This window comes from Chionomys nivalis, chromosome 20 (assembly GCF_950005125.1).
Source record: "Chionomys nivalis chromosome 20, mChiNiv1.1, whole genome shotgun sequence".
NCBI lineage: Eukaryota > Metazoa > Chordata > Mammalia > Rodentia > Cricetidae > Chionomys > Chionomys nivalis.
This window is the reverse complement of record NC_080105.1, coordinates 7,283,010-8,436,442: the sequence shown is the minus strand read 5'-3', so window position 1 is coordinate 8,436,442 and position 1,153,433 is coordinate 7,283,010. Positions and strand designations below refer to the sequence as shown.

Below are 1,153,433 nucleotides of genomic sequence, written 5' to 3'. Positions count from 1 at the left end.
TCACGCCTGGCCCCACAGAGTAGTTTCCTGCCTACTCTCTCAGAGTTCTCAGATTCACACCCAGACTGGCAGAGGTCCTGGCTCAGACCTAGTTTCTAGGAGGTCCTAGACTCATTTTAGACCCACAGGGGTCTTGGCTTAGGTCTACTCCCTTGAAAGTCCAAGATTCATGTCTGGATCCTCAGCAGTCTCTGGCTCTGGCTCACTCGCTCAGCGGTTATGCTCCTGTACCTGTTCTAGTGGAGTTCACTGTCTCTGGACCAGGTTGCTAGCTCAATCCTACCTAGCCTGCCAGTGTCCCAGGACTGGGTTGGCTTCTGGCTTCTGCTCCCACAAAGCTTGCTTCCTCAGGCCCACTCCATCCTAGGTAGCCAGTTCAGTCCTACTCCTGTGGAATTTGTTTCCTCAATCCTGCTCAGGCCCAAGGTAGAGATCCTTGTCTCAGGCCTACTTTGGCCTAGGTTACTGACTTTGACCTGTTTCTGTAAGGTCTCTGGTTCCGGTCTACTGCCTTGGAGTTCCCAGACCCGGGTGAGCCCAGAACTGCAGAGGACCTGGCTCAGGCTTACTCCCTTAAAGGTCTTAGACTTCTGTTAGTTCTTTTTATATTCTAGACAGCAGCCTTCTGGTAAACGTTCTGTAGGTTGCCTCTTTTTACCAATTATGGTTTCTTTTGCTATACAGAAACTTTTCTCTTTCATGTGTTCCCATTTCTCAGTCATTGGTCTTAATGCTTGTATTATCAGGGTCTTGTTCAAAAAAAATCCTTTCCAGTGCCCATAAATGCAAGTGTATTCCCTATTTTTTTCTACCAAATTCAGGATACCAGATGTTCTACTTAATTTTTTATGTTTATTTTTTATGTTTATTTTTGTGTAACATTCCTGGCTATTCTGTAGCTCCCTTTGTAGACCAGGCTGTCTCAGACTCAATGAGATCCTCCTGCCTCAACCTCCCAAGTGCTGGTATTAAAGGAGTGTACCACCACTTCCTGGACCAGAACTTATATTAAGGTCCTTCTTAGGTATAAGTTTGAGTTCTGTTCACAGTGAAATGATAGAATCGAGTTTTATTCTTCTACATGTATCTTCCCTATTTGACCAGTACCATTTGTTGAAGATACTGTCTTTATAAGGTGTGTTGTTGTTCTCTTTGTCAAAAACCAGGTAGCTGTGTAAGTGTAAGTTATGTATACACACACACAAACACACACACATTTTTAGTTGTCTTCAGTGTATCTTGCAAATATACCTTCTGGAGACCATATGCGTTTTGCAATTAAAGCTATCATTCTCTCATGTCGTGATTGAGTTGTGTCTTACAAGTTATTTGGGTGCCTCAGAGTTCACGGAAGAACATGAAGACATTGCCCTTTACTGCTCCCTAATTCTTGTCTGCCTAATATTCTGTTCTGTTATCATTTTTCTCCTTGATAGTAAATAGTGTCTGGTAAATATCACTGAAACACTGAATGTTTTATAGGCTCTCACCTAAGCCAAATTATCTCAGCTCTTAATGATAGCCGAATGATTTGTGGGTAGCTGAGCATAGATACAGATACATTTTACTATTAATTACCAATTGCTTTCTTCTTTCTCTATGTCAATAACTTTTATCTTGAAAAGTTATAGTCATTTTAAAACACAAGCACCTTAAATAAAGAAAAACCCTAAACTAAGAAAAAGCAAATCAGATTTATCTTCCGTCTTCTCATCAGCAGAACATGTTCCCCAAACCAGAAATAAGGAATGAATATGGGAGAGAATACTCCCCATCAGAACATATCTTTGCAAAAAGGAGTGAGGAAGAGGCGTGGGCCCATTTGAGTTCAGTTCTATACGCCACCAGTTGCAAACTCATCGACATAGATTTTAATAAGAAAATCAAGAAAATGTTCGAAACTCCTGAAAGTACCATCTGTTCTAACAAAGTGCCAATTCCTGATAAACCTAAAGTGAGAACACACTTAAAGGTAATTCTGTTCCCTCTGATCTGAAAATTTGCATATTTGAGTGTGTAAGAAACGAAACATCTGAATTGACCATCTCTGCAGTAGGATAGAGGTTTTCCAAACAATAGTAAAACCCAAATCATGAAAATAACTAGACTCTGTAAATCACAAACTAAAAGTCAAACATGCTTTTAATACTATATGAAAAATTCATGCAATAATACTGAAAGTAAATAATAGTAAACACAAAGGCCCAGGAGTCATTACAGTTGACATGAAAAGAACCAACATGGTGTCTCTGCAAGAGATAATAGAAAAAGCACATGGTAAGGAATCAGTGATTAGCCAGGAGACACTTGACAAAGTCTAGTAAACCAAAAGCACCCAGGCTTCCATGGTCATGTGACTGACATGAAAATGGCACCATAGTTTTTTTTTTTCTTTACTATTGACTTACCTACTTGAATAGTTGAATACTTTGGCTTGTTTCTCCCTTGCTTTTACATTAAATATTTCAGAATTTGTAGAAGCTTGCATCTTAAAAGTATAAGTTTATTGATTTTTACAAACATTTACCTTCTTCAATCCATATGTATGCACTTTTACAAACAAGTTCCTTTCACTATGTGTATATTGACTCAGTTGTGCCTCAGATTTCAAGTACCAAACTGAAGATGCTGACTTTTACTACTTCCTGATTCTTACCTGCCCATCACTCTGTTCTGTTAGCTGTTGTCTCCATCCAAGTAAATGACACTATGACATTGAAGAGTAACTTTATTTGGGAAAGTTTCTCCATCAAATTCCCTGTGGGCAAGTGTGTGGGACATTTTCTTGCTTAATGATTGGTTTGTGGGGGCCCAGTTCAGGATGGACAGTGATACCTCTGGACATACAGACCTGGGTTGTATCTGAAAACAGACTGAGAAAGTCATTAGGACCTAACCAGTAAGCAGCTAATGCTCCATGGCTCCTCCTTGAGTTCCTACTGGAGTTTCTGTCCTGACTTCTCTCAGTGGATTGTGGCCTGGGATATAGAAGTGAAATAATTCATTTCCTCCCATGTTGCTTTTGATCATGGTTTTTATCACAGCAACAGAAAGAAAACTGAGACATCCATTGAGCCATGACCCGAGTCTCATCTTGCAGCTTTTTTTTTGAGAAAACTGGATATTAAAAATGAAAATATTTCACATACACATATTTGCTTTCTACACACTGTTCAAAATCAAGTCACCAAAAGAGACATGTGGCCCCAAGGGGATATATGTAGTTACTTATATACCCTGAATTAGCCATCAAAATTCCAGATTTCTTCTACAAGCTGGATTATAGTTCCTTGTAAGGAACTGAATCCATAGTTCCAGGACAGGCTCCAAAACCACAGAGAAACCCTGTCTCGAAAAATCAAAAAAAAAAAAAAAAAAAGATAGAATTGAATCCAGTGTGTTTTGAGCCATGTCAGTAAACTGATCCATGCAGAAGGTTTCCCTTCTATCTGAGTCACACCTGTTCATTGGATTGCTAAAGATCCAATTTTTGATTTATTCTTAATTAATATTTTTTCAAATAAAAATATAAATACATTATTACTTCATTTCCCCCAACTCCTACCATACACTCCCCTTGCTCTCAAACTTATGACTTTTTTCTTTATGATGTTAAGCACACACACACAGATACACACTCCTAAATGTATGAGTACACCCTCTTCAACCAGTATAATATTACATGTATCATATGATCTCAGGATGGACCTCCAGTATTAGATAATTCATTGTGGGAGGCATGTCTCTGGGGAAGACCATCTCTCCATCCCTCAGTAGTCCCCATTTTCCATAGTTCTTTATATACAGGTGAGGCTCCATGACTTAGTGTGTCTATTGGTGCCATCTCTGTTCAGGTCATGTTTAGGTGGCCATGTTGATAAGACTAGATGATTGTAGCTACTTTGGTCTTCCTAGGAGACACAATCTCAAGCAAATGTCATCTACTCTCTCTGTAAAAGTAACTAAATGAAATGTGCACGTGACCTGGTCAATTTATCACTCTACATGCAATTCCTATCAGCCATATCTGAATTTTCCTTCATAAAGCATTGTATGTTTGTTCATCTCTAATATTTTGCTAATATTTATCTAGAAATATTTTGTAAGGCATAAAATCTTTACAATAAACTATCTAATTTTTTAAATAAAAATGTCAGAAGAGATAGCACAGAATGTAAATCCCTTACTATTCCATCAAGAGGACTTGAATTTAGTTCCCAGAACTCATACAGCAACATACAACCACCTGCATTTACAATTCCAAGGGATTTAATGCCTGATACAGGTCTCTAAGAGATCAGCACACACATGATGCATGTTCAAATTATTGGGCACACATGTACATAAACAAATTAAACTAAACATACACTCTCAGAATCTAGTAATTTTTCATGAAATCTTATCTTAAACTGTCTTTACATTTGAGGTAAACTTTATCCTGAAAAATTTACTTTGTCTCACTTGTATAATGTCCCCTAATGATGTATGTATGATAAGTTTAGGCCTCCTGAGTATGTGATTGGCATTATGAACAATGTGTCTGTAGTAACCAGCACGTTAGGATAAGTTAAAAAGAGGTCATTCTCCAGGATGCCATTGTAGTGCTGTTACCATTCACACTCATGCCAAGTTTATAGATTTAGTTCTGCCCCAGTTTCTAATTGTCTCTAGTGCCTGTAATGAGAGATAAAATCAACACTTAGCCAGGGATCTCTGCAGAAAGAGATCTAAGGAAACACACCTCCTTATATACATATACATATACAGACATAAAAATTGTTAAATGGAGTTATTTATAACAGGGCAACAATGACCCAACTAGATATCAAAGGTGAAAAATACAAAGTCCATTGTTCAAGAATAAATTTGTAATGTTAAAAATCATGCAATTTACTATTTTAGGCAAATTTAATATACAATAAAATATATTTTTTTCAGTTAATACTGAGTAAGTTTGTTGGATCATGGTTATACTTCTACTCCAGGCTAAGGTAAATCATTTTCAATGACTGACTATAGCCTAGTGATTTGAATAGCCAAACATATGAAGAAACAAAAGTGTTAAAAATGAGCTCTCTACTTTCCCAATCTGTTTCCTATACATGCAAGGACAAAGCCACTTTGAAAAAGCATTCCCAAACACCACCACCACCACCAGCACCACCACCAACACCAACACCAACACCACCACCAACAACAATAAATTTGTGAAGAAAGCCAAGAAAACTAATCTCCTTTTTCTCATCAGCAGAAAATGACTGATAGAAAAGATGCACAAGTGCATTCAAGACTTCCTTCGGTCAAGAGGAAGGAGGACATAAAGGAGCAAGCTGATTGCCGTTGCACACGATGGAAGGAACTCCTCAGAAATGACATAAAAGAAATACTGAGGGAGGAATTGGCTGTAGAGCATGCAAGGATGAGGAAACTTTTCAGAAAGGATGTAGAGGAAATTATGGGACAAGTCAGGAATGAATTAAGCCGAATGTGTATGGAGCAGGTAGCTCTGCTGAAGGAGCAGGCAAAGGAGATACAACAGGAGCAGTACTTATGGCTGAAGGACCTCTTCAGAAGGGACCTAAAAGAGATGGTTTGTGAAGAGATTAAAAACTTATTTATTTATTTATTTATTTATTTAGTTAGTTAGTTATTATAGAAATCTGCCTCCTCCCCACCACCGCCCCCCATTTCCCTCCCCCTCCCCCAACCAACTCCTCCTCCCTCAGCAGCCCAAAGAGCAGTCAGGGTTCTCTGTCTTGTGGGAAGTCCAAGGATCTCCCACCTCCTTCTAGGTCTAGTAAGGTGAGCATCCAAACAGCCTAGGCTCCCACAAAGCCAGTAGGTGCAGTAGGATCAAAACCCAGTGCCATTGCTTTTGACTTCTCATTGTCTGCTATGTTCAGCGAGTCCGGTTTTATCTCATGCTTTTTTTAGACCCAGTCCAGCTGGCCTTGGTGAGTTCCTGATAGACCATCCCCATTGTCTCAGTGTGTGGGTGCACCCCTCGCAGTCCTGAGTTCTTTGCTCGTGCTCTCTCTCCTTCTGCTCCTCATTAGGGCCTTGGGATTTCAGTCCGGTGCTCCAATGTGGGTCTCTGTCTGTGTCTCCTTTCATTTCCTGATGAAGGTTAATATCCAGAAGGATGCCTATATGTTTTTCTTTGGGTTCACCTTATATAGCTTCTCTAGGATCACGAATTATAGGCTCAATGTCCCCTGTTTATGGCTAGAAAGCCATTATGAGTGAGTACATGCCATGTTCCTCTTTTGGGGTCTGGCTTACCTCACTCAGGATAATGTTTTCTATTTCCATCCATTTGCATGCAAAATTCAATAAGTCATTGTTTTTTACTGCTGAGTAGTACTCTAATATGTATATATCCCATACTTTCTGCATCCATTCTTCCATTGAAGGGCATCTAGGTTGTTTCCAGGTTCTGGCTATTACAAACAATGCTGCTATGAACATAGTTGATCATATACTTTTGTTGTATGATAGGGCATCTCTTGGGTATATTCCCAAGAGTGGTATTGCTGGGTCCTGGGGTAGGTTGATCCCAAATTTCCTGAGAAACCGCCACACTGCTTTCCATAGTGGTTGCACAAGTTTGCATTCCCACCAGCAATGGATGAGTGTACCCCTTACTCCACATCCTCTCCAGCAAAGGCTATCGTTGGTGTTTTTGATTTTAGCCATTCTGAATGGTGTAAGATGGTATCTCAAAGTTGTTTTGATTTGCATTTCCCTGATCGCTAAGGAGGTTGAGCATGACCTTAAGTGTCTTTTGGTTTTGTGACCTACTCTTGCATTGAAGAGGTGGATGCTGCAGTGTGTGCTTGGCCACACAAAGTTGATGGGCGTGTGGTGGAACCAAAGAGAGCCATTTCTAGAGAGGATTCTGTAAATTCTGGTGCCCATTTAACAGTGAAGAAAATCTTTGTTGGTGGTATTAAAGGGGATACAGAAGAGTATAACCTGAGAGACTACTTTGAAAAGTATGGCAAGATTGAAACCATAGAAGTTACGAAGACAGGCAGAGTGGGGAAAAAGAGAGGATTTGCTTTTGTGACTTTTGATGACCATGACACAGTTGATAAAATTGTTGTTCAGAAATACCACACTATTAAGGGGCAAAATTGTGAAGTGAAAAAGGTCCTTTCTAAACAAGAGATGCAGTCTTCTGGATCCCAGAGTGGTGGATCTGGCAATTTTATGGGTCGTGGAGGCAACTTTGGAGGTGGTGGAGGTAATTTTGGTCGTGGTGGAAACTTTGGTGGAAGAGGAGGCTACGGTGGTGGAGGTGGTGGCGCAGAGGTAGTTATGGAGGTGGTGATGGTGGATATAATGGATTTGGAGGTGATGGTGGCACCTATGGTGGTGGTCCTGGTTACAGCAGTAGAGGAAGCTGTGGTGGTGGTGGTGGACCAGGCTATGGAAACCAAGGTGGTGGATATGGTGGTGGTGCAGGAGGAGGACATGACAGTTACTATGAAGGAGGAAATTTTGGTGGAGGTAACTATGGTGGTGGGAACTATAATGACTTTGGAAATTATGGTGGACAACAGCAATCAAATTATGGACCCATGAAAGGGGGCAGTTTTTGTGGAAGAAGCTTAGGCAGTCCTTATGGTGGTGGCTATGGATCAGGTGGTGGATGTGGTGGATATGGTAGCAGGAGGTTTTCAAAAACAGCAGAAAAGGGCTACATTTCTTAGCAGGAGAGAGAGAGTGAGGAGTTGTCAGGAAAGCTGCAGGTTACTTTGAGACAGTCATCCTAAATGCATTAGAGGAACTGTAAAAATCTCCAGCCAACCCTTAAAATACCAGCTGGGAACTAAGCTGTATGATTTTAATCTTTCTCTACTGACAGAGAGAACAGGTTCCTGTATCAACCCCAAAGCTTAGAAAGAGAACCATTAACCAGAATGGAACCTTTGCAATTAGGGTTTTATTCTATCATTGATTTCCCTCTCACAGAGGACAGTAGACTGCATTAGAACTTGTTGTAGCACAGCTAGGCCATGTACGTGCGCAACACGTTCACAATGTGTAGTTTGAAATAAAAAATCTCCATTGTTTCTGTTTGCTCTCCTTTGGACAGAGGGCTCAATTTGCTTGACCCTCTTTCCTTGCCTTTTAAAAATGTTTCACACTGATACTAGACTACTTTTGAAGAACACATCTGATATTTCTTACACATCCATTTCTGTTGTTGGTTGGTTTCTGCCTCTGTGCAATAGATGTGTTTAACTTTATTCACTAATTATTGTCCCCAAAGCTTTATAGCATCTGCTTCTCCTTTTTCCTAGAAGCAGCTGTATTCATATAATTGTGTGTCTCTTGTTGTTGACACTCTTAATATCTCTGCTCCTACTGTCTGTGATCTCAAGTCAAATCTAATATGTACAATTAGAAATCATATATGACTTTACCCCTAAATACCTTGAGATAGTAAAAAGTGTTCAATACTTAACAACTAAAACTCTTCACATATGCCTATTTTTAAGAAAAAAAATCCTGTAAGCATGCTAAAATTAAAAAATTTCAATTACAGTTATTAAAATGAAGTAAAAATACTGTGTAATACTTTAAGAATCATTGTCTTGGGGCTAGAGAGATGGCTTAGTGGTTAAGAGCATTGCTGGCTCTTCCAAAGGTCTGGAGATCAATTCCCAGCAACCACATTGTGGCTCCCAACCATCTATAATGGGGTCTGGTGCTCTCTTCTGGCCTGCAAGCTTACACACAGACAGAATATTGTATACATGATAAACAAATAAATATTTTTTAAAAAGAATCATTTTCTTCCATTTACATGTATAGTTTAAGATAGAAAATCATTAATTTGAAATATATTAATTATTAATTTGAGGAAGAGAATTATTGTTTATTAAACACTCTTGGGTAGTAGTATTGCAAGTTCTCTGAGGAAATATTCATGCAAGGTCAAACCTTTAGTTGTGAGACTTGTTTTTACATGTTACATCTTATCTAATTCGTGTTTGTGGATATGTGACACATCATGACATAAATATTTCAATCAACAATGACAAAAATCATGGCTTCATGATTTATAGTCAGTTCTAGGAGAAAGTAATTCATTTTCAGTTCCTAGTGATTTGACACAAAATGGGCATATGTGAGGAAGTTTAACTGTTAAGTATTGAACACTTTTTACTTTCTCAGGGTTTACAACTTGTGACTTGTAAAGATAATTTTAAAAATAAGCACCTAGAGATAAGAAAAATTCTGCTAGGAAACCAAGCAAATGAACCCTTCACCTTCCCTCCTGCAGAGAACTGCTCCAGAACACAAAAAAAAGAAAAGCTATAAAGGAGCCCATGACAGTGCCCCTTCACGTTCAGGAAAGCCCTTGGTGGAAACAGATGAGGAAAGTGTGGATGACCAGAATGATTCCCACTGCATGCCTCTAAAGGATCTCATCAAAGAAGATTTAAAAGAAAATTTTCGTGAAATTCTTGAAAAATATAAATACAATACATGTATGAAGAAAGAACTACCTCATATCTTTAAAGGAAGAAAACAGCTAAGGGTAATCACCTTGAATTTTATTTTACTTTTCTTATTTAATGTTATTAAGCTCTACATTTTTCTATGTTCCCCTCTTTAAGGGTTTCTATCATCTTCATAAAGTTATATTTAATGTCGTTTTCTTCTGCCTTTTCTGAGCTAGGATGTTCAGGTCTTCCTATCATGCGACCACTGCGATCTGGTGTTACCATGTTGTGTTTTAGGTTGTTGAATGTATTCTTGTATTGGTGCATACCCATTTCTCCTTCCAGTTGGTGCTGGCAGTGTGCTTGCCTCTTGCTCCAGTCTTTACAGTTGGTGTCTGTGTCTCAGGGATCCTTTCTTGACTGATCATTGAAGTTGCTCTCTGTGTCTTAGGGAGCTGCTTTTGGCTGGCTCCATGCAGTTGCTTTCTGTATCTCAGGATGCAGCTGAGTTCTCTGGGAATGGGTGAGTTTGGCAGTGGAGTGGGACTTGAAGAGTACAGGGTCTGATCAATGGTGGGTGTTGGACCAGCATGCCTGCAGGTGGCTTGCCTGCTGGCCTCCTAGGGAAGTTGAGGTAGGTGGAAGAGGGGTCCAGGGTTTAGCCCTGGGTTCTAGGACCTAGAGACTGACTGACCAGCAGGGAGCTGGTCATTCACCTCTTGGTCTGCTCTGTGCAGCTGCATTCTGTGCCTCAGAGATCCTCTGAGTTCACAGGAGATGGATGGGTTTGGGTGTCCAGTGGGATGTTTAGATGGCAGGGTCTGTCTGATTGATGGGGGATTTGGAGCAGCCTACCTGCAGGAAACTTTCCTGTTGGCCTGCTAGTGAAGTTGTGGCAGATGGGGGAGCATCCTAGGGCCTCGGGACTGGGCTGTCCAGCCGGGAAGCAGTTCACTAAACTTTTGGTACATTCTGTGCCTTAGGGATCCTCTGAGGTCACAGGGGATAGCTAGTGATGCCGTAAGTAGCAAAACATGCATGAATATATTTAACTTTTTCTTCATCCAAACACTGTAATATGTAATGTCAGAGTCATTTTGAAAACAATCCACCTCCTCTTATTCAGAAAATATCTACAGAACAAAAACTAAAGAAGAAATATGACAGCAAGTCCCTATACTCAGAGCAACCTGCTACCAAGACAGTGAAAAAAGTAGAACATGAACATGGTGCACTGCAGTATGTACATCTTACGGAAGTCATGAAAAAAGATTTAAAAGTGGGAACTCGTGAAGTTCTTGAAAAATATAAAACTAATGTTTGCCCCAAGGAAGACGCTCTACCCCATGTCTCTAAGAAAAAAACAAGATGTGAGGTAAATCTAATTTAAAAAATCAGTATATTTTGTTTAAGGACAAACACACATCCGTAAGCCCATGTCTGCACTGCTGCAGAGTGTTTAGACAACAGGACCCAACTTTGTACATGTCCCTCATGTCAAGTGACACGCCTCCTCCAACAAGGCCACCGCTCTGAATACTTTACCAAAAGTATGCCAACAACCGTGGAGCAGGCTTTCAAAAATCTGACCCTGTAGGACCCATTCCCATCAGACCAGAATTGTTCATTTCCACATGTCAGGTCAGTATTATCATGAAAGTTGTATGCAATGTGTTCACTGGAACTAGACCATGAAAGACTGCACTCTATGCAGATAGACCCAACAGGTTTATATAAAACCCTGCAACATATATAGTCTATAGTGTGTCCATTTGTTTTGCTTTTAGTTTAATTGGTGTTTTATTCTTTATTATTTTTACTAAAGTTTGTCTGTTGCCAATTATGGAATTTCACACAAAAGGCTTGCATTCACTGTCAAGGCTTAAGATTTTTAGATTGAATGAGGTAGTATGTTTTACACGAGGAGTACTTTGTCAGGGTTAAAACCATGTCATTCACTTTTGAAAGAATTAACAAATATGTTAACAAAATACAAATGAAATAAGATGTTCATTCAAGTCAACACTGAGTAGGTTAGGTTGGTTGGATCAAGTTTCTCTCTCAGTCTATGCTAAGCTTTAAATTATTTACATTTACTACTGATAGTCAGTGATTTTTTTGAGTAGCTAAATATATAAAAAATTTCTGTTAAATATTATGTAGTTTCTTAATTTTTATGTGCCCATATCTTGTAAAATGTAAAGAAAAAAAAAGCATTTTGAAAACAAGTGCAGCAAAACACAGAGCCCATGAGTGTGAATCAGAGCAACCCTCCATTTTCTCAGCTGTGGAAAACAACTCAGAAACGAGAAGTGGAGAAGAACTCCAATGTTGAGTGTGCTTCTCTGCGATCAGGGCCTTCTGTGAAAGCAGATGAGGTGACAATAGGTGAGCAGAGTGCACGGCAGTGTAAGCACCCTAAAAAGTACATCAGAAAACACTTAAAGGAGATGCTTTGTGAACAGTTTGGAAAGTCTGAATTTATTATCATCCTGAGGAGAGCAGTATCCATGCAGGTGATTCCCACCATGTTGGAAAGCACAGTATTTTACTGTGAGATAGGAGATGCTCTAGATGGCTGTCTTTTCAAGACTGTGGATTGTTCCAGCAAAAAGACCTAGCCTTGAAAATGTTCTTGCATCTTTCTTATATTCTTCATCACAGAAATCCACTGGCCAGTCATCTTCTGAGATTCAAGTGAAAGTGACTGGACTGTAAGAGCAACAGCCCAGGAAGTTAACACACTTTATACCAGAAGGAGAATTTTAAACTAATATGGATTTTTCATGGTGATACAGAAAGAAAATGATAAAGGTTTTCAGTATAATGACTATGGAGTAGTTAACTATGATGATGGAGAAGCACGTGAAAGGAAACAATATCTTTGATAAGCAAATGATTAGAATATAGACTCCAATATTACTAGTTGCAAAAGAATATTAGACATGCCAGAGTTTCTAAGCCAAAGGGCTGTAGCTTCCATTCTTCAAAGAAACAATTCATGTGTCTGAAATGAAAGAGATATCACTTTTCTGCTAAATGCACTGAAAACCAGCTAGCACAGGACTTCCCCTATAATTGCAGTATAAAGTCGCAGACCTGAGGTATAAAATATCAGTCCTCCACCACATGCTAACAAATTACCAAACAGAAGTCTGCGTAAAGAGGTACAGTCAAACAAGGCTTACAATGACAGACATGTTACCAGATGATGCTTGGCTTTGGAGAAAAAGAAAGTTTACATGCCAAGGAGGGGATGTTGATCATGGTTTTCTCTTTATAATTTTCATTCTGAACTGTTAATAAATAAACCCAAATACATATATGGGTCAGCAACACAGCTCAGAAAATTAGAAAACTTGCCTTGTAAACCTAATGACCCAAGGTGCATCCCAGGAAGCACTATAAGTTGAAAGTGTCTGACATATGTAATTCCAGCACCCCCAAATCCAGTTGGAGGCTGAGAGCATAGAACAGCTCTGAAACCCACAAGCCAGTCACACTGGAACACACTGAGCAGCAAAACAGTGAGAGACCCTGCTTCATCCAGGGAAGGGGGAGCCAGTGCCTGAAAGTTGTTCTCTGCTCTTCACACACACAGCAGAGTAGCACACACAAACACGCACGTGCGCACATGCACGCATGCATGCCCACCCCCATTGACACACGTCTTCCAATAAATTTACACCTTCTAATCTTTTCAAAATACTTCCATTCAATGGGGACCAAGCATTCAAATGTTTAAATGTATTGGATTTTGTTTCATTCAAATCACCATAGTGGTGCTGAAATAGGCCACTGCTCACACATGCAACAGGTCTTGATTAAGGAGCGAGAGGAGGGCAGGTGTCTCCAGAATCCATGCTTGCAGCTCAGCAACTCCCCTCTGCCGTGGTAGAGGCATGCTTTGTTCATTCACCTTTGTTCATGCATGTTCAGGTCACCTTCACTGATTTTCCCCAGGGTCCCAATGAACAACTGGGAAAGGCTCTGGAAAAAGACTATTGCAGTGCAGAAGGGAGAGTTTCCTTTCGTTGCTGATGCTCCTCATTGTCATATTCCATTAATCAGCTGGGATCTAAAATCCAGGTCACAACATTTGGAGAGGACACCTTTTGTCCTCTTCTTTTTATGTCTTCCTGTTATACAGAGGATGGTGATGTTGGGTAGCAAAGAGCAGAGGAAGAAAGGCAAAAGTTGAGCAGGTCCCCTTTTGGGGTTTCTGAAAATCCGGGGCCTTTTACTCAAAGAGAGGAAGTAGAGGTCACAGGATATCAGTGGCTGTAATGTTAAAATTAGACTGAACAATAAAGATTTGGGGACTGAAATCAAAACTGCGACATTAACAAAGTGTTAAAATGAATAAAATTGTAAGCAATTTAATGAGAAGTAATTTCTCAATATTTCTTTAAAGGTTGAAGTGATGGAGTCAGGATATATATATATACCCCATTTTAGCTCATTTGAGCATAGAATTGCTGCAATGAAGGCTACTGAACGCTACGCTGAGTATGCAGTTAACAGTGGCATGGACAAGACTCTCAAGGCTTAACTGACTCTCCCACTTGATACTGAGGTTTCTGCCCTTCCCATTGTTGTTGACTGATGACATGTTGAGACACTAAATTCTACATTGGTGGTCTGCAGAATATTACCAAGAAGCTTTCAGTAGAAAGAATGATGATCAGGGTAAGTCAGCCCTCAAACAGTGGTTTAAAATAGATTTTGTCCTCGAAAACTAATTCTCTTTGGTGCTAATACTTATGATTAATAAACTTCATGCTTCGTATAGGGCTATATAGGCTTTACCTGGTACCAGAAAACAACTAATTCTTTTATTCCCATATATATTGAAAACATATCACATAAAGTCAGTTCAGTCCACCAAAACTGACTAAGTCGTGATAGTTGGCTCATGGTTGCCTCCTATTCTAGAATGAGAATTGGTTTCTCTCCCAGTGATAACTTTGTGTTTCTGAGTGGCTAAGCATCTACACAGATACACAATTGTTAAATACTAGTCAGTGTCGGCCTTTCTGTGGTCATACACTGACTTGTGAGGATAACAACATCTTGGAGACAATCACTCTAACACAAGCAGCACACGAGGAAACAAACAACAAAATGAACTTCCAGTTCACACACCTACTTAGACACAAGGATTTGATGATCCTATATAAGATGCTACCAATGATGACACTGACGATGCTGCCCATCACCATCCTGATGATGCCACCAATGTTCCTGGTGACACTGCTAATATTCTTGCTTTTCTTTCTAGTTGCTGCTGCAGTTGATCAACAGTAACTTGAAGCAATCAAGTTAATACGTATATTGAAACTGTTGTTTTTTTGAGACAGGGTTCCTCTGTGGTTTTGGAGCCTGTCCTGGAACTAGCTCTTGTGGACCAGGCTGGTCTCGAACTCACAGAGATCCGCCTGCCTCTGCCTCCCGAGTGCTGGGATTAAAGGCGTGCGCCACCACCGCCCGGCCTTGTAGATTGAAACTGAAATGGGCAATGCTGACATGCATGGGCAGCCAAGATATGGCAGTTCTGACCATATTGGGTTACATGGTCTAAGATGATGAGAATGGATTACCAGATCTCTCCCTCAATATCTGTATTAGAAAGAAATGAAAAACATATAGAAATTTTAAAGGAAATATATTTTTCTAAAAGAGGACACTGTACTTATTAAACTCTGCACACAATTGTTAATAGTTTTCAATTAAAATATACTATGCAAAAGTTTTAAACTGTGTCTTGGCATTAGATAAACTGAAACTGTGACTACTGCATGGTAAGGAAATGGGAAAGTTTTTATTGAGAGAGAGAAAGAGATAGAGACAGACACAGAGAGAGAGAGAGAGATCAACTTGAGGCATCAGGAAGAGCTCAGAGCAGAAAAAGTAGTAGACTGACCATGGTCAGTAGATTGGAACTGGCTGTGAGAGAAGCAGGAGAGAGAGAGAGAGAGAGAGAGAGAGAGAGAGAGAGAGAGAGACAGAGACAGAGACAGAGACAGAGACAGAGAGACAGAGAGACAGAGACAGAGAGAGACAGAGAGAGAGAGAGCAGGGTAATAAGGGGAATGAGAAGTCTGTGAACTGGAAGTAGTTTAATAGGATAGAAAGTGAGAATGGCTTTTACATTCTGAATTGTGTAGCAGGTACCTGTGATACTAAAGGAGCCTGGAGGCCAATGTGAGCTGTGGTGTGTTAATGGGGAGCACAGGGAGCCATTTGTCCTTCCAGCTGGTCATAAGTGAAAGTGACTCCTTGTGGTAGAGGGGGAGACAGCTTCACAACTTCCTGGGGAATGCTGGCTTTTTATATACCCTGCAGAAATCCTCCAGTAGTCCAGGCTGAACTCAATTCTGGATCTGTGGACTGCTTTTAGAGCTTTGAGACTTGGAGGTTCCTTTGAACATAACAGGCATCAATAAACTTCACGGATTTGCAAGTCAAAAACCAACCTTGTTGAGGATTACATACTCAAACATGTATAAAAACGCCAGCCAAGCAATGATGTTGTCCTTCAGTAATAGAGTTAAAGTGTGGTCACTTACTTGCTATTTCTTTTCTTTTAATTTTAAGACACCCCTTCTCCCATCACCTATTAATTGGCCATAGTTACTCACTGCATGAAGAAATGATGGTCCAGGTTTATGGAGGTCTTGTGAAGATAATCACATGAATGCAGTCATTGTGTAGTGTACACCATTTCGCAGCATTTCTCTACAACCTCTGCCTCCGTGTTCAAAAGTAGTCCCTGAATCTTGGAGGGTGTGATATAGCTATTGTGTTGAGGTCTGAGCACTAGACATATATGTATCCTCTGTGTCTTGACCAGCTGTGAGTCTGCATTCACCATAGCTCACTGCATAGATATGTGTCTCTGAAGAGGGAGGATAGATGCTCCAATATACAGTTATAAATGTTAAGTATTTAGAAGGCAAGTTGGTACTATGTCATTAAAACCAAACAATAGAGGTTCTCTCCTAGGGTCCATTGAGTGGATTAAACACATCAACAACTAACTCTGAGTCACTATCAGTGCATCAGTGTTACATAAGGAAAGAAATAGGAGCCCGTTCCCTTAGAATCATTTAACCAAGAGCACATCTAGATTTGGATTCTCTGCTCAATGCTCCCTGTGTCCTCTGCCCTCTGTTGCATGAATCTGAATCTGTGCCTGTCTAGAGAAGTCTGTCTCATGAGTCTGCCCCTGTGTGTGTGTCTGTCCCTGTGTGTGACTGTCCCTCTTACTGCTCTCCCTCTCTCTCTCTCTCTCTCTCCACTCATTGATCGACACAGAAAGCAACACAGAGGAAAGGAGTGGGATACTTTACAGAATCATTCATAGAGTCTTTCAAGGAAGTAAGCCAATGATTACAACCAGTCCCAACTGACCAACACAGATAACAGTTGTGGTAAACATCATTATTTTCTTTCTTTCTTTCTTTTTTTTTTTTTTTTTTCGTTTTTCGAGACAGGGTTTCTCTGTAGCTTTGGTGCCCGTCCTGGAACTAGCTATTGTAGACCAGGCTGGCCTCAAACTCCCAGAGATCCACCTGCCTCTGCCTCCCGAGTGCTGGGATTAAAGGCATGCGCCACCACCGCCCGGCGACATCATTATTTTCTGACTAACATCTAAACGCTGCTGAACTCAACATTTTTGTGAATATTCGGTTTATTTTTTCTTTTCTTTTCAAAAGAAAACAATCTTTTTTTCATTTTATATACCAAACCTTGTTCCCACTCCCTTTCCTCCTCCCATTCCCTCCAACTCTCTCCCACTGCCCCCCATCAACTCTTCAGAGAGGGTAAGCACAATGCTTTGGGGAAGGTCCAAGCCCCTCCCTACTATATCTAGGCTGAGCAAGGTATCCATCTAAAGAGAATGGGCACCCAGAAAGCCAGTACAAGCGGCATGGATAAATCCTGGTGCTACATCCAGTGGCCCCAAAGTCTTCCCTAGCCATACAACTGTCACCCACATTCAGTGGAACTAATTTGAACATAAGCTGGTTCTTTCCCTGTCTGACTCGAGTTGGTGAGCTCTCATTAGCTCAGGTAAACTGTTTCAGTGGGTGTTCCCATCATGGTTTTGACCTCTTTGCTCATATTCTCACGCCTCCCACTCTTCAACTGGACTTTGGGAGCTCAGCCCAGTGCTCCACTGCAGGTCTCTGCCTCTGTTTCCATCCGTTGCTGGATGAAGGTTCTGAGGTGATATTTAAGATATTCATCAGTGTGATTACAGGGCCATGCCAGTTCGCTCTATTGCTTAGGGTCCTACCTGGGGTCATCCTTGTGGATTCCTGGGAATTTCTCTAGTGTCATGATTCTTGTTAGTCCCATAATGGCTCCCTCAATTGAAATATCTCTTTCCTTGCTCTCATCTCTGTCCTTCCTCCATCTCGACTATTCCATTCCCTCTAGGTCTCCTCCCCCTCTCCTTCTCTCCTCCTCTTCACCTTCTGTCCTCTCTTCCCCCCACATCCCTATGCTCCCAATTTAGTCAGGTGATCTTGTCTATTTCCTCTTTCCAGGTGGATCTATGTATGTTTTTCTTAGGGTTCAAATTGTTACTTAGCTTCTCTAGGAGCATGAACTATAGGCTCTTTACAGCTTGTATCCACTCATGAGTGAGGACATACCATGTTCACCTTTTTGCATCTGGGTTACCTCACTCTGAATAGTTTTTTCTAGTTCATCCATTTGCATGTAAATTTCAAGATGTCATTTTTTTTAACTGCTGAGTAGTACTCTAATGTGAAAATGTGCCACATCTTTTTTTATATACATTCTACCTTTGAGGAGCATTTAAGCTATTTTCAGGTCCTGGCTATGATAAATAATGCTGCTATGAAGAGAGTTGAACAAATGTCCTTGTGGTATGCTTGAGCATCTTTACAGTATATGCCCGAGTAGTATTGCTGTGTCCTGAGGTAGGTTTATCCCCAGTTTTCTAGAAACTACCAAACTGATTTTCAGAGTAGTAGTATAAATTTGCACTTTCACCAGTAATGGAGGACTTTGCCCCTTACTCCACACCCTCCCCAGAATAAGCTAATCATTGTTGGTTTTGATCTTAGCCATTCTGACTGGTGTGAGATGATATCTCAGAGTTGTTTTGATTTGCATTTCCTTGATGACTAAGGCTATTGAAAATTTTATTAAGTGTCTTTCGGTCATTTGAGATACTTCGGTTTAGAATTCTCTGTTTAGTTTCGTACCCCATTTTTAATTGGATTATTCGGAATTTTAATGTCTAATTTTTTTAGTTCCTTATATATTATGGACATCAGTCCTCTGTCTGATGTAGGGTTGGTGAAGATTTTTTTCCCACTCAGTTGGCTGCCTTTTTGTCTTATTGACAGTGTCCTTTGCTTTACAGAAGCTTCTCAATTTCAGAAGGCCCCATTTATTTATTGCTGCTCTTAGTGCCTGGTCAACCGGTGTTATATATAGGTAGTGGTCTCCTGTGCCCATGCATTGAAGGCTATTTCCACTTTCTCTTCTATCAGGTTCAGTGTGTTCAGATTCACGCTGAGGTCTTTTATCCATTCGGACTTGAGTTTTGTACATAGGGATAGATATGGGTCTATTTGCATTCTTCTACATGTTTACTTCTAGTAATGCCAGCACCATTTGTTGAAGATGCTTTCTTTTTTCCATTGTATAATTTTAGATTGTCAAAAGTCAGGTGTTCATAGGTGTGTGGATTAATATCTGGTTCTTCTATATAATTCCATTGGTCAACCTGTCTATATATGCCAATGCCATGCTGTTTTTATTTCTGTAGCTCTATAATAGAGCTTGATGTCAGGATGGTGATGCCTCTGGAAGTTCCTTTATTGCACAGATTGCTTTGGCTATCACGTGGTTTTCATATAAAGTTCAGTATTATTTTTTCAAGGTCTGTGAAGAATTGTTTTGGAATTTTGATGGGATTGCATTGAATCTATAGATTGCTTTTGGTAGGATTGCCATTTTTGTTTTGTTGATCCTACCTATCCAAGAGCATGGGCGATCTTTCCATGTTCTGGTATCTTCTTCAATTTGTTTATACAAAGACTTAACGCTCTTGTCAAACAGGTCTTTCACTTCTTTGGTTAGTGTTACCCCAAGATATTTTATGTTATTTGTATGTTTTGTGATGGTGATGTTTCTCTGATTTCTTTCTCATTTTCTTTATCATTCGTACATATGAAGGTTACTGATTTTTTTTTTACTTGATCTTGTATCTTGTGACATTATTGAAGGTATTTATTAGCTGTAGGACTTCTCTAGTAGGGTGTTTGGGTCACTTACATATACTATCATATCATCTGCAAACAGCTAAGTTTGACTTCTTCCTTTGTAATTTGAATCCCTTTTATTTCCTTTTGTTTTCTTATTTCTCTAGCCAGAACTTCAAGAACTATGTTGAAAAGATATGAACAGAGTGGAAAGCCTTGTCTTGTATCTGATTTTAGCAGAATTGCTTTGAGTTTTTCTCCATTTAATTTGATATTGGCTGCTGGCCCATACACACTGAGTTTAACATGCCAGCATATGTAAATTGTGTGTGTGTGTGTGTGTGTGTGTGTTGGAGACCCTGTCTGGCCAGCGAAGAGGATATTATTAAACACATTGACATTCAACTCACTGACAATCCTGTGAGATACAATATACTATATTCTTGGTGCTTCTAAACATAATACGGTCTTACAATAGCTTAAAATAAAGGAATTTTCTTCTCTCATGATTCTGGAGCTGAGAGTCCCAGGATGAAGGAATCAGCAGACACGGTGACTCTGAAAGCTCTAGGTAGTAAACTTACCTTGCTTCTTGTGTGTCTCCTGGTTTCTGTAGGTTACTGGCAAGGCATGCCTGGGCATTCTTTGGCTTGAAGTCCCATCATTCTACTCTCTGTCCCCATCTATCTTTTCTTTATTTGTTCAAAGTTGTCTCTTTAAAAAAATACACTAACTCCTTGGATGAGGGCTAGTTTAGTAAAACATCACTTTGATAGTATCTGCAGACATGCTATTCCCAAATAAGGTGACACTCAGATATTACAGAAGTTAGGACTTACATAGGATAATATTTTGGAGACATAATTCAGCCCACAAAATCTGGGACACCAAATGCAATTTGCAAATGCTGACATGTTAGATTCAGTGCATGTGTGATTACTTGAGATCACCTCATTGTAAAGTTTCTTGCCCTAGATGTTCCATTGACCAGACCCAGGAGGGTAGAATAAGACTTGTAGCTTTCAGGGTCCAATGGATGGGATGGGAGTATTGGAGAAGCTTACTTACAGGAAACTCACTTGCTTGCCGGCTAGAGAAGTTGGGGCATATGGGGAAATGGCCTAGGGTTTTGCCCTGTATGGAGGACCCAGAGACTCAATCAAGAAAAAGAATTACAGACCAGTCTTACTCATGAACAATGATGCAAAAATTCTCAATAAAATACTGGTAAACTAAATCCAAGAACACATAAAAAATAATCATCCACTGTGATCAAGACATTTTCATCTCAGAGATGAAGGGATGGTTCAACATACAAAAAATCTATTAATGTAATCCACCCTATAATAAACTGAAAAATAACATATATGATTATCTTGTTAGATGTTGGAAAAAAATTCAACAAAATCCAACACCCTTAGATGATAAAAGTCTCAGAGAGATCAGAGGTACATCATACACACACACACACACACGCACAAACACATCTCTATCATCTATCTATCTATCTATCTATCTATCTATCTATCTATCTATCTATCTATCTATCATCTATCTATCTGTCTGTCTATCTATCATCTATCTATCGTCTATCAATCTATTATCCATCTATCTATGTATCTATGTATCTATCTATGTATCTATGTATGTATGTATGTATGTATGTATGTATGTATGTATGTATGTATCTATCTATCTATCTATCTATCTATCTATCTATCTATCTATCCTTCCCTAAATATATATACACATCCCTAAATATATTTCCTTATCCATAAATACATATTTCTAAATATAAATCACTCAAGAAATATTTCTTTAAATTTAGCTCTATCTGGCCTGGATCTTGCTATACAGATTGGACCGGCCTCAAGTTGTAGCAATCCTCCTGCCTCTCTCTCCAAGTGCTGAAATTACACATATAAAACATTATGTCCAACCAAAATGTGTTTTTTTTTAACTTTTGTGTTCTTGTGTATGTACCTACCCATCTGTATGAGCACTGCACAGCAGCGACCGAGGAGACAAGAGTGTCGGATGCCCTCAAACTGAAGTTCCAGGCGGTGGACCATCATCGGGTGCTAGGAATCAAAGCCACGTTCTCTACCAGAGCAAGCAAGTGCTCCACTCCTGGCACATCTCTACATCTCCCACTAAGATGTTTTCAATGGCAGAAGAAATGCACTGAGGTACTATTTGAGTTTTCTTCTATTTCTGTGATGAAACACTATGTCCAGAAGCAACCTGGGCGGGGGAGAGGGGTTCCTTACACTTTCAGGTCCCAAACTCTCACAGGAATGTCGGGATGGGAACATGAGGCAGGAACGTGGAGGCAGGCACCTTGATCATTTGCTGGCTTGTTCTCCAGCTCTCTCAGGCTCATAATTTCTTAAACAGCCCAGCAGCACCTGCCCAGGTATGGTGTTGCCCCCAGTATGCTGGTACCCCAAAGACATTTTCACTGCGCGATCCAATAAAGGACATTCCTCAGAAGACTCTTTCCTCTCAGGGGTCTCTGAGATCTGTCAAGTTGACAGTGCTAAAAAGGACAGGTACATTGTGTCTCATTGTCACTGTGTTGTGGGACAGGTACATTGTGTCTCATTGTCACTTTATTGTAGTACAGGTACATTGTGTCTCCTTGTCACTCTATTGTAGGACAGGTGCATTGTGTCTCATTGTCACTCTATTGTAGGACAGGTACATTGTGTCTCATTGTCACTCTATTGTAGAACAGGTACATTGTGTCTCATTGTCACTCTGTTGTGGGACAGGTACATTGTGTCTCCTTGTCACTCTATTGTAGGACAGGTACATTGTGTCTCATTGTCACTCTATTGTAGGACAGGTACATTGTGTCTCATTGTCACTCTGTTTTGGTGGATCTTCACCGTCCTCAGAATTCATGTCAGAAACATAAGAATGACAGTCATGACAGGCCGTGGTGGTGCACCACTTTAATCCTAGCACTCAGGAGGCAGAGGCAGGTGGATCTCTGTGAGTTCAAGTCCAGCCTGGTCTACAAGAGCTAGTTCCAGGACAGGCTTCTAAGCTACAGAGAAACACTGTCTCTGGGGGAAACATTGACAGTCAAACTACCTACCTGTCAGGAAGGCATTCCAAAATAAGCTGAGAACAGACTCACGTGGAGGAGTAGTTCCATGACATCACATCAATACAGCCCTGAGCTATTGGCACATCTTATTCCAATTTCATCTTAGCGAAAGCTTCCCAGGTTTCCACATAGGTCACTCACTGGATTGCTTTGTTCCAGCATGATTTTTACAGAGTCAGCAGAGGAAGGGGAGCTAATGGATGCTTTGTGGCTCAGCTGCACCAAGACTCAGTCCAGTAACGAAAAACTGAACAACATGTTCTGCACAGAATGCAGTGTAATCTATGGCTCATTTGTGGTCTTTTTCCTGGAAATCCCTACTACACAGTTTGTCATCAAAGAGACAAAATAAGGGTAGTCACCAGACAAGTGTGCTTGCCTTGCCAACCAACAAGATAACAGTAAGTTGTCTGTGTAACTGGCCGCCTGGTGCTCGTGTGGTTTGAACTGAAAGCCTTTGGCATCATGCACACTCCTCATGGGCTGTTTCATTCTTATTCTTCCTTTGAAAATCTGTTTTCTTTAAACCCTCTCTGCTCTCTGTTCCAGGAAGAAGCAAAGACACAATGAGGCCACATAGGAGTTAAAGCTAAAGGAAGTTAGCAGCATCTCCCAGGGCCTTCCTTTCTCTGCTCCCCAGATGGCAAGATGCTGACAACCTAAAGTTTCATCATTGTCAGGTGAGGACGCTCTGGCCATTTGAAGATGGTGCCTGGATCATCAGCTTCTTCATGGGCGGGAGTTACGAAAGCTGATGTGGTCCTGATCACCGCCAGTCATGAGGTGCCTGGAGTGGGCCTCCCCTGCCAGCCCTGCCACTGTGCCCTTTGCTCCCCATGGATGTGTATCTCTTCACTGCAGAGCTCCACTTTGATGCTACCTGCTACATGACATGTGCCATGGTTTCAACAGGGTGACATCTCCCACTAGGGTGTCAGTTTTTCTTCCAGGCTCAGGACATCTGGGGCTCATGAGGCTATCCTCGGGTTTACGGTAAAAAGAACTGGACTGGTGAGATGAGGCAGCCACTTCACAAACACGAGGACCAGTGTGTCAGTGTGCACAAGAGGACCATGAAAGTTCTGCTATGTCCCTACCATGTGCCCCTGTACTCGGGTTTCTACAGGTCTCTCAGGAACCATGGCTTGGGCAGGTCTGCTGCTGTCAAAATGAGAACTCCTTACCAGGTAACCAGCTTCTCTCACTGCAGTAGCCTGGTGGAGCCACCAGAGGGAGGCAAGGCTAAGCAGGCAGAAACAAACAGGTGGCATGTGAGGCCTACATTCTCCAGTTCTCTAGGTTCAACACCACTGTATCGGTGCATAGCCTGTGCGTCTTTCCATCTTCCTCCAGGGATTCCAGTCCATGAACTGAGTAATCCTGGCTCTGTACCTGTGTTTGCACTTCTCCCACTGAACTTGAAAGTCTCTGCCCATAACAATCTCCATTCTGGTTCCCACATTGTTCTACTACTCCTGGCCTTAGCCTTCTTCCCTTATGGGTAGGCAGACTCTGAGCCACTTCAAAACATCCATGGATAGCACGTACCAAGACAACACACATGAGAGCGAGCAAAAGCTATTCCTTCAGAGCTTGTTATGGGAAGAATCAAAATTCATCACGTGCCTCTGAGCCTCACAGGAAGCCAGGGTGAGGAAACTTCGTGGAGGAGAAGGGAAGATTTGAAGGCCAGCATCCCACAGGGACTGCTTTGGAAACTGGGGTGGCTTCAAAGAAAATGATCCCCAAAGGGAAGGGCACTATTAGGAGGTGTGGAGGAGCTGGGTCACTGTGCAGGTGGGCTTTGGGGTCCCTTTTCCTCAAGCTTCCCTCATTGTGACAGCCAGTTGATTTCCTGCTGCCTTCTGGCGACAAAGCCAGTGCCACATCTGTCTGCACACTGCCATGCTCCCCTTCATGATCATGATGGACTGGATCTCTGAAACTGCCAGCAAGCCACCCCAATTAAATGTTTTCTTTATAAGAGTTGCCATGGCCATGGTGTCTCTTCACAGCAATAGAAACCCCAGCTAAGACAGAAACTGTATTTGTGTTCTCATTTGCGGGGAGGGGTTAGGTTTTTCTTTTCATCGTTTGTTCCTGTGAGTAAATTAGAAACACAGTCTGTACCCCATGTAAGATGCTGCATCACACATGAGGGCCACAACGGATGAAGTGGTCCTTCTGTATTTGCGCATCTGCCCAGATTCACTTTTGTTATAGTTGTTTCTCTTTTTTTGTGTGGTTCTGTTGCACCATGATGTGGGAAGTTAGTGGTTGTCCTGATACCCCCAAGCTTTGGAACATCTTTTGCAAATCTGTCAATGAGAAATGAGCCTTCTAGCCTCATGCTCCATCTCCCCAGTCTGGTGAAGAGTAAGTGATGGCACCCTGGTGATTATTTAGTTTCTTCTGTCAGCTGTTTATTAATCTGTAGCTTCCTGCTGAGATGCAGGGTGTGCTTTTTAAAGAAACCTTACACAGCACAAGTTTTATTTTGGGACCAGACACACTAATACACAAAGAGGATCTCTGAGAGTTTCAGAGTTCTTCATGGGCTTTTCTCTCAGTAGAAGTTTTGTGATCACTCCTGGGCACACCCAAGTGCTGGTCAGTGAAGTGGTAGTGTATGGATGAATGCACTCTCCTCAACTTCGAGCACATGACCATGCACGCCAGGGCAATGAAGGTCCTAACATGTGGTAAGTACAATCTTGACATTCAGTGTCCACTGGGAACCAAGAGAACTGGAAAACTCTAGAGAAATGGAAGGGTGAATACCATAGAAGCCTCTAAAAGGGAGACTGAGAGAGACTTTCAGCTAGCGTTTATCATAATAAAACGTCTTGGTTTGGTGACCATGGAGTAGGCAAGGAAGAGCTGGACGGTAGGGCAATGGCTTGACCGCTATGCTAAGAGTTTCTTGCAAATGGTTTAGGCAAGAGGCCCTAAAGGGAAACTTGAGAGCAAAAGGGAGGAAGTGGATGGGAGACCTGAGGAATTTTCATTAAGAGACATCATAGTAGGCAGTGAAACAGGAACTGAATCAGGGTGATGGCTTAGAATTCTCGGGGATGGTGCTGTATTCAAGTAGAATGGAAAAGAGAAAGAGTGTATTAGGGGATGTCTGTAGGGTCCGTAGGGGACTGTTGATGTTTATGTGCCACCTAAACTGTGAGTACATTATTCGGGGCCATCTAGATCGGGCAAGGACATCATTCAGCCACTGGACACTGTAGTTCACAGTTTGAAAAAGAAGTGCAGACTAGAAATACACAAAAGAGAAACATCTGCCAACTTGGAAATACTTTTTTTCTCTATGGAACTTCATGACTAACTAGGGCTTCAAAGATGTACATACTTTGTATTTTGGAAGTATTTTACAAGGTTGGTGCCCTCCAGATCATAGCACTTCTAATGGTGTCAGATTCTATGCTGGGTGCTTGGAGATGTTAGGGAGGAGAAATACAGACTTGACATGATCCAGCAGCTGACCTTTAGACTGTGAATGCCTACATAAAAGCATTGTTTGTCTACCACTGTGAGAGAGCTTTAAGGCTTACAGTTGCAGCTAATCTGAGGAACACTACACAATGAAGCTGCTCCTCCAGTAATGCTTCTACCAGTTGCCCTAAAAAATTGGAGGAAAATATAAGTCTTTACCATACAGAATAATGAAAATTTTCAGGATATCTTTTAGTGAGAATAACCTTTGTGTTTGGGAATATAAAGATAGCCTAACTCAGCCTTAGCATAAACCTAGCCATAAGACCAATGGCAACTCTATCACGAATCCTAGCTTTAAACCTAATACTAAAATTCACTTTCATCGTAAAGTGAATTCTGACACCCAACACCAATGACAAATCTAAGCATAGTCCTACTTTGAACCTAAAAGGAGCATGAAGTCTATCTCTAGCCTTAGCCCCTTGGTTATTCACTAAATCTAACCTTAACCTTATAACTGACATTTTGGGGATTAACCTAATAGGTGGGAATGTTCTTTGGGACTCTACTAACTAGATAAAACTAAAAGTTGACTTTAAGATTAAATAAATAATTTCAAGACAGGTTTTCACAACACAGTCTTTAACAAGATATCACTGGCTCTCCTGTTGTTTCTGATGGAGACAAGCAAAGGTATAGTTTTATTCCTAAATATCTACAGGACACACTTGATTCTTCCCTCTGACTTCAGTAAGTGTTGTCTAGAAAGAATTGCTATAAAATTTAGGAAATATTTCTAAGAGATAGATTTCAGTGGAGAAAATACTTTGATATGTAACTTTCACAAAGTGGAGGAAGCTAATCTTTAAAAAATCCCCAAAGAGCAAGGGTTTTCTTTTCCTAGAGCTTTCCAGAGAGCTGGGGTCACAAGCTTCTCTATTTATATTTAAATCCCAATGTGACCCCACCTAGAACATATCTAGATTAGTCTGGTGATCACTAGGGTGATATATGGCATGGGGCTCTGGGGTTTATAAGCATAAAATAAGGTACCACGCTGTACTGCACCTAGAAACTCACACTGAGCAAGAAAAATGATGAACACATGTACGACATCAGAGAATATGATGAGACAGACAAAATTCATAGTGTGAAGATCACGAGAACACCAGTACTCTTAAGGGCTACAATGTGTGACATAGACCTGGATATTGAAATGGCTCAGAGTTACAGACATTAATGAATGTAGTAGACAATATCTGTCTCATCTCCATAACATTAGAAACATATCAAAACGTCGTAACATCCATTTAGTTATTCGCAGGCTCTTACGAGTGTGCATAGGAAATTATTATTTGCATATGCACAAGTAAGCTTGGTGGAACTTCTTCTTTACCCCCTGATTCCCCAGCAAGAATGGTAGAGATCTGCACTCAAGTTGCACAATTTTGAATGTCACAGAAGCTCCTCTGTTTCACAGAATAGATAGGCATGAACTATGCCCCCAGAGGATCAAGCAAAGTTTAGAAGATCAAGCAAGAAAATCACTTTGGAATGCGAAGGGGATAAGAGCAAGGCAGAAACATAGGATGGGAGTTCAGGCAGATGGACCGCAGAGACACAAATTAGAAACACTGGGAGATGCAGCACTCCCAGGGCCAGCACAGGCGATGATGCTTCATGGAATGCCGCACAGAGAAGTCACCAGTGTTTTGAAACATGGAGTGAACCAATCTCAGATGGATCTGTTGCGGTGATCATGAAAGATGAGAAAGCAAGTCCTAGAGGCCAGCTGGGAGACTTGTGGTGTGACATCAAGGAAGAGTCTGGAATGTAGTAGTAGAATTTAGTATAAAACTGAAATTAAGGGGCTTAGAGAACAACATTTAAGAAGGGGTGAAGGAAGTGGTAAAAAGAAAGAATTCCACATTTTTAATAAGTAGGTGAATGCAGGTAAATAATGTACTCTTTCTGGACTGTGGAGATGAGATCACTCCCATATAGAGGGTATAGAAACCTGGTGCATGCACAGGACTATTGCATAAACCCATCACTCATAATTTTAAAAAAGCAATTTTAAAATGGCAAGAATGATGATATTTTCAATAACATTATCTATACTTGCCAGAAATTAGGAAATATCTGAATACTGTATAATGGGGGAAGATTTTAACGAATAAGGAATATTAGATTGAACTAAAACTTGTGTTTGAAAACCATGAAGTGTAAATGCTCATAGTATAACGGTGTAAAACTACCTAATATCATAGAAAGAGGGTGGACATCAAGTCCCCCCACCCAGTGAGGCTCTATTGACATCTGGTAGCTCCAGGAAAAGGAACGACCAGTGTTTCTTTAAGGGTGTGTCCTTGGGGAAGTCTACCATGCTCCAGTAGTAAACCAAACATCCAAGAGTATATAGGCAGCCTAAATTGAACTCCATGGCTTTTATTTGCTAGTTTGTTTTTTAATGACATAAAGTCAGGTGAGCAGGAAAGTGGGATGGATCTGCGAAGGGTTGAGGAAGATGTAAATATGATCAAAGTACCCAGAAGACCCAGAAGATACAGAATCTTCTGTCTTGTTTTAGGCTATGGATTTATTTCAGTTCAGGTAGCAAATTAAGGGAATTATCAGTTCCAACTTTAAGACAGGCAATTTGTACAGGCAAAAGTCAATAAAATAGCAATTAATCTCTCTCTCTCTCTCTCTCTCTCTCTCTCTCTCTCTCTCTCTCTGGGTCTCACTCTGTGTGTGTGTGTGTGTGTGAGCACGCGCACATGCGCACGTGCACGTGTTTGACATATGTCTGTGTGCAGGCTTGGAAGTAAAAGGAGGTTATAGGTTTCTTGTCCTATCATTCTCTATCTTATCCACTTAATATAAGGTCTCTCACTAATGTGGGCCTAGACTTGCTGCCAACAAGCCCCCATGATGCCCCTGTCTCTGCCACCCACAGTATTGGGGCTGCAAGTTCATGCCTAGTTTTGTATGTGTGTGATGCAGATTCACAGTCTGGTCACTGTGTGTGGGCAGCAAGCACTCTGATTTCCTGACCCATCTCCTAAGCTACTGACTTTTTCTTTTTAAACTGGAACATGAGTGAGTCTTGGTTGAATGTTTGATAGATTGAGATAAGTTAAGTCCACATAGACAACTGAAAGCTTTAAAACATAGGTTGACTTTAAATTACATGAATGCAGAAATGTCACTTAATTATATAAGTAACGGATCTCTCTTCAAGCTGTTCAAATGACCAAATCCACCCGTTGTTGCATGTTTTTATCCTAAAGGTTCTCAGACAAGCCTGATGTTCCTTGGTCTATGAGAGACGACAGTGTTATTATGGTAATATGCTTCTATGTGAAATTCATTTTCTTATGAATTGTGTTAAAATGCAGTAGCATCCCCATATCCATGTTTCCTAGGGATACTGGCCAGAGGACACCATTCTGTAGGTCTGAAACTTCCTTCACTAACATTCAAGTAAGCAGGTAGGGGTGACCAGTTAAGAGAATGGCCTCGAAACATATTGTAAGTTCTCTCACAATGGAAGATGCTTGATGTTTGACCAAGGATTGTTGGCAGAAACCGGTGCACATTAGAGTGATTTTAAAGCATCACTCCGACAATCCACCTACATACTCTCGAGTGGTTCCAGGTAGTAATTTCAGCGAGCCAGGAACCTCCCTGTTGCTTTTACTTTTAGCATAAATGCAGGTAGGTTTTATGTTCCCTTGGATGCTCCTATTCTCTGATCATATATGAGAGCATCTCCTCTCTTTCTGAGTTTGTTCTGTATTTAGACAAACCAGAAGCTGTGGAAATTTAGACACATGTAAGCTACTCATCACAGTTTGCATTGCGTTCCTGTCTGTCTCGACTGAGGACATGTTCACAACTCCTCATCTAGCTAAACAATGTGATTTCCCATCAGCTACCAGTCTTGGAACTGATGGTTCACACCATACAGTTACATTTTAAATTTTTTTGTTTTTCATTTAAAAATAGTATACACTTACATTCTAAGATTTGAAATAGAAGGTTTTTATGTAAATACATAATATTCATATTAAAACTTTTTCATAACCATGAGCTTCTAGAGGTGTGTGTAACCTGGAGCACTAGGGTTTATGTGAGTCATAAGTTGCGTTTTAATGATTTTGACTGTGAACAGTGGAGAAATGGGTTTCTAAGGTAGTTTCACAGTGCTATGATATGGATGACACTGGAAATTAACTCAGTGCTTATTTTTAAAAGAAGAATGTGAATGGAAGGTAATGTGCATTTTTACTTCCTAACCACGAAAGAAGAGAAAGATTGATGAAAGTGGGACTATTAACATTAATAATCAATCATCTTACACAGGATTTATATGTTTTATAACATAATGAATTAACTTTAGCCCAAACCACAACGGCAAGGCCAAGATTCTTAGTTTATGTTTTTCTCATATTCTAGGCCCGCATAAATATTTTCACTTCTTAATGATGTCTTAGTAATTTGTGAATAGGTAAATGTATTTGAAAATATTTCATTGCTAAAATTAGATGCAACTATTTGTCAGTACCCTATGAATACTAAAGAATAAAGTGGTTTTGAATATCCTTCAGAGCTATTTTGTAGTGGCTCTCTCTGAGGACAGAGTCATCATGTCTTCTTAAAAGTTTTTGAAATCTCCTCTTTGCCCTTCTCTCTTGTTTGTTCGAAAGCTGTAAAAACGGAGATGAAGTTTTCTCACGGGTACATTCGGGGTAGTGTTTTATCATTTCTGCCTTTGACATGATTTCTGCAATGGAAAGGTAGATAATTCATTGTGGGAGGCATGTCCCTGGGGAAGACCATCTCTTCACCCCTCAGCAGTCCCCACTGTCCCTAGTTCTTTATATACAGGTGAGGCTCCATGACTTAGTGTGTCCATTGGTGCCATCTTTGCTCAGGTCATGTTTAGGTAGCCATGTTGATAAGACTTGTAGCTACTTCAGTCTTCCTAGGAGACACATTCTCAAGCAAATGTCATCTACTCCCTCTCTAAAAGTAACTAAATGAATTGTGCACGTGACCTGATCAATTTATCACTCTACATGCAATTCATATCAGCCATATCTGAATTTTCCTTCATAAAGCATTGTATGTTTGTTCATCCCTAATATTCTGCTAATATTTATCTAGAAATTAATTGTAAGGCATAAAATCTTTACACATAAACTATAAACCTAATCTTTTAAAAAAGGGCTCAAGAGATAGCTCAGAATTTAAAGCCCCTACTATTCCATCAAGAGGACCTGAATTTACTTCCCAGAACTCATACAGTAACACACAACCACCTGCATTTACAATTCCAATGGATCTAAAGCCTGATACAGGCCTCTAAGAGATCATCACACACAGTACATATTCTAACTGTTGGGCACACATGTACATAAACAAATTAAACTAAACATACACTCTTAGAATCTAGTAATTTTCCATGAAATCTTACTTTAAACTGTCTTTACATTTGAGGTAAACGTTATCCTGAAAAATTTGCTCTCTCTCTCACTTGTATAATGTCCCCTAATGATGTATATATGATAAGTTTAGGCCTCCTGATTACATGAATGTCATTATGAACAACGTGTCTGTAGTAACCAGCACGTTAGGATAAGTTAAAAAGAGGTCATTCCCCAGGATGCCATTGTAGTGCCATTGGCATTCACAATCATGCCAAGTTTATAGATTTAGTTCGGCCCCAGTTTCTAATTGTCTCTAGTGCCTGTACTGAGATAAAATCAACACTTAGCGAGGGATCCCTGCAGAATGAGACCTAAGGAAATATACAACCCATATATATATATATATATATATATATATATATGCATATGAAAAAACAAAAGTATTAAAATATGCTCCCTACTTTCCCAATCTGTTCCCTATACCTGCAAGGACCAAGTTACTTTGAAAAATCAGCATTCCCAAACACTACCAACAACAACAATAAATCTGAGAACAAAGACAAGCAAACTAATCTCCTTTTTCTCATCAGCAGAAAATGACCGATAGAAAAGATGCACAAGTGCATTCAAGACTTCCTTCGGTCAAGAGGAAGGAGGACATAAAGGAGCAAGCTGATTGCCATTGCACACGATGGAAGGAACTCCTCAGAAATAACATAAAAGAAATACTGAGGGAGGAATTGGCTGTAGAGCATGCAAGGATGAGGAAACTTTTCAGAAAGGATGTAGAGGAAATTATGGGACAAGTCAGGAATGAATTAAGCCGAATGTGTATGGAGCAGGTAGCTCTGCTGAAGGAGCAGGCAAAGGAGATACAACAGGAGCACCAGAATCTGCAGTACTTATGGCTGAAGGACCTCTTCAGAAGGGACCTAAAAGAGATGGTTTGTGAAGAGATTAATAACTCCAAAATTATTATTTGTCCTAAAGAGCCACTACCTGGCCCCTCTAAAGGAACTACAGACTTCCAGGTAGGTCACCTCACTGGGAAGGACTGTGCTTGATTGACAGGGGAAAGATGCATCTGCATGCCTGAGTCTGCAGAGCTGCAGATAGTTCCCTGTCTGGAACCCACCCTTGATAATGTCATGGCCCCTAATGTTCTCAATCCCAAGAATCCAGTGGCAAGTAATCCTCTGTGGTTTCAGTGTGAATGAGTATAAAGCCTAACAATCAGGAAGTAAACGTTCTATTAATACAAATGAGCACAATTCTTGAAATAGTTCATAAATAAAGAAAAATATCAAACCAGAGCGTAGTTACTGTTGACAAGAAAAGAACAGACCTGTTAGATAATATGCCATGGTAAGAGTATAAACAAAAGTACAATTAGAAATTATGTAATAAATGCATGCTGATGTCTAAGAAGAGAAAAGACATTGTTTTATATATGTCAAAGAAATAAAACACATGACTCAAGTAAAACCACCCTGCATGTCAACAGGTATAGACAGACTATAGAGTTGCATTAGAGCTATTTCTTCTCTCTTATTTCAGAATTCTGTGTATTTGCATCCATGATTATAGGTTTATCATACATTCCAAATGTTTATCTTCTTAAATTATTTGCCTTTTCCAAGTTAGGCCACCTCCTCTTCTAATGCACAGATAGAGTGCTGCGTAGTAAACCCTCTGGGTGTCTTAATTTTAGGCAGCGTCATCTCTTTCATTCTCTGAAACATGTCTGCTGTTGTTTTCCTCTGTCAAGTGCTGTTGTCTCAGATCCATTTGATAGTGCAGAAACCCTAAAGTTGGGAGTGTCAGAGTCCAGCTTCGACAAAAATGCCACTTACCAGGGTAGGGCTATAGGGATCAGAAAAATAGAAATAGAATGACGACATGAGTAAAAATAATAAAACTGAAAACATAGGATAGTACTGGAGGGAGTTCAAGTCAATACTCAAATCACCCACACTTAATTTCCATTTGCTTAAATACCCAACTCAAAGGGTAGGAATAAGATAGAAAAGTATAATAACATGACACAAGGAAATGAACATACCAGTTGAAGGTTGTGGGGTATGGTCTTAGTTAAACATTCTGTTGAGCCGGGCGGTGGTGGTGCACGCCTTTAATCCCAGCACTGGGGAAGCAGAGGCCGGCAGATCTCTGTGAGTTCGAGGCCAGCCTGGACTACAAGAGCTAGTTCCAGGACAGGAACCAAAAGCTACGGAGAAACCCTGTCTCGAAAAATAAAAAATAAATAAAATAAAATAAAAACGTTCTGTTGATAGGACAAGTCAAGTAACACTCACATCCTAAACCAAAACATTATGTAGCCAAACCACTCCTTGAGTGGAATCCATTGTTTTTTTCCTTAATGGAGTAGGAACTTGGAGTACCCTTAGACTTTTGTTTGGAGTAGAAACATATCTACTTCTCTATTCCTGAAATAGAAGGTCTGAACATTAGCCACCCCTGTTGACAATAAGGAGAGCAGAACTCTCTGTTCTATATTTAGGTGGGACTTTTTTTTTTGAGGTAGAAACACACAATAACCCTGACAGACAGATGTAAGTTTTAACTCTCTGTCCTTTGCTCAGGGTGAAATAGCAACAATTTTGATCAAACTGAAAATCTCTGACATTCAGACAAGGTGGAACATGCTTGCATTTCTGTATTTCTGGCCCTCCACAGGAGAGAATCTGGTCTCCAGCCATCCCTTGAAGTACCAGCTGGGAACTAAGCTCTATGATTTTAATCTTTCTCTACTGACAGAGAGAACAGGTTCCTGAATCAACCCCAATGTTTAGAAAGAGGTCCATTCACCAGAATGGAATCTTTGCAATTAGGGTTTTATTCTATCATTGATTTTCCTGTCACAAGAGGACAGTAGACTGCATTAGAACTTGTTGTAGCACAGCTAAGCCATATAGGTGCGCAACACGTTCACAATGTGTAGTTTGAAATAAAAACTCTGTTCATTGTTCCTGCTGTTTGCTGTCCTTTGGACAGAGGGCTCTATTTGCTTGACCCTCCTTCCTAGCCTTTTAAAAATGTTTTACACTGATACTAGACCATTTTAAAGAACACACTTGATATTTCTTACACATCCATTTCTATTGTTGGTTTGTTTCTGCCTCTGTGCAATAGATGTGTTTAACTTTATTCACTAATTATTGTCCCCCAAGCTTTATAGCATCTTCTTCTCCTTTTCCCTAGAAGCAGGTGAATTCATATAATTGTGTGTCTCTTGTTGTTGACATTCTTAATAAATCTGCTCCTACTGTCTGTGATCTCGAGTCAAATCTAATATGTACAATTAGAAATCATATATGACTTTACCCCTTAAGACACAAGTTATAGACCCTGAGAAAGTAAAAGCATTCAATACTTAACAGCTAAAACTCTTCACATATGCCTCTTTTTAAGAAAAAAATCTTGTAAGCATGCTAAAATCAAAAAAAAATTCAGTTAAAGTTATTTAAATGAAGTACAAATACTATGTAATAATCTAAGAATCATTTTCTTTCATTTACATGTATAGTTTAAGACAGATAGTCATTAACTTGAAATATATTAATTATTAATTTGAGGAAGAGAAATGTTGTTTATTAAACACTCTTGGGTGGTAGTATTACAAGTTCTCAGAGGAAATATGCATGCAAGGTCAAACCTTTAGTTGTGAGACTTCTTTTTACATGTTACATCTTATCTAATTCATGTTTGTGGATATGTAACACATCATGACATAAATATTCCAATCAACAATGACAAAAATCATGGGTTCATGATTTATAGTCAGTTCTAGGAGAAGGTGATACATTTTCAGTTCCTAGTGATAACCTAGTGATTTGAGACAAAATAGGCATATGTGAGGGAATTTAACTGTTAAGTATTGAACACTTTTTACTTTCTCAGGGTCTACAACTTGTGACTTGTAAAGATAATTTTAAAAATAAGCACCTAGAGATAAGAAAAATTCTGCTAGGAAACCAAGCAAATGAACCCTTCACCTTCCCTCCTGCAGAGAACTGCTCCGGAGCAAGAAAAAAAGAAAACATATAAAGGAGCCCATGACAGTGCCCCTTCACATTCAGGAAAGCCCTTGGTGGAAACCGAGCAGGAAAGTGTGGATGGCCAGAATGATTCCCACTGCATGCCTCTAAAGGATCTCATCAAAGAAGATTTAAAAGAAAATTTTTGTGAAATACTTGAAAAATATAAATATGATACATGTATGAAGAAAGAACTACCTCATATCTTTGAAGGAAGAAAACAGCTAAGGGTAATTCCTTAACTTTTTTTTCACTTTTTTTATTAATAGTTATTGAGCTCTATATTTTTCTCTGCTCCCCTCCCTGTGTCTTCACTCCCCTTCAACGCTCCCACAAGGTCCCCATGCTCCCAATTTACTCAGGAGATTTTGTCTTTTTCTACTTCCCATGTAGATTAGATCTATGTATGTTTCTCTTAGGGTCCTCATTGTTGTCTAAATTCTCTGGGATTGTGATTTGTAAGCTGTATTTCTTTGCATTATGTTAAAAAACCACTAATGAGTGAATACATGTGATAATTGTCTTTCTGGGTCTGGGTTACCTCACTCAAAATGATGTTTAATTCTTTTGAATTTTAAAAGCAATGTATTTCATGTGTGGGGGCAGATACATCTGTGAGTCCTTGTCTCCTGGGCTGCAGAGAGTATCTAGACAACAGGACCCCAGCCTTTCACATACCCTGCTCTTCCCTGGTCCCAGGACCCTTCCAATTCACCTTCTTACTTAAGTGAAAAGATCAGACTGTAACAAATATAACAAATATAACTTTAAGATGAGACTTCTTATTTAATAATAATTTAGAAAATAATATAAAGACCTCTGCAAAATTTTCAGTTTAATGAAAGGTACTAATATACAGTCTATGCAAATAGCATCATAAGCAAAATGTAATGACCTGGGAATTCAGTGCTAGACATGTGCCTAAATCTAGTACACCAAAAGGGTTGTGGTTTCCATAATTCAAAGATAGTAATCCTTTGGGTTCACCTTCTTATTTAGCTTCTCTAGAGTCACGAATTATAGTCTCAATGTCCTTTATTTATGGCTAGAAACCAAATATGAGTGAGTACATCCCATGTTCCTCTTTTTGGGTCTGGCTTACCTCACTCAGGATAGTGTTTTCAATTTCCGTCCATTTGTATGCAAAATTCAAGAAGTCATTGTTTTTTACTGCTGAGTAGTACTCTAATATGTATATATTCCATACTTTCTTCATCCATTCTTCCATTGAAGGACATCTAGGTTGTTTCCAGGTTCTGGCAATTACAAACAATGCTGCTATGAACATAGTTGAGCATATACTTTTGTTGTATGTTTGGGCATCTCTTGGGTATATTCCCAATAGTGGTATTGCTGGGTCAAGAGGTAGGTTGACATATAAGCATCCCCCTGAATATTAACCTTCATCAGGCGATGAAAGAAGACAGAGACAGAGACCAACATTGGAGCTCTGGACTGAAGTCTCACGATCCAAAGGAGGAGCAGAAGGAGAGTGAGCACGAGCAAGGAACTCAGGACGGCGAGGGGTGCACCCACACACTGAGGCAATGGGGATGATCTATCGGGAACTCACCAAGGCCAGCTGGCCGGGGACTGAAAAAGCATGGGACAAAACCGGTCTCGCTGAACATAATGGACAATGAGGACTACTGAGAACTGAAGAACAATGGCAATGGGTTCTTGATCCTATTGCATGTAATGGCTTTGTGGGAGCCCAGGTAGTTTGGATGCTCACCTTAATAGACCTGGATGGAGGTGGGTGGTCCTTGGACCTCCCACAGGGCAGAGAAACCTGCTTACTCTTTGGGCTGAGGAGGAAGGAAGACTTGATTGGGGGAGGGGGAGGGAATGGGAGGTGGTGGCGGGGAAGAGGCAGAAATCTTTAATAATTAAATTAATTAATTAATAAAAAAATCAGCAAGAAAAAAAAGAAATCTTTAATAATTAAATTAATTAATTAATAAAAATAAAAAAAAAAACAAAGATAGTAATCCTGTGACTTTAAAAACAGCACATGATTCTATTTTATCATGCAACTGGATCCCAGGCATTTCTGCCCCTATTAATCTTTATTATTATTTTTTAAAATTAAAGTGAAATTGTACATACCAATCTCAACTCCCACTGCCCCTCTCCTCCCCCTGTTCCCTCTACCTTCCCACCCACCCTACACATCACCCACTTCTCAGAGAGGGTAAGGCTTCCCATAGGGAAGTCTAGCACATCCTTTGAGTCAGAACCAAGGCCCTTCCCACTATATCTAGGCTGAGGAGCAAGGTATCCCTAAAGAAGAATGGGCTCCAAAAAGCCACTTCAAGCAGTAGGGATAAGTCCTGACCCCACTGCCTGTTGCCCCACAGACTGTACAGTCCACTGTCACCCACATTTAGAGGACCTCTTTTGGTTCTATGCTGATTCACCCACTGTCAGTTCAGAGTCAGTGAGTACCTATTAGCTCAGGTAAGCTGTTTCAGTGGGATTCCCTATCACGGTCTTGACCCCTTTGCTCATATCCTTTCTCCCTTTGACTGGACTTAGGGAGCTTACCCAGTGCTTCACTGTGGATCCCTGCATCTGCTTCCATCAGTTACTGAATAAAGGTTCTGTGATGACAATTAAGGTAGTCATCAAACTGATTGCAGGGGACGGCCAGTTCAGTAACCCTCTCCACTATTGCTTAGCTGAGGTCGTCCTTGTGGATTCCTATGAATTTCCCTAGTGCCAGGTTTCTTGATAGACCCATAATAGCACCCTTGATCAACATATCTCTCTTCTTGTTCTCCATCTCTTTCCCTCCCCCATATCGACCACCCTTCCCAGGGGGATCCATATATACCTCTCTAAGTGTTCTCCTTGTTATCAATCTTCTCTGGTTATCCTTTCCCTTACATCTAATATCCACCAACAATGAGGGAGTACATACTGTGTTGCCTTTCTGTGTCTGGGTTACATTGCTCAGGATATTTTCTCCAGTTCCATCCATTTGCATGCAAACTTCAAGATGTCATTCTTTTTTAACCACTGATTAGTACTCCATTGTGTAAATGTATCACATTTTCTTCATCTATTCTTCAGTTGAGGAGCATAAATCATTTCCAGGTTCTGGCTAATACAAATAGTGCTGTTATGAAAATAAGCTTGGGTATATGCCTAAGAGTGGTATTTCTGGGTCTTGCTGTAGGTTGATTCCCAATTTTATGAGAAACTGCCATATATCCAAAGTGGCTGTACAAGTTTGCTCTTCCACCAGCAATGAAGTGTTCCCCTTACTCCACATCCTCTCCAGCATAAGCTACCATTGGTGTTTTTGATCTTAGTCATTCTGACTGGTGTGAGATGATCTCAGAGTTCTTTTGATTTGCATTTCCCTGATGGCTAAGAATGTTGAATATTTTGTTAAGTGTCTTTCGGTCATTTGAGATAATTTTGTTGATAATTCTCTGTTTAGTCCTGTACCGCATTTTTAATTGGGCTATTTGGAATTTTGATGTCTAATTTTTTGAGTTCTTTATATATTTTGGAGAGCAGTCCTCTGTCTGTTGTGGGGTTGGTGAATATCCTTTCCCATTCAGTAGGTTCCCATTTGTCTTATTGAGTGTGTCCTTTGCCTTAAAGAAGCTTCTCATTTTCAGAAGAACCCATTTACTAATTGCTGCTCTCAGTGTCTGTGCTTCTTGTGTTATATTTAGGAAGTGGTCTAATGTGCTAATGTGTTCAAGGTTACATCCCACTTTCTTTTCCATCAGGTTCAGTGTAAGTGGATTTATTTTTTCTGGCATTTTTTTAATTTTTTATTTCTTTATAAATAATACCATTTAAAATTTCCACTCCCTCCCCTCCTCCCATTTCCCTCCTGCTCCCCGATTCACTCCCCCCCTCCAGTCCTAAGACAGGGCAGAGTAACCTCCCCTGTGGGAAGTCCAAGGCCCTCCCCTCTCCATCCACGCTTAGGAAGGTATGCATTCAAGTAGACTAGGATCCCAAACAGCCAGTACATGCAATAGAGACAAATTCCAGTGCCATTACCATTGGTCCCTCAGTCTGCCCCAATTGTCAGCCACATTCAGAGGTTGCAGTTTGATCACATGCTCATTCAGTCCCCGTCCAGCTGGCTTTGGGGAGCTCCCATTAGATCAGGCACGCTGTTTCAGTGGGTGGACCAACCCTTCACTGTCCTGACTTCCTTGCTCATATTCTCCCTCCTTCTGCACCTCAACTGGACCTTGGGACCTCAGTCCAGTGCTCTGATGTGGGTCTCTATCTCCATCTCTCTCCAAACAAAGGTTCTATGGTGATATGCAAGATATTCATTGGTGTGGCTGTGGGAGAAGGCCAGTTCAGACACCCTTTCTTCTGCTGCCCACGGACCTAGCTAGGAAAAATCCCCTTGGATACTTGGGAACCCATCTAGAGCCAAGCCTCTTGCCACCCCTAAAATGGTTCCCTTAATTAAGATATCTTCTTCTCTGTTCCTATATCCGTCCTTCCTCTCTCTCAACCATCCCACTCCCCCAAGCTCTCCCTGACACTCCACTTCTCCCTTCTCTCTCCCTGTCTCCCCTTCCCCCCATCCCACTTCCACCCCGATGTGCCCAACTTTTGCCAGACGATCTTGTCTACTTCCAATGTCCAGGAGGATCTGTACATGTTTTTCTTTGGGTTAACCTTATTACTTAGCTTTTCTATGATCTTGAACTATAGGCTCAGTGTCCTTTGTTTATGGCTAGAATCCACTAACGAGTGAGTACATAGCTCATTCGTATTTTTGGCTCTTGGTTATCTCACTCAGGATAGTGCTTTTCTCTGTTCAGTTCAGTACCCCATTTTTAATTGTGTTATTTAGAATTTTAATGTCTAGCTTCTTGAGTTCTTTATATATTTTGGAGATCAGACCTTTGTCTAATGTGGGGTTGGTGAAGATCTTCTCCCATTCAGTAGGTTGCCTTTACAGAAGCTTCTCAGTTTCTGGAGGTCCCATTTATTCTTTGTTGCTCTTATTGTCTGTGCTACTAGGGTTATATGTAGGAAGTGGTCTCCTGTGCCCATATATTGCAGACTACTTCCCAATTTCTCTTTTATCAGATTCAGTATGGTGGGACTTATATTGAGGTCTTTAATCCATTTGTATTTGAGTTTTGAGCATGGTGATAGGTATGGATCTATTTTCATTCTTCTACAGATTGACATCCAATTAGGCCAACACCATTTGTTAAAGATGCTTTCTTTCTTCCATTGTGTAATTTTAGCTTCTCTGTTAAAAATCAGGTGTTCATAAGTGTGTGGATTAATATCCAGATCTTTGATACAATTCCATTGGTCAGCATCTCTGTTTTTATGCCAATATGAAGCTGTTTTCAATACTGTGGCTCTGTAGTAGAGTTTGAAGTCAGGGATGGTAATGCCTCCAGAAGTTCCTTTATTGTGTAGGATTGTTTTGGCTATCCTGGGTTTTCTGTTTTTCCATATGAAGTTGATTATTGTTCTCTAAAGGTGTGTGAAGAATTTTGTTGGGATTTTGATGGGGATTGCATTGAATCTATAGATTGCTTTTGGTAGAATTGCCATTTTTACTATGTTGATCCTACCAATCCAGGAGCATGGGCGATCCTTCCGTTTTCTGGTATCCTCTTTAATTTCTTTCTTCAAAGACTTAAAGTTCTTGTCAAATAGATCTTTCACTTCCTTGGTTAGTGTTACACCAAGATACTTTATGCTATTTGTGGCTATCATGAAAGGTGATGTTTCTCTGATTTCCCTCTCTGCTTCTTTATCCTTTGTGTATAGGAGGGCTACTAATTTTTTTGAGTTGATTTTGAATCCTGCCACATCACTGAAGTTATTTATCAGCTGTAAGAGTTCTTTGGTAGAGTTTTTGGGGTCACTTGTGTACACTATCATATCATCTACAAAAAACAAAAGCTTAACTTCTTTCTTTCCAATTCGAATCCCCTTGATCTCCTTATGTTGTCTTATTGCTATTGCTAGAACTTCAAGCACTATGTTGAAGAGATATGGTGAGAGTGAACAGCCTTGTCTTGTTCCTGATTTTAGTGGAATCACTTTGAATTTCTCTCCATTTAATTTGATTTATATTGATGTCTTTGATCCACTTGGACTTTAGTTTTGTGCATGGCGATAGATATATATCATTTTTCATTTGTCTTCATACCAACATCCAATTATATAAGCACCATCTGTTCAAGATGCTTTCTTTTTTTCCATTGTATAATTTTAGATTCTTTGTCAAAACTTAGGTGTTCATAGGTGTGTGGATTGATATCAGGGTCTCTGGTTTGATTCTATTGGTCCCCCTGTCTGTTTTTATGCCAAATATCAAGCTGTTTTCAATATTGTAGTTCTATAAAAGATGTCAGGGATTATCTAAATGATGTCAGGGATGGTGATGCCTCTGGAAGTTCCTTTATTGTAAGGACTGTTTTGACTACTCTGAGTTTTTTGCTTTTTCCATACGAAATTGAGTATTGTTCTTTTGAAGTCTGTGAAGAATTGTGTTGGGAGTTTGAAGGGGGTTGCATTGAATATATAGATTGCTTTTGGTAGGAAGGCCATTTTTTTAATTTTTTATTTTTACTTAAAAATTTCCATTTCCTCGCTTCCTTCCATTTCCTTCCCCCTCCTCCCATCCATCTCCCCCCATCCCCTTCCCCCTCACTCTCCAGTCCAAAGAGCAGTCAGGGTTCCCTGCCCCATGGGAAGTCCAAGGTCCTCCCCCCTCCATCCAGGTCTAGAAAGGTGAGCATCCCAACAGACTAGGCTCCCACAAAGCCAGTACATGCAGTAGGATCAAAACCCAGTGCCATTGTCCTTGGCTTCTCAGTCAGCCCTCCTTGTCCGACATGTTCAGAGAGTCTGGTTTGATTACATGCACCATCAGTCCCAGTCCCCCTGGCCTTGGTGAGCTCCCATTAGATCAGCCCCACCATCTCAGGGGGTGTGAACACCCCTTGTGGTCCTGACTTCCTTGCTCACGTTCTCTCTCCTTCTGCTCCTCATTTGGACCTTGGGAGCTCAGTCCAGTGCTCCAATGTTGGTCTCTGTCTCTAGCTTCATCCATTGCCAGATGAAGGTTCTATGGTGATATGCAAGATATTCATCAGTATGGCTATAGGATAGGGTAATTTCAGTCTCCCTCTCCTCAGCTGCCCAAGGATCTAGCTGGGGACATCTCCATGGACACCTGGGGACACCTCTAGAGTCAAGTCTCTTGCCAACCCTAAAATGGCTCCCTTAATTAAGATATACACTTCCCTGCTCCCATATCTACCCTTCCTCCATCCTAACTGTCCCATTTCCCCAAGCTCTCCCCATCCCCCCCTCACTTTTTCCTCCCTATATCCCCTTACCCCCTCACCCCCACCCCCAAGTTTCCAATTTTTCCTGGCAATCTTGTCTCCTTCCAAATTCCATATGTTTTTCTTTGGGTTCACCTTCTTACTTAACTTCTCTAGGATCATGGATTATAGACTCAATGTCCTTTATTTATGGCTATAATCCACTTATGAGTGAGTACATACCATATTCATCTTTTTGGGTCTGGGTTACCTCACTCAGGATTATATATATATATATAATATATATATATATATATATATATATATATATATATATATATATATATATTAGTTTTTCAAGACAGGGTTTCTCTGTAGCTTTGGTGCCCATCCCAGAACTAGCTCTTGTAGACCAGGCTGGCCTCGAACTCCCAGAGATCTGCCTGCCTCTGCCTCCTGAGTGCTGGGATTAAAGGCGTGCGCCAACCCTAAGATATGGTATTTGTGGCTATTTTAGATGGTGATGTTTATCTGATTTCTTTCTCACCTGTTTATCATTTGTACATAAGAGGGAAACTGATTTTTTAAAATTGATCTTGTATCTTGCCACATTACTTAAGGTGTTTATCAGCTGTAGGAGTTCCCTGGTTGAATTTTTGTGGGGTCACTTATGTATACTATCATATCATCTGCAAATAGTGAAAGTTTTTTCCTTTCTAATTTGTACCTCTTGCTCTTCTCTTGTCTTATTTCTCTAGCTAAAACTTCAAGTACTATGTTGAATAGATATGGAGAACGTGAATAGCCTTATCTTGTTCCTGATTTTAGTGGAATCAATTTAAGTTTCTCTCTAGTTTGATGTTGGCTATAGGTTTGCTTTATTTTTCTTATATTATGTTTAGATATGTTTTTCTATCCCTGAATTCATGAAGACCTTTGTCATGAAGGGGTTTCACACTTTGTCAAACCCTTTTTTTAGCATCTAATGAGATGATCATATTTTTTTCTTTCAGTTTATTTAAGTGATGGATTACATATGATGAACCATCCCTGAGTCTCTGGGATGAAGCCAAGTTGATCATGGTGGATGATTTTTTTGATGTACTCTTGGCTTTGGTTTGCCAATATTTTATTGAATATTATTGCATCAGTGTTCATTAAGGAAACTGGTCTGTGATTCTCTTTCTTAATTGAGTTTTTGTGTGGTTTGGGTATCATAGTAACTGTGACCTCGAAAAAAAGAGTTTGGCAATTTTCCTTTTCTTTCTATTCTGTGCAACAATTGTAGGGGTATAGGTATTAGCTCTGCTTTGAAGTTCTAGTAGAATTCTGCATTAAAACCAATGGGATCTTGGCTTTTATTAATTGGGAGACTTTTGATGACTGGTTCTATTTCCTTAGGGGTTTCTCTAGTCTTGATTTAACATGTGGTACCTATTCAAAAATTGTTCCTTTCTTTTAGATTTTCCAGTTTTGTGGAGTACAGGTTTTTGAAGTATGACCTAATATTTCTCTGGATTTCTTCAGTGTCTGTTGTTATATCCCCCTTTTCATTTATGATTTTGTTAATTTGGATGGTCTCTCTCTCTCTCTCTCTCTCTCTCTCTCTCTCTCTCTCTCTCTCTCTGCCTTTTGATTAGTTAGGATTGTCTATCTTTTTGATTTTTCTCAAAGAAACAGCTCTTTGTTTTATTGATTCTTTGTATTGTTTTCTTAGTTTTTATTTTATTGATTTCAGCCCTCAATTTGATTATTTGTTGTCTTCTACTCCTGCTGGGTGAGTCTGCTTCATTTTGTTCTAGAAGTTTCAGGTGTGTCGATAAATCACTTTGATTTCTCTGCTTTCTTTATGTAGGTGTTTATTACTAGGAGCTTTTCTCTTAGCACTGCTTTCATAGTGTACCACAGATTTGGGTATATTGTGCATTCATTTTTGTTGAATTCTAGGAAGTCTTTAATTTCATTCTTTATTTCTTCCTTGACCCAACACTGTTCAATTTCCATGAGTTTGCAAGCTTCCTGCAATTAGTGCTGTTGTTGAACTCTAACTTTTGGCCTTGGTGCTTTGATAAGATACAGGGGGATAGTCCAATTTTTTGGATCTGTTGAAGTTTGTTTTCTTACCAAGTATGTGGACAATTTTACAGGAGGTCCCATGAGGTGCTGAGAAGAAGGTATATTCTTTTGTATTTGAATGAAATAGTCTATAGATATCTGTTAAGTCCATTTGAGTCATGGCATCTGTTAGCTCCTTAATTTCTCTGTTAAATTTCTGTCTAGTTGACCTGTCCTTCAGTGACAGTGGAGTGTTGGTGTCTTCTGCTATGAGTGTGTGGGGTTTGATGTGTGATTTAATCTTTAGTAATGTTTCTTTTACATATGAGAATGCTCTTTTATTTGGGGCATAGATGTTCAGGATTGAGACTGCATATTTCTGAATTTTACCTGTGATGAGTATGAAGTATCCTTCTCCATCTCTTTTTTTTTTAGTTTGAAGTCTATTTTGTTGGACAATAGGATAGCTACACCCACTTGTTTCTTGGGTTCATTTGACTAGAAAATCTTTTTCCGACCCTTTACTCTGAGGTAATATCTGTTGTTGAGGTTGAGGTGTGTTTCTTGTATGCAGCCGAAGGATAGACCCTCTTTTCATATCCATTCTCTTAACCTGAGTCATTTTATAGGTGAATTGACTCCATTGATTTAAAAGACCAGTAACTGTTACTTCTTATTTTTTGGTGAAAACATTTTTGTGTTTCCCTTCTCTGGGATTTACTGATGTGAAGTTATCTGTTGCCTGTGTTTACTTGGGTTAAAGTTTTCCTTCTAGTACTTTCAGTAAGCCTGAATTTGTAGATAGGTATTGTTTAAATCTGGTTTTGTCATGGACTATCTTGTTTTCACCACCAATGGTGATTGAAAGCTTTGCTTGTATAATAGTCTGGGGTTACATCCATGTTCTCTTAGTGTCTGCAGCACATCTGTCTAGGATCTTCTTGCTTTCAGAGTTTCATGGATAAATAGGGTGTAATTATAATGGGTCTACCTTTATATGTTACTTGGCCTTTTTCCTTTGCAACTCTTAATATTCTTTCTTTATTCCATATGCTTACTGTTTTGATTATTATATGTCAAGGAGATATACTTTTAGGGGGTCTCACAAACAGTGGTTTAAAATAGATTAATTTTGTCCTAGAAAACTAATTCTTTTTGGTGGTAATATTTATGATTAATAAATTTCATTCTTCACATAGGGCTACATAGGCTTTACCAGGTACCAGAAAACAACTTATTCTTTTATTCTCATATATACTTAAAAAATACCACATGAAATACCAAAGTCAGTTCAGTCCACCAAAACTGACCAAGTCATATTCGTTGGCTCATGGTTGCCTCCGATTCTAGAATGAGAATTGTTTTCTCTCTCGGTGATAACTTTGTGTTTCTGAGTGGCTAAGCATCTACACAGATACACAATTGTTAAATACTAGTCAGAGTCTGCCTTTTCTGTGGCCATACACTGACTTTTGTGGATAACATCATCTTGGAAACAGTCACTCCAAAACATGCAGCATATGAGGAAAAGAAACAACAAAAAGAACTTCCAGTTCACACACCTACTTAAACACAAGGATTTGATGATCCTATATAAGATGCCTCCAATGATGACACTGACGATGCTGCCCATCACCATCCTGATGATGCCACCAACGTTCCTGGTGACACTGCTAATATTCTTGCTTTTCTTTCTAGTTGCTGCTGAAGTTGATCAACAGTAACTTGAAGCAATCAAGTTAATATCTATATTGAAACTGAAATGGGCAAAGCTGACATGCATGGGCAGCCTAGACATGGCAGTTCTGTAAAACTTGTCCATATTGGGTTACATGGTCTAAGATGATGAGAATGGATTACCAGATCTCTCCCTCGATATCTGTATTACAAAGAACTGAAAAACATATAGAAATTTTAAAGAAAATATATTTTTCTAAAAGAAGACACTGTGTTTATTGAACTCTGCACACAAATTGTTAATAGTTTTCAATTAAAATATACTTTGCAAAAATTTTAAACTGTTTCTTCGCATTAGATAAACTGACGCTGTGACAACTCCATGGTAAGGTAAGGGGAAAGTTTTTATTGTAGGAGAGATAGAGAGAGAGAGAGAGAGAGAGAGAGAGAGAGAGAGAGAGAGAGAGCAGGGTAATAAGGGGAATGAGTTGTCTGTGAACTGGAAGTAGTTTAATAGGATAGAAAGTGAGAATGGCTTTTACATTCTGAATTGTGTAGCAGGTACCTGTGATACTAAAGGAGCCTGGAGGCCAATGTGAGCTGTGGTGTGCTAATGGGGAGCACAGGGAGCCACTTGTCCTTCCACCTGGTCATAAGTGAAAGTGACTCCTTGTGGTAGAGGGGGAGACAGCTTCACAACTTCCTGGGGAATGATGGCTTTTTATATAACCTGCAGAAATCCTCCAGTAGTCCAGGTTGAACTCAATTCTGGATATCTGGACTGCTTTTAGGGCTTTGAGACTTGGAGGTTCCTTTGGACATAACAGGCATCAAATAAATTTCACTGATTAGCAAGTCAAAAACCAACCTTGTTGCGGATTACATACTCAAACTACTCAAACATGTATAAAACGCCAGCCAAGCAATGATGTTGTCCTTCAATGATAAAGGGTGGTCACTTACTTGCAATTTCTCTTCTTTGAATTTTACGACACTCCTTCTCCCATCACCTATTAATTGGCCATAGTAACTCACTGCATGATGAAATGATGGTCCAGGTTTATGGAGGTCTTGTGAAGATAATCACATGAATGCAGTCATTGTGTAGTGTACACCATTTCGCAGTATTCATCTACAACCTCTGCCTCCGTGTTCAAAAGTAGTCCCTGAATCTTGGAGGGTGTGATATAGCTATTGTGTTGAGGTCTGAGCACTAGACATATATGTATCCTCTGTATCTTGACCAGCTGTGAGTCTGCATTCACCACAGCTCACTGCATAGATATGTGTCTCTGATGAGGGAGGATAGATGCTCCAATATACAGTTATAAATGTTAAGTATTTAGAAGGCAAGTTGGTACTATGTCATTAAAACCAAACAATAGAGGTTCTCTCCTAGGGTCCATTGAGTGGATTAAACACATCAACAACTAACTCTGAGTCACTATCAGTGCATCAGTGTTACATAAGGAAAGAAATAGGAGCCCGTTCCCTTAGAATCATTTAACCAAGAGCACATCTAGATTTGGATTCTCTGCTCAATGCTCCCTGTGTCCTCTGCCCTCTGTTGCATGAATCTGAATCTGTGCCTGTTTAGAGAAGTCTGTCTCATGAGTCCCCTGTGTGTGTGTATCTGTCCCTGTGTGTGACTGTCCCTCTCTCTCTCTCTCTCTCTCTCTCTCTCTCTCTCTCTCTCTCTCTCATCAACACAGAAAACAACACAGAGGAAAGGAGTGGGATACTTTACAGAAACATTCAGAGTCTTGCAAGGAAGTAAGCCAATAACTACAACCAACCCCAACTGACCAACACAGTGAACAATACAGTCAATGTTGTGGGTAAACATTATTGTTTTCTGACTAACATCTAAACGCTACTGAGCTCAACATTTTTGTGAATATTCAGTTTTTCTTTTCTTTTTAAAAGAAAACTATCTTTTTTCATTTTACATACCAAACCCAGTTCCCACTCCCTTCCCTCCTCCCATTCCCTCCAACTCTCTTCCACTGCCCCCCATCCACTCCTCAGAGAAGGTAAGCACAATGCTTTGAGGATAGATATGGGTCTCTTTGCATTCTTCTGCATGTTTACTTATAGTAATGCCAACACTATTTGTTGAAGATGCTTTCTTTTTTCCATTGTATAATTTTAGATTCTTTGTCAAAAGTCAAGTGTTCATAGGTGTGTGGATTAATATCTGGTTCTTCAATATAATTCCATTGGTCAACCTGTCTATATATGCCAACACCATGCTGTTTTCATTACTGTAGCTCTATAATAGAACTTGATGTCAGGGATGGTGATGCCTCTGGAAGTTCCTTTATTTGCTGGCTATCCCATTTTTTCTGTTTTTCCATATGAAGTTCAGTATTATTCTTTCAAGGTCTGTGAAGAATGTGTTGGGATTTTGATGGAATTGCATTGAATCTAAAGATTGCTTTTTGTAGGATTGTCATTTTATTTTGTTGATCCTACCTATCCAAGAGCATGGGAGATCTTTCCATTTTCTGGTATCTTCTTCAATTTGTTTCTTCAAAGACTTAAAGTTCTTGTCAAACAGGTCTTTCACTTCTTTGGTTAGTGTTACCCCAAGATATTTTATGTTATTTGTGTGTTTTGTGAATGGTTATGTTTCTCTGATTTCTTTCTCAGATTCTTTATCATTTGTATATAGGAAGGGTACTGATTTTTTTTACTTGATCTTGTATTTTGCCACATTATTGAAGGTATTTATTAGCTGTAGGAATTCCCTAGTAGGGTTTTTGGGTCACTTATGTATACTATCATATCATCTGCAAATAGCCAAGTTTGACTTCTTCCTTTAAATTTTGAATCCCTTTTATTTCTTTTTGTTTTCATATTTCTCTAGCCAGAACTTCAAGAACTATGTTGAAAAGATATGGACAGAGTGGAAAGCCTTGTCTTGTTTCTGATTTTAGTGGAATTGCTTTGAGTTTCTCTCCATTTAATTTGATATTGGCTGCTGGTTTGTTGTATATTGCTTTTTATATGTTTAGATATGTTCCTTCTACCTCTGATCTCTCTGAGACTTTTATCATGAACAGATGTTGGATTTTGTTGAATTTTTTCCAACATCTAACAAAGTAATCATATATGTTATTTTTCAGTTTATTTATAGGATGGATTACATTAATAGATTTTTTGTATGTTGAAGCATCCCTGCATCTCTGAAATGAAACTGTCTTGATCGTGGTGGATGATTTTTGATGTGTTCTTGGATTTAGTTTACCAGTATTTTATTGAGTATTTTTGCATCAGTGTTCATGAGTGAGACTGGTCTGTAATTCTTTTTCTTAATTGAGTCTCTGAGTCCTCCATACAGGGCAAAACCCTAGGTCATTCCACCATATGCCCCCATTTCTCTAGCCAGCAAGCAAGTGAGTTTCCTGCAAGTAAGCTTCTCCAATACTCCCATCCCATCCATTGGACCCTGAAAGCTACAAGTCTTACTCTGCCCCTAAACCCTCCTATCCCTCCTGAAACCTCAAGAGTTCTCTGAAACACAACCTGCTTCTACACAGAGAGGACCAAGAGGTAAGTCACCACCTACCCAGTGGGACACCCCACTCTATAGGCCCTTCCTAGCAGGGCAAAACCCTGGCCCCCCTACCCCCACCTGCGTCAGCTTCTCTAGCCAGGCAGCGGGTGAGTTTCCTTCATGTAGGCTACTCTATCACCCCCATCCCATCCATCAGACCCTGAAAGCTACAAGTTCACTTTCACCCCCAAACTTTCCAACTCCCTGGCAACCTTAGAGGAACACTGAAACACAAGTTGCAACTATGCAGAGAGGACCAAGAGAGAAGACCAAGAAAGGAACTCTGAAGCACAAGCTGTGACTGCACAGAGCAAATCCAGAGTGCAGACCAAAGGAGCAGGCCAAGAGAGCAGACCAAGAGAGCAGGCCAAGAGACAGGGACAAAAAAGACCTCAGTGGCTCCCTGAGATACAGACAGTGACAGTACAGAGCAGACCAAGAACAGTTCCCAAGACACAGAAAGTCACTGCAAGGAATAAACCAAGAGGTAAAGACACTGTCAGCACCAATTAAAGGAAGAGATGGGTAGGTGCCAATGCAAGAATTCATCCAACAACCTAAACAGCAACATGGTAACACAAGAACCCAGTGGTTATACAACAGGAAGACTTGATCATCTAACCCAGAAGAAGCAGAAGAAAATGATTTTAAATATAACTTTGTGAAAATAATAGAGACCTTTAAAGAGGAAATGAAAAACTCCCTTAGAGATATGAAGAAAAAGGCAAATAAAAATTTTTTCTATTGTATAATTTTAGATTCTTTGTCAAAAATCAGGTGTCCATAGGTGTGTGGACTAACTAAGAGATGTCCTACTTGCTCTTTCTATAACCAAACACCGTTGCCTGCAGTGAGTAACCCAAAGGGTACTCAAAGGAATGAGATCTGGCAGATGGATGTGTTCTATTTTGATGATTTTGGAAAAGTAAATAACGTATACCATACCATTGACACTTATTCCTGTTTTCAATGGGAAACTTCTTTGAGCTCAGAAAAGGCTGATTCATTAATCAAATATTTATTAGAAGTTATGGCCATCATGGGTATACCTGCACAAATAAAAACAGCTATATCCAGCATATATCTCTAAGAAAATGAAATAGTTTATTGCTTATTATAATATGAAGCATATTACAGGTATACCAAATAATCCTACATGACAGGCAGTTATAGCACAGGGCAGGGAACCCAGATTACTCTTAGGGATGATGAGCGAGGGGGACTTCATGGGGGAGGGGGAGGGAAATGGGAGGTGGTGGCAGAGAGAAGGCAGAAATCTTTAATAAATAAATAAACAATAAAAAGAAAAAAAAGAAAGATAAAACTGCAAATCCTACCAGCGTGCGCCACCACAACCGGCAAAACCTCTTTCTCAGTTTAAAGCTTTTCTTTCTTTGGGATTGTTTGGCTTTTAAAAGCATGCTCCATGAAGATATGCCCTAGATAGGCTCTGTGTGCCTCTCAGCTTTACCACCTACAAGTTTCTATGGCTCGGACACCTTAACTAAGCTACTTGAGAAACTGGATTTCCTTGTTTCAAATTTAGAAGCAATACTGTCTGCTGCTTGCAATTATTAAGGAATTCAAGAGATTCTGTGGTTATATAGCTTAGCCTGCTGCCATGTACATAAATGAGACCCTTGATAATGTTAACCACAAAGTAATATAGGTTTTGTTCAGGTGGAACCGGGTTATAAGATACATTGTATTTTTGTTCTTATTTTACATATGTTGACACTCATCCAATACTATTGCGATGGGGGCTGATAGTGCACACCTGTCATTCCAGCACCCCAGAGTTCAGAAGATGAAGATCGGGTGCTCAAGTTATCGCTCACTATACGAGACTCTTCTAAAAACCAAAATGGAAACAAAAAGTAAAAAGAAAAGCCAGCAGACACACTGTGGACAGGCTCAATGTCCCACCGGAGCCTTCTGACGCAGACAAGTAGGGCTCTGCGGGAAGAGCGGACCTTCTTGTTGAAGAGAAACATTGTAGCGTGGTGAACAGAGGCAGGCACCCCAAACCTGAAGACCTGACTCTATCCCGGGGACCTGCATGGTGGAAGGAGAAGAGCATGCAGCTTACCCACCACAAACACAAATGAAAAAAAAGCAAAGGAATGAAAGACATAATATTATTTCAATGCTGGAGCCCACTACTACAGGGTTTTTGTTTTAGAAACACATAAAAATAATAATAAGCCGAGCGGTGGTGGCGCACGCCTTTAATCCCAGCACTCGGGAGGCAGAGGCAGGCGGATCTCTGTGAGTTCGAGACCAGCCTGGTCTACAAGAGCTAGTTCCAGGACAGGCTACAAAACCACAGAGAAACCCTATCTCAAAAAACCAAAAATAAAATAAAATAAATAAAAATAATAATAATAAAAAGATATTACAGTGGAGTAAGCCCAGCTGAACATGGGAACACAGAAAACCTGAGGAAATGGAGGGACCAAAGGTTTGGAATACGGGGGTAGCTGTTATCTTGGAGTGGGACAAGAGTCCCCTACCCCACCCTGTCCCCGTTCTGTAGGAAGCTGACATCCTGGAGAAGGAAACAAGACAATAACTGTCCACGTGACCAGGGCAGGGGCACTCTTTTTCTCAGCCCGTACCAGACCAGCCTTGGCCAGTGCAGCCTCAGTAGCCAGGGTGACCTGAGATGCGCCCAGGGGCTCAGGCCTTTCCCAGGATGCCCTGGAGCAGAGCAGAGGGTGGACACACACACACAAACACACACACACACGAGAGGGAGTTTGGTGCTAGGAGAGTCCTGGGAAGAAAACAGATTCTTGGGATCCCTATCCCATGCCTCCATAGATAAGAGCGATGCCTTCAGGCAGCTGAGAGAAAAGGATTGTCAGGTAGAGAAGAGGGCGAGAGGTTGGGGCAAATGGACAAGAGTGGGTGCCATCAGGTGAGGCAGTCAAATATTCAAATGTGTTCAATCGATGCAGTTGACCCAAAACTCCTACGGGGGGGGGGGGGGACACCAAGGATCCAGGCCGACAAAGGGAATCTGAGAGCAGGCCATGATCAGGGTTGGAAGAAGCCATGAGTGCCCGGGCCACACGGCCCCGAAGTCGCCGAGGGAGGCATCCTCCACCCGTAAGTCTGCTCCTCTTCCTGCTGTGCCCAATTCCATGGATCCCGGAGCCCAGGAGTGAGCCTGCTTCATTCAGAACCTACAGTGGTGGCGAGCAGTCATTCTTAGGGTAGTTGGACCTGACTGCACAGAGCCTACAGAATGGGGTGTCATTTATAGGGAGAGCTGGACCCAGTGGCTGAGAGCCTGCAGGATGGGGTGTCATTCTCAGGGGGAGCTGGACCTGAGGGATGAGAGCCTTCGGGATGGAGTGTCACTAGCAGGGGGAGCTGGACCTGACAGCTGAGAGCCTTCGGGATGGGGTGTCATTTGCAGGGGGAGCTGGACCCAGTGGCTGAGAGCCTGCAGGATGGGGTGTCATTTGCAGGGGAAGCTGTACCCAGTGGCTGAGAGTTCAGAGGAGGCAGAGACCACCAGTGGGAGATTCGAGACCAAACTCGAGCTGCTTCCGGAACTCCTTAGTCCTGACCTGCAGAGACCCGGGAGCCGGTAGCATGAATTTAGTGCTTCTATTCCAGCAGGTGCCCCTCACAGAGCTGCCGCCCCCCACACATCTGCCTTAGCTTCCTCTTGCCTCCTCTCCTCCATCCTCTCCCTTCCCTTCCCTTTCCTCCTCAGCCACGCAGCTCACTGCCTGCTCACCCTTCCCAGGGACTCTGAGATCTAGCCCCAAAGCCCCTGCTGAGCCTCAGGTGGTTGGGGTCCCGGTTGTCTTCACAGGCCTGAGGATGATTATTGTGTGGGATCCCATGGGGTCCTAGCCTTGAAGCCAGAAGAAGGATGCAAGGCTGAGGTGGAAAGCCCCCTGAGCCCGCAGGCAGCCACCCTGGATACTGGCCCTGCTGAGACGTCAGTAGCCAGCTTGTTCCAGACCCTGCAGAGCAGGCTGAGCTCCCTTGAGGCCACCGTGGCTGCCTGGCACCACTACTCCCTAAGCTTTGCAAGGCCAGCGGAAGGAGAAGACAGTGGCCAGGGGACCCCTGGGTTCTTTGGTGGTCAGGAAGAAGCCGGGTCTGGACAGCAGGAGGCAGCTCATAGAGAGGAATGCCTGGCTGCGGCTGGCCCTGGGCAGCCGGGAGGAGGAGTTGGTTTGCGCTCAAGCTTCCCTGAAGGATGCCCGGGCAAAGAAGGAGACCCTGCAGAGACAGGTGAGCATCTGACTGGGGACAGGCAGATCCTGCCTCCCGAATACATTTGTTCAGCCAACAAACCGATGTGGAGCGATGAAAACCATGCCAGAGAAGGGACCAAGGAAGACAGCAAAGTAAAAGAGGGGTCTTGAGGCCCAGACTGAAGGTCAGAAGGAAGCCAGGCAGGGTGCACCCTATGATCTCAGCGCTCTAGAAGCTGAGGAGAGACAATCTCAAGTGAAAGACTGCTCAGTCACAACCAAGGTCAATTCTCCGATGTAGATTGAGTTGAAGGCCAGCCTGCTAGTTGTTTTTTTTTGTTGTTGTTGTTGTTGTTTTTTTAAGGTTCTGAGTACCTTGGCGATAGAGGCCTTGCCTGAAGAGTATGAGGCCCTGGGTACTGCACACACACACACACACACACACACACGCACACACACCACCGAATAATCCTGTTTTAGGGTTTCTATTTGTGATAAAACAGCACAACTAAAAGCAACTGGGGAGGAAGAGGTTTGTTGTTGTTGTTCTCATCTTAAAACTCTGAGGGAAGCCAGAGTGGGAGCTCAAGGCAGGGAGCTGGAGGCAGGAGCTGATGCAGAGGCCATGGAGGGTGCTGCTTCCTGGCTTGCTCAGCCTGCTTTCTTATAGAATCCAGGACCACCAGCCCAGGTATGGCCCCACCCACAGTGAGCTAGGCTCTCCCACCTTAGTCATCAAGGAAATGTCCGCAGGTCTATCTGAGGGAAACATTTTCTCAACTTTTAGTTTCCTCTTCCCAAATGACTGTATCTGATGTCACAGTGACAGAACCAGCAGATCCTGAGGTCACTGTGGCTGGGATAGAGTCGGGGAGATGGCGTCAAGTGGGGGACCACCACAGTATTCAGGATGTGGCGGTGGAGCAGGATTTACCGCTGTGCTTTTTGTGTGGTGGGACCACAGAGGGTTCTGCGTCCCGAGGGGAACTGGACCTGCTGCAGGTGCTCCCTTGAGCCATCTGCTGACTGTGGGAGGAACAGTCTGGTGGTAGACCACGCCCCTGATGGTGGGGGTGGGGTGAAGGCAGAGAAATGGTGAAGGGGACCGGAAAGGGGCAGATGATGGGAAATGTCAAACCCATCTATAGTGGAACAAGCCTGCAATGCTAAGAACTTCAGAGGCTGAGACAGGAGAATCACAATTTAAAAATAGCTTGGACAAGATAAGCAAACATTGTCTCAAAAGAGAAGGAAAACAGACTGGACGGGCGCAAAGCCCTGCCTAGATTCCTCCGCTCTTAGTTTGCTGAGACTCCTCTCACCAACACAGAAATGAAATTATGAACACCTAATTTTTGATAAAGGAGCTAAAAGTATTCAATGGAAAAAAGAGAGCATCTTCAACAAATGGTGCTGGCAGAACTGGTTGTCAACGTGTAGAAGAATGAAAATAGTTCCATATCTATCACCATGCACAAAACTCAAGTCCAAATGGATTAAAGACCTCAATATTAGTCTGAACACACTGAACCTGATAGAAGAAAAAGTTGGAAGTACTCTACAACATATGGGTACAGGAGATCACTTCCTACGTTTATCCCCAGCAGCACAGACATTAAGGGCAACATTGAATAAATGGGACCTCCTGAAACTGAGTAGCTTCTGTAAAGCAAAGGACACTGTCACTAAGACAAAACGGCAACCCACTGACTGGGAGAAGATCTTCACCAACCCTGCAACAGACAAAGGTCTGATCACCAAAATATATAAAGAACTCAAGAAACTAAACTTTAAAATGCTAATGAACCCAATAAAAAAATGGGGCACTGATCTGAACAGAGAATTCTCAACAGAAGAAATTCAAATGGCCAAAAGACACCTAAGGTCATGCTCAACCTCCTTAGCGATAAGGGAAATGCAAATTAAAACAACTTTGAGATACCATCTTACACCTGTCAGAATGGCTAAAATCAAGAACACCAATGATAGCCTTTGCTGGAGAGGTTGTGGAGAAAGAGGCACACTCATTCATTGCTGGTGGGAATGCAAACTTGTGCAACTACTTTGGAAATCAGTGTGGCGATTTCTCAGGAAATTTGGGATCAACCTACCCCAAGATCCAGTAATACCACTATTGGGAATATACCCAAGAGATGCCACATCAAATGACAAAAGTATCTGTTCAACTATGTTCATAGCAGCATTGTTTGTAATAGCCAAAACCTGGAAACAACCTAGATGCCCTTCAATGGAGGAATGGATGAAGAAAGTGTGGAATATATACATATTAGAGTACTACTCAGCAGTAAAAAACAATGACTTCTCGAATTTTGCATGCAAATGGATGGAAATAGAAAACACTATCCTGAGTGAGGTATCCCAGACTCAAAAAGAGGAACATGGGATGTACTCACTCATAATCGGTTTCTAGCCATAAAATAAAAGACATTAAGCATATAATGTGTGATCCTATAGAAGCTAAATAAGAAAGTGAACCCAAAGAAAATCATATAGTCATCCGCATGGAGAGGGGGAAGTAGACAAGATTCCAGGGCAAAAACTGGGAACTTGCGGGTGAGGTGGCATGGGGCAAAGGGGAAATGGGATGAGAAATATGAGAAGGGGAGGATGGGAGGAGCTCGGAGGATTGGGATGGTTGGGATATAGGAAGGATGGATACGGGAGCAGCGAAGTATATATCATATCTAAGGGAGCCATCTTAGGGTTGGCAAGAGACTTGACTCTTGAGGGGTTCGCAGGTGTCCAGGAATATGTCCCCAGCTGGTACCTTGGGCAACTAAGGAGAGGGAACCTGAAATGACCCTATCCTATACTGATGAATATCTTGCATATCACCTTAGAACCTTCATCTGGCGATGGATCGAGGTAGAAACAGAGTCTCAATTTGGAGCAATGGTCTGAGCTCTTAAGGTCCAAATGAGGAGCAGAAGGAGGGAGAACATGAGCAAAAAATCAGGACCACGAGGGATGCACCCACCCACTGTGACAGTGGAACTGATTTATTGGGAGCCCACCAAGGCCAGCTGGTCTGGGACTGAATAAGCATGGGTTGATTCCGGACTCTCTGAGCATGGCGGTCAATGAAGACTGATGAGAAGCCAAGGACAATGGCACTAGGTTTCGATCCTAATACATGAACTGGCTTTGTGGGAGCTTAGCCTGTTTGGACGCTCACCTTTCTGGACGTAGATAGAAGGACCTTGGTCTTCCCGCAGGGCAGGGAATTTGGACTGCTCTTCAGTAACGAGAGGGAGGGGGAATGGAGTGGGGGGAGGAGAAGAGGAGTGGGGATAGGGGGAGGGAAGTGGGGGGAGGGCAATATTTGGGAGGAGGGGAGGGAAATGGGAAATGGGGAGCAGGTGGAAATTTTAATTAAAAAAAGAATAAAAATAAATAAATAAGTAAAAAAAAAAAAAAAAAAGAAATGAAATTCTCCTTCCACAGTGTGGTGGTGCACACTTGAAATTCCAGCTGCACGCAGGATGCATGCCTTTAATCCCAGCAATGGGGAGGCAGAGGCAGGTGGATCTCTGTGAGTTCGAGGCCAGCCTGGCCTTCAAGAACTAGTTCCAGGATAGGCTCCAAAGCTACAGAGAAACCCTGTCTCGAAAAAACAAAGAAGCAAAAAGAAAGAAAGAAAGAAAGAAAGAAAGAGAGAGAGAGAGAGAGAGAGAGAGAGAGAGAAAGAAAGAAAGAAAGAAAGAAGAAAAGAAAGGAGAAAAGAAAGAAAGAAAGAAAGAAAGAAAGAAAGAAAGAAAGAAAGAAAGAAAGAAGAAAAGAAAGGAAAGAGAGAGAGAGAGATATTTTCCAGCTACATGGGAGACTGAGGGAGAAGGGTGGCTTGAGTTGGGGAGATCCAGACAACACAGAGAAACACTGAGTCTCTTAAAAATTTAGAAAGGAAAAAAGAGCAGTGGCTGCTTTTCCAGAGGATCCACGTTCAGGTCCCAGACCCCACTTGACAGCTCACGACTGCCTGTAACTCCAGTTCCCAGCAACCTAAAACCCTCACACAGACATGCATGCAGGCAAAACACTGATGTACATAAAATAATAAAAATAAATAAATCCTAAGAAAAGTGGAGCTGTCCCTCCCTCCCCCACCCCCTGCTAGTAGCTGCAGTCCCCAGGTTGGGGGGGGTAAGTGTTGAGTGGCAGTTGGAGAACTGTCTCACGTCATATGGACAGGGCTTGGCTGGGTTCCTGCTGCTGACAGAACTGTCTGTAGGTGAAGCCACAGTCTGATCCTCCATCACTGGCAGGTGCAGGAACTGGAGGATTCCCTGATGCAGCTGGAGGCTTCCCTGCCCACCCCCCTCCTCAGAGCAGGGTGTACAAACAGCAGCAACTCCAGCAGTTCTGGGGCAGAAGGGCAGCCCTGGGCACCTCAGGTGAGTCTGAAGTCTTTGAAGTCTTCAGAGTCTAGGCAGTAATGTTCTCTGCTTTTCCAGTGTCGGGTAAGCTTCAATGTGCGCTTTATGGCTTCCCTAGTGGTGTGTGACAAAACTTTTCCTGGGGAGATACTGTACACATCAACTCATCCCAGGTAGGGAGCCATGACACACGAGAATACAACTCATCCCAGGTAGGGAGCCATGACACATGAGAATACAGACACCACCAAAGTCCAACTTAGTCCACCAATGAGTTTACATATAGGATCATGAGTGAGGGGTTACATACATGAGAAGAAATGACTCAAAGACAGCTGCATCACCAAAGCCCACACCAGCATGGCTGACAGCTCACAAAGCTGAGAGCCTGGAGTGCAATTCACAGCCTGAAGGCAGCTCAGCACATTGGAGAGTGTCCCATCCAAGTGACTCTGGTCTAAACCTTTTCTGGCATCTGGTCTGATCTCTAGTCATCATTGCAACTATAATCAGCTGGTCTCAGAAGAACTTTTCTTACCCCAACAGGGAGGATCCTAGTGAATCTGCTTAGTTTCAGGGACTTCCTGAACCTGTTTGGAGTTGTTTACTTCCCTGCTTAAGGAGTTTAGAATGTTTCTATCTCAGAGAAAACTGTTAATACAACACATAGTATCTGAAAAATCCTAAACAGGGCCTGGAGAGATGACTCATTGTTTAGGGGTGCTAGTTGCTTTCACAGAGAACCAGGTCCAGTGCCCAGGACCACATCTCACAAAGATCTGTAACTCTAGTTCCAGTGATCTGACACCCTCTTCAGAGCTCCACAGGCACATGGTAGACAGACAGACTTGCAGACAAACATAAAAAGAAGCTTAAATCACTAATTTTCTGCTTAGGGGCCTGAGACAAAAGGATCATGACCAATAACTGTAGAGAGGCCCTGTCTCCAGATAAAACAATAAGCATTGGTGAGATAACTCATCTGGAAAGAGTACCTGCTCCCAAGTCTGATGAGCTGGATTCAATTCCTGGAACTCCCTGATGAGAAACAGAGAACTTGGACATTGTTCATGTCCAAGTTGTCCTTGGACATTGATTCATGTATCATGGCACACACAGGCATACATCCCACATGTGTGCACTCACATACACGTAAGACACAAACCAAAGCTGAAGTTGTGTCTCATGATGCAGCAGTTATATAGCATGTTCCAAGGCCCTGGTTCTACCCCCGAGCCCTGCCAAAACAGAGGATGATGAGTAAATCAAGTCGTGTCCTCCTGGCAGGACTCCCCCTTGGCTCACCCTCTTCTCCAATGCCTCCGGAGTGACTCCAGCACCCACGTCTTTGGGTGCCTTTCCACACAGCCTTCAGCCCCTGAGATGCACCTCATGGAGGACCAGATAGGGCAGCTCCAAGGGTGAGTGACTTGAGTCACAGCTGCTGAGCTTTTAAGGGCACCATGCCTCCTGCCCCTGGGTTGTGAGAGAGATGAAGGGGAGGAAACTGGGCTCTGGCTGATTGTGGCCTTACTCATCTTCACTGTTGCTCTTCTTTGGAGGCAGAAGCATTGAGAAGTTGAAGTGCCTCCTGCTGGCTGTGCTCCAGGGTCACAAGGGCTGCTGTGAGAGCCTTAGTATGCAGCTGGGCCAGCGGGAGGCTGAGACCACAGCCCTGTGCCTGGCCCTGCAATACAGGTCTGTGCCTACTGCCAATGACGGTGGTGGCTGGGAGTGGGGCGGGGCTGCATCCCAAGATGAGCCTATGTAAAGAGGGACATAGGGCCTTCAGAAGGCACAGGGCCTTACCATGAGGTCTTTTCTGACCCATAAAGTATGTAGGGGGGGCTGTCTTTTAGTGGTTTGTGGTATTTTTATTTGAGATGGGGTCTCACTGTATAGCCCAGGTTGGCCTGGAACTTGCTATGTGGCCCAGGCTGGCTTTGAATCCATAGAGCTCTGCCTACCTCTTACTGGGCTGGGACTGAGTGCTGAAACACTCAGATCCTGTCCCACAGTGAGGATTGTGAGGAGGCAAATGGAGTGCTGCTCACTCTGAGGACTGCTGGAGCTGGAGCCACCAAGAGTGACCTGCAGGCTGCAGAGACAGAGGCATCTAGTCTGCTGGTGGACAAGGAAGCTGCTATGGATGGAGAGATACCTTGGCCCAGGTACCCTCAGGAAGCACAAGAGCTGTGCTGAACTATGGGGTGCATGTCCCAGAGCCTGCTGCATATGGGGATGTAATGTCCCTGTCATGGGGCCTGACTGGAATAGGCCACTCAGTGACACCAAGTGTGGCGACACAAACCTTTGATCCCAGCACTCAGGAGGCAGAGTTTGAGGAGCTCAAGGTCAGCCTGGTCTACATAGCAAGTTCTAGGCCATACAGGTCTACACAGTGAGATTCTATCTCAAATAAATAAATACAACACCAAACATACAAGCAAATCACCACGTAGTCTCACATAGATGCATAGACTCTGGTTTCATCCTCAAAAGCTGGAGGGAAAAATCAGTGAAAAGAAAAATTATTAAATTTTGGATTTTGACTTCAGAAGTGTCAATCCATCATGGCAACAGGAAGCAGAGAGCAGGAAGTGCCCCGGCATGGTGTAGCCCTAAAGCAAGGAGGCACTGTAAAGCCCTGTGGGGGCCTGGCAGGGTGAGCAATGCCCTTTATTCTGCTGTCTGTCGCGGTACCTGTGAACTCACTGCAGAGAGCGTCTCAGCTGTCCGTGCAGCCTCAGTGTCCAGTACGGACTGTGCATACCACATAATTACATCCAAACTCCCCTGGTGGTCTTCCTACCATCTAGGTTCCACCACCTTGCTATGTATCTGACCCTCCTGCCTCCACCTCCTGAGAGCCGGGATGGAGCCACATGCATGCTGGGCAAGCTCTCTGTGGACTGAGCCCCAGCAGCTGCCATATTATCTCCTGGAAGACTGCCCCGTGGGGACAGTTATGTAGCACAATCTCCCTCCTGGCTCCTGTAGCCCTGAGGGCAGCAGTGTGGACAAGCCTACACCAGAGGAACTGGCTGCTCAGCTCCATGGCTATATCCAGCATCTCCGGGAACACTGGGCTCTGGTGAAGATCCCCCTGGCACTCAGCCCTGACACCACACCCTGGCCCACTATGCCCCACGCAGAAGCAACAGTGCAGGCCATTCTGGAAATACAACCTGGCCCAGCCCTACCTCGGCTAGACAAGTCTCAGATCCAGCAGGACCTAATGGCTACTCGGGTAGGAATGTGTTGACAATGTCACAACACACTCTTGATGATGTCAGTGGAGAACAGAGGCAAGCAGGGTTTCCCTTGGATGGCTGTCCCACCTGGTCCTGTATTCATTCAGTCCCAAAGAAACACGGAGGCTTATATTAATTATAAACTGTTTGGCCTTTAGCTAAAGTTAATTATGAACTAGCTCTTACAATTTAAATTAACCCATAATTCCTGTCTATGTTTAGACACGTGGCTTGGTACCTTTTATCAGTGAGGCATTCTCATCTTACTTCCTCTGAGTGTGGCTGATGACTGACTCTCTGCCTTCCCTCTTCCCAGAATTCTCCTAGTCTGGTTGCCCTGCCTCTACTTCCTGCCTGGCTACTGGTCAATCAGCGTTCTATTAAACCAATATGAGTGACAGATCTTTACAGTGTACAAAAGCATTATCCCACAGCAATAGGCAGTTGGCTTCTTATATGAAGAATTAGAGTTGAGGAGGTTTTTGTTTGTTTGTTTGTTTGTTTTTTCCAAGACAGGGTTTTTCTGTAGCTTTTGAGCCTGTCCTGGAACTTACTCTATAGACCAGGCTGGCCTCAAACTCACAGAGATCCTTCTCCCTCTGCCTCCCAAGCGCTGGAGTTGAGGTTTTGAGGGATGCATAGGAGTTTCTCCTCCTGATTAGGTTTTCCTTAAGATTCTGTAAATTGCTGTGCGGTGGTGGTGCACGCCTTTAATCCCAGCACTCAGGAGGCAGAGGCAGGCGGATCTCTGGGAGTTCGAGGCCAGCCTGGTCTACAAGAGCTAGTTCCAGGACAGGCTCCAAAGCTACAGAGAAACCCTGTCTCAAAAAACAAACAAAATATTTGTGTTGAGAATTTGTTGGTTATGCTGTTTTCTTTGATCAGAATGTTTATTTTCTCTATGGTATCTTCAGTGTCTGAGATTCTTTCTTCTATCTCTTGTAATCTGTTGGTGGTACTTGACTCTGTAGTTCCTGATCGTTTATCCAAATTTTCCATCTCCATCCTTCCCTCGGTTTGTGTTTTCTTTATTATTTCCACTTCATTCTTCAAGTCTTGAACCGTTTCCCTTACCTGTTTGATTACTTTTTCTTGTTTCTCTAGGTTTTCTTGGGTATCTTTGAGAGATTTATTCATTTCCTCTACCTTTTTGTTTGTAATCTCTAATTGATTATGGCAGTTTTTCACCTCCTGTTTAAGGTCCTCTATTATTTTCATATAATTCACTTTTGGGTCGAATTCTTCTAATTCTTCTGGATTAGGGTGTACACTTCTTATTTCGGGATTCCTGGATTCTGGTGATGTCACGTTGCCTTTCAAGTTGTTGGGGGAATTCTTGCATTGGCGCCTGCCCATCTCTTCCTTCAAATGTAGCCAGGAGAGGCCTGGTGTTTTGGACCAGTCTTTGCTGTGACTAACTCTCTGGGTGTATCTCCTCAGTGTAGGGGCAGGAACCGTTCCCTACCAGATGAACTCCTCAACACCAAAACAGAGATGCCTGGTATTCCAATGACCCGCGGAAAGAAGGCCAAATGCAGGGGTCGGGCGGGGTCCAGTAGAACACAGGCGACACTGCAGTACAAGCTGGAGGTGTCTGTGCTCCCTTTCGGGAGTTGCTGAGGCCTGTCCGCTAGGCAGGCACTCACTGCTCTGGTTGGGTAGCCTTAGTGTAGGGGGGTTTGTGCTCTCTACCGGGACAGTCCGCCCCAGGATAGCACACACTCACCCGTCCAGATGGAGCTTCTCAGCACCTACACAGGAACTCCTGGTAGCCCCAATGAGTCAGGGACCAAGGGAAGTAGGGCGCAGGCAGAGCTGCAGCAGGAGCTGGGGGAGGGGCGTTTGTGCTCTCTACCCGGACAGTCCGCCCCAGGATAGCACACACTCACCTGTCCAGATGGAACTTCTCAGCACCTACACAGGGACTCCTGGTCGATAGTTAAATATTCTGAAATGCTACAGCATTACCAAAGTTCTGATGATTCAGACCTGTACTACTCCTTATCGTAATTCACACTGAAAAATAGCATTGAAACTAGTCTACAAACTGACTAACGTTAAAAAAAAAGAGGAAGCAGTTACGATAACTGTACTTCTTTTTTTCTTTTTTTCTTGTTTCTATTGAGCTATACATTTTTCACCATTCCCTTCCCTTTTCTTGTACCTTTTTATACTGTTGGATATTTATAATCAAGCTTTAACTCTATGGTATTGAGGAAATTTGATCATATTAGAAAAAATAAAATCAGCAACCTTGGTATTTGATGTAAATGTAGTATGCTAAATTCTGAGATAGCCTGAGAAAAAACTGGAGATATTATTTAATAGTAAAAGTAGACGAGGTTTCTCGTCTGCCTTGTAGCATTAAGTTAGTTTGTAACACTCACATTTATTTTTACATGTATGCCTGTGTGTGAATGTTTTCTCTGCATGTATATGCTCTACATGCATGCTTGGTACTGACGTCAGAAGGTATTGGGTCCCCTAAAATTTTAGTTTCAAAAGGATGTGAGCCCCTTTATGGAGCTGGGAACCTAACCCAAGTGCCCTTAACTACCAAACAATCTCTCTAAACCCTAAACTCACACTTCTTAAATTTAGTAGATGAAATGATGTTGTGAGTATCCTATATGAGACAGCCTTATGGAATTTTATCAACTGTTTTTGTGACATAAACCAATGGGTAGAACCATTTCAGAGCTTTGAATGAATCCTTCTGACTCTGTTCCCAATATTTCTACTGTAAGTAGATGACGGTGCTGGAGCAGGCCCTTTCTCTACAGCTTCCCAATGTGACAGACATGGTTTAGGAGGGAGAATTCTGGAGATTCTCCAGAATCCAAACTTGCAGCTCAGCAGTTCCCCTCTGCTGTAGGCACACTGTGCTCATGCATTTCAAAGGCCACATTCACTGGTTTGTTATCCCACGATCTCAATGGGCAATTGAGATTGGACACTGGGATAGAACTAATGTAGTGCAGAACGGGAAGTCCTTTTCTTTCCAGAGCCCTTCTTCATTACATTCTCTTAAATCTGGCTGTTAACATAAAGTCAGGGTCATAAAGCATTGAGTAGGCTATGTCATTCACATCCAAGGTACTACCCTCCTGTGTAGACCTGTGTAGACCTGCCTGGAGGCGAACTCACTGTGTAACCAAGGCTCCTGGAACATGCACAAATCCATCTCTGCCCATGAGTTCTGGAGTCACAGGAGAGCAACCCCACATCTGACTCAAGAAGGGCTGTAAAACTGAGGAGTCGAAAATTGATTTTATTCATAAAAAATTCTCATTATACTCAATAGGGGCTTTAGAAAGGGTAGTCAGTGTATACAGTGTAGAGCCTTAGCCAACTATTAAAACAAGAATAAATTATTTAAAAATTAACAACAAAATTTAAACCAAAGCAAAGAAAAAAAAATCCAAGCAAATGAAAACCAAACCCAAAACCATAACCCTTGCTCCAATTAAGCTAAAAATATTCACTAGCTCTAAATCCAAAAAAATCCATCAAGAGCATCTGGCTCCCTAAAGACACCAAAGGTGACCAGACCTCCTCTATAGACCCTTTCTCAGGACTGACATGCCAGTCCAGGATGTGTAACTGGAGAATCCCCAGACATTTTCTTTATGGATGATCCAATGCCTAACACAGGCGAGGGATGTTGTAGTCTCTGTAGTGCGTTATCTTCAGCAACACTTTCATGTGACATGGAGTCCGCCTCAGCACTACACAGGAGAGGGAATCCTGTTCTTTTCCCTGTGGTGTGTATAGACTACAGCACGGCATCAGTACAGTCTTTCTCGTGAGAGTCCTCACCACATATCGAGGGCTCAGCCGGCTTACTAAAGACAGAGAGTAAACTGGCAGAGTAAGCCTTGCTCAGCAGCATATCCTCCCCATGCTGCAGTGCGCCACTCAGGGTCCACCTGCTGATTGATGTCAGGATTCCGAGTAATTCTTGGTGGGTCCTCTGAATCTCAGGCTTCTTTCTGATGACTTCCTTTCTCCAGGAATAATGCACCAACATAACATGAATCAGATTGGGGATGGATGCCCTGCAGTAGGTGGAGATTTTCCTCACTGGTTAGTTTACAGATATAAGGAGGGGTCTGCTTCTCAGTAGGTGTTGCTGCTCGAGTGGAGAATGTGTGAAGCTTCCTTAAGCCTCCTCAGTTCTCCAAAGCAGAGCTGTCAGAGAAGGAAAGGCAATCAGATGCACAGGAAACCTCACTGGACTACAGCCTAGACAAAACCAGGGACTGTCCACACTTGGGAAACAAACGTCAAGGAAGAAAACCCATCCCATGAATGCCAAGGTTGCAGGGGACAGGAGTCAATGGTGGCTCATTGGCCTGGCACACTCAGGGCTCCTGCTGCAGCAGGTCTGTCTGCAGGAGGCTCTCATCCTGGACTGTGGCCTGTTCCAGATCATGCTGGAGGTTTTCATATTAGGGGAGGAAAACAGCTGGGACACAGGTCTATTGCGGACCTGCCCTGCCAGCTTTTGAGCTCCCACCAGCTCTACTCAACTGGGAAATCCAGCATTACATTTGAGTTGGGCTCATTCACTCCTTGCTTCTTCAAGGATAAGACAGCACCCGAGTTTCTTTTTTTCTCCACCTTTAAAACTGGTAGAAAGTGAGCTGAGAAATACACACTGTGGTGAACTAGAAAAACAGACCATTACTCCACTAGTTTAGATACATTCTTTTGAAAATAAAACAGCAGCATAGCAGTGTCTGGGTCACAGGCCTTGAACAGATGCCAGGAAACTGTGAGCAACCTGAAAAATTAACTGTATGAGGCCCTCTAGGGGAGCAAACACAACACTGCAGTGAAGGCTGGGCTTCCTCCTTCAGCACAGAAACTTCCTTGGATTTAACATGTCAAACTCTAAATGTGATTCTAATTCCAGAGAAACCTTCTTACAGGAAATAGATGCAAACTACAGAGAACCCATAATCAATAAGAAGGTGCTGTATGCTAATCTGTCCAAGTGTAGGATTTTATCTCTAAAGGTGATACTCCTGGAGGAAAATAAAGTGGCAGGAGGAGACACCGTCTTGCACAATTAACACTGCCTCTATTAGGTCTGGGACTACCATAGGACGGATCAATGCACTCAGAACACACGAGAGCACTAAGAATTGAAGAAATGCACACAATTCAGAAAGATTAAAGGATAACACATATTGCTTCCTGTGCAGACATTTCTGTTGACTGAGCCAGCCCAATACTCTCAGATGTTCTTTCCCTGGCTTTGACTGAAAAGCCATGCAAATGGCCAGGAACCCAAATAGGACAGAGATTCAGGTACTGGGGAACTATTTGATATAACTCCCTCTTCATGGCCTGGGATCCTACCTCATCTGGGAGACAGCGAAGGGATTCTGCAGCTTTTCTGCCAATTCTGTATGTTTGGTGACCAGATCCCTCAGCTTCAGCAGGGATTGTTGTCTTTCCTCCAATATATCCTGTTTCTGTTCATTAGAAGATTATGTTCTTAGTGAAGCGTTGAACACTCAAATGCACACACACACACACACACACGCACACTCCTCAACGCACACTTCTGGACATACATGTACAATAACATAAACATTCAGCAAAATAACAAGAATTAATCATTTGATATTTCTCTGTATCATTGGTTTCATATCCTTAGTAAAAATACTCAGAATACAGAAACAGGATCCATTTTTCTGCTACATACAAGAAAGAAACTTCAACATTAATTATAGACATTACCTCTGGGTAAAGGATTGGAAAAAAATCTTCCAAGCAAATGTACCTAAATGACAAACTGATGTAGCTATTTTAATACCTAACAAAATTGACCTCAAACCAAAATTAATCAAAAGAGATGGGGAAAGACACACCACAAAGATGACATTTCAATTTTTTAAAAATTTTTCGAGACTGGTTTTTCCATAGTTTGGAGCCTGTACTGGAACTAGCTCTTGTAGACTAGGCTGGCCTTGAGCACACGGAGATCTGCTTCCCTCTGTTTCTCAAGAACTGGGCTCAAAAGTCTGCACCACCACCACCTGGCCATCATTTCAATTTTTTTTTTTTTTGGATTTTTTTGAGACAGGGTTTCTTTGTAGCTTTTGGTTCCTGTCCTGGAACTAGCTCTTGTAGACGAGACTGGCCTCGAACTCATAGAGATCCACCTGCCTCTGCCTCCCGAGTGCTGGGATTAAAGGCATGTGCCACCACCGACCGGCCTCAATTCTTAACATCTATGCCCTAAGTAATATTTTAAGATAAACATTACTATAGCTTAAAACACATAATTAATTTCCACATGCTAATATTTGGGAACTTAAATACCTCATTCTCACCAATGTGCATGTCATCAGTGTGCAGGTCATGCAGACAAAATTAATAAACTCTGGATTAACTGAAGTTTTAAATCAAATAAACCTAACAGATATTTACAGAACATTCCACCTAAACACAAAAGGGTGCACCTTCTCAACAGTATCCAAAAGAATTTTCTCCCAAACGGACCACATACTTAAACATAAAGCAAGTCTCAACAGACACAAGAAAATTGAAACAATTCCCTGTATCTATCAGACCATTAGAGAATATCAACAACGAAAGAAAGGAAAGCATATATAAGTTCATGGAAATTGAAGATCTCTATATTGAATGAAAAGTGGACCAAAAATAAATAAGAAAGAAATTAAACACTTTCTAGAATTCAATGAAAACGAATACATAACATACGCAAACTTATGGGACACAATGAAAGTAGTGCTAAGAGCACTAAGTGCCTACATTAAAAAAATGGGAAGATATCATACTTAATAGTAACACCTCAAAGTTATTGAACAAAAGGAAATATGTCCAAGAGGATTGGACCAGAAGAAATAAACTGACAGCTAAATCAATAAAATAGAAATCAAGATAATTGTACAAAAATCAGTGAAAGAAAGAATTGGTTCTTTGAGAAAATCAACAAGATAGATAAACCCTTATCCAAGCTAAATAAAGATGGGCAAAGTATATCCAAATTAATAAAATCAGAAACCGTATGGGGACATAACAACAGATACCGAGGAAATCCAGAGAATTACAAGGACATACTTTAAATCATGCATTTCATCAAACTGGAATATCTATAAGAAATGAATAATTTTTCTCAATAGGAACCACTTACCAAAGTTAAATTAAAATCAGATAAATAAATAGACCTACATCCCCTAGTGAAATAGAAGCCATCATCAAAAGCCTCCTCCCACCCCACAAAAAAACCCAAAGTCAAATGGCTATAGCACAGAATTCAACCATACTTTAAAAGAAGAGTTAATGGCAATACTCCTCAAATTAGTTTGCAAAATAAAAACAGAAGAAACAGTGCCCAAATCGTTTTATGAGGCTGCAAACCAGATACCCAAAACAGAGAAAGACTCAACAAAGATACTTACAGACCAATTTCCCTCATGGACATATATGAAAAAGTACTCAATAAAATACTTGCAAATCAAACCCAAGACTATTTCAAAAATACCATCTATTATGATCAAGCAGTCTTTAACCTAGAGATGTAGGGATAGTTCAGCATATGAAAATTAGTCAATGTAATCTACTGTATAAACTGAAGAAAAAGCATATGATGATCATTTTGCTAGATACCAAAAAAATCTTTGACCCTTTCATGATGAAATACCTCAACACAAAAACAAACACATTGAACCTGATAGGAGGGAATATAGGGAATAGGCGGAACATGCCAGCAAAGGAGATGGTTTCAGAAGAGAACATTGGCAGTGCAGGCACTAAGATCAACAATTAATAAAGGACCTCAGGGAACGGAAAGGCTTCTGTAAGGCAAGGAACACCATGAGTAGGAGAAAAAAGAGGCTGACAGAATGGGAAATGATTTTCATCATCCCGCATCTGACAGAGGGCTAATATCCAAAATATATAAAGCATTCAGTAGACTAGACACCAACAAATCAAATCATCCAATTAAGAAACGTGGAACAGATGTAAACAGAAAATTCTCTAAAGAAGAATCACAAATAGCTGAGAAACACTTAAAGAAATATTCAACATTCCTTTTGATCAGGGGAATTTGAACCAAAAACTCCTTTGAGATTCCACATTACACCTGTCAGAATGGCTAAAGTCAATGGCACAAATGACAGCTCATGGTGGTGTGGATTTGTAGCAAAGGAAACACTCCTCCATTTCTGGTGGGAGTCTATAGCTGCCCAGCCTCGATGGCATCAATATGGCGATTCCTCAGAAAATTGGGAACTGATTTACCTCAAAATCTAGGTACACCATTCTTGGACATATGTCTAAAGGATGTTCTATCCTATCACAAGAGCACTTGCTCAAATATCTTCACATTGGCATTATTCATAATAACCAGAAAGTGGAAATAACCTTCATGTCCCTCAATGGAAGAATGGATAAGGAACAGGCAGTACGTTTACAGAAGGGAATATTACTTGGCTGTTTGAAAAGTGATATCCAATTGCTATTGTAAGTAAATGGGTGGAACTAGAAAAAAGTCAAGCTGACTGAGACAACTGAGATCCATAAAGACGCCTATGATATGTGTTCACTTATAAGTGGGCATCAGTTGTTAAGTAATTGATAATCAAGCCACTTTCCACAACCCAGACAAGTTAGGTACAGAGAAGGTCACTAGAGGAAGGAAACACAAGAATTTCCCTGGGAAAAGAAAATAGATTAGATTTTGCCAGTGAACTTTGGTTGAGTGGGTAGGGAATTGAAAGAGATCCTGTAGGGGGAGGGGTGGAGGGAGAGAGTGAGGAGAGAGAGTGTTGGAGTTTGGGGGCTCCCAGAGGCTGCTATGGAAAGCTAGTACAGATAAAACTTCCTGTAATCTATGTGGGGGATCCTAGTGAGGACTCCTAGAAGTGGAACATACAGAGTCTGAACTGATCATCTTCTGTAGCCAAGAAAGGCTTCCAGTGCTGAGACTGGATTGCATTCAGTTGAATATTTGGTTGAAGGGGATTCTGTGGAGATCCCTAAACAGCTCCGAGAGGACAGAGTGTTGCTCTCTGAAAACTGACAGTGGGGTCCCATTGTTGTGGACAACATCTACACATCATTGAACCTAGAGAGAGCAAGCTGTTGCCTGAATGGAGCCTTCACCCATATGCTCTAGTCTCTTTGGCATGGGAAGGTACTCTGCAGGTTACAGAGAGAGAAACATGACATCAACTCATCTACAAAAACCTTGACTTACAGTCTGTCGTCCCTGAAAGTTATGCTGGGGCACTGTTGGTGCAGAACTTGAGAGAGTGGCCATACAATGTCTGGCTTAACTTGAGACTCATGCAAGGTGAGGCAGTCCATGCCCTACAATCCCTGGATGGCTAAAATCTGGAGACCAAATAGCCCAGAGACATAGTACAGAAGCAAACATAACTAAAAACAAAAAAAAAACCAATGAACTGACTACTAATATTCCTATCGATGTTCTGCTATACTCATAGATTGGTGCGTTGCTGGTCCTCATCAGAGAGCTTTTCTCTAGCAGCAGTTGTGTGGAAGTGAGTATCTAAATTGGAACTTTCTATCAGTCCTACCCATTGGAGCTCAGGAAAAGTTTCAGAAGATTTGGGAGGGGGGATTTTAGGAGTCAGCGGGTGTGATGGGCTGGAGGACACTAGGAGAACATGGCCCACTGAATCAAGTAAACAGGGTTCACAAAGGCTCACAGAGTTATGTATGGGGCCTTTATGGGTCTGCACCATGTTCTCTGCATATATGTTGGTGTTTCAGTGGGACTCTTAATAGTGGGAGTTTGCGTGGTGTGTCTCTGACTCTTTTGTCCACTCTTGGGATGCCTTTCCTCCTATTGGAAAGCTTTGTCCAGCCTCTATATGTGGGGCCTTTTTCTTTTTTTCTCATGCTTGCCTGTTCTTTTCTGAAAAGAAACCAAAGGGCAGCAGATCTGGGAAAAGGGAGGTTTATAGGAGCTGAGAGAAGTGGAGGTAGAGAAAACTATGGTTGGTATCTATTGCATGTGATAAAAATAAATGTTCACTCAATAAAAAAAATGTGAATCGTTTAAGAGTTACAACACTTTAAAACAGAGTTATTAACTATGTAATCTCTACCCAAAGGAGAGCTTAAATTTTTCTTCCTCTAAAATATTAACGAGGAGCAGGAATCCCTATGATTTGATGGCATATAATATTTTTCACTTATACCTGGGATTGATATAGGCCATGGCTAGTGGGAAGGAGGAAAAATTGCCTTTTCTGTGAAGAGTAAAATTTATGGACAGATCAATAATAAGGGTTGGATTCTGCCTCCTGCAGGAAAAGCCTCTGTTACTGGAGGTCTCAAACACAATGAGAGCTGGAGGGTTGCACTGAGCAGAAACCAGCTATAATGTAAGAGATGAATTAAAGGTAATAACTTCATCAGTTCCTTCAGGACAGACATCTGTTTTCTCCAGGTATAGCTTACTTCCTGGCATTTATGGGACTCCCAACATAGACTCTTGAATGGTTAAATGAATGAAAGCTACCTTTATATTATTCGTCTTAAAGCTACCTGTCTACTAATGATGAAGCATCTTAAATTATATTTACACCGATGCTTTTGAGATGACTATAATTTAGCACCTATGTCTTAAAAACACAAACATATAATCTACTGACCTTGGACATTTGGTTGAAGCATCAATTTTAATTTAAGTATTTAGACTAGGTTTGAGCTTGTGATGCAAACCCTTAATCCTAGCTACTCAGAGACTGAGACAGAAGGACTGAACATTAAAGTCTCGTTTGAACTACACTGTGTGTTCAAAGCTAACCTTTGGAATGTAGTGTGATCATATCTCAAGACTTTAAAAGGATCTGGTGATGTATCTCATTGTTAGAATGTGTAACAAACATGAGCAAAGCCCAGGGTTTAATGCTATTTTAATAATTAGATCAAATAACCATGGGAGAACTGCTATTTTCTGAAGGGAAATTAAGGAGGAGTGGACCTTGGGTCTGGGGAGCAGGGGGTGTATGACTGGGAGGAGGGAAGGAGGTTGAACTGATGAAACATGAGAGAAGATAAAAAATATAAACAAGAACCACTCCTTTGACATTTACATGGGGATTTCCTCCTTTAAAGCTGTTTCCAGCCATTGATCTCACAAGACGCCAAATCCTTAGAAAGTCTTGGAATAATCACAGAAATCAACAATTGGATGGGATGTTAGTGAGCTACTGGAAAAGTGGATCGTGTGTGTGTGTGTGTTTATTACAGATGGTGGTCAGCATGCCCACATTGCTGCAGCCTACCTCCTCTGCCTCAGCACATAGCTCACAGATCTTCTCATCGGTCTCTTCATAGTGATTCTTCACCTTCTCACAGGACTCTTGCAGTGAAATCTGCTCCCTCCATAGCTTTCGGTTCTCCTCTTTCAACATGCTCACTTTTTTCTTCAACTGAGTTCGCTCACTCAGGAGCTGCTTGTGGAGGATGCTGAACCATCATAAAAATACCGTGAGCCCTACCTAGCCTCCATCTCCCACATCATCCATGCAAAGTCCCATGTCCCCAGACAGCCCTATACCAGAGCCCACAGTCAACATGCCAGGATAACCTAGTGGCTGTCAAATGTCAGAGAATGGCCAAATTACAGAAAGACTCAGAGTACTTCTGAAAACTGTTACAATAAAAGGAATGTACTTCTGAGAGCAGGGTTTGCCTCCTACCACATGTACTTAACTGTCCATGGTATTGGGAAAGCATCAGCAGGTTGAGAAGTAGAAGACAAATATTCAGTGAGGGAGGACAGCAGACCCAATTGAAATATATTCTATCTATGGGAAGAATGGGATCACCTCTGTAGACCCCTACAAGAGCCCCCAAGACCCACAAATGCCTGACACCCTTATCATGGTACAAATAGATTTTTAATCTAGAGGCTCCTGAGGCTTGCAGGACAATGTTCTGATGGACTCACAGATACTTCAGTCTTAGCAAAACTAATCCAGTAGGTCCAAGTCAAGAGCATAAGACAAACTGCTTTTTATAGGGAGACAGGCCAAAAGGAAAGTCCTCACTTTGGTTCAAAGACAAAAACATGGCAAAAGCAGTCACTCCCAAGGAACAGAGTCCCAGTGAAGTCAGTCACTCACCTGTAAGAAACAGTTTCCTCAGTCAGCAACTTGCACTTGTACAAGGCCTCTCTCATCTCCTTGGGGAATTTCTGTAGCTCCAACATCACTTTCTTATGCTCCATATTCACCATCTCCAACTCAAAATTTAGCCTGTATTAGGGCATAGCCCCAGAGCAAAGAACCCCGTGAATTCTGGACTTAATGACCCTATGATTTCAGGCTGTGCCTTAAACACCCCAGCACAGTCAATGTCACATTCTGATAGCTATCAACTAGGACAACCTGGTGCTGTTTAAACTTGCTGACCTGGCCCCAGACCAGCAATCAGGGATGCAAAGGGAGTGATCCAGAGCTGCATGAGTTCCATCAATGGGCCTGGAGGAATAGAACAGTTAAGTCCTCAGGAGCCTGTGTCACAAGTCTGATCCCACCAGAAATCTATGATAATGTTGTTCCTGTCTTCAGAACGGGGATTTTTGATCCCAGGTTTCTATTGCTACATGGATTTCTAAAGCACAAAATCAGTATTTCCAGGGAGGAGAACCGACTTAAGGATAGATTTATAAGTCTCCAGTGGATTCCAATGGACTTCCAAGGTGAGCACACAGGCCAGGAGCCCCATCACTGGTCATAGTGGAGTTCCCTGACCTTAAGGGAACTTAGTGGGATCACCTGGAAACTGTGGCACAGAAAGAACCACATGCTACAGACTCCCAGCTGCCAGGACACACACACACACGTACACGGAGGATGCCAAATAAATGTTGGCAGGCAGAATTGTCTCAGAATATAAGAAACCAGACTAGAGAAGAGCAGTGATGAAGTTCAGACTTCAAGTCATACACTGAGATGCATCAAGACAACCAGGCCCGTGCAGCTGCTCCCAGGAGCAGCCAGTACTCAAGTACTTTCTGGTTAAGCAAAAAGACTCACCATAAACTCACAGCACCTAGTATTGTCCACACGCCAACACCTGTCAAGGCCTCATGAAATGTATGTTGAGAGCTCACAAACTATTGCCTCATTCCAGACTGATCCAGGCCAAGGCTCTGCTTTTTTTTTTTTTTGTATTCTTTTTTTTCTTTTTTTTTATTCTTTTTTAATTAATATTTCCACCTGCTCCCCGTTTCCCATTTCCCTCCCCTCCTCCCAAATATTGCCCCCTCCCCCCACTCCCCTCCCCCTATCCCCACTCCTCTTCTCCACCCTCCACACCATTCCCCCTCCCTCTCGATACTGAAGAGCAGTCCAAATTTTTTATTTGGAGGAATCACACAGCCTGTATCCTGATATCACTCCTTCCCAGGTTTCAGCTATGCCTCTTAGATGCCCTCAGGATATTTAGTTTGGGCAGAACACTCTGCAGATGCAGTCTCCAGTGACCTGAGGAATGCTGGGGTTGACTCAGCAAGGTCAAGACAGTTACCAGGGAACTAAACAAAATGGCTACCTGTTGTTCAAATCCTTGTTGGTATAATTAGCCAGGATTCCACGAAGTTCATTCCTTTCTTGGGTCATCATCTGAAGCTGCAGGGTCAGTGTAGCCACCTTTTTCATCTGCTGCTCCTGCCCAGTAACAGAGTTTGGGTTTGATGTTTTTCGAGTACTCCCTGCAAGTTGATAAATATTAGTGAATTTATGCAGTAGTATGGCACAGGACCAGGAGAGATCATGTTGAGTTTGAAGAAGAGGCCGAGGAAGAGTGAATGCAGGAGCACAGTAAAGACCCCTAGGATCAGGACAACTGTCCTCAAACTGGGAGCCCATAAGCCATGCCTCTGTATCCACTCACTGTGGCTAGCTATGTGCATCAGCCCCTACTGCTGCCCCGCTGGCTGGAAGGCATATGTCACCCAGCCATGCTGCTTTGGAAATATCAACTCATTTCTGATGTGCTGCAGAAAATTCCTGGAGTCTCTAGTGCATAGCACAATGAATCCCTCTTCACCTGTGGCCAGGAATAGAAGTAACTGAATGTCTGAGACCCTGGTGCATAGATGGGGAATTTCCCATGAGATACTCACAGAACCTAAAGAATCCACTGATGATGAGTTGTGCAACACCCTACTCTCACACCTCATTAGTCTGTGACTCCTGCTGGTCTTTGCCTCTCAAAATAAAATTAAGGAACTCACAGAACAGCAGCTGTAACCTTGACAACTCCTGGATCTCTGCCAAACTAACTAGCAGCAATCCTTGACAATGGGACTGCACTTTAGTTACCAGAGAAACAGCATAAAACCATCTCTTCCAAAGATCTCAGCTATTAAATCCCATTTCTGTAAGGTCCAACTCAACCCCCAACCTCCTCCTTCGAAAGTCAGATCTCTCTGTCAACCAGTGTGCTCAATCTTGCCATTGTGTCTTCAAGTGAACCCTATATGCACATAATGAGGGCCCCAAGGACACAACATTGTTAATTTCAGAAAAGATGCCAATGACTCTTTAGGATACAGCAGAATGTTCAGAGAATGGACTGTTAGAGTCACTGCCAACTGCAGTCACTTATCTCATAACCATCTCTTCCCCAGTTCACCAAAAGCCAAGCTGGCTTTTTCAGGTGCCTTCCCTGAGACACAGGGGAAGCTCGTCAGCAGCTCTCTGATAGTTAGACTCTAATTAATTCTAATTTAATACTTCATCATGAATGGAGGTCAAGACTCATTTTCTAAACATTCCCAAGGAATGGCTCTTCCCCTCCTAATCAAAAAGATGGAAAGTGAAAGATACTAAGAAATTAGCTCATGTTGATGCGGAAGGAAGTTCAGTTTCATGAAGTGAATGAGTATCTCAGGAAATATCCACAGGACTGTTACAATGTGTGGGGGTGATGGAGATTGTGGGTGTCTCATCAGACCAAAGATAAGTCACATGGGTCATGATGAAGATTTTCCCCAAACTTCAGCGAAATACATTCCATCCATCATGACATTAGCAAAGGTGAGATAACCTAGTGACAGGACAGGCTGGAGACACCTAAGGACAGGGCATCCACAGGTGAGCCCTCACTCACCAAGAACAGACACTTGCAGGGAGAGTGATGGCTCATTCCTGCACTCAAGTTAAAGTTAAAGTCTAGTTAAAGTTGACTGGCTATTGAGAGGAACTCAGAAACCCTAGGGGTCACTGACATGCAGCAATACTCAATGGTTCCTACCCTGCAAGTGGCTCTGAGGTAAAATGTGAGATCCTCAAGCTTTGGCCAGGGGACTGTACTCTCTCTGTTATTAGTGACCCACAACCAAAAGAAATCCAGTGTGCTGAAGTACAGTGCTGTAACTGAAACCTCTTTCATCCCTCTCCTTCCTTCCCACTCTGAGTCAAAGCAGATGGACCCCAGCACAGCAGCTGCAGGGTTGACCATTACTGGCTCTCTGCCAATCTAACCATCAGAAACCCTAAACTCCAGATCTACTCTTTAGTAACAGAGAGAAGGATAGATTCATTACCTCCACGAAGCTCTAAGATCCTGTGACTCACTATGAAAACCAAGCTGAAGCCTTCCACCATCAAGAAACTCCCTACTCCCTCCCCAGGACTCACTGCGTTTTCCCCAGAACCATTTATGTCTTGATGTGCTACACTGAGGTTGAAGGCCAGCTTCCTTCTGACTCCCTCTAGTCTCGTTTTGCTCTCCCTTCTGTCTCCCAAGGAGCCTGCTCAGTCTTGCCAACATGGCTACGTCCAAAACCTGTAGGCAGTGAACAGATGCCCCACAGGCAGTTGGTGTTGCCACAACACTGATGACATCACAGAGAATACCAGGGCTCTCCAGGATACAATAGAATGTCCAGGGAGGGGTCTGCTGCTGTCCATGGTACAGCCATTACCTCTGGCTCATTTCCTTACTCCAAAATGACCTGAAACCAAGGTGCCACATCAGGAGCCTCTCTGGGGTCAAAAAGGAAGCTCTTATACAGGTAGTAATAAAAAATTTCCCCTGGAGAATCAGCAGAGCTCACTCAGGCTATAAGTTTGTGAGTGAAGATGTGCTTCACTCTTGATATGTCTGGCTGGAGTCACATGAGGCCAGATGATCCCTGAGATATTTAGAAAAAACAGTCCTAGAAAGAATATGATGGTCCAAACCTTGAATCAATACACTGAGGCAAGAGCAGTGACAAGTCAGAGGTCTGTCGGGGCTGTGTAGAGGCACCCTAAGTTGGAAACACTCATGCACATGCACACGCATACAGATAGAAGAGGCACACAATCATGGGATAGAACATGATGTCGATCACTGCTATGGTGCTTCTATCAGCAAACAAAAGGCAAATTCCTTGGCCTAGAGCCAGCTGTTATGGTATATGTGCTTGTTAATGGCTTTGGGTACAACACCCATTAGGAGATCGTGAGAAGGACAGGCATTCGGAGAGGCTTGGGGTTATTGAATCAAAGAGTTTTGTTATAGCCTAACCTCAATTTTCTATTTCTGACAGTTCTTGTAAAGAGGATCCAGCCCATCGTTAGGCTGGAATGCATTTTCTCCAGATCTCTGGACTTTCTCAACAGAAGCATGTTCCTTAGAACCTAGGGCTGATGAGATCTGTCAGGTGATCTGTGCCATTTCAGATACTGAAGCCCTAAGCAGGTAAATGTGATTAGCATATTTTTTTCTAAATAGGGTCTTGTAGAGCCCAACAAGTTGAGAACCAAACATTTGGCAATACTGGATTGAAAATGTTTTATGAACATACAGAGTGTTGCTATGGTAAAGAGGCAAAAGTGAGAAGTGACATACAGAGGGAATATGATTTGCAAATTAATCTGAGATGCGACAAGATCTAGAAAACAAGGTATAAAGGATCACCAGCAAATTCCAGCAACTAAGAAAGAGGCCTGGACCCAGTGGCACCCTTGGTACTTCAGACAGCTTGGCCTTTCAATAATTAATTGTGAGATATCACACTTCTCCAACTCAGGAGATATACTTATCCACCCCAGCCAAATATGCACACAACCATTCTGCATGTGCCTGCTTCTAATCTCACCCAGTCTCCCACACAAAGAGGCTCCACTCTCTTGCAAATGACCTGAGAGTCAGTTGACAGGTGACTGCACCTATGACCCACAATACTTTCTCTCGACCCACCCATGGAATCTGGAAGGTGCTCATGAAATGAACAGAGAGATAAGACTTTACCTACCTGAATCTCAAAATGCAGCCTTGAGATTCTCAATCTCTGGATGACAACCCTAAACCATCCCTCTACAGGAAAGGGAGTCTTGCTGTCAGCTAGTTTTTCTTCTTCCCTTTCCATTCTTCAGAAATCTAGGGGACAGCTTCCTTAAGCCTATTCACAGCTGCACAGGATACAGCTTGGCTTCATAACCCTCAAGTCTCACCTCAAGAAGCCAAAAGAAAATTGACGGAGTTCACAAACACTCCCATGCTTGGAGATGCCAAGGTTATCAATGGTTCACTCTAGCACCTTGCAGGGCCAGAACGTGTTCCCCAGACTAAGCATGTCATCATCTCTGATATCATCTCAGGACACCCAAATCAGGCTGGAAGGAACCAGGATCTGTTCCATGGCCTCATAAAGCCCTTAATATTGTGAGGTAAGTACACGTATTATCTTTGCTAAGACCTTTGCCTACCAAAGAAAACTCATGTACCCAAAACATAATAACTTCTGCTATCTCTGGCTCCAACAGAGTCTTGTTCTAATTCTGCATTCCTTAGTAAATGCAACTTGTGTTTTCTATTGCTTAAAGTTTCCTTTTTTCCATAGTCCACACCAGTGAGAGTTTGGCTAAATCATGAAGAATTGGCTATTACATCATTCATCATTCATTCACTTTATTTTAAAATTTTTGAGTGATATGCCCTAAAAACAACAGGTCTTTATGTTACCTGCACCTCTATTTTCTAAAAAGCTTTCAGAGATCTCACATACAGACATCCTACCAGTAAAACAGGGTCCTTAAGGGTTCTGTGCATATTTACCATTAAGTCTGCAAATGCTTCATGCTTGATGCTTGCAGCCCTTAACTTGGGCTGAACTTAAGACATACTTCCAGAAATAGAATTATCTCAGAGAAGAATTTAAAATAAAAATATGCATATAAAGCTAAATTACCACAATATTTCAAATAAAAATGTCAGCCTTGTATAAATGATGTTACATATACTTGAGCATCTTTCCACATAGTTAGGAACCAGAAATACTTGGAGTGCTTATGCAAAAGTATAAATGTTCATTTATCAGGTGGTTAATGAATGCTGCTCCCATTAGAAATGATAACCTTTGCTGACAGTACAGAGCAACTACTGACCATGGAATTTTCTGCAAGGCATAATTCAGAGTACAAATGATGCATCACTGGAACACATTACTCAGATATTTTAGTAAACTTTTCACTGTATGATTGCTCTTGGAGAGCACCCAGGTTGCAGTCCACTCAGCCAAAAGGTGGCTCCCAGCCCTCTGTGACTCCAGTTGCAGAAGATATTATGCCCTCTTGTGACCTCTTTGGGCAGTGCAAACAGGTACTGCAGAGACAAGCATTCAGGCAAATCACCCACACATGTAAAATGAAAGTGAAGAGAGTTTTTAAATGTCCTGGGTATTATATTCTTCCTGACACACTCATGTACTATTCTAATGTGTTGGTTCATGTGTTATGCATTTTCTGCTAACATTCTTGTTCTTGATGATGTTTAAGACAGGTTCTCCATATGTATTCATGGCTCTCCTGGAACTCATCATGTAGACTGTGCTGGCTTAAAAATATCCAAATGCTGCTGCATTTTTCATGTTGGGTTACAAGTGTGAATCACCATCCCTGCTCCACCTTTTGGGGTAACTTCATTTTTATTGTTTTTGTTTTGTCAATGAGACAGAATCTCACTCGATAGCCAAACTATCCTAAATTTCACTATGTTGACTAGGTTGACTTTGAATTCTCAGATCTACATGTCTATACCTACTGAGTTCTGGAATTTAAGGCATGAATCATTATGCATGATATGGCTTTCTATGTGTTTTTAATAGATGGAGGATGTTGTTGGAGGCTGCTTGTTCAGTCCTGGCTGCCCAGACCACAAAATAATCACTCAGAAACTATATTATTTGTAATACTGTTTGGCCAATAGCTTAAGTGTATTTCTGGCTTATTCTTATATCTTAAATTAACCCATCTCTATTCATTTGTATATGGCCACGTGACGGTGGCTTACGAGTATGGACATGTCTGGTGTCTGTCTCCAGTTGGACCGCATGGTTTCTTCCTGTCTCAGCCTTCTTTCCACCAGCATTCAGTTTAGTTCTGCCTGCCTAGCTTTATTCTGTCTTATCACAGGCCAAAACGGCTTCTTTATTCATTAACCAATAAAAGCAACACACAGAGAGAAGGACTTCTCACACCAGGAGGAGAAGCTATATTCATAGGAAAGAATTTTGGTACTATGAACTTAACCTAGCTAATCCTTTTATTTTCATATGTGCTATGATCTGGATTCCATTTCCCAATTCAGAGTTACAGGGAAGTAATCCTTCGTTTCCATAAATATCCCAGGGATTCCTGTAGATTAACCTAAGTTTGGATAAGGTTTTCTATCCTACTAGGCAGAAGAGAAATATATTTTATATTCTTCTGTTTGGTTGTGTTAAGGACTATTAGGCAGTCTGTTCAGTACATTCAGGAAGTAGTTATGGCCAGGAGGATGTTCTGTTCCTCACAGAGACTCTTCTGCATGGACTCTTTGATCACGGTGCTGCTGGGGACCTGAAGTTCTTCTAATACTAAAATGGCAGAGCCTCAAGCACTTAGGAAGTGAATGATTATTCAGACATTTGCTTCAAATGACTAGTGTTCTTAATTAAAGCTCACCCTAGGTGTAAGAATTCTTGATTGAAGAGCTGTTGTCTTTCTAGCTTGAAGAAACTTCTTGAACAAAGTAATATATGGGTAAAGGCAAAGTGAAGCCACACTGCTATGTCGATAAGTGAGTTCAGAATGGACACCACCACTGAATATGGAAAAACTCCAAGGAAGATTCTAGGGTGAGTTAAGGAAATGGCATGCTCCTTCTTGGCTTTGTGTCTCTGATAATCTGTCTGGTGTTCCCCGTGTCTTTTTCTGTTGTAAATCTACTGGCTATTCATGCTGTGCATGTTCCTGTAGACAGTCCAGGTTTTAGCATTTAATCACTTAGAGTAGTCTTCAGACACATCTAAATATAATGCTATTACAAGTGCCAAAATAAAATTTCCAAGGTACTTAAGAAGTTAACCTTATTAATAGCAAAGTCTCAAAGACTTTGTCTAAACTATTCCAGTTATTTGAATGTACTTATATATTTAAGTCTCCAGATATTCTTTAAACAAGGATAACTGAAAAAAAAAAGATTCAAAATGATGTACACAGAACAGAATATACTGAGGTTAATGTTTAAATTCATAATTGCTCTAAATGCTGCATTTCAGGATCACACACGAATGTATCTCAGAAATTATACCCAGACTTTTGTCTTCATTTCATATTTTGAGGATTTCAGAATATGCTTCCTGAAAACATGGTGATCAGACAACATTTTGAGCACAAGAATGAATATGAAGATGGCCTCTGGTCTTCCCCTGATGCTCATACAACCTAGAAAGGACTTTCTGACAATTTCCTGAAACATGTCAGAAGCACCACATGTCCCTCCATAGAGGAAAGAGCAGCTTCATATCTGAAGACTGATGAAGGCACACACGGAGGACATGAGCAAAAGCTCTATTTGTATTCCCCTGCTTGACTCATGCTGATTTTATTTTTTCCCATGCTCTATAATGTTCCACTTTTCATCAACTTGGTAAAAAATCTCAGGTCTAAGCACTGTTGAAGGATTCCCTTCCTCAGGAAGGCTGTGGAGTTGTGAAAGATTGTGCTAGGTAAGTCTTCGTGCTTTTCTCTTCTTAAGTTCTGTTATGTTGTGGAGTCCCCAACAGGAACCTAAGATGGATGAAATGAGAAAGTAGTTTTTCCTCTGCATTCACTGTGTTTCTTCTAAAACTTTTATTTGTCAGCCAAATGATTATGCTTTTCTGTAAAAAAAAAAAGTGCTCTCATCTTCACAAACCTCTTCTATTAGAGACACCATAAAGCTGCTTATTCTCTCTTCTAAGGGTATCTTGGAGGTTTGTTAATTGGATGCATTTGACCCTATAAGCTCATATGGATCTTATATTATTAAGGGTGTGCCCTTGTTGGAGTAAGTGTGTCCTTGTTGGGGGATGTGTGTGGGAGAACTTGTTGGTGTTGTATACTCAAGCCATGCCTAGTGTTTCAGAGCACGTTTTCTTCCCTGTGGGATCAAGATGTAGCTCCTTCTCCACTTTCAGATCCTTCTAAAGTACCGTATCTACCTGTATGCCTCATTGTCCTGCAGTGATGATAGTAGACTATAAACCTCTGAACCTGTGAGTCACGCCCTATTAAATGTTTTCCTTCATTAGAGTTGCTGTGGTTATGGTGTTTCTTCACAGAAATAAAAACTTTAAAACTCTAAGACAGGACATATCCAAAAATAATTACTGAGTCCACAGGGAATAAAAAAAACAATAATCAGTTTTAAAATTAAGTAACCGACTTCAAACCAGCCTGTTCTACAGAGTGAGTTCCAGGATAGGCTCCAAAACTACACAAAGAAAACTTGTCCCGAAAAATCAAAATAAAATTAAGTAACTGAATCACATGGCTTCCCAATTGTTTGTGTTTCAGTCAGGTTCTAGGCTACTTTCACAGTCAAATATTTATTCACTGGATGATAGAAAATTAAATGCCACTTAAGATGACCTTTCCCTGAAGATAATGAAAACATTTGTGGAAATGCTAAAAAAGAATCACAGGCATTATGTAATTCATCCTAAAAAAGGAAAAAAGAAGACAATTCAAAGCACAAGTGAATCAACTAGGCCAGGCCCCTTATCTGGGTCTGCAGAAAAAAAATGCTTCTAGTCCATTATCAAAAAATCTAATACATGAACTGGCTTTGTGGGAGCGTAGCCTGTTTGGATGCTCACCTTCCTGGACCTAGATAGAAGTGGGAGGACCTTGGTCTTCATGTAGAGCAGGGAATTTGGACTGCTCTTCAGTATCGAGAGGGAGGGGGAGCGGACTAGGGGGAGGAGAAGTGGAGTGGGGATAGGGGGAGGGGAACAGGGGGAGGGGGCAATATGTGGGAGGAGGGGGAGGGAAATGGGAAACGGGGAGCAGTTGGAAATTTTAAGTAAAAAAGAATAAAAAAAAAAACAAAAAAACAAAAAAAAAATCTAAGTTGCACTGACAGTGACTTTCTCATACTTTTCTTCCAAAAGATAAAACTTTACATCAGATTTTAATGTTATTGAGCTGTGACCTTTTACATAGACAGTTTTGAAATTCTTTGAGAATTTAATACATGTATACAGTGACTTTGTTCATATTTGCCTTTATTCCTTTTCAATGGTTCCCGATGCACTCTCTTAATTCCAACATTCCTAACCCCATGCCTGTTTTTGTTTTAAATAACCTACCTAGGGTGACACTGCATGCCCATATGCTCATGTGTAAGAGCCATTACTAAGTTTGCTCAAACCACCTGGTATTCACACCCTAAATTAAACTGACATTTCCTCCTCAAAAAACCATCAACTGTCACCAGTTTCTCAGTAATGCGTGGGGGCCTGTGAGTGCCTTTCTCTTCCGTGCCTTATTGTTGACTGCCTTGATTTTGGAGTTCATGAGTATAGTAGTCCTTTACTGTTTTATTTCAAGCTTTCTAATACCAGCATTTCAGAGATAATCAAATTTGACATTAAAATACAAATAAGTGTTGACAAGAAATCTGAAGAAACTATTAATGTTCTTAATTTGACTGATTATATTCCCACATTTATGAGCTATAATTAAAATAATCAAGGCAGTACTATATCATAATCTGACTGTTGCTTTGTATACTTGAAAAGGTTTGAGATAATTTCTTATATGATAATTTCTAAAACACACAACCAGAAACTGAATGTAACAAAAGACCACTGGAAACTGAACTGAGCCTATATCTCCATCTTGATATTCCAGATAACCATGATTTCATTTGTTGTTTGAAAGCTGATCAGCCTGATATCTGGGACATGATTTTGAGTTTTCCCCAGTTCCTCTCTTACAGATTATCAGAGAGATTTACATTATTATTGTGATTATTCCTAGTACTTGAATTGGCATTTTGGAGACAATTCATTTTGGCGGGATACCTTGCTCAGCCTAGATATAGTGGAATGGGCCTCAGTCCTGCCTCAAACTGATGTGTCAGACTTTTTGTCTCCACTTGGGAAGCCTTACACTTTCTGAGGAGTTTATGGAGGCTGGGGTGAAAGGAAGGTGGGGAGAGCAGGAAGAGGTGAGGGAGTGGGAACTGGGATATTATTGTAAAATAAGAAAAGATTGTTCTAAAAATAAATTTAATAAAAAAATAAAAAAGAAAGTAGGTGATGTATCTAGTTGGAGGAAACATCGTAGGGAACATACTTGAATGGATATATGTTGTCATTAACCATATCCTACCCATCTCTTCTCCTGCATGACTATGAATTATAACCTCTGAAATTGTGATAAAATAAACATTACCACCCTTTAAAAATATCATATACAGTGTGGGTTTGATTTCTCAAAGTAGGATACCCATTGTACTACTTCCTATACTTCCATGATGACATGGAATGACAATCATTAAAGCATTAACAAATAGAGGCTTTCCTCACATATTGTCTATCTCCATCCATCCATCCATCCATCCATCCATCCATATATCCATCCATCCATCCATCCATCCGGGTTTTATTCTCCATAGTTTCCCACCCAAAAGATTGGTAATTCATATCTTCTCCATCACTTGCTTAAATTTAGCATTCCTTAAGTCTCTGACTCTGTGACACTAGAAATATTGTGGAAAGGGTCTTGGATAAAAAAAAAAGTAAGTTGTACTGAAAACAAAATACCAACATCAAACAACTTTACAAACACATTATCTTAGCTTGTTTCTTTATATGACAAATGTAATATAGAAATAATGAATTCAAAGAGTTGATACATTCAGTTTTTATTGCTTCTCTGACACGAAGTTCAAAAAACTTTTTCTGACTAAATACATTTTGTAAAGAGATAAAATCTGTAGAGTTTTCTAAATGGAAATGGAAAGATGTGAACAAAGCCAGAAAATAGACTTATCATAAATCAGAAGGTTTATGGAAGAATCAAGATCATATGTGAAACTGCAGTATCCATTAAAATTCCATTGGACAAAATTCACTACACTTGTATATAATTAGAATGCAATTCTCTCTTTAGAATAAGGGTGATAGAATATGCCACTTATGTAACTCTCTGTTTGGAATGCAGGTGATAGAAGATGCCACTTAGGTTCAACTTTTTATACAGAGAAAAGGAAAACACATGCTAGAACTTGCTTTTGAACCTTAACATGGCCTGCAAAGAGACTGTCTTGGTCAGGGAGTAATCTGTCTCTCAACTGCTTGAAGTACAAAAGACTTTCAAAATATCAATGAAACATCCTGTCAAAGCTTGACACATGACATTGTAGGCTATGAGAACATCTGGTATCAATCTGACTTCTATAAAAGTTGGAAGGAAGGTCATATACTTACTTAAACCTTCATGACAGGAGGCCGCGATGGAGCGCAGCTCGGGCGGGCGCCGGCGCTGGAGCCCGAACACCGGGTGGAGCGGGAGCCGAAGCAGGAGCCGCAGCCTCAGCCCGCGCCAGGCTGGGGCAGGGGCCCGCAGGGCCGGGCTGCTTGCAGCGGCGGCGCCCGAGCCCCCCAGCGGCTGAGCCGTGACCTCCAGCCCCGCACGCGGTTACCGGGACCCAGCGCGCGGCGACCGCTCCAACCCGGGGCCCCCTAAGATCTGCTTGCTGCAACCACACACCTGAAGACAGAGAGCGACCCAGCTTCGGGGCGGTAGCCCTCCCTGCTGCTCCGGTACACAGGATCCCCCAAACCTAGGACAGCGAGAGCAGACCCTCTTGCTAACGAGAAGCCGCGGGCACCCCAAAGCCCCGGGACCTGGGCAACCGAGCCCCTAGCGACGCCCTCCGCGTCCCGGCTTATGGTGGTGGTGGTGCCCTGAGCCCATCTCGGGCCAGGCTGACTAAGACCTACAGGGCGCCCAGACCCCCTGCCGCGGCGTCCCCGAGGCCCCAGCCGAGGCAGAAGATGAGCGCGGGCTGCCCAGAGCCTGAACCGCTCCACTCCCTGCCTTGCTGCGGGCCGGGGGCCGCCCCTGTACCAGGTGCAGGTGTGCCCCTCCTCACAGAAGACATGCAAGCACGGACACTGCGCACACTGACTGCCAGCGACATTACCAAGCACTACGAGCTTGTCCGGGAGCTGGGTAAAGGGACCTACCGGAAGGTTGACCTGGTGGCTTACAAGGGCACAGGCACCAAAATGGCGCTGAAATTTGTGAATAAGAGCAAGACAAAGCTGAAGAATTTCCTGCGTGAAGTGAGCATCACCAACAGCCTGTCATCCAGCCCCTTCATCATCAAGGTCTTTGACGTGGTCTTCGAGACTGAGGAATGCTATGTCTTTGCCCAGGAGTGCGCGCCTGCTGGAGACCTGTTTGACATCATCCCTCCCCAGGTGGGCCTCCCCGAGGACACGGTGAAGCGCTGTGTGCAGCAGCTGGGGCTGGCGCTGGACTTCATGCACAGCAGACAGCTAGTGCACCGCGACATCAAACCCGAGAACGTGCTGCTGTGTGACCGTGAGTGCCGCCGTGTGAAGCTGGCGGACTTCGGCATGACGCGGCGCGTGGGCTGCCGTGTGAAGCGTGTGAGCGGCACTATACCCTACACAGCGCCCGAGGTGTGCCAGGCGGGCCGTGCCGATGGCTTCGCGGTGGACACAGGCGTGGATGTGTGGGCGTTCGGAGTGCTTATCTTCTGTGTGCTCACCGGCAACTTCCCGTGGGAGGCTGCGTCGGGCGCAGATGCCTTCTTCGAGGAGTTCGTGCCCTGGCAGCGGGGCCTCCTGCCGGGGCTGCCTTCGCAGTGGCGCCGCTTCACCGAGCCTGCACTGCGCATGTTCCAGCGGCTGCTGGCTCTGGAGCCGAGCGTCGCGGGCCGGCCAAGGAGGTCTTCCGCTTCCTCAAACAGGAGCTCACATCTGAGCTTTGGCCTTAAGACATTGAAGAAAGAAATTGAAGAGGATACCAGAAAATGAAAGGATCTCCCTTGCTCTTGGATTGGAATGATCAACATAGTAAAAATGGCAATTCTACCAAGCAATTTGTAGATTCAATGCAATCCCCATTAAAATCCCATCAAAATTCTTCACAGATCTTGAGAGGACATTAATCAACTTTATACGGAAAAACAAAAAACTCAGGATAGCCAAAACAATCTTATACAATAAAGGAACTTCGGGAGGCATTACCATCCCTGACTTCAAACTCTATTACAGAGCTTCAGTATTGATAACAGCTTGGTATTGGCATAAAAACAGAGAAGTCCATCAATGGAATCGAGTAGAAGACCCGGATTTTAACCCACAAACCTATGAACACCTGATTTTTGATAAAGGTGCTAAAAGTATTCAATGGAAGAAAGAAGGCATCTCCAAAAAATGGTGCTGGCAGAACTGATTGTTAACCTGTAGAAGAATGAAAATAGATCCATATCTATCGCCATGCACAAAACTCAAGTCCAAATGGATTAAAGACCTCAATATTAGTCTGAACACACTGAACCTGATAGAAGAAAAAGTGGGAAGTACTCTACAACATATGGGTACAGGAGATCACTTCCTACATACATCCCCAGCAGCACAGACATTAAGGACAACATTGAATAAGTGGGACCTCCTGAAACTGAGAAGCTTCTGTAAAGCAAAGGAAATTCTCACTAAGACAAAAACGCAACCCACCGACTGGGAGAAGATCTTCACCAACTCTGCAACAAACAAAGTTCTGATCTTCCAAATATATAAAGAACTCAAGAAACTAGACTTTAAAATGCTAATTAACCCAATTAAAAATGGGGCACTGAACTGAACAGAGAATTCTCAACAGAAGAAATTCAAATGGCCAAAAGACACTTAAGGTCATGCTCAACCTCCTTAGCGATAAGGGAAATGCAAATTAAAACAACTTTGAGATACCATCTTACACCTGTCAGAATGGCTAAAATCTAAAACACCAATGATAGCGTTTGCTGGAGAGGTTGTGGAGTAAGGAGCACACTCATCCATTGCTGGTGGGAATGCAAACTTGTGCAACCACTTTGGAATTCAGTGTGGCGATTTCTCAGGAAATTTGGGATCAACCTACCCAAAGATCCAGTAATACCACTCTTGGGAATATACCCAAGAGATACCCTATTATATGACAAAAGTATTTTTTGCACTATGTTCATAGCAGCATTGTTTGTAATAGCCAGAACCTGGAAACAACCTAGCTGCCCTTCAATGGAAGAATGGATGAAGAAAGTGTGGAATATATACATATTAGAGTACTACTCAGTGGTAAAAAACAATGACTTCTCGAATTTTGCGTGCAAATGGATGGAAATAGAAAACACTATCCTGAGTGAGATATCCCAGACCCAAAAAGAGGAACATGGGATGTACTCACTCATAATCGGTTTCTAGCCATAAATAAAGGACATTGAGCATATAATTTGTGATCCTAGAGAAGCTAAATAAGAAAGTGAACCCAAAGAAAATCGTATAGTCATCCGCCTGGAGAGGGGAAGTAGACAAGATTGCCAGGCAAAAACTGTTATTTTTCTATAGTAGTGCTTGTGTGTTTCCCTTGTTTGGGGTTTGCTGGTATGTGGTTATCTGTTGCCTGTGTTTTTACAGGTCGTTAGCTTCCTTGGATGGAGTTTTCCTTCTAGTTTTACATGGAGGGCTGGATTTGTGGATCGATATTGTTGAAATCTGGTTTTGTCCTAGAATATCTTGTTTTCTCCACCAATGTTCATTTAAATCTTTGTGGGGTAGTGTAGTAGTAGCCTGGGCTTGCATCCATGGTCACTTAGTGTCTGCATCACATCTGTCCAGAATCTTCTGCCTTTCAGAGTTTCCATTGAGAAATCAGGTGTAACTATGATAGGTCTCACTTTTTATGTTATTTGGCCTCTTTTCTCAGTAGCTCTTAATTTTCTTTATTCTCTATGTTTTGAATTTTGATTATTATATGGCAAGGGGACTTATTTTTTGGTCCAGTCTACTTGATGTTCTTTAAGGTTCTTTTTCCTTCATAGAAATATCCTTCTTTACTTTTCCTCTATGATTTTATTGAATATATTTTCTGTGCCTTTGAGTTTGAGTTCTTCTCCTTCTATCTATTATGCTTAAGTTTGGTCTTTTCATGGTGTCCCAGATTTCATGAATGTTTGGGGTTAGGATTTTATTGGATTTAACAATCTCTTTAACCAATGAATCTATTTCTGCCATAGTATCTTCCACACCTGAGACTCTCTCTTCCATCTCTTGTACTCTGTTGGTTAGGCTCCCAACTGTAGTTCCCATTTGTTTACCCAGGTTTTCCATATACAGAATTCCCACTGTTTGTGTTTCCTTTATTGCCTCTATTTCGTTTTTCAAGTCTTGAGCTGTTTGAACTGTTTGTTTCAGCTGTTTGATTCTTCTTTTCTTTGTTTCCCTGGGATACTTTAAGAGATTTATTGATTTCTTCCATTTTTGTTTGTCTTTTCCTCCATTTCTTTAAGAGAATTTTTCATTTCCTCTTTAAACACCTCTATCATCCCTCATAAATTTATATTTTAAAATTATTTTCTTCTGCTTCTTCTGGGTTAGGGTGATCAAGTCTTCCTGGCATATGACCACAGGGTTCTGGTGTTACCATGTTGCTTTTTACCTTGTTGAATGAATTCTTGCATTGGGATCTACTCATCTTTTCTTCTAATTGGTGCTATCAGTGTCTTTGCCTGTTGGTCCAATCCTAACAGTTGCTGTTTACATCTTTTTAAATTGTTCTAGGTCTGTTCTGTACTGTTGCTATTTTTGTCTCGGGGAATTGCTGAGATTTCTCTTGGCCTGCTCACTTGGTCCAACCTCTTGGTTCACTCTCTTGGTCCATTCTGTGCAGCTGCAGTTTGTGTTTCAGAGTTTCTCTCTTGGTCCTCTCTGTGTAATTGCAGCCTGTGATCCAGAGTTCCTTTGAGGTTGTGGGGTGGAGGGGAGGATAGGAATTTGGAGGGGGGGTGGAGTGGGACTCATAGCTTACAGGGTCTTATCGGTAGTATGGGGGTGTTGGAGTAGCCAACCTGCAGGGAGCTTGCCTGCTGACTGGCTAGAGAGCTGAGCAGTTGGGGAAAAGACCCGGGCTTTTGCCCTAGTAGGGAGGGCCTATATTAGGATGCCCCACTGTTGGGGTGATCACTCACATCTTGGTCCTCTCTATGTAGTTGCAGCCTGTGTTTCAGAGTTCCTCAGAGTTTGCGGGTAATAGCAGACTTTTTCCTGTTCAGGTTGTCAATGGGCAACTGTTTTGGGTTCACCAAAGGCTGATTTGATAATCATACATTTACTCTACATTATTATTATCTTGAGTATACCTGCACAAATAAAGACAGACAAAGCTCCAGCATATATCTTTAAGAAAATGAAGCAGGTTTTTGCTAATTATATAAAGTATATTACAGGGATATCACATAATCCAGGTAAGGCAGTTATAGAAAGATCAAATCAATCTATAAAGGATATATTAAACAAAGAGAAAGAGATAATAAAGATCCCCAGAAATAAATTACACAATGTTTTATTAACCTTGACTTTTCTTAGCTAATCAGAAAGGAACAATCACTGCAGAGAGAAATTTGATAATAATAATAATAATAAAAACTTCTGAATTAAATGACCTGGTGTGTTTCAAGGATATGTTGACCTCAGAATGGTGGTACCTCTTCCACACTGGGACCAAACACAATCAGTTCTGTGGAAAGAAACAACTTTATTCTAGCTGTGTGCGACCTTGACTTGGGTAAAGTCCCTGTCACATACAAGTAACTGTGTGATTTTGAAAATGTGACTATCTGGTGGTCAATTTTATTTTCTCTACTTTGCAATAAATCTGCAATATCCTGTCACCTCACAGCCACAGTCAAGTGGGTTTTCTGTGTCAGGTAAGATATTGTGAGGCTAGGTCAGGCGAGAAGAGGTGAGAAGAGCCAAGGTGAGACAGAACAAAAACTGTGGGATGGTAGGTGTGCAGCTCTGACCACAAGGCCCTCCCTCTGTCCCTCAAGAGCAGACAGACCATGGAGGCCTGATCACTGCACTTGTCCTGTGCTGAGCTGCAAGTCTGTGGCGTGTAGAACCCAGTGTTCAGATGCTCCACAATGTTTATCCTGCTAGAGACACCTCAGACCTTTCCCACCAAAGTCACATCCCACCAGAAAGTGACAACCACCAAATAGAGCCACAGCCAATACATCCAATCATAAATGGTGTGTGAGGTTTTAGTCTGCCTCTGATGCATTCTGGTCCAATGAGCATCCAGTCGGAGACTCTTAACCACTCAGACTTGACCTTGTTCTTCCTGTCTGTGATACTGAGCAGGTTCGGGCTAGGAAGTGCTAAGGAACTGCTGAGGCCTTGTGGAGGAAGAGGCCGGTGGAGTTCCACAAGGTGAGAGCAGCCACAGATTAGCGAGGCCGGGCTCAGCATCTGTCTGGGGTGGGCCCCACATGCGGAAGACCCCAATCTCCTCACAATCGGGGCCTTAGCCCAGTTCCAGTGAGGGCTGGGGCAGTCTTCTCAGAGCCTACTGATTCCTCACAGCCCAAGTTCTCGTGAGGCTTAGATGCCTGCTGTGAAGAGTCAGGATGACAGGATGCCATTCTGAAAGGACAGCATTATTACATTAGTATTTCATCCAAGTTTTAAATTCATAAGCCTAGCTTTGTCCATATTTCCTTACTTCATCTTAGCTCCTGTGGGATCTGCAATGCCCACTTTCTCATTGCCTACTTGAGTAACTTTAATAGTCTTTCATTTTCCTTTGCTAGTGTGCCTAGAGATGTATCAGTGTTATTTAGATATGTATCTTTCTCTTGCTTCTTGTCATGTTTATTTTCAATTTATTAAGTTTAAAAAATTGATTAATGGCTTCTTATTCACTTTCCTTTTAGTATTTATATAAAAATTTATGTCACAAATTGTAAATCTACTCTATCCAAGCCCTTGGGAGACATGAGTTTTAGAACAGTGTGGGCTACACAGGGAGTTCTGGATACCATGGGCCATGTTATGGCATGAGATCTTATTGTGGGAGATACAAACAAAATCCGAATGTATTCACTTTCATATAAAATCATTTAATTTTTATTTTTCTAATTATTGTTTAACTTTATTCCATAAAGTTTATTTGTGTGCACCTGCTCGTTTCCCTGTTGTACTCCCTCCATCTAAAATATTTGCCCTCACAGTTCGGCAAAATTTTTCATTCTTTCCTATTTTTTCTAGATTCCATTTATGAAAAAAGATATGTGTTATTTGTATTTTGGAGAGTTGTCTATGTCTTTGACTTGTTATACATGATTGCAACAACTTTCTTGAGAATTATGTAATTTTTTTCTATAATTTTATTTGTTGATTGATTATCTTGCATGATTTATGCATATAATGTTTTCTTTATCCATGCATATATTGGTGTTTATCTAATCTTATTCCCTGAATCATTTGTTATAGGAAGTGCAATGATAAGAATTACACTCAAACTCACACACACACATATATGTGATTCAGTATAGTGAACTCCCCTGGAAAGTATGCACATCCAGGAGTGATACAGCTGGTACGTCTATGTTAAATTTTCAGCCACAGCTATTATTATAGCATCCACAGTAACTGAGATATTTTATTTTACAATGATCATAGCATATGTGTTCTTTTTTCCTCACTTCCTATGCAGCATTTAGAAAAATTTAGATTTGGTAAAAATGTAATCATTAAAGAGACACTCAAAGCTGAAATTATGGGCACTCCAAATATTATTATACGTTGTGAGAAATGGGTCTTGGGACTCAAGAAAATGACAACACAATCTAGAGTATTTGTGTCAGGCTGTAAGTCCTGTTGAAATTTATTCTTATGCAGATTGTTACCATGGTCAGAATTTGACCTTGTATTACTACATGCTTGGGTATCTCAAAGTGGTCCATTTGGTAAGCAGCATGTACTTGTGTGTAACTGGGGTAACTTTACACACATATTTGTATTCCATATGTTTGTTGGCATTTGAGACACTATCTCAGATATGCCGATTATGAGAAATTGTTTTCAGCATGTAGAAAATGAAACTCTGCTCTTGAACTTCTACCATACACAAACTGCACCAAATGTGTCATGGATGTCAAAATGAGACGTGATTCCCTAAAAATGCCAAAGAATACAGTAGAGAAAATCTTCCAAGTTTTAAGCATAGGAAAGGGTTTTCTGAGTAGGACTCTTGTCTATTCAGTAAATGAGACAAAAACAATCAACAAATAGGATCATATAAAATTAAAACTTTTTATTTTGGCATAATAAAATATCATTTAAATGGGGATTACACAATATGAGAAAATCACTGGTGCAATGGTGACTTGAGAGTTATTGTGTATTTAACTTTCTGCTGATCTGGTGAGGCCTGCACTCTAGGTAGGAATTAGTACCTGGCACTGCGTCCATGGTCAAAAGAGCATGGCTGGATGAGGCATAGAGTCCTTTAAGATGACGTTAATGTAGTTACTTTGTGTGACAAGAGTAACTGCTTCGTAAATATTTCTGATTCTATGGATAGATGTCTTCAGCTGTCAGGCTTGGTCAGAGGCTCTTATTTATGGAGTGCATAGCAGCAAATGCACAACCTCATAATTTCAAAATGTTGAAATGTCCATGAATGTTCATTCCTAATTGGGACCTGTAGACCAACCATTCCCCTAGACAGGGGAAACGTCATGGAAATGGGTCCTGAATGTCCTGCCTGAGAGTGAGGAGGACTGCTGTGACATGCTGTCTTAAGGCATGACCCAGCCACTGCTCACTCACATGAGCTGTAATCACCTGCAGCTTCAGGTGACCATGTTCAGAACTGACCATTAACCTATCTGTCCTGAACCGGACAGCTGGAGGAGACAGCCTGCTGGTGGAAGAAAAAGCCTCCTAAGCTTTTGTCTTAGTACAGAAAATAAAAAGGAAACTTGAAGACAGCCATTTGTTTTACTTATCAGTTCCCCCTTTCTTTATCTGACATCCAGGGAAGACTGTGTAATTCCTATTTCCTCAAATTAATGAGTTTCTTGAGATTAATACAGGAGTATAGGTACGGGATTACTTACAGGAATATGAATAACAAATGTGTGGTATCACAAAGGCTCCCATTAGAATGGGGGACTCAGGAAAACTAGAACCATGAACATGTCTGCATGACTTGTTTGCAACTGACTGAGACGGAGGTTCTCATTTCTTCAGTTCTAACTTAAAACCTATGTAAGCTTGGGAGCAGAAGGGCCTTATTATTCTTTTAAGTTCCAGCTTTCCCAGCCATAATTTAAATGCTGAGTCTTATGAACTTCCTAACTCTTTCCTTAGAACTTTCTGAGACTTAAGGAAATACTTCCACCCAGGGAAGAGCACACCTGTTGTAATCCCATATCAAATAATGAGTCCAGAAAGCTTACATTTAGGACTGTAAAACTACATGTATACATGTATATGCACGTAACAACAAGGAAGGAAAAGAGAGGCCATACATGAGAAACAGCAAGGGAGAGTGTAGGGAGGTTTTGCAAAGATTAAAGAGAAGAGGAAATAATGTAATTATAATCTCAAAAATAACAGAAAATATTTATGTCAAAAAGGAAGTTTTTACATAATATTTCATCCTTTCCTTAAAATATTAGTTGGTTCCACAAGATCACAGTCTACCATGGAGCTCTGCAAAGGCACTAAAGCTGCACACCAGTGCTGAAGTTCCTGGTGAAGCAAACTTTATTGTTCACCTCCTCTGTAAGCACAGCTCCAGCATGGTGAGTGACTCGGCCATAAAGCACTGCTTCTCTCGTACATAGTTTTTTCAGCAAAACCTATCATTCACCATCTCCAGTCTGTGATATTTGTGAGAGCTGTGTTTGTGATAACCAAACATCCTAGTGCTTCCTTTGAGCCAGTCCCTCAGAAACGATTTCATGAATATTTCATTAGATTATGTATCCTTTTTGTCATGAAGGTTTATTTTTTTATCTTTCTAAATTTTTATTTTATAGCAATTGTCATAGGTAGAGATGTAAATAACACATTTAAAAACCTCCCCAGGGCCAAAGGATGCCAGAGTATTTACAAAGACATGGGGTAGGGGAGGCAAGACAGGAGCGTGAGGCTCAAGGGCTTGGGTTCAACCCAGGCCCTGCCCCAGACTTGGACAGATGCCAACCACCAGCACTGTGTTGTGGGCTCAGGGAGCATCACACAGCCTGGGGCCCTCTAGTCACAGGATCTGGTGGGAGACCTCTAGCTAACTGAAGGCCCCACTTCCTATCCAGGAAGCTCCCCTACACCCCACAAGCCAGTTCAAGGGGCCCCTGGGAAGCACCAAAGGACAGGGGCAGTGTGAGGGACACACAGGCTGGGACAGGTGTCAATGGATGATCTGGCCTGCCCTGGGGTGAGACAGGGACACACACATACGTGTGCGTACATGAACAAACTATACCTTCACAGAAAAACTGCAAAGGGGGAGGTTTCTCCTGTGGGTTTTGTCTTCTAAGTCTCCATGTCTACGATGTTATTTTTTTGCTATTATTATTATTATTTTGTTTCTTCAACAGTGACAAACTGAGGTAAACATCTGTAACCAACACCTTTCCTAAGGGGCAAAGGGTCCCAACCCAACAGACAGAGACAGTACCAGTGGTGGCAGCAAGAGCGGAGCCTGACCCAGCTTGAGTCCGGTTCAGGGTCAGGCTGGTTGCTGCCTCTGAAGGATAGGGCTGGGCTACATACCTAATGTCTCTTCTGAGGACTACCGGATACTACAAGGGAGAGGCCTCCCACACAGGATCTCAACAGAGAGAGGGTGCACATGGGACGCGGGATGTCTACTGTGGAATCTCGCTTCCTTGTTATTGCAGATCAGGGTGGAGAGGCCTAAGGCAAGAGGAGAAGTAGCGGCTGGGAAGGAGGGCCTGGTGGCCCCAAGTGGGCCAGGGCAGTGATGGGGGCCTTCTGAGATTCGGCTGTCGGCAGGAGGAGGGGTTTGCTACTTACCTGGCATGTGGGCCCTGTGTCCACTAGGGAAGTGGTGGCACCCCAGGAAAGTGGGACCAGGCCCTGGAGCAACCACAGTTTGTAAACTGGACTCAGGAGGGCAGGGAGACCTATAGCCCTTTGTGGTGGGAGCAAGGGGTTATGTAGAGAGGTGGGGGCTCCAGGCTGAGGGGTGGTTGGTGCCCCTTGCAGCTAGCCAGCCAGCCCCACTATGGAACCTCTTAGAATGACCCAGAACTTTTGGAGGGATCCTAAGAGAGGCAACCCAGGCTGGCCAGTTGGGTGGTGCCAGGCGGAAGGCACAGCCTCCCTGTGCTGAGGTTATTACAGGGGTTCCTTAAGCCTCCACATTGAGTAGGAGTCCCAAAGGAGAGCAGGGACAAGGTGAAATCCTGTTTTGCTGCCGAAGAACCTGAGCCAACAGCAGGTGTCTCCTGGGATTCCCTGAGGAGTGTGGTAAAACACAGGCCTGGCTCTTGGCAGCTGCCTGGTGAGGTGTCCGGACCCTCAAAGTCACCAGACACACATCACACTCACTCTGACTTCAACGACTTCCTGTCCCATCCACGGATGCGCTCCTCCCCTGCAAGGGTACTGCCCTAGAACAGTGAGGCTCACACACGTGATTGACAAACCCCAGGAATAACTAGCGCAACTGTTTCCCTGCTTGCTGAGTGCCCAGGGAAGGAGCAGCTGGGCTGTGAATGCACCCCCTTACCCTAGAGACACAGGAGTGCCAAGCCTCCCGTTCTCCTGCCATCTGTTCCCCTATACCCTCAGGAGGGGTACCTACTGGAACTCTGTTCCCAATGGCCTCATGGCTGCGGTAATGGCTCTCCCTTCTGGGATCTAAGTACCCATCAGCAGGAAGAGGTGAGGGGGCATCTCTAATATTCGGGTCTGTTCCTGCACACAACTTTTGCTACCTTTAGGGGGCTTGGCCTCTCCCTCTGACCTCCTGGGCACCACTGTTGTCAACCCAGTGCCTGTTCCCAGCCAGTTTCTAAGGGTCTCGTGCTCATCTCTGCCCAACACCAAAGGCCCCTTTCTGGGCCCAGATGGGTTTGGATGGAAGATTGTAGGGTGATCTGCCAAGGGGTGTGAAGCGCCAGAAGTGTCCAGGTTCCAGAGCTCAGTCTGGTCCACAAGCTCCCAGCCTTTGTCAGGGGCCTCGGCTCCTCTGGGCTGAGGCTGGCCACACACATGGTCATCCGCTAACTATGTCACCAGCCCACCACCGACCCGGGTGTCTGGGCCTCCTAGTCTACACTACTCCCTCCCACCGCGCTGTGGCTGCTCCCTGTCCCCAGTACGGGTTGGAGCATACGCGGCTTCCCCGCAGCGACTGCTCTGCTCCTAGCAGCTCAGACGCAGATTTCGATGGTCGTGGCCAGCACCACCTGCCCTATGCTCTTGTCTGCACGGCTATCGGTCCTGCCCGAGGGAGCGGAAGGAGCCAGACCAGCCTCAGGCACGGGCACGGGCACCGGAACGGGCACCACGCTGGGCGGCGAGGACCGTGAACCGCTGCCACTCTCGGTGAGCACGGTGCGCTTGAGCGGTGCAGGAGCCTCGAGGCGCAGGGGCCCGGGCAGGCGGTCCCCAGGAGGTTTGCGTGCACGGTGCGAAGGCCACCGCCGAAGCTCAGATGTGAGCTCTTGTTTGAGGAAGCTGAAGACCTCCTTGGCCGGCCCGCGACGCTCGGGCTCCAGAGCCAGCAGCCGCTGGAACATGCGCAGTGCAGGCTCGGTGAAGCGGCGCCACTGCGAAGGCAGCCCCGGCAGGCGGCCCCGCTGCCAGCGCAGGAACTCCTCGAAGAAGGCATCGGCGCCCGACGCAGCCTCCCACGGGAAGTTGCCGGTGAGCACAAAGGGGAAATGGGATGAGAAATATGAGAAGGGGAGGATGGGAGGAGCTCGGAGGATTGGGATGGTTGGTATATAGGAAGGATGGATACGGGAGCAGCGAAGTATATATCCTATCTAAGGGAGCCATCTTAGGGTTGGCAAGAGACTTGACTCTTGAGGGGTTCGCAGGTGTCCAGGAATATGTCCCCAGCTGGTACCTTGGGCAACTAAGGAGAGGGAACCTGAAATGACCCTATCCTATACTGATGAATATCTTGCATATCACCTTAGAACCTTCATCTGGCGATGGATCGAGGTAGAGACAGAGTCTCAATTTGGAGCAACGGTCTGAGCTCTTAAGGTCAAAATGAGGAGCAGAAGGAGGGAGAACATGAGCAAAAAATCAGGACCACGAGGGATGCACCCACCCACTGTGACAGTGGAACTGATCTATTGGGAGCCCACCAAGGCCAGCTGGTCTGGGACTGACAATGGCACTAGAAGATAAGCACTCCGAACGCCCACACATCCACGCCTGTGTCCACAGCGAAGCCATCGGCACGGCCCGCCTGGCACACCTCGGGCGCTGTGTAGGGTATAGTGCCGCTCCCACGCTTCACATGGCAGCCCACGCGTCGCGTCATGCCGAAGTCCGCCAGCTTCACACGGCGGCACTCACGGTCACACAGCAGCACGTTCTCGGGTTTGATGTCGCGGTGCACTAGCTGTCTGCTGTGCATGAAGTCCAGCGCCAGCCCCAGCTGCTGCACACAGCGCTTCACCGTGTCCTCGGGGAGGCCCACCTGGGGAGGGACGATGTCAAACAGGTCTCCAGCAGGCGCGCACTCCTGGGCAAAGACATAGCATTCCTCAGTCTCGAAGACCACGTCGAAGACCTTGATGATGAAGGGGCTGGATGACAGGCTGTTGGTGATGCTCACTTCACGCAGGAAATTCTTCAGCTTTGTCTTGCTCTTATTCACAAATTTCAGCGCCATTTTGGTGCCTGTGCCCTTGTAAGCCACCAGGTCAACCTTCCCGTAGGTCCCTTTACCCAGCTCCCGGACAAGCTCGTAGTGCTTGGTAAGGTCGCTGGCAGTCGGTGTGTGCAGTGTCCGTGCTTGCATGTCTTCTGTGAGGAGGGGCACACCTGCACCTGGTACAGGGGCGGCCCCCGGCCCGCAGCAAGGCAGGGAGTGGAGCGGTTCAGGCTCTGGGCAGCCCGCGCTCATCTTCTCCCTGGGCTGGGGCCGCGGGGACGCCGCAGCAGGGGGTCTGGGCGCCCTGTAGGTCTTCGTCAGCCTGGCCCGAGAGGGGCTCAGGGCACCACCACCACCATAAGCCAGGACGCGGAGGGCGTCGCTAGGGGCTCGGTTGCACAGGTCCCGAGGCTTTGGGGTGCTTCTCGTTAGCAAGAGGGTCTGCTCTCGCTGTCCTAGGTTTGGGGGATCCTGTGTACCGGAGAAGCAGGGAGGGCTACCGCCCCAAAGCTGGGTCGCTCTGTGTCTTCAGGTGTGCGGTTGCAGCAAGCAGATCTTAGGGGGCCCGGGATGGAGCAGTCGCCGCGCGCTGGGTCCAGGTAACCGCGTGCGGGGCTGGAGGTCACGGCTCAGCCGCTGGGGGGCTCGGGCCCCGCCGCTGCAAGCAGCCCGGCCCTGCGGGCCCCTGCCCCAGCCTGGCGCGGGCTGAGGCTGCGGCTCCTGCTTCGGCTCCCGCTCCACCCGGTGTTCGGGCTCCAGCGCCGGCGCCCGCCCGAGCTGTGCTCCATCGCGTTCTCCTGTCATGTAGGTTTAAGTAAGTATATGACCTTCCTTCCAACTTTTATAGAAGTCAGATTGATCCCACATGTTCTCATAGCCTACAATGTCATGTGTCAAGCTCTGACAGGATGTTTCATTGATATTTTGAAAGTCTTTTGTACTTCAAGCAGTTGAGAGACAGATTACTCCCTGACCAAGACAGTCTCTTTGCAGGCCATGTTAAGGTTCAAAAGCAAGTTCTAGCATGTGTTTTCCTTTTCTCTGTATAAAAAGTTGAACCTAAGTGGCATCTTCTATCACCTGCATTCCAAACAGAGAGTTACATAAGTGGCATATTCTATCACCTTTATTCTAAAGAGAGAATTGCATTCTAATTATATACAAGTGTAGTGAATTTGGTCCTATGGAATTTTAATGGATACTGCAGTTTCACATATGATCTTGATTCTTCCATAAACCTTCTGATTTACGATAAGCCTATTTTCTGGCTTTGTTCACATCTTTCCATTTCCATTTAGAAAATTCTACAGATTTTATCTCTTTACAAAATGTATTTAGTCAGAAAAAGTTTTTTGAACTTCGTGTCAGAGAAGCAATAAAAACTGAATATACCAACTCTTTGAATTCATTATTTCTATATTACATTTGTCATATAAAGAAACAAGCTAAGATAATGTGTTTGTAAAGTTGTTTGATGTTGGTATTTTGTTTTCAGTACAACTTACATTTTTTTTATCCAAGACCCTTTCCACAATATTTCTAGTGTCACAGAGTCAGAGACTTAAGGAATGCTAAATTTAAGCAAGTGATGGAGAAGATATGAATTACCAATCTTTTGGGTGGGAAAATATGGAGAATAAAACCCGGATGGATGGATGGATGGATGGATGGATGGATGGATGGAGATAGACAATATGTGAGGAAAGCCTCTATTTGTTAATGCTTTAATGATTGTCATTCCATGTCATCATGGAAGTATAGGAAGTAGTACAATGGGTATCCTTCTTTGAGAAATCAAACCCACACTGTATATGATATTTTTAAAGGGTGGTAATGTTTATTTTATCACAATTTCAGAGGTTATAATTCCTAGTCATGCAGGAGAAGAGATGGGTAGGATATGGTTAATGACAACATATATCCATTCAAGTATGTTCCCTATGATGTTTCCTCCAACTAGATACATCACCTACTTTCTTTTTTATTTTTTTATTAAATTTATTTTTAGAACAATCTTTTCTTATTTTACAATAATATCCCAGTTCCCACTCCCTCACCTCTTCCTGCTCTCCCCACCTTCCTTTCACCCCAGCCTCCATAAACTCCTCAGAAAGTGTAAGGCTTCCCAAGTGGAGACAAAAAGTCTGACACATCAGTTTGAGGCAGGACTGAGGCCCATTCCACTATATCTAGGCTGAGCAAGGTATCCCGCCAAAATGAATTGTCTCCAAAATGCCAATTCAAGTACTAGGAATAATCACAATAATAATGTAAATCTCTCTGATAATCTGTAAGAGAGGAACTGGGGAAAACTCAAAATCATGTCCCAGATATCAGGCTGATCAGCTTTCAAACAACAAATGAAATCATGGTTATCTGGAATATCAAGATGGAGATATAGGCTCAGTTCAGTTTCCAGTGGTCTTTTGTTACATTCAGTTTCTGGTTGTGTGTTTTAGAAATTATCATATAAGAAATTATCTCAAACCTTTTCAAGTATACAAAGCAACAGTCAGATTATGATATAGTACTGCCTTGATTATTTTAATTATAGCTCATAAATGTGGGAATATAATCAGTCAAATTAAGAACATTAATAGTTTCTTCAGATTTCTTGTCAACACTTATTTGTATTTTAATGTCAAATTTGATTATCTCTGAAATGCTGGTATTAGAAAGCTTGAAATAAAACAGTAAAGGACTACTATACTCATGAACTCCAAAATCAAGGCAGTCAACAATAAGGCACGGAAGAGAAAGGCACTCACAGGCCCCCACGCATTACTGAGAAACTGGTGACAGTTGATGGTTTTTTGAGGAGGAAATGTCAGTTTAATTTAGGGTGTGAATACCAGGTGGTTTGAGCAAACTTAGTAATGGCTCTTACACATGAGCATATGGGCATGCAGTGTCACCCTAGGTAGGTTATTTAAAACAAAAACAGGCATGGGGTTAGGAATGTTGGAATTAAGAGAGTGCATCGGGAACCATTGAAAAGGAATAAAGGCAAATATGAACAAAGTCACTGTATACATGTATTAAATTCTCAAAGAATTTCAAAACTGTCTATGTAAAAGGTCACAGCTCAATAACATTAAAATCTGATGTAAAGTTTTATCTTTTGGAAGAAAAGTATGAGAAAGTCACTGTCAGTGCAACTTAGATTTTTTTTTTGTTTTTTTGTTTTTTTTTTTATTCTTTTTTACTTAAAATTTCCAACTGCTCCCCGTTTCCCATTTCCCTCCCCCTCCTCCCACATATTGCCCCCTCCCCCTGTTCCCCTCCCCCTATCCCCACTCCACTTCTCCTCCCCCTAGTCCGCTCCCCCTCCCTCTCGATACTGAAGAGCAGTCCAAATTCCCTGCTCTACATGAAGACCAAGGTCCTCCCACTTCTATCTAGGTCCAGGAAGGTGAGCATCCAAACAGGCTACGCTCCCACAAAGCCAGTTCATGTATTAGATTTTTTGATAATGGACTAGAAGCATTTTTTTTCTGCAGACCCAGATAAGGGGCCTGGCCTAGTTGATTCACTTGTGCTTTGAATTGTCTTCTTTTTTCCTTTTTTAGGATGAATTACATAATGCCTGTGATTCTTTTTTAGCATTTCCACAAATGTTTTCATTATCTTCAGGGAAAGGTCATCTTAAGTGGCATTTAATTTTCTATCATCCAGTGAATAAATATTTGACTGTGAAAGTAGCCTAGAACCTGACTGAAACACAAACAATTGGGAAGCCATGTGATTCAGTTACTTAATTTTATTTTGATTTTTCGGGACAAGTTTTCTTTGTGTAGTTTTGGAGCCTATCCTGGAACTCACTCTGTAGAACAGGCTGGTTTGAAGTCGGTTACTTAATTTTAAAACTGATTATTGTTTTTTTTATTCCCTGTGGACTCAGTAATTATTTTTGGATATGTCCTGTCTTAGAGTTTTAAAGTTTTTATTTCTGTGAAGAAACACCATAACCACAGCAACTCTAATGAAGGAAAACATTTAATAGGGCGTGACTCACAGGTTCAGAGGTTTATAGTCTACTATCATCACTGCAGGACAATGAGGCATACAGGTAGATACGGTACTTTAGAAGGATCTGAAAGTGGAGAAGGAGCTACATCTTGATCCCACAGGGAAGAAAACGTGCTCTGAAACACTAGGCATGGCTTGAGTATACAACACCAACAAGTTCTCCCACACACATCCCCCAACAAGGACACACTTACTCCAACAAGGGCACACCCTTAATAATATAAGATCCATATGAGCTTATAGGGTCAAATGCATCCAATTAACAAACCTCCAAGATACCCTTAGAAGAGAGAATAAGCAGCTTTATGGTGTCTCTAATAGAAGAGGTTTGTGAAGATGAGAGCACTTTTTTTTTTTACAGAAAAGCATAATCATTTGGCTGACAAATAAAAGTTTTAGAAGAAACACAGTGAATGCAGAGGAAAAACTACTTTCTCATTTCATCCATCTTAGGTTCCTGTTGGGGACTCCACAACATAACAGAACTTAAGAAGAGAAAAGCACGAAGACTTACCTAGCACAATCTTTCACAACTCCACAGCCTTCCTGAGGAAGGGAATCCTTCAACAGTGCTTAGACCTGAGATTTTTTACCAAGTTGATGAAAAGTGGAACATTATAGAGCATGGGAAAAAATAAAATCAGCATGAGTCAAGCAGGGGAATACAAATAGAGCTTTTGCTCATGTCCTCCGTGTGTGCCTTCATCAGTCTTCAGATATGAAGCTGCTCTTTCCTCTATGGAGGGACATGTGGTGCTTCTGACATGTTTCAGGAAATTGTCAGAAAGTCCTTTCTAGGTTGTATGAGCATCAGGGGAAGACCAGAGGCCATCTTCATATTCATTCTTGTGCTCAAAATGTTGTCTGATCACCATGTTTTCAGGAAGCATATTCTGAAATCCTCAAAATATGAAATGAAGACAAAAGTCTGGGTATAATTTCTGAGATACATTCGTGTGTGATCCTGAAATGCAGCATTTAGAGCAATTATGAATTTAAACATTAACCTCAGTATATTCTGTTCTGTGTACATCATTTTGAATCTTTTTTTTTTCAGTTATCCTTGTTTAAAGAATATCTGGAGACTTAAATATATAAGTACATTCAAATAACTGGAATAGTTTAGACAAAGTCTTTGAGACTTTGCTATTAATAAGGTTAACTTCTTAAGTACCTTGGAAATTTTATTTTGGCACTTGTAATAGCATTATATTTAGATGTGTCTGAAGACTACTCTAAGTGATTAAATGCTAAAACCTGGACTGTCTACAGGAACATGCACAGCATGAATAGCCAGTAGATTTACAACAGAAAAAGACACGGGGAACACCAGACAGATTATCAGAGACACAAAGCCAAGAAGGAGCATGCCATTTCCTTAACTCACCCTAGAATCTTCCTTGGAGTTTTTCCATATTCAGTGGTGGTGTCCATTCTGATCTCACTTATCGACATAGCCATGTGGCTTCACTTTGCCTTTACCCATATATTACTTTGTTCAAGAAGTTTCCTCAAGCTAGAAGGACAACAGCTCTTCAATCAAGAATTCTTACACCTAGGGTGAGCTTTAATTAAAAACACTAGTCATTTGAAGCAAATGTCTGAATAATCATTCACTTCCTAAGTGCTTGAGGCTCTGCCATTTCAGTATTAGAGGAACTTCAGGTCCCCAGCAGCACCGTGATCAAAGAGTCCATGCAGAAGAGTCTCTGTGAGGAACAGAACATCCTCCTGGCCATAACTACTTCCTGAATGTACTGAACAGACTGCCTAATAGTCCTTAACACAACCAAACAGAAGAATATAAAATATATTTCTCTTCTGCCTAGTAGGATAGAAAACCTTATCCAAACTTAGGTTAATCTACAGCATTCTCTGGGATATTTATGGAAACGAAGGATTACTTCCCTGTAACTCTAAATTGGGAAATGGAATCCAGATCATAGCACATATGAAAATAAAAGGATTAGCTAGGTTAAGTTCATAGTACCGAAATTCTTTCCTATGAATATAGCTTCTCCTCCTGGTGTGGGAAGTCCTTCTCTCTGTGTGTTGCTTTTATTGGTTAATGAATAAAGAAGCCGTTTTGGCCTGTGATAAGACAGAATAAAGCTAGGCAGGCAGAACTAAACTGAATGCTGGTGGAAAGAAGGCTGAGACAGGAAGAAACCATGCAGTCCAACTGGAAACAGACACCAGACATGTCCATACTCGTAAGCCACCGTCACGTGGCCATATACAAATGAATAGAGATGAGTTAATTTAAGATATAAGAATAAGCCAGAAATACACTTAAGCTATTGGCCAAACAGTATTACAAATAATATAGTTTCTGAGTGATTATTTTGTGGTCTGGGCAGCCAGGACTGAACAAGCAGCCTCCAACATCCTCCATCTATTAAAAACACATAGAAAGCCATGTCAAGCATAATGATTCATGCCTTAAATTCCAGAAATCAGTAGGTATAGACATGTAGATCTGAGAATTCAAAGTCAACCTAGTCAACATAGTGAAATTTAGGATAGTTTGGCTATCGAGTGAGATTCTGTCTCATTGACAAAACAAAAACAATAAAAATGAAGTTACCCCAAAAGGTGGAGCAGGGATGGTGATTCACACTTGTAACCCAACATGAAGGATGCAGCAGCATTTGGATATGTTTAAGCCAGCACAGTCTACATGATGAGATCCAGGAGAGCCAGGAATACATATGGAGAACCTGTCTTAAACATCATCAAGAGCAAGAATGTTAGCAGAAAATGCATAACACACGAACCAACACATTAGAATAGTACATGAGTGTGTCAGGAAGCATATAATAACCAGGACATTTAAAAACTCTCTTCACTTTCATTTTACATGTGTGGGTGATTTGCCTGAATGTTTGTCTCTGCAGTACATGTTTGCACTGCCCAAAGAGGTCACAAGAGGGCATAATATCTTCTGCAACTGGAGTCACAGAGGGCTGGGAGCCACCTTTTGGCTGAGTGGACTGCAACCTGGGTGCTCTCCAAGAGCAATCATACAGTGAAAAGTTTACTAAAATATCTGAGTAATGTGTTCCAGTGATGCATCATTTGTACTCTGAATTATGCCTTGCAGAAAATTCCATGGTCAGTAGTTGCTCTGTACTGTCAGCAAAGGTTATCATTTCTAATGGGAGCAGCATTCATTAACCACCTGATAAATGAACATTTATACTTTTGCATAAGCACTCCAAGTATTTCTGGTTCCTAACTATGTGGAAAGATGCTCAAGTATATGTAACATCATTTATACAAGGCTGACATTTTTATTTGAAATATTGTGGTAATTTAGCTTTATATGCATATTTTTATTTTAAATTCTTCTCTGAGATAATTCTATTTCTGGAAGTATGTCTTAAGTTCAGTCCAGGTTAAGAGCTGCAAGCATCAAGTATGAAGCATTTGCAGACTTAATGGTAAATATGCACAGAACCCTTAAGGACCCTTTTTTACTGGTAAGATGTCTGTATGTGAGATCTCTGAAAGCTTTTTAGAAAATAGAGGTGCAGGTAACATAAAGACCTGTTGTTTTTAGGGCATATCACTCAAAAATTTTAAAATAAAGTGAATGAATGATGAATGATGTAATAGCCAATTCTTCATGATTTAGCCAAACTCTCACTGGTGTGGACTATGGAAAAAAGGAAACTTTAAGCAATAGAAAACACAAGTTGCATTTACTAAGGAATGCAGAATTAGAACAAGACTCTGTTGGAGCCAGAGATAGCAGAAGTTATTATGTTTTGGGTACATGAGTTTTCTTTGGTAGGCAAAGGTCTTAGCAAAGATAATACGTGTACTTACCTCACAATATTAAGGGCTTTATGAGGCCATGGAACAGAGCCTGGCTCCTTCCAGCCTGATTTGGATGTCCTGAGATGATATCAGAGATGATGACATGCTTAGTCTGGGGAACACATTCTGGCCCTGCAAGGTGCTAGAGTGAACCATTGATAACCTTGGCATCTCCAAGCATGGGAGTGTTTGTGAACTCCGTCAATTTTCTTTTGGCTTCTTGAGGTGAGACTTGAGGGTTATGAAGCCAAGCTGTATCCTGTGCAGCTGTGAATAGGCTTAAGGAAGCTGTCCCCTAGATTTCTGAAGAATGGAAAGGGAAGAAGAAAAACTAGCTGACAGCAAGACTCCCTTTCCTGTAGAGGGATGGTTTAGGGTTGTCATCCAGAGATTGAGAATCTCAAGGCTGCATTTTGAGATTCAGGTAGGTAAAGTCTTATCTCTCTGTTCATTTCATGAGCACCTTCCAGATTCCATGGGTGGGTCGAGAGAAAGTATTGTGGGTCATAGGTGCAGTCACCTGTCAACTGACTCTCAGGTCATTTGCAAGAGAGTGGAGCCTCTTTGTGTGGGAGACTGGGTGAGATTAGAAGCAGGCACATGCAGAATGGTTGTGTGCATATTTGGCTGGGGTGGATAAGTGTATATCCTGAGTTGGAGAAGTGTGATATCTCACAATTAATTATTGAAAGGCCAAGCTGTCTGAAGTACCAAGGGTGCCACTGGGTCCAGGCCTCTTTCTTAGTTGCTGGAATTTGCTGGTGATCCTTTATACCTTGTTTTCTAGATCTTGTCGCATCTCAGATTAATTTGCAAATCATATTCCATCTGTATGTCACTTCTCACTTTTGCCTCTTTACCATAGCACCACTCTGTATGTTCATAAAACGTTTTCAATCCAGTATTGCCAAATGTTTGGTTCTCAACTTGTTGGGCTCTACAAGACCCTATTTAGAAAAAAATTTGCTAATCACATTTACCTGCTTAGGGCTTCAGTATCTGAAATGGCACAGATCACCTGACAGATCTCATCAGCCCTAGGTTCTAAGGAACATGCTTCTGTTGAGAAAGTCCAGAGATCTGGAGAAAATGCATTCCAGCCTAACGATGGGCTGGATCCTCTTTACAAGAACTGTCAGAAATAGAAAATTGAGGTTAGGCTATAACAAAACTCTTTGATTCAATAACCCCAAGCCTCTCCAAATGCCTGTCCTTCTCATGATCTCCTAATGGGTGTTGTACCCAAAGCCATTAACAAGCACATATACCATAACAGCTGGCTCTAGGCCAAGGAATTTGCCTTTTGTTTGCTGATAGAGGCACCATAGCAGTGATCGACATCATGTTCTATCCCATGATTGTGTGCCTCTTCTATCTGCATGCGTGTGCATGTGCATAAGTGTTTCCAACTTAGGGTGCCTCTACACAGCCCCGACAGACCTCTGACTTGTCACTGCTCTTGCCTCAGTGTATTGATTCAAGGTTTGGACCATCATATTCTTTCTAGGATTGTTTTTTCTAAATATCTCAGGGATCATCTGGCCTCATGTGACTCCAGCCAGACATATCAAGAGTGAATCACATCTTCACTCACAAACTTATAGCCCGAGTGAGCTCTGCTGATTCTCCAGGGGAAATTTTTTATTACTACCTGTATAAGAGCTTCCTTTTTGACCCCAGAGAGGCTCCTGATATGGCACCTTGGTTTCAGGTCATTTTGGAGTAAGGAAATGAGCCAGAGGTAATGGCTGTACCATGGACAGCAGCAGACCCCTCCCTGGACATTCTATTGTATCCTGGAGAGCCCTGGTATTCTCTGTGATGTCATCAGTGTTGTGGCAACACCAACTGCCTGTGGGGCATCCGTTCACTGCCTACAGGTTTTGGACGTAGCCATGTTGGCAAGACTGAGCAGGCTCCTTGGGAGACAGAAGGGAGAGCAAAACGAGACTAGAGGGAGTCAGAAGGAAGCTGGCCTTCAACCTCAGTGTCGCACATCAAGACATAAATGGTTCTGGGGAAAACGCAGTGAGTCCTGGGGAGGTAGTAGGGAGTTTCTTGATGGTGGAAGGCTTCAGCTTGGTTTTTCATAGTGAGTCACAGGATCTTAGAGCTTCGTGGAGGTAATGAATCTGTCCTTCTCTCTGTTACTAAAGAGTAGATCTGGAGTTGAGGGTTCTGATGGTTAGATTGGCAGAGAGCCAGTAATGGTCAACCCTGCAGCTGCTGTGCTGGAGTCCATCTGCTTTGACTCAGAGTGGGAAGGAAGGAGAGGGATGAAAGAGGTTTCAGTTCCAACACTGTACTTCAGCACACTGGATTTCTTTTGGCTGTGGGTCACTAATAACAGAGAGAGTACAGTCCCCTGGCCAAAGCTTGAGGAGCTCACATTTTACCTCAGAGCCACTTGCAGGGTAGGAACCATTGAGTATTGCTGCATGTCAGTGACCCCTAGGGTTTCTGAGTTCCTCTCAATAGCCAGTCAACTTTAACTTGACTTTAACTTTAACTTGAGTGCAGGAATGAGCCATCACTCTCCCTGCAAGTGTCTGTTCTTGGCGAGTGAAGGCTCACCTGTGGATGCCCTGTCCTTAGGTGTCTCCAGCCTGTCCTGTCACTAGGTTATCTCACCTTTGCTAATGTCATGATGGATGGAATGTATTTCGCTGAAGTTTGGGGAAAATCTTCATCATGACCCATGTGACTTATCTTTGGTCTGATGAGACACCCACAATCTCCATCACCCCCACACATTGTAACAGTCCTGTGGATATTTCCTGAGATACTCATTCACTTCATGAAACTGAACTTCCTTCTGCATCAACATGAGCTAATTTCTTAGTATCTTTCACTTCCCATCTTTTTGATTAGGAGGGGAAGAGCCATTTTTTGGGAATGTTTAGAAAATGAGTCTTGACCTCCATTCATGATGAAGTATTAAATTAGAATTAATTAGAGTCTAACTATCAGAGAGCTGCTGACGAGCTTCCCCTGTGTCTCAGGGAAGGCACCTGAAAAAGCCAGCTTGGCTTTTGGTGAACTGGGGAAGAGATGGTTATGAGATAAGTGACGGCAGTTGGCAGTGACTCTAACAGTCCATTCTCTGAACATTCTGCTGTATCCTAAAGAGTCATTGGCATCTTTTCTGAAATTAACAATGTTGTGTCCTTGGGGCCCTCATTATGTGCATATAGGGTTCACTTGAAGACACAATGGCAAGATTGAGCACACTGGTTGACAGAGAGATCTGACTTTCGAAGGAGGAGGTTGGGGGTTGAGTTGGACCTTACAGAAATGGGATTTAATAGCTGAGATCTTTGGAAGAGATGGTTTTATGCTGTTTCTCTGGTAACTAAAGTGCAGACCCATTGTCAAGGATTGCTGCTAGTTAGTTTGGCAGAGATCCAGGAGTTGTCAAGGTTACAGCTGCTGTTCTGTGAGTTCCTTAATTTTATTTTGAGAGGCAAAGACCAGCAGGAGTCACAGACTAATGAGGTATGAGAGTAGGGTGCTGCACAACTCATCATCAGTGGATTCTTTAGGTTCTGTGAGTATCTCATGGGAAATTCCCCATCTATGCACCAGGGTCTCAGACATTCAGTTACTCTATTCCTGGCCACAGGTGAAGAGGGATTCATTGTGCTATGCACTAGAGACTCCAGGAATTTTCTGCAGCACATCAGAAATGAGTTGATATTTCCAAAGCAGCATGGCTGGGTGACATATGTCTTCCAGCCAGCCTGGCAGCAGTAGGGGCTGATGCACATAGCTAGCCACAGTGAGTGGATACAGAGGCATGGCTTATGGGCTCCCAGTTTGAGGACAGTTGTCCTGATCCTAGGGGTCTTTACTGTGCTCCTGCATTCACTCTTCCTCGGCCTCTTCTTCAAACTCAACATGATCTCTCCTGGTCCTGTGCCATACTACTGCATAAATTCACTAATATTTATCAACTTGCAGGGAGTACTCGAAAAACATCAAACCCAAACTCTGTTACTGGGCAGGAGCAGCAGATGAAAAAGGTGGCTACACTGACCCTGCAGCTTCAGATGATGACCCAAGAAAGGAATGAACTTCGTGGAATCCTGGCTAATTATACCAACAAGGATTTGAACAACAGGTAGCCATTTTGTTTAGTTCCCTGGTAACTGTCTTGACCCTACTGAGTCAACCCCAGCATTCCTCAGGTCACTGGAGACTGCATCTGCAGAGTGTTCTGCCCAAACTAAATATCCTGAGGGCATCTAAGAGGCATAGCTGAAACCTGGGAAGGAGTGATATCAGGATACAGGCTGTGTGATTCCTCCAAATAAAAAATTTGGACTGCTCTTCAGTATCGAGAGGGAGGGGGAATGGTGTGGGGGGTGGAGAAGAGGAGTGGGGATAGGGGGAGGGGAGTGGGGGGAGGGGGCAATATTTGGGAGGAGGGGAGGAAAATGGGAAACGGGGAGCAGGTGGAAATATTAATTAAAAAAGAATAAAAAAAAAGAAAAAAAGAATACAAAAAAAAAAGCAGAGCCTTGGCCTGGATCAGTCTGGAATGAGGCAATAGTTTGTGAGCTCTCAACATACATTTCATGAGGCCTTGACAGGTGTTGGCTTGTGGACAATACTAGGTGCTGTGAGTTTACGGTGAGTCTTTTTGCTTAACCAGCAAGTACTTGAGTACTGGCTGCTCCTGGGAGCAGCTGCACGGGCCTGGTTGTCTTGATGCATCTCAGTGTATGACTTGAAGTCTGAACTTCATCACTGTTCTTCTCTAGTCTGGTTTCTTATATTCTGAGACAATTCTGCCTGCCAACATTTATTTGGCATCCTCCGTGTACGTGTGTGTGTGTGTGTCCTGGCAGTTGGGGGTCTGTGGCATGTGGTTCTTTCTGTGCCACAGTTTCCAGGTGATCCCACTAAGTTCCCTTAGGTCAGGGAACTCCACTATGACCAGTGATGGGGCTCCTGGCCTGTGTGCTCACCTTGGAAGTCCATTGGAATCCACTGGAGTCTTATAAATCTGTCCTTAAGTCGGTTCTCCTCCCTGGAAATACTGATTTTGTGCTTTAGAAATCCATGTAGCAATAGAAACCTGGGATCAAAAATCCCCGTTCTGAAGACAGGAACAACATTATCATAGATTTCTGATGGGCTCAGGCTTGTGACACAGGCTCCTGAGGACTTAACTATTCTATTCCTCCAGGCCCATTGATGGAATTAATGCAGCTCTGGATCACTCCGTTTGCATCCCTGACTGCTGGTCTGGGGCCAGGTCAGCAAGTTTAAACAGCACCAGGTTGTCCTAGTTGATAGCTATCAGAATGTGACATTGACTGTGCTGGGGTGTTTAAGGCACAGCCTGAAATCATAGGGTCATTAAGTCCAGAATTCACGGGGTTCTTTGCTCTGGGGCTATGCCCGAATACAGGCTAAATTTTGAGTTGGAGATGGTGAATATGGAGCATAAGAAAGTGATGTTGGAGCTACAGAAATTCCCCATGGAGATGAGAGAGGCCTTGTACAAGGGCAAGTTGCTGACTGAGGAAACTGTTTCTTACAGGTGAGTGACTGACTTCACTGGGACTCTATTCCTTGGGAGTGACTGCTTTTGTCATGTTTTTGTCTTTGAACCAAAGTGAGGACTTTCCTTTTGGCCTGTCTCCCTATAAAAAGCAGTTTGTCTCATGCTCTTGACTTGGACCTACTGAACTAGTTTTGCTAAGACTGAAGTATCTGTGAGTCCATCAGAACATTGTCCTGCCAGCCTCAGGAGCCTCTAGATTAAAAATCTATTTGTACCATGATAAGGGTGTCAGGCATTTGTGGGTCTTGGGGGCTCTTGTAGGGGTCTACAGAGGTGATCCCATTCTTCCCATAGATAGAATATATTTCAATTGGGTCTGCTGTCCTCCCTCACTGAATATTTGTCTTCTACTTCTCAACCTGCTGATGCTTTCCCAATACCATGGACAGTTAAGTACATGTGGTAGGAGGCAAACCCTGCTCTCAGAAGTACATTCCTTTTATTGTAACAGTTTTCAGAAGTACTCTGAGTCTTTCTGTAATTTGGCCATTCTCTGACATTTGACAGCCACTAGGTTATCCTGGCATGTTGACTGTGGGCTCTAGTATAGGGCTGTCTGGGGACATGGGACTTTGCATGGATGATGTGGGAGATGGAGGCTAGGAAGGGCTCACGGTATTTTTATGATGGTTCAGCATCCTCCACAAGCAGCTCCTGAGTGAGCGAACTCAGTTGAAGAAAAAAGTGAGCATGTTGAAAGAGGAGAACCGAAAGCTATGGAGGGAGCAGATTTCACTGCAAGAGTCCTGTGAGAAGGTGAAGAATCACTATGAAGAGACGGATGAGAAGATCTGTGAGCTATGTGCTGAGGCAGAGGAGGTAGGCTGCAGCAATGTGGGCAGGCTGCCCACCATCTGTAATAAACACACACACACACACACACACACACACGATCCACTTTTCCAGTAGCTCACTAACATCCCATCAATTGTTGATTTCTGTGATTATTCCAAGACTTTCTAAGGATTTGGCATCTTGTGAGATCAATGGCTGGAAACAGCTTTAAAGGAGGAAATCCCCATGTAAATGTCAAAGGGGTGGTTCTTGTTTATATTTTTTATCTTCTCTCATGTTTCATCAGTTCAACCTCCTTCCCTCCTCCCAGTCATACACCCCCTGCTCCCCAGACCCAAGGTCCACTCCTCCTTAATTTCCCTTCAGAAAATAGCAGTTCTCCCATGGATATTTGATCTAATTATTAAAATAGCATTAAACCCTGGGCTTTGCTCATGTTTGTTACACATTCTAACAATGAGATACATCACCAGATCCTTTTAAAGTCTTGAGATATGATCACACTACGTTCCAAAGATTAGCTTTGAACACACAGTGTAGTTCAAACGAGACTTTAATGTTCAGTCCTTCTGTCTCAGTCTCTGAGTAGCTAGGATTAAGGGTTTGAATCACAAGCTCAAACCTAGTCTAAATACTTAAATTAAAATTGATGCTTCAACCAAATGTCCAAGGTCAGTAGATTATATGTTTGTGTTTTTAAGACATAGGTGATAAATTATAGTCATCTCAAAAGCATCGGTGTAAATATAATTTAAGATGCTTCATCATTAGTAGACAGGTAGCTTTAAGACGAATAATATAAAGGTACCTTTCATTCATTTAACCATTCAAGAGTCTATGTTGGGAGTCCCATAAATGCCAAGAAGTAAGCTATACTTGGAGAAAACAGATGTCTGTCCTGAAGGAACTGATGAGGTTATTACCTTTAATTCATCTCTTACATTATAGCTTGTTTCTGCTCAGTGCAACCCTCCAGCTCTCATTGTGTTTGAGACCTCCAGTAACAGAGGCTTTTCCCGCAGGAGGCAGAATCCAACCCTTACTATTGATCTGTCCTTAAATTTTACTCTTCACAGAAAAGGCAATTTTTCTTCCTTCCCACTAGCCATGGCCTATATCAATCCCAGGTATAAGTGAAAAATATTATATGCCATCAAATCATAGGGATTCCTGCTCCTCGTTAATATTTTAGAGGAAGAAAATTTTAAGCTTTCCTTTGGGTAGAGATTACATAGTTAATAACTCTGTTTTAAAGTGTTGTAACTCTTCAACGATTTACATGTTTTATTCAGTGAACATTTCTTTTTATTGAAAATAAATCATTCTCACATGCAATAGATACCAACCATAGTTTTCTCTACCTCCACTTCTCTCAGCTCCTATAAACCTCCCTTTTCCCAGATCTGCTGCCCTTTGGTTTCTTTTCAGAAAAGAACAGGCAAGCATGACAAACAAAGAAAAAGGCCCCCCATACAGAGGCTGGACAAAGCTTTCCAATAGGAGGAAAGGCATCCCAAGAGTGGACAAAAGAGTCAGAGACACACCACACACACTCCCACTATTAAGAGTCCCACTGAAACACCAACATATATACAGAGAACATGGTGCAGACCCATAAAGGCTCCATACATAACTCTGTGAGCCTTTGTGAACCCTGTTTACTTGATTCAGTGGGCCATGTTCTCCTAGTGTCCTCCAGCCCATCACACCCGCTGACTCCTAAAATCCCCCCTCCCAATTCTTCTGAAAGTTTTCCTGAGCTCCAATGGGTAGGACTGATAGAAAGTTCCAATTTAGATATTCACTTCCACACAACTGCTGCTAGAGAAAAGCTCTCTGATGAGGACCAGCAAGGCACCAATCTATGAGTATAGCAGAACATCGATAGGAATATTAGTAGTCAGTTCATTGTTTTTTTTTTTTAGTTATGTTTGCTTCTGTACTATGTCTCTGGGCTATTTGATCTCCAGATTTTAGCCATCTAGGGATTGTAGGGCATGGACTGCCTCACCTTGCATGAGTCTCAAGTTAAGCCAGACATTGTATGGCCACTCTTTCAAGTTCTGCACCAACAGTGCCCCAGCATAACTTTCAGGGAGGACAGACTGTAAGTCAAGGTTTTTGTGGATGAGTTGATGTCATGTTTCTCTCTCTGTAACCTGCAGAGTACCTTCCCATGCCAAAGAGACTAGAGCATATGGGTGAAGGCTCCATTCAGGCAACAGCTTGCTCTCTCTAGGTTCAATGATGTGTAGATGTTGTCCACAACAATGGGACCCCACTGTCAGTTTTCAGAGAGCAACACTCTGTCCTCTCCAGCATGAGCCGGAGCTGTTTAGGTATCTCCACAGAATCCCCTTCAACCAAATATTCAACTGAATGCAAGCCAGTCTCAGCACTGGAAGCCTTTCTTGGCTACAGAAGATGATCAGTTCAGACTCTGTATGTTCCACTTCTAGGAGTCCTCACTAGGATCCCCCACATAGATTACAGGAAGTTTTATCTGTACTAGCTTTCCATAGCAGCCTCTGGGAGCCCCCCAACTCCAACACTCTCTCTCCTCACTCTCTCCCTCCACCCCTCCCCCTACAGGATCTCTTTCAATTCCCTCCCCACCCAACCAAAGTTCACTGGCAAAATCTAATCTATTTTCTCTTCCCAGGGAAATTCTTGTGTTTCCTTCCTCTAGTGACCTTCTCTGTACCTAACTTGTCTGGGTTGTGGAAAGTGGCTTGATTATCAATTACTTAACAACTGATGCCCACTTATAAGTGAACACATATCATAGGCGTCTTTATGGATCTCAGTTGTCTCAGTCAGCATGATTTTTTTCTAGTTCCACCCATTTACTTACAATAGCAATTGGATATCACTTTTCAAACAGCCAAGTAATATTCCCTTCTGTAAACGTACTGCCTGTTCCTTATCCATTCTTCCATTGAGGGACATGAAGGTTATTTCCACTTTCTGGTTATTATGAATAATGCCAATGTGAAGATATCTGAGCAAGTGTTTTTGTGATAGGATAGAACATCCTTTAGACATATGTCCAAGAATGGTGTACCTAGATTTTGAGGTAAATCAGTTCCCAATTTTCTGAGGAATCGCCATATTGATGCCATCGAGGCTGGGCAGCTATAGACTCCCACCAGAAATGGAGGAGTGTTTCCTTTGCTACAAATCCACACCACCATGAGCTGTCATTTGTGCCATTGACTTTAGCCATTCTGACAGGTGTAATGTGGAATCTCAAAGGAGTTTTTGGTTCAAATTCCCCTAATCAAAAGGAATGTTGAACATTTCTTTAAGTGTTTCTCAGCTATTTGTGATTCTTCTTTAGAGAATTTTCTGTTTACATCTGTTCCACGTTTCTTAATTGGATGATTTGATTTGTTGGTGTCTAGTCTACTGAATGCTTTATATATTTTGGATATTAGCCCTCTGTCAGATTCGGGATGATGAAAATCATTTCCCATTCTGTCAGCCTCTGTTTTCTCCTACTCATGGTGTTCCTTGCCTTACAGAAGCCTTTCGGTTCCCTGAGGTCCTTTATTAATTGTTGATCTTAGTGCCTGCACTTCTGAAACCATCTCCTTTGCTGGCATGTTCCGCCTATTCCCTATATTCCCTCCTATCAGGTTCAATGTGTTTGTTTTTGTGTTGAGGTCTTTCATCATGAAAGGGTCAAAGATTTTTTTGGTATCTAGCAAAATGATCATCATATGTTTTTTCTTCAGTTTATACAGTAGATTACATTGACTAATTTTCATATGCTGAACTATCCCTACATCTCTAGGTTAAAGACTGCTTGATCATAATAGATGATATTTTTGAAATAGTCTTGGGTTTGATTTGCAAGTATTTTATTGAGTACTTTTTCATATATGTCCATGAGGGAAATCGGTCTGTAAGTATCTTTGTTGAGTCTTTCTCTGTTTTGGGTATCTGGTTTGCAGCCTCATAAAATGATTTGGGCACTGTTTCTTCTGTTTTTATTTTGCAAACTAATTTGAGGAGTATTGCCATTAACTCTTCTTTTAAAGTATGGTTGAATTCTGTGCTATAGCTATTTGACTTTGGGTTTTTTTGTGGGGTGGGAGGAGGCTTTTGATGATAGCTTCTATTTCACTAGGGGATGTAGGTCTATTTATTTATCTGATTTTAATTTAACTTTGGTAAGTGGTTCCTATTGAGAAAAATTATTCATTTCTTATAGATATTCCAGTTTGATGAAATGCATGATTTAAAGTATGTCCTTGTAATTCTCTCGATTTCCTCGGTATCTGTTGTTATGTCCCCATACGGTTTCTGATTTTATTAATTTGGATATACTTTGCCCATCTTTATTTAGCTTGGATAAGGGTTTATCTATCTTGTTGATTTTCTCAAAGAACCAATTCTTTCTTTCACTGATTTTTGTACAATTATCTTGATTTCTATTTTATTGATTTAGCTGTCAGTTTATTTCTTCTGGTCCAATCCTCTTGGACATATTTCCTTTTGTTCAATAACTTTGAGGTGTTACTATTAAGTATGATATCTTCCCATTTTTTTAATGTAGGCACTTAGTGCTCTTAGCACTACTTTCATTGTGTCCCATAAGTTTGCGTATGTTATGTATTCGTTTTCATTGAATTCTAGAAAGTGTTTAATTTCTTTCTTATTTATTTTTGGTCCACTTTTCATTCAATATAGAGATCTTCAATTTCCATGAACTTATATATGCTTTCCTTTCTTTCGTTGTTGATATTCTCTAATGGTCTGATAGATACAGGGAATTGTTTCAATTTTCTTGTGTCTGTTGAGACTTGCTTTATGTTTAAGTATGTGGTCAGTTTGGGAGAAAATTCTTTCGGATGCTGTTGAGAAGGTGCACCCTTTGTGTTTAGGTGGAATGTTCTGTAAATATCTGTTAGGTTTATTTGGTTTAAAACTTCAGTTAATCCAGAGTTTATTAATTTTTTCTGCATGACCTGCACACTGATGACATGCACATTGGTAAGAATGAGATATTAAAGTTCCCAAATATTAGCATGTGGAAATTAATTATGTGTTTTAAGCTATAGTAATGTTTATCTTAAAATATTACTTAGGGCATAAATGTTAAGAATTGAGGCCGGTCGGTGGTGGCACATGCCTTTAATCCCAGCACTCGGGAGGCAGAGGCAGGTGGATCTCTATGAGTTCGAGGCCAGTCTGGTCTACAAGAGCTAGTTCCAGGTCAGGAACCAAAAGCTACAACGAAACCCTGTCTCAAAAAAATCCAAAAAAAATATTGAAATGATGGCCAGGTGGTGGTGGTGCAGACTTTTGACCCCAATTCTTGAGAAACAGAGGGAAGCAGATCTCCGTGTGCTCAAGGCCAGCCTAGTCTACAAGAGCTAGTTCCAGTACAGGCTCCAAAGCTATGGAAAAACCAGTCTCGAAAAATTTTTTAAAAAGTGAAATGTCATCTTTGTGGTGTGTCTTTTGATTAATTTTGTTTTGAGGTCAATTTTGTTAGGTATTAAAATAGCTACATCAGTTTGTCATTTAGGTACATTTGCTTGGAAGATTTTTTTCCAATCCTTTACCCAGAGGTAATGTCTATAATTAATGTTGAAGTTTCTTTCTTGTATGTAGCAAAAAAATGGATCCTGTTTCTGTATTCTGAGTATTTTTACTAAGGATATGAAACCAATGATACAGAGAAATATCAAATGATTAATTCTTGTTATTTTGCTGAATGTTTATGTTATTGTACATGTATGTCCAGAAGTGTGCGTTGAGGAGTGTGTGTGTGTGTGTGTGTGTGTGTGTGCATTTGAGTGTTCAACGCTTCACTAAGGACATAATCTTCTAATGAACAGAAACAGGATATATTGGAGGAAAGACAACAATCCCTGCTGAAGCTGAGGGATCTGGTCACCAAACATACAGAATTGGCAGAAAACCTGCAGAATCCCTTCGCTGTCTCCCAGATGAGGTAGGATCCCAGGCCATGAAGAGGGAGTTATATAAAATAGTTCCCCATTACTGAATCTCTGTCCTCTTTGGGTTCATGGCCATTTGCATGGCTTTTCAGTCAAAGCCAGGGAAAGAACATCTGAGAGTATTGGGCTGGCTCAGTCAACAGAAATGTCTGCACAGGAAGCAATATGTGTTATCCTTTAATCTTTCTGAATTGTGTGCATTTCTTCAATTCTTAGTGCTCTCGTGTGTTCTGAGTGCATTGATCCGTCCTATGGTAGTCCCAGACCTAATAGAGGCAGTGTTAATTGTGCAAGACGGTGTCTCCTCCTGCCACTTTATTTTCCTCCAGGAGTATCACCTTTAGAGATAAAATCCTACACTTGGACAGATTAGCATACAGCACCTTCTTATTGATTATGGGTTCTCTAGTTTGCATCTGTTTCCTGTAAAAAGGTTTCTCTGGAATTAGAATCACATTTAGAGTTTGACATGCTGAATCCAAGGAGAAACTAGACTTTAAAAGGATAATTAACCCAATTAAAAAATGGGGCACTGAACTGAACAGAGAATTCTCAACAGAAGAAGTTAAAATGGCCAAAAGATACTTAAGGTCATGCTCAACCTCCTTAGCGATCAGAGAAATGCAAATCAAAACAACTTTGAGATATCATCTTACACCTGTCAGAATGGCTAAAATCAAAAACACCAAGGATAGCCTTTGCTGGAGAGGTTGTGGAGAAAGGGGTACCCTCATCCATTGCTGGTGGGACTGCAAACTTGTGCAACCACTTTGGAAATCAGTGTGGCGGTTTCTCAGAAAAATTGGGATCAACCTACCCCTGGACCCAGCAATACCACTCTTGGGAATATACCCAAGAGATGCCCTATCATATGACAAAAGCATTTGTCCAACTATGTTCATAGCAGCATTATTTGTAATAGCCAGAACCTGGAAGCAACCTAGATGCCCTTCAATGGAAGAATGGATGAAGAAAGTGTAGAATATATACACATTAGAGTACTACTCTGCGGTAAAAAACAATGACTTCTCGAATTTTGCATGCAAATGGATGGAAATAGAAAATACGATCCTTAGTGAGGTAACCCAGACCCAAAAAGAAGAACATGGGATGTACTCACTCATAATTGGTTTCTAGCCATGGATAGGGGCCACTGAGTCTATAATTTGTGATCCTAAAGAAGCTAAACAAGAGGGTAAACCCAAGGAAAAACATATAGATATCCTCCCAGCTATGGGAAATAGACATGACTGATGGGCAAAAAATTGGAATCTTGGGGGTGGGGTGGGATGGGGATGAGGGGTGATGGGGAGAGAAAAGTGTGAAGGAGAGGATGAGGGGAACTGGGGGAATCGGGGTGATTGGGGATAAAGGAAGGTTGGATAGGGGAGCAGGGAAACTCATACCTTAGGTAAGGGAGCCTCCTAAGGGGTGGCAAGAGACTTGAACTTGGAATGGCTACCAGAAGTTTCTGTGCTGAAGGAGTAAGCCCAGCCTTCACTGCAGTGTTGTGTTTGCTCCCCTAGAGGGCCTCATACAGTTAATTTTTCAGGTTGCTCAGTTTCCTGGCATCTGTTCAAGGCCTGTGACCCAGACACTGCTATGCTGCTGTTTTATTTTCAAAAGAATGTATCTAAACTAGTGGAGTAATGGTCTGTTTTTCTAGTTCACCACAGTGTGTATTTCTCAGCTCACTTTCTACCAGTTTTAAAGGTGGAGAAAAAAAGAAACTCGGGTGCTGTCTTATCCTTGAAGAAGCAAGGAGTGAATGAGCCCAACTCAAATGTAATGCTGGATTTCCCAGTTGAGTAGAGCTGGTGGGAGCTCAAAAGCTGGCAGGGCAGGTCCCCAATAGACCTGTGTCCCAGCTGTTTTCCTCCCCTAATATGAAAACCTCCAGCATGATCTGGAACAGGCCACAGTCCAGGATGAGAGCCTCCTGCAGACAGACCTGCTGCAGCAGGAGCCCTGAGTGTGCCAGGCCAATGAGCCACCATTGACTCCTGTCCCCTGCAACCTTGGCATTCATGGGATGGGTTTTCTTCCTTGACGTTTGTTTCCCAAGTGTGGACAGTCCCTGGTTTTGTCTAGGCTGTAGTCCAGTGAGGTTTCCTGTGCATCTGATTGCCGTTCCTTCTCTGACAGCTCTGCTTTGGAGAACTGAGGAGGCTGAAGGAAGCTTCACACATTCTCCACTCGAGCAGCAACACCTACTGAGAAGCAGATCCCTCCTTATATCTGTAAACTAACCAGTGAGGAAAATCTCCACCTACTGCAGGGGATCCATCCCCAATCTGATTCATGTTATGTTGGTGCATTATTCCTGGAGAAAGGAAGTCATCAGAAAGAACCTGAGATTCAGAGGACCCACCAAGAATTACTCGGAATCCTGACATCAATCAGCAGGTGGACCCTGAGTGGCGCACTGCAGCATGGGGAGGATATGCTGCTGAGCAAGGCTTACTCTGCCAGTTTACTCTCTGTCTTTAGTAAGCCGGCTGAGCCCTCAATTTGTGGTGAGGACTCTCATGAGAAAGACTGTACTGATGCCGTGCTGTAGTCTATACACACCACAGGGAAAAGAACAGGATTCCCTCTCCTGTGCAGTGCTGAGGCAGACTCCATGTCACATGAAAGTGTTGCTGAAGATAACGCACTACAGAGACTACAACATCCCTCACCTGTGTTAGGCCTTGGATCATCCATAAAGAAAATGTCTGGGGATTCTCCAGTTACACATCCTGGACTGGCATGTCAGTCCTGAGAAAGGGTCTATAGAGGAGGTCTGGTCACCTTTGGTGTCTTTAGGGAGCCAGATGCTCTTGATGGATTTTTTTGGATTTAGAGCTAGAGAATATTTTTAGCTTAATTTGAGCAAGGTTTATGGTTTTGGGTTTGGTTTTCATTTGCTTGGATTTTTTTCTTTGCTTTGGTTTAAATTTTGTTGTTAATTTTTAAATAATTTATTCTTGTTTTAATAGTTGGCTAAGGCTCTACCCTGTATATACTGACTACCCTTTCTAAAGCCCCTATTGAGTATAATGAGAATTTTTTATGAATAAAATCAATTTTCGACTCCTCAGTTTTACAGCCCTTCTTGAGTCAGATGTGGGGTTGCTCTCCTGTGACTCCAGAACTCATGGGCAGAGATGGATTTGTGCATGTTCCAGGAGCCTTGGTTACACAGTGAGTTCGCCTCCAGGCAGGTCTACACAGGTCTACACAGGAGGGTAGTACCTTGGATGTGAATGACATAGCCTACTCAATGCTTTATGACCCTGACTTTATGTTAACAGCCAGATTTAAGAGAATGTAATGAAGAAGGGCTCTGGAAAGAAAAGGACTTCCCGTTCTGCACTACATTAGTTCTATCCCAGTGTCCAATCTCAATTGCCCATTGAGATCGTGGGATTACAAACCAGTGAACGTGGCCTTTGAAATGCATGAGCACAGTGTGCCTACAGCAGAGGGGAACTGCTGAGCTGCAAGTATGGATTCTGGAGAATCTCCAGAATTCTCCCTCCTAAACCATGTCTGTCACATTGGGAAGCTGTAGAGAAAGGGCCTGCTCTAGCACCGTCATCTACTTACAGTAGAAATATTGGGAACAGAGTCAGAAGGATTCATTCAAAGCTCTGAAATGGTCCTACCCATTGGTTTATGTCACAAAAACAGTTGATAAAATTCCATAAGGCTGTCTCATATAGGATACTCACAACATCATTTCATCTACTAAATTTAAGAAGTGTGAGTTTAGGGTTTAGAGAGATTGTTTGGTAGTTAAGGGCACTTGGGTTAGGTTCCCAGCTCCATAAAGGGGCTCACATCCTTTTGAAACTAATATTTTAGGGGACCCAATACCTTCTGACGTCAGTACCAAGCATGCATGTTGTGGTGGCTCAAATGAATGCAGACAGATTATATAGATATATACAGCTTTAATAAGGAAATAGACTTACAGGACCACAGGTTCCCGCGGAGCACAGCGGAGCAAAAGAAGAAAAAGGGGCTGCTGGGATCACGCCCGGCAGATATATCCGTAAACATTAGCCCGAGGCGAACACGCCCCCAATGGGTGGGGCTATATCCCTTCATCTCCCCCTTTTGTCTAAATAAGATAGAACTAAACCAAATACAACTATATAGAATAATAACAAATAATAAATATAACAAACAATATTGAGAACAAAACTTTTGCTATCTCAAGGAGTCTAAATAACATAGAGAGTAACTACAATTATATAATCTTTAACTCCATCAAAGATCTGAGAAGGGAATAAATACTACTTAACAATCGAGAGATATCCAAAATGTGCAACAATTGACAGAGACAACTGACTACCTGGGCAATCACCCAAAGTCTCGTTTGTAATGTTGAGTCAACCAACTTTGGCTAAGGCCTAACATAACTGGCATACCATTATTAAAGGCAAGGAACTTTCTTAGGACTATCCTACCCTGTCTTGGCAAGATAAGACAATCCTGTTTTATCCACTTAGGGATATTTTGTATCTTTGTCAGAAGTTGAGGTATGGGCTTTTCTTAACCCAAAGGCCAGTTCTCAAGGACAGCAGAGCTCAGTTGAAACCAGTCCGAGGGCATGACCATATTTGTTGTGGCCCAAGATCTTAGCATCTCTTTAACAAAAGAGGCATTCATTTCAAAAGTCATTACAGCCTGTTTAATTTTTTTGAGATCATTTATACGGACAGGTTCCCATGTATCTTCCTTGATGACCCTAGGGTTTTTGGAACCAACTACTTTCTCTGTTGTTACAACTGGAAAGGCAGGTAGAACTGTAGGTAGAGCTTTGTGGGAATTGTCCCGGAGGGATTTACCCATAGATTTAGTTAAAATTTGCCTTTCTACCTCTTGCTCTTCTTCCTCAGAATTTAGAAATTTTTTAATCTTTTTAATTTTATTTACCATTGTCTTCTTTAATGTTTGAATCTCTTGTCCAGAATTATGTTCTAAAGCCTTTATTGAGGATTCTAAAGTATGAAGTTTGTCCATTAGAGATAACGTCTCATCTTTGGACATAATTTTTATAGCATATACTGTGCCTTTTTGTATAGATAATCTTTTTGTCAATCTGTCATAAGCTTTAGACAAAATCCGATTGTCACATTCAGCAGTTTTGATTTTCTCAGTTAATGTTTCAGTTCCTACTGAAAGGGACTGAAGCTTACGATCCAAATCAGCTGTTCCTTCTTCCATAGTAATGAATTTCTCCTTAATATCAGCCGTTAATGTTTCAGTTCCTACTGAAAGGGACTGAAGCTTACGATCCAAATCAGCTGTTCCTTCTTCCATAGTAATGAATTTTTCCTTAACATCAGCCTGTACCTCTTCTAAATTTTGTTTAGTTTGTCGGGTTGTGTTAAACGAAGATCTGTTCTCTGCCTGGAGAACTTTAAACTGATTTTTGAGAAGATTGTTGTCATTCTCAATTGTTTTTAAGCGTTCAACCTCGTCTCGTAAAGACTTTATCATATTTTTATTATCAAACCATGCAGTACCAAGAAAAACTACGAATCCCAGAAAGATCCATATCTGTGGGCTGACAGACACTTCTTGTAAAATCTCCCACATGGTACAACTGAAAAGGCTGTTAAAGTCTTGAATGGTAATGTTTTTAGACATTTTTCTTATTTATAAAAGAAAATTATGTACCTGTAATGAAGTTTTCCTGCCAGTGGTGGCTAAAGAAATGCACCTGAGTCCACGTGGTCTAAGCCAGAGCCGGTCTGAAACAATTAACTCAAAACAAAAATTATTGTACTGCCTGTTAAGGGAAGGGGTTGGCGGCTTTTGCTTCAAAACCGCAGGTGCTTTCCTTAAATCAGGCAGTGAGGGTTTGGAAGAAGCAGGGAGCTATTAACTGCTCTGTGGGGAGTCGCTGCTCTGCAACCTTAGTGGCCTGGAGTGGGGGAAGGGAAAGCGAGCAGGGAGCGCGCTGTAAATCGCCTTCCTGAACTCCGGTAACTAGCCGGGAAAGGTGGAGCTTGCGCCCCCCCTGTGCCGGGTCGGGGGCAAAATAGCCCCACGTTGGGCGCCAAAATGTGGTGGCTCAAATGAATGCAGACAGATTATATAGATATATACAGCTTTAATAAGGAAATAGACTTACAGGACCACAGGTTCCAGCGGAGCACAGCGGAGCAAAAGAAGAAAAAGGGGCTGCTGGGATCACGCCCGGCAGATTTATCCGTAAACATTAGCCCGAGACGAACACGCCCCCAATGGGTGGGGCTATATCCCTACAGCATGCAGAGCATATACATGCAGAGAAAACATTCACACACAGGCATACATGTAAAAATAAATGTGAGTGTCACAAACTAACTCAATGCTACAAGGCAGACGAGAAAACTCATCTACTTTTACTATTAAATAATATCTCCAGTTTTTTCTCAGGCTATCTCAGAATTTAGCATATTACATTTACTTCAAATACCAAGGTTGCTGATTTTATTTTTTCTAATAAGATCAAATTTCCTCAATACCCTAGAGTTAAAGCTTGATTATAAATATCCAACAGTATAAAAAGGTACAAGAAAAGGGAAGGGAATGGTGAAAAATGTATAGCTCAATAAAAACAAGAAAAAAAGAAAAAAAGAGGTACAGTTATCGTAACTGCTTCCTCTTTTTTTAACGTTAGTCAGTTTGTAGACTAGTTTCAATGATATTTTGCAGTGTGAATTACAATAAAGAGTAGTACAGGTCTGAGTCATCAGAACTTCGGTAATGCTGTAGCATTTCAAAATATTTAACTATCGACCAGGAGTCCCTGTGTAGGTGCTGAGAAGTTCCATCTGGACGGGTGAGTGTGTGCTATCCTGGGGCGGACTGTCCCGGTAGAGAGCACAAACGACCCTCCCCCAGCTCCTGCTGCAGGGCTTTCTTACCTACACACGCACCCCCACCCCCACCCCTAAGCCTGCCTTGTCTGCAAGGTCCTTAGCTGTGGAACAGCTTCCTGCCCTTTCACTAAGGCTACCAACCCAGAGCAGTGAATGCCTGACTAGAGGGCAGGCCTCAAGGTCCCCGCCAGGGAACGCGGGCCCCTGCTGCTGGGGCTGCAGTGTCTGCTGCGCTCTCCTGGACCTGCTTTGCCTGCGCCCTACTTCCCTTGGTCACTGGCTCATTGGGGCTACCAGGAGTCCCTGTGTAGGTGCTGAGAAGTTCCATCTGGACGGTGAGTGTGTGCTATCCGGGGGCGGACTGTCCCGGTAGAGAGCACAAACCCCCCTACACTAAGGATACCCAACCAGAGCAGTGAGTGCCTGCCTAGCGGGCAGGCCTCAGCAACCCCCGAAAGGGAGCGCAGGCACCCCCAGCTTGTACTGCAGTGTCACCTGTGTTCTACTCGACCCCACCCTATCCCCTGCATTTGCCCTTCTTTCCGCGGGTCATTGGAATACCAGGCATCCCTGTTTTGGTGTTGAGGAGTTCATCTGGAACGGAATGGTTCCTGCCCCTACACTGAGGAGATACACCCAGAGAGTTAGTCACAGCAAAGAGTGGTCCAAGACACCAGGCGTCTCCTGGCTCCATTTGAAGGAAGAGATGGGCAGGCACCAAGGCAAGAATTCCCCCAACAACTTGAAAGGCAACGTGACATCACCAGAATCCAGGAATCCCGAAATAAGTAGTGTACACCCTAATCCAGAAGATTTAGAAGAATTCGACTCAAAAGTGAATTATATGAAAATAATAGAGGACCTTAAACAAGAGGTGAAAAATTGGTAATCAATTAGAGATTACAAACAAAAAGGTAGAGGAAATGAATAAATCTCTCAAAGATACCCAAGAAAACCAAGAGAAACAAGAAAAAGTAATCAAACAGGTAAGGGAAACGGTTCAAGACTTGAAGAATGAAGTAGAAGTAATAAAGAAAATACAAACCGAGGGAAGGATGGAGATGGAAAATTCGGATAAACGAACAGGAACTACAGAGACAAGTACCACCAACAGATTACAAGAGATAGAAGAAAGAATCTCAGACACTGAAGATACCATAGAGAAAATAAACACTCTGATCAAAGAAAACAGCATAACCAACAAATTCTCAACACAAAACATTCAGGAAATCTGAGACAAAATAAAAAGACCAAACCTAAGAATTATGGGGATAGAAGAAGGAGAAGAAGTACAGCTCAATGGTCCAGAAAATATATTTAATAAAATTATAGAAGAAAACTTTCCCAACCTTAAGAAAGATATTCCTTTAAAAGTCCAAGAAGCATACAGAACACCGAATCGACAGGAATAAAAAAAAATCTCCTCGTCATATAATAATCAAAAAACAAAACATACAAAATAAAGAAAGAATATTAAGAGCTACAAAGGAAAAAGGTCAAGTTACCTATAAAGGTAAACCTATCAGACTTACACCTGATTTCTCTATGGAAACCATGAAAGCCAGAAGGTCCTGGATAGATGTATTGCAGAAACTAAGAGACCATGGATGCAAGCCCAGACTACTATACCCAGCCAATCTTTCGTTCACTATAAATGGAGAAAACAAAATTTTCCAGGATAAAAACAAATTTAAAAAATATGTAGCCACAAATCCAGCCTTACAGAAAGTAATAGAAGGAAAATCACAAACCAAGGAGCCAAACAATGCCCACAATAACTCAGACATCTAATGACCCTTCACTGCACAACTTGAAGAAGGGAAACACACAAACTCTACTACCAAAAGAAAGAAAGGAAAAATGACCGGAGTTAACAACCACTGGTCATTAATATCACTTAATATCAATGGACTCAACTCACCTATAAAGAGGCACAGGCTAAGAGATTGGATACGAAAACAGGATCCAACATTCTGCTGCTTACAAGAAACACACCTCAACCACAAAGACAGACATCTACTCAGAGTAAAGGGCTGGGAAAAGGTTTATCAAGCAAACAGACCTAAGAAACAGGCAGATGTGGCCATACTAATTTCTAAGAATGTTGACTTCAAACTAAAATCAACCAAAACAGATGGAGAGGGACATTTTTTACTCATAACAGGAACAATTCACCAGGATGAAGTCTAATATAAAAGCACCCACTTATGTAAAAGAAACATTACTAAAATTCAAGGCAGTCATCAAACCACACACAATAACCGTAGGAGATTTCAACACTCCTCTCTCACCAATGGACAGGTCAATCAGACAGAAACCTAACAGAGAAATAAGAGGATCAAGGGAGGTAATGAATCAAATGGACTTAACAGACATCTATAGAACTTTCCACTCAAATAAGAAAAAATATACCTTCTTCTCTGCAGCTCATGGAACCTTCTCAAGAATAGACCACATACTCGGTAACAAAGCAAACTTACACAGCTACAAAAAAATATCGGTAACCACCTGTGTCTTATCAGATCACCAAGGATAAAAGTTAGAATTCACCAACAATGCTATCCCCAGAAAGCCTATGAACTCATGGAAACTGGACAGTCAACTACTGAACCACACCTGGATCAAGGAAGAAATAAAGAAATAAATTAAAGTCTTTCTTGAATTCAATGAAAACGAAGACTCAACATACTCAAACCTATGGGACACTATGAAAGCAGTGCTAAGAGGAAAGTTCATAGCATTAAGTGCCCATTTAAAGAAAACGGAGAAAGCACACATTGGAAAATTAATAGCCCACCTGAAAGCTTTAGAAAAAAAAGAAGCAGACTCACCTAGGAGAAGTAGAAGACTGGAAATAATCAAACTGAGGGCTGAAATCAACAAAATAGAAACACAGAAAACAATCCAAAGAATCAATGAATCAAAAAGCTGGTTCTTGGAGAAAATCAATAAGATTGATAAACCCCTATCCAAACTAATCAAACGGCGGAGAGAGAATACGCAAATTAACAAAATCAGAAACGAAAAGGGAGACATAACCACAGACACAGAGGAAATTCAGAGAATCATTAGATCTTACTACAAAAACCTGTATGCCACAAAACTGGAAAATGTAAAAGAAATGGACACTTTTTTAGATAAGTACCATATACCAAAGTTAAACCAGGACCAGGTGAACAATCTAAATAGACCTGTTAGTCGCAAAGAATTAGAAGTTGTTATAAAAAGCCTCCCCACCAAAAAAAGCCCAGGTCCAGACGGCGTCAATGCAGAATTCTACCAGAACTTCCAAGAAGACCTAATACCTATACTCCTTAATGTATTTCACAATATAGAAACAGAGAAGTCATTGCCAAATTCCTTTTATGAAGCTGCAGTTACACTGATACCAAAACCACACAAAGACACAACAAAGAAAGAGAACTACAGGCCAATCCACTCATGAACATCGACGCAAAAATACTCAATAAAATACTGGCAAACCGAATCCAAGAACACATTAGAAAAATTATCCATTATGATCAAGTAGGCTTCATCCCAGAGATGCAGGGCTGGTTCAACATATGAAAATCTATCAATGTAATCCATCATATAAATAAACTGAGAGAAAAAAACCATATGTTCATTTCATTAGACGCTGAAAAAGCATTTGACAAAATTCAACATCCCTTTATGATAAAGGTCTTAGAGAGATTAGGAATACAAGGGTCGTACCTAAGTATAATAAAAGCTATTCATAGCAAGCCGTCAGCTAACATCAAACTGAATGGAGAGAAACTCAAAGCTATTCCACTAAAATAAGGAACAAAACAAGGTTGGCCACTCTCTCCATACCTATTTAATATAGTGCTTGAAATTCTAGCAATAGCAATAAAGCAACATAAAGGGATCAAAGGCATTCAAATTGGAAAGGAAGAAATTAAACTTTCATTATTTGCAGATGATATGATAGTGTACATAATGGACCCCAAAAACTACAGCAAAGAACTCCTTCAGCTGATAAACACCTTTAGTAGCGTTGCAGGATACAAGATCAATTCCAAAAAATCAGTTGCCCTCCTATACACAAAGGATAAGGAAGCAGAGATGGAAATCAGAGAAGCATCACCCTTCACGATAGCCACAAATAGCATAAAATATCTTCGGGTAAGTCTAACCAAGGAAGTGAAGGATCTATTTGACAAGAACTTTAAGTCTATGAAGAAAGAAATTGAGGAGGATACCAAAAAATGGAAGGATCTTCCTTGCTCTTGGATTGGGAGGATCAACATAGTAAAAATGGCAATTCTACCAAGGGCAATTTATAGATTCAATGCAATCCCCATTAAAATCCCATCAAAATTCTTCACAGATCTTGAGAGGACAATAATCAACTTTATATGGAGAAACAAAAAACCCAGGATAGCCAAAACAATCTTATATAATAAAGGATCGTCTGGAGGCATTACCATCCCTGACCTCAAACTCTATTACAGAGCCTCAGTATTGAAAACAGCTTGGTATTGGCATAAAAACAGAGAAGTCGATCAATGGAACCGAGTAGAAGACCCTGATTTTAACTCACAAACATATGAGCACCTAATTTTTGATAAAGGAGCTAAAAGTATTCAATGGAAAAAAGAGAGCATCTTCAACAAATGGTGCTGGCAGAACTGGTTGTCAACCTGTACAAGAATGAAAATAGATCCATATCTATCACCATACACAAAACTCATGTCCAAATGGATTAAAGACCTCAATATTAGTCTGAACACACTGAACCTGATAGAAGAAAAAGTGGGAAGTACTCTACAACATATGGGTACAAGAGATCACTTCCTACGTTTATCCCCAGCAGCACAGACATTAAGGACAACATTGAATTGAAACGGAGAAGCTTCTGTAAAGCAAAGGACACTCTCACTAAGACAAAAAGGCAACCCACTGACTGGGAGAAGATCTTCACCAACCCTGCAACAGACACAGATCTGATCTCCAAAATATATAAAGAACTCAAGAAACTATACTTTAAAATGCTAATTAAACCAATTTAAAATGGGGCACTGAACTGAATTCTCAACAGAAAAAATTCAAATGGCCAAAAGACACTTAAGGTCATGCTCAACCTCCTTAGCGATAAGGGAAATGCAAATTAAAACAACTTTGAGATACCATCATACACCTGTCAGAATGGCTAAAATCAAAAACACCAATGATAGCCTTTGCTAGAGAGGTTGTGGAGAAAGGGGCACACTCATCCATTGCTGGTGGGAATGCAAACTTGTGCAACCACTTTGGAAATCAGTGTGGCGATTTCTCAGGAAATTTGGGATCAACCTACCCCAAGATCCAGTAATTCCACTATTGGGAATATACCCAAGAAATGCCCCACAAATGACAAAAGTATCTGTTCAACTATGTTCATAGCAGCATTGTTTGTAATAGCCAAAACCTGGAAACAACCTAGATGCCCTTCAATGGAGGAATGGATGAAGAAAGTGTGGAATATATACGTATTAGAGTACTACTCAGCGGTAAAAAACAATGACTTCTCGAATTTTGCGTACAAATAGATGGAAATAGAAAACACTATCCTGAGTGAGGTATCCCAGACCCAAAAAGAGGAACATGGGATGTACTCACTCATAATCGGTTTCTAGCCATAAAAAAAGGACATTGAGCATATAATTTGTGATCCTAGAGAAGCTAAATAAGAAAGTGAACCCAAAGAAAATCGTATAGTCATTCGCCTGGAGAGGGGAAGTAGACAAGATTGCAGGGAAAAACGTGGGAACTTGCGCTTGAGGTGGCTTGGGGCAAAGGGGAAATGGGATGAGAAACATGAGAAGGGGAGGATGGGAGGAGCTCGGGGGATTGGGATGGTTGGGATATAGGAAGGGTGGATACAGGAGCAGCGAAATATATATCCTAACTAAGGGAGCCATCTTAGGGTTGGCAAGAGACTTGATTCTAGAGGGGTTCGCAGGTGTCCAGGGAGATGTCCCCAGCTGGTACCTTGGGCAACTGAGGAGAGGAAACCTGAAATGACCCTATCCTATACTGATGAATGATTTTTTTTCTCTTTTTTATTCTTTTTTAATTAAAATTTCCAACTGCTCCCCGTTTCTCATTTCCCTCCCCCTCCTCCCACATATTGCCCCCTCCCCCCGCTCCCCTCCCCCTATCCCCACTCCACTTCTCCTCCCCCTAGTCCACTCCCCCTCCCTCTCGATACTGAAGAGCAGTCCAAATTCCCTGCCCTACAGAAAGACCAAGGTCCTTTCACTTCTATCTAGGTCCAGGAAGGTAAGCATCCAAACAGGCTAAGCTCCCTCAAAGCCAGTTTATTTGTTATGATCGAAACCTAGTGCCATTGTCCTTGGCTTCTAGTCAGCTTTCATTATCCGCCATGTTCAGAGAGTCCAGTTTCAAGCCATGCTTATTCAGTCCCAGTCCAGCTGGCCTTGAAGAGCTCCCAATAGATCAATTCCACTGTCACAGTGGGTGGGTGCACGCCTCGTGGTCCTGATTTCCTTCCTCATGTTCTCCCTCATTCTGCTCCTCATTTGGACCTTAAGAGCTCAGACCGTTGCTCCAAATTGGGTCTCTGTCTCTCTTTCGATCCATCGCGAGATGAAAGTTCCTGTGCCATTCTCCTTGGCCTCTCGTCAGCTCTCATTGTCCGCCACATTCAGAGACTCCGGTTTTATCCCATGTTTTTTCAGTAGCAGTCCAGCTGGCTTTGGTGAGCTCCCAATAGATCGGCCCCACTGTCTCAGTGGTTGGGTGCACCCCTCATGGTCCTGACTTCCTTGTTCATGTTCTCTCTCCTTCTTCTCCACATTATAACCTTGGGAGCTCAGTCCAGTGCTCCAGTGTGGGTCTCTGTCTCTATCTCTATCCATCGCTAGATGAAGGTTCTATGGCGATATGCAAGATATTCATCAGTATGATTATAGGATAGGTTCATTTCAGGTTCCCTATCTTCAGGTGCCCCAATGAACTAACTGGGGAAATTGCCTTGGGCATCTGGTAGCCATTCTAAGTTCAAGTCTCTTGCCAACCCTTAGGTGGCTCCCTTAACTAAGGTATGAGTTTCCCTGCTCCCCAATCCAACCTTCCTTTATCTCCAATCACCCTGATTCCCTCAGTTCCCTTCATCCTCTCGTTCACACTTTTCTCTCCCCATCACCCCTCATCCCCCTCCCACCCCACCCCCAAGATTCCAATTTTTTGCCCATCAATCTTGTCTATTTCCCATAGCTGGGAGGATATCTATATGATTTTCCTTGGGTTTACCCTCTTGTTTAGGTTCTTTAGGATCACAAATTATAGACTCAGTGGTGCCTATCCATGGCTAGAAACCAATTATGAGTGAGTACATCACATGTTCTTCTTTTTGGGTCTGGGTTACCTCACTAAGGATCGTATTTTCTATTTCCATCCATTTGCATACAAAATTCGAGAAGTCATTGTTTTTTACCGCAGAGTAGTACTCTAATGTGTATATATTCCACACTTTCTTCATCCATTCTTCCATTGAAGGGCATCTAGGTTGCTTCCAGGTTCTGGCTATTACAAATAATGCTGCTTTGAACATAGTTTGAAAAATGCTATTGTCATATGATAGGGCATCTCTTGGGTATATTCCCAAGAGTGCTATTGCTGGGTCCAGGGGTAGGTTGATCCCAATTTTTCTGAGAAACCGCCACACTGATTTCCAAAGGTGGTTGCACAAGTTTGCAGTCCCACCAGCAAAGGGTACCCCTTTCTCCACAACCTCTCCAGCAAAGTCTATCCTTGGTGTTTTTGATTTTAGCCATTCTGACAGGTGTAAGATGATATCTCAAAGTTGTTTTGATTTGCATTTCTCTGATCGCTAAGGAGGTTGAGCATGACCTTAAGTATCTTTTGGCCATTTTAACTTCTTCTGTTGAGAATTCTCTGTTCAGTTCAGTGCCCCATTTTTAATTGTGTTAATTATCATTTTAAAGTCTAGTTTCTTGAGTTCTTTATATATTTTGGAGATCAGACCTTTGTCTGTTGCGGGGTTGGTGAAGATCTTCTCCCACTCAGTAGGCTGCCTTTTTGTCTTAGTGAGAGTGTCCTTTGCTTTACAGAAGCTTCTCAGTTTCAGGAGGTCCCATTTATTCAATGTTGCCCTTAATGTCTGTGCTGCTGGGGTTATACATAGGAAGCGATCTCCTGTGCCCATATGTTGTAGGGTACTTCCCATTTTCTCTTCTATCAGGTTCAGTGTGTTCAGATTGATATTGAGGTCTTTGATCCATTTGGACTTGAGTTTTGTGCATGGTGATAGATATGGGTCTATTTTCATTCTTCTACAGGTTGACATCCAATTGTGCCAGCACCATTTGTTGAAGATGCTTTCTTTCTTCCATTGTATACTTTTAGCTCCTTTATCGAAAATCAGTTGTTCATAGGTTTGTGGGTTAAAATCCGTGTCTTCTATACGATTCCATTGGTCGACTTCTCTGTTTTTATGCAAGTACCACGTTGTTTTCATTACTGTAGCTCTGTAATAGAGTTTGAAGTCAGGGATGGTAATGCCTCCAGAAGTTCCTTTATTGTATAAGATTGTTTTGGCTATCCTGGGTTTTTTGTTTCTCCATATAAAGTTGATTATTGTCCTTTCAAGATCTGTGAAGAATTTTGATGGGATTTTAATGGGGATTGCATTGAATCTATAAACTGCCCTTGGTAGAATTGCCATTTTTACTATGTTGATCCTCCCAATCCAAGAGCAAGGGAGATCCTTCCATTTTCTGGTATCCTCTTCAATTTCTTTGTTCAATGCCTTAAAGTTCTTGTCAAATAGATCTTTCACTTCCTTGGTTAGAGTTACCCCAAGATATGTTATTCTTTTTGTGGCTATCGTGAAAGGTGATGATTCTCTTATTTCCCTCTCTGCTTCCATATCCTTTGTGTATAAGAGGGCGACTGATTTTTTAGAGTTGATCTTGTATCCTGCCACATTACTAAAGGCGTTTATCAGCTGTAGGAGTTCTTTGGTGGAGTTTTGGGGGTCGCTCATGGACACTATCATATCATCTGCAAATAATGCAAGTTTAACTTCTTCCTTTCCAATTTGAATCCCCTTTATCCCCTTATGTTGTCTTATTGCTATTGCTAAAACTTCGAGAACTATATTGAAGAGGTATGGAGAGAGTGGACAGCCTTGGCGTGTTCCTGATTTTAGTAGGATGGCTTTAAGTTTCTCTCCTTTTAATTTGATATTAGCTGTCGGCTTGCTGTATATAGCTTTAATTAAATTTAGGTATGACCCTTGTATCCCTAATCTCTCCAAGACTTTTATCATAAAGGGATGTTGAAATTTGTCAAATGCTTTTTCAGCGTCTAATGAAACGATCATATGGTTTTTTTCTTTCAGTTTATTTATATGATGGATTACATTGATAGATTTGCGTATGTTAAACCAGCCCTGCATCTCTGGTATGAAGCCTACTTGATCATAATGGATAATTTTTCTAATGTGTTCTTGGATTCGGTTTGCCAGAATTTCTTTGAGTATTTTTGCGTCGATGTTCATGAGTGAGATTGGCCTGTAATTTTCTTTCTTGGTTGGGTCTTTGTGTGGTTTTGGTATCAGAGTTACTGTAGCTTCATAAAAGGAATTTGGCAATGACTCTTCTGTTTCTATATTGTGAAATACATTAAGGAGTATAGGTATTAGGTCTTCTTGGAAGTTCTGGTAGAATTCTGCATTGAAACCATCTGGTCCTGGACTTTTTTTGGAAGGGAGGTTTTTGATAACAGCTTCTAATTCTTCACGGCTAACATGTCTATTTAGGTTGTTCACCTGGTCCTGGTTTAACTTTGGTATATGGTACTTATCTAAAAAAGTGTCCATTTCTTTTACATTTTCCAGTTTTGTGGCATACAGGCTTTTGTAGTAAGATCTAATGATTGTCTGAATTTCCTCTGTGTCTGTGGTTATGTCCCCCTTTTCATTTCTGATCTTATTAATTTGCAAATTCTCTCTCTGCCGTTTGATTAGTTTGGATAGGGGTTTATCAATCTTGTTGATTTTCTCCAGGAACCAGCTTTTTGATTCATTGATTCTTTGGATTGTTTTCTGTGTTTCTATTTTGTTGATTTCAGCCCTCAGTTTGATTATTTCCAGTCTTCTACCCCTTCTAGGTGAGTCTGCTTCTTTTTTTTCTAGAGCTTTCAGGTGGGCTGTTAAGTCTCCAATGTGTGCTTTCTCTGTTTTCTTTAAGTGGGCAGTTAGTGCTATGAACTTTCCTCTCAGGACTGCTTTCATAGTGTCCCATAGGTTTAAGTATGTTGTTTCTTTATTTTCATTGTCTTCAAGGAAGACTTTAATTTCTTTCTTTATTACTTCCTTAATCCAGGTATGGTTCAGTAGTTGACTATTCAGTTTCCATGGGTTTGTAGGCTTTCTGGGGGTAGCATTGTTGCTGAATTCTAGCTTTAATCCATGGTGATCTGATAAGATACAAGTGGTTATTAATATTTTTTGTAACTGTGGATGTTTGTTTTGTACTGAGTATGTGGACGATTTTTGAGAAGGTTCCATGAGCTGCAGAGAAGAAGGTATATTCTTTCCTATTTGGGTGGAATATTCTATAGATGTCTGTTAAGTCCATTTGATTCATTACCTCCATTAATTCTCTTATTTCTCTGTTAGGTTTCTGTCTAATTGACCTGTCCATTGGTGAGAGAGGAGTATTAAAGTCTCCTACTATTACTGTGTGCGGTTTGATGGCTGCCTTGCGTTTTAACAATGTTTCATTTACGTACGTGGGTGCTTTTATATTAGGGGCATATATATTCAGGATTGAGACTTCCTCCTGATGAATTGTTCCTGTTATGAGTAGAAAATGTCCCTCTCCATCTCTTCTGATTGATTTTAGTTTGAAGTCAACTTTGTTAGAAATTAGTATGGCCACACCTGCTTGTTTCTTAGGTCCATTTACTTGATAAGCCTTATCCCATTCCTTTACTCTGAGTAGGTGCCTGTCTTTGTGGTTGAGGTGTGTTTCTTGTAAACAGCAGAATGTTGGATCCTGTTTTCGTATCCAATCTCTTAATCTGTGCCTTTTTATAGGTGAGTTGAGTCCATTGACATTAAGTGATATTAATGACCAGTGGTTGTTAACTCCGGTCACTTTTTAGTAGTAGATTTTGTGTGTTTCCCTTCTTTGAGTTGCGCTGGTAAAGGGTCTCTAGATGTCTGAGTTATTGTGGTCATTGTTGGACTCCTTGATTAGTGATTTTCCTTCTATTACTTTCTGTAAGGCTGGATTTGTGGCTACGTATTGTTTAAATTTGTTTTTATCCTGGAAAATTTTGTTTTCTCCATTTATAGTGAACAAAAGCTTGACTGGGTATAGTAGTCTGGGCTTGCATCCATGTTCTCTTAGTTTCTGCAGTACATCTATCCAGGACCTTCTGGCTTTCATGGTTTCCATAGAGAAGTCAGGTGTAAGTCTGATAGGTTTACCTTTATAAGTAACTTGGCCTTTTTCCTTTGCTGCTCTTAGTATTCTTTCTTTATTCTGTATGCTTTGTGTTTTGATTATTATATGGAGAGAGGATGTTTTTTTTTTTTTTTGATCCAGCCTATTCGGTGTTCTGTATGCTTCTTGAACCTTCATAGGTATATCTTTCTTTAGGTTGGGAAAGTTTTCTTCTATAATTTTATTAAATATATTTTCTGGACCATTGAGTGGCGCTTTTTCTCCTTCTTCTATTCCTATTATTCTTAGCTTTGGTCTTTTTATTGTGTCCCATATTTCCTGAATGTTTTGTGATGAGAATTTGTTGGCCTTGCTGTTTTCTTTGATCAGCGTGTTTATTTTCTCTATGGTATCTTCAGAATCTGAGATTCTTTCTTCTATCTCTTGTATTCTGTTGGTTATGCTTGCTTCTGTAGTCTCTATTCGTTTACCTAGATTTTCCCTGTCCAGCTGGCCTTATGTTTGTGTTTTCTTCTTTGCCTCCCTTGCAGTTTTTAAGTCTTGAACTGTTTCCATTATCTGTTTGATTGTTTTTCCTTGGTTTACTAGAGTGTCATTCACTGATTTACTCAATTCTTCAAACTTTCTGTTATACTTCTCATCCATTTCTATAAGGGCATTTTGTACATGCTGTTTAAGGGCGTCAATCACTTTCATAAAGTCAATTTTATCTACTTCTTCATGATTAAGCTGTTCATGTCCTCCTGTTGTGAGGTCGCTGGGTTCTGGTGGTTTCATATAGTTTTTCAGATTGTTGGGTGAATTCTTGCATTGGCGCCTGCCCATCTCTTTCTCTGAATGCTCCCCTATGGATCTTCTTTTACCGGATCAGGTCTCCTTGCCTACTGATGTACCTTCCCAGTGATGGCACTCTGCAGTGATAGCTCTCCAGGTGCTCCAGTGATGTCTCTCCTGGTACCAATATCAGATCTCCGTGCCCAAAGACGGCTCTCCTGGTACCCAGATTAGCTCTCCCACTGATGGCTCTCCTGGTGCCAAGATCAAATCTCCCTGCAGGTTGGGTAGTTCGTAAACAAAGACCCTACCTTGCTTGTTGCAGGCAGGCCAGTGAAACAAAGGAAGTCTCGTCTGCCTACTTGCCCTGAGGATTTGCCCCCAGTGCCAGACATACTGCGCTGGATGGTGTTATGTGTCCAAAGAGGAAAGGGGGCAGAAGGAAGAAGGGTTCTGGATGCAAGCTGGGTGGGACAAGAATAGAGAGGCAGTATGCGGGGTGTAGAGCCCCTGCAGGGAGCCCAGGGAGAATAGGGTGGGGGATGAGGAACTTCAGAGTTCTCTGTCCAGGGCTGCTTCTGCCGCTGGTCACAAACTCACCCCACTGCTGTCTCTCCTGGTGCCGAGATCAGATCTCTGTGCAGGTTGGGTAGTTCGTCACTGATGAATGTCTTACATATCACCTTAGAACCTTCATCTGGCGATGGATCGAGGTAGAGACAGAGACTCATTTTGGAGCAACAGTCTGAGCTCTTAAGGTCCAAATGAGGAGCAGAAGGAGGGCGAACATGAGCAAGGAAATCAGGACCACGAGGGATGCACCCACCCACTGTGACAGTGGATCTGATGTATTGGGAGCCCACCAAGGTCAGCTGGTCTGGGACTGAATAAGCATGGGTTGAAACTGGACTCTCTGAGCATGGCGGACAAACAAGGCTGATGAGAAGCCAAGGACAATGGCACTAGTTTTCAATCCTAATACATGAACTGGCTTTGTGGGAGCTTTGCCTGTTTAGATGCTCACCTTCCTGGACGTAGATAGAAGACCTTTGTCTTCCCGGAGGGCAGAGAATTTGGACTGCTCTTCAGTATCGAAAGGGAGGGGGAATGGTGTGGGGGGCGGAGAAGAGGAGCGGGGATAGGGGGAGGGGAGTGAGGGGAGGGGGTAATATTTGGGAGGAGGTGAGGGAAATGGGAAACGGGGAGCAGGTGGAAATATTAATTAAAAAAATAAAAATAAATAAATAAATAAAAACAAACAAAAAAACAACAACAAAAAAAGATTCTGTAAGTTACCTTTGTGTTGCTATGATGAAATCCCTGGCAGGAACAATTCCAGCAGAAGGTCTGTTCAGCGTGGCTGGCAGTGACAGGGTGCAGTCCATCATTAAGCTGTGACTGCGAGAGGCTGAGGCAGCTGGTCACATTGCTTGCGTCTGCACTTAGGAGGCAAGAGAAATGCATGCAGCCCAGGACCCCACCCCCACCCACTACTCTAACTTAGCTACTTCTTCACAGGTGTGTCTGCAGGGTTGGGGTGATTTTAGATCCCATCAAGTTGACAACCAAGATCAGCCACTGCAAGAGGAGTTCCCAACATCCTCTTCCCAGGGCAATGAGTTCCTGGGCCTGGGGGCAGGGTGGCTCCGTAGTACAGCACTTGCCCAGCACAAATGAAAACCTCTTTGCTCTCTGACTCCTGACTCTTGGCCCCTGCAGGACAGTCTGGTGGACTTGGTGCTGCTGCTGCAGCTGTCCCGGGGAGAGAAGCACAGGCTGGAGCTGCAGGAGTCGGAGCTGAGGGCCCAGGGCCCCGCCCACCTGCTGCTACTGCAGCAGCTTCGCTGGGAGCAGACTCACCTGGCTGGAGAAGGCAGCAGAGGAGGCAGCAGTGAGGACCCGAGCAGCGAAGAGGAGGACGACCAGGAGTTTGGACAGCAACACTACCAGGTACTGTGCCCACCATCGGGGCGCCTCTGAGCATCCTTCTGCCCAAAGAACAAGCGGTAAAGGCACTTGCTGCCGACCCCAGGTCAGTTCCCAGGGGTGCAGGTCTAAGTATTAAAAATGGGGGCGGGGGAGTGGATGGAACGGTGGCTCAGTAGCTAGGGCTGCTTTTGGGGAGGACCCAGGCTGGAGTTCAGCACTCACACGGTGTTCACAACCGTCTGTAACTCTAGATCCAGAGGGTCCAACCTGTTCTGGACTTTGGGTACATGCTATACAGACATAGGCTTGTAAACACCCGTACACAGAAAATGAAAATCAATGAAACTTTTAAAATAACAACAAATAAATAGAAATCAGGAGAGAGGGACTACTGAAAATCTTGGGGTGCCTCAGCAGAGCTGGGAATCAGGGTCCCTTTGTGCCTTCTTAGTTCCATTAAAAAAGTAATGTAAGAATGTAGCTAAAAGAAACTCAATTTATTAGAATTTGAAAGAAAAACCCCAGGGCAGGCAAGCTCCCTGAAGGGAGGAGGGGGTGGTCCAAGGAGCTTTAGTCCTTGGTGAGGAATCTGCTTCACTTAGGTTCTTAAAGTGCAGTGAGGTTCTGACAGAATCCAAAGGAAAGGAAAACATCCTGAGTCATCCTCACAAGGGGGAGCCCCAGACCTCATGGAGATGCTGGCACATGTGTCCCATCCTCTTCACTTGGGCCCACACAGTGGGAAGAGGATGCTACCCATGAGTTGTCTTCTGACCGCCACATGCACACTGTGGCACATGTATGCAGGCACATACAACATTAGTAAATAAATACAGTAAATAGTGTAATAATAAAAATCAATCTGGCCAGGAGTGGTGGCACACGCCTTTAATCCAAGCCTGTTGTAATAAGAGCGGCAGGGCTAGGTCCCCGGCACCCGGCCGCCCGCATGGCTTATGCCCCAAAATAATTACACGGAAACTGTATTCTTTTAATCACTGCCTGGCCCATTAGTTCCAGCCTCTTATTGGCTAGCTCTTACATATTGATCTAACCCATTTCTAATATTCTGTGTAGTACCACGAGCTGGCTTACCAGGAAAGATCTTAACCTGCGTCTGTCTGGAATGGGAGAATCATGGCGACTCCTGACTCAGCTTCTTTCTCCCAGCATTCTGTCTGTTTACTCCACCCACCTAAGGGCTGGCCTATAAATGGGCCAAGGCAGTTTCTTTATTAAATGAAAGTAAATCCTCCATGATTTCCCCTTTTTTTGTTTAAACAAAAAGAAAGGCTTTAACTTTAACATAGTAAAATTACATATAACAAAATGGTTATCAAGTAAAAATTACAGTTACAATATTTATATCTATTTTATCTCTTATCATAACTAAGGAAAACTATAACTATCTATCCATTCTTCAACTCCATAAAAGACTCCAGAAGGATATAATATTACCTAAGTAAACAAGAAATCCAAAACTCTAGAAATGACAGACATCTCATTGCCTGGACAGTCACCCAAAGTTCCTCTGTACCGTTGGTGCATCCATCTTCGGCCTACAGGCCCATAGTATCCAGCAGACATTTTCATCAAGCAGGAAATTCCAAAGACAGTTCAGTCACTTTTTGCTGTGTCCTGCAGAATGTCTTGCAGACTCTTTTATGAGTCAGGAACCCCGAAAGACCATCTCACCTTTAGGCAAGTTCAGCAGTCCTCTTTCTGCGGGTTCTTTGTGTCCAGTTTATGCAACAGTCCAGGCAAGAACAGTTTCATGCCCAAATGGCTATCAAACTCCATAAGGAGCCTCTTCGATGCCCATCATCCTCTTGAAGTAGATTGGTGCTGCCAGGAACAGACGTGTCTCATTGTCATGAAAAGCCCTAAGTTATTAAAACATTAAATGCCATGTTCTGTAGTCTTTGAAAGATATGAAGAATGCCTAATTGAAATGTATCTCTCTATATCTAGAAAATCTAACTAACGTGACTACAAGCTTAACTATTATTTATGATTATCCATCAACAACCTATATTTCCTAATTATACATTACATTTTTACAATCACAATACCTTAATCAAGATCATAAATACATATACATATAACAAAATTGACCTTAAAATCCATACCAATGCAAATTATTCATACCTATATCATTTCCCCCTTTAAATGTAAAGGAACATTTATAAACAATATTTGGGAATATGGGCGCAGTTTTTTCTCTCCAAACTGCTTCCTGCTGAATGGGGGCGCTGTTATTTAGGTCTTTCATGGTATAACCTGTGTGCCAGGGTCATCTCGGTTGGCAGTTGTGTGAAGTAATTTTTTGAGGGTGTTCACAGTAACCTTTCAGGAGGGCGTGGTCTATCATACCATATTGGGATAGAAGAAATCCACAGGGTCGCATCCTCTGTGAAAACAAAAGAAGACCCTCTCCAAAGCATCATATCCTTAGACCCATATTCTGAAATCATAATGCCCTTATATCCATTCTGGTTTAGCTTGGCAGCCCATATAATGAAATGTCTCTCTGCACTTAGCTCCTTCACAGTCAAAAATTTTAAAGAAAACACAATAATACAAAAAATCCAGACTCTCTGTGAATTCTCCATTTTTACGTGGCTTATTTTTCTTTATTTCTTTTAATCTGTAACTATCTGTACTCTGTCTCTTTAAAGACTTTACCCTTTTTTTAATACATTAACTCTATTCTTTATATATATATATTTTTCTCTCTCTCTCAAGCCTACGTACATTCATCCAACAGTGTTTGAATCAGTTCTATTGTGAATCTGTAATTTTTTTACTATCCAGGAGCACTTTGTTTTGTGCTTTTAAATCGCTAAGCGCTTAAGAATCTAAGCTGTGACATTCCTAGGTCAAAAACAGGTACTGCTTGCTTGCCCCGCCCAGTCCAACATGGCGGAGCCGCTCGTGCCTCTGATTCTTGCACATTGCACCAGTAGCATGGTGGAGCTGCTTGTGCCTCTGAGCCGCAGCACAAAATGAATTCCTTTTAGGCACACAGTGAGTCTAGTTGCCATCAAACAAATCATAGCACTTTACTCCAAATGCTCCGTTTAAAAGCTCTGTCTCCCGCAGGAGCCAGACAGAGATCGCAATGGCGGCATAGCCCAGAAAGCCGGCATTTTAAAACAGCGAGTTTTTTCCTGCTGCTGAGTCAGGACAATTTCTTTGCAGCACGCAACACACAAACAGCAAAAAACTGTCTTGAATTCTCTCTCTCTCCGTTTTAAGCCCTCTCAGGTTTTACGTGGAGTTCATTAGCATGTTGGGTGCCACTCTGTTGTAATAAGAGCGGCAGGGCTAGGTCCCCGGCACCCGGCCGCCCGCATGGCTAATGCCCCAAAATAATTACACGGAAACTGTATTCTTTTAATCACTGCCTGGCCCATTAGTTCCAGCCTCTTATTGGCTAGCTCTTACATATTGATCTAACCCATTTCTAATATTCTGTGTAGTACCACGAGCTGGCTTACCAGGAAAGATCTTAACCTGCGTCTGTCTGGAATGGGAGAATCATGGCGACTCCTGACTCAGCTTCTTTCTCCCAGCATTCTGTCTGTTTACTCCACCCACCTAAGGGCTGGCCTATAAATGAGCCAAGGCAGTTTCTTTATTAAATGAAAATAACTCCTCCATCACTAGCCTTTGGGAGGCAGAGGCAGGCGGGTCTCCATGAGTTCAAGGCCAGCCTGGTCTGCAAATCCAGTTCTAGGACAGCCAGGGCAACACAGAGAAACACTGACTTAAAGAGAACAAAACAAAGCCCTGACTGGGAGCAGGGCACCTTCGATGTCCAGCCTGGGCTAAACACAGCATACACATTGTCTCTTCTCTCCTCTCCACTTCCCTTAGGGCCCTCCTGCCCTCCCTGGTGGTCAGATGGGCAGAGCATGGGATTCTGAGACCTTATCCCAGGAACTGTCGGCATCCCTCGCCCGGTATGTGTCAGGGGTAAGCGGGCGTGTCGGGAGGAGAGCGAGAGGGTTGGGAGTGACTGGGGTGGTCTCTATCACCCTTGCAGGACAGCGGGCCTTCGGGCACAGCTGCGATCCCTGCGGCAGCAGCTGGAACAGGTGGCTCAGAAGGGCCGGACCAGATGTGCTCAAAGTGCAGAGCTGAACTGAGAGCTGTACAAGGCTCACAGGTGGGTCTCAGAAGCAACCCCTCTTCTCAGAAAGGCAGCAGCAAGCCCACAGCCTCTGCCTTTAGTTTAGACAGGCCTGTGAATCATAGCCAGGAATCTCCCCTCCCCCAGCAGTTCCCTGGTCTTGGCCTTCAGAGGAGCCCACCAGAAGCAGGAAGAACAGCGCCGGAAGTTGGAGCAGCAGATTGCTCAGATGCAGGCCCAGCAGGCAGAGGAGCTGACGATGCTGGCAGCCACCGCCAGAGTCCTGGAGAAGCCCAGGACTCCACAGCAGGCCAGACTTTCCTGTAGGACCCAGACCAAACTTGTATGTAACATGCAGCTGTGGCAGGCATGTCATAGAATGTCTTGTCATGGGCTGCAGAGATGGCTCAGCGGTTCTTGCAGAGGACCTGGGTTCAGTTCCCACTCTCCACAGCCAGTACCTGTAATGTCAAGGAGGAGGATCTGTCGCCCTCTTCTGAAAGCTACAGGCTCTACAGTAATGCGCACATACACACTGTTAATGAGTAAAGCGACCTGTTGTGACATCATACCATCTGTCCTTTGTCCCTGTGGCCAGACCACCTTCCGAGTAGGTGCTGAGTTTCCCAAAGGAGGACAGAGATGGGAAGCGTTCAGGTTAAATGTGTTCCCAGGTGTGCTGGGGAAGAGGACTCCCAGACTGCTTTGGGACTGCATTTAGAGGATGAAAAGGGTGGAATGGTTGCTCATAAGTAGCTCATGTGCTTGAAGCCCTCAGAGTTGCCTCTGCCTGCCCATCCCACCAGCACTGGGTTCTGTCCGCAGCACCGCACAAAGGGAAGTCTGCCCCTGCCTGTAATGCCGGGACTCGGGTTCACAGCTTTCCTCGATTACAGCCCGGACTACGTGAGACAGCATCTAATTGCGGCGCGCAACTACGCCAGCAGAGAAGACGAACACAACAGGATTCTTCTTGGAACGTACTTTATTGGAGCACAGAAGACTGAAGATAAGATGGAGGAGAAAAGACCCCGAGCCCGACCTTGCGGGGAATATATACAGTGCCTGGTCCGCCTATGATGTGTCATTGCTTGATTGGCTCGGCCCACACTGAGGCGATCGCGTGAGCAAGAAGTGTGAGCAATTGATAGGTGGAATTCAAACCACTTTTGGGCCAGAGGCGAGCGTGCGCAGAAGTTGTTTACTAACTAGGGACAACTAGCAAATGGCGACAATGGGCTTAGTGCCAGACCCTGAGAACACGACAGTGCCATGGCACGCTACATCTCCCCGTTTTTTGTTTTAAAGCAGAACACCCGATCTAGTGGGGAATTTCATGATTTTCCTCACGATCAAGGGTGCAAGAGTACCCTAGTCCAACATCCTCTCGAGTGCTAGGAAACAAGGTCAACGAGGTGCAAGGACTGTAAAACCGGGTGAAAGAGACAGAGAAGAGGGGTGCAAAGATGCACCTATCTCCGTGCAATGCCCTAAGGCTGGAGGTGCCAAGGCTGCATCTTGCTCAGAGGCCATCAGCAAAGATGCACCTATCTCCATGCAATGCCCTAAGGCTGGAGGTGCCAAGGCTGCATCTTGCTCAGAGGCCATCAGCAAAGATGCACCTATCTCCATGCAATGTCCTAAGACTGGAGGTGCCAAGGCTGCATCTTGCTCAGAGGCCATCAGCAAATATGCACCTATCTCCATGCAATGCCCTAAGGCTGGAGGTGCCAAGGCTGCATCTTGCTCAGAGGCCATCAGCAAAGATGCACCTATCTCCATGCAATGTCCTAAGACTGGAGGTGCCAAGGCTGCATCTTGCTCAGAGGCCATCAGCAAAGATGCACCTATCTCCATGCAATGCCCTAAGGCTGGAGGTGCCAAGGCTGCATCTTGCTCAGAGGCCATCAGCAAAGATGCACCTATCTCCATGCAATGTCCTAAGACTGGAGGTGCTGAGGCTGCATCTTGCTCAGAGACCATCTTTAAGGCTGCTTAGTCAGACCTGGGGGGAGACTCCTTGTTCAAGGGCAGCAAGAGCCTGTACCATAATTGCTTTGTCCCTGCGCAGGCGTGTCCTAAATCGGCAAAGGAGCCATGAGCATATGACCACATCAAGACAGCACAGGGCACTGAACATTCCCATACCCACCCACTCTTTGAAATAAGAATAGGCAGAGTAAAGCCAGTCGGAAAACTGCCCAAGAGTGAGAGGCTGCAGGTGGGTGCTATTCAAAATGGTGATTTGGAACAGCTGCTCTTGAAGTAGCAGTTCCGTCTCTTGCGACCAATTTCCTGCCAGGTATCGTCCAATTCGTTCAGACTCGTTCCTGGAATTATTAAAAACAAGAGGAGTAATGCAAACATGTTTCTGATGTGCTATGCAACCAACTTGAACTAAGCTGGCTAACTCATCAATCTGAGTTTGTAGGAAATCGATCCTCTGATTAGCAGCCACTATGCCTGATAGCATGTGTTTGCTGATTTTGGTCTGAGTATCTAACACATCTGCAGTTTTGGTAACAATCTCGTTAATGGCGGCAGCCGTTTGTGTCTGGCTAGCCATCGCCACTCCTGCTGTAATAGCGGCTGCTGATGACACCACAATAGCAGTGACTATGGCAGCGGTAATTCCAAGATCACGCCACTCACGTAGGAGCATAGCAATAGGGAACTGTTCAGGGTCAGCCTCCACAGGGAGGGGTACAAACGTAGGAACTTTTAGCACTATCGCCAGTTTCCATGTTCCATTCCAGCATTCAGACAAAAAACACTCTACTGAGGCATTCTTACAATCAACCTCGCTTCCATTGGTAATATTGCAAGTAACAAAACAAATGGGGAAGGCAAGCAGACTGAGGACTCTGGGAGAGTATGATTACTTAACTCTTCTTCTTGAATATAACGAAGCCGCCTTCCTAGTTCTGCCTGTTCACTAATAGTGCCTGTAACATTGAGCAGCCATGTTGTAATTGGCCGAAGTTGTACCAAAGCAGAAACATCTGCCGTAGCTCCTGCCTCATTAGAGAGCAGCCATTGGTACCAGGATCATCCCGACCCTATTGTGGATTTTTAATTGGTTTTATTATAAAAATAACTTTTCATGGAGGGGGATAAGGAAAACCCAAATGTAACCTGTTCCTTTTCCCAAGTTCTTGCTTGGCAGGCAGTAAAGGTGGGTGGAAACGAAAAATCCAGATTGCAATGTGGTGATGCTCTGAAATAAGTCGTATTCCTTACGAATGATTCTGTTCCAGTAGCCACCACGGATTCTACTCGCATGGCCAAGGTAGTAACATTTATGGCCGATGCATCACTACCTGACCCAGACCCTTGTGATATTCCTGATGTTACCTGACTGAGTGCCTCACTCAACATATTTTTCCCTATCTTGCTATGCACCAAAGGATCCATCCAATTAGTAAGATTTTGACGTTGGAGCCAAATGCAAGGGGGTTTCTTATCTAAGGAAAAGCACATGGTTCCATTTAAATCAACTCTGGTTGCATTAAACTTTTCTGATTTTGGTTCTGGGCTAGGTAAACAGGGTGCATCCATATCACAGGAGGTGGAGAATAATGTGGGTAAAAGGGATGAATTAGCATGAACTGGTATTGGTACGGGCCATGCCCTCGTCACCGCCCAGAGTGTCATCTTCTTCGCATCTCTTTGAGTCACCCACAGCAGGATGATCAGCATCCACTGGGTTGTCTTCATCCTCCGCAGCGATCTTCAATTCTCTGGTCAGTCTTACTGGCACCCAGATTGGGTCCTCCTGGTCCTGTGGGAAAACACAAACAGCTCCCCTGGATCTGGCAATCACCAGATCCGGTCCACCCCATTTATTTTTTAACACATCTTTCCACTTTACTAGGGTGGATTCTATGGCGCTCATGCTCGCATGTTTATCAGCAGGTGAGCGATGTTTATCGTCCAAGGTTAAAAAATTCAAGGTAAATGTTGCCAAGGATATACTACCATTTCTTGGTAGTAGGCCATGGCCTATTCTTTCTTTCTGTTTTTGTAAAAGTTCCTTCAGGGAGCGATTAGCTCTCTCAACTATTCCTTGTCCTTGTGGGTTGTACGGCAGGCCGGTATGATGTTGAACACCCATGCGTTCACAGAAACCTTTAAATGTTCTGGATGTATAAGCCGGGCCATTGTCCGTTTTTAAGCACCGGGGCTTGCCCCAAGCGGCCCAAGCCTCTAAACAATGTGTTACCACATTGGTGACCTTCTCCCCAGTCAGGGGTGTGGCATGAATAACCCCTGAACAAGTATCTACTGATACATGAACATATCGAAGGCGCCCAAAGGTGGGCACATGGGTGACGTCCATCTGCCAAAGGTGCCCGGGCTTAAGACCCCTAGGATTGACTCCAACATGGGGAAGATGACGAAAGGAAACACATGCTTCACAAGCCTTAACTATTTCCCTGGCATTTTGTCTGGTTATGCCAAATTTTAATCTCGACTTTAGCAGACACATGATATAATTGATGGAACTGCTTTGCGGCCGCTAAGGGGTCCATAATTAAAGATGGAAAAGCTTTTGTTGCAGCATCAGCTTGCGCATTAGCATCTGCCAAAGGGCCGGGCAAAAGGGAATGAGCTCTAATATGGGTAATATAGAAGGGATATTTCCTGCTCCTGATCTCTTGATGAAGAGCCAGGAAAACACAGGATACAGGACTAGTAGTTGATATTATTGCTGATGCCTCTAGACATCGGAGCACATTAACTACATAAAGAGAATCCGAATAGATGTTCAAGGGTCCTGGGAAGTTGCAAAACACCTCCAACACCATTTGACACTCAACTATTTGCGGTCTGTCGGACTGGAAACATTTCGTCACTGTCTCTCCTCCCAGGATCACATAAGCTCCTTTGCCTGTGCTGGAACCATCAGTAAAAACCATAACCACTGCTTCCGGTGGATGTGAGGCTGTTATTTTAGGAAACACCACTGGATGGTGCATAATAAATTGTAACAATTTATCTTAGCTGTACCTTTTGAGGGCGTGTATACTTTGGACATATAACAGCTCTCAAAAAACGGCCTACGAGATCTCTCGGTACCTCCTCAGGGGCTATTAACAACCCTCTGGCCTTAAGAGCTTCTGCTATACTAGCAAATACCGTTTCCAACACATCATTGTATGGAGCTGCTATCAAAATGTCATCCATATAATGGCACATCCTAACAATAGGGTAAGCCTTTCGAATGGGCTCAAGTGCTAATTGGACATATAACTGACACATAGTAGGACTATTGGCCATTCCTTGAGGTAGAACTCTCCATTGAAACCTCTTGTCAGGTTCTTCATGATTGACAGATGGAATGGTAAAGGCAAAATGCTTACAGTCCTCCCTCGCTAGTGGGATGGAAAAGAAACAGTCCTTAATGTCAATAATAATTGTTGGCCAGTCCTTAGGAATGCTAGAGAGTAAAGGTAGGCCGCGCTGTACTGATCCTAACAGTTGCATTTGTTGATTAACAGCGCGAAGGTCATGTAAGAGCCTTCATTTGCCTGACTTCTTTTTAATAACAAAAATAGGAGTATTCCAGGGAGAATGGGAAACTTCTAAATGTTCCAGGGAGAGTTGCTCCTGGACCAGCGAGTAGGCAGCTTCTAATTTTTCTTTGGAAAGGGGCCACTGAGGGACCCAGACTGGAGTGTTTGTGGTCCAGGGTATACGAATGGCATCCTCAGTGGCCCCTATGAAAAACCCAGCTCCCTTTGCCCCTGATTTCCTACAGGCTCCAGGGGGCATGCTATTCTCTGGAGGTTCTTTCCAAGTCCTTTCCCTGGGACATAACCCGCATCAAGCAGAAGGCGCTGACTGGGCTCAGAATAGTCAGTAGTAAGCCTCATTTTCATCTGCCTCAATACGTCCCGGCCCCACAGAGAGACTGGTAGACTGAGCACAAAGGGCTGTATTCTACCGGTCTGTCCTTCCTCACAAACCCAAACCAACTCTTTGGCGCTGACTTCTGGTGTATTTGCGTACCCCAGCCCTTGCAAGAGTTGTGAGGAAGACTGTAGGGGCCAGCGAGCTGGCCACTCTTCTTTTCTAATGATGCTGCGATCTGCCCCAGAAGGCCTTTGAAGTGTTTTCCTTCTATCTTTAGGCCTAGCATGGGTTGTTTATCGAGTTCCAGTGACAGATACACCATATCTACACCTGTGGATCCAAACCCCTTTTCTCCTCTAACGGTCTCTTTGGCAGGAAATCTGTTGTGTAAGCTTGGCAATATTAATAACTGGGCTATGTGATCCCCTGGCAAGATAACTGAGATTCCTCGAGGGGATGCACACATGACTTTAACTACTCCTGTATAATCTGGGTCTATGACTCCCGGAGTCACCACCAATCCCCTCAAGGCTGAGGAGGACTGTCCCAACAAGAGGCCGACCGTGTCCTTTGGTAAGGGACCTTGGAAGTCAGATTCAAGGGGTTGCACCCCCATCTGAGGGGTTAGTACCATCCGGGTGGTGGCACAGATGTCCAACCCTGCAGAGCCTGAGGTTGCTCTTCTGGCTTCTGTGGGAGATGTTCTGTCTGACCCTGCAGTGCCCCATACATTTGAGGGCCCTGGGGACGAGGGCCCTGTTTGCCGTTTTTTGACCCAGGTGGTGTTGTTATGGGTCGCCCATTAATGTCCTTGACTGATCTACATTCATTGGCCCAGTGTTTCCCCTTTTTACATCGAGGGCATAAGCCGGGTTGACGGCCTCGCTCACCAATTCTCTGGCTTCCATTTGGGCAATTCTTTCTCACGTGTCCAGGTTTCCCACATTTAAAGCATACTCCATTCTTTCCCCCTGTGGTCCTGGCAGCAGCTAGTACTGCGGCCACTAAGCCTGCGTTGGATAATGGCCCTCCAATTTCTCTACATGCTTTCATCCAAGCCTGAAGGCCCTTCCGCTTCCAGGGCATAATAGCCCTCCGGCAATCTTTAGTGCATTGCTTGAATATAAGCTGTTCGATCAAGGGCATAGATTTATCTGTGTCTTCAAAAATTCTTCCTGCAGCCTCTATCATACGAGCCACAAAGTCCGAAAACGGCTCTGTCGGCCCCTGAATAATCTTAGTCAAGTTGCCAGACACTTGCCCTCTATACTTGCCCTCTATTGGGCAAAGACTTCCAGGCCCTAATGGCCATTTCATTAATCTGCTGATATACTTGTATTGGAAAAACTGTCTGGTTATTAATCCATTGCCCTTGTCCTAGCAACATGTCAGCCATCCAAGCGGCATTGCCATTAGTCGCATTAGTTCGGGCCTGTGCGATGGCAAGATCAGTATATATAGATTTAAAATCCAGGTATTGTCCTAAAGAAACACATGCTTTCACTGTGTTCATCCAATCAGCGGGGGTCATAGCTGACTGCCCTAAACGCTCCACCAACCCTAGAGTAAAGCTGGCTGATACTCCGTAAGTCTGTGTAGCCTCCGCCAAATCCCTTAGTTGTTTATATTCTATTGGCTCGTGATATCTCTGTCCAGTATTGGGGTCTTGAAAAACCCGTTAAGCGCTGACCAATTTATTCCAGGTGCTATGCTTGATAAAGGAAGCAGATGCCGCTGAAGGCGCCATTGGTCTACGACAAGAATCGTAGGGCACAGGCTTAGTATATTTTGGGCTATACCGCTCCCTCTCGCACTGTGCCACTGCTTCCTCTAAGTCTTGCTCCTCCTCCTCATCCAACCAATCCTCCTCATCCAAAGATTGGTCAATAGAAAAATTAGCAAACTCATCCTTAGGTGGATATATACTTTTCTTTTCTGGGGTAGCGCTATTCTGGAATTCTTGCTTGATAACTGTTTTGCTATATGTAATCTTACTATGTTAAAGTGAAAGCCTTTCTTTTTTGTTTAAACAGAAAAAGGGGAAATGATGGAGGTGGTTCTTGTATTTTATCTGTTGCTTTCATTGGTTAACTAATAAAGAAAACTGCCTTAGCCCATTTGATAGGCCAAACCTTAGGTGGGTGGAGTAAACAGAAGAGAATGCTGGGAGAAAGAAGCTGAGTCAGGAGTCGCCATGATTCTCCCACTCCAGACAGACGCAGGTTAAGATCCTCCCTGGTAAGCCAGCTCGTGGTACTACACAGAATATTAGAAATGGGTTAGATCAATATGTAAGAGCTAGCCAATAAGAGGCTGGAGCTAATGGGCCAGGCAGTGATTAAAAGAATACAGTTTCCGTGTAATTATTTCGGGGCATAAGCTAGCCATGCGGGCGGTCGGGTGCTGGGGATGCAGCCCCGCCGCTTGTATTACAACACTTTTCTCCCTTCCGAGAGCTATTGTCACTCTCCTTAGTTTCTTTCCTTTTAGGTCCTCCCTTTCCTTTTGATTCTGACTCTGACATGCTGTCCTGGTAGGCAGAGAGTGCTCTGCGGCCTTTCTTCAATGCCTCGACACACTTACCTTCCTTCAGACAAGCCCTCACTAATCACCATGGGGAAGTGTCCCTGGTTGGAGTTCTTTGGCTGCCTCAAGTTCTTTACCCAATTTCTCCCAGCAGGGAAGATTAATGTTCCCCGAACCGGTGAACCAAGGAGCTGCTTGATACACGTCCTCCAAGAACTTCCTCAAAGTTCCATCCAAGACTTTCAGGTCTCGGGTTCTCAGTAGTCGCTGGAGCGGACGCAAAAATGAGCTCACATTCGCTGAACCAGAGGCAGCATTCCCCATGCTGTGTGCTTACCTACGCACAACTTATACACTGGGGAAATGCCGACCTATCTACACCAGACTTACTTTCGCTTTGCCTATGACAGGTCCCAGCAGACACACTCCTGTCCCGGCTTATGACAGCGTAAGAAGAAACAGCACAACAAAACAGCGATGAACGCAAGAAAAAGGGCCAGAGCACAGATCAGTGGATCGACTCCCCCCACCAGCATGTCAGGAAATTAACTTTCAGAGGACTTACCAGCGCCGCCGCTCCGCATGTCCAAGTTCTGAATCCTCTCACTGATGCGAGGGTCTTTTGCCTGGTGCCTAGATGTCAAGGTCCCGGGTTTCGGCACCACTTGTGGCGCGCACCTCCGCCAGCAGAGAAGACTACCACAACAGGATTCTTCTTGGAACGTACTTTATTGGAGTGCAGAAGACTGAAGATAAGATGGAGGTGAAAAGACCCCGAGCCCGACTGTGCGGGGAATATATACAGCACCTTGGTCCGCCTATGACGTGTCATTGCTTGATTGGCTCGGCCCACACTGAGGCGATCGCGTGAGCAAGACGTGTGAGCAATTGATAGGTGGAATTCAAACCACTCTTGGGCCAGAGGCGAGTGTGCGCAGAAGCGCCGTGGCTCACTACAGGTATTTTCTTTTCTGTTTGGATGGAATATTCTATAGCTGTCTGTTAAGTCCATTTGAGTCATAATGTCTGTTAGTTCTCTTATTTCTCTGTTCATTTTTGTCTGATTGACCTGACCAGTGGTGAGAGGGGAATGTTGAAGTCCCCCACTATTAGTGTGTGGGGTTTAATATATGATTTAAGCTTTAGAAGTGTTTCTTTGACATATGAGGATGCCCTTGTATTTGGGACATAGATGTTCAGTATTGAGATTTCCTCTTGATAAATTTTTCCTGTGACTAATATGAAGTATCCTTCTTTGTCTCTTTTGACTGATTTTAGCTTGAAGTCTATTTTGTTAGATATTAGGATAGCTACACCCACTTGTTTCTTAGGTCCATTTTCTTGGTATATTATTTCCCAAACTTTTACTCTGAGATGATGTCTGTCTTTGAGGTTGAGATGTGTTTCATGTATGCAGAAGAAGGATGCTTCTGTTTTTTATCCAATCTGTTAGCCTGTGCCTTTCTATAGGTTAGTTGAGTACATTTACATTAAGGGATATTAATGATCAGTGGTTGCTATCTCCTGTTAATGTAGTTTTCATTGTTGGTGATATTAATTTTTTTTTCGGTTTTTTGAGACAGGGTTTCTCTGTGGTTTTGGAGCCTGTCCTGGAACTAGCTTTTGTAGACCAGGCTGGCCTCGAGCTCACAGAGATCTGCCTGCCTCTGCCTCCCAAGTGCTGGGATTAAAGGCGTGCACCACCACCGTCTGGCTGGTGATATTAATTTGTGTGTTTTTTTCTTCTTCGGGATTTGCTATAATGAAATCATCAATGTTCTGTGTTTTTGTTGATGTAGCCATCTTCCTTGTGCTGGAGTTTTCCTTCTAGTATTTTGTGCAGGGTTAGCTTCGTGGCTAGGTATTGATGAAATATAGATTTGTCATGGAATATCTTGTTTTATCCTTCTATGGTGATTGACAATTTTGCTGGGTATAGTAATCTGGGCTGGCATCCGTGGTCTCTTAATGTCTGGATAATGTTTGACCATGACCCTTCTGGCTTTCATTGTCTACAGTGAGAAGTCAGGTGTAATTCTGATAGGTCTACCTTTATATGTAACTTTGCGTTTTTCTTTTGCTGCTCTTAATATTCTTTCTTTAGTCTGTATGTTTAATGTTTTGATTATTATGTGGTGAGAGGTCTTTTTTTTTTGGGTCCAGTCTATTTGATGTTCTGTAAGCTTCTTGTATCTTCATAGGCACGTCTTTCTTTAGGTAGGGAAAGTTTTCTTCTATGATTTTGTTAAATAAATTTTCTGTGCGTTTGAGTTGAACTTCTCCTTCATCTATGCCTAAGATTTGGCCTTTTTTTGGTCTCATATTTCATGGATAATTTGGGTTAAGCTTTTGTAGATTTAATGTTTTCTTTAACTGATGAGTCTATTTCCTCTATTTTATCTTCAACACTGGAGATTCTCTCTTCTATTTCTTGTATTCTGTTGTTTTTTTCTATCTCTGTTTTCAAGTCCTGAATAGTTTTTGTTATATGTTTGAGTTCTTTTTTTTTTTTGGTTTTCTTTAAGTGATTTGCTGATATCGTCCCATTTTTTGATTTTATCTTCCATTTATTTAAGGTGATTTCTCATTTCATCTTTAAGAATTTCATTTAAAATGCTAATTAATAGGGCTGGAGAGATGGCTCAGTGGTTAAGAGCTTTGCCTGCTCTTCCAAAGGTCCTGAGTTCAATTCCCGGCAACCACATGGTGGCTCACAACCATCTGTAATGAGGTCTGGTGCCCTCTTCTGGCCTGCAGACATACACACAGACAGAATATTGTATGTATAATAAATAAATATTAAAAATGCTAATTAACTCAATTAAAAAATGGGGCACTAAACTGAACAGAGAGTTCTCAACAGAAGAAATTCAAATGGCCAAAAGACACTTAAGGTCACGCTCAACCTCCTTAGTGATCAGGGAAATGCAAATCAAAACAACTTTGAGATATCATCTTACACCTGTCAGAATGGCTAAAATCAAAAACACCAATGATACCTTTGCTGGAGAGATTGTAGGGTAAGGGGTACACTCATCCATTGCTGGTGGGAATGCAAACTTGTGCAACCATTTTGGAAAGCAGTGTGGTGATTTCTCAGGAAATTTGGGATCAACCTACCCCAAGACCCAGCAATACCACTCTTAGGAATATACCCAAGAGATGCCCTATCATATGACAAAAGAATTTGTTCAATTATGTTCATAGCAGCATTATTTGTAATACCCAGAAACAACGTAGATGCCCTTCAATGGAAGAATGGATGAAGAAAGTGTGGAATATATACATATTAGAGTACTACTCAGTGGTAAAAAACAATGACATCTTGAATTTTTCATGCAAATGGATGGAAATAGAAAACACTATCCTGAGTGAGGTAACCCAGACCCAAAAAGAAGAACATGGGATGTACTCACTCATAATTGGTTTCTAGCCGTAAATAAAGAATATTGAGCCTATAATTTGTGATCCTAGAGAAGCTAAATAAGAAGGTGAACCCAAAGAAAAACATATATTTATCCTAATGGATATTGGAAGTTGACAAGATCGCTGGGCAAAAGTTGGGATCACGGGATTGGGGTGGGGTGGGGATAAGGGGAAATGGGGAGAGAAAAGTGAGAAGAGGAGGATGGGGGGGAACTTGGGGGAATGGGATGGTTGGGATAAAGGAAGGATGGATATGGGAGCAGGGATGTATATATCCTAACTAAGGGAGCCATCTTTGGGTTGGCAAGAGACTTGACTCTAGAGGGGCTCACAGGTGTCCAGGGAGATGTCCCCAGCTAGTTCCTTGGGCAACTGAGGAGAAGGAACCTGAAATGACCCTATCCTATAGCCATAGTGATGAATATCTTGCATATCACCATAGAACCTTCATCTGGCAATGGATGGAGATACAGACAGAGACCCACATTGGAGCACCGGACTGAGCTCCCAAGGTTCCAATGAGGAGCAAAAGGAGGGAGAACATGAGCAAGGAAGTCAGGACCACGAGGGGTGCACGCACCCACAGTGACAGTGGGGCTGATCTATTGGGAGCTCACCAAGGCCAGCTGGACTGGGACTGAATAAACATGGGATAAAACCGGACTCCCTGAACATGGCAGATAATGAGGGCTGATGAGACGCCAAGGACAATGACACTGGGTTTTGATCCTACTGCATTAACTGGCTTTGTGGGAGCCTAGCCTGTTTGGATGGTCACCTTCCTGGACCTGGATGGAGTGGGGAGGACCTTGGACTTCCCACAGGGCAGGGAATCTTGACTGCTCTTCAGACTGGAGAGGGAGGGGGAATGGAGAGAGGAGAGGGGGAGAGGAGTCGGGGGAGTGGGAGAGGAGTGGGAGAAGGAGGAGGGATATGGGAGGCGGGGAGGAGGTGGAAACTTTTTCAATAAAAAAATTTCAAACATTCTCTTGAGGTTTTTTTTGCTTATTTTCTTCTGGCTCACCCATATTTGGTTGTTCAGGTCTTACTTTTATAGGGTCTTTAAGTTTTACTGGTATTGTGTTGCTCTTTGTAGTGTAGCATGTGATCTTACCTTTTCTACTCATCTTTTCCTCTAATAGATGTGGTTGGGGCTGTCTGAGATTCTGTTGAATAATCTTCTAGGTGCCAGTGAATCCAAAGCTAAGATGGTTTTCCTTGTGGTACAGTCAGTGTCACATTTCTTGTTACCCCATTGTTATTCCTGTTCCTGGAGGTAGCTCAGTGCTCCTGTGCTTTGGTCTCCTCCCTTGGAGTTTGCTGTCTCAGGTCTACTTTGGCCTTGGCTGCTGGCTTTGATCTGTTTCTGTAAATCTTGGTCTGGATCTCCTTTTGCAGAAGTCCCTGGTTTGGAGTTAGATCTGTTCTGGTGGCGATTGCTGACTCTGAATCTGGTCGCTGGGTCAGTCCTGATCTGCTCATGTCCCAGGACTGGGTTTGCTCTTGGCTTCTGCTCCTGGTGGGGCTTTTTCTCTCTGTCTTAGGTAACTGGTTCAGTCCCACTCTGGTTCCAGTGGAGATCTCAGACTCTGAGTCAGGTCTTTGGCTTAATCCTGGACCACCATTTTCCCAGGGCTGGGTTTGCTCCCCGGGCTGGATTTGCTCCTGGCTTCTGCTCCTGATGGAGCTTGTTTCCTCTGGCTCTCTCTGTCCTAGGAGTCTCTTTCAATTCCACTCCTGTGAAATTTGTTGCCCAAGGTGGATTTCCTTGCCTCAGGGCAATTTTGGTTTAGGTTACTGGCTTTGACCTGTATCTGTAAATCCTAGCCTGGATTCCCTCCTGCAGAAGTTCCTGGGTTAGAAAAAAAAGAGAGAGAGAAAGAAAACAGAAAGTGGAATGGATAAAGGATGTGGTACATTTACACAATGGAGTATTACACAGCAGAAAAAAATATGACATCTTGAATTTTGCAGGAAAATGGATAGATCTAGGAAACATTATTTTGAGTGAGGTAACCCAGACACAGAAAGACAATTATCACATGTACTCACTCATAAGTGTTTTTGAAATATAAAGCAAAAAAAAAGCCTACAAATCACAATCCCAGAGAATTTAGACAACAATGAGGACACTAAGAGAGACTTATATACATATAATCTACATAGGAAGTAGAAAGTAGAAAAAGACAAGATCTCCTGAGTAAACTGGGAGCATGGGGACCTTGGGGGGAGGTTTGAAGCCGGAGGGGAGATGCAGGGAGGGGAGCAGAGAAAAATGTAGAGTTCAATAAAAATCAATTAAAAAATAAAAAACAAAAAACAAAGTCTTTAAAGAGACAGAGTACAGACAGTCATATATTAAAGAAATAAAGAATAATAATCCACATAAAGATAGAAAATGCACAAAGATCTGAATTATGTATACTATTGTATTTTCTTTTGACTGTAAAGGAGCTAAGTAATCAACACAAATACTTTAAAGGTATCATGTCTCCAGAGTTTGGGTCTAAGGATTTGTTGCTTTGGAAAAGAGGTTCTTTTTTCACAGAAGATTAGAATCTATGGAATCTTTCCTGACTAATATGGTTTGATGCACCAAGACCCCTCTGAAAGTGCGCTTCAAACACCTTCAAATTCAGGGCAGGGAATTTGGACTGCTCTTCAGTATCGAGAGGGAGGGGGAATGAAGTAGGGGGGGGAGAGGAGTGGGGAGAGGGGGAGGGTAGTGGGGGGAGGGGGCAATGTATGGGAGGAGGGGGAGGGAAATGGGAAACGGGGAGGAGGCAGAAATTTTAATTAAAAAAGAATAAAATAAATAAAAATATTTCATAATAAAAAAGAGAGAATTCACGACAAACAGAAAACAAAAAAAAATTACTTTGCCCAACAAAAAGCAGGAAGCAGTTTGGAGAGAACTATGTCCATATTCCCAAATATTGTTTATAAATGTTTGTTTACATTTAAAGGGGAATATGCTATAGATGCTTGCATTGGTATGGATCTTGGTTTCTTGATACAAATTTAAGGTCAATTTTGATATTTATATTTCTGCTCTTGATTAAGGTATTATGCTTGTGACTGTCCAGGCGGCGAGATGTCTCTGATTTGGAAGTTGCTTATAATACACTGCCTGTTTACTTAGGTAATATTATATCCTTCTGGAGTCTTTGATAGAGTTGAAGAATAGATAGGTAGATAGTTATAGTTTTCCTTAGTTATGATAAAAAATAAAGTAGACATAAGTACCATAATTGTAGTTCTTAATTGATACCCATATTATATGTAATTTTACTTGTTTGTTTTTGTTTTTGTTTTTTTTCAGTTTTTATTTTATTTATTTATTTATTTATTAAAGATTTCTGCCTCCTCCCCGCCACACCCTCCCATTTCCCTCCCCACCCCTGATCAAGTCCCCCTCCCTCATCAGCCCTAAGAGCATTCAGGGTTCCCTGCCCTGTGGGAAGTCCAAGGACCACCCACCTCCATCCAGGTCTAGTAAGGTGAGCCTCCAAACTGCCTAGGCTCCCACAAAGCCAGTGCGTGCAGTAGGATCAAAAACCCAGTGCCATTGTTCTTGAGTTCTCAGTAGTCCTCATTGTCCGCTATGTTCAGCGAGTCCAGTTTTATCCCATGCTTTTTCAGATCCAGGCCAGCTGGCCTTGGTGAGTTCCCGATAGAACATCCCCATTGTCTCAGTGTGTGGGTGCACCCCTCATGGTCCTGAGTTCCTTGCTCGTGCTCTCTCTCCTTCTGCTCCTGATTTGGACCTTGAGATTTCAGTCCAGTGCTACAATGTGGGTCTCTGTCTCTGTCTCCTTTAATCGCCTGATGAAGGTTAATATTCAGGAGGATGCCTATATGTTTTTCTTTGGGTTCACCTTCTTATTTAGCTTCTCTAGGATCACGAATTATAGGCCCAATTTCCTTTATTTATGGCTAGAAACCAAATATGAGTGAGTACATCCCCTGTTCCTCTTTTTGGGTCTGGCTAACCTCACTCAGGATAGTGTTTTCTTTTCTGTCCATTTGCATGGAAATTTCAGGAAGTCATTGTTTTTTACTGCTGAGTAATACTCTAATATGTATATATTCCGTACTTTCTTCATCCATTCTTCCATTGAAGGGCATCTACGTTGTTTCCAGGTTCTGGCTATTACAAACAATGCTGCTATGAACATAGTTGAGCATATACTTTTGTTGTATTATAGGGAATTTCTTGGGTATATTACCAAGAGTGGTATTGCTGGGTCCTGGGGTAGGTTGATCCCGAATTTCCTGAGAAACCGCCACACTGCTTTCCAAAGTGGTTGCACAAGTTTGAATTCCCACCAGCAATAGATGAGTGTACCCCTTTCTCCACAACCTCTCCAGCAAAGGTATCATTGGTGTTTTTGATTTTAGCCATTCTGACAGGTGTAAGATAGTATCTTAAAGTTCTCTTGATTTGCATTTCCCTGATCGCTAAGGAGGTTCAGCATGACCTTAAATGTCTTTTGGCCATTCGAACTTCTTCTGTTGAGAATTATCTGTTCAGCTCGGTGCCACATTTTTTAATTGGGTTGATTAGCCCTTTACAGTCTAGTTTCGTGAGTTCTTTATATATTTTGGAGATCAGACCTTTGTCAGTTGCAGGGTTGGTGAAGATCTTCTCCCAGTCAGTGGGTTGCCTTTTTGTCTTAGTGACAGTGTCCTTTGCTTTACAGAAGCTTCTCAGTCTCAGGAGGTCCCATTTATTCAATGATGCCCTTAATGTCTGTGCTGCTGGGGTTATACGTAGGAAGTGTTCTCCTGTGCCCATGTGTTGTAGAGTACTTCCCACTTTCTCTTCTATCAGGTTCAGTGTGTTCAGACTGATATTGAGGTCTTTAATCCATTTGGACTTGAGTTTTGTGCATGGTGATAGATATGGATCTATTTTCATTTTTCTACAGATTGACATCCAGTTTTGCCAGCACAATTTGTTGAAGATGCGCTCTTTTTTCCATTGTATACTTTTAGCTCCTAATCAAAAATCAGGTGTTCATTGGTTTGTGGGTTAAAGCCAGGGTCTTCTATTCGATTCCATTGGTCGACTTCTCTGTTTTTATGCCAATTCCAAGCTGTTTTCAATACTGTAGCTCTGTAATAGAGTTTGAAGTCAGGGATGGTAATGCCTCCAGACAATCCTTTGTTGTATAAGATTGTTTTGGCTATCCTGGGTTTTTTGTTTTTCCATATAAAGTTGATTATTGTCTTTTCTAGATCTGTGAAGAATTTTGATGGGATTTTGATGGGGATTGCGTTGAATCTATGGATTGCTTTTGGTAGAATTTTCATTTTTACTATGTTGATCCTCCCAATCCAAGAGCAAGGGAGATCCTTCCTTTTTCTGATGTCCTCATCGATTTCTTTCTTCAAAGACTTAAAGTTCTTGTCAAATAGATCCTTCACTTCCTTGGTTAGAGTTACCCCAAGATATTTTATGCTATTTGTGGCTATCATGAAAGGTGATGTTTCTCTGATTTCCGTCTCTGATTCCTTATCCTTAGTGTATAGGAAGGCAACTGATATTTTGGAGTTGATCTTGTATCCTGCCACATTCCCAAAGGTGGGCCACTGAGTCTACAATTTTTGGTCCTAAAGAAGCTAAACCAGAGGGCAAACCCAAGGAAAAACATATAGTTATCCTCCTGGCTTTGGGAAATAGACAAGATTGCCGGGCAAAAAATTGGAATCTTGGGGGTAGGGTGGGATGGGGGTAAAGGGAGATGGAGAGAGAAAAGTGTGAAGGAGAGCATGAGGGGAACTTGGGGAAACGGGACGATTGGGGATATAGGAAGGTTGAATAGGGGAGCAGGGAAACTCATATCTTAGTTAAGGGAACCACCTAAGGGTTGGCAAGAGACTTGAACTTGGGGTGGCTACCAGATGCCCAGGGCAATGTCCCCAGTTAGTTCCTTGGGCACCTGAGGATAGGGAACCTGAAATGAACCTATCCTATAGCCATACTGATGAATATCTTGCATATCACCATAGAACCTTCATCTAGCAATGGATGGAGATAGAGACAGAGACCCACACTGGAGCACCGGACTGAGCTCCCAAGGTCGTAATGAGGAGCAGAAGGAGGGAGAACATTTACAACGAAGTCAGGACCACGAGGGGTGCACCCACCCACTGAGACAGTGGGGCTGATCTATTGGGAACTCACCAAGGCCAGCTGGAATGTGACTGAAAAAGCATAGGATAAAACCGGACTCTCTGAACATGGCGGACAATGAGAGCTGACGAGAGGCCAAGGACAATGGCACGGGGTTTTGATCCTACTTCAGGTTCTGGCTTTGTGGGAGCCTAGACAGTTTGGATATTCAACTTCCTAGATCTGGATGGAAGGGGGAGGACCTTGGACTTTCCACTGGCAGGGAACCCTGACTGCTCTTGGGACTGGAGAGGGAGGAGAAGAGGAGTGGGGTGAGGGGGAGAGGGGCGGGGGGAGAGGGAGGGAAATGGGAGGCGGGGAGGAGGCGGAAAATATTCTTTTCAATAAAAAAAATTTGTAGAACATGGCATTTAAATAACTTACAATTCTTTTGGCATGAGACATGATTGCTTTTGGCAGCACCGATCTATTCAGGAGAGAATGTTGAACACCAAAGACACTTCACATGGAGTTTGTATTCTTCTTGGCACAACTGGCCTTTGGAAAAGAAACTGCCCATGCCTCGACCACTGACAAAGTTCATGATGTCCAGACTGGACAAACAGGATACAAGAAAAAGAATGTCAAATCTTGCCAAGACAGGGTAGACAGGTTTAAAAAAAATTCCAATCTCTGAAAATAATTTGTCAGTTACTCTAGGCCTTAACCAAAGTTGGTTGCTTCAACACTGCAAATGAGAATTTGGGAAATTGCTAAGGCAGCCAATTAATTGTCTCTGTCATCTACTGCACATTTTGGAAGCTTTTTGATTGCACTCCCTCTCTACATATGTAATATTATCTACCTTCCCAGACCATTGATGGGGTTGAAGATTAGATTGTTGTAGTTATCATCCTTTTAAGATCTAGCAAAGCCATTTCCAACACAAGACTTAGACTCCTTCAGATAGAATATGATTTTTATTTTTGTATTGAACTCTACATTTTTCTCTGTTACCCTCTATAATTCTTTCCTCGCCTTACACCCTCCCCAAGGTCCCCATGCTCCCAGTTTACTCAGGAGATCTTGTCTTTCTCTACTTTCTACTTCCCATGTAGATTGTATGTATATAAGTCTCTCTTAGTGTCCTCATTGTTGTCTAAGTTCTCTGGAATTGTGGTTTGTAGGCTGTCTTTTTTTGCTTTATGTTTAAAAACCACCTATGAGTGAGTACATGTGATAACTGTCTTTCTGTGTCTGTATTACCTCACTCAAAATAATGTTGTCTAGCTCCATCCATCTTTTTCTTTATTTTTCATTTTTTTTTTTTATTTTCAAGACAGGGTTTCTCCATAGCTTTTGGTTCCTGTCCTGGAACTAGCTCTTGTAGACCAGGCTGGCCTCGAACTCACAGAGATCAGCCTGCCTCTGCCTCCCGAGTGTTGGGATTAAAGGCGTGCACCACCACCACCCGGCCTTCCATTCATTTTTCTACAAAATTCAAGATATCATTTTTTTCTACTGTATAGTAATCCATTGTGTAAATGTACCATGTTTTCCTTATCCATTCTTCAGTTGAGGGGCATTTAGGTTGTTTCCAGGTTCTGGCTATGACAAACAAAGCTGCTATGAACATAGTTGAGTACATGTCCTTGTGGCATGATTCAGCAACCTTTGGATATACACCCAAAACTAGTCTTGAGGAAGGTTGTTTCCTAATTTTCTGAAAAATCACCACACTTATATCCAAAGGGGTTGTACCAGTTTGCACTCCCACCAACAATGCAGAAGTGTTCCCTTTTCCCCACAACCTCTCCAGCATAAGTTGTCATTAGTGTTTTTGATCTTGACAATTCTTACAGGTGTAAGATGGAATCACAGATTTGTTTTGATTTGCATTTCTCTGATGACTAAGAATGATGAACATTTCCTTAAGTGTCTTTCAGCCATTTTAGATTCCTCTGTTGAGAGTTCTCTGTTTAGGTCTGTACTCCATTTTTTAATTGAATTATGTATTCTTTTGGTGTCCAATTTTTTGAGTTCTTTTATATTTTGGAGATCAGCCCTCTGTCTTATGTGGGGTTACTGAAGATCTTTTCCTATTCTGTAGGCTGTCGTTTTGTCTTGTTGACCACGTCCTTTGTTTTATGGAAGCTTTTCAGTTTCAGGAGGTCCTATTTATTAATTGTTTCTCCCAGTGTCTGTGCTGCTGGGGTTATATTTAGGAAGTGGTTCCCTGTGCCAAAATATTCAAGTGTACTTCCCACTTTCTCTTCTATGAGGTTCAGCATAGCTGGCTTTATGTTGAGGTCTCTGATCTATTTGGACTGGAGTTTTGTGCATGGTTATAGATATGGGTCTATTTTCATTCTTCTACATGTTGATATCCAGTCATGCCACCACCATTTCTTAAATATGCTTTCTTTTTTTCCATTTGATATTTTTTGCTTCTTTATCAAAGATCAGGTGTTTGAAGATGTTGGATTGATAGCTGGGTCTTCTATTCTGTTCCATTGGTCCTCCTGTCTGTTCTAATGCCAATACCAGGCTGTTTCCAGTACTGTAGCTCTGTAGTAGAGTTTGAAGTCAGGGATTGTGATGCCTCAAGAAGTTTTTTTATTGTACAGGATTGTTTTGGCTATCCTGGGTGTTTGCTTTTCCATATAAAGTTGAGTACCAGTCTTTTGAGGTCTGTGAAGAATTTTGCTGGGATTTTGATGGGCATTGCATTGAATCTATAGATTGTTTTTGATAAGATTGCCATTTTTACTCTGTTCATTCTGCCTACCCATGAGCATGGGAGGTCTTTCCACTTTCTGGTGTCTTCAATTTCTTTCTTTAAAGATTTAAAGTTCTTGTCATACAAGTCTTCCACTTAGAGTTACTCTGAGATATTTTATGCTATTTGTGGCTATTGGGAAGTGGGTTGCTATTCTGATTTCTTCTTCAGCCCTTTTATCATCTGTGTACAGGAGGGCTACTGACTTTTTTGAGTTAATCTTGTATCCTGCTACATTTCTGAAAGTGTTTATGAGTTGTAGAAGTTCCTTGGTAGTATTTTTGGGATCACTTATGTAAACTATCATATCATCACCAAACAGTGAGAGTTTGACTTCTTTTCTGATTTGTATCCCCTTGATCTCCCTTTGGTGTCTAATTGCTCTAGCTAGGTCCTCAAGAACTATATTGAATAGATATGGGGAGAGTGGACAACTTTGTCTTGTTCCTGATTAGAGTGGAATTGCTGGAAGTTTCTCTCCATTTAGTTGGATGTTGGCTGTTGGCTTGCTGTATATTGCCTTAATTATGTTTAGGTATGTTCCTTATATTGTTGCTCTCCCCAAGACCTTTATCATGAAGGGATGTTGTATTTTGTCAAATGCTTTTTCAGCATCTAGTGAGATGATCATGTGGTTTTTATTTTTCAGCTTGTTTGTATGGTGGATTACTTTGACAGATTTTTGTATGTTGTACCATCCCCGTATCTCTGGGATGAAGCTGACTTGATTATGTTGGATGATGGTTTTGATGTGTTCTTGGATTTGATTTGCTAGTATTTTATTTAGTGTTTTTGCATCAATAATCATGAGTGAGATTGGTCTGTAATCCTCTATCTTAGTAATGTCTTTCTGTGGTTTGGGTATCAGGGTAAATGTAGCCTAATACAAAGAGTTTAGCAAAGTTTCTTCTGTTTCTATTGTGTGGAATAATTTGAGGAGTATTGGTATTAGTTCTTTTTTGAAAGTCTTGTAGAATTCCAAACCTAAATTATCTGGTCCTGTGATTTTTTTTTGGGGGGGGGGTTGTTGGGAGACTTTTGATGACTGTTTCTATTTCCTCAGCAGTTATGGGACTGTTTAATTTGTTTATCTGGTCTTGATTTAACTTTGGTAAGTGATATTTATCCAGAAAGTTGTCCATTTCCTTTAAGTTTTCCAATTTTGTGGAGAACAGGTTTTTGAAATATGACCTGATGATTCTCTGTATTTCCTCTATGTCTGTTGTTATGTTCCCCCTTTCATTTCTGATTTCGTTAATTTGGATGTTCTCTCTCTACTTTTGGTTAGTTTGGATAAAGTTTCATCTATTTTGTTGATTTTCTCAAAGAACCAACTCTTTGTCTCATTGATTCTTTGTATAGTTTTCTTTGTTTCTATTTTGATTATTTCAGCTCTCAATTTGATTATTTCGTGCTGTCTAGTTATCTTAGGTGAGTTTGCTTCTTTTTGTTCTAAAGTTTTCAAACATTCTGTTAATTCAGTAGTGTGGGATATTTCCAGCTTCTTTTTTTATTTTTATCCTTTTTTAAATTAATTTGTTTATTTATTAAAGATTTCTGCCTTCTCCCAGCCACCACCTCCCATTTCCCTCCGCCTCCCCATTCAAGTCCCCCTCCCTCATCATCCCTAAGAGTAATCCGTGTTCCCTGCCCTGTGGGAAGTCCAAGGACCACCCACCTCCATCCAGGTCTAGTAAGGTGAGCATCCAAATGGCCTAGGCTCCCACAAAGCCAGTACATGCAGTAGGATCAAAAACCCATTGTCATTGTTCTTGGGTTCTCAGTAGTCTTCATTGTCCCTTATGTTCAGCAAGTCCGGTTTTATCCCATTCTTTTTCAGACCCAGGCCAGCTGGCCTTGGTGAGTTCCTGATAGAACATCCCCATTGTCTCAGTGTGTGGGTGCACCCCTCGCGGTCCTGAGTTCCTTGCTCGTGCTCTGTCTCCTTCTGCTCCTGATTTGGACCTTGAGATTTCAGTCCGGTGCTCCAATGTGGGTCTTTGTCTCTGTCTCCTTTCATCGCCTAAATGTTTTTCTTTGGGTTCACCTTCTTAATTAGCTTCTCTAGGATCATGCATAATAGGCTCAATGTCCCCTATTCATGGCTAGAAACCAAATATGAGTGAGTACATCCCATGTTCCTCTTTTTGGGTCTGACTCACCTCACTCAGGAGAGTGTTTCCTATTTCCGTCCATTTGCCTGCAAAATTCAGGAAGTCATTGTTTTTTACTGCTGAGTAGTACTCTAATATGTATATATTCCATACTTTCTTCATCCATTCTTCCATTGAAGGGCATCTAGGTTGTTTCCAGGTTCTGGCTATTACAAACAATGCTGCTATGAACATAGTTGTGCATATACTTTTGCTGTATGATAGGGCATTTCTTGGGTATATTCCCAAGAGTAGTATTGCTGGGTCCAGGGGTAGGTGGATCCTGAAATTCCTGAGAAACCGCCATACTGTTTTCCAAAGTGGTTGCACAAGTTTGAATTCCCACCAGCAATGGATGAGTGTACCCCTTTCTCCACAACCTCTCCAGCAAAGGCTATCATTGGTGTTTTTTATTTTAGCCATTTTGACAGGTGTAAGATGGTATCTTAAAGTTATCTTGATTTGCATTTCCCTGATCACTAAGGAAGTTGAGCATGACCTTAAATGTCTTTTGGCCATTCGAACTTCTTCTGTTGAGAATTCTCTGTTCAGCTCAGTGCCCCATTTTTTAATTGGGTTGATTAGCCCTTTACGGTCTACTTTCTTGAATTCTTTATATATTTTGGAGATCAGACCTTTGTCATTTGCGGGGTTGGTGAAGATCTTCTCCCAGTCAGTGGGTTGCCTTTTTGTCTTAGTGACAGTGTCCTTTGCTTTACAGAAACTTCTCAGTCAGTCTCAGGAGGTCCCATTTATTCAATGATGCCCTTAATGTGTGTGCTGCTGGGGGTGAACGTAGGAAGTGTTCTCCTGTGCCCATGTGTTGTAGAGGACTTCCCACTTTCTCTTCTATCAGGTTCAGTGTGTTCAGACTGATATTGAGGTCTTTAATCCATTTGGGCTTGAGTTTTGAGCATGGTCATAGATATAGATCTATTTTCATTCTTCTACAGGCTGACATCCAGTTGTGCCAGCACCATTTGTTAAAGATGCTCTCTTTTTCCATTGAATATTTTTAGCTCCTTTATCAAAAATCAGGTGTTCATAGGTTTTTGAGTTAAAACTAGGGTCTTCTATTCGATTCCATTGGTCTACTTCTCTGTTTCTATGCCAATAACAAGCTGTTTTCAATACTGTAGCTCTGTAATAGAGTTTGAAGTCAGGGATGGTAATGTCTCCAGACAATCCTTTATTGTATAAGATTGTTTTGGCTATCCTGGGTTTTTTGTTTTTCCATATAAAGTTGATAATTGTCTTTTCCAGATCTGTGAAGAATTTTGATGGGATTTTGATGGGGATTGCGTTGAATCTATAGATTGCTTTTGGTAGAATTGCTCTTTTTACTATGTTGATCCTCCCAATCCCAGACCAAGGGAGATCCTTCCATTTTCTTGTGTCCTCATCGATTCCTTTCTTCAAAGACTTAAAGTTCTTGTCAAATAGATCTTTCACTTCCTTGGTTAGAGTTACCCCAAGATATTTTATGCTATTTGTGGCTATCGTGAAAGGTGATGCTTCTCTGATTTCCCTCTCTGCTTCCTTATCCTTTGTGTATAGGAAGGCAACTGATTTTTTGGAGTTGATCTTGTATCCTGCCACATTCCCAAAGGTGTTTATCAGCTGTAGGAGTTCTTTGGTAGAGTTTTTGGGTTTGCTTATGTATACTATCATATCATCTGCAAATAACGAAAGCTTAACTTCTTCCTTTCCAATATGAACACCCTTGATCTCCTTACGTTGTCTTATCGCTATTGCTAGAACTTCAAGCATTATATTGAAGAGGTATGGAGAGAGTGGACATCATTGTCGTGTTCCTGATTTTAGTGGGATGGCTTTGAGTTTTTCTCCATTTAATTTAATGTTGGCTGTCGGCTTGCTGTAAATAGCTTTTATTATATTTAGGTATGATCATTTTATCCCTAATCTCTCCAAGACCTTCATCATAAAGGGGTGTTGAATTTTGTCGAATGCTTTTTCAGCATCTAATGAAATGATATATGGTTTTTTCTTTCAGTTTATTTATATGGTGGATTACATTGATAGATTTGCGTAAGTTGAACCAGCCCTGCATCTCTGGGATGAAGCCTACTTGATCATAATGGATAATTTTTCTAATGTGTTCTTGGATTCGGTTTGCCAGTATTTTATTGAGGATTTTTGCATCAATGTTCATGAGTGAGATAGGCCCGTAATTTTCTTTCTTGGTTGAGTCTTTGTGTGGTTTTGGTATCAGGGTAACTGTAGCTTCATAAAAGGAATTTGGCAATGACTCTTCTGTTTCTATATTGTGAAATACATTAAGGAGTATAGGTATTAGCTCTTCTTGGAAGGTCTGGTAGAATTCTGTATTGAAACCATTCTGGTCCTGGGCTTTTTTTGGTAGGGAGATTTTTGATAACCGTTTCTAATTCTTCGCGACTAACCGGTCTATTTAGATCGTTCACCTATTCTTGGTTTAGCTTTGGTATATGGTACTTATCCAAAAAAAAATGTCCATTTCTTTTGCATTTTCCAGTTTTGTGGCATACAGGCTTTTGTAGTAAGATCTAATGATTCTCTGAATTTCCTCTGTGTCTGTGGTTATGTCCCCATTTTCATTTCTGATCTTATTTATTTGCGTGTTCTCTCTCTGTCGTTTAGTTAGTTTGGATAGGGGTTTGTCGATCTTGTTGATTTTCTCCAAGAACCAACTTTTTGTTTCATTGATTCTTTGGACTGTTTTCTATGTTTCTATTTTGTTGATTTCTGCCCTCAGTTTGATTATTTCCAGTCTTCTACTCCTGGGTGCTTCTGCTTCTTTTTTTCTAGAGTTTTCAGGTGTGCTGTTAAGTCCCCAATGTATGCTTTCTTCGTTTTCTTTAAGTGGGCACTTGGTGCTATGAACTTTCCTCTGAGCACTGCCTCATCTTGTCCCATAGGTTTGAGTATGTTGTCTCTTTATTTTCATTAAATTCAAGGAAGACTTTAATTTCTTTCTTAATTTCTTCCTTGACCCAGGTGTGGTTGAGTAGTTGACTGTTCAGTTTCCATGAGTTTGTCAGCTTTTGGGGGGTAGCATTGTTGGTGCCTTCTAACTTTAATTCATGGTGATCTGATAAGACACAGGAGGACACTGATATTTTTTATATCTGTGGAGGTTTCCTTTGTTACCGAGTATGTGGTCAATTTTCGAGAAGGTTCCATGAGCTGCAGAGAAGAAGGTATATTCTTTTCTATTGGGTGGAGTGTTCTATAGATGTCGGTTAAGTCCATTTGCTTCATTACCTCCAACAATTCTCTTAAGTCTCTATTAGGTTTCTGTCTGATTGACCTGTCCATTGGTGAGAGAGGTGTGTTGAAGTCTCCTACTACTAGTGTGTGTGGTTTCATGTCTGCCTTGAGTTTTAATAATATTTCTTTTACATAAGTGGGTGCTTTTATATTAGGGGCGTAGATATTCAGGATTGAGACTTCAACCTGATGAATTGTTCCTGTTATGATTATAAAGTGTAAATCTCAATCTCTTCTGATTGATTTTAGTTTGAAGTCGGTTTTGTTAGGAATTAGTATGGCCACACCTGCTTTTTTCTTAGGACCATTTGCTTGAAAAACCTTTTCCCAACCCTTTACTCTGAGTAGATGCCTGTCTTTGTGGTTGAGATGTGTTTCTTGCAAACAGCAGAATGTTGGATGCTGTTTTCGTATCCAATCTTTTAGTCTGTGTCTTTTTATAGGTGAATTGAGACCATTAATATTAAGTGATATTAATGACCCGTGGTTGATTGCTCTGGTTATTCCTATTGTTTTTTGTAGTATAGTTTGTGTGTCTCCCTTCTTTGAGTCGTGCTGGTGAAGGGTCGCTAGATGCCTGAGTTATTGTAGGCAGTGTTGGCTATGTTGGATTCCTTGTGTTGTGATTTTCCTTCTATTACTTTCTGTAGGGCTGGATTTGTGGCTACGTATTGTTTAAATTTGTTCTTATCCTGGAATGTCTTGTTTTCTCCATTGATAGTGAACGATAGCTTGGCTGGGTATAGTAGTTTGGGTTTACATCCATGGTCTCTTAGTTTCTGCAGTACCTCTATCCAGGACCTTCTGGCTTTCATGGTTTCCATAGAGAGGTCAGGTGTAAGTCTGATTGGTTTACCTTTACAAGTAACTTGCCCTTTTTCCTTTGCAGCTCTTAATATTCTTTCTTTAATCTGTATATTTTGTGTTTTGATTATAATATGGCGAGGGGATGTTTTTCTTTGATCCAGTCTGTTTGGTGTTCTGTATTCTTCTTGAATATTCAAAGGAATATATTTCTTTATGTTGGGAAAGTTTTCTTCTATAATTTTGTTAAAAATATTTTCTGGACCTTTGAGTTGTGATTCTTCTACTTCTTGTATCCCTATTATTCTTAGGTTTGGTCTTTTTATTGTGTCCCATATATCCTGAATGTCTTGTGACGAAACTTTATTGATTTTGCTGTTTTCTTTGATCAGTGCGTTTATTTTCTCTATGTTGTCTTCAGAATCTGAGATTCTTTCTTCTATCTCTTGTAGTCTGTTGATTATGCTTGTTTCTGTAGCCTCTGCTCATTGACCTAGATTTTCCATATCCAACTGGTCCTCATTTTGTGTTTTCTTCCTTGCTTCAATTTCCGTTTTCAATTCTTGAACTGTTTCCATTACCTGTTTGATTGTTTTTTCTTGGTTTCCCAGGGCATCATTTATGTATTTACTCATTTCATCAAACTTTTTGTTATACTTCTCATCCATTTCTATAAGGGTGTTTTTTACATGTTATTTAAGGGACTCTATCACTTTCATAAAGTCAGTTTTTTCCACTTCTTCTGTGTTAGGGTGTTCAAGTCCTTCTGTTGTAAGATCATTGGGTTCTGGTGTTTTCATGTTGTTTTTCAGATTGTTGGGTGAATTCTTGCCTTGGCGCCTGCCCATCTCCTCCTATCCATGCTATCTAATGGGTCTTTTAAGTCAAGAACAGGTTTCCCTGCTGGCCAAGGGCCCCGCTTACAAAGTGCCCTCACTCCGTTTCCTGGCTCCCGCCGTGGGCCAAGATCACTCTCACCACTCAGAAGGATCTTCAGGACGAGGACCAGGCTACCCATTTGCCCAGGACCTCGTCCACAAAAGGCCTACCCCTCTGTAAGCCAGCCACCAAAACAGAGAAACTCCCGCTGTCCTCTGCCCCGAGCTCCCGACCCAGTGCCCAAACAGGCTATACTGGGTGATCCTGCAGCCCCGCAGAAGGGAGGGGGAGTGGAAGAGGGCCCTGGGCACAAGCTGGGATGTGCCAGAAATAGAGAGGTCACAGCAGAGGAGGACCAGCCCCTGCAGAGGGTATCAGCCTTTGCAGACTTACCAGGGGGGTGTAGGGGGTCTGAGAATGCTCTCCCCACTCAGGAGGGTCTCCACCGCTTCTGTCCGCGCAAGCCGGGGGTCCGCCACTTCCCTATTTTTATGCTTTTTTAATTAAAATTTCCACCTGCTCCCGTTTCCCATTTCCCTCCCCCTCCTTCCACATATTGCCCCCTCCCCTCCCCCATCCCTACTCCTCTTCTCCTCCCCGCACTCCATTCCCCCTCCCTCTTGATACAGAAGAGCAGTCCAAATTCCCTGCCCTGCGGGAAGACCAAGGTCCTCCCACTTCTATCTAGGTCCAGGAAGGTGAGCATCCAAACAGGCTAAGCTCCCACAAAGCCAGTTCATGTATTAGGATTGAAACCTAGTGCCATTGTCCTTGGCTTCTCATCAGCCTTCATTGTCCGCCATGTTCAGAGAGTCCAGGTTCAACCCATGCTTATTCAGTCCCAGTACAGCTGGCCTTGGTGGGCTCCCAATAGATCAGTTCCACTGTCACAGTGGGTGGGTGCACCCTCATGGTCCTGACTTCCTTGCTCATGTTCTCCCTCCTTCTGTTCCTCATTTGGACCTTAAGAGCTCAGACCGTTGTTCCAAATTGAGTCTCTGTCTCTATCTCGATGCATCGCCAGATGAAGGTTCTAAGGTGATATGTAAGACATTCATCAGTACAGGATAGGATCATTTCAGGTTCCCTCTCCTCAGTTGCCTGAGAGGAAAGTTCATAGCATTAAGTGCCCACTTAAAGAAAATGGAGAAATCACACATTGGAGACTTAATAGCCCACCTGAAAGCTCTAGAAAAAAAAGAAGCAGACTCACCTAGGAGAAGTAGAAGACTGGAAATAATCAAACTGAGGGCTGAAATCAACAAAATAGAAACACAGAAAACAATCCAAAGAATCAATGAAACAAAAAGCTGATTCTTGGAGAAAATCAATAAGATTGATAAACCCCTATCCAAACTAATCAAACGGCGGAGAGAGAATACGCAAATTAACAAGATCAGAAACAAAAAAGGAGACATAACCACAGACACAGAGGAAATTCAGAGAATCATTAGATCTTACTACAAAAGCCTGTATGCCACAAAATTGGAAAATGTAAAAGAAATGGACACTTTTTTAGATAAGTACCACATACCAAAGTTAAACCAGGACCAGGTGAACAATCTAAATAGACCTGTTAGTCGTGAAGAATTAGAAGGTGTTATAAAAAACCTCCCTACCAAAAAAAGCCCAGGTCAAGACGGCTTCAATGCAGAATTCTACCAGAATTTCCAAGAAGACCTAATACCTATACTCCTTAATGTATTTCACAATATAGAAACAGAGAAGTCATTGCCAAATTCCTTTTATGAAGCTGCAGTTACTCTGATACCAAAACCACACAAAGACACAACCAAGAAAGAGAACTACAGGCCAATCTCACTCATGAACATCGATGTGAAAATCCTCAATAAAATACTGGCAAACAGAATCCAAGAACACATTAGAAAAATTATCCATTATTTCCAGCTTCTTTATGTAGGCATTTAGTGCTATGAACTGGCCTCTTAACACTGCTTTAATTGTGTCCCATAAATTTGGGTATGTTGTGTGGTCATTTTCATTGAATTTTAGGAAATCTTTAATTTCTCCCTTTATTTCTTCCTTGACCCATTGATGATTCAGTTGAGCATTGTTTAATTTCCATGTGGTTTTCTGGAATTAGTATTGCTGTTGACTTCTAGTCTTAAACTATGGTGATCTGATAAGGTACATGGGTTATTCCAATTTTTTTGTGTGTTGAGATTTGTTTTGTTACTGAGTATGTGGTCAGTTTTTGAGAATGTTCCATGAGGTGCTGAGAAGAAGGTATATTCTTTTCTGTTTGGATGAACTATTCTATAGAAGTCTGTTAAGTCCATTTGAGTCATAACATCTGTTAGTTCTCTATTTCTCTGTTCATTTTTGTCTGATTGACCGATCCAGTGGTGAGAGTGGAATGTTGAAGCCTCCCATTATTAGTGTGTGGGATTTATTGTATGATTTACACTTTAGAAGTGTTTCTTTGACACTGAGGTTGCCCTTGTATTTGGGGTATTGATGTTCAGTATTGAGATTTCCTCTTCATGGATTTTTCCTGTGACTAATATGAAATGACCTTCTTTGTCTTTTTGATTGATTTTAGCTTGAAGTCTATTTTGTTAGATATTAGAATAGCTACACCCACTTGTTTCTTAGGTCCATTTGATTGGTATATTTTTCCCAACTCTTTACTCTTTGATGATGTCTGCCTTTGAGGTTGATATGTGTTTCTTATATTCAGAAGAAGGATGGATTCTGTTAGCCTGTGTCTTTTTATAGGTGATTTGAGTACATTTACATTAAGTGATATTAATGACCAGTTATTGGTATCTCCTGTTAATGTAGTTTTAATTGTTGGTGATGTTAATTTGTGTATTTTTTTTCTTCTTTGGGATTTTCTACTATGAGACCATCAATTTTCTGTGTTTTTAGTGGTGTAGCCAACTTCCTTGGGTTGGAGTTTTCTTCTTGTACTCTGTGGGAATGGTTTCTTTAGGTTGTTAAATATATTTTCTGTGCTTTTGAATTGAACTTCTCCTTTTTATATACCTATTATTCTAAGATTTGGCCTTTTCATGATATCCCATATTTCATGGATATTTTGGGTTAAGCTTTTGTTAGTTTTCTTTAACTGATGAGTTTATTTTTTCTATTTTATCTTCAGTGCTTGAGATTCTTTCTTCCATTTCTTGTATTCTGCTGTTCATGCTTCATTTGTGGTTCCTGATCTTTTTCTCATGATTTCTGTTTCTCTAATCCTCTTGGCTTGTGTTTTCTTTATTGGCTCTATTTCAATTTTCAAGTCGAGTAGTTTTTTTCATATGTTTGATTTCTTTTTCTTATTTTTTAATGGGATTTGCTGATGTCTTCCTTTTTTTGTTTGTTTTTTTTCTTCATTTCTTTAAGGTGATTTCTCATTTCATCTTTAAGAATTTCAAACATTCTCTTGATGTTTTTTTTTTGCTTATTTTTGTCTGGTTCATCCATATTTGGCTGTTCAGGTCTTACTTTTGTAGGGTCTTTAGGTTTTACTGGTATTGTGTTGCTCTTTGTGGTGTAGCATGTGATCTTACCTTTCCTACTCATCTTTTCCTACAATAGGTATGGTTGGGGCTGTCTGAGATTCTGTTGAATAATCTTCTAGGTGCCAGTGAATCCAAAGTTCAGATAATTGTTCCTCGTGGTACAGTCAGTGCCACAGTTCTTGTTACCTCATTGGTCATTTCATGTTCCTGGAGATAGCTCAGTGTTCCTGTGCTTTGCTCTGCTCCCTTGGAGTTTGCTGTCTTAAGCCTACTTAAGCCTAGATTTCTGGCTTTGATCTGATTTGTAAATCCTGGTGAGGATTCCCTCCTGCAGATGTCAGTGACTTGGAGTTGGTCATGCAAAGGTTTCTGGCTCTGGTCTACTTTCTTGGAGTTCCCAGGCTCAGGTACACCCTGAAGTGCAGAGAACCCAGATTCAATCCCAGACTGGCAGAGGTCCTAGTTTATTGGAGGTCCTAGGCTCATGTCCAGACCCACAGCGTTCTGGCTTAGTTCTACTCCCTTAAATGTCCCAGATCCAGGTCGGATCCACAGTGGTGTCTGGGTCTGGCTCATTTCTTGGCTGCTGGCTCAGTCCTGTTTTACCCGTGTCCTGGGACTGGATTGGCTCCTGGCTTCTGTTTCCATGGAGCTTGCTTCCTCAGGCACACTCCATCCTAGGTAGCTGGTTCAGTCCCAGTCCTGTGGAATTTGTTGTTTCAGTTCTGCTTTGGCCCAAGATAGAGTTCCTTGCCTCAGGCCTCCTATGGCCTAGGATATTGGTTTTGACCTGTTTCTGTAAATTCTTGTCTGGATCTACTCCTGCAGAGGTCCCTGACTTGGAGTTGGTCCTGCAAAGGTCTCTGACTCTGGTCTACTGCCTTGGACTTCTCAGCCTTGAGTGTGCCAAGAAATGCAGGGGACCTGGCTCAGGCTTACTCCCTCAGAGTTCCCAGACTCATGCTCGTACCCGTAGAGGTTCCAGGTTCCTGCCTATTCCCTTTGATGTCCCAGACCAACGTCCAGACCCACAGAGGTCCTGGCTCTGACCTACTCCCTCTGAGGTCCCAGACTCATGCCTGGCCCCACAGAGATCTCTAGTTCTTTTCTACTCCCTTGGAGGTCCCAGATTCACACCAAGACCTGCAGAGGTCCTGGCTCAGGCCTAGTACCTAGAAGATCCCAGACTCACGTCCAGACCTGTAAGGGTCCTAGCTTAGGTCTACTCCCTTGAAGGTACCAGCTTCATGTTGAGACCCTCAGCGGTCTCTGGCTCTGGCTCACTCACTCAGCATTTGCTCCCCTGTACCTGTTCCTGTGGAGTTCACTGTCTGAGGTCTGCTCTGGTCCAGGTCGCTGGCTCAGTCTGGTCTGTAAATGTCCCTGATCTGGATCCGCTCCCACTTCTGTGGAGTGTCATCTCAGGTCCACTCCAGCCTAGGGTTATGGTGTTTCACTGCAGCAGTAGAACCCTGACTAACACTGGAGTGGGACACCTGGTGTCATGGCTTTGTACCCAGTGTTGCTGCCCATGTCACAGGCAGTGAGATGGGCACCAACTCTGTAGACCCTTGGTTCTGGCCTCACATCTCTAGACCAGGTTTGTTTGAAGCAACCATGGACAAGACTATGTCATGACAAGCAGTTTGTGATGAAGGCTCTGGGATGGGTGCTCAGAGACTCTAGACTTATACACAGACCCACAGGGATCCTGGCTTATGTCTACTCTCTTGAAGGTCCCAGATTCACATCCAGACCCTCAGTGGTCTCTGGCTCACTCTCTCAGCAGTTGCTCCCTGTACCTGTTCCAGTGGAGTTCACTGTCTCTGAACTGGATCACTAGCTTAACCTTCTGCCAGTGTCCTGAGACTGGTCAGTTAAAGCCTTCTTTCTTGTTTAAACAGAAAAGGGGAAATCATGTGGGAGATCCTTCTATCTACACGTTGCTTTTATTGGTTAATGAATAAAGCACTGCTTTGAACATATGGCAAGGACAAAACAGAACATGGCAGGAAAAGCTAGAGTGAATGTTTGGAAAAAGAAGGACAGAGTCATAGAGATGCCATGGAGTCATCACAAAAGATAGATATGCTGGAACTTTGATGGTAGGCTACGACCTCGAGGTGATATACAGATTAATAGAAGTGGGTTGAGTTAATATGTAAGAGTTAGCCAATAAGAAGCTAGAGATAATAGGCCAAGCAGTGATTTAATTAATACAGTTTCTGTGTAATTATTTCGTTTCTGGGCAGCAGGGGCAAATAAGCAGCACAATGCAACATGGGTATAGAAAATGATGTGGGTACAGGAAGTTGGGAGGGGTAAAGAAAGTTGGAACAGGTACATGAAGTGGAAATGGGTTTGGGATGTTGTAATGGGTACAGGAGTGGGCAAGTGTAAAAGACAATGGAATAGGTACAGGAAGTTGGAATGAGTAAGGATTTGGGAATGGTTACAGGATGTGGGAAAGAATACAGGATGTTAAAATAGCTACAGGATTTAAGAATGGGTTCAGGTTGTGGGAATGGGTACAGAATTCCTGAATGGGTAAAGGATGTGTTCATGGGTATGTGATGTGAGTATTGGTACAGGTTGTTGGAACTGGTAGGATCTGGGAATGTGTTCAAGATATGGGATTGGGCACAGGACATAGTAATGGGTACAGAAAGTTGAAATGGGTATAGGATGTGGGAATGGGGAATGGATTTTGGAATGGGTACAGGATGTTGGAATGGATACAGGATAATAGAATTTGTACAGGATATGGGAATGCTTAGAGGATGTTGGAATGGGTAGAGCATGTGGGAATGGGAACAGGATGTAGAAATAGGTAAAGGTTGTGGGAATGGGTACAGGAAAAGGGAATAGGTATAGGAAGTTAGAACAGGTAAAGAATGTTTGAATGCTTTCAGGATATGAAAATGGGTAGGGGATTTATGAATGGGTACAGGATTTGTAACTCAGTACAGAAAGTGGTAATGGGTACAGGAAAATGGAATGGGTACATGAAGTTGGAACGGGTAAAGGATGTTTGCATGGTTTCAGGATATGGAAAAGGGTATGAGAATTTGTGAATGGGTATGGGATTTATCAATGGGTACAGAGAGTCAGAATATTTACAGGAAAATGGAAAGGGTAAAGGAAAATGGAATGGGTAGAGGAAAAAGAAATGGGTACAGGAAATGGAATGGGTACAGAAAATTGGTATGGGTACAGGAAAATGGAATAGGTACAGGAAGTTGGATTGGGTAAAGGATGTGGCAATGGATTCAGTATGTGGAAAAGGTACAGGATATTGAAATGGGTACAGGAAGTTATAATAAATACTGGAAAATGGAATGGGTAGAGGAAATGAACTGAGTACAGGAATATAGAATGGGTACAGGGAGTTGGAACAGGTAAAGGATGTGGGAATGGATTCAGGATGTGGAGAAGATACAGAATATGAAAGTGGGTATGAGAACTGTAAATGGGTACAGGAGGTTGGAACGGGTAAAGGAAAATGGAATGTGTAGGGGAAAATTGAATGGGTACAGGAAATGGAATGGTTACAGAAAAATGGAATGGGTACAGGAAGTTGGAATGGGTAATTGATGTGGGAATAATTTCAGGATGTGGAAAAGGGTACAGGATATTGGCATGGGTACCAAATATGTCAGTGATTAAGAGATTTGTGAATAGGTACAGGAAGTTAGAATGAGTACAGGAAAATGGAATGGGTACAGGAAGTTGGAACAGGTAAAGAATGTGGAAATGGATTCAGGATGTGGAAAAGGTAGAAAATATTGAAATGGGTACAGGATGTGAAAATGGGTACAGGATTTATCAATGGGTACAGGAGGTTGAAATGGGTACAGGAAAATGGAATGGGTACAGGAAAATGGAATGGCTACAACAAATGGAAGAGTACAGGAAGTTGGAGTTGGTACAGGAAACTGAAAGGAGTACAGGAAATGGAATGGGTACTGGAGTTTGTACCACACCAACTCCAGTGTTATCTGTGTGACATGACATATGACATTATGCCAGATGGGAGATATGTGTCCCATGGGACTAGGCTTCCTGGAGGTCAATGGCAGATGGCCCGGTATTAGCCACCACTGAGGCATAGACAGGTTTCCGAGTAGCTGGCTATGAGGGATATGAGCTTTGCACAATTTCTTTCATAATAATGATAGTCTTTATATATACAAGACAAGGATCATTCTCTTCAGGAACAGCTCTGGGATAGGGAAGCACAGTATGGGAATGTATAAGACTACAGCAGAACCTTTGTTATACACAGGGTGTATGATGAGCAAGGGAATAGATGGGTTAATGTTGATGGACAAAAACTGTTATATTATACTCTGAACTTTATGGATAGGCTTGCTAGATCCCAACCCCCATGGTGTCTGCTACATAAGAAGGTATTAAAAAGTATAGTTCAACAGGTGCAGAGAACTGATTAGGTATATTTGGTCACTAGATGAAATAAAGGGTTAGGAAGAGGAAGGGCCATGATAGCGATAATGAGACAGAAACATTCTATTCATAAGAATAAACCACTTGAGCCAGGCGGTGGTGGCGCACGCCTTTAATCCCAACACTTGGGAGGCAGAGGCAGGCGGATCTCTGTGAGTTCGAGACCAGCCTGGTCTACAGAGCTAGTTCCAGGACAGGCTCCAAAATCACAGAGAAACCCTGTTTCGAAAAACAAAAAAAAAAAAACAAAAGAAAAAAAAAAGATTAAACCACTTGCCTGAGGTTTGTATTCCCAAGGACAAGATTTCCTCTTCTAAGGATGCTTTATGTCTAACACCTGTTCCTCATAATATACTTTTATAAATATCGCTGATGTGACTAAAAAAAGCTTTCTTACTGTGCCAACCAATGATACATGACCTTCTGATTTGTCCTTTGTTTGAATTCTATATAATGAAAACACGAATTCAGTAAAATCACAGCAGATTCCAACCACTCTCTTGTGTGTTGTGTCTGTCTGTCATTCGCCGACCTTGTGCCTTCCTGTTACCAGGACCTTGCTTCTCCCATGGTCTGAGTGGCTCTCCTGAGCCTGTCCATGGCAAGTTTGAACTGGTAAAGATTGTGCGAATGGTTTCAGGATGTAAAAAATGGTACAGGATATTAGAATGGGAACTGGATATGGAAGTGGTTACAGGATTTGTCTATTGGTACAAGAAGGTCGAATGTGTACAGGAAAATAGAATGGGTAGAGGAAAATGGAATGGGTACAGGAAGTTGGAATGGGTACAGGAACTTGGAATGGATACAGGAAATGGAATGGGTACAGGACATGAAATGGGTACAGGAACTTGGAATGGGTACAGAAAATGGAATGGGTAGAGGAAAATGGAATGTTACAGGAAATGGAATGGGTACAGAAAATACAGTAGGTACAGGAAGTTAAAATGGGTACAGGAAAATGGAATGGGCACAGGAAAACAGAATGTGTACAGGATGTTGAGATGGGCACAGGAATTGTAAGGGGTACAGGATGGTTGAATGGGTACAGGAAAATGAATTGGGTACAGGAAATGGAATGGACAAAGGAAATCGATTGGGTATAGGATATTGGAATGGGTACAGTAAAATGCATTCAGGAAATGGAAGGGGTACAGGAACAATGAATGGGTATAGGAACTGAAAGGAGTACGGGAAAATCTTAATGGGTTCAGGTATTGGAATAAATACAGGAATGGAAGGGTCACCAGATGTTGGAATGGGTATAGGATTTTTGAATGGGTACAGGAAATTGAAGGTTTACAGGATGTTGGAATTGGTACAAGAAAATGGAATAGGTCCAGATAATTAAATGGGTACAGGATGTTTGAAGAGGTACAGGAAAATGGAATGGGTACAGGAAAATGGAATGTGTACAGAATCTTGGAATAGGTACTGGAAAATGGAATGGGTGCAGGAAGTTGGAATGGGTACAGGAAGTTGGAATGGGTATAGGATACAGGAATTGGTACAGGAAAATAGAAGGGGTACTGGATGTTGGAATGGGTACAGAAAAGGGAAGGGATTCAGTGGAGTAAGAAGGTCTTCTATCTATGTATTACTTTCATTGGTTAATAAAGAAACTGCCTTGGCCTTTTGAGAGGACAGCAGCTTAAATAGGTGGAATAGACTGAACAGAATGCTGAGAGAAAGAAAGCAGAGTCAGACAGAAGCCATGAAGCTCCAGACCGAGATGGACGTAGGTTAGAATTGTTCTGGTTAGCCACCACTTCATGGTGCTAGACTGATTATTAGAAATGAGTTAATCAAGATGTGAGAATTAGTCAATAAGTGGCTGGAATTAAAGGACCAGGCACTATTTAAATGAATAACGTTTCTGTGTAATTATTTCCAGAGCTAAGCTAGCCATGCCAGAGCTGGGAGATAAAAAAGAAGCAGGCCTTCTTGCCTCATCACTAGAGTACAGGAAGTTGGGATGAGTACATGAAAATGAAACTGGTAAAGAAAAATGGAATGGGTACAGGAAATAGAAGGGGTACAGGGATTTGGAATGGTTACAGGATGTTGGAATGGGTACACGAAAATGGAATGGGCCCAGAAATATGGAATGGGTACAGGATGTTGGAATGGTTACAGGAATTGGAAGGGGTACAGGAATATGGAATGGGTGCAGGAATTGTAAGTTGTACAGGATGTTGGAATGTGTACAGGAAAATGGAATGGGTACAGGATGTTGGAATAGAATGGATACAGGATGTTGGAATGGATACAGGAAATGGAAGAAGTACAGGAAAATCAAATGAGTTCAGGAAATTGAAATGGGTACAGGAAAATGGAATCAGTACAGGAAATTAGAATGAGTACAGGAAGTTGGGATGGGTACGGTAAAATGGAATAGATATAAGAAATTGAATGGATACAGGTATATTGAATGGGTCCATGATGTAGGAGGGCCTTTATCTGTTGTTTCATTGGTTGATTAATAAAGAAAACTGTTTGGAAGACTGCTTGGACTGAGAGGTCAGAACATAGGTAGGCGGGGAAGACACAACAGAATGCTGGGAGGAAGAAGGCAGTGGTGTAGACACTATAGCTCTCCTCTCCAAGATGGATGTGGTTAAAATTCTTCCTGGTAAGCCACCACCTCATGGTGCTACACAGATTAATAAATATGGGTTAAAGCATGATGTAAGAATTAGCCAATAAGAGGCTGAAACTAATGGGCCAAGCAGTGTTTAAAAGAATACAATTTGTGTGTTGTTATTTTGGGGCATAAGCTAGCCAGGCGGCCAGGAGCTAGGTGGGAACGAGCCCGCTGCTCCTCACTACAGGTCCAGGAAAATGGAATGGGTACAGGAAATGGAATGGATATAGGATGGTGGAATGGGTACAGGAAATGGAAGGGGTACAAGAAATGGAATGGGTTCAGAAAGTTGAAATGGGTACAGGAAATGGAATGGGTACAGGAATTGTAATGGGTACAGGATGTTAGAATGGGTACAAGTAATGGAAGGGTTACAGGAAAATGGAATCAGTTCAGGAAGTTAGAATGGTTGCAGGATGTTAGAATATATACAGGAAAAGGAAATGGGCACAGGAAAATGGAATGGGTAGAGGATTTTAGAATGGGTACAAGAATTGTAAGGGACACAGGAATTGGTATGGAAAATGAAATGGGCTCAAGAAAATGGAATGAGTACCATAAAATTAAATGTATACAGGAAAATGTAATGGTTACAGGATGTTGGAATGAGTACAGGAAATGGAAGGGTTACAGGATATTGGAATGAAAACACGAAAATGGAATAGGTACAGGAAATGGAATGGATTCAGGATGTTAGGATGGGTACAGAAAAATAGAATGGGTACAAATGTTGAATTGGTTACTGGAAATGAAAGGTTACAGTAATATGGAATGGGTACAGAAAAATGAAATGGGTACAGGAAATGGAATGGTTTCAGGAAGTTGGAAGGTGTACAGGAAATGAACGGTGTACAGAAAGTTGGAATGCGTACATAAAAATGGAATGTGTACAGGAAAATGGAAAGGGCACAGGAGAAAGGAATGGTTACAGGAAATGGAATGCATTCAGGAAATGGAAGGGGTACAGGAATATCGAATGGTTACAGGAAATGGAATAGGTACAGAAATTGGAAGGAGTACAGGAAAGTATAATGGAATGGGTACATGAAATAGAATGGGTTCAGGATGTTGGAATGGGTATAGGAAATGGAATGGACAAAGGATGTTGGAATGGGTGCAGGAATTGTAAGGGGTATAGGATGTTGAAGGGGTACAGGAAAATGGAATGGGTTCAATGATGTAGGAGAGTCATCTATGTGTTACATTCATTGGTGAATAAAGAGAATGCCTTGGCCTTTTAATAGGGCAGAAAATTAGGTGGGCAGAGTAGACAGAACAGAATGCTGGGAAGAAGGCAATGAGACAGATGCCATGAAGCTCTGGCCCAAGATGGACATAGGTTAGAATCGTCCCAGTAAGCCACCACCTCATGGTGCTACACAGATTACTAGAGTGAGAGTTAGCCAAGAAGAGGCTGGAACTAATGGGCCAGGCAGTGTTTAAATGAATACAGTTTGTGTGTTGCTATTTCCAGGGCTAAGCTAGCCATGCGGGAGCCAGGTGGGACAAAAAGCAGGTCTGCTCGCCTCATCACTACAGAGTGGCACTCCAATGTGGTAATGAATTCCAAGTAAAACCTGAGAGAGCTTAATTTTAAACACAAAATAAACAGAGTTTAACACAGCTTTTTGCTGTTTGCTAGGGTGTACTGTAGAGAGAGTTCCTGATTCAGCAAAAGCAACAGAAAAAATCTGCACCATTTTAAAACGCATCTTCCTGGGCCCTGCCGCTGGTGCAAATTCGGGTTATGGTGCATTTCTGGGCCTGGATGTTTTTGTGTCCTCACAGGAGACCATGCCCTTGGCTCAGCTCTTCCTGCCTGGGCAGATGGCAGAATCAGACTTGGTCAGGCGGGAGAGCATGGCCGATTTCTGTTGCCATACACAGAGATGTTTCCAGTCTGTGCAGTGCTCTGCCTGGCAGATTTGGATGTAACTCAGATAAAAAGCTCATTTTCAGAGTTAAAGTGCTGAGTGTGGCTCCTACCTGGAGGCGAAGAAAAAAGGCTGTGCAGTTTTAAAACTGTCGGCTTTCTGGGCTATGCTCCTAGTGCAACCTCTGTCTCTTGAGGGAAACAGAGAATTGGATAGGGTTTTGAGAGAAAAATCCTTGCTTGCTTGATGGAAATATGGACTTATTGTGTGCCTGAAACTGTGTGCAGCTCAGGGGCACCAAATGGCTGAGGCAGGAGCGGCTCAGCTCCACCATGCTGAACTGTGCTGACCTCAGGCAGGAACTACCGTAAGTACCATAATAACAGTGCAGTTAAAGTTTAGACTGGGTAGGAAACAGGCAGTACTGTACCATATTACCCTTACATGGCGCAAGTTAAGTTTTTAAGAAGCGCTTAGTATTTTAAGAAGTGCTCCTGGACAGTAAAGAATTACAGATTCACACTGGAGCACCAGAATGAGCTCCCAAGGTCCCAATGAGGAACAGAAGGAGGGAGAACACGAGCAAGGAAGCCAGGACCACGAGGGGTGCACCCACCCACTGAGAGAGAGGGACTGATCTATTGGGAGCTCACCGAGGCCAGCTGGACTGGAACTGAAAAAGCATGGGATAAAACCGGACTCTCTGAACATGGCAGACAATGAGGGCTGATGAGAAGTCAAGGACAATGGCACTGGGTTTTGATCCTACTTCATGTTCTGGCTTTGTGGGAGCCTAGCCAGATTGGATGCTCACCTTCCTAGACGTAGATGGAGGGGGGAGGACCTTGGACTTTCCACAGTGCAGGGAACCCTGACTGCTCTTCGGACTGGAGAGGGAGGGGGAAAGGAGTGGGGGGAGGGGGAGAGGAGTGGGAGGAGGGGGAGCGAAATGGGAGGCTGGGAGGAGGCAGAAATTTTCTCTATTTTTCAATAAAAATTTTTTTTTTAAATTACTTCACTCAACTGTTGAATGAGATTAACCTGGCACACAGGTTACACCATGAAAGATCTGATTAACAGCACCTCCATTCAGCACAAAGCAGTTTGGAGAGAAATAACTGCACCCATGTTCCCAAATATTGTTTATAAATGTTCTTTTACATTTAAGGGGGAAATGATACAGATATGAATAAATTACATTGGTATAAATTTGACTCTATTGATATAAATTTAAGGTCAATTTTGTTATATGTATATGCATTTCTGACCTTGACTATGGTATTGTGATTGTGTAGTTCATTTAAAAATGTAATGTATAATTAGGAAATATAAGTTGTTAATGGATAATCATCAATAATAGTCAAGCTTGTAGTCATGTTAGATTTTCTAGATATGTAGAGATATATTTCAGTTAGATAGGCATTCTTCATATCTTTCGAAGACTACAGAATATGGCATTTAATGTTTTAATAACTAGGGATGTTCATAACAATGAGACACGACACACCAATCTACTTCAAGAGGAAAATGAGCATCGAAGAGGCTTTTTATGGGGTTGGTTAGCCATTTGGGCAAGAGACTGCTCTTGCCTGGACTGTTGCATAAGCTGGACACAAAGAACCCACAGAGAGAGGACTGCTGAACTTGCCTAAAGGTGAGATGGTCTTTCAGGGTTCCTGCTTCATGAAAGAGTCTGCGAGACGGACACAGCAGATAGTGACTGAATTGCCTTTGAAATTTCCTGCTTCATGGAAATGTCTGCTGGAAACTATGGGCCTGTAGGCTGAAGATGGATGACCCAACGGTATAAAAGAACTTTGGGTGACTGCACAGGCAGCGAGATGTCTCTGTCATTTCTAGAGTTTGGAAGTTGCTTATTTCTTGTTTGCTTAGGTAATATTATATCCTTCTGGAGTCTTTGATGGAGTTGAATAATATATAGACATTGTCTTCCTTAGTTATGATAAAAGATAAAGTAGATATAAATATTGTAACTGTAATTCTTGCTTGATAACTGTTTTGTTATATGTAATTTTACTATCTTAAAGTGAAAACATTTTTTTTGGTTAAACAGAAAAAAGGGAAATGGTGTAGGAGGGTCATTTGTCTACGTGTTACGTTCATTGATTAATAAAGAGACTGCCTTGACCTTTTAATAGGGCAGAAAATTAGGTGGGTGGAGTAGACAGAACAGGATGCTGGGAAGAAGGCAATGAGACAGCACCATGAACCTCCGGCCCAAGAGGGGCGTAAGTTAAAATTGTCCCAGTAAGCCACTACTTCTGGTGCTACACAGATTACTAGATATGGGTTAAAGCAAGATATGAGAGTTAGCCAAGAAGAGGCTAAAACTAAAGGGCCAGGCATTGTTTAAATGAATTCAGTTTGTGTGTTGTTATTTCCAGGGCTAAACTAGCCAGACGGGAGCCAGGCGGGCCGAAAAGCAGGCCTGCTCACCACATCACTGCAGTTCAGGAAGTTGAAATGGGTACAGGAAATGGAAGGGTACAGGAAAATGAAATGGGTTAATAACGTTAAAATGGGAACAAGAAAATGGAATCAGTACAGGAAATTAGAATGATTACAGGAATTTGGAATGGGAATAGGATAATGGAATTGGTACAAGAAATGGAATAGGGGAAGCTGAAGAGATGGCTCAGAGGTTAAGAGCATTGCCTGCTCTTTTAAAGGTCCTGAGCTCAATTCCCAACAACCACATGGTGGCTCACAACCATCTGTAATGGGGTCTGGTTCCCTCTTCTGGCCTGCAGGCATACACACAGACAGAATATTTTATACATAATAAATAAATAATAAAGAAAAAAAGAAATGGAATGGGTACAGGAATATGTAATGGGTACAGGATGTAGGAATGGGTACAGGAAATGGAAGGGTTAAAGAATTTTGCAATGGGTATAGGAAAATGTTCTGGGTTGAGGAAGTTTAAATGGGTACAGGAAATGGAAAGGGTACAGGGAAATGGAATGGGTTAAAGAAGTTGGAATGTGTACAGGAAAATAGAATGGGTACAGATGATGGGATGCATACATGAATTGTAAGGGGTAAAGGATGTTGGAATGGATACAGGAAATGAAAGGGGTACAGGAAAATGGAATGGTTGAGGAAGTTGGAATGGGTACAGGATGTTGGAATAGGTACAGGAAAATAGATTGAATATAGGAATTGTAAGTAGGACAGGATGTTGGAATGGGCACATGAAAATGGAATGGGTACAGGAAATGGAAGGAATACGGTATGTTGGAATGGGTACAGGAATTATAAGGGGCACAGGATGATGGAATGGGCACAGGAAATGGAATGGCTACAAGAAATGGAATGGTTACAGGATGTTGGAATAGGTCAAAGAAAATAGAATGGTTACAGTAAATGGAATGCATTAAGGAAATGTAAGGGGTACAGGAACATCAAATGGGTACAGGAAATGGAATGGGTTCAGGAAGTTGAAATGGGTACAGGAAAATAGATTGAGTGCAGGAATTTTAAGTAGTACAGGATGTTGGAATGGTTATAGGAATTGTAATAGGTACAGGATGTTGGAATGGGTACAAGAAATGGAAGAAGTATAGGCAAATGGAATGGGTTCAAGAAGTTGAAATGGGTACAGGAAATGGAATGGGTGAAGTAATGTGGAATGGGTACAGGATGTAGGAATGGGTACAGGAAATGGAAGGGTTACAGGATTTTGGAATGGGTACAGGAAAATGGAATGGGTGCAGAAATTTTAAATAATACAGGACGTTAAAATGGGTACAGGAAAATGGAATGGGTACAGGATATTGGAATGGATACAGGATGTTGGAATGGGTGCAGGAATTATAAGGGCTACAGGATATTGGAATGGGTACAGGAAAATATAATGGGTACAGGAAATTGAAATGTTTACAGGAAATGGAATGGGTAGAGGAAAATGGAATGGGTATAGGATGTTGGAAACGGTACAGGAATTGTAAGAGGTACAGGATGCTGTAATGGGAAAGGGAAATGGGTTCAGGAAGTTGGAATGAGTATAGGATGTTGGAATGGGTACAGGAAATGGAAGGAATACAGGAAAATGGAATGGGTTCAGCTAATAGCCGCTGAGATACCAGCCCATTGGGGCATGGTCTCTCTCTTTACAAAAGCGGCCACTTCCCTTTGCTTGCTCTCTGGCCTAGAACTCCAGATCCACCTGCCTCTTTGTAGAATGAGCTACAGGCTGCGTTCCCACCCGGATCCCAGCTGCCTAGCAGGACGAAAAGCAGGCCTGCCCTCAGCTCCTTTTACAAATGGGGCCCAGACGTGGATAACTGAATCCACAGAAAGCCTGAGGAAGCTTGGGAAAGAATAAAGCATGTTTTCTTAGTGGCAGCAATTTCTTGGGTCTGCTCTGCTTGCTAGAGGCAAGCAAGTGCTCTCATCTAAGAGAGGCTTCCTGACTCAGCTTTAGCTGCAAAACCCTGCACCTCATTAAGAGGTCCTTCCACGAAAGACTTAAACTGTGTTGATGAAAAGCTGAATGCACACTTTTCGGATTTCAACTTGCTTTTCGGTTTTCAGCCGTAGCAGGAAAAAAGCTGCGCCTTTTAAAATGTCAGCTTTCTGGGCCGTCCTGCCAGGGCAAACTATGACTCTTTCAGGCAGGTAGTCCCACTGAGTGTGGTCTGTGAGCAGAATGCTGCAGCTTGCTTGCTGGCAGGAACCTTGAAACGCCATAGAGTTGTGGCAACAAAAATGGCTCCAGTGGTACCTCTGCCATGAGGCTGGAAAGCTAAGGTATGGGCTGGATCTAGCCAGCAAAGCCATGGCTTTAATCCTACCCATATTGCTCAGTAATTTAAAGGCTCATGTGGTCAGAAAAAGAGAGAGAGATACAGTGAAGAAAGATTCAAAAACAAAGAAAACCTCTAAATGATTTACAGTGTGTTAAAATATATGCAGGGGGTAAAAGTTAAAGTTCTTAAGTAAAAAAACAAAAAGAGAAAGAGAGAGTAGTTGGGTGTGGTAGTACACACCTTTAATCCCAACACTTGGGAGGCAGAGGGAGATAGACCTCTGTGACTTCAAGGTGTGGCAGGACACACCTTTAATCCCAATGCCTGGGAGGCAGAGACAGGGGGATCTTCTCAGAGTTCAAGGACAGCCTGGTCTACAGAGTTATTCCAGGACAAAGATGTACAGAGAACCTGTCTCAAAAAATAAATGAAATGGAGGTTAAAATAAAGGTGCACAAAGATGGAAAATACAATGAGAATCTTGATACTGTATGCTATTATGCTCTCTTTGAATTATTTGAATGCTGAGGAAAGAACAACAGCTGCTAAAAGATATTTGTTTATAAATGCTGCTGAACATAGATATTTTGAAAATACCTTCACTTCAGATTTTGGATCTAAGGATATGGTACTTTGGAAAAGAGATTCTTCTTTTGTTTTCACAGAGGATGAGACCCTGTGGATTGTTTCTATCCCTATATGGTATGATAGGCCACACCCTCCTGAAAGATCACCATGAACACCTTCAGAAAAATTACCTCACCCAACAGGTTATACCATGAAAGACCTAATTAACAGTGCCCCTATAGAGCAGAAAGAAGTTTGGAGAGAAATAGCTGCGTCCATTTTCCCAGATATTGTTTATAAATGTTCTTTTACATTTAAAGGGTGATATTATATAGATATGAATACTTTGCATTGGTATGGATTTTAAGGTCAATTTTGTTATATGTATATGTATTTCTGACCTTGATTAAGGTATTGTGATTGTGTAGTTCATTTAAAAATGTAATGTATAAATAGGAAATATAGGTTGCTAATGAATAATCATTGATAATAGTAAAACTTGTAGTCATGTTAGTTAGATTTTCTAGATATAGAGAGATTTCTGCTGGATACTATAGGCCTGTAGGCTGAAGATGGATGCCCCAATGGTACAAAAGAACTTTGGGTGACTGTCCAGGCAGCGAGATCTCTCTGTGACTTCTAGAGTTTTGTAAGTTGCTTGCTTCTCATTTACTTAGGTAATATTATATCCTTCTGGAGTCTTTGATGGAGTTGAAGAATAGATAGTTGTAGTTGTTTTCCTTTGTTAGGATAAAAGGTAAAATAGATATAAATATTGTAACTGTAATTCTTACTTGATAACTGTTTTGTTATGTAATTTTGCTATGTTAAAGTTAAAGCCTTCTTTTTTTGTTTAAACAGAAAAGGGGGAAATAATGTGGCAGAGTCATCTGTCTTTCATTGGTTACTAAAGAAACTGCCTTGGATCTTTGATAAAACAGAAAATTAGGTAGGTGGAGTAAACAGAACAGAATGCTAGGAAGAAGTGAAGTTAGGCAGTTGCCATGCCTCTCCTCTCTGGTCAGATGCGATGGAGCCAAACACCAGGTCAGACATGCTGAATCTTTCCCAGTAAGACACCATCTCATGATGCTACACAGATCATTAGAAATGGGTTAAGCAACATATAAGATTAGCCAAGAAGAGGCTAGGTTTAATGGGCCAGGCAGTGTTTATATGAATACAGTTTGTGTGTTGTTATTTCCGAGGCTAAGCTAGCCGTGTGGGAGCTGGGTGGGATGAAAAGCAGGCCTGCCTGCAGCTCCTTCTACAGTACAGGCAAATGGAATGAGTGCAGGAATTGTAAGTAGTAAGGATATTGGAATGGGTACAGGAAATGGAAGCAATACAGGCAAATGGAATGGTTTCAGGAAGTTTAAATTGGTACAGGAAATGGAAAGGGTACAGGAAAATAGAATGGGTTCAGGAAGTTGGAATTGTTACAGGAAATGGAATGGATACAAGATGTTGGAATGGGTACAGGAATTGTATGGCATATAGGATGTTGGAATGTGTACAGGAAATGTATGAAGTATGGGAAAATGGAATGGGTACAAAAAATGGAAAGGGTACAGGAAAATGAAATGGACACAGAAAAACGGAACGGCTACAGGAAAACGGAATGGCTACAGGAAAACAGAATGGCTATAGAAAAATTGATTGGGTACAGGATGTTGGAATTGGTACAAAAAAATGAAAAGGGGACAGGATGTTCCATGAATACAGGAAACGGAAGGGTTACAGGATGTTGGATTGGGTACGAGAAAATTGAATGGGTCCAGGAAAATTGAAATAATACCTGAAATGTAATGGGTACAGAAAAAAGGATAGGGTACAGGATGTTGGAATGGGTACAGGAAATGGATGGGTTTCAGGATGTTGGAATTCATACAGGAAAGTGGAATGGGTACAGGATGTTGGCATGGGTACAGGAAAATGGATATGGTACAGGATGTTGGCATGAGTTTAAGAATGGAAGGGACTTAGGATGTTGGAATGGGTACAGGAAAATGATATGGGTACAGAATGTTGGCATGGTTATAGGAAATGGAAGGGTTTCAGGATGTTGGAGTGGGTACAGGAAAATGGAAAGGGTACAGGATGTTGGCATGGGTACAGGAAATGTGAGGGTCTCAGGATTTTGGAATGGGTACAGGAAAAAGGAATTGGTACAGGATGTTGGCATCGGTACAGGAAATATAACTGTTTCAGGGTATTGTAATAGGTTCAGGAAAAAGGAATGGGTAGAGGATGTTGGCATGGGTCCAGGAAATGGAAGGGTTTCAGGATGTTGGAATGGGTACAGGAAAATGAAATGGGTACAGGATGTTGCCATGGGTACAGGAAACGGAATGGTTTCAGAATGTTGGCATGGGTACAGGAAATGGAAGGTTTCAGGATCTTGGCGCATTAAAGACCTCAGTATCAGTCTGAACACACTTAACTTGATAGAAGAGAAAGTGGGAAGTACCCTACAACATATGGGCACAGGAGACCACTTCCTACATATAATCCCAGCAGCACAGACATTAAGGGCAACATTGAATAAATGGAAACCCCTGAAACTGAGAGGCATCTGAAAAGCAAAGGACACTGTCACTAAGACAAAAAGACAACCCACTGACTGGGAGAAGATCTTCACCAATCCCACAACAGACAAAGGTCTGATCTCCAAAATATATAAAGAACTTAAGAAACTAGACTTTAAAATGCTAATTAACCCAATTACAAAATGGGGCACTGAACTGAACAGAGAATTCTCAACAGAAGAAGTTCAAATGGCCAAAAGACACTTAAGGTTCTGCTCAACCTCCTTAGCCATCAGGGAAATATTAATCAAAACAACTTTGAGATACCATCTTACACCTGTCAGAATGGCTAAATTAAAAAACACCAATGATAGCCTTTGTTAAAGAGGATGTGGAGTAAGGGGCACACTCATCCATTGCTGGTGGGAATGGAAACTTGCGCAACCACTTTGGAGAGCAGTGTGGTGGTTTTTCAGGAAATTTGGGATCACCCTACCACAGGACCCAGTAATACCACTCTTGGGAATATACCCAAGAGATGCCCTATCATACGACAAAAGTATTTGTTCAACTATGTTCATAAGAGCATTATTTGCAATAGCCACAACCTGGAAACAACCTAGATGCCCTTCAATGGAAGAATGGATGAAGAAAGTGTTTAATATATACATATTAAAATATACTAAGCAGTAAAAAAAAGTGACATCTTGAATTTTGCATGTAAATGGATGGAAATAGAAAACACTATCGTGAGTGAGGTAACCCAGACCCAAAAAGATGAACATGAGATGTACTCACTTCATAATTGGTTTGGACATAAATAAAGGATATTAAGCCTATAATTTGAGATACTAAAGAAGCTAAATGAGGTGAACCAAAGAAAAACATAGATTATCCTCCTGGATATTGAAAGTAGACAAGATTGCTGGAATGTGTAAAGGAAAATGGAATGGGTACAGGATGTTGGCATGGGTTTAGGAATGGAGGGTTTTAGGATGTTGGAATGGGTACGGGACTTTAGCATGGGTACAGGAAATGGAAGGGTTTCAGGATGTTGTTACAGGTACAGTAAAGTCGAATTTGTGTGGGATGTTGGCGTGGGTACAGGAAATGGAAGGTTTCAGGATCTTGGCGCATTAAAGACCTCAATATCAGTTTCAACACACTTAACCTGAAAGAAGAGAAAGTGGGAAGTACTCTAAAACATATGGGCACTGGAAACCACTTCCTGCAAATAACCACAGCAGCGCAGACATTAAGGGCAACATTGAATATATTGGACCTCCTGAAACTGAGAAGCTTCTGTAAACAAAGGACACTGTCACTAAGACAAAAAGACAACCCACTGACTGGGAGAAGATATTCACCAACCACACAACAGACAAAGGTCTGATCTCCAAAATACATAAAGAACTTAAGAAACTAGACTTTAAAATGCTAATTAGCTCAATTACAAAATGGGGCACTGAACTGAACAGAGAATTCTCAACAGAAGAAGTTCAAATGGCCAAAAGACACTTAAGGTCCTGTTCAACCTCCTTAGCCATCAGGGAAATGCAAATCAAAACAACTTTTAGATATCATCTTACACCTGTCAGAATGGCTACATTAAAAAATGCCAATGATAGCCTTTGCTGGAGAGGTTGTGGAGGAAGGGGCACACTCATCCATTGCTGGTGGGAATGCAAACTTGTGCAACCACTTTGGAGAGCAGATTGGTGGATTTTCAGGAAATTTGGGATCAACCTACCACAGGACCCAGCAATACCACTCTTGGGAATATACAAAATGGATGCCCTATCATACTACAAAAGTATTTGTTCAACTATATTCATAGCAGCATTATTTGTAATAGGCAGAACCTGGAAACAATCTAGATGTCCTTCAATGGAAGAATGGATGAAGAAAGTGTTTAATATATATACATATTAGTGTGCTACTCAGCAGTAAAAAAAAATGACATCTTGAATTTTGCATGCATATGGATGTAAATAGAAAACACTATCGTGAGTGAGGTAAGCCAGACCCAAAAAGATGAACATGAGATGTACTTACTTCATAATTGTTTTTTAGACATAAATAAAGAATATTGAGCCTATAATTCCAGATCCTAGAGAAGCTAAATAAGGTGAACCCAAAGAAAAACATAGATTATCCTCCTGGATATTGAAAGTAGACAAGATTGCTGGAATGTGTAAAGGAAAATGGAATGGGTAAAAGATGTTGGCATGGATACAGGATATAAAAGGGTTTCAGTATTTTGGAATGGGTACAGGAAAATGGAATAGGTACCAGATATTGGCATGGGTACAGGAAATATAAACGTTTGAAGATATTTTAATAGGTTCAGGAAAAAGAAATGGGTAGAGGATGTTGGCATGGGTACAGGATATGGAAGGGTCTCAGGATGGTGGAAAGGGTACAGGAAAATGGAATGGGTTCAGGATGTTGGCAGGGGTATAGGAAAATAAAGGTTTTCGGGATGTAGCAATGGGTGCAGGAAAATGGAATGGGTACGTGATATTGGCACTAATACAGGAAATGGAAGGAATTCAGGATGTTAGAAAGGGTACAGGAAAATGGATTGGGTACAGGTTCTTGGCATGGGTACAGGAAATGGAAGGGATTTAAGGATGTTCCAAGGGGTACAGGAAAATGGAATAGTACAGGATGGTGGCATGTGTACAGGATATGAAGGGTTTCAGGATGTTGGAATGGGTACAGGAAATTGTAATGGGTAGAGGATGTTGGCATGGGTACAGGAAATGGAAGGGTTTCTGGATTTGGAATGGGTACAGGAAATGGAATGGGTACAGGATGTTGGCATGGGTACAGGACATGGAATGGTTTGGGGATGTTGGAATGGGTACAGGAAATGGAAGGGTTACAGACTATTAGAAAAGGTACAGGAAAATGGAATTGCTACCGGATATTGGTATGGGTACAGGAAATGGAAGGGTCTCAGGACTTTGGAATGGGTAGAGAAAAATGGAATTATTGCAGGATATTTGTATCGGTACAGAGAATGTAAACGTTTCAGGATATTTAAATAAGTTCAGGAAAAAGGACTTGGGAGAGGATGTTGGCATGGTTTCAGGAAGTGGAAGGGTTTCAGAATGTTGGAATGGGTACAGGAAAAAGAAATGGGTAGAGGATGTTTGCATGGGTACTGGAAATGTAAGGGTTTCAGGATGGTGGAATGGGTACAGGAAAATGGAATGGGTACAGGATATATGCATGGGTATTGTATATGGAATTGTTCTTGATGTTGCAAGGGTACAGGAAAATGGAATGGGTACCGGATTTTGGCATGGGTACAGGAAATGGAAGGGTTTCAGGATGTTGCAATGGGTACAGGATGTTGGCATGGTTATAAGAAATGGGAGGGTTAAAGGATGTTGCAATGGGTCCAGAAAAATGGTATCGGTACATGATGTTGGAATGGGTACAGGAAAATGGAATTTGTACACCATGTTTGCATCAGTACAGATAATATGAACATTTCAGGATATTGAAACAGGTTCAAAAAAAGGATTTGGTAGAAAATGTTGGCATGGTTTCAGGAAGTAGAAGGGTTTCAGGATGTTGGGATGGCTACAGGAAAAAGAAATGAGTAGAGGACTTTTGCATGGGTACCGGAAATGGAAGGGTTTCAGGGTGGTGGGATAGGTACAGGAAAATGGAATGGATACAGGATGTTGGCACGAATACAGGAAATTGAATGGTTTCAGGATGTTGGAATGAGTACAGGAAAATGGAATGGGTACCGGAAATTGGCATGGGTACAGGAAATGGAAGAGTTTCAGGAATTGGAAGGGCTCCAGAAGAATAGAATTAATACAGGATATTTGCATCTCTACAGAAATTATAACAGTTTCAGTATATTGAAATACAATTAGGAAAAAAATGGGTAGAGGATGTTGGCATTGGTACAGGAAATTGAAGGGTTTCAGGATGTTGTAATGGGCACAGGAAAATGGATAGGGTATAAGATGATGGTATGGTTATAGGAAATGGAAGAATTTCAGGATTTTGGAATGGGTACAGGTAAATGAAATGAGTACAGTATGTTGGCATGGGTACAGGAAATGAAAGGTATTCAGGATGTTGGAATGGGTACAAGAAAATGGAATGGGTACAGGAAATTGGCATGGGTACAGGAAATAGAAGGGTTTCAAGATTTTGGATAGGGTACAGGTAAATTAGAAGGGTACAGGATGGTGGCAGGGTACATGATATGAAAAGGTTTCAGGATGTTGGATTGGGTACAGGTAAATGAAATGGGTACAGGATGTTGGCATGGGTACAGGAAATGAAAGGTATTCAGGATGTTGGAATGGATACATGAAAATGGAATGGGTACAGGAAATTAACATGGGTACAGGAAATGGAAGGGTTTCAGTATTTTATATTGGGTACAGGTAAAGTAAAAGGGCACAGGATGGTAGCATGTGTACAGGGAATGAATGGGCTTCAGGATTTTGGAAGGGGCACAGGAAAATAAAATAGGCACAGGATATTGGCAAGGGGACAGGAAATTGAAGGGTTTCAGGATTTTTTAAGGGTACAGGATAATGGAACGTGTAAAGGATGTTGGCATAGGTACAGGAAATTGAAGGGTTTCAATATGTTGGATTGGGGACAGGTAAATGAAATGGGTACAGGTTGCTGTCATAGGTACAGGAAATTAAAATATTCAGAATGTTGGAATGGGTACAGGAAAATAGAATGGGTACAGGATGCAGAAATATGCAGAGGATGTTGGCATACGTACAGGAAATTAAAAGATTTCGGGATTTTTCAAAGGTACAGGAAAATGGAATGGGTAATGGATGTTAGCATGGGTACAGGAAATGGAAGGATTTCAGGATTTTGGAATGGGTACAGGAAAATGGAATGGGTACAGGATCATGGAATGGGTACAGGAAATGAAAAGTATTCAGGATGTTGGAATGGGTGCAGGAAAATGGAATGGGTACAGGAAATTGGCATGGGTACGTGAAATGGAAGGGTTTCAGGATTTTGGATTGGGTACAGGTAAAATAAAAGGGTACAGGATGGTGGCATGGGTACAGGAAATTGAAGGGTTTCAGGATGTTGGATTGGGTACAGATAATGAAATGGGTACAGATTGTGGGCATGGGTACAAGAAATGAAAGGTATTCAGGATGTTGGAATGGGTATGCAAAAATGGAAAGGGTACAGGAAATTGGCATGGATACAGGAAATGGAAGGGTTTCAGGATTTTGGATTGGGTACAAGTAAATTAAATGGTACAGGGTGGTGGCATGGGTACAGGAAATGAAAGGGCTCCAGGATGTTGGAAGGGGTACAGGATGATGGAATGGGTACAGGATATTGACATGGGTATAGGAAATGGAAGGGTTTCAGGATGTGGAATGGGTACAGGAAATTGACATGGGTACAGGAAATTGAAGGGTCAGGATATTGGAATGGGTACAGGAAAATGAAATGGGTACAGGATGTTGGAATGGGTACAGGAAAATGGAATGGGTACAGGAAATTGGTATGGGAACAGGAAATGGAAGGGTTTCAGGATATTGGATTGGGTAGAGATAAATTTAAAGGGTACAGGATGGTGGCATGGGTACAGGAAATTGAAGGGTTTCAGGATGTTGGAATGGGTACAGAAAAATGGAATGGGTACAGGAAATTGGCATGGGTACAGGAAATGGAAGGGTTTTGGGATGTTGGAATAGGTACAGGAAATTGACATGGGTAAGAAATTGAAGGGTTTCAGGATATTGGAGTGGGTACAGGAAAATGAAATGGGTACAGGATGTTGGCATGGGTACAGGAAATATAAGGGTTGCAGGAAGGTGGAATGGGTACAGGAAAATGGAATGGGTACAGGAAATTGGCATGGGTACAGGAAATTGAAGGGTTTGGGGATGTTGGAATAGGTCCAGGAAATTGGCATGGGTAAAGGAAATTGAAGGGTTTCAGGATATTGGAGTGGGTACAGGAAAATCTAATGGGTACAGGGTAATTGGCATGGGTACAGGAAATTTCAGGGTTGCAGGAAGGTGGAATTGGTATAGGAAAATGGAATGGGTACAGGAAATTGGCATGGATACAGGAAATGGAAGGGTTTCAGGATTTTGGATTGGGTACAGGTAAATTAAACGGTACAGGATGGTGGCATGGGTACAGGAAATGAAAGGGCTTCAGGATGTTGGAAGGGGTACAGGATGATGGAATGGGTACAGGATACTGACAAGGGTATAGGACATGGAAGGGTTTCAGGATGTGGAATGGGTAAAGGAAATTGACATGGGTACAGGAAATTGAAGGGTTTCAGGATGTTGGAATGGGGACAAGAAAATGAAATGGGTACAGGATGTTGGCATGGATACAGGAAATGAAAATTATTCAGGATGTTGGAATGGGTACAGGAAAATGGAATGGGTACAGGAAATTGGCACGGGTACAGGAAATGGAAGGGTTTCAGGATTTTGGATAAGGTACAGGTAAATTAAAAGAGTACAAGATGGTGGCATGGGTAAAGGAAATAAAAGGGCTTCAGGATGTTGAAAGAGTACAGGAAGATGGAATGGGTACAGGATATTGACGTGGGTATAGGAAATGGAAGGGTTTCTGGATGATGGAATGGTTACAGTAAACTGGCATGGGTTCAGGATATTGAAGGGTTTCATGATGTTGGAATGGATACAGGAAAATGGAATGGGTACAGGATGTTGGCATGGGTACAGGAAATGAAAGGTATTCAGAATGTTGGAATGGGTACAGGAAAATGGAATGGGTACAGTAAATTGGCATGAGAACAGGAAATGGAAGGATCTCAGGAGATTGGATTGGGTAGAGGTAAATTAAAAGGGTATAGATGGTGGCATGGGTACAGGAAATTGAAGGGTTTCAGGATGTTGGATTGGGTGATGGTAAATGAAGTGGGTACAGGATGTTGGCATGGGTACAGGAATTGAAAGGTATTCAGGATGTTGGAACGGGTACCGGAAAATGAAATGGGTACAGGAAATTGGCATGGGTACAGGAAATGGAAGGGTTTCAGGATTTTGGATTGGGTACAGGAAAATTAAAAGGGTACAGGATGGTGGCATGGGTAAAGGAAATAAAAGGGTTTCAGGATGTTGAAAGGGGTACAGGGATATGGAATAGGTACAGGATATTGACGTGGGTATAGGAAATGGAAGGGTTTCTGGATGATGGAATGGTTACAGGAAATTGGCATGGGTACAGGAAATTGAAGGGTTTCAGGATGTTGGAATGGGTACAGGAAAATGAAATGGGTACAGGAAATTGGCATGGGTAGAAAAATGGAAGGGTTTCAGGATTTTTATTTGGTACAGGTAAATTAAAAGGGTACAGGAAGGAGGCATGGGTACAGGAAATGGAAGGATTTCAGGATTTGGACTGGGTACAGGTAAATTAAAAGGGTACAGGCTGGTGGCATGGGTACAGGAAATGAAAGGACTTCAGGATGTTGGAAGGGGTACAGGAAGATGGAACGGGTACAGGATATTTACATGGGTATAGGAAATAGAAGGGTTTCGGGATGTTGGATTTGGTACAGGAAAATGGAATGTTTTCAGGGTATTACATGGGTATAGTAAATGGATAGATTTCGGGATTTTCAAGGGTACAGGAAAATGAAATAAGTAAAGGACGTTGGCATGGGTACAGGAAATTGATGGGTTTCAGGTTGTAGGATTGGATACAAGTAATTGAAATGGGTACAGGATGTTGCCATGGGTAGAGGAAATGAAAGGTATTCAGAATGTTGGAATGGGTACAGGAAAATGGAATGGTTACAGGAAATTGGCATGGATACAGGAAATGGAAGGGTTTCAGGATTTTCGATTGGGTACAAGTAAATGAAATGGGTACAGGATGGTGGCATGGGTACAGGAAATGTAAGGTATTCAGGATGTTGGAATGGGTACAGGAAAATGGAATGGGTACAGGATATTGGGATGGGTAGAGGAAATGGAAGGAATTCGGGATTTTGCAAGGGGACAGGAAAATGGATTCAGTAAAGGGTGTTGGCAGAGGTACAGGAAATGGAAGTGTTTTAGGATGGTGGAATGGGTACAGGAAATTGGAATGGGTACAGGATATTGGCATGCGTATAGGAAATGGAAGGGTTTCTGGTGTTTGCAAGTATACAGGGAAATGGAATGGGTGCAGGATTTTGACATGGGTACAGGCAATGTGAGGGTTTCAGGATATTGGAATTGGTATATTAAAATAAACTGGGTACAGCATGTTGGTAGTGTACAGTAAATGGTAGGGTTTCAGGAAGGTGGAATGGGCAAAGGAAAATGGAATAGGTACAGGATATTGGCATGGGTATACGAAATGGAATGTTTTCGGGATTTTAGAAGAGTACAAGAAAATGGCATCGGTAAAGTATGTTGGCATAGGTACAGGCAATAGAAGGGTTTCGGATTGTTGGATTGGGTACAGGTAAATGAATTGGGTACAGGAGTTTGGCATGAGTATAGGAAATGAAATGGATTCAGGATGTTTGAATGGGTACAGAAAAATGAAATGGGTACAGGATATTGGCATGGTTATAGGAAATGGAAGGTTTTCTGGATTTTGCAAGGGTACAGGAAAATGGAATCGGTATGAATTTTGGCATGGATACAGAAAATGTAAGTGTGTCAACATGGTGTAATGGGGAAAGGAAAATGGAATGGGTACAGGATGTTGGTATGGGTACAGGAAATGGAAGGGTTTCCGAATGGTGTTATGGGTAAAGGACAATGGAATGGGTACAGGATGTTTGCATGGGTACAGGAAATTGAAGGATTTCAGGATTTGGAATGGGTACAGAAAAATTGAATGGGTACAGGATTTTGGTTGGCATGGGTACAGAAATGGAAGGGTTTCAGGATGTTGCAATGGGTACAGGAAAATAGAGTGGGTACAAGATGTTATCATGGGTACAGAATTTTGGTTGGCATGGGTACAGAAATGGAAGGGTTTCAGGATGTTGCAATGGGTACAGGAAAATGGAGTGGGTACAAAATGTTATCATGGGTACAGGAAATGGAAGGGTTCAGGATGTTGGAATGGGTACAGTAAAGTGGAATTTGTGTGGGATGTTTGCATGGTGACAGGAAATGGAAGGTTTCATCATCTTGGCGCTTTAAAGACCTCAATATCAGTCTGAACACACTTAACCTGATAGAATGGAAAGTGGGAATTACTCTACAATATATGGGCACAGAAGACCACTTCCTACATATAACCCTAGCAGCACAGACTTTAAGGGCAACATTGAATAAATGGGACCTCCTATAACTGAGAAGCTTCTGTAAAGCAAAGGACACTGTCACTAAGACAAAAAGGCAACCTACTGACTGGGAGAAGATCTTCACCAAACCTGCAACAAACATATGTCTGATCTCCAAAATATATAAAGAACTCAAGAAACTAGACTTTAAAATGCTAATTAAGCCAATTACAAAATGGGGCATGAACTGAACAGAGAATTCTCAACAGAAGACGTTCAAATGGCCAAAAGACACTTAAGGTCCTGCTCAACCTCCTTAGCCATCAGGGAAATGCAAATCAAAACAACTTTGAGATACCATCTTACACGTGTCAGAATGGCTAAAATCAAAAACACCAATGATAGCCTTTGCTGGAGAGGATGTGGAGTAAGGGGTACACTCATCCATTGCTGGTGGGAATGCAAACTTGTGCAACCACTATGGAAAGCAGTGTGGTGGTTTCTCAGGTAATTTGGGATCAAACTACCCCAGGACCCAGCAATACCACCCTTGGGAATATACGCAAGAGATGCCTTATCATACTACAAAAGTATTTGTTCAACTATGTTCATAGCAGCATTATTTGTAATGGCCAAACAACCTCGATGCCCTCCAATGGAAGAATGGATGAAGAAAGTGTGGAATATGTACATATTAGAGTACTATTCAGCAGAAAAAGAAACCGACATCTTGTATTTTGCATGCAAATGGTTGGAAATAGAAAACACTATCCTGAGTGAGGTAACCCAGACCCAAAGAGATGAACATGAGATGTACTTACTTCATAATTGGTTTTTAGACATAAATAAAGGACATTGAGCCTATAATTCATGATCCTAGAGAAGCTAAATAAGGTGAACCAAAGAAAAACATATGGTTATCCTACTGGATATTGGAAGTAGACAAGATTGCTGGAATGTGTAAAGGAAAATGGAATGGGTACAGGATGTTGGAATGGGTATAGGAAATGGAAGGGTTGGGGCTGGAGAGATGGCTCAGTGGTTAAGAGCATTGCCTGTTCTTCCAAAGGTCCTGTTTTTAATTCCAGGCTACCACATGGTGGCTCTCTATCATCTGTAAAATGGTCTGGTGCCCTCTTCTGGCCTGCATACATGCACACAGACAGAATATTGTATACATAATAAATAAATATTTTTTAAAAAAAGGAAATGGAAGGGTTTCGGGATGTTGCAATGGGTACAGGAAAATGAAGTGGGTACAGGATTTGGCATGGGTACAGGAAATGGAAGGGTTTCAGGATGTTGCAATGGGTACAGGAAAATGGAATGGGTACAGGATGTTGGCATGGGTACAGGATATGGAAGGGTTTCAGGATGTTGGAATGGGTACAGGCATATGGAATGGGTACAGGCATATGGAATGTGTACAGGATGTTGGCATGGGTGCAGAAAATATAACCATTTCAGGATATTGGCATAGGTTCAGGAAAAAGGAATGGGTAGAGGATGTTGGCAAGGGTTCAGGAAATGAAAGGGTTTCAGGATGTTGGAATGGGTAAAGGAAAATGAAATGGGTACAGGATGATTGCATCAGTATAGGAACTGGAAGGGTTTCAGGATGTTGCAATGGGTAAAGGAAAATTGGATGGGTACTGGATGTTGGCATTGGTGTAGGAAATGGAAGGGTTACAGAATGTTCAATAGGTATCGGAAAATGGGATAGGGACAGGAAAATTGAAAGACTACTGGACAATGGAATGGATACAGGAAAATGGAAATCGTATAGGATGTTGGAATGGGTACAAAAAAATGAATAGGGTACAGGATGTTCCATGGGTACAAGAAATGGAAGGATTACAGGATGTAGGAATAGGTACAGGAAAATTGAATGGGTCCAGGAAAATTGAAAGAATACCTGACAATGTAATGGAAAATGTAAAGGGTACAAGTTTTGGAATTGGTACAGGAAATGGATGGGTTTCAGGATGTTGTAATGGGTACAAAAAATTGGAATTTGTACTGAATGTTCACTGGGGTATAGGAATTGGGAGGGTTACAGGATGTTGGTATAGGTGCAGAAAAATGCAATGAGTACAGGATGTTGGCATTGGCACAGGAAATGAAAGGGTTACAGCATGTTTTTATGATTATTTGAATGGGTACAGGAAAATGCAATGGTACAGTAAAATTGAAAGAGTACCTGACAATGTAATGGGTACAGGAAAATTGAATGGTACAGAATGTTGGAATGTGTACAGGAAATGGAAGAGTTTCAGGATGTTGGAATCGGTACAGGAAAATAGAATTGGTACAGAATAATGGAATGGATACGAGTTGTTGAAATCGGTATAGGAATTGTAAGGGCTACAGGATGTTGGAATAGGTACAGGAAATGGAAGAAGTACAGGAAAATTGAATGGGTTATGAAGTTGGAATGGGTACAGGAAAATGGAATGGGCCAGGAAATGGAATGGGTACAGAAATATGGAATGGGTACGGGAAAATGAAATGGATACAGGAAGTTAGAATGGTTGTAGGTATTTTAAGGGGTACAGGATGTTGGAATTGGTACAGGAAAATGGATTGGGTCAGAAAAATAGCATTGGCACAGGAAATTGAAGGGGTACAGGAAGTTGGAATGGGTACAGGAAATGGAAAGGGTACATGAAGTTCGAATGAGTACAGGCTAATGGAATTGGTACAGGTGATAGAGGAGGGTTGTCTGTCTATCTGTTGCTTTCACTGGTTAATTAATAAAGAAACTGTTTGGCCTGATAGGTCAGAATGTAGGTGAGTGGAGTAGACAGAAGAGAATGCTGGGAAGAAGGGAAGCGGGGCAGACGCTATAGCTCTCCTCTCCAAGATGAAAGCAGGTTAAGATCCTTCCCGGTAAGCCACCACCTCATGGTGCTACATAGATTATTAGAAATGGGTTAATCAAGATGTGAGAATTAGCTGATAAGAGGCTACAGATAATGGGCCAGGCAGTTTGTGTGTTGTTATTTCGGGTGTAAAGCTAACCATGAGGGAGCTGGGCAGGATGAAAAGCAGGCCTATTCACCCCTTACTACAAATGTCGCCCAGACGTGGATAACTGAGTCCACAGAAAGCCTGAGAAAGCTTGGGAAAGAATAGAGTAAAGCATGTTTTCTTGGTGGCAGCAATTTCTTGGGTCTGCTCTGCTTGCTAGAGGCAAGCAAGTGCTCTCATCTATGAGAGGCTTCCTGATTCAGCTTTAGCTGCAAAACCCTGCAGCTCTTTTAAGAGGTCCTACCATTAAACACTTAAAAGGTGTTGATGAAAAGATGAACGCATGCTTTTCGGTTTTCAGTTGTAGCAGGAAAAAAAGCTGTGCCAATTTAAAATGCAGGCTTTCTGGGCCGTTATGCCAGGCAGGCAGTCCAACAGTGTGGTCTGTGAGCAGAATGCTGCAGCTTGCTTGCTGGCAGGGACCTTGAATCGCCATAGAGTTGTGGCAATAAAAATTGCTCCAGCAGTACCTCCGCCATGAGGCTGGAAAGCTAAAGAATGGGCTGTATCCAGCCATCAAAGCCATGGCTTTAATCCTCTCCATAAGGACTCATGATGAAGAAAATCTAAATGGTTTACAGTGTGTTTAAAAATATATTCAGGCTTAAAAAAAGTTAAAGTTCCTAAGGTAAAGAAAAAAATAGAGTAGTTGGGTGTGGTAGTATACACCTTTAATTCCAACACTAGGGAGGCAGAGGTAGATTGACCTCTGTGACTTCAAGGTGTGGCAGCACACGCCTTTAATTCCAATGCCTAGGAGGCAGAGACAGACAGACTTCTGTGATTTCAAGGTGTGGTAGCATACACCTTTAATCCCAATGCCTGGGAGGCAGAGATGGAAGGATCTTTGTGAGTTCAAAGACAGCCTGGTCTACAGGACAAAGATATACAGAGAACCTGTCTCAAAAAGTAAAAGTAAAAATAAAAGAAATAGAAGTTAAAATAAAGCTGCACAAAGATGGTAAATACACAGAGAATCTTAATACTGTATGCTATTATGCTCTCTTTGAATTGTTTCAATGCTGAGGAAGGAGCAACAGCTGCTAAAAGATATTTGTTTATAAATGCTGCTGAACTAATCCAAGATAGATATTTTGAAAATACCCTGACTTCAAAATTTGGATCTAAGTTTATGATGCTTTGGAAAAGTCCTTCTTTTGTTTTCACAGAGGATGAGACCCTGTGGATGCTTCTATCCCAATATGGTATGCTAGACCACGTCCTCCTGAAAGGTTGCTGTGAACATCCTCAAGAAATTACTTTGCTCAACTGCCAACTGAGATGAATCTAGCACACAGGTAATACCATGAAAGACCTAAATAACAACATCCCCATTCAGCATGAAGCAATTTGGAGAGAAAAAACTGTGCCCATATTCCCAAATATTGTTTATAAATGTTCTTTTACATTTAAAGGGGGTTATTATATAGATATGATAATTTGCATTGATATGGATTTTGCTTTAGTGATTTAAATTTAAGGTCAATTTTATTATATGTATATGTATTTCTGATCTTGATTAAGGTATTGTGATTGTGTAGTTCATTTAAAAATGTAATGTATAATTAGAAAATATAGGTTGTTAATGAATAATCATTGATAATAGTCAAGCTTGTAGTCATATTAGATTTTCTAGACATGTAGAGATATATTTCAGTTAAATAGGTATTCTTCATATCTTTCAAAGACTACAGAATATGATGTTTTAATGTTTTAATAACTTAGGGTTTTTCATGACAATGAGACATGTCTGCTCCTGGCAGCACCAATCTACTTCAAGAGGAAGATGGCCATCAAAGAGGCTCCTTATGGAGTTTGCTAGCCATTTGGGCAAGAAACTTCTCTTGCCTGGACTATTGCATAAGCTGGACACAAAGAACCTCCAGAGAGAGGACTGCTGAACTTGCCAAAAGGTGAGATGGTCTTTTGGGGTTCCTGATTCATGAAAGAGTCTGTGAGACATTCTGCAGGACACAGCAGATAGTGACTGCACTACCTTTAAAATTTCCTGCTTCATGGAAATGTCTGCTGGATACTACGGGCCTGTAGGCTGAAGATGGATGCCCCAACGGTACAGAGGAACTCTGGGTAATTGTCCAGGCAGCGAGATGTCTCTGTCATTTCTAGAGTTTGGAAGTTGCTTATTTCTTGTTTGCTTAGGTAATATTATATCCTTCTGGATTCTTTGATGGAGTCGAAAAATGGTTAGTTATAGTTATAGTTTTCCATTGTTATGACAAAGATAAAATAGATAGAAATATTGTAACTGTCATTCTGGCCTGATAACTGTTTTGCTATATGTAATTTTACTATGTTAAAGTGAAAGCCTTTTTTCTTTTGTTAAACAGAAAAAGGGGAAATGATGGAGGAGGGTCATCTGTCTATGTGTTACTGTCATTGGTTAATAAAGAAACTGCCTTGGCCCTTTGATAGGACAGAAAATTAGGTGGGCAGAGTAAACAGAACAGAATGCAGGGAGGAAGAAGGCAGTGAGGTCGGATGCAATGGAGCCAGCCACCAGTCAGACATGCTGAAGCTTTCCTAATAAGCCACCACTTCGTGGTGCTACACAGATTATTAGAAACGGGTTAAGCAAGATGTGAGAATTAGCCAAGAAGAAGTTAGAGCTAATGGACCAGGCAGTGTTTAAATGAATACAATTTGTGTGTTGTTATCTTGGGGCATAAGCTAGCCAGGCAGCCGGGAGCCGGGCAGCAGGAACGCAACCCACTGTTCCTTCTACATACAGGAAAATGTAATGGGTACAGGAAAATGTAATGGGTACGGGAAGTTGGAATGGGTATAGGAAGTTTGAATGGGTACAGGCTAATGGAATTGTTTCAGGAAATGGAATGAGTACAGGAAAATGGAATGGGTACAGGAAATGGAAGGGGTACAAAAATTTTGAATGGGTAACTGTAAATGTAATGGGTACAGTAAATAGAATGGGTACAGGAAGTTACAACGGGTAAAGGATTTGGAAATTGTTTCAGGATGTGGATGATGGTACAGGATGTTGGATTGTTACAGGATGTGGGAATGGGTACAGTAATTGGTTGTGGGATCTGGTTGTTCTATTGTTTGTAGTTCCCCCTTTAGTTGGTATAAATAGTTCCCTGCATTGAGGATGTGTTTGTTGAATGTCTATCTCCCCTCTTACTCTTAGAAGCAGACTTTCCTCCAGCTCGTGTTCCTCCTGATATGGCACACCCTCTACACCTGACCACTTTCTTCCCTTCTGAGTTTTAGTCAGGCAGTGATCTTGGGCTCACCCCATTCATAGCCTCTCCTTTTCTTCTCCTTGTCTGTCTTCCCCCACACTCAGAAGTCATAAGTGCCTCTTTTTCCCTGCCCCTTCCTTCCTCAGTGACACACTGTCCAGGTCCACTCTCCTTGGCAGCCACTCTCTAGTCACTGACATTCCCTCGTTCTCCCACAATTCTGTCCTTCCCACATCTAAACCAGCCCCATTCCTAGCTGCTCTCCTCAGAGCTGCCCTTAAGGCAGTCAGTTTTCTCAGGTCCACTTGGTCATCCAGAAAAGACATGGAAACCCATCTCAATTCCTCAACTGCCTCACAAAGACCCTCTTGAAATACACCAACCTAGGTCCTGAGACCCCAGATGGAGAACAGCTCCTTGTGACCCTACTTCTCTCAAAGTCTACCAGATATCAAGGCTAAAATTAAACATCTAGAGAGAGGACCCCTGACTCCACAAGCCGAAGCTTTAGCAGTGGCCTTTAAGGTGTATCGTGAAAGAGACTAAAAAAAAAAAAAAAAAAAAGCCCATGACCAAACACACCTGATGATGGCTAAAGCCTCTCATGTGGCCAAAACAGTGCAGATTTCCTGTCTTCCAAAAGTGTCCTTGTTACAAATGTTGTCAGGAGGGTCACCAGGTGCGGGCCTGTCCAAACCCTTGTAAGCCCCCTGGACCATCAAGAAGGACGTTGGGGTGTTGAGTGTTCCCATGCCATGTGGGACACAGGGATATCAAACCCAGACTGCCCTTCAGTCAATCTCCTTGGTCTGGCTGTGGATGAGTAACAGGGCCCATGCTGTCATTTCCTACCACGAGCCTCAGGTGGACTTCATCACAGCACTGGAGAGACAGGTCTCTTTACATCCAGACCTACCTTACCCTCTTCTTCCATTGTCAGAGTAGGGGGACCACCTTACCAGGCTCACCAAACCCTACCATTTAGCTGCATCTTTAGGGGTATTCCCCCACCCACTCTTCCCTAGTGGTACTAACCTGCCCCCCTTGTTGGGAAGGGGCCTCCTAACCAAAATGGGATCCTCTTTCCTTTTCTCCCTCTATTTGCTTGACCCCAGGCTCAGCAGCCATTCCCCACTCCTCCGATCTACACATTCTGATATTCCTTTTCTCTCAAGCAGGTCCTCAGGTGTGTGATACCCCAAACCCTTTTATAGCCAAACACAACCCTCTTTTTTATCATCCAACTACAAACCCTATCAAATACATAACTAAGGCCCAATACCCACTCTCTCTCCAAAACCCCAGGGAACTTAAGCCTATCCTAGACAGAAAACCCTCAGTCCAGCCACTCACACACAGCCCCTACTACAAAGGTGAAATTCTATTATTTTAGGGATGACAGGCTTCTTAGGTTCTTCGATTCCTTCTTTCTCTCTTCTTGCCTATCCCTATAGAAAGCATCCCTCAAACCCTCACATGAACCTTTTCTGACCCCTGTTAGTGCGTGATTGTCTAAGGTTTAACAGGCCCTCCTCCTCCAGCTTCAGCTCCCCATCTCCTGGTTAATCACCCCTTCTCTCTGTGTTCCCTCCAGTCACTTGTCCACGGCACTCGGATGGCAGCTCCTCCCATATGAAGGACTTGTCCATGGCGCTCAGATGGCAGCTCCTCCCATATGAAGGAGGACGTAAAACAGGACATGCTATGGTTTTAGACACCTGAGTAGTTGAAGTACAGACCCTTTCAGTGCAAACCATAAACCAGCAGGCTGAAGTAATCACTCTTACCTGCGCCTGTCAACTAGCAAAGGGGCAATCCCTAAAATTGTATACAGACTACCAGCCTGCCTATAGTCTCAGAAGAATGAGCCCTCACACACCTGCTAAGAACTGAGCCCCACCCTGCTGGGTCATGCCTTCCCTCTCCTCCTCCTCCTCCGTACTCACCCCTGTCATTAGTGAGCTCTATGTATGGAGATTTCAGATTCAGGAAATGTATACCCAGCATTTCAACCAGACCACTCAGGTGGTAGGGTCTGGAGACTGCTGGAGACCAATGCATATTCAAGAAAACACTCTGCTTTTCATGAAGACTGGGGGATTTTTACATCCTAATTAAGGACCCATGACATCCCAGACGTAAAATGGGAGCCATTTGTAAACCTATATTTATCACAGCTGCCCAGCAGACACATTCAAAACACAGAGGATGCACTTCCCGCTTTCTCGACCCCTAGGTATGGACTCAGCAGAAGAGGTCCAAAGCCCCTTGAAGGTTCTCATGGCCTTGCTATGACTTTATTGATGATAATGACCTCAGCTCCCTGTCACACCTTCTCTTGTTCCAGACCCTAACTACTGCATATCAGCTACTGAGTAACCATCAGCCTGGCCTCTTTGGAGAATGCTGGTTGTGTGTCCCTCCAGGGTCAAACTCTCACCCACCCTTAGTGGCCTCACTCATCGTCCTATTAGATTCTCTCACCTCACCACTTGTTAACTACTGGAAGTCAAATGTCCCTACTACCCCTTATCTCTCTTTGTTATGGCAAACTGTTTCAACTCCTCGGAACACACCTTGTGGGCATCCTGGCTTCTGCAGTCAGTACGACTACCCAGCCCCTGTGTCGGAGCACTTCCGATGCCTAGATTCTCTGTGGTGTCTGAGCACTGACAATGCCTAGATTCTCTGTGGTGTCTGAGCACTGAGAATGCCTAGATTCTCTGTGGTGTCCCAGCACTGACAATGCCTAGATTCTCTGTGGTGTCCTAGCACTCACGACGCCTAGATTCTCTGTGGTGTCCGAGCCCTGGCAATGCCTAGATTCTCTGTGGTGTCTGAGCACTCACGACACCTAGATTCTCTGTGGTAATCACTTATCGCTGCTTACCTGCTAGGTGGACTGGGGCTTGTGCCCTGGTGTCACTCTTTTCTAAATCAAGGGTGATCCCTAGTAAAGAACCCTTGCCAATTTCCATCGCCAAGTTCATGGCTGCATGGCGTGGCAAATGAGCAACCCAAGTCATACCCTTTCTAGCATCCCTGGGCATAACTGCAGGTGCAGCCCCTGGAACAGCAGGACTGACGGCTTTCCTGGCCATTTACCCTGGTTTTCCTCCGAATTCATCCCGTTTTTCCAATGGGTGGCTCAGACTATCCTTACCCTTCAAGGAAAAATAGATTTGCTGGACACTCTAGTACTATAAAATTGCAGAGTACTGAACTTACAGCAGAGAGAGGTGATCTTTCTCTCTTTCTTGGGAAAGAATGTTGTTTCTATGATTCTATGTTTCTACAATCAGGTGTAGGGAAAGATAAGATCCAGCAACTACAAATGGATCTTCAAAACCAGAAACAGCTTGATCTATCTACCCAACGGGTCACCGCTAGTCAGATATGCATCTGGAAGTTAGCCTTCTTAGCTCCTCTCCTTTCTCTTAGTCCTACTAATTGTGAGCTGCCTCATAAACTTCCTCTTTAGATTTCTCCAACAACAGATCCAAAAGACTTTAACCAATTACTATTACAGAACTACCTAACTACAGAGCCAGAGACCGGCAGTGCCTGGTGACATCCTGAGGATGAAGATCAAGATTAAGCCAAAGGGCAGTGGCACTAGGTTTCGATCCTAATACATGAACTGGTTTTGTGGGAGCCTAGCCTGTTTGGATGCTCACCTTCCTGGACCTAGATAGAAGTGGGAGGACCTTGGACTTCCTGCAGGGCAGGGAATTTAGACTGCTCTTCAGTATTGAGAGGGAGGGAGAATGGAGCGGGGGGGGGGGGGAGGGGGAGAGGAGTGAGGAGAGGGGGAGGGGAGTGGGGGAGGGGCAATTGTGGGAGGAGGGGGAGGGAAATGGGAAATGGGGAGGATGCGAAAATTTTAATTAAAAAAGAATAAAATAAATTAAAAAAAGATTATCCCAAGGTTGTTTTGATTTGCATTTCCCTAATTGCTAAGGAGGTTGAGCATGACCTTAAGTATGTTTTTGCCATTTGAATGTCTTCTGTTGAGAATTCTCTGTTCAGTTCAGTGCCCCATTTTTTAATTGGGTTAATTAGCATTTTAAAGTCTAGTTTCTTGAGTTCTTTATATATTTTGAAGATCAGACCTTTGTCTGTTGCGGGGTTGGTGAAGATCTTCTCCCAGTCAGTGGGTTGCCAAACAACTTTGAGATATCATCTTACACCTGTCAGAATGGCTAAAATCAAAAACACCAATGATAGCCTTTGCTAGAGAGGTTGTGGAGGAAGGGGTACCCTCATCCATTACTGGTGGGAATGCAAACTTGTCCAACCACTTTGGAAATCGGTGTGGCTGTTTCTCAGGAAATTCGGGATCAACCTACCCCAGGGCCCAGCAATACCACTCTTGGGAATATACCCAAGAGATGCCCTATCATACTACAAAAACATTTGTTCAACTATGTTCATAGCAGCATTATTTGTAATAGCCAGAATCAGGAAACAACCTAGATGTCCTTCAATGGAAGAATGGATGAAGAAAGTGTGGAATATATACACATTAGAGTACTACTCAGCGGTAAAAAACAATGACTTCTTGAATTTTGCATGCAAATGGATGGAAATAGAAAACACTATCCTGAGTGAGGTGTCCCATACCCAAAAAGATGAACATGGGATGTACTGACTCATAATTGGTTTCTAGCCATAAATAAAGGACATTGAGTCTATAATTTGTGATCTTAAAGAAGCTAAATAAGAAGGTGAACCCAAAGAAAAACATATAGTTATCCTCCTGGATATGGGAAGTAGACAAGATTGCCAGGCAAAAAATGGGATCTTGGGGGTGGGATAGGCGTAAGGGGAGATGGGGAGAGAAAAGTGAGAAGGGGAGGATGGGGGGAACTTGGGGAATTGGGATGGTAGGGATAAAGGAAGGATGGATATGGGAGCAGGGAAGCATATATCTTAATTAAGGGAGCCATCTTAGGGTTGGAAAGAGACTTGAACCTAGAAGGGCTCCCAGGTGCCCAGGGGGATGTCCCCAGTTAGTTCGTTGGGGATCTGAGGATAGGGAACCTGAACTGGCCCTATCCCATAGCCATACTGATGAATATCTTGCATATCACCATAGAACCTTCATCTGGCGATGGATGAAGATAGAGACAGAGACCCACCTTGGAGCACCGGAATGAGCTCCCAAGGTCCCAATGAGGAGCAGAAGGAGGGAGAACATGAGCAAGGAAGTCAAGACCGCAAGGGGTGCACCCACCCACTGAGACAGAGGGACTGATCTATTGGGAACTCATCAAGGCCAGCTGGACTAGAACTGAAAAAGCACGGGATAAAACCGAACTCTCTGAACACGGCGGACAATGATGGCTGATGAGAAGCCAAGGACAATGGCACTGGGTTTTGATCCTACTTCATGTACTGGCTTTGTGGGAGCCTAGCCCGTTTGGATGCTCACCTTACTAGACCTGGATGGAGGGGGGAGGACCTTGGACTTTCCACAGTGTAGGGAACTCTGACTGCTCTTGGGACTGGAGAGGGAGGGGGAGAGGAGTGGGAGGAGGGGGAGGGAGATGGGAGCCTGGGAGGAGGCCGAATAAAAATAAATAAATAAATAAATAAATAAATATTATCCCAAGAACCCCGATGCCCCGATTCAGCAGGAAGTAGTCTAAGGAAAATGTCGTCCCTTATCCCGCCTGCAGCTGTTTAGTAACAAACCCAAAGGGGAGAATGTACGGAAAAGGGACCAGCCAAAGAAACCCACCCTGGCCCTGAAATCAGAGCCAGTGAAAGAAATATGCCCTGGCCGGGCAATGGTGGCGCACGCCTATAATCCCAGCACTCGGAAGGCAGAGGCAGGCGGATCTCTGTGAGTTCGAGACCAGCCTGGTCTACAGAGCTAGTTCCAGGACAGGCTCAAAAGCCACAGAGAAACCCTGTCTCGAAAAAAATATATACATTTCCTGGCCCTAAATCTAGAGTCAAAAGGCTAAAAAGGACCAGTGAAAGAAACCCAGTTTGACCCTGAAATCAGCGCCATCTCTAGGGAAGCAGAGCAGAGCTCAGCTGCAGCTGCTCTCTGGGAAAGGAGCAGGATTGCTATATCCTGTGGGGAGACCATTCTCCACCTCACCCCAGCTCTCGGTAGCCTAGCTTCCCAGCAAGTCAGGACACCTTTCCCTCCAGAGCTGAGCTGCCCTGTTGCGGCTCTAAGTACAGCCTAAGTTTGGATATCTACCCAGCGCCAGAGCTCTAACGCTCACCCTTGCTGGCACTGGGTCTAGGCACAAGTTGTTGGGATGTGTACAGGTTTGGGTATGGGTAGAGGTTGTTGAAATCGGGCTTGGCTTTGGGAAATGTGTGCAGGTTTGGATATGAGTAGAGGAGCTGGAATGAGCACACATGGAGGAAATGGGTAAGGTTGTGGGACAGGTAGAAGTTGTTGAAATAGGTATAGGATGTGGGAACGAGCAAAGTGTGATGGGAATTCTGTCACAGGTCCATTATCCAGTCTGAGAGACAAGGTTTACATAAATGATTGACAAGACTGGGAAGAAGGGGGAGTAGGGAGCGTGAGCCCTTTAAGCTGGGAAGCAAGAGATGGAAGTGTATTTTCGCAGTTTGGATTTGCCTCAGTTTTTTTACCCCCCTTTTATGCTTTTTATATTTTGCACTGGATTCGTTTATTAATAAATGGCAAAAGAAATCATTTTCATCTTACACTCAGTGTCGGGCATCCGTTTCTGCCATACCAACCCGCTGTGGTAGGCGAGCACCTGGGCGAACACTTCACTTTTTCCCCATCCCCCTCCTGAGATGCTTTCCTTCATTTGGGGAGTTTTCTGAACCCCTCTCTGGCCTGCCAATTCAGGCAGCTGAGCTCACCTTGAGACCTGCTCGGGGCTTGGAAGTTTGCAGCGATAGTTATGAAACCACAGACGGCAAGCAGTAAGAGCCATATCCCACGGCTTATAGGTATCTCCAGCAAGACCCCGGTAACACTGCTCTCCTCTCAGGCCAGTTCTACCTGGCGCTCTTGAGCACCAAGGTAGAGACCAGCCTGGTTGATTGCCCGAACCTCCAGAAAGTGGTCGCCCATGTTCCTAAAGTGCTGAGTCAGCTCAGCTTCTGTACCTGGATTTGCCCGGCTGCCTTGGTGCTGTGCTTGCTCCTCCACCTGCTGGGCAAACATCATCACTACATCCGCGCGACTCATCGGAGGCATCAGAACTGGTAAGACACTTGGGAACTTCTAAATGGTAAACTAGGCTATTTAATTAATTAAAATAAATAAATATCAAAATAAATAAATCTCAAATAAAATTTTAGAAAAGTAAAAATGGGAAAGGATAATTTTAAAACCTTTCTATATAAAGACCCTGTTCACTGCCTCTACGGATGGAATGTAGGTAGAAAAAAATCAACGAGGAAATAACAACTTAGCTGGGATCAATGTAATGTCGGCAGTAATTATTATCAGTCTGATAATTCACATTTTATCCTTAAAATGGTTTGATAACTGTGCTGATTATGAGAAATTGACTGAGACGATACGAATCCTAGAAAAACTAAAACTTACTACTCATAAGATACAAGCCTTAGAGAAGGTTACTGCTGATGATATGCAAGTCCTACAAAAAACACTAAAGAAGGTAATTCAATTTGACTAATAAGTCAAATGAGGAGAGTGGAGTTTACCAGGCATCCCTCAGGAGAGAACCGATGTTGCCAGATCCCTACCACCTCCGCACAGCAATGACCTAACCCCGAATGTCCTACCCCGGGCATACTGTAGGCGATTAATGAGTGTTGGCTTAATTGACCTGGCGAGGATCCAGCAGGGTGACTGCACTTTCCTGAAGCTCACGGAGGGAGGAGCCACGTGATAAAGCTGGAGTCTCCAGAGATGGTGTCCTGAGGCAGTCACTGCACTGTCCTGGGAGCTGGAGCCACAGCAGCCAGAGCTGGTTCGGGTGATGAGAACTGAGCGGACAAGTCACTCTGTCTGAGGCACTGAGGAACTTGGACCCGGTCTACAGAGAACAAAACAGGTGGGGGTCTGGTGGGCAGAACCCCGCCTGGCCACGCCCTCAGGCCAGCGGGATGAGGCTGGAGCCCCATCCCCATGCCCCTCTATGCTCACCTAACCGGAAAGGGACTGGGGCCACCCACCCAACACAAAACCTCTAACTCAGGACTGGCTCGGGGGATAAAGGTGCTAACTGCCAAGCCTATCTGCATGACTTCAGTCCACAGGCTGCAAGATGGCCTCCGTCCCCCACGTGCTCAGGACGCAGGACTTTATTTTTATTTTTTGTTTTCTTTTTTGTTTTTTGAGACAGGGTTTCTCTGTTGTAGCCCTGGCTGTCCTGGAACTCACTCTGTAGACCAGGCTGGCCCCGAACTCAGAGATCTGCCTGCCTATGCCCCCTGAGTGCTGGGATTAAAGGCGTGCACCACCACCCCTGGCTAGAAATGACTTTTCAAAAGGACCCCCATCAGAGGGGTTCACAAGGCCCACCCCCAGCTGAGGGGTTATTCACGGATACTCGCTTGTCTGTGTGAGGTGGACATCAGTGGGTGGCTGTGGGGAACTGAATAGGAATGGCCACCATTAGGAGGTGTGGCTTTGTTGGAGGAAGGGGAATGTGTCACTGTGGAGGCAGGATCAGGGGTCTCATATGCTCACGCTATACCCAGTTTAGCACACCATTTCCTTCAAGATGAAGGACTCTCAGCTCTTTCTCTAACACCATGTCTGTCTGCATGCTGCCGTTATGATAATGGACCTCTCAGCTATTAAATGTTTTCCTTTATAAGAGTTGCTATGGTCATGGTGTCTCTTCCCAGCAAAGAGACCCTGCCCAAAACAGTTGCCTGTGCCCCAGTGGGCAGCACCATACTCACGTGCATGTGAGGAACAGTAGACTCAGTGAGCTGCTGAAAAGGGGGGAGGAGGCTGGAGGCTCAGCAGTTAAGAGCACTGGCTGCTCTTCCAGAGGGTTCGGTAACCAGCACCCACATGGTAGTTCACAACCATCTGTAACTCTAGTTCTAGGAGATCTGATGACCTTTTCTGTCTTTCACAGACACAGACGGATATGCAGGCAAAACACACACACACACATAAAAATAAAATTTTTGAAGGGTCAAACACTCACACACACACACACACAAACCCTTTATATAAATCCTAGTCCAGTAAACTTTTTTTCAGCCCTGAACCTTGGGACTGTCCTGCAGTGGCATTCTGGTAGCTGGCTGGGAACGCTCCATCAACCCTTGGCTCCTCTGCCCTCTTATACTTGTGGTGACCCAGTGACCCTTAGAGCTCAGTGAGTCCTTGAAATTTTGCAAGTTAACAAAATCCCTCCCTCTCCAAGGTCACAGCAGCAATAAGGATCGCTGAGGGGGACACTCTGGCCTGTAGGCTGTGGAGCTCTGGGGTTCCAACTCTTGTGGGCTGTCAACCGAGCGAGGAGGGTATGCTCTGCCGGTTAGGCTGTCTCTGAGTTACTTCTGCTCCTGTGAGAAACCCCGGTGAACACACGCTGAACTTGGTGGTGTCTGTCCTTTGCTCCTTTACTTTGTCTGTCCTCTGTCCCACAGGGGTGAGGAGATGTTTGTCCACATCATTCCCAGAATAGTGCCACGCAGCAAACACTGAGTGCTCTCCCTTAGCCCACAGCACGTGGAGAGGAACTGGCCTACAACTCCAACTAAACCTGTCCCTGAGACTTCAAGCCTCCTGAAAACCATCTGTCTTCCAACTCAGGTACCCAGAAATGCCTCAAGGCCACCAGAGGGGCACTCTTGCACTTCTCTGGGTGACCCTGAGGTGATAAAAAAAACCTAACAGGCTCTCAAACTGCTGTGCATCCCAGGCCTATGACATTTGTGTGCAGAGCCAGGAAAACGTGCCCCCTTGACTCTCCTAAGGGAGACCCCCTAGCCACGACCTCGGGCTATATAGCTCACAGAAGGCTCAGAACATCTTCAGAACATGGGACCTGTGTCCTGAAAAGATCCCCAGGCCCCCTCACTCCATGTAAGGAACTGAAGGGCACACGTGTTCTAGCAGATGCCAGGTGGATGTCATGTTCCTCATCAAAACAAGCCTCCAGAGCTAAGCAATCAGAGGACATGTCACCAGCTCTAGACGCCCCTCTCCCTAACATGTGATGGCGGCCTACTTTCCATTCCCAGTGTTGCCCTGAAAGGGGGGGAGGGGCTTGCAGAGTGTGTGATACCCATCACAGCTGATCTGAAAGTGGGGAGCCTTGCAGAGTGTGTGGTATCCACAGCTGCTCTGAAAGTGGGGAACCTTACAGAATGTGTGGTACTCACCACAGCTGCTCTGAAAGTGGGGAACCTTCCAGAATGTACAGCATCTGTAAAGCCAAGGCACAAACCTAATTCTTTTCCCTTTTTCCTGTTTTAGTGTGTGTTTAGGGGGTACATGCACACCTATGTGTGTCTTTGTGTGTGTACTTGGGCAACTGCAGGTGCACCTGTGTGTGTTTGTATCCATGTGTGTGCACACACATGTGAAGAGGCCTGAGATCATACCTTAGGGTTTTCATTTCTGTGAGGAGACATCATGGCCACGGCAACTCTTATAAAGAAAACATTTCGTTGTGGTGGCTTACAGTTCAGAGGTTCAGTCCATTATCATCAATTTGGGGAGCGTGGGGGCATGCAGCAGACATGGTGCTAACTACATCTTCATCTGAAGGCAACAGGAAGTGGACTGAAACACTGGGTGGGACCTTGAACTTAGGGAACCTCAAAGCCAACCCCGACAGTGACGCCCTTTCTTCCTCCAACAAGGCCACACCCATTCCAAGAAAGTCACCCCACTCCTCCCAATAGTGCTTATGGGGGCAAATTACATTCAAACTACCACAGGCTGGTTCTGGGAATTGCTCTCCGATCCCCCTCGGTCAACCCAGAGCTCACTGCCTTGAGTCGTCTTCCCGGCCACATGGATCCGGGTCACCTGTCTCTACACTCTGGCCCTCATGCTTGTGCAGCAACCACTCCAACCACTGCCCTGATGCATGTGGTCCCTCCAGAGGCCGGAAACGGGCATCAGGTCCCCCAGAGCTTGAGCTAAATTAAAGGCAGCTCGGAGCTGGGAGCTGGGAGCTGGGGACAGAACTCAGAAGCCCTGGAAGAGCAGTCACCTTTAGTTTCTGAGCCATCTCTCCAGCCATGATCTGGCTTTTTTGGTGCTGGTTTTTTTTTCCAATGTCTCTGGGTAGCCCTTGCTGTCCTGGAACTCACTATGTAGACTGGATTGCCTCCAACTCACAGAGATCCCCCTGCCTCTGCCTCCTGAGTGCTGATATTCTAGAGGTAAGCCACCATGCCCAGCCTCTGATCTGCTCCCTCCCGTGTCAGTCTGAAGCCTCAACAGTGAAGACTGCTGACAGACCACTCCTCAGTATACCCAGACTCACAAAGTCTGCCTCTGTGTTGTGTCTCGGGAACAGGCAGTCAAAGCCAGTGCCAGAGTGAGCACAGCCCTGGGCTGACTCCACAAAAGCCTGTGGTCTATCCCTCAGAAAGGGCTTCCAAAGCTCTCCCAGCAGCCCCTACCGAGTCCTCCTCCTGTCCCAATGGCAGCTGCAGTTCTTGCCAGAGATGCACCTACCCAGAGTGGAATTATCTCCTCCCCAGAAGAGCAGCCAAGCATCTCCCGAGTGTCCTGGACATCCCCGTGTCCCCATTTCTGTCCAGGGAGACCCAGGTAAGACCTACCCTGACACCTGAAGACTCACTCCCGTGAGAACCGGAGTCTCTTTCCTCTCTGAGTGTAATTTATTCACTAGCTTTCTCCTCTTCACCCTGAATTTCCTATTCCACCCCACCAACCAAGGACGGAGAGCTCATCCTAGGCCTAGCTCTTCAGACAGCGGAGACTATACATGGAGCCATAACCCCTGTTCCTACTTCTTTATAAAAAGGAAACTGTCAGTCTGATGAAGGTTCAGGGGCAATGGCATTTGTTGCCAGGCCTGACCACCTGAGTTCCATTCCTAGGACCCACGTGGTGGAAGAGAACCAACTCCCACTTGTCATCCCCTGACCTCCATCTTTTGGCCTTGGCATGTGAACCCCCACACACAAACAAGCAATAAAAAAATGAAAAATGTAAAAGATCTTTGTCTAGGAACAGTCTCAAGACCCTCAGCCCTCAGGTAGAGTTGGGAGACTGACTGTTGTATGTTCGAAGCAGAGTCAGTTCAGACACTGCCTTCAAAGGCAGCCTGGTGCAGATCGGTCCTCTCCGCAGGCAGAGCCAACTCCCAGCGGTTCATCAGCCCCCTTTCCCCAAAGAATGCTGGACTCTGAGAACGCCTGCCCGCCCGCCCGCCCGCCGGGGGTGAGGGGATGGCTCGGGCATCACCCCAGCATCTTCCTGCACTCTCCGGCACCCACCAGTGTCCTCTCAAGGAAGGGTGCCCAATCCCAGCTGGATGGGCTCTGCCCGGTAGAGGCCCAACTCCCGGCGGGCGTGGCTTAGCGGTGGGCGTGGCTCTGTGAAATCACTACTTGTGTCTCTCTAGGCAGCAGGCCTGAAATTTAGGAGAGGTGTGTAACAAAAGAGATTTTTCTGAGGGGGTATGATTCTGTTTGGGGCGCGGTTTGGGCGTGGCCTTAGTTGGTGGGCTTTGTGTGGGCGTGGTCATCTATCTGAACTTGGGCTTAGCCCAGGCTGGGTGGTCAGCTTGGTGCTCCAGACAGGGACTGTTCTTCCTCAGTGGCGCTTCCAGGTGGTGTGACCCAAGACAGGTGGGCAACTTTCTGGTGGAAGAGGGCAGAGTTTCCCTTGTATCCTGAGAGGGGGGACGCCCAGCACCCTACAACACACACGCGATGTCCCACAGCAGAGACGCAACCCCAAGCGGTCCACAGAGCCAAGGTTGAGAAGTCCTACCTCAGGCATACTGTAGGCGCTTAATGGGTGTTAACCGAGTGAATGAATACCTGGTGAGGTTCCAGCAGGGTGGCGGGCCATCCTGGAGATCCATCTGGATGGGGCTGAAGGGTAGACAGCAGGAGGGACTTCCCCATATGCCTGCAGATCCTGCTGCGGGCGTTCCTGAAGCCCACGGAGGAAGGCAGCCACTTGGTGATGCTGAAGTGTCCCGAGAAGGTCACCATGCTGCTGCTGCGGTGGGAGCCAGAGCCCAAAGTGCTGCCTCAAACCTGAGTTGAGGCTCCTTAGAAGGGCGAAGGCAGAGTGGGCGGGGCCTCGCGCCAGTGGGCGGGGCCAGACCACACCCTCCTGTTGGTGGCACGCGACTGCCTGTGTCAAGAGCCTGTACTGATACTTAATATTTTTCAAATTTTAAAAAGATTTATTTTTATTTTATGTGTATGAGTTTTGCCTGCATGTATATTGTGCACCATGTATGTACCTGGTGCCTGCAGAGATCCCCTGGAACTGGAGTTAGAGACTTGGGAACCGCAATGTGGGTGCTGAGAACCAAACCTGGAGCCTCTGCGAGCAGCGGGTTCTCTCAGCTGCTGAGCCATCTCCGCAACCTCGTTGACGTTATTCATTCTAAGTGATTAGAGGGTACAGACCAAGAGGAAAGTAACCTGTTGCCCGCCACGTGGGTGTGACAAGCACAGCCAGCACACAAATGCACACACACGCTCACGCACACAAACGCACACAGTGAATGAAATTTTAATAAAATTTTAATTCCATTTGATTAGTTCTAAGTGATGAGTTGGTCAAACGACATTTGGTTAACAAATGGACTTACTGGGGTGCTTGGACCAGGTGGCTCTCAGCGGGGCCACAGAGAACCCCACACTCACGCTTGGGGTGGAGAATGTGATTACAAGCTCGGTGCTGGTGTCCCTGACAGCCTTGTGAGGGAGGGCCAACAGCCCAGAAAGGGCGAAGGCAGTTCAGCCCCACGGAGTGTTCCCCACAGCGCTCCTGCCCACGTCCCTGACAGTGACAGAGTTCTTATTTTTTCACTGTGTGTGCATGCATGGGAGTGTGTACACCGACCAGAGGACAACCTGTGGGAGTCGGTTCTCTCCTGCCACCGTGTGGGTCTGGGGTTTGAACTCAGCGGTGAGGCTTGGTGGCAAGCGCTTTACCTACCGAGCCCTTTTGCTGGCCCCTCTGAGCCCTGCCTTGCAAATCTGTTGGTTGAATATCCAGCTGTCCATCACTGACATAAATCCGGACAGAATCCTCTCCAAAGGTGAAAAAGTTTGTATTGGCTCCCGGTTGCCATGGTGAAGGGTGTCATGGCTCTTTACCTCACTGTAGGCAGGGAGCAGACAGTCTCACAGCTCAAGGGACTGTTTTTTGTTTTTTAAATTTTTCTCAAACTCACAGAGATTCACCTGCCTTTGCCTCTCAAGTGCTGGGATTAAAGACTTACACCACCACACAGCACAAAATTTATTTTTATTAATTTCACTTATGTGTGTCAGGAGGTATGTGGATGTGGTACTTACAGAGACCAGAAGAGGGCGTCATATTCCCCATGAGCTGGAGTTACTGGTGGCTGTGTGATATGGGACGTTCTTCTATATATGTGTTGCTTTTATTGGTTAATGAATAAAGCTTTTTTGGCCAATGGCTTAGCAGAGCAGAACCTGATGGAAATCCAAACAGAGACTGAGAGAGAATAGGCAGAGTCAGTGGGACTAGCTGCCGAAGGAGTAACACGCCTCACAGGCAATACACAGATTAATAAAAATGGGTTAATTTAAGATGTAAGAACTAGGTAGGAATACTCCTGAGCCATTGGCCAAACAGTGTTGTAATTAGTACAGTTTCTGTGTGATTTTGGGGACAGAAAGCAGAGTCACTGTCTACAGCTGTGGGCCTCCTGCAAGGGCAGCAAGTGCTCTGAGGCTGAGCTATCCCTCCAACCCTGCCAAGGGATTCTCAGGGTAGTGACTTCCTACTGCTGTTGTCCTGCTTAGCTTTCTATTGTTACGGTAAAATACCATGACCAAAACTTCACCTCACAGACTCCTACTCAAGGTAGAAACCTGGAGGCCCCAGCTGATGTAGAGGCCATGAAGGGTGCTATTTACTGGCTTGCTCCCCATAACTTGGCTCAGCCAGGACCATGTGCCTAGGGATGGGACCACCCACAGTGGGCTGGGCCCTCTCCATCAATCTGTAATGAAGAAAATGCCCCAAGGGTTGCCCACAAGTCGATCTCATGGAGGTACTTTCTACATCTGTCCCTCTTCCTGAATGGTTCTAGCTTGTGAAAAAGGTAACCAGACAATAACACCTGTCTACTGCCTGCCACAGACTGTTGACTCTGCCCCAGCTGTGCAGGCAGCAAGGCTATGAGTGTGCAGGTTTATTTGCGATGTCGCTCTTCTCCCCTTGTGGCTCCAGTAGGGCTCAACACTGACTGCTCTCTCTAATCCACTGGACCGCCCCCCAAGCTCCTTGAATCCTTCTATCTGTGTTCAAAGCCACTACAATCTGGTGCCTAGACTACCTCCTGCCTGTCTGAGGACATCAGGTCCCGCATCATTTCCCAGGCTCCTGGAACCCTGTCTGTGTCTTCAGAAAGTTACCTCCCAATGCTGATACTGAGGTGATGAGGCTTGGGGACAGCCAAGGTGTCACAGGTGGAAGTGTTGATAGTTATAGTTTTACTTAGTTATGATAAAAGATAAACTAGATATAAATATTGTAACTGTAATTCTTGCTTGATAACTCTTTTGTTATATGTAATTTTACTATGTTAAAGTGAAAGCCTTTCTTTTTTGTTTAAACAGAAAAAGGGGAAATGATGTAGGTGGGCCTTCTGTCTATGTCTTACTTTCATTGGTTAATAAAGAGACTGCCTTGGCCCTTTGATAGGACAGAAAATTAGGTAGGCGGAGTAGACAGAACAGAATGCTGAGAAGAAGGCAATGAGGCAGACGCTATATAGCTCTCCTCTCCAAGATGAATGCAGGTTAAGATCCTCCCTAGTAAGCCACCACCTTGTGGTGCTACACAGATTATTAGAAATTGGTTAATCAAGATATGAGTATTAGCCAGTAAGAGGCTAGAGCTAATGGGCCAAGCAGTGTTTAAAAGAATACAGTTTCCGTGTAATTATTTTGGGTAAAGCTAGCTGGCAGCAGGGAGCCGGGTGGCAAGAACACAGCCTGCCGCTCCTACAACAGTTGGATCCCAAAGGCAGGCAAATAATGGGGTACAGACCCCCGAAGTCTAGGAACCAGAAGCAAGCTTTATTCCAGTCACCACAGGGCAAAAACCTTCCAGTTCACAGGGGCCACAGGGCAGAGTTTGGGCTTTTGACACTGACCATGGGAGTTGGTTTTGAGTCTTAGGAGCAGGTTTTGAGTCTCTTCTTATAGTAAAATCAAGACCAGGTGTGGGTCAAAGATATTTTACAACCTCGAGGTCAGGCTTAAAGTCACGTTACTGTTATGCCCAAATCCTCAAAGTACCCCCAAAAACCAACAAGGAGACCGAGTCCCATATGTAAAAGCAAAGAGCCTTTATTTTAATCCAGTTTGCAAACTCAGTCTCTCCGCACATCCAATGTACTGGAATAACCAGAGAGCCCCGAACTCAATTAGAATTGGGTTTTTATAGTAGTAAAGGTGGGGTGAGGGGTTTCTGAAGTTTAGGACCCATGATTTGCTGGCATTTGTCTAGGGGTGTCCTGGTGAGTGTGTGCTGGCAGGTGACCCTGTCTACAGTGGTTGGAATGTTAGGCATTTCCTTTGGACTGTCTGTTCTTGGGTGGTGCTCAGGTAATCTCAGCTTGTAGTTCCTCCTGTAACCAGGTATTGCTTCAGGGTAAACTACTGAGACTCAGGCCTCTTTTAAACTTATCGATGGCTGAGTCCTACTCTGGCAGGTGATAATGGTTGGAAGTAAAGAACTTCCTTTGGGTGACCTGCCCACACTTAGCTTATCATGGATGGCTCCCACAGCTACATTTTAAGATTTACAACTTTTGATTGTAGGATGCTAATTTGTTTGTGGAAACCTGTGGCTGACCCTGCTTCTTTTCGCCGTCCCTGGCAAAATGCAAGGCAGAGAGTAGTGTACCATAGGAGGACCTTTAAAAGGTAAGGGAGAGACACGTGAGTGGCCACGGCCGATGGTCCTGGGGGCCAGGGTGGGGCTTCCTGGGAGGCCTAGGGGTGGGGCGGGGCTTCCTGAAGAGCCAGGAAGGCAGCTCAGCAAGTGCAGGCACTTGCTGCAAAAGTCTGACTGAGTTTGACCAGAGGGACCCACATGACAGAGAATGGGAACTGACTCCCAGAAGCTGTCCTGTGACATTTGAGTGCACTTGTGGTGCACATGACTACATGTATACTCCAGCACGAATAAAATCAAAAGTGAGCACTGTGTGACAAAACTTCTCCTGGGGAATGCAGCACACTCACTCCAGTCACCCACCGTGGACGGAACCAAATGCCAAACACCCCGAACTACAGAAACCACCAGAGTCCGACATGGTGAACCAAAGAGTTTTACTGGGGCACTTACAGGAGCAGAAATGACTCACAGACAGCTACATCACCAAAGCCCACACAGCAGGGCTGACAGCTCACGGGCTGGGAACCTGGAGCACACTGCACAGCCTGCAGGCTAGAGAGTGTCTCCCGCTGGTCTCAGAGGAGCTCCTTACCCCAGCAGGGAGGGGCCTAGTGAATCTGCTCAGTTTCAGGGACTTCCTGAAGCTGTTTGGAGGGAGTTGTTTGCCTTCCTGCCTAAGGAGCTTCTTTGCAAGGTGGAATGTTTCTATCTTGGAAGACACTGTGAACAGAAACAAATTCTCAGAGAGAATCATACCTGAAGAGAGAGGGCATCCTTTCATAGTGGCAGAGAGAGGGTCCTGCCCTGAGTTCCAGGCCACTGTCTGGAGCTTATTGGAATAGAGCTGAAGAACTCCATTCAGTGTGTTGAAGAAATAAATCTAGCTGCACCAGTTGTCGGGGACTTATTAGTGGATTGGATAGACAGCGTGCAGCTCAGAGGGTACAGTTTTTACAGCTCAGTGGGTGCAGTGCTTGCAGCTCAGAGGGTGCAGTGCTTGCAGCTCAGTGGGTGCAGTGCTTGCAGCTCAGTGGGTGCAGTGCTTGCAGCTCAGTGGGTACATGCCTGCAGCTCAGTGGGTGCAGTGCTTGCAGCTCAGAGGATACAGTGATGGTATCCTAGCATACACAAAGCCCTGGTGCGACCTTTAGCATTCCATAAATGGAACTGGGCTTGGTGGTGCCTGTCATTCTAATGCTCAAGGTGGAGGCAGGAGGATCACAGTCATCTGTAGCTGCATGGTGAGTTTTGAGTCCAGCCTGTGGTGTTTGAGATCTTGCCTCAAAATGCAGGCATGGTGTTTGCTGGCAGGGCCTACACAGGAAGTGTCAGAGGTCGGATCACCTCAGTGACCTCTCTGGGGGCATCAGATAAGTTTCTTTGTGGCACTGTGGGATGTCTCTTACACAAACCACAGAAATACATGTCTGTAGTGGCATTGCAATTGTATTTAATAAATAAAGACCGCCTGAAGATCTGAGAGTAAAGCAGTCCCTCTAGTCAGCCTTACAGACCAGGTTATGATGACACACACCTTTAATCCCAGCCCTACAGAGGAATAAGATGGGGGAGACAGTTCTCAGACACAGTCTCATTCTGAGAAATCTGGAGGCAGGATCGCCATTTCAGACTGAGGGAGAGGCAAGAGCCAGTGGTTGGCTGTTTTGCTTTTTTGATCTTCAGGTTGAAACTCAATTTCTGACCCTGAGTTTTTATTAATTGTGTTTCACATGCATTTCAAGACACTTGAAGGCCACACCCTGTGAGCCATACCAAAGATACTGGGTAGCCATTCAATTTTCCTACTAAAATCTCAAATAGAGCCCAAGTTGGGTTTTAAAATGCTGGGCCTGGAGAGGTGGCTCAGTGGTTAAGAGCACTGGCTGCTCTTGCAGAGGACTTGGGTTCAACTCCTGGCACCCACATAGTGGCTGACAACCACCTATTACTCCCACTCCAGAGAATCTGACGCCCTCTTCTGGCCTCTATGGACACTGCATGCATGTGATGTACATACATGCAGGCAAAGCACCCATACACATACACTTAAAAACAAACAAACAAACAAAACATAACTTGCTGTGGTGGTGCACACCTTTTTTTTTCTTTTTTTCTTTAAATTTTTTCAATTTTACATACTATTCCTAGTTTCCCCTCCCTCCCCTTCTCCCGCCCCCCACCTCCCCTACTAATCCCCCAACCACTTCTCAGAAGTTGTAAGGCCTCCCATGGGGAGTCAACAAAGTCTGGTATACCAAGTTGAGGCAGGACCTCCCCTCTGTGTCAAGGCTAAGCAAGGTATCCTGCCATAGGGAATGGGCTCCAAAAAGCCAGTTCAGGCACCCAGGATAAGGCCTGGTCCCACTGCTGGATCCCCCCAGCAGATCAAGCCACACAACTGTCTCCCACATTCAGAGGACTTATTTCGGTCCTATGCGGGATCCCCAGCTGTCAGTGCAGAGTCCATGAACTCCCACTAGCTGGGGTCGGCTGTGTCTGCAGTTTTCCCAATCATGATCTTGAAGCTCCTTGCTCATATGATTCCTTCTCCCTCTCTTAAGTTCCAGGAGCTCAGCCCAGTGCTGAATCCAGTGGGTCACTGCACCTGTTTCCATCAGTTACAGGATGGATATAGGTTCTATGATAACAATTAGGGTACTCACTAATCTGATTATAGGGGTGCCAGATCAGGCACCCTCTCCGCTATTGCTAGATGTCTTAGCTGGGGTCATCTTTGTGGACTCCTGAGAATTTCCCTAGCACCTGGGCTTAGAAATATTTTCTAACACGAGTTCTCTGTCGACACAATCCCAATCAAGCCAAATCAAAACAAGCCGAATTAAAAGATATCCAGGTTTAATAGAACTCCTGCGTTCTTGGGAGGCCCCGAGGGGAACCGAGAAGACCACTGCAGGAAAAGAGGGAAGACCACACGTTGCCTTTGCGAGGAGCAGTTTAAATAGACTGGGGGAGTGGTCCTGACCTCCTCAGATGAGGGGTCAAGGTTTGGCGGGCTACCTTGACCCTCCTCGGGGAGGTGTCAAGGTGCAAGGGGCACAGGGGCGGGGCCTCCAAAGATGGAGCCAGAGTTCGGGATTTACACTTGTTTTCTCCCTAACCCTTAATGGCTCCCTCTATCAAGGTATCTCTTTCATTGCTCTCCCATTCCATCACTCCCGAACTTGCCCTCATGTTCCATCGCAGGTCCCCTCCCTTTGATTCCCCTTCCCAGTTGACCCATGAGATCTTAACCGTTTTCCTTTCCTGGGGCCCTCCGTGTGTGTCTCTCTTAGGGTCTTTTGTTTTTCCTTAGACAAGGTTTCTCTGTAGCTTTGGAGCCTGTCCTGGAACTCCCTCTATAGACCAGGCTGGCCTCAAACTCACAGAGATTTGCCTGTCTCTGCCTCCCGAGTGCTCAGATTAAAAGGAATGGCCACCATCAAGCAGAAGGGTCCCCCTTTTTTACCTAGCTTCTCTGGGGTTGTGAATTGTAACCTGGTTATCCTTTGCTGTATGACTAACATCCATTTCTGAGTGAGTACATGCCATGCTTGTTTTTCTGGGTCTGGGTTGCCTCACTCAGGATAGTTTTTTTCTAGTTCCATCCATTTGCCTGCAAATTTCAAGATGTCATTGTTTTTTACAGCTAAGTAGTACTCTACTGTGTAAATGGACCACATTTTCTTTATCCATTCTTCAGTTGAGGGGCATCTAGGTTGTTTCCAGGTTCTGGCTATTACAAATAAGACTGCTATGAACATAGTTGAGAAAATGTCTTTGTGGTATGATTGAGCATTCTTTGGATATGTGCCCAAGAGTGGGATACTTGTGTCTTGAGGTAGATTGATTCCCAATTATCTGAAACCACCACACTGATTTCCCAAGTGGCTGTACAAGCTTGCACTCCCACCAGCAATGGATGAGTGTTCCCCTTGCTCCACATCCTCTCCAGCATAAGCTGTCATCCACGTTTTTTATCTTAGCCATTCTGAAAGTGTAAGGTGTACCTGAGAGTCATTTTGATTTGCATTTCCTTGATGACTAAGGATGTTGAGCATTGTCTTAAATGTCTTTTGGCCATTTGAGATTCTTCTGTTGAGAATTTTCTGTTCAGATCTGTGTCCCATTTTTTAATTGGACTATTTGGGTTTTTTGTTTGTTTGTTTGTGGTTTTTTTTTCTGTTTTTTTTTTGGGGGGGGGTTGAAGGCAGGATTTCTTTGTGTAACGGTCCTGGCTGTCCTGGAACTCACTCTGTAGACCAGGCTAGCCTCGGACTCACTGACATCCACCGTCTCTGCCTCCCGAGTGCTGGACTTATAGGCGTGCACCACCTCCCCTGGTTTGAGTTCTTTATATATTTTGTAGCTCAACACTGTCAGATGTAGCTGGTGAAGATCTTCTCGTTCTGTTGGCTGCTGCTTTGTCTTATTGGTCGTGTCCTTTGCCTTACAGAAGTTTCTCAGTTTCAGGAGGTCCCATTCAATTGCTGCTCTCAGTGTCTGTCCTACTGGTGTTCTATTTAGAAAGTGGTCTCCTGTGTGTTCAAGGCCTCTTCCGACTTTCTCATCTATCAGTTTCAGTGTAACTGAACGTATGTTGTGATCTTTGACCCATTTGGATTTGCATTTTGTGCACGGGGATAGATATGGGTTTATTTTCATTCTTCTACATGTTGATATCCAGTTATGCCAGGTGGTGCGCAACTTTAATCCCACCACTTAGGAGGCAGATCTCCAAGTACAAGGCTAGCCTGTTCTACAGAATGAGTTCCAGGACAACCAGAGCACAGAAACCCTATCTTGGAACATATATAGGTGCCAACTGGACTCAGTAAGTAGCCTAGGTTGGCCTCCAATCTGGTCCTTGTACCTCACCCTCCCAGTGGCCACCATGAAGAAAAGGACAGAGAGGAAAAGCAAGGAAAGAGATATCTTGATTGAGGGAGCCACTATGGGGCTAGCAAGAAACCTGGCACTAGAGAAATTCCCAGGAATCCACGAGAATAAACCCAGTTAAGACCCTAAGCAACTGTGGAGATACCTGAAATTGCCTTGCCCTATAGTCAGATGGACTTTCATCCAGCAACTGATGGACACAGATTCAGAGATCTACAGCGGAGCACTGGGCTGAGCTCATAGAGTCCAGTCAAAGAGAGGAAGGAGAAATAATAGGAGCAAATGGGTCAAGACCATGATGGGGATGCCCAATTAAACAGCTACTTGAGCTAATGGGAGCTCACTGCCTCTGGTCTGACAGCAGGGGAACCAGCATAGATCCAAACTAGGCCTCTGCATGTGGGTGAGGTGTAAGGCTGGGGCAGACTGCAGGGCCACCAACAGTGAGACCAGGATTTATCCGTAGTGCTTGAACTGTCTTTTGGGATCCCATTCTCTTTGATGGATACCTTGCTCAACCTAGATATAGTGGGGAGGGTCTTGGTCCTGCCTCAAAGCAATGTGCTAGACTTTGGTGACTTCCTATGAGAAGCCTTACACTTTCTGAGGAGTGGATGGGGTGGGGTACAGGGGAAGGTGGAGGGAGCAGGAGGAGGGGAGGGAGTGGGAACTGGAATTGGTATGTAAGATGAGAAAACATACTTTTTTAAAAAAAATTAAAGAAAAAAGTCTCTGTGGTCATTGTGTCTCTTCACAGCAATAAACCCCTGAGACAGCCATCGAGCTCAGCAACTTTTATTTTTAAATGTATTATGTGTACATGATTGCAGTTGCTTGTGAAGGTCAGAAGAGAGTGTCAGGTCCCCTGGAGCTGGAGTTACAGATGTCTGTGAGCCACCATGAGGGTGCTGAGGACCAAAGCCAGGTCCTCTGCAAGAGCAGCCAGTGGTCTTAACCTCAGAGCCACCCCTAAGCCCTCAGAACAGAATTCTTTCCTGTTTGGTTTTTCAAGACAGGGTTTCACTCTGTAGCCCTGGTTGGTCCTCGAACTCAGAGATCTCTCTATTTCTGATCCCCAAGGGCTGGGACTGAAGGTGTGCACTACCACCTCTTAGCTCAACAGAGCAGACTTAAGCTAAGCACCTCCCTGCGCCGTCCTTGGGAAAAGGCGCAGCACTCGCTGTCTATCACCTGAGTTGCACTAGCAGCAAGCAATTTCTTTTTTCTAAAAAATAAAATCCAGGGGATTGGAGAGATGGGTCAGAGGTTAAGAGCATTGCCTCCTCTTCCAAAGGTCCTGAGTTCAATTCCCAGCAACCACATGGTGGCTCACAACCATCTGTAATGGGGTCTGGTGCCCTCTTCTGGCCTGCAGGCATACACACAGATAGAATATTGTATACATAATAAATAAATAAGTAAATATTTAAAATAAAATACAATCCAAAAATAAGAGCTTCCACAATGGGCAGGGGCCTGAACTGTGTAAAAGTGAAGAGAACTAGCCCAGGATCAGCTAGTCTGCAGCATGGACCGTGCATCTTCTCTGTCCACGGTGGCAGCAAGGTGTAACCAGGCTGGAACCTCCAACAGCAGCATCACAGCCTTCCCCTCAGCGTGCTTCTCCCCAGCAGCAGGTAAGCCAAGATACTTCCTCTCTGCTTGTCCCCAAGGATGACAGGCCTGGAGATGCAGTGGAACGTTCTAGAGTAACTTCTGTTCCACACACGCTCATTTCCACCCACCTGGGGTGCTCACCACCTGTCCAGCAGAAAGGATCAAAGTTTACCCACCCCTGGAGAGGGAGATGTAGAATGCGAACACATGCGTGTGCATACACACACTCTAAGGTGAGAGCTGAGGCTGTCAGACAACACACACACACACACAAGCACACACACACACTCTGAAATGAGAGTTGGGGCTGTCAGACAACACACACACAAAAACACACAAACACTCTGAAATGAGAGTTGGGGCTGTCAGACAACACACACACAAGCACACACACATACACTGAAGTGAGAGCTGGGGCTGTCAGAACGAACACAAGCACACACAAGCATACAGACACACATGCACACACACTCTCTGAAATGAGAGTTGGTTGTCAGATAGAACACATACACACACACAAGCACACACACACACACATGCTGAATTGAGAGCTGGGGCTGTCAAATAGAACACATACACACACACACACATACACTGAAGTGACAGCTGGGGCTGTCAGATAGAACACACACACACACTCACACACACACTAAAGTGAGAGCTGGGGCTGTCAGACACTGCTGCAGGGCACATCCTCAGTCCTGAGGTTGCAGCTGCCACTGCCCCCATCCAGGAAGACAAACAGGGCACTGCAGCAGCTGCACCCCAGATCCTGGCACCCCAGGCCAATCAGCCACCACTCAAAGTGTGCTCCTTCTGCCGGGCATCTAAACTCCTGGCCAGGGTAGCTCTGACCTCACAGGAAACTCCAGACACAAAAGGACAAGGTCCCCTGGGGACTGTCCCCAAATGCAGGTGAAACAATGAGGCAGGAGAGGGAGACAGCACCGCAGGCTGCATGAGACAGCAACATGACAGGCTGGGCCCGCACTCCCAGCATGGAGACAGTGCAGCAGCTGTGCTCTGTGAGCAACCTGAAGGTGACTGTAAACACACTGCATATTGAACTGGCTTTGAACTCCTGACATCCTGGCAGGATTCTACAATCCTGCTCTGCTAGCTCAAGGTATCCAAAACATTTTCGTTTTTTGTTTTTGGTTTTTGTTTTTCGAGACAGGGTTTCTCTGTGGTTTTGGAGCCTGTCCTGGAACTAGCTCTTGTAGACCAGGCTGGTCTCGAACTCACAGAGATCCGCCTGCCTCTGCCTCCCGAGTGCTGGGATTAAAGGCGTGCGCCACCACCGCCCGGCCCCAAAACATTTTCTAAGGAAGGCAATGAGCAGAAATGTCCAGACCCTTGTCTAAGGACACTAAACCACAAAGTCAGTGTTATATTATACTGAGACCGAGTTCCACGTGCAACTCAGGCTGGCCAGGCACACACCTATCACAATATTCCTCTTTCCTTCTCTCTTCCCCCGCCCCATCCCCTACACCTCCAAAGCCTCCTGCAGGCTAGGCCAGCACCCAGACATCTCAGGCCCTTGTGGCTCTAAACCCTTGCTACCGACTGATTCTCCTTTTGCAAGCTCCACGGTGACATTAAGAATTTGTGCTGGGGCTGGGCGGTAGTGGCGCACGCCTTTAATCCCAGCACTCAGGAAGAGAGGCAGGCGGATCTAGAAGAGCTAGTTCCAGGACAGGAACCAGAAAGCTACAGAGAAACCCTGTCTCGAAAATCAAAAAAAAAAAAAAAAAAAAAAAAAGAATTTGTGCTGGGGCTGGAAAGATGACTCAGCGGTTAAGAGCATTGAGGTGCTCTTCCAGAGGATCAGGGTTCAATTCCCAGCACCCACATGGCAGTTCATAACAATAACTCCAGTTCCAGGGACTCTAACACCCTCATATGACATACATGAAGATAAAAACACAGTGCACATGAAATAAAAATAATCGAAAAGAACTTGTGCTGGAGCCAGGCAGTGGCGCACGCCTTTAATAACAGCACTCCAGAGGCAGAGGCAGGCAGATCTCTGTGAGTTTGAGGCCAGTCTGGTCTACAGAGCGGGTTCCAGAACAGCCAGGACAACACAGGGAAATCCTGTCTCAAAAAAAGCAAAAGAAAAACAAACAAAAAAAGTATTTGAGCTAGGAACCTGGTTTCTTGGCCACAACCAGCCATCAGGTAGCATCTGAGTGAAATAGATGTCCACCATTTCGAAGCAGCAGCCAACTGCATGGAGAATCTGGGGGCGTGGCACCGGGAGGCATGGCCCTCAGATGCCTCAATCTATGTCCAAGTGAAGGGGGCGGCCGCAGTTCCACAGCTTCCAGGTGAGTATGGTTCCTAGGCTACAAGCCTTGCTATGGCTTGCTTTAAGTGGGTGTGACTTATGGTGGGCGTGGTCTCTGCCTGGGCAGGGCTGTCAGCTGGGCGATCTGGAGGACTGATCTTCCTCAGTGGCGCTTCCAGGTGGTGTAACCCAAGACAGGTGGGCAACCTTCTGGTGGAAGAGGGCAGAGTTTCCCTTGTATCCTGAAAGGGGGGACGCCCAGCACCCTACAACACACACGCGATGTTCCACAGCAGAGATGCAACCTCAAGCGGTCCACAGAGCCAAGGTTGAGAAGTCCTACCTCAGGCATACTGTAGGCGCTTAATGGGTGTTAACCGAGTGAATGAATACCTGGTGAGGTTCCAGCAGGGTGGCGGGCCATCCGGGAGATCCATCTGGGTGGGGCTGAAGGGTAGACAGCAGGAGGGACTTCCCCATGTGCCTGCAGATCCTGCTGTGGGCTTTCCTGAAGCTCTTGGAGGAAGGCAGCCACTTGGTGATGGAGAAGGGTGAGGACCGGAGAGGCAGGCCACAACCTCAGGCTGCCTGGATGCTTAGAGGGCAAGGGGCTAGACACAGCACAGGACTGCGGAGGGGTAAGGCATTCCTAGGAACACTATAGGCATACTCGCGCGCGCGCGCGCGCGCACACACACACACACACACACACACCAGCACACACACACACACACACGCACATGCACACACACTCCGCTCCCAGTCAGTCTGAGCTCTGCAGCCTTGCTTGACCCTCGATGCTCTCCCAAGAGCATATTTGGGCCCTGGAGGGTGGACACCCACGGGGGAAGGATTGTCGCCACTAAACACACTCAGAGGCCTCTAACCGAATACAAATGTATGCCAGTTTCCAGTCTCCAGGCTGATCTCCAACTAGCAATCCTCCTGCCCCATCCTCCCGAGGTTGTGGTGGTAGGTCACCACTAACACGTCTGGCCTGAAAGTAGATCGTTCTAGAGGCCCTTCTGTCCCTCGGCTGGTTTGCCCCGCACACACAATGGGAGCTCACCACCTATCCAGGAGCACCTAGACGCAGCATCACTCACACACTTCAGCACACATACACACACCAAGCCTCTAAAGCCAGAGCTGGGGACCCAGCTGGGGACCCCATGGCTCATGCTTCACGATCATGTCCTCAGCACTCAGCCTCGGGCCTGGATGTCCTGCGGCCTCAGCTCTCCTTCCCCCTCAGCCAGGAAAACTAGCAGAGCGCGGTGCAGCAGATACACCCCCAAGCGCCGCCGCTTCGTGGGTGGCCAGTAGGCAGCCTCTCCATAGTAGTGGCCCTGTTTCTGGTTGGTCAGTGTCTGGATACCTGGACAGATCAGAGGCAAAGTCATGGCGTGGCCTCCACCCACCCCTCCTCCACAACCAGCGGCACAAACTATATTTCGACAGGCGTGTTCTAGGTATGCAGGTGGCGCTCAGTAACTACCCACCATGGGAATGAACATGAACAGTGAGGGAATTCAGAGCTCACTTTCCCTGAGACCTCAGCCCTAAAAGCCCGACCCTTACCTAGGGCGTCCAACAGGCAGGCCTCCCGCGTGTACGCCTCCATGGCCACCGTGTGCTGGAAGCAGTGTAGGGAAAGGACATGGCGGCCGCTGGCCCAGATGTCTAAGATCCGGCGAACCTTGGGACAGGCCTGGGGGGTGGAATCAGGAGTCGGGTCCTAAGCCTTCTGCCCTCCGACTGTCTGAAGGCTGGCAGGCCTGACCACTCCTGCCCCTTGTCCTCACATTTTTCCCTGGGCGTTCATGGTAGCCGAGGGCTTCCCAGAGGTGGGCATCCGGCCGGGCACGGGTCCCATTGCCCACGTAGAAGATGGCTCCCACGAAACATTGCAGACACTCGGCCAGTGTGAGGGAGGAGGCTCGGGCAGGCAGTCCCTGCGTCTGCCTGGGAACAGAGTGGTGCAGACGGTGAAGGAGCCAGCTGCCAACCCTGACGCTGCCAACCCCGATGACCCACACGATGGAGGAGAAAAATCAGTTCCCAGAAGTTACCTTTAGACCTCCACATGTGCACATACAGACACACGCACAGAAAATAAAACGTTTAAAAAAGTGTGGTGGGGGAGGAAGGACGTCTCAGAGAGAGAAGATGACCGCTGTCCCCAGAGCCGTGGGCCCTTTTGAACCCACATCCAGGGGCCCCTATTTTATAAGCCATGAAATGGGTACTCACAGCCGGAACTGACTCAATTAACAGAGAAGGCTAGTCCCTTCCCTAGGGACACACAGCAAATCAAAAATAAATAAATCCCCACCAACTTGTGTGTGTGTGTGTGTGTGTGTGTGTGTGTGTACAGAATCTCCCTGGAACAACCCAGGCCTCGTGCTCACAGTCGTGTACCCCCCCCCTCACGGAGGCAGAAGCCACCAGCAAGGAACAATCCAACCCTTCCCCACCTCTGTCAGGGCGGACCCTGTGGAGCCAAGATCCCTCTAATCCCAAGCCCCAGCTTTACAGTCACCATCATACCTGGGGTCAAGAAGAAGATATGTAAAGCTGGACTTGGTGACGCCTCCCCGCCACCTCTTCCTGGGATCCGGCCCTTGAAAGTGCTGAGCCAGGGCGGCCTCATCCGCCTGGCAGTGGGGAACGTGGCCTGTTCTCAGCACCTCCGCCAGTTCTGGGCTGTGCCCTGGAACAGCTGGGAAGGGGAAACCGAGCCAGAGCTGAGAAGGACAGCCGGTGAGGACGGTGGGGCTAACAGGCAGGTCTCGGGATTCCACACCGCCACGGGATTCCCAGCTCACCCGGGCTAGCATGGGCTTCCTGCAGCCGCCGCAAGTAGTGTCCACGGGTGAAAGGGGTGACCGGGCCAGGACTGTGGCCCAGTGCCCGCAGGCCTGGAGCAGCTGCAGGTCGGACATGGGGGGCACTGAGCCGTGTGGATGCAAGGCCCCCGAGTCCCCGTCACCTGGCAGGGATGGGACATTGGTGGCCCCTGTGGTCAACGTCAGGGCCTGCAGCTGGCAGCTCAGTACCCCATTCCCAGCTGCCTCAGCCCCACCAGACTGCCACAGGCTGGCTGCGGGGCCCCAGTGTCCCCGCAGGGCGCTGGGGCTGCAGATAGTCCTCCGATGCAGTGACAAAGGAGGCATCGCTGCTGCAGTCCTCACTCCCAGTGGCCTCGGGACTCCCGGGCTCCACCGCCACCTCACGAGCAGCTGCCAGCTCAGCTCTGCGCATGAGCTGCTCTGAGACCGGTGCCAAACACGGAGGTATAAAGATGCCAGGAGACCTCACAAAGACACGTCCTCGACCCATGGTGGATTCAAGGCCAGCCAGGGCTACAGGTAACTTCTCTAAAATATAGACAGATGACAACTAAGCAGACAGATAAATATATAAACAGATGATATAGACAAGATAGATGACAGATAAAAGTTAGGTGATAAGATGATTGAGAGACGATGGATAGTGATTGACAGATGGCAAATGGGCAGATGGAACTGACCCCCAGAAGTGAGGCAGCGCGGTGACAGGTTCCTTGCACCCCCTGAGCCCTGCTCACCAGCTGGCTCCAGGGTGTCCGGGTGGGCGTGTCCAGCTCCTGCAGCAGGAGTGCGCAGTCATGGTGTCCCTGCTGCAGAGCCCAGTCCAGTGGCCTCAGCCCGTCCTGCACAGGCACGGTCAGCTCAGCAGGGGGCGCCCACGGCCCGCCCTCCTCCACCCCCCACCCCGCCCCGCGCGCGCTGCGTGGGATCCTGACCTGGTCTCGCAGCTTCGGGTCGCCCCCTCGGCTCAGCAGCAGCTCCAGGGCGCCACGACAGCCCCACACGGCAGCCACGTGCACGGGTGTCAGCGCCTCAGTGGACCTGGGACCCCGGGAGAGAGGAGGAGTTTCCTTTTCCAGGCCTTGAACTCTTTGCTCCCTCTGCCTCAGCCCCCTGTGCCCACTACCAATGGGGGTGAGGGGAAAGTTGATACTCTAACTCACGATCATCCTCCTGCCTCACCCTCCAGAGTGCCAGAATGACCAAGTCACGACCTCGGGAGCAGACACCTCCTAGACCAGACGCCTGGGACCCGGGAGCCTGATGCCCAGCGCCGCCGGATCCCCAAGTCACACCCACCGCACCACGGTGACCGGGACGGCGCCTCACCGAGCATTGGGGTCAGCGCCCTGGCGCAGCAGGATCCGGAGGCAATGCAGGGCGCGCGGACGGCGAGCTCGGGCCACCAGGTGCACCGCCGCCACGCCATCCAACAGCACAAGGCTGGGGTCCGCCCCGAGGTGCAGCAGCTCCTCCACAGCCCTGGGGGGACGGTGACAGCCAACATCAGCCCTTTGGCCGCCCGGGGAGCAGAAGGCAAGGGAGGACCAGCGTCCCGCGCTCACCGCGGATCTTCCTTGCGCAGTGCGACCAACAGTTGCCGGGCAGCATCGGCCATGTCCCAGAGGTGTCACAGCCCTCGGATTCAAATTCGCGCGGCGACCTCTGCGCATGCGCAGCCCCGCCCCCGACTCCCCAGCCCTGCCTCTGGGAAAGACCTGGTTGGACCCGGGTCGCCCCAAGCTGCTGATGGAGACAAGGTGTGTCCTGGACCATCAAACCTCAGGGACTGGAGAGCGGGCGGTGCGCTCAGCTGGGGTCCCATTCCGAGATTTGGAAAGCTGAGCCAGGAAGATTACCGCGAATTCCAGGGGAGCTTGGGATAAAGAGCAGAACCTCTCTTTGCCTTTAACAAAACAAACTACTGGGTATCCTAGACTTAGCCCAAGCTGTCCAGGAACTCAGGGCCATCCTTCTGCCTCAGTCTGCAAGTGCTGGGATCTGCCTCCTGAGGAACAGCGTCGTGCACTTTCAATCCAGCGGAGCTGGCTGTCACCGTCGCTTTGTGAGGAAGGTCTTCGCCAGGGCCTGGAGACAGCTCAGCGGATAAGGGTGCTTGCTGCCAAGCTTCAGGACCTGCGTTTGATCCCAACCACAGGACGCAGACATTGGAAAGAGAACAGACTAACATACACATGTGTGCCTTGGCTGTGAGCCTGCACAAGCGTACGTGCGCGCGCACACAAATTAATTAAATAAAGTTTTCTAAAGAGCTGCATTTTCCTTATTTGCAAATGGAAGACAGGACTCAACACTAAGTGGCAAATAAATGAAGAGGCCAGAAAACATTTAATCAAGCTGACCTACTTTTTAAAATTAAGTGTGTGGGTGTTTTGCCTGCATGCCTGTCTGTGTACCATGTGTGCCTGGTGTCCATGGAGACCAGAAGCGGCATCGGATTGCCCGGAACGTAAGCTGTGAGCCCAAACGTGGAAATCGAACCCAGGTTCTCTGCACGCACAACCAGTCCTCTGAACAGATGAATCATCACCAGGTCCGGTCTATTTCTGTTCATAATCCTTTTGAATCAAGGCTTCTCGATGTGGCCCCTGCTGACCTAAAACTGGCCATCCTCCCGCCTCTGTCTCCCACATCAAAGTGAGCCCAACTCCCACCCACTGCCATTTTGGTTTCTATCAACTGAGAAGGTGGAGTGGATGAACCTCTGTGGCCTGACCTGGGAAGGCAGGAGGGACTCCAGGTTTGCCTTCCTCTTCTGGGGCGCCCACCAAATGTCCCCATCCTAGACCCCTGGGTGGTGATCGCTCATGGTGAGGCCACACAGGTCCAAACAGTACTGCAGAAGAGTTGGGGTGGTGGGGTAATAGATGTCACCCCAACCCGCTTCCCACTTGGAGCTGGGACCCTTGGGTGTCCAGGAGGACCTTCCTGTGGGGGCCACGCCGGTCTTGCGTGCAAAAGATCACCCCTGTCTCTGGAGGAAAGGACGTCTGGGGTGGGTTCTGTAGGGTGAAGAGGAGGTTGCAAAGTGCAGTTAACACCAGTCAGAGGGAGAGAACAGCCCAAGTCACAATGGCATCAGGACACCGAGATGGATCCGGCCGAGCCAGAAGCCATGGCAGACTGTTCAGTTCAGCTCCTGTTTTCTGTTTCGGTGAACCTAAAATGACCAGAAGGCAGGCTCAGAAGCCTCAGATTTTTATTCTGGTGACAAACTGGTCCCAGGAAGAATTTACAGCAGACACAGTAGGAGTGGGTGTGGGTGCACCGGGCTCCTGAACGGTGCAGAAATGCCACGGGTCACACGGTGGCTTCGCCCTCACCAGCCTCCTCATCCTCCAGCAGGCTATAGCTCGCATGGGTCTGGCAAGGCGTCTGAAGTGGATGGGCCAGCAGCTTGGCCATGCAATTGTGTAGCTCGAGGGCTGGTCCAGCCAGTGCCACCTCATACTTGTAGCTGGTGCCCTTGGTGTCCAAGCTGCCCATGAAGGAGAATACATCCTGTGGGGGCCAAGGAGAGGCTGTTCAGGGTTGGCATTAGCCCGCAGAGGCCCTCCCTGCCCCTGGAGGCCGTCCTAGAAGAAGGGGCATCTAGAGTGGTTCCTGAGGGGTGAAGAGGAGTTGGTCAGGCCAGAAACTACTAAGGCAGTCAGCAAACATTGGCTGGCACCCACCAAGCAGCCAGGACCTGGGCACCCTAGAAGCCCAAAGGGCTGGCGAGAGGGGTCTGGGTGAGTAAAGTATCTGCCAGGTAAGTGCTCCCCTTCCCCCCCACACACAGTTAGGTGGACAGCTGAACGCAGCAGGACATGACCTGCATCCCAGTGCTCTCCCTTGCAAGGTGGCTGCCTTGGCAACAAGAGACTCTGATCCAAACCAGAGGGGAAGGCGTGGGAGTGCCCACAGCAGCACCTGCCACCCGCATTTCCTAGTCCCTCAAACAAGGCCTCACTCTGTAGTCCAGAGTTTTCTCTGAGATAAACATTCTACCCTGCAGGGAAGCTCCTTAGGCAGGAAGGCAAACAACTCCAAACAGCTTCAGGAAGTCCCTGAAACTGAGCAGATTCACTAGGCCCCTCCCTGCTGGGGTAAGGAGCTCCTCAGCGGCCTGGAGAGATTAGACCAGAGTTATGTGGACGGGACACTCTCCAGCCTGCAGGCTGTGCAGTGTGCTCCAGGCTCCCAGTCTGTGAGTTGTCAGTCCTGCTGTGTGGGCTTTGGTGATGTAGCTGTCATTTCTGCTCCTGTAGGTGACCCCTCACCCTATTCCTGTAAGCAACCCCAGTAAGTTCACTGGTTCATCAAGCTGGACGTCGTGGTGTCCATTGTACTTTGGTGTGCTGTGGGCTCCTCTCAGGGGTGAGTGCTGTGTCTGTCCAGGAAACGTCTTGTCACACAACATCCCTATCATGTCACAACCCCTGCCTCAGCCTTTCAGGTGCCTCACGCACAGGTGTGCATGGGTGTGTGGGTACATGTGTGAGAATGTGCAGGCATATAGAGGTCGGGATATAACCCCTGGGAGTCAGTGCTCCCACCATGCTGGTCCCAGGACTGAGTGCGAGTCCTCGTGCTTGCCTGCAGGCGCCTTACCTACCCCACCTTGCAGTCTGTAAACTGAAACTCACAGGTATTAGAAACCGCTCACAGGGCAAGTCCGAGCATAAGAACGGTAAGGCCTGGAGAAGTTGGGAGGGGAGGGCTCTGCGGGCAGACAGTGCAGCAGGGTAGAGTCAGGAGGAGGTGCAAGGAATGGTGTGGCTGGCTGCTAAGGCCACAGCCTCCCAAGTCAGTCACCACCAACTCAAAGTGGAATGTAGGGAGCAGCTGTTAAATGACCGCCGGGGCAGGTCCAAGTCAGACTCCACTGTGATGTCTCTCTCACCTTCCACCTCCTCTTGTCTTCCTTCTCCTCGGTGCCATTGTGGATGCAGACGATGTCGAAGAAGAAGTAGGGACACTGGAGCATCTTCTGCAGTGAATGAGACCAGGATGGGGTGCACTCCAGCCTGTGGTCCCGGGAGGTCCCCTTTGGTGTCTAACCACTGCCCTCCCTTCCCTCCAGGCTTACCTTCATGGGCTCAGTCAGGGAGAACTGGGGCTGGCAGGGAGGGCGGCTGTAGACCAGGATGGTGCGCACAACGTAGGGGGGGGGTGGTTTGCACATTCTCTGTGACTGGCAGCTCAGTCTTCTGCTGGCTACAGAGGAAGGGGGAGACAGCTGGGTCCTCAGCCGCCTACAAGCAGTGGCCGGAACCCCACCTATCACAGCTGAATCCCACAGCCACGATCCTAGCAGTCCTGCATGTTAAAGCCAGGGCCAGAGAGACAGCGCCGGGGCTAGAGGCACCTGCAGTCAGGGCCACGCGAGGAAGCAGAGAAGGATTCTCACAAGTTCCCCCGACCCACACAGCTACCGTGGAACATGTGCTTGCACACAAAATAACTACATAATGAAACCCGTATGACTTCTTTAAAAGCCTTAATAAATTCAAGCCCCACCGCTGGACACAGGATCTTGTCCCAGGCTGCCCACCCCCTCGACATACACACACACACACACACACACACACACATACACACACACACACACTGGGCAACCTCAACTCTGCGCCTGGCTGGGGAAGGAACCAAGGCATCCCCACTCTGGGTGACCACTCACATGAGACTGAAGAGACCTTCTAGATCTGAAGAAACGCTAAGGACGAGGTGCCAGCTCGGAGGCAGGGGCCTTTTCTGACCTGGATCCTGGGAGATGACGGGAACCTCTGGGGCCAGGCAGTGTGACCCCTGGAGTAGCTGTGTGACCCCTGGAGTAGGCAGTGTGACCCCTGGGGTAGCTGTGTGACCCCTGGAGTAGGCAGTGTGACCCCTGGGGTAGCTGTGTGACCCCTACATAGGCTGTGTGACCCCTGGGGTAGGCAGTGTGACCCCTGGGGTAGCTGTGTGACCCCTGGGGTAGCTGTGTGACCCCTGGGGTAGGCAGTGTGACCCCTGGGGTAGACGTATATTCCCACCAGCACAGCACCTCTCTAAGCCCGCTGCCTTTCAATCATCATAAAGTGGGTGGTAGCCTTAACCCCCTGCAGACCCTCCAGGGCTCCCCTCTCCTGCCACATCTACTGCATCCTCAATTCTGGGGGAGCCACCAGGTGAATGACAGGGTTGTGACTTTCTAGGTAACTGAATGCCAGCCCTGCTGCAGTGGATGTCCCCTGGAGTCAGGCTCGCTGACACCCACCCCTCCACCACTCTGGGCGGCCTGGGTTTTCGGTGGCTGTGGGTCTGGATCACTGTGGATTAACAGCCAGCTTTCTGTCAATGCTTTTTTTGAGGGAAGGGGTTCATTTTGTGGTTTTGAAACAGAGTCTAGATATTTGTTGGTAAGGCTGGCCTCTAACTAGGAATCCTCCTGCCTCAGCTTCTAAGTGCTAGGTTGACTCTCCTGCACCCCAACACCTGGCTGCATGTTGGGTCTTGTATGTAATTTCTATAATATCATACATGAAATATTCATTCTATTTGTGATTTCACTGAGCAAAACCCCTGAGCTTTGCTGGCCTGGGATTCAGGTGCAGTGCCTGCAGCTCAGTGGGTGAAGTGCCTGTAGCAGCTCAGCAGCCATGTGGCTGAGGGTTCCTCTCCAGCACACTGTCATCCCAGCGCTCAGGAGGTGGAAGCAGGTGAATCAGGAGCTGAAGGCCATCCTTAGCTACACGGTGAATTCAATGCTAAGCTGGGCTACATGAGAAAGTCTCAAAAATATATTGATAAATTTGATGTGAGGTGGTGGCACACACCTTTAAGCCCAGCATTCAAGAGGCAGACACAGGTGGAACTCACTCTGTAGACCAGGCTGGCCTTGATATCTCAGAAATTCACCTGCTTCTGCCTCCCAGGTGCTGGGATTGTAGGCGTGCACCACCGCTGCCTGGCTGAGGCACTCTTTTCTTAATTAAATCATTGAAGTGGGAAGACCCGCTTCTAATACAGATCTCCCACTTCTCATACACAGCTTCCGAAGTGGGAAGGGCCACCTTCAACCTGCGCCACGCCCTCTGCTGCTGGCAGCCTATGTAAATGACAGGGACAAGGAACACTTGGCTTTGCCTGCTTGCTCTGGCTCTCACTAGCAAGTCCATTCCTTCACTGTCATTAGGGCCTGCTTCTTCAGGACTGCAGCATATACTGGAGACCAGCTGAGACACCCAGCCTCATGCACTGAACAACTTTGCCCTTAGCAAACTGCCATTGTTGGAGTAGCTGGGCCACAGCCTGTGAGCCACTCTAATAATCCCCTTTATAATTGTATTTATCTATATATATAATTGCGTATGTATACACATTCATTCATCAGCTTTGTTCTTCTAGAGCACCCAGACCAATATACCAAGTTAGCCTCTAACTCACCATAGAGTGCAGGCTAGCCTCAAACTCACCATAGAGTGCAGGCTAGCCTCAAGTCTGCTGTGGAACCCAAACTGGCACCCAAATTACTGACTGCCCAAACCTCCTGATTCCTCCATCTCCACCTCCCAGTGCTGAGATGGCAGGGCTGTGCCACCAGCTCCTGTGGTCTTTTTCTTATCCCATACAGAGCCCTGAGGCCTCTCCAGATGTGACACCTACTACACCTGCCAGGGGCACACAGAACTCACCTGACAGTGGCCTGCCCCATCAACCTGAGCCCCCACCACACACACACGCCAGGATCACTAGGCTCCTAAGAGTGTCACACATATGGACAGAAGCCTAGAAGGCCACAAGCCCTGAATCTGTGTCACGGACACCTAGATCCTACTGGGTAACAAGGTCCCTATGCATTCTGAGCTGCCCATATTCAAGCCCAGTGCCACGTACCCATGAAAGGACTCCAGCTTTGGCACAGACATCTCCTCTGAAAGATCCAAACAGATGATCTGAAACACAAACAGAAGACAGAGTATAGGATGAAACCAGACAGAGCTAAGACAGCTAGGGTGGGACCCAGACATAGTGCTCAAGAGAGGCTGGGGGCGTGGCTCAGGGTGGAGCCCCTGCCTAGAATCCCCAGTGAGGGGATGGGGGCGTGGCTCAGGGTGGAGCCCCTGCCTAGAATCTCCCAATGAGGGGATGGGGGCGTGGCTCAGGGGTGGAGGCCCTGCCTGGAGTCCCCTAGTGAAAGGCTGTGGGCGTGGCTCAGGGGTGGAGCCCCCGCCTAGAATCTCCCAGTGAGGGGCTGGGGGTGTGGCTCAGGGATGGAGCTCCTGCTTAGGACCCCCCAGGGAGGGGCTGGGGACACATGTGGAGGTCCAGGTGCCACACATAAAAATATGTTTAAACCACCAAGTGTGTGGTGCTCCTGGAACCCACAGGAAAATAAGGCAGCAATTTAGAGACTCTCACAAGGCAGGAGTGGCCTGTCTGAGGACCCCATCCCTTCATCTCCGACCAAGACATACCACCTTCTCTGGACAGTTGACCCGTGGTGTTCGAATCTGGACCTCAGGTGCTGGTGCTGGTACCTGCCAGGGCTTGGGCCCGGCTCCTGGGACACTGGGTGCTCCATCATCTGCACTGGCCGCCTCACCCTCGCCCTAGCTGCGGCTGCCCACATTGGTCTGGGCTCCCAGAGCCCGGTCCTAGTCCCCCTCAGGGTTGGAGCGAGTATGAGGCCTGGGCTCGGGTGTCGGCTCCTCCCCTTCCTCCTCCTCCTCTTCTTCCTCCTCCTCAGTGGGGCTGTTGGCCTCAGCCACCTCCATGGCTCCCGGGTGCTTGGATGGAGAGGGGATAGCGGAAGCCAGGGTCCTGCGTTAAGAGTTTTTGAAAGCAACTGGTTACTAAAGCCAGAAGCTGAGCTATGAGCCCCTTGCTGCGTGGGAATCTCATTGCAGAACGGCTCCCTCATGAGTGAGGCCAAGACAGATTCAATGCAATGCCCATCAAAATCCCAGCAAAATTCTTCACAGACCTCGAAAGAACAGTACTCAACTTCATATGGAAAAGCAAAAATCCCAGGATAGCCAAAACAATCTTGTACAATAAAAGAACTTCTGGAGGCATCACAATACCTGGCTTCAAACTCTACTACAGAGCTACAGTACTGAAAACTGCCTGGTATTGGCATAAAAACAGACAGGAGGATCAATGGAACCAAATAGAAGACCCGGATATCAATCCACACATCTTCGAACACCTGATTTTTGACAAGGAAACAAAAACATATCAAATGGAAAAAAAGAAAGCATATTTAACAAGTGGTACTGGCATAACTGAATATCAACATGTAGAAGAATGAAAATAGATCCATATCTATCACCATGCACAAAACTCCAGTCTAAATGGATCAAAGACCTCAACATAAAGCCAGCCACATGAACCTTGTAGAAGAGAAAGTGGGAAGTACACTCGAATGCACTGGCACAGGAGACCACTTCCTAAATAGGATCCCAGCAGCACAGACACGGAGAGAAACAATTAATAAATGGGACCTCCTGAAACCGAAAAGCTTCTGTAAAGCAAAGGACATGGCCAATAAGACAAAACGACAGCCTACAGAATGGGAAAAGATCTTCACTAACCCCACATCAGACAGAGGTCTGTTCTCCAAAATATACAAAGAACTCAAGAAATTGGACACCAAAAGAACACATAATCCATTAAAAAAAATGGAGTAAAGACCTAAACAGAGAACTCTCAACAGAGGAATCTAAAATGGCTGAAAGACACTTAAGGAAATGTTCAACATCCTTAGTCATCAGAGAAATGCAAATCAAAACAACTCTGAAATTCCATCTCACACCTGTAAGAATGGTCAAGATCCAAAACACAGATGACAGCTCATGCTGGAGAGGTTGTGGGGAAAAGGGAACACTTCTGCATTGCTGGTGGGAATGCAAGCTGGTACAGGCTCTTTGGATGTCAGTGAGGTGATTTCTTTTTTTTTTTTTTTTTTTTTTTTGGTTTTTCGAGACAGGGTTTCTCTGTGGGTTTGGAGCCTGTCCTGGAATTAGCTCTGTAGACCAGGCTGGTCTCGAACTCACAGAGATCTGCCTGCCTCTGCCTCCCGAGTGCTGGTATTAAAGGCGTGTGCCACCATCGCCCGGCTAGTGTGGTGATTTCTCAGAAAATTAGGAAACAACCTCCCCCAAGACCCAGTAATACCACTTTTGGGTATATATCCAAAGGATGCTCAATTATGCCACAAGGACATGTGCTCAACTATGTTCATAGCAGCTTTGTTTGTCACACCCAGAACCTGGAAAGAACCTAAATGTGTCTTGATCGAAGAATGGATAAGGAAAATGTGGTACATTTACACAATGCAGTACTACACAGCAGAAAAAATAACGACAGCTTGAATTTTGCAGGAAAATGGATGGAGCTAGAAAACATTATTTTGAGTGAGGTAACCCAGACACAGAAAGACAACTATCACATGTAGTCATTCATAGGTGGTTTTTTAATATAAAGCAAAGAAAGCCATCCTACAAACCACAATCCCAGAGAACTTAGACAACAATGAGGACGCTAAGAGAGACTTACATAGATCTAATCTACATGGGAAGTAGAAAGTATAAAAAGACAAGATCTCCTGAGTAAATTGGGAGCATGGGGACCTTGGGGGAGGGTTGATAGAGGGAGGGGAGAGACAGGGAGGAAAGCAGAGAAAAATGTAGAGCTCAATAAATAAAAGAGTGAGGCCAGGAACCACCCACAGGAGAAGTAAATAACAGCTTTTTCATTTGCCTTCTTTTTTGTTTGTGACACAGTTTCGTGTAGCCCAGGCTGGCCGCTAACTCATACATAACATACATGGCTTAGAGTGACCTGGTAACCTTGGCCCTCGGCATCCACCTTCTGCATGTTGAGATTGTAGCACCTGCTGTATGTGGTGCCCAGGGCCTCATGCGTGCTGGGTAAGCACTCCACCCAGAGCCACAGCACTCCATCAAATGAACTGTGCCCCAATCTTAGCTTTACACCTCTTGTAACAGGGCAAACACTGTCTCTGCCCTTCACTGGGCCAATAAACACAGCTGCCTGGTCACCGGCAATACTCAGAGATGGGTATTTGACCCAGTAAGGCCTTCAGTGGCTCCCACACTTGAGAGTTCCAAGAGACAGAAAAGGAAAAGAGACCTAATGGGTTTGCCAAGCTGAGAACATACAGTTGAAGGCTTTTCATGCCCCCTTTTCCACCTGGGGCGGCGCCTGCGCGAAGAGACGCCTGGCTGACCGCCTAAGCCACTTTTGGGCGCCTGGATCCAGCTGTGCCTGAAGCCTTTCCTGAGCGCCCCACTTGCCTTGCTGGCTTTGGCGAGCTTGTGTCTGGGTTTCTGTCGCCCGAGGCTACAGTGCGTGAGTGACTGGATCGTGCACGAGAGCTTGGCGCGGACTTGGGTGGTCAGGTCTGTGGGAGGCAGACGCCCATCCAAGTCGCCTACCGCGGAATAGATGCACGTTTCTTGCGATGTCTCCGACTCGGGACTCCACAGACCCCAGCTCCTCAAGCAGAACGAACCTAGAGCTGCAGCAAGCCGGATCGAAGTTTGATCACAGCGACAGAAAGCTCGCGCGCGGTCACACAGCCAGGTTCCACTCTGCAGCCTAGGTACCGCAGCCAGTCAGTCACAGGGTTCTAGATAGCCGGCATCTTCCTGACCGGAAGTTTGTGCGGAGTTGCCGTGACGTCTTCTGGGAAATGTAGTTCCAGGAACCTCAGGACCTGGACGCTGATAGGCTGAGGCGATCCCGGAGATATAAATTAGAGTATAACCGGCAGGAGTGGGACTGAGATAGGGTACTATTGGGAATGGGTGTGGTCCAGAGTTGACTTAAGCAAGATTGGGGGGAGCTTGTAGTTCTGGATTCAGCAGACAACAGTTGTCAAAGATGCTGCTGTGATAGGGCAGGAAACTGACCTGGGTGGGGCTGATTGATGATTGACAGGATAGGGTTTGGCTTGGGTTTGCTAAAGGCTCTCTCAACTATTTATTTCTGCTTGTTTGTTTGTTTATTTATCTATATCTATCCACCTATTTATTGATCGATTTTTTTTTTGAGGCAGGGCTTCTCTGTCTTAGCTGTTCTGTAACTCTCTTTGTAGACCAGGCTGATCTTGAACTCCCAAGTGCTTTCTGGCCCCTAAGTGCTGGTATTAAAGGCGAGTGCCACCACCGCCCGGCTTATTTTTGTTCTTATTTTACATATCTTGACACTCATCCAATACTATCGCGATGGGGGCTGATAGTGCACACCTGTCATTCCAACACCCCAGAGGTCAGAAGATGAAGATCGGGTGCTCAAGTTATCGCTCACTATACGAGACTCTTCTAAAAACCAAAATGGAAAGAAAAAGTAAAAAGAAAAGCCAACAGACACACTGTGGACAGGCTCAATGTCCCACCGGAGCCTTCTGATGCAGACAAATAGGGCTCTGTGGGAAGAGCGGACCTTCTTGTTGAAGAGAAACATTGTAGCGTGGTGAACAGAGGCAGGCACCCCAAACCTGAAGACCTGACTCTATCCCGGGGACCTGCATGGTGGAAGGAGAAGAGCATGCAGCTTACCCACCACAAACACAAATGAAAAAAAGCAAAGGAATGAAAGACATAATTTTATTTCAATGCTGAAGCCTACTCCTACAGGGTTTTTGTTTTAGAAACAAATAAAAATAATAACAAGCCGGGCGGTGGTGGCACACGCCTTTAATCCCAGCACTCGGGAGGCAGAGACAGGCGGATCTCCGTGAGTTCGAGACCAGCCTGGTCTACAAGAGCTAGTTCCAGGACAGCCTACAAAACCACAGAGAAACCCTATCTCAAAAAACCAAAAATAAAATAAAATAAATAATAATAATAAAAAGATATTACAGTGGAGTAAGCCCCGCTGAACATGGGAACACAGAAAACCTGAGGAAATGGAGGGACCAAAGGTTTGGAATTCGGGGGTAGCTGTTATCTTGGAGTGGGACAAGAATCCCCTACCCCACCCTGTCCCCGTTCTGTAGGAAGCTGACATCCTGGAGAAGGAAACAAGACAATAACTGTCCATGTGACCAGGGCAGGAGCCTTCCTGTTTCTCAGCCCGTACCAGACCAGCCTTGGCCAGTGCAGCCTCATAGCCAGGGTGACCTGAGATGCGCCCAGGGGCTCAGGCCTTTCCCAGCGTGCCCTGGAGCAGAGCGGAGGGTGGACACACACACACACACACACACACACACACACACGAGAGGGAGTTTGGTGCTAGGAGAGTCCTGGGAAGGAAACAGATTCTTGGGATCCCTATCCCATGCCTCCATAGGGGAGAGGGGGCACAGATAAGAGCGATGCCTTCAGGCAGCTGAGAGAAAAGGATTGTCAGGTAGAGAAGAGGGCGAGAGGTTGGGGCAAATGGACAAGAGTGGGTGCCATCAGGTAAGGCAGTCAAATATTCAAATGTGTTCAATCGATGCAGTTGACCCAAAACTCCTACGGGGGGGAAACCAAGGATCCAGGCCGACAAAGGGAATCTGAGAGCAGGCCGTGATCAGGGGTGGAAGAAGCCATGAGTGCCCGGGCCACACGGCCCCGAAGTCGCCGAGGGAGGCATCCTCCACCCGTAAGTGTGCTCCTCTTCCTGCTGTGCCCAATTCCATGGATCCCGGAGCCCAGGAGTGAGCCTGCTTCACTCAGAACCTACAGTGGTGGCGAGCAGTCATTCTTAGGGGGAGTTGGACCTGACAGCAGAGAGCCTGCAGAATGGGGTGTCATTTATAGGGAGAGCTGGACCCAGTGGCTCAGAGCCTGCAGGATGGGGTGTCATTCTCAGGGGGAGCTGGACCTGAGGGCTGAGAGCCTTCGGGATGGGGTGTCATTTGCAGGGGGAACTGGACCCAGTGGCTGAGAGCCTGCAGGATGGGGTGTCATTTGCAGGGGGAGCTGGACCCAGTGGCTGAGAGTTCAGAGGAGGCAGAGACCACCAGTGGGAGATTCGAGGCCAAACTCGAGCTGCTTCCGGAACTCCTTAGTCCTGACCTGCAGAGACCCGGGAGCCGGTAGGATGAATTTAGTGCTTCTATTCCAGCAGGTGCCCCTCACAGAGCTGCCGCCCCCCACACATCTGCCTTAGCTTCCTCTTGCCTCCTCTCCTCCATGCTCTCCCTTCCCTTCCCTTTCCTCCTCAGCCACGCAGCTCACTGCCTGCTCACCCTTCCCAGGGACTCTGAGATCTAGCCCCAAAGCCCCTGCTGAGCCTCAGGTAGTTGGGGTCCCGGTTGTCTTCACAGGCCTGAGGATGATTATTGTGTGGGATCCCATGGGGCCCTAGCCTTGAAGCCAGAAGAAGGATGCAAGGCTGAGGTGGAAAGCCCCCAGAGCCCGCAGGCAGCCACCCCGGATACTGGCCCTGCTGAGACGTCAGTAGCCAGCTTGTTCCAGACCCTGCAGACCAGGCTGAGCTCCCTTGAGGCCACCGTGGCCACCTGGCGCCACTACTCCCTAAGCCTAGCAAGGCCAGCAGAAGGAGAAGACAGTGGCCAGGGGACACCTGGGTCCTTTGGTGGTCAGGAAGAAGCCGGGTCTGGACAGCAGGAGGCAGCTCGCCTCATAGAGAGGAATGCCTGGCTGCGGCTGGCCCTGGGCAGCCGGGAGGAGGAGTTGGTTTGCGCTCAAGCTTCCCTGAAGGATGCCCGGGCAGAGAAGGAGACCCTGCAGAGACAGGTGAGCATCTGACTGGGGACAGGCAGATCCTGCCTCCCGAACACATTTGTTCAGCCAACAAACCGATGTGGAGCTATGAAAACCATGCTAGAGAAGGGACCAAGGAAGACAGCAAAGTAAAAGAGGGGTCTTGAGGCCCAGACTGAAGGTCAGAAGGAAGCCAGGCAGGGTGCACCCCATGATCTCAGCGCTCTAGAAGCTGAGGAGAGACAATCTCAAGTGAAAGACTGCTCAGCCACAACCAAGGTCAATTCTCCGATGTAGATTGAGTTGAAGGCCAGCCTGCTTGTTTTTTTTTTTTTTTTTTTTTTTTTTTAAGGTTCTGAGTACCTTGGCGATAGAGGCCTTGCCTGAAGAGTATGAGGCCCTGGGTACTGCACACACACACACACACACACACACACACACGCACACACACCACCGAATAATGTTGTTTTAGGGTTTCTATTTGTGATAAAACACCACAACTGAAAGCAACTGGGGAGGAAGAGGTTTGTTGTTGTTGTTGTTCTCATCTTAAAACTCCGAGGGAAGCCGGAGTGGGAGCTCAAGGCAGGGAGCTGGAGGCAGGAGCTGATGCAGAGGCCATGGAGGGTGTTGCTTCCTGGCTTGCTCAGCCTGCTTTCTTATAGAATCCAGGACCACCAGCCCAGGTATGGCCCCACCCACAGTGAGCTAGGCTCTCCCACCTTAGTCATCAAGGAAATGTCCACAGGTCTATCTGAGGGAAACATTTTCTCAACTTTTAGTTTCCTCTTCCCAAATGACTGTAGCTGATGTCACAGTGACAGAACCAGCAGATCCTGAGGTCACTGTGGCTGGGATAGAGTCGGGGAGATGGCGGCAAGTGGGAGACCACCACAGTATTCAGGATGTGGCGGTGGAGCAGGATTTACCGCTGTGCTTTGTGTGTGGTGGGAACGCAGAGGGATCTGTGTCCTGAGGGGAACTGGACCTGCTGCATCTGCTGACTGTGGGAGGAACAGTCTGGTGGTAGACCACGCCCCTGATGGTGGGGGTGGGGTGACAGCAGAGAAGTGGTGAAGGGGACCAGAAATGGGCAGATGATGGGAAATGTCAAACCCATCTATAGTGGAACAAGCCTGCAATGCTAAGAACTTCAGAGGCTGAGACAGGAGAATCACAATTTAACAGTAGCTTGGACAAGATAAGCAAACATTGTCTCAAAAGAGAAGGAAAACAGACTGGACGGGAGCAAAGCCCTGCCTAGACTCCTCCGCTCTTAGTTTGCTGAGACTCCTCTCACCAACACAGAAATGAAATTCTCCTTCCAGAGTGTGGTGGTGCACACTTGTAATTCCAGCTGCACGCAGGGTGCACGCCTTTAATCCCAGCAATGGGGAGGCAGAGGCAGGTGGATCTCTGTGAGTACGAGGCCAGCCTGGCCTTCAAGAACTAGTTCCAGGACAGGCTCCAGAGCTACAGAGAAACCCTGTCTCGAAAAAACAAAGAAGCAAAAAAAAAAAGAAAGAAAGAAAGAAAGAAAGAAAGAAGAAAAGAAAGAAGAGAGAGAGAGAGAGAGAGAGAGAGAGAGAGAGAGAGAGAGAGAGAGAAATTCCAGCTACATGGGAGACTGAGGGAGAAGGGTGGCTTGAGTTGGGGAGATCCAGACAACGCAGAGAAACACTGAGTCTCTTAAAAATTTAGAAAGGAAAAAAGAGCAGTGGCTGCTTTTCCAGAGGATCCACGTTCAGGTCCCAGAACCCACTTGACAGCTCACGACTGCCTGTAACTCCAGTTCCCAGCAATCCAAAACCCTCACACAGACATGCATGCAGGCAAAACACTGATGTACATAAAATAATAAAAATAAATAAATCCTAAAAAAAGTAGAGCTGTCCCTCCCTCCCCCACCCCCTGCTAGTAGTTGCAGTCCCCAGGTTGGGGGGGGTACGTGTTGAGTGGCAATTGGGGACCTGTCTCACGTCATATGGACAGGGCTTGGCTGGGTTCCTGCTGCTGACAGAACTGTCTGTAGGTGAAGCCACAGTCTGATCCTCCATCACTGGCAGGTGCAGGAACTGGAGGATTCACTGATGCAGCTGGAGGCTGTTTGTTTGTTTGTTTATTTTTTCCAAGACAGGGTTTTTCTCTAGCTTTTGAGCCTGTCCTGGAACTCACTCTATAGACCAGGCTGGCCTCAAACTCACAGAGATCCTTCTCCCTCTGCCTCCCAAGTGCTGGAGTTGAGGTTTTGAGGGATGCATAGGAGTTTCTCCTCCTGATTAGGTTTTCCTTAAGATTCTGTAAGTTGCCGGGCGGTGGTGGTGCATGCCTTTAATCCCAGCACTCGGGAGGCAGAGGCAGGCGGATCTCTGGGAGTTCGAGGCCAGCCTGGTCTACAAGAGCTAGTTCCAGGACAGGCTCCAAAGCTACAGAGAAACCCTGTCTCAAAAAACAAACAAAATATTTGTGTTGAGAATTTGTTGGTTATGCTGTTTTCTTTGATCAGAGAGTTTATTTTCTCTATGGTATCTTCAGTGTCTGAGATTCTTTCTTCTATCTCTTGTAATCTGTTGGTGGTACTTGACTCTGTAGTTTCTGATCGTTTATGCAAATTTTCCATCTCCATCCTTCCCTCGGTGTGTGTTTTCTTTATTACTTCCACTTCATTCTTCAAGTCTTGAACCGTTTCCCTTACCTGTTTGATTACTTTTTCTTGTTTCTCTTGGTTTTCTTGGGTATCTTTGAGAGATTTATTCATTTCCTCTACCTTTTTGTTTGTAATCTCTAATTGATTATGGCAGTTTTTCCCCTCCTGTTTAAGGTCCTCTATTATTTTCATATAATTCACTTTTGGGTCGAATTCTTCTAATTCTTCTGGATTAGGGTGTACACTTCTTATTTCGGGATTCCTGGATTCTGGTGATGTCACGTTGCCTTTCAAGTTGTTGGGGGAATTCTTGCATTGGCGCCTACCCATCTCTTCCTTCAAATGTAGCCAGGAGAGGCCTGGTGTTTTGGACCAGTCTTTGCTGTGACTAACTCTCTGGGCTTATCTCCTCAGTGTAGGGGCAGGAACCGTTCCCTACCAGATGAACTCCTCAACACCAAAACAGGGATGCCTGGTATTCCAATGACCCGCGGAAAGAAGGCTGAATGCAAGGTGTAGGGCGGGGTCGAGTAGAACACAGGCGACACTGCAGTACAAGCTGGAGGTGCCTGTGCTCCCTTTTGGGGGTTGCTGAGGCCTGCCCGCTAGACAGGCACTCACTGCTCTGGTTGGGTAGCCTTAGTGTAGGGGCATTTGTGCTCTCTACCGGGACAGTCCGCCCCAGGATAGCACACACTCACCCGTCCAGATGGAGCTTCTCAGCACCTACACAGGGACTCCTGGTAGCCCCAATGAGTCAGGGACCAAGGGAAGTAGGGCGCAGGCAGAGCTGCAGCAGGAGCTGGGGGAGGGGCGTTTGTGCTCTCTACCGGGACAGTCTGCCCCAGGATAGCATACACTCACCCGTCCAGATGGAACTTCTCAGCACCTACACAGGGACTCCTGGTGGATAGTTAAATATTTTGAAATGCTACAGCATTACCAAAGTTCTGATGATTCAGACCTGTACTACTCTTTATCGTAATTCACACTGAAAAATAGCATTGAAACTAGTCTACAAACTGACTAACGTTAAAAAAAGAGGAAGCAGTTACGATAACTGTACCTCTTTTTTTCTTTTTTTCTTGTTTTTATTGAGCTATACATTTTTCACCATTCCCTTCCCTTTTCTTGTACCTTTTTATACTGTTGGATATTTATAATCAAGCTTTAACTCTATGGTATTGAGGAAATTTGATCTTATTAGAAAAAATAAAATCAGCAACCTTGGTATTTGATGTAAATGTAGTATGCTAAATTCTGAGATAGCCTGAGAAAAAACTGGAGATATTATTTAATAGTAAAAGTAGACGAGGTTTCTCGTCTTCCTTGTAGCATTAAGTTAGTTTGTAACACTCACATTTATTTTTACATGTATGCCTCTGTGTGAATGTTTTCTCTGCATGTATATGCTCTATATGCATGCTTGGTACTGACGTCAGAAGGTATTGTGTCCCCCAAAATTTTAGTTTCAAAAGGATGTGAGCCCCTTTATGGAGCTGGGAACCTAACCCAAGTGCCCTTAACTACCAAACAATCTCTCTAAACCCTAAACTCACACTTCTTAAATTTAGTAGATGAAATGATGTTGTGAGTATCCTATATGAGACAGCCTTATGGAATTTTATCAACTGTTTTTGTGACATAAACCAATGGGTAGGACCATTTCAGAGCTTTGAATAAATCCTTCTGACTCTGTTCCCAATATTTCTACTGTAAGTAGATGACGGTGCTGGAGCAGGCCCTTTCTCTACAGCTTCCCAATGTGACAGACATGGTTTAGGAGGGAGAATTCTGGAGATTCTCCAGAATCCAAACTTGCAGCTCAGCAGTTCCCCTCTGCTGTAGGCACACTGTGCTCATGCATTTCAAAGGCCACGTTCACTGGTTTGTTATCCCACGATCTCAATGGGCAATTGAGATTGGACACTGGGATAGAACTAATGTAGTGCAGAACGGGAAGTCCTTTTCTTTCCAGAGCCCTTCTTCATTACATTCTCTTAAATCTGGCTGTTAACATAAAGTCAGGGTCATAAAGCATTGAGTAGGCTATGTCATTCACATCCAAGGTACTACCCTCCTGTGTAGACCTGTGTAGACCTGCCTGGAGGCGAACTCACTGTGTAACCAAGGCTCCTGGAACATGCACAAATCCATCTCTGCCCATGAGTTCTGGAGTCACAGGAGAGCAACCCCACATCTGACTCAAGAAGGGCTGTAAAACTGAGGAGTCGAAAATTGATTTTATTCATAAAAAATTCTCATTATACTCAATAGGGGCTTTAGAAAGTGTAGTCAGTATATACAGTGTAGAGCCTTAGCCAACTATTAAAACAAGAATAAATTATTTAAAAATTAACAACAAAATTTAAACCAAAGCAAAGAAAAAAATCCAAGCAAATGAAAACCAAACCCAAAACCATAAACCTTGCTCCAATTAAGCTAAAAATATTCTCTAGCTCTAAATCCAAAAAAATCCATCAAGAGCATCTGGCTCCCTAAAGACACCAAAGGTGACCAGACCTCCTCTATAGACCCTTTCTCAGGACTGACATGCCAGTCCAGGATGTGTAACTGGAGAATCCCCAGACATTTTCTTTATGGATGATCCAAGGCCTAACACAGGTGAGGGATGTTGTAGTCTCTGTAGTGCGTTATCTTCAGCAACACTTTCATGTGACATGGAGTCCGCCTAAGCACTGCACAGGAGAGGGAATCCTGTTCTTTTCCCTGTGGTGTGTATAGACTACAGCACGGCATCAGTACAGTCTTTCTCGTGAGAGTCCTCACCACATATCGAGGGCTCAGCCGGCTTACTAAAGACAGAGAGTAAACTGGCAGAGTAAGCCTTGCTCAGCAGCATATCCTCCCCATGCTGCAGTGCGCCACTCAGGGTCCACCTGCTGATTGATGTCAGGATTCCGAGTAATTCTTGGTGGGTCCTCTGAATCTCAGGCTTCTTTCTGATGACTTCCTTTCTCCAGGAATAATGCACCAACATAACATGAATCAGATTGGGGATGGATCCCCTGCAGTAGGTGGAGATTTTCCTCACTGGTTAGTTTACAGATATAAGGAGGGGTCTGCTTCTCAGTAGGTGTTGCTGCTCGGGTGGAGAATGTGTGAAGCTTCCTTCAGCCTCCTCAGTTCTCCAAAGCAGAGCTGTCAGAGAAGGAACGGCAATCAGATGCACAGGAAACCTCACTGGACTACAGCCTAGACAAAACCAGGGACTGTCCACACTTGGGAAACAAACGTCAAGGAAGAAAACCCATCCCATGAATGCCAAGGTTGCAGGGGACAGGAGTCAATGGTGGCTCATTGGCCTGGCACACTCAGGGCTCCTGCTGCAGCAGGTCTGTCTGCAGGAGGCTCTCATCCTGGACTGTGGCCTGTTCCAGATCATGCTGGAGGTTTTCATATTAGGGGAGGAAAACAGCTGGGACACAGGTCTATTGCGGACCTGCCCTGCCAGCTTTTGAGCTCCCACCAGCTCTACTCAACTGGGAAATCCAGCATTACATTTGAGTTGGGCTCATTCACTCCTTGCTTCTTCAAGGATAAGACAGCACCCGAGTTTCTTTTTTTCTCCACCTTTAAAACTGGTAGAAAGTGAGCTGAGAAATACACACTGTGGTGAACTAGAAAAACAGACCATTACTCCACTAGTTTAGATACATTCTTTTGAAAATAAAACAGCAGCATAGCAGTGTCTGGGTCACAGGCCTTGAACAGATGCCAGGAAACTGTGAGCAACCTGAAAAATTAACTGTATGAGGCCCTCTAGGGGAGCAAACACAACACTGCAGTGAAGGCTGGGCTTCCTCCTTCAGCACAGAAACTTCCTTGGATTTAACATGTCAAACTCTAAATGTGATTCTAATTCCAGAGAAACCTTCTTACAGGAAATAGATGCAAACTACAGAGAACCCATAATCAATAAGAAGGTGCTGTATGCTAATCTGTCCAAGTGTAGGATTTTATCTCTAAAGGTGATACTCCTGGAGGAAAATAAAGTGGCAGGAGGAGACACCGTCTTGCACAATTAACACTGCCTCTATTAGGTCTGGGACTACCATAGGATGGATCAATGCACTCAGAACACACGAGAGCACTCAGAATTGAAGAAATGCACACAATTCAGAAAGATTAAAGGATAACACATATTGCTTCCTGTGCAGACATTTCTGTTGACTGAGCCAGCCCAATACTCTCAGATGTTCTTTCCCTGGCTTTGACTGAAAAGCCATGCAAATGGCCAGGAACCCAAATAGGACAGAGATTCAGGTACTGGGGAACTATTTGATATAACTCCCTCTTCATGGCCTGGGATCCTACCTCATCTGGGGGACAGCGAAGGGATTCTGCAGCTTTTCTGCCAATTCTGTATGTTTGGTGACCAGATCCCTCAGCTTCAGCAGGGATTGTTGTCTTTCCTCCAATATATCCTGTTTCTGTTCATTAGAAGATTATGTTCTTAGTGAAGCGTTGAACACTCAAATGCACACACACACACACACACACACACGCACACTCCTCAACGCACACTTCTGGACATACATGTACAATAACATAAACATTCAGCAAAATAACAAGAATTAATCATTTGATATTTCTCTGTATCATTGCTTTCATATCCTTAGTAAAAATACTCAGAATACAGAAACAGGATCCATTTTTCTGCTACATACAAGAAAGAAACTTCAACATTAATTATAGACATTACCTCTGGGTAAAGGATTGGAAAAAAATCTTCCAAGCAAATGTACCTAAATGACAAACTGATGTAGCTATTTTAATACCTAACAAAATTGACCTCAAACCAAAATTAATCAAAAGAGATGGGGAAAGACACACCACAAAGATGACATTTCAATTTTTTAAAAATTTTTCGAGACTGGTTTTTCCATAGTTTGGAGCCTGTACTGGAACTAGCTCTTGTAGACTAGGCTGGCCTTGAGCACACGGAGATCTGCTTCCCTCTGTTTCTCAAGAACTGGGGTCAAAAGTCTGCACCACCACCACCTGGCCATCATTTCAATTTTTTTTTTGAATTTTTTTGAGACAGGGTTTCTTTGTAGCTTTTGGTTCCTGTCCTGGAACTAGCTCTTGTAGACCAGACTGGCCTCGAACTCACAGAGATCCGCCTGCCTCTGCCTCCCGAGTGCTGGGATTAAAGGCATGTGCCACCACCGACCGGCCTCAATTCTTAACATCTATGCCCTAAGTAATATTTTAAGATAAACATTACTATAGCTTAAAACACATAATTAATTTCCACATGCTAATATTTGGGAACTTAAATACCTCATTCTCACCAATGTGCATGTCATCAGTGTGCAGGTCATGCAGACAAAATTAATAAACTCTGGATTAACTGAAGTTTTAAATCAAATAAACCTAACAGATATTTACAGAACATTCCACCTAAACACAAAAGGGTGCACCTTCTCAACAGTATCCAAAAGAATTTTCTCCCAAACGGACCACATACTTAAACATAAAGCAAGTCTCAACAAACACAAGAAAATTGAAACAATTCCCTGTATCTGTCAGACCATTAGAAAATATCAACAATGAAAGAAAGGAAAGCATATATAAGTTCATGGAAATTGAAGATCTCTATATTGAATGAAAAGTGGACCAAAAATAAATAAGAAAGAAATTAAACACTTTCTAGAATTCAATGAAAACGAATACATAACATACGCAAACTTATGGGACACAATGAAAGTAGTGCTAAGAGCACTAAGTGCCTACATTAAAAAAATGGGAAGATATCATACTTAATAGTAACACCTCAAAGTTATTGAACAAAAGGAAATATGTCCAAGAGGATTGGACCAGAAGAAATAAACTGACAGCTAAATCAATAAAATAGAAATCAAGCTAATTGTACAAAAATCAGTGAAAGAAAGAATTGGTTCTTTGAGAAAATCAACAAGATAGATAAACCCTTATCCAAGCTAAATAAAGATGGGCAAAGTATATCCAAATTAATAAAATCAGAAACCGTATGGGGACATAACAACAGATACCGAGGAAATCCAGAGAATTACAAGGACATACTTTAAATCATGCATTTCATCAAACTGGAATATCTATAAGAAATGAATAATTTTTCTCAATAGGAACCACTTACCAAAGTTAAATTAAAATCAGATAAATAAATAGACCTACACCCCCTAGTGAAATAGAAGCCATCATCAAAACCTCCTCCCACCCCACAAAAAAACCCAAAGTCAAATGGCTATAGCACAGAATTCAACCATACTTTAAAAGAAGAGTTAATGGCAATACTCCTCAAATTAGTTTGCAAAATAAAAACAGAAGAAACAGTGCCCAAATCGTTTTATGAGGCTGCAAACCAGATACCCAAAACAGAGAAAGACTCAACAAAGATACTTACAGACCAATTTCCCTCATGGACATATATGAAAAAGTACTCAATAAAATACTTGCAAATCAAACCCAAGACTATTTCAAAAATACCATCTATTATGATCAAGCAGTCTTTAACCTAGAGATGTAGGGATAGTTCAGCATATGAAAATTAGTCAATGTAATCTACTGTATAAACTGAAGAAAAAGCATATGATGATCATTTTGCTAGATACCAAAAAAATCTTTGACCCTTTCATGATGAAATACCTCAACACAAAAACAAACACATTGAACCTGATAGGAGGGAATATAGGGAATAGGCGGAACATGCCAGCAAAGGAGATGGTTTCAGAAGAGAACATTGGCAGTGCAGGCACTAAGATCAACAATTAATAAAGGACCTCAGGGAACCGAAAGGCTTCTGTAAGGCAAGGAACACCATGAGTAGGAGAAAATAGAGGCTGACAGAATGGGAAATGATTTTCATCATCCCGCATCTGACAGAGGGCTAATATCCAAAATATATAAAGCATTCAGTAGACTAGACACCAACAAATCAAATCATCCAATTAAGAAACGTGGAACAGATGTAAACAGAAAATTCTCTAAAGAAGAATCACAAATAGCTGAGAAACACTTAAAGAAATGTTCAACATTCCTTTTGATCAGGGGAATTTGAACCAAAAACTCCTTTGAGATTCCACATTACACCTGTCAGAATGGCTAAAGTCAATGGCACAAATGACAGCTCATGGTGGTGTGGATTTGTAGCAAAGGAAACACTCCTCCATTTCTGGTGGGAGTTTATAGCTGCCCAGCCTCGATGGCATCAATATGGTGATTCCTCAGAAAATTGGGAACTGATTTACCTCAAAATCTAGGTACACCATTCTTGGACATATGTCTAAAGGATGTTCTATCCTATCACAAGAACACTTGCTCAAATATCTTCACATTGGCATTATTCATAATAACCAGAAAGTGGAAATAACCTTCATGTCCCTCAATGGAAGAATGGATAAGGAACAGGCAGTACGTTTACAGAAGGGAATATTACTTGGCTGTTTGAAAAGTGATATCCAATTGCTATTGTAAGTAAATGGGTGGAACTAGAAAAAATTCAAGCTGACTGAGACAACTGAGATCCATAAAGATGCCTATGATATGTGTTCACTTATAAGTGGGCATCAGTTGTTAAGTAATTGATAATCAAGCCACTTTCCACAACCCAGACAAGTTAGGTACAGAGAAGGTCACTAGAGGAAGGAAACACAAGAATTTCCCTGGGAAGAGAAAATAGATTAGATTTTGCCAGTGAACTTTGGTTGAGTGGGGAGGGAATTGAAAGAGATCCTGTAGGGGGAGGGGTGGAGGGAGAGAGTGAGGAGAGAGAGTGTTGGAGTTGGGGGGCTCCCAGAGGCTGCTATGGAAAGCTAGTACAGATAAAACTTCCTGTAATCTATGTGGGGGATCCTAGTGAGGACTCCTAGAAGTGGAACATACAGAGTCTGAACTGATCATCTTCTGTAGCCAAGAAAGGCTTCCAGTGCTGAGACTGGATTGCATTCAGTTGAATATTTGGTTGAAGGGGATTCTGTGGAGATCCCTAAACAGCTCCGAGAGGACAGAGTGTTGCTCTCTGAAAACTGACAGTGGGGTCCCATTGTTGTGGACAACATCTACACATCATTGAACCTAGAGAGAGCAAGCTGTTGCCTGAATGGAGCCTTCACCCATATGCTCTAGTCTCTTTGGCATGGGAAGGTACTCTGTAGGTTACAGAGAGAGAAACATGACATCAACTCATCCACAAAAACCTTGACTTACAGTCTGTCCTCCCTGAAAGTTATGCTGGGGCACTGTTGGTTCAGAACTTGAAAGAGTGGCCATACAATGTCTGGCTTAACTTGAGACTCATGCAAGGTGAGGCAGTCCATGCCCTACAATCCCTGGATGGCTAAAATCTGGAGACCAAATAGCCCAGAGACATAGTACAGAAGCAAACATAACTAAAAAAAAAAAAAAAAAAAAAAAAAAAAAAAAAACCAATGAACTGACTACTAATATCCTATCGATGTTCTGCTATACTCATAGATTGGTGCCTTGCTGGTCCTCATCAGAGAGCTTTTCTCTAGCAGCAGTTGTGTGGAAGTGAATATCTAAATTGGAACTTTCTATCAGTCCTACCCATTGGAGCTCAGGAAAAGTTTCAGAAGAATTGGGAGGGGGGATTTTAGGAGTCAGCGGGTGTGATGGGCTGGAGAACACTAGGAGAACATGGCCCACTGAATCAAGTAAACAGGGTTCATAAAGGCTCACAGAGTTATGTATGGGGCCTTTATGGGTCTGCACCATGTTCTCTGCATATATGTTGGTGTTTCAGTGGGACTCTTAATAGTGGGAGTGTGTGTGGTGTGTCTCTGACTCTTTTGTCCACTCTTGGGATGCCTTTCCTCCTATTGGAAAGCTTTGTCCAGCCTCTGTATGGGGGGCCTTTTTCTTTTTTTGTCATGCTTGCCTGTTCTTTTCTGAAAAGAAACCAAAGGGCAGCAGATCTGGGAAAAGGGAGGTTTATAGGAGCTGAGAGAAGTGCAGGTAGAGAAAACTATGGTTGGTATCTATTGCATGTGAGAATGATTTATTTTCAATAAAAAGAAATGTTCACTCAATAAAAAAAATGTGAATCGTTGAAGAGTTACAACACTTTAAAACAGAGTTATTAACTATGTAATCTCTACCCAAAGGAGAGCTTAAAATTTTCTTCCTCTAAAATATTAACGAGGAGCAGGAATCCCTATGATTTGATGGCATATAATATTTTTCACTTATACCTGGGATTGATATAGGCCATGGCTAGTGGGAAGGAGGAAAAATTGCCTTTTCTGTGAAGAGTAAAATTTATGGACAGATCAATAGTAAGGGTTGGATTCTGCCTCCTGCAGGAAAAGCCTCTGTTACTGGAGGTCTCAAACACAATGAGAGCTGGAGGGTTGCACTGAGCAGAAACCAGCTATAATGTAAGAGATGAATTAAAGGTAATAACTTCATCAGTTCCTTCAGGACAGACATCTGTTTTCTCCAGGTATAGCTTACTTCCTGGCATTTATGGGACTCCCAACATAGACTCTTGAATGGTTAAATGAATGAAAGCTACCTTTATATTATTCGTCTTAAAGCTACCTGTCTACTAATGATGAAGCATCTTAAATTATATTTACACCGATGCTTTTGAGATGACTATAATTTAGCACCTATGTCTTAAAAACACAAACATATAATCTACTGACCTTGGACATTTGGTTGAAGCATCAATTTTAATTTAAGTATTTAGGCTAGGTTTGAGCTTGTGATGCAAACCCTTAATCCTAGCTACTCAGAGACTGAGACAGAAGGACTGAACATTAAAGTCTCATTTGAACTACACTGTGTGTTCAAAGCTAATCTTTGGAATGTAGTGTGATCATATCTCAAGACTTTAAAAGGATCTGGTGATGTATCTCATTGTTAGAATGTGTAACAAACATGAGCAAAGCCCAGGGTTTAATGCTATTTTAATAATTAGATCAAATATCCATGGGAGAACTGCTATTTTCTGAAGGGAAATTAAGGAGGAGTGGACCTTGGGTCTGGGGAGCAGGGGGTTTATGACTGGGAGGAGGGAAGGAGGTTGAACTGATGAAACATGAAAGAAGATAAAAAATATAAACAAGAACCACTCCTTCGACATTTACATGGGGATTTCCTCCTTTAAAGCTGTTTCCAGCCATTGATCTCACAAGATACCAAATCCTTAGAAAGTCTTGGAATAATCACAGAAATCAACAATTGGATGGGATGTTAGTGAGCTACTGGAAAAGTGGATCGTGTGTGTGTGTGTGTGTGTGTGTTTATTACAGATGGTGGACAGCCTGCCCACATTGCTGCAGCCTACCTCCTCTGCCTCAGCACATAGCTCACAGATCTTCTCATCGGTCTCTTCATAGTGATTCTTCACCTTCTCACAGGACTCTTGCAGTGAAATCTGCTCCCTCCATAGCTTTCGGTTCTCCTCTTTCAACATGCTCACTTTTTTCTTCAACTGAGTTCGCTCACTCAGGAGCTGCTTGTGGAGGATGCTGAACCATCATAAAAATACCATGAGCCCTACCTAGCCTCCATCTCCCACATCATCCATGCAAAGTCCCATGTCCCCAGACAGCCCTATACCAGAGCCCACAGTCAACATGCCAGGATAACCTAGTGGCTGTCAAATGTCAGAGAATGGCCAAATTACAGAAAGACTCAGAGTACTTCTGAAAACTGTTACAATAAAAGGAATGTACTTCTGAGAGCAGGGTTTGCCTCCTACCACATGTACTTAACTGTCCATGGTATTGGGAAAGCATCAGCAGGTTGAGAAGTAGAAGACAAATATTCAGTGAGGGAGGACAGCAGACCCAATTGAAATATATTCTATCTATGGGAAGAATGGGATCACCTCTGTAGACCCCTACAAGAGCCCCCAAGACCCACAAATGCCTGACACCCTTATCATGGTACAAATAGATTTTTAATCTAGAGGCTCCTGAGGCTGGCAGGACAATGTTCTGATGGACTCACAGATACTTCAGTCTTAGCAAAACTAGTCCAGTAGGTCCAAGTCAAGAGCATAAGACAAACTGCTTTTTATAGGGAGACAGGCCAAAAGGAAAGTCCTCACTTTGGTTCAAAGACAAAAACATGGCAAAAGCAGTCACTCCCAAGGAACAGAGTCCCAGTGAAGTCAGTTACTCACCTGTAAGAAACAGTTTCCTCAGTCAGCAACTTGCACTTGTACAAGGCTTCTCTCATCTCCATGGGGAATTTCTGTAGCTCCAACATCACTTTCTTATGCTCCATATTCACCATCTCCAACTCAAAATTTAGCCTGTATTAGGGCATAGCCCCAGAGCAAAGAACCCCGTGAATTCTGGACTTAATGACCCTATGATTTCAGGCTGTGCCTTAAACACCCCAGCACAGTCAATGTCACATTCTGATAGCTATCAACTAGGACAACCTGGTGCTGTTTAAACTTGCTGACCTGGCCCCAGACCAGCAGTCAGGGATGCAAAGGGAGTGATCCAGAGCTGCATGAGTTCCATCAATGGGCCTGGAGGAATAGAACAGTTAAGTCCTCAGGAGCCTGTGTCACAAGTCTGATCCCACCAGAAATCTATGATAATGTTGTTCCTGTCTTCAGAACGGGGATTTTTGATCCCAGGTTTCTATTGCTACATGGATTTCTAAAGCACAAAATCAGTATTTCCAGGGAGGAGAACCGACTTAAGGACAGATTTATAAGTCTCCAGTGGATTCCAATGGACTTCCAAGGTGAGCACACAGGCCAGGAGCCCCATCACTGGTCATAGTGGAGTTCCCTGACCTTAAGGGAACTTAGTGGGATCACCTGGAAACTGTGGCACAGAAAGAACCACATGCCACCGACCCCCAGCTGCCAGGACACACACACACACGTACACGGAGGATGCCAAATAAATTGGCAGGCAGAATTGTCTCAGAATATAAGAAACCAGACTAGAGAAGAGCAGTGATGAAGTTCAGACTTCAAATCATACACTGAGATGCATCAAGACAACCAGGCCCTTGCAGCTGCTCCCAGGAGCAGCCAGTACTCAAGTACTTGCTGGTTAAGCAAAAAGACTCACCATAAACTCACAGCACCTAGTATTGTCCACACGCCAACACCTGTCAAGGCCTCATGAAATGTATGCTGAGAGCTCACAAACTATTGACTCATTCCAGACTGATCAAGGCCAAGGCTCTGCTTTTTTTTTTTTTTGTATTCTTTTTTTTTCTTTTTTTTATTCTTTTTTAATTAATATTTCCACCTGCTCCCCGTTTCCCATTTCCCTCCCCTCCTCCAAAATATTGCCCCCTCCCCCCACTCCCCTCCCCCTATCCCCACTCCTCTTCTCCACCCCCCACACCATTCCCCCTCCCTCTCGATACTGAAGAGCAGTCCAAATTTTTTATTTGGAGGAATCACACAGCCTGTATCCTGATATCACTCCTTCCCAGGTTTCAGCTATGCCTCTTAGATGCCCTCAGGATATTTAGTTTGGGCAGAACACTCTGCAGATGCAGTCTCCAGTGACCTGAGGAATGCTGGGGTTGACTCAGTAGGGTCAAGACAGTTACCAGGGAACTAAACAAAATGGCTACCTGTTGTTCAAATCCTTGTTGGTATAATTAGCCAGGATTCCACGAAGTTCATTCCTTTCTTGGGTCATCATCTGAAGCTGCAGGGTCAGTGTAGCCACCTTTTTCATCTGCTGCTCCTGCCCAGTAACAGAGTTTGGGTTTGATGTTTTTCGAGTACTCCCTGCAAGTTGATAAATATTAGTGAATTTATGCAGTAGTATGGCACAGGACCAGGAGAGATCATGTTGAGTTTGAAGAAGAGGCCGAGGAAGAGTGAATGCAGGAGCACAGTAAAGACCCCTAGGATCAGGACAACTGTCCTCAAACTGGGAGCCCATAAGCCATGCCTCTGTATCCACTCACTGTGGCTAGCTATGTGCATCAGCCCCTACTGCTGCCCCGCTGGCTAGAAGGCATATGTCACCCAGCCATGCTGCTTTGGAAATATCAACTCATTTCTGATGTGCTGCAGAAAATTCCTGGAGTCTCTAGTGCATAGCACAATGAATCCCTCTTCACCTGTGGCCAGGAATAGAAGTAACTGAATGTCTGAGACCCTGGTGCATAGATGGGGAATTTCCCATGAGATACTCACAGAACCTAAAGAATCCACTGATGATGAGTTGTGCAACACCCTACTCTCACACCTCATTAGTCTGTGACTCCTGCTGGTCTTTGCCTCTCAAAATAAAATTAAGGAACTCACAGAACAGCAGCTGTAACCTTGACAATTCCTGGATCTCTGCCAAACTAACTAGCAGCAATCCTTGACAATGGGTCTGCACTTTAGTTACCAGAGAAACAGCATAAAACCATCTCTTCCAAAGATCTCAGCTATTAAATCCCATTTCTGTAAGGTCCAACTCAACCCCCAACCTCCTCCTTCGAAAGTCAGATCTCTCTGTCAACCAGTGTGCTCAATCTTGCCATTGTGTCTTCAAGTGAACCCTATATGCACATAATGAGGGCCCCAAGGACACAACATTGTTAATTTCAGAAAAGATGCCAATGAATCTTTAGGATACAGCAGAATGTTCAGAGAATGGACCGTTAGAGTCACTGCCAACTGCAGTCACTTATCTCATAACCATCTCTTCCCCAGTTCACCAAAAGCCAAGCTGACTTTTTCAGGTGCCTTCCCTGAGACACAGGGGAAGCTCGTCAGCAGCTCTCTGATAGTTAGACTCTAATTAATTCTAATTTAATACTTCATCATGAATGGAGGTCAAGACTCATTTTCTAAACATTCCCAAGGAATGGCTCTTCCCCTCCTAATCAAAAAGATGGAAAGTGAAAGATACTAAGAAATTAGCTCATGTTGATGCGGAAGGAAGTTCAGTTTCATGAAGTGAATAAGTATCTCAGGAAATATCCACAGGACTGTTACAATGTGTGGGGGTGATGGAGATTGTGGGTGTCTCATCAGACCAAAGATAAGTCACATGGGTCATGATGAAGATTTTCCCCAAACTTCAGCGAAATACATTCCATCCATCATGACATTAGCAAAGGTGAGATAACCTAGTGACAGGACAGGCTGGAGACACCTAAGGACAGGGCATCCACAGGTGAGCCTTCACTCACCAAGAACAGACACTTGCAGGGAGAGTGATGGCTCATTCCTGCACTCAAGTTAAAGTTAAAGTCAAGTTAAAGTTGACTGGCTATTGAGAGGAACTCAGAAACCCTAGGGGTCACTGACATGCAGCAATACTCAATGGTTCCTACCCTGCAAGTGGCTCTGAGGTAAAATGTGAGATCCTCAAGCTTTGGCCAGGGGACTGTACTCTCTCTGTTATTAGTGACCCACAACCAAAAGAAATCCAGTGTGCTGAAGTACAGTGCTGTAACTGAAACCTCTTTCATCCCTCTCCTTCCTTCCCACTCTGAGTCAAAGCAGATGGACCCCAGCACAGCAGCTGCAGGGTTGACCATTACTGGCTCTCTGCCAATCTAACCATCAGAAACCCTAAACTCCAGATCTACTCTTTAGTAACAGAGAGAAGGATAGATTCATTACCTCCACGAAGCTCTAAGATCCTGTGACTCACTATGAAAACCAAGCTGAAGCCTTCCACCATCAAGAAACTCCCTACTCCCTCCCCAGGACTCACTGCGTTTTCCCCAGAACCATTTATGTCTTGATGTGCGACACTGAGGTTGAAGGCCAGCTTCCTTCTGACTCCCTCTAGTCTCGTTTTGCTCTCCCTTCTGTCTCCCAAGGAGCCTGCTCAGTCTTGCCAACATGGCTACGTCCAAAACCTGTAGGCAGTGAACAGATGCCCCACAGGCAGTTGGTGTTGCCACAACACTGATGACATCACAGAGAATACCAGGGCTCTCCAGGATACAATAGAATGTCCAGGGAGGGGTCTGCTGCTGTCCATGGTACAGCCATTACCTCTGGCTCATTTCCTTACTCCAAAATGACCTGAAACCAAGGTGCCATATCAGGAGCCTCTCTGGGGTCAAAAAGGAAGCTCTTATACAGGTAGTAATAAAAAATTTCCCCTGGAGAATCAGCAGAGCTCACTCAGGCTATAAGTTTGTGAGTGAAGATGTGCTTCACTCTTGATATGTCTGGCTGGAGTCACATGAGGCCAGATGATCCCTGAGATATTTAGAAAAAACAGTCCTAGAAAGAATATGATGGTCCAAACCTTGAATCAATACACTGAGGCAAGAGCAGTGACAAGTCAGAGGTCTGTCGGGGCTGTGTAGAGGCACCCTAAGTTGGAAACACTCATGCACATGCACACGCATACAGATAGAAGAGGCACACAATCATGGGATAGAACATGATGTCGATCACTGCTATGGTGCCTCTATCAGCAAACAAAAGGCAAATTCCTTGGCCTAGAGCCAGCTGTTATGGTATATGTGCTTGTTAATGGCTTTGGGTACAACACCCATTAGGAGATCGTGAGAAGGACAGGCATTCGGAGAGGCTTGGGGTTATTGAATCAAAGAGTTTTGTTATAGCCTAACCTCAATTTTCTATTTCTGACAGTTCTTGTAAAGAGGATCCAGCCCATCGTTAGGCTGGAATGCATTTTCTCCAGATCTCTGGACTTTCTCAACAGAAGCATGTTCCTTAGAACCTAGGGCTGATGAGATCTGTCAGGTGATCTGTGCCATTTCAGATACTGAAGCCCTAAGCAGGTAAATGTGATTAGCATATTTTTTTCTAAATAGGGTCTTGTAGAGCCCAACAAGTTGAGAACAAAACATTTGGCAATACTGGATTGAAAATGTTTTATGAACATACAGAGTGTTGCTATGGTAAAGAGGCAAAAGTGAGAAGTGACATACAGAGGGAATATGATTTGCAAATTAATCTGAGATGCGACAAGATCTAGAAAACAAGGTATAAAGGATCACCAGCAAATTCCAGCAACTAAGAAAGAGGCCTGGACCCAGTGGCACCCTTGATACTTCAAACAGCTTGGCCTTTCAATAATTAATTGTGAGATATCACACTTCTCCAACTCAGGAGATATACTTATCCACCCCAGCCAAATATGCACACAACCATTCTGCATGTGCCTGTTTCTAATCTCACCCAGTCTCCCACACAAAGAGGCTCCACTCTCTTGCAAATGACCTGAGAGTCAGTTGACAGGTGACTGCACCTATGACCCACAATACTTTCTCTCGACCCACCCATGGAATCTGGAAGGTGCTCATGAAATGAACAGAGAGATAAGACTTTACCTACCTGATTCTCAAAATGCAGCCTTGAGATTCTCAATCTCTGGATGACAACCCTAAACCATCCCTCTACAGGAAAGGGAGTCTTGCTGTCAGCTAGTTTTTCTTCTTCCCTTTCCATTCTTCAGAAATCTAGGGGACAGCTTCCTTAAGCCTATTCACAGCTGCACAGGATACAGCTTGGCTTCATAACCCTCAAGTCTCACCTCAAGAAGCCAAAAGAAAATTGACGGAGTTCACAAACACTCCCATGCTTGGAGATGCCAAGGTTATCAATGGTTCACTCTAGCACCTTGCAGGGCCAGAACGTGTTCCCCAGACTAAGCATGTCATCATCTCTGATATCATCTCAGGACACCCAAATCAGGCTGGAAGGAACCAGGATCTGTTCCATGGCCTCATAAAGCCCTTAATATTGTGAGGTAAGTACACGTATTATCTTTGCTAAGACCTTTGCCTACCAAAGAAAACTCATGTACCCAAAACATAATAACTTCTGCTATCTCTGGCTCCAACAGAGTCTTGTTCTAATTCTGCATTCCTTAGTAAATGCAACTTGTGTTTTCTATTGCTTAAAGTTTCCTTTTTTCCATAGTCCACACCAGTGAGAGTTTGGCTAAATCATGAAGAATTGGCTATTACATCATTCATCATTCATTCACTTTATTTTAAAATTTTTGAGTGATATGCCCTAAAAACAACAGGTCTTTATGTTACCTGCACCTCTATTTTCTAAAAAGCTTTCAGAGATCTCACTTACAGACATCCTACCAGTAAAACAGGGTCCTTAAGGGTTCTGTGCATATTTACCATTAAGTCTGCAAATGCTTCATGCTTGATGCTTGCAGCCCTTAACTTGGGCTGAACTTAAGACATACTTCCAGAAATAGAATTATCTCAGAGAAGAATTTAAAATAAAAATATGCATATAAAGCTAAATTACCACAATATTTCAAATAAAAATGTCAGCCTTGTATAAATGATGTTACATATACTTGAGCATCTTTCCACATAGTTAGGAACCAGAAATACTTGGAGTGCTTATGCAAAAGTATAAATGTTCATTTATCAGGTGGTTAATGAATGCTGCTCCCATTAGAAATGATAACCTTTGCTGACAGTACAGAGCAACTACTGACCATGGAATTTTCTGCAAGGCATAATTCAGAGTACAAATGATGCATCACTGGAACACATTACTCAGATATTTTAGTAAAATTTTCACTGTATGATTGCTCTTGGAGAGCACCCAGGTTGCAGTCCACTCAGCCAAAAGGTGGCTCCCAGCCCTCTGTGACTCCAGTTGCAGAAGATATTATGCCCTCTTGTGACCTCTTTGGGCAGTGCAAACAGGTACTGCAGAGACAAGCATTCAGGCAAATCACCCACACATGTAAAATGAAAGTGAAGAGAGTTTTTAAATGTCCTGGGTATTATATTCTTCCTGACACACTCATGTACTATTCTAATGTGTTGGTTCATGTGTTATGCATTTTCTGCTAACATTCTTGTTCTTGATGATGTTTAAGACAGGTTCTCCATATGTATTCCTGGCTCTCCTGGAACTCATCATGTAGACTGTGCTGGCTTAAAAATATCCAAATGCTGCTGCATCCTTCATGTTGGGTTACAAGTGTGAATCACCATCCCTGCTCCACCTTTTGGGGTAACTTCATTTTTATTGTTTTTGTTTTGTCAATGAGACAGAATCTCACTCGATAGCCAAACTATCCTAAATTTCACTATGTTGACTAGGTTGACTTTGAATTCTCAGATCTACATGTCTATACCTACTGAGTTCTGGAATTTAAGGCATGAATCATTATGCATGATATGGCTTTCTGTGTGTTTTTAATAGATGGAGGATGTTGTTGGAGGCTGCTTGTTCAGTCCTGGCTGCCCAGACCACAAAATAATCACTCAGAAACTATATTATTTGTAATACTGTTTGGCCAATAGCTTAAGTGTATTTCTGGCTTATTCTTATATCTTAAATTAACCCATCTCTATTCATTTGTATATGGCCACGTGACGGTGGCTTACGAGTATGGACATGTCTGGTGTCTGTCTCCAGTTGGACCGCATGGTTTCTTCCTGTCTCAGCCTTCTTTCCACCAGTATTCAGTTTAGTTCTGCCTGCCTAGCTTTATTCTGTCTTATCACAGGCCAAAACGGCTTCTTTATTCATTAACCAATAAAAGCAACACACAGAGAGAAGGACTTCTCACACCAGGAGGAGAAGCTATATTCATAGGAAAGAATTTCGGTACTATGAACTTAACCTAGCTAATCCTTTTATTTTCATATGTGCTATGATCTGGATTCCATTTCCCAATTCAGAGTTACAGGGAAGTAATCCTTCGTTTCCATAAATATCCCAGGGATTCCTGTAGATTAACCTAAGTTTGGATAAGGTTTTCTATCCTACTAGGCAGAAGAGAAATATATTTTATATTCTTCTGTTTGGTTGTGTTAAGGACTATTAGGCAGTCTGTTCAGTACATTCAGGAAGTAGTTATGGCCAGGAGGATGTTCTGTTCCTCACAGAGACTCTTCTGCATGGACTCTTTGATCACGGTGCTGCTGGGGACCTGAAGTTCCTCTAATACTAAAATGGCAGAGCCTCAAGCACTTAGGAAGTGAATGATTATTCAGACATTTGCTTCAAATGACTAGTGTTCTTAATTAAAGCTCACCCTACGTGTAAGAATTCTTGATTGAAGAGCTGTTGTCTTTCTAGCTTGAAGAAACTTCTTGAACAAAGTAATATATGGGTAAAGGCAAAGTGAAGCCACACTGCTATGTCGATAAGTGAGTTCAGAATGGACACCACCACTGAATATGGAAAAACTCCAAGGAAGATTGCAGGGTGAGTTAAGGAAATGGCATGCTCCTTCTTGGCTTTGTGTCTCTGATAATCTGTCTGGTGTTCCCCGTGTCTTTTTCTGTTGTAAATCTACTGGCTATTCATGCTGTGCATGTTCCTGTAGACAGTCCAGGTTTTAGCATTTAACCACTTATAGTAGTCTTCAGACACATCTAAATATAATGCTATTACAAGTGCCAAAATAAAATTTCCAAGGTACTTCAGAAGTTAACCTTATTAATAGCAAAGTCTCAAAGACTTTGTCTAAACTATTCCAGTTATTTGAATGTACTTATATATTTAAGTCTCCAGATATTCTTTAAACAAGGATAACTGAAAAAAGAGATTCAAAATGATGTACACAGAACAGAATATACTGAGGTTAATGTTTAAATTCATAATTGCTCTAAATGCTGCATTTCAGGATCACACACGAATGTAACTCAGAAATTATACCCAGACTTTTGTCTTCATTTCATATTTGGAGGATTTCAGAATATGCTACCTGAAAACATGGTGATCAGACAACATTTTGAGCACAAGAATGAATATGAAGACGGCCTCTGGTCTTCCTCTGATGCTCATACAACCTAGAAAGGACTTTATGACAATTTCCTGAAACATGTCAGAAGCACCACATATCCCTCCATAGAGGAAAGAGCAGCTTCATATCTGAAGACTGATGAAGGCACACACGGAGGACATGAGCAAAAGCTCTATTTGTATTCCCCTGCTTGACTCATGCTGATAATCTGTCTGGTGTTCCCCGTGTCTTTTTCTGTTGTAAATCTACTGGCTATTCATGCTGATTTTAATTTTTCCCATGCTCTATAATGTTCCACTTTTCATCAACTTGGTAAAAAAATCTTAGGTCTAAGCACTGTTGAAGGATTCCCTTCCTCAGGAAGGCTCTGGAGTTGTGAAAGATTGTGCTAGGTAAGTCTTCGTGCTTTTCTCTTCTTAAGTTCTGTTATGTTGTGGAGTCCCCAACAGGAACCTAAGATGGATGAAATGAGAAAGTAGTTTTTCCTCTGCATTCACTGTGTTTCTTCTAAAACTTCTATTTGTCAGCCAAATGATTATGCTTTTCTGTAAAAAAAAAGTGCTCTCATCTTCACAAACCTCTCCTATTAGAGACACCATAAAGCTGCTTATTCTCTCTTCTAAGGGTATCTTGGAGGTTTGTTAATTGGATGCTTTTGACCCTATAAGCTCATATGGATCTTATATTATTAAGGGTGTGCCCTTGTTGGAGTAAGTGTGTCCTTGTTGGGGGATGTGTGTGGGAGAACTTGGTGGTGTTGTATACTCAAGCCATGCCTAGTGTTTCAGAGCACGTTTTCTTCCCTGTGGGATCAAGATGTAGCTCCTTCTCCACTTTCAGATCCTTCTAAAGTACCGTATCTACCTGATGCCTCATTGTCCTGCAGTGATGATAATAGACTATAAACCTCTGAACCTGTGAGTCACGCCCTATTAAATGTTTTCCTTCATTAGAGTTGCTGTGGTTATGGTGTCTCTTCACAGAAATAAAAACTTTAAAACTCTAAGACAGGAAATATCCAAAAATAATTACTGAGTCCACAGGGAATAAAAAAAAATAATCAGTTTTAAAATTAAGTAACCGATTTCAAGCCAGCCTGTTCTACAGAGTGAGTTCCAGGATAGGCTCCAAAACTACACAAAGAAAACTTGTCCCGAAAAATCAAAATAAAATTAAGTAACTGAATCACATGGCTTCCCAATTGTTTGTGTTTCAGTCAGGTTCTAGGCTACTTTCACAGTCAAATATTTATTCACTGGATGATAGAAAATTAAATGCCACTTAAGATGACCTTTCCCTGAAGATAATGAAAACATTTGTGGAAATGCTAAGAAAGAATCACAGGTATTATGTAATTCATCCTAAAAAAGGAAAAAAGAAGACAATTCAAAGCACAAGTGAATCAACTAGGCCAGGCCCCTTATCTGGGTCTGCAGAAAAAAAAATGCTTCTAGTCCATTATCAAAAAATCTAAGTTGCACTGACAGTGACTTTCTCATACTTTTCTTCCAGTAGATAAAACTTTACATCAGATTTTAATGTTATTGAGCTGTGACCTTTTACATAGACAGTTTTGAAATTCTTTGAGAATTTAATACATGTATACAGTGACTTTGTTCATATTTGCCTTTATTCCTTTTCAATGGTTCCTGATGCACTCTCTTAATTCCAACATTCCTAACCCCATGCCTGTTTTTGTTTTAAATAACCTACCTAGGGTGACACTGCATGCCCATATGCTCATGTGTAAGAGCCATTACTAAGTTTGCTCAAACCACCTGGTATTCACACCCTAAATTAAACTGACATTTCCTCCTCAAAAAACCATCAACTGTCACCAGTTTCTCAGTAATGCGTGGGGGCCTGTGAGTGCCTTTCTCTTCCGTGCCTTATTGTTGACTGCCTTGATTTTGGAGTTCATGAGTATAGTAGTCCTTTACTGTTTTATTTCAAGCTTTCTAATACCAGCATTTCAGAGGTAATCAAATTTGACATTAAAATACAAATAAATGTTGACAAGAAATCTGAAGAAACTATTAATGTTTTTAATTTGACTATGTTCCCACATTTATGAGCTATAATTAAAATAATCAAGGCAGTACTATATCATAATCTGACTGTTGCTTTGTATACTTGAAAAGGTTTGAGATAATTTCTTATATGATAATTTCTAAAACACACAACCAGAAACTGAATGTAACAAAAGACCACTGGAAACTGAACTGAGCCTACATCTCCATCTTGATATTCCAGATAACCATGATTTCATTTGTTGTTTGAAAGCTGATCAGCCTGATATCTGGGACATGATTTTGAGTTTTCCCCAGTTCCTCTCTTACAGATTATCAGAGAGATTTACATTATTATTGTGATTATTCCTAGTACTTGAATTGGCATTTTGGAGACCATTCATTTTGGCGGGATACCTTGCTCAGCCTAGATATAGTGGAATGGGCCTCAATCCTGCCTCAAACTGATGTGTCAGACTTTTTGTCTCCACTTGGGAAGCCTTACACTTTCTGAGAAGTTTATGGAGGCTGGGGTGAAAGGAAGGTGGGGAGAGCAGGAAGAGGTGAGGGAGTGGGAACTGGGATATTATTGTAAAATAAGAAAAGATTGTTCTAAAAATAAATTTAATAAAAAATAAAAAAGAAAGTAGGTGATGTATCTAGTTGGAGGAAACATCATAGGGAACATACTTGAATGGATATATGTTGTCATTAACCATATCCTACCCATCTCTTCTCCTGCATGACTATGAATTATAACCTCTGAAATTGTGATAAAATAAACATTACCACCCTTTAAAAATATCATATACAGTGTGGGTTTGATTTCTCAAAGTAGGATACCCATTGTACTACTTCCTATACTTCCATGATGACATGGAATGACAATCATTAAAGCATTAACAAATAGAGGCTTTCCTCACATATTGTCTATCTCCATCCATCCATCCATCCATCCATCCATCCATCCATCCATATATCCATCCATCCATCCATCCATCCGGGTTTTATTCTCCATAGTTTCCCACCCAAAAGATTGGTAATTCATATCTTCTCCATCACTTGCTTAAATTTAGCATTCCTTAAGTCTCTGACTCTGTGACACTAGAAATATTGTGGAAAGGGTCTTGGATAAAAAAAAAAGTAAGTTGTACTGAAAACAAAATACCAACATCAAACAACTTTACAAACACATTATCTTAGCTTGTTTCTTTATATGACAAATGTAATATAGAAATAATGAATTCAAAGAGTTGATATATTCAGTTTTTATTGCTTCTCTGACACGAAGTTCAAAAAACTTTTTCTGACTAAATACATTTTGTAAAGAGATAAAATCTGTAGAGTTTTCTAAATGGAAATGGAAAGATGTGAACAAAGCCAGAAAATAGACTTATCATAAATCAGAAGGTTTATGGAAGAATCAAGATCATATGTGAAACTGCAGTATCCATTAAAATTCCATAGGACAAAATTCACTACACTTGTATATAATTAGAATGCAATTCTCTCTTTAGAATAAGGGTGATAGAATATGCCACTTATGTAACTCTCTGTTTGGAATGCAGGTGATAGAAGATGCCACTTAGGTTCAACTTTTTATACAGAGAAAAGGAAAACACATGCTAGAACTTGCTTTTGAACCTTAACATGGCCTGCAAAGAGACTGTCTTGGTCAGGGAGTAATCTGTCTCTCAACTGCTTGAAGTACAAAAGACTTTCAAAATATCAATGAAACATCCTGTCAAAGCTTGACACATGACATTGTAGGCTATGAGAACATCTGGGATCAATCTGACTTCTATAAAAGTTGGAAGGAAGGTCATATACTTACTTAAACCTTCATGACAGGAGGCCGCGATGGAGCGCAGCCCGGGCGGGCGCCGGCGCTGGAGCCCGAACACCGGGTGGAGCGGGAGCCGAAGCAGGAGCCGCAGACTCAGCCCGCGCCAGGCCGGGGCAGGGGCCCGCAGGGCCGGGCTGCTTGCAGCGGCGGCGCCCGAGCCCCCCAGCGGCTGAGCCGTGACCTCCAGCCCCGCACGCGGTTACCGGGACCCAGCGCGCGGCGACCGCTCCAACCCGGGGCCCCCTAAGATCTGCTTGCTGCAACCACACACCTGAAGACAGAGAGCGACCCAGCTTCGGGGAGGTAGCCCTCCCTGCTGCTCCGGTACACAGGATCCCCCAAACCTAGGACAGCGAGAGCAGACCCTCTTGCTAACGAGAAGCCGCGGGCACCCCAAAGCCCCGGGACCTGGGCAACCGAGCCCCTAGCGACGCCCTCCGCATCCCGGCTTATGGTGGTGGTGGTGCCCTGAGCCCATCTTGGGCCAGGCTGACGAAGACCTACAGGGCGCCCAGACCCCCTGCCGAGGCGTCCCCGCGTCCCCAGCCCAGGGAGAAGATGAGCATGGGCTGCCCAGAGCCTGAACCGCTCCACTCCCTGCCTTGCTGCGGGCCGGGGGCCGCCCCTGTACCAGGTGCAGGTGTGCCCCTCCTCACAGAAGACATGCAAGCACTGACACTGCGCACACTGACTGCCAGCGACCTTACCAAGCACTACGAGCTTGTCCGGGAGCTGGGTAAAGGGACCTACGGGAAGGTTGACCTGGTGGCTTACAAGGGCACAGGCACCAAAATGGCGCTGAAATTTGTGAATAAGAGCAAGACAAAGCTGAAGAATTTCCTGCGTGAAGTGAGCATCACCAACAGCCTGTCATCCAGCCCCTTCATCATCAAGGTCTTCGACGTGGTCTTCGAGACTGAGGAATGCTATGTCTTTGCCCAGGAGTACGCACCTGCTGGAGACCTGTTTGACATCATCCCTCCCCAGGTGGGCCTCCCTGAGGACACGGTGAAGCACTGTGTGCAGCAGCTGGGGCTGGCGCTGGACTTCATGCACAGCAGACAGCTAGTGCACCGCGACATCAAACCCGAGAACGTGCTGCTGTTTGACCGTGAGTGCCGCCGTGTGAAGCTGGCGGACTTCGGCATGACGCGGCGCGTGGGCTGCCGTGTGAAGCGTGGGAGCGGCACTATACCCTACACAGCGCCCGAGGTGTGCCAGGCGGGCCGTGCCGATGGCTTCGCGGTGGACACAGGCGTGGATGTGTGGGCGTTCGGAGTGCTTATCTTCTGTGTGCTCACCGGCAACTTCCAGTGGGAGGCTGCGTTGGGCGCCGATGCCTTCTTCGAGGAGTTCGTGCGCTGGCAGCGGGGCCTCCTGCCCGGGCTGCCTTCGCAGTGGCGCCGCTTCACCGAGCCTGCACTGCGCATGTTCCAGCGGCTGCTGGCTCTGGAGCCCGAGCGTCGCGGGCCGGCCAAGGAGGTCTTCAGCTTCCTCAAACAAGAGCTCACATCTGAGCTTCGGCGGTGGCCTTCGCACCGTGCACGCAAACCTCCTGGGGACCGCCTGCCCGGGCCCCTGCGCCTCGAGGCTCTTGCACCGCTCAAGCGCACCGTGCTCACCGAGAGTGGCAGCGGTTCACGGTCCTCGCCGCCCAGCGTGGTGCCCGTTCCGGTGCCCGTGCCCGTGCCTGAGGCTGGTCTGGCTCTGTCCGCTCCCTCGGGCAGGACCGATGGCCGTGCAGACAAGAGCAAAGGGCAGGTGGTGCTGGCCACGGCCATCGAAATCTGCGTCTGAGCTGCTAGGAGCACCGCAGTCGCTGCGGGGAAGCCGCGTATGCTCCAACCCTTACTGGGGACAGGGAGCAGCCACAGCGCGTTGGGAGGGAGTAGACTAGGAGACCCAGACACCCGGGTCGGTGGTGGGCTGGTGACATAGTTAGCGGATGACCATGTGTGTGGCCAGCCTCAGCCCAGAGGAGCCTAGGCCCCTGACAAAGGCTGGGAGCTTGTGGGCCAGACTGAGCTCTGGAACCTTGACACTTCTGGCGCTTCACACCCCTTGGCAGATCACCCTACAATCTTCCATCCAAACCTGGGCCCAGAAAGGGGCCTTTGGTGTTGGGCAGAGATGAGCACGAGACCCTTAGAAACTGGCTGGGAACAGGCACTGGGTTGACAACAGTGGTGCCCAGGAGGTCAGAGGGAGAGGCCAAGCCCCCTAAAGGTAGCAAAAGTTGTGTGCAGGAACAGACCCGAATATTAGAGATGCCCCCTCACCTCTTCCTGCTGATGGGTACTTAGATCCCAGAAGGGAGAGCCATTACCGCAGCCACGAGGCCATTGGGAACAGAGTTCCAGTAGGTACCCCTCCTGAGGGTATAGGGGAACAGATGGCAGGAGAACGGGAGGCTTGGCACTCCTGTGTCTCTAGGGTAAGGGGGTGCATTCACAGCCCAGCTGCTCCTTCCCTGGGCACTCAGCAAGCAGGGAAACAGTTGCGCTAGTTATTCCTGGAGTTTGTCAATCACGTGTGTGAGCCTCACGGTTCTAGGGCAGTACCCTTGCAGGGGAGGAGCGCATCCGTGGATGGGACAGGAAGTCGTTGAAGTCAGAGTGAGTGTGATGTGTGTCTGGTGACTTTGAGGGTCCGGACACCTCACCAGGCAGCTGCCAAGAGCCAGGCCTGTGTTTTACCACACTCCTCAGGGAATCCCAGGAGACACCTGCTGTTGGCTCAGGTTCTTCGGCAGCAAAACAGGATTTCACCTTGCCCCTGCTCTCCTTTGGGACTCCTACTCAATGTGGAGGCTTAAGGAACCCCTGTAATAACCTCAGCACAGGGAGGCTGTGCCTTCCGCCTGGCACCACCCAACTGGCCAGCCTGGGTTGCCTCTCTTAGGGTCCCTCCAAAAGTTCTGGGTCATTCTAAGAGGTTCCATAGTGGGGCTGGCTGGCTAGCTGCAAGGGGCACCAACCACCCCTCAGCCTGGAGCCCCCACCTCTCTACATAACCCCTTGCTCCCACCACAAAGGGCTATAGGTCTCCCTGCCCTGCCTGAGTCCAGTTTACAAACTGTGGTTGCTCCAGGGCCTGGTCCCACTTTCCTGGGGTGCCTCCACTTCCCTAGTGGACACAGGACCCACATGCCAGTTAAGTAGCAAACCCCTCCTCCTGCCGAGAGCCGAATCTCAGAAGGCCCCCATCACTGCCCTAGCCCACTTGGGGCCACCAGGCCCTCCTTCCCAGCCGCTACTTCTCCTCTTGCCTTAGGCCTCTCCACCCTGATCTGCAATAACAAGGAAGCGAGATTCCACAGTAGACATCCCGCGTCCCATGTGCACCCTCTCTCTGTTGAGATCCTGTGTGGGAGGCCTCTCCCTTGTAGTATCTGGTAGTCCTCAGAAGAGACATTAGGTATGTAGCCCAGCCCTATCCTTCAGAGGCAGCAACCAGCCTGACCTTGAACCGGACTCAGGCTGGGTCAGGCTCCGCTCTTGCTGCCACCACTGGTACTGTCTCTGTCTGTTGGGTTGGGACCCTTTGCCCCTTAGGAAAGGTGTTGGTTACAGATGTTTACCTCAGTTTGTCACTGTTGAAGAAACAAAATAATAATAATAATAGCAAAAAAATAACATCGTAGACATGGAGACTTAGAAGACAAAACCCACAGGAGAAACCTCCCCCTTTGCAGTTTTTCTGTGAAGGTATGGTTTGTTCATGTACGCACACGTATGTGTGTGTCTCTGTCTCACCCCAGGGCAGGCCAGATCATCCATTGACACCTGTCCCAGCCTGTGTGTCCCTCACACTGCCCCTGTCCTTTGGTGCTTCCCAGTGGCCCCTTGAACTGGCTTGTGGGGTGTAGGGGAGCTTCCTGGATAGGAAGTGGGGCCTTCAGTTAGCTAGAGGTCTCCCACCAGATCCTGTGACTAGAGGGCCCCAGGCTGTGTGATGCTCCCTGAGCCCACAACACAGTGCTGGTGGTTGGCATCTGTCCAAGTCTGGGGCAGGGCCTGGGTTGAACCCAAGCCCTTGAGCCTCACGCTCCTGTCTTGCCTCCCCTACCCCATGTCTTTGTAAATACTCTGGCATCCTTTGGCCCTGGGGAGGTTTTTAAATGTGTTATTTACATCTCTAACTATGACAATTGCTATAAAATAAAAATTTAGAAAGATAAAAAAAAACCTTCATGACAAAAAGGATACATAATCTAATGAAATATTCATGAAATCATTTCTGAGGGACTGGCTCAAAGGAAGCACTAGGATGTTTGGTTATCACAAACACAGCTCTCACAAATATCACAGACTGGAGATGGTGAATGATAGGTTTTGCTGAAAAAACTATGTACGAGAGAAGCAGTGCTTTATGGCCGAGTCACTCACCATGCTGGAGCTGTGCTTACAGAGGAGGTGAACAATAAAGTTTGCTTCACCAGGAACTTCAGCACTGGTGTGCAGCTTTAGTGCCTTTGCAGAGCTCCATGGTAGACTGTGATCTTGTGGAACCAACTAATATTTTAAGGAAAGGATGAAATATTATGTAAAAACTTCCTTTTTGACATAAATATTTTCTGTTATTTTTGAGATTATAATTACATTATTTCCTCTTCTCTTTAATCTTTGCAAAACCTCCCTACACTCTCCCTTGCTGTTTCTCATGTATGGCCTCTCTTTTCCTTCATTGTTGTTACGTGCATATACATGTATACATGTAGTTTTACAGTCCTAAATGTAAGCTTTCTGGACTCATTATTTGATATGGGATTACAACAGGTGTGCTCTTCCCTGGGTGGAAGTATTTCCTTAAGTCTCAGAAAGTTCTAAGGAAAGAGTTAGGAAGTTCATAAGACTCAGCATTTAAATTATGGCTGGGAAAGCTGGAACTTAAAAGAATAATAAGGCCCTTCTGCTCCCAAGCTTACATAGGTTTTAAGTTAGAACTGAAGAAATGAGAACCTCCGTCTCAGTCAGTTGCAAACAAGTCATGCAGACATGTTCATGGTTCTAGTTTTCCTGAGTCCCCCATTCTAATGGGAGCCTTTGTGATACCACACATTTGTTATTCATATTCCTGTAAGTAATCCCGTACCTATACTCCTGTATTAATCTCAATAAACTCATTAATTTGAGGAAATAGGAATTACACAGTCTTCCCTGGATGTCAGATAAAGAAAGGGGGAACTGATAAGTAAAACAAATGGCTGTCTTCAAGTTTCCTTTTTATTTTCTGTACTAAGACAAAAGCTTAGGAGGCTTTTTCTTCCACCAGCAGGCTGTCTCCTCCAGCTGTCCGGTTCAGGACAGATAGGTTAACGGTCAGTTCTGAACATGGTCACCTGAAGCTGCAGGTGATTACAGTTCATGTGAGTGAGCAGTGGCTGGGTCATGCCTTAAGACAGCATGTCACACAGTCCTCCTCACTCTCAGGCAGGACATTTAGACCCATTTCCATGACGTTTCCCCTGTCTAGGGGAATGGTTGGTCTACAGGTCCCAATTAAGAATGAACATTCATGGACATTTCAACATTTTGAAATTATGAGGTTGTGCATTTGCTGCTATGCACTCCATAAATAAGAGCCTCTGACCAAGCCTGACAGCTGAAGACGTCTATCCATAGAATCAGAAATAGTTACGAAGCAGTTACTCTTGTCACACAAAGTAACAACATTAACGTCATCTTAAAGGACTCTATGCCTCATCCAGCCATGCTCTTTTGACCATGGACGCAGTGCCAGGTACTAATTCCTACCTAGAGTGCAGGCCTCACCAGATCAGCAGAAAGTTAAATACACAATAACTCTCAAGTCACCATTGCACCAGTGATTTTCTCATATTGTGTAATCCCCATTTAAATGATATTTTATTATACCAAAATAAAAAGTTTTAATTTCATATGATCCTATTTGTTGATTGTTTTTGTCTCATTTACTGAATAGACAAGAGTCCTACTCAGAAAACCCTTTCCTATGCTTAAAACTTGGAAGATTTTCTCTACTGTATTCTTTGGCATTTTTAGGGAATCACGTCTCATTTTGACATCCATGACACATTTGGTGCAGTTTGTGTATGGTAGAAGTTCAAGAGCAGAGTTTCATTTTCTACATGCTGAAAACAATTTCTCATAATCGGCATATCTGAGACAGTGTCTCAAATGCCAACAAACATATGGAATACAAATATGTGTGTAAAGTTACCCTAGTTACACACAAGTACATGCTGCTTACCAAGTGGACCACTTTGAGATACCCAAGCATGTAGTAATACAAGGTCAAATTCTGACCGTGGTAACAATCTGCATAAGAATAAATTTCAACAGGACTTACAGCCTGACACAAATACTCTAGATTGTGTTGTCATTTTCTTGAGTCCCAAGACCCATTTCTCACAACGTATAATAATATTTGGAGTGCCCATAATTTCAGCTCTGAGTGTCTCTTTAATGATTACATTTTTTACCAAATCTAAATTTTTCTAAATGCTGCATATGAAGTGAGGAAAAAAGAACACATATGCTATGATCATTGTAAAATAAAATATCTTAGTTACTGTGGATGCTATAATAATAGCTGTGGCTGAAAATTTAACATAGACCTACCAGCTGTATCACTCCTGGATGTGCATACTTTCCAGGGGAGTTCACTATACTGAATCACATATATGTGTGTGTGTGTGAGTTTGAGTGTAATTCTTATCATTGCACTTCCTATAACAAATGATTCAGGGAATAAGATTAGATAAACACCAATATATACATGGATAAAGAAAACATTATATGCATAAATCATGCAAGATAATCAACAAATAAAATTATAGAAAAAAATTACGTAATTCTCAAGAAAGTTGTTCCAATCATCTATAACAAGTCAAAGACATAGACAACTCTCCAAAATACAAATAACACATATCTTCTTTAATAAATGGAATCTAGAAAAAATAGGAAAGAATGAAAAATTTTGCAGAACTGTGAGGGCAAATATTTTAGATGGAGGGAGTACAACAGGGAAACGAGCAGGTGCACACAAATAAACTTTATGGAATAAAGTTAAACAATAATTAGAAAAATAAAAATTAAATGATTTTATATGAAATAGAATACATTCGGATTTTGTTTGTATCTCCCACAATAAGATCTCATGCCATAACATGGCCCATGGTATCCAGAACTCCCTGTGTAGCCCACACTGTTCTAAAACTCATGTCTCCCAAGGGCTTGGATAAAGTAGATTTACAATTTGTGACATAAATTTTTATATAAATACTAAAAGGAAAGTGAATAAGAAGCCATTAATCAATTTTTTAAACTTAATAAATTGAAAATAAACATGACAAGAAGCAAGAGAAAGATACATATCTAAATAACACTGATACATCTCTAGGCACACTAGCAAAGAAAAATGAAAGACTATTAAAGTTACTCAAGTAGGCAATGAGAAAGTGGGCATTGCAGATCCCACAGGTGCTAAGATGAAGTAAGGAAATATGGACAAAGCTAGGCTTATGAATTTAAAACTTGGATGAAATACTAATGTAATAATGCTGTCCTTTCAGAATGGCATCCTGTCATCCTGACTCTTCACAGCAGGCATCTAAGCCTCACGAGAACTTGGGCTGTGAGGAATCAGTAGGCTCTGAGAAGACTGCCCCAGCCCTCACTGGAGCTGGGCTAAGGCCCCGATTGTGAGGAGATTGGGGTCTTCCACATGTGGGGCCCACCCCAGACAGATGCTGAGCCCAGCCTCGCTAATCTGTGGTGCTCTCACCTTGTGGAACTCCACCGGCCTCTTCCTCCACAAGGCCTCAGCAGTTCCTTAGCACTTCCTAGCCTGAACCTGCTCAGTATCACAGACAGGAAGAACAAGGTCAAGTCTGAGTGGTTAAGAGTCTCTGACTGGATGCTCATTGGACCAGAATGCATCAGAGGCAGACTAAAACCTCACACACCATTTATGATTGGATGTATTGGCTGTGGCTCTATTTGGTGGTTGTCACTTTCTGGTGGGATGTGACTTTGGTGGGAAAGGTCTGAGGTGTCTCTAGCAGGATAAACATTGTGGAGCATCTGAACACTGGGTTCTACACGCCACAGACTTGCAGCTCAGCACAGGACAAGTGCAGTGATCAGGTCTCCACGGTCTGTCTGCTCTTGAGGGACAGAGGGAGGGCCTTGTGGTCAGAGCTGCACACCTACCATCCCACAGTTTTTGTTCTGTCTCACCTTGGCTCTTCTCACCTCTTCTCGCCTGACCTAGCCTCACAATATCTTACCTGACACAGAAAACCCACTTGACTGTGGCTGTGAGGTGACAGGATATTGCAGATTTATTGCAAAGTAGAAAAAATAAAATTGACCACCAGATAGTCACATTTTCAAAATCACACAGTTACTTGTATGTGACAGGGACTTTACCCAAGTCAAGGTCGCACACAGCTAGAATAAAGTTGTTTCTTTCCACAGAACTGATTGTGTTTGGTCCCAGTGTGGAAGAGGTACCACCATTCTGAGGTCAACATATCCTTGAAACACACCAGGTCATTTAATTCAGAAGTTTTTATTATTATTATTATCAAATTTCTCTCTGCAGTGATTGTTCCTTTCTGATTAGCTAAGAAAAGTCAAGGTTAATAAAACATTGTGTAATTTATTTCTGGGGATCTTTATTATCTCTTTCTCTTTGTTTAATATATCCTTTATAGATTGATTTGATCTTTCTATAACTGCCTTACCTGGATTATGTGATATACCTGTAATATACTTTATATAATTAGCAAAAACCTGCTTCATTTTCTTAAAGATATATGCTGGAGCTTTGTCTGTCTTTATTTGTGCAGGTATACTCAAGATAATAATAATGTAGAGTAAATGTATGATTATCAAATCAGCCTTTGGTGAACCCAAAACAGTTGCCCATTGACAACCTGAACAGGAAAAAGTCTGCTATTACCCACAAACTCTGAGGAACTCTGAAACACAGGCTGCAACTACATAGAGAGGACCAAGATGTGAGTGATCACCCCAACAGTGGGGCCCCCTAATATAGGCCCTCCCTACTAGGGCAAAAGCCCGGGTCTTTTCCCCAACTGCTCAGCTCTCTAGCCAGTCAGCAGGCAAGCTCCCTGCAGGTTGGCTACTCCAACACCCCCATACTACCGATAAGGCCCTGTAAGCTATGAGTCCCACTCCACCCCCCTCCAAATTCCTATCCTCCCCTCCACCCCACAACCTCAAAGGAACTCTGGATCACAGGCTGCAATTACACAGAGAGGACCAAGAGAGAAACTCTGAAACACAAACTGCAGCTGCACAGAATGGACCAAGAGAGTGAACCAAGAGGTTGGACCAAGTGAGCAGGCCAAGAGAAATCTCAGCAATTCCCCGAGACAAAAATAGCAACAGTACAGAACAGACCTAGAACAATTTAAAAAGATGTAAACAGCAACTATTAGGATTGGACCAACAGGCAAAGACACTGATAGCACCAATTAGAAGAAAAGATGAGTAGATCCCAATGCAAGAATTCATTCAACAAGGGAAAAAGCAACATGGTAACACCAGAACCCTGTGGTCATATGCCAGGAAGACTTGATCACCCTAACCCAGAAGAAGCAGAAGAAAATAATTTTAAAATATAAATTTATGAGGGATGATAGAGGTGTTTAAAGAGGAAATGAAAATTTCTCTTAAAGAAATGGAGGAAAAGACAAACAAAAATGGAAGAAATCAATAAATCTCTTAAAGTATCCCAGGGAAACAAAGAAAAGAAGAATCAAACAGCTGAAACAAACAGTTCAAACAGCTCAAGACTTGAAAACCGAAATAGAGACAATAAAGGAAACACAAACAGTGGGAATTCTGTATATGGAAAACCTGGGTAAAAAAAATGGGAACTACAGTCGGGAGCCTAACCAACAGAGTACAAGAGATGGAAGAGAGAGTCTCAGGTGTGGAAGATACTATGGCGGAAATAGATTCATTGGTCAAAGAGATTGTTAAATCCAATAAAATCCTAACCCCAAACATTCATGAAATCTGGGACACCATGAAAAGACCAAACTTAAGCATAATAGATAGAAGGAGAAGAACTCAAACTCAAAGGCACAGAAAATATATTCAATAAAATCATAGAGGAAAAGTAAAGAAGGATATTTCTATGAAGGAAAAAGAACCTTAAAGAACATCAAGTAGACTGGACCAAAAAATAAGTCCCCTTGCCATATAATAATCAAAATTCAAAACATAGAGAATAAAGAAAATTAAGAGCTACTGAGAAAAGAGGCCAAGTAACATAAAAAGTGAGACCTATCATAGTTACACCTGATTTCTCAATGGAAACTCTGAAAGGCAGAAGATTCTGGACAGATGTGATGCAGACACTAAGTGACCATGGATGCAAGCCCAGGCTACTACTACACTACCCCACAAAGATTTAAATGAACATTGGTGGAGAAAACAAGATATTCTATGACAAAACCAGATTTCAACAATACCGATCCACAAATCCAGCCCTCCATGTAAAACTGGAAGGAAAACTCCATCCAAGGAAGCTAACGACCTATAAAAACACAGGCAACAGATAACCACATACCAGCAAACCCCAAACAAGGGAAACACACAAGCACTACTATAGAAAAATAACAGTTTTTGCCTGGCAATCTTGTCTACTTCCCCTCTCCAGGCGGATGACTATACGATTTTCTTTGGGTTCACTTTCTTATTTAGCTTCTCTAGGATCACAAATTATATGCTCAATGTCCTTTATTTATGGCTAGAAACCGATTATGAGTGAGTACATCCCATGTTCCTCTTTTTGGGTCTGGGATATCTCACTCAGGATAGTGTTTTCTATTTCCATCCATTTGCACGCAAAATTCGAGAAGTCATTGTTTTTTACCGCTGAGTAGTACTCTAATATGTATATATTCCACACTTTCTTCATCCATTCCTCCATTGAAGGGCATCTAGGTTGTTTCCAGGTTTTGGCTATTACAAACAATGCTGCTATGAACATAGTTGAACAGATACTTTTGTCATTTGATGGGGCATCTCTTGGGTATATTCCCAATAGTGGTATTACTGGATCTTGGGGTAGGTTGATCCCAAATTTCCTGAGAAATCGCCACACTGATTTCCAAAGTGGTTGCACAAGTTTGCATTCCCACCTGCAATGAATGAGTGTGCCCCTTTCTCCACAACCTCTCCAGCAAAGGCTATCATTGGTGTTTTTGATTTTAACCATTCTGACAGGTGTAAGATGGTATCTCAAAGTTGTTTTTAAAAAAAGAAAAAGAAAAAGAAAAGAAAAATAACAGTAATTTCAGACACTCTTCATTAATATCTCTTAATATCAGTGGACTCAATTCACCCGTGCAAAGACCCAGGCTAAGAGAATGCATATGAAAGCAAGATCCATACTTCTGTATACAAGAAACACACTTCAACGTCAAAGACAGACATTACCTCAGTGTAAAGGTTTGGGAAAAGATTTTCCAATCAAGTGCACCTAAGAAACAAGCTGATATACCTCCACCAATATCTAACAAAATAGATTTCAAACTAATACCAATCAGAAGAGATGGAGGAGGACATTTTATTCTCATAACAGGACCAATTCATCAAGGTGAAATCTCAGTCCTAAATACCTATGTCCCAAATACAAGAGAACCCATATTTGTAAAAGAAACATGACTAAATCTTTTAGAATTTGACCCTGGGTTGTCTCAAGATTGTAGATACAGCGAGGACAACATTCAGCCCATCCTTTAACCAGATTGGGTTCTATAGCTATGTTCAAGACAATAATAATGTCTTATGAATTGAATACAAGCATTTGTTGCAAGAAACAGAAAAGTGACATACAAGAACATTGCACAAAACAAAAAAAAAAAACAAAACTTGAGCTAAAATACCTCTTTTTTTTTCTTCCTGAGACTCTCTCACAGTTTCCCAAGGCATGAATCAGTATGAACCATTTTGACTGTATTTTGACACTTTGAATATTAAGTATGTCCACTGTTGCTTCTGGGAGTTTAGTATGGCCTGGCCACAGATAACACAAGGAAAATATGTGTTGGCTATTATCCACTACCAGCCCACCTGTCAGAATAGAAAACAGAGTATACAAATATTCATTGGATTGACAATTTGGTGTGATTAACATTCCTAGTTTCCCCAGTTCTATCTGTGAACATGTGAACCTTTTGACTCTCTACAAATTATAACATTTGTTCCTTTACTTTCATACCTCCAACTCTCCTATATACCACACATCCCAGTTCTCCTTCAACTGTGTCCTTTTTTCATGCATTGTTATTTTTTTTTAATATTTTAAATATTTATATGATTTATTATAATTTTTTAATTATTTATTTTTATTCTTTTTTAATTAAAATTTCCACCTGCTCCCCATTTCCCATTTCCCTCCCCCTTCTCCCACATATTGTCCCCTTTCCCCACTCCCCTCCCCCTATCCCCACTCCTCTTCTCCTCCTCCCACTCCATTCCGCATCCCTCTTGATACTGAAGAGCAGTCCAAATTCTGTGCCCTGTGGGAAGACCAAGGTCCTCCCACTTCTATCTAGGTCCAGGAAGGTGAGCTTCCAAACAGGCTAAGCTCCCCTAAAGCCAGTTCATGTATTCGGATCAAAACCTAGTGCCATTGTCCTTGGCTTCTCATCAGCCTTCATTGTCTGCCATGTTCACAGAGTCCAGTTTCAACCCATGCTTATTCAGTCCCAGTCTAGCTGGCCTTGGTGGGCTCCCAATAGATGAGCTCCACTGTCACAGTGGGTGGGTGACCCCTCTTGGTTCCGACTTCCTTGTTCATGTTCTCCCTCCTTCTGCTCCTCATTTGGACCTTAAGAGCGCAGACCATTGCTCCAAATTGAGTCTGTCCTTATCTCGATCTATCGCCAGATGAAGGTTCTAAGGTGATATGCAAGATATTCATCAGTATAGGATAGGGTCATTTCACGTTCCCTCTCCTCAGTTACCCAAGGTACCAGCTGGGGACATCTCCCTAGACACCTGTGAGCCCCTCTAGAGTCAAGTCTCTTGCCAATCCTAAGATGGCTCCCTTAGTTAGGATATATATTTCGCTGCTCCCATATCCACCCTTCCTATATTCCAACCATCCCAATCCCCCAAGCTACTCCCATCCTCCCCTTCTCACATTTCTACCCCATTTCCCCCTAGCCCCATGCCACCTCACCGTCAAGTTCCCAGTTTTTGCCCGGCAATCTTGTCTACTTCCTCTATCCAGGCAGATGACTATACGATTTTCTTTGGATTCACTTTCTTATTTAGCTTCTCTAGGATCACAAATTACATGCTCAATGTCCTTTATTTATGGCTAGAAACCAATTATGAGTGAGTACATACCATGATCTTCTTTTTGGGTCTGGATTACCTCACTCAGGGTAGTGTTTTCTATTTCCATCCATTTGCATGCAAAATTCGAGAAGTCATTGTTTTTTACCGCTGAGTAGTACTCTAATATGTATATATTCCACACTTTCTTCATCCATTCCTCCATTGAAGGGCATCTAGGTTGTTTCCAGGTTCTGGCTATTACAAACAATGCTGCTATGAACATAGTTGAAAAAATACTCTTGTCATATAATAGGGTATCTCTTGGGTATATTCCCAAGAGTGGTATTACTAGATCTTTGAGTAGGTTGATCCCAAATTTCCTGAGAAATCGCCACACTGATTTCCAAAGTGGTTGCACAAGATTGCATTCCCACCAGAAATGGATGAGTGTGCTCCTTACTCCACAACCTCTCCAGCAAAGGCTATCATTGGTGTTTTAGATTTTAGCCATTCTGACAGGTGTAAGATGGTATCTCAAATTTGTTTTAATTTGAAATTCCCTTATCGCTAAGGAGGTTGAGCATGACCTTAAGTGTCTTTTGGCCATTTGAATTTCTTCTGTTGAGAATTCTCTGTTCAGTTCAGTGCCCCATTTTTAATTGGGTTAATTAGCATTTTAAAGTCTAGTTTCTTGAGTTCTTTATATATTTGGAAGATCAGAACTTTGTTTGTTGCAGAGTTGGTGAAGATCTTCTCCCAGTCGGTGGGTTGCCTTTTTGTCTTAGTGACAGTGTCCCTTGCTTTACAGAAGCTTCTCAGTTTCAGGAGGTCTCACTTATTCAATGTTGTCCTTAATGTCTGTGCTGCTGGGGATGTACGTAGGAAGTGATCTCCTGTACTCATATGTTGTAGAGTACTTCCCACTTTTTCTTCTATCAGGTTCAGTGTGTTCAGACTAATATTGAGGTCTTTAATCCATATGGACTTGAGTTTTGTGCATGGCGATAGATATGAATCTGTTTTCATTCTTCTACAGGTTGACAGTCAGTTCTGCCAGCACCATTTGTTGAAGATGCTCTCTTTTTTCCATTGAATACTTTTAGCTCCTTTATCAAAAATCAGGTGTTCATATATTTGTGGGTTAATATCAGTGTCTTCTACTCGGTTCCATTGATCGACTTCTCTGTTTTCATGCCAATACCAAGCTGTTATCAATACTGAAGCTCTGTAATAGAGTTTGAAGTCAGGGATGGTAATGCCTCCCGAAGCTCCTTTATTGTATAAGATTGTTTTGGGTATCCTGGGTTTTTTGTTTTTCCAAATAAAGTTGATTAATGTCCTTTCAAGATCTGTGAAGAATTTTGATGGGATTTTAATGGGGATTGCATTGAATCTATAAATTGCCCTTGGTAGAACTGCGATTTTTACTATGTTGATCCTCCCAATCCAAGAGCAAGGGAGATCCTCCCTTTTTCTGGTATCCTCCTCAGTTTCTTTCTTCAAAGACTTAAAGTTCTTGTCAAATAGATCCTTCACTTCCTTGGTTAGAGTTACCCCAAGATATTTTATGCTATTTGTGGCTATCGTGAAGGGTGATGCTTCTCTGATTTCCCTCTCTGCTTCCTTATCCTTTGTGTATAGGAGGGCAACTGATTTTTTGGAGTTGATCTTGTATCCTGCCATGCTACTAAAGGTATTTATCAGCTGTAGGAGTTCTTTGGCGGAGTTTTTGGGGTCGCTTATGTACACTATCATATTGTCTGCAAATAATGAAAGTTTAACTTCTTCCTTTCCAATTTGAATCCCTTTAATCCCCTTATGTTGTCTTATTGCTATCGCTAGAATTTCAAGCATATACTCAAAGGACTTGAATCCTACCACCATGATACTTGTACATTCATATTTATAATAGGGTGGAAATAGGGTCAAAATGGAATCAGTCTATGTATCCAGCAACAGATAATGAATAAAAAAATGTAATACATATATCTTATAAAATTTCATTCAACTACAAAGAAAAACAAAATTTTAACATTTGTATAAATGGATGAATATAGAAATTATTATATTAAACAAGATAACTGAGACTTAGAAAAATAAATATTTCATTTTGCCCTCATATGTGAGTTCTAGCTTTTAATGTTTTGCAGGTGTATACATGTGTATGGGTGTTGGTATAGGTCATCAAACAAGAAAGAGGACTACAGGAACAGAAAGAAAAGATTTTTGAGGAAGTGGAAAAGTGTAGTGGGACACATGTGAGATAAAGGGAGAAAAAACAAAAGGGCAGAAAGGGAACAAGGGGAGTTGACAAAGTTGTTTGGTTATTTGGATGTACCGTCTGCAGAGATGGAGATTGCAGATATTTTTCATCTATACTGTGTCTTTCCTTTATATGTCTTTTGATGAGCTTTAGTGAAAAGTTTTAAATTATATCAAAGTTAAGTATATCATTATTATTGTAATATTTACTGGGTAATTATGAAAGAATAGCCAAATGAAAGATACAAGAAAAGTCAGGCTTTGGAAAGTGGGTATTGTGTATTTTGTGCCTTTCTGAGCACATCATCCTCCCAGAATTCTGACAAGTGTACAAAACAAGAAATTCGTAAAATTAATTGTTTAGAATTTTGGCAGACATACCCAGTCTACTTTCCAATTCCAATGAAAATTGCAAACATTTATCATGAGTTTCCTTCTATCGAGCATTCTCACACTGAAGCTATGTAGAGGAACTCACCTGAGATCATCCCATTGCCATAATTTCTGATGTGAGCAAAGGGGTTTCCTTGTGAATTACAAAAGACACTCCTATTACTAGGTATATTCAAAAAGTTTAATGAGCTCTCTGTCAAGAATTAGGTGCAAAAGCTAATTATATTTCTTATGCCATTGGTTATACTCTAGTATCTGATCATAGATCACTTAAAATGAAAGTGTCTAGCAGTTACAGATACTAGGACTTTACTAGAGTTCCATTGTGTCATAAACATTCAAAAGTCAAACTGCATGTTGCACTCTTCCAAGATAAAACTGCATATAATGTCAAGCATCCATTTGACCAGATTTACCAAAACAAGAGCAGCCTCAGTGAACCTGAGTCAATATCAGCTCCTTTTACACTGTTCATAGACATTGGTACAGTTGATATCTCTTGTTACGTAACTCCTATCCTTATTCCTCTACTCTCCCTTTTTATATATTTACATCAAAGCTTTCCAATCTTCAGCAGTAATTTAGAGGTTTAGCAACTGCAGTCCAGCAAGTGCTTTCTGAGCCCACTTCATCTAGAGAGACATTGACTGCACAGTAACAGTGCTAGAAGACTCTCCTGACAACTGGGTGGTCACTAATCCACTGTGCCATTCATGGTGAAGGCATGTTCTGAAAATGAAGATCTGAAAACTTCAGACACTAAAGAATAGAAAGTATTCTTTTTCTGATACTTAAGTTTAAAATCACAGTCCCTCAATTACTGATTACATAAAAACAAAAGTGAAGTATTGTGGTCAAGAATACAGGGCATATACCAACGGACATGCCAAACCGAAAAAGGCAAAGCCCATGAGTTCTCAACGCTACACAAAGAACTATAGGCAACTAGAAAATCTAGGAGCTGAAGAAATTGTTTCCCCAGGGAAGAACATACGAATTTGTTGTCCAGTGCCAGTCAGCAAAACAAAACAAAACAAAACACACATAGGTAGCATTATATGTACCCAACAGATTATATTCAGAAATGTATATGCATATGTGCATCCAATAACAATTAGTAAAAGAAAAGACCATGTATTTGAAGGAGAGCAGGAAGGAGTGTATGGGATGACTTGGAAGGAGGAAAAAGAGGGAAAATTCTTATAATTATATTGTAATCTCAAAACTAAAATTTAAAAAATATAGTGAGTAAAGTACAGTCATTATACTAACATTCCACATCCTTAATAGTACAATTGTGGACTCGCGAGCATCCTTCTCCTACTGATTCTCTATAGTCTCTCAAAAAGGAGGAATCTATCTATTAGGGATACCTTCTTAACCACTTAATTATGAGAGCTGGTTATGGCATAAAGTTAGCCCTTCATGCTTACCTGTTCCTATTATGGTTTCTCTTTTAAAATGTCCCAAAGGCTCCTGTGCTGAAGGCTTAGTTCCAACCTTGCAGCATCATTGAGAGGTGACAGAATATGATGCACTTACCTTATCAGTTAACTAATCCATCAATGAATTTGTAAGTGAGTGGGCAAATTTGAGGGACATAGCAATAACAAGTAGATAACTGGGGATACATCTGATTTTCTTTTTATTTATTCTTCTCTCATAAAATACTTTCTGACCACAGCGTCCACTCTTCCCAACATCCCCCCTCTTCTTCTCCCCGAGATCCATGGCTCCTGAGCTTCTCTTAAGAAAAGAGCAGGCCTCCCAGTAATATCAGTTGAACAGTATATAAAAAGATGCTTTATTTCTAGATCCAAACCCTCATATTAAGGCTGGTTAGGACAACCCAGCAGAGGAAAAAGAGTTCCAAAAGAAGGCAAAAGTGTCAGAGACACCCCATCTCCAGCTTTTGGGAATCCCACAAAATCTCAAGCTAAAAAAATTCACATCATGTATGTAGAGTACAATTCCCACACAACTCATTGGACTGGAGACATCTAGCTGGTGCCTATGTAGAACTTTCACCCCCATGATCTAATATCTTTGGTACAGGAAGTATTCTACAGGCTACCAAATGAGAAATGGATATACCAGCCCAGCCACAAAACTTTGTGATCCTGCCTATACGATATACTAAGGCTCAACAGTGGCACAATGCAGTGCATTGTGGGAGTAATTATCCAATATATGGTTTGATTATGCGGCATTGCTTGAGTGTCCAGGAACCAGGGATTAGGATAAAAATGCTAATGCTCAAAAGCAAAAATAAAAGTAAGAACGAAATGACCCTCGAAGATATTCTGCCACACTCATAGATCAGAGCCTTCCTTATTCAGTCATCATCATAGAAGCTTCCCTGCTGCAGCGATGGAAACAAATTCAGAGACACACGGACAGACGTTTCACAGAGAGAAAAACCTTGGAACACAGAGCTCTACATGGAAAATATTCGTCAAACTCTCCTCTCAGAGATCAGAGAACCCAGAGGAAGAGGAGGCAAAAAGAGGAAAAGTCAGAGGAGATGCAGGACACCAAGAGAAGAAGGCTCTGAACCAACTGAGCAAAGCTTATATGAACGCAGACTGTGGCAGCAGGCACAGAACCTACTCGGGTCTGCGCCAGGTCCTCTGTGCATATAATATAGCTTTTCAGTTTAGTGTTTTCATGGATTCCTGAATGTGCAAATGAGTGGGTCTCTGGTTCTTGTGCCTTTTCTTGAGCTCTTCCTTCTATTGATTTTTCACTGTACAGCTTCTATGTGATGGTTTTTGTCTTATCTTGTATTTAATTTCATCATGTTTGGTTGTTATCACTTAGAAACCCATTCTTTTCTAATGAGAGACAGAAGGGAGTGTATCTTGTGGGGAGGGAGGATGGAGAGGGAGGCGGAGTAGTAGAGGGAGGACAAACTGTAATCAGTACATATTTTATGAGAGAAAAATCCATTTTAATTAAAAGAGAAATAAAGAAATGATGGATTTGATACAACTGGAAAACAACAGATGAATAATTTGGTCATTGCACTTTCTTTTTTATTTTTATTTTAATTTTTGTTGTATAAGTAATACCATTCAAAATTTCCACCTCTTCCCCTCCTCCCATTTCCCTCCCACTCTCCCATTCACCCTCCCTCTCCCCTCCAGTTCTAAGAGAGGGTGGGGTACCCTTCCCTGTGGGAAGTCCAAGGCCCTCCCCACTCCATCCAGGCCTAGGAAAGTGTGCATCCAAACAGACTAGTATCCCAAAATGCCAGTACATGCAGTAGAATCAAATCCCAGTGCCATTATCATTGGCTTCTCAGTCAGCCCCCATTGTCAGCCACATTCAGAGAGTCTGCTTTGATCACATGCTCCTTCAGTCCCAGTACAGCTGGCCTTGGTGAGCTCCCTTAGATCAGTCCCACCATCTCAGTGGGTGAATGAACCCATCACGGTCCTGACTTTCTTGCTCATCTTCTCCCACTTTCTGCTCTTCAACTGGACCTTGGGAGTTCAGTCCAGTGCTCCAATGTGGATCTCTGTCTCTATCTCCATCCATCGCTGGACGAAGGTTCTATGGTGATATTCAAGATATTAATTAGTTTGGCTATGGGATAAGGCCAGTTCAGGCACCCCTCCTCTTCTGCCCAAGGACCTAGCTGGGGATATCCCCTTGGACATCTGGGACTGGGAACCCTTCTAGAGTCAAGTATCTTGCCGACCCTAAAATGGCTCCCTTAATTAAGATATCTTTTTCCCTGCTCCCATATCTGCCCTTCCTCCATCTCAATCATCCCACTCTCCCAAGCTCTCCCCAGTCCTCCCCTTCTCCCTTCTTTCTCCCCCTCTCCCCTTTCCCTCATCGCGTCCCAACCCCCATGCTCCCAATTTTTGCCTGTGGCAAAGCTGATGCAGTGGAAAGATGGTTAGGCTACTGGGACACCCTCCTTGTGGATGAGGTGATTCAGATGTTTTTGATAGAACTATTTCTCAGGAGAAAGGGCTGCTGCAGAGTGAGGCTGCTCTGCCCAGAGCTATGGCCTATCCATAAGGACTCTCAGGAGGTCAATGCAGTGACTCCTGATACTCACCAGTGAGAAGAGTGTGTGAGTCTCCTGGGGAGAGTAAAATGGAAATGACTCGGAACACAGAAGAACTTTAGTATAATATGCATAGATCTCATTTTTTTCCAGAAAAGAAGAAGTGTTCTATGAGTAGTAATGTGTGTGTTTGTGTTTTTTTTTTTTTTTTTTTTTTGTGTGTGTGTGCATCTGTGATACTGGGACATTGCCTTGAAGGACATGGTCCTCTCTCCTGATACACAATCTTCTTGACATCAGGCATGGTTTTTTATGATAACAAAAGCTTTTCAAAACAATGTAGAGATGAGGATGGAGATTGTGTGTGTCCCCTGTATGCAGTAAGGAAAGGATGAAGAGAAAATCTGGAGTAGCTTATCAGAAGCAGAAACTACTTAATTATCTCTTCAAGTACTGTGATTGGAGGTAGGTGGCACAGTTAATTTATCAAGCCTGGGCCTGTGGAGGGTGAATTAAAGTATATAAAAGGATAATTAATACTCAAAACATTTTCCTGTTATTTTTATTCTAATTACTTACTGTCTGCTTCTGTTAAGACTTTTATAATTTGTGCAGACTTCAGCATCCACCTCAGAAAACAGCTTTCTATTGCTATTAATCACTTGTTTCCTGGTAAATTAGAATTCATTTTGTCACTGTGATACGCAAGTTATATGGTACATTTTAATCTAATCAAGCGATCCTACTCTTTCTACTGGGTTGACCTAAAGTGTAATTCAGTTGGGTAAGTGGTCCTTGGTGAGTGAATGTGGTAAAACCGGGAAAATGGGAGTAAGCATCCTAATTATCTTTTCCTGCTCAATCTACAGAAATTCTTTCCCTTCCTGACAGTTTCTACCTGCAGACAATGCACTGTTTCAGAAACAGTATCTTACAGTGTGTCATAGCTTATAAGATCAGACAAGGAACCGAATCCACCAATGAACTTTCCTAACCTTGTGACTCTGGGAAATGATGTTTTTCACCTGTATCATTCACAAAGCAGAACAACGTATAGTGAGCTTGACTTGGGGCTCTGAGATGTGTAGTGTATCATGCAAAACCAAGACTGTAAGATATCAAAATCCTCTCATCTCGTGCACCATCTCTTGCATATAGTTAGTTGCCAAGTGAACCTCCAGACCTTACCAGTTCTTAAGGCACACATTATAACACTGAAGGCCTATGTATAAAATAGAGCTGATTATTGGTATAAAACCACTTAAAATTGCTTAACTAGAAAGATGGGGAAGATTACAACATGTAGTGCTTACAAGGAACCAGTGATTCCAAAATTAAGGTCAAGAAAATGTAACAGGTGAGAGGCAGATAGGATATTTACACCAGAGCACTCTGACCCTTATTTCTTTCTCAAGAATCTTGATACTCCTTCTGAGTAAATAATTTTCTCTCCACGGATTGAGATGAAAATATATCATTCTGGTTGCATTTCCTAAACTGAGTTCCTGAAAATTTAATTAAGATTCAAGACCACACTCTGTATATGGAGAGCTTATTATACAAATATAGAAACTACTACTAAGTGCAGCGTATTTAAGAAAATATTTCAAATTTAAAACATAACTCTTTCTGGGTTGGCTTTTTAGATTATTTTCCTTTGTTCAGTCACATGTGGATTTTGTCAATACAAAATACATGAGAAATATAGATATTTAAATTTAATATAGTACACAGGAAAGTTTATAATACTTCGAAGTAAGTATAAAAAGCATCACAACAGAATACCCAGTGTTTTGGCTATTTTTACAAGATCTGAATTCCCTGAGAGTCCAAGTAATCCCAGACTTCCTGCTTCGTGCTCATCAGAACTTTAAGTCAGCCCACATGTTCTCTACCCTTAAGTTTTTAGAACTTCTGCATACACAGGTAAATATCTATCTAATAGATACAATAATGCATTATACACATTTATATCCTCTCAGGAAAGAAGATGCAGGCACCATTTTTATATGTGTATGCAGGTTTTAAGTAATCTTGCTTTTCCATTATCCACAAAATAAAAATTATAATTTAGAGAGCAATTAATGATAGGAGCAAAGATTACCGACTGTGGTGTGAGTTTTCCCAAAATACAGTGTACACAAAGGTAAATATAGTATGGCTGTGCATAGACATACACCCTGTTTATATCCTGTGTGGCTAGTAAGCATTCAGCACCTGACCACTTTAAAAGTGATTTTAGGGAAGTAACGTAGTTCTCACTAAAGCAGTCTCATGGGGGAATAGATTTCTTTCTCAGCCCCTTTTAATAAGTGGTCAAATTAAAGAACAGAGTTTAAACAGTGTTATCTGCATTGTTGTCTATACTAAGATTTTAACTGATACACAGTCTTCCCAGAGTGAACCTGTATTTCACTCTATGATGGAGGAAGGTCATTGGTTAATAACAAAAAAACTGCCTTGGCCCTTTTGATAGGACAGCAGCTTAGATAGGTGGAGTGGACAGAACAGAATGCTGGGAGACTTCTCATTACATGAGAATTTATGGATTGTTAAAGATGGAAAATATAATGATAGAAAGTGAAGTCCGTACACAGTCTCTGTATAAGGCTGTACTCAGAAGGAAATGAGAAGTAATCAATAACACAGTGGTAGATGCTATTTTATCAGTTTTAGTGAGAAAAGCGTGGAGTGTGACTGCTAGGTGGAAGAGTTGTGTGATTTTCAGAAAAAAGACAAAGTTATACTGGAACTGAAGAGTTTCCTAGATAGATAAACAATGAAGCAAGGACACAGAAGCCATACAGTGAGAAAATGAACAAAGAGAAAATGAAGTGTATAAATACTACACGTGCAAAATCCAAGCAGTTTGATGGAACTATAATGTGAGGTCCATTGAGTGAATGGTTAAAGAGAAATTTCTATCATGCCAGGCACAATGACTTACTGTGGGAACCCCACCATTCCAGAGACTGAGGCAGGGAATTTGGGAATTTGATGCCAGCCTGTACTACATACCAAGACCACATCTCTTTTACTCTTTTTTTTCTTTATTAAACTCAATGCTCTGATTCATAGAATTTTATGAATAACAATAAGAAAGTAGAAATTTAGTGTGCATACCATGATACTCTCACTAAGAAAGCATGCTCTATTAAAAGATGGGAACTATTAAGATATGGAAATGGCTGTGTGGTGGTGGAATATGCTCTTAATCTCAGCACTTAGAAAGAGAGGCAGTCTGATCTCTGTGAGTTCATGACCAGCCTGCTCTCTAAGATGTTATTTGATTTGATTTTATCTTCACATAAATATAAGTCATACTTGAAGGAATGATTTTTTTTTTTTTTGGTTTTTCGAGACAGGGTTTTTCTGTGGTTTTGGAGCCTGTCCTTGAACTATCTCTTGTAGACCTAGCTGATCTCAAACTCAGAGATCCGCCTGCCTCTGCCTCCCAAGTGTTGGGATTAAAGGTATGCGCCACCACTGCCCGGCTGAAGGAATTATGTTTTAAGGCACGTATATGAATATTAGCCATAGAAATCACAGAATACTCTGGCCCTACTACATTCTGAGATGGGTGGAGAGAGAGTATCCACAGCAATAGGAAAGCATAGATAAGAGTTGGTGGGAGAGCAGATTTTCAAGGGGACATTGATAACACGTCAATGAAAAGCATGGAAAAAGAATTGAGTCACAAGTAATGATTTCCTTTTCTTTTATTTGGCTGATATCTTACTCCACAAGTGAGGCTGAACTCAAACCAATGGTAAGCTTCCTGCCTCAGCTTCATCAGGGCTGGGAATACAAGGGTGCAGCACCTGTCCTAAGTCCTGAGTCACTCAGTATAATGTTCAGTACACGTTGGAAAATCACTTGATGTGGTAAGCAGAGAAAAAGGTTAGATATGAAACTCTGTGACGATAAATACTTGTTTGTAAACACTAATTTTATGGCTGAAGATGAAGATTCTGTCTCTGACTTAACTGAGGATCTTAAGTATTAAATTGAATAATTTCCCCCACCTGCAAGAATCCTTCTAATGACTTGCTCTTCTCTCTTCCAGGAGATGAGTGTCAATTGCTCCCTGTGGCTGGAGAACAGCTTGTCTGTCAAACGCCTTGCATTTGCTAAGTTCTCTGAAGTCCCTGGAGAGTGCTTCCTCCTGTTCACCCTCATCCTCCTCATGTTCTTGGTATCACTGACAGGCAATGCACTCATAGCCCTTGCCATCTTTACAAGTCCAGCCCTGCACACACCCATGTACTTTTTCCTGGCCTACTTGTCTCTCCTGGAGATTGGCTACACTTGCTCTGTCATAAACAAGATGCTGCAGAGTCTTGTGAGTGAGTCTTGAGGGATCTCTTGGGAGGTTCGTGCCACACAGATGTTTTTCTTCTCATTCTTTGGAATAACTGAGTGCTATCTACTGGTAGCCATGGCTTTTGACCGCTGCATGGCCTTATGCTACCCACTCCAGTATGCAACCTGAATGAGCCATGGGGTATGTGCCCATTTGGCAATGGTTTCATGGGGAATGGGATGCATAGTAGGGTTGGGACAGACGAATTTTATTTTTTCTTTGGACTTCTGTGGGCCCTGTGAGATAGACCACTTTTTCTGTGACCTTCCACCCCTCCTGGCACTTGCCTGTGGAGATACATCCCAAAACAAGGCTGCCGTCTTTGTGGCGGCAGTCCTCTGCATATCCAGCCCATTTTTTCTGATTATTTCTTCCTATGTCAGGATTCTGATTGCCATGCTGTTGATGCCTTCACCTGAGGGACGCCATAAAGCTCTCTCTACCTCTTCCTCCCACCTACTTGTAGTCACACTCTTCTATGGCTCAGCATCTATTTCCTACTTGAGGCCCAAGGCTAGTCACTCACCAGGAATGACTAGCCAAATTCTTGGCCCTCTTCTATACAGCGGTGACATCCATGCTGAACCCCATCATCTATAGTTTACGGAACAAGAAAGTCAAGGCAGCCCTGAGGATAACTTTGGGCCTGAAAAAAGTTCTGAGCAGGAATAGGTAACAACAGAACCACACAGAATTATTCACTAATAAACATGAATATAGAACCAGAGTAAACAAACAAATATTGATACATTTTCTGTCTGACTTATTGATCCGGGATGTCATTCTTATGTTGTGAATGAATATTGCTTTTATTGGTTGATGAATAAAGCTGTTTTGGCCTATGGCAGGGCAGAATGTACCTAGGCAGGAAATCCAAACAGGAAAAAGAAGGTGGAGTCTGGGAGACGCTGAAGGAAAAAGATGCCAGATTATTCCCAGTAAGGCCCAGCCACATGGTAATACACAGAATAGCAAAAACTGGTTAATTTAATTGTGGGAACTCGTCAGTAATATGCCTGAGACATTGGCAAAACAATTATAAGTAATATTAAACCTCTGCACGTTCATCTGGGAACTGGCAAGCAGGAGAGTAACCTCCAGTTCCAATTTATATTGAGTATCTTTGTAATTTTGAAAGTATCTCTTCATCCAGGGCTATGTTCTAATTACTAATTCTGAAATGATTTCAAATACTAAGTGATACAACTAAAGAGACCAATACAATAGAGAGCATTCTATTATGTTTTAGTTCAGGATGAAAATCTAAATTGCGATATCTCAGAAGTTTTGCAAATTCTATCCCTGATGCCCCCAAGACTTCTGCTTCCTATCCAGTTATATCACACACAAATCTTTGTTCTAAAGTAACTATATAATGGTCTTATATCAGTTCATGTCTTTATTTTATAATGTCACATGCTAAAAGTCTTTGAATTCTTTTGTAAATTGTAATTAACTAAAACAGTGTAAATATTACAATATGCTGAAATGTTAATTTGAAACTATTTGCTTTAAAATATTAAAGAAAACGTTTATTTTCAAGTGTTTCCATGGAAGTTTTTTTAATGCTAAATGGTCAATATTTTGGAACTTGCAGGTCATTCAGGCCAGGGAAGCCGCTCGGTTAACTGAATGTCTTTACCTCTCCCTCCATTCTTCCCAGTCCCATCTCCAGTCTCATCCCCAGTTCTGCAGCAGCACACCCACTGTAGTAGCCCCTCCTCTCTGAAACCCTACCCAACAGTCCATGTAGACCTTCTCCTACAGTATTTCTTCACCCAATATTTCTTTATACTGATATCCCAGTACGTATCATCTGCAGGCATTCCCTGGGATTAGCAGGCCCTACAGGCTATGGAAACAGGTAGGCCAATTGCAGATCTTAGTCTCTCCCTTCTCTCTTTCAAATCCAACTCCTTTTGACACCTCCAGCTCTATAACAGATGACTTGTATCAGCCTCATCTCCACCACACTAGGATAGGTTTTGAGGTACAAAATGCTCAAGATAATTCCAGCTTGGCTAGCTTTGATGGTGTGCTTTCTTACAACATTCTGGCCAGATCTTCAAGTAAGAACTTCAGAAAAACCCTACCAACTACTCAGAGACTATATGCAATTGTACCAGATAGTAATCTTGAAACTTAAGTTTCATTTTAGTTTTTAAAAGATCCCACAGAAATAATATTGCACCCATGACAGCTGGAAGTATTTCTAAAAGCTATTACGACTGAGTACATATTATATTTGTCTTTCTGGGTCTGGGTTACCTCACTCAATATGATTTTTTCTAGATCCATCCATTTGTCTGATAATTTCAAGATGTCATTATTTTTTCTGCTGTGTGGTACTCCATTATGTAAACATACTACATTTTATTTATGCATTCTTCATTTGATGAGAAATTATAGTTTAAGGGTTTTTGTTATTACAAATAATGCTGATATGAACATAGTTGAGCATTACACCTGCTCTATACATACACACACACAGACACACACGTGATGGAGGAAGGTGTGAACAGTTTTCAGCTGCTTAGATTGAATTGATATTTATAGCACGTCAGATTTAAGGAGAGAGAATGTGCTCATGATAAGCTTGTGAAGTTTACTGAGCAGAACTAAATTTTTCACCTTAAATCAGAAAGGATTCTCAAATTTTAAATGTATTTCATATCCAATTAGTCAAAATAACACTTTTTTATTAATTAATTAATTTATTTAATTATTAAAGATTTCTGCCTCTTCCCCGCCACCACCTCCCATTCCCCCCTCCCCCAATCAAGTCTTCCTCCCTCCTTAGCCCAAAAAGCAAGCAGGTTTCCCTGCCCTGTGGGAGGTCCAAGGACCACCCACCTCCATCCAGGTCTATTAAGGTGAGCATCCAAACTACCTGGGCTCCCACAAAGCCATTACATGCAATAGGATCAAGAACCCATTGCCATTGTTCTTCAGTTCTCAGTAGTCCTCATTGTCCGAAAATAACAAACTTTTAACATGCTTAATCATTACCAAACATTAACTGAATCAACAGTTACATTATTTGAATATTTGAATTGAAGAAAATATTATGTTATTTATATGTATATGTAGGTGCATAGAAAAATATGTACACATATTCATGTTTATTTCAGCATAATTATTATTGTCTTAACGGTGATTTTTTAATACACAAAACAAAATGGATAAATAATAATTTTATAAAATATGATATGACCAATCTAAGAGGCTTTAAAGGAAATGAAGATTGATGACAGCTGGAGCATAAATTATTTCAATCCTTTTGTAACCTGGTTGGCAATCTTTATTAAAAATGAATATGCTCTAACATTTAGATAAGAAATTACATTCCTCCAACAGATGCTCTATCATACTACAAAAGCATTTGTTCAACTATGTTCATAGCAGCATTATTTGTAATAGCCAGAACCTGGAAATAACCTAGATGCCCTTCAATAGAAGAATAGATGAAGAAAGTGTGGAATATATACATATTAGAGTACTACTCAGCAGTAAAAAACAATGACATCGTGAATTTTGCATGCAAATGGATGGAAATAGAAAACACTATCCTGAGTGAGGTAACCCGGACCCAAAAAGAGGAACATGGTATGTACTCACTCATAAGTGGATTCTAGCATTAAATAAAGGACATTGACTCTATAATATGAGATCCTAGAGGAGCTAAATAAGATGAACCCAAAGAAAAACATAATTATCCTCCTGATATTGGAAGGAGACAAGATTGCCAGGCAAAAAAATGGGGCACTGAAATGAATAGAGAATTCTCAACAGAAGAAATTCAAATGGCCAAAAGACACTTAAGGCCATGCTCAACCTCCTTAGCAATAAGGGAAATGCAAATTAAAACAACTTTGAGATACCATCTTACACCTGTCAGAATGGCTAAAATCAAAAACACCAATGATAACCTTTGCTGGAGAGGTTGTGGAGAAAGGGGCACACTCATTCATTGCTGGTGGGAATGCAAACTTGTGCAACCACTTTGGAAATGAGTGTGGCGATTTCTCAGGAAGTTTGGGATCAACCTACCCCAAGATCCAGTAATACCACTATTGGGAATATACCCAAGAGATGCCCCATCAAATGACAAAAGTATCTGTTCAACTATGTTCATAGCAGCATTATTTGTAATAGCCAGAACCTGGAAACAACCTAGATGCCCTTCAATAGAAGAATAGATGAAGAAAGTGTGGAATATATACATATTAGAGTATTACTCAGCGGTAAAAAACAATGACATCGTGAATTTTGCATGCAAATGGATGGAAATAGAAAACACTATCCTGAGTGAGGTAACCCAGACCCAAAAAGAGGAACATGGTATGTACTCACTCATAAGTGGATTCTAGCCATAAATAAAGGACATTGACTCTATAATATGAGATCCTAGAGGAGCTAAATAAGATGAACCCAAAGAAAAACATAATTATCCTCCTGATATTGGAAGGAGACAAGATTGCCAGGCAAAAATTGGAAACTTGGGGGTGGGGTGGGGTCGGGGTAATGGGAAATGGGGAGAAAAAAGTGAGAAGGGGAGAAGGGGGAGAGCTTGGGGGAATGGGACAGTTGGGATGAAGGCAGGGTGGATATGGGAGTAGGGAAGTATATATCTTAATTAAGGGAGCCATTTTAGGGTTGGCGAGAGACTTGATTCTAGAGATATTCCCAGGTGTCCATGGAGATGTTCCCAGCTAGATCCTTGGGCGGCTGAGGAGAGGGAGCCTGAAATGACCCTGTCCTATAGCCATACTGATGAAAATCTTGCATATCACCATAGAACCTTCGTCTGGCGATGGTTGGAGATAGAGACAGAGACCCACTTTGGAGCAATGGACTGAGCTCCCAAGGTCCAAATGAGGAGCAGAAGGAGGGAGAACATGAGCAAGGAAGTCAGGACCACGAGGGGTGCACCCACCCACTGAGACGGTGGGGCTGATCTATTGGGAACTCACCAAGGCCAGCTGGATGATGGAGCATGTGATCAAACCAGACTCCCTGAGGTGGCTGACAAGGAGGACTGAATGAGAAGCCAAGGACAATGGCACTGGGTTTTGATCCTACTGCATGTAATGACTTTGTGGGAGCCTAGTCTGTTTGGATGCTCACCTTCCTAGTCCTGGATGGAGCGGGGAGGACCTTGGACTTCCCACAGGGCAGGGAACCCTGACTGCTCTTTGGACTGGAGAGGGAGGGGGAGGGGAGTGGGGGGAGCGGGAGGGAAATGGGAGGATGGGAGAAGGTAGAAATTTTTAATGAAATAATAATAAAAAAGAAAAAATTACTTGTAAATATGGAAAAAAGAAATTACATTCCTAGATTTAGCAAAAAATAAAAATTATTCATTTGTTCATTGAAAGATATATACGAGAAAGTTCTTTCCACATCATGTGCCTCTAAATATAACCAAAAGTATAATTGCTGTTGTACATCTTCTTTTCATAGGTGGAATGATATGTGAAAAGCATAAATGTTAGACAACAGAAACCAGTCACAAATAATATTAATTACATGCTGCTTATTAACCTAATTTCAAAAGCAGGCAACTGTAAGGCACAGTTCATTAGTATCTCAGAGCATCCTTACTGGAAAGAGTCTCAAGGAGAACTGAGGGTCAGTCCAGCAGCTAGGGGGCATCTTCAAAATTGAATGTAACTTTAAATATAAAGTGTCTTCAGTGTGTATTACACAAAAGAAATAGATAATTTTTTAAAAAGTGAGATAAGACCAGTAGAAGAATCACATAGAATTTAATAGCTTTGTAATAATTTATGCTGCTATTTCTTGTATTTTCCCCCATGGCCAAAATTCTCATTTACTTAAATTCTGCTTAATTGCAACAGAGGGACTGACTCCCTAAGGTCAGAATTTCTAGCACATTTGGTTCTAATGTCACTAGTCTACAAGGGTTAAAAGGCAGATTATAGGCAAATGTGACTTACAAAATAAGCAGAGTCAGATTTGTGGTGAGGGTTAGATACACCGAAGGTTCAGAGCTGCAAGGAACTACAGAAGCGAAAGGTGAAGCCAGCCTAAGAAGTGAGGTACCCAGAAACCCGAGACACATCTTCCATTAGGATGAGCAGTCAGTATTCTAAAAACGGTAAATTTACTTTTATTTCTTATATTTTTCAAAGTATTGCTTTGTGAACTGTAATGATAGTAAAAACATTTGTTTCACAGTTAGAGGCTATAAGCAATGCAGGAGAGAGGCACAACAGGGATTGGGAATTAAAATTACTACAGTCAATAAAAAAATTAATTTACAATAAATTAAACCAAAGTCATCTTTTCTTTTTCTTTTATTTTCGAGACAGGGTTTCTTTGTAGCTTTTGGTTCCTGTCCTGGAACTAGCTCTTGTAGACCAGGCTGGACTTGAACTCACAGAGATCCGCCTGCCTCTGCCTCCCGAGTGCTGGGATTAAAGGCGTGCGCCACCACCACCCGGCTAGTCATCTTAAACTTGACCATCATGGGTGATATTGAGATTGGATTACTAGTTTCGTCCATCAGGATAGCCAAGTGAATGGCAGGAGAAGCTGTGCCAGGTAGTTATGCTAAAGCATGAACTGACATTGTCCTCAAAACCAAAGGAGATTTCATAAGAAACCAACTTATAGGTTTGAGAAATGATTTAAATAATCAAGAATCTGGATTCCTCTTTACCACATAGTCATAATTCTATATGTATTAGCTATAATCTGCAAAGAATGACTACTGAGGATTAGGGAGTCTACATTTTTTATTTGCACTGCTTACTCACAATGAACCTTGCAAATGCTCAATGAGTTTATTATCACTCTAGTTAGCTTGCAAAAAGAAAAACAATGAAAAGACAGGTTATTAGGAGCCTTCTACCCATGGCAATCTGATCATGCAACCTACACATAAACTCCTTTTCTGCTTAAAACTGAAAGGCTACATTTTTTTATGAATGTAAGCATGAGAATATTTTTTGAATAATTGTTGTCAACTATTTGTTTAAAATAGCTATAAATATTATTTTCTAAGTAAACCTCTAAACATATCTACTCTGTCTTATAAACTTTCTCAGAATAATAAAGGCTATTTGGAAAATTTTCTCAGGAAACACCATTTAATTTAGAAATTTTAAAAATTTCTTTTAGCTGTGTTTTCCTTAAAATTAGTAATGAATCATATACTTTAAAAATGTAGAAGTCATGCTGTTCAAGATGAAATGCCACCATGAGTGAAATCCAATTTTGTGGTTTGTTACACTTTAAATACCATTTCCAGATGTTCTCTATTGTCCAAAGACCATCCATGAAGGCTAAAAGTCTTACACCTTTCTTTTCGTAAAATATTAATTCTCATGTTTATCTCAGTTAAATCCAAAAGGAATGCTTATTGGTACATGCAAAAGAACAATCTGTTTATTACTATGATCTGGTAACTCAAATTATACTTAGGATGTTTATCTCCTCAATTTACCAAATAGTTCTGCTTATATCCATTATGAAATTCATGAACCACAAGGAAACTGGTGACCAAAACATTCTTTGCCATTGTGGGATAGTAATCAACCTGAAATTTTTCATGTCATGAAATTTTTTTTGTTCCATATCTACTCTCTTACATCCAATCACTGAATTTCTATGATATCTTCCCTAGCCAGTAATTCCACTATGAGGGCTATAAAGTGACTGAGATGAAATGCATGGATGTTTTCTCTGTTCCAAACAACAGCTCCTGATGTCTTCATTGAGGGCTCTGACAGGAAATAATTGAAACCATAATGTCAAGTATGACAAATATCAGTAAGAGGAACTACAATGTTCTTTGGAGGGGAACTATATTTAGCCACATCTATTGTAATTGGTTAGTAGAAAACAAAGCACAATCACTAAATGAAACATGGAAAGCCGGGTGATGGTGGTGCATGCCTTTAATCCCAGCACTTGGGAGGCAGAGGCAGGCAAATCTCTGTGAGTTCGAGGCCAGCCTGGTCTACAAGAGCTAGTTCCAGGACAGGAACCAAAAAGCTACGGAGAAACCCTGTCTCGAAAATCCAAAAATAAATAAATAAATAAATAAATAATAAAAAAATAAAAAAGAAATATGGAAAAAAGTAATACAATTGTAACATAAAATTGTTAATTCTATGAAAGGCAAAGAACACATTTTTTATTTTTGTGTTTTATTCATGATTTCAATTAAATATATCTCAAAAAAGTGAGAAAATATTTCACCTTTTATATCTTGTCTGCTTCATATAATGAGTTATTCTGAGATCACTACTTTTGTTGGCTGGACAAACAGCATGTAAGATCTGGCAGAACCGGAGCTGAACAAAAGTTACTGGGATGCTGGAGAGGTACAGAAGGAATTGCATAGATAATTAGCAAAGAATAAGACATTTCAGTGAAACAAGAGAGATAAGAACAAGAAATCTATCATACAAAGGGGTGACTATAGGTAAAAAGATACCTTCTATTATTGAAAAATGCTAACAGAGCTGAGGTAAAGTTTTTTCCAACAATAATTATTAGGATTTATTGTCACATGAATAAGTCACTATATTTAGTCATATTTCTCAAATTTCTCAAATTATTTGTAGACAGCATGTACAACTTTGTCAAAAATAAGATGGTGATAAAAACAAATTCATATAAAACTGTCAAAAATTCTATAGTAAGTGAAGGAATAGAATTATACATATCTTTATTTTGGGATTAAAACTATTCTTAAATTACATTAAACATTATCTCTAAAGTGGTTACAAAACCTTTTTACCAAGAGTCGTGATAATGTTTGGTATCTTAACAACAATATTACACTTATATAACCTTGTACTTCAACTGTGTAATTTGAGTAATTTGTTCTCATTTAAACCAAGTGTTTATTTTACACAAAGGAGCATGAAATATACAAAGTACACATACGTGCAATCAATTTGCATATGTACATAGCCATATTTTTGGTGGCTGTCACAACACAAACAAGTACCAGATAATTTTTAAAAATATTCTTCACAACTTTTCCCATTCTGCTGCATAAAGCTGAATATATAAACAATCATTCTAGCTTCAGGAAGATTACATGAATATAATGCAAAATTTTAAGAAATCATGTGAGAATTTTCCTCATGTAGGAAGTATGACTAAATTGGAAAAAAATGAGATCATCTCTGGAAACTGACTTTTATAGTTTGTGTTATTTGACTGTTGGTGTATGTGTGTGTGTATGTTTCTTTTTCCTTTTTTTGTTTTTTGTTTGTTTGTTTTTGAGACAGGTTTCTTGGTAGCTTTGGAGCCTGTTCTGGAATTCGCTCTTGTAGAACAGAATGGCCTTGAACTCATGGAGATCTGCCTGCCTTTGCCTTCCAAGGGAAGTGCTGGGATTAAAGGCATGTGCCACCACTGCCCCGCTGTGTGTATGTTTCTTTACATAAACAAAAAAGGACACATTTTATACCATCAGTCTCAGTGATGTTAACTCCTCATTATTCTGTGGCTAAACATCTTTGTATATTAATTTTACATGCACATTATACTGCATTTTAGAGGTTTTATCCTTGTTGTCTTAATTATATTAAGCAGAAAGAAGATTCTACAAAAAAAAAGAAAAGAAAAGAAAAAGAAGTATATTTGTCACCACCAACTGACTGCTTTTCATGGGTAGCAATTTCAAACTTCTATTATACAAAAGTATTAAGAACCTGCAGGAATGTGCCTTACTCTCTCTGAGGCATGAATGGGGTTGGAGGAAAGGTGGAGGGAATGGGAGGAGGGGAGGAAGGGGGTATTGGTACGTGAAATGAAAAAAAAAAAGATAGTTTGTTCTCTTTTAAAAAATAAATAAAAGAACCTACAGGAAGGCAAGTTCAATTGAAAAAAATTATGTTCAAAAATATTTTGAGTAAATTACAAACTTAATGAAGCTTCAGTGAGGTTTTCACTTTCTTCTGTGTTAATAGATACAACACCTGATAACAAGTATCATATAATACATCTTTATTATATTTGCCTTTTATTTCTTTATTTTTGTTCGGTATTTAGGTAGCTTGCGGGAGCAATGGAGAGACACAGAGCCTCACTCTGCAATCCGTGCTGGCCTTTCTTTCACATAAATCCTCTTGCTTCAGCCTTTCAAGTGTTGGGGTTACCAGTGTGGTTCTAATTTGACTTTCTAAAACTCTTTACTTGTAAAAATGTGGGTATACAAAAAACCCAGGATAGCCAAAACAATCCTATATAATAAAGGATCGTCTGGAGGCATTACCATCCCTGACCTCAAACTCTATTACAGAGCCTCAGTATTGAAAACAGTTTGGTATTGGCATAAAAACAGAGAAGTCGACCAATGGAACCGAGTAGAAGACCCTGATTTTAACCCACAAACTTATGAACACCTAATTTTTGATAAAGGAGCTAAAAGTATTCAATGGAAAAAAGAGAGCATCTTCAACAAATGGTGCTGACAGAACTGGTTGTCAACGTGTAGAAGAATGAAAATAGATCCATATCTATCACCATGCACAAAACTCAAGTCCAAATGGATTAAAGACCTCAATATTAGTCTGAACACACTGAACCTGATAGAAGAAAAAGTTGGAAGTACTCTACAACATATGGGTACAGGAGATCACTTCCTACGTTTATCCCCAGCAGCACAGACATTAAGGGCAACATTGAATAAATGGGACCTCCTGAAACTGAGTAGCTTCTGTAAAGCAAAGGACACTGTCACTAAGACAAAAAGGCAACCCACTGACTGGGAGAAGATCTTCACCAACCCTGCAACAGACAAAGGTCTGATCACCAAAATATATAAAGAACTCAAGAAACTAAACTTTAAAATGCTAATGAACCCAATAAAAAAATGGGGCACTGATCTGAACAGAGAATTCTCAACAGAAGAAATTCAAATGGCCAAAAGACACCTAAGGTCATGCTCAACCTCCTTAGCGATAAGGGAAATGCAAATTAAAACAACTTTGAGATACCATCTTACACCTGTCAGAATGGCTAAAATCAAGAACACCAATGATAGCCTTTGCTGGAGAGGTTGTGGAGAAAGAGGCACACTCATTCATTGCTGGTGGGAATGCAAACTTGTGCAACCACTTTGGAAATCAGTGTGGCGATTTCTCAGGAAATTTGGGATCAACCTACCCCAAGATCCAGTAATACCACTATTGGGAATATACCCAAGAGATGCCACATCAAATGACAAAAGTATCTGTTCAACTATGTTCATAGCAGCATTGTTTGTAATAGCCAAAACCTGGAAACAACCTAGATGCCCTTCAATGGAGGAATGGATGAAGAAAGTGTGGAATATATACATATTAGAGTACTACTCAGCAGTAAAAAACAATGACTTCTCGAATTTTGCATGCAAATGGATGGAAATAGAAAACACTATCCTGAGTGAGGTATCCCAGACTCAAAAAGAGGAACATGGGATGTACTCACTCATAATCGGTTTCTAGCCATAAAATAAAAGACATTAAGCATATAATGTGTGATCCTATAGAAGCTAAATAAGAAAGTGAACCCAAAGAAAATCATATAGTCATCCGCATGGAGAGGGGGAAGTAGACAAGATTCCAGGGCAAAAACTGGGAACTTGCGGGTGAGGTGGCATGGGGCAAAGGGGAAATGGGATGAGAAATATGAGAAGGGGAGGATGGGAGGAGCTTGGAGGATTGGGATGGTTGGGATATAGGAAGGATGGATACGGGAGCAGCGAAGTATATATCCTATCTAAGGGAGCCATCTTAGGGTTGGCAAGAGACTTGACTCTTGAGGGGTTCGCAGGTGTCCAGGAATATGTCCCCAGCTGGTACCTTGGGCAACTAAGGAGAGGGAACCTGAAATGACCCTATCCTATACTGATGAATATCTTGCATATCACCTTAGAACCTTCATCTAGCGATGGATCGAGGTAGAGACAGAGTCTCAATTTGGAGCAACGGTCTGAGCTCTTAAGGTCCAAATGAGGAGCAGAAGGAGGGAGAACATGAGCAAAAAATCAGGACCACGAGGGATGCACCCACCCACTGTGACAGTGGAACTGATTTATTGGGAGCCCACCAAGGCCAGCTGGTCTGGGACTGAATAAGCATGGGTTGATTCCGGACTCTCTGAGCATGGCGGTCAATGAAGACTGATGAGAAGCCAAGGACAATGGCACTAGGTTTCGATCCTAATACATGAACTGGCTTTGTGGGAGCTTAGCCTGTTTGGACGCTCACCTTTCTGGACGTAGATAGAAGGACCTTGGTCTTCCCGCAGGGCAGGGAATTTGGACTGCTCTTCAGTAACGAGAGGGAGGGGGATTGGAGTGGGGGGAGGAGAAGAGGAGTGGGGATAGGGGGAGGGAAGTGGGGGGAGGGCAATATTTGGGAGGAGGGGAGGGAAATGGGAAATGGGGAGCAGGTGGAAATTTTAATTAAAAAAGAATAAAAATAAATAAATAAGTAAAAAAAAAATAAAAAAAAATAAAAAAATAAAAAAAATAAAAACAAAAAAAAAAATGTGGGTATAAGAACGGATGACAGACTATACATGCACAGCTGTTAATACTATTTTTCTTATTGCAGAAATAAAATGAAGTTATTCATGGTTTTGTTTCAGCATCCCCTATCCAGTTTCTTTACTACATGAAACATTAAGGATAACCAGGACGGCAAAGCTCTATTATTGATATTTTTCAGTATGGAATTCCAGCAATGAGAAGGCTCAATAGCACCCCTCATCACACCAGCGGCTTTGTTCTGGTAGGCTTTTCTGAATGGCCCCGACTGGAGATGGCTCTCCTTGTCGTCGTCTCCATCTTCTATATATTGACCCTCTTTGGTAATTCAGCTATTATCATTTTGTCTCGCCTTGATCCTAAACCCCATACCCCCATGTATTTCTTCCTGGCCAACCTTTCCTTTTTAGATCTCTGCTATACTACTTCTACTGTCCCCCAGATGCTGATAAATATACAGAGCCATAAGAGAAGCATCAGCTATGAGGGATGCATAGCACAACTGTTCATCTTCCTCATGTGTCCTTCTCTCCATCATGGCTTGTGATCGCTATGTGGCCATCTGCCAGCCTCGGCGTCACACAGTTGTCATGCACTCTCAGCTGTTGGCAGCAGTAGCCTGGGTAACTGGTTTCAGCAACTCCTTGGTGCAGACAGTCCTGACTTCTTTGTTGCCTCGTTGTGGGAAATACCAGATAGAGAATTTCTTCTGTGAGGTACCTGCCATGCTTCAGTTATCATGCGTTGACACCTGGGTCAATGAGATAGAGATGTATGCTGCTGTGGTTGTCATAAAAGTTATTCCACTTGGGTTAATTCTTTTCTCTTATGTCAATATTGTCAGAGCAGTCATAAGGATACAGTCTTCTGAAGGTCGGAAGAAGGCTTTTCACACTTGTGGGTCCCATCTTTTGGTGGTCGTAATGTGCTATGGCTCTGCCATCAGTGGATATGCATACATGGCACCTAACAGCAGCTCAGCAAAACTGAAGGGCAAGCTTTTGGCACTCTTCTATGGACTCATGACCCCAATGCTTAACCCTCTTATCTATACCTTGAGGAACAAGGATGTCAAGGCAGCAGTGAAGAAGATACTTAGAAGAGAACAAGAGCAAGGATAGAATTTAGCTTAGGTGAAAACAGGTCCTATTGAAATCCAGTCCTTTGTTCCAGACCAGACTTGCTAACAGCCATTATTCTTCTAATCAGAAAAACTATCCTGATTGTGACTACTTATTGTTTATATGAAATAGTCAATTAGTTCAAAAAAACAAAAAAATGATTAAGTAAATATTAAATTTTATTAGAAATGTTGTGTGGAAAATGAATAGAGGTAGCAACTTTTTAAAAGTGTAAAAACACATCTACATGAAATTTAGTCATTTTGTGCCATACACAAACAAAATGAAATATAATTTCCTACCTTCAATATTTTGCATGTTATAAAGATAAAGATAAAGTTTTATATCTAATCTTCCTTTAATCAGTATTTTGAGTTACCTCCCTGATAAATGAGTGGCTGTGGTAATGATCTGCACTGCTGTGGAAGACAGTAATAAGAAGAGGGCCCCATAAAATCCTTCTGACTGTGTTACTTTCCTCAGTCTTCCTCACAATGTATTTTTTATCTCATATTGCATTGTGTAATAGATTTGTTTCCATTGTGATTTCTCTGCATGTAAGGAACAGAGCATAACAGATTTTTTGGTTCCAGTTTTTGATAGTATACAGAAATTATCTATCATGCTAGGGAATTGCCATTACACTATTTGTTATTCAATAATATTGTGGTTTTTTATTAACTTAAGTCATTATCTTGCTTCCAATTTTTGAAGAAAGGATTTCATTTATTTTATGATGAACTTCTGAAAATTGTTATTATTTTTCATATAATATATTTTGACCATATTCTTTGCCTTCCCTCAACTCCTTTATCATCTCTAACTCCCTACCCACCCAACTTCATGGATTTTCTTCCTCTCAAAAAGAAAAAGAAAAGAGAAGCAACAAAAAACAAAAAGAATGAAAATCTAATAGAAAAAGTCAGTAAGACAAAAACAAAACAAAACAAAAGGTACACACACACACACACACACACACCATCAGCATGGAGTTTGTCTTGTGTTAAGTAACTTCTCCTAAGCATGAAGCCTGCCATACTCCTCTTCTCAGTGCTGAATTTTTTTCTAGTTTGAACCTTTGAAGGTCTTGTGCACGTTGTCATAGTCTTTCTGTCTGTCAGTCTTTCCTATTTGTAGTCCCTTGATTTTCTTCAGTTGTTTTATTGTTCTAGGTAAGAATTTAAGTCCTATATTGGATAGGTATGGAAATAGTAGACAATCTTGTCTTGTTTCATAGGAAATGTTTTGAGTTTCTCTCCATTTAGGTTGATGTTGGCTATGGGTTTACTATAAATTGTCTTTATTGTATTGAAGCATATCCCTTGTATCCCTAAGCTCTCTAGGACTTTTACCAAGAAAGGATGTTGGATTTTGTCAAAGGCCTTTTCAGCATCCAATGAGATGATTACATGGTTTTTGTCTTTTAGTCTGTTTATGTGGTGGATTATGTCTATTGATTTCTGCATGCTGAATCATGTTTGCATCACTGGAATGAAGCCAACTTGATTATATTGGATAAGCCTTTAATATGTTTTTTAATGTTATTTATTTTTCTCAGATCTCTCATGGTGTTGATGACTATGCTGATTGATTATAGCTTTGTCAGTTTAAGAGCAGAAAGCATACCAGCTCCTCCTACAAAGCTTCAGATGTCTTCTCAGTTCTCTTCATTAGTAAAAATCAGGCCGCTGGCCTCAATGGAGAGCTACTTCTAGGTCTCTAGCTGACAAAGGCACAGTTTACCTTGCTACCAGACTCTAAAAAGAGTATAATCTCACAAAACAGGTTGCAAAGTAACTTTTTGCTACTCCTTTGTGAGATATTTTGTTCATAGATTTGTTGGCTATTTATAGCTGTGGCAATGAGAACATTTTCTGTAGATTTAAATGCAGTATTTGCTGCATAAGAGTTTTCTTGCTTTTTACCCCACTTACGCCCTCTTTTTTTATTACTCTTTAAGCTATTCCCAAATAACTCTTTTTGTGGATCATTTGTAGTGTCTATGAACTGACATTACTACTTATGTGAACATACTCTCGCAGAGAATAGTACAATTGATGGTAAATGAGTGATCCACTATCACCATCCACCCATCTACACCCATCAACAGGATCTAGCATCCACCTGCAAACTATAGTCGCACAACAGCAGCGCAAATGTTATGAGAGTATCCAACCACTTTTTAAAATTGGATTATGGAATCACACCTAAAGGAACATAGAAATAAAATGACTCCCAATGGCAAATATAAAGAAAGAAAAGAAGCAAATTCCACCCACCAAGTACCTCTTTTCTACAGAAATTTTTATGTAGTCTGTCAACAGGCAATTTTGTGAGATTGTCTCTATGTAAATTTGACTATTAGAACAAAGAATGAATGATATCACCCTAAGGCCTCCTGGTTTGTGTGTGGTGGGTGGGGGATGGAGCAAGGTTACTCCCTTGTCTGTGCAGAAGTCACACTGCTGAAGTGTTTTGGGAAGGAATTCCATTTTGAAGGGAAAAGTCATGGCTTCACAAGGTTTTTACATATATGACAGTGATTTTTCTAAAATCCGGTTGCTCCATGTGGACATGGACGTATACACTTCCCGAGGATCTGCCTGTTGGTCTGTCATCTGTACATTCACTGTATATTGTGGACTCTGACAGACAATTCCAGCTCTAGGGAATCCAATAGTTCTCTTACTTCTTTGGTATCTGTATGCTTTGTGCACAAAGACACATGCATTAATAAAGTATGATAAATATTTTAAATTGTTTTATCAAAAACTAGAGAAAGTCATAAGCAAAGCCACTGAAAATGTCAAGTATTTGTGACTGAGCCCTCCATTTTGGTCTGCTGATCTATCATGCTTTCTGAATGCTGAATACTTCACACTGGCTCGATTCCTACATCTTTATAGTAATTTTAAATCAGAAATCAAGGTGTTGTAATTTTATTTGAAAACTGTTTATCTATTGAGATCTTGGTCCATTACCTTCCCTTTGATTTTACTTAATAATGTTGGCTGTGTAGCAATGTCTGGCTTCTTGGAATCAGACAGAAGCAGTGAACAGTGGGTAAACTCTATTGTAAATGTAATAAAAATACCCACAAGTTAACAATCTAACTTTAAACAGGACAGTTCCACAAAAAAATTACTTCAATCAATTTCAGTAATCAAGCTTAATTTTTAATGTTGTTAATGGGTTGTTTAATTTGATATTTGAGAGTTAATAAGACAAATTAAAGATAATTGGGGTGACTTTTAAATTTAGATTTAATGGCTTTAAGAAATACATTTTCTTCTTATTTTGTCCAATTTGAAATTTTATAAGCTCTTTTACCTCTGCTTAGACTAGTTAAAGAAAACCAAAAGAACATGCATTTTACATTATTTAAACATTTAAAGAATTTTACAAACTAACTAGAGAAGGCTGAATCTGAGAACCGAGGAATTCATAATCATTTTTTAGTTCTACAAATTTCTTGTCTTGTTTTGCCTGGAAGGGACTGGATTTCTAAGATCATGTTATTTAATAAAATCACCTAATATTCTGAATACAGTAATCACAGTTCAGAAATTATCATCTAATGTACATAACTTGATATGTAAAATTAATTTTTTTGTGAAAATCTCATTTAGCAAAAACACAGGATGAAAAAACCTCCACTAGGAGACCCACTGGAGCAGACCATTGAGGGAAAACAAAAACACGGGTGTATGGCTTAGACTAGGGCATTACCAGGAGACCTTGGTCCAAGGATATAGAAACTATGTTTCACAGGGTTTGCATGAACACACTACTAAAGAATGCCTCAAAGACTTTTAGCTAGCATTAAACACACTTTAGACAAAAGAGATCAATCAATAGAAATCTTTAATAATATAGAGCCAGAATTCTTAATTTAAAAAGTGACTATAAAAAGAGAAAATTGATTGCAGGAGTCTTGACAACAGCAACTGTTTTCAGTTTATTAGATAATGTGATTATCAGCATAGGACATCTCTGGGTACAATAATTAGGGGAGCGGTTTTATTGCTGGTAGCTCTCCAGAGAGGCCTGTGAGTTTGGTTATGGATAATCTGTGTCAGGGTGATCCTGGGTATTGCCTCTGGATAAGCACCTCCATATCACTGAAAACAGATCCATATTTCTACTTCGCAAGAATTTTCTCTCTGAGGCTGTTATCTTTTCTCACTAGCCTTTTCAAAGCTCCCTTCACATCTTTGTTTCTTAAAGTGTAAATGAGGGGGTTTAGAGTAGGAATAACCACAGTGTACAAAAGGGTGATGAATTTCCCCTGACTATGTGCATACGAACTATTAGGCTGGATATAGACAGCAGTGATTGTGCCATAAAATAGCACTACTACCAGCAGGTGCGATCCACAGGTTCCAAGAGCTTTACCCCAGGTTAGAGCTGACTTTAACCTCATCAGTACTTGGGCAATGTACCCATATGATACCAAGATGAGTGCCAGGGGAAGGAGGAGTAGCACCAAGGAAGCCATGAATAGCTGCACTTCGTTGCTACACAGGCCAGCTTGATCATGGCAGGAACTTCACAGATGAAGTGATAAATCCTGTGGTTCCCACAGCGAGGCAGGTGGAGGGTGATGGTGCCCTGAATCAGCGTGTTGCCCACTCCACTCAGCCATGCTATTCCTGCAAGAGCCTGGCAGAGCCGTGGGTGCATAACTGTGGCATAATGGAGTGGCCGGCAAACAGCAGCATAGCGATCAAATGCCATAACTGCGAGGAGGACACACTCAGTGGACCCCGGAGCCAGAGACACATAGAGTTGAATAGCACAACCTGTGGGAGTAATTGTCTTGGCTGGACCATGGAGGTTCCACAGCAGCTGAGGAACAATGCTGGTGGAAAAGCAGATATCAACAAAAGAGAGGTTGGTAAGAAAGTAGTACATGGGTGTTTGGAGCACGGAATCCAAACAGGAGACAAGGATGATGGCTGTGTTGCCTACCAGTGTCAGGAGGTAAGAGATTAGCACCACCACAAAGAGGAACTTTTCAAGTTGTGGCTGATCAGAGAAGCCCACCAGGATGAAATTGCCACCTGAGCTCTCGTTAACTGTCATCACTCTACCTATACAAAGGAGGGCGGCAAACACAGAAGCGCAGGTTAGATAAAACGGAAATGGAAAGGGATCAGAAATCCGCTAGAAGAACATGGATCCTAAAGACGGAAGATAGGATATGTTCTATATAGGAGACAGGTAGGAAAATGAGGGAGAGAAAGAGAGAGAGAGAGAGATTGAGATTCATGTTTCAATGGAAAGTCAAAGAATAAAGAGTTTACTGAGAATGAGAACTGTTAAAGGCACAGAGCTACACAAAGAACTACAAACAAGTAAGGGATAAGAGTAGAAGAAAGAGTCTTACCCAGGGAAAAGTGCACCAATTCATTAACCAATCCCAAGTGGTCAGTCCTGAAAACACATACAAGTAACATCTTACAGTTTGAGCGGGACATATGCATATATAGATATTCCTAAATGCATGTGTGCATGTAAAAATTATTGGAAAAGGCCATAAGTTTGAAAGAGAGCAAGGAGAGGGTTTGGAGGAAGAAAAACGAAGGGAGAAATGACATAATTATCAATCTCAAAAATAAAAGGAAAATGCTTTAAAAAGTTCAGAGCTAAAAAAACAGACCTTGTGAAAATTACTCAACAATCGATTGCTCAGTTTTTCCAAATTGTCTCATTTATTCTTTTAAGAAATTTACCCTCTTTTCTTCAAAAGCACTTATAAAATTACCCATGAAAGGTAGAAAGAGAGCTGTCAAATATATAAACAGGTTTTTGGTAGGTATCCCACTGTGACAGTAGGAAAAGTAACAAAGAAGCATTTGGAAAGAAAAAGTAAAAGGAAATGATACTGCACATCTCTTCCTGAAATGGGTATTTGTAAAATGCTGAGAAAAAAATTATACAACCATAGTGATTTAATGGTTTGTTAGACATAATACATGGGTTAGTTGTCTGCCAGTATTTTTCTTATAATATGAAAGCAGGCAGTCTTGAGTAGTTTAGCAGTCAATATAGAATGCTCTTGTTAGTTTTGAATAATTTTAGAGCCTTGAAAAATAATTTTACACTTGTGAGTTTTATTTTTATGTTACGGTAAGTAAGACTTAATTAGCCACCTTTGAACTTGTGTTTTATAACCTATTTTCCTTGTTATTGTAACTTCATAGTATAAAACAATAGAGAATATAAGCTCAATTGATTTATTGCTTTATTTAGATTTCCAAAACATTTCTTTGTGTACATACATTGTACACAGTACTGTGCTACATAATGTCATTTTCATACACGTGTATATTGTATATTAAGAGAAACCCCTTATTTTCCCATTTCATTTAGTTTTATCAAAGACTTTATATGAATATATTAGATAGGAAGCCTTATAGGGGAGCACTTATCTTTTGACTGTAATGCTTCATTATCATATTTCATAAAAATAATGTAAAATAGGATATTACTTAAAGTAAAATTAGTATTTATAAAAATGCCAGTTTCCCATACTATCATTTAATCAAGTTCTGCACAATTTCACCCTCCTTTCTCTTTTCAGAATGATACCTAATATAACAATGTTACTTCTCACTTAATCAAGTTTTAATTCCTTTATTCATTCAGTGTCTCCTAAGATTACTTTAGTCATGCTTATCAACTTCTACCTACCTGTAAGGGTCAATTTCCTGGGCATCCTTTTTGAAATCCTGAGGGGCTTTGTTTATAACCATGCAAATTTACACATGTGTCTATTTCAAAGAGCAGGGGGAAGGAAATGCTAAATGTGCAGAAATGCTTCTTTTAAATATCTAAAACAAACAAATATATTTAAACAATAGAATAGATGTTAACACACTTTTAGTAAGTTGCTGTCTTAACCATCTTATAAAATTGCTACTCTCCCATTTTTCCTCTCTTAACTAAGAAATGTTGTTTAACAATTAATCAGATAAAGGGTGTGATAAAATAGTATGTTTCTTAAATTATCTAATTCAAATTTAACATCGATGTTTATATTCATTTATCTGTTATTATTCATATTTAATGAAAAAGCTAAGTATTTTTCCCTAACTGTATGCACTTCACATTGATCATTCAAGGTACTTGACTGTCCTTAGGAATTGTGTGAAACAATAATTTTGAAACCATATTTTAACATTATAATGCTATAAAATAAGTTTTTCCAGAAATGTTAGTGTTTTTGTAAAGGTAGCTGCTATATATTGTATTTTCAAGCTTCTTTACTGATATAGCCATGATTTCTTAATGGATTGATGTAACTCAGTCTTGTTGAGGAAATAAAAGACATGAACATCTTAATTTACTTCTGTTTTAAATGTAAGTATTTAATATAAAAGCAATGCTTTTAGTTCTCTATAATTTTTCAGAAAATACAGTGATTCATAATCAAGGAAACACGAATAGTTGCCATGTATACACAAAAAACAGAGAGGCATAAACTGTCTCCTCGGCAGCACATGTATGTCCAACACTATTGCCATGTTATGAAGGAGTTCATATTTTAAAGAATCTAAGTCATAAGGAAATTCTGTCAAATGGAGAAATTATCTTTCTTTGTTATGCTATCTTTGCTTTTTCTATTTCTGAACATATATTCTACAAACTTAAGGTAACTGTAAAATATAAATTATTTAAGTCTAAGTTTATAGTGAAATTTAATTTACTATGTTATTAAAAATTTTTTAAACTGCTCAGAATTCCAAAATACATATAAATAATTAGCCGAGCCACTTAAAGAAGACTGACTTGGCAGTTGATGAAAACATTACTTTCTTAGCTACAGTTTGTATAATGGTGAGACGAGGAGATGAAGAACAGGTGGTTATTATTTCCTCACCTCTGAAAGTTTTGTCCCCTCATCCTTCCAATTACATTCATAGGCTGAAAAGATGTTGCTTTTCATAAACACAAGACTCTGAAAATGAATCTTTGAATCCAAGCCCAAATATCAGATGTGAGTGCTTTGGCCAGAGCTAGGGGATGTTGAAGTGTATCACTGCAGCAGGAAATGATGCCAGCCCAAACTGGGATCTGGGGATCCCTATATTCCTAAAAGGGCAATTATCATCTGACACAAGAGTGACCAAGAACAAAATCTTCTGGGATACTGTATTGTAGTCACTGCTTCTTCACAGGTAAGTCTTTAATATGAGATGTTTCCAGGCTGTCAGGTCACATGCTGGACTTAGATTATGAAGAAAGTGAGAATAGATTTCTTACTCTGAGCAAGTCTCAAGATTAGATAACTAATTCTCATGGAATCATCTCTCTTATTGACATGATTAGTAGTCTCTGTATAATCAGAACATAAAGCTTCGAATAAAGGTGAATATATGACATGGCAACCATTGTCCTAGGAATGAATTTTAATATGTGGATTCTGTTGAGGAGAAACATGAGTAGTTATTTTGACAGTTTTATCCATATTCTTTAATTTTATAAAAAGGTTCTGTGGTCTCACATATAAACTTCTTAAAAATTCACAAAGTTCATTGGAACTTCATTCAAAAACATAAAGCAAAGCACATGCACTATAGTTGCTTGAGCCTACTTTGTTCCAAATCATTTGCCTGCAACCATTTCATTGAGTGATCTTGAGTAATACATCTTAAGAACTTATATAAAACAGATAGTAAGACAAGTGTAGAGAGACGTCATCACAGAAACCTGCATTCAAAAATGGAGAGGGCACCGTCTTATTGACATTAGTCATAAATCAATGCTAATAAGCAAAGGTCTCATGAAGAACATAGACACCAACACATATAATCCTTCTTTGTGATAACTTTTAGAAGATCCTAAAAATAATACTTAATTCATTTGATGTCATACCTGAAAACAGGCATATACATTGGGGAAGAGATATATAGGTTATGTCCATTCCATACACAAAAGTATCTGTCATGTTGAGATAGATTTAAGGAATATACCTCTCTCTATGCCTCTAGAGCAGAAATAAAACATCATCAGATCACTCTTTGATAGAGTCTAAGTTGGCAGTAATATTTTAATGCAAACTTTCTTTTAAATAAGCTATTAAGCATTGGGAAATTTTGACTCATTAATTAATTGATACTAGATAAGCTCCTGGTGCCCTGGGTTTCTTGAGTGAAAAACTATGGTGGCTAGTTTTATGTCAACTTGATACAAGCTACAGTTATGAAGAAGGAACCTCAACTGAGAAAAATATACCCACCATGTTAGCCTGCAAAAAGCAAAACACAAAACAAAACAAAACAAAAAACCCTGTTGCTCATTTTCTTGTTTAGTAATTAAGGTAGGAGGATCTAGGGCATTGTGGGTGGTGTCACCCCTTGATTGGTGGTGCTCTATCTAAGGAAACAGGCTGAGCAAATAATAATCAAACAAGCTAGTAAGAAACACTTCTCTATGACCACTGTATTAATTTTGGCTTCCAGGTTTCTGCTCAGAATTCCTTCCCGGACTTCCCTGGATGATGAGTTGACTAAAAATTTTAAGTTTAAATACTTCCCCCTTGGCTGAGGAGTTCCATCTGGATGGGTGAGTGTGTGCTATCCAGGGGCAGACTGTCCTGGAAGAGAGCACAAACCCCCTCCCCCAGCTCGTGCTGCAGGGCCCCTTTTCTTACACATGATCCAGCCCACCAGCTCCCCCGCCCAAGCTTGCCCTGCTGACTGCTAAGTCCTCTGCTCAAGAACAATTTTCCAGCTCCTATACTAAGGCTACCCACGCAGAGCGGTGAGTGCCTGCCTACCAGGCAGGCCTCAAGTTCCCTCGCAAGGGAGCAAGGGCACCTTCAACTCGGGCTGCAGGGTCTTCTGTGCCCTTCTGGACCCCGCCCTGCCTGCCACATTCTTCCTTTTGTCCCGGGCTCATTGGGCTACCAGGTGTCCCTGTTTAGGTGCTGAGCAGTTCCATCTGGACGGGTGAGTGTGTGCTATCCAGGGGCGGACTGTTCCAGAAGAGAGCACAAACCCCAATCCCCCAGCTCCTGCTGCAGGGCTTTCTTTCCTACACATGACCACCCCCCCAAGCCTGCCTTGTCTGCAAGGTCCTTTGCTGAGGAACAGCTTCCTGCTCCTACACTAAGGCTACCCACTCAGTCTTTGTTGAATTCAATGAAAACGAAGACTCAACATACTCAAACCTATGGGACACTATGAAAGCAATCCTAAGAGGAAAGTTCATAGCCCTAAGTGCCCACTTAAAGAAAACGGAAAAAGCACACATTGGAGACTTAATAGCCCACCTGAAAGCTCTAGAAAAAAAGAAGCAGACTCATCTAGGAGGAATAGAAGACTGGAAATAATTAAACTGAGGGCTGAAATCAACTAAATAGAAACACAGAAAACAATCCAAAGAATCAATGAAACAAAAAGCTGGTTCTTGGAGAAAATCAACAAGATTGATAAACCTCTATCTAAACTAATCAAAGGGTGGAGAGAGAATACGCAAATTAACAAGATCAGAAACGAAAAGGGAGACATAACTACAGAGAGGAAATTAAGAAAATCATTAGATCTTACTACAAAAGCCTGTATGCCACAAAATTGGAAAATGTAAAAGAAATGGACACTTTTTTAGATAAGTACCACATACCAAAGTTAAACCAGGACGAGGTGAACAATTTAAATAGACCTGTTAGTTGCGAAGAATTAGAAGTTGTTATAAAAAACCTCCCTACCAAAAAAAGCCCAGGTCCAGACGGCTTCAATGCAGAATTCTATCACAACTTCCAAGAAGACCTAATACCTATACTCCTTAATGTATTTCACAATGTTGAAACAGAGAAATCATTGCCAAATTCTTTTTATGAAGCTGCAGTTACTCTGATACCAAAACCACACAAAGACCCAACCAAGAAAGAGAACTACAGGCCAATCTCACTTATGAACATCGATGTGAAAATCCTCAATAAAATACTGGCAAACCAAATCCAAGAACACATTAGAAAAATTATCCTTTATGATCAAGTAGGCTTCATCCCAGGAATGCAGAGCTGGTTCAACATACGTAAATCTATCAATATAATCCATCATATAAATAAACTGAAAGAAAAAAACATATGATCGTTTCATTAGATGCTGAAAAAGCATTTGACAAAATTCAACATCCCTTTATGATAAAGGTCTTAGAGAGATTAGGGATACAAGGGTCATATCTAATCATAATAAAAGCTATTTATAGCAAACCGACAGCAAACATCAAATTAAATGGAGTGAAACTCAAAGCCATCCCACTAAAATCAGGAACACGACACGGCTGTCCACTCTCTCCATACCTCTTCAATATAGTGCTTGAAGTTCTAGCGATAGTAATGAGACAATATAAGGGGATCAAAGGAATTCAAATTGGAAAGGAAGAAGTTAAACTTTCATTATTTGCATATGATGATAGTGTACATAAGTGACCCAAAAACTCCAGAAAAGAACTCCTACAGCTGATAAACACCTTTAGTAGCATGGCAGAATACAAGATCAATTCCAAAAAATCAGTTGCCCTCCTATACACAAAGGATAAGGAAGCAGAGAGGGAAATCAGAGAATCATTACCTTTCACAATAGCCACAAATAGCATAAAATATCTTGGGGTTACTCTGACCAAGGATGTGAAAGATCTATTTGACAAGAACCTTAAGACATTGAAGAAAGAAACTGAAGAGGATACCAGAAAATGAAAGGATCTCCCTTGCTCTTGGATTGGAATGATCAACATAGTAAAAATGGCAATTCTCCCAAGGGCAATTTATAGATAAAATGCAATCCCCATTATTTTCCCATCAAAATTCTTCACAGATCTTGAGAGGACATTAATCAACTTTATATGGAAAAACAAAAAACTCAGGATATCCAAAACAATCTTATACAATAAAGGAACTTCGGGAGGCATTACCATCCCTGACTTCAAACTCTATTACAGAGATTCAGTATTGATAACAGCTTGGTATTGGCATAAAAACAGAGAAGTCGATCAATGGAATAGAGTAGAAGACCCGATTTTAACCCACAAACCTATGAACACCTGATTTTTGATAAAGGTGCTAAAAGTATTCAATGGAAGAAAGAAGGCATCTCCAACAAATGGTGCTGGCAGAACTGATTGTCAACCTGTAGAAGAATGAAAATAGATCCATATCTATCACCATGCACAAAACACAAGTCCAAATGGATTAAAGACCTCAATATCAGTCTGAACACACTGAACCTGATAGAAGAAAAAGTGGGAAGTACTCTACAACATATGGGTAGAGGAGATCACTTCCTACGTACATCCCCATCAGCACAGACATTAAGCACAACATTGAATAAGTGGGACCTCCTGAAACTGAGAAGCTTCTGTAAAGCAAAGGACACTGTCACTAAGACAAAAAGGCAACCCACCGAGTGGGAGAAGATCTTCACCAACTCTGCAACAAACAAAGTTCTGATCTTCCAAATATATAAAGAACTCAAGAAACTAGACTTTAAAATGCTAATTAACCCAATTAAAAATGGGACACTGAACTGAACAGAGAATTCTCAACAGAAGAAATTCAAATGGCCAAAAGACACTTAAGGTCATGCTCAACCTCCTTAGTGATAAGGGAATTTCAAATTAAAACAACTTTGAGATACCATCTTACACCTGTCAGAATGGCTAAAATCTAAAACACCAATGATAGCCTTTGCTGGAGAGGTTGTGGAGTAAGGAGCACACTCATCCATTGCTGGTGGGAATGCAAACTTGTGCAACCACTTTGGAATTCAGTGTGGCGATTTCTCAGGAAATTTGGGATCAACCTACCCAAAGATCCAGTAATACCACTCTTGGGAATATACCCAAGAGATACCCTATTATATGACAAAAGTATTTTTTCAACAATGTTCATAGCAGCATTGTTTGTAATAGCCAGAACCTGGAAACAACCTAGATGCCCTTCAATGGAGGAATGGATGAAGAAAGTGTAGAATATATACATATTAGAGTACTACTCAGCGGTAAAAAACAATGACTTCTCGAATTTTGCATGGAAAAAGATGGAAATAGAAAACACTATCCTGAGTGAGGTAATCCAGACCCAAAAAGAAGAACATGGGATGTACTCACTCATAATTGTTTTCTAGCCATAAATAAAGGACAGTGAACATATAATTTGTTATCCTAGAGAAGCTAAATAAGGAAGTGAACCCAAAGAAAATCGTATAGTCATCTGCCTGGATAGGGGAAGTAAACAAGATTGCCGGGCAAAAACTGGGAACTTGAGGGTGAGGTGGCATGGGGCTAAGGGGAAATGGGGTAGAAACGTGAGAAGGGGAGGATGGGAGTAGCTTGGGGGATTGGGATGGTTGGAATATAGGAAGGGTGGATACAGGAGCAGCGAAATATATATCCTAACTAAGGGAGCCATCTTAGGATTGGCAAGAGACTTGACTCTAGAGGGGCTCGCAGGTGTCCAGGGAGATGTCCCCAGCTGGTACCTTGGGTAACTGAGGAGAGGGAACGTGAAATGACCTTATCCTATACTGATGAATATCTTTCATATCACCTTAGAACCTTCATCTGGCGATAGATCGAGATAGAGACAGAGACTCAATTTGGAGCAACGGTCTGAGCTCTTAAGGTCCAAATGAGGAGCAGAAGGAGGGAGAACATGAGCAAGGAAGTCGGGACCACGAGGGGTCACCCACCCACTGTGACAGTGGAACTGCTCTATTGGGAGCCCACCAAGGCCAGCTAGACTGGGACTGAATAAGCATGGGTTGAAACTGGACTCTGTGAACATGGCAGACAATGAAGGCTGATGAGAAGCCAAGGACAATGGCACTAGGTTTTGATCCGAATACATGAACTGGCTTTGTGGGAGCTTAGCCTGTTTGGAAGCTCACCTTCCTGGACCTAGATAGAAGAGGGAGGACCTTGGTCTTCCCTCAGGGCACGGAATTTGGACTGCTCTTCAGTATCGAGAGGGAGGGGGAATGGAGTGGGAGGAGGAGAAGAGGAGTGGGGATAGGGGGAGGGGAGTGGGGGAAGGGGGAAGGGGGAAATGGGAAATGGGGAGCAGGTAGAAATTTTAATTAAAAAAGAATAAAAATAAATAATTAAAAAATTATAATAAATCATATAAATATTTAAAATATTAAAAAAATAACAATGCATGAAAAAAGACACAGTTGAAGGAGAACTGGGATGTGTGGTATATAGGAGAGTTGGAGGTACGAAAGTAAAGGTACAAATATTATAATTTGTAGGGAGTCAAAAGGTTCACATGTTCACAGATAGAACTGGGGAAACTAGGAATGTTAATCACACAAAATTGTCAATCCAATGAATATTTGTATACTCTGTTTTCTATTCTGACAGGTGGGCTGGTAGTGGATAATAGCCAACACATATTTTCCTTGTGTTATCTGTGGCCAGGCCATACTAAACTCCCAGAAGCAACAGTGGACATACTTAATATTCAAAGTGTCAAAATACAGTCAAAATGGTTCATACTGATTCATGCCTTGGGAAACTGTGAGAGAGTCTCAGGAAGAAAAAAAAAGAGGTATTTTAGCTCAAGTTTTGCTTTTTTTTTTGTTTTGTGGCATGTTCTTGTATGTCACTTTTGTGTTTCTTTCAATAAATGCTTGTATTCAATTTATAAGACATTATTATTGTCTTGAACATAGCTATGGACCCAATCTGGTTAAAGGATGGGCTGAATGTTGTCCTCGCTGTATCTACAATCTTGAGACAACCCAGGGTCAAATTCTAAAAGATTTAGTCATGTTTCTTTTACAAATATGGGTTCTCTTGTATTTGGGGCATAGGTATTCAGGACTGAGATTTCACCTTGATGAATTGGTCCTGTTATGAGAATAAAATGTCCTCCTCCATCTCTTCTGATTGGTATTAGTTTGAAATCTATTTTGTTAGATATTGGTGGAGGTATACCAGCTTGTTTCTTAGGTGCACTTGATTGGAAAATCTTTTCCCAAACCTTTACACTGAGGTAATGTCTGTCTTTGACGTCGAAGTGTGTTTCTTGTATACAGATGTATGGATCTTGCTTTCATATACATTTTCTTAGCTTAGGTCTTTGCACGGGTGAATTGAGTCCACTGATATTAAGAGATATTAATGAAGAGTGTCTGTAAATTACTGTTATTTTTCTTTTCTTTTTCTTTTTTTAAAAACAACTTTGAGATACCATCTTACACCTGTCAGAATGGCTAAAATCTAAAACACCAATGATAGCCTTTGCTGGAGAGGTTGTGGAGAAAGGGGCACACTCATTCATTGCTGGTGGGAATGCAAACTTGTGCAACCACTTTGGAAATCAGTGTGGCGATTTCTCAGGAAATTTGGGATCAACCTACCCCAAGATCCAGTAATACCACTATTGGGAATATACCCAAGAGATGCCCCATCAAATGACAAAAGTATCTGTTCAACTATGTTCATAGCAGCATTGTTTGTAATAGCCAGAACCTGGAAACAACCTAGATGCCCTTCAATGGAGGAATGGGTGAAGAAAGTGTGGAATATATACATATTAGAGTACTACTCAGCGGTAAAAAACAATGACTTCTCGAATTTTGCGTGCAAATGGATGGAAATAGAAAACACTATCCTGAGTGAGGTATCCCAGACCCAAAAAGAGGAACATGGGATGTACTCACTCATAATCGGTTTCTAGCCATAAATAAAGGACAGTGAACATATAATTTGTGATCCTAGAGAAGCTAAATAAGAAAGTGAACCCAAAGAAAATCGTATACTCATCTGCCTGGAGAGGGGAAATAGACAAGATTGCCGGGCAAAAACTGGGAACTTGCGGGTGAGGTGGCAAGGAGCAAAGGGGAAATGGGATGAGAAACATGAGAAGGGGAGGATGGGAGGAGCTCGGGGGATTGGGATGGTTGGGATATAGGAAGGGAGGATACGGGAGCAGCGAAGTATATATCCTAACTAAGGGAGCCATCTTAGGGTTGGCAAGAGACTTGTCTCTAGAGGGGTTCGCAGGTGTCCAGGGAGAAGTCCCCAGCTGGTACCTTGGGCAACTGATTTATTGGGAGCCCACCAAGGCCAGCTGGTCTGGGACTGAATAAGCATGGGTTGAAACTGGACTCTCTGATCATGGCAGACAATGAAGGCTGATGAGAAGCCAAGGACAATGGCACTAGGTTTCGATCCTAATACATGAACTGGCTTTGTGGAAGCTTAGCCTGTTTAGATGCTCACCTTCCTGGACTTAGATACAAGACCTTGGTCTTCCCGCTATGCAGGGAATTTGGACTGCTCTTCAGTATCGAAAGGGAGGGGGAATGGTGTGGGGGGTGGAGAAGAGGAGTGGGGATAGTGGGAGGAGAGTGGGGGGAGGGGGCAATATTTGGGAGGAGGGGAGGGAAATGGGAAATGGGGAGCAGGTGGAAATATTAATTAAAAAAGAATAAAAAATAAAATAAAAAAATTAATAAAAAAAATAAATAATAAAAAAAATTTAAAAAAAATAAAAAAAAGAACTCCTGCACTCTTGGGAGGCCCCAAGGGGAACCGAGAAGACCACCGCAGGAAAAGAGGGAAGACCACAAGTTGCCTTTGCGAGGAGCTGTTTAAATAGACTGGGGGAGTGGTCCTGACCTCCTCAGATGAGGGGTCAAGGTTTGGCGGGTACCTTGACCCTCCTCGGGGAGGTGTCAAGGTGCAAGGGGCACAGGGGCGGGGCCTCCAAAGATGGAGCCAGAGTTTGGGATTTACACTTGTTTTCTCCCTAACCCTTAATGGCTCCCTCTATCAAGGTATCTCTTTCATTGCTCTCCCATTCCATCACTCCCGAACTTGCCCTCATGTTCCATCACACGTCCCCTCCCTTTGATTCCCCTTCCCAGTTGACCCATGAGATCTTAACTGTTTTCCTTTCCTGGGGCCCTCCGTGTGTGTCTCTTTTAGGGTCTTTTGTTTTTCCTTAGACAAGGTTTCTCTGTAGCTTTGGAATCTGTCCTGGAACTCCCTCTATAGACCAGGCTGGCCTCAAACTCACAGAGATTTGCCTGTCTCTGCCTCCCGAGTGCTCAGATTAAAAGGAATGGCCACCATCAACCAGAAGGGTCCCCCTTTTTACCTAGCTTCTCTGGGGTTGTGAATTGTAACCTGGTTATCCTTTGCTGTATGACTAACATCCATTTCTGAGTGAGTACATGCCACGCTTGTTTTTCTGGGTCTGGGTTGCCTCACTCAGGATAGTTTTTTTTCTAGTTCCATCCATTTGCCTGCAAATTTCAAGATGTCATTGTTTTTTACAGCTAAGTAGTACTCTACTGTGTAAATGGACCACATTTTCTTTATCCATTCTTCAGTTGAGGGGCATCTAGGTTGTTTCCAGGTTCTGGCTATTACAAATAAGACTGCTATGAACATAGTTGAGAAAATGTCTTTGTGGTATGATTGAGCATTCTTTGGATATGTGCCCAAGAGTGGGATACTTGTGTCTTGAGGTAGATTGATTCCCAATTATCTGAAACCACCACACTGATTTCCAAAGTGGCTGTACAAGCTTGCACTCCCACCAGCAATGGATGAGTGTTCCCCTTGCTCCACATCCTCTCCAGCATAAGCTGTCATCCACGTTTTTTATCTTAGCCATTCTGAAAGTGTAAGGTGTACCTGAGAGTCATTTTGATTTGCATTTCCTGGATGACTAAGGATGTTGAGCATTGTCTTAAATGTCTTTTGGCCATTTGAGATTCTTCTTTTGAGAATTTTCTGTTCAGATCTGTGTCCCATTTTTTAATTGGACTATTTGGGTTTTTTGTTTGTTTGTTTGTTTGGGTTGTTTTTTTCTGGTTTTTTTTTTTTGGTTTTGAAGACAGGATTTCTTTGTGTAACAGTTCTGGCTGTCCTGGAACTCACTCTGTAGACCAGGCTAGCCTCGGACTCACTGACATCCACCCGCCTCTGCCTCCCGAGTGCTGGAATTATAGGAGTGCACCACCTCCCCTGGTTTGAGTTCGTTATATATTTTGTAGCTCAACACTGTCAGATGTAGTTGGTGAAGATCTTCTCGTTCTGTTGGCTGCTGCTTTGTCTTATTGGCCATGTCCTTTGCCTTACAGAAGTTTCTCAGTTTCAGGAGGTCCCATTCAATTGCTGCTCTCAGTGTCTGTCCTACTGGTGTTGTATTTAGGAAGTGGTCTCCTGTGTGTTCAAGGCCTCTTCCGACTTTCTCATCTATCAGGTTCAGTGTAACTGAACTTATGTTGTGATCTTTGACACATTTGAATTTGCATTTTGTGCACGGGGATAGATATGGGTCTATTTTCATTCTTCTACATGTTGATATCCAGTTATGCCAGGTGGTGCACACCTTTAATCCCACCACTTAGGAGGCAGATCTCCAAGTACAAGGCTAGCCTGTTCTACAGAATGAGTTCCAGGACAACCAGAGCACAGAAACCCTATCTTGGAACATATATAGGTGCCAACTGGACTCAGTAAGTAGCCTAGGTTGGCCTCCAATCTGGTCCTTGTACCTCACCCTCCCAGTGGCCACCATGAAGAAAAGGACAGAGAGGAAAGCAAGGAAAGAGATATCTTGGTTGAGGGAGCCACTATGGGGCTAGCAAGAAACCTGGCACTAGAGAAATTCCCAGGAATCCAAGAGAATAAACCCAGTTAAGACCCTAAGCAACTGTGGAGATAACTGAAATTGCCTTGCCCTATAGTCAGATGGACTTTCATCCAGCAACTGATGGACACAGATTCAGAGATCTACAGCGGAGCACTGGGCTGAGCTCATAGAGTCCAGTCAAAGAGAGGAAGGAGAAATAATAGGAGCAAATGGGTCAAGACCATGATGGGGATGCCCAATTAAACAGCTACTTGAGCCAATGGGAGCTCACTGCCTCTGGTCTGACAGCAGGGGAACCAGCATAGATCCAAACTAGGCCTCTGCATGTGGGTGAGGTGTAAGGCTGGGGCAGACTGCAGGGCCACCAACAGCGAGACCAGAATTTATCCCTAGTGCTTGAACTGTCTTTTGGGATCCCATTCTCTTTGATGGATATCTCTTTGATGGATATAGTGGGGAGGGTCTTGGTCCTGCCTCAAAGCAATGTGCTAGACTTTGGTGACTTCCTATGAGAAGCCTTACCCTTTCTGAGGAGTGGATGGGGTGGGTACAGGGGAAGGTGGAGGGAGCAGGAGGAGGGGAGGGAGTGGGAACTGGAATTGGTATGTAAGATGAGAAAACATACTTTTTTTAAAAAAAATTAAAGAAAAAGTCTCTGTGGTCATTGTGTCTCTTCACAGCAATAAAACCCCTGAGACAGCCATCGAGCTCAGCAACTTTTATTTTTAATTGTACTATGTGTACATGATTGCAGTTGCTTGTGAAGGTCAGAAGAGAGTGTCAGGTCCCCTGGAGCTGGAGTTACAGATGTCTGTGAGCCACCATGAGGGTGCTGAGGACCAAAGCCAGGTCCTCTGCAAGAGCAGCCAGTGGTCTTAACCTCAGAGCCACCCCTAAGCCCTCATAACAGAATTTTTTCCTGTTTGGCTTTTCAAGACAGGGTTTCACTCTGTAGCCCTGGTTGGTCCTCGAACTCAGAGATCTCTCTACCTCTGCTCCCCAAGGGCTGGGACTGAAGGTGTGCACTACCACCTCTTAGCTCAACAGAGCAGACTTAAGCTAAGCACCTCCCTGCGCTGTCCTCGCTGTCTATCACCTGAGTTGCACTAGCAGCAAGCAATTTCTTTTTTCTATAAAATAAAATCCAGGGGATTGGAGAGATGGCTCAGAGGTTAAGAGCATTGCCTCCTCTTCCAAAGGTCCTGAGTTCAATTCCCAGCAACCACATGGTGGCTCACAACCATCTGTAATGGGGTCTGGTGCCCTCTTCTGGCCTGCAGGCATATACACAGACAGAATATTGTATACATAATAAATAAATAAGTAAATATTTAAAATAAAATAAAATCCAAAAATAAGAACTTCCACAATAGGCAGGGGCCTGAACTGTGTAAAAGTGAAGAGAACTAGCCCAGGATCAGCTAGCCTGCAGCATGGACCGTGCATCTTCTCTGTCCACGGTGGCAGCAAGGTGCAGCCAGGCTGGAACCTCCAACAGCAGCATCACAGCCTTCCCCTCAGCGTGCTTCTCCCCAGCAGCAGGTAAGCCAAGATACTTCCTCTCTGCTTGTCCCCAAGGATGACAGGCCTGGAGATGCAGTGGAACGTTCTAGAGTAACTTCTGTTCCACACACACACTCATTTCCACCCACCTGGGGTGCTCACCACCTGTCCAGCAGAAAGGATCAAAGTTTATCCACCCCTGGAGAGGGAGATGTAGAATGCAAACACATGCGTGTGCATACACACACTCTAAGGTGAGAGCTGAGGCTGTCAGACAACATACACACACACAAGCACACACACACTCTGAAATGAGAGTTGGGGCTGTCAGACAACACACACACAAGCACACACACACACTCTCTGAAATGAGAGTTGGGGCTGTCAGACAACACACACACAAGCACACACACACACTCTGAAGTGAGAGCTGGGGCTGTCAGATAGAACACAACCACACACACACACATACACTGAAGTGAGAGCTGGGGCTGTCAGATATAACACAAGCATACACACACACAAGCACACACACACATACACTGAAGTGAGAGCTGGAGCTGTCAGAACACACACACACAAGCATACAGACACACATGCACACACACTCTCTGAAATGAGAGTTGGTTGTCAGATAGAACACATACACACACTCAAGCACACACACACACATGCTGAAGTGAGAGTTGGGGCTGTCAGATAGAACCCATACACACACTCACACACACATACACTGAAGTGACAGCTGGGGCTGTCAGAACACACACACACACTCACACACACACTAAAGTGAGAACTGGGGCTGTCAGACACTGCTGCAGGGCACATCCTCAGTCCTGAGGTTGCAGCTGCCACTGCCCCCATCCAGGAAGACAAACAGGGCACTGCAGCAGCTGTACCCCAGATCCTGGCACCCCAGGCCAATCAGCCACCACTCAAAGTGTGCTCCTTCTGCCGGGCATCTAAACTCCTGGCCAGGGTAGCCCTGACCTCACAGGAAGCTCCAGACACAAAAGGACAAGGTCCCCTGGGGACTGTCCCCAAATGCAGGTGAAACAATGAGGCAGGCAGGAGAGGGAGACAGCACCGCAGGCTGCATGAGACAGCAACAGGACAGGCTGGGCCCGCACTCCCAGCACGGAGACATTGCAGCAGCTGTGCTCTGTGAGCAACCTGAAGGTGACTGTAAACACACTGCATATTGAACTGGCTTTGAACTCCTGACCTCCTGGCAGGATTCTACAATCCTGCTCCGCTAGCTCAAGGAATCCAAAACATTTTCTAAGGAAGGCAATGAGCAGAAATGTCCAGACCCTTGTCTAAGGACACTAAACCACAAAGTCAGTGTTATATTATACTGAGACCGAGTTCCACGTGCAACTCAGGCTGGCCAGGCACACACCTATCACAATATCCCTCTTTCCTTCCCTCTTCCCATGCCCCATCCCCTACACCTCCAAAGCCTCCTGCAGGCTAGGCCAGCACCCAGACATCTCAGGCCCTTGTGGCTCTAAACCCTTGCTACCGACTGATTCTCCTTTTGCCAGCTCCACAGTGACATTAAGAATTTGTGCTGGGGCTGGGCGGTTGTGGCGCACGCCTTTAATCCCAGGACTCGGGAAGCAGAGGCAGGCGGATCTCTGTGAGTTCGAGGCCAGCCTGGTCTAGAAGAGCTAGTTCCAGGACAGGAACCAGAAAGCTACAGAGAAACCCTGTCTCGAAAATCAAAAAAAAAAAAAAAAAAAAAAAAAAGAATTTGTGCTGGGGTTGGGGAGATGACTCAGCGGTTAAGAGCATTGAGCTGCTCTTCCAGAGGATCAGGGTTCAATTCCCAGCACCCACGTGGCAGTTCATAACAATAACTCCAGTTCCAGGGACTTTGACACCCTCATATGACATACATGAAGACAAAAACACAGTGCACATGAAATAAAAATAATCGAAAAGAATTTGTGCTGGAGCCAGGCAGTGGCGCACGCCTTTAATAACAGCACTCCAGAGGCAGAGGCAGGCGGATCTCTGTGACTTTGAGGCCAGTCTGGTCTACAGAGCGGGTTCCAGAACAGCCAGGACAACACAGGGAAATCCTGTCTCAAAAAAAGCAAAAGCAAAACAAACAAACAAAAAGTATTTGTGCTGGGAACCTGGTTTCTTGGCCACAACCAGCCATCAGGTAGCATCTGAGTGAAACAGAAGGCCCCCATTTCGAAGCAGCAGCTAGCTGCATGGAGAATCTGGGGGCGTGGCACCGGGAGGCATGGCCCTCAGATGCCTCAATCTATGTCCAAGTGAAGGGGGCGGCCGCAGTTCCACAGCTTCCAGGTGAGTATGGTTCCTAGGCTACAAGCCTTGCTGTGGCTTGCTTTAAGTGGGTGTGACTTATGGTGGGCGTGGTCTCTGCCTGGGCAGGGCTGTCAGCTGGGCGATCTGGAGGACTGATCTTCCTCAGTGGCGCTTCCAGGTGGTGTGACCCAAGACAGGTGGGCAACCTTCTGGTGGAAGAGGGCAGAGTTTCCCTTGTATCCTGAGAGGGGGGACACCCAGCACCCTACAACACACGCGATGTCCCACAGAAGAGACGCAACCCCAAGCGGTCCACAGAGCCAAGGTTGAGAAGTCCTACCTCAGGCATACTGTAGGCGCTTAATGGGTGTTAACCGAGTGAATGAATACCTGGTGAGGTTCCAGCAGGGTGGCGGGCCATCCTGGAGATCCATCTGGGTGGGGCTGAAGGGTAGACAGCAGGAGGGACTTCCCCATGTGCCTGCAGATCCTGCTGTGGGCTTTCCTGAAGCTCTTGGAGGAAGGCAGCCACATGGTGATGGAGAAGGGTGAGGACCGGAGAGGCAGGCCAAACCTCAGGCTGCCTAGATGCTTAGAGGGCAAGGGGCTAGACACAGCTCAGGACTGCGGAGGGGTAAGGCATTCCTAGGAACACTATAGGCGTACTCGCACGTGCACACACACACACACTCACAAACGAGCACACACAAACACGCACATGCACACACACTCCGCTCCCAGTCAGTCTGAGCTCTGCAGCCTTGCTTGACCCTCGATGCTCTCCCAAGAGCATATTTGGGTCCTGGAGGGTGGACACCCACAGGGGAAGGATTGTTGCCACTAAACACACTCAGAGGCCTCTAACCGAATACAAATGTATGCCAGTTTCCAGTCTCCAGGCTGATCTCCAACTAGCAATCCTCCTGCCCCATCCTCCCGAGGTTGTGGTGGTAGGCCACCACTAACACGTCTGGCCTGAAAGGAGAACGTTCTAGAGGCCCTTCTGCCCCTCGGCTGGTTTGCCCCGCACACACAATGGGAGCTCACCACCTATCCAGGAGCACCTAGACGCAGCATCACTCACACACTTCAGCACACACACACACACCAAGCCTCTAAAGCCAGAGCTGGGGACCCAGCTGGGGACCCCATGGCTCATGCTTCCCGATCATGTCCTCAGCACTCAGCCTCAGGCCTGGATGTCCTGCGGCCTCAGCTCTCCTTCCCCTCAGCCAGGAAAACTAGCAGAGCACAGTGCAGCAGATACACCCCCAAGCGCCGCCGCTTCGTGGGTGGCCAGTAGGCAGCCTCTCCATAGTAGTGGCCCTGTTTCTGGTTGGTCAGTGTCTGGATACCTGGACAGATCAGAGGCAAAGTCATGGCGTGGCCTCCACCCACCCCTCCTCCACAACAAGCGGCACAGACTCTATTTCGACAGGCGTGTTCTAGGTATGCAGGTGGCGCTCAGTAACTACCCACCATGGGAATGAACATGAACAGTGAGGGAATTCAGAGCTCACTTTCCCTGAGACCTCAGCCCTAAAAGCCCGACCCTTACCTAGGGCGTCCAACAGGCAGGCCTCCCGCGTGTACGCCTCCATGGCCACCGTGTGCTGGAAGCAGTGTAGGGAAAGGACACCGCGGCCGCTGGCCCAGATGTCTAAGATCCGGCGTACCTTGGGACAGGCCTGGGGGGTGGAATCAGGAGTCGGGTCCTAAGCCTTCTGCCCTCCGACTGTCTGAAGACTGGCAGGCCTGACCACTCCTGCCCCTTGTCCTCACATTTTTCCCTGGGCGTTCACAGTAGCCGAGGGCTTCCCAGAGTTGGGCATCCGGCCGGGCACGGGTCCCGTTGCCCACGTAGAAGATGGCTCCCACGAAACATTGCAGACACTCGGCCAGTGTGAGGGAGGAGGCTCGGGCAGGCAGTCCCTGCGTCTGCCTGGGAACAGAGTGGTGCAGACGGTGAAGGAGCCAGCTGCCAACCCTGACGCTACCAACCCTGATGACCCACACGATGGAGGAGAAAAATCAGTTCCCAGAAGTTACCTTTAGACCTCCACATGTGCACATACAGACACACGCACAGAAAATAAAACGTGTAAAAAAAGGGTGGTGGGGGAGGAAGGACGTCTCAGAGAGAGAAGATGACCGCTGTCCCCAGAGCCATGGGCCCTTTTGAACCCACATCCAGGGGCCCCTATTTTATAAGCCATGAAATGGGTACTCACAGCCGGAACTGACTCGATTAACAGAGAAGGCTAGTCCCTTCCCTAGGGACACACAGCAAATCAAAAATAAATCCCCACCAACTTGTGTGTGTGGGGGGGTGTGTGTGTGTACAGAATCTCCCTGGAACAACCCAGGCCTCGTGCTCACAGTCGTGTACCCCCCCCCCTCACAGAGGCAAAAGCCACCAGCAAGGAACAATCCAACCCTTCCCCACCTCTGTCAGGGCGGACCCTGTGGAGCCAAGATACCTCTAATCCCAAGCCCCAGCTTTACCGTCCCCATCATACCTGGGGTCAAGAAGAAGATACGTAAAGCTGGACTTGGTGACGCCTCCCTGCCACCTCTTCGTGGGATTGGCCGTTGAAAGTGCTGAGCCAGGGCGGCCTCATCCGCCTGGCAGTGGGGAACGTGGCCTGTTCTCAGCACCTCCGCCAGTTCTGGGCTGTGCCCTGGAACAGCTGGGAAGGGGAAACCGAGCCAGAGCTGAAAAGGACCGCCGGTGAGGACGGTGGGGCTAACAGGCAGGTCTCGGGATTCACACCGCCACGGGACTCCCAGCTCACCCGGGCTAGCCTGGGCTTCCTGCAGCCGCCGCAAGTAGTGTCCACGGGTGAAAGGGGTGACCGGGCCAGGACTGTGGCCCAGTGCCCGCAAGGCCTGGAGCAGCTGCAGGTCGGACATGGGGGGCACTGAGCCGTGTGGATGCAAGGCCCCCGAGTCCCCGTCACCTGGCAGGGATGGGACATTGGTGGCCCCTGTGGTCAACGTCAGGGCCTGCAGCTGGCAGCTCAGTACCCCATTCCCAGCTGCCTCAGCCCCACCAGACTGCCACAGGCTGGCTGCGGGCCCCAGTGTCCCCGCAGGGCGCTGGGGCTGCAGAGAGTCCTCCGATGCAGTGACAAAGGAGGCATCGCTGCTGCAGTCCTCACTCCCAGTGGCCTCTGGACTCCCGGGCTCCACCGCCACCTCACGAGCAGCTGCCAGCTCAGCTCTGCGCATGAGCTGCTCTGAGACCGGTGACAAACACGGAGGTATAAAGATGCCAGGAGCCCTCACAAAGACACGTCCTCGACCCATGGTGGATTCAAGGCCAGCCAGGGCTACAGGTAACTTCTCTAAATATAGATAAACATATATAAATATATAGATAGATGACAACTAAGCAGACAGATAAACATATAAACAGATGATATAGACAAGATAGATGACAGATAAAAGTTAGGTGATAAGATGATTGAGAGATGATGGATAGTGATTGACAGATGGCAAATGGGCAGATGGAACTGACCCCCAGAAGTGAGGCAGCGCGGTGACAGGTTCCTTGTACCCCCTGAGCTCTGCTCACCAGCTGGCTCCAGGGTCTCCTTCCGTGTCCGGGTGGGCGTGTCCAGCTCCCGCAGCAGGCATGCACAGTCATGGTGTCCCTGCTGCAGAGCCCAGTCCAGTGGCCTCAGCCCGTCCTGCACAGGCATGGTCAGCTCAGCAGGGGGCGCCCACGGCCCGCCCTCCTCCACCCCCCACCCCGCCCCGCGCGTGCTGCTTGGGATCCTGACCTGGTCTCGCAGCGTCGGGTCGCCCCCTCGGCTTAGCAGCAGCTCCAGGGCGCCACGACAGCCCCACACGGCGGCCACGTGCACGGGTGTCAGCGCCTCAGTGGACCTGGGACCCCGGGAGAGAGGAGGAGTTTCCTTTTCCAGGCCTTGAACTCTTTGCTCCCTCTGCCTCAGCCCCCTGTGCCCACTACCAATGGGGGTGAAGGGAAAGTTGATACTCTAACTCACGATCATCCTCCTGCCTCACCCTCCAGAGTGCCAGAATGACCAAGTCACGACCTCGGGAGCAGACACCTCCTAGACCAGACGCCTGGGACCCGGGAGCCTGATGCCCAGCGCCGCCGGGTCCCCAAGTCACACCCACCGCACCACGGTTACCAGGACGGCGCCTCACCGAGCATTGGGGTCAGCGCCCTGGCGCAGCAGGATCCGGAGGCAATGCAGGGCGCGCGGACGGCGAGCTCGGGCCGCCAGGTGCACCTCCGCCACGCCATCCAACACCAACAGCACAAGGCTGGGGTCCGCCCCGAGGTGCAGCAGCTCCTCCACAGCCCTGGGGGGACGGTGACAGCGGACATCAGCCCTTTGGCCGCCCGGGGAGCAGAAGGCAAGGGAGGACCAGCGTCCCGCGCTCACCGCGGATCTTCCTCGCGCAGTGCGACCAACAGTTGCCGGGCAGCATAGGCCATGTCCCAAAGGTGTCACAGCCCTCGGATTCAAATTCGCGCGGCGACCTCTGCGCATGCGCAGCCCCGCCCCCGGCTCCCCAGCCCTGCCTCTGGGAAAGACCTGGTTGGACCCGGGTCGCCCCAAGCTGCTGATGGAGACAAGGTGTGTCCTGGACCATCAAACCTCAGGGACTGGAGAGCGGGCGGTGCGCTCAGCTGGGGTCCCATTCCGAGATTTGGAAAGCTGAGCCAGGAAGATTACCGCGAATTCCAGGGGAGCTTGGGATAAAGAGCAGAACCTCTCTTTGCCTTTAACAAAACAAACTACTGGGTATCCTAGACTTAGCCCAAGCTGTCCAGGAACTCAGGGCCATCCTTCTGCCTCAGTCTGCAAGTGCTGGGATCTGCCTCCTGAGGAACAGCGTCGTGCACTTTCAATCCAGCGGAGCTGGCTGTCACCGTCGCTTTGTGAGGAAGGTCTTCGCCAGGGCCTGGAGACAGCTCAGCGGATAAGGGTGCTTGCTGCCAAGCTTCAGGACCTGAGTTTGATCCCAACCACAGGACGCAGACATTGGAAAGAGAACAGACTAACATACACCTGTGTGCCTTGGCTGTGAGCCTGCACAAGCGTACGTGCGCGCGCACACAAATTAATTAAATAAAGTTTTCTAAAGAGCTGCATTTTCCTTATTTGCAAATGGAAGACAGGACTCAACACTAAGTGGCAAATAAATGAAGAGGCCAGAAAACATTTAATCAAGCTGACCTACTTTTTAAAATTAAGTGTGTGGGTGTTTTGCCTGCATGCCTGTCTGTGTACCATGTGTGACTGGTGTCCATGGAGACCAGAAGCTGCATCGGATTGCCCGGAACGTAAGCTGTGAGCCCAAACGTGGAAATCGAACCCAGGTTCTCTGCACGCACAACCAGTCCTCTGAACGGATGAATCATCACCAGGTCCGGTCTATTTCTGTTCATAATCCTTTTGAATCAAGGCTTCTCTATGTGGCCCCTGCTGACCTAAAACTGGCCATCCTCCCGCCTCTGTCTCCCACATCAAAGTGAGCCCGACTCCCACCCACTGCCATTTTGGTTTCTATCAACTGAGAAGGTGGAGTGGATGAACCTCTGTGGCCTGACCCGGGAAGGCAGGAGGGACTCCAGGTTTGCCTTCCTCTTCTGGGGCGCCCACCAAATGTCCCCATCCTAGACCCCTGGGTGGTGATCGCTCATGGTGAGGCCACACAGGTCCAAACAGTACTGCAGAAGAGTTGGGGTGGTGGGGTAATAGATGTCACCCCAACCCGCTTCCCACTTGGAGCTGGGACCCTTGGGTGTCCAGGAGGACCTTCCTGTGGGGGCCACGCCGGTCTTGCGTGCAAAAGATCACCCCTGTCTCTGGAGGAAAGGACGTCTGGGGTGGGTTCTGTAGGGTGAAGAGGAGGTTGCAAAGTGCAGTTAACACCAGTCAGAGGGAGAGAACAGCCCAAGTCACAATGGCATCAGGACACCGAGATGGATCCGGCCGAGCCAGAAGCCATGGCAGACTGTTCAGTTCAGCTCCTGTTTTCTGTTTCGGTGAACCTAAAATGACCAGAAGGCAGGCTCAGAAGCCTCAGATTTTTATTCTGGTGACAAACTGGTCCCAGGAAGAATTTACAGCAGACACAGTAGGAGTGGGTGTGGGTGCACCGGGCTCCTGAACGGTGCAGAAATGCCACGGGTCACACGGTGGCTTCGCCCTCACCAGCCTCCTCATCCTCCAGCAGGCTATAGCTCGCATGGGTCTGGCAAGGCCTCTGAAGTGGATGGGCCAGCAGCTTGGCCATGCAATTGTGTAGCTCGAGGGCCGGCCCAGCCAGTGCCACCTCATACTTGTAGCTGGTGCCCTTGGTGTCCAGGCTGCCCATGAAGGAGAATACATCCTGCAGGGGCCAAGGAGAGGCTGTTCAGGGTTGGCATTAGCCCTCAGAGGCCCTCCCTGCCCCTGGAGGCTGTCCTAGAAGAAGGGGCATCTAGAGTGGGTCCTGAGGGGTGAAGAGGAGTCGGTCAGGCCAGAAACTACTAATGCAGTCAGCAAACATTGGCTGGCACCCACCAAGCAGCCACGACCTGGGCACCCTAGAAGCCCAAAGTGCTGGCGAGAGGGGTCTTGGTGAGTAAAGTATCTGCCAGGTAAGTGCTCTCCCCACACACACACACACAGTTACATGGACAGCTGAACGCAGCAGGACATGACCTTCATCCCAGTGCTCTCCCTTGCAAGGCGGCTGCCTTGGCAACAAGAGACTCTGATCCAAACCAGAGGGGAAGGCGTGGGAGGGCCCACAGCAGCACCTGCCACCCGCATTTCCTAGTCCCTCAAACAAGGCCTCACTCTGTAGTCCAGAGTTTTCTCTGAGATAAACATTCTACCCTGCAGGGAAGCTCCTTAGGCAGGAAGGCAAACAACTCCAAACAGCTTCAGGAAGTCCCTGAAACTGAGCAGATTCACTAGGCCCCTCCCTGCTGGGGTAAGGAGCTCCTCAGCCGCCTGGAGAGATTAGACCAGAGTTATGTGGACGGGACACTCTCCAGCCTGCAGGCTGTGCAGTGTGCTCCAGGCTCCCAGTCTGTGAGTTGTCAGTCCTGCTGTGTGGGCTTTGGTGATGTAGCTGTCATTTCTGATCCTGTAGGTGACCCCTCACCCTATTCCTGTAAGCAACCCCAGTAAGTTCACTGGTTCATCAAGCTGGACGTCATGGTGTCCATTGTACTTTGGTGTGCCGTGGGCTCCTCTCAGGGGTGAGTGCTGTGTCTGTCCAGGAAACGTCTTGTCACACAACATCCCTATCATGTCACAACCCCTGCCTCAGCCTTTCAGGTGCCTCACGCACAGGTGTGCATGGGTGTGTGGGTACATGTGTGAGAATGTGCAGGCATATAGAGGTCGGGATATAACCCCTGGGAGTCAGTGCTCCCACCATGCTGGTCCCGGGACTGAGTGCGAGTCCTCGTGCTTGCCTGCAGGCGCCTTACCTACCCCACCTTGCAGTCTGTAAACTGAAACTCACAGGTATTAGAAACCGCTCACAGGGCAAGTCCGAGCATAAGAACGGTAAGGCCTGGAGAAGTTGGGAGGGGAGGGCTCTGCGGGCAGACAGTGCAGCAGGGTAGAGTCAGGAGGAGGTGCAAGGAATGGTGTGGCTGGCTGCTAAGGCCACAGCCTCCCAAGTCAGTCACCACCAACTCAAAGTGGAATGTAGGGAGCAGCTGTTAAATGACCGCCGGGGCAGGTCCAAGTCAGACTCCACTGTGATGTCTCTCTCACCTTCCACCTCCTCTTGTCTTCCTTCTCCTCGGTGCCATTGTGGATGCAGACGATGTCGAAGAAGAAGTAGGGACACTGGAGCATCTTCTGCAGTGAATGAGACCAGGATGGGGTGCACTCCAGCCTGTGGTCCCGGGAGGTCCCCTTTGGTGTCTAACCACTGCCCTCCCTTCCCTCCAGGCTTACCTTCATGGGCTCAGTCAGGGAGAACTGGGGCTGGCAGGGAGGGCAACTGTAGACCAGGATGGTGCGCACGACGTAGGGGGAGGGGGGGTGGTTTGCACATTCTCTGTGACTGGCAGCTCAGTCTTCTGCTGGCTACAGAGAGGGGGGGGGGAGAGCTGGGTCCTCAGCCGCCTACAAGCAGTGGCCGGAACCCCACCTATCACAGCTGAATCCCACAGCCACGATCCTAGCAGTCCTGCATGTTAAAGCCAGGGCCAGAGAGACAGCGCCGGGGCTAGAGGCACCTGCAGTCAGGGCCACGCGAGGAAGCAGAGAAGGATTCTCACAAGTTCCCCCGACCCACACAGCTACCGTGGAACATGTGCTTGCACACAAAATAACTACATAATGAAACCCGTATGACTTCTTTAAAAGCCTTAATAAATTCAAGCCCCACCGCTGGACACAGGATCTTGTCCCAGGCGCCCCTCCCCAACCCCCAACATACACACACACACACACACACACACACACACATACACACACACACACTGGGCAACCTCAACTCTGCACCTGGCTGGGGAAGGAACCAAGGCATCCCCACTCTGGGTGACCACTCACATGAGACTGAAGAGACCTTCTAGATCTGAAGAAACGCTAAGGACAAGGTGCCAGCTCGGAGGCAGGGGCCTTTTCTGACCTGGATCCTGGGAGATGACGGGAACCTCTGGGGCCAGGAAGTGTGACCACTGGGGTAGCTGTGTGACCCCTGGAGTAGGCAGTGTGACCCCTGGGGTAGGCAGTTTGACCCCTGGGGTAGGCGTATATTCCCACCAGCACAGCACCTCTCTAAGCCCGCTGCCTCTCACTCATCATAAAGTGGGTGGTAGCCTTAACCCCCTGCAGACCCTCCAGGGCTCCCCTCTCCTGCCACATCTACTGCATCCTCAATTCTGGGGGAGCCACCAGGTGAATGACAGGGTTGTGACTTTCTAGGTAACTGAATACCAGCCCTGCTGCAGTGGATGTCCCCTGGAGTCAGGCTCGCTGACACCCACCCCTCCACCACTCTGGCCGGCCTGGGTTTTCGGTGGCTGTGGGTCTGGATCACTGCGGATTAACAGCCAGCTTTCTGTCAATGCTTTTGTTGAGGGAAGGGGTTCATTTTGTGGTTTTGAAACAGAGTCCAGATATTTGTTGGTAAGGCTGGCCTCTAACTAGGAATCCTCCTGCCTCAGCTTCTGAGTGCTAGGTTGACTCTCCTGCACCCCAACACCTGGCTACATGTTGGGTCTTGTATGTAACTTCTATAATATCATACATGGAATATTCATTCTATTTGTGATTTCACTGAGCAAAACCCCTGAGCTTTGCTGGGGCTGGGATTCAGGTGCAGTGCCTGCAGCTCAGTGGGTGAAGTGCCTGTAGCAGCTCGGCAGTCATGTGGCTGAGGGTTCCTCTAGAGCACACTGTCATCCAAGCGCTCAGGAGGTGGAAGCAGGCGAATCAGGAGCTGAAGGCCATCCTTAGCTACACGGTGAATTCAATGCTAAGCTGGGCTACATGAGAAAGTCTCAAAAATATATTGATAAATTTGATGTGAGGTGGTGGCACACACCTTTAAGCCCAGCATTCAAGAGGCAGACACAGGTGGATCTCTTGAGTTTGAGGTCAACCTGTCTACAGAGTGAGTTCCAGGACAGCCGGGACTACATAATGAGACCCTGTCTTAATAAACAAATATGTAAAAATAAAGAATTAGGGGCATGGTTCTGAATCATTGTCGTTCTTCTCTCAGGATGCTGAGGCAGGAGATCACGGATTCAGCCTGGGCTACAGAGCAAGGTCCTGTGTCCAAGCCCAGAAACTATAGAAAAGTACTGACTTCAGAGTCTGGAATGCTTTGGGTTCTGGTGCTCAACCTAGGCTGTGGGTTGGGGGAGCCCACAATACCACTGAGCCCCCACGGCGGCGGCAGCGCTATCTGGGGCCGGGGACTATGACAAGGATACTGAACGTGGAGCAGGATGCCGTCTCCAGGTCGTACAGGCAGCTGCAGAGCTCGCGGGGGTCAGAGGTCAGTCCAGACAGCTGCGGGGAAGGCAGAGCCTCAGCACTGGGGCTCCCGGACCCGAGGTCTCCCAGAGTCCTGGTCAGCCCCGAGCCTCACCCAAGTGGGGTCGTCATTCACCACGACCAGTGCAAACTCGTGGCTCTTGTCAATCTTGTGCTTCGTGCGCACGAACATCTCCACCATCTTCTGAGACACGTTCAGGGCGTTTGTCCGGGAGCTGGGAGAGGCGGGGTGACAGCGGCAGGGTTAGTCTTGGTTGTCAACTCGACTGCATCTGGAATTAACTAAAACCCAAGGGGCTGGGCATGGCTGGGAGGAATTCTGTCCTTTTTTCTCTTTTTTCTTTTCTTGGTTTTTCAGGACAGGGTTCCTCTGTGTAACAGCCCTGGCTGTCCTGGAACTCACTATGTAGACCAGGCTGGCCTCGATATCTCAGAAATTCACCTGCTTCTGCCTCCCAGGTGCTGGGATTGTAGGTGTGCACCACCGCTGCCTGGCTGAGGCACTCTTTTCTTAATTAAATCATTGAAGTGGGAAGGCCCGCTTCTAATACAGATCTCCCACTTCTCATACACAGCTTCCGAAGTGGAAAGGGCCACCTTCAACCTGCGCCACGCCCTCTGCTGCTGGCAGCCTATGTAAATGACAGGGACGAAGGGACACTTGGCTTTGCCTGCTTGCTCTGGCTCTCACTAGCAAGTCCATTCCTTCACTGTCATTAGGGCCTGCTTCTTCAGGACTGCAGCATATACCGGAGGCTGAGACACCCAGCCTCATGCACTGAACAACTTTTCCCTTAGCAGACTGCCATTGTTGGAGTAGCTGGGCCACAGCCTGAGTCACTCTAATAATCGCCTTTATAAATGTATTTATCTATATATATAATTGCGTGTGTATACACATTCATTCATCAGCTTTGTTCTTCTAGAGCACCCAGACTAATATACCAAGTTAGCCTCTAACTCACCATAGAGTGCAGGCTAGCCTCAAACTCACCATAGAGTGCAGGCTAGCCTCAAGTCTGCTGTGGAACCCAAACTGGCACCCAAATTACTGACTGCCCAAACCTCCTGATTCCTCCATCTCCACCTCCCAGTGCTGAGATGGCAGGGGTGTGCCACCAGCTCCTGTGGTCTTGTTCTTATCCCATACAGAGCCCTGAGGCCTCTCCAGATGTGACACCTACTACACCTGCCAGGGGCACACAGAACTCACCTGACAGTGGCCTGCCCCATCAACCTGAGCCCCCACCACACACACACGCCAGGATCACTAGGCTCCTAAGAGTGTCACACATATGGACAGAAGCCTAGAAGGCCACAAGCCCTGAAACTGTGTCATGGACACCTAGATCCTACTGGGTAACAAGGTCCCTATGCATTCTGAGCTGCCCATATTCAAGCCCAGTGGCACGTACCCATGAAAGGACTCCAGCTTTGGCACAGACATCTCCTCTGAAAGATCCAAACAGATGATCTGAAACACAAACAGAAGACAGAGTATAGGATGAAACCAGACAGAGCTAAGACAGCTAGGGTGGGACCCAGACATAGTGCTAAAGAGAGGCTGGGGGCGTGGCTCAGGGTGGAGCCCCTGCCTAGAATCTCCCAGTGAAGGGCTGTGGGCGTGGCTCAGGGGTGGAGCCCCTGCCTGGAGTCCCCTAGTGAAGGGCTGTGGGCGTGGCTCAGGGGTGGAGCCCCCGCCTAAAATCTCCCAGTGAGGGGCTGGGGGCGTGGCTCAGGGATGGAGCTCCTGCTTAGGACCCCCCAGGGAGGGGGCTGGGGACACATGCGGAGGTCCAGGTGCCACACATAAAAATATGTTTAGATCACCAAGTGTGTGGTGCTCCTGGAACCCACAGGAAAATGAGGCAGCAATTTAGAGACTCTCACAAGGCAGGAGTGGCCTGTCTGAGGACCCCATCCCTTCATCTCCGACCAAGACATACCACCTTCTCTGGACAGTTGACCCGTGGTGTTCGAATCTGGACCTCAGGTGCTGGTGCTGGTACCTGCCAGGGCTTGGGCCCGGCTCCTGGGACACTGGCTGCTCCATCATCTGCACTGGCCGCCTCACCCTCGCCCTAGCTGCGGCTGCCCACGTTGGTCTGGGCTCCCAGAGCCCGGTCCTCGGCCCCCTCAGGGTTGGAGCGAGTATGAGGCCTGGGCTCAGGTGTCGGCTCCTCCCCTTCCTCCTCCTCCTCTTCTTCCTCCTCCTCAGTGGGGCTGTTGGCCTCAGCCACCTCCATGGCTCCCGGGTGCTTGGATGGAGAGGGGATAGCGGAAGCCATGGTCCTGCGTTAAGAGTTTTTGAAAGCAACTGGTTACTAAAGCCAGAAGCTGAGCTATGAGCCCCTTGCTGCGTGGGAATCTCATTGCAGAACGGCTCCCTCATGAGTGAGGCCAAGACAGATTCAATGCAATGCCCATCAAAATCCCAGCAAAATTCTTCACAGACCTCGAAAGAACAGTACTCAACTTCATATGGAAAAGCAAAAATCCCAGGATAGCCAAAAGAATCTTGTACAATAAAAGAACTTCTGGAGGCATCACAATACCTGGCTTCAAACTCTACTACAGAGCTACAGTACTGAAAACTGCCTGGTATTGGCATAAAAACAGACAGGAGGATCAATGGAACCAAATAGAAGACCCGGATATCAATCCACACATCTTCGAACACCTGATTTTTGACAAGGAAGCAAAAACATATCAAATGGAAAAAAAGAAAGCATATTTAACAAGTGGTACTGGCATAACTGAATATCAACATGTAGAAGAATGAAAATAGATCCATATCTATCACCATGCACAAAACTCCAGTCTAAATGGATCAAAGACCTCAACATAAAGCCAGCCACACTGAACCTTGTAGAAGAGAAAGTGGGAAGTACACTCGAATGCATTGGCACAGGAAACCACTTCCTAAATAGAACCCCAGCAGCACAGACACTGAGAGAAACGATTGATAAATGGGACCTCCTGAAACTGAAAAGCTTCTGTAAAGCAAAGGACACGGCCAATAAGACAAAACGACAGCCTACAGAATGGGAAAAGATCTTCACCACCCCACATCAGACAGAGGTCTGTTCTCCAAAATATACAAAGAACTCAAGAAAATGAACACCAAAAGAACACATAATCCATTTTAAAAAAAATGGAGTACATACCTAAACAGAGAACTCTCAACAAAGGAATCTAAAATGGCTGAAAGACACTTAAGGAAATGTTCAACATCCTTAGTCATCAGAGAAATGCAAATCAAAATAACTCTGAGATTCCATCTCACACCTGTAAGAATGGTCAAGATCCAAAACACAGATGACAGCTCATGCTGGAGAGGTTGTGGGGAAAAGGGAACACTTCTGCATTGCTGGTGGGAATGCAAGCTGGTACAGGCTCTTTGGATGTCAGTGAGGTGATTTCTTTTTTTTTTTTTTTTTTTTTTTTTGGTTTTTCGAGACAGGGTTTCTCTGTGGGTTTGGAGCCTGTCCTGGAATTAGCTCTGTAGACCAGGCTGGTCTCGAACTCACAGAGATCTGCCTGCCTCTGCCTCCCGAGTGCTGGTATTAAAGGCGTGTGCCACCATCGCCCGGCTAGTGTGGTGATTTCTCAGAAAATTAGGAAACAACCTCCCCCAAGACCCAGTAATACCACTTTTGGGTATATATCCAAAGGATGCTCAATTATGCCACAAGGACATGTGCTCAACTATGTTCATAGCAGCTTTGTTTGTCACACCCAGAACCTGGAAAGAACCTAAATGTCCCTTGATCGAAGAATGGATAAGGAAAATGTGGTACATTTACACAATGGAGTACTACACAGCAGAAAAAATAACGACAGCTTGAATTTTGCAGGAAAATGGATGGAGCTAGAAAACATAATTTTGAGTGAGGCAACCCAGACACAGAAGACAACTATCACATGTAGTCATTCATAGGTGGTTTTTAAATATAAAGCAAAGAAAGCCATCCTACAAACCACAATCCCAGAGAACTTAGACAACAATGAGGACGCTAAGAGAGACTTACATAGATCTAATCTACATGGGAAGTAGAAAGTATAAAAAGACAAGATCTCCTGAGTAAATTGGGAGCATGGGGACCTTGGGGGAGGGTTGATAGAGGGAGGGGAGAGACAGGGAGGAAAGCAGAGAAAAATGTAGAGCTCAATAAATAAAAGAGTGAGGCCAGGAACCACCCACAGGAGAAGTAAAGAACAGCTTTTTCATTTGCCTTCTTTTTTGTTTGTGACACAGTTTCGTGTAGCCCAGGCTGGCCGCTAACTCATACATAACATACATGGCTTAGAGTGACCTGGTAACCTTGGCCCTCGGCATCCACCTTCTGCATGTTGAGATTGCAGCACCTGCTGTATGTGGTGCCCAGGGCCTCATGCGTGCTGGGTAAGCACTCCACCCAGAGCCACAGCACTCCATCAAATGAACTGTGCCCCAATCTTAGCTTTACACCTCTTGTAACAGGGCAAACACTGTCTCTGCCCTTCACTGGGCCAATAAACACAGCTGCCTGGTCACCGGCAATACTCAGAGATGGGTATTTGACCCAGTAAGGCCTTCAGTGGCTCCCACACTTGAGAGTTCCAAGAGACAGAAAAGGAAAAGAGACCTAATGGGTTTGCCAAGCTGAGAACATACAGTTGAAGGCTTTTCATGCCCCCTTTTCCACCTGGGGCGGCGCCTGCGCGAAGAGACGCCTGGCTGACCGCCTAAGCCACGTCTGGGTGCCTGGATCCAGCTGTGCCTGAAGCCTTTCCTGAGCGCCCCACTTGCCTTGCTGGCTTTGGCGAGCTTGTGTCTGGGTTTCTGTCGCCCGAGGCTACAGTGCGTGAGTGACTGGATCGTGCACGAGAGCTTGGCGCGGACTTGGGTGGTCAGGTCTGTGGGAGGCAGACGCCATCCAAGTCGCCTACCGCGCAATAGATGCACGTTTCTTGCGATGTCTCCGACTCGGGACTCCACAGACCCCAGCTCCTCAAGCAGAACGAACCTAGAGCTGCAGCAAGCCGGATCGAAGTTTGATCACAGCGACAGAAAGCTCGCGCGCGGTCACACAGCCAGGTTCCACTCTGCAGCCTAGGTACCGCAGCCAGTCAGTCACAGGGTTCTAGATAGCCGCCATCTTCCTGACCGGAAGTTTGTGCGGAGTTGCGGTGACGTCTTCTGGGAAATGTAGTTCCAGGAACCTCAGGACCTGGACGCTGATAGGCTGAGGCGATCCCGGAGATATAAATTAGAGTATAACCGGCAGGAGTGGGACTGAGATAGGGTACTATTGGGAATGGGTGTGGTCCAGAGTTGACTTAAGCAAGATTGGGGGGAGCTTGTAGTTCTGGATTCAGCAGACAACAGTTGTCAAAGATGCTGCTGTGATAGGGCAGGAAACTGACCTGGGTGGGGCTGATTGATGATTGACAGGATAGGGTTTGGCTTGGGTTTGCTAAAGGCTCTCTCAACTATTTATTTCTGCTTGTTTGTTTGTTTATTTATCTATATCTATCCACCTATTTATTGATCGATTTTTTTTTTTGAGGCAGGGCTTCTCTGTCTTAGCTGTTCTGTAACTCTCTTTGTAGACCAGGCTGATCTTGAACTCCCAAGTGCTTTCTGGCCCCTAAGTGCTGGTATTAAAGGCGAGTGCCACCACCGCCCGGCTTATTTTTGTTCTTATTTTACATATCTTGACACTCATCCAATACTATCGCGATGGGGGCTGATAGTGCACACCTGTCATTCCAACACCCCAGAGGTCAGAAGATGAAGATCGGGTGCTCAAGTTATCGCTCACTATACGAGACTCTTCTAAAAACCAAAATGGAAAGAAAAAGTAAAAAGAAAAGCCAACAGACACACTGTGGACAGGCTCAATGTCCCACCGGAGCCTTCTGATGCAGACAAATAGGGCTCTGTGGGAAGAGCGGACCTTCTTGTTGAAGAGAAACATTGTAGCGTGGTGAACAGAGGCAGGCACCCCAAACCTGAAGACCTGACTCTATCCCGGGGACCTGCATGGTGGAAGGAGAAGAGCATGCAGCTTACCCACCACAAACACAAATGAAAAAAAGCAAAGGAATGAAAGACATAATTTTATTTCAATGCTGAAGCCTACTCCTACAGGGTTTTTGTTTTAGAAACAAATAAAAATAATAACAAGCCGGGCGGTGGTGGCACACGCCTTTAATCCCAGCACTCGGGAGGCAGAGGCAGGCGGATCTCCGTGAGTTCGAGACCAGCCTGGTCTACAAGAGCTAGTTCCAGGACAGGCTACAAAACCACAGAGAAACCCTATCTCAAAAAACCAAAAATAAAATAAAATAAATAATAATAATAATAATAATAAAAAGATATTACAGTGGAGTAAGCCCCGCTGAACATGGGAACACAGAAAACCTGAGGAAATGGAGGGACCAAAGGTTTGGAATACGGGGGTAGCTGTTATCTTGGAGTGGGACAAGAGTCCCCTACCCCACCCTGTCCCCATTCTGTAGGAAGCTGACATCCTGGAGAAGGAAACAAGACAATAACTGTCCATGTGACCAGGGCAGGAGCCTTCCTGTTTCTCAGCCCGTACCAGACCAGCCTTGGCCAGTGCAGCCTCATAGCCAGGGTGACCTGAGATGCGCCCAGGGGCTCAGGCCTTTCCCAGGGTGCCCTGGAGCAGAGCGGAGGGTGGACACACACACACACACACACACACACACACACACGAGAGGGAGTTTGGTGCTAGGAGAGTCCTGGGAAGAAAACAGATTCTTGGGATCCCTATCCCATGCCTCCATAGGGGAGAGGGGGCACAGATAAGAGCGATGCCTTCAGGCAGCTGAGAGAAAAGGATTGTCAGGTAGAGAAGAGGGCGAGAGGTTGGGGCAAATGGACAAGAGTGGGTGCCATCAGGTAAGGCAGTCAAATATTCAAATGTGTTCAATCGATGCAGTTGACCCAAAACTCCTACGGGGGGGAAACCAAGGATCCAGGCCGACAAAGGGAATCTGAGAGCAGGCCGTGATCAGGGGTGGAAGAAGCCATGAGTGCCCGGGCCACAGGGCCCCGAAGTCGCCGAGGGAGGCATCCTCCACCCATAAGTGTGCTCCTCTTCCTGCTGTGCCCAATTCCATGGATCCCGGAGCCCAGGAGTGAGCCTGCTTCACTCAGAACCTACAGTGGTGGCGAGCAGTCATTCTTAGGGGGAGTTGGACCTGACAGCAGAGAGCTTGCAGAATGGGGTGAATTTATAGGGAGAGCTGGACCCAGTGGCTGAGAGCCTTCGGGATGGAGTGTCATTTGCAGGGGGAGCTGGACCTGACGGCTGAGAGCCTTCGGGATGGGGTGTCATTGGCAGGGGGAGCTGGACCCAGTGGCTGAGAGCCTGCGGGATGTGGTGTCATTCTCAGGGGGAGCTGGACCTGAGGGCTGAGACCCTTCGGGATGGGGTGTCATTTGCAGGGGGAACTGGACCCAGTGGCTGAGAGTCTGCAGGATGGGGTGTCATTTGCAGGGGGAGCTGTACCCAGTGGCTGAGAGTTCAGAGGAGGCAGAGACCACCAGTGGGAGATTCGAGGCCAAACTCGAGCTGCTTCCGGAACTCCTTAGTCCTGACCTGCAGAGACCCGGGAGCCGGTAGGATGAATTTAGTGCTTCTATTCCAGCAGGTGCCCCTCACAAAGCTGCCGCCCCCCACACATCTGCCTTAGCTTCCTCTTGCCTCCTCTCCTCCATGCTCTCCCTTCCCTTCCCTTTCCTCCTCAGCCACGCAGCTCACTGCCTGCTCACCCTTCCCAGGGACTCTGAGATCTAGCCCCAAAGCCCCTGCTGAGCCTCAGGTAGTTGGGGTCCCGGTTGTCTTCACAGGCCTGAGGATGATTATTGTGTGGGATCCCATGGGGCCCTAGCCTTGAAGCCAGAAGAAGGATGCAAGGCTGAGGTGGAAAGCCCCCTGAGCCCGCAGGCAGCCACCCCGGATACTGGCCCTGCTGAGACGTCAGTAGCCAGCTTGTTCCAGACCCTGCAGAGCAGGCTGAGCTCCCTTGAGGCCACCGTGGCCACCTGGCGCCACTACTCCCTAAGCCTTGCAAGGCCAGCAGAAGGAGAAGACAGTGGCCAGGGGACACCTGGGTCCTTTGGTGGTCAGGAAGAAGCCGGGTCTGGACAGCAGGAGGCAGCTCGCCTCATAGAGAGGAACGCCTGGCTGCGGCTGGCCCTGGGCAGCCGGGAGGAGGAGTTGGTTTGCGCTCAAGCTTCCCTGAAGGATGCCCGGGCAGAGAAGGAGACCCTGCAGAGACAGGTGAGCATCTGACTGGGGACAGGCAGATCCTGCCTCCCGAACACATTTGTTCAGTCAACAAACCGATGTGGAGCGATGAAAACCATGCCAGAGAAGGGACCAAGGAAGACAGCAAAGTAAAAGAGGGGTCTTGAGGCCCAGACTGAAGGTCAGAAGGAAGCCAGGCAGGGTGCACCCCATGATCTCAGCGCTCTAGAAGCTGAGGAGAGACAATCTCAAGTGAAAGACTGCTCAGCCACAACCAAGGTCAAATTCTCCAATGTAGATTGAGTTGAAGGCCAGCCTGCTTGTTTGTTTAAGGTTCTGTGTACCTTGGCGATAGAGGCCTTGCCTGAGGAGTATGAGGCCCTGGGTACTGCACACACACACACACACACACACACACACACCACCGAATAATCCTGTTTTAGGGTTTCTATTTGTGATAAAACACCACAACTAAAAGCAACTGGGGAGGAAGAGGTTTGTTGTTGTTGTTGTTCTCATCTTAAAACTCTGAGGGAAGCTGGAGTGGGAGCTCAAGGCAGGGAGCTGGAGGCAGGAGCTGATGCAGAGGCCATGGAGGGTGCTGCTTCCTGGCCTGCTCAGCCTGCTTTCTTATAGAATCCAGGACCACCAGCCCAGGTATGGCCCCACCCACAGTTAGCTAGGCTCTCCCACCTTAGTCATCAAGGAAATGTCCGCAGGTCTATCTGAGGGAAACATTTTCTCAACTTTTAGTTTCCTCTTCCCAAATGACTGTAGCTGATGTCACAGTGACAGAACCAGCAGATCCTGAGGTCACTGTGGCTGGGATATAGTCGGGGAGATGGCGGCAAGTGGGGGACCACCACAGTATTCAGGATGTGGCAGTGGAGCAGGATTTACTGCTGTGCTTTGTGTGTGGTGGGACCACAGAGGGTTCTGCATCCCGAGGGGAACTGGACCTGCTGCAGGTGCTCCCTTGCGCCATCTGCTGACTGTGGGAGGAACAGTCTGGTGGTAGACCACGCCCCTGATGGTGGGGTGACAGCAGAGAAGTGGTGAAGGGGACCAGAAATGGGCAGATGATGGGAAATGTCAAACCCATCTATAGTGGAACAAGCCTGCAATGCTAAGAACTTCAGAGGCTGAGACAGGAGAATCACAATTTAACAGTAGCTTGGACAAGATAAGCAAACATTGTCTCAAAAGAGAAGGAAAACAGACTGGAGGGGCGCAAAGCCCTGCCTAGACTCCTCCGCTCTTAGTTTGCTGAGACTCCTCTCACCAACAAAGAAATGAAATTCTCCTTCCACAGTGTGGTGGTGCACACTTGAAATTCCAGCTGCACGCAGGGTGCACGCCTTTAATCCCAGCAATGGGGAGGCAGAGGCAGGTGGATCTCTGTGAGTTCGAGGCCAGCCTGGCCTTCAAGAACTAGTTCCAGGATAGGCTCCAAAGCTACAGAGAAACCCTGTCTCGAAAAAACAAAGAAGCAAAAGAAAAAAAAAGAAAGAAAGAAAGAAAGAAAAAAGAAAAGAGAGAGAGAGAGAGAGAGAGAGAGAGAGAGAGAGAGAGAGAGAGAGAGAAATTCCAGCTACATGGGAGACTGAGGGAGAAGGGTGGCTTGAGTTGGGGAGATCCAGACAACGCAGAGAAACACTGAGTCTCTTAAAAATTTAGAAAGGAAAAAAGAGCAGTGGCTGCTTTTCCAGAGGATATACATAAAATAATAAAAATAAATAAATCCTAAAAAAAGTGGAGCTGTCCCTCCCTCCCCCACCCCCTGCTAGTAGCTGCAGTCCCCAGGTTGGGGGGGGTACGTGTTGAGTGGCAGTTGGGGACCTGTCTCACGTCATATGGACAGGGCTTGGCTGGGTTCCTGCTGCTGACAGAACTGTCTGTAGGTGAAGCCACAGTCTGATCCTCCATCACTGGCAGGTGCAGGAACTGGAGGATTCCCTGATGCAGCTGGAGGCTTCCTGCCCACCCCCCTCCTCAGAGCAGGGTGTACAAACAGCAGCAACTCCAGCAGTTCTGGGGCAGAAGGGCAGCCCTGGGCACCTCAGGTGAGTCTGAAGTCTTTGAAGTCTTCAGAGTCTAGGTGGTAATGTCCTCTGCTTTTCCAGTGTCGGGTAAGCTTCAATGTGCACTTTATGGCTTCCCTAGTGGTGTGTGACAAAACTTTTCCTGGGGAGATACTGTACACATCAACTCATCCCAGGTAGGGAGCCATGACACACGAGAGTACAGACACCACCAAAGTCCAACTTGGTCCACCAATGAGTTTACATATAGGATCATGAGTGAGGGGTTACATACATGAGCAGAAATGACTCAAAGACAGCTGCATCACCAAAGCCCACACCAGCATGGCTGACAGCTCACAAAGCTGAGAGCCTGGAGCACAATTCACAGCCTGAAGGCAGCTCAGCACATTGGAGAGTGTCCCATCCAAGTGACTCTGGTCTAAACCTTTTCTGGCATCTGGTCTGATCTCTAGTCATCATTGCAACTATAATCAGCTGGTCTCAGAAGAACTTTTCTTACCCCGACAGGGAGGATCCTAGTGAATCTGCTTAGTTTCAGGGACTTCCTGAAGCTGTTTGGAGTTGTTTACTTCCCTGCTTAAGGAGTTTAGAATGTTTCTATCTCAGAGAAAACTGTTAATACAACACATAGTATCTGAAAAATCCTAAACAGGGCCTGGAGAGATGACTCATTGTTTAGGGGTTCTAGTTGCTTTCACAGAGAACCAGGTCCAGTGCCCAGCACCCACATCTCACAAAGATCTGTAACTCTAGTTCCAGGGAATCTGATACCCTCTTCAGAGCTCCACAGGCACATGGTAGACAGACAGACTTGCAGACAAACATCCATACACTTAAAATTAAAGTAAAAAAGAAGCCTAAATCACTAATTTTCTGCTTAGGGGCCTGAGACAAAAGGATCATGACCAATAACTGTAGAGAGACCCTGTCTCCAGATAAAACAATAAGCATTGGTGAGATAACTCAGCTGGAAAGAGTACCTGCTGCCAAGTCTGATGAGCTGGATTCAATTCCTGGAACCTCCTGAGTAGAAACAGAGAACTGGCTTCCACAGTTGTCCTTGGACATGTGTGCACTCACATACACGTAAGACACAAACCAAAGCTGAAGTTGTGTCTCAGTGATGCAGCAGGTATATAGCATGTTCCAAGGCCCTGGTTCTACCCCCGAGCCCTGCCAAAACAGAGGATGATGAGTAAATCAAGTCATGTCCTCCTGGCAGGACTCCCCCTTGGCTCACCCTCTTCTCCAACACTTCCGGAGTGACTCCAGCACCCACATCTTTGGGTACCTTTCCACACAGCCTTCAGCCCCTGAGATGCACCTCATGGAGGACCAGATAGGGCAGCTCCAAGGGTGAGTGACTTGAGTCACAGCTGCTGAGCTTTTAAGGGCACCATGCCTCCTGCCCCTGGGTTGTGAGAGAGATGGAGGGGAGGAAACTGGGCTCTGGCTGATTGGGGCCTCACTCATCTTCACTGTTGCTCTTCTTTGGAGGCAGAAGCATTGAGAAGTTGAAGTGCTTCAACCGCCTCCTGCTGGCTGTGCTCCAGGGTCACAAGGGTCGCTGTGAGAGCCTTAGTATGCAGCTGGGCCAGCGGGAGGCTGAGACCACAGCCCTGTGCCTGGCCCTGCAATACAGTTCTGTGCCTACTGCCAATGACGGTGGTGGCTGGGAGTGGGGCGGGGCTGCATCCCAAGATGAGCCTATGTAAAGAGGGACATAGGGCCTTCAGAAGGCACAGGGCCTTACCATGAGGTCTTGTTCTGACCCATAAAGTATGTAGGGTGGGGGCTGTCTTTTAGTGGTTTGTGGTATTTTTATTTGAGACGGGGTCTCACTGTATAGCCCAAGTGGGCCTGGAACTTGCTACGTAAACTTACGTTGAGAATGAATATAAGCAAAATCAAATATGTACCATCTGCAAAATACACTGTAAATGTAAGGACAAAAGCAAATTGGAAAACTATAAGAAAAAATTTGTATATTGCAACCAGAAAATGAAATAAGGATTTTACTATCAGACATAAAATGTTACTAGAGATAATAAAGGGGATGGGAGCATTTCATATGAACAAATCTGTTCATGAAGAAAATATTAAGATGACATATTTTATAGTTTTCCATTTTCATAAATGAGCCCACAGGCTTACACAGTGAAAGTCCTCACAGCATGGTTCTGCCTGCTCAGTTACAAAATGCCTTAACCTCCAGTGTATTTATTACTTTACACACTCATGTGTTTGTGCTTTCGCTAAATCACATTGGTAGCTGTCACATAATACTTTCCCTTTGTGAAAATTATGTGAATTTAACACTCAAAAGCATAAAAATGCAAGTTTGATAGAATTTGGGTACTATTACATTTTTAAAAGTATAAATTTCTTTTAGTGTTTTAAAATTTGCATAGTTATGTATCTTGACATAGCATCAGTTGAGTGTTTTGTATTGTTTGTAAGCTGCTTCAGTAATAAATAATAAAGAAGGAAGAAGAAACACAATGTCCAAGGCACCTTTTATAAGAAAAAGCATTTAATTAGGAAGTTCCTTACAGTTGCAGAGGCTTAGTCCATTTTCATGATGGTAGGGAGCTTGACAGCAGGTGTAGCAGGACATGGTGCTGGAGAAGTAGCTGAGAGTTCTACATCCTAATCCACAAGCAGAGAGAGAGAGAGAGAGAGAGAGAGAGAGAGAGAGACTGGGCCTGGAGTGGGCTTTAACCCAACTCCAGGGACTCCTTCCTCCAAGGCCACACCTCTCAATCCTTCTAATTGTATCAGAGTTCTACTCCCTGTGACTAAGCATTCAAGTATATGGGCCTATGGGGCCATGGTTATTCAAACCACCACAGTCAGTGTTTTGTTTGTTTTCTACTTTGTCTCTCTTTCTTAGATCCAAGTCTATAACAATGAGCTTCAGGGAATCAACAGCTCTGGCTTTGCATCTTTGACATTTGAAGGAACTTTAGGGACTCCTGTCACAGCGCGGAGTTCAAGCAAACTGTTTACCTTCAGCGCTCAGGACCAAGAAATGGTAGAAGCCTTGCGGGTTTGGGCATCCACACACATCCCAGCTTCTTCAGCTGTGGTACAGCTGTGTGATGTTCAACCCCTGCAGTTTTATGACCTGGCTTGTCAGCTCCTGGGTAAAGCGGAAGTGGACGGAACAACATTTCTTCTAAAGATATGATCTAAATATTTGAAGTCATGATATAGTGCTATGTACTGTTAATAAGGAGCCGGCAGCATTATGATACAGTGTTTGTAGACTCCATTTTATATTGAGTTAAATTTAACCCCCCCACACACACACATACACAACACACTTCCTACTTAGTTCTATTCCTGCTTTTCTCTGTGCTTTCCCTCCAGAAAAAAAAAAAACAGTATTTGTCAGGTATGGATTTTAGAAACAGTGTGACATTCAGTTATTTTAATAAGAACATTCAGAATCCTGTTATGTCTTTAGTGACACTTTTGTGTGAATATTTATGCTTCTTTGTGAAAGTCAATTGTGTTGTCACCTTTTATATCCTTGGTATACTGCTTTTAAGTTCTCTTTCCATGTCTTTACTTCCTTGCTCATCAGAGTAGGCATGAGTAACTTTGAAATGTTTGTTGTTATTTTTTTGTTTTGTTTTTATGTCAGCTAGAAAATTTATAGGCACATAAATGCTATTCAGGCTTCATTTACTCCTACCTCACTAATAACCTGGGGGAGGTAGTTGCTTAATCATTTTCATGTTGTGGGTGGCCGCTTGTGTGTTTCCCAGCGCCCATGATTCCCGAAATAATCACACAGAAACTATATTATTTAAATCACTGCTTGACCCATTTGCTCTAGCTTATTAATGGCTAGCTTTTACATCATAATTTAACCCATCTCCACTAATCTGTGCATCACCATGAGGCCTTGGCCTTCCAGCAAAGTTTCAACACATCGTTCTCCGGCAGTGGCTCCATGGCTTCTCTCTGACTCCCCTCCTTTCTCCTAGCATTCAGTTTAGTTTTCCCTGCATATCTTTGTTTTTCCCTATCAGGCCAAACAGTTTCTTTATTAACCAGTGGTATTCACAGCATACAGAGGGGAATCCCACATTATTTTCCTTTTTGACTCTTTGGATTTTTATATAGGATTTTTTGAGCAGCACTGCTTTGGCCAAGATTCTGTGCTTAATGCTCTGTTTGGAATAATCAGACAATGGAATGTCGTGGTGCTTGGATATGATAGGGCTTCTCATTGCTGTTACTGCTGGCATATTTTAAAAGAACACTGTAAGGAAAGTTAAGTCAAGTAAGCCAAACTACACCAAAGAAATATAAAATCATCCAGGATTAGAAGGAATCCTAGACTAGTAACTTATGTTCCCTGGCCAGTGTGACATCCTTAACACATGAGTACTTGTAAATGTTTCCAGGAACAAAGATGCTCGCTCTTTGCTGATAACAACTGTTGACTGTTTCGGTGACAAAAAAAGCTACAGATTGAGATAAAGCCTGCAACCCTGTAGCAGATAGAGTCAAAACTGCATTTTTATCTCTAAAGAATCACTGTACTCTTGTAGCCTATTTTAGTAAATAATCAGTTTTCAGATAAGTCAACCTTGGATAAAGGGTTTATTATGTTGTCTTTTAAAATTTATTCTTTGAGAATTTCATAAATTTATACTGTGAAGTGTGGTCATATCCACTTCCTGTTTCCCCCCCTTCATCTCCCCTCGCTTATCTCCACAAAACATCCCACTCCTACCTTCACGTCCTTTGCTTTCCTCGCTAAGTCCGTTTAGTGCCCCCATGTGTGCTTGACTGGGCATCCATTCACAGGGCACCGCCACCCTGCCAGTGACCACACTCCTGAAGAGACAGGGTTCTTCTGCCTCTAGAAGCTATTAACTGCCAGGAGCGCCTCAGTTAGGTGTGAAGCCTTGTCAGCTCCTCCCACTCCTGAATGCTTACAGGGCTGAAGAAGGTTGAGGAACTTATTTTGAAATTTAGCACTGAGAAATAAATATGAAAAACTTAATGAAGCTCTTTGAGGACAGCTTGTTATGTCTTAAAAGCCTTTACAAATCATTTAACAGTCTAATTTTATAAATTTCCTTTATTGAAATAATTTTAAATGTATAGAAAAATATGCTTGAAATAATACTTTTCCTTATATATAGTCAAATCCTGGAAGGAAAAAGTAGCGCAGTAATTGTGTGATGGAGGAAGGTCATTGGCTAATAAAGAAACTGCCTTGGCCCATCTGATAGGGCAGAATTTAGATAGGTGGAGTAAACAGAATAGAATGCTGGGAGGAAGAGGAAGTGAGCTCAGACTCGACAGCTCTGCTCTCTGGAGCAGACGCCATGCTCCCCTCTCCCCGGCAGACGCGATAAAGCTCCGACCCAGGATGGACATAGGCTAGAATCTTCCCGGTAAGCGCTCCTTGGGGTGCTACACACATGAACAGAAATGGGCCAAGCAGTGTTTAAAAGAATAGAGTTTGTGTGTCGTTATTTTGGGGCATAAGCTAGCCAGGCAACCATGAGCCGGGCTGTGGGAAGAGGCCCGCAGCTCTTACTACAATTGTGTGAACTCTTTGATAGAATGTTTTATGAATCTGTAGTGAAATTGTAGACCTAAACTTGTTGAAATAAACTTTAATAATAGTCTGCTTAGTAATATGTTTCATTTATATACTAAAAATGTTCCTACAGTAGCAAAATTATTCTAGGAAGTAATGTAGCAATGTTTTACTCTGAGCTACTTTGAAGGAATAGAATTATGAATGAATTTTTTCTGATGTTGATTTTCTAATGTATCAGAAATAATTTTTAATTAAATATTAAAAACATGAAAACAGACATTATTCTTTTTAAATTATACTTATTAGTATGCAAAATAATATTTCCTTTTTCAAACTGAACATTACATTACTGACCATGTAATCTTGGTCCTTCTTCCGTCATAATATATCCATTTTAGGCTTTCCCAGTAGCCATGTGTTTTAGTTCATTTCTTTGCTAAGAATTGATATCATTGCTTTGATAAGACACTTTGACCAAAATCACCTTATGGAAGGGAAGAGTTACTTGGCTTATACCTCCAGATCACAGTCCAGGCAGCAGTCACGATAGACACACAAGCAAGAACTTAACATGTGGGGCAGAAGTCACTAAGGACGCTAATGTTTGCTGGCTTACAGACCAGCTTATACAGGGTTAGCATTCTTACTTGATTCATGACCACCTGCCTGAGAATGATGCTGCTCACAGTGGACTGGGCTCTCCTGCACCAGTCAACAGTCTAAAACAAATCCCCCACAGACATGCACACAGGCCGGTCTGAACTCTGAACGAGGCAGCTCTGCAGTTGGCACCATCCTGTCAAATGACACTAGGCTCAGGCAACACTATCTACCTGTCTGTGGTTTGCATTTAAACCATAATTGGATAAATTTTTTTTAAGAATGGATTTTATTTTTTAATTTCATGTATTTGTGTAAGTCTTTGCACATTTATGCAGGTGCCTGGAAAGACCAGAAAAGTGTCTTGGATCGCCTAAAGATGAAGTTACAGGCAGTTGTAAGATACTTGACATGGGTGCTGGAAACCAAACTCGTGCCTTCTTCAAGAGTGGTATGCATTATCAATTGCTGAGCCATCTCTCCAGCCTCAATATTCTCTAATAAAAGCATTATTCCACTTTTTTTTATTACTCTGTTCCTACAATGAAGATGCTGAGAAATACTTTTAAGTTTAAATTTCCTTAAGCTTATTCTAGTTTCAGATAGATAGATAGATAGATAGATAGATAGATAGATAGATAGATAGATAGATAGATAGATAGAGAGGGGGCACCAGACCTCATTACAGATGGTTGGGGATGATATTTAGAATGATGTTTCAAAATTAAATAGTGTCTAAAAGTGACTTATGAGAGAGTACATATGGTATTTGTCTTTCTGGGTCTAGGTTACCTCACTCAGTATAAAGAAAACCACCGTACAATTCACAATCCCAGAGAACCGAGACAAAAATGAGGACCCTAAGAGAGACATGCGTAAATCTAATCTACATGGGAAGTAGAAAAAGACAAGATCTCCTGAGTAAATTGGGAACATGGTGATCATGTGTGAGGTTTGCAGGGGTGGGGAGAGGCAGGAAGGAGAGTAGAGAAAAACGTATAGCACAAAAAAATCAATAAGAACTAGACAGTGTACAGAAACACAATTGATATATCTGCCTTGATTTTGTATCCAACAGCACTGCTGAATAAGGTTCTTAAGAGCAGGTACAAAGTCCAATCTCCCAGATCCTCTGCAGGGGTGGCCCAAAGTGGAAGAGAGGGAAATGATCCTGTTGTCTTGGAGTTTACTAAGCACAACTCCTGGAAACTGCAGCTCTTAGCTGTAGTCCGGAAAGCACAGAGCTGATGGAGAGGATTGTCCTCTGAGAGTTTTGGCTCACATTATGAGTTCTAAGGACTCAGCATTACATGAAATGTTTGTTGAGCACAAAAACACCCAGGTGGTGGTTTCAGCATTTATTCACAAATGAATTATTTCAAAAGCATCTTGAAAAGTTGAAAACTGTGATGGCTTCTGAGAGTACTGAAGTAGATACTTAGAGGCAGGGACAAATTCATTATCTACCAAAGCAACCTTTTGGGAGAGAATATCAGTCTCAAAGAAATGCCAGCGAACTGTCATGACAGAGACAAGGTTGGGTTGCTCTAGTGCCATGGAGGACGATTGAAACAAGAATTCTAGCCTCGTGAACATGAACTAGGAAACCATCAGTCACTGCAACCATCAGAACAAAGCATGTGGAAGGTCCACCATGCACCGTCTCCCTGTGTGTATTTGTATATGGACATGGGGTTGCTGCTGTTTTAATCATGGCTAAACTCTCCCCATGTCTTCAACATAGGAAAAACTGTAAGGAAAGCAGGTATCAATCATAACTCATGAAACACATATTTCATCTTTCAGAAATTTTCTATGCAGTATACATTAGAAAGTCAGAATGAGAACTCAGAATATTTAGCAAATGGGTTTTTACACGAATGTTAGAATGATTTCATCTTTCACAGTGAGGCAGTATCTTAAAAGGGCCAACACTGACAGCTAAGAGTCTGTACAGGGCATTGCAGTGAGAAGTAGATGGGTGTGTACAATAGGTGAGAACTGGATGGGTGTGCACTGCAGGTGAGATGTGTACAGGTGTGCACTGCAGGTGAGATGTGGATAGAAGTGTGCTGATGGTGAGATGTGAATAGGTGTGCATTGCAGGTGAGATGTGTACAGGTGTGCACTGCAGGTGAGATTTGGACTGGTATGCACTGCAGATGAGAAGTGGACTGGTGTGCACTGCAGGTGAGATGTGGATGGGTGTGTACTGCAGGTGAGAAGTGGACAGGTGTGCACTGCAGTTAAGATGTGGACAGGTGTGAACTGCAGGTGAGATGTGGACTGTTGTGCACTGCAGATGAGAAGTGGACAGGTGTGCACTGCAGGTGAGATGTGGATGGGTGTGCACTGTAGGTGAGATATGGACAGGTGTGTACTGCAGGTGAGATATGGATGGGTGTGCACTGCAGGTGAGATGCGGACAGGTGTGCACTGCAGGTGAGATATGGATGGGTGTGCACTACAGGTGAGATGTGGACAGGTGTGCACTGCAGGTGAGATGTAGAATGGTGTGCACTGCAGGTGAGATATGGATCGGTGTGCATTGCATTTGAGATATGGACAGGTGTGCACTCCAGGTTAGATGCGGACAGGTGTGCACTGCAGGTGAGATATGGACGGTTGTGCACTGCAGATGAGATGTGGATGGGTGTGCACTTCAGGGGTTCTAATCTAAGTAACCCAAGTAAAGTAAGATGTTACTTTATATCAAAATAGCTATTAGTCAGATCAATAGTAAATTACAGCTATATTCTTTCTTAATTACATTATTAATATATCTGGAATACAGACTTAACGAACTTCAAATCTGGAACTACATGGTCTGAAAAGACTTGAGCTTATTTAATTTTGGCCCTAGGTATATGTGGTGCATCTGTAAAAAATAGAGAAAAATCTTTTGTCTCCCATCTGATGTGTGTTCTCTGTCATTGCAAATGGCACTTGCTATAGAATAGACTTTTTCAATTTTATAACAATGCAACATATTTTGTATGTAAATATCATAAAGTAAAATGCCACTAATGTGTGTTATGTCACTAAAGTGATATATTACCATTCACTTTCATTTTTTATTTTATTCTTAATTATCAATCAACACCTTCCTACTTTTTGTCCAAGCAGACTGTATCTTTACACTCAGTCACCTCTCTCCTTAATCATCTCCTAGGTTAAGGTGTCTATATTGGGCCACAATATTTTATGCTAGACTCACCCAATATTTTCTGAATAATTAATCCTCTTTCCTTCAGTGTTCCTAGGGACAAAACACAGAGATTTTTGAGCCTTCTAGATATTTGCTCTCTCCCTATTAGTTGTATCTCCAATACCATTTTTAATTTTATTTTTTAAATTAGCATGGGATGTGATGATACATTGTTTACATTCTACAAAAGTGATCTTCAGAGCAATATGTAACAGCAGGAAGATGGCTGAGAAAATCATAACTTTCTGTTGTACACAGAACTTACCCAACCATCCTGGTCCACTGAATCCCAGTAGGTTCTGTAACAATGGAAACAACACTCTCGAGAGTTCACACTGTAAACAGCTCTCATCATAGTGTCTTTCATACAGATTTTGCCACTGACAAGCAGACAAGGCAAAGAATACTCTGGAGTCTAGATGAAACCAAATGAGAATATGGCATTTAGAATGACTTAAAAACTTAGACTTTTCTCAACAGTGAGACATGTTTGCTTCAGGCAGCAACAATTAGTTCAGAAAGGTTGATAGGCATTGAAGAAACTTGTTATGGAATTTGCCTTCAATGTGGCAAGGCTAGTTATTTGGGCAAGAAACTGCTCTTACCTGGACTGCTTGATGGTAGCTGTATGAACTGGACATGCAGGAGCCCCATACAAATAATTGCTGAACTTTACAAAAGATTAGATAGTTCTTCAGGGTTCCTGCTTCAAAAAAGAAACAGCCAGACATTCTGCAGGACGCAGAAGAAAGCAACAAATGAACTTTATTAGTACAAGGCAGAACATATCTTCAAATTTCCTGATTCACTGAAAAGTTCACCAGATATTATGGGCCTGTAGGTTGACAATGGATGCCCCAATGTTACAAAAAACTTTGGAAGACTGTTCAGGGAGCAATATGTCTCTGTCATTTCTAGAATGTTGGAAGTTGCTTACAATGCACTTCCTGTTTACTTAGGTAATATTATAACTTTCTAGGATCTTTGATAGAGTTGAAGACTGATAATTATAGTCATAGTTTTCCTTAGTTATAATAAAAGATAAATTAGATATAAAACTTTAGATCACAAAAATAAAACAGATGATAGAATATTTTTTTTTAATTTTGCCAAATACAAATAAATTAAATATTGTAACTGTAATTCTTGATTGAGACCTGTTTTGTTATTTGCAGTTTTACAATATTAAAGTTAAAAACTTCTTTTTTAATTTAGACTGAAAAGGGAGATGATGTGGGACTCCACTCTCTATACTGTGAATACGTTTTGTTGCTATTGGTTAAGAGAGAAGCTTCTTTTGGCCAGTGCCTTAACAGAATATAGCCAGGCTGGAAGACAAATAAAAAGAAAGGAGGCAGCATCAATGAGATTCCATGTAGTTACCAGACCAAAAAAAAAAAAAAAAAAAAAAAAAAAACAGACCATGGAACATTAATGGCTCTAACAACAACAACACCCACACCACCACTACGACCTTTACTACCAGTACCACCTCCATCACCACCTTCACCTTCACTACCACCTCAACCATCAGCACCTCAACCATCAGCACCTCAACCATCTCCACCACAAACTCATGACCACATCCATCTTTACCACCACCACCACAACCACCACCACCACCTCCATCACCACCTTCACCACCTCCACCAATTTCACCACCACTCACGACCAACACAACCTTTACCACCACTACAACCACAACTACCATCACCTCCAGCACCATCACCACCATCACGACCAACACCACCCTGACCACCAACATCTCCACTACCACCTCACCAACAATAACTACACCACTTCCACCTTCAAAACCTCCACCAACAACTCCATCCCCTCCACCACCAATTCTACCACCACCTCCACCACCACCACTATACTCACAACCACCATCACCTTTACCAACACAGCAACCACGACTACCACCACTTCCAGAAACATCACCACCAACACCACCACCACCTCCATGACCACCACATCATTTCTACCAACATCTCTACCAACACCTCACCACCAACAACAACTACACCACTTCCACTTTAAAAACATCCACCACCAACTCTACCACCTTCACCACCACCTCTACTACTACCTCTACTAACATCTCCTCCATCACCTCCACCACTACCTCTACTACCACCACCACCTGAGCACCACCACCACTTTCACCACTACCACCACCACTTCCACCACCACCTCAGCAATACCACCACCACCTCCACAACCACCACCATCACAACCACCACCATCACCACCAACACCTCACCACCAAAAAAAACTACACCACTTCCACCTTCAAAACATCTACCACCAACTCTACCACCTTCACCACACCCTCTACCACCATCTCCAACACCACAACCAACACCAGCACAAAAGCAATAACAATAACAAAATAACTATTGCTGACACTGTCAGTGTATTCCAGTAAATAACACAATCTGTCAGCCACTACTCAGTAGGGATCAGAGTCATTGTCACAGATGTTTATTTTCTGCTATAAATTTTGATAAAATTTTCTTTTTACATTTTATTGATTCAAGAAAATATTAGCATTGGGATTTTGGTGGGGATTTTACTGACTCTGTAGATTATTTTTGGTAGGATTGTCATTTTTACTATATTGATCCTACCTATCCAAGAGCATGAAAGAGCTTTCCATTTTCTGATAGCCTCTTCATCTTCTTTCTTCAAAGTCTTAAAGTTCTTGTCAAACAGGTCTTTCACTTCTTTGCTTAGTGTTACCCCAGGATATTTTATGTTATTTGTGTTTACTATGAATGGAGATGTGTCTCTGATTTGTTTCTCAGCTTCTTTATCATTTGTATATAGGAGGGCTACTGATTTTTTTATTAGATTTTGTATCATGCTACATTACTAAAGGTATTTATCAGCTATAGGAAGTCCCTGATAGGGTTTTTGGCATCATTTATAAATACTATCATATCATCTGCAAATAGCAAAAGATTAAGACAGCCTACTGAATGGGAAAAGATCTTCACCAACCCCACACTGGAAAGAGGACTGATACACAAAATATATAAAGAACTCAAGAAATTAAATGTCAAAGTTCTAAATAATCCAATTAAAAATGTGGAACAGACCTAAACAGAAAACTCCCAACAGGAGAATCTCAAATAGCTGAAAGACACTTAAGGAAATGTTCAGCATCCTAAGCCATCAGAAAAATGCAAATCAAAAGCACTTCAAGATACCATCTTACACCAGTCAGAATGACCAAGATCAAAAAACATCAATTATAGCTTATGCTGGAGAGGATGCAGAACAAGGGGAACACCCCTCCATTGGTATTGGGAATGCAAACTCGTACAACCACTTTAGAAATAATATGGCATTTTCTCAGAAAACTAGGAATCAATCTACCTCAAGACCCAGCAATACCACTCTTGGGCATATATACATACATACATATATATATATATATATATATATATATATATATATATATATATACTCAAAGGATGATTAATCATACTATAAGGACATTTGTTCAAATATGTGCATGGTGGCATTATTTGTAATAGCCAGAATCTAGAAATAATTCAGATTGCCCCTCGAATGAATAATGGATAAAGAAAATGTGGTGTATTTACTCAATGGAATACTACTTAGCAGTAAAAAACAATGAGATCTTGAAATTTGCATGCAAATGATTGAAACTAGAAAAAAACCATCCAGAGTGAGGTAACCCAGACCCAGAAAGATGAGCATGGTATGTACTCACTCATAAGTGAACACTAGCTCTAAAGCAAAGGATAATGAGGCTATAGTCCACTACCCCAGAGAACATAAATAACAAGGTGAACCTTAAGAAAAACATATATAGATACCCCTGGGAAGGGAAATAGACAAGATCTCCTGAGAAAATTGGGATCATGGGGTTGAATGGAAATGAGAGGGTAGAATGGGAGAAGGATGGGAGAAGGAAGGAGCAGGAGAACTTGAGGGAAAGGGATGACCTAGATGGAGGAAGAACAGAGACAGAGAGCAAGGAAAGAGATATCTTGATTGAGGGAGCCATTATGGGGCTAGCAAGAAACCTAACACCAGAGAAATTCCTAGTAATCCACAGGATGACCCTAGCTAAGACCCTAAGCAACAGTGGCAAGGGGGCCTCAACAAGTCCTGCCCTGTAGTCAGATTGATGACTATCTTAAAAGTCATCATACAAACTTTATTCAGAAACTGATGGAAGCAGAGTCAGACATCCATAGTGGAATACTGGTCTGAGCTCCCAAAGTCTAGTTGAAGAGTGGGAGGAGAGAGAATATGAGCTGATGTGGGATTTCCCTCAATATGCTGTGAATATGTTCTATTACCATTGGCTAATAAAGAAACTTCTTTGGCCTATGGAAGGGAAGAATAAATCCAGGCAGGAAGTCCAAGAAGAGATAGAGCAAGAAAGAAGTTGGAGTAACACAGAAGTCATTTAGCTGCCAAAGGAGAAAGATGCCAGAACCTTACTGGTAGGCCACAGCCTCGTCGGGATACAAAGATTAATAGAAATGGGTTAATTTAAGATGTAAGAGGTAGCTAGGAATAATCTTAAGTCATCGGCCAAATAGTGTTGTAATTAATATAATTTTTGTGTGATTTTTGGATCTGCGAGGCTGGGATAGCAATACACAGTCTCCAATTACAGAGACCAATCTTTCATGACCATTGATGCAAAAATACTCAATAAAATACAGGCAGCCAGAATCAAAGAACCCATCAAAATATTATGCTCCATGATAAAGTTGGCTTCATCCCATAGATGCTGAGATGGTTCAACATATGAAAATCTGCCAATGCAATAAACCATACAAAAAACTTAAGGAAAACCATATTATCATCTCATTAGATGTTGAAAATGCCTTTGACAAAATAGAGATCCCTTCATGATAAAGGTGTAGGAGAGATCAGGGATAAAAGGCATGTATCTAAACATAATGAAAGCAATATCCACCAAGCAGATCTAACATCACACTAAATAGAGAGAAACTCAAAGTTATTCCCCTAACATCAGGAAAAAGACAAGGCTATCCACTATAACACTATTTAATATAGTACTGAAAGGTCTAGCTGGAGCAGTAAGACAACAAATGATCTAAGAGATATGAACTGGAAATTAAGAAGTCAAACCTTTGCTATTTGCAGATGATATGATAGTATACATAGGTGGCCTCAAAAATTCAACCAGGTAACTCCTATAGCTGATAAACACCTTCAGTAATGTGGCAGGATACAAGATCAACTCAAAAAATCAGTAGCCTTCCAATATACAAATGATAAATTGGCTGAGAAAGAAATCAGAAAAGCATCACCATTTATAATAGCTGAAGATAACATAAAATATCTTGGTGTAACACTAACAAAAGAAGTAAAAGATCTGTATGACAAGAACTTCAAGTGTTTGAAGAAATAAATTGAAGAATATATCAGAAAATAGAAAGATCTTCCATGCTCTTAGATAGAAAGGATCAACATAATAAAAATGAAAGTCCTGCCAAAAGCAATCACTGATTCAATGCAATCCCTATCAAAATCCCATCATAACTATTATCAGACCTTGCAAGAGCAACACTCAACTTCATATGGGAAAAAAAAAAACAGGATAACCAAAACAAAACTATACAATAAAGGAACTTCTGGAGGCATCACCATCATGACATCAAGCCCTATTAAAGAGCTACAGTAGTGAAAACAGCTTGGTATTGGCATAAAAACAGACAGGTCTATCAATGGAATCAGTTAAAAACCCTGATAATAATCCACACAGCTATTAACACCTAATTTTTGAAAAAGAAGCCAAAATTATACAATGGAAAAAGAAAGCATTTTCAATAAATGGTGATGGCATAACTGGATATAAGCATGTAGAAGAATTCAAATTTATCCATATTTAAAGCCATGCACAAAATTCAAATCCAAATGGATCAAAGACCTCAACATGAATCCAATCATACCAAATCTCTTAGTAGAAAAAGTGGGAAGTAGTCTTGAATACATGGGCACAGGAGACCACTATCTAAATATAACACTAGTAGCACAGACACTGAGAGTAACAATAAATAAATGGGACCTGCGGAAACTGATAAGCTTCTGTAAAGCAAATGACACATTCAATAAGTCAAAACAGAAGCAAACTGAATGGGAAAAGATTTTCACCAACCCCACATCAGATGGAGAACTGATCTCCAAAATACATAAAGAGCTCAAGAAACTAAAGATCAAAATATCAAATAATCCAATTTTTAAAAATGAGGTACAGATCTTAACAGATAATTATCAACAGAAGTATCTCAAATTGCCAATAGAAACTAAAGGAAATGCTCAACATCTTTAATCATTAGGGCAATGCAAATCAAAATGACTGTGAGATACCATATTACACCTGCCAAAATGGTTAAGATAAAAACACTGATGATAGCTTATTCTAGAAAGGATGTGGAGTGAGGGGAACACTCCTCCATTGCTGGTGGGAGTTCAAACTTGTACGGCACCTTTGAAAATCAGTATGGTGGTTTGTCAAAAAAAATGGGAATCAATCTCCCTCAAGACCTAGCGATATCACTTTTGAGCATATACCCAAAAGACACATACTCATAACACAAGGATATTTGCTCAACTGTGTTTATATCAGAATGGTTTGTAATAGTTAGACCGTGGAAACAACCTAGATGTTCCTCAACTGAAAAATGAATTAAAAAAATGTGGAACATTTACACAATAGAGTACTACTCAGTGGTTAAAAACAACAACAAAAAGCAATGTTATCTTGAAATTTGCAGGTAAATAGATGGAACTAGAAAAAAAATCTTGAATGAGACCCAGAAAGACAAACACGGTATGTACTCACTCAAAATTGGATATTAGACATAAAGCAAAAGACAACCAGCCTATAGTCCACGACCCCAGAGAAGCTATGTAACAGGAGAGACATACATTAATCCCTTTGGGAAGAGAAAATAGACAAGATAACCTGAGAAAATTGGAAGAGTGGGGGAGGTGGAGAAAGGAAGGCATAAGAGGAGGGGACAGGTGGGGGAGGGGGAGAAGAAAATGAGGGAATGGAATTGCCAAGATGAGGGAAGAACAGAGAGGGAAAAAAAGGAAAGAGATTTCTTGATTGAGGGAGCCATTGTGGGGCTAGCGAGAAACCTGGTACTAGGGAAATTCCCAGAAATCCACCATGATAACCACAGCTAAGACTCTAAGTAGTAGTGGAGAAGGTGCCTGAACTGGCCTTACCCTGTAATCATATTGATGACTACCTTAATTGACATCATAAAACCTTCACCCAGAAACTGATGGAAGCAGATACAGAGATTCAGAGCTAAGCACTAGGCCAAGCCCCCAGAATCCAGTCGAAGAGAAGGAGGGGTGATAATATAAGCAATGGGGTCAAGGCCATGAAACAGCTGACCTGAGCTAGTGGGAGTTCACTGACTCTGGCCTCACAGCAAGGATGAAACTAGGCCCTCTGAATGTGAGTGAGAGTTGTGTGTCTGGGGCAGTCTGTGGTTCCACTGGTAGTGGAAACAGGACTTATCTCTAATGCTTGAACTGGCTTTTTGAAGCCCGTTCTCTTTGGAGGGATACCTTGCTCAATAGAGGAGGGAGGGCCTTGGTCCTGCCTCAAAGTGATAAACTAGACTTTGTTGACTCCCCATGGGAAGACATACCCTCTCTGATGGGTGGTTGCAGGGGATGAGGTAGGGTATGGGGAGGGGAGCGGGAAGAGGGGATGGAATAAAAACTGGGATTGGTTTGTAAAATAAGAAAGAATAGTTTCAAAATAAAAATTGTGTGGCATTGTTGGAGGAGGTGTGTCACCAGGGACAGGCTTTGAGGTTTCAAAAGCCTCAGCCAGGCCCAGTGTTTCTCACTCTCTCTCCTTTTCTCTCTCTTCCTGCAGATCTGGATATAGAAGTCTCAGGTACTTTTCCAGCACCATGTCTTCCTGCATGCTGCCATGATAACAAAGGATCAAACCTCTGAACTGAAAGCAAGCCCCACTTAGAAAGAATATTATTTATTTCATATGAGTGGTCATTATTATGATGTTACTATGCAGGAATAGGATACCATTCAGCACTCATCATTAGGTGTCTCCTGGCAGAAGTTATTGAGAAAAATTTTCCCTGATGACAGAAGGCTGAGCAAAGTCCCTCTCGCTCTTCCACAGCCTCCCAAACCAACCAAAGGTGATTCCCCCCTCCTGGGCTCCCTGCAGAGACTCTACTCCCTGCAGACTGCCTCTCTGTTCCTATCCCACCCAGCTTGCATCCAGAACCCTTCTTCCTTCTGCTCCCTTCCTTCTTTGGGAACATAACACCACCTAGCTCAGCCTGTCTGGGTGCTGGGGGTGAATCCTCAGGGCATACAGGCAGGCGGGAGTTCCTTTGTTTTACTGGCCTGCCTGCACCAAGCAAGGTAGGCGCTTTGTTTACGAAATACCCAACCAGCACGGAGATCTGATCTTGGCACACGGAGAGCCATCATTGGGCACGGAAAGCTAATCTTGGCACCAGGAGAGCCATCATTGGGCACAGAGATCTGATATTGTCACCAGGAGAGACATCTCTGGAGCACCAGGAGAGCTATCACTGGGGAGTACCATCACTGGGAAGGTACAACAGTGGGCAAGGAGACCTGATCCTGGAAAAGAAGATCCATAGGAGAGCTTCGGAGGAAGAGATGGGCAGGCACCAATGCAAGAATTCACCCAAAAATCTGAAAAATAATATGAAACCACCAGAACCCAGCAACCTCACATCAGGAGGACATGAACACCTTAATCATGAAGAAGTAGAAAAAAATGACTTTATGAAAGTGATTGACGCCCTTAAACAGCATGTAAAAAATGCCCTTATAGAAATGGATGAGAAGTATAACAGAAAGTTTGAAGAATTGAGTAAATCAGTGAATGATACCCTAGGAAACCAAGGAAAAACAATCAAACAGATAATGGAAACAGTTCAAGTCTTGAAAACTGAATTGAAGGCAAGGAAGAAAACACAAACAGAAGGCTGGCTGGACATGGAAAATCTAGGTAAACAAATAGAGTCTACAGAAACAAGCATAACCAACAGAATACAAGAGATAGAATAATCTTAGATTCTGAAGATACCATAGAGAAAATAAACACGCTGATCAAAGAAAACAGCAAGGCCAACAAACTCTCAACACAAAACATTCAGGAAATATGGGACACAATAAAAAGACCAAACCTAAGAATAATAGGAGTAGAAGAAGGGGAAGAAGTGCATCTCAACGGTCCAGAAAATATATTTAATAAAATTATAGAAGAAAACTTTCCCAACTTAAAGAAAGATATACCTATGAAGGTTCAAGAAGCATACAGAACACCGAATAGGCTGGATCAAAAGAAAAAAACATCCCCTCGCCATATAATAATCAAAACACAAACATACAGAACAAAGAAAGAATATTAAGAGCTGCAAAGGAAAAAGGCCAAGTTACTTATAAAGGTAAACCTATCAGACTTACACCTGACTTCTCTATGGAAACAATGAAAGCCAGAAGGTCCTGGATAGATGTACTGCGGAAACTAAGAGACTGTGGATGCAAGCCCAGACTACTATACCCAGCCAAACTTTTGTTCACTATAAATGGAGAAAACAAAATTTTCCAGGATAAAAACAAATTTAAACAATACATAGCCACAAATCCAGCCTTACAGAAAGTAATAGAAGGAAAATCACTAACCAAGGAGTCCAACAATGACCACAATATCTCAGACAACTAGAGACCCTTCACCAGCGCAACACAAAGAAGGGAAACACACAAAATCTACTACTAAAAAAGTGACCGGAGTTAACAACCACTGTTCATTAATATCACTTAATGTCAATGGACTCAACTCAACTATAAAAAGGCACAGACTAAGAGATTGGATACGAAAACAGGATCCAACATTCTGCTGTTTACAAGAAACACACCTCAACCACAAAGACAGGCACCTACTCAGAGTAAAGGGTTGGGATACGGCTTATCAAGTAAATGGACCTAAGAAACAAGCAGGTGTGGCCATACTAATTTCTAACAAAGTTGACTTCAAACTTAAATCAATCAGAAGAGATGGAGAGGGACATTTTCTACTCATAACAGGAACAATTCATCAGGATGAAGTCTCAATCCTGAATATCTATGCCCCTAATATAAAAGCACCCACGTACGTAAAAGAAACATTGTTAAAACTCAAGGCAGCCATCAAACCACACACATTAATAGTAGGAGACTTTAATACTCCTCTCTCACCAATGGACAGGTCAATTAGACAGAAACCTAACAGAGAAATAAGAGAATTAATGGAGGTAATGAATCAAATGGACTTAACAGACATCTATAGAATATTCCACCCAAATAGGAAAGAATATACCTTCTTCTCTGCAGCTCATGGAACCTTCTCAAAAATCGACCACATACTCGGTAACAAAGCAAACATCCACAGTTACAAAAAAATATTAATAACCACCTGTATCTTATCAGATCACCATGGATTAAAGCTAGAATTCCGCAACAATGCTACCCCCAGAAAGCCTACAAACTCATGGAAACTGAGCAGTCAACTACTGAACCATACCTGGATTAAGGAAGAAATAAAGAAAGAAATTAAAGTCTTCCTGGAAGACAATGAAAATAAAGAAACAACATACTCAAACCTATGGGACACTATGAAAGCAGTCCTGAGAGGAATGTTCATAGGACTAACTGCCCACTTAAAGAAAACAGAGAAAGCACACATTGGAGACTTAACAGCCCACCTGAAAACTCTAGAAAAAAAAAGAAGCAGACTCACCAAGAAGGGGTAGAAGACTGGAAATAATCAAACTGAGGGCTGAAATCAACAAAATAGAAACACAGAAAACAATTGAAAGAATCAGTGAATCAAAAAGCAGGTTCCTGGAAAAAATCAACAAGATTGATAAACCCCTATCCAAACTAATCAAACGGCAGAGAGAGAATTTGCAAATTAATAAGATCAGAAATGAAAAGGGGGACATAACCACAGACACAGAGGAAATTCAGAGAATCATTAGATCTTACTACAAAAGCCTGTATGCCACAAAACTGGAAAATGTAAAAGAAATGGACGCTTTTTTAGATAAATACCATATACCAAAGTTAAACCAGGACCAGGTGAACAACCTAAATAGACCTGTTAGTCGTGAAGAATTAGAAGCTGTTATCAAAAACCTCCCTTCCAAAAAAAGTCCAGGACCAGATGGTTTCAATGCGGAATTCTACCAGAACTTCCAAGAAGACCTAATACCTATACTCCTTAATGTATTTCACAATATAGAAACAGAAGAGTCATTACCAAATTCCTTTTATGAAGCTACAGTAACTCTGATACCAAAACCACACAAAGACCAAAACAAGAAAGAGAATTACACGCCAATCTCACTCATGAACATCGACGCAAAAATCCTCAACAAAATTCTGGCAAACCGAATCCAAGAACACATTAGAAAAATTATCCATTATGATCAAGTAGGCTTCATACCAGAGATGCAGGGCTGGTTTAACATACGCAAATCTATCAATGTAATCCATCATATAAATAAACTGAAAGAAAAAAACCATATGATCGTTTCATTAGATGCTGAAAAAGCATTTGACAAAATTCATCATCCCTTTATGATAAAAGTCTTGGAGAGATTAGGGATACAAGGGTCATACCTAAATTTAATTAAAGCTATATACAGCAAGCCGACAGCTAATATCAAATTAAATGGAGAGAAACTTAAAGCCATCCCACTAAAATCAGGAACACGCCAAGGCTGTCCACTCTCTCCATACCTCTTCAATATAGTTCTCGAAGTTTTAGCAATAGCAATAAGACAACATAAGGGGATAAAGGGGATTCAAATTGGAAAGGAAGAAATTAAACTTGCATTATTTGCAGATGATATGATAGTGTACATGAGCGACCCCAAAAACTCCACCAAAGAACTCATACAGCTGATAAACGCCTTTAGTAATGTGGCAGGATACAAGATCAACTCCAAAAAATCAGTCGCCCTCTTATACACAAAGGATATGGAAGCAGAGAGGGAAATAAGAGAATCATCACCTTTCACGATAGCCACAAAAAGCATAAACTATCTTGGGGTAACTCTAACCAAGGAAGTGAAAGATCTATTTGACAAGAACTTTAAGGCATTGAAGAAAGAAATTGAAGAGGATACCAGAAAATGGAAGGATCTCCCTTGCTCTTGGATTGGGAGGATCAACATAGTAAAAATGGCAATTCTACCAAGGGCAATTTATAGATTCAATGCAATCCCCATTAAAATCCCATCAAAATTCTTCACAGATCTTGAAAGGACAATAATCAACTTTATATGGAGAAACAAAAAACCCAGGATAGCCAAAACAATCTTATACAATAAAGGAACTTCTGGAGGCATTACCATCCCTGACTTCAAACTCTATTACAGAGCTACAGTAATGAAAACAGCATGGTACTGGCATAAAAACAGAGCAGTCGACCAATGGAATCGTATAGAAGACCCGGATTTTAACTCACAAACCTATGAACAACTGATTTTCGATAAAGGAGCTAAAAGTATACAATGGAAGAAAGAAAGCATCTTCAACAAATGATGCTGACACAATTGGATGTCAACCTGTAGAAGAATGAAAATAGACCCATATCTATCACCATGCACAAAACTCAAGTCCAAATGGATCAAAGACCTCAATATCAATCTGAACACACTGAACCTGATAGAAGAGAAAATGGGAAGTACCCTACAACATATGGGCACAGGAGATCACTTCCTCTGTATAACCCCAGCAGCACAGACATTAAGGGCAACGTTGAATAAATGGGACCTCCTGAAACTGAGAAGCTTCTGTAAAGCAAAGGACACTGTCATTAAGACAAAAAGGCAGCCTACTGACTGGGAGAAGATCTTCACCAACCCCGCAACAGACAAAGGTCTGATCTCCAAAATATATAAAGAACTCAAGAAACTAGACTTTAAAAGGATAATTAACCCAATTAAAAAATGGGGCACTGAACTGAACAGAGAATTCTCAACAGAAGAAGTTCAAATGGCCAAAAGATACTTAAGGTCATGCTCAACCTCCTTAGCGATCAGAGAAATGCAAATCAAAACAACTTTGAGATATCATGTTACACCTGTCAGAATGGCTAAAATCAAAAACACCAAGGATAGCCTTTGCTGGAGAGGTTGTGGAGAAAGGGGTACCCTCATCCATTGCTGGTGGGACTGCAAACTTGTGCAACCACTTTGGAAATCAGTGTGGCGGTTTCTCAGAAAAAATGGGATCAACCTACCACTGGACCCAGCAATAGCACTCTTGGGAATATACCCAAGAGATGCCCTATCATATGACAAAAGCATTTGTCCAACTATGTTCATAGCAGCATTATTTGTAATAGCCAGAACCTGGAAGCAACCTAGATGCCCTTCAATGGAAGAATGGATGAAGAAAGTGTGGAATATATACACATTAGAGTACTACTCTGCGGTAAAAAACTATGACTTCTCGAATTTTGAATGCAAATGGATGGAAATAGAAAATACGATCCTGAGTGAGGTAACCCAGACCCAAAAAGAAGATCATGGGATATGCTCACTCATAATTGGTTTCTAGCCATGGATAGGGGCCACTGAGTCTATATTTTGTGATCCAAAGAAGCTAAACAAGAGGGTAAACTCAAGGAAAAACATATAGATATCCTCCCAGCTATGGGAAGTAGACAAGATTGATGGGCAAAAAATTGGAATCTTGGGGGTGGGGTGGGATGGGGATGAGTGGTGATGGGGAGAGCAAAGTGTGAAGGAGAGGATGAGGGGAACTGGGGGAATCGGGGTGATTGGGGATAAAGGAAGGTTGGATAGGGGCGCAGGGAAACACATACCTTAGTTAAGGGAGCATCCTAAGGGTTGGCAAGAGACTTGAACTTGGAATGGCTACCAGATGCCCAGGGCAATGTCCCTAGTTAGTTCATTGGGGCACCTGAGGATAGGGAACCTGAAATGAACCTATCCTATAATCATACTGATGAATATCTTGCATATTGCCATAGAACCTTCATCTAGCGATGGATGGAGATAGAGACAGAGACCCACACTGGAGCACCGGACTGAGCTCCCAAGGTTATAATGAGGAGCAGAAGGAGAGAGAACATGAACAAGGAAGTCAGGACCATGAGGGGTGCACCCAACCACTGAGACAGTGGGGCCGATCTATTGGGAGCTCATCAAGGCCAGCTGGACTGCTACTGAAAAAACATGGGATAAAACCGGACTCTCTGAATGTGGCAGACAACGAGAGCGGACGAGAGGCCAAGGAGAATGGCACGGAAACTTTCATCTGGCGATGGATGGAGAGAGAGACAGAGACCCAAATTGGAGCAACGGTCTGAGCTCTTAAGGTCCAAATGAGGAGCAGAAGGAGGGAGAACATGAGCAAGGAAATCAGGACCACGAGGCGTGCACCCACCCACTGTGACAGTGGAACTGATCTATTGGGAGCTCTCCAAGGCCAGCTGGACTGGGACTGAATAAGCATGGGTTGAAACTGGACTTCCTGAACATGGCGGACAATGAAGGCTGATGAGAAGCCAAGGACAATGGCACTAGGTTTCGATCCTAATACATGAACTGGCTTTGTGGGAGCGTAGCCTGTTTGGATGCTCACCTTCCTGGACCTAGATAGAAGTGGGAGGACCTTGGTCTTCCTGTAGTGCAGGGAATTTGGACTGCTCTTCAGTATCGAGAGGGAGGGGGAATGGACTGGGGGGAGGAGAAGAGCAGTGGGGATAGAGGGAGGGGAGCGGGGGGAGAGGGCAATATGTGGGAGGAGGGGAAGGGAAATGGGAAACGGGGAGCAGTTGAATTAAATTTTAATAAAAAAATATTTAATGATCAAAAAAATAATAGTTTAGTATATAACCCATGTAACATTTAGATCACACTACATGCAACTTCAATAAATTTATACTAAAAATTGAAAAATAAAAGAAAAAAACTTTCTCAACCTAAAGAAAGATATGCCTATGAAGACACAAGAAAATTACAGAACAAATAGACTGGATTAAAAAAAAGTCCTCTTATCACATAATAATCAAAACACTAAACATACAGACTAATGAAAGAATATTAAGAGCTGCAAAGGAAAAAGGCCAAGTAACATATAAAGATAAACCTCTCAGTATGGCACCTGACTTCTATTTGGAGACAATGAAAGCCAGAAGTTCATGGTCAAGCATTATGCAGACATTAAGAGACCACAAATGCCAGCCAAGACTACTATACCCAGCAAAACTTTCAACCACCATATATGGACCAAAGAAGATATTCCACGACAAAACTAGATTTCACCAATACCTAGCCACAAACTGAGCCCTACAAAAATACTAGAGGAAATACTTCAACCTTAGGAAGTTGGCTACACCAACAAAGCACAGACAACTCCCAAAGAAAAGATGGAAAGCACACAAATTAACATCACCAACAATGAAAACTTAATTACCAGGAGATAGCAATCATTGGTAATTAATATATAAAAGAATCAACTCACCTATAAAAAGGCACAGGCTAACAGATTGGATAAAAAAAATGGAATCCATCATTCTTCTGCATACAAGAAACACATCTCAACCTCAAAGACAGACAGTGTCTCAGAGTAAAGGGTTGGAAAAAATATAGCAATCAAATGGACCTAAGAAACAAGTGGGTGTAGCTATCCTAATATCTAACAAAATATACTTCAAGCTAAAATCAATATAAGGGACAAAGAATGTCATTTCATATTACTCACAGGAAAAATTGATCAAGACGAAGTCTCAATACTGAACATCTATGCCCCAAATATAAAGGCACCCGCATATGTTAAAGAAACATTTATGAAGCTTAAATCATACATTAAACCACACACACTAATAGTAGGAGACTTCAACACTCCCCTCTCACCACTGATCACATCAGTCAGACAAAAATAATGAACAGAGAAATAAGAGAACTAACAGATGTTATTACTCTAATGGACTGAACAAACATCTATAGAATATTCCATCCAAACAAAAAAGAATATACCTTCTTCTCAGCACCCCATGAAACCTCAAAAATTGACTACATACTCAGTAACAAAACAAACCTCAACAAATACAAAAAAAGTGGAATAACTCAATGTAAATTATTATATCACCATGGTTTAAACCTAGAAGTCAACAGCAATACTAATTCCAGAAAACCCACAAACACATGGAAGTTAAACAATGCCCACCTGGATCATCAATGGGACAAGAGAGACATAAAGGGAGAAATTAAAGGCATCTTAAATTTCAATGAAAATGACCACACAACATACCCAAATTTATGGGACACATGGAAGCAGTGTTAAAAGTTTTAGCACTAAATGCCTACATAAAGAAGCTGGAAAGATCCCACACTAGTGAATTAACAGAACATTTGAAAACTTTAGAACAAAAAGAAGCAAACTCACCCAAGAGAACTAGATGACAGGATCTCTGCCTCTGCTTCCATCAATTGCTGATAAAGGTTGTATGATGAATTTTAAGATTGTCAACAATCTGAATACAAGGCAGGACTTGTTCAGGCACCCTCTCAAATATCGCTTAGGGTCTTAGCTAGGGTCATCCTTGTGGATTACTGAGGATTTCTCTGGTGCCAGGTTTCTTGCTAGCCCCATAATGGCTCTCTCAATTAAGATATCTCTTTCCTTGCTCTGTCTCTGTCCTTCCCCCATCTAGATCATCTCTTTCCCTCAAGTTCTCCTGCTCCTTTCTTCCCCCATCCTTCTCCCATTCTACTCTTCCATCTTCCTCCAGCCCCATGCTCCTAATTTTCTTAGGAGATTTTGTCTATTTCCCTTCCCAGGTGTATCTATATATGTTTTTTGGGGGGTTCACCTTGTTATTTATGTTCTCTGGGGTAGTGGGCTATAGGCTCATTATCTTTTGCTTTAGAGCTAATGTACACTTATGAGTGAGTACATACCATGCTCATCTTTCTGGGTCTGGGTTACCTCACTCTGGATGGTTTTTTCTAGTTCCAACCATTTGTGTGCAAATTTCAAGATCTCATTTTTTTTACTGCTAAGTAGTATTCCATTGAGTAGATGTACCACATTTTCTTTATCCATTATTCATTCGAGGGGCAATCTGAATTATTTCTAAATTCTGGCTATTACAAATAATGCCACCATGCACATAGTTGAACAATGTCCTTATAGTATGATTCATCATCCTGTGAGTATATATATGCCCAGGAGTGGTATAGCTGGGTCTTGAGGTAGATTGGTTCCTAGTTTTCTGAGAAACTGCCATATTATTTCCAAAGTGGTTGTATGAATTTGCATTCCCAGTACCAATGGAGGAGTGTTCCCCTTATTCTGCATCCTCTCCAGCACAAGCTTTCATTGGTGTTTTTGATCTTAGTCGTTTTGTCTGGTGTAAGATGGTATCTTAAAGTCCTTTTGATTTGCATTTTCCTGATGGCTTAGGATGCTGAACATTTCCTGAAGTGTCTTTTGGCCATTTGAGATTCTTCTGTTAGGAGTTCTCTGTTTAGATCTGTACCACATTTTTAATTGGATTATTTGGAACTTTGACATCTAATTTCTTGAGTTCTTTATATATTTTGTGTATCAGTCCTCTTTCCAATGTGGGGTGGTGAAGATCCTTTCCCATTCAGTAGGCTGCCTTAAACTTTGGCTATTTGCAGATGATATGATAGTATTTATAAATAATGCCAAAAACCTTATCAGGGACTTCCTATAGCTGATAAATACCTTTAGTAATGTGGCAGGATACAAAATCTAATCAAAAAATTAGTAGCTATCTTATATACAAATGTTAAAGAAGCTGAGAAAGAAATCAGAGAAACATCACCATTCATAGTAAACACAAATTACATAAAATATCCTGGGGTAACACTAACCGAAGAAGTGAAAGACCTGTTTGACAAGAACTTTAAGACTTTGAAGAAAGAAGATGAAGAGGCTATCAGAAAATGGAAAGCTCTTTCATGCTCTTGGATAGGTAGTAAAAATGGCAATCCTACCAAAAACAATTTACAGATTTAACAAAATCCCTACCAAAATACTAAAGCTAATATTTTCTTGAATCAATAAAATGTGAAACAATTTTTTATCAAAATTTATAGCAGAAAATAGCCGGGCGGTGGTGGCGCACGCCTTTAATCCCAGCACTCGGGAGGCAGAGGCAGGCGGATCTCTGTGAGTTCGAGACCAGCCTGGTCTACAAGAGCTAGTTCCAGGACAGGCTCCAAAAACCACAGAGAAACCTTGTCTCGAAAAAACCAAAAAAAAAAATTATAGCAGAAAATAAACATCTGTGACAATGACTCTGATCCCAATTGAGTAGTGACTGACAGATTGTGGTATTTACTGGAATAAACTGACAGTGTCAGAAATAGTTATTTTGTTATTGTTATTGCTTTTGTGCTGGCGTTGGATGTAGTGTTGGAGGTGGTGGTAGAGTTTGTGTTAAAAGTGGTAGAGTTGGTGGTGGATGTTTTGAAGGTGGAAGTGGTGTAGTTGTTTTTGGTGAGGTGGTGGTGGTGATGTTGGTGGTCTTGATGGTGGTGGTCATGGAGGTGGAGGTGGTGGTAAGGTGGTGGTGGAAGTGGTGGTGGTGCTGAGATGGTGGTGGAGGTAGTGGTGGAGGTGGTGGAGGAGGTGTTAGTGGATGTAGTAGTAGAGGTGGTGGTGGATGTTTTTAAGGTGTAAGTGGTATAGTTTTTGTGTTAGTGGTGGTGAGGTGTTTGTAGAGATGGTGGTCATGATGTGGTGGTCATGGAGGTGGTGGTGATGGTGGTGATGGTTCTGGAATTGGTGGTAGTTGTGGTTGTTGTAGTGGAATCCCACATCATCTCCCTTTTCAATCTAAATTAGAAAAAATGGTTTTAACTTTAATATTCTAAAACTACAAATAACAAAACAGGTTGCAAGCAAGAATTGTAGTTACAATATTTAATCTATTTGTATTTGCAAAATTAAAGAAAATATTCTATCACCTGTTTTATTTTTATGAGTCTAAGGTTTTATATCTAATTTATCTTTTATTATAACTAAGGAAAACTATGACTAATTATCTGTCTTCAACTCCATCAAAGATCCTAGAAAGATATAATATTACCTAAGAAACAGGAAGTGCATTGTAAGCAACTTCCAACGTTCTAGAAATGACAGAGACATATTCCTCCCTGGACAGTCATCCAAAGTTTTTGTAATGTTGGGGCATCCATCTTCAACCTAAAGGCCCATAATATCTAATGAAAATTTTAGTGAATCAGGAAATTTGAAGATCTGTTCTGCCTTGTACTAGTAAAGTTCATCAGTTGCTTTCTTCTGCGTCCTGCAGAATGTCTGGGTGTTTCTTTCTGAAGCAAGAACCCTGAAGGACTATCCCATCTTTTGGAAAGTTCAGAAATTACTTTTATGGGGCTCCTGCATGTCCAGTTCATACAGCTACCAACAAGTAGTCCAGGCAAGAGCAGTTTCTTGCCCAAATGGCTAGCCTTGTCACATTGAAGGCAAATTCCATAACAAGTTCTTCAATGCCTATCAACCTCTCTGAACTAATTGTTGCTGACAGAAGCAGACATGTCTCACTGTTGAGAAAAGTCTAAGTTCTTAAGACATTTTACATGCCATATTCTCATTTGGTTTCATCTAGACTCCAGGGTATTCTTTGCCTCATCTGCTTGTCAGTGGCAAGGTCTGTATAAAAGACACTATGATGAGAGCTGTTTACAGTGTGAACTCTCGAGAGTGTTGTTTCCATTGTTACAGAACCTACATGCCACAGAACTCTGTGGACCAGGATGAGAGGGTCAGTTCTAAGTACAACAGAAAGTTATTATTTTCTCAACCATCTTCCTGCTGTTACATATTGCTCTGAAAATCACTTCTGTAGGATGTAAACAATGTATCATCATATCTCATGCTAATTTAAAAAATAAAAATGGTGTTGGAGATACAACTAATAGGGAGAGAGCGATTATCTAGAACTCTCACAAAGCTGTGTTTAGTCCCTAGGAACACTGAAGGAAACAGGATTCATTATTCAAAAAATATTGGGTGAGTCTAGCATAAATTATTGTGGCCCAACATAGGCACCTTAACCTAGGAGATGATTAAGGAGAGAGGTGACTAAGTGTGAAGAAACAGTTTGCTTGGACAAAATGTAGAAAGGTGTTGATTGATAATTAAGAATAAAATAAAAAATGGAAGTGAATGGTACTGTATCTCTTTAGTGACACAACACTAGTGGCATTTTACTATATAATGATATTTACATGCAAAATATGTTGCATTGTTATAAAATTTGAAAAAGGTCCATTCTATAACAAGTGCCATTTGCAATGAGAGAGGACACATATAAGATTGAAGACAAAAGATCTTTGTCTGTTTTTTACAAATGCATCACATATTCCTAGGGCCAAAATTAAATAAGCCCAAGTATTCTCAGACCATGTTCCAGACATGAAGTTTCTTAAGTCAGCATTACAGATATATAAATAAATAAATTTATAAAGAATATAGCTGCAATTTGCTATAGCTCTGGGTAATAGCTGTTTTGATATAAAGCAATATTGTACTTTTCTTGGGTACTTAGATGGGAACCCTTGAAGTGCTCACCCATCCATATCTCACCTGCAGTGCACACCTGTCCACATCTTACCCACAGTGCGCACCTCTCCTCATCTCACCAGCAGTACACTTCTATCCACATTTCACCTGCAGTCTACACCCATCCAATTGTCACCTGTTATACACATCCATCCAGTTCTTACAGGTTCTACACACCCATCCAGTTCTCACCTGTGTACACACCCATCCAGTTCTCACCTGTGTACACACCCATCCAGTTCTCACCTGTGTACACACTCATCCAGTTCTCACCTGTGTACACACCCATCCAGTTCTCACCTGTGTACACACTCATCCAGTTCTCACCTGTTGTACACACCCATCCAATTCTCACTGCAGTGTTGTAAAAGGAGCACAGGCTGCTTCCTGCCACCTGGCTCCCAGCTGCCTGGCTAGCTTATGCCCGAAATAATCACATGGAGATCTGTATTAATTAAATTGCTGCCTGGCCCATTGTCTCCAGTCTCTTATTGGCTAACTCGCACATATTAATTTAACTCATCTCTATTAATGTATATAGTCACTTGACTGTGGCTTACCGGCATGAGTCTAACCAGCATCCATCTCAGAGAAGAGAGCCATGGGGTCTGCCACACTGCCTTCTTCCTCCCAGAATTCTGTTCTGTCTACCATGCCCTTCTAAAGGCTGCCCTATCAAAAGGCCTAGGCAGTTTCTTTATTTGACCAATGAAAGCAACACATAGAAGATCATCCTATACCACTGCAATGCCCTTTACAGACCCTTAGCTGTCAGTGTCGGTTCTTTAAAGATGTTGCATCACTGTGAAATATGAAATCATTCTAACATCCATGTGACGACACATTTGCTAAATATTCTGAGTTCTCATTTTGACTTTCTAATGTGTCTTGCATAGAATACTTCAGAAAGATAAAGTCTATGTTTCATGAGTTATGATTGATACCTGCTTTCCTTACAGTTTTTCCTATGTTGAAGACATGGGGAGAGCTTAGCCCTGATTAAAACAACAGCAACCCCATGTCCATATACAAATACACACAGGGAGATGGTGCATGGTGGACCTTCCACATGCTTTGTTCTGATGCTTGCAGTGACTGATGATTTCCTAGTTCATGTTCACAAGGCTAGGATTCCTGTTTGAATCATCCTCCATGACACTAGAGCAAACCAACCTTGTCTCTGTCACGACAGTTTGCTGACATTTCTTTGAGACTGATATTCTCTCCCCAAAGGTTGGTTTGGTAGATAATGAATTTGTCCCTGCCTCTAAGTATCTACTTCAGTACTCTCATAAGCCATCACAGTTTTCAACTTTTCAAGATGCTTTTTAAGTAATTCATTTGTTAATAAATGCTGAAACCACCACCTGGGTGGTTTTGTGCTCAACAAGCATTTCTGTGTAATGCTGAGTCCTTAGAGCTCACAATGTGAGCCAAAACTCTCAGAGGACAATCCTTTCCATCACCTCTGTGCCTTCTGGACTACAGCTAAGAGCTGCAGTTTCCAAGAGTTGTGCTTAGTAAATTCCAAGACAACAGGATCACTTCCCTCTCTTCCACTTTGGGTCACCCCTGCAGAGGATCTGGGAGATTGGACTTTTTTTTTTTTTTTTTTTTTTTGGTTTTTCGAGACAGGGTTTCTCTGTGGCTTTGTCCTGGAACTAGCTCTGTAGACCAGGCTGGTCTCGAACTCACAGAGATCCGCCTGCCTCTGCCTCCCGAGTGCTGGGATTAAAGGCATGCGCCACCATCGCCCGGCGAGATTGGACTTTGAACCTGCTCTTAAGAACCTTATTCAGCAGTGTTGTAGGATACAAAATTAAGGCAGATATATCAATTGTGTTTCTGTACACTATCTAGTTTTTTATTGATTTTATTGAGCTCTACATTTTCTCTGCTCTTCTTCCGAACTCTCCCCTCCCCTTTGACCCTCTCGCAGGGTCCCCATGCTCCGAATTTACGCAGGAGATCTTGTCATTTTATACATCCCGTTTAGATTAGATTCATGTATGTCTCTCTTAGGGTCCTCATTTTTGTCTTGGTTCTCTGGGATTGTGAATTGTGGGGTGTTTTTCTTTATATTAAGTGAGGTAACTTAGACCCAGAAAGACAAGTATCACATGTACTCACTAGTAATAGTGACTTTTAGACACTATTTAATTTTAAAACATCATTATAAATATTATCCCCAAAGAAAGAAAACATTAGGGGAGAATCTTAGGGCAGAAGTGTCACAGTCTTCTTATATGGTCTGTGGTTGCAGAATTTTAAAATTTGTGGATACAGCTAAGAGCTAAGGAACAGAAAATTTTAACTAAGCACTAGAAAAATTACAAAGAGCAAAAACATGTTCTTGATTTCTTTTTCTTTCTATGAACCAAGCAAATGAAATAAAAACAGAGGCCTTGACGCGTTTTAGCTTTAGGTTATGATATGAATGACAAGAAGAACTGAGGAAATATGCCTACAAAATGCTAAAAGATTCCAAGAATAGAAAGCAAGTGGTCTGAATAGTGGGTCAGCATCCATCGGGACCTCTCACAGGTTCCAGGCACAGGGCCCGAGGAGAGGGAATCACTAGGCCTACTGAGCTCATCAGCACAGCATGGCTGGGAAGGATCTGAACCATCACACAATTCCCTTCAGTGTTTGGCCTTTGCAGGTCAGACAGGTAGGTCAGTTTCAGAGCTGTAATTGTCCGGGGTTTGCAGGTGACCTGTGCAAAGCAGGCCAGGTTCCTGTTTCTGGAGTCTGATCCAGACACATGCGTTCCATTCCGTTGTGAGCTCGTGCACTCGCGAGCTTGCGTGCATCCTCGTTGCTAGGAGACAAAGAAGGATTCTCAAACTGAACCAGGGACCTGCCCTGGCAGGACACTCCTGTGGCGCAGTTGGGATAACTTGTCTGTGTTTCTAAGTTTCAGTGTAGAGTTTGAGGGGGAATTGGATGGCGAAGGAGGGCCGATAAGGAAGGCAGGGAGGGCCTTGGCAGCCATGGGTCTGAACCATGCAGGAAGACACTGATTATGATTCCCAGAAACAAACACCAAGTGCTTCAGAGCAGGCACACTGGTATGTCCGCATGTGGGTCTTCTGTCTGGGCTATGGGTGCCTTGAGGAACAAAGCAAGCAATGTCCTAAATCCTTCATCCCGTATGTACTTGAGGAACAGTTCCAAAGGGGCACCCAGCACGGGTGATTTTTCTACAGTGGAGCGCTTGATCACCGCCAGTACCTACCACGTGGATAATCAGGACAGCAGAAGGTTTGAGAGCCTGTGCTGAGAGATGGGCAGGAGGGCCTGGGCCAGTCAGGCCAGTCAGGGAGAAGCTCCACCTTCCAGGGCTCCTTCCTAACGGAGGGGAGAATTGAAAGGGTTTGCGTCAGCTTTCGCTGAGTCTATTGGGTTTTCTGCCTGTCTTAGGTCCTTAAGCATCTGGAGTCTGCACACCTTGGAAGGGTCTTGCTTTTGGCCTTTCTCTATGGGTCTTGAAACCTTTTACATTGCCTCTTTTACAGCATTTTCTCGGACATTTAAAGTGATTTAGCTAGTAAGACCATATTCATTTAATTTATTAAGTATATATTTAAAGACATTTTAGATGTTGTCTAAATGTTGTCTAAAGATGAGTGTTGTGCTTGTGTGCAATTTTTTTTCGCACCACGTGTGTCAGAGAGGGGCGTTGGATCCGCTGGAGTTATGAACGGATGTGGACTGCCAAGTGGGTGGTAAGAATCAAACCCAAGTCCTCTGTAAGAAAAGTTAGAGTTCCTACCATCAAGCCATCTCTCTAGCCCTTACTATACATGTTTTTAGTACTAAATAATATACTGCAGAAAATTGTATGGTGAGATAGATTTTCCCATATGACATCAACATTAAGGCTAAACAAAGTTACCAAAAAATCTAACATCAGTGTGACCCATGTTTGTTTAAGGATTTCATGAGGAAATTTTGAACAGGGACGGTGACTATATTCAGACCTCCTCCCTTGATGTGACGTGTGTGTGTGTGTGTGTGTGTGTGTACAGATGTGAAGACACTGTCTTTCCCTGTTGCTTTTTATCTCACTAATACTGTGTGTGAATGTGTGTGTGGCCCGCATGTATGCATGTGTGTATGTGAACACACTCACATGCTTGCATACTTGGAGGTCAGAGACAACATTTGGCAGTTATGTTCTGCCACGTTGTGGATTCTGGCAACTGGACTCAGGTTATCAGACCTCCTTGTGGTAACTTGCGGAGCCACCCTGTGGTCCCCACACCTCAGGTTTTGAGACAGGTTCTCTCATTCACCCTCCTCCCCATTGTATTTGATTTACTGTTCCAGAGCTTACTGATTTATATAGACTTGCAGGCAAGTGAGTCAACTCTGGGATTATCCTGTCTCCACAGCTGTATAACTAGTGTTTATGGTGCTGGGGATTCTGAGCTCAGGTCCTCAGGATTACAGAACAAGTACCTTACCAACTGAACCATTGGGCCAGCCCCTGTTTTGTTCTTATTTCTTGCTAGGTTACCAAGGGGCACCAATGTCACACAACAGTAGCTTTTACATAGTCCATTTTCTCCCTTGCTCATTAGTGTAAATCTGAGGGGTTCCTTAGTCTTTTAAGGTAGATCTTCATAAAAATACAAGGTAGAAGAATAAATTACTGTTTCCAAAATATTTTTGCTTTATTAATGTTTTCTTTAAAGCACTGAATTTTCCCACTGTATTGATCCATTCTGTCGGTCTATTTATTCTACTATACACCATACACGTTCTACTGTCTCTCAAGAGCCTCCCATCCCTGCATCTCTGGGATGGAACCTCCTTGATAATGAGGGATGATTCTTTAAATTTTATTTATTTATTGTAAAACTATCTTTTCTCATTTTATATATCAATCCCAGTTCCCACTCCCTTCCCTCCTCCCGCTCCCTCCACTTTCCCTCTATCCTACCCCACCCCATCCACTCCTCAGAGAGTGTAGGGTTTCCTATGGGATGTCCACAAAGTCTAGCAAATTGCTTTGAGGCAGGACCAAGGCCCTCCCCAACTCTATCTATGCTGAGCAAGGTATCCCTTCTAAGAGAATGGGTTCCAAAATGCCGGCACAAGCACTAGGGACATAGCCTTGTCTCACTTCCAGTGGTTCCACAGTCTGTCCCAGTCATACAACAGTTACCATGTTCAGAGAGCCTAGTTTGGTTCTATGCTGGTTCCCCGCTGTCAGGCTGGAGTTGGTGAGCCACCATTAACTCAAGTGATTTTTTTTATGTGTTCTTGAATTAGTTTTACCAGCATTTTATTGAGTATTTTTGCATCAATGTTCATAAAGGAGATTTGTCTGTAATTCTCTTTCTAGACTGCATGATGTGTGGTGTGTGTATCAGGGTAACTGTCACCTCATAAAAAGAGTTTAACAATGCTCCTCCAGTTTCAATTGTACGGAATAAAATGAGGAGTATTGGTATTAGTTCTTCTTTGAAATTCTAGTTGAATTCTGCACTGAAACCATCTGGTCCTAGGCTTTTTTTTTGGGGGGGGGGGGGAGTCTTTTAATGACTGCTTGTATTTCTGTAGGGGTAAATAGGCTATTTAAAGTTTTATGTGGTCTCAACTTGTTTTTACTTTTAATTTTGTTCATTTCTTTTAGATTTTCCAATTTTTGTCTAGTACAGGCTTTTATGATCTAATAAGTCTCTGGATTTCCTCAGTGTCTGTAATAATGTCCCTCTTTTCATTGTTGATTTTGTTTGGATATTCTCTCTGCCTCTTGGTTAGTTTGGATAAGGATTTTTCTTTCTAGTTGATTTTCTTAAAGAACCAACTCTTTGCTTTTTTGATTCATTGTTCTGTTCTCCTGCTTACTATTTTATTGATTTCAGCCTGGAGGTTGATTATTTCCTACAATCCTGCTCCTATTAGGTGAGCTTGTTGTGTGTATGTGTGTGTGTGTGTGTGTGTGTTATTCGTGTGAGATTTCTTCAAATTCTTTATGCAGGCACTTAGTGCTATGTACTTTCCTCTTAGCACTGTTTTCATTGTGTCCCATAAGTTTGAGTATTTTGTACATTCATTTTCATTGAATTCTAGGAAATCTTTAATTTTTTTCTTATTTCTTCCTCGACCCCAGTAGTGGGTGATTCAGTTGAGCATTGTTTATTTCCATGAGTTTGTAGACTTTCTGTAATTGGTGCTGTTGATTTCTTTTTTTTAAATATTTATTTATTTAGTATTTATACAATATTCTGTCTGTGCATATGTCTGCAGGCCAGAAGAGGGCACCAGACCATTACAGATGGTTGTGAGCCACCATGTGGTTGCTGGGAATTGAACTCAGGACCTTTGGAAGAGCAGGCAATGCTCTTAACCACTGAGCCATCTCTCCGGTCCCCCCGTGCTGTTGATTTCTAATATCAATCCATGGTGATTTGATAAGATAACAATGTGTTATTCCATTTTTTGTATCTGTTGAGATTTTCTTTGTGACCCAGTATGTGGTCAATTTAGAGAAAGTCCCATGAGTTGCTGAGAAGAAGGTATGATCTTTTGTGTTCGGGTAAAATGTTCTGTAGATAACTGTTAAGCCCATTTGAGTGATAACATCTGTTATTTCCCTTAATCTTCCATTAAGTTGTTGTCTGGAAGATCTGTCCACTGGTGAGAATGGGGTGCCAAAGTCTGCCCCTACCAGTATTTATGGTTTGATGTGTGACTTAAATGTTAGTTATATTGTTTTACAAATGTGGGTGCACTTGTATTTGGGTATAAATGTTCAGAATCCAGACTTCATCTTGATAGATTTTCTTCCTGTGATGAATATAAAATGTCCTTCTCCATCTTTTTTGACTAATTTTACTTCGAAGTTTGTTTTGTTAGATATTAGGATAGCTACACCAACTTGCTTCATAGGTCAATTTGGGTAAAATATCTTTTCCCCAGGGGCTTGAAGAAAGTTCCCGTTTGCTAAAAAGGGGGACTATATCTATCAGGAGAACTTGGGGCCCTCTCTTTAACATATGACTGGTGCTTATTGTCAAGGTCAATGCTTTCTCAACCCCAGCTCATGTTGTCTCCATGGGAGTCATGCAAAGATAGGGGACAGACCACCAAAGTCTATTAAAACAGAAGCAAACTTTATTCTGAGAAAGAACTTTAAATTTTCCCAGAATTTTATTCTGGGAAAAAAATAAATCTCCATGGTCTAAAAAGCTTATCATCTAGCAGAGACTATAGCCAAAGTTGGACTTGTAAGGCTGTGGTCAAGGACAGTTTCTGAACTCCCCCCATTTTTATTGAATTTTATTGAGCTCGACATTTTCCTCTGCTCTGTTGCCTTCCTCTCCCCTCCCCTTCAACCCTCTCACAAGGTCCACATGCTCCCAATTTACTCAGGAGATCTTGTCTTTTTCTACTTCTCATGTAGATTAGATCTATGTATGTCTTTCTTAGGGTCCTCATTGTTGTCTAGATTGTGATTTGTGAGCTTTTTTTTGCTTTATGTTTAAAGACACTTATGAGTGAGTGCATGTGATAATTGTCTTTCCGGGTCTGGGTCTATGATATCTCACTCAAAATGATGTTTTCTAGCTCCATCAACTTTCCTGCAAAATTCAAGATGTCATTAGTTTTTTGGCTGTGTAGTACACCGTTGTGTAAATAAACCACATTTTTCTTATCTATTCTTTGGTCGAGGGGCATTTAGGTTGTTTCCAGATTCTGGCTATGACAAACAATGCTGCTGTGAACATAGTTGAGCACATGTCCTTGTGGCACAATTGAGCATCCTTTGATACATAACCCAAAAGTGGTATTACTGGGTCTAAAGGAAGGTCATTTCCTAATTTTCTGAGAAATCGCCACACTGACATCCAAAGGGGCTTTACCAGCCTGCATTCCAACCAGCAATGCAGGAAATACCCCTTTTTATAGCAAGAAGCAATAACCATTAGGAATAACAAAGGAATTTTTACAATCTCAAGGTAAAACTCAGAAACAAATTAGCTTTTGGTTTTTATTTGTTTGTTTGCTTCTTTGTTTTTTTACAATTTCTATTAACAGAGTTTTTGAGTTATTTAGTGTTTGTATTTAGTCCATTGTTTTTCCCCAGTGCTCCCTGATGGTGTTTACCTAAGTGCCCGTTTCATGTAGCAGGGAAGGGTATGGGAAAATTCACAACCAAAGAGTCAGGTATACCCCATCATTTAAAGATTAACTAATTCATATCAATTGCTGGTCATGAGTGGGCCGGGGGTTTATCAAAAAGCTGACCCTCAGTTTGCAGAGGCCTCTTCAGCCTTGCAGACAGAGCTATTGGTTGTAAAGCAAAGTAACCCCACTGTTAATCTGTAAGCTGCTCAGAAAGCTGCTGACAGTTTGCTCTCATTCTCCTAGGCTTACAGCTTTGTGTTTCTTTATTTCTACATTCTTATTTCTGGAATCTACATTTCTATATTCTTATTCTTGGACTCTTCACTCACATGCCTCCTTTCTCCCATTTAATCCTGTTCTGTCAGCACACTGGCAGCTATTCATACTCCCGCTCAGAGTTTATCTGTCTCCCTCCACGTCCTACCTAACACTGACTCCACATTTCTTCTTTGGAACCTGAACTCCCACTGAAGTAGCTCTCCAGCTTATGATATCGTGAGTTGTAAGTGACATCCCCAGGTCAGAGATGCTGAAATGTGAATAATGTAACACTGGCCTACAGCCCTACTTACAGTGAGGATGAATTGGGGAATTACAAAATTCAAGGCTACCGTGGGCAATATAATTCTTAAAATGTAAGCTGATTTGAATGAAAACTTTCACGTGTGCAGTAGGTAGAACTCTGCTCTTTCTCTTCATTGAAATTCTACATTTGCTAGCAGCAGGAAGAGTAATCATCATCATTATCCATGAACCACTGAGCTGCCAGGGCTAGGAACACTTGCACATGCTTTGTGCAGACTGAAGACTCACAGTAGCACTGTGTAAGACAGCTGCAGTTCCATCCTCCTCACAGGGATGAGAAAATTGAGTTATGGAGCTCATAGAAAGCCAAAGAATTAGCTATTAGAGTAGGATGTGAATCCAAGCTGAGTTGAACCTACTGACTGTTGTCTTCTTGCTCAGACAGGCCACTCTGCTCAAGCATGCAGCTCCTGATAGAGCACTTGCTTGAATGGAGTAGCCATGCACTATGTCCCTAGTCCTGCAAATGAACACTTGAGTAGAGAAAGAAAGAAGGAAATCCCAGGTGCTGCTCTTACTTGGGAAGGAAATGAATTACATACTATCTAGTTTTTACAATATAAGGTACTCTGGCATAGTATTCTGTGATTTCCTAAAATATTCTTTCAATTTATAGGACTTCTTTGCAGATGGCAGAGTTTTTAAAACACAAGGGAGCAACTGTGGACACAGTGGCTGAGCCCAACAGGTACGGTTCTTTCTACCTACAATTTCAGTGCTGTTCTGAGGGCAACAACTGCTGAAGTCAGGAATACGAAATGATAGGAAGGTTGGCTTAAGCTTGAAGGCACATGGTGAGATGGCCCAGCACATGTAAAGCGTTGGCTGGAGAAAGATTTGTTCAGACCACAACGGAAGAACAGTATGCTGTATCAGGACTGAGTTTGTTAATAATCTGATTTTACTAGTGGTTTTATGTTAATATAGGCAACTTCACATTAATGTTTACTATTTTGAAAACTATTAACTTGGTTTAATTTTTATTATCAATGAGATTTATAATCACTTGTAGTACTTCCACTCTCTTTTTATCTATTTTCTTTTAAAATGCTTCATTTAACATAAATACATTTAAGCTGTCATCTTATCTCTTTGATCACACATTGTTGCAAAGTGGCTTTTGAATAGTCAAATACATTAGATTATCTATCATAACAATTAAATGCTATAATCACGTCGGATACTTTTGTTCCAATCCTATCTGAATTGTTTTGATGTTGTGTTAGTGAACCGTGTACCCAAACTCCTGGAACAGCTGATATGGTTAGGAACAATTATCCAGGGTGAGAACAAAGAACCAATGCTCAAGTTCCACGGCTTTGCTGGGATCCATCAGCGGTGGCCATTGGACATGGTTCTGTAGACCAGGTCCACACAACAGGGGTGAAGTCCAACATGGAAGCAGGGAAAACCTGGAGATTATACTTCAGGAATCTTGATCTTAGCCACAGCTGCAAAAGAGTGAGGATGGAGCAACTGCATTCCCCTCCTGTGAGTTTTGGAATGGGCTGTGACTCAATGTCACAGAGCAACATTTGCTGATGGTTTGGCATCTGCTAGCAAACAGGTAAGTTACAAAATCAGTAACGCATGTATGGTGTCAAAAATATGGTGGCTTGTGGGAGTGCTGGCACTGTGATGGATGCTTAAAGGCCACGGTTGGTTCCTGTCCCACCAAGTGCATCTCTTGGGAGGGAGCATCGAACTCATAGTTAAGTGTCGAAACACAGTTTAAAGTTATTCTTAAATAAATGTCTAATATAAGTTATAATAGGAATGCAAGAATAGGGAACTCAGAGAATTTTCATAAATGTTTTTATATGAATATTAAAATAATTATCACTTCCTAACTACATCACAGAGAAGTTTCACTTGGGAAAGAGTCAAAATCAGTGCTTCAAACATCTGCACAGAGTAACACAGGTAAGACTTTTGATACTACATTCCTCTAAGTCTCTGGTTCTCAAACTGTGGGTTGTGCCCTTTTTGGAGGTCAAATGCCCCTTTCTTGGTCACCAAAGACTATCCTGCATATTGAAATTTACATTACAATTCAGACCGGTAGTAAAATTACAGTTATAAAGTAGCAACAAAAGAATGTTAGTGCTGGGGTCAGTGCAACATGAAGAACTATATTAAAAGGTGGCAGCACTGGGAAGGTCGAGAACTGTCGCTGTAAGTGGTTTACCCTAAGTAAATACATTGTAAAGAAGAGTAAAAGTTTAACTCCCCCAGAATGAAGTATGTAAATACAGTGTACATGAAGAGATCATTTCTAAGAAATTTCAGATACCAGACATATTGTCTGAAAACTGTGGGTTTATTTATTTTGGGGCACTGACATATGGGCTATCAATGCACAAGAAGAGGGTTCTAAGATAGCACATTGTATGTACCCTCTATACATTACAGCAAATTTGGCTTGTAATGAAATCTTTCCAGCCCATTCTCTTACAGTCTATATAACAAATACTTTATATTTTGTGTCTACATATTATTGCATAGTTCACCAAAATTTGGGTACATCACAAGATAATATATAATGTTCAATAATTTTCATTAATTTCTTGCCTAATATCTAACTAGATCATCTTTCTACAATGTCTATTTAGATAGTTTTCCATACTTTCTCATGGCTATCTTTATGCATCCCTCATTTAAAGGCGATTGTGTTGTCATAATATATCACAATAGATTCTCTAAAGATTGTTGAAGATGATTAAAGATGGTTAAAGACTCACCATAAATACAACTATTTTGTAGACAGACTCTCTGTCTTAAAAGAACAATTTCAGTTGACCAAGTAAGGAAAATTATTGGAATATTAAAAAAACAAATATCTTTTAAAACTCTTCCTAGCACCACTGGTAAATACCACCTCCACCATCACCACCACCACCATCACTACCATCTCTACCTCCACCATCTCCACATCCATCACCACCACCACCACCACATCCACCACCACCTCCACCACATCCACCACCACAATAACTATGACAAATTACCTATTGCTGACACTGTCAGTTTATACCAGTAAATAACACATCTGCCAATCACTACTCAGTTGGGATCAGATGTCACAGATGTTTATTTTCAGCTATAAATTTTGATAGAATTTTCTCTTCTTGCATTTATTTGTTTTAACAAAATATTAAAAGGAGTTCTCAATGTATTGGTTACCTATAAAGCAATGTCTACTATAGAATATTCTCCTTACCACAAATTTTGCCCAAGTAAAATGTATAACAAATGTAATTTTTGCCATTATGAAGGTATATTTTTCTACAGTTGCTATTAAATACATTTCCCCTTTTCTTTATAAGTGGATGGCAGTGCTGATTACACATCATCATCTAGGTAAGATTTCATATTTTAAAATACATGAAGTGTTTGGGGAATGCAGAGATAAGTTAGGTTATACTTCTGAGATAGATTTTATTTGAGCAACATCAGTCAAATTCTGTCCAGGAGTTTCTATGGTAAGTGAAGAATAGTTGCTAGCATCCACTTAGAGGACATTTTTCATTGACTTCTCTACTTCCTATGATCCTCCAGGGTATTTTGTCCTTTCTCAGTTGCTCTCTCATTTAACAATTCTATTCTGTTTAGAATTTTACCTTTTTCTTGTTTATCTTTTTCCTGTGATTTTTTTTCCATTTCTGAGAGCAAAGTGTTCATTTTCTTCTGAAGACAGATAAAAGAATCTTGAATTTCAGGATTTTAAGACCCTTAGAGTCTTAGATGTGAAGCTCAAACAAACAACAGTAACTTATATGGATACAGGAAAAGGCAGAAATGAGGTTTTTCACTTGAACTCTAATTATAAGGCTGCAGGTCTCCTTGCTTATTCACCAGAACACAGGAGTCTAATCAGATGATTATAGGGTGTATAGTGGAGCTATGGAATGGAGCAATATAGAATTAGCATTTTGTTCATATATAGGAAGATGGGCATGAGTAACCAGTGCAAGGTGGAATTTGAAGAGGAGCAACGGTGGTTTGTGAAGAAGTGAGCATTTTAGAAAAAATGACGATAATATAAATACAGTGTATGACAAATTTGACCAAGAAATCATTAAAATATACATGTAAAGATATTAAAATTAACATTCGGGTGATGGTGGCACGTGTATTTAATCCCAGCACTCAAAGGCAGAAACAGACAGATCTCTGTGAGTTTGAAGCCAGCCTGGTCTACAAGAGCTGGTTCCAAGACAGGCTTCAAAGCTACAGAGAAACCTTGTCTTGAAAAACAAAGAAAGAAAGAGAAAGAGAGAGAGAGAAAGAGAGAGAGAGATAGAGAGAGAGAGAGAGAGAGAGGGATAGAGAGAGAGAGAGGGAGAGAGAGAGGAAGAAGAAGAAGAAGAAGAAAAAGAAGAAGAAGAGGAGGAGGAGGACGAGGAGGAGAGAAGAGAAGGAAAGGAAAGAAAAGGAAAAATTATTTCAGAAATCTAGGTTAGAGCTAGAGTTTTGTGAGTAAACTTCTACCAAACAAGTTCAAATCCATAGAACGCCCCAAAAATGGCTGTTGCTAACTGTATTTATAATCCCTGTACCATGGAAGGAGGAGACAAGAGACACTCTTGAGCTCTTCAGGCAGCAGTCTTTCCAATGAGTAATCACTGAGTTTAAAGAACGACTGTGTGGAAAACCATGTGGGACCAGTGAGTAACTCGGTGGGTGAGCACACTTGTCATTTAGACCCATTTACCTGAGTTTAGTGTGGTTTAGACAGTTTTTCTATGGCACATAGTGGATGCTATGAATCTTCAACCAAGCAGAAGGATAAACAAGGTCAATGTAGCTGGATGCTGTACTGCAGTATTCTTTGTTTTTGACAGGATGTGTCACTGAATTCAGGGCCTCAGATGTCCTCGACATGTGTGTTGAATCATGGGGGTACAGTCACAGCCACTATGTAAGAAATTTTATAACCTCTGTCTCTAAGGACCACAGCATTAGCCATTTCTTTTGAAATATTTGGTCCATATACATAGGCAACAAATAGGTTTTCCTAACTATCTGTTTGACTCTTGAAATGTCCAACTGAGTTGTGTCCTTGACACCGTCATCCTAGAATTACCCAGAATCTTTGGTGTTTGTGCAGTCCATGACAGATAATTTTTGTCCACATTTTAGCTGGAGCTTTCAAAGTGGATATACAAGTAGTTCTGTTCGTTTTTGCATTTCAAAACTTGTGCTGAATTCTGTTAATGTTTAGCTATGAAGCAGGTTGTATTGACAGAGTCTTATGTTACAGACAATGGAATATATTCTTTTTTTTTTTTTTTTTTTTTTTGGTTTTTCGAGACAGGGTTTCTCTGTGGTTTTGGAGCCTGTCCTGGAACTAGCTCTGTAGACCAGGCTGGTCTTGAACTCACAGAGATCCGCCTGCCTCTGCCTCCCGAGTGCTGGGATTAAAGGCGTGCGCCACCACCGCCCGGCGATGGAATACATTCTTAAGGCTGAAAAGTTCTTTTCAGTATCCATCTACATGTAATGTATTTAGCCATTATTTCCAAAGTAATAGCTCTCTCTATGAAGATGAAAGTCTGTTGTTTTTTATTCTCATTGCTGTCTAACTAACTCTCCCTACCTATTCAAAACCTTAATTTATTTAAAAACTTTGTTTGTATTATTGTGTACCCAAGAATGTGGTACAGTAGAGGGCATCATATATTGTCGAGTTACAGAAGTTAATGAGTTGTCCCACTTGGGGGCTGTGAGCCAATCTTGAAATGAAGCGAAGTCCCTCTACAAGAGCAGCAAGCTGTCTTCCCTGCTGAGCCATCACTCCAGCATCATATTCAAAACCTTCTGTGGAGTCCACATGATCCTGATCTTCACAGGGAGTTGACAACCTCAGTCATTTGCTTGTCTTATCTGGCAGAAGACTTGTGATGTTACCGTTCTTAGTTACCACATCAAGAGATAGAGAGACACCAGAGTTTCTTTCTCTCATACCAGAAATTTATGAGCAGACTCTTGATATTTTATTCAGCATCTTTGCTGATGTGGTGGTAGACCTCACACCTTTGCAGATAGGGGCCTTCTTCTCATTGCGCCCACAAGTGGTCTGTTTTGCACAGTAGTGAATTCTTTGAATCCAAGTAAATTTTTTGAATTTGAGTCAAACCATATCGTGATTCTTCATCATCTTTGTTTAAAGAAGGTTTTATCTTTTATGTCAACTAGAAAAAAATGTTAAAGTGAAGGGCCATTCCTCTTCATGATGTTCATGCTCATATCAATTGGCCTTGTCAGGGTTAAGAGTAGTAGGAAAATTGAGGTCTTTACATGAATTAGCTTTCAGCCCCCATTGATTGATTACTTCCAAAGTCAAGGACACTTATTTTACCTAATTAAATGGGGCTATGTATCAATATAAATTTGTTACACATTATGAATGTCCCAATATACTGGAAATTAAATGATCCCAAAGGTATATAACAACTAATACCCAAGGTGGGGATTCATAATTTTCTGATATTTGTAACATTTCAAGGCTACATCTTATAAAATCACATCTTAGGCTTACTTGGTATCCTAAGTGAGTTCAGCATTGAAAACAATTCCCTTTGCTGTGTTATTCATTCATTTATGTTGCTATCCTAAGTCAGTTAGCAGTTGTGTGAAATAAACACAAAGACCTAAATAAAAATGTGCTTTTTTTGCTATTTGTGTGAATATATGTGTGTATGTTATAATGAAGAGGTAAAGATTCAAATTTTTGTCATTTCTTCTACATGAAGAAATATGGTAAAGACAGCAGTTATCAATCATAATAATCTGCTGAAGAATGAATTCAAAGTTGTTTGTGCCAGGTGTTTGCACATGACTTTAGTCCCAGAACTCAGGAAGAAAAGGCTTACATGGTCAACATACTAGGTTTCAGGACAGTTGAGCTACACAGTGAGATCCTGTATCAGACAGGGATTCAAAAACAGAGAGTTTAGAACACTTAACAAATGTTTTCCATATGAATAGTAAATCAGTGATAACTTTTAACTTTTGTCACAGTGAAGGAACATCTTTCAAGGAACCAGAACAGAGAAATAAGAAGCCTATCAGGTTTAATGAAGGTAATATTTTTATAGTGAACTTCTATCTATTCCTTTCTACCCTAAATAAAATAAATAAGGATAAAAATTTTAGCACTTCTAAAGAGTCAAGGAAATCAAGTATAATCTGGCTATTTTGTTTTAAAATTTGTTGCCTAATGTTCAGAAAAGTCAGAATGAATAAAATTATTTTAAGCACTTTCAACTATGAAAATACACTGCCAAATATGTTGCATATTTGATTTTGACACTGAAATATGTGTTGTGTTTTTGTAAATGAGAGTATGGAGACCTACATAATCTCACTGTAGCAAATTGAAATGCTGTAAAATTGATTTTTCTTGCTATTTTTATAACAAATGCTTTGTCCTTTCTAATGCCTATGATTACAAGTTTGGGTGTTACTAAAATGTAATTATGTCACAAACGAAACTTAATAACCAATTCCTTTCATTAATTTCTTACCTAATGAGGTAATGCACAACATCTGGTTTTTTAATTACTTGGCAATTTCTCACTTGAGACAATTTTCACTAGCTCCGTAAAGGTTATCTTTATTGATATGTCCTTAACTTTACAGAAGCTTCCCATTTCAGGAGGTCTCATTTATCTATTGTTTGTCTGTGCTAATGGTATTATATTTAGGAAGTGGTCTCTTGGGCCTGAGCTTTGAAGACTACTTTCCACTTTCTCTTCTCTCAGGTTCATTGTGGTCAGATTTATACTGGTGTCTTTAATACATTTGGACTTGAGTTTTGTGCATGGGGTTAGATATGAATCTATTTGCATTCTTCTGCATGATGGCATCCAGTTATGCTAGCACCATTTATTGAAGATGTTTTCTTTTTTTCTATGGGATGATTTTAGCTTCTTTGTTGAAAATCAGGTGTTCATAGATGTGTAGCTTAATATCCAGGTCTTTGATTTGATTCCATTTGTCTACTTGTCTGTATTTATGCCAAAAACCAAGCTGTTTTCCTTACTGTAGCTCTATAGTATAGTAAAGCTTGATGTCAGGGATGGTGATGCCTCCAGAAGTTTCTTTATTTTACAAAATGGTTTTGGCTATCTGGGTTTTCTTTTCATATGAAATTCAGTTTTGTTCTATCAAGGTCTTTGAAGAATTGTGTTGGGATTTTGATGGGGTTTGCATGGAATCTGTAGATTGTTTTCAGTAGGATTGCCATTTTTACTATGTTGATACTTCCTATCCAAGAGCATGGGAGATCCTTCCATTTACTGATAGTCTCTTCATCTTCTTTCCCCAAATACTTAAAGTTCTTGTTGAACGGGTCTTTTACTTCTTTGGTTAGTGTTACTCCAGGATATTTTATTTTATTTGTGTCTATTATAAATAGTGATGTGTCTCTGATTTCTTTCAACTTCTTTATCATTTGTATATAGGAGAGCTATTGATTTTTTGAGTTGATCTTGTATCTTGCCACATTTCTGAAGGTATTTATCAGCTGTAGGAGGTCCTTGGTAGAGTTTTGGGAGTCACTTATATATACTATCATATCATCTGCAAATAGCAAAAGTTTAAGGCAGCCTACTGAATGGGAAAACATCTTCACCAATACCACATCAGAAAGAAGACTGATATACAAAATATATAAGGAACTCAATAAATTAGATATCAAAATTCCAAATAATCCAACTAAAAATGGGGTACAGATCTAAATAGAGAATTCACAATAGAAGAATCTCAAAAGGCCAAAAGACATTTAAGGAAATGTTCAGTGTCCTCAGACATCAGGAAAATGCAAATCAAAAGAACTTGGAGATGCCATCTTACACCAGTCAGAATGACCAAGTTCAAAAACACCAATGAAAGCTTATGATGGAGAAGATGTAGAGTAAGGAGAACACTTCTCCATTGGTATTGGGAAAGCAAACTTGTACAACCACTTTGGAAATCAGTATGGCAGTTTCTCAGGAAACTAGGAATCAGTCTACCTCAAGACCCAGCAATATCACTCCTGGGCATATACCCAAAAGATGATCCTTCATACTATAAGGACATTTGTTCAACTATGTTCATAGTAGCATTATTTGTAATAGCAGAATCTGGAATCAATCCAGATGCCCCTCAAATGAAGAATGGATAGCAAAAATGTGGTACATCTACACAACGGAATACTACTTAGCAGTAAAAAACAATGAGACCTTGAAATTTGCATGCAAATGGTTGGAACTAGAAAAAAAAATCCTTAGTGAGGTAATCCAGACCCAGAAAGATGAGCATGGTATGTACTCACTCATAAGTGAACACTAGCTCTAAAGCAAAAGATAATGAACCTATAGTCCACTGCTCCAGAGAACATAAATAACAATGTGAACCTTAAGAAAAACATATATAGATACTCCTGAGAAAATTGGGAGCATGGGGCTGGAGGAAGATGGGAGAATAGAATAAGGAGGAGTAATGTCCTTTCAAGATCTGTGAAGAATTTTGATGGGATTTTAATGGGGATTGCATTGAATCTATAAATTGCCCTTGGTAGAATTGCCATTTTTACTATGTTGATCCTCCCAATCCAGGAGCAAGGGAGATCCTTCCATTTTCTGGTATCCTCTTCAATTTCTTTCTTCAATGCCTTAAAGTTCTTGTCAAATAGATCTTTCACTTCCTTGGTTAGAGTTACCCCAAGATATTTTATGCTTTTTGTGGCTATCGTGAAAGGTGATGATTCTATTATTTCCCTCTCTGCTTCCATATCCTTTGTGTATAAGAGGGCGACTGATTTTTTGGAGTTGATCTTGTATCCTGCCACATTACTAAAGGCTTTTATCAGCTGTAGGAGTTTTTTGGTGGAGTTTTTGGGGTCGCTCATGTACACTATCATATCATCTCCAAATAATGCAATTTTAATTTCTTCCTTTCCAATTAGAATCCCCTTTATCCCCTTATGTTGTCTTATTGCTATTGCTAAAACTTCAAGGACTATATTGAAGAGGTATGGAGAGAGTGGACAGCCTTGGCATGTTCCTGATTTTAGTGGGATGGCTTTAAGTTTCTCTCCATTTAATTTGATATTAGCTGTCGGCTTGCTGTATATAGCTTTAATTAAATTTAGGTATGACCCTTGTATCCCTAATCTCTCCAAGACTTTTATCATAAAGGGATGTTGAATTTTGTCAAATGCTTTTTCAGCGTCTAATGAAACGATCGAAAAAAAAAAAGAATAAGGAGGAGTAGGGGAGAAGGAAGGGGGAGGAGAACTTGAGGGAAATGGATGATATAGATGGGGAATGGACAGAGACAGAGAGCAAGGAAAAAGATATCTTGATTGAAGGAGCCATTATGGGGCTAGCAAAAAACCTGACACCAGAGAAATTCCCATGAATTCACAAAGATGACCATAGCTAAGACCCTAAGCAATATTTGAGAGGGTGCCTGAACTGGTCCTGGCCTGTATTCAGATTGATGAGTATCTTAAGAGACATCATACAACCTTTATCCAGCAACTGAGGGAAGCAGAGGCAGAAATCCATAGTGGAGTACTGGTCTGAGCTCCCAAAGTCTAGTTGAAGAGTGGGAGGAGAGAGAATATGAGCTGATGTGGGATTTCCCTCTGTGTTCTGTCAATATGTTCTATTACCATTGGCTAATAAAGAAACTTCATTGGTCTATGGAAGGCAGAATAAAGCCAGGCAGGAAATCTGAATAGAGATGTAGAGAGAGAATTGGCAGAGTCAAGAAGATGACACTTAGCTACCAAAGAAGAGAGACACATGTTGTTGCCAAAGAATAGAGAATCTAAAACCTTACCAAGCGGGTGGTGACACATAGATTAATAGAAAAAGGGTTAATTTGGAGTGAGCAACCTCTGCCTGAGCAGTCCAGAGTCAAGAAACTCCATGGAGGCAGGCCCTATCAGACAACCTTCTGGGACCAGGTCCAATCCCGTGACCTCTGCAAGAGCAGTCCAAAACCAGTGACCTCTGCGAGAACAGGCCTGAGCCCTTGACCTCCTCTGGAGCAGGTCTGAGTGAGTGACCTCCATGGGAGAAGGCCTGAGTCAGTGATTTGCACCAGAGCAGGCCCAAGCCAGGGATTTCCATGGGAGCTGGCCTGAGACAACCACCTCCAAGCAACCAGGCCTGAGCCAGCGGCCCCCATGGGAGCAGGATAGGGCCAGCAACCTCGATGGAAGTAGGCCTAAGTGGGCAAACTCCCTGGGCACAGGCTCAAATGCAGAGCTACCTCTGGAAGTGCCAAGTGACCTCTGGGAAGGTCGAGTGACCTCTGCAGTGACTGGAACTTTGGTCCTGACTCCACCAAGAGGAAAAACTGTTGGAGCCTTGGATCCACTGGCACCTTGAAGAGTGATCACTGGAGACACAGCCTCAACTACACCAATCAGAGGAAAAAATGGGTAGACAAGAACACACACAACAACACAAAGAACAATACAGCACCAACAAAACCTAGTGACTCTAAAACAGCAAGTCTTGAACACCCAATAGAGATAAATCAGAAGAAAGTAACCAAAAAAAGAATGTTTGAGGCCTTTAAAGAGAATATGAAAAGTGGAGCAAAAGACAAAATTTGGAAGAAAACAACAAATCCCTTAAAGAAAACGAAGAAAAAGCAATCAGACATGTGAAAGAAACATTTAAAGACTTGAAAACTGGAATATATACAGTAAAGGAAACACATAGTAAGGGAATTATGGACACCATGAAAAGACCAAATCTAACAATAATAAGGATAGAAGAAGGTGAAGTCCAACTAAAAAGCACAGAAAGTACATTCAACAAAATCATGGAAGAAAACTTTCCCAACCTAAAGAAAGACATGCTTAAGAAGGTGCAAAAAGCTTACAGAATACCAAGAAGACTGAACAATAAAAAGTCCCCTCCCCACATAATAATCAAAACACTGCATACACAGAATAAAAAAAGAATATTAAGGGCTTCCAAGGAAAAAGATCAAGTAACATATAAAGGCAGACTGATCAGAATTACACCTGACATGTCAATGGGAACTAGGAAAGACAGAAAGTCCTGGCCAAACACTATGTAGACATTAAGAGACCATGGATGCTAGCCTAGAGTACTATACCCAGGAAAACTTTCCATCACAATACATGGACCAAACAAGATATTCCATGAAAGAACCAGATTTAACCAATACCTAGCCATAAACCTAGCTATACACAAAGTAGGAGAAGGAAAACACCAACCCAAGGAAGTAGCTACATCCACAAAAACACAGGCAATAGAAGATCTCACAACATCAAAGCCCAAAGAAGGGAAGAACAGACACAGACTTATCACCAACAACCAAAACTAAATAACAGGTACTAGCAATCACTGGTCATTAATATCCCTTAATATAAATGGACTCCACTCACCTATAAAAAGACAAAGGCTAGCAGATTGGATATAAAAACAGAATCCATCCTCTTCTGCAGCATACAAGAAACGCAGTTCAACCTCAAAGACAAACATCGCCTCAGAGTAAAGTGTTAGGAAAAGTTCCAATTAAATGAACCTAAGAAACAAGCTCATGTAACTATTCTAATATCTAACAAAGTAGACTTCAAACTAAAATCAATCAAAGGAGACAAAGAAGGACATTTCATATTAGTCACAGGAAAAATCCATCAAGAGGAAATCTCAATACTGAACATCTATGTCCTAAATATAGGGACACCCTATTGTTGCTTAAATCACTCACTAAACCTCACACAATAATAGTGGAATACTTGAACAACCCACTTTCACCACTGAACAGGTCTGCAAGACACAAACTTAACAAAGAAATACGGGAACTAACAGATGTTATAACCCAAATGGACTTAACAGACATCAATAGAACATTTCATCCAAACATAAAAGAATATACCTTCTTCTCAGAACCTCATGGAACCTTCTCAAAAATTGAACACATACTAGGTAACAAAGTAAACCTCTGTAGATACAAAAAAAATTGGAATGACCCCATGCATCTTATCAGATCACCATGATTTAAAATTATAATTCATCAACACTAATTTCACAAAGTCCACAAACACATGGAAATTAAACAATGCTCCCCTGAATCACAAATGGCTCAAGGAAGAAATAAAGGAAGAAATTAAAGACTTCCTAAAATTCAACTAAAATGACCATACAATATACACAAATTAATGGGACACAATGAAAGCGTTGTTAAAAGGAAAGTTCATAACACTAAATGCCTACATAAAAACATTATGTTGAGTGAGGTAACCCAGACACAGAAAGAAAATTATCACATGTACTCACTCATAGGTAGTTTTTAAACATAAAGCAAAGAAAGCAAGCTTAGAAACCAAAATCCCAGAGAACTTAGACAACAATGAGGACACTAAGAGAGACTTACAGAGATCTAATCTACATGGGAAGTAGAAAAAGACAAGATCTCCTGAGTAAATTGGGAGCATGGGGACCTTAGGGGGAGGGTTGAAGGGGGAGAGGCGAGGCAGGGAGGGGATCAGAAAAAAATGTAGAGCTCAATAAAAATCAATAAAAAAAAAAGAACTTGAGAGAACCAATATGGCCACTGCGGCTTCTGGAACTTATTGAGGTCAGAGCGCCAGAGGCTGGGGCTGGAGCTGCACCTAGCCTCAGCCAGGGGTCCCCTTAGAGCAGCCCTGGCAGCTATGCCAAGGGCCCTGAGCTGCCAGTCGAGCAAGGAGCCGGGCAAGAGGGAAGAAGTAGACCTTCCTGTGAGTGCAAGCCAACCGGCAACCTGACTGTATGCTCATATTGGGAAAATGAGCATAGGAAGCAAGATGAAGGGCAGAAGGAAGGCTCCTGTATGGCTGAGGACTATGCTGTGGACATTGAGCATGAGAGCAGCAACTGCTTTGAGGAGTATGAGTTGTGTGAGCAGAAGTGGATATGAGCCACCACACTCCTGGAAGGTGGCTTCCAAGGATCCGGCTTCATCATGTGCAGTGGCAAAGAGAAAGAACCCAGACAGTGATGCTGACATGGATGTCGATGGAGGTGACACTCTGGAGTATGGGAAACCACAATTCACAGAGGCTGATGTCATCCCTTGCAGAGGAGAAGAGCCTGGTGAAGCCAAGGAGAGAGAGGCACTCCGGGGTGCAGTCCTAAATGGTGGTCCCCCCAGCACCCGCATCACACCTGAGTTCTCTAAGTGGGCCAGTGATGAGAGACCGTCCACCAGCAATGGACGTAGCAAGCAGGAGGCCGTGCAGAAGACCTGCAAGGACAGTGGCACTGAGAAAATCTCCGAAGATTCAGCTGTAGCTACTCCTGAGGCCCTGAAGGCTCATGTCAGGGAGCTTGAACGGCAGCTATCTGGGGGGGGGACAAGGGGGGGAGGCTGGACTGATACAAATGCCTCATCTGCATGGATTTCTACTTTATGCTCCTAACGTTGATCCAGTGTTGGCATGTGCACTGTGAAGAATGCTGGCTGTGGACTCTGGGTGCGAAGAAGCTCTGCCCTCAGTGCAATACCATCACAGCACCTGGAGACCTGTGCAGGATCTACTTGTATATAACATGAGGGCCTGCTTGTTGGGGTTTCTGTCCTGCCCCAAAGCAAGCTGGCAAGCCCCAAAGAAAATCACACAGAGATTTCCATAAGTTATAAAACTGATTGGCCCATTAGATCAGGTTTCTTACCAACTCTTATAAGTTATATTAACCCATTATTCTTATATACGTTAGCCACATGGCTCAGTACCTTTCTCAGAGGGGCAGCTTACATCTTGCCTCCTCCGTGGTCTGGGCAGAACTGCGGAAAGAGCTTCCTTCTTCCCAGAATACTCCTGTTCTCATTGCCCCGCCTCTACTTCCTGTCTGGTTGACCTGCCTATACTTTCTGCCTGGCCAATCAGCGTTTATTCAAAATATAATTGACAGAACACAGACAATTCTCCCACACCACTTGTAAGTTAGCCATCCCTGCAGACCTTGCCTGGAGCAACCCCACCTGCCCCAGCCTCTGTGACAATGAACCCCTTTTGCTTTGTACATAATTGCACATAGGTTCCCACTGTACATACATGCACATATACACCCAAACACACATATAAGACTCTGGAGCCAAAGTGGAGCAGCCCTTCCTGCCTACTCCTTCTGAACTTGGGGACAATGCCTCTTTTTTCTCTGTTTTTAGTGTGGGGCAGGATGATAGGGATGGGGAGTAGTAGGACAAGCCACTGAGATCTGTCTCCTAGACTGACTGACAGTCATGCAAACACCAGACAGAAGCACATATAATATAGACGTGTATGTTTACAATGTTGTATATAAATTGGACACTTTGCCCTACATGGAAAAAAAAAGAGCCTGAAAAATTCCACACTTATCAGTTAACAGAACACCTGAAATCTTTAGAACAAAAAGAAAAAAACTTACGAGGACTAGACAGCAGGAAATAATCAAATTGAGAGCTGAAATCAATAAAATAGAAACAAAGAAAACAATACAAAGAATAAATGAAACAATGAGTTGGTTCTTTGAGAAAAATCAACAAAATAGACAAACTAAGCAAAAGGCAAAGAGAGAATATCTAAAGTAACAAAATCATAAATGAAAAGGGGGACATAGACGTGGAGGAAATTCAGAAAATTGTCAGGTCATTCTTCGAAAACCTGTACTCCACAAAATTGGAAAACTTAAAGGAAATAGAAACAGTCATCAAAAGTCTTCTAACCAAAAAAGCCCATGACTAGATGGTTTCTGCATGAATTCTACAGAATTCTAGAATTTTCAAAAAACTAATTGTCCTCAAATTGTTCCATACAATAGAAACAGAAGTAACATCGCCAAATTCTTTTTAGGAGACTACAATTACCCTAATATCCAAACCATGCAAAAACATTATTAAGAAAGAGAGTTACAGACCAATCTCACTTATGAACATTGATACAAAAATGCTCAATAAAATACTGGCAAACTGATTCCAAGAACACATAAGAAAAATCATTCCCTATGACCAAGTAGACTTCATCCCAGAGATCAATTCACCATATAAACAAACTGAAAAAAAAAATGATCCTCTCATTAGATGCTGAAAAAACCTTTGACAAAATACGTCATTCCTTCTTGGAGAGGGCAGGGATACAAGGAACATGACTTAAATCTTTGAAGAAAGAAATTGAAGAAGACACCAGAAAGTAAAAGCTCTCCCATGCTTTTGGGAAGGTAGAATTAACATAGTAAAAGTGGTAATCTTGCCAAAAGCAATCTACAGATTCAATGCAATGCCCAACAAATTCCCAGCAAAATTCTTCGCAGACATCAAAAGAAGGTACTCAACTTCATATGGAAAAGCAAAAAAAAAAAAAAAAAAAAAAAAAACACGATATCCAAAATGATCCTGTACAATAAAAGAACTTCTAGAGGCATCACAATCCCTGTCTTCACACTCTACTATGGAGCTACAGTACTAAAAACAGCCTGGTATTGGCGTAAAAACAGAGAGGAGGACCAATGGAACCAAATTGAAGGCCCAGATACGAATTCACATACTTTAGAACACCCGATTTTGACAAAAAAAAGCAAAAACATCAAATGGAAAAAAGAAAGCATATTTAACAAATGGTGCTGGCATAACTGGATATCACCATGTAGAAGAATGAAAATAGACCTATATCACCATGCACAAAACTCAACTCCAAGTGGAGACCTCAACGTAAAGTCAACCTTATAGAAGAGAAAGTGGAAATACACTTGAACACATTGGCACTGGAGACCACTTCTTAAATATAAATCCAGTAGCACAGACACTGAGGGAAACAATTAATAAATGGGACCTCCTGAAACTGAAAAGCTTCTGTAAAGCAAAGAACATGGTCAGAAAGACCAAACAACAGCCTACAGAATGGGAAAAGGCCTTAACTAATGCCACATAAGACAGAGGTCTAATCTCCAAAATATACAAAGAACTCAAGAAATTGGTCATTAAAAGAACAAATAATCCAATAAAAAAATGGGGAGCTAAACAGAGAACTCTCAACAGATGAATCTACAATGGCTGAAAGACACTTAAGGAAATGTTCAACATCATTAGGTATCAGAGAAATGCAAATCAAAAGAACTCTGAGATTCCATCTTATACCAGTAAGAGTGAACAAGATCAAAAACACTGATGACAGCTTATGCTGGAGAGAATGTCAGGGAAAGGGAAAACTACTGTATTGCTGGTGGGAGTGAAAACTGGTACAGCCCCTTTTGATATCAGTATGGTGATTTCACAAAAAATTGAGATGCAACCTTCCTCAAGACCCCGCAATACCACTTTTGGGTATATACCCAAAGAATGCTCAATCACTCCACAAGGACATGTGCCCAAGTATGTTCATAGCAACATTATTCGTCATAGCCAGAACCTGTAAATGACTTAAATGTCCCTCAATCAAAGAGTAGATAAAGAAGATGCGGTACATGTATACAATGGAATACTACTCATCAGTAAAAAACTAGGAGATCTTGAAATTTGCATACAAATGTTTGGAAGTAGAAAAATCCATCCTGAGTGAGGTAACCCAGACACAGAAAGACAAACATAATATGTGTTCCCTCATAAGTGTCTTTTAGACATCAAGTAAATAAAAACCAGTCTACTATTCCCAATCCCAGAATCTAGACAACAAAGAGGACCCTAAGAGAGACACATGGGTCTAATCTACATGGAAAGTAGAAAAGGTCAAGATCTCCTGAGTAAATTGAGAGCATGGGGATCACAGGATAGGGTAAAAGCAGAGGGAGGAGAAAGGGAGAGGAGTGAAGAAAAATATATAGCTCAATAAAAAACAATAAAAAAAATGGGTAAACCTAAGATATAAGAGTTAGTTAAGAAGTCAGAACAATCTTCCGGCTCTGCCAGGTCACACGTTTAAAGCAGACTGCCATTTGCCTTAGAAGTCGACTCCAGACATGCTCCCCAAAGCCAGTTCCCTGTGGCTACTTCGGCTGCTCCGGGACATCCAACTGGCCCAGTTTTACCGGCCAATCCTTGAGGAGCTTAACGTCACTCGGCCAGAACATTTTGACTTTGTGAGGCCTGAGGACCTGGACAACATTGGCATGGGCAGGCCTGCCCAGCGCAGGCTTGCTGAAGCCCTGAAGAGGTACCGCTCCGGTGTCAAGTCTAAGAACTGGGTCTACAAGATCCTTGGGGGGGGGGGGTTTGCACCTGAACAGAAGGAGATGGCTCCACGCTCAGACAGTCTTCTGTGTCTCCACGAGCCAGAGGGGGGACTCAAGAGTCTGATTCCAGAGGGTGCCATGTGCAGAGGGGAGATCCTGGGCTCGGGTTGCTTCAGTGTTGTCCATCGAAGGCTGTGGACACTGCCCGGTGGCCAAAGTATCCTAGTGGCTGCACTGAACTGGGAGACTTCCTGCGAGAAGTGTCTGTCATGATGAAGCTGGAGTACCCACACGTGCTGCGCCTGCAAGGCCTCGTACTGGGCCAGGCTCTACAGATGGTGATGGAGCTGGCGCCACTGGGCTCCCTGCATGCGTGCTTGACTGCCCCAGCGCCGACACCCCCACTGCCTGTGGCCCTACTGTGCCTTTTCCTGCATCAGTTGGCAGGAGCCATGGCGTACTTGGGGTCCCGTGGGTTAGTGCACCTGGATCTCGCTACCCGCAACCTGCTCCTGGCCTCACGGGAGGGGGAGTGAAATGGGAGGTGGTGGTGGGGAGAAGGCAGAAATCTTTAATAAATAAATAAACAATAAAAAGAAAAAAAAGAAAAAAAAGAAATAAAAAACAATAAACACACTGTATTGTGTATGTATAACATTAATCAGATACCATCTCTAAAATACTATTATGTTACAACCCAAAGGTGCAATATTTAATCATTTTTAATTTTTATGCCTAATAAAATGATTAAGTCATTTGAATGAAATATACAGGAATTGTTGGTGTCTTTTTTGTGCAGAGCATCAGTATGAGGAAAGAGTTAGTGAGACCGTAATTCATACATGTAGCCACATAAATTTATCCAAGTCAGATGATACTCTCCCAAACCGTTGCCCTGCTCCTGCTCTGCTTCTCTCCCACTAGAAGATGCACTTCAGGGCGCATAACTGTTGTGGGAGGGATCTTTCCCATTGTTCTGTTCATGATGAGCAGTGAAAGCTAATCACGACCATCCTTTTTTTTATTTTATTTTTTTTCTTGCTGATTTTTTTTATTAATTAATTAATTTAATTATTAAAGATTTCTGCCTCTTCCCCGCCACCACCTCCCATTCCCTCCCCCTCCCCCAATCAAGTCTTCCTTCCTCCTCAGCCCAAAGAGCAAGCAGGTTTCTCTGCCCTGTGGGAGGTCCAAGGACCACCCACCTCCATCCAGGTCTATTAAGGTGAGCATCCAAACTACCTGGGCTCCCACAAAGCCATTACATGCAATAGGATCAAGAACCCATTGCCATTGTTCTTCAGTTCTCAGTAGTCCTCATTGTCCATTATGTTCAGTGAGACCGGTTTTGTCCCATGCTTTTTCAGTCCCCGGCCAGCTGGCCTTGGTGAGTTCCCGATAGATCATCCCCATTGCCTCAGTGTGTGGGTGCACCCCTCGCCGTCCTGAGTTCCTTGCTCGTGCTCACTCTCCTTCTGCTCCTCCTTTGGATCGTGAGACTTCAGTCCAGTGCTCCAATGTTGGTCTCTGTCTCTGTCTTCTTTCATCGCCTGATGAAGGTTAATATTCAGGGGGATGCTTATATGTTTTTCTTTGGGTTCACCTTCTTATTTAGCTTCTCTAGAGTCACGAATTATAGTCTCAATGTCCTTTATTTATGGCTAGAAACCAAATATGAGTGAGTACATCCCATGTTCCTCTTTTTGGGTCTGGCTTACCTCACTCAGGATAGTGTTTTCAATTTCCGTCCATTTGTATGCAAAATTCAAGAAGTCATTGTTTTTTACTGCTGAGTAGTACTCTAATATGTATATATTCCATACTTTCTTCATCCATTCTTCCATTGAAGGACATCTAGGTTGTTTCCAGGTTCTGGCAATTACAAACAATGCTGCTATGAACATAGTTGAGCATATACTTTTGTTGTATGTTTGGGCATCTCTTGGGTATATTCCCAATAGTGGTATTGCTGGGTCGAGAGGTAGGTTGAACCCGACTTTCCTGAGAAACCGCCACACTGCTTTCCAAAGTGGTTGCACAAGTTTGCATTCCCACCAGCAATGGATGAGAGTGCCCCTTTCTCCACAACCTCTCCAGCAGAGGCTATCATTGGTGTTTTTGATTTTAGCCATTCTGACCGGTGTAAGATGGTATCTTAATGTTGTCTTGATTTGCATTTCCCTGATTGCTAAGGAAGTTGAGCATGATCTTAAGTGACTTTTGGCCATTTGAACTTCTTCTGTTGAAAAGTCTCTGTTCAGCTCAGTGCCCCATTTTATAATTGGATTGATTAACCTTTTACGGTCTAATTTCTTGAGTTCTTTGTATATTTTGGATATCAGACCTTTGTCAGTTGCGGGGTTGGTGAAGATCTTCTCCCAGTCAGTGGGTTGCCTTTCTGTCTTAGTGACAGTGTCCTTTGCTTTACAGAAGCTTCTCAGTCTCAGGAGGTCCCATTTATTCAATGATGTCCTTAGTGTTTGTGCTGCTGGGGTTGTACGTAGGAAGTGTTCTCCTGTGCCCATGTGTTGTAGAGTACTTCCCACTTTCTCTTCTATCAGATTCAGTGTGTTTGGACTGATATTGAGGTCTTTAATCCATTTGGACTTGAGTTTTGTGCATGGTGATATATATGGATCTATTTTCATTCTTCTACAGATTGACTTCCGGTTTTGCCAGCACAATTTGTTGAAGATGCTCTCTTTTTTCCATTGTATACTTTTAGCTCCTTTATCAAAAATCAGGTGTTCATAGGTTTGTGGGCTAAAGTCAGGGTCTTCTATTCTATTCCATTGGTCGACTTCTCTGTTTTTATGCCAGTACCAAGCCGTTTTCAGTACTGTAGCTCTGTAATAGAGTTTGAAGTCAGGGATGGTAATGCCTCCAGACAATCCTTTATTGTATAAGATTGTTTTGGCTATCCTGGGTTTTTTGTTTTTCCATATAAAGTTGATTATTGTCTTCTCCAGATCTGTGAAGAATTTTGATGGGATTTTGATGGGGATTGCGTTGAATCTATAGATTGCTTTTGGTAGAATTGCCATTTTTACTATGTTGATCCTCCCAATCCAAGAGCAAGGGAGGTCCTTCCATTTTCTGGTGTCCTCTTCAATTTCTTTCTTCAAAGACTTAAAGTTCTTGCCAAATAGATCTTTCACTTCCTTGACAACCATCCTTTATACTACATGTCAGACAGGGACCAGAGTTAGATCCAAAGAGTTTATTAGTATCTTCCCCAGATGTGAACAGCCTAGCTGCCTTATCCTAGACAGGTTTTGATTTAACTGAACAATTTTTCTTATTTTTTTATTGATTGATTTTATTGAGCTATACATTTTTCTCTGCTCCCCTTCCTTTATCTCCCCTCCCATTCAACCCTTTCCCATGGTCCCCATGCTCCCATTTTACTCAGGAGATCTTGTCTTTTTCTACTTCCCATGTAGATTAGATCCATGTATCCTGCTCTTAGGATCCTCACTGTTGTCTAGGTTCTCTGGGATTGTGTTAACTGAATAAGTTTAACTCAGTATTTGGAGAAGCTTGTTTCTTTACAAATTGAAAACACTTACTGAGCCTTCTATGGACACAATTAGTTCAGAGCTAAGTCACAGCTACTACCACAGAAACATGATGTTTCTTTGATACAGTCAGGCTTTGACACTGATACTGGTAAGCATATCGCTTTCTGTTGGTCAGAATGTGGTCAGCTAGCATCATGTCCACTGTGCATAGTAGTTTAATTTATGGATTTAGATTCAATAAATTGATGTTTTATTCTTGTACTGGAAATATGCAAAAAGTATAAGAAAGTGCTAATTGTCTATTCCTGAATATTCTCTGAGGAATACGCTATAGGAGGGCTTCATGCAATCCATATCAAGAAATCACTATTCTTGTAATTTTACTGCTATAGTTTTCTATGCTTGGTGTAAAATATGTTTTTCTTTCTCTCTAAATGCTGACGTTGATAATCGTTGTGGGATCTGTGTATCAGGGTGATTGTGACCTCATGAAATAAATTTGACAATGTTCCTTTTGTTTCTATTTTGTGGAATAATTTAAGGACCATTGGCATTAATTCTTCTTTAAAGTCTGATGAAACTCCGCACCGAAAATGTCGGGCCTGGTTTTCTCTGGTTGGGAGACTTCTGATGACTGCTACGATTTTACTAGGGGTTAGAGGTCTGTTTAAATTGTTTATCTGATCTTTATTTAACTTTGATAAGTGGAACTTATCAACAAAACTATCTTTCCTTCTGATTTTTCCGATTTCTTGGCATACATGTTCCTAAAGTATGTCTCCTGATGATTCTCTGGATTTCTTTGATATCTAGTGTTATGTCCTCCTTTTTGCTTCTCATTTTGTTCATCCAAATATTTTCTCTCCATCATTTAGTGAGTTTGGGTAAGTTTGTGTCTAGCTATCTTGTTGATTTTCTCAAAGAATAAATTCTTTGTTTCATTGATTCTTTTTGTATTGTTCACTTTGTATATGTTTCATTGATTCCAGGCCCCAGTTTATAATTTCTTGAAGTCTACTCCTCTTGGGTGTACTTCTTTTTGTTCCAGAGCTTTCAGGTGTGCTGTTCAGTTATGAGATTTCCCCAATTTTAGGCAGGCACGCACACAGTGCTGTGTACTTTCCTCTCAGCACCACTTTACTGTGTCCTATAAGTTTGTGTATGCTGCACATTCATTTCATTGTGTTCTACAAAGTTTTAATGTATTTCAATTATTTCTGCTTTGACCCATTTCATTCATTACAGAGTTCCTAAGTTTCCATGATTTTTTAAGCTTTTTGTTCTTTTCGTTATTGTTGATATCCAGGTTTAATCCATGGTGGTGTGATAGGGTGATTTCAATTTGCTTCAATCTGTTGAGATTTGCTTTGTGTCCATGATTGTGATCCACTTTGGAGAAAGATGCATGAATGCTTATTAAAAAGTATATTCTTTTGTGTTTGGTGTAGTGTTCCATAAATATCTCTTAGATCCATTGGTTTGTTGGGTCTGTTAGCTTCAATGTTTCTCTGTTTACTTTTTTGTTTGGATGACCTGTCCATTGGTGATATTGAAGTATTTACTCACTATCACTGTTTGTGGGTTAATATGCAATTTAAGCTGTAGCAATGCTTCTTTTACAAAGTTGAAGGCCTCACGTTTTGGGCGTAGATATTAACTATTGAAATGTCTTCTTGGTGGATTTTCCCTTTTATGAGTGTGTAGTTTCCATATCCATATTCTTTAATTTATTTTGGTTTGAAGTCTATTTTGTTAGATATTAAAATGGTTACACTAGCTACCTTCTTAGGTTCATTTGATTTAAATACCTTTTTCCAACCTTTTATGCTGAGGCAACTTAATGTTGAAGTGCGTTTCCTGGATGCAACAGAACAATGGATCATGTCTTTGAATTCATTCTGTTAATATGTTTTTTTCATGCAATTGAGAACATTGATATTGGGAGATGGTGATTGCTGTCATTTGTTGTTGTTGGTGGTAATGTGTGTCTTTGAGTGTGAATGTGTATGTGTGGGTATGCTTTCCTTCTTTTGGTTTTGCTGTATGAGATTATTTATTCTCTGTGTTTTCGTGGGTGTAGTTAACCTCTTTAGTTTGGGGTTTTCCTCTTAGCACTTTATGTAGGACTGGATTTATAAATAGATATTGTCTTTATTATAAAAATCTTATTTTCTCCACCTAATGAAATTTTTTGCCGATGATATTAGTCTGGACTAGTATCTGTTGTCTCTTAAGGTGCAGGGCATCTGTCCAGGCCTTCTGGATTTTAGAGACTCCTTTAAGAAATAGGTTTCTACCCTTATGTCTTACTTGGTTTCTTCCCCTGCAGTTTGTAATGTTCTTTCTTTGTTCTGTATGTTTAGTGTTTTGATTATTATATGACAATTTATATGGTGTTCTGTATGCTTTTTGTACCTTTATAAGCCTATCCTTATTATTAGGAAATTTTCTTTTATGATTTTTGAACATATTTTCTGGGATTCTTCTCCTTCCTCTATGGCTATTGTTCTAAGGCTTAGTGTTCCATATTTGTCAGATGCATAGTTTAAATATGTTAGGTTTAATATTGTCTGTGACTAATCTATCCATTTCTTACATTGTGTCTTTAATGCCTGAGCTTCTCTCTTTTATCTCTAGTATTCTGTTGAAAGTTTCTGTTCGAGTTCCTAAAATTTTCATGGTGTATTGTATCATTATGTTTGTGTGGCTTCTATTTCCATTTTTAGGTCTTGAACAGATTTATTTTTCCCTTCAACTATTTGGCTTTTTGTATTTCTTCCTCACTTTATTTAGGGGATTTATTCTTGTCTTCCAATTGTTTGTTTGTATTTTCATGGATTTCTTTTTCTTTATTTTTTAGGAAATAACTTTTTATTTAAGCAATCTTTTCTAATTTTACATACCTTTCCCTCTCCTTCTTCCACTCTCCCCCACCATCCTCCACCCTACCCCCATCCACTCCTGAGAGATGATAAAGCTTTCCATGGGGAATCAACAAAATCTGACACATCAGTTTGAAGCAGGACTAAGGCCCCTCCTCACTCTATCTAGACTGAGCAAGGCATCACTTTAAAATGAATGGGCTCCAAATAGCCAATTCAAGAACTAGTAATAAATCCTTGTCCCACTGCCAGTGGCTGCACAGATTGCCCAAGCCACACAACTGTCACCCACGTTCAGAGGGCCTAGTTTGGTCCTATGCAGATTCCCTGCTTTCAGTCCAGAGTCAGTGACTCCCACTAGCTCAGGTCACTTATTTCCTCTTTAAGAACCTCTATTGTCTTCAGTGGTTTCTTGTAAGGTCTTTATCTTATGTTTCAGTTATGCTGGAATAATAAGTACCTGATATGGTAGGATAACTATGTTCTAGTGGGGATGTATTGTGCTGGCTGTTATTGATTATGTTCTTATGCTAGCTAGTGTCTAGGTATCTGGGTTTGGGATAATTATAAGTCTAGGTGCTGACTTCTGGGTTTGCATTAGTTAGGTCGATATAATGGAGGTTTTTTGGTTTTTGCCTTGTTACTTCTCTAGATTTTACTAAGGTGTGATAGTTGCACATTGCCTGTTTTACTGGCCCACTCAGCTACTGTGTTCTCAGGAAATGGCTACAGGTGTTGGAGGCTGGGATGCAATGATGACTTGTTGGGAGGAAGGTTAGGAAGAGACATTCGATGTGTTCCTTAAGAGACATGGGCAGGGAGGAAGTGAGGTTGTAGCTGGTGATGTGTTGATGCTCTAGGGAAGAGACTGAGGGACTGGGTCTAGAGCAACACACAGAAAGTGCTGAGAACTGTGGGCAGCCTACTTGGTTTTCTGGCAGGTATGGCTTATGTCTGCACAGGAGGTTGCTGCTAAAGTTGGAGGCTGGTGAACAATGAATGGGGGAGGGATGTTGGGAGTGGATGGTCTATGGGATCCACAGAAGATGTTGACAGTGCAGTGGGAGAGAGACTGGAGCTAGTTCTCTTGTAGCACCGAGAATAAGACTGAACGATTTGGTCTGGGAGAAAAGATCTGCAGGTGGCTTACCTGATCATTATAAAATATATTTTTCATTTATGTTTAGAAGTGGACAACAATATTGAACAGAAGTTTTTATCCAGGTAAGAATATATAAATTAAAAATACATGAGATAACTGGTAAGTTTCTTGTTTTTTTAAAAAGATTTCCCATACACAGTTTCTTGTTTTTTTATAAAACATTCCCCCTTTCTTCTATTTTTTTCATTTTTGAGAATTAAATATTCATTTTTCAGTGGATGATTAAAAACACCCAGAATTTCAGGATTATAAAGACTCTTAGATATGTAGCAAAATATGTGTTAATATTTCTTGTATTTAATATCTTTCCACTATGATTGTTCTGTTGGAGAGCCCTGAAGTCCAAACCCATGAAGACAGTTTATGTTGACACTACACGTGTCACCCACGAGAATAGTACTGTAGTTCCTTAGTTGTAAAGCTGGGAGTCTTCTTATTTATCCACAGGCAGGTGGGTGTTTAGCAATAAATGAGAGAGCACAGGAAAGAAGACCCATAGAAGAGGGCAATTGTGGATATACCTGGTCAATCCTGTAAAGAAGGATAGGAATGTGTTCACACTAAAAAGTGGAGCATGAAGAACATTAGTTTGGATGACAGTGAGGGTTTGAGAATAGTGATGAAAATAATGGACTTTGACAAATTTGACAATGATAATAGGAAAATTCAAGTTTAGAGATATTAAAATTATCACAAAAGCACATTAAAACCAGGAATTGAAGAGAGTTGTGAAAATGCTGTTGCAGTTTAGACTGCCTAATTGGAGGACCTAAAAATGTCAACGTGTCTGTTGAAGGTACCACTTTGGGGCTGGGGAGATCGTCCTATTAATGAAGTGCAGTTTCTGTAAACACGAGACACTGAGTTTGATACCAGGAGGCAAATTAAAGCCCAGGCAAGAATGCGCATGCTTGTTTATCCGTTACTGGGAGGCAGACTTGTGGTTATCCCTAGTACTTGCTGAAAAACAGACCTAGAAGAATTGAATTGTTCCCTGATACAGTGAGACACCTTTGTATGGTGGATGGCACCAAAGGAGGAAACATATGACTTCTACAGTCCTCCACGCACATATACACGGGCTAACGCGCGTGCGTACACACACACAGACATCCACACACAGAGATGTGAAGGTAATTTGAATCCCTTAAAGGGATCTCTATAACAGGTATGTTTTTGGTACCTGATATTATTCATTAATTTACATAAATAAAGTAATTAATATTTACCAAGGTATTTACAATGTATAGGGCATGAAGTGCCCAGTCTTCAGTGGAGTAAGACATTCAGAAGACCCAGAAGATACATAATCTTCTGTCTTGTTTTAGGCAATGGATTTCTTTCAGTTCAGGTAGCAAATTAAGGCAATTACCAGTTCCAACTTTAAGACAGGCAATTTGTATAGGCAAAAGTCAATACAATGGCAATTAATCTCTCTCTCTCTCTAGGTCTCACTGTGTGTGTGTGTGTGTGTGTGTGTGTGTGACATATGTCTGTGTGCAGGCTTGGAAGTAAAAGGAGGTTATAGGTTTCTTGTGCTATCATTCTCTATCTTATCCACTTAATATAAGGTCTCTCACTAATGTGGGCCTAGGTTTGCAGCCAACAAGCCCCATGATGCCCCTGTGTCTGCCACCTACAGTACTTGGGCTGCAAGTTCATGCCCAGTTTTGTGTGTGTGTGTGTGATGCAGATTCACAGTCTGGTCACTGTGGGTGGGCAGCAAGCACTCTGATTTCCTGACCCATCTCCTAAGCTACTGACTTTTTCCTTTTTAACTGGAACTTGAGTGAGTCTTGGTTGAATGTTTGATAGATTGAGATAAGTTAAGTCCACATAGACAACTGAAAGCTTTAAAACATAGGTTGACTTTAAATTACATGAATGCAGAAATGTCACTTAATTATATAAGTAACGGATCTCTCTCCAAGCTGTTCAAATGACCAAATCCTCCCGTTGTTGCATGTTTTTATCCTAAAGGTTCTCAGACAAGCCTTGTGGCCCGCCAAGACTCGACCAGCGATGAATTGAAGACCACCGACACAGGATCCTTCTCTATCGCGCTTTATTGAAGTGCACTCGGTTACAGTTGACTGGTGGAAGTAGGGGGCCCCGAGTGGCGGAAAGCGGCTGAATATATACAGGGAGAATGGGCGTGTTCAGAACGAAAGAGACGTGGCCGCATGGGATTGGAAGCAGCTGTTGCTGGGCAGATCAGGAGCAAGATCAGGCGGTAGAGACGTTGGTCTAACACGCCAAAACACACTTGTTCATCAGGCTCTCGGCGCCATCTTGTAATGGCGGCGATAGTTCGCCACATCTCCCCCTTTTTTGTTTGATTAGAGAAAGAGACCTCCAGTCATGGCTGAAATTAGAGGGTTCCCCCCTGGGCAAAAATGATAATCTCTGTTTTTCCAGGGACGGGAAAATTAGTCAGAGGAAACCCGTCTGCACGGAACCATGATTTCCAGGGTGGCTCACCCTGTGCACTCCGTGGTGCAAGCCACCCGGGTAAGGCAAGCCGTTCTTCCGAGTGCAATGGGCAACAGGACCCGTCGGGTGCAAAGACACGGCTTAAGTCTCTTTAAACATAGTGAGCCAAGCTTGGGGGGATGTGCCAGCCTCAAGTGCAGCGAGTGCTCGGACAATTGCCATCTTCTCCCTTTTGCGTGCTCTCATCATCTTTATAATCAAGAACAGTGCCACCATCAACCCTGCACACATCAGCACACCAATCACACCAACCCCAGCCCACTCTTTAATATAAGAGAAGGTAGTAACCAGCCAGTCCGTAAACTCTCCAAGTGTAATCACTTCTGCTTTGGTAGCATTTAAACTTAAAATTTTCAAGCTTAAATTGGATTGTAATTGCTCAAACTCCAAGCTCCAATTACCTTTCAAGTAATTGGATAATCGTTTTGATTCATTAAATGATGCAAAATAAGGAGTAACACATAAGTATTCTTTGCGTAAAACACAACTCATAGCCATAACATCAAACATCTTATATAAATTTTCTTCCACTAAATCTATCCTCTTATTAAGTAATAAAATTCCTGAAGCCAAATGCTTATTTATAGCTTCTTGTTGTATCAGGGCTTCTGAGGTTTTCTGCACTACTTCATTAATGGTATTTGCTACATGTACCTGGTTGGCCATAGCTACCCCAGCTGTAACAGCCGCAGCTGCGGAAACAGCAATAGCTGCTACGATAGCTGCTGTGATACCGAAATCTCGCTTTTGCCGAATCAGGGACAAAACAGAAAATTCATTTGGGTCTGCCTTCACTGGTACCCACACAAAGGTAGGCACCTTCGCTAGCAGGCCGGTTGTGTGCCGAAAGGACCAGCATTGAGATAATACACAAGAAGTCTTTGAGCAGTTAAGCTGCTTGTCGGTAGAGTGATTGCTTAAAATCCATAAAAACGGGGCATCCACACAAACTGGATTTTTTGATTTGGAAATATTAGCCACCCCTTCACTCTCTTGGATCAACAACTTGGACCCATTTAACACTCCTGAACTATTTGTTAATATCCACTTGGAAGTGTTAAATAAAATAAAAGGTGACAGATCCACAAAACCTCCATAATTATTGGAATAAATCCAAGGTGAGGTAAGCAGACCCCTTTTTAATCCTTGTTTCGTTGACTTTGGTAGCTCTTTCCAAAGCCACCAGCCCGGAGAAGCTGGTTTGGGCTTGTCAAAGAGAGGGACACAATTTAAAAATGTAGGTGGCCATTGAAAATTTACCCTACGCTCACAGCGAGGTAAGGATAGGCTGTAATTATGGGTATTGTCTTTTGTCCCGTTGGAATTACCTGTCTGAACAACAAATGGAAGGGCAGCGGTAACATTTAACGTATAGGTGGTAACATTGAAAACAGTCTGGTTGCTGATATCACCTGAGCCACTTGACTTGCCCCCATTCGCCTGCTTAAGAGTCTGAAATATGGCATCAAGCATCCACGATTCGTGAATGCCATTTAAAGGATCTAAATAACTAGCAAACATCTTAAAGTCTAACATCAAACAAGAGGGAAGGGAGGCGCTACTATTACTAGTCAGGCAAAGGGTTCCCTGTAAATCATAGCTGGTTGCATTATAAGCTTCTTCTCTATAATCTACTTGTTGGCAGGACAAATCAAAAAGGCAATCTTTTATATACAAATGGGGCAAGATTCTAGAAACATTAGTAACCGGCATGGGAATGGGCCAGGTGCGGGTAACTGCCCAAAAATAATTGTCTTGGCTATTAACAGTCATCAGAAGGGGAGCAAGGGCGAGTATGATGTTCAGGGTCAGACGGTGCTTCCTCGAGAATTGGCTCATCATCCTGGGGCTGTCCGGCGTCTTCTTTGTCTGCCACTGTTCTGGTTAACCTCGAAGGCACCCACACCGGATCGGGCCGCTCCTGAGGAAAAACACAAACAGCTCCCCTGGATCTCTGTATTACAGGATCCGGTCCATGCCATTTGTTATCTAACACATCTTTCCATTTTACATATTCTGTGGATGTTATAATGTGGCCAGCATGTCTATCTGCCGGTGAACGGCCATGATTATCCAAGATTAAAAAATTCAAGGTAAAGAGGGCTAGTGATAAACGATCCTTGGGAGAGGCAGAGCCCTCAATACCCCCCTTTTGTTTTTGTAGCATCTCTTTGAGGGTTCGATTTGCACGTTCAACAATCCCTTGCCCTTGAGGGTTGTAGGGCAGCCCAGTGAGATGAGCTACTTGCATTTGAGCGCAAAAGGATCTGAAGCCCTGGGCCACATAGGCAGGACCATTATCTGTTTTTAAGGTCATAGGCTTTCCCCAAGCTGCCCAGGCCTCTAGACAGTGGGTTTTTACATTTCTCACTTTCTCACCCGTTAAGGCGGAAGCATGAATGACACCTGAATAGGTGTCCACAGAAACATGCACCCATTTCTGTTTGCCAAACTCAGGAACGTGGGTTACGTCCATTTGCCACAAGGTTAGGGGTTTCAATCCCCGAGGGTTAACCCCGGTGTGAGGCGGGTGATGAAACATCACACATGTCTGGCAGGATTTGACTATGTCTCTGGCTTGGTTCCTAGTGATATTAAAGCGGAGGCGTAACGTCTCGGCAGGTACATGAAAGTTGTGATGGAAGGATTGGGCTTGGAGTACTGGGTCGTATAATAGCAGTCCAAGCTGTTCTCTTGTAAGAGCATCCACCGTGGCATTAGCACCAGCGAGTGGTCCAGGCAAGCCTGAATGTGCCCTTATGTGACCAATATAGAACGGCGTGTCTCTTTTATAAATACACTGTTGTATTTGATAAAGGACTGCCGCAATCATACTTTGTTCTTTAATATGTGATGTAGCCTCCAAGTGTCGAACCGCATTAACAACATAGGAGGAATCTGATAACAAATTAAATGAGCATGAATGAAAAGCCTTGAAAACTTCCAAAACGACCAAACATTCAGTCACCTGGGGGGCTCCAGGGCGAAATTGTAACTGCACTGGCTCGCTCCCCATAACTTGATAAACTCCTAATCCTGTTTTTGATCCATCTGTAAAAATATGCAGTGCACCTGAAATCGGTGTTTGAGAGGTAATAATAGGAAAATATATAATATTATGGCACAAAAATTGTAACAATTTGTCTTGGGGATAATGATTATCTATCAAATTTGAATAAGCTGTAACAAGAATGGCCCAACTATCTATTGTACCAGCAAGGACCTCTACCTGCTCTTTTGTATAGGGTATGATCAATTTATCTGGCGCATACCCAAAGGTAGAAATTGAAAACTTCAGCCCCAATAAGGCCAGAGAGGCAACAGCTTCAGGGTAATAAGTTAAAGTTTTTTGGCCTTGAGAATGGCTATGTATCCACCATACCGGAGCATCTTGCCAAAACACCCCCGTGGGGCTACCAGAAGTGTGAAGTATACAAAACGTTAATGGGCGCAAAGGATCAATGCGCATCACTTGTACTTTCTGAATTGCGGCCTCAACCAATTTGAGGGCTTCGCGTCCTTCTGCCGTTAAACTCCTTGGTGAATTAAGATCAGGATTACCTTCCAAAATCCTAAATAATGGTTTTAATTCTTCCCTCGTCATAGGGAGATATCCGCGCAACCAATTAATATCTCCTAAAAGCTTTTGAAAATCATTAAGGGTCTTTAGGTGTTGTGTGCCTATCTTAATTTTTTGTGGTCTGATTGTCTGTAATTCAATCTTAGATCCTAAAAATTCCACCGTTTCAGTCTTTTGCACCTTTTCTGGAGCTATATAAAGTCCTTTCTCTCCCAGGGCTGCCTCCAAGGCAATTAAGGCCTGATCTAACTTAACCTTTTCTGGGCTCGCCAGTAAGATATCATCCATGTAATGAATTATTCTTACATCAGGAAAACTCCTCCTAACAGGGGTAAGGGCCGCATCCACAAAGAGCTGGCACATAGTAGGACTATTTGCCATGCCCTGAGGCAGGACCCGCCATTGGTATCGTTTGTCGGGTTCCTCATGATTTAATGAAGGAATAGTAAAGGCAAAGCGCTCTTTATCAGCTGGATGCAAGGGGATGGAGAAAAAACAATCAACAATATCGATGGCATATACATGCCATCCTTTAGGTAAAGCTGAAAGCACAGGAAGGCCTCTTTGAATCGGGCCCATTAAGGACATTTGTGCATTAATGGCTCTCAAATCATGCAATAAGCGCCATTTTCCTGATTTCTTCTTTATAACAAATATGGGAGCATTCCATGGCGACATGGACGGCTCTATATGTCCTAGTTGTAATTGTTCTCTCACCAACTGCCATGCCGCATGGAGTTTTTCCTGAGAGAGGGGCCACTGGGGTATCCATACGGGCTTATCAGTCTTCCATGGAATTTTTATATAATCTTCAGTGGCCCCTAAGAAAAACCCAAACCCTTTTTATCATGTTTTCCCTCTGGGATAACAGGCTCAGGCCTACCTTGTAAATTACAGCCTAAACCTGCTCCGGGCATATATCCCTGCTTACTCATAAGTTCTTGGCTAGTACTTGAGTAACTTCCCTCATTGGTTAACATAAGTTTTAATTGCTTTTGTACATCTCTTCCCCACAAGTTTAATGGCAGATCTAGTACGAAAGGTTGAAAAAATCCTTCTTGGCCATCCACATTCCATTTTAAGCTCTTCGCACTCATGTCAGGTGTGTTCTGATATCCTAGCCCTTGGAGTGTTTGTGAAGCCTTTTGCAACGGCCAGCTCTTAGGCCAAAACTGACGGCTCATAACGCTCCTATCTGCCCCTGTATCTATCAGCCCTGTAAAGGACTTCCCTTCTATTTTTAATGTACACATCGGCCGATCGTTCAACTCCAAGGAAAGGCAGGCCATATCTACTCCGGAAGACCCGAACCCTCTGTCTCCTCTCTCCGCGGTATGGGCCGGAAAGCGCTCATGCATGGATGGCACGACTATCATCTGAGCTATTCGATCTCCCGGAGCTATAGAGATAATTCCAAAAGGAGAGTGACACATGATCTTAATAGTCCCTTGATAATCTGGGTCAATAACTCCTGGGAGTACCAGCAGCCCTCTCATTGTACTAGAGGATCTACCGATAACAATTCCCACTGAATCTTTTGGAAGCGGTCCCTTCATGTCAGTGGGGATCGCTTGTACTCCCATACTTTGAGTTAAAACCAACCCGGAGGTGGCACGGAGGTCCATCCCTGCGGAGCCTGATGTGGCTCGTCGGGCGATTTGGGAGGATCCATGTTCCCTTCCTGTATTGCCCCATAGATTTTGGGGCCCTGGGGTCGAGGGCCCCTCTGCATGTTTTTTGACCTGGGAACATATGGGTTGTTTATGGGTTGACCATTAATATCTTTTGTTGACCTGCATTCATTGGCCCAGTGTTTCCCTTTCTTACACCTAGGACAGGTGCCTGGTTGTCTGCCCGCCGGTGGGCCATTGCTTGAGCTCCCTTTGTTTGGACAATCACGTTTCAAATGTCCCTGCCTACCACAGGCAAAACAGCCATTCTGGCGGCTCTTTTGTTTTGTGGCAGCTATCATGGCACGGGCTAGCCCTTCGTTTGTCAATGGGCCTCCAATCTCACGACAGGCCTTTAGCCAGGCATCTAGCCCTTTTCCCTTCCAGGGAGTAATGGCCCTTTGGCAATCTTTTGTACATTGTTCATACACTAACTGCTGCACCAGCGGCATGGCTTCCTGGGCGTCACCAAAAATTTTTCCCGCTGCTTCCACCATTCTAGCTACAAAATCTGAGAATGGCTCATTTGGGCCTTGTATTATCTTAGTCAGATTTCCTGACACTTCTCCTCTTTTTGGGATCATTTTCCACGCCCTTTTATAAATATCATGGATTTGTTGATAAACCTGAACTGGATAAGCTGTCTGGTTCACGGCCCATTGGCCTTGACCCAGAAGCATGTCAGCATTCCATGGCGCTGTATTTTGTGCTTGAGCGTTGACTCTAGCCTGCGCATGGGCTGCCTCTGTCACCACAGATCTATAATCTAGGTATTGCCCGGTGGTCAAGCAAGCTCGCGCTATCTCCCACCAATCATTGGGTGTTAATGCTGAATTCAATATCCTGTCCAATAAGGTTATGGTATACTGTGCGTTGGGTCCCCAAGTCCGGGAGGCCTCAACTAAGTCTTTCAGCTGTTTATATGGAATTGGTTCATGATACCTCCGCTGGTCCTGATCCTCAAAAACAGGAAACGCCATAGACGGGATTGGGGTAAGTTCAGCTAGATATCGAAGAGTATTTCGAGAGAGTCTATGAGCTCCCCCTGCCATACCACGCTTGTTCCGACCTGGGTATGGCGGTGGAGCATAGCTAGGCTGTGGTTCATATCGGCCCTCCTCATATCTAGCTGCCTCTTCCTCCAGCTCCTCCTCCTCCCACTCAGTTAGTTCCTCATCTCCCTCTAGTCCTTCATCCTCATGTAAGTTCATGGTGGCAAATTCATCTAAAAATTCATCGAGGGGTGGGTAGAGGGGTGCACTTGGCACGGGTCTCTCACCCTCCTCCCCTTTTGCTCCCTGATCGGGATTTCCTTTTTTCTCTATCCCATGATCAGGGTCCCTTTTTTTCTTACTGGGTTTCTCCTTCTCTCCCAGTGTGGATCCATTTCTTTTGCTATCCTCATCTCCCTTCATTGAGCTTAACTCTGAGAGGCTATCCTGATGCTCTGTCAACACGCGTCGCCCTCTTTTCACATGCTCCATATGCTTGCCTTCTTTTAAACAAGCACGAATTAATTTCCAGAGCGGGATCGTACCTGCTCTAAGTTGATGTCTTTCCTCTGCCTTGTCGAGGTCCTTCCCCAGTTTCTCCCAACAAGGGATATTTAAGTCCCCTGACACTACGAACCACGGCGCCTGTTGGTCAATGTCTTTTAATATGGTTCTAATAGTGCCATCAGAGACCTTCAATCCCCGTTCTTTCAATAAAGCTTGTATTGGGCTGACAAAGTCAGGCGCCCAACCCTTGCTGCTGTCCGAGCCCATCACCTTCCTTCTTTACGAGAGTCTTACGATGGGACTGAAATACCGAGTTGTCTACCCCGGATTTTACTTTCAGTTTGACACGCAGCAGAGGCACTCCTCTCCGGGACGATCACACCGCAAGCACAGGCAGCAGAAAAAAATTACCAACCCAAAGACTACCGCAGCGATGCCAAACCACACAGGCTCAACCCCCCCCACCAGCAAGCTCGACATACCTGAGGATACTTTACCGACGTCGACCACTTCGCGTGTAGAGTTCTGAATCCTCTTCGGCCCCCTACGGTGTCCGCCGAAGTTCCCGGGTTTCGGCACCAGCTGTGGCCCGCCAAGACTCGACCAGCGATGAATTGAAGACCACCGACACAGGATCCTTCTCTATCGCGCTTTATTGAAGTGCACTCGGTTACAGTTGACTGGTGGAAGTAGGGGGCCCCGAGTGGCGGAAAGCGGCTGAATATATACAGGGAGAATGGGCGTGTTCAGAACGAAAGAGACGTGGCCGCATGGGATTGGAAGCAGCTGTTGCTGGGCAGATCAGGAGCAAGATCAGGCGGTAGAGACGTTGGTCTAACACGCCAAAACACACTTGTTCATCAGGCTCTCGGCGCCATCTTGTAATGGCGGCGATAGTTCGCCACAAAGCCTGATGTTCCTTGGTCTATGAGAGACGACAGTGTTATTATGGTAATATGCTTCTTTGTGAAATTCATTCTCTTATGAATTGTGTTAAAATGCAGTAGCATCCCCTATCCATGTTTCCTAGGGATACTGGCCAGAGGACACCATTCTGTAGGTCTGAAACTTCCTTCACTAACGTTCAAGTAAGCAGGTAGTGGTGACCGATTAAGAGAATGGCCCTGAAACATATTGTGAGTTCTCTCACAATGGAAGATGCTTGATGTTTGACCAAGGATTGTTGGCAGAAACAGGTGCACATTAGAGTGATTTTAAAGCATCACTCCGACAATCCACCTACATACTCTCGAGTGGTTCCAGGTAGTAATTTCAGCGAGCCAGGAATCTCCCTGTTGCCTTTACTTTTAGCATAAATGCAGGTAGGTTTTATGTTCCCTTGGATGCTCCTATTCTCTGATCATATATGAGAGCATCTCCTCTCTTTCTGAGTTTGTTCTGTATTTAGACACATGCAAACTATTCATCTCAGTTTGCATTCTGTTCCTGTCTGACTCGACTGAGGACGTGTTCACAACTCCTCATCTAGCTAAAGAATGTGATTTCCCCATCAGCTACCAATCTTGGAATAGACGATTTGTACCATACAGCAAAATTTTAAATTTTTATTTTTTGTTTTTCATTTAAAAATAGTATACACTTACATTCTAAGACTTGAAATAGAAGGTTTTTATTGAAATACCTAACATTCATATTAAAACTTTTTCATAACCATGAGCTCCTAGAGGTGTGTGTAACCTGGAGCACTAGGGTTTATGTGAGTTATAAGTTGCGTTTTAATGATTTTGACTGTGAACAGTGGAGAAATGGGTTTCTAAGGCAGTTTCACAGTACTATGATATGGACGACACTGGTAATTAAATAAGTGCTTATTTTTAAAAGAAGAATGTGAATGGAAATTAATGTGCATTTTTACTTCCCAACCATGGAAGAAGAGAAAGATTGATGAAAGTGGGACTATTAACATTAATAATCAATCATCTTACACAGGATTTAGATGTTTTAAAACATAATTAATTAACTTTAGCCCAAACCACAACGGCAAGTCCAAGATTCTTAGTTCATGATTGTCTCATATTTAGGCCAGCATAAATATTTTTACTTCTTAATGATGTCCTAGTAATTTGTAAATAGGTAAATGTATTTGAAAATATTTTATTGCTATAATTAGATACAACTATTTATGTGTCAGTACCCTGTGAATACTAAAGAATGAAGTAGTTTTGAAGATAATCCCTTTACAACAAAAATAGTTAATTTCAGAACCAAACCAAGAAAGTTAATCCTCTACCTTTCCATTGCAGAAAATACATCAAAGGGCAGAAATGTTAAAACACAGCCCCGAATGTATCCATGAGAAAACTTCACCTCCGTTTTCACAACTTTCGAACAAGCAAGAGAGAAAAAGGACAAAGAGGAGCTTTAAAAACTTCTTAAGAAGATATGATGAATCTGTTTGTCCTTGGAGAGAGCCACTACAAATTAGCTCTGAAGGACAAATACGCATGAAGGTAATTCCCATGAATTACAAAACTAAAATACTTGCTTGTCAGGGGAAAAATGCATCTATGTGCTTATGTTTGAAGATGGTTTCAGAAGAGAGGGGTCCAGCCTCAAACAGATCTTGAACCACCTTCACCCACTAACTTCCAGCAATACCTTGCCAGTCACCTTCTAAGTTAGACTATGGAAATAAAAAGTCAGAAAGTGAACATACTTATAACTTAAGTCAGGAGAACTCATCAAAATACAGAGAATAAATAATAAAGAATCCAGGATGAATTTACAATCAACATGAAAATAATCAACATGTTTGCATGCTTTAGATTTATTCATTTTGTGTATATGAATGTTTTCCTGCATTCTGTATGTGCACCATGTGTGTGCTGCCCATGGAGGACATACATGGCATTTGATGCCTGGAATCTGAATGACAATTGGTTGTTAGCTACTGTGTGGATGCTATGAATTGAAGCTAGTCTTCTGCAAGAGCAAAAAAGTATTCTAAACTGCTGATCCACCTCTCCAGCCTCCAGAACAAGTATGTTTGATATGCAAATGAGTAGAGTATAAGCCAAGATATCGTAAGTGGAAATAAAGCCAGTCTTGAGATGTTTGCTAGCTTCATGGGACCCAGGCATTATCAACCTGCCAGTTTTACTTATTGAAATCCAGAGAATTAGATAAATAACAGTCCTTTTCTTTTTTAATACGCCACTCAAAATCAAAATCAAGACAAGAGACAGCTATTTTTCAGACCTCACTTATTCCAAATACTCATCTCCACTGCAACTAGGTAATTGCCTTGAAGAGTCTAACATTAATATTAGGTGAAAAAAGGGTAAAATTAGATGGCATAATTACACCTAATGAAACCATTATTCACTGCGACTCTAATATGGTCAGAAATCACACTCAAATGCTCTTTCTTTTAAGCCCAATTCAATTTGGTTTCCAAACTGACATTAACTATTTTATGTGTGGTTGTCTGAATGAAAATGGGCCTGATAGACTCATAGGGAGGGACACTATTAGGAGGTGTGTTGGAATAGTTGTGATCGTGTTAGAGGAAGTGTGTCATTGGCTGTGGGTTTTGAGGCTTAGGAAGCTCCAGTCAGGACCAGTGTCTTTTTCTCTTCCTGCTGCCTGCAAATCCAGATGTAGAAGTCTCAGCCCCTTCTCCAGGAGCATGTCTGACTACGTGATCCCATGCTTCCTGCCATGACAATAATGTACTAAACCTCTGAACCTCTTAGACAGCCCCAATTAAATATTTTCCTTTATAAAAGCTACCATGACCATGGTGTCTCATCACAACACTAAAACCCTAACCAAGAGAATCTGCAGCCAAATTCAGTAATATTGTTCAAGGGAGGACTTAGCAGGGAGATAGATCTCAAGTCCTATTGATAATAAAGGAAACCAGAAACAGCATCTGAGCCAAGGATATCTCTCAGGTAAGACAAATGGAAGATCTGTCTGTTAGCAGGCATGTTGTCCTCAGTTTCTGATGAATGAAGAAGGAAAGTTTAGAACAGATATAGGTTGTTTGAAGCTGGAGTGATACCTTAATGGTATATTGAAGACCTATTTTACTTAATTTTCACCTTTACAACCAAATTTGACAAATATTTATCTCAAAATTCCAAATATTTAAATTAAAGATTTTTTTTTTAATTTTAGGCAAAAAAGTTCTTAGCATAACAACATTTGACAAGCATAAACTAATATAATTTCTGGTAACTTCAAGGTAAATTTTATTTTCAGAAACATCTTTAGTTTCAAGGTCAATATCTTTTCCTGAATAGACTTTCTGCAGTCATGTGTCCAATCTGAAAAGATGAAGCTGTGTCAACTTTGAGACAGATAACTCATGATAATTGAAGTTATGAGCAATGTGATCTGATGTCCAGTGGGTTAGAGTTGAGGAAGAGGAGTTCCTTCCTGGTCCTTACATCTCTAGTTTATGCTGTGAGAACTCCTACTAAGTTCACAGAGCTACTTATACTTTGTACTTCTAATTGTCTTAATTGTTTTAAGTCAGTTTTCAACATTTCAGATAGATTAGGGTAAAATCTCTTAATGCAAGGATTGCTTGGCCATGATAAAAAAAATCATCTAAATGATTTTTTTCAAACTGAATGTCTACTTAGACGTGTTTGATGCAATTCCAGTAGGTTTTGTTTGTTGGCTTGTGTTTTGCTCCTATTCCAGGCCAGTATGAATTATTATGACTTCTAATTGAGAACCACATGTGAATAACAAAGCATATGCAGAGATATTTAACTTTTCAACAGCAATTTGTTTCTATTTTGACTTTTATCATACCTCATAATTCAGAAGGATTAAATCATTTCGAAGACAAGCACTCCTAACTAAAAACAACAACAGAATGTTTGTCAATGAAATAAATAAAAAAACAAAAACAACTAATCATCCACCGTCTCCTCTGCAGAATGTATCTCCAGACACAGCAACAAAAGTACATGATATAGAATCTGTACTTTCAGGACTTCCTCCTGAGGAAAAGAGTGAGCATGTGCTGAAGGAGAAAGAATCTACACAGCGTGTCAGCCCCATCAAAAAAGAAACAACAAAGATAGACGGTGGGCTTTCTAAGAAAAACAAAGTTAATGTTGTCCTTGTGGAAGAGTCCCTGCCTAGTACCTGCAAAGGAAAAACACACTACACGGTAATCCCCACTACTTTGAAAAGTGCTGATCTATGTAAATAAACATAAATAATTAGAACACATTTGCGATCATGTCCATTTAGGAAGACAACACTATTAACTTGTTCCCTAGGGCCTGTGACTCCCCAAGTCATGGGTTTTGGGCCTGGTTTACAGTACCAGGCATGAATTCTCACCTATGAAACAGGCCTCAGACCCAATTGAAAACTGGTTGGTTACATGCACCCTTCACTTTTGGGCCACATTCATACCAATTTGTTGTTTTGGTGTCTTGGTTGAACAGCATGTGGCTTTAGTTGCACGACCTTAGAACCAGCTTCACTGTTCTCTGATTTTGCTTCTTGGGCAGTAGCTGCTGGTTTAATTACTATGGCTCTGAGTGTAACTTGAAGTCACATATGGTGACACCCCCAGGACTGGTCTTTGTACTTGGGATTAGTTTGGCTTTGCAAAGTCTTGTGTGCTTCTATGGGGATGTTAAAATTCTCTCCTCCATTTCTAAGAGGAATGCAACTGCAATTCCAATGGGAATCACATTGAATCTCTAGATTGCTTCTGGTTAAAAAAAAAACAAAAACAAACAAACAAACAAACAAAAAAACTATTTCTCACAATATTGAATTTTTCCAATCCATGTCCATGAGAGGTGTTTGCAAATTCTGGTATGTTCCTCGATTTTTTCCTTAGTTGTATTACACTTTCATAAACATTTGACATATTTTTATAGATAACTATTTTGAATGGGAATGTTCTCATGAAATCTTGCTCAGCACACTTGTCATTGGTACATAAAATGCTACTCCTTTAATACATTATTTATTGTATTAGTATCATTTTTATATTACTGTAGTTTATCTTTTCTCCATCTTTTCTGTGATTTTAATATTGAGTACTACTGGCTTCACAGAAGGAATTTGGAAGGGCTTCTGCTGGACCTGGTTTTTGTTGTTTTAATATCTTAAGGACTGATGGTAAATCTTTGAGAGTGTGGTGGGACTCTGGGCCTGGACTTTTTATGGTCAGAATGATTTTTATTAGAATTTCAATTTTCTCAGGAGTTTTGTGTCTGTTTAGGTTGTTGATCTCATTTTGAATTAAGTTTTTGGTAGTTTGTATGAAACTGGAAATTGGTTCATTTCTTTTAGGTTTTTTTGACTAAATAAAGGGCAGACTTCAAAAAATAATTTTGAGCACCTAATTTCATAGTTATTTTTATGTGTATTGGTCTTTGCTTGTATGTGCATCTGTGCATCATGCCCATACAGTACCCATGGAGGCCAGAAGAGGACACTGAATCCCCTAGGAGGGTAGTCACAGTCTGCTGCTGTGAGCCAGCATGCAGGTGCTGGATATTGAACCCCAGATCTGCTGGAAGAGCATCCAGTACTCTAACCTTCTGAGCCATCTCACCCTCTCCAGAGCAAAAGCTTTGAAAGCATTCTTCTGTTATGTTTTGGTTTTTTGTTTTGTTTTGTTTTGTTTTTTTTTGGTGTCTATTGTAATGGTCACTTCTTTCCTTCTTTTAGTTTGTGGGTATAGGTCTGTGGATTTATCTTCTAAAAGAACCAGCTCTTAGATTCATTGCTTCTTCTTATCATTTTATTTGTTTATGTTCATTACTCTCTGGGCTGATGGGCTTCCTTCTTGGGTTGTGTCTCATGTTAGATTCTAGCATGCCTTAGATTGGGCCAATGGCAAAGCTGTGAGGCCAGAGCTAGACCAGGGAAAGATGGTGCATGAGCTGTTTGACAGGACCTTCACCAGGCAAAGCCAATGAGAGTCATGGTTTGGAGATATGGCTATGGTTTGGATATGCCAGATGAGGGAGGTGTGAGTAAGGGAGGACTCACAAGTTAAAGTCAGAGCCGGAGGTTTTAGTGTTAGTCTTTGGATGCTGAGATGGCAACTGTGGGCATGGGCACGGCTAGTTCCACTTCTTAAAGTTAGGCAAGTAATTGTGAGCAGCTAAACCTTTATGTGGACATGTAATTAGTAAATGATTATTAGTGCGTATTTTTCTGTATCAATATCTGGTGACTCCTAAGAGAAAAAGGAGTTGTTTGAAGATGAGCACCCTAAATCAAAAAAAAATGAGTATATAATGAAGCAAATGTGTATTCCACCTTTCCTATCTGCAGAAAATAACTCAGGGTGCAGAAGAAACTAACTGTGACAGTAAATACACACCTGCCTATTCCTGGCGTCAGTTTGAGAACCCAGAAGTAGAAAAATGGGCCAAGATGGTTGCAGCACAGTGTTCATATCTAAAGGAAAAACTAGAGGAGATGAGAGAAAATATTGAATCCTCTGAATCCAATACATCTGATGAAGAACCAGTACATAGTACCTCTGGAGGAAGAACACGCTCAGCGGTAAGGAGTTCCCGCTAATTTAAAACATTCAGTATTTCATGATGAGGGGAAAGATGAATGTAGAAGGTCTCTCTGTGGTGCTGCAGAGATGTCAAGACGAAAGAACGCAGCTTTGAACGCATCCTTGCACCTCCTGTTCTCTTAGTTCCAGGAATGTGCTTGTTAGACATTTCCCCAACTTCCCATGCAAGTAATTTAAGCCATGAAAATAGCAAACCTTCAGATTATCACAGTTTAAACACAAAAGAGGATTCTGATTCACTGATACAAAAATAAATGGTAATATCCACAAGGCAAGGAGGGTGGGAACTGGGAGTCATTACAGTTGCAATAATATTTGATGTAAGTAAACCAAAGCATAAGAAATTGGAAACTTGATATTAGACATAGACCTAAAGTACTAAATCCAGAGTCCAGTCATTTATGCACTTCCAAGGAATTTTTTATTTAATTGCAATAAAAGACACCTTATCTCTGTAAAGATACATGCATAGAATAGTTGAAATCTCATTTATTTCTCTAACTTGTTTTTACTTTAAATGTTTCAGAAATTAGTGTAGGTTTCATTTCTGCTTTAGGTCATTGAGAATGTCACAGAATGCATTTGATCACATTCACCCCCAGCTCCTCACAGATTACATCCCCTGCCCTACCCACCTAATTCTGTGTCTTCCGGTTTTTCTCAAAATCCCATCGAGTCAGATTTGTGTTGCCACCTACTGGAACGTGGTCCACCCACCAGGGACTACAAAGACCCTTACAGAAAACTACTTCTCCCTCTCCTTGCAGCAGTGATTGCCAGTAGCTCCTCAGCAGGGGCGGGACTTCAGGCCCACCTCACCTCTTCGTGCTGGCTTTCTCTGACTTGTGATCACACAGGCCTTGCACATGCTGCTGTGGCTGCTGTGGAGTTCTTCATTCAACTGCCCTGTTTGCCCAGAAAACACTGCTTTCTTGTAGTCATCTACATTATATGGCTCTAAAAGTCTTTCTGGCACCTCTTCTGCAATGATGCCTGAGCTTTAGGAGATGGTATGAGATAGGTGTTTCATTTGGCCCAAGCATTCTGCAGAGACCAGCTGTAGGTCTCTGTCAATCACCATCTACTGCAAAAGGAAGCTTCTCTGATGAGAGTTAATAGGGGCAGTTACCTGTGGGCTTAATAAAATAGATAGGAGCCAGTTTAACACTGACCTCTATGGGTATTCCAAATGAAATATGCACATCTATCTACAAATGAAAGATATACAAATATATCTACAAATGAAAGAAAACTTACAATATTGTCTTTTGGGTCTGGGTTACCTCACTTGAAATGACTGTCTCAAGCTTCAACCATTTACCTGTGGATTTTATGACCCAATTTTCTTATCGACTGGATAAAATTCCGTTGTGTAAATACACCACATTTTCATTCTCTATTCATCAGTTGGTGAACATCCAGGTTCTTTTCATTTTTCTGACAATTGGGAATAAGACAGCAATGAACATGAATGAGCAAGTATCACTGTGGAAGGTTCTCGCAGACTCGTTGGGTAGATGCCTAAGGACTGGAATAGTAAGATCATGTGGTTGATTTATTCGTAGATTCACGAGGAACATCTGACTAATTTCCATAGTTGGCTACACCTTTTCGCACTCTCACCAGGAGTGAACACCTATTCCTTTTTCCCAACATCCATGCCAGCAATTTTTGTCATTTTAGGAACCTTATCCATTCTGACTGGGATAAGATGAAATCTCAAAGTAGTTTTAATTTATATTTTTCTTCTGGCTAAGGATGCTGAACATTTAAAAAAAAAATTATTGGACTTTTGGTTTTCCTCTCTTGGAAGCTATTTGTTTAGTTCCGTGCTTCACTTTTTTACAAATTGGTTTGCTTGTTTCCTTGGTGCTTATGTATTTATTTGTTAGTTTTTTTCTTTTTCACTATTTTTATTGATTCTTATTGAGCTTTACATTTTCCTCTGGTCCCCGCCCTGCCTCTCCTCTTCACCTTCAACCCTTCGCTAAGGTCCCCATGATCCCAATTTACTCAGGAGATCTTGTCTTTTTCTACTTCCCATGTAGATTAGATCTATGTAAGTCCTTCTTAGTGTCCTCATTGTTGTCTAAGTTCTCTGGGATTGTGCGTTGCAGGCTGATTTTCTTTGCTTTATGTTTAAAAACCACCTATGAGTGAGTACATGTGATAATTGTCTTTCTGTGTCTGGGTTACCTCACTTAAAATAATGTTTTCTAGCTCCATCCATTTTCCTGCAAAATTCAAGATGTCGTTATTTTTTCTGCTCTGTAGTACTCCACTGTGTAAATGTACCACATTTTCCTTATCCATTCTTTGGTTGAGGGTCATTTAGGTTGTTTAAAGGTTCTGGCTATGACAAACAAAGCTGATATAAACATAGTTGAGCACATATCCTTGTGGCACAATTGAGCATCCTTTGGATATATATATATATAGTTCTTGAGGAAGGTTGTTTCCTAATTTTCTTAGAAATCGTCACACTAACATACAAAGGGGTTGTCCCAGCTTGCATTCCCACCAGCGATGTAGAAGTGTTCCCTTTTCCCTACAACCTCTCTGCATAATTTGTCATCAGTGTTGTTGACCTTGGCCATTTTTTTATTTAAAAAGTAGAATTTATTTTTTATTTTTTTGCTTTTTAAAAATTTTAAAATTTTTTTGTTGAAAAAATTTCTGCCTTCCATTTCCCTCCCCCTCCTCCCACTCCTCTCCCACTTTCCCCACTCTTCTCCCCCTCTCCCCACTCCTCTTCCCCTCCCCCTACTCCATTCCCCCCCTCTAGCTTCTGAAGAGCAGTCCTGATTCCCTGCCCTGTGGGAAGTCCAGGGTCCTCCCCCCTCCATCCAGGTCCAGGAAGGTGAGCATCCAAACAGGCTAGGCTCCCACAAAGCCAGTTCATGCAGTAGGATCGAAACCTAGTGCCATTGTCCTTGGCTTCTCTTCAGCCTTCATTGTCCACCATGTTCGGAGAGTCCAGTTTTATCTCATGCTTATTCAGTCCCAGTCCAGCTGGCCTTGGTGAGCTCCCAATAGATCAGCCTCACTGTCACAGTTTGTCGGTGCACCCCTCGCGGTCCTGACCTCCTTGTTCATGTTCTCCCTCCTTCTGCTCCTCATTTGGACCTTGGGAGCTCAGTCCAGTGTTCCAATGTGGGTCTCTGTCTCTATCTCCATCCATCGCCAGATGAAAATTCATCAGTATGGCTATATGCCCTATCATATGACAAAAACATTTGTTCAACTATGTTCATAGCAGCATTATTTGTAATAGCCAGAACCTAGAAACAACCTAGATGCCCTTTAATGGAAGAATGAATGAAGAAAGTGTGGAATATATACATATTAGAGTACTACTCAGCGGTAAAAAACAATGACATCATGAATTTTGTATGCAAGTGGATGGAAATAGAAAACACTATCCTGAGTGAGGTATGCCAGACCCAAAAAGATGAACATGGGATGTACTCACTCATAATTGGTTTCTAGCCATAAATAAAGGACATTGAGCTTATAATTTGTGGTCCTAGAGAAGCTAAATAAGAAGGTGAACCCAAAGAAATACATATAGTCATCTGCCTGCATATGGGAAGTAGACAAGATTGCCGGGCAAAAACTGGGAAATTGGGGGTGAGGTGGAATGGGGGTAAGGGGAAATGGGGTGAGAAGAGTAAGAAGGAGAAGATGGGGGGAGCTTGGGGGAATGGTATGGTTGGGATAAAGGAAGGGTGGATATGGGAGCAGGAAAGTATATATCCTAATTAAGGGAGCCATCTTAGGGTTGGCAAGAGACTTGACTCTAGAGGGGCTCACAGGTGTCCAGGGAGATGTCCCCAGCTAGTACCTTGGGCAACTGAGGAGAGGGAACCTGAAATGACCCTATTCTATAGCCATACTGATGAAGATCTTGGCCATTCTTACAGGTGTAACATAGAATCTCAGAGTTGTTTTGATTTGCAGTTATCTGATAACTGATGATGTTGAACATTTCCTTAAGTATCTTTTAGCCATTTTAGATTCATTTGTTGAGAGTTCTCTGTTCAGGTCTGTACTTCATTTTTTTTTATTGGATTATGTGTTCTTGTGATGACCAATTTCTTAAGTTCTTTCTGTATTTCAGAGATCAGGCTCCTGTCAGATATGGGGTTAGTGAAGATTTTTCCCATTCTTTAGGCTGTAGTTTTGTCTTGTTGACCTTGTCCTTTGCTTTACAGAAGATTTTCAGTTTCAGGAGGTCCCATTTATCAATTGTTTCTCTCAGTGTCTGTGCTGCTCGGGTTATATTTAGGAAGTGCTCTCCTGTAACAATGTGTTCAAGTGTACTTCCCACTCTGTTATATAAGGTTCAGTGTGGCTGGCTTTATGTTGAGGTCTTTGATCCATTTGGACTTGAGTTTTGTGCATGGTGATAAATATGGGTCTATTTTCATTCTCCTACATATTGATATCCAGTTTTGGCAGCACCATTTGTTATATATGCTTTCTTTTTTCCATGTGATACTTTTTGATTCTTTGTCAAAAACAGATATTCGAAGGAGTGTGGATTAATATACAAGTCTTCTATTCAGTTCCTTTGGTCCACCTGTCCACCAATACTAGGCTGTTTTCAGTACTGTAGCTCTGTAGTAGAGTTTGAAGTCAGAGATTGTGATGCCTCCAGAAGTTCTTTTGTTGTAAAGGATTGTTTTGGCTATTCTGGGTTTTTTGCTTTTCCATATGAAGTTGAGTACTGCTCTTTCGAGGTTTATGAAGAATTTTGCTGGGATTTTGATGGGCATTGCATTGAATCTGTAGATTACTTTTAGTAAAATTGGTATTTTTACTATGTTAATTCTCTCCACCCAAGAGCATGGGAGGTCTTTCCACTTTCTGGTGTCTTCTCCAATTTCTTTCTTCAAAGATTTCAAATTCTTGTCATACAAGTCCTCCACTTGTTTTGTTAGAGTTACTCTGAATATTATATGCTATTTGTGGCTACTGTGAAGGGTGTTGTTTCTCTGACTTCTTCCCCAGCTCGTTTATCATCTGTGTACAGGAGGGCTACTGATTTTTTTAAAATTAATCTTGTATCCTGGTATGTTACAGAAAGTGTTTTTGAGTTGTAGAAGTCCTTGGTAGATTTTTTTGAGATCACCTATGTAAACTATCATATCATCAGCAAACAGTGAGAGTTTGACTTCTTCTTTTCCGATTTGTATCCCCTTGATTTCCTTTATGTGTCTTATTGCTCTAGCTAGGACCTTTAGAACTATATTGAATAGATATGGAGAGAGTGGACAACCTTGTCTTGTTCCTGATTTCAGCGGAATCGCTGGGAGTTTCACTCCATTTAGTTTGATGTTGGCTGTTGGCTTGCTGTGTATTGCCTTTATTATGTTTAGGTATGTTCCTTGTATCCTTGCTCTCTCCAAGACCTTTATCATGAAGGGATGTTGCATTTTGTCAAAAGCTTCTGTGGCATCAAATGAGATGATCATGTGGTTTTTATTTATTCAGATTGTTTATATGGTGGAATGTTGACAGATTTTCATATGTTGAACCATCCCTGCATCTCTGGGATGAAGTCGACTTGATTATGGTGGGTGATGGTCTGATGTGTTCTTGGATTTGATTTGGCAATATTTGGTTTAGTATTTTTGTATCAATGTTCATGCGTGAGATTGGTCTGTAGTTCTCTTTCTTGTAATGCCTTTCTTTGGTTTGGGTATCAGGGTAATTGTAGCCTCATAAATAGAGTTCAGCAGTGTTCTTTCTGTTTCTATTTGTGGAATAATTTAAGGAGTATTGGTATTAGTTCTACTTTGAAAGTCTTGTAGAATTCTGAGCTGAAACCATCTGATGCTGGGCTTTTTTTGGTTGGGAGATTTTTGATGACTGTTTCTTTTTCTTCAGCAGTTATAGGTCTATTTAATTTGCTTATCTGGTCTTTATTTAATTTTGGTAAGTGATATTTATCCAGAAAGTTGTCCATTTCCTGTAAGTTTTCCAATTTTGTGGAGTGCAGGTTTTAGAAATATGACCTGATGATACTCTGTATTTCCTCAGTGTCTTTTGCTAACTATCCCTTTTCATTTCTGATTTTGTTAATTTGGATATTCTCTCTCTAACTTTAGGTTAGTTTGGATAAAGGTTTGTCTATTTTGTTGATTTTCTCGAAGAACCAACTCTTTGTCTCATTGATTCTTTGTATTGCTTTCTTTATTTTTATTTTGTTGATTTCAGCTCTCAATTTGATCATTTCCTGCCATCAAGTTCTCTTAGGTGAGTTTGCTTCTTTTTGTTCTAAAGTTTCCAAGTGTTCTCTTAATGTAAGATTTTATCAGCTTCTTTATGTAGGCATTTATTGCTATGAACTTTTCTCTTAAACTGCTTTATTTTGTCCTATAAATTTGGGTATGTTGTGTGGTCATTTTCATTGAATTTTAGGAAGTCTTTAATTTCTCCTTTTATTTCTCCCTTGACCCATTGATGATTCAGGTGAGCATTGTTTAATTTCCAAGTGTTTGTGGGTTTTCTGGAATTAGTACTGCTGTTGACTTCTAGTATTAAACCATGGTGATAAGGTACATTGGGTTATTCCATTGTTTTGTATTTGTTGAGGTTTGTTTTGTTTCCAAGTATGTAGTCAGTTTTTGAGAAGGTTCCATGAGGTGCTGAGAAGAAGGTATATTCTTTTGTGTTTGGATGGAATATTCTATACATGTCTGTTCAGTCCATTTGAGTCCTAACCTAAGAAATAAGTTAGTTCTCTTATTTCTCTGTTCATTTTTTGTCTGACTGACACGTCCAGTGGTGAGAGGAGAGTGGTGAACTCTCCCACTATTAGTGTGTGGGGTTTAATGTATGATTTAAGCTTTAGAAGTGTTTCTTTTACATATGAAGGTGTCTTTATATTTGGGGCATAGATGTTCAGTATTGAGATTTTCTCTTAATTGATTTTTTCTGTTAGTAATATGAAATGACCTTCTATGTCTCTTTAGATTGATTTTAGCTTGAAGTTTATTTTGTTAGATATTAGGATAGTTACACCCACTTGTTTCTTAGGTCCATTTGATTGGTATATTTTTCCCAACCCTTTACTCTGAGACAATGTCTGTCTTTGTGGTTGAGATGTTTTTCTTTTTTTTTTTCTTTTTTTTTTTTTTCGAGACAGGGTTTCTCTGTGGCTTTGGAGCCTGTCCTGGAACTAGCTCTGTAGACCAGGCTGGTCTCGAACTCACAGAGATCCGCCTGCCTCTGCCTCCCAAGTGCTGGGATTAAAGGCGTGCGCCACCACCGCCCGGCGAGATGTTTTTCTATATGCAGAAGTAGGATGTATTTTGTTTTCATATCCAAACTGTTAGCCTGTGCCTTTTTATAGGTGAGGTGAGTTATTTACATTGGGGGATATTAATGACCAGTGATCGCTATCTCCTGTTAATTTAGTTTTCATTGTTGATGATGTTAATTTGTGTGTTTTTCCCTCCTTTCCTTGGGATTTGCAGCTCTTAGACCATCAATTGTCTTTGTTTTTGTTGGTATGGCCAACTTCCGGGGGTTGGAGTTTTCCTCCTAGTATTTTGTGTAGGGCTAGGTTTGTGGATAGTTACTGGTGAAATCTATTTTTGTCATAATATATCTTGTTTATTCTTTTTATTGCGATTGAAAGTTTTTCTGGGTATTGTACTGGGCTGGCATCCATGGTCTCTTAATGTCTGCATAATGATTGACTACAATCTTCTGGCTTTCACTGTCTCCAATGAGAAGTCAGGTGTAATTCTGATAAGTCTGCCTTTATATGTTACTTGGCCTTTTTACTTTGCATCTCTTAATATTCTTTCTTTAATCTGTATATTTTGTGTTTTGATTATTATGTGGCGAGAGGGCTTTTTTTATCTAGTCTATTTGTTGTTCTGTAAGCTTCTTGGATCTTCATAGGCATATCTTTCTTTAGGTTGGGAAATTTTCTTCTATAATTTTGTTAAATATATTTTCTGTGCTTTTGAATTGAACTTATTCTCCCTCTTCTATACCTATTATTCTTAGATTTGACCTTTTCATGTTGTCCCATATTTCCTGGATATTTTGCATATTTCCTGGATATTTTTGGGTTAAGCTTTTGTTAAATTTAATGCTTTCTTTAACTGATCAATCTATTTCTTCTATTGTATTTTCAGTACTTGAGATTCTCTCTTCTATCTCTTGTATTCTGCTGTTCATGCTTACATTTGTGGTTCCTGATCGTTTTCTCATGACTTCTGTTTTTATAATTCCCTTGGCTTGTGTTTACTTTATTGCCTCAATTTCAGTTTTCAAGTCCTGAATAATTTCTTTCATATGTTTTATTTCTTTTTCTTGATTTTCTTTAAGGGATTTGCTTGTGTCTTTCATTTTTTTTTTGTTTGTCTTTTCCTCCATTTCTTTAAGGGAATTTCTTATTTCCTCTCTAAGAGTTTCAAACATTCTTGAAGTTCTTCTTAGGTCAATTTCTTCTGCTTCGTCTATATTAGGTTGTTCAGGTCTCACTGTTGTAGAGTTTTTAGGTTTTACTAGTGTTGTGTTGCTCTTTGTGGTGTTGCATGTGTTCTTACCTTTTCTACTCATCTTTTCCTCTAATAGGTATGGTTGGGGCTGAGATTCTGTTGATTAATCTTCTAGAGGCCAGTGAATGCAAAGCTCCGATGGTTTCTTCTTGTGGTACAGTCAGTGCCACAGTTCTAATTACCCCATTGGTTACTCTGTGCTCCTGGAGATAACTCAGCACTATGGTGCTTTGCCCTGCTCCCTTGGAGTTTGCTGTCTCAGGACTACTTTGGCCTAGGTTACTGGCTTTGAACTGTTTCTGTAAATCCTGGTCTGGATCACCTCGTGCAGAAGTCCCTGGCTTGGAATTGATCCAGCAATGGTCTCTGGTTCCAGTCTACTGACTCGGAATTCCCAGGCTTGGGTTTGCTTGGCTCTGGCTTATTCCCTCAGAGGTCTCAGACTCATACTTGGACCCACAAAGATTCTAAGCTTCTGCCTATTCTCTTTGATGTCCCAGACTAATGCCTGGACCCACAGAGGTCCTGGCTCAGGCCTAGTCTTCCTGAGGTCCCAGATTCATGCCTGGCCCCACAGAATAGTTTCCTGCCTACTCCCTTAGAGTTCTCAGATTCACACCCAGACTGGTATAAGTCCTGGCTCAGGCCTAGTTCCTGGGAGGTCCTAGACTCATTTTCAGACCCACAGGGGTCCTGGCTTAGGTCTACTCCATTGAAAGTTCAAGATTCATGTCTGGACCCTAAGCGGTCTCTGGGTCTGGCTCACTCGCTCCGCAGTTATGCTCCTGTATCTGTTCTAGTGGAGTTCACTGTCTCTGGACCAGGTTGCTAGCTCAATCCTACCTAGCCTGCCAGTGTCCCAGGACTGGGTTGGCTCCTGGCTTCTGCTCCCACAAAGCTTGCTTCCTCAGGCCCACTCCATCCTAGGTAGCCAGTTCAGTCCTACTCCTGTGGAATTTGTTTCCTCAATCCTGCTCAGGCGTAAGGTGGAGATCCTTGTCTAAGGCCTACTTTGGCCTAGGTTACTGACTTTGACCTGTTTCTGTAAATCCTGGTCTGGATCCACTCCTGCTGAGGTCCCTGGGTTGGAATTGGTCCTGCAAAGCTCTCTGGTTCCGGTCTACTGCCTTGGAGTTCCCAGGCCCGGGTGAGCCCAGAACTGCAGAGGACCTGGCTCAGGCTTACTCCCTTAAAGGTCTTAGACTTCTGTTAGTTCTTTTTGTATTCTAGACAGCAGCCTTCTGGTAAATGTTCTGTATGTTGCCTCTTTTTACCAATTATGGTTTCTTTTGTTATACAGAAACTTTTCTGTTTCATGTATTCCCATTTCTCAGCCATTGGTCTTAATACTTGTATTATCAGGGTCTTGTTCAAAAAAATCCTTTCCAGTGCCCATAAATGTAAGTGTATTCCCTATTCTTTTTTTCTACCAAATTCAGGATACCAGATGTTCTACTTAATTATTTATGTTTATTTTTTGTTTATTTTTGTGTAACATTCCTGGCTATTCTGTAGCTCCCTTTGTAGACCAGGCTGTCTCAGACTCAATGAGATCCTCCTGCCTCAACCTCCCAAGTGCTGGTATTAAAGAAGTGTACCACCACTTCCTGGACCAGAACTTATATTAAGGTCCTTCTTAAGTATAAGTTTGAGTTTTGTTCACAGTGAAATGATAGAATCGAGTTTTATTCTTCTACATGTATCTTCCCTATTTGACCAGTACCATTTGTTGAAGATACTGTCTTTATAAGGTGTGTTGTTGTTCTCTTTGTCAAAAACCAGGTAGCTGTGTAAGTGTAAGTTATGTATACACACACACAAACACACACACACATTTTTAGTTATTTTCAGTGTATCTTGCAAATATACCTTCTGGAGACCATATGCGTTCTGCAATTAAAGCTATCATTCTCTCATGTCGTGATTGAGTTGTGTCTTACAAGTTATTTGGGTGCCTCAGAGTTCACAGAAGAACATGAAGACATTGCCCTTTACTGCTCCCTAATGCTTGTCTGCCTAATATCCTGTTCTGTTATCATTTTTCTCCATGATAGTAAATAGTGTCTGGTAAATACCACTGAAACACTGAATGTTTTATAGGCTCTCACCTAAGCCAAATTATCTCAGCTCTTAATGATAGCCGAATGATTTGTGGGTAGCTGAGCATAGATACAGATACATTTTACTATTAATTACCAATTGCTTTCTGCTTTCTCTATGTCAATAACTTTTATCTTGAAAAGTTATAGTCATTTTAAAACACAAGCACCTTAAATAAAGAAAAACCCTAAACTAAGAAAAAGCAAATCAGATTTATCTTCTGTCTTCTCATCAGCAGAACATGTTCCCAAAACCAGAAATAAGGAATGAATATGGGAGAGAATACACCCCATCAGAACATATCTTTGCAAAAAGGAGTGAGGAAGAGGCGTGGGCCCATTTGAGTTCAGTTCTATACGCCACCAGTTGCAAACTCATCGACATAGATTTTAATAAGAAAATCAAGAAAATGTTCGAAACGCCTGAAAGTACCATCTGTTCTAACAAAGTGCCAATTCCTGATAAACCTAAAGTGAGAACACACTTAAAGGTAATTCTGTTCCCTCTGATCTGAAAATTTGCATATTTGAGTGTGTAAGAAACAAAACATCTGAATTGACCATCTCTGCAGTAGGATAGAGGTTTTGTAACAGTAGTAAAACTCAAATCATGAAAATAACTAGACTCTGTAAATCACAAACTAAAAATCAAACATGCTTTTAATACTATATGAAAAATTCATGCAATAATACTGAAAGTAAATAATAGTAAACACAAAGGCCCAGGAGTCATTACAGTTGACATGAAAAGAACCAACATGGTGTCTCTGCAAGTGATAATAGAAAAAGCACATTGTAAGGAATCAGTGATTAGCCAGGAGACACTTGACAAAGTCTAGTAAACCAAAAGCCAAAAGCACCCAGGCTTCCATGGTCATGTGATTGACATGAAAATGGTACCATAGGTTTTTTTTTTGTTTGTTTGTTTGTTTGTTTTTTTACTGTTGACTTACCTACTTGAATAGTTGAATACTTTGGCTTGTTTCTCCCTTGCTTTTACATTAAATATTTCAGAATTTGTAGAAGCTTGCATCTTAAAAGTATAAGTTTATTGATTTTTACAAACATTTACCTCTTTAATCCATACGTATGCACTTTTACAAGCAAGTTCCTTTCACTATGTGTATATTGACTCAGTTGTGCCTCAGATTTCAAGTAACAAACTGAAGATGTTGACTTTTACTACTTCCTGATTCTTACCTGCCCATCACTCTGTTCTGTTAGCTGTTGTCTTCATCCAAGTAAATGGCTCTATGACATTGAAGAGTAACTTTATTTGGGAAAGTTTCGCCATCAAATTCCCTGTGGGCAAGTGTGTGGGACATTTTCTTGCTTAATGATTGGTTTGTGGGGGCCCAGTTCAGGATGGACAGTGATACCTCTGGACATACAGACCTGGGTTGTATCTGAAAACAGACTGAGAAAGTCATTAGGACCTAACCAGTAGGCAGCTAATGCTCCATGGCTCCTCCTTGAGTTCCTACTGGAGTTTCTGTCCTGACTTCTCTCAGTGGATTGTGGCCTGGGATATAGAAGTGAAATAATTCATTTCCTCCCATGTTGCTTTTGATCATGATTTTTATCACAACAACAGAAAGAAAACTGAGACATCCATTGAGCCATGACCCCAGTCTCATCTTGCAGCTTTTTTTTTTGAGAAAACTGGATATTAAAAATGAAAATATTTCACGCACACGTATTTGCTTAACACGCACTGTTCAAAATCAAGTCACCAAAAGAGACTTGTGGCCCCAAGGGGATATATGTAGTTACTTATATACCCTGAATTAGCCATCAAAATTCCAGATTTCTTCAACAAGCTGGATTATAGTTCCCTGTAAGGAACTGAATCCAGTGTGTTTTGAGCCATGTCATTAAACTGATCCATGCAGAAGGTTTCCCTTCTATCTGAGTCACACCTGTTCATTGGATTGCTAAAGATCCAATTTTTGATTTATTCTTAATTAATATTTTTTCAAATAAAAATATAAATACATAAATACATTATTACTTCATTTCCCTCAACTCCTACCATACACTCCCCTTGCTCTCAAACTTATGACTTTTTTCTTTATGATGTTAAGCACACACACACAGATACACACTCCTAAATGTATGAGTACACCCTCTTCAACCAGTATAATATTACATGTATCATATGATCTCAGGATGGACCTCCAGTATTAGATAATTCACCGTGGGAGGCATGTCTCTGGGGAAGACCATCTCTCCATCCCTCAGTAGTCCCCATTTTCCATAGTTCTTTATATACAGGTGAGGCTCCATGACTTAGTGTGTCTATTGGTGCCATCTCTGTTCAGGTCATGTTTAGGTGGCTATGTTGATAAGACTAGATGATTGTAGCTACTTTGGTCTTCCTAGGAGACACAATCTCAAGCAAATGTCATCTACTCTCTCTGTAAAAGTAACTAAATGAAATGTGCACGTGACCTGGTCAATTTATCACTCTACATGCAATTCCTATCAGCCATATCTGAATTTTCCTTCATAAAGCATTGTATGTTTGTTCATCTCTAATATTTTGCTAATGTTTATCTAGAAATATTTTGTAAGGTATAAAATCTTTACAATAAACTATCTAATTTTTTAAATAAAAATGTCTGAAGAGATAGCATAGAATGTAAATCCCTTACTATTCCATCAAGAGGACTTGAATTTAGTTCCCAGAACTCATACAGCAACATACAACCACCTGCATTTACAATTCCAAGGGATCTAATGCCTGATACAGGTCTCTAAGAGATCAGCACACACATGATGCATGTTCAAATTATTGGGCACACATGTACATAAACAAATTAAACTAAACATACACTCTCAGAATCTAGTAATTTTTCATGAAATCTTACCTTATACTGTCTTTACATTTGAGGTAAACTTTATATGAAAAATTTACTTTATCTCACTTGTATAATGTCCCCTAATGATGTATGTATGATAAGTTTAGACCTCCTGATTATGTGATTGGCATTATGAACAATGTGTCTGTAGTAACCAGCACTTTAGGATAAGTTAAAAAGAGGTCATTCTCCAGGATGCCATTGTAGTGCTATTACCATTCACACTAATTCCAAGTTTATAGATTTAGTTCTGCCCCAGTTTCTAATTGTCTCTAGTGCCTGTAATGCGAGATAAAATCAACACTTAGCCAGGGATCTCTGCAGAAAGAGATCTAAGGAAACACACACTCCTTATATACATATACATATGCAGACATAAGAATTGTTAAATGAAGTTATTTATAACAGGGCAACAATGACCCAACTAGACATCAAAGGTGAAAAACACAATGTCCATTGTTCAAGAATAAATTTGTAATGTTAAAAATCATGCAATTTACTATTTTAGGCAAATTTAATATACAATAAAATATATTTTTTTCAGTTAATACTGAGTAAGTTTGTTGGATCATGGTTATACTTCTACTCCAGGCTAAGGTAAATAATTTTCAATGACTGACTATAGCATAGTGATTTGAATAGCCAAACATATGAAGAAACAAAAGTGTTAAAAATGAGCTCTCTACTTTCCCAATCTGTTCCCTATACCTGCAAGGACAAAGCCACTTTGAAAAAGCATTCCCAAACACCACCACCACCACCACCACCACTACCAACAACAACAACAATAAATTTGTGAAGAAAGCCACACAAACTAATCTTCGTTTTCTCATCAGCAGAAAATGACCGATAGAAAAGATGCACAAGTGCATTCAAGACTTCCTTCGGTCAAGAGGAAGGAGGACACAAAGGAGCAAGCTGATTGCCGTTGCACACGATGGAAGGAACTCCTCAGAAATAACATAAAAGAAATACTGAGGGAGGAATTGGCTGTAGAGCATGCAAGGATGAGGAAACTTTTCAGAAAGGATGTAGAGGAAATTATGGGACAAGTCAGGAATGAATTAAGCCGAATGTGTATGGAGCAGGTAGCTCTGCTGAAGGAGCAGGCAAAGGAGATACAACAGGAGCACCGGAATCTGCAGTACTGATGGCTGAAGGACCTCTTCAGAAGGGACCTAAAAGAGAGGGTTTGTGAAGAGATTAAAAACTTATTTATTTATTTATTTATTTATTTATTTATTTATTTATTTTAGATTTCTGCCTCCTCCCCGCCACCGCCTCCCATTTCCCTCCCCCTCCCCCAACCAACTCCTCCTCCCTCAGCAGCCCAAAGAGCAGTCAGGGTTCCCTGTCTTGTGGGAAGTCCAAGGATCTCCCACCTCCTTCCAGGTCTAGTAAGGTGAGCATCCAAACAGCCTAGGCTCCCACAAAGCCAGTAGGTGCAGTAGGATCAAAACCCAGTGCCACTGTTTTTGACTTCTCAGCAGACCTCATTGTCTGCTATGTTCAGCAAGTTCGGTTTTATCTCATGCTTTTTTCAGACCCAGTCCAGCTGGCCTTGGTGAGTTCCTGATAGACCATCCCCATTGTCTCAGTGTGTGGGTGCACCCCTCGCAGTCCTGAGTTCTTTGCTCGTGCTCTCTCTCCTTCTGCTCCTCATTTGGGTCTTGGGATTTCAGTCCGGTGCTCCAATGTGGGTCTCTGTCTGTGTCTCTTTCATCTCCTGATGAAGGTTAATACCCAGAAGGATGTCTATATGTTTTTTCTTTGGGTTCACCTTCTTATTTAGCTTCTCTAGGATCACGAATTATAGGCTCAATGTCCTTTATTTATAGCTAGAAAGCCATTATGAGTGAGTACATGCCATGTTCCTCTTTTGGGGTCTGGCTTACCTCACTCAGGATAATGTTTTCTATTTCCATCCATTTGCATGCAAAATTCAATAAGTCATTGTTTTTTACTGCTGAGTAGTACTCTAATATGTATATATCCCATACTTTCAGCATCCATTCTTCCATTGAAGGGCATCTAGGTTGTTTCCAGGTTCTGGCTATTACAAACAATGCTGCTATGAACATAGTTGATCATATACTTTTGTTTATGATAGGGCATGTCTTGGGTATGTTCCCAAGAGTGGTATAGCTGGGTCCTGGGGTATGTTTATCCCAAATTTTCTGAGAAACTGCAACACTGCTTTCCATAGTGGTTGCACAAGTTTGCATTCCCACCAGCAATGGATGAGTGTACCTCTTACTCCACATCCTCTCCAGCAAAGGCTATCATTGGTGTTTTTGATTTTAGCCATTCTGACAGGTGTAAGATAGTATCTCAAAGTTGTTTTGATTTGCATTTCCCTGATCGCTAAGGAGGTTGAGCATGACCTTAAGTGTCTTTTGGTTTTGTGACCTACACTTGCATTGAAGAAGTGGATGCTGCAGTGTGTACTTGGCCACAAAAATTGATGGGCATGTGTTGGAACCAAAGAGAGCCATTTCTAGAGAGACTACTTTGAAAAGTATGGCAAGATTGAAACCATAGAAGTTACGGAAGACAGGCATAGTGGGGAAAAAGAGAGGATTTGCTTTTGTGACTTTTGATGACCATGACACAGTTGATAAAATTGTTGTTCAGAAATACCACACTATTAAGGGGCAAAATTGTGAAGTGAAAAAGGCCCTTTCTAAACAAGAGATGCAGTCTTCTGGATCCCAGAGTGGTGGATCTGGCAATTTTATGGGTCATGGAGGCAACTTTGGAGGTGGTGGAGGTAATTTTGGTCGTGGTGGAAGAGGAGGCTACGGTGGTGGAGGTGATGGCAGCAGAGGTAGTTATGGAGGTGGTGATGGTGGATATAATGGATTTGGAGGTGATGGTGGCACCTATGGTGGTGGTCCTGGTTACAGCAGTAGAGGAAGCTGTGGTGGTGGTGGTGGACCAGGCTATGGAAACCAAGGTGGTGGATATGGTGGTGGTGCAGGAGGAGGATATGACAGTTACAATGAAGGATGAAATTTTGGTGGAGTTAACTATGGTGGTGCGAACTATAATGACTTTGGAAATTATAGTGGACAACAGCAATCAAATTATGGACCCACAAAAGGGGGCAGTTTTTGTGGAAGAAGTTCAGGCAGTCCTTATGGTGGTGGCTATGGATCAGGTGGTGGATGTGGTGGATATGGTAGCAGAAGGTTTTCAAAAACAGGAGAAAAGGGCTACATTTCTTAGCAGGAGAGAGAGAGTGAGGAGTTGTCAGGAAAGCTGCAGGTTACTTTGAGACAGTCATCCTAAATGCATTAGAGGAACTGTAAAAATCTCCAGCCATCCCTTAAAGTACCAGCTGGGAACTAAGCTGTATGATTTTAATCTTTCTCTGCTGACAGAGAGAACAGGTTCCTGTATCAACCCCAAAGCTTAGAAAGAGAACCATTAATCAGAATGGAATCTTTGCAATTAGGGTTTTATTCTATCATTGATTTCCCTGTCACAAGAGGACAGTAGACTGCATTAGAACTTGTTGTAGCACAGCTAGGCCATGTACGTGCACAACACATTCACAATGTGTAGTTTGAAATAAAAAATCTCCATTGTTTCTGTTTGCTCTCCTTTGGACAGAGGGCTCTATTTGCTTGACCCTCTTTCCTTGCCTTTTAAAAATGTTTCACACTGATACTAGACTACTTTTGAAGAACACATTTGATAGTTCTTATACATCCATTTCTGTTGTTGGTTGGTTTCTGCCTCTGTGCAATAGATGTGTTTAACTTTATTCACTAATTATTGTCCCCAAAGCTTTATAGCATCTGCTTCACCATTTCCCTAGAAGCAGCTGAATTTATATAATTGTGTGTCTCTTATTGTTGACACTCTTAATATCTCTGCTCCTACTGTCTGTGATCTCAAGTCAAATCTAATATGTACAATTAGAAATCATATATGACTTTACCCCTAAAGACCTTGAGAAAGTAAAAAGTGTTCAATACTTAACATTTAAACTTCCTCACATATGTCCATTTTGTCTCAAATCACTAGGAACTGAAAATGAATCACTTCCTCTTAGAACTGACTATAAATTATGAACCCATGATTTTTGTCATTGTTGATTGAAATATTTATGTCATGATGTGTCACATATCCACAAACACGATAAAGATAATTTTAAAAATAAGCACCTAGAGATAAGAAAAATTCTGCTAGTAAACCAAGCAAATGAATCCTTCACCTTCCCTCCTGAAGAGAACTGCTCTGGACCACACAAAAAAGAAAATATATAAAGGAGTCAATGACAATGCCCCTTCACATTCAGGAAAGTCCTTGGTGGAAACTGATCAGGACTGTATGGATGGCCAGAATGATTACCACTACATGCCCCTAAAGGATCTCATCAAAGAAGACTTAAAAGAAAATTTTTGTGAAATTCTTGAAAAATATAAATACAATACATGTATGAAGAAAGAACTACCTCATATCTTTAAAGGAAGAAAACAACTAAGGGTAATCACCTTGAATTTTATTTTACTTTTTTTTATTGATTATTATTAAGCTCTACATTTTTCTATGCTCCCCTCTTTAAGGGTTTCTATCATCTTCATAAAGTTATATTTAATGTCGTTTTCTTCTGCCTTTTCTGAGTTAGGATGTTCAGGTCTTCCTATCATGCGACCACTGTGATCTGGTATTACCATGTTGTGTTTTAGGTTGTTGAATGTATTCTTGTATTGGTGCCTACCCATTTCTCCTTCCAGTTGGTGCTGGCAGTGTGCTTGCCTCTTGCTCCAGTCCTTACAGGTGGTGTCTGTGTCTCAGGGATCCTTTCTTGACTGATCATTGAAGTTGCTCTCTGTGTCTTAGGGAGCTGCTTTTGGCTGGCTCCATGCAGTTGCTTTCTGTATCTCAGGATGCAGCTGAGTTCTCTGGGAATGGGTGAGTTTGGCAGTGGAGTGGGACTTGAAGAGTACAGGGTCTGATCAATGGTGGGTGTTGGACCAGCATGCCTGCAGGTGGCTTGCCTGCTGGCCTCCTAGGGAAGTTGAGGTAGGTGGAAGAGGGGTCCAGGGTTTAGCCCTGGGTTCTAGGACCTAGAGACTGACTGACCAGCAGGGAGCTGGTCATTCACCTCTTGGTCTGCTCTGTGCAGCTGTATTCTGTGCCTCAGAGATCCTCTGAGTTCACAGGAGATGGATGGGTTTGGGTGTCCAGTGGGATGTTTAGATGGCAGGGTCTGTCTGATTGATGGGGGATTTGGAGCAGCCTACCTGCAGGAAACTTTCCTGTTGGCCTGCTAGTGAAGTTGTGGCAGATGGGGGAGCATCCTAGGGCCTCGGGACTGGGCTGTCCAGCCGGGAAGCAGTTCACTAAACTTTTGACACATTCTGTGCCTCAGGGATCCTCTGAGGTCACAGGGGATAGCTAGTGATGCCGTAAGTAGCAAAACATGCATGAATATATTTAACTTTTTCTTCATCCAAACACTGTAATATGTAATGTCAGAGTCATTTTGAAAACAATCCACCTCCTCTTATTCAGAAAATATCTACAGAACAAAAACTAAAGAAGAAATATGACAGCGAGTCCCTATACTCAGAGCAACCTGCTACCAAGACAGTGAAAAAAGTAGAACATGAACATGGTGCACTGCAGTATGTACATCTTACGGAAGTCATTAAAAAAGATTTAAAAGTGGGAACTCGTGAAGTTCTTGAAAAATATAAAACTAATGTTTGCCCCAAGGAAGACGCTCTACCCAATGTCTCTAAGAAAACAACAAGATGTGAGGTAAATCTAATTTAAAAAATCAGTATATTTTGTTTAAGGACAAACACACATCCGTAAGCCCATGTCTGTACTGCTGCAGAGTGTTTAGACAACAGGACCCAACTTTGTACATGTCCCTCATGTCAAGTGACTTGTCTCCTCCAACAAGGCCACCCCTCTGAATACTTTACCAAAAGTATGCCAACAACCGTGGAGCAGGCTTTCAAAAATCTGACCCTGTAGGACACATTCCCATCAGACCAGAGTTGTTCATTTCCACATGTCAGGTCAGTATTGTCATGAAAGTTGTATGCAATGTGTTCACTGGAACTAGACCATGAAAGACTGCACTCTATGCAGATAGACCCAACAGGTTTATATATAACCCTGCAACATATATGGTCTATAGTGTGTCCATTTGTTTTGCTTTTAGCTTGATTGGTGTTTTATTCTTTATTATTTTTACTAAAGTTTGTCTGTTGCCAATTATGGAATTTCACACAAAAGGCTTGCATTCACTGTCAAGGCTTAATATTTTTAGATAAAATGAGGTTGTATGTTTTACTCGAGGAGTACTTTGTCAGGGTTAAAACCATGTCATTCACTTTCTAAAGAATTAACAAATATGTTAACAAAATACAAATGAAATAAGATGTTCATTCAAGTCAACACTGAGTAGGTTAGGTTGGTTGGATCAAGTTTCTCTCTCAGTGTATGCTAAGCTTTAAGTTATTTACATTTACTACTGATAGTCAGTGATTTTTTGAGTAGCTAAATATATAAAAAAATTCTGTTAAATATTATGTAGTTTCTTATTTTTTATGTGCCCATATATTGTAAAATGTAAAGAAAAAAAAAGCATTTTGAAAACAAGTGCAGCAAAACACAGAGCCCATGAGTGTGAATCAGAGTAACCCTCCATTTTCTCAGCTGTGGAAAACAACTCAGAAACGAGAAGTGGAGAAGAACTCCAATGTTGAGTGTGCTTCTCTGCGATCAGGGCCTTCTGTGAAAGCAGATGAGGTGACAATAGGTGAGCAGAGTGCACAGCAGTGTAAGCACCCTAAAAAGTACATCAGAAAACACTTAAAGGAGATGCTTTGTGAACAGTTTGGAAAGTCTGAATTTATTATCATCCTGAGGAGAGCAGTATCCATGCAGGTGATTCCCACCATGTTGGAAAGCACAGTATTTTACTGTGAGATAGGAGATGATCTAGATGGCTGTCTTTTCAAGACTGTGGATTGTTCCGACAAAAAGACCTAGCCTTGAAAATGTTCTTGCATCTTTCTCATATTCTTCATCACAGAAATCCACTGACCAGTCATCTTCTGAGATTCAAGTGAAAGTGACTGGACTGTAAGAGCAACAGCCCAGGAAGTTAACACACTTTATACCAGAAGGAGAATTTTAAACTAATATGGATTTTTCACGGTGATACAGAAAGAAAATGATAAAGGTTTTCTGTATAATGACTATGGAGAAGCACGTGAAAGAAATAATATCTTTGATAAACAAATGATTAGAATATAAACTCCAATATCACTAGTTTCAAAAGAATATTAGACATGCCAGAGTTTCTAAGCCAAAGGGCTGTAGCTTCCATTCTTCAAAGAAGCAATTCATGTGTCTGAAATAAAAGAGATATCACTTTTCTGCTGCTAAACGCACTGAAAACCAGCTAGCACAGGACTTCCCCAGAAGCCATTACCTGCTAATTGCAGTATAAAGTCACAGACCTGAGGTAGAAAATATCAGTCCTCCACCACATGCTAACAAATTACCAAACAGAAGTCTGCGTAAAGAGGTACAGTCAAACAAGGTTTACAATGACAGACATGTTACCAGATGATGCTTGGCTTTGGAGAAAAAGAAAGTTTACATGCCAAGGAGGGGATGTTGATCATGGTTTACTCTTTATAATTTTCATTCTGAACTGTTAATAAATAAAACCAAATACATATATGGGCCAGCAACACAGCTCAGAAAATTAGAACACTTGCCTTGTAAACCTAATGACCCAAGGTGCATCCCAGGAAGCACTGTAAGTTGAAAGTGTCTGACATATATAATTCCAGCACCCCCAAATCCAGTTGGAGGCTGAGAACATAGAACAGCTCTGAAACCCACAAGCCCGTCACACTGGAACACACTGAGCAACAAAACAGTGGGAGACCCTGCTTCATCCAGGGAAGGGGGAGTCAGTGCCTGAAAATTGTTCTCTGCTCTTCACACACACAGCAGAATAGCACACACACACACACACACAAGTGCGCTTACACACGCACATGCATGCCCACCTCCATTGACACATGTCTTCCAATAAATTCACACCTTCTAATCTTTTCAAAATACTTCCACCCAATGGGGACCAAGCATTCAAATGCTAAATGTATTGGGTTTTGTTTCATTCAAATCACCATAGTAGTGCTGGAATAGGCCACTGCTCACACATGCAACAGGTCTTGATTAAGGAGTGAGAGGAGGGCAGGCGTCTCCAGAATCCTTGCTTGCAGCTCAGCAACTCCCCTCTGCCATGAGTAGAGGCATACTTTGTTCATTCACCTTTGTTCACGCATGTTCAGGTCACCTTCACTGATTTTCCCCAGGGTCCCTATGAACAACTGGGAAAGGCCCTGGAAAAAGATGATTGCAGTGCAGAAGGGAGAGTTTCCTTTCGTTGCTGATGCTCCTCATTGTCATATTCCATTAATCAGCTGGGATCTAAAATCCAGGTCACAACATTTGGAGAGGACACCTTTTGTCCTCTTCTTTTTATGTCTTCCTGTTATACAGAGGATGGTGATGTTGGGTAGCAAAGAGCAGAGGAAGAAAGGCAAAAGTTGAGCAGGTCCCCTTTTAGGGTTTCTGAAAATCCGGGGCCTTTTACTCAAAGAGAGGAAGTAGAGGTCACAGGATATCAGTGGATGTAATGTTAAAATTAGACCGAGCAATAAAGGTTTGGGGACTGAACTCAAAACTGTGACATTAACAGACAAGTGTTAAAATGAATAAAATTGTAAGCAATTTAATGAGAAGTAATTTCTCAATATTTCTTTAAAGGTTGAAGTAATGGAGTCAGGGTATGTATACATACCCCATTTTAGCTCGTTTGAGCATAGAATTGCTGCACTGAAGGCTACTGAACACTACGCTGAGTATGCAGTTAACAGTGGCATGGACAAGACTCTCAACGCTGAACTGACTCTCCCACTTGATACTGACACAGATCTCGTTTCTGCTCTTCCCACTGTTGTTGACTGGCGACATGGTGAGACACTAAATTCTACATGGGTGGTCTGCAGAATATTACCAAGAAGCTTCCAGTAGAAAGAATGATGGTCAGGATATGTTTGCCCGCAAACAGTGGTTTAAAATATATTTTGTCCTAGAAAACTAATTCTCTTTGGTGCTAATACTTATGATTAATAAACTTCATGCTTCGTATAGGGCTGTATAGGCTTTACCCGGTACCAGAAAACAGCTAATTCTTTTATTCCCATATATATTGAAAACATATCAAATAAAGTCAGTTCAGTCCACCAAAACTGACTAAGTCGTGATAGTTGGCTCATGGTTGCCTCCTATTCTAGAATGAGAATTGTTTTCTCTCCCAGTAATAACTTTGTGTTTCTGAGTGGCTAAGCATCTACACAGATACACAATTGTTAAATACTAGTCAGTGTCTGCCTTTCTGTGGTCATACACTGACTTTTGAGGATAACATCATCTTGGAAACAGTCACTCCAAAACATGCAGCATATGAGGAAAAGAAACAACAAAATGAACTTCCAGTTCACACACCTACTTAGACACAAGGATTTGATGATCCTATATAAGATGCCTCCAATGATGACACTGACGATGCTGCCCATCACCATCCTGATGATGCCACCAACGTTCCTGGTGACACTGCTAATATTCTTGCTTTTCTTTCTAGTTGCTGCTGCAGTTGATCAACAGTAACTTGAAGCAATCAAGTTAATACATATATTGAAACTGAAATGGGCAATGCTGACATGCATGGGCAGCCCAGATATGGCAGTTCTGACCATATTGGGTTACATGGACTAAGATGATGAGAATGGATTACCAGATCTCTCCCTCAATATCTGTATTAGAAAGAAATGAAAAACATATAGAAATTTTAAAGGAAAATATATTTTTCTAAAAGAGGACACTGTACTTATTAAACTCTGCACACAATTGTTAATAGTTTTCAATTAAAATATACTATGCAAAAATTTTAAACTGTTTCTTGGCATTAGATAAAGTGACACTGTGTCTACTCCATGGTAAGGTAATGGGAAAGTTTTTATTGAGAGAGAGAAAGAGACAGAGAGAGAGAAAGAGAGAGAGAGAGAGAGAGAGAGAGAGAGAGAGATCAACTTGAGGCATCAGTTGCAGAAAAAGCTCAGAGCAGAAAAAGTAGTAGACTGAACATGGTCAGTAGATTGGAACTGACTGTGAGAGATCAGAGGAGAGAGAGAGAGAGAGAGAGACAGAGAGAGACAGAGAGAGACAGAGAGAAGACAGGTGGGAGAGACATGGATGGAGGTGGAAATATGGAGGGTGAAAGACACACTGAGAGAGGAATGCAAGGAGGGAGAGGAGAAGAAGAAGGGAGAGAAAGAGGAAGTAAAGGAGAAGAAGAGAAGAAGAAGAAGAAGAAGAAGAAGAAGAAGAAGAAGAAGAGGAGGAGGAGGAGGAGGAGGAGGAGGAGGAGGAGGAGGAGGAGGAGGAGGAGAAAGAAGAAGAAGAAGGAGGAGGAGGAGGAGGGGAGAGAGAGAGAGAGAGAGAGAGAGAGAGAGAGAGAGAGAGAGAGAGAGAGAGAGAGAGAGAGCAGGGTTATAAGGGGAATGAGAAGTCTGTGAACTGGAAGTAGTTTAATAGGATAGAAAGTGAGAATGGCTTTTACATTCTGAATTGTGTAGCAGGTACCTGTGATACTATGGGAGCCTGGAGGCCAGTGTGAGCTGTGGTGTGCTAATGGGGAGCACAGGGAGCCACTTGTCCTTCCAGCTGGTCATATGTGAAAGTGACTCCTTGTGGTAGAGGGAGAGACAGCTTCACAACTTCCTGGGGAATGATGGCTTTTTATATATCCTGCAGAAATCCTCCAGTAGTCCAGGCTGAACTCAATTCTGGATCTGTGGACTGCTTTTAGAGCTTTGAGACTTGGAGGTTCCTTTGAACATAACAGGCATCAATAAACTTCACGGATTTGCAAGTCAAAAACCAACCTTGTTGAGGATTACATACTCAAACATGTATAAAAACGCCAGCCAAGCAATGATGTTGTCCTTCAGTAATAGAGTTAAAGTGTGGTCACTTACTTGCAATTTCTTTTCTTTTAATTTTAAGACACCCCTTCTCCCATCACCTATTAATTGGCCATAGTTACTCACTGCATGATGAAATGATGGTCCAGGTTTATGGAGGTCTTGTGAAGATAATCACATGAATGCAGTCATTGTGTAGTGTACACCATTTCGCAGCATTTCTCTACAACCTCTGCCTCCGTGTTCAAAAGTAGTCCCTGAATCTTGGAGGGTGTGATATAGCTATTGTGTTGAGGTCTGAACACTAGACATATATGTATCCTCTGTGTCTTGAACAGCTGTGAGTCTGCATTCACCATAGCTCACTGCATAGATATGTGTCTCTGAAGAGGGAGGATAGATGCTCCAATATACAGTTATAAATGTTAAGTATTTAGAAGGCAAGTTGGTACTATGTCATTAAAACCAAACAATAGAGGTTCTCTCCTAGGGTCCATTGAGTGGATTAAACACACCAACAACTAACTCTGAGTCACTATCAGTGCATCAGTGTTACATAAGGAAAGAAATAGGAGCCCATTCCCTTAGAATCATTTAACCAAGAGCACATCTAGATTTGGATTCTCTGCTCAATGCTCCCTGTGTCCTCTGCCCTCTGTTGCATGAATCTGAATCTGTGCCTGTCTAGAGAAGTCTGTCTCATGAGTCTGCCCCTGTGTGTGTGTCTGTCCCTGTGTGTGACTGTCCCTCTTACTGCTCTCCCTCTCTCTCTCTCCTCTCATTGATCGACACAGAAAGCAACACAGAGGAAAGGAGTGGGATACTTTACAGAATCATTCATAGAGTCTTTCAAGGAAGTAAGCCAATGATTACAACCAGTCCCAACTGACCAACACAGATAACAGTTGTGGGTAAACATCATTATTTTCTTTCTTTCTTTCTTTCTTTCTTTCTTTCTTTCTTTCTTTCTTTCTTTCTTTCTTTTTTTCTTTTTTCTCTTTAGCTTTGGTGCCCGTCCCGGAACTAGCTCTTGTAGACCAGGCTGGCCTCAAACTCCCAGAGATCCACCTGCCTCTGCCTCCCGAGTGCTGGGATTAAAGGCGTGCGCCACCACCGCCCGGCAACATCATTATTTTCTGACTAACATCTAAACGCTGCTGAGCTCAACATTTTTGTGAATATTCGGTTTATTTTTTCTTTTCTTTTCAAAAGAAAACAATCTTTCTTTCATTTTATATACCAAACCTTGTTCCCACTCCCTTCCCTCCTCCAATTCCCTCCAACTCTCTCCCACTGCCCCCCATCAACTCTTCAGAGAGGGTAAGCACAATGCTTTGGGGAAGGTCCAAGGCCCTCCCTACTATATCTAGGATGAGCAAGGTATCCATCTAAAGAGAATGGGCACCCAGAAAGCCAGTATAAGCAGTATGGATAAATCCTGGTGCTACGTCCAGTGGCCCCACAGTCTTCCCTAGCCATACGACTGTCACCCACATTCAGTGGAACTAATTTGAACATAAGCTGGTTCTTTCCCTGTCTGACTCGAGTTGGTGAGCTCTCATTATCTCAGGTAAACTGTTTCAGTGGGTGTTCCCATCATGGTTTTGACCTCTTCTCTAATATTCTCACTCCTCCCAGTCTTCAACTGGACTTTGGCAGCTCAGCCCAGTGCTCCACTGCAGGTCTCTGCCTCTGTTTCCATCCGTTGCTGGATGAAGGTTCTGAGGTGATATTTAAGATATTCATCAGTGTGATTACAGGGCCATGCCAGTTCGCTCTATTGCTTAGGGTCCTATCTGGGGTCATCCTTGTGGATTCCTGGGAATTTCTCTAGTGTCATGATTCTTGTTAGTCCCATAATGGCTCCCTCAATTGAAATATCTCTTTCTTTGCTCTCATCTCTGTCCTTCCTCCATCTCGACTATTCCATTCCCTCAAGGTCTCCTCCCCCTCTCCTTCTCTCCTCCTCTTCACCTTCTGTCCTCTCTTCCCCCCACATCCCTATGCTCCCAATTTAGTCAGGTGATCTTGTCTATTTCCCCTTTCCAGGTGGATCTATGTATGTTTTTCTTAGGGTTCAAATTGTTACTTAGCTTCTCTAGGAGCATGAACTATAGGCTCTTTACAGCTTGTATCCACTCATGAGTGAGGACATACCATGTTCACCTTTTTGCATGTGGATTACCTCACTCCGAACAGTTTTTTCTAGTTCATCCATTGCATGTAAATTTCAAGATGTCATTATTTTTAACTGCTGAGTAGTACTCTAATGTGAAAATGTGCCACATTTTTTTTTATATACATTCTACCTTTGAGGAGCATTTAAGCTATTTTCAGGTCCTGGCTATGATAAATAATGCTGCTATGAAGAGAGTTGAACAAATGTCCTTGTGGTATGCTGGAGCATCTTTACAGTATATGCCCGAGTAGTATTGCTGTGTCCTGAGGTAGGTTGATCCCCAGTTTTCTAGAAACTGCCAAACTGATTTTCAGAGTAGTAGTATAAATTTGCACTTTCACCAGTAATGGAGGACTTTCCCCCTTACTCCACACCCTCCCCAGAATAAGCTAATCATTGTTGGTTTTGATCTTAGCCATTCTGACTGGTGTGAGATGATATCTCAGAGTTGTTTTGATTTGCATTTCCTTGATGACTAAAGCTATTGAAAATTTTATTAAGTGTCTTTCGGTCATTTGAGATACTTCTGTTTAGAATTCTCTGTTTAGTTTCGTACCCCATTTTTAATTGGATTATTCGGAATTTTAATGTCTAATTTTTTTAGTTCCTTATATATTTTGGACATCAGTCCTCTGTCTGATGTAGGGTTGGTGAAGATATTTTTCCCACTCAGTTGGCTGCCTTTTTGTCTTATTGACAGTGTCCTTTGCTTTACAGAAGCTTCTCAATTTCAGAAGGCCCCATTTATTTATTGCTGCTCTTAGTGCCTGGTCAACCGGTGTTATATATAGGTAGTGGTCTCCTGTGCCCATGCATTGAAGGCTATTTCCACTTTCTCTTCTATCAGGTTCAGTGTGTTCAGATTCACGCTGAGGTCTTTTATCCATTCGGACTTGAGTTTTGTACATAGGGATAGATATGGGTCTATTTGCATTCTTCTACATGTTTACTTCTAGTAATGCCAGCACCATTTGTTGAAGATGCTTTCTTTTTTCCATTGTATAATTTTAGATTGTCAAAAGTCAGGTGTTCATAGGTGTGTGAATTAATATCTGGTTCTTCTATATAATTCCATTGGTCAACCTGTCTATATATGCCAATGCCATGCTGTTTTTATTTCTGTAGCTCTATAATAGAGCTTGATGTAAGGATGGTGATGCCTCTGGAAGTTCCTTTATTGCACAGATTGCTTTGGCTATCACGTGGTTTTCATATAAAGTTCAGTATTATTTTTTCAAGGTCTGTGAAGAATTGTTTTGGAATTTTGATGGGATTGCATTGAATCTATAGATTGCTTTTGGTAGGATTGCCATTTTTGTTTTGTTGATCCTACCTATCCAAGAGCATGGGCGATCTTTCCATGTTCTGGTATCTTCTTCAATTTGTTTATACAAAGACTTAACGTTCTTGTCAAACAGGTCTTTCACTTCTTTGGTTAGTGTTACCCCAAGATATTTTATGTTATTTGTATGTTTTGTGATGGTGATGTTTCTCTGATTTCTTTCTCATTTTCTTTATCATTCGTACATAGGAAGGTTACTGATTTTTTTTTTTACTTGATCTTGTATCTTGTGACATTATTGAAGGTATTTATTAGCTGTAGGACTTCTCTAGTAGGGTGTTTGGGTCACTTACATATACTATCATATCATCTGCAAACAGCTAAGTTTGACTTCTTCCTTTGTAATTTGAATCCCTTTTATTTCCTTTTGTTTTCTTATTTCTCTAGCCAGAACTTCAAGAACTATGTTGAAAAGATATGAACAGACTGGAAAGACTTGTCTTGTATCTGATTTTAGCAGAATTGCTTTGAGTTTTTCTCCATTTAATTTGATATTGGCTGCTGGCCCATACACACTGAGTTTAACATGCCAGCATATGTAAATTGTATGTGTGTGTGTGTGTGTGTGTGTGTGTGTGTTGGAGACCCTGTCTGGCCAGCGAAGAGGATATTATTAAACACATTGACATTCAACTCACTGACAATCCTGTGAGATACAATATACTATATTCTTGGTGCTTCTAAACATAATATGGTCTTACAATAGCTTAAAATAAAGGAATTTTCTTCTCTCATGATTCTGGAGCTGAGAGTCCCAGGATGAAGGAATCAGCAGGCACGGTGACTCTGAAAGCTCTAGGTAGTAAACTTACCTTGCTTCTTGTGTGTCTCCTGGTTTCTGTAGGTTACTGGCAAGGCATGCCTGGGCATTCTTTGGCTTGAAGTCCCATCATTCTACTCTCTGTCCCCATCTATCTTTTCTTTAATTGTTCAAAGTTGTCTCTTTAAAAAAATACACTAACTCCTTGGATGAGGGCTAGTTTAGTAAAACATCACTTTGATAGTATCTGCAGACATGCTATTCCCAAATAAGGTGACACTCAGATATTACAGAAGTTAGGACTTACATAGCATAATATTTTGGAGACATAATTCAGCCCACAAAATCTGGGACACCAAATGCAATTTGCAAATGCTGACATGTTAGATTCAGTGCATGTGTGATTACTTGAGATCACCTCATTGTAAAGTTTCTTGCCCTAGATGTTCCATTGACCAGACCCAGGAGGGTAGAATAAGACTTGTAGCTTTCAGGGTCCAATGGATGGGATGGGAGTATTGGAGAAGCTTACTTACAGGAAACTCACTTGCTTGCCGGCTAGAGAAGTGGGGGCATATGGGGAAATGGCCTAGGGTTTTGCCCTGTATGGAGGACCCAGAGACTCAATCAAGAAAAAGAATTACAGACCAGTCTTACCCATGAACAATGATGCAAAAATTCTCAATAAAATACTGGTAAACTAAATCCAAGAACACATAAAAAATAATCATCGACTGTGATCAAGACATTTTCATCTCAGAGATGAAGGGATGGTTCAACATACAAAAAAATCTATTAATGTAATCCACCCTATAATAAACTGAAAAATAACATATATGATTATCTTGTTAGATGTTGGAAAAAAATTCAACAAAATCCAACACCCTTAGATGATAAAAGTCTCAGAGAGATCAGAGGTACATCATACACACACACACACACACACACACACACACACACACACATCTATATCATCTATCATCTATCTATCTATCTATCTATCTATCTATCTATCTATCTATCTATCATCTATCTATCATCTATCAATATATTATCCATCTATCTATGTATCTATGTATCTATCTATCTTCTATCTATCTATCTATCTATCTATCTATCTATCTATCTATCTATCCTTCCCTAAATATATATACACATCCCTAAATATATTTCCTGATCCATAAATACATATTTCTAAATATAAATCACTCAAGAAATATTTCTTTAAATTTAGCTCTATCTGGCCTGGATCTTGCTATACAGATTGGACCGGCCTCAAGTTGTAGCAATCCTCCTGCCTCTCTCTCCAAGTGCTGAAATTACACATATAAAACATTATGTCCAACCAAAATGTGTTTTTTTTTTAACTTTTGTGTTCTTGTGTATGTACCTACCCATCTGTATGAGCACTGCACAGCAGCGACTGAGGAGACAAGAGTGTCGGATGCCCTCAAACTGAAGTTCCAGGCGGTGGACCATCATCGGGTGCTAGGAATCAAAGCCATGTTCTCTACCAGAGCAAGCAAGTGCTCCACTCCTGGCACATCTCTACATCTCCCACTAAGATGTTTTCAATGGCAGAAGAAATGTACTGAGGTACTATTTGAGTTTTCTTCTATTTCTGTGATGAAACACTATGTCCAGAAGCAACCTGGGCGGGGGAGAGGGGTTCCTTACACTTTCAGGTCCCAAACTCTCACAGGAATGTCGGGATGGGAACATGAGGCAGGAACGTGGAGGCAGGCACCTTGATCATTTGCTGGCTTGTTCTCCAGCTCTCTCAGGCTCATAATTTCTTAAACAGCCCAGCAGCACCTGCCCAGGTATGGTGTTGCCCCCCGTATGCTGGTACTCCAAAGACATTTTCACTGCGCGATCCAATAAAGGACATTCCTCAGAAGACTCTTTCCTCTCAGGGGTCTCTGAGCTCTGTCAAGTTGACAGTGCTAAAAAGGACAGGTACATTGTGTCTCATTGTCACTGTGTTGTGGGACAGGTACATTGTGTCTCATTGTCACTTTATTGTAGTACAGGTACATTGTGTCTCCTTGTCACTCTATTGTAGGACAGGTGCATTGTGTCTCATTGTCACTCTATTGTAGAACAGGTACATTGTGTCTCATTGTCACTCTGTTGTGGGACAGGTACATTGTGTCTCCTTGTCACTCTATTGTAGGACAGGTGGATTGTGTCTCATTGTCACTCTATTGTAGGACAGGTACATTGTGTCTCATTGTCACTTTATTGTAGTACAGGTACATTGTGTCTCCTTGTCACTCTATTGTAGGACAGGTACATTGTGTCTCATTGTCACTCTATTGTAGGACAGGTACATTGTGTCTCATTGTCACTCTATTGTAGGACAGGTACATTGTGTCTCCTTGTCACTCTATTGTAGGACAGGTACATTGTGTCTCATTGTCACTCTATTGTAGGACAAGTACATTGTGTCTCATTGTCACTCTATTGTAGAACAGGTACATTGTGTCTCATTGTCACTCTGTTGTGGGACAGGTACATTGTGTCTCCTTGTCACTCTATTGTAGGACAGGTACATTGTGTCTCATTGTCACTCTGTTGTGGTGGATTTTCACCGTCCTCAGAATTCATGTCAGAAACATAAGAATGACAGTCATGACAGGCCGTGGTGGTGCACCACTTTAATCCTAGCACTCAGGAGGCAGAGGCAGGTGGATCTCTGTGAGTTCAAGTCCAGCCTGGTCTACAAGAGCTAGTTCCAGGACAGGCTTCTAAGCTACAGAGAAACCCTGTCTCTGGGGGAAAAATTGACAGTCAAACTACCTACCTGTCAGGAAGGCATTCCAAAATAAGCTGAGAACAGACTCACGTGGAGGAGTAGTTCCATGACATCACATCAATACAGCCCTGAGCTATTGGCACATCTTATTCCAATTTCATCTGAGCGAAAGCTTCCCAGGTTTCCACATAGGTCACTCACTGGATTGCTTTGTTCCAGCATGATTTTTACAGAGTCAGCAGAGGAAGGGGAGCTAATGGATGCTTTGTGGCTCAGCTGCACCAAGACTCAGTCCAGTAACGAAAAACTGAACAACATGTTCTGCACAGAATGCAGTGTAATCTATGGCTCATTTGTGGTCTTTTTCCTGGAAATCCCTACTACACAGTTTGTCATCAAAGAGACAAAATAAGGGTAGTCACCAGACAAGTGTGCTTGCCTTGCCAACCAACAAGGTAACAGTAAGTTGTCTGTGTAACTGGCTGCCTGGTGCTCGTTTGGTTTGAACTGAAAGCCTTTGGCATCATGCACACTCCTCATGGGCTGTTTCATTCTTATTCTTCCTTTGAAAATCTGTTTTCTTTAAACCCTCTCTGCTCTCTGTTCCAGGAAGAAGCAAAGACACAATGAGGCCACATAGGAGTTAAAGCTAAAGGAAGTTAGCAGCATCTCCCAGAGCCTTCCTTTCTCTGCTCCCCAGATGGCAAGATACTGACAACCTAAAGTTTCGTCATTGTCAGGTGAGGACGCTCTGGCCATTTGAAGATGGTGCCTGGATCATCAGCTTCTTCATGAGCGGGAGTTACGAAAGATGATGTGGTCCTGATCACCGCCAGCCATGAGGTGCCTGGAGTGGGCCTCCCCTGCCAGCCCTGCCACTGTGCCCTTTGCTCCCCATGGATGTGTATCTCTTCACTGCAGAGCTCCACTTTGATGCTACCTGCTACATGACATGTGCCATGGTTTCAACAGGGTGACATCTCCCACTAGGGTGTCAGTTTTTCTTCCAGGCTCAGGACATCTGGGGCTCATGAGGCTATCCTCGGGTTTACGGTAAAAAGAACTGGACTGGTGAGATGAGGCAGCCACTTCACAAACACGAGGACCAGTGTGTCAGTGTGCACAAGAGGACCATGAAAGTTCTTTTTTTTTATTCTTTTTTAATTAAAATTTCCACCTGCTCCCCGTTTCCCATTTCCCTCCCCTTCTCCCAAATATTGCCCCCTCCCCCCACTCCCCTCCCCCTATCCCCACTCCTCTTCTCCTCCCCCCGCCCCATTCCCCCTCCCTCTCGATACTGAAGAGCAGTCCAAATTCTCTGCCCTGCGGGAAGACGAAGGTCTTCTATCTACGTCCAGGAAGGTGAGCGTCTAATCAGGCTAAGCTCCCACAAAGCCAGTTCATGTATTAGAATCAAAACCTAGTGCCATTGTCCTTGGCTTCTCATCAGCCTTCATTGTCCGCCATGCTCAGAGAGTCCAGAATCAACCCATGCTTAAGTTCTGCTATGTCCCTACCATGTGCCCCTGTACTCGGGTTCCTACAGGTCTCTCAGGAACCCTGGCTTGGGCAGGTCTGCTGCTGTCAAAATGAGAACTCCTTACCAGGTAACCAGCTTCTCTCACTGCAGTAGCCTGGTGGAGCCACCAGAGGGAGGCAAGGCTAAGCAGGCAGAAACAAACAGGTGGCATGTGAGGCCTACATTCTCCAGTTCTCTAGGTTCAACACCACTGTATTGGTGCATAGCCTGTGCATCTTTCCATCTTCCTCCAGGGATTCCAGTCCATGAACTGAGTAATCCTGGCTCTGTACCTGTGTTTGCACTTCTCCCACTGAACTTGAAAGTCTCTGCCCATAACAATCTCCATTCTGGTTCCCAGATTGTTCTACTACTCCTGGCCTTAGCCTTCTTCCCTTATGGGTAGGCAGACTCTGAGCCATTTCAAAACATCCATGGATAGCACGTATCAAGACAACACACATGAGAGCGAGCAAAAGCTATTCCTTCAGAGCTTGTTATGGCAAGAATCAAAATTCATCACGTGCCTTGAGCCTCACAGGAAGGCAGGGTGAGGAAACTCCGTGGAGGAGAAGGAAGATTTGAAGGCCAGCATCCCACAGGGACTGCTTTGCAAACTGGGGTGGCTTCAAAGAAAATGATCCCCAAAGGGAAGGGCACTATTAGGAAGTGTGGAGGAGGTGGGTCACTGTGCAGGTGGGCTTTGGGGTCCCTTTTCCTCAAGCTTCCCTCATTGTGACAGCCAGTTGATTTCCTGCTGCCTTCTGGCGACAAAGCCAGTGCCACATCTGTCTGCACACTGCCATGCTCCCCTTCATGATCATGATGGACTGGATCTCTGAAACTGTCAGTGAGCCACCCCAATTAAATGTTTTCTTTATAAGAGTTGTCATGGCCATGGTGTCTCTTCACAGCAATAGAAACCCCAGCTAAGACAGAAACTATATTTGTGTTCTCATTTGCGAGGAGGGGTTAGGTTTTTCTTTTCATCATTTGTTCTTGTGAGTAAATTAGAAACACAGTCTGTACCCCATGTAAGATGCTGCATCACACATGAGGGCCACAACGGATGAAGTGGTCCTTCTGTATTTGCGCATCCGCCCAGATTCACTTTTGTTATAGTTGTTTCTCTTTTTTTGTGTGTGTGTGTGGTTCTGTTGCACCATGATGTGGGAAGTTAGTGGTTGTCCTGATACCCCCAAGCTTTGGAACATCTTTTGCAAATCTGTCAATGAGAAATGAGCCTTCTAGCCTCATGCTCCATCTCCCCAGTCTGGTGAAGAGTAAGTGATGGCACCCTGGTGATTATTTAGTTTCTTCTGTAAGCTGTTTATTAATCTGTAGCTTCCGGCTGAGATGCAGGGTGTGCTTTTTAAAGAAACCTTACACAGCACAAGTTTTATTTTGGGACCGGACACACTAATACACAAAGAGGATCTCTGAGAGTTTCAGAGTTCTTCATGGGCTTTTCTCTCAGTAGAAGTTTTGTGATCACTCCTGGGCACACCCAAGTGCTGGTCAGTGAAGTGGTAGTGTATGGATGAATGCACTCTCCTCAACTTCGAGCACATGACCATGCATGCCAGGGCTTGAAGGTCCTAACATGTGGTAAGTACAATCTTGACATTCAGTGTCCACTGGGAACCAAGAGAACTGGAAAACTCTAGAGAAATGGAAGGGTGAGTACCATAGAAGCCTCTAAAAGGGAGACTGAGAGAGACATTCAGCTAGCGTTTATCATAATAAAACGTCTTGGTTTGGTGACCATGGAGTAGGCAAGGAAGAGCTGGACGGTAGGACAATGGCTTGACAGCTATGCTAAGAGTTTCTTGCAAATGGTTTAGGCAAGAGGCCCTAAAGGGCAACTTGAGAGCAAAAGGGAGGAAGTGGATGGGAGACCTGAGGGATTTTCATTAAGAGACATCATAGTAGGCAGTGAAACAGGAACTGAATCAGGGTGATGTCTTAGAATTCTCGGGGATGGTGCTGTATTCAAGTATAATGGAAAAGAGAAAGAGTGTATTAGGGGATGTCTGTAGGGTCCGTAGGGGACTGTTGATGTTTATGTGCCACCTTCACTGTGAGTACATTATTCGGGGCCATCTAGATCGGGCAAGGACATCATTCAGCCACTGGACACTGTAGTTCACAGTTTGAAAAAGAAGTACAGACTAGAAATACATAAAAGAGAAACATCTGCCAACTTGGAAATACTTTTTTTCTCTATGGAACTTCATGACTAACTAGGGCTTCAAAGATGTACATATTTTGTATTTTGGAAGTATTTTACCAGGTTGGTGCCCTCCAGATCGTAGCACTTCTAATGGTGTCAGATTCTATGCTGGGTGCTTGGAGATGTTAGCGGGGAGAAATACAGACTTAACATGATCCAGCAGCTGACCTTCAGACTGCGAATGCCTACATGAAAGCATTGTTTGTCTACCACTGTGAGAGAGCTTTAAGGCTTACAGTTGCAGCTAATCTGAGGAACACTACACAATGAAGCTGCTCCTCCAGTAATGCTTCTACCAGTTGCCCTAAAAAAATTGGAGGAAAATATAAGTCTTTACCATACAGAATAATGAAAATTTTCAGGATATCTTTTAGTGAGAATAACCTTTGTGTTTGGGAATATAAAGATAGCCTAACTCAGCCTTAGCATAAACCTAGCCATAAGACCAATGGCAACTCTATCACGAATCCTAGCTTTAAACCTAATACTAAAATTCACTTTCATCGTAAAGTGAATTCTGACACCCAACACTAATGACAAATCTAAGCATAGTCCTACTTTGAACCTAAAAGGAGCATGAAGTCTAACTCCAGCCTTAGCCCCTTGGTTGTTCACTAAATCTAACCTTAACCTTATAACTGACATTTTGGGGATTAACCTAATAGGTGGGAATGTTCTTTGGGACTCTACTAACTAGATAAAACTAAAAGTTGACTTTAAGATTAAATAAATAATTTCAAGACAGGTTTTCACAACACAGTCTTTAACAAGATATCACTGGCTCTCCTGTTGTTTCTGATGGAGACAAGCAAAGGTATAGTTTTATTCCTAAATACCTACAGGACACACTTGATTCTTCCCTCTGACTTCAGTAAGTGTTGTCTAGAAAGAATTGCTATAAAATTTAGGAAATATTTCTAAGAGATAGAATTCAGTGGAGAAAATACTTTGATATGTAACTTTCACAAAGTGGAGGAAGCTAATCTTTAAAAAATCCCCAAAGAGCAAGGGTTTTCTATTCCTAGAGCTTTCCAGAGAGCTGGGGTCACAAGCTTCTCTATTTATATTTAAATCCCAATGTGACCCCACCTAGAACATATCTAGATTAGTCTGGTGATCACTAGGGTGATATATGGCATGGGGCTCTGGGGTTTATAAGCATAAAATAAGGTACCACGCTGTACTGCACCTAGAAACTCACACTGAGCAAGAAAAATGATGAACACATGTACGACATGTATGTTGAGACAGACAAAATTCATAGTGTGAAGATCACGAGAACACCAGTACTCTTAAGGGCTACAGTGTGTGACATAGACCTGGGTATTGAAATGGCTCAGAGTTACAGATATTAATGAATGTAGTAGACAATATCTGTCTCATCTCCATAACATTAGAAACATATCAAAACATTGTAACATCCATTTAGCTATTTGCAGGCTCTTACGAGTGTGCATAGGGCATTATTATTTGCATATGCACAAGTAAGCTTGGTGGAACTTCTTCTTTACTCCCTGATTCCCCAGCAAGAATGGTAGAGATCTGCACTCAAGTTGCACAATTTTGAATGTCACAGAAGCTCCTCTGTTTCACAGAATAGATAGGCGTGAACTATGCCCCCAGAGGATCAAGCAAAGTTTAGAAGATCAAGCAAGAAAATCACTTTGGAATGTGAAGGGGATAAGAGCAAGGCAGAAACATAGGATGGGAGTTCAGGCAGATGGACCGCAGAGACACAAATTAGAAACACTGGGAGATGCAGCACTCCCAGGGCCAGCACAGGCGATGATGCTTCATGGAAAGCCGCACAGAGAAGTCACCAGTGTTTTGAAACATGGAGTGAACCAATCTCAGATGGATCTGTTGCGGTGATCATGAAAGATGAGAAAGCAAGTCCTAGAGGCCAGCTGGGAGACTTGTGGTGTGACATCAAGGAAGAGTCTGGAATGTAGTAGTAGAATTTAGTATAAAACTGAAATTAAGGGGCTTAGAGAACAACATTTAAGAAGGGGTGAAGGAAGTGGTAAAAAGAAAGAATTCCACATTTTTAATAAGTAGGTGAATGCAGGTAAATAATGTACTCTTTCTGGGTCTCTCAGGAAGAAGACTGTGGAGATGAGATCACTCCCATGCAGAGGGTATAGAAACCTGGTGCATGCACAGGACTATTGCATAAACCCATCACTCATAATTTTAAAAAAGCAATTTTAAAATGGCAAGAAAGATGATATTTTCAATAACATTATCTATACTTGCCAGAAATTAGGAAATATCTGAATACTGTATAATGGGGGAAGAGTTTAACGAATAAGGAATATTAGATTGAACTAAAACCTGTGTTTGAAAACCATGAAGTGTAAATGCTCATAGTATAACGGTGTAAAACTACCTAATATCATGGAAAGAGGGTGGACATCAAGTCCCCCCACCCAGTGAGGCTCTATTGACATCTGGTAGCTCCAGGAAAAGGAACGACCAGTGTTTCTTTAAGGGTGTGTCCTTGGGGAAGTCTACCATGCTCCAGTAGTAAACCAAATATCCAAGAGTATATAGGCAGCCTAAATTGAACTCCATGGCTTTTATTTGCTAGTTTGTTTTTTAATGACATAAAGTCAGGTGAGCAGGAAAGTGGGATGGCACTGCGAAGGGTTGAGGAAGATGTAAATATGATCAAAGTACCCAGAAGACCCAGAAGATACAGAATCTTCTGTCTTGTTTTAGGCTATGGATTTATTTCAGTTCAGGTAGCAAATTAAGGGAATTATCAGTTCCAACTTTAAGACAGGCAATTTGTACAGGCAAAAGTCAATAAAATAGCAATTAATCTCTCTCTCTTTCTCTCTCTCTCTCTCTCTCTCTCTGGGTCTCACTCTGTGTGTGTGTGTGTGTGTGTGTGTGTGTGTGAGCACGCGCACATGCGCACGTGTTTGACATATGTCTGTGTGCAGGCTTGGAAGTAAAAGGAGGTTATAGGTTTCTTGTCCTATCATTCTCTATCTTATCCACTTAATATAAGGTCTCTCACTAATGTGGGCCTAGACTTGCTGCCAACAAGCCTCCATGATGCCCCTGTCTCTGCCACCCACAGTATTGGGGCTGCAAGTTCATGCCTAGTTTTGTATGTGTGTGATGCAGATTCACAGTCTGGTCACTGTGTGTGGGCAGCAAGCACTCTGATTTCCTGACCCATCTCCTAAGCTACTGACTTTTTCCTTTTAAACTGGAACATGAGTGAGTCTTGGTTGAATGTTTGATAGATTGAGATAAGTTAAGTCCACATAGACAACTGAAAGCTTTAAAACATAGGTTGACTTTAAATTACATGAATGCAGAAATGTCACTTAATTATATAAGTAACGGATCTCTCTCCAAGCTGTTCAAATGACCAAATCCGCCTGTTGTTGCATGTTTTTATCCTAAAGGTTCTCAGACAAGCCTGATGTTCCTTGGTCTATGAGAGACGACAGTGTTATTATGGTAATATGCTTCTTTGTGAAATTCATTCTCTTATGAATTGTGTTAAAATGCAGTAGCATCCCCTACCCATGTTTCCTAGGGATACTGGCCAGAGGACACCATTCTGTAGGTCTGAAACTTCCTTCACTAACGTTCAAGTAAGCAGGTAGTGGTGACCGATTAAGAGAATGGCCTCGAAACATATTGTGAGTTCTCTCACAATGGAAGATGCTTGATGTTTGATCAAGGATTGTTGGCAGAAACTGGTGCATTAGAGTGATTTTAAAGCACCACTCCGACAATCCACCTACATACTCTCGAGTGGTTTCAGGTGGTAATTTCAGCGAGCCAGGAACCTCCCTGTTGCCTTTACTTTTAGCATAGATGCAGGTAGGTTTTATGTTCCCTTGGATGCTCCTATTCTCTGATCATATATGAGAGCATCTCCTCTCTTTCTGAGTTTGTTCTGTATTTAGACAAACCAGAAGCTGTGGAAATTTAGACACATGTAAGCTACTCATCACAGTTTGCATTGCGTTCCTGTCTGTCTCGACTGAGGACATGTTCACAACTCCTCATCTAGCTAAACAATGTGATTTCCCATCAGCTACCAGTCTTGGAACTGATGGTTCATACCATACAGTTACATTTTAAATTTTTTTGTTTGTTTTTCATTTAAAAATAGTATACACTTACATTCTAAGATTTGAAATAGAAGGTTTTTATGTAAATACATAATATTCATATTAAAACTTTTTCATAACCATGAGCTTCTAGAGGTGTGTGTAACCTGGAGCACTAGGGTTTATGTGAGTCATAAGTTGCGTTTTAATGATTTTGACTGTGAACAGTGGAGAAATGGGTTTCTAAGGTAGTTTCACAGTGCTATGATATGGATGACACTGGAAATTAACTCAGTGCTTATTTTTAAAAGAAGAATGTGAATGGAAGGTAATGTGCATTTTTACTTCCTAACCACGAAAGAAGAGAAAGATTGATGAAAGTGGGACTATTAACATTAATAATCAATTATCTTACACAGGATTTATATGTTTTATAACATAATGAATTAACTTTAGCCCAAACCACAACGGCAAGGCCAAGATTCTTAGTTTATGTTTTTCTCATATTCTAGGCCCGCATAAATATTTTCACTTCTTAATGATGTCTTAGTAATTTGTGAATAGGTAAATGTATTTGAAAATATTTCATTGCTAAAATTAGATGCAACTATTTGTCAGTACCCTATGAATACTAAAGAATAAAGTGGTTTTGAATATCCTTCAGAGCTATTTTGTAGTGGCTCTCTCTGAGGACAGAGTCATCATGTCTTCTTAAAAGTTTTTGAAATCTCCTCTTTGCCCTTCTCTCTTGTTTGTTCGAAAGCTGTAAAAACGGAGATGAAGTTTTCTCACGGGTACATTCGGGGTAGTGTTTTATCATTTCTGCCTTTGACATGATTTCTGCAATGGAAAGGTAGATAATTCATTGTGGGAGGCATGTCCCTGGGGAAGACCATCTCTTCACCCCTCAGCAGTCCCCACTGTCCCTAGTTCTTTATATACAGGTGAGGCTCCATGACTTAGTGTGTCCATTGGTGCCATCTTTGCTCAGGTTATGTTTAGGTAGCCATGTTGATAAGACTTGTAGCTACTTCAGTCTTCCTAGGAGACACATTCTCAAGCAAATGTCATCTACTCCCTCTCTAAAAGTAACTAAATGAATTGTGCACGTGACCTGATCAATTTATCACTCTACATGCAATTCATATCAGCCATATCTGAATTTTCCTTCATAAAGCATTGTATGTTTGTTCATCCCTAATATTCTGCTAATATTTATCTAGAAATTAATTGTAAGGCATAAAATCTTTACACATAAACTATAAACCTAATCTTTTAAAAAAGGGCTCAAGAGATAGCTCAGAATTTAAAGCCCCTACTATTCCATCAAGAGGACCTGAATTTACTTCCCAGAACTCATACAGTAACACACAACCACCTGCATTTACAATTCCAATGGATCTAATGCCTGATACAGGCCTCTAAGAGATCATCACACACAGTACATATTCTAACTGTTGGGCACACATGTACATAAACAAATTAAACTAAACATACACTCTTAGAATCTAGTAATTTTCCATGAAATCTTACTTTAAAATGTCTTTACATTTGAGGTAAACGTTATCCTGAAAAATTTGCTCTCTCTCTCACTTGTATAATGTCCCCTAATGATGTATATATGATAAGTTTAGGCCTCCTGATTACATGAATGTCATTATGAACAACGTGTCTGTAGTAACCAGCACGTTAGGATAAGTTAAAAAGATGTCATTCCCCAGGATGCCATTGTAGTGCCATTGGCATTCACAATCATGCCAAGTTTATAGATTTAGTTCGGCCCCAGTTTCTAATTGTCTCTAGTGCCTGTACTGAGATAAAATCAACACTTAGCCAGGGAGACCTAAGGAAATATACAACCCATATATATATGCATATATATGCATATGAAGAAACAAAAGTATTAAAATATGCTCCCTACTTTCCCAATCTGTTCCCTATACCTGCAAGGACCAAGTTACTTTGAAAAATCAGCATTCCCAAACACTACCAACAACAACAATAAATCTGAGAACAAAGACAAGCAAACTAATCTCCTTTTTCTCATCAGCAGAAAATGACCGATAGAAAAGATGCACAAGTGCATTCAAGACTTCCTTCGGTCAAGAGGAAGGAGGACATAAAGGAGCAAGCTGATTGCCATTGCACACGATGGAAGGAACTCCTCAGAAATAACATAAAAGAAATACTGAGGGAGGAATTGGCTGTAGAGCATGCAAGGATGAGGAAACTTTTCAGAGGATGTAGAGGAAATTATGGGACAAGTCAGGAATGAATTAAGCTGAATGTATATGGAGCAGGTAGCTCTGCTGAAGGAGCAGGCAAAGGAGATACAACAGGAGCACCAGAATCTGCAGTACTGATGGCTGAAGGACCTCTTCAGAAGGGACCTAAAAGAGATGGTTTGTGAAGAGATTAATAACTCCAAAATTATCATTTGTCCTAAAGAGCCACTACCTGGCCCCTCTAAAGGAACTACAGACTTCCAGGTAGGTCACCTCACTGGGAAGGACTGTGCTTGATTGACAGGGGAAAGATGCATCTGCATGCCTGAGTCTGCAGTGCTGCAGATAGTTCCCTGTCTGGAACCCACCCTTGATAATGTCATGGCCCCTAATGTTCTCAGTCCCAAGAATCCAGTGGCAGGTAATCCTCCGTGGTTTCAGTGTGAATGAGTATAAAGCCTAACAATCAGGAAGTAAACGTTCTATTAATACAAATGAGCACAATTCTTGAAATAGTTCATAAATAAAGAAAAATATCAAACCAGAGAGTAGTTACTGTTGACAAGAAAAGAACAGACCTGTTAGATAATATGCCATGGTAAGAGTATAAACAAAAGTACAATTAGAAATTATGTAATAAATGCATGCTGATGTCTAAGAAGAGAAAAGACATTGTTTTATATATGTCAAAGAAATAAAACACATGACTCAAGTAAAACCACCCTGCATGTCAACAGGTATAGACAGACTATAGAGTTGCATTAGAGCTATTTCTTCTCTCTTATTTCAAACTTCTGTGTATTTGCATCCATAATTGTAGGTTTATCATACATTCCAAATGTTTATCTTCTTAAATTATTTGCCTTTTCCAAGTTAGGCCACCTCCTCTTCTAATGCACAGATAGAGTGCTGCGTAGTAAACCCTCTGGGTGTCTTAATTTTAGGCAGCGTCATCTCTTTCATTCTCTGAAACTTGTCTGCTGTTGTTTTCCTCTGTCAAGTGCTGTTTTCTCAGATCCATTTGATAGTGCAGAAACCCTAAAGTTGGGAGTGTCAGAGTCCAGCTTTGACAAAAATGCCACTTACCAGGGTAGGGCTATAGGGATCAGAAAAATAGAAATAGAATGACGACATGAGTAAAAATAATAAAACTGAAAACATAGGATAGTACTGGAGGGAGTTCAAGTCAATACTCAAATCACCCCACTTAATTTCCATTTGCTTAAATACCCAACTCAAAGGGTAGGAATAAGATACAAAAGTATAATAACATGACACAAGGAAATGAACATACCAGTTGAAGGTTGTGGGGTATGGTCTTAGTTAAACATTCTGTTGGGCCGGGCGGTGGTGGTGCACGCCTTTAATCCCAGCACTGGGGAAGCAGAGGCCGGCAGATCTCTGTGAGTTTGAGGCCAGCCTGGACTACAAGAGCTAGTTCCAGGACAGGAACCAAAAGCTACGGAGAAACCCTGTCTCGAAAAATAAAAAATAAAATAAAATAAAATAAAAACGTTCTGTTGATAGGACAAGTCAAGTAACACTCACATCCTAAACCAAAACATTATGTAGCCAAACCACTCCTTGAGTGGAATCCATTGTTTTTTTCCTTAATGGAGTAGGAACTTGGAGTACCCTTAGACTTTTGTTTGGAGTAGAAACATATCTACTTCTCTATTCCTGAAATAGAAGGTCTGAACATCAGCCACCCCTGTTGACAATAAGGAGAGCAGAACTCTCTGTTCTATATTTAGGTGGGACTTTTTTTTTTGAGGTAGAAACACACAATAACCCTGACAGACAGATGTAAGTTTTAACTCTCTGTCCTTTGCTCAGGGTGAAATAGCAACAATTTTGATCAAACTGAAAATCTCTGACATTCAGACAAGGTGGAACATGCTTGCATTTCTGTATTTCTGGCCCTCCATAGGAGAGAATCTGGTCTCCAGCCATCCCTTGAAGTACCAGCTGGGAACTAAGCTCTATGATTTTAATCTTTCTCTACTGACAGAGAGAACAGGTTCCTGAATCAACCCCAATGTTTAGAAAGAGGTCCATTCACCAGAATGGAATCTTTGCAATTAGGGTTTTATTCTATCATTGATTTTCCTGTCACAAGAGGACAGTAGACTGCATTAGAACTTGTTGTAGCACAGCTAGGCCATATAGGTGCGCAACACGTTCACAATGTGTAGTTTGAAATAAAAACTCTGTTCATTGTTCCTGCTGTTTGCTGTCCTTTGGACAGAGGGCTCTATTTGCTTGACCCTCCTTCCTAGCCTTTTAAAAATGTTTTACACTGATACTAGACTATTTTAAAGATCACACTTGATATTTCTTACACATCCATTTCTATTGTTGCTTGGTTTCTACCTCTGTGAAATAGATGTGTTTAAATTTATTCATTAATTATTGTCCCCCAAGCTTTATAGCATCTTCTTCTCCTTTTCCCTAGAAGCAGCTGAATTCATATAATTGTGTGTCTCTTGTTGTTGACATTCTTAATAAATCTGCTCCTACTGTCTGTGATCTCGAGTCAAATCTAATATGTACAATTAGAAATCATATATGACTTTACCCCTTAAGACACAAGTTATAGACCCTGAGAAAGTAAAAAGTATTCAATACTTAACAGCTAAAACTCTTCACATATGCCTATTTTTAAGAAAAAAAATCTTGTAAGCATGCTAAAATTAAAAAAAATTCAGTTAAAGTTATTTAAATGAAGTACAAATACTATGTAATACTCTAAGAATCATTTTCTTCCATTTACATGTATAGTTTAAGACAGATAGTCATTAACTTGAAATATATTAATTATTAATTTGAGGAAGAGAAATGTTGTTTATTAAACACTCTTGGGTGGTAGTATTACAAGTTCTCAGAGGAAATATGCATGCAAGGTCAAACCTTTAGTTGTGAGACTTCTTTTTACATGTTACATCTTATCTAATTCATGTTTGTGGATATGTAACACATCATGACATAAATATTCCAATCAACAATGACAAAAATCATGGGTTCATGATTTATAGTCAGTTCTAGGAGAAAGTGATTCATTTTCAGTTCCTAGTGATAACCTAGTGATTTGAGACAAAATAGGCATATGTGAGGAAGTTTAACTGTTAAGTATTGAACACTTTTTACTTTCTCAGGGTCTACAACTTGTGACTTGTAAAGATAATTTTAAAAATAAGCACCTAGAGATAAGAAAAATTCTGCTAGGAAACCAAGCAAATGAACCCTTCACCTTCCCTCCTGCAGAGAACTGCTCCGGAACAAGAAAAAAAGAAAACATATAAAGGAGCCCATGACAGTGCCCCTTCACATTCAGGAAAGCCCTTGGTGGAAACCGAGCAGGAAAGTGTGGATGGCCAGAACGATTCCCACTGCATGCCTCTAAAGGATCTCATCAAAGAAGATTTAAAAGAAAATTTTTGTGAAATTCTTGAAAAATATAAATATGATACATGTATGAAGAATGAACTACCTCATATCTTTGAAGGAAGAAAACAGCTAAGGGTAATTCCTTAACTTTTTTTTCACTTTTTTTATTAATAGTTATTGAGCTCTATATTTTTCTCTGCTCCCCTCCCTGTCTCTTCACTCCCCTTCAACGCTCCCACAAGGTCCCCATGCTCCCAATTTACTCAGGAGATTTTGTCTTTTTCTACTTCCCATGTAGATTAGATCTATGTATGTTTCTCTTAGGGTCCTCATTGTTGTCTAAATTCTCTGGGATTGTGATTCGTAAGCTGTATTTCTTTGCATTATGTTTAAAAACCACTAATGATCTCTCTCCTTCTGCTCCTCATTATAACCTTGGGAGCTCAGTCCGGTGCTCCAGTGTGGGTCTCTGGCTCTATCTCCATCCATCGCTAGATGAAGGTTCTATGGCGATATGCAAGATATTCATCAGTATGATTATAGGATAGGTTCATTTCAGGTTCCCTATCCTCAGGTGCCCCAATGAACTAACTGGGGACATTGCCCTGGGCATCTGGTAGCCATTCCAAGTTCAAGTCTCTTGCCACCCCTTAGGTGGCTCCCTTACCTAAGGTATGAGTTTCCCTGCTCCCCTATCCAACCTTCCTTTAACCCCAATCACCCCGATTCCCCCAGTTCCCCTCATCCTCTCCTTCACACTTTTCTCTCCCCATCACCCCTCATCCCCATCCCACCCCACCCCCAAGATTCCAATTTTTTGCCCATCAGTCATGTCTATTTCCCATAGCTGGGAGGATATCTATATGTTTTTCCTTGGGTTTACCCTCTTGTTTAGCTTCTTTAGGATCACAAATTATAGACTCAGTGGCCCCTATCCATGGCTAGAAACCAATTATGAGTGAGTACATCCCATGTTCTTCTTTTTGGGTCTGGGTTACCTCACTCAGGATCGTATTTTCTATTTCCATCCATTTGCATGCAAAATTCGAGAAGTCATTGTTTTTTACCGCAGAGTAGTACTCTAATGTGTATATATTCCACACTTTCTTCATCCATTCTTCCATTGAAGGGCATCTAGGTTGCTTCCAGGTTCTGGCTATTACAAATAATGCTGCTATGAACATAGTTGGACAAATGCTTTTGTCATATGATAGGGCATCTCTTGGGACTCTCTGAACATGGCGGACAATGAAGGCTGATGAGAAGCCAAGGACAATGGCACTAGGTTTTGATCCTAATACATGAACTGGCGTTGTGGGAGCTTAGCCTGTTTTGATGCTCACCTTCCTGGGCCTGGATGGAAGTGGGAGGACCTTGGTCTTCCTGTAGGGCAGGGAATTTGGACTGCTGTTCAGTATCGAGAGGGAGGGGGAATGGACTGGGGGGAGGAGAAGAGGAGTGGGGATGGGGGAGGGGAGCGGGGGGAGGGGGCAATGTGTGGGAGGAGGGGAGGGAAATGGGAAACGGGGAGCAGTTGGAAATTTTAATTAAAAAAGAATAAAAAAAAAACACTAATGACATGTGATAATTGTCTTTCTGGGTCTGGGTTACCTCACTCAAAATGATGTTTAATTCTTTTGAATTTTAAAAGCAATGTATTTCATGTGTGGGGGCAGATACATCTGTGAGTCCTTGTCTCCTGGGCTGCAGAGAGTATCTAGACAACAGGACCCCAGCCTTTCACATACCCTGCTCTTCCCTGGTCCCAGGACCCTTCCAATTCACCTTCTTACTTAAGTGAAAAGATCAGACTATAACAAATATAACAAATATAACTTTAAGATGAGACTTCTTATTTAATAATAATTTAGAAAATAATATAAAGACCTCTGCAAAATTTTCAGTTTAATGAAAGGTACTAATATACAGTCTATGCAAATAGCATCATAAGCAAAATGTAATGACCTGGGAATTCAGTGCTAGACATGTGCCTAAATCTAGTACACCGAAAGGGTTGTGGTTCCCATAATTCAAAGATAGTAATCCTGTGACTTTAAAAACAGCACATGATTCTATTTTATCATGCAACTGGATCCCAGGCGTTTCTGCCCCTATTATTCTTTATTATTATTTTTTAAAATTAAATTGAAATTGTACATACTAATCTCAACTCCCACTGCCCCTCTCCTCCCCCTGTTCCCTCTACCTTCCCACCCACCCTACACATCACCCACTTCTCAGAGAGGGTAAGGCTTCCCATAGGGAAGTCTAGCACATCCTTTGAGTCAGAACCAAGGCCCTTCCCACTATATCTAGGCTGAGGAGCAAGGTATCCCTAAAGAAGAATGGGCTCCAAAAAGCCACTTCAAGCAGTAGGGATAAGTTCTGACCCCACTGCCTGTTGCCCCACAGACTGTACAGTCCACTGTCACCCACATTTAGAGGACCTCTTTTGGTTCTATGCTGATTTCCCCACTGTCAGTTCAGAGTCAGTGAGTACCTATTAGCTCAGGTAAGCTGTTTCAGTGGGATTCCCTATAACGGTCTTGACCCCTTTGCTCATATCCTTTCTCCCTTTGACTGGACTTAGGGAGCTCACCCAGTGCTTCACTGTGGATCCCTGCATCTGCTTCCATCAGTTACTGAATAAAGGTTCTGTGATGACAATTAAGGTAGTCATCAAACTGATTGCAGGGGAAGGCCAGTTCAGTAACCTTCTCCACTATTGCTTAGCTGAGGTCGTCCTTGTGGATTCCTATGAATTTCCCTAGTGCCAGGTTTCTTGATAGACCCATAATAGCACCCTTGATCAACATATCTCTCTTCTTGTTCTCCATCTCTTTCTCTCCCCCATATCGACCACCCTTCCCAGGGGGATCCATATATACCTCTCTAAGTGTTCTCCTTGTTATCAATCTTCTCTGGTTATCCTTTCCCTTACATCTAATATCCACCAACAATGAGTGAGTACATACTGTGTTGCCTTTCTGTGTCTGGGTTACATTGCTCAGGATATTTTCTCCAGTTCCATCCATTTGCATGCAAACTTCAAGATGTCATTCTTTTTTTTTATTCTTTTTTAATTAAAATTTCCAACTGCTCCCCGTTTCCCATTTCCCTCCCCCTCCTCCCACATATTGCCCCCTCCCCCCGCTCCCCTCCCCCTATCCCCACTCCACTTCTCCTCGCCCCAGTCCACTCCCCCTTCCTCTCGATACTGAAGAGCAGTCCAAATTCCCTGCTCTACAGGAAGACCAAGGTCCTCCCACTTCTATCTAGGTCCAGGAAGGTGAGCATCCAAACAGGCTACACTCCCAGTTCATGTATTAGGATCGAAACCTAGTGCCATTGTCCTTGGCTTCTCATCAGCCTTCATTGTCTGCCGTGTTCAGAGAGTCCAGTTTCAACCCATGCTTATTCAGTCCCAGTCCAGCTGGCCTTGGAGAGCTCCCAATAGATCAGTTCCACTGTCACAGTGGGTGGGTGCACACCTCGTGGTCCTGATTTCCTTGCTCATGTTCTCCCTCCTTCTGCTCCTCATTTGGACACTAAGAGCTCAGACGGTTGCTCCAAATTGGGTCTCTGTCTCTCTCTCGATCCATCGCCAGATGAAAGTTCCCGTGCCATTCTCCTTGGCCTCTCGTCAGCTCTCATTGTCCGCCACATTCAGAGAGTCCGGTTTTATCCCATGTTTTTTTCAGTAGTAGTCCAGCTGGCCTTGGTGAGCTCCCAATAGATCGGCCCCCCTGTCTCAGTGGTTGGGTGCACCCCTCATGGTCCTGACTTCCTTGTTCATGTTCTCTCTCCTTCTGCTCCTCATTATAACCTTGGGAGCTCAGTCCGGTGCTCCAGTGTGGGTCTCTGTCTCTATCTCCATCCATCGCTAGATGAAGGTTCTATGGCAATATGCAAGATATTCATCAGTATGATTATAGGATAGGTTTATTTCAGGTTCCCTATCCTCAGGTGCCCCAATGAACTAACTGGGGACATTGCCCTGGGCATCTGGTAGCCATTCCAGGTTCAAGTCTCTTGCCAACCCTTAGGTGGCTCCCTTAACTAAGGTATGAGTTTCCCTGCTCCCCAATCCAACCTTCCTTTAACCCCAATCACCCCGATTCCCCCAGTTCCCCTCATCCTCTCCTTCACACTTTTCTCTCCCCATTACCCCTCATCCCCATCCCACCCCACCCCCCAAGATTCCAATTTTTTGCCCATCAATCTTGTCTATTTCCCATAGCTGGGAGGATATCTATATGTTTTTCCTTGGGTTTACCCTCTTGTTTAGCTTCTTTAGGATCACAAATTATAGACTCAGTGGCCCCTATCCATGGCTAGAAACCAATTATGAGTGAGTACATCCCATGATCTTCTTTTTGGGTCTGGGTTACCTCACTCAGGATCGTATTTTCTATTTCCATCCATTTGCATGCAAAATTCGAGAAGTCATTGTTTTTTACCGCAGAGTAGTACTCTAATGTATATATATTCCACACTTTCTTCATCCGTTCTTCTATTGAAGGGCATCTAGGTTGCTTCCAGGTTCTGGCTATTACAAATAATGCTGCTATGAACATAGTTGGACAAATGCTTTTGTCATATGATAGGGCATCTCTTGGGCATATTCCTAAGAGTGCTATTGCTGGGTCCAGTGGTAGGTTGATCCCAATTTTTCTGAGAAACCGCCACACTGATTTCCAAAGTGGTTGCACAAGTTTGCAGTCCCACCAGCAATGGATGAGGGTACCCCTTTCTCCACAACCTCTCCAGCAAAGGCTATCCTTGGTGTTTTTGATTTTAGCCATTCTGACAGGTGTAAGATGATATCTCAAAGTTGTTTTGATTTGCATTTCTCTGATCACTAAGGAGGTTGAGCATGAACTTAAGTATCTTTTGGCCATTTTAAATTCTTCTGATGAGAATTCTCTGTTCAGTTCAGTGCCCCATTTTTTAATTGGGTTAATTATCCTTTTAAAGTCTAGTTTCTTGAGTTCTTTATATATTTTGGAGATCAGACCTTTGTCTGTAGCGGGGTTGGTGAAGATCTTCTCCCAGTCAGTAGGCTGCCTTTTTGTCTTAATGACGGTGTCCTTTGCTTTACAGAAGCTTCTCAGTTTCAGGAGGTCCCATTTATTCAATGTTGCCCTTAATGTCTGTGCTGCTGGGGTTATACATAGGAAGCGATCTCCTGTGCCCATATGTTGTAGGGTACTTTCCATTTTCTCTTCTATCAGGTTCAGTGTGTTCAGATTGATATTGAGGTCTTTGATCCATTTGGACTTGAGTTTTGTGCATGGTGATAGATATGGGTCTATTTTCATTCTTCTACAGGTTGACATCCAATTGTGCCAGCACCATTTGTTGAAGATGCTTTCTTTCTTCCATTGTATACTTTTAGCTCCTTTATCGAAAATTAGTTGTTCATAGGTTTGTGGGTTAAAATCCGGGTCTTCTATACGATTCCATTGGTCGACTGCTCTGTTTTTATGCCAGTACCACGCTGTTTTCATTACTGTAGCTCTGTAATAGAGTTTGAAGTCAGGGATGGTAATGCCTCCAGAAGTTCCTTTATTGTATAAGATTGTTTTGGCTATCCTGGGTTTTTTGTTTCTCCATATAAAGTTGATTATTGTCCTTTCAAGATCTGTGAAGAATTTTGATGGGATTTTAATGGGGATTGCATTGAATCTATAAATTGCCTTTGGTAGAATTGCCATTTTTACTATGTTGATCCTCCCAATCCAGGAGCAAGGGAGATCCTTCCATTTTCTGGTATCCTCTTCAATTTCTTTCGTCAATGCCTTAAAGTTCTTGTCAAATAGATCTTTCACTTCCTTGGTTAGAGTTACCCCAAGATATTTTATGCTTTTTGTGGCTATTGTGAAAGGTGATGATTCTCTTATTTCCCTCTCTGCTTCCATATCCTTTGTGAATAAGAGGGCGACTGATTTTTTGGAGTTGATCTTGTATCCTGCCACATTACTAAAGGTGTTTGTCAGCTGTAGGAGTTCTTTGGGGGAGTTTTTGGGGTCGCTCATGTACACTATCATATCATCTGCAAATAATGCAAGTTTAACTTCTTCCTTTCCAATTTGAATCCCCTTTATCCCCTTATGTTGTCTTATTGCTATTGCTAAAACTTCGAGAACTACATTGAAGAGATATGGAGAGAGTGGACAGCCTTGGCATGTTCCTGATTTTAGTGGGATGGCTTTAAGTTTCTCTCCATTTAATTTGATATTAGCTGTCGGCTTGATGTATATAGCTTTAATTAAATTTAGGTATGACCCTTGTATCCCTAATCTCTCCAAGACTTTTATCATAAAGGGATGTTGAATTTTGTCAAATGCTTTTTCAGCGTCTAATGAAACGATCATATGGTTTTTTTCTTTCAGTTTATTTATATGATGGATTACATTGATAGATTTGCGTATGTTAAACCAGCCCTGCATCTCTGGTATGAAGCCTACTTGATCATAATGGATAATTTTTCTAATGTGTTCTTGGATTCGGTTTGCCAGAATTTTGTTGAGGATTTTTGTGTCGATGTTCATGAGTGAGATTGGCCTGTAATTTTCTTTCTTGGTTGGGTCTTTGTGTGGTTTTGGTATCAGAGTTACTGTAGCTTCATAAAAGGAATTTGGTAATGACTCTTCTGTTTCTATATTGTGAAATACCTTAAGGAGTATAGGTATTAGGTCTTCTTGGAAGTTCTGGTAGAATTCCGCATTGAAACCATCTGGTCCTGGACTTTTTTTGGAAGGGAGGTTTTTGATAACCGCTTCTAATTCTTCACGACTAACAGGTCTATTTAGGTTGTTCACCTGGTCCTGGTTTAACTTTGGTATATGGTATTTATCTAAAAAAGTGTCCATTTCTTTTACATTTTCCAGTTTTGTGGCATACAGGCTTTTGTAGTAAGATCTAATGATTCTCTGAATTTCCTCTGTGTCTGTGGCTATGTCTCCCTTTTCATTTCTGATCTTATTAATTTGCAAATTCTCTCTCTGCCGTTTGATTAGTTTGGATAGGGGTTTATCAATCTTGTTGTTTTTCTCCAGGAACCAGCTTTTTGATTTATTGATTCTTTCAATTGTTTTCTGTGTTTCTATTTTGTTGATTTCAGCCCTCAGTTTGATTATTTCCAGTCTTCTACCCCTTCTAGGTGAGTCTGCTTCTTTTTTTTCTAGAGCTTTCAGGTGGGCTGTTAAGTCCCCAATGTGTGCTTTCTCTGTTTTTTTTAAGTGGGCAGTTAGTGCTATGAACTTTCCTCTGAGGACTGCTTTCATAGTGTCCCATAGGTTTGAGTATGTTGTTTCTTTATATTCATTGTCTTCAAGGAAGACTTTAATTTCTTTTTTATTTCTTCCTTAATCCAGGTATGGTTCAGTAGTTCACTATTCAGTTTCCATGAGTTTGTAGGCTTTCTGGGGGTAGCATTGTTGCTGAATTCTAGCTTTAATCCATGGTGATCTGATAAGATACAGGTGGTTATTAATATTTTTTTGTAACTGTGGATGTTTGCTTTGTTACCGAGTATGTGGTTGATTTTTGAGAAGGTTCCATGAGCTGCAGAGAAGAAGGTATATTCTTTCCTATTTGGGTGGAATATTCTATAGATGTCTGTTAAGTCCATTTGATTCATTACCTCCATTAATTCTCTTATTTCTCTGTTAGGTTTCTGTCTAATTGACCTGTCCATTGGTGAGAGAGGAGTATTAAAGTCTCCTACTATTAATGTGCGGTTTGATGGCTGCCTTGAGTTTTAACAATGTTTCTTTTACGTACGTGGGTGCTTTTATATTAGGGGCATAGATATTCAGGATTGAGATTTCATCCTGATGAATTGTTCCTCTTATGAGTAGAAAATGTCCCTCTCCATCTCTTCTGATTGATTTAAGTTTGAAGTCAACTTTGTTAGAAATTAGTATGGCCACACCTGCTTGTTTCCTAGGTCCATTTACTTGATAAGCCTTATCCCAGTCCTTTACTCTGAGTAGGTGCCTGTCTTTGTGGTTGAGGTGTGTTTCTTGTAAACAGCAGTTGTTGGATCTTGTTTTCGTATCCAATCTCTTAGTCTGTGCCTTTTTATAGGTGAGTTGAGTCCATTGACATTAAGTGATATTAATGACCAGTGGTTGTTAACTCCGGTCATTTTTTTTAGTAGTAGATTTTGTGTGTTTCCCTTTTTTGAGATGTGCTGGTAAAGGGTCTCTAGATGTCTGAGTTACTGTGGTCATTGTTGGACTCCTTGATTAGTGATTTGCCTTCTATTACTTTCTGTAAGGCTGGATTTGTGGCTACGTATTGTTTAAATTTGTTTTTATCCTGGAAAATTTTGTTTTCTCCATTTATAGTGAACGAAAGCTTGGCTGGGTATAGTAGTCTGGGCTTGCATCCATGGTCTCTTAGTTTCTGCAGTACATCTATCCAGGACCTTCTGGCTTTCATGGTTTCCATAGAGAAGTCAGGTGTAAGTCTGATAGGTTTACCTTTATAAGTAACTTGGCCTTTTTCCTTTGCTGCTCTTAGTATTCTTTCTTTATTCTGTATGCTTTGTGTTTTGATTATTATTTGGCGAGAGGATGTTTTTTTTTTTTTTGATCCAGCCTATTCGGTGTTCTGTATGCTTCTTGAACCTTCATAGGTATATCTTTCTTTAGGTTGGGAAAGTTTTCTTCTATAATTTTATTAAATATATTTTCTGGACCATTGAGCTGTACTTCTTCTCCTTCTTCTATCCCTATTATTCTTAGGTTTGGTCGTTTTATTGTGTCCCAGATTTCCTGAATGTTTTGTGATGAGAATTTGTTGGTTATGCTGTTTTCTTTGATCAGAGAGTTTATTTTCTCTATGGTATCTTCAGTGTCTGAGATTCTTTTTTCTATCTCTTGTAATCTGTTGGTGGTACTTGTCTCTGTAGTTCCTGTTCGTTTATCCAAATTTTCCATCTCCATCCTTCCCTCGGTTTGTGCTTTCTTTATTACTTCCATTTCATTCTTCAAGTCTTGAACCGTTTCCCTTACCTGTTTGATTACTTTTTCTTGTTTCTCTTGGTTTTCTTGGGTATCTTTGAGAGATTTATTCATTTCCTCTACCTTTTTGTTTTTAATCTCTAATTGATTATGGCAGTTTTTCACCTCCTGTTTAAGGTCCTCTATTATTTTCATATAATTCACTTTTGAGTCGAATTCTTTTCATTCTTCTGGATTAGGGTGTACACTTCTTATTTCGGGATTCCTGGATTCTGGTGATGTCACGTTGCCTTTCAAGTTGTTGGGGGAATTCTTGCATTGGCGCCTGCCCATCTTTTCCTTCAAATGGAGCCAGAAGAGGCCTGGTGTCTTGGACCAGTCTTTGCTGTGACTAACTCTCTGGGTGTATCTCCTCAGTGTAGGGGCAGGAACCGTTCCCTACCAGATGAACTCCTCAACACCAAAACAGGGATGCCTGGTATTCCAATGACCCGTGGAAAGAAGGGCAAATGCAGGGGTTAGGGCGGGGTTGAGTAGAACACAGGCGACACTGCAGTACAAGCTGGAGGTGCCTTTGCTCCCTTTCGGGGGTTGCTGAGGCCTGCCCGCTAGGCAGGCACTCACTTCTCTGGTTGGGTAGCCTAAGTGTAGGGGGGTTTGTGCTCTCTACCGGGACAGTCCACCCCAGGATAGCACACACTCACCCGTCCAGATGGAACTTCTCAGGACCTACACAGGCACTCCTGCTATCCCCAATGAGCCAGGAACCAAGGGAAGTAGGTGGCAGGCAGAGCGGGTCCAGGAGAGCGCAGCAGACACTGCAGCCCCAGCAGCAGGGGCCCGAGTTCCCTGCCGGGGACCTTGAGGCCTGCCCTCTAGTCAGGCACTCACTGCTCTGGGTTGGTAGCCTTAGTGAAAGGGCAGGAAGCTGTTCCACAGCTTAGGACCTTGCAGACAAGGCAGGCTTGGGGGTGGGGGTGGGGGCGTGTGTCTAGGTAAGAAAGCCCTGCAGCAGGAGCTGGGCGAGGGGCGTTTGTGCTCTCTACTGGGACAGTCCACCCCAGGATAGCACACACTCACCCATCCAGATGGAACTTCTCAGCACCTACGTAGGGACTCTTGGTTGCCCCAATGAGCCAGGGACCAAGGGAAGTAGGGAGCAGGCAGAGCTGCAGCAGGAGCTGGGGGAGGGGCGTTTGTCTGTGTTTGTGTTCTTGTCTGTTTGAATTGTTGCTCTTGCGAATCTGTATTCTGTGCGATTCAGCTGAGTTGGTCTGTATCTGGCGGGTCTCAGAAGGAGCTGACGAGCTCGGACTTCTCCCCCGCAGCCCTGGAAGACATTCCACGGGTGTCTGGAGCCCGATTTTTCGGGTCTCATCTGTTTGATCCCACGACCAGAGTAGGACTTTTTGGGGCTCCGCCCGTGTCCGAGGGGTACGTGGTTTTTCTGGGGGGTGAGGAATCCGGACCCTCCTCACGATCTCCGTCTGAATTTTTGCTTTCAGTGTAACAGCAGTCTGACCCTTCCCCCGTCTCTTTTCCCAAGCAGGAGGCACACATGCCAGCAGGGTCCAAGCTGGTGCTAATTCCTCCCCCACAGGACCCAGTAAGCCTGGAAAGCAGCAGTAGGCTGTTCCTCTGGGCTCAGATACCCTATTAGAAAGCACATGTCCCGTAAAGAACCTGGACCTCTTCATTTTGGCAGCCAGGACTGGGTATGACAGCAGATAGAGAGATTGCAAGTAAGTATCCCTGTGGCTTTTGGTAAAAGTCGAATGTGGATTCAGGAGCAACAGGTAGTACCACAAGCCAATATCAGAAGGGCCTCGCAGCCCTGATAGCATCTGTCTTCTAGGGATGCCCTGTTGTGCTGAAGTGCTGTGTCCAGGGTGAAGCTTCTGGTTTAAAAATGGGGGAAACGTTAAGCTGAGTCACTTTGAAAGAATGTGCTTATAAAAACCTACAGATTGTTGGTTTCTATATTTCTTACTATGCAGTGTGCCCATAAAAAATTAAATTCCCAACTCTGTTTAGATGGATACAGGAATACACTGTCTTCAAGAACTATTGCTGTAAAAGCCCTGTGACCCCGGGCCAGGGCCATGTGAACAGCCCAGCTGAGCTTCTAAGCCAGCCCATGTTTAGATCTAAATTTGATACCTGACTGCTGGCAATGCTTGTGATGAGGTGGGGGCCCCGAGTTGCCCCACATGGCAAAGATCTGCTGAATCCTCTCACTCCACTACAATGGCAAAGAGGGTGTTACTGAGTGATGAGGTTGAGTTAAAATGGCCCTTTTGACTCTTTATAATGTTTATGGCTATTTAAAAACATGGCAAAGATTCTCATTTATTATTGAAATAAAAGAGGTACATTTTGGGTTGTTTTCAAATTCTGTCTATGATGAAATAATTCTGTTATGTAAAGTAGGCCCAAAAGGGATATTTCTAAGTTTTAGGGTAATGTTACCTAATTCTGAAAATTCATCATACTAATGTTCATCAGTGTGTATTTTTTACCAAAAACGAAGGATTTTTATTTCACATTCTCTTAAGCATAAATTGTCAAACAATATTTTTAATCTTGGTCATTTTTACAGGGATAAGATAAAATCTCAGAGTTGTTTGATTTGCATTTCCTCAATGATTAAGGATGTTAACATAATTTCACTAGATTATTTGTTCTTATGAGGAATAAGTTCCTAAGTTCCTTATATGTTTTTATGTTCTGTTGATTATATCCTTTGCTATACAAAAAGCTTCTTGGTTCTGGAGATCCTGTTTATTGATTGTTTCTCTCAATGTTTATGCCACTGAGGCTGTGTTTAAAAATGTATTTTAAACTTTTTTCTTCTATGAGGTTCAATATTGTTGGTTTTATGTTAAGGTCTTTGATTTGTTTGGATTTCAGTTTTGTGCATAGAGATAAATATGGATCTATTTTCATTCTTCTATGTCTAATTAATTCTGAAAGGGAGAAACTGACAGTCAAAATGCCGGGCTCATGGCAAATTTCAGGGGCAAGGCACCCCACTGATTCGGCCAAGGTAAAAGTGGTTCTCCAGGGGCCAGTTAAAATCTGTGTTTCTTAAATGTTTAATGGAGGTTTACAGGCATTTTACCCAACCTGTGAAGGTCAGCAGGTAGCGATAGCCATGGCCGTCATAGGACAGTCAGCATCAGATATAAGGAGAAAGTTACAGTAGGTAGATAGGGTGCAAGATTATACCTTGCAGAATTTGGGGAGACATAAAAAGTGTTAAATGAGAGACAGAGAAAGTGTTAAATGAGAGACAGAGAAAGTGTTAAATGAGAGACAGAAAAAGTAAAGAGAGAGAGAGAGGCAGGAAGCGAAAGAAAGAGAGAGGCAGGAAGCGAAAGAAAGAGAGAGGCGGGAAGTGAAAGAAAGAGAAAGGAGGGAGGCAGAGAAAAGAAAAAAACCAGAGGGATCATAAACAAGAAGGACTCAGACAGATAGGAAGCCTGGGCAACAGAAGATCAAAGACAAATGAAGACGGACAGAGGCATTCCTTGGATAAAGGCCAATGTGCTTACAGCAAGAAAAAGGACATTAGATACCTCTATAGATTTTCTAAGGGACACAGGAACTGAGTACTCTGTGTTAAAACAATCATTGAACAAACTGGACACCTTACGAACTATAAATTTGGGAAAAGGACAAATAAATGACTCGTTCCTCCCTGGTCACCCCTGAATGTATGAACAAAGCCGTTTGTTGACCAAATGAGGGACTTTGCTTTCCCTGCAGTTCTCAGTTCTGCAGGAGACGCAGGCTGCTTGTCTGCCTACGCCTCTGCCATGCCCTCCTCACCAGGATGACCACCTCCCCCTGCCATCACCACCAGAGAAATCCTTGCCTCCTAGCAACTGCCTTGGTGCAGCGCTTTCTCTAAAGCCTGCATGAGCCCTGGCTGCTCACCCTGCAGTCTCGCTCCCCTCAGACATGTCAGACTGTGATAGAGCGCTCACAATGCTACCACAGGTGCCCTCCTGCACTGGGCTGCTGCTCCTGTGCCCTGCTCAAGTTGATGGACTACGGATCCTACCAGCATCTGCAGAAAGGACAGGCAGCTGGCAGAATGGCAGGCTGAGCTGTGCCAGGAAGAGCTGGAAATGATGGGCAAGCTTCCTTGGGGCACAAGGCTGAGGGTCCAAGCCGAGCAGGTACACAAGACTGAAGATAAGCAGAAGGTGGGGGCAACATTGGTGGAAGCTGAACTTGTGGCTTTGATACAAGCTCTACAGATGGCAGAGAGGGAACATCTATACTGACAGCAGGTATGCTTTTGCCACCACCCATATACACAGAACAATATACAGACAAAGAGGACTGTTGACATCTGCGGAAATTTTGAGCCTCCAGGAGGCCACACATTTGCCAAAAAAGATAGCCATCATACATTAACCAGGACTGAGACACCCAATGTAATGGCTAAGAAGATCATAAAGGAAATCATCCTGAGATTTGGGATGCCCAAGATAATTGTGTCTCATAATAGACCTGCCTTTGTTGCCCAGGTAAGTTAGTGCGTGGCCAATTAAAGATTAAATTGTGCTTACCAACCCCAAAGCTCAGGTCAGATAGATAGGATAAATAAAATTCTAAAAGAAAATTTTTACAAATTAACAAAATTGGCCCTAGAGACTGGCAAAATGATTGGATAGACCTCCCTCCCTCTGTCCTGTTTTGGGTTCAAAACACCTTGGGGCGATTTAAACTCACTTCTTATGAGATCCTATGTGAGAGCTGCCACTGCTCACTAAGGCAAATGAGGTATATAATCCTGATGCTGTTCTTCCCAGACTGTTATCTGCCCACCTAAAGGCCCTCCAAATCATCCAAGCCCAGGTGTGGAAGCCTCTGGCTGCTGCCTATCAGCCTGGACATCCGTTGGTGATTCCATATATGTCTGGAGACATCAGTCCCAGACCCTTAAACCTTCCTGGAAGGGACCCTACACCATGCTCCTTATGACACCCACCACTCTCAAAGTAGACAACATTGCAGCCTGGAACCATGTATCTCATGCAAAGCCAGCACCTCTACAGGACAACTCAGGACTCTCTGGATAAAAGCTTCAGCACACCGAGAGCTAAACAAAGGACTCTTAAAAAAATACCAAACAAACTCTCCGGGACTCTTATCCTATTACCCAAGTTTTAGTACTGACACACCAATATCAGGCTCTCAAGAGAGACCTCAGAAAATCCCAAGATTGGGATTTGTCAAAACAAGAGGAGGGAATGAAAGACTCTAAATGCATTTGTAAGCCCCCTCAACCCTAAGAAAATGTAAAACTTTAAGAAAAATCTAAACTCATTTCTGATGACTCTCAGTACTTCCCCACCTCCCCTTAAAACCAAGGACATAACAGCTATGTATGCACGTACTGAGATGTTGGAAACTTTCCATCTCCCTGAATAGGGGCATGATAACCCTTAGGTGTTGACTCAGTTACTGATGTTTTGACTTAGTCCCTGGGAAGGGGCAAAGTGACCTTCAGAAGTTTCCCTTTACCTCGTCTGATCTGGCAATCACTCTCCAGCTAATTATTTGTAATAGCCTTTTTGAATAAGCCAATCCAATAAGTTGGAAAACAACCTACAGGTTCCCCCCCCTCCATGACTTTTTGCTTTAAAAGATGGGCTGTAACAGCTGTGGATGTCCTTCATATCCCGAACTTGAGGGACCCTGTCATGACAGAATAAAAATCCTCTTGCTGTTTGCATCTGCACGAGTGGTCTCGACTGGTCCTTGGGTAGGGGCTCTCTCCAGAAGAAAGACATCCTTCAGGGGGTCTTTCACATTTAGTTTAGACAGGCCTGTGAATCATAGCTAGGAATCTCCCCTCCCCTGGCAGCTCCCTGGTCTTGGCCTTCAGAGGAGCCCACCAGAAGCAGGAAGAACAGTGCCGGAAGTTGGAGCAGCAGATTGCTCAGATGCAGGCCCAGCAGGCAGAGGAGCTGACGATGCTGGCAGCTGATGGAGGAAGGTCATTGGCTAATAAAGAAACTGCCTTGGCCCATCTGATAGGGCAGAATTTAGATAGGTGGAGTAAACAGAATAGAATGCTGGGAGGAAGAGAAAGTGAGCTCAGACTCGACAGCTCTGCTCTCTGGGGCAGACGCCATGCTCCCCTCTCCCCGGCAGACGCGATAAAGCTCCGACCCAGGATGGACGTAGGCTAGAATCTTCCCGGTAAGCGCTCCTTGGGGTGCTACACACATGAATAGAAATGGGCCAAGCAGTGTTTAAAAGAATACAGTTTGTGTGTCATTATTTTGGGGCATAAGCTAGCCATGCGACCGGGAGCTGGGGCGGCATGAAAACAGCCCACAGCTCCTTCAACAAAATGGCACCCAGACGTGGATGACTGAATCCACTGAAAGCCTGAGAAAGCTTGGGAAAGAATAAAGCATGTTTTCTTGGTAGCAACAATTTCTCGGGTCTGCTCTGCTTGCTAGAGGCAAGCAAATGCTCTCATCTAAGAGAGGCTTCCTGACTCAGCTTCAGCTGTGAAACTTTGCAGCTCATTTAAGAGGTCCTGCCACGAAATACTTAAAACAGTGTTGGTGAAAAGCTGAAGGCATGCTTTTCGGTTTTCAGCCGTAGCAGGAAAAAAGTTGTGCTGTTTTAAAATGCCGGCTTTGTGGGCCATCCTGCCAGGGCAAACTCTGACTCTTTGAGGCAGGAGGTCAGCTACAGAGAGAGCATTTGAGTGTTGTAGCTTGTTTGCTGGCAAGGACCTTGAAACGCCACAGAGTTGTGGTGATAAACATGGCTACAGCTGGTATCTCCGCCATGAGGCTGGAAAGCTAAGGAATGTGCTGGATCCAGCCGTCAAAGCCACGGCTTTCGTCCTCCTGATATTGCTCAGTAATTTAAAGGCTCGCATGGTCAGAAAAAGAGAGAGATACAGTAAAGAGAGATTCAAAGACAAAGAAAACTTTAAATGATTTACAGTGTGTTTAAAAATATATACAGGCTGAAAATTAAAGTTCTTAAAAGTAAAATAAGGAAGAAAGAGAGTAGTTGGGTGTGGTAGTGCACACCTTTAATCCCAACACTTGGGAGGCAGAGGGAGATTGACCTCTGAGACTTCAAGATGTGGAAGCACACGCCTTTAATCCCACTGCCTGGGAGGCAGAGACAGACAGATCTCTGTGAGTTCAAGGACAGCCTGGTCTAAAGAGTTATTCCAGGACGAAGATATACAGAAAATATAAAATAAAAGTAAACAAAATAGAGTTAAAATAAAGCTGCACAAAGATGGAAAATACACAGAGAATCTTGATATTGTATGCTATTATGCTCTCTTTGAATTGTTTTAATGCTGAGGAAGGAGCAACAGATGCTAAAAGATATTTGTTTATAAATGCTGCTGAACTAATCCAAGATAGATATTTTCAAAATACCTTGACTTCAGAATTTGGATCTAAGGATATGATACTTTGGAAAAGAGTTTCTTCTTTTGTTTTCACAGCGGATGAGACCCTGTGTATTTCTTCTATTTCAATATGGTATGATAGACCACGCCCTCCTGAAAGGTTGCTGTGAACACCTTCGAAAATTACTTTGCTCAACTGCCTACTGAGATGAACCTAGCAGACAGGTTATCCCATAAAAGACCTGAATAACAGCGCCCCCATTCAGCAGGAAGCAGTTTGGAGAGAAATAACTACGTCCATATTCCCAAATATTGTTTATAAATGTTCTTTTACATTTAAAGGGGGAGATGATATACATGTGAATAATTTGCATTGATATGAATCTTGGTTTACTGATATTAATTTAAGGTCAATTTTATTATATGTGTATGTATTTCTGATATTGATTAAGGTATTGTGATTGTGTAGTTCGCTTAAAAATGTAATGTATATAGGTTGTTAATGGATAATTATGAATAATAGTCAAGCTTGTAATCATGTTAGATTTTCTAGATGTACATAGATATATTTTAGATAGGCATTCTTCATATCTTTCAAAGATTATAAAATAGGGCATTTTAAGTGTTTTAATAACTTAGGATTTTTCATAACAATGAGACATGTCTGCTCCTGGCAGCACCAATCTACTTTCAGAAGAAGATGGGCATCAAAGAGGATCCTTATGGAGTTTGATAGCCATTTGGGCAAGAAACTGCTCTTGCCTGGACTATTGTATAAACTGGACATAGAGAACCCGCAGAGAGAGGACTGCTGAACTTGCGTAAAGGTGAGATGATCTTTCGGGGTTCCTGATTCATGAAGGAGTCTGCGAGACATAGTAGATAGTGACTGAACTGACTTTGAAATTTCCTGCTTCATGGAAATGTGTGCTGGAAACTATGGGCCTTTAGGCTGAAGATGGATGCCCCAACGGTACAGAGAAACTTTGGGTGACTGTCAAGGCAGCGAGATGTCTCTGTCATTTCTAGAGTTTAGAAGTTTCTTATTTCTTGTTTGCTTAGGTAATATTATATCCTTCTGGAGTCTTTGATAGAGTTGAAGAATAGATATATAGTTATAGTTTTCTTTAGTTATGATAAAGATAAAATAGATGTAAATATTGTAAGTGTAATTCTTACTTGATAACTGTTTTGCTATATGTAATTTTGCTATGTTAGAGCCTTTCCTTTTTGTTTAAACAGAAAAAGGGGAAATGATGGAGGAAGGTCATTGGCTAATAAAGAAACTGCCTTGGCCCATCTGATAGGGCAGAATTTAGATAGGTGGAGTAAACAGAATAGAATGCTGGGAGGAAGAGGAAGTGAGCTCAGACTCGACAGCTCTGCTCTCTGGGGCAGACGCCATGCTCCCCTCTCCCCGGCAGATGCGATAAAGCTCCGACCCAGGATGGACGTAGGCTAGAATCTTCCCGGTAAGCGCTCCTTGGGGTGCTACACACATGAATAGAAATGGACCAAGCAGTGTTTAAAATAATAGAGTTTGTGTGTCGTTATTTTGGGGCATAAGCTAGCCATGCGACCGGGAGCTGGGGCGGCATGAACACAGCCCACAGCTCCTTCAACAGGCAGCCACCGCCAGAGTCCTGTAGAAGCCCAGGACTCCACAACCAGGCCAGACTTTCCTGTAGGACCCAGACCAAACTTGCATGTAACATGCAGCTGTGGCAGGCATGTCATAGAATGTCTTGTCATGGGCTGCAGAGATGGCTCAGTGGTTCTTGCAGAGGACCTGGGTTCAGTTCCTGCTCTCCACAGCCAGTACCTGTAATGTCAAGGAGGAGGATCTCTCGCCCTCTTCTGAACGCTACAGGCTCTACAGTAATGTGCACATACACACTCTTAATGAGTAAAGCATCCTGTTGTGACATTATACCATCTGTCCTTTGTCCCTGTAGCCAGACCACCTTCCGAGTAGGTGCTGAGTTTCCCAGAGGAGGACAGAGATGGGAAGCGTTCAGGTTAGAGGTGTTCCCAGGTGTGCTGGGGAAGAGGACTCCCAGACTGCTTTGGGACTGCATTTAGAGGAAGAAAAGGGTGGGATGGTTGCTCATAAGTAGCTCATGTACTTGAAGCCCATCCCACCAGCACTGGGTTCCGTCCGCAGCACCGCACAAAGGGAAGTCTGCCCCTGCCTGTAATGCCGGGACTCGGGTTCACGGGGTTCCTTGACTACAGCCCGGACTACATGAGACAGCATCTAATTGCAGCTGGCAACTCCGCCAGAAGAGAAGATAACCACAACAGGATGCTTCTTGGAACATACTTTATTGGAGCGCAGAAGACTGAAGATAAGATGGAGGAGAAAAAACCCCAAGACCGACCATGCAGGGAATATATACAGCGCCTGGTCCGCCTATGACGTGTCATTGCTTGATTGGCTCGGCCCACACTGAGGTGATCGCGTGAGCAAGACGTGTGAGCAATTGATAGGTGGAATTCAAACCACTCTTGGGCCAGAGGGGAGCATGCACAGAAGTTGTTTACTAACTAGGGACAACTAGCAAATGGCGACAACGGGCTTAGTGCCAGACCCTGAGAACACGACAGCGCTGTGGCACGCTACATCTCCCCCTTTTTTGTTTTAAAACAGAACACCCGATCTAGCAGGGAATTTCATGATTTTCCTCACGATCAAGGGTGCAAGAGTACCCTAGTCCAACATCCTCTCAAGTGCTAGGACAACAAGGTCAACGAGGTGCAAGGACTGTAAGACCAGGTGAAAGAGACAGAGAAGAGGGGTGCAAAGATGCACCTCTCTCCGTGCAATGCCCTAAGGCTGGAGGTGCCAAGGCTGCATCTTGCTCAGAGGCCATCAGCAAAGATGCACCTATATCCGTGCAATGCCCTAAGGCTGGAGGTGCCAAGGCTGCATCTTGCTCAGAGGCCATCAGCAAAGATGCACCTATCTCCGTGCAATGTCCTAAGGCTGGAGGTGCCGAGGCTGCATCTTGCTCAGAGACCATCTTTAAGGCTGCTTAGCCAGACCTGGGGGAAGACTCCTTGTTCAAGGGCAGCAAGAGCCTGTACCATAATTGCTTTGTCCCTGCGCAGGTGTGTCCTAAATCGGCAAAGGAGCCATGAGCATATGACCACATCAAGGCAGCACAGGGCACTGAACAATCCCGTACCCACCCACTCTTTGAAATAAGAAAAGGCAGAGTAAAGCCAGTCGGAAAACTGCCCAAGAGTGAGAGGCTGCAGGCGGGTGCTATTCAAAATGGTGATTTGGAACAGCTGCTCTTGAAGTAGCAGTTCCGCTCTTGCGACCAATTTCCTGCCAGGTATCGTCCAATTCGTTCAGACTCGTTCCTGGAATTATTAAAAACAAGAGAAGTAATGCAAACATGTTTCTGATGTGCTATGCAACCAACTTGATCTAAGCTGGCTAACTCATCAATCTGAGTTTGTAGGAAATCGATCCTCTGATTAGCAGCCACTATGCCTGATAGCATGTGTTTGCTGATTTTGGTCTGAGTATATAACACATCTGCAGTTTTGGTAACAATCTCGTTAATGGCGGCAGCCGTTTGTGTCTGGCTAGCCATCGCCACTCCTGCTGTAATAGCGGCTGCTGATGACACCACAATAGCAGTGACTATGGCAGCGGTAATTCCAAGATCACGCCGCTCATGTAGGAGCATAACAGTAGGGAACTGTTCAGGGTCAGCCTCCACAGGGAGGGGTACAAACGTAGGAACTTTTAGCACTATCGCCAGTTTCCATGTTCCATTCCAGCATTCAGACAAAAAACACTCCACTGAGGCATTCTTACATTCAACCTTGCTTCCATTGGTAATATTGCAAGTAACAAAACAAATGGGGAAGGCAAGCAGACTGCGGCCTCTGGGAGAGTATGATTACTTAACTCTTCTTCTTGAATATAAGGAAGCCGCCTTCCTAGTTCTGCCTGTTCACTAATAGTGCCTGTAACATTGAGCAGCCATGTTGTAATTGGCCGAAGTTGTGCCAAAGCAGAAACATCTGCCGTAGCTCCTGCCTCATTAGAGAGCAGCCATTGGTACCAGGACCATCCTGACCCTATTGTGGATTTTTCATTGGTTTTATTATAAAAATAACTTTTCATGGAGGGGGATAAGGAAAACCCAAATGTAACCTGTTCCTTTTCCCAAGTTCTTGCTTGGCAGGCGGTAAAGGTGGGTGAAAATGAAAAATCCGGATTGCAATGTGGTGATGCTCTGAAATAATTTGTATTCCTTACGAATGATCCTGTTCCAGTAGGCACCACGGATTCTACTCGCATGGCCAAGGTAGTAGCACTTATGGCTGATGCATCACTACCTGACCCAGACCCTTGTGATGTTCCTGATGCTACGTGACTGAGTGCTTCACTCAACATATTTGTCCCTATCTTGCTATGCACCAAAGGATCCATCCAATTAGTAAGATTTTGACGTCGGAGCCAAATGCAAGGGGGTTTCTTATCTAAGGAAAAGCACATGGTTCCATTTAAATCAACTCTGGTTGCATTAAACTTATCTGATTTTGGTTCTGGGCTAGGTAAACAGGGTGCATCCATATCACAGGAGGTGGAGAATAATGTGGGTAAAAGGGATGAATAAGCATGAACTGGTATTGGTACGGGCCATGCCCTCGTCACCGCCCAGAGTGTCATCTTCTTCGCATCTGTTTGAGTCACCCACAGCAGGATGATCAGCATCCACTGGGTTGTCTTCATCATCCGCAGCGATCTTCAATTCTCTGGTCAGTCTTACTGGCACCCAGATTGGGTCCTGTCTCAGTGGGTGGGTGCACCCCTCGTGGTTCTGACTTCGTTGTTCATGTTCTCCCTCCTTCTGGTCCTCATTAGGACCTTGGGAGCTCAGTCCGGTGCACCAGTGTGGGTCTCTGTCTCTATCTCCATCCATCGCTAGTTGAAGGTTCTATGGTAATATGCAAGATATTCATCAGTATGGCTATAGGATAGGTTCATTTCAGGTTCCCTATCCTCAGGTGCCCAAGGAACTAACTGGGGACATTGCCCTGGGCACCTGGTAGCCACTCCAGGTTCAAGTCTCATGCCAACCCTTAGGTGGCTCCCGTAACTAAGATATGTGATTTCCATACATTTGCATGCAAAATTCAAGAAGTCATTGTTTTTTACCGCAGAGCAGTACTCTAATGTGTATATATTCCACACTTTCTTCATCCATTCTTTTATTGAAGGACATCTAGGTTGCTTCCAGGTTCTGGCTATTACAAATAATGCTGCTATGAACATAGTTGGACAAATGCTTTTGTCATATGATAGGGCATCTCTTGGGTATATTGCCAAGAGTGAATATACCCACACAGAAAACAATCCAAAGAATCAATGAAACAAAAAGCTGCTTCCCGGAGAAAATCAACAAGATTGATAAACCCCTATCCAAACTAATCAAACAGAAGAGAGAGAACTTGCAAATTAATGAGATCAGAAATGAAAAGGGGGACATAACCACAGACAAAGAGGAAATTCTGAGAATCATTAGATCTTACTACAAAAGCCTGTATGCCACAAAACTGGAAAATGTAAAAGAAATGGACACTTTTTTAGATAAGTACCATATACCAAAGTTAAACCAGGACCAGGTGAACAACCTAAATAGACCTGTTAGTCGCAAAGAATTAGAAGCTGTTATCAAAAACCTCCCTTCCAAAAAAAGTCCAGGACCAGATGGTTTCAATGCAGAATTTTACCAGAACTTCCAAGAAGACATAATACCTATACTCCTTAATGTATTTCACAATATAGAAACAGAAGAGTCATTGCCAAATTCCTTTTATGAAGCTACAGTTACCATGATATCAAAACCACACAAAGACTCAACCAAGAAAGAGAATTACAGGCCAATCTCATTCATGAACATCAATGCAAAAATCCTCAACAAAATACTGGCAAACCGAATCCAAGAACACATTAGAAAAATTATCCATTATGATCAAGTAGGCTTCATCCCAGAGATGAAGGGCTGGTTCAACATACGAAAATCTATCAATGTAATCCATCATATAAATAAACTGAAAGAAAAAAAACATATGATAGTTTCATTAGATGCTGAAAAAGCATTTGACAAAATTCAACATCCCTTTGTGATAAAAGTCTTGGAGAGATTAGGGATACAAGGGTCATACCTAAATATAATTAAAGCTATTTACAGCAAGCCGGCAGCTAACATCAAATTAAATGGAGAGAAACTTAAAGCCATCCCACTAAAATCAGGACCACACCAGGGCTGTCCATTCTCTCCATACCTCTTCAATATAGTGCTTGAAGTTTTAGCAATAGCAATAAGACAACATAAGGGGATCAAAGGGATTCAAATCGAAAGGAAGAAGTTAAATTTTCGTTATTTGCAGACGATATGATAGTGTACATAAGCGACCCCACAAACTCCAGCAAAAAACTCCTACAGCTGATAAAAATCTTTAGTAGCGTGGCAAGATACAAGATCAATTCCAAAAAATCAGTTGCCCTCCTATACACAATATATAAGGAAGCAGAGAGGGAAATCAGAGAAGCATCACCCTTTACGATAGCCACAAATAGCATAAAATATTTTGGGGTAACTCTAACCAAGGAAATGAAGGATCTATTTGACAAGAACTTTAAGTCTTTGAAGAAAGAAATTGAGGAGGATACCAGAAAATGGAAGGATCTCCCTTGCTCTTGGATTGGGAGGATCAACATAGTAAAAATGGCAATTCTACCAAGGGCAATTTATAGACTCGATGCAATCCCCATTAAAATCCCATCAAAATTCTTCACAGATCTTGAGAAGACATTAATCAACTTTATATGGAAAAACAAAAAACTCAGGATAGCCAAAACAATCTTATATAACAAAGGATTGTCTGGAGGCATTACCATCCCTGACTTCAAACTCTATTACAGAGCTTCAGTATTGAAAACAGCTTGGTATTGGCATAAAAACAGAGAAGTCGATCAATGGAACCGAGTAGAAGACCCTGATTTTAACCCACAAATATACGAACACCTGATTTTTGATAAAGGAGCTAAAAGTATTCAATGGAAAAAAGAGAGCATCTTCAACAAATGGTGCTGGCACAACTGGATGTCAACCTGTAGAAGAATGAAAATAGATCCATATCTATCACCATGAACAAAAATCAAGTCCAAATGGATCAAAGACCTCAATATCAATCTGAACACACTGAACCTGATAGAAGAGAAAGTGGGAAGTACCCTACAACATATGGGCATAGGAGATCGCTTCCTATGTATAACCCCAGCAGCACAGACATTAAGGGCAACATTTAATAAATGGGACCTCCTGAAACTGAGAAGCTTGTGTAAAGCAAAGGACACTGTCACTAAGACAAAAAGGCAGCCTACTGACTGGGAGAAGATCTTCACCAACCTCGCAAGAGACAAAGGTCTGATCTCCAAAATATATAAAGAACTCAAGAAACTAGACGTTATAATGCTAATTAACCCAATTTAAAAATGGGGCACTGAACTGAACAGAGAATTCTCAACAGAAGAAGTTCAAATGGCCAAAAGATACTTAAGGTCATGCTGAACCTCCTTAGTGATCAGAGAAATACAAATCAAAACAACTTTGAGATACCATCTTACACCTGTCTGAATGGCTAAAATAAAAAACACCAATGATAGCCTTTGCTGGAGAGGTTGTGGAGAAAGGGGTACCCTCATCCATTGCTGTGGGAATACAAACTTGTGCAACCACTTTGGAAATCAGTGTGGCGGTTTCTCAGGAAATTTGGCATCAACCTACCCCTGGACCCAGCAATACCACTCTTGGGAATATACCCAAGAGGTCCCCTATCATATGACAAAAGCATTTGTCCAACTATGTTCATAGCAGCATTATATGTAATTAAGTATTTTTAAATACAAAAAAAGAAATAGAAGCTGTCATGAAAAACCTCCCCATCAAAAAAAGCCCAGGACCAGATGGGTTTATTGCAGAATTCTACCAGAACTTGCAAGAAGAGTTAACAACAATAATCCTCAAAGTGCTTCACACAGTAGAAACAGATGGGTCACTGCCAAACTCTTTTTATGAAAAAAACTGAAAGAAAAAAGCTATATGATCATTTCATTAGATGCTGAAAGAACATTTGACAAAATTCAACACTCCTTTATAATAAAGGTCTTAGAGGGATTAGGGATACAAACATCATAACTAAGTATAATAAAAGCAACATACAGCAAGCCAACAGCTAACATCAAATTAAATGGAGAGAAACCCAATGCAACTCCACTAAAATCAGGAACAAGACAAGGCTGAACATTATCTTCATATCCCTTCAACATAATGCTTGAAATTTTAGCAATAGCAATAAAACAACATAAGGATATCAAGGGGATTCAAACTGTAAAAGAAGAAGTCAAACTTTTGTTATTTGCAGATGATATGACAGTGTACATAAGTGACCCAAAAAACTCTACCAGAGAATGCTTACAGCTGCTAAATACCTTCAGTGATGTGACAAGATACAAGATCAAGTCAAAAAAATCAGTTGCCCTCCTATACACAAAAGAGAGAGAAGCAGAGAGGGAAGTCAGAGAAACATCACCTTTACAATAGCCACAAATAACATAAAATATCTTGGAGTAACACTAACCAAGGAAGTGAAAGATCTATTTGACAAAAACTTTAAGTCTTTGAGGAAAGAAACTGAAGTAGACACCATAAAATGGAAAGATCTCCCATGCTCTTGGACAGGAAGGACATCCTACCAAAGGCAATCTATAGTTTCAAAATCCCAACACAATTCTTCACAGACCTTGAAAGAACAATATTCAACTACGCATGGAACACCAAAACAACTCAGGATAACCAAAACAGTCCTGTACAATAAAGGAACTTCCATAGGCATTACCAACCCTGACATCAAGCTCTATTACAGAGCTACAGTAATGAAAATATCTTGTTACTGGCATGAAAGCAGAGATGTTGGCCACTGAAATCAAATTAAAGACCCAGATATTAATCCACACACCTATGAACACCTGATTTTTGACAAAGGAGCTAAAATTATACAATGGAGGGTTTGGAGAAATGGCTCAGAGGTTAAGAGCATTGCCTGCTCTTCCTAAAGGTCCTGAGCTCAATTCCCAGCAACAACATGGTGGCTCACAACCATCTGTAATGGGATCTGGTGCCCTCTTCTGGGCTGCAGGCATATAGACAGAATGTTGTATATATAATAAATAAATATTAAAAAAGAAAAGCTAAAAAAAATTATACAATGGAAGAAAGAAAGCATCTTTAACAAATGGTTCTGGCATAACTGATGTCATCCTGTAGAAGAATGAAAATAGATTCATATGTATCACCATGCACAAAATTCAAGTCCAAATGGATTAAAGACCTCAACTTAAATCTGACCACATTGAATCTGATAGAAGAGAAAGTGGGAAGTAGCCTTCATTGCATGGGCACAGACCACTTCCTAAATATAACCCCAGTAGCAGACAATAAGAGCAACAATAAATAAATGGGACCTCCTGAAACTGAAAAGCTTCTGCAAAGCAAAAGACATAATCAATAAGACAAAAAGGCAGCCTACTGAGTGGGAAAAGATCTTTACCAACCCCACATCAGACAAAGGACTGATCTCCAAAATATATAAAGAACTCAAGAAATTAGATATTAGAATTCTAGATAACCCAATTAAAAATGGTGTATTAAAGTAAACAGAGAATTCTCAATAGAAGAATTTCAAATGGCCAAAAGATACTTAAGGACATGTTCCACTTCCTTAGCTATCAGGGAAATGGAAATCAATATAACTCTGCAATACCATCTTACACCTGCCAGAGTGGCTAAGTTCAAAAACACTAATGATAGCTTATGCTGGAGAGGATGTGGAATAAGGGGAACACTCATCCATTGCTGGTGGGAATGCAAACTTGTGCAACCACTTTGGAAATTAGTATAGCAGTTTCTCAGAAAATTGGGAGTCATCCTACCTCAGGATCCAGCAATACCACTCTTGGGGATATACCTAAACGATGCTCAACTGGACTGAGATCCCAAGGTCCATCTGAAGAGCAGAAGGAGGGAGAAGATGAGAAAGGAAGTCAGGACCACGAGGGGTGAGTCCACCCACTGAGATGGTCTGACTGATCTAATGGGAGATCACCAAGGCTAGCCATCTGGACTGGGACTGAACAAGCATGTGATCAAACTGGACTCTCTGAATGTGTCTGACAATGAGGGCTGACTGAGAAGTGAATGATAATGGCACTGGGATTTGATTCCACTGCATGTACTGGCTTTTTGGTATCCTAGTCTGTTTGGATGCACACCTTCCTAGACCTGGATGTAGTGGGGAGGGCTTTGGACTTCCCACAGGGCAGGGTAACCTGCCTTCTCTTAGGACTGGAGAGAGAGGGGAGAGAGGGAGTGGTGGGAGAGGAAAAGAAATGGAGTGGAGGAGGTGGAAATTTTTAATAAATAAAAAAGGTGCTCAATCATACTACAAAAGCATTTGTTCAACTATGCTCATAGCAGCATTATTTGTAATAGCCAGAACCTGGAAACAACCTAGATGCCCCTCAATGGAAGAATGGATAAAGAAATTTTACAATGATATATTGAATTTTTCATGCAAATGGATGGAATTAGAAAACACTATCCTGAATGAGATAACCCAGACCCAAAAATATGAATGTGGTATGTACTCACTCATTAGTGGATACTAGCCATAAACAAAGAACATTGAGTCTATAGTTTATGATTCTAGAGAAGCTAAGTAATAAGTTGAACCCCGTCCCCCCAAAACCTATGTAGATCCATCTGGGAATTGGAAACATAAATCTCTTTACACAATTGGGAGCATGAGGGTGGTGGGTAGAAGGAAGGGGAGAAGGTGAGGGTTGAGGATAAATGAGGGAATGGGATAGTCAAGATGGAGGGACAGTTATGAGAGCAAGTAAAGAGATATCTTGATCGAGGGAGCCATTATACAGTTAGCAAGAAACCTGACCCTAGAAAATTTCCCAGGAATCCACGAGGATTGCCTCAGCTAAGATCCTAAGCAATATAGGAGAGGGTGCCTGAACTGGCCTTGCTTTGTAGTCAGACTGATGATTATCTTAAATATCGCCATAGAATCTTTATCCACCAACAGATAGAAACAGGCAGAAAACCACATCAGAGCACTAGACTGAGCTCCCAAGGTCCAGTTGAAGAGTGGAAGGAGTGAGAATATGAGCAAGGAGGTCAAGATCATGAGGGCTTCACCCACTGTGACAGTTTACCTGAGCTATTGGGAGCTCACCAACTCCAACTGGACTGGGAGTGAAGAAACATGGGATCAAACTAGTTCCTCTGAGTGTGGTTGACAATTGGGGCAGGCTGACAGGCCACTGACAGTGGCACTGGAATCTCTTTGTACTGCATGTATTGGCTTTTTGGGATTCTATTCTCTTTGGATATGTACCTTGCTCAACCTAGATGTAGTAGGGAGGGCCTTGGACTTGACACTGGGCAGGGTGCCTTTTCATCACTTAGGATTGGAGGGGGTAGGGATAGGAGGGTGTGTGGAGAGAGTAGGAGGAGGGAAGGAGTAGAAGGAAGGATGGGAGTGGGAATTTGGATTGGTATTTTTAAGGTGATAAAATAACAATAAAATAAAACAACCAAAAAGGATGTTGGAATGGGTTCATGAAGCGGGATTTGTTACCGGAAATCATAATGGGTACAAGAAGTTGGAATAGGTACAGGATATGGGAATTGGTACGTGATTTGGAAATGGGTACAGGAAATGGGTACGGGATGTTGGAATTGGTAAAGGCTGTGGGAATGGGTACAGGAATCTGCAAGGGTAGAGGATGTCAGAATTGGTACGAGATGTGGGAATGGGTACAGGATGTTGGAAAGGGTATAGGATCTGGGAACGTGTTCAGATTATGGTAATGGCTACAAAATGTGGAAAGAGATCCAGGAATTTAGAATGGGTACAGGATGTGTGTATGTGTATGGCATATAGGAATCTGTACAGGATGTTGGAACAGATAAAGGATAGGGGAATGGTTACAGGATGTGGGAGTGGCTACAAGACGTTGGAATGTGTAAAGGATATAGCAATGGGTACAGGATGTGGAAATTTGTAGGGTGCATTGGAATAGGTACAGGATATTCGAATGGGTACAGGATTTGTGTGGGGGGACAAGACATGGGAATAGGTACAGAAAGTTGGAATGGGTTGTAGGAATGGGTACAGGATTTTCGAATGGGTACAAGATGTGGGAATGGGTACAGGATTTTGGAATGGATAAGGACCTGGAAATGGGTTCAGAATGTGGGTTTGGGTACCTTCTGCTCCTTCAGCCAATATCCTTTTTTAAGATTCTAGCCTACTTGGACATGGTCTCTTATACTAAAAATGCAGCTGCACTCACTCTCTTCCAGTTCTCACTTCCAGCCTTCTCCCCTTCTCCCCCTGTCCCCTTGTCCCCTTCTGTTCCTGTTCCTTGTTTTCGCAGAGGACTGTGATCTAGGACAGTGATCTGTAAGTCTTCCCTCAATAGATAACTCTTTATTATATGTAATTATGAACTAGTGTGGCATTATTTTGTATTTTCTGCCATCATCTCATGCCCAACATGGTATTCAGTCCACATTTTTTGTGATCTGTCTGCCAGCTGCGTGGCACCTTGGGCACTGAGTCTCCTGCCTGGGGCTTTAGCTGGCCCTCAGAAGCAGCAGGCTGCTGTTCAGTGCTCCCCAGCTCAACCCAGACCACACACTGCTGCCTCAGTTCCCATGGTGCACACAGTCTGCAACTCGTACTGATGGAAAACTTTGGGTTTTCTCTTTATCCTTGGCCCCAACTCTCAGAATCATTTGATTGCCTTAATAACTGTACTTAGTTTGTTAAACAAAGCATATTTTTCACAACCTAAGTAAGTAGCAATGCTGTTTGCTGCTCTAGTGTCTTTCAACCACATGGTTGACACTTCAACACCTGCTGGCTGATAATGATTTTTACACCTTCATTTCATTGTAATTGCCTTACAATGGGTAAGATCTGAAAAACTACAAAAATGACTGATAACATCCAGGAGTTCAATAATTATTTTGCTTATATTATAGAAGGTATTTTGCAAGACTTATGCTATTTTCTTTCCTTTTATTTGATTCTAGGAATTAGCTTTGTTTTCAATGTTATCTCTTTAAAAATTGTTCAATACTAAGGAGAGGGATAGCACCAACTTGACAAAATTATCTGAAAGAATCCATGCTGTCTAATCTAACTATTGAAATCTGTTTTTAAAAAAGTTATGATACATTCAAGGATGAGGCATTACAGGGTATTCAAACTTTAAAAAGGGAAGCAGTAAAAGATTTGAAAAGATTGAGGAATTTATTGAAATTGATGAGCAGGGACAGAAGGTACAAAGACAGGATTTAGCCTCATCAGTACATGCCAGACACCAGGATGACTTACACAGAGTTTCAACTGCATATCCAGTAATTTCCTCTGAAAAACCAAAGTACTTTAAGGTAGTTAAAGAATATGCATACAAACCAATACATATGAGCAATCTAAAAGAAATAAAACAAGCAATAGTTTTTTTTATGGGAACACATTCACCATTTGTCAGGGAAGTGGGGAAAATATGGGCTTCAAGCACTAAGGTCACCCCACACAATTGGCTTCAATTAATCTCAGTGGTCCTAGAAAACAGACCTCAGCTGCTTTGGAAGTGTTATGAGAGCAAAGAGGCAAACATTTTTAGAGCACCAGGGAAAAGCCAAAGGATTTGAGACTTCCCAAGATCAAATTCTTGATGAGGGTCATTACTCTGATCCACAGGAACAGGCTCGCTATGATGAATGCACCTTGTCTCTATGTAACACAGCAGCTTTAAATGCTTTGGACAGGATTTAGGAAAGAGGACTGAGTCATATATTAGAGTTAAACAGGGCCAGAGAGAACCCTTTACTGACTTATTACAAAGATTAACTAAGGCTATACAATTAGGAGTGACAGACCCTGAAACTAGACATAAACTAATTGAATACTTGGCTTTTGAAAATGCCAACTTAGAATATAATAAGATCCTTGGGTCTTTAAAGGTTAGGTCAGCATCCATAGATGAATGGATCTTTATACAATGAATGTTGAAACATTTGATTGTAGTACTGAAGCTTAGGTAGGAGAAGGAATTTCCAATTGTATGAGGAGACATCAAATGCTTTAATTGTCATAGAATAAGACATCATTATTCATACAAGTTCACGATATAATCAGGAATAGGCTTTTTCCCATATACATAACACAATCTGATCCCATACTGGTTTGTCAGGTCCTCTAGTACAAGGTAATGCAGAAATTGGTTGATTATTGATTGGAAGTGTGCCGAAGGCCTCAGAATTTCATAAGAAACATCATGTCAATAGCCAAGGTTTAAAGAAAGAGTTTTCTATTACATGGCAACAAGCTAAGGAGATTATAAAGAAGTGTCCTACTTGAAGTTTCTATAACCAAACACCATTACCAGCAGGGAGTAACCTAAAGGGTACTTAAAGGAATGAGATCTGTCAGATGGATGTATTCTACTTTACAGATTTTGGAAAATGGAAATATGTACACCACACCATTGGCACTTATTCAGGTTTTCAATGGGCAACTACCTTGAGCTCAGAAAAGGCTGAATCAGTAATCACACATTTATTAGAAGTTATGCCATCATGGGTATACCTGCACAAATAACAGACAATGGTACAGCATATGTGCTTAAGAAAATGAAACAGGAGTTATTATAACATAAAGCATATTACAGGTATACCAAACAATCCTACAGGTCAGGCAGTTATAGAAAGATCAATTTGAACTATAAAGGATATGCTAAACAAACAGTGAGGGATGGAAAATACTTCCAGAAATAGATTGTATAATGCTTTATTGACCTTGAATTTTCTTAATCCTAATGAGAAAGGAACAATAGCAGCAGAAAGACATTAGATAATAGAAAAAATTTCTGGATTAAATCAGTCAGTATATTTCAAGGATGTGCTGACCTCACAATGGAAGCCAGGAGATGTGCTATGTTGGGGAATGGGTTTTACTCTTGTTTCCACAGGAGGAGAAAAGCTATGGATAGCATCAAAATTGATAAAGATTCAGTTTGAAAGAGAGAAACCTCTTGAGAAAGAGAAATGACGGCTCATCAACAGAGGTGACAATCATACAGGTGGTAAGAAAACCGCATAAGGGTTGGGGCAGGATTCTATTCTTTTCTTTGCGAGAAAGTATTCATCTTCAAAGAGTGGAGAGATCTTGCACATTTAGATGCCTAAAGATAAAAAGATAGCTATCCAGAAAGAATCAACAAGCAAAGAGAAATCTGCCTTATGATGCTGTATTATCTACATGGTAAAATTTGATTATTTGGACACATGTACATCTCGACTTAAAAATAAGAGCTGGCTTTGGAGTTGAACAATGGCTATTCTTCTCTAAATCCAAGCAGGTTGTTAAAAGAAAAATTCAAAATTTTTGTATCATGTCAGGAGCCACCTGGTATGGGACAGAAAGAAGATAGATTTTAAGAAAATATTTTACTTTTATCCATGCCCATTTTGTTTATATCATATCTTTCACTGAATATATGTCCATATGAATAATGCTTATGTTTTCCGCAATGAACAGTCAATTTTCCTGCAGTAATCTTTGAAGCTTCCAGAAAGAAGATGGGGCCCCACAACAATGACTCCACCTTGTTGATATGATGTCATGATGTTGAAGTGCTACTATGAGACTGGTTTTTGGGTACCAGCTGTGGCAATGGTGCACCTTCTTACAATATTCTGGCCAGTACTCCAAATAAGAACTTCAAAACAAACAAACAAACAAAAAGACCCTATTGACTAATCAGAGACCATTTGTTGTTATACAAAACAGCAATCTTGAAACTTAACCATCACTTTTCTTTTACAGGATCCCATGGAAAAAACATCACTCCCATGACAGCAGGAAGCAATTCTAGAAAGCAATGTTCCTTCTCCCAACAAAGTCTGTCCTTATGGATACATACACTGTTTAGGGCTTGATTATTACTTGCATAGGGTTGGGGGTCGGAGTGGAAATTATGTAGGCCTAGAGATCTCAAAAAAGGGAAGATTGAATGGGATAATAGGTAATTTAGTGTGAACTTATTCACACTAATAATAATAGTGTGTAATAGTGTGAATATTTGTGAGCTATTATTTATGGACAATTTATACTAGTATAGTTTATTATATATTGATACAAGTTAAAATTATATTTGTTGTTTATGTTTATAATATTAAATATTTGTACACCTATGCAAAGTTATTTTGTAATATTGTATGCATGCATGTTTGTACCTCTGTTTAAGACATTTTGTATATCGATACAATTTTAGGATAAATTTATAATATTACATTATATATTTATACCTCTGATTAAGATATTTATACATTGTTTACATTTTGATGTCATTGTCCTCCTTTAGTGCAAAGTTGTTTAAAGATTGTTTAATATTCTGATATAGTGTTAATCTTTAAGTTATGTATGTAATACATATTATAGATCAATAGTTATTATTTTGTTATACTTTGTTCAGACTAATTACGTTCTTTAGATACATAGAGATTGTATTCTGCAGAGATAGGTAACTTTCAACTACTTCAAAAATTTGTAGAACATGGCATTTAAATAACTTAAAATTCTTTTGACATGAGACATGATTGCTTTTGGCAGCACCGATCTATTCAGGAGAGAATGTTGAACACCAAAGACACTTCACTTGGAGTTTGTATTCTTCTTGGCACAAGTGGCCTTTGGACAAGAAACTGCCCATGCCTCGACCACTGACAAAGTTCATGATGTCCAGACTGGACAAGCAGGATACAAGAAAAAGAATGTCAAATCTGGCCAAGACAGGGTAGACAGGTTTAAAAAAAAATTCCTATCTCTGAAAATAATTTGTCAGTTACTCTAGGTCTTAACCAAAGTTGGTTGCTTCAACACTGCAAATGAGAATTTGGGAAATTGCTAAGGCAGCCAATTAATTGTCTCTGTCATCTACTGCACATTTTGGAAGCTTTTTGATTGCACTTCCTCTCTACATATGTAATATTATCTACCTTCCCAGACCATTGATGGGGTTGAAGATTAGATTGTTGTAATTATCATCCTTTTAAGATCTAGCAAAGCCATTTCCAACACAAGGCTTAGACTCCTTCAGATAGAATATGATTTTTATTTTTGTATTGAACTCTACATTTTTCTCTGTTACCCTCTATGCCTCTTTCCTCCCCTTACACCCTCCCCAAGGTCCCCATGCTCCCAATTTACTCAGGAGATCTTGTCTTTTTCTACTTTCTACTTCCCATGTAGATTATATGTATATAAGTCTCTCTTAGTGTCCTCATTGTTGTATAAGTTCTCTGGAATTGTGGTTTGTAGGCTGTCTTTTTTTACTTTATGTTTAAAAACCACCTATGAGTGAGTACATGTGATAACTGTCTTTCTGTGTATGTGTTACCTCATTCAAAATAATGTTGTCTAGCTTCATCCATCTTTTTCTTTCTTTCTTTATTTTTTTTTTTTATTTTCAAGACAGGGTTTCTCCATAGCTTTTGGTTCCTGTTTTGGAACTAGCTCTTGTAGACCAGGCTGGCCTCAAACTCACAGAGATCAGCCTGCCTCTGCCTCCCGAGTGCTGGGATTAAAGGCGTGCACCACCACCACCCGGCCTTCCATTCATTTTTCTACAAAATTCAAGATATCATTTTATTCTGTTGTGTAGTACTCCATTGTGTAAATGTACCATGTTTTTCTTATCCATTCTTCAGTTGAGGAGCATTTAGGTTGTTTCCAGGTTCTGGCTATGACAAACAAAGCTTCTATGAACATAGTTGAGTACATGTCCTTGTGGCATGATTCAGCAACCTTTGGATATACACCCAAAACTGGTCTTGAGGAAGGTTGTTTCCTAATTTTCTGAAAAATCGCCACACTTATATCCAAAGGGGTTGTACCAGTTTGCACTCCCACCAACAATGCAGAAGTGTTCCCTTTTCCCCACAACATCTCCAGCATAAGTTGTCATTAGTGTTTTTGATCTTGACCATTTTTACAGGTGTAAGATGGAATCACAGATTTGTTTTGATTTGCATTTCTCTGATGACTAAGGATGATGAGCATTTCTTTAAGTGTCTTTCAGCCATTTTAGATTCCTCTGTTGAGAGTTCTCTGTTTAGGTCTGTACTCCATTTTTTTTAATTGAATTATGTGTTCTTTTGGTGTCCAATTTCTTGAGTTCTTTTATATTTTGGAGATCAGACCTCTGTCTGATGTGGGGTTAGTGAAGATCTTTTCCTGTTCTGTAGGCTGTCGTTTTGTCTTGTTGACCACGTCCATTGTTTTATGGAAGCTTTTCAGTTTTAGGAGATCCCATTTATTAATTGTTTCTCCCAGTGTCTGTGCTGCTGGGGTTATATTTAGGAAGTGGTTCCCTGTGCCAAAATATTCAAATGTACTTCCCACTTTCTCTTCTATGAGGTTCTGCGTGGCTGGCTTTATGTTGAGGTCTCTGATCTATTTGGACTGGAGTTTTGTGCATGGTTATAGATATGGGTCTATTTTCATTCTTCTACATGTTGATATCCAGTCATGCCACCACCATTTCTTAAATATGCTTTCTTTTTTTCCATTTGATATTTTTTGCTTCTTTGTCAAAGATCAGGTGTTTGAAGATGTTGGATTGATAGCTGGGTCTTCTATTCTGTTCCATTGGTCCTCCTGTCTGTTCTCATGCCAATACCAGGCTGTTTCCAGTACTGTAGCTCTGTAGTAGAGTTTGAAGTCAGGGATTGTGATGCCTCAAGAAGTTTTTTTATTGTACAGGATTGTTTTGGCTATCCTGGGTGTTTGCTTTTCCATATGAAGTTGAGTACCATTCTTTTGAGGTCTGTGAAGAATTTTGCTGGGATTTTGATGGGCATTACATTGAATCTATAGATTGTTTTTGGTAAGATTGCCATTTTTACTCTGTTCATTCTGCCTACCCAAGAGCATGGGAGGTCTTTCCACTTTCTGGTGTCTTCAATTTCTTTCTTTAAAGATTTAAAGTTCTTGTCATACAAGTCTTCCACTTAGAGTTACTCTGAGATATTTTATGCTATTTGTGGCTATTGGGAAGGGGGTTGCTATTCTGATTTCTTCCTCAGCCCTTTTATCATCTGTGTACAGGAGGGCTACTGACTTTTTTTGAGTTAATCTTGTATCCTGCTACATTTCTGAAAGTGTTTATGAGTTGTAGAAGTTCCTTGGTAGTATTTTTGGGATTGCTTATGTAAACTATCATATCATCACCAAACAGTGAGGGTTTGACATTTTTTTTCTGATTTGTATCCCCTTGATCTCCCTTTGGTGTCTTATTGCTCTAGCTAGGTCCTCAAGAACTATATTGAATAGATATGGGGAGAGTGGACAACTTTGTCTTGTTCCTGATTAGAATGGAATCTAATCAGGAACAAGATTCCACTCTGGAAGTTTCTCTCCATTTATTTGGATGTTGGCTGTTGGCTTGCTGTATATTGCCTTAATTATGTTTAGGTATGTTCCTTATATTGCTGCTCTCCCCAAGACCTTTATCATGAAGGGATGTTGTATTTTGTCAAATGCTTTTTCAGCATCTAATGAGATGATCATGTGGTTTTTATTTTTCAGCTTGTTTGTATGGTGGATTACTTTGACAGATTTTTGTATGTTGTACCATCTCCGTATCTCTGGGATGAAGCTGACTTGATTATGTTGGATGATGGTTTTGATGTGTTCTTGGATTTGATTTGCTAGTATTTTATTTAGTATTTTTGCATAAATATTCATGAGTGAGATTGGTCTGTAATCCTCTATCTTAGTAATGTCTTTCTGTGGTTTGGGTATCAGGGTAAATGTAGCCTAATACAAAGAGTTTAGCAAAGTTTCTTCTGTTTCTATTGTGTGGAATAATTTGAGGAGTATTGGTATTAGTTCTTTTTTGAAAGTCTTGTAGAATTCCAAACCTAAATTATCTGGTCCTGTGATTTTTTTGGGGGGGGGTTGGGAGACTTTTGATGACTGTTTCTATTTCCTCAGCAGTTATGGGACTGTTTAATTTGTTTATCTGGTCTTGATTTAACTTTGGTAAGTGATATTTATCCAGAAAGTTGTCCATTTCCTTTAAGTTTTCCAATTTTGTGGAGAACAGGTTTTTGAAATATGACCTGATGATTCTCTGTATTTCCTCTATGTCTGTTGTTATGTTCTCCCTTTCATTTCTTTTTTATTAATTAATTTATTTAATTATTAAAGATTTCTGCCTCTTTCCCACCACCACTTCCCATTCCCTCCCCCTCCCCCAATCAAGTCTTCCTCCCTCCTCAGCCCAAAGAGCAAGCAGGTTTCTCTGCCCTGTGGGAGGTCTAAGGACCACCCACCTCCATCCAGGTCTATTAAGGTGAGCCTCCAAACTACCTGGGCTCCCACAAAGCCATTACGTGCAATAGGATCACGGACCCATTGCCATTGTTCTTCAGTTCTCAGTAGTCCTCATTGTCCATTATGTTCAGCGAGACTGGTTTTGTCCCATGCTTTTTCAGACCCTGGCCAGCTAGCCTTGGTGAGTTCCCGATAGAACACGATAGAACATCCCTTTTGCACCGGCGCGCAGGCAGTCCCGGGCGGAGGAGGCACCGGCAGGCATGCCCTGGTGGTGGAGGCGCCGGCAGGCAAGCCTAGGCGGTGGAAGCACCTGCACTCAGGCAGTCCGGGGTGGCGGAGGCACCGGCAGGCAGGCCTAGGCGGCGGAAGCACCGGCTTTCAGGCAGGCCCGGGCGGCGGAGGCACCGGCAGGCAAGCCTAGGTGGCGGAAGCACCTGCACACAGGCAGTCCGGGGCGGCGGAGGCACCAGCAGGCAGGCAAGTCCGGGTGGCAGAGGCACCGGCGCGCAGGCAGGCCAAGGTGGCGGAGGCACCGGCAGGCAGGCCCGGGTGGCGGAGGCATCGGCAGGCAGGCCTAGGCGGCAAAAGCACCAGCGCGCAGGCAAGTCCGGGCGGCGGAGGCACCAGCGGGCAGGCAGGCCCGGGCAGTGGAGGCACTGGATGCAGGATAGTGCGGGCAAGAAACAGTGAAGCCCGCACTGAGGGCAGATTCCCCCTTTCATTTCTGATTTTGTTAATTTGGATGTTTTCTCTCTACTTTTGGTTATTTTGTATAAAGTTTCATCTATTTTGTTGATTTTCTCAAAGAACCAACTCTTTGTCTCATTGATTCTTTGTATTGTTTTCTTTGTTTCTATTTTGATAATTTCAGCTCTCAATTTGATTATTTCGTGCTGTCTAGTTATCTTAGGTGAGTTTGCTTCTTTTTGTTCTAAAGTTTTCAAACATTCTGTTAATTCAGTAGTGTGGGATATTTCCAGCTTCTTTTTTTTAAATTTTTATCCTTTTTTTAAGTAATTAATTTATTTATTAAAGATTTCTGCCTTCTCCCTGCCACCACCTCCCATTTCGCTCCACCTCCCCCATCAAGTCCCCCTCCCTCATCATCCCTAAGAGTAATCCGGGTTCCCTGCCCTGTGGGAAGTCCAAGGACCACCCACCTCCATCCAGGTCTGGTAAGGTGAGCATCCAAACTGCCTAGGCTCCCATAAAGCTAGTACGTGCAGTAGGATTAAAAACCCATTGCCATTGTTCTTGAGTTCTCAGTAGTCGTCATTGTCCGTTATGTTCAGCAAGTCCGGTTTCATCCCATGCTTTTTCAGACCCAGGCCAGCTGGCCTTGGTGAGTTCCTGATAGAACATCCCCATTGTCTCAGTGTGTGGGTGCACACCTCGCGGTCCTGAGTTCCTTGCTCGTGCTCTGTCTCCTGCTCTTGATTTGGACCTTGAGATTTCAGTCCGGTGCTCCAATGTGGGTCTTTGTCTCTGTCCCGTTTCATCGCCTAAATGTTTTTCTTTGGGTTCACCTACTTAATTAGCTTCTCCAGGATCACACATAATAGTCTCAACGTCCCCTATTCCTGGCTAGAAACCAAATATGAGTGAGTACATCCCATGTTCCTCTTTTTGGGTCTGGCTCAGCTCACTCAGGATAGTGTTTTCTATTTTCGTCCATTTGCCTGCAAAATTCAGGAAGTCATTGCTTTTTACTGCTGAGTAGTACTCTAATATGTATATGTTTCATACTTTCTACATCCATTCTTCCATTGAAGGGCATCTAGGTTGTTTCCAGGTTCTGGCTATTACAAACAATGCTGCTATGAACATAGTTGAGCATATACTTTTGTTGTATGATAGGGAATTTCTTGGGTATATTCCCAAGAGTGCTATTGCTGGGTCCAGGGGTAGGTGGATCCCGAAATTCCTGAGAAACCACCACACTGTTTTCCAAAGTGGTTGCACAAGTTTGCATTCCCACCAGCAATGGATGAGTGTACCCCTTTCTCCACAACATCTCCAGCAAAGGCTATCATTGGTGTTTTTTATTTTAGCCATTCTGACAGGTGTAGGATGGTATCTTAAAGTTGTCTTGATTTGCATTTCCCTTATCGCTAGGGAAGTTGAGCATGACCTTAAATTTCTTTTGGCCATTCGAACTTCTTCTGTTGAGAATTCTCTGTTCAGTTCAGTGCCCCATTTTTTAATTGGGTTGATTATCCCTTTACGGTCTACTTTCTTGAGTTCTCAATATATTTCAGAGGTCAGACCTTTGTCTGTTGCGAGGTTGGTGAAGATCTTCTCCCACTCAGTGGGTTGCCTTTTTGTCTTAGTGACAGTGTCCTTTGCTTTACAGAAACTTCTCAGTCTCAGGAGGTCCCATTTATTCAATGATGCCCTTAATGTCTGTGCTGCTGGGGTTGTACGTAGGAAGTGTTCTCCTGTGCCCATGTGTTGTAGAGTACTTCCCACTTTATCTTCTATCAGGTTCAGTGTGTTCGGACTGATATTGAGGTCTTTAATCCATTTGGACTTCAGTTTTGAGCATGGTGATAGATATGGATCTATTTTCATTCTTCTACAGGCTGACATCCAGTTTTGCCAGCACCATTTGTTAAAGATGCTTTCTTTCTTCCATTGAATACTTTTAGCTCCTTTATCAAAAATCAGGTGTTCATAGGTTTGTGGGTTAAAGTTAGGGTCTTCTATTTGATTCCATTGGTCGACTTCTCTGTTTCTATGCCAATACCAAGCCGTTTTCATTACTGTAGCTCTGTAATAGAGTTTGAAGTCAGGGATGGTAATGCCCCCAGACAATCCTTTATTGTATAAGATTGTTTTGGCTATCCTGGGTTTTTTGTTTTTCCATATAAAGTTGATTATTGTCTTTTCCAGATCTGTGAAGAAATTTGATGGGATTTTGATGGGGATTGCGTTGAATCTATAGATTGCTTTTGGTAGAATTGCCATTTTTACTATGTTGATCCTCCCAATCCAAGAGCAGGGGAGGTCCTTCCATTTTCTGGTGTCCTCATCGATTTCTTTCTTCAAAGACTTATAGTTCTTGTCAAATAGTTCTTTCACTTCCTTGGTTAGAGTTACTCCAAGATATTTTATGCTATTTGTGGCTATGGTGAAAGGTGATGCTTCTCTGATTTCCCTCTCTGCTTCCTCATCCTTTGTGTATAGGAAGGCAACTGATTTTTTGGAGTTGATCTTGTATCCTGCCACATTCCCAAAGGTGTTTATCAGCTGTAGGAGTTCTTTGGTAGAGTTTTTTGGGTCGCTTATGTATACTATCATATCATCTGCAAATAACGAAAGCTTAACTTCTTCCTTTCCAATACGAATCCCCTTGATACCCTTATGTTGTCTTATCGCTATTGCTAAAACTTCAAGCACTATATTGAAGAGGTATGGAGAGAGTGGACATCCTTGTCGTGTTCCTGATTTTAGTGGGATGGCTTTGAGTTTTTCTCCGTTTAATTTAATGTTGGCTGTCGGTTGCTGTAAATAGTTTTTATTATATTTAGGTATGATCCTTTTATCCCTAATCTCTTCAGGACCTTCATCATAAAGGGGTGTTGAATTTTGTCGAATGCTTTTTCAGCATCTAATGAAATGATCATATGGTTTTTTCTTTCAGTTTATTTATATGGTGGATTACTTTGATAGATTTGCGTATGTTGAACCAGCCCTGCATCTCTGGGATGAAGCCTACTTGATCATAACGGATAATTTTTCTGATGTGTTCTTGGATTTGGTTTGCCAGTATTTTATTGAGAATTTTTGCATCTATGTTCATGAGTGAGATAGGCCTGTAATTCTCTTTCTTGGTTGGGTCTTTGTGTGGTTTTGGTATCAGGGTAACTGTAGCTTCATAAAAGGAATTTGGCAATGACTCTTCTGTTTCTATATTGTGAAATACATTAAGGAGTATAGGTATTAGGTCTTCTTGGAAGGTCAGGTAGAATTCTGCATTGAAACCATCTGGTCCTGGGCTTTTTTTGGAAGGGAGATTTTTGATAACCGTTTCTAATTCTACGTGACTAACCAGTCTATTTAGATCATTCACCTCTTCTTGTTTTAGCTTTGGTATATGGTACTTATAAAAAAAATGTCCATTTCTTTTGCATTTTCCAGTTTTGTGGCATACAGGCTTTTATATTAAGATCTAATGATTCTCTGAATTTCCTGTGTGTCTGTGGTTATGTCTCCCTTTTCATTTCTGATCTCATTTATTTGCGTGTTCTCTCTCTGTAATTTAATTAGTTTGAATGGGGGTTTGTCGATCTTGTTGATTTTCTCCAAGAACCAACTTTTTGTTTCATTGAATCTTTGGACTGTTTTCTGTGTTTCTATTTTGTTGATTTCCGCCCTCAGTTTGATTATTTCCAGTCTTCTACTCCTCCTGGGTGCTTCTGCTTCTTTTTTTCCTAGAGTTTTCAGGTGTGCTGTTAAGTCCCCAATGTATCCTTTCTCCGTTTTCTTTAAGTGGGCACTTCGTGCTATGAACTTTCCTCTGAGCACTGCTTTCATCGTGTCCCATAAGTTTGAGTATGTTGTCTCTTTATTTTCATTAAATTCAAGGAAGACTTTAATTTCTTTCTTAATTTCTTCCTTGACCCAGGTGTGGTTCAGTAGTTGACTGTTCAGTTTCCATGAGTTTGTCAGCTTTTGGGGGGTAGCATTGTTGTTGCCTTCTAACTTTAATCTGTGGTGATCTGATAAGACACAGGAGGACACTGATATTTTTTTGTATCTGTGGAGGTTTCCTTTGTTACCGAGTATGTGGTCAATTTTCGAGAAGGTCCCATGAGCTGCAGAGAAGAAGGTATATTCTTTCCTATTTGGGTGGAATGTTCTATAGATGTCGGTTAAGTCCATTTGCTTCATTACCTCCAACAATTTTCTTAATTCTCTATTAATTTCTGTCTGATTGACCTGTCCATTGGTGAGAGAGGTGTGTTGAAGTCTCCTACTACTAGTGTGTGTGGTTTCATGTCTGCCTTGAGTTTTAGTAATATTTGTTTTACATAAGTGGGTGCTTTTATATTAGGGGCATAGATATTCAGGATTGAGACTTCAACCTGATGAATTGTTCCTGTTATGAGTATAAAGTGTAAATCTCGATCTCTTCTGATTGATTTTAGTTTGAAGTCCATTTTGTTAGGAATTAGTATGGCCACACCTGCTTTTTTCTTAGGACCATTTGCTTGAAATACCTTTTCCCAACCCTTTACTCTGAGTAGATGCCTGTCTTTGTGGTTGAGATGTGTTTCTTGCAAACAGCAGAATGTTGGATCCTGTTTTCGTATCCAATCTCTTAGCCTGTGCCTTTTTATAGGTGAATTGAGACCATTAATATTAAGTGATATTAATGACCAGTGGTTGATTGCTCTGGTTATTCCTATTGTTTTTTGTAGTAGAGTTTGTGTGTCTCCCTTCTTTCAGTCGTGCTGGTGAAGGGTCGCTAGATGCCTGAGTTATTGTAGGCAGTGTTGGCTATGTTGGATTACTTGTGTTGTGATTTTCCTTCTATTACTTTCTGTAGGGCTGGTTGTGGCTACGTATTGTTTAAATTTGTTTTTATCCTGGAATGTCTTGTTTTCTCCATTGATAGTGAACGATAGCTTGGCTGGGTATAGTAGTTTGGGTTTGCATCCATGGTCTCTTAGTTTCTGCAGTACCTCTATCCAGGACCTTCTGGCTTTCATGGTTTCCATAGAGAAGTCAGGTGTAAGTCTGATTGGTTTACCTTTTTAGGTAACTTGCCCTTTTTCCTTTGCAGCTCTTAATATTCTTTCTTTAATCTGTATATTTTGTGTTTTGATTATAATATGGCAAGGGGATGTTTTTCTTTGATCCAGTCTGTTTGGTGTTCTGTATGCTTCTTGAATATTCAAAGGAATATCTTTCTTTATGTTGGGAAAGTTTTCTTCTATAATTTTGTTAAAAATTATTTCTGGACCTTTGAGTTGTGATTCTTCTCCTTCTTGTATCCCTATTATTCTTAGCTTTGGTCTTTTTATTGTGTCCCATATTTCCTAAATGTTTTGTGATGAAACTTTATTGATTTTGCTGTTTTCTTTGACCAGTGCGTTTATTTTCTCTATGTTGTCTTCAGAATCTGAGATTCTTTCTTCTATCTCTTGTAGTCTGTTGATTATGCTTGTTTCTGTAGCCTCTGCTCATTGACCTAGATTTTCCATATCCAACTGGTCCTCATTTTGTGTTTTCTTCCTTGCTTCAATTTCCGTTTTCAATTCTTGAACTGTTTTCATTACCTGTTTGATCATTTTTTCTTGGTTTCCCAGGGCATCATTTACGTATTTACTCATTTCATCAAACTTTTTGTTATACTTCTCATCCATTTCTACAAGGGTGTTTTTTACATGTTATTTTAGGGACTCTATTGCTTTCATAAAGTCAATTTTTCCACTTCTTCTGTGTTAGGGTGTTCAAGTCCTTCCGTTGTAAGATCATTGGGTTCTGGTATTTTCATGTTGTTTTTCAGATTGTTGGGTGAATTCTTGCCTTGGCGCCTGCCCATCTCCTCCTATCAATGCTATCTTAATGGGTCTTTTAAGTCAAGACCAGGTTTCCCTGCTGGCCAAGGGCCCCACTTACAAAGTGCCCTCACTCCGTTTCCTGGCTCTCGCTGTGGGCCAAGATGATTCTCACCACTCAGAAGGATCTTCAACCAGGACCAGGCTCCCCGTTTGCCCAGGACCTCATCCACAAAAGGCCTACCCCTCTGTAGGCCAGCCACCAAAACAGAGAATCTCCCGCTGTCCTCTGCCCCGAGCTCCCGACCCAGTGCCCAAACAGGCTATACTGGGTGATCCCGCAGCCCCGCAGAAGGGAGGGGGAGTGGAAGAGGGCCCTGGGCACAAGCTGGGATGTGCCAGAAATAGAGAGGGCGCAGCAGAGGAGGAGCAGTCCCCGCAGAGGGTATCAGCTTTTGCAGGCTTACCAGGGGAGTGTAGGGGGTCTGAGAATGCTCTCCCCACTCAGGAGGGTCCCCACCGCTTCTGTTCGGGCAGGTCGGGGGTCCCCTGCTTCCCTATTTTTATGCTTTTTTAATTAAAATTTCCACCTGCTCCCCGTTTCCCATTTCCCTCCCCCTCCTCCCAAATATTGCCCCCTCCCCTCACTCCCCTCCCCCATCCCCACTCTTCTTCTCCTCCCCCCACTCCATTCCCCCTCCCTCTTGATACTGAAGAGCAGTCCAAATTCCCTGCCCTGCGGGAAGACCAAGGTCTTCCCCCTTCTATCTAGGTCCAGGAAGGTGAGCGTCCAAACAGGCTAAGCTCCCACAAAGTCAGTTCATGTATTAGGATCGAAACCTATTGCTATTGTCCTTGACTTCTCATCAGCCTTCATTGTCCGCCATGTTCAGAGAGTCCAGTTTTAACCCATGCTTATTCAGTCCCAGTCCAGCTGTCCTTGGTGGGCTCCCAATAGATCAGTTCCACTGTCACAGTGGGTGGGTGCACCCCTCGTGGTCCTGACTTCCTTGCTCATGTTCTCCCTCCTTCTGCTCCTCATTTGGACCTTAAGAGCTCAGACCGTTGTTCCAAATTGAGTCTCTGTCTCTGTCTCGATCCATCACCAGATGAAGGTTCGAAGGTGATATGTAAGATATTCATCAGTACAGGATAGGATCATTTCAGGTTCCCTCTCCTCAGGTGCCTGAAGTCCCTGATATGTGTTTCTTATATTCAGAAGAAGGATGGATTCTGTTCTTGTATCCAAACTGTTAGCCTGTGTCTTTTTATAGTTGAGTTGAGTACATTTACATTAAGTGATATTAATGACCAGTTATTGGTGTCTCCTGTTAATGTAGTTTTCATTGTTGGTGATGTTAATTTGTGTATTTTTTTATTCTTTGGGATTTTCTACTATGAGACCATCAATTTTCTGTGTTTTTATTGGTGTAGCCAACTTCCTTGGGTTGGAGTTTTCTTCTAGTACTCTGTGGGAATGGTTTCTTTAGGTTGTTAAATATATTTTCTGTGCTTTTTAGTTGAACTTCTCCTTTTTATATACCTATTATTCTAAGATTTGGCCTTTTCATGATATCCCATATTTCATGGATATTTTGGGTTAAGCTTTTGTTAGTTTTCTTTAACTGACGAGTTTATATTTTCTATTTTATCTTCAGTGCTTGAGATTCTTTCTTCCATTACTTGTATTCTGCTGTTCATGCTTCATTTGTGGTTCCTGATCTTTTTCTCATGATTTCTGTTTCTCTAATCCTCTTGGCTTGTGTTTTCTTTATTGGTTCTATTTCAATTTTCAAGTCTTGAGTAGTTTTTTTCATATGTTTGATTTCTTTTTCTTGTTTTTTTAATGGGATTTGCTGATGTCTTCCTAGTTTTTGTTTTTTTTTCTTCATTTCTTTAAGGTGATTTCTCATTTCATCTTTAAGAATTTCAAACATTCTCTTGAGGTTTTTTTGCTTATTTTCTTCTGGTTCATCCATATTTGGCTGTTCAGGTCTTACATTTGTAGGGTCTTTAGGTTTTACTGGTATTGTGTTGCTCTTTGTGGTGTAGCATGTGATCTTACCTTTTCTACTCATCTTTTCCTACAATAGGTATGGTTGGGGCTGTCTGAGATTCTGTTGATTAATCTTCTAAGTGCCAGTGAATCCAAAGTTCAGATAATTGTTCCTCGTGGTACAGTCAGTGCCACAGTTCTTGTTACCTCATTGGTCATTTCATGTTCCTGGAGATAGCTCAATGTTCCTGTGCTTTGCTCTGCTCCCTTGGAGTTTGCTGTCTTAAGCCTACTTAAGCCTAGATTTCTGGCTTTGATCTGTTTTTGTAAATCCTGGTGTGGATTCCCTCCTGCAGATGTCAGTGACTTGGAGTTGGTCATGCTAAGGTTTCTGGCTCTGGTCTACTTTCTTGGAGTTCCCAGGCTCAGGTGGACCCTGAAGTGCAGAGAACCCAGATTCAATCCCAGACTGGCAGAGGTCCTAGTTTATTGGAGGTCCTAGGCTCATGTCCAGACCCACAGAGTTCTGGATTAGTTCTACTCCCTTAAATGTCCCAGATCCAGGTCGGATCCACAGTGGTGTCTGGGTCTGGCTCATTTCTTGGCTGCTGGCTCAGTCCTGTTTTGCCGATGTCCTGGGACTGGATTGGCTCCTGGCTTCTGTTTCCATGGACCTTGCTTCCTCAGGCACACTCCATCCTAGATAGCTGGTTCAGTCCCAGTCCTGTGGAATTTGTTGTTTCAATTCTGCTTTGGCCCAAGATCGAGTTCCTTGCCTCAGGCCTCCTATGGCCTAGGTTATTGGTTTTGACCTGTTTCTGTAAATTCTTGTCTGGATCCACTCCTGTAGAGGTCCCTGACTTGGAGTTGGTCCTGCAAAGGTCTCTGACTCTGGTCTACTGCCTTGGACTTCTCAGGCTTGAGTGTGCCAAGAAATGCAGGGGACCTGGCTCAGGCTTACTCCCTCAGAATTCCCAGACTCATGCTCGTACCCGTAGAGGTTCCAGGTTCCTGCCTATTCCCTTTGATGTCCCAGACCAATGTCCAGACCCATAGAGGTCCTGGCTCAGACCTACTCCCTCTGAGGTCCCAGACTCATGCCTGGCCCCACAAAGATCTCTAGTTCTTCTCTACTCCCTTGGAGGTCCCAGATTCACACCAAGACCTGCAGAGGTCCTGGCTTAGGCCTAGTTCCTTGGCGATCCCAGACTCACGTCCAGACCTGTAAGGGTCCTAGCTTAGGTCTACTCCCTTGAAGGTACCAGCTTCATGTTGAGACCCTCAGTGGTCTCTGGCTCCAGCTCACTCACTCAGCGGTTGCTCCCCTGTACCTGTTCCTGTGGAGTTCACTGTCTGAGGTCTGCTCTGGCCCAGGTCACTGGCTCAGTCTGGTCTGTAAATGTCCCTGGTCTGGATCCGCTCCCACTTCTGTGGAGTGTCGTCTCAGGTCCACTCCAGCCTAGTGTTTCACTGCAGCAGTAGAACCCTGACTAACACTGGAGTGGGACACTTGGTGCCATGGCTTTGTACCCAACTCTGTAGACCCTTGGTTCTGGCCTCACATCTCTAGACCAGGTTTGTTTGAAGCAACCATGGACAAGACTATGTCATGACAAGCAGTTTGTGATGAAGGCTCTGGGATGGGTGCTCAGAGACTCTAGACTTATACACAGACCCACAGGGATCCTGGCTTATGTCTACTCTCTTTAGGTTCCAGATTCACATCCAGACCCTCAGCGGTCTCTGGCTCACTCTCTCAGCAGTTGCTTCCTGTACCTGTTCCAGTGGAGTTCACTGTCTCTGAACTGGATCACTAGCTTAACCTTCTGCCAGTGTCCTGAGACTGGTCAGTTAAAGCCTTCTTTCTTGTTTAAACAGAAAAGAGGAAATCATGTGGGAGATCCTTCTATCTACATGTTGCTTTTATTGGTTAATGAATAAAGCACTGCTTTGAACATATGGCAAGGACAAAACAGAACATGGCAGGAAAAGCTAGAGTGAATGTTGGGAAAAAGAAGGACAGAGTCATAGAGACGCCATGGAGTCATCGCAAAAGATAGATATGCTGAAACTTTGATGGTAGGCTACGACCTCGAGGTGATATACAGATTAATAGAAGTGGGTTGAGTTAATATGTAAGAGTTAGCCAATAAGAAGCTAGAGCTAATAGGCCAAACAGTGATTTAATTAATACAGTTTCTGTGTAATTATTTCGTTTCTGGGCAGCAGGGGCAAATAAGCAGCACAATGCAACATGGGTATAGAAAATGATGTGGGTACAGGAAGTTGGGAGGGGTAAAGAAAGTTGGAATGGGTACATGAAGTGGAAATGGGTTTGGGATGTTGTAATGGGTACAGGAGTGGGCAAGTGTAAAAGACAATGGAATAGGTTCAGGAAGTTGGAATGAGTAAGGATTTGGGAATGGTTACAGGATGTGGGAAAGAGTACAGGATGTTAAAATAGCTACAGGATTTAAGAATGGGTTCAGGTTGTGGGAATGGGTACAGAATTTCTGAATGGGTAAAGGATGTGTTCATGGGTATGTGATGTGAGGATTGGTACAGGTTGTTGGAACTGGTAGGATCTGGGAATGTGTTCAAGATATGGGATTGGGCACAGGACATAGTAATGGGTACAGAAAGTTGAAATGGGTATAAGATGTGGGAATGGGGAATGGATTTGGGAATGGGTACAAGATGTTGGAATGGATACAGGATAATAGAATTTGTACAGGATATGGGAATGCTTAGAGGATGTTGGAATGGGTAGAGCATGTGGGAATGGGAACAGGATGTAGAAATAGGTAAAGGTTGTGGGAATGGGTACAGGAAAAGGGAATAGGTATAGGAAGTTAGAACAGGTAAAGAATGTTTGAATGCTTTCAGGATATGAAAATGGGTAGGGGATTTATGAATGGGTACAGGATTTGTAACTCAGTACAGAAAGTGGTAATGGGTACAGGAAAATGGAATGGGTACCTGAAGTTGGAACGGGTAAAGGATGTTTGAATGGTTTCAGGATATGGAAAAGGGTATGAGATTTGTGAATGGGTATGGGATTTATCAATGGGTACCGAGAGTTAGAATATTTACAGGAAAATGGAAAGGGTAAAGGAAAATGGAATGGGTAGAGGAAAAAGAAATGGGTACAGGAAATGGAATGGGTACAGTAAATTGGTATGAGTACAGGAAAATGGAATAGGTACAGGAAGTTGGATTGGGTAAAGGATGTGGCAATGGATTCAGTATGTGGAAAAGGTACAGGATATTGAAATGGGTACAGGAAGTTATAATAAATACTGGAAAATGGAATGGGTAGAGGAAATGAACTGGGTACAGGAATATAGAATGGGTACAGGGAGTTGGAACAGGTAAAGGATGTGGGAATGGATTCAGGATGTGGAGAAGATACAGAACATGAAAGTGGGTATGAGAACTGTAAATGGGTATGGGAGGTTGGAACGGGTAAAGGAAAATGGAATGTGTAGGGGAAAATTGAATGGGTACAGGAAATGGAATGGTTACAGAAAAATGGAATGGGTACAGGAAATTGGAATGGGTAATTGATGTGGGAATAATTTCAGGATGTGGAAAAGGGTACAGGATATTGGCATGGGTACCAAAAATGTCAGTGATTAAGAGATTTGTGAATAGGTACAGGTAGTTAGAATGAGTACAGGAAAATGGAATGGGTACAGGAAGTTGGAACAGGTAAAGAATGTGGAAATGGATTCAGGATGTGGAAAAGGTAGAAAATATTGAAATGGGTACAGGATGTGAAAATGGGTACAGGATTTATCAATGGGTACAGGAGGTTGAAATGGGTACAGGAAAATGGAATGAGTGCAGGAAAATGGAATGGCTACAACAAATGGAAGAGTACAGGAAGTTGGAGTTGGTACAGGAAACTGAAAGGAGTACAGGAAATGGAATGGGTACTGGAGTTTGTACCACACCAACTCCAGTGTTATCTGTATGACATGACATATGACATTATGCCAGATGGGAGATATGTGTCCCATGGGACTAGGCTTCCTGGAGGTCAATGGCAGATGGCCCGGTATTAGCCACCACTGAGGCATAGACAGGTTTCCGAGTAGCTGGCTATGAGGGATATGAGCTTTGCTCAATTTCTTTCATAATAATGATAGTCTTTATATATACAAGACAAGGATCATTCTCTTCAGGAACAGCTCTGGGATAGGGAAGCACAGTATGGGAATGTATAAGACTACAGCAGAAGCTTTGTTATACACAGGGTGTATGATGAGCAAGGGAATCGATGGGTTAATGTTGATGGACAAAAACTGTTATATTATACTCTGAACTTTATGGATAGGCTTGCTAGATCCCAACCCCCATGGTGTCTGCTACATAAGAAGGTATTAAAAAGTATAGTTCAACAGGTGCAGAGAACTGATTAGGTATATTTGGTCACTAGGTGAAATAAAGGGTTAGGAAGAGGAAGGGCCATGATAGTGATATTGAGACAGAAACTTTCTATTCATAAGATTAAACCACTTGAGTCGGGCGGTGGTGGCGCAGGCCTTTAATCCCAGCACTTGGGAGGCAGAGGCAGGTGGATCTCTGTGAGTTCGAGACCAGCCTGGTCTACAGAGCTAGTTCCAAGACAGGCTCCAAAATCACAGAGAAACCCTGTTTCGAAAAACCAAAAAAAAAAAAAAAAAGATTAAACCACTTGCCTGAGGTTTATATTCCCAAGGACAAGATTTCCTCTTCTAAGGATGCTTTATGTCTAACACCTGTTCCTCATAATATACTTTTCTTAAATATCGCTGATGTGACTAAAGAAAGCTTTCTTACTGTGCCAACCAATGATACATGACCTTCTGATTTGTCCTTTGTTTGAATTCTATATAATGAAAACACGAATTCAGTAAAATCACAGCAGATTCCAACCACTCTCTTCTGTGTTGTGTCTGTCTGTCATTCGCCGAACTTGTGCCTTCCTGTTACCAGGACCTTGCTTCTCCCATGGTCTGAGTGGCTCTCCTGAGCCGGTCCATGCTAAGTTTGAACTGGTAAAGATTGTGCGAATGGTTTCAGGATGTAAAAAATGGTACAGGATATTAGAATGGGAACTGGATATGGAAGTGGTTACAGGATTTGTCTATTGGTACAAGAAGGTCGAATGTGTACAGGAAAATAGAATGGGTAGAGGAAAATGGAATGGGTACAGGAAGTTGGAATGGGTACAGGAACTTGGAATGGATACAGGAAATGGAATGGGTACAGGAACTTGGAATGGGTACAGAAAATGGAATGGGTAGAGGAAAATGGAATGTTACAGGAAATGGAATGGGTACAGGAAATACAGTAGGTACAGGAAGTTAAAATGGATACAGGAAAATTGAATGGGCACAGGAAAACAGAATGTGTACAGGATGTTGAGATGGGCACAGGAATTGTAAGGGGTGGAATGGGTACAGGAAAATGGATTGGGTACAGGAAATGGAATGGACAAAGGAAATTGATTGGGTATAGGATATTGGAATGGGTACAGTAAAATGCATTCAGGAAATGGAAGGGGTACAGGAACAATGAATGGGTATAGGAAATGAAAGGAGTACAGGAAAATCTTAATGGGTTCAGGTATTGGAATAAGTACAGGAAAGGAAGGGTCACCAGATGTTGGAATGGGTATAGGATTTTGGAATGGGTACAGGCTTTTGGAATGGGTACAGGAAATTGAAGGTTTACAGGATGTTGGAATTGGTACAAGAAAATGGAATAGGTCCAGAAAATTAAATGGGTACAGGATGTTTGAAGAGGTACAGGAAAATGGAATGGGTACAGGAAAATGGAATGTGTACAGAATCTTGGAATAGGTACTGGAAAATGGAATGGGTGCAGGAAGTTGGAATGGGTACAGGAAGTTGGAATGGGTACAGGATATAGGAATTGGTACAGGAAAATAGAAGGGGTACTGGATGTTGGAATGGGTACAGAAAAGGGAAGGGATTCAGTGGAGTAAGAAGGTCTTCTATCTATGTATTAATTTCATTGGTTAATAAAGAAACTGCCTTGGCCTTTTGAGAGGACAGCAGCTTAAATAGGTGGAATAGACCAAACAGAATGCTGGGAGAAAGAAAGCAGAGTCAGACAGAAGCCATGAAGCTCCAGACCGAGATGGACGTAGGTTAGAATTGTTCTGGTTAGCCACCACTTCATGGTGCTAGACTGATTATTAGAAATGAGTTAATCAAGAAACCTGCCTTGTCTGCAAGGACCTTAGCTGTGGAACAGTTTCCTGCCATTTCACTAAGGCTACCAACCCAGAGCAGTGAGTCCCTGACTAGAGGGCAGGCCTCAAGGTCCCCGCCAGGGAACGCGGGCCCCCGCTGCTGGGGCTGCAGTCTCTGCTGTGATCTGCTGGACCTGCTCTGCTTGCGCCCTACTTCCATTAGTCCCTGGCTCATTGGGGCATCCAGGAGTTCCTGTGTAGGTGCCGAGAAGTTTCATCGGGACGGGTGAGTGTGTGCTATCCTGGGGCGGACTGTCCAGGTAGAGAGCACAAACACCCCTCCCCCAGCTCCTGCTGCAGGGCTTGCTCTCCTACACACCCGCCCCCACCCCCACCCCCAAACCTGCCTTGTCTGCAAGGTCCTTAGCTGTGGAACAGTTTCCTGCCATTTCACTAAGGCTACCAACCCAGAGCAGTGAGTCCCTGACTAGAGGACAGGCCTCAAGGTCCCCGCCAGGGAACGCGGGCCCCCGCTGCTGGGGCTGCAGTCTCTGCTGTGATCTGCTGGACCTGCTCTGCCTGCGCCCTACTTCCATTAGTCCCTGGCTCATTGGGGCATCCAGGAGTTCCTGTGTAGGTGCCAAGAAGTTTCATCGAGACGGGTGAGTGTGTACTATCCTGGGGCGGACGGTCCCGGTAGAGAGCACAAACGCCCCTACACTAAGGCTACCCAACCAGAGCAGCGGGCAGGCCTCAGCAACCCCCGAAAGGGAGCGCAGGCACCTCCAGCTTGTACTGCAGTGTCGCCTGTGTTCTACTGGACCCCGCCCGACCCCTTGCATTCGGCCTTCTTTACGCGGGTCATTGGAATACCACGCATCCATGTTTTGGTGTTGAGGAGTTCACCTGGAAGGGAATGGTTCCTGCCCCTACACTGAGGAGATACACCTAGAGAGTTAGTCACAGCAAAGACTGGTCCAAGACATCAGGCCTCTCCTGGCTCCATTTGAAGGAAAAGATGGGCAGGCGCCAATGCAAGAATTCCCCCAACAACTTGAAAGGCAACGTGACATCACCAGGATCCAGGAATCCCGAAATGAGAAGTCTAAACCCTAATACAGAAGAATTAGAAGAATTCGACTCAAAAGTGAATTTTATGAAAATAATAGAGGACCTTAAACAGGAGGTGAAAAACTGCCACAACCAATTAGAGATTACAAACAAAAAGGTAGAGGAAATGAATAAATATCTCAAAGATACCCAAGAAAACCAAGAGAAACAAGAAAAAGTAATCAAACAGGTAAGGGAAACGGTTCAAGACTTGAAGAACGAAGTGGAAGTAATAAAGAAAACACAAACCGAGGGAAAGATGGAGATGGAAAATTTGAATAAACGAACAGGAAATACAGAGACAAGTACCACCAACAGATTACAAGAGATAGAAGAAAGAATCTCAGACACTGAAGATACCATGGAGAAAATAAACACTCTCATCAAAGAAAACAGCATAACCAACAAATTCTCATCACAAAACATTCAGGAAATCTGGGACACAATAAAAAGACCAAACCTAAGAATAATAGGGATAGAAGAAGGAGAAGAAGTACAGCTCAATGGTCCAGAAAATATATTTAATAAAATTATAGAAGAAAACTTTCCCAACCTTAAGAAAGATATTCCTTTGAAGGTCCAAGAAGCATACAGAACACCAAATCGACTGGATCAAAAAAAAAACATCTCCTCGTCATATAATAATCAAAACACAAAACATACAGAATAAAGAAAGAATATTAAGAGCTGCAAAGGAAAAAGGTCAAGTTACCTATAAAGGTAAACCTATCAGACTTACACCTGATTTCTCTATGGAAACCATGAAAGCCAGAAGGTCCTGGAGAGATATACTGCAGAAACTACGAGACCATGGATGCAAGCCCAGACTACTATACCCAGCCAAGCTTTCGTTCACTATAAATGGAGAAAACAAAGTTTTCCAGGATAAAAACAAATTTAAACAATACGTAGCCACAAATCCAGGCCTTCAGAAAGTAATTGAAGGAAAATCACAACCCAAGGAGTCCAACAATGCCCACAATAACTCAGACATCTAAAGACCCTTCACCAGCACAACTTGAAGAAGGGAAACACACAAACTCTACTACCAAAGAAAAGAAAGAAAGGAAAAATGACCGGAGTTAACAACCACTGGTCATTAATATCACTTAATATCAATGGACTCAACTCACCTATAAAGAGGCACAGGCTAAGAGATTGGATACAAAAACAGGATCCAACATTCTGCTGCTTACAAGAAACACACCTAAACCACAAAGACAGGCATCTACTCAGAGTAAAGGGCTGGGAAAAGGTTTATCAAGCAAACGGACCTAAGAAACAAGCAGGTGTGGCCATACTAATTTCTAAGAAAGTTGACTTCAAACTAAAATCAATCAAAAGAGATGGAGATGGACATTTTTTACTCATAACAGGAACAATTCACCAGGATGAAATCTCAATCCTGAATATATATGCCCCTAATATAAAAGCACCCACTTATGTAAAAGAAACGTTACTAAAACTCAAGGCAGTCATCAAACCACACACACTAATAGTAGGAGACTTCAACACTCCTCTCTCACCAATGGACAGGTCAATCAAACAGAAACCTAACAGAGAAATAAGAGGATTAAGGGAGGTAATGAATCAAATGGACTTAACAGACATCTATAGAACATTCCACCCAAATAGGAAAGAATATACCTTCTTCTCTGCAGCTCATGGAACCTTCTCGAAAATAGACCACATACTCGGTAACAAAGCAAACTTACACAGTTACAAAAAAATATCGCTAACCACCTGTGTCTTATCAGATCACCATGGATTAAAGTTAGAATTCAACAACAATGCTATCCCCAGAAAGCCTATGAACTCATGGAAACTGGACAGTCAACTACTGAACCTCACCTGGATCAAGGAAGAAATAAAGAAAGAAATTAAAGTCTTTCTTGAATTCAATGAAAACGAAGACTCAACATACTCAAACCTATGGGACACTATGAAAGCAGTGCTAAGAGGAAAATTCATAGCATTAAGTGCCCACTTAAAGAAAACGGAGAAAGCACACATTGGAGACTTAATAGCCCACCTGAAAGCTTTAGAAAAAAAAGAAGCAGACTCACCTAGGAGAAGTAGAAGACTGGAAATAATCAAATTGAGGGCTGAAATCAACAAAATAGAAACACAAAAAACAATCCAAAGAATCAATGAAACAAAAAGCTGGTTCATGGAGAAAATCAATAAGATTGATAAACCCCTATCCAAACTAATCAAACGGCGGAGAGAGAATACGCAAATTAACAAAATCAGAAACGAAAAGGGAGACATAACCACAGAGTCAGAGGAAATTCAGAGAATCATTAGATCTTACTACAAAAACTTGTATGCCACAAAATTGGAAAATGTTATAGAAATGGACACTTTTTTAGATAAGTACCATATACCAAAGTTAAACCAGGACCAGGTGAACAATCTAAATAGACCTGTTAGTCGCGAAGAATTAGAAGTTGTTACAAAAAACCTCCCCACCAAAAAAAGCCCAGGTCCAGATGGCTTCAATGCAGAATTCTACCAGAACTTCCAAGAAGACCTAATACCTATACTCCTTAATGTATTTCACAATATTGAAACAGAGAAGTCATTGCCAAATTCCTTTTATGAAGCTGAAGTTACTCTGATACCAAAACCACACAAAGACACAACCAAGAAAGAGAACTACAGGCCAATCTCACTCATGAACATCGACGCAAAAATAATCAATAAAATACTGGCAAACCGAATCCAAGAACACATCAGAAAAATTATCCATTATGATCAAGTAGGCTTCATCCCAGAGATGCAGGGCTGGTTCAACATACGAAAATCTATCAATGTAATCCATCATATAAATAAACTGAAAGAAAAAAACCATATGATCATTTCATTAGATGCTGAAAAAGCATTTGACAAAATTCAACATCCCTTTATGATAAAGGTCTTAGAGAGATTAGGAATACAAGGGTCGTTCCTAACTATAATAAAAGCTATTTATAGCAAGCCATCAGCTAACATCAAATTAAATGGAGAGAAACTCAAAGCTATTCCACTAAAATCAGGAACACGACAAGGTTGTCCACTCTCTCCATACCTCTTTAATATAGTGCTTGAAATTCTAGCAATAGCAATAAGACAACATAAGGGGATCAAAGGGATTCAAATCGGAAAGGAAGAAGTTAAACTTTCATTATTTGCAGACGATATGATAGTGTACATAAGCGACCCCAAAAACTCCAGCAAAGAACTCCTTCAGCTGATAAACACCTTTAGTAGCGTTGCAGGATACAAGATCAATTCCAAAAAATCAGTTGCCCTCCTATACACAAAGGATAAGGAAGCAGAGATGGAAATCAGAGAAGCATCACCCTTCACGATAGCCACAAATAGCATAAAATATCTTGGGGTAACCCTAACCAAGGAAGTAAAGGATCTATTTGACAAGAACTTTAAGTCAATGAAGAAAGAAATTGAGGAGGATACCAGAAAATGGAAGGATCTCCCTTGCTCTTGGATAGGGAGGATCAACATAGTAAAAATGGCAATTCTACCAAGGGCAATTTATAGATTCAATGCAATCCCCATCAAAATCCCATCAAAATTCTTCACAGATCTTGAGAGGACAATAATCAACTTTATATGGAGAAACAAAAAACCCAGGATAGCCAAAACAATCTTATATAATAAAGGATCGTCTGGAGGCATTACCATCCCTGACCTCAAACTCTATTACAGAGCCTCAGTATTGAAAACAGTTTGGTATTGGCATAAAAACAGAGAAGTCGACCAATGGAACCGAGTAGAAGACCCTGATTTTAACCCACAAACTTATGAACACCTAATTTTTGATAAAGGAGCTAAAAGTATTCAATGGAAAAAAGAGAGCATCTTCAACAAATGGTGCTGGCAGAACTGGTTGTCAACGTGTAGAAGAATGAAAATAGATCCATATCTATCACCATGCACAAAACTCAAGTCCAAATGGATTAAAGACCTCAATATTAGTCTGAACACACTGAACCTGATAGAAGAAAAAGTTGGAAGTACTCTACAACATATGGGTACAGGAGATCACTTCCTACGTTTATCCCCAGCAGCACAGACATTAAGGACAACATTGAATAAATGGGACCTCCTGAAACTGAGTAGCTTCTGTAAAGCAAAGGACACTGTCACTAAGACAAAAAGGCAACCCACTGACTGGGAGAAGATCTTCACCAACCCTGCAACAGACAAAGGTCTGATCACCCAAATATATAAACAACTCAAGAAACTAAACTTTAAAATGCTAATGAACCCAATAAAAAAATGGGGCACTGATCTGAACAGAGAATTCTCAACAGAAGAAATTCAAATGGCCAAAAGACACCTAAGGTCATGCTCAACCTCCTTAGCGATAAGGGAAATGCAAATCAAAACAACTTTGAGATACCATCTTACACCTGTCAGAATGGCTAAAATCAAGAACACCAATGATAGCCTTTGCTGGAGAGGTTGTGGAGAAAGAGGCACACTCATTCATTGCTGGTGGGAATGCAAACTTGTGCAACCACTTTGGAAATCAGTGTGGCGATTTCTCAGGAAATTTGGGATCAACCTACCCCAAGATCCAGTAATACCACTATTGGGAATATACCCAAGAGATGCCACATCAAATGACAAAAGTATCTGTTCAACTATGTTCATAGCAGCATTGTTTGTAATAGCCAAAACCTGGAAACAACCTAGATGCCCTTCAATGGAGGAATGGATGAAGAAAGTGTGGAATATATACATATTAGAGTACTACTCAGCAGTAAAAAACAATGACTTCTCGAATTTTGCGTGCAAATGGATGGAAATAGAAAACACTATCCTGAGTGAGGTATCCCAGACTCAAAAAGAGGAACATGGGATGTACTCACTCATAATCGGTTTCTAGCCATAAAATAAAAGACATTAAGCATATAATGTGTGATCCTATAGAAGCTAAATAAGAAAGTGAACCCAAAGAAAATCATATAGTCATCCGCATGGAGAGGGGGAAGTAGACAAGATTGCAGGGCAAAAACTGGGAACTTGCGGGTGAGGTGGCATGGGGCAAAGGGGAAATGGGATGAGAAATATGAGAAGGGGAGGATGGGAGGAGCTCGGAGGATTGGGATGGTTGGGATATAGGAAGGATGGATACGGGAGCAGCGAAGTATATATCCTATCTAAGGGAGCCATCTTAGGGTTGGCAAGAGACTTGACTCTTGAGGGGTTCGCAGGTGTCCAGGAATATGTCCCCAGCTGGTACCTTGGGCAACTAAGGAGAGGGAACCTGAAATGACCCTATCCTATACTGATGAATATCTTGCATATCACCTTAGAACCTTCATCTGGCGATGGATCGAGGTAGAGACAGAGTCTCAATTTGGAGCAACGGTCTGAGCTCTTAAGGTCCAAATGAGGAGCAGAAGGAGGGAGAACATGAGCAAAAAATCAGGACCACGAGGGATGCACCCACGCACTGTGACAGTGGAACTGATTTATTGGGAGCCCACCAAGGCCAGCTGGTCTGGGACTGAATAAGCATGGGTTGATTCCGGACTCTCTGAGCATGGCGGTCAATGAAGACTGATGAGAAGCCAAGGACAATGGCACTAGGTTTCGATCCTAATACATGAACTGGCTTTGTGGGAGCTTAGCCTGTTTGGACGCTCACCTTTCTGGACGTAGATAGAAGGACCTTGGTCTTCCCGCAGGGCAGGGAATTTGGACTGCTCTTCAGTATCGAGAGGGAGGGGGAATGGAGTGGGGGGAGGAGAAGAGGAGTGGGGATAGGGGGAGGGAAGTGGGGGGAGGGCAATATTTGGGAGGAGGGGAGGGAAATGGGAAATGGGGAGCAGGTGGAAATTTTAATTAAAAAAGAATAAAAATAAATAAATAAGTAAAAAAAAAAAAGAAATGAGTTAATCAAGATGTGAGAAATAGTCAATAAGTGGCTGGAATTAAAGGGCCAGGCACTATTTAAATGAATAACGTTTCTGTGTAATTATTTCCAGGGCTAAGCTAGCCATGCCGGAGCTGGGAGATAAAAAAGAAGCAGGCCTTCTTGCCTCATCACTAGAGTACAGGAAGTTGGGATGAGTACATGAAAATGAAACCGGTAAAGAAAAATGGAATGGGTACAGGAAATAGAAGGGGTACAGAAATTTGGAATGGTTACAGGATGTTGGAATGGGTACACGAAAATGGAATGGGCCCAGGAAATAGAAGGGGTACAGGGATTTGGAATGGTTACAGGATGTTGGAATGGGTACACGAAAATGGAATGGGTGCAGGAATTGTAAGTTATACAGGATGTTGGAATGTGTACAGGAAAATGGAATGGATACAGGATGTTGGAATGGGTACAGGAATTCTAAGGGGTATAGGATGTTGGAATGGATACAGGAAATGGAAGAAGTACAGGAAAATCAAATGAGTTCAGGAAATTGAAATGGGTACAGGAAAATGGAATCAGTACAGGAAATTAGAATGAGTACAGGAAGTTGGAATGGGTACGGTAAAATGGAATAGATACAAGAAATTGAATGGGTACAGGAATATTGAATGGGTCCATGATGTAGGAGGGCCTTTATCTGTTGTTTCATTGGTTGATTAATAAAGAAAACTGTTTGGAAAACTGCTTGGACTGAGAGGTCAGAACATAGGTAGGCGGGGAAGACACAACAGAATGCTGGGAGGAAGAAGGCAGTGGTGTAGACATTATAGCTCTCCTCTCCAAGATGGATGTGGTTAAGATTCTTCCTGGTAAGCCACCACCTCATGGTGCTACACAGATTAATAAATATGGGTTAAAGCAAGATGTGAGAATTAGCCAATAAGAGGCTGAAACTAATGGGCCAAGCAGTGTTTAAAAGAATACAATTTGTGTGCTGTTATTTGGGGGCATAAGCTAGCCAGGCGGCCAGGAGCTAGGTGGGAACGCAGCCCGCTGCTCCTCACTACAGGTCCAGGAAAATGGAATGGGTACAGGAAATGGAATGGATACAGGATGGTGGAATGGGTAGAGGAAACGGAAGGGGTACAAGAAATGGAATGGGTTCAGAAAGTTGAATTGGGTACAGGAAATGGAATGGGTACAGGAATTGTAATGGGTACAGGATGTTAGAATGGGTACAAGTAATGGAAGGGTTACAGGAAAATGGAATCAGTTCAGGAAGTTAGAATGGTTGCAGGATGTTAGAATATATACAGGAAAGGGAAATGGGCACAGGAAAATGGAATGGGTAGAGGATTTTAGAATGGGTACAAGAATTGTAAGGGACACAGGAATTGGTATGGAAAATGAAATGGGCTCAAGAAAATGGAATGAGTACCATAAAATTAAATGTGTACAGGAAAATGTAATGGTTACAGGATGTTGGAATGAGTACAGGAAATGGAAGGGTTACAGGATATTGGAATGAAAACACAAAAATGGAATAGGTACAGGAAATGGAATGGATTCAGGATGTTAGAATGGGTACAGAAAAATAGAATGGGTACAAATGTTGAATTGGTTACTGGAAATGAAAGGTTACAGTAATATGGAATGGGTACAGAAAAATGAAATGGGTACAGGAAATGGAATGGTTTCAGGAAGTTAGAAGGTGTACAGGAAATGAACGGTGTACAGAAAGTTGGAATGCGTACATAAAAATGGAATGTGTACAGGAAAATGGAAAGGGCACAGGAGAAAGGAATGGTTACAGGAAATGGAATGCATTCAGAAAATGGAAGGGGTACAGGAATATCGAATGGTTACAGGAAATGGAATAGGTACAGAAATTGGAAGGAGTACAGGAAAATATAATGGAATGGGTACATGAAATAGAATGGGTTCAGAATGTTGGAATGGGTATAGGAAATGGAATGGATAAAGGATGTTGGAATGGGTGCAGGAATTGTAAGGGCTATAGGATGTTGAAGGGGTACAGGAAAATGGAATGGGTTCAATGATGTAGGAGAGTCATCTATGTGTTACATTCATTGGTGAATAAAGAGACTGCCTTGGCCTTTTAATAGGGCAGAAAATTAGGTGGGCAGAGTAGACAGAACAGAATGCTGGGAAGAAGGCAATGAAACAGATGCCATGAAGCTCTGGCCCAAGATGGACATAGGTTAGAATCGTCCCAGTAAGCCACCACCTCATGGTGCTACACAGATTACTAGATATAGGTTAAAGCAAGAGTGAGAGTTAGCCAAGAAGAGGCTGGAACTAATGGGCCAGCCAGTGTTAAAATGAATACAGTTTGTGTGTTGCTATTTCCAGGGCTAAGCTAGCCATGCAGGAACCAGGTGGGACAAAAAGCAGGCCTGCTCGCCTCATCACTACAGAGTGGCACTCCAATGTGGTAATGAACTCCAAGTAAAACCTGAGAGAGCTCAATTTTAAACACAAAATAAACAGAGTTTAACACAGCATTTTGCTGTTTGCTAGGGTGTACTGTAGAGAGAGTTCCTGATTCAGCAAAAGCAACAGAAAAAATCTGCACCATTTTAAAACGCATCTTCCTGGGCCCTGCCGCTGGTGCAAATAAGGGTTATGGTGCATTTCTGGGCCTGGATGTTTTTGTGTCCTCACGGGAGACCATGCCCTTGGCTCAGCTCTTCCTGCCTGGGCAGATGGCAGAATCAGACTTGGTCAGGTGGGAGAGCATGGCCGATTTCTGTCGCCATACACAGAGATGTTTCCAGTATGTGCAGTGCTCTGCCTGGCAGATTTGGATGTAACTCAGATAAAAAGCTCATTTTCAGAGTTAAAGTGCTGAGTGTGGCTCCTACCTGGAGGCGAAGAAAAAAGGCTGTGCAGTTTTAAAACTGCCGGCTTTCTGGGCTATGCTCCTAGTGCAACCTCTGTCTCTTGAGGGAAACAGAGAATTGGATAGGGTTTTGTGAGAAAAATGCTTGCTTGCTTGATGGAAATATGGACTTACTGTGTGCCTGGAACTGTGTGCAGCTCAGGGGCACCAAATGGCTGAGGCAGGAGCGGCTCAGCTCTACCATGCTGAACTGTGCTGACCTCAGGCAGGAACTACCGTAATTACCATAATAACAGCACAGTTAAAGTTTAGACTGGGTAGGAAACAGGTGGTACTGTACCATATTACCCTTACATGGCGCAAGTTAAGTTTTTAAGAAGTGCTTAGTATTTTAAGAAGTGCTCCTGGACAGTAAAGAATTACAGATTCACACTGGAGCACCGGAATGAGCTCCCAAGGTCCCAATAAGGAACAGAAGGAGGGAGAACATGAACAAGGAAGCCAGGACCACGAGGGGTGCACCCACCCACTGAGAGAGAGGGACTGATCTATTGGGAGCTCACCAAGGCCAGCTGGACTGGAACTGAGAAAGCATGGGATAAAACCGGACTCTCTGAACATGACAGACAATGAGGGCTGATGAGAAGTCAAGGACAATGGCACTGGGTTTTGATCCTACTTCATGTTCTGGCTTTGTGGGAGCCTAGCCAGTTTGGATGCTCACCTTCCTAGACCTAGATGGAGGGGGGAGGACCTTGGACTTTCCACAGTGCAGGGAACCCTGACTGCTCTTCGGACTGGAGAGGGAGGGGGAAAGGAGTGTTGGGAGGGGGAGAGAAGGGGGGAGGAGGGGGAGGGAAATGTGAGGCTGGGAGGAGGCAGAAATTTTCTCTTTTTTTTCAATAAAAAATTTTTTTAAAAAATTACTTCACTCAACTGCTGACTGAGATGAACCTGGCACACAGGTTACACCATGAAAGATCTGATTAACAGCACCTCCATTCAGCACAAAGCAGTTTGGAGAGAAATAACTGCACCCATGTTCCCAAATATTCTTTATAAATGTTCTTTCACATTTAAGGGGGAAATGATAAAGATATGAATAAATTACATTGGTATAAATTTTACTCAATTGATATAAATTTAAGGTCAATTTTGTTATATGTATATGCATTTCTGACCTTGACTAAGGTATTGTGATTGTGTAGTTCATTTAAAAATGTAATGTATAATTAGGAAATATAAGTTGTTAATGGATAATCATCAATAATATTCAAGCTTGTAGTCATGCTAGATTTTCTAGATATGTAGAGTTATATTTCAGTTAGATAGGCATTCTTCATATCTTTCAAAGACTACAGAATATGGCATTTAATGTTTTAATAACTAGGGATGTTCATGACAATGAGACACGACACACCAATCTACTTCAAGAGGAAAATGAGCATTGAAGAGGCTTTTTATGGGGTTGGTTAGCCATTTGGGCAAGAGACTGCTCTTGCCTGGACTGTCGCATAAGCTGGACACAAAGAACCACAGAGAGAAGATTGTTGAACTTGCCTAAAGGTGAGATGGTCTTTCAGGGTTCCTGCTTCATGAAAGAGTCTGCGAGACATTCTGCAGGACACAGCAGATAGTGACTGAATTGCCTTTGAAATTTCCTGCTTCATGGAAATGTCTGCTGGAAACTATGAGCCTGTAGGCTGAAGATGGATGCCCCAATGGTATAAAAGAACTTTGGGTGACTGCACAGGCAGCGAGATGTCTCTGTCATTTCTAGAGTTTGGAAGTTGCTTATTTCTTGTTTGCTTAGGTAATATTATATCCTTCTGGAGTCTTTGATGAGTTGAAGAATATATAGACATTGTCTTCCTTAGTTATGATAAAAGATAAAGTAGATATAAATATTGTAACTGTAATTCTTGCTTGATACTGTTTTGTTATAAGTAATTTTACTATCTTAAAGTGAAAACCTTTTTATTGTTTAAACAGAAAAAAGGGAAATGGTGTAGGAGGGTCATCTGTCTACGTGTTACAACATTCATTGATTAATAAAGAGACTGCCTTGACCTTTTAATAGGGCAGAAAATTAGGTGGGTGGAGTAGACAGAACAGGATGCTGGGAAGAAGGCAATGAGACAGCACCATGAACCTCTGGCCCAAGAGGGGTGTAAGTTAAAATTGTCCCAGTAAGCCACTACTTCGTGGTGCTACACAGATTACTAGATATGGGTTAAAGCAAGATATGAGAGTTAGCCAAGAAGAGGCTAAAACTAATGGGCCAGGCATTGTTTAAATGAATACAGTTTGTGTGTTGTTATTTCCAGGGCTAAACTAGCCGGACGGGAGCCAGGTGGGCCAAAAAGCAGGCCTGCTCACCACAGCACTGCAGTTCAGGAAGTTGAAATGGGTACAGGAATTGGAAGGGTACAGGAAAATGAAAAGGGTTAATAACGTTAAAATGGGTACAAGAAAATGGAATCAGTACAGGAAATTAGAATGATTACAGGAACTTGGAATGGGAATAGGATAATGGAATTGGTACAAGAAATGGAATGGGGGGAGCTGAAGAGATGGCTCAGAGGTTAAGAGCATTGCCTGCTCTTCTAAAGGTCGTGAGTTCAATTCCCAGCAACCACATGGTGGCTCACAACCATCTGTAATGGGGTCTGGTGCCCTCTTCTGGCCTGCAGGCATACACACAGACAGAATATTGTATACATAATAAATAAATAATAATAATAAAGAAAAAAGAAATGGAATGGGTACAGGAAATGGAATGGGTACAGGAATATGTAATGGGTACAGGATGTAGGAATGGGTACAGGAAATGGAAGGGTTAAAGAATTTTGCAATGGATATAGGAAAATGTTCTGGGTTGAGGAAGTTTAAATGGGTACAGGAAATGGAAAGGGTACAGGAAAATGGAATGGGTTAAAGAAGTTGGAATGTGTACAGGAAAATAGAATGGGTACAGATGATGGGATGGATACATGAATTGTAAGCGGTAAAGGATGTTGGAATGGGTACAGGAAATGAAAGGGGTACAGGAAAATGGAATGGTTGAGGAAGTTGGAATGGGTACAGGATGTTGGAATAGGTACAGGAAAATAGATTGAGTATAGGAATTGTAAGTAGTACAAGATGTTGGAATGGGCACATGAAAATGGAATGGGTACAGGAAATGGAAGGAATACGGTATGTTGGAATGGGTACAGAAATTATAAGGGGCACAGGATGATGGAATGGGCACAGGAAAAGGAATGGCTACAAGAAATGGAATGGTTACAGGATGTTGGAATAGGTCAAAGAAAATAGAATGGTTACAGTAAATGGAATGCATTAAGGAAATTTAGGGGTACAGGAACATCAAATGGGTACAGGAAATGGAATGGGTTCAGGAAGTTAAAATGGGTACAGGAAAATAGATTGAGTGCAGAAATTTTAAGTAGTACAGGATGTTGGAATGGTTATAGGAATTGTAATGGGTACAGGATGTTGGAATGGGTACAGGAAATGGAAGAAGTATAGGCAAATGGAATGGGTTCAGGAAGTTGGAATGGGTACAGGAAATGGAATGGGTCAAGGAATGTGGAATGGGTACAGGATGTAGGAATGGGTACAGGAAATGGAAGGGTTACAGGATTTTGGAATGGGTACAGGAAAATGCAATCGGTACAGGATGTTGGAATGGGTACAGGAAAATGGAATGGGTGCAGGAATTTTAAGTAATACAGGATGTTAAAATGGGTACAGGAAAATGGAATGGGTACAGGATATTGGAATGGATATAGGATGTTGGAATGGGTACAGGAATTATAAGGGCTACAGGATATTGGAATGGGTACAGGAAAATGGAATGGGTACAGGAAATTGAAATGTGTACAGGAAATGGAATGGGTAGAGGAAAATGGAATGGGTATAGGATGTTGGAAACGGTACAGGAATTGTAAGAGGTACAGGATGCTGTAATGGGTACAGGAAATGGAAATGGGTTCAGGAAGTTGGAATGAGTATAGGATGTTGGAATGGGTACAGGAAATGGAAAGAATACAGGAAAATGGAATGGGTTCAGCCAATAGCCGCTGAGATACCAGCCCATTGGGGCATGGTCTCTCCCTTTACAAAAGCGGCCACTTCCCTTTGCTTGCTCTCTGGCCTCGAACTCCAGATCCACCTGCCTCTTTGTAGAATGAGCTACAGGCTGCGTTCCCACCCGGATCCCAGCTGCCAGGCGGGACAAAAAGCAGGCCTGCCTGCAGCTCCTTTTACAAATGGGGCCCAGACGTGGATAACTGAATCCACAGAAAGCCTGAGGAAGCTTGGGAAAGAATAAAGCATGTTTTCTTAGTGCGCAGCAATTTCTTGGGTCTGTTCTGCTTGCTAGAGGCAAGCAAGTGCTCTCATCTAAGAGAGGCTTCCTGACTCAGATTTAGCTGCAAAACCCTGCACCTCATTAAGAAGTCCTTCCACGGAAGACTTAAACTGTGTTGATGAAAAGCTGAATGCATACTTTTCGGATTTCAACTTGCTTTTCAGATTTCAGCAGTAGCAGGAAAAAAGCTGTGCCTTTTAAAATGTCAGCTTTCTGGGCCGTCCTGCCAGGGCAAACTCTGACTCTTTCAGGCAGGTAGTCCCACTGAGTGTGGTCTGTGAGCAGAATGCTTCAGCTTGCTTGCTGGCAGGAACCTTGAAACGCCATAGAGTTATGGCAACAAAAATGACTCCAGTGGTTCCTCTGCAATGAGGCTGGAAAGCTAAAGTATGGGCTGGATCTAGCCAGCAAAGCCATGGCTTTAATCCTACCCATATTGCTCAGTAATTTAAAGGCTCATGTGGTCAGAAAAAGAGAGAGAGATACAGTGAAGAAAGATTCAAAAACAAAGAAAACCTTTAAATGATTTACAGTGTGTTAAAAATATATGCAGGGGGTAAAAGTTAAAGTTCTTAAAGTAAAAAAAAAGAGAGAGTAGTTGGGTGTGGTAGTACACACCTTTAATCCCAACACTTGGGAGGCAGAGGGAGCTAGACCTCTGTGACTTCAAGGTGTGGCAGGACACACCTTTAATCCCAATGCCTGGGAGGCAGAGACAGAGGGATCTTCTCAGAGTTCAAGGACATCCTGGTCTACAGAGTTATTCCAGGACAAAGATATACAGAGAACCTGTCTCAAAAAATAAACGAAATGGAGGTTAAAATAAAGCTGCACAAAGATGGAAAATACAATGAGAATCTTGATACTGTATGCTATTATGCTCTCTTTGAATTATTTGAATGCTGAGGAAAGAGCAACAGCTGCTAAAAGATATTTGTTTATAAATGCTGCTGAACATAGATATTTTGAAAATACCTTGACTTCAGATTTTGGATCTAAGGATATGATACTTTGGAAAAGATATTCTTCTTTTGTTTTCACAGAGGATGAGACCCTGTGGATTGTTTCTATCCCAATATGGTATGATAGGCCACACCCTCCTGAAAGATCACCATGAACACCTTCAGAAAAATTACTTCACCCAACAGGTTATACCATGAAAGACCTAATTAATAGTGCCCCTATAGAGCAGAAAGAAGTTTGGAGAGAAATAGCTGCGTCCATTTTCCCAGATATTGTTTATAAATGTTCTTTTACATTTAAAGGGGGATATTATATAGATATGAATAATTTGCATTGGTATGGATTTTAAGGTCAGTTTTGTTATATGTGTATGTATTTCTGATCTTGATTAAGGTATTGTGATTGTGTAGTTCATTTAAAAATGTAATGTATAATTAGGAAATATAGGTTGCTAATGAATAATCATTGATAATAGTAAAACTTGTAGTCATGTTAGTTAGATTTTCTAGATATATAGAGATTTCAGTTAGATAGGCATTCTTAATATCTTTCAAACACTACAGAATATGGCATTTTAAATGTTTTAATAACTTAGGGCTTTTTATGACAATGAGACACGTCTGCTCCTGGCAGCACAAACTTACTTCAAGAGGAAGATGGGCATCGAAGAGGCACCTTATGGAGTTTGATAGCTATTTGGGCATGAAACTGCTCTTGCCTGGACTGTTGCATTAACTGGACACAGAGAACCCGCAGAGAGAGGACTACTGAACTTGCCTAAAGGTGAGATGATCTTTTGGGGGTTCCTGACTCATGAAAGTGTCTACGAGACATTCTGCAGGACACAGCAGGAACTGACTGAACTGCCTTTGGAATTTCCTGCTTCATGAAAATGTCTGCTGGATACTATGGGCCTGTAGGCTGAAGATGGATGCCCCAATGGTACAAAAGAACTTTGGGTGACTGTCCAGGCAGCGAGATGTCTCTGTGACTTCTAGAGTTTTGCAAGTTGCTTGCTTCTCTTTTACTTAGGTAATATTATATCCTTCTGGAGTCTTTGATGGAGTTGAAGAATAGATAGTTATAGTTGTTTTTCTTTGTTAGGATAAAAGGTAAAATAGATATAAATATTGTAACTGTAATTCTTACTTGATAACTGTTTTGTTATGTAATTTTGCTATGTTAAAGTTAAAGCCTTCTTGTTTTGTTTAAACAGAAAAGGGGGAAATAATGTGGCAGAGTCATCTGTCTTTCATTGGTTACTAAAGAAACTGCCTTGGCCCTTTGATAAAACAGAAAATTAGGTAGGTGGAGTAAACAGAACAGAATGCTAGGAAGAAGGGAAGTTAGACAGTTGCCATGCCTCTCCTCCTGGTCAGACGCGATGGAGCCAGACACCAGGTCAGACATGCTGAATCTTTCCCAGTAAGACACCATCTCATGGTGCTACACAGATCATTAGAAATGGGTTAAGCAACATATAAGATTAGCCAAGAAGAGGCTAGATTTAATGGGCCAGGCAGTGTTTATATGAATACAGTTTGTGTGTTGTTATTTCCGAGGCTAAGCTAGCTGTGTGGGAGCTGGGTGGGATGAAAAGCAGGCCTGCCCGCAGCTCCTTCTACAGTACAGGCAAATGGAATGAGTGCAGGAATTGTAAGTAGTAAGAATATTGGAATGGGTACAGGAAATGGAAGCAATACAAGCAAATGGAATGGTTTCAGGAAGTTTAAATTGGTACAGGAAATGGAAAGGGTACAGGAAAATAGAATGGGTTCAGGAAGTTGGAATTAGTACAGGAAATGGAATGGATACAAGATGTTGGAATGGGTACAGGAATTGTATGGCATACAGGATGTTGGAATGTGTACAGGAAATGTAGGAAGTATGGGAAAATGGAATGGGTACAAAAAATGGAAAGGGTACAGAAAAATGAAATGGGCACAGAAAAACGGAATGACTACAGGAAAAAGGAATGGCTACAGGAAAACGGAATGGCTACAGGAAAACAGAATGGCTATAGAAAAATTGATTGGGTACAGGATTTTGGAATTGGTACAAAAAATGAAAAGGGGACAGGATGTTCCATGAATACAGGAAACGGAAGGGTTACAGGATGTTGGATTGGGTACGAGAAAATTGAATGGGTCCAGGAAAATTGAAATAATACCTGAAATGTAATGGGTACAGAAAAAAGGATAGGGTACAGGATGTTGGAATGGGTACAGGAAATGGATGGGTTTCAGGATGTTGGAATTCATACAGGAAAGTAGAATGGGTACAGGATGTTGGCATGGGTACAGGAAAATGGATAGGGTACAGGATGTTGGCATGAGTTTAGGAATGGAAGGGACTTAGGATGTTGGAATGGTTACAGGAAAATGATATGGGTACAGAATGTTGGCATGGTTATAGGAAATGGAAGGGTTTCAGGATGTTGGAGTGGGTACAGGATAATGGAAAGGGTACAGGATTTTGGCATGGGTACAGGAAATGTGAGGGTCTCGGGATTTTGGAATGGGTACAGGAAAAGGGAATTGGTACGGGATGTTGGCATCGGTACAGGAAATATAACTGTTTCAGGGTATTGTAATAGGTTCAGGAAAAAGGAATGGGTAGAGGATGTTGGCATGGGTCCAGGAAATGGAAGGGTTTCAGGATGTTGGAATGAGTACAGGAAAATGAAATGGGTACAGGATGTTGCTATGGGTACAGGAAACGGAATGGTTTTAGAATGTTGTCATGGGTACAGGAAATGGAAGGTTTCAGGATCTTGGCGCATTAAAGACCTCAGTATCAGTCTGAACACACTTAACTTGATAGAAGAGAAAGTGGGAAGTACCCTACAACATATGGGCACAGGAGACCACTTCCTACATATAATTCCAGCAGCACAGACATTAAGGGCAACATTGAATAAATGGGAACCCCTGAAACTGAGAGGCATCTGAAAAGCAAAGGACACTGTCACTAAGACAAAAAGACAATCCACTGACTGGGAGAAGATCTTCACCAACCTCACAACAGACAAAGGTCTGATCTCCAAAATATATAAAGAACTTAAGAAACTAGACTTTAAAATGCTAATTAAGCCAATTACAAAATGGGGCACTGAACTGAACAGAGAAATCTCAACAGAAGAAGTTCAAATGGCCAAAAGACACTTAAGGTCCTGCTCAACCTCCTTAGCCATCAGGGAAATGTAAATCAAAACAACTTTGAGATACCATCTTACACCTGTCAGAATGACTAAATTAAAAAACGCCAATGATAGCCTTTGTTGGAGAGGCTGTGGAGTAAGGGGCACACTCATCCATTGCTGGTGGGAATTCAAACTTGTGCAACCACTTTGGAGAGCAGATGGGTGGTTTTCAGGAAATTTGGGATCAACCTACCCCAGGACGCAGCAAAACCACTCTTGAGAATATACCCAAGAGATGCCCTATCATACTACAAAAGTATTTGTTCAACTATGTTCATAAGACCATTATTTGCAATAGCCACAACCTGGAAACAACCTAGATGCCCTTAAATGGAAGAATGGATGAAGAAAGTGTTTAATATATACATATTAAAATGTACTAAGCAGTAAAAAAAAGTGACATCTTGAATTTTGCATGTAAATGGATGGAAATAGAAAACACTATCGTGAGTGAGGTAACCCAGACCCAAAAAGATAAGCATGAGATGTACTCACTTCATAATTGGTTTGGACATAAATAAAGGACATTAAGCCTATAATTAGAGATACTAAAGAAGCTAAATCAGGTGAACCAAAGAAAAACATAGATTATCCTCCTGGATATTGAAAGTAGACAAGATTGCTGGGATGTGTAAAGGAAAATAGAATGGGTACAGGATGTTGGCATGGGTTTAGGAATGGAGGGTTTTAGGATGTTGGAATGGGTATGGGACTTTAGCATGGGTACAGGAAATGGAAGGGTTTCAGGATGTTGTTACAGGTACAGTAAAGTGGAATTTGTGTGGGATGTTGGTGTGGGTACAGGAAATGGAAGGTTTCAGGATCTTGGCGCATTAAAGACCTCAATATCAGTTTCAACACACTTAACCTGAAAGAAGAGAAAGTGGGAAGTACTCTACAACATATGGGCACTGGAAACCACTTCCTGCAAATAACCACAGCAGCACAGACATTAAGGGCAACATTGAATATATTGGACCTCCTGAAACTGAGAAGCTTCTGTAAACAAAGGACACTGTCACTAAGACAAAAAGACAACCCACTGACTGGGAGAAGACATTCACCAACCACACAACAGACAAAGGTCTGATCTCCAAAATATATAAAGAACTTAAGAAACTAGACTTTAAAATGCTAATTAACTCAATTACAAAATGGGGCACTGAACTGAACAGAGAATTCTCAACAGGAGAAGTTCAAATGGCCAAAAGACACTTAAGGTCCTGCTCAACCTCCTTAGCCATCAGGGAAATGCAAATCAAAACAACTTTGAGATATCATCTTACACCTGTCAGAATGGCTAAATTAAAAAACGCCAATGATAGCCTTTGCTGGAGAGGTTGTGGAGGAAGGAGCACACTCATCCATTGCTGGTGGGAATGCAAACTTGTGCAACCACTTTGGAGAGCAGATTGGTGGTTTTTCAGGAAATTTGGGATCAACCTACCACAGGACCCAGCAATACCACTCTTGGGAATATACAAAATGGATCCCCTATCATACTACAAAAGTATTTGTTCAACTATATTCATAGCAGCATTATTTGTAATAGGCAGAACCTGGGAACAATCTAGATGCCCTTCAATGGAAGAATGGATGAAGAAAGTGTTTAATATATATACATATTAGTGTACTACTCAGCAGTAAAAAAAACCAACATCTTGAATTTTGCATGCATATGGATGTAAATAGAAAACACTATCGTGAGTGAGGTAAGCCAGACCCAAAAAGATGAACATGAGATGTACTTACTTCATAATTGGTTTTTAGACATAAATAAAGAAAAATGAGCCTATATTTCCATATCCTAGAGAAGATAAATGAGGTAAACCCAAAGAAAAACATAGATTATCCTCCTGGATATTGAAAGTAGACAAGATTGCTGGAATGTGTAAGGAAAATGGAATGGGTACAAGATGTTGGCATGGATACAGGATATAAAAGGGTTTCAGTATTTTAGAATGGGTACAGGAAAATGGAATGGGTACAGGAAATTGGCATGGGTACAGGAAAAGGAAGGGTTTCAGGATTTTGGATTGGGTACAGGTAAATTAAACGGTACAGGATGGTGGCATGGGTACAGGAAATGAAAGTGCTTCAGGATGTTGGAAGGGGTACAGGATGATGGAATGGGTACAGGAAATTGACATGGGTACAGGAAATTGATGGGTTTCAGGATGTTGGAATGGGTACAGGAAAATGAAATGGGTACAGGATTTTGGCATGTGTACAGGAAATTAAAGGTATTCAGGATGTTGGAATGGGTACAGGAAAATGGAATGGGTACAGGAAATGGAAGTGTTTCAGGATATTGGATTGGGTAGAGGTAAATTAAAAGGGTACAGGCATGGGTACCGGAAATTGAAAGGTTTCAGGATGTTGGATTGGGTAATGGTAAATGAAGTGGGTTCAGGATGTTGGCATGGGTACAGGAATTGAAAGGTATTCAGGATGTTGGAATGGGTACAGGAAAATGGAATGGGTACAGGAAATTGACATGGGTACAGGAAATGGAAGGGTTTCAGGATGTTGGAATAGGTACATGAAATTGGCATGGGTAAGGAAATTGAAGGGTTTCAGGATATTGGAGTGGGTGCAGGAAAATGAAATGGGTACAGGATGTTGGCATGGGTATTGGTAATTGAAGGGTTGCAGGAAGGTGGAATGGGTACAGGAAAATGGAATGGGTACAGCAAATTGCCATGGGTACCGGAAATTGAAGGTTTTCAGGATTTTGTATTGGGTACAGGTAAATTAAATGGTACAGGATGGAGGCATGGGTACAGGAAATGAAAGGGCTTCAGGATTTTGGAAGGGGTACAGGAAGATGGAATGCATACAGGATATTGACGTGGGTATAGGAAATGGAAGGGTTTCTGGATGATTGAATGGTTACAGGAAACTGGCATGGGTACAGGAAATTGAAGGGTTTCAGGATGTTGGAATGGGTACAGGAAAATGAAATGGGTACAGGATGTTGGCATGGGTACAGGAAATGAAAGGTATTCAGGATGTTGGAATGGGTACAGGAAAATGAAATGGGTACAGGAAATTGGCATGGGTACAGGACATGGAAGGTTTTCAGGATTTTGATTGGGTACAGTTAAATTAAAAGGGTACAGGATGGTGGCATGGGTACTGGAATTGAAAGGTATTCAGGATGTTGGAATGGGTACAGGAAAATGGAATGGGTACAGGAAATTTGCATGGGTACAGGAAATGGAAGGGTTTCAGGATTTTGATTGGGTACAGGTAAATTAAAAGGGTACAGGATGGTGGCATGGGTACAGGAATAAAAGGTGTTCAGGATGTTGGAATGGGTACAGGAAAATGGAATGGGTACAGGAAATTGGCACGGGTACAGGAAATGGAAGGGTTTTGGGATGTTGGAATAGGTACAGGAAATTGGCATGGGTAAAGGAAATTGAAGGGTTTCAGGATATTGGAGTAGGTACAGGAAAATAAAACGGTACAGGATGGTGGCATGGGTACAGGAAATGTAAGGGTTGCAGGAAGGTGGAATGGGTACAGGAAAATGGAATGGGTACAGGAAATTGTCATGGGTACAGGAAATGGAAGGGTTTCAGGATTTTGTATTGGGTTCATGTAAATTAAATGGTACAGGATGGAGGCACGGGTACAGGAAATGAAAGGGATTCAGGATGTTGGAAGTGGTACAGGAAGACGGAATGGGTACAGGATATTGACATGGGTACAGGAAATGGAAGGGTTTCAGGATGTTGGAATAGGTACATGAAATTGGCATGGGTAAGGAAATTGAAGGATTTCCGGATATTGGAGTTGGTGCAGGAAAATGAAATGGGTACAGGATGTTGGCATGGATATAAGTAATTGAAGGGTTGCAAGAAGGTGGAATGGGTACAGGAAAACGAATGGGTACAGGAAATTGCCATGGGTACAGGAAATTGAAGGGTTTCAGGATTTTGTATTGGGTACAGGAAAATTAAACGGTACAGGATGGAGGCATGGGTATAGGAAATGAAAGGGCTTCAGGATGTTGGAAGTGGTACAGGAAGATGGGATGGGTACAGGATATTGACATGGGTATAGGAAATGGAAGGGTTTCAGGATGATGGATTGGATACAGGTAAATGAAATGGGTACAGAATGTTGGCATGGGTACAGGAAATGAAAATTATTCAGGATATTGGAATGGGTACAGGAAAATGGAATAAGTACTGGAAATTGGCCTGGGTACAGGAAATGGAAGGGTTTCAGGATTTTGGATTTGGTACAGGTAAATTAAAAGGGTAAAGGATGGTGGCATGGGTAAAGGAAATGAAATGGCTTCAGGATGTTGAAAGGGGAACAGGAAGATGGAATGCGTACAGGATATTGACGTGGGTATAGGAAATGGAAGGGTTTCTGGATGATGGAATGGTTACAGGAAACTGGCATGGGTACAGGAAATTGAAGGGTTTCAGGATGTTGGAATGGGTACAGGAAAATGAAATAGGTACAGGATGTTGGCATGGGTACAGGAAATGAAAGGTATTCTGGATGTTGGAATGGGTACAGGAAAATGAAATGGGTACAGGAAATTGGCATGGGTACAGAAAATGGAAGGGTTTCAGGCATTGATTGGGTACAGGTAAATTGAAAGGGTACAGGATGGTGACATGGGTACAGGAATTGAAAGGTATTCATGATGTTGGAAAGGGTACAAGGAAATGAAATGGGTACAGGAAATTGGCATGGGTACAGGAAATGGAAGGGTTTTAGGATGTTGGAATAGGTACAGGAACTTGGCATGGGTTAGGATATTGAAGGGTTTCAGGATATTGTAGTGGGTACAGGAAAATGAAATGGGTACAGGATGTTGGCATGGGTACAGGAAATGTAAGGTTTGCAGGAAGGTGGAATGGGTACAGGAAAATGGAATGGGTACAGGAAATTAGCATGGGTACAGGAAATGGTAGGGTTTCAGGATGTTGGAATGGGTACAGGAAAATGAAATGGTTACAGAAAATTGGCACGGGTACAGGAAATAGAAGGGGTTTGGGATGTTGGAATAGGTACAGGAAATTGGCATGGGTAAAGAAAATTGAAGGGTTTCAGGATATTGGAGTGGGTACAGGAAAATGAAATGGGTACAGGATGTGGCGTGGGTACAGGAAATGAAATCTATTCAGAATGTTGATATGGGTACAGGAAAATTGAATGGGTACAGGAAAATGGCATGGGTAGAGGAAATGGAAGGGTTTCAGGATTTTGGATTGGGTACAGGTAAATTAAAAGGGTACAGAATGGTGGAATGGGTACAGGAAATGAAAGGGCTTCAGGTTGTTGGAAGGGGTACAGGAAGATGGATGGGTACAGGATATTGACATGGATATAGGAAATGGGAGGATTTCGGGTTGTTGGAATAGGTACAGGAAATTGGCATGAGTACAGGACATTGAAGGGTTTCAGGATGTTGGAATGGGTACAGGAAAATGGAATGGGTACAGGATATTGACATGGGTATAGGAAATTGAAGGGTTTTAGGATGTTTGATTGGGTACAGGTAAATGAAAAGTGTACAAGATGTTGGCATGGGTACTGGAAATGAAAGGTATTCAGGATTTTGGAATTGGTACAGGAAAATGGAATGGGTACAGGAAATTGGCATAGGTACAGGAAATGGAGGGGTTTCAGGATTTTGGATTTTGTACAGGTAAATTAATAGGGTACAGGATGGTGGCATGGTTATAGGAAATGAAATGGCTTCAGGATGTTGGATTGGGTACAGGTAAATGAAGTGGGTACAGGATGTAGGCATGGGTACAGGAAATTAAAATTATTCAGGATGTTGGCATTGGTCCAGGAAAATGGAATGGGTACAGGAAATTGCATGGGCACAGGAAATGGAAGGGTTTCTGGATTTTGGATTGCCTACACATACGTTAAAAGTGTACATGATGAAGGTTACCCACCCAGAGCAGTGAGTGCCTGACTAGTAGGCAGGCCTCAAGGTCCCTGCCAGGGTGTGCTGACCCCTGCTGATGGGGCTGCAGGGTCTGCTGTGCTCTCCTGGATGTGCCCTGCCTGCCTCCTTCTTCCCTTGGTCCCTAGCTCTTTGGGCTACAAGGTGTCCCTGTGTAGGTGCTGAGAAGTTCCATCTGGACGGGTGAGTGTGTGCTATCCTGGGAAGGACTGTCCCGGAAGAGAGCACAAACCCCCTTCCCCCAGCTCCTGCTGCAGGGCTTTCTTTCCTACACACGCGCCCCCCTCCCCCCAAGCCTGCCTTGTCTGCAAGGTCCTTTGCTGAGGAACAGCTTCCTGCTCCTACACTAAGTCTACCCACCCAGAGCAGTGAGTGCCTGCCTACTGGGCAGGCCTCAACAACCCCGAAAGGGGGCACAGCCACCTCCAGCCTGTGCTGCAGGGTCGCCTGTGTTCTATTCGACCCTGACCTACTCACTGCATTGGCTCTTTTGTCCGCGGGTCATTGGAATACCAGACGTTCATGTTTTGGTGTTGAGGAGTCCATCTGGAAGTGAACAGTTCCTGCCCCTACACATAGGAGATACACCCAGAGAGTTAGTCAGAGCAAAGACTGGACCAAGACACCAGGCCTCTCCTGGCTCCATTTGAAGGAAAAGATGGACAGGTGCCAATGCAAGAATTCCTCCAACAGCCTGAAAGGCAATGTGACATCACCAGAATCCAGGAATCCCGAAATAAGAAGAATTGTACACCCTATTCCAGAAGAATTAGAAGAATTCGACACAAAAGTGAATTATATGAAAATAATAGAGGACAGGAGGTGAAAAACTGCCATATTCAATTAGAGATTACAAAGAAAAAGGTAGAGGAAATGAATAAATCTCTCAAAGATACCCAAGAAAACCAAGAGAAACAAGAAAAAGTAATCAAACAGGTAAGGGAAACGGTTCAAGACTTGAAGAATGAGGTGGAAGTAATAAAGAAAACACAAACAGAGGGAAGGATGGAGATGGAAAATCTGGATAAATGAACAGGAACTACAGAGACAAGTACTACCAACAGATTACAAGAAATAGAAGAAAGAATCTCCGACACTGAAGATACCATAGAGAAAATAAGTACACTGATCAAAGAAAACAGCAAAACCAACAAATTCTCATCACAAAACATTCAGGAAATCTGGGACACAAAAAAAGACCAAACATAAGAATAAGAGGGATAGAAGAAGGAGAAGAAGTTCAGCTCAATGGTCCAGAAAATATACTTAATAAAATTCTAGAAGAAAACTTTCCCACCTTAAGAAAAATATTCCTTTGAAGGTCCAAGAAGCATACAGAACACCGAATCAACTGGATCAAAAAAAAATCTCCTCATCATATAATAATCAAAACACAAAACATACAGAATAAAGAAAGAATATTAAGAGCTGCAAAGGAAAAAGGTCAAGTTACCTATAAAGGTAAACCTATCAGACTTACACCAGACTTCTCTATGGAAACCATGAAAGCCAGAAGGTCCTGGATAGATGTACTGCGGAAACTAAGAGACCATGGATGCAAGCCCAGACTACTATACCCAGCCAAGCTTTCATTCACTATAAACGGAGAAAAAATTTTCCAGGATAAAAACAAATTTAAACAATATGTAGCCACAAATCCAGCCTTACAGAAAGTAATAGAAGGAAAATCACAACCCAAGGAGTCCAACAATGCCCACAATAACTCAGACATCTAATGACCCTTCACCAGCACAACTTGCAGAAGGGAAACACACAAACCCTACTACGAAAAGAAAGAAAGAAAGAAAGAAAGAAAGGAAGAAAGAAAGAAAGAAAGAAAGAAAGGAAAAATGACCGGAGTTAACAACCACTGGTCATTAATATCACTTAATATCAATGGACTCAACTCACCTATAAAGAGGCACAGGCTAAGAGATTGGATACGAAAACAGGATCCAACATTCTGCTGTTTACAAGAAACACACCTATATTAAAAAGACAGACATCTACTCAGAGTAAAGGGCTGGGAAAAGGTTTATCAAGCAAACGGACCTAAGAAACAAGCACGTGTGGACATACTAATTTCTAAGAAAGTTAACATCAAACTAAAATCAATCAGAAGAGATGGAGAGGGACATTTTTTACTCATACCAGGAACAATTCATCAGGATGAAGTCTCAATCCTGAATATCTATGCCCCTAATATAAAAGCACCCACTTATGTAAAAGAAACATTACTAAAACTCAAGGCAGTCATCAAACCACACACACTAATAGTAGGAGACTTCAACACACCTCTCTCACCAATGGACAGGTCAATCAGACAGAAACCTAACAGAGAAATAAGAGAATTAATGAAGGTAATGAATCAAATGGACTTAACATACATCTATAGAACATTCCACTCAAATAGGAAAAATATACCTTCTTCTCTGCAGCGCATGGAACCTTCTCGAAAATAGACCACATACTCGGTAACAAAGCAAACTTACACCGTTACAAAAGAGTATTAGTAACCACCTGTATCTTATCAGATCACCATGGATTAAAGTTAGAATTCAACAACAATGCTATCTCCAGAAAGCCTACGAACTCATGAAAACTGGACAGTCAACTACTGAACCACACCTGGATCAAGGAAGAAAGAAAGAAAGAAATTAAAGTCTTTCTTGAATTCAATGAAAATGAAGACTCAACATACTCAAACCTATGGGACACTATGAAAGCAGTGCTAAGAGGAAAGTTCATAGCATTAAGCGCCCACTTAAAGAAAACAGAGAAAGCACACATTGGAGAATTAATAGCCCACCTGAAAGCTCTAGAAAAAAAAGAAGCAGACTCACCTAGGAGAAGTAGAAGACTGGAAATAATCAAACTGAGGGCTGAAATCAACAAAATAGAAACACAGAAAACAATCCAAAGAATCAATGAAACAAAAAGCTGGTTCTTGGAGAAAATCAATAAGATTGATAAACCCCTATCCAAACTAATCAAACAGCAGAGAGAGAATACGCAAATTAACAAGATCAGAAACGAAAAGGGAGACATAACCACAGACACAGAGGAAATTCAGAGAATCATTAGATCTTACTACAAAAACTTGTATGCCACAAAATTGGAAAATGTAAAAGAAATGGACACTTTTTTAGATAAGTACCATATACCAAAGTTAAACCAGGACCAGGTGAACAACCTAAATAGACCTGTGAGTCGCGAAGAATTAGAAGTTGTTATAAAAAACCTCCCTACCAAAAAAAGCCCAGGTCCAGATGGCTTCAATGCAGAATTCTACCAGAACTTCCAAGACTACCTAATACCTTTACTTCTTAAGGTATTTCACAATATAGAAACAGAGAAGTCATTGCCAAATTCCTTTTATGAAGCTGCAGTCACTCTGATACCAAAACCACACAAATATACAGCCAGGAAAGAGAACTACAGGCCAATCTCTCTCATGAACATCAATGCAAAGATACTCATTAAAATACTGGCAAACCGAATCCAAGAACACATTAGAAAAATTATCCATTATGATCAAGTAGGCTTTATCCCAGAGATGCAGGGCTGGTTCAACGTACGAAAATCTATCAATGTAATCCATCATATAAATAAACTGAAAGAAAAAAACCATGTGATCATTTCATTAGATGCTGAAAAAGCATTTGACAAAATTCAACATCCCTTTATGATAATGGTCTTAGAGAGATTAGGGATACAAGGGTCGTACCTAAGTATAATAAAAGCTATTTATAGCAAGCCGACAGCTAACATCAAATTAAATGGAGAGAATCTCAAAGCTGTTCCACTAAAATCAGGAACACGGCAAGGCTGTCCACTCTCCATACCTCTTTAATATAGTGCTTGAAATTCTAGCAATAGCAATAAGACAACATAAGGGGATCAAAGGGATTCAAATTGGAAAGGAAGAAGTTAAACTTTCATTATTTGCAGACGATATGATAGTGTACATAAGCGAACCCAAAAACTCCAGCAAAGAACTCCTACAGCTGATAAACACCTTTAGTAGCGTGGCAGGATACAAGATCAATTCCAAAAAATCAGTTGCCCTCCTATACACAAAGGATAAGGAAGCAGAGAGGGAAATCAGAGAAGCATCACCCTTCACGATAGCCACAAATAGCATAAAATATCTTGGGGTAACCCTAACCAAGGAAGTGAAGGATCTATTTGACAAGAAAGAAATTGAGGAGGATACCAGAAAATGATAGGATCTCACTTGCTCTTGGATTGGGAGGATCAACATAGTCAAAATGGCAATTCTACCAAGGGCAATTTATAGATTCAATGCAATCCCCATTAAAATCCCACCAAAATTCTTCACAGATCTTGAGAGGACATTAATCGACTTTATATGGAAAAACAAAAAACCCAGGAGAGCCAAAACAATCTTAATAACAAAAAATCGGATCGTCTGGAGGCATTACCATCCCTGACTTCAAACTCTATTACAGAGCTTCAGTATTGAATACAGCTTGGTATTGGCATAAAAACAGAAAAGTCGATCAATGGAACCGAGTAGAAGACCCTGATTTTAACCCACAAACATATGAACACCTGATTTTTGATAAAGGAGCTAAAAGTATTCAATGGAAAAAAGAGAGCATCTTCATCAAATGGTGCTGGCAGAACTGGTTGTCAACGTGTAGAAGAATGAAAATAGATCCGTATCTATCGCCTTGCACAAAACTCAAGTCCAAATGGATTAAAGACCTCAATATCAGTCTGAAAAAACTGAACCTGATAGAAGAAAAAGTGTGGAGTACTCTACAACATATGGGCATAGGAGATCGCTTCCTATGTATAACTCCAGCAGCACAGACATTAAGGGCAACATTGAATAAATGGGTCCTCCTGAAAATGAGTAGCTTCTTTAAAGCAAAAGACACTGTCACTAAGACAAAAAGGCAACCCACTAACTGTGAGAAGTTTTTCACCAACCCCGCAACAGACAAAGGTCTGATCTCCAAAATATATAAAGAACTCAAGAAACTAGACTTTAAAATGCTAATTAACCCAATTAAAAAATGGGGCACTGAACTGCACAGAGAATTATCAACAAAAGAAATTCAAATGGCCAAAAGATACTTAGGGTCATGCTCAACCTCCTTAGCGATCAGAGAAATGCAAATCAAAACAACTTTGAGATATCATCTTACACCTGTCAGAATGGCTAAAATCAAAAACACCAAGGATAGCCTTTGCTGGAGAGGTTGTGGAGGAAGGGGCACACTGATCCATTGCTGGTGGGAATGCAAACTTGTGCAACCACTTTGGAAATCAGTGTGGCGATATCTCAGGAAATTTGGGATCACCTACCACAAGATCCAGTAATACCACTCTTGGGAATATACCCAAGAGACGTCCTATCATATGACAAAAGCATCTGTTCAGCTATGTTCATAGCAGCATTATTTGTAATAACCAGAACCTGGAAACAACCTAGATGCTCTTTAATGGAGGAATGGATGTAGAAAGTGTGGAATATATACATATTAGAGTACTACTCAGCGGTAAAAAACAATGACTTCTCGAATTTTGCATGCAAATGGATGGAAATAGAAAATACTATCCTGAGTGAGGTATCCCAGACCCAAAGAGAGGAACTTGGGATGTACTCACTCATAATTGGTTTCTAGCCATAAATAAAGGACATTGAGCATATAATTTGTGATCCTGGAGAAGCTAAATAAGAAAGTGAACCCAAAGAAAATCGTATAGTCATCCGCTTGGAAAGGTGAAGTAGACAAGATTGCCGGGCAAAAACTGGGAACTAGCCGGCGAGGTGGCTTGGGGCTAATGGGAAATGGGATGAGAAACGTGAGAAAGGGAGGATGGGAGGAGCTTGAGGGATTGGGATGGTTATGATATAGGAAGGATAGATACGGGAGCAGCGAAGTATATATCCTAACTAAGGGAGCCATCTTAGGGTTGGCAAGAGACTTGACTCTAGAGGGGCTTGCAGGTGTCCAGGGAGATGTCCCCAGCTGGTACCTTGGGCAACTGAGGAGAGGGAACCTGAAATGACCCTATCCTATACTGATGAATATCTTACATATCACCTTAGAACCTTCATCTGGCGATGGATCGGGATAGAGACAGAGACTCAATTTGGAGCAACGGTCTGAGCTCTTAAGGTCCAAATGAGGAGCAGAAGGCGGGAGAACATGAGCAAGGAAGTCAGGACCACAAGGGGTGCATCCACCGACTGTGACATTGGAACTGATTTATTGGGAGCCCATCAAGGCCAGCTGGTCTGGGACTGAATAAGCATGGGTTGAAACTGGACTCTCTGAACATGGCAGACAATGAAGGCTGATGAGAAGCCAAGGACAACTGGCTATGTGGGAACTTAGCCTGTTTGGATGCTCACCTTCCTGGACCTAGATAGAAGTGGGAGGACCTTGGTCTTCCTGCAGGGCAGGGAATTTGTACTGCTCTTCAGTATCGAGAGGGAGGGGGAATGGAGTGGGAGGAGGAGAAGAGGAGTGGGGGTAGGGAAAGGGGAGTGGGGGGAGGGGCAATATTTGGGAGGAGGGGGAGGGAAATGGGAAACGGGGACAGGTGGAAATTTTAATTAAAAAAAATAAAAATTAAAAAAAAAGTGTACATGATGGTGGCATGGGTACAGGAAATGAAGGCTTCAGGATGTTGGAAGGGGTACGGGAAGATGGAATGGGTACAGGATATTGACATGGGTATGGGAAATGGAAGGTTTTCAGCATGTTGCAATGGGTACAGGAAATTGGAATGGGTACAGGATATGGAAGGGTTTCAGGATTTTGGACTAGGTTCAGGTAAATTAAGAGGCTACAGGATGGTGGCATGGGTCCAGGAAATGAAGGATTTCAGGATGTTGGATTGGGTACAGGTAAATGAAATGGGTACAGGAAATTGGCATGGGTACAGGAAATGGAAGGGTTTCAGGATTTTTATTTGGTACAGGTAAATTAAAAGGGTACAGGAAGGAGGCATGGGTACAGGAAATGGAAGGATTTCAGGATTTGGACTGGGTACAGGTAAATTAAAAGGGGACAGGCTGGTGGCATGGGTACAGGAAATGAAAGGACTTCAGGATGTTGGAAGGGGTACTCATGGAGGTGGGTCTTGTATTAATCTGTTGCTTTCATTGGTTAATTTATAAAGAAACTGCTTAGCCTCTGATAGGGTAGAATTTAGATAGGCGGAGTAAACAGAACAGAACGCTGGGAGAAAGAAGCCAAGTCAGGAGTCGCCATGATTCTCCTACTCCAGACAGACGCAGGTTAAGATCTTTCCTGGTAAGCCAGCTTGTGGTGCTACACAGAATATTAGAAATGGGTTAGATCAATATGTAAGAGCTAGCCAATAAGAGGTTATAACTAATGGGCCAGACAGTGTTTAAAAGAATACGGTTTCCGTGTAATTATTTCGGGTAAAGCTAACTGGGTGGTGGTGGGAAGCAGCCCCGCCGCTCCCATTTCAACAGGGTACAGGAAGATGGAATGGGTACAGGATATTGACATGGGTATAGGAAATAGAAGGGTTTCGGGATGTTGGATTGGGTACAGGAAAATGGAATGGTTTCAGGGTATTGACATGGGTATAGGAAATGGAAAGATTTCGGAATTTTCAAGGGTACAGGAAAATGGAATAAGTAAAGGATGTTGGCATGGGTACAGGAAATTGATGTGTTTCAGGATGTTGGATTGGGTACAAGTAATTGAAATGGGTACAGGATGTTGCCATGGGTAGAGGAAATGAAAGGTATTTAGAATGTTGGAATGGGTACAGGAAAATGGAATGGTTACAGGAAATTGGCATGGATACAGGAAATGGAAGGGTTTCAGGATTTTCGATTGGGTACAAGTAAATGAAATGGGTACAGGATGGTGGCATGGGTACAGGAAATGTATGGTATTCAGGATGTTGGAATGGATACAGGAAAATGGAATGGGTACAGGATATTGGGATGGGTAGAGGAAATGGAAGGAATTCGGGATTTTGCAAGGGTACAAGAAAATGGAATCGGTAAAGGATGTTGGCAGAGGTACAGGAAATGGAAGGGTTTCAGGATGGTGGAATGGGTACAGGAAATTGGAATGGGTACAGGATATTGGCATGCGTATAGGAAATGGAAGGGTTTCTGGTGTTTGCAAGTATACAGGGAAATGGAATGGGTGCAGGATTTTGGCATGGGTACAGGCAATGTGAGGGTTTCAGGATATTGGAATTGGTATATTAAAATAAACTGGGTACAGCATGTTGGTATTGTACAGTAAATGGTAGGGTTTCAGGAAGGTGGAATGGGCAAAGGAAAAAGGAATAGGTACAGGATATTGGCATGGGTATACGAAATGGAATGGTTTCGGGATTTTAGAAGGGTACAAGAAAATGGCATCGGTAAAGTATGTTGGCATAGGTAGAGGAAATAGAAGGCTTTTGGATTGTTGGATTGGGTACAGGTAAATGAATTGAGTACAGGATTTTGGCATGAGTACAGGAAATGAAATGGATTCAGGATGTTTGAATGGGTACAGAAAAATGAAATGGGTACAGGATATTGGCATGGTTACAGGAAATGGAAGGTTTTCTGGATTTTGCAAGGGTACAGAAAAATGGAATCGGTATGGATTTTGGCATGAATACAGGAAATGTAAGTGTGTCAACATAGTGTAATGGGGACAGGAAAATGGAATGGGTACAGGATGTTGGTATGGGTACAGGAAATGGAAGGGTTTCCGGATGGTGTTATGGGTAAAGGACAATGGAATGGGTACAGGATGTTTGCATGGGTACAAGAAACTGAAGAGTTTCAGGATTTGGAATGGGTACAGGAATATTGAATGGGTACAGGATTTTGGTTGGCATGGGTATAGAAATGTAAGGGTTTCAGGATGTTGCAATGGGTACAGGAAAATGGAGTGGGTACAAGATGTTATCATGGGTACAGGAAATAGAAGGGTTTCAGGATGTTGGAATGGGTACAGTAAAGTGGAATTTGTGTGGGATGTTTGCATGGTGACAGGAAATGGAAGGTTTCATCATCTTGGTGCTTTAAAGACCTCAATATCAGTCTGAATACACTTAACCTGATAGAATGGAAAGTGGGAATTACTCTACAATATATGGGCACAGAAGACCACTTCCTACATATAACCCTAGCAGCAGAGACTTTAAGGGCAACATTGAATAAATGGGACCTCCTGTAACTGAAGCTTCTGTAAAGCAAAGGACACTGTCACTAAGACAAAAAGGCAACCTACTCACTGGGAGAAGATCTTCACCAACCCTGCAACAGACAAAGGTCTGATCTCCAAAATATATAAAGAACTCAAGAAACTAGACTTTAAAATGCTAATTAAGCCAATTACAAAATGGGGCATGAACTGAACAGAGAATTCTCAACAGAAGACGTTCAAATGGCCAAAAGACACTTAAGGTCCTGCTCAACCTCCGTAGCCTTCAGGGAAATGCAAATCAAAACAACTTTGAGATACCATCTTACACGTGTCAGAATGGCTAAAATCAAAAACACCAATGATAGCCTTTGCTGGAGAGGATGTGGAGTAAGGGGTATACTCATCCATTGCAAACTTGTGCAACCACTGTGGAAAGCAGTGTGGTGGTTTCTCAGGTAATTTGGGATCAAACTACCCCAGGACCCAGCAATACCACCCTTGGGAATATACGCAAGAGATGCCTTATCATACTACAAAAGTATTTGTTCAACTATGTTCATAGCAGCATTATTTGTAATAGCCAAACAACTAGATGCCCTTCAATGGAAGAATGGATGAAGAAAGTGTGGAATATGTACATATTAGAGTACTATTCAGCAGAAAAAAAAACTGACATCTTGTATTTTGCATGCAAATGGTTGGAAATAGAAAACACTATCCTGAGTGAGGTAACCCAGACCCAAAGAGATGAACATGAGATGTACTTAATTCATAATTGGTTTTTAGACATAAATAAAGGACATTGAGCATATAATTCATGATCCTAGAGAAGCTAAATAAGGTGAACCAAAGAAAAACATATGGTTATCCTACTGGATATTGGAAGTAGACAAGATTGCTGGAATGTGTAAAGGAAAATGGAATGGGTACAGGATGTTGGAATGAGTATAGGAAATGGAAGGGTTGGGGCTGGAGAGATGGCTCAGTGGTTAAGAGCATTGCCTGTTCTTCCAAAGGTCCTGTTTTTAATTCCCGGCTACCACATGGTGGTTCACTACCATCTGTAAAATGGTCTGGTGCCCTCTTCTGGCCTGCATACATGCACACAGACAGAATATTGTATACATAATAAATATTTTTTTAAAAAAAGGAAATGGAAGGGTTTCGGGATGTTGCAATGGGTACAGGAAAATGGAATGGGGATGGAATGTTGGCACAAATACAGGAAATCGAAGGTATTCAGAATGTTGCAATGGGTACAGGAATATGGAATGGGTACAGGATGTTGGCATGGGTACAGGATATGGAAGGGTTTCAGGATGTTGGAATGGGTACAGGCATATGGAATGGGTACAGGATGTTGGCATGGGTGCAGGAAATATAACCATTTCAGGATATTGGCATAGGTTCAGGAAAAAGGAATGGGTAGAGGATGTTGGCAAGGGTTCAGGAAATGAAAGGGTTTCAGGATGTTGGAATGGGTAAAGGAAAATGAAATGGGTACAGGATGATTGCATCGGTATAGGAACTGGAAGGGTTTCAGGATGTTGCAATGGGTAAAGGAAAATTGGATGGGCACTGGATGTTGGCATTGGTGTAGGAAATGGAAGGGTTACAGAATGTTCAATAGGTATCGGAAAATGGGATAGGGACAGGAAAATTGAAAGACTACTGGACAATGGAATGGATACAGGAAAATGGAAATCGTATAGGATGTTGGAATGGGTACAAAAAATGAATAGGGTCCAGGATGTTCCATGGGTACAGGAAATGGAAGGATTACAGGATGTAGGAATAGGTACAGGAAAATTGAATGGGTCCAGGAAAATTGAAAGAATACCTGACAATGTAATGGAAAATGTAAAGGGTACAAGTGTTGGAATTGGTACAGGAAATGGATGGGTTTCAGGATGTTGTAATGGGTACAAAAAATTGGAATTTGTACTGAATGTTCACTGGGGTATAGGAATTGGGAGGGTTACAGGATGTTGGTATAGGTGCAGAAAAATGCATTGAGTACAGGATGTTGGCATTGGCACAGGAAATGAAAGAGTTACAGCATGTTTTTATGATTATTTGAATGGGTACAGGAAAATGCAATGGTACAGTAAAATTGAAAGAGTACCTGACAATGTAATGGGTACAGGAAAATGGAATGGTACAGAATGTTGGAATGTGTACAGGAAATGGAAGAGTTTCAGGATGTTGGATTCGGTACAGGAAAATGGAATGGGTACAGAATAATGGAATGGATACGAGTTGTTGAAATCGGTATAGGAACTGTAAGAGCTACAGGATGTTGGAATAGGTACAGGAAATGGAAGAAGTACAGGAAAATTGAATGGGTTATGAAGTTGGAATGGGTACAGGAAAATTGAATGGGCCAGGAAATGGAATGGGTACAGGAATATGGAATGGGTATGAGAAAATGAAATGGATACAGGAAGTTGGAATGGTTGTAGGTATTTTAAGGGGTACAGGATGTTGGAATTGGTACAGGAAAATGGATTAGGTCAGGAAAATAGCATTGGTACAGGAAATTGAAGGGGTACAGGAAGTTGGAATGGGTACAGGAAATGGAAAGGGTACATGAAGTTCGAATGAGTACAGGCTAATGGAATTGTTACAGGTGATAGAGGAGGGTCGTCTGTCTATCTGTTGCTTTCCCTGGTTAATTAATAAAGAAACTGTTTGGCCTGATAGGTCAGAATGTAGGTGAGTGGAGTAGTCAGAACAGAATGCTGGGAAGAAGGGAAGCGGGGCAGACGCTATAGCTCTCCTCTCCAAGATGAAAGCAGGTTAAGATCCTTCCCGGTAAGCCACCACCTCGTGGTGCTACATAGATTATTAGAAATGGGTTAATCAAGATGTGAGAATTAGCTGATAAGAGGCTACAGATAATGGGTCAGGCAGTTTGTGTGTTGTTATTTCGGGTGTAAAGCTAACCATGAGGGAGCTGGGCAGGATGAAAAGCAGGCCTATTCACCCCTTACTACAAATGGCGCCCAGACGTGGATAACTGAGTCCACAGAAAGCCTGAGAAAGCTTGGGAAAGAATAGAGTAAAGCATGTTTTCTTGGTGGCAGCAATTTCTTGGGTCGGCTCTGCTTGCTAGAGGCAAGCAAGCGCTCTCATCTACGAGAGGCTTCCTGACTCAGCTTTAGCTGCAAAACCCTGCAGCTCTTTTAAGAGGTCCTACCATTAAACACTTAAAAGGTGTTGATGAAAAGATGAACGCATGCTTTTCGGTTTTCAGTTGTAGCAGGAAAAAAAGCTGTGCCAATTTAAAATGCAGGCTTTCTGGGCCGTTCTGCCAGGGCAAACTCTGACTCTTTCAGGCAGGCAGTCCAACAGTGTGGTCTGTGAGCAGAATGCTGTAGCTTGCTTGCTGGCAGGGACCTTGAAACGCCATAGAGTTGTGACAATAAAAATGGCTCCAGCAGTACCTCCGCCATGAGGCTGGAAAGCTAAAGAATGGGCTGTATCCAGCCATCAAAGCCATGGCTTTAATCCTCTCCATAAGGACTCATGATGAAGAAAATCTAAATGGTTTACAGTGTGTTTAAAAATATATTCAGGCTAAAAAAAAGTTAAAGTTCTTAAGGTAAAGAAAAAAATAGAGTAGTTGGGTGTGGTAGTATACACCTTTAATTCCAACACTAGGGAGGCAGAGGTAGATTGACCTCTGTGACTTCAAGGTGTGGCAGCACATGCCTTTAATTCCAATGCCTAGGAGGCAGAGACAGACAGAGCTCTGTGATTTCAAGGTGTGGTAGCATACACCTTTAATCCCAATGCCTGGGAGGCAGAGATGGAAGGATCTTTGTGAGTTCAAAGACAGCCTGGTCTACAGAGTTATTCCAGGACAAAGATATACAGAGAACCTGTCTCAAAAAGTAAACGTAAAAATAAAAGAAATAGAAGTTAAAATAAAGCTGCACAAAGATGGAAAATACACAGAGAATCTTGATACTGTATGCTATTATGCTCTCTTTGAATTGTTTCAATGCTGAGGAAGGAGCAACAGCTGCTAAAAGATATTTGTTTATAAATGCTGCTGAACTAATCCAAGATAGATATTTTGAAAATACCTTGACTTGAAAATTTGGATCTAAGTTTATGATGCTTTGGAAAAGTCCCTCTTTTGTTTTCACAGAGGATGAGACCCTGTGGATTGCTTCTATCCCAATATGGTATGATAGACCATGTCCTCCTGAAAGGTTGCTGTGAACATCCTCAAGAAATTACTTTGCTCAACTGCCAACTGAGATGAATCTAGCACACAGGTTATACCATGAAAGACCTAAATAACAACACCCCCATTCAGCATGAAGCAGTTTGGAGAGAAAAACTGTGCCCATATTCCCAAATATTGTTTATAAATGTTCCTTTACATTTAAAGGGGGCTATTATATAGATATGAATAATTCGCATTGATATGGATTTTGCTTTAGTGATTTAAATTTAAGGTCAATTTTATTATATGTATATGTATTTCTGATCTTGATTAAGGTATTGTGATTGTGTAGTTCATTTAAAAATGTAATGTATAATTAGAAAATATAGGTTGTTAATGAATAATCATTGATAATAGTCAAGCTTGTAGTCATGTTAGATTTTCTAGACATGTAGAGATATATTTCAGTTAAATAGGTATTCTTCATATCTTTCAAAGACTACAGAATATGATGTTTTAATGTTTTAATAACTTAGGGTTTTTCATGACAATGAGACATGTCTGCTCCTGGCAGCACCAATCTACTTCAAGAGGAAGATGGCCATCAAAGATGCTCCTTATGGAGTTTGCTAGCCATTTGGGCAAGAAACTTCTCTTGCCTGGACTATTGCATAAGCTGGATACAAAGAACCTGCAGAGAGAGGACTGCTGAACTTGCCGGATGGTCTTTTGGGGTTCCTGATTCATGAAAGAGTCTGTGAGACATTCTGCAGGACACAGCAGATAGTGACTGAACTGCCTTTAAAATTTCCTGCTTCATGGAAATGTCTGCTGGATACTATGGGCCTGTAGGCTGAAAATGGATGCCCCAACGGTACAGAGGAACTCTGGGTGACTGTCCAGGCAGCGAGATGTCTCTGTCATCTCTAGAGTTTGGAAGTTGCTTATTTCTTGTTTGCTTAGGTAATATTATATCCTTCTGGATTCTTTGATGGAGTCCAAAAGTGGTTAGTTATCGTTATAGTTTTCCATTGTTATGATAAAGATAAAATAGATAGAAATATTGTAACTGTCATTCTGGCCTGATAACTGTTTTGCTATATGTAATTTTACTATGTTAAAGTGAAAGCCTTTTTTCTTTTGTTTAAACAGAAAAAGGGGAAATGATGGAGGAGGGTCATCTGTCTATGTGTTACTGTCATTGGTTAATAAAGAAACTGCCTTGGCCCTTTGATAGGACAGAAAATTAGGTGGGCAGAGTAAACAGAACAGAATGCAGGGAGGAAGAAGGCAGTGAGGTCAGACGCAATGGAGCCAGCCACCAGTCAGACATGCTGAAGCTTTCCCAATAACCCACCACTTCGTGGTGCTACACAGATTATTAGAAACGGGTTAAGCAAGATGTGAGAATTAGCCAAGAAGAGGTTAGAGCTAATGGACCAGGCAGTGTTTAAATGAATACAATTTGTGTGTTGTTATCTTGGGGCATAAGCTAGCCAGGCGGCCAGGAGCCGGGCGGCAGGAACGCAACCCACAGTTCCTTCTACATACAGGAAAATGGAATGGGTACAGGAAAATGGAATGGGTACGGGAAGTTGGAATGGGTATAGGAAGTTTGAATGGGTACAGGAAATTGTTTCAGGAAATGGAATGAGTACAGGAAAATGGAATGGGTACAGGAAATGGGAGGGGTACAAAAATTTTGAATGGGTAACTGTAAATGTAATGGGTACAGTAAATAGAATGGGTACAGAAAGTTACAACGGGTAAAGGATTTGGAAATTGTTTCAGGATGTGGATGATGGTACAGGATGTTGGATTGTTACAGGATGTGGGAATGGGTACAGTAATTGGTTGTGGGATCTGGTTGTTCTATTGTTTGTAGTTCCCCCTTTAGTTGGTATAAATAGTTCCCTGCATTGAGGATGTGTTTGTTGAATGTCTATCTCCCCTCTTACTCTTAGAAGCAGACTATCCTCCAGCTCGTGTTCCTCCTGATATGGCACCCCCTCTACACCTGACCACTTTCTTCCCTTCCAAGTTTTAGTCAGGCAGTGATCTTGGGCTCACCCCATTCATAGCCTCTCCTTTTCTTCTCCTTGTCTGTCTTCCCCTACACTCAGAAGCCATTAGTGCCTCTTTTTTCCTGCCCCTTCCTTCCTCAGTGACACACTGTCCAGGTCCACTCTCCTTGGCAGCCACTCTCTGGTCACTGACATTCCCTCGTTCTCCCACAATTCTGTCCCTCCCACATCTAAACCAGCCCCATTTCTAGCTGCTCTCCTCAGAGCTGCCCTTAAGGCAGTCAGTTTTCTCAGGTCCACTTGGTCATCCAGAAAAGACATGGAAACCCATCTCAATTCCTCAACTGCCTCACAAAGGCCCTCTTGAAATACACCAACCTAGGTCCTGAGACCCCAGATGGAGAACAGCTCCTTGTGACCCTACTTCTCTCGAAGTCTACCAGATATCAAGGCTAAAATTAAACATCTAGAGAGAGGACCCCTGACTCCACAAGCCAAAGCTTTAGCAGTGGCCTTTAAGGTGTATCGTGAAAGAGACTTTGAAAGAAAAAAAAAAAGCCCATGACCAAACACACCTGATGATGGCTAAAGCCTCTCATGTGGCCAAAACAGTGCAGATTTCCTGTCCTCCAAAAGTGTCCTTGTTACAAATGTTGTCAGGAGGGTCACCAGGTGCGGGCCTGTCCAAACCCTTGTAAGCCCCCTGGACCATCAAGAAGGACGTTGGGTTGTTGAGTGTTCCCATGCCATGTGAGACACAGGGATATCAAACCCAGACTGCCCTTCAGTAAATCTCCTTGGTCTGGCTGTGGATGAGCAACAGGGCCCATGCTGTCATTTCCTACTGCGAGCCTCAGGTGGACATCATCACAGCACTGGAGAGACAGGTCTCTTTACATCCAGACCTACCTTACCCTCTTCTTCCATTGTCAGAGTAGGGGGACCACCTTACCAGGCTCACCAAACCCTACCATTTAGCTGCATCTTTAGGGGTATTCCCCCACCCACTCTTCCCTAGTGGTACTAACCTGCCCCCCTTGTTGGGAAGGGGCCTCCTAACCAAAATGGGATCCTCTTTCCTTTTCTCCCTCTATTTGCTTGACCCCAGGCTCAGCAGCCATTCCCCGCTCCTCTGATCTACACATTCTGATATTCCTTTTCTCTCAAGCAGGTCCTCAGGTGTGTGACACCCCAAACCCTTTTATAGCCAAACACAACCCTCTTTTTTATCATCCAACTACAAACCCTATCAAATATATAACTAAGGCCCAATACCCACTCTCTCTCCAAAGCCCCAGGGAACTTAAGCCTATCCTAGACAGAAAACCCTCAGTCCAGCCACTCACACACACACACACAAAGGTGAAATTCTATTATTTTAGGGACGACAGGCTTCTTAGGTTCTTCGATTCCTTCTTTCTCTCTTCTTGCCTATCCCTATAGAAAGCATCCCTCAAACCCTCACATGAACCTTTTCTGACCCCTGTTACTGCGTGATTGTCTAAGGTTTAACAGGCCCTCCTCCTCCAGCTTCAGCTCCCCATCTCCTGGTTAATCACCCCTTCTCTCTGTGTTCCCTCCAGTCACTTGTCCATAGCACTCGGATGGCAGCTCCTCCCATATGAAGGACTTGTCCATGGTGCTCAGATGGCAGCTCCTCCCATATGAAGGAGGACATAAAGCAGGACATGCTATGGTTTTAGACACCTGAGTAGTTGAAGTACAGACCCTTTCAGTGCAAACCATAAACCAGCAGGCTGAAGTAATCACTCTTACCTGTGCCTGTCAACTAGCAAAGGGGCAATCCCTAAAACTGTATACAGACTACCAGCCTGCCTATAGTCTCAGAAGAATGAGCCCTCACACACCTGCTAAGAACTGAGCCCCACCCTGCTGGGTCATGCCTTCCCTCTCCTCCTCCTCCTCTGGACTCACCCCTGTCATTAGTGAGCTCTATGTATGGAGATTTCAGATTCAGGAAATGTATACCCAGCATTTCAACCAGACCACTCAGGTGGTAGGGTCTGGAGACTGCTGGAGACCTAATGCATATTCAAGAAAACACTCTGCTTTTCATGAAGACTGGGGGATATTTACATCCTAATTAAGGACCCATGACATCCCAGACGTAAAATGGGAGCCATTTGTAAACCTATATTTATCACAGCTGCCCACCAGACACATTCAAAACACAGAGGATGCACTTCCCGCTTTCTCGACCCCTAGGTATGGACACAGCAGAAGAGGTCCAAAGCCCCTTGAAGAATCTCACAGCCTTGCTATGACTTTATTGATGATAATGACCTCAGCTCCCTGTCACACCTTCTCTTGTTCCAGACCCTAACTACTGCATATCAGCTACTGAGTAACCATCAGCCTGGCCTCTTTGGAGAATGCTGGTTGTGTGTCCCTCCAGGGTCAAACTCTCACCCACCCTTAGTGGCCTCACCATTGTCCTATTAGATTCTCTCACCTCACCACTTGTTAACTACTGGAAGTCAAATGTCACTACTACCACTTATCTCTCTTTGTTATCGTAGACTGTTTCAACTCCTCGGAACACACCTTGTGGGCATCCTGGCTTCTGCACTCAGTACGACTACCCAGTCTCTGTGTCAGAGCACTTCCGATGCCTAGATTCTCTGTGGTGTCTGAGCACTGACAATGCCTAGATTCTCTGTGGTGTCTGAGCACTGACAATGCCTAGATTCTCTGTGGTGTCCGAGCACTCACGACACCTAGATTCTCTGTGGTGTCCGAGCCCTGGCAATGCCTAGATTCTCTGTGGTGTCTGAGCACTCACGACACCTAGATTCTCTGTGGTAATCACTTATCGCTGCTTACCTGCTAGGTGGACTGGGGCTTGTGCCCTGGTGTCACTGTTTTCTAAATCAAGGGTGATCCCTAGTAAAGAACGCTTGCCAATTTCCATCGCCAAATTCATGGCTGTATGGCGTGGCAAATGAACAACCCAAGTCATACCCTTTCTAGCAGCCCTGGGCATAACTGCAGATGCAGCCCCTGGAACAGCAGGACTGACTGCTTCCCTGGCCATTTACCCTGGTTTTCCTCCGAATTCATCCCGTGTTTCCAATGGGTGGCTCAGACTATCCTTACCCTTCAAGGAAAAATAGATTTGCTGGACACTGTAGTACTATAAAGTTGCAGAGTACTGAACTTACAGCAGAGAGAGGTGATTTTTCTCTCTTTCTTGGGAAAGAATGTTGTTTCTATGATTCTATGTTTCTACAATCAGGTGTAGTTAAAGATAAGATCCAGCAACTACAAATGGATCTTCAAAACCAGAAACAGCTTGATCTATCTACCCAATGGGTCACCGCTAGTCAAATATGCATCTGGAAGTTAGCCTTCTTAGCTCCTCTCCTTTCTCTTAGTCCTACTAATTGTGAGCTGCCTCATAAACTTCCTCTTTAGATTTCTTCAACAACAGATCCAAAAGACTTTAACCAATTACTATTACAGAACTACCTAACTACAGAGCCAGAGACCGGCAGTGCCTGGTGACATCCTGAGGACGAAGATCAAGATTAAGCCAAGGGCAGTGGCACTAGGTTTCGATCCTAATACATGAACTGGTTTTGTGGGAGCCTAGCCTGTTTGGATGCTCACCTTCCTGGACCTAGATAGAAGTGGGAGGACCTTGGACTTCCTGCAGGGCAGGGAATTTGGACTGCTCTTCAGTATTGAGAGGGAGAATGGAGTGGGGGGAGGGGGAGAGGTGGAGGGGGCAATGGTGGGAGGAGGGGGAGGGAAATGGGAAATGGGGAGGAGGCGAAAATGGGACAAAACCGGTCTCGCTGAACATAATGGACAATGAGGACTACTGAGAACTGAAGAACAATGGCAATGGGTTCTTGATCCTATTGCATGTAATGGCTTTGTGGGAGCCCAGGTAGTTTGGATGCTCACCTTAATAGACCTGGATGGAGGTGGGTGGTCCTTGGACCTCCCACAGGGCAGAGAAACCTGCTTGCTCTTTGGGCTGAGGAGGAAGGAAGACTTGATTGGGGGAGCGGGAGGGAATGGGAGGTGGTGGCGGGGAAGAGGCAGAAATCTTTAATAATTAAATAAATTAATTAATAAAAAAAAGAAAAAAAATTAAGCAAAAAAAAAAAGAATAAAATAAATTAAAAAAAAAGATTATCCCAAGGTTGTTTTGATTTGCATTTTCCTGATTGCTAAGGAGGATGAGCATGACCTTAAGTGTCTTTTGGCCATTTGAATGTCTTCTGTTGAGAATTCTCTGTTCAGTTCAGTGCCCTATTTTTTAATTGGGTTAATTAGCATTTTAAAGTCTAGTTTCTTGAGTTCTTTATATATTTTGGAGATCAGACCTTTGTCTGTTGCGGGGTTGGTGAAGATCTTCTCCCAGTCAGTGGGTTGCCAAACAACTTTGAGATATCATCTTACACCTGTCAGAATGGCTAAAATCAAAAACACCAATGATAGCCTTTGCTAGAGAGGTTGTGGAGGAAGGGGTACCCTCATCCATTACTGGTGGGAATGCAAACTTGTCTAACCACTTTGGAAATCAGTGTGGCTGTTTCTCAGGAAATTCGGGATCAACCTACCCCAGGACCCAGCAATACCACTCTTGGGAATATACCCAAGAGATGCCCTATCATACTACAAAAACATTTGTTCAGCTATGTTCATAACAGCATTATTTGTAATAGCCAGAATCTGGAAACAACCTAGATGTCCTTCAATGGAAGAATGGATGAAGAAAGTGTGGAATATATACACATTAGAGTACTACTCAGCGGTAAAAAACAATGACTTCTTGAATTTTGCATGCAAATGGATGGAAATAGAAAACACTATCCTGAGTGAGGTGTCCCAGACCCAAAAAGATGAACATGGGATATACTGACTCATAATTGTTTTCTAGCCATAAATAAAGGACATTGAGTCTATAATTTGCGATCCTAAAGAAGCTAAATAAGAAGGTGAACCCAAAGAAAAACATACAGTTATCCTCCTGGATATGGGAAGTAGACAAGATTGCCAGGCAAAAAATTGGGATCTTGGGGGTGGGATGGGGTAAGGGGAGATGGGGAGAGAAAAGTGAGAAGGGGAGGATGGGGGGAACTTGGGGAATTGGGATGGTAGGGATAAAGGAAGGATGGATATGGGAGCAGGGAAGCATATATCTTAATTAAGGGAGCCATCTTAGGGTTGGCAAGAGACTTGAACCTAGAGGGGCTCCCAGGTGCCCAGGGGGATGTCCCCAGTTACTTCGTTGGGCAGCTGAGGATAGGGAACCTGAACTGGCCCTATCCTATAGCCATACTGATGAATATCTTGCATATCACCATAGAACCTTCACCTGGCGATGGATGAAGATAGAGACAGAGACCCACATTGGAGCACCGGAATGAGCTCCCAAGGTCCCAATGAGGAGCAGAAGGAGGGAGAGCATGAACAAGGAAGTCAAGACCGCAAGGGGTGCACCCACCTACTGAGACAGAGGGACTGATCTATTGGGAGCTCATCAAGGCCAGCTGGACTAGAACTGAAAAAGCATGGGATAAAACCGAACTCTCTGAACATGGCGGACAATGAGGGCTGATGAAAAGCCAAGGACAATGGCACTGGGATTTGATCCTACTTCATGTACTGGCTTTGTGGGAGCCTAGCCTGTTTGGATGCTCACCTTACTAGACCTGGATGGAGGGGGTAGGACCTTGGACTTTCCACAGTGTGGGGAACCCTGACTGCTCTTGGGGCTGGAGAGGGAGGGGGAGAGTAGTGGGAGGAGGGGGAGGGAAATGGGAGCTGGGAGGAGGCCGAATAAAAATAAATAAATAAATATTATCCCAAGAACCCCGATGCCCCGATTCAGCAGGAAGTAGTCTAAGGAAAATGTCGTCCCTTATCCCACCTGCAGCTGTTTAGTAACAAACAGAAAGGGGAGAATGTACGGAAAAAGGACCAGCCAAAGAAACCCGCCCTGGCCCTGAAATCAGAGCCAGAGAAAGAAATATCCTTGGCCGGGCGATGGTGGCGCACGCCTATAATCCCAGCACTCGGAAGGCAGAGGCAGGCGGATCTCTGTGAGTTCGAGACCAGCCTGGTCTACAGAACTAGGTCCAGGACAGGCTCAAAAGCCATAGAGAAACCTGTCTCGAAAAAACAATATATAGATATGCCCTGGCCCTAAATCTAGAGTCAAAAGGCTAAAAAGGACCAGTGAAAGAAACCCAGTTTGACCCTGAAATCAGCGCCATCTCTAGGGAAGCAGAGCAGAGCTCAGTTGCAGCGGCTCTCTGGGAAAGGAGCAGGATTGCTATATCCTGTGGGGAGACCATTCTCCACCTCACCCCAGCTCTCGGTAGCCTAGCTTCCCAGCAAGTCAGGACACCTTTCCCTCCAGAGCTGAGCTGCCCTGTTGCGGCTCTAAGTACAGCCTAAGTTTGGATATCAACCCAGCGCCAGAGCTCTAACGCTCACCCTTGCTCGCACTGGGTCTAGGCACAAGTTGTTGGGATGTGTACAGGTTTGGGTATGGGTAGAGGTTGTTGAAATCGAGCTTGGCTTTGGGAAATGTGTGCAGGTTTGAATATGAGTAGAGGAGCTGGAATGAGCACACGTGGTGGAAATGGGTGAGGTTGTGGGACAGGTAGAAGTTGTTGAAATGGGTATAGGATGTGGGAACGAGCAAAGTGTGATGGGAATTCTGTCACAGGTCCATTATCCAGTCTGAGAGACAAGGTTTACATAAATAATTGACAAGACTGGGAAGAAGGGGGAGTAGGGAGCGTGAGCCCTTTAAGCTGGGAAGCAAGAGATGGAAGTATATTTTCGCAGTTTGGATTTGCCTCAGTTTTTTTACCCCCCTTTTATGCTTTTTATATTTTGCACTGGATTCGTTTATTAATAAATGGCAAAAGAAATCATTTTCATCTTACACTCAGTGTCGGGCATCCGTTTCTGCCATACCAACCCGCTATGGTAGGCGAGCACCCGGGCGCACACTTCACTTTTTCCCCATCCCCCTCCTGAGATGCTTTCCTTCATTTGGGGAGTTTTCTGAACCCCTCTCTGGGCTGCCAATTCAGGCAGCTGAGCTCGCCTTGAGACCTGCTCGGGGCTTGGAAGTTTGCAGCTTTAGTTATGAAACCACAGACGGCAAGCAGTAAAAGCCATATCCCACGGCTTATAGGCATCTCCAGCAAGACCCCGGTAACACAGCTCTCCTCTCAGGCCAGTTCTACCTGGCGCTCTCGAGCACCAAGGTAGAGACCAGCCTGGTTGATTGCCCAAACCTCCAGAAAGTGGTCGCCCATGTTCCTAAAGTGCTGAGTCAGCTCAGCTTCTGTACCTGGATCTGCCATGGCTGCCTTGGTGCTGTGCTTGCTGCCCCACCTGCTGGTCAAACATCATCACTACATCCGCGCTACTCATCGGAGGCATCAGAACTGGTAAGACACTTGGGAACTTCTAAATGGTAAACTAGGCTATTTAATTAATTAAAATAAATAAATATCAAAATAAATAAATCTCAAATAAAATTTTAGAAAAGTAAAAATGGGAAAGGATAATTTTAAAACCTTTCTATATAAAGACCCTGTTCACTGCCTCTACGGATGGAATGTAGGTAGAAAAAAATCAACGAGGAAATAACAACTTAGCTGGGATCAATATAATGTCGGCAGTAATCATTATCAGTCTGATAATTCACATTTTATCCTTAAAATGGTTTGATAACTGTTCCGATTATGAGAAATTGACTGAGACGATACGAATCCTAGAAAAACTAAAACTTACTACTCATAAGATACAAGCCTTAGAGAAGGTTACTTCTGATGATATGCAAGTCCTACAAAAAACACTAAAGAAGGTAATTCAATTTGACTAATAAGTCAAATGAGGAGAGTGGAGTTTACCAGGCATCCCTCAGGAGAGAACCGAGGTTGCCAGATCCCTACCACCTCCGCACAGCAATGACCTAACCCCAAATGTCCTACCCCGGGCATACTGTAGGCGCTTAATGAGTGTTGGCTGAATTGACCTGGCGAGGATCCAGCAGGGTGACTGCACTTTCCTGAAGCTCACAGAGGAAGGAGCCACGTGATAAAGCTAGAGTCTCCAGAGATGGTGTCCTGAGGCAGTCACTGCACTGTCCTGGGAGCTGAAGCCACAGCAGCCAGAGCTGGTTCGGGTGACGTGACGAGAACTGAGCGGACAAGTCACTCTGTCTGAGGCACTGAGGAACTTGGACCGGGTCTACAGAGAACAAAACAGGTGGGGGTCTGGTGGGCAGAACCCCGCCTGGCTACGCCCCCAGGCCAGCAGGATGAGGCTGGAGCCCCATCCCCATGCTCCTCTATGCTCACCTAACCTGAAAGGGACTGGGGCCACCCACCCAACACAAAACCTCTAACTCAGGACTGGCTCGGGGGAGAAAGGTGCTAACTGACAAGCCTATCTGCATGACTTCAGTCCACAGGCTGCAAGATGGCCTCCGTCCCCCACGGGCTCAGGACGCAGGACTTTATTTTTATTTATTTATTTATTTATTTATTTATTTATTTATTTATTTATTTTGTTTTTCGAGACAGGGTTTCTCTGTTGTAGCCCTGGCTGTCCTGCAACTCACTCTGTAGACCAGGCTGGCCCCGAACTCAGAGATCTGCCTGCCTATGCCCCCTGAGTGCTGGGATTAAAGGCGTGCACCACCACCCCTGGCTAGAAATGACTTTTCAAAAGGACCCCCATCAGAGGGGTTCACAAGGCCCAACCCCAGCTGAGGGGTTATTCACGGATACTCACTTGTCTGTGTGAGGTGGACATCAGTGGGTGGCTGTGGGGAATTGAATAGGAATGGCCACCATTAGGAGGTGTGGCTTTGTTGGAGGAAGGGGAATGTGTCACTGTGGAGGCAGGATCGGGGGTCTCACATGCTCACGCTATACCCAGTTTAGCACACCATTTCCTTCAAGATGTAGGACTCTCAGATCTTTCTCTAACACCATGTCTGTCTGCATGCTGCCGTTATGATAATGGACCTCTCAGCTATTAAATGTTTTCCTTTATAAGAGTTGCTATGGTCATGGTGTCTTCCCAGCAAAGAGACCCTGCCCAAAACAGTTGCCTGTGCCCCAGTGGGCAGCACCATACTCATGTGCATGTGAGGAACAGTAGACTCAGTGAGCTGCTGAAAAGGGGGGAGGAGGCTGGAGGCTCAGCAGTTAAGAGCACCGGCTGCTCTTCCAGAGGGTTCGGTAACCAGCACCCACATGGTAGCTCACAACCATCTGTAACTCTAGTTCTAGGAGATCTGATGACCTTTTCTGTCTTTCACAGACACAGACGGATATGCAGGCAAAACACACACACACACACATAAAAATAAAATTTTTGAAGGGTCAAACACATACACACACAAACCCTTTATATTAATCCTAGTCCAGTAAACTTTTTTTCAGCCCTGAACCTTGGGACTGTCCTGCAGTGGCATTCTGGTAGCTGGCTGGGAACGCTCCATCAACCCTTGGCTCCTCCGCCCTCTTATACTTGTGGTGACCCAGTGACCCTTAGAGCTCAGTGAGTCCTTGAAATTTAGCAAGTTCACAAAATCCCTCCCTCTCCAAGGTCACAGCAGCAATAAGGATCGCTGAGGGGGACACTCTGGCCTGTAGGCTGTGGAGCTCTGGGGTTCCAACTCTTGTGGGCTGTCAACCGAGCGAGGAGGGTATGCTCTGCCAGTTAGGCTGTCTCTGAGTTACTTCTGCTCCTATGAGAAACCCCGGTGAACACACGCTGAACTTGGTGGTGTCTGTCCTTTGCTCCTTTACTTTGTCTGTCCTCTGTCCCACAGGGGTGAGGAGATGTTTGTCTACATCATTCCCAGAATAGTGCCACGCAGCAAACACTGAGTGCTCTCCCTTAGCCCACAGCACGTGGAGAGGAACTGGCCTACAACTCCAACTAAACCTGTCCCTGAGACTTCAAGCCTCCTGAAAACCATCTGTCTTCCAACTCAGGTGCCCAGAAATGCCTCAAGGCCACCAGAGGGGCACTCTTGCACTTCTCTGGGTGACCCTAAGGTGATAAAAAAACCTAACAGGCTCTCAAACTGCTGTGCATCCCAGGCCTATGACATTTGTGTGCAGAGCCAGGAAAACGTGCCCCCTGGACTCTCCTAAGGGAGACCCCTAGCCACGACCTCGGACTATATAGCTCACAGAAGGCTCAGGACATCTTCAGAACATGGGACCTGTGTCCTGAAAAGATCCCCAGGCCCCCTCACTCCATGTAAGGAACTGAAGGGCACACGTGTTCTAGCAGATGCCAGGTGGATGTCATGTTCCTCATCAAAACAAGCCTCCAGAGCTAAGCAATCAGAGGACATGTCACCAGCTCTAGACGCCCCTCTCCCTAACATGTGATGGTGGCCTACTTTCCATTCCCAGTGTTGCCCTGAAAGGGGGGGGGGGGCTTGCAGAGTGTGTGATACCCATCACAGCTGATCTGAAAGTGGGGAGCCTTGCAGAGTGTGTGGTATCCACAGCTGCTCTGAAAGTGGGGAACCTTCCAGAATGTGCAGCATCTGTAAAGCCAAGGCACAAACCTAATTCTTTTCCCTTTTTCCTGTTTTAGTGTGTGTTTAGGGGGTGCATGCACACCTATGTGTGTCTTTGTGTGTGTACTTGGGCAACTGCAGGTGCACCTGTGTGTGTTTGTATCCATGTGTGTGCACACACATGTGAAGAGGCCTGAGATCATACCTTAGGGTTTTCATTTCTGTGAGGAGACATCATGGCCACGGCAACTCTTATAAAGAAAACATTTCGTTGTGGTGGCTTACAGTTCAGAGGTTCAGTCCATTATCATCAATTTGGGGAGCGTGGGGGCATGCAGGCAGACATGGTGCTAACTACATCTTCATCTGAAGGCAACAGGAAGTGGACTGAAACACTGGGTGGGACCTTGAACTTAGGGAACCTCAAAGCCAACCCTGACAGTGACGCACTTTCTTCCTCCAACAAGGCCACACCCATTCCAAGAAAGTCACCCCACTCCTCCCAATAGTGCTTATGGGGGCAAATTACATTCAAACTACCACAGGCTGGTTCTGGGAATTGCTCTCCGATCCCCCTCGGTCAACCCAGAGCTCACTGCCTTGAGTCGTCTTCCCGGCCACATGGATCCGGGTCACCTGTCTCTACACTCTGGCCCTCATGCTTGTGCAGCAACCACTCCAACCACTGCCCTGATGCATGTGGTCCCTCCAGAGGCCGGAAACGGGCATCAGGTCCCCCAGAGCTTGAGCTAAATTAAAGGCAGCTCGGAGCTGGGAGCTGGGAGCTGGGGACAGAACTCAGAAGCCCTGGAAGAGCAGTCACCTTTAGTTTCTGAGCCATCTCTCCAGCCATGATCTGGCTTTTTTGGTGCTGGTTTTTTTTTTCCAATGTCTCTGGTTAGCCCTTGCTGTCCTGGAACTCACTATGTAGACTGGATTGCCTCCAACTCACAGAGATCCCCCTGCCTCTGCCTCCTGAGTGCTGATATTCTAGAGGTAAGCCACCATGCCCAGCCTCTGATCTGCTCCCTCCCGTGTCAGTCTGAAGCCTCAACAGTGAAGACTGCTGACAGACCACTCCTCAGTATACCCAGACTCACAAAGTCTGCCTCTGTGTTGTGTCTCGGGAACAGGCGGTCAAAGCCAGTGCCAGAGTGAGCACAGCCCTGACCTGACTCCACAAAAGCCTGTGGTCTATCCCTCAGAAAGGGCTTCCAAAGCTCTCCCAGCAGCTCCTACCGAGTCCTCCTCCTGTCCCAATGGCAGCTGCAGTTCTTGCCAGAGATGCACCTACCCAGAGTGGAATTATCTCCTCCCCAGAAGAGCAGCCAAGCATCTCCCGAGTGTCCTGGACATCCCCGTGTCCCCATTTCTGTCCAGGGAGACCCAGGTAAGACCTACCCTGACACCTGAAGACTCACTCCCGTGAGAACCGGAGTCTCTTTCCTCTCTGAGTGTAATTTATTCACTAGCTTTCTCCTCTTCACCCTGAATTTCCTATTCCACACCACCAACCAAGGACGGAGAGCTCATCCTAGGCCTAGCTCTTCAGACAGCGGAGACTATACATGGAGCCATAACCCCTGTTCCTACTTCTTTATAAAAAGGAAACTGTCAGTCTGATGAAGGCTCAGGGGCAATGGCATTTGTTGCCAGGCCTGACCACCTGAGTTCCATTCCTAGGACCCACGTGGTGGAAGAGAACCAACTCCCACTTGTCACCCCCTGACCTCCATCTTTTGGCCTTGGCATGTGAACCCCCACACACAAACAAGCAATAAAAAAAATGAAAACTGTAAAAGATCTTTGTCTAGGAACAGTCTCAAGACCCTCAGCCCTCAGGTAGAGTTGGGAGACTGACCGTTGTATGTTCGAATGCGGCATGAGTTCAGACACTGCCTTCAAAGGCAGCCTGGTGCAGATTGGTCCTCTCCGCAGGCAGAGCCGACTCCCAGCGGCTCATCAGCCCCCTTTCCCCATAGACTGCTGGACTCTGAGAATGCCCGCCCGCCCGCCCGCCGGGGGTGAGGGGATGGCTCGGGCATCACCCCAGCGTCTTCCTGCACTCTCCAGCACCCACCAGTGTCCTCTCAAGGAAGGGTGCCCAATCCCAGCTGGATGGGCTCGGCCCAGTAGAGGCCCAACTCCCGGCGGGCGTGGCTTAGCGTTGGGCGTGGCTCTGTGAAATCACTACTTGTGTCTCTCTAGGCAGCAGGCCTGAAATTTAGGAGAGGTGTGTAACAAAAGAGATTTTTCTGAGGGGGTATGATTCTGTTTGGGGCGCGGTTTGGGCGTGGCCTTAGTTGGTGTGCTTTGTGTGGGCGTGGTCATCTATCTGAACTTGGGCTTAGCCCAGGCTGGGTGGTCAGCTTGGTGCTCCAGACAGAGACTGTTCTTCCTCAGTGGCGCTTCCAGGTGGTGTAACCCAAGACAGGTGGGCAACCTTCTGGTGGAAGAGGGCAGAGTTTCCCTTGTATCCTGAGAGGGGGGACGCCCAGCACCCTACAACACACACACGATGTCCCACAGCAGAGACGCAACCCCAAGCGGTCCACAGAGCCAAGGTTGAGAAGTCCTACCTCAGGCATACTGTAGGTGCTTAATGGGTGTTAACCGAGTGAATGAATACCTGGTGAGGTTCCAGCAGGGTGGCGGGCCATCCGGGAGATCCATCTGGGTGGGGCTGAAGGGTAGACAGCAGGAGGGACTTCCCCATGTGCCTGCAGATCCTGCTGTGGGCTTTCCTGAAGCTCTTGGAGGAAGGCAGCCACTTGGTGATGGAGAATGGTGAGGACCGGAGAGGCAGGCCACAACCTCAGGCTGCCTGGATGCTTAGAGGGCAAGGGGCTAGACACAGCACAGGACTGCGGAGGGGTAAGGCATTCCTAGGAACACTATAGGCGTACTCGCACGTGCACACACACACACACTCACACACGAGCACACACACACACGCACATGCACACACACTCCGCTCCCAGTCAGTCTGAGCTCTGCAGCCTTGCTTGACCCTCGATGCTCTCCCGAGAGCATATTTGGGCCCTCGAGTGTGGACACCCACAGGGGAAGGATTGTCGCCACTAAACACACTCAGAGGCCTCTAACCGAATACAAATGTATGCCAGTTTCCAGTCTCCAGGCTGATCTCCAACTAGCAATCCTCCTGCCCCATCCTCCCGAGGTTGTGGTGGTAGGCCACCACTAACACGTCTGGCCTGAAAGTAGAATGTTCTAGAGGCCCTTCTGCCCCTCGGCTGGTTTGCCCCGCACACACAATGGGAGCTCACCACCTATCCAGGAGCACCCAGACGCAGCATCACTCACACACTTCAGCACACATACACACACCAAGCCTCTAAAGCCAGAGCTGGGGACCCAGCTGGGGACCCCATGGCTCATGCTTCACGATCATGTCCTCAGCACTCAGCCTCGGGCCTGGATGTCCTGCGGCCTCAGCTCTCGTTCCCCCTCAGCCAGGAAAACTAGCAGAGCGCGGTGCAGCAGATACACCCCCAAGCGCCGCCGCTTCGTGGGTGGCCAGTAGGCAGCCTCTCCATAGTAGTGGCCCTGTTTCTGGTTGGTCAGTGTCTGGATACCTGGACAGATCAGAGGCAAAGTCATGGCGTGGCCTCCACCCACCCCTCCTCCACAACAAGCGGCACAGACTCTATTTCGACAGGCGTGTTCTAGGTATGCAGGTGGCGCTCAGTAACTACCCACCATGGGAATGAACATGAACAGTGAGGGAATTCAGAGCTCACTTTCCCTGAGACCTCAGCCCTAAAAGCCCGAACCTTACCTAGGGCGTCCAACAGGCAGGCCTCCCGTGTGTACGCCTCCATGGCCACCGTGTGCTGGAAGCAGTGTAGGGAAAGGACACGGCGGCCGCTGGCCCAGATGTCTAAGATCCGGCGTACCTTGGGACAGGCCTGGGGGGTGGAATCAGGAGTCGGGTCCTAAGCCTTCTGCCCTCCGACTGTCTGAAGGCTGGCAGGCCTGACCACTGCTGCCCCTTGTACTCACATTTTTCCCTGGGCGTTCACGGTAGCCGAGGGCTTCCCAGAGGTGGGCATCCGGCCGGGCACGGGTCCCCTTGCCCACGTAGAAGATGGCTCCCACGAAACATTGCAGACACTCTGACAGTGTGAGGGAGGAGGCTCGGGCAGGCAGTCCCTGCGTCTGCCTGGGAACAGAGTGGTGCAGACGGTGAAGGAGCCAGCTGCCAACCCTGACGCTGCCAACCCTGATGACCCACACGATGGAGGAGAAAAATCAGTTCCCAGAAGTTACCTTTAGACCTCCACATGTGCACATACAGACACACGCACAGAAAATAAAACGTTTAAAAAAGTGTGGTGGGGGAGGAAGGACGTCTCAGAGAGAGAAGATGACCGCTGTCCCCAGAGCCGTGGGCCCTTTTGAACCCATATCCAGGGGCCCCTATTTTATAAGCCATGAAATGGGTACTCACAGCCAGAACTGACTCAATTAACAGAGAAGGCTAGTCCCTTCCCTAGGGACACACAGCAAATCAAAAATAAATAAATCCCCACCAACTTGTGTGTGTGTGTGTTTGTGTGTGTTTGTGTGTGTGTACAGAATCTCCCTGGAACAACCCAGGCCTCGTGCTCACAGTCGTGTACCCCCCCCTCACGGAGGCAGAAGCCACCAGCAAGGAACAATCCAACCCTTCCCCACCTCTGTCAGGGCGGACCCTGTGGAGCCAAGATCCCTCTAATCCCAAGCCCCAGCTTTACTGTCCCCATCATACCTGGGGTCAAGAAGAAGATATGTAAAGCTGGACTTGGTGACGCCTCCCCGCCACCTCTTCGTGGGATCCGGCCGTTGAAAGTGCTGAGCCAGGGCGGCCTCATCCGCCTGGCAGTCGGGAACGTGGCCTGTTCTCAGCACCTCCGCCAGTTCTGGGCTGTGCCCTGGAACAGCTGGGAAGGGGAAACCGAGCCAGAGCTGAGAAGGACCGCCGGTGAGGACGGTGGGGCTAACAGGCAGGTCTCGGGATTCCACACCGCCACGGGACTACCAGCTCATCCGGGCTAGCCTGGGCTTCCTGCAGCCGCCGCAAGTAGTGTCCACGGGTGAAAGGGGTAACCGGGCCAGGACTGTGGCCCAGTGCCCGCAAAGCCTGAAGCAGTTGCAGGTCGGACATGGGGGGCACTGAGCCGTGTGGATGCAAGGCCCCCGAGTCCCCGTCACCGGGCAGGGATGGGACATTGGTGGCCCCTGTGGTCAACGTCAGGGCCTGCAGCTGGCAGCTCAGTACCCCATTCCCAGCTGCCTCAGCCCCACCAGACTGCCACAGGCTGGCTGCAGGCCCCAGTGTCCCCGCAGGGCGCTGGGGCTGCAGAGAGTCCTCCGATGCAGTGACAGAGGAGGCATCGCTGCTGCAGTCCTCACTCCCAGTGGCCTCTGGACTCCCGGGCTCCACCGCCACCTCACGAGCAGCTGCCAGCTCAGCTCTGCGCATGAGCTGCTCTGAGACCGGTGACAAACACGGAGGTATAAAGATGCCAGGAGACCTCACAAAGACACGTCCTCGACCCATGGTGGATTCAAGGCCAGCCAGGGCTACAGGTAACTTCTCTAAATATAGATAAACATATATAAATATATAGATAGATGACAACTAAGCAGACAGATAAAAATATAAACAGATGATATAGACAAGATAGATGACAGATAAAAGTTAGGTGATAAGATGATTGAGAGACGATGGATAGTGATTGACAGATGGCAAATGGGCAGATGGAACTGACCCCCAGAAGTGAGGCAGCGCGGTGACAGGTTCCTTGCACCCCCTGAGCTCTGCTCACCAGCTGGCTCCAGGGTCTCCTTCCGTGTCCGGGTGGGCGTGTCCAGCTCCCGCAGCAGGCATGCACAGTCATGGTGTCCCTGCTGCAGAGCCCAGTCCAGTGGCCAGAGCACGTCCTGCATAGGCACGGTCAGCTCAGCAGGGGGCGCCCACGGCCCGCCCTCCTCCACCCCCCACCCGGCCCCGCGCGCGCTGCATGGGATCCTGACCTGGTCTCGCAGCGTAGGGTCGCCCCCTCGGCTCAGCAGCAGCTCCAGGGCGCCACGACAGCCCCACACGGCGGCCACGTGCACGGGTGTCAGGGCCTCAGTGGACCTGGGACCCCGGGAGAGGAGGAGTTTCCTTTCCCCGGCCTTGAACTCTTTGCTCCCTCTGCCTCAGCCCCCTGTGCCCACTACCAATGGGGGTGAGGAGAAAGTTGATACTCTAACTCACGGTCATCCTCCTGCCTCACCCTCCAGAGTGCCAGAATGACCTCGTCCCGACCTCGGGAGCAGACACCTCCTAGACCAGACGCCTGGGACCCGGGAGCCTGATGCCCAGCGCCGCCGGGTCCCCAAGTCACACCCACCGCACCACGGTGACCCGGACGGCGCCTCACCGAGCATTGGGGTCGGCGCCCCGGGGCAGCAGGATCCGGAGGCAATGCAGGGCGCGCGGATGGCGAGCTCGGGCCGCCAGGTGCACCGCCGCCATGCCATCCTCCAGCACCAGGCTGGGGTCCGCCCCGAGGTGCAGCAGCTCCTCCACAGCCCTGGGGGGACGGTGACAGCGGACATCAGCCCTTTGGCCGCCCGGGGAGCAGAAGGCAAGGGAGGACCAGCGTCCCGCGCTCACCGCGGATCTTCCTCGCGCAGTGTGACCAACAGTTGCCGGGCAGCATTGGCCATGTCCCAGAGGTGTCATGGCCCTCGGATTCAAATTCGCGCGGCGACCTCTACGCATGCGCAGCCCCGCCCCCGGCTCCCCAGCCCTGCCTCTGGGAACGCCCTGGTTGGACCAGCGTCGCCCCAAGCCACTGATGGAGACAGGGTGTGTCCTGGACCAGCAAACCGCAGGGACTGGAGAGCGGGGCGGTGCGCTCAGCTGGGGTCCCATTCCGGGATTTGGAAAGCTGAGCCAGGAAGATTACCGCGAATTCCAGGGGAGCTTGGGATAAAGAGCAGAACCTCTCTTTGCCTTTAACAAAACAAACTACTGGGTATCCTAGACTTAGCACAAGCTGTCCAGGAACTCAGGGCCATCCTTCTGCCTCAGTCTGCGAGTGCTGGGATCTGCCTCCTGAGGAACAGCGTCGTGCACTTTTAATCCAGCGGTGCTGGCTGTCACCGTCGCTTTGTGAGGAAGGTCTTCGCCAGGGCCTGGAGATAGCTCAGCGGATAGGGTGCTTGCTGCCAAGCTTCAGGACCTGAGTTTGATCCCAACCACAGGACGCAGACATTGGAAAGAGAACAGACTAACATACACATGTGTGCCTTGGCTGTGAGCCTGCACAAGCGTACGTGCGCGCGCACACAAATTAATTAAATAAAGTTTTCTAAAGAGCTGCATTTTCCTTATTTGCAAATGGAAGACAGGACTCAACACTAAGTGGCTAATAAATGAAGAGGCCAGAAAACATTTAATCAAGCTGACCTACTTTTTAAAATTAAGTGTGTGGGTGTTTTGCCTGCATGCCTGTCGTGTACCATGTGTGCCTGGTGTCCATGGAAACCAGAAGCGGCATCGGATCGCCCAGAACGTAAGCTGTGAGCCCAAACGTGGAAATCGAACCCAGGTTCTCTGCACGCACAACCAGTGCTCTGAACGGCTGAATCATCACCAGGTCCGGTCTATTTCTGTTCATAATCCTTTTGAATCAAGGCTTCTCTATGTGGCCCCTGCTGACCTAAAACTGGCCATCCTCCCGCCTCTGTCTCCCACATCAAAGTGAGCCCGACTCCCACCCACTGCCATTTTGGTTTCTATCAACTGAGAAGGTGGAGTGGATGAACCTCTGTGGCCTGACCTGGGAAGGCAGGAGGGACTCCAGGTTTGCCTTCCTCTTCTGGGGCGCCCACCAAATGTCCCCATCCTAGACCCCTGGGTGGTGATCGCTCATGGTGAGGCCACACAGGTCCAAACAGTACTGCAGAAGAGTTGGGGTGGTGGGGTAATAGATGTCACCCCAACCCGCTTCCCACTTGGAGCTGGGACCCTTGGGTGTCCAGGAGGACCTTCCTGTGGGGGCCACGCCGGTCTTGCGTGCAAAAGATCACCCCTGTCTCTGGAGGAAAGGACGTCTGGGGTGGGTTCTGTAGGGTGAAGAGGAGGTTGCAAAGTGCAGTTAACACCAGTCAGAGGGAGAGAACAGCCCAAGTCACAATGGCATCAGGACACCGAGATGGATCCGGCCGAGCCACAAGCCATGCCAGACTGTTCAGTTCAGCTCCTGTTTTCTGTTTCGGTGAACCTAAAATGACCAGAAGGCAGGCTCAGAAGCCTCAGATTTTTATTCTGGTGACAAACTGGTCCCAGGAAGAATTTACAGCAGACACAGTAGGAGTGGGTGTGGGTGCACCGGGCTCCTGAACGGTGCAGAAATGCCACGGGTCACACGGTGGCTTCGCCCTCACCAGCCTCCTCATCCTCCAGCAGGCTATAGCTCGCTTGGGTCTGGCAAGGCCTCTGAAGTGGATGGGCCAGCAGCTTGGCCATGCAATTGTGTAGCTCGAGGGCCGGCCCAGCCAGTGCCACCTCATACTTGTAGCTGGTGCCCTTGGTGTCCAGGCTGCCCATGAAGGAGAATACATCCTGCGGGGGCCAAGGAGAGGCTGTTCAGGGTTGGCATTAGCCCTCAGAGGCCCTCTCTGCCCCTGGAGACCGTCCTAGAAGAAGGGGCATCTAGAGTGGGTCCTGAGGGGTGAGGAGGAGTTGGTCAGGCCAGAAACTACTAATGCAGTCAGCAAACATTGGCTGGCACCCACCAAGCAGCCAGGACCTGGGCACCCTAGAAGCCCAAAGTGCTGGCAAGAGGGGTCTTGGTGAGTAAAGTATCTGCCAGGTAAGTGCTCTCCCCACACACACACACACAGTTACGTGGACAGCTGAATGCAGCAGGACATGACCTTCATCCCAGTGCTCTCCCTTGCAAGGCGGCTGCCTTGGCAACAAGAGACTCTGATCCAAACCAGAGGGGAAGGCATGGGAGGGCCCACAGCAGCACCTGCCACCCGCATTTCCTAGTCCCTCAAACAAGGCCTCACTCTGTAGTCCAGAGTTTTCTCTGAGATAAACATTCTACCCTGCAGGGAAGCTCCTTAGGCAGGAAGGCAAACAACTCCAAACAGCTTCAGGAAGTCCCTGAAACTGAGCAGATTCACTAGGCCCCTCCCTGCTGCTCCTCAGCAGCCTGGAGAGGTTTAGATCAGAGTTATGTGGACGGGACACTCTCCAGCCTGCAGGCTGTGCAGTGTGCTCCAGGCTCCCAGTCTGTGAGTTGTCAGTCCTGCTGTGTGGGCTTTGGTGATGTAGCTGTCATTTCTGCTCCTGTAGGTGACCCCTCACCCTATTCCTGTAAGCAACCCCAGTAAGTTCACTGGTTCATCAAGCTGGTCGTCGTGGTGTCCATTGTACTTTGGTGTGCTGTGGACTCCTCTCAGGGGTGAGTGCTGTGTCTGTCCAGGAAATGTCTTGTCACACAACATCCCTATCATGTCACAACCCCTGCCTCAGCCTTTCAGGTGCCTCACTCACATGTGTGCATGGGTGTGTGGGTACATGTGTGAGAATGTGCAGGCATATAGAGATCGGGATATAACCCCTGGGAGTCAGTGCTCCCACCATGCTGGTCCCGGGACTGAGTGCGAGTCCTCGTGCTTGCCTGCAGGCGCCTTACCTAGCCCACCTTGCAGTCTGTAAACTGAAACTCACAGGTATTAGCGACCCGCTCACAGGGCAAGTCCGAGCATAAGAAAGGTAAGGCCTGGAGAAGTTGGGAGAGGAGGGCGCTGCGGGCAGACAGTGCAGCAGGGTAGAGTCAGGAGGAGGTGCGAGGAATGGTGTGGCTGGCTGCTAAGGCCACAGCCTCCCAAGTCAGTCACCACCAACTCAAAGTGGAATGTAGGGAGCAGCTGTTAAATGACTGCCGGGGCAGGTCCAAGTCAGACTCCACTGTGATGTCTCTCTCACCTTCCACCTCCTCTCATCTTCCTTCTCCTCGGTGCCATTGTGGATGCAGACCATGTCGAAGAAGAAGTAGGGACACTGGAGCATCTTCTGCAGTGAATGAGACCAGGATGGGGTGCACTCCAGCCTGTGGTCCCGGGAGGTCCCCTTTGGTGTCTAACCACTGCCCTCCCTTCCCTCCAGGCTTACCTTCATGGGCTCAGTCAGGGAGAACTGGGGCTGGCAGGGAGGGCGACTGTAGACCAGGATGGTGCGCACGACGTAGGGGGAGGGGGGGTGGTTTGCACATTCTCTGTGACTGGCAGCTCAGTCTTCTGCTGGCTACAGAGGGAGGGGGAGACAGCTGGGTCCTCAGCCGCCTACAAGCCGTGGCCGGAACCCCACCTATCACAGCTGAATCCCACAGCCACGATCCTAGCAGTCCTGCATGTTAAAGCCAGGGCCAGAGAGACAGCGCCGGGGCTAGAGGCACCTGCAGTCAGGGCCACGCGAGGAAGCAGAGAAGGATTCTCACAAGTTCCCCCGACCCACACAGCTACCGTGGAACATGTGCTTGCACACAAAATAACTACATAATGAAAACCGTATGACTTCTTTAAAAGCCTTAATAAATTCAAGCCCCACCGCTGGACACAGGATCTTGTCCCAGGCGCCCCCCACAACCCCCAACATACACACACATACATACACACACACACACACACACACACACACACTGGGCAACCTCAACTCTGCACCTGGCTGGGGAAGGAACCAAGGCATCCCCACTCTGGGTGACCACTCACATGAGACTGAAGAGACCTTCTAGATCTGAAGAAACGCTAAGGACGAGGTGCCAGCTCGAAAGCAGGGGCCTTTTCTGGCCTGGATCCTGGAAGATGACGGGAACCTCTGGTGCCAGGCAGTGTGACCCCTGGGGTAGGCAGTGTGACCCCTGGGGTAGGCAGTGTGACCCCTGGGGTAGCTGTGTGACCCCTGGAGTAGGCAGTGTGACCCCTGGGGTAGCTGTGTGACCCCTGGGGTAGGCAGTGTGACCCCTGGGGTAGCTGTGTGACCCCTGGGGTAGGCAGTGTGACCCCTGGGGTAGATGTGTGACCCCTGGAGTAGGCAGTGTGACCCCTGGGGTAGCTGTGTGACCGCTACGTAGGCTGTGTAACCCCTGGGGTAGGCTGTGTGACCCCTTGGGTAGACGTATATTCCCACCAGCACAGCACCTCTCTAAGCCCGCTGCCTCTCACTCATCATAAAGTGGGTGGTAGCCTTAACCCCCTGCAGACCCTCCAGGGCTCCCCTCTCCTGCCACATCTACTGCATCCTCAATTCTGGGGGAGCCACCAGGTGAATGACAGGGTTGTGACTTTCTAGGTAACTGAATGCCAGCCCTGCTGCAGTGGATGTCCCCTGGAGTCAGGCTCGCTGACACCCACCCCTCCACCACTCTGGGCGGCCTGGGTTTTCGGTGGCTGTGGGTCTGGATCACTGTGGATTAACAGCCAGCTTTCTGTCAATGCTTTTTTTGGAGGGAAGGGGTTCATTTTGTGGTTTTGAAACAGAGTCTAGATATTTGTTGGTAAGGCTGGCCTCTAACTAGGAATCCTCCTGCCTCAGCTTCTGAGTGCTAGGTTGACTCTCCTGCACCCCAACACCTGGCTGCATGTTGGGTCTTGTATGTAACTTCTATAATATCATACATGGAATATTCATTCTATTTGTGATTTCACTGAGCAAAACCCCTGAGCTTTGCTGGGGCTGGGATTCAGGTGCAGTGTCTGCAGCTCAGTGGGTGAAGTGCCTGTAGCAGCTCAGCAGTCATGTGGCTGAGGGTTCCTCTCCAGCACACTGTCATCCCAGCGCTCAGGAGGTGGAAGCAGGTGAATCAGGAGCTGAAGGCTATCCTTAGCTACACGGTGAATTCAATGCTAAGCTGGGCTACATGAGAAAGTCTCAAAAATATATTGATAAATTTGATGTGAGGTGGTGGCACACACCTTTAAGCCCAGCATTCAAGAGGCAGACACAGGTGGATCTCTTGAGTTTGAGGTCAACCTGATCTACAGAGTGAGTTCCAGGACAGCCGGGACTACATAATGAGACCCTGTCTTAATAAACAAATATGTAAAAATAAAGAATTAGGGGCATGGTTCTGAATCATTGTCGTTCTACTCTCAGGATGCTGAGGCAGGAGATCACGGATTCAGCCTGACTACACAGCAAGGTCCTGTGTACAAGCCCAGCAACTATAGAAAAGTACTGACTTCAGAGTCTGGAATGCTTGGGTTCTGGTGCTCAACCTAGGCTGTGTGTTGGGGGAGCCCACAACACCACTGAGCCCCCACGGCGGCAGCGCTATCTGGGGCCAGGGACTATGACAAGGATACTGAACATGGAGCAGGATGCCGTCTCCAGGTCGTACAGGCAGCTGCAGAGCTCGCGGGGGTCAGAGGTTAGTCCAGACAGCTACGGGGAAGGCAGAGCCTCAGCACTGGGGCTCCCGGACCCGAGGTCTCCCAGAGTCCTGGTCAGCCCCGAGCCTCACCAAGTGGGGTCGTCATTCACCACGACCAGTGCAAACTCGTGGCTCTTGTCAATCTTGTGCTTCGTGCGCACGAACATCTCCACCATCTTCTGAGACACGTTCAGGGCGTTTGTCCGGGAGCTGGGAGAGGTGGGGTGACAGCGGCAGGGTTAGTCTTGGTTGTCAACTCGACTGCATCTGTAATTAACTAAAACCCAAGGGGCTGGGCATGGCTGGGAGGAATTCTCTCCTTTTTTCTTTTTTTTCTTTTCTTGGTTTTTCAGGACAGGCTTCCTCTGTGTAACAGCCCTGGCTGTCCTGGAACTCACTATGTAGACCAGGCTGGCCTCGATATCTCAGAAATTCACCTGCTTCTGCCTCCCAGGTGCTGGGATTGTAGGCGTGCACCACCGCTGCCCGGCTGAGGCACTCTTTTCTTAATTAAATCATTTGAAGTGGGAAGACCTGCTTCTAATACAGATCTCCCACTTCTCATACACAGCTTCCGAAGTGGAAAGGGCCACCTTCAACCTGCGCCACGCCCTCTGCTGCTGGCAGCCTGTGTAAATGACAGGGACAAGGAACACTTGGCTTTGCCTGCTTGCTCTGGCTCTCACTAGCAAGTCCATTTCTTCACTGTCATTAGGGCCTGCTTCTTCAGGACTGCAGCATATACCGGAGACCAGCTGAGACACCCAGCCTCATGCACTGAACAACTTTTCCCTTAGCAGACTGCCATTGTTGGAGTAGGTGGGCCACAGCCTGAGTCACTCTAATAATCGCCTTTATAAATGTATTTATCTATATATATAATTGCGTGTGTATACACATTCATTCATCAGCTTTGTTCTTCTAGAGCACCCAGACTAATATACCAAGTTAGCCTCTAACTCACCATAGAGTGCAGGCTAGCCTCAAACTCACCATAGAGTGCAGGCTAGCCTCAAGTCTGCTGTGGAACCCAAACTGGCACCCAAATTACTGACTGCCCAAACCTCCTGATTCCTCCATCTCCACCTCCCAGTGCTGAGATGGCAGGGCTGTGCCACCAGCTCCTGTGGTCTTGTTCTTATCCCATACAGAGCCCTGAGGCCTCTCCAGATGTGACACCTACTACACCTGCCAGGGGCACACAGAACTCACCTGACAGTGGCCTGCCCCATCAACCTGAGCCCCCACCACACACACACGCCAGGATCACTAGGCTCCTAAGAGTGTCACACATATGGATAGAAGCCTAGAAGGCCACAAGCCCTGAAACTGTGTCATGGACACCTAGATCCTACTGGGTAACAAGGTCCCTATGCATTCTGAGCTGCCCATATTCAAGCCCAGTGCCACGTACCCATGAAAGGACTCCAGCTTTGGCACAGACATTTCCTCTGAAAGATCCAAACAGATGATCTGAAACACAAACAGAAGACAGAGTATAGGATGAAACCAGACAGAGCTAAGACAGCTAGGGTGGGACCCAGACATAGTGCTCAAGAGAGGCTGGGGGCGTGGCTCAGGGTGGAGCCCCTGCCTAGAATCTCCCAGTGAGGGGATGGGGGTGTGGCTCAGGGTGGAGCCCCTGCCTAGACTCCCCAGTGAGGGGATGGGGTGTGGCTCAGGGTGGAGCCCCTGCCTAGACTCCCCAGTGAAGGGATGGGGCGTGGCTCAGGGGTGGAGCCCCTGCCTGGAGTCCCCTAGTGAAGGGCTGTGGGCGTGGCTCAGGGGTGGAGCCCCCGCCTACAATCTCCCAGTGAGGGGCTGGGGGTGTGGCTCAGGGATGGAGCTCCTGCTTAGGACCCCCCAGGGAGGGGGCTGGGGACACATGTGGAGGTCCAGGTGCCACACATAAAAATATGTTTAGATCACCAAGTGTGTGGTGCTCCTGGAACCCACAGGAAAATGAGGCAGCAATTTAGAGACTCTCACAAGGCAGGAGTGGCCTGTCTGAGGACCCCATCCATTCATCTCTGACCAAGACATAGCACCTTCAGGAAGCACAAGAGCTGTGCTGAACTATGGGGTGCATGTCCCAGAGCCTGCTGCATATGGTAATGTAATGTCCCTGTCATGGGGCCTGACTGGAATAGGCCACTCAGTGACACCAGGTGTGGCGACAAATACCTTTGATCCCAGCACTCAGGAGGCAGAGTTTGAGGAGCTCAAGGTCAGCCTGGTCTACATAGCAAGTTCTAGGCCATACTGGTCTACACAGTGAGATTCTGTCTCACTTAAATAAATACAACACCAAACATACAAGCAAATCACCACATAGTCTCACATAGATGCATAGACCCTGGTTTCAACCTCTAAAGCTGGAGGGAAAAAATCAGTGAAAAGAAAAATTATTAAATTTGGATCTTGACTTCAGAAGTGTCAATCCATCATGGCAACAGGAAGCAGAGAGCAGGAAGTGCCCCGGCATGGTGTAGCCCTAAATCAAGGAGGCACTGTAAAGCCCTGTGGGGGCCTGGCAGGGTGAGCAATGCCCTTTATTCTACCATCTGTTGCGGTACCTGTGAACTCACTGCAGAGAGCGTCTCAGCTGTCCGTGCAGCCTCAGTGTCCAGTACGGACTGTGCATACCACATAATTACATCCAAACTCCCCTGGTGGTCTACCTACCATCTAGGTTCCACCACCTTGCTATGTATCTGACCCTCCTGCCTCCACCTCCTGAGAGCTGGGATGGAGCCACATGCATGCTGGGCAAGCTCTCTGTGGACTGAGCCCCAGCAGCTGCCATATTATCTGCTGGAAGACTGCCCCGTGGGGACAGTTATGTAGCACAATATCCCTCCTGTCTCCTGTAGCCCTGAGGGCAGCAGTGTGGACAAGCCTACACCACAGGAACTGGCTGCTCAGCTCCATGGCTATATCCAGCATCTCCGGGAACACTGGGCTCTGGTGAAGATCCCCCCGGCACTCAGCCCTGACACCACACCCTGGCCCACTATTCCCCACGCAGAAGCAACAGTGCAGGCCATTCTGGAAATACAACCTGGCCCAGCCCTACCTCGGCTAGAGAAGTCTCAGATCCAGCAGGACCTGGTGGCTACTCTGGTAGGAATGTGTTGACAATGTCAAAACACACTCTTGATGATGTCAGTGGAGAACAGAGGCAAGCAGGGTTTCCCTTGGATGGCTGTCCCACCTGGTCCTGTATTCATTCAGTCCCAAAGAAACACGGAGGCTTATATTAATTATAAACTGTTTGGCCTTTAGCTAAAGTTAATTATGAACTAGCTCTTACAATTTAAATTAACCCATAATTCCTGTCTATGTTTAGACACGTGGCTTGGTACCTTTTATCAGTGAGGCATTCTCATCTTGCTTCCTCTGAGTCTGGCTGGTGACTGACTCTCTGCCTTCCCTCTTCCCAGAATTCTCCTAGTCTGGTTGCCCTGCCTCTACTTCCTGCCTGGCTACTGGTCAATCAGCGTTCTATTAAACCAATATGAGTGACAGATCTTTACAGTGTACAAAAGCATTATCCCACAGCAATAGGCAGTTGGCTTCTTATATGAAGAATTAGAGTTGAGGAGGTTTTTGTTTGTTTGTTTGTTTTTTCCAAGACAGGGTTTTTCTGTAGCTTTTGAGCCTGTCCTGGAACTTACTCTATAGACCAGGCTGGCCTCAAACTCACAGAGATCCTTCTCCCTCTGCCTCCCAAGCGCTGCAGTTGAGGTTTTGAGGGATGCATAGGAGTTTCTCCTCCTGATTAGGTTTTCCTTAAGATTCTGTAAGTTGCTGGGCGGTGGTGGTGCACGCCTTTAATCCCAGCACTCAGGAGGCAGAGGCAGGCGGATCTCTGGGAGTTCGAGGCCAGCCTGGTCTACAAGAGCTAGTTCCAGGACAGGCTCCAAAGCTACAGAGAAACCCTGTCTCAAAAAACAAACAAAATATTTTGTGTTGAGAATTTGTTGGTTATGCTGTTTTCTTTGATCAGAGTGTTGATTTTCTCTATGGTATCTTCAGTGTCTGAGATTCTTTCTTCTATCTCTTGTAATCTGTTGGTGGTACTTGTCTCTGTAGTTCCTGTTCGTTTATCCAAATTTTCCATCTCTATCCTTCCCTCGGTTTGTGTTTTCTTTATTACTTCCACTTCATTCTTCAAGTCTTGAACCGTTCCCCTTACCTGTTTGAGTACTTTTTCTTGTTTCTCTAGGTTTTCTTGGGTATCTTTGAGAGATTTATTCATTTCCTCTACCTTTTTGTTTGTAATCTCTAATTGATTATGGCAGTTTTTCACCTCCTGTTTAAGGTCCTCTATTATTTTCATATAATTCACTTTTGGGTCGAATTCTTCTAATTCTTCTGGATTAGGGTGTACACTTCTTATTTCGGGATTCCTGGATTCTGGTGATGTCACGTTGCCTTTCAAGTTGTTGGGGGAATTCTTGCATTGGCGCCTGCCCATCTCTTCCTTCAAATGTAGCCAGGAGAGGCCTGGTGTTTTGGACCAGTCTTTGCTGTGACTAACTCTCTGGGCGTATCTCCTCAGTGTAGGGGCAGGAACCGTTCCCTACCAGATGAACTCCTCAACACCAAAACAGGGATGCCTGGTATTCCAATGACCCGCGGAAAGAAGGGCAAATGCAGGGTGTAGGGTGGGGTCGAGTAGAACACTGGCGACACTGCAGTATAAGCTGGAGGTGCCTGTGCTCCCTTTCGGGAGTTGCTGAGGCCTGCCAGCTAGGCAGGCACTCACTGCTCTGGTTGGGTAGCCTTAGTGTAGGGGGGTTTGTGCTCTCTACTGGGACAGTCCGCCCCAGGATAGCACACACTCACCCGTCCAGATGGAACTTCTCAGCACCTACACAGGGACTCCTGGTAGCCCCAATGAGACAGGGACCAAGGGAAGTAGGGCGCAGGCAGAGCTGCAGCAGGAGCTGGGGGAGGGGCGTTTGTGCTCTCTACCTGGACAGTCCGTCCCAGGATAGCACACACTCACCCATCCAGATGGAACTTCTCAGCACCTACACAGGGACTCCTGGTCGATAGTTAAATATTTTGAAATGCTACAGCATTACCAAAGTTCTGATGATTCAGACCTGTACTACTCTTTATCGTAATTCATACTGAAAAATAGCATTGAAACTAGTCTACAAACTGACTAACGTTAAAAAAAGAGGAAGCAGTTACGATAACTGTACCTCTTTTTTTCTTTTTTTCTTGTTTTTATTGAGCTATACATTTTTCACCATTCCCTTCCCTTTTCTTGTACCTTTTTATACTGTTGGATATTTATAATCAAGCTTTAACTCTATGGTATTGAGGAAATTTGATCTTATTAGAAAAAATAAAATCAGCAACCTTGGTATTTGATGTAAATGTAGTATGCTAAATTCTGAGATAGCCTGAGAAAAAACTGGAGATATTATTTAATAGTAAAAGTAGACGAGGTTTCTCGTCTGCCTTGTAGCATTAAGTTTGTTTGTAACACTCACATTTACTTTTACATGTATGCCTGTGTGTGAATGTTTTCTCTGCATGTATATGCTCTACATGCATGCTTGGTACTGACGTCAGAAGGTATTGGGTCCCCTAAAATTTTAGTTTCAAAAGGATGTGAGCCCCTTTATGGAGCTGGGAACCTAACCCAAGTGCCCTTAACTACCAAACAATCTCTCTAAACCCTAAACTCACACTTCTTAAATTTAGTAGATGAAATGATGTTGTGAGTATCCTATATGAGACAGCCTTATGGAATTTTATCAACTGTTTTTGTGACATAAACCAATGGGTAGGACCATTTCAGAGCTTTGAATGAATCCTTCTGACTCTGTTCCCAATATTTCTACTGTAAGTAGATGACGGTGCTGGAGCAGGCCCTTTCTCTACAGCTTCCCAATGTGACAGACATGGTTTAGGAGGGAGAATTCTGGAGATTCTCCAGAATCCAAACTTGCAGCTCAGCAGTTCCCCTCTGCTGTAGGCACACTGTGCTCATGCATTTCAAAGGCCACGTTCACTGGTTTGTTATCCCACGATCTCAATGGGCAATTGAGATTGGACACTGGGATAGAACTAATGTAGTGCAGAACGGGAAGTCCTTTTCTTTCCAGAGCCCTTCTTCATTACATTCTCTTAAATCTGGCTGTTAACATAAAGTCAGGGTCATAAAGCATTGAGTAGGCTATGTCATTCACATCCAAGGTACTACCCTCCTGTGTAGACCTGTGTAGACCTGCCTGGAGGCGATCTCACTGTGTAACCAAGGCTCCTGGAACATGCACAAATCCATCTCTGCCCATGAGTTCTGGAGTCACAGGAGAGCAACCCCACATCTGACTCAAGAAGGGCTGTAAAACTGAGGAGTCGAAAATTGATTTTATTCATAAAAAATTCTCATTATACTCAATAGGGGCTTTAGAAAGGGTAGTCAGTATATACAGTGTAGAGCCTTAGCCAACTATTAAAACAAAAATAAATTATTTAAAAATTAACAACAAAATTTAAACCAAAGCAAAGAAAAAAATCCAAGCAAATGAAAACCAAACCCAAAACCATAACCCTTGCTCCAATTAAGCTAAAAATATTCTCTAGCTCTAAATCCAAAAAAATCCATCAAGAGCATCTGGCTCCCTAAAGACACCAAAGGTGACCAGACCTCCTCTATAGACCCTTTCTCAGGACTGACATGCCAGTCCAGGATGTGTAACTGGAGAATCCCCAGACATTTTCTTTATGGATGATCCAACGACTAACACAGGTGAGGGATGTTGTAGTCTCTGTAGTGCGTTATCTTCAGCAACACTTTCATGTGACATGGAGTCCGCCTCAGCACTGCACAGGAGAGGGAATCCTGTTCTTTTCCCTGTGGTGTGTATAGACTACAGCACGGCATCAGTACAGTCTTTCTCGTGAGAGTCCTCACCACATATCGAGGGCTCAACCGGCTTACTAAAGACAGAGAGTAAACTGGCAGAGTAAGCCTTGCTCAGCAGCATATCCTCCCCATGCTGCAGTGCGCCACTCAGGGTCCACCTGCTGATTGATGTCAGGATTCCGAGTAATTCTTGGTGGGTCCTCTGAATCTCAGGCTTCTTTCTGATGACTTCCTTTCTCCAGGAATAATGCACCAACATAACATGAATCAGATTGGGGATGGATCCCCTGCAGTAGGTGGAGATTTTCCTCACTGGTTAGTTTACAGATATAAGGAGGGGTCTGCTTCTCAGTAGGTGTTGCTGCTCGAGTGGAGAATGTGTGAAGCTTCCTTCAGCCTCCTCAGTTCTCCAAAGCAGAGCTGTCAGAGAAGGAAAGGCAATCAGATGCACAGGAAACCTCACTGGACTACAGCCTAGACAAAACCAGGGACTGTCCACACTTGGGAAACAAACGTCAAGGAAGAAAACCCATCCCATGAATGCCAAGGTTGCAGGGGACAGGAGTCAATGGTGGCTCATTGGCCTGGCACACTCAGGGCTCCTGCTGCAGCAGGTCTGTCTGCAGGAGGCTCTCATCCTGGACTGTGGCCTGTTCCAGATCATGCTGGAGGTTTTCATATTAGGGGAGGAAAACAGCTGGGACACAGGTCTATTGGGGACCTGCCCTGCCAGCTTTTGAGCTCCCACCAGCTCTACTCAACTGGGAAATCCAGCATTACATTTGAGTTGGGCTCATTCACTCCTTGCTTCTTCAAGGATAAGACAGCACCCGAGTTTCTTTTTTTCTCCACCTTTAAAACTGGTAGAAAGTGAGCTGAGAAATACACACTGTGGTGAACTAGAAAAACAGACCATTACTCCACTAGTTTAGATACATTCTTTTGAAAATAAAACAGCAGCATAGTAGTGTCTGGGTCACAGGCCTTGAACAGATGCCAGGAAACTGTGAGCAACCTGAAAAATTAACTGTATGAGGCCCTCTAGGGGAGCAAACACAACACTGCAGTGAAGGCTGGGCTTCCTCCTTCAGCACAGAAACTTCCTTGGATTTAACATGTCAAATTCTAAATGTGATTCTAATTCCAGAGAAACCTTCTTACAGGAAATAGATGCAAACTACAGAGAACCCATAATCAATAAGAAGGTGCTGTATGCTAATCTGTCCAAGTGTAGGATTTTATCTCTAAAGGTGATACTCCTGGAGGAAAATAAAGTGGCAGGAGGAGACACCGTCTTGCACAATTAACACTGCCTCTATTAGGTCTGGGACTACCATAGGACGGATCAATGCACTCAGAACACACGAGAGCACTAAGAATTGAAGAAATGCACACAATTCAGAAAGATTAAAGGATAACACATATTGCTTCCTGTGCAGACATTTCTGTTGACTGAGCCAGCCCAATACTCTCAGATGTTCTTTCCCTGGCTTTGACTGAAAAGCCATGCAAATGGCCAGGAACCCAAATAGGACAGAGATTCAGGTACTGGGGAACTATTTGATATAACTCCCTCTTCATGGCCTGGGATCCTACCTCATCTGGGAGACAGCGAAGGGATTCTGCAGCTTTTCTGCCAATTCTGTATGTTTGGAGACCAGATCCCTCAGCTTCAGCAGGGATTGTTGTCTTTCCTCCAATATATCCTGTTTCTGTTCATTAGAAGATTATGTTCTTAGTGAAGCGTTGAACACTCAAATGCACACACACACACACACACACACACACGCACACTCCTCAACGCACACTTCTGGACATACATGTACAATAACATAAACATTCAGCAAAATAACAAGAATTAATCATTTGATATTTCTCTGTATCATTGGTTTCATATCCTTAGTAAAAATACTCAGAATACAGAAACAGGATCCATTTTTCTGCTACATACAAGAAAGAAACTTCAACATTAATTATAGACATTACCTCTGGGTAAAGGATTGGAAAAAAATCTTCCAAGCAAATGTACCTAAATGACAAACTGATGTAGCTATTTTAATACCTAACAAAATTGACCTCAAACCAAAATTAATCAAAAGAGATGGAGAAAGACACACCACAAAGATGACATTTCAATTTTTTAAAAATTTTTCGAGACTGGTTTTTCCATAGTTTGGAGCCTGTACTGGAACTAGCTCTTGTAGACTAGGCTGGCCTTGAGCACACGGAGATCTGCTTCCCTCTGTTTCTCAAGAACTGGGGTCAAAAGTCTGCACCACCACCTGGCCATCATTTCAATTTTTTTTTTTTTGGATTTTTTTGAGACAGGGTTTCTTTGTAGCTTTTGGTTCCTGTCCTGGAACTAGCTCTTGTAGACCAGACTGGCCTCGAACTCACAGAGATCCGCCTGCCTCTGCCTCCCGAGTGCTGGGATTAAAGGCATGTGCCACCATCGACCGGCCTCAATTCTTAACATCTATGCCCTAAGTAATATTTTAAGATAAACATTACTATAGCTTAAAACACATAATTAATTTCCACATGCTAATATTTGGGAACTTAAATACCTCATTCTCACCAATGTGCATGTCATCAGTGTGCAGGTCATGCAGACAAAATTAATAAACTCTGGATTAACTGAAGTTTTAAATCAAATAAACCTAACAGATATTTACAGAACATTCCACCTAAACACAAAAGGGTGCACCTTCTCAACAGTATCCAAAAGAATTTTCTCCCAAATGGACCACATACTTAAACATAAAGCAAGTCTCAACAGACACAAGAAAATTGAAACAATTCCCTGTATCTATCAGACCATTAGAGAATATCAACAACGAAAGAAAGGAAAGCATATATAAGTTCATGGAAATTGAAGATCTCTATATTGAATGAAAAGTGGACCAAAAATAAATAAGAAAGAAATTAAACACTTTCTAGAATTCAATGAAAACGAATACATAACATACGCAAACTTATGGGACACAATGAAAGTAGTGCTAAGAGCACTAAGTGCCTACATTAAAAAAATGGGAAGATATCATACTTAATAGTAACACCTCAAAGTTATTGAACAAAAGGAAATATGTCCAAGAGGATTGGACCAGAAAAAATAAACTGACAGCTAAATCAATAAAATAGAAATCAAGATAATTGTACAAAAATCAGAGAAAGAAAGAATTGGTTCTTTGAGAAAATCAACAAGATAGATAAACCCTTATCCAAGCTAAATAAAGATGGGCAAAGTATATCCAAATTAATAAAATCAGAAACCGTATGGGGACATAACAACAGATACCGAGGAAATCCAGAGAATTACAAGGACATACTTTAAATCATGCACTTCATCAAACTGGAATATCTATAAGAAATGAATAATTTTTCTCAATAGGAACCACTTACCAAAGTTAAATTAAAATCAGATAAATAAATAGACCTACATCCCCTAGTGAAATAGAAGCCATCATCAAAAGCCTCCTCCCACCCCACAAAAAAACCCAAAGTCAAATGGCTATAGCACAGAATTCAACCATACTTTAAAAAAAGAGTTAATGGCAATACTCCTCAAATTAGTTTGCAAAATAAAAACAGAAGAAACAGAGCCCAAATCGTTTTATGAGGCTGCAAACCAGATACCCAAAACAGAGAAAGACTCAACAAAGATACTTACAGACCAATTTCCCTCATGGACATATATGAAAAAGTACTCAATAAAATACTTGCAAATCAAACCCAAGACTATTTCAAAAATATCATCTATTATGATCAAGCAGTCTTTAACCTAGAGATGTAGGGATAGTTCAGCATATGAAAATTAGTCAATGTAATCTACTGTATAAACTGAAGAAAAAGCATATGATGATCATTTTGCTAGATACCAAAAAAATCTTTGACCCTTTCATGATGAAATACCTCAACACAAAAACAAACACATTGAACCTGATAGGAGGGAATATAGGGAATAGGCGGAACATGCCAGCAAAGGAGATGGTTTCAGAAGAGAACATTGGCAGTGCAGGCACTAAGATCAACAATTAATAAAGGACCTCAGGGAACCGAAAGGCTTCTGTAAGGCAAGGAACACCATGAGTAGGAGAAAATAGAGGCTGACAGAATGGGAAATGATTTTCATCATCCCGCATCTGACAGAGGGCTAATATCCAAAATATATAAAGCATTCAGTAGACTAGACACCTACAAATCAAATCATCCAATTAAGAAACGTGGAACAGATGTAAACAGAAAATTCTCTAAAGAAGAATCACAAATAGCTGAGAAACACTTAAAGAAATGTTCAACATTCCTTTTGATCAGGGGAATTTGAACCAAAAACTCCTTTGAGATTCCACATTACACCTGTCAGAATGGCTAAAGTCAATGGCACAAATGACAGCTCATGGTGGTGTGGATTTGTAGCAAAGGAAACACTCCTCCATTTCTGGTGGGAGTCTATAGCTGCCCAGCCTCGATGGCATCAATATGGCGATTCCTCAGAAAATTGGGAACTGATTTACCTCAAAATCTAGGTACACCATTCTTGGACATATGTCTAAAGGATGTTCTATCCTATCACAAGAACACTTGCTCAAATATCTTCACATTGGCATTATTCATAATAACCAGAAAGTGGAAATAACCTTCATGTCCCTCAATGGAAGAATGGATAAGGAACAGGCAGTACGTTTACAGAAGGGAATATTACTTGGCTGTTTGAAAAGTGATATCCAATTGCTATTGTAAGTAAATGGGTGGAACTAGAAAAAAATCAAGCTGACTGAGACAACTGAGATCCATAAAGACGCCTATGATATGTGTTCACTTATAAGTGGGCATCAGTTGTTAAGTAATTGATAATCAAGCCACTTTCCACAACCCAGACAAGTTAGGTACAGAGAAGGTCACTAGAGGAAGGAAACACAAGAATTTCCCTGGGAAGAGAAAATAGATTAGATTTTGCCAGTGAACTTTGGTTGGGTGGGGAGGGAATTGAAAGAGATCCTGTAGGGAGAGGGGTGGAGGGAGAGAGTGAGGAGAGAGAGTGTTGGAGTTGGGGGTCTCCCAGAGGCTGCAATGGAAAGCTAGTACAGATAAAACTTCCTGTAATCTATGTGGAGGATCCTAGTGAGGACTCCTAGAAGTGGAACATACAGAGTCTGAACTGATCATCTTCTGTAGCCAAGAAAGGATTCCAGTGCTAAGACTGGATTGCATTCAGTTGAATATTTGGTTGAAGGGGATTCTGTGGAGATCCCTAAACAGCTCCGAGAGGACAGAGTGTTGCTCTCTGAAAACTGACAGTGGGGTCCCATTGTTGTGGACAACATCTACACATCATTGAAACTAGAGAGAGCAAGCTGTTTCCTGAATGGAGCCTTCACCCATATGCTCTAGTCTCTTTGGCATGGGAAGGTACTCTGCAGGTTACAGAGAGAGAAACATGACATCAACTCATCCACAAAAACCTTGACTTACAGTCTGTCCTCCCTGAAAGTTATGCTGGGGCACTGTTGGTTCAGAACTTGAAAGAGTGGCCATACAATGTCTGGCTTAACTTGAGACTCATGCAAGATGAGGCAGTCCATGCCCTACAATCCCTGGATGGCTAAAATCTGGAGACCAAATAGCCCAGAGACATAGTACAGAAGCAAACATAACTAAAAAAAAAAAAAAAAAAAAAAAAAAAAAAAAAAAAAAAAAAAAAAAAACCAATGAACTGACTACTAATATCCTATCGATGTTCTGCTATACTCATAGATTGGTGCCTTGCTGGTCCTCATCAGAGAGCTTTTCTCTAGCAGCAGTTGTGTGGAAGTGAATATCTAAATTGGAACTTTCTATCAGTCCTACCCATTGGAGCTCAGGAAAAGTTTCAGAAGAATTGGGAGGGGGGATTTTAGGAGTCAGAGGGTGTGATGGGCTGGAGGACACTAGGAGAACATGGCCCACTGAATCAAGTAAACAGGGTTCACAAAGGCTCACAGAGTTATGTATGGGGCCTTTATGGGTCTGCACCATGTTCTCTGCATATATGTTGGTGTTTCAGTGGGACTCTTAATAGTGGGAGTGTGCGTGGTGTGTCTCTGACTCTTTTGTCCACTCTTGGGATGCCTTTCCTCCTATTGGAAAGCTTTGTCCAGCCTCTGTATGGGGGGCCTTTTTCTTTTTTTGTCATGCTTGCCTGTTCTTTTCTGAAAAGAAACCAAAGGGCAGCAGATCTGGGAAAAGGGAGGTTTATAGGAGCTGAGAGAAGTGCAGGTAGAGAAAACTATGGTTGGTATCTATTGCATGTGAGAATGATTTATTTTCAATAAAAAGAAATGTTCACTCAATAAAAAAAATGTGAATCGTTGAAGAGTTACAACACTTTAAAACAGAGTTATTAACTATGTAATCTCTACCCAAAGGAGAGCTTAAAATTTTCTTCCTCTAAAATATTAACGAGGAGCAGGAATCCCTATGATTTGATGGCATATAATATTTTTCACTTATACCTGGGATTGATATAGGCCATGGCTAGTGGGAAGGAGGAAAAATTGCCTTTTCTGTGAAGAGTAAAATTTATGGACAGATCAATAGTAAGGGTTGGATTCTGCCTCCTGCAGGAAAAGCCTCTGTTACTGGAGGTCTCAAACACAATGAGAGCTGGAGGGTTGCACTGAGCAGAAACCAGCTATAATGTAAGAGATGAATTAAAGGTAATAACTTCATCAGTTCCTTCAGGACAGACATCTGTTTTCTCCAGGTATAGCTTACTTCCTGGCATTTATGGGACTCCCAACATAGACTCTTGAATGGTTAAATGAATGAAAGCTACCTTTATATTATTCGTCTTAAAGCTACCTGTCTACTAATGATGAAGCATCTTAAATTATATTTACACCGATGCTTTTGAGATGACTATAATTTAGCACCTATGTCTTAAAAACACAAACATATAATCTACTGACCTTGGACATTTGGTTGAAGCATCAATTTTAATTTAAGTATTTAGACTAGGTTTGAGCTTGTGATGCAAACCCTTAATCCTAGCTACTCAGAGACTGAGACAGAAGGACTGAACATTAAAGTCTCATTTGAACTACACTGTGTGTTCAAAGCTAATCTTTGGAATGTAGTGTGATCATATGTCAAGACTTTAAAAGGATCTGGTGATGTATCTCATTGTTAGAATGTGTAACAAACATGAGCAAAGCCCAGGGTTTAATGCTATTTTAATAATTAGATCAAATAACCATGGGAGAACTGCTATTTTCTGAAGGGAAATTAAGGAGGAGTGGACCTTGGGTCTGGGGAGCAGGGGGTGTATGACTGGGAGGAGGGAAGGAGGTTGAACTGATGAAACATGAAAGAAGATAAAAAATATAAACAAGAACCACTCCTTTGACATTTACATGGGGATTTCCTCCTTTAAAGCTGTTTCCAGCCATTGATCTCACAAGATGCCAAATCCTTAGAAAGTCTTGGAATAATCACAGAAATCAACAATTGGATGGGATGTTAGTGAGCTACTGGAAAAGTGGATCGTGTGTGTGTGTGTGTGTGTGTGTGTGTGTGTGTGTGTTTATTACAGATGGTGGGCAGCCTGCCCACATTGCTGCAGCCTACCTCCTCTGCCTCAGCACATAGCTCACAGATCTTCTCATCGGGCTCTTCATAGTCATTCTTCACCTTCTCACAGGACTCTTGCAGTGAAATCTGCTCCCTCCATAGCTTTCGGTTCTCCTCTTTCAACATGCTCACTTTTTTCTTCAACTGAGTTCGCTCACTCAGGAGCTGCTTGTGGAGGATGCTGAACCATCATAAAAATACCATGAGCCCTACCTAGCCTCCATCTCCCACATCATCCATGCAAAGTCCCATGTCCCCAGACAGCCCTATACCAGAGCCCACAGTCAACATGCCAGGATAACCTAGTGGCTGTCAAATGTCAGAGAATGGCCAAATTACAGAAAGACTCAGAGTACTTCTGAAAACTGTTACAATAAAAGGAATGTACTTCTGAGAGCAGGGTTTGCCTCCTACCACATGTACTTAACTGTCCATGGTATTGGGAAAGCATCAGCAGATTGAGAAGTAGAAGACAAATATTCAGTGAGGGAGGACAGCAGACCCAATTGAAATATATTCTATCTATGGGAAGAATGGGATCACCTCTGTAGACGCCTACAAGAGCCCCCAAGACCCACAAATGCCTGACACCCTTATCATGGTACAAATAGATTTTTAATCTAGAGGCTCCTGAGGCTGGCAGGACAATGTTCTGATGGACTCACAGATACTTCAGTCTTAGCAAAACTAGTCCAGTAGGTCCAAGTCAAGAGCATAAGACAAACTGCTTTTTATAGGGAGACAGGCCAAAAGGAAAGTCCTCACTTTGGTTCAAAGACAAAAACATGGCAAAAGCAGTCACTCCCAAGGAACAGAGTCCCAGTGAAGTCAGTTACTCACCTGTAAGAAACAGTTTCCTCAGTCAGCAACTTGCACTTGTACAAGGCTTCTCTCATCTCCATGGGGAATTTCTGTAGCTCCAACATCACTTTCTTATGCTCCATATTCACCATCTCCAACTCAAAATTTAGCCTGTATTAGGGCATAGCCCCAGAGCAAAGAACCCCGTGAATTCTGGACTTAATGACCCTATGATTTCAGGCTGTGCCTTAAACACCCCAGCACATTCAATGTCACATTCTGATAGCTATCAACTAGGACGACCTGGTGCTGTTTAAACTTGCTGACCTGGCCCCAGACCAGCAGTCAGGGATGCAAAGGGAGTGATCCAGAGCTGCATGAGTTCCATCAATGGGCCTGGAGGAATAGAAGAGTTAAGTCCTCAGGAGCCTGTGTCACAAGTCTGATCCCACCAGAAATCTATGATAATGTTGTTCCTGTCTTCAGAACGGGGATTTTTGATCCCAGGTTTCTATTGCTACATGGATTTCTAAAGCACAAAATCAGTATTTCCAGGGAGGAGAACCGACTTAAGGACAGATTTATAAGTCTCCAGTGGATTCCAATGGACTTCCAAGGTGAGCACACAGGCCAGGAGCCCCATCACTGGTCATAGTGGAGTTCCCTGACCTTAAGGGAACTTAGTGGGATCACCTGGAAACTGTGGCACAGAAAGAACCACATGCCACAGACCCCCAGCTGCCAGGACACACACACACACGTACACGGAGGATGCCAAATAAATGTTGGCAGGCGGAATTGTCTCAGAATATAAGAAACCAGACTAGAGAAGAGCAGTGATGAAGTTCAGACTTCAAATCATACACTGAGATGCATCAAGACAACCAGGCCCATGCAGCTGCTCCCAGGAGCAGCCAGTACTCAAGTACTTGCTGGTTAAGCAAAAAGACTCACCATAAACTCACAGCACCTAGTATTGTCCACACGCCAACACCTGTCAAGGCCTCATGAAATGTATGCTGAGAGCTCACAAACTATTGCCTCATTCCAGACTGATCCAGGCCAAGGCTCTGCTTTTTTTTTTGTATTCTTTTTTTTTCTTTTTTTTATTCTTTTTTAATTAATATTTCCACCTGCTCCCCGTTTCCCATTTCCTTCCCCTCCTCCCAAATATTGCCCCCTCCCCCCACTCCCCTCCCCCTATCCCCACTCCTCTTCTCCACCCCCCACACCATTCCCCCTCCCTCTCGATACTGAAGAGCAGTCCAAATTTTTTATTTGGAGGAATCACACAGCCTGTATCCTGATATCACTCCTTCCCAGGTTTCAGCTATGCCTCTTAGATGCCCTCAGGATATTTAGTTTGGGCAGAACACTCTGCAGATGCAGTCTCCAATGACCTGAGGAATGCTGGGGTTGACTCAGTAGGGTCAAGACAGTTACCAGGGAACTAAACAAAATGGCTACCTGTTGTTCAAATCCTTGTTGGTATAATTAGCCAGGATTCCACGAAGTTCATTCCTTTCTTGGGTCATCATCTGAAGCTGCAGGGTCAGTGTAGCCACCTTTTTCATCTGCTGCTCCTGCCCAGTAACAGAGTTTGGGTTTGATGTTTTTCGAGTACTCCCTGCAAGTTGATAAATATTAGTGAATTTATGCAGTAGTATGGCACAGGACCAGGAGAGATCATGTTGAGTTTGAAGAAGAGGCCGAGGAAGAGTGAATGCAGGAGCACAGTAAAGACCCCTAGGATCAGGACAACTGTCCTCAAACTGGGAGCCCATAAGCCATGCCTCTGTATCCACTCACTGTGGCTAGCTATGTGCATCAGCCCCTACTGCTGCCCCGCTGGCTGGAAGGCATATGTCACCCAGCCATGCTGCTTTGGAAATATCAACTCATTTCTGATGTGCTGCAGAAAATTCCTGGAGTCTCTAGTGCATAGCACAATGAATCCCTCTTCACCTGTGGCCAGGAATAGAAGTAACTGAATGTCTGAGACCCTGGTGCATAGATGGGGAATTTCCCATGAGATACTCACAGAACCTAAAGAATCCACTGATGATGAGTTGTGCAACACCCTACTCTCACACCTCATTAGTCTGTGACTCCTGCTGGTCTTTGCCTCTCAAAATAAAATTAAGGAACTCACAGAACAGCAGCTGTAACCTTGACAATTCCTGGATCTCTGCCAAACTAACTAGCAGCAATCCTTGACAATGGGTCTGCACTTTAGTTACCAGAGAAACAGCATAAAACCATCTCTTCCAAAGATCTCAGCTATTAAATCCCATTTCTGTAAGGTCCAACTCAACCCCCAACCTCCTCCTTCGAAAGTCAGATCTCTCTGTCAACCAGGGTGCTCAATCTTGCCATTGTGTCTTCAAGTGAACCCTATATGCACATAATGAGGGCCCCAAGGACACAACATTGTTAATTTCAGAAAAGATGCCAATGAATCTTTAGGATACAGCAGAATGTTCAGAGAATTTACCGTTAGAGTCACTGCCAACTGCAGTCACTTATCTCATAACCATCTCTTCCCCAGTTCACCAAAAGCCAAGCTGACTTTTTCAGGTGCCTTCCCTGAGACACAGGGGAAGCTCGTCAGCAGCTCTCTGATAGTTAGACTCTAATTAATTCTAATTTAATACTTCATCATGAATGGAGGTCAAGACTCATTTTCTAAACATTCCCAAGGAATGGCTCTTCCCCTCCTAATCAAAAAGATGGAAAGTGAAAGATACTAAGAAATTAGCTCATGTTGATGCGGAAGGAAGTTCAGTTTCATGAAGTGAATGAGTATCTCAGGAAATATCCACAGGACTGTTACAATGTGTGGGGGTGATGGAGATTGTGGGTGTCTCATCAGACCAAAGATAAGTCACATGGGTCATGATGAAGATTTTCCCCAAACTTCAGCAAAATACATTCCATCCATCATGACATTAGCAAAGGTGAGATAACCTAGTGACAGGACAGGCTGGAGACACCTAAGGACAGGGCATCCACAGGTGAGCCTTCACTCGCCAAGAACAGACACTTGCAGGGAGAGTGATGGCTCATTCCTGCACTCAAGTTAAAGTTAAAGTCAAGTTAAAGTTGACTGGCTATTGAGAGGAACTCAGAAACCCTAGGGGTCACTGACATGCAGCAATACTCAATGGTTCCTACCCTGCAAGTGGCTCTGAGGTAAAATGTGAGATCCTCAAGCTTTGGCCAGGGGACTGTACTCTCTCTGTTATTAGTGACCCACAACCAAAAGAAATCCAGTGTGCTGAAGTACAGTGCTGTAACTGAAACCTCTTTCATCCCTCTCCTTCCTTCCCACTCTGAGTCAAAGCAGATGGACCCCAGCACAGCAGCTGCAGGGTTGACCATTACTGGCTCTCTGCCAATCTAACCATCAGAAACCCTAAACTCCAGATCTACTCTTTAGTAACAGAGAGAAGGATAGATTCATTACCTCCACGAAGCTCTAAGATCCTGTGACTCACTATGAAAACCAAGCTGAAGCCTTCCACCATCAAGAAACTCCCTACTCCCTCCCCAGGACTCACTGCGTTTTCCCCAGAACCATTTATGTCTTGATGTGCGACACTGAGGTTGAAGGCCAGCTTCCTTCTGACTCCCTCTAGTCTCGTTTTGCTCTCCCTTCTGTCTCCCAAGGAGCCTGCTCAGTCTTGCCAACATGGCTACATCCAAAACCTGTAGGCAGTGAACAGATGCCCCACAGGCAGTTGGTGTTGCCACAACACTGATGACATCACAGAGAATACCAGGGCTCTCCAGGATACAATAGAATGTCCAGGGAGGGGTCTGCTGCTGTCCATGGTACAGCCATTACCTCTGGCTCATTTCCTTACTCCAAAATGACCTGAAACCAAGGTGCCATATCAGGAGCCTCTCTGGGGTCAAAAAGGAAGCTCTTATACAGGTAGTAATAAAAAATTTCCCCTGGAGAATCAGCAGAGCTCACTCAGGCTATAAGTTTGTGAGTGAAGATGTGCTTCACTCTTGATATGTCTGGCTGGAGTCACATGAGGCCAGATGATCCCTGAGATATTTAGAAAAAACAGTCCTAGAAAGAATATGATGGTCCAAACCTTGAATCAATACACTGAGGCAAGAGCAGTGACAAGTCAGAGGTCTGTCGGGGCTGTGTAGAGGCACCCTAAGTTGGAAACACTCAGGCACATGCACACGCATACAGATAGAAGAGGCACACAATCATGGGATAGAACATGATGTCGATCACTGCTATGGTGCTTCTATCAGCAAACAAAAGGCAAATTCCTTGGCCTAGAGCCAGCTGTTATGGTATATGTGCTTGTTAATGGCTTTGGGTACAACACCCATTAGGAGATCGTGAGAAGGACAGGCATTCGGAGAGGCTTGGGGTTATTGAATCAAAGAGTTTTGTTATAGCCTAACCTCAATTTTCTATTTCTGACAGTTCTTGTAAAGAGGATCCAGCCCATCGTTAGGCTGGAATGCATTTTCTCCAGATCTCTGGACTTTCTCAACAGAAGCATGTTCCTTAGTACCTAGGGCTGATGAGATCTGTCAGGTGATCTGTGCCATTTCAGATACTGAAGCCCTAAGCAGGTAAATGTGATTAGCATATTTTTTTCTAAATAGGGTCTTGTAGAGCCCAACAAGTTGAGAACCAAACATTTGGCAATACTGGATTGAAAATGTTTTATGAACATACAGAGTGTTGCTATGGTAAAGAGGCAAAAGTGAGAAGTGACATACAGAGGGAATATGATTTGCAAATTAATCTGAGATGCGACAAGATCTAGAAAACAAGGTATAAAGGATCACCAGCAAATTCCAGCAACTAAGAAAGAGGCCTGGACCCAGTGGCACCCTTGATACTTCAGACAGCTTGGCCTTTCAATAATTAATTGTGAGATATCACACTTCTCCAACTCAGGAGATATACTTATCCACCACAGCCAAATATGCACACAACCATTCTGCATGTGCCTGCTTCAAATCTCACCCAGTCTCCCACACAAAGAGGCTCCACTCTCTTGCAAATGACCTGAGAGTCAGTTGACAGGTGACTGCACCTATGACCCACAATACTTTCTCTCGACCCACCCATGGAATCTGGAAGGTGCTCATGAAATGAACAGAGAGATAAGACTTTACCTACCTGAATCTCAAAATGCAGCCTTGAGATTCTCAATCTCTGGATGACAACCCTAAACCATCCCTCTACAGGAAAGGGAGTCTTGCTGTCAGCTAGTTTTTCTTCTTCCCTTTCCATTCTTCAGAAATCTAGGGGACAGCTTCCTTAAGCCTATTCACAGCTGCACAGGATACAGCTTGGCTTCATAACCCTCAAGTCTCACCTCAAGAAGCCAAAAGAAAATTGACGGAGTTCACAAACACTCCCATGCTTGGAGATGCCAAGGTTATCAATGGTTCACTCTAGCACCTTGCAGGGCCAGAACGTGTTCCCCAGACTAAGCATGTCATCATCTCTGATATCATCTCAGGACACCCAAATCAGGCTGGAAGGAACCAGGATCTGTTCCATGGCCTCATAAAGCCCTTAATATTGTGAGGTAAGTACACGTATTATCTTTGCTAAGACCTTTGCCTACCAAAGAAAACTCATGTACCCAAAACATAATAACTTCTGCTATCTCTGGCTCCAACAGAGTCTTGTTCTAATTCTGCATTCCTTAGTAAATGCAACTTGTGTTTTCTATTGCTTAAAGTTTCCTTTTTTCCATAGTCCACACCAGTGAGAGTTTGGCTAAATCATGAAGAATTGGCTATTACATCATTCATCATTCATTCACTTTATTTTAAAATTTTTGAGTGATATGCCCTAAAAACAACAGGTCTTTATGTTACCTGCACCTCTATTTTCTAAAAAGCTTTCAGAGATCTCACATACAGACATCCTACCAGTAAAACAGGGTCCTTAAGGGTTCTGTGCATATTTACCATTAAGTCTGCAAATGCTTCATGCTTGATGCTTGCAGCCCTTAACTTGGGCTGAACTTAAGACATACTTCCAGAAATAGAATTATCTCAGAGAAGAATTTAAAATAAAAATATGCATATAAAGCTAAATTACCACAATATTTCAAATAAAAATGTCAGCCTTGTATAAATGATGTTACATATACTTGAGCATCTTTCCACATAGTTAGGAACCAGAAATACTTGGAGTGCTTATGCAAAAGTATAAATGTTCATTTATCAGGTGGTTAATGAATGATGCTCCCATTAGAAATGATAACCTTTGCTGACAGTACAGAGCAACTACTGACCATGGAATTTTCTGCAAGGCATAATTCAGAGTACAAATGATGCATCACTGGAACACATTACTCAGATATTTTAGTAAAATTTTCACTGTATGATTGCTCTTGGAGAGCACCCAGGTTGCAGTCCACTCAGCCAAAAGGTGGCTCCCAGCCCTCTGTGACTCCAGTTGCAGAAGATATTATGCCCTCTTGTGACCTCTTTGGGCAGTGCAAACAGGTACTGCAGAGACAAGCATTCAGGCAAATCACCCACACATGTAAAATGAAAGTGAAGAGAGTTTTTAAATGTCCTGGGTATTATATTCTTCCTGACACACTCATGTACTATTCTAATGTGTTGGTTCATGTGTTATGCATTTTCTGCTAACATTCTTGTTCTTGATGATGTTTAAGACAGGTTCTCCATATGTATTCCTGGCTCTCCTGGAACTCATCATGTAGACTGTGCTGGCTTAAAAATATCCAAATGCTGCTGCATCCTTCATGTTGGGTTACAAGTGTGAATCACCATCCCTGCTCCACCTTTTGGGGTAACTTCATTTTTATTGTTTTTGTTTTGTCAATGAGACAGAATCTCACTCGATAGCCAAACTATCCTAAATTTCACTATGTTGACTAGGTTGACTTTGAATTCTCAGATCTACATGTCTATACCTACTGAGTTCTGGAATTTAAGGCATGAATCATTATGCATGATATGGCTTTCTATGTGTTTTTAATAGATGGAGGATGTTGTTGGAGGCTGCTTGTTCAGTCCTGGCTGCCCAGACCACAAAATAATCACTCAGAAACTATATTATTTGTAATACTGTTTGGCCAATAGCTTAAGTGTATTTCTGGCTTATTCTTATATCTTAAATTAACCCATCTCTATTCATTTGTATATGGCCACGTGACGGTGGCTTACGAGTATGGACATGTCTGGTGTCTGTCTCCAGTTGGACCGCATGGTTTCTTCCTGTCTCAGCCTTCTTTCCACCAGCATTCAGTTTAGTTCTGCCTGCCTAGCTTTATTCTGTCTTATCACAGGCCAAAACGGCTTCTTTATTCATTAACCAATAAAAGCAACACACAGAGAGAAGGACTTCTCACACCAGGAGGAGAAGCTATATTCATAGGAAAGAATTTCGGTACTATGAACTTAACCTAGCTAATCCTTTTATTTTCATATGTGCTATGATCTGGATTCCATTTCCCAATTCAGAGTTACAGGGAAGTAATCCTTCGTTTCCATAAATATCCCAGGGATTCCTGTAGATTAACCTAAGTTTGGATAAGGTTTTCTATCCTACTAGGCAGAAGAGAAATATATTTTATATTCTTCTGTTTGGTTGTGTTAAGGGCTATTAGGCAGTCTGTTCAGTACATTCAGGAAGTAGTTATGGCCAGGAGGATGTTCTGTTCCTCACAGAGACTCTTCTGCATGGACTCTTTGATCACGGTGCTGCTGGGGACCTGAAGTTCCTCTAATACTAAAATGGCAGAGCCTCAAGCACTTAGGAAGTGAATGATTATTCAGACATTTTCTTCAAATGACTAGTGTTCTTAATTAAAGCTCACCCTACGTGTAAGAATTCTTGATTGAAGAGCTGTTGTCTTTCTAGCTTGAAGAAACTTCTTGAACAAAGTAATATATGGGTAAAGGCAAAGTGAAGCCACACTGCTATGTCGATAAGTGAGTTCAGAATGGACACCACCACTGAATATGGAAAAACTCCAAGGAAGATTCTAGGGTGAGTTAAGGAAATGGCATGCTCCTTCTTGGCTTTGTGTCTCTGATAATCTGTCTGGTGTTCCCGTGTCTTTTTCTGTTGTAAATCTACTGGCTATTCATGCTGTGCATGTTCCTGTAGACAGTCCAGGTTTTAGCATTTAACCACTTATAGTAGTCTTCAGACACATCTAAATATAATGCTATTACAAGTGCCAAAATAAAATTTCCAAGGTACTTCAGAAGTTAACCTTATTAATAGCAAAGTCTCAAAGACTTTGTCTAAACTATTCCAGTTATTTGAATGTACTTATATATTTAAGTCTCCAGATATTCTTTAAACAAGGATAACTGAAAAAAAAAGATTCAAAATGATGTACACAGAACAGAATATACTGAGGTTAATGTTTAAATTCATAATTGCTCTAAATGCTGCATTTCAGGATCACACACGAATGTAACTCAGAAATTATACCCAGACTTTTGTCTTCATTTCATATTTGGAGGATTTCAGAATATGCTACCTGAAAACATGGTGATCAGACAACATTTTGTACACAAGAATGAATATGAAGATGGCCTCTGGTCTTCCACTGATGCTCATACAACCTAGAAAGGACTTTATGACAATTTCCTGAAACATGTCAGAAGCACCACATATCCCTCCATAGAGGAAAGAGCAGCTTCATATCTGAAGACTGATGAAGGCACACACGGAGGACATGAGCAAAAGCTCTATTTGTATTCCCCTGCTTGACTCATGCTGATAATCTGTCTGGTGTTCCCCATGTCTTTTTCTGTTGTAAATCTACTGGCTATTCATGCTGATTTTAATTTTTCCCATGCTCTATAATGTTCCACTTTTCATCAACTTGGTAAAAAATCTCAGGTCTAAGCACTGTTGAAGGATTCCCTTCCTCAGGAAGGCTCTGGAGTTGTGAAAGATTGTGCTAGGTAAGTCTTCGTGCTTTTCTCTTCTTAAGTTCTGTTATGTTGTGGAGTCCCCAACAGGAACCTAAGATGGATGAAATGAGAAAGTAGTTTTTCCTCTGCATTCACTGTGTTTCTTCTAAAACTTCTATTTGTCAGCCAAATGATTATGCTTTTCTGTAAAAAAAAAAAAAAGTGCTCTCATCTTCACAAACCTCTCCTATTAGAGACACCATAAAGCTGCTTATTCTCTCTTCTAAGGGTATCTTGGAGGTTTGTTAATTGGATGCTTTTGACCCTATAAGCTCATATGGATCTTATATTATTAAGGGTGTGCCCTTGTTGGAGTAAGTGTGTCCTTGTTGGGGGATGTGTGTGGGAGAACTTGGTGGTGTTGTATACTCAAGCCATGCCTAGTGTTTCAGAGCACGTTTTCTTCCCTGTGGGATCAAGATGTAGCTCCTTCTCCACTTTCAGATCCTTCTAAAGTACCGTATCTACCTGTATGCCTCATTGTCCTGCAGTGATGATAATAGACTATAAACCTCTGAACCTGTGAGTCACGCCCTATTAAATGTTTTCCTTCATTAGAGTTGCTGTGGTTATGGTGTCTCTTCACAGAAATAAAAACTTTAAAACTCTAAGACAGGAAATATCCAAAAATAATTACAGAGGCCACAGGGAATAAAAAAAAACAATAATCAGTTTTAAAATTAAGTAACCGATTTCAAGCCAGCCTGTTCTACAGAGTGAGTTCCAGGATAGTCTCCAAAACTACACAAAGAAAACTTGTCCCGAAAAATCAAAATAAAATTAAGTAACTGAATCACATGGCTTCCCAATTGTTTGTGTTTCAGTCGGGTTCTAGGCTACTTTCACAGTCAAATATTTATTCACTGGATGATAGAAAATTAAATGCCACTTAAGATGACCTTTCCCTGAAGATAATGAAAACATTTGTGGAAATGCTAAAAAAGAATCACAGGTATTATGTAATTCATCCTAAAAAAGGAAAAAAGAAGACAATTCAAAGCACAAGTGAATCAACTAGGCCAGGCCCCTTAACTGGGTCTGCAGAAAAAAAATGCTTCTAGTCCATTATAAAAAATCTAAGTTGCACTGACAGTGACTTTCTCATACTTTTCTTCCAAAAGATAAAACTTTACATCAGATTTTAATGTTATTGAGCTGTGACCTTTTACATAGACAGTTTTGAAATTCTTTGAGAATTTAATACATGTATACAGTGACTTTGTTCATATTTGCCTTTATTCCTTTTCAATGGTTCCTGATGCACTCTCTTAATTCCAACATTCCTAACCCCATGCCTGTTTTTGTTTTAAATAACATACCTAGGGTGACACTGCATGCCCATATGCTCATGTGTAAGAGCCATTACTAAGTTTGCTCAAACCACCTGGTATTCACACCCTAAATTAAACTGACATTTCCTCCTCAAAAAACCATCAACTGTCACCAGTTTCTCAGTAATGTGTGGGGGCCTGTGAGTGCCTTTCTCTTCCGTGCCTTATTGTTGACTGCCTTGATTTTGGAGTTCATGAGTATAGTAGTCCTTTACTGTTTTATTTCAAGCTTTCTAATACCAGCATTTCAGAGATAATCAAATTTGACATTAAAATACAAATAAGTGTTGACAAGAAATCTGAAGAAACTATTAATGTTCTTAATTTGACTGATTATATTCCCACATTTATGAGCTATAATTAAAATAATCAAGGCAGCACTATATCATAATCTGACTGTTGCTTTGTATACTTGAAAAGGTTTGAGATAATTTCTTATATGATAATTTCTAAAACACACAACCAGAAACTGAATGTAACAAAAGACCACTGGAAACTGAACTGAGCCTACATCTCCATCTTGATATTCCAGATAACCATGATTTCATTTGTTGTTTGAAAGCTGATCAGCCTGATATCTGGGACATGATTTTGAGTTTTCCCCAGTTCCTCTCTTACAGATTATCAGAGAGATTTACATTATTATTGTGATTATTCCTAGTACTTGAATTGGCATTTTGGAGACAATTCATTTTGGCGGGATACCTTGCTCAGCCTAGATATAGTGGAATGGGCCTCAATCCTGCCTCAAACTGATGTGTCAGACTTTTTGTCTCCACTTGGGAAGCCTTACACTTTCTGAGAAGTTTATGGAGGCTGGGGTGAAAGGAAGGTGGGGAGAGCAGGAAGAGGTGAGGGAGTGGGAACTGGGATATTATTGTAAAATAAGAAAAGATTGTTCTAAAAATAAATTTAATAAAAAATAAAAAAGAAAGTAGGTGATGTATCTAGTTGGAGGAAACATCGTAGGGAACATACTTGAATGGATATATGTTGTCATTAACCATATCCTACCCATCTCTTCTCCTGCATGACTATGAATTATAACCTCTGAAATTGTGATAAAATAAACATTACCACCCTTTAAAAATATCATATACAGTGTGGGTTTGATTTCTCAAAGTAGGATACCCATTGTACTACTTCCTATACTTCCATGATGACATGGAATGACAATCATTAAAGCATTAACAAATAGAGGCTTTCCTCACATATTGTCTATCTCCATCCATCCATCCATCCATACATCCATATATCCATCCATCCATCCATCCATCCATCCATCCATCCGGGTTTTATTCTCCATATTTTCCCACCCAAAAGATTGGTAATTCATATCTTCTCCATCACTTGCTTAAATTTAGCATTCCTTAAGTCTCTGACTCTGTGACACTAGAAATATTGTGGAAAGGGTCTTGGATAAAAAAAATGTAAGTTGTACTGAAAACAAAATACCAACATCAAACAACTTTACAAACACATTATCTTAGCTTGTTTCTTTATATGACAAATGTAATATAGAAATAATGAATTCAAAGAGTTGATATATTCAGTTTTTATTGCTTCTCTGACACGAAGTTCAAAAAACTTTTTCTGACTAAATACATTTTGTAAAGAGATAAAATCTGTAGAGTTTTCTAAATGGAAATGGAAAGATGTGAACAAAGCCAGAAAATAGACTTATCATAAATCAGAAGGTTTATGGAAGAATCAAGATCATATGTGAAACTGCAGTATCCATTAAAATTCCATAGGACAAAATTCACTACACTTGTATATAATTAGAATGCAATTCTCTCTTTAGAATAAGGGTGATAGAATATGCCACTTATGTAACTCTCTGTTTGGAATGCAGGTGATAGAAGATGCCACTTAGGTTCAACTTTTTATACAGAGAAAAGGAAAACACATGCTAGAACTTGCTTTTGAACCTTAACATGGCCTGCAAAGAGACTGTCTTGGTCAGGGAGTAATCTGTCTCTCAACTGCTTGAAGTACAAAAGACTTTCAAAATATCAATGAAACATCCTGTCAAAGCTTGACACATGACATTGTAGGCTATGAGAACATCTGGGATCAATCTGACTTCTATAAAAGTTGGAAGGAAGGTCATATACTTACTTAAACCTTCATGACAGGAGGCCGCGATGGAGCGCAGCCCGGGCGGGCGCCGGCGCTGGAGCCGGAACACCGGGTGGAGCGGGAGCCGAAGCAGGAGCCGCAGCCTCAGGGCCAGGCTGCTTGCAGCGGCGGCGCCCGAGCCCCCCAGCGGCTGAGCCGTGACCTCCAGCCCCGCACGCGGTTACCGGGACCCAGCGCGCAGCGACCGCTCCAACCCAGGGCCCCCTAAGATCTGCTTGCTGCAACCACACACCTGAAGACAGAGAGCGACCCAGCTTTGGGGCGGTAGCCCTCCCTGCTGCTCCGGTACACAGGATCCCCCAAACCTAGGACAGCGAGAGCAGACCCTCTTGCTAACGAGAAGCCGCGGGCACCCCAAAGCCCCGGGACCTGGGCAACCGAGCCCCTAGCGACGCCCTCCGCGTCCCGGCTTATGGTGGTGGTGGTGCCCTGAGCCCATCTCGGGCCAGGCTGACGAAGACCTACAGGGCGCCCAGACCCCCTGCCGCGGCGTCCCCGCGGCCCCAGCCCAGGGAGAAGATGAGCATGGGCTGCCCAGAGCCTGAACCGCTCCACTCCCTGCCTTGCTGCGGGCCGGGGGCCGCCCCTGTACCAGGTGCAGGTGTGCCCCTCCTCACAGAAGACATGCAAGCACGGACACTATGCACACTGACTGCCAGCGACCTTACCAAGCACTACGAGCTTGTCCGGGAGCTGGGTAAAGGGACCTACGGGAAGGTTGACCTGGTGGCTTACAAGGGCACAGGCACCAAAATGGCGCTGAGATTTGTGAATAAGAGCAAGACAAAGCTGAAGAACTTCCTGCGTGAAGTGAGCATCACCAACAGCCTGTCATCCAGCCCCTTCATCATCAAGGTCTTCGACGTGATCTTCGAGACTGAGGAATGCTATGTCTTTGCCCAGGAGTGCGCGCCTGCTGGAGACCTGTTTGACATCATCCCTCCCCAGGTGGGCCTCCCCGAGGACAAGGTGAAGCGCTGTGTGCAGCAGCTGGGGCTGGCGCTGGACTTCATGCACAGCAGACAGCTAGTGCACCGCGACATCAAACCCGAGAACGTGCTGCTGTGTGACCGTGAGTGCCGCCGTGTGAAGCTGGCGGACTTCGGCATGACGCGGCGCGTGGGCTGCCGTGTGAAGCGTGTGAGCGGCACTATACCCTACACAGCGCCCGAGGTGTGCCCGGCGGGCCGTGCCGATGGCTTCGCGGTGGACACAGGCGTGGATGTGTGGGCGTTCGGAGTGCTTATCTTCTGTGTGCTCACCGGCAACTTCCCGTGGGAGGCTGCATCGGGCGCCGATGCCTTCTTCGAGGAGTTCCTGCGCTGGCAGCGGGGCCGCCTGCCGGGGCTGCCTTTGCAGTGGCACCGCTTCACCGAGCCTGCACTGCGCATGTTCCAGCGGCTGCTGGCTCTGGAGCCCGAGCGTCGCGGGCCGGCCAAGGAGGTCTTCCGCTTCCTCAAACAGGAGCTCACATCTGAGCTTTGGCGGTGGCCTTCGCACCTTGTGCACGCAAACCTCCTGGGGACCGCCTGCCCGGGCCCCTGCGCCTCGAGGCTCTTGCACCGCTGAAGCGCACCGTGCTCACCGAGAGTGGCAGCGGTTCACGGTCCTCGCCGCCCAGCGTGGTGCCCGTTCCGGTGCCCGTGCCCGTGCCTGAGGCTGGTCTGGCTCCGTCCGCTCCCTCGGGCAGGACCGATGGCCGTGCAGACAAGAGCAAAGGGCAGGTGGTGCTGGCCACGGCCATCGAAATCTGCGTCTGAGCTGCTAGGAGCAGCGCAGTCGCTGCGGGGAAGCCGCGTATGCTCCAACCCGTACTGGGGACAGGGAGCAGCCACAGCGCGGTGGGAGGGAGTAGTGTAGACTAGGAGACCCAGACACCCGGGTCGGTGGTGGGCTGGTGACATAGTTAGCGGATGACCATGTGTGTGGCCAGCCTCAGCCCAGAGGAGCCGAGGCCCCTGACAAAGGCTGGGAGCTTGTGGGCCAGACTGAGCTCTGGAACCTGGACACTTCTGGCGCTTCACACCCCTTGGCAGATCACCTTAAAATCTTCCATCCGAACCTGGGCCCAGAAAGGGGCCTTTGGTGTTGGGCAGAGATGAGCACGAGACCCTTAGAAACTGGCTGGGAACAGGCACTGGGTTGACAACAGTGGTGCCCAGGAGGTCAGAGGGAGAGGCCAAGCCCCCTAAAGGTAGCAAAAGTTGTGTGCAGGAACAGACCCGAATATTAGAGATGCCCCCTCACCTCTTCCTGCTGATGGGTACTTAGATCCCAGAAGGGAGAGCCATTACCGCAGCCATGAGGCCATTGGGAACTGAGTTCCAGTAGGTACCCCTCCTGAGGGTATAGGGGAACAGATGGCAGGAGAACGGGAGGCTTGGCACTCCTGTGTCTCTAGGGTAAGGGGGTGCATTCACAGCCCAGCTGCTCCTTCCCTGGGCACTCAGCAAGCAGGGAAACAGTTGCGCTAGTTATTCCTGGGGTTTGTCAATCACGTGTGTGAGCCTCAGGGTTCTAGGGCAGTACCCTTGCAGGGGAGGAGCGCATCCGTGGATGGGACAGGAAGTCGTTGAAGTCAGAGTGAGTGTGATGTGTGTCTGGTGACTTTGAGGGTCCGGACACCTCACCAGGCAGCTGCCAAGAGCCAGGCCTGTTTTTTACCACACTCCTCAGGGAATCCCAGGAGACACCTGCTGTTGGCTCAGGTTCTTCGGCAGCAAAACAGGATTTCACCTTGCCCCTGCTCTCCTTTGGGACTCCTACTCAATGTGGAGGCTTAAGGAACCCCTGTAATAACCTCAGCACAGGGAGGCTGTGCCTTCCGCCTGGCACCACCCAACTGGCCAGCCTGGGTTGCCTCTCTTAGGGTACCTCCAAAAGTTCTGGGTCATTCTAAGAGGTTCCATAGTGGGGCTGGCTGGCTAGCTGCAAGGGGCACCAACCACCCCTCAGCCTGGAGCCCCCACCTCTCTACATAACCCCTTGCTCCCACCACAAAGGGCTATAGGTCTCCCTGCCCTGCCTGAGTCCAGTTTACAAACTGTGGTTGCTCCAGGGCCTGGTCCCACTTTCCTGGGGTGCCACCACTTCCCTAGTGGACACAGGACCCACATGCCAGGTAAGTAGCAAACCCCTCCTCCTGCCGAGAGCCGAATCTCAGAAGGCCCCCATCACTGCCCTGGCCCACTTGGGGCCACCAGGCCCTCCTTCCCAGCCGCTACTTCTCCTCTTGCCTTAGGCCTCTCCACCCTGATCTGCAATAACAAGGAAGCGAGATTCCACAGTAGACATCCCGTGTCCCATGTGCACCCTCTCTCTGTTGAGATCCTGTGTGGGAGGCCTCTCCCTTGTAGTATCTGGTAGTCCTCAGAAGAGACATTAGGTATGTAGCCCAGCCCTATCCTTCAGAGGCAGCAACCAGCCTGACCCTGAACCGGACTCAGGCTGGGTCAGGCTCCGCTCTTGCTGCCACCACTGGTACTGTCTCTGTCTGTTGGGTTGGGACCCTTTGCCCCTTAGGAAAGGTGTTGGTTACAGATGTTTACCTCAGTTTGTCACTGTTGAAGAAACAAAATAATAATAATAATAGCAAAAAAATAACATCGTAGACATGGAGACTTAGAAGACAAAACCCACAGGAGAAACCTCCCCCTTTGCAGTTTTTCTGTGAAGGTATGGTTTGTTCATGTACGCACACGTATGTGTGTGTCTCTGTCTCACCCCAGAGCAGGCCAGATCATCCATTGACACCTGTCCCAGCCTGTGTGTCCCTCACACTGCCCCTGTCCTTTGGTGCTTCCCAGGGGCCCCTTGAACTGGCTTGTGGGGTGTAGGGGAGCTTCCTGGATAGGAAGTGGGGCCTTCAGTTAGCTAGAGGTCTCCCACCAGATCCTGTGACTAGAGGGCCCCAGGCTGTGTGATGCTCCCTGAGCCCACAACACAGTGCTGGTGGTTGGCATCTGTCCAAGTCTGGGGCAGGGCCTGGGTTGAACCCAAGGCCTTGAGCCTCACGCTCCTGTCTTGCCTCCCCTACCCCATGTCTTTGTAAATACTCTGGCATCCTTTGGCCCTGGGGAGGTTTTTAAATGTGTTATTTACATCTCTAGCTATGACAATTGCTATAAAATAAAAATTTAGAAAGATAAAAAAAAAACCTTCATGACAAAAAGGATACATAATCTAATGAAATATTCATGAAATCGTTTCTGAGGGACTGGCTCAAAGGAAGCACTAGGATGTTTGGTTATCACAAACACAGCTCTCACAAATATCACAGACTGGAGATGGTGAATGATAGGTTTTGCTGAAAAAACTATGTACGAGAGAAGCAGTGCTTTATGGCCGAGTCACTCACCATGCTGGAGCTGTGCTTACAGAGGAGGTGAACAATAAAGTTTGCTTCACCAGGAACTTCAGCACTGGTGTGCAGCTTTAGTGCCTTTGCAGAGCTCCATGGTAGACTGTGATCTTGTGGAACCAACTAATGTTTTAAGGAAAGGATGAAATATTATGTAAAAACTTCCTTTTTGACATAAATATTTTCTGTTATTTTTGAGATTATAATTACATTATTTCCTCTTCTCTTTAATCTTTCCAAAACCTCCCTACACTCTCCCTTGCTGTTTCTCATGTATGGCCTCTCTTTTCCTTCATTGTTGTTACGTGCATATACATGTATACATGTAGTTTTACAGTCCTAAATGTAAGCTTTCTGGACTCATTATTTGATATGGGATTACAACAGGTGTGCTCTTCCCTGGGTGGAAGTATTTCCTTAAGTCTCAGAAAGTTCTAAGGAAAGAGTTAGGAAGTTCATAAGACTCAGCATTTAAATTATGGCTGGGAAAGCTGGAACTTAAAAGAATAATAAGGCCCTTCTGCTCCCAAGCTTACATAGGTTTTAAGTTAGAACTGAAGAAATGAGAACCTCCGTCTCAGTCAGTTGCAAACAAGTCATGCAGACATGTTCATGGTTCTAGTTTTCCTGAGTCCCCCATTCTAATGGGAGCCTTTGTGATACCACACATTTGTTATTCATATTCCTGTAAGTAATCCCGTACCTATACTCCTGTATTAATCTCAATAAACTCATTAATTTGAGGAAATAGGAATTACACAGTCTTCCCTGGATGTCAGATAAAGAAAGGGGGAACTGATAAGTAAAACAAATGGCTGTCTTCAAGTTTCCTTTTTATTTTCTGTACTAAGACAAAAGCTTAGGAGGCTTTTTCTTCCACCAGCAGGCTGTCTCCTCCAGCTGTCCGGTTCAGGACAGATAGGTTAACGGTCAGTTCTGAACATGGTCACCTGAAGCTGCAGGTGATTACAGCTCATGTGAGTGAGCAGTGGCTGGGTCATGCCTTAAGACAGCATGTCACAGCAGTCCTCCTCACTCTCAGGCAGGACATTCAGACCCATTTCCATGACGTTTCCCCTGTCTAGGGGAATGGTTGGTCTACAGGTCCTAATTAAGAATGAACATTCATGGACATTTCAACATTTTGAAATTATGAGGTTGTGCATTTGCTGCTATGCACTCCATAAATAAGAGCCTCTGACCAAGCCTGACAGCTGAAGACGTCTATCCATAGAATCAGAAATAGTTACGAAGCAGTTACTCTTGTCACACAAAGTAACAACATTAACGTCATCTTAAAGGACTCTATGCCTCATCCAGCCATGCTCTTTTGACCATGGACGCAGTGCCAGGTACTAATTCCTACCTAGAGTGCAGGCCTCACCAGATCAGCAGAAAGTTAAATACACAATAACTCTCAAGTCACCATTGCACCAGTGATTTTCTCATATTGTGTAATCCCCATTTAAATGATATTTTATTATACCAAAATAAAAAGTTTTAATTTCATATGATCCTATTTGTTGATTGTTTTTGTCTCATTTACTGAATAGACAAGAGTCCTACTCAGAAAACCCTTTCCTATGCTTAAAACTTGGAAGATTTTCTCTACTGTATTCTTTGGCATTTTTAGGGAATCACGTCTCATTTTGACATCCATGACACATTTGGTGCAGTTTGTGTATGGTAGAAGTTCAAGAGCAGAGTTTCATTTTCTACATGCTGAAAACAATTTCTCATAATCGGCATATCTGAGACAGTGTCTCAAATGCCAACAAACATATGGAATACAAATATGTGTGTAAAGTTACCCTAGTTACACACAAGTACATGCTGCTTACCAAGTGGACCACTTTGAGATACCCAAGCATGTAGTAATACAAGGTCAAATTCTGACCGTGGTAACAATCTGCATAAGAATAAATTTCAACAGGACTTACAGCCTGACACAAATACTCTAGATTGTGTTGTCATTTTCTTGAGTCCCAAGACCCATTTCTCACAACGTATAATAATATTTGGAGTGCCCATAATTTCAGCTCTGAGTGTCTCTTTAATGATTACATTTTTTACCAAATCTAAATTTTTCTAAATGCTGCATAGGAAGTGAGGAAAAAAGAACACATATGCTATGATCATTGTAAAATAAAATATCTTAGTTACTGTGGATGCTATAATAATAGCTGTGGCTGAAAATTTAACATAGACCTACCAGCTGTATCACTCCTGGATGTGCATACTTTCCAGGGGAGTTCACTATACTGAATCACATATGTGTGTGTGTGTGTGTGTGTGTGAGTTTGAGTGTAATTCTTATCATTGCACTTCCTATAACAAATGATTCAGGGAATAAGATTAGATAAACACCAATATATGCATGGATAAAGAAAACATTATATGCATAAATCATGCAAGATAATCAACAAATAAAATTATAGAAAAAAATTACGTAATTCTCAAGAAAGTTGTTCCAATCATCTATAACAAGTCAAAGACATAGACAACTCTCCAAAATACAAATAACACATATCTTCTTTCATAAATGGAATCTAGAAAAAATAGGAAAGAATGAAAAATTTTGCAGAACTGTGAGGGCAAATATTTTAGATGGAGGGAGTACAACAGGGAAACGAGCAGGTGCACACAAATAAACTTTATGGAATAAAGTTAAACAATAATTAGAAAAATAAAAATTAAATGATTTTATATGAAAGTGAATACATTCGGATTTTGTTTGTATCTCCCACAATAAGATCTCATGCCATAACATGGCCCATGGTATCCAGAACTCCCTGTGTAGCCCACACTGTTCTAAAACTCATGTCTCCCAAGGGCTTGGATAAAGTAGATTTACAATTTGTGACATAAATTTTTATATAAATACTAAAAGGAAAGTGAATAAGAAGCCATTAATCAATTTTTTAAACTTAATAAATTGAAAATAAACATGACAAGAAGCAAGAGAAAGATACATATCTAAATAACACTGATAAATCTCTAGGCACACTAGCAAAGAAAAATGAAAGACTATTAAAGTTACTCAAGTAGGCAATGAGAAAGTGGGCATTGCAGATCCCACAGGTGCTAAGATGAAGTAAGGAAATATGGACAAAGCTAGGCTTATGAATTTAAAACTTGGATGAAATACTAATGTAATAATGCTGTCCTTTCAGAATGGCATCCTGTCATCCTGACTCTTCACAGCAGGCATCTAAGCCTCACGAGAACTTGGGCTGTGAGGAATCAGTAGGCTCTGAGAAGACTGCCCCAGCCCTCACTGGAGCTGGGCTAAGGCCCCGATTGTGAGGAGATTGGGGTCTTCCACATGTGGGGCCTACCCCAGACAGATGCTGAGCCCGGCCTCGCTAATCTGTGGCTGCTCTCACCTTGTGGAACTCCACCGGCCTCTTCCTCCACAAGGCCTCAGCAGTTCCTTAGCACTTCCTAGCCTGAACGTGCTCAGTATCACAGACAGGAAGAACAAGGTCAAGTCTGAGTGGTTAAGTGTCTCTGACTGGATGCTCATTGGACCAGAATGCATCAGAGGCAGACTAAAACCTCACACACCATTTATGATTGGATGTATTGGCTGTGGCTCTATTTGGTGGTTGTCACTTTCTGGTGGGATGTGACTTTGGTGGGAAAGGTCTGAGGTGTCTCTAGCAGGATAAACATTGTGGAGCATCTGAACACTGGGTTCTACACGCCACAGACTTGCAGCTCAGCACAGGACAAGTGCAGTGATCAGGTCTCCACGGTCTGTCTGCTCTTGAGGGACAGAGGGAGGGCCTTGTGGCCAGAGCTGCACACCTACCATCCCACAGTTTTTGTTCTGTCTCACCTTGGCTCTTCTCACCTCTTCTCGCCTGACCTAGCCTCACAATATCTTACCTGACACAGAAAACCCACTTGACTGTGGCTGTGAGGTGACAGGATATTGCAGATTTATTGCAAAGTAGAGAAAATAAAATTGACCACCAGATAGTCACATTTTCAAAATCACACAGTTACTTGTATGTGACAGGGACTTTACCCAAGTCAAGGTCGCACACAGCTAGAATAAAGTTGTTTCTTTCCACAGAACTGATTGTGTTTGGTCCCAGTGTGGAAGAGGTACCACCATTCTGAGGTCAACATATCCTTGAAACACACCAGGTCATTTAATTCAGAAGTTTTTATTATTATTATTATCAAATTTCTCTCTGCAGTGATTGTTCCTTTCTGATTAGCTAAGAAAAGTCAAGGTTAATAAAACATTGTGTAATTTATTTCTGGGGATCTTTATTATCTCTTTCTCTTTGTTTAATATATCCTTTATAGATTGATTTGATCTTTCTATAACTGCCTTACCTGGATTATGTGATATACCTGTAATATACTTTATATAATTAGCAAAAACCTGCTTCATTTTCTTAAAGATATATGCTGGAGCTTTGTCTGTCTTTATTTGTGCAGGTATACTCAGGATAATAATAATGTAGAGTAAATGTATGATTATCAAATCAGCCTTTGGTGAACCCAAAACAGTTGTCCATTGACAACCTGAACAGGAAAAAGTCTGCTATTACCCACAAACTCTGAGGAACTCTGAAACACAGGCTGCAACTACATAGAGAGGACCAAGATGTGAGTGATCACCCCAACAGTGGGGCCCCCTAATATAGGCCCTCCCTACTAGGGCAAAAGCCCGGGTCTTTTCCCCAACTGCTCAGCTCTCTAGCCAGTCAGCAGGCAAGCTCCCTGCAGGTTGGCTACTCCAACACCCCCATACTACCGATAAGGCCCTGTAAGCTATGAGTCCCACTCCACCCCCCTCCAAATTCCTATCCTCCCCTCCACCCCACAACCTCAAAGGAACTCTGGATCACAGGCTGCAATTACACAGAGAGGACCAAGAGAGAAACTCTGAAACACAAACTGCAGCTTCACAGAATGGACCAAGAGAGTGAACCAAGAGGTTGAACCAAGTGTGCAGGCCAAGAGAAATCTCAGCAATTCCCCGAGACAAAAATAGCAACAGTACAGAACAGACCTAGAACAATTTAAAAAGATGTAAACAGCAACTGTTAGGATTGGACCAACAGGCAAAGACACTGATAGCACCAATTAGAAGAAAAGATGAGTAGATCCCAATGCAAGAATTCATTCAACAAGGGAAAAAGCAACATGGTAACACCAGAACCCTGTGGTCATATGCCAGGAAGACTTGATCACCCTAACCCAGAAGAAGCAGAAGAAAATAATTTTAAAATATAAATTTATGAGGGATGATAGAGGTGTTTAAAGAGGAAATGAAAATTTCTCTTAAAGAAATGGAGGAAAAGACAAACAAAAATGGAAGAAATCAATAAATCTCTTAAAGTATCCCAGGGAAACAAAGAAAAGAAGAATCAAACAGCTGAAACAAACAGTTCAAACAGCTCAAGACTTGAAAACTGAAACAGAGACAATAAAGGAAACACAAACAGTGGGAATTCTGTATATGGAAAACCTGGGTAAACAAATGGGAACTACAGTTGGGAGCCTAACCAACAGAGTACAAGAGATGGAAGAGAGAGTCTCAGGTGTGGAAGATACTATGGCGGAAATAGATTCATTGGTCAAAGAGATTGTTAAATCCAATAAAATCCTAACCCCAAACATTCATGAAATCTGGGACACCATGAAAAGACCAAACTTAAGCATAATAGATAGAAGGAGAAGAACTCAAACTCAAAGGCACAGAAAATATATTCAATAAAATCATAGAGGAAAAGTAAAGAAGGATATTTCTATGAAGGAAAAAGAACCTTAAAGAACATCAAGTAGACTGGACCAAAAAATAAGTCCCCTTGCCATATAATAATCAAAATTCAAAACATAGAGAATAAAGAAAATTAAGAGCTACTGAGAAAAGAGGCCAAGTAACATAAAAAGTGAGACCTATCATAGTTACACCTGATTTCTCAATGGAAACTCTGAAAGGCAGAAGATTCTGGACAGATGTGATGCAGACACTAAGTGACCATGGATGCAAGCCCAGGCTACTACTACACTACCCCACAAAGATTTAAATGAACATTGGTGGAGAAAACAAGATATTCTATGACAAAACCAGATTTCAACAATACCGATCCACAAATCCAGCCCTCCATGTAAAACTGGAAGGAAAACTCCATCCAAGGAAGCTAACGACCTATAAAAACACAGGCAACAGATAACCACATACCAGCAAACCCCAAACAAGGGAAACACACAAGCACTACTATAGAAAAATAACAGTTTTTGCCTGGCAATCTTGTCTACTTCCCCTCTCCAGGCGGATGACTATACGATTTTCTTTGGGTTCACTTTCTTATTTAGCTTCTATAGGATCACAAATTATATGCTCAATGTCCTTTATTTATGGCTAGAAACCAATTATGAGTGAGTACATACCATGTTCCTCTTTTTGGGTCTGGGATATCTCACTCAGGATAGTGTTTTCTATTTCCATCCATTTGCACGCAAAATTCGAGAAGTCATTGTTTTTTACTGCTGAGTAGTACTCTAATATGTATATATTCCACACTTTCTTCATCTATTCCTCCATTGAAGGGCATCTAGGTTGTTTCCAGGTTTTGGCTATTACAAACAATGCTGCTATGAACATAGTTGAACATATACTTTTGTCATTTGATGTGGCATCTCTTGGGTATATTCCCAATAGTGGTATTACTGGATCTTGGGGTAGGTTGATCCCAAATTTCCTGAGAAATCGCCACACTGATTTCCAAAGTGGTTGCACAAGTTTGCATTCCCACCTGCAATGAATGAGTGTGCCCCTTTCTCCACAACCTCTCCAGCAAAGGCTATCATTGGTGTTTTTGATTTTAACCATTCTGACAGGTGTAAGATGGTATCTCAAAGTTGTTTTTAAAAAAAGAAAAAGAAAAAGAAAAGAAAAATAACAGTAATTTCAGACACTCTTCATTAATATCTCTTAATATCAGTGGACTCAATTCACCCGTGCAAAGACCCAGGCTAAGAGAATGCATATGAAAGCAAGATCCATACTTCTGTATACAAGAAACACACTTCAACGTCAAAGACAGACATTACCTCAGTCTAAAGGTTTGGGAAAAGATTTTCCAATCAAGTGCACCTAAGAAACAAGCTGATATACCTCCACCAATATCTAACAAAATAGATTTCAAACTAATACCAATCAGAAGAGATGGAGGAGGACATTTTATTCTCATAACAGGACCAATTCATCAAGGTGAAATCTCAGTCCTAAATACCTATGTCCCAAATACAAGAGAACCCATATTTGTAAAAGAAACATGACTAAATCTTTTAGAATTTGACCCTGGGTTGTCTCAAGATTGTAGATACAGCGAGGACAACATTCAGCCCATCCTTTAACCAGATTGGGTTCTATAGCTATGTTCAAGACAATAATAATGTCTTATGAATTGAATACAAGCATTTGTTGCAAGAAACAGAAAAGTGACATACAAGAACATGCCACAAAACAAAAAAAAAAAACAAAACTTGAGCTAAAATACCTCTTTTTTTTTCTTCCTGAGACTCTCTCACAGTTTCCCAAGGCATGAATCAGTATGAACCATTTTGACTGTATTTTGACACTTTGAATATTAAGTATGTCCACTGTTGCTTCTGGGAGTTTAGTATGGCCTGGCCACAGATAACACAAGGAAAATATGTGTTGACTATTATCCACTACCAGCCCACCTGTCAGAATAGAAAACAGAGTATACAAATATTCATTGGATTGACAATTTTGTGTGATTAACATTCCTAGTTTCCCCAGTTCTATCTGTAAACATGTGAACCTTTTGACTCTCTACAAATTATAACATTTGTGCCTTTACTTTCATACCTCCAACTCTCCTATATACCACACATCCCAGTTCTCCTTCAACTGTGTCCTTTTTTCATGCATTGTTATTTTTTTTAATATTTTAAATATTTATATGATTTATTATATTTTTTTAATTATTTATTTTTATTCTTTTTTAATTAAAATTTCCACATGCTCCCCATTTCCCATTTCCCTCCCCCTTCTCCCACATATTGCCCCCTTTCCCCACTCCCCACCCCCTATCCCCACTCCTCTTCTCCTCCTCCCACTCCATTCCGCATCCCTCTTGATACTGAAGAGCAGTCCAAATTCTGTGCCCTGTGGGAAGACCAAGGTCCTCCCACTTCTATCTAGGTCCAGGAAGGTGAGCTTCCAAACAGGCTAAGCTCCCCTAAAGCCAGTTCATGTATTCGGATCAAAACCTAGTGCCATTGTCCTTGGCTTCTCATCAGCCTTCATTGTCTGCCATGTTCACAGAGTCCAGTTTCAACCCATGCTTATTCAGTCCCAGTCTACCTGGCCTTGGTGGGCTCCCAATAGATGAGTTCCACTGTCACAGTGGGTGGGTGACCCCTCTTGGTTCCGACTTCCTTGTTCATGTTCTCCCTCCTTCTGCTCCTCATTTGGACCTTAAGAGCGCAGACCATTGCTCCAAATTGAGTCTGTCTCTATCTCGATCTATCGCCAGATGAAGGTTCTAAGGTGATATGCAAGATATTCATCAGTATAGGATAGGGTCATTTCAGGTTCCCTCTCCTCAGTTACCGAAGGTACCAGCTGGGGACATCGCCCTGGACACCTGCGAGCCCCTCTAGAGTCAAGTCTCTTGCCAATCCTAAGATGGCTCCCTTAGTTAGGATATATATTTCGCTGCTCCCATATCCACCCTTCCTATATTCCAACCATCCCAATCCCCCAAGCTACTCCCATCCTCCCCTTCTCAAATTTCTACCCCATTTCCCCCTAGCCCCATGCCACCTCACCCTCAAGTTCCCAGTTTTTGCCCGGCAATCTTGTCTACTTCCTCTATCCAGGCGGATGACTATACGATTTTCTTTGGATTCACTTTCTTATTTAGCTTCTCTAGGATCACAAATTATATGCTCAATGTCCTTTATATATGGCTAGAAACCAATTATGAGTGAGTACATACCATGATCTTCTTTTTGGGTCTGGATTACCTCACTCAGGGTAGTGTTTTCTATTTCCATCTTTTTGCATGCAAAATTCGAGAAGTCATTGTTTTTTACCACTGAGTAGTACTCTAATATGTATATATTCCACACTTTCTTCATCCATTCCTCCATTGAAGGGCATCTAGGTTGTTTCCAGGTTCTGGCTATTACAAACAATGCTGCTATGAACATAGATGAAAAAATACTTTTGTCATATAATAGGGTATCTCTTGGGTATATTCCCAAGAGTGGTATTACTAGATCTTTGAGTAGGTTGATCCCAAATTTCCTGAGAAATCGCCACACTGATTTCCAAAGTGGTTGCACAAGTTTGCATTCCCACCAGAAATCCATGAGTGTGCTCCTTACTCCACACCTCTCCAGCAAAGGCTATCATTGGTGTTTTAGATTTTAGCCATTCTGACAGGTGTAAGATGGTATCTCAAATTTGTTTTAATTTGAAATTCCCTTATCGCTAAGGAGGTTGAGCATGACCTTAAGTGTCTTTTGGCCATTTGAATTTCTTCTGTTGAGAATTCTCTGTTCAGTTCAGTGCCCCATTTTTAATTGGGTTAATTAGCATTTTAAAGTCTAGTTTCTTGAGTTCTTTATATATTTGGAAGATCAGAACTTTGTTTGTTGCAGAGTTGGTGAAGATCTTCTCCCAGTCGGTGGGTTGCCTTTTTGTCTTAGTGACAGTGTCCCTTGCTTTACAGAAGCTTCTCAGTTTCAGGAGGTCTCACTTATTCAATGTTGTCCTTAATGTCTGTGCTGCTGGGGATGTACGTAGGAAGTGATCTCCTGTACTCATATGTTGTAGAGTACTTCCCACTTTTTCTTCTATCAGGTTCAGTGTGTTCAGACTAATATTGAGGTCTTTAATCCATATGGACTTGAGTTTTGTGCATGGCGATAGATATGGATTTGTTTTCATTCTTCTACAGGTTGACAGTCAGTTCTGCCAGCACCATTTGTTGAAGATGCTCTCTTTTTTCCATTGAATACTTTTAGCTCCTTTATCAAAAATCAGGTGTTCATATGTTTGTGGGTTAATATCAGTGTCTTCTACTCGGTTCCATTGATTGACTTCTCTGTTTTCATGCCAATACCAAGCTGTTATCAATACTGAAGCTCACTTGTCTGCAAGGTCCTTAGCTGTCGAACAGTTTCCTGCCATTTCACTAAGGCTACCAACCCAGAGCAGTGAGTCCCTGACCAGAGGGCAGGCCTCAAGGTCCCCGCCAGGGAAAGCGGGCCCCTGCTGCTGGGGCTGCAGTCTCTGCTGTGATCTGCTGGACCTGCTCTGCCTGCGCCCTACTTCCATTAGTCCCTGGCTTATTGGGGCATCCAGGAGTTCCTGTATAGGTGCCGAGAAGTTTCATCGGGACGGGTGAGTGTGTACTATCCTGGGGCGGACGGTCCCGGCAGAGAGCACAAACGCCCCTACACTAAGGCTACCCAACCAGAGCAGCGGGCAGGCCTCAGCAACCCCCCTGAAAGGGAGCGCAGGCACCTCCAGCTTGTACTGCAGTGTCGCCTGTGTTCTACTGGACCCCGCCCGACCCCTTGCATTCGGCCTTCTTTACGCGGGTCATTGGAATACCACGCATCCATGTTTTGGTGTTGAGGAGTTCACCTGGAAGGGAACGGTTCCTGCCCCTACACTGAGGAGATACACCTAGAGAGTTAGTCACAGCAAAGACTGGTCCAAGACATCAGGCCTCTCCTGGGTCCATTTGAAGGAAAAGATGGGCAGGCGCCAATGCAAGAATTCCCCCAACAACTTGAAAGGCAACGTGACATCACCAGGATCCAGGAATCCCGAAATGAGAAGTCTAAACCCTAATACAGAAGAATTAGAAGAATTCGACTCAAAAGTGAATTTTATGAAAATAATAGAGGACCTTAAACAGGAGGTGAAAAACTGCCACAACCAATTAGAGATTACAAACAAAAAGGTAGAGGAAATGAATAAATATCTCAAAGATACCCAAGAAAACCAAGAGCAACAAGAAAAAGTAATCAAACAGGTAAGGAAACGGTTCAAGACTTGAAGAATGAAGTGGAAGTAATAAAGAAAACACAAACCGAGGGAAGGATGGAGATGGAATATTTGAATAAACGAACAGGAACTACAGAGACAAGTACCACCAACAGATTACAAGAGATAGAAGAAAGAATCTCAGACACTGAAGATAACATAGAGAAAATAAACACTCTCATCAAAGAAAACAGCATAACCAACAAATTCTCATCACAAAACATTCAGGAAATCTGGGACACAATAAAAAGACCAAACCTAAGAATAATAGGGATAGAAGAAGGAGAAGAAGTATAGCTCAATGGTCCAGAAAATATATTTAATAAAATTATAGAAGAAAACTTTCCCAACCTTAAGAAAGATATTCCTTTGAAGGTCCAAGAAGCATACAGAACACCAAATCGACTGGATCAAAAAAAAAAAACATCTCCTCGTCATATAATAATCAAAACACAAAACATACAGAATAAAGAAAGAATATTAAGAGCTGCAAAGGAAAAAGGTCAAGTTACCTATAAAGGTAAACCTATCAGACTTACACCTGATTTCTCTATGGAAACCATGAAAGCCAGAAGGTCCTGGATAGATATACTGCAGAAACTACGAGACCATGGATGCAAGCCCAGACTACTATACCCAGCCAAGCTTTCGTTCACTATAAATGGAGAAAACAAAGTTTTCCAGGATAAAAACAAATTTAAACAATACGTAGCCACAAATCCAGCCCTTCAGAAAGTAATTGAAGGAAAATCACAAACCAAGGAGTCCAACAATGCCCACAATAACTCAGACATCTAAAGACCCTTCACCAGCACAACTTGAAGAAGGGAAACACACAAACTCTACTACCAAAGGAAAGAAAGAAAGAAAGGAAAAATGACCGGAGTTAACAACCACTGGTCATTAATATCACTTAATATCAATGGACTCAACTCACCTATAAAGAGGCACAGGCTAAGAGATTGGATACGAAAACAGGATCCAACATTCTGCTGCTTACAAGAAACACACCTCAACCACAAAGACAGACATCTACTCAGAGTAAAGGGCTGGGAAAAGGTTTATCAAGCAAACGGACCTAAGAAACAAGCAGGTGTGGCCATACTAATTTCTAAGAAAGTTGACTTCAAACTAAAATCAATCAAAAGAGATGGAGATGGACATTTTTTACTCATAACAGGAACAATTCACCAGGATGAAATCTCAATCCTGAATATATATGCCCCTAATATAAAAGCACCCACTTATGTAAAAGAAACGTTACTAAAACTCAAGGCAGTCATCAAACCACACACACTAATAGTAGGAGATTTCAACACTCCTCTCTCACCAATGGACAGGTCAATCAAACAGAAACCTAACAGAGAAATAAGAGGATTAAGGGAGGTAATGAATCAAATGGACTTAACAGACATCTATAGAACATTCCACCCAAATAGGAAAGAATATACCTTCTTCTCTGCAGCTCATGGAACCTTCTCGAAAATAGACCACATACTCGGTAACAAAGCAAACTTACACAGTTACAAAAAAATATCGCTAACCACCTGTGTCTTATCAGATCACCATGGATTAAAGTTAGAATTCAACAACAATGCTATCCCCAGAAAGCCTATGAACTCATGGAAACTGGACAGTCAACTACTGAACCTCACCTGGATCAAGGAAGAAATAAAGAAAGAAATTAAAGTCTTTCTTGAATTCAATGAAAACGAAGACTCAACATACTCAAACCTATGGGACACTATGAAAGCAGTGCTAAGAGGAAAATTCATAGCATTAAGTGCCCACTTAAAGAAAACGGAGAAAGCACACATTGGAGACTTAATAGCCCACCTGAAAGCTTTAGAAAAAAAAGAAGCAGACTCACCTAGGAGAAGTAGAAGACTGGAAATAATCAAATTGAGGGCTGAAATCAACAAAATAGAAACACAGAAAACAATCCAAAGAATCAATGAAACAAAAAGCTGGTTCATGGAGAAAATCAATAAGATTGATAAACCCCTATCCAAACTTATCAAACGGCGGAGAGAGAATACGCAAATTAACAAAATCAGAAACGAAAAGAAAGACATAACCACAGACTCAGAGGAAATTCAGAGAATCATTAGATCTTACTACAAAAATCTGTATGCCACAAAATTGGAAAATGTTATAGAAATGGACACTTTTTTAAATAAGTACCATATACCAAAGTTAAACCAGGACCAGGTGAACAATCTAAATAGGCCTGTTAGTCACGAAGAATTAGAAGTTGTTATAAAAAACCTCCCCACCAAAAAAAGCACAGGTCCAGATGGCTTCAATGCAGAATTCTACCAGAACTTCCAAGAAGACCTAATACCTATACTCCTTAATGTATTTCACAATATTGAAACAGAGAAGTCATTGCCAAATTCCTTTTATGAAGCTGAAGTTACTCTGATAACAAAACCACACAAAGACACAACCAAGAAAGAGAACTACAGGCCAATCTCACTCATGAACATCGACACAAAAATACTCAATAAAATACTGGCAAACCGAATCCAAGAACACATCAGAAAAATTATCCATTATGATCAAGTAGGCTTCATCCCAGAGATGCAGGGCTGGTTCAACATACGAAAATCTATCAATGTAATCCATCATATAAATAAAATGAAAGAAAAAACCATATGATCATTTCATTAGATGCTGAAGAAGCATTTGACAAAATTCAACATCCCTTTATGATAAAGGTCTTAGAGAGATTAGGAATACAAGAGTCGTTCCTAACTATAATAAAAGCTATTTATAGCAAGCCGTCAACTAACATCAAATTAAATGGAGAGAAACTCAAAGCTATTCCACTAAAATCAGGAACACGACAAGGTTGTCCACTCTCTCCATACCTCTTTAATATAGTGCTTGAAATTCTAGCAATAGCAATAAGACAACATAAGGGGATCAAAGGGATTCAAAAAGGAAAGGAAGAAGTTAAACTTTCATTATTTGCAGACGATATGATAGTGTACATAAGCGACCCCAAAAACTCCAGCAAAGAACTCCTTCAGCTGATAAACACCTTTAGTAGCGTTGCAGGATACAAGATCAATTCCAAAAAATCAGTTGCCCTCCTATACACAAAGGATAAGGAAGCAGAGATGGAAATCAGAGAAGCATCACCCTTCACGATAGCCACAAATAGCATAAAATATCTTGGGGTAACCCTAACCAAGGAAGTAAAGGATCTATTTGACAAGAACTTTAAGTCAATGAAGAAAGAAATTGAGGAGGATACCAGAAAATGGAAGGATCTCCCTTGCTCTTGGATAGGGAGGATCAACATAGTAAAAATGGCAATTCTACCAAGGGCAATTTATAGATTCAATGCAATCCCCATCAAAATCCCATCAAAATTCTTCACAGATCTTGAGAGGACAATAATCAACTTTATATGGAGAAACAAAAAACCCAGGATAGCCAAAACAATCTTATATAATAAAGGATCGTCTGGAGGCATTACCATCCCTGACTTCAAACTCTATTACAGAGCCTCAGTATTGAAAACAGTTTGGTATTGGCATAAAAACAGAGAAGTCGACCAATGGAACCGAGTAGAAGACCCAGATTTTAACCCACAAACTTATGAACACCTAATTTTTGATAAAGGAGCTAAAAGTATTCAATGGAAAAAAGAGAGCATCTTCAACAAATGGTGCTGGCAGAACTGGTTGTCAACGTGTAGAAGAATGAAAATAGATCCATATCTATCACCATGCACAAAACTCAAGTCCAAATGGATTAAAGACCTCAATATTAGTCTGAACACACTGAACCTGATAGAAGAAAAAGTTGGAAGTACTCTACAACATATGGGTACAGGAGATCACTTCCTACGTTTATCCCCAGCAGCACAGACATTAAGGGCAACATTGAATAAATGGGACCTCCTGAAACTGAGTAGCTTCTGTAAAGCAAAGGACACTGTCACTAAGACAAAAAGGCAACCCACTGACTGGGAGAAGATCTTCACCAACCCTGCAACAGACAAAGGTCTGATCACCAAAATATATAAAGAACTCAAGAAACTAAACTTTAAAATGCTAATGAACCCAATAAAAAATGGGGCACTGATCTGAACAGAGAATTCTCAACAGAAGAAATTCAAATGGCCAAAAGACACCTAAGGTCATGCTCAACCTCCTTAGCGATAAGGGAAATGCAAATTAAAACAACTTTGAGATACCATCTTACACCTGTAAGAATGGCTAAAATCAAAAACACCAATGATAGCCTTTGCTGGAGAGGTTGTGGAGAAAGAGGCACACTCATTCATTGCTGGTGGGAATGCAAACTTGTGCAACCACTTTGGAAATCAGTGTGGCGATTTCTCAGGAAATTTGGGATCAACCTACCCCAAGATCCAGTAATACCACTATTGGGAATATACCCAAGAGATGCCACATCAAATGACAAAAGTATATGTTCAACTATGTTCATAGCAGCATTGTTTGTAATAGCCAAAACCTGGAAACAACCTAGATGCCCTTCAATGGAGGAATGGATGAAGAAAGTGTGGAATATATACATATTAGAGTACTACTCAGCAGTAAAAAACAATGACTTCTCGAATTTTGCGTGCAAATGGATGGAAATAGAAAACACTATCCTGAGTGAGGTATCCCAGACACAAAAAGAGGAACATGGGATGTACTCACTCATAATCGGTTTCTAGCCATAAAATAAAAGACATTAAGCATATAATGTGTGATCCTATAGAAGCTAAATAAGAAAGTGAACCCAAAGAAAATCATATAGTCATCCACATGGAGAGGGGGAAGTAGACAAGATTCCAGGGCATAAACTGGGAACTTGCGGGTGAGGTGGCATGGGGCAAAGGGGAAATGGGATGAGAAATATGAGAAGGGGAGGATGGGAGGAGCTCGGGATTTGGGATGGTTGGGATATAGGAAGGATGGATACGGGAGCAGCGAAGTATATATCCTATCTAAGGGAGCCATCTTAGGGTTGGCAAGAGACTTGACTCTTGAGGGGTTCGCAGGTGTCCAGGAATATGTCCCCAGCTGGTACCTTGGGCAACTAAGGAGAGGGAACCTGAAATGACCCTATCCTATACTGATGAATATCTTGCATATCACCTTAGAACCTTCATCTGGCGATGGATCGAGGTAGAGACAGAGTCTCAACTTGGAGCAACGGTCTGAGCTCTTAAGGTCCAAATGAGGAGCAGAAGGAGGTAGAACATGAGCATAAATTCAGGACCACGAGGGATGCACCCACCCACTGTGACAGTGGAACTGATTTATTGGGAGCCCACCAAGGCCAGCTGGTCTGGGACTGAATAAGCATGGGTTGATTCCGGACTCTCTGAGCATGGCGGTCAATGAAGACTGATGAGAAGCCAAGGACAATGGCACTAGGTTTCGATCCTAATTCATGAACTGGCTTTGTGGGAGCTTAGCCTGTTTGGACGCTCACCTTTCTGGACGTAGATAGAAGGACCTTGGTCTTCCCGCAGGGCAGGGAATTTGGACTGCTCTTCAGTATCGAGAGGGAGGGGGAATGGAGTGGGGGGAGGAGAAGAGGAGTCGGGATAGGGGGAGGGAAGTGGGGGGAGGGCAATATTTGGGAGGAGGGGAGGGAAATGGGAAACGGGGAGCAGGTGGAAATTTTAATTAAAAAAGAATAAAAATAAATAAATAAATAAATAAAAAAAAAAAAGAAAAAAATCAATACTGAAGCTCTGTAATAGAGTTTGAAGTCAGGGATGGTAATGCCTCCCGAAGCTCCTTTATTGTATAAGATTGTTTTGGGTATCCTGGGTTTTTTGTTTTTCCATATAAAGTTGAATAATGTCCTCTCAAGATCTGTGAAGAATTTTGATGGGATTTTAATGGGGATTGCATTGAATCTATAAATTGCCCTTGGTAGAATTGCCATTTTGACTATGTTGATCCTCCCAATCCAAGAGCAAGGGAGATCCTCCCATTTTCTGGTATCCTCCTCAGTTTCTTTCTTCAAAGACTTAAAGTTCTTGTCAAATAGATCCTTCACTTCCTTGGTTAGAGTTACCCCAAGATATTTTATGCTATTTGTGGCTATCGTGAAGGGTGATGCTTCTCTGATTTCCCTCTCTGCTTCCTTATCCTTTGTGTTAGGAGGGCAACTGATTTTTTGGAGTTGATCTTGTATCCTGCCACGCTACTAAAGGTATTTATCAGCTGTAGGAGTTCTTTGGCGGAGTTTTTGGGGTCGCTTATGTACACTATCATATTGTCTGCAAATAATGAAAGTTTAACTTCTTCCTTTCCAATTTGAATCCCTTTAATCCCCTTATGTTGTCTTATTGCTATCGCTAGAATTTCAAGCATATACTCAAAGGACTTGAATCCTACCACCATGATACTTGTACATTCATATTTATAATAGGGTGGAAATAGGGTGAAATTGGAATCAGTCTAAGTATCCAGCAACAGATAATGAATAAGGAAAATGTAATACATATATCTTATAAAATTTCATTCAACTACAAAGAAAAACAAAATTTTAAAATTTGTATAAATGGATGAATATAGAAATTATTATATTAAGCAAGATAACTGAGACTTAGAAAAATAAATATTTCATTTTGCCCTCATATGTGAGTTCTAGCTTTTAATGTTTTGCAGGTGTATACATGTGTATGGGTGTTGGTATAGGTCATCAAACAAGAAAGAGGACTACAGGAACAGAAAGAAAAGATTTTTGAGGAAGTGGAAAAGTGTAGTGGGACACATGTGAGATAAAGGGAGAAAAAACAAAAGGGCAGAAAGGGAACAAGGGGAGTTGACAAAGTTGTTTGGTTATTTGGATGTACCGTCTGCAGAGATGGAGATTGCAGATATTTTTCATCTATACTGTGTCTTTCCTTTATATGTCTTTTGATGAGCTTTAGTGAAAAGTTTTAAATTATATCAAAGTTAAGTATATCATTATTATTGTAATATTTACTGGGTAATTATGAAAGAATAGCCAAATGAAAAATACAAGAAAAGTCAGGCTTTGGAAAGTGGGTATTGTGTATTTTGTGCCTTTCTGAGCACATCATCTGACAAGTGTACAAAACAAGAAATTCGTAAAATTAATTGTTTAGAATTTTGGCAGACATACCCAGTCTACTTTCCAATTCCAATGAAAATTGCAAACATTTATCATGAGTTTCCTTCTATCGAGCATTCTCACACTGAAGCTATGTAGAGGAACTCACCTGAGATCATCCCATTGCCATAATTTCTGATGTGAGCAAAGGGGTTTCCTTGTGAATTACAAAAGACACTCCTATTACTAGGTATATTCAAAAAGTTTTATGAGCTCTCTGCCAAGAATTAGGTGCAAAAGCTAATTATATTTCTTATGCCATTGGTTATACTCTAGTATCTGATCATAGATCACTTAAAATGAAAGTGTCTAGCAGTTACAGATACTAGGACTTTACTAGAGTTCCATTGTGTCATAAACATTCAAAAGTCAAACTGCATGTTGCACTCTTCCAAGATAAAACTGCATATAATGTCAAGCATCCATTTGACCAGATTTACCAAAACAAGAGCAGCCTCAGTGAACCTGAGTCAATATCAGCTCCTTTTACACTGTTCATAGACATTGGTACAGTTGATATCTCTTGTTACGTAACTCCTATCCTTATTCCTCTACTCTCCCTTTTTATATATTTACATCAAAGCTTTCCAATCTTCAGCAGTAATTTAGAGGTTTAGCAACTGCAGTCCAGCAAGTGCTTTCTGAGCCCACTTCATCTAGAGAGACATTGACTGCACAGTAACAGTGCTAGAAGACTCTCCTGACAACTGGGTGGTCACTAATCCACTGTGCCATTCATGGTGAAGGCATGTTCTGAAAATGAAGATCTGAAAACTTCAGACACTAAAGAATAGAAAGTATTCTTTTTCTGATACTTAAGTTTAAAATCACAGTCCCTCAATTACTGATTACATAAAAACAAAAGTGAAGTATTGTGGTCAAGAATACAGGGCATATACCAACGGACATGCCAAACCGAAAAAGGCAAAGCCCATGAGTTCTCAACGCTACACAAAGAACTATAGGCAACTAGAAAATCTAGGAGCTGAAGAAATTGTTTCCCCAGGGAAGAGCATACGAATTTGTTGTCCAGTGCCAGTCAGCAAAACAAAACAAAACAAAACACACATAGGTAGCATTATATGTACCCAACAGATTATATTCAGAAATGTATATGCATATGTGCATCCAATAACAATTAGTAAAAGAAAAGACCATGTATTTGAAGGAGAGCAGGAAGGAGTGTATGGGATGACTTGGAAGGAGGAAAAAGAGGGAAAATTCTTATAATTATATTGTAATCTCAAAACTAAAATTTAAAAAATATAGTGAGTAAAGTATAGTCATTATACTAACATTCCACATCCTTAATAGTACAATTGTGGACTCGTGAGCATCCTTCTCCTACTGATTCTCTATAGTCTCTCAAAAAGGAGGAATCTATCTATTAGGGATACCTTCTTAACCACTTAATTATGAGAGCTGGTTATGGCATAAAGTTAGCCCTTCATGTTTACCTGTTCCTATTATGGTTTCTCTTTTAAAATGTCCCAAAGGCTCCTGTGCTGAAGGCTTAGTTCCAACCTTGCAGCATCATTGAGAGGTGACAGAATATGATGCACTTACCTTATCAGTTAACTAATCCATCAATGAATTTGTAAGTGAGTGGGCAAATTTGAGGGACATAGCAATAACAAGTAGGTAACTAGGGATACATCTGATTTTCTTTTTATTTATTCTTCTCTCATAAAATACTTTCTGACCACAGCATCCACTCTTCCCAACATCCCCCTCTTCTTCTCCCCGAGACCCATGGCTCCTGAGCTTCTCTTAAGAAAAGAGCAGGCCTCCCAGTAATATCAGTTGAACAGTATATAAAAAGATGCTTTATTTCTAGATCCAAACCCTCATATTAAGGCTGGTTAGGACAACCCAGCAGAGGAAAAAGAGTTCCAAAAGAAGGCAAAAGTGTCAGAGACACCCCATCTCCAGCTTTTGGGAATCCCACAAAATCTCAAGCTAAAAAAATTCACATCATGTATATAGAGTACAATTCCCACACAACTCATTGGACTGGAGACATCTAGCTGGTGCCTATGTAGAACTTTCACCCCCATGATCTAATATCTTTGGTACAGGAAGTATTCTACAGGCTACCAAATGAGAAATGGATATACCAGCCCAGCCACAAAACTTTGTTATCCTGCCTATACGATATACTAAGGCTCAACAGTGGCACAATGCAGTGCATTGTGGGAGTAATTATCCAATGTATGGTTTGATTATGCGGCATTGCTTGAGTGTCCAGGAACCAGGGATTAGGATAAAAATGCTAATGCTCAAAAGCAAAAATAAAAGTAAGAACGAAATGACCCTCGAAGATATTCTGCCACACTCATAGATCAGAGCCTTCCTTATTCAGTCATCATCATAGAAGCTTCCCTGCTGCAGTGATGGAAACAAATTCAGAGACACACGGACAGACGTTTCACAGAGAGAAAAACCTTGGAACACAGAGCTCTACATGGAAAATATTCGTCAAACTCTCCTCTCAGAGATCAGAGAACCCAGAGGAAGAGGAGGCAAAAAGAGGAAAAGTCAGAGGAGATGCAGGACACGAAGAGAAGAAGGCTCTGAACCAACTGAGCAAAGCTTATATGAACGCAGACTGTGGCAGCAAGCACAGAACCTACTCGGGTCTGCGCCAGGTCCTCTGTGCATATAATATAGCTTTTCAGTTTAGTGTTTTCATGGATTCCTGAATGTGCAAATGAGTGGGTCTCATCTCAGTGGGTGAATGAACCCATCACGGTCCTGACTTTCTTGCTCATCTTCTCCCACTTTCTGCTCTTCAACTGGACCTTGGGAGTTCAGTCCAGTGCTCCAATGTGGATCTCTGTCTCTATCTCCATCCATCGCTGGACGAAGGTTCTATGGTGATATTCAAGATATTAATTAGTTTGGCTATGGGATAAGGCCAGTTCAGGCACCCCTCCTCTTCTGCCCAAGGACCTAGCTGGGGATATCCCCTTGGACATCTGGGACTGGGAACCCTTCTAGAGTCAAGTATCTTGCCGACCCTAAAATGGCTCCCTTAATTAAGATATCTTTTTCCCTGCTCCCATATCTGCCCTTCCTCCATCTCAATCATCCCACTCTCCCAAGCTCTCCCCAGTCCTCCCCTTCTCCCTTCTTTCTCCCCCTCTCCCCTTGCCCTCATCGCGTCCCAACCCCCATGCTCCCAATTTTTGCCTGTGGCAAAGCTGATGCAGTGGAAAGATGGTTAGGCTACTGGGACATCCTCCTTGTGGATGAGGTGATTCAGATGTTTTTGATAGAACTATTTCTCAGGAGAAAGGGCTGCTGCAGAGTGAGGCTGCTCTGCCCAGAGCTATGGCCTATACATAAGGACTCTCAGGAGGTCAATGCAGTGACTCCTGAAACTCACCAGTGAGAAGAGAGTGTGAGTCTCCTGGGGAGAGTAAAATGGAAATGACTCGGAACACAGAAGAACTTTAGTATAATATGCATAGATCTCATTGTTTTCCAGAAAAGAAGAAGTGTTCTATGAGTAGTAATGTGTGTGTTTGTGGGGTTTTTTTTTTGTGTGTGTGTGTGCATCTGTGATACTGGGACATTGCCTTGAAGGACATGGTCCTCTCTCCTGAGACACAATCTTGTTGACATCAGGCATGGTTTTTTATGATAACAAAAGCTTTTCAAAACAATGTAGAGATGAGGATGGAGATTGTGTGTGTCCCCTGTATGCAGTAAGGAAAGGATGAAGAGAAAGTCTGGAGTAGCTTATCAGAAGCAGAAACTACTTAATTATCTCTTCAAGTACTGTGACTGGAGGTAGGTGGCACAGTTAATTTATCAAGCCGGGCCTGTGGAGGGTGAATTAAAGTATATAAAAGGATAATTAATACTCAAAACATTTTCCTGTTATTTTTATTCTAATTACTTACTGTCTGCTTCTGTTAAGACTTTTATAGTTTGTGCAGACTTCAGCATCCACCTCAGAAAACAGCTTTCTATTGCTATTAATCACTTGTTTCCTGGTAAATTAGAATTCATTTTGTCACTGTGATACGCAAGTTATATGGTACATTGTAATCTAATCAAGCGATCCTACTCTTTCTACTGGGTTGACCTAAAGTGTAATTCAGTTGGGTAAGTGGTCCTTGGTGAGTGAATGTGGTAAAACCGGGAAAATGGGAGTAAGCATCCTAATTATCTTTTCCTGCTCAATCTACAGAAATTCTTTCCCTTCCTGACAGTTTCTACCTGCAGACAATGCACTGTTTCAGAAACAGTATCTTACAGTGTGTCATAGCTTATAAGATCAGACAAGGAACCGAATCCACCAATGAACTTTTCTAACCTTCTGACTCTGGGAAATGATGTTTTTCACCTGTATCATTCACAAAGCAGAACAACGTATAGTGAGCTTGACTTGGGGCTCTGAGATGTGTAGTGTATCATGCAAAACCAAGACTGTAAGATATCAAAATCCTCTCATCTCGTGCACCATCTCTTGCATATAGTTAGTTGCCAAGTGAACCTCCAGACCTTACCAGTTCTTAAGGCACACATTATAACACTGAAGGCCTATGTATAAAATAGAGCTGATTATTGGTATAAAACCACTTAAAATTGCTTAACTAGAAAGATGGGGAAGATTACAACATGTAGTGCTTACAAGGAACCAGTGATTCCAAAATTAAGGTCAAGAAAATGTAACAGGTGAGAGGCAGATAGGATATTTACACCAGAGCACTCTGACCCTTATTTCTTTCTCAAGAATCTTGATACTCCTTCTGAGTAAATAATTTTCTCTCCACGGATTGAGATGAAAATATATCATTCTGGTTGCATTTCCTAAACTGAATTCCTGAAAATTTAATTAAGATTCAAGACCACACTCTGTATATGGAGAGCTTATTATACAAATATAGAAACTACTACTAAGTGCAGCGTATTTAAGAAAATATTTCAAATTTAAAACATAACTCTTTCTGGGTTGGCTTCTTAGATTATTTTCCTTTGTTCAGTCACATGTGGATTTTGTCAATACAAAATACATGAGAAATATAGATATTTGAATTTAATATAGTACACAGGAAAGTTTATAATACTTCGAAGTAAGTATAAAAAGCATCACAACAGAATACCCAGTGTTTTGGCTATTTTTACAAGATCTGAATTCCCTGAGAGTCCAAGTAATCCCAGACTTCCTGCTTCGTGCTCATCAGAACTTTAAGTCAGCCCACATGTTCTCTACCCTTAAGTTTTTAGAACTTCTGCATACACAGGTAAATATCTATCTAATAGATACAATAATGCATTATACACATTTATATCCTCTCAGGAAAGAAGATGCAGGCACCATTTTTATATGTGTATGCAGGTTTTAAGTAATCTTGCTTTTCCATTATCCACAAAATAAAAATTATAATTTAGAGAGCAATTAATGATAGGAGCAAAGATTACCGACTGTGGTGTGAGTTTTCCCAAAATACAGTGTACACAAAGGTAAATATAGTATGGCTGTGCGTAGACATACACCCTGTTTATATCCTGTGTCTCTAGTAAGCATTCAGCACCTGACCACTTTAAAAGTGATTTTAGGGAAGTAACGTAGTTCTCACTAAAGCAGTCTCATGGGGGAATAGATTTCTTTCTCAGCCCCTTTTAATAAGTGGTCAAATTAAAGAACAGAGTTTAAACAGTGTTATCTGCATTGTTGTCTATACTAAGATTTTAACTGATACACAGTCTTCCCAGAGTGAACCTGTATTTCACTCTATGATGGAGGAAGGTCATTGGTTAATAACAAAAAAACTGCCTTGGCCCTTTGATAGGACAGCAGCTTAGATAGGTGGAGTGGACAGAACAGAATGCTGGGAGACTTCTCATTACATGAGAATTTATGGATTGTTAAAGATGGAAAATATAATGATAGAAAGTGAAGTCCGTACACAGTCTCTGTGTAAGGCTGTACTCAGAAGGAAATGAGAAGTAATCAATAACACAATGGTAGATGCTATTTTATCAGTTTTATTGAGAAAAGCGTGGAGTGTGACTGCTAGGTGGAAGAGTTGTGTGATTTTCAGAAAAAAGACAAAGTTATACTGGAACTGAAGAGTTTCCTAGATAGATAAACAATGAAGCAAGGACACAGAAGCCATACAGTGAGAAAATGAACAAAGAGAAAATGAAGTGTATAAATACTACACGTGCAAAATCCAAGCAGTTTGATGGAATTGTAATGTGAGGTCCATTGAGTGAAAGGTTAAAGAGAAATTTCTATCATGCCAGGCACAATGACTTACTGTGGGAACCCCACCATTCCAGAGACTGAGGCAGGGAATTTGGGAATTTGATGCCAGCCTGTACTACATACCAAGACCACATCTCTTTTACTCTTTTTTTTCTTTATTAAACTCAGTGCCCTGATTCATAGAATTTTATGAATAATAATAAGAAAGTAGAAATTTAGTGTGCATACCATGATACTCTCACTAAGAAAGCATGCTCTAGGCCGGGCGATGGTGGTGCACGCCTTTAATCCCAGCACTCGGGAGGCCGAGGCAGGCGGATCTCTGTGAGTTCGAGACCAGCCAGGTCTACGGAGCTAGTTCCAGGACAGGCTCCAAAGCCACAGAGAAACCCTGTCTCGAAAAAAACCAAAAAAAAAAAAAAAAAAAAAAAGAAAGCATGCTCTATTAAAAGATGGGAACTATTAAGATATGGAAATTGCTGTGTGATGGTGGAATATGATCTTAATCTCAGCACTTAGAAAGAGAGGCAGTCTGATCTCTGTGAGTTCATGACCAGCCTGCTCTCTAAGATGTTATTTGATTTGATTTTATCTTCACATAAATATAAGTCATACTTGAAGAATGATGTTTCTTTTTTTCTTTTTTTCTTTTTTTTTTTTTTTTTTGTTTTTCGAGACAGGGTTTTTCTGTGGTTTTGGAGCCTGTCCTGGAACTATCTCTTGTAGACCTAGCTGGTCTCAAACTCAGAGATCCGCCTGCCTCTGCCTCCCAAGTGTTGGGATTAAAGGTATGCGCCACCACTGCCCGGCTGAAGGAATTATGTTTTAAGGCACGTATATGAATATTAGCCATAGAAATCACAGAATACTCTGGCCCTACTACATTCTGAGATGGGTGGAGAGAGAGTATCCACAGCAATAGGAAAGCATAGATAAGAGTTGGTGGGAGAGCAGATTTTCAAGGGGACATTGATAACACGTCAATGAAAAGCATGGAGAAAGAATTGGGTCACAAGTAATGATTTCCTTTTCTTTTATTTGGCTGATATCTTACTCCACAAGTGAGGCTGAACTCAAACCAATGGTAAGCTTCCTGCCTCAGCTTCATCAGGGCTGGGAATACAAGGGTACAGCACCTGTCCTAAGTCCTGAGTCACTCAGTATAATGTTCAGTACACGTTGGAAAATCACTTGATGTGGTAAGCAGAGAAAAAGGTTAGATATGAAACTCTGTGACGATAAATACTTGTTTGTAAACACTAATTTTATGGCTGAAGATGAAGATTCTGTCTCTGACTTAACTGAGGATCTTAAGTATTAAATTGAATAATTTCCCCCACCTGCAAGAATCCTTCTAATGACTTGCTCTTCTCTCTTCCAGGAGATGAGTGTCAATTGCTCCCTGTGGCTGGAGAACAGCTTGTCTGTCAAACGCTTTGCATTTGCTAAGTTCTCTGAAGTCCCTGGAGAGTGCTTCCTCCTGTTCACCCTCATCCTCCTCATGTTCTTGGTATCGCTGACAGGCAATGCACTCATAGCCCTTGCCATCTTTACAAGTCCAGCCCTGCACACACCCATGTACTTTTTCCTGGCCTACTTGTCTCTCCTGGAGATTGGCTACACTTGCTCTGTCATAAACAAGATGCTGCAGAGTCTTGTGAGTGAGTCTCGAGGGATCTCTTGGGAGGTTCGTGCCACACAGATGTTTTTCTTCTCATTCTTTGGAATAACAGAGTGCTGTCTACTGGTAGCCATGGCTTTTGACCGCTGCATGGCCTTATGCTACCCACTCCAGTATGCAACCCGAATGAGCCATGGGGTATGTGCCCATTTGGCAATGGTTTCATGGGGAATGGGATGCATAGTAGGGTTGGGACAGACGAATTTTATTTTTTCTTTGGACTTCTATGGGCCCTGTGAGATAGACCACTTCTTCTGTGACCTTCCACCCCTCCTGGCACTTGCCTGTGGAGATACATCCCAAAACAAGGCTGCCGTCTTTGTGGCGGCAGTCCTCTGCATATCCAGCCCATTTTTTCTGATTATTTCTTCCTATGTCAGGATTCTGATTGCCGTGCTGCTGATGCCTTCACCTGAGGGACGCCATAAAGCTCTCTCTACCTCTTCCTCCCACTTACTTGTAGTCACACTCTTCTATGGCTCAGCATCTATTTCCTACTTGAGGCCCAAGGCTAGTCACTCACCAGGAAGGACTAGCCAAATTCTTGGCCCTCTTCTATACAGCGGTGACATCCATGCTGAACCCCATCATCTATAGTTTACGGAACAAGAAAGTCAAGGCAGCCCTGAGGAGAACTTTGGGCCTGAGAAAAGTTCTGAGCAGGAATAGGTAACAACAGAACCACACAGAATTATTCACTAATAAACATGAATATAGAACCAGAGTAAACAAACAAATATTGATACATTTTCTGTCTGACTTATTGATCCGGGATGTCATTCTTATGTTGTGAATGAATATTGCTTTTATTGGTTGATGAATAAAGCTGTTTTGGCCTATGGCAGGGCAGAATGTAGCTAGGCAGGAAATCCAAACAGGAAAAAGAAGGTGGAGTCTGGGAGACGCTGAAGGAAAAAGATGCCAGATTATTCCCAGTAAGGCCCAGCCACATGGTAATACACAGAATAGCAAAAACTGGTTAATTTAATTGTGGGAACTCGTCAGTAATATGCCTGAGACATTGGCAAAACAATTATAAGTAATATTAAACCTCTGCAAGTTCATCTGGGAACTGGCAAGCAGGAGAGTAACCTCCAGTTCCAATTTATATTGAGTATCTTTGTAATTTTGAAAGTATCTCTTCATCCAGGGCTATGTTCTAATTACTAATTCTGAAATGATTTCAAATACTAAGGGATACAACTAAAGAGACCAATACAATAGAGAGCATTCTATTATGTTTTAGTTCAGGATGAAAATCTAAATTGCGATATCTCAGAAGTTTTGCAAATTCTATCCCTGATGCCCCCAAGACTTCTACTTCCTATCCAGTTATATCACACACAAATCTTTGTTCTAAAGTAACTATATAATGGTCTTATATCAGTTCATGTCTTTATTTTATAATTCACATGCTAAAAGTCTTTGAATTCTTTTGTAAATTGTAATTAACTAAAACAGTGTAAATATTACAATATGCTAAAATGTTAATTTGAAACTATTTGCTTTAAAATATTAAAGAAAACATTTATTTTCAAGTGTTTCCATGAAGTTTTTTTTAATGCTAAATGGTCAATATTTTGGAACTTGCAGGTCATTCAGGCCAGGGAAGCCGCTCGGTTAACTGAATGTCTTTACCTCTCCCTCCATTCTTCCCAGTCCCATCTCCAGTCTCATCCCCAGTTCTGCAGCAGCACACCCACTGTAGTAGCCCCTCCTCTCTGAAACCCTACCCAACAGACCATGAAGACCTTCTCCTACAATATTTCTTCACCCAATATTTCTTCATACTGATATCCCAGTATGTATCATCTGCAGGCATTCCCTGGGATTAGCAGGCCCTGCAGGCTATGGAAACAGGTAGGCCAATTGCAGATCTTAGTCTCTCCCTTCTCTCTTTCAAATCCAACTCCTTTTGACACCTCCAGCTCTATAACAGACTTGTATCAGCCTCATCTCCACCACACTAGGATAGGTTTTGAGCTACAAAATGCTCAAGATAATTCCAGCTTGGCTAGCTTTGATGGTGTGCTTTCTTACAACATTCTGGCCAGATCTTCAAGTAAGAACTTCAGAAAAACCCTACCAACTACTCAGAGACTATATGCAATTGTACCAGATAGTAATCTTGAAACTTAAGTTTCATTTTAGTTTTTAAAAGATCCCACAGCCCGGAACTCGCGTAAAGAAGTACACACATTACTGTCAGAGCTCGCACCGTTGCGCTACAGACATGGCCCTGCCACCTTTCTTCGCCCAGGGCCGTCAGGGACCGCCGCCCCCGCAGCCACCGCCTTCCGCTCCGTTCGGCTGTCCGCCCCCGCCGCTGCCCTCCCCGGCTTTCCCGCCGCCTCTTCCCCAGCGGCCCGGCCCCTTCCCGGGGTCATCCGCCCCCTTCCTCCAGCCTCCGCTGACACTGCAACCCCGCGCCCCGGCCGAGACCTCCCGCGGCGGCGGCAGCGGTTCCTTCTTCCCGGTACCCCCTCCGCCGCTGCCGCCACCGCCTCCGCAGTGCCGGCCCTTCCCGGGGCCCGACGCCGGCGAGCGTCCGCGGCCACCGCCTCCAGGCCCCGGGCCGCCCTGGAACCCGCGCTGGGCCGAGGCGCCGCCGCCGCCCGACGTGCTCGGGGACGCAGTCCTGCAGCGCCTGCGCGACCGGCAGTGGCTGGAGGCGGTGTTCGGGAACCCTCGGCGGCCGGGCGGCCCCAGGCCACCGCGCACACCCGTCGGGCCCAGCCTGGGCGAGGTGCGCGCGCGATTGCGCGCCGTTTTTCGCCTGGTGCGGCGGCTCCGCAGCCTGGGGCAGTCCCTGCGAGAGGCCGAGGCCGACGGAGCGGCCTGGGCCTCGCTACACGCTCAGGCTGTGCCACTGCGAGCGGAGCTAGTCGAGCGGCTGCAGCCTCTGGCCCAGGCCGCCTATGTGGGCGAGGCGCAGCGGAGGCTTGAGAGGGTCCGGCGCCGCCGGTTGCGGCTTCGGGAGAGGGCCCGGGAACGCGAGGCTGAGCGGGAGGCGGAGGCCGCGCAGGCTACGGAACGGGAGCAGGAGATTGACCGCTGGAGGGTGAAGTGCGTGAAGGAAGTGGAGGAAAAGAAGCGGGAACAGGAACTCAAAGTGGCTGCTGATGGTGTCTTATCTGAAGTAAGGAAAAAACAATCGGACACTAAAAGAATGGTGGACATTCTGCGTGCTTTAGAGAGGTTGAGGAAACTGAGGAAAGAAGCTGCAGCGAGGAAAGGGGTCTCTCCTCCTGCCTCAGCAGATGAGACTTTTGAGCATCGTCTTCAGCGACTGAGAAAACTCATTAAAAAGCGCTCTGAACTGTATGAAGCTGAAGAGAGAGCCCTCCGAGTTATGCTAGAAGGAGAACAGGAGGAAGAGAGGAAAAGAGAATTAGAAAAGAAACAGAGAAAAGAGAAAGAGAAACTTTTACTTCAGAAACGAGAAATCGAGTCCAAGTTATTTGGAGATCCGGATGAGTTCCCACTTGCTCACCTATTGCAGCCATTCCGCCAGTATTACCTCCAGGCTGAGCACTCCTTGCCTGCGCTCCTTCAGATAAGGCATGATTGGGATCAGTACCTGGTGCCGTCTGATCATCCCAAAGGTAACTCTATTCCCCAAGGATGGGTCCTTCCCCCGGTCCCCAGCAACGACATCTGGGCAACGGCCGTTAAGCTGCATTAAGACGCTCCAGGAGTGTGATCCAGCAGGCAAGCACTGCAGCTCTAGATATTAGTGATGCTGTCATCTCACGCTGTAGTCTTCTGCACAACTTAAACTCCATGCGCCATTGTCTTAGCTGGAAGTCCTGCTTCTTTCTGGTCTCTGCCCTGGCCAGAGGTGCCTTTTGAAACAGATTAATAAGGTTCTTCGGGAAAGGGCCTAGATGAACTGAGGTTGTTAGCATGGACAGGGGCCTTGGCTCACTCATTGTGCCTCTGTTTTGAGGGGCTTGGTGAAATGTGGCCTGCTCATTTTCTCTAGATTTGTTGTATATTGGTGGATAAGTACAGTCATCACACTTGGTTACTCCTTATCTTCCTGTACCAATTGTCCTCCAGCTCCCAGGAGTACAGGTCAAAGTTTGACCTAAGTTCTGTTAATCCCAGTTTTGGTGCAGTTGGGAGGCTGCCACTGAAGATAACAATGACTTTAGACTGGGCTGCCAGGAATGCTGACAGCTTAGAACTGTTGTCCTGTGGAGAGCTTAGAAAGCCAGACCAGACCAGTGCCAGACAAGGTTGGCTCCTGCTCTGACAGACATTGCCTGTGTCCTCATGAAAGCATTAGTCTGGAGTTCCAAGAGATCCAGCTATGTGGGGTCTTCAGGAATAGAAATGCGTGTCCCTATGGGACTTTAAATCTCAATCACATGGTAGGGGCTTGGGTAGCTCTGGGATTCCCCCCACCCCCCTTAGCTCAAGCTTCTAAAAATATCCATGTAGTAAAAGTTTGGAAAAGAGCAAGTACGAATGGTAAATTTTATTTTTTATATTCATTAATAAGGGCTATTGTTATTGGACATGATCAGTCATGACATGTTACAGTTTTTGTTTTGCTTTGTTCTGGGTTTTGTTATTTAATTTTCTAAAAGCTAAATAAATATCATTTTCACTTTTTCGTTTGAAAAAGAAAAAAATAAAAGATCCCACAGAAATAATATTGCACCCATGACAGCTGGAAGTATTTCTAAAAGCTATTACGACTGAGTACATATTATATTTGTCTTTCTGGGTCTGGGTTACCTCACTCAATATGATTTTTTCTAGATCCATCCATTTGTCTGATAATTTCAAGATGTCATTATTTTTTCTGTTGTGTGGTACTCCATTATGTAAACATACTACATTTTATTTATGCATTCTTCATTTGATGAGAATTTATAGTTTAAGGGTTTTTGCTATTACAAATAATGCTGATATGAACATAGTTGAGCATTACACCTGCTCTATACATACACACACAGAGACACACATGTGATGGAGGAAGGTGTGAACAGTTTTCAGCTGCTTAGATTGAATTGATATTCATGTCAGATTTAAGGAGAGAGAATGTGCTCATGATAAGCTTGTGAAGTTTACTGAGCAGAACTAAATTCTTCACCTTAAATCAGAAAGGATTCTCAAATTTTAAATGTATTTCATATCCAATTAGTCAAAATAACACTTTTTATTAATTAATTTATTTATTTAATTATTAAAGATTTCTGCCTCTTCCCCGCCACCACCTCCCATTCCCCCCCTCCCCCAATCAAGTCTTCCTCCCTCCTTAGCCCAAAGAGCAAGCAGGTTTCCCTGCCCTGTGGGGAGGTCCAAGGACCACCCACCTCCATCCAGGTCTATTAAGGTGAGCATCGAAACTACCTGGGCTCCCACAAAGCCATTAAATGCAATAGGATCAAGAACCCATTGCCATTGTTCTTCAGTTCTCAGTAGTCCTCATTGTCCGAAAATAACAAACTTTTAACATGCTTAATCATTACCAAACATTAACTGAATCAACAGTTACATTATTTGAATATTTGAGTTGAAGAAAATATTATGTTATTTATATGTATATGTAGGTGCATAGAAAAATATGTACACATATTCATGTTTATTTCAGCATAATTATTATTGTCTTAACGGTGATTTTTTAATATACAAAACAAAATGGATAAATAATAATTTTATAAAATATGATATGACCAATATAAGAGGCTTTAAAGGAAATGAAGATTGATGACAGCTGGAGCATAAATTATTTCAATCCTTTTGTAACCTGGTTGGCAATCTTTATTAAAAATGAATATGCTCTAACATTTAGATAAGAAATTACATTCCTCCAACAGATGCTCTATCATACTACAAAAGCATTTGTTCAACTATGTTCATAGCAGCATTATTTGTAATAGCCAGAACCTGGAAACAACCTAGATGCCCTTCAATAGAAGAATAGATGAAGAAAGTGTGGAATATATACATATTAGAGTACTACTCAGCGGTAAAAAACAATGACATCGTGAATTTTGCATGCAAATGGATGGAAATAGAAAACACTATTCTGAGTGAGGTAACCCAGACCCAAAAAGAGGAACATGGTATGTACTCACTCATAAGTGGATTCTAGCCATAAATAAAGGACATTGACTCTATAATATGAGATCCTAGAGGAGCTAAATAAGATGAACCCAAAGAAAAACATAATTATCCTCCTGATATTGGAAGGAGACAAGATTGCCAGGCAAAAATTGGAAATTTGGGGGTGGGGTGGGGTCGGGGTAATGGGAAATGGGGAGAAAAAAGTGAGAAGGGGAGAAGGGGGAGAGCTTGGGGGAATGGGACAGTTGGGATGAAGGCAGGGTGGATATGGGAGTAGGGAAGTATATATCTTAATTAAGGGAGCCATTTTAGGGTTGGCGAGAGACTTGATTCTAGAGATATTCCCAGGTGTCCATGGAGATGTTCCCAGCTAGATCCTTGGGCGGCTGAGGAGAGGGAGCCTAAAACGACCCTGTCCTATAGCCATACTGATGAATATCTTGCATATCACCATAGAACCTTCGTCTGGCGATGGTTGGAGATAGAGACAGAAACCCACATTGGAGCAATGGACTAAGCTCCCAAGGTCCAAATGAGGAGCAGAAGGAGGGAGAACATGAGCAAGGAAGTCAGGACCACGAGGGGTGCACCCACCCACTGAGACGGTGGGGCTGATCTGTTGGGAACTCACCAAGGCCAGCTGGATGATGGAGCATGTGATCAAACCAGACTCCCTGAGGTGGCTGACAAGGAGGACTGACTGAGAAGCCAAGGACAATGGCACTGGGTTTTGATCCTACTGCATGTAATGACTTTGTGGGAGCCTAGTCTGTTTGGATGCTCACCTTCCTAGTCCTGGATGGAGCGGGGAGGGCCTTGGACTTCCCACAGGGCAGGGAACCCTGACTGCTCTTTGGACTGGAGAGGGAGGGGGAGGGGAGTGGGGGGAGCGGGAGGGAAATGGGAGGATGGGAGAAGGTAGAAATTTTTAATGAAATAATAATAAAAAAGAAAAAATTACTTGTAAATATGGAAAAAAGAAATTACATTCCTAGATTTAGCAAAAAATAAAAATTATTCATTTGTTCATTGAAAGATATATACGAGAAAGTTCTTTCCACATCATGTGCCTCTAAATATAACCAAAAGTATAATTGCTGTTGTACATCTTCTTTTCATAGGTGGAATGATATGTGAAAAGCATAAATGTTAGACAACAGAAACCAGTCACAAATAATATTAATTACATGCTGCTTATTAACCTAATTTCAAAAGCAGGCAACTGTAAGGCACAGTTCATTAGTATCTCAGAGCATCCTTACTGGAAAGAGTCTCAAGGAGAACTGAGGGTCAGTCCAGCAGCTAGGGGGCATCTTCAAAATTGAATGTAACTTTAAATATAAAGTGTCTTCAGTGTGTATTACACAAAAGAAATAGATAATTTTTTAAAAAGTGAGATAAGACCAGTAGAAGAATCACATAAAATTTAATAGCTTTGTAATAATTTATGCTGCTATTGTATTTTCCCCCATGGCCAAAATTCTCATTTACTTAAATTCTGCTTAATTGCAACAGAGGGAATGACTCCCTAAGGTCAGAATTTCTAGCACATTTGGTTCTAATGTCACTAGTCTACAAGGGTTAAAAGGCAGATTATAGGCAAATGTGACTTACAAAATAAGCAGAGTCAGATTTGTGGTGAGGGTTAGATACACCGAAGGTTCAGAGCTGCAAGGAACTACAGAAGCGAAAGGTGAAGCCAGCCTAAGAAGTGAGGTACCCAGAAACCCGAGACACATCTTCCATTAGGATGAGCAGTCAGTATTCTAAAAACGGTAACTTTACTTTTATTTCTTATATTTTTCAAAGTATTGCTTTGTGAACTGTAATGATAGTAAAAACATTTGTTTCACAGTTAGAGGCTATAAGCAATGCAGGAGAGAGGCACAACAGGGATTGGGAATTAAAATTACTACAGTCAATAAAAAAATTAATTTACAATAAATTAAACCAAAGTCATCTTTTTTTTTTTTATTTTCGAGACAGGGTTTCTTTGTAGCTTTTGGTTCCTGTCCTGGAACTAGCTCTTGTAGACCAGGCTGGACTTGAACTCACAGAGATCCGCCTGCCTCTGCCTCCCGAGTGCTGGGATTAAAGGCGTGCGCCACCACCACCCGGCTAGTCATCTTAAACTTGACCATCATGGGTGATATTGAGATTGGATTACTAGTTTCGTCCATCAGGATAGCCAAGTGAATGGCAGGAGAAGCTGTGCCAGGTAGTTATGCTAAAGCATGAACTGACATTGTCCTCAAAACCAAAGGAGATTTCATAAGAAACCAACTTATAGGTTTGAGAAATGATTTAAATAATCAAGAATCTGGATTCCTCTTTACCACATAGTCATAATTCTATATGTATTAGCTATAATCTGCAATGAATGACTACTGAGGATTAGGGAGTCTACATTTTTTATTTGCACTGCTTACTCACAATGAACCTTGCAAATGCTCAATGAGTTTATTATCACTCTAGTTAGCTTGCAAAAAGAAAAACAATGAAAAGACAGGTTATTAGGAGCCTTCTACCCATGGCAATCTGATCATGCACCCTACACATAAACTCCTTTTCTGCTTAAAACTGAAAGGCTACATTTTTTTATGAATGTAAGCATGAGAACATTTTTTGAATAATTGTTGTCAACTATTTGTTTAAAATAGCTATAAATATTATTTTCTAAGTAAACCTCTAAACATATCTACTCTGTCTTATAAACTTTCTCAGAATAATAAAGGCTATTTGGAAAATTTTCTCAGGAAACACCATTTAATTTAGAAATTTTAAAAATTTCTTTTAGCTGTGTTTTCCTTAAAATTAGTAATGAATCATATACTTTAAAAATGTAGAAGTCATGCTGTTCAAGATGAAATGCCACCATGAGTGAAATCCAATTTCGTGGTTTGTTACACTTTAAATACCATTTCCAGATGTTCTCTATTGTCCAAAGACCATCCATGAAGGCTAAAAGTCTTACACCTTTCTTTTCGTAAAATATTAATTCTCATGTTTATCTCAGTTAAATCCAAAAGGAATGCTTATTGGTACATGCAAAAGAACAATCTGTTTATTACTATGATCTGGTAACTCAAATTATACTTAGGATGTTTATCTCCTCAATTTACCAAATAGTTCTGCTTATATCCATTATGAAATTCATGAACCACAAGGAAACTGGTGACCAAAACATTCTTTGCCATTGTGGGATAGTAATCAACCTGAAATTTTTCATGTCATGAAATTTTTTTTGTTCCATATCTACTCTCTTACATCCAATCACTGAATTTCTATGATATCTTCCCTAGCCAGTAATTCCACTATGAGGGCTATAAAGTGACTGAGATGAAATGCATGGATGTTTTCTCTGTTCCAAACAACAGCTCCTGATGTCTTCATTGAGGGCTCTGACAGGAAATAATTGAAACCATAATGTCAAGTATGACAAATATCAGTAAGAGGAACTACAATGTTCTTTGGAGGGGAACTATATTTAGCCACATCTATTGTAATTGGTTAGTAGAAAACAAAGCACAATCACTAAATGAAACATGGAAAGCCGGGTGATGGTGGTGCATGCCTTTAATCCCAGCACTCGGGAGGCAGAGGCAGGCAAATCTCTGTGAGTTCGAGGCCAGCCTGGTCTACAAGAGCTAGTTCCAGGACAGGAACCAAAAAGCTACGGAGAAACCCTGTCTCGAAAATCCAAAAATAAATAAATAAATAAATAATAAAAAAATAAAAAAGAAATATGGAAAAAAGTAATACAATTGTAAAATAAAATTGTTAATTCTATGAAAGGCAAAGAACACATTTTTTATTTTTGTGTTTTTTTCATGATTTCAATTAAATATATCTCAAAAAAGTGAGAAAATATTTCACCTTTTATATCTTGTCTGCTTCATATAATGAGTTATTCTGAGATCACTACTTTTGTTGGCTGGACAAACAGCATGTAAGATCTGGCAGAACCAGAGCTGAACAAAAGTTACTGGGATGCTGGAGAGGTACAGAAGGAATTGCATAGATAATTAGCAAAGAATAAGACATTTCAGTGAAACAAGAGAGATAAGAACAAGAAATCTATCATACAAAGGGGTGACTATAGGTAAAAAGATACCTTCTATTATTGAAAAATGCTAACAGAGCTGAGGTAAAGTTTTTTCCAACAATAATTATTAGGATTTATTGTCACATGAATAAGTCACTATATTTAGTCATATTTCTCAAATTTCTCAAATTATTTATAGACAGCATGTACAACTTTGTCAAAAATAAGATGGTGATAAAAACAAATTCATATAAAACTGTCAAAAATTCTATAGTAAGTGAAGGAATAGAATTATACATATCTTTATTTTGGGATTAAAACTATTCTTAAATTACATTAAACATTATCTCTAAAGTGGTTACAAAACCTTTTTACCAAGAGTCGTGATAATGTTTGGTATCTTAACAACAATATTACACTTATATAACCTTGTACTTCAACTGTGTAATTTGAGTAATTTGTTCTCATTTAAACCAAGTGTTTATTTTACACAAAGGAGCATGAAACATACAAAGTACACATACGTGCAATCAATTTGCATATGTACATAGTCATATTTTTGTTGGCTGTCACAACACAAACAAGTACCAGATAATTTTTAAAAACATTCTTCACAACTTTTCCCATTCTGCTGCATAAAGCTGAATATATAAACAATCATTCTAGCTTCAGGAAGATTACATGAATATAATGCAAAATTTTAAGAAATCATGTGAGAATTTTCCTCATGTAGGAAGTATGACTAAATTGGAAAAAAATGAGATCATCTCTGGAAACTGACTTTTATAGTTTGTGTTATTTGACTGTTGGTGTATGTGTGTGTATGTTTCTTTTTCCTTTTTTTGTTTTTTGTTTGTTTGTTTTTGAGACAGGTTTCTTGGTAGCTTTGGAGCCTGTTCTGGAATTCGCTCTTGTAGAACAGAATGGCCTTGAACTCATGGAGATCTGCCTGCCTTTGCCTTCCAAGGGAAGTGCTGGGATTAAAGGCATGTGCCACCACTGCCCCGCTGTGTGTATGTTTCTTTACATAAACAAAAAAGGACACATTTTATACCATCAGTCTCAGTGATGTTAACTCCTCATTATTCTGTGGCTAAACATCTTTGTATATTAATTTTACATGCACATTATCCTGCGTTTTAGAGGTTTTATCCTTGTTGTCTTAATTATATTAAGCAGAGAGAAGATTCTACAAAAAAAAAAAAACAGAAAAGAAAAGAAAAAGAAGTATATTTGTCACCACCAACTGACTGCTTTTCATGGGTAGCAATTTCAAACTTCTATTATACAAAAGTATTAAGAACCTGCAGGAATGTGCCTTACTCTCTCTGAGGCATGAATGGGGTTGGGGGAAAGATGGAGGGAATGGGAGGAGGGGAGGAAGGGGGTATTGGTACGTGAAATGAAAAAAAAAAAGGATAGTTTGTTCTCTTTTAAAAAATAAATAAAAGAACCTACAGGAAGGCAAGTTCAATTGAGAAAAATTATGTTCAAAAATATTTTGAGTAAATTACAAACTTAATGAAGCTTCAGTGAGGTTTTCACTTTCTTCTGTGTTAATAGATACAACACCTGATAACAAGTATCATATAATACATCTTTATTATATTTGCCTTTTATTTCTTTATTTTTGTTCGGTATTTAGGTAGCTTGCGGGAGCAATGGAGAGACACAGAGCCTCACTCTGCAATCCGTGCTGGCCTTTCTTTCACATAAATCCTCTTGCTTCAGCCTTTCAAGTGTTGGGGTTACCAGTGTGAGTCACCATGCCTGGTTCTAATTTGACTTTCTAAAACTCTTTACTTGTAAAAATGTGGGTATAAGAACGGATGACAGACTATACATGCACAGCTGTTAATACTATTTTTCTTATTGCAGAAATAAAATGAAGTTATTCATGGTTTTGTTTCAGCATCCCCTATCCAGTTTCTTTACTACGTGAAACATTAAGGATAACCAGGACGGCAAAGCTCTATTATTGATATTTTTCAGTATGGAATTCCAGCAATGAGAAGGCTCAATAGCACCCCTCATCACACCAGCGGCTTTGTTCTGGTAGGCTTTTCTGAATGGCCCCGACTGGAGATGGCTCTCCTTGTCGTCGTCTCCATCTTCTATATATTGACCCTCTTTGGTAATTCAGCTATTATCATTTTGTCTCGCCTTGATCCTAAACTCCATACCCCATGTGTTTCTTCCTGGCCAACCTTTCCTGTTTAGATCTCTGCTATACTACTTCTACTGTCCCCCAGATGCTGATAAATGTACAGAGCCATAAGAGAAGCATCAGCTATGAGGGATGCATAGCACAACTGTTCATCTTCCTCGGCCTTCTCTCCATCATGGCTTGTGATCGCTATGTGGCCATCTGCCAGCCTCGGCGTCACACAGTTGTCATGCACTCTCAGCTGTTGGCAGCAGTAGCCTGGGTAACTGGTTTCAGCAACTCCTTGGTGCAGACAGTCCTGACTTCTTTGTTGCCTCGTTGTGGGAAATACCAGATAGAGAATTTCTTCTGTGAGGTACCTGCCATGCTTCAGTTATCATGCGTTGACACCTGGGTCAATGAGATAGAGATGTATGCTGCTGTGGTTGTCATGAAAGTTATCCCACTTGGGGTAATTCTTTTCTCTTATGTCAATATTGTCAGAGCAGTCATAAGGATACAGTCTTCTGAAGGTCGGAAGAAGGCTTTTCACACTTGTGGGTCCCATCTTTTGGTGGTCGTAATGTTCTATGGCTCTGCCATCAGTGGATATGCATACATGGCACCTAACAGCAGCTCAGCAAAACTGAAGGGCAAGCTTTTGGCACTCTTCTACGGACTCATGACCCCAATGCTTAACCCTCTTATCTATACCTTGAGGAACAAGGATGTCAAGGCAGCAGTGAAGAAGATACTTGGAAGAGAACAAGAGCAAGGATAGAATTTAGCTTAGGTGAAAACAGGTCCTATTGAAATCCAGTCCTTGGTTCCAGAGCAGACTTGCTAACAGCCATTATTCTTTTAATCAGAAAAACTATCCTGAGTGTGACTACTTGTTATTGTTTATATGAAATAGTCAATTAGTTCAACAAAACAAAAAATGATTAAGTAAATATTAAATTTTATTAGAAATGTTGTGTGGAAAATGAATAGGGGTAGCAACTTTTTAAAAGTGTAAAAACACATCTACATGAAATTTAGTCATTTTGTGCCATACACAACCAAAATGAAATATAATTTCCTACCTTCAATATTTTGCATGTTATAAAGATAAAGATAAAGTTTTATATCTAATCTTCCTTTAATCAGTATTTTGAGTTACCTTCCTGATAAATGAGTGGCTGTGGTAATGATCTGCACTGCAGTGGAAGACAGTAATGAGAAGAGGGCCCCATAAAATCCTTCTGACTGTGTTACTTTCCTCAGTCTTCCTCACAATGTATTTTTATCTCATATTGCATTGTGTAATAGATTTGTTTCCATTGTGATTTCTCTGCATGTAAGGAACAGAGCATAACAGATTTTTTGGTTCCAGTTTTTGATAGTATACAGAAATTATCTATCATGCTAGGGAATTACCATTACACTATTTGTTATTCAATAATATTGTGGTTTTTTATTAACTTAAGTCATTATCTTGTTTCCAATTTTTGAAGAAAGGATTTCATTTATTTTATGATGAACTGAAAATTGTTATTATTTTTCATATAATATATTTTGACCATATTCTTTGCCTTCCCCCAACTCCTTTATCATCTCTAACTCCCTACCCACCCAACTTCATGGATTTTTTTCCTCTCAAAAAGAAAAAGAAAAGAGAAGCAACAAAAAACAAAAAGAATGAAAATCTAATAGAAAAAGTCAGTAAGACAAAAACAAAACAAAACAAAAGGTACACATACACACACACACACCAACAGCATGGAGTTTGTCTTGTGTTAAGTAACTTCTCCTAAGCATGAAGCCTGCCATACTCCTCTTCTCAGTGCTGAATTTTTTTCTAGTTTGAACCTTTGAAGGTCTTGTGCACGTTGTCATAGTCTTTCTGTCTGTCAGTCTTTCCTATTTGTAGTCCCTTGATTTTCTTCAGTTGTTTTATTGTTCTAGGTAAGAATTTAAGTCCTATATTGGATAGGTATGGAAATAGTAGACAATCTTGTCTTGTTTCATAGGAAATGTTTTGAGTTTCTCTCCATTTAGGTTGATGTTGGCTATGGGTTTACTATAAATTGTCTTTATTGTATTGAAGCATATCCCTTGTATCCCTAAGCTCTCTAGGACTTTTACCATGAAAGGATGTTGGATTTTGTCAAAGGCCTTTTCAGCATCCAATGAGATGATTACATGGTTTTTGTCTTTTAGTCTGTTTATGTGGTGGACTATGTCTATTGATTTCTGCATGCTGAATCATGTTTGCATCACTGGAATGAAGCCAACTTGATTATATTGGATAAGCCTTTAATATGTTTTTTAATGTTATTTATTTTTCTCAGATCTCTCATGGTGTTGATGACTATGCTGATTGATTATAGCTTTGTCAGTTTAAGAGCAGAAAGCATACCAGCTCCTCCTACAAAGCTTCAGATGTCTTCTCAGTTCTCTTCATTAGTAAAAATCAGGCCGCTGGCCTCAATAGAGAGCTACTTCTAGGTCTCTAGCTGACAAAGGCACAGTTTACCTTGCTACCAGACTCTAAAAAGAGTATAATCTCACAAAACAGGTTGCAAAGTAACTTTTTGCTACTCCTTTGTGAGATATTTTGTTCATAGATTTGTTGGCTATTTATAGCTGTGGCAATGAGAACATTTTCTGTAGATTTAAATGCAGAGTTTTCTTGCTTTTTACCCCACTTACGCCCTCTTTTTTATTACTCTTTAAGCTATTCCCAAATAACTCTTTTTGTGGATCATTTGTAGTGTCTATGAACTGACATTACTACTTATGTGAACATACTCTCGCAGAGAATAGTACAATTGATGGTAAATGAGTGATCCACTATCACCATCCACCCATCTACACCCATCAACAGGATCTAGCATCCACCTGCAAACTATAGTCGCACAACAGCAGCGCAAATGTTATGAGAGTATCCAACCACTTTTTAAAATTGGATTATGGAATCACACCTAAAGGAACATAGAAATAAAATGACTCCCAATGGCAAATATAAAGAAAGAAAAGAAGCAAATTCCACCCACCAAGTACCTGTTTTCTACAGAAATTTTTATGTAGTCTGTCAACAGGCAATTTTGTGAGATTGTCTCTATGTAAATTTGACTATTAGAACAAAGAATGAATGATATCACCCTAAGGCCTCCTGGTTTGTGTGTGGTGGGTGGGGGATGGAGCAAGGTTACTCCCTTGTCTGTGCAGAAGTCACACTGCTGAAGTGTTTTGGGAAGGAATTCCATTTTGAAGGGAAAAGTCATGGCTTCACAAGGTTTTTACATATATGACAGTGATTTTTCTAAAATCGGGTTGCTCCATGTGGACATGGACGTATACACTTCCCGAGGATCTGCCTGTTGGTCTGTCATCTGTACATTCACTGTATATTGTGGACTCTGACAGACAATTCCAGCTCTAGGGAATCCAATAGTTCTCTTACTTCTTTGGTATCTGTATGCTTTGTGCACAAAGACACATGCATTAATAAAGTATGATAAATATTTTAAATTGTTTTATCAAAAACTAGAGAAAGTCATAAGCAAAGCCACTGAAAATGTCAAGTATTTGTGACTGAGCCCTCCATTTTGGTCTGCTGATCTATCATGCTTTCTGAATGCTGAATACTTCACACTGGCTCGATTCCTACATCTTTATAGTAATTTTAAATCAGAAATCAAGGTGTTGTAATTTTATTTGAAAACTGTTTATCTATTGAGATCTTGGTCCATTACCTTCCCTTTGATTTTACTTAATAATGTTGGCTGTGTAGCAATGTCTGGCTTCTTGGAATCAGACAGAAGCAGTGAACAGTGGGTAAACTCTATTGTAAATGTAATAAAAATACCCACAAGTTAACAATCTAACTTTAAACAGGACAGTTCCACAAAAAAATTACTTCAATCAATTTCAGTAATCAAGCTTAATTTTTAATGTTGTTAATGGGTTGTTTAATTTGATATTTGAGAGTTAATAAGACAAATTAAAGATAATTGGGGTGACTTTTAAATTTAGATTTAATGGCTTTAAGAAATACATTTTCTTCTTATTTTGTCCAATTTGAAATTTTATAAGTTCTTTTACCTCTGCTTAGACTAGTTAAAGAAAACCAAAAGAACATGCATTTTACATTATTTAAACATTTAAAGAATTTTACAAACTAACTAGAGAAGGCTGAATCTGAGAACCGAGGAATTCATAATCATTTTTTAGTTCTACAAATTTCTTGTCTTGTTTTGCCTGGAAGGGACTGGATTTCTAAGATCATGTTATTTAATAAAATCACCTAATATTCTGAATACAGTAATCACAGTTCAGAAATTATCATCTAATGTACATAACTTGATATGTAAAATTAATTTTTTTGTGAAAATCTCATTTAGCAAAAACACAGGATGAAAAAACCTCCACTAGGAGACCCACTGGAGCAGACCATTGAGGGAAAACAAAAACACGGGTGTATGGCTTAGACTAGGGCATTACCAGGAGACCTTGGTCCAAGGATATAGAAACTATGTCTCACAGGGTTTGCATGAACACACTACTAAAGAATGCCTCAAAGACTTTTAGCTAGCATTAAACACACTTTAGACAAAAGAGATCAATCAATAGAAATCTTTAATAATATAGAGCCAGAATTCTTAATTTAAAAAGTGACTATAAAAAGAGAAAATTGATTGCAGGAGTCTTGACAACAGCAACTGTTTTCAGTTTATTAGATAATGTGATTATCAGCATAGGACATCTCTGGGTACAATAATTAGGGGAGCGGTTTTATTGCTGGTAGCTCTCCAGAGAGGCCTGTGAGTTTGGTTATGGATAATCTGTGTCAGGGTGATCCTGGGTATTGCCTCTGGATAAGCACCTCCATATCACTGAAAACAGATCCATATCTCTACTTCGCAAGAATTTTCTCTCTGGGGCTGTTATCTTTTCTCACTAGCCTTTTCAAAGCTCCCTTCACATCTTTGTTTCTTAAAGTGTAAATGAGGGGGTTTAGAGTAGGAATAACCACAGTGTACAAAAGGGTGATGAATTTCCCCTGACTATGTGCATACGAACTGTTAGGCTGGATATAGACAGCAGTGATTGTGCCATAAAATAGCACTACTACCAGCAGGTGCGATCCACAGGTTCCAAGAGCTTTACCCCAGGTTAGAGCTGACTTTAACCTCATCAGTACTTGGGCAATGTACCCATATGATACCAAGATGAGTGCCAGGGGAAGGAGGAGTAGCACCAAGGAAGCCATGAATAGCTGCACTTCGTTGCTACACAGGCCAGCTTGATCATGGCAGGAACTTCACAGATGAAGTGATAAATCCTGTGGTTCCCACAGCGAGGCAGGTGGAGGGTGATGGTGCCCTGAATCAGCGTGTTGCCCACTCCACTCAGCCATGCTATTCCTGCAAGAGCCTGGCAGAGCCGTGGGTGCATAACTGTGGCATAATGGAGTGGCCGGCAAACAGCAGCATAGCGATCAAATGCCATAACTGCGAGGAGGACACACTCAGTGGACCCCGGAGCCAGAGACACATAGAGTTGAATAGCACAACCTGTGGGAGTAATTGTCTTGGCTGGACCATGGAGGTTCCACAGCAGCTGAGGAACAATGCTGGTGGAAAAGCAGATATCAACAAAAGAGAGGTTGGTAAGAAAGTAGTACATGGGTGTTTGGAGCACGGAATCCAAACAGGAGACAAGGATGATGGCTGTGTTGCCTACCAGTGTCAGGAGGTAAGAGATTAGCACCACCACAAAGAGGAACTTTTCAAGTTGTGGCTGATCAGAGAAGCCCACCAGGATGAAATTGCCACCTGAGCTCTCGTTAACTGTCATCACTCTACCTATACAAAGGAGGGCGGCAAACACAGAAGCGCAGGTTCGATAAAACGAAAATGGAAAGGGATCAGAAATCCGCTAGAAGAACATGGATCCTAAAGACGGAAGATAGGATATGTTCTATATAGGAGACAGGTAGGAAAATGAGGGAGAGAAAGAGAGAGAGAGAGAGAGAGATTGAGATTCATGTTTCAATGGAAAGTCAAAGAATAAAGAGTTTACTGAGAATGAGAACTGTTAAAGGCACAGAGCTACACAAAGAACTACAAACAAGTAAGGGATAAGAGTAGGAGAAAGAGTCTTACCCAGGGAAAAGTGCACCAATTCATTAACCAATCCCAAGTGGTCAGTCCTGAAAACACATACAAGTAACATCTTACAGTTTGAGCGGGACATATGCATATATAGATATTCCTAAATGCATGTGTGCATGTAAAAATTATTGGAAAAGGCCATAAGTTTGAAAGAGAGCAAGGAGAGGGTTTGGAGGAAGAAAAACGAAGGGAGAAATGACATAATTATCAATCTCAAAAATAAAAGGAAAATGCTTTAAAAAGTTCAGAGCTAAAAAAACAGACCTTGTGAAAATTACTCAACAATCGATTGCTCAGTTTTTCCAAATTGTCTCATTTATTCTTTTAAGAAATTTACCCTCTTTTCTTCAAAAGCACTTATAAAATTACCCATGAAAGGTAGAAAGAGAGCTGTCAAATATATAAACAGGTTTTTGGTAGGTATCCCACTGTGACAGTAGGAAAAGTAACAAAGAAGCATTTGGAAAGAAAAAGTAAAAGGAAATGATACTGCACATCTCTTCCTGAAATGGGTATTTGTAAAATGCTGAGAAAAAAATTATACAACCATAGTGATTTAATGGTTTGTTAGACATAATGCATGGGTTAGTTGTCTGCCAGTATTTTTCTTATAATATGAAAGCAGGCAGTCTTGAGTAGTTTAGCAGTCAATATAGAACGCTCTTGTTAGTTTTGAATACTTTTAGAGCCTTGAAAAATAATTTTACACTTGTGAGTTTTATTTTTATGTTACGGTAAGTAAGACTTAATTAGCCACCTTTGAACTTGTGTTTTATAACCTATTTTCCTTGTTATTGTAACTTCATAGTATAAAACAATAGAGAATATAAGCTCAATTGATTTATTGCTTTATTTAGATTTCCAAAACATTTCTTTGTGTACATACATTGTACACAGTACTGTGCTACATAATGTCATTTTCATACACGTGTATATTGTATATTAAGAGAAACCCCTTATTTTCCCATTTCATTTAGTTTTATCAAAGACTTTATATGAATATATTAGATAGGAAGCCTTATAGGGGAGCACTTATCTTTTGACTGTAATGCTTCATTATCATATTTCATAAAAATAATGTAAAATAGGATATTACTTAAAGTAAAATTAGTATTTATAAAAATGCCAGTTTCCCATACTATCATTTAATCAAGTTCTGCACAATTTCACCCTCCTTTCTCTTTTCAGAATGATACCTAATATAACAATGTTACTTCTCACTTAATCAAGTTTTAATTCCTTTATTCATTCAGTGTCTCCTAAGATTACTTTGGTCATGCTTATCAACTTCTACCTACCTGTAAGGGTCAATTTCCTGGGCATCCTTTTTGAAATCCTGAGGGGCTTTGTTTATAACCATGCAAATTTACACATGTGTCTATTTCAAAGAGCAGGGGGAAGGAAATGCTAAATGTGCAGAAATGCTTCTTTTAAATATCTAAAACAAACAAATATATTTAAACAATAGAATAGATGTTAACACACTTTTAGTAAGTTGCTGTCTTAACCATCTTATAAAATTGCTACTCTCCCATTTTTCCTCTCTTAACTAAGAAATGTTGTTTAACAATTAATCAGATAAAGGGTGTGATAAAATAGTATGTTTCTTAAATTATCTAATTCAAATTTAACATCGATGTTTATATTCATTTATCTGTTATTATTCATATTTAATGAAAAAGCTAAGTATTTTTCCCTAACTGTATGCACTTCACATTGATCATTCAAGGTACTTGACTGTCCTTAGGAATTGTGTGAAACAATAATTTTGAAACCATATTTTAACATTATAATGCTATAAAATAAGTTTTCCCAGAAATGTTAGTGTTTTTGTAAAGGTAGCTGCTATATATTGTATTTTCAAGCTTCTTTACTGATATAGCCATGATTTCTTAATGGATTGATGTAACTCAGTCTTGTTGAGGAAATAAAAGACATGAACATCTTAATTTACTTCTGTTTTAAATGTAAGTATTTAATATAAAAGCAATGCTTTTAGTTCTCTATAATTTTTCAGAAAATACAGTGATTCATAATCAAGGAAACACGAATAGTTGCCATGTATACACAAAAAACAGAGAGGCATAAACTGTCTCCTCAGCAGCACATGTATGTCCAACACTATTGCCATGTTATGAAGGAGTTCATATTTTAAAGAATCTAAGTCATAAGGAAATTCTGTCAAATGGAGAAATTATCTTTCTTTGTTATGCTATCTTTGCTTTTTCTATTTCTGAACATATATTCTACAAACTTAAGGTAACTGTAAAATATAAATTATTTAAGTCTAAGTTTATAGTGAAATTTAATTTACTATGTTATTAAAAAATTTTTAAACTGCTCAGAATTCCAAAATACATATAAATAATTAGCCGAGCCACTTAAAGAAGACTGACTTGGCAGTTGATGAAAACATTACTTTCTTAGCTACAGTTTGTATAATGGTGAGATGAGGAGATGAAGAACAGGTGGTTATTATTTCCTCACCTCTGAAAGTTTTGTCCCCTCATCCTTCCAATTACATTCATAGGCTGAAAAGATGTTGCTTTTCATAAACACAAGACTCTGAAAATGAATCTTTGAATCCAAGCCCAAATATCAGATGTGAGTGCTTTGGCCAGAGCTAGGGGATGTTGAAGTGTATCACGCAGCAGGAAATGATGCCAGCCCAAACTGGGATCTGGGGATCCCTATATTCCTAAAAGGGCAATTATCATCTGACACAAGAGTGACCAAGAACAAAATCTTCTGGGATACTGTATTGTAGTCACTGCTTCTTCACAGGTAAGTCTTTAATATGAGATGTTTCCAGGCTGTCAGGTCACATGCTGGACTTAGATTGTGAAGAAAGTGAGAATAGATTTCTTACTCTGAGCAAGTCTCAAGATTAGATAACTAATTCTCATGGAATCATCCCTTATTGACATGATTAGTAGTCTCTGTATAATCAGAACATAAAGCTTCGAATAAAGGTGAATATATGACATGGCAACCATTGTCCTAGGAATGAATTTTAATATGTGGATTCTGTTGAGGAGAAACAAGAGTAGTTATTTTGACAGTTTTATCCATATTCTTTAATTTTATAAAAAGGTTCTGTGGTCTCACATATAAACTTCTTAAAAATTCACAAAGTTCATTGGAACTTCATTCAAAAACATAAAGCAAAGCACATGCACTATAGTTGCTTGAGCCTACTTTGTTCCAAATCATTTGCCTGCAACCATTTCATTGAGTGATCTTGAGTAATACATCTTAAGAACTTATATAAAACAGATAGTAAGACAAGTGTAGAGAGACGTCATCACAGAAACCTGCATTTAAAAATGGAGAGGGCACCGTCTTATTGACATCAGTCATAAATCAATGCTAATAAGCAAAGGTCTCATGAAGAACATAGACACCAACACATATAATCCTTCTTTGTGATAACTTTTAGAAGATCCTAAAAATAATACTTAATTCATTTGATGTCATACCTGAAAACAGGCATATACATTGGGGAAGAGATATATAGGTTATGACCATTCCATACACAAAAGTATCTGTCATGTTGAGATAGATTTAAGGAATATACCTCTCTCTATGCCTCTAGAGCAGAAATAAGACATCATCAGATCACTCTTTGATAGAGTCTAAGTTGGCAGTAATATTTTAATGCAAACTTTCTTTTAAATAAGCTATTAAGCATTGGGAAATTTTGACTCATTAATTAATTGATACTAGATAAGCTCCTGGTGCCCTGGGTTTCTTGAGTGAAAAACTATGGTGGCTAGTTTTATGTCAACTTGATACAAGCTACAGTTATGAAGAAGGAACCTCAACTGAGAAAAATATACCCACCATGTTAGCCTGCAAAAAGCAAAACACAAAACAAAACAAAACAAAAAACCCTGTTGCTCATTTTCTTGTTTAGTAATTAAGGTAGGAGGATCTAGGGCATTGTGGGTGGTGTCACCCCTTGATTGGTGGTGCTCTATCTAAGGAAACAGGCTGAGCAAATAATAATCAAACAAGCTAGTAAGAAACACTCCTCTATGACCCCTGTATCAATTTTGGCTTCCAGGTTTCTGCTCAGAATTCCTTCCCGGACTTCCCTGGATGATGAGTTGACTAAAAATTTTAAGTTTAAATACTTCCCCCTTGGCTGAGGAGTTCCATCTGGATGGGTGAGTGTGTGCTATCCAGGGGCAGACTGTCCTGGAAGAGAGCACAAACCCCCTCCCCCAGCTCGTGCTGCAGGGCCCCTTTTCTTACACATGATCCAGCCCACCAGCTCCCCCGCCCAAGCTTGCCCTGCTGACTGCTAAGTCCTCTGCTCAAGAACAATTTTCCAGCTCCTATACTAAGGCTACCCACGCAGAGCGGTGAGTGCCTGCCTACCAGGCAGGCCTCAAGTTCCCTCGCAAGGGAGCAAGGGCACCTTCAACTCGGGCTGCAGGGTCTTCTGTGCCCTTCTGGACCCCGCCCTGCCTGCCACATTCTTCCTTTTGTCCCTGGCTCATTGGGCTACCAGGTGTCCCTGTTTAGGTGCTGAGCAGTTCCATCTGGACGGGTGAGTGTGTGCTATCCAGGGGCGGACTGTTCCAGAAGAGAGCACAAACCCCAATCCCCCAGCTCCTGCTGCAGGGCTTTCTTTCCTACACATGACCACCCCCCCAAGCCTGCCTTGTCTGCAAGGTCCTTTGCTGAGGAACAGCTTCCTGCTCCTACACTAAGGCTACCCACTCAGTCTTTGTTGAATTCAATGAAAACGAAGACTCAACATACTCAAACCTATGGGACACTATGAAAGCAATCCTAAGAGGAAAGTTCATAGCCCTAAGTGCCCACTTAAAGAAAACGGAAAAAGCACACATTGGAGACTTAATAGCCCACCTGAAAACTCTAGAAAAAAAGAAGCAGACTCATCTAGGAGGAATAGAAGACTGGAAATAATTAAACTGAGGGCTGAAATCAACAAAATAGAAACACAGAAAACAATCCAAAGAATCAATGAAACAAGAAGCTGGTTCTTGGAGAAAATCAACAAGATTGATAAACCTCTATCTAAACTAATCAAAGGGTGGAGAGAGAATACGCAAATTAACAAGATCAGAAACGAAAAGGGAGACATAACTACAGACAGAGAGGAAATTAAGAAAATCATTAGATCTTACTACAAAAGCCTGTATGCCACAAAATTGGAAAATGTAAAAGAAATGGACACTTTTTTAGATAAGTACCACATACCAAAGTTAAACCAGGACGAGGTGAACAATTTAAATAGACCTGTTAGTTGCGAAGAATTAGAAGTTGTTATAAAAAACCTCCCTACCAAAAAAAGCCCAGGTCCAGACGGCTTCAATGCAGAATTCTATCACAACTTCCAAGAAGACCTAATACCTATACTCCTTAATGTATTTCACAATGTTGAAACAGAGAAATCATTGCCAAATTCTTTTTATGAAGCTGCAGTTACTCTGATACCAAAACCACACAAAGACCCAACCAAGAAAGAGAACTACAGGCCAATCTCACTTATGAACATCGATGTGAAAATCCTCAATAAAATACTGGCAAACCAAATCCAAGAACACAATAGAAAAATTATCCTTTATGATCAAGTAGGCTTCATCCCAGGAATGCAGAGCTGGTTCAACATACGTAAATCTATCAATATAATCCATCATATAAATAAACTGAAAGAAAAAAACATATGATCATTTCATTAGATGCTGAAAAAGCATTTGACAAAATTCAACATCCCTTTATGATAAAGGTCTTAGAGAGATTAGGGATACAAGGGTCATATCTAATCATAAAAAAAGCTATTTATAGCAAACCGACAGCAAACATCAAATTAAATGGAGTGAAACTCAAAGCCATCCCACTAAAATCAGGAACAGGACACGGCTGTCCACTCTCTCCATACCTCTTCAATATAGTGCTTGAAGTTCTAGCGATAGTAATGAGACAATATAAGGGGATCAAAGGAATTCAAATTGGAAAGGAAGAAGCTAAACTTTCATTATTTGCATATGATGATAGTGTACATAAGCGACCCCAAAAACTCCAGCAAAGAACTCCTACAGCTGATAAACACCTTTAGTAGCATGGCAGAATACAAGATCAATTCCAAAAAATCAGTTGCCCTCCTATACACAAAGGATAAGGAAGCAGAGAGAGAAATCAGAGAATCATTACCTTTCACAATAGCCACAAATAGCATAAAATATCTTGGGGTTACTCAGACCAAGGATGTGAAAGATCTATTTGACAAGAACCTTAAGACATTGAAGAAAGAAACTGAAGAGGATACCAGAAAATGAAAGGATCTCCCTTGCTCTTGGATTGGAATGATCAACATAGTAAAAATGGCAATTCTCCCAAGGGCAATTTATAGATTCAATGCAATCCCCATTGAAATCCCATCAAAATTCTTCACAGATCTTGAGAGGACATTAATCAACTTTATATGGAAAAACAAAAAACTCAGGATATCCAAAACAATCTTATACAATAAAGGAACTTCGGGAGGCATTACCATCCCTGACTTCAAACTCTATTACAGAGATTCAGTATTGATAACAGCTTGGTATTGGCATAAAAACAGAGAAGTCGATCAATGGAATCGAGTAGAAGACCCGATTTTAACCCACAAACCTATGAACACCTGATTTTTGATAAAGGTGCTAAAAGTATTCAATGGAAGAAAGAAGGCATCTCCAACAAATGGTGCTGGCAGAACTGATTGTCAACCTGTAGAAGAATGAAAATAGATCCATATCTATCGCCATGCACAAAACACAAGTCCAAATGGATTAAAGACCTCAATATCAGTCTGAACACACTGAACCTGATAGAAGAAAAAGTGGGAAGTACTCTACAACATATGGGTACAGGAGATCACTTCCTACGTACATCCCCATCAGCACAGACATTAAGAACAACATTGAATAAGTGGGACCTCCTGAAACTGAGAAGCTTCTAAAAGCAAAGGACACTGTCACTAAGACAAAAAGGCAACCCACCGACTGGGAGAAGATCTTTACCAACTCTGCAACAAACAAAGTTCTGATCTTCCAAATATATAAAGAACTCAAGAAACTAGACTTTAAATGCTAATTAACCCAATTAAAAATGGGACACTGAACTGAACAGAGAATTCTCAACAGAAGAAATTCAAATGGCCAAAAGACACTTAAGGTCATGCTCAACCTCCTTAGTGATAAGGGAATTTCAAATTAAAACAACTTTGAGATACCATCTTACACCTGTCAGAATGGCTAAAATCAAAAACACCAAGGATAGCCTCTGCTGGAGAGGTTGTGGAGTAAGGAGCACACTCATCCATTGCTGGTGGGACTGCAAACTTGTGCAACCACTTTGGAATTCAGTGTGGCGATTTCTCAGGAAATTTGGGATCAACCTACCCAAAGATCCAGTAATACCACTCTTGGGAATATACCCAAGAGATACCCTATTATATGACAAAAGTATTTTTTCAACAATGTTCATAGCAGCATTGTTTGTAATAGCCAGAACCTGGAAACAACCTAGATGCCCTTCAGTGGAGGAATGGATGAAGAAAGTGTGGAATATATACATATTAGAGTACTACTCAGTGGTAAAAAACAATGACTTCTCGAATTTTGCATGCAAAAAGATGGAAATAGAAAACACTATCCTGAGTGAGGTAATCCAGACCCAAAAAGAAGAACATGGGATGTACTCACTCATAATTGTTTTCTAGCCATAAATAAAGGACAGTGAACATATAATTTGTTATCCTAGAGAAGCTAAATAAGAAAGTGAACCCAAAGAAAATCGTATAGTCATCTGCCTGGATAGGGGTGTAAACAAGATTGCCGGGCAAAAACTGGGAACTTGAGGGTGAGGTGGCATGGGGCTAAGGGGAAATGGGGTAGAAACGTGAGAAGGGGAGGATGGGAGTAGCTTGGGGGATTGGGATGGTTGGAATATAGGAAGGGTGGATACAGGAGCAGCGAAATATATATCCTAACTAAGGGAGCCATCTTAGGATTGGCAAGAGACTTGACTCTAGAGGGGCTCGCAGGTGTCCAGGGAGATGTCCCCAGCTGGTACCTTGGGTAACTGAGGAGAGGGAACGTGAAATGACCTTATCCTATACTGATGAATATCTTGCATATCACCTTAGAACCTTCATCTGGCGATAGATCGAGATAGAGACAGAGACTCAATTTGGAGCAATGGTCTGAGCTCTTAAGGTCCAAATGAGGAGCAGAAGGAGGGAGAACATGAGCAAGGAAGTCGGGACCACGAGGGGTCACCCACCCACTGTGACAGTGGAACTGCTCTATTGGGAGCCCACCAAGGCCAGCTAGACTGGGACTGAATAAGCATGGGTTGAAACTGGACTCTGTGAACATGGCAGACAATGAAGGCTGATGAGAAGCCAAGGACAATGGCACTAGGTTTTGATCCGAATACATGAACTGGCTTTGTGGGAGCTTAGCCTGTTTGGAAGCTCACCTTCCTGGACCTAGATAGAAGTGGGAGGACCTTGGTCTTCCTACAGGGCAGGGAATTTGGACTGCTCTTCAGTATCGAGAGGGAGGGGGAATGGAGTGGGAGGAGGAGAAGAGGAGTGGGGATAGGGGGAGGGGAGTGGGGGAAGGGGGCAATATTTGGGAGAAGGGGGAGGGAAATGGGAAATGGGGAGCAGGTAGAAATTTTAATTATAAAAGAATAAAAATAAATAATTAAAAAATTATAATAAATCATATAAATATTTAAAATATTAAAAAAATAACAATGCATGAAAAAAGGACACAGTTGAAGGAGAACTGGGATGTGTGGTATATAGGAGAGTTGGAGGTATGAAAGTAAAGGTACAAATATTATAATTTGTAGGGAGTCAAAAGGTTCACATGTTCACAGATAGAACTGGGGAAACTAGGAATGTTAATCACACAAAATTGTCAATCCAATGAATATTTGTATACTCTGTTTTCTATTCTGACAGCTGGGCTGGTAGTGGATAATAGCCAACACATATTTTCCTTGTGTTATCTGTGGCCAGGCCATACTAAACTCCCAGAAGCAACAGTGGACATACTTAATATTCAAAGTGTCAAAATACAGTCAAAATGGTTCATACTGATTCATGCCTTGGGAAACTGTGAGAGAGTCTCAGGAAGAAAAAAAAGAGGTATTTTAGCTCAAGTTTTGCTTTTTTTTTTTGTTTTGTGGCATGTTCTTGTATGTCACTTTTGTGTTTCTTTCAATAAATGCTTGTATTCAATTTGTAAGACATTATTATTGTCTTGAACATAGCTATAGAACCCAATCTGGTTAAAGGATGGGCTGAATGTTGTCCTCGCTGTATCTACAATCTTGAGACAACCCAGGGTCAAATTCTAAAAGATTTAGTCATGTTTCTTTTACAAATATGGGTTCTCTTGTATTTGGGGCATAGGTATTCAGGACTGAGATTTCACCTTGATGAATTGGTCCTGTTATGAGAATAAAATGTCCTCCTCCATCTCTTCTGATTGGTATTAGTTTGAAATCTATTTTGTTAGATATTGGTGGAGGTATACCAGCTTGTTTCTTAGGTGCACTTGATTGGAAAATCTTTTCCCAAACCTTTACACTGAGGTAATGTCTGTCTTTGACGTTGAAGTGTGTTTCTTGTATACAGATGTATGAATCTTGCTTTCATATACATTTTCTTAGCTTAGGTCTTTGCACGGGTGAATTGAGTCCACTGATATTAAGAGATATTAATGAAGAGTGTCTGTAAATTACTGTTATTTTTCTTTTCTTTTTCTTTTTTTAAAAACAACTTTGAGATACCATCTTACACCTGTCAGAATGGCTAAAATCAAAAACACCAATGATAGCCTTTGCTGGAGAGGTTGTGGAGAAAGGGGCACACTCATTCATTGCTGGTGGGAATGCAAACTTGTGCAACCACTTTGGAAATCAGTGTGGCGATTTCTCAGGAAATTTGGGATCAACCTACCCCAAGATCCAGTAATACCACTATTGGGAATATACCCAAGAGATGCCCCATCAAATGACAAAAGTATCTGTTCAACTATGTTCATAGCAGCATTGTTTGTAATAGCCAGAACCTGGAAACAACCTAGATGCCCTTCAGTGGAGGAATGGGTGAAGAAAGTGTGGAATATATACATATTAGAGTACTACTCAGCGGTAAAAAACAATGACTTCTCGAATTTTGCGTGCAAATGGATGGAAATAGAAAACACTATCCTGAGTGAGGTATCCCAGACCCAAAAAGAGGAACATGGGATGTACTCACTCATAATCGGTTTCTAGCCATAAATAAAGGACAGTGAACATATAATTTGTGATCCTAGAGAAGCTAAATAAGAAAGTGAACCCAAAGAAAATCGTATACTCATCCGCCTGGAGAGGGGAAATAGACAAGATTGCCGGGCAAAAACTGGGAACTTGCGGGTGAGGTGGCAAGGAGCAAAGGGGAAATGGGATGAGAAACATGAGAAGGGGAGGATGGGAGGAGCTCGGGGGATTGGGATGGTTGGGATATAGGAAGGGAGGATACGGGAGCAGCGAAGTATATATCCTAACTAAGGGAGCCATCTTAGGGTTGGCAAGAGACTTGTCTCTACAGGGGTTCGCAGGTGTCCAGGGAGATGTCCCCAGCTGGTACCTTGGGCAACTGATTTATTGGGAGCCCACCAAGGCCAGCTGGTCTGGGACTGAATAAGCATGGGTTGAAACTGGACTCTCTGAGCATGGCGGACAACGAAGGCTGATGAGAAGCCAAGGACAATGGCACTAGGTTTTGATCCTAATACATGAACTGGCTTTGTGGGAGCTTAGCCTGTTTAGATGCTCACCTTCCTGGACTTAGATACAAGACCTTGGTCTTCCCGCTATGCAGGGAATTTGGACTGCTCTTCAGTATCGAAAGGGAGGGGGAATGGTGTGGGGGGTGGAGAAGAGGAGTGGGGATAGGGGGAGGAGAGTGGGGGGAGGGGGCAATATTTGGGAGGAGGGGAGGGAAATGGGAAATGGGGAGCAGGTGGAAATATTATTTAAAAAGAATAAAAAACAAAATAAAAAAATTAATAAAAAAAATAATAAATAAAAAAAAGAACTCCTGCATTCTTGGGAGGCCCCAAGGGGAACCGAGAAGACCACCGCAGGAAAAGAGGGAAGACCACAAGTTGCCTTTGCGAGGAGCAGTTTAAATAGACTGGGGGAGTGGTCCTGACCTCCTCAGATGAGGGGTCAAGGTTTGGCGGGTACCTTGACCCTCCTCGGGGAGGTGTCAAGGTGCAAGGGGCACAGGGGCGGGGCCTCCAAAGATGGAGCCAGAGTTCGGGATTTACACTTGTTTTCTCCCTAACCCTTAATGGCTCCCTCTATCAAGGTATCTCTTTCATTGCTCTCCCATTCCATCACTCCCGAACTTGCCCTCATGTTCCATCACACGTCCCCTCCCTTTGATTCCCCTTCCCAGTTGACCCATGAGATCTTAACTGTTTTCCTTTCCTGGGGCCCTCCGTGTGTGTCTCTCTTAGGGTCTTTTGTTTTTCCTTAGACAAGGTTTCTCTGTAGCTTTGGAGCCTGTCCTGGAACTCCCTCTATAGACCAGGCTGGCCTCAAACTCACAGAGATTTGCCTGTCTCTGCCTCCCGAGTGCTCAGATTAAAAGGAATGGCCACCATCAACCAGAAGGGTCCCCCTTTTTACCTAGCTTCTCTGGGGTTGTGAATTGTAACCTGGTTATCCTTTGCTGTATGACTAACATCCATTTCTGAGTGAGTACATGCCACGCTTGTTTTTCTGGGTCTGGGTTGCCTCACTCAGGATAGTTTTTTTTCTAGTTCCATCCATTTGCCTGCAAATTTCAAGATGTCATTGTTTTTTACAGCTAAGTAGTACTCTACTGTGTAAATGGACCACATTTTCTTTATCCATTCTTCAGTTGAGGGGCATCTAGGTTGTTTCCACGTTCTGGCTATTACAAATAAGACTGCTATGAACATAGTTGAGAAAATGTCTTTGTGGTATGATTGAGCATTCTTTGGATATGTGCCCAAGAGTGGGATACTTGTGTCTTGAGGTAGATTGATTCCCAATTATCTGAAACCACCACACTGATTTCCAAAGTGGCTGTACAAGCTTGCACTCCCACCAGCAATGGATGAGTGTTCCCCTTGCTCCACATCCTCTCCAGCATAAGCTGTCATCCACGTTTTTTATCTTAGCCATTCTGAAAGTGTAAGGTGTACCTGAGAGTCATTTTGATTTGCATTTCCTGGATGACTAAGGATGTTGAGCATTGTCTTAAATGTCTTTTGGCCATTTGAGATTCTTCTTTTGAGAATTTTCTGTTCAGATCTGTGTCCCATTTTTTAATTGGACTATTTGGGTTTTTTGTTTGTTTGTTTGTTTGTTTGGGTTGTTTTTTTCTGTTTTTTTTTTTTTTGGTTTTGAAGACAGGATTTCTTTGTGTAACAGTTCTGGCTGTCCTGGAACTCACTCTGTAGACCAGGCTAGCCTTGGACTCACTGACATCCACCCGCCTCTGCCTCCCGAGTGCTGGAATTATAGGCGTGCACCACCTCCCCTGGTTTGAGTTCGTTATATATTTTGTAGCTCAACACTGTCAGATGTAGCTGGTGAAGATCTTCTTGTTCTGTTGGCTGCTGCTTTGTCTTATTGGCCATGTCCTTTGCCTTACAGAAGTTTCTCAGTTTCAGGAGGTCCCATTCAATTGCTGCTCTCAGTGTCTGTCCTACTGGTGTTGTATTTAGAAAGTGGTCTCCTGTGTGTTCAAGGCCTCTTCCGACTTTCTCATCTATCAGGTTCAGTGTAACTGAACTTATGTTGTGATCTTTGACCCATTTGAATTTGCATTTTGTGCACGGGGATAGATATGGGTTTATTTTCATTCTTCTACATGTTGATATCCAGTTATGCCAGGTGGTGCACACCTTTAATCCCACCACTTAGGAGGCAGATCTCCAAGTACAAGGCTAGCCTGTTCTACAGAATGAGTTCCAGGACAACCAGAGCACAGAAACCCTATCTTGGAACATATATAGGTGCCAACTGGACTCAGTAAGTAGCCTAGGTTGTCCTCCAATCGGGTCCTTGTACCTCACCCTCCCAGTGGCCACCATGAAGAAAAGGACAGAGAGGGAAAGCAAGGAAAGAGATATCTTGGTTGAGGGAGCCACTATGGGGCTAGCAAGAAACCTGGCACTAGAGAAATTCCCAGGAATCCACGAGAATAAACCCAGTTAAGACCCTAAGCAACTGTGGAGATACCTGAAATTGCGTTGCCCTATAGTCAGATGGACTTTCATCCAGCAACTGATGGACACAGATTCAGAGATCTACAGCGGAGCACTGGGCTGAGCTCATAGAGTCCAGTCAAAGAAAGGAAGGAGAAATAATAGGAGCAAATGGGTCAAGACCATGATTGGGATGCCCAATTAAACAGCTACTTGAGCTAATGGGAGCTCACTGCCTCTGGTCTGACAGCAGGGTAACCAGCATAGATCCAAACTAGGCCTCTGCATGTGGGTGAGGTGTACGGCTGGGGCAGACTGCAGGGCCACCAACAGCGAGACCAGGATTTATCCCTAGTGCTTGAACTGTCTTTTGGGATCCCATTCTCTTTGATGGATACCTTGCTCAACCTAGATATAGTGGGGAGGGTCTTGGTCCTGCCTCAAAGCAATGTGCTAGACTTTGGTGACTTCCTATGAGAAGCCTTACACTTTCTGAGGAGTGGATGGGGTGGGGTACAGGGGAAGGTGGAGGGAGCAGGAGGAGGGGAGGGAGTGGGAACTGGAATTGGTATGTAAGATGAGAAAACATACTTTTTTAAAAAAAATTAAAGAAAAAAGTCTCTGTGGTCATTGTGTCTCTTCACAGCAATAAACCCCTGAGACAGCCATCGAGCTCAGCAACTTTTATTTTTAAATGTATTATGTGTACATGATTGCAGTTGCTTGTGAAGGTCAGAAGAGAGTGTCAGGTCCCCTGGAGCTGGAGTTACAGATGTCTGTGAGCCACCATGAGGGTGCTGAGGACCAAAGCCAGGTCCTCTGCAAGAGCAGCCAGTGGTCTTAACCTCAGAGCCACCCCTAAGCCCTCAGAACAGAATTCTTTCCTGTTTGGTTTTTCAAGACAGGGTTTCACTCTGTAGCCCTGGTTGGTCCTCAAACTCAGAGATCTCTCTACTTCTGATCCCCAAGGGCTGGGACTGAAGGTGTGCACTACCACCTCTTAGCTCAACAGAGCAGACTTAAGCTAAGCACCTCCCTGCGCCGTCCTTGGGAGAAGGCGCAGCACTCGCTGTCTATCACCTGAGTTGCACTAGCAGCAAGCAATTTCTTTTTTCTAAAAAATAAAATCCAGGGGATTGGAGAGATGGCTCAGAGGTTAAGAGCATTGCCTCCTCTTCCAAAGGTCCTGAGTTCAATTCCCAGCAACCACATGGTGGCTCACAACCATCTGTAATGGGGTCTGGTGCCCTCTTCTGGCCTGCAGGCATACACACAGATAGAATATTGTATACATAATAAATAAATAAGTAAATATTTAAAATAAAATACAATCCAAAAATAAGAGCTTCCACAATAGGCAGGGGCCTGAACTGTGTAAAAGTGAAGAGAACTAGCCAAGGATCAGCTAGCCTGCAGCATGGACCGTGCATCTTCTCTGTCCACGGTGGCAGCAAGGTGTAACCAGGCTGGAACCTCCAACAGCAGCATCACAGCCTTCCCCTCAGCGTGCTTCTCCCCAGCAGCAGGTAAGCCAAGATACTTCCTCTCTGCTTGTCCCCAAGGATGACAGGCCTGGAGATGCAGTGGAACGTTCTAGAGTAACTTCTGTTCCACACACGCTCATTTCCACCCACCTGGGGTGCTCACCACCTGTCCAGCAGAAAGGATCAAAGTTTACCCACCCCTGGAGAGGGAGATGTAGAATGCGAACACATGCGTGTGCATACACACACTCTAAGGTGAGAGCTGAGGCTGTCAGACAACACACACACACACACAAGCACACACACACACTCTGAAATGAGAGTTGGGGCTGTCAGACAACACACACACAAAAACACACAAACACTCTGAAATGAGAGTTGGGGCTGTCAGACAACACACACACAAGCACACACACACACTCTGAAGTGAGAGCTGGGGCTGTCAGATAGAACACAAGCATACACACACACATACACTGAAGTGAGAGCTGGAGCTGTCAGAACACACACACACAAGCATACAGACACACATGTACACACACTCTCTGAAATGAGAGTTGGTTGTCAGATAGAACACATACACACACACAAGCACACACACACACACACACATGCTGAAGTGAGAGCTGGGGCTGTCAGATAGAACACATACACACACACACATACACTGAATTGAGAGCTGGGGCTGTCAGATAGAACACATACACACACTCACACACACATACACTGAAGTGAGAGCTGGGGCTGTCAGAACACACACACACACTCACACACACACTAAAGTGAGAGCTGGGGCTGTCAGACACTGCTGCAGGGCACATCCTCAGTCCTGAGGTTGCAGCTGCCACTGCCCCCATCCAGGAAGACAAACAGGGCACTGCAGCAGCTGCACCCCAGATCCTGGCACCCCAGGCCAATCAGCCACCACTCAAAGTGTGCTCCTTCTGCCGGGCATCTAAACTCCTGGCCAGGGTAGCTCTGACCTCACAGGAAGCTCCAGACACAAAAGGACAAGGTCCCCTGGGGACTGTCCCCAAATGCAGGTGAAACAATGAGGCAGGAGAGGGAGACAGCACCGCAGGCTGCATGAGACAGCAACATGACAGGCTGGGCCCGCACTCCCAGCATGGAGACAATGCAGCGGCTGTGCTCTGTGAGCAACCTGAAGGTGACTGTAAACACACTGCATATTGAACTGGCTTTGAACTCCTGACATCCTGGCAGGATTCTACAATCCTGCTCTGCTAGCTCAAGGTATCCAAAACATTTTCGTTTTTTGTTTTTGTTTTTTGTTTTTCGAGACAGGGTTTCTCTGTGGTTTTGGAGCCTGTCCTGGAACTAGCTCTTGTAGACCAGGCTGGTCTCGAACTCACAGAGATCCGCCTGCCTCTGCCTCCCGAGTGCTGGGATTAAAGGCGTGCGCCACCACCGCCCGGCCCCAAAACATTTTCTAAGGAAGGCAATGAGCAGAAATGTCCAGACCCTTGTCTAAGGACACTAAACCACAAAGTCAGTGTTATATTATACTGAGACCGAGTTCCACGTGCAACTCAGGCTGGCCAGGCACAAACCTATCACAATATTCCTCTATCCTTCCCTCTTCCCCCGCCCCATCCCCTACACCTCCAAAGCCTCCTGCAGGCTAGGCCAGCACCCAGACATCTCAGGCCCTTGTGGCTCTAAACCCTTGCTACCGACTGATTCTCCTTTTGCCAGCTCCACGGTGACATTAAGAATTTGTGCTGGGGCTGGGCGGTAGTGGCGCACGCCTTTAATCCCAGCACTCAGGAACAGAGGCAGGCGGATCTAGAAGAGCTAGTTCCAGGACAGGAACCAGAAAGCTACAGAGAAACCCTGTCTCGAAAATCAAAAAAAAAAAAAAAACAAGAATTTGTGCTGGGGCTGGAAAGATGACTCAGCGGTTAAGAGCATTGAGGTGCTCTTCCAGAGGATCAGGGTTCAATTCCCAGCACCCACATGGCAGTTCATAACAATAACTCCAATTCCAGGGACTCTAACACCCTCATATGACATACATGAAGATAAAAACACAGTGCACATGAAATAAAAATAATCGAAAAGAATTTGTGCTGGAGCCAGGCAGTGGCGCACGCCTTTAATAACAGCACTCCAGAGGCAGAGGCAGGCAGATCTCTGTGAGTTTGAGGCCAGTCTGGTCTACAGAGCGGGTTCCAGAACAGCCAGGACAACACAGGGAAATCCTGTCTCAAAAAAAAGCAAAAGAAAAACAAACAAAAAAAGTATTTGAGCTAGGAACCTGGTTTCTTGGCCACAACCAGCCATCAGGTACCATCTGAGTGAAATAGAAGTCCACCATTTCGAAGCAGCAGCCAGCTGCATGGAGAATCTGGGGGCGTGGCACCGGGAGGCATGGCCCTCAGATGCCTCAATCTATGTCCAAGTGAAGGGGGCGGCCGCAGTTCCACAGCTTCCAGGTGAGTATGGTTCCTAGGCTACAAGCCTTGCTGTGGCTTGCTTTAAGTGGGTGTGACTTATGGTGGGCGTGGTCTCTGCCTGGGCAGGGCTGTCAGCTGGGCGATCTGGAGGACTGATCTTCCTCAGTGGCGCTTCCAGGTGGTGTGACCCAAGACAGGTGGGCAACCTTCTGGTGGAAGAGGGCAGAGTTTCCCTTGTATCCTGAAAGGGGGGACGCCCAGCACCCTACAACACACACGCGATGTCCCACAGCAGAGATGCAACCTCAAGCGGTCCACAGAGCCAAGGTTGAGAAGTCCTACCTCAGGCATACTGTAGGCGCTTAATGGGTGTTAACCGAGTGAATGAATACCTGGTGAGGTTCCAGCAGGGTGGCGAGCCATCCGGGAGATCCATCTGGGTGGGGCTGAAGGGTAGACAGCAGGAGGGACTTCCCCATGTGCCTGCAGATCCTGCTGTGGGCTTTCCTGAAGCTCTTGGAGGAAGGCAGCCACTTGGTGATGGAGAAGGGTGAGGACCGGAGAGGCAGGCCACAACCTCAGGCTGCCTGGATGCTTAGAGGGCAAGGGGCTAGACACAGCACAGGACTGCGGAGGGGACTGCCAGGGAACGCGGGCCCCTGCTGCTGGGGCTGCAGTGTCTGCTGTGCTCTCCTGGACCTGCTCTGCCTGCCCCCTACTTCCATTGGTCCCTGGCTCATTGGAGCTACCAGGAGTCCCTGTGCAGGTGCTGAGAAGTTCCATCTGGACTGGTGAGTGTGTGCTATCCTGGGGCGGACGGTCCCGGTAGAGAGCACAAACCCCCCTACACTAAGGCTACCCAACCAGAGCAGTGAGTGCCTGCCTAGCGGGCAGGCCTCAGCAACCCCCGAAAGGGAGCACAGGCACCCCCAGCTTGTACTGCAGTGTCACCTGTGTTCTACTCGACCCCGCCCGACCCCTTGCATTCAGCCTTCTTTACGCGGGTCATTGGAATACCAGGCATCCCTGTTTTGGTGTTGAGGAGTTCATCTGGTAGGAAACGGTTCCTGCCCCTACACTGAGGAGATACACCCAGAGAGTTAGTCACAGCAAAGACTGGTCCAAGACACCAGGCCTCTCCTGGCTCCATTTGAAGGAAAAGATGGGCAGGCGCCAATGCAAGAATTCCCCCAACAAATTGAAAAGCAACGTGACATCACCAGAATCCAGGAATCCCGAAATGAGAAGTGTACACCCTAATCCAGAAGAATTAGAAGAATTCGACTCAAAAGTGAATTATATGAAAATAATAGAGGACCTTAAACAGGAGGTGAAAAACTGCCATAATCAATTAGAGATTACAAACAAAAAGGTAGAGGAAATAAATAAATCTCTCAAAGATACCCAAGAAAACCAAGAGAAACAAGAAAAAGTAATCAAACAGGTAAGGGAAATGGTTCAAGACTTGAAGAATGAAGTGGAAGTAATAAAGAAAACACAAACCGAGGGAAGGATGGAGATGGAAAATTTCGATAAACGAACAGGAACTACAGAGACAAGTACCACCAACAGATTACAAGAGATAGAAGAAAGAATCTCAGACACTGAAGATACCATAGAGAAAATAAACTCTCTGATTAAAGAAAACAGCATAACCAACAAATTCTCATCACAAAACATTCAGGAAATCTGGGACACAATAAAAAGACCAAACCTAAGAATAATAGGGATAGAAGAAGGAGAAGAAGTACAGCTCAATGGTCCAGAAAATATATTTAATAAAATTATAGAAGAAAACTTTCCCAACCTTAAGAAAGATATTCCTTTGAAGGTCCAAGAAGCATACAGAATACCGAATCGACTGGATCAAAAAAAACATCTCCTCGTCATATAATAATCAAAACACAAAACATACAGAATAAAGAAAGAATATTAAGAGCTGCAAAGGAAAAAGGTCAAGTTACCTATAAAGGTCAACCTATCAGACTTACACCTGATTTCTCTATGGAAACCATGAAAGCCAGAAGGTCCTGGATAGATGTGCTGCAGAAACTAAGAGACCATGGATGCAAGCCCAGACTACTGTACCCAGCCAAGCTTTCGTTCACTATAAATGGAGAAAACAAAATTTTCCAGGATAAAAACAAATTTAAACAATACGTAGCCACAAATCCAGCCCTACAGAAAGTAATAGAAGGAAAATCACAACCCAAGGAGTCCAACAATGCCCACAATAACTCAGACATCTAATGACCCTTCACCAGCACAACTTGAAGAAGGGAAACACACAAACTCTACTACCAAAAGAAAGAAAGAGAGAAAGGAAAAATGACCGGAGTTAACAACCACTGGTCATTAATATCACTTAATATCAATGGACTCAACTCACCTATAAAGAGGCACAGGCTAAGAGATTGGATTCGAAAACAGGATCCAACATTCTGCTGCTTACAAGAAACACACCTCAACCACAAAGACAGACATCTACTCAGAGTAAAGGGCTGGGAAAAGGTTTATCAAGCAAACGGACCTAAGAAACAAGCAGGTGTGGCCATACTAATTTCTAAGAAAGTTGACTTCAAACTAAAATCAATCAAAAGAGATGGAGAGGGACATTTTTTACTCATAACAGGAACAATTCACCAGGATGAATTCTCAATCCTGAATATATATGCCCCTAATATAAAAGCACCCACTTATGTAAAAGAAACGTTACTGAAACTCAAGGCAGTCATCAAACCACACACACTAATAGTAGGAGATTTCAACACTCCTCTCTCACCAATGGACAGGTCAATCAAACAGAAACCTAACAGAGAAATAAGAGGATTAAGGGAGGTTGTGAATCAAATGGACTTAACAGACATCTATAGAACATTCCACTCAAATAAGAAAGAATATACTTTCTTCTCTGCAGCGCATGGAACCTTCTCGAAAATAGACCACATACTCGGTAACAAAGCAAACTTACACAGTTACAAAAAAATATCGGTAACCACTTGTGTCTTATCAGATCACCATGGATTAAAGTTAGAATTCAACAACAATGCTATCCCCAGAAAGCCTACGAACTCATGGAAACTGGACAGTCAACTACTGAACCACACCTGGATCAAGGAAGAAATAAAGAAATTAAAATCTTTCTTAAATTCAATGAAAATGAAGACTCAACATACTCAAACCTATGGGACACTATGAAAGCAGTGCTAAGAGGAAAGTTCATAGCATTAAGTGCCCACTTAAAGAAAACGGAGAAAGCACACATTGGAGACTCAATAGCCCACCTGAAAGCTTTAAAAAAAAAAGAAGCAGACTCACCTAGGGAAGTAGAAAACTGGAAATAATCAAATTGAGGGCTGAAATCAACAAAATAGAAACACAGAAAACAATCCAAAGAATCAATGAAACAAAAAGCTGGTTCTTGGAGAAAATCAATAAGATTGATAAACCCCTATCCAAACTAATCAAAGGGCGGAGAGAGAATACGCAAATTAACAAAATCAGAAACGAAAAGGGAGACATAACCACAGACACAGAGGAAATTCAGAGAATCATTAGATCTTACTACAAAAACCTGAATGCCTCAAAATTGGAAAATGTAAAAGAAATGGACACTTTTTTAGATAAGTACCATATACCAAAGTTAAACCAGGACCAGGTGAACAATCTAAATAGACCTGTTAGTCGCAAAGAATTAGAAGTTGTTATAAAAAGCCTCCCCACCAAAGAAAGCCCAGGTCCAGACGGCTTCAATGCAGAATTCTACCAGAACTTCAAGAAGACCTAATACCTATACTCCTTAATGTATTTCACAATATAGAAACAGAGAAGTCATTGCCAAATTCCTTTTATGAAGCTGCAGTTACTCTGATACCAAAACCACACAAAGACACAACCAAGAAAGAGAACTACAGGCCAATCTCACTCATGAACATCGATGCAAAAATACTCAATAAAATACTGGCAAACCGTATCTAAGAACACATTAGAAAAATTATCCATTATGATCAAGTAGGCTTTATCCCAGAGATGCAGGGCTTGTTCAACATACAAAAATCTATCAGTGTAATCCATCACATAAATAAACTGAAAAAAAAAACATATGATCATTTCATTAGATGCTGAAAAAGCATTTGACAAAATTCAACATCCCTTTATGATGAAGGTCTTAGAGAGATTAGGAATACAAGGGTCATACCTAAGTATAATAAAAGCTATTTATAGCAAGCCATCAGCTAACATCATATTAAATGGAGAGAAACTCAAAGCTATTCCACTAAAATCAGGAACACGACAAGGTTGTCCACTCTCTCCATACCTCTTTAATATAGTGCTTGAAATTCTAGCAATAGCAATAAGACAACATAAAGGGATCAAAGGGATTCAAATTGGAAAGGAAGAAGTTAAACTTTCATTATTTGCAGATGATATGATAGAGTACATAAGCGACCCCAAAAACTCCAGCAAAGAACTCCTTCAGCTGATAAACACCTTTAGTAGCGTTGCAGGATACAAGATCAATTCCAAAAAATCAGTTGCCCTCCTATACACAAAGGATAAGGAAGCAGAGATGGAAATCAGAGAAGCATCACCCTTCACGATAGCCACACATAGCATAAAATATCTTGGGGTAACTCTAACCAAGGAAGTGAAGGATCTACTTGACAAGAACTTTAAGTCTATGACGAAAGAAATTGAGGAGGATACCAGAAAATGGAAGGATATCCCTTGCTCTTGGATTGGGAGGATCAACATAGTAAAAATGGCAATTCTACCAAGGGCAATTTATAGATTCAATGCAATCCCCATTAAAATCCCATCAACATTCTTCACAGATCTTGAGAGGACAATAATCAACTTTATATGGAGAAACAAAAAACCCAGTATAGCCAAAACAATCTTATATAATAAAGGATCGTCTGGAGGCATTACCATCCCTGACCTCAAACTCTATTACAGAGCCTCAGTATTGAAAACAGCTTGGTATTGGCATAAAAACAGAAAAGTCGATCAATGGAACCGAGGATAAGACCCTGATTTTAAGCCACAAACATATGAACAACTGATTTTTGATAAAGGAGCTAAAAGTATTCAATGGAAAAAAGAGAGCATCTTCAACAAATGGTGCTGGTAGAACTGGTTGTCAACCTGTAGAAGAATGAAAATAGATCCAAATCTTATCACCATGCACAAAACTCAAGTCCAAATGGATTAAAGACCTCAATATTAGTCTGAACACACTGAACCTGATAGAAGAAAAAGTGGGAAGTACTCTACAACATATGGGTACAGGAGATCACTTCCTACGTTTATCCCCAGCAGCACAGACATTAAGGACAACATTGAATAAATGGGACCTCCTGACACTGAGTAGCTTCTGTAAAGCAAAGGACACTGTCACTAAGATAAAAAGGCAACCCACTGACTGGGAGAAGATCTTCACCAACTCTGCAACAAACAAAGTTCTGATCTTCCAAATATATAAAGAACTCAAGAAACTAGACTTTAAAATGCTAATTAACCCAATTAAAAATGGGGCACTGAACTGAACAGAGAATTCTCAACAGAAGAAATTCAAATGGCCAAAAGACACTTAAGGTCATGATCAACCTCCTTAGGGATAAAGGAAATGCAAATTAAAACAACTTTGAGATACCATCTTACACCTGTCAGTATGCCTATGATAAATGGGACCTCCTGAAACTGAAAAGCTTCTGTAAAGCAAAGGACACGGCCAATAAGACAAAACGACAGCCTACAGAATGGGAAAAGATCTTCACCACCCCACATCAGACAGAGGTCTGTTCTCCAAAATATACAAAACTCAAGAAATTGAACACCAAAAGAACACATAATCCATTAAAAAAAAATGGAGTACAAACCTAAACAGAGAATTCTCAACAGAGGAATCTAAAATGGCTGAAAGACACTTAAGGAAATGTTCAACATCCTTAGTCATCAGAGAAATGCAAATCAAAACAACTCTGAGATTCCATCTCACACCTGTAAGAATGGTCAAGATCCAAAACACAGATGACAGCTCATGCTGGAGAGGTTGTGGGGAAAAGGGAACACTTCTGCATTGCTGGTGGGAATGCAAGCTGGTACAGGCTCTTTGGATGTCAGTGTGGTGATTTCTTTTTTTTTTCTTTTTTTTTGGTTTTTTGAGACAGGGTTTCTCTGTGGCTTTGGAGCCTGTCCTGGAACTAGCTCTGTAGACCAGGCTGGTCTCGAACTCACAGAGATCCGCCTGCCTCTGCCTCCCGAGTGCTGGTATTAAAGGCGTGTGCCACCATCGCCCGGCTAGTATGGTGATTTCTCGGAAAATTAGGAAACAACCTTCCCCAAGACCCAGTAATACCACTTTGGGTATATATCCAAAGGATGCTCAATTATGCCACAAGGACATGTGCTCAACTATGTCCATAGCAGCTTTGTTTGTCACACCCAGAACCTGGAAAGAACCTAAATGTCCCTTGATCGAAGAATGGATAAGGAAAATGTGGTACATTTACACAATGGAGTACTACACAGCAGAAAAAAAATAACGACAGCTTGAATTTTGCAGGAAAATGGATGGAGCTAGAAAACATTATTTTGAGTGAGGTAACCCAGACACAGAAAGACAACTATCACATATACTCACTCATAGGTGGTTTTTAAATATAAAGCAAAGAAAGCCAGCCTACAAACCACAATCCCAGAGAACTTAGACAACAATGAGGACGCTAAGAGAGACTTACATAGATCTAATCTACATGGGAAGTAGAAAGTATAAAAAGACAAGATCTCCTGAGTAAATTGGGAGCATGGGGACCTTGGGGGAGGGTTGAAAGAGGGAGGGGAGAGACAGGGAGGAAAGCAGAGAAAAATGTAGAGCTCAATAAATAAAAGAGTGAGGCCAGGAACCACCCACAGGAGAAGTAAAGAACAGCTTTTTCATTTGCCTTCTTTTTTGTTTGTGACACAGTTTCGTGTAGCCCAGGCTGGCCGCTAACTCACATACATAACATACATGGCTTCGAGTGACCTGGTAACTCTGGCCCTCGGCATCCACCTTCTGCATGTTGAGGTTGCAGCACCCAGTGTATGTGGTGCCCAGGGCCTCATGCGTGCTGGGTAAGCACTCCACCCAGAACCACAGCACTCCATCAAATGAACTGTGCCCCAATCTTAGCTTTACACCTCTTGTAACAGGGCAAACACTGTCTCTGCCCTTCACTGGGCCAATAAACACAGCTGCCTGGTCACCGGCAATACTCAGAGATGGGTATTTGACCCAGTAAGGCCTTCAGTGGCTCCCACACTTGAGAGTTCCAAGAGACAGAAAAGGAAAAGAGACCTAATGGGTTTGCCAAGCTGAGAACATACAGTTGAAGGCTTTTCATGCCCCCTTTTCCCCCTGGGGCGGCGCCTGCGCGAAGAGACTCCTGGCTGACCGCCTAAGTCACTTCTGGGCGCCTGGATCCAGCTGTGCCTGAAGCCTTTCCTGAGCGCCCCACTTGCCTTGCTGGCTTTGGCGAGCTTGTGTCTGGGTTTCTGTCGCCCGAGGCTACAGCGCGTGAGTGACTGGATCGTGCACGAGAGCTTGGCGCGGACTCGGGTGGTCAGGTCTGTGGGAGGCAGACGCCATCCAAGTCGCCTACCGCGCAATAGATGCACGTTTCTTGCGATGTCTCCGACTCGGGACTCCACAGACCCCAGCTCCTCAAGCAGAACGAACCTAGAGCTGCAGCAAGCCGGATCGAAGTTTGATCACAGCGACACAAAGCTCGCGCGCGGTCACACAGGTTCCACTCTGCAGCCTAGGTACCGCAGCCAGTCAGTCACAGGGTTCTAGATAGCCGCCATCTTCCTGACCGGAAGTTTGTGCGGAGTTGCGGTGACGCCTTCTGGGAAATGTAGTTCCAGGAACCTCAGGACCTGGACGCTGATAGGCTGAGGCGATCCCGGAGATATAAATTAGAGTATAACCGGCAGGAGTGGGACTGAGATAGGGTATTATTGGGAATGGGTGTGGTCCAGAGTTGACTTAAGCAAGATTGGGGGGAGCTTGTAGTTCTGGATTCAGCAGACAACAGTTGTCAAAGATGCTGCTGTGATAGGGCAGGAAACTGACCTGGGTGGGGCTGATTGATGATTGACAGGATAGGGTTTGGCTTGGCTTGGGTTTGCCAAAGGCTCTCTCAACTATTTATTTCTGCTTGTTTGTTTGTTTATTTATCTATATCTATCCACCTGTTTATTGATCGATTTTTTTTTTGAGGCAGGGCTTCTCTGTCTTAGCTGTTCTGGAACTCTCTTTGTAGACCAGGCTGATCTTGAACTCCCAAGTGCTTTCTGGCCCCTAAGTGCTGGTACTAAAGGCGAGTGCCACCACCGCCCGGCTTATTTTTGTTCTTATTTTACATATCTTGACACTCATCCAATATTATCGCGATGGGGGCTGATAGTGCACACCTGTCATTCCAGCACCCCAGAGGTCAGAAGATGAAGATCGGGAGCTCAAGTTATCGCGCACTATACGAGACTCTTCTAAAAACCATGATGGGAAGAAAAAGTAAAAAGAAAAGCCAGCAGACACACTGTGGACAGGCTCAATGTCCCACCGGAGCCTTCTGACGCAGACAAGTAGGGCTCTGTGGGAAGAGCGGACCTTCTTGTTGAAGAGAAACATTGTAGCGTGGTGAACAGAGGCAGGCACCCCAAACCCGAAGACCTGACTCTATCCCGGAGACCTGCATGGTGGAAGGAGAAGAGCATGCAGCTTACCCACCACAAACACAAATGAAAAAAGCAAAGGAATGAAAGACATAATTTTATTTCAATGCTGGAGCCCACTCCTACAGGGTTTTTGTTTTAGAAACACATAAAAATAATAATAAGCCGGGCGGTGGTGGTGCACGCCTTTAATCCCATCACTCGGGAGGCAGAGGCAGGCGGATCTCTGTCAGTTCAAGACCAGCCTGGACTATAAGAGCTAGTTCTAGGACAGGCTACAAAACCACAGAGAAACCCTATCTCAAAAAACAAAAAGTAAAATAAAATAAATAAATAAAAATAATAATAATAAATGATATTACAGTGGAGTGAGCCCCGCTGAACATGGGAACACAGAAAACCTGAGGAAATGGAGGGACCAAAGGTTTGGAATACGGGGGTAGCTGTTATCTTGGAGTGGGACAAGAGTCCCCTACCCCACCCTGTCCCCGTTCTGTAGGAAGCTGACATCCTGGAGAAGGAAACAAGACAATAACTGTCCACGTGACCAGGGCAGGGGCCTTCCTGTTTCTCAGCCCGTACCAGACCAGCCTTGGCCAGTGCAGCCTCATAGCCAGGGTGACCTGAGATGCACCCAGGGGCTCAGGCCTTTCCCAGGGTGCCCTGGAGCAGAGCGGAGGGTGGACACACATACACACACACACACACACACACACGAGAGGGAGTTTGGTGCTAGGAGAGTCCTGGGAAGAAAACAGATTCTTGGGATCCCTATCCCACGCCTCCATAGGGGAGAGGGGGCACAGATAAGAGCGATGCCTTCAGGCAGCTGAGAGAAAAGGATTGTCAGGTAGAGAAGAGGGCGAGAGGTTGGGGCAAATGTACAAGAGTAAGTGCCATCACGTGAGGCAGTCAAATATTCAAATGTGTTCAATCGATGCAGTTGACCCAAAACTCCTACGGGGGGAACCAAGGATCCAGGCCGACAAAGGGAATCTGAGAGCAGGCCGTGATCAGGGGTGGAAGAAGCCATGAGTGCCCGGGCCACACGGCCCCGAAGTCGCCGAGGGAGGCATCCTCCACCCGCAAGTGTGCTCCTCTTCCTGCTGTGCCCAATTCCATGGATCCCGGAGCCCAGGAGTGAGCCTGCTTCACTCAGAACCTACAGTGGTGGCGAGCAGTCATTCTTAGGGGGAGTTGGACCTGACAGCAGAGAGAATGCAGAATGGGGTGTCATTTATAGGGAGAGCTGGACCCAGTGGCTGAGAGCCTGCGGGATGGGGTGTCATTTATTGGGAGAGCTGGACCCAGTGGCTGAGAGCCTGCGGGATGGGGTGTCATTCTCAGGGGGAGCTGGACCTGACGGCTGAGAGCCTTCGGTATGGGGTGTCATTTGCAGGGGGAGCTGGACCCAGTGGATGAGAGTTCAAAGGAGGCAGAGACCACCAGTGGGAGATTCGAGGCCAAACTCGAGCTGCTTCCGGAACTCCTTAGTCCTGACCTGCAGAGACCCGGGAGCCGGTAGGATGAATTTAGTGCTTCTATTCCAGCAGGTGCCCCTCACAAAGCTGCTGCCCCCCACACATCTGCCTTAGCTTCCTCTTGCCTCCTCTCCTCCATCCTCTCCCTTCCCTTCCCTTTCCTCCTCAGCCACGCAGCTCACTGCCTGCTCACCCTTCCCAGGGACTCTGAGATCTAGCCCCAAGCCCCTGCTGAGCCTCAGGTAGTTGGGGTCCCGGTTGTCTTCACAGGCCTGAGGATGATTATTGTGTGGGATCCCATGGGGCCCTAGCCTTGAAGCCAGAAGAAGGGTGAAAGGCTGAGGTGGAAAGCCCCCAGAGCCCGCAGGCAGCCACCCAGGACACTGGCCCTGCTGAGACATCAGAGCAGGCTGAGCTCCCCTGAGGCCACCATGGCCGCCTGGAGCCACTACTCACTAAGCTTTGCAGGGCCAGTGGAAGGAGAAGACAGTGGCCAGGGGACACCTGGGTCCTTTAGTAGTCAGGAAGAAGCCGGGTCGCGACAGCAGGAGGCAGGTAGCCTCATAGAGAGGAACGCCTGGCTGCGGCTGGCCCTGGGCAGCCGGAAGGAGGAGTTGGTTTGCGCTCAAGCTTCCCTGAAGGATGCCCAGGCAGAGAAGGAGACCCTGCAGAGACAGGTGAGCATCTGACTGGGGACAGACAGATCCTGCCTCCCGAACACATTTGTTCAGCCAACAAACCAATGTGGAGCAATGAAAACCATGCCAGAGAAGGGACCAAGGAAAACAGCAAAGTAAAAGAGGGGTCTTGAGGCCCAGACTGAAGGTCAGAAAGAAGCCAGGCAGGGTGCACCCCATGATCTCAGTGCTCTAGAAGCTGAGGAGAGACAATCTCAAGTGAAAGACTGCTCAGCCACAACCAAGGTCAAATTCTCCGATGTAGATTGAGTTGAAGGCCAGCCTGCTTGTTTTTTTTTTTTTTTTTTTTTTTTTTTTTTTTTTTTTTTAAGGTTCTGAGTACCTTGGCAATAGAGGCCTTGCCTGAAGAGTATGAGGCCCTGGGTACTGCACATACAAACACACACACGCACACACACCACCGAATAATCCTGTTTTAGGGTTTCTATTTGTGATAAAACACCACAACTAAAAGCAACTGGGGAGGAAGAGGTTTGTTGTTGTTGTTGTTCTCATCTTAAAACTCTGAGGGAAGCTGGAGTGGGAGCTCAAGGCAGGGAGCTGGAGGCAGGAGCTGATGCAGAGGCCATGGAGGGTGCTGCTTCCTGGCTTGCTCAGCCTGCTTTCTTATAGAATCCAGGACCACCAGCCCAGGTATGGCCCCACCCACAGTGAGCTAGGCTCTCCCACCTTAGTCATCAAGGAAATGTCCGCAGGTCTATCTGAGGGAAACATTTTCTCAACTTTTAGTTTCCTCTTCCCAAATGACTGTAGCTGATGTCACAGTGACAGAACCAGCAGATCCTGAGGTCACTGTGGCTGGGATAGAGTCGGGGAGATGGCGGCAAGTGGGGGACCACCACAGTATTCAGGATGTGGGGGTGGAGCAGGATTTACCGCTGTGCTTTGTGTGTGGTGGGAAAGCAGAGGGATCTGTGTCCTGAGGGGAACTGGACCTGCTGCATCTGCTGACTGTGGGAGGAACAGTCTGGTGGTAGACCACGCCCCTGATGGTGGGGGTGGGGTGACAGCAGAGAAGTGGTGAAGGGGACCGGAAATGGGCAGATGATGGGAAATGTCAAACCCATCTATAGTGGAACAAGCCTGCAATGCTAAGAACTTCAGAGGCTGAGACAGGAGAATCACAATTTAACAGTAGCTTGGACAAGATAAGCAAACATTGTCTCAAAAGAGAAGGAAAACAGACTGGACGGGAGCAAAACCCTGCCTAGACTCCTCCGCTCTTAGTTTGCTGAGACTCCTCTCACCAACACAGAAATGAAATTCTCCTTCCAGAGTGTGGTGGTGCACACTTGAAATACCAGCTGCACGCAGGGTGCACGCCTTTAATCCCAGCAATGGGGAGGCAGAGGCAGGTGGATCTCTGTGAGTGTGAGTACGAGGCCAGCCTGGCCTTCAAGAACTAGTTCCAGGACAGGCTCCAGAGCTACAGAGAAACCCTGTCTCGAAAAAACAAAGAAGCAAAAAAAAAAGAAAGAAAGAAAGAAAGAAAGAAGAAAAGAAAGAAGAGAGAGAGAGAGAGAGAGAGAGAGAGAGAGAGAAATTCCAGCTACATGGGAGACTGAGGGAGAAGGGTGGCTTGAGTTGGGGAGATCCAGACAACGCAGAGAAACACTGAGTCTCTTAAAAATTTAGAAAGGAAAAAAGAGCAGTGGCTGCTTTTCCAGAGGATCCACGTTCAGGTCCCAGAACCCACTTGACAGCTCACGACTGCCTGTAACTCCAGTTCCCAGCAACCCAAAACCTTCACACAGACATGCATGCAGGCAAAACACTGATGTACATAAAATAATAAAAATAAATAAATCCTAAAAAAAGTAGAGCTGTCCCTCCCTCCCCCACCCCCTGCTAGTAGCTGCAGTCCCCAGGTTGGGGGGGGGGGTACGTGTTGAATGGCAATTGGGGACCTGTCTCACGTCATATGGACAGGGCTTGGCTGGGTTCCTGCTGCTGACAGAACTGTCTGTAGGTGAAGCCACAGTCTGATCCTCCATCACTGGCAGGTGCAGGAACTGGAGGATTCCCTGATGCAGCTGGAGGCTTCCCTGCCCACGCCCCTCCTCAGAGCAGGGTGTACAAACAGCAGCAACTCCAGCAGTTCTGGGGCAGAAGGGCAGCCCTGGGCACCTCAGGTGAGTCTGAAGTCTTTGAAGTCTTCAGAGTCTAGGCGGTAATGTCCTCTGCTTTTCCAGTGTCGGGTAAGCTTCAATGTGCGCTTTATGGCTTCCCTAGTGGTGTGTGACAAAACTTTTCCTGGGGAGATACTGTACACATCAACTCATCCCAGGTAGGGAGCCATGACACACGAGAGTACAGACACCACCAAAGTTCACCTTAGTCCACCAATGAGTTTCCATATAGGATCATGAGTGAAAGGTTACATACATGAGCAGAAATGACTCAAAGACACCTGCATCACCAAAGCCCACACCAGCATGGCTGACAGCTCACAAAGCTGAGAGCCTGGAGTGCAATTCACAGCCTGAAGGCAGCTCAGCACATTGGAGAGTGTCCCATCCAAGTGACTCTGGTCTAAACCTTGTCTGGCATCTGGTCTGACCTCTAGTCATCATTGCAACTATAATCAGCTGGTCTCAGAAGAACTTTTCTTACCCCAACAGGGAGGATCCTAGTGAATCTGCTTAGTTTCAGGGACTTCCTGAAGCTGCTGAGCTTTTAAGGGCACCATGCCTCCTGCCCCTGGTTTGTGAGAGAGATGGAGGGGAGGAAACTGGGCTCTGGCTGATTGGGGCCTCACTCATATTCACTGTTGCTCTTCTTTGGAGGCAGAAGCATTGAGAAGTTGAAATGCTTCAACCGACTCTTGCTGGCTGTGCTCAAGGGTCACAAGGGCCGCTGTGAGAGACTTAGTATGCAGCTGGGCCAGCGGGAGGCTGAGACCACAACCCTGTGCCTGGCCCTGCAATACAGGTCTGTGCCTACTGCCAATGACGGTGGTGGCTGGGAGTGGAGCGGGGCTGCATCCCAAGATGAGCCTATGTAAAGAGGGACATAGGGCCTTCAGAAGGCACAGGGCCTTACCATGAGGTCTTGTTCTGACCCATAAAGTATGTAGGGTGGGGGCTGTCTTTTAGTGGTTTGTGGTATTTTTATTTGAAATGGGGTCTCACTGTATAGCCCAGGTTGGCCTGGAACTTGCTATGTGGCCCAGGCTGGCTTTGAATCCATAGAGCTCTGCCTACCTCTTACTGGGCTGGGACTGAGTGCTGAAACACTCAGATCCTGTCCCACAGTGAGGATTGTGAGGAGGCAAATGGAGTGCTGCTCACTCTGACGACTGCTGGAGCTGGAGCCACCAAGAGTGACCTGCAGGCTGCAGAGATAGAGGCATCTAGGCTGCTGGTTGAGAAGGAAGCTGCTATCGATGGAGAGATACCTTGGCCCAGGTACCCTCAGGAAGCACAAGAGCTATGCTGAACTATGGGGTGCATGTCCCAGAGCCTGCTGCATATGGGGATGTAATGTCCCTGTCATGGGGCCTGACTGGAATAGGCCATTCAGTGACACCAAGTGTGGCGACACAAACCTTTGATCCCAGCACTCAGGAGGCAGAGTTTGAGGAGCTCAAGGTCAGCCTGGTCTACATAGCAAGTTCTAGGCCATACTGGTCTACACAGTGAGATTCTGTCTCAAATAAATAAATACAACACCAAACATACAAGCAAATCACCACGTAGTCTCACATAGATGCATAGACTCTGGTTTCAACCTCTAAAGCTGGAGGGAAAAATCAGTGAAAAGAAAAATTATTAAATTTTGGATTTTGACTTCAGAAGTGTCAATCCATCATGGCAACAGGAAGCAGAGAGCAGGAAGTGCCCCGGCATGGTGTAGCCCTAAAGCAAGGAGGCACTGTAAAGCCCTGTGGGGGCCTGGCAGGGTGAGCAATGCCCTTTATTCTTCTGTCTGTCGCGGTACCTGTGAACTCACTGCAGAGAGCGTCTCAGCTGTCCGTGCAGCCTCAGTGTCCAGTACGGACTGTGCATACCACATAATTACATACAAACTCCCCTGGTGGTCTTCCTACCATCTAGGTTCCACCACCTTGCTATGTATCTGACCCTCCTGCCTCCACCTCCTGAGAGCCGGGATGGGGCCACATGCATGCTGGGCAAGCTCTCTGTGGACTGAGCCCCAGCAGCTGCCATATTATCTGCTGGAAGACTGCCCCGTGGGGACAGTTATGTATCACGATCTCCCTCCTGTCTCCTGTAGCCCTGAGGGCAGCAGTGTGGACAAGCCTACACCAGAGGAACTGGCTGCTCAGCTCCATGGCTATATCCAGCATCTCCGGGAACACTGGGCTCTGGTGAAGATCCCCCCGGCACTCAGCCCTGACACCACACCCTGGCCCACTATGCCCCACGCAGAAGCAACAGTGCAGGCCATTCTGGAAATACAACCTGGCCCAGCCCTACCTCGGCTAGAGAAGCCTCAGATCCAGCAGGACCTGGTGGCTACTCAGGTAGGAATGTGTTGACAATGTCACAACACACTCTTGATGATGTCAGTGGAGAACAGAGGCAAGCAGGGTTTCCCTTGGATGGCTGTCCCACCTGGTCCTGTATTCATTCAGTCCCAAAGAAACACGGAGGCTTATATTAATTATAAACTGTTTGGCCTTTAGCTAAAGTTAATTATGAACTAGCTCTTACAATTTAAATTAACCCATAATTCCTGTCTATGTTTAGACACGTGGCTTGGTACCTTTTATCAGTGAGGCATTCTCATCTTACTTCCTCTGAGTCTGGCTGGTGACTGACTCTCTGCCTTCCCTCTTCCCAGAATTCTCCTAGTCTGGTTGCCCTGCCTCTACTTCCTGCCTGGCTACTGGTCAATCAGCGTTCTATTAAACCAATATGAGTGACAGATCTTTACAGTGTACAAAAGCATTATCCCACAGCAATAGGCAGTTGGCTTCTTATATGAAGAATTAGAGTTGAGGAGGTTTTTGTTTGTTTGTTTGTTTGTTTGTTTTTTCCAAGACAGGGTTTTTCTGTAGCTTTTGAGCCTGTCCTGGAACTTACTTTATAGACCAGGCTGGCCTCAAACTCACAGAGATCCTTCTCCCTCTGCCTCCCAAGCGCTGGAGTTGAGGTTTTGAGGGATGCATAGGAGTTTCTCCTCCTGATTAGGTTTTCCTTAAGATTCTGTAAGTTGCTGGGTGGTGGTGGTGCACACCTTTAATCCCAGCACTCAGGAGGCAGAGGCAGGCGGATCTCTGGGAGTTCGAGGCCAGCCTGGTCTACAAGAGCTAGTTCCAGGACAGGCTCCAAAGCTGCAGAGAAACCCTGTCTCAAAAAACAAACAAAATATTTGTGTTGAGAATTTGTTGGTTATGCTGTTTTCTTTGATCAGAGAGTTTATTTTCTCTATGGTATCTTCAATGTCTGAGATTCTTTCTTCTATCTCTTGTAATCTGTTGGTGGTACTTGACTCTGTAGTTTCTGTTCGGTTATCCAAATTTTCCATCTCCATCCTTCCCTCGGTTTGTGTTTTCTTTATTACTTCCACTTCATTCTTCAAGTCTTGAACCGTTTCCCTTACCTGTTTGATTACTTTTTCTTGTTTCTCTTGGTTTTCTTGGGTATCTTTGAGAGATTTATTCATTTCCTCTACCTTTTTGTTTGTAATCTCTAATTGATTATGGCAGTTTTTCCCCTCCTGTTTAAGGTCCTCTATTATTTTCATATAATTCACTTTTGGGTCGAATTCTTCTAATTCTTCTGGATTAGGGTGTACACTTCTTATTTCGGGATTCCTGGATTCTGGTGATGTCACGTTGCCTTTCAAGTTGTTGGGGGAATTCTTGCATTGGGGCCTACCCATCTCTTCCTTCAAATGGAGCCAGGAGAGGCCTGGTGTTTTGGACCAGTCTTTGCTGTGACTAACTCTCTGGGTGTATCTCCTCAGTGTAGGGGCAGGAACCGTTCCCTACCAGATGAACTCCTCAACACCAAAACAGGGATGCCTGGTATTCCAATGACCCGCGGAAAGAAGGCTGAATGCAAGGTGTAGGGCGGGGTCGAGTAGAACACAGGCGACACTGCAGTACAGGCTGGAGGTGCCTGTGCTCCCTTTTGGGGGTTGCTGAGGCCTGCCCGCTAGGCAGGCACTCACTGCTCTGGTTGGGTAGCCTTAGTGTAGGGGGGTTTGTGCTCTCTACCGGGACAGTCCGCCCCAGGATAGCACACACTCACCTGTCCAGATGGAGCTTCTCAGCACCTACACAGGGACTCCTGGTAGCCCCAATGAGTCAGGGACCAAGGGAAGTAGGGTGCAGGCAGAGCTGCAGCAGGAGCTGGGGGAGGGGCGTTTGTGCTCTCTACCAGGACAGTCTGCCCCAGGATAGCATACACTCACCAGTCCAGATGGAACTTCTCAGCACAGGGACTCCTGGTGGATAGTTAAATATTTTGAAATGCTACAGCATTACCAAAGTTCTGATGATTCAGACCTGTACTACTCTTTATCGTAATTCACACTGAAAAATAGCATTGAAACTAGTCTACAAACTGACTAACGTTAAAAAAAGAGGAAGCAGTTACGATAACTGTACCTCTTTTTTTCTTGTTTTTATTGAGCTATACATTTTTCACCATTCCCTTCCCTTTTCTTGTACCTTTTTATACTGTTGGATATTTATAATCAAGCTTTAACTCTATGGTATTGAGGAAATTTGATCTTATTAGAAAAAATAAAATCAGCAACCTTGGTATTTGATGTAAATGTAGTATGCTAAATTCTGAGATAGCCTGAGAAAAAACTGGAGATATTATTTAATAGTAAAAGTAGACGAGGTTTCTCGTCTTCCTTGTAGCATTAAGTTAGTTTGTAACACTCACATTTATTTTTACATGTATGCCTCTGTGTGAATGTTTTCTCTGCATGTATATGCTCTACATGCATGCTTGGTACTGATGTCAGAAGGTATTGGGTCCCCTAAAATTTTAGTTTCAAAAGGATGTGAGCCCCTTTATGGAGCTGGGAACCTAACCCAAGTGCCCTTAACTACCAAACAATCTCTCTAAACCCTAAACTCACACTTCTTAAATTTAGTAGATGAAATGATGTTGTGAGTATCCTATATGAGACAGCCTTATGGAATTTTATCAACTGTTTTTGTGACATAAACCAATGGGTAGGACCATTTCAGAGCTTTGAATGAATCCTTCTGACTCTGTTCCCAATATTTCTACTGTAAGTAGATGACGGTGCTGGAGCAGGCCCTTTCTCTACAGCTTCCCAATGTGACAGACATGGTTTAGGAGGGAGAATTCTGGAGATTCTCCAGAATCCAAACTTGCAGCTCAGCAGTTCCCCTCTGCTGTAGGCACACTGTGCTCATGCATTTCAAAGGCCACGTTCACTGGTTTGTTATCCCACGATCTCAATGGGCAATTGAGATTGGACACTGGGATAGAACTAATGTAGTGCAGAACGGGAAGTCCTTTTCTTTCCAGAGCCCTTCTTCATTACATTCTCTTAAATCTGGCTGTTAACATAAAGTCAGGGTCATAAAGCATTGAGTAGGCTATGTCATTCACATCCAAGGTACTACCCTCCTGTGTAGACCTGTGTAGACCTGCCTGGAGGCGAACTCACTGTGTAACCAAGGCTCCTGGAACATGCACAAATCCATCTCTGCCCATGAGTTCTGGAGTCACAGGAGAGCAACCCCACATCTGACTCAAGAAGGGCTGTAAAACTGAGGAGTCAAAAATTGATTTTATTCATAAAAAATTCTCATTATACTCAATAGGGGCTTTAGAAAGGGTAGTCAGTATATACAGGGTAGAGCCTTAGCCAACTATTAAAACAAGAATAAATTATTTAAAAATTAACAACAAAATTTAAACCAAAGCAAAGAAAAAAATCCAAGCAAATGAAAACCAAACCCAAAACCATAAACCTTGCTCCAATTAAGCTAAAAATATTCTCTAGCTCTAAATCCAAAAAAATCCATCAAGAGCATCTGGCTCCCTAAAGACACCAAAGGTGACCAGACCTCCTCTATAGACCCTTTCTCAGGACTGACATGCCAGTCCAGGATGTGTAACTGGAGAATCCCCAGACATTTTCTTTATGGATGATCCAAGGCCTAACACAGGTGAGGGATGTTGTAGTCTCTGTAGTGCGTTATCTTCAGCAACACTTTCATGTGACATGGAGTCCGCCTCAGCACTGCACAGGAGAGGGAATCCTGTTCTTTTCCCTGTGGTGTGTATAGACTACAGCACGGCATCAGTACAGTCTTTCTCGTGAGAGTCCTCACCACATATCAAGGGCTCAGCCGGCTTACTAAAGACAGAGAGTAAACTGGCAGAGTAAGCCTTGCTCAGCAGCATATCCTCCCCATGCTGCAGTGCGCCACTCAGGGTCCACCTGCTGATTGATGTCAGGATTCCGAGTAATTCTTGGTGGGTCCTCTGAATCTCAGGCTTCTTTCTGATGACTTCCTTTCTCCAGGAATAATGCACCAACATAACATGAATCAGATTGGGGATGGATCCCCTGCAGTAGGTGGAGATTTTCCTCACTGGTTAGTTTACAGATATAAGGAGGGGTCTGCTTCTCAGTAGGTGTTGCTGCTCTCATCCTGGACTGTGGCCTGTTCCAGATCATGCTGGAGGTTTTCATATTAGGGGAGGAAAACAGCTGGGACACAGGTCTATTGGGGACCTGCCCTGCCAGCTTTTGAGCTCCCACCAGCTCTACTCAACTGGGAAATCCAGCATTACATTTGAGTTGGGCTCATTCACTCCTTGCTTCTTCAAGGATAAGACAGCACCCGAGTTTCTTTTTTTCTCCACCTTTAAAACTGGTAGAAAGTGAGCTGAGAAATACACACTGTGGTGAACTAGAAAAACAGACCATTACTCCACTAGTTTAGATACATTCTTTTGAAAATAAAACAGCAGCATAGCAGTGTCTGGGTCACAGGCCTTGAACAGATGCCAGGAAACTGTGAGCAACCTGAAAAATTAACTGTATGAGGCCCTCTAGGGGAGCAAACACAACACTGCAGTGAAGGCTGGGCTTCCTCCTTCAGCACAGAAACTTCCTTGGATTTAACATGTCAAACTCTAAATGTGATTCTAATTCCAGAGAAACCTTCTTACAGGAAATAGATGCAAACTACAGAGAACCCATAATCAATAAGAAGGTGCTGTATGCTAATCTGTCCAAGTGTAGGATTTTATCTCTAAAGGTGATACTCCTGGAGGAAAATAAAGTGGCAGGAGGAGACACCGTCTTGCACAATTAACACTGCCTCTATTAGGTCTGGGACTACCATAGGACGGATCAATGCACTCAGAACACACGAGAGCACTCAGAATTGAAGAAATGCACACAATTCAGAAAGATTAAAGGATAACACATATTGCTTCCTGTGCAGACATTTCTGTTGACTGAGCCAGCCCAATACTCTCAGATGTTCTTTCCCTGGCTTTGACTGAAAAGCCATGCAAATGGCCAGGAACCCAAATAGGACAGAGATTCAGGTACTGGGGAACTATTTGATATAACTCCCTCTTCATGGCCTGGGATCCTACCTCATCTGGGAGACAGCAAAGGGATTCTGCAGCTTTTCTGCCAATTCTGTATGTTTGGTGACCAGATCCCTCAGCTTCAGCAGGGATTGTTGTCTTTCCTCCAATATATCCTGTTTCTGTTCATTAGAAGATTATGTTCTTAGTGAAGCGTTGAACACTCAAATGCACACACACACACACACACACACATACACACTCCTCAACGCACACTTCTGGACATACATGTACAATAACATAAACATTCAGCAAAATAACAAGAATTAATTATTTGATATTTCTCTGTATCATTGGTTTCATATCCTTAGTAAAAATACTCAGAATACAGAAACAGGATCCATTTTTCTGCTACATACAAGAAAGAAAATTCAACATTAATTATAGACATTACCTCTGGGTAAAGGATTGGAAAAAAAATCTTCCAATCAAATGTACCTAAATGACAAACTGATGTAGCTATTTTAATACCTAACAAAATTGACCTCAAACCAAAATTAATCAAAAGAGATGGGGAAAGACACACCACAAAGATGACATTTCAATTTTTTAAAAATTTTTCGAGACTGGTTTTTCCATAGCTTTTGGTTCCTGTCCTGGAACTAGCTCTTGTAGACCAGACTGGCCTCGAACTCACAGAGATCCGCCTGCCTCTGCCTCCCGAGTGCTGGGATTAAAGGCATGTGCCACCACCGACCGGCCTCAATTCTTAACATCTATGCCCTAAGTAATATTTTAAGATAAACATTACTATAGCTTAAAACACATAATTAATTTCCACATGCTAATATTTGGGAACTTAAATACCTCATTCTCACCAATGTGCATGTCATCAGTGTGCAGGTCATGCAGACAAAATTAATAAACTCTGGATTAACTGAAGTTTTAAATCAAATAAACCTAACAGATATTTACAGAACATTCCACCTAAACACAAAAGGGTGCACCTTCTCAACAGTATCCGAAAGAATTTTCTCCCAAACGGACCACATACTTAAACATAAAGCAAGTCTCAACAGACACAAGAAAATTGAAACAATTCCCTGTATCTATCAGACCATTAGAGAATATCAACAACGAAAGAAAGGAAAGCATATATAAGTTCATGGAAATTGAAGATCTCTATATTGAATGAAAAGTGGACCAAAAATAAATAAGAAAGAAATTAAACACTTTCTAGAATTCAATGAAAACGAATACATAACATATGCAAACTTATGGGACACAATGAAAGTAGTGCTAAGAGCACTAAGTGCCTACGTTAAAAAAATGGGAAGATATCATACTTAATAGTAACACCTCAAAGTTATTGAACAAAAGGAAATATGTCCAAGAGGATTGGACCAGAAGAAATAAACTGACAGCTAAATCAATAAAATAGAAATCAAGTAATTGTACAAAAATCAGTGAAAGAAAGAATTGGTTCTTTGAGAAAATCAACAAGATAGATAAACCCTTATCCAAGCTAAATAAAGATGGGCAAAGTATATCCAAATTAATAAAATCAGAAACCGTATGGGGACATAACAACAGATACCGAGGAAATCCAGAGAATTACAAGGACATACTTTAAATCATGCATTTCATCAAACTGGAATATCTATAAGAAATGAATAATTTTTCTCAATAGGAACCACTTACCAAAGTTAAATTAAAATCAGATAAATAAATAGACCTACATCCCCTAGTGAAATAGAAGCCATCATCAAAAGCCTCCTCCCACCCCACAAAAAAACCCAAAGTCAAATGGCTATAGCACAGAATTCAACCATACTTTAAAAGAAGAGTTAATGGCAATACTCCTCAAATTAGTTTGCAAAATAAAAACAGAAGAAACAGTGCCCAAATCGTTTTATGAGGCTGCAAACCAGATACCCAAAACAGAGAAAGACTCAACAAAGATACTTACAGACCAATTTCCCTCATGGACATATATGAAAAAGTACTCAATAAAATACTTGCAAATCAAACCCAAGACTATTTCAAAAATACCATCTATTATGATCAAGCAGTCTTTAACCTAGAGATGTAGGGATAGTTCAGCATATGAAAATTAGTCAATGTAATCTACTGTATAAACTGAAGAAAAAGCATATGATGATCATTTTGCTAGATACCAAAAAAATCTTTGACCCTTTCATGATGAAATACCTCAACACAAAAACAAACACATTGACCCTGATAGGAGGGAATATAGGGAATAGGCGGAACATGCCAGCAAAGGAGATGGTTTCAGAAGAGAACATTGGCAGTGCAGGCACTAAGATCAACAATTAATAAAGGACCTCAGGGAACCGAAAGGCTTCTGTAAGGCAAGGAACACCATGAGTAGGAGAAAATAGAGGCTGACAGAATGGGAAATGATTTTCATCATCCCGAATCTGACAGAGGGCTAATATCCAAAATATATAAAGCATTCAGTAGACTAGACACCAACAAATCAAATCATCCAATTAAGAAACGTGGAACAGATGTAAACAGAAAATTCTCTAAAGAAGAATCACAAATAGCTGAGAAACACTTAAAGAAATGTTCAACATTCCTTTTGATTAGGGGAATTTGAACCAAAAACTCCTTTGAGATTCCACATTACACCTGTCAGAATGGCTAAAGTCAATGGCACAAATGACAGCTCATGGTGGTGTGGATTTGTAGCAAAGGAAACACTCCTCCATTTCTGGTGGGAGTCTATAGCTGCCCAGCCTCGATGGCATCAATATGGCGATTCCTCAGAAAATTGGGAACTGATTTACCTAAAAATCTAGGTACACCATTCTTGGACATATGTCTAAAGGATGTTCTATCCTATCACAAGAACACTTGCTCAGATATCTTCACATTGGCATTATTCATAATAACCAGAAAGTGGAAATAACCTTCATGTCCCTCAATGGAAGAATGGATAAGGAACAGGCAGTACGTTTACAGAAGGGAATATTACTTGGCTGTTTGAAAAGTGATATCCAATTGCTATTGTAAATAAATGGGTGGAACTAGAAAAAAGTCAAGCTGACTGAGACAACTGAGATCCATAAAGATGCCTATGATATGTGTTCACTTATAAGTGGGCATCAGTTGTTAAGTAATTGATAATCAAGCCACTTTCCACAACCCAGACAAGTTAGGTACAGAGAAGGTCACTAGAGGAAGGAAACACAAGAATTTCCCTGGGAAGAGAAAATAGATTAGATTTTGCCAGTGAACTTTGGTTGGGTGGGGAGGGAATTGAAAGAGATCCTGTAGGGGGAGGGGTGGAGGGAGAGAGTGAGGAGAGAGAGTGTTGGAGTTGGGGGGCTCCCAGAGGCTGCTATGGAAAGCTAGTACAGATAAAACTTCCTGTAATCTATGTGGGGGATCCTAGTGAGGACTCCTAGAAGTGGAACATACAGAGTCTGAAGTGATCATCTTCTGTAGCCAAGAAAGGCTTCCAGTGCTGAGACTGGATTGCATTCAGTTGAATATTTGGTTGAAGGGGATTCTGTGGAGATCCCTAAACAGCTCCGAGAGGAAAGAGTGTTGCTCTCTGAAAACTGACAGTGGGGTCCCATTGTTGTGGACAACATCTACACATCATTGAACCTAGAGAGAGCAAGCTGTTGCCTGAATGGAGCCTTCACCCATATGCTCTAGTCTCTTTGGCATGGGAAGGTACTCTGCAGGTTACACAGAGAGAAACATGACATCAACTCATCCACAAAAACCTTGACTTACAGTCTGTCCTCCCTGAAAGTTATGCTGGGGCACTGTTGGTGCAGAACTTGAAAGAGTGGCCATACAATGTCTGGCTTAACTTGAGACTCATGCAAGGTGAGGCAGTCCATGCCCTACAATCCCTGGATGGCTAAAATCTGGAGACCAAATAGCCCAGAGACATAGTACAGAAGCAAACATAACTAAAAAAAAAAAAAAAAAACCAATGAACTGACTACTAATATCCTATCGATGTTCTGCTATACTCATAGATTGGTGCCTTGCTGGTCCTCATCAGAGAGCTTTTATCTAGCAGCAGTTGTGTGGAAGTGAATATCTAAATTGGAACTTTCTATCAGTCCTACCCATTGGAGCTCAGGAAAAGTTTCAGAAGAATTGGGAGGGGGGATTTTAGGAGTCAGCGGGTGTGATGGGCTGGAGGACACTAGGAGAACATGGCCCACTGAATCAAGTAAACAGGGTTCACAAAGGCTCGCAGAGTTATGTATGGGGCCTTTATGGGTCTGCACCATGTTCTCTGCATATATGTTGGTGTTTCAGTGGGACTCTTAATAGTGGGAGTGTGCGTGGTGTGTCTCTGACTCTTTTGTCCACTCTTGGGATGCCTTTCCTCCTATTGGAAAGCTTGGTCCAGCCTCTGTATGGGGGGCCTTTTTCTTTTTTTGTCATACTTGCCTGTTCTTTTCTGAAAAGAAACCAAAGGGCAGCAGATCTGGGAAAAGGGAGGTTTATAGGAGCTGAGAGAAGTGCAGGTAGAGAAAACTATGGTTGGTATCTATTGCATGTGAGAATGATTTATTTTCAATAAAAAGAAATGTTCACTCAATAAAAAAAATGTGAATCGTTGAAGAGTTACAACACTTTAAAACAGAGTTATTAACTATGTAATCTCTACCCAAAGGAGAGCTTAAAATTTTCTTCCTCTAAAATATTAACGAGGAGCAGGAATCCCTATGATTTGATGGCATATAATATTTTTCACTTATACCTGGGATTGATATAGGCCATGGCTAGTGGGAAGGAGGAAAAATTGCCTTTTCTGTGAAGAGTAAAATTTAAGGACAGATCAATAGTAAGGGTTGGATTCTGCCTCCTGCAGGAAAAGCCTCTGTTACTAGAGGTCTCAAACACAATGAGAGCTGGAGGGTTGCACTGAGCAGAAACCAGCTATAATGTAAGAGATGAATTAAAGGTAATAACTTCATCAGTTCCTTCAGGACAGACATCTGTTTTCTCCAGGTATAGCTTACTTCCTGGCATTTATGGGACTCCCAACATAGACTCTTGAATGGTTAAATGAATGAAAGCTACCTTTATATTATTCGTCTTAAAGCTACCTGTCTACTAATGATGAAGCATCTTAAATTATATTTACACCGATGCTTTTGAGATGACTATAATTTAGCACCTATGTCTTAAAAACACAAACATATAATCTACTGACCTTGGACATTTGGTTGAAGCATCAATTTTAATTTAAGTATTTAGACTAGGTTTGAGCTTGTGATGCAAACCCTTAATCCTAGCTACTCAGAGACTGAGACAGAAGGACTGAACATTAAAGTCTCATTTGAACTACACTGTGTGTTCAAAGCTAATCTTTGGAATGTAGTGTGATCATATCTCAAGACTTTAAAAGGATCTGGTGATGTATCTCATTGTTAGAATGTGTAACAAACATGAGCAAAGCCCAGGGTTTAATGCTATTTTAATAATTAGATCAAATAACCATGGGAGAACTGCTATTTTCTGAAGGGAAATTAAGGAGGAGTGGACCTTGGGTCTGGGGAGCAGGGGGTGTATGACTGGGAGGAGGGAAGGAGGTTGAACTGATGAAACATGAAAGAAGATAAAAAATATAAACAAGAACCACTCCTTTGACATTTACATGGGGATTTCCTCCTTTAAAGCTGTTTCCAGCCATTGATCTCACAAGATGCCAAATCCTTAGAAAGTCTTGGAATAATCACAGAAATCAACAATTGGATGGGATGTTAGTGAGCTACTGGAAAAGTGGATCGTGTGTGTGTGTGTGTGTGTGTGTGTGTGTGTTTATTACAGATGGTGGGCAGCCTGCCCACATTGCTGCAGCCTACCTCCTCTGCCTCAGCACATAGCTCACAGATCTTCTCATCGGTCTCTTCATAGTGATTCTTCACCTTCTCACAGGACTCTTGCAGTGAAATCTGCTCCCTCCATAGCTTTCGGTTCTCCTCTTTCAACATGCTCACTTTTTTCTTCAACTGAGTTCGCTCACTCAGGAGCTGCTTGTGGAGGATGCTGAACCATCATAAAAATACCATGAGCCCTACCTAGCCTCCATCTCCCACATCATCCATGCAAAGTCCCATGTCCCCAGACAGCCCTATACCAGAGCCCACACAGTCAACATGCCAGGATAACCTAGTGGCTGTCAAATGTCAGAGAATGGCCAAATTACAGAAAGACTCAGAGTACTTCTGAAAACTGTTACAATAAAAGGAATGTACTTCTGAGAGCAGGGTTTGCCTCCTACCACATGTACTTAACTGTCCATGGTATTGGGAAAGCATCAGCAGGTTGAGAAGTAGAAGACAAATATTCAGTGAGGGAGGACAGCAGACCCAATTGAAATATATTCTATCTATGGGAAGAATGGGATCACCTCTGTAGACCCCTACAAGAGCCCCCAAGACCCACAAATGCCTGACACCCTTATCATGGTACAAATAGATTTTTAATCTAGAGGCTCCTGAGGCTGGCAGGACAATGTTCTGATGGACTCACAGATACTTCAGTCTTAGCAAAACTAGTCCAGTAGGTCCAAGTCAAGAGCATAAGACAAACTGCTTTTTATAGGGAGACAGGCCAAAAGGAAAGTCCTCACTTTGGTTCAAAGACAAAAACATGGCAAAAGCAGTCACTCCCAAGGAACAGAGTCCCAGTGAAGTCAGTTACTCACCTGTAAGAAACAGTTTCCTCAGTCAGCAACTTGCACTTGTACAAGGCTTCTCTCATCTCCATGGGGAATTTCTGTAGCTCCAACATCACTTTCTTATGCTCCATATTCACCATCTCCAACTCAAAATTTAGCCTGTATTAGGGCATAGCCCCAGAGCAAAGAACCCCGTGAATTCTGGACTTAATGACCCTATGATTTTAGGCTGTGCCTTAAACACCCCAGCACAGTCAATGTCACATTCTGATAGCTATCAACTAGGACAACCTGGTGCTGTTTAAACTTGCTGACCTGGCCCCAGACCAGCAGTCAGGGATGCAAAGGGAGTGATCCAGAGCTGCATGAGTTCCATCAATGGGCCTGGAGGAATAGAACAGTTAAGTCCTCAGGAGCCTGTGTCACAAGTCTGATCCCACCAGAAATCTATGATAATGTTGTTCCTGTCTTTAGAACGGGGATTTTTGATCCCAGGTTTCTATTGCTACATGGATTTCTAAAGCACAAAATCAGTATTTCCAGGGAGGAGAACCGACTTAAGGACAGATTTATAAGTCTCCAGTGGATTCCAATGGACTTCCAAGGTGAGCACACAGGCCAGGAGCCCCATCACTGGTCATAGTGGAGTTCCCTGACCTTAAGGGAACTTAGTGGGATCACCTGGAAACTGTGGCACAGAAAGAACCACATGCCACAGACCCCCAGCTGCCAGGACACACACACACACACGTACACGGAGGATGCCAAATAAATGTTGGCAGGCAGAATTGTCTCAGAATATAAGAAACCAGACTAGAGAAGAGCAGTGATGAAGTTCAGACTTCAAATCATACACTGAGATGCATCAAGACAACCAGGCCCGTGCAGCTGCTCCCAGGAGCAGCCAGTACTCAAGTACTTGCTGGTTAAGCAAAAAGACTCACCATAAACTCACAGCACCTAGTATTGTCCACACACCAACACCTGTCAAGGCCTCATGAAATGTATGCTGAGAGCTCACAAACTATTGCCTCATTCCAGACTGATCCAGGCCAAGGCTCTGCTTTTTTTTTTTTGTATTCTGTTTTTTTCTTTTTTTTATTCTTTTTTAATTAATATTTCCACCTGCTCCCCGTTTCCCATTTCCCTCCCCTCCTCCCAAATATTGCCCCCTCCCCCCACTCCCCTCCCCCTATCCCCACTCCTCTTCTCCACCCCCCACACCATTCCCCCTCCCTCTCGATACTGAAGAGCAGTCCAAATTTTTTATTTGGAGGAATCACACAGCCTGTATCCTGATATCACTCCTTCCCAGGTTTCAGCTATGCCTCTTAGATGCTCTCAGGATATTTAGTTTGGGCAGAACACTCTGCAGATGCAGTCTCCAATGACCTGAGGAATGCTGGGGTTGACTCAGTAGGGTCAAGACAGTTACCAGGGAACTAAACAAAATGGCTACCTGTTGTTCAAATCCTTGTTGGTATAATTAGCCAGGATTCCACGAAGTTCATTCCTTTCTTGGGTCATCATCTGAAGCTGCAGGGTCAGTGTAGCCACCTTTTTCATCTGCTGCTCCTGCCCAGTAACAGAGTTTGGGTTTGATGTTTTTCGAGTACTCCCTGCAAGTTGATAAATATTAGTGAATTTATGCAGTAGTATGGCACAGGACCAGGAGAGATCATGTTGAGTTTGAAGAAGAGGCCGAGGAAGAGTGAATGCAGGAGCACAGTAAAGACCCCTAGGATCAGGACAACTGTCCTCAAACTGGGAGCCCATAAGCCATGCCTCTGTATCCACTCACTGTGGCTAGCTATGTGCATCAGCCCCTACTGCTGCCCTGATGGCTGGAAGGCATATGTCACACAGCCATGCTGCTTTGGAAATATCAACTCATTTCTGATGTGCTGCAGAAAATTCCTGGAGTCTCTAGTGCATAGCACAATGAATCCCTCTTCACCTGTGGCCAGGAATAGAAGTAACTGAATGTCTGAGACCCTAGTGCACAGATGGGGAATTTCCCATGAGATACTCACAGAACCTAAAGAATCCACTGATGATGAGTTGTGCAACACCCTACTCTCACACCTCATTAGTCTGTGACTCCTGCTGGTCTTTGCCTCTCAAAATAAAATTAAGGAACTCACAGAACAGCAGCTGTAACCTTGACAATTCCTGGATCTCTGCCAAACTAACTAGCAGCAATCCTTGACAATGGGTCTGCACTTTAGTTACCAGAGAAACAGCATAAAACCATCTCTTCCAAAGATCTCAGCTATTAAATCCCATTTCTGTAAGGTCCAACTCAACCCCCAACCTCCTCCTTCGAAAGTCAGATCTCTCTGTCAACCAGTGTGCTCAATCTTGCCATTGTGTCTTCAAGTGAACCCTATATGCACATAATGAGGGCCCCAAGGACACAACATTGTTAATTTCAGAAAAGATGCCAATGAATCTTTAGGATACAGCAGAATGTTCAGAGAATGGACTGTTAGAGTCACTGCCAACTGCAGTCACTTATCTCATAACCATCTCTTCCCCAGTTCACCAAAAGCCAAGCTGACTTTTTCAGGTGCCTTCCCTGAGACACAGGGGAAGCTCGTCAGCAGCTCTCTGATAGTTAGACTCTAATTAATTCTAATTTAATACTTCATCATGAATGGAGGTCAAGACTCATTTTCTAAACATTCCCAAGGAATGGCTCTTCCCCTCCTAATCAAAAAGATGGAAAGTGAAAGATACTAAGAAATTAGCTCATGTTGATGCGGAAGGAAGTTCAGTTTCATGAAGTGAATGAGTATCTCAGGAAATATCCACAGGACTGTTACAATGTGTGGGGGTGATGGAGATTGTGGGTGTCTCATCAGACCAAAGATAAGTCACATGGGTCATGATGAAGATTTTCCCCAAACTTCAGCAAAATACATTCCATCCATCATGACATTAGCAAAGGTGAGATAACCTAGTGACAGGACAGGCTGGAGACACCTAAGGACAGGGCATCCACAGGTGAGCCTTCACTCGCCAAGAACAGACACTTGCAGGGAGAGTGATGGCTCATTCCTGCACTCAAGTTAAAGTTAAAGTCAAGTTAAAGTTGACTGGCTATTGAGAGGAACTCAGAAACCCTAGGGGTCACTGACATGCAGCAATACTCAATGGTTCCTACCCTGCAAGTGGCTCTGAGGTAAAATGTGAGATCCTCAAGCTTTGGCCAGGGGACTGTACTCTCTCTGTTATTAGTGACCCACAACCAAAAGAAATCCAGTGTGCTGAAGTACAGTGCTGTAACTGAAACCTCTTTCATCCCTCTCCTTCCTTCCCACTCTGAGTCAAAGCAGATGGACCCCAGCACAGCAGCTGCAGGGTTGACCATTACTGGCTCTCTGCCAATCTAACCATCAGAAACCCTAAACTCCAGATCTACTCTTTAGTAACAGAGAGAAGGATAGATTCATTACCTCCACGAAGCTCTAAGATCCTGTGACTCACTATGAAAACCAAGATGAAGCCTTCCACCATCAAGAAACTCCCTACTCCCTCCCCAGGACTCACTGCGTTTTCCCCAGAACCATTTATGTCTTGATGTGCGACACTGAGGTTGAAGGCCAGCTTCCTTCTGACTCCCTCTAGTCTCGTTTTGCTCTCCCTTCTGTCTCCCAAGGAGCCTGCTCAGTCTTGCCAACATGGCTACGTCCAAAACCTGTAGGCAGTGAACAGATGCCCCACAGGCAGTTGGTGTTGCCACAACACTGATGACATCACAGAGAATACCAGGGCTCTCCAGGATACAATAGAATGTCCAGGGAGGGGTCTGCTGCTGTCCATGGTACAGCCATTACCTCTGGCTCATTTCCTTACTCCAAAATGACCTGAAACCAAGGTGCCATATCAGGAGCCTCTCTGGGGTCAAAAAGGAAGCTCTTATACAGGTAGTAATAAAAAATTTCCCCTGGAGAATCAGCAGAGCTCACTCAGGCTATAAGTTTGTGAGTGAAGATGTGCTTCACTCTTGATATGTCTGGCTGGAGTCACATGAGGCCAGATGATCCCTGAGATATTTAGAAAAAACAGTCCTAGAAAGAATATGATGGTCCAAACCTTGAATCAATACACTGAGGCAAGAGCAGTGACAAGTCAGAGGTCTGTCGGGGCTGTGTAGAGGCACCCTAAGTTGGAAACACTCATGCACATGCACACGCATACAGATAGAAGAGGCACACAATCATGGGATAGAACATGATGTCGATCACTGCTATGGTGCTTCTATCAGCAAACAAAAGGCAAATTCCTTGGCCTAGAGCCAGCTGTTATGGTATATGTGCTTGTTAATGGCTTTGGGTACAACACCCATTAGGAGATCGTGAGAAGGACAGGCATTCGGAGAGGCTTGGGGTTATTGAATCAAAGAGTTTTGTTATAGCCTAACCTCAATTTTCTATTTCTGACAGTTCTTGTAAAGAGGATCCAGCCCATCGTTAGGCTGGAATGCATTTTCTCCAGATCTCTGGACTTTCTCAACAGAAGCATGTTCCTTAGAACCTAGGGCTGATGAGATCTGTCAGGTGATCTGTGCCATTTCAGATACTGAAGCCCTAAGCAGGTAAATGTGATTAGCATATTTTTTTCTAAATAGGGTCTTGTAGAGCCCAACAAGTGGAGAACCAAACATTTGGCAATACTGGATTGAAAATGTTTTATGAACATACAGAGTGTTGCTATGGTAAAGAGGCAAAAGTGAGAAGTGACATACAGAGGGAATATGATTTGCAAATTAATCTGAGATGCGACAAGATCTAGAAAACAAGGTATAAAGGATCACCAGCAAATTCCAGCAACTAAGAAAGAGGCCTGGACCCAGTGGCACCCTTGGTACTTCAGACAGCTTGGCCTTTCAATAATTAATTGTGAGATATCACACTTCTCCAACTCAGGAGATATACTTATCCACCCCAGCCAAATATGCACACAACCATTCTGCATGTGCCTGCTTCTAATCTCACCCAGTCTCCCACACAAAGAGGCTCCACTCTCTTGCAAATGACCTGAGAGTCAGTTGACAGGTGACTGCACCTATGACCCACAATACTTTCTCTCGACCCACCCATGGAATCTGGAAGGTGCTCATGAAATGAACAGAGAGATAAGACTTTACCTACCTGAATCTCAAAATGCAGCCTTGAGATTCTCAATCTCTGGATGACAACCCTAAACCATCCCTCTACAGGAAAGGGAGTCTTGCTGTCAGCTAGTTTTTCTTCTTCCCTTTCCATTCTTCAGAAATCTAGGGGACAGCTTCCTTAAGCCTATTCACAGCTGCACAGGATACAGCTTGGCTTCATAACCCTCAAGTCTCACCTCAAGAAGCCAAAAGAAAATTGACGGAGTTCACAAACACTCCCATGCTTGGAGATGCCAAGGTTATCAATGGTTCACTCTAGCACCTTGCAGGGCCAGAACGTGTTCCCCAGACTAAGCATGTCATCATCTCTGATATCATCTCAGGACACCCAAATCAGGCTGGAAGGAACCAGGATCTGTTCCATGGACTCATAAAGCCCTTAATATTGTGAGGTAAGTACACGTATTATCTTTGCTAAGACCTTTGCCTACCAAAGAAAACTCATGTACCCAAAACATAATAACTTCTGCTATCTCTGGCTCCAACAGAGTCTTGTTCTAATTCTGCATTCCTTAGTAAATGCAACTTGTGTTTTCTATTGCTTAAAGTTTCCTTTTTTCCATAGTCCACACCAGTGAGAGTTTGGCTAAATCATGAAGAATTGGCTATTACATCATTCATCATTCATTCACTTTATTTTAAAATTTTTGAGTGATATGCCCTAAAAACAACAGGTCTTTATGTTACCTGCACCTCTATTTTCTAAAAAGCTTTCAGAGATCTCACATACAGACATCCTACCAGTAAAACACGGTCCTTAAGGGTTCTGTGCATATTTACCATTAAGTCTGCAAATGCTTCATGCTTGATGCTTGCAGCCCTTAACTTGGGCTGAACTTAAGACATACTTCCAGAAATAGAATTATCTCAGAGAAGAATTTAAAATAAAAATATGTATATAAAGCTAAATTACCACAATATTTCAAATAAAAATGTCAGCCTTGTATAAATGATGTTACATATACTTGAGCATCTTTCCACATAGTTAGGAACCAGAAATACTTGGAGTGCTTATGCAAAATATAAATGTTCATTTATCAGGTGGTTAATGAATGATGCTCCCATTAGAAATGATAACCTTTGCTGACAGTACAGAGCAACTACTGACCATGGAATTTTCTGCAAGGCATAATTCAGAGTACAAATGATGCATCACTGGAACACATTACTCAGATATTTTAGTAAAATTTTCACTGTATGATTGCTCTTGGAGAGCACCCAGGTTGCAGTCCACTCAGCCAAAAGGTGGCTCCCAGCCCTCTGTGACTCCAGTTGCAGAAGATATTATGCCCTCTTGTGACCTCTTTGGGCAGTGCAAACAGGTACTGCAGAGACAAGCATTCAGGCAAATCACCCACACATGTAAAATGAAAGTGAAGAGAGTTTTTAAATGTCCTGGGTATTATATTCTTCCTGACACACTCATGTACTATTCTAATGTGTTGGTTCATGTGTTATGCATTTTCTGCTAACATTCTTGTTCTTGATGATGTTTAAGACAGGTTCTCCATATGTATTCCTGGCTCTCCTGGAACTCATCATGTAGACTGTGCTGGCTTAAAAATATCCAAATGCTGCTGCATCCTTCATGTTGGGTTACAAGTGTGAATCACCATCCCTGCTCCACCTTTTGGGGTAACTTCATTTTTATTGTTTTTGTTTTGTCAATGAGACAGAATCTCACTCGATAGCCAAACTATCCTAAATTTCACTATGTTGACTAGGTTGACTTTGAATTCTCAGATCTACATGTCTATACCTACTGAGTTCTGGAATTTAAGGCATGAATCATTATGCATGATATGGCTTTCTATGTGTTTTTAATAGATGGAGGATGTTGTTGGAGGCTGCTTGTTCAGTCCTGGCTGCCCAGACCACAAAAAATCACTCAGAAACTATATTATTTGTAATACTGTTTGGCCAATAGCTTAAGTGTATTTCTGGCTTATTCTTATATCTTAAATTAACCCATCTCTATTCATTTGTATATGGCCACGTGACGGTGGCTTACGAGTATGGACATGTCTGGTGTCTGTCTCCAGTTGGACCGCATGGTTTCTTCCTGTCTCAGCCTTCTTTCCACCAGCATTCAGTTTAGTTCTGCCTGCCTAGCTTTATTCTGTCTTATCACAGGCCAAAACGGCTCCTTTATTCATTAACCAATAAAAGCAACACACAGAGAGAAGGACTTCTCACACCAGGAGGAGAAGCTATATTCATAGGAAAGAATTTTGGTACTATGAACTTAACCTAGCTAATCCTTTTATTTTCATATGTGCTATGATCTGGATTCCATTTCCCAATTCAGAGTTACAGGGAAGTAATCCTTCGTTTCCATAAATATCACAGGGATTCCTGTAGATTAACCTAAGTTTGGATAAGGTTTTCTATCCTACTAGGCAGAAGAGAAATATATTTTATATTCTTCTGTTTGGTTGTGTTAAGGACTATTAGACAGTCTGTTCAGTACATTCAGGAAGTAGTTATGGCCAGGAGGATGTTCTGTTCCTCACAGAGACTCTTCTGCATGGACTCTTTGATCACGGTGCTGCTGGGGACCTGAAGTTCCTCTAATACTAAAATGGCAGAGCCTCAAGCACTTAGGAAGTGAATGATTATTCAGACATTTGCTTCAAATGACTAGTGTTCTTAATTAAAGCTCACCCTAGGTGTAAGAATTCTTGATTGAAGAGCTGTTATCTTTCTAGCTTGAAGAAACTTCTTGAACAAAGTAATATATGGGTAAAGGCAAAGTGAAGCCACACTGCTATGTCGATAAGTGAGTTCAGAATGGACACCACCACTGAATATGGAAAAACTCCAAGGAAGATTCTAGGGTGAGTTAAGGAAATGGCATGCTCCTTCTTGGCTTTGTGTCTCTGATAATCTGTCTGGTGTTCCCTGTGTCTTTTTCTGTTGTAAATCTACTGGCTATTCATGCTGTGCATGTTCCTGTAGACAGTCCAGGTTTTAGCATTTAACCACTTATAGTAGTCTTCAGACACATCTAAATATAATGCTATTACAAGTGCCAAAATAAAATTTCCAAGGTACTTCAGAAGTTAACCTTATTAATAGCAAAGTCTCAAAGACTTTGTCTAAACTATTCCAGTTATTTGAATGTACTTATATATTTAAGTCTCCAGATATTCTTTAAACAAGGATAATTGAAAAAAAAGATTCAAAATGATGTACACAGAACAGAATATACTGAGGTTAATGTTTAAATTCATAATTGCTCTAAATGCTGCATTTCAGGATCACACACGAATGTAACTCAGAAATTATACCCAGACTTTTGTCTTCATTTCATATTTGGAGGATTTCAGAATATGCTACCTGAAAACATGGTGATCAGACAACATTTTGAGCACAAGAATGAATATGAGGACGGCCTCTGGTCTTCCTCTGATGCTCATACAACCTAGAAAGGACTTTATGACAATTTCCTGAAACATGTCAGAAGCACCACATATCCCTCCATAGAGGAAAGAGCAGCTTCATATCTGAAGACTGATGAAGGCACACACGGAGGACATGAGCAAAAGCTCTATTTGTATTCCCCTGCTTGACTCATGCTGATTTTATTTTTTACCATGCTCTATAATGTTCCACTTTTCATCAACTTGGTAAAAAAATCTCAGGTCTAAGCACTGTTGAAGGATTCCCTTCCTCAGGAAGGCTCTGGAGTTGTGAAAGATTGTGCTAGGTAAGTCTTCGTGCTTTTCTCTTCTTAAGTTCTGTTATGTTGTGGAGACCCCAACAGGAACCTAAGATGGATTAAATGAGAAAGTAGTTTTTCCTCTGCATTCACTGTGTTTCTTCTAAAACTTCTATTTGTTAGCCAAATGATTATGCTTTTCTGTAAAAAAAAAAAAAGTGCTCTCATCTTCACAAACCTCTCCTATTAGAGACACCATAAAGCTGCTTATTCTCTCTTCTAAGGGTATCTTGGAGGTTTGTTAATTGGATGCTTTTGACCCTATAAGCTCATATGGATCTTATATTATTAAGGGTGTGCCCTTGTTGGAGTAATTGTGTCCTTGTTGGGGGATGTGTGTGGGAGAACTTGGTGGTGTTGTATACTCAAGCCATGCCTAGTGTTTCAGAGCACGTTTTCTTCCCTGTGGGATCAAGATGTAGCTCCTTCTCCACTTTCAGATCCTTCTAAAGTACCGTATCTACCTGTATGCCTCATTGTCCTGCAGTGATGATAATAGACTATAAACCTCTGAACCTGTGAGTCACGCCCTATTAAATGTTTTCCTTCATTAGAGTTGCTGTGGTTATGGTGTCTCTTCACAGAAATAAAAACTTTAAAACTCTAAGACAGGAAATATCCAAAAATAATTACAGAGTCCACAGGGAATAAAAAAAACAATAATCAGTTTTAAAATTAAGTAACCGATTTCAAGCCAGCCTGTTCTACAGAGTGAGTTCCAGGATAGGCTCCAAAACTACACAAAGAAAACTTGTCCCGAAAAATCAAAATAAAATTAAGTAACTGAATCACATGGCTTCCCAATTGTTTGTGTTTCAGTGAGGTTCTAGGCTACTTTCACAGTCAAATATTTATTCACTGGATGATAGAAAATTAAATGCCACTTAAGATGACCTTTCCCTGAAGATAATGAAAACATTTGTGGAAATGCTAAAAAAGAATCACAGGCATTATGTAATTCATCCTAAAAAAGGAAAAAAGAAGACAATTCAAAGCACAAGTGAATCAACTAGGCCAGGCCCCTTATCTGGGTCTGCAGAAAAAAAAATGCTTCTAGTCCATTATCAAAAAATCTAAGTTGCACTGCCAGTGACTTTCTCATACTTTTCTTCCAAAAGATAAAACTTTACATCAGATTTTAATGTTATTGAGCTGTGACCTTTTACATAGACAGTTTTGAAATTCTTTGAGAATTTAATACATGTATACAGTGACTTTGTTCATATTTGCCTTTATTCCTTTTCAATGGTTCCTGATGCACTCTCTTAATTCCAACATTCCTAACCCCATGCCTGTTTTTGTTTTAAATAACCTACCTAGGGTGACACTGCATGCCCATATGCTCATGTGTAAGAGCCATTACTAAGTTTGCTCAAACCACCTGGTATTCACACCCTAAATTAAACTGACATTTCCTCCTCAAAAAACCATCAACTGTCACCAGTTTCTCAGTAATGCGTGGGGGCCTGTGAGTGCCTTTCTCTTCCGTGCCTTATTGTTGACTGCCTTGATTTTGGAGTTCATGAGTATAGTAGTCCTTTACTGTTTTATTTCAAGCTTTCTAATACCAGCATTTCAGAGGTAATCAAATTTGACATTAAAATACAAATAAGTGTTGACAAGAAATCTGAAGAAACTATTAATGTTTTTAATTTGACTGATTATGTTCCCACATTTATGAGCTATAATTAAAATAATCAAGGCAGTACTATATCATAATCTGACTGTTGCTTTGTATACTTGAAAAGGTTTGAGATAATTTCTTATATGATAATTTCTAAAACACACAACCAGAAACTGAATGTAACAAAAGACCACTGGAAACTGAACTGAGCCTACATCTCCATCTTGATATTCCAGATAACCATGATTTCATTTGTTGTTTGAAAGCTGATCAGCCTGATATCTGGGACATGATTTTGAGTTTTCCCCAGTTCCTCTCTTACAGATTATCAGAGAGATTTACATTATTATTGTGATTATTCCTAGTACTTGAATTGGCATTTTGGAGACAATTCATTTTGGCGGGATACCTTGCTCAGCCTAGATATAGTGGAATGGGCCTCAATCCTGCCTCAAACTGATGTGTCAGACTTTTTGTCTCCACTTGGGAAGCCTTACACTTTCTGAGAAGTTTATGGAGGCTGGGGTGAAAGGAAGGTGGGGAGAGCAGGAAGAGGTGAGGGAGTGGGAACTGGGATATTATTGTAAAATAAGAAAAGATTGTTCTAAAAATAAATTTAATAAAAAATAAAAAAGAAAGTAGGTGATGTATCTAGTTGGAGGAAACATCGTAGGGAACATACTTGAATGGATATATGTTGTCATTAACCATATCCTACCCATCTCTTCTCCTGCATGACTATGAATTATAACCTCTGAAATTGTGATAAAATAAACATTACCACCCTTTAAAAATATCATATACAGTGTGGGTTTGATTTCTCAAAGTAGGATACCCATTGTACTACTTCCTATACTTCCATGATGACATGGAATGACAATCATTAAAGCATTAACAAATAGAGGCTTTCCTCACATATTGTCTATCTCCATCCATCCATCCATCCATCCATCCATCCATATATCCATCCATCCATCCATCCATCCGGGTTTTATTCTCCATATTTTCCCACCCAAAAGATTGGTAATTCATATCTTCTCTATCACTTGCTTAAATTTAGCATTCCTTAAGTCTCTGACTCTGTGACACTAGAAATATTGTGGAAAGGGTCTTGGATAAAAAAAAAATGTAAGTTGTACTGAAAACAAAATACCAACATCAAACAACTTTACAAACACATTATCTTAGCTTGTTTCTTTATATGACAAATGTAATATAGAAATAATGAATTCAAAGAGTTGATATATTCAGTTTTTATTGCTTCTCTGACACGAAGTTCAAAAACCTTTTTCTGACTAAATACATTTTGTAAAGAGATAAAATCTGTAGAGTTTTCTAAATGGAAATGGAAAGATGTGAACAAAGCCAGAAAATAGACTTATCATAAATCAGAAGGTTTATGGAAGAATCAAGATCATATGTGAAACTGCAGTATCCATTAAAATTCCATAGGACAAAATTCACTACACTTGTATATAATTAGAATGCAATTCTCTCTTTAGAATAAGGGTGATAGAATATGCCACTTATGTAACTCTCTGTTTGGAATGCAGGTGATAGAAGATGCCACTTAGGTTCAACTTTTTATACAGAGAAAAGGAAAACACATGCTAGAACTTGCTTTTGAACCTTAACATGGCCTGCAAAGAGACTGTCTTGGTCAGGGAGTAATCTGTCTCTCAACTGCTTGAAGTACAAAAGACTTTCAAAATATCAATGAAACATCCTGTCAAAGCTTGACACATGACATTGTAGGCTATGAGAACATCTGGGATCAATCTGACTTCTATAAAAGTTGGAAGGAAGGTCATATACTTACTTAAACCTTCATGACAGGAGGCCGCGATGGAGCGCAGCCCGGGCGGGCGCCAGCGCTGGAGCCCGAACACCGGGTGGAGCGGGAGGCGAAGCAGGAGCCGCAGCCTCAGCCCGCGCCAGGCCGGGGCAGGGGCCCGCAGGGCCGGGCTGCTTGCAGCGGCGGCGCCCGAGCCCCCCAGCGGCTGAGCCGTGACCTCCAGCCCCGCACGCGGTTACCGGGACCCAGCGCGCGGCGACCGCTCCAACCCGGGGCCCCCTAAGATCTGCTTGCTGCAACCACACACCTGAAGACAGAGAGCGACCCAGCTTCGGGGCGGTAGCCCTCCCTGCTGCTCTGGTACACAGGATCCCCCAAACCTAGGACAGCGAGAGCAGACCCTCTTGCTAACGAGAAGCCGCGGGCACCCCAAAGCCCCGGGACCTGGGCAACCGAGCCCCTAGCGACGCCCTCCGCGTCCCGTCTTATGGTGGTGGTGGTGCCCTGAGCCCATCTCGGGCCAGGCTGAGGAAGACCTACAGGGCGCCCAGACCCCCTGCCGCGGCGTCCCCACGGCCCCAGCCCAGGGAGAAGATGAGCATGGGCTGCCCAGAGCCTGAACCGCTCCACTCCCTGCCTTGCTGCGGGCCGGGGGCCGCCCCTGTACCAGGTGCAGGTGTGCCCCTCCTCACAGAAGACATGCAAGCACTGACACTGCGCACACTGACTGCCAGCGATGTTACCAAGCACTACGAGCTTGTCCGGGAGCTGGGTAAAGGGACCTACGGGAAGGTTGACCTGGTGGCTTACAAGGGCACAGGCACCAAAATGGCGCTGAAATTTGTGAATAAGAGCAAGACAAAGCTGAAGAATTTCCTGCGTGAAGTGAGCATCACCAACAGCCTGTCATCCAGCCCCTTCATCATCAAGGTCTTCGACGTGGTCTTCGAGACTGAGGAATGCTATGTCTTTGCCCAGGAGTGCGCGCCTGCTGGAGACCTGTTTGACATCGTCCCTCCCCAGGTGGGCCTCCCCGAGGACACGGTGAAGCGCTGTGTGCAGCAGCTGGGGCTGGCGCTGGACTTCATGCACAGCAGACAGCTAGTGCACCGCGACATCAAACCCGAGAACGTGCTGCTGTGTGACCGTGAGTGCCGCCGTGTGAAGCTGGCGGACTTCGGCATGACGCGGCGCGTGGGCTGCCGTGTGAAGCGTGGGAGCGGCACTATACCCTACACAGCGCCCGAGGTGTGCCAGGCGGGCCGTGCCGATGGCTTCGCGGTGGACACAGGCGTGGATGTGTGGGCGTTCGGAGTGCTTATCTTCTGTGTGCTCACCGGCAACTTCCCGTGGGAGGCTGCATCGGGCGCCGATGCCTTCTTCGAGGAGTTCCTGCGCTGGCAGCGGGGCCTCCTGCCGGGGCTGCCTTCGCAGTGGCGCCGCTTCACCGAGCCTGCACTGCGCATGTTCCAGCGGCTGCTGGCTCTGGAGCCCGAGCGTCGCGGGCCGGCCAAGGAGGTCTTCCGCTTCCTCAAACAGGAGCTCACATCTGAGCTTCGGCGGTGGCCTTCGCACCGTGCACGCAAACCTCCTGGGGACCGCCTGCCCTGGCCCCTGCGCCTCGAGGCTCCTGCACCGCTCAAGCGCACCGTGCTCACCGAGAGTGGCAGCGGTTCACGGTCCTCGCCGCCCAGCGTGGTGCCCGTTCCGGTGCCCGTGCCCGTGCCTGAGGCTGGTCTGGCTCTGTCCGCTCCCTCGGGCAGGACCGATGGCCGTGCAGACAAGAGCAAAGGGCAGGTGGTGCTGGCCACGGCCATCGAAATCTGCGTCTGAGCTGCTAGGAGCACCGCAGTCGCTGCGGGGAAGCCGCGTATGCTCCAACCCTTACTGGGGACAGGGAGCAGCCACAGCGCGGTGGGAGGGAGTAGACTAGGAGACCCAGACACCCGGGTCGGTGGTGGGCTGGTGACATAGTTAGCGGATGACCATGTGTGTGGCCAGCCTCAGCCCAGAGGAGCCGAGGCCCCTGACAAAGGCTGGGAGCTTGTGGGCCAGACTGAGCTCTGGAACCTGGACACTTCTGGCGCTTCACACCCCTTGGCAGATCACCCTACAATCTTCCATCCAAACCTGGGCCCAGAAAGGGGCCTTTGGTGTTGGGCAGAGATGAGCACGAGACCCTTAGAAACTGGCTGGGAACAGGCACTGGGTTGACAACAGTGGTGCCCAGGAGGTCAGAGGGAGAGGCCAAGCCCCCTAAAGGTAGCAAAAGTTGTGTGCAGGAACAGACCCGAATATTAGAGATGCCCCCTCACCTCTTCCTGCTGATGGGTACTTAGATCCCAGAAGGGAGAGCCATTACCGCAGCCACGAGGCCATTGGGAACAGAGTTCCAGTAGGTACCCCTCCTGAGGGTATAGGGGAACAGATGGCAGGAGAACGGGAGGCTTGGCACTCCTGTGTCTCTAGGGTAAGGGGGTGCATTCACAGCCCAGCTGCTCCTTCCCTGGGCACTCAGCAAGCAGGGAAACAGTTGCGCTAGTTATTCCTGGGGTTTGTCAATCACGTGTGTGAGCCTCACGGTTCTAGGGCAGTACCCTTGCAGGGGAGGAGCGCATCCGTGGATGGGACAGGAAGTCGTTGAAGTCAGAGTGAGTGTGATGTGTGTCTGGTGACTTTGAGGGTCCGGACACCTCACCAGGCAGCTGCCAAGAGCCAAGCCTGTGTTTTACCACACTCCTCAGGGAATCCCAGGAGACACCTGCTGTTGGCTCAGGTTCTTCGGCAGCAAAACAGGATTTCACCTTGCCCCTGCTCTCCTTTGGGACTCCTACTCAATGTGGAGGGTTAAGGAACCCCTGTAATAACCTCAGCACAGGGAGGCTGTGCCTTCCGCCTGGCACCACCCAACTGGCCAGCCTGGGTTGCCTCTCTTAGGGTCCCTCCAAAAGTTCTGGGTCATTCTAAGAGGTTCCATAGTGGGGCTGGCTGGCTAGCTGCAAGGGGCACCAACCACCCCTCAGCCTGGAGCCCCCACCTCTCTACATAACCCCTTGCTCCCACCACAAAGGGCTATAGGTCTCCCTGCCCTGCCTGAGTCCAGTTTACAAACTGTGGTTGCTCCAGGGCCTGGTCCCACTTTCCTGGGGTGCCACCACTTCCCTAGTGGACACAGGACCCACATGCCAGGTAAGTAGCAAACCCCTCCTCCTGCCGAGAGCTGAATCTCAGAAGGCCCCCATCACTGCCCTGGCCCATTTGGGGCCACCAGGCCCTCCTTCCCAGCCGCTACTTCTCCTCTTGCCTTAGGCCTCTCCACCCTGATCTGCAATAACAAGGCAGCGAGATTCCACAGTAGACATCCCGCGTCCCATGTGCACCCTCTCTCTGTTGAGATCCTGTGTGGGAGGCCTCTCCCTTGTAGTATCTGGTAGTCCTCAGAAGAGACATTAGGTATGTAGCCCAGCCCTATCCTTCAGAGGCAGCAACCAGCCTGACCTTGAACCGGACTCAGGCTGGGTCAGGCTCCGCTCTTGCTGCCACCACTGGTACTGTCTCTGTCTGTTGGGTTGGGACCCTTTGCCCCTTAGGAAAGGTGTTGGTTACAGATGTTTACCTCAGTTTGTCACTGTTGAAGAAACAAAATAATAATAATAATAGCAAAAAAATAACATCGTAGACATGGAGACTTAGAAGACAAAACCCACAGGAGAAACCTCCCCCTTTGCAGTTTTTCTGTGAAGGTATGGTTTGTTCATGTACACACACGTATGTGTGTGTCTCTGTCTCACCCCAGGGCAGGCCAGTTCATCCATTGACACCTGTCCCAGCCTGTGTGTCCCTCACACTGCCCCTGTCCTTTGGTGCTTCCCAGGGGCCCCTTGAACTGGCTTGTGGGGTGTAGGGGAGCTTCCTGGATAGGAAGTGGGGCCTTCAGTTAGCTAGAGGTCTCCCACCAGATCCTGTGAGTAGAGGGCCCCAGGCTGTGTGATGCTCCCTGAGCCCACAACACAGTGCTGGTGGTTGGCATCTGTCCAAGTCTGGGGCAGGGCCTGGGTTGAACCCAAGCCCTTGAGCCTCACGCTCCTGTCTTGCCTCCCCTACCCCATGTCTTTGTAAATACTCTGGCATCCTTTGGCCCTGGGGAGGTTTTTAAATGTGTTATTTACATCTCTAACTATGACAATTGCTATAAAATAAAAATTTAGAAAGATAAAAAAAAAACCTTCATGACAAAAAGGATACATAATCTAATGAAATATTCATGAAATCGTTTCTGAGGGACTGGCTCAAAGGAAGCACTAGGATGTTTGGGTATCACAAACACAGCTCTCACAAATATCACAGACTGGAGATGGTGAATGATAGGTTTTGCTGAAAAAACTATGTACGAGAGAAGCAGTGCTTTATGGCCGAGTCACTCACCATGCTGGAGCTGTGCTTACAGAGGAGGTGAACAATAAAGTTTGCTTCACCAGGAACTTCAGGACTTGTGTGCAGCTTTAGTGCCTTTGCAGAGCTCCATGGTAGACTGTGATCTTGTGGAACCAACTAATATTTTAAGGAAAGGATGAAATATTATGTAAAAACTTCCTTTTTGACATAAATATTTTCTGTTATTTTTGAGATTATAATTACATTATTTCCTCTTCTCTTTAATCTTTGCAAAACCTCCCTACACTCTCCCTTGCTGTTTCTCATGTATGGCCTCTCTTTTCCTTCATTGTTGTTACGTGCATATACATGTATACATGTAGTTTTACAGTCCTAAATGTAAGCTTTCTGGACTCATTATTTGATATGGGATTACAACAGGTGTGCTCTTCCCTGGGTGGAAGTATTTCCTTAAGTCTCAGAAAGTTCTAAGGAAAGAGTTAGGAAGTTCATAAGACTCAGCATTTAAATTATGGCTGGGAAAGCTGGAACTTAAAAGAATAATAAGGCCCTTCTGCTCCCAAGCTTACATAGGTTTTAAGTTAGAACTGAAGAAATGAGAACCTCCGTCTCAGTCAGTTGCAAACAAGTCATGCAGACATGTTCATGGTTCTAGTTTTCCTGAGTCCCCCATTCTAATGGGAGCCTTTGTGATACCACACATTTGTTATTCATATTCCTGTAAGTAATCCCGTACCTATACTCCTGTATTAATCTCAATAAACTCATTAATTTGAGGAAATAGGAATTACACAGTCTTCCCCGGATGTCAGATAAAGAAAGGGGGAACTGATAAGTAAAACAAATGGCTGTCTTCAAGTTTCCTTTTTATTTTCTGTACTAAGACAAAAGCTTAGGAGGCTTTTCCTTCCACCAGCAGGCTGTCTCCTCCAGCTGTCCGGTTCAGGACAGATAGGTTAACGGTCAGTTCTGAACATGGTCACCTGAAGCTGCAGGTGATTACAGCTCATGTGAGTGAGCAGTGGCTGGGTCATGCCTTAAGACAGCATGTCACAGCAGTCCTCCTCACTCTCAGGCAGGACATTCAGACCCATTTCCATGACGTTTCCCCTGTCTAGGGGAATGGTTGGTCTACAGGTCCCAATTAAGAATGAACATTCATGGACATTTCAACATTTTGAAATTATGAGGTTGTGCATTTGCTGCTATGCACTCCATAAATAAGAGCCTCTGACCAAGCCTGACAGCTGAAGACGTCTATCCATAGAATCAGAAATATTTACGAAGCAGTTACTCTTGTCACACAAAGTAACAACATTAACGTCATCTTAAAGGACTCTATGCCTCATCCAGCCATGCTCTTTTGACCATGGACGCAGTGCCAGGTACTAATTCCTACCTAGAGTGCAGGCCTCACCAGATCAGCAGAAAGTTAAATACACAATAACTCTCAAGTCACCATTGCACCAGTGATTTTCTCATATTGTGTAATCCCCATTTAAATGATATTTTATTATACCAAAATAAAAAGTTTTAATTTCATATGATCCTATTTGTTGATTGTTTTTGTCTCATTTACTGAATAGACAAGAGTCCTACTCAGAAAACCCTTTCCTATACTTAAAACTTGGAAGATTTTCTCTACTGTATTCTTTGGCATTTTTAGGGAATCACGTCTCATTTTGACATCCATGACACATTTGGTGCAGTTTGTGTATGGTAGAAGTTCAAGAGCAGAGTTTCATTTTCTACATGCTGAAAACAATTTCTCATAATCGGCATATCTGAGACAGTGTCTCAAATGCCAACAAACATATGGAATACAAATATGTGTGTAAAGTTACCCTAGTTACACACAAGTACATGCTGCTTACCAAGTGGACCACTTTGAGATACCCAAGCATGTAGTAATACAAGGTCAAATTCTGACCATGGTAACAATCTGCATAAGAATAAATTTCAACAGGACTTACAGCCTGACACAAATACTCTAGATTGTGTTGTCATTTTCTTGAGTCCCAAGACCCATTTCTCACAACGTATAATAATATTTGGAGTGCCCATAATTTCAGCTCTGAGTGTCTCTTTAATGATTACATTTTTTACCAAATCTAAATTTTTCTAAATGCTGCATAGGAAGTGAGGAAAAAAGAACACATATGCTATGATCATTGTAAAATAAAATATCTTAGTTACTGTGGATGCTATAATAATAGCTGTGGCTGAAAATTTAACATAGACCTACCAGCTGTATCACTCCTGGATGTGCATACTTTCCAGGGGAGTTCACTATACTGAATCACATATGTGTGTGTGTGTGTGTGTGTGAGTTTGAGTGTAATTCTTATCATTGCACTTCCTATAACAAATGATTCAGGGAATAAGATTAGATAAACACCAATATATGCATGGATAAAGAAAACATTATATGCATAAATCATGCAAGATAATCAACAAATAAAATTATAGAAAAAAATTACGTAATTCTCAAGAAAGTTGTTTCAATCATCTATAACAAGTCAAAGACATAGACAACTCTCCAAAATACAAATAACACATATCTTCTTTCATAAATGGAATCTAGAAAAAATAGGAAAGAATGAAAAATTTTGCAGAACTGTGAGGGCAAATATTTTAGATGGAGGGAGTACAACAGGGAAACGAGCAGGTGCACACAAATAAACTTTATGGAATAAAGTTAAACAATAATTAGAAAAATAAAAATTAAATGATTTTATATGAAAGTGAATACATTCGGATTTTGTTTGTATCTCCCACAATAAGATCTCATGCCATAACATGGCCCATGGTATCCAGAACTCCCTGTGTAGCCCACACTGTTCTAAAACTCATGTCTCCCAAGGGCTTGGATAAAGTAGATTTACAATTTGTGACATAAATTTTTATATAAATACTAAAAGGAAAGTGAATAAGAAGCCATTAATCAATTTTTTAAACTTAATAAATTGAAAATAAACATGACAAGAAGCAAGAGAAAGATACATATCTAAATAACACTGATAAATCTCTAGGCACACTAGCAAAGAAAAATGAAAGACTATTAAAGTTACTCAAGTAGGCAATGAGAAAGTGGGCATTGCAGATCCCACAGGTGCTAAGATGAAGTAAGGAAATATGGACAAAGCTAGGCTTATGAATTTAAAACTTGGATGAAATACTAATGTAATAATGCTGTCCTTTCAGAATGGCATCCTGTCATCCTGACTCTTCACAGCAGGCATCTAAGCCTCACGAGAACTTGGGCTGTGAGGAATCAGTAGGCTCTGAGAAGACTGCCCCAGCCCTCACTGGAGCTGGGCTAAGGCCCCGATTGTGAGGAGATTGGGGTCTTCCACATGTGGGGCCTACCCCAGACAGATGCTGAGCCCGGCCTCGCTAATCTGTGGCTGCTCTCACCTTGTGGAACTCCACCGGCCTCTTCCTCCACAAGGCCTCAGCAGTTCCTTAGCACTTCCTAGCCTGAACGTGCTCAGTATCACAGACAGGAAGAACAAGGTCAAGTCTGAGTGGTTAAGTGTCTCTGACTGGATGCTCATTGGACCAGAATGCATCAGAGGCAGACTAAAACCTCACACACCATTTATGATTGGATGTATTGGCTGTGGCTCTATTTGGTGGTTGTCACTTTCTGGTGGGATGTGACTTTGGTGGGAAAGGTCTGAGGTGTCTCTAGCAGGATAAACATTGTGGAGCATCTGAACACTGGGTTCTACACGCCACAGACTTGCAGCTCAGCACAGGACAAGTGCAGTGATCAGGTCTCCACGGTCTGTCTGCTCTTGAGGGACAGAGGGAGGGCCTTGTGGCCAGAGCTGCACACCTACCATCCCACAGTTTTTGTTCTGTCTCACCTTGGCTCTTCTCACCTCTTCTCGCCTGACCTAGCCTCACAATATCTTACCTGACACAGAAAACCCACTTGACTGTGGCTGTGAGGTGACAGGATATTGCAGATTTATTGCAAAGTAGAGAAAATAAAATTGACCACCAGATAGTCACATTTTCAAAATCACACAGTTACTTGTATGTGACAGGGACTTTACCCAAGTCAAGGTCGCACACAGCTAGAATAAAGTTGTTTCTTTCCACAGAACTGATTGTGTTTGGTCCCAGTGTGGAAGAGGTACCATCATTCTGAGGTCAACATATCCTTGAAACACACCAGGTCATTTAATTCAGAAGTTTTTATTATTATTATTATCAAATTTCTCTCTGCAGTGATTGTTCCTTTCTGATTAGCTAAGAAAAGTCAAGGTTAATAAAACATTGTGTAATTTATTTCTGGGGATCTTTATTATCTCTTTCTCTTTGTTTAATATATCCTTTATAGATTGATTTGATCTTTCTATAACTGCCTTACCTGGATTATGTGATATACCTGTAATATACTTTATATAATTAGCAAAAACCTGCTTCATTTTCTTAAAGATATATGCTGGAGCTTTGTCTGTCTTTATTTGTGCAGGTATACTCAAGATAATAATAATGTAGAGTAAATGTATGATTATCAAATCAGCCTTTGGTGAACCCAAAACAGTTGTCCATTGACAACCTGAACAGGAAAAAGTCTGCTATTACCCACAAACTCTGAGGAACTCTGAAACACAGGCTGCAACTACATAGAGAGGACCAAGATGTGAGTGATCCCCCCAACAGTGGGGCCCCCTAATATAGGCCCTCCCTACTAGGGCAAAAGCCCGGGTCTTTTCCCCAACTGCTCAGCTCTCTAGCCAGTCAGCAGGCAAGCTCCCTGCAGGTTGGCTACTCCAACACCCCCATACTACCGATAAGGCCCTGTAAGCTATGAGTCCCACTCCACCCCCCTCCAAATTCCTATCCTCCCCTCCACCCCACAACCTAAAAGGAACTCTGGATCACAGGCTGCAATTACACAGAGAGGACCAAGAGAGAAACTCTGAAACACAAACTGCAGCTGCACAGAATGGACCAAGAGAGTGAACCAAGAGGTTGGACCAAGTGAGCAGGCCAAGAGAAATCTCAGCAATTCCCCGAGACAAAAATAGCAACAGTACAGAACAGACCTAGAACAATTTAAAAAGATGTAAACAGCAACTATTAGGATTGGACCAACAGGCAAAGACACTGATAGCACCAATTAGAAGAAAAGATGAGTAGATCCCAATGCAAGAATTCATTCAACAAGGGAAAAAGCAACATGGTAACACCAGAACCCTGTGGTCATATGCCAGGAAGACTTGATCACCCTAACCCAGAAGAAGCAGAAGAAAATAATTTTAAAATATAAATTTATGAGGGATGATAGAGGTGTTTAAAGAGGAAATGAAAATTTCTCTTAAAGAAATGGAGGAAAAGACAAACAAAAATGGAAGAAATCAATAAATCTCTTAAAGTATCCCAGGGAAACAAAGAAAAGAAGAATCAAACAGCTGAAACAAACAGTTCAAACAGCTCAAGACTTGAAAACTGAAATAGAGACAATAAAGGAAACACAAACAGTGGGAATTCTGTATATGGAAAACCTGGGTAAACAAATGGGAACTACAGTTGGGAGCCTAACCAACAGAGTACAAGAGATGGAAGAGAGAGTCTCAGGTGTGGAAGATACTATGGCGGAAATAGATTCATTGGTCAAAGAGATTGTTAAATCCAATAAAATCCTAACCCCAAACATTCATGAAATCTGGGACACCATGAAAAGACCAAACTTAAGCATAATAGATAGAAGGAGAAGAACTCAAACTCAAAGGCACAGAAAATATATTCAATAAAATCATAGAGGAAAAGTAAAGAAGGATATTTCTATGAAGGAAAAAGAACCTTAAAGAACATCAAGTAGACTGGACCAAAAAATAAGTCCCCTTGCCATATAATAATCAAAATTCAAAACATAGAGAATAAAGAAAATTAAGAGCTACTGAGAAAAGAGGCCAAGTAACATAAAAAGTGAGACCTATCATAGTTACACCTGATTTCTCAATGGAAACTCTGAAAGGCAGAAGATTCTGGACAGATGTGATGCAGACACTAAGTGACCATGGATGCAAGCCCAGGCTACTACTACACTACCCCACAAAGATTTAAATGAACATTGGTGGAGAAAACAAGATATTCTATGACAAAACCAGATTTCAACAATACCGATCCACAAATCCAGCCCTCCATGTAAAACTGGAAGGAAAACTCCATCCAAGGAAGCTAACGACCTATAAAAACACAGGCAACAGATAACCACATACGAGCAAACCCCAAACAAGGGAAACACACAAGCACTACTATAGAAAAATAACAGTTTTTGCCTGGCAATCTTGTCTACTTCCCCTCTCCAGGCGGATGACTATACGATTTTCTTTGGGTTCACTTTCTTATTTAGCTTCTCTAGGATCACAAATTATATGCTCAATGTCCTTTATTTATGGCTAGAAACCGATTATGAGTGAGTACATTCCATGTTCCTCTTTTTGGGTCTGGGATATCTCACTCAGGATAGTGTTTTCTATTTCCATCCATTTGCACGCAAAATTCGAGAAGTCATTGTTTTTTACTGCTGAGTAGTACTCTAATATGTATATATTCCACACTTTCTTCATCCATTCCTCCATTGAAGGGCATCTAGGTTGTTTCCAGGTTTTGGCTATTACAAACAATGCTGCTATGAACATAGTTGAACAGATACTTTTGTCATTTGATGGGGCATCTCTTGGGTATATTCCCAATAGTGGTATTACTGGATCTTGGGGTAGGTTGATCCCAAATTTCCTGAGAAATCGCCACACTGATTTCCAAAGTGGTTGCACAAGTTTGCATTCCCACCTGCAATGAATGAGTGTGCCCCTTTCTCCACAACCTCTCCAGCAAAGGCTATCATTGGTGTTTTTGATTTTAACCATTCTGACAGGTGTAAGATGGTATCTCAAAGTTGTTTTTAAAAAAAGAAAAAGAAAAAGAAAAGAAAAATAACAGTAATTTCAGACACTCTTCATTAATATCTCTTAATATCAGTGGACACAATTCACCCGTGCAAAGACCCAGGCTAAGAGAATGCATATGAAAGCAAGATCCATACTTCTGTATACAAGAAACACACTTCAACGTCAAAGACAGACATTACCTCAGTGTAAAGGTTTGGGAAAAGATTTTCCAATCAAGTGCACCTAAGAAACAAGCTGATATACCTCCACCAATATCTAACAAAATAGATTTCAAACTAATACCAATCAGAAGAGATGGAGGAGGACATTTTATTCTCATAACAGGACCAATTCATCAAGGTGAAATCTCAGTCCTAAATACCTATGTCCCAAATACAAGAGAACCCATATTTGTAAAAGAAACATGACTAAATCTTTTAGAATTTGACCCTGGGTTGTCTCAAGATTGTAGATACAGCGAGGACAACATTCAGCCCATCCTTTAACCAGATTGGGTTCTATAGCTATGTTCAAGACAATAATAATGTCTTATGAATTGAATACAAGCATTTGTTGCAAGAAACAGAAAAGTGACATACAAGAACATGCCACAAAACAAAAAAAAAACAAAACTTGAGCTAAAATACCTCTTTTTTTTTCTTCCTGAGACTCTCTCACAGTTTCCCAAGGCATGTATCAGTATGAACCATTTTGACTGTATTTTGACACTTTGAATATTAAGTATGTCCACTGTTGCTTCTGGGAGTTTAGTATGGCCTGGCCACAGATAACACAAGGAAAATATGTGTTGGCTATTATCCACTACCAGCCCACCTGTCAGAATAGAAAACAGAGTATACAAATATTCATTGGATTGACAATTTTGTGTGATTAACATTCCTAGTTTCCCCAGTTCTATCTGTAAACATGTGAACCTTTTTTTTTACTTATTTATTTATTTTTATTCTTTTTTAATTAAAATTTCCACCTGCTCCCCATTTCCCATTTCCCTCCCCTCCTCCCAAATATTGCCCTCCCCCCACTTCCCTCCCCCTATCCCCACTCCTCTTCTCCTCCCCCCACTCCATTCCCCCTCCCTCTCGATACTGAAGAGCAGTCCAAATTCCCTGCCCTGCGGGAAGACCAAGGTCCTTCTATCTACGTCCAGAAAGGTGAGCGTCCAAACAGGCTAAGCTCCCACAAAGCCAGTTCATGTATTAGGATCGAAACCTAGTGCCATTGTCCTTGGCTTCTCATCAGTCTTCATTGACCGCCATGCTCAGAGAGTCCGGAATCAACCCATGCTTATTCAGTCCCAGACCAGCTGGCCTTGGTGGGCTCCCAATAAATCAGTTCCACTGTCACAGTGGGTGGGTGCATCCCTTGTGGTCCTGATTTTTTGCTCATGTTCTCCCTCCTTCTGCTCCTCATTTGGACCTTAAGAGCTCAGACCGTTGCTCCAAATTGAGACTCTGTCTCTACCTCGATCCATCGCCAGATGAAGGTTCTAAGGTGATATGCAAGATATTCATCAGTATAGGATAGGGTCATTTCAGGTTCCCTCTCCTTAGTTGCCCAAGGTACCAGCTGGGGACATATTCCTGGACACCTGCGAACCCCTCAAGAGTCAAGTCTCTTGCCAACCCTAAGATGGCTCCCTTAGATAGGATATATACTTCGCTGCTCCCGTATCCATCCTTCCTATATCCCAACCATCCCAATCCTCCGAGCTCCTCCCATCCTCCCCTTCTCATATTTCTCATCCCATTTCCTCTTTGCCCCATGCCACCTCACCCGCAAGTTCCCAGTTTTTGCCCTGGAATCTTGTCTACTTCCCCCTCTCCATGCGGATGACTATATGATTTTCTTTAGGTTCACTTTCTTATTTAGCTTCTATAGGATCACACATTATATGCTTAATGTCTTTTATTTTATGGCTAGAAACCGATTATGAGTGAGTACATCCCATGTTCCTCTTTTTGAGTCTGGGATACCTCACTCAGGATAGTGTTTTCTATTTCCATCCATTTGCACGCAAAATTCGAGAAGTCATTGTTTTTTACCGCTGAGTAGTACTCTAATATGTATATATTCCACACTTTCTTCATCCATTCCTCCATTGAAGGGCATCTAGGTTGTTTCCAGGTTTTGGCTATTACAAACAATGCTGCTATGAACATAGTTGAACAGATACTTTTGTCATTTGATGTGGCATCTCTTGGGTATATTCCCAATAGTGGTATTACTGGATCTTGGGGTAGGTTGATCCCAAATTTCCTGAGAAATCGCCACACTGATTTCCAAAGTGGTTGCACAAGTTTGCATTCCCACCAGCAATGAATGAGTGTGCCTCTTTCTCCACAACCTCTCCAGCAAAGGCTATCATTGGTGTTCTTGATTTTAGCCATTCTGATAGGTGTAAGATGGTATCTCAAAGTTGTTTTAATTTGCATTTCCCTTATCGCTAAGGAGGTTGAGCATGACCTTAGGTGTCTTTTGGCCATTTGAATTTCTTCTGTTGAAAATTCTCTGTTCAGATCAGTGCCCCATTTTTTATTGGGTTCATTAGCATTTTAAAGTTTAGTTTCTTGAGTTCTTTATATATTTTGGTGATCAGACCTTTGTCTGTTGCAGGGTTGGTGAAGATCTTCTCCCAGTCAGTGGGTTGCCTTTTTGTCTTAGTGACAGTGTCCTTTGCTTTACAGAAGCTACTCAGTTTCAGGAGGTCCCATTTATTCAATGTTGCCCTTAATGTCTGTGCTGCTGGGGATAAACGTAGGAAGTGATCTCCTGTACCCATATGTTGTAGAGTACTTCCAACTTTTTCTTCTATCAGGTTCAGTGTGTTCAGACTAATATTGAGGTCTTTAATCCATTTGGACTTGAGTTTTGTGCATGGTGATAGATATGGATCTATTTTCATTCTTCTACACGTTGACAACCAGTTCTGCCAGCACCATTTGTTGAAGATGCTCTCTTTTTTCCATTGAATACTTTTAGCTCCTTTATCAAAAATTAGGTGTTCATAAGTTTGTGGGTTAAAATCAGGGTCTTCTACTCGGTTCCATTGGTCGACTTCTCTGTTTTTATGCCAATACCAAACTGTTTTCAATACTGAGGCTCTGTAATAGAGTTTGAGGTCAGGGATGGTAATGCCTCCAGACGATCCTTTATTATATAAGATTGTTTTGGCTATCCTGGGTTTTTTGTTTCTCCATATAAAGTTGATTATTGTCCTCTCAAGATCTGTGAAGAATTTTGATGGGATTTTGATGGGGATTGCATTGAATCTATAAATTGCCCTTGGTAGAATTGCCATTTTTACTATGTTGATCCTCCCTATCCAAGAGCAAGGGAGATCCTTCCATTTTCTGGTATCCTCCTCAATTTCTTTCTTCATTGACTTAAAGTTCTTGTCAAATAGATCCTTTACTTCCTTGGTTAGGGTTACCCCAAGATATTTTATGCTATTTGTGGCTATCGTGAAGGGTGATGCTTCTCTGATTTCCATCTCTGCTTCCTTATCCTTTGTGTATAGGAGGGCAACTGATTTTTTGGAATTGATCTTGTATCCTGCAACGCTACTAAAGGTGTTTATCAGCTGAAGGAGTTCTTTGCTGGAGTTTTTGGGGTCGCTTATGTACACTATCATATCGTCTGCAAATAATGAAAGTTTAACTTCTTCCTTTCCGATTTGAATCCCTTTGATCCCCTTATGTTGTCTTATTGCTATTGCTAGAATTTCAAGCACTATATTAAAGAGGTATGGAGAGAGTGGACAACCTTGTCGTGTTCCTGATTTTAGTGGTATAGCTTTGAGTTTCTCTCCATTTAATTTGATGTTAGCTGACGGCTTGCTATAAATAGCTTTTATTATAGTTAGGAACGACCCTTGTATTCCTAATCTCTCTAAGACCTTTATCATAAAGGGATGTTGAATTTTGTCAAATGCTTTTTCAGCATCTAATGAAATGATCATATGGTTTTTTTCTTTCAGTTTATTTATATGGTGGATTACATTGATAGATTTTCGTATGTTGAACCAGCCCTGCATCTCTGGGATGAAGCCTACTTGATCATAATGGATAATTTTTCTGATGTGTTCTTGGATTCGGTTTGCCAGTATTTTATTGAGTATTTTTGCGTCGATGTTCATGAGTGAGATTGGCCTGTAGTTCTCTTTCTTGGTTGTGTCTTTGTGTGGTTTTGGTATCAGAGTAACTTCAGCTTCATAAAAGGAATTTGGCAATGACTTCTCTGTTTCAATATTGTGAAATACATTAAGGAGTATAGGTATTAGGTCTTCTCAGAAGTTCTGGTAGAATTCTGCATTGAAGCCATCTGGACCTGGGCTTTTTTTGGTGGGGAGGTTTTTTGTAACAACTTCTAATTCTTCGCGACTAACAGGTCTATTTAGATTGTTCACCTGGTCCTGGTTTAACTTTGGTATATGGTACTTATCTAAAAAAGTGTCCATTTCTATAACATTTTCCAATTTTGTGGCATACAGATTTTTTTTTATTTTTATTCTTTTTTAATTAAAATTTCCACCTGCTCCCCATTTCCCATTTCCCTCCCCTCCTCCCAAATATTGCCCTCCCCCCACTTCCCTACCCCTATCCCCACTCCTCTTCTCCTCCCCCCACTCCATTCCCCCTCCCTCTCGATACTGAAGAGCAGTCCAAATTCCCTGCCTTGCGGGAAGACCAAGGTCCTTCTATCTACGTCCAGAAAGGTGAGCGTCCAAACAGGCTAAGCTCCCACAAAGCCAGTTCATGTATTAGGATCGAAACCTAGTGCCATTGTCCTTGGCTTCTCATCAGTCTTCATTGACCGCCATGCTCAGAGAGTCCGGAATCAACCCATGCTTATTCAGTCCCAGACCAGCTGGCCTTGGTGGGCTACCAATAAATCAGTTCCACTGTCACAGTGGGTGGGTGCATCCCTCGTGGTCCTGATTTTTTGCTCATGTTCTCCCTCCTTCTGCTCCTCATTTGGACCTTAAGAGCTCAGTCCGTTGCTCCAAATTGAGACTCTGTCTCTACCTCGATCCATCGCCAGATGAAGGTTCTAAGGTGATATGCAAGATATTCATCAGTATAGGATAGGGTCATTTCAGGTTCCCTCTCCTTAGTTGCCCAAGGTACCAGCTGGGGACATATTCCTGGACACCTGCGAAAAGAGAGAATCTTCAACAAATGGTGCTGGCAGAACTGGTTGTCAACGTGTAGAAGAATGAAAATAGATCCATATCTATCACCATGCACAAAACTCAAGTCCAAATGGATTAAAGACCTCAATATTAGTCTGAACACACTGAACCTGATAGAAGAAAAAGTTGGAAGAACTCTACAACATATGGGTACAGGAGATCACTTCCTACGTTTATCCCCAGCAGCACAGACATTAAGGGCAACATTGAATAAATGGGACCTCCTGAAACTGAGTAGATTCTGTAAAGCAAAGGACACTATCACTAAGACAAAAAGGCAACCCACTGACTGGGAGAAGATCTTCACCAACCCTGCAACAGACAAAGGCCTGATCACCAAAATATATAAAGAACTCAAGAAACTAAACTTTAAAATGCTAATGAACCCAATAAAAAATTGGGGCACTGATCTGAACAGAGAATTCTCAACAGAAGAAATTCAAATGGCCAAAAGACACCTAAGGTCATGCTCAACCTCCTTAGCGATAAGGGAAATGCAAATTAAAACAACTTTGAGATACCATCTTACACCTATCAGAATGGCTAAAATCAAGAACACCAATGATAGCCTTTGCTGGAGAGGTTGTGGAGAAAGAGGCACACTCATTCATTGCTGGTGGGAATGCAAACTTGTGCAACCACTTTGGAAATCAGTGTGGCGATTTCTCAGGAAATTTGGGATCAACCTACCCCAAGATCCAGTAATACCACTATTGGGAATATACCCAAGAGATGCCACATCAAATGACAAAAGTATCTGTTCAACTATGTTCATAGCAGCATTGTTTGTAATAGCCAAAACCTGGAAACAACCTAGATGCCCTTCAATGGAGGAATGGATGAAGAAAGTGTGGAATATATACATATTAGAGTACTACTCAGCAGTAAAAAACAATGACTTCTCGAATTTTGCGTGCAAATGGATGGAAATAGAAAACACTATCCTGAGTGAGGTATCCCAGACTCAAAAAGAGGAACATGGGATGTACTCACTCATAATCGGTTTCTAGCCATAAAATAAAAGACATTAAGCATATAATGTGTGATCCTATAGAAGCTAAATAAGAAAGTGAACCCAAAGAAAATCATATAGTCATCCGCATGGAGAGGGGGAAGTAGACAAGATTCCAGGGCAAAAACTGGGAACTTGCGGGTGAGGTGGCATGGGGCAAAGGGGAAATGGGATGAGAAATATGAGAAGGGGAGGATGGGAGGAGCTCGGAGGATTGGGATGGTTGGGATATAGGAAGGATGGATACGGGAGCAGCGAAGTATATATCCTATCTAAGGGAGCCATCTTAGGGTTGGCAAGAGCATACAGATTTTTGTAGTAAGATCTAATGATTCTCTGAATTTCCTCTGAGTCTGTGGTTATGTCTCCCTTTTCGTTTCTGATTTTGTTAATTTGCGTATTCTCTCTCCGCCGTTTGATTAGTTTGGATAGGGGTTTATCAATCTTATTGATTTTCTCCATGAACCAGCTTTTTGTTTCATTGATTCTTTGGATTGTTTTCTGTGTTTCTATTTTGTTGATTTCAGCCCTCAATTTGATTATTTCCAGTCTTCTACTTCTCCTAGGTGAGTCTGCTTCTTTTTTTTCTAAAGCTTTCAGGTGGGCTATTAAGTCTCCAATGTGTGCTTTCTCCGTTTTCTTTAAGTGGGCACTTAATGTTATGAATTTTCCTCTTAGCACTGCTTTCATAGTGTCCCATAGGTTTGAGTATGTTGAGTCTTCGTTTTCATTGAATTCAAGAAAGACTTTAATTTCTTTCTTTATTTCTTCCTTGATCCAGGTGAGGTTCAGTAGTTGACTGTCCAGTTTCCATGAGTTCATAGGCTTTCTGGGGATAGCATTGTTGTTGAATTCTAACTTTAATCCATGGTGATCTGATAAGACACAGGTGGTTACCGATTTTTTTTGTAACTGTGTAAGTTTGCTTTGTTACCGAGTATGTGGTCTATTTTCGAGAAGGTTCCATGAGCTGCAGAGAAGAAGGTATATTCTTTCCTATTTGGGTGGAATGTTCTATAGATGTCTGTTAAGTCCATTTGATTCATTACCTCCCTTAATCCTCTTATTTCTCTGTTAGGTTTCTGTTTGATTGACCTGTCCATTGGTGAGAGAGGAGTGTTGAAATCTCCTACTATTAGTGTGTGTGGTTTGATGACTGCCTTGAGTTTTAGTAACGTTTCTTTTACATAAGTGGGTGCTTTTTTATTAGGGGCATATATATTCAGGATTGAGATTTCATCCTGGTGAATTGTTCCTGTTATGAGTAAAAAATGTCCATCTCCATCTCTTTTGATTGATTTTAGTTTGAAGTCAACTTTCTTAGAAATGAGTATGGCCACACCTGCTTGTTTCTTAGGTCCGTTTGCTTGATAAACCTTTTCCCAGCCCTTTACTCTGAGTAGATGTCTGTCTTTGTGGTTGAGGTGTGTTTCTTGTAAGCAGCAGAATGTTGGATCCTGTTTTCGTATCCAATCTCTTAGCCTGTGCCTCTTTATAGGTGAGTTGAGTCCATTGATATTAAGTGATATTAATGACCAGTGGTTGTTAACTCCGGTCATTTTTCCTTTCTTTCTTTCTTTTCTTTGGTAGTAGAGTTTGTGTGTTTCCCTTCTTCAAGTTGTGCTGGTGAAGGGTCTTTAGATGTCTGAGTTATTGTGGGCATTGTTGGACTCCTTGGTTTGTGATTTTCCTTCAATTACTTTCTGAAGGGCTGGATTTGTGGCTACGTATTGTTTAAATTTGTTTTTATCCTGGAAAACTTTGTTTTCTCCATTTATAGTGAACGAAAGCTTGGCTGGGTATAGTAGTCTGGGCTTGCATCCATGGTCTCGTAGTTTCTGCAGTATATCTATCCAGGACCTTCTGGCTTTCATGGTTTCCATAGAGAAATCAGGTGTAAGTCTGATAGGTTTACCTTTATAGGTAACTTGACCTTTTTCCTTTGCAGCTCTTAATATTCTTTCTTTTTTCTGTATGTTTTGTGTTTTGATTATTATATGACGAGGAGATGTTTTTTTTTGATCCAGTCGATTTGGTGTTCTGTATGCTTCTTGGACCTTCAAAGGAATATCTTTCTTAAGGTTGGGAAAGTTTTCTTCTATAATTTTATTAAATATATTTTCTGGACCATTGAGCTGTACTTCTTCTCCTTCTTCTATCCCTATTATTCTTAGGTTTGTTCTTTTTATTGTGTCCCAGATTTCCTGAATGTTTTGTGATGAGAATTTGTTGGTTATGCTGTTTTCTTTGATGAGAGTGTTTATTTTCTCTATGGTATCTTCAGTGTCTGAGATTCTTTCTTCTATCTCTTGTAATCTGTTGGTGGTACTTGTCTCTGTAGTTCCTGTTCGTTTATTCAAATTTTCCATCTCCATCCTTCCCTCGGTTTGTGTTTTCTTTATTACTTCCACTTCATTCTTCAAGTCTTGAACCGTTTCCCTTACCTGTTTGATTACTTTTTCTTGTTTCTCTTGGTTTTCTTGGGTATCTTTGAGATATTTATTCATTTCCTCTACCTTTTTGTTTGTAATCTCTAATTGGTTGTGGCAGTTTTTCACCTCCTGTTTAAGGTCCTCTATTATTTTCATAAAATTCACTTTTGAGTCGAATTCTTCTAATTCTTCTGTATTAGGGTTTAGACTTCTCATTTCGGGATTCCTGGATCCTGGTGATGTCACGTTGCCTTTCAAGTTGTTGGGGGAATTCTTGCATTGGCGCCTGCCCATCTTTTCCTTCAAATGGAGCCAGGAGAGGCCTGATGTCTTGGACCAGTCTTTGCTGTGACTAACTCTCTAGGTGTATCTCCTCAGTGTAGGGGCAGGAACCGTTCCCTTCCAGGTGAACTCCTCAACACCAAAACATGGATGCGTGGTATTCCAATGACCCGCGTAAAGAAGGCCGAATGCAAGGGGTCGGGCGGGGTCCAGTAGAACACAGGCGACACTGCAGTACAAGCTGGAGGTGCCTGCGCTCCCTTTCGGGGGTTGCTGAGGCCTGCCCGCTGCTCTGGTTGGGTAGCCTTAGTGTAGGGGCGTTTGTGCTCTCTACCGGGACCGTCCGCCCCAGGATAGTACACACTCACCCGTCCTGATGAAACTTCTTGGCACCTACACAGGAACTCCTGGATGCCCCAATGAGCCAGGGACTAATGGAAGTAGGGCACAGGCAGAGCAGGTCCAGCAGATCACAGCAGAGACTGCAGCCCCAGCAGCAGGGGCCCGATTTCCCTGGCGGGGACCTTGAGGCCTGCCCTCTAGTCAGGGACTCACTGCTCTGGGTTGGTAGCCTTAGTGAAATGGCAGGAAAATGCCTCCCGAAGCTCCTTTATTGTATAAGATTGTTTTGGGTATCCTGGGTTTTTTGTTTTTCCATATAAAGTTGATTAATGTCCTCTCAAGATCTGTGAAGAATTTTGATGGGATTTTAATGGGGATTGCATTGAATCTATAAATTGCCCTTGGTAGAACTGCGATTTTTACTATGTTGATCCTCCCAATCCAAGAGCAAGGGAGATCCTCCCATTTTCTGGTATCCTCCTCAGTTTCTTTCTTCAAAGACTTAAAGTTCTTGTCAAATAGATCCTTCACTTCCTTGGTTAGAGTTACCCCAAGATATTTTATGCTATTTGTGGCTATCGTGAAGGGTGATGCTTCTCTGATTTCCCTCTCTGCTTCCTTATCCTTTGTGTTAGGAGGGCGACTGATTTTTTGGAGTTGATCTTGTATCCTGCCACGCTACTAAAGGTATTTATCAGCTGTAGGAGTTCTTTGCTGGAGTTTTTGGGGTCGCTTATGTACACTATCATATTGTCTGCAAATAATGAAAGTTTAACTTCTTCCTTTCCAATTTGAATCCCTTTAATCCCCTTATGTTGTCTTATTGCTATCGCTAGAATTTCAAGCATATACTCAAAGGACTTGAATCCTACCACCATGATACTTGTACATTCATATTTATAATAGGGTGGAAATAGGGTCAAAATGGAATCAGTCTAAGTATCCAGCAACAGATAATGAATAAGGAAAATGTAATACATATATCTTATAAAATTTCATTCAACTACAAAGAAAAACAAAATTTTAAAATTTGTATAAATGGATGAATATAGAAATTATTATATTAAGCAAGATAACTGAGACTTAGAAAAATAAATATTTCATTTTGCCCTCATATGTGAGTTCTAGCTTTTAATGTTTTGCAGGTGTATACATGTGTATGGGTGTTGGTATAGGTCATCAAACAAGAAAGAGGACTACAGGAACAGAAAGAAAAGATTTTTGAGGAAGTGGAAAAGTGTAGTGGGACACATGTGAGATAAAGGGAGAAAAAACAAAAGGGCAGAAAGGGAACAAGGGGAGTTGACAAAGTTGTTTGGTTATTTGGATGTACCGTCTGCAGAGATGGAGATTGCAGATATTTTTCATCTATACTGTGTCTTTCCTTTATATGTCTTTTGATGAGCTTTAGTGAAAAGTTTTAAATTATATCAAAGTTAAGTATATCATTATTATTGTAATATTTACTGGGTAATTATGAAAGAATAGCCAAATGAAAGATACAAGAAAAGTCAGGCTTTGGAAAGTGGGTATTGTGTATTTTGTGCCTTTCTGAGCACATCATCCTCCCAGAATTCTGACAAGTGTACAAAACAAGAAATTCGTAAAATTAATTGTTTAGAATTTTGGCAGACATACCCAGTCTACTTTCCAATTCCAATGAAAATTGCAAACATTTATCATGAGTTTCCTTCTATCGAGCATTCTCACACTGAAGCTATGTAGAGGAACTCACCTGAGATCATCCCATTGCCATAATTTCTGATGTGAGCAAAGGGGTTTCCTTGTGAATTACAAAAGACACTCCTATTACTAGGTATATTCAAAAAGTTTTATGAGCTCTCTGCCAAGAATTAGGTGCAAAAGCTAATTATATTTCTTATGCCATTGGTTATACTCTAGTATCTGATCATAGATCACTTAAAATGAAAGTGTCTAGCAGTTACAGATACTAGGACTTTACTAGAGTTCCATTGTGTCATAAACATTCAAAAGTCAAACTGCATGTTGCACTCTTCCAAGATAAAACTGCATATAATGTCAAGCATCCATTTGACCAGATTTACCAAAACAAGAGCAGCCTCAGTGAACCTGAGTCAATATCAGCTCCTTTTACACTGTTCATAGACATTGGTACAGTTGATATCTCTTGTTACGTAACTCCTATCCTTATTCCTCTACTCTCCCTTTTTATATATTTACATCAAAGCTTTCCAATCTTCAGCAGTAATTTAGAGGTTTAGCAACTGCAGTCCAGCAAGTGCTTTCTGAGCCCACTTCATCTAGAGAGACATTGACTGCACAGTAACAGTGCTAGAAGACTCTCCTGACAACTGGGTGGTCACTAATCCACTGTGCCATTCATGGTGAAGGCATGTTCTGAAAATGAAGATCTGAAAACTTCAGACACTAAAGAATAGAAAGTATTCTTTTTCTGATACTTAAGTTTAAAATCACAGTCCCTCAATTACTGATTACATAAAAACAAAAGTGAAGTATTGTGGTCAAGAATACAGGGCATATACCAACGGACATGCCAAACCGAAAAAGGCAAAGCCCATGAGTTCTCAACGCTACACAAAGAACTATAGGCAACTAGAAAATTTTGGAGCTGAAGAAATTGTTTCCCCAGGGAAGAGCATACGAATTTGTTGTCCAGTGCCAGTCAGCAAAACAAAACAAAACAAAACACACATAGGTAGCATTATATGTACCCAACAGATTATATTCAGAAATGTATATGCATATGTGCATCCAATAACAATTAGTAAAAGAAAAGACCATGTATTTGAAGGAGAGCAGGAAGGAGTGTATGGGATGACTTGGAAGGAGGAAAAAGAGGGAAAATTCTTATAATTATATTGTAATCTCAAAACTAAAATTTAAAAAATATAGTGAGTAAAGTATAGTCATTATACTAACATTCCACATCCTTAATAGTACAATTGTGGACTCGTGAGCATCCTTCTCCTACTGATTCTCTATAGTCTCTCAAAAAGGAGGAATCTATCTATTAGGGATACCTTCTTAACCACTTAATTATGAGAGCTGGTTATGGCATAAAGTTAGCCCTTCATGTTTACCTGTTCCTATTATGGTTTCTCTTTTAAAATGTCCCAAAGGCTCCTGTGCTGAAGGCTTAGTTCCAACCTTGCAGCATCATTGAGAGGTGACAGAATATGATGCACTTACCTTATCAGTTAACTAATCCATCAATGAATTTGTAAGTGAGTGGGCAAATTTGAGGGACATAGCAATAACAAGTAGGTAACTAGGGATACATCTGATTTTCTTTTTATTTATTCTTCTCTCATAAAATACTTTCTGACCACAGCATCCACTCTTCCCAACATCCCCCCTCTTCTTCTCCCCGAGACCCATGGCTCCTGAGCTTCTCTTAAGAAAAGAGCAGGCCTCCCAGTAATATCAGTTGAACAGTATATAAAAAGATGCTTTATTTCTAGATCCAAACCCTCATATTAAGGCTGGTTAGGACAACCCAGCAGAGGAAATAGAGTTCCAAAAGAAGGCAAAAGTGTCAGAGACACCCCATCTCCAGCTTTTGGGAATCCCACAAAATCTCAAGCTAAAAAAATTCACATCATGTATGTAGAGTACAATTCCCACACAACTCATTGGACTGGAGACATCTAGCTGGTGCCTATGTAGAACTTTTACCCCCATGATCTAATATCTTTGGTACAGGAAGTATTCTACAGGCTACCAAATGAGAAATGGATATACCAGCCCAGCCACAAAACTTTGTTATCCTGCCTATACGATATACTAAGGCTCAACAGTGGCACAATGCAGTGCATTGTGGGAGTAATTATCCAATGTATGGTTTGATTATGCGGCATTGCTTGAGTGTCCAGGAACCAGGGATTAGGATAAAAATGCTAATGCTCAAAAGCAAAAATAAAAGTAAGAACGAAATGACCCTCGAAGATATTCTGCCACACTCATAGATCAGAGCCTTCCTTATTCAGTCATCATAGAAGCTTCCCTGCTGCAGCGATGGAAACAAATTCAGAGACACACGGACAGACGTTTCACAGAGAGAAAAACCTTGGAACACAGAGCTCTACATGGAAAATATTCGTCAAACTCTCCTCTCAGAGATCAGAGAACCCAGAGGAAGAGGAGGCAAAAAGAGGAAAAGTCAGAGGAGATGCAGGACACCAAGAGAAGAAGGCTCTGAACCAACTGAGCAAAGCTTATATGAACGCAGACTGTGGCAGCAGGCACAGATCCTACTCGGGTCTGCGCCAGGTCCTCTGTGCATATAATAGAGCTTTTCAGTTTAGTGTTTTCATGGATTCCTGAATGTGCAAATGAGTGGGTCTCTGGTTCTTGTACCTTTTCTTGAGCTCTTCCTTCTATTGATTTTTCATTGTACAGCTTCTATGTGATGGTTTTTGTCTTATCTTGTATTTAATTTCATCATGTTTGGTTGTTATCACTTAGAAACCCGTTCTTTTCTAATGAGAGACAGAAGGGAGTGTATCTTGTGGGGAGGGAGGATGGAGAGGGAGGGGGAGTAGTAGAGGGAGGACAAACTGTAATCAGTACATATTTTATGAGAGAAAAATCCATTTTAATTAAAAGAGAAATAAAGAAATGATGGATTTGATACAACTGGAAAACAACAGATGAATAATTTGGTCATTGCACTTTCTTTTTTATTTTTATTTTAATTTTTGTTGTATAAGTAATACCATTCAAAATTTCCACCTCTTCCCCTCCTCCCATTTCCCTCCCACTCTTCCATTCACCCTCCCTCTCCCCTCCAGTTCTAAGAGAGGGTGGGGTACCCTTCCCTGTGGGAAGTCCAAGGCCCTCCCCACTCCATCCAGGCCTAGGAAAGTGTGCATCCAAACAGACTAGTATCCCAAAATGCCAGTAAATGCAGTAGAATCAAATCCCAGTGCCATTATCATTGGCTTCTCAGTCAGCCCCCATTGTCAGCCACATTCAGAGAGTCTGGTTTGATCACATGCTCCTTCAGTCCCAGTCCAGCTGGCCTTGGTGAGCTCCCTTAGATCAGTCCCACCATCTCAGTGGGTGAATGAACCCATCACGGTCCTGACTTTCTTGCTCATCTTCTCCCACTTTCTGCTCTTCAACTGGACCTTGGGAGTTCAGTCCAGTGCTCCAATGTGGATCTCTGTCTCTATCTCCATCCATCGCTGGACGAAGGTTCTATGGTGATATTCAAGATATTAATTAGTTTGGCTATGGGATAAGGCCAGTTCAGGCACCCCTCCTCTTCTGCCCAAGGACCTAGCTGGGGATATCCCCTTGGACATCTGGGACTGGGAACCCTTCTAGAGTCAAGTATCTTGCCGACCCTAAAATGGCTCCCTTAATTAAGATATCTTTTTCCCTGCTCCCATATCTGCCCTTCCTCCATCTCAATCATCCCACTCTCCCAAGCTCTCCCCAGTCCTCCCCTTCTCCCTTCTTTCTCCCCCTCTCCCCTTGCCCTCATCGCGTCCCAACCCCCATGCTCCCAATTTTTGCCTGTGGCAAAGCTGATGCAGTGGAAAGATGGTTAGGCTACTGGGACATCCTCCTTGTGGATGAGGTGATTCAGATGTTTTTGATAGAACTATTTCTCAGGAGAAAGGGCTGCTGCAGAGTGAGGCTGCTCTGCCCAGAGCTATGGCCTATCCATAAGGACTTTCAGGAGGTCAATGCAGTGACTCCTGATACTCACCAGTGAGAAGAGAGTGTGAGTCTCCTGGGGAGAGTAAAATGGAAATGACTCGGAACACAGAAGAACTTTAGTATAATATGCATAGATCTCATTGTTTTCCAGAAAAGAAGAAGTGTTCTATGAGTAGTAATGTGTGTGTTTGTGGGGTTTTTTTTTTGTGTGTGTGTGTGCATCTGTGATACTGGGACATTGCCTTGAAGGACATGGTCCTCTCTCCTGAGACACAATCTTGTTGACATCAGGCATGGTTTTTTATGATAACAAAAGCTTTTCAAAACAATGTAGAGATGAGGATGGAGATTGTGTGTGTCCCCTGTATGCAGTAAGGAAAGGATGAAGAGAAAGTCTGGAGTAGCTTATCAGAAGCAGAAACTACTTAATTATCTCTTCAAGTACTGTGATTGGAGGTAGGTGGCACAGTTAATTTATCAAGCCGGGCCTGTGGAGGGTGAATTAAAGTATATAAAAGGATAATTAATACTCAAAACATTTTCCTGTTATTTTTATTCTAATTACTTACTGTCTGCTTCTGTTAAGACTTTTATAATTTGTGCAGACTTCAGCATCCACCTCAGAAAACAGCTTTCTATTGCTATTAATCACTTGTTTCCTGGTAAATTAGAATTCATTTTGTCACTGTGATACGCAAGTTATATGGTACATTGTAATCTAATCAAGCGATCCTACTCTTTCTACTGGGTTGACCTAAAGTGTAATTCAGTTGGGTAAGTGGTCCTTGGTGAGTGAATGTGGTAAAACCGGGAAAATGGGAGTAAGCATCCTAATTATCTTTTCCTGCTCAATCTACAGAAATTCTTTCACTTCCTGACAGTTTCTACCTGCAGACAATGCACTGTTTCAGAAACAGTATCTTACAGTGTGTCATAGCTTATAAGATCAGACAAGGAACCGAATCCACCAATGAACTTTCCTAACCTTGTGACTCTGGGAAATGATGTTTTTCACCTGTATCATTCACAAAGCAGAAAAACGTATAGTGAGCTTGACTTGGGGCTCTGAGATGTGTAGTGTATCATGCAAAACCAAGACTGTAAGATATCAAAATCCTCTCATCTCGTGCACCATCTCTTGCATATAGTTAGTTGCCAAGTGAACCTCCAGACCTTACCAGTTCTTAAGGCACACATTATAACACTGAAGGCCTATGTATAAAATAGAGCTGATTATTGGTATAAAACCACTTAAAATTGCTTAACTAGAAAGATGGGGAAGATTACAACATGTAGTGCTTACAAGGAACCAGTGATTCCAAAATTAAGGTCAAGAAAATGTAACAGGTGAGAGGCAGATAGGATATTTACACCAGAGCACTCTGACCCTTATTTCTTTCTCAAGAATCTTGATACTCCTTCTGAGTAAATAATTTTCTCTCCACGGATTGAGATGAAAATATATCATTCTGGTTGCATTTCCTAAACTGAGTTCCTGAAAATTTAATTAAGATTCAAGACCACACTCTGTATATGGAGAGCTTATTATACAAATATAGAAACTACTACTAAGTGCAGCGTATTTAAGAAAATATTTCAAATTTAAAACATAACTCTTTCTGGGTTGGCTTCTTGGATTATTTTCCTTTGTTCAGTCACATGTGGATTTTGTCAATACAAAATACATGAGAAATATAGATATTTGAATTTAATATAGTACACAGGAAAGTTTATAATACTTCGAAGTAAGTATAAAAAGCATCACAACAGAATACCCAGTGTTTTGGCTATTTTTACAAGATCTGAATTCCCTGAGAGTCCAAGTAATCCCAGACTTCCTGCTTCGTGCTCATCAGAACTTTAAGTCAGCCCACATGTTCTCTACACTTAAGTTTTTAGAACTTCTGCATACACAGGTAAATATCTATCTAATAAATACAATAATGCATTATACACATTTATATCCTCTCAGGAAAGAAGATGCAGGCACCATTTTTATATGTGTATGCAGGTTTTAAGTAATCTTGCTTTTCCATTATCCACAAAATAAAAATTATAATTTAGAGAGCAATTAATGATAGGAGCAAAGATTACCGACTGTGGTGTGAGTTTTCCCAAAATACAGTGTACACAAAGGTAAATATAGTATGGCTGTGCGTAGACATACATCCTGTTTATATCCTGTGTGGCTAGTAAGCATTCAGCACCTGACCACTTTAAAAGTGATTTTAGGGAAGTAACGTAGTTCTCACTAAAGCAGTCTCATGGGGGAATAGATTTCTTTCTCAGCCCCTTTTAATAAGTGGTCAAATTAAAGAACAGAGTTTAAACAGTGTTATCTGCATTGTTGTCTATACTAAGATTTTAACTGATACACAGTCTTCCCAGAGTGAACCTGTATTTCACTCTATGATGGAGGAAGGTCATTGGTTAATAACAAAAAAACTGCCTTGGCCCTTTGATAGGACAGCAGCTTAGATAGGTGGAGTGGACAGAACAGAATGCTGGGAGACTTCTCATTACATGAGAATTTATGGATTGTTAAAGATGGAAAATATAATGATAGAAAGTGAAGTCCGTACACAGTCTCTGTATAAGGCTGTACTCAGAAGGAAATGAGAAGTAATCAATACCACAGTGGTAGATGCTAATTTATCAGTTTTAGTGAGAAAAGCGTGGAGTGTGACTGCTAGGTGGAAGAGTTGTGTGATTTTTCAGAAAAAAGACAAAGTTATACTGGAACTGAAGAGTTTACTAGATAGATAAACAATGAAGCAAGGACACAGAAGCCATACAGTGAGAAAATGAACAAAGAGTAAATGAAGTGTATAAATACTACACATGCAAAATCCAAGCAGTTTGATGGAATTGTAATGTGAGGTCCATTGAGTGAAAGGTTAAAGAGAAATTTCTATCATGCCAGGCACAATGACTTACTGTGGGAACCCCACCATTCCAGAGACTGAGGCAGGGAATTTGGGAATTTGATGCCAGCCTGTACTACATATCAAGACCACATCTCTTTTACTCTTTTTTTCTTTATTAAACTCAATGCCCTGATTCATAGAATTTTATGAATAATAATAAGAAAGTAGAAATTTAGTGTGCATACCATGATACTCTCACTAAGAAAGCATGCTCTATTAAAAGATGGGAACTATTAAGATATGGAAATTGCTGTGTGATGGTGGAATATGCTCTTAATCTCAGCACTTAGAAAGAGAGGCAGTCTGATCTCTGTGACTTCATGACCAGCCTGCTCTCTAAGATGTTATTTGATTTGATTTTATCTTCACATAAATATAAGTCATACTTGAAGGAATAATTTTTCTTTTTCTTTTTTTTTTTTTTTTTTTGGTTTTTCGAGACAGGGTTTTTCTGTGGTTTTGGAGCCTGTCCTGGAACTATCTCTTGTAGACCTAGCTGGTCTCAAACTCAGAGATCCGCCTGCCTCTGCCTCCCAAGTGTTGGGATTAAAGGTATGCGCCACCACTGCCGGGCTGAAGGAATTATGTTTTAAGGCACGTATATGAATATTAGCCATAGAAATCACAGAATACTCTGGCCCTACTACATTCTGAGATGGGTGGAGAGAGAGTATCCACAGCAATAGGAAAGCATAGATAAGAGTTGGTGGGAGAGCAGATTTTCAAGGGGACATTGATAACACGTCAATGAAAAGCATGGAAAAAGAATTGAGTCACAAGTAATGATTTCCTTTTCTTTTATTTGGCTGATATCTTACTCCACAAGTGAGGCTGAACTCAAACCAATGGTAAGCTTCCTGCCTCAGCTTCATCAGGGCTGGGAATACAAGGGTACAGCACCTGTCCTAAGTCCTGAGTCACTCAGTATAATGTTCAGTACACGTTGGAAAATCACTTGATGTGGTAAGCAGAGAAAAAGGTTAGATATGAAACTCTGTGATGATAAATACTTGTTTGTAAACATTAATTTTATGGCTGAAGATGAAGATTCTGTCTCTGACTTAACTGAGGATCTTAAGTATTAAATTGAATAATTTCCCCCACCTGCAAGAATCCTTCTAATGACTTGCTCTTCTCTCTTCCAGGAGATGAGTGTCAATTGCTCCCTGTGGCTGGAGAACAGCTTGTCTGTCAAACGCTTTGCAATTGCTAAGTTCTCTGAAGTTCCCTGGAGAGTGCTTCCTCCTGTTCACCCTCATCCTCCTCATGTTCTTGGTATCACTGACAGGCAATGCACTCATAGCCCTTGCCATCTTTACAAGTCCAGCCTGCACACACCCATGTACTTTTTCCCGGCCTACTTGTCTCTCCTGGAGATTGGCTACACTTGCTCTGTCATAAACAAGATGCTGCAGAGTCTTGTGAGTGAGTCTCGGGGGATCTCTTGGGAGGTTTGTGCCACACAGATGTTTTTCTTCTCATTCTTTGGAATAACTGAGTGCTGTCTACTGGTAGCCATGGCTTTTGACCGCTGCATGGCCTTATGCTACCCACTCCAGTATGCAACCCGAATGAGCCATGGGGTATGTGCCCATTTGGCAATGGTTTCATGGGGAATGGGATGCATAGTAGGGTTGGGACAGACGAATTTTATTTTTTCTTTGGACTTCTGTGGGCCCTGTGAGATAGACCACTTCTTCTGTGACCTTCCCCCCCTCCTGGCACTTGCCTGTGGAGATACATCCCAAAACAAGGCTGCCGTCTTTGTGGCGGCAGTCCTCTGCATATCCAGCCCATTTTTTCTGATTATTTCTTCCTATGTCAGGATTCTGATTGCCGTGCTGCTGATGCCTTCACCTGAGGGACGCCATAAAGCTCTCTCTACCTCTTCCTCCCACCTACTTGTAGTCACACTCTTCTATGGCTCAGCATCTATTTCCTACTTGAGGCCCAAGGCTAGTTACTCACCAGGAATGACTAGCCAAATTCTTGGCCCTCTTCTATACAGCGGTGACATCCATGCTGAACCCCATCATCTATAGTTTACGGAACAAGAAAGTCAAGGCAGCCCTGAGGAGAACTTTGGGCTTGAGAAAAGTTCTGAGCAGGAATAGGTAACAACAGAACCACACAGAATTATTCACTAATAAACATGAATATAGAACCAGAGTAAACAAACAAATATTGATACATTTTCTGTCTGACTTATTGATCCGGGATGTCATTCTTATGTTGTGAATGAATATTGCTTTTATTGGTTGATGAATAAAGCTGTTTTAGCCTATGGCAGGGCAGAATGTAGCTAGGCAGGAAATCCAAACAGGAAAAAGAAGGTGGAGTCTGGGAGACGCTGAAGGAAAAAGATGCCAGATTATTCCCAGTAAGGCCCAGCCACATGGTAATACACAGAATAGCAAAAACTGGTTAATTTAATTGTGGGAACTCGTCAGTAATATGCCTGAGACATTGGCAAAACAATTATAAGTAATATTAAACCTCTGCAAGTTCATCTGGGAACTGGCAAGCAGGAGAGTAACCTCCAGTTCTAATTTATATTGAGTATCTTTGTAATTTTGAAAGTATCTCTTCATCCAGGGCTGTGTTCTAATTACTAATTCTGAAATGATTTCAAACACTAAGGGATACAACTAAAGAGACCAATACAATAGAGAGCATTCTATTATGTTTTAGTTCAGGATGAAAATCTAAATTGCGATATCTCAGAAGTTTTGCAAATTCTAGTCCCTGATGCCCCCAAGACTTCTGCTTCCTATCCAGTTATATCACACACAAATCTTTGTTCTAAAGCAACTATATAATGGTCTTATATCAGTTCATGTCTTTATTTTATAATGTCACATGCTAAAAGTCTTTGAATTCTTTTGTAAATTGTAATTAACTAAAACAGTGTAAATATTACAATATGCTGAAATGTTAATTTGAAACTATTTGCTTTAAAATATTAAAGAAAACGTTTATTTTCAAGTGTTTCCATGGAAGTTTTTTTAATGCTAAATGGTCAATATTTTGGAACTTGCAGGTCATTCAGGCCAGGGAAGCCGCTCGGTTAACTGAATGTCTTTACCTCTCCCTCCATTCTTCCCAGTCCCATCTCCAGTCTCATCCCCAGTTCTGCAGCAGCATACCCACTGTAGTAGCCCCTCCTCTCTGAAACCCTACCCAACAGACCATGTAGACCTTCTCCTACAATATTTCTTCACCCAATATTTCTTCATACTGATATCCCAGTACGTATCATCTGCAGGCATTCCCTGGGATTAGCAGGCCCTACAGGCTATGGAAACAGGTAGGCCAATTGCAGATCTTAGTCTCTCCCTTCTCTCTTTCAAATCCAACTCCTTTTGACACCTCCAGCTCTATAACAGATGACTTGTATCAGCCTCATCTCCACCACACTAGGATAGGTTTTGAGGTACAAAATGCTCAAGATAATTCCAGCTTGGCTAGCTTTGATGGTGTGCTTTCTTACAACATTCTGGCCAGATATTCAAGTAAGAACTTCAGAAAAACCCTACCAACTACTCAGAGACTATATGCAATTGTACCAGATAGTAATCTTGAAACTTAAGTTTCATTTTAGTTTTTAAAAGATCCCACAGAAATAATATTGCACCCATGACAGCTGGAAGTATTTCTAAAAGCTATTACGACTGAGTACATATTATATTTGTCTTTCTGGGTCTGGGTTACCTCACTCAATATGATTTTTTCTAGATCCATCCATTTGATAATTTCAAGATGTCATTATTTTTTCTGCTGTGTGGTACTCCATTATGTAAACATACTACATTTTATTTATGCATTCTTCATTTGATGAGAATTTATAGTTTAAGGGTTTTTGTTATTACATATAATGCTGATATGAACATAGTTGAGCATTACACCTGCTCTATACATACACACACACAGACACACACGTGATGGAGGAAGGTGTGAACAGTTTTCAGCTGCTTAGATTGAATTGATATTTATAGCACGTCAGATTTAAGAAGAGAGAATGTGCTCATGATAAGATTGTGAAGTTTACTGAGCAGAACTAAATTCTTCACCTTAAATCAGAAAGGATTCTCAAATTTTAAATGTATTTCATATCCAATTAGTCAAAATAACACTTTTTTATTAATTAATTAATTTATTTAATTATTAAAGATTTCTGCCTCTTCCCCGCCACCACCTCCCATTCCCCCCTCCCCCAATCAAGTCTTCCTCCCTCCTTAGCCCAAAGAGCAAGCAGGTTTCCCTGCCCTGTGGGAGGTCCAAGGACCACCCACTTCCATCCAGGTCTATTAAGGTGAGCATCCAAACTACCTGGGCTCCCACAAAGCCATTACATGCAATAGGATCAAGAACCCATTGCCATTGTTCTTCAGTTCTCAGTAGTCCTCATTGTCCAAAAATAACAAACTTTTAACATGCTTAATCATTACCAAACATTAACTGAATCAACAGTTACATTATTTGAATATTTGAGTTGAAGAAAATATTATGTTATTTATATGTATATGTAGGTGCATAGAAAAATATGTACACATATTCATGTTTATTTCAGCATAATTATTATTGTCTTAATGGTGATTTTTTAATACACATAACAAAATGGATAAATAATAATTTTATAAAATATGATATGACCAATCTAAGAGGCTTTAAAGGAAATGAAGATTGATGACAGCTGGAGCATAAATTATTTCAATCCTTTTGTAACCTTGTTGGCAATCTTTATTAAAAATGAATATGCTCTAACATTTAGATAAGAAATTACATTCCTCCAACAGATGCTCTATCATACTACAAAAGCATTTGTTCAACTATGTTCATAGCAGCATTATTTGTAATAGCCAGAACCTGGAAATAACCTAGATGCCCTTCAATAGAAGAATAGATGAAGAAAGTGTGGAATATATACATATTAGAGTACTACTCAGCGGTAAAAAACAATGACATCGTGAATTTTGCATGCAAATGGATGGAAATAGAAAACACTATCCTGAGTGAGGTAACCCAGACCCAAAAAGAGGAACATGGTATGTACTCACTCATAAGTGGATTCTAGCATTAAATAAAGGACATTGACTCTATGAGATCCTAGAGGAGCTAAATAAGATGAACCCAAAGAAAAACATAATTATCCTCCTGATATTGGAAGGAGACAAGATTGCCAGGCAAAAAAATGGGGCACTGAAATGAATAGAGAATTCTCAACAGAAGAAATTCAAATGGCCAAAAGACACTTAAGGTCATGCTCAACCTCCTTAGCAATAAGGGAAATGCAAATTAAAACAACTTTGAGATACCATCATACACCTGTCAGAATGGCTAAAATCAAAAACACCAATGATAACCTTTGCTGGAGAGGTTGTGGAGAAAGGGGCACACTCATTCATTGCTGGTGGGAATGCAAACTTGTGCAACCACTTTGGAAATGAGTGTGGCGATTTCTCAGGAAGTTTGGGATCAACCTACCCCAAGATCCAGTAATACCACTATTGGGAATATACCCAAGAGATGCCACATCAAATGACAAAAGTATCTGTTCAACTATGTTCATAGCAGCATTGTTTGTAATAGCCAAAACCTGGAGGCAACCTAGATGCCCTTCAATGGAGGAATGGATGAAGAAAGTGTGGAATATATACACATTAGAGTACTACTCAGCGGTAAAAAACAATGACTTCTCGAATTTTGCGTGCAAATGGATGGAAATAGAAAACGCTATCCTGAGTGAGGTATCCCAGACCCAAAAATAGGAACATGGGATGTACTCACTCATAATCGGTTTCTAGCCATAAATGAAGGACATTGAGCTTATAATTTGTGATCCTAGAGAAGCTAAATAAGAAAGTGAACCCAAAGAAAATCATATAGTCATCCGCCGGGAGAGGGGAAGTAGACAAGATTGCAAGGCAATAACTGGGAACTTGCGGGTGAGGTGGCATGGGGCAAAGGGGAAATGGGATGAGAAACATGAGAAGGGGAGGATGGGAGGAGCTCGGGGGATTGGGATGGTTGGGATATAGGAAGGGAGGATACGGGAGCAGTGAAGTATATATCCTAACTAAGGGAGCCAGCTTAGGGTTGGCAAGAAACTTGACTCTAGAGGGGTTCGCAGGTGTCCAGGGAGATGTCCCCAGCTGGTATCTTGGGCAACTGAGGAGAGGGAACCTGAAATGACCCTATCCTATACTGATAAATATCTTACATATCACCTTAGAACCTTCTTAATTAAGGGAGCCATTTTAGGGTTGGCGAGAGACTTGATTCTAGAGATATTCCCAGGTGTCCATGGAGATGTTCCCAGCTAGATCCTTGGGCGGCTGAGGAGAGGGAGCCTGAAATGACCCTGTCCTATAGCCATACTGATGAATATCTTGCATATCACCATAGAACCTTCGTCTGGCGATGGTTGCAGATAGAGACAGAGACCCACACTGGAGCAATGGACTGAGCCCCCAAGGTCCAAATGAGGAGCAGAAGGAGGGAGAACATGAGGAAGGAAGTCAGGACCACGAGGGATGCACCCACCCACTGAGATGGTGGGGCTGATCTATTGGGAACTCACCAAGGCCAGTTGGATGATGGAGCATGTGATCAAACCAGACTCCCTGAGGTGGCTGACAAGGAGGACTGACTGAGAAGCCAAGGACAATGGCACTGGGTTTTGATCCTACTGCATGTAATGACTTTGTGGGCGCCTAGTCTGTTTGGATGCTCACCTTCCTAGTCCTGGATGGAGCGGGGAGGACCTTGGACTTCCCACAGGGCAGGGAACCCTGACTGCTCTTTGGACTGGAGAGGGAGGGGAAGAGGAATGGGGGGAGCGGGAGGGAAATGGGAGGAGGGGAGAAGGTAGAAATTTTTAATGAAATAATAATAAAAAAGAAAAAATTACTTGTAAATATGGAAAAAAGAAATTACATTCCTAGATTTAGCAAAAAATAAAAATTATTCATTTGTTCATTGAAAGATATATACGAGAAAGTTCTTTCCACATCATGTGCCCCTAAATATAACCAAAAGTATAATTGCTGTTGTACATCTTCTTTTCATAGGTGGAATGATATGTGAAAAGCATAAATGTTAGACAACAGAAACCAGTCACAAATAATATTAATTACATGCTGCTTATTAACCTAATTTCAAAAGCAGGCAACTGTAAGGCACAGTTCATTAGTATCTCAGAGCATCCTTACTGGAAAGAGTCTCAAGGAGAACTGAGGGTCAGTCCAGCAGCTAGCGGGCATCTTCAAAATTGAATGTAACTTTAAATATAAAGTGTCTTCAGTGTGTATTACACAAAAGAAATAGATAATTTTTTAAAAAGTGAGATAAGACCAGTAGAAGAATCACATAGAATTTAATAGCTTTGTAATAATTTATGCTGCTATTTCTTGTATTTTTCCCCATGGCCAAAATTCTCATTTACTTAAATTCTGCTTAATTGCAACAGAGGGACTGACTCCCTAAGGTCAGAATTTCTAGCACATTTGGTTCTAATGTCACTAGTCTACAAGGGTTAAAAGGCAGATTATAGGCAAATGTGACTTACAAAATAAGCAGAGTCAGATTTGTGGTGAGGGTTAGATACACCGAAGGTTCAGAGCTGCAAGGAACTACAGAAGCGAAAGGTGAAGCCAGCCTAAGAAGTGAGGTACCCAGAAACCCGAGACACATCTTCCATTAGGATGAGCAGTCAGTATTCTAAAAACGGTAACTTTACTTTTATTTCTTATATTTTTCAAAGTATTGCTTTGTGAACTGTAATGATAGTAAAAACATTTGTTTCACAGTTAGAGGCTATAAGCAATGCAGGAGAGAGGCACAACAGGGATTGGGAATTAAAATTACTACAGTCAATAAAAAATTAATTTACAATAAATTAAACCAAAGTCATCTTTTTTTTTTTTTTTTTTTTTGATTTTCGAGACAGGGTTTCTATGTAGCTTTTGGTTCCTGTCCTGGAACTAGCTCTTGTAGACCAGGCTGGACTTGAACTCACAGAGATCCGCCTGCCTCTGCCTCCCGAGTGCTGGGATTAAAGGCGTGCGCCACCACCACCCGGCTAGTCATCTTAAACTTGACCATCATGGGTGATATTGAGATTGGATTACTAGTTTCATCCATCAGGATAGCCAAGTGAATGGCAGGAGAAGCTGTGCCAGGTAGTTATGCTAAAGCATGAACTGACATTGTCCTCAAAACCAAAGGAGATTTCATAAGAAACCAACTTATAGGTTTGAGAAATGATTTAAATAATCAAGAATCTGGATTCCTCTTTACCACATAGTCATAATTCTATATGTATTAGCTATAATCTGCAAAGAATGGCCACTGAGGGTTAGGGAGTCTACATTTTTTATTTGCACTGCTTACTCACAATGAACCTTGCAAATGCTCAATGAGTTTATTATCACTCTAGTTAGCTTGCAAAAAGAAAAACAATGAAAAGACAGGTTATTAGGAGCCTTCTACCCATGGCAATCTGATCATGCACCCTACACATAAACTCCTTTTCTGCTTAAAACTGAAAGGCTACATTTTTTTATGAATGTAAGCATGAGAACATTTTTTGAATAATTGTTGTCAACTATTTGTTTAAAATAGCTATAAATATTATTTTCTAAGTAAACCTCTAAACATATCTACTGTGTCTTATAAACTTTCTCAGAATAATAAAGGCTATTTGGAAAATTTTCTCAGGAAACACCATTTAATTTAGAAATTTTAAAAATTTCTTTTAGCTGTGTTTTCCTTAAAATTAGTAATGAATCATATACTTTAAAAATGTAGAAGTCATGCTGTTCAAGATGAAATGCCACCATGAGTGAAATCCAATTTCGTGGTTTGTTACACTTTAAATACCATTTCCAGATGTTCTCTATTGTCCAAAGACCATCCATGAAGGCTAAAAGTCTTACACCTTTCTTTTCGTAAAATATTAATTCTCATGTTTATCTCAGTTAAATCCAAAAGGAATGCTTATTGGTACATGCAAAAGAACAATCTGTTTATTACTATGATCTGGTAACTCAAATTATACTTAGGATGTTTATCTCCTCAATTTATCAAATAGTTCTGCTTATATCCATTATGAAATTCATGAACCACAAGGAAACTGGTGACCAAAACATTCTTTGCCATTGTGGGATAGTAATCAACCTGAAATTTTTCATGTCATGAAATTTTTTTTGTTCCATATCTACTCTCTTACATCCAATCACTGAATTTCTATGATATCTTTCCTAGCCAGTAATTCCACTATGAGGGCTATAAAGTGACTGAGATGAAATGCATGGATGTTTTCTCTGTTCCAAACAACAGCTCCTGATGTCTTCATTGAGGACTCTGACAGGAAATAATTGAAACCATAATGTCAAGTATGACAAATATCAGTAAGAGGAACTACAATGTTCTTTGGAGGGGAACTATATTTAGCCACATCTATTGTAATTGGTTAGTAGAAAACAAAGCACAATCACTAAATGAAACATGGAAAGCCGGGTGATGGTGGCGCACACCTTTAATCCCAGCACTCGGGAGGCAGAGGCAGGCGAATCTCTGTGAGTTCGAGGCCAGCCTGGTCTACAAGAGCTAGTTCCAGGACAGGAACCAAAAAGCTACGGAGAAACCCTGTCTCGAAAATCCAAAAATAAATAAATAAATAATTAATAAAAAAAAAGAAATATGGAAAAAAGTAATACAATTGTAAAATAAAATTGTTAATTCTATGATAGGCAAAGAACACATTTTTATTTTTGTGTTTTTTTCATGATTTCAATTAAATATATCTCAAAAAAGTGAGAAAATATTTCACCTTTTATATCTTGTCTGCTTCATATAATGAGTTATTCCGGGATAACTACTTTTGTTGGCTGGACAAACAGCATGTAAGATGTGGCAGAACCAGAGCTGAACAAAAGTTACTGGGATGCTGGAGAGGTACAGAAGGAATTGCATAGATAATTAGCAAAGAATAAGACATTTCAGTGAAACAAGAGAGATAAGAACAAGAAATCTATCATACAAAGGGGTGACTATAGGTAAAAAGATACCTTCTATTATTGAAAAATGCTAACAGAGCTGAGGTAAAGTGTTTTCAACAATAATTATTAGGATTTATTATCACATGAATAAGTCACTATATTTAGTCATATTTCTCAAATTTCTCAAATTATTTATAGACAGCATGTACGACTTTGTCAAAAATAAGATGGTGATAAAAACAAATTCATATAAAACTGTCAAAAATTCTATAGTAAGTGAAGGAATAGAATTATACATATCTTTATTTTGGGATTAAAACTATTCTTAAATTACATTAAACATTATCTCTAAAGTGGTTACAAAACCTTTTTACCAAGAGTCGTGATAATGTTTGGTATCTTAACAACAATATTACATTTATATAACCTTGTACTTCAACTGTGTAATTTGAGTAATTTGTTCTCATTTAAACCAAGTGTTTATTTTACACAAAGGAGCATGAAACATACAATGCAATCAATTTGCATATGTACATAGTCATATTTTTGGTGGCTGTCACAACACAAACAAGTACCAGATAATTTTTAAAAATATTCTTCACAACTTTTCCCATTCTGCTGCATAAAGCTGAATATATAAACAATCATTCTAGCTTCAGGAAGATTACATGAATATAATGCAAAATTTTAAGAAATCATGTGAGAATTTTCCTCATGTAGGAAGTATGACTAAATTGGAAAAAAATGAGATCATCTCTGGAAACTGACTTTTATAGTTTGTGTTATTTGACTGTGGGTGTATGTGTGTGTGTATGTTTCTTTTTCCTTTTTTTGTTTTTTGTTTGTTTGTTTTTGAGACAGGTTTCTTGGTAGCTTTGGAGCCTGTTCTGGAATTCGCTCTTGTAGAACAGAATGGCCTTGAACTCATGGAGATCTGCCTGCCTTTGCCTTCCAAGGGAAGTGCTGGGATTAAAGGCATGTGCCACCACTGCCCTGCTGTGTGTATGTTTCTTTACATAAACAAAAAAGGACACATTTTATACCATCAGTCTCAGTGATGTTAACTCCTCATTATTCTGTGGCTAAACATCTTTGTATATTAATTTTACATGCACATTATCCTGCGTTTTAGAGGTTTTATCCTTGTTGTCTTAATTATATTAAGCAGAGAGAAGATTCTACAAAAAAAAAAACAGAAAAGAAAAGAAAAAGAAGTATATTTGTCACCACCAACTGACTGCTTTTCATGGGTAGCAATTTCAAACTTCTATTATACAAAAGTATTAAGAACCTGCAGGAATGTGCCTTACTCTCTCTGAGGCATGAATGGGGTTGGGGGAAAGATGGAGGGAATGGGAGGAGGGGAGGAAGGGGGTATTGGTACGTGAAATGAAAAAAAAAAGGATAGTTTGTTCTCTTTTAAAAAATAAATAAAAGAACCTACAGGAAAGCAAGTTCAATTGAGAAAAATTATGTTCAAAAATATTTTGAGTAAATTACAAACTTAATGAAGCTTCAGTGAGGTTTTCACTTTCTTCTGTGTTAATAGATACAACACCTGATAACAAGTATCATATAATACATCTTTATTATATTTGCCTTTTATTTCTTTATTTTTGTTAGGTATTTAGGTAGCTTGCGGGAGCAATGGAGAGACACAGAGCCTCACTCTGCAATCCGTGCTGGCCTTTCTTTCACATAAATCCTCTTGCTTCAGCCTTTCAAGTGTTGGGGTTACCAGTGTGAGTCACCATGCCTGGTTCTAATTTGACTTTCTAAAACTCTTTACTTGTAAAAATGTGGGTATAAGAACGGATGACAGACTATACATGCACAGCTGTTAATACTATTTTTCTTATTGCAGAAATAAAATGAAGTTATTCATGGTTTTGTTTCAGCATCCCCTATCCAGTTTCTTTACTACATGAAACATTAAGGATAACCAGGACGGCAAAGCTCTATTATTGATATTTTTCAGTATGGAATTCCAGCAATGAGAAGGCTCAATAGCACCCCTCATCACACCAGCGGCTTTGTTCTGGTAGGCTTTTCTGAATGGCCCCGACTGGAGATGGCTCTCCTTGTCGTCGTCTCCATCTTCTATATATTGACCCTCTTTGGTAATTCAGCTATTATCATTTTGTCTCGCCTTGATCCTAAACCCCATACCCCCATGTATTTCTTCCTGGCCAACCTTTCCTGTTTAGATCTCTGCTATACTACTTCTACTGTCCCCCAGATGCTGATAAATGTACAGAGCCATAAGAGAAGCATCAGCTATGAGGGATGCATAGCACAACTGTTCATCTTCCTCGGCCTTCTCTCCATCATGGCTTGTGATCGCTATGTGGCCATCTGCCAGCCTCGGCGTCACACAGTTGTCATGCACTCTCAGCTGTTGGCAGCAGTAGCCTGGGTAACTGGTTTCAGCAACTCCTTGGTGCAGACAGTCCTGACTTCTTTGTTGCCTCGTTGTGGGAAATACCAGATAGAGAATTTCTTCTGTGAGGTACCTGCCATGCTTCAGTTATCATGCGTTGACACCTGGGTCAATGAGATAGAGATGTATGCTGCTGTGGTTGTCATAAAAGTTATCCCACTTGGGTTAATTCTTTTCTCTTATGTCAATATTGTCAGAGCAGTCATAAGGATACAGTCTTCTGAAGGTCGGAAGAAGGCTTTTCACACTTGTGGGTCCCATCTTTTGGTGGTCGTAATGTTCTATGGCTCTGCCATCAGTGGATATGCATACATGGCACCTAACAGCAGCTCAGCAAAACTGAAGGGCAAGCTTTTGGCACTCTTCTACGGACTCATGACCCCAATGCTTAACCCTCTTATCTATACCTTGAGGAACAAGGATGTCAAGGCAGCAGTGAAGAAGATACTTGGAAGAGAACAAGAGCAAGGATAGAATTCAGCTTAGGTGAAAACAGGTCCTATTGAAATCCAGTCCTTGGTTCCGGAGCAGACTTGCTAACAGCCATTATTCTTCTAATCAGCAAAACTATCCTGATTGTGACTACTTGTTATTGTTTATATGAAATAGTCAATTAGTTCAACAAAACAAAAAATGATTAAGTAAATATTAAATTTTATTAGAAATGTTGTGTGGAAAATGAATAGGGGTAGCAACTTTTTAAAAGTGTAAAAACACATCTACATGAAATTTAGTCATTTTGTGCCATACACAAACAAAATGAAATATAATTTCCTACCTTCAATATTTTGCATGTTATAAAGATAAAGATAAAGTTTTATATCTAATCTTCCTTTAATCAGTATTTTGAGTTACCTTCCTGATAAATGAGTGGCTGTGGTAATGATCTGCACTGCTGTGGAGGACAGTAATGAGAAGAGGGCCCCATAAAATCCTTCTGACTGTGTTACTTTCCTCAGTCTTCCTCACAATGTATTTTTTATCTCATATTGCATTGTGTAATAGATTTGTTTCCATTGTGATTTCTCTGCATGTAAGGAACAGAGCATAATAGATTTTTTGGTTCCAGTTTTTGATAGTATACAGAAATTATCTATCATGCTAGGGAATTACCATTACACTATTTGTTATTCAATAATATTGTGGTTTTTTATTAACTTAAGTCATTATCTTGTTTCCAATTTTTGAAGAAAGGATTTCATTTATTTTATGATGAACTGAAAATTGTTATTATTTTTCATATAATATATTTTGACCATATTCTTTGCCTTCCCCCAACTCCTTTATCATCTCTAACTCCCTACCCACCCAACTTCATGGATTTTTTTCCTCTCAAAAAGAAAAAGAAAAGAGAAGCAACAAAAAACAAAAAGAATGAAAATCTAATAGAAAAAGTCAGTAAGACAAAAACAAAACAAAACAAAAAGTACACACACACACACACACACACACCAACAGCATGGAGTTTGTCTTGTGTTAAGTAACTAATCCTAAGCATGAAGCCTGCCATACTCCTCTTCTCAGTGCTGAATTTTTTTCTAGTTTGAACCTTTGAAGGTCTTGTGCATGTTGTCATAGTCTTTCTGTCTGTCAGTCTTTCCTATTTGTAGTCTTTTGATTTTCTTCAGTTGTTTTATTGTTCTAGGTAAGAATTTAAGTCCTATATTGGATAGGTATGGAAATAGTAGACAATCTTGTCTTGTTTCGTAGGAAATGTTTTGAGTTTCTCTCCATTTAGGTTGATGTTGACTATGAGTTTACTATAAATTGTCTTTATTGTATTGAAGCATATCCCTTGTATCCCTAAGCTCTCCAGGACTTTTACCAAGAAAGGATGTTGGATTTTGTCAAAGGCCTTTTCAGCATCCAATGAGATGATTACATGGTTTTTGTCTTTTAGTCTGTTTATGTGGTGGATTATGTCAACTGATTTCTGCATGCTGAATCATGTTTGCATCACTGGGATGAAGCCAACTTGATTATATTGGATAAGCCTTTAATATGTTTTTTAATGTTATTTATTTTTCTCAGATCTCTCATGGTGTTTATGACTAGGCTGATTGATTATAGCTTTGTCAGTTTAAGAGCAGAAAGCATACCAGCTCCTCCTACAAAGCTTCAGATGTCTTCTCAGTTCTCTTCATTAGTAAAAATCAGGCCGCTGGCCTCAATAGAGAGCTACTTCTAGGTCTCTAGCTGACAAAGGCACAGTTTACCTTGCTACCAGACTCTAAAAAGAGTATAATCTCACAAAACAGGTTGCAAAGTAACTTTTTGCTACTCCTTTGTGAGATATTTTGTTCATAGATTTGTTGGCTATTTATAGCTGTGGCAATGAGAACATTTTCTGTAGATTTAAATGCAGTATTTGCTGCATAAGAGTTTTCTTGCTTTTTACCCCACTTACGCCCTCTTTTTTATTACTCTTTAAGCTATTCCCAAATAACTCTTTTTGTGGATCATTTGTAGTGTCTATGAACTGACATTACTACTTATGTGAACATACTCTCGCAGAGAATAGTACAATTGATGGTAAATGAGTGATCCACTATCACCATCCACCCATCTACACCCATCAACAGGATCTAGCATCCACCTGCAAACTATAGTCGCACAACAGCAGCGCAAATGTTATGAGAGTATCCAACCACTTTTTAAAATTGGATTATGGAATCACACCTAAAGGAACATAGAAATAAAATGACTCCCAATGGCAAATATAAAGAAAGAAAAGAAGCAAATTCCACCCACCAAGTACCTGTTTTCTACAGAAATTTTTATGTAGTCTGTCAACAGGCAATTTTGTGAGATTGTCTCTATGTAAATTTGACTATTAGAACAAAGAATGAATGATATCACCCTAAGGCCTCCTGGTTTGTGTGTGGTGGGTGGGGGATGGAGCAAGGTTACTCCCTTGTCTGTGCAGAAGTCACACTGCTGAAGTGTTTTGGGAAGGAATTCCATTTTGAAGGGAAAAGTCATGGCTTCACAAGGTTTTTACATATATGACAGTGATTTTTCTAAAATCGGGTTGCTCCATGTGGACATGGACGTATACACTTCCCGAGGATCTGCCTGTTGGTCTGTCATCTGTACATTCACTGTATATTGTGGACTCTGACAGACAATTCCAGCTCTAGGGAATCCAATAGTTCTCTTACTTCTTTGGTATCTGTATGCTTTGTGCACAAAGACACATGCATTAATAAAGTATGATAAATATTTTAAATTGTTTTATCAAAAACTAGAGAAAGTCATAAGCAAAGCCACTGAAAATGTCAAGTATTTGTGACTGAGCCCTCCATTTTGGTCTGCTGATCTATCATGCTTTCTGAATGCTGAATACTTCACACTGGCTCGATTCCTACATCTTTATAGTAATTTTAAATCAGAAATCAAGGTGTTGTAATTTTATTTGAAAACTGTTTATCTATTGAGATCTTGGTCCATTACCTTCCCTTTGATTTTACTTAATAATGTTGGCTGTGTAGCAATGTCTGGCTTCTTGGAATCAGACAGAAGCAGTGAACAGTGGGTAAACTCTATTGTAAATGTAATAAAAATACCCACAAGTTAACAATCTAACTTTAAACAGGACAGTTCCACAAAAAAATTACTTCAATCAATTTCAGTAATCAAGCTTAATTTTTAATGTTGTTAATGGGTTGTTTAATTTGATATTTGAGAGTTAATAAGACAAATTAAAGATAATTGGGGTGACTTTTAAATTTAGATTTAATGGCTTTAAGAAATACATTTTCTTCTTATTTTGTCCAATTTGAAATTTTATAAGTTCTTTTACCTCTGCTTAGACTAGTTAAAGAAAACCAAAAGAACATGCATTTTACATTATTTAAACATTTAAAGAATTTTACAAACTAACTAGAGAAGGCTGAATCTGAGAACCGAGGAATTCATAATCATTTTTTAGTTCTACAAATTTCTTGTCTTGTTTTGCCTGGAAGGGACTGGATTTCTAAGATCATGTTATTTAATAAAATCACCTAATATTCTGAATACAGTAATCACAGTTCAGAAATTATCATCTAATGTACATAACTTGATATGTAAAATTAATTTTTTTGTGAAAATCTCATTTAGCAAAAACACAGGATGAAAAAACCTCCACTAGGAGACCCACTGGAGCAGACCATTGAGGGAAAACAAAAACACGGGTGTATGGCTTAGACTAGGGCATTACCAGGAGACCTTGGTCCAAGGATATAGAAACTATGTCTCACAGGGTTTGCATGAACACACTACTAAAGAATGCCTCAAAGACTTTTAGCTAGCATTAAACACACTTTAGACAAAAGAGATCAACCAATAGAAATCTTTAATAATATAGAGCCAGAATTCTTAATTTAAAAAGTGACTATAAAAAGAGAAAATTGATTGCAGGAGTCTTGACAACAGCAACTGTTTTCAGTTTATTAGATAATGTGATTATCAGCATAGGACATCTCTGGGTACAATAATTAGGGGAGCGGTTTTATTGCTGGTAGCTCTCCAGAGAGGCCTGTGAGTTTGGTTATGGATAATCTGTGTCAGGGTGATCCTGGGTATTGCCTCTGGATAAGCACCTCCATATCACTGAAAACAGATCCATATCTCTACTTCGCAAGAATTTTCTCTCTGGGGCTGTTATCTTTTCTCACTAGCCTTTTCAAAGCTCCCTTCACATCTTTGTTTCTTAAAGTGTAAATGAGGGGGTTTAGAGTAGAAATAACCACAGTGTACAAAAGGGTGATGAATTTCCCCTGACTATGTGCATACGAACTATTAGGCTGGATATAGACAGCAGTGATTGTGCCATAAAATAGCACTACTACCAGCAGGTGCGATCCACAGGTTCCAAGAGCTTTACCCCAGGTTAGAGCTGACTTTAACCTCATCAGTACTTGGGCAATGTACCCATATGATACCAAGATGAGTGCCAGGGGAAGGAGGAGTAGCACCAAGGAAGCCATGAATAGCTGCACTTCGTTGCTACACAGGCCAGCTTGATCATGGCAGGAACTTCACAGATGAAGTGATAAATCCTGTGGTTCCCACAGCGAGGCAGGTGGAGGGTGATGGTGCCCTGAATCAGCGTGTTGCCCACTCCACTCAGCCATGCTATTCCTGCAAGAGCCTGGCAGAGCCGTGGGTGCATAACTGTGGCATAATGGAGTGGCCGGCAAACAGCAGCATAGCGATCAAATGCCATAACTGCGAGGAGGACACACTCAGTGGACCCCGGAGCCAGAGACACATAGAGTTGAATAGCACAACCTGTGGGAGTAATTGTCTTGGCTGGACCATGGAGGTTCCACAGCAGCTGAGGAACAATGCTGGTGGAAAAGCAGATATCAACAAAAGAGAGGTTGGTAAGAAAGTAGTACATGGGTGTTTGGAGCACGGAATCCAAACAGGAGACAAGGATGATGGCTGTGTTGCCTACCAGTGTCAGGAGGTAAGAGATTAGCACCACCACAAAGAGGAACTTTTCAAGTTGTGGCTGATCAGAGAAGCCCACCAGGATGAAATTGCCACCTGAGCTCTCGTTAACTGTCATCACTCTACCTATACAAAGGAGGGCGGCAAACACAGAAGCGCAGGTTCGATAAAACGGAAATGGAAAGGGATCAGAAATCCGCTAGAAGAACATGGATCCTAAAGACGGAAGATAGGATATGTTCTATATAGGAGACAGGTAGGAAAATGAGGGAGAGAAAGAGAGAGAGAGAGAGAGAGAGAGAGAGAGAGAGAGAGATTGAGATTCATGTTTCAATGGAAAGTCAAAGAATAAAGAGTTTACTGAGAATGAGAACTGTTAAAGGCACAGAGCTACACAAAGAACTACAAACAAGTAAGGGATAAGAGTAGAAGAAAGAGTCTTACCCAGGGAAAAGTGCACCAATTCATTAACCAATCCCAAGTGGTCAGTCCTGAAAACACATACAAGTAACATCTTACAGTTTGAGCGGGACATATGCATATATAGATATTCCTAAATGCATGTGTGCATGTAAAAATTATTGGAAAAGGCCATAAGTTTGAAAGAGAGCAAGGAGAGGGTTTGGAGGAAGAAAAACGAAGGGAGAAATGACATAATTATCAATCTCAAAAATAAAAGGAAAATGCTTTAAAAAGTTCAGAGCTAAAAAAACAGACCTTGTGAAAATTACTCAACAATCGATTGCTCAGTTTTTCCAAATTGTCTCATTTATTCTTTTAAGAAATTTACCCTCTTTTCTTCAAAAGCACTTATAAAATTACCCATGAAAGGTAGAAAGAGAGCTGTCAAATATATAAACAGGTTTTTGGTAGGTATCCCACTGTGACAGTAGGAAAAGTAACAAAGAAGCATTTGGAAAGAAAAAGTAAAAGGAAATGATACTGCACATCTCTTCCTGAAATGGGTATTTGTAAAATGCTGAGAAAAAAATTATACAACCATAGTGATTTAATGGTTTGTTAGACATAATGCATGGGTTAGTTGTCTGCCAGTATTTTTCTTATAATATGAAAGCAGGCAGTCTTGAGTAGTTTAGCAGTCAATATAGAATGCTCTTGTTAGTTTTGAATACTTTTAGAGCCTTGAAAAATAATTTTACACTTGTGAGTTTTATTTTTATGTTACGGTAAGTAAGACTTAATTAGCCACCTTTGAACTTGTGTTTTATAACCTATTTTCCTTGTTATTGTAACTTCATAGTATAAAACAATAGAGAATATAAGCTCAATTGATTTATTGCTTTATTTAGATTTCCAAAACATTTCTTTGTGTACATACATTGTACACAGTACTGTGCTACATAATGTCATTTTCATACACGTGTATATTGTATATTAAGAGAAACCCCTTATTTTCCCATTTCATTTAGTTTTATCAAAGACTTTATATGAATATATTAGATAGGAAGCCTTATAGGGGAGCACTTATCTTTTGACTGTAATGCTTCATTATCATATTTCATAAAAATAATGTAAAATAGGATATTACTTAAAGTAAAATTAGTATTTATAAAAATGCCAGTTTCCCATACTATCATTTAATCAAGTTCTGCACAATTTCACCCTCCTTTCTCTTTTCAGAATGATACCTAATATAACAATGTTACTTCTCACTTAATCAAGTTTTAATTCCTTTATTCATTCAGTGTCTCCTAAGATTACTTTGGTCATGCTTATCAACTTCTACCTACCTGTAAGGGTCAATTTCCTGGGCATCCTTTTTGAAATCCTGAGGGGCTTTGTTTATAACCATGCAAATTTACACATGTGTCTATTTCAAAGAGCAGGGGGAAGGAAATGCTAAATGTGCAGAAATGCTTCTTTTAAATATCTAAAACAAACAAATATATTTAAACAATAGAATAGATGTTAACACACTTTTAGTAAGTTGCTGTCTTAACCATCTTATAAAATTGCTACTCTCCCATTTTTCCTCTCTTAACTAAGAAATGTTGTTTAAAAATTAATCAGATAAAGGGTGTGATGAAATAGTATGTTTCTTAAATTATCTAATTCAAATTTAACATCGATGTTTATATTCATTTATCTGTTATTATTCATATTTAATGAAAAAGCTAAGTATTTTTCCCTAACTGTATGCACTTCACATTGATCATTCAAGGTACTTGACTGTCCTTAGGAATTGTGTGAAACAATAATTTTGAAACCATATTTTAACATTATAATGCTATAAAATAAGTTTTTCCAGAAATGTTAGTGTTTTTGTAAAGGTAGCTGCTATATATTGTATTTTCAAGCTTCTTTACTGATATAGCCATGATTTCTTAATGGATTGATGTAACTCAGTCTTGTTGAGGAAATAAAAGACATGAACATCTTAATTTACTTCTGTTTTAAATGTAAGTATTTAATATAAAAGCAATGCTTTTAGTTCTCTATAATTTTTCAGAAAATACAGTGATTCATAATCAAGGAAACACAAATAGTTGCCATGTATACACAAAAAACAGAGAGGCATAAACTGTCTCCTCAGCAGCACATGTATGTCCAACACTATTGCCATGTTATGAAGGAGTTCATATTTTAAAGAATCTAAGTCATAAGGAAATTCTGTCAAATGGAGAAATTATCTTTCTTTGTTATGCTATCTTTGCTTTTTCTATTTCTGAACATATATTCTACAAACTTAAGGTAACTGTAAAATATAAATTATTTAAGTCTAAGTTTATAGTGAAATTTAATTTACTATGTTATTAAAAAATTTTTAAACTGCTCAGAATTCCAAAATACATATAAATAATTAGCCGAGCCACTTAAAGAAGACTGACTTGGCAGTTGATGAAAACATTACTTTCTTAGCTACAGTTTGTATAATGGTGAGACGAGGAGATGAAGAACAGGTGGTTATTATTTCCTCACCTCTGAAAGTTTTGTCCCCTCATCCTTCCAATTACATTCATAGGCTGAAAAGATGTTGCTTTTCATAAACACAAGACTCTGAAAATGAATCTTTGAATCCAAGCCCAAATATCAGATGTGAGTGCTTTGGCCAGAGCTAGGGGATGTTGAAGTGTATCACTGCAGCAGGAAATGATGCCAGCCCAAACTGGGATCTGGGGATCCCTATATTCCTAAAAGGGCAATTATCATCTGACACAAGAGTGACCAAGAACAAAATCTTCTGGGATACTGTATTGTAGTCACTGCTTCTTCACAGGTAAGTCTTTAATATGAGATGTCTCCAGGCTGTCAGGTCACATGCTGGACTTAGATTGTGAAGAAAGTGAGAATAGATTTCTTACTCTGAGCAAGTCTCAAGATTAGATAACTAATTCTCATGGAATCATCTCCCTTATTGACATGATTAGTAGTCTCTGTATAATCAGAACATAAAGCTTCGAATAAAGGTGAATATATGACATGGCAACCATTGTCCTAGGAATGAATTTTAATATGTGGATTCTGTTGAGGAGAAACAAGAGTAGTTATTTTGACAGTTTTATCCATATTCTTTAATTTTATAAAAAGGTTCTGTGGTCTCACATATAAACTTCTTAAAAATTCACAAAGTTCATTGGAACTTCATTCAAAAACATAAAGCAAAGCACATGCACTATAGTTGCTTGAGCCTACTTTGTTCCAAATCATTTGCCTGCAACCATTTCATTGAGTGATCTTGAGTAATACATCTTAAGAACTTATATAAAACAGATAGTAAGACAAGTGTAGAGAGACGTCATCACAGAAACCTGCATTCAAAAATGGAGAGGGCACCGTCTTATTGACATCAGTCATAAATCAATGCTAATAAGCAAAGGTCTCATGAAGAACATAGACACCAACACATATAATCCTTCTTTGTGATAACTTTTAGAAGATCCTAAAAATAATACTTAATTCATTTGATGTCATACCTGAAAACAGGCATATACATTGGGGAAGAGATATATAGGTTATGACCATTCCATACACCAAAGTATCTGTCATGTTGAGATAGATTTAAGGAATATACCTCTCTCTATGCCTCTAGAGCAGAAATAAGACATCATCAGATCACTCTTTGATAGAGTCTAAGTTGGTAGTAATATTTTAATGCAAACTTTCTTTTAAATAAGCTATTAAGCATTGGGAAATTTTGACTCATTAATTAATTGATACTAGATAAGCTCCTGGTGCCCTGGGTTTCTTGAGTGAAAAACTATGGTGGCTAGTTTTATGTCAACTTGATACAAGCTACAGTTATGAAGAAGGAACCTCAACTGAGAAAAATATACCCACCATGTTAGCCTGCAAAAAGCAAAACACAAAACAAAACAAAACAAAAAACCCTGTTGCTCATTTTCTTGTTTAGTAATTAAGGTAGGAGGATCTAGGGCATTGTGGGTGGTGTCACCCCTTGATTGGTGGTGCTCTATCTAAGGAAACAGGCTGAGCAAATAATAATCAAACAAGCTAGTAAGAAACACTTCTCTATGACCCCTGTATTAATTTTGGCTTCCAGGTTTCTGCTCAGAATTCCTTCCCGGACTTCCCTGGATGATGAGTTGACTAAAAATTTTAAGTTTAAATACTTCCCCCTTGGCTGAGGAGTTCCATCTGGATGGGTGAGTGTGTGCTATCCAGGGGCAGACTGTCCTGGAAGAGAGCACAAACCCCCTCCCCCAGCTCGTGCTGCAGGGCCCCTTTTCTTACACATGATCCAGCCCACCAGCTCCCCCGCCCAAGCTTGCCCTGCTGACTGCTAAGTCCTCTGCTCAAGAACAATTTTCCAGCTCCTATACTAAGGCTACCCACGCAGAGCGGTGAGTGCCTGCCTACCAGGCAGGCCTCAAGTTCCCTCGCAAGGGAGCAAGGGCACCTTCAACTCGGGCTGCAGGGTCTTCTGTGCCCTTCTGGACCCCGCCCTGCCTGCCACATTCTTCCTTTTGTCCCTGGCTCATTGGGCTACCAGGTGTCCCTGTTTAGGTGCTGAGCAGTTCCATCTGGACGGGTGAGTGTGTGCTATCCAGGGGCGGACTGTTCCAGAAGAGAGCACAAACCCCAATCCCCCAGCTCCTGCTGCAGGGCTTTCTTTCCTACACATGACCACCCCCCCCAAGCCTGCCTTGTCTGCAAGGTCCTTTGCTGAGGAACAGCTTCCTGTTCCTACACTAAGGCTACCCACTCAGTCTTTGTTGAATTCAATGAAAACGAAGACTCAACATACTCAAACCTATGGGACACTATGAAAGCAATCCTAAGAGGAAAGTTCATAGCCCTAAGTGCCCACTTAAAGAAAACGGAAAAAGCACACATTGGAGACTTAATAGCCCACCTGAAAGCTCTAGAAAAAAAGAAGCAGACTCATCTAGGAGGAATAGAAGACTGGAAATAATTAAACTGAGGGCTGAAATCAACTAAATAGAAACACAGAAAACAATCCAAAGAATCAATGAAACAAAAAGCTGGTTCTTGTAGAAAATCAATAAGATTGATAAACCTCTATCTAAACTAATCAAAGGGTGGAGAGAGAATACGCAAATTAACAAGATCAGAAACGAAAAGGGAGACATAACTACAGACAGAGAGGAAATTAAGAAAATCATTAGATCTTACTACAAAAGCCTGTATGCCACAAAATTGGAAAATGTAAAAGAAATGGACACTTTTTTAGATAAGTACCACATACCAAAGTTAAACCAGGACGAGGTGAACAATTTAAATAGACCTGTTAGTTGCGAAGAATTAGAAGTTGTTATAAAAAACCTCCCTACCAAAAAAAGCCCAGGTCCAGACGGCTTCAATGCAGAATTCTATCACAACTTCCAAGAAGACCTAATACCTCTACTCCTTAATGTATTTCACAATGTTGAAACAGAGAAATCATTGCCAAATTCTTTTTATGAAGCTGCAGTTACTCTGATACCAAAACCACACAAAGACCCAACCAAGAAAGAGAACTACAGGCCAATCTCACTTATGAACATCGATGTGAAAATCCTCAATAAAATACTGGCAAACCAAATCCAAGAACACATTAGAAAAATTATCCTTTATGATCAAGTAGGCTTCACCCAGGAATGCAGAGCTGGTTCAACATACGTAAATCTATCAATATAATCCATCATATGAATAAACTGAAAGAAAAAAACCATATGATCGTTTCATTAGACGCTGAAAAAGCATTTGACAAAATTCAACATCCCTTTATGATAAAGGTCTTAGAGAGATTAGGGATACAAGGGTCATATCTAATCATAATAAAAGCTATTTATAGCAAACCGACAGCAAACATCAAATTAAATGGAGTGAAACTCAAAGCCATCCCACTAAAATCAGGAACACGACACGGCTGTCCACTCTCTCCATACTTCTTCAATATAGTGCTTGAAGTTCTAGCGATAGTAATGAGACAATATAAGGGGATCAAAGGAATTCAAATTGGAAAGGAAGAAGTTAAACTTTCATTATTTGCATATGATGATAGTGTACATAAGCGACCCAAAAACTCCAGAAAAGAACTCCTACAGCTGATAAACACCTTTAGTAGCATGGCAGAATACAAGATCAATTCCAAAAAATCAGTTGCCCTCCTATACACAAAGGATAAGGAAGCAGAGAGGGAAATCAGAGAATCATTACCTTTCACAATAGCCACAAATAGCATAAAATATCTTGGGGTTACTCTGACCAAGGATGTGAAAAATCTGTTTGACAAGACCCTTAAGACATTGAAGAAAGAAACTGAAGAGGATACCAGAAAATGAAAGGATCTCCCTTGCTCTTGGATTGGAATGATCAACATAGTAAAAATGGCAATTCTCCCAAGGGCAATTTATAGATACAATGCAATCCCCATTAAAATCCCATCAAAATTCTTCAGAGATCTTGAGAGGACATTAATCAACTTTATATGGAAAAACAAAAAACTCAGGATATCCAAAACAATCTTATACAATAAAGGAACTTCGGGAGGCATTACCATCCCTGACTTCAAACTCTATTACAGAGCTTCAGTATTGATAACAGCTTGGTATTGGCATAAAAACAGAGAAGTCGATCAATGGAATCGAGTAGAAGACCCGATTTTAACCCACAAACCTATGAACACCTGATTTTTGATAAAGGTGCTAAAAGTATTCAATGGAAGAAAGAAGGCATCTCCAACAAATGGTGCTGGCAGAACTGATTGTCAACCTGTAGAAGAATGAAAATAGATCCATATCTATCACCATGCACAAAACACAAGTCCAAATGGATTAAAGACCTCAATATCAGTCTGAACACACTGAACCTGATAGAAGAAAAAGTGGGAAGTACTCTACAACATATGGGTACAGGAGATCACTTCCTACGTACATCCCCATCAGCACAGACATTAAGGACAACATTGAATAAGTGGGACCTCCTGAAACTGAGAAGCTTCTGTAAAGCAAAGGACACTGTCACTAAGACAAAAAGGCAACCCACCGACTGGGAGAAGATCTTCACCAACTCTGCAACAAACAAAGTTCTGATCTTCCAAATATATAAAGAACTCAAGAAACTAGACTTTAAAATGCTAATTAACCCAATTAAAAATGGGACACTGAACTGAACAGAGAATTCTCAACAGAAGAAATTCAAATGGCCAAAAGACACTTAAGGTCATGCTCAACCTCCTTAGTGATAAGGGAATTTCAAATTAAAACAACTTTGAGATACCATCTTACATCTGTCAGAATGGCTAAAATCTAAAACACCAATGATAGCATTTGCTGGAGAGGTTGTGGAGTAAGGAGCACACTCATCCATTGCTGGTGGGAATGCAAACTTGTGCAACCACTTTGGAATTCAGTGTGGCGATTTCTCAGGAAATTTGGGATCAACCTACCCAAAGATCCAGTAATACCACTCTTGGGAATATACCCAAGAGATACCCTATTATATGACAAAAGTATTTTTTCAACAATGTTCATAGCAGCATTGTTTGTAATAGCCAGAACCTGGAAACAACCTAGATGCCCTTCAATGGAGGAATGGATGAAGAAAGTGTGGAATATATACATATTAGAGTACTACTCAGCGGTAAAAAACAATGACTTCTCGAATTTTGCGTGCAAATGGATGGAAATAGAAAACACTATCCTGAGTGAGGTAATCCAGACCCAAAAAGAAGAACATGGGATGTACTCACTCATAATTGTTTTCTAGCCATAAATAAAGGACAGTGAACATATAATTTGTTATCCTAGAGAAGCTAAATAAGGAAGTGAACCCAAAGAAAATCGTATAGTCATCTGCCTGGATAGGGGAAGTAAACAAGATTGCCGGGCAAAAACTGGGAACTTGAGGGTGAGGTGGCATGGGGCTAAGGGGAAATGGGGTAGAAACGTGAGAAGGGGAGGATGGGAGTAGCTTGGGGGATTGGGATGGTTGGAATATAGGAAGGGTGGATACAGGAACAGCGAAATATATATCCTAACTAAGGGAGCCATCTTAGGATTGGCAAGAGACTTGACTCTAGAGGGGCTCGCAGGTGTCCAGGGAGATGTCCCCAGCTGGTACCTTGGGTAACTGAGGAGAGGGAACGTGAAATGACCTTATCCTATACTGATGAATATCTTGCATATCACCTTAGAACCTTCATCTGGCGATAGATCGAGATAGAGACAGAGACTCAATTTGGAGCAACGGTCTGAGCTCTTAAGGTCCAAATGAGGAGCAGAAGGAGGGAGAACATGAGCAAGGAAGTCGGGACCACGAGGGGTCACCCACCCACTGTGACAGTGGAACTGCTCTATTGGGAGCCCACCAAGGCCAGCTAGACTGGGACTGAATAAGCATGGGTTGAAACTGGACTCTGTGAACATGGCAGACAATGAAGGCTGATGAGAAGCCAAGGACAATGGCACTAGGTTTTGATCCGAATACATGAACTGGCTTTGTGGGAGCTTAGCCTGTTTGGAAGCTCACCTTCCTGGACCTAGATAGAAGAGGGAGGACCTTGGTCTTCCCTCAGGGCACGGAATTTGGACTGCTCTTCAGTATCGAGAGGGAGGGGGAATGGAGTGGGAGGAGGAGAAGAGGAGTGGGGATAGGGGGAGGGGAGTGGGGGAAGGGGGAAGGGGGAAATGGGAAATGGGGAGCAGGTAGAAATTTTAATTAAAAAAGAATAAAAATAAATAATTAAAAAATTATAATAAATCATATAAATATTTAAAATATTAAAAAAATAACAATGCATGAAAAAAGGACACAGTTGAAGGAGAACTGGGATGTGTGGTATATAGGAGAGTTGGAGGTACGAAAGTAAAGGTACAAATATTATAATTTGTAGGGAGTCAAAAGGTTCACATGTTCACAGATAGAACTGGGGAAACTAGGAATGTTAATCACACAAAATTGTCAATCCAATGAATATTTGTATACTCTGTTTTCTATTCTGACAGCTGGGCTGGTAGTGGATAATAGCCAACACATATTTTCCTTGTGTTATCTGTGGCCAGGCCATACTAAACTCCCAGAAGCAACAGTGGACATACTTAATATTCAAAGTGTCAAAATACAGTCAAAATGGTTCATACTGATTCATGCCTTGGGAAACTGTGAGAGAGTCTCAGGAAGAAAAAAAAAAGAGGTATTTTAGCTCAAGTTTTGCTTTTTTTTTTTTGTTTTGTGGCATGTTCTTGTATGTCACTTTTGTGTTTCTTTCAATAAATGCTTGTATTCAATTTATAAGTCATTATTATTGTCTTGAACATAGCTATAGAACCCAATCTGGTTAAAGGATGGGCTGAATGTTGTCCTCGCTGTATCTGCAATCTTGAGACAACCCAGGGTCAAATTCTAAAAGATTTAGTCATGTTTCTTTTACAAATATGGGTTCTCTTGTATTTGGGGCATAGGTATTCAGGACTGAGATTTCACCTTGATGAATTGGTCCTGTTATGAGAATAAAATGTCCTCCTCCATCTCTTCTGATTGGTATTAGTTTGAAATCTATTTTGTTAGATATTGGTGGAGGTATACCAGCTTGTTTCTTAGGTGCACTTGATTGGAAAATCTTTTCCCAAACCTTTACACTGAGGTAATGTCTGTCTTTGATGTCGAAGTGTGTTTCTTGTATACAGATGTATGGATCTTGCTTTCATATACATTTTCTTAGCTTAGGTCTTTGTACGGGTGAATTGAGTCCACTGATATTAAGAGATATTAATGAAGAGTGTCTGTAAATTACTGTTATTTTTCTTTTCTTTTTCTTTTTCTTTTTCTTTTTTTAAAAACAACTTTGAGATACCATCTTACACCTGTCAGAATGGCTAAAATCAAAAACACCAATGATAGCCTTTGCTGGAGAGGTTGTGGAGAAAGGGGCACACTCATTCATTGCTGGTGGGAATGCAAACTTGTGCAACCACTTTGGAAATCAGTGTGGCGATTTCTCAGGAAATTTGGGATCAACCTACCCCAAGATCCAGTAATACCACTATTGGGAATATACCCAAGAGATGCCCCATCAAATGACAAAAGTATCTGTTCAACTATGTTCATAGCAGCATTGTTTGTAATAGCCAGAACCTGGAAACAACCTAGATGCCCTTCAATGGAGGAATGGGTGAAGAAAGTGTGGAATATATACATATTAGAGTACTACTCAGCGGTAAAAAACAATGACTTCTCGAATTTTGCGTGCAAATGGATGGAAATAGAAAACACTATCCTGAGTGAGGTATCCCAGACCCAAAAAGAGGAACATGGGATGTACTCACTCATAATCGGTTTCTAGCCATAAATAAAGGACAGTGAACATATAATTTGTGATCCTAGAGAAGCTAAATAAGAAAGTGAACCCAAAGAAAATCGTATACTCATCCGCCTGGAGAGGGGAAATAGACAAGATTGCCGGGCAAAAACTGGGAACTTGCGGGTGAGGTGGCAAGGAGCAAAGGGGAAATGGGATGAGAAACATGAGAAGGGGAGGATGGGAGGAGCTCGGGGGATTGGGATGGTTCGGATATAGGAAGGGAGGATACGGGAGCAGCGAAGTATATATCCTAACTAAGGGAGCCATCTTAGGGTTGGCAAGAGACTTGTCTCTAGAGGGGTTCGCAGGTGTCCAGGGAGATGTCCCCAGCTGGTACCTTGGGCAACTTATTTATTGGGAGCCCACCAAGGCCAGCTGGTCTGGGACTGAATAAGCATGGGTTGAAACTGGACTCTGTGATCATGGCAGACAAAGAAGGCTGATGAGAAGCCAAGGACAATGGCACTAGGTTTCGATCCTAATACATGAACTGGCTTTGTGGGAGCTTAGCCTGTTTAGATGCTCACCTTCCTAGACTTAGATACAAGACCTTGGTCTTCCCGCTATGCAGGGAATTTGGACTGCTCTTCAGTATCGAAAGGGAGGGGGAATGGTGTGGGGGGTGGAGAAGAGGAGTGGGGATAGGGGGAGGAGAGTGGGGGGAGGGGGCAATATTTGGGAGGAGGGGAGGGAAATGGGAAATGGGGAGCAGGTGGAAATATTAATTAAAAAAGAATAAAAAACAAAATAAAAAAATTAATAAAAAAATAAAAAATAAAAAAAATTTAAAGAAAATAACAAAAAGAACTCCTGCATTCTTGGGAGGCCCCAAGGGGAACCGAGAAGACCACCGCAGGAAAAGAGGGAAGACCACAAGTTGCCTTTGCGAGGAGCAGTTTAAATAGACTGGGGGAGTGGTCCTGACCTCCTCAGATGAGGGGTCAAGGTTTGGCGGGTACCTTGACCCTCCTTGGGGAGGTGTCAAGGTGCAAGGGGCACAGGGGCGGGGCCTCCAAAGATGGAGCCAGAGTTCGGGATTTACACTTGTTTTCTCCCTAACCCTTAATGGCTCCCTCTATCAAGGTATCTCTTTCATTGCTCTCCCATTCCATCACTCCCGAACTTGCCCTCATGTTCCATCACACGTCCCCTCCCTTTGATTCCCCTTCCCAGTTGACCCATGAGATCTTAACTGTTTTCCTTTCCTGGGGCCCTCCGTGTGTGTCTCTCTTAGGGTCTTTTGTTTTTCCTTAGACAAGGTTTCTCTGTAGCTTTGGAGCCTGTCCTGGAACTCCCTCTATAGACCAGGCTGGCCTCAAACTCACAGAGATTTGCCTGTCTCTGCCTCCCGAGTGCTCAGATTAAAAGGAATGGCCACCATCAACCAGAAGGGTCCCCCTTTTTACCTAGCTTCTCTGGGGTTGTGAATTGTAACCTGGTTATCCTTTGCTGTATGACTAACATCCATTTCTGAGTGAGTACATGCCACGCTTGTTTTTCTGGGTCTGGGTTGCCTCACTCAGGATAGTTTTTTTTCTAGTTCCATCCATTTGCCTGCAAATTTCAAGATGTCATTGTTTTTTACAGCTAAGTAGTACTCTACTGTGTAAATGGACCACATTTTCTTTATCCATTCTTCAGTTGAGGGGCATCTAGGTTGTTTCCACGTTCTGGCTATTACAAATAAGACTGCTATGAACATAGTTGAGAAAATGTCTTTGTGGTATGATTGAGCATTCTTTGGATATGTGCCCAAGAGTGGGATACTTGTGTCTTGAGGTAGATTGATTCCCAATTATCTGAAACCACCACACTGATTTCCAAAGTGGCTGTACAAGCTTGCACTCCCACCAGCAATGGATGAGACTTCCCCTTGCTCCACATCCTCTCCAGCATAAGCTGTCATCCACGTTTTTTATCTTAGCCATTCTGAAAGTGTAAGGTGTACCTGAGAGTCATTTTGATTTGCATTTCCTGGATGACTGAGGATGTTGAGCATTGTCTTAAATGTCTTTTGGCCATTTGAGATTCTTCTTTTGAGAATTTTCTGTTCAGATCTGTGTCCCATTTTTTAATTGGACTATTTGGGTTTTTTGTTTGTTTGTTTGTTTGGGTTGTTTTTTTCTTTTGTTTTGAAGACAGGATTTCTTTGTGTAACAGTTCTGGCTGTCCTGGAACTCACTCTGTAGACCAGGCTAGCCTCGGACTCACTGACATCCACCCGCCTCTGCCTCCCGAGTGCTGGAATTATAGGCGTGCACCACCTCCCCTGGTTTGAGTTCGTTATATATTTTGTAGCTCAACACTGTCAGATGTAGCTGGTGAAGATCTTCTTGTTCTGTTGGCTGCTGCTTTGTCTTATTGGCCATGTCCTTTGCCTTACAGAAGTTTCTCAGTTTCAGGAGGTCCCATTCAATTGCTGCTCTCAGTGTCTGTCCTACTGGTGTTGTATTTAGAAAGTGGTCTCCTGTGTGTTCAAGGCCTCTTCCGACTTTCTCATCTATCAGGTTCAGTGTAACTGAACTTATGTTGTGATCTTTGACCCATTTGAATTTGCATTTTGTGCACGGGGATAGATATGGGTTTATTTTCATTCTTCTACATGTTGATATCCAGTTATGCCAGGTGGTGCACACCTTTAATCCCACCACTTAGGAGGCAGATCTCCAAGTACAAGGCTAGCCTGTTCTACAGAATGAGTTCCAGGACAACCAGAGCACAGAAACCCTATCTTGGAACATATATAGGTGCCAACTGGACTCAGTAAGTAGCCTAGGTTGTCCTCCAATCGGGTCCTTGTACCTCACCCTCCCAGTGGCCACCATGAAGAAAAGGACAGAGAGGGAAAGCAAGGAAAGAGATATCTTGGTTGAGGGAGCCACTATGGGGCTAGCAAGAAACCTGGCACTAGAGAAATTCCCAGGAATCCACGAGAATAAACCCAGTTAAGACCCTAAGCAACTGTGGAGATACCTGAAATTGCCTTGCCCTATAGTCAGATGGACTTTCATCCAGCAACTGATGGAAACAGATTCAGAGATCTACAGCGGAGCACTGGGCTGAGCTCATAGAGTCCAGTCAAAGAGAGGAAGGAGAAATAATAGGAGCAAAGGGGTCAAGACCATGATTGGGATGCCCAATTAAACAGCTACTTGAGCTAATGGGAGCTCACTGCCTCTGGTCTGACAGCAGGGTAACCAGCATAGATCCAAACTAGGCCTCTGCATGTGGGTGAGGTGTACGGCTGGGGCAGACTGCAGGGCCACCAACAGCGAGACCAGGATTTATCCCTAGTGCTTGAACTGTCTTTTGGGATCCCATTCTCTTTGATGGATACCTTGCTCAACCTAGATATAGTGGGGAGGGTCTTGGTCCTGCCTCAAAGCAATGTGCTAGACTTTGGTGACTTCCTATGAGAAGCCTTACACTTTCTGAGGAGTGGATGGGGTGGGGTACAGGGGAAGGTGGAGGGAGCAGGAGGAGGGGAGGGAGTGGGAACTGGAATTGGTATGTAAGATGAGAAAACATACTTTTTTAAAAAAAATTAAAGAAAAAAGTCTTTGTGGTCATTGTGTCTCTTCACAGCAATAAACCCCTGAGACAGCCATCGAGCTCAGCAACTTTTATTTTTAAATGTATTATGTGTACATGATTGCAGTTGCTTGTGAAGGTCAGAAGAGAGTGTCAGGTCCCCTGGAGCTGGAGTTACAGATGTCTGTGAGCCACCATGAGGGTGCTGAGGACCAAAGCCAGGTCCTCTGCAAGAGCAGCCAGTGGTCTTAACCTCAGAGCCACCCCTAAGCCCTCAGAACAGAATTCTTTCCTGTTTGGTTTTTCAAGACAGGGTTTCACTCTGTAGCCCTGGTTGGTCCTCGAACTCAGAGATCTCTCTACTTCTGATCCCCAAGGGCTGGGACTGAAGGTGTGCACTACCACCTCTTAGCTCAACAGAGCAGACTTAAGCTAAGCACCTCCTTGCGCCGTCCTTGGGAAAAGGTGCAGCACTCGCTGTCTATCACCTGAGTTGCACTAGCAGCAAGCAATTTCTTTTTTCTAAAAAATAAAATCCAGGGGATTGGAGAGATGGCTCAGAGGTTAAGAGCATTGCCTCCTCTTCCAAAGGTCCTGAGTTCAATTCCCAGCAACCACATGGTGGCTCACAACCATCTGTAATGGGGTCTGGTGCCCTCTTCTGGCCTGCAGGCATACACACAGATAGAATATTGTATACATAATAAATAAATAAGTAAATATTTAAAATAAAATACAATCCAAAAATAAGAGCTTCCACAATGGGCAGGGGCCTGAACTGTGTAAAAGTGAAGAGAACTAGCCCAGGATCAGCTAGTCTGCAGCATGGACCGTGCATCTTCTCTGTCCACGGTGGCAGCAAGGTGCAGCCAGGCTGGAACCTCCAACAGCAGCATCACAGCCTTCCCCTCAGCGTGCTTCTTCCCAGCAGCAGGTAAGCCAAGATACTTCCTCTCTGCTTGTCCCCAAGGATGACAGGCCTGGAGATGCAGTGGAACGTTCTAGAGTAACTTCTGTTCCACACACGCGCATTTCCACCCACCTGGGGTGCTCACCACCTGTCCAGCAGAAAGGATCAAAGTTTACCCACCCCTGGAGAGGGAGATGTAGAATGCGAACACATGCGTGTGCATACACACACTCTAAGGTGAGAGCTGAGGCTGTCAGACAACACACACACACACACAAGCACACACACACACTCTGAAATGAGAGTTGGGGCTGTCAGACAACACACACACAAAAACACACAAACACTCTGAAATGAGAGTTGGGGCTGTCAGACAACACACACACAAGCACACACACACACTCTGAAGTGAGAGCTGGGGCTGTCAGATAGAACACAAGCACACACACACACATACACTGAAGTGAGAGCTGGAGCTGTCAGAACACACACACACAAGCATACAGACACACATGCACACACACTCTCTGAAATGAGAGTTGCTTGTCAGATAGAACACATACACACACACAAGCACACACACACACATACACTGAAGTGAGAGCTGGGGCTGTCAGATAGAACACACACACACACTCACACACACACTAAAGTGAGAGCTGGGGCTGTCAGACACTGCTGCAGGGCACATCCTCAGTCCTGAGGTTGCAGCTGCCACTGCCCCCATCCAGGAAGACAAACAGGGCACTGCAGCAGCTGCACCCCAGATCCTGGCACCCCAGGCCAATCAGCCACCACTCAAAGTGTGCTCCTTCTGCCGGGCATCTAAACTCCTGGCCAGGGTAGCTCTGACCTCACAGGAAGCTCCAGACACAAAAGGACAAGGTCCCCTGGGGACTGTCCCCAAATGCAGGTGAAACAATGAGGCAGGAGAGGGAGACAGCACCGCAGGCTGCATGAGACAGCAACATGACAGGCTGGGCCCGCACTCCCAGCATGGAGACAGTGCAGTGGCTGTGCTCTGTGAGCAACCTGAAGGTGACTGTAAACACACTGCATATTGAACTGGCTTTGAACTCCTGACATCCTGGCAGGATTCTACAATCCTGCTCTGCTAGCTCAAGGTATCCAAAACATTTTCGTTTTTGTTTTTGTTTTTTGTTTTTCGAGACAGGGTTTCTCTGTGGTTTTGGAGCCTGTCCTGGAACTAGCTCTTGTAGACCAGGCTGGTCTCGAACTCACAGAGATCCGCCTGCCTCTGCCTCCCGAGTGCTGGGATTAAAGGCGTGCGCCACCACCGCCCGGCCCCAAAACATTTTCTAAGGAAGGCAATGAGCAGAAATGTCCAGACCCTTGTCTAAGGACACTAAACCACAAAGTCAGTGTTATATTATACTGAGACCGAGTTCCACGTGCAACTCAGGCTGGCCAGGCACACACCATTCCAATATTCCTCTTTCCTTCCCTCTTCCCCCGCCCCATCCCCTACACCTCCAAAGCCTCCTGCAGGCTAGGCCAGCACCCAGACATCTCAGGCCCTTGTGGCTCTAAACCCTTGCTACCGACTGATTCTCCTTTTGCCAGCTCCATGGTGACATTAAGAATTTGTGCTGGGGCTGGGCGGTAGTGGCGCACGCCTTTAATCCCAGCACTCAGGAACAGAGGCAGGCGGATCTAGAAGAGCTAGTTCCAGGACAGGAACCAGAAAGCTACAGAGAAACCCTGTCTCGAAAATCAAAAAAAAAAAAAAAAAAAAAAGAATTTGTGCTGGGGCTGGAAAGATGACTCAGCGGTTAAGAGCATTGAGGTGCTCTTCCAGAGGATCAGGGTTCAATTCCCAGCACCCACATGGCAGTTCATAACAATAACTCCAGTTCCAGGGACTCTAACACCCTCATATGACATACATGAAGATAAAAACACAGTGCACATGAAATAAAAATAATCGAAAAGAATTTGTGCTGGAGCCAGGCAGTGGCGCACGCCTTTAATAACAGCACTCCAGAGGCAGAGGCAGGCAGATCTCTGTGAGTTTGAGGCCAGTCTGGTCTACAGAGCGGGTTCCAGAACAGCCAGGACAACACAGGGAAATCCTGTCTCAAAAAAAGCAAAAGAAAAACAAACAAAAAAAGTATTTGAGCTAGGAACCTGGTTTCTTGGCCACAACCAGCCATCAGGTAGCATCTGAGTGAAATAGAAGTCCACCATTTCCAAGCAACAGCCAGCTGCATGGAGAATCTGGGGGCGTGGCACCGGGAGGCATGGCCCTCAGATGCCTCAATCTATGTCCAAGTGAAGGGGGCGGCCGCAGTTCCACAGCTTCCAGGTGAGTATGGTTCCTAGGCTACAAGCCTTGCTATGGCTTGCTTTAAGTGGGTGTGACTTATGGTGGGCGTGGTCTCTGCCTGGGCAGGGCTGTCAGCTGGGCGATCTGGAGGACTGATCTTCCTCAGTGGTGCTTCCAGGTGGTGTAACCCAAGACAGGTGGGCAACCTTCTGGTGGAAGAGGGCAGAGTTTCCCTTGTATCCTGAAAGGGGGGACGCCCAGCACCCTACAACACACACGCGATGTCCCACAGCAGAGATGCAACCTCAAGCGGTCCACAGAGCCAAGGTTGAGAAGTCCTACCTCAGGCATACTGTAGGCGCTTAATGGGTGTTAACCGAGTGAATGAATACCTGGTGAGGTTCCAGCAGGGTGGCGGGCCATCCGGGAGATCCATCTGGGTGGGGCTGAAGGGTAGACAGCAGGAGGGACTTCCCCATGTGCCTGCAGATCCTGCTGTGGGCTTTCCTGAAGCTCTTGGAGGAAGGCAGCCACTTGGTGATGGAGAAGGGTGAGGACCGGAGAGGAAGGCCACAACCTCAGGCTGCCTGGATGCTTAGAGGGCAAGGGGCTAGACACGGCACAGGACTGCGGAGGGGTAAGGCATTCCTAGGAACACTATAGGCGTACTCGCGCGCTTGCACACACACACACACACTCACACACGAGCACACACACACACGCACATGCACACACACTCCGCTCCCAGTCAGTCTGAGCTCTGCAGTCTTGCTTGACCCTCGATGTTCTCCCGAGAGCATATTTGGGCCCTGGAGTGTGGACACCCACAGGGGAAGGATTGTCGCCACTAAACACACTCAGAGGCCTCTAACCGAATACAAATGTATGCCAGTTTCCAGTCTCCAGGCTGATCTCCAACTAGCAATCCTCCTGCCCCATCCTCCCGAGGTTGTGGTGGTAGGCCACCACTAACACGTCTGGCCTGAAAGTAGAACGTTCTAGAGGCCCTTCTGCCCCTCGGCTGGTTTGCCCCGCACACACAATGGGAGCTCACCACCTATCCAGGAGCACCTAGACGCAGCATCACTCACACACTTCAGCACACATACACACACCAAGCCTCTAAAGCCAGAGCTGGGGACCCAGCTGGGGACCCCATGGCTCATGCTTCACGATCATGTCCTCAGCACTCAGCCTCGGGCCTGGATGTCCTGCGGCCTCAGCTCTCCTTCCCCCTCAGCCAGGAAAACTAGCAGAGCGCAGTGCAGCAGATACACCCCCAAGCGCCGCCGCTTCGTGGGTGGCCAGTAGGCAGCCTCTCCATAGTAGTGGCCCTGTTTCTGGTTGGTCAGTGTCTGGATACCTGGACAGATCAGAGGCAAAGTCATGGCGTTTCCTCCACCCACCCCTCCTCCACAACAAGCGGCACAGACTATATTTCGACAGGCGTGTTCTAGGTATGCAGGTGGCGCTCAGTAACTACCCACCATGGGAATGAACATGAACAGTGAGGGAATTCAGAGCTCACATTTCCTGAGACCTCAGCCCTAAAAGCCCGAACCTTACCTAGGGCGTCCAACAGGCAGGCCTCCCGCGTGTACGCCTCCATGGCCACCGTGTGCTGGAAGCAGTGTAGGGAAAGGACACCTCGGCCGCTGGCCCAGATGTCTAAGATCCGGCGTACCTTGGGACAGGCCTAGGGGGTGGAATCAGGAGTCGGGTCCTAAGCCTTCTGCCCTCCGACTGTCTGAAGACTGGCAGGCCTGACCACTCCTGCCCCTTGTCCTCACATTTTTCCCTGGGTGTTCACGGTAGCCGAGGGCTTCCCAGAGGTGGGCATCTGGCCGGGCACGGGTCCCCTTGCCCACGTAGAAGATGGCTCCCACGAAACATTGCAGACACTCGGCCAGTGTGAGGGAGGAGGCTCGGGCAGGCAGTCCCTGCGTCTGCCTAGGAACAGAGTGGTGCAGACGGTGAAGGAGCCAGCTGCCAACCCTGACGCTGCCAACCCTGATGACCCACACGATGGAGGAGAAAAATCAGTTCCCAGAAGTTACCTTTAGACCTCCACATGTACACATACAGACACACGCACAGAAAATAAAACGTCCAGAGCAGTGAGAGCCTGACTAGAGGGCAGGCCTCAAGGTCCCTGCCAGGGAACGCGGGCCCCTGCTGCTGGGGCTGCAGTGTCTGCTGTGCTCTCCTGGACCTGCTCTGCCTGCCCCCTACTTCCATTGGTCCCTGGCTCATTGGAGCTACCAGGAGTCCCTGTGCAGGTGCTGAGAAGTTCCATCTGGACTGGTGAGTGTGTGCTATCCTGGGGCGGACTGTCCCGGTAGAGAGCACAAACCCCCCTACACTAAGGCTACCCAACCAGAGCAGTGAGTGCCTGCCTAGCGGGCAGGCCTCAGCAACCCCCGAAAGGGAGCACAGGCACCTCCAGCTTGTACTGCAGTGTCGCCTGTGTTCTACTCGACCCCACCCTACCCCTGCATTTGGCCTTCTTTCCGCGGGTCATTGGAATACCAGGCATCCCTGTTTTGGTGTTGAGGAGTTCACCTGGAAGGGAACGGTTCCTGCCCCTACACTGAGGAGATACACCCAGAGAGTTAGTCACAGCAAAGACTGATCCAAGACACCAGGCCTCTCCTGGCTCCATTTGAAGGAAAAGATGGGCAGGCGCCAATGCAAGAATTCCCCCAACAAACTGAAAAGCAACGTGACATCACCAGAATCCAGGAATCCCGAAATGAGAAGCGTACACCCTAATCCAGAAGAATTAGAAGAATTCGACTCAAAAGTGAATTATATGAAAATAATAGAGGACCTTAAACAGGAGGTGAAAAACTGCCATAATCAATTAGAGATTACAAACAAAAAGGTAAAGGAAATGAATAAATCTCTCAAAGATACCCAAGAAAATCAAGAGAAACAAGAAAAAGTAATCAAACAGGTAAGGGAAATGGTTCAAAACTTGAAGAATGAAGTGGAAGTAATAAAGAAAACACAAACCGAGGGAAGGATGGAGATGGAAAATTTCGATAAACGAACAGGAACTACAGAGACAAGTACCACCAACAGATTACAAGAGATAGAAGAAAGAATCTCAGACACTGAAGATACCATAGAGAAAATAAACTCTCTGATTAAAGAAAACAGCATAACCAACAAATTCTCATCACAAAACATTCAGGAAATCTGGGACACAATAAAAAGACCAAACCTAAGAATAATAGGGATAGAAGAAGGAGAAGAAGTACAGCTCAATGGTCCAGTAAATATATTTAATAAAATTATAGAAGAAAACTTTCCCAACCTTAAGAAAGATATTCCTTTGAAGGTCCAAGAAGCATACAGAATACCGAATCTACTGGATCAAAAAAAACATCTCCTCGTCATATAATAATCAAAACACAAAACATACAGAATAAAGAAAGAATATTAAGAGCTGCAAAGGAAAAAGGTCAAGTTACCTATAAAGGTAAACCTATCAGACTTACACCTGATTTCTCTATGGAAACCATGAAAGACAGAAGGTCCTGGATAGATGTGCTGCAGAAACTAAGAGACCATGGATGCAAGCCCAGACTACTGTACCCAGCCAAGCTTTCGTTCACTATAAATGGAGAAAACAAAATTTTCCAGGATAAAAGCAAATTTAAACAATACGTAGCCACAAATCCAGCCCTACAGAAAGTAATAGAAGGAAAATCACAACCCAAGGAGTCCAACAATGCCCACAATAACTCAGACATCTAATGACCCTTCACCAGCACAACTTGAAGAAGGGAAACACACAAACTCTACTACCAAAAGAAAGAAAGAGAAAGGAAAAATGACCGGAGTTAACAACCACTGGTCATTAATATCACTTAATATCAATAGACTCAACTCACCTATAAAGAGGCACAGGCTAAGAGATTGGATTCGAAAACAGGATCCAACATTCTGCTGCTTACAAGAAACACACCTCAACCACAAAGACAGACATCTACTCAGAGTAAAGGGCTGGGAAAAGGTTTATTAAGCAAACGGACCTAAGAAACAAGCAGGTGTGGCCATACTAATTTCTAAGAAAGTTGACTTCAAACTAAAATCAATCAAAAGAGATGGAGAGGGACATTTTTTACTCATAACAGGAACAATTCACCAGGATGAATTCTCAATCCTGAATATATATGCCCCTAATATAAAAGCACCCACTTATGTAAAAGAAACGTTACTGAAACTCAAGGCAGTCATCAAACCACACACACTAATAGTAGGAGATTTCAACACTCCTCTCTCACCAATGGACAGGTCAATCAAACAGAAACCTAACAGAGAAATAAGAGGATTAAGGGAGGTTGTGAATCAAATGGACTTAACAGACATCTATAGAACATTCCACTCAAATAAGAAAGAATATACTTTCTTCTCTGCAGCGCATGGAACCTTCTCGAAAATAGACCACATACTCGGTAACAAAGCAAACTTACACAGCTACAAAAAAATATCGGTAACCACCTGTGTCTTATCAGATCACCATGGATTAAAGTTAGAATTCAACAACAATGCTATCCCCAGAAAGCCTACGAACTCATGGAAACTGGACAGTCAACTACTGAACCACACCTGGATCAAGGAAGAAATAAAGAAATTAAAATCTTTCTTAAATTCAATGAAAACGAAGACTCAACATACTCAAACCTATGGGACACTATGAAAGCAGTGCTAAGAGGAAAGTTCATAGCATTAAGTGCCCACTTAAAGAAAACGGAGAAAGCACACATTGGAGACTCAATAGCCCACCTGACAGCTTTAAAAAAAAAAGAAGCAGACTCACCTAGGGAAGTAGAAAACTGGAAATAATCAAATTGAGGGCTGAAATCAACAAAATAGAAACACAGAAAACAATCCAAAGAATCAATGAAACAAAAAGCTGGTTCTTGGAGAAAATCAATAAGATTGATAAACCCCTATCCAAACTAATCAAAGGGCGGAGAGAGAATACGCAAATTAACAAAATCAGAAACGAAAAGGGAGACATAACCACAGACACAGAGGAAATTCAGAGAATCATTATATCTTACTACAAAAACCTGTATGGCTCAAAATTGGAAAATGTAAAAGAAATGGACACTTTTTTAGATAAGTACCATATACCAAAGTTAAACCAGGACCAGGTGAACAATCTAAATAGACCTGTTAGTCGCAAAGAATTAGAAGTTGTTATAAAAAGCCTCCCCACCAAAGAAAGCCCAGGTCCAGACGGCTTCAATGCAGAATTCTACCAGAACTTCAAGAAGACCTAATACCTATACTCCTTAATGTATTTCACAATATAGAAACAGAGAAGTCATTGCCAAATTCCTTTTATGAAGCTGCAGTTACTCTGATACCAAAACCACACAAAGACACAACCAAGAAAGAGAGCTACAGGCCAATCTCACTCATGAACATCGATGCAAAAATACTCAATAAAATACTGGCAAACCGTATCTAAGAACACATTAGAAAAATTATCCATTATGATCAAGTAGGCTTTATCCCAGAGATGCAGGGCTGGTTCAACATACAAAAATCTATCAGTGTAATCCATCACATAAATAAACTGAAAAAAAAAACCATATGATCATTTCATTAGATGCTGAAAAAGCATTTGACAAAATTCAACATCCCTTTATGATGAAGGTCTTAGAGAGATTAGGAATACAAGGGTCATACCTAAGTATAATAAAAGCTATTTATAGCAAGCCATCAGCTAACATCATATTAAATGGAGAGAAACTCAAAGCTATTCCACTAAAATCAGGAACACGACAAGGTTGTCCACTCTCTCCATACCTCTTTAATATAGTGCTTGAAATTCTAGCAATAGCAATAAGACAACATAAAGGGATCAAAGGGATACAAATTGGAAAGGAAGAAGTTAAACTTTCATTATTTGCAGATGATATGATAGTGTACATAAGCGACCCCAAAAACTCCAGCAAAGAACTCCTTCAGCTGATAAACACCTTTAGTAGCGTTGCAGGATACAAGATCAATTCCAAAAAATCAGTTGCCCTCCTATACACAAAGGATAAGGAAGCAGAGATGGAAATCAGAGAAGCATCACCCTTCACGATAGCCACAAATAGCATAAAATATCTTGGGGTAACTCTAACCAAGGAAGTGAAGGATCTATTTGACAACTTTAAGTCTATGACGAAAGAAATTGAGGAGGATACCAGAAAATGGAAGGATATCCCTTGCTCTTGGATTGGGAGGATCAACATAGTAAAAATGGCAATTCTACCAAGGGCAATTTATAGATTCAATGCAATCCCCATTAAAATCCCATCAACATTCTTCACAGATCTTGAGAGGACAATAATCAACTTTATATGGAGAAACAAAAAACCCAGTATAGCCAAAACAATCTTATATAATAAAGGATCGTCTGGAGGCATTACCATCCCTGACCTCAAACTCTATTACAGAGCCTCAGTATTGAAAACAGCTTGGTATTGGCATAAAAACAGAAAAGTCGATCAATGGAACCGAGGATAAGACCCTGATTTTAAGCCACAAACATATGAACAACTGATTTTTGATAAAGGAGCTAAAAGTATTCAATGGAAAAAAGAGAGCATCTTCAACAAATGGTGCTGGTAGAACTGGTTGTCAACCTGTAGAAGAATGAAAATAGATCCAAATCTTATCACCATGCACAAAACTCAAGTCCAAATGGATTAAAGACCTCAATATTAGTCTGAACACACTGAACCTGATAGAAGAAAAAGTGGGAAGTACTCTACAACATATGGGTACAGGAGATCACTTCCTACGTTTATCCCCAGCAGCACAGACATTAAGGACAACATTGAATAAATGGGACCTCCTGAAACTGAGTAGCTTCTGTAAAGCAAAGGACACTGTCACTAAGATAAAAAGGCAACCCACTGACTGGGAGAAGATCTTCACCAACTCTGCAACAAACAAAGTTCTGATCTTCCAAATATATAAAGAACTCAAGAAACTAGACTTTAAAATGCTAATTAACCCAATTAAAAATGGGGCACTGAACTGAACAGAGAATTCTCAACAGAAGAAATTCAAATGGCCAAAAGACACTTAAGGTCATGATCAACCTCCTTAGGGATAAGGGAAATGCAAATTAAAACAACTTTGAGATACCATCTTACACCTGTCAGTATGCCTATGATAAATGGGACCTCCTGAAACTGAAAAGCTTCTGTAAAGCAAAGGACACGGCCAATAAGACAAAACGACAGCCTACAGAATGGGAAAAGATCTTCACCACCCCACATCAGACAGAGGTCTGTTCTCCAAAATATACAAAACTCAAGAAATTGAACACCAAAAGAACACATAATCCATTAAAAAAAATGGAGTACAAACCTAAACAGAGAATTCTCAACAGAGGAATCTAAAATGGCTGAAAGACACTTAAGGAAATGTTCAACATCCTTAGTCATCAGAGAAATGCAAATCAAAACAACTCTGAGATTCCATCTCACACCTGTAAGAATGGTCAAGATCCAAAACACAGATGACAGCTCATGCTGGAGAGGTTGTGGGGAAAAGGGAACACTTCTGCATTGCTGGTGGGAATGCAAGCTGGTACAGGCTCTTTGGATGTCAGTGTGGTGATTTCTTTTTTTTTTTTCTTTTTTTTTGGTTTTTTGAGTCAGGGTTTCTCTGTGGCTTTGGAGCCTGTCCTGGAACTAGCTCTGTAGACCAGGCTGGTCTCGAACTCACAGAGATCCGCCTGCCTCTGCCTCCCGAGTGTTGGTATTAAAGGCGTGTGCCACCATCGCCCGGCTAGTATGGTGATTTCTCGGAAAATTAGGAAACAACCTTCCCCAAGACCCAGTAATACCACTTTGGGTATATATCCAAAGGATGCTCAATTATGCCACAAGGACATGTGCTCAACTATGTCCATAGTAGCTTTGTTTGTCACACCCAGAACCTGGAAAGAACCTAAATGTCCCTTGATCGAAGAATGGATAAGGAAAATGTGGTACATTTACACAATGGAGTACTACACAGCAGAAAAAAAATAACGACAGCTTGAATTTTGCAGGAAAATGGATGGAGCTAGAAAACATTATTTTGAGTGAGGTAACCCAGACACAGAAAGACAACTATCACATGTACTCACTCATAGGTGGTTTTTAAATATAAAGCAAAGAAAGCCAGCCTACAAACCACAATCCCAGAGAACTTAGACAACAATGAGGACGCTAAGAGAGACTTACATAGATCTAATCTACATGGGAAGTAGAAAGTATAAAAAGACAAGATCTCCTGAGTAAATTGGGAGCATGGGGACCTTGGGGGAGGGTTGAAAGAGGGAGGGGAGAGACAGGGAGGAAAGCAGAGAAAAATGTAGAGCTCAATAAATAAAAGAGTGAGGCCAGGAACCACCCACAGGAGAAGTAAAGAACAGCTTTTTCATTTGCCTTCTTTTTTGTTTGTGACACAGTTTCGTGTAGCCCAGGCTGGCCGCTAACTCACATACATAACATACATGGCTTCGAGTGACCTGGTAACCCTGGCCCTCGGCATCCACCTTCTGCATGTTGAGGTTGCAGCACCCGGTGTATGTGGTGCCCAGGGCCTCATGCGTGCTGGGTAAGCACTCCACCCAGAACCACAGCACTCCATCAAATGAACTGTGCCCCAATCTTAGCTTTACACCTCTTGTAACAGGGCAAACACTGTCTCTGCCCTTCACTGGGCCAATAAACACAGCTGCCTGGTCACCGGCAATACTCAGAGATGGGTATTTGACCCAGTAAGGCCTTCAGTGGCTCCCACACTTGAGAGTTCCAAGAGACAGAAAAGGAAAAGAGACCTAATGGGTTTGCCAAGCTGAGAACATACAGTTGAAGGCTTTTCATGCCCCCTTTTCCCCCTGGGGCGGCGCCTGCGCGAAGAGACTCCTGGCTGACCGCCTAAGTCACTTCTGGGCGCCTGGATCCAGCTGTGCCTGAAGCCTTTCCTGAGCGCCCCACTTGCCTTGCTGGCTTTGGCGAGCTTGTGTCTGGGTTTCTGTCGCCCGAGGCTACAGCGCGTGAGTGACTGGATCGTGCACGAGAGCTTGGCGCGGACTCGGGTGGTCAGGTCTGTGGGAGGCAGACGCCATCCAAGTCGCATACCGCGCAATAGATGCACGTTTCTTGCGATGTCTCCGACTCGGGACTCCACAGACCCCAGCTCCTCAAGCAGAACGAACCTAGAGCTGCAGCAAGCCGGATCGAAGTTTGATCACAGCGACACAAAGCTCGCGCGCGGTCACACAGCCAGGTTCCACTCTGCAGCCTAGGTACGGCAGCCAGTCACAGGGTTCTAGATAGCCGCCATCTTCCTGACCGGAAGTTTGTGCGGAGTTGCGGTGACACCTTCTGGGAAATGTAGTTCCAGGAACCTCAGGACCTGGACGCTGATAGGCTGAGGCGATCCCGGAGATATAAATTAGAGTATAACCGGCAGGAGTGGGACTGAGATAGGGTACTATTGGGAATGGGTGTGGTCCAGAGTTGACTTAAGCAAGATTGGGGGGAGCTTGTAGTTCTGGATTCAGCAGACAACAGTTGTCAAAGATGCTGCTGTGATAGGGCAGGAAACTGACCTGGGTGGGGCTGATTGATGATTGACAGGATAGGGTTTGGCTTGGCTTGGGTTTGCCAAAGGCTCTCTCAACTATTTATTTCTGCTTGTTTGTTTGTTTATTTATCTATATCTATCCACCTATTTATTGATCGATTTTTTTTTTGAGGCAGGGCTTCTCTGTCTTAGCTGTTCTGGAACTCTCTTTGTAGACCAGGCTGATCTTGAACTCCCAAGTGCTCTATGGCCCCTAAGTGCTGGTATTAAAGGAGATTGCCACCACCGCCCTGCTTATTTTTGTTCTTATTTTACATATGTTGACACTCATCCAATATTATCGCGATGGGGGCTGATAGTGCACACCTGTCATTCCAGCACCCCAGAGGTCAGAAGATGAAGATCGGGAGCTCAAGTTATCGCGCACTATACGAGACTCTTCTAAAAACCATGATGGAAAGAAAGAGTAAAAAGAAAAGCCAGCAGACACACTGTGGACAGGCTCAATGTCCCACCGGAGCCTTCTGACGCAGACAAGTAGGGCTCTGTGGGAAGAGCGGACCTTCTTGTTGAAGAGAAACATTGTAGCGTGGTGAACAGAGGCAGGCACCCCAAACCCGAAGACCTGACTCTATCCCGGGGACCTGCATGGTGGAAGGAGAAGAGCATGCAGCTTACCCACCACAAACACAAATGAAAAAAGCAAAGGAATGAAAGACATAATTTTATTTCAATGCTGGAGCCCACTCCTACAGGGTTTTGTTTTAGAAACACATAAAAATAATAATAAGCCGGGCGGTGGTGGTGCACGCCTTTAATCCCATCACTCGGGAGGCAGAGGCAGGCGGATCTCTGTCAGTTCGAGACCAGCCTGGTCTATAAGAGCTAGTTCTAGGACAGGCTACAAAACCACAGAGAAACCCTATCTCAAAAAACCAAAAGTAAAATAAAATAAATAAATAAAAGTAATAATAATAAATGATATTACGGTGGAGTGAGCCCCGCTGAACATGGGGACACAGAAAACCTGAGGAAATGGAGGGACCAAAGGTTTGGAATACGGGGGTAGCTGTTATCTTGGAGTGGGACAAGAGTCCCCTACCCCACCCTGTCCCCGTTCTGTAGGAAGCTGACATCCTGGAGAAGGAAACAAGACAATAACTGTCCACGTGACCAGGGCAGGGGCCTTCCTGTTTCTCAGCCCGTACCAGACCAGCCTTGGCCAGTGCAGCCTCATAGCCAGGGTGACCTGAGATGCGCCCAGGGGCTCAGGCCTTTCCCAGGGTGCCCTGGAGCAGAGCGGAGGGTGGACACACATACACACACACACACGAGAGGGAGTTTGGTGCTAGGAGAGTCCTGGGAAGAAAACAAATTCTTGGGATCCCTATCCCACGCCTCCATAGGGGAGAGGGGGCACAGATAAGAGCGATGCCTTCAGGCAGCTGAGAGAAAAGGATTGTCAGGTAGAGAAGAGGGCGAGAGGTTGGGGCAAATGGACAAGAGTAAGTGCCATCACGTGAGGCAGTCAAATATTCAAATGTGTTCAATCGATGCAGTTGACCCAAAACTCCTACGGGGGGAACCAAGGATCCAGGCCGACAAAGGGAATCTGAGAGCAGGCCGTGATCAGGGGTGGAAGAAGCCATGAGTGCCCGGGCCACACGGCCCAGAAGTCGCCGAGGGAGGCATCCTCCACCCGTAAGTGTGCTCCTCTTCCTGCTGTGCCCAATTCCATGGATCCCGGAGCCCAGGAGTGAGCCTGCTTCACTGAGAACCTACAGTGGTGGCGAGCAGTCATTCTTAGGGGGAGTTGGACCTGACAGCAGAGAGAATGCAGAATGGGGTGTCATTTATAGGGAGAGCTGGACCCAGTGGCTGAGAGCCTGCGGGATGGGGTGTCATTTATTGGGAGAGCTGGACCCAGTGGCTGAGAGCCTGCGGGATGGGGTGTCATTCTCAGGGGGAGCTGGACCTGACGGCTGAGAGCCTTCGGTATGGGGTGTCATTTGCAGGGGGAGCTGGACCCAGTGGCTGAGAGTTCAAAGGAGGCAGAGACCACCAGTGGGAGAATCGAGGCCAAACTCGAGCTGCTTCCGGAACAACTTAGTCCTGACCTGCAGAGACCCGGGAGCCGGTAGGATGAATTTAGTGCTTCTATTCCAGCAGGTGCCCCTCACAGAGCTGCCGCCCCCCACACATCTGCCTTAGCTTCCTCTTGCCTCCTCTCCTCCATCCTCTCCCTTCCCTTCCCTTTCCTCCTCAGCCACACAGCTCACTGCCTGCTCACCCTTCCCAGGGACTCTGAGATCTAGCCCCAAAGCCCCTGCTGAGCCTCAGGTGGTTGGGGTCCCGGTTGTCTTCACAGCCCTGAGGATGATTATTGTGTGGGATCCCATGGGGCCCTAGCCTTGAAGCCAGAAGAAGGGTGAAAGGCTGAGGTGGAAAGCCCCCTGAGCCCGCAGGCAGCCACCCAGGACACTGGCCCTGCTGAGACATCAGAGCAGGCTGAGCTCCCCTGAGGCCACCGTGGCCGTCTGGCGCCACTACTCCCTAAGCTTTGCAGGGCCAGTGGAAGGAGAAGACAGTGGCCAGGGGACACCTGGGTCCTTTAGTAGTCAGGAAGAAGCCGGGTCGCGACAGCAGGAGGCAGGTAGCCTCATAGAGAGGAACGCCTGGCTGCGGCTGGCCCTGGGCAGCCGGAAGGAGGAGTTGGTTTGCGCTCAAGCTTCCCTGAAGGATGCCCAGGCAGAGAAGGAGACCCTGCAGAGACAGGTGAGCATCTGACTGGGGACAGACAGATCCTGCCTCCCGAACACATTTGTTCAGCCAACAAACCAATGTGGAGCAATGAAAACCATGCCAGAGAAGGGACCAAGGAAAACAGCAAAGTAAAAGAGGGGTCTTGAGGCCCAGACTGAAGGTCAGAAAGAAGCCAGGCAGGGTGCACCCCATGATCTCAGTGCTCTAGAAGCTGAGGAGAGACAATCTCAAGTGAAAGACTGCTCAGCCACAACCAAGGTCAAATTCTCCGATGTAGATTGAGTTGAAGGCCAGCCTGCTTGTTTTTTTGTTTTTTTTTTTTTTTAAGGTTCTGAGTACCTTGGCAATAGAGGCTTTGCCTGAAGAGTATGAGGCCCTGGGTACTGCACACACACACACACACACACACACACCACCGAATAATCCTATTTTAGGGTTTCTATTTGTGATAAAACACCACAACTAAAAGCAACTGGGGAGGAAGAGGTTTGTTGTTTTTGTTGTTCTCATCTTAAAACTCTGAGGGAAGCCGGAGTGGGAGCTCAAGGCAGGGAGCTGGAGGCAGGAGCTGATGCAGAGGCCATGGAGGGTGCTGCTTCCTGGCTTGCTCAGCCTGCTTTCTTATAGAATCCAGGACCACCAGCCCAGGTATGGCCCCACCCACAGTGAGCTAGGCTCTCCCACCTTAGTCATCAAGGAAATGTCCGCAGGTCTATCTGAGGGAAACATTTTCTCAACTTTTAGTTTCCTCTTCCCAAATGACTGTAGCTGATGTCACAGTGACAGAACCAGCAGATCCTGAGGTCACTGTGGCTGGGATAGAGTCAGGGAGATGGCGGCAAGTGGGAGACCACCACAGTATTCAGGATGTGGCGGTGGAGCAGGATTTACCGCTGTGCTTTGTGTGTGGTGGGAAAGCAGAGGGATCTGTGTCCTGAGGGGAACTGGACCTGCTGCATCTGCTGACTGTGGGAGGAACAGTCTGGTGGTAGACCACGCCCCTGATGGTGGGGGTGTGGTGACAGCAGAGAAGTGGTGAAGGGGACCGGAAATGGGCAGATGATGGGAAATGTCAAACCCATCTATAGTGGAACAAGCCTGCAATGCTAAGAACTTCAGAGGCTGAGACAGGAGAATCACAATTTAACAGTAGCTTGGACAAGATAAGCAAACATTGTCTCAAAAGAGAAGGAAAACAGACTGGACGGGAGCAAAGCCCTGACTAGACTCCTCCGCTCTTAGTTTGCTGAGACTCCTCTCACCAACAAAGAAATGAAATTCTCCGTCCACAGTGTGGTGGTGCACACTTGAAATTCCAGCTGCACGCAGGGTGCACGCCTTTAATCCCAGCAATGGGGAGGCAGAGGCAGGTGGATCTCTGTGAGTACGAGGCCAGCCTGGCCTTCAAGAACTAGTTCCAGGACAGGCTCCAGAGCTACAGAGAAACCCTGTCTCGAAAAAACAAAGAAGCAAAGAAAGAAAGAAAGAAAGAAGAAAAGAAAGAAGAGAGAGAGAGAGAGAGAGAGAGAGAGAGAGAGAAATTCCAGCTACATGGGAGACTGAGGGAGAAGGGTGGCTTGAGTTGGGGAGATCCAGACAACGCAGAGAAACACTGAGTCTCTTAAAAATTTAGAAAGGAAAAAAGAGCAGTGGCTGCTTTTCCAGAGGATCCACGTTCAGGTCCCAGAACCCACTTGACAGCTCACGACTGCCTGTAACTCCAGTTCCCAGCAACCCAAAACCCTCACACAGACATGCATGCAGGCAAAACACTGATGTACATAAAATAATAAAAATAAATAAATCGTAAAAAAAGTAGAGCTGTCCCTCCCTCCCCCACCCCCTGCTAGTAGCTGCAGTCCCCAGGTTGGGGGGGGGTACGTGTTGAGTGGCAATTGGGGACCTGTCTCACGTCATATGGACAGGGCTTGGCTGGGTTCCTGCTGCTGACAGAACTGTCTGTAGGTGAAGCCACAGTCTGATCCTCCATCACTGGCAGGTGCAGGAACTGGAGGATTCCCTGATGCAGCTGGAGGCTTCCTGCCCACGCCCCTCCTCAGAGCAGGGTGTACAAACAGCAGCAACTCCAGCAGTTCTGGGGCAGAAGGGCAGCCCTGGGCACCTCAGGTGAGTCTGAAGTCTTTGAAGTCTTCAGAGTCTAGGCGGTAATGTCCTCTGCTTTTCCAGTGTTGGGTAAGCTTCAATGTGTGCTTTATGGCTTCCCTAGTGGTGTGTGACAAAACTTTTCCTGGGGAGATACTGTACACATCAACTCATCCCAGGTAGGGAGCCATGACACACGAGAGTACAGACACCACCAAAGTTCAACTTAGTCCACCAATGAGTTTCCATATAGGATCATGAGTGAAAGGTTACATACATGAGCAGAAATGACTCAAAGACAGCTGCATCACCAAAGCCCACACCAGCATGGCTGACAGCTCACAAAGCTGAGAGCCTGGAGTGCAATTCACAGCCTGAAGGCAGCTCAGCACATTGGAGAGTGTCCCATCCAAGTGACTCTGGTCTAAACCTTGTCTGGCATCTGGTCTGACCTCTAGTCATCATTGCAACTATAATCAGCTGGTCTCAGAAGAACTTTTCTTACCCCAACAGGGAGGATCCTAGTGAATCTGCTTAGTTTCAGGGACTTCCTGAAGCTGCTGAGCTTTTAAGGGCACCATGCCTCCTGCCCCTGGTTTGTGAGAGAGATGGAGGGGAGGAAACTGGGCTCTGGCTGATTGGGGCCTCACTCATATTCACTGTTGCTCTTCTTTGGAGGCAGAAGCATTGAGAAGTTGAAGTGCTTCAACCGCCTCTTGCTGGCTGTGCTCAAGGGTCACAAGGGCCGCTGTGAGAGACTTAGTATGCAGCTGGGCCAGCGGGAGGCTGAGACCACAACCCTGTGCCTGGCCCTGCAATACAGGTCTGTGCCTACTGCCAATGACGGTGGTGGCTGGGAGTGGAGCGGGGCTGCATCCCAAGATGAGCCTATGTAAAGAGGGACATAGGGCCTTCAGAAGGCACAGGGCCTTACCATGAGGTCTTGTTCTGACCCATAAAGTATGTAGGGTGGGGGCTGTCTTTTAGTGGTTTGTGGTATTTTTATTTGAAATGGGGTCTCACTGTATAGCCCAGGTTGGCCTGGAACTTGCTATGTGGCCCAGGCTGGCTTTGAATCCATTACTGGGCTGGGACTGAGTGCTGAAACACTCAGATCCTGTCCCACAGTGAGGATTGTGAGGAGGCAAATGGAGTGCTGCTCACTCTGACGACTGCTGGAGCTGGAGCCACCAAGAGTGACCTGCAGGCTGCAGAGATAGAGGCATCTAGGCTGCTGGTTGAGAAGGAAGCTGCTATCGATGGAGAGATACCTTGGCCCAGGTACCCTCAGGAAGCACAAGAGCTATGCTGAACTATGGGGTGCATGTCCCAGAGCCTGCTGCATATGGGGATGTAATGTCCCTGTCATGGGGCCTGACTGGAATAGGCCATTCAGTGACACCAAGTGTGGCGACACAAACCTTTGATCCCAGCACTCAGGAGGCAGAGTTTGAGGAGCTCAAGGTCAGCCTGGTCTACATAGCAAGTTCTAGGCCATACTGGTCTACACAGTGAGATTCTGTCTCAAATAAATAAATACAACACCAAACATACAAGCAAATCACCACGTAGTCTCACATAGATGCATAGACTCTGGTTTCAACCTCTAAAGCTGGAGGGAAAAATCAGTGAAAAGAAAAATTATTAAATTTTGGATTTTGACTTCAGAAGTGTCAATCCATCATGGCAACAGGAAGCAGAGAGCAGGAAGTGCCCCGGCATGGTGTAGCCCTAAAGCAAGGAGGCACTGTAAAGCCCTGTGGGGGCCTGGCAGGGTGAGCAATGCCCTTTATTCTTCTGTCTGTCGCGGTACCTGTGAACTCACTGCAGAGAGCGTCTCAGCTGTCCGTGCAGCCTCAGTGTCCAGTACGGACTGTGCATACCACATAATTACATACAAACTCCCCTGGTGGTCTTCCTACCATCTAGGTTCCACCACCTTTCTATGTATCTGACCCTCCTGCCTCCACCTCCTGAGAGCCGGGATGGAGCCACATGCATGCTGGGCAAGCTCTCTGTGGACTGAGCCCCAGCAGCTGCCATATTATCTGCTGGAAGACTGCCCCGTGGGGACAGTTATGTAGCACAATCTCCCTCCTGTCTCCTGTAGCCCTGAGGGCAGCAGTGTGGACAAGCCTACACCACAGGAACTGGCTGCTCAGCTCCATGGCTATATCCAGCATCTCCGGGAACACTGGGCTCTGGTGAAGATCCCCCTGGCACTCAGCCCTGACACCACACCCTGGCCCACTATGCCCCACGCAGAAGCAACAGTGCAGGCCATTCTGGAAATACAACCTGGCCCAGCCCTACCTCGGCTAGAGAAGCCTCAGATCCAGCAGGACCTGGTGGCTACTCAGGTAGGAATGTGTTGACAATGTCACAACACACTCTTGATGATGTCAGTGGAGAACAGAGGCAAGCAGGGTTTCCCTTGGATGGCTGTCCCACCTGGTCCTGTATTCATTCAGTCCCAAAGAAACACCGAGGCTTATATTAATTATAAACTGTTTGGCCTTTAGCTAAAGTTAATTATGAACTAGCTCTTACAATTTAAATTAACCCATAATTCCTGTCTATGTTTAGACACGTGGCTTGGTACCTTTTATCAATGAGGCATTCTCATCTTACTTCCTCTGAGTCTGGCTGGTGACTGACTCTCTGCCTTCCCTCTTCCCAGAATTCTCCTAGTCTGGTTGCCCTGCCTCTACTTCCTGCCTGGCTACTGGTCAATCAGCGTTCTATTAAACCAATATGAGTGACAGATCTTTACAGTGTACAAAAGCATTATCCCCCAGCAATAGGCAGTTGGCTTCTTATATGAAGAATTAGAGTTGAGGAGGTTTTTGTTTGTTTGTTTGTTTGTTTTTTCCAAGACAGGGTTTTTCTGTAGCTTTTGAGCCTGTCCTGGAACTTACTCTATAGACCAGGCTGGCCTCAAACTCACAGAGATCCTTCTCCCTCTGCCTCCCAAGCGCTGGAGTTGAGGTTTTGAGGGATGCATAGGAGTTTCTCCTCCTGATTAGGTTTTCCTTAAGATTCTGTAAGTTGCTGGGCGGTGGTGGTGCACGCCTTTAATCCCAGCACTCAGGAGGCAGAGGCAGGCGGATCTCTGGGAGTTCGAGGCCAGCCTGGTCTACAAGAGCTAGTTCCAGGACAGGCTCCAAAGCTACAGAGAAACCCTGTCTCAAAAAACAAACAAAATATTTGTGTTGAGAATTTGTTGGTTATGCTGTTTTCTTTGATCAGAGAGTTTATTTTCTCTATGGTATCTTCAGTGTCTGAGATTCTTTCTTCTATCTCTTGTAATCTGTTGGTGGTACTTGACTCTGTAGTTTCTGTTCGTTTATCCAAATTTTCCATCTCCATCCTTCCCTCGGTTTGTGTTTTCTTTATTACTTCCACTTCATTCTTCAAGTCTTGAACCGTTTCCCTTACCTGTTTGATTACTTTTTCTTGTTTCTCTTGGTTTTCTTGGGTATCTTTGAGAGATTTATTCATTTCCTCTACCTTTTTGTTTGTAATCTCTAATTGATTATGGCAGTTTTTCCCCTCCTGTTTAAGGTCCTCTATTATTTTCATATAATTCACTTTTGGGTCGAATTCTTCTAATTCTTCTGGATTAGGGTGTACACTTTTTATTTCGGGATTCCTGGATTCTGGTGATGTCACGTTGCCTTTCAAGTTGTTGGGGGAATTCTTGCATTGGGGCCTACCCATCTCTTCCTTCAAATGGAGCCAGGAGAGGCCTGGTGTTTTGGACCAGTCTTTGCTGTGACTAACTCTCTGGGTGTATCTCCTCAGTGTAGGGGCAGGAACCGTTCCCTACCAGATGAACTCCTCAACACCAAAACAGGGATGCCTGGTATTCCAATGACCCGCGGAAAGAAGGCTGAATGCAAGGTGTAGGGCGGGGTCGAGTAGAACACAGGCAACACTGCAGTACAAGCTGGAGGTGCCTGTGCTCCCTTTTGGGGGTTGCTGAGGCCTGCCCGCTAGGCAGGCACTCACTGCTCTGGTTGGGTAGCCTTAGTGTAGGGGGGTTTGTGCTCTCTACTGGGACAGTCCGCCCCAGGATAGCACACACTCACCAGTCCAGATGGAGCTTCTCAGCACCTACACAGGGACTCCTGGTAGCCCCAATGAGTCAGGGACCAAGGGAAGTAGGGCGCAGGCAGAGCTGCAGCAGGAGCTGGGGGAGGGGCGTTTGTGCTCTCTACCTGGACAGTCTGCCCCAGGATAGCATACACTCACCCGTCCAGATGGAACTTCTCAGCACCTACACAGGGACTCCTGGTGGATAGTTAAATATTTTGAAATGCTACAGCATTACCAAAGTTCTGATGATTCAGACCTGTACTACTCTTTATCGTAATTCACACTGAAAAATAGCATTGAAACTAGTCTACAAACTGACTAACGTTAAAAAAAGAGGAAGCAGTTACGATAACTGTACCTCTTTTTTTCTTTTTTTCTTGTTTTTATTGAGCTATACATTTTTCACCATTCCCTTCCCTTTTCTTTTACCTTTTTATACTGTTGGATATTATAATCAAGCTTTAACTCTATGGTATTGAGGAAATTTGATCTTATTAGAAAAAATAAAATCAGCAACCTTGGTATTTGATGTAAATGTAGTATGCTAAATTCTGAGATAGCCTGAGAAAAAACTGGAGATATTATTTAATAGTAAAAGTAGACGAGGTTTCTCGTCTTCCTTGTAGCATTAAGTTAGTTTGTAACACTCACATTTATTTTTACATGTATGCCTCTGTGTGAATGTTTTCTCTGCATGTATATGCTCTACATGCATGCTTGGTACTGACGTCAGAAGGTATTGTGTCCCCTAAAATTTTAGTTTCAAAAGGATGTGAGCCCCTTTATGGAGCTGGGAACCTAACCCAAGTGCCCTTAACTACCAAACAATCTCTCTAAACCCTAAACTCACACTTCTTAAATTTAGTAGATGAAATGATGTTGTGAGTATCCTATATGAGACAGCCTTATGGAATTTTATCAACTGTTTTTGTGACATAAACCAATGGGTAGGACCATTTCAGAGCTTTGAATGAATCCTTCTGACTCTGTTCCCAATATTTCTACTGTAAGTAGATGACGGTGCTGGAGCAGGCCCTTTCTCTACAGCTTCCCAATGTGACAGACATGGTTTAGGAGGGAGAATTCTGGAGATTCTCCAGAATCCAAACTTGCAGCTCAGCAGTTCCCCTCTGCTGTAGGCACACTGTGCTCATGCATTTCAAAGGCCACGTTCACTGGTTTGTTATCCCACGATCTCAATGGGCAATTGAGATTGGACACTGGGATAGAACTAATGTAGTGCAGAACGGGAAGTCCTTTTCTTTCCAGAGCCCTTCTTCATTACATTCTCTTAAATCTGGCTGTTAACATAAAGTCAGGGTCATAAAGCATTGAGTAGGCTATGTCATTCACATCCAAGGTACTACCCTCCTGTGTAGACCTGTGTAGACCTGCCTGGAGGCGAACTCACTGTGTAAGCAAGGCTCCTGGAACATGCACAAATCCATCTCTGCCCATGAGTTCTGGAGTCACAGGAGAGCAACCCCACATCTGACTCAAGAAGGGCTGTAAAACTGAGGAGTCGAAAATTGATTTTATTCATAAAAAATTCTCATTATACTCAATAGGGGCTTTAGAAAGGGTAGTCAGTATATACAGTGTAGAGCCTTAGCCAACTATTAAAACAAGAATAAATTATTTAAAAATTAACAACAAAATTTAAACCAAAGCAAAGAAAAAAATCCAAGCAAATGAAAACCAAACCCAAAACCATAAACCTTGCTCCAATTAAGCTAAAAATATTCTCTAGCTCTAAATCCAAAAAAATCCATCAAGAGCATCTGGCTCCCTAAAGACACCAAAGGTGACCAGACCTCCTCTATAGACCCTTTCTCAGGACTGACATGCCAGTCCAGGATGTGTAACTGGAGAATCCCCAGACATTTTCTTTATGGATGATCCAAGGCCTAACACAGTTGAGGGATGTTGTAGTCTCTGTAGTGCGTTATCTTCAGCAACACTTTCATGTGACATGGAGTCCGCCTCAGCACTGCACAGGAGAGGGAATCCTGTTCTTTTCCCTGTGGTGTGTATAGACTACAGCACGGCATCAGTACAGTCTTTCTCGTGAGAGTCCTCACCACATATCAAGGGCTCAGCCGGCTTACTAAAGACAGAGAGTAAACTGGCAGAGTAAGCCTTGCTCAGCAGCATATCCTCCCCATGCTGCAGTGCGCCACTCAGGGTCCACCTGCTGATTGATGTCAGGATTCCGAGTAATTCTTGGTGGGTCCTCTGAATCTCAGGCTTCTTTCTGATGACTTCCTTTCTCCAGGAATAATGCACCAACATATCATGAATCAGATTGGGGATGGATCCCCTGCAGTAGGTGGAGATTTTCCTCACTGGTTAGTTTACAGATATAAGGAGGGGTCTGCTTCTCAGTAGGTGTTGCTGCTCGAGTGGAGAATGTGTGAAGCTTCCTTCAGCCTCCTCAGTTCTCCAAAGCAGAGCTGTCAGAGAAGGAACGGCAATCAGATGCACAGGAAACCTCACTGGACTACAGCCTAGACAAAACCAGGGACTGTCCACACTTGGGAAACAAACGTCAAGGAAGAAAACCCATCCCATGAATGCCAAGGTTGCAGGGGACAGGAGTCAATGGTGGCTCATTGGCCTGGCACACTCAGGGCTCCTGCTGCAGCAGGTCTGTCTGCAGGAGGCTCTCATCCTGGACTGTGGCCTGTTCCAGATCATGCTGGAGGTTTTCATATTAGGGGAGGAAAACAGCTGGGACACAGGTCTATTGGGGACCTGCCCTGCCAGCTTTTGAGCTCCCACCAGCTCTACTCAACTGGGAAATCCAGCATTACATTTGAGTTGGGCTCATTCACTCCTTGCTTCTTCAAGGATAAGACAGCACCCGAGTTTCTTTTTTTCTCCACCTTTAAAACTGGTAGAAAGTGAGCTGAGAAATACACACTGTGGTGAACTAGAAAAACAGACCATTACTCCACTAGTTTAGATACATTCTTTTGAAAATAAAACAGCAGCATAGCAGTGTCTGGGTCACAGGCCTTGAACAGATGCCAGGAAACTGTGAGCAACCTGAAAAATTAACTGTATGAGGCCCTCTAGGGGAGCAAACACAACACTGCAGTGAAGGCTGGGCTTCCTCCTTCAGCACAGAAACTTCCTTGGATTTAACATGTCAAACTCTAAATGTGATTCTAATTCCAGAGAAACCTTCTTACAGGAAATAGATGCAAACTACAGAGAACCCATAATCAATAAGAAGGTGCTGTATGCTAATCTGTCCAAGTGTAGGATTTTATCTCTAAAGGTGATACTCCTGGAGGAAAATAAAGTGGCAGGAGGAGACACCGTCTTGCACAATTAACACTGCCTCTATTAGGTCTGGGACTACCATAGGACGGATCAATGCACTCAGAACACACGAGAGCACTAAGAATTGAAGAAATGCACACAATTCAGAAAGATTAAAGGATAACACATATTGCTTCCTGTGCAGACATTTCTGTTGACTTAGCCAGCCCAATACTCTCAGATGTTCTTTCCCTGGCTTTGACTGAAAAGCCATGCAAATGGCCAGGAACCCAAATAGGACAGAGATTCAGGTACTGGGGAACTATTTGATATAACTCCCTCTTCATGGCCTGGGATCCTACCTCATCTGGGAGACAGCGAAGGGATTCTGCAGCTTTTCTGCCAATTCTGTATGTTTGGTGACCAGATCCCTCAGCTTCAGCAGGGATTGTTGTCTTTCCTCCAATATATCCTGTTTCTGTTCATTAGAAGATTATGTTCTTAGTGAAGCGTTGAACACTCAAATGCACACACACACACACACACACACACACACACGCACACTCCTCAACGCACACTTCTGGACATACATGTACAATAACATAAACATTCAGCAAAATAACAAGAATTAATCATTTGATATTTCTCTGTATCATTGGTTTCATATCCTTAGTAAAAATACTCAGAATACAGAAACAGGATCCATTTTTCTGCTACATACAAGAAAGAAACTTCAACATTAATTATAGACATTACCTCTGGGTAAAGGATTGGAAAAAAATCTTCCAAGCAAATGTACCTAAATGACAAACTGATGTAGCTATTTTAATACCTAACAAAATTGACCTCAAACCAAAATTAATCAAAAGAGATGGGGAAAGACACACCACAAAGATGACATTTCAATTTTTTAAAAATTTTTCGAGACTGGTTTTTCCATAGTTTGGAGCCTGTACTGGAACTAGCTCTTGTAGACTAGGCTGGCCTTGAGCACACGGAGATCTGCTTCCCTCTGTTTCTCAAGAACTGGGGTCAAAAGTCTGCACCACCACCACCTGGCCATCATTTCAATTTTTTTTTTTTTTGGATTTTTTTGAGACAGGGTTTCTTTGTAGCTTTTGGTTCCTGTCCTGGAACTAGCTCTTGTAGACCAGACTGGCCTCGAACTCACAGAGATCTGCCTGCCTCTGCCTCCCGAGTGCTGGGATTAAAGGCATGTGCCACCACCGACCGGCCTCAATTCTTAACATCTATGCCCTAAGTAATATTTTAAGATAAACATTACTATAGCTTAAAACACATAATTAATTTCCACATGCTAATATTTGGGAACTTAAATACCTCATTCTCACCAATGTGCATGTCATCAGTGTGCAGGTCATGCAGACAAAATTAATAAACTCTGGATTAACTGAAGTTTTAAATCAAATAAACCTAACAGATATTTACAGAACATTCCACCTAAACACAAAAGGGTGCACCTTCTCAACAGTATCCAAAAGAATTTTCTCCCAAACGGACCACATACTTAAACATAAAGCAAGTCTAAACAGACACAAGAAAATTGAAACAATTCCCTGTATCTATCAGACCATTAGAGAATATCAACAACAAAAGAAAGGAAAGCATATATAAGTTCATGGAAATTGAAGATCTCTATATTGAATGAAAAGTGGACCAAAAATAAATAAGAAAGAAATTAAACACTTTCTAGAATTCAATGAAAACGAATACATAACATACGCAAACTTATGGGACACAATGAAAGTAGTGCTAAGAGCACTAAGTGCCTACATTAAAAAAATGGGAAGATATCATACTTAATAGTAACACCTCAAAGTTATTGAACAAAAGGAAATATGTCCAAGAGGATTGGACCAGAAGAAATAAACTGACAGCTAAATCAATAAAATAGAAATCAAGCTAATTGTACAAAAATCAGTGAAAGAAAGAATTGGTTCTTTGAGAAAATCAACAAGATAGATAAACTCTTATCCAAGCTAAATAAAGATGGGCAAAGTATATCCAAATTAATAAAATCAGAAACCGTATGGGGACATAACAACAGATACCGAGGAAATCCAGAGAATTACAAAGACATACTTTAAATCATGCATTTCATCAAACTGGAATATCTATAAGAAATGAATAATTTTTCTCAATAGGAACCACTTACCAAAGTTAAATTAAAATCAGATAAATAAATAGACCTACATCCCCTAGTGAAATAGAAGCCATCATCAAAAGCCTCCTCCCACCCCACAAAAAAACCCAAAGTCAAATGGCTATAGCACAGAATTCAACCATACTTTAAAAGAAGAGTTAATGGCAATACTCCTCAAATTAGTTTGCAAAATAAAAACAGAAGAAACAGTGCCCAAATTGTTTTATGAGGCTGCAAACCAGATACCCAAAACAGAGAAAGACTCAACAAAGATACTTACAGACCAATTTCCCTCATGGACATATATGAAAAAGTACTCAATAAAATACTTGCAAATCAAACCCAAGACTATTTCAAAAATACCATCTATTATGATCAAGCAGTCTTTAACCTAGAGATGTAGGGATAGTTCAGCATATGAAAATTAGTCAATGTAATCTACTGTATAAACTGAAGAAAAAGCATATGATGATCATTTTGCTAGATACCAAAAAAATCTTTGACCCTTTCATGATGAAAGACCTCAACACAAAAACAAACACATTGAACCTGATAGGAGGGAATATAGGGAATAGGCGGAACATGCCAGCAAAGGAGATGGTTTCAGAAGAGAACATTGGCAGTGCAGGCACTAAGATCAACAATTAATAAAGGACCTCAGGGAACCGAAAGGCTTCTGTAAGGCAAGGAACACCATGAGTAGGAGAAAATAGAGGCTGACAGAATGGGAAATGATTTTCATCATCCCGCATCTGACAGAGGGCTAATATCCAAAATATATAAAGCATTCAGTAGACTAGACACCAACAAATCAAATCATCCAATTAAGAAACGTGGAACAGATGTAAACAGAAAATTCTCTAAAGAAGAATCACAAATAGCCGAGAAACACTTAAAGAAATGTTCAACATTCCTTTTGATCAGGGGAATTTGAACCAAAAACTCCTTTGAGATTCCACATTACACCTGTCAGAATGGCTAAAGTCAATGGCACAAATGACAGCTCATGGTGGTGTGGATTTGTAGCAAAGGAAACACTCCTCCATTTCTGGTGGGAGTCTATAGCTGCCCAGCCTCGATGGCATCAATATGGCGATTCCTCAGAAAATTGGGAACTGATTTACCTCAAAATCTAGGTACACCATTCTTGGACATATGTCTAAAGGATGTTCTATCCTATCACAAGAACACTTGCTCAAATATCTTCACATTGGCATTATTCATAATAACCAGAAAGTGGAAATAACCTTCATGTCCCTCAATGGAAGAATGGATAAGGAACAGGCAGTACGTTTACAGAAGGGAATATTACTTGGCTGTTTGAAAAGTGATATCCAATTGCTATTGTAAGTAAATGGGTGGAACTAGAAAAAAGTCAAGCTGACTGAGACAACTGAGATCCATAAAGATGCCTATGATATGTGTTCACTTATAAGTGGGCATCAGTTGTTAAGTAATTGATAATCAAGCCACTTTCCACAACCCAGACAAGTTAGGTACAGAGAAGGTCACTAGAGGAAGGAAACACAAGAATTTCCCTGGGAAGAGAAAATAGATTAGATTTTGCCAGTGAACTTTGGTTGAGTGGGGAGGGAATTGAAAGAGATCCTGTAGGGGGAGGGGTGGAGGGAGAGAGTGAGGAGAGAGAGTGTTGGAGTTGGGGGGCTCCCAGAGGCTGCTATGGAAAGCTAGTACAGATAAAACTTCCTGTAATCTATGTGGGGGATCCTAGTGAGGACTCCTAGAAGTGGAACATACAGAGTCTGAACTGATCATCTTCTGTAGCCAAGAAAGGCTTCCAGTGCTGAGACTGGATTGCATTCAGTTGAATATTTGGTTGAAGGGGATTCTGTGGAGATCCCTAAACAGCTCCGAGAGGACAGAGTGTTGCTCTCTGAAAACTGACAGTGGGGTCCCATTGTTGTGGACAACATCTACACATCATTGAACCTAGAGAGAGCAAGCTGTTGCCTGAATGGAGCCTTCACCCATATGCTCTAGTCTCTTTGGCATGGGAAGGTACTCTGCAGGTTACAGAGAGAGAAACATGACATCAACTCATCCACAAAAACCTTGACTTACAGTCTGTCCTCCCTGAAAGTTATGCTGGGGCACTGTTGGTTCAGAACTTGAAAGAGTGGCCATACAATGTCTGGCTTAACTTGAGACTCATGCAAGGTGAGGCAGTCCATGCCCTACAATCCCTGGATGGCTAAAATCTGGAGACCAAATAGCCCAGAGACATAGTACAGAAGCAAACATAACTAAAAAAAAAAAAAAAACCAATGAACTGACTACTAATATCCTATCGATGTTCTGCTATACTCATAGATTGGTGCCTTGCTGGTCCTCATCAGAGAGCTTTTCTCTAGCAGCAGTTGTGTGGAAGTGAATATCTAAATTGGAACTTTCTATCAGTCCTACCCATTGGAGCTCAGGAAAAGTTTCAGAAGAATTGGGAGGGGGGATTTTAGGAGTCAGCGGGTGTGATGGGCTGGAGGACACTAGGAGAACATGGCCCACTGAATCAAGTAAACAGGGTTCACAAAGGCTCACAGAGTTATGTATGGGGCCTTTATGGGTCTGCACCATGTTCTCTGCATATATGTTGGTGTTTCAGTGGGACTCTTAATAGTGGGAGTGTGCGTGGTGTGTCTCTGACTCTTTTGTCCACTCTTGGGATGCCTTTCCTCCTATTGGAAAGCTTTGTCCAGCCTCTGTATGGGGGGCCTTTTTCTTTTTTTGTCATGCTTGCCTGTTCTTTTCTGAAAAGAAACCAAAGGGCAGCAGATCTGGGAAAAGGGAGGTTTATAGGAGCTGAGAGAAGTGCAGGTAGAGAAAACTATGGTTGGTATCTATTGCATGTGAGAATGATTTATTTTCAATAAAAAGAAATGTTCACTCAATAAAAAAAATGTGAATCGTTGAAGAGTTACAACACTTTAAAACAGAGTTATTAACTATGTAATCTCTACCCAAAGGAGAGCTTAAAATTTTCTTCCTCTAAAATATTAACGAGGAGCAGGAATCCCTATGATTTGATGGCATATAATATTTTTCACTTATACCTGGGATTGATATAGGCCATGGCTAGTGGGAAGGAGGAAAAATTGCCTTTTCTGTGAAGAGTAAAATTTATGGACAGATCAATAGTAAGGGTTGGATTCTGCCTCCTGCAGGAAAAGCCTCTGTTACTGGAGGTCTCAAACACAATGAGAGCTGGAGGGTTGCACTGAGCAGAAACCAGCTATAATGTAAGAGATGAATTAAAGGTAATAACTTCATCAGTTCCTTCAGGACAGACATCTGTTTTCTCCACGTATAGCTTACTTCCTGGCATTTATGGGACTCCCAACATAGACTCTTGAATGGTTAAATGAATGAAAGCTACCTTTATATTATTCATCTTAAAGCTACCTGTCTACTAATGATGAAGCATCTTAAATTATATTTACACCGATGCTTTTGAGATGACTATAATTTAGCACCTATGTCTTAAAAACACAAACATATAATCTACTGACCTTGGACATTTGGTTGAAGCATCAATTTTAATTTAAGTATTTAGACTAGGTTTGAGCTTGTGATGCAAACCCTTAATCCTGGCTACTCAGAGACTGAGACAGAAGGACTGAACATTAAAGTCTCATTTGAACTACACTGTGTGTTCAAAGCTAATCTTTGGAACGTAGTGTGATCATATCTCAAGACTTTAAAAGGATCTGGTGATGTATCTCATTGTTAGAATGTGTAACAAACATGAGCAAAGCCCAGGGTTTAATGCTATTTTAATAATTAGATCAAATAACCATGGGAGAACTGCTATTTTCTGAAGGGAAATTAAGGAGGAGTGGACCTTGGGTCTGGGGAGCAGGGGGTGTATGACTGGGAGGAGGGAAGGAGGTTGAACTGATGAACCATGAAAGAAGATAAAAAATATAAACAAGAACCACTCCTTTGACATTTACATGGGGATTTCCTCCTTTAAAGCTGTTTCCAGCCATTGATCTCACAAGATGCCAAATCCTTAGAAAGTCTTGGAATAATCACAGAAATCAACAATTGGATGGGATGTTAGTGAGCTACTGGAAAAGTGGATCGTGTGTGTGTGTGTGTGTGTGTGTGTGTGTGTTTATTACAGATGGTGGGCAGCCTGCCCACATTGCTGCAGCCTACCTCCTCTGCCTCAGCACATAGCTCACAGATCTTCTCATCGGTCTCTTCATAGTGATTCTTCACCTTCTCACAGGACTCTTGCAGTGAAATCTGCTCCCTCCATAGCTTTCGGTTCTCCTCTTTCAACATGCTCACTTTTTTCTTCAACTGAGTTCGCTCACTCAGGAGCTGCTTGTGGAGGATGCTGAACCATCATAAAAATACCATGAGCCCTACCTAGCCTCCATCTCCCACATCATCCATGCAAAGTCCCATGTCCCCAGACAGCCCTATACCAGAGCCCACAGTCAACATGCCAGGATAACCTAGTGGCTGTCAAATGTCAGAGAATGGCCAAATTACAGAAAGACTCAGAGTACTTCTGAAAACTGTTACAATAAAGGGAATGTACTTCTGAGAGCAGGGTTTGCCTCCTACCACATGTACTTAACTGTCCATGGTATTGGGAAAGCATCAGCAGGTTGAGAAGTAGAAGACAAATATTCAGTGAGGGAGGACAGCAGACCCAATTGAAATATATTCTATCTATGGGAAGAATGGGATCACCTCTGTAGACCCCTACAAGAGCCCCCAAGACCCACAAATGCCTGACACCCTTATCATGGTACAAATAGATTTTTAATCTAGAGGCTCCTGAGGCTGGCAGGACAATGTTCTGATGGACTCACAGATACTTCAGTCTTAGCAAAACTAGTCCAGTAGGTCCAAGTCAAGAGCATAAGACAAACTGCTTTTTATAGGGAGACAGGCCAAAAGGAAAGTCCTCACTTTGGTTCAAAGACAAAAACATGGCAAAAGCAGTCACTCCCAAGGAACAGAGTCCCAGTGAAGTCAGTTACTCACCTGTAAGAAACAGTTTCCTCAGTCAGCAACTTGCACTTGTACAAGGCTTCTCTCATCTCCATGGGGAATTTCTGTAGCTCCAACATCACTTTCTTATGCTCCATATTCACCATCTCCAACTCAAAATTTAGCCTGTATTAGGGCATAGCCCCAGAGCAAAGAACCCCGTGAATTCTGGACTTAATGACCCTATGATTTCAGGCTGTGCCTTAAACACCCCAGCACAGTCAATGTCACATTCTGATAGCTATCAACTAGGACAACCTGGTGCTGTTTAAACTTGCTGACCTGGCCCCAGACCAGCAGTCAGGGATGCAAAGGGAGTGATCCAGAGCTGCATGAGTTCCATCAATGGGCCTGGAGGAATAGAACAGTTAAGTCCTCAGGAGCCTGTGTCACAAGTCTGATCCCACCAGAAATCTATGATAATGTTGTTCCTGTCTTCAGAACGGGGATTTTTGATCCCAGGTTTCTATTGCTACATGGATTTCTAAAGCACAAAATCAGTATTTCCAGGGAGGAGAACCGACTTAAGGACAGATTTATAAGTCTCCAGTGGATTCCAATGGACTTCCAAGGTGAGCACACAGGCCAGGAGCCCCATCACTGGTCATAGTGGAGTTCCCTGACCTTAAGGGAACTTAGTGGGATCACCTGGAAACTGTGGCACAGAAAGAACCACATGCCACAGACCCCCAGCTGCCAGGACACACACACACACGTACACGGAGGATGCCAAATAAATGTTGGCAGGCAGAATTGTCTCAGAATATAAGAAACCAGACTAGAGAAGAGCAGTGATGAAGTTCAGACTTCAAATCATACACTGAGATGCATCAAGACAACCAGGCCCGTGCAGCTGCTCCCAGGAGAAGCCAGTACTCAAGTAATTGCTGGGTAAGCAAAAAGACTCACCATAAACTCACAGCACCTAGTATTGTCCACACGCCAACACCTGTCAAGGCCTCATGAAATGTATGCTGAGAGCTCACAAACTATTGCCTCATTCCAGACTGATCCAGGCCAAGGCTCTGCTTTTTTTTTTGTATTCTTTTTTTTTCTTTTTTTTTATTCTTTTTTAATTAATATTTCCACCTGCTCCCCGTTTCCCATTTCCCTCCCCTCCTCCCAAATATTGCCCCCTCCCCCCACTCCCCTCCCCCTATCCCCACTCCTCTTCTCCACCCCCCACACCATTCCCCCTCCCTCTCGATACTGAAGAGCAGTCCAAATTTTTTATTTGGAGGAATCACACAGCCTGTATCCTGATATCACTCCTTCCCAGGTTTCAGCTATGCCTCTTAGATGCCCTCAGGATATTTAGTTTGGGCAGAACACTCTGCAGATGCAGTCTCCAATGACCTGAGGAATGCTGGGGTTGACTCAGTAGGGTCAAGACAGTTACCAGGGAACTAAACAAAATGGCTACCTGTTGTTCAAATCCTTGTTGGTATAATTAGCCAGGATTCCACGAAGTTCATTCCTTTCTTGGGTCATCATCTGAAGCTGCAGGGTCAGTGTAGCCACCTTTTTCATCTGCTGCTCCTGCCCAGTAACAGAGTTTGGGTTTGATGTTTTTCGAGTACTCCCTGCAAGTTGATAAATATTAGTGAATTTATGCAGTAGTATGGCACAGGACCAGGAGAGATCATGTTGAGTTTGAAGAAGAGGCCGAGGAAGAGTGAATGCAGGAGCACAGTAAAGACCCCTAGGATCAGGACAACTGTCCTCAAACTGGGAGCCCATAAGCCATGCCTCTGTATCCACTCACTGTGGCTAGCTATGTGCATCAGCCCCTACTGCTGCCCCGCTGGCTGGAAGGCATATGTCACCCAGCCATGCTGCTTTGGAAATATCAACTCATTTCTGATGTGCTGCAGAAAATTCCTGGAGTCTCTAGTGCATAGCACAATGAATCCCTCTTCACCTGTGGCCAGGAATAGAAGTAACTGAATGTCTGAGACCCTGGTGCATAGATGGGGAATTTCCCATGAGATACTCACAGAACCTAAAGAATCCACCGATGATGAGTTGTGCAACACCCTACTCTCACACCTCATTAGTCTGTGACTCCTGCTGGTCTTTGCCTCTCAAAATAAAATTAAGGAACTCACAGAACAGCAGCTGTAACCTTGACAATTCCTGGATCTCTGCCAAACTAACTAGCAGCAATCCTTGACAATGGGTCTGCACTTTAGTTACCAGAGAAACAGCATAAAACCATCTCTTCCAAAGATCTCAGCTATTAAATCCCATTTCTGTAAGGTCCAACTCAACCCCCAACCTCCTCCTTCGAAAGTCAGATCTCTCTGTCAACCAGTGTGCTCAATCTTGCCATTGTGTCTTCAAGTGAACCCTATATGTACATAATGAGGGCCCCAAGGACACAACATTGTTAATTTCAGAAAAGATGCCAATGAATCTTTAGGATACAGCAGAATGTTCAGAGAATGGACTGTTAGAGTCACTGCCAACTGCAGTCACTTATCTCATAACCATCTCTTCCCCAGTTCACCAAAAGCCAAGCTGACTTTTTCAGGTGCCTTCCCTGAGACACAGGGGAAGCTCGTCAGCAGCTCTCTGATAGTTAGACTCTAATTAATTCTAATTTAATACTTCATCATGAATGGAGGTCAAGACTCATTTTCTAAACATTCCCAAGGAATGGCTCTTCCCCTCCTAATCAAAAAGATGGAAAGTGAAAGATACTAAGAAATTAGCTCATGTTGATGCGGAAGGAAGTTCAGTTTCATGAAGTGAATGAGTATCTCAGGAAATATCCACAGGACTGTTACAATGTGTGGGGGTGATGGAGATTGTGGGTGTCTCATCAGACCAAAGATAAGTCACATGGGTCATGATGAAGATTTTCCCCAAACTTCAGCGAAATACATTCCATCCATCATGACATTAGCAAAGGTGAGATAACCTAGTGACAGGACAGGCTGGAGACACCTAAGGACAGGGCATCCACAGGTGAGCCTTCACTCGCCAAGAACAGACACTTGCAGGGAGAGTGATGGCTCATTCCTGCACTCAAGTTAAAGTTAAAGTCAAGTTAAAGTTGACTGGCTATTGAGAGGAACTCAGAAACCCTAGGGGTCACTGACATGCAGCAATACTCAATGGTTCCTACCCTGCAAGTGGCTCTGAGGTAAAATGTGAGATCCTCAAGCTTTGGCCAGGGGACTGTACTCTCTCTGTTATTAGTGACCCACAACCAAAAGAAATCCAGTGTGCTGAAGTACAGTGCTGTAACTGAAACCTCTTTCATCCCTCTCCTTCCTTCCCACTCTGAGTCAAAGCAGATGGACCCCAGCACAGCAGCTGCAGGGTTGACCATTACTGGCTCTCTGCCAATCTAACCATCAGAAACCCTAAACTCCAGATCTACTCTTTAGTAACAGAGAGAAGGATAGATTCATTACCTCCACGAAGCTCTAAGATCCTGTGACTCACTATGAAAACCAAGCTGAAGCCTTCCACCATCAAGAAACTCCCTACTCCCTCCCCAGGACTCACTGCGTTTTCCCCAGAATGATTTATGTCTTGATGTGCGACACTGAGGTTGAAGGCCAGCTTCCTTCTGACTCCCTCTAGTCTCGTTTTGCTCTCCCTTCTGTCTCCCAAGGAGCCTGCTCAGTCTTGCCAACATGGCTACGTCCAAAACCTGTAGGCAGTGAACAGATGCCCCACAGGCAGTTGGTGTTGCCACAACACTGATGACATCACAGAGAATACCAGGGCTCTCCAGGATACAATAGAATGTCCAGGGAGGGGTCTGCTGCTGTCCATGGTACAGCCATTACCTCTGGCTCATTTCCTTACTCCAAAATGACCTGAAACCAAGGTGCCATATCAGGAGCCTCTCTGGGGTCAAAAAGGAAGCTCTTATACAGGTAGTAATAAAAAATTTCCCCTGGAGAATCAGCAGAGCTCACTCAGGCTATAAGTTTGTGAGTGAAGATGTGCTTCACTCTTGATATGTCTGGCTGGAGTCACATGAGGCCAGATGATCCCTGAGATATTTAGAAAAAAACAGTCCTAGAAAGAATATGATGGTCCAAACCTTGAATCAATACACTGAGGCAAGAGCAGTGACAAGTCAGAGGTCTGTCGGGGCTGTGTAGAGGCACCCTAAGTTGGAAACACTCATGCACATGCACACGCATACAGATAGAAGAGGCACACAATCATGGGATAGAACATGATGTCGATCACTGCTATGGTGCTTCTATCAGCAAACAAAAGGCAAATTCCTTGGCCTAGAGCCAGCTGTTATGGTATATGTGCTTGTTAATGGCTTTGGGTACAACACCCATTAGGAGATCGTGAGAAGGACAGGCATTCGGAGAGGCTTGGGGTTATTGAATCAAAGAGTTTTGTTATAGCCTAACCTCAATTTTCTATTTCTGACAGTTCTTGTAAAGAGGATCCAGCCCATCGTTAGGCTGGAATGCATTTTCTCCAGATCTCTGGACTTTCTCAACAGAAGCATGTTCCTTAGAACCTAGGGCTGATGAGATCTGTCAGGTGATCTGTGCCATTTCAGATACTGAAGCCCTAAGCAGGTAAATGTGATTAGCATATTTTTTTCTAAATAGGGTCTTGTAGAGCCCAACAAGTGGAGAACCAAACATTTGGCAATACTGGATTGAAAATGTTTTATGAACATACAGAGTGTTGCTATGGTAAAGAGGCAAAAGTGAGAAGTGACATACAGAGGGAATATGATTTGCAAATTAATCTGAGATGCGACAAGATCTAGAAAACAAGGTATAAAGGATCACCAGCAAATTCCAGCAACTAAGAAAGAGGCCTGGACCCAGTGGCACCCTTGATACTTCAAACAGCTTGGCCTTTCAATAATTAATTGTGAGATATCACAATTCTCCAACTCAGGAGATATACTTATCCACCCCAGCCAAATATGCACACAACCATTCTGCATGTGCCTGCTTCTAATCTCACCCAGTCTCCCACACAAAGAGGCTCCACTCTCTTGCAAATGACCTGAGAGTCAGTTGACAGGTGACTGCACCTATGACCCACAATACTTTCTCTCGACCCACCCATGGAATCTGGAAGGTGCTCATGAAATGAACAGAGAGATAAGACTTTACCTACCTGAATCTCAAAATGCAGCCTTGAGATTCTCAATCTCTGGATGACAACCCTAAACCATCCCTCTACAGGAAAGGGAGTCTTGCTGTCAGCTAGTTTTTCTTCTTCCCTTTCCATTCTTCAGAAATCTAGGGGACAGCTTCCTTAAGCCTATTCACAGCTGCACAGGATACAGCTTGGCTTCATAACCCTCAAGTCTCACCTCAAGAAGCCAAAAGAAAATTGACGGAGTTCACAAACACTCCCATGCTTGGAGATGCCAAGGTTATCAATGGTTCACTCTAGCACCTTGCCGGGCCAGAACGTGTTCCCCAGACTAAGCATGTCATCATCTCTGATATCATCTCAGGACACCCAAATCAGGCTGGAAGGAACCAGGATCTGTTCCATGGCCTCATAAAGCCCTTAATATTGTGAGGTAAGTACACGTATTATCTTTGCTAAGACCTTTGCCTACCAAAGAAAACTCATGTACCCAAAACACAATAACTTCTGCTATCTCTGGCTCCAACAGAGTCTTGTTCTAATTCTGCATTCCTTAGTAAATGCAACTTGTGTTTTCTATTGCTTAAAGTTTCCTTTTTTCCATAGTCCACACCAGTGAGAGTTTGGCTAAATCATGAAGAATTGGCTATTACATCATTCATCATTCATTCACTTTATTTTAAAATTTTTGAGTGATATGCCCTAAAAACAACAGGTCTTTATGTTACCTGCACCTCTATTTTCTAAAAAGCTTTCAGAGATCTCACATACAGACATCCTACCAGTAAAACAGGGTCCTTAAGGGTTCTGTGCATATTTACCATTAAGTCCGCAAATGCTTCATGCTTGATGCTTGCAGCCCTTAACTTGGGCTGAACTTAAGACATACTTCCAGAAATAGAATTATCTCAGAGAAGAATTTAAAATAAAAATATGCATATAAAGCTAAATTACCACAATATTTCAAATAAAAATGTCAGCCTTGTATAAATGATGTTACATATGCTTGAGCATCTTTCCACATAGTTAGGAACCAGAAATACTTGGAGTGCTTATGCAAAAGTATAAATGTTCATTTATCAGGTGGTTAATGAATGATGCTCCCATTAGAAATGATAACCTTTGCTGACAGTACAGAGCAACTACTGACCTTGGAATTTTCTGCAAGGCATAATTCAGAGTACAAATGATGCATCACTGGAACACATTACTCAGATATTTTAGTAAAATTTTCACTGTATGATTGCTCTTGGAGAGCACCCAGGTTGCAGTCCACTCAGCCAAAAGGTGGCTCCCAGCCCTCTGTGACTCCAGTTGCAGAAGATATTATGCCCTCTTGTGACCTCTTTGGGCAGTGCAAACAGGTACTGCAGAGACAAGCATTCAGGCAAATCACCCACACATGTAAAATGAAAGTGAAGAGAGTTTTTAAATGTCCTGGGTATTATATTCTTCCTGACACACTCATGTACTATTCTAATGTGTTGGTTCATGTGTTATGCATTTTCTGCTAACATTCTTGTTCTTGATGATGTTTAAGACAGGTTCTCCATATGTATTCCTGGCTCTCCTGGAACTCATCATGTAGACTGTGCTGGCTTAAAAATATCCAAATGCTGCTGCATCCTTCATGTTGGGTTACAAGTGTGAATCACCAGCCCTGCTCCACCTTTTGGGGTAACTTCATTTTTATTGTTTTTGTTTTGTCAATGAGACAGAATCTCACTCGATAGCCAAACTATCCTAAATTTCACTATGTTGACTAGGTTGACTTTGAATTCTCAGATCTACATGTCTATACCTACTGAGTTCTGGAATTTAAGGCATGAATCATTATGCATGATATGGCTTTCTATGTGTTTTTAATAGATGGAGGATGTTGTTGAAGGCTGCTTGTTCAGTCCTGGCTGCCCAGACCACAAAATAATCACTCAGAAACTATATTATTTGTAATACTGTTTGGCCAATAGCTTAAGTGTATTTCTGGCTTATTCTTATATCTTAAATTAACCCATCTCTATTCATTTGTATATGGCCACGTGACGGTGGCTTACGAGTATGGACATGTCTGGTGTCTGTCTCCAGTTGGACTGCATGGTTTCTTCCTGTCTCAGCCTTCTTTCCACCAGCATTCAGTTTAGTTCTGCCTGCCTAGCTTTATTCTGTCTTATCACAGGCCAAAACGGCTTCTTTATTCATTAACCAATAAAAGCAACACACAGAGAGAAGGACTTCTCACACCAGGAGGAGAAGCTATATTCATAGGAAAGAATTTCGGTACTATGAACTTAACCTAGCTAATCCTTTTATTTTCATATGTGCTATGATCTGGATTCCATTTCCCAATTCAGAGTTACAGGGAAGTAATCCTTCGTTTCCATAAATATCCCAGGGATTCCTGTAGATTAACCTAAGTTTGGATAAGGTTTTCTATCCTACTAGGCAGAAGAGAAATATATTTTATATTCTTCTGTTTGGTTGTGTTAAGGACTATTAGGTAGTCTGTTCAGTACATTCAGGAAGTAGTTATGGCCAGGAGGATGTTCTGTTCCTCACAGAGACTCTTCTGCATGGACTCTTTGATCACGGTGCTGCTGGGGACCTGAAGTTCCTCTAATACTAAAATGGCAGAGCCTCAAGCACTTAGGAAGTGAATGATTATTCAGACATTTGCTTCAAATGACTAGTGTTCTTAATTAAAGCTCACCCTAGGTGTAAGAATTCTTGATTGAAGAGCTGTTGTCTTTCTAGCTTGAAGAAACTTCTTGAACAAAGTAATATATGGGTAAAGGCAAAGTGAAGCCACACTGCTATGTCGATAAGTGAGTTCAGAATGGACACCACCACTGAATATGGAAAAACTCCAAGGAAGATTCTAGGGTGAGTTAAGGAAATGGCATGCTCCTTCTTGGTTTTGTGTCTCTGATAATCTGTCTGGTGTTCCCCGTGTCTTTTTCTGTTGTAAATCTACTGGCTATTCATGCTGTGCATGTTCCTGTAGACAGTCCAGGTTTTAGCATTTAACCACTTATAGTAGTCTTCAGACACATCTAAATATAATGCTATTACAAGTGCCAAAATAAAATTTCCAAGGTACTTCAGAAGTTAACCTTATTAATAGCAAAGTCTCAAAGACTTTGTCTAAACTATTCCAGTTATTTGAATGTACTTATATATTTAAGTCTCCAGATATTCTTTAAACAAGGATAACTGAAAAAAAAGATTCAAAATGATGTACACAGAACAGAATATACTGAGGTTAATGTTTAAATTCATAATTGCTCTAAATGCTGCATTTCAGGATCACACACGAATGTAACTCAGAAATTATACCCAGACTTTTGTCTTCATTTCATATTTGGAGGATTTCAGAATATGCTACCTGAAAACATGGTGATCAGACAACATTTTGAGCACAAGAATGAATATGAAGACGGCCTCTGGTCTTCCTCTGATGCTCATACAACCTAGAAAGGACTTTATGACAATTTCCTGAAACATGTCAGAAGCACCACATAGCCCTCCATAGAGGAAAGAGCAGCTTCATATCTGAAGACTGATGAAGGCACACATGGAGGACATGAGCAAAAGCTCTATTTGTATTCCCCTGCTTGACTCATGCTGATAATCTGTCTGGTGTTCCCCGTGTCTTTTTCTGTTGTAAATCTACTGGCTATTCATGCTGATTTTAATTTTTCCCATGCTCTATAATGTTCCACTTTTCATCAACTTGGTAAAAAATCTCAGGTCTAAGCACTGTTGAAGGATTCCCTTCCTCAGGAAGGCTCTGGAGTTGTGAAAGATTGTGCTAGGTAAGTCTTCGTGCTTTTCTCTTCTTAAGTTCTGTTATGTTGTGGAGTCCCCAACAGGAACCTAAGATGGATGAAATGAGAAAGTAGTTTTTCCTCTGCATTCACTGTGTTTCTTCTAAAACTTCTATTTGTCAGCCAAATGATTATGCTTTTTTGTAAAAAAAAAAAAAGTGCTCTCATCTTCACAAACCTCTCCTATTAGAGACACCATAAAGCTGCTTATTCTCTCTTCTAAGGGTATCTTGGAGGTTTGTTAATTGGATGCTTTTGACCCTATAAGCTCATATGGATCTTATATTATTAAGGGTGTGCCCTTGTTGGAGTAAGTGTGTCCTTGTTGGGGGATGTGTGTGGGAGAACTTGGTGGTGTTGTATACTCAAGCCATGCCTAGTGTTTCAGAGCACGTTTTCTTCCCTGTGGGATCAAGATGTAGCTCCTTCTCCACTTTCAGATCCTTCTAAAGTACCGTATCTACCTGTATGCCTCATTGTCCTGCAGTGATGAAAATAGACTATAAACCTCTGAACCTGTGAGTCACGCCCTATTAAATATTTTCCTTCATTAGAGTTGCTGTGGTTATGGTGTCTCTTCACAGAAATAAAAACTTTAAAACTCTAAGACAGGAAATATCCAAAAATAATTACAGAGTCCACAGGGAATAAAAAAAAACAATAATCAGTTTTAAAATTAAGTAACCGATTTCAAGCCAGCCTGTTCTACAGAGTGAGTTCCAGGATAGGCTCCAAAACTACACAAAGAAAACTTGTCCCGAAAAATCAAAATAAAATTAAGTAACTGAATCACATGGCTTCCCAATTGTTTGTGTTTCAGTCAGGTTCTAGGCTACTTTCACAGTCAAATATTTATTCACTGGATGATAGAAAATTAAATGCCACTTAAGATGACCTTTCCCTGAAGATAATGAAAACATTTGTGGAAATGCTAAAAAAGAATCACAGGTATTATGTAATTCATCCTAAAAAAGGAAAAAAGAAGACAATTCAAAGCACAAGTGAATCAACTAGGCCAGGCCCCTTATCTGGGTCTGCAGAAAAAAAAAATGCTTCTAGTCCATTATCAAAAAATCTAAGTTGCACTGACAGTGACTTTCTCATACTTTTCTTCCAAAAGATAAAACTTTACATCAGATTTTAATGTTATTGAGCTGTGACCTTTTACATAGACAGTTTTGAAATTCTTTGAGAATTTAATACATGTATACAGTGACTTTGTTCATATTTGCCTTTATTCCTTTTCAATGGTTCCTGATGCACTCTCTTAATTCCAACATTCCTAACCCCATGCCTGTTTTTGTTTTAAATAACCTACCTAGGGTGACACTGCATGCCCATATGCTCATGTGTAAGAGCCATTACTAAGTTTGCTCAAACCACCTGGTATTCACACCCTAAATTAAACTGACATTTCCTCCTCAAAAAACCATCAACTGTCACCAGTTTCTCAGTAATGCGTGGGGGCCTGTGAGTGCCTTTCTCTTCCGTGCCTTATTGTTGACTGCCTTGATTTTGGAGTTCATGAGTATAGTAGTCCTTTACTGTTTTATTTCAAGCTTTCTAATACCAGCATTTCAGAGGTAATCAAATTTGACATTAAAATACAAATAAGTGTTGACAAGAAATCTGAAGAAACTATTAATGTTTTTAATTTGACTGATTATGTTCCCACATTTATGAGCTATAATTAAAATAATCAAGGCAGTACTATATCATAATCTGACTGTTGCTTTGTATACTTGAAAAGGTTTGAGATAATTTCTTATATGATAATTTCTAAAACACACAACCAGAAACTGAATGTAACAAAAGACCACTGGAAACTGAACTGAGCCTACATCTCCATCTTGATATTCCAGATAAGCATGATTTCATTTGTTGTTTTAAAAACTGATCAGCCTGATATCTGGGACATGATTTTGAGTTTTCCCCAGTTCCTCTCTTACAGATTATCAGAGAGATTTACATTATTATTGTGATTATTCCTAGTACTTGAATTGGCATTTTGGAGACAATTCATTTTGGCGGGATACCTTGCTCAGCCTAGATATAGTGGAATGGGCCTCAGTCCTGCCTCAAACTGATGTGTCAGACTTTTTGTCTCCACTTGGGAAGCCTTACACTTTCTGAGGAGTTTATGGAGGCTGGGGTGAAAGGAAGGTGGGGAGAGCAGGAAGAGGTGAGGGAGTGGGAACTGGGATATTATTGTAAAATAAGAAAAGATTGTTCTAAAAATAAATTTAATAAAAAATAAAAAAGAAAGTAGGTGATGTATCTAGTTGGAGGAAACATCGTAGGGAACATACTTGAATGGATATATGTTGTCATTAACCATATCCTACCCATCTCTTCTCCTGCATGACTATGAATTATAACCTCTGAAATTGTGATAAAATAAACATTACCACCCTTTAAAAATATCATATACAGTGTGGGTTTGATTTCTCAAAGTAGGATACCCATTGTACTACTTCCTATACTTCCATGATGACATGGAATGACAATCATTAAAGCATTAACAAATAGAGGCTTTCCTCACATATTGTCTATCTCCATCCATCCATCCATCCATCCATCCATATATCCATCCATCCATCCATCCATCCGGGTTTTATTCTCCATATTTTCCCACCCAAAAGATTGGTAATTCATATCTTCTCCATCACTTGCTTAAATTTAGCATTCCTTAAGTCTCTGACTCTGTGACACTAGAAATATTGTGGAAAGGGTCTTGGATAAAAAAAAAATGTAAGTTGTACTGAAAACAAAATACCAACATCAAACAACTTTACAAACACATTATCTTAGCTTGTTTCTTTATATGACAAATGTAATATAGAAATAATGAATTCAAAGAGTTGATATATTCAGTTTTTATTGCTTCTCTGACACGAAGTTCAAAAAACTTTTTCTGACTAAATACATTTTGTAAAGAGATAAAATCTGTAGAGTTTTCTAAATGGAAATGGAAAGATGTGAACAAAGCCAGAAAATAGACTTATCATAAATCAGAAGGTTTATGGAAGAATCAAGATCATATGTGAAACTGCAGTATCCATTAAAATTCCATAGGACAAAATTCACTACACTTGTATATAATTAGAATGCAATTCTCTCTTTAGAATAAGGGTGATAGAATATGCCACTTATGTAACTCTCTGTTTGGAATGCAGGTGATAGAAGATGCCACTTAGGTTCAACTTTTTATACAGAGAAAAGGAAAACACATGCTAGAACTTGCTTTTGAACCTTAACATGGCCTGCAAAGAGACTGTCTTGGTCAGGGAGTAATCTGTCTCTCAACTGCTTGAAGTACAAAAGACTTTCAAAATATCAATGAAACATCCTGTCAAAGCTTGACACATGACATTGTAGGCTATGAGAACATCTGGGATCAATCTGACTTCTATAAAAGTTGGAAGGAAGGTCATATACTTACTTAAACCTTCATGACAGGAGGCCGCGATGGAGCGCAGCCCGGGCGGGCGCCGGCGCTGGAGCCCGAACACCGGGTGGAGCGGGAGCCGAAGCAGGAGCCGCAGCCTCAGCCCGCGCCAGGCCGGGGCAGGGGCCCGCAGGGCCGGGCTGCTTGCAGCGGCGGCGCCCGAGCCCCCCAGCGGCTGAGCCGTGACCTCCAGCCCCGCACGCGGTTACCGGGACCCAGCGCGCGGCGACCGCTCCAACCCGGGGCCCCCTAAGATCTGCTTGCTGCAACCACACACCTGAAGACAGAGAGCGACCCAGCTTCGGGGCGGTAGCCCTCCCTGCTGCTCCGGTACACAGGATCCCCCAAACCTAGGACAGCGAGAGCAGACCCTCTTGCTAACGAGAAGCCGCGGGCACCCCAAAGCCCCGGGACCTGGGCAACCGAGCCCCTAGCGACGCCCTCCGCGTCCCGGCTTATGGTGGTGGTGGTGCCCTGAGCCCATCTCGGGCCAGGCTGACGAAGACCGACAGGGCGCCCAGACCCCCTGCCGCGGCGTCCCCGCGGCCCCAGCCCAGGGAGAAGATGAGCGTGGGCTGCCCAGAGCCTGAACCGCTCCACTCCCTGCCTTGCTGCGGGCCGGGGGCCGCCCCTGTACCAGGTGCAGGTGTGCCCCTCCTCACAGAAGACATGCAAGCACGGACACTGCGCACACTGACTGCCAGCGACCTTACCAAGCACTACGCTTGTCCGGGAGCTGGGTAAAGGGACCTACGGGAAGGTTGACCTGGTGGCTTACAAGGGCACAGGCACCAAAATGGCGCTGAAATTTGTGAATAAGAGCAAGACAAAGCTGAAGAATTTCCTGCGTGAAGTGAGCATCACCAACAGCCTGTCATCCAGCCCCTTCATCATCAAGGTCTTCGACGTGGTCTTCGAGACTGAGGAATGCTATGTCTTTGCCCAGGAGTGCGCGCCTGCTGGAGACCTGTTTGACATCATCCCTCCCCAGGTGGGCCTCCCCGAGGACACGGTGAAGCGCTGTGTGCAGCAGCTGGGTCTGGCGCTGGACTTCATGCACAGCAGACAGCTAGTGCACCGCGACATCAAACCCGAGAACGTGCTGCTGTGTGACCGTGAGTGCCGCCGTGTGAAGCTGGCGGACTTCGGCATGACGCGGCGCGTGGGCTGCCGTGTGAAGCGTGGGAGCGGCACTATACCCTACACAGCGCCCGAGGTGTGCCAGGCGGGCCGTGCCGATGGCTTCGCGGTGGACACAGGCGTGGATGTGTGGGCGTTCGGAGTGCTTATCTTCTGTGTGCTCACCGGCAACTTCCCGTGGGAGGCTGCGTCGGGCGCCGATGCCTTCTTCGAGGAGTTCCTGCGCTGGCAGCGGGGCCTCCTGCCGGGGCTGCCTTCGCAGTGGCGCCGCTTCACCGAGCCTGCACTGCGCATGTTCCAGCGGCTGCTGGCTCTGGAGCCCGAGCTTCGCGGGCCGGCCAAGGAGGTCTTCCGCTTCCTCAAACAGGAGCTCACATCTGAACTTCGGCGGCGGCCTTCGCACCGTGCACGCAAACCTCCTGGGGACCGCCTGCCCGGGCCCCTGCGCCTCGAGGCTCCTGCACCGCTCAAGCGCACCGTGCTCACCGAGAGTGGCAGCGGTTCACGGTCCTCGCCGCCCAGCGTGGTGCCCGTTCCGGTGCCCGTGCCCGTGCCTGAGGCTGGTCTGGCTCTGTCCGCTCCCTCGGGCAGGACCGATGGCCGTGCAGACAAGAGCAAAGGGCAGGTGGTGCTGGCCATGGCCATCGAATTCTGCGTCTGAGCTGCTAGGAGCACCGCAGTCGCTGCGGGGAAGCCGCGTATGCTCCAACCCATACTGGGGACAGGGAGCAGCCACAGCGCGGTGGGAGGGAGTAGTGTAGAATAAGAGGCCCAGACACCCGGGTCGGTGGTGGGCTGGTGACATAGTTAGCGGATGACCATGTGTGTGGCCAGCCTCAGCCCAGAGGAGCCGAGGCCCCTGACAAAGGCTGGGAGCTTGTGGGCCAGACTGAGCTCTGGAACCTGGACACTTCTGGCGCTTCACACCCCTTGGCAGATCACCCTACAATCTTCCATCCAAACCTGGGCCCAGAAAGGGGCCTTTGGTGTTGGGCAGAGATGAGCACGAGACCCTTAGAAACTGGCTGGGAACAGGCACTGGGTTGACAACAGTGGTGCCCAGGAGGTCAGAGGGAGAGGCCAAGCCCCCTAAAGGTAGCAAAAGTTGTGTGCAGGAACAGACCCGAATATTAGAGATGCCCCCTCACCTCTTCCTGCTGATGGGTACTTAGATCCCAGAAGGGAGAGCCATTACCGCAGCCACGAGGCCATTGGGAACAGAGTTCCAGTAGGTACCCCTCCTGAGGGTATAGGGGAACAGATGGCAGGAGAACGGGAGGCTTGGCACTCCTGTGTCTCTAGGGTAAGGGGGTGCATTCACAGCCCAGCTGCTCCTTCCTGGGCACTCAGCAAGCAGGGAAACAGTTGCGCTAGTTATTCCTGGGGTTTGTCAATCACGTGTGTGAGCCTCACGGTTCTAGGGCAGTACCCTTGCAGGGGAGGAGCGCATCCGTGGATGGGACAGGAAGTCGTTGAAGTCAGAGTGAGTGTGATGTGTGTCTGGTGACTTTGAGGGTCCGGACACCTCACCAGGCAGCTGCCAAGAGCCAGGCCTGTGTTTTACCACACTCCTCAGGGAATCCCAGGAGACACCTGCTGTTGGCTCAGGTTCTTCGGCAGCAAAACAGGATTTCACCTTGCCCCTGCTCTCCTTTGGGACTCCTACTCAATGTGGAGGGTTAAGGAACCCCTGTAATAACCTCAGCACAGGGAGGCTGTGCCTTCTGCCTGGCACCACCCAACTGGCCAGCCTGGGTTGCCTCTCTTAGGGTCCCTCCAAAAGTTCTGGGTCATTCTAAGAGGTTCCATAGTGGGGCTGGCTGGCTAGCTGCAAGAGGCACCAACCACCCCTCAGCCTGGAGCCCCCACCTCTCTACATAACCCCTTGCTCCCACCACAAAGGGCTATAGGTCTCCCTGCCCTGCCTGAGTCCAGTTTACAAACTGTGGTTGCTCCAGGGCCTGGTCCCACTTTCCTGGGGTGCCACCACTTCCCTAGTGGACACAGGACCCACATGCCAGGTAAGTAGCAAACCCCTCCTCCTGCCGAGAGCCGAATCTCAGAAGGCCCCCATCACTGCCCTGGCCCACTTGGGGCCACCAGGCCCTCCTTCCCAGCCGCTACTTCTCCTCTTGCCTTAGGCCTCTCCACCCTGATCTGCAATAACAAGGAAGCGAGATTCCACAGTAGACATCCCGCGTCCCATGTGCACCCTCTCTCTGTTGAGATCCTGTGTGGGAGGCCTCTCCCTTGTAGTATCTGGTAGTCCTCAGAAGAGACATTAGGTATGTAGCCCAGCCCTATCCTTCAGAGGCAGCAACCAGCCTGACCCTGAACCGGACTCAGGCTGGGTCAGGCTCCGCTCTTGCTGCCACCACTGGTACTGTCTCTGTCTGTTGGGTTGGGACCCTTTGCCCCTTAGGAAAGGTGTTGGTTACAGATGTTTACCTCAGTTTGTCACTGTTGAAGAAACAAAATAATAATAATAATAGCAAAAAAATAACATCGTAGACATGGAGACTTAGAAGACAAAACCCACAGGAGAAACCTCCCCCTTTGCAGTTTTTCTGTGAAGGTATGGTTTGTTCATGTACGCACACGTATGTGTGTGTCTCTGTCTCACCCCAGGGCAGGCCAGATCATCCATTGACACCTGTCCCAGCCTGTGTGTCCCTCACACTGCCCCTGTCCTTTGGTGCTTCCCAGGGGCCCCTTGAACTGGCTTGTGGGCTGTAGGGGAGCTTCCTGGATAGGAAGTGGGGCCTTCAGTTAGCTAGAGGTCTCCCACCAGATCCTGTGACTAGAGGGCCCCAGGCTGTGTGATGCTCCCTGAGCCCACAACACAGTGCTGGTGGTTGGCATCTGTCCAAGTCTGGGGCAGGGCCTGGGTTGAACCCAAGCCCTTGAGCCTCATGCTCCTGTCTTGCCTCCCCTACCCCATGTCTTTGTAAATACTCTGGCATCCTTTGGCCCTGGGGAGGTTTTTAAATGTGTTATTTACATCTCTAACTATGACAATTGCTATAAAATAAAAATTTAGAAAGATAAAAAAAAACCTTCATGACAAAAAGGATACATAATCTAATGAAATATTCATGAAATCGTTTCTGAGGGACTGGCTCAAAAGAAGCACTAGGATGTTTGGTTATCACAAACACAGCTCTCACAAATATCACAGACTGGAGATGGTGAATGATAGGTTTTGCTGAAAAAACTATGTACGAGAGAAGCAGTGCTTTATGGCCGAGTCACTCACCATGCTGGAGCTGTGCTTACAGAGGAGGTGAACAATAAAGTTTGCTTCACCAGGAACTTCAGCACTGGTGTGCAGCTTTAGTGCCTTTGCAGAGCTCCATGGTAGACTGTGATCTTGTGGAACCAACTAATATTTTAAGGAAAGGATGAAATATTATGTAAAAACTTCCTTTTTGACATAAATATTTTCTGTTATTTTTGAGATTATAATTACATTATTTCCTCTTCTCTTTAATCTTTGCAAAACCTCCCTACACTCTCCCTTGCTGTTTCTCATGTATGGCCTCTCTTTTCCTTCATTGTTGTTACGTGCATATACATGTATACATGTAGTTTTACAGTCCTAAATGTAAGCTTTCTGGACTCATTATTTGATATGGGATTACAACAGGTGTGCTCTTCCCTGGGTGGAAGTATTTCCTTAAGTCTCAGAAAGTTCTAAGGAAAGAGTTAGGAAGTTCATAAGACTCAGCATTTAAATTATGGCTGGGAAAGCTGGAACTTAAAAGAATAATAAGGCCCTTCTGCTCCCAAGCTTACATAGGTTTTAAGTTAGAACTGAAGAAATGAGAACCTCCGTCTCAGTCAGTTGCAAACAAGTCATGCAGACATGTTCATGGTTCTAGTTTTCCTGAGTCCCCCATTCTAATGGGAGCCTTTGTGATACCACACATTTGTTATTCATATTCCTGTAAGTAATCCCATACCTATACTCCTGTATTAATCTCAATAAACTCATTAATTTGAGGAAATAGGAATTACACAGTCTTCCCTGGATGTCAGATAAAGAAAGGGGGAACTGATAAGTAAAACAAATGGCTGTCTTCAAGTTTCCTTTTTATTTTCTGTACTAAGACAAAAGCTTAGGAGGCTTTTCCTTCCACCAGCAGGCTGTCTCCTCCAGCTGTCCGGTTCAGGACAGATAGGTTAACGGTCAGTTCTGAACATGGTCACCTGAAGCTGCAGGTGATTACAGCTCATGTGAGTGAGCAGTGGCTGGGTCATGCCTTAAGACAGCATGTCACAGCAGTCCTCCTCACTCTCAGGCAGGACATTCAGACCCATTTCCATGACGTTTCCCCTGTCTAGGGGAATGGTTGGTCTACAGGTCCTAATTAAGAATGAACATTCATGGACATTTCAACATTTTGAAATTATGAGGTTGTGCATTTGCTGCTATGCACTCCATAAATAAGAGCCTCTGACCAAGCCTGACAGCTGAAGACGTCTATCCATAGAATCAGAAATAGTTACGAAGCAGTTACTCTTGTCACACAAAGTAACAACATTAACGTCATCTTAAAGGACTCTATGCCTCATCCAGCCATGCTCTTTTGACCATGGACGCAGTGCCAGGTACTAATTCCTACCTAGAGTGCAGGCCTCACCAGATCAGCAGAAAGTTAAATACACAATAACTCTCAAGTCACCATTGCACCAGTGATTTTCTCATATTGTGTAATCCCCATTTAAATGATATTTTATTATACCAAAATAAAAAGTTTTAATTTCATATGATCCTATTTGTTGATTGTTTTTGTCTCATTTACTGAATAGACAAGAGTCCTACTCAGAAAACCCTTTCCTATGCTTAAAACTTGGAAGATTTTCTCTACTGTATTCTTTGGCATTTTTAGGGAATCACGTCTCATTTTGACATCCATGACACATTTGGTGCAGTTTGTGTATGGTAGAAGTTCAAGAGCAGAGTTTCATTTTCTACATGCTGAAAACAATTTCTCATAATCGGCATATCTGAGACAGTGTCTCAAATGCCAACAAACATATGGAATACAAATATGTGTGTAAAGTTACCCTAGTTACACACAAGTACATGCTGCTTACCAAGTGGACCACTTTGAGATACCCAAGCATGTAGTAATACAAGGTCAAATTCTGACCGTGGTAACAATCTGCATAAGAATAAATTTCAACAGGACTTATAGCCTGACACAAATACTCTAGATTGTGTTGTCATTTTCTTGAGTCCCAAGACCCATTTCTCACAACGTATAATAATATTTGGAGTGCCCATAATTTCAGCTCTGAGTGTCTCTTTAATGATTACATTTTTTACCAAATCTAAATTTTTCTAAATGCTGCATAGGGAGTGAGGAAAAAAGAACACATATGCTATGATCATTGTAAAATAAAATATCTTAGTTACTGTGGATGCTATAATAATAGCTGTGGCTGAAAATTTAACATAGACCTACCAGCTGTATCACTCCTGGATGTGCATACTTTCCAGGGGAGTTCACTATACTGAATCACATATGTGTGTGTGTGTGTGTGTGTGAGTTTGAGTGTAATTCTTATCATTGCACTTCCTATAACAAATGATTCAGGGAATAAGATTAGATAAACACCAATATATGCATGGATAAAGAAAACATTATATGCATAAATCATGCAAGATAATCAACAAATAAAATTATAGAAAAAAATTACGTAATTCTCAAGAAAGTTGTTCCAATCATCTATAACAAGTCAAAGACATAGACAACTCTCCAAAATACAAATAACACATATCTTCTTTCATAAATGGAATCTAGAAAAAATAGGAAAGAATGAAAAATTTTGCAGAACTGTGAGGGCAAATATTTTAGATGGAGGGAGTACAACAGGGAAACGAGCAGGTGCACACAAATAAACTTTATGGAATAAAGTTAAACAATAATTAGAAAAATAAAAATTAAATGATTTTATATGAAAGTGAATACATTCGGATTTTGTTTGTATCTCCCACAATAAGATCTCATGCCATAACATGGCCCATGGTATCCAGAACTCCCTGTGTAGCCCACACTGTTCTAAAACTCATGTCTCCCAAGGGCTTGGATAAAGTAGATTTACAATTTGTGACATAAATTTTTATATAAATACTAAAAGGAAAGTGAATAAGAAGCCATTAATCAATTTTTTAAACTTAATAAATTGAAAATAAACATGACAAGAAGCAAGAGAAAGATACATATCTAAATAACACTGATACATCTCTAGGCACACTAGCAAAGAAAAATGAAAGACTATTAAAGTTACTCAAGTAGGCAATGAGAAAGTGGGCATTGCAGATCCCACAGGTGCTAAGATGAAGTAAGGAAATATGGACAAAGCTAGGCTTATGAATTTAAAACTTGGATGAAATACTAATGTAATAATGCTGTCCTTTCAGAATGGCATCCTGTCATCCTGACTCTTCACAGCAGGCATCTAAGCCTCACGAGAACTTGGGCTGTGAGGAATCAGTAGGCTCTGAGAAGACTGCCCCAGCCCTCACTGGAGCTGGGCTAAGGCCCCGATTGTGAGGAGATTGGGGTCTTCCACATGTGGGGCCCACCCCAGACAGATGCTGAGCCCGGCCTCGCTAATCTGTGGCTGCTCTCACCTTGTGGAACTCCACCGGCCTCTTCCTCCACAAGGCCTCAGCAGTTCCTTAGCACTTCCTAGCCTGAACCTGCTCAGTATCACAGACAGGAAGAACAAGGTCAAGTCTGAGTGGTTAAGAGTCTCTGACTGGATGCTCATTGGACCAGAATGCATCAGAGGCAGACTAAAACCTCACACACCATTTATGATTGGATGTATTGGCTGTGGCTCTATTTGGTGGTTGTCACTTTCTGGTGGGATGTGACTTTGGTGGGAAAGGTCTGAGGTGTCTCTAGCAGGATAAACATTGTGGAGCATCTGAACACTGGGTTCTACACGCCACAGACTTGCAGCTCAGCACAGGACAAGTGCAGTGATCAGGTCTCCATGGTCTGTCTGCTCTTGAGGGACAGAGAGAGGGCCTTGTGGTCAGAGCTGCACACCTACCATCCCACAGTTTTTGTTCTGTCTCACCTTGGCTCTTCTCACCTCTTCTCGCCTGACCTAGCCTCACAATATCTTACCTGACACAGAAAACCCACTTGACTGTGGCTGTGAGGTGACAGGATATTGCAGATTTATTGCAAAGTAGAGAAAATAAAATTGACCACCAGATAGTCACATTTTCAAAATCACACAGTTACTTGTATGTGACAGGGACTTTACCCAAGTCAAGGTCGCACACAGCTAGAATAAAGTTGTTTCTTTCCACAGAACTGATTGTGTTTGGTCCCAGTGTGGAAGAGGTACCACCATTCTGAGGTCAACATATCCTTGAAACACACCAGGTCATTTAACTCAGAAGTTTTTATTATTATTATTATCAAATTTCTCTCTGCAGTGATTGTTCCTTTCTGATTAGCTAAGAAAAGTCAAGGTTAATAAAACATTGTGTAATTTATTTCTGGGGATCTTTATTATCTCTTTCTCTTTGTTTAATATATCCTTTATAGATTGATTTGATCTTTCTATAACTGCCTTACCTGGATTATGTGATATACCTGTAATATACTTTATATAATTAGCAAAAACCTGCTTCATTTTCTTAAAGATATATGCTGGAGCTTTGTCTGTCTTTATTTGTGCAGGTATACTCAAGATAATAATAATGTAGAGTAAATGTATGATTATCAAATCAGCCTTTGGTGAACCCAAAACAGTTGTCCATTGACAACCTTAACAGGAAAAAGTCTGCTATTACCCACAAACTCTGAGGAACTCTGAAACACAGGCTGCAACTACATAGAGAGGACCAAGATGTGAGTGATCACCCCAACAGTGGGGCCCCCTAATATAGGCCCTCCCTACTAGGGCAAAAGCCCGGGTCTTTTCCCCAACTGCTCAGCTCTCTAGCCAGACAGCAGGCAAGCTCCCTGCAGGTTGGCTACTCCAACACCCCCATACTACCGATAAGGCCCTGTAAGCTATGAGTCCCACTCCACCCCCCTCCAAATTCCTATCCTCCCCTCCACCCCACAACCTCAAAGGAACTCTGGATCACAGGCTGCAATTACACAGAGAGGACCAAGAGAGAAACTCTGAAACACAAACTGCAGCTTCACATAATGGACCAAGAGAGTGAACCAAGAGGTTGAACCAAGTGAGCAGGCCAAGAGAAATCTCAGCAATTCCCCGAGACAAAAATAGCAACAGTACAGAACAGACCTAGAACAATTTAAAAAGATGTAAACAGCAACTATTAGGATTGGACCAACAGGCAAAGACACTGATAGCACCAATTAGAAGAAAAGATGAGTAGATCCCAATGCAAGAATTCATTCAACAAGGGAAAAAGCAACATGGTAACACCAGAACCCTGTGGTCATATGCCAGGAAGACTTGATCACCCTAACCCAGAAGAAGCAGAAGAAAATAATTTTAAAATATAAATTTATGAGGGATGATAGAGGTGTTTAAAGAGGAAATGAAAAATTCTCTTAAAGAAATGGAGGAAAAGACAAACAAAAATGGAAGAAATCAATAAATCTCTTAAAGTATCCCAGGGAAACAAAGAAAAGAAGAATCAAACAGCTGAAACAAACAGTTCAAACAGCTCAAGACTTGAAAACTGAAATAGAGACAATAAAGGAAACACAAACAGTGGGAATTCTGTATATGGAAAACCTGGGTAAACAAATGGGAACTACAGTTGGGAGCCTAACCAACAGAGTACAAGAGATGGAAGAGAGAGTCTCAGGTGTGGAAGATACTATGGCGGAAATAGATTCATTGGTCAAAGAGATTGTTAAATCCAATAAAATCCTAACCCCAAACATTCATGAAATCTGGGACACCATGAAAAGACCAAACTTAAGCATAATAGATAGAAGGAGAAGAACTCAAACTCAAAGGCACAGAAAATATATTCAATAAAATCATAGAGGAAAAGTAAAGAAGGATATTTCTATGAAGGAAAAAGAACCTTAAAGAACATCAAGTAGACTGGACCAAAAAATAAGTCCCCTTGCCATATAATAATCAAAATTCAAAACATAGAGAATAAAGAAAATTAAGAGCTACTGAGAAAAGAGGCCAAGTAACATAAAAAGTGAGACCTATCATAGTTACACCTGATTTCTCAATGGAAACTCTGAAAGGCAGAAGATTCTGGACAGATGTGATGCAGACACTAAGTGACCATGGATGCAAGCCCAGGCTACTACTACACTACCCCACAAAGATTTAAATGAACATTGGTGGAGAAAACAAGATATTCTATGACAAAACCAGATTTCAACAATACCGATCCACAAATCCAGCCCTCCATGTAAAACTGGAAGGAAAACTCCATCCAAGGAAGCTAACGACCTATAAAAACACAGGCAACAGATAACCACATACGAGCAAACCCCAAACAAGGGAAACACACAAGCACTACTATAGAAAAATAACAGTTTTTGCCTGGCAATCTTGTCTACTTCCCCTCTCCAGGCGGATGACTATACGATTTTCTTTGGGTTCACTTTCTTATTTAGCTTCTCTAGGATCACAAATTATATGCTCAATGTCCTTTATTTATGGCTAGAAACCGATTATGAGTGAGTACATCCCATGTTCCTCTTTTTGGGTCTGGGATATCTCACTCAGGATAGTGTTTTCTATTTCCATCCATTTCCACGCAAAATTCGAGAAGTCATTGTTTTTTACTGCTGAGTAGTACTCTAATATGTATATATTCCACACTTTCTTCATCCATTCCTCCATTGAAGGGCATCTAGGTTGTTTCCAGGTTTTGGCTATTACAAACAATGCTGCTATGAACATAGTTGAACAGATACTTTTGTCATTTGATGGGGCATCTCTTGGGTATATTCCCAATAGTGGTATTACTGGATCTTGGGGTAGGTTGATCCCAAATTTCCTGAGAAATCACCACACTGATTTCCAAAGTGGTTGCACAAGTTTGCATTCCCACCTGCAATGAATGAGTGTGCCCCTTTCTCCACAACCTCTCCAGCAAAGGCTATCATTGGTGTTTTTGATTTTAACCATTCTGACAGGTGTAAGATGGTATCTCAAAGTTGTTTTTAAAAAAAGAAAAAGAAAAAGAAAAGAAAAATAACAGTAATTTCAGACACTCTTCATTAATATCTCTTAATATCAGTGGACTCAATTCACCCGTGCAAAGACCCAGGCTAAGAGAATGCATATGAAAGCAAGATCCATACTTCTGTATACAAGAAACACACTTCAACTCAAAGACAGACATTACCTCAGTGTAAAGGTTTGGGAAAAGATTTTCCAATCAAGTGCACCTAAGAAACAAGCTGATATACCTCCACCAATATCTAACAAAATAGATTTCAAACTAATACCAATCAGAAGAGATGGAGGAGGACATTTTATTCTCATAACAGGACCAATTCATCAAGGTGAAATCTCAGTCCTAAATACCTATGTCCCAAATACAAGAGAACCCATATTTGTAAAAGAAACATGACTAAATCTTTTAGAATTTGACCCTGGGTTGTCTCAAGATTGTAGATACAGCGAGGACAACATTCAGCCCATCCTTTAACCAGATTGGGTTCTATAGCTATGTTCAAGACAATAATAATGTCTTATGAATTGAATACAAGCATTTGTTGCAAGAAACAGAAAAGTGACATACAAGAACATGCCACAAAACAAAAAAAAACAAAACTTGAGCTAAAATACCTTTTTTTTTTCTTCCTGAGACTCTCTCACAGTTTCCCAAGGCATGAATCAGTATGAACCATTTTGACTGTATTTTGACACTTTGAATATTAAGTATGTCCACTGTTGCTTCTGGGAGTTTAGTATGGCCTGGCCACAGATAACACAAGGAAAATATGTGTTGGCTATTATCCACTACAAGCCCACCTGTCAGAATAGAAAACAGAGTATACAAATATTCATTGGATTGACAATTTTGTGTGATTAACATTCCTAGTTTCCCCAGTTCTATCTGTAAACATGTGAACCTTTTGACTCTCTACAAATTATAACATTTGTGCCTTTACTTTCATACCTCCAACTCTCCTATATACCACACATCCCAGTTCTCCTTCAACTGTGTCCTTTTTTCATGCATTGTTATTTTTTTTTAATATTTTAAATATTTATATGATTTATTAAATTTTTTTAATTATTTATTTTTATTCTTTTTTAATTAAAATTTCCACATGCTCCCCATTTCCCATTTCCCTCCCCCTTCTCCCACATATTGCCCCCTTTCCCCACTCCCCTCCCCCTATCCCCACTCCTCTTCTCCTCCTCCCACTCCATTCCGCATCCCTCTTGATACTGAAGAGCAGTCCAAATTCTGTGCCCTGTGGGAAGACCAAGGTCCTCCCACTTCTATCTAGGTCCAGGAAGGTGAGCTTCCAAACAGGCTAAGCTCCCCTAAAGCCAGTTCATGTATTCGGATCAAAACCTAGTGCCATTGTCCTTGGCTTCTCATCAGCCTTCATTGTCTGCCATGTTCACAGAGTCCAGTTTCAACCCATGCTTATTCAGTCCCAGTCTAGCTGGCCTTGGTGGGCTCCCAATAGATCAGTTCCACTGTCACAGTGGGTGGGTGACCCCTCTTGGTTCCGACTTCCTTGTTCATGTTCTCCCTCCTTCTGCTCCTCATTTGGACCTTAAGAGCGCAGACCATTGCTCCAAATTGAGTCTGTCTCTATCTCGATCTATCGCCAGATGAAGGTTCTAAGGTGATATGCAAGATATTCATCAGTATAGGATAGGGTCATTTCAGGTTCCCTCTCCTCAGTTACCCAAGGTACCAGCTGGGGACATCTCCCTGGACACCTGCGAGCCCCTCTAGAGTCAAGTCTCTTGCCAATCCTAAGATGGCTCCCTTAGTTAGGATATATATTTCGCTGCTCCCATATCCACCCTTCCTATATTCCAACCATCCCAATCCCCCAAGCTACTCCCATCCTCCCCTTCTCACATTTCTACCCCATTTCCCCCTAGCCCCATGCCACCTCACCCTCAAGTTCCCAGTTTTTGCCCGGCAATCTTGTCTACTTCCTCTATCCAGGCGGATGACTATACGATTTTCTTTGGATTCACTTTCTTATTTAGCTTCTCTAGGATCACAAATTATATGCTCAATGTCCTTTATTTATGGCTAGAAACCAATTATGAGTGAGTACATACCATGATCTTCTTTTTGGGTCTGGATTACCTCACTCAGGGTAGTGTTTTCTATTTCCATCTTTTTGCATGCAAAATTCGAGAAGTCATTGTTTTTTACTGCTGAGTAGTACTCTAATATGTATATATTCCACACTTTCTTCATCCATTCCTCCATTGAAGGGCATCTAGGTTGTTTCCAGGTTCTGGCTATTACAAACAATGCTGCTATGAACATAGATGAAAAAATACTTTTGTCATATAATAGGGTATCTCTTGGGTATATTCCCAAGAGTGGTATTACTAGATCTTTGAGTAGGTTGATCCCAAATTTCCTGAGAAATCGCCACAATGATTTCCAAAGTGGTTGCACAAGTTTGCATTCCCACCAGAAATCCATGAGTGTGCTCCTTACTCCACAACCTCTCCAGCAAAGGCTATCATTGGTGTTTTAGATTTTAGCCATTCTGACAGGTGTAAGATGGTATCTCAAATTTGTTTTAATTTGAAATTCCCTTATCGCTAAGGAGGTTGAGCATGACCTTAAGTGTCTTTTGGCCATTTGAATTTCTTCTGTTGAGAATTCTCTGTTCAGTTCAGTGCCCCATTTTTAATTGGGTTAATTAGCATTTTAAAGTCTAGTTTCTTGAGTTCTTTATATATTTGGAAGATCAGAACTTTGTTTGTTGCAGAGTTGGTGAAGATCTTCTCCCAGTCGGTGGGTTGCCTTTTTGTCTTAGTGACAGTGTCCCTTGCTTTACAGAAGCTTCTCAGTTTCAGGAGGTCTCACTTATTCAATGTTGTCCTTAATGTCTGTGCTGCTGGGGATGTACGTAGGAAGTGATCTCCTGTACTCATATGTTGTAGAGTACTTCCCACTTTTTCTTCTATCAGGTTCAGTGTGTTCAGACTAATATTGAGGTCTTTAATCCATATGGACTTGAGTTTTGTGCATGGCGATAGATATGGATCTGTTTTCATTCTTCTACAGGTTGACAGTCAGTTCTGCCAGCACCATTTGTTGAAGATGCTCTCTTTTTTCCATTGAATACTTTTAGCTCCTTTATCAAAAATCAGGTGTTCATATGTTTGTGGGTTAATATCACTGTCTTCTACTCGGTTCCATTGATCGACTTCTCTGTTTTCATGCCAATACCAAGCTGTTATCAATACTGAAGCTCGCTTGTCTGCAAGGTCCTTAGCTGTGGAACAGTTTCTTGCCATTTCACTAAGGCTACCAACCCAGAGCAGTGAGTCCCTGACCAGAGGGCAGTCCTCAAGGTCCCCGCCAGGGAAAGCGGGCCCCTGCTGCTGGGGCTGCAGTCTCTGCTGTGATCTGCTGGACCTGCTCTGCCTGCGCCCTACTTCCATTAGTCCCTGGCTCATTGGGGCATCCAGGAGTTCCTGTGTAGGTGCCGAGAAGTTTCATCGGGACGGGTGAGTGTGTACTATCCTGGGGCGGATGGTCCCGGCAGAGAGCACAAACGCCCCTACACTAAGGCTACCCAACCAGAGCAGCGGGCAGGCCTCAGCAACCCCCCCGAAAGGGAGCGCAGGCACCTCCAGCTTGTACTGCAGTGTCGCCTGTGTTCTACTGGACCCCGCCCGACCCCTTGCATTCGGCCTTCTTTACGCGGGTCATTGGAATACCACGCATCCATGTTTTGGTGTTGAGGAGTTCACCTGGAAGGGAACGGTTCCTGCCCCTACACTGAGGAGATACACCTAGAGAGTTAGTCACAGCAAAGACTGGTCCAAGACATCAGGCCTCTCCTGGCTCCATTTGAAGGAAAAGATGGGCAGGCGCCAATGCAAGAATTCCCCCAACAACTTGAAAGGCAACGTGACATCACCAGGATCCAGGAATCCCGAAATGAGAAGTCTAAACCCTAATACAGAAGAATTAGAAGAATTCGACTCAAAAGTGAATTTTATGAAAATAATAGAGGACCTTAAACAGGAGGTGAAAAACTGCCACAACCAATTAGAGATTACAAACACAAAGGTAGAGGAAATGAATAAATATCTCAAAGATACCCAAGAAAACCAAGAGAAACAAGAAAAAGTAATCAAACAGGTAAGGAAAACGGTTCAAGACTTGAAGAATGAAGTGGAAGTAATAAAGAAAACACAAACCGAGGGAAGGATGGAGATGGAAAATTTGAATAAACGAACAGGAACTACAGAGACAAGTACCACCAACAGATTACAAGAGATAGAAGAAAGAATCTCAGACACTGAAGATACCATAGAGAAAATAAACACTCTCATCAAAGAAAACAGCATAACCAACAAATTCTCATCACAAAACATTCAGGAAATCTGGGACACAATAAAAAGACCAAACCTAAGAATAATAGGGATAGAAGAAGGAGAAGAAGTACAGCTCAATGGTCCAGAAAATATATTTAATAAAATTATAGAAGAAAACTTTCCCAACCTTAAGAAAGATATTCCTTTGAAGGTCCAAGAAGCATACAGAACACCAAATCGACTGGATCAAAAAAAAACATCTCCTCGTCATATAATAATCAAAACACAAAACATACAGAAAAAAGAAAGAATATTAAGAGCTGCAAAGGAAAAAGGTCAAGTTACCTATAAAGGTAAACCTATCAGACTTACACCTGATTTCTCTATGGAAACCATGAAAGCCAGAAGGTCCTGGATAGATATACTGCAGAAACTACGAGACCATGGATGCAAGCCCAGACTACTATACCCAGCCAAGCTTTCGTTCACTATAAATGGAGAAAACAAAGTTTACCAGGATAAAAACAAATTTAAACAACACGTAGCCACAAATCCAGCCCTTCAGAAAGTAATTGAAGGAAAATCACAAACCAAGGAGTCCAACAATGCCCACAATAACTCAGACATCTAAAGACCCTTCACCAGCACAACTTGAAGAAGGGAAACACACAAACTCTACTACCAAAGGAAAGAAAGAAAGAAAGAAAGAAAGGAAAAATGACCGGAGTTAACAACCACTGGTCATTAATATCACTTAATATCAATGGACTCAACTCACCTATAAAGAGGCACAGGCTAAGAGATTGGATACGAAAACAGGATCCAACATTCTGCTGCTTACAAGAAACACACCTCAACCACAAAGACAGACATCTACTCAGAGTAAAGGGCTGGGAAAAGATTTATCAAGCAAACGGACCTAAGAAACAAGCAGGTGTGGCCATACTAATTTCTAAGAAAGTTGACTTCAAACTAAAATCAATCAAAAGAGATGGAGATGGACATTTTTTACTCATAACAGGAACAATTCACCAGGATGAAATCTCAATCCTGAATATATATGCCCCTAATATAAAAGCACCCACTTATGTAAAAGAAACGTTACTAAAACTCAAGGCAGTCATCAAACCACACACACTAATAGTAGGAGATTTCAACACTCCTCTCTCACCAATGGACAGGTCAATCAAACAGAAACCTAACAGAGAAATAAGAGGATTAAGGGAGGTAATGAATCAAATGGACTTAACAGACATCTATAGAACATTCCACCCAAATAGGAAAGAATATACCTTCTTCTCTGCAGCTCATGGAACCTTCTCGAAAATAGACCACATACTCGGTAACAAAGCAAACTTACACAGTTACAAAAAAATATCGGTAACCACCTGTGTCTTATCAGATCACCATGGATTAAAGTTAGAATTCAACAACAATGCTATCCCCAGAAAGCCTATGAACTCATGGAAACTGGACAGTCAACTACTGAACCTCACCTGGATCAAGGAAGAAATAAAGAAAGAAATTAAAGTCTTTCTTGAATTCAATGAAAACGAAGACTCAACATACTCAAACCTATGGGACACTATGAAAGCAGTGCTAAGAGGAAAATTCATAGCATTAAGTGCCCACTTAAAGAAAACGGAGAAAGCACACATTGGAGACTTAATAGCCCACCTGAAAGCTTTAGAAAAAAAAGAAGCAGACTCACCTAGGAGAAGTAGAAGACTGGAAATAATCAAATTGAGGGCTGAAATCAACAAAATAGAAACACAGAAAACAATCCAAAGAATCAATGAAACAAAAAGCTGGTTCTTGGAGAAAATCAATAAGATTGATAAACCCGTATCCAAACTAATCAAACGGCGGAGAGAGAATACGCAAATTAACAACATCAGAAACGAAAAGGGAGACATAACCACAGACTCAGAGGAAATTCAGAGAATCATTAGATCTTACTACAAAAATCTGTATGCCACAAAATTGGAAAATGTTATAGAAATGGACACTTTTTTAAATAAGTACCATATACCAAAGTTAAACCAGGACCAGGTGAACAATCTAAATAGGCCTGTTAGTCGCGAAGAATTAGAAGTTGTTATAAAAAACCTCCCCACCAAAAAAAGCACAGGTCCAGATGGCTTCAATGCAGAATTCTACCAGAACTTCCAAGAAGACCTAATACCTATACTCCTTAATGTATTTCACAATATTGAAACAGAGAAGTCATTGCCAAATTCCTTTTATGAAGCTGAAGTTACTCTGATAACAAAACTACACAAAGACACAACCAAGAAAGAGAACTACAGGCCAATCTCACTCATGAACATCGACGCAAAAATACTCAATAAAATACTGGCAAACCGAATCCAAGAACACATCAGAAAAATTATCCATTATGATCAAGTAGGCTTCATCCCAGAGATGCAGGGCTGGTTCAACATACGAAAATCTATCAATGTAATCCATCATATAAATAAACTGAAAGAAAAAACCATATGATCATTTCATTAGATGCTGAAAAAGCATTTGACAAAATTCAACATCCCTTTATGATAAAGGTCTTAGAGAGATTAGGAATACAAGAGTCGTTCCTAACTATAATAAAAGCTATTTATAGCAAGCCGTCAGCTAACATCAAATTAAATGGAGAGAAACTCAAAGCTATTCCACTAAAATCAGGAACACGACAAGGTTGTCCACTCTCTCCATACCTCTTTAATATAGTGCTTGAAATTCTAGCAATAGCAATAAGACAACATAAGGGGATCAAAGGGATTCAAAAAGGAAAGGAAGAAGTTAAACTTTCATTATTTGCAGACGATATGATAGTGTACATAAGCAACCCCAAAAACTCCAGCAAAGAACTCCTTCAGCTGATAAACACCTTTAGTAGCGTTGCAGGATACAAGATCAATTCCAAAAAATCAGTTGCCCTCCTATACACAAAGGATAAGGAAGCAGAGATGGAAATCAGAGAAGCATCACCCTTCACGATAGCCACAAATAGCATAAAATATCTTGGGGTAACCCTAACCAAGGAAGTAAAGGATCTATTTGACAAGAACTTTAAGTCAATGAAGAAAGAAATTGAGGAGGATACCAGAAAATGGAAGGATCTCCCTTGCTCTTGGATAGGGAGGATCAACATAGTAAAAATGGCAATTCTACCAAGGGCAATTTATAGATTCAATGCAATCCCCATTAAAATCCCATCAAAATTCTTCACAGATCTTGAGAGGACAATAATCAACTTTATATGGAGAAACAAAAAACCCAGGATAGCCAAAACAATCTTATATAATAAAGGATCGTCTGGAGGCATTACCATCCCTGACCTCAAACTCTATTACAGAGCCTCAGTATTGAAAACAGTTTGGTATTGGCATAAAAACAGAGAAGTCGACCAATGGAACCGAGTAGAAGACCCAGATTTTAATCCACAAACTTATGAACACCTAATTTTTGATAAAGGAGCTAAAAGTATTCAATGGAAAAAAGAGAGCATCTTCAACAAATGGTGCTGGCAGAACTGGTTGTCAACGTGTAGAAGAATGAAAATAGATCCATATCTATCACCATGCACAAAACTCAAGTCCAAATGGATTAAAGACCTCAATATTAGTCTGAACACACTGAACCTGATAGAAGAAAAAGTTGGAAGTACTCTACAACATATGGGTACAGGAGATCACTTCCTACGTTTATCCCCAGCAGCACAGACATTAAGGGCAACATTGAATAAATGGGACCTCCTGAAACTGAGTAGCTTCTGTAAAGCAAAGGACACTGTCACTAAGACAAAAAGGCAACCCACTGACTGGGAGAAGATCTTCATCAACCCTGCAACAGACAAAGGTCTGATCACCAAAATATATAAAGAACTCAAGAAACTAAACTTTAAAATGCTAATGAACCCAATAAAAAATGGGGCACTGATCTGAACAGAGAATTCTCAACAGAAGAAATTCAAATGGCCAAAAGACACCTAAGGTCATGCTCAACCTCCTTAGCGATAAGGGAAATGCAAATTAAAACAACTTTGAGATACCATCTTACACCTGTAAGAATGGCTAAAATCAAAAACACCAATGATAGCCTTTGCTGGAGAGGTTGTGGAGAAAGAGGCACACTCATTCATTGCTGGTGGGAATGCAAACTTGTGCAACCACTTTGGAAATCAGTGTGGCGATTTCTCAGGAAATTTGGGATCAACCTACCCCAAGATCCAGTAATACCACTTTTGGGAATATACCCAAGAGATGCCACATCAAATGACAAAAGTATCTGTTCAACTATGTTCATAGCAGCATTGTTTGTAATAGCCAAAACCTGGAAACAACCTAGATGCCCTTCAATGGAGGAATGGATGAAGAAAGTGTGGAATATATACATATTAGAGTACTACTCAGCAGTAAAAAACAATGACTTCTCGAATTTTGCGTGCAAATGGATGGAAATAGAAAACACTATCCTGAGTGAGGTATCCCAGACACAAAAAGAGGAACATGGGATGTACTCACTCATAATCGGTTTCTAGCCATAAAATAAAAGACATTAAGCATATAATGTGTGATCCTATAGAAGCTAAATAAGAAAGTGAACCCAAAGAAAATCATATAGTCATCTGCATGGAGAGGGGGAAGTAGACAAGATTCCAGGGCATAAACTGGGAACTTGCGGGTGAGGTGGCATGGGGCAAAGGGGAAATGGGATGAGAAATATGAGAAGGGGAGGATGGGAGGAGCTCGGGATTTGGGATGGTTGGGATATAGGAAGGATGGATACGGGAGCAGCGAAGTATATATCCTATCTAAGGGAGCCATCTTAGGGTTGGCAAGAGACTTGACTTTTGAGGGGTTCGCAGGTGTCCAGGAATATGTCCCCAGCTGGTACCTTGGGCAACTAAGGAGAGGGAACCTGAAATGACCCTATCCTATACTGATGAATATCTTGCATATCACCTTAGAACCTTCATCTGGCGATGGATCGAGGTAGAGACAGAGTCTCAATTTGGAGCAACGGTCTGAGCTCTTAAGGTCCAAATGAGGAGCAGAAGGAGGTAGAACATGAGCAAAAAATCAGGACCACGAGGGATGCACCCACCCACTGTGACAGTGGAACTGATTTATTGGGAGCCCACCAAGGCCAGCTGGTCTGGGACTGAATAAGCATGGGTTGATTCCGGACTCTCTGAGCATGGCGGTCAATGAAGACTGATGAGAAGCCAAGGACAATGGCACTAGGTTTCGATCCTAATTCATGAACTGGCTTTGTGGGAGCTTAGCCTGTTTGGACGCTCACCTTTCTGGACGTAGATAGAAGGACCTTGGTCTTCCCGCAGGGCAGGGAATTTGGACTGCTCTTCAGTATCGAGAGGGAGGGGGAATGGAGTGGGGGGAGGAGAAGAGGAGTCGGGATAGGGGGAGGGAAGTGGGGGGAGGGCAATATTTGGGAGGAGGGGAGGGAAATGGGAAACGGGGAGCAGGTGGAAATTTTAATTAAAAAAGAATAAAAATAAATAAATAAATAAATAAATAAATAAATAAATAAATAAATAAATAGAAAAAAAATCAATACTGAAGCTCTGTAATAGAGTTTGAAGTCAGGGATGGTAATGCCTCCCGAAGCTCCTTTATTGTATAAGATTGTTTTGGGTATCCTGGGTTTTTTGTTTTTCCATATAAAGTTGATTAATGTCCTCTCAAGATCTGTGAAGAATTTTGATGGGATTTTAATGGGGATTGCATTGAATCTATAAATTGCCCTTGGTAGAACTGCGATTTTTACTATGTTGATCCTCCCAATCCAAGAGCAAGGGAGATCCTCCCATTTTCTGGTATCCTCCTCAGTTTCTTTCTTTAAAGACTTAAAGTTCTTGTCAAATAGATCCTTCACTTCCTTGGTTAGAGTTACCCCAAGATATTTTATGCTATTTGTGGCTATCGTGAAGGGTGATGCTTCTCTGATTTCCCTGTCTGCTTCCTTATCCTTTGTGTTAGGAGGGCAACTGACTTTTTGGAGTTGATCTTGTATCCTGCCACGCTACTAAAGGTATTTATCAGCTGTAGGAGTTCTTTGGCGGAGTTTTTGGGGTCGCTTATGTACACTATCATATTGTCTGCAAATAATGAAAGTTTAACTTCTTCCTTTCCAATTTGAATCCCTTTAATCCCCTTATGTTGTCTTATTGCTATCGCTAGAATTTCAAGCATATACTCAAAGGACTTGAATCCTACCACCATGATACTTGTACATTCATATTTATAATAGGGTGGAAATAGGGTCAAAATGGAATCAGTCTAAGTATCCAGCAACAGATAATGAATAAGGAAAATGTAATACATATATCTTATAAAATTTCATTCAACTACAAAGAAAAACAAAATTTTAAAATTTGTATAAATGGATGAATATAGAAATTATTATATTAAGCAAGATAACTGAGACTTAGAAAAATAAATATTTCATTTTGCCCTCATATGTGAGTTCTAGCTTTTAATGTTTTGCAGGTGTATACATGTGTATGGGTGTTGGTATAGGTCATCAAACAAGAAAGAGGACTACAGGAACAGAAAGAAAAGATTTTTGAGGAAGTGGAAAAGTGTAGTGGGACACATGTGAGATAAAGGGAGAAAAAACAAAAGGGCAGAAAGGGAACAAGGGGAGTTGACAAAGTTGTTTGGTTATTTGGATGTACCGTCTGCAGAGATGGAGATTGCAGATATTTTTCATCTATACTGTGTCTTTCCTTTATATGTCTTTTGATGAGCTTTAGTGAAAAGTTTTAAATTATATCAAAGTTAAGTATATTATTATTATTGTAATATTTACTGGGTAATTATGAAAGAATAGCCAAATGAAAGATACAAGAAAACTCAGGCTTTGGAAAGTGGGTATTGTGTATTTTGTGCCTTTCTGAGCACATCATCCTCCCAGAATTCTGACAAGTGTACAAAACAAGAAATTCGTAAAATTAATTGTTTAGAATTTTGGCAGACATACCCAGTCTACTTTCCAATTCCAATGAAAATTGCAAACATTTATCATGAGTTTCCTTCTATCGAGCATTCTCACACTGAAGCTATGTAGAGGAACTCACCTGAGATCATCCCATTGCCATAATTTCTGATGTGAGCAAAGGGGTTTCCTTGTGAATTACAAAAGACACTCCTATTACTAGGTATATTCAAAAAGTTTTATGAGCTCTCTGCCAAGAATTAGGTGCAAAAGCTAATTATATTTCTTATGCCATTGGTTATACTCTAGTATCTGATCATAGATCACTTAAAATGAAAGTGTCTAGCAGTTACAGATACTAGGACTTTACTAGAGTTCCATTGTGTCATAAACATTCAAAAGTCAAACTGCATGTTGCACTCTTCCAAGATAAAACTGCATATAATGTCAAGCATCCATTTGACCAGATTTACCAAAACAAGAGCAGCCTCAGTGAACCTGAGTCAATATCAGCTCCTTTTACACTGTTCATAGACATTGGTACAGTTGATATCTCTTGTTACGTAACTCCTATCCTTATTCCTCTACTCTCCCTTTTTATATATTTACATCAAAGCTTTCCAATCTTCAGCAGTAATTTAGAGGTTTAGCAACTGCAGTCCAGCAAGTGCTTTCTGAGCCCACTTCATCTAGAGAGACATTGACTGCACAGTAACAGTGCTAGAAGACTCTCCTGACAACTGGGTGGTCACTAATCCACTGTGCCATTCATGGTGAAGGCATGTTCTGAAAATGAAGATCTGAAAACTTCAGACACTAAAGAATAGAAAGTATTCTTTTTCTGATACTTAAGTTTAAAATCACAGTCCCTCAATTACTGATTACATAAAAACAAAAGTGAAGTATTGTGGTCAAGAATACAGGGCATATACCAACGGACATGCCAAACCGAAAAAGGCAAAGCCCATGAGTTCTCAACGCTACACAAAGAACTATAGGCAACTAGAAAATCTTGGAGCTGAAGAAATTGTTTCCCCAGGGAAGAGCATATGAATTTGTTGTCCAGTGCCAGTCAGCAAAACAAAACAAAACAAAACACACAGGTAGCATTATATGTACCCAACAGATTATATTCAGAAATGTATATGCATATGTGCATCCAATAACAATTAGTAAAAGAAAAGACCATGTATTTGAAGGAGAGCAGGAAGGAGTGTATGGGATGACTTGGAAGGAGGAAAAAGAGGGAAAATTCTTATAATTATATTGTAATCTCAAAACTAAAATTTAAAAAATATAGTGAGTAAAGTATAGTCATTATACTAACATTCCACATCCTTAATAGTACAATTGTGGACTCGTGAGCATCCTTCTCCTACTGATTCTCTATAGTCTCTCAAAAAGGAGGAATCTATCTATTAGGGATACCTTCTTAACCACTTAATTATGAGAGCTGGTTATGGCATAAAGTTAGCCCTTCATGTTTACCTGTTCCTATTATGGTTTCTCTTTTAAAATGTCCCAAAGGCTCCTGTGCTGAAGGCTTAGTTCCAACCTTGCAGCATCATTGAGAGGTGACAGAATATGATGCACTTACCTTATCAGTTAACTAATCCATCAATGAATTTGTAAGTGAGTGGGCAAATTTGAGGGACATAGCAATAACAAGTAGGTAACTAGGGATACATCTGATTTTCTTTTTATTTATTCTTCTCTCATAAAATACTTTCTGACCACAGCATCCACTCTTCCTAACATCCCCCTCTTCTTCTCCCCGAGACCCATGGCTCCTGAGCTTCTCTTAAGAAAAGAGCAGGCCTCCCAGTAATATCAGTTGAACAGTATATAAAAAGATGCTTTATTTCTAGATCCAAACCCTCATATTAAGGCTGGTTAGGACAACCCAGCAGAGGAAAAAGAGTTCCAAAAGAAGGCAAAAGTGTCAGAGACACCCCATCTCCAGCTTTTGGGAATCCCACAAAATCTCAAGCTAAAAAAATTCACATCATGTATATAGAGTACAATTCCCACACAACTCATTGGACTGGAGACATCTAGCTGGTGCCTATGTAGAACTTTCACCCCCATGATCTAATATCTTTGGTACAGGAAGTATTCTACAGGCTACCAAATGAGAAATGGATATACCAGCCCAGCCACAAAACTTTGTTATCCTGCCTATACGATATACTAAGGCTCAACAGTGGCACAATGCAGTGCATTGTGGGAGTAATTATCCAATGTATGGTTTGATTATGCGGCATTGCTTGAGTGTCCAGGAACCAGGGATTAGGATAAAAATGCTAATGCTCAAAAGCAAAAATAAAAGTAAGAACGAAATGACCCTCGAAGATATTCTGCCACACTCATAGATCAGAGCCTTCCTTATTCAGTCATCATCATAGAAGCTTCCCTGCTGCAGCGATGGAAACAAATTCAGAGACACACGGACAGACGTTTCACAGAGAGAAAAACCTTGGAACACAGAGCTCTACATGGAAAATATTCGTCAAACTCTCCTCTCAGAGATCAGAGAACCCAGAGGAAGAGGAGGCAAAAAGAGGAAAAGTCAGAGGAGATGCAGGACACCAAGAGAAGAAGGCTCTGAACCAACTGAGCAAAGCTTATATGAACGCAGACTGTGGCAGCAGGCACAGAACCTACTCGGGTCTGCGCCAGGTCCTCTGTGCATATAATATAGCTTTTCAGTTTAGTGTTTTCATGGATTCCTGAATGTGCAAATGAGTGGGTCTCTGGTTCTTGTGCCTTTTCTTGAGCTCTTCCTTCTATTGATTTTTCATTGTACAGCTTCTATGTGATGGTTTTTGTCTTATCTTGTATTTAATTTCATCATGTTTGGTTGTTATCACTTAGAAACCCGTTCTTTTCTAATGAGAGACAGAAGGGAGTGTATCTTGTGGGGAGGGAGGATGGAGAGGGAGGGGGAGTAGTAGAGGGAGGACAAACTGTAATCAGTACATATTTTATGAGAGAAAAATCCATTTTAATTAAAAGAGAAATAAAGAAATGATGGATTTGATACAACTGGAAAACAACAGATGAATAATTTGGTCATTGCACTTTCTTTTTTATTTTTATTTTAATTTTTGTTGTATAAGTAATACCATTCAAAATTTCCACCTCTTCCCCTCCTCCCATTTCCCTCCCACTCTCCCATTCACCCTCCCTCTCCCCTCCAGTTCTAAGAGAGGGTGGGGTACCCTTCCCTGTGGGAAGTCCAAGGCCCTCCCCACTCCATCCAGGCCTAGGAAAGTGTGCATCCAAACAGACTAGTATCCCAAAATGCCAGTACATGCAGTAGAATCAAATCCCAGTGCCATTATCATTGGCTTCTCAGTCAGCCCCCATTGTCAGCCACATTCAGAGAGTCTGGTTTGATCACATGCTCCTTCAGTCCCAGTCCAGCTGGCCTTGGTGAGCTCCCTTAGATCAGTCCCACCATCTCAGTGGGTGAATGAACCCATCACGGTCCTGACTTTCTTGCTCATCTTCTCCCACTTTCTGCTCTTCAACTGGACCTTGGGAGTTCAGTCCAGTGCTCCAATGTGGATCTCTGTCTCTATCTCCATCCATCGCTGGACGAAGGTTCTATGGTGATATTCAAGATATTAATTAGTTTGGCTATGGGATAAGGCCAGTTCAGGCACCCCTCCTCTTCTGCCCAAGGACCTAGCTGGGGATATCCCCTTGGACATCTGGGACTGGGAACCCTTCTAGAGTCAAGTATCTTGCCGACCCTAAAATGGCTCCCTTAATTAAGATATCTTTTTCCCTGCTCCCATATCTGCCCTTCCTCCATCTCAATCATCCCACTCTCCCAAGCTCTCCCCAGTCCTCCCCTTCTCCCTTCTTTCTCCCCCTCTCCCCTTGCCCTCATCGTGTCCCAACCCCCATGCTCCCAATTTTTGCCTGTGGCAAAGCTGATGCAGTGGAAAGATGGTTAGGCTACTGGGACATCCTCCTTGTGGATGAGGTGATTCAGATGTTTTTGATAGAACTATTTCTCAGGAGAAAGGGCTGCTGCAGAGTGAGGCTGCTCTGCCCAGAGCTATGGCCTATACATAAGGACTCTCAGGAGGTCAATGCAGTGACTCCTGATACTCACCAGTGAGAAGAGAGTGTGAGTCTCCTGGGGAGAGTAAAATGGAAATGACTCGGAACACAGAAGAACTTTAGTATAATATGCATAGATCTCATTGTTTTCCAGAAAAGAAGAAGTGTTCTATGAGTAGTAATGTGTGTGTTTGTGGGTTTTTGTGTGTGTGTGTGTGTGTGTGTGCATCTGTGATACTGGGACATTGCCTTGAAGGACATGGTCCTCTCTCCTGAGACACAATCTTGTTGACATCAGGCATGGTTTTTTATGATAACAAAAGCTTTTCAAAACAATGTAGAGATGAGGATGGAGATTGTGTGTGTCCCCTGTATGCAGTAAGGAAAGGATGAAGAGAAAGTCTGGAGTAGCTTATCAGAAGCAGAAACTACTTAATTATCTCTTCAAGTACTGTGATTGGAGGTAGGTGGCACAGTTAATTTATCAAGCCGGGCCTGTGGAGGGTGAATTAAAGTATATAAAAGGATAATTAATACTCAAAACATTTTCCTGTTATTTTTATTCTAATTACTTACTGTCTGCTTCTGTTAAGACTTTTATAGTTTGTGCAGACTTCAGCATCCACCTCAGAAAACAGCTTTCTATTGCTATTAATCACTTGTTTCCTGGTAAATTAGAATTCATTTTGTCACTGTGATACGCAAGTTATATGGTACATTGTAATCTAATCAAGCGATCCTACTCTTTCTACTGGGTTGACCTAGAGTGTAATTCAGTTGGGTAAGTGGTCCTTGGTGAGTGAATGTGGTAAAACCGGGAAAATGGGAGTAAGCATCCTAATTATCTTTTCCTGCTCAATCTACAGAAATTCTTTCACTTCCTGACAGTTTCTACCTGCAGACAATGCACTGTTTCAGAAACAGTATCTTACAGTGTGTCATAGCTTATAAGATCAGACAAGGAACCGAATCCACCAATGAACTTTTCTAACCTTCTGACTCTGGGAAATGATGTTTTTCACCTGTATCATTCACAAAGCAGAACAACGTATAGTGAGCTTGACTTGGGGCTCTGAGATGTGTAGTGTATCATGCAAAACCAAGACTGTAAGATATCAAAATCCTCTCATCTCGTGCACCATCTCTTGCATATAGTTAGTTGCCAAGTGAACCTCCAGACCTTACCAGTTCTTAAGGCACACATTATAACACTGAAGGCCTATGTATAAAATAGAGCTGATTATTGGTATAAAACCACTTAAAATTGCTTAACTAGAAAGATGGGGAAGATTACAACATGTAGTGCTTACAAGGAACCAGTGATTCCAAAATTAAGGTCAAGAAAATGTAACAGGTGAGAGGCAGATAGGATATTTACACCAGAGCACTCTGACCCTTATTTCTTTCTCAAGAATCTTGATACTCCTTCTGAGTAAATAATTTTCTCTCCACGGATTGAGATGAAAATATATCATTCTGGTTGCATTTCCTAAACTGAGTTCCTGAAAATTTAATTAAGATTCAAGACCACACTCTGTATATGGAGAGCTTATTATACAAATATAGAAACTACTACTAAGTGCAGCGTATTTAAGAAAATATTTCAAATTTAAAACATAACTCTTTCTGGGTTGGCTTCTTAGATTATTTTCCTTTGTTCAGTCACATGTGGATTTTGTCAATACAAAATACATGAGAAATATAGATATTTGAATTTAATATAGTACACAGGAAAGTTTATAATACTTCGAAGTAAGTATAAAAAGCATCACAACAGAATACCCAGTGTTTTGGCTATTTTTACAAGATCTGAATTCCCTGAGAGTCCAAGTAATCCCAGACTTCCTGCTTCGTGCTCATCAGAACTTTAAGTCAGCCCACATGTTCTCTACCCTTAAGTTTTTAGAACTTCTGCATACACAGGTAAATATCTATCTAATAGATACAATAATGCATTATACACATTTATATCCTCTCAGGAAAGAAGATGCAGGCACCATTTTTATATGTGTATGCAGGTTTTAAGTAATCTTGCTTTTCCATTATCCACAAAATAAAAATTATAATTTAGAGAGCAATTAATGATAGGAGCAAAGATTACCGACTGTGGTGTGAGTTTTCCCAAAATACAGTGTACACAAAGGTAAATATAGTATGGCTGTGCGTAGACATACACCCTGTTTATATCCTGTGTCGCTAGTAAGCATTCAGCACCTGACCACTTTAAAAGTGATTTTAGGGAAGTAACGTAGTTCTCACTAAAGCAGTCTCATGGGGGAATAGATTTCTTTCTCAGCCCCTTTTAATAAGTGGTCAAATTAAAGAACAGAGTTTAAACAGTGTTATCTGCATTGTTGTCTATACTAAGATTTTAACTGATACACAGTCTTCCCAGAGTGAACCTGTATTTCACTCTATGATGGAGGAAGGTCATTGGTTAATAACAAAAAAACTGCCTTGGCCCTTTGATAGGACAGCAGCTTAGATAGGTGGAGTGGACAGAACAGAATGCTGGGAGACTTCTCATTACATGAGAATTTATGGATTGTTAAAGATGGAAAATATAATGATAGAAAGTGAAGTCCGTACACAGTCTCTGTATAAGGCTGTACTCAGAAGGAAATGAGAAGTAATCAATAACACAATGGTAGATGCTATTTTATCAGTTTTAGTGAGAAAAGCGTGGAGTGTGACTGCTAGGTGGAAGAGTTGTGTGATTTTCAGAAAAAAGACAAAGTTATACTGGAACTGAAGAGTTTCCTAGATAGATAAACAATGAAGCAAGGACACAGAAGCCATACAGTGAGAAAATGAACAAAGAGAAAATGAAGTGTATAAATACTACACGTGCAAAATCCAAGCAGTTTGATGGAATTGTAATGTGAGGTCCATTGAGTGAAAGGTTAAAGAGAAATTTCTATCATGCCAGGCACAATGACTTACTGTGGGAACCCCACCATTCCAGAGACTGAGGCAGGGAATTTGGGAATTTGATGCCAGCCTGTACTACATACCAAGACCACATCTCTTTTACTCTTTTTTTTCTTTATTAAACTCAGTGCCCTGATTCATAGAATTTTATGAATAATAATAAGAAAGTAGAAATTTAGTGTGCATACCATGATACTCTCACTAAGAAAGCATGCTCTAGGCCGGGCGATGGTGGCGCACGCCTTTAATCCCAGCACTCGGGAGGCCGAGGCAGGCGGATCTCTGTGAGTTCGAGACCAGCCTGGTCTACGGAGCTAGTTCCAGGACAGGCTCCAAAGCCACAGAGAAACCCTGTCTCGAAAAAAACCAAAAAAAAAAAAAAAAAAAAAGAAAGCATGCTCTATTAAAAGATGGGAACTATTAAGATATGGAAATTGCTGTGTGATGGTGGAATATGCTCTTAATCTCAGCACTTAGAAAGAGAGGCAGTCTGATCTCTGTGAGTTCATGACCAGCCTGCTCTCTAAGATGTTATTTGATTTGATTTTATCTTCACATAAATATAAGTCATACTTGAAGAATGATGTTTCTTTTTTTCTTTTTTTTTTTTTTTTTTTGTTTTTCAAGACAGGGTTTTTCTGTGGTTTTGGAGCCTGTCCTGGAACTATCTCTTGTAGACCTAGCTGGTCTCAAACTCAGAGATCCGCCTGCCTCTGCCTCCCAAGTGTTGGGATTAAAGGTATGCGCCACCACTGCCCGGCTGAAGGAATTATGTTTTAAGGCACGTATATGAATATTAGCCATAGAAATCACAGAATACTCTGGCCCTACTACATTCTGAGATGGGTGGAGAGAGAGTATCCACAGCAATAGGAAAGCATAGATAAGAGTTGGTGGGAGAGCAGATTTTCAAGGGGACATTGATAACACGTCAATGAAAAGCATGGAGAAAGAATTGGGTCACAAGTAATGATTTCCTTTTCTTTTATTTGGCTGATATCTTACTCCACAAGTGAGGCTGAACTCAAACCAATGGTAAGCTTCCTGCCTCAGCTTCATCAGGGCTGGGAATACAAGGGTACAGCACCTGTCCTAAGTCCTGAGTCACTCAGTATAATGTTCAGTACACGTTGGAAAATCACTTGATGTGGTAAGCAGAGAAAAAGGTTAGATATGAAACTCTGTGACGATAAATACTTGTTTGTAAACACTAATTTTATGGCTGAAGATGAAGATTCTGTCTCTGACTTAACTGAGGATCTTAAGTATTAAATTGAATAATTTCCCCCACCTGCAAGAATCCTTCTAATGACTTGCTCTTCTCTCTTCCAGGAGATGAGTGTCAATTGCTCCCTGTGGCTGGAGAACAGCTTGTCTGTCAAACGCTTTGCATTTGCTAAGTTCTCTGAAGTCCCTGGAGAGTGCTTCCTCCTGTTCACCCTCATCCTCCTCATGTTCTTGGTATCACTGACAGGCAATGCACTCATAGCCCTTGCCATCTTTACAAGTCCAGCCCTGCACACACCCATGTACTTTTTCCTGGCCTACTTGTCTCTCCTGGAGATTGGCTACACTTGCTCTGTCATAAACAAGATGCTGCAGAGTCTTGTGAGTGAGTATCGAGGGATCTCTTGGGAGGTTCGTGCCACACAGATGTTTTTCTTCTCATTCTTTGGAATAACAGAGTGCTGTCTACTGGTAGCCATGGCTTTTGACCGCTGCATGGCCTTATGCTACCCACTGCAGTATGCAACCCGAATGAGCCATGGGGTATCTGCCCATTTGGCAATGGTTTCATGGGGAATGGGATGCATAGTAGGGTTGGGACAGACGAATTTTATTTTTTCTTTGGACTTCTGTGGGCCCTGTGAGATAGACCATTTCTTCTGTGACCTTCCACCCCTCCTGGCACTTGCCTGTGGAGATACATCCCAAAACAAGGCTGCTGTCTTTGTGGCGGCAGTCCTCTGCATATCCAGCCCATTTTTTCTGATTATTTCTTCCTATGTCACGATTCTGATTGCCGTGCTGCTGATGCCTTCACCTGAGGGACGCCATAAAGCTCTCTCTACCTCTTCCTCCCACCTACTTGTAGTCACACTCTTCTATGGCTCAGCATCTATTTCCTACTTGAGGCCCAAGGCTAGTCACTCACCAGGAAGGACTAGCCAAATTCTTGGCCCTCTTCTATACAGCGGTGACATCCATGCTGAACCCCATCATCTATAGTTTACGGAACAAGAAAGTCAAGGCAGCCCTGAGGAGAACTTTGGGCCTGAGAAAAGTTCTGAGCAGGAATAGGTAACAACAGAACCACACAGAATTATTCACTAATAAACATGAATATAGAACCAGAGTAAACAAACAAATATTGATACATTTTCTGTCTGACTTATTGATCCGGGATGTCATTCTTATGTTGTGAATGAATATTGCTTTTATTGGTTGATGAATAAAGCTGTTTTGGCCTATGGCAGGGCAGAATGTACCTAGGCAGGAAATCCAAACAGGAAAAAGAAGGTGGAGTCTGGGAGACGCTGAAGGAAAAAGATGCCAGATTATTCCCAGTAAGGCCCAGCCACATGGTAATACACAGAATAGCAAAAACTGGTTAATTTAATTGTGGGAACTCGTCAGTAATATGCCTGAGACATTGGCAAAACAATTATAAGTAATATTAAACCTCTGCAAGTTCATCTGGGAACTGGCAAGCACGAGAGTAACCTCCAGTTCCAATTTATATTGAGTATCTTTGTCATTTTGAAAGTATCTCTTCATCCAGGGCTATGTTCTAATTACTAATTCTGAAATGATTTCAAATACTAAGGGATACAACTAAAGAGACCAATACAATAGAGAGCATTCTATTACGTTTTAGTTCAGGATGAAAATCTAAATTGCGATATCTCAGAAGTTTTGCAAATTCTAGTCCCTGATGCCCCCAAGACTTCTGCTTCCTATCCAGTTATATCACACACAAATCTTTGTTCTAAAGTAACTATATAATGGTCTTATATCAGTTCATGTCTTTATTTTATAATTCACATGCTAAAAGTCTTTGAATTCTTTTGTAAATTGTAATTAACTAAAACAGTGTAAATATTACAATATGCTAAAATGTTAATTTGAAACTATTTGCTTTAAAATATTAAAGAAAACATTTATTTTCAAGTGTTTCCATGGAAGTTTTTTTTAATGCTAAATGGTCAATATTTTGGAACTTGCAGGTCATTCAGGCCAGGGAAGCCGCTCGGTTAACTGAATGTCTTTACCTCTCCCTCCATTCTTCCCAGTCCCATCTCCAGTCTCATCCCCAGTTCTGCAGCAGCACACCCACTGTAGTAGCCCCTCCTCTCTGAAACCCTACCCAACAGTCCATGAAGACCTTCTCCTACAATATTTCTTCACCCAATATTTCTTCATACTGATATCCCAGTACGTATCATCTGCAGGCATTCCCTGGGATTAGCAGGCCCTGCAGGCTATGGAAACAGGTAGGCCAATTGCAGATCTTCGTCTCTCCCTTCTCTTTCAAATCCAACTCCTTTTGACACCTCCAGCTCTATAACAGACTTGTATCAGCCTCATCTCCACCACACTAGGATAGGTTTTGAGCTACAAAATGCTCAAGATAATTCCAGCTTGGCTAGCTTTGATGGTGTGCTTTCTTACAACATTCTGGCCAGATCTTCAAGTAAGAACTTCAGAAAAACCCTACCAACTACTCAGAGACTATATGCAATTGTACCAGATAGTAATCTTGAAACTTAAGTTTCATTTTAGTTTTTAAAAGATCCCACAGCCCGGAACTCGCGTAAAGAAGTACACACATTACTGTCAGAGCTCGCACCGTTGCGCTACAGACATGGCCCTGCCACCTTTCTTCGCCCAGGGCCGTCAGGGACCGCCGCCCCCGCAGCCACCGCCTTCCGCTCCGTTCGGCTGTCCGCCCCCGCCGCTGCCCTCCCCGGCTTTCCCGCCGCCTCTTCCCCAGCGGCCCGGCCCCTTCCCGGGGTCATCCGCCCCCTTCCTCCAGCCTCCGCTGACACTGCAACCCCGCGCCCGGGCCGAGACCTCCCGCGGCGGCGGCAGCGGTTCCTTCTTCCCGGTACCCCCTCCGCCGCTGCCGCCACCGCCTCCGCAGTGCCGGCCCTTCCCGGGGCCCGACGCCGGCGAGCGTCCGCGGCCACCGCCTCCAGGCCCCGGGCCGCCCTGGAACCCACGCTGGGCCGAGGCGCCGCCGCCGCCCGACGTGCTCGGGGACGCAGTCCTGCAGCGCCTGCGCGACCAGCAGTGGCTGGAGGCGGTGTTCGGGAACCCTCGGCGGCAGTGCGGCCCCAGGCCACCGCGCACACCCGTCGGGCCCAGCCTGGGCGAGGTGCGCGCGCGATTGCGCGCCGCTTTTCGCCTGGTGCGGCGGCTCCGCAGCCTGGGGCAGTCCCTGCGAGAGGCCGAGGCCGACGGAGCGGCCTGGGCCTCGCTACACGCTCAGGCTGTGCCACTGCGAGCGGAGCTAGTCTAGCGGCTGCAGCCTCTGGCCCAGGCCGCCTATGTGGGCGAGGCGCAGCGGAGGCTTGAGAGGGTCCGGCGCCGCCGGTTGCGGCTTCGGGAGAGGGCCCGGGAACGCGAGGCTGAGCGGGAGGCGGAGGCCGCGCAGGCTACGGAACGGGAGCAGGAGATTGACCGCTGGAGGGTGAAGTGCGTGCAGGAAGTGGAGGAAAAGAAGCGGGAACAGGAACTCAAAGTGGCTGCTGATGGTGTCTTATCTGAAGTAAGGAAAAAACAATCGGACACTAAAAGAATGGTGGACATTCTGCGTGCTTTAGAGAGGTTGAGGAAACTGAGGAAAGAAGCTGCAGCGAGGAAAGGGGTCTCTCCTCCTGCCTCAGCAGATGAGACTTTTGAGCATCATCTTCAGCGACTGAGAAAACTCATTAAAAAGCGCTCTGAACTGTATGAAGCTGAAGAGAGAGCCCTCCGAGTTATGCTAGAAGGAGAACAGGAGGAAGAGAGGAAAAGAGAATTAGAAAAGAAACAGAGAAAGAGAAACTTTTACTTCAGAAACGAGAAATCGAGTCCAAGTTATTTGGAGATCCGGATGAGTTCCCACTTGCTCACCTATTGCAGCCATTCCGCCAGTATTACCTCCAGGCTGAGCACTCCTTGCCTGCGCTCCTTCAGATAAGGCATGATTGGGATCAGTACCTGGTGCCGTCTGATCATCCCAAAGGCAACTCTATTCCCCAAGGATGGGTCCTTCCCCCGGTCCCCAGCAACGACATCTGGGCAACGGCCGTTAAGCTGCATTAAGACGCTCCAGGAGTGTGATCCAGCAGGCAAGCACTGCAGCTCTAGATATTAGTGATGCTGTCATCTCACGCTGTAGTCTTCTGCACAACTTAAACTCCATGCGCCATTGTCTTAGCTGGAAGTCCTGCTTCTTTCTGGTCTCTGCCCTGGCCAGAGGTGCCTTTTGAAACAGATTAATAAGGTTCTTCGGGAAAGGGCCTAGATGAACTGAGGTTGTTAGCATGGACAGGGGCCTTGGCTCACTCAATGTGCCTCTGTTTTGAGGGGCTTGGTGAAATGTGGCCTGCTCATTTTCTCTAGATTTGTTGTATATTGGTGGATAAGTACAGTCATCACACTTGGTTACTCCTTATCTTCCTGTACCAATTGTCCTCCAGCTCCCAGGAGTACAGGTCAAAGTTTGACCTAAGTTCCGTTAATCCCAGTTTTGGTGCAGTTGGGAGGCTGCCACTGAAGATAACAATGACTTTAGACTGGGCTGCCAGGAATGCTGACAGCTTAGAACTGTTGTCCTGTGGAGAGCTTAGAAAGCCAGACCAGACCAGTGCCAGACAAGGTTGGCTCCTGCTCTGACAGACATTGCCTGTGTCCTCATGAAAGCATTAGTCTGGAGTTCCAAGAGATCCAGCTATGTGGGGTCTTCAGGAATAGAAATGCGTGTCCCTATGGGACTTTAAATCTCAATCACATGGTAGGGGCTTGGGTAGCTCTGGGATTCCCCCCACCCCCCTTAGCTCAAGCTTCTAAAAATATCCATGTAGTAAAAGTTTGGAAAAGAGCAAGTATGAATGGTAAATTTTATTTTTTATATTCATTAATAAGGGCTACTGTTATTGGACATGATCAGTCATGACATGTTACAGTTTTTGTTTTGCTTTGTTCTGGGTTTTGTTATTTAATTTTCTAAAAGCTAAATAAATATCATTTTCACTTTTTCGTTTGAAAAAGAAAAAAATAAAAGATCCCACAGAAATAATATTGCACCCATGACAGCTGGAAGTATTTCTAAAAGCTATTACGACTGAGTACATATTATATTTGTCTTTCTGGGTCTGGGTTACCTCACTCAATATGATTTTTTCTAGATCCATCCATTTGTCTGATAATTTCAAGATGTCATTATTTTTTCTGTTGTGTGGTACTCCATTATGTAAACATACTACATTTTATTTATGCATTCTTCATTTGATGAGAATTTATAGTTTAAGGGTTTTTGCTATTACAAATAATGCTGATATGAACATAGTTGAGCATTACACCTGCTCTATACATACACACACAGAGACACACATGTGATGGAGGAAGGTGTGAACAGTTTTCAGCTGCTTAGATTGAATTGATATTCACGTCAGATTTAAGGAGAGAGAATGTGCTCATGATAAGCTTGTGAAGTTTACTGAGCAGAACTAAATTCTTCACCTTAAATCAGAAAGGATTCTCAAATTTTAAATGTATTTCATATCCAATTAGTCAAAATAACACTTTTTATTAATTAATTTATTTATTTAATTATTAAAGATTTCTGCCTCTTCCCCGCCACCACCTCCCATTCCCCCCCTCCCCCAATCAAGTCTTCCTCCCTCCTTAGCCCAAAGAGCAAGCAGGTTTCCCTGCCCTGTGGGGAGGTCCAAGGACCACCCACCTCCATCCAGGTCTATTAAGGTGAGCATCCAAACTACCTGGGCTCCCACAAAGCCATTACATGCAATAGGATCAAGAACCCATTGCCATTGTTCTTCAGTTCTCAGTAGTCCTCATTGTCCGAAAATAACAAACTTTTAACATGCTTAATCATTACCAAACATTAACTGAATCAACAGTTACATTATTTGAATATTTGAGTTGAAGAAAATATTATGTTATTTATATGTATATGTAGGTGCATAGAAAAATATGTACACATATTCATGTTTATTTCAGCATAATTATTATTGTCTTAACGGTGATTTTTTAATATACAAAACAAAATGGATAAATAATAATTTTATAAAATATGATATGACCAATCTAAGAGGCTTTAAAGGAAATGAAGATTGATGACAGCTGGAGCATAAATTATTTCAATCCTTTTGTAACCTGGTTGGCAATCTTTATTAAAAATGAATATGCTCTAACATTTAGATAAGAAATTACATTCCTCCAACAGATGCTCTATCATACTACAAAAGCATTTGTTCAACTATGTTCATAGCAGCATTATTTGTAATAGCCAGAACCTGGAAACAACCTAGATGCCCTTCAATAGAAGAATAGATGAAGAAAGTGTGGAATATATACATATTAGAGTACTACTCAGCGGTAAAAAACAATGACATCGTGAATTTTGCATGCAAATGGATGGAAATAGAAAACACTATTCTGAGTGAGGTAACCCAGACCCAAAAAGAGGAACATGGTATGTACTCACTCATAAGTGGATTCTAGCCATAAATAAAGGACATTGACTCTATAATATGAGATCCTAGAGGAGCTAAATAAGATGAACCCAAAGAAAAACATAATTATCCTCCTGATATTGGAAGGAGACAAGATTGCCAGGCAAAAATTGGAAACTTGGGGGTGGGGTGGGGTCGGGGTAATGGGAAATGGGGAGAAAAAAGTGAGAAGGGGAGAAGGGGGAGAGCTTGGGGGAATGGGACAGTTGGGATGAAGGCAGGGTGGATATGGGAGTAGGGAAGTATATATCTTAATTAAGGGAGCCATTTTAGGGTTGGCGAGAGACTTGATTCTAGAGATAGTCCCAGGTGTCCATGGAGATGTTCCCAGCTAGATCCTTGGGCGGCTGAGGAGAGGGAGCCTGAAACGACCCTGTCCTATAGCCATACTGATGAATATCTTGCATATCACCATAGAACCTTCGTCTGGCGATGGTTGGAGATAGAGACAGAAACCCACATTGGAGCAATGGACTGAGCTCCCAAGGTCCAAATGAGGAGCAGAAGGAGGGAGAACATGAGCAAGGAAGTCAGGACCACGAGGGGTGCACCCACCCACTGAGACGGTGGGGCTGATCTATTGGGAACTCACCAAGGCCAGCTGGATGATGGAGCATGTGATCAAACCAGACTCCCTGAGGTGGCTGACAAGGAGGACTGACTGAGAAGCCCAGGACAATGGCACTGGGTTTTGATCCTACTGCATGTAATGACTTTGTGGGAGCCTAGTCTGTTTGGATGCTCACCTTCCTAGTCCTGGATGGAGCGGGGAGGGCCTTGGACTTCCCACAGGGCAGGGAACCCTGACTGCTCTTTGGACTGGAGAGGGAGGGGGAGGGGAGTGGGGGGAGCGGGAGGGAAATGGGAGGATGGGAGAAGGTAGAAATTTTTAATGAAATAATAATAAAAAAGAAAAAATTACTTGTAAATATGGAAAAAAGAAATTACATTCCTAGATTTAGCAAAAAATAAAAATTATTCATTTGTTCATTGAAAGATATATACGAGAAAGTTCTTTCCACATCATGTGCCCCTAAATATAACCAAAAGTATAATTGCTGTTGTACATCTTCTTTTCATAGGTGGAATGATATGTGAAAAGCATAAATGTTAGACAACAGAAACCAGTCACAAATAATATTAATTACATGCTGCTTATTAACCTAATTTCAAAAGCAGGCAACTGTAAGGCACAGTTCATTAGTATCTCAGAGCATCCTTACTGGAAAGAGTCTCAAGGAGAACTGAGGGTCAGTCCAGCAGCTAGGGGGCATCTTCAAAATTGAATGTAACTTTAAATATAAAGTGTCTTCAGTGTGTATTACACAAAAGAAATAGATAATTTTTTAAAAAGTGAGATAAGACCAGTAGAAGAATCACATAAAATTTAATAGCTTTGTAATAATTTATGCTGCTATTGTATTTTCCCCCATGGCCAAAATTCTCATTTACTTAAATTCTGCTTAATTGCAACAGAGGGACTGACTCCCTAAGGTCAGAATTTCTAGCACATTTGGTTCTAATGTCACTAGTCTACAAGGGTTAAAAGGCAGATTATAGGCAAATGTGACTTACAAAATAAGCAGAGTCAGATTTGTGGTGAGGGTTAGATACACCGAAGGTTCAGAGCTGCAAGGAACTACAGAAGCGAAAGGGGAAGCCAGCCTAAGAAGTGAGGTACCCAGAAACCCGAGACACATCTTCCATTAGGATGAGCAGTCAGTATTCTAAAAACGGTAACTTTACTTTTATTTCTTATATTTTTCAAAGTATTGCTTTGTGAACTGTAATGATAGTAAAAACATTTGTTTCACAGTTAGAGGCTATAAGCAATGCAGGAGAGAGGCACAACAGGGATTGGGAATTAAAATTACTACAGTCAATAAAAAAATTAATTTACAATAAATTAAACCAAAGTCATCTTTTTTTTTTTTTTTTTTTTTTTTTTTTTTTTTTTTTTTTTTGATTTTCGAGACAGGGTTTCTCTGTAGCTTTTGGTTCCTGTCCTGGAACTAGCTCTTGTAGACCAGGCTGGACTTGAACTCACAGAGATCCGCCTGCCTCTGCCTCCCGAGTGCTGGGATTAAAGGCGTGCGCCACCACCACCCGGCTAGTCATCTTAAACTTGACCATCATGGGTGATATTGAGATTGGATTACTAGTTTCATCCATCAGGATAGCCAAGTGAATGGCAGGAGAAGCTGTGCCAGGTAGTTATGCTAAAGCATGAACTGACATTGTCCTCAAAACCAAAGGAGATTTCATAAGAAACCAACTTATAGGTTTGAGAAATGATTTAAATAATCAAGAATCTGGATTCCTCTTTACCACATAGTCATAATTCTATATGTATTAGCTATAATCTGCAAAGAATGGCCACTGAGGATTAGGGAGTCTACATTTTTTATTTGCACTGCTTACTCACAATGAACCTTGCAAATGCTCATTGAGTTTATTATCACTCTAGTTAGCTTGCAAAAAGAAAAACAATGAAAAGACAGGTTATTAGGAGCCTTCTACCCATGGCAATCTGATCATGCACCCTACACATAAACTCCTTTTCTTCTTAAAACTGAAAGGCTACATTTTTTTTATGAATGTAAGCATGAGAACATTTTTTGAATAATTGTTGTCAACTATTTGTTTAAAATAGCTATAAATATTATTTTCTAAGTAAACCTCTAAACATATCTACTCTGTCTTATAAACTTTCTCAGAATAATAAAGGCTATTTGGAAAATTTTCTCAGGAAACACCATTTCATTTAGAAATTTTAAAAATTTCTTTTAGCTGTGTTTTCCTTAAAATTAGTAATGAATCATATACTTTAAAAATGTAGAAGTCATGCTGTTCAAGATGAAATGCCACCATGAGTGAAATCCAATTTTGTGGTTTGTTACACTTTAAATACCATTTCCAGATGTTCTCTATTGTCCAAAGACCATCCATGAAGGCTAAAAGTCTTACACCTTTCTTTTCGTAAAATATTAATTCTCATGTTTATCTCAGTTAAATCCAAAAGGAATGCTTATTGGTACATGCAAAAGAACAATCTGTTTATTACTATGATCTGGTAACTCAAATTATACTTAGGATGTTTATCTCCTCAATTTATCAAATAGTTCTGCTTATATCCATTATGAAATTCATGAACCACAAGGAAACTGGTGACCAAAACATTCTTTGCCATTGTGGGATAGTAATCAACCTGAAATTTTTCATGTCATGAAATTTTTTTTGTTCCATATCTACTCTCTTACATCCAATCACTGAATTTCTATGATATCTTCCTTAGCCAGTAATTCCACTATGAGGGCTATAAAGTGACTGAGATGAAATGCATGGATGTTTTCTCTGTTCCAAACAACAGCTCCTGATGTCTTCATTGAGGGCTCTGACAGGAAATAATTGAAACCATAATGTCAAGTATGACAAATATCAGTAAGAGGAACTACAATGTTCTTTGGAGGGGAACTATATTTAGCCACATCTATTGTAATTGGTTAGTAGAAAACAAAGCACAATCACTAAATGAAACATGGAAAGCCGGGTGATGGTGGCGCACGCCTTTAATCCCAGCACTTGGGAGGCAGAGGCAGGCAGATCTCTGTGAGTTCGAGGCCAGCCTGGTCTACAAGAGCTAGTTCCAGGACAGGAACCAAAAAGCTACAGAGAAACCCTGTCTCGAAAATCCAAAAATAAATAAATAAATAATAAAAAAAATAAAAAAGAAATATGGAAAAAGTAATACAATTGTAAAATAAAATTGTTAATTCTATGAAAGGCAAAGAACACATTTTTTATTTTTGTGTTTTTTTCATGATTTCAACTAAATATATCTCAAAAAAGTGAGAAAATATTTCACCTTTTATATCTTGCCTGCTTCATATAATGAGTTATTCTGAGATAACTACTTTTGTTGGCTGGACAAACAGCATGTAAGATCTGGCAGAACCAGAGCTGAACAAAAGTTACTGGGATGCTGGAGAGGTACAGAAGGAATTGCATAGATAATTAGCAAAGAATAAGACATTTCAGTGAAACAAGAGAGATAAGAACAAGAAATCTATCATACAAAGGGGTGACTATAGGTAAAAAGATACCTTCTATTATTGAAAAATGCTAACAGAGCTGAGGAAAAGTGTTTTCAACAATAATTATTAGGATTTATTATCACATGAATAAGTCACTATATTTAGTCATATTTCTCAAATTTCTCAAATTATTTATAGACAGCATGTACAACTTTGTCAAAAATAAGATGGCGATAAAAACAAATTCATATAAAACTGTCAAAAATTCTATAGTAAGTGAAGGAATAGAATTATACATATCTTTATTTTGGGATTAAAACTATTCTTAAATTAAATTAAACATTATCTCTAAAGTGGTTACAAAACCTTTTTACCAAGAGTCGTGATAATGTTTGGTATCTCAACAACAATATTACATTTATGTAACCTTGTACTTCAACTGTGTAATTTGAGTAATTTGTTCTCATTTAAACCAAGTGTTTATTTTACACAAAGGAGCATGAAACATACAATGCAATCAATTTGCATATGTACATAGTCATATTTTTGGTGGCTGTCACAACACAAACAAGTACCAGATAATTTTTAAAAATATTCTTCACAACTTTTCCCATTCTGCTGCATAAAGCTGAATATATAAACAATCATTCTAGCTTCAGGAAGATTACATGAATATAATGCAAAATTTTAAGAAATCATGTGAGAATTTTCCTCATGTAGGAAGTATGACTAAATTGGAAAAAAATGAGATCATCTCTGGAAACTGACTTTTATAGTTTGTGTTATTTGACTGTTGGTGTATGTGTGTGTATGTTTCTTTTTCCTTTTTTTGTTTTTTGTTTGTTTGTTTTTGAGACAGGTTTCTTGGTAGCTTTGGAGCCTATTCTGGAATTCGCTCTTGTAGAACAGAATGGCCTTGAACTCATGGAGATCTGCCTGCCTTTGCCTTCCAAGGGAAGTGCTGGGATTAAAGGCATGTGCCACCACTGCCACGCTGTGTGTATATTTCTTTACATAAACAAAAAAGGACACATTTTATACCATCAGTCTCAGTGATGTTAACTCCTCATTATTCTGTGGCTAAACATCTTTGTATATTAATTTTACATGCACATTATCCTGCGTTTTAGAGGTTTTATCCTTGTTGTCTTAATTATATTAAGCAGAGAGAAGATTCTACAAAAAAAAAAAAAACAGAAAAGAAAAGAAAAAGAAGTATATTTGTCACCACCAACTGACTGCTTTTCATGGGTAGCAATTTCAAACTTCTATTATACAAAAGTATTAAGAACCTGCAGGAATGTGCCTTACTCTCTCTGAGGCATGAATGGGGTTGGGGGAAAGGTGGAGGGAATGGGAGGAGGGGAGGAAGGGGGTATTGGTACGTGAAATGAAAAAAAAAGGATAGTTTGTTCTCTTTTAAAAAATAAATAAAAGAACCTACAGGAAGGCAAGTTCAATTGAGAAAAATTATGTTCAAAAATATTTTGAGTAAATTACAAACTTAATGAAGCTTCAGTGAGGTTTTCACTTTCTTCTGTGTTAATAGATACACCTGATAACAAGTATCATATAATACATCTTTATTATATTTGCCTTTTATTTCTTTATTTTTGTTCGGTATTTGGGTAGCTTGCGGGAGCAATGGAGAGACACAGAGCCTCACTCTGCAATCCGTGCTGGCCTTTCTTTCACATAAATCCTCTTGCTTCAGCCTTTCAAGTGTTGGGGTTACCAGTGTGAGTCACCATGCCTGGTTCTAATTTGACTTTCTAAAACTCTTTACTTGTAAAAATGTGGGTATAAGAACGGATGACAGACTATACATGCACAGCTGTTAATACTATTTTTCTTATTGCGGAAATAAAATGAAGTTATTCATGGTTTTGTTTCAGCATCCCCTATCCAGTTTCTTTACTACATGAAACATTAAGGATAACCAGGACGGCAAAGCTCTATTATTGATATTTTTCAGTATGGAATTCCAGCAATGAGAAGGCTCAATAGCACCCCTCATCACACCAGCGGCTTTGTTCTGGTAGGCTTTTCTGAATGGCCCCGACTGGAGATGGCTCTCCTTGTCGTCGTCTCCATCTTCTATATATTGACCCTCTTTGGTAATTCAGCTATTATCATTTTGTCTCGCCTTGATCCTAAACTCCATACCCCCATGTATTTCTTCCTGGCCAACCTTTCCTGTTTAGATCTCTGCTATACTACTTCTACTGTCGCCCAGATGCTGATAAATGTACAGAGCCATAAGAGAAGCATCAGCTATGAGGGATGCATAGCACAACTGTTCATCTTCCTCGGCCTTCTCTCCATCATGGCTTGTGATCGCTATGTGGCCATCTGCCAGCCTCGGCGTCACACAGTTGTCATGCACTCTCAGCTGTTGGCAGCAGTAGCCTGGGTAACTGGTTTCAGCAACTCCTTGGTGCAGACAGTCCTGACTTCTTTGTTGCCTCGTTGTGGGAAATACCAGATAGAGAATTTCTTCTGTGAGGTACCTGCCATGCTTCAGTTATCATGCGTTGACACCTGGGTCAATGAGATAGAGATGTATGCTGCTGTGGTTGTCATAAAAGTTATCCCACTTGGGTTAATTCTTTTCTCTTATGTCAATATTGTCAGAGCAGTCATAAGGATACAGTCTTCTGAAGGTCGGAAGAAGGCTTTTCACACTTGTGGGTCCCATCTTTTGGTGGTCGTAATGTTCTATGGCTCTGCCATCAGTGGATATGCATACATGGCACCTAACAGCAGCTCAGCAAAACTGAAGGGCAAGCTTTTGGCACTCTTCTACGGACTCATGACCCCAATGCTTAACCCTCTTATCTATACCTTGAGGAACAAGGATGTCAAGGCAGCAGTGAAGAAGATACTTGGAAGAGAACAAGAGCAAGGATAGAATTCAGCTTAGGTGAAAACAGGTCCTATTGAAATCCAGTCCTTGGTTCCAGAGCAGACTTGCTAACAGCCATTATTCTTCTAATCAGAAAAACTATCCTGATTGTGACTACTTGTTATTGTTTATATGAAATAGTCAATTAGTTCAACAAAACAAAAAATGATTAAGTATATATTAAATTTTATTAGAAATGTTGTGTGGAAAATGAATAGGGGTAGCAACTTTTTAAAAGTGTAAAAACACATCTACATGAAATTTAGTCATTTTGTGCCATACACAAACAAAATGAAATATAATTTCCTACCTTCAATATTTTGCATGTTATAAAGATAAAGATAAAGTTTTATATCTAATCTTCCTTTAATCAGTATTTTGAGTTACCTTCCTGATAAATGAGTGGCTGTGGTAATGATCTGCACTGCTGTGGAAGACAGTAATGAGAAGAGGGCCCCATAAAATCCTTCTGACTGTGTTACTTTCCTCAGTCTTCCTCACAATGTATTTTTTATCTCATATTGCATTGTGTAATAGATTTGTTTCCATTGTGATTTCTCTGCATGTAAGGAACAGAGCATAATAGATTTTTTGGTTCCAGTTTTTGATAGTATACAGAAATTATCTATCATGCTAGGGAATTACCATTTCACTATTTGTTATTCAATAATATTGTGGTTTTTTTTATTAACTTAAGTCATTATCTTGTTTCCAATTTTTGAAGAAAGGATTTCATTTATTTTATGATGAACTTCTGAAAATTGTTATTATTTTTCATATAATATATTTTGACCATATTCTTTGCCTTCCCCCAACTCCTTTATCATCTCTAACTCCCTACCCACCCAACTTTATGGATTTTTTTCCTCTCAAAAAGAAAAAGAAAAGAGAAGCAACAAAAAACAAAAAGAATGAAAATCTAATAGAAAAAGTCAGTAAGACAAAAACAAAACAAAACAAAAAGTACACACACACACACACACACACCAACAGCATGGAGTTTGTCTTGTGTTAAGTAACTTCTCCTAAGCATGAAGCCTGCCATACTCCTCTTCTCAGTGCTGAATTTTTTTCTAGTTTGAACCTTTGAAGGTCTTGTGCATGTTGTCATAGTCTTTCTGTCTGTCAGTCTTTCCTATTTGTAGTCCCTTGATTTTCTTCAGTTGTTTTATTGTTCTAGGTAAGAATTTAAGTCCTATATTGGATAGGTATGGAAATAGTAGACAATCTTGTCTTGTTTCATAGGAAATGTTTTGAGTTTCTCTCCATTTAGGTTGATGTTGGCTATGGGTTTACTATAAATTGTCTTTATTGTATTGAAGCATATCCCTTGTATCCCTAAGCTCTCTAGGACTTTTACCAAGAAAGGATGTTGGATTTTGTCAAAGGCCTTTTCAGCATCCAATGAGATGATTACATGGTTTTTGTCTTTTAGTCTGTTTATGTGGTGGATTATGTCTATTGATTTCTGCATGCTGAATCATGTTTGCATCACTGGGATGAAGCCAACTTGATTATATTGGATAAGCCTTTAATATGTTTTTTAATGTTATTTATTTTTCTCAGATCTCTCATGGTGTTGATGACTATGCTGATTGATTATAGCTTTGTCAGTTTAAGAGCAGCAAGCATACCAGCTCCTCCTACAAGGCTGCAGATGTCTTCTCAGTTCTCTTCATTAGTAAAAATCAGGCCGCTGGCCTCAATGGAGAGCTACTTCTAGGTCTCTAGCTGACAAAGGCACAGTTTACCTTGCTACCAGACTCTAAAAAGAGAATAATCTCACAAAACAGGATGCAAAGTAACTTTTTGCTATTCCTTTGTGAGATATTTTGTTCATAGATTTGTTGGCTATTTATAGCTGTGGCAATGAGAACATTTTCTGTAGATTTAAATGCAGTATTTGCTACATAAGAGTTTTCTTGCTTTTTACCCCACTTATGCCCTCTTTTTTATTACTCTTTAAGCTATTCCCAAATAACTCTTTTTGTGGATCATTTGTAGTGTCTATGAACTGACATTACTACTTATGTGAACATACTCTTGCAGAGAATAGTACAATTGATGGCAAACGAGTGATCCACTATCACCATCCACCCATCTACACCCATCAACAGGATCTAGCATCCACCTGCAAACTATAGTGGCACAAACAGCAGCGCAAATGTTATGAGAGTATCCAACCACTTTTTAAAATTGGATTATGGAATCACACCTAAAGGAACATAGAAATAAAATGACTCCCAATGGCAAATATAAAGAAAGAAAGGAAGAAAATTCCACCCACCAAGTACCTGTCTTCTACAGAAATTTTTATGTTGTCTGTCAACAGGCAATTTTGTGAGATTGTCTCTATGTAAATTTGACTATTAGAACAAAGAATGAATGATATGACCCTAAGGCCTTCTGGTTTGTGTGTGGTGGGTGGGGGATGGAGCAAGGTTACTCTCTTGTCTGTGCAGAAGTCACACTGCTGAAGTGTTTTGGGAAGGAATTCCATTTTGAAGGGAAAAGTCATGGCTTCACAAGGTTTTTACAGATATGACAGTGATTTTTCTAAAATCGGGTTGCTCCATGTGGACATGGACGTATACACTTCCAGAGGATCTGCCTGTTGGTCTGTCATCTGTACATTCACTGTATATTGTGGACTCCGACAGACAATTCCAGCTCTAGGGAATCCAATAGTTCTCTTAATTCCTTGGTATCTGTATGCTTTGTGCACAAAGACACATGCATTAATAAAGTATGATAAATATTTTAAATTGTTTTATCAAAAACTAGAGAAAGTCATAAGCAAAGCCACTGAAAATGTCAAGTATTTGTGACTGAGCCCTCCATTTTGGTCTGCTGATCTATCATGCTTTCTGAATGCTGAATACTTCACACTGGCTCGATTCCTACATCTTTATAGTAATTTTAAATCAGAAATCAAGGTGTTGTAATTTTATTTGAAAACTGTTTATCTATTGAGATCTTGGTCCATTACCTTCCCTTTGATTTTACTTAATAATGTTGGCTGTGTAGCAATGTCTGGCTTCTTGGAATCAGACAGAAGCAGTGAACAGTGGGTAAACTCTATTGTAAATGTAATAAAAATACCCACAAGTTAACAATCTAACTTTAAACAGGACAGTTCCACAAAAAAATTACTTCAATCAATTTCAGTAATCAAGCTTAATTTTTAATGTTGTTAATGGGTTGTTTAATTTGATATTTGAGAGTTAATAAGACAAATTAAAGATAATTGGGGTGACTTTTAAGTTTAGATTTAATGGCTTTAAGAAATACATTTTCTTCTTATCTTGTCCAATTTGAAATTTTATAAGTTCTTTTACCTCTGCTTAGACTAGTTAAAGAAAACCAAAAGAACATGCATTTTACATTATTTAAACATTTAAAGAATTTTACAAACTAACTAGAGAAGGCTGAATCTGAGAACCGAGGAATTCATAATCATTTTTTAGTTCTACAAATTTCTTGTCTTGTTTTGCCTGGAAGGGACTGGATTTCTAAGATCATGTTATTTAATAAAATCACCTAATATTCTGAATACAGTAATCACAGTTCAGAAATTATCATCTAATGTACATAACTTGATATGTAAAATTAATTTTTTTGTGAAAATCTCATTTAGCAAAAACACAGGATGAAAAAACCTCCACTAGGAGACCCACTGGAGCAGACCATTGAGGGAAAACAAAAACACGGGTGTATGGCTTAGACTAGGGCATTACCAGGAGACCTTGGTCCAAGGATATAGAAACTATGTCTCACAGGGTTTGCATGAACACACTACTAAAGAATGCCTCAAAGACTTTTAGCTAGCATTAAACACACTTTAGACAAAAGAGATCAATCAATAGAAATCTTTAATAATATAGAGCCAGAATTCTTAATTTAAAAAGTGACTATAAAAAGAGAAAATTGATTGCAGGAGTCTTGACAACAGCAACTGTTTTCAGTTTATTAGATAATGTGATTATCAGCATAGGACATCTCTGGGTACAATAATTAGGGGAGCGGTTTTATTGCTGGTAGCTCTCCAGAGAGGCCTGTGAGTTTGGTTATGGATAATCTGTGTCAGGGTGATCCTGGGTATTGCCTCTGGATAAGCACCTCCATATCACTGAAAACAGATCCATATCTCTACTTCGCAAGAATTTTCTCTCTGGGGCTGTTATCTTTTCTCACTAGCCTTTTCAAAGCTCCCTTCACATCTTTGTTTCTTAAAGTGTAAATGAGGGGGTTTAGAGTAGGAATAACCACAGTGTACAAAAGGGTGATGAATTTCCCCTGACTATGTGCATACGAACTATTAGGCTGGATATAGACAGCAGTGATTGTGCCATAAAATAGCACTACTACCAGCAGGTGCGATCCACAGGTTCCAAGAGCTTTACCCCAGGTTAGAGCTGACTTTAACCTCATCAGTACTTGGGCAATGTACCCATATGATACCAAGATGAGTGCCAGGGGAAGGAGGAGTAGCACCAAGGAAGCCATGAATAGCTGCACTTCGTTGCTACACAGGCCAGCTTGATCATGGCAGGAACTTCACAGATGAAGTGATAAATCCTGTGGTTCCCACAGCGAGGCAGGTGGAGGGTGATGGTGCCCTGAATCAGCGTGTTGCCCACTCCACTCAGCCATGCTATTCCTGCAAGAGCCTGGCAGAGCCGTGGGTGCATAACTGTGGCATAATGGAGTGGCCGGCAAACAGCAGCATAGCGATCAAATGCCATAACTGCGAGGAGGACACACTCAGTGGACCCCGGAGCCAGAGACACATAGAGTTGAATAGCACAACCTGTGGGAGTAATTGTCTTGGCTGGACCATGGAGGTTCCACAGCAGCTGAGGAACAATGCTGGTGGAAAAGCAGATATCAACAAAAGAGAGGTTGGTAAGAAAGTAGTACATGGGTGTTTGGAGCACGGAATCCAAACAGGAGACAAGGATGATGGCTGTGTTGCCTACCAGTGTCAGGAGGTAAGAGATTAGCACCACCACAAAGAGGATCTTTCCAAGTTGTGGCTGATCAGAGAAGCCCACCAGGATGAAATTACCACCTGAGCTCTCGTTAACTGTCATCACTCTACCTATACAAAGGAGGGCGGCAAACACAGAAGCGCAGGTTCGATAAAACGGAAATGGAAAGGGATCAGAAATCCGCTAGAAGAACATGGATCCTAAAGACGGAAGATAGGATATGTTCTATATAGGAGACAGGTAGGAAAATGAGGGAGAGAAAGAGAGAGAGAGAGAGAGAGATTGAGATTCATGTTTCAATGGAAAGTCAAAGAATAAAGAGTTTACTGAGAATGAGAACTGTTAAAGGCACAGAGCTACACAAAGAACTACAAACAAGTAAGGGATAAGAGTAGGAAAAAGAGTCTTACCCAGGGAAAAGTGCACCAATTCATTAACCAATCCCAAGTGGTCAGTCCTGAAAACACATACAAGTAACATCTTACAGTTTGAGCGGGACATATGCATATATAGATATTCCTAAATGCATGTGTGCATGTAAAAATTATTGGAAAAGGCCATAAGTTTGAAAGAGAGCAAGGAGAGGGTTTGGAGGAAGAAAAACGAAGGGAGAAATGACATAATTATCAATCTCAAAAATAAAAGGAAAATGCTTTAAAAAGTTCAGAGCTAAAAAAACAGACCTTGTGAAAATTACTCAACAATCGATTGCTCAGTTTTTCCAAATTGTCTCATTTATTCTTTTAAGAAATTCACCCTCTTTTCTTCAAAAGCACTTATAAAATTACCCATGAAAGGTAGAAAGAGAGTTGTCAAATATATAAACAGGTTTTTGGTAGGTATCCCACTGTGACAGTAGGAAAAGTAACAAAGAAGCATTTGGAAAGAAAAAGTAAAAGGAAATGATACTGCACATCTCTTCCTGAAATGGGTATTTGTAAAATGCTGAGAAAAAAATTATACAACCATAGTGATTTAATGGTTTGTTAGACATAATGCATGGGTTAGTTGTCTGCCAGTATTTTTCTTATAATATGAAAGCAGGCAGTCTTGAGTAGTTTAGCAGTCAATATAGAATGCTCTTGTTAGTTTTGAATACTTTTAGAGCCTTGAAAAATAATTTTACACTTGTGAGTTTTATTTTTATGTTACGGTAAGTAAGACTTAATTAGCCACCTTTGAACTTGTGTTTTATAACCTATTTTCCTTGTTATTGTAACTTCATAGTATAAAACAATAGAGAATATAAGCTCAATTGATTTATTGCTTTATTTAGATTTCCAAAACATTTCTTTGTGTACATACATTGTACACAGTACTGTGCTACATAATGTCATTTTCATACACGTGTATATTGTATATTAAGAGAAACCACTTATTTTCCCATTTCATTTAGTTTTATCAAAGACTTTATATGAATATATTAGATAGGAAGCCTTATAGGGGAGCACTTATCTTTTGACTGTAATGCTTCATTATCATATTTCATAAAAATAATGTAAAATAGGATATTACTTAAAGTAAAATTAGTATTTATAAAAATGCCAGTTTCCCATACTATCATTTAATCAAGTTCTGCACAATTTCACCCTCCTTTCTCTTTTCAGAATGATACCTAATATAACAATGTTACTTCTCACTTAATCAAGTTTTAATTCCTTTATTCATTCAGTGTCTCCTAAGATTACTTTAGTCATGCTTATCAACTTCTACCTACCTATAAGGGTCAATTTCCTGGGCATCCTTTTTGAAATCCTGAGGGGCTTTGTTTATAACCATGCAAATTTACACATGTGTCTATTTCAAAGAGCAGGGGGAAGGAAATGCTAAATGTGCAGAAATGCTTCTTTTAAATATCTAAAACAAACAAATATATTTAAACAATAGAATAGATGTTAACACACTTTTAGTAAGTTGCTGTCTTAACCATCTTATAAAATTGCTACTCTCCCATTTTTCCTCTCTTAACTAAGAAATGTTGTTTAAAAATTAATCAGATAAAGGGTGTGATAAAATAGTATGTTTCTTAAATTATCTAATTCAAATTTAACATCGATGTTTATATTCATTTATCTGAAAAATATTCATTTATTTAATGAAAAAGCTAAGTATTTTTCCCTAACTGTATGCACTTCACATTGATCATTCAAGGTACTTGACTGTCCTTAGGAATTGTGTGAAACAATAATTTTGAAACCATATTTTAACATTATAATGCTATAAAATAAGTTTTTCCAGAAATGTTAGTGTTTTTGTAAAGGTAGCTGCTATATATTGTATTTTCAAGCTTCTTTACTGATATAGCCATGATTTCTTAATGGATTGATGTAACTCAGTCTTGTTGAGGAAATAAAAGACATGAACATCTTAATTTACTTCTGTTTTAAATGTAAGTATTTAATATAAAAGCAATGCTTTTAGTTCTCTATAATTTTTCAGAAAATACAGTGATTCATAATCAAGGAAACACGAATAGTTGCCATGTATACACAAAAAACAGAGAGGCATAAACTGTCTCCTCAGCAGCACATGTATGTCCAACACTATTGCCATGTTATGAAGGAGTTCATATTTTAAAGAATCTAAGTCATAAGGAAATTCTGTCAAATGGAGAAATTATCTTTCTTTGTTATGCTATCTTTGCTTTTTCTATTTCTGAACATATATTCTACAAACTTAAGGTAACTGTAAAATATAAATTATTTAAGTCTAAGTTTATAGTGAAATTTAATTTACTATGTTATTAAAAATTTTTTAAACTGCTCAGAATTCCAAAATACATATAAATAATTAGCCGAGCCACTTAAAGAAGACTGACTTGGCAGTTGATGAAAACATTACTTTCTTAGCTACAGTTTGTATAATGGTGAGACGAGGAGATGAAGAACAGGTGGTTATTATTTCCTCACCTCTGAAAGTTTTGTCCCCTCATCCTTCCAATTACATTCATAGGCTGAAAAGATGTTGCTTTTCATAAACACAAGACTCTGAAAATGAATCTTTGAATCCAAGCCCAAATATCAGATGTGAGTGCTTTGGCCAGAGCTAGGGGATGTTGAAGTGTATCACTGCAGCAGGAAATGATGCCAGCCCAAACTGGGATCTGGGGATCCCTATATTCCTAAAAGGGCAATTATCATCTGACACAAGAGTGACCAAGAACAAAATCTTCTGGGATACTGTATTGTAGTCACTGCTTCTTCACAGGTAATTCTTTAATATGAGATGTTTCCAGGCTGTCAGGTCACATGCTGGACTTAGATTATGAAGAAAGTGAGAATAGATTTCTTACTCTGAGCAAGTCTCAAGATTAGATAACTAATTCTCATGGAATCATCTCCCTTATTGACATGATTAGTAGTCTCTGTATAATCAGAACATAAAGCTTCGAATAAAGGTGAATATATGACATGGCAACCATTGTCCTAGGAATGAATTTTAATATGTGGATTCTGTTGAGGAGAAACAAGAGTAGTTATTTTGACAGTTTTATCCATATTCTTTAATTTTATAAAAAGGTTCTGTGGTCTCACATATAAACTTCTTAAAAATTCACAAAGTTCATTGGAACTTCATTCAAAAACATAAAGCAAAGCACATGCACTATAGTTGCTTGAGCCTACTTTGTTCCAAATCATTTGCCTGCAACCATTTCATTGAGTGATCTTGAGTAATACATCTTAAGAACTTATATAAAACAGATAGTAAGACAAGTGTAGAGAGACGTCATCACAGAAACCTGCATTTAAAAATGGAGAGGGCACCGTCTTATTGACATCAGTCATAAATCAATGCTAATAAGCAAAGGTCTCATGAAGAACATAGACACCAACACATATAATCCTTCTTTGTGATAACTTTTAGAAGATCCTAAAAATAATACTTAATTCATTTGATGTCATACCTGAAAACAGGCATATACATTGGGGAAGAGATATATAGGTTATGACCATTCCATACACAAAAGTATCTGTCATGTTGAGATAGATTTAAGGAATATACCTCTCTCTATGCCTATAGAGCAGAAATAAGACATCATCAGATCACTCTTTGATAGAGTCTAAGTTGGCAGTAATATTTTAATGCAAACTTTCTTTTAAATAAGCTATTAAGCATTGGGAAATTTTGACTCATTAATTAATTGATACTAGATAAGCTCCTGGTGCCCTGGGTTTCTTGAGTGAAAAACTATGGTGGCTAGTTTTATGTCAACTTGATACAAGCTACAGTTATGAAGAAGGAACCTCAACTGAGAAAAATATACCCACCATGTTAGCCTGCAAAAAGCAAAACACAAAACAAAACAAAACAAAAAACCCTGTTGCTCATTTTCTTGTTTAGTAATTAAGGTAGGAGGATCTAGGGCATTGTGGGTGGTGTCACCCCTTGATTGGTGGTGCTCTATCTAAGGAAACAGGCTGAGCAAATAATAATCAAACAAGCTAGTAAGAAACACTCCTCTATGACCCCTGTATCAATTTTGGCTTCCAGGTTTCTGCTCAGAATTCCTTCCCGGACTTCCCTGGATGATGAGTTGACTAAAAATTTTAAGTTTAAATACTTCCCCCTTGGCTGAGGAGTTCCATCTGGATGGGTGAGTGTGTGCTATCCAGGGGCAGACTGTCCTGGAAGAGAGCACAAACCCCCTCCCCCAGCTCGTGCTGCAGGGCCCCTTTTCTTACACATGATCCAGCCCACCAGCTCCCCCGCCCAAGCTTGCCCTGCTGACTGCTAAGTCCTCTGCTCAAGAACAATTTTCCAGCTCCTATACTAAGGCTACCCACGCAGAGCGGTGAGTGCCTGCCTACCAGGCAGGCCTCAAGTTCCCTCGCAAGGGAGCAAGGGCACCTTCAACTCGGGCTGCAGGGTGTTCTGTGCCCTTCTGGACCCCGCCCTGCCTGCCACATTCTTCCTTTTGTCCCAGGCTCATTGGGCTACCAGGTGTCCCTGTTTAGGTGCTGAGCAGTTCCATCTGGACGGGTGAGTGTGTGCTATCCAGGGGCGGACTGTTCCAGAAGAGAGCACAAACCCCAATCCCCCAGCTCCTGCTGCAGGGCTTTCTTTCCTACACATGACCACCCCCCCAAGCCTGCCTTGTCTGCAAGGTCCTTTGCTGAGGAACAGCTTCCTGCTCCTACACTAAGGCTACCCACTCAGTCTTTGTTGAATTCAATGAAAACGAAGACTCAACATACTCAAACCTATGGGACACTATGAAAGCAATCCTAAGAGGAAAGTTCATAGCCCTAAGTGCCCACTTAAAGAAAACGGAAAAAGCACACATTGGAGACTTAATAGCCCACCTGAAAGCTCTAGAAAAAAAGAAGCAGACTCATCTAGGAGGAATAGAAGACTGGAAATAATTAAACTGAGGGCTGAAATCAACTAAATAGAAACACAGAAAACAATCCAAAGAATCAATGAAACAAAAAGCTGGTTCTTGGAGAAAATCAACAAGATTGATAAACCTCTATCTAAACTAATCAAAGGGTGGAGAGAGAATACGCAAATTAACAAGATCAGAAACGAAAAGGGAGACATAACTACAGATAGAGAGGAAATTAAGAAAAAAATTAGATCTTACTACAAAAGCCTGTATGCCACAAAATTGGAAAATGTAAAAGAAATGGACACTTTTTTAGATAAGTACCACATACCAAAGTTAAACCAGGACGAGGTGAACAATTTAAATAGACCTGTTAGTTGCGAAGAATTAGAAGTTATTATAAAAAACCTCCCTACCAAAAAAAGCCCAGGTCCAGACGGCTTCAATGCAGAATCCTATCACAACTTCCAAGAAGACCTAATACCTATACTCCTTAATGTATTTCACAATGTTGAAACAGAGAAATCATTGCCAAATTCTTTTTATGAAGCTGCAGTTACTCTGATACCAAAACCACACAAAGACCCAACCAAGAAAGAGAACTACAGGCCAATCTCACTTATGAACATCGATGTGAAAATCCTCAATAAAATACTGGCAAACCAAATCCAAGAACACATTAGAAAAATTATCCTTTATGATCAAGTAGGCTTCATCCCAGGAATGCAGAGCTGGTTCAACATACGTAAATCTATCAATATAATCCATCATATAAATAAACTGAAAGAAAAAAAACATATGATCATTTCATTAGATGCTGAAAAAGCATTTGACAAAATTCAACATCCCTTTATGATAAAGGTCTTAGAGAGATTAGGGATACAAGGGTCATATCTAATCATAAAAAAAGCTATTTATAGCAAACCGACAGCAAACATCAAATTAAATGGAGTGAAACTCAAAGCCATCCCACTAAAATCAGGAACACGACACGACTGTCCACTCTCTCCATACCTCTTCAATATAGTGCTTGAAGTTCTAGCGATAGTAATGAGACAATATAAGGGGATCAAAGGAATTCAAATTGGAAAGGAAGAAGTTAAACTTTCATTATTTGCATATGATGATAGTGTACATAAGCGACCCAAAAACTCCAGAAAAGAACTCCTACAGCTGATAAACACCTTTAGTAGCATGGCAGAATACAAGATCAATTCCAAAAAATCAGTTGCCCTCCTATACACAAAGGATAAGGAAGCAGAGAGGGAAATTAGAGAATCATTACCTTTCACAATAGCCACAAATAGCATAAAATATCTTGGGGTTACTCTGACCAAGGATGTGAAAGATCTATTTGACAAGAACCTTAAGACATTGAAGAAAGAAACTGAAGAGGATACCAGAAAATGAAAGGATCTCCCTTGCTCTTGGATTGGAATGATCAACATAGTAAAAATGGCAATTCTCCCAAGGGCAATTTATAGATACAATGCAATCCCCATTAAAATCCCATCAAAATTCTTCACAGATCTTGAGAGGACATTAATCAACTTTATATGGAAAAACAAAAAACTCAGGATATCCAAAACAATCTTATACAATAAAGGAACTTCGGGAGGCATTACCATCCCTGACTTCAAACTCTATTACAGAGATTCAGTATTGATAACAGCTTGGTATTGGCATAAAAGCAGAGAAGTCGATCAATGGAATCGAGTAGAAGACCCGATTTTAACCCACAAACCTATGAACACCTGATTTTTGATAAAGGTGCTAAAAGTATTCAATGGAAGAAAGAAGGCATCTCCAACAAATGGTGCTGGCAGAACTGATTGTCAACCTGTAGAAGAATGAAAATAGATCCATATCTATCGCCATGCACAAAACACAAGTCCAAATGGATTAAAGACCTCAATATCAGTCTGAACACACTGAACCTGATAGAAGAAAAAGTGGGAAGTACTCTACAACATATGGGTACAGGAGATCACTTCCTACGTACATCCCCATCAGCACAGACATTAAGGACAACATTGAATAAGTGGGACCTCCTGAAACTGAGTAGCTTCTGTAAAGCAAAGGACACTGTCACTAAGACAAAAAGGCAACCCACCGACTGGGAGAAGATCTTCACCAACTCTGCAACAAACAAATTTCTGATCTTCCAAATATATAAAGAACTCAAGAAACTAGACTTTAAAATGCTAATTAACCCAATTAAAAATGGGACACTGAACTGAACAGAGAATTCTCAACAGAAGAAATTCAAATGGCCAAAAGACACTTAAGGTCATGCTCAACCTCCTTAGTGATAAGGGAATTTCAAATTAAAACAACTTTGAGATACCATCTTACACCTGTCAGAATGGCTAAAATCTAAAACACCAATGATAGCGTTTGCTGGAGAGGTTGTGGAGTAAGGAGCACACTCATCCATTGCTGGTGGGAATGCAAACTTGTGCAACCACTTTGGAATTCAGTGTGGTGATTTCTCAGGAAATTTGGGATCAACCTACCCAAAGATCTAGTAATACCACTCTTGGGAATATACCCAAGAGATACCCTATTATATGACAAAAGTATTTTTTCAACAATGTTCATAGCAGCATTGTTTGTAATAGTCAGAACCTGGAAACAACCTAGATGCCCTTCAATGGAGGAATGGATGAAGAAAGTGTGGAATATATACATATTAGAGTACTACTCAGCGGTAAAAAACAATGACTTCTCGAATTTTGCATGCAAAAAGATGGAAATAGAAAACACTATCCTGAGTGAGGTAATCCAGACCCAAAAAGAAGAACATGGGATGTACTCACTCATAATTGTTTTCTAGCCATAAATAAAGGACAGTGAACATATAATTTGTTATCCTAGAGAAGCTAAATAAGGAAGTGAACCCAAAGAAAATCGTATAGTCATCTGCCTGGATAGGGGAAGTAAACAAGATTGCCGGGCAAAAACTGGGAACTTGAGGGTGAGGTGGCATGGGGCTAAGGGGAAATGGGGTAGAAACGTGAGAAGGGGAGGATGGGAGTAGCTTGGGGGATTGGGATGGTTGGAATATAGGAAGGGTGGATACAGGAGCAGCGAAATATATATCCTAACTAAGGGAGCCATCTTAGGATTGGCAAGAGACTTGACTCTAGAGGGGCTCGCAGGTGTCCAGGGAGATGTCCCCAGCTGGTACCTTGGGTAACTGAGGAGAGGGAACGTGAAATGACCTTATCCTATACTGATGAATATCTTGCATATCACCTTAGAACCTTCATCTGGCGATAGATCGAGATAGAGACAGAGACTCAATTTGGAGCAACGGTCTGAGCTCTTAAGGTCCAAATGAGGAGCAGAGGGAGGGAGAACATGAGCAAGGAAGTCGGGACCACGAGGGGTCACCCACCCACTGTCACAGTGGAACTGCTCTATTGGGAGCCCACCAAGGCCAGCTAGACTGGGACTGAATAAGTATGGATTGAAACTGGACTCTGTGAACATGGCAGACAATGAAGGCTGATGATAAGCCAAGGACAATGGCACTAGGTTTTGATCCGAATACATGAACTGGCTTTGTGGGAGCTTAGCCTGTTTGGAAGCTCACCGTCCTGGACCTAGATAGAAGAGGGAGGACCTTGGTCTTCCCTCAGGGCACGGAATTTGGACTGCTCTTCAGTATCGAGAGGGAGGGGGAATGGAGTGGGAGGAGGAGAAGAGGAGTGGGGATAGGGGGAGGGGAGTGGGGGAAGGGGGCAATATGTGGGAGAAGGGGGAGGGAAATGGGAAATGGGGAGCAGGTAGAAATTTTAATTAAAAAAGAATAAAAATAAATAATTAAAAAATTATAATAAATCATATAAATATTTAAAATATTAAAAAAATAACAATGCATGAAAAAAGGACACAGTTGAAGGAGAACTGGGATGTGTGGTATATAGGAGAGTTGGAGGTACGAAAGTAAAGGTACAAATATTATAATTTGTAGGGAGTCAAAAGGTTCACATGTTCACAGATAGAACTGGGGAAACTAGGAATGTTAATCACACAAAATTGTCAATCCAATGAATATTTGTATACTCTGTTTTCTATTCTGACAGCTGGGCTGGTAGTGGATAATAGCCAACACATATTTTCCTTGTGTTATCTGTGGCCAGGCCATACTAAACTCCCAGAAGCAACAGTGGACATACTTAATATTCAAAGTGTCAAAATACAGTCAAAATGCTTCATACTGATTCATGCCTTGGGAAACTGTGAGAGAGTCTCAGGAAGAAAAAAAAAGAGGTATTTTAGCTCAAGTTTTGCTTTTTTTTTTGTTTTGTGGCATGTTCTTGTATTTCACTTTTGTGTTTCTTTCAATAAATGCTTGTATTCAATTTATAAGACATTATTATTGTCTTGAACATAGCTATAGAACCCAATCTGGTTAAAGGATGGGCTGAATGTTGTCCTCGCTGTATCTACAATCTTGAGACAACCCAGGGTCAAATTCTAAAAGATTTAGTCATGTTTCTTTTACAAATATGGGTTCTCTTGTATTTGGGGCATAGGTATTCAGGACTGAGATTTCACCTTGATGAATTGGTCCTGTTATGAGAATAAAATGTCCTCCTCCATCTCTTCTGATTGGTATTAGTTTGAAATCTATTTTGTTAGATATTGGTGGAGGTATATCAGCTTGTTTCTTAGGTGAACTTGATTGGAAAATCTTTTCCCAAACCTTTACACTGAGGTAATGTCTGTCTTTGACGTCGAAGTGTGTTTCTTGTATACAGATGTATGGATCTTGTTTTCATATACATTTTCTTAGCTTAGGTCTTTGCACGGATGAATTGAGTCCACTGATATTAAGAGATATTAATGAAGAGTGTCTGTAAATTACTGTTATTTTTCTTTTCTTTTTCTTTTTCTTTTTCTTTTTCTTTTTTTAAAAACAACTTTGAGATACCATCTTATACCTGTCAGAATGGCTAAAATCAAAAACACCAATGATAGCCTTTGCTGGAGAGGTTGTGGAGAAAGGGGCACACTCATTCATTGCAGGTGGGAATGCAAACTTGTGCAACCACTTTGGAAATCAGTGTGGCGATTTCTCAGGAAATTTGGGATCAACCTACCCCAAGATCCAGTAATACCACTATTGGGAATATACCCAAGAGATGCCCCATCAAATGACAAAAGTATCTGTTCAACTATGTTCATAGCAGCATTGTTTGTAATAGCCAGAACCTGGAAACAACCTAGATGCCCTTCAATGGAGGAATGGGTGAAGAAAGTGTGGAATATATACATATTCGAGTACTACTCAGCGGTAAAAAACAATGACTTCTCGAATTTTGCGTGCAAATGGATGGAAATAGAAAACACTATCCTGAGTGAGGTATCCCTGACCCAAAAAGAGGAACATGGGATGTACTCACTCATAATCGGTTTCTAGCCATAAATAAAGGACAGTGAACATATAATTTGTGATCCTAGAGAAGCTAAATAAGAAAGTGAACCCAAAGAAAATCGTATACTCATCCGCCTGTAGAGGGGAAATAGACAAGATTGCCGGGCAAAAACTGGGAACTTGCGGGTGAGGTGGCAAGGAGCAAAGGGGAAATGGGATGAGAAACATGAGAAGGGGAGGATGGGAGGAGCTCGGGGGATTGGGATGGTTGAGATATAGGAAGGGAGGATACGGGAGCAGCGAAGTATATATCCTAACTAAGGGAGCCATCTTAGGGTTGGCAAGAGACTTGTCTCCAGAGGGGTTCGCAGGTGTCCAGGGAGATGTCCCCAGCTGGTACCTTGGGCAACTGATTTATTGGGAGCCCACCAAGGCCACCTGGTCTGGGACTGAATAAGCATGGGTTGAAACTGGACTCTCTGATCATGGCAGACAAAGAAGGCTGATGAGAAGCCAAGGACAATGGCACTAGGTTTCGATCCTAATACATGAACTGGCTTTGTGGGAGCTTAGCCTGTTTAGATGCTCACCTTCCTGGACTTAGATACAAGACCTTGGTCTTCCCGCTATGCAGGGAATTTGGACTGCTCTTCAGTATCGAAAGGGAGGGGGAATGGTGTGGGGGGTGGAGAAGAGGAGTGGAGATAGGGGGAGGATAGTGGGGGGAGGGGGCAATATTTGGGAGGAGGGGAGGGAAATGGGAAATGGGGAGCAGGTGGAAATATTAATTAAAAAAGAATAAAAAACAAAATAAAAAATTAATAAAAAAAATAAATAATAATAAAAAATTTTAAAAAAATAAAAAAAAGAACTCCTGCATTCTTGGGAGGCCCCAAGGGGAACCGAGAAGACCACCGCAGGAAAAGAGGGAAGACCACAAGTTGCCTTTGCGAGGAGCAGTTTAAATAGACTGGGGGAGTGGTCCTGACCTCCTCAGATGAGGGGTCAAGGTTTGGCGGGTACCTTGACCCTCCTCGGGGAGGTGTCAAGGTGCAAGGGGCACAGGGGCGGGGCCTCCAAAGATGGAGCCAGAGTTCGGGATTTACACTTGTTTTCTCCCTAACCCTTAATGGCTCCCTCTATCAAGGTATCTCTTTCATTGCTCTCCCATTCCATCACTCCCGAACTTGCCCTCATGTTCCATCACACGTCCCCTCCCTTTGATTCCCCTTCCCAGTTGACCCATGAGATCTTAACTGTTTTCCTTTCCTGGGGCCCTCCGTGTGTGTCTCTCTTAGGGTCTTTTGTTTTTCCTTAGACAAGGTTTCTCTGTAGCTTTGGAGCCTGTCCTGGAACTCCCTCTATAGACCAGGCTGGCCTCAAACTCACAGAGATTTGCCTGTCTCTGCCTCCAGAGTGCTCAGATTAAAAGGAATGGCCACCATCAACCAGAAGGGTCCCCCTTTTTACCTAGCTTCTCTGGGGTTGTGAATTGTAACCTGGTTATCCTTTGCTGTATGACTAACATCCATTTCTGAGTGAGTACATGCCACGCTTGTTTTTCTGGGTCTGGGTTGCCTCACTCAGGATAGTTTTTTTTCTAGTTCCATCCATTTGCCTGCAAATTTCAAGATGTCATTGTTTTTTACAGCTAAGTAGTACTCTACTGTGTAAATGGACCACATTTTCTTTATCCATTCTTCAGTTGAGGGGCATCTAGATTGTTTCCACGTTCTGGCTATTACAAATAAGACTGCTATGAACATAGTTGAGAAAATGTCTTTGTGGTATGATTGAGCATTCTTTGGATATGTGCCCAAGAGTGGGATACTTGTGTCTTGAGGTAGATTGATTCCCAATTATCTGAAACCACCACACTGATTTCCAAAGTGGCTGTACAAGCTTGCACTCCCACCAGCAATGGATGAGTGTTCCCCTTGCTCCACATCCTCTCCAGCATAAGCTGTCATCCACGTTTTTTATCTTAGCCATTCTGAAAGTGTAAGGTGTACCTGAGAGTCATTTTGATTTGCATTTCCTGGATGACTAAGGATGTTGAGCATTGTCTTAAATGTCTTTTGGCCATTTGAGATTCTTCTTTTGAGAATTTTCTGTTCAGATCTGTGTCCCATTTTTTAATTGGACTATTTGGGTTTTTTGTTTGTTTGTTTGGGTTGTTTTTTTCTGGTTTTTTTTTTTTGGTTTTGAAGACAGGATTTCTTTGTGTAACAGTTCTGGCTGTCCTGGAACTCACTCTGTAGACCAGGCTAGCCTCGGACTCACTGACATCCACCCGCCTCTGCCTCCCGAGTGCTGGAATTATAGGCGTGCACCACCTCCCCTGGTTTGAGTTCGTTATATATTTTGTAGCTCAACACTGTCAGATGTAGCTGGTGAAGATCTTCTTGTTCTGTTGGCTGCTGCTTTGTCTTATTGGCCATGTCCTTTGCCTTACAGAAGTTTCTCAGTTTCAGGAGGTCCCATTCAATTGCTGCTCTCAGTGTCTGTCCTACTGGTGTTGTATTTAGAAAGTGGTCTCCTGTGTGTTCAAGGCCTCTTCCGACTTTCTCATCTATCAGGTTCAGTGTAACTGAACTTATGTTGTGATCTTTGACCCATTTGAATTTGCATTTTGTGCACGGGGATAGATATGGGTTTATTTTCATTCTTCTACATGTTGATATCCAGTTATGCCAGGTGGTGCACACCTTTAATCCCACCACTTAGGAGGCAGATCTCCAAGTACAAGGCTAGCCTGTTCTACAGAATGAGTTCCAGGACAACCAGAGCACAGAAACCCTATCTTGGAACATATATAGGTGCCAACTGGACTCAGTAAGTAGCCTAGGTTGGCCTCCAATCTGGTCCTTGTACCTCACCCTCCCAGTGGCCACCATGAAGAAAAGGACAGAGAGGGAAAGCAAGGAAAGAGATATCTTGGTTGAGGGAGCCACTATGGGGCTAGCAAGAAACCTGGCACTAGAGAAATTCCCAGGAATCCACGAGAATAAACCCAGTTAAGACCCTAAGCAACTGTGGAGATACCTGAAATTGCCTTGCCCTATAGTCAGATGGACTTTCATCCAGCAACTGATGGACACAGATTCAGAGATCTACAGCGGAGCACTGGGCTGAGCTCATAGAGTCCAGTCAAAGAGAGGAAGGAGAAATAATAGGAGCAAATGGGTCAAGACCATGATGGGGATGCCCAATTAAACAGCTACTTGAGCTAATGGGAGCTCACTGCCTCTGGTCTGACAGCAGGGTAACCAGCATAGATCCAAACTAGGCCTCTGCATGTGGGTGAGGTGTACGGCTGGGGCAGACTGCAGGGCCACCAACAGCGAGACCAGGATTTATCCCTAGTGCTTGAACTGTCTTTTGGGATCCCATTCTCTTTGATGGATACCTTGCTCAACCTAGATATAGTGGGGAGGGTCTTGGTCCTGCCTCAAAGCAATGTGCTAGACTTTGGTGACTTCCTATGAGAAGCCTTATACTTTCTGAGGAGTGGATGGGGTGGGGTACAGGGGAAGGTGGAGGGAGCAGGAGGAGGGGAGGGAGTGGGAACTGGAATTGGTATGTAAGATGAGAAAACATACTTTTTTAAAAAAAATTAAAGAAAAAAGTCTCTGTGGTCATTGTGTCTCTTCACAGCAATAAACCCCTGAGACAGCCATCGAGCTCAGCAACTTTTATTTTTAAATGTATTATGTGTACATGATTGCAGTTGCTTGTGAAGGTCAGAAGAGAGTGTCAGGTCCCCTGGAGCTGGAGTTACAGATGTCTGTGAGCCACCATGAGGGTGCTGAGGACCAAAGCCAGGTCCTCTGCAAGAGCAGCCAGTGGTCTTAACCTCAGAGCCACCCCTAAGCCCTCAGAACAGAATTCTTTCCTGTTTGGTTTTTCAAGAAAGGGTTTCACTCTGTAGCCCTGGTTGGTCCTCGAACTCAGAGATCTCTCTACTTCTGATCCCCAAGGGCTGGGACTGAAGGTGTGCACTACCACCTCTTAGCTCAACAGAGCAGACTTAAGCTAAGCACCTCCCTGCGCCGTCCTTGGGAGAAGGCGTAGCACTCGCTGTCTATCACCTGAGTTGCACTAGCAGCAAGCAATTTCTTTTTTCTAAAAAATAAAATCCAGGGGATTGGAGAGATGGCTCAGAGGTTAAGAGCATTGCCTCCTCTTCCAAAGGTCCTGAGTTCAATTCCCAGCAACCACATGGTGGCTCACAACCATCTGTAATGGGTCTGGTGCCCTCTTCTGGCCTGCAGGCATACACACAGACAGAATATTGTATACATAATAAATAAATAAGTAAATATTTAAAATAAAATACAATCCAAAAATAAGAACTTCCACAATGGGCAGGGGCCTGAACTGTGTAAAAGTGAAGAGAACTAGCCCAGGATCAGCTAGCCTGCAGCATGGACCGTGCATCTTCTCTGTCCACGGTGGCAGCAAGGTGCAGCCAGGCTGGAACCTCCAACAGCAGCATCACAGCCTTCCCCTCAGCGTGCTTCTCCCCAGCAGCAGGTAAGCCAAGATACTTCCTCTCTGCTTGTCCCCAAGGATGACAGGCCTGGAGATGCAGTGGAACGTTCTAGAGTAACTTCTGTTCCACACACACTCATTTCCACACACCTGGGGTGCTCACCACCTGTCCAGCAGAAAGGATCAAAGTTTACCCACCCCTGGAGAGGGAGATATAGAATGCGAACACATGCGTGTGCATACACACACTCTAAGGTGAGAGCTGAGGCTGTCAGACAACATACACACACACAAGCACACAAACACACTCTGAAATGAGAGTTGGGGCTGTCAGACAACACACACACAAGCACACACACTCTGAAATGAGAGTTGGGGCTGTCAGACAACCCACACACAAGCACACACACACACTCTGAAGTGAGAGCTGGGGCTGTCAGATAGAACACAAGCACACACACACACACACATACACTGAAGTGAGAGCTGGGGCTGTCAGATATAACACAAGCATACACACACACAAGCACACACACACACATACACTGAAGTGAGAGCTGGAGCTGTCAGAACACACACACACAAGCATACAGACACACATGCACACACACTCTCTGAAACGAGAGTTGGTTGTCAGATAGAACACATACACACACACAAGCACACACACACACATGCTGAAGTGAGAGCTGGGGCTGTCAGATAGAACACATACACACACTCACACACACATACACTGAAGTGAGAGCTGGGGCTGTCAGATAGAACACACACACACACTCACACACACACTAAAGTGAGAGCTGGGGCTGTCAGACACTGCTGCAGGGCACATCCTCAGTCCTGAGGTTGCAGCTGCCACTGCCCCCATCCAGGAAGACAAACAGGGCACTGCAGCAGCTGCACCCCAGATCCTGGCACCCCAGGCCAAGCAGCCACCACTCAAAGTGTGCTCCTTCTGCAGGGCATCTAAACTCCTGGCCAGGGTAGCCCTGACCTCACAGGAAGCTCCAGACACAAAAGGACAAGGTCCCCTGCGGACTGTCCCCAAATGCAGGTGAAACAATGAGGCAGGAGAGGGAGTCAGCACCGCAGGCTGCATGAGACAGCAACATGACAGGCTGGGCCCGCACTCCCAGCATGGAGACAGTGCAGCAGCTGTGCTCTGTGAGCAACCTGAAGGTGACTGTAAACACACTGCATATTGAACTGGCTTTGAACTCCTGACCTCCTGGCAGGATTCTACAATCCTGCTCCGCTAGCTCAAGGAATCCAAAACATTTTCTAAGGAAGGCAATGAGCAGAAATGGCCAGCCCCTTGTCTAAGGACACTAAACCACAAAGTCAGTGTTATATTATACTGAGACTGAGTTCCACGTGCAACTCAGGCTGGCCAGGCACACACCTATCACAATATTCCTCTTTCCTTCCCTCTTCCCCCGCCCCATCCCCTACACCTCCAAAGCCTCCTGCAGGCTAGGCCAGCACCCAGACATCTCAGGCCCTTGTGGCTCTAAACCCTTGCTAACGACTGATTCTCCTTTTGCCAGCTCCACAGTGACATTAAGAATTTGTGCTGGGGCTGGGCGGCGGTGGCGCACGCCTTTAATCCCAGCACTCGGGAAGCAGAGGCAGGCGGATCTCTGTGAGTTCGAGGCCAGCCTGGTCTAGAAGAGCTAGTTCCAGGACAGGAACCAGAAAGCTACAGAGAAACCCTGTCTCGAAAATCAAAAAAAACAAAAAACAAAAAAACAAACAAAAAAAAAAACAAAAAAAAAGAATTTGTGCTGGGGCTGGGGAGATGACTCAGCGGTTAAGAGCATTGAGCTGCTCTTCCAGAGGACCAGGGTTCAATTCCCAGCACCCACATGGCAGTTCATAACAATAACTCCAGTTCCAGGGACTCTGACACCCTCATATGACATACATGAAGACAAAAACACAGTGCACATGAAATAAAAATAATCGAAAAGAATTTGTGCTGGAGCCAGGCAGTGGCGCACGCCTTTAATAACAGCACTCCAGAGGCAGAGGCAGGCGGATCTCTGTGAGTTTGAGGCCAGTCTGGTCTACAGAGCGGGTTCCAGAACAGCCAGGACAACACAGGGAAATCCTGTCTCAAAAAAAGCAAAAGCAAAACAAACAAACAAAAAGTATTTGTGCTGGGAACCTGGTTTCTTGGCCACAACCAGCCATCAGGTAGCATCTGAGTGAAACAGAAGGCCCCCATTTCGAAGCAGCAGCTAGCTGCATGGAGAATCTGGGGGCGTGGCACCGGGAGGCATGGCCCTCAGATGCCTCAATCTATGTCCAAGTGAAGGGGGCGGCCGCAGTTCCACAGCTTCCAGGTGAGTATGGTTCCTAGGCTACAAGCCTTGCTGTGGCTTGCTTTAAGTGGGTGTGACTTATGGTGGGCGTGGTCTCTGCCTGGGCAGGGCTGTCAGCTGGGCGGCGATCTGGAGGACTGATCTTCCTCAGTGGTGCTTCCAGGTGGTGTGACCCAAGACAGGTGGGCAACCTTCTGGTGGAAGAGGGCAGAGTTTCCCTTGTATCCTGAGAGGGGGGACACCCAGCACCCTACAACACACGCGATGTCCCACAGCAGAGACGCAACCCCAAGCGGTCCACAGAGCCAAGGTTGAGAAGTCCTACCTCAGGCATACTGTAGGCGCTTAATGGGTGTTAACCGAGTGAATGAATACCTGGTGAGGTTCCAGCAGGGTGGCGGGCCATCCTGGAGATCCATCTGGGTGGGGCTGAAGGGTAGACGGCAGGAGGGACTTCCCATGTGCCTGCAGATCCTGCTGTGGGCTTTCCTGAAGCTCTTGGAGGAAGGCAGCCACATGGTGATGGAGAAGGGTGAGGACCGGAGAGGCAGGCCAAACCTCAGGCTGCCTGGATGCTTAGAGGGCAAGGGGCTAGACACAGCTCAGGACTGCGGAGGGGTAAGGCATTCCTAGGAACACTATAGGCGTACTCGCACGTGCACACACACACACACACTCACACACGAGCACACACACACACGCACATGCACACACACTCCGCTCCCAGTCAGTCTGAGCTCTGCAGCCTTGCTTGACCCTCGATGCTCTCCCAAGAGCATATTTGGGCCCTGGAGGGTGGACACCGACAGGGGAAGGATTGTTGCCACTAAACACACTCAGAGGCCTCTAACCGAATACAAATGTATGCCAGTTTCCAGTCTCCAGGCTGATCTCCAACTAGCAATCCTCCTGCCCCATCCTCCCGAGGTTGTGGTGGTAGGCCACCACTAACACGTCTGGCCTGAAAGTAGAATGTTCTAGAGGCCCTTCTGCCCCTCGGCTGGTTTGCCCCGCACACACAATGGGAGCTCACCACCTATCCAGGAGCACCTAGACGCAGCATCACTCACACACTTCAGCACACACACACACACCAAGCCTCTAAAGCCAGAGCTGGGGACCCAGCTGGGGACCCCATGGCTCATGCTTCCCGATCATGTCCTCAGCACTCAGCCTTGGGCCTGGATGTCCTGCGGCCTCAGCTCTCCTTCCCCTCAGCCAGGAAAACTAGCAGAGCACAGTGCAGCAGATACACCCCCAAGCGCCGCCGCTTCGTGGGTGGCCAGTAGGCAGCCTCTCCATAGTAGTGGCCCTGTTTCTGGTTGGTCAGTGTCTGGATACCTGGACAGATCAGAGGCAAAGTCATGGCGTGGCCTCCACCCACCCCTCCTCCACAACAAGCGGCACAGACTATATTTCGACAGGCGTGTTCTAGGTATGCAGGTGGCGCTCAGTAACTACCCACCATGGGAATGAACATGAACAGTGAGGGAATTCAGAGCTCACTTTCCCTGAGACCTCAGCCCTAAAAGCCCGACCCTTACCTAGGGCGTCCAACAGGCAGGCCTCCCGCGTGTACGCCTCCATGGCCACCGTGTGCTGGAAGCAGTGTAGGGAAAGGACACCGCGGCCGCTGGCCCAGATGTCTAAGATCCGGCGTACCTTGGGACAGGCCTGGGGGGTGGAATCAGGAGTCGGGTCCTAAGCCTTCTGCCCTCCGACTGTCTGAAGGCTGGCAGGCCTGACCACTCCTGCCCCTTGTCCTCACATTTTTCCCTGGGCGTTCACAGTAGCCGAGGGCTTCCCAGAGGTGGGCATCCGGCCGGGCACGGGTCCCCTTGCCCACGTAGAAGATGGCTCCCACGAAACATTGCAGACACTCGGCCAGTGTGAGGGAGGAGGCTCGGGCAGGCAGTCCCTGCGTCTGCCTGGGAACAGAGTGGTGCAGACGGTGAAGGAGCCAGCTGCCAACCCTGACACTACCAATCCTGATGACCCACACGATGGAGGAGAAAAATCAGTTCCCAGAAGTTACCTTTAGACCTCCACATGTGCACATACAGACACACGCACAGAAAATAAAACGTGTAAAAAAAAGGGTGGTGGGGGAGGAAGGACGTCTCAGAGAGCGAAGATGACCGCTGTCCCCAGAGCCATGGGCCCTTTTGAACCCACATCCAGGGGCCCCTATTTTATAAGCCATGAAATGGGTACTCACAGCCGGAACTGACTCGATTAACAGAGAAGGCTAGTCCCTTCCCTAGGGACACACAGCAAATCAAAAATAAATAAATCCCCACCAACTTGTGTGTGTGTGTGTGTGTGTGTGTACAGAATCTCCCTGGAACAACCCAGGCCTCGTGCTCACAGTCGTGTACCCCCCCCCCCACAGAGGCAAAAGCCACCAGCAAGGAACAATCCAACCCTTCCCCACCTCTGTCAGGGCGGACCCTGTGGAGCCAAGATCCCTCTAATCCCAAGCCCCAGCTTTACCGTCCCCATCATAACTGGGGTCAAGAAGAAGATACGTAAAGCTGGACTTGGTGACGCCTCCCTGCCACCTCTTCGTGGGATTGGCCGTTGAAAGTGCTGAGCCAGGGCGGCCTCATCCGCCTGGCAGTGGGGAACGTGGCCTGTTCTCAGCACCTCCGCCAGTTCTGGGCTGTGCCCTGGAACAGCTGGGAAGGGGAAACCGAGCCAGAGCTGAAAAGGACCGCCGGTGAGGACGGTGGGGCTAACAGGCAGGTCTCGGGATTCACACCGCCACGGGACTCCCAGCTCACCCGGGCTAGCCTGGGCTTCCTGCAGCCGCCGCAAGTAGTGTCCACGGGTGAAAGGGGTGACCGGGCCAGGACTGTGGCCCAGTGCCCGCAAGGACTGGAGCAGCTGCAGGTCGGACATGGGGGGCACTGAGCCGTGTGGATGCAAGGCCCCCGAGTCCCCGTCACCTGGCAGGGATGGGACATTGGTGGCCCCTGTGGTCAACGTCAGGGCCTGCAGCTGGCAGCTCAGTACCCCATTCCCAGCTGCCTCAGCCCCACCAGACTGCCACAGGCTGGCTGCGGGCCCCAGTGTCCCCGCAGGGCGCTGGGGCTGCAGATAGTCCTCCGATGCAGTGACAAAGGAGGCATCGCTGCTGCAGTCCTCACTCCCAGTGGCCTCTGGACTCCCGGGCTCCACCGCCACCTCACGAGCAGCTGCCAGCTCAGCTCTGCGCATGAGCTGCTCTGAGACCGGTGACAAACACGGAGGTATAAAGATGCCAGGAGCCCTCACAAAGACACGTCCTCGACCCATGGTGGATTCAAGGCCAGCCAGGGCTACAGGTAACTTCTCTAAATATAGATAAACATATATAAATATATAGATAGATGACAACTAAGCAGACAGATAAACATATAAACAGATGATATAGACAAGATAGATGACAGATAAAAGTTAGGTGATAAGATGATTGAGAGATGATGGATAGTGATTGACAGATGGCAAATGGGCAGATGGAACTGACCCCCAGAAGTGAGGCAGCGCGGTGACAGGTTCTTTGCACCCCCTGAGCTCTGCTCACCAGCTGGCTCCAGGGTCTCCTTCCGTGTCCGGGTGGGCGTGTCCATCTCCCGCAGCAGGCATGCACAGTCATGGTGTCCCTGCTGCAGAGCCCAGTCCAGTGGCCTCAGCCCGTCCTGCACAGGCACGGTCAGCTCAGCAGGGGGCGCCCACGGCCCGCCCTCCTCCACCCCCCACCCCGCCCCGCGCGCGCTGCGTGGGATCCTGACCTGGTCTCGCAGCGTCGGGTCGCCCCCTCGGCTTAGCAGCAGTTCCAGGGCGCCACGACAGCCCCACACGGCGGCCACGTGCACGGGTGTCAGCGCCTCAGTGGACCTGGGACCCCGGGAGAGAGGAGGAGTTTCCTTTTCCAGGCCTTGAACTCTTTGCTCCCTCTGCCTCAGCCCCCTGTGCCCACTACCAATGGGGGTGAGGGGAAAGTTGATACTCTAACTCACGATCATCCTCCTGCCTCACCCTCCAGAGTGCCAGAATGACCAAGTCACGACCTCGGGAGCAGACACCTCCTAGACCAGACGCCTGGGACCCGGGAGCCTGATGCCCAGCGCCGCCGGGTCCCCAAGTCACACCCACCGCACCACGGTGACCAGGACGGCGCCTCACCGAGCATTGGGGTCAGCGCCCTGGCGCAGCAGGATCCGGAGGCAATGCAGGGCGCGCGGACGGCGAGCTCGGGCCGCCAGGTGCACCGCCGCCACGCCATCCAACACCAACAGCAATAAGGCTGGGGTCCGCCCCGAGGTGCAGCAGCTCCTCCACAGCCCTGGGGGGACGGTGACAGCGGACATCAGCCCTTTGGCCGCCCAGGGAGCAGAAGGCAAGGGAGGACCAGCGTCCCGCGCTCACCGCGGATCTTCCTCGCGCAGTGCGACCAACAGTTGCAGGGCAGCATCGGCCATGTCCCAAAGGTGTCACAGCCCTCGGATTCAAATTCGCGCGGCGACCTCTGCGCATGCGCAGCCCCGCCCCCGGCTCCCCAGCCCTGCCTCTGGGAAAGACCTGGTTGGACCCGGGTCGCCCCAAGCTGCTGATGGAGACAAGGTGTGTCCTGGACCATCAAACCTCAGGGACAGGAGAGCGGGCGGTGCGCTCAGCTGGGGTCCCATTCCGAGATTTGGAAAGCTGAGCCAGGAAGATTACCGCGAATTCCAGGGGAGCTTGGGATAAAGAGCAGAACCTCTCTTTGCCTTTAACAAAACAAACTACTGGGTATCCTAGACTTAGCCCAAGCTGTCCAGGAACTCAGGGCCATCCTTCTGCCTCAGTCTGCAAGTGCTGGGATCTGCCTCCTGAGGAACAGCGTCGTGCACTTTCAATCCAGAGGAGCTGGCAGTCACCGTCGCTTTGTGAGGAAGGTCTTCGCCAGGGCCTGGAGACAGCTCAGCGGATAAGGGTGCTTGCTGCCAAGCTTCAGGACCTGAGTTTGATCCCAACCACAGGACGCAGACATTGGAAAGAGAACAGACTAACATACACCTGTGTGCCTTGGCTGTGAGCCTGCACAAGCGTACGTGCGCGCGCACACAAATTAATTAAATAAAGTTTTCTAAAGAGCTGCATTTTCCTTATTTGCAAATGGAAGACAGGACTCAACACTAAGTGGCAAATAAATGAAGAGGCCAGAAAACATTTAATCAAGCTGACCTACTTTTTAAAATTAAGTGTGTGGGTGTTTTGCCTGCATGCCTGTCTGTGTACCATGTGTGACTGGTGTCCATGGAGACCAGAAGCTGCATCGGATCGCCCGGAACGTAAGCTGTGAGCCCAAACGTGGAAATCGAACCCAGGTTCTCTGCACGCACAACCAGTCCTCTGAACGGATGAATCATCACCAGGTCCGGTCTATTTCTGTTCATAATCCTTTTGAATCAAGGCTTCTCTATGTGGCCCCTGCTGACCTAAAACTGGCCATCCTCCCGCCTCTGTCTCCCACATCAAAGTGAGCCCGACTCCCACCCACTGCCATTTTGGTTTCTATCAACTGAGAAGGTGGAGTGGATGAACCTCTGTGGCCTGACCTGGGAAGGCAGGAGGGACTCCAGGTTTGCCTTCCTCTTCTGGGGCGCCCACCAAATGTCCCCATCCTAGACCCCTGGGTGGTGATCGCTCATGGTGAGGCCACACAGGTCCAAACAGTACTGCAGAACAGTTGGGGTGGTGGGGTAATAGATGTCACCCCAACCCGCTTCCCACTTGGAGCTGGGACCCTTGGGTGTCCAGGAGGACCTTCCTGTGGGGGCCACGCCGGTCTTGCGTGCAAAAGATCACCCCTGTCTCTGGAGGAAAGGACGTCTGGGGTGGGTTCTGTAGGGTGAAGAGGAGGTTGCAAAGTGCAGTTAACACCAGTCAGAGGGAGAGAACAGCGCAAGTCACAATGGCATCAGGACACCGAGATGGATCCGGCCGAGCCAGAAGCCATGCCAGACTGTTCAGTTCAGCTCCTGTTTTCTGTTTTGGTGAACCTAAAATGACCAGAAGGCAGGCTCAGAAGCCTCAGATTTTTATTCTGGTGACAAACTGGTCCCAGGAAGAATTTACAGCAGACACAGTAGGAGTGGGTGTGGGTGCACCGGGCTCCTGAACGGTGCAGAAATGCCACGGGTCACACGGTGGCTTCGCCCTCACCAGCCTCCTCATCCTCCAGCAGGCTATAGCTCGCATGGGTCTGGCAAGGCCTCTGAAGTGGATGGGCCAGCAGCTTGGCCATGCAATTGTGTAGCTCGAGGGCCGGCCCAGCCAGTGCCACCTCATACTTGTAGCTGGTGCCCTTGGTGTCCAGGCTGCCCATGAAGGAGAATACATCCTGCAGGGGCCAAGGAGAGGCTGTTCAGGGTTGGCATTAGCCCTCAGAGGCCCTCCCTGCCCCTGGAGGCTGTCCTAGAAGAAGGGGCATCTAGAGTGGGTCCTGAGGGGTGAAGAGGAGTCGGTCAGACCAGAAACTACTAATGCAGTCAGCAAACATTGGCTGGCACCCACCAAGCAGCCACGACCTGGGCACCCTAGAAGCCCAAAGTGCTGGCGAGAGGGGTCTTGGTGAGTAAAGTATCTGCCAGGTAAGTGCTCTCCCCACACACACACACACACACAGTTACGTGGACAGCTGAACGCAGCAGGACATGACCTTCATCCCAGTGCTCTCCCTTGCAAGGCGGCTGCCTTGGCAACAAGAGACTCTGATCCAAACCAGAGGGGAAGGCGTGGGAGGGCCCACAGCAGCACCTGCCACCCGCATTTCCTAGTCCCTCAAACAAGGCCTCACTCTGTAGTCCAGAGTTTTCTCTGAGATAAACATTCTACCCTGCAGGGAAGCTCCTTAGGCAGGAAGGCAAACAACTCCAAACAGCTTCAGGAAGTCCCTGAAACTGAGCAGATTCACTAGGCCCCTCCCTGCTGGGGTAAGGAGCTCCTCAGCGGCCTGGAGAGATTAGACCAGAGTTATGTGGACGGGACACTCTCCACCCTGCAGGCTGTGCAGTGTGCTCCAGGCTCCCAGTCTGTGAGTTGTCAGTCCTGCTGTGTGGGCTTTGGTGATGTAGCTGTCATTTCTGCTCCTGTAGGTGACCCCTCACCCTATTCCTGTAAGCAACCCCAGTAAGTTCACTGGTTCATCAAGCTGGACGTCGTGGTGTCCATTGTACTTTGGTGTGCTGTGGGCTCCTCTCAGGGGTGAGTGCTGTGTCTGTCCAGGAAACGTCTTGTCACACAACATCCCTATCATGTCACAACCCCTGCCTCAGCCTTTCAGGTGCCTCACGCACAGGTGTGCATGGGTGTGTGGGTACATGTGTGAGAATGTGCAGGCATATAGAGGTCGGGATATAACCCCTGGGAGTCAGTGCTCCCACCATGCTGGTCCCAGGACTGAGTGCGAGTCCTCGTGCTTGCCTGCAGGCGCCTTACCTACCCCACCTTGCAGTCTGTAAACTGAAACTCACAGGTATTAGAAACCGCTCACAGGGCAAGTCCGAGCATAAGAACGGTAAGGCCTGGAGAAGTTGGGAGGGGAGGGCTCTGCGGGCAGACAGTGCAGCAGGGTAGAGTCGGGAGGAGGTGCAAGGAATGGTGTGGCTGGCTGCTAAGGCCACAGCCTCCCAAGTCAGTCACCACCAACTCAAAGTGGAATGTAGGGAGCAGCTGTTAAATGACCGCCGGGGCAGGTCCAAGTCAGACTCCACTGTGATGTCTCTCTCACCTTCCACCTCCTCTTGTCTTCCTTCTCCTCGGTGCCATTGTGGATGCAGACGATGTCGAAGAAGAAGTAGGGACACTGGAGCATCTTCTGCAGTGAATGAGACCAGGATGGGGTGCACTCCAGCCTGTGGTCCCGGGAGGTCCCCTTTGGTGTCTAACCACTGCCCTCCCTTCCCTCCAGGCTTACCTTCATGGGCTCAGTCAGGGAGAACTGGGGCTGGCAGGGAGGGCGGCTGTAGACCAGGATGGTGCGCACGACGTAGGGGGAGGGGGGGGTGGTTTGCACATTCTCTGTGACTGGCAGCTCAGTCTTCTGCTGGCTACGGGGGGGGGGGGGGGGGGGGAGAGCTGGGTCCTCAGCCGCCTACAAGCAGTGGCCGGAACCCCACCTATCACAGCTGAATCCCACAGCCACGATCCTAGCAGTCCTGCATGTTAAAGCCAGGGCCAGAGAGACAGCGCCGGGGCTAGAGGCACCTGCAGTCAGGGCCACGCGAGGAAGCAGAGAAGGATTCTCACAAGTTCCCCCGACCCACACAGCTACCGTGGAACATGTGCTTGCACACAAAATAACTACATAATGAAACCCGTATGACTTCTTTAAAAGCCTTAATAAATTCAAGCCCCACCGCTGGACACAGGATCTTGTCCCAGGCGCCCCTCCCCAACCCCCAACATACACACACACACACACACACACACACATACACACACACACACTGGGCAACCTCAACTCTGCGCCTGGCTGGGGAAGGAACCAAGGCATCCCCACTCTGGGTGACCACTCACATGAGACTGAAGAGACCGTCTAGATCTGAAGAAACGCTAAGGACGAGGTGCCAGCTCGGAGGCAGGGGCCTTTTCTGGCCTGGATCCTGGGAGATGACGGGAACCTCTGGGGCCAGGCATTGTGACCCCTGGGATAGCAGTGTGACCCCTGGAGTAGGCAGTGTGACCCCTGGGGTAGCTGTGTGACCCCTACGTAGGCTGTGTGACCCCTGGGGTAGCTGTGTGACCCCTGGGGTAGGCAGTGTGACCCCTGGGGTAGCTGTGTGACCCCTGGGGTAGGCAGTGTGACCCCTGGGGTAGCTGTGTGACCCCTACGTAGGCTGTGTGACCCCTGGGGTAGGCAGTGTGACCCCTGGGGTAGGCAGTGTGACCCCTGGGGTAGGCAGTGTGACCCCTGGGGTAGCTGTGTGACCCCTACGTAGGCTGTGTGACCCCTGGGGTAGGCAGTGTGACCCCTGGGGTAGGCAGTGTGACCCCTGGGGTAGGCAGTGTGACCCCTGGGGTAGGCAGTGTGACCCCTGGGGTAGCTGTGTGACCCCTGGGGTAGCTGTGTTACCCCTGGAGTAGGCAGTGTGACCCCTGGGGTAGCTGTGTGACCCCTGGGGTAGCTGTGTGACCCCTGGGGTAGGCAGTGTGACCCCTGGGGTAGACGTATATTCCCACCAGCACAGCACCTCTCTAAGCCCGCTGCCTCTCACTCATCATAAAGTGGGTGGTAGCCTTAACCCCCTGCAGACCCTCCAGGGCTCCCCTCTCCTGCCACATCTACTGCATCCTCAATTCTGGGGGAGCCACCAGGTGAATGACAGGGTTGTGACTTTCTAGGTAACTGAATGCCAGCCCTGCTGCAGTGGATGTCCCCTGGAGTCAGGCTCGCTGACACCCACCCCTCCACCACTCTGGGCGGCCTGGGTTTTCGGTGGCTGTGGGTCTGGATCACTGCGGATTAACAGCCAGCTTTCTGTCAATGCTTTTTTTGAGGGAAGGGGTTCATTTTGTGGTTTTGAAACAGAGTCCAGATATTTGTTGGTAAGGCTGGCCTCTAACTAGGAATCCTCCTGCCTCAGCTTCTGAGTGCTAGGTTGACTCTCCTGCACCCCAACACCTGGCTGCATGTTGGGTCTTGTATGTAACTTCTATAATATCATACATGGAATATTCATTCTATTTGTGATTTCACTGAGCAAAACCCCTGAGCTTTGCTGGGGCTGGGATTCAGGTGCAGTGCCTGCAGCTCAGTGGGTGAAGTGCCTGTAGCAGCTCAGCAGTCATGTGGCTGAGGGTTCCTCTCCAGCATACTGTCATCCCAGCGCTCAGGAGGTGGAAGCAGGTGAATCAGGAGCTGAAGGCCATCCTTAGCTACATGGTGAATTCAATGCTAAGCTGGGCTACATGAGAAAGTCTCAAAAATATATTGATAAATTTGATGTGAGGTGGTGGCACACACCTTTAAGCCCAGCATTCAAGAGGCAGACACAGGTGGATCTCTTGAGTTTGAGGTCAACCTGTCTACAGAGTGAGTTCCAGGACAGCCGGGACTACATAATGAGACCCTGTCTTAATAAACAAATATGTAAAAATAAAGAATTAGGGGCATGGTTCTGAATCATTGTCGTTCTTCTCTCAGGATGCTGAGGCAGGAGATCACGGATTCAGCCTGGGCTACAGAGCAAGGTCCTGTGTCCAAGCCCAGCAACTATAGAAAAGTACTGACTTCAGAGTCTGGAATGCTTTGGGTTCTGGCGCTCAACCTAGGCTGTGGGTTGGGGGAGCCCACAATACCACTGAGCCCCCACGGCGGCGGCAGCGCTATCTGGGGCCGGGGACTAGGACAAGGATACTGAACGTGGAGCAGGATGCCGTCTCCAGGTCGTACAGGCAGCTGCAGAGCTCGCGGGGGTCAGAGGTCAGTCCAGACAGCTGCGGGGAAGGCAGAGCCTCAGCACTGGGGCTCCCGGACCCGAGGTCTCCCAGAGTCCTGGTCAGCCCCGAGCCTCACCCAAGTAGGGTCGTCATTCACCACGACCAGTGCAAACTCGTGGCTCTTGTCAATCTTGTGCTTCGTGCGCACGAACATCTCCACCATCTTCTGAGACACGTTCAGGGCGTTTGTCCGGGAGCTGGGAGAGGCGGGGTGACAGCGGCAGGGTTAGTCTTGGTTGTCAACTCGACTGCATCTGGAATTAACTAAAACCCAAGGGGCTGGGCATGGCTGGGAGGAATTCTGTCCTTTTTTCTCTTTTTTCTTTTCTTGGTTTTTCAGGACAGGGTTCCTCTGTGTAACAGCCCTGGCTGTCCTGGAACTCACTATGTAGACCAGGCTGGCCTCGATATCTCAGAAATTCACCTGCTTCTGCCTCCCAGGTGCTGGGATTGTAGGCGTGCACCACCGCTGCCCGGCTGAGGCACTCTTTTCTTAATTAAATCATTGAAGTGGGAAGGCCCGCTTCTAATACAGATCTCCCACTTCTCATACACAGCTTCCGAAGTGGAAAGGGCCACCTTCAACCTGCGCCACGCCCTCTGCTGCTGGCAGCCTATGTAAATGACAGGGACGAAGGAACACTTGGCTTTGCCTGCTTGCTCTGGCTCTCACTAGCAAGTCCATTCCTTCACTGTCATTAGAGCCTGCTTCTTCAGGACTGCAGCATATACCGGAGACCAGCTGAGACACCCAGCCTCATGCACTGAACAACTTTGCCCTTAGCAGACTGCCATTGTTGGAGTAGGTGGGCCACAGCCTGAGTCACTCTAATAATCGCCTTTATAAATGTATTTATCTATATATATATAATTGCGTATGTATACACATTCATTCATCAGCTTTGCTCTTCTAGAGCACCCAGACTAATATACCAAGTTAGCCTCTAACTCACCATAGAGTGCAGGCTAGCCTCAAACTCACCATAGAGTTCAGGCTAGCCTCAAGTCTGCTGTGGAACCCAAACTGGCACCCAAATTACTGACTGCCCAAACCTCCTGATTCCTCCATCTCCACCTCCCAGTGCTGAGATGGCAGGGCTGTGCCACCAGCTCCTGTGGTCTTGTTCTTATCCCATACAGAGCCCTGAGGCCTCTCCAGATGTGACACCTACTACACCTGCCAGGGGCACACAGAACTCACCTGACAGTGGCCTGCCCCATCAACCTGAGCCCCCACCACACACACACGCCAGGATCACTAGGCTCCTAAGAGTGTCACACATATGGACAGAAGCCTAGAAGGCCACAAGCCCTGAAACTGTGTCATGGACACCTAGATCCTACTGGGTAACAAGGTCCCTATGCATTCTGAGCTGCCCATATTCAAGCCCAGTGCCACGTACCCATGAAAGGACTCCAGCTTTGGCACAGACATCTCCTCTGAAAGATCCAAACAGATGATCTGAAACACAAACAGAAGACAGAGTATAGGATGAAACCAGACAGAGCTGAGACAGCTAGGGTGGGACCCAGACATAGTGCTCAAGAGAGGCTGGGGGCGTGGCTCAGGGTGGAGCCCCTGCCTAGAATCCCCAGTGAGGGGATGGGAGCGTGGCTCAGGGTGGAGCCCCTGCCTAGAATCTCCCAATGAGGGGATGGGGGCGTGGCTCAGGGGTGGAGCCCCTGCCTGGAGTCCCCTAGGGAAGGGCTGTGGGCGTGGCTCAGGGGTGGAGCCCCCGCCTAAAATCTCCCAGTGAGGGGCTGGGGGCGTGGCTCAGGGTGGAGCCCCCGCCTACAATCTCCCAGTGAGGGGCTGGGGGTGTGGCTCAGGGATGGAGCTCCTGCTTAGGACCCCCAGTGAGGGGCTGGGGACACATGTGGAGGTCCAGGTGCCACACATAAAAATATGTTTAGATCACCAAGTGTGTGGTGCTCCTGGAACCCACAGGAAAATAAGGCAGCAATTTAGAGACTCTCACAAGGCAGGAGTGGCCTGTCTGAGGACCCCATCCCTTCATCTCCGACCAAGACATACCACCTTCTCTGGACAGTTGACCCGTGGTGTTCGAATCTGGACCTCAGGTGCTGGTGCTGGTACCTGCCAGGGCTTGGGCCCGGCTCCTGGGACACTGGCTGCTCCATCATCTGCACTGGCCGCCTCACCCTCGCCCTCACTGCGGCTGCCCACGTTGGTCTGGGCTCCCAGAGCCCGGTCCTCGGCCCCCTCAGGGTTGGAGCGAGTATGAGGCCTGGGCTCGGGTGTCGGCTCCTCCCCTTCCTCCTCCTCCTCTTCTTCCTCCTCCTCAGTGGGGCTGTTGGCCTCAGCCACCTCCATGGCTCCCGGGTGCTTGGATGGAGAGGGGATAGCGGAAGCCAGGGTCCTGCGTTAAGAGTTTTTGAAAGCAACTGGTTACTAAAGCCAGAAGCTGAGCTATGAGCCCCTTGCTGCGTGGGAATCTCATTGCAGAACGGCTCCCTCATGAGTGAGGCCAAGACAGATTCAATGCAATGCCCATCAAAATCCCAGCAAAATTCTTCACAGACCTTGAAAGAACAGTACTCAACTTCATATGGAAAAGCAAAAATCCCAGGATAGCCAAAACAATCTTGTACAATAAAAGAACTTCTGGAGGCATCACAATACCTGGCTTCAAACTCTACTACAGAGCTACAGTACTGAAAACTGCCTGGTATTGGCATAAAAACAGACAGGAGGATCAATGGAACCAAATAGAAGACCCGGATATCAATCCACACATCTTCGAACACCTGATTTTTGACAAGGAAGCAAAAAATATCAAATGGAAAAAAAGAAAGCATATTTAACAAGTGGTACTGGCATAACTGAATATCAACATGTAGAAGAATGAAAATAGATCCATATCTATCACCATGCACAAAACTCCAGTCTAAATGGATCAAAGACCTCAACATAAAGCCAGCCACACTGAACCTTGTAGAAGAGAAAGTGGGAAGTACACTCGAATGCACTGGCACAGGAGACCACTTCCTAAATAGGACCCCAGCAGCACAGACACGGAGAGAAACAATTAATAAATGGGACCTCCTGAAACTGAAAAGCTTCTGTAAAGCAAAGGACACGGCCAATAAGACAAAACGACAGCCTACAGAATGGGAAAAGATCTTCACTAACCCCACATCAGACAGAGATCTGTTCTCCAAAATATACAAAGAACTCAAGAAATTGGACACCAAAAGAACACATAATCCATTTTAAAAAATGGAGTAAAGACCTAAACAGAGAACTCTCAACAGAGGAATCTAAAATGGCTGAAAGACACTTAAGGAAATGTTCAACATCCTTAGTCATCAGAGAAATGCAAATCAAAACAACTCTGAGATTCCATCTCACGCCTGTAAGAATGGTCAAGATCCAAAACACAGATGACAGCTCATGCTGGAGAGGTTGTGGGGAAAAGGGAACACTTCTGCATTGCTGGTGGGAATGCAAGCTGGTACTGGCTCTTTGGATGTCAGTGTGGTGATTTCCTTTTTTTTTTTTTTTTTGGTTTTTCGATACAGGGTTTCTCTGTGGGTTTGGAGCCTGTCCTGGAACTAGCTCTGTAGACCAGGCTGGTCTCGAACTCACAGAGATCTGCTTGCCTCTGCCTCCCGAGTGCTGGGATTAAAGGCGTGCGCCACCACCGCCCGGCTATGCTGGACATTCTTTACTCAACTGCATGGTTTCCCTCTCCTGGAGGGCAGTGTCCTCTCTCAGACCACTTCATAGGATGCATTGAGAACCAGTGTCACGTATGTAATCTCTGTGCCACAAGCTCATGGCTAGAATCTGAGTGTGAGGAAATACCACCCCGATCTAAAATGATGCTACTCAGCAAACTAATTGTCTCCTTCTCAAGTCAGTGGCATGAAGTAAACACAGACAGACTGGGGATCACTTAAAGATGGAATGTGAACACATGAGGGACAAGTATTCTGCAGTGTTAGGATTAGAGCAGAAACGTAAAGACAGTGGGAGAGAAAACTTAAAAATCTGATAAGCAAATAGCAGTGTTAAAATTGTATTGTCTTTGAAACAGACACTGCAGCTCTGTCAACGAGACAAATTGTTCTCGTGACGTAATTGTTAGGAGAAAACAGGAGAATTCCATAATTTCTGGAAGCTGTTGCCAATAATTCAGTAACAAAATTGTAAAGTGTAGATCATGAGAAGAGTGTGTTACAATTGTTGGATCTTAACAGCATATTCAGGATGGCTTTATGTTCTCACAATTTTGCTTTAAATCTGAAAGTAATACAAAGTTTAATTATTTTAAAAAACATTACCTCAATGTGAAATGCAGCAGTATTTCATTTTATTTTAAATTGATCAGGGCTACACAGAACAAGTGTCTCACTACAAAGCTTAGCCATTCGCCACATGAGAAAAATATATTCCTTGAGGGTTTTGTTGGATTTAATCTATGTATAGAAGTAATGTTCCTGATTGTTCAGGGGTTGTAGGGCTTGTGCATCAGTTCTGTTTCCTAAGTAGGAGAGTGTTACTTAGAACAGTGTCTAAGGGGCCGAGGAAGAGCTGTTTAGTGTAAACTCAGTCCCCGATCCCCAGCCTTCCAGTTTTATATGTCGCAGGCATTTCCTTGTGCTGTTCTTCTGTTGTAACTCTGATTGCTTCCTTTCTCCCACACCTCCTTCCCCCTCTCCTACTTCCCTTTCCTACTTAGAAAATGAATTCCTTTTCTTTCGCACACTGAGCACGTCTGTGATAATTGGGTTCCCCTAATGACCAGTTCCGTTCTCACATTCTAACTCTTAAATGAAGGAAAGTTCAATAAATTCTTGAATTTGAGATACCCAGGACAAGAGCCTGTGTGGCAGATAATTTTTAGTGAATGTGTTTTGTTAGCATTTGTTTGATGAACTATAAATTGGAATGTAAGCTGTTGCCTAGCGAGTTGTCTCCAAGGTGGGCAGTGAACTGTTTCACATTTTGCAAAGGTTAACATTTATTTTCTTGTTGAAATAAACCTTCCTGTTTTGCATAAATTAGAAGTTACTAGAAATTTCTATTAGTTCCATATAAAAATACATAAAACATAGTATTTAATGGTATAAAGATGTAACCATGCAGTGTTTAATCAGATTCCACGTGCTACAGTGGCCCACAGCTATTCTGTAGTCTGTGGGGGTCTGTTCTGTGCCTGGCACTGTCTGTGGGCCTTAGGTGCATATTTAGTAACTGTAGCTGAGACTGATTTTATAATACGTCTTTGCTTAGCCAAGCACAGCTAAGACGCCCATACGTTATTTATTCTGATTGAATGTAAAAATTCTTTACAGTACTTACAGATCACCAGTATTTAATGAAAACACCAATTTGTGCCATTTTGAAGCAAAAAGCTCCTCAACAATATCGAATCCATGCAAAACTGAGATCATATATGCCCAGAAGACTTTTCCAGTCTGTTAAACTTTTTTGTCCTAAATGTCTTTCATTGTAAGTATTTCCCAAAATTTAAAAAAAAAATCATGCCATATTGTTTGTTGTTTGTATATATGTATGCCTGTGTGTGTGAGAGAGAGAGAGAAACAGAGAGAGAGACAGAGACGGAGACAGAGAGAGACAAAGAGACAGAGAGAGACAGAGAGAAGGGGTTTAAGTATTAAAATGAGCACATCATGATTTGATTTGTAGTATTTTTAAAAATGCTGATGATTTGAAGGGAAAGTACTAATTTCTACAAAGAAAATCCTTTTGAGTCATTCTTTTTTTTTTCTTTTCTTTTTAGTTTTTTGAGACATGGTTTCTCTGTAGCTTTGAAGTCCACCCTGAAACTAGCTCTTGTAGACCAGGCTGGCCTCAAACTCACAGAGATCCACCTGCCTCTGTCTCCCAAGTGCTAGGATTAAGGGTGTGTGCCACCATTGCTGACTTGAAATAGTTGTTATTTTCAGGCTTGAAATTCAAATTTTCGTAGGTTGAATACACACAACTGAAAATTTTCTGTTATGTTTAATAATGGTAATATAGTTAAGTGTGGTGTCTTCATTCTAAACAGTTATTATGTGAATATGTAAAATTATGAGACCTTTTATAATCTTTTTTAAAAATATTTATTTATTTATTTATTATGTATACAATATTCTGTCTGTTTATATGCCTGCAGGCCAAAAGAGGGCACCAGACCCCTCTACAGATGGTTGTGAGCCACCATGTGGTTGCTGGGAATTGAACTCAGGACCTTTGGAAGAGGAGGCAATGCTCTTAACCTCTGAGCCATCTCTCCAGCCCCCTTTTATAATCTTATTAATACATATTTGAATGAAAAAAAAAGAACTAAAAAGGAAAGGACATGACTGCTCTAGGTACTGTGGAGGAGAATGTTTACTACAGGTATATGGGAGAGCACAGAGGAAGAGATATCTGGCAGAGTCCCTCATGGGATGACCAGACTGAGCCCTGTGAGTCATGGGGAGGTGAAGGCAGAGGGGAGGACATCAGCTGCTGCTGCTTGCAGTTTAAAGGTTTAAAAAGGGAAAGTGAGCAAAATGTCTAGATTAAATACTGAAGAGCCTCCAGGGAAGGGCAGCACTGGGCTGGAGAGTTCAGGGTAGAGGGCTAGAGGGCAGGGTATGTAACAGGTAGGGACTGAGGGATGCTGGGAGAACCTGGCTGCCAGGTCTAGCTTTGATGTTAAATGGGCACCTCAGCCATTTGTCCCAGGTTTGGAACTTAACAGTATTCATCTCAAAACATGTTTAGATCATAAACTTTATCTCCTATTAGTCCTTTCAATATAATGTACCATCTTTCCTTGAAACATAGAAAATGATATTTTGGGAAATACAGTTACTGCATGAACATGCACACTGGGCATTTATAAAGCTGAAACTCTAGTGCACTGTCTTGTAAAAACACACCTGCACAATGTCCACATAATAATGTATGTGTGGTTTACCTTACAAAATCTGAGATTATTATGTTTTCAGAGAAATTCAATCCTTAAATCCCATTTCATAAAACTCAAGGAGTCTGTTTTTTACCCATATGATCTTGAACGAAAACATCTTAGAGAATGTAAGACAGCCTGAAGTTACACACAGCTGGGGACAGAATCGGGACAAGGACTTAAACCTTTTGATTCCAAGCCATGCCATTTCTACTCTATGAAAACTCATGTGACTTATATGACTTATTATTAACAATAAGTGAAGTTAACACTGTTTTAAAGTAGGCTCCCTGTGGCAGTGGAATTAACTGGGATGAAGATAGAGCTGATGGTATAAGACAGCAGATTGGTACTGGGAACGACTAAGCTTGGACTCTAAACCAGTCCTGGGCCTAGGACAGCAGGTAACTATGTCTGCTGCCAAGCCTGATGACTTGAGTGCCCACATGGTAGGAAATTGTCCTCTGACTTCTACACATGCTCCATGGCAGGTGTTTGCCAACACCGATGCAGTCTAAGTCTGTTTATGGTTAGGATTTACCAAGCCATAAAATGTCAAATACCTATTGAGTAAAATCCGTTAAATCTGTGAAGTGGATTGTCTTCTGAGTTTAAGAAAGCTTACCTGATTTAGTCTTTATGTAAAATAGTGTTTTAATTTTGTTCTGTATTCACTTATTTTGTGGGTTTTAGTGTTGTACCTGCATGTGTGTCTGTGCACCATGTGTATGCCCGATGCCCACAGGATTCAGACAGGAATCATGGGTGGTTGTGTAGCTCCAAGTGGGTGCTGGGAAATAAACTTGGGTATATGCGAGAATAGCAAGTGCTTTTAATCATCGAGCAACCCCTAAGGGTTTTTGTTTTTGTTTTTTTAACTTTAGTACTTTATTAAATTGGAATTTTGGGCATATCCATCTATTGTTTTCTGATACTTCATTACTAATGGTTTTAGGCAAGAAGTTCCATATGAGGACAGTTTGGATAAAATTTTACAAGATGCTTCAAGTAAAGCTCTAAATACCAAGCTGCAGGATACGTGACTGTATGACTCAAAAGTCTGGTCCACTAAAGGCCAAGGAGGACGTCAGGTCGCTGTTCATTTTGTGAAAAATGATGACATTCTCCCTCTTTCAAGTGAATGCCTAATTCTGATAGAAGGTGAGAGACTTGTTATTAGGTTTTTAAAATGTTGTTTTGCACATTAATCACTCTTAACTATAAGTTATGGACACCTACTGTTAATTTAAATTTTTCAAAACACTACATTAGCTAGCTTCAAATAAGTATAAGCAAACACATTCACCTAAATTGCATTTTCAGATTATGAATAAAATTTGCATTTATCTACCTTGTTGGATTCCTGCCTGTAATCATGTTGTGTCTGAGCAGATCTAAATGAATAATGATTTTTTTTATTGTTTATTTATTTATAAAAGATTTCTGCCTTCTCCCCGCCACCACCTCCCATTTCCCTCCCCCTCCCCCATCAAGTCCCCCTCCCTATCATCCCTAAGGGTAATCTGGGTTCCTCGCCCTATGGGAAGTCCAAGGACCACCCACCTCCATCCAGGTCTAGTAAGGTGAGCATCCAAACTGCCTAGGCTCCCACAAAGCCAGTACGTGCAGTAGGATCAAAAACCTATTGCCATTGTTCTTTAGTTCTCAGTAGTCCTCATTGTCCATTATGTTCAGCAAGTCCGGTTTTATCCCATGCTTTTTCAGACCCAGGCCAGCTGGCCTTGGTGAGTTCCTGATAGAACATCCCCATTGTCTCAGTGTGTGGGTGTACCCCTCGCGGTCCTGAGTTCCTTGCTCGTGCTCTGTCTCCTGCTCTTGATTTGGACCTTGAGATTTCAGTCCGGTGCTCCAATGTGGGTCTTTGTCTCTGTCTCCTTTCATCGCCTAAATGTTTTTCTTTGGGTTCACCTTCTTAATTAGCTTCTCTAGGACCACGCATAATAGGCTCAAGGTCGCCTATTCATGGCTAGAAACCAAATATGAGTGAGTACATCCCATGTTCCTCTTTTTGGGTCTGGCTCACCTCACTCAGGATAGTGTTAAGCAAAGGACACTGTCACTAAGACAAAAAGGCAACCCACTGACTGGGAGAAGATCTTCACCAACCCCGCAACAGACAAAGGTCTGATCTCCAAAATATATAGAGAACTCAAGAAAGTAGACTGTAAAGGGCTAATCAACCCAATTAAAAAATGGGGCACTGAGCTGAACAGAGAATTCTCAACAGAAGAAGTTCGAATGGCCAAAAGACATTTAAGGTCATGCTCAACTTCCCTAGTGATCAGGGAAATACAAATCATGACAACTTTAAGATACCATCTTACATCTGTCAGCCTGGCTAAAATAAAAAACAATGATAGCCTTTGCTGGAGAGGTTGTGGAGAAAGGGGTACACTCATCCATTGCTGGTGGGAATGCAAACTTGTGCAACCACTTTGGAAAACAGTGTGGCGGTTTCTCAGGAATTTCGGGATCCACCTACCCCTGGACCCAGCAATACCACTCTTGGGAATATACCCAAGAAATGCCCTATCATACAACAAAAGTATATGCTCAACTATGTTCATAGCAGCATTGTTTGTAATAGCCAGAACCTGGAAACAACCTAGATGCCCTTCAATGGAAGAATGGATGAAGAAAGTATGGAATATATACATATTAGAGTACTACTCAGCAGTAAAAAAAAATGACTTCCTGAATTTTGCAGGCAAATGGACGGAAATAGAAAACACTATCCTGAGTGAGGTGAGCCAGACCCAAAAAGAGGAACATGGGATGTACTCACTCATATTTGGTTTCTAGCCATGAATAGGCGACGTTGAGCCTATTATGCGTGGTCCTAGAGAAGCTAATTAAGAAGGTGAACCCAAAGAAAAACATTTAGGCGATGAAAGGAGACAGAGACAAAGACCCACATTGGAGCACCGGACTGAAATCTCAAGGTCCAAATCAAGAGCAGGAGACAGAGCACGAGCAAGGAACTCAGAACCGCGAGGGGTACACCCACACACTGAGACTATGGGGATGTTCTATAAGGAACTCACCAAGGCCAGCTGGCCTGGGTCTGAAAAAGCATGGGATAAAACCGGACTTGCTGAACATAATGGACAATGAGGACTACTGAGAACTCAAGAACAATGGCAATGGGTTTTTGATCCTACTGCACGTACTGGCTTTGTGGGAGCCTAGGCAGTTTGGATGCTCACCTTACTAGACCTGGATGGAGGTGGGTGGTCCTTGGACTTCCCACAGGGCAGGGAACCCGGATTACTCTCAGGGATGATGAGGGAGGGGAACTTGATGGGGGAGGGGGAGGGAAATGGGAGGTGGTGGCCAGGAGAAGGCAGAAATCTTTAATAAATAAATAAACAATAAAAAGTAAAAAAAAAAAAAAGCTTGGTGTCTCTCCAATATCTGCACTGTAGTGTGTAACTTACTGTGTTGTGTTTATGTAATCTCATGATTGTATCTCAAGCTTATGGGCACCTATATCCGTGTGTGGCCAGGAAGATGTCTTTTCATTTATGTGTATAATTTTGGTATAGAAAATATACTAGGACATGGTTTGTAACTAGATCTATTGTCCCACAAGGACTATAGACAATCAAAAGCCTGATTTGCTCCCTTTTGGTTAGACTAATGGCACAAAATCAGCTTGTCTCACTTTTACTTTAGAGTAAGTACAAACTAGACCAAAGGCTTTTTATAAATGCATCACACTTTAAAAGTTCACAGCTATGCACAAGGTCAAAGTCGCAGGTGTCTAACATAGGTTACTATGCAACGCACCCTATGAAAAAGCATTCCCAGTCTTCATTTGCCAAGCCTACTGAAATAGACTTATGTCTCAAAGTTTGTCACTGGACACTGTGCCCCCTCCCTCCCAGTCTCATCAGTCTTACTCCTGTAAACTTGAACCCTTGTGTTGCTATGGTAAATGGCTAAGCTCCTTATCGCTTACCCTAGTAATATCCTTTCGACCAGTGAGAAGTACCTCTTGTAATTATTATCATTGCTTCAAGCCCCACATGGGAAAAGAGAGTTTGCAGGCTAGAGGAATAGAAGCTGGGAAGAATTATAATTAAGAGAGGAAAATTAGAATAGAAGCAGAAGAGTAAATTAACTCGTTAGGAACAGCATGATGTGAGAGAATTTATTTGTCCTCAGAATACCCTAAGTTCCTTTTGCTTGCTCTAGTGTCCAGTTTGAAGACTGAGGAGGCTCTTGGGGCTGGACCCCAAATGTCCTCCTTATGAAGTGGAGGCTCAGACCTCCTCCTCCCGGGAAAAGCCTCACAATTGCTCTGTCTGTGAATGTGCTTCTCTGCATAGCACAGCTGTGATGGAACCCATACAAGCCGTTGCAGTTTAGCCTTGCACATTTCTGACTATACACGAAAAGTCCAGGGATGGTCATGTGACAATGTTGAGCCCCTAACTAAATAATTAGGCCATTCTTTTTCTTTTATGACTGGCTTTTTCAAAGCTTAAATAAGAAGTGTTGGCAGGTATATGTTATCACATGCTTGGTGTACAAAGCAAACCAGAATTCAGGAAGAAAGAACAAAGCTGTATCAGAAAGTAGAGAGAAAGGCTGGTTTGAGCCCAAATATTTCTTTACAGCCTGTTGTGTTTTACTGCTGCAAAGAACTCCATAGGACAGCCTGTGAGCCCCTGCTCCTGGTTAAATATTAACACTTGTGAGTTCACTCCTAAAAGACTCTCTGCCACCTCTTCCTCTATCCTGAGCCTCACCGCACTCTTGCTACTTCGTTAGCTTTATCCTGTCATTTGTTGAAACAATTGCGCGCTCTCTTTTCTTCCTCCCATCCTTAGAAACCTTAGAACCCTCAGCTTAAAATTCTCTCTTTCATGGGCGTCTCTATGTGCTGGCCTCCAGTCTTTGCAAGATCATTTTATTGTCTTCTCAGCATCCCTTGTTCTAGTCTGCAGCTAATTTCTCAAATTATATCTCCTAAGGAAGTGCCCATGCTTTATGAGTTCTTTATTTCAGGAGATCATGGAGGATTCTGGCTGGGATGGCTATGTTCACCACTCACTGATGCGTATATTGCACAATACCACACTGTACCGAGGTGGAAAGTAAGTATTGTTGAATAAAAAGATTCATGTAAGTGTAAAGGTCATCAGATTTAGCCCAACTGAGCTTCTAGACTAAAGAACATTGTCCTAATTACCAACTGTACTGAAATTAAAATGTTAGCATTTCTTAAGGGATAGAAATTCCCTTTCTATCTAATGATGCTAATTAAAAGTTTGTGGTTCCATATGCTCCATCTTTTCTTCTCCCAGTCTTTTCTGGATCAATCCTTTTCCACCAATGTCATTAACAGATTTTAAAAATAATATAATTTGTAAAAGGAGAGGACTGTAAATGAAATTACATGGCTTCCTCCTCCTTCCACTTCAATATCTGCATTCAAGCACCTTCAGCAGGAAGTCTGTACAACTTTAGACAACTTTATTCTCAACACCTTGGTGGCTTTTTAGTGTTTTTTTCTCCATCCCTTCTTCCTTCCCTTCTTCTCTCCCTCCCTCCCTTCCTTTCTTTTTGTTAGGCTGGCATTATAAATAATTAAGAAGGTAACCCCATAGACTTGACTCTCAGTATTTTTTATCTTAGAAATGAATGAGATATACTATCTTACTACTTTTTATTTTCTTTTACATTTAAATTTATTTCTCAAATAAAATTCTGTTATGAAATCTAATATTGGTGGATGTTTTATGGTAGATAACCTCTCTCTCTCTCCCTCTCCCTCTCCCTCTCCATTTTCCTGCCCCCCTCCCTCTCTCTCCCATTGAACTAAAAAGCACTTTGAAATCTAGGAGAGGAAAGTGCTCTACACTCACTACCCAGCTGGCCACCCTCTGGATACCCTGAAATCACCACAGTTACGTCTTTAAAGAATAGAATGTCTCAGGGTCATTAGTCTAAGTCACGGGTGTGTGGTCTGACACGGGAGGAAAAGGCCCTTTCTTTTCTATATAAACAGCTTCTCAGGAAGGCTGCTGAGTTCCTGAAGGGACACACATGACAAAAAGACCTCAAGAACCAGTTTAAAAGCCTGTGCAGAGAAACCTGAAAATAAAAAGAGTTGTCCTATGTATCTGCAATGCAAATAGTCATCTTAATTTGATCCCATTTGTCCAAACTTGAAAATTTTGAATTTAATATTCAAGATTTCTATGATAAGTCAATTTGCTGTTGTAATACTACCCAGTTGTTCCCTCTCCATATCTTGAGTGGATTAAAATGTAATATAAAGCAGATCTACCCACATGAGCACTTACCATGATTGGCCCTCTTTTGACTCTCAGCTCCAGCAGAGAACATATTCCGGACTAAAGCCTAACAAACTTGAAAGCGAATCAGGAGGGTTATGCTGAGCACCTTTTCCTTTTGTTGATCTCCCTTTAGAATAGAGTTTTACAATGCTCACAAGCAAGCCTCATGCTTGTACCATTTATATTTCAACTATGAATCAAGAAAACAATTGCTAGAAGAGTCGAGGTGCAAGGCTTAGATGTGTTCATTGATTTATTTACCATCGCTAAAACTGAATAGGTTGCCAAGAGACTCAAGTCACTGCTGTAATCACGGTTCAGTTCTGTGCCAACTTAGCTCACTCTTAGCCTTTCCATCTACAAATGAATGCCCGTCCCCACCAGCTTATTATATAAAGGTTGTATTCCAGTCACATTGCTGAAGATTCAAACTAGCCACGTCTTTGTTGTTTTCCTCAATGACTCCTGCTTCTGCAGTGTGGCTTGTGCTACCTTTGAATTTGTATAATATCAACTCACTCAAGCAAAATGCTTGACAGAGCCAGAGCAACAGAAGAATACAATGATTTGTTTTTGAAAAGTCTTAAGAACAATCTTACTGACAGAACCTGCACTTGAACCCACATAGAAAGAGAAAGAAGCAAAATGTATTTAATATTGCAATTCTTCTGGATAATTCTTGCAAAATTCTATCTACAATGATGTTGTAGAACATAAGGACTAAAACTAAAGCAGTGTAATTGCTAGAGACAATCTGTCACTTGTGCAACCCTGACAAACTGAAGCCTAAGATGCTCTGGGCTCCTGTTTAGATGATGATTGGTTCAAGGCTGAGTAAGTATCAAATTATCTGTTTCTCTTTGGATTTTCAAAGAGAAAAGAGGCCATATCTCTTAAGCATTTGCATCCATAAAAAAGTTGGAAATATTTGGTCATGTACATGTTAATTCATCTTCAGTTTTGCTTCTTTTTGCATTTTGGCTTTTTGCACAGTGTAGTATTATGGGGCAAACATATTTTATGTAGTCCAAGAACTAATTGTTTTTCTGCCATAAAGTATAATTTTTATTTAAAAATATTTTATTTCTTCCTTTCCAATACGAATCCCCTTGATCCCCTTATGTTGTCTTAACGCTATTGCTAAAACTTCAAGCACTATATTGAAGAGGTATGGAGAGAGTGGACATCCTTGTCGTGTTCCTGATTTTAGTGGGATGGCTTTGAGTTTTTCTCCTTTTAATTTAATGTTGGCTGTCGGCTTGCTGTAAATAGCTTTTATTATATTTAGGTATGATCCTTTTTTCCCTAATCTCTCCAAGACCTTCATCATAAAGGGGTGTTGAATTTTGTCGAATGCTTTTTCAGCATCTAAACTGGCTTGGTGGGAGCCTAGGCAGTTTGGATGCTCACCTTACTAGACCTGGATGGAGGTGGGTGGTCCTTGGACTTCCCACAGGGCAGGGAACCTGGATTACTCTTAGGGATGATGAGGGAGGGGGACTTGATGGGGAAGGGGGAGGGAAATGGGAGGTGGTGGCGGGGAGAAGGCAGAAATCTTTAATAAATAAATAAACAATAAAAAATAAATAAATAAATAAATAAATAAATAAAATGTTATTTGTTTTCCTTTTGAGATAGAATCGTGTGTGCCTCGGGATGCCTCCAAATATAAATAATCTTGATCTTTAAAATAAAGATATAATTATATTGATGTTATATCTCTGACAAAAATATTTTTCTATTAATTCTAAATAATATTTCATACGTGAAAGATAATAATAGAATAATAGGTATGTGAATGAAGCTTTGCGAAGTAATAATTGATAACTAAGGACAAAGAGAATTTTCCGTAATAAATGTCAAAATCAAAATAGGACAGTTGATTCTCAGATAATGATCTATTGGCAGCATATTAAAAGTCCTCTTGTGAGTATAGAGTTTTATTAATTATTTGAAGCATAAAGGGAAAAGGTATTTGACCACTGCATAAATTATTTTCTGTTCAATGATGTATCTTAAAATTTGAAGTAGTAATTTACTTTAATATGTTTTATTTGGCAAATCAGACACTAAATGGAGCATAATAGATTTCATAGAAATACTGAGACATGTAATAATTTGCATGTATTCATTTTTATAAAGCTCAATACTATGTAATACAAAGCTTGTGGAATGCTGACAGGAAAAATACCCATAACCAAAGCTAGTCCTTTATGTAGAGATAAGTGACCTCTGCTCTAATTCAGACACTGAATAGCTAACTTCTTTTCTGATATTGACTTTTAATGTAGAAACTTCAGAAATAGATGAGCTATGACTCTTCCTATTTTTAAAATTATAGCAACAACCGTGAGAAACCTTGAGAATTCATTTGAAAGGTGTTTGTTTTACTTCTTTTTTGAATGTCTTCTAAACTTTCATAGAAAATAAACCTATTGCTTCAAACTTTTGTTTATCATACACATTGCCCATTAAGGCTTACATATTCTTAATGGTGTTTAAATTCTGCTAAGAATTACAAATATCTGGATTAACAATGCCATTGAATTTTTATATTTTATATCAGCCTTAATTTCATATCCACTTAATTTATTAATATAATAAATTGTGTGAGCAAATCTGATAGCAACTATTTGTATCCTTGTGTTTTAGGAAAAAAATTACATTTTTCTAAAAAAATTGATATTGTGCCTGGCTCCAATAAAGCTCCCCATGGCTTTTTTCATGGTCACTGTGAAACTGAAGGAGCTAGGACATGGCATCCATCCAAACAGGAAGGCATCATTGTTGAGGTGGAGGAGGGGATGCTTGGGGAAAGGGAGGAGGTGTGCAGATTCACACAAGCATCCCTCTGGTGTTTGCATAAGCCACCGACTCATAACTGTCTACTTGGGAACTGTCTTCCACCACTTTAATGATGCCAGCTGGAGCTTCTAGGAAGGACATAAAGGGGTTTTCTCCCTATATGTTCAGCCTCTATTCCTTTATGAATAATATGGAAGGTAGTGACACACTTAATCTGATCCAGAGGAAGAAGAACAGAAAAATTGTTTACATGGTAATTTGAGAGTGAGAGGGAAAATAGTACCACAGACTTTATTCTGGCACTTTTTTTCCTAGTCTACAATTAACCTAGATATTGTTTTGGAATTCTTAAAAATATACTTTAATTACAATAGAAGGTTCTTCACATCCCATCACCATTCACCTACTTCTGAAGAGACTAATGATCAAAACAAAGATATGTCCTTTCTATCTACATCTTATAATATGCATAACCCAAATGCTGGCACAGTATAGCAAACCCACCGAATCCTGATCCTTTTCTCTTATATTCATTCTGTCAGGTTGATATGACATGCACGTTTAGTTTGTTTTCATTGCATACACTCTAATGAAAATGTCCATTCCTATCTTGGTGGTCATTTACATTATTTTCTTGGAATTCTGGCTGTTGTTGTTGCTCATAGAAATAAGTGGGAGGAATCGTTGTAAGACACACAAGAGCTCCGCAAGTTTCTATTCTTGACCTTGTGTTTTGAATTCATAGGATATAAACCTTCAATATTTTAAGATATTGACAAATTACTTTCTCCTTCAACAGCAGCCCGTGAGTTCTCATTTTCTTTCCAGACTCTCAAATGAAATTGTCTTCCTTTTTTATTTATTTATTTACAGTTTAAAAGAAGCATGTTTTTATTTGTATTTCTATTTGCAGTTATTGAACAAGCTCATGTTGAGCGCTTTCTCCATTTTGCTTGTCCTTTGGGACTTACCTTTCGTGAAATTCCATATTTTACTTCTTGACCATCTCTTTTTTTTTATTGAAAAAAAATTTTCCACCTCCTCCCCGCCTCCCATTTCCCTCCCCCTCCTCCCGCCCCTCTCCCCCTCCCCCCACTCCTCTTCTCCTCCCTCTCCAGCCCCAAGAGCAGTCAGGGTTCCCTGCCCTGTGGAAAGTCCAAGGTCCTCCCCACTCCATCCAGGTCTAGGAAGGTGAACATCCAAACTGTCTAGGCTCCCACAAAGCCAGAACATGAAGTAGGATCAAAACCCCATGCCATTTTCCTTGGCCTCTCATCAGCTCTCATTGTCCGCCATGTTCAGAGAGTCTGGTTTTATCCCATGCTTTTTCAGTCACAGTCCAGCTGGCCTTGTTGAGCTCCCATTAGATCCGACCCACTATCTCTGGGTGCGTGCACCCCTTGTGGTCCTGCCTTCCTTGCTCATGTTCTCCCTCCTTCTGCTCCTTGTTAGGACCTTGGGAGCTCAGTCCGGTGCTCCAGTGTGGGCCTCTGTCTCTTGACCATCTCTTTTTCAGTTTTTTTTTTTTTTTCCCTTATCACTTTTGCTTTTTGAGGCTGCTGGCTCAGTCTTCCTGTCTGAGCATCAACACAAGAATAAGATTATGAAGCACTTCATAGGATGTCATCTTTTAAGGAAAATACAGAAAGGTAGACAACAATGTCACAGCATTCCTGGACCATGTTGCAATACTTGCTCCTCTTAGTCCCAGGGAAAATTTCAAAAATTACATATTACACCCTTCTGTTGGCTCTAGGACATGTAAGAACGTCCTTTGGCAGTCTCTTTAGGGGCATGGAACAGAGTTGGAGTCTATCTTGGCTCACAGTTTAAAGGAGAGGCAGTTTATTGTGGCAGGGAGTGAGGTCTCAGGCACATCTTTTTCACAGAGAAAAAGGAATGTTGGTGCTCAGCTGGGTTCTTCCTTTTTATCCAGTCTATAACTGCAAACCATGAAATGGTACTGCCTATGTTCAGGGTCATCTTTCCGCCTGACCTAAACTGTTCTGGAAATGTCCTCACATAGAATTTATATCAGATTTCTCATGGCGGCTGTGATCTTGTACCATAGAAGCGCTTCTGACCATTAAGACCAACTAAAGCTAGGTTTTTCTTTACCTGGTGCACAATATGAGGACCCAGTAATACTCCCAAACACATTGCAGTTCCAACCTGTGGAAGTAGAGATCATGGCCTTACTAACTCAGAAATGGGAAAACCCTACTGTAGTCATATTTGTTGTCATTTTCTTTTATTCTATCAAGTTTAACAAAGCTGTTCTTACTGTGATCCGGTGATGACGATGTCTTAACTATCCTTCTCTAAGCCTTAAATACTTAATGTTTGTATCTAGGTCTTTAATCTGATGTGGGTTTCATAGGTAGCACGAGGAAAGAAAATAAGCCTGTCAACTTTTCCTGAGACCATTTGCTGACTTCTTCAAAGATCCCCATCATTTGTTATGCTAGTACTCAACAAATTCCTGTATAAGTTTGTGCATATTTCTCTGTTTACTGTTACCTTGGGTAATTGAACATCTTGTGATCACTTATGCTACTTTTAACAGTCTTGTCATCTAGGAAGGGACACCCAGATCCTATGTATCCACCGAATGGGACCCTTCTCTAGCTACAACTCTATTTCTTTAGTCTTAGTCTTCCTTTCTCTATAGCACACCATCTAACATAAAACACAATGCACGGTATTTATCTGTTTACTAGGTCTCTACCAAAAGAAGTCAACTTCAGTGAGAAGATAACTTTAATTTGTTCACTGATCTGCTCTAATGAACCTACCCAGAATATTTTGCTAACTATTTAACTAATTTGGGACAATTAACTTATATAAATGAATTGAGGAATGTACACATGAATGTGGATCTTATAGGTCTTAATTTGGAATTTATTTTTCACTGATTGATGTTGACTAATTATAATGTCACTGTGGCTTTTAAAGAGAACTCAGTACATTTCAAACATTTTGCACAAATGTACATTTAGTCCCAAGACTATATGAAGGCCCAGCACTTTCTTATGAGTACACATTGATAACTGATTTGGTCTCTTGAATGTGATGGCTTACTGTTTCTTCAATTTTTATTCCTTGAGCTATTTTGTGGAGTTTTTTTTTCTGTAAAATTAATCCTGTTGTTACATTTTCAGATTGATTTGTTCATTAGTGTGGTATCACTGCTCTGAAAAATGCATGCAAGTTTATCAGGGTCAATGGAAAAATGGATTCTGGAAGCTGGAGGTATGAATTAGCGTGAGCACATTTGTGTCCCTTATCCCAGTTCTCATCTTGAAGCCTTATGTCTTGGTTTCATCTTCTCAGCTCTCCCCACCCATGTGACCTTTCTCTTCTTGGGTCCTTGTGTTGTAATACACCACTTTATAAACTATGACGCTCTTCCTGTCTCCAGATATTTAGTTGAAGCTCATCGTAGAGTCCGCCTTGCCGTGTAAACACATATTCACAAATCGAAGTGCTTAGGATACAGTTTGTGGCTCTTTATCACAATTATCATATTTTCTCTTGTATTCTTAGATAATTCTGTTGTTGCGTTTGTCTCCATTTTACAATATGTTATTCCTTCCTTCTTTTTTACCCCTCAATTGGGCGGGCATTTGTCTGTTTTATTAGCTATACCATGATGGCTATACAGGGTTTGAAAGGCATGGGCAACTTGCTGGGGTTCGGTCTCCCTCTGCTGTCAGTTCTGAGTTCTGAGCACATCAAGGATGCTGCATTCCTTATGCTCTGGTGAACTGCCCTCACTCCCACCTCCAGGCGGGATGCTTTCAAAGTCAATGTTAAAGGCAGTGGGTCGCCTGGGGACTGCTCACCTTACACCCCTCTCTCTCACGGACTGAATGAAACCTGTGAACTCTGTTTCTCTTCTGCCGCTGCTCCAGGGAATCTAAGACTGTGAATGTGTCGCTATTCCCTGGGGTAGTCTGAGGCCTGAGCATGCGCATCAGCTGATACCAATTGTTGCAGGTCGCAGAGTCTCGCCCTTTCTACGTTCTCCAGGGATCCCCACCCGCACCCCCGGTCCTGAGATCCTCCCCTCTCCTGGGTGGTGGACGGTTAGGTCGGGCTGGTTGGAATATCTAGGGATATAGACGTGGAGTTCATATCCTTGCTTCTAGCCACGCAGGCTCCGCGGCGCCGCCGCCGTTGTTCCCTGGTTGCTCATAGCTTCCGAGTAAAAGCCGCTGTGAATGGCTTGAATGAAACATGTGTGGGTTTAGTGTGTGGTAAAACCACCAGGGGATCCCTTCTCTCCACAAACCAGAAGCTCTGTTAGAAGGAGGACGACTGGGAGGAGGCCTGGAGCGAAGCGTGCGCAGTGGCTGAGCGGCTGGGAGAGGCTGAGCCACCTCCCCTGGCGACCACGCACCGCTCCACCCGCCTGCGGCGGTTCCAGGCACCATGCTCTCCGCGCCGGGGCTGTGATGGTGGTGGCAGTGAATAGCTCCTACACCCACAGCACTGTGCACAAACCAGCAGCGCCCTCTCCTCCCTCTCCCTCCACCCCATGCCTACTCCGCCTGGGCACTATACTTGTCAACTTTGAGCTGAAGGAACAGCAACTTTGACAGCAGCCGCGGGTTTCGAATCTGGCTTCTCCTTGGCAACAGAAGCCTCGAAAGTGGCCTGAGTTAAACCAGACAAGAGTTTCCTCTGACCAGGAGCATTGGCTGTTTGCAACGGGTTCCCTGCCAGCTGGGAGTGGGATTGTGACAGCCAGTCCCCTGGTGGAGGGGACTTGTTTTCCTTTCTCTCAAGAGACCTCGACTAGCGACTGGATAAAGTTGTACCAAAAGGATGTAAATAGCAAAGCAACTGTTACCAAGAAGGCAGCCACCACCCAAAGGCAGGGAGGAACGCGGGGCTTCCTCCAGGCTGTGCCCAGTCCAGTCGCAACATTAGGAAACAATAGGGTGGTGTTTGCAACTTTTCAAGGTCAGTCTGGTTGGATCTGCTATTTTCCCTCTGAACCTTCCGGTGATCAGAGCTTGGGTTACATTTGACTGCGAAATGCACAGGACGCCAAACGTGGAAAGACTGTAGGGGGTGTGTTGTGTCACCCCCCCCCCCGGGTTCTGTTCCCTGCTTTCCCAGTAGTCTTCAGCTCCTCTCCACTACCCAGCGGCGAGTATGTGACATGTGTCTAACTCTCTGCACCAAGTTTGGCAGCAGGTGTCGGTGCTAAGTAAGAGCTGGGCTACTAGGTGCGCCCCCGGCGAGCCATGCCGGCCCCAGGCACGCCTTTCTCCCATACATCGCGGCTGCTGCTTCTCCTGCTGATGAAGGTTTCTGTCTCTGCTGCCCTGAGCTTTGTCTCTGAGGCCAGGAATGGAACTTGTCTCGGGGGCAATTGTCCCCCACTGCTCCAACGCCACAGCAGGGATGCCCGGGAACGAGGAAATTCTGCGAGAGACATTCTGCAAGTTTGTATGCCCAGGGAGAAACTGGAAGCAGAAGTGAGAGGGGCGACCTCTTGGGACCTCCCACCGGTCCGAGACAGCAAGACAGGTGTGAATGAAGAGGCTGCAGGTGCCGCAGCTGCTGGGCTCTTGGGTCGTCCAACCAAGCCACCTGCTGCCTGGAGGTGGAAAGGTGCGCAGGGTAAAGAGCCATTGGGAAATTTGGGGAGAAGGGACCCTACGGACCTCCAACTCTTCCTACAGACTTCGGAGGGGGAAGAGATGAGTCCCAGGGGCGCTGGCATTCCTCGGAGCAGCCAGGAGAAGGGTGTGAAAATGGAGCCTAAACCCAGAGATCTTTTTTTACTGGCCACAGAGAACTGGACAACTCCAGGGTTCCCACCGAAAGCCTCCAGAGGGGCACGAAGGGAGGACCATTACTCCCCCACGCAGGGCACTGCCACAAAACGGGTCTGTAGATGACTGAATCCCTGACCAAGGGGGTCCGCGACGTGGAAACAGCACAAGCAGGCGCATGAGACTGAAGAACCCTTTCTACCCCCTGACCCAGGAGTCCTATGGCGCCTATGCAGTCATGTGCTTATCTGTGGTAATCTTTGGGACTGGTATCATTGGTAACTTGGTGGTGATGTGCATTGTGTGCCACAATTACTACATGAGGAGCATCTCCAATTCTCTCTTAGCAAACTTGGCCTTCTGGGACTTTCTCATCATCTTCTTCTGCCTACCCCTGGTCATCTTCCATGAGCTGACCAAGAAGTGGCTTTTGGAAAATTTCTCCTGCAAGATCGTGCCCTATATTGAGGTAATGTCTTCTAGTTACTGCCTTTATCTGTTTCCGGAATTATAGTCAAAGAACAGTGGTTGGGGGTACTACCTGGTGGGACCCCTTGCTTCTTTCTCTGAATGTCCTCTCTTTCCCTCAGTCACTTACATGTGCATGTGTGCATATGAAAGAAAGAAGCTTTGCTAAATCGCTCTCAAACCTCTTTGCTCCTGGCCTGTGAAAAAAAGATGGTCCTATAATGTGTACAGCAGTCACCTGGATATGGCTGTATTTCTGACTTGGCACCCATCAGAGAGCCCAGGGTTAAGTAATGGCCTCTCTCAGGGTGGTTTCCCTTATTGAAGCCTAGTAAAAGGGGTGGGAGGAAGGAGTCATTAGCATATTTACTAAAGTTCTAGTGTTTCATCGTGACTCTTCCATCTTCCCATCCCCCAGGAAGACAAATGAGTACTTCCTAAACTACCAAAGCTGGAGTTATATTTTATGTATAAGAGGAAATCAGACTCCCTGGGCTCCCTGCAGGGGCTCTACACCCTGCATACTGCCTCTCTCTTCTTGTCCCACCCAGCTTGCATCCAGAACCCTTCTTCCTTCTGCCCCCTTTCCTCTTTGGGCACATAAAACCATCCAGCTCAGTCTGTCTGGCGCTGGGGGCAAATCCTCAGGGCAAGTAGGCAGGTGAGACTTCCTTTGTCTCTCCAGCCTGCCTGCATCAAGCAAGGTAAGGCCTTTGTTTACAAACTACCCAACCTGCACGGAGATCTGATCTAGGCACCAGGAGAGACAGCAGCGGGGTGAGTTTGTGACCTGACTGGCAGCAGCGGAAGCAGCCCTGGACAGGGAACTCTGAAGTTCCTCATCCCCCACCCTATACTCCCTGGGCTCCCTGCAGGGGCTCTACACCCTGCATACTGCCTCTCTCTTCTTGTCCCACCCAGCTTGCATCCAGAACCCTTCTTCCTTCTGCCCCTCTTTGGGCACATAACACCATCCAGCTCAGTCTGTCTGGTGCTGGGGGCAAATCCTCAGGGCAAGCAGGCAGGCGAGACTTCCTTTGTCTCTCCAGCCTGCCTGCATCAAGCAAGGTAAGGCCTTTGTTTACAAACTACCCAACCTGCACGGAGATCTGATCTCGGCACCAGGAGAGACAGCAGCGGGGTGAGTTTGTGACCTGACTGGCGGCTGCGGAAGCAGCCCTGGACAGGGAACTCTGAAGTTCCTCATCCCCCTCCCTATACTCCCTGGGCTCCCTGCAGGGGCTCTATACCCCGCATACTGCCTCTCTCTTCTTGTCCCACCCAGCTTGCATCCGGAACCCTTCTTCCTTCTGCCCCCTTTCCTCTTTCGGCACATAACACCATCCAGCTCAGTCTGTCTGGCGCTGGGGGCAAATCCTCAGGGCAAGTAGGCAGAGGAGACTTCCTTTGTTTCACTGGCCTGCCTGCAACAAGCAAGGAGAGACATCACTGGAGCACCAGGAGAGCTATCACTGCAGAGAGCCATCACTGGGAAGGTACATCAGTAGGCAAGGAGACCTGATCCGGTAAAAGAAGATCCATAGGGGAGCATTCGGAGAAAGAGATGGGCAGGCGCCAATGCAAGAATTCACCTAACAATCTGAAAAACTATATGAAACCACCAGAACCCAGCGACCTCCCAACAGGAGGACATGAACACCTTAATCATGAAGAAGTAGATAAATTGACTTTATGAAAGTGATTGACGCCCTTAAACAACATGTAAAAAATGCCCTTATAGAAATGGATGAGAAGTATAACAGAAAGTTTGAAGAATTGAGTAAATCAGTGAATGATACCCTAGGAAACCAAGGAAAAACAATCAAACAGATAATGGAAACAGTTCAAGACTTAAAAACTGAAATGGAGGCAAAGAAGAAAACACAAACAGAAGGCCAGCTGGACAGGGAAAATCTAGGTAAACGAATAGAGACTACAGAAGCAAGCATAACCAATAGAATACAAGAGATAGAAGAAAGAATCTCAGATTCTGAAGATACCATAGAGAAAATAAACACGCTGATCAAGGAAAACAGCAAGGCCAACAAACTCTCATCACAAAACATTCAGGAAATATGGGACACAATAAAAAGACCAAACCTGAGGCGCTTTGTTTACGAACTACCCAACCTGCACGGAGATCTGATCTTGGCACCAGGAGAGACAGCAGTGCGGTGAGTTTGTGACTGGACAGGGAACTCTGAAGTTCCTCATACCCCTCCCTATACTCCCCGGGCTCCCTGCAGGGGCTCTACCCCCCCATACTGCCTCTCTCTTCTTGTCCCACCCAGCTTGCATCCAGAACCCTTCTTCCTTCTGTCCCCTTTCCTCTTTGGGCACATAACACCATCCAGCTCAGTCTGTCTGGCGCTGGGGGCAAATCCTCAGGGCAAATAGGCAGGCGAGACCTCCTTTGTCTCACTGGCCCACCTGCACCAACCAAGGTAGGCGCTTTGTTTACGAACTACCCAACCTGCATGGAGATCTGATCTCGGCACCAGGAGAGACAGCAGTGCGGTGAGTTTGTGACCAGCGGCAGCGGAAGCAGCCCTGGAAAGGGAACTCTGAAGTTCCTCATCCCCCTCCCTATACTCCCTGGGCTCCCTGCAGGGGCTCTATACCCCGCATACTGCCTCTCTCTTCTTGTCCCACCCAGATTGCATCCAGAACCCTTCTTCCTTCTGCCCCCTTTCCTCTTTGGGCACATAACACCATCCAGCCCAGTCTGTCTGGCGCTGGGGGCAAATCCTCAGGGCAAGTAGGCAGGCGAGACTTCCTTTGTTTCACTGGCCTGCCTGCAACAAGCAAGGAGAGACATCACTAGAACACCAGGAGAGCTAGCACTGCAGAGAGATATCACTGGGAAGGTACATCAGTAGGCAAGGAGACCTGATCCGGTAAAAGAACATCCAGAGGGGAGCATTCGGAGAAAGAGATGGGCAGGCGCCAATGCAAGAATTCACCTAACAATCTGAAAAACTATATGAAACCACCAGAACCCAGCGACCTCCCAACAGGTGGACATGAACACCTTAATCATGAAGAGGTAGATAAAATTGACTTTATGAAAGTGATTGACGCCCTTAAACAACATGTAAAAAATGCCCTTATAGAAATGGATGAGAAGTATAACAGAAAGTTTGAAGAATTGAGTAAATCAGTGAATGATACCCTAGGAAACCAAGGAAAAACAATCAAACAGATAATGGAAACAGTTCAAGACTTAAAAACTGAAATGGAGGCAAAGAAGAAAACACAAACAGAAGGCCAGCTGGACAGGGAAAATCTAGGTAAACGAATAGAGACTACAGAAGCAAGCATAACCAACAGAATACAAGAGATAGAAGAAAGAATCTCAGATTCTGAAGATACCATAGAGAAAATAAACACGCTGATCAAAGAAAACAGCAAGGCCAACAAATTCTCATCACAAAACATTCAGGAAATATGGGACACAATAAAAAGACCAAACCTAAGAATAATAGGAATAGAAGAAGGAGAAGAAGCGCAGCTCAACGGTCCAGAAAATATATTTAATAAAATTATAGAAGAAAACTTTCCCAACCTAAAGAAAGATATACCTATGAAGGTTCAAGAAGCATACAGAACACCGAATAGGCTGGATCAAAAAAAAAAATCCTCTCGCCATATAATAATCAAAACACAAAGCATACAGAATAAAGAAAGAATACTAAGAGCAGCAAAGGAAAAAGGCCAAGTTACTTATAAAGGTAAACCTATCAGACTTACACCTGACTTCTCTATGGAAACCATGAAAGCCAGAAGGTCCTGGATAGATGTACTGCAGAAACTAAGAGACTATGGATGCAAGCCCAGACTACTATACCCAGCCAAGCTTTCGTTCACTATAAATGGAGAAAACAAAATTTTCCAGGATAAAAAAAAATTTAAACAATACGTAGCCACAAATCCAGCCTTACAGAAAGTAATAGAAGGCAAATCACTAATCAAGGAGTCCAACAATGACCACAGTAACTCAGACATCTAGAGACCCTTTACCAGCACATCTCAAAGAAGGGAAACACACAAAATCTACTACTAAAAAAAAATGACCGGAGTTAACAACCACTGGTCATTAATATCACTTAATGTCAATGGACTCAACTCACCTATAAAAAGGCACAGACTAAGAGATTGGATACGAAAACAAGATCCAACATTCTGCTGTTTACAAGAAACACACCTCAACCACAAAGACAGGCACCTACTCAGAGTAAAGGACTGGGATAAGGCTTATCAAGTAAATGGACCTAGGAAACAAGCAGGGGTGGCCATACTAATTTCTAACAAAGTTGACTTCAAACTTAAATCAATCAGAAGAGATGGAGAGGGACATTTTCTACTCATAACAGGAACAATTCATCAGGATGAAATCTCAATCCTGAATATCTATGCCCCTAATATAAAAGCACCCATGTACGTAAAAGAAACATTGTTAAAACTCAAGGCAGCCATCAAACCGCACACATTAATAGTAGGAGACTTTAATACTCCTCTCTCACCAATGGACAGGTCAAGTAGACAGAAACCTAACAGAGAAATAAGAGAATTAATGGAGGTAATGAATCAAATGGACTTAACAGACATCTATAGAATATTCCACCCAAATAGGAAAGAATATACCTTCTTCTCTGCAGCTCATGGAACCTTCTCAAAAATCGACCACATACTCGGTAACAAAGCAAACATTCACAGTTACAAAAAAATATTAATAACCACCTGTATCTTATCAGATCACCATGGATTAAAGCTAGAATTCAGCAACAATGCTACCCCAGAAAGCCTACAAACTCATGGAAACTGAATAGTCAACTACTGAACCATACCTGGATTAAGGAAGAAATAAAGAAAGAAATTAAAGTCTTCCTTGAAGACAATGAAAATAAAGAAACAACATACTCAAACCTATGGGACACTATGAAAGCAGTCCTGAGAGGAAAGTTCATAGCACTAACTGCCCACTTAAAGAAAACAGAGAAAGCACACATTGGAGACTTAACAGCCCACCTGAAAGCTCTAGAAAAAAAGAAGCAGACTCACCTAGAAGGGGTAGAAGACTGGAAATAATCAAACTGAGGGCTGAAATCAACAAAATAGAGACACAGAAAACAATTGAAAGAATCAATAAATCAAAAAGCTGGTTCCTGGAGAAAATCAACAAGATTGATAAACCCCTATCCAAACTAATCAAACGGCAGAGAGAGAATTTGCAAATTAATAAGATCAGAAATGAAAAGGGAGACATAACCACAGACACAGAGGAAATTCAGAGAATCATTAGATCTTACTACAAAAGCCTGTATGCCACAAAACTGGAAAATGTAAAAGAAATGGACGCTTTTTAAGATAAGCACCATATACCAAAGTTAAACCAGGACCAGGTGAACAACCTAAATAGACCTGTTAGTCGTGAAGAATTAGAAGCAGTTATCAAAAACCTCCCTTCCAAAAAAAGTCCAGGACCAGATGGTTTCAATGCGGAATTCTACCAGAACTTCCAAGAAGACCTAATACCTATACTCCTTAAGGTATTTCACAATATAGAAACAGAAGAGTCATTGCCAAATTCCTTTTATGAAGCTACAGTAACTCTGATACCAAAACCACACAAAGACCCAACCAAGAAAGAAAATTACAGGCCAATCTCACTCATGAACATCGATGCAAAAATCCTCAACAAAATTCTGGCAAACCGAATCCAAGAACACATTAGGAAAATTATCCATTATGATCAAGTAGGCTTCATACCAGAGATGCAGGGCTGGTTTAACATACGCAAATCTATCAATGTAATCCATCATATAAATAAACTGAAAGAAAAAACCATATGATCGTTTCATTAGATGCTGAAAAAGCATTTGACAAAATTCAACATCCCTTTTTGATAAAAGTCTTGGAGAGATTAGGGATACAAGGGTCATACCTAAATATAATTAAAGCTATATACAGCAAGCCGACAGCTAATATCAAATTAAATGGAGAGAAACTTAAAGCCATCCCACTAAAATCAGGAACACGCCAAGGCTGTCCACTCTCTCCATACCTCTTCAATATAGTTCTCGAAGTTTTAGCAATAGCAATAAGACAACATAAGGGGATAAAGGGGATTCAAATTGGAAAGGAAGAAGTTAAACTTGCATTATTTGCAGATGATATGATAGTGTACATGAGCGACCCCAAAAACTCCACCAAAGAACTCCTACAGCTGATAAACGCCTTTAGTAATGTGGCAGGATACAAGATCAACTCCAAAAAATCAGTCGCCCTCTTATACACAAAGGATATGGAAGCAGAGAGGGAAATAAGAGAATCATCACCTTTCACGATAGCCACAAAAAGCATAAACTATCTTGGGGTAACTCTAACCAAGGAAGTGAAAGATCTATTTGACAAGAACTTTAAGGCATTGAAGAAAGAAATTGAAGAGGATACCAGAAAATGGAAGGATCTCCCTTGCTCCTGGATTGGGAGGATCAACATAGTAAAAATGGCAATTCTACCAAGGGCAATTTATAGATTCAATGCAATCCCCATTAAAATCCCATCAAAATTCTTCACAGATCTTGAAAGGACAATAATCAACTTTATATGGAGAAACAAAAAAACCCAGGATAGCCAAAACAATCTTATATAATAAAGGAACTTCTGGAGGCATTACCATCCCTGACTTCAAACTCTATTACAGAGCTACAGTAATGAAAACAGCGTGGTACTGGCATAAAAACAGAGCAGTCGACCAATGGAATCGTATAGAAGACCCGGATTTTAACCCACAAACCTATGAACAACTAATTTTCGATAAAGGAGCTAAAAGTATACAATGGAAGAAAGAAAGCATCTTCAACAAATGGTGCCGGCACATTTGGATGTCAACCTGTAGAAGAATGAAAATAGACCCATATCTCTCACCATGCACAAAACTCAAGTCCAAATGGATCAAAGACCTCAATATCAATCTGAACACACTGAACCTGATAGAAGAGAAAATGGGAAGTACCCTACAACATATGGGCACAGGAGATCGCTTCCTATGTATAACCCCAGCAGCACAGACATTAAGGGCAACATTGAATAAATGGGACCTCCTGAAACTGAGAAGCTTCTGTAAAGCAAAGGACACTGTCATTAAGACAAAAAGGCAGCCTACTGACTGGGAGAAGATCTTCACCAACCCCGCTACAGACAAAGGTCTGATCTCCAAAATATATAAAGAACTCAAGAAACTAGACTTTAAAATGATAATTAACCCAATTAAAAAATGGGGCACTGAACTGAACAGAGAATTCTCATCAGAAGAAGTTAAAATGGCCAAAAGATACTTAAGGTCATGCTCAACCTCCTTAGCGATCAGAGAAATGCAAATCAAAACAACTTTGAGATATCATCTTACACCTGTCAGAATGGCTAAAATCAAAAACACCAAGGATAGCCTTTGATGGAGAGGTTGTGGAGAAAGGGGTACCCTCATCCATTGCTGGTGGGACTGCAAACTTGTGCAACCACTTTGGAAATCAGTGTGGCGGTTTCTCAGAAAAATTGGGATCAACCTACCCCTGGACCCAGCAATAGCACTCTTGGGAATATACCCAAGAGATGCCCTAGCATATGACAAAATCATTTGTCCAACTATGTTCATAGCAGCATTATTTGTAATAGCCAGAACCTGGAAGCAACCTAGATGCCCTTCAATAGAAGAATGGATGAAGAAAGTGTGGAATATATATACATTAGAGTACTACTCTGCGGTAAAAAACAATGACTTCTCGAATTTTGCATGCAAATGGATGGAAATAGAAAATATGATCCTGAGTGAGGTAACCCAGACCCAAAAAGAAGATCATGGGATGTACTCACTCATAATTGGTTTCTAGCCATGGATAGGGGCCACTGAGTCTATAATTTGTGATCCTAAAAAAGCTAAACAAGAGGGTAAACCCAAGGAAAAACATATAGATATCCTCCCAGCTATGGGAAATAGACAAGATTGATGGGCAAAAAATGGGAATCTTGGGGGGTGGGGTGGGATGGGGATGAGGGGAGATGGGGAGAGAAAAGTGTGAAGGAGAGGATGAGGGGAACTGGGGGAATCGGGGTGATTGGGGGTAAAGAAGGTTGGATGGGGGAGCAGGGAAACTCATACCTTAGTTAAGGGAGCCACCTAAGGGTTGGCAAGAGACTTGAACCTGGAATGGCTACCAGAAGCCCAGGGCAATGTCCCCAGTTAGTTCATTGGGGCACCTGAGGATAGGGAACCTGAAATGAACCTATCCTATAATCATACTGATGAATATCTTGCATATCGCCATAGAACCTTCATCTAGCGATGGATGGAGATAGAGACAGAGACCAACACTGGAGCACCGGACTGAGCTCCCAAGGTTATAATGAGGAGCAGAAGGAGAGAGAACATGAACAAGGAAGTCAGGACCATGAGGGGTGCACCCAACCACTGAGACAGGGGGGCCGATCTTTTGGGAGCTCACCAAGGCCAGCTGGACTGCTACTGAAAAAACATGGGATAAAACCGGACTCTCTGAATGTGGCGGACAATGAGAGCTGACGAGAGGCCAAGGAGAATGGCACAGGAACTTTCATCTGGCGATGGATCGAGAGAGAGACAGAGACCCAATTTGGATCAACCATCTGAGCTCTTAAGGTCCAAATGGGAGCAGAAGGAGGGAGAACATGAGCAAGGAAATCAGGACCACGAGGGGTGCACCCACCCACTGTGACAGTGGAACTGATCTATTGGGAGCTCTCCAAGGCCAGCTGGACTGGGACTGAATAAGCATGGGTTGAAACTGGACTCTCTGAACAAGGCGGACAATGAAGGCTGATGAGATGCCAAGGACAATGGCACTAGGTTTCGATCCTAATACATGAACTGGCTTTGTGGGTGCGTAGCCTGTTTGGATGCTCACCTTCCTGGACCGAGATAGAAGTGGGAGGACCTTGGTCTTCATGTAGAGCAGAGAATTTGGACTGCTCTTCAGTATCGAGAGGGAGGGGGAGTGGACTAGGGGGAGGAGAAGTGGAGTGGGGATAGGGGGAGGGGAGCGGGGGGGAGGGGGCAATATGTGGGAGGAGGGGGAGGGAAATGGGAAACGGGGAGCAGTTGGAAATTTTAAGTAAAAAAGAATAAAAAAAAGGAAAAAAAAGAGAAAAAAAAAGAGGAAATCAATTTTTTTTTACAGTTGGCTTCAAGATATATTAGGAACCTCCCAAATTAGTTTTAGTTGGCAAAACTCTTTATCCTACTACTTCACTTAAATTCTTAAGTCTTTCTTGTTTCTCTGTGGATCCTTTAAAAATTGAGAAACTTTTAAAAACAGGTCATTCTTCTAAATGGACTTAAACAAAAATAAGACGATAGCCCTCATCCTTAGTAATCCAACATTTACCAAGTATATAAAACAAATTTACTACTATTATGTCTGTGAAGAACAGGCTATTTTTAAGGGATTTACTCTTAAGATAAGAATGTTTCTGAAGAAATCAGTAAGCTTACAAACTTTGGAAATGAAAATTGTTTGAACCAAGGAAGGTTTTACAGCTTCATGCTGAAGCTACTGTGGCAGCCGTCGCTCTGGTAGTTGGAATTTTCTCTGTAAATTGGCCTCTTTAAACACCAGCTCTTGGAACCTGCCCAAGTATTTGGCTGCCAGTTGTGGTTTTAGCCAGCTGGGCCTTGATTTTCTCCATTCAGTCTGGCCATTTCATTTCTGGAAACCCAAGAAGGGGAACTGTAAATATTGCAGGGCCTCTGATCTTTCTGGCACCAGGACCAGTTGACACTATGTTCGGCACTGTCTCCGGCTTAAAACTCCAGCGTAAGTCAACAGAAAACAGTGTCTACTTAGAAGGTTCAAAGCCAGAGACAGTCAATAAGACCCTCTGTTATTCTGTCGGGGCTACATCAGCTGTTGCTACTTACCAGGATCCAGGGCCTCCCTTATTGCCAAGCATGGAGTGACTCCGAAATACTGTTATTTACTGGAGAGACAGTTCACTCTTTAATTTGAGAGGGCATAAGTGAGGAACATAAAAGAATATGTTCCAATTTACTATTGTCTTTTCAAAGGCAATTTTAGTTTAAGCATTCTCTGGTTTTTGTTTTTAATAATGCTAAAAGATTTAGGCAAGAAGGAGCTTTACAAAATAAAATGAAAAGTTCAACGGAAGAGGCAGCCTGCAAGCAAGAACTTTGTTAACTTGTTTCAGTGGGGACTAAAGGGTTGGGGCAGGGGTTGGTTTTATACACTGGGCATAAAAATAATAAAGAAGGCAGGAAAAAAAAGGACAAGGAAAAGAAAAAACAATGAAAGTTACTGAAGGAAAACCACAAGTGAAAAAAGTTGTATCAAACAGAAGAAAGAATATAAAAACTTAGGTTAGTTTAAGGATAGCTATCTTTTCTAAGTAATGGTGTTTATTTTGCATTAAAATTTGTTTCTCACTATTTCTGAAGTTTTTATTTTGCTTTCAGTTTTTTGAAACTGGGTGTTGTGTCATGGAAGCTGGCCTTATACATACTGTGTAGTCGAGGATGTTCTTGAACTCCTGATCCTCCTGCTTCCACATCTGGAGTATGGGGATTGCAGGTGAGCTTCACCATATCCAACCAGGGCAGTTACAAACACACAGTGACACTTTATTCTGGCTTTTCAACTTACATTTCTCACTAAGACTTGTGAAAGCCTCTTGTTAGTAAAACTCTTCCTGTACTCTTTGCAGTTTTGCTTAGTTTTTTTACTAATTTTTATAGACTTACCTCTTTTCCGTTGTTGAGATTTTATTTTTTTCTAGAGAAGTGAAGGCTTGCTTGAAAATATTTACTTAAAAACATGGTTTATATTACACATTTTTGTATTACATACTTTTTACTATTACAATATACATAAAAATTGACCTTTACACTACATTTCATTTCACTGAAAGAGTTTTACAATACTTTAGCATGTTTTATAAAATAATTATTGAACCATGGTATAAGTTTCCTATTTCTAATTTCTTTAATTAATTGATTGATTAATTTTTAAAACTGTTCTTTTCTCATTTACACACCTAACCCAGTTCCCACTCTCTCCCCTCTCTCCCTACTCTCCCTACCTTCTCTCCTCCCACCTCCATCCATCCCTCAAAGAGGGTAAGGCATTCCATGGGGAGTCAACAAAGTCTGACACATCATTTTGAGGCAGAACCAAGGCCCTCCCCACACTATATTTAGGCTGAGCAAAGTATCCCTCCAAAAAGAATAGACTCCAAAAATCCATTTCTAAGAATACAAGCTATAGCCCAAAACTCAACCACTGCATTTCTGCTGTTTTCAAAGAAGGGAAAAGGATTTGCTCACAGTCCCAAGTGAGATTGCTGCATACACCGACCCTGAGATGGAGCCTTTGTGTATATGGTAATGGGTGGGGAAGGGGATGAAACTTGTTGGGCCACAATCAGTTTCAACACTTGTTTGGAATTTGAACTGTGTATGAAGATGTCACAAAGACCTCCGCTGACACCAGAGGGCACTTCTAGTGTTAGGGCATCCATGAAGAGAAAGACAGAATTGAGTAACAGGGCCTTTGGAGTCTATAATGAACTTGTCAATGGGTAGAAACAACTTTCAGAAATGAGCATAACTTTGAGTCTAATGAACCTCTTTGGTGAGGAGCAATTTCTCGAGAGATTGCAATCCACGGCTGTCAGACACCCACACTCCATTATCTGAAGGAAACAATACTTGGTCCCTGAAGGAAGAGTTGGAGCAACCAGATGAAGAGCCACAGAATCCACTGTACTTGCATTACCCTTTCCAAATTACTTCAGATAAGCCACTGTAGGACCCAGCCACATTTTAATGATGAAGGAAGAGATTTAGCAAATGTACCTAGGCAGAGGTACCCAGACCCACAAACTCATCAGTCTAGGTTTCTGTTTGCTGGTTAAAAAAACCACTTATAAAGCAGAGTTGTATTCAAAGAATGGTTTGATTTTTTCCCTACTTCTTTGCATTCTTTGAAAATTATCCCTGCATCTATTAGATAAGGAAGCATCATAAGGCCAGTAAGCACAATTCAGTATGTGAACCTCAAAACTCTTGCTATTCATAAGTTATCATCCTGTTTCTGCAATAAATTCCATTATTTGTAGGCAACACATTTTTAAAAATAATAAGCATGGCTGGGCTTAAAACTAATAAAGATGAAGGGCAATAGAAAGGAAAATGAATGTAGGGGAGAAGGTGGGGAAGAGAACTTGGATGGCTTTGGGAGTTATCTTTGTAGACACATCAGTTTAAGTTGGCCTGTCACATAGACACCAGGGAAAATAATACTCAGAGAAATAGACATACATAGTGTCTTTGTGCTGTGGAAGCTTGGGTATGGGTTGTAGAAGGAGAATAATGTAAGAGTTGCCTACCATCCTAGCTACTCAAAGATGGAGCATGTGTTTAAAGCCAGGTGATTCAGACACTGAATATGGCATGTGGAATAGCTCTTTGCTCATTATTAGATGGAGGGAAGACAGTCAGAGTCAATGTATCAGATGATCCCAGGCCATTGCCAAACAACTATTTGTTTAGATGTTAAATATGGGTTCCAAATGATGTAACTTCCCCTGTTGATTGAAGGACCACACCTTCATGCAAGGGCTAGAGGCTTCCAGTTGGTCTCAGGTAATCACGAATTTAGCTTTTTATATTGCTGGGGTACCAGATTCCTATAGAGAGATAAAAGATGACTCAAGGGAACATATCTCACCAGGAATTCTGCTCATAAATAATTTGTGATAAATCTAGAATATTTTTCTCATGAAAAGAGATGAAGCTTCCAATGGCTCTGGAAATACATGGTTTGAAGCTGTGTAAAACAAGTGATTCTTTCCTTGCCTTAGCTTGTACTCAGAACTGACAAGTAAAGAAAGGAAGGATAATTGGTTGCTGAAGATGGCATGGCCAGTAAGTGTGCAATTCTACACAGAATTTCCTAACCCCCCTCTTTCAAGTAATAGCACATTTATCACAACAAATGCTAAACTTGCTTTAATGGTGGATTAGCTATTAGGTAGTCTGATGGACTTTTAAGTGGAAACATGCAGTTTTATGAGCAATTTGAAAGTTACTAATAATATTCTCTGGGAAAATGGACTCAATCTGTGAGAATGTGTCATTTGCTTTACAGAAGCTTATCAGTTTCCGCAGGTCCCATTTATTTATTGTTACTCTCAGTGTCTGTGCTACTAGTGTTATATTTAGATAGTGGTCTCCTGTGCCCATGTATTCAAGACTACTTCCCACTTTTTCTACTAAGAGATTTGGTATGATTGGATTCATGTTGAAGTCTTTGATCCATTTGCATTTGAATTTTGTGCATGGCTTTAAATATGGATAAATTTGAATTCTTCTACATGCTTATATCCAGTTATGGCATCACCATTTATTGAAAATGCTTTCTTTTTCCATCGTATAATTTTGGCTTCTTTTTCAAAAATTAGGTGTTAATAGCTGTGTGGATTATTATCAGGTTTTTAACTGATTCCATTGATAGACCTGTCTGTTTTTATGCCAATACCAAGCTGTTTTCGCTACTGTAGCTCTTTAATAGGGCTTGATGTCATGATGGTGATGCCTCCAGAAGTTCCTTTATTGTATAGTTTTTTTTTTTTTTTGGTTATCCTGTTTAATTTTTTCCCATATGAAGTTGAGTGTTGCTCTTTCAAGGTCTGATAATAGTTATGATGGGATTTTGATAGGGATTGCATTGAATCAGTGATTGCTTTTGGCAGGACTTTCATTTTTGTTATGTTGATCCTTTCTATCTAAGAGCATGGAAGATCTTTCTATTTTCTGATATATTCTTCAATTTATTTCTTCAAACACTTGAAGTTCTTGTCATACAGATCTTTTACTTCTTTTGTTAGTGTTACACCAAGATATTTTATGTTATCTTCAGCTATTATAAATGGTGATGCTTTTCTGATTTCTTTCTCAGCCCATTTATCATTTGTATATTGGAAGGCTACTGATTTTTTGAGTTGATCTTGTATCCTGCCACATTACTGAAGGTGTTTATCAGCTGTAGGAGTTACCTGGTTGAATTTTTGAGGCCACCTATGTATACTATCATATCATCTGCAAATAGCAAAGGTTTGACTTCTTATTTTCCAGTTCATATCTCTTAGATCATTTGTTGTCTTATTGCTCCAGCTAGACCTTTCAGTACTATATTAAATAGTATTATAGTGGATAGCCTTGTCTTTTTCCTGATGTTAGGGGAATAACTTTGAGTTTCTCTCTATTTAGTGTGATGTTAGATCTGCTTGGTGGATATTGCTTTTATTATGTTTAGATACATGCCTTGTATCCCTGATCTCTCCTATACCTTTATCATGAAGGGATCTCATATTTTGTCAAAGGCATTTTCAACATCTAATGAGATGATAATATGTTTTTTCTTAAGTTTTTTGTATGGTTTATTGCATTGGCAGATTTTCATATGTTGAACCATCTCAGCATCTATGGGATGAAGCCAACTTTATCATGGAGCATAATATTTTGATGGGTTCTTTGATTCTGGCTGCCTGTATTTTAATGAGTATTTTTGCATCAATGATCATGAAAGATTGGTCTCTGTAATTGGAGACTGTGTATTGTTATCCCAGCCTCGCAGATCCAAATAATCACACAAAAAATATATTAATTACAACACTATTTGGCCGATGACTTAAGATTTTTCCTAGCTACCTCTTACATCTTAAATTAACCCATTTCTATTAATCTTTGTATCCCAACGAGGCTGTGGCCTACCAGTAAGTTTCTGGCATCTTTCTCCTTTGGCAGCTAAATGACATCTGTGTGACTCCAACTTCTTTCTTGCTCTATCTCTTCTTGGACTTCCTGCCTGGATTTATTCTTCCCTTCCATAGGCCAAAGAAGTTTCTTTATTAGCCAATGGTAATAGAACATATTCACAGCATATTGAGGGAAATCCCACATCAGCTCATATTCTCTCTCCTCCCACTCTTCAACTAGACTTTGGGAGCTCAGACCAGTATTCCACTATGGATCTCTGACTCTGCTTCCATCAGTTGCTGAATAAAGTTTGTATGATGACTTTTAAGATAGTCATCAATCTGACTACAGGGCAGGACTTGTTGAGGCCCCCTTGCCACTGTTGCTTAGGGTCTTAGCTAGGGTCATCCTTGTGGATTACTAGGAATTTCTCTGGTGTCAGGTTTCTTGCTAGCCCCATAATGGCTCCCTCAATCAAGATATCTCTTTCCTTGCTCTCTGACTCTGTTCTTCCTCCATCTAGATCATCCCTTTCCCTCAAGTTCTCCTGCTCCTTCCTTCTCCCATCCTTCTCCCATTCTACCCTCTCATTTCCATTCAACCCCATGATCCCAATTTTCTCAGGAGATCTTGTCTATTTCCCTTCCCAGGGGTATCTACATATGTTTTTCTTTTTTTTTATTCTTTTTTAATTAAAATTTCCAACTGCTCCCCGTTTCCCATTTCCCTCCCCCTCCTCCCATACATTGCCCCCTCCCCCCACTCCCCTCCCCCATCCCCACTCCTCTTCTCCTCCCCCCAGTCCATTCCCCCTCCCTCTCGATACTGAAGAGCAGTCCAAATTCCCTGCCCTACAGGAAGACCAAGGTCCTCCCACTTCCATCCAGGCCCAGGAAGGTGAGCATCCAAACAGGCTAAGCTCCCACAAAGCCAGTTCATGTATTAGGATCGAAACCTAGTGCCATTGTCCTTGGCTTCTCATCAGCCTTCATTGTCCGCCTTGTTCAGAGAGTCCAGTTTCAACTCATGCTTATTCAGTCCCAGTCCAGCTGGCCTTGGAGAGCTCCCAATAGATCAGTTCCACTGTCACAGTGGGTGGGTGCACCCCTCGTGGTCCTGATTTCCTTGCTCATGTTCTCCCTCCTTCTGCTCCTCATTTGGACCTTAAGAGCTCAGACCGTTGCTCCAATTTGGGTCTCTGTCTTTCTCTCGATCTATCGCCAGATGAAAGTTCCTGTGCCATTCTCCTTGGCCTCTCGTCAGCTCTCATTGTCCGCCACATTCAGAGAGTCCGGTTTTATCCCATGTTTTTTCAGTAGCAGTCCAGCTGGCCTTGTTGAGCTCCCAATAGATCGGCCCCACTGTCTCAGTGGTTGGGTGCACCCCTCATGGTCCTGACTTCCTTGTTCATGTTCTCTCTCCTTCTGCTCCTCATTATAACCTTGGGAGCTTAGTCCGGTGCTCCAGTGTGGGTCTCTGTCTCTATCTCCATCCATCGCTAGATGAAGGTTCTATGGCGATATGCAAGATATTCATCAGTATGATTATAGGATAGGTTCATTTCAGGTTCCCTATCCTCAGGTGCCCCAATGAACTAACTGGGGACATTGCCCTGGGCTTCTGGTAGCCATTCCAGGTTCAAGTCTCTTGCCAACCCTTAGGTGGCTCCCTTAACTAAGGTATGAGTTTCCCTGCTCCCCTATCGAACCTTCCTTTATCCCCAATCACCCCGATTCCCCCAGTTCCCCTCATCCTCTCCTTCACACTTTTCTCTCCCCATCACCCCTCATCCCCATCCCACCCCACCCCCAAGATTCCAATTTTTTGCCCATCAGTCATGTCTATTTCCCATAGCTGGGAGGATATCTATATGTTTTTCCTTGGGTTTACCCTCTTGTTTAGCTTCTTTAGGATCACAAATTATAGACTCAGTGGCCCCTATCCATGGCTAGAAACCAATTATGAGTGAGTACATCCCATGTTCTTCTTTTTGGGTCTGAGTTACCTCACTCAGGATCGTATTTTCTATTTCCATCCATTTGCATACAAAATTCGAGAAGTCATTGTTTTTTACCGCAGAGTAGTACTCTAATGTATATATATTCCACACTTTCTTCATCCATTCTTCCATTGAAGGGCATCTAGGTTGCTTCCAGGTTCTGGCTATTACAAATAATGCTGCTATGAACATAGTTGGACAAATGCTTTTGTCATATGCTAGGGCATCTCTTGGGTATATTCCCAAGAGTGGTATTGCTGGGTCCAGGGGTAGGTTGATCCCAATTTTTCTGAGAAACGGCCACACTGATTTCCAAAGTGGTTGCACAAGTTTGCAGTCCCACCAGCAATGGATGAGGGTACCCCTTTCTCCACAACCTCTCCAGCAAAGGCTATCCTTGGTGTTTTTGATTTTAGCCATTCTGACAGGTGTAAGATGATATCTCAAAGTTGTTTTGATTTGCATTTCTCTGATCGCTAAGGAGGTTGAGCATGACCTTAAGTATCTTTTGGCCATTTTAACTTCTTCTGTTGAGAATTCTCTGTTCAGTTCAGTGCCCCATTTTTTAATTGGGTTAATTAGCATTTTAAAGTCTAGTTTCTGGAGTTCTTTATATATTTTGGAGATCAGACCTTTGTCTGTTGCGGGGTTGGTGAAGATCTTCTCCCAGTCAGTAGGCTGCCTTTTTGTCTTAATGACAGTGTCCTTTGCTTTACAGAAGCTTCTCAGTTTCAGGAGGTCCCATTTATTCAATGTTGCCCTTAATGTCTGTGCTGCTGGGGTTATACATAGGAAGCGATCTCCTGTGCCCATATGTTGTAGGGTACTTCCCATTTTCTCTTCTATCAGGTTCAGTGTGTTCAGATTGATATTGAGGTCTTTGATCCATTTGGACTTGAGTTTTGTGCATGGTGAGAGATATGGGTCTATTTTCATTCTTCTACAGGTTGACATCCAAATGTGCCGGCACCATTTGTTGAAGATGCTTTCTTTCTTCCATTGTATACTTTTAGCTCCTTTATCGAAAATCAGTTGTTCATAGGTTTGTGGGTTAAAATCCGGGTCTTCTATACGATTCCATTGGTCGACTTCTCTGTTTTTATGCCAGTACCACGCTGTTTTCATTACTGTAGCTCTGTAATAGAGTTTGAAGTCAGGGATGGTAATGCCTCCAGAAGTTCCTTTATTGTATAAGATTGTTTTGGCTATCCTGGGTTTTTTGTTTCTCCATATAAAGTTGATTATTGTCCTTTCAAGATCTGTGAAGAATTTTGATGGGATTTTAATGGGGATTGCATTGAATCTATAAATTGCCCTTGGTAGAATTGCCATTTTTACTATGTTGATTCTCCCAATCCAAGAGCAAGGGAGATCCTTCCATTTTCTGGTATCCTCTTCAATTTCTTTCTTCAATGCCTTAAAGTTTTTGTCAAATAGATCTTTCACTTCCTTGGTTAGAGTTACCCCAAGATATTTTATGCTGTTTGTGGCTATCGTGAAAGGTGATGATTCTCTTATTTCTCTCTCTGCTTCCATATCCTTTGTGTATAAGAGGGCGACTGATTTTTTGGAGTTGATCTTGTATCCTGCCACATTACTAAAGGCGTTTATCAGCTGTAGGAGTTCTTTAGAGGAGTTTTTGGGGTCGCTCATGTACACTATCATATCATCTGCAAATAATGCAAGTTTAACTTCTTCCTTTCCAATTTGTATCCCCTTTATCCCCTTATGTTGTCTTATTGCTATTGCTAAAACTTCGAGAACTATATTGAAGAGGTATGGAGAGAGTGGACAGCCTTGGCGTGTTCCTGATTTTAGTGGGATGGCTTTAAGTTTCTCTCCATTTAATTTGATATTAGCTGTCGGCTTGCTGTATATAGCTTTAATTATATTTAGGTATGACCCTTGTATCCCTAATCTCTCCAAGACTTTTATCATAAAGGGATGTTGAATTTTGTCAAATGCTTTTTCAGCATCTAATGAAACGATCATATGGTTTTTTCTTTCAGTTTATTTATATGATGGATTACATTGATAGATTTGCGTATGATAAACCAGCCCTGCATCTCTGGTATGAAGCCTACTTGATCATAATGGATAATTTTCCTAATGTGTTCTTGGATTCAGTTTGCCAGAATTTTGTTGAGGATTTTTGCGTTGATGTTCATGAGTGAGATTGGCCTGTAATTCTCTTTCTTGGTTGGGTCTTTGTGTGGTTTTGGTATCAGAGTTACTGTAGCTTCATAAAAGGAATTTGGCAATGACTCTTCTGTTTCTATATTGTGAAATACATTAAGGAGAATAGGTATTAGGTCTTCTTGGAAGTTCTGGTAGAATTCCGCATTGAAACCATCTGGTCCTGGACTTTTATTGGAAGGGAGGTTTTTGATAACAGCTTCTAATTCTTCACGACTAACAGGTCTATTTAGGTTGTTCACCTGGTCCTGGTTTAACTTTGGTATATGGTGCTTATCTAAAAAAGCGTCCATTTCTTTTACATTTTCCAGTTTTGTGGCATACAGGCTTTTGTAGTAAGATCTAATGATTTTCTGAATTTCCTCTGTGTCTGTGGTTATGTCCCCCTTTTCATTTCTGATCTTATTAATTTGCAAATTTTCTCTCTGCCGTTTGATTAGTTTGGATAGGGGTTTATCAATCTTGTTGATTTTCTCCAGGAACCAGCTTTTTGATTCATTGATTCTTTCAATTGTTTTCTGTGTTTCTATTTTGTTGATTTCAGCCCTCAGTTTGATTATTTCCAGTCTTCTACCCCTTCTAGGTGAATCTGCTTCTTTTTTTTCTAGAGCTGTCAGGTGGGCTGTTAAGTCTCCAATGTGTGCTTTCTCTGTTTTCTTTAAGTGGGCAGTTAGTGCTATGAACTTTCCTCTCAGAACTGCTTTCATAGTGTCCCATAGGTTTGAGTATGTTGTTTCTTTATTTTCATTGTCTTCAAGGAAGACTTTAATTTCTTTCTTTATTTCTTCCTTAATCCAGGTATGGTTCAGTAGTTGACTATTCAGTTTCCATGAGTTTGTAGGCTTTCTGGGGTAGAATTGTTGCTGAATTCTAGCTTTATTCCATGGTGATCTGATAAGATACAGGTGGTTATTAATATTTTTTTGTATCTGTGGATGTTTGCTTTGTTACCGAGTATGTGGTCGATTTTTGAGAAGGTTCCATGAGCTGCAGAGAAGAAGGTATATTCTTTCCTATTTGGGTGGAATATTCTATAGATGTCTGTTAAGTCCATTTGATTCATTACCTCCATTAATTCTCTTATTTCTCTGTTAGGTTTCTGTCTAATTGACCTGTCCATTGGTGAGAGAGGAGTATTAAAGTCTCCTACTATTAATGTGTGCGGTTTGATGGCTGCCTTGAATTTTAACAATGTTTCTTTTACGTACGTGGGTGCTTTTATATTAGGGGCATAGATATTCAGTATTGAGACTTCATCCTGATGAATTGTTCCTGTTATGAGTAGAAAATGTCCCTCTCCATCTCTCCTGATTGATTTAAGTTTGAAGTCAACTTTGTTAGAAATTAGTATGGCCACCCCTGCTTGTTTCCTAGGTCCATTTACTTGATAAGCCTTATCCCAACCCTTTACTCTGAGTAGGTGCCTGTCTTTGTGGTTGAGGTGTGTTTCTTGTAAACAGCAGAATGTTGGATCCTGTTTTCGTATCCAATCTCTTAGTCTGTGCCTTTTTGTAGGAGAGTTGAGTCCATTGACATTAAGTGATATTAATGACCAGTGATTGTTAACTCCGGTCATTTTTTAAGTTGTAAATTTTGTGTGTTCCCCTTCTTTGTGTTGCGCTGGTGAAGGGTCTCTAGTTGTCTGAGATATTGTGGTCATTGTTAGACTCGTTGGTTAGTGATTTTCCTTCTATTACTTTCTGTAAGGCTGGATTTGTGGCTACGTATTGTTTAAATTTGTTTTTATCCTGGAAAATTTTGTTTTCTCCATTTATAGTGAACGAAAGCTTGGCTGGGTATAGTAGTCTGGGCTTGCATCCATGGTCTCTTAGTTTCTGCAGTACATCTATCCAGGACCTTCTGGCTTTCATGGTTTCCATAGAGAAGTCAGGTGTAAGTCTGATAGGTTTACCTTTATAAGTAACTTGGCCTTTTTCCTTTGCTGCTCTTAGTATTCTTTCTTTATTCTGTATGATTTGTGTTTTGATTATTATATGGCAAGAGGATTTTTTTTTGATCCAGCCTATTCGGTGTTCTGTATGCTTCTTGAACCTTCATAGGTATATCTTTCTTTAGGTTGGGAAAGTTTTCTTCTATAATTTTATTAAATATATTTTCTGGACCGTTGAGCTGCGCTTCTTCTCCTTCTTCTATTCCTATTATTCTTAGGTTTGGTCTTTTTATTGTGTCCCATATTTCCTGAATGTTTTGTGATGAGAATTTGTTGGCCTTGCTGTTTTCTTTGATCAGCGTGTTTATTTTCTCTATGGTATCTTCAGAATCTGAGATTCTTTCTTCTATCTCTTGTATTCTGTTGGTTATGCTTGCTTCTGTAGTCTCTATTTGTTTACCTAGATTTTCCCTGTCCAGCTGGCCTTCTGTTTGTGTTTTCTTCTTTGCCTCCATTTCAGTTTTTAAGTCTTGAACTGTTTCCATTATCTGTTTGATTGTTTTTCCTTGGTTTCCTAGGGTATCATTCACTGATTTACTCAATTCTTCAAACTTTCTGTTATAGTTCTCATCCATTTCTATAAGGGTATTTTTTACATGTTGTTTAAGGGTGTCAATCACTTTCATAAAGTCAATTTTATCTACTTCTTCGTGATTAAGGTGTTCATGTCCTCCTGTTGTGAGGTCGCTGGGTTCTGGTGGTTTCATATAGTTTTTCAGATTGTTAGGTGAATTCTTGCATTGGCGCCTGCCCATCTCTTTCTCCGAATGCTCCCCTATGGATCTTCTTTTACCAGATCAGGTCTCCTTGCCTACTGATGTACCTTCCCAGTGATGGCTCTCTGCAGTGATAGCTCTCCTGGTGCTCCAGTGATGTCTCTCCTTGCTTGTTGCAGGCAGGCCAGTGAAACAAAGGAAGTCTCCTCTGCCTACTTGCCCTGAGGATTTGCCCCCAGCGCCAGACAGACTGAGCTGGATGGTGTTATGTGCCGAAAGAGGAAAGGGGGCAGAAGGAAGAAGGGTTCCGGATGCAAGCTGGGTGGGACAAGAAGAGAGAGGCAGTATGCGGGGTATAGAGCCCCTGCAGGGAGCCCAGGGAGTATAGGGAGGGGGATGAGGAACTTCAGAGTTCCCTGTCAAGGGCTGCTTCCACCGCCACTGGTCACAAACTCACCCTCTGCTGTCTCTCCTGGTGCCGAGATCAGATCTCCGTGCAGATTGGGTAGTTCGTAAACAAAGCGCCTACCTTGGTTGGTGCAGGCAGGCCAGTGAAACAAAGGAGGTCTCGCCTGCCTACTTGCCCTGAGGATTTGCCCCCAGCGCCAGACAGACTGAGCTGGATGGTGTTATGTGCCCAAAGAGGAAAGGGGACAGAAGGAAGAAGTGTTCCGGATGCAAGCTGGGTGGGACAAGAAGAGAGAGGCAGTATGGGGGGGTAGAGCCCCTGCAGGGAGCCTACATATGTTTTTCTTAAGGTTCACCTTGTTATTTATGTTCTCTGGGGTAGTGGACTATAGGCTCATTATCCTTTGCTTTAGAGCTAGTGTTCACTTATGAGTGAGTACATACCATGCTCATCTTTCTGGGTCTGGGTTACCTCACTCTGGATGTTTTTTTCTAGTTTCAATCATTTGCATGCAAATTTCAAGATCTCATTGTTTTTTACTGCTAAGTAGTATTCCATTGAGTAAATATACCACATTTTCTTTATCCATTATTCATTCGAGGGGCAATCTGAATTATTTCTAGATTCTGGCTATTACAAATAATGCCATCATGCACATATTTGAACAAATGTCCTTATAGTATGATTAATCATCCTTTGAATATGTATATATATATATATATATATATATATATATATATATATATGTGCCCAAGAGTGGTATTGCTGGGTCTTGAGGTAGATTGATTCCTAGTTTTCTGAGAAAATGCCATATTATTTCTAAAGTGGTTGTACGAGTTTGCATTCCCAATACCAATGGAGGAGTGTTCCCCTTGTTCTGCATCCTCTCCAGCATAAGCTATAATTGGTGTTTTTTGATCTTAGTCATTCTGAATGGTGTAAGATGGTATCTTGAAGTGCTTTTGATTTGCATTTTCCTGATGGCTTAGGATGCTGAACATTTCCTTAAGTCTCTTTCGGCTATTTGAGATTCTTCTGTTCGGAGTTTTCTGTTTAGGTCTGTTCCACATTTTTAATTGGATTATTTAGAACTTTGACATTTAATTTCTTGAGTTCTTTATATATTTTGTGTATCAGTCCTCTTTCCAATGTGGGGTTGGTGAAGATCTTTTCCCATTCAGTAGGCTGTCTTAATCTTTTGCTATTTGCAGATGATATGATTGTATTTATAAATGATGCCAAAAACCCTATCAGGGACTTCCTATAGCTGATAAATACCTTTAGTAATGTAGCTTGATACAAAATCTAATAAAAAAATCAGTAGCCCTCCTATATACAAATGATAAAGAAGCTGAGAAACAAATCAGAGATACATCTCCATTCATAGTAAACACAAATAACATAAAATATCCTGGGGTAACACTAAGCAAAGAAGTGAAAGACCTGTTTGACAAGAACTTTAAGACTTTGAAGAAAGAAGATGAAGAGGCTATCAGAAAATGGAAAGCTCTTTCATGCTCTTGGATAGGTAGGATCAATATAGTAAAAAATGACAATCCTACCAAAAATAATCTACAGAGTCAATAAAATCCCCACCAAAATCCCAATGCTAATATTTTCTTGAATCAATAAAATGTAAAAAGAAAATTTTATCAAAATTTGTAGCAGAAAATAAACATCTGTGACAATGACTCTGATCCCTACTGTGTAGTGACTGACAGATTGTGGTATTTACTGGAATAAACTGACAGTGTCAGCAATAGTTATTTTGTTATTGTTATTGCTTTTGTGCTGGTGTTGGTTGTGGTGTTGGAGGTGGTGGTAGAGGGTGTGGTGAAGGTGGTAGAGTTGGTGGTGGATGTTTTGAAGGTGGAAGTGGTGTAGTTGTTGTTGGTGGTAGTGAGGTGTTGGTAGAGATGTTGGTAGAAATGCTGTGGTGGTCATGGAGGTGTTGGTGGTGTTGGTGGTGATGTTTCTGGAAGTGGTGGTAGTCGTGGTATTTGTGTTGGTAAAGGTGATGGTGGTTGTGAGTATAGTGGTGGTGGTGGGGGTGGTGGTAGAATTGGTGGTGGAGGGGATGGAGTTGTTGGTGGAGGTTTTGAAGGTGGAAGTGGTGTAGTTGTTGTTGGTGAGGTGGTAGTGGAGATGTTGGTGGTCAGGGTGGTGGTGGTCGTGATGGTAGAGATGGTGCTGGAGGTGATGGTAGTTGTGGTTGTAGTGGTGGTAAAGGTTGTGTTGGTCGTTAGTTGGTGGTGAAATTGGTGGAGGTGGTGAAGGTGGTGATGGAGGTGGTGGTGATGGTGGTGGTAAAGGTGGATGTGGTCATGAGTTGGTGGTGGAGGTGGTTGAGGTGCTGATGGTTGAGGTGCTGATGGTTGAGGTGGTAGTGAAGGTGAAGGTGGTGATGGAGGTGGTACTGGTAGTAAAGGTGGTAGTGGTGGTGTGGGTGTTGTTGTTGTTGTTAGAGCCATTAATGTTCCATTGTCTGTTTTTTTTTTCTGGTAACTACATGGAATCTCCTTGATGCTGCCTACTTTCTTTTTATTTGTCTTCCAGCCTGGCTGTATTCTGTTAAGGCGTTGGCCAAAAGAAGCTTCTCTCTTAACCAATGGCAACAAAACGTATTCACAGTATAAAGAGTGGAGTCCCACATCATCTCCCTTTTCAGTCTAAATTAAAAAAGAAGTTTTTAACTTTAGTATTGTAAAACTGCAAATAACAAAACAGGTCTCAATCAAGAATTACAGTTACAATATTTAATTTATTTGTATTTGGCAAAATTAAAGAAAACATTCTATCATCTGTTTTATTTTTGTGATCTAAAGTTTTATATCTAATTTATCTTTTATTATAACTAAGGAAAACTATGACTATAATTATCAGTCTTCAACTCTATCAAAGATCCTAGAAAGATATAATATTACCTAAGTAAACAGGAAGTGCATTGTAAGCAACTTCCAACATTCTAAAAATGACAGAGACATATTGCTCCCTGAACAGTCTTCCAAAGTTTTTTGTAACATTGGGGCATCCATTGTCAACCTACAGGCCCATAATATCTGGTGAACTTTTCAGTGAATCAGGAAATTTGAAGATATGTTCTGCCTTGTACTAATAAAGTTCATCTCTTGCTTTCTTCTGCGTCCTGCAGAATGTCTGGCTGTTTCTTTTGTGAAGCAGGAACCCTGAAGAACTATCTGATCTTTTGTAAAGTTCAGCAATTATTTGTATGGGGCTCCTGCATGTCCAGTTCATACAGCTACCATCAAGCAGTCCAGGTAAGAGCAGTTTCTTGCCCAAATAGCTAGCCTTGCCACATTGAAGGCAAATTCCATAAGAAGTTTCTTCAATGCCTATCAACCTTTCTGAACTAATTGTTGCTGCCTGAAGCAAACATGTCTCACTGTTGAGAAAAGTCTAAGTTTTTAAGTCATTCTAAATGCCATATTCTCATTTGGTTTCATCTAGACTCCAGGGTATTCTTTGCCTTGTCTGCTTGTCAGTGGCAAGGTCTGTATGAAAGACACTATGATGAGAGCTGTTTACAGTGTGAACTCTTGAGAGTGTTGTTTCCATTGTTACAGAACCTACTGGGATTCAGTGGACCAGGATGGTTGGGTAAGTTCTGTGTACTGATGGAGGAAGGTCATTGGTTAAATAATAAAGAAACTGCCTAGGCCCATTTACAGGCCAGCCCTTAGGTAGGCGGAGTAAACAGAACAGAATGCTGGGAGAAAGAAGCCGAGTCAGGGAGTCGCCATGATTCTCCCACTCCAGACAGATACAGGTTAAGATCTTTCCTGGTAAGCCAGCTCATGGTACTACACAGAATATTAGAAATGGGTTAGATCACTATGAAAGAGCTAGCCAATAAGAGGCTGGAACTAATGGGCCAGGCAGTGTTTAAAAGAATACAGTTTCCGTGTAATTATTTCGGGGCATAAGCTAGCCATGTGGGCGGCTGGGTGCCGGAGACGCAGCCCCGCAGCACATATTACATCAGTGTACAACAGAAAGTTATGATTTTCTCAACCATCTTCTTGCTGTTACATATTGCTCTGAAAATCACTTTTGTAGAATGTAAACAATATATCATCACATCCCATGCTAATTAAAAAAATAAAATTGAAAATGGTATTAGAGATACAACTAATAGGGAGAGAGCAAATATCTAGAAGGCTCAAAAATCTCTGTGTTTTGTCCCTAGGAACACTGAAGGAAAGAGGATTAATTATTCAGAAAATATTGGGTGAGTCTAGCATAAAATATTGTGGCCCAATATAGACACCTTAACCTAGGAGATGATTAAGGAGAGAGGTGACTGAGTGTAAAGATACAGTCTGCTTGGGCAAATTGTAGGAAGGTGTTGATTGATAATTAAGAATAAAATAAAAAATGAAAGTGAATGGTAATATATCACTTTAGTGACACAACACACATTAGTGGCATTTTACTTTATGATATTTACATACAAAATATGTTGCATTGTTATAAAATTGAAAAAGTCTATTCTATAGCAAGTGCCATTTGCAATGACAGAGAACACACATCAGATGGGAGACAAAAGATTTTTCTCTATTTTTTACAGATGCACCGCATATACCTAGGGCCAAAATTAAATAAGCTCAAGTCTTTTCAGACCATGTAGTTCCAGATTTGAAGTTCATTAAGTCTGCATTCCAGATATATTAATAATCTAATTAAGAAAGAATAGAGCTGTAATTTACTATTGATCTGACTAATAGCTATTTTGATATAAAGCAACATCTTACTTTTCTTGGGTTACTTAGATGGGAACCCAGGAAGTGCACACCCATCCACATCTCATCTGCAGTGCACACCCTTCCACATCTCACCTGCAGTGCACACCTGTCCACTTCTCACCTGCAGTGCACACCCGTCCATATCGCACCTGCAGTGCACACCTATCCACTTCTCATCTGTAGTGCAGACCCATCCATATCTCACCTGCAGTGCACACCAGTCTACATCTCACCTGCAGTGCACACCTGTCCACATCTCAACTGTAGTGCACACCTGTCCATATCTCACTTGCACACCCGTCCGCATCTCACCTGCAATGCACACCCATCCATATCTCACCTGCAGTGCACACCTGTCAGCATCTCACCTGCAGTGCACACCCGTCCATATCTCACCTGCAGTGCACACCCATCCGCATCTCACCTGCAGTGCACAACCATCCATATTTCACCTGCAGTGCACACCTGTCCACATCTCACCTGCAGTGCACAACCATCCACATCTCACCTGCAGTGCAGACCTGTCCACTTCTCACCTGCAGTGCACACCCATCCATATCTCACCTTCAGTGCACACCAGTCTACATCTCACCTGCAGTGCACACCTGTCATCATCTCACCTGTAGTGCACACCAGTCCATATCTCACTTGCACACCCGTCCGCATCTCACCTGCAATGCACACCCATCCATATCTCACCTGCAGTGCACACCTGTCCACATCTCACCTGCAGTACACACCCATCCAGATCTCACCTACAATGCACACCTGTCCACATCCCATCTGCAGTGCACACCAGTCCACATCTCACCTGCAGTGCACACCTGTCCACATCTCACCTGCAGTGCACACCTGTCCACTTCTCACCTGCAGTGCACACCAGTCCACATCTCACCTGCAGTCCACACCAGTCCACTTCTCATCTGCAGTGCACACCAGTCCACATCTCACCTGCAGTGCACACCTGTACACATCTCACCTGCAATGCTCACCTATACACATCTCACCTGCAGTGCACACCCGTCCATATCTCATCTGCAGTGCACACCAGTCCACATCTCACCTGCAGTGCATACCTGTTCAAATCTCACCTGCAATGTACATCTGTTCACATCTCACCTGCAGTGCACACCTGTACACATCTCACCTGCAATGCACTCCTATACACATCTCACCTGCAATGCACACCCATCCATCTCTCATCTGCAGTGCACACCAGTCCACATCTCGCCTGCAGTGCATACCTGTTCACATCTCACCTGCAATGTACACCTGTTCACATCTCACCATCAGCACACTTCTATCCACATCTCACCTGCAGTGCACACCTATCCACATCTCACCTGCAGTGCACACCCATCCAGTTCTCACCTATTGTACACACCCATCCACTTTTTACTGCAATGCCCTGTACAGACTCTTAGCTGTCAGTGTTGGCTCTTTTAAGATACTGCCTCACTGTGAAAGATGAAATCATTCTAACATTCATGTAAAAACCCATTTGCTAAATATTCTGAGTTCTCATTCTGACTTTCTAATGTATACTGCATAGAAAATTTCTGAAAGATGAAATATGTGTTTCATGAGTTATGATTGATACCTGCTTTCCTTACAGTTTTTCCTATGTTGAAGACATGGGGAGAGTTTAGCCCTGATTAAAACAGCAGCAACCCCATGTCCATATACAAATACACACAGGGAGACGGTGCATGGTGGACCTTCCACATGCTTTGTTCTGATGGTTGCAGTGACTGATGGTTTCCTAGTTCATGTTCACGAGGCTAGAATTCTTGTTTCAATCGTCCTCCATGACACTAGAGCAACCCAACCTTGTCTCTGTCACAACAGTTCGCTGGCATTTCTTTGAGACTGATATTCTCTCCCAAAAGGTTGGTTTGGTAGATAATGAATTTGTCCCTGCCTCTAAGTATCTACTTCAGTACTCTCAGAAGCCACCACAGTTTTCAACTTTTCAAGATGCTTTTGAAGTAATTCATTTGTGAATAAATGCTGAAACCACCACCTGGGTGTTTTTGTGCTCAACAAACATTTCATGTAATGCTGAGTCCTTAGAACTCACAATGTGAGCCAAAACTCTCAGAGGACAATCCTCTCCATCAGCTCTGTGCCTTCCGGACTACAGCTAAGAGCTGCAGTTTCCAGGAGTTGTGCTTAGTAAACTCCAAGACAACAGGATCATTTCCCTCTCTTCCACTTTGGGCCACCCCTGCAGAGGATCTGGGAGATTGGACTTTGAACCTGCTCTTAAGAACCTTATTCAGCAGTGCTGTAGGATACGAAATCAAGGCAGATATATCAATTGTGTTTCTGTACACTGTCTAGTTCTTATTGATTTTTTTGTGCTATACGTTTTTCTCTACTCTCCTTCCTGCCTCTCCCCACCCCTTCAAACCTCACACATGATCCCCATGTTCCCAATTTACTCAGGAGATCTTGTCTTTTTCTACTTCCCATGTAGATTAGATTCACGCATGTCTCTCTTAGGGTCCTCATTTTTGTCTCGGTTCTCTGGGATTGTGAATTGTACGGTGGTTTTCTTTATACTGAGTGAGGTAACCTAGACCCAGAAAGACAAATACCATATGTACTCTCTCATAAGTCACTTTTAGACACTATTTAATTTTGAAGCATCATTCTAAATATCATCCCCAAAGAAAGAAAACATTAAGGGAGAATCTTAGGGCAGAAGTGTCACAGTCTTCCTATGTGGTCTGTGCTTGCAGAATTTTAAAAACTGTGGATACAGCCAAGAGATGAGGAAAAGGAATTTTTAACTAAGCACTAGAAAAGATTACAAAGAGCAAAAACACGTTCTGGGGAGCAATGCCTACAAAATGCTACAAAATGCTAAAAAGATTCCAAGAATAGAAAACAAGTGGTCTGAATAATGGGTCCATCCATCAGGACCTCTCACAGGTTCCAGGCACAGGGCCTGAGGAGAGGGAATCTCGCATGAATGAGCACAGCAGGGCCGAGAAGGATCTGAACCAACACACAGTTCCAGTCAGTGTTTGGTCTTTGCAGGTCAGACAGGTAGGTCAGTGTCAGAGCTGCAATTGGCAGGGGTTTGCAGGTGAGCTGTGCAAGGCAGGCCAGGTTCCTGTTTCTGGAGTCTGAGACAGACACGTGCATTCCATTCCGTTGTGAGTGTCTGCACTCGTTAGCATGCATGCATCCTCGTCGCTAGGAGACAGGGATTCCATTCAAACTGAACCACGGATCTGCCCTGGCAGGACGCTCCTGTGGCGCGGTTGCGATAACTTGTTTGCGTTTCTAAGTTTCAGTGTGGGGTTTGGAGGGAAGTGGGTGGCAAAGGCAGGGGGATAGGGAGGGTAGGGAGGGCCTTGGCGGCCCTGGGTCTGAACCATTCAGGAAGACACTGATCATGATGCGCAGACACAAAAACCTTCAGGGCAGGCACTGGTATGCCCGCATGAGGGCCTTCTGCCTGGGCTCTGGGTGCCTTGAGGACAAAATCCAGCCATGTCCTAAATCCTTCATCCCGTATATACCTGAGGAACAGCTCCAAAGGGCGGCCGCTCCGGGTGACTTGTCTACAGTGGAGCGCTTGATCACGCCCGGTATAGACCCCGTGGATAATCAAGGCAGGAGGAGAAGGTGAGAGAGCCTGTGCTGGGAGATGGGCAGGAGGGGTGGGGCCAGGCAGGCCAGTCAGGGAGAAGCTCCACCTTCCAGGGTTCCTTCCTAAGGGAGGCTTTGCTTCTGCTTTCACTGAGTCTATTGCATTTTCTGCCGGCCTTAGCTCCTTAAGCATCTGGAGTCCACACACCTTGGAAGGGTCTTGCTTTTGGCCTTTCTCTATGGGAAGCAAAACAGTTGGATCTTGAAACCTTTTACATTGCCTCTTTTAGAGCATTTTATCGGACATTTTAAAAGTGATTTAGCTAGTAAGACCATATACATTTAATTTAATTTATTAAGTATATAAAGACTTTTTAGAGTTCTGTATATGAGTGTTGTGCTTGTGTGCAATTTTTTTTTGCACCACGTGTGTCAGAGAGGGGCTTGGGATCCGCTGGAGTTATGAACGGATGTGGACTGCCAAGTGGGTGGTAAGAATCAAACCCAAGTCCTCTGTAAGAAAAGTTAGAGTTCCTACCATCAAGCCATCTCTAACCCTTACTATACATGATTTATTTTAGATCCTTCATGACTAGGGGCGGGGCTCTCCCTCACGGTCATAAAGAGCAAGATCAACTGTTGGCTTTTCATCTGTTTATGAAGTCAGTTGTCTGCTTCCTTTTCCGTGAGCTTCCTTCACACGCTTGTCTTCTCAAACACCCGGTCTCATTCGTCCGGATCCACACATGGGGCCTTGTGTTTCTGTAACGCCATGGAAATGGCCCATGACCCAGACCTGCCGAGCTGAGGCTATGGCCTGGAATTAGACGATAACTCACGTGGGTCAGAAGCTTCCTCTGGTAGCCACTGCTTTTGTACAACCCAAAGCTGCAAGGGAGGGCAGAAACAAATCATCCTAGTCTCCTGCCTCACCCCTGGGACTTTCCAGGTCCCGCTGAGTTGAACGTCAATCATCTCCCAGAGTCAGAAACACTTGGCCATATATAACCAATATAACCAATCCCTGACATGCAGTCTTTGCAAAGGTCACATGAATTTCTACTAGTTTTGTGCTGGTATTTATGCAAATGAATACTTAAAAGTGATTCTTAAGCAATGTTTTAAACAACTCAGTGATATCTTTCTTAAAACTTATCTCTTTGCACCCCGTTACCCTGCACCCCATTTATTTGGCTGCTTCAAACACAGACATCATGATTTTCTCAGATTATCCATGAAAACTCCAGTCTGGCCAAGGCTGAGAACCAGTAAAATTCAGAACCAGAAGATGGATCTGTGGGTAAAGGCACTTACCACACAAGCATGGCGACCTGAGACTGATCCCCCAAACCCAGAGAACTGGTTCTGCAATGCTGTCTTCTGACCCCCCACAGGCACACTGTGCCTCAAGGGCACCCCAGTCATACATACACATATGTACACAAACACAGCAACAATAAGGAGTTTTAAGTATTTTAAATTAAATAGTAACAACCTTCTCTATCTTGGTCATCTTCTTGGTTCTGGTCTTCAGATACTTTTCTCAGCTCCATCTGGGATAGATGCCCCTCCATCCGGCCTAACATGGAGGAAGGTAGGAATCAAATGACAACTGAATTCAGTGTCTGGCTCTTCACAGACACCCGCTTGTGTACGTGCTGATCTTCTTTTACTTTCTGGTGATGAAACTTCAATGTTCCCTCTGTTTCTGTAACTGAGGACAGCATTTCCTGAGGCCACAGCTCCATGTCCTCACTTCCTCCTCAAGGTATCTGACAATCTGTCTTCCAGGACATCAGGGGTTCCCAACCAACCATTTCTTTAAATGATATTCATTTGCTCTCATTTCTGCCTGCAAACTCTGCCTATGAGCAAAGACGATTTGTACCTGACTTTGAATGTGTGTTCAAGTAGAGAGAGCCGCCTATGGCCTCTGTGGTAAGAATCATTGTTTAGTTAAGGCTGCACCAGAGTTGAGTTTTACTGGCATGTTGGTATTTCAATGACAAGGGCATGTTCACGCCACACACATAGGCTTCTGGTAAGAGGACCTAACCAGTAAATGTCAGATCATGTTCCAGAAAGAGAGAAATATAGACCCTTGAGCCCTTGGGAGAAAGGAATCTATCCCCATATAGAATTTATGCAGTCAAACTTCTCAACCCTAAATAAGGAAAAACACCTCCCATGCCTTGCTGAGATATTCATAGAGGAGATGTTTTATAAGCTTCAGGGCTGGGAAGAATCTAGACATTGTCTAGACTTCTTTTACAGGTGGGAAGAAATACAAAGGAAAAAAGAGATTAAATGCCATGAAGTTGGTTGGTAGCTTGTACACAAATGGCAAAATTTGGGCTCCCTAGTGCCCGGCTTTAACAAAGTTGTCACTCTTTAGACTGTTCATTCCTTCATTAAACCCAGGGGTGGACTGAAGACTAACACCCTCCCATCTCACTTTCACACAGAGCATCCCTGCACATGCTCTGTCCCCCTTTTCCTTCCTCCACTTCCTTTGAGACAGAATGGCCCAGTGTAGCCTAGGGTGCACTCAAACTCATCATCTTCTTACCTCATTCTCAGAGTGCTATGATATTAAAGGCTTGTACCACCATGCCCAGTTCTACCTCATCTCTTGATAAGGCCGTTGGGAATCACATCCTGAGCTTCCGGGATGGCTGATGGTGTGTAGGCTGAACTCTATCTAGGCCCCCAAATGCAGACCTGCGGGTCAGACAGCAAGCTTTGGAGCTCTTTCTGGAAAAAGACAAGGCCCTGGCCGTGGCTTCTCGGTATGATAAACAAGCAAAGCAATCTATCAATCCCAAGCATTTCCCAAGGCCAACTCTAAACAAGAGAAGAACTATGAGGAAAGCAGAAGAGAGGAGAAGACGATGAGAAACAGAAGGTTAAAGAGGGTGGAGGAGATTTCAATGTACTTTGAAGTTTGGACTTTTGCTTTTAATTGATAAGAGAACATGTACAGAGGAACTCAAGAATTTGCCTGGGTTAGTACAATAATTCGGATCATGACAGGTCTCAAGACTTCTAACACCTATTCAGGCTCATTCCCATGCCCAACACTGTCCACAAAACTCCATCATTCCTTCCGAGGAAAACATTCCAAGAAGAGGGGATACAAGACAGGATGTGCACACCTGCAGTTTAAGCACTGTGGTGTTGGAAACAAGATGATGGCATCTGGAGGCCAGCCTGGGCTACACCGTGAGTGCCTGTCTCAAAGTAATGTTGGCTGGGTACATAGTTCAGTAGCGAGTGTTTGCCTAGTGTACACAAGGCCCTGCGTTCAGGCCACAGCAATACAAACACTCAGACGGGGGCAGGGGTTGGTCTCGGAGGTTTGTGTCACCAGAGTCTAACTTCAAGCTAGTCATTTGCAAAGCTGTTAGTCGTGTTTGTTGATTTAATTAATTAATCTAACTTGGCCTAGTCCTAGAGAAACACCGCCTCCTGGAATGGGCTAGGCAGGCTCAACTTCTAAAAATTAAATCCTTGAACCTGTAAAGATTATCAAAACTCTTTGTGGAATTCTCTTAAATGAAGGAATGTTTCTGCAGCTTTAATGTGCTGAAATGGGGTGCATTGTGTGGGAATAGCGAGGGACCCCTGAAAAGCAGACCAGCAGCTCACAGCAGTTTCACACTTCCTGTTTTACTTTCTGCTGGTTTTTAAATTATACTTTATTATAAAAATTATGAATAAATAAAATAAATGTATTTATTGACTGTCAAGTCTAACTGCATATGAGTTCATGAAGCTGCAGAGTCTTTGAGTCTGGTAAATTTGGGTGTAGAGTGTTTTATGTATTTGGACGTTTAACAACTTTTCATATTGCCATCCATCCCAAGCATGACAAAAATCTTTTATCTGCATGATGTGAGTGACACAATTTTGAGTAAAAATACTGTTTTGAACTACAGCCTTTGTAGAACACCAGCATCGAACAGTTGTCCTTTCTATGGTTAGTGTTATGATTTTAATTATATAGCCTCCTAAGCTGTTATTCAACAGTTTCACTCTTCAGGGCTCCCCAGCTGATTGTAAATTACACCGTTTGCGCATTGTGTTTGTTTTCTACCCTTCTCATGAACATCGGAGGGCACATGGAGAGAAGGTGAGTTCCAGCGTTTAACTCGGCAGAGAAGGCAGCCGCCTCTGGTGCTGCTCCCAGTGTGGGTCTGATCTGAGAACTTCCCTTACTCTCTCGTGATCCAACAACAGTATTGATTGCAGTTCTGTTTTATCTAATGCCTCCTACTTCTTCTTAAGAAATATAGTTCTTTTTTTTTTTTAACTTACATGTTTTTACTAGTAGGACAGAAAAAAAAAACAGACAAAACTGAGATCACTATTTCCAGTTTTCTCCTCCTACTTAACATACAACCTATGGGTGTGCAGCTTCCATTGATAAAGTAAAAGGGAAATGAACATAGTGCCTGCCTTTATCTTTGGGTGGGAATAGTGAGTCAGTCCATGATGACCATGGCTAGACGACTCAAAAGGAGGAAGTGTCACAAGTGAAAATCATTACAATGATTTTTAATAAGAAGCAGGACGTGTGCATGCTGCATAGGCTACAGTGTCAAAGCTGTGTGTATTACAGGGAATATTTCAGATTGTTCTTGAGAAAGAATGTGACTGATTGGGGCAGAAATAGGAAGGAAGGCAAAAAGACTTTCTTTTTAGTTAGTTTGTTTGTTTTCTGAGACAGGGTTTCTCTGTGTAGCTCTGGCTGTCCTGGAACTCACTTGGTAGACCAGGAAGGCCTCGAACTCACAGTTCTGCCTCCTCCTCCCAAGTGCTGAGATTAGAAGCATGCGCCACCACTGCCCAGCAGCAAAAAAAATTCTAAACGCAAGGCTTGAAGTAAGAAAGACAGTTCTCTAGAGAATTTATGTTCAAGTGCAATAGGGTTAGGGCAGATGTGGAGACTTTGGGACTAGACTGCCATGAACCAAGAATGGAAGACCCAAGATAAGATCTTGTTTGTTGTGTTGTGCTTTTTAAATCAACCTTTGATGACGGTAAGCAGAGAGTGCTGAGTTTTGGGTCAGTTAATATGCCAGTGTATGGGCACAGAGTGAAGCTGAAGGCAGGATGAGCTTGCAACGTCAGTAGCGATGTGAGTGTGAATTAAGACAGCGGGAATGGAGAGGCAAACACACATGTGGAAGACGCATGGAAGTGTGGGCTTCGATGAGAGTTACAAATTGGAAAGAGAGTCAGTAGGAAAAAGCCTGCAGACAAGCTTTCAGCTCATGTCCTGAGTTAACACATTAGAACAGCATTCTACAACTACCTTAGTTTCCAACTATTGGACCTCAAGGAGCCATTGAAGGCACAATGCAAGAAGTGGCCAGTGACCAGCTGTAAGAATTTCTCCTTTTCACTGCATGACATTCTGACTTTGTTGGTTTGTAAAATCATTTCCTTCCGCAGATTCATACCAAGCTGGATGACCTGGCTCAAATCTGCTGCGGAGTTTGTGAATCAGTATTGACTTCATTGTCATCTTGCTCAGTCATATCAACAGCCCAATCATGAAGCAGCCTTGTAAATCCGAGAAAATCCCAGGTTCAGATGTTTCAAAGAACTCAAACATTGCAGAGGCTGTTACACTAGGAGACCAACAGCAAACATTCCAGACTCAGCAGTTCTTGGCCTTCAGTTTGGCTATATGATGGACCTGTTTGAATTTACCTTAGAGTCTAGGAATAACCCACCCTGCTCACTAGACTCCCAATAGAGTGTGTTCTGAAAGGAAATTTGCCCTGAACACCAATTAATGTTTGTCACGTTTATTATATAAGGTAAATCTCAGTGGTTAATGCAGTTACTTTATAATTTTTATATCCTTTAAGTTCCTTTTGTCCTACATATTATTAGCTAGAGAATAGTTGGAACTTATAAAGCCAAGTCAAGGAGGTGTCTGGTGTTGTCTGTGATAGAGGTGTCTGCTGTTGTCTGTGATGGAGGTGTCTGGTGTTGTCCTTCACAAAGGTGTCTACTGTTGTGTGTGATGCTGAAAGACATTACATTTTAAGGCTCTAGGGTTTTAGAAAATTTTATTTTTCAGGGCTGAGGAGACATCTCGATGGGGAACCATCGTTGCTGTACAAGAATGAGGACTTGAGTTTGATCCCCAACATCTACAATTAAACATCAGATGTGTAATTCTTCTGGTTGTGTAAGTGTGGTGTAGTGCACTTGTGTGCTTCTGCACTTACATTATGTTTTTACAGAGCTGGTGCTGCATGTCCTCCTCATTACTCTCCAACTTACGTTTTGACACAAGATTTGTCCTTGAACCTGGTGCTCACTAATTGGTGAGACTCTGGCCAATAAGCTCCATCGATCTTCACTTCTTCCTCTTCCTGGTAATTGGGGTTACAGATACAGATCACCAAGTCTGGCTTTTACCTGGGTGTACTTACTTCCCTTTGCTTTCATGGCAAGCACTTTACAGTCTAATCTATTTCCCCAGCCACCTCAAAATATCTTTATTTTAAAGAGATTTTAATTTTCATTAAATCTAATGGCATAATTTAATAAAAAATAGAATGCAGAATTCCAGGATACTGAGTGTTGTTGTTTTCAATGATTCAGAATCTTCTGGCATGTTAGCCCTATGTGCAAATAACTTAGGCATCTCTGAAATCCACATTAACATTCTTAGCCTGGGCCATCTGACTTAAACAAGGAAGTAGTTTGGGCATTAGGATAATAGGTCACTAAGTCAGTCATTTAGTCTCTGTTTTGTTTATAAGATTTGGGTTGGACTAACAGTTGAAATAAAACTCAAGGAGATTTCTTACCTATTCATTCTGTAACTCAAGAAAGCCAGACACTTGTCACCTAGACTTTGCTCTGAGTTTCATCACTGTCTTAGGGTTTCTACCACTTTGAAGAGACACCATGACCACAACAACTCTTATAAAGGAAAACATTTCATTGGTGCTGGCTTACAGTTCAGAGGTTTAGTCTATTATCATCATGGCAGGAAACATGGTGGCCTACAGGCAGACAGTACTAGTGAGGTAGTTGAGAGTTCTACCTCTGATGGTCAGGCAGCTGGAAGAAAGGTGACACTGGGCCTGGCTTGAGCATCTGAAACTCAAAGCCACCACCAGTGACACACTTCTCTAACAAGACACACGTGTTGTAGTGCCACTCCCTGTGGGTTGATGGGGGCATTTTCATTCAAATCACCACAGTCACCATCATCATCACTGTCCATGCTATTGTCCTTGTCATCACAACCCACATTTTTATCTGTGGACAAGTACATAGTGAGGAGATGCAGAGAAAGGAGGAGCTTGTAAAGAGAGTCAACAATCTCATCTAAAACAATTCAGAATGTATGGAAGATATTCCACCTTATTTTCCTATGCTATGTTTGTCTTTAGCCCTTGCATTTTATATTGAGGGCATGCTTTAAGATAACATTTGTAATGATCTGTCTTGTCCCTTTAAGAAATAAGCTATGCCCACTCCCTCCCCCTTCTCAGAGGCAAGCTAATCTTCAGCTTCCATTCTGAGTCCCTCCTTTTTCTGTCTCTCTCCAGAGAGGTAGCTGCTGCTATGGCTCCTCTCCTCCCACCCCCACTCCCATTTTTTTCTCTCTCTCTCTGCTCCTCTCTCTGTTCTTCTCCCTTCTCCCTTCCCCTCCATAACCCACTAAATAAACATCCAACCTCACTCTGCATGGTGTTCCTATCCATGTCTCTATCTCTCACCTGTTGCGTGTCTCCCTGCCTGGGACCAGCCACCTTCATGCACATCTATCTGTCTCTCCCAGATTGGCTGCCCCATCAAGGTCTCTCACCCACTGTGCACCTCCCTGCCTGGGACTCGTGGCCTGTTGTAGCCACTCCAGGAACTGTGCCATCCCTACTTGGGACTGGCTGCCTGTCACTGCTCAGGGACCTGCATTGTGGTCTCATGGCCTGAGACCCACTGCAGCCACTTGGGGATCTGCAGCATTTTTACTTAAACCATAACAATATTGATCATAGGAAGATAACTAAGTGAAGTAAACTGAACAAATCAAGGTTTACAATCTGAAAGAGTCTCCCAGAGTTGTACTTTCAGTTCTAGAAATACCCTAGGCAAAGTAAGGGCATCAGAAATTCAGGATCAAGTCTGCTGTGGCAATTACTTTCCACCAAATGAAGACCAACAAGGATTCTTACCATTTTCTTCTTTATCTCATTACCCTTAGCCTAGGTTGCGTGTAATGGATTAAATAAAAATGTTGCAGGTTTCCTATTGGCTGTAGCGGGCAGCAGGAAATGAGACCATGCCACAGGTCTCTGAAGGAAGCTGGTCGCAGGCAGGAAGTCATGTAGCAGGCAAGAAACAGAGACATGGATAGGCACACCATGCAGAGTGAGGTTGGATATTTGTTTAGTGGGTTATGGAAGGGAAGGGGAGAAGAAGAGAGAGAGAGAGAGAGAGAGAGAGAGAGAGAGAGAGAGAGAGAGGAGAGACAGGAGCTGCCTCTCTGAGAGGGAGATGAAAAAGGAAAGACTCTGGCTAGAAACTGAAAATCAGCTTGCCTAGGCAGATGGGGGAGGGAGTTGGAATGGCTTGTCTTTAAAGAGACAGGACAGATCATTACAATAACACTCTCTGAATTATCAGACATGCCTAAGTAGACCTGAGGATGAGGTCAATGCAGTCTGTGTTGTCTTTTTGTCTTCTAGCCCTGTGGTTGTTTACAGCAGCTCATTCCTGTGTTATATTCACTGCTCCTTGTCCTGTTATCCTTCTCATCCATGCTGATTTTAAGAAGTCTTTGTCCACTCAGCTTGTTTCTATTTTAGCTAATAGCTCCAGTATTTTTTTTTTAATTCTTCCTTCAACTTTGATGCTTTGGTTCAGGGTCTCAGTACTGCGTTTTGAATTTTTATTCCTTTGTCTCCTAACTGCTCTCTCTTATTTTTATCTTTGCTCCTTCACTTTCAACTTCTTCTTTTGTACAAATAAGTACATTAGTAATATCAAGTCAACAGTATCATGGCATCTCAGAACCCATCGTGGCCAGGTACACATGTGTAATCCTAGCACCCAGGAAATCAAGGCAAGAGGTTTCAAAGTTGGAGACTAGTTTGGGGTAAGCAATGAGATTCTGTCTGAGAATAATCAAACTGTGTGTGAGTGTGTGTTGTCCCAAGTCCATCGCTAAGAAACTGAATAAAGCCTATATTCCCAAGAGAAGCTACTGCCCCTTTCATTTACTAGCTCCTACACCATTTCACATTCACAGTTTTGGCTCAAAAACAGTAACTTATTTGATCTTTGTACTTCTGTGATAGTTTGTCTTCTCTTTATACACACCATTTCTTTTGCCTAGAATGTTCTTTCCTTTTTCTTTTCTGTATTGTTACCCCCCACACACACACACAACCTAATAAATAATACTAGCTAATGCCCCCTTTGATTCTTTTTTTTTTCTAGACAGGGTTTCTCTGTGGCTTTGGAGCCTGTCCTGGAACTAGCTCTTGTAGACCAGGCTGGTCTCGAACTCACAGAGATTCACCTGCCTCTGCCTCCTAACCCCCTTTGATTCTTAACTACTTAATTCCGGCTTGAAAACAAAACAAAACAAAACAAAACAAAAAAAAAAAAAACAAAATCCTTTCTTGGTCTTTTTCTCCTTCCTATAAAGTAGTGTTTAGTTCTTGTGTAGGCTTTGAAGGACTTCCTGTCTGGTGACGTATCTAACAGAAGACACATTGTTAATATCTGACTGACCAATAAAGCAGCAGCTCGTCATTTCCAAGCCTGGAATCAGGTCAGATGCTGACCTCATTGTCCTCCTCTCTCAGAGCTCTGTCACTAGATTTGTAAGACCCCCCAGAACCCATTTCTTCTGGCAAGAAAGCTGCTTACAGAGCTTTGCTGTCAGCATCAGAAGCTGTTAGAGAAAAGAAAGACTACCTTTTGACTACAACTAAAAGCAACTGTAACAAAGCCTAGGGGCTTCACTGTGTAATCAGAACAAGTCCAAGGTTGAAAAGCAAAAGAAGAAAGGGCTGCCAAGGGGAAGGCAAATATCCAATGTGTTGTAATCTTTGAAATTGGAGCTGCCGGGTGGTGCAAGTATCAGTTGTTCAGGGGCAGGTGGGAAGGGGAAATGGGGCTGACAATACCGCCTAGAAAGTGTGCTTTCCTTGGGTGTGAAAAGCGATAAAGACTCTCCAGTGCCTGCAACCCCAAACAAACACCTTAAAAAGATTAGGGAGCAGAGTCCTGCATGTTCTGTCTTTGCATGGTCTAACATTTAGTTGAAGGACTATTTTATGATCTTCTTCAAAGATCTAAAGGCCACCACCTACGTCACCAGAAGTCAGTTGACTAAGTGAGAGTCTCAAGGACACTCATGTTCCATTCCTCTCTACCACTAAACAAAATACCAACAGGATTCCTGAACATCGGGCCAGAAATTACAGAAAGTTATTTGCTTAATTAATTAATGCTGACATTTTAACTCTCTACTTAGACAAACATGTGGGTCCCAGGGGCAAATGCTTTCATTTACGGAATCTGAATTCTCAGAACAAATGTCATAGGGTACAAAGACTTTTGTTTTTGTTTCATTTGTGTTATTTTTAAATGGTGCTGTTTGTTTTTGTTGGGTTTTTTTGTTTGTTTTTCAAGACGGTTTCACTGTGTATCAAAATTTTTGTTTGTTTTTAAAGGTGAAATCAGAAGAAAATATGACATGTGTAAAGAATGTTAGTTATAAAGATGCCAAAAATGATTTCTTGGCTAGTAAGAGCTAATTAATGCCATCTCAAGGAGGCTGAATGGCTTTGGAAACAGCAGCATAATATAGATGAAGAATGTGTTATAGTGCAGAAAGAGAAATCTTTTGGATATAAATGTTAGCTATAAACTACATGCATGAAATTGGCCATTATTGAGACATGAAGGATCGGCAGGTTCTTTTTCAGTCTATGAGCTGTATCTCTAAGCATGAACACTCTCAGTCAGAGTCATACCTGTATCTATCAGTCCTGACTGAGAGAAAGGCTGGTTCTCTTTTACTGCATTATAATGGTTTGGATGCGAAATGTTCCCCCATGGACTCTCGTGTTTAAAACACTTAGTTCCCAGTGGATGATGCTGTACTGGGGCCTGTGGAATCTTTATGGGGTGGAGCCTCACTGGAGAAGTGGCTCTCTGGGTAGGGGAGTAGACTTTCTGGATGCTGGTACTGGCCCTGCTTCACCCTCTGCTTCATGAACATGGCTGGGCTGTCACCTGCTACCTCTTATTCCACCAAGAGCTGTTCTTACTATTATGCCTTTCCTGCAATGATAGATTATATTTCCTTAAAGTGTGAGCCAAAGCAAATCCTTCCCTCTTAAATGTGTTTCTGTTACATTTCTTATCTTAGCAATAAGAAAAGTAATTAATACAAACATCCCATGTCACAATGTAACTCCAGTTCCTGCTCTTTTGTTAAACTGAGTAGAAGCCTGCAGAACTTTGGTCCTTCCTTGCCTGAGACGTGGCTGAGACATGGCTGCCGCTATCTGAGCTCTATGCTCTCTTGTTTACACTGTCAGAATGCACTTCCCTATTGCCAAGTGCTGCAACACTGCACTCATCTCGGCTAGGGAACACTGCTACCTCTCCTCCCCCAAGAGTGTCTCTGTGTGATGACAGCCATCACAGAGACAGCCCCTTTCCGGCATCCGGACTGGAATTCTTTTCCCACTAGAGTACAAATGAACTTTTCACAATTGCACTTCTGGAAGAAACAAGTAAGTCATTAGCTACCATACACCTGTGGTTTTGGAAATGGGACCCTGGAAGCAGTTTTTTGAGAGATGTCTCACAGTTGAAAGATTGAACAATATGATAACAGCTTGGGCCAAAATAAAGGCCAAGAGAAGACAAGGCTGCGACTGCTTGCACGGGACCAACAGAAGATCAAGTCAGTCACAAGTATCTCGGCCGTGACGGGGCCAGTGGTTACGAGGTCTCCCTCTTAGCTGAGAAGCTGTTGACAACTGACAGCTGCTCAGAGGGGAGAGAGTAAATTTTCTTCAGGAGTGTGCCCTGGTCCCACACCCACGCACAAACAGGCACAGAGTGAACTCGGGATATTTTTAAAACAGAGCACTTTTTGATAGTCCATTTTTAAATTCATTAATTTTTTCCACATAATATATTTTGAGCCTATCGCTTCTCCTTTTCTATATTGGTTTTAGATTATTGAGTGAGTGATAACTGAGAAATGAGTCCTCTATCAAGAAAGAGAATCCACGTTTCGTGGAGTTAATAGGAAGTGTTAGTGTGGGCACCATGTCAAGAACTCTTTGAGTTAGATTAGGTATGTCCCCAGAACTAATCATTTGAGTCATATATGATTAGGAAAAGCTAATATGCAGTAGCAAGCCAAAATTAATTAGTTAACTATTTTATTTATTTGTTTGCTTGTTTATTTAGTTCTTGCCAGGCTAAATTATTTATCCATTTCAACAAAAGAAAGAGTGAGGCTACCTGGAGACTTTTTCAGATCATTACAGACAGGAACTCACTTCCTTCAGTGAGACCTCACTTCCTGAAGTCTTCATAGCCTTCCAGAATAGCCACCCGTGCTGGGGATCAAGAGTTTCAAAGACGGGAGCCTTATGAGACGCAATCCACACTCAAACCATGTCTGTATATTTGTACACAGGAAAGACACCCAAGGATTCTCCCGGTTGTAAAGCTATGGTGTGGTCATGGCTCTATAGCAAGTCACCATTTCGTCTTGCTGCATAAAGTCATAGACTAAAAATAACCCATTTCTACTCGGGTTTCCTTATTTATACAATGAAAGACTTGTAAGGAAATGATCCAAAAGTCCCAAATTCTACAGTTCCTCAAAGCCTGAAAAATAGAAAAACATCCAAATAATTTCCTCAATTTCAACAGTCTGTGTATGCTTATAATAAACTGGGTAAATCTCAAAATGCCAACAGCCCAGTTCTCCTAGTCTATAGCAAGATTTTTTCAAGAGTCAGTCTGTTTCTTTTTCAGGCACCTCGCAGCTTAACATTTTAGTGTGGACCGAGAAAGACTTGAAATTCTGGTTGTATCAGTAGGGCTAGGAGTGTTTCTATAATCATTTAACTTTTTGTTTTTCCTTCCTTAAAGTTAACCTGAAATCACAGATCAGGCCAGTCGTATTTAGCCATTGCTCTGGTTTAGATGTACTTCGTTGCCCTACAATTCTGTGTGATGGGAGCTGCATTCCCAGTGCAGCAATACTGAGGCACCTGCAGCTTTAAGAAGTAGAGCAACAGGCAACTAGGTCCTGAGGGCTCCACCCTCCGTGATGGGCTGACACTGTCTTTGATGGCTCAGGCCTCTCTGAAGTGGTTCTCTTGAAACTGAGGTGTAACAGAGGGAAGTCATTCTATACACTGAGCCCTCCCTGCGTGTACCTATCCCCTTTCTGTTCCTCTGCTATGCTGAGACACAGCCCTGGATCACAGCCATCATATCACCAGGAGCCAACGCTAACTTCTAGGATCCTTCCGGCTACCAGAGGAGAGAGCCAAATAAACTTCATTACTTCACAGGGTACCCATCCTATGTGTGAGTGCCTGTCAGGACATGTGTGTGTGTATGTGTGTGTGTGTGTGTGTGTGTGTGTGTGTAAGGAGGCAAAAGGCTGTCCTTAGCTGTTATATTTTTATCCATTTATTTATTTATTTATTATGTATGTATCCTGTGTGTGTGTGTGTGCGTGCGCGTGTTTGTGTGTGTGCACACTACAAAGCATGTGTTGAAGTTAGAGGACACCTTGGTAGAATCCATTCTTTCTACCATTTGGGTCTTGGAATCAAATTCAGGTCACCAGGCTTTGCAGCAAGTACCTTCACCCACAGAACTGTCTCAGCAGCCTAGCCTCAGATTTTGTTCTTCCGGTTCCATTTTCCTTGTTTTTGTATTGACCTGATGCTCCCTGATTAAGGTAGCCTGGCTGACCAGTGAGCTCCTGGGATTTGCCTACTTCACATCCCAAGCACTGGGATTACATGTGCACCAACTACACTTTTTTTTTCTTTTCTTTTTAACATGGGTTCTGTGAATTGAACCCAGTTCCTCAAGCTTTTATGGTAATCAGTTTTTGAATCATCTTTTCAGCTTTCATGTTATTTTATCAAAATAACAGACTAAGACACAGTGACAGCATGTTTTGTAGGCACCTCACTTAAGCCTAAGGTGCCACTGGTGTTTCTCTTGCTGAACTGTGAAACTACTCTGCTATCTGCTGAAGGTCAAATCAAGTGAGGTCAGCCACACTTCCATTATACAGCGTTGATCCATGAGGCTTCAGGGTTATAGGAGGTTTTGCAGATAGGATGCCAACATCTGGATGGTCTTCCCAAATTCACTGTGCACTTGCAGCTTGTCCTCCAGCACTTCTGTAGGTGGGAGAGATGCGTGGGCCCTGTGAGGAGCTGAACTATGGGAATATCCCAGTGGCAGGTTCTCAGAACCCATCTCTGCAGTGTAAAACCAGCAAGGTGCTATTCTGTAAACACAGTGCTCAGCAGAGAGTCGGGAAAAAGCTATGGCTTGTAAGATTGTGCTCTCTGGTTTTTACGCAACAAGTAGATTTCCCCATATGACCCAGCAAAGATGTTTAGTGGTTTTTTTCACAGGATTCTAGCACAGAAGACAGCGAGATTTAGGAAAAACATTCAGCCAAAGTTCAAAAGACAGTCCTCCACCTACTGCCCCATGTGGTTGTCTGGGAATTCACAGGAGGTCAAAGGATCCATGAGCCACGATATTGTTTCGCAGTCAGTTTATCTCCTCATCTTCGAGAAGCATGTCTCTGGGTTTTTTTCTTTCTCTCTGGCCACTGTAAACTTTACAAACAAGGACTGTTGACCACAGTTGATCACTTCTCTCCTGGAGGTTGTTTAGGCTGAGACTTGGTTGATTCTGCTTACCTGAACAGACAGAAGAACATAGGTTTACATGCAGGCTGAAATAATCACACAGTGGGTGTACTACACTGTGTCGTTCCTTGGCCATTCTTTTCTCTGGCTCCTTGAGACAACTGGGTGTGTTCATCTGAAGACTACTGCTTTGTGTGGACTCATGTATCCTTTAAGAAATAATTCAGGGTTCGAGGACTTGTGGTAGCTCAGAGGTAGAGCACATGTCTAACAAGCAAAGGCCCCAAGTTTGGTCCTCAGCTCTTAAAAAAAAGTAAACAATTCTAGGAGTTGTTTGAGAAATCAATTTACAGTGATTCTTTTCTATGTACCAGAGTCTTAGGGTCTTAGGAACTTATGCTGGCTTAAAAATCATATAATCTTTTGCCATATTTGTATTTTGGATAAGGAAACAGGCCGGCCGGGAAGTCCTTTGCTTGAGATCACACAGACACCACCAATACAGGTCATTGGGCCACAAGTTTGCACCTTTCACGTTCTGCCTTATTGGCGTGAAAACTGATTGGAAGCCATCTAGGCCTCATTTCACATTCCCTAGAATTTGTAATGAGCCAGTTGCAGAGCTGAGGTATGCTTGGCATCCACAGAATCTCCCATCTGCACTGCTGGCTTGTCTCTCACTGAGCAATGAATCACTCCTGGTTTGAGAATCTGGCTGTAGCTGACTCCTTCTCAGCTAGGGTGCAGGTCTGGAAGGCAAGCTGTCTAACTGGCTTTTCCACTTCCATCAAACAGGAATGAAGGTTTTAGGTGTCCTTGTCTTTTTGTAACTGCTTTGACAATGCTGTTATTCCAGAGCTTATGAAATGCTTCCCGATAAATATTCTTTTATTTAAATACTTAGCTATCTAATTAATGAAGTATGTTGATTTTTAAAACATGCTGAATGTGGTGTTGCTTACATTAAGATTACTTTGTAATCCGTGTTGTTGAATACAGACAGTGTAGAGTTTATGCGAGGAGCACCATTCTCAGAACATCAGAAACATATCTCTAGGATAATCTCCCATCTCTTGACCTTCTTGATGGAAATCTATTCTGCTTTGATCTGTTGTTTGATTGCTTCATGGGGAAATTTACATAAGAATGTCCCTCATAGGCTCAGGTCTTTGAACACTTGGTTTCCAGTGGGTTGTGCTGTTCAGAGAGATGATGCAGGCTTGCTGGAGGAGGTTCATCACTGGGAGCTAGCTTTGAGAGCTCATAGCCCTGCCATTTTACCAGTCTGTTCTGCTTCATGGTTTTGGCTAACAATGTGATCTCTCAGCTTCCTGCTCTGGCCATTATGCCTGTCACTCGCTGCCATACCTCCCTTGCGTCATGGACTCTGAGTACCAACCACAACCAAAGTAGAAGTTGCCTTGGTCGTGGTGTTTTAACACAGCAACAGAAAGGTAAATAATTTACTTTACATGTTTAAATCTTGTGTTGACTTCAGTATTTTAAGATACTTAAAGACATATGCACAGCAAAGCCCAATCAATATGCTTGCTAAAGTGGATGAAAACTGTACAGAGAGTAAATTCTCACTGGGTGCTAAAATTCAGGTGTGAGGTGGTGAAAAAACTTCATTACTTTGAATGAAAAAGAAAACCCTATTCTCCAAGGAAAAGAAAGTTTCTGTTTATAAGGTAAAATTACATTAAATTAAATCTTTGTGATTACAATGAAGTTCTTACTTTTCAGGGTCGTCTGAAAACTGCATCAAACCCTAAATAACATCATTTCCAAAAGGTAGAAAACCCCATGAGCCAACGTTCTAACTTTTCTCAAAGTAGGAATTAAAATGAAAACTCAAGGTTTCTATTTGTGCTAGCTTCAGTCCTGTCGTAGTGATGAAATACTCTCATCGAAATTAACTTAGGGAAAAATGGCTTCCACGGCTAAAATTCCAGGTTATAGCCCATCATTATGGGGAAGTTGAGGCAGGAACTCATATCCACAGCCAAGAAGAAAGAGATGCATAGATTTTTTTTTTTTTTTTTTTTTTACTACTCAACTGACTTTCTCTGCATTTATACCATTCAGGGTTCAGCCCGTGAAATGGTGCCACCCACGGTAGGCTGAGTTTTCTTACATCACTTTCCAGTGTTGAAGCAGCGCATAAGTTTCACTCCTTCAGTTTGTGTATGGTAAAACTCATACAGACATCAGCAGTTAGTATTGACTAACCAGAGATGGGCAGCTGAGAAGAGAACAAGATCAAAAGTCCTAGGGCTGATCTTCTTTCTCAACTTAGCTAGATTTAGACTCACTGAGGCAAATGGTGAAGCACATTATGAGTGTCCTGATCAGAGAATGTTAATTATGGGAGAAAGGCTCATCCTGAATGCTGGTGGTACCCTCCTGTGGACTGGGGTGCAGACAGAATGAAAGTGGACTGTAGAGAAAGCTGGTTGTGCATCAGCATTCATCTTTTCCCACTTCCCAAAGAGTGGAGCCTCAGCAGTTCACCCCCACCTTCACAATGGTCCCCCCAAATGCACAGAGCCAACCAATCATGGGCTGAACCCTCTGAAACAGTAAGCCAAAATAATTTTTTACCCTAAATTTTTCATGTCAAGCAATTGGGACAGAATGATGCAAAAGCAATGAAAACAAAGGGTGGATGGGACATACAGAGCAGAAGAGAGACCCTAAAGATGAAGAGTGGGATGGGCATGCAGATCGGAAGAGAGATCCTGACAAAGTGTGGATGGACATGCAGAGCTGCAGAGAGATCCTGAAGATGAAGGGTGGGATGGGCATGCAGATGGGAAGAGAGATCCTGAAGATGAAGAGTGGGATGGGCATGCAGATCGGAAGAGAGATCCTGAAGATGAAGGGTGAGATGGGCATGCAGATTGGAAGAGAGATCCTAACGAAGGGTGGAATGAACATTCAGAGCTGCAGAAAGATCCTGAAGACCAAGGGTGGATGGGACATGCAGAGCGGTTTCCCGATGAGGATAGCATTCTCCACAGAAAGTAAACACAAGAATATGTGGACACAGGCAAGGAGAGAAACACAGATATTACGAGTGGAGGAAAGAACAGACACGGCATCAACTGCCTAAAGAAAGCTACTCTGAGCGCACCAGCTGGAGACCCCCTAGCTTCAAATGCACAGCGTGGAGTATGTCTTCGTTTGAAAAGCAGCCACTGAGACTGACATTAGCTAGCGATTCAAAAGGAGGAATGCACTAGAAGGAAACTGGAGGTTTGTAGCTTTCAAAAAGAAAGCGAGAAGTCAGAAGTGGGATGGGGATATTTATAAGGTTAGGGCAAGGCTCACACCCACGATAGTCCCTGAGACCTTGTAAGTTGGGTCTCATAAACATAACCCTGCACCTGCCCTGTGCTGTGAGTGTAAGTGGAGCCCAAATGCATTGGGTTCCATAGAAGGCAAACAGCAGAGGGCTGGGTGCCATGCCAGAAAACTTCAATTTTACATCAAATTTTACTTAAAATAGTACCATTCACAAGAGTATTTATGTAAGCAGGTAAAATTGATATTTTTAATGCTACAATTAAAGCTGAATGACTTTGAGAGAAAGGCTTCCTACAGGCAAGAAATATTGAATGGAAATTTAAAGGCACAACTGGTTCCAGAGGGTAGGAAGAATATGTACAAATGTTAAACAGGTAGGGAGATGGGAGGATCTGGGATACACTGGGAGAAGGGAAAGCATGATCAGAACACTTTATTTGCAAAAAAAAGTAATTAAAATAAAAAGTTCAAAGCGAGGAAGTCCTGTTTGAGAAAGCACAACTATTTTGCACAGATAGCCCAAGTTTAGTTTGGAGATTAAAGAGCATTGGGGTAAGCTGGACAAGAGGTGAGATATTTGTCACAGATGTAGACTTGTGAGGCAACCTGAGGAGAGGGATGAAGAGGGAATTTCTTTGTCTACCCCCCACCCCAATAGAAATAGGAATTCCAGGGGGAAAATCTCCCATGTAACACTCTCAAGCAATGACTCCCGGAAGTCCACAGTTTCATTCCTCGCTTCTCTCATGGCTACACTTTGAAAGTTAGAGATAAGAGGTGAGACCCAGACATGTATTCTAAAGTGAGCCATAACTACCAAACCCAGAACACATAAGTGGCTAGATGTGTGTCATTCAATGGGATGGCTATGTAACTATTTAAACTTAAGTTAATTGAAATAAACTAAAATTTAATTTCCATCTTTCTAATCATATTTCATGAGCTTACTAGCACAATGGAACTGACAGCTACCGGATTGGAAATCCAAGACCTTTCCATCGCTATGAAAGGCTGACTGGGTAGCAGTGATTGCAACGTAATGACTAGATGACTTGGCTGTGTCATTACACACAGAGAGGAGAGAGCCCTCAAGCCAAACTTTGACTGTGATATTTATATTAGTTTGCATCCTAGTAGAAATCAGATGACACACATAACTAAAAAGAGCTTAGTGGAGACTGTTTCCAAAGGTGCTACAGAGCTAAGAAAATAGGCAGGATGCAATGAAGCTTCCAGGGATGTCACACTGTGGGAAGCCTAGCTATAGAGTGAGGACACACAACATGGGACCCGACAGGAGGTGGTCTGCAGAGAAAATTAGCCACTGGCAAACCGATAGCTCTGAGGGAGGAGGCTTGGAGAAACAGCCAGACATTCTTATCTACTTTAGTTACTTTACTATTACTGTGATGACCATGACCATATTAAAGAAAGCATTTGATTTGACTTATGGTCTCAGATGCTTAAAGTTCATGATGGTGGAGTGAAGGAACAGAGTTCTTATCTTGATCCACAACCACAAGGTCAGAGAGAGAGCATGGAGAAAAGCAGGAATTGTCTGAAACCTCTCTGCCCTCCCCAGTGACATGCCTCTTCCAGATGGCCACACCTTTTAATTCTTTCTAAACAGTTTCACAAAATAGGAGCCAGATATTCAAATATATGAACCTATGGGGGGCATTCTTATTATGGAATATTATTTTAACTGTTTAAAGGTGTGTTAGATTTTTTTTTCCTGCTGCCTTTGCTAACAATGCAAAAATGTGCTACATTCGTTTGATTAAAGAAACTTAACCTGGGATCAGGTGACTGAGTCAGCAAGTAGCTGACAGGAAGAGGCAGGGCAAAATCACGTGTAGCTTTCTAACTTAAATTATACTGTTTCTCTTGAGACACATTTTGCCTCTGGGCTTTTTACCTTTCTTATATATCCTTCTTACCTTGTTACTCCATGGCTGGCCCCTGGTGTCCTCTTCTCCCCCTCTTCTCCCCTTTTTCTCTCTCTTCTCTAGATTTCTCCTTATTTATTCTCTCTGCCCACCAGTCCTTCCTACTTTCCTCTCCTGCCTAGCTATTGGACATTCAGCTCTTTAGTAGATCAATCTGATGTTTTAGGCAGACAAAGTAACACAGATTTACAGAGTTAAACACATGCAACATAAAAGAATACAGCATATATTTGCATCATTAAAAATACTCCACAGCATAAAGGGATGTAACACTTCTTAAAATAATATTTCACAGCACATTCTCATTCAAACCACCACACTGTCCGGAAAATCTCCTGCTAGAACATCGGTCAGCTGCAGTGAAACTGGCATGTGGGCTATAAACCATGCTTTGGGGCAAGAGCAGATAAGACCATGCTGGAGAAAGGAAAGAAGGACAAAGACAAAGAATCAGCTTTATCTGCCCAGCCGGTGTCTAGGGCAGAGGAAGATCCGACTGGTCAAGTGTTGCGGGAGCTTTGAGTAAGACAGAGTTGATGCGAATATAGGTGTCTAAGGCTCATATCCGAGGTTTGACTTCCCAGATGTGTCAGCTTACACACACATGCACACACACACACACACACACACGACCCACTCAGCATCTGCTAGGCTTATTTCTTCATGGAGTATTTTACTCTGCCATGTAAATCAATAAATTGGCAACTTCAAAAAGAAGTTCTGAGCTTGCAAGACCAAAACCCATAACGCTTGATGTAGGCCAATTTTCCAAGAAAGCCTTGGAGTGCATCTAATTGGTCTTACCCTAGTAAGGATTCGGAAACATAGTCATGGCCTTGAGAACAAACAGTTTTCACTCCTATCTGCCTCATGGACCTGTGACTGTTTATTATATGACTGTTCCTGGAGAGGTGTGACCAAATATTTATTCACCCCAAATGGGGCACCAATGACAGACCAGAGAAACGGTTCCACCCAGTCTAGATTGGTGAAGTTGAGTCTACCCAATTAGTTAGAGGAATATGGGTGACTCAAAGGCAGCGGGAGCACGGAGAAGCCCACCCCACCATAGTGATGGAGCTGCATCTCTGAGCTCCCTGTCTAACTTGTAGTCCGTTCTGATGAAGAATCTCCTCAGCCGACCCTGTTCTCTGCTTTTATACTCCTCAACCCCGTCGGGGCAGGGGCTTTGTAAGTCTTGCAACTTTCTGGGTTTTTCCCGCAGTGTCTTTCCAAGTCTCTTGAGCTTTCCTCCTTCTCCTAGAGTGAATGTTACAATTCTGAGGAAATAGCAGCACACACTCTTCATTGCCATGATTTCCTTGAAACATCTAGGACAGTGCAGCGAATATGGAAGACCATTTGTTCATCTCTTGACAACCGTTGAGAAGACCTGTTGCACTAATTAGTGTTTGTCGACTTGACAAAAACCTAGACATAACTGGGAAGACAGAATCTCAGTTGAGGAACTACCTCCATCAGATTGGCCATGTGGGTACATCTGTGGAGCATTTCCTTGGTTGCTAAAGGATGTGGGAGGGTCTATTCTACTATGCGTGCTACAATCCCTGAGCAGGTGGGCCCGGGCTGCAGAAGAAAAGGACCTGAGCAGTCAGGGAAATCAAGAGAATGAAAGTAGTGTTCCTCCGTGGTTTCTGCTTTGAGTCCCTGCCTTGGCTTCCCTTCGCGGTGAGCAGTGGCCACTAAGTCAAGTAAGTCCTTCCTCCTCAGAGTTGATTTTGCTCTGCGTTTTATCACGGCAAGAGAAAAACAAACTAGAATATCTGTCACGGACCAGGCATTGCTCCAGGCTTTTGGGATGTGACAGCGGCAAACCAGACACAATGTCCCGCCCTCAGAGAGTCTGTATCCTAGTGGAGGTGGGCACAGCGATAAAAAATACAGGTTGGTAAATCCTGCTAGAAATGAGTCTATATTGCATTCAAAAATTAAGCAAAGGACAGTTGACTGCGGCGGTTGGTGGTGTTTGACTTCATCGGCTTCGCGCTCTGCCCTTCTACCTCGAACACGATGTCGGGACGCGGCAAGACCGGAGGCAAGGCCCGCGCCAAGGCCAAGTCCCGCTCGTCGCGCGCCGGCCTGCAGTTCCCGGTAGGCCGTGTGCACCGGCTGCTGCGGAAAGGCCACTATGCCGAGCGCGTGGGCGCAGGCGCGCCCGTGTACCTGGCGGCCGTGCTGGAGTACCTCACCTCCAAGATCCTGGAGCTGGCGGGCAACGCGGCCCGCGACAACAAGAAGACGCGCATCATCCCGCGCCACCTGCAGCTGGCCATCCGCAACGACAAGGAGCTCAGCAAGCTGCTGGGCGGCGTGACGATCGCGCAGGGCGGCGTCCTGCCCAACATCCAGGCCGTGCTGCTGCCCAAGAAGACCAGCGCCACCGTGGGCCCCAAGGCGCCGGCGGGCGGCAAGAAGGCCACCCAGGCCTCCCAGGAGTACTGAGGGAGCCCGCGCCGTGGCCGCCCAGCCCTCCCCACACCTCCACAAAGGCCCTTTTCAGGGCCACCACCTCCCTCACAGAAAGAGCTGAGCCACTGAGGGCCGGGCCGCCGCGTCCCCGTCCTACCCCCTTTCTCTGCCCTCGCGCGTTTTCTGCCTCCCCTTCCCTGCACGGCCTCTGAGTCAACCACGGAGGACACTGGCGCCACGGCGCCTGCCCACCCCGGAGCTTCGCCGGTCTCGTCTCGGTCTTCGATGGGCCGCGCGGAGAGGCTGCGACACCTTCCAGAAGTCTCGGCCTTTTGCTGTGGCGGACGGCCGAAATGGGCCTGAAGGTGAGTCTCTCCGCAGCTGCAGCCGGGGCGTCTCTTCAGCTTGGTGCTTAGCCCTCGCCTGGACCTTCGGAAGTGACTTGGTTACCGGGCTTTGGTGAAGAGAAATGGATCATGCTGCTTGGTCCTCTGTCCCCCTTGCTGGCCTCTGACCATTCTCCTCCATCTTCATTCATAGGCCGGTGTGTGGTGTGGCTGGGACAAAATCACGAATAGGAACCGATTTTCTCCAGGATGCTTCCTGGAACGGGACTGGGAGACGCTTACAGGCCTATGGACAGAAGACCTGTGTTCCTGCCGCAGGAGACTGGCAGCCGGGCCTAGCCATTCCCTTTTCTCCCCGGCGACTCACCTCACGACCCGAACACCTAGATACCAGCACATGTCAATGAAACCCTGTATGGACTGAGCCTCTCTTGGTTTCTGAACTGGAATTTTGCAGCTATCCCTTAGGTAGTGGGGAGTTTCAATGGGCTAATTTTATTAAAGGATTGTTTGGTTTAAAAAAAAATTAAGCAAAGAGTAGCCCTTGGAAGCAAGTCAGAAATACAGATGGGGAGGGTGGTAGAGGAGGTCCATCGTCCACCACTGTGCACCAGGACATGACATGGGGGGGGAGGCTAAAGGAAGTGAGTGAGTAAGCCATGTGGATGGAGAGGAGAAATTCAGACTGCGGAATTCTGTAGATGGACACATGCCTGACAATATACTACATTTCATGGAGGTGACCAGAGTGGATGGAACAGAGGGAAGACTGGAGCAGAGACCAGAGAGCAGTCCATGGGAGCAGGATGGGGTCGGGTAAGGCTTGCAGACACTTACACATGGATGGCTTGTATTATGCAGCCTGAAGGTCACAGCATCTGCTGGTTATTTAAAGCTGGTTCTTACGAAAATGGTCTGGTCAGTCCCGGAGATGCTCATTCTCCGCATGTTGACAGCAGAAATCCCATCATGCATCATTTTAATTTGTGTTATCTAAAAAATGGCTCACATTCATTTGATCATGAACAACTATTGATTATTGATTTAGAAATTCCCACATGTTCTCCAACACGTTCTACCAAAAAGTCAGCAATATCCCACAAAGAAATTCAGCAATGTCCCCATCCTAGCATTGTAAACCATTGGGGACTAAGCCGGATTCAGCTACCTCACAATAGAGCTGCACACTGAGCAGAGGTTGGTGTCGTACGGTGGGTGGGGCGGCTGCAGAGTTCAGCATCAGAAGACTGTGAGACAGCCACACTCATACAGGCTTCCAAAGAAATGACAAACTGAGGACTGGGCTATGCAAAGAGACTTTATTAAAATTTCTCAAACAAATCAGAATGCACAAGACAGGTGTGTGCACATATTGAAAATGGGGTTTTCTGTACCCCAAAGAGAAAGCAGGCCTATGCAGAGAAATCCAACTCCATTATGCAGTGCTGTGGTTTGGACTTGCATGTTCTGTTAGAGAGGCAGCCCGCCTTCTTCAGGTTGCTTCTCTGTTGTGATGCAGCCAGCCTTCTTCAGATGGCTGTTTTGTACTTTGGTGTCCCTCCCAGGCCGGCAGCTCCTTCTCCCTCCTCACCGTTTCTTCCCCTCTATCTGCTTCATTTCTTGGTTGAAATCTCTTGATTTCTCTTGTTTTATTTCCCAGGAAAACAAGCTGTGCCTGCATTAAGACTTGTTCCAGGCTGAAGGACTGATTAAAATTTAGTGATGGGGTGGGGGGCGGTGGCAGGGCACACCTTTAATTCCAGCACTCCAGATGCAGAGGCAGGTGGATCTCTGTAAGTTTGAGGCCAGCATGGTCTACAAGAGATAGTTCCAGGACAGTTAGGGAAACACGGAGAAACCCTGTCTTGAAAAACAAAACAACAACAAAAGCCTTAGAGATTGTAGTGAGGTGGATTGTTGTGCAGGCAGTGTCAGATTGTCTTGGACTGTTTCTAGCTGCTTCCTAGGAAGACATCAGGCAATATTTGAAAATGACAGCGGTGGCTTCTGCGCTTTGCTGTGACCCTCTGACCTGGGGTGTCAACAGCGTACTCAACACATGCTTTCATTCATGACTTCCTTTGCTCTGTAACTAATAAAATCTATGTATCCACGTGTACAATGGCTATCAGAGACGACTCATGTCTGACCATAGTCACTGGCATTTGACCCAGAATAAACCACATTTTCTTCCATTTGAGGTGAGTTTAGCATCAATGCTCTTCATAATACTGCTGCCTTATCCCCATTCTCCTCAAATCTCCCCTGATATTTGTTTGATCCCAAGAGAGCACCATGTTTGATTTTAAACAACCTGCCCTGTCCAAGAAAGCCTTTGACAGTGCAGGACATAGGGTAGATTCTTATTGTTGGTATAATATGGGTGTTTTCTTTATGTAGGTAAAATCTTGTTTCAGAGGGAGCCAAGAGAGCTTCTAGAAATACTAACCCTCTCCCATCAGAGATGCTGTATTAATGATTGAAAATGCTGTCTTCATCTCATTTATTCTTCTTCACTATTCCTTCTCAGGCAGTCCAGTCCCATGATGTCATGAACACTCAGGATCCTGCCCTCCAATGATACAACCCAGGGGCTGGAGTGTAGGCGGGTGGCTTGACTTCACACAAGGGGCAGTGTGACCTGCCCTGCTCAACAGTGGCTGTTTTTAGTGGCAATGTTTGCTGTTACATGTTTGATTTCTAAAATGAACCTAGAATCTTTCTTTGCTCCATGTCTGTTATTAAGAAAAGGAGCTTCCGGTTCAACAGTGAAATCCAGCTCAGTTATGGCCTTTTTCTTTTTTTTCTTTTCTAACCTGAGAATTGCAGACTTTCAAGAAGGCATGGGGCGGGGGGGGGGGAAGTCATCCATTATCCTAGTTCATAAAGTAGAATTTTAAAACATTTGCTTCTAAGCACTTTAATAGTTGTAACAATAGAACTCATGTACTTTACTCCGTAACATTATTCTCCCATCATTTTCTATGTGGTAATTTTAATATTTGTATAATATTTCTTCTATGATTTCCATAACCATTCTCTATTAGTTAGCATTTAAATTGTTTCCATCGAGCTCTTGGCTCAGTGTGCACTGCAGTGAGCAACTATGAGCACAGAGTCTTCCTTATATTTTCAATTATTTCTTTGGGATAAATTCCCAGAGCTACAATTACAGGTCAAATGGCTTTAATATTTCTATGATTCTTTGTGCATTTCTCCAACTTTCTTGCCAGAAAGTCATACTGGTTAACAAAGCATGCTACCTAGCATCCCTGCAAACTCCTAGATGTATTAAGTCTGCACAATAACAAAATAACAAAGATTTTTGAGACAAGGTTTCTCCGTGTAGCCCTGGGTGTGCTGGAACTGATTCTGTGGATCAGCCTGATCGGGAACTCATAAATGCATCTTTCTCTGCCTCCCAAGGGCTGGGATTAAGGCCTTGCACCACTTTCAAGAAAAGTATTTTTACTCAGAGTTGTGGTTAAGAAACATATCATTGCTCCAGTTGTTGCTGCTGCTATTTTGAGTTATATGGATCAGATACACACACACACACACACAAGCACACACACATACACACACAAATAATGCATAGATGTAAACAGCAAGGAGGCATTTTCCTGTTCTCTTTCTTCTGTCTTCCCCAAATCCCATACAAGTCACAGTCCACGCACAGAGCAATTGAGCACTTCGCAGCCCAAACACAGTTGTTGACTGACAGAGGTTTACAGGTTCTTGAAACAAGACGAATGCTCTATGGGAGAGGCCAGTAACTGGAGTCCCCTGTGTGCTGATTGGCTCATGCCACCTTAGAAGTAGATAGATAATATGGTAGACTCTTATTCCAATAGTGGAGTTTTCTTTAAATTATTTAAAATCGGATCTCATTGTGTAGCTCAAGCTGGCTTCAATTATTCAATTCTCCTGCCTCAGCATCCCAGGCAGCGGGAGTTCAAGGTTGCCCTACTGCACTTGACATGAGGAACTTGATGAGGGTATTACTGAGTGTCCGCAAAAGTGATAACTGCATGGGGCTGGTTCTTCGGCTGCACTCTGCTCTTGCGGGCATGCTGTGGAAAGGTTAGAGGATGATACTTTGGTACTCCAGGGCCGAATGAGGAAGGAGCTCACGATGCTTCAGTGCTGCCCTTTCGTACTTCCCTGCCTCCTACTTTCCCGCATCCAGTCCTGACTCACTTGCTCCCAGACCACTGATGGGCACACACCACCCTGGAAGTAGATGGACAGCGCTGTAGATTCCTAGTCCCATAGTTCATGATGGAGACTGTGGGGCATCTTTTTATCTATCTGAGTGTTTTATTTTACACGTTTTGTCTGCGTGGATTTCTGTGTACCATGTACATGCCTGATGCTCACAGAGAATAGAAATGGTGTTGGAGTGCCAGGAAATGGAGTTACAGACAGCTGTGAGCTGCCATGCAGGTGCCGAGAATTGAACCCAAGTTCCCTGGGAGGGCAGCAGGAGCTCTTAAAAATTGAGCCACGGGAGGTCCTGTTGCCTTCAGTGCTGTGTTTATTCTGACAAAGTTAACCGTTCACTGCTGTGGGGAGCAGGAGACCTGGATCTCTATGTATTTCTGGATGACCTCGCTCTTGCAAGACCTAAGTTTGCTCATCCATTATTAAGACAAAAGATGTGATGAACATTCCAGTCTTCATAAGAATTCGTAATGGTGTCTTGTGACAGAAACGAACAAAAACGGAGACTGACCCTCAGCGAAGCTGAGCTGCCCAGATGGGGCTCTCAGATGGACCAAACAGTCCATATGAAGTAGAGACCAGCCAAGATATCCAGAAGAAACAAGAGGTCAATCAGACCGCCGGGAAGAAGCAAAAACAAGCAGCCTCAAGAAATCAGAGACCTGCTTGGAAGAGACGCAGATCAACTGAGCTACCTAGAAAGGAGCCCCTGTAAGCTGTCTGCCTGTATGCTCTGGGTTTCCTATGTTCAAGAACGGTCAGCCATGCTGAGGGAGAATTGGTGATACAGCTGGATTTGAGACATTTCTGCTCCTTTTTGAAAGGCAGGGGATCACGGGGCCTTTGAGCATCATTTCTGGGTCCCTTCACAGCGGTACTTTAGTGTCGTCTCTTGTACTAGAGGAACCATGGGATTCCTTGATCTCTGGCTCAGGCAGAGTTTTCTCTGAAGCACTGTCTCCCTGAAAATTAGATGTGTGTTTGCTCAGCAAAACATAACAACAACAACAACAACAAAAAAGCAACTAAGCCACCCCTCACTCCCCCAGAACTCACCTTTTAAATATGTTTAAGCAGAATTTCATTACGTAGCTCAAGCTGGTCTCAACCGCGGCAAGAGTCGGGAGATACAGTATGCGCCCCTGCATGAATGAATGACGGACCGAGCGACTGCACTTGGGTCCAGGACTGGCGCATGGCAAATTCAGCCAATCCAATCCTTAGCTTTTGCACAGATACGACACAATAGTCAAGAAAAACACAGTAAAAGGATCTAGGTTACACTGCTGCAGAACCATCATGGAAACGAAGGGATCCAGAGAAAAACGGCTTGAGCTTCAGGAATATGGGACCGGGTGGCTGGATCTAGCTCCGCCCTCTGGAGACCCTTGGCTGTGGGTGAGCCTGTCACAAAGGATGCTTATTTACAGAGTGGCTGTCTACATTAGTTTATTCAGAGAGCCGTTGCCAGGATCCCATTAAATGACAGACCTGAGAAAGTGCTTTAGAAATCGCAGTGTATTTTGTTAATATACCGAACTTAACCCAAGCGTTTTAATAGTTGTCAAGACCATCAGGGTCTTGACCCCTTTGCTCATATGATTGCTCTTCCCTCACTTGGACTGGTCCCTGGAAGCTTATCCCAGTGCTTAGCTGTGGATCTCTGCATCTGCTTCCACCAGTTGCTGGATGAAGGTTCTATAATGGCAATTAAGGTAGTCATCAATCTGATTAATGGGGTAGGCCAGTTCAGGCACCCTCTCCACTGTTGCTTAGGGTCTTAGCTGGGGTCATCCTTGTGGATCCCTGGGAATTTTCTTGGTGCCAGGTTTTACACCAGCCCCATAATGGCTCTCACAAGCAAGATATCTATTTCCTTGTTCTCCCTCTCTGTCCATCCACATCTCGACCATCCTGTCTGTCAAGATGAGGTTCTCTTCCTATCCTTCTCCCCTCCCCCTCCTCTTTTGCCCTCCATTTCCTCCTCCCTCTATGCTCCCAATTTTATCGGGAGATCTTGTCTACCCTCTTCCCAGGGGCGTCCATGTCTGTCTTTCTTCGGATTCTTGTTACCTAGCTTCTCTGGGGTTGCAGGATATAGGCTCTTTATTCTTTGCTTTACATCTAATGTCCACTTATGAGTGAGTACAAAACATATTTGTTCTTCTGGATCTGGGTTACCTCACTCGGGATGATTTTTTTTTCTAGTTCTATCCATTTGCAAGCAAATTTCAAGGTATCGTTTTGTGTTTTTTACTGCTGAGTAGTACTCCATTGCATAAATGTACCACATTTTCTTTATCCATTCTTTGGTTGAGGGGCATTGTTGAAACATGTTTTTAAAAATACTATTTACTTGAAATTCAAAGTTGACTAGTATCTGGGTTTTCCCTGACATTCCTGACCCTTAACCATGAGGGCACATCTCTATACCCCTGATCAGGGAGTAAATGTGTGATTTGCTTAATGTGGTTTCCATATAATGAAGGCACAGGTTTTTAATGTTCTCAATGTTGGTAGCAATAAACATTTGAATTTGGACTTAAGAAAATGATTTGAACTGGACAAGACTGCACATAGCTGTCACCCTAGCAATAAGGAGGCTGAGACAGGAGCATGCTACAAAGTGAGTTCTAGCCCAGCAAGGAAGCATGGACTACAGAGTTGAGTTTCCTGAGTGGACTCTAGCCCAGCATGGACTATATAGTGAGAAGATCTATAAATTAAATTAGTTAGTTAAGTAGCTTGAAATGAAGCTAACACAGAGATTATAAACATAAAAAGTTAGTGAGTCCTTCGATTTCATAGTTCCCCAAGTAACCACTTAGAGTTCTTGAGTTCTTTGGTTTTTTTATTTATTTATTTTTATTTTTCGCATCTGAAAGTGAAATGGAGAAGATAGGGACTGGAAAGGTGCTTCAAGGTGAACACTCCCATGTCTACACCTACACATAGGACCACCAGTGTAATATTCTCACTGCTGTGTTGATGCTGGTGCCTAGTGGCCTGAGGTCTCAGAACCTCGAATCTGAAGACTAAAACTCTTAGGATCTCTGTTTATGATTTGTGTAAGGTTTCTAGTTTGTTTCGACATTCAGATTCTCCCAATGGAAAACACCTGCGTTCTTCCCTCCTTGAAGCTGTGCCTTTGCCCCCCTAAACCTGTCACAGCCCTTCCATTTTGCCTGCAGATGGAGTTATTTGTGGGCATAAATAATTTCCTGGCAGTTATTTTAAGCAAGGATTACTGAGTTGAGAGCTGTTTCCACTGGTTTCCAGCCAGGTGTTGGTACATAATACAGTATTTATTCCTTGTGGGCCAAGCCCACAGGCTCTGATATTTTGCCTTTGCTGTTTTTGCTTAATGAACTTATGTTTTTATATATAATATTGGTGTTCCTATTTCATGGAGTTCTTACAACAGCCTGGCTATTCTCTGGCTTTAGAAACAGTACATACAGGACACAGTTGTGATTACCAGACACCAATCTCTTTTTTCCTCATTTCTACTTTTTTATTTCCATCTCTGCATTCCATATCCCCCTTTTGAATAACTCATCTTAGAAGACCGGGCTCTACTTATCGACAGTATATTGGAAAAAAATCAAGAAACTGATTGTCTTTCTTTCTTTCTTTCTTTCTTTTTTTCTTTTTTTCTTTTTCTTTTCTTTTTTTTTTTGAGTTTGCAAGTATTATGAAATAAAATTTTCTTCCAGCAGGCGGCACTGTAGACTTCTGCAGGCGCTGGCTGAAAGAGCAAGTCTTTGCTTAAGTGTACTGCTAAGATCTGAAAGTTAAGTTCCCTGCTGTGCCCAGGCAGGGACAGAGCTGGACACCTAGACTTTACCCCAGAGACCAGCACTAGCCCTCTGAGCTTTTCTACAGACAAGATTATCAACTGATGATCAGGACATTGAGGATATTGTTTGAGTAGGACAATCTGGGAGACACAGCTAAGTGTTTGCATGATATGCTGTGTTAATAGACACAGGGCTCAGCTGGGATTGGAGAGTAAACCACTCAATTTAAATACAAATAGAATTTAGGAAAACACAGTGACTTGGGGTTGCTTCTGCTATACAAAGCATTGATCAAAATTACCCTGAGAGCTACATGAGTCAGATAACTTCCAAGAAACGTAAAAAATGTATAAAAACAGCAGGAAGAGATTTTTCTAAACTAAAGAGACCACTCAGTATGCAAGATTCTATAAAAGAATTGATACATTGTTCCTCTCCAGTAAAAGAAGAAGGTGTGAGTGCATGCATGTGTGTCTGCGCACATGCGTGTGATCACACACACACTTCTCTGTCTCTGGTTTTCAGGCCCTTGTGCAATCTCTTCTCCTTGGATGTGTGCTGGATCTTTTAATTCATTTCTTTTAAATAAAGCATGGCAAAGTGATTGAATGTCACTTCTGAGATTAGATAGGGGAGCCATGGCTTCCATCCTGCTGTTTCTCATCCATCTCTTAATTCCTATATAGCCCAGCTTCTGGTAGAAACACTGTGCTTCTGTGGAAGAGGCCCAGAGGCAAGAAACAGACATCTCTGGTCAACAGTCACTGAGAATTCAAACCTCATGGTTGAAAATGGAAAAGGATTTCTGAGTCCTTCCAAAGCCAAGGAATATCTTTCAATCGAGTCACAAACTTTGATAGCATCTTATAAGAGACCCCAAGTCTGAGGCACTTGAACTATGAGATCATTATAAGTATATATTGTTTTGGGAAACTCAGTTCTGGAGTCATTTGTTTCAAGGAAACACGCACATACACATGCATCCACATGTGTGCACATGTGGAGAGATAAAATACACAGCTTGTTTTACTTGTGGATTCAAATGTCTTAAAATAAATACTTCCTGTCTTCCTTAGTTACTACTTTATTTCTCTGACAAAACACCATGACCAAGTCAATTTATAAAAGAAAATATTTAATTTGGTAGGTCACAGGTTTCCATGGTTAGAGTCCATCACCGTCATGGCAGGGAACACGGCAACAGACAGGCAAACAGTGCTTGAGCAATAGCTGAGAGCTTATGTCTGATCCACAAGCCCAAGGCAGAGATGGAGAGGAGATTAGAGCTGGGAATGGTATGGGCTTTTGAAACCCCAAAGCCCACTCCCAGTAACACACCTCCTCCAGCAAGGCTACACATTCTAATCTTTTCCAAACAGTTCCACCAAATGAAGACAAGCATTCAAACATAGGAGCCTATGGGGGCCATTCTAATTCAAACCACCACACTATCTTCTAAAGGTAATTTTCAAAACTAGAGTAAAGATTCTCGTCTTGGGCAATCTTGAAGGAGAAAAGAAGTCCTGGAAGGTGTAAGACAGGCCCTTGGTCCATGTGACTATGGGTTTGAAGTTGTGTGAGGCTGTGAACTGGACCCTCTTTTGAGAGAAGAAGACAGACCCTGGCTGCTGGTGATTACGAGTTGGCTGTCACATGAAGAAGACAGCCTCTCACTCCTTGTGACTGTGGGTTTGCTGTCACATGAAGAAGACAGACCCTCCTTGTGACTGTCACACAGATGTGAACTGACCCTTCCTCTAGCACAAGCTGCTCTTCCCTGTGCATTATTGCTAAACCTGGGAGCAGGAATCTTGCTGTAAAGAGATTAGGAAATGGCACAGACAGATGATGAGACAGAGGGCCATGGGCTCAACAGCCAACATCCCAGCTCCACAGAGTTCTCACCGCAGACCCCCGACTCTCCAGAGAAAGGAAGGACAATCTGACTGTCAAAGAGAAACAACTGGAGGGACAGAAGGAGGAAAATTAAGGTTCATTATTTTTGGCGGTGTCAATTTTCTTTTCTTTTCTTAACTTTTCATTGATTCTTTGTGGATTTCACAACATGCTTCCCTCTCCCACTTATCTCCCCATTCCTTCATATTAGAGCTCTGCCCTGGGAACCTCCCCCACAAATAAAATAAAATAGAACTTAAAAGGAAAAAAATGTCATCATGGAAGCTGCAGTGTGACCCAGTGAGTCTACCCTTTATTCCAGGCATCTTTACTTGCAAGTGTTCATTGCAACGAGTCTTTGGTCTGGCTCAAGGTCTCTGGTTTCTGATACATTATCAATACTAGCCCTCATTGGGACTCCTCTTAGATAGTTTGTTGGTGCTCTGTGCCATGAATATCCTACAGTTTTGTATCTGCAGGAACAGCCCCTACATATGTCCCGGAAGTTCACAGGTTGGGTGGATGTTGGGGTGAGCCAACTCATACACCTGGTTCTGGGCCTGAGTGGTAACTGGATTGGTCAACCCACTAGCTCTCCCTCTTTCTCACCACCAGGTTTCATCCAAACTAGCTCACCCAATGCCACAGGCAGCAAGGAACAAGGCTAGTTCTGCATTCATGCCCTCAGGACCGGCTCCTCCACGCCCAGACACCAGCAGGGCCAGCTCTGTTGTGCTTCCCTGGCAAGGTTCAGGGTCTGCTCTTCTGAGTGTCACAGCCAGGGAGGGGCAGGACCGTCTCTCCACTCTCTGCCCACATCAGGTCTCCCATCTGCTGCAGGTGGGAAGAGGCAAGGGGGCATCTCTCCCCCAGCCATGCCACAGCATGACGGACAGGTAGGAAGGCCAGTTCTCCCACACTCGTCTTCTCAGGGCTTGTTGAATGTCATCCCCACCAACAGGGTCAACTCCGCTGTGCTGCCTAGGGGAGGTGTCAATTTTCTTCACCAGAACAACAAGCCTGTTATCCAAAGCTTGCTAAAAAAATTAGTAAACATTATCAGAAAGTCATTTAACATTGTCACATAATAAAATATATTTTATTACAAGGTGTCTGAGAGTTAACAACTCAAAGTGCTAACTTTAGACTCTAATACAACTTTCAGTATTTTAAAACCACTGACTTATCTTAAGTAATCATTATGAAAAGCAGAAAATGTTTGTTTAAATCCACTATCCATCTGGAGGCATTCAAATTTCCATTCTTCCAACAGTTTACATTTCTGATGGCCTCATGGTCTTAGCTGATCAGATTATTGAATTTGCTTCAATGATTTTTGCCATCACTGTCCTGTGTGTGTGTGTGTATAGTAGAATTATACTCAAATATTTCATTTTTAGTAGCTGCTAATATTAATAGTAATACGCATTTTTCAATTACAAGTTCTACTTTTTAAGTGCCAGTGTATAGGGAAGCAACTTAGTCTTAAAGTATTAACTTTTGTCCTGCAGTCTTGCTTATCACCATTTATTAGTTTAGAATGGTTTTTGCTGATAATTTCATTTTCTACATATAATCTCTCAATAAAGATGATTTTATTCCTTCTTGTCAACATAAAAAAATTAAAATAAAAGGAATTCGAAACAAATAAATCTAAAACAAAAACTTTTCAAATTTTAAATCTTGCCTGCCACCTTTCTGCCAAAACCTAAGCTGGAGAATCCTTGACAACACTGCCTTGATTGACCTTCATCTGATGGGTTTTGTTTTATCTTATATTTTATTTTTTAAAAAAATTACTAAATAAATTCCATATCACTCACAAAATTATAACTTGTATCAACCTTGTTCAGTCCTCTGAGATGTATCCTTGCTCTGTGCACACTCTTGTGAGATTCAAAGGCTTGTTCCGTGCTCTCAGTGCTGTACCACTAGGGCAGACCATCAAGTGCATCACTGACTGCCAGGCCAAAGCCCAACTCAGCTTTGGGCTCATCTCCTTGTACTAATCCATGAGACTGAGTCTACCTGAAAACCTTCCCATAGAATGAAAGTCACTTTCCTTTATAAAATCAAATAGACCACAGCTTCAAGTGCAATCAAGCTGCAAGGCCCACCTCCATGGGTCACTGGTACCCACAGACGCTCGTGTGAGGTACTTGAAAATGTCTGCCTCTTTCCTTCCTCATGCATCAAAGTAGTGTTTTGGACTCCAAATAATTCCAAATGGTGATTTGAAGCAAAGGAACTGAAAATGCATCCCATGAGCACAGATGGTAGGAATTTAACATCAAGGCAACCAGGACGAGGACCAATATTGAGAAACAAAATGTACAAAACTCAATTACACTTCTATACACCCACGATATAATACTTGAAAATCCAATTAAGAAAACAAATCCATTTATCCCCCCAAAATAAATACATAAAACTAAATTAAACAAAATAGAATAAGTTATAGCTGAAAACAATAAAAGCTTGTTTAAAAGAGCCTGATTATCTATCTATCATCTATCTATCTATCTATCTATCATCATCTATTTTTTCTTATTTCTGTTTGTATATTTATGTGTCCATACCAGTCCCATGGTCACTAATAGCAATCAAAAGACAGGAGAACAAAAAAACAACTTATGAAGCTCGTTTCTCTTCTTCCACCGCCTGAATTTCACGGGCTCACATCTAGGTCTCCATGACTGGCAGAAAGCACCCCCACCAACTGAGGTATCTTGCACTACAAAAAGCTAAAGTTTTAAGTAAAATAAAAATCACCTCGTGTTAATGGGTTACAAACCTATTAGTAATCCGATAATAAATTTATATGATCTATACACTCAAGATCATATTTAAGGAACCCAAGTGGCCAACCTCATCAGATTTGAAAATTGCTTCAGAAATCAATGGAATTGCAAGGCCTTTAGAATACAGGAACAGCCATGGGAAAGAGCAAAGCAGACTAAAGGGATTCATGGTTCACAGTTCAATAACTAACATTAAAGCAATTATCATTAGGGTAGGATAGAGCTGCAGATGGGCCTAAGGAGTGCACATTTATCCAGCATGCTCAAGCTCCTGCATTCAATGTCTAGCTTCGGGCGGGGGGAGGGGGTGATTATTTAATGCTGTGGCCAGTGCAGCCTGGATAGCCAAGACTGGCGGGGGTGCCGGGACTGAGACACTGAGGCTTCTTTTCAGGTGGAAGAACAGCAACCTTTATTTTGCCCAGCAACCTTTTTTACCTCTATTCCTTCCGTGGAGACCCACCAGCCAGAAAGAACACAAACATCCTTGTCAATTACAGACCACAAGGAAGTTCCGCTGTCAGGGGGAGTGAGGGCAGCTGGATCACAACAATTTAAAAACGAAGAAAAGGAACGGGGAGGAGGAGAAGCTTGTGAAGAAAAAGAAAGCTTACTAACTGCGACATGGCTCAGCTGGTACATAGGAGCCCTTGCAACACAAGCCAGACAACCTGAGGTCTGTCCGTGAATCACGGAAGGAGAGCAATCATTTCATAAAGTTGTCCCATGACCTCACACCTGTCTCACAGCAGGGATCCTCCACTCTACCGACCCTTGACGGTGGCTGCACGTTTCTCTTCTTTTTCGACCTTGGCTCCATCCAGGGCAGTCTCTCTCCTAGAACAGCCGCTGGATGCATGCAGTGCAGCAATTGGGGACAAAAGATGAAAGCTGTCACAGTCCATGCACAGAAGAGTGCTAGGGAGTGGGGTCCGCAGACGTCCTCAAGGCGTCAGCGAACCCGCCCGGACTGGCATTCTTGATTCCCCAGCATGCAGCCCTACAGTCTCTGGGTCAATGCAGCTCTCCTACCAGCTGCCTGCCCTCCATCACCTGCCTGGTGCTTGGGACTTTGCTCTTTAACTCTAATCTTCGCACGAAGCTGAATAGTCCAGGACTCTGGTGCCATCCCTCCCCCAGCACGGGAAGGACCCAGCACACAGGATCCCATGGCTCAGCTAATTGCTCCCCGCTGTCTGGGGACAACGGTCCCATGCTCACCAAGGAGAAGCTGCCAAGCTGGCCGCACAGCAAGGGGCAGCGGTGACCCTATTTGGCCTTCAGCATCCAGGAGGCCCTCAGCAGGGCAGCTGGGAAGAGCCTGACTCTTACTCCCTTCAGAACTTCTGATTGATGCCCTGATTGGTTGGAAAGTCCTGAATGAGACCTACAACCAGTCCCATGCCTAACTCAGCCAGGTGCAGGCCTATGCAGGAGAATTTTGCTTTTAAGCAGAATTTGCCTCTGCCTGCCTGGCAGGGTTGGCAATGCTGTCTTTTTGTAATCCAATAGGCACTTCCTGTGCTTCCTCCTTGCCCGGAGCCTTTAGTGTGCACAGTGCACTGTGCACTCATGCCCAATGGAGAGATGGCCGTGCCTCAGAACTCAAGGAACACCCAGCCCACCACAAGTCCAATGGTGCACTTCATTGTCTTACAAAGGACATTATAGGATCTGGATGGGCAATGGAGCTGTTATTTCTACAGAAGTGCTAAGGACTTAATAGATCACAGGATGCTTCCTGAGGGTACTTTGGAGGATTATAGTTGATAAGATAATAATTATCAATTGCTAGAGATGCAAGAACCTAGAACATCTTTAGCCCACAGCTGGTCACATTAGTTGAGGCCTATAGCCCAACATTCTCCAGGAATCTAGAATTTCCTCTATGGCACACCAAAGACAGCTCTCCCTCTGTCTCTATCTCTAAGGTTGCACAGTTTGAACCATAAATAAAAACATAACAGGGGTTGGTGTGAGGCGCAGTGTAGAGACACCTGTGGCCAGCCCTGACCTCCTGAATCTATTGCCAGAATTTACACCTTGGACGCCAAGAACTGACTCCTGCAAATTGTCCTCTCTCCTCTCTATGGCACAGACATGTCCATACAGACAGACACACATACCTGTCCTTGTGCACACACACTGAATAGGAATGTAATTAAAAACTAAATGAGTGTGGTGGTGCACACCTTTAATTCCAGCACTCGGCAGACAGATACAGAGTAATCTCTGTGAGTTTGAGGTCAACCTGGTTTACAAAGCAAGATTCAGGACAGCCAGTACCACCCTGTCTCAAAAACAACCAAAACCAATTCCTCACCTCCAAACCAAACCAAACCAAACAAAAACAGAAACCCCACAAAACAAAAAAGTAATTAGAAATCTAAAAAAAAAAAAAAATCTAAAATAAAAACAACACATGCCAGGCTGGAGAGATGGCTCAGAGGTTAAGGACACTGACTGTTCTTCCAGAGGTCCTGAGTTCAATTCCCAGCAATCACATGGTGGCTCACAACCATCTGTAATGAGATCTGGTGCCCTCTTCTGGCATGCAAGCATACATGGAAGAAATGTTGTACATATAATAAATAAATAAAAACAACACATGCCAAGCTAGCTTTGTGTGTGATTACATACTTATAACCCAAAATTCTGGAGAAAGAGGCAGGAGCTGAAGCTTTCCTGACAGCATCACAGGGAATAGGTACTACCATGGGATAAATGAACCCATCTTTCAAGAAAGTGAAATGAATATCCAAGTAATATGCCACAGGAGGACACAATTATCATGCATGTTAAGTTTAGTTTATATACAGAGAGATCATATTACTGACCCATGAAATGCAGCATAAAAGAAGACACCCCTGTCAGCAAAAATCATTTGTAACTCTCGAGCTCCACAGTGAGTTAACAAGTCACTAAAAGTTCATCTTTGCTCTTTAACTCTAATCTTCGCAAGCTGAATAGTCCAGGGCTCCGGTGCCACCCCTCCCCCAGCGCGCGAAGGACCCAGCACAGAGGCTCCCATGACTCAGCCAATCACTGAGCATCATTAGAAAAACCTTACCTATACTGACTTGATAACAAGCAGACTTTGGGCAGACATTAATAATATTGGGGTCAGGGAAGCTCTCACAGGCTTTGCCCCTCAACAAGGTAAAAATCTTATTAGTCAGGCTGCTGATCATGGTGCTGATGCTTAGAGACACAGCTGTTTAAAGATAGCAGATGTGGCATCTATTTAACCCTGCCTTGCTTCCCTGCAGCCCAGATCTCTTCAGCTGTGAAGAGCAGAGTGCTGATGAGGCTGCCTCCATCTCTCTCCACAGTACACACAGACCAGGTGGCCAGGTCTAGGGGACTTGAGTTGTGGCCTCACCCTTATCTACTCTGTCCCAACATCAGGGACTCCAAATCACCGATCTCTCACAGAACATCCATCTATTACCTTAGAGCACCTATCCCCTGAGAAACCCCTAAAAATAAGAACAACCCCCTTGTTTAATGGAAAGTTCCTTTTCAAAGTTAGATGCAGAACATCAATGTCCCCAAGCCCCACTCTTGTGGGACAGAGTTAAAGCTAAGAGCTGCAGTTTCCAGGAGTTGTGCTTAGTAAACTCCAAGACAACAGGATCATTTCCCTCTCTTCCACTTTGGGCCACCCCTGCAGAGGATCTGGGAAATTGGACTTTGAACCTGCTCTTAAGAACCTTATTCAGCAGTGCTGTAGGATACGAAATCAAGGCAGATATATCAATTGTGTTTCTGTACACTGTCTAGTTCTTATTGATTTTTTTGTGTTATACGTTTTTCTCTACTCTCCTTCCTGCCTCTCCCCACCCCTTCAAACCTCACACATGATCCCCATGTTCCCAATTTACTCAGGAGATCTTGTCTTTTTCTACTTCCCATGTAGACTAGATTCACACATGTCTCTCTTAGGGTCCTCATTTTTGTCTCGGTTCTCTGGGATTGTGAATTGTAGGGTGGTTTTCTTTATATTGAGTGAGGTAACCTAGACCCAGAAAGACAAATACCATATGTACTCTCTCATAAGTCACTTTTAGACACTATTTAATTTTGAAACATCATTCTAAATATCATCCCCAAAGAAGGAAAACATTGAGGGCGAATCTTAGGGCAGAAGTGTCACAGCCTTCCTAATGGTCTGTGCTTGCAGAATTTTAAAAATTGTGGATACAGCCAAGAGATGAGGAAAAGGAATTTTTAACTAAGCACTAGAAAAGATTACAAAGAGCAAAAACACGTTCTTGTTTTCTTTGTCTTTCTATGAATCCAAGCAAATACAACAAAAAAGTGGCCCAGACGCATTTTAGCTTTTGGGTATGAGCGGAATGAAATGAAAGACTGGGGAGCAATGCCTACAAAATGCTAAAAAGATTCCAAGAATAGAAAACAAGTGGTCTGAATAATGGGTGCATCCATCAGGACCTCTCACAGGTTCCAGGCACAGGGCCTGAGGAGAGGGAATCTCGCATGAATGAGCACAGCAGGGCCGAGAAGGATCTGAACCAACACACAGTTCCCGTCAGTGTTTGGCCTTTGCAGGTCAGACAGGTAGGTCAGTTTCAGAGCTGCAATTGGCAGGGGTTTGCAGGTGAGCTGTGCAAGGCAGGCCAGTTTCCTGTTTCTGGAGTCTGAGCCAGACACGTGCATTCCATTCCGTTGTGAGTGTCTGCACTCGTTAGCATGCATGCATCCTCGTCGCTAGGAGACAGGGATTCCATTCAAACTGAACCACGGATCTGCCCTGGCAGGACGCTCCTGTGGCGCGGTTGCGATAACTTGTTTGCGTTTCTAAGTTTCAGTGTGGGGTTTGGAGGGAAGTGGGTGGCAAAGGCAGGGGGATAGGGAGGGTAGGGAGGGCCTTGGCGGCCCTGGGTCTGAACCATTCAGGAAGACACTGATCATGATGCGCAGACACAAAAACCTTCAGGGCAGGCACTGGTATGCCCGCATGAGGGCCTTCTGCCTGGGCTCTGGGTGCCTTGAGGACAAAATCCAGCCATGTCCTAAATCCTTCATCCCGTATATACCTGAGGAACAGCTCCAAAGGGCGGCCGCCACGGGTGACTTGTCTACAGTGGAGCGCTTTATCATGCCCAGTATATACCCCGTGGATAATCAAGGCAGGAGGAGAAGGTGAGAGAGCCTGTGCTGGGAGATGGGCAGGAGGGGTGGGGCCAGGCAGGCTAGTCAGGGAGAAGCTCCACCTTCCAGGGTTCCTTCCTAAGGGAGGCTTTGCTTCTGCTTTCACTGAGTCTATTGCATTTTCTGCCGGCCTTAGCTCCTTAAGCATCTGGAGTCCACACACCTTGGAAGGGTCTTGCTTTTGGCCTTTCTCTATGGGAAGCCAAACAGTGGGATCTTGAAACCTTTTACATTGCCTCTTTTAGAGCATTTTAAAAGTGATTTAGCTAGTAAGACCATATACATTTAATTTAATTTATTAAGTATATAAAGACTTTTTAGACTTCTGTATATGAGTGTTGTGCTTGTGTGCAATTTTTTTTTGCACCACGTGTGTCAGAGAGGGGCATTGGATCCGCTGGAGTTATGAACGGATGTGGACTGCCAAGTGGGTGGTAAGAATCAAACCCAAATCCTCTGTAAGAAAAGTTAGTGTTCCTACCATCAAGCCATCTCTAACCCTTACTATACATGTATTTAGTACTAAATTATATATTGCAAAAAATTGTATCATGAGATAGATTTTACCATACGACATCAACATTAAGGCTAAAAAAAGATTCTGTAGATAACTGTTAAGCCCATTTGAGTGATAACATCTGTTACTTCCCTTAATCTTCCATTAAGTTGGTGTCTGGCAGATCTGTCCACTGGTGAGAGTGGGGTGCTGAAGTCTGCCCTATCAATGTTTATGGTTTGATGTGTGATGTAAACGTCAGTAATATTCTTTTACAAATGTGGGTGCACTTGTATTTGGGTATAAATGTTCAGAATTGAGACTTCATCTTGATAGATTTTCTTCCTGTGATGAATGTGAAATGTCCTTCTCCATCTTTTTTGACTAATTTTACTTTGAAGTTTGTTTTGTTAGATATCAGGATAGCTACACCAACTTGCTTCATACGTCAATTTGGGTAAAATATCTTTTCCCCAGGGACTTGAAGAAAGTTCCTGTTTGCTAAAAAGGGGGACTATATCTATCAGGAGAACTTGGGGCCCTCTCTTTAACATATGACTGGTGCTTATTGTCAAGGTCAGTGTTTTCTCAACCCCAGCTCATGTTGTGTCCATGGGGGCCATGTAAAGTTGGGGGACATGCCACCAAAGTCTATTAAAACAGAAGCAAACTTTATTCTCAGAAAGAATTTTAAATTTTACCAGAATAGAATTCTGGGGGGGGGGGGGGATTGAAAAAAAATAAATCTTCATGGGGTAAAAAGCTTATCATCTTCATTAAAAGAAAGCATTTTTAACAAATGGTGCTGGCATAACCTGATCTCAACCTGGAGAAGAATGAAAATAAATCCATATCTATCACCATGCACAAAACTCAAGTCCAAATTGATTAAAGACCTCAATATAAATCTAACCACACTGAACCTGATAGAAGAGAAAGGGGGAAGTAGTCTGCAACACATGGGCACAAGAGACCACTTCCTACGTATAACCCCGGTAGCACAGACAATGAGAGCAACAATAAATAAATGGGACCTTCTGAAATTGAGAAGCTTCTTAAAGCAAAGGACACAGTCATTAAGACAAAAAGGCATTCTAATGAATGGGAGAAGATCTTCACCAACCCTGCATCAGACAAAGGCATGATCTCCAAATATATAAAGAACTCAAGAAACTAGACATTAAAATTCTAAGTAACCCAATTAAAGAATGGGGTACAGAGAATTCTCAATAGAAGTTCAAATGGCCAAAAGATACTTAAAGTCATGTTCAACTTCTTTAGTGATAAGGGAAATGCAAATCAAAACAACTTTGAGATAGCATCTTACATCTGTCAGAATAGCTAAAATCAAAAACACCAATATTATCCTATTCTGGAGAGATTGTGGAGTAAGGGGAACACTCATCCATTTTTGGTGGGAATGTAAACTTGTGCAACCACTTTGGAAATCACTGTGGCAGTTTCTCAGGAAACTGGGAATCAACCTACCTCAGGATCCAGCGATACCACTCTTGGGAATATACCCAAGAAATGCCCTATCATATTACAAAAGCATTTGTTCAACTATGTTCATAGCAGCATTATTTGTAATAGCCAGAACCTTTAAACAACCTAGATACCCCTCAATGGAAAAATGGATAAAGAAAGTGTGGAATATATATACACATTAGAGTACTACTCAGTGGTAAAAAACAATGTCATCTTGAACTTTGCATGAAAATGGATGGAAATAGAAAACACTATCCTGAGTGAGATAACCCAGACCCAAAATATGAATATGGTATGTACTCACTCATTAGTGGACTCTAGCCATAAACAAAGGACATTGAGGCTATAGTTCACAAGTGTAGAGAAGCCAAATAACAAGGTGAACCCAAAGGAAAATAATTATATAAATACTCCTGGAAATTGGAAGGAGACAAGAATGCTAGGCAAAAGTTGGGAGCATGGGGGTAGTAATAGATGTGGGAGTGAGGTTGGGGGAAGGGGAGAGGAGGAGAGAGAAGGCAGAAAAGAAGGATTGGGGAGAGCTTGTGGGAGTGAGAGGGCTGAGATGGAGGAAGGGCAGATACAGGAGCAGGGAAGAAAATATCTACATTAAGGGAGCCATTTTAAGGTTGCCATAGATTTGGCTCTAGAGGGGATCCCAGATGTCCACAGGGATGTCCCCAGCTAGGACTTTGAGCAGCAGAGGAGAGGGTGTCTGAACTGGCCTTGCCCCACTATCACAAATTTCAAATATCACCATAGAATCTTCATCCAGTGATGGATGGAGATCGAGATAGAGCACTGGTGTGAGCTCCCAAGGTCCAGTTGAAGAGCAGAAGAAGGAAGAAGAAAATGACCAAAGAAGTCAGGACCATGTGGGGTTGGTCCACCCACTGAGACAGTGTGCCTGATCTAATGGGAGCTCACCAAATTCAGCTGGACTGGGACTGAACGAGCATGTGATCAAACTGGACTCTCTGAATGTGGCTGACAATGGGGGCTGACCTAGAAGCCATTGATAAAGGCACTGGGACTTGTTTCTACTGCATGTACTGGCTTTTTGGGACCCTAGTCTGGATGTACAGTTTCCTAGGCCTCAATGTAGAGAGGAGGGCCTTGGACTTCCCACAGGGCAAGGTTCCCTGCCCTCTCTTAAGACTGGAGGGTGAGGGAAGAGGATGAGTGGGGGAATGGGAGAAGGGGGGAAGTGGAAATTTTTGAATGGAAAAATAAAAAATAAATAAATGAATAAATAATTTTTTTAAAAAGTTTATCATCTAACAGAGACTATAGCCAAAGTTGAACTTGTAAGGCTGTGATCAAGGACGGTTTCTGAACTCCACCCATTTTTATTGAATTTTATTGAGCTCTACATTTTCCTCTGCTCCCCTCCCCCCCCTTCAACCCTCTCTCAAGGCCCCCATGCTCCCAATTTACTCAGAAGATCTTGTCTTTTTCAACTTCCCAAGTAGATTATATCTATGTATGTCTCTCCTACAGTCATCATTGTTGTCTAGGTTCTCTGAGATTGTGATTGTGAGCTGCTTTTCTTTTTTTTAATGTTTAAATCCACTTATGAGATAGTACATGTGATAATTGTCTTTCTGGGTCTGGGTTTGTGTTATCTCACTGAAAATGATGTTTTATAGCTCCATCCATTTTCCTGCAAAATTCAAGATGTCGTTATTTTTTCTGCTCTGTAGTACTCCATTGTGTAAATGTACCACATTTTCCTTATCCATTCTTCAGTCGAGGGGCATTTAGGTTGTTTCCAGATTACGGCTATGACAAACAATGTTGCTGTGAACATAGCTGAGCACATGTCCTTGTGACAGGATTGAGCATCCTTTGATATATACCCAAAAGTGGTATTACTGAATCTTGAGGAAGGTCGTTTCCTAATTTTCTGAGAAATCGCTACACTGACATCCAAAGGGGCTTTACCAGCCTGCATTCCCACCAGCAATGTAGGAAATACCCCTTTTTATAGCAAGAAGCAACAATCATTAGGAATAAGAAAGGAATTTTTATAATCTCAAGGTAAAACTCAGATACAAATTAGCTTTGGGTTTTGTTTGTTTGTTTGCTTGCTTGTTTGTTTTTTACAATTTCTATTAACAGAGTTTTTGAGTTACACTAGTGTTTGTATTTAGTCCATTGTTTCCCCGGTGCTCCCTGATGGTGGTTATCAAAGTGCCAGTTTCATATAGCAGGGAAGGGTATGGGAAAATTCACAACCAAAGAGTCAGGTATACCCCATCATTTAAAGGTTAACTCAGTTCACATCAGTTGCTGGTCATGAGTGGCTGGGCGGGGCAGTTATCAAAAAGCTGACCTTCAGCCTTGCAGACAGAGATATTGGTTGTAAAGCAAAGTAACCCCACTGTTAATCTGTAAGCTGCTCAGAAAGCTGCTGACAGTTTGCTCTCATTCTCCTAAGCTTACAACTTTGTGTTTCTTTCTTTCTACGTTCTTATTTCTGGAATCTACATTTCTATATTCTTATTCTTGGACTCTTCACTCACATGCCTCCTTTCTCCCATTTAATTCTGTGTGCAACTATAGAGTTTAAAAGATGTATTCTTTTTCTGTCAGCACACTGGCAGCTATTCAAACTCCCGCTCAGAGCTTATCTGTCTCCCTCCACGTCCTACCTGACTCCACATTTCCTCTTTGGAACCTGAACTCCCACTGAAGTAACTTTCCAGCCTATGATATCATGAGTTGTAAGTGACATCCCCAGGTCAGAGATGCTGAAATGTGAATAATGTAACACTGGCCTACAGCCCTACTTACAGTGAGGATGAATTGGGGAATTACAAAATTCAAGGCTAGCGTGGGCAATATAATTCTTAAAATGTAAGCTGATTTGAATGAAAATTTGCACGTGTGCAGTAGGTAGAACTCTGCTCTTTCTCTTCATTGAAATTCTATCTTTGATAGCAGCAGGAAGAGTAATCATCATCATTATCCATGAACCACTGAGCTGCCAGGGCTAGGAACACTTGCACATGCTTTGTGCAGACTGAAGACTCACAGTAGCACTGTGTAAGACAGCTACTGTTCCATCCTCCTCACAGGGATGAGAAAATTGAGTAATGGAGCTCATAGAAAGCCAAAGAATTAGCAATTAGAGTAGGATGTGAATCCAAGCTGAGTTGAACCTACTGACTGTTGTCTTCTTGCTCAGACAGGCCACTCTGCTCAAGCATGCAGCTCCTGATAAAGCACTTGCTTGAATGGAGTAGCCATGCACTATGTCCCTAGTCCTGCAAATGAACACTTGAGTAGAGAAAGAAAGAAGGAAATCCCAGGTGCTGCTCTTATTTGGGAAGGAAATGAATTACATACTATCTAGTTTTTACAATATAATGTACTCTGGCATAGTATTCTGTGATTTCCTAAAATATTCTTTCAATTTATAGGACTTCATTGCAGATGGCAAAGTTTTTAAAACAGAGGAGAGCAACTGTGGACCCAGTGGCTGAGCCCAACAGGTACGGTTCTTTCTACCTACAATTTCAGTGCTGTTCTGAGGGCAACAACTGCTGAAGTCAGGAATACGAAATGATAGGAAGGTTGGCTTAAGCTTGAAGCCACATGGTTAGATGGCCCAGCACATGTGAAGCATTGGCTGGATAAAGATCCGTTCAGACCACAAAGAAAGAACAGTATACTGTACCAGGACTGAGTTTGTTAATAATCTGATTTTACTAGTGGTTTTATGTTAATATAGGCAACTTCACATTAATATTTACTATTTTGAAAACTATTGACTTGGTTTAATTTTTATTATCAATGAAATTTATAATCACTTGTAGTACTTCCACTCTCTTTTTATCTATTTTCTTTTAAAATGCTTTATTTAACATAAGTGCATTTAAGCAGTCATCTTATCTCTTTGATCACACATTGTTGCAAAGTGGCTTTTGAATAGTCAAATACATTAGATTATCTATCATAACAATTAAATGCTATAATCATGTGGGATACTTTTGTTCCAATCCTATCTGAATTGTTTTGATGTTGTGTTAGTGTACCATGTACCCAAACTCCTGGAACAGCTGATATGGTTAGGAACAATTATCCAGGGTGAGAACAAAGAACCAATACTCAAGTTCCACAGCTTTGCTGGGATCCGTCAGCGGTGGCCATTGGACATGGTTCTGTAGACCAGGTCCACACAACAGGGGTGAAGTCCAACATGGAAGCAGGGAAAACCTGGAGATTACACTTCAGGAATCTTGAGCTTAGCCACAGCTGCAAAAGAGTGAGGATGGAGCAACTGCATTCCCCTCCTGTGAGTTTTGGAATGGGCTGTGACTCAATGTCACAGAGCAACATTTCTGATGGTTTGGCATCTGCTAGAAAACAGGTAAGTTACAAAATCAGTAACGCATGTATGGTGTCAAAAATATGGTGGCCTGTGGGAGTGCTGGCACTGTGATGGATGCTTAAAGGCCACGGTTGGTTCCTGTCCCACCAAGTGCATCTCTTGGGAGGGAGCATCGAACTCATAGTTAAGTGTCGAAACACAGTTTAAAGTTATTCTTAAATAAATGTCTAATATAAGTTATAATAGGAATGCAAGAATAGGGAACTCAGAGAATTTTATAAATGTTTTTATATGAATATTAAAATAATTATCACTTTCTAACTACATCACAGAGAAGTTTCACTTGGGAAAGAGTCAAAATCAGTGCTTCGAACATCTGCACAGAGTAACGCAGGTAAGACTTTTGATACTACATTCCTCTAAGTCACTGGTTCTCAAACTGTGGGTTGTGACCTTTTTGGAGGTCAAATGCCCCTTTCTTGGTCACCAAAGACCATCCTGCATATTGAAATTTACATTACAATTCAGACCGGTAGTAAAATTACAGTTCTAAAGTAGCAACAAAAGAATGTTAGTGCTGGGGTCAGTGCAGCATGAAGAACTATATTAAAAGGTGGCAGCACTGGGAAGGTCGAGAACTGTCGCTGTAAGTGGTTTACCCTAAGTAAATACATTGTAAAGAAGAGTAAAAGTTTAACTCCCCCAGAATGAAGTATGTAAATACAGTATAAATGAAGAGATCATTTCTAAGAAATTTCAGATACCAGACATATTGTCTGAAAACTTTAGGTTTACTTATGTTGGGGCACTAACATATAAGCTATCAATGCACAAGAAGGGTTCTAAGCTAGCCCATTGTACGTATCCTCTATACATTACAGCAAATTTGGCTTGTAATGAAATCTTTCCAGCCCATTCTCTTACAGTCTATATAACAAATACTTCATATTTTGTGTCTATAGATTATTGCATAGTTTACTAAAATTTGCATACATCCCAAGATAATATATAATATTCAATCATTTTCATTAATCTGTTGCCTAATATCTAACTAGATCATCTTTCTACAATGTCTATTTAGATAGCTTTCCATACCTTCTCATGGCTATCTTTATGCATCCCTCATTTAAAGGCGATTGTGTTGTCATAATATATCACAATAGATTCTCTAAAGATGGTTAAAGACAATCTTTGCACTTTCTTTTTCTCTCTTTTTGCGTTTGGCAGTACTAAGAGTCGAACATGGGGCTCTGTGAGCATTCTAGTCAAGCAGTCCTCATTCTAACCATACTTCTAGCCCCTCATTTCATGTTGTTTATGAATATCATAGAACATGCTTACCCATCATTTCCATGTTCCAAAACATGATTTCCACAGAAATTCCTTACAGCAGGAGGAAAATGAACAAATGGCCCTGCTTTGTACACACAGCACTGACTGCCCTGTCCTCCTCCACTGATCCCTCCTCTGTGACACCCAGCTCCAAAGGCCCTGTCCTCCTCTACTGACCCTGCTCTGTGACACCCAGCTCCAAAGGCCCTGTCCTCACCTACTGAGTCTCTGTTGCTTCTGTTAAAAATGCAACTATGAGTTGTGCTTCAAGCAGCTGTCATCACAGTCTGATCTTGGAAACCACACCAGGGAGCAAAATCTGTAAATGAATCCAAATGGCCCTCTTCCCACAGTGATGAGATGAGCAGCGTCAGAATTGCGACACCACGGGGAGTTTCTTTTGCATGATTTCTGTATGAAAACTGTTGGATTTTATTTGTATGCATGAGGATTGAATCAAGAAGTCCCACGTGCGTGCCCAGCATGTGCTTTGTCCCTAAACCACAGTCCCAGTACATTCGTTTGAAGGGTTCAAGTACTTTATCTTGGTCATGGGATATGCTGAGAAGTTCTCACTTGGTTTTCACACACCTTAAATGAGGTGAAATAAAGAATTCTTTTGTATCCTCTATGGAGAGTCAATGGAGGTATTTAGTGATAACTTGAGTAAATGAATAGTTTTAAGCACATAAAGATACTTTTGTACCACACAGTAGTCATCCAGGAGCTTGCTGCTCTGTCCCCAGAGTTCTTGCTTTTCTTGTCTTTCACTGTACATGTAGCACAGGGAACACAGCTGTGAACTAAGATGTCTTTCCAATATTTCTGGTCATGGAAGGTGATGGAAGCTGATCCTAAACTTCCTTACACTACGCAGAACAGAGAGAGCAGAACTAGAGCTCAGGAGCCTCTTAGTATCTTTCCCAGATGTGTGTGTAGCTAGGGGTGTGTGAGAACCCTGAGCTTTGCTGTGCTCACAAATGGGAATCTTTTGCAAAGGTCTTTGTCTCTGGTCTCTTTCTGTACCATGTATCATGCCATGCTGTGAAGAAGAGTCACCATAAATCCATCTATCTTGTAGACAGACTCTCTGTCCTAAAAGAATAATTTCAGTTAACCAAGAAGGAAAATTATTGGAATATTAAAAAATAAATATCTTTTAAAACTCTTCCTAGCACCACTGGTCGATACCACCTCCACCATCACCACCACCACCATCACTACCATCTCTACCTCCACCATCTCCACATCCATCACCACCACCACCACATCCACCACCACCTCCACCACCTCCACCACCACAATAACTATGACAAAACACCTATTGCTGACACTGTCAGTTTATACCAGTAAATACCACTTTCTGCCAATCACAACTCAGTTGGGATCAGATATCACAGATGTTTATTTTTAGCTATAAATTTTGATAGAGTTTTCTTCTCTTGCATTTTATTGATTCAACAAAATATTAACAAGAGTTCTCAATGTATTGGTTACCAATAAAACAATGTCTACTATCGAATATTCTCCTTACCACAAATTTTGCCCAAGTAAAATGTATAACGAATGTAATTTTTGCCATTATGAAGGTATATTTTTCTACAGTTGTTATTAAATACATTTCCCCTTTTCTTTAGAAGTGGATGGCAGTACTGATTACATATCACCATTTAGGTAAGATTTCATATTTTAAAATAAAATAAAATAAAATAAAATGTTTGGGGAATACAGAGATAAGTTAGCTTATACTTCTGAGATCGATTTTATTTGAGAAACATCAGTCAAATTCTGTCCAGGAGTTTCTATGGTAAGTGAAGAATAGTTGCTAGCATCTACTTAGATGACATTTTTCATTGACTTCTCTACTTCCTATGATTCTCCAGGGTTTTTGTCCTTTCTCACTTGCTCTCTCATTTAACAATTCTATTCTATTTAGAATTTTACCTTTTTCTTGCTTATATTTTTCCTGTGATTTTTTTCCATTTCTGAGAGCAAAGTGTTCATTTTCTTCTGAAGACAGGTAAAAGAATCTTGAATTTCAGGATTTTAAGACCCTTAGAGTCTTAGATGTGAAGCTCAAACAAACAACAGTAACTTATATGGATACAGGAAAAGGCAGAAATGAGGTTTTTTCACTTAAACTCTTAATTATAAAGCTGCAGGTCACCTTACTTATTCACTAGAATGCAAGAGTCTAATTAGGAGATTATAGTGTGTATAGTGGAGCTATGGAATGGCATAAGTGTAGAATTAGCATTTTGTTCACATAGAGGAAGATGGGCATGAGTAACCAGTTCAAGGTGGAGCTTGAAGAGGAGCAAGAGTGGTTTATGAAGAAGTGAGCATTTTAGAAAAATGATGATAATATGACTACAGTGTATGATAATTTTGACAAAGAAAATATTAAAATGTGCATGTAAAGATATTAAAATTAGCAGTCAGGTGGTGGTGGTACATGCATTTAATCCCAGCATTCGAAAGGCAGAGATAGACAGATCTCTGTGAGTTCGAAGCCAGCCTGGTCTACAAGAGCTAGTTCCAGGACAGGCTCCAAAGTTACAGAGAAATCCTGTCTTGAAAAACAAAAACAAACAAAAAAAATAAAGAAAAAAGAAAAGAAAAATTATCTCAGAAATCTAGGTTAGAGCTAGAGTTTTGTAGGTAGAGTTCTACCAAACAAGTTCAAATCCATAGAATGCCCCAAAGATGGCTGTTGCTAACTGTATCTATAATCCCTGTACCGTGGAAGGAGGACACAGGAGACACTCTTGAGCTCTTCAGGCAGCAGTCTTTCCAATGAGTAAGCGCTGAGTTTAATGAACAACATTGTGTAGAAAACCATGTGGGACCAGTGAGTAACTCAGTGGGTGAGCACACGTGTCATTTAGACCCACTTACATGAGTTGAGTGTGGTTTAGACAGTTTTGCTATGGCACATAGTGGATGCTATGAATCTTCAACCAAGCAGAAGGATAAGCAAGGTCAATGTAGCTGTATGCTGTACTGCAGTATTCTTTGTTTTTGACAGGGTGTGTCACTAAATTCAGGGCATCGGATGTCCTCGACATGTGTGTTGAATCATGGGGGTACAGTCACAGCCACTATGTAAGAAATTTTATAACCTCTGTCTCTAAGGAGGACCACAGCATTAGCCATTTCTTTTGAAATATATGGTCCATATATATAGGCAACAAATAGGTCTTCCTAACTATCTGTTTGACTCTTGAAATGTCCAACTGAGATGTGTCTTTGACACCGTCATCCTAGAATTATCCAGAATCTTTGGTGTTTGTGCAGTCCATGACAGATAATTTTCTTCCACATTTTAGCTGGAGCTTTCAAAGTGGATATACAAGCAGTTTTGTTCTTTTTGCATTTCAAAACTTGTGCTGAATTCTGTTAATGTTTAGCTATGAAGCAGGTTGTACTTACAGAGTCATATGTCACAGACAATGGAATACATTCTTAAGGCTGAAAAGTTCTTTTCAGTATCCATCTACATGTAATGTGTTTAGCCATTATTTCCAAAGTAATAGCTCTCTGTATGAAGATGAAAGTCTATTGTTTGTTATTCTCATTGCTGTCTAACTAACTCTCCCTACTTATTCAAAACCTTAATTTATTTAAAAACTTTGTGTGTATTATTCTGTACCCAAGAATGTGGTAACTGAGGTGTACAGTAGAGGGCATCCTATCTTGTCGAGTTACAGAAGTTAATGAGTTGTCCCACTTGGGCGCTGTGCTTTGATCTTAAAATGAACCGAAGTCCTCTACAAGAGCAGCAAGCTGTCTTCCCTACTGAGCCGTGGCTCTAGCATCATATTCAAACCCTTCTGTGAAGTCCACATGATCTTGATATTCACAGGGAGTTGACAACCTCAGTCATTTGCTTCTCTTATCTGGCAGACGACTTGAGATGGTACCATTCTTAATTACCACATCAAAACATAGAAAGACACCAGAATTTCTTTCTCTCATACCAAAAATTTATGAGCAGGCTCTTTAGATTTTATTCAGCATCTTTGCTGTTGTGGTGGTAGACCTCATTCCTTTGCAGATAAGGGCCTACTTCCTTTTGCACCTACAAGTGGTCTGTTTTGCACAGTAGTGAATTCTTTGAAACCTGGTATATTCTTTGGATTTAAGAGTCAAACCATGTGATGACTCTTCATCATCTGTGTTTAAAGAAGGTTTTATCTTTTATGTCAACTAGAAAAACTTGTAGAAGTGAAGGGCCATTCCTCTTCATGATGTTCAAATTAGTTTTCAGTCCCCATTTATTACTTCCAAAGTCAAGGACAATCATGTTACCTAATTAAATGGGGCTATGTATCAATATAAATTTGTTACAATTTATGAAATTCCCAATATACTGCAAATTAAATGATCCCAAAACATAAAACAACTAATACCCAAGGTGGGGATTCATAATTTTTTGATATTTGTAATATTTCAAGGCTACATCTTACAAAATCACATGTTGGGCTTACTTGGTATTCTAAGTGAGTTCAGCATTAAAAACAGTTCCATTTGCTGTTTTGTTCATTCATTTATGTTGCTATCCTAAGTCAGTTGGCAGTTGTGTAAAATAAGCACAAAGACCAAAATAAAAAATGTGTGTGTTTTTTTTTTTTTTTTTTTTTTTTTGCTGTTTCTGTGTGCGTATGTATGTTATAGTGAAGAGGTAAAGATTCAAATTTTTGTCATTTCTTCTACATGAAGAAATATGGTATGGACAGCAGTTATCAATCATAATCATCTGCTGAAGAATGAATTCAAAGTTGTTTGTGCCAGGTGTCTGCACATGACTTTAGTCCCAGAACTCAGGAGGAAAAGACTTACATGGTCAACATACTAGGTTTCAGGACGGTTGAGCTACACAGTGAGATCCTGTATCAGATAGGGATTCAAAAACAGAGGATTTAGAACACTTAACAAATGTTTTCCATATGAATAGTAAATCAGTGATAACTTTTGTCACAGCAGAAGAACATCTTTCCAAGAACCAGAACAGATAAGGAAGAAGCCTATCACGTTTAATAAAGGTAAGATTTTTTATAGTAAACTACTCTATCTGTTCCTTTCTACCCTAAATAAAATAAATAAGGATAAAAATTTTAGCACTTCTAAGGAGTCAAGGAAATCAAGTATAAATCTGGCTCCATTGTTTTAAAATTTGTTTCTTAATATTCAGGAAAGCCAGAATTAATAAAATTATTTTAAGCACTTTCAACTATGAAAATACACTGTCAAATATGTGGCATATTTGATTTTGACACTGATATATGTGTTGTGTTTATGTAAGTGAGACTATGGAGACCTACATAACCATACTGTAGCAAATTGAAATGCTAGAAAAATTGATATTTCTTTCAATTTTTATAACAAATGCTTTGTCCTTTCTAATGCCTATGATTACAAATTTGGGTGTTTCTAGAACGTAATTATGTCACAAACAAAACTTAATAACCAATTCCTTTCATTAATTTCTTACCTAATGAGGTAATGCAAAACATCTGGGTTTTTTAATTACTTGGCACTTTCTCACTTGAGACAGTTTCCACTAGCTCCATAAAGGTTATCTTTATTGATATGTCCTTAACTTTACAGAAACTTCCCATTTCAGGAGGTCCCACTTATCTATTGTTTCTCTTAGTGTCTATGCTAATGGTATTATATTTAGGAAGTGGTCTCTTGGGCCTGTGCTTTGAAGGCTACTTCCCTCTTTCTCTTCTCTCAGGTTCAGTGTGGTCAGATTTATACTGGTGTCTTTAAAAACATTTGGACTTGAGTTTTATGCTTGGGGATAGATATGAATCTATTTGCATTCTTCTGCATGATGGCATCCAGTTATGCCAGCACCATTTATTGAAGCTGTCTTCTCTTCCCTACTGCATGATTTTAGCTTCTTTGTCGAAAATCATGTGTTCACAGATGTGTGAATTAATATCCAGATCTTTGATTTTATTCCATTGGTCTACTTGTCTGTATTTATGCCAATACCAAGCTGTTTTCCTTACTGTAGCTCTATAGTAGAGCTTGATGTCAGGGATGATGATGCCTCCAGAAGTTTCTTTATTGTACAGAATTGTTTTGACTATCTGTCTTTTTTTTCCCTATGAAATTCAATATTGTTCTATCAAGGTCTGCGAAGAATTGTGTTGGGATTTTGATGGGGATTGCATGGAATCTGTAGATTGTTTTTGGTAGAATTGCCATTTTTACTATGCTGATACTTCCTATCCAAGAGCATGGGAGGTCTTTCCATTTTCTGATAGCCTCCTCATCTTCTTTCTTCAAAGACTTAAACTTCTTGTCAAACAGGTCTTTCATTTCTTTGGCTAATGTTTACCCCAGGATATTTTATGTCATTTGTGTCTATTATGAATAGTGATGTGTCTCTGATTTCTTTCTCAGCTTCTTTATCATTTGTATATAGGAGGGCTATTGATTTTTTGAGTTGATCTTGTATTTTGCCACATTACTGAAGGTATTGATCAGCTGTAGGAGGTCCCTGGTAGAGTTTTTGGCGTCACTTATATATACTATCATATCATCTGCAAGTAGCAAAAGTTTAAGGCAGCCTACTGAATGGGAAAACATCTTCACCAATCCCACATCAGAAAGAGGAATGATATACAAAATATATGAGGAACTCAAGAAACTAGATATCAAAATTCCAAATAATCCAACTAAAAATGGAGTACAGATCTAAACAGAGAATTCACAACAGAAGAATCTCAAATGGCCAAAAGATATTTAAAGAAATGTTCAGTATCCTCAGCCATCAGGAAAATGCAAATGAAAAGGACTCTGAGATAACTTCTTACACCAGTAAGAATGACTAAGCTCAAAAACACCAATAAAAGCTTATGTTGGAGAGGATGCAGAGTAAGGGGAACACTCCTCCATTGGTATTGGGAATGCAAACTTGTGTCACTACTTTGGAAATCAGTTTGGCAGTTTCTCAGAAAACTAGGAATCAATCTACCTCAAGACCCAGCAATACCACTCTTGGGCATATATATACTCAAAGGATGATGAATCATACTATAAGGACATTTGTTCAGCTATGTGCATGGTGGCATTATTTGTAATAGTCAGAATTTAGAAATAATTCAGATTGCCCCTCGAATGAATAATGGATAAAAAAATGTGGTACATCTAGTCAATGGAATACTACTTAGCAGTAAAAAAAAAAAAGAAATCTTGAAATTTGCATGCAAATGGTTGGAACTAGAAAAAAACATCCAGAGTGAGGTAACCCAGACCCAGAAAGATGAGCATGGTATGTACTCACTCATAAGTGAGCAAAAGCTCTAAAGCAAAGGATAATGAGCCTATAGCCCACTACCCCAGAGAACATAAATAACAAGGTGAACCTTAAGAAAAACATATATAGTTACCCCTGGGAAGGGAAATAGACAAGATCTCCTGAGAAAATTGGGAGCATGGGGCTGGAGGGAGATGAAAGAGTAGAATGGGAGGAGGAGGGGAGAAGGAAAGGGGAGGAGAACTTGTGGGAAAAGGATGATATATATGGGGGAAGGACAGAGACAGAGAGCAAGAAAAGAGATATCTTGATCGAGGGAGCCATTATGGGGCTAAAAAGAAACCGAGAACCAGAGAAATTCCCAGGAATTCACAAGGATGACCCCAGCTAAGACCCTAAGCAATAGTTGAGAGGGTGCCTGAAATGACCCTGCCCTGTAGTCAGATTGATGACTATTTCAAAAGACATCATACAAACTTTATTCAGCAACTGATGCAAGGAGAGTCAGAGATCCATATTGGAATACTGGTCTGAGCTCCCAAAGTCTAGTTGAAGAGTGGGAGGAGTGAGGATATGAGCTGATGTGGGATTTCCCTCTGTGTTCTGTCTGTATATTCTATTACCATTGGCTAATAAAGAAACTTCATTGGTCTATGGAAGGCAGAATAAAGCCAGGAAGGAAATCTGAATAGAGATGTAGAGAGAGAATTGGCAGAGTCAAGAAGATGCAACTTAGCTACCAAAGAAGAGAGACACCATGTTGGTGCCAAAGAAGAGAGATGCTGGAATCTTACCAGTAGGTGGTGACATATAGATTAATAGAAAAAGGGTTAATTTGGAGTGCGCATCCTCTGCCTGAACAGTCCAGAGTCATCGAACTCCAAGAGAAGATCCTATCAGGCAACCTCGTGGGACCAGGTCCATGCCAGCGAACTGTGTAAGACCAGGCCCAAGCCAGTAACCTCTGCTAGAACAGGCCTGAGCCCTTGACCTCCTCTGGAGCAGGTCTGAGTGAGTGACCTCCATGGGCGCAGGCTTGAGTCAATGATTTCTGCCAGAGCAGGCCCAAGCCAGGGATTTCCATGGGAGCTGGCTTGAGACAACCACCTCCAAGCAACCATGCCTGAGCCAGCAACCTCCATGGCCATGGCCTAAGTGGGCAAACTCCCTGGGTGCAGGCCCAAATGACCTCTGGGATTGCAGAGCAACTTCTGGGAGTGCCAAGCAGCCTCTGGGAAGGTCAAGTGACCTCTGTGGTGACTGGAACTGTGAACCTGACTCCACCATGAGGAACAACTATTGGAGTCTTGGATACACTGGCACCCGGAAGAGTGATCACCAGGGACACAGCCTCAACTACACCAATTAGAGGGAAAAAATGGGTAGACAAGATAAGAACACACACAACACCATAAAGAATAATACAACACCAACAAAAACTAGTGACTTTAAAACAGCAAGTTTTGAACACCCAATACAGATGAAGCAGAAGAAAGTGACCAAAAAATAATTTTAGGAGAATGTTTGAGGCTTTTTAAAAGGATATGAAAGGTGGAGCAAAAGACAAACAAAATTTGGAAGAAATCAACAAATCCCTTAAAGAAAACCAAGAAAAAGCAATCCGACAGGTGAAAGAAACAATTAAAGACTTAAAAACTGAAATAGATACAATAAAGAAAGCACAAACTGGGGGAATTATAAAAATGGAAATTATGAGAAAACGATCAGGAACCACAAATGCAAGCATTAACAGCAGAACACAAGAGATAGAATGGAGAATCTCAAGCGCTGAAAATATGAGAGAGAAAATATTCGTCGGTCAAATAAAATGTTAAATCTAACAAAAGTTTAATACAAAATGTCAAGGAAATATGGAACACCATGAAAAGACCAAATCTAAAAATAATAGGGATAGAAGAATGTAAAGTCCAACTAAAAAGCACAGAAAGTAATTCAACAAAATCATAGAAGAAAACTTTCCCAACCTAAAGAAAGACATGCTTAAGAAGATGCAAAAAGCTTACAGAATACCAAGAAGACTGAACAATAAAAAGTCCACTTTCCACATAATAATCAAAACACTACATATACAGAATAAAGAAAGAATATTAAGGGCTGCCAAGAAAAAAGGTCAAGTAACATATAAAGGCAGACTGATCAGAATTGTGCCAGATGTCAATGGAAACAAGGAAAGTCTGAAGGTCCTGGTCAAGCGCTATGCAGACATTAACAGACCATGGATGCTAGCCCAGAGCACTATACTCAGGAAAACTTTACATCATTATATATGAACCAGCAAGATATTCCATGACAGAACCAGATTTAACCAATACCTAGCCACAAACCTACCTCTACACAAAGTATGAGAAGGAAAACACCAACCCAAGCAAGTAGCTACATCCATAAAAACACAGGCAATAGGAGATCTCACAACATCAAAGTCCAAAGAAGGAAAGAACAGACACAATAATATCACCAACAACCTAAACTAAATAACAGGAACTAGCAATCACTGGTCATTAATAACCCTTAATATAAATGGACTCCACTCACCTATAAAAAGACACCGGCTAACAGATTAGATATAAAAACAGAATCCATCCCCTTCTGCAACATTCAAGAAACACAGGTCAACCTCAAAGACAAACATTGCCTCAGAGTAAAGTGTTGGGAAAAATTTCTCCAATTAAATGAACCCAAGAAACAAACTATTCTAATATCTAACAAAATGGACTTCAAACTAAAATCAATCAAAAGAGACAAAGAAGAACATTTCATATTAGTCACAGAAAAAATCCATCAAGAGGAAACCTCAATACTGAACATCTATGTCCTATATACAGGGGCCCCCTATTATTGCTTAAATGACACACCAAACCCCACACAATAATAGTGGAATACTTGAACAACCCACTGTCACCACTGGACAGGTCTGCAAGACACAAACTTAGCAAAGAAATAAGGGAACTAGCAGATGCTATAATTCAAATGGGCTTAACAGACATCTATAGAACATTCCATTCAAACATAAAAGAATATACCTTCTTCTCAGAACCTCATGGAACTGTCTCAAAAATTGAACACATGCTAGGTAACAAAGCAAACCTCCGCAGATACAAAAAAATTTGAAATAACCCCATGAATCTTAAAAGATCACCATGATTTAAAATTATAATTCAATGGCAACACTAATTTCAGAAAGCCCAGAAACACATGGAAATTAAACAATACTCACCTGAATCACCAATGGCTCAAGGAAGAAATAAAGGAAGAAATTAAAGACTTCCTAAAATTCAACTAAAATGACCATACAACATACACAAATTTATGGGACACAATGAAAGCATTGTTAAAAGGAAAGTTCATAACACTAAATGCCTACATAAAAACATTATTTTGAGTGAGGTAACCCAGATACAGAAAGACAATTACCGTATGTATTCCCTCATATGTAGTTTTTAAACATAAAACAAAGAAAACGAACCATAGAAACCAAAATCCCAGAGAACTTAGAAAACAATGCGGACACTAAGAGAGACTTACATAGATCTAATCTATATGGGAAGTAGAAAAAGACAAGATCTCCTGAGTAAATTGGGAGCATGGGGACCTTGGGGGGGAGGTCTGAAGGGGGGGAGAGGAGAGGCACAGAGGGGACCAGAGAAAATTGTAAAGCTCAATAAAAATAAAAAAAAAAAGAACCTGAGACCTGAGAGAACCAACATGGCCGCTGCGGCTTCTGGAACTGAGTGGGTGGCAGAGCATCAGAGGCTGGGGCTGGAGCTGCACCTAGCCTCAGCCAGGGGTCCCTTTAGAGCAGCCCTGGCAGCTATGCCAAGGGTCCTGAGCCGCCAGGGGAGCAAGGAGCCCAGCGAGAGGGAAGAAGTAGACAGACCTTCCTGTGAGTGCAAGCCAACAGGCAACCCAACTGAACACTCAGATTGGGAAAATGAACGGAGGAAGCAAGACGAAGGGCAGAGGGAAGGCTCCTGCATGGCCGAGGATGATGCTGTGGACATAGAGCATGAGAGCAGCAACTGCTTTGAGGAGTATGGCTGGTGTGGGCAGAAGTGGATACAGGCCACCACACTCCTGGAAGATGGCTTCCGAGGCTCCCGCTTTGTCATGTGCACTGGCAAAGAGAACCCAGACAGTGATGCTGACCTGGATGTGGATGGAGATGACACTCTGGAGTAAGGGAAACCACAATTCACAGAGGCTGATGTCATCCCTTGCACAGGAAAAGAGCATGGTGAAGCCAAGGAGAGAGAGGCACTCCGGTGTGCAGTCCTAAATGGTGATCCCCCCGGCACCCCCATCAAGCTTGAGTTCACTAAATGGGACAGTGACGAGATGCATCCACCAGCAATGGTGAAAGCAGAAAGCAGGAGGCCGTGCAGAAGACCTGCAAGGACAGTGGCACTGAGAAAATCATCGGTGATTCAGCTGTAGCTATTTCTGAGGCCCTAAAGGCTCATGTCAGGGAGCTTGAAAAGCCGCTATCACGGGGGGTGGGGGGAATACAAATGTCTCACCTGCATGGATTTGTACTTCATGCCCCTAATGTCGATCCAGTTTTGGCATGTGCACTGTGAACGCTGGCTGTGGACTCTGGGTACCAAGAAGCTCTGCCCTCAGAGCAATACCATCACAGCGCCTGGAAACCTGCAGCAGAATCTACTTGTAAGCTAGCCATCCCAGCAGGCCTTGCCTGGAGCAATCCCACCTGCCCCAGCCTCTGTGACAATGAACCCCTTTCCCTTTGTACATAATTGCACACAGGTTCCCGGTGTAAATACATGCATATACACACCCAAACACACATATAGGACTCTGGAGCCAAAGTGGAGCAGCCCTTCCTGCTTGTTCCTTCTGAACTTGGGGACAATGCCTCTTTTGTCTCTGTTTCCAGTGTGGGGCAGAAAGGTAGGGATAGGGAGTAGCTGGACAAGGCTCCTGAGATCTGTCCGTCCCCTAGACTGACTGACAGACATGCAAACAGCAGACAGAAGCAAATGTAATATAGACTGCGTATGCTTACAATGTTGTATATATATATGGGACACTTTGCCCTCCACGGCAAAAGAAAGAAAAAAAGAACCTGAAAAATTCCACACTAACCAGTTAACAACACCTGAAAACTCTGGAACAAAAAAGAAATAACTCACTCATGAGGACTAGACAGCAGGAAATAATCAAATTGAGAGCTGAAATCAATAAAATAAAATGAAAGAAAACACTACAAAGAATAAATGAGACAAAGAGTTGGTTCTTTGAGAAGAATCAACAAAATAGACAAACTAAGCAAAAGGCAAACAGAGAATATACAAATTAACAAAATCATAAATGAAAAAAGGAACATAACAACAGACATGGAAGAAAGCCAGGGAATTGTCAGGTCATACTTTGAAAACGTGTACTCCACAAAATTGGAAAACTTAAAGGATATAGACCATTTTTCTGTATAAATATCACTTATCAAAACTAAATCAAGACCAGGTAAGCAAATTAAATAGACCTATAACCACTAAAGAAATAGAAACAGTCATCAAAAGTCTTCTAACCAAAATAAGCCCATGACTAGATGGTTTCTGCACAAATTCTACACAATTCTAGAATTTTCAAAAAACTAATACTAATAGTCTTCGAATTGTTCCACGCAACAGAAACAGAAGTAACATTGCCAAATTGTTTTTAGAAGACTACAATTACCCTGGTACCCAAACCACGCAAAAACATTACTAATAAAGAGAGATACAGATCAATCTCACTTATGAACACTGATACAAAAATGCTCAATAAAATACCGGCAAACTGAATCCAAGAACACATAAGAAAAATCATTCCTTATGACCAAGTAGGATTCATCCCAAAGATTAATTCACCACATAAACAAACTGAAAAATAAAACATGATCATCTCATTAGATGCTGAAAAGACCTTTGACAAAATACAGCATTCATTCTTGGAGAGAGCAGGGATACAAGGAACAAACCTTAAATCTTTGAAGAAATTGAAGAGGACACCAGAAAGTGGAAAGATCTTCCATACTTTTGGGTAGGTAGAATTAACATAGTAAAAATGGCAACCTTACCAAAAGCAATCTACATACCATGTAGAAGAATGAAAATAGACTCACATCTATCACCATGCACAAAACTTAACTCCAAATGGATCAAAGACCTCAACTTAAAGTCAGCCACACGGAACCTTATAGAAGAGAAAGTGGGAAGTACCCTTGAGCACATTGGCACAAGGAACCACTTCCTAAATATAACTCCAGTAGCACAGACACTGAGAGAAACAATTATTAATTGGACCTCCTGAAACTGAAAAGCTTCTGTAAAGCAAAGGACATGGTCAGCAAGACCAAATGACAGCCTACAGAATGGGAAAAGATCTTCACCAACCCCACATCAGACAGAGGTCTGATTTCCAAAATATACAAAGAACTCAAGAAATTGGTCATCAAAAACCAAATAATCCAATGAAAAAAATGGGGACATAAACACAGAACTCTCAACAGATGAATCTACAATGGCTGAAAGACACTTGAGGAAATGTTTAACATCATTAGTCATCAGAGAAATGCAAATCAAAACAACTCTGAGATTTCATCTTACACCTGTAAGAGTGAACAAGATCAAAAACACTGGTGACAGCTTATGCTGGAGAGGATGTGGGGGAAAGGGAAAACTCCTGCATTGTTGGTGGGAGTGCAAACTTGTACAGCCCCTTTTGATATCAGTATGGTGATTTCTCAAAAAAATTAGGAAACAACCTTCCTCAAGACCCCACAATACCACTTTTGGGTATATACCCAAAGAATGCTCAGTCACCTCACAGGGACATGTGCTCAAGTATGTTCATAGCAACATTATTCATCATAGCCAGAACCTGGAAACAACTTAAATGCCCCTCGATCAAAGAGTAGATAAATAAGATGTGGTACATGTATACAATGGAATACTACTCAGCAGTAAAAAAACTAAGAGATCTTGAAATTTGCATGCAAATGTTTGGAAGTAGAAAAATCCATCCTGAGTGAGGTAACCCAGACTCAGAAAGACAAACATAATATGTGTTCCCTCATAAGTGTCTTTTAGACATCAAGCAAATAAAAACTCAATCCCAGAATCTAGACAACAAAGAGGACCCTAAGAGAGACACATGGGTCTAATCTACATGGAAAGTAGAAAAGGTCAAGATCTCCTGAGTAAATTGAGAGCATGGGGATCACAGGATAGGGTAAAAGCAGAGGGAGGAGAAAGGGAGAGGAGTGAAGAAAAATATATAGCTCAATAAAAAACAATTAAAAATGGGTAAACCTAAGATATAAGAGTTAGTTAAGAAGTCAGAACAATCTTCCGGCTCTGCCAGGTCACACGTTTAAAGCAGACTGCCATTCGCCTTAGAAGTCGACTCCAGACATGCTCCCCAAAGCCAGTTCCCTGTGGCTACTTCGGCTGCTCCGGGACATCCAACTGGCCCAGTTTTACCGGCCAATCCTTGAGGAGCTTAACGTCACTGGGCCAGAACATTTTGACTTTGTGAGGCCTGAGGACCTGGATAACATTGGCATGGGCAGGCCTGCCCAGCGCAGGCTTGCTGAAGCCCTGAAGAGGTACCGCTCCGGTGTCAAGTCTAAGAACTGGGTCTACAAGATCCTTGGGGGGGGGGGGGTTGCACCTGAACAGAAGGAGATGGCTCCACGCTCAGACAGTCTTCTGTGTCTCCACAAGCCAGAGGGGAGACTCAAGAGTCTGATTCCAGAGGGTGCCGTGTGCAGAGGGGAGCTCCACCCCCACTGCCTGTGGCCCTACTGTGCCTTTTCTTGCGTCAGTTGGCAGGAGCCATGACGTACTTGGGGTCCCGTGGGTTAGTGCACCTGGATCTCGCTACCTGCAACCTGCTCCTGGCCTCACCGCGCACCATCAAGGTGGCAGATTTTGGATTTGTGAGACCGCTGGGCGGCGCCCGAGGTCGCTACGTGATGGGCGGACCCCGTCCCATCCCCTATGCCTGGTGTGCCCCAGAGAGCCTCCCTCAGGGAGCCTTCTGCTCTGCCCCCGATGTGTGGATGTTTGGCGTGACACTGTGGGAAATGTTTTCTGGAGGCGAGGAGCCCTGGGCGGGTGTTCCACCATATCTCATCTTACACCGGCTGGAGAAGGACCGAGCCAGGCTGCCAAGGCCTCCTCTCTGCTCCAGGGCCCTCTACTCACTCGCCTTGCGTTGCTGGGCCCCTCACCCTGCAGACCGGCCTAGCTTTTCCAACCTGGAAGGGCTGCTTCAAGAGGTTTGGTTTTCTGAAGGACGTTGCGTTAGGGAAGTTACAGAACCAGGTGCTTTGCGGATGGAGCCGGGTGACCCCATCACTATCATCGAGGGCAGCCCGGACACCACAACCTGGAAGGGTCAGAAGGGCCGCACGTTCAAAGTGGGCAACTTCCCGGTGTCAGCGGTGATACTGCCAGACGTGGGGGGTTCGCCAGTTACCCATCCAGCCCTCAGGGCCTTCCTTGCCCGGGGAGAGAAATGCCGAGGAAGCATGGACGGGGACAGAGAGAAGACAAAGTTCCAGGATGTAGCATCAGCACGGGGCCAGAGAAGGAAGGTGCCCCTGCAGAGGATGAAAGGAATATCCAAGAGTCTGGAGTCAGTGCTGTCCCTGGGTCCCCGACCCACAGGAGGTGGTTCAAGCCCTCTGGAACTTCGACATACTAGAGCTATGCCCCAGGGGCTCCCAGACCTGCCTCCGCGCCCACCGGACCTGCCTCCACGCCCACCTTTTATCTCCAGCTCTTCTCAGCCCATCCAGCCCCACAAATCACGACCTCCCCGGCCCAAATCACACAATCATCGCACCGGAGTACCTGGAGCCAGCAAAGCCACTGTCCCTTCTGGAGGCCCGTCGTCAGACCCCGAGTGGCAGAGAAAGATTATAGAGGTGGAGCTAAGTGTACATGGAGTCACCCACCAGCAGTGTCAAGTGGCACTGAGAACCTCTGGGGGAGATGTGGCGTCTGCTATCCCGAACCTCAAGGTAGACCAGCTCTTCCACCTCAGTAACAGATCCAGAGCAGACTGTCGGCGCATCCTGGAGCATCATCAGTGGGACCTGTCAGCAGCCAGCCGCTACATCCTGGCCCGGTCCTGAACTCTACATCCTTGGGGATGGCTACCAGCATGGAGAACCTGGCCCACTTAGAGCCTGACCTTATGGGACCGAACAGAAACCACGAGGTCTTGACAGAGGCCGACTTTCATACCCAGGGAGAGCTTCCTTGCCGTGGAGGAGGTACAGGACGTGTGCAGGGCGCCGGGTCAGGCACGGATGAGAGTTTCCTCCGTGCCCTGCTCCTTGGCCTCTGGGGGCTCTGACTGGACAAGAAGGATCTAGTTCACTCTGCCTACACTCCCACTTGAAGAGGACTTGAAAGAACAGAGCTGCCAAGGAATCATCTGCTCACGACAGACGACGATCGAGTAGCTGTACTGGACCATGGACCAACTGTTAGACCTGTTAGCTACCTCACTAGACTCCGTGGGACACCCGTCTTAGACACTGACTTGGTTTGGTTTTTCTCTGGAATCACCATGGGTGATGAAAACTCAGTTTTTGGACTCAAGTATTTTTTTTTCTTTAATACAAATGCTATAGATAAAAAAAAAGTCAGAATAAAAAAGGCCAAACACGGTTGGAATTAATATAGTTTCTGTGTGATTATTCCAGTTTTGGTGAGCAGTAAACCAAAAAGGAGGCACTGTTTACAGTGAGAAAAGCGGTCAGGACCATGTTGAGGACACCAACTGAAACAGCTACCTGAGCTAATGGGAGCTCATCAACTCTGGCATGACAGGGAGGGAAACAGCATAGGTCCAAACTAAGCCCTGTGAATGTGGGTGACAGTTGTATGGTTGGGTCAGACTGTTGGGCCACTGGAATTAACCAGAATTTATCCTACAGCTGGTACTGGAGTTTTATAACCCATTTTTAAAATTTTATTTATTTATTTTTATTTTACACTTCCTCCTGATATCCAGCAACTGTAAATTGTCATGTGTGAGAAATGCGTGCCTTGATGCCATCCTGCCGACTGCTCTCTAAGTGACCCATCAATGAGAATTTGCCTCTCTGCTAAAATTGCAAGTTAACATGGATGTAGGATAATCTTTTTCTTTTAAAAAAAAATCAGATCATGATGATAAAGAACAATATGGGTGTATAACTAACCCTGAGAAGTGAACACAGGAACACAGGCTCTCTTTATCTCATGCCACTGAATTTGATCTACAATGAAATTTACTCTCAGCAAAAAAACAAGCAAGCAAACAAAAAATCAAAAGACATTTTTTGGGGGGATAGCTTCTTCAGCCTAGATATAGTAGGGTGGGCCTTGATCCTACCTCACAGCAATGTACTAGACTTTGCTGACTCCAGGTGGGAAGGCTTACTTATGATGCAGGAGTTCATGCAGGAATAGGAATAAGGGGGAGATGGAGGGAGCAGGAGGAGGGGAGGGAGTGGGAAGTGGGACTTGTATGTAAATTGAGAAAAGGTAGTTTTTTTATAAAAAGATGGAAAGGAAAGGTTATTTTTAATTATCTCCAATTGTTGAATGACAATGCCATGTCTTAGTAAGTGTGATAGACTTTATGAGGAAGACTATTCAACCCCTATATGTTCTTATTTTCTTTGTTTCCTTTTGGTTTTGGACTTTTGAAGTTCTGGGCATTGAACCTAGGGGTTTGTGCACATTCTGGCATGCATCCTTCCTATGAACTCTGCCCTTAGAAGGTTTTCCCTTTAGCATTTGTTAAGGACATAGGGGTCTGATAAAACATGGCTGACACACTACAAAGCACAATCTTTAGAAAATTTTGTGCATGAAGAGGAGAGTTGGACAAATGGCATCGTTCTGTATTCCAAAGTATTAGCTGCATCTCTACAGAGTCTAGAGAGACTCTGTGACAGTGGAAGGAACACTGCAGAGTTTGTTCTTTGAGCAACTGTCATCACAGAGGTTTTTGTACCTAACTTGCCATGGGCAACCACACTAGGTAGTGAATCCAAATGACCCTCTTCCCTTAAGAGTTGGTATTATGGTGATATATGTAAGGTTCTTGTATCATGTTATTGTGAATTTTATTATTCTTTGCACTGATAGTGATGAGGACTGGCTGAGAGCTCCCACATGAGTTACTTAAGCTTTACCTCTGAGCCACAATCCCACTTGGTAGTGGTCCAAATCCCCTTCCTGAGTCGTGGGGGATGCTAAGAAGATCCAGTAAGCATCGCTTAGAACAAAGACAAAATTCAAATCAGCCACAAAATGTATCTCTGTAACTTGTCGGTTTGGAATACTGATTCAGGTTAAGATGCCACCTTCTCTGTCTGATAGTATTCAGGTTATAGGTGTTTGTACAACAATTTATTAAAACTAGTAACTTCTCTTGGCCTTTGAAATATAAAGGGAATGGACATGGAGAGTGCTTCATATATTTGTTGTATATAAATCAATATTCACATGAAGACTATCTAGAATTGGTGTCAAAGTATATGAGGTAAAAAACACTTTAGCCTTGGCATTTAATAGTCATATTTTCTACAGTTGTTTATAGCACATTTTGTCTTTCTCTTTAGTACTGAAGGGAAGAACTAAACGGAAAATTTCAATCAGGTAAGAGTGTATGGGTTTGAAAATACACTGTGTGTCTGGAGAATATAAACTTTGGAAACTGGCACTGTGCTTTCCTCTGTGTAAGTCAATATCGTCATCCTTATTTCTTCTTTAATCACAAGCTGAGTAATTACTTGTAGAGCACACAATTTTGAAATTACTGATTACACCCAGTTATAGTATGAAAGACTGTAATGAATCCATGGCTACAGAGATGGTTCAGTAGGTAAAGGGCTCGCCATGCATGAGTGATAATGGGAGTTTGGATGCCCAGAATTCACATGAGGCCTGATGGTCTTGTGTGCATCTGTCATCTTGGGAGCTTCCAGTGAGATGGGAAAGACACAGAGAATCCCCAGAAGTTTACTGAATAGTTAGTTGAGCATTTGTTTTCAAAACAAGAGACCCAGCCACACTTGCACCCTGGAATGCATGTATGTACTTGAAATCACACATGCATGTAAGTGCACTGCATACATCATACACATTTATTTAAAATATTAGCTTTCAGGTCATTAATTCAGGTCAGTAATATGTCTGGGTCAAGTTATCTGCTGGCGAGGGTGTGAATTACAAGGCCGATTTTAAGACCCTCCCAGGCTTTGCTGAAGTTTCCTTGAGAATGGGCTTATGGACATGATTCTGCACATAGGTAAACAGCTCTCGCAAAGAGATCCACAACAGTGGTGAAAATCAAGGTAGGTGGAACGTTGGAAAATGAATTGGTTCTTCCAGAGCTTACCAACTTCAAGCCCTGCCCTCTGGAGCTGTGAGCTGTAGTTCAGATGGAGTGGAGTTGAGGGGGCAGTGTTGCTCCCCAGTCAGTGTTCTGTAAAGACTCGGCACCATGCAGAAGTGTTTGCTGAGCATTAGAATAGTCATGCGACAGTTTCATCACAAACCTGTGAATCAAAAGCAGCTTTAAAGCACTAAAAGATGGGGACTCTGAGAGTGTTGCCTCTTCAGTGCTTAGAGGTAGAGATCGGTTTCATGTTCTACCAAACTACCCATCGGGAGAGAACATGACACTCAATGAAATGCCTAAAATGTTTCTTGGGTTTCTTTAAGGGATTTGTTAATTTCTTTCAATTTTTTGTTTGTCTTCTCCTCCATTTCTTTAAGGGTCTTTTTTACTTCCTCTTTAAAGGCCACCATCATTTTCATAAAGTTAAGTTTAAAGTCGTTTTCTTCTACTTCTTCTGGGTTAGGCTGTTAAGTCTTCCTATTGTGTGTCCGCTGGGTTCTGGTGTTACCTTGTTGAATTTTACATTGTGGAGGAATTGTTGCATTGGCACCTACCCATCTCTTCCTTCAAAGGAGGCCAGCAATGTCTTTGCTTCTTGGTCCAACACTTACTGTGGCTGTCTGGGTATTTGGGGGTTTTTCTTGGTCTGCTCTGTACTGTCAATGTCTCTCAGAAAGCCTCTGATGCCTCTGCTCTCTTGGTCTTCTCTGCTGGTTTGCTCTCTTGATGTTCTCTCTTAATCCTCCAGGTATTGTAGCATGCTCTTGATCTGCTCAGTATTATAGCAAGCTCTCAGCTCTTAGGCAGGGTGTGGTTAGTAGCTTGGGAGGTCCAGTGGATGCATTTGGGTTTGGGGGGAACCTAGCCACTGGAAACTCACTGCTGGCTGGCTAGAAAAGCCGAGAGAGTTGGGGAAGGGCCCCTGGGTTTTGTCCCACGGGGAAGGTCGAAAAGAGTAGGGCATCCGGCCTATGTCTATTCTTTCACCTCTTAGGTCCCCTCAGTATGGAAGCAAGCTGAGTTTCAGAGTTCCATGGCCCCTAAAATGTTTCTTAGTGTTGAAGGGACCACAGTGCTCTAGGGCTATGGGAAGAAGAATGAGTTAGGAGCATTGAGTGCATTGAGCACATAAACCCAACGCTTTCAGTTACTTCAGTCCTCAGAACAAAGTGTGTGGAAGAACCTCCATAATCCTTCTTGTGTGTGTATGTGTGTGTTTGTGTGTGTTCATTAATTCCTGCCTTCATGTTCAGTTCTACCTACTAATTTGGCTTTGCTCTGTTCCTGTTTCTCTGTGGCTCTAATATGCATCATTAAGTTATTTGAGATGTTTCTTATTGTTTTTAATATAGGTACTAATAGCTATTGATTGCTTTTTGAATATGATGCTAACTGTATACCAAGATCAAGCATTTTTGCATTCATCAATTTTAGAGAATTTTATAATTTTTTTTAAATCTTGTGATAGATAATTTATTTCTCAAAGATGGAGAAATCTGAGTTAAATGACATACCATCAAATGGACCTAACTGACATCTATAGAACATCCTATCCAAATACTTCAGAATATACATTCTTCTTAGCAATGCCTGGAATATACACAAACTTATGGAGACTGAAAAACACACTAGTATCTGTGTTGCTTTAATCAGGGTGTAAATTATTTCCCCTTCTTCGACATGAGAAAAAGTTGTAAGGAAACCATTCACTAATCATAGTTAACCATTGAAGCACAAATTAATTTTTTTGTAAATACCTAATGTAAGATATATTAGGAAATCAAAAAAAAAGAATTAAGAACATTTAGTAAATGGTTTTCATGTGAATTTTAATTATTACTCTAAAAATATTCCACAGTGAAGTTGTACCTCTGGAGCAGGAGAAATCTGTACTTCAACCATCTGCGTCTGTACAGATCAGAAATGGTAAGACTAAACCTTTTAAAGATTGTGTATTTTCTGCACATGTGTATGCATCGCCACATGTGGGCTTGGTGCCTGTGGAGGTCAGAAGATGGGGTTGGACGCTTGCAACTGGTGATTGTGAGCCACTGTGTGGTGGCTGCAAACTGGGCCTGGATTCTCTTTAAGACAAGCTGTGCTCTTAACTGCTGAGCCATCTCTCTAGTCCCAGATAATAGTTTGAAAATGACAAATGCTAAGTGGTCTTAGCACTAAATAAAAATAAAAATGTAAACAGTTCAAATAGGGAGTTAAGGAAACCACGTGAAAATTGCAGTTAAATTGATTATTTGTCTTTTTGAATGCAGTAAGCCTGCATTTTTGAAGGCAGAATCACTTAAGAAAAATTTCAGATCTGAAAAGATACTATCTAAAACATATTGGTGTTTTTCATTTTAGTAACTGTTATCTTGGTAAAAATAAGGAAAAATCCCTATTACACAATATTGGTTCCTTATAGTCACACAGTAACAAGTTGACTTTTTATAAAAAAGATATTTCTTTTAGCTTTTAACAATAAACACACTGTATTGTGTATGCATAACATTAATCAGATACCATCTCTAAAATACTATTATGTTACAACCCCAAGGTGCAATATTTAATCATTTTTATTTTTTATGCCTAATAAAATGATTAAATCATTTGAATGAAATATACAGGAATTGTTGGTGTCTTTTTTGTGCAGAGCATCAGTATGAGGAAAGAGTTAGTGAGACCGTAATTTATACATGTAACCTCATAAATTTATCCAAGTCAGATAATACTCTCACAAAACTGTTGTCCTGCTCCTGCTCTGCTTCTCTCCCACTAAGAGATGCACTTCAGGGTGCATAACTATTGTGGGAGGGATCTTTCCCATTGTTCTGTTCATGATGAGCAGTGAAAGCTAATCACGATCATCCTTTATACTACATGTCAGACAGGGACCAGAGTTAGATCCAAAGAGTTTATTAGTATCTTCCCCAGATGTGAACAGCCTAGCTGCCTTATCCTAGACAGGTTTTGATTTAACTGAACAATTTTTCTTATTTTTTTATTGATTGATTTTATTGAGCTATACATTTTTCTCTGCTCCCCTTCCTTTATTTCCCCTCCCATTCAACCCTTTCCCATGGTCCCCATGCTCCCATTTTACTCAGGAGATCTTGTCTTTTTCTACTTCCCATGTAGATTAGATCCATGTATCCTGCTCTTAGGATCCTAGACAACCTATTGTTGTCTAGGTTCTCTGGGATTGTGTTAACTGAATAAGTTTAACTCAGTATTTGGAGAAGCTTGTTTCTTTACTAATTGTCTATTCGTGAATATTCTTTGAGGAATACGCTATAGGGAGGGCTTCCCGCAATTCATATCAAGAAATCACCAGTCTTGTAATTTTACTGCTATAGTTTTCTATGCCTGGTGTAAAATATGTTTTTCTTTCTCTCTAAATGCCGACATCCATAATCGTTGTGGGATCTGTGTATCAGGGTAATTATGGCCTCATGAAATAAATTTGACAATGTTCCTTTTGTTTCTATTTTGTGGAATAATTTAAGGACCATTGGCATTAGTTCTTTAAAGTCTGATGTAATTCTGCACTGAAACTGTCTGCCCTGATTTTCTCTGGTTGGGAGACTTCTGATGTCTGCTACGATTTTACTAGGGGTTAGAGGTCTGTTTAAATTGTTTATCTGATCTTTATTTAACTTTGATAAGTGGTACTTATCAACAAACTATTTTTCCTTCTGATTTTTCTGATTTCTTGGCACACATGTTCCTAAAGCATGTCTCCTGATGATTCTCTGGATTTCTTTGATATCTAGTGTTATGTCCTCCTTTTTGCTTCTCATTTTGTTCATGCAAATATTTTCTCTCTATCATTTAGTCAGTTTGGGTAAGTTTGTGTCTAGCTATCTTGTTGATTTTCTCAAAGAATAAATTCTTTGTTTCATTGATTCTTTTTGTATTGTTCACTTTGTATATGTTTCATTGATTCCAGGCCCCAGTTTACAATTTCTTGTAGTCTTCTTTTTGTTCCAGAGCTTTCTGGTGTGCTGTTCAGTTATGAGATTTTCCCAAGTGTAGGCAGGCACGCAGTGCTGTGTACTTTCCTCTCAGCACCACTTTACTGTGTCCTGTAAGTTTGTGTATGCTGCACATTCATTTCATTGTGTTCTACAAAGTTTTAATATATTTCAATTATTTCTGCTTTGACCCATTTTTCATTCATTACAGAGTTGCTAAGTTTCCATGATTTTTAAAGCTTTTTGTTCTTTCCCTTATTGTTGATATCCAGGTTTAATCCATGGTGGTGTGATAGGGTGATTTCAATTTGCTTCAGTCTGCTGAGATTTGCTTTGTGTTCATGATTGTGATCCACTTTGGAGAAAGATACATGAATGCTTATTAAAAAGTATATTCTTTTGTGTTTGGTGTAGTGTTCCATAAATATCTCTTAGATCCATTGGTTTGTTGGGTCTGTTATCTTCAATATTTCTCTGTTTACTTTTTTGTTTGGATGACCTGTCCATTGGTGATATTGAAGTATTTACTCACTATCACTGTTTGTGGGTTAATATGCAATTTAAGCTGTAGCAATGCTTCTTTTACAAAGTTGAAGGCCTCACGTTTTGGGCGTAGATATTAACTATTGAAATGTCTTCTTGGTGGATTTTCCCTTTTATGAGTGTGTAGTTTCCATATCCATATTCTTTAATTTATTTTGGTTTGAAGTCTATTTTGTTAGATATTAAAATGGTTACACTAGCTACCTTCTTAGGTTCATTTGATTTAAATACCTTTTTCCAACCTTTTACGCTGAGGCAACTTAATGTTGAAGTGCGTTTCCTGGATGCAACAGAACAATGGATCATGTCTTTGAATTCATTCTGTTAATATGTTTTTTTCATGCAATTGAGAACATTGATATTGGGAGATGGTGATTGCTGTCATTTGTTGGTGGTGGTGGTGATGTGTGTCTTTGAGTGTGAATGTGTATTTGTGGGTATGCTTTCCTTCTTTTGGTTTTGCTGTATGAGATTATTTATTCTCTGTGTTTTCGTGGGTGTAGTTAACCTCTTTAGTTTGGGGTTTTCCTCTTAGCACTTTATGTAGGACTGGATTTATAAATAGATATTGTCTTTTTTATAAAAATCTTATTTTTTCCATCTAATGAAATTTTTTGCCGATGATATTAGTCTGGACTAGTATCTGTTGTCTCTTAAGGTGCAGGGCATCTGTCCAGGCCTTCTGGATTTTAGAGACTCCTTTAAGAATTCAGGTTTCTACCCTTATGTCTTACTTGGTTTCTTCCCCTGCAGTTTGTAATGTTCTTTCTTTGTTCTGTATGTTTAGTGTTTTGATTATTATATGGCAATTTATATGGTGTTCTGTATGCTTTTTGTACTTTTATAAGCCTATCCTTATTATTAGGAAATTTTCTTTTATGATTTTTGAACATATTTTCTGGGATTCTTCTCCTTCCTTAATTGCTGTTGTTCTAAGGCTTAGTGTCCCATATTTCTCAGATGCATAGTTTAAATATATTAGGTTTAATATTGTCCGTGACTAATCTATCCATTTCTTACATTGTGTCTTTAATGCCTGAGCTTCTCTCTTTTATCTCTAGTATTCTGTTGAAAGTTTCTGTTCGAGTTCCTAAAATTTTCAAGATGTATTGTATCATTACGTTTGTGTGGCTTCTATTTCCATTTTTAGGTCTTGAACAGTTTTATTTTTCCCTTCAACTATTTGGCTTTTTGTATTTCTTCCTCACTTTATTTAGGGGATTTATTCTTGTCTTCCAATTGTTTGTTTGTATTTTCATGGATTTTTTTTCTGTATTTTTTAGGAAATAACTTTTTATTTGAGCAATCTTTTCTAATTTTACACACCTATCCCAGTCTCCATTCCCTCTCCTTCCACTCTCCCCCACCATCCTCCACCCTACCCCCATCCACTCCTGAGAGATGATAAAGCTTTCCATGGGGAATCAACAAAATCTGACACATCAGTTTGAAGCAGGACTAAGGCCCCTCCCCACTATATCTAGACTGAGCAAGGTATCACTCTTAAAAGAATGGGCTCCAAGTAGCCAATTCAAGCACTAGTAATAAATCCTTGTCCCACTGCCAGTGGCTGCACAGATTGCCCAAGCCACACAACTGTCACCCACGTTCAGAGGGCCTAGTTTGGTCCTATGCAGATTCCCTGCTTTCAGTCCAGAGTCAGTGAACTCCCACTAACTCAGGTCATTTATTTCCTCTTTAAGAACCTCTATTTCTTGTAAGGTCTTTATCTTGTGCTTCATTTATGCTGGAATAATAAGTACCTGATATGGTAGGATAACTGTGTTCTAGTGGGGATGTATTGTTCTGGCTGTTATTGATTATGTTCTTATGCTAGCTAGTGTCTAGGTATCTGGGTTTGGGATAATTATAAGTCTAGGTGCTGACTTCTGGGTTTGCCTTAGTTAAGTGGGTATTATGGAGGGTTTTGGTTTTTGTTTTGTTACTTCTCTGGATTTTGCTAAGGTGTGATAGTTGCACATTGCACATTGCCTGTTTGACTGGCCTACTCACCTACTGTGTTCACAGGAAATGGCTACAGGTGTTGGAGGCTGGGATGCAATTATGACTTGTTGGGAGGAAGGTTAGGAAGAGACATTCGGTGGGTTCCATAAGAGACATGCGCAGGGAGGAAGTGAGGTTGTAGCTGGTGATGTGTTGATGCTCTAGGGAAGAGACTGAGGGACTGGGTCTAGAGGAACACACAGAGAATGCTGAGAAGAACTGTGGGCAGCCTACCTGGTTTTCTGGCAGGTATGGCTATGTCTGAACAGGAGGTTGCTGCTAAAGTTGGAGGCTGGTGAACAATGAATGGGGGAGGGATGTTGGGAGTGGATGGTCTATGGGATCCACAGAAGATGTTGACAGTGCAGTGGGAGAGAGACTGGAGCTAGTTCTCTTGTAGCACCGAGAATAAGACTGAACGATTTGGTCTGGGAGAACAGAGGGAGCAGAAAAGATCTGCAGGTGGCTTACCTGATCATTATAAAATATATTTTTCATTTATGTTTAGAAGTGGACAACAATATTCAACAGAAGTTTTTATCCAGGTAAGAATATATAAATTAAAAATACATGAAATAACTGGTAAGTTTCTTGTTTTTTTAAAAAGATTTCCCATACACAGTTTCTTGGTTTTTTAAAAAACATTCCCCCTTTCTTCTATTTTTTTCATTTTTGAGAATTAAATATTCATTTTTCAGTGGATGATTAAAAACACCCAGAATTTCAGGATTATAAAGACTCTTAGATATGTAGCAAAATATGTGTTAATATTTCTTGTATTTAATATCTTTCCACTATGATTGTTCTGTTGGAGAGCCCTGAAGTCCAAACCCATGAAGACAGTTTATGTTGACACAACACGTGTCACCCACGAGAATAGTACTGTAGTTCCTTAGTTGTAAAGCTGGGAGTCTTCTTATTTATCCACAGGCAGGTGGGTGTTTAGCAATAAATGAGAGAGCACAGGAAAGAAGACCCATAGAAGAGGGCAATTGTGGATATACCTGGTCAATCCTGTAAAGAAGGATAGGAATGTGTTCACACTAAAAAGTGGAGCATGAAGAACATTAGTTTGGATGACAGTGAGGGTTTGAGAATAGTGATGAAAATAATGGACTTTGGGGCTGGAGAGATGGCTCAGAGGTTAAGAGCATTGCCTGCTCTTCCAAAGGTCCTGAGTTCAATTCCCAGCAACCACATGGTGGCTCACAACCATCTGTAATGGGGTCTGGTGCCTTCTTCTGGCCTGCAGGCATACACGCAGACAGAATATTGTATACATAATAAATAAATATTTAAAAAAATAGAAAATAATGGACTTTGACAAATTTGACAATAATAATAGGAAAATTCAAGTTTAGAGATATTAAAATTATCACAAAAGCACATTAAAACCAGGAATTGAAGAGAGTTGTGAAAATGCTGTTGCAGTTTAGACTGCCTAATTGGAGGACCTAAAAATGTCAACGTGTCTGTTGAAGGTACCACTTTGGGGCTGGGGAGATCATTCTATTAATGAAGTGCAGTTTCTGTAAACACGAGACACTAAGTTTGATACCAGGAGACAAATAAAAGCCCAGGCAAGAATGCACATGCTTGTTTATCCGTTACTGGGAGGCAGACTTGTGGTTATCCCTAGCACTTGCTGAAAAACAGACCTAGAAGAATTGAATTGTTCCCTGATACAGTGAGACACCTTTTTATGGTGGATGGCACCAAAGGAGGAAACACACTGAGTCCACTGTCTTCCATGCACACACATGGGCAAACGCGTGTGCACACACACTCAGACACAAACACACACACACACAGACACACACAGAGATGTGAAGGTAATTTGAATCCCTTAAAGGGATCTCTATAGCAGGTATGTTTTTGGTACCTGTTATTATTCATTAATTTACATAAATAAAGTAATTAATATTTACCAAGGTATTTACAATGTATAGGGCATGAAGTGCCCAGTCTTCAGTGGAGTTAGACATTGCAGAAGACCCAGAAGATACATAATCTTCTGTCTTGTTTTAGGCAATGGATTTCTTTCAGTTCAGGTAGCAAATTAAGGCACTTATCAGTTCCAACCTTAAGACAGGCAATTTGTACAGGCAAAAGTCAATACAATGGCAGTTAATATCTCTGGGTCTTGCTGTGTGTGTGTGTGTGTGTGTGTGTGTGTGTGTGTGTGTGTGTGTGTGTGACATATGTCTGTGTGCAGGCTTGGAAGTAAAAGGAGGTTATAGGTTTCTTGAGCTATCATTCTCTATCTTATCCACTTAATATAAGGTCTCTCACTAATGTGGGCCTAGGTTTGCAGCCAACAAGCCCCCATGATGCCCCTGTGTCTGCCACCTACAGTACTTGGGCTGCAAGTTCATGCCCAGTTTTGTGTGTGTGTGTGATCCAGATTCACAGTCTGGTCACTGTGGGTGGGCAGCAAGCACTCTGATTTTCTGACCCATCTCCTAAGCTACTGACTTTTTCCTTTTAAGCTGGAACATGAGTGAGTCTTGGTTGAATGTTTGATAGATTGAGATAAGTTAAGTCCACATAGACAACTGAAAGCTTTAAAACATAGGTTGACTTTAAATTACATGAATGCAGAAATGTCACTTAATTATATAAGTAACGGATCTCTCTCCAAGCTGTTCAAATGACCAAATCCACCCGTTGTTGCATGTTTTTATCCTAAAGGTTCTCAGACAAGCCTGATGTTCCTTGGTCTATGAGAGACGACAGTGTTATTATGGTAATATGCTTCTTTGTGAAATTCATTCTCTTATGAATTGTGTTAAAATGCAGTAGCATCCCCTACCCATGTTTCCTAGGGATACTGGCCAGAGGACACCATTCTGTAGGTCTGAAACTTCCTTCACTAACGTTCAAGTAAGCAGGTAGTGGTGACCGATTAAGAGAATGGCCCTGAAACATATTGTGAGTTCTCTCACAATAGAAGATGCTTGATGTTTGATCAAGGATTGTTGGCAGAAACCGGTGCATATTAGAGTGATTTTAAAGCATCACTCCGACAATCCACCTACATACTCTCGAGTGGTTCCAGGTAGTAATTTCAGCGAGCCAGGAACCTCCCTGTTGCCTTTACTTTTAGCATAGATGCAGGTAGGTTTTATGTTCCCTTGGATGCTCCTATTCTCTGATCATATATGAGAGCATCTCCTCTACTTCTGAGTTTGTTCTGTATTTAGACAAACCAGAGGTGTGGAAATTTAGACACACGCAAACTATTCATCTCAGTTTGCATTCTGTTCCTGTCTGACTCGACTGAGGACATGTTCACAACTCCTCATCTAGCTAAAGAATGTGATTTCCCCATCAGCTACCAATCTTGGAACAGATGATTCGTACCATACAGTAACATTTTAAATTTTTATTTTTTGTTTTTCATTTAAAAATAGTATACACTTACATTCTAAGATTTGAAATAGAAGGTTTATATTGAAATACCTAACATTCATATTAAAACTTTTTCATAACCATGAGCTCCTAGAGGTGTGTGTAACCTGGAGCACTAGGGTTTATGTGAGTCATAAGCTGCGTTTTAATGATTTTGACTGTGAACAAATGTGTTTCTAAGGCAGTTTCACAGTACTATGATATGGACGACACTGGTAATTAAAGAAGTGCTTATTTTTAAAAGAAGAATGTGAATGGAAATTAATGTGCATTTTTACTTCCCAACCATGGAAGAAGAGAAAGATTGATGAAAGTGGGACTATTAACATTAATAATCAATCATCTTACACAGGATTTAGATGCTTTAAAACATAATTAATTAACTTTAACCCAAACCACAACGGCAAGTCCAAGATTCTTAGTTCATGATTGTCTCATATTTAGGCCAGCATAAATATTTTTACTTCTTAATGATGTCCTAGTAATTTGTGAATAGGTAAATGTATTTGAAAATATTTCATTGCTATAATTAGATGCAACTATTTATGTGTCAGTACCCTGTGAATACTAAAGAATGAAGTGGTTTTGAAGATATTCCCCTTACAACAAAAATAGTTAATTTCAGAACCAAACCAAGAAAGTTAATCCTCTACCTTTCCATTGCAGAAAATGCGTCAAAGGGCAGAAATGTTAAAACACAGCCCCAAATATATCCATGAAAAAATTTCACCTCCGATTTCACAACTTTGGAACAAGCAAGAGAGAAGAAGGACAAAGAGGAGCTTTAAAAACTTTTTAAGAAGATATGATGAATCTGTTTGTCCTTGGAGCGAGCCACTACAAATTAGCTCTAAAGGACAAATACCCATGAAGGTAATTCCCATGAATTCCAAAACTAAATACTTGCTTGTCAGGGGAAAAATGCATCTATGTGCTTATGTCTGAAGATGGTTTTAGAAGAGAGGGGTCCAGCCTCAAACAGATCCTGAACCACCTTCACCCACTCACTTCCAGTAATACCTTGCCAGTCACCTTCTAAGTTAGACTATGGAAATAAAAAGTCAGAAAGTGACCATACTTATAACTTAAGTCAGGAGAACTCATCAAAATACAGAGAATAAATAATAAAGAATCCAGGATGAATTTACAATCAACATGAAAATAATCAACATGTTTGCATGCTTTAGATTTATTCATTTTGTGTATATGAATGTTTTCCTGCATTCTGTATGTGCACCATATGTGTGCTGCCCATGGAGGACATAGATGGCATTTGATGCCTGAAATCTGAATGACAATTGGTTGTTAGCTACTGTGTGGGTGCTGTGAATTGAAGCTAGTCTTCTGCAAGAGCAAAAAGTATTTTAAACTGCTGATCCACCTCTCCAGCATCCAGAACAAACATGTTTGATATGCAAATGAGTAGAGTATAAGCCAAGATATCATAAGTGGAAATAAAGTCAGTCTTGAGATGTTTGCTAACTTCATGGGACCCAGGCATTATCAACCTGACAGTTTTACTTATTGAAATCCAGAGAACTAGATAAGTAACAGTCCTTTTCTTTTTTAATACCCCACACAAAATCAAAATCAAGACAAGAGACAGCTATTTTGAAGACCTCACTTATTCCAAATACTCATCTCCACTGCAACTAGGTAATTGCCTTGAAGAGTCTAACATCAATATTAGGAAAGAAAAGGGTAAAATTAGATGGCATAATTACACCTAATGTAACCATTATTCACTGCGACTCTAATATGGTCAGAAATCACACCCAAATGCTCTTTCTTTTAAGCCCAATTCAATTTGGTTTCCAAACTGACATTAGCTATTTTATGTGTGGTTGTCTGAATGAAAATGGACCTGATAGACTCATAGGGAGGGACACTATTAGGAGGTGTGTTGGAATAGTTGTGATCGTGTTAGAGGAAGTGTGTCACTGGCTGTGGGTTTTGAGGCTTAGGAAGCTCCAGTCAGGACCAGTGTCTTTTTCTCTTCCTGCTGCCTGCAAATCCAGATGTAGAAGTCTCAGCCCCTTCTTCAGGAGCATGTCTGACTGCATGATCCCATCCTTCCTGCCATGACAATAATGTACTAAATCTCTGAACCTCTTAGACAGCCCCAATTAAATATTTTCCTTTATAAAAGCTACCATGACCATGGTGTCTCATCACAACACTAAAACCCTAACCAAGAGAATCTGCAGCCAAATTCAGTAATATTGTTCAAGGGAGGACTTAGCGGGGAGATAGGTCTCAAGTTCTATTGATAAGAAAGGAAACCAGAAACAGCATCTGAGCCAAGGATATCTCAGGTAAGACAGAATGGAGGATCTGTCTTTGGCAGGCATGTTGTCCTCAGTTTCTGATGAATGAAGAAGGAAAGTTTAGAACAGATGTAGGTTGTTTGAAGACTCTACTGTGAAGCTGGAGTGATACCTTAATGGGTCAGAGCACTTACTGCTCATGGAGAGGACCCACGTTCTGTTTCTGTCACCCATGTCAGGTGACTCATAACTGCCCGGAAATCCAGGTGCAGAGAATTCAACCCCTCAGGCCTCCATCTAGACACATTTACTCATCTGCACATACCATACACATTATTTTAAAATCAATCTTAAAAATGCAAGTGAATATTGAAGACATATTTTACTTAATTTTCACCTTTACAACCAAATTTGACATTTATCTCAAAATTCCAAATATTTAAATTAAAGACTTTTTTATTTTAGGCAAAAATAATAGCATAGCATAAACTAATATAATTTCTGGTAACTTCAAGGTAAATTTTATTTTCAGAAACATCTTTAGTTTCAAGGTCAATATCTTTTCCTGAATAGACTTTCTGCAGTCATGTGTCCAATCTGAAAAGATGAAGCTGTGTCAACTTTGAGACAGATAACTCATGATAATTGAAGTTATGAGCAATGTGATCTGATGTCCAGTGGGTTAGAGTTGAGGAAGAGGAGTTCCTTCCTGGTCCTTACATCTCTAGTTTATGTTGTGAGAACTATTAAGTTCACAGAGCTACTTATAATTTGTACTTCTAATTGTCTTAATTGTTTTAAGTCAGTTTTCAACATTTCAGATAGATTAGGGTAAAATCTCTTAATGCAAGGATTGCTTGAACATGATAAAAAAAATCATCTAAGTCATTTTTTTTTCACACTGAATGTCTACTTAGATGTGTTTGATGCAATTCCAGTAGGTTTTGTTTGTTGACTTGTGTTTTGCTCCTATTCCAGGCCAGTATGAATTATTCTGACTTCTAACTGAGAACCACATGTGAATAACAAAGCATATGCAGAGATATTTAACTGTTCAACAGCAATTTGTTTCTATTTTGACTTTGATCATACCTCATAATTTAGAAGGATTAAATCATTTCGAAGACAAGCACTCCTAACTAAAAACAACAATAGAACGTTTGTCAATGAAATAAAAAAAAAAAAACTAATCATCCACTGTCTCCTCTGCAGAATGTATCTCCAGACACAGCAACAAAAGTACATGATATAGAATCTGTACTTTCAGGACTTCCTCCTGAGGAAAAGAGTGAGCATGTGCTGAAGGAGAAAGAATCTACACAGCGTGTCAGCCCCATCAAAAAAGAAACAACAAAGATAGACGGTGGGCTTTCTAAGAAAAACAAAGTTAATGTTGTCCTTGTGGAAGAGTCCCTGCCTAGTACCTCCAAAGGAAAAACACACTACACGGTAATCCCCACTACTTTGAAAAGTGCTGATCTATGTAAATAAACATAAATATTTAAAACACATTTGCGATCATGTCCGTTTAGGAAGACAACACTATTAACTTGTTCCCTAGGGCCTGTGACTCCCCAAGTCATGGGTTTTGGGCCTGGTTTACAGTACCAGGCAAGAATTCTCACCTATGAAACAGGCCTCAGACCCAGTTGAAAACTGGTTGGTTACATGCACCCTTCACCTTTGGGCCACATACATACCAATGTGTGGTTTTGGTGGTTTTGGTGTCTTGGTTGAACAGCATGTGGCTTTAGTTGCACGACCTTAGAACCAGCTTCACTGTTCTCTGATTTTGCTTCTTGGGCAGTAGCTGCTGGTTTAATTACTATGGCTCTGAGTGTAACTTGAAGTCACATATGGTGACACCCCCAGGATTGGTCTTTGTACTTGGGATTAGTTTGACTTTGCAAAGTCTTGTGTGCTTCTATGGGGATGTTAAAATTCTCTCCTCCATTTCTAAGAGGAATGCAACTGCAATTCCAATGGGAATCACATTGAATCTCTAGATTGCTTCTGAGCAACAACAAAAACAAACAAACAAACAAAAAACTATTTCTCACAATATTGAATTTTCCCAATCCATGTCCATGAGAGGTGTTTGCAAATTCTGGTATGTTCTTCGATTTTTTTCATTAGTTGTATTACACTTTCATAAACATTTGACATATTTTTCTAGATAAGTTTTTAAAACTATTTTGAATGGGAATGTTCTCATGAAATCTTTCTCAGCATACTTGTCATTGGTACATAAAATGATACTCCTTTTCTATTTCATTATTTATTGTATTAGTATCATTTTATATTACTGTAGTTTATCTTTTCTCCATCTTTTCTGTGATTTTAATATTGAGTACTACTGGCTTCACAGAAGGAATTTGGAAGGGCTTCTGCTGGACCTGGTTTTTGTTGTTTTAATAACTTAAGGACTGATGGTAAATCTTTGAGAGTGTGGTGGGACTCTGGGCCTGGACTTTTTATGGTCGGAATGATTTTTATTAGGCTTTCAATTTTCTCATGAGTTATGTGTCTGTTTAGGTTGTTGATCTCATTTTGAATTAAGTTTTTGGTAGTTTGTATGAAACTGGAAATTGGTTCATTTCTTTTAGGTTTTTTGACTAAATAGGGCAGACTTCAAAAAATAATTTTGAGCACCTAATTTCATAGTTATTTTTATGTGTATTGGTCTTCGCTTGTATGTGCGTCTGTGCATCATGCCCATACAGTACCCATGGAGGCCAGAAGAGGACACTGAATCCCCTAGGAGGGTAGTCACAGACTGCTGCTGTGAGCCAGCATGCAGGTGCTGGATATTGAACCCCAGATCTGCTGGAAGAGTATCCAGTACTCCAACCTTCTGAGTCATCTCACCCTCCCCAGAGCAAAAGCTTTGAAAGCATTCTTCTGTTATGTTTTTTTTTTTTTGGTGTCTATTGTAATGGTCACTTCTTTCCTTCTTTTAGTTTGTGGGTATAGGTCTGTGGATTTATCTTCTAAAAGAACGAGCTCTTAGATTCATTGCTTCTTCTTATCATTTTATTTGTTTATGTTTCATTACGCTCTGGGCTGGTGGGCTTCTTTCTTGGGTTGTGTCTCATGTCAGATTCTAGCATGCCTTAGATAGGGCCAATGGCAGAGCTGTGAGGCCAGAGCTAGGCCAGGGAAAGATGGTGCATGAGCTGTTTTATAGGACCTTCACCAGGCAAAGCCAATGAGAGTCATGGTTTGGAGATATGGCTATGGTTGGATATGCCAGATGAGGGAGATGGGAGTAAGGGAGGACTCACAAGTTAAAGTCAGAGCCGGAGGTTTTAGTGTTGGTCTTTGGATGCTGAGATGGCAACTGTGGGCATGGGCACGGCTAGTTCCACTTCTTAAAGTTAGGCAAGTAATTGTGAGCAGCTAAACCTTTATGTGGACATGTAATTAGTAAATGATTATTAGTGCGTATTTTTCTGTATCAATATCTGGTGACTCCTAAGAGAAAAAGGAGTTGTTTGAAGATGAGCACCCTAAATTTAAAAAAAATGAGTATATAATGAAGCAAATGTGTATTCCACCTTTCCTATCTGCAGAAAATAACTCAGGGTGAAGAAGAAACTAACTGTGACAGTAAATACACACCTGCCTATTCCTGGCCTAAGTCTGAGAACCCAGAAGTAGAAAAATGGGCCAAGATGGTTGCAGCACAGTGTTCATATCTAAAGGAAAAACTAGAGAAGATGAGAGAAGGTATTGAATCCTCTGAATCCAATACATTTGATGAAGAACCAGTACATAGTACCTCTGGAGGAAGAACACGCTCAGCGGTAAGGAGTTCCCGCTAATTTAAAACATTCAGTATTTCATGATGAGGGGAAAGATGAATGTAGAAGGTCTCTCTGTGGTGCTGCAGAGATGTCAAGATGAAAGAACGCAGCTTGGAATGCGTCCTTGCACCTCCTGTTCTCTTAGTTCCAGGAATGTGCTTGTTAGACATCTCCTGAACTTCCCATGCAAGTAATTTAAGCCATGAAAATAGCAAACCTTCAGATTATCACGGTTTAAACACAAAAGAGGATTCTGATTCACTGATACAAAAATAAATGGTAATATCCACAAGGCAAGGAGGGTGGGAACTGGGAGTCATTACAGTTGCAATAATATTTGATGTAAGTAAACCAAAGCATAAGAAATCGGAAACTTGATATTAGACATAGACCTAAAGTACTAAATCCAAAGTCCAGTCATTTATGCACTTCCAAGGAACTTTTTATTTAATTGCAATAAAAGACACCTTATCTCTGTAAAGATACATGCATAGAATAGTTGAAATCTCATTTATTTCTCCAACTTGTTTTTACTTTAAATGTTTCAGAAATTTGTGTAGGTTTCATTTCTGCTTTAGGTCATTGAGAATGTCACAGAATGCATTTGATCACATTCACCCCCAGCTCCTCACAGATTACATCCCCTGCCCTACCCACCTAATTCTGTGTCTTCCGGTTTTTCTCAAAATCCCATCGAGTCAGATTTGTGTTGCCACCTACTGGAACGTGGTCCACCCACCAGGGACTACAAAGACCCTTACAGAAAACTACTTCTCCCTCTCCTTGCAGCAGTGATTGCCAGTAGCTCCTCAGCAGGGGCGGGACTTCAGGCCCACCTCACCTCTTCGTGCTGGGCCTTTCTCTGACTTGTGATCACACAGGCCTTGCACATGCTGCTGTGGCTGCTGTGGAGTTCTTCATTCAACTGCCCTGTTTGCCCAGAAAACACTGCTTTCTTGTAGTCATCTACATTATATGGCTCTGAAAGTCTTTCTGGCACCTCTTCTGCAATGATGCCTGAGCTTTAGGAGACGGTATGAGATAGGTGTTTCATTTGGCCCAAGCATTCTGCGGAGACCAGCTGTAGGTCTCTGTCAATCACCATCTACTGCAAAAGGAAGCTTCTCTGATGAGAGTTAATAGGGGCAGTTACCTATGGGCTTAATAAAATAGATAGGAGCCAGTTTAACACTGACCTCTATGGGTATTCCAAATGAAATATGCACATCTATCTACAAATGAAAGATATACAAATATATCTACAAATGAAAGAAAACTTACAATATTGTCTTTTGGGTCTGGGTTACCTCACTTGAAATGACTGTCTCAAGCTTCAACCATTTACCTGTGGATTTTATGACCCAATTTTCTTATCGACTGGATAAAATTCCGTTGTGTAAATCCACCACATTTTCTTTCTCTATTCATGAGTTGGTGAACATCCAGGTTCTTTTCATTTTTCTGACAATTGGGAATAAGACAGGAATGAACATGGATGAGCAAGTATCACTGTAGAAGGATCTCGCAGACTCGTTGGGTAGATGCCTAAGGCCTGGAATAGCAGGATCATGTGGTTGATTTATTCATAGATTCACGAGGAACATCTGACTAATTTCCATAGTTGGCTACACCTTTTCGCACTCTCACCAGGAGTGAACACCTATTCCTTTTTCCCAACATCCAAGCCAGCAATTTTTGTCATTTTAGGAACCTTATCCATTCTGACTGGGATAAGATGAAATCTCAAAGTAGTTTTAATTTATATTTTTCTGCTGGCTAAGGATGCTGAACATTTAAAAAAAATTATTGGACTTTTGGTTTTCCTCTCTTGGAATCTATTTGTTTAGTTCCATGCTTCACTTTTTTACAAATTGGTTTGCTTGTTTCCTTGGTGCTTATGTATTTATTTGTTGTTTTTTTTTTTTCTTTTTCACTCTTTTTATTGATTCTTATTGAGTTTTACATTTTCCTCTGGTCCCCGCCCTACCTCTCCTCTTCACCTTCAACCCTTCGCTAAGGTCCCCATGATCCCAATTTACTCAGGAGATCTTGTCTTTTTCTACTTCCCATGTAGATTAGATCTATGTAAGTCCTTCTTAGTGTCCTCATTGTTGTCTAAGTTCTCTGGGATTGTTCGTTGCAGGCTGATTTTCTTTGCTTTATGTTTAAAAACCACCTATGAGTGAGTACATGTGATAATTGTCTTTCTGTGACTGGGTTACCTCACTTAAAGTAATGTTTTCTAGCTCCATCCATTTTCCTGCAAAATTCAAGATGTCATTATTTTTTCTGCTCTGTAGTACTCCACTGTGTAAATGTACCACATTTTCCTTATCCATTCTTTGGTTGAGGGTCATTTAGGTTGTTTAAAGGTTCTGGCTATGACAAACAAAGCTGATATAAACATAGTTGAGCACATATCCTTGTGGCACAATTGAGCATCCTTTGGATATATATATACAGTTCTTGAGGAAGGATGTTTCCTAATTTTCTTAGAAATCGTCACACTAACATACAAAGGGGTTGTCCCAGCTTGCATTCCCACCAGCAATGTAGACGTGTTCCCTTTTCCCTACAACCTCTCCTGCATAATTTGTCATCAGTATTGTTGACCTTGGCCATTTTTTTATTTAAAAAGTAGAATTTTATTTTATTTTTTGCTTTTTAAAAATTTTTTTGTTGAAAACATTTCTGCCTCCTCCCCGCCTTCCACTTCTCTCCCCCTCCCCCCACTTCTCTCCCCCTCCCCCCACTTCTCTCCCCCTCCCCCCACTTCTCTCCCCCTCCCCCCACTCCTCTCCCCCTCTCCCCACTCCTCTTCCCCTCCCCCTATTCCATTCTCCCCCCTCTAACTTCTGAAGAGCAGTCTGGATTCCCTGCCCTGTGGGAAGTCCAGGGTCCTCCCCCCTCCATCCAGGTCCAGGAAGGTGAGCATCCAAACAGGCTAGGCTCCCACAAAGCCAGTTCATGCAGTAGGATCGAAACCTAGTGCCATTGTCCTTGGCTTCTCTTCAGCCTTCATTGTCCACCATGTTCAGAGAGTCCGGTTTTATCTCATGCTTATTCAGTCCCAGTCCAGCTGGCCTTGGTGAGCTCCCAATAGATCAGACTCACTGTCACAGTGGGTCGGTGCACCCCTCGCGTTCCTGACTTCCTTGCTCATGTTCTCCTTCCTTCTGCTCCTCATTTGGACCTTGGGAACTCAGTCCGGTGTTCCAATGTGGGTCTCTGTCTCTATCTCCATCCATCGTCTGATGAAGGTTATAAGGTGATATTCAAGATATTCATCAGTATGGCTATATGCCCTATCATATGACAAAAGCATTTGTTCAGCTGTGTTCATAGCAGCATTATTTGTAATAGCCAGAACCTGGAAACAACCTAGATGCCCTTCAATGGAAGAATGAATGAAGAAAGTGTGGAATATATACATATTAGAGTACTACTCAGCGGTAAAAAACAATGACATCGTGAATTTTGCATGCAAATGGATGGAAATAAAAAACACTATCTTGAGTGAGGTAACCCAGACCCAAAAAGATGAACATGGGATGTACTCATTCATAATTGGTTTCTAGCCATAAATAAAGGACATTGAGCTTATAATTTGTGGTCCTAGAGAAGCTAAATAAGAAGGTGAACCCAAAGAAAAACATATAGTCATCCGCCTGGATAGGAAGTAGACAAGATTGCCGGGCAAAAACTGGGAACTTGGGAGTGAGGTGGGATGGGGGTAAGGGGAAATGGGGTGAGAAGAGTGAGAAGGAGAAGATGGGGGGAGCTTGGAGGAATGGTATGGTTGGGATAAAGGAAGGGTGGATATGGGAGCAGGGAAGTATATATCCTAATTAAGGGAGCCATCTTAGGGTTGGCAAGAGACTTGACTCTAGAGGGGCTCACAGGTGTCCAGGGAGATGTCCCCAGCTAGTACCTTGGGCAACTGAGGAGAGGGAACCTGAAATGACCCTATTCTATAGCCATACTGATGAAGATCTTGGCCATTCTTACAGGTGTAACATAGAATCTCAGAGTTGTTTTGATTTTCAGTTATCTGATAACTGATGATGTTGAACATTTCCTTAAGTATCTTTTAGCCATTTTAGATTCATTTTTTGAGAGTTCTCTGTTCAGGTCTGTACTTCATTTTTTTTATTGGATTATGTGTTCTTCTGATGACCAATCTCTTAAGTTCTTTCTGTATTTCAGAGATCAGGCTTCTGTCTGATATGGGGTTAGTGAAGATTTTTCCCATTCTTTAGGCTGTAGTTTTGTCTTGTTGACCTTGTCCTTTGCTTTACAGAAGATTTTCAGTTTCAGGAGGTCCCATTTATCAATTGTTTCTCTCAGTGTCTGTGCTGCTCAGGTTATATTTAGGAAGTGCTCTCTTGTAATAATGTGTTCGAGTGTACTTCCCACTCTCTATTCTATAAGATTGAGTGTGGCTGGCTTTATGTTGAGGTCTTTGATCCATTTGGACTTGAGTTTTGTGCATGGTGATAAATACAGGTCTATTTTCATTCTCCTACATATTGATATCCAGTTTTGGCAGCACCATTTGTTATATATGCTTTCTTTTTTCTATGTGATACTTTTTGATTCTTTGTCAAAAACAGATATTTGAAGGAGTGTGGATTAATATCCAAGTATTCTATTCAGTTCCATTGGTCCACCTGTCCACCAATACTAGGCTGTTTTTAGTACTGTAGCTCTGTAGTAGAGTTTGAAGTCAGAGATTGTGATGCCTCCAGAAGTTCTTTTGTTGTAAAGGATTGTTTTGGCTATTCTGGGTTTTTTGCTTTTCCATATGAAGTTGAGTACTGCTCTTTCGAGGTTTGTGAAGAATTTTGCTGGGATTTTGATGGGCATTGCATTGAATCTGTAGATTACTTTTAGTAAAATTGGTATTTTTACTATGTTAATTCTCCCCACTCAAGAGCATGGGAGGTCTTTCCACTTTCTGGTGTCTTCTCCAATTTCTTTCTTCAAAGATTTCAAATTCTTGTCATACAAGTCCTCCACTTGTTTGGTTAGAGTTACTCTGAATATTTTATGCTATTTGTGGCTACTGTGAAGGGTGTTGTTTCTCTGACTTCTTCCCCAGCTCGTTTATCATCTGTGTACAGGAGGGCTACTGATATTTTTTAAATTAATCTTGTATCCTGCTATGTTACAGAAAGTGTTTTTGAGTTGTAGAAGTCCTTGGTAGATTTTTTGAGATCACCTATGTAAACTATCATATCATCAGCAAACAGTGAGAGTTTGACTTCTTCTTTTCCGATTTGTATCCCCTTGATTTCCTTTATGTGTCTTATTGCTCTAGCTAGGACCTTTAGAACTATATTGAATAGATATGGAGAGAGTGGACAACCTTGTCTTGTTCCTGATTTCAGCGGAATCACTGGGAGTTTCTCTTCATTTAGTTTGGTGTTGGCTGTTGGCTTGCTGTGTATTGCCTTTATTATGTTTAGGTATGTTCCTTGTATCCCTGCTCTCTCCAAGACCTTTATCATGAAGGGATGTTGCATTTTGTCAAAAGCTTCTGTGGCATCAAATGAGATGATCATGTGGTTTTTATTTATTCAGATTGTTTATATGGTGGATTATGTTGACAGATTTTCATATGTTGAACCATCCCTGCATCTCTGGGATGAAGTTGACTTGATCATGGTGGATGATGGTTCTGATGTGTTCTTGGATTTGATTTGCCAATATTTTGTTTAGTATTTTTGTATCAATGTTCATGCGTGAGATTGGTCTGTAATTCTCTTTCTTGTAATGCCTTTCTTTGGTTTGGGTATCAGGGTAATTGTAGCCTCATAAAAAGAGTTCAGCAGTGTTCTTTCTGTTTCTATTTGTGGAATAATTTGAGGAGTATTGGTATTAGTTCTTCTTTGAAAGTCTTGTAGAATTCTGAGCTGAAACCATCTGATGCTGGGCTTTTTTTGGTTGGGAGATTTTTGATGACTGTTTCTTTTTCTTCAGCAGTTATAGGTCTATTTAATTTGCTTATCTGGTCTTTATTTAATTTTGGTAAGTGATATTTATCCAGAAAGTTGTCCATTTCCTGTAAGTTTTCCAATTTTGTGGAGTGCAGGTTTTAGAAATATGACCTGATGATACTCTGTATTTCCTCAGTGTCTTTTGCTAACCATCCCTTTTCATTTCTGATATTGTTAATTTGGATATTCTCTCTCTAACTTTTGGTTAGTTTGGATAAAGGTTTGTCTATTTTGTTGATTTTCTCGAAGAACCAACTCTTTGTCTCATTGATTCTTTGTATTGCTTTCTTTATTTTTATTTTGTTGATTTCAGCTCTCAATTTGATCATTTCCTGCCATCAAGTTCTCTTAGGTGAGTTTTGCTTCTTTTTGTCCTAAAGTTTTAAAATGTTCTCTTAGTGTAGGATTTTTTTCAGCTTCTTTACGTAGGCATTTATTGCTATGAACTTTTCTCTTAACACTGCTTTATTTTGTCCTATAAATTTGGGTATGTTGTGTGGTCATTTTCATTGAATTTTAGGAAGTCTTTAATTTCTCCTTTTACTTCTCCCTTGACCCATTGATGATTCTGGTGAGCATTGTTTAATTTCCATGTGTTTGTGGGTTTTCTGGAATTAGTACTGCTGTTGACTTCTAGTATTAAACCATGGTGATCTGATACGGTACATTGGGTTATTCCATTGTTTTGTATTTGTTGAGGTTTGTTTTGTTTCCAAGTATGTAGTCAATTTTTGAGAAGGTTCCATGAGGTACTGAGAAGAAGGTATATTCTTTTGTGTTTGGATGGAATATTCTATACATGTCTATTAGTCCATTTGAGTCCTAACATAAGAAATAAATTAGTTCTCTTATTTCTCTGTTCATTTTTTTTTGACTGACACGTCCAGTAGTGAGAGGAGAGTGTTGAGGTCTCCCACTATTAGTGTGGGGGTTTAATGTATGATTTAAGCTTTAGAAATTTTTCTTTTACATATGAAGGTGTCTTTATTTTTGGGGCATAGATGTTCAGTATTGAGATTTCCTCTTAATCGATTTTTCCTGTTAGTAATATGAAATGACCTTCTATGTCTCTTTAGATTGATTTTAGCTTGAAGTTTATTTTGTTAGATATTAGGATAGTTACACCCACTTGTTTCTTAGGTTCATTTGATTGGTATATTTTTCCCAACCCTTTACTCTGAGACAATGTCTGTCTTTGTGGTTGAGATGTTTTTATATATGCAGAAGTAGGATGGATTTTGTTTTCATATCCAAACTGTTAGCCTGTGCCTTTTTATAGGTGAGGTGAGTTATTTACATTGGGGGATATTAATGACCAGTGATCGCTATCTCCTGTTAATTTAGTTTTCATTGTTGATGATGTTAATTTGTGTGTTTTTCCCTCCTTTCCTTGGGATTTGCAGTTCTTAGACCATCAATTGTCTTTGTTTTGTTGGTATGGTCAACTTCCGGGGGTTGGAGTTTTCCTTCTAGTATTTTGTGTAGGGCTAGGTTTGTGGATAGTTACTGGTGAAATTTAGTTTTGTCATAAAGTATCTTGTTTAGTCTTTCTATTGGGATTGAAAGTTTTTTCGGTATTGTACTGGGCTGGCATCCATGGTCTCTTAATGTCTGCATAATGATTGACTACAATCTTCTGACCTTCATTGTCTCCAATGAGAAGTCAGGTGTAATTCTGATAAGTCTGCCTTTATATGTTACTTGGCCTTTTACTTTGCATCTCTTAATATTCTTTCTTTAATCTGTATATTTTGTGTTTTGATTATTATGTGGCAAGAGGGCTTTTTTTATCTAGTCTATTTGTTGTTCTATAAGCTTCTTGGATCTTCATAGGCATATCTTTCTTTAGGTTGGGAAATTTTCTTCTATAATTTTGTTAAATATATTTTCTGTGCTTTTGAATTGAACTTATTCTCCCTCTTCTATACCTATTATTCTTAGATTTGACCTTTTCACGGTGTCCCATATTTCCTGGATATTTTGCATATTTCCTGGATATTTTTGGGTTAAGCTTTTGTTAAATTTAATGCTTTCTTTAACTGATCAATCTATTTCCTCTATTGTATTTTCAGTACTTGAGATTCTCTCTTCTATCTCTTGTATTCTGCTGTTCATGCTTACATTTGTGGTTCCTGATCGTTTCTCATGACTTCTGTTTTTATAGTTCCCTTGGCTTGTGTTTACTTTATTGCCTCAATTCCTCAATTTCAGTTTTCAAGTCTTGAATAATTTCTTTCATATGTTTTATTTCTTTTTCTTGATTTTCTTTAAGGGATTTGCTTATGTCTTTTTTTTGTGTGTGTGTGTGTGTTTTTCCCTCCATTTCTTTAAGGGAATTTCTTATTTCCTCTCTAAGAGTTTCAAACATTCTCTTGAAGTTCTTTTTAGGTCAATTTCTTCTGCTTCGTCTATATTAGGTTGTTCAGGTTTCACTGTTGTAGAGTTTTTAGGTTTTACTGGTGTTGTGTTGCTCTTTGTGGTGTTGCATGTGGTTGGGGCTATCTGAGATTCTGTTGATTAATTTTCTAGAGGCCAGTGAATCCAAAGCTCAGATGTTTTTTTCTTGTGGTACAGTCAGTGCCACAGTTCTAATTACCCCATTGGTTACTCTGTGTTCCTGGAGATAGCTCAGCACTACTGTGCTTTGCCCTGCTCCCTTGGAGTTTGCTGTCTCAGGACTACTTTAGCCTAGGTTACCGGCTTTGACCTGTTCCTGTAAATCCTGGTCTGGATCACCTCCTGCAGAAATCCCTGGCTTGAAATTGATCCAGCAATGGTCTCTGGTTCCAGTCTACTGACTCGGAGTTCCCAGGCTTGGGTTTGCCTGGCTCTGGCTTACTCCCTCAGAGGTCTCAGACTCATACTTGGACCCACAAAGATTCTAGGCTCCTGCCTATTCCCTTTGATGTCCCAGACTAATGCCTGGACCCACAGAGGTCCTGGCTCAGGCCTACTCCTCCTGAGGTCCCAGACTCACGCCTGGCCCCACAGAGTAGTTTCCTGCCTACTCTCTCAGAGTTCTCAGATTCACACCCAGACTGGCAGAGGTCCTGGCTCAGACCTAGTTTCTAGGAGGTCCTAGACTCATTTTAGACCCACAGGGGTCTTGGCTTAGGTCTACTCCCTTGAAAGTCCAAGATTCATGTCTGGATCCTCAGCAGTCTCTGGCTCTGGCTCACTCGCTTAGCGGTTATGCTCCTGTACCTGTTCTAGTGGAGTTCACTGTCTCTGGACCAGGTTGCTAGCTCAATCCTACCTAGCCTGCCAGTGTCCCAGGACTGGGTTGGCTTCTGGCTTCTGCTCCCACAAAGCTTGCTTCCTCAGGCCCACTCCATCCTAGGTAGCCAGTTCAGTCCTACTCCTGTGGAATTTGTTTCCTCAATCCTGCTCAGGCCCAAGGTGGAGATCCTTGTCTCAGGCCTACTTTGGCCTAGGTTACTGACTTTGACCTGTTTCTGTAAGGTCTCTGGTTCCGGTCTACTGCCTTGGAGTTCCCAGGCCCGGGTGAGCCCAGAACTGCAGAGGACCTGGCTCAGGCTTACTCCCTTAAAGGTCTTAGACTTCTGTTAGTTCTTTTTATATTCTAGACAGCATCCTTCTGGTAAACGTTCTGTAGGTTGCCTCTTTTTACCAATTATGGTTTCTTTTGCTATACAGAAACTTTTCTCTTTCATGTGTTCCCATTTCTCAGTCATTGGTCTTAATGCTTGTATTATCAGGGTCTTGTTCAAAAAAAATCCTTTCCAGTGCCCATAAATGCAAGTGTATTCCCTATTTTTTTTCTACCAAATTCAGGATACCAGATGTTCTACTTAACTTTTTATGTTTATTTTTTATGTTTATTTTTGTGTAACATTCCTGGCTATTCTGTAGCTCCCTTTGTAGACCAGGCTGTCTCAGACTCAATGAGATCCTCCTGCCTCAACCTCCCAAGTGCTGGTATTAAAGGAGTGTACCACCACTTCCTGGACCAGAACTTATATTAAGGTCCTTCTTAGGTATAAGTTTGAGTTCTGTTCACAGTGAAATGATAGAATCGAGTTTTATTCTTCTACATGTATCTTCCCTATTTGACCAGTACCATTTGTTGAAGATACTGTCTTTATAAGGTGTGTTGTTGTTCTCTTTGTCAAAAACCAGGTAGCTGTGTAAGTGTAAGTTATGTATACACACACACAAACACACACACATTTTTAGTTGTCTTCAGTGTATCTTGCAAATATACCTTCTGGAGACCATATGCGTTTTGCAATTAAAGCTATCATTCTCTCATGTCGTGATTGAGTTGTGTCTTACAAGTTATTTGGGTGCCTCAGAGTTCACGGAAGAACATGAAGACATTGCCCTTTACTGCTCCCTAATGCTTGTCTGCCTAATATTCTGTTCTGTTATCATTTTTCTCCATGATAGTAAATAGTGTCTGGTAAATATCACTGAAACACTGAATGTTTTATAGGCTCTCACCTAAGCCAAATTATCTCAGCTCTTAATGATAGCCGAATGATTTGTGGGTAGCTGAGCATAGATACAGATACATTTTACTATTAATTACCAATTGCTTTCTGCTTTCTCTATGTCAATAACTTTTATCTTGAAAAGTTATAGTCATTTTAAAACACAAGCACCTTAAATAAAGAAAAACCCTAAACTAAGAAAAAGCAAATCAGATTTATCTTCCGTCTTCTCATCAGCAGAACATGTTCCCAAAACCAGAAATAAGGAATGAATATGGGAGAGAATACTCCCCATCAGAACATATCTTTGCAAAAAGGAGTGAGGAAGAGGAGTGGGCCCATTTGAGTTCAGTTCTATACGCCACCAGTTGCAAACTCATCGACATAGATTTTAATAAGAAAATCAAGAAAATGTTCGAAACGCCTGAAAGTACCATCTGTTCTAACAAAGTGCCAATTCCTGATAAACCTAAAGTGAGAACACACTTAAAGGTAATTCTGTTCCCTCTGATCTGAAAATTTGCATATTTGAGTGTGTAAGAAACGAAACATCTGAATTGACCATCTCTGCATTAGGATAGAGGTTTTCCAAACAATAGTAAAACCCAAATCATGAAAATAACTAGACTCTGTAAATCACAAACTAAAAGTCAAACATGCTTTTAATACTATATGAAAAATTCATGCAATAATACTGAAAGTAAATAATAGTAAACACAAAGGCCCAGGAGTCATTACAGTTGACATGGAAAGAACCAACATGGTGTCTCTGCAAGAGATAATAGAAAAAGCACATGGTAAGGAATCAGTGATTAGCCAGGAGACACTTGACAAAGTCTAGTAAACCAAAAGCACCCAGGCTTCCATGGTCATGTGACTGACATGAAAATGGCACCATAGTTTTTTTTTTCTTTACTGTTGACTTACCTACTTGAATAGTTGAATACTTTGGCTTGTTTCTCCCTTGCTTTTACATTAAATATTTCAGAATTTGTAGAAGCTTGCATCTTAAAAGTATAAGTTTATTGATTTTTACAAACATTTACCTTCTTCAATCCATATGTATGCACTTTTACAAACAAGTTCCTTTCACTATGTGTATATTGACTCAGTTGTGCCTCAGATTTCAAGTACCAAACTGAAGATGCTGACTTTTACTACTTCCTGATTCTTACCTGCCCATCACTCTGTTCTGTTAGCTGTTGTCTCCATCCAAGTAAATGACACTATGACATTGAAGAGTAACTTTATTTGGGAAAGTTTCTCCATCAAATTTCCTGTGGGCAAGTGTGTGGGACATTTTCTTGCTTAATGATTGGTTTGTGGGGGCCCAGTTCAGGATGGACAGTGATACCTCTGGACATACAGACCTGGGTTGTATCTGAAAACAGACTGAGAAAGTCATTAGGACCTAACCAGTAAGCAGCTAATGCTCCATGGCTCCTCCTTGAGTTCCTACTGGAGTTTCTGTCCTGACTTCTCTCAGTGGATTGTGGCCTGGGATATAGAAGTGAAATAATTCATTTCCTCCCATGTTGCTTTTGATCATGGTTTTTATCACAGCAACAGAAAGAAAACTGAGACATCCATTGAGCCATGACCCGAGTCTCATCTTGCAGCTTTTTTTTTGAGAAAACTGGATATTAAAAATGAAAATATTTCACATACACATATTTGCTTTCTACACACTGTTCAAAATCAAGTCACCAAAAGAGACATGTGGCCCCAAGGGGATATATGTAGTTACTTATATACCCTGAATTAGCCATCAAAATTCCAGATTTCTTCTACAAGCTGGATTATAATTCCTTGTAAGGAACTGAATCCATAGTTCCAGGACAGGCTCCAAAACCACAGAGAAACCCTGTCTCGAAAAACCAAAACAAAAAAACAAAAAAAACAAAAAAGATGGAATTGAATCCAGTGTGTTTTGAGCCATGTCATTAAACTGATCCATGCAGAAGGTTTCCCTTCTATCTGAGTCACACCTGTTCATTGGATTGCTAAAGATCCAATTTTTGATTTATTCTTAATTAATATTTTTTCAAATAAAAATATAAATACATTATTACTTCATTTCCCCCAACTCCTACCATACACTCCCCTTGCTCTCAAACTTATGACTTTTTTCTTTATGATGTTAAGCACACACAGATACACACTCCTAAATGTATGAGTACACCCTCTTCAACCAGTATAATATTACATGTATCATATGATCTCAGGATGGACCTCCAGTATTAGATAATTCATTGTGGGAGGCATGTCTCTGGGGAAGACCATCTCTCCATCCCTCAGTAGTCCCCATTTTCCATAGTTCTTTATATACAGGTGAGGCTCCATGACTTAGTGTGTCTATTGGTGCCATCTCTGTTCAGGTCATGTTTAGGTGGCCATGTTGATAAGACTAGATGATTGTAGCTACTTTGGTCTTCCTAGGAGACACAATCTCAAGCAAATGTCATCTACTCTCTCTGTAAAAGTAACTAAATGAAATGTGCACGTGACCTGGTCAATTTATCACTCTACATGCAATTCCTATCAGCCATATCTGAATTTTCCTTCATAAAGCATTGTATGTTTGTTCATCTCTAATATTTTGCTAATGTTTATCTAGAAATATTTTGTAAGGCATAAAATCTTTACAATAAACTATCGAATTTTTTAAATAAAAATGTCGGAAGAGATAGCACAGAATGTAAATCCCTTACTATTCCATCAAGAGGACTTGAATTTAGTTCCCAGAACTCATACAGCAACATACAACCACCTGCATTTACAATTCCAAGGGATCTAATGCCTGATACAGGTCTCTAAGAGATCAGTACACACATGATGCATGTTCAAATTATTGGGCACACATGTACATAAACAAATTAAACTAAACATACACTCTCAGAATCTAGTAATTTTTCATGAAATCTTATCTTAAACTGTCTTTACATTTGAGGTAAACTTTATCCTGAAAAATTTACTTTGTCTCACTTGTATAATGTCCCCTAATGATGTATGTATGATAAGTTTAGGCCTCCTGAGTATGTGATTGGCATTATGAACAATGTGTCTGTAGTAACCAGCACGTTAGGATAAGTTAAAAAGAGGTCATTCTCCAGGATGCCATTGTAGTGCTATTACCATTCACACTCATGCCAAGTTTATAGATTTAGTTCTGCCCCAGTTTCTAATTGTCTCTAGTGCCTGTAATGAGAGATAAAATCAACACTTAGCCAGGGATCTCTGCAGAAAGAGATCTAAGGAAACACACCTCCTTATATACATATACATATACATATACATATACATATACATATACATATACATATACAGACATAAAAATTGTTAAATGGAGTTATTTATAACAGGGCAACAATGACCCAACTAGATATCAAAGGTGAAAAATACAAAGTCCATTGTTCAAGAATAAATTTGTAATGTTAAAAATCATGCAATTTACTATTTTAGGCAAATTTAATATACAATAAAATATATTTTTTCAGTTAATACTGAGTAAGTTTGTTGGATCATGGTTATACTTCTACTCCAGGCTAAGGTAAATCATTTTCAGTGACTGACTATAGCCTAGTGATTTGAATAGCCAAACATATGAAGAAACAAAAGTGTTAAAAATGAGCTCTCTACTTTCCCAATCTGTTTCCTATACGTGCAAGGACAAAGCCACTTTGAAAAAGCATTCCCAAACACCACCACCACCACCAGCACCAGCACCACCACCAACACCAACACCACCACCAACAACAATAAATTTGTGAAGAAAGCCAAGCAAACTAATCTCCTTTTTCTCATCAGCAGAAAATGACTGATAGAAAAGATGCACAAGTGCATTCAAGACTTCCTTCGGTCAAGAGGAAGGAGGACATAAAGGAGCAAGCTGATTGCCGTTGCACACGATGGAAGGAACTCCTCAGAAATGACATAAAAGAAATACTGAGGGAGGAATTGGCTGTAGAGCATGCAAGGATGAGGAAACTTTTCAGAAAGGATGTAGAGGAAATTATGGGACAAGTCAGGAATGAATTAAGCCGAATGTGTATGGAGCAGGTAGCTCTGCTGAAGGAGCAGGCAAAGGAGATACAACAGGAGCAGTACTTATGGCTGAAGGACCTCTTCAGAAGGGACCTAAAAGAGATGGTTTGTGAAGAGATTAAAAACTTATTTATTTATTTATTTAGTTAGTTAGTTAGTTAGTTATTATAGATTTCTGCCTCCTCCCCACCACCGCCCCCCATTTCCCTCCCCCTCCCCCAACCAACTCCTCCTCCCTCAGCAGCCCAAAGAGCAGTCAGGGTTCTCTGTCTTGTGGGAAGTCCAAGGATCTCCCACCTCCTTCTAGGTCTAGTAAGGTGAGCATCCAAACAGCCTAGGCTCCCACAAAGCCAGTAGGTGCAGTAGGATCAAAACCCAGTGCCATTGTTTTTGACTTCTCATTGTCTGCTATGTTCAGCGAGTCCGGTTTTATCTCATGCTTTTTTTAGACCCAGTCCAGCTGGCCTTGGTGAGTTCCTGATAGACCATCCCCATTGTCTCAGTGTGTGGGTGCACCCCTTGCAGTCCTGAGTTCTTTGCTCATGCTCTCTCTCCTTCTGCTCCTCATTAGGGCCTTGGGATTTCAGTCCGGTGCTCCAATGTGGGTCTCTGTCTGTGTCTCCTTTCATTTCCTGATGAAGGTTAATATCCAGAAGGATGCCTATATGTTTTTCTTTGGGTTCACCTTATTTAGCTTCTCTAGGATCACGAATTATAGGCTCAATGTCCCCTGTTTATGGCTAGAAAGCCATTATGAGTGAGTACATGCCATGTTCCTCTTTTGGGGTCTGGCTTACCTCACTCAGGATAATGTTTTCTATTTCCATCCATTTGCATGCAAAATTCAATAAGTCATTGTTTTTTACTGCTGAGTAGTACTCTAATATGTATATATCCCATACTTTCTGCATCCATTCTTCCATTGAAGGGCATCTAGGTTGTTTCCAGGTTCTGGCTATTACAAACAATGCTGCTATGAACATAGTTGATCATATACTTTTGTTGTATGATAGGGCATCTCTTGGGTATATTCCCAAGAGTGGTATTGCTGGGTCCTGGGGTAGGTTGATCCCAAATTTCCTGAGAAACCGCCACACTGCTTTCCATAGTGGTTGCACAAGTTTGCATTCCCACCAGCAATGGATGAGTGTACCCCTTACTCCACATCCTCTCCAGCAAAGGCTATCGTTGGTGTTTTTGATTTTAGCCATTCTGAATGGTGTAAGATGGTATCTCAAAGTTGTTTTGATTTGCATTTCCCTGATCGCTAAGGAGGTTGAGCATGACCTTAAGTGTCTTTTGGTTTTGTGACCTACTCTTGCATTGAAGAGGTGGATGCTGCAGTGTGTGCTTGGCCACACAAAGTTGATGGGCGTGTGGTGGAACCAAAGAGAGCCATTTCTAGAGAGGATTCTGTAAATTCTGGTGCCCATTTAACAGTGAAGAAAATCTTTGTTGGTGGTATTAAAGAGGATACAGAAGAGTATAACCTGAGAGACTACTTTGAAAAGTATGGCAAGATTGAAACCATAGAAGTTACGAAGACAGGCAGAGTGGGGAAAAAGAGAGGATTTGCTTGTGTGACTTTTGATGACCATGACACAGTTGATAAAATTGTTGTTCAGAAATACCACACTATTAAGGGGCAAAATTGTGAAGTGAAAAAGGTCCTTTCTAAACAAGAGATGCAGTCTTCTGGATCCCAGAGTGGTGGATCTGGCAATTTTATGGGTCGTGGAGACAACTTTGGAGGTGGTGGAGGTAATTTTGGTCGTGGTGGAAACTTTGGTGGAAGAGGAGGCTACGGTGGTGGAGGTGGTGGCGCAGAGGTAGTTATGGAGGTGGTGATGGTGGACATAATGGATTTGGAGGTGATGGTGGCACCTCTGGTGGTGGTCCTGGTTACAGCAGTAGAGGAAGCTGTGGTGGTGGTGGTGGACCAGGCTATGGAAACCAAGGTGGTGGATATGGTGGTGGTGCAGGAGGAGGACATGACAGTTACTATGAAGGAGGAAATTTTGGTGGAGGTAACTATGGTGGTGGGAACTATAATGACTTTGGAAATTATGGTGGACAACAGCAATCAAATTATGGACCCATGAAAGGGGGCAGTTTTTGTGGAAGAAGCTTAGGCAGTCCTTATGGTGGTGGCTATGGATCAGGTGGTGGATGTGGTGGATATGGTAGCAGAAGGATTTTCAAAAACAGCAGAAAAGGGCTACATTTCTTAGCAGGAGAGAGAGAGTGAGGAGTTGTCAGGACAGCTGCAGGTTACTTTGAGACAGTCATCCTAAATGCATTAGAGGAACTGTAAAAATCTCCAGCCAACCCTTAAAGTACCAGCTGGGAACTAAGCTGTATGATTTTAATCTTTCTCTACTGACAGAGAGAACAGGTTCCTGTATCAACCCCAAAGCTTAGAAAGAGAACCATTAACCAGAATGGAACCTTTGCAATTAGGGTTTTATTCTATCATTGATTTCCCTCTCACAGAGGACAGTAGACTGCATTAGAACTTGTTGTAGCACAGCTAGGCCATGTATGTGCGCAACACGTTCACAATGTGTAGTTTGAAATAAAAAATCTCCATTGTTTCTGTTTGCTCTCCTTTGGACAGAGGGCTCAATTTGCTTGACCCTCTTTCCTTGCCTTTTAAAAATGTTTCACACTGATACTAGACTACTTTTGAAGAACACATCTGATATTTCTTACACATCCATTTCTGTTGTTGGTTGGTTTCTGCCTCTGTGCAATAGATGTGTTTAACTTTATTCACTAATTATTGTCCCCAAAGCTTTATAGCATCTGCTTCTCCTTTTCCCTAGAAGCAGCTGTATTCATATAATTGTGTGTCTCTTGTTGTTGACACTCTTAATATCTCTGCTCCTACTGTCTGTGATCTCAAGTCAAATCTAATATGTACAATTAGAAATCATATATGACTTTACCCCTAAATACCTTGAGATAGTAAAAAGTGTTCAATACTTAACAACTAAAACTCTTCACATATGCCTATTTTTAAGAAAAAAATCCTGTAAGCATGCTAAAATTAAAAAATTTCAATTACAGTTATTAAAATGAAGTAAAAATACTATGTAATACTTTAAGAATCATTGTCTTGGGGCTAGAGAGATGGCTTAGTGGTTAAGAGCATTGCTGGCTCTTCCAAAGGTCTGGAGATCAATTCCCAGCAACCACATTGTGGCTCCCAACCATCTATAATGGGGTCTGGTGCTCTCTTCTGGCCTGCAAGCATACACACAGACAGAATATTGTATACATGATAAACAAATAAATATTTTTTAAAAAGAATCATTTTCTTCCATTTACATGTATAGTTTAAGATAGAAAATCATTAATTTGAAATATATTAATTATTAATTTGAGGAAGAGAATTATTGTTTATTAAACACTCTTGGGTAGTAGTATTGCAAGTTCTCTGAGGAAATATTCATGCAAGGTCAAACCTTTAGTTGTGAGACTTGTTTTTACATGTTACATCTTATCTAATTCGTGTTTGTGGATATGTGACACATCATGACATAAATATTTCAATCAACAATGACAAAAATCATGGCTTCATGATTTATAGTCAGTTCTAGGAGAAAGTAATTCATTTTCAGTTCCTAGTGATTTGACACAAAATGGGCATATGTGAGGAAGTTTAACTGTTAAGTATTGAACACTTTTTACTTTCTCAGGGTTTACAACTTGTGACTTGTAAAGATAATTTTAAAAATAAGCACCTAGAGATAAGAAAAATTCTGCTAGGAAACCAAGCAAATGAACCCTTCACCTTCCCTCCTGCAGAGAACTGCTCCAGAACACAAAAAAAAGAAAAGCTATAAAGGAGCCCATGACAGTGCCCCTTCACGTTCAGGAAAGCCCTTGGTGGAAACAGATGAGGAAAGTGTGGATGGCCAGAATGATTCCCACTGCATTCCTCTAAAGGATCTCATCAAAGAAGATTTAAAAGAAAATTTTCGTAAAATTCTTGAAAAATATAAATACAATACATGTATGAAGAAAGAACTACCTCATATCTTTAAAGGAAGAAAACAGCTAAGGGTAATCACCTTGAATTTTATTTTACTTTTCTTATTGATTGTTATTAAGCTCTACATTTTTCTATGTTCCCCTCTTTAAGGGTTTCTATCATCTTCATAAAGTTATATTTAATGTCGTTTTCTTCTGCCTTTTCTGAGCTAGGATGTTCAGGTCTTCCTATCATGCGACCACTGCGATCTGGTGTTACCATGTTGTGTTTTAGGTTGTTGAATGTATTCTTGTATTGGTGTCTACCCATTTCTCCTTCCAGTTGGTGCTGGCAGTGTGCTTGCCTCTTGCTCCAGTCCTTACAGTTGGTGTCTGTGTCTCAGGGATCCTTTCTTGACTGATCATTGAAGTTGCTCTCTGTGTCTTAGGGAGCTGCTTTTGACTGGCTCCATGCAGTTGCTTTCTGTATCTCAGGATGCAGCTGAGTTCTCTGGGAATGGCTGAGTTTGGCAGTGGAGTGGGACTTGAAGAGTACAGGGTCTGATGAATGGTGGCTGTTGGACCAGCATGCCTGCAGGTGACTTGCCTGCTGGCCTCCTAGGGAAGTTGAGGTAGGTGGAAGAGGGGTCCAGGGTTTAGCCCTGGGTTCTAGGACCTAGAGACTGACTGACCAGCAGGGAGCTGGTCATTCACCTCTTGGTCTGCTCTGTGCAGCTGCATTCTGTGCCTCAGAGATCCTCTGAGTTCACAGGAGATGGATGGGTTTGGGTGTCCAGTGGGATGTTTAGATGGCAGGGTCTGTCTGATTGATGGGGGATTTGGAGCAGCCTACCTGCAGGAAACTTTCCTGTTGGCCTGCTAGTGAAGTTGTGGCAGATGGGGGAGCATCCTAGGGCCTCGGGACTGGGCTGTCCAGCCGGGAAGCAGTTCACTAAACTTTTGGTACATTCTGTGCCTTAGGGATCCTCTGAGGTCACAGGGGATAGCTAGTGATGCCGTAAGTAGCAAAACATGCATGAATATATTTAACTTTTTCTTCATCCAAACACTGTAATATGTAATGTCAGAGTCATTTTGAAAACAATCCACCTCCTCTTATTCAGAAAATATCTACAGAACAAAAACTAAAGAAGAAATATGACAGCAAGTCCCTATACTCAGAGCAACCTGCTACCAAGACAGTGAAAAAAGTAGAACATGAACATGGTGCACTGCAGTATGTACATCTTACGGAAGTCATGAAAAAAGATTTAAAAGTGGGAACTCGTGAAGTTCTTGAAAAATATAAAACTAATGTTTGCCCCAAGGAAGACGCTCTACCCCATGTCTCTAAGAAAAAAACAAGATGTGAGGTAAATCTAATTTAAAAAATCAGTATATTTTGTTTAAGGACAAACACACATCCGTAAGCCCATGTCTGCACTGCTGCAGAGTGTTTAGACAACAGGACCCAACTTTGTACATGTCCCTCATGTCAAGTGACACGCCTCCTCCAACAAGGCCACCCCTCTGAATACTTTACCAAAAGTATGCCGACAACCGTGGAGCAGGCTTTCAAAAATCTGACCCTGTAGGACCCATTCCCATCAGACCAGAATTGTTCATTTCCACATGTCAGGTCAGTATTATCATGAAAGTTGTATGCAATGTGTTCACTGGAACTAGACCATGAAAGCCTGCACTCTATGCAGATAGACCCAACAGGTTTATATATAACCCTGCAACATATATAGTCTATAGTGTGTCCATTTGTTTTGCTTTTAGTTTAATTGGTGTTTTATTCTTTATTATTTTTACTAAAGTTTGTCTGTTGCCAATTATGGAATTTCACACAAAAGGCTTGCATTCACTGTCAAGGCTTAAGATTTTTAGATTGAATGAGGTAGTATGTTTTACACGAGGAGTACTTTGTCAGGGTTAAAACCATGTCATTCACTTTTGAAAGAATTAACAAATATGTTAACAAAATACAAATGAAATAAGATGTTCATTCAAGTCAACACTGAGTAGGTTAGGTTGGTTGGATCAAGTTTCTCTCTCAGTCTATGCTAAGCTTTAAATTATTTACATCTACTACTGATAGTCAGTGATTTTTTTGAGTAGCTAAATATATAAAAAATTTCTGTTAAATATTATGTAGTTTCTTATTTTTTATGTGCCCATATCTTGTAAAATGTAAAGAAAAAAAAGCATTTTGAAAACAAGTGCAGCAAAGCACAGAGCCCATGAGTGTGAATCAGAGCAACCCTCCATTTTCTCAGCTGTGGAAAACAACTCAGAAACGAGAGTGGAGAAGAACTCCAATGTTGAGTGTGCTTCTCTGCGATCAGGGCCTTCTGTGAAAGCAGATGAGGTGACAATAGGTGAGCAGAGTGCATGGCAGTGTAAGCACCCTAAAAAGTACATCAGAAAACACTTAAAGGAGATGCTTTGTGAACAGTTTGGAAAGTCTGAATTTATTATCATCCTGAGGAGAGCAGTATCCATGCAGGTGATTCCCACCATGTTGGAAAGCACAGTATTTTACTGTGAGATAGGAGATGCTCTAGATGGCTATCTTTTCAAGACTGTGGATTGTTCCAACAAAAAGACCTAGCCTTGAAAATGTTCTTGCATCTTTCTTATATTCTTCATCACAGAAATCCACTGGCCAGTCATCTTCTGAGATTCAAGTGAAAGTGACTGGACTGTAAGAGCAACAGCCCAGGAAGTTAACACACTTTATACCAGAAGGAGAATTTTAAACTAATATGGATTTTTCATGGTGATACAGAAAGAAAATGATAAAGGTTTTCAGTATAATGACTATGGAGTAGTTAACTATGATGATGGAGAAGCACGTGAAAGGAAACAATATCTTTGATAAGCAAATGATTAGAATATAGACTCCAATATCACTAGTTGCAAAAGAATATTAGACATGCCAGAGTTTCTAAGCCAAAGGGCTGTAGCTTCCATTCTTCAAAGAAACAATTCATGTGTCTGAAATGAAAGAGATATCACTTTTCTGCTAAATGCACTGAAAACCAGCTAGCACAGGACTTCCCCTATAATTGCAGTATAAAGTCGCAGACCTGAGGTATAAAATCAGTCCTCCACCACATGCTAACAAATTACCAAACAGAAGTCTGCGTAAAGAGGTACAGTCAAACAAGGTTTACAATGACAGACATGTTACCAGATGATGCTTGGCTTTGGAGAAAAAGAAAGTTTACATGCCAAGGAGGGGATGTTGATTATGGTTTTCTCTTTATAATTTTCATTCTGAACTGTTAATAAATAAACCCAAATACATATATGGGTCAGCAACACAGCTCAGAAAATTAGAAAACTTGCCTTGTAAACCTAATGACCCAAGGTGCATCCCAGGAAGCACTATAAGTTGAAAGTGTCTGACATATGTAATTCCAGCACCCCCAAATCCAGTTGGAGGCTGAGAGCATAGAACAGCTCTGAAACCCACAAGCCAGTCACACTGGAACACACTGAGCAGCAAAACAGTGAGAGACCCTGCTTCATCCAGGGAAGGGGGAGCCAGTGCCTGAAAGTTGTTCTCTGCTCTTCACACACACAACAGAATAGCACACACAAACACGCACGTGCGCACATGCACGCATGCATGCCCACCCCCATTGACACACGTCTTCCAATAAATTTACACCTTCTAATCTTTTCAAAATACTTCCATTCAATGGGGACCAAGCATTCAAATGTTTAAATGTATTGGATTTTGTTTCATTCAAATCACCATAGTGGTGCTGGAATAGGCCACTGCTCACACAGGCAACAGGTCTTGATTAAGGAGTGAGAGGAGGGCAGGTGTCTCCAGAATCCTTGCTTGCAGCTCAGCAACTCCCCTCTGCCGTGGTAGAGGCATGCTTTGTTCATTCACCTTTGTTCATGCATGTTCAGGTCACCTTCACTGATTTTCCCCAGGGTCCCAATGAACAACTGGGAAAGGCTCTGGAAAAAGACTATTGCAGTGCAGAAGGGAGAGTTTCCTTTCGTTGCTGATGCTCCTCATTGTCATATTCCATTAAGCAGCTGGGATCTAAAATCCAGGTCACAACATTTGGAGAGGACACCTTCTGTCCTCTTCTTTTTATGTCTTCCTGTTATACAGAGGATGGTGATGTTGGGTAGCAAAAAGCAGAGGAAGAAAGGCAAAAGTTGAGCAGGTCCCCTTTTGGGGTTTCTGAAAATCCGGGGCCTTTTACTCAAAGAGAGGAAGTAGAGGTCACAGGATATCAGTGGCTGTAATGTTAAAATTAGACTGAGCAATAAAGATTTGGGGACTGAAATCAAAACTGCGACATTAACAGACAAGTGTTAAAATGAATAAAATTGTAAGCAATTTAATGAGAAGTAATTTCTCAATATTTCTTTAAAGGTTGAAGTAATGGAGTCAGGGTATATATATATACCCCATTTTAGCTCGTTTGAGCATAGAATTGCTGCACTGAAGGCTACTGAACGCTACGCTGAGTATGCAGTTAACAGTGGCATGGACAAGACTCTCAAGGCTTAACTGACTCTCCCACTTGATACTGAGGTTTCTGCCCTTCCCATTGTTGTTGACTGATGACATGTTGAGACACTAAATTCTACATTGGTGGTCTGCAGAATATTACCAAGAAGCTTTCAGTAGAAAGAATGATGATCAGGGTAAGTCAGCCCTCAAACAGTGGTTTAAAATAGATTTTGTCCTCGAAAACTAATTCTCTTTGGTGCTAATACTTATGATTAATAAACTTCATGCTTCGTATAGGGCTGTATAGGCTTTACCTGGTACCAGAAAACAACTAATTCTTTTATTCCCATATATATTGAAAACATAGCACATAAAGTCAGTTAAGTCCACCAAAACTGACTAAGTCATGATAGTTGGCTCATGGTTGCCTCCTATTCTAGAATGAGAATTGTTTTCTCTACCAGTGATAACTTTGTGTTTCTGAGTGGCTAAGCATCTACACAGATACACAATTGTTAAATACTAGTCAGTGTCTGCCTTTCTGTGGTCATACACTGACTTGTGAGGATAACAACATCTTGGAAACAGTCACTCTAACACAAGCAGCACACGAGGAAACAAACAACAAAAAGAACTTCCAGTTCACACACCTACTTAGACACAAGGATTTGATGATCCTATATAAGATGCCTCCAATGATGACACTGACGATGCTGCCCATCACCATCCTGATGATGCCACCAACGTTCCTGGTGACACTGCTAATATTCTTGCTTTTCTTTCTAGTTGCTGCTGCAGTTGATCAACAGTAACTTGAAGCAATCAAGTTAATACGTATATTGAAACTGAAATGGGCAATGCTGACATGCATGGGCAGCCCAGATATGGCAGTTCTGACCATATTGGGTTACATGGACTAAGATGATGAGAATGGATTACCAGATCTCTCCCTCAATATCTGTATTAGAAAGAAATAAAAAACATATAGAAATTTTAAAGGAAAATATATTTTTAAAAGAGGACACTGTACTTATTAAACTCTGCAGACAATTGTTAATAGTTTTCAATTAAAATATACTATGCAAAAGTTTTAAACTGTTTCTTGGCATTAGATAAACTGAAACTGTGACTACTCCATGGTAAGGTAATGGGAAAGTTTTATTGAGAGAGAGAAAGAGACAGAGAGAGAGAAAGAGAGAGAGAGAGAGAGAGAGAGACAGAGAGAGAGAGAGAGAGAGAGAGAGAGAGAGAGAGAGAGAGAGAGAGATCAACTTGAGGCATCAGGAAGAGCTCAGAGCAGAAAAAGTAGTAGACTGAACATGGTCAGTAGATTGGAACTGACTGTGAGAGATCAGAGGAGAGAGAGAGAGAGAGAGAGAGAGAGAGAGAGAGAGAGAGAGAGAGAAGACAGGTGGGAGAGACATGGATGGAGGTGGAAATATGGAGGGTGAAAGACACACTGAGAGAGGGATGCAGGAGGGAGAGGAGAAGAAGAAGGGAGAGGAAGAGGAAGAAGAAGAAGAAGAAGAAGAGGAGGAGGAGGAGGAGGAGGAGGAGGAGAAAGAAGAAGAAGAAGAAGAAGAAGAAGAGAGAGAGAGAGAGAGAGAGAGAGAGAGAGAGAGAGAGAGAGAGAGCAGGGTTATAAGGGGAATGAAGTCTGTGAACAGGAAGTAGTTTAATAGGATAGAAAGTGAGAATGGCTTTTACATTCTGAATTGTGTAGCAGGTACCTGTGATACTATGGGAGCCTGGAGGCCAGTGTGAGCTGTGCTGTGCTAATGGGGAGCACAGGGAGCCACTCACTTGTCCTTCCAGCTGGTCACAAGTGAAAGTGACTCCTTGCCGGGCGGTGGTGGCGCACGCCTTTAATCCCAGCACTTGGGAGGCAGAGGCAGGCGGATCTCTGGGAGTTCGAGACCAGCCTGGTCTACAGAGCTAGTTCCAGGACAGGCTCCAAAGCCACAGAGAAACCCTGTCTCGAAAAACCAAAAAAAAAAAAAAAAAAAAAAAAAAAGAAAGTGACTCCTTGTGGTAGAGGGGGAGACAGCTTCACAACTTCCTGGGGAATGCTGGCTTTTTATATACCCTGCAGAAATCCTCCAGTAGTCCAGGCTGAACTCAATTCTGGATCTGTGGACTGCTTTTAGAGCTTTGAGACTTGGAGGTTCCTTTGAACATAACAGGCATCAATAAATTTCACGGATTTGCAAGTCAAAAACCAACCTTGTTGAGGATTACATACTCAAACATGTATAAAAATGCCAGCCAAGCAACGATGTTGTCCTTCAGTAATAGAGTTAAAGTGTGGTACTTACTTGCAATTTCTTTTCTTTTAATTTTACGACACTCCTTCTCCCATAACCTATTAATTGGCCATAGTAACTCACTGCATGATGAAATGATGGTCCAGGTTTATGGAGGTCTTGTGAAGATAATCACATGAATGCAATCATTGTGTAGTGTACACCATTTTGCAGTATTTATCTACAACCTCTGCCTCCGTGTTCAAAAGTAGTCCCTGAATCTTGGAGGGTGTGATATAGCTATTGTGTTGAGGTCTGAACACTAGACATATGTATCCTCTGTATCTTGACCAGCTGTGAGTCTGCATTCACCACAGCTCACTGCATAGATATGTGTCTCTGATGAGGGAGGATAGATGCTCCAATATACAGTTATAAATGTTAAGTATTTAGAAGGCAAGTTGGTACTATGTCATTAAAACCAAACAATAGAGGTTCTCTCCTAGGGTCCATTGAGTGGATTAAACACACCAACAACTAACTCTGAGTCACTATCAGTGCATCAGTGTTACATAAGGAAAGAAATAGGAGCCCGTTCCCTTAGAATCATTTAACCAAGAGCACATCTAGATTTGGATTCTCTGCTCAATGCTCACTGTGTCCTCTGCCCTCTGTTGCATGAATCTGAATCTGTGCCTGTCTAGAGAAGTCTGTCTCATGAGTCTGCCCCTGTGTGTGTGTCTGTCCCTGTGTGTGACTGTCCCTCTTACTGCTCTCCCTGCCTCTCTCTCTCTCTGTCTCTGTCTCTGTCTCTCTCTGTCTCTCTCTCTCTGTCTCTCTCTCTGTCTCTCTCTCTCTCTCTCTTCTCTCTCATTGATAGACACAGAAAGCAACACAGAGGAAAGGAGTGGGATACTTTACAGAATCATTCACAGAGTCTTTCAAGGAAGTAAGCCAATGACTACAACCAGCCCGAACTTACCAACACAGATAACAGTTGTGGGTAAACATCATTATTTTCTGACTAACATCTAAACGCTGCTGAGCTCAACATTTTTGTGAATATTCGGTTTATTTTTTCTTTTCTTGTTAAAAGAAACAATCTTTTTTTCATTTTACATACCAAATCTTGTTCCCACTCCCTTCCCTCCTCCCATTCCCTCCAACTCTCTCCCACTGCCCCCCATCCACTCTTCAGAGATGGTAAGCACAATGCTTTGGGGAAGGTCCAAGCCCCTCCCTACTATATCTAGGCTGAGCAAGGTATCCATCTAAAGAGAATGGGCACCCAGAAAGCCAGTATAAGCAGTATGGATAAATCCTGGTGCTACGTCCAGTGGCCCCACAGTCTTCCCTAGCCATACGACTGTCACCCACATTCAGTGGGATTAGTTTGAACATAAGCTGGTTCTTTCCCTGTCTGCCTAGAGTTGGTGAGCTCTCATTAGCTCAGATAAACTGTTTCAGTGGGTGTTCCCATCATGGTTTTGACCTCTTCGCTAATATTCTCACTCCTCCCACTCTTCAACTGGACTTGGGGAGCTCAGCCCAGTGCTCCACTGCAGGTCTCTGCCTCTGTTTCCATCCGTTGCTAGATGAAGGTTCTGAGGTGATATTTAAGATATTCATCAGTCTGATTACAGGACCATGCCAGTTCGCTCTATTGCTTAGGGTCTTACCTGGGGTCATCCTTGTGGATTCCTGGGAATTTCTCTAGTGTCATGATTCTTGTTAGTCCCATAATGGCTCCCTCAATTGAAATATCTCTTTCTTTGCTCTCATCTCTGTCCTTCCTCCATCTCGACTATTCCATTCCCTCAAGGTCTCCTCCCCCTCCCCTTCTCTCCTCCTCTTCGCCTTCTGTCCTCTCTTCCCCCCACATCCCTATGCTCCCAATTTAGTCAGGTGATCTTGTCTATTTCCCCTTTCCAGGTGGATCTATGTATGCTTTTCTTAGGGTTCACCTTGTTACTTAGCTTCTCTAGGAGCATGAACTATGGGCTCAATATCCTTTGCTTTACAGCTTGGATCCACTCATGAGTAAGGACATACCATGTTCATCTTTTTGTATCTTGGTTACCTCACTCAGAACAGTTTTTTCTAGTTCACCCATTTGCATGTAAATTTCAAGATGTCGTTTTTTTTAACTGCTAAGTAGTACTCTAATGTGTAAATGTGCCACATTTTTTTATATACATTCTACTTTTGAGGAACATTTAATCTCTTTTCACGTCCTGGCTATGACAAATAATGCTGCTATGAAGAGAGTTGAACAAATGTCCTTGTGGTATGCTTGAGCATCTTTAGAGTATATGCCCGAATAGTATTGCTGTGTCCTGAGGTAGGTTGATCCCCAGTTTTCTAGAAACTGCCAAACTAATTTCCAAAGTGGTAGTATAAGTTTGCACTTTCACCAGTAATGGAGGAGTTTTTCCCTTACTCCACACCCTCCCCAGAATAAGCTAATCATTGGTGGTTTTGATCTTAGCCATTCTGACTGGTGTGAGATGATATCTCAGAGTTGTTTTGATTTGCATTTCTTTGATGACTAAGACTATTGAACATTTTATTAAGTGTCTTTCGGTCATTTGAGATACTTCTGTTTAAAATGCTCTGTTTAGTTTCGTACCCCATTTTTAATTGGATCATTTGGAATTTTAATGTCTAATTTTTTTAGTGCCTTATATATTTTGGACATCAGTCTTCTGTCTGATGTAGGGTTGGTGAAGATTTTTTTCCCACTCAGTTGGCTGCCTTTTTGTCTTATTGACTGTGTCCTTTGCTTTACAGAAGCTTCTCAATTTCAGAAGGCCCCATTTATTTATTGCTGCTCTCAGTGCCTGGTCAACTGGTGTTATATATAGGCGGTGGTCTCCTGTGCCCATGCATTGAAGGCTATTTCCACTTTCTCTTCTATCAGGTTCAGTGTGGTTAGATTTACACTGAGGTCTTTTATCCATTTGGACTTGAGTTTTGTACAAGGGGATAGATATGGGTCTATTTGCATTCTTCTACATGTTTATTTCTAGTAATGTCAGCACCACTTGTTGAAGATGCTTTCTTTTTTCCATTGTATAATTTTAGATTGTCAAAAGTCAGGTGTTCATAGGTGTGTGGATTAATATCTGGTTCTTCAATATAATTCCATTGGTCAACCTGTCTATTTATGCCAATACCATGCTGTATTCATTACTGTAGCTCTATAACAGAGCTTGATGTCAGGATGGTGATGACTTTGGAAGTTTCTTTATTGCACAGATTGTTTTTGGCTATCCCGTGTTTTTCATATAAAGTTCGGTATTATTTTTTCAAGGTCTGTGAAGAATTGTGTTGGGATTTTGATGGGATTGCATTGAATCTATAGATTGCTTTTGGTAGGATTGCCATTTTTATTTTGTTGATCCTACCTATCCAAGAGCATTGGCGATCTTTTCATGTTCTGGTATCTTCTTCAATTTGTTTATTCAAAGACTTAACGTTCTTGTCAAACAGGTCTTTCACTTCTTTGGTTAGTGTTACCCCAAGATATTTTATGTTATTTGTGTTTTGTGATGGTGATGTTTCTCTGATTTCTTTCTCAACTTCTTTATCATTCGTACATAGGAAGGTTACTGATTTTTTTTTAGTTGATCTTGTATCTTGTGGCATTGTTGAAGGTATTTATTAGCTGTAGGAGTTCTCTAGTAGAGTTTTTGGGTCACTTATGTATACTATCATATCATCTGCAAATAGCTAAGTTTGACTTCTTCCTTTACAATTTGAATCCCCTTTATTTCCTTTTGTTTTCTTATTTCTCTAGCCAGAACTTCAAGAACTATGTTGAAAAGATATGAACAGAGTGGAAAGCCTTGTCTTGTTTCTGATTTTAGTGGAATTGCTTTGAGTTTCTCTCCATTTAATTTGATATTGGCTGCTGGCCCATACACACTCAGTTTAACATGCCAGCATATGTAAATTGCATTGGTACATTGCAGGTGTGTGTGTGTGTCTGTGTGTGTGTGAGAGAGAGAGACCCTGTCTGGCCAGTGAAGAGGATATTATTAAAGACATTGACATTCAACTCACTGATAATCCTGTGAGATACAATATACTATATACTTGGTGCTTCTAAACAAAATATAGTCTTACAATAGCTTAAAATAAAGGAATTTTCTTCTCTCATGATTCTGGAGCTGAGAGTCCCAGGATGAAGGAATCAGCAGGCACGGTGACTCTGAAGGCTCTAGGTAGTAAACTTACCTTGCTTCTTGTGTGTCTCCTGGTTTCTGTAGGTTACTGGCAAGGCATGCCTGGGCATTCTTTGGCTTGAAGTCCCATCATTCTACTCTCTGTCCCCATCTAACTTTTGTTTAATTGTTCATAGTTGTCCATTTTTTAAAAAGGCACTAACTCCTTGGATGAGGGCTAGTTTAGTAGAACATCACTTTGATAGTGTCTGCAGACATGCTATTCCCAAATAAGGTGACACTCAGATATTACAGAAGTTAGGACTTACATAGGATAATATTTTGGAGACATAATTCAACCCACAAAATCTGGGACACCAAATGCAATTTGCAAATGCTGACATGTTAGATTCAGTGCATGTGTGATTACTTGAGATCACCTCATTGTAAAGTTTCTTGCCCTAAGATGTTCCATTGACCAGACCCAGGAGGGTAGAATAAGACTTGTAGCTTTCAGGGTCCAATAGATGGGATGGGAGTATTGGAGAAGCTTACTTACAGGAAACTCACTTGCTTGCTGGCTAGAGAAGTGGGGGCATATGGGGAAATGGCCCAGGGTTTTGCCCTGTATGGAGGACTCAGAGACTCAATCAAGAAAAAGAATTACAGACCAGTCTTACTCATGAACAATGATGCAAAAATTCTCAATAAAATACTGGTAAACTAAAACCAAGAACACATCAAAAAAATCATCCACTGTGACCAAGACAGTTTCATCTCAGAGATGAAGGGATGGTTCAACATACAAAAAAATCTATTAATGTAATACACCTTATAAATAAACTGAAAAATAACATATATGATTATCTTGTTAGATGTTGGAAAAAATTCAACAAAATCCAACACCCATTCATGATAAAATTCTCAGAGAGATCAGAGGTACATCATACACACACACACACACACACACATATCTATCTATCTATCTATCTATCTATCTATCTATCTATCTATCTATCATCTATCCTTCCCTGAATATATATATACACATCCCTAAATATATTTCCTGATCCATAAATATATATTTCTAAGTATAAATCACTCAAGAAATATTTCTTTAAATTTAGCTCTGTCTGGCCTGGATCTTGCTATACAGATTGGACCGGCCTCAAGTTGTAGCAATCCTCCTGCCTTTCTCTCCAAAGTGCTGAAATTACAGATATAAAACATTATGTCCAACCAAAATGTGTTTTTTTTTAACTTTTGTGTTCTTGTGTATGTACCTACCCATCTGTATGAGCACTGCACAGCAGCGACCGAGGAGACAAGAGTGTCGGATGCCCTCAAACTGAAGTTCCAGGTGGTGGACCATCATCGGGTGCTAGGAATCAAAGCCACGTTCTCTACCAGAGCAAGCAAGTGCTCCACTCCTGGCACATCTCTGCATCTCCCACTAAGATGTTTTCAATGGCAGAAGAAATGCACTGAGGTACTATTTGAGTTTTCTTCTATTTCTGTGATGAAACACTATGGCCAGAAGCAACCTGGATGGGGGAGGGGAGTTCTTTACACTTTCAGGTCCCAGCCTCTCACAGGAAGGTCGGGGTGGGAACACGAGGCAGGCACCTTGATTATTTGCTGGCTTGTTCTCCAGCTCTCTCAGGCTCATGATTTCTTAAACAGCCCAGCAGCACCTGCCCAGGTATGGTGTTGCCCCCAGTATGCTGGTACCCCAAAGACATGTCCACTGCCCGATCCAATAAAGGACAGTCCTCAGAAGACTCTTTCCTCTCAGTGGTCTCTGAGCTCTGTCACAGTGCTAAGAAGGACAGGTACATTGTGTCTCATTGTCACTCTGTTGTGGGACAGGTGCATTGTGTCTCATTGTCACTCAGTTGTGGGACAGGTGCATTGTGTCTCATTGTCACTCTGTTGTAGGACAGGTACATTGTGTCTCATTGTCTCTCTGTTGTAGGACAGGTACATTGTGTCTCATTGTCCCTTTGTTGTGGGACAGATACATTGTGTCTCCTTGTCACTCTGTCATAGGATGGGTACATTGTGTCTCATTGTCCCTTTGTTGTGGGACAGGTACATTTTGTCTCCTTGTCACTCTGTCATAGGATGGGTACATTGTGTCTCCTTGTCACTCTGTCATAGGACAGGTACATTGTGTCTCATTGTCACTCTGTTGTGGGACAGGTACATTGTGTCTCCTTGTCACTCTATTGTAGGACAGGTACATTGTGTCTCCTTGTCACTCTATTGTAGGACAGGTATATTGTGTCTCATTGTCACTCTGTTGTGGCAGATCTTCCCCATCCTCAGAATTCATGTCAGAATCATAAGAATAACAGTCATGACAGGCCATGGTGGTACACCACTTTAATCCCAGCACTCAGGAGGCAGAGGCAGGTGGATCTCTGTGAGTTCAAGTCCAGCCTGGTCTACAAGAGCTAGTTCCAGGACAGGCTTCTAAGCTACAGAGAAACTCGGTCTCTGGGGGAAAAATGACAGTCAAATCTTCCTACCTGTCAGGAAGGCATTCCAAAACAAGCTGAGAACAGACTCACATGGAGGAGTAGTTCCACGACATCACATCAATACAGCCCTGAGCTATTGGCACATCTTATTTCAATTTCATCTGAGCGAAAGCTTCCCAGGTTTCCACATAGGTCACTCACTGAATTGCTTTCTTCCAGCACGATTTTTACAGAGTCAGCAGAGGAAGGGGAGCTAATGGATGCTTTCTGGCTCAGCTGCACCAAGACTCAGTCCAGTAACGAAAAACTGAACAACAGGTTCTGCACAGAATGCAGTGTAATGGCTCATTTGTGGTCTTTTTCCTGGAAATCCCTACTACACAGTTTGTCATCAAAGAGACAAAATGAGGGTAGTCACCAGACAAGTGTGCTTGCCTTGCCAACCAACAAGGTAACAGTAAGTTGTCTGTGTAACTGGCCGCCTGGTGCTCGTGTGGTTTGAACTGAAAGCCTTTGGCATCATGCACACTCCTCATGGGCTGTTTCATTCTTATTCTTCCTTTGAAAATCTGTTTTCTTTAAACCCTCTCTGCTCTCTGTTCCAGGAAGAAGCAAAGACACAATGAGGCCACATAGGAGTTAAAGCTAAAGGAAGTTAGCAGCATCTCCCAGGGCCTTCCTTTCTCTGCTCCCCAGATGGCAAGATGCTGACAACCTAAAGTTTCGTCGTTGTCAGGTGAGGACGCTCTGGCCATTTGAAGATGGTGCCTGGATCATCAGCTTCTTCATGGGCGGGAGTTACGAAAGCTGATGTGGTCCTTCTGTATTCGCGCATCCGCCCAGATTCACTTTTGTTATAGTTGTTTCTCTTTTTTTGTGTGTGTTTGGTTCTGTTGCACCATGATGTGGGAAGTTAGTGGTTGTCCTGATACCCCCAAGCTTTGGAACATCTTTTGCAAATCTGTCAATGAGAAATGAGCCTTCTAGCCTCATGCTCCATCTCCCCAGTCTGGTGAAGAGTAAGTGATGGCATTCTGGTGATTCATTTAGTTTCTTCTGTCAGCTGTTTATTAATCTGTAACTTCCTGCTGAGAGGCAGGGTGTTCTTTTTAAAGAAACCTTACACAGCACAAGTTTTATTTTGGGACCGGACACACTAATACACAAAGAGGATCTCTGAGAGTTTCAGAGTTCTTCATGGGCTTTTCTCTCAGTAGAAGTTTTGTGATCACTCCTGGGCACACCCAAGTGCTGGTCAGTGAAGTGGTAGTGTATGGATGAATGCACTCTCCTCAACTTCGAGTACATGACCATGCACGCCAGGGCTTGAAGGTCCTAACATGTGGTAAGTACAATCTTGACATTCAGTGTCCACTGGGAACCAAGAGAACTGGAAAACTCTAGAGAAATGGAAGGGTGAGTACCATAGAAGCCTCTAAAAGGGAGACTGAGAGAGACTTTCAGCTAGCGTTTATCATAATAAAACGTCTTGGTTTGGTGACCGTGGAGTAGGCAAGGAAGAGCTGGACGGTAGGGCAATGGCTTGACAGCTATGCTAAGAGTTTCTTGCAAATGGTTTAGGCAAGAGGCCCTAAAGGGCAACTTGAGAGCAAAAGGGAGGAAGTGGAAGGGAGACCTGAGGGATTTTCATTAAGAGACATCATAGTAGGCAGTGAAACAGGAGCTGAATCAGGGTGCTGGCTTAGAATTCTCGGGGATGGTGCTGTATTCAAGTAGAATGGAAAAGAGAAAGAGTGTATTAGGGGATGTCTGTAGGGTCCATAGGGGACTGTTGATGTTTATGTGCCACCTAAACTGTGAGTACATTATTCGGGGCCATCTAGATTGGGCAAGGACATCATTCAGCCACTGGACGCTGTAGTTCACAGTTTGAAAAAGAAGTACAGACTAGAAATACATAAAAGAGAAACATCTGCCAACTTGGAAATTTTTTTTTCTCTATGGAACTTCATGACTAACTAGGGCTTCAAAGATGTACATATTTTGTATTTTGGAAGTATTTTACAAGGTTGGTGCCCTCCAGATCATAGCACTTCTAATGGTGTCAGATTCTATGCTGGGTGCTTGGAGATGTTAGGGGGGAGAAATTCAGACTTAACATGATCCAGCAGCTGACCTTTAGACTGCGAATGCCTACACGAAAGCATTGCTTGTCTTCCACTGTGAGGGAGCTTTAAGGCTGACAGTTGCAGCTAATCTGAGGAACACTACACAATGAAGCTGCTCCTCCAGTAATGCTTCTATCAGTCGCCCTAAAAAATTGGAGGAAAATATAAGTCTTTACCATACAGAATAATGAAAAATTTCAGGATATCTTTTAGTGAGATTATCCTTTGTGTTTGGGAATATAAAGATAGCCTAACTCAGCCACAGGATAAACCTAGCCATAACATCAATGGCAACTTTATCACGAATCCTAGCTTTAAATCTAATACTAAAATTCACTTTCATCGTAAAGTGAATTCTGACACCCAACACTAATGACAAATCTAAGCATAGTCCTACTTTGAACCTAAAAGGAGCATGAAGTCTAACTCTAGCCTTAGCCCCTTGGTTGTTCACTAAATCTAACCTTAACCTTATAACTGACATTTTGGGGATTAACCTAATAGGTGGGAATGTTCTTTGGGACTCTACTAACTAGATAAAACTAAAAGTTGACTTTAAGATTAAATAAATAATTTCAAGACAGGTTTTCACAACACAGTCTTTAACAAGATATCACTGGCTCTCCTGTTGTTTCTGATGGAGACAAGCAAAGGTATAGTTTTATTCCTAAATATCTACAGGACACACTTGATTCTTCCCTCTGACTTCAGTAAGTGTAGTCTAGAAAGAATTGCTATAAAATTTAGGAAATATTTCTAAGAGATAGATTTCAGTGGAGAAAATACTTTGGTATGTAACTTTCACAAAGTGGAGGAAGCTAATCTTTAAAAAATCCCCAAAGAGCAAGGGTTTTCTATTCCTAGAGCTTTCCAGAGAGCTGGGATCACAAGCTTCTCTATTTATATTTAAATCCCAATGTGACCCCACCTAGAACATATCTAGATTAGTCTGGTAATCACTAGGGTGATGTATGGCATGGGGCTCTGGGGTTTATAAGCATAAAATAAGGTACCACGCTGTACTGCACCTAGAAACTCACACTGAGGAAGAAAAATGATGAACACACGTACGACATCAGAGAATATGATGAGACAGACAAAATTCATATTGTGAAGATCACGAGAACACCAGTGCTCTTAAGGGCTACAGTGTGTGACATAGACCGGGATATTGAAATGGCTCAGAGTTACAGACATTAATGAATGTAGTAGACAATATCTGTCTCATCTCCATAACATTAGAAACTTATCAAAACGTTGTAACATCCATTTAGCTATTCACAGGCTCTTACGAGTGTGCATAGGGCATTATTATTTGCATATGCATAAGTAAGCTTGGTGGAACTTCTTCTTTACCCCCTGATTCCCCAGCAAGAATGGTAGAGATCTGCACTCAAGTTGCACAATTTTGAATGTCACAGAAGCTCCTCTGTTTCACAGAATAGATAGGCATGAACTATGCCCCCGAGGATCGAGCAAAGTTTAGAAGATCAAGCAAGGAAATCACTTTGGAATACGAAGGGGATAAGAGCAAGGCAGAAACATAGGATGGGAGTTCAGGCAGATGGACCGCAGAGACACAAATTAGAAACACTGGGAGATGCAGCACTCCCAGTGCCAGCGCAGGCGATGATGCTTCATGGAAAACCGCACAGAGAAGTCACCAGTGTTTTGAAACATGGAGTGAACCAATCCCAGATGGATCTGTTGCGGTGATCAGGGAAGACGAGAAAGCAAGTCCTAGAGGCCAGCTGGGTGACTTTCTGGTGTGACATCAAGGAAGAGTCTGGAATGTAGTAGTAGAATTTAGTATAAAACTGAATTAAGGGAATTAGAGAACAACATTTAAGAAGGGGTGAAGGTGTAGTGGCGTAAATGAATGGCAGATGGAAAATATAATAAAATATTTAGCTTTAATTATGGAAAGACTCACAAACCGAAGTTCCAGTGGAAAACAGGAAGCAGAAGGGAAGGGGGGAAGCACACCCACAATCTTTATAAGTAAAAATATCCTCGGGGGACCCCGCCCTACAAGCAAGGTGATTGGCTGGGTCTCCCCTACATCTCCCCCTTTTGTCTAACTAAGACAGAGCCAAACCAAATACAACTATATACAATAGGAACAAATAATAAATATACTAAACATTTTATTTTAAAGAGTATAAATAATGTAGAGAGTAACTACAATTATCTAATCTTTAACTCCGTCAAAGATCTGAGAAAGGAATTAATATTACTTAACAAACGAGAGATGGCTAAAATGTGTAACAATTGACAGAGACAACTGACTACCTGGGCAATCACCCAAAGTCTCGTTTGTAATGTTGAGTCAACCAACTTTGGCTAAGGCCTAACATAACTGACATACCATTATTAAAGGCAAGAAACTTTTTAAGAACTATCCTACCCTGTCTTGGCAAGATAAGACAATTTTGTTTTATTTACTTTTGGATATTTTGTATCTTTGTCAGTAGTTGAGGTATGGGCATTTTTAACCCAAAGGCCAGTTTTGACAAGAAGACAAGCTCCCAGTGCAGTGTTTTTGGTGCTTAACGTTCTCTCGGGAGTAGAGTGGTGTTGTCAGGAGTGATTGTGTCTCGGTCATTGGTTAATTAATAAACTGCTTGGCCCTCATAGGTTAAAACATAGGTGGGTGGAGTAAACAGAACAGAATGCTGGGAGAAAGAGAAAGTGAGCTTAGATGCCAATACAGCTGCTCCCCAGGACAGACGCTCCGACCCAGTATGGACGTAGGCTAGAATCTTCCCGGTAAGCGCACCTTGGGGTGCTACACAGATTATTAAAAATGGGCTAAATTAGTACATGGAAATTAGCCTAAAAGAGGCTAGATATAATGGGCCAAACAGTGTTTTAAAAAATACAACTTGTGTGTTGTTATTTAGGGGCATAAGCTAGCCAGGCGGCTGGGAGCCGGGGCGGCATGAATGCAGCCCTCAGCTCCTTCAACATGAAGGAAGTGGTAAAAAGAAAGAATTCCACATTTTTAATAAGTAGGTGGATGCAGGTAAATTATGTACTCTTTCTGGGTCTCTCAGGAAGAAGACTGTGGAGATGAGATCACTCCCATGCAGAGGGTATAGAAACCTGGTGCATGCACAGGACTATTGCATAAACCCATCACTCATAATTTAAAAAAAGCAATTTTAAAATGGCAAGAAAGATGATATTTTCAATAACATTATCTATACTTGCCAGAAATTGGGAAATATCTGAATACTGTATAATGGGGGAAGAGTTTAACAAATTAGGAATATTAGATTGAACTAAAAACCGTGTTTGAAAACTATGAAGTGTAAATGCTCATAGTATAATGGTGTAAAACTACCTAATATCATGGAAAGAGGGTGGACATCAAGTCCCCCCTCCCAGTGAGGCACTATTGGCATCCGGTAGCTACAGGAAAAGGAAGGACCAGTTTTTCTTTAAGGATGTGTCCTGGGGGAAGTCTACCATGCTCCAGTAGGAAACCAAACATCCAAGAGTATATAGGCAGCCTAAATTGAACTCCATGGCTTTTTATTTCTTAGTTTATTTTTTAATGACATAAAGTCAGGTGAGCAGGAAAGTGGGATGGATCTGCGAAGGGTTGAGGAAGATGTAAATATGATCAAAGTACAATGTATGGAGTTCTTAAAGAACTAATAAAAATAAATAACTATTCATAATAGTTATGTGAATGAAGCAAAATCTGGTTAGAAGGAGCTTTATATGACTCATTTACATTATTTTGTACATTTAAGAAAACTCCAAACTTCTCATGATGAGTCTTCATATAGCTTTTGTAATGAGAAAATATAACTGCTATATTTTTATAATATATAAAATTGTTAGTGTTCGAAGTCTTTAGGTGTGCAATGTTTCAAAGCTAACATGCATGATGAGCAAAGAGTGTGCATTGATTCTGCACTGGCCTTAAGAAGCCGAAGTAGGATGGACTGGTTTCTGAGAAATGCAAAGGAGAGGAGGCCTTCATAGGAGAAGGGAACACAGCTACTGAAGACAATTGCAGCGAGAGCAGAGGGAGCCACAGTCCTAACCAGCCCAGGACCAGAGTCCTCATCAGAGGCAGGCTGACCTTTGGGAGCTGTCTACAGCTCAGATAAACACAGAATCAACTCCGGAAGCAGATAAGAAGACAGTTATGTCCTAGTTGCAAACAATACCTCACAAAATACTTCAGGGGGTGCTAACCTCTGGGAGAACTCTGCTAGAATTCCTCTCATTGCCTTCAGGACTGCAAAACACTCTAAGGCAGATGCATTACTGAATAAAACCAAAATCATCCATCCAGGGCCACTACAAAATATCTCTGGGAAATGAATTTAGTGAGTTTATATTTAATGGAACATAATGTTTCTAAGAAATAAACTCACATGTGTGCCTTGGGAAAAATAATAGGTGAAGGTCAAAATCGTGACTATCTTAGAATATTGATATTCATTCATGACAATTTTTCCTGGTGGGTGAGCCACTAACAGAACACAAAGCCAGCCCTCATCTGAGGAACTACGGAGCTGGACTCGTGTGGCCTTGCGTGAAGTACACACCACGGTAACTGTCGCTGACAGATGAGCCCCCGCCGAGTGGAGCCTTCCTTTCCAGGCAGCTTTCCTTTCGCTTTAGCGAAACTTCAGGAGATTTTCCTCAAATTTTTATTCTTCTCCCCACCCAGATTAACCTTGTTCTCTGTTTTCAGTGCCCTCCTTCCCAATGCAGCACCTCCAGGAAACCCCTGAAATAACCAAATCTAGACAGAGTGAAGAAGCAGCTCTTTGCTTTTCTTTGGGGGACTGTTGCTAGGAGACCTTCTCTATGCCTCACGGTGCCTGTCTCCCTGGCGACGGTCACATATGAAAGGAAATCATGAGCACAGGTAACAGAGGCAGTGCCCAAATTCCTTGCTAGCCAGTGTCCATGGCTCCTGTTGGAGGCAGTGCCCAAATTCCTTGCTAGCCAGTGTCCATGGCTCCTGTCAGAGGCAGTGCCCAAATGCCTTGCTAGCCAGTGTCCTTCTGTCGGAGGCAGTGCCCAAATTTCTTGCTAGCCAGTGTCCATGACTCTCTGAGATACCTGCCGGATCTCTCAGGTACTGAATAAGCACAACTGCTCTATATAGAGATGGAGGATTTCCCCCAGTCAGGAGATATTGTCCCCCGCGCTGGGACTGTCAAGGCAAACACAGTGACATTACCTGCTTATCTCTCCACACAGGAAGCGAACAGCATTTGGAAAACAAAACCACCCACGCTGGTTGTAAAGTCTTAATAGATGAACCTTAGACCATGCTTGCATCTTCAAAGTATCAAAGAGGAGGAGGGGGATGAGAGCTGGGAGGATCACTTGACCTTATTTGTAGAAATGAAATAGTTAAGGAGGGTTTTTCGACTGCAGCTCTCACACCGTGCATTATAACCAGAATGACTGTCAAAATAAATTGCAATTTACCACACCGTTTGCAATCAGTGTGACATCGGGAACTCCATAAGAGGCCACTGTTTGTCTAACTTTAGCTAACCCGAGCACTTCCTGTAGTGTGCTTTAGCTGTCGGAGCCAAAGGGTCCTATTACCCTCTGGCTAGCTTGGGAATCCTCTTTCTCTTTCTGTAGAGATGTCTCTTTCTGCACTTAAAACTTCTGGCTTGAAAAACTTACTCTATTGATAAATTTATATGAGCAGAGAGTAAATAGAGTCAGCTCCATCTATCTGGAGAAAGAAAGAAAGGGAGTTCTGAATCCTTTCGTGGATGGTGATTTCTGCTTGCTTGATTATGTTTCCTGCAGTTTGCTTGACAAGCGCACCAGGACTGTGTTTTTTTCACCCATGACTAGGTGTGCAGAAGAGGAGGAAGACAGAGAAGAAAAGAACGTGAAGATTTCAGAGACAGAATGGACTGGGCTTTCACTGTGTTGTGGAGTCTGCCAGGATAAACAACCGTTCACGAACATTTTGCATTTTAAATTCCAGGCACAAGCTGAAACCCAGAGAGGAACTTCTGTGAGGAGCTAGCAGACTCCAGCTTGGTAAGTCACTGCTTAAGACTGGCACTCTGTGGCAAGCCACTAGCAAGGATGCAGTTTAGGGGGGATGTTTGAGTCCTGAGAAATTCTGTTTTCTCTCTATCCAAGGTTTTACAGAACTAAGAATTCTCCCATGGTGGGAGAGGAGCGTGGGGACCTTATAACAAGACTGTTTTGGTGCACATTTTTCTTCAAAGAATCGGAAAAATATCAATTTTACCAACCTCATCCTTACCCTGGCATAAAAACCAAATTGTCAGCGGTGTGGAAAGATGAAGGAGGTTAATAATGTGCAAAATTTGCCTTTCTTTCAATATGTTCCTAGATATTGACTCTTGGTACATAGAATTTTCATGGACATGTGCTGAGGGACAGCCTTGTTCACGTGTTCATGTGTGTCTGTGTATATGGAAGTGCATGCATACATGTGTATGGAGGCCAGAAGACAACCTTATATGTCATTCTTTGGGAGCTGTCCATCTTATTTTTTTTTGAGACAGGAACTTGCACAGTAGACTAGGCAGGTTGGCCAGCTAGCCCCAGGGCTCTGTCTGTCTCTACCTCCCCAGGGCTAGCAGATAGCACCACGCTTGGCTTTTTTATATGGGTCTTGGGGATCAAACTCAGGTCCACAAGCCTGTAAAGCAAGCATTCCATGGATTTAACTATCTCTTCAGCCTTGAAAAATGACATTTTTTATTTGAAATTTAAGTCTATCCTTTTGTGAAGAAATTTAGACACACTAATAAACCACATAGAGTAGAAATTTTCCTTTTATGCCCTTTGTTTGACAATAGTGCTAGTGTTAAAGAGATAAAATCAACTAAAAAGTGTTGAGTTGGTGACAAGCCAATTATAAAAATAATTATAAGTGATAGAAACATTAGACTAAGGCACCATATGTATTTTTAAGCTGGGTATCTAAATGTCAAAAAACAGAATTACAAGTGACAAAAAGCCACAAAGAACCTTTTCGTTATTTTTAAATCTCTTTATAGTTTTATAGTCAGACTCACCAACCTGGCTTTTTCATGTCCTTTGCCCCCGTCCTATCAATGGAGAAATATCTAAATGTGAAATTGCTGCAGTTTATAGATACCAGAAGGAAACTTCTTACTAGGCATATCAAGTATCCAGTCTCTATGTGGATCAGTTGCTAACAACAATAAATGTCACTATTCTCTTTCAAGATGAGTAACCATGAAAAACAATGTACGTTTATAAATAATTAGGAAAAATAATTTGAAACCATATGATCTTGTATTATGCCATGCTTGTTCCTAAGGAAACTAAATTCATGCAACAAGTAGCAAAGGCCGGGAATGTTTTGGAATGTAGATAAAATGCCAGCCTAGTACCTTAGGCACAGTGAGGACAGGATAGGAGAGGGGAACACATGCAGGCTGCCAGGGTTCAGGAGTGCATGGTATACTTCTGTGGCTGTGATAGTTCTAGAGTCACAGGAAGAATTCTTGCAGCATCAAGGGATATTATTTCTGCCCTTCCCCATCTGGAAGTTTTCATTTCCCTGAGATAGGGAAGTGAGGGAACTTCCTTGACTTCTTTCAGGGCACCCTTTGTCCCCAAAGAGAAGGAACTAAAACTCACAGTATAGCAACCCTAGGGGAGGTCTTTGGGACTCTAAAGGGTCCATGCTTGAAGGGGCCTAAGGAAACATGAGGATTCCATGCAATTATTTGTTGAATTTCTAGTTTAAAAACTTTGCAAATATCAGTAGAAAGGGACTTACATAAGTAGAAGAGAGAGGCTGCCACACTTAAACTGCCTCTGAAACCAGGGCTTCTGTCCAGCCTGTGCCCCAGATCTCTAAATGCTCATGGTGGCTTTCCAGAGGGTGTCTGTGCAGCCATGGAAAAGGACATAGGCTTCTTCCTCTTTGGAAACAGATGTGGGTCAGCCTGAGAGACTAAAAAACACTGCAATCGGGTTAGTCTTGGTGACTGAGCATCGTGGCCATGAGAGGAAAGGAGGTTTGTTTGGGTGACTGTGAGTTGGCAAAATGAAGACACAAGTGGAGGTTCAGAATCTAGGTGCAACGGATTATGGGAAAGAGAAGTGATGTGTGATAAAGAACTGAAGAGGAAAGAAAAAGGGAGGTTGGCAGCCAGAAGTGAAGGAGGCACCAAGAGAGCCAGAAACAGGAAGGACTTAGGATGATGGTCTGAACTGATTCTGCTCAGAGTGCGTTTCTGGATTCTGGGTGGACAAGCATGGTCATGGTTCCTGGAAGGGAATACAAAGGAATGCTCAGACAATTAGAGACATAGTTAGAACATACAGGGTTTATCTTGTATGCCTTCTGACTTTGAATACATGTGGGTTCTTTGCCTTGATCCTAGATGCCCATTCAGTATTGTACTGATAGCTTTAAATGGTCAGCTGGACACAACCTAGAATCACTTAGTAAGAGTCCTTTTTTTTTTTTTTTTTTTTTTTTTTTTTGCTTAAGACAGAATTTTGAGCAACTTTAATGCCATAGTGAAGAAGGAGAAGGCAAAAGAAGAAGCATTCTGAAGAGTAGCACCGACTACATATTCCACAAAGCATCCTATCAACCCTGGAGAATTTCATATAAGCCTCCTTGATAATGTTCACCCCTGCTCCCAACATCTCCCAGATCTACCCTCTTCCTTAGTCACACAACTTTGTGTTCTCCTTTTTTTGTTGTTGTTTCATTTTTACATGTGTCAATTTCAATTTTTGCTACCTATATATTTCTGGATGTATAGCCTACAACTAGAGCATGGTCAACTTATCTTGGGCTTCACACAAATAAAACTGGCTTTCCAAACTCTCTCCTTCAGTTAGGTTTTCTATGTCTGTGATAACACACTATAGCTAAAAGTCACTGAGGAAGGAAGGGATTTCTTACAGCTCATCATTCTGCATAGTTTACATTATAGTTCTGTAGAGTTCCCACAGTTCATTCCTGAGGCAGGTTAGGGCAGGAACTCAAACAGGGCAGGAAGCTGGAGGCAGGAGAATGCAGAGGCCATGGAGGAATGTTGCTTATTGGTTTGTTCTTCATGACTTTCTCAGTCTGCTCCTTTCTCTTAGGACCCCTTGTACAGTGGTGGCACAGCTCACAGAGAGCTGAGCCTCCCCACATAATAATTAATCAAAAAATCAAGTACAGGAGGTTAATCAAGAGCAATATTAATAGCTTGTAATATTTGAGGGTCTGTCAGGTTTCACTGTCCAACAATTCCAAAAGGTAATTCTCAGTAATTGAATAAAGAAAATTCCATTGCATAAATATCCATATTTTTATTATCCATTCATCTGTGGCAATGAAAGTCTTTACTGGACACACCAGTTGCATGCACGGATTCGTAGTATCTGAGATCACATGAACAAGCCCTACATAAGCCCAAGCCAGATGAAATTCTGTCATGGTACTCCAGAGAGGTAGGCACAAAATCCTACCCTAGCTAGAGAGTTGTTTGTAATTGCTAGTTTCTGGGAGAGGAAAGGTTGGTTTTCTCTTAGGATGCAGTCCGTGGTGTGCTGATCATGCACCATGGAGGTGGATGGTCTTTGGACTTCCCACAGGGCAGGGAACCCTGATTGCTCTTAGGGCAGACGAGGGAGGGGAACTTTATGGGGGAGGGGGAGGGAAATGGGAGGTGGTGGTGGGGAGGAGGCAGAAATCTTTAATAAATAAATAAAAAGGAAAAAAAGAGAACAATAAAAACTTTCATAAAACACACTTTTATTTTATTCATCTCTCTCCAGGATCCTCCCAGATTCACGCTACTTCACTAGTTGCTCTTCATGTGTCCTTTCTTTTTATTTAAAGCCCACCAAGTCCAATTTGTGCTGCCCAAGTAAGAGTCCTAATGAGGAATTCTGTAGAACAGGTTGGCCTGTGTGGATGTCTACAGGGAATTGTCTTAAATGTTAACTGATATATAGAGATCAGCCCATTGTGGGCAACACTAACCCCAAGGCAGAAGATTCCAATCTGTAAGAGATAAACAAATACCTGAGCAATAAAGATACAAATTATCTCTTTGATCTTGACTATGGATGTGGTAAGACTAGCTGCTTGAATCCCTACTCTGGTATCCCTGGACTGATTTCTCTATAACTTGGAAATGTAAGCCAAACAACCCCACCCCAACTGGAAGAGGAAGGGAGCCATACAAAGATACCAGATGTTCATCCCCAAGTTTGTCATGTTACTGGAGGTAAGATCAGAACCTGTGTCCCCAGCTGTTGGAGAAAGCTGCTTGTTGGTTTTCAGTCGCCCGACTAGTTTAGACCTGAAATAATCACACAGAAATTGTATTAATTAAATCACTGTTTGGTCCTCTAGCTCTAGCTTCTTATTGGCTAACTCTTATATTAATTTAACCCATTTTTATTAATCTGTATATTGCCATGGGGCTGTGACTTTCCAGGTAAGGTTCCCAGCATCTACCTCTGGTGGCTCCATGGCTTCTCTCTGACTCCACCTCCTTTCTCCCAGAATTCGGCTTAGTTTTCCCCACCTAGCTCTGTTATAGGCCCAAAGCAGTTCCTTTATTTATCAATGGTAATCACAGCACACAGAAGAAAATCCCACATCACCTCCCCTTTTCTGTTTAATTAAAAAAGGAAGGTTTTAACTTTAACATAGTAAAATTACATATAACAAAATAGGTATTAAGCAAGAATTAAGGTTACAATATTTATATCTACTTTATCTTTTATTACAACGAAGGAAAACTATATTATTACTATCTATTTTAACTCAATTAAAGACTCTTAGAATATAATATTACCTAAGTAAACAGGAAGTGCATTGTAAGCAACTTCCAAAACTCTAGAAATGACAGAGACATTTTCCTACCTGGACAGTCACCCAAAGTTTTTTGTTTTTTTTTAAATTTTATCATTTATTGTTGAATTGTTATTTCCAATTGTATGCATTTTCCCACTGTAGAATATTTTTGCTGTGGTTGGCACTATTCATTTCTTCTTTTATTTTATTTTACTTTAAGCAATTTTTTTAACAAAGTAGTCAGTGTTCAGCACATGCCCCTTACTACACAGCAGGTGACTAAAGAAAATGCTTTCACTATGAAGAAATGATAGATTTATGGGGACAGATGTTTATATGATTCAAGCATACGGGTGTGTTTATCAAAACATCATATGACTCTTTCTCAATTTGCACAGTCTTTAATGTTTTATTTGTCAGTTTAAATTTTTTTTTTGAAAAAAATTTTTCCACCTCCTTCCCACCTCCCATTTCCCTCCCCCTCCTCCCGCCCCTCTCCCCCTCCCCCCACTCCTCTTCTCCTCCCTCTCCAGTCCCAGGAGCAGTCAGGGTTCCCTGCCCTGTGGAAAGTCCAAGGTCCTCCCCTCTCCATCCAGGTCTAGCAAGGTGAACATCCAAACTGTCCAGGCTCCCACAAAGCCAGAACCTGAAGTAGGATCAAAACCCCGTGCCATTGTCCTTGGCCTCTAGTCAGCTCTCATTGTCCGCCATGTTCAGAGAGTCCGGTTTTATCCCATGCTTTTTCAGTCACAGACCAGCTGGCCTTGGTGAGCTCCCAATAGATCGGCCCCACTGTCTCAGTGGGTGGGTGCACCCCTCGTGGTCCTGACTTCCTTGTTCATGTTCTCCCTCCTTCTGCTCCTCATTAGGACCTTGGTAGCTCAGTCTGGTGCTCCAGTGTGGGTCTCTGTCTCTATCTCCATCCATCGCTAGATGAAGGTTCTATGGTGATATGCAAGATATTCATCAGTATGGCTATAGGATAGGTTCATTTCAGGTTCCCTATCCTCAGGTGCCCAAGGAACTAACTGGGGACATTGCCCTGGGCATCTGGTAGCCATTCCAAGTTCAAGTCTCTTGCCAACCCTTAGGTGGCTCCCTTAACTAAGATATGAGTTTCCCTGCTCCCCTATCCAACCTTCCTATATCCCCAATCATCCCGTTTCCCCAAGTTCCCCTCATCCTCTCCTTCACACTTTTCTCTCTCCATCTCCCCTTACCCCCATCCCCCTCCCACCCCCAATTCCAATTTTTTTGCCCGGCAATCTTGTCTATTTCCCATAGCCAGGAGGATAACTATATGTTTTTCCTTGGGTTTACCCTCTTGTTTAGCTTCTTTAGGACCACAAATTATAGACTCAGTGGCCCCCTATCCATGGCTAGAAACCAATTATGAGTGAGTACATCCCATGATCTTCCTTTTGGGTCTGGGTTACCTCACTCAGGATCGTATTTTCTATTTCCATCCATTTGCATGCAAAATTCGAGAAGTCATTGTTTTTTACGGCAGAGTAGTACTCTAATGTGTATATATTCCACACTTTCTTCATCCATTCTTCCATTGAAGGACACCTAGGATGCTTCCAGGTTCTGGCTATTACAAATAATGCTGATGATTATCTTAATTATTATTATAGAACCTTCATCCAAAATCAGATGGATACAGAGACAGAGAATCACATCGGAGCACTGGACTGAGCTCCCAAGGTCCTGGTGAAGAGTGGAAGGAGTGAGAATATGAGCAAGGATGTCAAGACCATAAGAGGTCCACCCACTCAGACAGTTTGCCTGAGCTAATGGGAGCTCACCAACTCCAATTTACTGTAAATGTGGTTCATAGTCGGGGCAGACTGATGGGCCACCGGCAGCAGCACTGGGATTTGTCTCTACTGCTGGCTTTTTGGGATCCTATTCTCTTTGTACGTATACTTTGCTCAACCTAGATGTAGTAGAGAGGGCCTTGGACTAGCCACAGGGCAGGGTGCCTTGTCCTCACTTAGGATTGGAGGGGGGATGGATGGGAGGTTAGGGGAGGGAGAGGGAGGAGAGGAGGGAGTTGAAATTCGAATTGGTATTTTTTAAAGTAATAATGATAATAATAAATTCATGACCTCATCTCTAATTATTATTGCTACTTATGTAAGTACAATAAGTGAAATAGATAATACATTTTATACATGCATATGATACAGATATAGATGATATAGGTGTATATGTCCTACTGACCTACTGACTCCAATAACTCTTGCCTGTGTGAAGAGTGCTTAGGTCTGGACACTGGGATTAGATTTGAGGTGGCTCATCTAATTTTATCATCTCCCCTTTCTCTGTTTTCCCTCCAAAATGCCCCATATGCCCATACATCGCTTATTGCACCCATTCAACTCAATGTCCTGTTTTCGCATTAATTATTGTTATATATATTTATGATATATATGTATTATGTTATATATACATGTTTTGTTATATATTTACATTACTACATATTCCTAAGTATATAAATGCTATGAATACTATCATTAACTTTGAAATTAGCAAAGCCGTGGATCTCCAAGAAAATTTTTAACACATTCTTAATTTTGCTTAACCTGCCATGTTCTTTAGCCACTGTACCCATGGTAAGATGATACTTCTAAAAATACTATGAGCTTTAGCTAAATGACATCAAGAAATTAGTCTCAAATCAACCACCAAACTTCTTCCCTACTGCCTAGATTCCATAATGATTAAAGAGGCTCTCAAACTGATTTGTGGAGAAAAATCATTAATGGTCTTATCCAACTTTAGGCCTAGTATCTGAAATACTTACCTTACAGGCAAGATACATCTGGTGATACAATATTTGCAAGCCTATTATGGAGTAATCAACCACTTTCTGATTAGACTGGATACTTGTTTCCCATAAAGAAGGTTGATGTTTGTTTCATGCTTGATTCAAGGCAGTACAAGGTATTGTTATCTTGCTAACTGGTCATTCCAACAAGTTGCCTTAGATTATATATGTGCATACCAATAGAGCTATGCTGATGTCAACCTTAATCATAAAAGCTTATTTTGCACTGAACAGAAGTCAATGAAGAAGTTCTCGAAATATTAATCATAAAAGAGTGAATTCTCAATCCTAAACAGCACAATTATCTTAAATCCACCACTACCAACAAGTTTCCAATAACAGCAAGGAGAAAGCAGAGCAAATGTTACAGGGAAGAGTATTACAGGATGCTGTCTTGTGTACATGACATGGTATAAAAATCATGACCTTACAGCAGCTGTGGTTGTCTTCACAGACCTACACAAGATCAAGAAAGCCAAAATCCTAGTGTAGATGGGGCAGATGATTTCTAGATACCACTCAGTACTGGGAAGATACTGATAGTTGTTGGAGGTTGAAGTATCATTCAGTTTGAGTATGTGGCTACTGGTATGTTTTCCATGCTCCAGAAAATGGTCCCATACCCATTCACATATGGACATGATTAGTTGTATTATAAAAAACAAATATATTGAAGTTAGGAGGGTTACGTATAAAATGGATAAGAGATCATTTTGGTAGAATTAATGGGAGTGGATATGGTCATGTTTAGTTGTATACATGTATGCAATTCTGAAAACTAACAAAAAATTATATTAAAGTCCAATAAATAATGCAGGTAGAGGCAGGCGAGACCTCCTTTGTTTCACTGGCCTGCCTGCACCAACCAAGGTAGGCGCTTTGTTTACGAACTACCCAACCTGCACGGAGATCTGATCTCGGCACCAGGAGAGACAGCAGTGGGGTGAGTTTGTGACCAGCGGCGGCGGAAGCAGGCCTGGACCGGGAACTCTGAAGTTCCTCATCCCCCTCCCTATACTCCCTGGTCTCCCTGCAGGGGCTCTATACCCCGCATACTGCCTCTCTCTTCTTGTCCCACCCAGCTTGCATCCAGAACCCTTCTTCCTTCTGCCCCCTTTCCTCTTTGGGCACATAACACCATCCAGCTCAGTCTGTCTGGCGCTGGGGGCAAATCCTCAGGGCAAGTAGGCAGAGGAGACTTCCTTTGTTTCACTGGCCTGCCTGCAACAAGCAAGGAGAGACATCACTGGAGCACCAGGAGAGCTATCACTGCAGAGAGCCATCACTGGGAAGGTACATCAGTAGGCAAGGAGACCTGATCCGGTAAAAGAAGATCCATAGGGGAGCATTCGGAGAAAGAGATGGGCAGGCGCCAATGCAAGAATTCACCTAACAATCTGAAAAACTATATGAAACCACCAGAACCCAGCGACCTCCCAACAGGAGGACATGAACACCTTAATCATGAAGAAGTAGATAAATTGACTTTATGAAAGTGATTGACGCCCTTAAACAACATGTAAAAAATGCCCTTATAGAAATGGATGAGAAGTATAACAGAAATTTTGAAGAATTGAGTAAATCAGTGAATGATACCATAGGAAACCAAGGAAAAACAATCAAACAGATAATGGAAACAGTTCAAGACTTAAAAACTGAAATGGAGGCAAAGAAGAAAACACAAACAGAAGGCCAGCTGGACAGGGAAAATCTAGGTAAACGAATAGAGACTACAGAAGCAAGCATAACCAATAGAATACAAGAGATAGAAGAAAGAATCTCAGATTCTGAAGATACCATAGAGAAAATAAACACGCTGATCAAGGAAAACAGCAAGGCCAAGAAACTCTCATCACAAAACATTCAGGAAATATGGGACACAATAAAAAGACCAAACCTAAGAATAATAGGAATAGAAGAAGGAGAAGAAGCGCAGCTCAACGGTCCAGAAAATATATTTAATAAAATTATAGAAGAAAACTTTCCCAACCTAAAGAATATATACCTATGAAGGTTCAAGAAGCATACAGAACACCGAATAGGCTGGATCAAAAAAAAAACATCCTCTCGCCATATAATAATCAAAACACAAAGCATACAAAATAAAGAAAGAATACTAAGAGCAGCAAAGGAAAAAGGCCAAGTTACTTATAAAGGTATACCTATCAGACTTACACCTGACTTCTCTATGGAAACCATGAAAGCCAGAAGGTCCTGGATAGATGTACTGCAGAAACTAAGAGACCGTGGATGCAAGCCCAGACTACTATACCCAGCCAAGCTTTCGTTCACTATAAATGGAGAAAACAAAATTTTCCAGGATAAAAACAAATTTAAACAATACGTAGCCACAAATCCAGCCTTACAGAAAGTAATAGAAGGAAAATCACTAACCAAGGAGTCCAACAATGACCACAATATCTCAGACAACTAGAGACCCTTCACCAGCACAACACAAAGAAGGGGAACACACAAAATTTACAACTTAAAAAATGACCGGAGTTAAAACCACTGGTCATTAATATCACTTAATGTCAATGGACTCAACTCTCCTATAAAAAGGCACAGACTAAGAGAATGGATACGAAAACAGGATCCAACATTCTGCTGTTTACAAGAAACACACCTCAACCACAAAGACAGGCACCTACTCAGAGTAAAGGGTTGGGATAAGGCTTATCAAGTAAATGGACCTAAGAAACAAGCAGGGGTGGCCATACTAATTTATAACAAAGTTGACTTCAAACTTAAATCAATCAGGAGAGATGGAAAGGGACATTTTCTACTCATAACAGGTTCAATTCATCAGGATGAAGTCTCAATCCTGAATATCTATGCCCCTAATATAAAAGCACCCACGTACGTAAAAGAAACATTGTTAAAACTCAAGGCAGCCATCAAACCGCACACATTAATAGTAGGAGACTTTAATACTCCTCTCTCACCAATGGACAAGTCAATTAGACAGAAACCTAACAGAGAAATAAGAGAATTAAGGGAGGTAATGAATCAAATGGACTTAACAGACATCTATAGAATATTCCACCCAAATAGGAAAGAATATACCTTCTTCTCTGCAGCTCATGGAACCTTCTCAAAAATCGACCACATACTCGGTAACAAAGCAAACATCCACAGTTACAAAAAAATATTAATAACCACCTGTATCTTATCAGATCACCATGGATTAAAGCTAGAATTCAGCAACAATGCTACCCCCAGAATGCCTACAAACTCATGGAAACTGAATAGTCAACTACTGAACCATACCTGGATTAAGGAAGAAATAAAGAAAGAAATTAAAGTCTTCCTTGAAGACAATGAAAATAAAGAAACAACATACTCAAACCTATGGGACACTATGAAAGCAGTCCTGAGAGGAAAGTTCATAGCACTAACTGCCCACTTAAAGAAAACAGAGAAAGCACACATTGGAGACTTAACAGCCCACCTGAAAGCTCTAGAAAAAAAAGAAGCAGACTCACCTAGAAGGGGTAGAAGACTGGAAATAATCAAACTGAGGGCTGAAATCAACAAAATAGAAACACAGAAAACAATTGAAAGAATCAATGAATCAAAAAGCTGGTTCCTGGAGAAAATCAACAAGATTGATAAACCCCTATCCAAACTAATCAAACGGCAGAGAGAGAATTTGCAAATTAATAAGATCAGAAATGAAAAGGGAGACATAACCACAGACACAGAGGAAATTCAGAGAATCATTAGATCTTACTACAAAAGCCTGTATGCCACAAAACTGGAAAATGTAAAAGAAATGGACGCTTTTTTAGATAAATACCATATACCAAAGTTAAACCAGGACCAGGTGAACAACCTAAATAGACCTGTTAGTCGTGAAGAATTAGAAGCTGTTATCAAAAACCTCCCTTCCAGAAAAAGTCCAGGACCAGATGGTTTCAATGCGGAATTCTACCAGAACTTCCAAGAAGACCTAATACCTATTCTCCTTAATGTATTTCACAATATAGAAACAGAAGAGTCATTGCCAAATTCCTTTTATGAAGCTACAGTAACTCTGATACCAAAACCACACAAAGACCCAACCAAGAAAGAGAATTACAGGCCAATCTCACTCATGAACATCGACGCAAAAATCCTCAACAAAATTCTGGCAAACCGAATCCAAGAACACATTAGAAAAATTATCCATTATGATCAAGTAGGCTTCATACCAGAGATGCAGTGCTGGTTTAACATACGCAAATCTATCAATGTAATCCATCATATAAATAAACTGAAAGAAAAAAACCATATGATCGTTTCATTAGATGCTGAAAAAGCATTTGACAAAATTCAACATCCCTTTATGATAAAAGTCTTGGAGAGATTAGGGATACAAGGGTCATACCTAAATTTAATTAAAGCTATATACAGCAAGCCGACAGCTAATATCAAATTAAATGGAGAGAAACTTAAAGCCATCCCACTAAAATCAGGAACACGCCAAGGCTGTCCACTCTCTCCATACCTCTTCAATATAGTTCTCGAAGTTTTAGCAATAGCAATAAGACAACATAAGGGGATAAAGGGGATTCAAATTGGAAAGGAAGAAGTTAAACTTGCATTATTTGCAGATGATATGATAGTGTACATGAGCGACCCCAAAAACTCCTCCAAAGAACTCCTACAGCTGATAAACGCCTTTAGTAATGTGGCAGGATACAAGATCAACTCCAAAAAATCAGTCGCCCTCTTATACACAAAGGATATGGAAGCAGAGAGAGAAATAAGAGAATCATCACCTTTCACGATAGCCACAAAAAGCATAAAATATCTTGGGGTAACTCTAACCAAGGAAGTGAAAGATCTATTTGACAAAAACTTTAAGGCATTGAAGAAAGAAATTGAAGAGGATACCAGAAAATGGAAGGATCTCCCTTGCTCTTGGATTGGGAGAATCAACATAGTAAAAATGGCAATTCTACCAAGGGCAATTTATAGATTCAATGCAATCCCCATTAAAATCCCATCAAAATTCTTCACAGATCTTGAAAGGACAATAATCAACTTTATATGGAGAAACAAAAAACCCAGGATAGCCAAAACAATCTTATACAATAAAGGAACTTCTGGAGGCATTACCATCCCTGACTTCAAACTCTATTACAGAGCTACAGTAATGAAAACAGCGTGGTACTGGCATAAAAACAGAGAAGTCGACCAATGGAATCGTATAGAAGACCCGGATTTTAACCCACAAACCTATGAACAACTGATTTTCGATAAAGGAGCTAAAAGTATACAATGGAAGAAAGAAAGCATCTTCAACAAATGGTGCTGGCACAATTGGATGTCAACCTGTAGAAGAATGAAAATAGACCCATATCTATCACCATGCACAAAACTCAAGTCCAAATGGATCAAAGACCTCAATATCAATCTGAACACACTGAACCTGATAGAAGAGAAAATGGGAAGTACCCTACAACATATGGGCACAGGAGATCACTTCCTATGTATAACCCCAGCAGCACAGACATTAAGGGCAACATTGAATAAATGGGACCTCCTGAAACTGAGAAGCTTCTGTAAAGCAAAGGACACTGTCATTAAGACAAAAAGGCAGCCTACTGACTGGGAGAAGATCTTCACCAACCCCGCAACAGACAAAGGTCTGATCTCCAAAATATATAAAGAATTCAAGAAACTAGACTTTAAAAGGATAATTAACCCAATTAAAAAATGGGGCACTGAACTGAACAGAGAATTCTCAACAGAAGTTAAAATGGCCAAAAGATACTTAAGGTCATGCTCAACCTCCTTAGCGATCAGAGAAATGCAAATCAAAACGACTTTGAGATATCATCTTACACCTGTCAGAATGGCTAAAATCAAAAACACCAAGGATAGCCTTTGCTGGAGAGGTTGTGGAGAAAGGGGTACCCTCATCCATTGCTGGTGGGACTGCAAACTTGTGCAACCACTTTGGAAATCAGTGTGGCGGTTTCTCAGAAAAATTGGGATCAACCTACCCCTGGACCCAGCAATACCACTCTTGGGAATATACCCAAGAGATGCCCTATCATATGACAAAAGCATTTGTCCAACTATGTTCATAGCAGCATTATTTGTAATAGCCAGAACCTGGAAGCAACCTAGATGCCCTTCAATGGAAGAATGGATGAAGAAAGTGTGGAATATATACACATTAGAGTACTACTCTGCCGTAAAAAACAATGACTTCTCGAATTTTGCATGCAAATGGATGGAAATAGAAAATACGATCCTGAGTGAGGTAACCCAGACCCAAAAAGAAGAACATGGGATGTACTCACTCATAATTGGTTTCTAGCCATGGATAGGGGCCACTGAGTCTATAATTTGTGATCCTAAAGAAGCTAAACAAGAGGGTAAACCCAAGGAAAAACATATAGATATCCTCCCAGCTATGGGAAATAGACATGACTGATGGGCAAAAAATTGGAATCTTGGGGGTGGGGTGGGATGGGGATGAGGGGTGATGGGGAGAGAAAAGTGTGAAGGAGAAGATGAGGGGAACTGGGGGAATCGGGGTGATTGGGGATAAAGGAAGGTTGGATAGGGGAGCAGGGAAACTCATACCTTAGGTAAGGGAGCCACCTAAGGGTTGGCAAGAGACTTGAACTTGGAATGGCTACCAGATGCCCAGGGCAATGTTACCAGTTAGTTCATTGGGGCACCTGAGGATAGGGAACCTGAAATGAACCTATCCTATAATCATACTGATGAATATCTTGCATATCGCCATAGAACCTTCATCTAGCGATGGATGGAGATAGAGCCAGAGACCCACACTGGAACACCGGACTGAGCTCCCAAGGTTATAATGAGGAGCAGAAGGAGAGAGAACATGAACAAGGAAGTCAGGACCATGAGGGGTGCACCCAACCACTGAGACAGTGGGGCCGATCTATTGGGAGCTCACCAAGGCCAACTGGACTGCTACTGAAAAAACATGGGATAAAACCGGACTCTCTGAATGTGTCGGACAATGGGAGCTGACGAGAGACCAAGGAGAATGGCACAGGAACTTTCATCTGGCGATAGATCGAGAGAGAGACAGAGACCCAATTTGGAGCAACGGTCTGAGCTCTTAAGGTCCAAATGAGGAGCAGAAGGAGGGAGAACATGAGCAAGGAGGTCAGGACCACGAGGCATGCGCCCACCCACTGTGACAGTGGAGCTGGTCTGTTGGGAGCTCTCCAGGGCCGGCTGGACTGGGACTGAATGAGCGTGGGTTGAGGCTGGACTATCTGAGCATGGCGGACAGTGGGGGCTGGTGGGAGGCCAGGGACGGTGGCACTGGGTTTCGATCCTGGTACATGGACTGGCTTTGTGGGAGCTTGGCCTGTTTGGATGCTCACCTTCCTGGGCCTGGATGGAGGTGGGAGGGCCTTGGTCTTCCTGTGGGGCAGGGAGTTTGGACTGCTCTTAGGTGTCGAGAGGGAGCGGGGGTGGACTGGGGGGAGGAGAGGAGGAGTGGGGATGGGGGGAGTGGGGGGAGGGGGCGGTGGGGGGGGGAGGTGGGAGGCGGGGAGCAGTTGGAAATTTTGGTTGAAAGAGAATAAAAAAAAAAAGGAAAAAAAAAATGCAGGTAGACGTGTTTGCTACTTCATCCTCTTGCCTGATGAAATCATGGTTGATATGTTCACTTGCTTTCTGTTAATGTGATAAAACACTAACTAAAACCAATCTAGAAAGAAAAGACATTTATTTCATCTTATAGTTTGTAATCATCATCAAGAGAATCTAACACCAAGTATAGACAGGAACCTGGAGGCAATTCCTAAAACAGTGACCCTTGAGAAATACTGCTTAGTGGCTTGTTCCTCATGGTTTTCTCAACTTGTTTCTGTATACAGCCCAGGACCATCAGCTCAGTGGTAGACTTTCCCACAGTGGGCAAGACCTGCCTGAATCATACATTAACAAAACAAAATACCTGTTAATTTGTTCAAATGTCCCGTTCATGTCTTCCCCACCTGTGAGACAGAGTCTGGACATCTAGTGTCCCAATCAAATCTGGCCTCCACTCTCTAGTTCAAAACAGTTTCAAAGCTTCTACCTAAACATCCCCTATATTTTCCCCAACACATAGGCTCCTTTAACACAACATCCAGTCTATTCACACAGGCATACATATCTTTGCATTATAACATTATAGCACACCAATATTCATATCCATACACATTCAAAACACATCTCTTTGTATGAATCAGAAAATCCAAGCCTTCAAGAAGACTACATGAACCACAATGTGTACCTTACCTCTGGGGTGTTGGTGAGGCTTGAGTCTGTATCAGCATTTTCTTTAGGAAATATTTTTGCAATTTCTTTAGACCACATGGAATTAACTCCTTCTGGGAAGAGTAGAAATGCCAGTACTAGTAGCAAGGTATAGGAATAAGAATGTATTTATAGGAATAAGAATGTATTTATAGGAATGTATTTATAGGAATAAGAATGTATTTATAAAGGCGTGTGGTGGCGCACGCCTTTAATCCCAGCATTTGGGAGGCAGAGGCAGGCAGATCTCTGGGAGTTCGAGGCCAGCCTGGTCTACAAGAGCTAGTTCCAGGACAGGTACCAAAGCTACAGAGAAACCCTGTCGCGAAAAACCAAAAAAAAAAAAAAAAAAAAAAAAAAAAAAAAAAAAAAAGTGGTTAAGAATGTATTACTTTGGGTTGGGTAACACGGTCTAGGAAAAAAACAGACCAATGCCTGGACCCACAGAGGTCCTGGCTCAAGCCTACTCCCTCTGAGGTCCCAGACTCACACCTGGCCCCACAGATATCTCTGGTTCCTGCCTCCTCTTTCCTTTTTTTTCACAGCTGTGTACAAGAGGGTTTGGACTGCGGTGATGGGAGACGCATAATCTTCAAAACTATCTAAAATATCAAAGTAAATCTCCTTAATAAAAATACAACTCTTTATTATACAGACTTTAAACCTGTCCAGAGGATTACAGAGTAAAGATGTTAAGGTAGTGATCCCAGGGTTTTGATGCATAATCTAATTTATGATTTATCATGTTTAGCAAACACCATGTGCTCAACCTTTCAAGAGATAAGACTAAGAAATAGGTCTGAACACAAGGAATGTACTTCACCTCTATCAAAATGAACAGCAGAGGAAGCATTCTAGGAGGGCCTGCCTCTTTGCAGCATTTGACAGATTCTATGTTGAATGGGGACGTTCTTAAATGCTACTCAGTACCACGGAACCTTCCACAGTTCCACAACAGACTGTGTCATTAAGAATTTGAAAACTTGCTGTTAGTGGTGGTGGTGGTGCCTGCCTTTACTCCCAGCATTCAGAAGGCAGAGGCAGGAGAATCCCTGTGACTTCGAGGCCAGCCTGGCCTACAGAGCTAGTTCAAAGACAGAGAAACCCTCTCCAAAGCCCCTTCCCCACCCAAAAAAGACACCCACTCCATGCTAAGTACTGTACACTACTTTACAGTAGGATTCCAGTTCCTTAATCGATCTTCACAGTACTGTCCTTTCATCCTGCTCACAGGTGAAAACGCTGCCTCTCACAGGGGCTGAGCCACAGGAACACAGGGATGTAAGCTTGTGGTGCTCACCTCACACCTCCACGGCATCGGAGCCTGAGCTCAGGTCAGCTTCTACCAAATCAAAACCATTACTTTTAGGAACTTGATGAATCTGATTACAGAATATAGTAAAACCATCAGTTTTAGTATTAATCAATACATTTAGACAGGAATGTAGTGTTTTTCTTCCCTGTGGTCATTGTTGAAATCTTAACACCTGTGTCTAATGACTGGCAGGACCTCTCGATCATGCCAGGAGAGAATAAGCAAGGGGGAAGCTCCTTGGTGACTTTTTTCAGTTGCCAATATTCTTCTAACCAATTTGCAACTAAAAAATAAATTATATGTGCATGAGATTTTGCCTTCATGCACGTCAGTATACCCCTCATGCCTGTTGTCCACGGAAGCTGCAAGAGGGTGTCAGACCCCCTGAAACTGGAGTTACAGATAGTTGTGAGCCACCTTGTGGGTGCTGAAAATTAAACCTGGATTCTCTGGAAGAGCGTCCAGTTCTCTTAACTGCTGAGCCATTTCTCCAGCCCCAGTTGGTGACATTTGTAATTACCCATTGTAGCAAGCAGACAGAGAGCAAACATGAAAGGGTTTTTTTATTGTATTATAGCAGAAAGACACTAGAGCTATTAGTTTTCATATTTTATAAAAGCAAAAACAAAACAAAAATGAAGATACCATTTTAGCAAAACAAAGAATAAATTAAATAATGTTAGGCTTCTAAAAGTTAAGCAAATACACTATACATTACAAAACCAAACAGGGGCTGGAGGAAAAGGTAAGACGTTGGGCATGGTGGCACACACATATAATCCAGTGGTGGGGAGGCCGTGCCTAGATTGCTGCAAGTTCAAGGTAAGCCTGAGAACACAGAGAGACTCTCATTCACAAAGTCAAAAGAAACGAAGGGCTAAAGGAATGGTTGAGCAGTTAACATGGGGTGGAGGGAACAACTGAGCAGTTAACATGGGGGAGGTGGGACGGCTGAGCAGTTAACATGGGGGAGGAGGGACAACTGAGCAGTTAACATGGGGCTGGAGGGACAACTGAGCAGTTAACATGGGGGAGGAGGGACAGCTGAGCAGTTAACATGGAGCTGGTGGTATGGCTGAGCAGTTAACATGGGGCTGGAGGGACGGCTGAGCAGTTAACATGGGGAAGGAGGGACGGCTGAGAGGTTAACATGGGGGAGGAGGGACGGCTGAGCAGTTAACATGGGGCTGGTGGTATGGCTGAGCAGTAAAGTCGGGGTTGGAGGGAAGGCTGAGCAGTAAAATCGGGGCTGGAGAGATGCCTCAGTGGTTTAGAACACTTGCTGTTCTCAGAGGATCCGAGTTCAGTTCCCCAGCACCCACATCAGGCAGCTCACAATGACCTCTCACTACAGCTCTAAGGAATAATACAACACTATCTTCTGACCTTCTCGGGCATCCACACATTCATAGATAAAAATGTCTTAAAAATAAAATAGAAAATGCTGACCATCTGAAGAAGGCTCTAGGGTTGGAGGTTAGCTCAGTGTAGACTCAGCACACACAGAGTCCTAGACTCAATCCCAGCACACCTTTCCAGGCAAGATGGCATACACCTATAAATGCAGCACTCAGAGAGTTGAGCCATGAAGACTCAGAAATCTGAGCCCAGCCTACACAGTAAGTTCTGGGCCTGACTGGACAACTGAGTGAGAACCTATCTCACAAAGCCTTAAACAGAAGGAAGAATGACTTCATTATGCTGTCAAAGCAAACAAGGAAAGGGGTGGACACAAGGAAGAGGAGGGAACAAATCCTGCACAGGACAAGGATGTTTCAAAGGAAACGGCAGAATGGAGAGAGAATGGAGACGCCCAGTGCTGCTCCTTCCCTTGCTCCCCTGGAGTCAGCATGCTGAGCTCTGTCGCTCGAGGTCCCACAAGGTGGGCCCTGGCAGGAGTTTAAGCTGCAATATGGAACTTTACACACCTGACTCAAAAAATAAAACAACTTTCCCTCAGAACCTTCAACATGCCTTAGTTATTACAATCAAGACCAGGAGAATATAGACATGAGAAAGGAAAAAATATAAAATAAGGCAAATAAATATGGCAGCCTTCCTGCTCTGACGAACCTCAGCTATGAGATACAGATTTACACATAACAACATCTGCACAGGGCTTTACCCAGAGAAAGCGGGACTTATTACCAGGCAACCTACTCAGTACTCCAGCTTCTAGAAAGATGCAAGCCAAAAAGATCCCCAAGGACCTGGGTCACATACAGTGAGGCAGATGAAGGAAATCCTATTCCTGGTGGAATATGTAGTCCAAGGAGGGGAAGCAATCAAGTTGAGGTGCTTCCGAAAACAGCACAAACCCAAAGTTATCCCAGAACGAGTGCTATGCGGTAACAGCACAGAAAAGCTGGTCCCTCCACTCCACGCAGCAAGGGCCTGACACTCCTGTCGTTTGTCCCTTGCACTATGAAAGGCACTAGTCTCAACCTGAACACTGAAAATAGACCTTACATGGTAAGTCATTTCAATTTTCTGAGTCTGTGAATTTCTTCAATACTTATTTTTATGTATCAGGCATTAATGCTTCATTCACAGAAGGAAATCTTTTGACCGAGAATTCAGCCCCCCAAATCAAATAAACTGTACTTTAAAAGAAATTTTCCTGTGTGTTTGCCTACATGTATGTGTATGCTCCACATGTACAGAGGAGCACACTGAGAACAGAAGATGGCATTAGAGCCCCTTGAACTGGAGGCAGTTGTAAGCTGCCACTTGGGGACTGGGAACTGAACCCAGGTTCTCTGAAAGAACAGCAAGTGCTCCTAGCCACTGAACCCCCTCCAGCCCATTCGCCTAGACCTTCTGAGTATATAATCTGCAGCACTGAGCCCGGGATTCCACATTAACTCATTCTGATCTAGCTTATGTTTTTCCCAACATTATAACACACCAATATTCATATCCATACACGTTCAAAACACATCTCTTTGTATGAATCAAAAAACCCAAGCCTTCAAGACTACATGAATCACAATGTGTACCTTACCTCTGGGATGTTGGTGAGGCTTGAGTCTGTATCAGCACTGTCTTACCAGGCATTTTCTTTAGGAAATATTTTTGCAATTTCTTTAGACCACATGGAATTAACTCCTTCTGGGAAGAGTAGAAACGCCAGTACTGGTAGCAAGGTATAGGAATAAGGATGTATTTCTTACTTTGGGTTGGGTAACATGGTCCAGGAAGAAACAGGCACAAACATGCTGTAGGAAATCCTACCGCCAGTAGCCTTTAGGTTCCCCACTCCCTTGGGCGTGGCCTCTTATACTATAAATGCTGATGTGAAGCACGTTCGCTCTCTTCCAGCTGCAGGATTCAGTTCCTGTTCCCTGTTCGAGCAGAGGACTGTGATCTGTGAGTCTACCCCTAAATAAATAACCCTCTATTATACTCAGTTCTGAGCTAGTGTGGGATTTCTTTTTAGCACCCGTCTTCACAAACACAGCATTATTTGGACTCAGTGTAAAAAAAAGACTCTGGTAGCACAAAACCTTTAACAGTGGATCTCTGTTAAATCCAAAGTCAAACTTCCTACACAGTGAGTCCTAGGCCAGGGTTAAAACAGAAAAGGGGGAGGGGCATGTGGGAGATATAAGAGATGATAAGAGTGGAGATAGGATTTAATCAAAACACATTGTATGCATGTATGAAATTCTCAAATAGTAAATGATGAATATGTTTAAAAGTCCTCAAACTAACTACAAACACACTTCTGTTCTGCCAGGGGGTGGGGAGGTGTCCCGGATGTGATACACAGGTTATTTCAGAAGAAGTGAGAAAGACACACAGAAGTAACATTGAGATTTATTGAACTTGAGAACGACAGCACAGAATACATCCACAGGACAGGAGTGGACTCAAGCAGGCTGCTTAAGAACTCTTCATTAAAAATGCAGAGTTTATTATAGGGCAGACCTACCTTCTAGTAATGATAGGGAATGACTTCCTATATTTTCTGGAAGAGTTTCTGAAACCTCAAGATGGTCCCCAAAGTCCAAGTGCTGGCATTTCTTGGTTGTTAGGCTCTGGAGCTGAGTCACTGTGCTTCACAGTCATTCCTTTGTGGCCTTCTTCCTGCACTACTCCTCCCTGAGACACATCATCTGGAGAGTATCAAACTGTTACGGGAGGCTGAAGCTGTCATCTTTGGTAACTGCTTCCAGGTGGTGGGGCCTGTAGGGTACACTATGGTGGGCTCTATAGTCCCTGTGATCCTGTAGGGTACACTACGGTGGGCTCTATAGTCCCTGTGATCCTGTAGGGTACACTACGGTGGGCTCTATAGTCCCTGTGACCCTGTAGGGTACACTACGGTGGAGTCTATAGTCCCTGTGACCCTGTAGGGTACACTATGGTGGGCTCTATAGTCCCTGTGACCCTGCAGGGTACACTATGGTGGGCTCTATAGTCCCTGTGACCCTGTAGGATACACTATGGTGGGCTCTATAGTCCATGTGACCCTGTAGGATACACTATGGTGGGCACTATAGTCCCTGTGACCCTGCAGGGTACACTATGGTGGAGTCTATAGTCCCTGTGACCCTGTAGGGTACACTATGGTGGGCTCTATAGTCCCTGTGACCCTGTAGGGTACACTATGGTGGAGTCTATAGTCCCTGTGACCCTGTAGGATACATTATGGTGGGCTCTATAGTCCCTGTGACCCTGTAGGATACACTATGGTGGAGTCTATAGTCCCTGTGACCCTGTAGGATACACTACGGTGGGCTCTATAGTCCCTGTGACCCTGTAGGGTACACTATGGTGGGCTCTATAGTCCCTGTGACCCTGTAGGGTACACTATGGTGGGCTCTATAGCCTCTGTAACCCTGAGGGCTACACTATGGTGAGCTCTAGAGTTCCTGTGACCCCGTAGGGTACACTATGGTGAGCTCTAGAGTCCCTGTGACCCCGTAGGGTACACTATCATGGGCACTATAGTCCTGTGATCCCAAAGGCTATACTACATTTTTTAAGAGCTCATCACTATTTTGGGTTCTTACATGTCTTTTATGTGAATTAGGATAAGCATCTTATCACATTGTTCACATGCAGAAGGCTTAGTGCTGGTTTAAGTTCTTTCATTCATTTGAAGGAAACAGGGATAAAGGAATTAGGTATTGTTGACATTTATAGGGGTTTTCCACAGCATGGACGGACTGATGCCTCTTAAAGGAACTCTGCCGGCTGAAGGATCTGCCACACTGCACGCACTCATACGGTTTCTCTCCAGTATGTCTTCTTTCATGTAATCGGAGGTAAGAGTGATGCCTAAAAGCTTTACCACATTCTTTACATTGATAAGGTTTCTCTCCAGTGTGGCTTCTTTCATGGAACTGAAGGTAACTTTGACGTGTAAATGCTTTACCACAATGTTTACATTCATAAGGTTTTTCTCCCGTATGCGTTCTTTCGTGTAACCGTATGGAAGAATGATATCTAAAAGCTTTCCCACACAGCTTACACTCAAAGGGCTTTTCACCTGTGTGCGTTCTTTCATGCATTTGAAGTAAAGAGGGGTAAATGAAAGATTTACCACACTCTTTACAATTATAAAATGTTTCTCCATGCATTATTTTATGTCTATGATAGGAACTCTGAGACTTGAAAACTATATCACACTGTTTACATTCATAGTGTTTTTCTCCAGTGTGAACTTTTTCATGTAATCGCAGGTGAGTAAGTCTGCTAAAGGCTGTACCACAGTGTTTACATTCGTAAGGTTTTTCTCCAGTGTGAATTCTTTCATGTGACTGAAGGGCATTGAGACATCTAAAGGCCTTGCTACACTGCTGACACTTATATGGTCTTTCTTCAATATGAATTTTCTGATGTCTTTGAAGAGAATTGAAAGAACTCAAGGTTTTACCACACTGGTTACATTCATAACATTTCCGAACAGTCTGACTTCCTTCACACTCCTTGTAGTCATAGTTGTGATGTCCATTATAAGTTAGGTGATACAGTCCATAGGATTTTAAACACACCTCACACTCAGAAGGCCCACTCGAAGTCTGAGTTTCCGTGTATCCTTCAATACTTGTAAGAAAATTGGAGTCCTGTGGCTTCTGTTCATAGTCTTCATGTTCATACTGTGTATATTCAGAGTGAGATATGACGTGCCTAATAAAAGATAAATAACATGTGAAAATTTCTCCACCCACATTGCTGCTCATATTGAGACTGGTATATGGATAAGGTTGTCCCACCCTGACCACTTTCTTCAGTATCACAGAGTACCTGTAAATGTAACTAGTGTGAGAAATGGCAAGCACATTAGTCACAGTTGATTTATCACTGCTTGCTTATTAAATCATCTTGCTTGGACAACCTGCTACAAGCAAAATGTGCCTTCACATGAAGGGTCTAAAAATAAATGAACTGCTGGCCTACAATACGATTCCCACAGGCCTAGGATCAAAATGGTAGCATTCGTTAACGCAGGGTCCCAGAACTGGTTCTAGATGAAAGACTACACAAAAAAATATTTTGGGTGAAAATTTTCTACTGACAAATTAATTTAAAGTCAGGCTTATCTGTTTTGTTAACTTGTTAAATTTTCATGGCACAGCAGCAGAAGAAAAGGCTCAGTGGTTAAGAGAACTGGGTGTTCTTCTAGAGAACCCTGATTCAGTTCCCAGCACCAACATGGGGGGGTAACAATCCAATTCCAAAGGATCGGAGGCCCTCTTCTGGCTTCCAAGGGCACAGCATGCATGTAGTACACAGACATAAACAAACAAAACACCCTTATACATAAAATAAAAATAAATAAGTCTTGCCAGGCAGTGGTGGTACATGCCTTTAATTACTCAGGAGGGAGAAGCAGCTGGATCTCTGTGAGTTCAAGGCCAGCACAGGCTACAAAGTAAGCTCCAGCACAGCCAGGGCTATACAGAGAAACCCTATATCAAAAAACCAAAACACAAATAAATAAATACAAAAAATAATTCTTAAAAACAAAATCTTTACAGCACACAAAATTTCTTCCAGGAACATTTGCTTGTACTTGTGCATGCAGATTACCTTAGATTTATTTCAGGATCTTCATTATGTTCTTCAATTTTCTGGTCTTCCCATTCGTATCCTAAAATATTGGCACAGTAATGTATGATGAATTACTAGGATGTACATTGTCACTACACCTAATTCTTCACCACATTCTTCCCTCTCCACATCCGAATCACAGTGACCATCAACAACCAGAAACACTTGCTCTCTAGTTTACAAAGTGAAGGTAAGATGTTATCCTCACCGATGGCAGTGAAGTTCCTGCAGGTCTCCAGCATCACATCTCCATAGAGACTCTTCTGGGAAGGATCCAGCAAATCCCACTCTTCCTGGGTGAAGTTCACAGCCAGATCCTCAAAGCTCACCAGGTCCTAAAACATTCCATATTTGTATATAAAAGAGCGGGTGAGAACGACATCTGTCCACATCTGACAGCATGACAGCATAACTGTGGTCTTCACACACTCATTCCATGGCGCACGAGTTCTAGCAAAACACCGAATGATGTTCAGGAACGGCAGACAGATCACTCTCCTCATTAGTGCACTCAAGAGATGAGCTGCTCCCCACCCCTTCCCTTTCTCCAGTTTATCTCCACTTCTTGTCAACTGATACAGCGACATTAAATTAGGGCTCAGGAGGCTGTTTGTCCTTGGGATTCAGGCTCAGAGTTTAAGCTTCTTCCTCCATATTCCTGACACTCAAAGAAATTTCTGAAAACAAGGTTAAGAAAAAAAAAGGAAAGCACATGAAGTGCAGAGAATTCGTACAAGTAACAGAATCTCTGGACCAAGTCCTCTGGACATGTCCTGAAGCATATGGCAAACTCTACCCTACAACAAACACAAAGAGCAAACCCTGGAAAAGAGAGACTGATTTCCTAAAGTACTACATAACCATGGACATTCTTTAAGACAGCTATTTAGTGTGTGTGTATTTATTTGCATGGGCACACACATCACTATGAGTGTGGGAGTCAGTTTGCTCCTTCTACCATGTGTGTCCCAGGGACTGAACTCAGGTTAACATGTTTAGTGGCAGTTGCACTGACCTGCTGAGCCATATCACTGCCCAAAGGTATTGTGGAATATTATTTTAAGATGTATTACATTTGCTTATGCTGTGGAATACTTGTTTAATAATGCAAAGTCATGTCGCATTCTTTTATGTTACATTTGTCTAACACTGTGAAGTTATGCTACTTTGGCTGTCTAAAACACCTGACTGGTCTAATAAAGAGCTGAATAGCCAATAGCAAGGCAGGAGAAAGGATAGATGGGACTGGCAGGCAGAGAGGATACATAGGAGGAGAAATCTGGCAGGAGGGATCAAGGAGCGAGAAAAGAAGGGGTCAGCCAGTCAGCCACCTACCTACACAGTCAGACAAGTAGTAAGAAGGAAAGAAAAGATATACAAAACAGAGAAAGGTAAGAGCCCAGAATCAAAAGATAGATAATTTAGGAAAAGCTGGCTAGCAATAAGCCAAGCTAAGGTCAGGCATTCATAAGAAAGAGTAAGCCTCCGTCTGTGATTGTTTGAGAGCTGGGTGGCAGGCCCTCCAAAGAGTCAAACAAGTTAAAGAAAACAGCAACACAAATGTCACTCGTTTTGGTTTTGAGACAGGGTCTCAGATGTAGCCTTGCTTGCTGGCCTGGAACTTGCTATGTAGACCAGGCTGGTCTCAAACTCATAAAAATCAACCTGCCTCAATACCCCAAGTACTGGAATTAAACGTGCAACATCACGCCCAGCAATGCTCACTTTTAACAACCAAAAAATGCAGAAAGAATACAGAAAAATACAATTCTGACAACTGGAATAGGAAAAAACGTATTTGATGTAAGTCATCTCTAAAAATTATCAGTAACTACACCATCTAAATAGCGCCACCCACTAGGAATCAAGTGTCGTACACTGTACCTAGAAGGGCAGTGCCACACTCAAATGATGAAAATCACTTTAAAAAATGCCCCATAGCCACAAGTTTAGTAACTTATATGAAATTAACAAATTCTTTGAAATGAGCAATCTATCTAACCAAAACAGTCATAAAGGAATACACAGAGAAAACTACTGGACTATGAACGGAGTACCTTAGAGGAAAGGGCCAAACTATGTGAAGACTCTATCAAGAAAAGAGATTAAATAGTATAACTATGTACATGCACATGTAGAAAAGAAATTAAGTCAATATTTAATAGTTGAAAACAGGACAAGGCTTCCTCTGGAGCTAACAGCTGCCATGTGATCTCCTAGGTAGCTTACCTTTTTTTTCTCTTTTGCCCTCCTCTTTAGGATGCTAGCTGGTGCCTGAATGTGATTTCTCTGGTACTTTGGGCTTCTCTGCCACGGGACTGAGCACTATGCCAATTTAATTCATGAAGCATTGCTTTCTCTTCCCTTATCCATCTCCCCTTACTGGCAGCTGCCAGTACTGGGGGCTTGCTTTCAAGTCAAAACTGTCCTTACACTTCCTTTTAAAACAGTTCTTAAATTCTTTTTTTAAGTACTTTATGTGTGTACATGTGCAACTGTATGTATATGTACCATGTGGATTCAGTACCCACAGAGGCCAGAAGAGGACATTGGTCCCCTTCAAACTAGAGTTAGAACAGTTGGGACCTACCACATAGGTGATGGAAATTGAACCTGGGTCCTCTGCAAGAACAGTAACTGCTGTTAACGTCCAAGTCATCTCTTCAGCCTTAAATTCTTTTTAGTAACAAGACAAAGAACCCCAAGAGGAGACCCAAATTTCCCATGTGCAGGCAGAATTTCACAAAATCCTGTACCATGACATAGCTGCTCACAAAGACATAAATGCAGGCAAAACACCAATGCACATGAAATTAAAAAATAATTTTTAAAAATTTAAAAATATATACAAATTAAACTAAGTGGTGTTGGCACATGTCTTTAATTCAGAAAGGCAAAGGCAAAGAGATCTCTGTGAGTCTGAAGCCAGCCCAGACAGCCAGTTCCATGGCAGGCAAGGCTGATACACAGATAAACTCTGTCTCAAAAAGCAAAAACCAAAGTGTGTGTGTGTGTGTGTGTGCGTGTGTGTGTGTACACATGTATTAAATTAAATAGACAGTGGTGATTTAAAATAATGCTTAGAATACACATTAGGAAAAACAAGAGGCCACAGTTAGCTATCTGACCCAATCAGGGTTCTCTTGAGGACAGAACTAAAATAACAAGGAGAATTTATTAGATTACCTTATCTAATTGACAGCTTACCTGATCCGGCCTGAAGAGTCCAATAATGGCAGTCTCCATGACAGAGAGGCTCCATCCACAAAGACTAGAAGCCTCAAGAGCTTCAATCTGGCGCCTCAGGCCCAGAGCACACCTGGACAGCTTCTGGTCTTCAGCCCACACCGGAAAGTACAAAAAGCTGGGTTCCAATGTCAATGAAGGATGGTGGCAGTGGCGGCAGCAGCAGCAGCAGCAGCAGCAGCAGCAGCAGCGGCAAAGGGACAGATGCACTCACTAGCAAGAAGTGAAGGCAGGCAGGACAGCAACACTGCTTCTTCTTTGGACTTCTCTGTATACAACAGGGTCTTCTCGGCTCAGTTAGGACTTCCTGAAGTTTCCTGGCAGTCCTGCGCAGAGATAGGTCTCTTAGTTGATTCCAGAGCCAATCAGGTCAACCATTAGCCATCATACAAACAACCAGCAATATTCGGGACTTGTGTTCCTACCAAGTATGTCCCCTCACACTCCACCCTCCTAATCTCTGGGTCTGTCTGTCTCCACCCACAGTCTCCTCTCAGACTAGTCTTACTTGTGACTAAATGTGTCTCAAGGAAAATCAGCAGCAACCTGCATTTTCTCCCTATCACACTACTGACCAAATCCTAGCACACAGACTGATGCAAGTTCTGCTGAAGCCCTTGGGTTTAGAAGGGATGTCCGACCTGAGTGGGGCTCCTATGGCTGAGATCCACAATCACCAAAACCACATGATAAAAGTTTCCTATCACAGGTTTAGAAGTGTTTAGTTCTGTTTTGTTGTTGTTTTGTTTTGGGTTTTGTTGTTGTTGTTGTTGTTGTTGTTTTGCTTTTTGTGTGTTTGTTTGGGGGTGGGGTTGTTTCAATTATGGTTTTTCAAGACAGAGTTTCTCTGTGAAGCACTGGCTGTCTTGGAACTAGCTCTGTAGACGAGGCTGGCCTTGAACTCAGAGATCAACCTCCCAACTATCTTGGGGCCAGGTTACTTTCTAAATATTTATTTTCTTGCCCATAAACAAATGAAATGTTACTCCTCCCTTTGCAATGAGTATCAGTGAACACAGGATACATGGGCGTTCAAAGCACCAAGAATAAGTAATGGTTAAGTGCTCAACACAAAATAGGCCATTTTTTTAAGCATTTTTTTTTAATTCTGCTTTTAGGATTTTATTTATATTTTGTGTTAGGATGTTATGACTTCATGGTTTTTAGGGGGAGGGGTTCGAGACAGGGTTTTTCTGTGTAGTTCTGGCTGATCTCAAACTCAGAGATCCTCCTGCCTCTGCCTCCTGAGTGCTGAGATTAAAGGTGTACACCACCACCACCACCCAGCTCGTACAGGGATTTCTTTGCAACATGTTCATACAGTGCCCAAGAAGGTCAGAAGACAAACTGGAGTTACAAGTGGTTGTGAGCCACCATGTAGGTGCTAGGAATTGTACTCTGGTCCTTGGAGAGGGCAGCCAGTGCTCTTAACCATTAAGCCATCTTTCCAGCCCCAAACTACAAATGACTAATGAAAGCAATCAACTTAATAGAGGAGTGCTAGTACGGGATATGTTCAGTATTGAGATCAGGCTGTACCCTGTTCTAAGCTACTCCATATTGTAAAAAGTAGCTTTCTAGGCAATGCCTTGCCCTGAGACTCAATTTTAAGGAAAGAGAAAGACTGCAGCCCCTCAGTAGATCCACAAAAATACTATCTGTTCACCCAAATAGTGCAGACTGATACATGGCTTATTCCTGGGAACAGAAAGGGAGCCTCTCTGTAAGTTTATCAGAGTGTTGACACTAGAGGGGCCCACGAGAGCACCAAAATGTCATCAGGGAAACCAGGCCAGGAAACGATATAACTCCCTCTCCTGGCCCCTGGCCCCAAACCAACCAACCAACTTATCACCTCATATCTGGCATGTATGTGAAGGAAGGACAGACAAGGAACTCCTTCCTGTCCCTGAGGTTTCAAATCAACTAAGTCCAACCTCTTGACAGCCCAACCTATTACACTACCTGTCCCTCCAGACCTTCTCCCTGTCTAGACCTAGACCTGAACCCAGAGTTGCCTGTTCTCAAAGTCTACTTCTGGCTTTTATCTCACAACTACAACTCTATAACATAGCTGAGAAAACTGAGTCCTCCTTGTGGCTTCATCAAAGGCACCCTACATTCCCTGCGGCATACTAGTTTTGAGTTCCTTATCATACCAACGCAGGCTCTGTCTGCATTTCCTCAGTCCACTTTTGTGACTTTTCTTTTACTTGTATCCATTATATATATAATATGCATATATATGCTAGTTATACTGTGTTGTGTGATATGGGAATATTAGTAATTAATAATGGAACAAACCTGCATTAACCTTGACCCAATTGCCAAGGTACGTGGAATTATCTAACAAATTACTATCTTCAAAACCATAGTACCTTTTGAATTTATTGTTATTCAAAAACATTCTGAGAGAGAAAACAAGCTCCACCAGGAACAGAAGCCAGGAGCAAACCCAGTCCAGGACTCAGGCAAATCAGGACTGAGCCAGGGACCACATCCAGAGTCAGCGATCTCCACCAGAACAGGTCCAAATCCAAGCCAGGGACTTCTGCAGGAGGAGATCCAGACCAGGATTTACAGAAACAGATCAAAGCCAGCAGCCTAGGCCAAAGTAGGTCTGAGACAGCAAACTCCAACGGAACAGAGCAAAGCACAGGACCGCTGACCTATCTCCAGAAACAGGTAACTAGAACTGTGGCACTGACTGTACCACGAGGAACAGCCATCTGAGCTTTGGATTCACTGGCACCTAGAAGATTATTCAACAGAATCTCAGACAGTCCAGACCATACCTATTAGAGGAAAAGATGAGTAGAAAAGGTAAGATCACACTCTACACCACAAAGAGCAACACAATACCAGTAAAACCTAAAGATCCTACAACAGCAAGACCTGAACAACCAAATATGGATGAACCAGAAGAAAATGATCTAAAAAATAACCTCAAGAGAATGTTTGAAATTCTTAAAGATGAAATAAGAAATTCCCTTAAAGAAATAGAGAAAAAAACAAAAAATTGGAAGATATCAGCAAATCACTTAAAAAAACCAAAAAAAAAAAAAAAAAGAAAAAAAAAGAAAGAAAGAAAGAAATCAAACATATAAAAGAAACTATCCAGGACTTGAAAACTGAAATAGAAACAATAAAGAAAACACAAACTGAAGGAATTACAGAAACAAATCATGAGAAAAAGATCAGGAACCAAAAAGGCAAGCATGAAGAGCAGAATATAAGAAATGGAAGAGAAAATCTCAAGCGCTGAAGATACAATAGAGGAAATAGACTCATCAGATACAGAAAACATTAAATCTAACAAAAGCTTAACCCAAAATATCCATGAAATATGGGATACCATGAAAAGGCCAAATCTTAGAATAATAGGTATAGAAGAAGGAGAAGTTCAACTCAAAGGCACAGAAAATTTATTTAACAAAATCATAGAAGACAGCTTTCCCTACCTAAAGAAAGACATGCCTATGAAGATACAAGAAGCTTACAGAACATCAAATAGACTGGATCCAAAAAAGAAGTCCTCTTGCCATATAATAATCAAAACACTAAACATACAGAGTAAAGAAAGAATATTAAGAGTTGCAAAGGAAAAAGGACAAGTAACATATAAAAGTAGACCTATCAGAATTACACCTGACTTCTCATTGGAGACGACAAAAGCCAGAAGGTCATGGTCAAGCATTGTGCAGACATTAATAGACCACAGATGCCAGCCCAGACTACTACACCCAGCAAAACTGTCAATCACCATATCTTAAGGACAAAACAAGATATTCTATGACAAATCTAGATTTCACCAATACCTAGCCACAAACCCAGCCCTACACAAAATACTAGAAGGAAAACTCCAACCCAGGGAAGATGGCTACACCAACAAAAACACAGACAATTGATGATCTCATAACAGCAAATCCCAAAGAAGAAAAAAATGCACAAATTAATATCATCAATGATGAAAACTAAATTAACAGGTCATTAATATTCCTTAATGTAAATGGATTCAACTCACTATAAAAAGGCACAGGCTAACAGATTGGATATGAAAACAGAATCCAACCCTCTTCTGCATACAAGACACTCATCTCAACCTCAGAGACAGACATCTCAGAGTAAAGGGTTGGAAAAAATATATCAATCAAATGGACCTAAGAAACAAGCGGGTGTAGCTATCCTAATATCTAACAAAATAGACTTCAAGCTAAAATCAGTCAAAAGAGACAAAGAAGGCCATCTCATATTAGTCACAGGAAAAATCCATCAAGAGGAAATTTCAATACTGAACACCTATGCCACAAATACAAGGGCACCCTCACATGTCAAAGAAACACTTCTAAAGCTTAAATCACATATTAAACCCCACACACTAATAGTGGGAGACTTCAACACTTCCCTCTCACCACTGGACAGGTCAATCAGACAAAAAAATGAACAGAGAAATAAGAGAACTAACAGACGTTATGACTCAAATGGACCTAACAGACATCTACAGAATATTCCATCCAAACAGAAAAGATACCTTCTTCTCAGCACCTCATGGAACCTTCTCAAAAACTGACCACATACTCGGTAACAAAACAAACCTCAACAAATACAAAAAAAATTGGAATAACCCAATGTACCTTATCAGATCACCATGCTTTAAAACTAGAAGTCAAGCCAGGCGGTGGTGGTGCACGCCTTTAATCCCAGCACTCGGGAGGCAGAGGCAGGCGGATCTCTGTAAATTCGAGGCCAGCCTTGTCTACAAGAGCTAGTTCCAGGACAGGCACCAAAAAACTACGGAGAAACCCTGTCTCGAAAAATCCAAAAAAAAAAAAAATTCCTAAAGATCAATGAAAATGACCACACAACATACCCAAATTTATGGGACACAATGAAAGTAGTGTTAAGAGGAAACTTCATAGCACTAAATGCCTACATAAAGAAGCTGGAAAAATCCCACACTGGTGAATTAACAGAACATTTGAAAACTTTAGAACAAAAAGAAGCAAACTCACCAAAGAGAACTAGACAGCAGGAAATAATGAAATTGAGAGTCGAAATCAACAAAATAGAAACAAAGAAAATAATAAAAAAAGAATGGATGAGACAAAGAGTTGGTTCTTCGAGAAAATCAACAAAACAGAAAAACCTTTATCCAAACTAACCAAAAGGCAGAGAGAGAATATCCAAATTAACAAAATCAGAAATGAAAAGGGGGACATAACAACAGACACGGAGGAAACACAGAGAATCATCAGGTCATATTTTGAAAACCTATACTCTACAAAAATTGGAAAACTTAAAGGAAATGGACAACTTTCTGGATCAATATGATTTACCAAAATTAAATACAGACCAGATAAGCAAATTAAACAGACCTATAACTGCTGAAGAAATAGAAACTGTCATCAAAAGTCTCCCAACCAAAAAAAGCCCAGGACCAGATGGTTTAAGCTCAGAATTCTACAAGACTTTAAAGAAGAACTAATACCAATACTCCTCAAATTATTCCACACAATAAATAGAAACAGAGGGAGCATTGCCAAACTCTTGAGGCTACAATTACCCTGATACACAAACCACAGAAAGACATTACTAAGAAAGAGAATTACAGACCAATCGCACTCATGAATATTGATGCAAAAATAATAAATAAAACTGGCAAATAGAGTCCAACCATCATCCACCATGATCAAGTCGGCTTCATCACACAAAAGCAGGGATGGTTCAACATACGAAAATCTGTCAACGTAATCCACCATATAAACAAGTTGAAAAATAAAAACCACATGATCATCTCATTAGATGCCAAAAAAGCCTTCGACAAAACACAACATCCCTTCATAAAGGTCTTGGAGAGAGCATGGATACAAGGAACATACCTAAACATAATAAAGGCAATATACAGCAAGCCAACAGCCAACATCAAACTAAATGGAAAGAAATTCCCAGAAATGCCACTGAAATCAGGAATAAGGCAAGGTTGTCACTCTCTCCATATCTATTCAATATAGTTCTTGAGGTCCTAGCTACAGCAATAAGACAACAAAAGGAGATCAAGGGGATACAAATTGGAAAAGAAGAAGTCAAACTCTCACTGTTTGCTGATGATATGATAGTTTACATAAGCAATCCCAAAAATACTTCCAAGGAACTTCTACAACTCATAAACACTTTCAGCAATGTAGCAGGATACAAGATTAACTCAAAAATAAAATCAGTAACCCTCCTGTACACAGATGATAAATGGGCTGGGGAAGAAATCAGAGAATCAACACCCTTCACAATAGCCACAAATAGCATTAAATATCTCGGAGTAACTCTAACCAAACAAGTGGGAGACTTGTATGACAAGAACTTTAAATCTTTGAAGAAATTGAAGAAGACACCAGAAAGAGGAAATATCTCCCATGCTCTTGGGTAGGCAGAATTAACATAGTAAAAATGTCAATCTTACCAAAAACAATCTACAGATTCAACGCAATGCTCATCAAAATCTCAGCAAAATTCTTCACAGACCTCAAAAGAGCGGTACTCAACTTCATATTGAAAAACAAAAAACCCAGGATAGCCAAAACAATCCTGGGCAATAAAAGAACTTCTGGAGGCATCACAATCCCTGACTTCAAACTCTAATATAGAGCTACAGTACTGAAAACAGCCTGGTATTGGCATGAGAACAGACAGGAGGACCAATGGAACCAAATAGAAGACACGGATATCAATCCATACATCTTCAAACACCTGATCTTTGATAAAGAAGCAAAAAATATCAAATGGAAAAAAGAAAGCATATTTAACAAGTGGTGCTGGCATAACTGGATATCAACATGTAAAAGAATGAAAACAGACCCATACCTATCACCATGAACAAAACTTAAGTCCAAATGGATCAAAGACCTCAACATAAAGCCAGCCACAATGAACCTTATAGACGAGAAAGTGGGAAGTACACTTGAACGCACTGGCACAGGAGACCACTTCCTAAATATAACCCCAGCAGCACAGACACTGAGAGAAACAATTACTAAATGGGACCTCCTGAAACTGAAAAGCTTCTGTAAAGCAAAGGACACGGTCAACAAGACAAAACGACAGCCTACAGAATGGGAAAAGATCTTCACTAACCCCACATCAGACAGAGATCTCATCTCTAAAACATACAAAGAACTCAAGAAATTGGACACCAAAAGATCACATAATCAAAAAAAAAAAATGGAGTACAGACCTAAACAGAGAACTCTCAACACAGGAATCTAAAATGGCTGAAACACACTTAAGGAAATGTTCAACATCCTTAGTCATCAGAAAAATGCAAATCAAAACAACTCAGATTTCATCTGTAAGAATGGCAGAATGACAACTTATGCTGGAAAGGGTGTTGGGTAAAGGGAAAACTCCTGCATTGCTGGTGGAAGTGCAAATTGGTACAGTCCCTTTGGATACGGCGATTTCTCAGAAAATTAGGAAACAACCTTCCTTTGGGTATATACCTTTTGGATAAGGATGCTCAATCATGCCACAGGGACATGTGCTCAACTATGTTCATAGCAGGTTTGTTTGTCATAGCCAGAACCTGGAAACAACCTAAATGCCCCTTAACCAAAGAATGGATAAGAAAAATGTGGTACATTTACACAATGGAGTACTACACAGCAAAAAAAAAAAAAAAAAATGGCAGCTTGAATTTTGCAGGAAAATGGATGGAGCTAGAAAACATTATTTTGAGTGAGGTAATCCAAATACAGAAAGACAATTATCACATGTACTCACTCATAGGTGGTTTTTAAACATAAAGCAAAGAAAGCCTGCCTAAAAACCACAATCCCAGAGAACCTAGACAACAATGAGGACACTAAGAGAGACATACACAGATATAATCTACATGCGAAGTATAATGTAGAAAAATACACAATCTCCTGAGTAAACTGGGAGCATGGGGACCTTCAGGGAGGGTTGAAGAGGGGAGAAGAGAGGCAGGGAGGGGAGCAGAGATAAATGTAGAGCTCAATAAATATCAATAAAAAATGTATAAAAAATTCTGACACTTTTGGAAGACACAAGTGTGTTCATCCGTATTTCTAACATAGCACATTCATGACAGGAAGTCTCAATAATGAGATGTCAGGTACCAGTTTAAACTAGAAGCTCAACATACTTCTAATAAAAATCCTAAAACATATTTGTCATAATAGGAAACAAATTAAAAATTATGTGCAGAAATGAAAGAAAGAAATGATGAACACAATACAGAGGAACCAACTGCAATGCTTCCTGACTGTAACACTTCCCATCAGACATCAGTACTAAAGACAATGTACCATTTGAGGAAAAATATTAACAAACACATAAATAGAAATAAAGACAAAAATATAGACAAAGGATGTTTGGCAGAAGAACAAACAAAAAAATTAATGAGAAGTCTTTTCCAAAGCTGCTTCTGAACACATTTGCAAATAAACTCACTGGATAAAGACTTTACAGATGTTGCAAAATTAGCCTGAAATGGATCCTATATCTACATGTGGAATGCAAAATTCAGAACTTCTAGAAGACACCACAAAGAACCTCAGTCTAGCAAGCTGTCTTCCAGCGCAGCACCAAAAGGTGGACTTGTGCAAAGGTGGTGACATCACCCCACCGCATGCAAGCACAAACACCCGCAGGTAGGGGCCTCCAACTCAGCGCAGGCGCGGAAGAGGACGATCAAGGCGGATGCGCGCGCACACACAGGCCGCCGGCCAGGCCAGGGCCCAGGTCGCAGGGCGGACTCCGTATCCCCGGCCCGCTCCCCCAGCGCGGGGAGGACCAGCACACAGGCTCCCGCAGCTCAGCAGATCGCTCCTCCCCGTCTGGGGATCGCGATCCCGCGCTCACCATGGCGCAGCTGCCGAGCTCTCCTCCGTTGTCCTCTGTGCTCCGGGCAACAGCGCCCTCAGCAACCTCCCTCGGCCTCGGTGAAGAACCCTCAGCTAGCATGGCGGCCGGAAAGAACCCGCCCCCTGCCTCCCAGCCGCTTCTGATTGTCTGGAGGCTCTGATTGGCTAGAACGGCTCTGCGTGTGCTGAGTGACAGAAGCAGCTTCTCTAGGGTCTTCTTAGGCTGTGCGCTTTGAAAACGTTGACTGTGTTGTGGTGGCCAGCTGGTGAAAACATAGGCTCATGGCTCTCGTGTTCTTGTAGGTGCGCCCTACTAAATGACTCTGGCCAGCGAAAATAGTTGACAGTATCTAGCCAATTTGTGACTCTGAGATACCTAGGAAAAGTCCACTGAAAGAAACAGTTCTGACAGCTCAGGAGGGCCATATTTCTGATGAGAGTCTTGCTGACCGCAAGAGTCTCAAACTTTTAATCCTCCTAAATTCTGAGGTTGTAGGCCCTAAGTCAGCATGTCTAGCAATAATTGTTTCTTAAACAGTCATTAGAAAACTTGTAACTTCTGGAATGTTCTCAAGTATTCTTCTCCTTCACATATAAAGCTACAGAAAAAAAAAATTAAGAGTATGTAATTGAGGCCTAGAGACATGGCTCAGCGGTTAAGAGCACTGGTTCCAGCAGAGGATCCAGGTTCCATACAAAACACTCACATCAAGGCTCACAACCTTCTGTAACTCCAGTTCCAAGGAATTCAATGCCTTCTGGCCTCCATAGGCACCAAGCACACATGTGGTACACAAACATACAGGTAAATCGCCAATATACATAAAATAAGGATAAATATTTTAAATGTCTGATTGAACAGCTAAGAATGTGGCTCAGTTGTGTGGAATGCAGGAAGCCCTGGGTTCATGCCTCAAAACCACATAAACTAAGATGGTGTTTTTCTGTAAGCCCACCAGTGATGAAGATCAGAGAGTCATAAATTCAAGGTCATTCTCCACTACATAGTGGTTTTGAGGCCAGTCTCAGCAGCATGGCCCCCACCTCAAAAAAAAATGCTGAGCATGGTGGCAGACACCTTTAACCCCAACAAATTCAGACGCAGAGGCAGGCCGATCTCTGTGGGAACAAGGCCAGACTGGTCTATACAGCGAGACTCTATCTCAAAATACAAATGTGCTACAGATAAACTCACATTGGCTCACACATATTACATATAAAATAAATAAATATTTAAACATTAACCCTACAGCAATGGCATCTAGTGAGAGCAAGCTAAATGAAATACCAGAATGAGAACTCAAATAATGATTACAGATATGTTCAAAGACACAAACAACAGAACAGAATAAGGAAGGTGATGGGTAATATGAAAGAGGAACTCAACAAAGAGAGAAAATCAATATGAAATTCAGAAATTAAAGAAAAATAGTCAAATAAAAAAACTGTGGATAGCCTCATCAATAGAATGGATCAATGAATACCTGAGCTTGAAAACAAAGTGGAAGAACTGAAATAATCCAATAAGGACATAGATAAAATAACAAGTAGCTACCAGTGAGAATTCCCAGAGAGGCACAACACTGAAAATAGCACATTTAGGGGTGACAGGCACATGTTCACTGACAAACTTCCTGTAAAGAGGCAATACACACCCTCCTCACCAGATGAGAGCCACAGATGACAGAAGGACTGCACAAAGTCCAACTTAGTGAACTTGTGAGCTTTTATTGGGGTCATTAACAGTAGTGTGGGTGAGGAGGTTATTGAGAACAAGAAAGACTCAAAACAGCAATTCGTGAAATGACTCACAAAAGCTGCATCCACAGAGCCTCCCTGTGCAGCTGCAAACAGCTTGATGGTCTGAGAGTCTCTCCTGCTGGCAATTCGGTGGGTCGGTTTCCCCTCCTCTGGCATCGATCTCCATCCTCTAGAAATTTGGAAAGGGTGCTTCGAGAATCTTGCCAATATCCACTTTCCCAGAAGTCTTCATTAGGTTTTCTGCTGCTTTGATGAAACACCACCACCAAAAAGCAAGTTGGGGAGGAAAGGGTTTATTTGGCTTATACTTCCATAGCACTGTCCATCCACTGTCAGGACAGGAACTCAAACAAGGCAGGAACCTGAAGCAGGAACTGATGCAGAGGCCATGGTGGGGAGCTGCTTACTGACTTGCTCCCCATGGCTTGCTCAGCCGGCTTTCTTATAGAACCCAGGACCACAAGACCAGGGATGGCACCACCCCCACTGATCACTAAAATAAGAAAATGCCTTACTGCTAGATCTCAAGGAGGCATTTCCTCAGCTGACTCTCCTTCCTCTGATGACTCTAGCTTGCATCAAGTTGACACACAAAGCCAGCCACAACACCAGACACATAGTGTTTATCTCCAGAACCCCGTGAACCCTTCCCCTCCCTCCTGTATGTAATGTTTCCATTCAGAGAAAACTGCTCTGCAACAGCATAGAAGAGGGGGAATAATTTCATTCTAAAAACAAAATATTTTCACAAAAAATCATAACAGGAAACTCCCAAGTTGGAGAGAGAGGCACTAACATAGATAAAGGAGGCATTACAATACTACACAGAAGGCCTGAAAGAGCCTCCCTCATCATATAGAAACAAAAACAAACAGAACAAAGAAATGATGATGAGAGCCGAGGAAGAGAAACACCAAATCACGTACAACTTTTTCAGGAGAGACACAACTCACCCCATGTAGAGAGTCCATGACATACCAAAGTACGGACACCACCAAAGTTCAACTTGGTGAACCAATGAGTTTTATTGGAGCACTTACAGAAGCAGAAATGACTCAAACGATTCAAAGACAGCTGCATCAGCAAAGCCTACTCCAGCATGAGTAGCTACTCACAGCGCTGGGAGCCTGGAGCACATTGCACAGCCTGCAAGCCACTCACCTGGTTCCTACCAGGAACATACTGCTGTTGTCTTGCTAAACAGAAGCAACACCACACTGCCTTCTACATACTTATGCATATATACATGCATTAGTGCTTCTCTCAGCCTTGCAGGAGAAGCTTTCCCATTCAGTGGTCAGCAGTCAATGCAGAGACTCGAACTGTTCAAAGTGCTGAGAATACATGAACTGATTGCTTAGCCCTAAACAGGACCTCTAGATCAACCTCCTACCTACAAGGCTCGGAAAGCATCATAGAAGAGGGCGAGGAAAGAAAGTAAGAGGTGGAGGATGAGGAGCACAGCTGTCAAAGGCATGGAGGGGGCGTGGAGATTGCGCTCATGAGCCCACTGCAACTATACTCACCTGCACATAGTCAAGCCAACAAGATCAGTCAGCATTTCAACAAGCAGCATTAACTAGACTCAGAGAGAAAATAAAATGGCAGAACAGAGATGGGCGGTGACGGTGCACACCTTTAATCCCAGCACTCGGGAGGCAGAGGCAGGCAGATCTCTGTGAGTTCGAGGCCAGCCTGGTCTACAAGAGCTAGTTCCAGGACAGGAACCAAAAGCCTCGGAGAAACCCTGTCTCGAAAATCCCAAAAAAAAAAAAAATGGCAGAACAGAAAGGGGACAGGAACTTGATGGGGAGCCTGGGGGATGTGGAAGGGGCAGTTGGAAGAAGTTATAAACAACATACACTAAAAGTCTGGATGTCAGTCAACCCAGATAGCACTGTAACTTCAGAGCATCAGGAGCCCAAAGGCAGAGCAGGAAACATTAGCTTCTAGATCAATGAAATGTTTCTTGCCTCCTTATAAACAATATCTTCCTTTTAGAACCAAGATTTCTAGGCTAACAGGGCATGAAGTCGTAGGAAAAGGAAGCAAAATTTTTGAGAAAGAATCATTATTTCTACCACTTAAATTCTGATCATTGAAGAGAAGTACCATATAATGGTATGTAAGTATGTAACATACAAGAGTAATTGAGTCATAGAGTCTTGTAGCAAAGCTCCAGAGAGCTTCTTAGGTCAGATGTTAGATATGCAAGGATTGTATGATATCTGCAGAGGAAAGACCTGGAGTGAATCTGGCCCACAAGAAAAGCTATGTGAACTCTTCACGGCAGACTTGGAGGTGTGGAGATGACCATGGCATTGGCTTGCAGATGAGCCAATGGACTGGAGCAGTTAATTGGATATTTTCAACACTGGGCTTTGTTTTTGGTTCAGTTCTATCTTTCCATGTCTGTCTCCTCATTTCGGGATGGGAGTGTGTACCATGTGACACTGAGCCACGTAATTTGTTTTGATATTACAGGGGCTGGAGAACTTGCTCTTGCAAAACCTGGATTGGATTCCCAGTACCCACATGAAGGTTTACAACCATCTATATCTCCAGCTCACTCAGATCCAAGAGGCATGAGTGTGGTGCACACACATGCATGCAGGCAAAACATTCAAACACATAAAGCCATAAATAAAGGACCTTGAGCCTATAATTCATGACCCTAGAGAAACTAAATAAGAAGGTGAACCCAAAGAAAAACATATAGTTATCCTCCTGGATATGGGAAGTAGACAAGATTGCCGGGCAAAAATTGGGATCTTGGGGGTGGAGTGGGATGGGGGTAATGGGAGATGGGGAGAGAAAAGTGAGAAGGGGAGGGTGGGGAGAACTTGGGGGAATGGGATGGTTGGGATAAAGAAAGGGTGGATATGGGAGCAGGAAGTATATATCTTAATTAAGGGAGCCATTTTAGGGTTGGCAAGAGACTTGACCCTAGGGGGGCTCCCAGGTGTCCAGGGAGATGTTCCCAGTTAGTTCCTTGGGCAGCTGGGGGGGGGGACCTGAAATGGTCCTATCCTATAGCCATACTGATAAATATCTTGCATATCACCATAGAACCTTCATCTAGCAATGGATGGAGATAGAGACAGAGACCCACATTGGAGCACCGGACTGAGCTCCCAAGGTCCAAATGAGGAGCAGAAGGAGGGAGAACATGAACAACGAAGTCAGGTCCACGAGGGGTGTGCCCACCCACAGTGACAGTGGGGCTAATCTATTGGGAGCTCACCAAGGCCAGCTGGACTGGGACTGAAAAAGCATGGGATAAAACTGAACTCTGAACATGGCGGACAATGAGGGCTGATGAGAAGCCAAGGACAATGGCACTGGGTTTTGATCCTACTGCATGTACTGGCTTTGTGGGAGCCGAGCCTTTTTGGATGCTCACCTTCCTAGACCTGGATGGAGAGGGGAGGACCTTGGACTTCCCACAGGGCAGGGAACCCTGACTGCTCTTCGGACTGGAGGGGGAGGGGGAGAGGAGTGGGAGAAGGGGGAGAGTAGTGGGGGGAGGGGGAGGGAAATGGGAGGCTGGGAGGAGGCGGAAATTTTTTGCGCACGCCTTTAATCCCAGCACTTGGGAGGCAGAGGCAGGTGGATCTCTGTGAGTTCGAGACCAGCCTGGTCTACAAGAGCTAGTTCCAGGACAGGCTCCAAAACCACAGAGAAACCCTGTCTCAAAAAACAAAAAAAAGAAAAAGAAAGAAAGAAAGAAAGAAAGAAAGAAAGAAAGAAAGAAAGAAAGAAATATTAAAAAATAAAAAATACTTTGTGTCTCAGAAGAAAGATGGAATTTTTGAACAATGTCCCTACTGGCAGGAATGTGAGGCAGCTGCTCAGGAAACAGCAAACAGAGATACAGAGATCAACACTAGTGCTCAGCACATTTTTTCCTTTCAAATAAGTCTGAGCCCATCCCTGTGGATATTGCCACAGTCTGTTTGCAGGGTAAATCGTGCCACCTCTGTCAGCTCTCTCCAGAAAGGCCCTTACAGACCATTCCTTCACCAGAACTGTCCAGCCACGCTGACCTCTTACCGTCTATTAAACCTTAACCTGCTTTATGGATTCAGGAGTGGGACCTGGGGTCCCTAGACTTCTTTGCATCTCTCATCACCAGTGTAATCTACTGAATATTATTTTTTGCTTTAAACTGTTGCTTGCCTGTATAACTTGCCTATTGAGGATGGTGTCCAAGTTTATTAGGGCTGCCAGGGCCCAATCTCTGACCCTAGCAACTCTGATAAATTATTATGGCCTACTCTCCCAGCGCCTCCACCATTATTAAAGTCAATATAGCTAAGAGCCTATCAATTGTGTGTATATTTAATGAATGATCTTAAGCTATGAGCATTTGGCAAAAGCCAGGTTCTTTCATTTCACTGTTTCAAGGATCTGATATCTTTCTTTATAAAGTCCATATTTTTAAAACACCCTAATAATTTTGTTTTCCTTATGGCATATGTTGTTTATTTCATTTTTTTAATATTTGACATGAATTATTTATTGATTTGTTTTGTTTTCTCAAGATAGAATGTTCTCTAGGCCCTGCTAATCTCAAGCACATCATGCAACAATAGCTGACATTGAAATCCAGATTCTGCTGCTTATGCTTCCTGAGTCCAAAGGGTTCCCAACTGTGGTTCTCAACCTTCCTGATGCTGTGACCCTTTAATACAGCTCCTCATGCTGTGCTGACCCCCAACCATACAATTATTGGTACTTCATAACTTCAATTTTGCAACTTTTGTTTTCCAATGGTCTTTGAGTGTCATGACCCATTTCCACACGAGAATTAGACTGCTGTCCATTTCAACATGAGATACATTTAGCGCTCACGAGTTACAGATAAGCAGTAGGTACTAGGCACTTTTCTTCCCTAGCTGTGGGCGGTCCCTGGCCATATCTGAGAACTCTGAGAGTTGGAGGGTTACAGGTGGTCTGCTATGTAGCTGGAACCACGATAAGAAAAATAAGATGCCTCAGATCCCAAATTATTCATTAGATAAGGTTTTGTATGCTAAACCAGTGAGATGAGAAAATAAAAATGATGGCAGACCTGGCCTATGGGAGAAGAGGACAGGAATGTCTACCCTGGGGGATAGGAGGGGGAAAACAACATTGTCTTGCTCCAAATCAGCAATTATTTTTGCCTTTTGTCTATGCTGCTATGTCTTTCTGCAGAATTGAATATTAAAAATGGCTTCAGTTCTCTCCATTCTCTTGGAATTTGTTATCATCTTATTTCCGGCTGGCCTGGATTGTAAGAGTCGTAAAGCCGCAGTATGTCCGCTTCCTAACTGCTCCAGGAAAGAACTGCAGAAGGTTCTGATTTCTTCCGCCTGTGCAGAGTTTGTAGCTGGCCAGATCTTACTCTGTAGACAAACCAGGCTGACCTAGAACTCACAGAGATCTACCTGTCTATGCCTCCTGAGTGAGTGATGGGATTAAGGGGACTTGCTCCACCAAGTCCCACTTGACAGTCCACGCTCTAACAAAATCTTTGGCTTGCTTGATCCAGGCCCGTGAAGTGCGTCAGATTCAAGATCCAATACAAGTTCTAGGCTCAAGGCAAGAAACTACTGCACTGGACATCAAATTGGTAAATGGACGGTGGACACTAGCCTCCCAGGATGAATACGAACCGTGTTTGAGATCACCATGGACTGAAGTACCCAGCACGACCCCGGCAGTTTTGGCTTTTATGTAAATCTCTCCCAGACTATGCTAGGTCTCCTACAACACAAAGCAGAGTTGGAAGGATGTGCCTCAGTCAGTGGGGCTCCTGTTGTGGGATCCCTTCTGTCTCTCAGCCTGTCACTCGCTGCGCGGCCCTAGCCAATCAGGGCCTCCAGGTGGGCTGTCCAATCAGGAGCGCCGGGGGCGGCGGGGCGGGCTCCTTCCGGCAGTCCCGCTGTGCGTTCTGTTGAGCAGCCCTGGGAGGCGCGGCGGGCTCGCGGCTCGGCTCTTCGCCGTGAGCACCGCCACCCCGTGCTGTGCGGCCAGCTCGGCAGCCACGCAATGGTGAGCGCGGGGCCGCGGTCTCCAGGCGGGGAGGAGCGATCGACTGAGCCACAGGAGCCTGTGTGCCGGGTCCTCCCCGCGCTGGGGGAGGGGTGGCACCGGCGACCTGGAAAGTTCGGCTTCATGCGAAGATTAGAGTTAAAAAGCAAAGTCGCGAGCACCGGGCAGGTGACGGGAGGGCAGGCAGCTGGTAGGCGAGCTGCACTGAGCAGGTGACTGGAGGGCTGCATGCTGGGGAACCGAGGACGCCAGTCTGGGCGGGGTCGCTGAACCCTTGGGGACGTCTGCGGACACCTTTTCCTTCTCCCGCGCACGCTCTTCTGCGCGTGGACTGTGACAGCTTGCATCTAACGCCCCCAATTGCGGCGCTGCTTGCGGCCAGCGGCTGTTCTGGGAGAGGGGCCGCACTGGACCGCCCCAGGATCAGATAAGGAGGAGAAACTTGGAGCGGCACTCAAGGGTCGGCAGAGTGGAGGATCCCTACGGCTGCCCCAGCGCCCTACTGTGCGGTGCGGTGCGGTGCGGTGCTGTGTGTGTGTGTGTGTGTTCGTGCGCAGTGAGACAGGTATGAAGTCACGGAACAACTTTATGGAATGATTGCTCTCTTTCCGCAGTTCGCGGACCGACCTTAGGTTGTCTGGCTTGTGTTGAAAGGACTCCTAGCAGCTGAGCTATATCACAGAGCCTAGTACAGTTTAATTTTTCTTTTCTATTAAAGAAAAAATCTGCTTCCTCCCCAGTTTGGGGATTGAAAGCAACAGCTTATGCATAGCATGCTGGGTGAGTTCTCTATTACTCCTTAGGCCCATTGCAGCCTTATCCTACCTTGATGATAATTGCTTTGAAGTTAATTTTTGTTGAAGACCAGCTTCCACAAAACTCGTACATTCCAGGGTAGGAGCGTAAAATTCAAATTATTAAACAAACAAACACAAAAAGAAATAAAAGAGACAGAAACACAGAACAGCATGGGGGGGGCATTCTGTGAATACTGAATCTGCCTGGTTTATTTTCCACATGCGTATATACTTCACTCCAAAAGGGAAGAGGGGGAGGCAACAGGCTTCATTGCCATGATATAAGAAATAGACTTGAATTCTCCAACCTTTGATCCAGGTGGAGCAGACCCACCTCTATACCCAGAATACTAATTAACCACGCCCTAGGTCAGAATCCCTCGTTTGTGGACACACCTGTTGTCACCAGCTTTAAGAGAGCCAAAAAGCTCAAACTCTCTGACCTCCAGTCAAGGTGGAACAACTCTGTCAGCCTTCACAAGTTCTGAACTGTAAACCGTGAATCTCTGCTTTGCTCTTTCCCAAGGCTGTTCCAGTATTCTAACTTCCTTGGAATTCTAGGAATTTTCAAAGCAATTTTCAACTCTGGGGTTCCTTAGGTGTGTGATCCAGAGTGTTACCATCTTATCTTACCGCTAGGTTGGTGACCTTGACTAGGAGAATGATTTTCTTTTTACTTAAACTTAGATTCTTGCTGAGCTTGTTGGCGCTTGCCTTTCATCCCAGCATTCCAGTGATTGAAGCAAATGGCTCTCTGAGTTCTAGGTCAGCCATGTATATATAGTGAGTATCAGGCAAGTCAGGACTACACAGTGAGAACCTGTCTCAAAAGAAATAAAACAGAATTCTTAGATTCTTCACCCATCAGGATTCACCAGTGGGTGGGGGCTCCCTTTGCCAAGCCTTAAAACCTGGGGATTAATCTTTGGAAGCCACGTGGTCAAAGAGAATAGAAAATCACAGTATTTCTTTGACCGCTTGTTCCTTCACCTCCATCCATGCACAATGGCAAATGCATGCCCACATATGCACACATAGAAAAATGTTTTAAAAATCAGATTTTAGCTAGGCGGTGGTGGTGCACGCCTTAAATCTCAGCACTCAGGGAGGCAGAGACAGACAGATCTCTGAATTTGAGGATAGCTTGGTCTACAGAGCAAGTTCCAGGACGGCCCAGACTACACAGAGAAACCCTGTCTCAAAAGACCAAAATAAAAATAGAAGAAAGAACAAACCATTCCCTTTATGGAAATCAAATAAAATATTTGTGTTTACTTGTTTTATTTTCAAGATGAACTTGAACTCGCTATCTCCCTCAGGAACTTGCTTTCTGGAGTTGAAGTGTCTGCCACCACATCTGACTTATACAGGGCCTTAAGAGTTCTTGTTCTCTTAAGGAAATGTGGCTTCTCAGAGTCTCACTATGTAGCTCTTGGCGGCCTGGAATTCACCATGTAGAGCAGGCAGACCTCAAATTCACAGATCTGCCTGTTTCTGCCTCCCTAAGGCAGGGGTTAAAAGCTGGACCACCAAGTCCAGCCTAGACACCTTTCACTCATAAATTTTTCATTGTATTATGCTTATTACCTCAGTGGATAATTTGTATTGATCTCAATGTGAGGAGTCATTTTCTTGACTTTTCTTTTGCTGTTTTATTATTATCAAGGAAGTGAACCTATTTCTATACCAATAGTTTTTCATCCCCAGGCATTATTGCTCCTTTGTAAAGCTTGTGTTCATTTTATTATTTATTTGTGTATGTGCTCAAGGAGGCAAAGGGGGTATCATGTGTATATGTATGTTATTATGTGCGTGTGTCTGTGTATGTGGCCTCAAGGAGACCAGAGAGGCGTTCACACCCTAAAAGTTAAGCTCCAGGCAGTTGTGAGCTACCTGATGTGGGTGCTGGAAATTGAACTCAGGTCCTTTGCGAGAAGAATGTGAGCCGTTTCTCTAGCAAGTTCTTTTATGTTGCATATATTCTGGATTTCTCTGTCAGATTTGCAGGTCTCACTTTCCCTAGTTTGAATGTTTGGAATTATTCGTTCCTCTATGACTTTTCACCTTAAAATATATTTCTTCGTGTAAGTTGACATTTTTCTCATGAAGAGACAACACTCAAAAACTAAACTTAGAAGGCTCAGGAATCTCCTAAAACAAGATTCACAGTACTTTATGAACACATCCACAATAACATAAACACTAGCAAATGCTAAAGAAAATTTCCCCGGTACAGGAAACCCACCGGAGACAGCTTTCGGGCGTCCTTATCCATGCGGAGTTGAGCTTTCATTCACTCCTGTAAGTAACAGAATAAGCTCATTGATACAGCAGATGTGGGTGGTTTCGTGTCATTGTTGCCCCATCTGGAGTGAGAAGACATTTGTTAACATTTCATGAAAAGTCATATGAGGTCTGAGGATCAAGTATATCCCAGCTGCGAGTACTTCCCACCTGCGAGTCGCGGGGAACGGAGAGTAGAAGACCCGTCCCGGGCCCTCGTGGTGCAGACGTGGCAGAGCTCCTGTTCATCTGAAGTTACAGGTGTCAACTTCTAAGCTGTGGCCTCCCACTTAGAAAAACCGATTTCCATCATGAAGGGGAATCCCACTTTCACTTTTGAGCCACTGAGGTATGCACGCATAGTCAGGGTAGAGATGACCCAGAGGTGAGGATCACCAAGACACTGGCTATGGGTTGAGCATCTGGAGAAATCTGGAAAAATGAAGGTCTGACTAGCAATGATAATTTTTAAGATCAGGAGTCCAAACCTGGTATACTGTAGAATTCATGTCATTCTGTTGAGATGTATTTTCTTTTTTTTTTTTTTTTTTTTTTTTTTGGGTTTTTCAAGACAGGGTTTCTCGAGATGTAAACTTAAGAGTGCAATTGAACTGTACCCCGAAATAGAGTGATTTATTTATCATTTGTATTCTTGCCTTCTCTACCAAGATATTAAGGTCACTTACACCATCCAGTTTTAACATTGAGGCTGGAGAAAAGGCTCAAAGGATAAAAGAACTGAATGTTCTTGCAGAGCATCTCTGGGTGTTGTGCCCAGCATCCACATGGTGACTCAACTGTCCCTTATTCCAGTTCCAGAGGATCTAATGCCTCTTTCAACTTGTATGGCCCTCTGAACACACACATGGTGTACAAACACACACTCAGGCATGCTGGTGTTAACACTGTTCGCGACATCGGGTGGGAGGCTCTGAGACGGGAAGTAGAAATGCACTGCAGCAAGAGGACTGGGCAGAGCTGCAGCTCATCCTGGGCCCTGGGCCCACTGGGAGGAGTGCTGCTGCACGGCTGCTCCCTTCCTCATCCCTCAGTGTTTGCATTACAACTTCCATCTCATGGAAGAGTGCGGATCCCACAGTGTCGAGTGAACCTTTTGTCAATCAAGTATGTACAATGTTTAGGCCTCAGTGAGCGTTGAGGACGTGGCCGTGCACTTCACCCAGGAAGAGTGGGCTTTGCTGGATCCTTCCCAGAAGAGTCTGTACAGAGATGTGATGCTGGAGACCTGCAGGAACCTCGCTGCCGTAGGTGAGGCTATCATCTTACCTTCACTCTGTAAACTAGGGAGCAAGTGTCTCTTGGTGTCCATGCTCTTCTGGGATTTGGACTATTGAAAGGCAGATTATATTAAATATATCAGACAGGGTTTCCATGTAAGAAACTAACTTTTGGGGGCTGGAGAAATAGCTCAATGGTTAAGAGCATTGCCTGTTCTTCCAGAGGTCCTGAGTTCAATTCCCATCAACCACATCGTGGCTCACAACCATCTGTAATGGGGTCTGGTGCCCTCTTCTGGCCTGCAGGCATACAAGCAGACAGAATACTGCATACTAAATAAATAAATATTTTTTTAAAAAAAGTAAATGGTGTTGGTTGGGAAATTAAGACTTTAAAAAAAAGAAACTAACATTTTAGTAATTTCTAATTTATCCTAAATCTTCTGATACTTCCTTTTAGGATACAAATGGAAAGACCAGAACATTGGCGACCATCATAAAAATCCTGGGAGAACTCTAAGGTAATGTGCGTGCAGAGTTCTCTTTTAAAGGTGTGAAAATTGACTGAAAGGGCACAGCTGTCTCTGCCCCGATCTCCTCCTGCCTGCTACTATGTTACTCCATTTCTCTGGCTTGGCATGGTGTGGATGGTCTGCCCATCCTCTTCATAACGAATTTGCTTTCTTACCCCTGGAGATCTTGAGCAGTTCTGTGAATTGCTGCTTATAGGACACAGAGTCCCACGTCTCTGATCAGGTCCCACATGAGCTTGGTGTGTTTGGAGCCAGCTGGACCTCAGCTTGCTCATGTCTTTAATCACTTTGTGACCCAGGCCACTGAGTCCTGAGTAGCTTGGGTTCAGGAACCCTGGCTAGGGGTGGCAAAGGGACAAAGAAAGAACAGACACACATACAATGAAGCTAAAATCAGATGGGATTTTCTCTCTCTCTCTCTCTCTCTCTCTCTCTCTCTCAGATTGGGGGGGTTGGTGTGTGTGTGTGTTTCGAGACAGGCTTTCTCTGTATCTCTGCCTGTTCTGGAACTCGCTTTGTAAAGCAGGCTGGCCTCATCTCTGCCACCCTGAGTGCAGGGATTAAAGGTTGTGCCGCTGCCATCTGGTACTGCTGCGACCTGGAACCTTGGGGTCTTTATTACAGCACAGGGAGGGGTTAGCCAGACTGGGTAGGAGATCTCTGTAAGTAAACAGTCTCAGGCTGTACATATCTGGAAGGAGAAAGCTGCAGTTGCTAGTCCTTACACATGTCGATCAACTGTTCATAAACACTCAGACTCCCAGAGAAACCTTTGCCATCCTTCTTAAGTGTGGGCCATATGAATGATTTGTCCAGTTTACTGTGGGCCAATTAGTCCTGGAGTCCTGGCCACGCCCATGTCAAAAACACATTTACTCAGGATTCACTCACTCAGGGCTTCCTCCACTCCCTACAGATGGCTACAGAGTTCTGTTGTTCTTCAGTGGTGACCATGACAAGAACTCTTTAAAGGAATTTTGATGTACTACGAAAATTTGCAAATAAGCAAACTAAACAAATAGACACAATGTGAATTTTTTTCATTTTAATATTTTTATCAAAACTACAGTTTATAGATACTAAAATGTGAGTGTGCTGACTAGTGTAATTTCACTGGAAACATTACAGGAACTTGAACTAATGGGTGCCACTGTTTTGATCAAAGCTCTGTTAGAGCTGGTGTGTAGAACATCGATCTGTTTGGTCTCTGGCCACTCATATCTGGCAAAAGGCATAAACCTTGTCTGATCTGTAGAACTATGTATAACCTAGACCTAATAAGCAGTCAGGAGTAAAACAACTCTTACTAAATTGCTTGTCTTTTGTTGGCGTAGCTTGTGTTTTCTTTACAGAAGTTACATGTTACAGACATTCTGTGAGAATGAAGGTGGTGACCAAGATAGAGAAGAATTGACTTGGAAACCAAATCTCAGTATGAGCATGAAAAGTTCCCCTGGACTAATACCGTGTGAAAAGAGCGTGTGGGGAAAGACAGCCTGGAATCATTCACCCGCTAGTAGACATGCCACATCTCACACTCAGTATAATCCACATGAGCGTGAGAAATATGTGACCAAGCAATGTAACTCCGATTCTCTAATAAGCTTCCAAAGGTATATGAGAACTCACATTGTGGATGGGCCATGTGAATGTGAGATATGTTTAAAATATTTTGGTTTTCCAAATACACAGGATCAGGAAACTGATGGTGGAAAAAATCCATGTCAATACAAGGAATATGGAAAGACCTCTGTTAATATTAGTTCATCACGTACACATGGAGGAACTCGTGCTGTAGAGAAATGTTATGAGTGTCATCAATGTGGTAAAGCTCTGAGCTCTTACAGTTCACTTAGAAGACATGAAAGAATTCATACTGAGAAGAAACCCTATGAATGCAGACAGTGTGGGAAAGCCTTTAGATACCACAGTTACCTTCACTTACATGAAAGAATTCACACTGGTGAGAGACCCTATGAATGCAGACAGTGTGGGAAAGCCTTTATATTTCCTGGTGCCTTGCAGGTACATGAAAAAATTCATACTGGAGAAAAACATCATGAATGTAAACAATGTGGTAAAGCCTTTAGACGTCATAGTGATCTTCAAGTACATGAAAAAATTCATACTGGAGAAAAACCTTATGTATGCAAACAATGTGGTAGAGCTTTTAGACTTAACAGTCATCGGCAGAGACATGAACAAACTCATACTGAAGACAGACCCTTTATATGCAAGCAGTGTGGCCGATCTTTTGAACGTTACAATAATCTTGAGTTACATGAAAAAATTCATACAGGAGACAGACCCTTTGTATGTATAGAATGTGGCAAAGCTTTTGGATGTTACAGTAATCTACAATTACATGAAAAAATCCATACTGGAGACAGACCCTTTGTATGTAAAGAATGTGGTAAAGCCTTTATATGTCATGGCCATCTTCAGAGGCATGAAACAACCCACACTGGAGAAAAACCCTATGGATGTAAACAGTGTGGGAAAGCCTTCAGTCGTAACAGTCATCTTCAGAGACATCAAAGAACCCACAAGCAGATGTCTACATGCCCCAGAAAGTAATGACCCCACCAAAGTCCAACTAGGCAAACAAATAGTTGTGTTGGGATGACTTCTAGGAACATGGACAACTCATGGACAGCAGTATCGTCATTGTGTTACTCCAGCTGAGTCCTCAAAGGAGCTGCTGCTCTGGAGATCTCTGCAAAGCTTGCAGGCAGCTCAGCTTACCCGGTGAGAAGCCTCCTCTCAGCAGGTGCTTACTGCTTTTGTAACCTTGGAGAAAGGCCTTGTCCATCTATTTTAAGGCTTTGTTTTCTGCAATTTGTTACTTGTTTACTTACCAAGTCTCCAGCCTCCCTCTTCCTTCCTTCCTTCCTTTCTTTTTTTCACTCTTTCTTTCTTTTTTTTCTGAGACAAGGTTTCTCTGTGTAGCTCTGGCTGTCCTAGATCTCGCTCTGTAAACAAGGCTGGTCTCAAACTCAAAGAGATTCATCTACCTCTGCCTCCCAAGTGCTGGGATTAAAGCTGTGCCCAGCTCCAGCATCCCTCGTATAGGCAGTGTTTCAATTTAGAGGAAATTGTTAGCAGTCTTTCTGGCTCTTTCATTGTTTTTTATGTTTTTGAACCTTGGTAGAGTGGTATACACAGCCATCAATGTCTAAGCACTGCACTCCTATGCCACAGCAACCCTCACTTAGCAGCTTCACCAGTGGCTGTAGGCCCTTCAGCACTAAGGTCTTGCATGTAGTTCTGGCATGGAACCAGAAGCAGTGATAGTAACCTTTATGGTTTGTGGTACCTCAGGGGCCTCCTTGGGCAACAAATTACAACAGGGATCCCACGGCTGGCATCATAGCATCTGTCAAGGCCATGGTCAAGAACAGGCCTAATCTGTCTTCAAGCTCACCAGCTCTTTTCCATCTGATATATTCAGCTGTTGATGTTTTATATTACATTTTAAATTTTATTGAGAGAACATTTTAATGTAAGTTTTCTGTTTATTTTTGTTTCAGTTTTATGTTAATCTGATAGAGTAACTGAATTATTGTTTGTGAAATTCTGAAGTTCCTCAAGTTCCTTAAAACATCAATTATAATCTCTCAGTCAATGAGTCTTCACGTGTTAGTTGCTGTTTGATTGGCCACCGGCACTTTATTTTGTTGATCCTGTGAGCTTATGGTTGTTTTGCTCAGAGCAGCTGCAAGCATAACAAGTTGTTTACAGGAAATTCAGGGTCTGGGTCCACAGCCCCCAACACTTACTTCCCAAGCACTATGATTAAAGGTCTGTATCACCATAACTGGCTGTTTTCTAATCTTTTAATTAAAAAGAAAATGGAAAAACAAGCCATCAAGTAAGAATACCAAAATAGCCAGTTGTAGATACAATTTTGGGAGGTAAAGAATATTAAAGAGAAAATGCTTTTAGAAAAAAAGAGGTATGAAGGTGGAGTCTGCATGGCAGAAATTCTAGTACAACTGTTTTCCTGGATAGCATTCACAACTAATTCTATCAACTGGATACAACTCAACAATTAGGACTAGAATCTCAACTGAGGAATTTCCTGAATCCGAATGACTTGTAGGCATGTCAGTGGGAGATTGTCAAGACTGTTAATTGATGTAGGAAGGCCCATCCCACTGTGAGCAGCACTATTCCCTAAGCAGATATTCCTGGATGCTGGTGCAGCATTAGCCTGCCTTCCTACCAGCAAGCAGCATCCTCTGGGGTTCTTGTTGCCCTTCATTGGCTGTAAAGTGGGTTCTTTGGCAAGAGGTACTGCTGTGTAGAATAGCAAAACTTGAAGGCCCTGAATTCGCTCAGTGATGGATTGTAAACCAAATAACCACCACACACACAGAGCTTCTTTTAAGATGTTTTATCCCAGCAACAGATATGAAAACCACCTTTCCCAGTGTGGTATGAATGGTTTTGCACCTTGTGGTTTCTGTCGTCATGAGATGGATTATAGGATATGCAACCACAATAAAGCTCCTTTAAGTATCACTGGGAGGAATACCAGGGTGGTCATCTTCTACTTGGTATTTGGTGGCAGGCCTTCCTGTAGGTATAGGCTTCCCCTCAACATGGATTATAGAATCAAGTTGCATCAGGGCAACTTGATATAAGCTACAGTCATTTGGGAAGACAGACCCTCAATGGAAAAATACACCCCATAAGATAAGAAAGCCTATAGGGCATTTTCTTAATTAGCAATTGATGTGGGAGGGCCCAGCCCATTGTATGTGGGGTCACTCCTGGCCTGGTGGTTCTGGATGCTATAAGAAAGCAAACTGAGCAAGCCATGGGGAGCAGTAAGCAGCACCCCTCCATGGCCTCTGCATCAGTTCCTGCCTCTGGCTTCCTGCCTGGTTTGAGTTCATGTCCTGACTTTCATGATGAATTCTGATAAAAAGAAAAGAAAAGAAAAAGCCCTTCCTTTCCCAGTTTAACACCCCTGTAATCACAGCTTCATCAGGTCCAGTGAACACTTGGTCTCTCAGGAGTTTAACTTAGATACTTAGGCCTGAGAGACACAGTGCTCACTGGACCCGATGAAGCCGTGATTACAGAGGAGTTAAAAGATTGGTGCAGCAGGGACCTCAGGGAAGGTATAGGGTTCTAGTGTTTAGCTGAAGCCCATGGTCAGACAAGACCTTTATGATGTTGAAGGCTGGGCAGTCTTAATGATAAACACCAGCATGGAGGTGGTGTTAGTGAAATGCAAGAGCAGGCAGCAGGAAAGGCCAACATGAAGGAGCTGTGGGCATGACTCCAAGGTTGATGTGACAAGGCTCTGTCAAGACAGTTCCTGGGGAAACACAGGAAGCCCAGTAATGCTCAAGTGAGCTTGAGGAAGACTTTAAAGCCAGAGCAACGGCTCAGAAAAGGAACAAAACACTACAAATGAAAAAGATAGAGCTTGACGTAGGTGTGAGCAGTTATTCCCCAGAGTACACGACATGAAGTGTGCTCGAGTGGATGTGGTTCACCCAGCCCAGGGCTGCTGAAAGACACCGGGCACAGTTCTAGTCTGCAGCCTGCCAAAATCGGGGAGTCTAGTCCCGTGGCAGGCTTAGCAGGCTGGGATGAAGCAACACAAACCCTGCCCTGCGCAGACTGTCAGGGATGGGGAGACACCTTCTACATTATGAGACGACCATGACATTCTGGGGCTGGAATGTCCTGGATCAGAGGAAAATGTTCTCTTAGGTTCCGATGCTTCGTACTTGTTCTTCATATGGGAGCAGACACGGAGGGGAAGCCAAGCTGGAAGATCAATTGTACCAAAGGCAGAGTTTAGGTGTCTGTGCCTACTCTGGATTTGTGTCCTCTCTGTGTTCCCTGCTGTGGACAGTGTGGCCAGTTGTATCATAATGCTTCAATGATAGCCTAGAGCCATTAAACTGAGCCAAATGGGCCCTTCTCCCTTAAGTGCTTGTGGGTCTTTGTCACAGAAATGAGTGAAGAGAGAAAAACTATTCTTTGCACATTTGCAAATACATATCACCTTTTTTCACTATTTTATTTTTTTGATTTATTATTTTTGTTAAAATTTACATTTTACATTCCAACTGAAGGAGCCAGCCATGATACGCTAAATATCAATACCTGGCTGCAGAAAGAACCACAAACTGATTACCCTAGCGTCACCCTAAAACAGACCAAAGGAAATGCCTAACATTCCAGCCCTGTAGATAGGATCACCTGCCAGCACACACTAGAACACCCCTAGACAAATGCCAGCTGAACCCCAGAAACCCCTCACCCCCACCTTTACTACTATAAAAACCCAATTCTAACTGAGCTCGGGGCTGTCCATTTATTCCAATACGTTGGACATGCAGGAAGACTGAGTTTGCAAACTTGCATAAAATAAAGGCTCTTTGCTTTTACATACGGGACTCAATCTCCTTATTGTCTTTTTGCTCATGGATTTGGGCATAACACCAACCGCAGTTCTTTCTCCCACTTTTCCTCCCTCTCTCTTGCCCCCTCCCAAGCCCACGTCCCATCCACTCCTCCCAACAGGTAAGAGCTCCCATGGGGAATCAACAAAGTCTGGTACATTAAGTTGGGGCAGGACCAACCTTAGCATTAAGGCTGAGCGTGGCATCTCATCAGAGGGAATGGGCTCCAACAAGCTAGCTCATGCACCAGGGATAGATCCTGGTCCTATTGCAAGGGGCCCCTCAGTTCAAGCTTCACCATAGAGGCTCCACAGCTGTCAGTCTATAGGTGATGAGTTTTCACAAGCTCAGGTCAGCTATTTTAGTAAATTTATCCATCATCTTGACCCACTTGCTCACATATTTTCTCCTCTCTCTCTTCAGCTGGATTCTCAGAGCTTGACCTGGTACTTGGTTGTGAATCTCTGCATCTGTTTCCATCAGTTACTAGATAAAGAATCTATGGTGATAGTTGGGGTATTCACCAATCTGATTACAGGGGAAGGTCAGTTCTGCACCCTCTCCACTATTGCTAAGGAGCCTTAACTACAGTCATCCTTGTAGATTCCTGGGAATATCCCTAGAGGCTGTCTCTATCAAGATATCTCTTTTATTGCCCTTCCACTGTCCTCCCTCCCATCATCCCATTCCCTCATGTTCTCATCCACCGTCCCCTCCCCTTACCAACCCTCCTAGCCCTCAGTTTACCCAGGAAATCTATCTGATTCCCATTCCCAGGGTGATCCATGTGTCCTCCTTGTTCCCCTTCTCTGGAGTAATACTGGAGGAAGGCTTCCAGTTAAGGAAGGCTCACTCCAACCCATCTGGGGGAGCATCAGCAGCCACAGTACCATCAGGACCAGCATTCCTCTGTTCCACACACCGGACCACGTGCCCAGATAGCCGTAGAACTTCATTTTCTTCCTGTGAAAAGACACAAACATGCCCTCGATTCCATATTAAAACAGGATCAGGGACCTTTGATAATCCAGCACAAGGATCCTTCCATTTCACCCGAGCAAAAGTTGCTTGAGTGCAATCATGCTAAAATCTATCTGTGACAGACTGTTCCTGGGCATCCACATTCAAAAAACTTAAATTTAAAGAGGGCATAATTTAATGCATTATGTGGTGACTGAGGATATAACTCCCTCCTTTTTAAGTTGCATCATGAGATTGCCATGGAGAGGTAAGGTGGCCATGGTTTAGTTCCATCTCTCTGGTCTCTCGGCATTTTCTCCAATATCTGACTCCGGGTTTATATTAGAACTCATGCTACACTGGAACTGTGAATTGCAGTCTGGTGATCCTTTGCTTTACATCTAATGTCCACTATGAGTGAGTACATACTGTGTTTGTCCTTCTGAGTCTGGGTTACCTCACTCGGGGTGCTTTTTCCTAATTCCACCCATTTGTCTGCAAATTTCATGATGTCATTGTTTTTACAGCAGAATAATATTCCATTGTGTAAATGTACCACATTTTCTCTATCCATTCTTCAGTTGAAGGGCATCTAGGTTTTTTCCAGATTCGGGCTATTTTGAATAATGATGCTATGAACACTGTTGAGCACGTGTTCGTGTGGTATGATTGGGTATACTCTGGGTATATGACTAAAATAGTATTGTTGAGTCTTGGCGTTGATTGATTCTCAGTTTTCTGAAAAAAACAGCTATACTGATTTCCAAATAGGCTCTACAAGTCTGCACTCCCCCGACCAGTGGGGGAATGTTCCTCTTACTCCACATCCTTTCCAATATAAGCTGCCATCAGTGTTTTTGACCTTAGTCATTCTGACCATTGTAAAATGGTATTTCAGGGGGATTTTTATTTGCATTTCCCTCATGATTAGTAGTCCTGAACAATTCCTTAAATATCTTTTGACAGTTTAAGATTCTTCCACTGAGAGTTCTCTGTTTAGCAGTGTACCACATTTTTAATTGTATTATTTGCTATTTTGATGTCTAGTTTCTTGAGTTCTTTATTCGTCTTGGAGTTCAACCCTCTACCAGATGTGAGGTTGGTAAAGCTCTTTTCCCATTTTGTAGTCTGTCATTTTGTCTTATTTACCATGTCCTTTGTCCTACAGAAGCTTCTCAGTTTCAGGAGGCCCGTTTATTAATTTTTGTTCTGAGTTTCTATGCTACTGGTGTTATATTTAGGAAGTGGTCTGCAATGCCAACACATTCAAGGCTACTTCCGACTTTCTTCTCTGTCAGGTTCAGTGTAACAGGATTTATGCTGAAGTCTTTGATCCATTTAGTCTGCAGTTTTGTGCATGATGATCGATATGGATCTATTTGCATTCTTCTACATGTCAACATCCAGTTATGCCAGCACAATTTGCTGAAGATGCTTTCTTTTTTCTATAGTACAATTTTTACTTCTTTGTCAAAAATCAGGTGTTTATTGATGTGTAGATTAATGTCAGGTCTTTAATTCAATTCCATGTGCCCACATATCTATTTTTTGCCAATACCAACCTGTTTTTATTACTATGGGTGTATAATAGAGTTTGAGGTCAGGATTGGCGATACCTTCAGAAGTTCCTTTATTGTATGTTGACTGAGCTTTCTGTCCTGCTCAGTCCTGCAGCCGTTCAGCCCCAAAGAAGCACATAGAAGTCTACATTAATTATAAACTGGTTGGCCTATTAGCTCAGGCTTCTTATTAACTCTTATATCTTACATCTTAAACCATAATTCCTGTCTGTGTAGCCATGGGGCTTGGTCCCTGTTATCAGCAAGGCATTCGCATCTTGCTTCCTCTGCATCTGGGTGATGGCTGCAGACCGACTCTTTCCTCTTCCCAGAATTCTCCTGTTCTCATCGCCCCACCTCTACTTCCTGCCTGTTTTCTCTGCCTATACTTCCTGCCTAGTTACTAGACAATAAGTGTTTTATTAAAATACAATTGGCACGATAAAAGATCATTGTCCCACAGAACTTACCTCCTATTTTTTCAAAACAAGAACTCTGAATGTAATATTTTTTGTTTAGCTTTTTTGTTCAGACTATTATCCATAAAATCTTGTAACCATCACTCTAAACAAAGTTAAATATCCATAGTCCATTTCTGGGGAATGTGAGCATAGTTTTTTAGGCTACTCCCTGCTGATTGGGAGTGCAGATAATCTTATGGAGACCTAAAGAAAATTTAGAATTATGGCCAAATCTTGACTGGAGTATCCTGTGTGGCTTGATCATCTCAGCCAGCAGTCTTGAATCTGTTTTAGATGTGGAACTCAGATATCTGGGCCATTTGCTCCTATCAGAGATTGCTCAAGGGGGCCTTCCTTGATCAAACCTTATTTTTCTTAACCTGGAATGAATCATAGCCTCTTATTTCCTGTGAAAACAAAAGCAAATCTTCTTCTCCAAAGTAATATATCTTTTGACTTCAATTTAGAAGTCAAGGTATTTTCAAAATATCTATCTTCGATTAATTCAGCAGCATTTATAAACAAATACCTTTTAGCAGTTGTTGCTCCTTCCTCAGCATTCAAACAATTCAAAGAGAACATAATAACATACAGTATCCAGGTTCTCTGTGTGTTTTCCATCTTTAAGTGACTTTATTTTAAATTCTTTTTTTACTTTTACTTTTAATTTTTGGCTTTGTAAGACTAGTTTTCTCTATGTATCTTGGCTGTAATGGCACTCACTGTAGAGCAGATTGTCCTTGAACTCACAGAGATCCACATGCCTCTGCCTCCTAAGTGTTGGGATTAAAGGTGTGTGTCACCACACCCAACTACTTTTCTTTCTTTTCATTTTAAGAACTCTATCCTTTTTCTTTTCCCTCGAAAGCCATGGTCCATGTTGGCACCATTCTGTTCACTGAGATTTCTGTTCTGCCTGGTCCTGCAGCCATTAGTCCCAAAGAAACACAGAGGTCTACATTAATTATAAACTGGTTGGCCTATTAGCTCAGGCTTCTTATTAACTCTTATATCTTACATCTTAAACCATAATTCTTGTCTGGTAGCCACAGGGCTTGGTACCTGTTATCAGCAAGGCATTCGCATCTTGCTTCCTCTGCATCTGGGTTACAGCTGCAAATTGACTCTTTCCTCTTCCCAGAATTCTCCTGTTCTCGTTGCCCCAC

General features: G+C 42.6%; 8 protein-coding genes and 27 pseudogenes across 8 annotated transcripts; 21 read left to right on the top strand and 14 right to left on the bottom strand.

Annotated features, from left to right (window-relative positions):
- Positions 1 to 5,254: 5,254 nt before the first annotated feature.
- On the top strand, positions 5,255 to 7,715 carry LOC130863144 (heterogeneous nuclear ribonucleoprotein A3-like; annotated as a pseudogene).
- A 45,685-nt stretch (positions 7,716 to 53,400) lies between these two features.
- Positions 53,401 to 149,144, top strand: LOC130863143 (harmonin-binding protein USHBP1-like; annotated as a pseudogene).
- On the top strand, positions 87,542 to 88,512 carry LOC130863096 (serine/threonine-protein kinase SBK1-like; annotated as a pseudogene).
- Positions 98,968 to 100,682, bottom strand: LOC130862836 (serine/threonine-protein kinase SBK1-like; annotated as a pseudogene).
- An 87,343-nt stretch (positions 149,145 to 236,487) lies between the features above and the next one.
- On the bottom strand, positions 236,488 to 239,752 carry LOC130863142 (ankyrin repeat and LEM domain-containing protein 1-like; annotated as a pseudogene).
- A 1,599-nt stretch (positions 239,753 to 241,351) lies between these two features.
- LOC130862927 (BRISC and BRCA1-A complex member 1-like) lies at positions 241,352 to 249,789 on the bottom strand (annotated as a pseudogene).
- A 29,762-nt stretch (positions 249,790 to 279,551) lies between these two features.
- Positions 279,552 to 280,790, top strand: LOC130863148 (serine/threonine-protein kinase SBK1-like). Its single transcript, XM_057753054.1, has one exon. It carries the CDS (start codon positions 279,552 to 279,554, stop codon positions 280,788 to 280,790), a length of 1,239 nt encoding a protein of 412 aa, XP_057609037.1.
- Positions 280,791 to 303,051: 22,261 nt separating this feature from the next.
- On the top strand, positions 303,052 to 304,021 carry LOC130862988 (putative olfactory receptor 2I1; annotated as a pseudogene).
- A 12,040-nt stretch (positions 304,022 to 316,061) lies between these two features.
- On the top strand, positions 316,062 to 316,986 carry LOC130863140 (putative olfactory receptor 2B8; annotated as a pseudogene).
- A 4,141-nt stretch (positions 316,987 to 321,127) lies between these two features.
- On the bottom strand, positions 321,128 to 322,071 carry LOC130862924 (olfactory receptor 2G3-like; annotated as a pseudogene).
- Positions 322,072 to 340,583: 18,512 nt separating this feature from the next.
- Positions 340,584 to 343,868, bottom strand: LOC130863138 (ankyrin repeat and LEM domain-containing protein 1-like; annotated as a pseudogene).
- A 1,596-nt stretch (positions 343,869 to 345,464) lies between these two features.
- Positions 345,465 to 354,544, bottom strand: LOC130862876 (BRISC and BRCA1-A complex member 1-like; annotated as a pseudogene).
- Positions 354,545 to 412,201: 57,657 nt separating this feature from the next.
- Positions 412,202 to 413,082, top strand: LOC130863137 (E3 ubiquitin-protein ligase RNF220-like; annotated as a pseudogene).
- A 3,380-nt stretch (positions 413,083 to 416,462) lies between these two features.
- Positions 416,463 to 1,034,509, top strand: LOC130862662 (non-receptor tyrosine-protein kinase TNK1-like; annotated as a pseudogene).
- Positions 591,232 to 594,628, bottom strand: LOC130863094 (ankyrin repeat and LEM domain-containing protein 1-like). Its single transcript, XM_057753019.1, has 9 exons — positions 594,576 to 594,628; positions 594,340 to 594,492; positions 593,948 to 594,053; positions 593,740 to 593,854; positions 592,934 to 593,509; positions 592,680 to 592,851; positions 591,932 to 592,091; positions 591,708 to 591,837; positions 591,232 to 591,504 (listed from the first exon to the last, which is right to left on the bottom strand). The coding sequence occupies exons 1-9, from the start codon at positions 594,626 to 594,628 to the stop codon at positions 591,332 to 591,334; spliced, it is 1,638 nt and encodes a 545-aa protein (XP_057609002.1). The 3' UTR covers positions 591,232 to 591,331.
- On the bottom strand, positions 596,227 to 622,894 carry LOC130863093 (BRISC and BRCA1-A complex member 1-like; annotated as a pseudogene).
- LOC130862668 (serine/threonine-protein kinase SBK1-like) lies at positions 628,612 to 629,852 on the top strand (annotated as a pseudogene).
- LOC130862674 (putative olfactory receptor 2I1) lies at positions 658,244 to 659,213 on the top strand (annotated as a pseudogene).
- LOC130862663 (programmed cell death protein 7-like) lies at positions 660,730 to 663,162 on the top strand. Its single transcript, XM_057752389.1, has one exon. The coding sequence runs from the start codon at positions 660,774 to 660,776 to the stop codon at positions 662,223 to 662,225; it is 1,452 nt and encodes a 483-aa protein (XP_057608372.1). The 5' UTR covers positions 660,730 to 660,773; the 3' UTR covers positions 662,226 to 663,162.
- On the bottom strand, positions 675,713 to 676,656 carry LOC130862670 (olfactory receptor 2G3-like; annotated as a pseudogene).
- On the top strand, positions 734,150 to 735,388 carry LOC130862665 (serine/threonine-protein kinase SBK1-like). The gene has a single exon (XM_057752390.1). It carries the CDS (start codon positions 734,150 to 734,152, stop codon positions 735,386 to 735,388), a length of 1,239 nt encoding a protein of 412 aa, XP_057608373.1.
- Positions 763,887 to 764,856, top strand: LOC130862673 (olfactory receptor 10C1-like; annotated as a pseudogene).
- Positions 779,793 to 780,736, bottom strand: LOC130862669 (olfactory receptor 2G3-like; annotated as a pseudogene).
- LOC130863092 (ankyrin repeat and LEM domain-containing protein 1-like) lies at positions 799,323 to 910,787 on the bottom strand (annotated as a pseudogene).
- On the top strand, positions 840,041 to 841,331 carry LOC130862667 (serine/threonine-protein kinase SBK1-like; annotated as a pseudogene).
- On the top strand, positions 870,452 to 871,421 carry LOC130862672 (putative olfactory receptor 2I1; annotated as a pseudogene).
- LOC130862664 (programmed cell death protein 7-like) lies at positions 872,959 to 875,200 on the top strand (annotated as a pseudogene).
- On the bottom strand, positions 887,950 to 888,893 carry LOC130862671 (olfactory receptor 2G3-like; annotated as a pseudogene).
- On the bottom strand, positions 912,384 to 919,168 carry LOC130862676 (BRISC and BRCA1-A complex member 1-like). Its single transcript, XM_057752393.1, has 8 exons — positions 918,827 to 919,168; positions 918,195 to 918,253; positions 916,868 to 916,988; positions 916,710 to 916,788; positions 914,869 to 914,893; positions 914,267 to 914,399; positions 914,081 to 914,167; positions 912,384 to 912,691 (listed from the first exon to the last, which is right to left on the bottom strand). The coding sequence occupies exons 1-8, from the start codon at positions 919,124 to 919,126 to the stop codon at positions 912,491 to 912,493; spliced, it is 1,005 nt and encodes a 334-aa protein (XP_057608376.1). The 5' UTR covers positions 919,127 to 919,168; the 3' UTR covers positions 912,384 to 912,490.
- LOC130863091 (prosaposin receptor GPR37-like) lies at positions 938,113 to 939,160 on the top strand (annotated as a pseudogene).
- LOC130862675 (histone H2AX-like) lies at positions 991,727 to 992,380 on the top strand. Its single transcript, XM_057752392.1, has one exon. It carries the CDS (start codon positions 991,783 to 991,785, stop codon positions 992,212 to 992,214), a length of 432 nt encoding a protein of 143 aa, XP_057608375.1. The 5' UTR covers positions 991,727 to 991,782; the 3' UTR covers positions 992,215 to 992,380.
- On the top strand, positions 1,010,231 to 1,033,208 carry LOC130862720 (E3 ubiquitin-protein ligase RNF220-like; annotated as a pseudogene).
- A 33,702-nt stretch (positions 1,034,510 to 1,068,211) lies between the features above and the next one.
- LOC130863136 (heterogeneous nuclear ribonucleoprotein A3-like) lies at positions 1,068,212 to 1,070,525 on the top strand (annotated as a pseudogene).
- A 44,319-nt stretch (positions 1,070,526 to 1,114,844) lies between these two features.
- LOC130862522 (zinc finger protein 709-like) lies at positions 1,114,845 to 1,130,329 on the bottom strand. Its single transcript, XM_057752133.1, has 5 exons — positions 1,130,207 to 1,130,329; positions 1,121,294 to 1,121,658; positions 1,118,295 to 1,118,421; positions 1,118,066 to 1,118,126; positions 1,114,845 to 1,117,162 (listed from the first exon to the last, which is right to left on the bottom strand). The coding sequence occupies exons 2-5, from the start codon at positions 1,121,330 to 1,121,332 to the stop codon at positions 1,116,121 to 1,116,123; spliced, it is 1,269 nt and encodes a 422-aa protein (XP_057608116.1). The 5' UTR covers positions 1,121,333 to 1,121,658; positions 1,130,207 to 1,130,329; the 3' UTR covers positions 1,114,845 to 1,116,120.
- Positions 1,130,330 to 1,137,898: 7,569 nt separating this feature from the next.
- Positions 1,137,899 to 1,146,759, top strand: LOC130862535 (zinc finger protein 709-like). The gene is made up of 4 exons (XM_057752138.1): positions 1,137,899 to 1,138,008; positions 1,142,231 to 1,142,357; positions 1,142,787 to 1,142,847; positions 1,144,212 to 1,146,759. Exons 1-4 carry the CDS (start codon positions 1,138,006 to 1,138,008, stop codon positions 1,145,434 to 1,145,436), a joined length of 1,416 nt encoding a protein of 471 aa, XP_057608121.1. The 5' UTR covers positions 1,137,899 to 1,138,005; the 3' UTR covers positions 1,145,437 to 1,146,759.
- Positions 1,146,760 to 1,153,433: the final 6,674 nt, after the last annotated feature.

Bases quoted from the DNA above. Each gene is read 5' to 3' on its own strand.
- LOC130863148 (XM_057753054.1), top strand. From the start codon at position 279,552: ATGAGCATGGGCTGCCCAGAGCCTGAACCGCTCCACTCCCTGCCTTGC.
- LOC130863094 (XM_057753019.1), bottom strand. From the start codon at position 594,628: ATGGCCAATGCTGCCCGGCAACTGTTGGTCACACTGCGCGAGGAAGAT. The intron at 592,852-592,933 runs GTGGAATCCCGA...TCCCCTTCCCAG, and splicing joins GCTGGTAGTCCCGTGGCGGT to CTGTTCCAGGGCACAGCCCA. The intron at 592,092-592,679 runs GTATGATGGGGA...CTCTGTTCCCAG, and splicing joins TATCTTCTTCTTGACCCCAG to GCAGACGCAGGGACTGCCTG.
- LOC130862663 (XM_057752389.1), top strand. From the start codon at position 660,774: ATGGCCCTGCCACCTTTCTTCGCCCAGGGCCGTCAGGGACCGCCGCCC.
- LOC130862665 (XM_057752390.1), top strand. From the start codon at position 734,150: ATGAGCATGGGCTGCCCAGAGCCTGAACCGCTCCACTCCCTGCCTTGC.
- LOC130862676 (XM_057752393.1), bottom strand. From the start codon at position 919,126: ATGGAGGTGGCTGAGGCCAACAGCCCCACTGAGGAGGAGGAAGAAGAG. The intron at 916,789-916,867 runs GTGAGGCTCGGG...CCTTCCCCGCAG, and splicing joins TGAATGACGACCCTACTTGG to CTGTCTGGACTGACCTCTGA. The intron at 914,168-914,266 runs GTAAGCCTGGAG...CATTCACTGCAG, and splicing joins CCCTGACTGAGCCCATGAAG to AAGATGCTCCAGTGTCCCTA.
- LOC130862675 (XM_057752392.1), top strand. From the start codon at position 991,783: ATGTCGGGACGCGGCAAGACCGGAGGCAAGGCCCGCGCCAAGGCCAAG.
- LOC130862522 (XM_057752133.1), bottom strand. From the start codon at position 1,121,332: ATGGAGACTGCCATTATTGGACTCTTCAGGCCGGATCAG. The intron at 1,118,127-1,118,294 runs GTGAGGATAACA...CCAATATTTTAG, and splicing joins CAGGAACTTCACTGCCATCG to GATACGAATGGGAAGACCAG. The intron at 1,117,163-1,118,065 runs GTAATCTGCATG...ATCTTTTATTAG, and splicing joins GATCCTGAAATAAATCTAAG to GCACGTCATATCTCACTCTG.
- LOC130862535 (XM_057752138.1), top strand. The intron at 1,142,358-1,142,786 runs GTGAGGCTATCA...ACTTCCTTTTAG, and splicing joins CAGGAACCTCGCTGCCGTAG to GATACAAATGGAAAGACCAG. The intron at 1,142,848-1,144,211 runs GTAATGTGCGTG...TTTTCTTTACAG, and splicing joins AATCCTGGGAGAACTCTAAG to AAGTTACATGTTACAGACAT.